This window comes from Triturus cristatus, chromosome 4_1 (assembly GCF_964204655.1).
Source record: "Triturus cristatus chromosome 4_1, aTriCri1.1, whole genome shotgun sequence".
NCBI lineage: Eukaryota > Metazoa > Chordata > Amphibia > Caudata > Salamandridae > Triturus > Triturus cristatus.
The window spans coordinates 66,522,662-67,676,094 of NC_140585.1; the positions used below are offsets into that span (position 1 = coordinate 66,522,662).

Consider the following 1,153,433-nt stretch of genomic DNA (forward strand, 5'->3'; position numbering starts at 1 on the left):
GTCCTGTTACAAAGCAGATCCTATTAAAATGGGTAGTTTAATGCATAACAAAATCTTACCTACTCATGAATAAGACTCTAACAAGATCAGTGAGAGCTCATTCTACAAGTGTGGAGGCAGGCACCATGACTCTTTGTGCAGGGCTCTCTGAAAGACATTTGCAGAGCTGCCACATAGAGGACTCTGCATGCTTTCAATAAGCATTATTGAATTGGCATAAATGTCAACAGAGATGAAACAGTGGGAAGGACTGTGCTTCAGAACCTTTTTAAATAAGGTGAGCCTCATGCCGCTCATTCACTCTTTAACTGTGAACTGCTTTGATAATCTTAATTCAAAAATATTAATCAAGTTCAAGTTCAAGTTTTAAGGTCTTTATTTCGATAATAAAATCATAAAAGGATCAAATGATGGAGAAGGAAAAAAATAATTACCTGTGACTCTGGTTCTCGAGCATATGCATTTTTCACAAATCCATGTGCGATCCACCCTCCTCCCTAGTCATGAGGCTTCTAATCACTGTTAACCTATTTTCTTGTTATGAGCTAGAAAAATCTGACAGTTGGAAGCTTCTGGCAGGAGAACACCTGAGGGTGCTGGTCTCTGATTAGCTGTAGTTTGGATCATTTATAATGATGAGAATAGGTCAAAAAAATCTATTGGAACATTCATTGTTATTGAGTGCAAGGCTAACACTGCTACATTAACATTACTACCAAGGGTTCCCAGTCAGGATATGGGAAAGAATTCAAACAGGAATCTATGAAAGATGCTAATTTCGGAGACCCAGAGTTATGGGTAACTAACTTTGGGCCCGATGTAGGTGGCTAAATACCAGTCAGTTCACCGTTACCGACCAGTATTTAGCCAATTGCAATTTACGTAATACCGAATGGATTCGGTAATAAGGAATTGGTAAAATAGGGAAAACCAGTTACCGATTCCTTATTACCGAATCGGAGATACCGAAAACCCCAAATACCGATTCGGTAAACAAGAATCGGTAAAAGAGATGTACCAAAAATCGGTAATACCGAATTCCATGAAATTCGGTATTTAAGAGTCGGTAATTACCACTGACTCAAAGCAGGTGGTAATCATGTGCACAGCATTTAAACAGCCCCAAAATGCAACAGTCTCAACACAATGGCGGCCCTCTACGTTATTGCAAGGCGGCTACGACTACGGGCAGCAGGAATGAGGATCTGGAGAAGGGAGGAGTGCATATATAGACAGCGCATCACACTATTTCAACTCACTGAGGCAGAAATTTAAGAAAGGTACAGGCTACACCCCCAAACTATCCTGGACCTGATACAGGACCTGCACCCACTCCTGGAGCACAGTGGCGGCTGGTGACTTTTGAAAGTGGTGAGGCGAAAAAGTTGGGAGTGAGTGCTTTGCCGCGAGCGTGTCCTACCGTCATAAGGTGAGTTCATGGGGGTTCTACCCACGGGAACATTTTGGAAATAGAGTGGGTAAATGGTACCTTAAGCTAATTTGAGGAAGCATTAAAGTTTATAAAGCAATGGTGAAAGTGCAGACTTGAAATATTTAAACAAAATAAACATTAAAAATGCTACATATCTTATTGAATTAAAAATGTTTAGCGTGACAAGCAAGGGTTTCAGTTATCTTACCTGCACAAGGGTTGTCTCTGCACTGCATTTGAGGTTTACACTACAGCAGAGCAGACTACAGCCTGAGGGCAAAGCATTTGTTACCAGGCCCCGTGTTTGTGTCCTGACAAATGGTTTGTATTGGCAGTTCAGAAGCCCAGAGGCTGCGAGAGCCAATTATAAATCAAACATTCTAAAGCAAAGCATAAGATCGCTTAAGAAACGGCCAACTAGGAATATGTAGTCTTGCAGGGTAATGAAAATTCAGTTATCAGGAATGAAATAAACAATACTAATCTATATAGCACAGAGGCATACGCAAGAAGCACATGTAGTGCAGAAAATGGGAGGTTAGGGTTTCCAAGCGCTTGGACTTCTGGACTCCAGCAACGGAGCAGAGAGCTGTGCGAGCCGGGCTGCCAGAGGGTACACATCACAGGCCAGGCGCAGCGCTGGGATTCAGATCCGTGTAGGAGGCAGCTGGACGGTGAGGTCATGTCAAAGATCAGGAAATTGCCACCACTTACGGAGCAAACAGGAAGCAATGAGGCAGAGGCCCCGGCAAGTCCCTGGGAGACCGAGAATAGCGACACATTCATCACACTGCTCTTCTCCTCTGGCAGTTTTATTTGCAGGTCTGCCCTCCTCACTCTTACTGCCAACCAGTGAAACTACATTTGTGCTCAGTGGAGCGACTCGCCGACTGTGTGAACCCATGCATACAAAATATAGAACATCAATGGTTAAACGTATTAGGATCTACAAAATGTTATAGAATTTCCAAATGCCAGCAGCGGGTCTGGTACTACTTAAGGTTGATGCATATGGGGCTTGGTTTGCTACGTGCGTCTCACAGGACACTCCGGTCCGAGAGACGGTCTTTGCCATACACCAGTAACGCCAATTTGGGGTTCATGCACACCGGACACAACTGTCTAGCTAACACGCCACCGGACTCCACTGGACGGACCACAGCTGCGTACACTTCAGCTTCAGAAGGACCACGCTCCACCACCACCAGCAACCGGTTCCCTGCAGAAGCTGGAACAAGATCACAGCCGACCAGCTCGCCGCATCCCTGAACCAGAACCCTCCCGCCAGCTCAGCGAACCCCAACCATGCCGCCAACAACCTCACGAGGTGGATCAGCAACTGCGCAGACGACCTCGCCCCACTGAAGACACCTCCCAGCAGACCCGGCAGCAAGAAAGCATCCTGGTTCACCGACTAACTCAAGAGCTCCAAGAAGAACTGCCGAGCCCTCGAGAAAACCTGGCGCAGAGACCCGACACCAGACAACAAGACCACCCTCAAGCTCGCCACTCGAATACACCACCAACTGATCCACGCCACCAAGAAAACCGCATTCAAGGAACGACTGGACAACAACGCCCACAACAGCAAGGAACTCTTCAACATCGTCAAAGAGCTCTCCAACCCCAGCGCCGGAAACAACGACATCACCCCTTCGCAAGACCTCTGCAACTCGCTCGCCTCGTTCTTCCACAGCAAGATCGCAGACATACACAACAGCTTCAGCACACAGCCGATGCACCCTACAACCACACCAACGCCCCCCACCACCACCCTCCACGCCTGGACCCCGATCAACTCCGAAGACACCATCCGCATGATGAACTCCATCCACTCCGGATCACCAACCGACCCCTGCCCTCACCACGTCTTCAACAAGGCCGACTCCGTCATCGCACCCCATCTACGGGACATCATCAACGCCTCCTTCGACACCGCAACCTTCCCAGAGAGCTGGAAGCACGCCGAACTCAGCGCCCTACTGAAGAAACCATCAGCAGACCCCACCGACCTCAAAAACTACCGCCCCATCTCGCTCCTCCCGTTTCCTGCCAAAGTCATCGAGAAGACCGTCAACAGACAGCTGGCCGCCTTCCTCGAGACAAATGGATCCCTCGACCACTCGCAGTCCGGCTTCCGGGCCAACCACAGTACCGAGACCGCCCTCATCGCAGCCACCGACGACATCCGAACCCTGCTCGACAACGGGGAAACAGCGGCCCTCATCCTCCTGGACCTCTCCGCGACGTTCGACACGGTCTGCCACCGCACCCTAGTGCAGCGCCTCAACAACCTCTGAATCCAGGAGAAGGCACTGGACTGGATCATCTCCTTCCTCGCCGGAAGAACACAGAGAGTCCGCCTCCTCCCGTTCAGATCCGAAGCCACCAAAGTCATCTGCGGCGTACCACAAGGATCATCACTCAGCCCCACGCTGTTCAACATCTACATGAGCCCCCTCACGGCCATCGCACGCCAACACAACCTCAACATCATCTCCTACGCCGACGACACCCAGCAGATCCTCTCCCTCACCAACGACCCCGCCACCGCCAGAACCAACCTACACGAAGGGATGAGTCGTAGCCGAGTGGATGATGAACAGCCGCCTGAAACTGAACTCAGATAAGACGGAAGTCCTCATCCTGGGATCTTCGCCCTCCGCCTGGGACGACTCCTGGTGGCCCCCTGCCCTGGGCAGCGCACCCAAACCGACAGACCACGCACGCATCCTGGGCTTCATCCTGGACTCCTCCCTCTCCATGACCAGACAAGTCAACGCCGTCTCCTCGTCATGCTTCAACGTCCTCCGCATGCTACGTAAGATCTTCCGGTGGATCCCCACCGAAACTAGGAAGACGGTCACCCAGGCCCTCGTCACCAGCCGACTGGACTACGGCAACTCCCTCTACGCCGGAACCACTGCAAAACTCCAGAAAAGACTCCAGCGCATTCAGAACGCCTCAGCACGACTCATCCTGGACCTCCCCCGAGACAGCCACATCTCCGCACACCTGAGAAACTTGCACTGGCTCCCCGTCAGCAAGAGAATCACTTCCGACTCCTCACCCACGCACACAAAGCGCTCCACAACCAAGGCCCAAGATACCTCAACGACCGCCTGAACTTCTACACTCCCACCCGCCAGCTTCGATCGACCAGCCACGCCCTCGCCGCCGTCCCCCGCATCCGAAGAGCCACAACGGGAGGAAGATCCTTCTCCTACCTGGCCGCCAAGACGTGGAACTCCCTCCCCACCCACCTCCGCCTGACCCAAGACCACCTCGCCTTCAGGAAGCAACTAAAGACCTGGCTGTTCGAGCAGTAGCGGACCCCCCCCCCACCCCAAGCGCCTTGAGACCCTCCGGGTGAGTAGCGCGCTATACAAATGCTTGATTGATTGACAGTTTTGGACAGTACGGGCATTTTGATTCCGCATGTGGGACCCGGTGGCAGTTGTGAGCTATCCTGGTTTCCACAGTAAATGCCCAGGAACGGACATGCGTGACAGCCTGGGTATGTTCGTGGTTGTCAGCAGGCGCTTATCACAGGCTAAATCACACGTACGTTGTATGGCATCAATAATTTATTTATAGAGCGCCGTCTGCGTCTCGCATTATTCTGTCAAATTTGTCAATCCTTATCGAAAATTGGAGATAAAGTGCGCGTGAGGCTGTCCAGGCACTGTATTCTTGTATTGATGAGGAGCTCTGGCCGCGAGGGTGTTAGATGTTGAAGTGTGGAAAATCTCTTTTCTTGAATAACAACTAAAAGGTTTACACCTCACCGAATACAATCAAGATGTAACATCTTGATTGTATTCGGTGAGGTGTGAACCTTTTAGTTGTTATTTAAGAAAAGAGATTTTTAGATGTACATGATGAGCCCGGAAAGAGCGCATCGGAGAGAATACCGAGCCAGGGCCAGACCCAATCAGGCTTCCACACGCGTGACCAGCAGAGAAGTCCGGTGCGGCCGGCATGACTCGGTGGTACGCGTGGTTTGTGGGGGGGGGAGAGGGGAGGTTAATTTAATGAATAAAAGAACTTACCAGGCATCTCCTCCGGTCCCGCGTCGCATCACGTCTCATCTGCAACGTGTGGAAGTAACTTCTCCCCACTCTTTTCTTTTTCCTCAACAGTCAGGAAATACTAACTGCCAATTAGGAGACTGGACGCGACGGGGGGACCGGGCGGCTGACACTTCTTTACTCTGTCCTGGCATTTGATAGGGCATGGGGCGACTTTGTGCAAAACACGTCACCGCCCGAGCAGGAGCCTATCTACACTGGGCATGCGCAGCATACCTAATGGTTTGTGAATGTGAGTGAGGAGCAACGCTCCTCTCTCACATGCGAAGACCATCTTCTGGACTCCTGCTCACCTCTCGCCTGCGTGCGCTGTGCATGCGCACTTTCAGTCTTTCACCCGTGAAGCACATCCCGGCCCGGAAATGTAAACAGACGAATTGAAACCTGTCAATTTGTCTGCTTACATTCCTCTTCAACTGTTGACCGATTCTTTTGTGGAGCCCTGCCCCGGCGCCCCCTATGGACCAGCCGCCACTGCTGGAGCATCCTACACCAAGGGTGCACGCTATACCACCACATGTCCAGGTGCTCTGTAGCCTCCACCTATTAGCATCAGGAAGTTACCAGGGGGTGATAGCTGCGGCAGGTGGCGTGTCGTAGAGCTGCCTGTCTCAGTTCCTCAACAATTTCCTGGATGCAATGATGCAAAGGATGCATCACTGCATACGCTTCCCCACCACACAGGCCGAACTGCAGAAAACAAAAACACACTTCTACCAAAAGGCACAGTTCCCGCATGGTATAGGGTGCATTGGTGGGACACACATACCTATCTGCCCACCTGCAGCAAACGAGTACATCTACCGTAACAGAAAATCCACCCACTCCATCAAAGTGCAGGTCATTTGCGATGAGGCCAACATCGTCACCGACATCGTGGGAAAGTTTCCTGGGAGCACCCATGACTCCTACATATTCCGCAACAGTGGGATATACACACGTCTGGCTGGGGGAAAATTTGGAGAAGGATACCTGCTAGGTAAATCACTGTGACACACCCTGATGTATACTGCTGATGAATGTGTTGGTGTTTGTTATTAATGGCATTTTCTTTCTCACCTAGGTGATAGCGCATATGTCGTGCGGGCATTCATCCTCACTCCTCACCTGAACCCATCAACCCCAAGTGAGAGACGATATAATGCTGCGCACAAATCAACACGCAACGTGGTGGAGTGGACGTTTGGACTGTTGAAGAGCAGGTTCCGCTGCCTCCACAAAAGCGGAGGTGCCCGTTAGTACCGACCCATCATCTGCTGCAAGATCATCGCTACATGTGCTATGCTGCATAACCTGGCAACTAAGAAAGGGACAGCAGTCGATTTGACCGACTCTGAGGACGATGGCTGTCCACAGCCAGAGCCCAGCGCAGCAGGAGTGGCACCAGATGGGAGACAAAGACGGGCTGAGATTACACAGAACTATTTCTAGGTAAGTAAGGAGACACAGCCAGTAATTGTGTGCGAGTGATGTAGTTTAATAGCATGACACTACGCCACATCATGAAGGGCTTAACATAGCAGTCCCAATTCCAAACAGCCTACAAAGCCGTCATGGATTACTTCACCCATGTATCAAGAACAAGTGTGCCTGGCATTACCTCCTGCGCCCACGCACAACGTTGCTGCTTCCATTGTGTCCACTGTCCTCACTGGCAATGTGTCCTGTGCCACCACTTTGCCGTCCGCTGCGCCTCCTAGACTCTGTAACAGGGGGCGTTTCACTACTGCGGCTATTTGTCTCCTTACTGTCCGCCACATCACCTGCACCGGTATTGGCAGTCAGATTAGTCTGTAGCACTTCAAGTGCAGTGGTCACTGTCACCAGCCCCCTTGCCACATCCCGGCTGCCGTGTGTCATCTCCCCCTCCATGGCCACCGAGCGCCTGCAGAGCAGTGAAGTGGCAGTTAAGAGGCGGTTCACCGCCTTGGTGTAGTTCTCCATTTTCTTCCTCTCCCTGCGCCTTGCCATTCTGTCCTCGTCCATCTTGCTGCACAGCAGCCTCACTGAGTCGGACATGTCCCTCATGCCCTTAGCCATGTCCCTCATTCCCTCAGCCAGTGTTGTGTTCATTGTGCAGATGCCCTTCTCTATGCACTGCAAGTGTGCTGTCATGTGTCCCATCTGCCGCTGAACTGATCGGATCGCCTTTCCTTGCAGGCGCTCCACCTTCAACATGCTCACCTCCAGACCTGCATAGACACCCTGATCCTCGCCCTGCGAAGCTGGACTGTGTGCCCTAGCCCTGCAGCGTCTGGCACCTGTTTGTGGTCGCCATCGTCTGGTACCGTTGGCTGTTCTTTCCCCCTGCAGTCCTCGTCGGACGACTCATCTGTTGGAGGCTGGCAACTGCATGCCTCCTGGGTCTTGTAGATGGTGGCATTGGTGACGCTGCTGGTGATGCCGGTGTTGATGCAGGTGGTGGTGGTGTTGATGGTGGTGGTGTTGACGGTGGTGGTGTTGACGGTGGTGGTGTTGTGGTGTGGTCCGCAGGCGAAATTACATCCCCCTCCTCCGCTCTATCTCTCTGGGGTGCCTTTCCTGCCTTGCCTGGCGCAGCACTGCGCGATGTCTCGCCTGTGGAAACAGATTGTATATTAGTTCACTTGTCTGACAGCAATTGCATACAAATAAATTACATGTCTGCCAATGAATCTGACTGTCCTCTGCTTGCTTATCGCTGATGTGCTTCACATGCCTTTGGTTCAGTGGGCTGACTGTTATGATAGGTGTGACACTGACTACATTTCCCATAATGCATTGCTGGTGTTTAGTAAAACCTGCACTGGAGTGGGATTTACACTGCCTCATTGGGGAATGGGGTTAGGGAGTGGGCGGCGCAGCTTGGTGTGCCTGCATCTTATCTTGTTTGGTTGCAGCTCTGGCTGAGCTGTCTGCATCCCCGATGCCGCTGACACTCTCAGGCTAAAATGGTGGACTCCACAAGCAGTTCCAGGGCAGTCGGTGCAGGTGCTCTATTTTTTCCTCCACCTATCAGGTTAGCTTGCTTTTTCCTTGCAGACATCCTCTTCTTCGCCATACTCCTGAGGTCATACCACCTCTTTTTTAGGTCGTCCACGTCATGGTGGGTCACACCCTGAGGTCCTGGATTCCGATCCATATTTTTCTTTTTTGTGACTCAGGCACTTGTAATGATTGTTTACCAAATAGCTTGGTGTGTTCCTTTGCCACATCCTCAATTAAGATCTCCAGCTCCCTCTCACTGAATTTAATTTTTCTTTTCCTTTCTGCACCATCAGTTTCCCTGTCCTGGCTGTCCATTCTGTTGCTTGATGTCAGGTAGTAAAGTTGCTCCTGTTTGTCTTTCTCTGCTGCCTGCCTCTCCAACAGCTTCTGGTTCAGTGCAGCTGCTTGGGTGTGGCCACTTCCTTTTTGGGAGTAAATAGGATGCACAGGATTGGCTGATTCCTCAATTGCAGGAATTTTGAATTACCGATTCGGTATTTACCGATTCGATAATTAAGAATGGGTAATACCGATCGGTATTAAGGATTCAGTATTTATTTTCCAAATTTTACCGATTCGGTAATGATTACCGAATTTTTACCTACATCGGAAATACCGATTTCCTAATACCGAATCGGTAAAATTCGGTATTAAGAAATCGGCATTTCACATTCACCTACATTTGGCACTTTTTTCTTATATGTGTAAATGCTGAACATCTCAAATGCAAAAATACTTTTGGTGGCTGCCCAGCAGCCTAATCAACCTATTGAACACTTTTAGACTGTCTTTCAGAAAGCAGCTACATGGCAAAACATTAATCCGATGATTAAAGGGTTTCCTCATTGCTGCTCAAGTTGATCCTGGGTTCACAGTACAGGGTGACTTCACCGGCGGGCAGTTTAGGCCAGTGTAAACCATGCAAAACGCCCTGGTCTTAATTACCGCTATGACCCCACATGTCCAAACAACTTGGCACCTTTTCTGGATCTACTTTTACAGTTAAGTTTGTTAAAACATACAACAGCACCAGATTTACGGGTTAAGCACAACAAGGCACAAGCAATGGAGCACACAAAAAGGCTAACATGAAATAACACAAAAGAGGAACGAAGGGGTATGTGTGTGGCTGTAAACTGTATTGGTGGAAAGTTGACCTTTTCTTGTCCTAACTAGATGGTGCATGCATCCTGTGTCCTAGGTCACATGACTGGATGTAGTTGTCAGTTGTCCTTTGTGTATTCTTGCCAGAAAGTGAGAGAAAGGGGGACTAGATGTTGACGGGTTGGTCCATCCTGCCAGGATGGGAGGGGCACAGCTGTTCCCTGCCCCACTTGTATTTCAAAGGAGCTGCCTCTGCACACTCACAAAGAACTTGATACCAGTCTTTTGTCACCCTAGCCCTCTTGGATCCTGTACAGGGGAAGGGGGGACATTTCTAGAACCAGATGACGCTTAGCAGTTTCTCCCACTTCAAAGGCTAGTAACAGGTCTAAGTATTGGACCTTCAGACCAACTCATCAGTTCACTCCTGCACCTGCAAAGGGCTGCCCTGCTTGAAGCTTGCTTTGTACTTCAGATGACTGCTCTGCAGCTACAAGAGGACTGCTCTGCTGCTTGAAGACTGCCTTGTACCCTCAGAGGACTTTCCTGCTGCTTGAGGATTGCTTTGCTGCTTGAACCCAAGACTACTAGATGGACTGTAAGGGCTGTCTGTCTGTTCTGAGCTACAAGAACACACCAAGCTCCAACAACCTTAGACCCTGTACCTGGACCCTGCCTGAAGTGAGCCATGCACTCCAAGTGGTGCCTCACCAGTCCTAGACTCTTGTAGGTGGTGCTAAAGGTGCTTGAAAAGCCAAAAACTGAAACTTGGAAATCTTTTTCACCAAAAAGTTGCCTGAGGTGCATCACCAGTTGGCCTGCCTTTGCGGTTTAACCAGCTACATTCTACTTCGCACCAGCAAATCTTGTTCACAAGTTCCTCTCGGAAGGGTATTCTTGCCTAGTAGAGCCCTTGTCGGCTACGTCCTGCAGCATGGTCCCGCAGGAAATGTTTGACTTTCCAAAAAGTGACAAAGTCCGAACACAGAAATCTTCACCACAACCTCGTCTAGCGGCCCCTGACGATGAAGCCTCCTCCTCGGACACCGGCGGCTGCCTTGCCTATCTCTGAAATTCATTCTAAGACCAAAGGTAAGCTGAGACCAGGCCCAATTCACCTAATGTATCCCAACCGCTCTCCATAGCGGTTGCTCATAACTTTGCCCTAATCTCACACGACTAGATGCCTGTAGGTGGCGCTTTGATCTTTTAGGCGCTATTTTCACCTAAAATTTCAAAAATGCATAACTCTGGATCTACTGATTGTTTTGGTGTCATTTTATTTAATAAAATGTTCCCAATTTTCTAAATTGGTGTGGCATTTTCCTTGTGTTGTGTTTTCATTTTATTACTCTTTGTGTGCTGCAAAAATATTTAACGCAGTGCCTCTAAATTAAGCCTGACCGTGTTTGTGCCACCTACCAGAGGGTTAAGCACAGGTTAATTAAGTGACTTTTGAGGTTCACCCTCACTAGGATCGAGGTTGATGCTTGAGAACGGTATTTGCCCCACCTCAATCAAAAACCCAATTTCTTATAAAACAGTTTTTACAAAGGAAGACACGGACATGAACTAAAATACAAGGAGCAGCAAGGTCTAAATGCTTTGAAGGTAAACTTTACAAAGCTATGTTGACGAATAATGTTGAGCCAGATTGTTTCCCAGATGCAAAGTTGATTTCTAGGCACAGAATTCTTTGTGCAACAGTAGATGATGGTGGACAGGGCCCACTTATGTTTAGGTCCTCAAGATGCTAGGAGAATGAATAAGCCAGAAAATGACAAAGCACTTGATTGAATAAAAACAATTTTATTGTATGTGCCTAGTTGTTTCTGGCAATGATTCCACCAGCTTTTGCCCAGCAGGTTAGTGCAAAGTAAAACCATAATGAGTCACCACTCAATCTACTAAGCAGACCGCAAATGTTTGACAATATGAAGGAAAACATTTAAAAACTAGATTTAAAACTCATCTGCTATCCCAGTGTCATCTGTGAGGACGTTTGAGGATTTATTAATTTTTTTAAAAGGTGGGAAATACCTTCACAGCTGAGGCTTTCAAGAGCAGTCTGAGTGACTCCAATAGGTCAGAGGTTTGCAGGAGGCACGTCTAAGGTTTCAGTTGTCCCTTATGAGCATTACAGGTTAGAAAAATCATAGACCACAACTGAGATGCAAGCCGGGCGGACCACAAAGAATGATAAGCCTGTCTATCAACCAAAAGCTAATTTTTCAAGACCACTGGAACGACTAGATGAGGACCTACAATACCAGAATTGCAATCTATTTTACAATAATAGACCAGGGTGGACTACTAGACCCAGACTACTTGCCTCATTCTTCATCCAGTCTGGGAACAACCCTCAGGCCTACGCGCCAGAGGAGGCGAAAGACATGTTGGCTGTCTGGAGCTTTCAAAAGATTATGCATCTAAATAAATGAATGAGTGATTGGAAAACATGTGTTTACTCTGTCTGACATACATGATGAGCAAAGTGAACATATATTACTATAAATAAATAAAGGGTGTAAAGCATTCATAGTGTAACCGATGTGTAAATGTGGAGTAGTAGGCCCACACTCCTACTGAATGCACAATCAAAACCACCCTGCCACTAAAATCACATCTGTAACAGGCAGGCACAGTGGACAGGCACTGGAGGGCCTTCTTAGATTGCCATTAGTGATTTGGTAGCAGAAGCGACATGAGACTCAGAGAGAGAAACTGGCTGGGCAAGGATTACACAAATGTGCCAAAGCAGAGCAGGCAGGAGTTGAAGCCATGTTCTGTAGTCAGCAATCCAACCACTGGACAACATCATCCAATCAGGATTGATAAAGGGACGGGAATAATGACGGTGTGCTGAGGATAGCGGAGACAATTTAAAAGTCGGCAATTGTGAGATTGTTGAATTCGCATCAGAATGAAGGTATGAGATCTGTTATGCGGGAGGACAGCCCTAGGGGTGACAGTGTTGCACCTTACAAATGCTTAATAATTGATTGAGGAAGAGACTTAAGAGAAAAGTTAAGGAAGATACTGAATACAGGGCTACTGTGCAGAAATATATACTGCTAGCAAAGGAACTTAATACAACAAGTGGAGAGTTATGAGGCACATAGTAAGTGTATCAGCATATTTAGCACTTAGGATGGGTGGCTGCAGTGGCAATGAGGATTCAGCAGAGGTCGAGAAGTCAACATCTGTAATATGGAAGGGGCCCATGCCGATGAAAAGCTGGCTTGACTGGGGACACGTCCATCACTGACAAGCAGAAACACATGCCACTGACTCCACCTCAGCCCTCTGACCCTTTAAAGCCAGCGGGTCTCTGACAGTCTCTAGACTTCTTCCTTGGCCAGTCTGCTTGTATTCTACAAAGAGAGAGGCTTTGGCCTTCATTCCATAAAGTGGCTTCTGGAAGCAGCAGAGGAAGTGAAAATGTGCCCCTTCCTGTTTTTCAAGCCAACCCCAGCTGAGTTTTACTCGGTCTTGACTACAGGCTCAGGAGATGTTGCAGATTCCTTTGCGCTTGCCTTCCATGGCAGATTTCAGGAGACCCAGGTTGTGCTCAGTGTACGGTGGGTATCGGATGGAGTTGAGCATTTCCATGCCGGTTTCTCGAATGAGCACGGCACGATGGTGTGAGAAGGTGTCGTAGGAGAAATTTCCATGGTACTTCCCCATGCCGCTGTTCCCTGCAGTGCAACAGAGAAACAAAGCATGTAGGTGCAGGCTGGAATTTGCAATTCAGCTATGCAACTTTTAAAAGAGAAGAGCTCATTGAATCAGTGCAGAGGCAGTGTGTACCGAATTCTAAACCTCGCCCCCAAAGCAAGTGCCCAAAAGGGCAGTTTTGATGAGTGTTGCGATTCAAGCAAAAGAAACAATTGATGGATGGAATGCTGGATAATGCAAACATTCGCCCCCAGTCACAAGAATCTGGGTTTAATCCATCATTGTTTTGCTCACCACACCACGCCAGTTTGGACCCAGCCATATGCAAATCAGTCTTGACCCGTTCCTTGTGGCAACAGGCCAACCCGAACTGCCAAGCCAGGTCCTCCCTGGACCGGACACAAGCATCCTGGGACCTGTTTCAGGGCATCACCCTTCATCAGCCAGGCTAGCTTGAATCCAGTGGTGTAGTGAGCACGGGACCCACGTCTGGGCCTACCCTTCCCACTTAGGGCGTCCTATGCAAAAGGAACAATTGATGGATGGATGGAATGCTGGACATGTCCTTGGGCTCTGGGTCAAGACTGATTTGCATATGACTGGGTTTCAAACCAAAATGGCATGGTGAGAACAAAAACAATGGATTTAGGCCCAGATCTCTGTACAGGGGTGAACGCATGACATTGTTCTGCATTCTGTCCATCAATTGTTGTTTTTGTATTTGTCACCCCGAGTGGGCCCAGGTATGCCCAGACGTGGGTCCCGTGTTCTCCATGCCACTAGAGCCAAGCTTTCCTGGCTGATGAGGGGTGAAACCCCGAAACCGGTCCTAGGATGCTTGTTTCCAGTTCAGGGAGGTCCTGGCCTGGCAGTTCGGGCTGGACTGTTCCCATTGGGCTCAGGGTCAAGACTGATTTGCAGATGGCTGGGTTCAAACTGGAATGGCACGGTGAGCAAAAAAACAATGGATTTGGGCCCAGTCTCTGTACTGGGGTGAATGTATGACATTGTTCTGCATTCTGTCCATCGATTGTTGTTTTTGCGATTCAAGCAGCAGCCATTTTGTACTTTGCAGTGCATTCAGAAAAGCAGGACACATCTTATGCTATCCGCTGCTGAACTCGAAGAGTCTGGGCTGATCTCATAAACCATCCACACCTTTCATTCTAACAACATAGACATGACCTGCCCAGCACACCACAACCATTCACCTCTGCTGTTATAAGTGGATGTAACCCTTCAAAACTGCCCAGCTACACTTTGTTTTTCTTTGCTTTCTTTATGTTGTGAGGTTTTGTAAAATGTGTGTTTGTTTTGCTATGCCTGGGCTAGTGATGTTCAATCTGGGTTGCTAACAGGTGTTTTTGAGCAGATCCGAATTATTAGAGGTATGCTGCAGCTCTTGATTCTCTGACATAATTGTCAATATATTAATCCAGGATGGACTTGATTGGGGTCAGTGAATCATGCTATGTCTCAAGCCCTCTCCTAAAAGAGACTATGTGATCCTGCTTAGAACTAAGGGTGAGCACAATTTGCATAATCTGTTTTTGTGTACTTATGCGACCTGTTGGGAAAATGACACAAAATTAAGCGTAAATACACAAAGCCCAAATACATCATTTAGCACTATATTTTCTCACATTTTTAGCACAAAATGCGACCTCACATTGAAATGTAGTGTGAAGACACGCCACTCTAACATATAGTGCGAAAAATGCAACTGCTGTGAACAACCACCACTCTTGTTCTGGTTGTTTTTGTTGTATACAAACTCTGTTATACTTTTGCCACGGACAGCTGCATACTTATGCAACGTGGCATATTGGTAGAATTCTTTTAGCTACCAAAATGCAGTCAATTATACTGTTGTAATTAAAATATTTCACCTGATTGTAAGTAGAACCAATCTAGAAGGGAGCAGGTCGTGTGCACACACATGTAATTCAGTACCTAGTGCTCTTAACTGTTAGCATACATCATCAAAATCAAGCAATATAACAATCAGCTGCCATACCAATTCCTCCGAAGGGCAGCGAAGGCAGTGTCATTTGCATCATTGCATCGTTACCGCAAAATCCTCCGCTGCTTGTCCGCTCCAATATTGCATCCATCACCTGCCACCCAGGTGAAACAAAGAGTTAAATAGGTTGGACTAGAGTTAGACATTCAGGCAATGCACAAATCTGACACTCAAAAGAAATGGATTGACCTACTGGGAATTCAAGAAAATTTAAGATGGGCGAGTGCCTCAAAGGTTTTTATGGCTGTCCCATTTCTCTAGGTCTTGAGATTCTATTTTGGTATGTTAAAACTCATTTATGTAAGAACATTGTTGCATGAATATAATAAGCAGAAATCAATTGTGTCCTGAGGAAGGCTTAAGCCAATTGATCTGAAGCTGAAACATGCAAAGAATTTCTATATTGGGTTTAGGAAGTTAGGAAGATGGGTGAAAAACAAATGTTATCTAAATTTCATAATACTGGGGAGGTGTTCTCCCTGTAAATTGAATGTAATGCATGACCGCTATTTTGTAAAATGAATACATTACCATTACTGAAGAACTTTAAGTAACTTAAACAGTATCTGTCAGGATAACAAAATATGATGGAAAGATTTCCTTCTGATCCTCTATCTTTCACCTGAGCTTCATACAGGGGTCCATAGGCGTAGTACGCTCGCTTGGTATATGGTGCACACTTACTTAAGTGAAGCACCTTGCACTAATCCAGACAACCCTTTTGGTGATTTTAGTGGTCTTAGACAACCATAGAAAGCTCTCTAAGTGGTAGCTGTGGAGAGCAGCCTTCAGGCTTAGTCCAGAAGGAGTGCTAAGTAGCTTGTTTTACTGGAACAAATCATTTAGTGTAGGGTAAACAAAAAATAACCACACAGTGTAGTTATAAAATAGTTATATTTATTATACACACTCATTAACACATTGGTATATCTCCTACCAGGAGATATCAACACAATACACAACATATTTCAAAAGGAAACACTCACTCAATTTAATTTTATTGATATAGATCTCTTACAAGATCAACATTTGTACATAATTCAATTTATAAACATACATTTTTTAATAAAATATTTTAAAACTTAATATTCATAGCACACAAATTCATTTGGTGAATTTTCAAAAAAAGTGATTAAATCAATGGAGGAGGAAAGGTTATGTCTAAACTATAGGTTTTATAAAACGGTTTCGAGCCCCTACTACCTTCTTGTTGGAACATAACCATGAGATATGTGCTAGGTCCTGGTTTCCGTGATTGCATTTATCACATGCACACTATCATTATCAAGGCTATTCGAGTGTCTTGTAAAAACCTTTAAAGGAAGTAGTTCTAATCGCAACATGGTAAAACCTCTCCTAATTTTATGTTCCAAGGTAAAATTTGTGCGTTGTTGACGGGACTTAAACTCAATTGTAGAAGTGATAGCGTTGCAATGAGATAATTTCAGGCACTATGCCTTGTCCAGGTCGAAACCTAAACGGGGAGTCACATTTTTCAAAAAGTGCTTTAGGTGTGCTGGAGTCCAGGACTGAAGAATGGATTCAGTACACTGGAAGTATTGTAGAGCAGTCTTAAGATTTGTTTGAAATGTGTCTTGTTTTTTCACTGTATTAAAGCTTTCTTATCTCAGTAGGGCCCTTAAAGAGCCTTCTTCTGCATGCAGAAGTTTGAAAGCCCATATAATTATATTTGCTAAGGCTATTGAAAATACACTTACGATGGCAAATTCTAACCGAAGGATCTGTACTGGGACAGCTTGACTTAATAACATTAATTTGCGTAAAAATTTGCCTTCGCTGCAATGCAAAATGTTCCATCTGGCTAAAGGAATGTATTTTGTTGCGTAGGTTATTGTTGGTGCAATTTTGGCCCTGTATATCTCAAAAAGTGCTTGAAAATGCCTCTTGCCTGAATGGTTATAAAATTTCCTTATGGCGTAAATGTGTGTTTCTGCTTTTTGGTTCATGTGGTGAAGATGAGAATGAACTTCTAAGGTCTGAGAAAAAACTCGCCCGAGATAGGTGTAGGATTTTACCACCTCAATTTTTGTGCCATCTAGTTGCCATTTATAGTGGAGGTGTCATTTACGACCCCTGAAGGGAACTACATTTGTTTTGGAAACATTCACCTTTAGGAAATTTGTTTCTGTATAACTAGTGAGTGCGTCTATATTTCTTTGTAAGCCCAGCGGGGTAAGATCGAGAATTACTACATCATCGGCATACATTAACGCATATATGTTTTCATAGGCTACTTTTGGAGCACAATTGCTTACATTTAAAAATCTCTGGAAGATTGCTTATATAAAGTGAAAACAGGAGGGGGGCTAGAAGACAGTCCTGCTTTATGCCATTATGCGTTCGTATCTTGTGAGCCAGGCCTTTATCTCCTCCCATCTGAACTTTGCACCAAGTTGAGGTGTGCAGAGCTACTATCAACCCCAAAAGTGGATCCGGGATCCCTATTTTGTTTAGGTTTCTCCAAAGAGTTGGTCTATAAACTCTATCGAAAGCTCTCGAGAAATCAACAAAAAGACTATAAACTATTTGCGATTTGGATACTGGATCGTTTTTGGGGATTCAGGCCAGCAATATTCCAAGAGAGAAAGTTGATAGTAGAAATGGAGCCTTCGCTAAAAAGGTAGTTTCGTGTCTTGTCCCTGTCTGTTTGCATTTAGGTTATCCGCAGGCCAGGACCAAGATTTTTCCTGTTTTGAATTTATAGTTTCGTAGAGGTAATGATTCCTTTTTAATCGTTCACCTTCTGTTATACATATTGTTAGCATGTCTATTTGCTGATCCAGTGGACTTTGTACAGGTTTATTTAGATCGGAAGACAGGAGAAGATTCGAAGGTTCCCTTAGGAGTAGTAATGGAGCCTTCGATAAAGCCTGTGGAGACCTTTGCCTAATTCCGATCACGTTGAATCCATACTTGTGAAGAATTTCTCTCTCTTTTAGGATAATTGCTGGGATAACACCAGACCAAAAGTCCACTCGGACTGTAAATACATCAGCCTGGAAGAAGATCAGTTTTAAATCGGAGGAAGAGAGCATTTTCAAAGGGGAAAGGGTATGAATAAGGTTAAGTACCCTTTTCTGATTTTAAGGGGTCATTTCCTACTGTGAAGAGATCGGATAATTCTAAAGTTAGATAGACGTTTTGAATTTGGCTGTGCCCTTTTCTCATTGCATTTGAATTGAAAGAAGTGGCATCCTGGTCAGGATAGCTTATATTCTGTCGAACCTTTAGCTATGAAGTTGGTTGCCAGGGGATTCAGTTCACTTAAGGCACCTGACTGAGGGGATTTGGGAGATAATCCCTTGTCATTGTTATTGTCAGTGTTACTTAAGATATCTACGGATAAGGAGTACTTGGGAAAAGTTTAGTTTCCTGGGCTTTGCTTTCGTAAGTCTGCGATTTATATCTTTTCCTTCTTTTTGTGCTTTTGTCTTTTGTTTTTGCAGTTTCTGATTCTTGTTTCCAGCAGTTGGATTTTTTTGGATTATTTTGGGAAACTTCCCTTATTTCTCGAGTTTCTCCGGTTTTCAGCTAAGGATGAGAGGGAGTTAGTTCCGCGGGTTGTTGCTGAATATTTTGGTTTGTCGCCTGTGTTTCTTTGTGAGTAAAGCTAGAATAGAATTTAGGGACTGCAATTTGTGAGCTGCTTCCCTTCGGTGTCTCAAAAAGCTTTATATATAGAATAAATCTTATCGACTTGATCTCATTTTAGATTTTGAGATTTATTATTTCCACTATTTGTTTGAGTACCTCTTGTTTTTGTGCTTAGTAAGTTGACACCATTTTCTTTTGTCTGAGTATAAATGTCACTTAGTTGAGCTAATTTCTTGGTATGATTTTCAATTGTGGATACAAGGCTTAGGGAACTTTTCTCGTCCGTCATAAATTGAAGAACTACTGATTGGGTTTCAAAACATGATTTGAAGTTACTACCAATTTGTCTAGTAATGCCAGGATTGCTTCCAGAACAGTTTGCAAGGAACACAGTGATTCCGCGACTGATGCTCTATTTTTTTGGAGATCCAGTGAAAGTAACAGCGGAAAATCCGGGGATAAGGATAGGTTGTCATCAGCGACCAGATGGTTAGTAGGTGTATTGTTAAACAGTTGTTGCGTCTCCCTTGGCGTATTTAAGGGAGGGACTGTAATTACTTGACTCATATTTATGCCCGGAAGAGTGAAGTCCAACTCAGTTGTCGCGATTGTAAGTGTTGGTTTGTTTTGATATCGAGAAGCCAATTCCTCTGAAAAAGAGTAAGGCGGTGGTTCAGCCCCCTCGGATTGAGGAACTAGAGGCTGATCTAAGGACTCCTTCGTAATTACCTTAAGGCCCCTTTGATCCTCTTGTTTTGGTATTTCATGAGCCTTGGTTGCTGATGAAGGGCAAGAGGGAAAACATTCTGGTATAGTAAGTGTTCCTGAGAGAGCTCCAATATGTGCTGAACGAGGTTTGCTTCTTCTCTGTGATTGGGCTGTGCCCAGTCTTTTCATAAAGACTGTTCTACTTCTTAATTTTCTGAATGCCATTTCTACACCATAGGCTCTTCAGGCTCCAACTTAGGAAAATGAATACTGGGCCTGGTTTCTGGTCCCTTAGTGTCTGATAAAGGGAGCTCGAGACTCCTGGCGGCAGAACACTGTGACAACGATCTGTTCTGCTCCGGCCTTACTCCCACCGTACTCCCATCGCGTTCACCAACACGATGCTCTCGGCCAATCTCCAGAGCTGCAGAGACTCCCTCCTCACTGGGCCTAGGGGAAGAAAGGCAGCGAGAGGAGCAGGCCGAGGCTCAATCGATGAGCGTGTCACCACCACCAGTGTCATATACCTAGAAAGTGGAGGGGGCGGAGTAGAGCGAGTGAGGGTCGAGCAATGCGGAGAGGAGACGAACTAGGTGGTCAGCCAACTTGCAGGCCACACCAGCCTGGCGCCGGCCACCTACGCGAAAGCTGGCGGACCACAGCTTTGGGCTTTAACCAAGCGTGCTCACCTCTCCTCTCAGGCTCCGTCTCCCGAGTCCCGCTCCGCACTCCGTGCCCGCGTCCCGCAGAAAAGAGGAAGCTGTGGCGGGGTGGAAGCAGGTAGGTGCGGTGCCTTGCTTGCCCGCGGTCCAGGTCCTGCGTCTCCGGTAACGCTCCAATACCAGCTTCAGGCTCGGTTCCAGGTTCTCGCTGCTGGGTCCGGGCTGCCTGTGTTAGGAAACAGGTAAATAATCACAAATACACTGTGGTCTCTGGGGGAGACCAAGCCATATACTAAAGCAGTGGAATGCGAACTGCGACCAAAGTCGAGACTTGACCCAGAAGACTCAGAAGAGCTGGGAAACCAAGGAACCCCACGGAGACTGTGTGCAGAGTGGAGACACGGCTGAATACTCAATTCAAGTCAATTGGAAGTCACGGTTGCAGTTTTGAAGAAGGACCTTTCCCAGTGGACCGTGAAGAAACCCTGTAGAAGATGGAAGGCTGGAGACTCATCCCACCCGTGGATACTCGAGGAACCAGGATACCTACACCAGGTGCATAGGTGCGAAGTGACGTAGGAAACCGCAGTAGACCACAATGGATTCTTCAGTGAAGATGTTGTTGACGAAGAAGGTGAAAGAGTCCAGTGGAACTCAAAGGAGGATTCTTAAAGAAAAGTACCTGCAAGCAGAGGGGACAGAGTCTATGCCACTCTGGAGAGACCAGGAAGCACGGAAGACTAATGACCACCGATGATGGAAGATGCAGGAGAGTTAACAGTGACCATGTCGCTTCAGCTGTGAGGACCAGGCGATGCTGTGGAAGATTAGGAGCCGTTCACGAGCTGTCCCATGTCGGAAGTCGAGAACCAGGGTTCGGTGTCTGGCAGAGAACCAACAAGCCTTGGCAGCAGCAACTTACATGGTAAACAAAGAAGGTGCAGTGTCGGGGTCAGAAAGGTCCAAGGGACTCAGCAAATGCAGGAGAGTCAGAGCAGGCCCCGAGCAAACAGGGAGTCCACTGAAGCCAAAGAAGATCCTCAAAAGGACCCACAAGACGAAGGCACAGGAGTCACAAGAGGACCTAGAGCAGGTCACCAAAGATACAGGCCCACAGTGTAGAGGATGCAGTGAGGGCGAATATTTTGGCAGGAAGAGATGCTGGAGGCTGGACCTTCTTGTAGCCCATAGATCTCTGGAGGGCAGAGTCAACAAGCCTTGGCAACGGCAAGTCGACGCAGTGCACAGGGTTTCTGTTTTAGCGGTTCCGATGAAAGATACTGGCCTCAAACTTGCTGAGAAGACAGTGCAGGCCTTGAGGGAGTTGCAGAACCACCAACTGTATTGCTGAGCCTTTCAGTGTCCGTGGGACCTTAGGAAAAGCAGACCGGTCAGATTTGTTGCAGTGCCTGCAGATGCAAAGGAGTGACTCCATCACTCCAAGGGAGATTGCTTCAGGTGTCTTTGATGTCCGCAGGCCTGGAAAAGAACCTGGATGAAGCACAGGCACAGACAATGCATAAGACCGGCAGGCTGACGAGACCAGGAGCAGCAGGACTATTTCTTGATGCAGTCTCAGTTCCAGACGAAGTCCAAGGGGCCCAGATGGTTGATGTGGAAGTGGTTTCAGATCTGAATCTTGTCCCACAACGAATCTAAAGAGCCACCCACAGGTAAGCCCTTAAGTAACCTAAGGAAAGGGTTGGGACGATTCAGGGATCCCTCCCAGAGGAGGGGGAAGGACAGAGGGGAGGATACTCCCATGTCCTTTGCCCAGTTTCATGCCAGATCGGGGGCCAATGGTTCCATTAACTGGTTCCAGCTGGTGGGCACCAAATGTGACCTTCAAAGCACTCTGGTGGCACTGGCAAGCGCCCCCATCCCAGCCCAATACAGTAAGTCCTGTCTGAGAGGTGATAACCGCTCCCTGCGACAGGAAACCTATTGTTCTACCTGCCTCTGCTCGAGCTCAGTTCAGCAGCAGGAGGGCAGAATTGTGTCTGTGGGCAGCAGCAGCACTAGCATGCTGTTAAGACCATGGATGGCTAGTACCGGGAATACATGGGGCCTCCCTAGGGAGGCTCCCCAGTACATGGGATCCTACACCAAACACTGGAATTGGTGTTGGGATAAGATTCCAACATATTTGATACCAAACATGACCGGTTACGGAGCAGTCATTATATAGTTAGACATTTCGTATTTGACTTGATGTCCACTATATTTATTAAATGGCTGACCGCACTTAAAAAGCCTGTAGAATTGACTCTGCAGTTGGTAAGGGGTGCCCTACGCATGCAGGGCACCCTCACACTTACAACCTAGCACCCTGCCTTCAGGATTGAAAGGTTTGCCTAAGGGGCGACTTCAGATATAAGGAAAAGTATATCTGTTGTGAGTGGTGCTAGCACCAGCTCTAACAGGCTGCAATGGCAGGCCTAGTAGTGACAGTTTGAGTGGTCTCTCATGGGTGGCATAATATATGCTGCAGCACATGGGAGACCCAGGATGTACCTATGCCATGGGAATCTTAATACCATACACTAGGATTGACAGTGGGGTGATTAATTTCCAGCTTTTATTTCTAACATTTTATTTTAAAAAATCTTGATTTTTGGTTCAGGAGTTCCATGGTGAATCTCAGAATGACTCATTTGCGGTGAGAACCCCGTGTGTCTTGTCACATAAAACGTTTTTACGTTTAACCCTTAAACAATTACCTGTATCAATATTTTTTGCTTAACTTTTTTATCAATTGTAAAATCAAAGTTTAACAAGAAGCAGAATAACAATTATGCACAATAATAGGCACATACTGCCTGTTACATTTACAGACAATGCATATTAGAGAAACTTAATTCCAAAGAGAGCACTTAAAAAAGGAGGAAATTTGTCTTTCATGTGCAACTAAAAGCAAGTCTATTTGTTACTCTGATCATGTGTATCTAGTGGACATGACCAAGCTAGCAAGAGAGGCAGACTTAGCAGAATTCAGGAACTCATCTTACTGAATATGTTACTTTGTGGAGTGTTGGAAAACCCTCCCACGGAATTCCTTTTGGAATGGTAGGACCTGAACTGGGGGGTTGGGAGGGAGCTCCAAGTGTCAGTGGCTGGAGCTGTGGATGAGGCGCCTTCAAATAAACACACCTCTGATCCTCTTCTCACATCTGGTGTGCTTCTTGGATTCAGAATGATGGAGGTTCACTGTTTCATACTAGTGACATTCGGGTGAATCAGGAGAGGCACCTCAACACTAGAGAAGGAGACGAACACCGGTCAATGACTGCGACTCAGGAAGTACGGTCGTAATGGAGTAAAGTCTTCGACAGCAACTGAAAATTGTGAGAAAATCTGAAGAGTCCGGTTCTCTAGAGGTAGAAGAGCCATCCCTGAAGGGATAGAGAAGCAGAGAGAAGTAACAGGCAAAGTGGAATGCACGTCAACAATGCTTCATTCCAAATGGAAGGAGGTGTGACACACAGACATGTCTATGCTGTGTTCCAGCAAAGCTGACAAAACCACGCAACCAGAGGACAATACTGTATTCCAAAAGAGTACCGCAGAGAGGAATGCACCTGTGTGCACCGCTGAGCGTGCACAACGAGGAGCATACTAGTTTGGCCTTTTACGGCATCCAGGCTTCGGGATTTTCGGGAGACAGAGTGAAAAACACTGGTTTGCACATGATGTGCAGATACGAATGAGGCACTGAACTGGAGGTAAGACTGGAGCATTTTGCCCAGGTGTGGCTGAACGTTCTGATGAGGAGTCAAAAGCCAGATGCACCATTACTAAACTGATGGAGATACAAGAAGATGGATCCTGTTTTTCTGTTGACCCTTAAACATTCTTGACTGTTTACCCGTAGGACAACTCAGAAGACTGCAGTACTTGCAGAATCAGGCCGCTAGGCTGATCTGCAAAGTACCCAAATGGGAATCGATTAAACCAGGCCTAGAGAGCCTGCACTGGCTACCCGTGGCTCAAAGAGCCGAATTCAAAGCCGGTGCATCATCTTTAAGGCTCTGCAAGGCAAGGGACCTCTATTCATCAGACAGCTGATCGGAAGATATGTTCCCTCACGGAACCTAAGATCTGCCCACAAAGACCTTCTTGAAGTACCTCGCTTTAAGAAAAAACGACAAGGCGGCAGCAGCTTCCATTTCCTAGCAGCTACCCTATGGAATTCTCTGCCACTAGCCCTCAGACAGAGTAAAGACCTCCTTGCCTTCAGAAAGGCATTCAAGACTCTCCTCTTCACAAAAGCTTACTTGAAATAACGCTTCCGGTAGACTCACCCTTTGTTATGTTTTTTTTTTTATCTTTCCAGCGCCAAGAAGCCCTCGGGCGTACGTGCGCTTTATAAATTTTTAATAACATAACATAACATAACATACTTGGACACTGAGTGGAAGCCTTGCACATTAGGTGTGTGCAACCGGCAATAAGGAGGCTAGAATTAAAGTTGCTGTGGAAACGTATGTGGTGGTGGCACATCTTGAAAATGCCCGTCAGTGACAGGCGCACCTTACATTCATTGAAACTACACTCATGCTATTTGGAGAACAGTGCGTGTGGTGGCAGGCACATGGGGAATACTCAGGTCTGAAAACCAGTGAGTGGACACAAACATTTTGTTGTCTCTGTACTTACAGAGAGGGAAAGCATTTGTAGTGATAATTTAGGGAGAGCTTAGTGTGTGTGTGCTTCTTCCCAGAAGTCCAAGTTTGGAGTCTTTAAAGGTGTGCAGACCTGGAAGATTTGTTTTTTGGACCCAATAGTGGAAGTCTGATCCAGGTTTAAGGGTTTTTCCACCCCAATTCAGTCCTGGCCAGCAAACTGCAGAACATTGCACTACCACCATCCTTCCAAAGTAGCACAGATGAAGAAGGTTTTTGAGAACAATGCTAAGGTGTGTGAGCTCAACATGGGGGTAGACAGAAAACCTACTTTCCTGTTGCACAATCTGGCGGCGTACGGAGAGAAGGTGCTAGACCACCTTCCAGAAGTGAACAGGGACGCTGTAAGACTGAATTATTATGAGATCTGTGTGAAAAAAGAACAGATCAACATTCTCTATCTTGGGTTTCGCCCTACGAGAAGCATGTCATATTTGGCAAAAGTAAACAGGATGAATAGAAGTCATTGGAGGAATACATAAGTTAGCCTACAGTTTGGAGAAGGTGCGGGAGCAGCTGTGGCTTAAAGACAAATCTCCGCTGAGGAGGTCATCTCTGTCGCTAAAAAGTGGAGTAGATGGTAAAGTGTGAGCATGAATTTAAGAAGGAAGAGAGTAAGGATGATGTGTGAAATGCCATGAAACTGGGAAAGTTGACAAGACTGAAAAAACAGATAAGGTTCAAGATGTACTGTTTTCAGCTCACATTTGGCAAGTAGATTAATCATGTGACGACATTGAAAGCATGTTTCCAGGTGGGTTTGGTGAAAAGTTGGGCTGTCTGGAGAGCTAGATGCATCCTGTCAAATTGTGGCGAGATGCCTTGCTGATGCTGGAGAAGGTCAGATGTCGGCTGATGGTGTTCACAACACAGTTAAACTGGAGCTCAAGAAGCAGTGCAGGTCCTATATGAGCACTTCAGTGAAGGCCATGGAATGGTTGGCAGCCCGTTGCTGTGGCAAAAAAGGCAAGTGGGAGATAAGCTGATGTATAGATCTATGTGCCCTGGACAAGGAGTTCATGTTGGATACATTTGCCCTTCCCAATATCACAGAAATGCTCAAGTGCTAACATTTCCATACATAACACTTGATATATCATTTGTTTATCATCAAATCAAAGTAAATAAGTATTTGCTGGATTATAACACACTTTATTATGCCTAGGAGAGCATACAAGGCCTTTTGGCTTAGTGACAACAAATTCCAGCATCCAGAGGGTCATGTCTTCATTGTTGGGTGAGCTTTGTGGAGTGATGCTTTATTAAGATGACTTATTGCTGTATGGAGGAATGTAGAAAGAAAATTTTCAAAGGGTCATAGATGTTTTAGGGGGTTTGAAAATCATGGCCTGACTCTCAAGGCAAAGAAGGGCTGTTTTGGACAGGGTCTTACCGTAGAGATATTATTGACAATGAGAATGTCCAAAGAAGGAATTGCTAGTTATAATAACCCTAGAGTCGCCACGTAACCAGGGGGAATGTAATTTTTAGGCATGATCTAGTACTATGCACAATTTGCTGAGAAGTTTCTGAAACAATAAGAACTCTCAGAAAAAGGAATTTTACTGATGTGAAAAATGTTTGACACGTTTCAGTTGATAAATAATGAGTTGGAAAATGCAACAAGCTTGAAGGCATCTGTGCCTGGGAATGTTTGTGTAGTGGTGACATGCGATCAACAAAGTTTTAGGTGTATTGTTAGTACAAGTTGGAGGCAGTGAGGAAAGATGCTTACCTTCCACATCAGTGTACAGAGTTTAACTGTTCTGAGATAATAACAGAGGCTTTGGCGGGTAAGTGGGCCATTAAGAGATTTAGGGTTCTGTTGCTGTGAGAAAGTGCCATCTTTCTAGCATGGTATGCCCCCACTTTTTGCTGAATTTCTGAATGTACTTTGACTGAATGTGCCCTGGACTCCTGCCAATCAGGTGCCCAGGGCCTATGTCCCTTCCCTAAAACACAAAACACAAATTGGCAAAACCTGGCCACATGTTAGCCCCTGGTAAATGGTACCCTAGGTACCCAGGACCTTGTGACCAGAGAAGGCCTCTAAGGGCTGCAGCACTCATTGTGCCACCCTTAGAGGCCCTATACCCTTACACACACTGCCCTTGCAGGCTGGGTGTCTGGGTACAAGACAAAACAAAGAGTCGACATGGCACACATCCCTGTGTGCCATGCCCACCACCTACACTGCCATGGCATACATCAGCCACCCCTCTAGCTGGGTGCCCTATGCCAGTGGTGTGGGCACAGGAGCCCTGTGCCCCTACAGTACCCAGGTTCATTCCTGGGCACTGTAAGTGCATGCTGCCATTTAAGAGTACATGGTGCCGAGAGCTTGACAAACACAAACTCCACAGCACCATAATGGCAACACTGAAGACTGAGAAGTTTCGAATCAAACTTCTCAGCACATTAAACCCACACTGATGCTAGTGTGGGATTTAATGTACCAAGCACCCCAGAGAGCATCTTAGAGATGCCCCCTAAAACCTAACCTACAATCCACGTCTGTTCTGAGGCTGCCTAGGCTGCCACACAGAAGACATGTTGCTGGACCCCTGGGTAGGAGAGCGCCTGCTCTCCTGGGTCTGCAACAATGCACATCCTGGGCGAGCTGCTAAATCTCCTCCCCCAGGATGGGCAGGGGAAGCTTCAAAGGCATGCCACCTCTGTGAGCTTCCCCAGGCCACTGCAACCCCCCACTCTGGCGGGAAGCTTGGCCAGAAACCCCAAATAAGGACAGGGGATGTGCCAGCCTGCCAATCCCACCCATCAGGTGGGGGAGGCGAGGTGAAGCAAATCTCCGGGCTCTCGCCATCTTGAAGATGGGAAACCCAGCCCAATCAGGACTAGGCTACTGCCCCCCTCCCACAGGAGAGAGGCAGGATAGGGGGTGTACCCACCCCAGGACAGGGACCCATTGGTCCCTGCCCTTCACCTACCTGTAACGCCCCTAAATCTAGTATTTAGGGGCACCCTGAACCTTCCTTCTCCAGGTTCCAGATTCTGAAATCCGAAGAAGAGCTAGAAGAAAGAAGACCTGCCCTGCAGCTGCTAAGAAGAGGAAGACACCAACTGCTTTGGCCCCAGCCCTACCGGCCTGTCGGCCCTCGAACCTGCTCCTGCTCCAACCCGGCATCTCTTGTGGCCAGCAACCTCACAAACCCCGGAGGACCTGGCTACCTTTTGACTCTAAACCCCTGGGACTCCCATGAGTCGAGGCTCTACTCAAAATCTACTTCTAATCCCTGGCAGCAGCCCGAAGCCGCGAACCCTTCACACTCTGCACCCGCCAAGCCTGGCCTGTGCCGGAGTGAACAAAGACCACGAGCACGACCCCACGGCGACTGTGACCCCGAGTCCGGCACCCAAGGACCTCCCTCGACACTCCTGAAGAAGCCTGCAGCCTCAGAACCAGATGCCCCCCCAACCGCGACCAACAGAGGGTAAGATTTCCCGACACCAAAAGGCACCCTGCACCCGGCGCCCCGCGGCCCCCTGTGCCCAATCCCGGGTTACCTACCTATCCTCCAACTACCCAACTTACTTCTCGAAGTGGTGGTGGCACCTGAAGAATCTTCGTCCCGAGCTTGCAGTCTTTTTCTAAACCGGAGATTGAAATTAATTGAGCGCCCGAAGGCTCAAAAGCATCCTGCACCCAGCTGCCCGAGTGGCCCTGGCAGTGCAACCTCTACACCTATCTACTTCCCCACTTGCCCTGAGTAAGTGACCAGGAGCCCAGCTCCCACAGCCGCGTGGCCTGCTAGTCCGCAGCCACCAACCAAGGCCCCCCTACCTCTCATAGGATAACATTGGGCCTAACTCTCTCTGCACCCGGCTGCCCTTCTGCCACTGAGGGTGAACCAACTGTACCTACCTGACCCTGGGAGACCCCGGAATCTATGCCCAGAACCTTAACTCTGCCAGTCAAGTACTTACCTTTAAACCGATAACTCAATTTTCTCCATAGGGTAACATTGACTGGTTTTTCCTGAAATTTCTTCTAAGTGTGGACTTTTCAAAACTTAAAATATTCACCAAAAATCAGCCGAGTAACGAAAACGAAAATACTCGCCTGCTATTAGGTGAGCTCCCAGTGCTGGATCTTGGTGCCTAGCACTGACTCTGAAAAATACTTACAACTGTACTTACCAGTAACACAATTTTCTCCCATAGGAAATCATTGACTGTTTTTCTGTGAAATTTCTTTTAAGTGTCAATTTCTGCAAACTTTAAATATTCTTTAAAAATCGTATAATTTCTGAAAACGTAATTACTTACCTGTTTTGGATAAAGGTCCCAGTACTGAGTCTAGGCACCCAGTACTGGATTACAAAAGTAACGAGAACATACTATACCTGCAACTTGAATTTTCTGCCATAGGTAATCATTGACTGACTGTTTTCTATGAAATATTTTCTGTCAACTTCTAAAATAGCAAAATATTGTCTGAAAATTATCACAGTAATTAAGTCGACTTTTATCACTTGATTCCAAGTACTGACCCAGGACTGAATCTAGGATCCAGTCCTGGAAATCCCAAAGTAATCCTAAAAGTAAGCTGTTGCAAATAACTTGAAACTTCCATTGAACTCAATGCATTATTGTGTTTAAAATTGTGTTGCCTATTGCAACCACTTGTAACTTTCTACAAAAGTCAATTGCATATTGCAAAAGTATTTATATAAAGCATCTCATTCTGAGAAAGTATATTTTAATACCTCTTGTTAGTTCTAAAATAAAACAAGCATATATTTTTATATATAAATCATTGGCTTAGAGTTCAGTTATTGAGTGTGTGAGACCATTTGCTGACTGAGTGTGTGCAACAAATGCTTTACACTGTCCTCTGATACTGCCTTACTGCTCGACCAAGCTACCACTTTAGAGAGTAAGGTTATATCTAACTTTAGCCTCTGCCAAATCTCTGGGGACTGTGGACTCTGTACACCCAGTACCTATTTGGGAACAGTATATACAGAGCCACTTTCTCACAGTTGCGGGGTGTGAGATTCTTGGTCAAGACAGACACTAAAACCATATGCAAGATTCCCACCGCTAAAGGATTGGATAAAGTTTCCTCCCTTAATATGAAGTGGGTCATTACTCTTCCAGACTTCTCTTTTGACATCTCACACTTATCAGACACAACTACAATAGGACAGTAGATGTGTTTGGTGGCTGATAATGTTGAGGGTGATCTAGGGGAGGTGGATGACAAACTATGGGTTGGGGTGTGCACAGTGCCTGATGGTGTGGTACAGGAAAGTGAGTAAAACAATTAAGTGTGCAAAGACCCCATCCCCATAGAAGTCATGATATGACTGAGAGACAGGCATTGTAAAAAAAAGGCATTTAACAGGCTTATGGAAGCTTTACAGGTTGGTAAAGAAGGAACAGTCAGCGAAGAATGGCCTGTTTCAAGGGTCTAAATCCGTCTTCTCCAACGAGTAGCTCATGAGCTACTGGTAGCTCTCCTGCAATCAATAAGTAGCTCTCCTGTGTGCAGCCTACCCTACTAAATTAGAAGCTTTTGCTAGGCTTAATTATTATACCTACACCAAAATTGAAAAGTGCATACTTGAGATGAAAATGTGTGTATTTTCACACGTCACAAACTGATGTTTAGAGAAAAATGGCTGAATATCATATGTCATATGTCATTGGGGGTCTTAGTACTAACATTATTACTATGGTACTAGAGGCATTGCAGCTATTGTTATGTATTACCCATGCAGAGGCATTTCCATATTGACAAAACCTTTTTCACATTACTGCTGACAACCCTACCTGATGAACTGAGGTGATCACTGCTTGTAATCTTATATATGGTGGCCACTGGTGCAATCATGTCTGTTGTGGTCACTATTAAAACTCTAATAATATTAGAAGCTCCGGGTGATTTTCAATGAACATAAGGAGCTCTTTTCACAGAAATAATTGGAGACATCTGGTCTAGACTAGTAACACCAATCTCTTTACACACGCGCATCATCATTTTTGCCCATTTGGGGCACTTTGGGTTTTAGACCAAGGAGATCATTTGTTTGGATTTTTAATGGCCTGGGTTGGATTTAGAAGTGGTAAAGGCAGTGAGAGGGGTTTGGGAGTGTGCTCACAGTGACAAATTGCTAAAGAATCGCATACCTCCTACGTGTGTGAGACAATTTGATTATCCGTGACAAGAGGTGGACTTTGACATTGAAGGTCTTTTGAAAGGGGTGGTTGCCACTCCTTATTTATTTGCCCTATTGGACTTGAACTGAAGGAGGCCCACAATTGAAAGAGTGGGAGACATCAGCAAGAGGAGTGTTGTAAGATTTTTAGAGGTGGTCTTCGACACTAAGGGGTTTCCCAAAAAATTGCTAACTGATAATGGGATGTAGTTGTGTTGCACGGAAATGGAGGACTTCTTGAAGGAGTGTGGTGAAACTCATAAAAAAGTGTGCTCTGTATCACAAGGAAACAAACATGGCTGTTGAAAGGTTCAACAGAACTCTCAAGGAAGGAAAACATTTGCCCATGGTTTCAGGGTTAGACTGAACTCTTCATGAAAAAGGTGCCCAACAGCAAACTTGGGCCCAGGTGGATGGGTTGTAGGAAACAGTGGTCCATGCAGGAAAATGAGGTGTGGCTGAGAATAACAAAAGATGTCCTGGGTGCCCAGAAAAACGAATATGACAGGAGAAAGTGTTTTTCTGGAACGTATGCAAGACGTCTGATGGAACAATCTGGAAAAAGAACAGGGTTGCTGTATAAAATTGGTGAGAAGAAAAGTAGCAATGTGCAGAACATTTCTTAATTTGAAACCTTTCAATCAATCAATCAGGTTTCTTATAAAGCACGATTACTCAACAGTAAGGGTCTCAAGGCGCTAAGGGGGCGAGGTGGGGTTTGTGGTTCAGTCGAAGAGCCAGGTCTTCAGGTCCTTCCTGTATTGCGGCAGCTATGGTGATTGCCTGAGGTGCAGAGGCAAGGGGTTCCAGGTCTACGAAGCGAGGTAGAAGAAGGATCTTTCTCCAGCTTTGGTCTTGCGGATCCATGGGATGGTGGCCAGGGCCAGTTGGGAGGAGCGGAGCGGTCTGGTGGGAGTGTGAAAAGAGAGGCGGTGGTTGAGGTATGCTGGTCCAGCATATTAGAGGGCTTTGTAGGCTTGCATGAGGAGCTTGACGGTAATTCTTTTGTTGATAGGTAGCCAGTGAAGGTCTCTCAGGTGGCTAGTGATGTGGCTGCAGCGTGGGATGTTCGCAATGAGTCTAGCGGAGGCGTTTTGGATGTTCTGCAGTTTCTTTAGGAGTTTCTGGGTGGTGCCAGCGTAGTGTGTTGCCGTAGTCAAGTCTGCTGCTGACGAGCGCATGGGTGACCATTTTCCTGGACTCAGAGGAAATCCACTTGAAGATCTTACAAAGCAGGTGGAGCATGTGGAAGCAGGAGGACGAAACCGCATTGATTTGGCGGTTCATTGAGAGAGAGGAGTCCAGTATGAAGCTGTGGTTTTGTGCGTGGTCCGTGGGTGTGGGGAGGGTTCCGAGCACTGCGTGCCACCAGGAGTCATCCCAGGCAGAGTGAATGGAGCCCAAGATGAGGACTTCGGTCTTGTATGACTTCAGCTTGAGGTAGTTGTCCTTTATTCAGGTGTCGACTGCCTTCATCCTGTTGTGCAAGCTGCTCCTGGCGGCTGTGGGTTTGTCTATGAGGGAGAGAATCAGCTGTGTGTCATCAGCATAGGAGACAATGTTGAGTCCGTGGCTTCTGACGATGGCCTTCAAGCGGGCCATGTAGATGTTGAAGAGGGTGGGGCTCAGTGAGGAGCCCTGAGGGAACTCTGCAGATGATCTCTGTCGGTTCTGGGTTGAACAGTGAATATTATCGGATGAGCATCCAACTGGGGAGGGTGGATGATCATGTATATGAAGAAAAAAAACTGTTGGAGAACTAGCTTTACAGGTAAGTAACTAATTTCTTCTCCAACTTTGGAACTTCTATATATGTACATACTTGAATCAGAATAGAAAGCAGTGCACACTGTAATACATAACAAAAGCAGGAAGCAGGTTCACCTTTACTGAAAAAGACTTTTCAGGACTGCCAGTCCCACTGTTGTGTCAGCATCTACGTCCACGTATAGGAAGTAGTGCTATGTGAACATGTGCCAGCTCTTCCAGGTGGCTGCACAGCAGATTCAAGGACACTTCAGCATAGAATGCCGCAGTTGATGCCATGTGCCCGATGGAATGCGCCCTCACTCTTCCCTGCAGGGGACGCTTGGCCTTGGTATGACAGAAGGAAATACAGGCTGAGATGCAACGAGCTATCCCTTGCTTGGAAAAGCAATTGACCTGCCCTTGGCGGCTCAAAAGACACAAACCGCTGGTCCATTGTCCTTCATTTTATCTATGTGGAACCTGAGGCATCTACATAGCTCTAATGAATGTAATGATCTTTCTGATGACATAGATGAATTTGAGAAGAAAGATTAAAGAATGACAGGTTAATTTAAGGTAGGTTAGTTTAAGTGAAAGTCAGAAGGAACCTTTGGTATAAAGCAGTGGTTGGTTTCTTGATAGTGAATGCTTGAATCACTCCGACTCTCCTTGCAGATGTCAAAGCCAGAAGAAGCACCGTTTTCCATAAGACAGTTTAAATTAAATGTACCTTAAGTATTGGTTCGAAAGGAGGCCGCATCATTTGTAACAGAAATAGGTTTCCAAGGAACTGGAGGATGTCGAAATGTTCCAAAGGGTCCTTTCATAATTGTTTTATGATTCTTTGATAAAACAGAGAAGAGGTTGACTGCTAAGATCTCCTAAATCTTGAAATTGCAGCCAGATGGACACTTACTGAAAAGTATTTAGGCCAACTGTTTACTAAATTAAACAAATATGGAAGAATTTGATGAGGTTTTATTCACATTGGATGATGACCATTATTCCTGCACCATATTCAGAAACACCTCCACTTGGCGCTTTGTGGTTGCTGTAGCTCGTACCTGTGCCAGAGTATTTGTATATTCTTGCAACAGAGCCAAATGGCCAAACTCTAGGTGGTCAGGTACCAGGCTGATAAGTTCAGTGACTTAGGTTTGTGATGGAGAATCTCTCCCCTGATGTCTGGAAAGAATCCTGGGATGCACTTTCAGAGGAATGGCTGGATGTGTTGATAACCGCAGCAGTTTGCTGTCCCAATATTGATGTGGCCACACCGGAGCAATAAAGATCAGACTGCAATGGTCTATCTTCACCTACCCCAGCACCCTGGGGATCAGGGGAAAAGGAGGAAAGGCGTAGGTATATATCTTGGACCAAATGACCGAAAGAACATTGACCATCGTCCCTGGATACCAAAACCTGCTTGCATAGCACTAGCATTTCCTGTTGCTTGGGGCAGCAAACAGATCGATTGTGGGGTGACCGTATTGATCAAGAATGTAATCCACCTGCTTTTGTTCTAGGTTCACTCTTAAAAATCTGACATTTGTTGACTGAGTGCATCCACCTGATAGCTCTGGCAATCTGAAAAATTCTCCATAGAGATGTCGATCTTGTGAGAAGTGGCCCAATTCCACAGCTGTTGAGCATCTACAGAGAGGGAGTGGGATCATGTTCCCCCTTGCTTGATTATATAGAACATAGACGTTGTGTTGTCTGTTCTGACTAGGACTGGCTGACCTATTAGTCTGGGAAGAAATACTTTCAGGCTTTGAAGTACGGCAAGGAGTTCCAAACATTAATATGAAGTGTCCTTTCTGTTTCTGACCATAGCCTCTGGTTGAGGCTTGCAGCAGGTGAGCTCCCTATCAATGCATGGATGCATCTGTTGTATCCATTCCATTTCAAAAGCTTCATTCAACAATTTAAATAACCCTGGGTGGACAACTACGTTACGCTCGCGTAGTTTGCGTAGTTTGTGCTACTTCGCGCTACGCGAATTGCACATAGCACAGTGCAGAAACGTTTAGCGTAGCTGGCATTTTTTGCTCGCACGCGGTACTCAACGTCAAGTTAGCGACCGCGAGCGAGCAAAATGACATACCGGCGCAACTCTTTCCTCGTTCGCGATCAGCAACATCAAGTTGCCGATCGCGAGCGTGGAAAATAAGCCTCCCGGCGAGATTCTCATAGCGGGGAGGTCAGGTTTCTCATTGCGAGTGGCCGCGTATGCTCGTGACCGCTCGCGATGAGAAACTACCAGTCCGCGTTGAGAAAGCTGCCGCTCGAGTAAAAATCTACTAGAGCGGCAGAAAACGCAAGATGCCGTTTTCAATGATTGCACAGTGCGGACAAGCATTCGGCACTGTGCAATCATCGCGAACAGTGCACTACGCAGTTCGCGTAGTGCTACGAGTATCTCGCTTAGCGCTACTACGTGAACTACGCCCAGGGTTAGTCATAAAAGCAGGTCACAGATAAAACAACAATGGATTTTCAATATTAAAATACAATGGATTCATAGAATAAAATGTTAAAATTTCATACAACAAACATGAGCCAAGTTAAAAACATTATCAGTTTTAAAAAGAATGCATATCATATTAGTATTAAGATCCATAATAGGTAAATAGCTAGGGGAACTTTATTTCGGACATCACCACAGAAATAGAACTGAAACACAGTCATTTAAGATTGGTAGATTTTCATGTGACATCTGTAGTGCGGGGATCTGATTATCCACATCCAGCTTAGGAACTTTGCTACTTCTAATGTAATACAAGGCAACTTGTCAGTACACAATATACTTAGAGCGATGCTTCTCGTTCCAGTGCCCAAGTTTCTACAAATTGGTGTCAGCCATTTTTTGTGAGAGCCAGAATAGGCAGGGCAGACAAACAGTACGTGGGCATAGGACTCATTCAGTGCATTGCAAAAGGGACATTTACTATTGCTTTATTTGGCCCATTTTGCTGTATATGTTCTTAAAGGCAAAGTTCCCACTTTGAATCGAAGGGTTTGGATAGGACGTCCTAGTACCATTCCAAACTTGGCCAAGGTTTGTTAAAAAAGCCCAAGTTAACAATGAACTATCACTATCTCTGAGGCTATTGTGGTAGACCAGTTCCCAATATCTTTCTTTTATAATCTCTTTAGAGGGGAATTGGCAACACAATGGATTTTCCCACAACTCAGACATACCAATACTCGCCAGGGAAGCTCTAACCGCTCTGAGCCAACTGATCTTATGAAACCGATATGACACGATTACATCTTTAAGGCCTGCGGTGTATGGTGAAAGTTCTAAAGTACACCATATTCTCTGCCAGTACAAGATGGGACGCAGCCTTGCTAGATCAGCCAATGCTTTCCTGCCCAGATCTTGTAACAGTGGAAGGACCGGAGTACTTTGGGGGAGGTTGGTGATGTTTTTCAGGAACCTGTATTCAGCGAGTGATAACTTAGACAGGTTTTTGAACCCCCAAAGTTCCGCCCGTATCATATTATAAATATGTAAGACCAGGCTAACTGGCTTGGTCAGGGAGGCACTAAACTCACTGTGTATGGCCCCTGATAATTGTTGATGTTTTAGCAAAGCAGTGTCAATCTGGCGCCCCCATCTCATATCTTTTTGCAAGATAACCCCTGGATAGGTGAATGTATTAACTTGTTCTAGTGGCCTCTTGTCTAAAAATATGCTTCCTTTAAAAGATCTATGTTGGTTAAAAGTAATTAATTTAGTTTTCGCCACATTGATTTCTAGGCCCTGTAGGGAGCTAAATTTTTAAAAAAGAGTTAGAGCTCACTGTAATCCACTAGGGTTTTTAGAAATGATCAATGTATCATCGTGGAACAATAAAAATGGAATTGAGAACCTGCAAGGACTGGAGCATCTGTAGGAACCGATAATAAAACTCAGCAATCCCATTCATAAAAAGGGAAAATAGAGTAGGGGCCATTACGCTTCCTTGGCGTACCCCCTTCACTACAGGAAAAGGACTGGTGACATTACCCTGCCTACCCCTAATTTGGGAAAAGTTGTCTTCATGAAGGCGCGCTATTAGGGAGAGCAGTTTGGGAGGGTATTCCTAAGTCCTGCAAAACAACCCAAGGCTTACTACGCGAAACCAGGTCAAAAGCTGACTTAAGGTCGACAAAGGTAGCATACAAGCTACCCTTGCCTAAGACCACGGTTCGCCAATGTAATAGCCTGAACCGAAATACTTGGTCGATCGTGCTGATGTGGTTTCAAAAGCCCGCTTGTAGCGCGGTGAGAATTTCCTATTCCTCTATCCAGTCTTGGACCTTATCTAGCATCAATCGAGCTACCATTTTTTGGGATAGAATCGAATAGGCTGGTAGGTCTATAGTTCCATGGGAGGGACTTGTCACCCTTTTTGTATAATGGAATAATCTCTGCTCCTCTCCAGGAATCAGGGACAGGATCCCCAAGGGCAATCGCATAAGCCAATGTCAAGATATACCTATTCCACCAAGGCTTATTGTGGAGGAAAATATCAGCAGGAATGCCGTCAATCCCTGGCACCCTGCCCCCTGTGATTGAACTTAGGGCCACATCGGCTTCTGCTGCGGTAAAAACCTTGTCAAGATAGCAATTGTAAGAGAGTGCTATGGCATTAGCTTCTTCAGACCCGTTTGCATACTGGGATTCAAAATGAATTACCTATTGGTCCTGAGCTACATGATTCTGTGGCTGGGGACGGTAGCCCCCCCTGCCCTATTTAACCAGATTCCAGAACTGTTGGGAATTGTTTTTTGTCAAAGTCCGATCTAAGATCCTGCCATCTGTTTTCATCCCATTCCTTTTTTGCCTTCAGCTGAGCCTTCCTATATTCTAACCTTGCTGTCCGAACACTCAATGGATCATTCAGCCTGATCGCTTCACTGAGATGTCGGCTGGCAGTTTTACAAGCATCATTGAACCAGTGGCACGTGTTCTCCTGAGAAGTACTCCTCGGCCTGCATTCTTTAGTGAAATAAGAACGCAGCTTGGTAAAAAAATGCTATGTAGTGCAGTTATGTGGTGCAATGATAGAGGGTCAGGGCTGGTGGAAAGGGCCTCTAGTTCAGTAAGAGTATGCTCAGTTTCCACTGCAATTAAAGCTAAATGTCTTGTTTCTTCAGGACCATTTCCCACTTAAGGTGCCTCAGGTCATTAGCAGGAACCAGGTCATGGGTGATTAACGATTCTCAGGAAGCAAAAGTTCTTGTTGAGTCAATAGTTTAAAGGTAGAACATGGTGGCTTGTGATCACTTTCCATGCGATCCCTCACTACCATGTCCTGAAGGGCATGCCATCATTTTAGGTCCATTAGCAAATAGTCTATGCGACTAGCATAACGGCCATTATTAAAGGTATTAGCCCCATACCTATCAGATGGGAGTTCTTCCATTGGCCGCCCGCAAACCTTTCTTTGAAGGAATAGCTTTGATTTGGATTGCGACATCTGACCATCGTTTGATAGGTGCTAATTCGAGGCTAGGAATTCCCCACTTGGCATCTTCCTCTATCACAAGTTCCTGATCCTCGCTGCCAATGGGCTCAAATGTCGAATTAAAGTCCCCTGCAACTATCACTAAAGAATCTCAAGACCATTAATCTAAGATGACATCAAGAGTCGCTAATACTTCTGATCTCTTACCACCACTAAGCCCCCTAACATAAACATTGTAAATATCGAAATTCCCAAGGGATCCCCCCATTAGCCGAATGGCAAGAATGTCGTTATTCTCGGTTGGAAGCTCCCGGATTTTATAACAGATAGCCTGTCTAACCCAGGTTGTGAGCCCCCCAGATGGACAACCCTTGCCCCCCCCCTTATGGCCGGAATATGATAGTTTAAATACCCTAGTTGGAAAAGGGGATCTACTAGCCATGTTTCTTGGAAGAGGCAAATATCTTGCTGCTTGATAAAGGTTTGCCACTCTAATGATACGCCCCTGGACCCTAGTCCAGCTATATTCCAAGACATTACTTCTAATGTGAAAATTGTATGATGATGCTCAACATGCTCCTTACCCCTGGGCACCATATTTCCCAAGATGTTTCCGCCCTCCCATTACACTAAGCGGCGTTATGGATTTTATAGTTGGAACTGGAGAAGGCAAAGGTGGGTCGGCTATAATGGCACCCTCACAGACTGGTGTCCTGTGTTGTTCACCAGAGACTCCCGCGAGTGGGACAACCTTCAGTCTATCACCTTAAGAGGTGATGAGCTTGTACTTGTGATTTGTTCAGGGGTTTAAATTTAAGGCGAATGTTGGAACAGGAGAGTTCTTGGGTGCGAATATCAAAGTCTACAAGGCTCTCGGCTAGGCGAAAATGAGGAAGTGTTAGGGCAATATAACCCAAAGGGGCTTCGGGGATGTGTACTGTTTAGCCCTGATAATATCATCCCTGATTAGCGACCGACAGCCCTTTACGTGACAAATGCATTGAGTGCATTTATTCCAAAGGGAATTGTTGTCCTCAATGTATCTGTCGCCTGGGCATTTTGGCACATTTATCATGTCCACAGTATTACGAGTGCTTGGTGTAATGGAAGCCCCATGTGTCCCTCGCGATGTTATGGTTCTACTATGACCAGGGGTGATGGGGGTAGCAGGAAATGGGAGAGCCTTGGATAAATGTAAAGGTTTCCAATTAATGAGCACATTTTTTATCTCCCTACCATACTAGTGCCAGTTGTATGAGGAATCAATGCTGGACTCATCTGGCAGTATACGGCCTGATCAGAGATGTGCACTGGGGGCTGCCTAACTTGTCCCAAACCTTGCAATACATGGGGTCGACTTATGGGAGGATCTCTTAGTGATGATTTAACCTGTTGGACAGCTTTATGAACTTTGGATAAGGAATAAGTAAGATTAAGAACGGAGCCTTCAAGGGGCTTGAATTTCACTCATTAGATTGCATAGCTGCGTATATATAGTCCTTTGGGAAGAGTGTGCAGGGGATCTTATGTTCTGCTGATTTTTTAGACCTTTTTCATTCCGGATATGCTGGGCCTCAACAGTTGCAACTAATTCCTGGGCAATACAGCCAGGATTAGTCGCTGCAAACTCCCTGTGTTCTTGAATCCCTGTTCTTGGGGAGCTAGATGCTGAGGCTATGGGCTCTGAAAGAGTAGCGTATCTATTACTGCAAGAAAAAGCAGTCAGAACATTTTGAGAGGAGGGTGAAGGAACTTCTACAACATTTTAACTTACGGAGGCGGCCCCTTGGGATTCTAGAGGTGGAACCCACCCAGCAGATTTTTTAAACATATTAGAGATACGCTTTTTTTTTAGGAGTATTACTTCCCATAGCTTGCCTGGGGTTGTTACTATTATGTAATACAATGTCGGTAAGAGTGCTATCAAGAATGCCCAGGTTATTTCTACTGAAGGAGCCAGACCTTAGGGGCAGTTACATACTATGACAACCACACAAGTACAAGAAAAGTCACCTGAAATGGGATGCAAATGTCCAGGGAGGCAGGATATCAGAGGGTGGCCCAGCCCAGCCTCTTCCAGGCTCTGACGGGTGCAGACGGGCCCGGACTTGGCCCGCGCGCGTCACGTGCTGCGGGAGGGCTGCGCTGCTTTTAAGCACCTCCAGGTGCAGCGGAGCGTTGTTGGTGGCAGGCAGAGAAGCCGCGAAGGGTGCTGGGACCCGAAGTCCTAGTCCCGCGGTGATGCAACTGGCAGAGTGCCGAAAATTATTGTCCAATTCTGCGGAAGGGCTGCGCTGCTTTTAAGCACCTCCAGGTGCAGAGTGTGGAAACTAGCAGAAATCGCTGTTAGCATGAGCTGAAGCCATTTTTATTATGGCAGCCACTTTAGTTAGCCATGTGCTTCTCCTGTCTTCACTGTTGCCTGCCCTTGTATTTCGCTTGAATCAACTATAGTGAACCCCTTCAGCACTGAGCCAGAGCCTTGCGCATGCTCAGAAAGGCCTGTAGTTGCCAGAATGCATCTGTCTTAGTGTGTAACTGTCAGGCTGTTCGAACTGATGTAAGGGTTTTTGTTACTTCTCCCACTCTGTTGACTAAGTAGTTTTCAGTTGTCCATATGTGTGAATAGCTATTCTTGTGTATACTTGTACCGCCTCTTTTTGAGTCTTCATGCTTACTCAGCTATAAACTGGCCATAAAAGGCCCATGGATTCTGTACTCCTTGGACTACCTCCTACAGTGGCCTGAGGGTACTGTATTGACGTAGTCTCCCTCATGAGAGGTTAATAAATCTATTTTCTTTGATATTACAGCTTCTGTGCCAATCTCTATTTTGTTAGTCTAAGGACTTAAGGACAAAGAAGGACGAACCCCTGCACCAGTGTGCCCCTGAAAAGGGTCACTCCCACAAATTGGCGCCTGTCACTTGGGGCTCATCGGAGACATGGCTGCCCGACGGAGTGATCTCGACGGAGGTTTGGAATCTCGCTGAGGATGTACACTGCACGAGGAGACCCTTGTCTTTGCAGACCAAAGTGCTTTTCCGATTTTCCCGATTTGATCCTCCAGGTGGTGACCGGTTCCCGACTGAGATCCCTTTGGCGTTCGTCTCACAGTGACCATTAGGTCGATTCAGAGCTTGGCAGTTGGAAGCTGGAGACTTTTGTTTGGTAAGGTCGCGATGCGACAATCTTGTTTTGGATTAGCTTGGCCAAGATTCTAGTTTGTTTGTTTGTTTGCTGCAGCAAATAAAGGCAGGTAATGAAGAGATTTTACTCTACTTTTGGATAATTCTCAGGATAAATACGCTTTGACTATAATATTATATCGCATTGTAATATTTTTAGCATGCCTGCTCCTAGCGGACTTCGTAGAATGTGTTGCTGTCTTGGTGGTACCAATATGGATTTAGAAAGTACTCAGCTGGCTCCCCTAGAGGGGATACCTAATAGGTTTATGTACATTAAATATGGTATTTCTTCCATAATGTATAGTACTCTGTGGAACAAATACACCAAAAAGGATCCTGATCTACGCACTTAGTAAAATTCGTAAATGGTGATAAGGAGCACTTTTTGAGTGTTCCACCAGCTCCATTAGTAATTCGGTGTATTTTGGAAAAGGTCTGCCGCTAGAGCCTGTCTTTTTGAATATGACAGTCTTTGGGCTGTTTATTTGTCTTAGCGCAGTCTCTGTACTATTTTTGAGAGCTCTTTCGTTTGTAAATATGATTTACAATTGGTATTTACAGTTGGTTTGGTTTGAGTATAGTCTGTGGGCTGCCTCTTGTTTTTGTCCTAAATGTTGATTTGTGGGTTGATTGTTTGTTTGAATGTCTATGTGGTTTGTGGACTGACACCAGTGGTGATGCTTGTGAAGTACTTGTTTGAGTGAGTAGCAACTATGCTTTTTGTGTAAGAATGGCGTTTTTAATTCCCACTGTGGGAGACGCGAAAGGCTTTCCGCGTCTCCCCCCCGCCCATCTGTGACGTCAGCACGCCGCAAGGTGCTCTGACGTCACTGATTTCCTCACCGGAGCTGAGGACAGCAGCAGGTAAGGCCGCGCTCGACTCTGATGGGGAAATCCGGCCGAAACGGCCTCCCCAGCTTTCAGGGAGGCCTCGTTTGAAAGGGGAGAGTCTCCCTTTTCAAACGAGGGTTTCCTGGCCATGGATCGCGGCAGCGCTGCGATCCACGGCCAGGAAACCCCACTAGACACCAGGGATGTCTTTGGGGAGTCGGCCCTCGTGGTAATGGGTCGGCCCCCCCCCCCCCCCCCCCCGGGGCATATTTTTAAAATTTCGAATGTTGGCTTTGCTTGGGGGGTGCGATCGCCCCCTAAAAATGAAATAAATAAATAAAAAATGGCGGCAATATTGGCAGGGGGTCGGTCCTCCTGCTCAATGGCCGACCCCCTATGGGGGCATTTTTTTTTATAACATGTTGGCTTTCCTTGGGGGGCACGATCGCCCCCCCCCCCAAAATGCTAAAAAAAAAATAAAAAAATTTACAATGGTGGCAATATTGGCAGGGGGTCGGCTCTCCTGCTCAGTGGCCAACCCTCGGTGGGGGCAATTTTTTTTTTTATAGCTATGTGCTTTCCGTGGGGACCACAATAGGCAGCTACAAAGCGTGACAGATTTCAGCACGGCACTGGGAATCGACCCACTGAGGTTTTCATTGTGCTACAACAATGATTTTACTGAGCAGACCCACTTGGGTAAGAAATCTGCGAACTACACGCATCAGAGTGCCATGGTGATGGCCATGCCCACTGGGGCAGGTACGCTTTTGAATAAAAGAACGCGAGAAACATTGCCTCGTTTATCGTTGCAACACTGCCACTGATGAAAGGAAGACGTTTCCTGAAACGCGTCTGGCGTAGTGTTTTATTTGCTGGTTGCCAGTTCTGTCCTGAGCCTGTTTGTAAGCTGCCGAATAAATTCAAGAACCAACTATCTGTCTGTGGCTTCTCTCGTTGGGGCTACATGTTTCGTTGGATGTAATGCGGCCTTGCCTGTCGCGGAGAGAAGCCCACTGCGGGTGTGCGGGTCCCGCCAAATCCTGTTGGGGATTTGGCATGAAGGAGACAGGATAACAGCGCCAGTGCAGGTGTGAAGCTGTCATGAAGTTCCAATTTGGCAGCTACAAGCATGACAGATTTCAGCGCAGCACTGGGAATCGACCCACTGAGGTTTTCATTGCGCTTCGACAACGATTTTACTGAGCAGACCCACTTGGGTAAGAAATCTGCGAAATACACGTACCAGAGGGCCATGGTGATGGCCATGCCCACTGGGGCAGGCACGCTTTTGAATAAAAGAACGCGAGAAACATTGCCTCGTTTATCATTGCAACACTGCCACTGATGAAAGGAAGACTTTTCCTGAAACGCGTCTGGCGTAGTGTTTTATTTGCTGGTTGCCAGTTCTGTCCTGAGCCTGTTTGTAAGCTGCCGAATAAACTCGAGAACCAACTATTTGTCTGTGGCTTCTCTCCTTGGGGCTACCTGTTTCGTTGTATATATATATATATATATATATATATATATAAAGAAAACCGCAACATTCTATTTGGAATAACTTTGGCGCCGGTCGACGAATCCTCGTGAAATTTTCAAAACTAATGGGGCGCTACGCTCCGCTCCTACCCTGAAAGTCTCGGGGGGATTCGTCAAGCGGGGGCTGAGAAAAAAGGGGGGTCCCAAAACGCATTTTTCCCATGCATTTTTCCATAGGACCTTTAGACACAGCTACAGCCCGAACGGCTGAACAGAGTTACTTGAAATTTGGCAGAGAGGTAGTCTACAGGTCAAGGAAGTGCCTTTTGTAGGTCTGGTGTAAATCTGTTCAGTAGTTCCTGAGAAAATAGCATTTAAATAAATATATATATCTGTGGCAGCTTACGGTGCGCTTACCGTGCGCTTACGGTAAGCTTACCGTACGCGTACGGTGCCGTGCGCGAGCGCGATTCTGATTGGCTATTAGATCTCAGTAGACATTCGAATCGGTCGAAACCAGGAAGCGGCGGCCGCCATTTTCTCTCTCGCACTCTGAGGGGGGGAGGAAAAACAAAGGCAAAAAACATGTAAAGGGGCTGTTTAGACAGCTCCTAACAACATATACTTGATTAAGGTGTCCCCAAAGTACCCCCAAGGCAAAAAATTCAATTTAATATTTTTTCGAAAAAATGCCGATTACGCTTACCGTACGTGTACGGTAAAAATTATTTAAAAAAAAAAAAATATCCACATTTTCCCCACCCCGTGTGCAAATCGTGCCCGCATGGCACCATTTGTGCATGGCATATCCAGAAATAGAACATGTAAAAGATTACCTTTCACAACGAAGCGCATAATATGTCCTCCATGTGCGGACGGTGCGCGAAGCGCATCGTGCGTACATGGCCCATCCAGCGTAACGTGCGTGCACGGCACTAACTGCGTAAAGTAAGCGCGAGGTGCGCGAAGCGCACCGTGCGCGCACGGAACGAACTGCGTTAAGTGGGCACGCACGCCACGAATGGCGTAAAGTAACTTAGCATTTAAAAAACCGTACAAATTCACTGAAAAAACCATAGGTTTCACACACGTTATAGTTAGGAATTAGCATTTAAAAAACCTTGCAAATTCAGTGAAAAAACCATAGGTTTCACACATGCTATAGGTAGCTGGAGATTTTACTCATAAAAAACCAATGAAATCCCCCCGTTATAGTTAGTGCAGGCAACTATAACTCACGCGACCGCAATCCTCTGCTGATGACATATGTGTCTTTATGAAAAAAAAATATTTGTAATATATGTATAGCTAAAATTTAATGGAAGAAGACATGGGCAAATAAGTGTCTAAATACAGTATTAGCATCAGCAGAGGATTGCGGTCGCGTGAGTTATAGTTGCCTGCACTAACTATATATATATATATATATATATATATGTATATGTATGTATGTATGTATATGTATGTATGTATATGTATGTATGTATATGTATGTATGTATATGTATATATATGTGTATATATATATGTGTATATATATATTCATTCAGAAACACAAAGGATGTTGCACTCCAGGGATTGGTTTCAGAGTTCCTTTATTTTCACTACGACTGGTGGTAGTGGTGGTGAAAATAAAACAACTTTGAAACCGGTCTCTGGAGTGCGGCATCCTTTGTGTTTCTGAATTTAAATATCGGGTAAGGATTCTACCCGTTGCTGCCTGCATCAGGTATTGAGTGCGCTGACATTGGCAATTAATTGTTTGATATAAATATATATTTACAGAGCGATTTTCCAGTGCTGAAAATATGAGACTGTGAAAGAACTATATTGAGTCTCTTTGAAGTTGCATGAAAGGCAGTAGAGTGGGGTACTGCTGCAGAGTACAAAAATAAATCAAGCTAGATAGAGATATCTGACTTTTGTCTAGTGGCAGTTTTGACGCCATAAAGGGCATTCTGGAAAGAACAGTTCTCTATTATGTGGATAGCTAAGTGGATTATTGAAGCCACAAAGTAAAAACACTTTGAAACAGATTAAATGTATTTTTGAGAGAGGGGCTATGGAGAGATGAGGGGCACGTTTGCAAGGATGGTAGTGAGGGAGTCAAAGGAAGTTATAGTGTGCAATTGTTAAAGCACACATTCACCCGTAGGCATCTTGGCGGCAAAATGATGCGATGATGAGTATGTGGCAAGGTAAAGTTATACTGTGTCTTTTTTCTCTCTTTCTTAGTATTTTGGAGAGCGTACGGATTTCGCAAAGGTAAGGTGACTTCGTCATTATTGACTGTTAAACACTTTACTCACGCACACACCCACCTACACTTTAAAACCAACAACCTATCTGCCTTCTACGTAGGATAGTGTTTTAAAAGGATAGTTTTAGGCACTAGCAGAGATGGCATATCGTTGGATGAATGCTGCCCAGGCCCTAAGTCTGGTTCTGGAGTCCAGCTCTGAGGCAGGATCAGAGACTGAGACAGCAGATACTGAGACAGCATCTGAGGGAGAGGACAATGGAGCCGAATCTGGGAGTGATTTTTCAGTGAGCGCAGTTCCATCCGATGACTCATCGCCCAGCGATTCTGAAGGAGACGATGTCAGTCGTGCTGTCCCTTTGCCAGCACAGTCTGTGCAGCAGGACACCAGTAACAGGTTAGAGCAACCCAGAGTGCAGGCACGTGCGGCCACAAGCACAGAGGGAGTGCTGTCTTGGCAGCCTCCCAATTTAGTTCAGCTCCAAATTCTGCCTTTCACTGGTCACGCTGGATGTAAAGTAGATACGGCAAATCTTTTGCCAATTGACTGCTTCCATCTCTTTTTGGATGTTGACTTCCTAGACAAAATTGTGCAGCAAACAAATTTGCGTGTCGAAACAATTTCTGAGGGAGCAAGGAGGCACTCTTGGGCCTCATTCTAGGGCGCGCAAGTGGACTCCCACTTTTCTAGGGGAGTTGAAGATATTTTTGGGACTCACGCTTAAAATGGGGGTAGTTCATAAACCAACCTTGCTATCCTACTGGTCTACTCGCACGGTTTGGTTAACCCCCATCTTCGCACCATACATGAGCAGAGATCGTTTTGTGCTATTGCAGCGCATGCTGCATTTCAATGACAATTCTGCTGCATTGCCCCAGGACCATCCAGACCATGACAGGTTGTTCGAAATTCGGCCTGTCATGGACCATTTATCTGCCAGGTTTCCAGAGGTTTTTACTCCTGGAAAGAATATAGCCATTGATGAGTCCTTGATCTTGTATAAAGGGCGGCTGCTGTTTGGGCAGTACATTCCGAGCAAACGCGCTTGCTATGGCATCAAGCTGTACATGCTGTGTGAGAGCTTGACTGGCTATGTGTACAGCTTGAGAGTGTATACAGGGAAGGACACAACTCTTAACCCTGTAGGTTGCCCTCCCATGCTAGGGGTCACAGGAAAGATCGTATGGGAGCTTGTCCAGCCACTTCTTCACAAAGGTTATAACTAGGGGTGGGCGGAATTTGCGAAATTAACTTTCGCAAATTATCGCGAAAATGTTTAAAATTATCGCAAACAAGCGGAAATATCGCGAAGATGCGGAAGTTTTTTTCCGACATGTTCGCGAGATTTTCTGCATGGTTGCGGGTCGCCAACTTACCCATGTGGTTGCTTGCGGGCGCGGCCATCTTGTTTTGAGTTTTCTCGCGTTGCATGATCGCGAGAAGAAAGACGTGATCGCGCGACGCATGACGTCACTGCGGGCGCGAACTGTCGCGAGACAGCGCAAATGGCTAAAAACAATACAACATCTCATGGAGAACGCGACTGGATCAAGAAAACTTGTCGGCGAACGCAGGGATTCAGGTAAGGCGATCGCGCGCGCGCGCGAGAATGTATTATTTTATAGCGCGAGCAAGAAACAAATTATCGCCAAGCTGCGGAAACCGGAATTTTTGACATTTTCGCGCTCTCCGCGGAACGCGAAAATGTCAAATTATCGCAATTTCCGCGAACGGAACGAAATTTTAGCCCAGGCCTAGTTATAACCTTTATGTGGACAATTTCTATACAGGAGTAGAGCTGTTCAGTGAGCTCTACAAAGTTGGCACCGTGGCTTGCGGTACAATTAGTTGTCGCCGCAAATGATTCCCGCAGGAGCTTGTTTACAAGAAGCTCCAGAAATCCCAGATCACTGCGTTGCGTTCCAACTAACTGCTCACAGTCAAGTTCTCAGATAGGCGTGACGTGTACGTGCTCACTACAATTCATGCTGAGAGCACTTCCCCTGTCACGGTGTTGTGTCCAATTAATTATTCCAAGGGCCACACTTACCACTGGCCCGCAATATTAAGTAGAATAAGGAGCAGTTGGCAACGTGGAAGGTTCAAACGTTTATTAGCCACCACAGAACTCTATATAGAGGAGCCTCGTCGATCCTCACCCATCAGGTGCGCCGAGGAAGACTGCTGGCTCCTTGACAGTAACACACTTTTATACATTATCAGTACAGCATACAAAACCTTATATGTGGAAAAGTACCAGTTAGTCCTGGCGCCCCTAATGAGCTCATGCCTATTTCTAGTTTCGGTTACACATACAAAGGGTTACTATCTTTAAAGAGAAGGTCGAAAGGGTGACTCCCTTCTCGTCCCAGGTCTAGAGGAATTTGCTTGATACTCCCTTTTAGCAGATGTGACCTTGCTTCTCAGCAACTCAGCCTGTCTCCTAATAAATGCAAGAAAAGGGGGAAGCAGAGGGTGTGCAGAAGAGACCACGTGATTCCCAAGCGAAAGAGCCGCAATCCAAGATGGAGGCGGTTCGGTTCTCGGCCCTTTTTGTCGTGCTAAACATAATTGGGGATTTCGAACCGTTTAATACACCATAACTAATCAGACTATCATTAGATATACTGCGCTAATCATATCATAGTGACTTGAATACCTCAGAACGGCCCTTTTAGCGCAGCATAGCTAATAACGGGGTCAGTCTTCAAAAATACCCTCATCGATCTGCATTAAGTCATGCATCTCCTTCTGAGCCCGCTGGGTATCTATTCTGGTTTGGATGGGCTTGGGCCTAGGGATGGATCGGCGAACCTGAGTAGCGCAATATGCACAGCAAGCAGGCCCGCACTGTAGACAAAGACAGCAGGTGAAAATGAACCCTACTACTCCCAACAGAATCATAAATAACTTCCATCCCCAGGTGGTCACCAAATCCCAAAACCACCCGGACAAAGACCAAGTACCAGTCTCGGTGTGAATTTCAGAGGCTAGCCGATGCAGTTTCTGGATGGCTAAATGGACAGAAGGGGCGGAGTCAGGTATATATACACAACAGGAACTGCCGATGACTCTACAAGCTCCTCCGCGATCAGCTAGGATAACATCTAAAACAAGACAATTTTGAAGGGTCACAAGCCGGGTCGCCTGGAGCTCCACTGTGATATTAGTTAATATTCCTGCAGTAGTATTAACCACCCCTTCCACCACTCTAGATAGCCTCCTAACTTCTTTACTATTGAGGATGGGTCCCCATATGGGCAACGCCCCTTTTATGATATCAACGAAGTGTTGGGCTGGAGTGTCAGTCTGGTCAGTGGCATCATTACTGGCGGCTTCAGCTTTCAGGCTCCGCCGATTTAAGGAATGAGACTTATGATAATCAGAAGGAGCTATGTAGACCGGTGGGTAAAGGAAAGATAAGTAACATCTACCTGCCCATCCTCTGGGTAGCCAAGTGTATGCGTTTTCACCGCACACAAAATAAACATTGGGAGGGGTGAGTGTTGGGGGACTACTGAAAGTCTGCAGTCTATAAGTGTAATTACATCTACTATAACCTACGAATAAATGTCCAGTACCCTGCACGCAGAAGGAGGAGGATGTATTCAGTACCGGGACCGGAATGATTTTCTCATCTGAGACATTTCGCTCCTGGAAATACTTGAAATACTCAGTAAAGTTAAAAGTCATGAAATCCAATACTTCATCCCTCAACCAGGTATCATTTTCATGATCAGTGTATACGTTCATGCAGGCGGTAGGATCAAGGGTACCATCCGTTCCCTCAGCATTAGGAGTAAAACCTTGGTGTTTCTCTATATAGGCTAGAATCAAGGCATAATCCTTCTCTGAGAATCGACGTTCATCTATAGTGTAGTGTTCATATAGCATGGATAACATTTTGAACCAGGCTTCGCAACTACCTAAATAAGATAAGGGCATTGATATAAACATCTTGCTTATGCATCACTGACGGGAGAAGACCACAGACCCAACAATCAGTAACATTTGTGGAACTATGAGTCTGGTGCAGCATCTCAATGAAGGCATTATGTACATATGTCTGTCGGTGTCTTTCCTTATGAGGGGCAAAGGTCTGGAAATGATGTTCATTAGGAGCAGGGGTAGACACCATCAAGGTGTGTACAGGATGGCGGAACTCTAGATATATAAACAAACCTAAACATAGTACAAATGATACAATCAGTATAGAAATTAAAACAATTTTAACACGCAAACTCCATGAGGAGAACATTGGCAAATGCGGGGGAATGGTACGGGGTACTATGGGGCGCCCTTCTTCAGGGACAAAACGAGCAAAAGGGTACATTTTCTCACTAAAAGTCCAATATAATCTCGGGAAAAGGGGGCTACAAGCAGTCCGACCTGCCGGAGGGTGCTTCTTTCCTGTGTCCGTAAGAGCCTCACAGGCAGACTCCTATTGTTCAGAGAAATCAACAAGGTAAAAAGATAAAAACTTCTCGCGTTGGGGTCGCACTTGACGCAACCCTTGTTGAAAAGAAACTCCACCTGGGCCCCCACCAACCGATCAATGCCTCTATCTTCGTTCTGAACAGAGCTTTACTGAAAGTTCCATGCTCTCAACAAGTTCAGTCCAGTGTTCTACCAACCCTCAGGTCTTTGCCGAGGCCTCCAACTTCACTTGCCAAGGCTAGACCTGGGATTCTCTATTTCCGGGGCCGTAGGTGATATCGATCCCGACCAGGGGTTTCAGGATTCACAAACAAAACGGGCACAGTGGGGTCAGACGAGGAGCTGGGCTCCCGACCAGATGCCTCGCTTTGAGCAATTGGGTGGCCACAAAAAGGGGTTTCCAAGCCCACAGCACTCTCCCCTCGCCCGTCAACCTCTCTGCGGGTGTCCAGGGAAAGTGGTTCTCCAGTGCTGGGTTCGCCCGGAGTTGGCAGGCCTTCCTCCTGGTCAAGCTGCTCCCTGGGCAACGGGAGGGGAACTCGCTTAAGATGGGAGATATGGATCCAGTGCTGCTTCCCCTCGACTTTCACTGCCGTTCGCGTGGCCAGGAGCACCTGGTACGGCCGGGACCAGCGTGGATCCAAACTCGACTTTCGTTGGTAGTTTCGAACCAAGACCCACTGCCCAGGTTCTACGCTGTGTCCAGGACCCTCCGGCAGGGGCTGCAGTACGGCAGATATCTGTTGATGAATGGAATGGAGATCTTTAGTCAAAGCATACAAATAGTCAATCAGCATAGGATGGTCAATGTCCCTGAAGGATTTGGGCCGGGGTACTCCCCACACGTTGGCAGGTCTGCCAAAAATTACTTCATAAGGGGAGATACCGCTCCGGGAATGGGGAGTAGTCCTTACGGACAACAGGGCCAGGGGCAGGAGATCAGGCCATTTTAATCCTGTCGTGTCCTGAAGTTTAGCCAGTTTCAACTTCAAAATCCCATTATATTTCTCAACCAGGCCCGCTGACTGAGGATGTCGGGCTGCGTGAAACTTCTGCTGGATGGACAGACCCTTGCATACATACTTAACTAAGTTAGCATTAAAATGTGTCCCGTTGTCACTCCAAATCACCCGTGGCAACCCATATCGAGGAAAAAACTCTTTTACCAGAGCTTTCGCAGTTGCCAGGGCAGTATTTTCCTTTGTGGGATACGCCTCCACCCATTTACTAAAAGTACAAATCACCACCAGCACGTATTTCAGATTGTTAACCTGCTCTAGCTGTATGTAATCCATTTGGAGTACTTCAAAGGGCAGAGTGGGTGGCGCAAAATTACCCGCCAGAACGGGAATACTAACCCCAGGATTATGCTGGAGGCAAATCATGCAATGCTGGACCAAGTTCCTAGCTGTCTTATGGATATTAACATTATACCAGACAGGATCCAATGTGGCACAGATGCCCTGAACTCCTACATGCGAAGGTCCGTGTGCCATGGTTACTACCGCATTTACAAATGCGTTTGGCAGTAACCATCTACACCTCTCTGACAAGTCAGTCCAACATCCATTCTCATCAAGCCTCCCCACCTGTTCTTGCCAGTATGTCAGCTCTTCCGGGGTCACCTCCTTTTGTAGCTCTTTCACACTATCTATGGTGTTGTTAAAAACCCCTGCTTCTATCATTCTTGTTACTACAAACATAGAAGTGGTGTCAGACTGGGCCGTTTCCTTGGCGATTCGATCCGCAAAGAAATTTCCCCTCCCCACATCATCAATTATAAATTTGTGTGCACTGCATTTGACTATGGCCAGGGTCTTGGGCAATGTTAATGCGGCTAGTAATCGTTCAACTAATGGTCCATTCTTTATTTTCTCGCCATGGGATGTCAAGAATCCTCTTTCTGCCCATAACCTTCCGAAGCTATGTGCTACACCGAACGCATACTGGCTGTCGGTGTAGACATTTAGCCTTAAGCCTTTCCCCAACTCGCAGGCCCTGAATAATGCAACCAATTCGGCCGCCTGGGCCGACCGGTATGGTATCTTTGCTGCCTCAACTACCGTTTGCAGGGTAGTGATCGCATAAGCCGCAGCTGTCGTACCATCCGGTAATCTGAAGCATGACCCATCAACATACAATTCTCCTTGGGCATCAGATAGTGGGGTGTCAGTTAGATCTATCCGGCCCTTGGTTTCTTCTTCAGTTCTAAAGATACAATCATGTATGTCTTGTCCACCGTCTCCCAAAGGGAGGGGTAACAACGTGGCAGGGTTCAAATTAACACATCTTTTGATCGTTATATGAGGTGCAAACAGGGTCAATTCGTACCCTGTAAGACGCGCACTAGTTAAGTGCTGCATCTGTGTCCTGTTTAATAATACGTCCACAGCATGAGGCACCATCACTGTCAGATCCGTATTCAGGACTAGCCCTTCCGATTGTCTGATTGCTATGGCCACTGCCGCTGCAGCCCTCAGACAACTGGGAAGTGCTCTGGCGACATTGTCCAAAACCGCCGAGAAATATGCACAAGGCCTTTGCTTACCACCAAAGTCCTGTGTCAACACTGAAAGAGAACAACCGTCCACCTCATGCACGTAGAGCACAAAAGGTTTCCGGTAGTCAGGGGTGCCAAGCACAGGAGCAGAGCAAAGAGCAGTTTTCAGAGTGGAAAAGGCAGTCTGGCATTCATCAGTCCAAGGTAAAGGTTCATGCACATCCTTCGTAGTTAGATACAGGAAAGGTTTAGTCAAGAGAGAATAGTTAGCAATCCATTGGCGACAGTAGGAGGTTATGCCAAGCAAAGCGCGGACATCACGTTGCGTGCGAGGAACAGGCATGTTAGTTATGGTTGCGATGCGCTCAGAAGTCAACCGTCTTCCCTCCTTCGACAGGAGATGACCGAGATAGGTCACCTCCGGTCGACAATATTGAAATTTAGAGAGCGACACCTTGTTACCATGAGTGGCCAAATGCCGTAGCAGGGTAACCGTGGCATCGCGGCAACCATGTTCTGTATCAGAGGCCACAAGGAGGTCGTCGACATACTGCAATAGGACATTACCTGGCGGCAATTGTAAAGAATCCTATACTCTCTTTAGGGCTTGGCTGTAGATACTAGGGCTTTCGGTATACCCCTGGGGGGCACGACAGAACCTAAAGCTGCGGCCTCCCAATGAGAAACCGAACAAATGTCTACTATCTGGATGAATGGGAATACTAAAGAAAGCATTCTTCAAATCAACCACCGAGAAAAAGGTTGCAGTGGGAGGAATCATGGTCAAAATGGAATTAATATCTGGTACCACAGGATATTGGGGTACCACAATCTTGTTAATCTCTCGCAAATCAATCACAAATCGGTAGGTATCAGCATAATCAGGGGACTGGGGTACGGGGGCTCGTTTAAGAATCGGAAGAATATGACTGTTGCAGATATTGGAAGTCGTTTCCTCCACCACCCCTGTTCTAATCAAATCAGAAATAATGGCCAGTAAAGCGCGTTCTCCCTCGGGGGCTATTTTGTACTGTGGGATCCTCGGCAATTTGGCATTCTGTTTCAGGGTGATGGACACCGGGGGAATTTGTAGGAACCCTACGTCAGTGTCCCCCAGGGCCCAAAGATCCCTCGGGAGTTTTGCAAGCTCAGGGGGTAAGGAGTCCGTTTTTGAAAAACATTGAATGGAGGGGATAGAGGTATTCCGAATGGTCAGGTAAACTCCATCAGGGGAGCAATAGATGCGGGCATGCAATCTTTTTAATATATCCATACCCAGGAGATTTTCCCCACACTGGGAGGTGAGGAGGAAAGGCGATTCTATCGTAACCGGTCCCAGAGTAAGGGAAAGTGGCTTAGAAATGGGGCTCACCACCGGAGTTCCAGAGAACCCCACGGACACATTAGTCTGGCCAGACAGAGCGGCCCCCGGGACCAGGGCACGTGAAACAGAACTGTTCATAGCCCCTGTGTCAACCAAAAACTTACCTGATGCATCCAGCAATTGTGCATGGACATAAGGTCCAGCTTGATCTATCGGGATTGACACATGCCCCTTACTCTGCCCTTGGCTGTCCTATGCTTGAGTATACCCGGTGCCTTCGTCCGTTACACGTCCGTCATGGTAGTACTGTTTACCTTGGCTTTGGTCGAAATAATTCTGACTGTTCTCACCTCGGGCTGCCTGTTCTTGTCTCGTGTATCCACCTCGATGCCCACTCATCCTTCCCCGTCCACGACCCCTTGAAGCAGTATTCTGCTCATACAACAACGGGCACTGCGCTCTCCAATGCCCCTCCTCCTTACAGAAAGCACATTGATTTATGCCTAGATCCGTTCGCCCAGCCGTTTGCGCGGGTCCCGCCCCTCTTGGAACGAAATTCTGCAACCCTCTTCCTCTTCCTCTACCCCTCTCCACTTGCTGCAGTAACACTCGTGTTTTTAAATCTTTCGACTTTCTTTCTGTCTTATCCTTGCTCTCATTTTCCCGATGCTCATAATACTGAGCCATGCTTAGTATCGTGGAAGGCGTGGTGGTTGTCCAGGTACTCTCAGCTGCCTGTAACCGGGCCGATACCTCAGGTAGCAAATTGGTTACGAATCTATTAACAAATAAACGCACACCCCCCTCCGTGGCCAAGTCCTGTCCGCTGAAATCAATGAATACTCCCTCAAACCTCGTGAAAAAATCGGATACACTCTCATCCTTCTTTTGCGTACAGGCCGTCAGCTTGTCCCAATCTACTTTCCTGGGTGGGATCAATGAATGCATATAGGTTATTATTTTTTCAGGCAAGGTCAGTATCTCAGGTCGGGGCTTGTTCCCCGGTTTACGATCTCTATCCCAGTTTCTCAGTTGGTCCCATGTCCCACCAAATTCCGTAACATGGTCCTGGTCATGTACCTGGCGCCAAATGTCCACCGGTACTAATAAGGCAAAGAATAATTCAATGTCCGCCAACGTCATTACTGCTGACGAGGCGGCCTCGGTCAGTTCCTTGTAATATGCAGTGGGTTTTTTTCTAGGATCTAGCAACTGGCTTTTTAGGGATAATACCTCACTCCGCTTCCAGGGGGTATAGACCCATTGTTCCTGGAACCGGGTGTCTATTCCCGGGCGGGTAACGACACCGTGGGCATCCACCACCTCAGCAACTTCCGGATGGAAGATAGGGTGCACTTCTCGCATAGGGAACTGGGAGAATCCGGCGGGAATGGCAGACTGCAAACGAGTTCTATAAGAAACCAAAGTCTGCACCTTCCCATACACCTCTTCCGGCGTCAACTGAGATTTGTGAACCTGATCAAGAATATCATATAATATAGCCGGAGCTCTCCCTCCCTGGTGTACCTGTTCCCATACAGAAATAAGACGGTTGGCCATATGCTCCAGGGCATGCTGTTGCATCACCGGTTCGTAGTCTCTCATGGTATTCCAAATATCAGAAAGAGTATAAATAGGATGTCGCATCCACTGGGACGCTTGTGTGGCAATAGTTTCCCTTTCTTCCGTTCCCAAGGCAGAACGAGTGAACAACCTCCTACCCTCCGTTAGACTGGCCGGATGTATTGGAGTAGTCACAGCTGTTACCAGCGTTGTACTGGCGGAGGAGGAGGGCAGAACAGAAGAGGCCCCTGACACCTCCGGATATATCCTCTGCGGCACATAAGGGGGCGGTGGCCTGGTGTCCAATAAATCCTCTATTTCATCTTCCGCATTCGGGCGGGTCACATAGCTCTTATCAACCTTCAATCTAAATTCGCGATTCATGCAATCCAATCCCTTTTCTACTCTTTCTCGGTCATAGGCCATAGCTTTCTGAGTAACGTTCTGTCCTGCCTTGGCTCTAGCTACTTTCTCTTCCCTTATTCGCCGTTGTTTGGCCTCCTTCTGCCATGCAATTAGAGCATCGAACATGGCCTGCCTACTTCGCCTAGAAAACAGTTGTTCCTGTAGGAACGCAATTTTCTTCTCATCAAACGAACCCGTCTTGGGCCATCGTAACTCCTCATTTCCCTTGGTATACTTATGCCACAGAGTGCAGAACAACAAAGGAGAGATCCCATGTTTGACATACATAAAATGGCTAGGACTGCCCTCCGGCGGGGCGGGTTGGCTCTCAGCTAATCTGGAGTCACTTGTTCGGCAGCAGCAGCCAAAACAATTCAGTTTACTAAAACAGGACATTTTGGTTAGTTTTCAGACATGTATACACAGAACAACAATCAACACGAATCATACACAACAATCGGTATCAGAGAACCAAGCCCGTCGACTCTGGTTCACAGTCCAGACACCACACTGCACGCGGGGTTCCGGCCACCCTCCTGGCTCACCACTAAGACCAGCCCCCAACGAGGACTTGCCCCGTCAGGAGTATGCCTTGTGGCTACCCAGTCTAGGTCGCAGGTCCTTCCACGTGCAATCCGTCTATATTCCTCCGGCGCGCTGTTTTTACTCAAATCAAATACAATCTGTACGTACTTCGAGTCAAACCACGGTAATGCTAACCCGATCAAGCAAGACACCACTCTCCGGTGCGTGCCTTCAAATTAATGCACCGCTGTCCAGCGCGAGCTTCAAACAAATGCAATCCGTGTTCAAAATCAAAAATGCATCGTTCTCAACGAATGCTCTTAAATCACTCAAATAGCACACCGTCTTCAACGCGTGCTTTAACCAATAATGCACCGTTTACAACGCGTGAGTCAAATCAAATCAATACTCACCGGGTGCACCCAGATACGAATGTTCATTCTCCGCTGCCAACTCCTCCCGACCAAATCAGTCCATTGTCTGGGTTAAGCCCGTAGGACCCCGGTGAAGGGTGACTAGCAGCAGGGGACGTACCGAAAAGTCGCGCCGGGTGGGAGAAATCCTCAGGCTCCTCTCCCGCCAACCGGTCAGGACGCCCCCAATCCCACCACCCGAGTACGGGGGGGGGAAAGACCCTTTCACGGGGTCCCTTCGTGGTCGCCAACTGTTGTGTCCAATTAATTATTCCAGAAGGCAGATAGTAAAGGTAGTATAGATACACGTCCTGACTTCATCTTCACCCATAGATTCAAATCCATTGCTGACACACTCACACTGAATTTACTGTAGTACTTATGGATCAATGATGCTTGTCATGTTCATTCTCCGTTAGAACTTAGCAGATGGTCAGTTTGCTGTATGAAAAGTGCATTACAGTCCCTGCACATAACGGTGGATTGGACATATGCTACGTTGTCACGGACTACCCGTGTTTCACATTCATCCGTTCTTCATAGTTTATGATGTTATCTTTTGAAAAGTTCCAGCATGTTTGCCTTAGTTTCAAAGGTAGATATGCTCGCTCAGTTTGAGATATGGCCTATAAAGATTCTCGGACACCCCCCAACTTGCATCCACAAACTGGAAGGAGTTGGATTTAGCATAGTGAGTGCGCCAAAGGTGCATGAAAGACATGTCTTCCTGAGCCTCATGTGGCTGTCTTGGAAGCCAGTAGTAAAGGCTCACTCGGCATGCCTTCGGTAACGTTCAGGAAGGAGGGGAAGACTTGACAAGTGGTAAAATGTATTCAAACTCATTATGTCTTGTGGCATATGAATGTGATGGGCCCTTGCATGGTGGCGGTATGTTTGTGTGAGTGGAAGTGATTTGGTTGTTTGGGCCCGTGGCTGGCGGTAAAGAAGTCTTGTGTGTGGCGTGTGAAAGGACCATAAAGCGGTTGGTGCCGTGACGTGGCTTTATTGCTCACCTTCAGAAGGCTTGGCTTCAATATTTTTATACTTTGATAAGTATTTGTGCTTTGAAGCCAGCGTTTCTGGAGGTGCTAAAAGCAACCGGTGTAAGTGGTGGATTAGCTTTATCAAATTAGTGTTAGATAGATAATTGTGGTGGTTTCATGGCATTTTGTAATATTTTTTTTTTGTCAAAATGAGTAGAAGGGGACTTTCTGCCCTAGCTCAGTCGTCACCTAGGCAAACCATCACATTTTTGAGTAGTAGACAAAGGGGGAAGTACAAGGGTGAATGACTTGCGTGGCTCTCACTGCTTTTTTTTTTTACCCAACATGCCCTGCTAGCCTCACATTCAGTTGTAAAAACCTCTTTTTCCACACATTTTCGTGTGGGAAAGTTGTGGGATCACTGGGCTGACACGAATTTCCTACCACCTAGCGTTCCCCCAGGTCTCCCGATAAAAATGGTGCCTCACTCGTGTGGGAGGCCCAAGTTCCCGCGACAGGCTAGGGTCCAAAACGTATTGAGGCGACATCAAAATTGCCTATCACAAAACAACCTGGTTTTGTAAGGGGGGTCACCTCGGTTTTTGGCCCCGTGCTCGGCGGCCAGCTAGGGAAACCTATCATACCCACATATTTCTGAAAACTAGACACCCCGGGGGTTCCAAGGAGGTATAGTTTGCGTGGACCCCCCAATGTTTTCTTACCCAGAATTCCCTGCAAATCTCAAATTTAGCTGAAAAAATCACCTTTTCCTTACTTTTTTGTGTGGAAAAGTTGTGGCATCACCGGGCTGACACGAATTTCCTACCACCTAGCGTTCCCCCAGGTCTCCCGGTAAAAATGGTGCCTCACATGTGTGGGAGACCCAAGTACCCACGACAGGCTAGGGCCCAAAATGTATTGAGGCGACATCAAAATTGCCTATCACAATGTCCCACCGGGCCTACAAGCCAATACGTTCAGGGACCTAAGTGCTATCCTACTGGCTTTACCAGAGGGGCTGCTGGTACTAGGAGGCGACTTCAATTCTGTACTGTCAGGAACGTTGGATCGTCATCCCCCCGCGTGCTTGGGCAGTCATACCGCTGATTGCCTGACTTCCTCGAAGCAATGGGACTGGTGGATGGTTGTAGGGCTTACAACCCGGACAACATGCAATACATGTTTCATTCCGGTGCGCACGCCAGCCTCTCAAGACTTGACTACATCATAGTTCCTGGGTCACACATAACTTATATCCGCAAAATCAGACACTTAGCTAGGGGTATTCCCGATCACTCTCCACATGGGTACACTTAGTGTATAGTCAAGCGCGGGTGGGTAGGGTTGCCCCTATCATCCCATGGTATTTCCGTAACCCCAACATACGTAAAGAACTGCTTAAGGCCATGGACGATTATTTCGGGGAGAATGAGGGAACTGTGGATTTGCCTTGGACACTGTGGGAGGCCTTTAAGGCAGTGATCCGCGGGCAGTCCCTGTTTCTGATCTCCGGTGCTGAAAAGGACAAGCGCAAAGACATCTCAGATGTGGAAACAGAGCTCTACCAGTTAGAGCAAGACCTGGCGGACCATATCACACCTGAGGCGCTACATACGCTTCGCCTCAAACAAGACAGCTATAGAGACCTAGGGCCCGATTCACAGAACTAACTTAAGACAAAATCCTAAACTTACTACCATTTTGGTATTCACAGAAGGCATTTAGGAGCCCTAAAGTTATGACTCCTAACTTCTGTGAATACCGAAATGAGTAAGTGCCTTCTGTGAATACCAAAATGAGTAAGTGCCTTCTGTGAATACCCAAATGGTATTAAGTTTCGGATTTTGGCTTAAGTTAGCTCTGTGAATCGGGCCCTTAGTCACCGACAAAGCTAAGGCACTTGGGAGAGACCAGCTGGGCAGACGTTACGACTTAGGTGACAAGGCAGGAAAACTTATTGCATGGCTCGACAAAAAAGAATGGGCCAGCAGACTGGTCCCTGAATTCCATAGAACTGATATGCCCCCTATCACTGAACCACAAGAAATAGTTAACCAATTTGCTGACCACTTCCATTCCGTTTACACCTCAATAGCACCCTACTCTGAAGATGATGCAGCTGAGCTCCTCCGAGACATATCTCTCCCCACTCTCCCAGTGGAGGACCGCAAGTTCCTTGATAGCGCCTTAACCGTAGAAGAGATAGCACTTGCAATACGCACGGCACTGGGTCCCAACGGCATCCTGATTAAACTGTACAAATTACGGCCGGTCAAACTGGCCCGGTACTTAAAAACTATGTTCGTGGACAGCTTGCGTATCTACTCAGATTCCAGAACTTTCCACCACAGAAGTGTGAGGAATTTTTTTTTTTTTTTTTTTTTTACAATTCTTTAGGTTTGCAAGGGATTCTGGGTAACAGAACCTGGTGGGAGCCAGTCAAGTCACCCCATCCTGGATTTCCCTGGGTGTCTAGTTTTAAAAAATGTATAGGTTTGCTAGGTTTCCTGAGGGGCTGGCAGAGCTAGGGTTCAAAAACTACAGCTAGGCACTATCCAAAACAGGGTCATTTTTCACTGTGAAATTGGGGTGTGTCCACGTTGCGTTTTGCGCCATTTCCTGTCGCAGTCACTAGCCCACCCACACAAGGGAGGTACCATTTGTCTCGGAAGACTTTGGGAAATGCGGGGTAGGTGGAAATTTGTGGATCCACGCAGATTCCAGAACTTTCCACCATAGAAATGTGAGGAAAATGTGTTTTTTTGGACAATTTATTTGGTTTGCAAGGGCTTCTGGGTAACAGAACCTGGAGGGAGGCAGTCCAGTCACCCAATCCTGGATTTCCCTGGGTGTCTATTTTTAAAAAATGTATAGGTTTGCTAGGTTTCTCTAGGTGCCGGCAGAGCTAGGGTTCAAAAACTACAGCTAGGCACTTTGCAAAAAAAGGGTCATTTTTCACTGTTAAATTGGGGTGTGTCACGTTGCATTTTGTAACTAATAGCACATAACAACGTGGGGGAGGTCTCAGGGAAAGTTTCAACAAAACAGTAGACCAACAGGTTGTGTTTCCCCTAACAACAAATATCAACACACTAATACAACCTGGGTCAGAAATAGAGCCAAAGAGTTACACAAAGACGTCTAAGTAGACCCCATACTCAAAAAAGACAACTCTATTAGAGAGCACTCCCTTCAACAGGACCCATCAATCACTTAAGGTGGTTAATTGTTTTTATCATCTGGGTCTGTATACTCCATCCAGCCGGACCAGTTCATAAAGCAGTGATCCGGTCACTAGCATAGAAGGAGCATCAAAGGAGGATTGTCACGTGATCTCTCACAAATATTGTCTTGGATGAGGTACTACCCATAGAACAAGGTGAGAAATCCTAACAGTCAGCAGTAAAATCATATGTGTGAGTTAAAAATGGCTAAGGGTGCCCAAAAGTTCTTTAATAGTAGAGAACCCCTGTCATATTTAAAAAGCAAGATGGCAATATTGCATAAATTAAATTGACATTATGCTATTGTCCAAAGCAAGTACGGTCAACATGTTTCTGCCCTTGGACGATCGATAGTATCTGGGCTTTCATCAGGACCTAGATTACTGCTGTGGTTTTCAGTGAGAAAAACGTGTGTGTAAATTATACAAAAGTGGGGTGCAGATAAAAATTCCTACCGCACCGGTCAAGTTGTTACAGCAATCAAAACCGGATACCTGTGGAGAAATTTAGAAAAAAGACAAAGACCCAATGTGTAAAACAGGCTCAACTACAGGTCAAAACCAATTTCTATGACCAAAAATAAGCATTCACTAATGCTGTATGGCATTCAGTACTGTTCGTTTCGAATTGCACTTACCCATAAATAGTGGGTACAGCCCTCACCTCAACCTGGTCTCAACTCAGGGAAAGGGGCCCCGCTCTAAAAAGAAAGAAATAGTAGGAGAAAAAACAGGTAATACCTGAAAAAGCCCTCCTCTTCAAAAGCATAGTTAGAAACCTGAGAGAAAATTCATCCAATCCCAGAATGCACAGACATATATGGTACATAAAACATTGTAACAGGAATCATTCAAAATGTGCCTCAACTGCAGACACATTGAAACGTTTACTGTCACCTAGGGTGGAAATTATGCCATCCCAGTAGATGAGAAAAATATAGAAAACAAACACTCCTAACATTTGTTCCGTGACTCTAGTAGAAATTGTCACAGTAAATTGAAAAGTCACGTGTACCAAATATATTAATATAAACAAGTACAAAAGACAAAGTAACCATTGCAAGATTGCCTCAGGTCCCATGAGCCCAAGCATTCAAATTCAGATCGAAAAATAAAGAGAAGACCTTGTCATAGTATAAGGTTAAATGTACTGAATATCCTGATATATAAAGCATGGAAAATAGAGTAATCACTTAGAACTCCTGAGAGTACCATAGACTCATTTCCTCAGAATAGCAGTAGTGTCTATGGAACAGACAAAATGAAGTCAAGTCATCACTTAGTAAACTGAAAAAACCAAACAGAGCACTCACCTATCCGTCGGTACCCCAGGGCGGTCATCTGTCAGATCTTATAGCAATCTTATTTTTGAAAAAATATTTGGTAAAGCTCTTTCTATATCAGAACCGTAGTGTGACTCACGAGTGTGAAACTAAATAAATGGGGCACTTCATGTGTATCATGCTTGTACTCGTGACTGACGCAGGAGGACCAATGGGTGTCCCTTCCTTCACGCACGCTCCGTGCCAGTTCGCGTACATTGTAATCTCCGCGCATGCGTGGAATAACTCACACCCATGCGCTTTAGCTAACTAGTGCTCTTTCACCGCGCATGCTCGTTATGCCTTGACAGGCAGTGCCCTGGGCAGCTCAATCGGCCCGCCGCACCTGCAGGCAATCGTATTGAGACAGGCTATTTAAACCTCATGAGTGCGTCCGTCGGCACCTCCGGTCTTACCTCAATGACCGCCCTGGGGTACCGACGGATAGGTGAGTGCTCTGTTTGGTTTTTTCAGTTTACTAAGTGATGACTTGACTTCATTTTGTCTGTTCCATAGACACTACTGCTATTCTGAGGAAATGAGTCTATGGTACTCTCAGGAGTTCTAAGTGATTACTCTATTTTCCATGCTTTATATATCAGGATATTCAGTACATTTAACCTTATACTATGACAAGGTCTTCTCTTTATTTTTCGATCTGAATTTGAATGCTTGGGCTCATGGGACCTGAGGCAATCTTGCAATGGTTACTTTGTCTTTTGTACTTGTTTATATTAATATATTTGGTACACGTGACTTTTCAATTTACTGTGACAATTTCTACTAGAGTCACGGAACAAATGTTAGGAGTGTTTGTTTTCTATATTTTTCTCATCTACTGGGATGGCATAATTTCCACCCTAGGTGACAGTAAACGTTTCAATGTGTCTGCAGTTGAGGCACATTTTGAATGATTCCTGTTACAATGTTTTATGTACCATATATGTCTGTGCATTCTGGGATTGGATGAATTTTCTCTCAGGTTTCTAACTATGCTTTTGAAGAGGAGGGCTTTTTCAGGTATTACCTGTTTTTTCTCCTACTATTTCTTTCTTTTTAGAGCGGGGCCCCTTTCCCTGAGTTGAGACCAGGTTGAGGTGAGGGCTGTACCCACTATTTATGGGTAAGTGCAATTCGAAACGAACAGTACTGAATGCCATACAGCATTAGTGAATGCTTATTTTTGGTCATAGAAATTGGTTTTGACCTGTAGTTGAGCCTGTTTTACACATTGGGTCTTTGTCTTTTTTCTAAATTTCTCCACAGGTATCCGGTTTTGATTGCTGTAACAACTTGACCGGTGCGGTAGGAATTTTTATCTGCACCCCACTTTTGTATAATTTACACACACGTTTTTCTCACTGAAAACCACAGCAGTAATCTAGGTCCTGATGAAAGCCCAGATACTATCGATCGTCCAAGGGCAGAAACATGTTGACCGTACTTGCTTTGGACAATAGCATAATGTCAATTTAATTTATGCAATATTGCCATCTTGCTTTTTAAATATGACAGGGGTTCTCTACTATTAAAGAACTTTTGGGCACCCTTAGCCATTTTTAACTCACACATATGATTTTACTGCTGACTGTTAGGATTTCTCACCTTGTTCTATGGGTAGTACCTCATCCAAGACAATATTTGTGAGAGATCACGTGACAATCCTCCTTTGATGCTCCTTCTATGCTAGTGACCGGATCACTGCTTTATGAACTGGTCCGGCTGGATGGAGTATACAGACCCAGATGATAAAAACAATTAACCACCTTAAGTGATTGATGGGTCCTGTTGAAGGGAGTGCTCTCTAATAGAGTTGTCTTTTTTGAGTATGGGGTCTACTTAGACGTCTTTGTGTAACTCTTTGGCTCTATTTCTGACCCAGGTTGTATTAGTGTGTTGATATACGTTGCATTTTGTGCCATTTCCTGTCGCAGGCACTATGCCTACCCACACACGTGAGGTACCATTTTTCTCAGAAGACTTTGGGGAACGCGGGGTGGGTGGAAATTTGTGGATCCACGCAGATTCCAGAACTTTCCACCACAGAAATGTGAGGAAAATGTATTTTTTTTTACAATTCTTTAGGTTTGCAAGGGATTCTGGGTAACAGAACCTGGTGGGAGCCAGTCAAGTCACCCCATCCTGGATTCCCCTGGGTGTGTAGTTTTAAAAAATGTATAGGTTTGCTAGGTTTCTCTAGGTGCCGGCAGAGCTAGGGTTAAAAAACTACAGCTAGGTCCTTTACAAAAAAAGGGTAATTTTTCACTGTTAAATTGGGGTGTGTTCACGTTGCGTTTGCGCCATTTCCTGTTGCGGGCAGTAGGCCTACCCACACAAGTGAGATACCATTTTTCTTGGAAGACTTTGGGGAACGCGGGGTAGGTGGAAATTTGCGTATCTACTTAGATTCCAGAACTTTCCACCACAGAAATGTAAGGAAAATGTATTTTTTTTTGACAATTCTTTAGGTTTGCAAGGGATTCTGGGTAACAGAACCTGGTGGGAGCCGGTCAAGTCACCCCATCCTGGATTTCCCAGGGTGTCTAGTTTTCAAAAATGTATAGGTTTGCTAGGTTTCCCTAGGTGCTGGCAGAGCTAGGGTTCAAAAACTACAGCTAGGCACTATCCAAAAAAGGATCATTTTTCACTGTGAAATTGGGGTGTGTCCACGTTGCGTTTTGCGCCATTTCCTGTCGTAGTCACTAGGCCTACCCACACAAGGGAGGTAGCATTTGTCTCGGAAGACTTTGGGAAACGCGGGGTGGGTGAGAATTTGTGGATCTATGCAGATTCCAGAACTTTCCACCACAGAAATGTGAGGAAAATGTATTTTTTTTTACAATTCTTTAGGTTTGCAAGGGCTTCTGGGTAACAGAACCTGGAGGGAGGCAGTCCAGTCACCCAATCCAAGATTTCCCTGGGTGTCTAGTTTTAAAAAATGTATAGGTTTGCTAGGTTTCTCTAGGTGCCGGCAGAGCTAGGGTTCAAAAACTACAGCTAGGCACTTTGCAAAAAAAGGGTCATTTTTCACTGTTAAATTGGGGTGTGTCACGTTGCATTTTGTGCCATTTCCTGTCGCAGGCACTATGCCTACCCACACATGTGAGGTACCATTTTTCTCGGAAGACTTTGGGGAACGCGGGGTGGGTGGAAATTTGTGAATACACGCAGATTCCAGAACTTTTACCACAGAAATGTGAGGAAAATGTGTTTTTTTGGACAATTTCTTTGGTGTGCAAAGGATTCTGGGTAACAGAACATGGTGGGAGGAAGTCAAGTCACCCCATCCTAGATTCCCCTGGGTGTCTAGTTTTAAAAAATTTATAGGTTTGCTAGGTTTCTCTAGGTGCCGGCAGAGCTAGGGTTAAAAAACTACAGCTAGGCACTTTGCAAAAAAAGGGTCATTTTTCACTGTTAAATTGGGGTGTGTCTACGTTGCATTTTGTGCCATTTCCTGTCGCAGGCACTATGCCTACCCACACAAGTGAGGTCCCATTTTTCTCTGAAGACTTTGGGGAACGCGGGCTGGGTGGAAATTTGTGAATACACGCAGATTCCAGAACTTTCACCACAGAAATGTGAGGAAAATGTATTTTTTGGGACAATTTCTTTGGTTTGCAAGGGATTCTGGGTAACAGAACCTGGTGGGAGGAAGTCAAGTCACCCCATCCTAGATTCCCCTGGGTGTCTATCTTTCAAAATTGCTGCACGCTACTATTAAAAGTAAAGCAGTAACAAAGTATAGATGTCTGAACCTTCAATTATGATATCGCCCTAGTGGTAAAACACAAAATTAGAATTAACACTCAATAGAAAAAAAATAGGCCTCACAGAAAGAGAAAAAATAAACAAATTTGTGTGCTTTACACAACTAGGACACAATACAAAATGTTACAGCATTATCCTTAGATAAATTATAATAAATAATAAAAGGCATTCACATTATCTGAGTAATTGGTTGCTGCTAAAATAAAAGCGTCCTTTTTGTACCACATTGCAAAACAATAGATTTTGACTGGCTTGGAATGCCTGGGTTTTAAAAAGAATGAATCGTGCTCATTCCCGGCGCTAAAAAGAGAGCTTTTAACAGCTGTTCAAAGCTGTCTGTCCGAAAGAAGCTGTCTGTCATATCAGACGGAGGTGATGAAAGCTTTATCAACTTTTTGGGGTTTCTGTGAGGACATTAGAATACAGCAAGGGTTTATTTTTCTCCTGAAAAAGCGCAAAAGCTAACGCCTGCTGGTTGTGAAACACAGCTGAGTAAATAACATGTGGCTCATAAGCTACAGATAAACGCTGTGGCAACTAGGTTTTAAGTTAGTACAACATGGTATGAAGGCACGTGCATTAAAGACTACTGATTTTGAAAGTTAGAAATACAGCTTCATTATTTTTGATAAAAGGGAACGGATTAAAAGTAAGGACTTCCTTTCCTGTTGCTTTCCTAATAAAGCACATCTGTGGATCTGATGGTAAATAATTACTGCCCTCTAAAAAGTGACACAAACTATTTATGTTTCAGTAAAGCTTCTGTGCTTTGTGTTATAAATAAATGTGTTTAAAGGTAAAAGGAAAGGAATAAGGCTTGCTTTTCATATGTGGAAACAACAAAAGGGTTACTGATCATTATTAAAAAAAAAATGACTACATGAAGAAAAAATTAAAAGTCATTGCACTAAAATCGCTTTTGTTTTATCAAGATCTCGATAATGTTTAATAACATTATTGTGACCATAGCACTGTAGGAAAATTACCCTGTGCAAAGTATGTATTCAGATTTCAATGTGCACATTAAGATTTCTATCTCCAACTGGTTAAAATATGTTGTTGCACCAAATTAAAAAGGTGAATATTAGTTTCTCTAGCAATGACAATATTACTGAATCTTAGGGACAAACTTAAAATATGATTCCTAGTAAGCCCTGACAAGTTATGCAAAGAGTAGCTATACAGACGTGAATTACATTGCAAACCTTTATGCAATCTTTTATGCACAAGAATTCTGGGCGCTTATGGCATTATGAAAAATCTAGTTCTTTAGGTGCTAGAATGCACAGTACACAAGAAATAAATAAATAATGAAGAAATACAAGTTGCATCCTACCTTTAAATTATCAGCACACAGGCACGGAGCAGGAATGCCTTTCAGCCGTGCTTTTCGAGAGTTTCTTTGAATTGTAAAGGCAACATGGGGATAGCCTTGCATAGACAAGGGACAGCAGGTTTAAGGGTCAGAGGTAGAGTTCTGTATTTAGCAAACTAGCAGGACTAAGGGTAAGGCTTGCTCTGGCACTTCGACATTGGAAAAGATTTTGAAGGAGGGGATGACAGCGCAGAGAGAGAGGGAAGCTTTGCTTATTATTTTTGGCAAAAGACCAGGCAGGTTCTACGAAGTCACAAGAGAGAAGGAGAGGCAGTAGCGTATGTGGGCCCTGTGTAGAGAACAGCTCTGCCATGCATATAGAAATAATGGTTTTAGTTTAAAGATTAATGTGCAAGGGCTAACATAAGGAGGAAATGAAATTCAGTTTGCATTCATGCGTCCTCATGTTAATCTAGTACAATTGCTAAAAGAATTGGTAGTTGGTTATTAATGTTTTCTAGTAAGCTCAATGTGCTATTTACATCCTACAAGTCTGTATATGCCCAGCTGCCAAAAAAGGGGGATAAATATGGTTGACAGGAGGTCACCTGTTTAGGTTACCTACTGTTGAAGAGGGGAAAGGAGACTAGCTCCTGGGCAAATTAAGGGTAAGCAAAATTAAGTAACACATTGTCCTTTTTCTTGATTTATGTTCTCTCTCTCTCTCTCTTTTTCTCACTCTCTCTCGAGCCTGTTTAAGCTGTCTAGGAACGGCCATGAGACAATTGGTTGGGCTTGCTTTACTCATTCATTCCACAGGATGCTGTGAATATGTTCTTGAATCAATAGAGACAAAGCACCTCACCAGTGCACGTCTAATTGGCTATTCAGTTATACTGTGTTAAAATTGTTAGAATTAATAACACTAATAAATAAATACACCATGTTACTGCCTATCCTGTCTGTAAATTGATGAAATTATGAAAGGATGGGTAGAATAGGTTGATGTTCCCTTATTTGACCTTTAAGGGGAACTATATATTGGGGGTTTTTGTTTACAAAACTCAGGTGATAACACCCTTATTGTTTGTTATTCTCATGCTATATACAGTTTTGCAAAGGCATCACTAGTCTCTTATTAGTTAGTCTGCGGAATTTAACTGACAGCCCTTATTAGAGCTGGTGAATAGGTTTTTTTTCTCTGAAAATGATGTTACATAGTCCAGAACATGAAAATTAGAATGCACATGGTTCACAATGTTAGGAAAGACGCCCGTGTGATCCTCAGCAAACATTTTGAAGGAAAATCTTTCTTTATAGGAGTTTGTTTGTCACAACAGGTTCTGCTGGAGAAATTCATGTACCCACTATGTTGAGGTTTTGTTATTTATGTACTAAGGATCCCTGTTAAATTAGCAGTTTTTAGATTTTCCCGCCACGCCTATAACATGAGAGCATGGTCCTAAGCGTAAAATGTAGGTGTTTTTACATAAGAAAAAGCATTTTAGAAGTGTCTGCAGTCCTGAACAAGTAGTGTAAGGTTCATAAGTAGAAGTGTAGTGAACTATATGACTTATGAAACACAAGCTTGTTAAGACAAGAAGCACAAAAGAATGCTTGTTCTACAAATTCCCTTTTTTGAGGGTTTTCAGATGAATAATATAGGAATACACAAATATAAGGATTCAGAGTATGTTTGTTTTGTTTTTCTTTTTCCCTTAGAACTTAGTAAATAAACACAGACTTCCTTGGCTGCTTGGGATTGGGAGAAACAAATCATATTGTGTAACGTTTTACTCTTGTCAGTTCACCAAAAGTTCCTTTTATACTCTCTAATCGGTCCAGGGTGTTTTTTTTTTTAACTTTCAGATAGATGAAGTGGTTCTTGGGTGCCCTGCTAATGTATGGGGAGCCCAAGACTAAAGAAGTTTTCTGAAATAGAGTATCCTCTCTGTTGATAGAATATTTGTATGCCTTGTCTAAACATCTTTTGTTCTGTCCACCAATAGATATCTGCTGCCCTACAACCATTGCCAGAGGGCCCCAAACATCAGATCCAGCCTGGGGAGTCAGTGCCGATCCAGCTTGGAGCTGAGGTAAAGGGAACATGCACAGGCGTTGCTGGTAACTAGGACCGCAGTGAAGGTAGAAGGCCGGAAGCACTGGGCCCATGAAAACGACGTGAAGTGTGTACCCCTGCCACTGTATTGGAGGAAAGACGGGGTCACAAATCAGGATGAAAAATTATTTGCGTTGATCCAGTTTTTGATGCCCAGCTGAGAGTCACAGACCGACAAGGACGGCAAGGAGGCTTTGCTTGAGGTGACCCCCTCTGAAACAAGGGTTGCTTCAGATACTCCAGCATCAGGCCTCTGAGTCCTGGTCCCTAAGTGAATGCAAGTCTGCACCTCTGTTTGTTGATCAAGAGGTGCCTGGGCATACTAGGTACAATCTGTGGCCCCGATGAAAGAGCAGTGCGCCAGCGGAGCAACACAGGAGTTAGGGAAGGACTTGAGTTCTGGGTACAGGTGCTGTGCCTTTGGTGACTGTTAGATTTAAGTGAAGAATACTGGTGCACTGCCTGAGACACTGGACAGGATCGTTGAGGGTGTTTACCCTGAAAGGTGATTGCCCTATCCTGAAAGAAGAAACCTTTCCCTTAAAACTGGGCCGTGATTGTTTTCTTGAGTTGCAAGTTGTGCAGCTCCACCGTGGGAGAAGTGAACACTTGATGAACAATAAGAGCCTGCCTGTGAGGCTCAGACAGACACAAGGAGAAGACTCCCCTCTGGCTGGTTGTACAGCGGCTTCTATTCTTCAAGTGCTGTTTAGCAATGAACCCCTTTGGTCAATCCATTTTTGAGGAGCAGCCGCCCTTTGCGGCTCCTCGTCCTAATTCCCATGGCCCCATTTGGTCCTCCTGGTCCCCTGAAGCAAAAATTGTTTAAGTGATAATCTGTGTATTCTCTTTAACACTAGTATTTGGAGTGTTGTTTTTTCTGTAAGAGAAACGTTCGGAACACACTTTGATAAATACTACTCTGCCCTCCTCCTGAACAAATCATTGGTACCCTAGCACTCATAAAGTAGTAACACTGAAAGGTTTATTAAAAATGTTTTTATGTAGACATTGCATCCAACATGTGCTGTTGGCTATTTCCAATTGGCCTAAAGCAACCACTGAAATGTATCCCGATATAGGAACTTGGACTTTAATTGACTGGTTAGGGACATTGTTTGTTACTTGGGGCTGGACACTGTTGACAATTCTTTGTATATTCTTTGCGATCCTACTGTCATGCTGTCTATGCAACAATGTGGCATGATGCTTTGTTCCCCATGTGCCTCTACTTGTATACCTACCAAGCGCAACATTAGGAATGTGAACGGCCAATATGTATTAGACCAAGAAGTAAGCAATATGATAAGAATAGATGCGAAAGATATTTTCTATATTCCTTCGCTTTCATAGATGTGTCTTCAGCTAATGCTAAAAGGGTCATCTGTGCAAACTAGCAGAAATCGCTGTTAGAATGAGCTAAAGCCATTTTGGTTATGGCAGCCATTTTAGTTATCCATAAGCTTCTCCCGTCTTCACTGTTGCCTGCCCTTGTATTTCGCTTGAGTCATCAACTATAGTTAACCCCTTCAGCACTGAGCCAGAGCCTTGCGCAGGCTCAGAAAGGCCTGCAGTTGCCAGAATGCATTTGTCTTGGTGTGTAACTGTCAGGCTGTACCAACTGATGTAAGGGTTTTTGTTACTCCTCCCACTCTGTTGACTAAGTAGTTTCCAGTTGTCCATATGTGTGAATAGCTATTCTTGTGTATACTTGTACCGCCTCTTTTTGAGTCTTCATGCTTACTCAGCTATAAACTGGCCATAAAATGCCCATCGTTTCTGTACTCCTTGGACTACCTCCTACAGTTGCCTGAGGGTACTGTATTTACGTAGTCTCCCTCATGAGAGGTTAAAAAATCTATTTTCTTTGATATTACAGCTTCTGTGCCAATCTCTATTTTGTTAGTCTAAGGACTAAGAAGGGCGAACCCCTGCACCAGTGGGTCCCTGAAAAGGCTCACTCCCACAAGAGGAGCGTTGTTGGTGGCAGGCAGAGGAGCCGTGAAGGGTTCTGGGACCCGTAGTCCTAGTTCCCGGGTGATGCAACTGGCGGAATGCGGAAAATGAATGTCCCGAGCTGCGGGAGGGCTGCGCTGCTTTTAAGCACCTCCAGGTGCAGCTGAGCATTGTTGGCAGCAGGCAGAGGAGGCACGAAGGGAGCTGGGATCCGTAGCCCTAGTCCTGCGGTGATGCAACTGGCGGAATGCGGAAAATGTATGTCCCGCGTTGCGGGAGTGCTGCGCTGCTTTTAATCACCTCCAGGTGCAGCGGAGTGTCGTTGGAGGCAGGCAAATGAGCCCCGAAGGGTGCTGGGACCCGCAGTCCTAGTCCCGCGGTGATGCAACTGGCGGAATGCGGAAAATGAATATGTTGTATCATCCTGTTAGGTAGGAAAGACAGTCCTGCATTCAAGTTTGTCGGGAGCATCCACCACAGCAATGCCTGTTTCAACCTTCTTGTGACTTGTACGGTATCTTCACAAGAACCTTCGACTTGCTTCTATTGCGAGTGGAGTTCCTGCTAAACAGGCCTCATGCAGAGTCTGCAAAAGGGTACAAGGGCTATGCATGACGCCATTGAGCCCAGTAGGTATTTTTATTGCCTCAATGCTATTAACTGTTTTCTAGAGATATTCCTTGCCAGAATTTGCAACTTCTTTGCCCTTTCCTGTCATGAAAAAGCTTTTCCCAGTTGTGTTTTGAGTACTACACCCAGGAACTGAACCTTTCTCTTGGGTTCCAATGAAGATTTTTCTCTGTTCAACATGAGACCCTGTTGTTGTAACAGATTGATGCAGGCCATTATAGACCTTCTTTGATGGTGCCTTGATGGGCCAATCGCCAACGTATGGAAACAACTGATATCCTTCTTGCCTAAGTAAGGCAGCTGCAGGTGTGAGGCATTTGGCAAAAATTTGAGGGGCTGATCTGAGCCCATAAGGAAGCCTCTTGAATTGATAATGATGCCCGCCTACCAAAAATCATAGATATTATCTAAGACTTTGATTAACATGTATGTGGAAATATGCATCCTGAAGATCCAGGGAGGTCATGAAATCTCCTCCCTGTATCACCAAAAGGACTTCTTGTAGGTCAACCATTTGGAAAGATTGCTTCTTCATATGCTTGTTTGGCTGTCTGTGAGCCAGGATGTGTCTGCATTGCTCAGTCTTCTTCTTGATCAGGAAAAACCTATAATAAAACCCCTGATTCACATCTGATTTGGGTACAATATCTATAGCTACTCTGAGGAGTCAGAGAATTTTCTGCTGAAGCTCCTTCAGGTGCAGAGGATACTCTTTCTTGTGTATGGCCCCTGATAATTGCCAATGTTTCATTGAGTGTCTCTAAATGAACTCCTTGTATGGCCTGAAATACCAATTTACTTGGCCCATTTGTCGGATATTATAGCCTAAACAACAACTGATGGACAGAATGCAGAACAATTTCATACATTCACCCCAGTACAGAGATCTGGGCCTAAATCCATTGTTTTTTTTCTTCCCATGCCATTCCAGTTTGAACCCAGCCATATGCAAATCAGGCTTGGCCCTGCACCTAATGGGAACAGTCCAGCCCAAACTGGGTTGGTATTGGTGGTGGTACTGGTGGTGGTGGTATTGGTATTGGTGGTGGTGGTGGTATTGGTGATGGTGGTATAGGTAGTGGCGGTGGTATTGGTGGTGGTGTTGGTGGTAGTGGTGGTGGTGATATTGGTGGTGGTATTGGTGGTACTCGTGGTGGTATTGGTGGTGGTATTGGTGGTGGTGGTGGAAATGGTGGTGTTGGTGGAGGTATTGATGGTGGTGGTAGTATTGGTGGTGGTATTGGTGGTGGTGGTATTGATGGTGGTGGAGGTGGTGGTATTGGTGGTGGTGGTATTGGTGGTGGTGGTGATATTGGTGGTGATAGTGGTATTGGTGGTAGTGATATTGGTGGTGGTATTGGTAGGGTTGATGGTGGTGGTGTAGGTTGTATTGGGGTGGTGGTAGTATTGTCAGTGGAGGGGGTATTGGTGGTGGTATTGGCGGTGGTGGTATTGGTGGCGGTATTGGTGGAGGTGGTGCTACTGATGGTGGTGCTACTGATGGTGGTGGTATTGGTGGTGGTGGTATTGGTGGTGGCTGTGGTATTGGTTGTGGTATTGGTGGTGTTGATGGTGGTGGTAGTGTTGGTTGAATTGGTGGTGGTGGTAGTATTGGCGGTGGTGGTGGTACTGATGGTGGTGGTGGTGGTATTGGTGGTGGTATTGATGGTGGTGGTATTGGTGGTGGTGGTGTTGTTGTTAATAAATAAGGCTTTTGAAAACAACCCGCCAGGTGGCTTTCATACACATGACATGTAACACAGATGTGCTCGTCAGCTTCAGCCCATTAGCACAGGATTATGTGCTATCTGGAATTCACATTACTTAATTCCCTAATTATTTCTAAATCCATTTTACTTGGGAGGGGGTTGAAACATACACCAGATAATGCTGAGTTAAAGTGATTGAAAGCAGACGCCCATGTTACGTCGGCGGCAATGATGTTTAAAAAAACACAAGCGGTTTCAGCTGAAGCAGCCCATGTCTGGCCTGCAGTAAGAGAAACTCAATAAATTAAATAGTGCTTACAGACTAAATAACACGTCCCGTGTAACAACTGAAGTAAAAGGGCCAGTCACCATGGGAGGGTACAAATGAAGACAAGGTCATACTAAGGAGGGACCGAAGGCAGCATTTATGAAAGAAAATGACACAAGCCACTTAAAAATATGGGAGGAGAGTGAGCGCTGCTTCTCTCCCATATTCTACTACAGCAGTCTCGCAGAGCGAGCAGCGCATGCCCGCTGCCTCTAGGCTCAACCTAAAAAGTGAGTAAAGGATTTCACAATAATTTCTTACAAAGAGTTGATTCTGTGGTGAAATCACTTCACATCAACCATGTCCAGATACTTGGAATTTGTCCTTTGAAAAATTGTCCCCCTCCTTCTAAATAAGGAGAGCTGCCATGAGTGAAAGTCAGAAGGAAGAGCAATAAAAAGAGAAAGGCAGCACAATCCATCTCTTCACTAAGGTGACTTCTGGAGCCAAGCCAGTGAGAAGGATAAGTTACTTACCTGGAATCTTAGTTCTCTTCCAGGGGTATCCTCATCAAAGTCATAGGCCCTTGAATATTCCTGCCCATGCACGGAGACCCTGGAAAATATCTAACATTTATATATGAAAACATATATATACAGCTCTATATATATATACATATATATAATTTTAAAAACAATCAATGCAGCCTTCCAGATAAAATCTTATCTTTGCACATATACTAACAAACCAGAAAGACCAGAAGATACTTGAACTGCTTTTAATGAACAGCAGAAAAGTAATCCTGCAAAGAGAAAAGCAGGAATTGTTAGCCCATAGACTGCCAATAGCACAGAAACTGAAAGCAAATGTAGAGAATCATAAAAACTGGCACTGTGCCTTTAAGGCAGCCAGGAACCCTAGCTTCTCATCATCCCTCAGGGGTGACAGTTAGGTCAGTTGTTCTTTGCAGAGACCCAGAGGTCAGGGCACAAAGAGATGAAAATCTTAAATCAGTTGCCCGGGGAGGTGGGTTGATTATGACTTTGATGAGGATACCCCTGGAAGAGAACTAGCATTACAGGTAAGTAACTTATCCGTCTCTTCCAGGGGATCCTCATCAATAGTCATAAGCACTTCAATCGAGTAGCAAGCCCATCCCCTCTTCCTGCGGACAAATGAGCAGCATAAATACAGAGCAGCATTGAAAAAAGCACATAGAAAGAATTTAACATTTAAATAAATCCCTCTAGGAGGCTTGGCCCACCTGAGTATCTGCTCTAGAATCAGAATTGAGACAATAGTGTCTCATGAAAGTATGTACTGATTTCCAAGTGGCTGCTTTGCAGATCTTGGCCATTGGTACATTGTGTAGAAAAGCCACTGTAGTTGCCTTTCCCCTAGTGGAATGTGCTTTGGGAGAAGTCAGAAGGGGTTTATTTGCCAATTGATAAACCAGCTTGATGTAAGACACTATCCATCTGGAAATAAAATGCTGGGAAATCTGTTCTGATGGTACTAGAGTTTAAAAATGACTGGTCTGACTTTCTAATGGTCTTGGACTTATCAAAATAGAATATTAGAACTCTCTTAAGGTCAAGGGAGTGAAGAGATTTTTCTGCTGGTGTAGATGGATTGGGAAAATCCGACACCACCTTTGGAAGAAAGGAGGGGTGGGTCCTTAAAACCACTCTGTAGTTATGAAAAAAACACATATGGTTCTTTGGAACAGAGCGCCTGAATTTCGCTTACTCTACGAGCTGAAGTGATTGCCACCAAAAAGGCAGTTTTCCATGTGAGATGCTGAAGGGTCGCCTTATGAATAGGTTTGAAAGGGGGGCCCATCAGTTTGGAAAAGAACCTGGTTCAACTCCCATGGGGGAAAGAAGACCTGACAGGGGGGAACACTTTCTTTAAATCCTGAAGGAAATCCTTAACCACCTGGAGATGGAAGAAAGAAGGATGATTTGGAGCCTTTCTGCGGGCTGTAATGGCAGCCAAATGTACCTTAATGGAATTAAACTTTAGACCTGATTTAGCCAAATGTATGAGATAAGGTAAAATTACCTCCTCTTGACCCTTAGTGGGTTGAAAACCATTACGTATACACCACAAATAAAATCTTTTCCACTTAAATGAATATGAATGTCTGGTGGAAGTCCTTTTGGATTCCCTCAAAATGTTCATACAGTCCTGAGGGAGATTTAAGTGTCTGTACTGTAGGACCTCCGGAGCCATGCTGCTAAGTTCAGAGAGGGAAGGTTGGGATGATGAATCCTCCCGTTCATCTTGGACAGAAGGTCTGGTCTGCACGGAAGCCTCCTGTGTTGACACTCCGAGAGGTGTAGTAGGTCCGGGTACCACCGTTGCAGTGGCCAGTCTCGTGCCATCAGAATCATTCTCATCTTGGAGTGAGTGAGTTTGGCTATTACTTTCGGGATGAGAGGAAGATGCGGGAAAGCGTAAACAAAGGTTCCTGACCAGTTGATCAAAAGGGCATTCCCTATCGATCCTGGTTGGTAAAACCTTGACGCGAAGGCCTGACATTTTTTGCTTGACTCGTCTGCAAAGAGGTCGGCGGTTGGATGACCCTATTGTAGAAAAATGTCCTCCATCACTTTGTCGTTTAATACCCAGTTTTGCTGATCTTCAAAGTGGGTACTGAGCGAATCCGCCTGTGAATTTTGTTCCCCTGGGTGATGGACCACCGTGACAGAGAGCTATCTGGCCAGGAGCCAATGCCAGATCGCCTGAGCCTCCAGTGAAAGAGGGCGAGAGTGAGTCCCGCCTTGCTTGTTTAGATAGTACATGGTGGTTGTGTTGTCTGTTTGTACCAATATGGATTTGGATTGTATCAATGGGAAGAACACCTTCAGGGCTAGATGTACTGCCCGTAGCTCTAGCATGTTTATATGATACAACTGAAGAAGACCCATGTGTGCTCCCCAGCCATGAAGTGAGGCATCTTTGATCAGGGATTGTGTCAGGGGAGGTTGATGGAAGGGGACTCCCACCAAGATATTCCTTCGATGAGTCCACCAGGGGATGGAAGCTTTTGCAGACTGGGGGAGAAGAATCCTGTCTTCTCATCGTGCCGGCTTCTGGTCCCATTTGTCTTTCAAGTCCTGTTGAAGAGGCCCCATTCTTAGCCTGGAGTTGGGAACCAGAAAAATGCAAGATGCCATCGACCCCAGAAATGAAGCAACTAGCCGAACTGAGGGCTGATGAACTTGAAGGAGATTGCACTTCTGCTGGACTAATAAAAGTCTCTCCTCCGAAGGAAACACTTTTCCTACGCTGGAGTCCAGAGTATCCTCTAGATAGTGTATTCTTTGAGTGGGCTGATGGATTGATTTTTCCATACTTACATGAAGGCCCAAGCGTTGCAGTAAGTTCGGCATATTCAATAGTGGTCTTTTAACATTTAAGGAGATGAGCCCTTCAGAAGCCAGTCGTCCAGATACGGGTAGACGGACAGGCCTCGGTGACGTAAAGCCGCGGCTACCAATGCCATGCATTTTGTAAATACTCAAAGTGCAGATTTTAAGGCCGAACGGTAGGACTCTGTACTGATAATGTTTTGCACCAACTATGAAGCATAGACACTTTCTGTGCCGTGGTGCAATCAGGACATGGAAGTAAGCGTCCTGGAGGTCTATTGAGCACATCCAATCCCCTTTTTGAAGATGTGGATATAGTTGATGGAGTGCCAGCATTTGAAACTTCTCTTTTTTTATGTTTTTGTTTAGAAGACGTAGATCCAAAATAGGCCTGAAACTCTCTTTTAGACTCTTCTTCTGTACCAGGAAGTAGCTTGAGTACACCCCTTTTACTTGCTATGATGAAGGAACCTTTTCCATGGCTAATTTGTGTAGGAGAGTGGATACCTCTCGATGCAACAGTAGCAGCTAGTAAACTCTTGACTTCACTGGGGAGATGTACTTTGAAGGGGCACAAAAACGTAGTGCATGACCATTTAGTAGTATATTTAGCACCCACTGATCATTTGTTCTTTTGCACCAATCTTTTACATGTCCGGAGATACTTCCTCCCACTGGAGTGGGTGACGGTGACGGAGGAAGTGAACCCTCATTGTTTGCCGGTGTTCTTGGCAGTTGAAGAGGACTGTCTGGGTGTTCTTCTACCTCTGGTAGGGCAACGTCCCTGATAGTGAGGTTTGGCCAAATGGTACTGCCTTTGGGACCAATGAGGGGCTTGAACCCTATGATGGACCACCCTACGATCGTAAAGCCTGTACCGACGTCTGAACTCTTTATTTTTCCTCTAAACCGACCGCTTTGAGAGTGTCTAGTTCAGACTTCATCTGGGCCATCTCCTGGTCAGTGTGAGAGCTGAACAATGAATTTCCGGTAAAAGGAAGATTCAGCATGCATTGTTGGGCCTCCGGTTTTAACGCTGTAAGCCGCAGCGAGGAGGCTCTTCTTGTGAAAAACCCCATGCGAATATGAGTGAGCAGCTAAGGAGGTCCCATCCGCCACCGCACTGATCGTTTGGTTGGTCATGAGGGCTCTTTCCTGGAGAATCTCCCCAAAGTCTTGACGGTCTTCTTTAGGTAGCTTTTCTTTGTAGCGTTCCAGAGAGTCCCACAACACTCTATCATAACGGCCCAACAGAGCTGCCGCACTTGAAACTTTTAATGCTGCTGCTGAGCCACAAACTTTTCTCCCCCAAGAATTCTGGGCTCTGCTCTCCTTGTCCGGAGGGACCATAGAAGAAGAAGTCACTGCAATAACCACTGAATCTGGTGGAGGATCTGACCTGAGGAACAGGGGATCTTGTTCTACTGGTCTATATTTCTTTGAGATCCTCGCTGGGGCAGTTTTTTACTGTTGCTGGACTAAGGAAAACGTCCATGACTGGTTGTAGAAGACCAGAAACTAATGGCAGCAAATGTCTTGACGCGGACTTCTGATGCAGAGTCTCAAAAGTAATAGAAGAAGAGGTCTGGGGTGTAGAGATCTCTATATTTAGCTTTCTGTGCGACTCTAGATAGGACATCATGAAAGGTGTTAATGTCTTCAACAGGTTACACTCTGGACGGTGGACTGTTTGTAAGAGTTGGAGAATAATCCTTCTTGGAGCAATGGGTAGGAAGACGACCAGGAGGGTGATCTTCGTCTCCTATGACGTCCATGAGAATCGGATTTACGTGGAGGAGATTTGTCTCTCTGGCGGCCCCTGGATGATGTGTTGGGTGATCGGTCAAGTGCCTGCACCAGCTGAGCCAGAGGGGATCTATGCAGAGGGCTTGAATAGTCCAAAGGCTGTTGAACCTGCGAAGGTTCTTTCTGCCAATGATGAACCGGGAGAAGCCACCTAGGAGAGAGAATAACTGAGGGAGATCTGTGTTCTTCCTCCTGTTGCATAGATGGAGCCGTGGTCTGCGGGGGAGATTTCTGTACCCGCCGCTGTGGGGACAGAGAAAATGAGCTTCTCGACGTCCAGATGACTTGTGGGGATCCTGCAGCCGACAGTGAAGGTTCCGAGAGGTCTTTTGAAGTGAAATGGTGTCTCCTTGAGGTCGAAAGGTGTGACGACGTCGATAATTGTGAATGTCTCTACGTTGAGCGACTATGTGCCACCAAGACCTGTGAGTCCAATGAAGGAGATCTCTGCCTTGATGTCGTCATGTGTGTTTCGACGTCGACCGATGTTCCGTCGTCGGAGACTTATGTTTTGACATTGGAAAAGGAGTACCCAACGGAGTACCATGTCTCGATGTCGAACGTGGGGAAGGTGTTGGAGAAAACCTTCTCAACGTTGACCTTCTCAACGCCGTCGATCTAGGCCTCGGCATTGAGCACTGTCTGGGCTGCAATGGAGGAGTCCTCCTTGACGTCGAATCCTTTTTCGCCGTTGCTGATGATCTTGACCTTGACTTTAAGCGTCTTGATGGCTGAGATGGAGGGATTTTCTTCGACGTCGCTGTTGTTCTAGGCCTCGATGTTGACTGCCGCCTGGTTGGCAGCAATGGAGGGCTATGCCTCGACATCAAACGCCGTACCGACGGCAACAACGGAGAGCGGTGTCTCGACACTGGGCGATTCCGCACCAACGGAGAGCGACTTCTCGACACTGACCGTCACCCAGTTGATGGTGGCGGAGGATGCGTCGAGGAAGACGTGCCTCTATGCTCAGAAGACTTTGACAACGACCGATGTTCTCTCGACGGCGAGCCCACCTTCGATGGGATTGTTGACGTTTTCTTCGCCGGTGGAGGCATTCACGAGCCCGACGCCGATGAAGAACAGACTGTGATCTTGCTTGTAGAAGATGATCTGGGTCTTTTGTTCTTCGAACTCACAGAAGACCTGCCTCTAGAGGTAGTAGCTTTACCCTTTTCTGAGAGTCCATAAAGGCGAATCCTTTCCCTTTCTTTGAGAGTCCGTCTTGATAAAGACTGGCAGTGTTGACAAGTCTCAGGAACATGAGAATCTGGAAGGCAAAGGATACAAATAGAGTGGGAGTCTATTTTGGCCTCCTTTTTGCCACAGGAAGGGCAAGGATTAAAAAGGGAAGGAATTTCTGAAAGATAAAAATGCCAAACTCCTGAAAAAAGGGTAAAGGAATACTCCAACAGGTGTAAAATGTCAAAGTAAAAGGGTTTTAGATGAAAAAGAAATATAATTTCTGACTGAAAAGTAAAAAATACATGGAGCTGTTTACCAGGGTCCTGACTGAAGGACCCAGAAAGAACAACTGACCTAACTGTCACCCCTGAGGCATGATGGGAAGCTAGGGGTCATGGCTGCCTTAAAGGCACGGCGCCAGTTTTTAGGATTCTCTACATTTGCTTTAAGTTTCTGTGCTATTGAAGTTACAATGCAGCCTGTGCGCTAACAATGGCTGCTTTTCTCTTTGCAGGCCTACTTTTCTGCTGTTCATTAAAAGCAGGTGAAGTACCTTCTGGTCTTTCTGGTTTGTTGGTATATGTGCAAAGAAAGGATATTACAGCATTGTTTAGCCTGTTGAGTCTGGAAGGCTACATTGATTGTTTTTAAAATTATATATATATATGTATATATACAGACCTGTGTATATATGTTTTCATATATAAATTTTATATATTTTCCGCGGTCCCCACACATGGGCGGGAATATTCAAGTGCTTATGACTATTGATGAGGATTCCTTGGAAGAGAACATGCCCTTAACTTCACTTGCAAATAATGCCACAAAGATCAAAGAAAGTCAATGGTTGCAGCAGAATGAGACCTAGCGCAATTTGAGGCTGACCATGATTGGGCACGGATAGGATACACCAACCAGGTTTATCCTCGTCAAAGATTATACCTTCAGACTTAGTCCTTCAAGTACCAATATACTACAGACTTCTAAAGCCCCCAGGACAGCAGAAAAGCCACTTACAGACTCACATGGTGTCAGGAAGAGACCAACAGCAGGGTGGGTACAGTCCAGATCCAGTTACCACTGGCTACTTTGGCACCAATTGACAAATCTTCAGAAAATGTCCCCCTAAACATCTCTTCAACCTCTGCTCCTACCCAAAAGATTTTGGAGAAATCCATCAAGCAGGGACCAAGAAAAAAGGGGGCCTCAAAATGCATTTTACCCGTGCAGTTTTACACAAGAAAATTCAGACATACACAAACAAAGCAACCCCAACGACGGACCACGGTTAAGCACTTAAATTCCAAACATTTTTGTAAAGAATATATAGTAGATTTATAAATGTGGTGCAACGACTACCAACATCTGTCGTTGTTGGTGGTTCAAAAGATCCAAGAATTTTACATAACGGAAGGTGCACTCAGAGTTAAGTCCCAATTAGTACATATATTACAAAAAAAAAAATTCTTCCTTTATTTAAGAACCAGCAGACAGCCAACGCGTTTCGTTCCCTTTACCACAGGAACTTCTTCAGGGCTGTAATTAATTACAAAACATGAATAAAAATAACATACATAAAAACAACATATAAAAGCGACATTAAAACAAGTAAGCAACAAGACTAATCTCACAATAAATATATGTATATACATACACAGCAAAGCAGAAGCGCTTATATATTGAGTCAAAGATATCACATGACTAACGTATATAAACAAGTTACAAAAACAAATGATTTTTATCACATATTAACATATGAGTGGGAAAATTCAACACATAAGGGTTAAGTCATTAGATATGTATTAAAAAAAATAAAAAAGAGAGAAGAAAAAGAAGGGAAGAAAGAAGCAATACAAGAAAATTCGGACACTGCTACAGCCAAAACAGCTGAACTGAAGTACACTAAATTTGGCAAATAATTCGATCTTGGACCAGAAACATGCTTTGTGTGATCTAGTTTGTCTGTTCAGTAGTTTTGTAGAAATTAAGGTTCAAAATGTATGTATATTTCATGCAGCGGAGGAACTGTGAAGCAGATCGATCTAGAGGTCAGACCTGCTTGGCTGTTACCACATCAAAAAAGATGTGATGGCAACCATTTTAGGACACAAGGAGTTTGGCCCCTGTCCTGAAAATAAATATAAAATAAATAAGGTGTCAGGCTAGGGATATCCAGTACCCTAGATCTGATGGGGGCCCAGAGGGATTTCCCTGGGACCAAAAACTTTAACAAAACAAATCTTAATGTGAACTTGTGGAGGATTTGCTGTAATATCTTTTTAAAATATAGGTCTTTAAAAAAAAAAAAAGAGCTGTATGCCAGGGCATGGGTGGGGGGTAGGGGAGGAAGCACAACATAATTCTAGTGGAGAGGGGGCCATTTGGCTCCCCCTGAGCATTTTCTAGGCCCCATGGACATCCCCCACGGCCAATTCATTTGTACAGGGGAGGGAGTAATGTAGCTCCCCTCCACAGCCTTTCTTAGGCCCCGGGGACCCCTCCCTGGGGCTAATTCATTTCTAATGGGGAGGGACTTATGCAGCCCACCCTTTAAGCCTTAGAAAGGCCCCGGAGACCCCATCCCTGGACCAATATTTCCAACTGGAAGGGGGCATGTACCTCATCCCTAAGCCATGGTATGGCCCCCATCCCTCGATTCCTCAGGTTACCGTTGTTTCCCTTGAAGAATTCTGAGCTCACACCCGATGGGAGCAGAAAGGCTCCTGCCAGATGAGGGTACAAATATTTTCCCATCCCACGCTGTTGTGGGCAGGGAAACAGACCTGCTCCAGCCTGGTTTGAGCAGAAAGAAAAGCTGCTCCAGCTGAGTGGGAGCAATGCTGGCTCTGGGATGGGTGCTGACAGGGAAGCCAACGGGGCTGTGGGGGCCATGGACCCCTACCTGCAGCCCTCAATGTACAAATTGTTCTATGATGCCCTGGGAGGGCACTGGGGCACCCCAGGGATAAGAAGACAAATAATTAATGAAAAAAAGTGTATCCGGTTCCTGCGCGGTCCCATGAAATGCGGCCACTTGCAGGGAGCTGGCAGGGCTGCACGGGCTCCCAACAAAAATTAAAGCTGTGGGTATGCCATGTGGGCCCAGGACATACAAAGGAAAGAATACTAAAAGAACATCCAGATCCACCCTTTTATTATTCACTGCTGTTGGCAAGGAGAACCAAATTATGCCCTTCATACCCTAATTTACATACACTTGGCTGCATGGATATGCCCCAGTCTGAGCAGGGCCAAAATCTGTATGTTTTTAAGTGCTGTGGAGGGCTGCAGGGAGTGCAGCAGCCCCCAACACATACTTACAAAAATAAACGTACATTTATGTATGCACTGTGCTTCCCTTTAATTTTCATATAGCAGTAGTGTGCTGGTTTGAGCACAGCTGCCATAGTTCATAACTATCCAGGTCAACGGATGTTTGAGTGCTGTCTTTGAGTGGTTTGGACGCCATGGGCTGAAGTGCAACGCCGACAAGTCGGAGCTGCTCTTCTTTGGCTGTACATCTGAACCCGATTGGAAAACCTGGTGGCCGAAAGATATGTCTCCTCCCACTAGCTCGTCTGTGAAAGCCAAAAATTTGGGAGTGGTGATTGACAACAAGCTATCTTTCGGACCACATATTTCATCTCTTACTGGGAAATGTTTCGGCATCCTGCGGATGCTTCGCAAATTTCTCCCTCTAGTCTCTATCCAGCACAGAAAAATTATTGTCCAGGCACTGATCTGCTCCAGGCTGGATTATGCAAACATTCTGTTTCTGGGACTTCCCAAATATTTGGTCAGGCGTCTGCAAATCGCCCAGAATTCTGCAGCCCGAGCCATTTTTGGTCTTCCAAGGAAAGTCAGAGCCACGGATCTTCTTGCCACATTGCATTGGCTCCCAGTTGCAAAAAGGATTCTATTTAAAACTCTGACCACGACTTTCAAGGCCTTGCATGGCATAGGCCCCAAATATATCTCCAAACGACTGTCTTGGTATACCCCTCCCAGATCTCTTAGATCCTCGTCCTTATCAAAGATGAGTGTTCCCACTATCAAACGAGCAAGAGCAGGAGGACGGTCTTTTCGTCACTTAGCCCCTCATGCCTGGAATGATCTTCCAATCTCTCTAAGACAGACTTCTAGTCTTCTGTCTTTCCGCAAGGCTCTTAAGACTTTGCTCTTCCCGTAATCTTGATGCTGTTTCTGTGTTTGTATGCCCTTTTGGTGTTATGTTTTTCCCCATCTTCGGTTGGGAGTCTTCGTTAAAGCGCCGGGATACTCCAGTGGAGTGGCCGTGCGCTATAGAAGTGTACGAATAACATAACATAACATAACATAACTATGCCGGGCCCCATGTTCAGGGGTCTGCCTTGACAGCTTTATGTCACCACCTTTAAGATGCATAAATGGGTGGTTGTTGGCGATTTGATGAGCGTGCAGTAGTTTATTGATTCTGTAGAGCCAGGAACAATGGAATACTTGTTGCAAGGACTAACTAACTGGCCCTCCGTTTTTCAGACGCTCAAGAACAGCCCTGATAAATGGTGTCAACCTAAGAGGGAAATTTAACACAAACTACACATCCATGCCTGGGAATAATTGAGGATGTTAAAAGGTACCTAGGCAAGTACCATTAGAAAATGCAGGGTCAGATTCACAGATAGATTCCTTGCAGCAAAATTCTTTACGACGTGCACATCCTTAGGTATTACATAATAGTTGATTAACTAATGCTTTGCTGTGCAAAGGGATGACGTGCAGTGAAGTGTAACCACATGCCTCATTACAGCAATGTGAATAACCAACTCGGGTTTTGGCTAGTTATCAGCAAGGCCAAGCCACCTATAATCAACAAAACAAAACCAGTGCCAATGCTGCACCTAATTCAAGTGAACAATTGAAACATGAACTGAATTAAACAGTTTCACGAGAAACCGCTTTTTCCGTTTGATTAAATCGACATTTATTTATAATCAATCCATTTATTTGTCAATTAATGTCTTTTTAAATATCACATTTAACACATATTCAAGAAGAGAAAAGAACCACATAAATATATACATTCACATAAACTAATTTTTTGCGACACCCCTATTTGCATACCACAATCAATCATACATACTAAACATACACTTTCACACAAACAACCTAAATCACTAATTATGGTAAAAAAACATTTTCCAAAAAAGAGTCAAATATTCAAAAAGGCCATCAGCAAATATAAATTGTCACACTTATAATGCACTATATATAATCAATTGAATTTGATTGGCCTCTAATGAAGAAAGGTCTACGCGTTTCGAACCCCTTTGTTTGTCGAGATTCTCGTCAGGACCAACGTTTTCTGAAACAAAACAGAAACACATCCAAATTTTACAAAAAAGACCCAAAGAACATTAAATTATAGTCCGCACACCTCGTTTTACCATCTTACCTGCAGTTCACCAAATGCAGAAAAGATTCTCAGATCTGAAGTCAAGTACTGACCTAAAAACACAAGACAAAGAACTAAACATAGAATCTAGATGTAACCTGGGTTCAACCAACTTAACACTGAATGGAACAACCAAAAGGTTGACAATCTTACTTGTCGAGCTTGTTGAGGTGTCTGAATAGTCATTCTCTTCACTGACGTATCAATCTAGATCTTTGGAGGTTCCCGTCTTCCTAATGTGGCGCCTTGCAATTATGTCAAACCTAATGAAAAAATGGCACCGCAACTTAGTAGTCACCTTGGCATATACAGCGTCTCTACTTAGCCACTTGCGTGCTGCAAAGGTTTTACCTGAGAGATTATGCATCGTTCGTCTGTGCTCCTCCAGTAGCGTATGAATCTGGAGCCTTTGATTTTATCGTATCTCCGGCACGAAGGTGTCGACTCAATTGTCACTCTTTCTCTTCGTCTATGCCCGTTCTGATTGGGAAGTAGATATAAAAGGTGCAATTAAATGCTCTCCTTATGTGTATAGGACGTTCCAGTTTAGACACAACAGTCCACGGCTCGAGAAATTACCTGGACTTGCGAGGAGGTTCTTCAGCGCTCTTTGCTCCGGGCTTGTTGGCGCCGTACTCTCACGACCAAGACTTCGTTATTTGAATACAGGTCCTTCCGCCAAGGAAGGATCATGGGAATTGTAGTTGCGGAAGTTGTCAATGACCTAAATCAATACGCCGAAAATAAATTCAATTAAATTACATTGCCTTGACGCTAACATGCCTAAGTTGCCCCTTGATGGTCATTCCGAGCAAAATGTGAAATAAATCAGTGTCCGTCGGGATGGTGATTTTTTCTTCGTATTTTTTCAACTTTATTTAAAAAGGGGCGGAGCACCGTAATGTACTGCCGTGTGTTTGACCATGGATAATAAAACGATCAATCTGCTCATTCAAGATACTTCATACAAGGTAAAGTGCATCCACGGTGGGGCTCCTGTCCCGACTATTACGCACAAACAACGTTTATAACTTGGGTGTATTCCAGTTGGCTGGCGTAAGTGTTTATGGGAACTGACAGTAGGCTGGATCTACTGTTGTCCAGACTAACATGGTAACTGGAATGCACTTCATATGTATATTCATACTGCTTAGGAATTGGAACATGGTGATAATGGCTTGACTTGACACAATCGTGAAACCTATTGGATTCCTCATCCCTGTTCTTGTTTCAGATATTTGCACGGGCGTCCTCCAATGATGTCAACACTATGGTTTGAAGGCAATTAAAGATTGTAGATCTCAGAAATATCATTTAAGCCGTCGACTGACGTATTACATTTTAGAATAAGCATTGCTTCCCTTTTCATTAGTTTGGCATCAAGGTCGCCACCACGACTGTCTTTTTCAACTTTGGAGATTATGGTCCATTTTAGGTCAGTCTCCGTATGGTTGTTAAGATTCCAGTGATTGACCCGCGGGGCATTTTGCACTTTTTTACGAATTCTAGATTTGTGTTGCTGGATCCTTATTCTGATCTCCTGATTGGTTTTCCCAATGTACAATTTGTTACATGGGCATAGGATTCCATACACCACGAATTTAGTTTTGCAATTGGAAAAGATGTCATGTTTCCAATTAATTCCCCTGTAGGAAAAATGGTTACCCTCCATCGATGATTCGCAACAAACACATGTTCCGCATTTGTGATGACCGAGGATAGGTGGAAGGCTCAAAAAGCTTCTCATGTTTGAACTTTTGGTTTTAGGTAGTGCAGCTCGCACTATCTGGTTGGCAATGCTTTTATCTTTCTTAAAAGCAAATAGCGGTGGTTGTTTTAATGTGATGTCAAGATTCTTGACCAAATGCCAATTTTGGCTGATGGTCTTTTTAAACCAGTTGGACATGGGGCCAAACGTAGATACACATACAATCCTGTCCATTGTAGATTTAGCCTTCCTTTCCAACAATACTTCTCTCGGGGTCCACCCTTTTTTCAATAGTTTTTTCGGGTATCCTCTGGCTAGGAGATTAGTTTTTAGATTTTCAGCATGAAGAAAAAATTCATCTTTGAACGTACAATTACGACGAATCCGTAAAAATTGGCCGTAAGGTAGATTATCCCTTAAACTCCGTGGATGGTTACTTGAGTAGTGTAGGGCTTTGTTTCTGTCTGTTTTCTTCTTGTAGAGTGTAGTGACAAGGCGCCCATCACTAGGGTAAACCTCAACGTCCAAAAATGGCATTCTCAGTTTTGAAAAATTAAGGCTGAACTTAATGTCTGGAGTTCTATTATTTAGCCAATTGAAAAAAGCTTGTAGTTGATTCTCTTCTCCAGTCCAAGTCAAAAAAACATCAAATTTCGAGATGGGTTCATTTAATGATTCACAGCCCGAGACTATCGGACGTCCCGGGGGACAATTTTGATCTTTATGCACTTTAGGAAGTACATAAAAAATGGGCGTACGAGGATGTTTATTTTTCAAGAACTCAAATTCTTTCTTGCCTAAAAAACCTTTATCAAATCCTTCCTGAAGAATGTTGAACAGTTTGCCTTGTAGTTCATATGTTGGATCTTTTGCTATCTTTCTGTAGCAATGTCCATTAGAGAGTTGTCTAGAAACTTCTGCCGAGAGAAGTATTGTTGGAAAGGAAGGCTAAATCTACAATGGACAGGATTCTATGTGTATCTACGTTTGGCCCCATGTCCAACTGGTTTAAAAAGACCATCAGCCAAAATTGGCATTTGGTTAAGAATCTTGACATCACATTAAAACAACCACCGCTATTTGCTTTTAAGAAAGATAAAAGCATTGCCAACCAGATAGTGCGAGCTGCACTACCTAAAACCAAAAGTTCAAACATGAGAAGCTTTTTGAGCCTTCCACCTATCCTCGGTCATCACAAATGCGGAACATGTGTTTGTTGCGAATCAACCATGGAGGGTAACCATTTTTCCTACAGGGGAATTCATTGGAAACATGACATCTTTTCCAATTGCAAAACTAGATTTGTGGTGTATGGAATCCTATGCCCATGTAACAAATTGTACATTGGGAAAACAAATCAGGAGATCAGAATAAGGATCCAGCAACACAAATCTAGAATTCGTAAAAAAGTGCAAAATGGCCCGCGGGTCAATCACTGGAATCTTAACAACCATACGGAGACTGACCTAAAATGGACCATAATCTCCAAAGTTGAAAAGGACAGTCGTGGTGGCGACCTTGATGCCAAACTAATGAAAAGGGAAGCAATGCTTATTCTAAAATGTAATACGTCAGTCGACGGCTTAAATCAAATTTCTGAGATCTACAATCTTTAATTGCCTTCAAACCATAGTGTTGACATCATTGGAGGACGCCCGTGCAAATATCTGAAACAAGAAAAGGGATGAGGAATCCAATAGGTTTCACGATTGTGTCAAGTCAAGCCATTATCACCATGTTCCAATTCCTAAGCAGTATGAATATACATATGAAGTGCATTCCAGTTACCATGTTAGTCTGGACAACAGTAGATCCAGCCTACTGTCAGTTCCCATAAACACTTACACCAGCCAACTGGAATACACCCAAGTTATAAACGTTGTTTGCGCGTAATAGTCGGGACAGGAGCCCCACCGTGGATGCACTTTACCTTGTATGAAGTATCTTGAATGAGCAGATTGATCGTTTTATTATCCATGGTCAAACACACGGCAGTACATTACGGTGCTCCGCCCCTTTTTAAATAAAGTTGAAAAAATACGAAGAAAAAATCACCATCCCGACGGACACTGATTTATTTCACATTTTGCTCGGAATGACCATCAAGGGGCAACTTAGGCATGTTAGCGTCAAGGCAATGTAATTTAATTGAATTTATTTTCGGCGTATTGATTTAGGTCATTGACAACTTCCGCAACTACAATTCCCATGATCCTTCCTTGGCGGAAGGACCTGTATTCAAATAACGAAGTCTTGGTCGTGAGAGTACGGCGCCAACAAGCCCGGAGCAAAGAGCGCTGAAGAACCTCCTCGCAAGTCCAGGTAATTTCTCGAGCCGTGGACTGTTGTGTCTAAACTGGAACGTCCTATACACATAAGGAGAGCATTTAATTGCACCTTTTATCTCTACTTCCCAATCAGAACGGGCATAGACGAAGAGAAAGAGTGACAATTGAGTCGACACCTTCGTGCCGGAGATACGATAAAATCAAAGGCTCCAGATTCATACGCTACTGGAGGAGCACAGACGAACGATGCATAATCTCTCAGGTAAAACCTTTGCAGCACGCAAGTGGCTAAGTAGAGACGCCGTATATGCCAAGGTGACTACTAAGTTGCGGTGCCATTTTTTCATTAGGTTTGACATAATTGCAAGGCGCCACATTAGGAAGACGGGAACCTCCAAAGATCTAGATTGATACGTCAGTGAAGAGAATGACTATTCAGACACCTCAACAAGCTCGACAAGTAAGATTGTCAACCTTTTGGTTGTTCCATTCAGTGTTAAGTTGGTTGAACCCAGGTTACATCTAGATTCTATGTTTAGTTCTTTGTCTTGTGTTTTTAGGTCAGTACTTGACTTCAGATCTGAGAATCTTTTCTGCATTTGGTGAACTGCAGGTAAGATGGTAAAACGAGGTGTGCGGACTATAATTTAATGTTCTTTGGGTCTTTTTTGTAAAATTTGGATGTGTTTCTGTTTTGTTTCAGAAAACGTTGGTCCTGACGAGAATCTCGACAAACAAAGGGGTTCGAAACGCGTAGACCTTTCTTCATTAGAGGCCAATCAAATTCAATTGATTATATATAGTGCATTATAAGTGTGACAATTTATATTTGCTGATGGCCTTTTTGAATATTTGACTCTTTTTTGGAAAATGTTTTTTTACCATAATTAGTGATTTAGGTTGTTTGTGTGAAAGTGTATGTTTAGTATGTATGATTGATTGTGGTATGCAAATAGGGGTGTCGCAAAAAATTAGTTTATGTGAATGTATATATTTATGTGGTTCTTTTCTCTTCTTGAATATGTGTTAAATGTGATATTTAAAAAGACATTAATTGACAAATAAATGGATTGATTATAAATAAATGTCGATTTAATCAAACGGAAAAAGCGGTTTCTCGTGAAACTGTTAGATTCAGTTCATGTTTCAATTGTTCACTTGAATTAGGTGCAGCATTGGCACTGGTTTTGTTTTGTTCATTATAGCAATGGGCACGCATCAGATGTGCACCTCACTGGGCATAAAAGCAAATGGCTACTGCCTGCCCTAGGAAGTCTGTAACTGAGAACTGAAAGTCCCAAAGAATTGTGTGCATTGCAAGGCAAGCTGCAAAGGGTGGGTGGGCTTTTACAGACCATTTCAAGGGCTCTCAATGTGTACATTGAGATTTACAATGAGAATTGTGAAATACTTTGCAAATTGGTACTTTGCATTCACCATGTCATACCAGGGCTTCATGAAAGCTTTTGGATAGGACCTTTATCACAAGCCTATAAAGCAGTAGAAAACACACATCACCACAGTCTGCGCTGGTGAGACAAAAAAACCAGCATAAGCGTAATGGAGTACAACATAGGCATAAATCTCCAAGTAAAGAAAGACAATCATATATAGAAAGGTATGCTACTGGAAAGTTGCGCAGGAAGAGGTGATTTTTGTTGTATTCCTCCTGAGCCTATCCATGACAGCTTATGATTTTCTCTGTCTATATGAAAAACTCTCTGCATGTTGGTACATATTTGGCCTCATCTATAATGCCTTCTGGATCGTATGCCTAGTGTACCTTGTTGTCAGGTGAGAAGGCGTAGAGTGCCAGTGGTCTCTCGTGCCGGTTGATAAAGGCGATGGCCTCGTCCAAATCCTCAACAGTCACGATCGGCAGGATGGGGCCAAAGATCTCCTCCTGCATCACTGGGTCAGACTCCTTTACATCAATCATTATGGTAGGGGCTGAGCGGGTAAGGAAGTAAGGAAAGGAGAAATACATACATGGTAAGGATCGTGGAAGAAAGACATGGGGTTAAATCAAATGCAACATTAATACAATTGCTATACACTTCAGAGGACTGTAGTTGGGTGCAGAGGACATACATAATGGCATTGCAGTCTTTCCTAACATTCCTCCCAAAATCAAAGAAAACACATTTATTGGTACACTGTGTGACTGCCTGGGGTGTAGGATAACTGCTGACTGTAACTGGTTGGTGAGTCAGACCAGGATGAGCAGAAGCTCATGGCACAAGCCCATGCTTCAGCAGTTACCACCCACGCTGTCAAAAACAAGGGATTCCCTTTAGTCAATGTTTACGTCTTTGAAGACATTGCACTACCACTGTAGAATTTGAGACATTATTATTATTAAAAAATTTTATAGAGCGCGTAGTCACCCTGAGGTATCCCAGCGCTAAAAGATCCCTACCTCTGTGGGTTGGGCGGCTGTGAGGGGGGGACGGCAAGTTTCAGAAGGAGGAAAGTTAAAATTAAGGGAACAGGTGAGCTTTGAGCCGTTTCCTGAAACGTAGGTAGTTGGGTTCTTTTCTCAGGTCTCGGGGAGAGCGTTCCAGAGGCGAGCAGAGTGGACCGAGAAGCGTCTTCCACCCGAGCTGGCTTTCTTGAATCTGGGCATGATGATAAGGGACTCCTTGTCCGATCGAAGGAATCTTGGGGCTTTGTAAGATTTTATGAATTTTCTAAGAATCGTAGGGCCTTGATTCTGCAGTAACTTATGCGCCATGCATAAGACTTTAAAAATCACTCGTTCCCTCACTGGGAGCCAGTGAAGGAGCTTCAGAGCAGGTTTGGCTGAAGCTCTGGCCGGGGTGTTAGTGAGGATCCGGGCCGCCGCATTTTGGATTTTCTGAAGTTTATTTAGGGTTGCATGCCAAAGTTTTAAAAACTAAACTCCTGGATAGAGGCTATCTCAAAAACATAGTTCGGGACTCATTCGAAAGTACTAGATATTACAATAGAGACAGCATCTTTGAGCCTAAAAAAAGACAGAGCGAAGACAAACGTGTGTGTGTCACATAACACTCTAACTTTGATCATAAAATCCGACAAACCAACTCACAATGGCATTTCTTGAACATTAACAATGAAGAACCTAGCCTGACAAAACCAACATATGCATTTAAACATAATAAGAATCTACGTAACATTTTGATGAACGCTAAGGTTAAAGATCAAGAGCTGCTTCTCCAAAAATCCATTATAGGGACCCAACCAGTGACATGAAATCACAAATGTGGAACATTCCATGCTTGCGAAAATGCCATTGTGCCTGACACAATCTCTATTAGTATCAAAACTATTAAACTGAGAGACATGACGAATTGTAGAACCTCTGACATCGTCTACCTTATCTTATGTCCATGTGGACTAGGGTATATAGGCAAAACTGGACGAGAATGTAGAGGGAGAATAGGGGAACATAAATCTAACATCCAAAAAGATAGAGTCTCAGCGCCCCTAGTCCAACATTGGTCAACCAATAATCATTCAGTAAAAGATCTGAAGTGGACCATTCTAGAAAACATGTATCCATGCGAATACAGGGATAACACCGCATACTGTAAGAAGAGGGAAGTTTTTTTTTTTTTTTATTGGAATCACAGAAGAGAGTCATAAATGAAACTACACCCTGGGAAAATGCCATCTGAGACTACCATCCTTGCCCGTCTGGCACGTATGTTTGTTGCTCTCCCGTAAGCTACTATGCCTTTATGGCTGTACCTCTCTGGGCCTTTCTGTGTGAAGTGTTCTACGACCGTTGCAGTACCCCTAGAGGCTATCTGGATTCTGAAGTCATGGTTATTTAGCTATTATCCTTCTGTTGCTTCCTGGATCCAGAGCAAGTTTCCTATCTCAGTTGCAGTTTCTCCTTTTCTACATAAGTTTAGTTGTGTTATGTTATGTTATATGCCTTTCTAAAGCGCAGCGGTTACGCAAGGGTGTCCTGCCGCTAGCTACTATCCTCTGAGCACTGAACAATGTGGACATGTTTACACGTTAAAAAGACAGGCTTTTAGTCCTTTTCTGTATGCCAGGAAATCAGAGGCATTTCTCAGATGGAAGGGAAGGTCATTCCAGGCGCAAACGATAAAGCTTCCCCTTCCCCATGTGGCTTTTTTAGTGGGTGGGACTGTCGCCAATTAAGCTCCTAAGGAGTGAAGGGTTCTCTTGGACATATACCACTGAAACTGCTGCTACAGATAGTCTGGTCCTGTTCCTTGTAGGGCCTTGTGTTGTGTAGTTCCTATATATACTATACAGGATCTGCGCGTTCGGATAACATAAACTGTGGGTTTGGTGGCAGACTGGTTCCGAGCACCACCCCCACCCCCCCTGGATATGTTAGCCTGTTTGCATTAGCTAGCTCACGGTGCCACTAGAATCTCCTCTTATCGGGGAGAGAATAGTTTCTGGCAACCTCAGAACATGACAACCCTGATCCCTCAGACGTCAGATTTATTAAACAGTTGTTATTCTCGTGTAAAATAGATGTGCTGTAACAACCATCAGACAGTAGCATAGATATATGGTTAGCAGTACTACGGAAGTAAAGGGATGGTACAGTTCTACCATTTTACAGTAATCATGAATATATACGAGTACATAAAACACATGATAAGAAAGTGTGTACTCCTACGATGTCTCCCTTACCAGATGTATATAAATGTACCCAGCATCAGTGTAGGTGTTATGCCAAGAATCCCTCTAGGATCTAATCGACCTCATTATCTGAGAAAGGAGAAAATATGGGACCCGGTCCTGGTCTTGAGTTGGACACCCCACGAGGGATGTTAGACCACTGGTAGCTGGAGCATCTGCTTGCAGGAAGCTCAGTGTCTCTGGTTAGTGTGTCAGCCGTGAAGTCACGGTCTCCTCTCCCTGTCTAAGCAAGACATGATGTATATATACCCACATGCCTCCCCAAGGGTCCTACCTTGCTGTGTTATTGTGTCGGCCTAAAGGATTACGTCAGGCTTGAACTTTAACATACATATTATACAAGAGATGTTCAACCTGCTGTGCTTCCAAGAAGCCTCATGCATAATGTCTGAACATCGAACCAGGGAAATCCGCGCGTTCTGAATGCAGTGTCGTATCTAGGTAAAAAGTCAGTCCCTATGAACCATTATGTATCTAATGTAGGGAAGGATATAGGTGAAAGGTTGCAGTGTTACCTGTGCCTATATAGGGTACCTATATGGAATATAATACCCACCACTCTTCCAACTGGACGACATATGTAACCTATGAGCGTACTATCATTCTAGCTAGACATAGGTACGCACTAAAGTAAAAAATTCTTCAGTTAAAAATGTTAAAAATGCCTATAATGTCTAAATATAGCTCTAAAAAGTGTTCGTTGATATAGTATTTACACCAAATAAACGAGAAGGAATATCAATTTAATTACTGAGTTCCGAATTGAGCTTGATATTAAAAAAGGGCAAATTTCTTCCAGCACACAACAAGCCAAAAATTTGTCAACTGTTTGTGTCCTGGCTGGTAGAAGCAACATTTTCGTTGCTTGATTCCGAAGTAGACGACCCCTGTAACACCTCACATAGTACTTTGATTGAGCACAGATAATATTCCACGCTGTCCGCAGCTGGTGAAGGGGCAGCCTGTGTGTCGTCCAAAGCCTGGGTGCCAGTGGAGGAGCCAGTGTTCATACCAACAGGTGTAGTCACAACCTGTGGTGGCTCAAGGAATGCCGCATTCAACATTGGAATCCGCTAAGGACACTGCAGAACATGGGCCGTTATCGGGTCCAGTAGAGCATTCCCGTCCAGTTGCGCACACGATGGGAGTGTCAAACAAAGGTCTAACACGCATTCTTCTCCGCAAAACAAGCATCGGAGGACAGGTAAGATGCAGTCCATCCAGACTGGTCGAAATGACAGGAACCAAGATGCAATTAGATCTCTCAGGCGAGGCGTGCCTAGGTATTGTACCATTCGGTCATGGTATTTCCATTCCAGCAGCGCTCTTTACATCTCCTTGGTGACCGGGACGTCCATTGCGTAGCAGATAGAAGACAATCAGGATACCTGCTATTAGAAACCGGATCAGCGGAACGCCTCCAAAGATGCTTCTGAATATATGGAGTGTATGAAGTTTGGTATAACTCTAAGTACCGTCTGAAAGGTGCTTAGAAGTCCAGAACCTATGGTCTTAAATAGGTGAACAACGTCAGTCGTATCAGACATGTTAAAGATACGATTTACCATTTCTACAAAATGGAAAGGGCAGTTTGTATTAATAAGCGCCTGTATCCCAGCTGAAGATCTTGTGATCTTGAGTTCAAAAGTCTCTCGAGCTGAGGTTGAGGGCACAGACTTCTGTAAAAGCATGGCTTTCATTCTGCCTAGAGTATCAAACCGTATTAAAGAACCATTCAGTGAAGGCCATAATGGCGCCTCCCTGACTGTATGTGTCGGTGGAAACAATACTTGCATATAACAAGTAACCCTGGAGCTCACGGTTACCAGATATGCGATGCCCGGGAGCATTCCATAGCAGCCTTGACTGTCCAGCATCAAGCAAATCCCATTTGAAAGTATCCCAAACGCTGGAGTAATCACGGCAGCTGGGGCACCTCTAAGATGACAGGACAAGTTTGCCACAGAACCATTACAAGCCCCGTGCAGTAGAATGTCCTGACATATGAGCGATCCACTTAAAGCGCTCTCAGTTTGTACCACTGAGAAACACTTCTCAATCCCCACTCAGGCATCGAAATCTGTACGGTAATTCCCAAGATTCCTTAGTGTATTCCTTACCCATTTTTTCATATTTGCCTGCCTGCTTTTGTTCAAGGCAATATTGAAACTGAAAAGTAGTGACCGGAAGAGTTAAGTGGCCATGGATTAGCCACTCTGTGTGCGGTGATTCTGCCACTGTGAATGGTAATCTATCCAGTTTTTCGATACGAAGCATTGTATATTTTGCTCCCCTTTGTGCCATTTCTATCTGTTTATCTGTTACACTGTATTCAGAAAACAGAGATGTACTGTTGATGAAACGCCAAGGCAAAGATTGTAGCGTCCAGCTCAATAACATTATGGAACGTAACTGAGATTGCCCGTGTTGTAATATGGCCAAATCTTGTGCCAGAAAGTCTATCGCGGAAGATACAATGTTGCCTTAGGAATATATCCTGGAGGTCAATGTTGTTAATCCATTATCTACCACTGCTAGAGATTTCTCTAAGTTAATACGGTCTATTTCCCATATTCTTTCTGCGGCCTCTTATTGGGATATTTTCAAAATTTCATTGTAGGCAGCGTAAATGCCAGCATATATGAAACATTTCTGACGCGGCTTTCTGGCACCTAGTAAGAAATCTCTAAGATCCATGTCCTGTGTGAGTAAGGATAAGTGTTGTTCCACTTCTGTGAGTGTTGAGGTTTTTAGCCAATTAAGGCACAACTTCCCAACACTGTAGGATGTCACTACCCCTGGATGTTGCCTCTGTACATAACGTGGATCTGGCCTATGGATACCAAACCCTTCGGTTTTACCCATGAATCGGGCCTGACAACTATTAGTGTCTGTTGGCCAAATCAACCATTTCTTCCACTCTGGGTCTGATCTATTGTATTGTTTAATATCATCTAATGTAATCCCTTCCTCCTATGTTCCGTTGCCCTAGGTGTGTGATGGACTTGGCAGCCAAGGTGTCTTTGTTCTTGGCTAGTCCAAGGCAAGACCTCTGTTGCACTGTCTCGGTCAAAAACATGATCTGTTGAGGGATGAGACATGCTCTAAATAAAGCTTCTGTTCCTCGAACTTGCCATTCTCTAGTACCCCAGACCGATTTTAAGTCTATGGTGTCGTCCCATAAATTGTAACCTTGTTCAGACAACTGGGCAATAAAGGATGCAGAGTAGATCTGTTTGGTGTTTGTCAACATATTTTTCTGTGCTGATGTTGGTGCAACCGTATTATAAAATGAGGATGGGTCAGACATATTAAACCCTGAAAAATATGGAAACTTTTGTGCATAGGTTTTTGAACTGCCTTTTGGCGGTGTTGGACAATGATCCCACTGATGGTGTATGAACACATTTCTAGGATTAGCAGATTTATGCAAAAAATGATGACCATAATGCAGATAACAATACATTGATTCATAATCTGCTGAGCTCTCCAATGTTTCACGATTAGAAAATGCAGCAGATTTTTCTAAATCAGACAACATGTTATTTACAGTTTCAAAGTCCCAATCATCGGAAAATGTACTTGAGGTAATGATATCACTGAACAATATTTTAAATAAATGTGGATTTTTTTTTATTTCTGTCAGGCCAAATATATCGAAATCAACATTGTCCCAAACTATACCATCCGGTACAGGAACCGCTGTAATGTTCACTGATGACAAGTGTTAGACCCGGGATACCCGGTTGGCTGAGGTAGGTACCTTAGGCCAAATAGGGACCCGCGGTTCCACATCAGGGAAAGGAAGGTCACCTCTTGAGATAGCCCCGCTCACCCCCTTGGAAGCTTGGCACGAGCAGCCAGGCTTATTTTCAAGGCAAATGTGTAAAGTATTTGCAACCACGCTCACAGCAACCCAATGATGACACCATAAATAGACTCCACACAAGTTTTAACAAACCGAGTATAAACTTTATATGAAAAGATATATGATTAGACCACACAATATAAATCCAACATGTGCGTATTTGTAATATTCCTTCTGGCCGGTTGTTAGGACAGCCAGTACGTGTAAGTTCTGGCGCTATCAATGAGCACTTCTGAACAGTTTACTGTAATCCTAACACCATGTTATGCAGATCGTATTGCTAGAATCAGGCACATTTGCAATGTAAAAATAATACAATGGGTACGCAACAATCAGGTACTTTACAATGTAAAAGTAATGCAATGCGTAATACAACCACCAGGTACATTGTTATGCAGAAATAAGGCAATACGTAATACACTAATCAGATAGTTTGTTATGCAGAAACAATGCAATGCGTCATACGACAATCAGGTAGTTCTCTATGCAGACAAGTGCCATGCGTCATACACTAATCAGGTAGTTTGTTATGCAGAAATAATGCAATGCGTAATACTCTAACCAGGTACTTTGTTATACAGAAATGATGCAATGTGTACTACGACAATCAGGTACTCCGTTCTGCAGAAATAGAGTAATCCGTAATACACTCCGGCACCGATCACGGTGCCTCAGGCGGTCCCTCCGCCACTCGTGCTGACTTGCAGTCAGCCTTTGACAACAGTTGCCCCCCCCCCCACGGGTATGGTATAACACAAAAAGTGCAGCTCTGCACTCCGGCCCCGGTACTGCCACTCCCTTGGCAATACAAGCCACCATTCGAGTCAAAGCAGAGGCTTGCGCTGCTGAAATGAGAAAGAGGCCGATAGCGTCTCTCTCTGAGCCCGCGCCCCACCCAAGGAGTCGACACACGTTACCTGGGGGCGCAAACTCACTCTCCTCTCCTCATCCAGCAACTTGGGCTTCCGATGCAATCTTTGGGACTTGGCAACGGCGGGCTCGGGCCGGCGGCTCAGCTCCCCCGGGGATTCCGGTCTGGGCCGCTACTGCTACGAAGATATCAGGCTGCCGCAGGGCACACGCACACAGCGTCGCCGAGACTTCCTTGAGCTTCGGGTGCATGATCTCCGGGCACTCCACACGACGGTTTCAGGCTGCACGATAAACACGCATGCAGCGTCACTGAGACTCACTGTAACTCCGGTGCACGTTAACAAGGCAATCCTCACGAAGGTCTCCGGCTGCACAAACCACACGCACAGAGCATCGTGGAGACTCACTTGGATTCCGGTGCACGCAATAACTGGACAATCCTCACAAAAGGTTCAGGCTGCAAAAAGCACACGCACACAGCATCGCTGATCCTTTCTTGGACTCCAGGTGCCCACGATCACAGGGCACAGCTTACAAGGGTCCCAGGCTGCAACAAGCACGTGCACACAGCGCCGCTGAGACTCTCCTAGAAACTTTTATGTTCCTGAGTTTCGCCAAACAGGGAGCCAGCTCACCTCGGGCCCTTGGGGGTAAGTTACTTCAGGACACAGCACAGCAAAAGTCCTTTCAAGCAGGGGGACACAGCACAGAGCAAAGTTCCTTTAGCCTATCCTTGGTTAAAACAGCAAACTACAGGCCAGCCCCAGAACACACAGCAAGGGTCAGTCCTTTCCTTCAGTCTATTCAGTTGTTTCTTCCTTGGCAAATGTTCCTCTTGACCACGAAGTAGCTCCAGTCTTGTTCAATCTTGATCAAGCCTTCTCCAAAGTTCAGGGGCTTCAGCTCTCATAGTTATACCCCTCAATGGCTTTGAAGTCTTTGTGTTTCAGGGGGCACTGACCCCTGTTCAAACCAGTTCTGGGTGTCTCCCTACCAGTGACTCCTTCTTCCTTTGATAAGTGGGGGTCTGGATTCTCAATCACACAGCAGGAGATGGGACAATTGTTTTATAGCAGCAACTCAAGCCTCTTCACCTCTAGGGGCTGCTCCTTCCCCTACACTCCAGATGCAGGTCAGCCTGTTGCTGTCTCACCTCCTCCCCTGGGTCAAGACAGTTCCCAGATCCCATCACTTTCAAATCCAGACAGTCAATCCACAACCAGTCAGAGACACACAGAAATGTGAGAGCACAAAAACCCAGCCACTTCTAAAAGAGTGGCTTAGAAACACACAATGCAAAAACCATCTTCATAAAAAGATGTGTTATTACATTGTGAGTTCAGGCATACTAAACTTCACCTCTCCATCTGAAGCCTATGGGAAGATAGGCTGGAAAACATATTACACAGCCTTCCCATTCTATTCTATGGGCAAGATGGCCTTTCAACAGTGAAAAAAAAATGGATATTATTTCACTGTCAGGACATGGTACACACCTTATTACATGTCCTACCCTTCACATGCACTGCACCCTGCCCAGGGGGTACCCTAGACCTACCATAGGGGTGTCTGATGTGCATAGAAAGAGAAGGGTAAGGTCTGGCAAGTGGGTGCACTTATCAGAACAACATGGCAGTTTAATAAACTCCGCGCAGGCACTGCAATGGCAGGCCTGTGTTCCCTTTTTAAGGCTACTTGAGTGGGTGGCACAATTAGTGCTGCAGGCCCACTAGTAGCATTTGCAATACCAGCCCTGGCACACATAGTGCACTTTACTAGGGACTTTTCTAGTAAGGCAAACATACCAATCATGGACAACCAATTACCATTACACTTTATACAGGGAGCACTTGCACTTTGACACTGTTTAGCAGTGGCAAAGTGTCCAAAGCATCTAAGTTGGCAACACCAAGTCAGAAAAAATGTCTAGGGGGAAAAGCAAAAAGTTTAGGGAACTTTAGCCTAAATGGGCCAAGTCCTACAACAAGTCTCTTTGTTCTCGATGAGATGATTGATGTGGTTTTAAAATTAAATTCACATTTTGGGCTGCAGCAGAGCTTTGCCGAATGTATTGTCCACTAATGAGCATGTTAAAAACTATTAGTAAGCCTAGACAGAAAAGAAAGAAAAGCACCCCAGTAATTATCCATAGTTCTACCCACGGTGATACCAGGTAAGTCTTTTTAAGAAAGTTCACAAAGTCTTTAACTTGCTGCTTGCATGATTTTTGGGATGGCGTCGTTTCAGGTTCACTTGGATCCAGAGAAAACGTATCAAAGTTAATGAAGTAGCCAGAAGTAGTTCGATCAATTGTTGGAATTGCTTCAGGATTCGTTGAAATTGTTCTTTGCTCTTGTCGAGGCTTGTTGACGTATACATCAGTATTTGGTCTTATAGCAACTTGAGTGTTATTTTGAGTTTCATTTTGAAGTCGAACTTCAGGTTCAGGAGGAACGAGTTCCATAGCATTGTTGCATAGTCCATCATTCCGTATAGGTGACTCTTTAAACGTAATGAGTCTTTCAGTATGAACTTCTTGAATTGTAGCGAGAGGAAGTGTTCTGCTACTTTGGAGTCCACGTGGCCTACTGCTTAGTATCGGCCACATAGTGTGGTTTGATTAGGTTAATTGAGACAAATCATTTTCCTTTTTTCCAGCAAGGGGCGGTAGAAGTACAGTTCTTGTTCCTTCAATTGCTAGGACCGGTACAGGTTGTCTGTAGGATGGCCCAAATTCGTTCTTGTCCGCTATCTTCTCTCTGACCAGATCCGTGACTTTTGGGATTCAGACAGGTCTTGCCATGACTGTTTCGACTTCCCCAGTGGCGGTCTGCTTCAGGTGGACATTGCTTTGTTGTGTCCTGGATTCATTTAGATCCTGTAAAATCGTCAAACGTTCATGGATGTCAAAAGGCTTTTCATCCGCCACTGCGCCTTCACAATCAATATCAGATACCCACAGTATTGTCCCAAATAGAACCTCATATGGAGTAAACCCTTTTGAGAACTTCTTGCCATATTGTTAAGGGCCCTCTGGACTCCATATAGATGATTTACCCAACTTTCACCCATGCCTAATACTCTAGCAGTTAAAGATTGCTTTAAGTCTTGGTTTTTTCTTTCCACTAACGAATTTCCCTCGGTATGGTACGGAGATGAGTACCGCAATGCTACAACCAAACTTCCCATGGCTTCCTTGTAAGCCCTAGAGCTAAACGCGAGGCCCTGGTCAAAATGTAATGTGCCAATTGCGTATGTCCCTATGAAGACTCGCAAAGTTTGAGCGTCAGCCGGGCGAAGGGGCCACACCCATAGGAACCTCGAGCAGGAACCCACTGCTACCCTTAAATTGTAAGGGGCCACAGTGGTTCATATAAACACACGTGAATGGTCTGATGCTGTCTAACAATGGGATCTGCGCTGGAGGTGTTACAGTGGACCCTCTTTTCTGTTGACAGATATCACACTTTAAGACAAAGTCTTTAGTCTGCTTTGTTAACCTTGGCCACCAATAGTGTTGTTTCATTAAAGAAACTATCGCCATAACTCCTGCATGTGCAGAACCTATCCCTTCGTGTGCTGCTAGAATTAAACCTAACCTACGATCCATATTTGGAATTACTCTATCCCCCTGTTAGACCCCGGAACCCTGGTTGGCTGAGGTAGGTACCTTAGGCCAATTAGGGACCCGCGTTCCAACGTCAGGGAAAGGAAAGTCACCTTCTTAGATAGCCCCGCTCACCCCCTCGGTAGCTTGGCACAAGCAGCCAGGCTTATCTTCAAGGCAAATGTGTAAGGTATTTGCAACCACGCTCACATCAACCCAATGATGACACCACAAATAGACTCCACAAGAGCTTTATAAAAACGAGTATAAACTTTATATAAAAAGATATACGATAAGACCACACAATATAAATACAACATATGCGTAATAGTAAAATTCCTCCTGGCCGGTTATTAGGCCAGCCAGCCCTTGGAAGTTCTGGTGGTATTAATAAGCACTTCTAAACATTCTCCTGTAACCCTAATATCATGCTATACAGTTCGTAATGCTAGAATCAGGCACGTTTGCAATGTAAAAATACTGTAAGGCGTAACGCAGCAATCAGACACTGCAAGGTAAAATAATGCAATGCGTAATACAACCACCAGGTATGTCGTTATGCAGAAATAAGGCAATACGCTAATCAGGTAGTTCGTTATACAGAAATAATGCAAGGCGTCATACGACAATCAGGTAGTTCGTTATGCAGATAAAATGCCATGCGTCATACACTAATCAGGTACTCCGGTATGCAGAAATGATGCAATGTGTAATACGACAGTCAGGTACTCCGTTATGCAAAAATTGAATAATGCTCCAACACCAGTGTTAGTGAGTGTAGCATTGGGGGAGGAATTGAGTCCTTGGAATAGGGAGGAGCAAGCAGTTATGACCCTGGTCTCATTAGGGGATCGAGAGATGGTCCAGGAAATCTCTCTGCCTGAGAACACTAAGAAATACAGGCAGTGGATGACCTTCAACGGATCGAGGGTGGAGGCTCTGAGGGACACTGGAGCCCTGTAGTTGCAGCAGACAACTCAGTGCGCTTCTGCAAGGTGGCACTGCTTCCCTTTGAGTGGGGGGGGGGGTCTCAGGTTCCTTGAAGGTCATTGTAAGTCCGTCCATGCCTGTAGACTGTCTGCTGGGGAATGACCTGGAGAGTTCCCCCTCGAAGGGGATAGAGTGCCAGACGCATTTGGAGATGCGGAGTCTGCCGGAGTGGACTTGTGTGACCACTCGTTCTATGGCAGCCAGTAAAGGTATTCAAGAGGACCTGGAGCCTGAAACAGTGGACCAGGTGCCTGCCATAAAGAGAAGAGGCAGGGGGAGCGGGAAGCCGGTCCCCACAGTTCCCACAGTCCAGGAGGAGGCACCCTTTGAGGAGGAGGCCCTGGAACCTATGGGGGAACAAGTGGCTGAACTAGGGGACCTACCTGAGCTGACTGAATGGCAGCAGGGGGAGGGCCTCCAGGGAGGAATTCTGTGAGGAGCAGAAGTGCCCTTCTCTTGTAGGTTTGCGGCAACAGGCAGCAAACCAGGCAGCAGGTGATCAGTCTGGATCACACTTGATTTACTGGGAGAATGGTCTCCAGTACAGTGATCCTAAGGTTGCTGAGCCTTGGTCAGCCCGTGCGCTGGTGGTACCCCAGCGCTTCAGAGCCTTCTCTGGGGTAGGCTCATGATGTACCATTAGCAGGACATTTGGGGCAGGACAAGACCTCTGAGAGGCTTGTTACTCAATTTTACTTGCCTCAAATGCGCAAGAGTTCTGATACTCATTGCAGGACCTGTCAGACTTGCCAGGCAAGTGGGAAGAATGGAAGGAAGCGCAAGGCTCCCCTCCAACCTTTCCCGGTGGTCAGCACCCCTTTTGAGAGTGTGGGCATTGACATCGTGTGGCCTCTGTAACCCAAGACGGCCATGGGCAACAGGTTCATTCTGGTCTTGGTGGACCATGCCACCCGGTACCCGGAAGCCATCCCTCTCTGGATGGTGACAGACCCGTGGTAGGCTGTGCACTGATGGGGATTTTCTCCGTCGTGGGGTTCCCCAGAGAGGTGGTGTCCGACAGGGGTACTAATTTCATATCTAGGTATATGAAATATCTGTGGAAGGAGTGCGGTGTAACCTATAAGTTCCCCACGCCTTACCACCCCCAGGGTAATGGTCTGGTTGAGACATTTAACCGGACCCTGGAGGGCATGATTATGGGTCTTGATGTACCCCTGTGGCATAAGTGGGACGTCCTCTTACCATGCCTGCTGTTTGCTTAGGGACAGAAGTCCTTAGGGTTCAGTCCCTTTGAGCTCCTCTATGGGCACCCTGTAAGAGGACCCTTGAGTTTGGTGAAGGAGGGCTGCTAATGTTATGTTAAAAAGAATTTATATAGCGCGCGTACACCGGGCTGGTTTCATGGAGCTACCCTGATAGATACCTGTGCCGTAAGGAATTACTCATAAGCCTGTCGAAACAGCCAGGTTTTAAGGAGTTTTCTAACACCTAGGAGGTCAGTGCAAAAACGAATTTCAGAAGGAAGAGAATTCCAAAGTTTAGGGGCCAGGATAGCAAACCTCACACAGCCTACATACTTCAATTTAAATGAGGGAGTGGATAGGAATTGCTTATGGGCCGAGTGCATATTGCGTGCGGGTTCATGTCTTATAATCAGGCTGTTCAGAAACTTAGGACTTCTTCCATTTAGAGATTTGAAAATGAGGCAGCAGACCTTGAAGGCGCAGCGTTGAGTAATTGGGAGCCAATGTAGCTTCCTCAGGAGTGGAGTGACATGGTGGTTCCTGGGTTGATGGAAAATCAAGCGAGCGGCTTGGTTCTGTACCAGCTGCAGGCGTTTTGATTGGTATAAGGGGATGCCAAAATACAACAAATTGGCATATGCGGTATGAGACATAACCATGGCAAGTGTCACCTGAATCAGAGCTTCCTGGGTGAGTAATCTTCGGATCTTTTTTATTTTCCTCAGATGGAAGAAACAAGTGGAAATTACTGACCCAATCTGGGACTTCATAGTGAGGTCCTGGTTGATTGTTACCCCAAGGCTCTTGGTCGAACTGGAAGGGGAGGGAGGTTGACTCAATTCCTTGGGCCAAAAATGAGGGCCCAGGGATTTTTATGAATAACTCCTGTTATAACCAGCTCCGTCTTATCCGGGTTCAGTTTAGATGGTTGCTGTTCATCCATTCACTATTGAACAGCATGGTGGACTGAAAAGGGTGGACCGAGTCGGGGGAGTTGCTGATGGGAAATATAAGTTGGAAATCATCAGCGTAGTTGAACGTGCAAATTTGTCATTCCTTCAGAGCCCGGATGAGGGGGAGGAGGTGAAGATTAAACAGCAGGGGAGAAAGTGAGGAGACTTGTGGGACTCAACATGAGATCCTAATTCTGGGAGCTGTAAACTGAGCGGTGCTAACTGCTTGGGAACGGTTTTCCAGGAAGGAACTAATCCAACCCAGTGCAGGTCCCTGAATCCCAGCATCTCTCACAGGGTCGACCAATAAACCATGGTCGACCGTGTCAAAGGCCGCAGAAAGATCGAGCAGGACAAGAGCCTGCGAGGAGCCCTTGTCTGCAACACTACGAAGAGGGTCCAACACTGTCAATATCACTGCCTCAGTAGAATGTGCTGGGCGGAAGCCAGCTTGGTGAGGATTGAGATATTCAGACTGCTCTAGAAACCCGGAAAGGCATCTAGTTACATAGGCCTCAAAGACCATAGCTAGGTATGGGAGGAGGGAAATATGGCGATAATTTGTCAGCATCTGGGGGTCTGAACCTAGTTTCTTCAGGAGGAGGACAACAGTTGCCTCCTTGAAGGTTTCGGGGACAATGCCCTGGGACAATGACTCATTCAGAAGATTTACAGCTGGGCTACGAAAGGCGGTAAATATTTCTTTTAAAATGCTAAGGGGGCAACAGTCCCTAGGGGAGCCAGATTTGACTTTGGATAGGAGATCAACAAAAGTCTGATTACTGATAGTAGGAAACTGCGTGAAGATACAAGGATTTTTAATTGTACTGGAGCTTGCTTCCGAGGTGAGACAGGCCGGGATGCTGGCCTTAATTTTAGTAATCTTGTCTATAAAAAAAGAGTTCAAAGAGTTGCAGAATGTTTGAGAAGGGGTGGCTTTAATTGCAAATCTTTCGGGATTAGACAGTTCGCTCACGATTGAGAAGATCTCCTTTGATCTGTTGGTTGCAGTCAGGATTTTGGAGGAGAAGTAAGCCGCTTTGGCAATCAGAATACACTTTTTATATGCTTTCATAGTGTGTAGGTAGATCCTTTTATCTTCAGCAAGATAGTTGCGTCTCTTTCAAGTTGCCCCAGAGCCAATTTATGATTTTGTAAGTCAGTAGAAAACCATTTCTGAGCATCATGGAGACGGGCAGAATGTATCTTCCTGAGGGGTGCGAACTTGTCACTGGCTGTTGTTAGCCAAGTAGTTAAGTGTCCATCAGCCATATTTATAGAGGGGTTAGGCGGTGGAATGGAATTGGCAAGTGTGTTAAGGAATAGAGGTTTATCAATGTTGTTCCAATTTCTTCTTAATCCCCCTTTAGGAATGGAGATTTTGGTCGTGGGGGTATCATTGATAGTGAATTTAATCAAATAATGAACTGACCGAGTACAAGGTAGGATTGACATAGTAGATATGGTAAGGTTGGCTGGCCAAACATGGTCTAGTGTGTGCCCTTTGATATGTGTGGCAGAGTGTACTTGTTGTGTAAGGTTAAGCCTTGTGAGTAACTCAGAGTTCAACCGATTGGGGGCCACCCGATGTCTCGTTGGCCCAGTAATTAAAATCACCGATCAGCAGAATTTTTCCATAGTTGGTTACTAAATGAGCAACCTGCTCGCCCAAAGAGTGAGGGAATAGGGGCATACTGTGTGGAGGCCTGTAGAGCAGAGTGCAGATTAGAGGGGCGACATTGGATTCTAATTTCACAACCAGGTTATCTACTAGTCGTAGGTCAAGCGGCGTTAAAGCAGTGAATTTCCAGTCATGGCATATGATTGCAGCTACGCCTCCCCCAACTTTCCCCAACGGACGGTTGGCTTGGAGGATGTAGCAGTCCGAGGGTAAAGATGCAAGGATATCTGGTGAAGAATACTGGGTCAACCAGGTTTCTGTGAGCAGAAGGATATCCGGCTGCTCAGACTTAAGTAACAGAAAGATATCTAACTGATGCTTAACCATAGAGCGGGTATTCAAATAAATGATAGAAAGTCTCAGAGCTCCAATTCCTTCATGTAGTTGGAGGGGGCCTGCACTATGAGTGGGGCCGACCAGTTCAGGATAGGATGTTCTTGTTGCCATGATCCCATATTTAGTTATTTCTTCCTTGGCAAAGGTCCTCTTGACCACGACGTAGCTCCAGTCTTGTTCACACTTGATTAAGCCATTCTCCAAAGTTCAGGGGCTTCAGCTCTCATAGTTATACCCCTCAATGGCTTTGAAGTCTTTGTGTTTCAGGGGGCACTGACCACTGTTCAAACCAGTTCTGGGTGCCTCCCTGCCATTGACACCTTTCTTCCTTTGATTAGTGGGGGTCTGGATTCTTAATCACTTAGCAGGAGATGGGCCAATTGTTTTATAGCAGCAACCCAGGCCTCTTCACTTCTAGGGGCTTCGCCTTCCCCTACACTCCAGATGCAGGTCAGCCTGTTGCTGTCTCACCTCCTCCCCTGGGTCAAGAAATTCCCCGGATCCTATCGCTTTCAAATCCAGACAGTCAATCTACAGCCAGGCAGAGCACACAGAAATGTTAGAGCACAAATACTCAGCCACTTCTAAAAGAGTGGCTTCTAAACACACAATGCAAAACCCACCTTCATAAAAAGATGTGTTATTACACTGTGAGTTCTGGCATACTTAACGTCACCTTTCCATATAAAGCCTTTGGGAAGATAGGCTGGGAAACATATTACACAGCCGCCCCATTCTGTTCTATGGGTAAGATGGCCTTTCAATAGTGAAAAATAAAATGGAGATTATTTCACTGTCAGGACATGATACACACCTTAGTACATGTCCTACCTTTCACATGCACTGCACCCTGTGCCGGGGGTACCCTAGACCTACCATAGGGGTGTCTGAGGTACATAGAAAGGGAAGGGTAAGGTCTGGCAAGTGGGTGCACTTGTCAGAACACATGGCAGTTTAATACTGCGCGCAGGCACTGCAACGGCAGGCCTGAGTTCCCTTTTTAAGGCTACTTGAGTGGGTGGCACAAATAGTGCTGCAGGCCCACTAGTAGCATTTGCATTACCAGCCCTGGCACACATAGTGCACTTTACTATGGACTTCGCTAGTAAGGCAAACATACCAATCATGGACAACCAATTACCATTACACTTTATACAGGGAGCACTTGTACTTTGACACTGTTTAGCAGTGGCAAAGTGTCCAAAGCATCTAAGTTGGCAAAACAAAATCTATCACAGCACCAAAAATAGAGGAGGTAGAGGCAAAATGTCAGGGGTAATCACGCCAAGAGATGCCAAGTCTAACACCCCACTCCAGGAATCTGAGCAAATTGAATGTTATTGGCATCTAACTTGCAGGAGTACTTGAGTGGAAATCTTTTTGGTACTGCACCGCTGTTTTTGCTTGAAGCAATAACAGCCAACATAATCTCACCATCTATTCTCGTTTTAGAACGAGTGATTGCAGCTACGGAAGCCGTAAGTACAGCCCCCTCCGCGGCTTCATCAGCCAATGATTTCCCTTCAACGTGAACGTCATCACGCTGATGACTCAGTGTGTGTATCACGTGAGTCCTTGGTAGTTCCTATTTAAACTTCACTTACCTGTTCCCATAGCGTTTTATGCTGAATTGTGCCAGCTTTTATATCTTTGAACCCATTTTGAACCCAGTATTGCAAGTATTCATTGTAAGACTGCACACAGTAAAAGAAATCACACACAATTAGTGTAGGGAATTCTCTATCCGTATTTACAAGTGCCAGGATCAGTGCTTTTAATTCTGTCAACTGTGCCGTTCAGTCTCCTAGAGATTGCATTTTCGTGATACGTGGATGGAACTTTTCATCCCGCATGCAACCTTTAACGATAGTACATGCTGCGCTGTATTGTTGCTTACTTCCTAGGGCCGGTTGAGCAGATGCGTTAGTGTAAATAATATATTCGTACTGATATAGAGGCATTATTTCATTAGGTAGAGGATATTCTTGTTCGTATTGCAGGAATGCTTGTGTCTTTAAATTTGGGTCATACCTGTATTCTACATCTGTTGCTGTGAGAGAATTAGCCCATTGTATTCATCTCGGATGTAAAGCATTAGCGTTGGGGATGCTTGCCTTTGTCGCAGCCTCTAAGGCTGGAAACGGAGTCACTACTATTATTTGTTTCCCCTGAGCCAGTGCTCTTTCTCTTACTACGGCACTGTGTACCGCTGTTAGAATTGTTTCGGTAGATGCAAACCGCATCTCAGCATTTGTATACAAATGTGACTTGAATGCAATTGGTACTGTTTCACCTTCGTTATGTGTTAGATTGGTGTAACCAGATTGACCCGCAATTATACAGATCACCAGGTTGAGTAAGTTTACGCGTGTCTGTAAGTGTTTTGAAGCTATCATGTCAGCTTATTAGGAACCTAGTGTATCTGTGTGTTCCTGTGTCCAATTTCTGGTTGAGAAATCAGGTTTAATTAAGTCGTAGAAAGGTTTTACCCTTTCTGCGTAATGTAAAATGTATGTTCGACCAAAATTTAGCAATCCCAGTATTGATTGTAGATTTTTTAATGATTTTGGAGGTTGGAGCAGCACGCATTTTTCTAAAAAATTGGCTGCCAGGCTTTTTCCTTAACTTGAAAGCCCGTATCCTACAAACAGGACACTGAGGTGGGCAATTTTTGATTTTTTAAAGTTATATTTGTAGCCCTCAGATGCAAATCCCAAAATTATGGTATTCACTCTGTTCAAGTGTTCATCGAGGTCATCGTCCGTAAGATAAATATCATCCACATAGGACAATGCCTCTTCATCCAATTTTTGAAGTAACACAGTTAATCTGACCGAAAACAACCCTGGGCAAAGAAAGCTCTAGCTGCTCAGAGCTGTGAGTATGCAGCCCCTTATTGGGACTTATGGGCGGGTTATGATGTCAGGCAGAGTTTCCACCTGCCCGATCACGATGCGACCGAACACTCTTCGGTCGCATTCCCATTGTTTCCTATGGGAGCTTGTGTTCCACCCAACAACACACGCTCCTATAGGGAACCAGGGTGTTTGTGTAAAACCCTTCACCCTGTCGTGGACACCCCACGGTGCTTGCCACACAATGCATGGTTTTACTGGGGGGTCCCTTAGGTACCGCCTTAGCACCCAATCGGAGGCCGCAGAACGAAGGGAGCCCCCCAAAGTCACTTTCAGACAGCCTTTTCGTGTCGGACAGGTCGAGTTTGAAAGGCTGTTGAAGACCGACATCTTAATCGCGAGGTCGTAAACGCTGTCCATAGAGGTGTTCGATGCGGTTCAGACCAACCCGAATTCTCCGAAAGCCAGCTAGAACCAATTCGGAATGACCACACGGTTTACCTTCTGACCGAGAACATCGGGACCGTTTGGGCAGATTGTAAATCAACCGAGTTGGTCGGAAGGGTTCCGACATGGTCAAGGAGATTCTGACTGTTGGGAGGAGGCTTTGCGGCCGACATAGTAATCGGCCACTTAGTGTCTTCTTGTAGCTATCACTTGAAGATCATTCCAGTTTATGACACAAGTGGATCTTACTAGTTGTGGGAGGGAAACAACCTTTACAACGCAGTCATTACAACGCAACATCTTTTACATCACATGCCATTACAATGCAGCCATTACATCGCATGTCACTACAAAGCATGTCATTACAACGCATGTTACTACAATGCATGCCAATGCAAAGCAATATAAGTTAAGTAATGGGAAATAGTAATGTTTACCCCAACACTTACCCTACTGTTGCACTCACTGGAGTGGGAATAGTAATGTTTACCCCTACACTAGCCAACACTTACCCTACTGTTGCACTCACTAGAGTGGGAATAGTAATTTTTACCCCTACACTATCTAACATTTACCCTACTGTAGCCCTAAAAGTAATATATGTTGTAATGGTATGCGTTGTAATGGTAGCGTTGTAATGGAATGCGTTGTAAATGTAGTTTCTAAAAATGCATTGTGATGGCATGCGATGTAAAATCATGTGTTGTAATGGATGTTGCAATGTAAAAACTGTGTTGTAAAGGCATGCGTTGAAAATGTTTGCTTTGTAACGTCATACATTTGTTGTGGGATGACTATCTTGGAATAGAGATTCCTCTCTTAGATAGAACTCACGGGGTGTCTGTTCCTCTTTAGGATACTCTCCCTGGAACCTGCTCTATTGATATGATTCTCTTTGCATGAGTTTATTGCCTAAGGCTTAACCATTCACCGGTTGATACACTATTTCACATTTAGTTCTTTATTTTCACTTTACCTAATTATATCTTTCTTTCTACACCTCCCTGCCTAAGCTCATTTGAGCTTTATTTTAAATTTATTTTATTTATCTGTTGGAGCACAGATCACAGTCCTGTACATTATTATCTCCTTATTGTTACAGCGCATTTTGTGAACTGTTGTTTGGCTTTTTGACCACCGGATCATCACAAGTTTTTAGCGCCCTGAGGAAGGTGTGACCAAGATTGTGTGGTCATCACCAAACCGTGGATCGGCGCAGTCTCAGAAGATAAGACGCGAGGACCAATATCCCTAACCATTGCTTATATTGTTTAATAACTGTACTAAATAAAATGCTAAGCTCAATGGCCTTTTGAATATAATTTGGGTACTACCAAAAACACTTATTGTTACTGAGCTAAGACACGTCTTTTATTTCTGAGCTTTCTGTTTTTGTTTTTAACAGGTATTGAATGAAGTATGAATGAGAGAATGTGAGTTGGTACGGTCAGGGATTTATTCTATGGGTCTCATTGCATAAATTATGATTTTGTAACATATGAAAATGTGACCCTTGAATACTTACTTTAAATAATCTTTCTCTAAATATGCAATACAATTAAAAATTATATAAACAAAAATTCTGAAAATGTATGTTTTGCACATATGTCCAGATATTGTTGTATTCAAGGAAGTTGCTATTTTCTGCAGCTCTGTTTGGACTCTAATTGAGCCTCTCTTAGATTATGAGAATTTTCACCAATCAACAATCAGCATAGGTAGGAGCACTAGTTTTGTTTCATTATTCTTCCAGTAAGAACTGAGATCCAGCTTGTCCCTGTCACTGAAGTCCACAAATAAGACCTCTCTTCGGCAGGATCCTTGACATGAAATTCTAGAGATCTGTTTCATTCAAGGCTTGGTTTCATCATCTTAGAGTGCTCAGAGGATTAAAACCGCCACAGTAAACCTGTGACCTGGAATTGTTATATGGCCCTTAGGGACATTGTCAACATTGCTAAGTTAGAATGAGCGTTGCTGCCATGATGCTGCTTTTGCGCACTTTACTACATGACTTTATTTTTGCAAGTCTCTGTTTATACCTTTCACATGAGAAATGTCTGCTTTTCACGTTTTCGGCTGAGTTCCTGGAGTTTTGTCTGAATACGATGTGCAAGGTCGATAAACAATGCCCCTTGTTATTCTGTTCTGGTCAATCCCTGGCACCTAGACACAACATGCTAAACACAGCTGCAAGGATGGAGGCTCGTGCTTTGATATGACGGGGATACATGTTGTTTTAACACACACTTGGAGAGAGCCTTTCTATGCAGACGAGCTACGCTGTCCCTATGATGTAAAACTTACATCCAGGCTTTAAGGTATGGGGTCTGCTGTCAAAGCCCAGAGATCTTCCTTTATATAAAATAAACTCCTTCCAGCCAAAGGGAGGATGGTTAGGCCTTCTAGTCCTTATTCCACTGTCTTTATATAAAATGACTTCCCCCTTTGTATTCTATGGAATTGTAACAAAGGGACAGTCCAAATCTGTGGCACAGAGTTGTCTTCCGAATACAGGTTTCTCAGTTCCTAAAAGATTTCTTAATTCAATTGCAATGTATGACAATTTGCTGTTTTTTCCAGAAGTTTTCATGTTTTGGAAATTTTAGGAAGCTTTTTTTTGGAAGTCTCCATGAATTTTAAGCTGGACAAAGCTGTGTTGAAACATTATAAAAAGGGGAGGAATTCAATGGACAACAAAGGTGAGTTGCAGTGGTAACTATTAACCCCTTCGCTGCCAGGCCTTTCCTCCCCTGTGCTAAGCCTTTTTGTGGCTATTTGGGGTAATTTGCGCTTAGGTCCCTGTAACCTTTTGACCACATAAGGTAGCCACGCCAAATTTGCGACCTTTTCTTCCAACATCACAGAGATTCTAAAGGTACCCAGGGTTTGTGTATTCTCCTGGAGGGGACACAGAAATTAGCCAAATACAGCTAAATGTTGTTTTAGAAAAAATAAAAAAATAGGAAAAAGTGCTGCAAATGAAAGTGTCTGGTCATTGCATACTGTCATGTGCAGGCCCTAGGTGTGGCAGCCAGTGATATTACACAGGTCATCTCATCTAGTTGCACAATTGATGTGTGATGACCTGTGGACACATGTGGACACATGTCATGTGTGATGGGGCACTGTGTGGCACACATCACCTTGACACTTGCCACATGTGTGTCTGTAGTCCAACTGTGTCATGCACAGCAGCAGTGGGATGGCACAGTCATCAACACCGCACCTGTCTCCTGATGCCAGGGACAGGGACACTCTATCAACTGACATGTCACGATCAGTGTGCCCCTTTGTGACTATGTCAGGTGTGTGTCATGTGTTCCCATGAGCTTGATGTCAGTGTTCCGTCAACTGCATCTGCTGTTGGTGCATCCAACATGGGTCTGTGTGGAGATGGGCATGTTGACCGTTTTTAATGACACCGAGGTACAATGTGTCTTTGGCGACCATACTCTAAATTAGAGTTTTTTATTTTTGGCAGGAGGGTTACTACATCAATATAACCCCCAGCCATTTTTAATCCACTTTATACACATTCTAGCGACCCTCATTTAAAATCCACACCCCACACACCCTCATACACCATCCGGCATGCCTCAAAAGATCTCCGAGAAAGTGACCCTTCGGGGGGCCCGTTGGGAATTGCAGCGCCGGCCTGACGAGGAGCATAGCCCGATGATGAAGCATGACACCCTTCGGGGTGTGTGAGGGCATCAAGAGGCAAGACATGTGCTTTCCCCCTTGTGGTGGGTCTGTTTAACCTGGGATTCCCATCTTTTCTTTTTTGTCTTCTATATAAGACATATGGGTCAATTTCTGGACCCTATCTTTGGAACAGTGCCCAACCTTTTTTGTGGTAATATAATCTTTGGGAGCATGGACACTGGACCATTAACTGCCTCCTTGGTTCCCCCCCCCCCCCTTTTTTTTGATGGAATATTTGCACGGCAGTTTTGCCGAGGGACCGTTTATCTTTCCTTTCCCTTCTATTTTCCATTTCCCTTCATACATGAGACCTATATATCCTCGAAATGTAAGGCTCCTAGGCTTGTATATGAGTGATACTTTCTCCTTGTAATGTGGTTTCAGTGGTGGAGGCCCCCCGTTCTTTTCATTCCTCTTATCCCTTTTTTACTACTCACCTATTTCTGTTGCAACAATACACAAGATGTAGTAATTTGATTATCCCAGATAAACACGTGGCATGGGCTATACTCCACTAACCATTATGGGTATGCCTACTGTGATCTACGTTTAGAGTTTAGTAGACGCAGTCATTAGGAGGATTTTACCTACCTTTTACGACTAGATCGCTTCACCCTGGCATTGACCGGTACACGTTTTATGGGCTGTGTTTTGACCGCATAGAGTGCCATTAATATTAAACCTCCACTCGGGACGCCCATGCTCAGGGGATCACTTGCCCCGGTTTGCGCATGCACACTAAGGGCGCATCTGCACGCATGCGCTTTTGCAACTCTAAGCATGGCACGCCCCGGAAGTAGGATTTATCGAGGAACCTACGAGTTTAAAAGCTCCGTCCCGCTGCCTCCAATGCATTACTGGCTTGGCGGTTGGACGCGTAGGTGTAAGATGTACAGGCACCTGCTATTGACAGTGAGTACCCGATGACGATTGGGGATAAGGTCACGTGACGTATGTCTTTGGATGTAATGACAGCACCCCCTGTTCACTTGTGCTTACTTTTTGTCATGCCTTTATCTCAGCAACCTGACACGGTGCGGGCGTCTAATCGCCAACAGCCATTGAGGTGTTTTGTGCTCATTTAGAGGTAAGCATACCTCAAGGGAATTTGTTTGTTGGATGTCTAGTAAAACTTGTCTGGGATCTCAACAAGTGGGACAACCCCCTTTTATAATGGAGAGTATATCACTACGAATAGGGAGACTCTCCGCTCGACATACAAGAGAGTTTCCTTGTAATATTGACACGCCACGATACACCTGCCTTGGTATCCTCCATATTTTAAGTAAACAACAGACAAGGGAGCTATGTATCCCGATTTGGTCTTGTCCTTTTTCCTTTTTTCTTTGTATGACATTGGTATGTGGTGCACACGATTGTGGCACACTACGTTGCATTAAGCCAGTCTAATGCACGTCCTTTGTAACCGTATCCTCTTTTGTTTCTGTGTCCTAGGTTATGCTCAGGAGCAGTACAATTGGCCCGCCCTGACATATATTGTGGGTATTTATGTTTCAATTTTATATTCACGCACACACTCATGTGCATTTCACTACCTTTTGCACTTCTTTGGTCCTGATGAAGCGCCAACGACTTGAATAGCGACAGAGGCGCGAAACATGTTGACCGTTTTTAATGACACCGAGGTACAATGTGTCTTTGGCGACCATACTCTAAATTAGAGTTTTTTATTTTTGGCAGGAGGGTTACTACATCAATATAACCCCCAGCCATTTTTAATCCACTTTATACACATTCTAGCGACCCTCATTTAAAATTAGGGGTGGGCGGAATTTGCGTAATGGCGGTACGCAAATCTCCGCGAAACGGTAAAAAATCTCCGCGAACATGCAGAAATTCCGCGAACACGCGGAATTGCTTGTTCGCGATACTTTTTTCCTGTTCGCGATTGCTGTTTGCGTGCTCGGGGTGAAATATCTCGCGAACACGCATATTGAGAACGCGAACAAGCAAAAAATTTCGCGAAGTTGCGGAACGTAGATTTTTTGCAATTTCGCGTTCTCCGCGGAACGCGAAATTACCCAAATTTCGCAAATTTCGCGAACGGAACGGAATTTACCGCCCAGGCCTATTTAAAATCCACACCCCACACACCCTCATACACCATCCGGCATGCCTCAAAAGATCTCCGAGAAAGTGACCCTTCGGGGGGCCCATTGGGAATTGCAGCGCCGGCCTGACGAGGAGCATAGCCCGATGATGAAGCATGACACCCTTCGGGGTGTGTGAGGGCATCAAGAGGCAAGACATGTGCTTTCCCCCTTGTGGTGGGTCTGTTTAACCTGGGACTCCCATCTTTTCTTTTTTGTCTTCTATATAAGACATATGGGTCAATTTCTGGACCCTATCTTTGGAACAGTGCCCAACCTTTTTTGTGGTAATATAATCTTTGGGAGCATGAACACTGGACCATTAACTGGCTCCTTGGTTCCCTCCCCCCCTTTTTTTGATGGAATATTTGCACGCAGTTTTGCCGAGGGACCGTTTATCTTTCCTTTCCCTTCTATTTTCCATTTCCCTTCATACATGAGACCTGTATATCCTCGAAATGTAAGGCTCCTAGGCTTGTATATGAGTGATACTTTCTCCTTGTAATGTGGTTTCAGTGGTGGAGGCCCCCCGTTCTTTTCATTCCTCTTATCCCTTTTTACTACTCACCTATTTCTGTTGCAACAATACACAAGATGTAGTAATTTGATTATCCCAGATAAACACGTGGCATGGGCTATACTCCACTAACCATTATGGGTATGCCTACTGTGATCTACGTTTAGAGTTTAGTAGATGCAGTCATTAGGAGGATTCTACCTACCTTTTACGACTAGATCGCTTCACCCTGGCATTGACCGGTACACGTTTTATGGGCTGTGTTTTGACCGCATAGAGTGCCATTAATATTAAACCTCCACTCGGGACGCCCATGCTCAGGGGATCACTTGCCCCGGTTTGCGCATGCACAGTAAGGGCGCATCTGCACGCATGCGCTTTTGCAACTCCAAGCATGGCACGCCCCGGAAGTAGGATTTATCGAAGAACCTACGAGTTTAAAAGCTCCGTCCCGCTGCCTCCAATGCATTACTGGCTTGGCGGTTGAACGCGTAGGTGTAAGATGTACAGGCACCTGCTATTGACAGTGAGTACCCGATGACGATTGGGGATAAGGTCACGTGACGTATGTCTTTGGATGTAATGACAGCACCCCCTGTTCACTTGTGCTTACTTTTTGTCATGCCTTTATCTCAGCAACCTGACACGGTGCGGGCGTCTAATCGCCAACAGCCATTGAGGTGATTTGTGCTCATTTAGAGGTAAGCATACCTCAAGGGAATTTGTTTGTTGGATGTCTAGTAAAACTTGTCTGGGATCTCAACAAGTGGGACAACCCCCTTTTATAATGGAGAGTATATCACTACGAATAGGGAGACTCTCCGCTCGTCATACAAGAGAGTTTCCTTGTAATATTGACACGCCACGATACACCTGCCTTGGTATCCTCCATATTTTAAGTAAACAACAGACAAGGAAGCTATGTATCCCCATTTGGTCTCGTCCTTTTTCCTTTTTTCTTTGTATGACATTGGTATGTGGTGCACACGATTGTGGTGCACTACGTTGCATTAAGCCAGTCTAATGCACGTCCTTTGTAACCGTATCCTCTTTTGTTTCTGTGTCCTAGGTTATGCTCAGGAGCAGTACAATTGGCCCGCCCTGACATATATTGTGGGTATTTATGTTTCAATTTTATATTCACGCACACACTCATGTGCATTTCACTACCTTTTGCACTTCTTTGGTCCTGATGAAGCGCCAACGACTTGAATAGCGACAGAGGCGCGAAACATGTTGACCGTTTTTAATGACACCGAGGTACAATGTGTCTTTGGCGACCATACTCTAAATTAGAGTTTTTTATTTTTGGCAGGAGGGTTACTACATCAATATAACCCCCAGCCATTTTTAATCCACTTTATACACATTCTAGCGACCCTCATTTAAAATCCACACCCCACACACCCTCATACACCATCCGGCATGCCTCAAAAGATCTCCGAGAAAGTGACCCTTCGGGGGGCCCGTTGGGAATTGCAGCGCCGGCCTGACGAGGAGCATAGCCCGATGATGAAGCATGACACCCTTCGGGGTGTGTGAGGGCATCAAGAGGCAAGACATGTGCTTTCCCCCTTGTGGTGGGTCTGTTTAACCTGGGACTCCCATCTTTTCTTTTTTGTCTTCTATATAAGACATATGGGTCAATTTCTGGACCCTATCTTTGGAACAGTGCCCAGCCTTTTTTGTGGTAATATAATCTTTGGAAGCATGGACACTGGACCATTAACTGGCTCCTTGGTCCCCCCCCCTCCCCCTTTTTTTGATGGAATATTTGCACGGCAGTTTTGCCGAGGGACCGTTTATCTTTCCTTTCCCTTCTATTTTCCATTTCCCTTCATACATGAGACCTATATATCCTCGAAATGTAAGGCTCCTAGGCTTGTATATGAGTGATACTTTCTCCTTGTAATGTGGTTTCAGTGGTGGAGGCCCCCCGTTCTTTTCATTCCTCTTATCCCTTTTTACTACTCACCTATTTCTGTTGCAACAATACACAAGATGTAGTAATTTGATTATCCCAGATAAACACGTGGCATGGGCTATACTCCACTAACCATTATGGGTATGCCTACTGTGATCTACGTTTAGAGTTTAGTAGACGCAGTCATTAGGAGGATTTTACCTACCTTTTACGACTAGATCGCTTCACCCTGGCATTGACCGGTACACGTTTTATGGGCTGTGTTTTGACCGCATAGAGTGCCATTAATATTAAACCTCCACTCGGGACGCCCATGCTCAGGGGATCACTTGCCCCGGTTTGCGCATGCACAGTAAGGGCGCATCTGCACGCATGCGCTTTTGCAACTCTAAGCATGGCACGCCCCGGAAGTAGGATTTATCGAGGAACCTACGAGTTTAAAAGCTCCGTCCCGCTGCCTCCAATGCATTACTGGCTTGGCGGTTGGACGCGTAGGTGTAAGATGTACAGGCACCTGCTATTGACAGTGAGTACCCGATGACGATTGGGGATAAGGTCACGTGACGTATGTCTTTGGATGTAATGACAGCACCCCCTGTTCACTTGTGCTTACTTTTTGTCATGCCTTTATCTCAGCAACCTGACACGGTGCGGGCGTCTAATCGCCAACAGCCATTGAGGTGATTTGTGCTCATTTAGAGGTAAGCATACCTCAAGGGAATTTGTTTGTTGGATGTCTAGTAAAACTTGTCTGGGATCTCAACAAGTGGGACAACCCCCTTTTATAATGGAGAGTATATCACTACGAATAGGGAGACTCTCCGCTCGCCATACAAGAGAGTTTCCTTGTAATATTGACACGCCACGATACACCTGCCTTGGTATCCTCCATATTTTAAGTAAACAACAGACAAGGAAGCTATGTATCCCCATTTGGTCTCGTCCTTTTTCCTTTTTTCTTTGTATGACATTGGTATGTGGTGCACACGATTGTGGCGCACTACGTTGCATTAAGCCAGTCTAATGCACGTCCTTTGTAACCGTATCCTCTTTTGTTTCTGTGTCCTAGGTTATGCTCAGGAGCAGTACAATTGGCCCGCCCTGACATATATTGTGGGTATTTATGTTTCAATTTTATATTCACGCACACACTCATGTGCATTTCACTACCTTTTGCACTTCTTTGGTCCTGATGAAGCGCCAACGACTTGAATAGCGACAGAGGCGCGAAACATGTTGACCGTTTTTAATGACACCGAGGTACAATGTGTCTTTGGCTACCATACTCTAAATTAGAGTTTTTTATTTTTGGCAGGAGGGTTACTACATCAATATAACCCCCAGCCATTTTTAATCCACTTTATACACATTCTAGCGACCCTCATTTAAAATCCACACCCCACACACCCTCATACACCATCCGGCATGCCTCAAAAGATCTCCGAGAAAGTGACCCTTCGGGGGGCCCGTTGGGAATTGCAGCGCCGGCCTGACGAGGAGCATAGCCCGATGATGAAGCATGACACCCTTCGGGGTTTGTGAGGGCATCAAGAGGCAAGACATGTGCTTTCCCCCTTGTGGTGGGTCTGTTTAACCTGGGACTCCCATCTTTTCTTTTTTGTCTTCTATATAAGACATATGGGTCAATTTCTGGACCCTATCTTTGGAACAGTGCCCAGCCTTTTTTGTGGTAATATAATCTTTGGGAGCATGGACACTGGACCATTAACTGGCTCCTTGGTTCCCCCCCCCCCTTTTTTTGATGGAATATTTGCACGGCAGTTTTGCCGAGGGACCGTTTATCTTTCCTTTCCCTTCTATTTTCCATTTCCCTTCATACATGAGACCTATATATCCTCGAAATGTAAGGCTCCTAGGCTTGTATATGAGTGATACTTTCTCCTTGTAATGTGGTTTCAGTGGTGGAGGCCCCCCGTTCTTTTCATTCCTCTTATCCCTTTTTACTACTCACCTATTTCTGTTGCAACAATACACAAGATGTAGTAATTTGATTATCCCAGATAAACACGTGGCATGGGCTATACTCCACTAACCATTATGGGTATGCCTACTGTGATCTACGTTTAGAGTTTAGTAGACGCAGTCATTAGGAGGATTTTACCTACCTTTTACGACTAGATCGCTTCACCCTGGCATTGACCGGTACACGTTTTATGGGCTGTGTTTTGACCGCATAGAGTGCCATTAATATTAAACCTCCACTCGGGACGCCCATGCTCAGGGGATCACTTGCCCCGGTTTGCGCATGCACAGTAAGGGCGCATCTGCACGCATGCGCTTCTGCAGCTCTAAGCATGGCACGCCCCGGAAGTAAGATTTATCGAGGAACCTACGAGTTTAAAAGCTCCGTCCCGCTGCCTCCAATGCATTACTGGCTTGGCGGTTGGACGCGTAGGTGTAAGATGTACAGGCACCTGCTATTGACAGTGAGTACCCGATGACGATTGGGGATAAGGTCACGTGACGTATGTCTTTGGATGTAATGACAGCACCCCCTGTTCACTTGTGCTTACTTTTTGTCATGCCTTTATCTCACAACCTGACACGGTGCGGGCGTCTAATCGCCAACAGCTATTGAGGTGATTTGTGCTCATTTAGAGGTAAGCATACCTCAAGGGAATTTGTTTGTTGGATGTCTAGTAAAACTTGTCTGGGATCTCAACAAGTGGGACAACCCCCTTTTATAATGGAGAGTATATCACTACGAATAGGGAGACTCTCCGCTCGTCATACAAGAGAGTTTCCTTGTAATATTGACACGCCACGATACACCTGCCTTGGTATCCTCCATATTTTAAGTAAACAACAGACAAGGGAGCTATGTATCCCCATTTGGTCTTGTCCTTTTTCCTTTTTTCTTTGTATGACATTGGTATGTGGTGCACACGATTGTGGCACACTACGTTGCATTAAGCCAGTCTAATGCACGTCCTTTGTAACCGTATCCTGTTTTGTTTCTGTGTCCTAGGTTATGCTCAGGAGCAGTACAATTGGCCCACCCTGACATATATTGTGGGTATTTATGTTTCAATTTTATATTCACGCACACACTCATGTGCATTTCACTACCTTTTGCACTTCTTTGGTCCTGATGAAGCGCCAACGACTTGAATAGCGACAGAGGCGCGAAACATTTGACCGTTTTTAATGACAACGAGGTACAATGTGTCTTTGGCGACCATACTCTAAATTAGAGTTTTTTATTTTTGGCAGGAGGGTTACTACATCAATATAACCCCCAGCCATTTTAATCCACTTTATACACATTCTAGCGACCCTCATTTAAAATCCACACCCCACACACCCTCATACACCATCCGGCATGCCTCAAAAGATCTCCGAGAAAGTGACCCTTCGGGGGGCCCGTTGGGAATTGCAGTGCCGGCCTGACGAGGAGCATAGCCCGATTATGAAGCATGACACCCTTCGGGGTGTGTGAGGGCATCAAGAGGCAAGACATGTGCTTTCCCCCTTGTGGTGGGTCTGTTTAACCTGGGACTCCCATCTTTTCTTTTTTGTCTTCTATATAAGACATATGGGTCAATTTCTGGACCCTATCTTTGGAACAGTGCCCAACCTTTTTTGTGGTAACACATCTACGCACACCATGCCACATGTGGATTCCCACGGCTGTAGGGTCTGTGTGTATTGGACATCCTATTTTCCCAGGCATACATGTCTGCGTCGTCTGAATGGCTGTGTTTAATTGGTGTCACGTGTACCCCTTCATCGCAATGTGTGTCATATGTACATTTGACAGTACATGTGACCTGTGCGTGTGCCTTGCAGTCAACTGTCTGGATGAGATGACATCCTTCCAATGCAGCTATGTGGATGTATGTCACTCCGGCGATATCTCTGGCTTTTCACTCAGACTTGCCCCCAGCTCATTTCAGGGCATGTCATGTAGACTTGACAATCAACAGGTGTATCTGGCTTTTCGTAGGAGTGCCAGCAAGCTGGCATATGTGTCCTGGGTGTATTGCACACACCAGACTCCATAGTTACCTGATGTGTAGTAGCAGTTTAGCATGTGCTATGTTGATTGACATTGATGTTGGCAGACTCTCAATCTTCATTCTTCCAAACAATGTCTTGCAGAGCACCGCCTGTCCCAAGACCAATGCCAGACTTGGCTGCCATGAGGGAACGTGCCTGCATCCGACGTTACAGGTTCACTCAACAGTTGATTGAGGACTTGACCGACAAGCTGGCACCACACCTCCAACCGCGACACAGGTATCCTACTGCGCTGACCCCCAAGATGAATGTGATGGCAGCCCTACATTTTTTTGCCACAGGTACGTTTCAATTGACCATAGCTGATGTAGGTGGGATGTCACAGACAATGTTCAGCCGTGTCCTGCGTGATGTTTTGGCAACCATGTTGGAGCACCTTGATGAATTCATCAAATTTCCGACTCCTGAGGAGTTGACAGAGGTCAAGGGTGATTTCTATGCCCTGGGAGGGATTCCCCATGTAATTGGGTCCATTAATGGGACACATTTGGCTTTGGTACCACCACAGGCACAGGAGCAAGCCTATCGCAATAGAAAACATTACCACTCAATAAATGCCCTTGTGGTGTGTCTTGCTAACATGCTGATTTCCCATGTCACGTTTTCCAAGATCAGCACACGATGCCTAATCATGAGGCATAGCAGGGTGCCACAAATGATGCTGCGGCTGCACAACGAACGTGCATGTCTTGTTGGTGGGTATACTCTGTTTGTCCTGTGTGTTGCGGTATCTTTGGCTCTTACGGCATCTCCTGACCCACTTATTTACATGATGTTTCCATGTAGGGGACTCTGGATATCCCAACATGCCATGGCTAATGACACCTCTCCGCAACCCAAGAACAGCTGCAGATCACCGGCACAACAATGCACACGGGCAGACCAGGCGAGTGATTGAGAGGACGTTTGGACTCCTGAAGAGCCGATTCCAGTGCCTTGACAAGACAGGCGGGTCCCTCCCATATGCACCGGAGAAGGTCTGCCAAATCTTCATTGTGTGCTGCATGCTGCACAACATGGCCGTTGAGAAGGCAGTGCCACTCATCCTTGATCCTGATGAGCAGGAACATCCACCCGTGGAGGATCCAGGGCTTGGTCACGAGGCAAGTGATGAGGAGGAGGAGGATGATATCCGGAGTCAGCTCATACGCAACTTCTTCTCATAATGGTGAGTCACTGGGTATGAGTGTGCAAGCTTGTAGCATTGAGTGGCATGTATTGCAATGTGTGTGTCCAGCTGACTGAATGCAAAGTGACTTTGATGTGTGTTCTGATGTGTAACTCTAGTGATGACGTCATGCCACACAGTTTTGCAGAGAGACTTTCTTTGAAATGTACATGTGTCCAACATTGTTCATGTTTTGTAAATGTCCATGTGTGCGGCGAGAATTTTTTTAGGTGACTTCTCGTGTGTCTGTCATTCCCAGGTTTTGGCGCCTGTTGTCTGCTCGTGTCATTGTTGTTCTCCTGCTATTCCTCATGAGGATTACAACGTGTGCTGAATCAGCATTACATGCATGGACATGTGGAAATGTCAGATTGGGTAAGGATTGCAGCAAGGCTTTTTGGTGGTGGTACGGGTTGGGAATGTGTGGGCCTGCTTCTGTGCATGTTGTGGTAACATGCATACATGTCTTCTCACCATGGAGCATATAACATGTAGCATCACTCCCATGACATGATAGTCACCCTTCTTGACAGTCATCTGTAGTGGAGTGTGGCGTCTAATGAAGGCATCAATGTGTGTAAACCTTGCCTCTGAAACATTGCGGATGCTACGGGTGGACATGGTGTGGGACATCACAACAACAGGCTCTATGGGGAATTGCAGCCTCTCCGTGTGCAGCAGGATGTGTTTGGCTGATCCCCTTAACTTGTGTGCCAGTTCATTGGGATTGACATCATCCGTGTCGTAAAGGGGGGGTCCAGCGTATGTCCCACATGTTTTGTCAACTGACCTGTGAGTCTGTTCACATGGATGCATTTCCCTTTGTGTGTGTATGTAGAATATAGGTGTTCAGCACAATCCAAAGTGCCTCATCTCTGTCACTGCAGCTCTCTTGCCAGTTTGCATGCGTCATCTATGGCATACTTGTCAAATATTGAGCATATGTGTATGTGTACTTCGGCAACATGCATGCAGTTCTTCATGGCTAATAATATCTATTGTGCATGAAGTCCCTGGTTGTGTATGTATTTGTGCAGGTTGCTCCCCACAATGGGACGTGAACGCATGCTGATTGTGTGTCTCCTGTGCGCAGCTCTGCATTTTGTTGCCTGACCCTGTGGCTGTCATTTTTGGTGATTGTTCATACATTTTCTCGTAGGGACCCATGAGTAACCTGACACTCCTTCCTTTACATACACCTGTTGCACTGTGCCTTTCTGACCTCCTTGTCTTTCTGTGCCACTTTTGCCTAATTTCTCACCCCTTCCACCTGCTGCTGCCTCACCTGCGGCACCGCCCCACCGAGTGCCCAGATTCTTCAACCCACACGCCTCCAAAATGCTCAGCCCTTCCCCCTCCACCCATTCTAAATGCAGCCAGCAGCTTTTTGTTGCCACTGTTGCGCCAACGCCGTGCCAAAGGCAGGACCATCTCCGCCTGCAACGTGCACAGTGCACGAGCCTCTGGTCTTTGCATGACCCACGTCACACAACAGGCTCATGCTGCAGCCAACCTCCAAGCAATGTCCTCCAGACAATCATCCACCTGCTATTAGGCAACCCCTAAGCGCACACACAACACCTTCGCATGCTGAGTGTGCAACTCCAACTGCCTACACAGTGCTGCCCAGCCTAACAGACCCTGTCCGAACAACCAGGTCATGTGCCTCCTACTCCACACCCGCTCCGTCCACCAGCACGCCATTGGACTCTGTTACCTCCTCAACACAACAGCCCCACACATCACCTTCATGACAGTAACCTGGACATAAGCATCCTCAGCACACGACTTCTTCATTGCCATCTCAGACGGATACAAGATCACCCGCAGGGACGGCACCAACAATCCCGGAGGATGAATTGCAATTTATTCACAAGTACACCCTCAGAGTCTTAAATCCGGGTTTGCAGCAACTCCCTGGCAACCCTCAGAGTAACACTCATCTACAGAGTACAGATCTCCAGGCCTACATCCACCATTCCGCTAAGCCATCAACACGTACATCTGCATGCACGCCCTCACCTCCACAGGCTACATGTGGCTGGGGGCCAGTAACTTCTGGCTGGAGGAGAACCACACCACCATCCATCACGTCTCCGACAAGCAACACACTGCCCCACACCCCGCTAACGATCCCCCAAAGATGCTTGATATAAGTCACCACAGACAAGCTGTGTGGGACACTCAAAACAACACCACCACCGCCACACCCTGAAACCTCACGCACTGGATCAGCAACTGATCCAACAATCTTGCCACATTGACGGACTTTCCTGTGAAGCACAACAATAGTTAAGGCACCTGGGACAAGGCAGACCTACTGGATTCCTACAGACCTAGCCGGACTCTTGTGCAAACCTTGCAACACAAAGAGCCATCATTTACCTTACAGGCCTGGAAAAGACCACACACAGACATCACCATATCATCAGCAAAGACAAGTGGAGATCCTTCAGATAGTGCAGAGACACCAAAAAACACAACAGCAAGGAGATCATCAGCATTGTGAGTGAACTGACAGCAGATCTCCATCAAAGACACCCCACCCTTGCAAGGCAGATCACATCCCTTGCAACTTTGTACCACTGCTAGCTCATGGCCATACACAACAGCCTTGGCACACAGAGGCAGACAGCACTATTATCCGCAGGACACACCCCCCTCAGGTACTGGACTCCCGTCAGCAGCAAGTACACCACCTGGCTCATGTGCACCATCCACTCTGGCTCTCCATCAGGCCTCTTCCCACACAACATCTCAACCACATCATTCCCCATCCTTGCAGCCCACGTCCAGCGCGTCATGAATGTCTCCTTTGAGTTTGCCACATGCCATGGTTGCTGGAGGCATGCAGAGACCCAGGCCCTTCTTAAACAACGGACGGCAGTACTGCAGGATCTCCTGGTACATCACCCTGCTTCCCTACCCAGCAAATGTCATCAGGAAGACACTCAACAAGCAACTGAAAAATTTCCTCCACACAACCAGCTCCAGGCAACCGGCAAAAGACCATCTTCCACAGTAATCACACCACTGCAACCGTCATCATTGCCACCACCAACAACAACTTTACCCTGCTCAACAATGGTGAGCCCACCCCCCTTGACCTCTCAACGGCATTGTACACCATGTGCTAACACACCGTCAGCTCACACATCTCCAACACTGGTATCCAGAGGAGGCCCCAGGATTAAATCAGAAAGTAGCTCACCAGCAAGGCCCAGGGAGTCTGCCTCCACCCTGCAGCATGTAGTACACTGGGGTCATGTGGCACATGCCCCAGGGCTCTTCTCTCAGCGTGACGATCTTCAATGTCTCCATGACCCCCCTCTCCACCATCACATGCGCACACGACCTCATCATCATCTCGTATGCCATTGACACCCAGCTGCTCCTCAAACTCACCAAAGAGCCAGCCATTGCCAGATCCAAACTTGAAGAAGGCATGAGATCCGTTGACGAATGGCTGAACATCAGCCACCTGAGGCTGGACTTGGACAGGACTGAGGTCATCATCTGAGTATTGTCCCCTTACGGCTGGGTCAACTCCTTGTGTCCCACTGGTCTGGGCACCGCACCAGCAGCCAGTGGCCACGCACGCAAGCTGGTGTTCATCATGGACCCATCGCTCACAATTATCATGCAACTCACCACCATCTGTACCTCATGCTGCAACACCCTCCGCATGCTGCAAATGATCCACAGATAGACCCACTCCAAGGCAAGACGGACCGTCCCCCAGGTCCACGACACCGGCCGGCTCAACTACAGCACTGGTCTCTACGTAGAACAACAGCAAAACTGCAGGAGAACTTGTCCACATCCAGGCTGCATCCACACACCTCTTCTTCAACATCCCCCGCCCCAGCCACATCACCGTCCACCTGAGATAGCTACAATGGCTCACTGTCTGCTGCAGGATCACCTTCAGACTCCTCAACCACACTCAGGAGGCAGTCCACAACCCCAGACCCAAAACAAACCTTGGACGTCTGTCATCCAACACCCCGTTGGCCCAACTCCATGCAGCCCACCTTGCCCTGGCCAGCATTCATCACAGCCACATAAAAACTGCATGCAGGAGATAGTTCTCACACCTCGCCAAACAGACCTGGGACTCCCTCCCCGGGCACATCAACATGACCCATGACCTCTACACCTTCATGATACTCTTCCAAATTGGTCTGTCTGAGCATTATTGCAAGCCCCCCTCAGTAGCTTTAGGCCATCACGGGTGAGTATTGGGCTCCATGTCTGTATTTGGAGATACATTGTGACCCATGTGTGTCCTCGACCGGACTTAGATCCAAGTGTATGGATGGCTGGAGTTAGTTCCACACTCAGGCATACTTTGACATATCCCCACACGTATGTTGTGGACTCATGCTAAATGACTGCAACATAAAATTTCACGTAATTATTTTTTAATTATAGCTCTGTGGCGTGATTTGTGCACTGAAAAAGGTGCAATGCAGGGAACATAGAATCCAAAGTTCACAGGGGGAGATGGGATCCTTGCCATTTGAAGTCATCAGAGTCCAGACCACAGTGTTTGGCATCATTGGTCAGACTGTGACCAGCAGGTCCATGTGGCAGATGATGTCAGTCAATGAGGTGGTGCTGTCGCACATGAAGGCCTGGTGCCAGGCCAGGTGACCTAGGAGATGTGGATGTGCCGCTGCCTCTCAAGGTCTTTTCCGTGGACGACCCACCTTCCTCGGGGGACCCTCAGATGCAGGCCTTGACGATGCTTGGGACGCTCCGTCGGACGAACTCTCCTCCTCCTCCCTCCCTGTGGCTGGTGGTGGTCTTCGCCTGGTGGCACAGGGAAGGTTACCCATGTTGTCGCCGATCCGACGGAGTGAATGGCTTATGTCCCTTTGCACTGCCTGGAGCTCAACCAGTCTTGCCTCCATCCGTCCTTGGTGTTCGGGTTGACTAGCGTGTTGCTCGGCCTGCTGGTTCTTGATCTCTGTGAGGGTCACCACCACCTGGCTGAACTCCCTGGTGTCACACCGGTATGCATCCATGATGTTGTGTATGTGTGACATACCGGTCCCTTCAGCTGGCTGGTCAGGTTCTCGCCTCCGCCTGCCTCCACTCCCACCACCCCTGCCCACACAAGCCAGGCTTGCCGCTGTGGGCACATCGGGTCTACGGGACCCCTGAGGGATGGCAGTGGCGGTGTTGTCTGCCTCCTCCTGGGTGCCCGGCGCTCCTTGTCCCTCCTGGTCAGACTGGCTCAGTTGTTCACTGCGGGCAGGGCTCCTCGGTGTCTCCTGGGATGTGGCAGGAATGGGGGTAGTGGTTGGCACCGATGGTCCTGGACCAGGTTCTGCAGGGGCTTGGACACCTGAGGGTCCAGGTCGGTCGGGGTCATCCGCGGAGTGTTGAGAGGCGTCGCTGCCGGTGGGATAAGGTTCCTCCCGGGCCAGGGACTGTGAATCTTCACCCCCCATTGTTGGGGGTAGATTCATCACGTTGCCCTGTGTGTGAGAGACAGACAATGTTAATGCTGTTTCATGCAACATGCATGTTTCATACATATTCAAGTTGGCACTGTTCCTCCAGGTATATGTATGTGCCTATCATTCTCCTTGTTGGACTTGGCCCTTTTTGCAGGGTCATCCCTAAACTTTTTGCCTTCCTCCAGTATTTTTTCTCACCTGTTGGCTGTTTTATGACTCTGGGCACCTTACCACTGCTGATCAGTGCTAAGGTGCATATGCTCTCCCTATGGTAAAATGTATACATTGATTGGTGTCCATGTTTGGCTTATTCGGTTTACTATCAGCCCCTAGTAAAGTGCACCAGGAGTGCCAGGGCTTGTAAATGCGAATGCTGCTGGTGGGCCTGCAGCGCTGGTTGCGCCACCCACAGGAAGCGGCCTTGTAAAATGTATCTAGGGTCTGCCACCGCAGACCCTGTGCGCGGTCTGGGACTGTCGCGCTGACTGCGCAAGTGCCCCCACTTGCCAGTCCCTAAACCTTCCCTTAACTACATATTAGCCACCCCTCTGGTAGGCCCAAGGGCAGGGTGCATTGTAGGCATACGGTAGGACATGCCCTGATGTGTGTGGCATGTCTTAGTAGTGAATTACCGCCATTTTCGTTTTTCACTATTGAAGGCTACCTGCTCTCCATAGGCCAGAATGGGCTGCTGGGATCACGCCAACGCTGTGACCCCAGTGGACTCAGAGAGCATGGTAGAATGTCAAGTTTAGTATGCCTGAACTCAGAATAATAAAATACTTCTTGTAGTCAAGTTTATTTTAATATCCTGGGTTTGTAAATACTACTTTTAGAAAGTTAGTATTTACTGACCTGACCATCTCAGTCCGCCTCTGCTGTGTGTGTGTTCTGCCTAGCAACAGTAAGGAGCAGGGTGGGGGGATCCCCAGAGACAGGTTGGCTGCCAGGTGGTGGGCCGGGGGATGACACCAGGATGGGTGGGAGGAGTACACCTTGACTCTTGAATAGACCTGTGCTCTGCCACCACAAAGCCGGCGCCGCCCCCTGTGGGGCGGCTGATGTCTCTGCCCTGCTGCTGAAAGGAAAGAGCAGAGTCACCATAACAAAGTGCTCCAGAACTGGACTGAGCCAGGCCTAGGCCCCCTGGCGCTAAAGAACAAAAGAATCATGGTATAAAAGTAGGAGCCTGGCTCCTAAGAAATCAGAATCCTGTTTTACCACAAAGAACCTCTGCCCGACTAGAAGGAGAAGAAGACGCTGGAGGAGCTGGCCTGCTGCTTGCCTTGCTGAGAAAGGAGAGGAAGAGACTTGCTGAAAAGACTTTGCTGCTTTGTGCTTAAACATTCTCCAAGGGCTTGATCTGAGCTTGCCCCCTGAACTGAACCCCAGGACCAGTGGGTTCTCTGTGCTTTTGCTCGTCCTCCAATTCGAGCCGTGTGTGCATCCCGCTGGAAAGAGACTGCGCCCCTCATCGCCCCTCCTAGGGCCGTGACACTCAGAAGCTTGCCTGCCTCAAACCCATGAGAGCCCCGCTCCGTCCAGAGCCGCTCTCTGTCCCCGGGCCAGGCCGCCTGCATCCCTGTCACCGCCTGCTACTGGAGCGCGCTGACCGCGCTATCACCCCTCCCGCCGGAAGCCGTCCGACGACTGTGATCTACGCCGGGTCATCCAGCTGCACTGACCGTGCCCTGCGACCCCGCTTCGCTATCCCCGGACATCTCAGGCCGCGCCGCCCCCGCTGTGGAGACCCTCCGGCACCGCCGTGCTAAAGGGTCACTGGCCGCGCCTGCCTACGTGCCCACACCTGCTGATTGAGGACCCAAGAACACTTCCCAAGCTGAGAGTCGCACCGACCTGTGCCGACTCTCCACATCACGAAAGAAGTTCCAGTATCGGGCTCGGGGCCCGCAACGCCTTATTTCCCCGTTCGCAGGAGCCGATCTCTGTGAGTACTGGAACCACAAGTAACATTTGCAAGAGACTACAAGGTCTCCATTTGAAGCTACGAACAAAGAACATTTGCCTGCTTTACAACCTGGTGGCATAGCGAAAACGTTATTGGTCTTGTGATAAGTCTGCTGGGATATATATACCTATTTTTACATAAAGAAGCGTATTTTTCTACATATCCAAGTCTGGTGTCCGTTTCTGGGGGGATTGATGTATTTACTGTGTGTATGATTGTAAGTGCTTAACCAACAACGCCTGAGGAATCGCCTTGGCTGCTCACGCCACGCACCTAGAGGGTGAGCAAGGGTCATTCGCGAGGGGTTATCCTGCACCCTGACGTGGAGGAGAGGGTTCCTGCTTGACACCAGGGCAACCTTGCGCCAACCAGAGACCCCCAAGTCTAACATTGTTGGCAGCGGCTGGGATTTCGAATTTGCATTTGTAATCTGCATACAGTGAATTATTAATCACCAGATAGTGAGAGCAGACCAAGTAACGCAGCCACAGGTTTTCATTTGTTGAACTTTGTTGAGACATCTGCCATTATTGCAACCATGCCTGGCTCACTCCCTGCTGGAAGAGCACTCTCTGTGATTTCTGGAATGGATGAGGTGGATTGGGAGAGACTGGAAGGCTACACACAAGAGCAATTGAAAGGCTACAGTGTAAAATTCAGAGTTCCCCATACTGGATTCAGGAAGAAGAACCAGTACCTCAAGGCGTTGAGAGCCTGGAAAAAGTCAAGAGACCCACAGAATGCGGGGGACATCGTCCCACCCGACAACCCTGTGGAGCCCAGCAGAGTCCTGTCCCCAGAGGAGCTGGCAGACAGGGCAGCAGACAGGGCGCATGCAATGGAGATGGCAAAGTTGGCAGGACAAATGGAAATGGAGAAGAAGAAGTTGGCCTTGGAGGCACAACAACGCCAAATGGATCATGATCTAAAAATGAGGGAGTTGGATCGCAAGATCAAGAGTTTAGACCGCTCTCCCTCTGGTGGCAGCAATATTGAGTTTTACAGTGCTGAGAGAGTAGTACGCACACCCAGAGATGTGGCGCCTGACTTGAAGGAGGGGGTTAACATACACCAGGAGGTTCAAGGGCATGAGGTAGCTCCAGTAGTGCGCAGTATCCCTGAAGGGAATAGGGTAACTGGTGCAGGGGTTCATAGTCCTAGTGGAGGGAGAGACACTCTACTGACTCTAGCTGAGAGGTACAGGGAGAGGGGTTCCCCCAACATTGAAGTCCTGGTGGGTGAGTGTGAAGACCGCCCAGAAGAGTGTGGGTTGTGGGACAGAGACAGTCAGATACTGTCTTGCCAGTCTCAGGAGAGTGGTGTGGAGTACGTGTGTGAGGCACTGGATGGTAAGGTGAAGGATAGTTTGGTTAACCCTGCTAGGGGGCTGTGTGATCCAATTGTGGGAGAGCATATTGTAAGTCCCTGTTTTCCAGAGCTATGCCAACACCTGTTGGAGAGTGAGTTCTCTGACCGCAGAGAACTCACATTGGAGGCAGACCTTTTGGTGGATTCCAGAGGGTCTGGAGAGGCATTGGGGAGTGACCCTGTGGGGAGTGGCTCAGGTATCTTCCAACCCAGAGTGGTGGAGGTGGTGCAGAGTAGCCCAGCTTGGTCCCATAGTAGTGGGAGGGGTGTAGGGGCTCACGTCCTGTCTCAGTGGAGAAGGAGTGAGTGTGGGGCTGCACGCCCCCAGGTGCCCGAAACCCAGTCTCAGAGCCTGGATGGTTCTGTAAGGGAACACCAGGCGGGGAGCCTAGGCTGTCCTGATGGGCCGCCCGTTGAGGGGGATCCCCTAGTGTCTGGTGAGCTGGGAGTGTCTGTCAGCAGGCCTCCATCAGTTCTGGTGTCTGGCAGTACCGCTCCAGTTGGGAGGGTGCAGAGGTCCAGATTGAGGGGTGAGAGGGGGAAAGAGTCCCCAGTGGAAGAACCAGTGGGTCAGGGGCCAGCCAGAAGGGCTGCGTCCCCCGTGAGTGACCATGGTGACACCACTTCTGTCCTGGGGGATCTTCACGCACTGTCAGATGGACAGGGGTCGGGAGATCAGCACCAGGCAGACTGTCACACGACACATGAGTTATGTGTCACCCTCAGGGGGGGCAGGCGTGCTCCCCGGGAAGTCCTGGTGCGCCAGGCGAGCGTTCAACCGCATGGGTTGGTCCCAGGGTTGGGAAGCCAGGTTCAGGTGTTGTCTGACCTGGAGGGTGGGACTACTGTAATCAGTGTCCTGACCCATGTTGCTTCTGGGGGTACCACGCCAGTTGGGAGTGGGCAGTGCTCTGGAAGGGGGTGCAGAGGGAGGGAGTCCTCACCTCTGACCCCGGCCCAACTGACGGGTTTAGACCCTAGGTTGGAGGGCCAGGTTCAGGGTGTCCCCCCGGACCTGGACGCCCAGTTGCAGGATAGAACACCTGAACTGGTGGGCGAATTGCGCAGGACACCTGCCCCAGGTGCCCTGGAAATTCTGGAAGGGGGTACCACTCCAGGTGGGAGGGTACAGAGCCCCAAGGAGAAGGACCGGGTGTGGGAGAGGCCACCCCAGTCTTGGGTCCAGCCGCCGGGTACAGTCCTGGGGCTGGTGGGTCAGTGCCAGGATGTCATACCTGACCTGACAAGGGGGAGAATGGACAAAGGGTGCCAAGCACCTGGGGCTACTGCCTCCCGCTCCCTGGCGCCACAGAGGATTGAGAGCCCTGAGAGGCATACGGCCTGGGTCTCATCCCTGACTACTGTCAGTGGCCACTGTAGCATTTTGCTGTCTGTCTGTTGGGACACACCTGTGGGCCAGTTAAGGTTAGGTGCTGCACAGGTGGTGTCCACAGGTGAGGAGAAGGGTTCCCCATGGATTGGCTTGGTGGGCCCTGAGAGTATGGACAGAGGGAGTCCGATAGGTTCAGATTGGCGTAGAAATGGAGTCTGCCCCTGCAGTTGCGGGCCAGGTCCTTGTTCTATCGCCCCAAGCAGGGAAGACCATCACGGTGGTGATTGGTCTACCCTGCGTTTTGGCTGGAAGGGGGTTGTGTTGGACTTGGCCCTTTTTGCAGGGTCATCCCTAAACTTTTTGCCTTCCTCCAGTATTTTTTCTCACCTGTTGGCTGTTTTATGACTCTGGGCACCTTACCACTGCTGATCAGTGCTAAGGTGCATATGCTCTCCCTATGGTAAAATGTATACATTGATTGGTGTCCATGTTTGGCTTATTCGGTTTACTATCAGCCCCTAGTAAAGTGCACCAGGAGTGCCAGGGCTTGTAAATGCGAATGCTGCTGGTGGGCCTGCAGCGCTGGTTGCGCCACCCACAGGAAGCGGCCTTGTAAAATGTATCTAGGGTCTGCCACCGCAGACCCTGTGCGCGGTCTGGGACTGTCGCGCTGACTGCGCAAGTGCCCCCACTTGCCAGTCCCTAAACCTTCCCTTAACTACATATTAGCCACCCCTCTGGTAGGCCCAAGGGCAGGGTGCATTGTAGGCATAAGGTAGGACATGCCCTGATGTGTGTGGCATGTCTTAGTAGTGAATTACCGCCATTTTCGTTTTTCACTATTGAAGGCTACCTGCTCTCCATAGGCCAGAATGGGCTGCTGGGATCACGCCAACGCTGTGACCCCAGTGGACTCAGAGAGCATGGTAGAATGTCAAGTTTAGTATGCCTGAACTCAGAATAATAAAATACTTCTTGTAGTCAAGTTTATTTTAATATCCTGGGTTTGTAAATACTACTTTTAGAAAGTTAGTATTTACCGACCTGACCATCTCAGTCCGCCTCTGCTGTGTGTGTGTGTGTTCTGCCTAGCAACAGTAAGGAGCAGGGTGGGGGGATCCCCAGAGACAGGTTGGCTGCCAGGTGGTGGGCCGGGGGATGACACCAGGATGGGTGGGAGGAGTACACCTTGACTCTTGAATAGACCTGTGCTCTGCCACCACAAAGCCGGCGCCGCCCCCTGTGGGGCGGCTGATGTCTCTGCCCTGCTGCTGAAAGGAAAGAGCGGAGTCACCATAACAAAGTGCTCCAGAACTGGACTGAGCCAGGCCTAGGCCCCCTGGCGCTAAAGAACAAAAGAATCATGGTATAAAAGTAGGAGCCTGGCTCCTAAGAAATCAGAATCCTGTTTTACCACAAAGAACCTCTGCCCGACTAGAAGGAGAAGAAGACGCTGGAGGAGCTGGCCTGCTGCTTGCCTTGCTGAGAAAGGAGAGGAAGAGACTTGCTGAAAAGACTTTGCTGCTTTGTGCTTAAACATTCTCCAAGGGCTTGATCTGAGCTTGCCCCCTGAACTGAACCCCAGGACCAGTGGGTTCTCTGTGCTTTTGCTCGTCCTCCAATTCGAGCCGTGTGTGCATCCCGCTGGAAAGAGACTGCGCCCCTCATCACCCCTCCTAGGGCCGTGACACTCAGAAGCTTGCCTGCCTCAAACCCGTGAGAGCCCCGCTCCGTCCAGAGCCGCTCTCTGTCCCCGGGCCAGGCCGCCTGCATCCCTGTCACCGCCTGCTACTGGAGCGCGCTGACCGCGCTATCACCCCTCCCGCCGGAAGCCGTCCGACGACTGTGATCTACGCCGGGTCATCCAGCTGCACTGACCGTGCCCTGCGACCCCGCTTCGCTATCCCCGGACATCTCAGGCCGCGCCGCCCCCGCTGTGGAGACCCTCCGGCACCGCCGTGCTAAAGGGTCACTGGCCGCGCCTGCCTACGTGCCCACACCTGCTGATTGAGGACCCAAGAACACTTCCCAAGCTGAGAGTCGCACCGACCTGTGCCGGCTCTCCACATCACGAAAGAAGTTCCAGTATCGGGCTCGGGGCCCGCAACGCCTTATTTCCCCGTTCGCAGGAGCCGATCTCTGTGAGTACTGGAACCACAAGTAATATTTGCAAGAGACTACAAGGTCTCCATTTGAAGCTACGAACAAAGAACATTTGCCTGCTTTACAACCTGGTGGCATAGCGAAAACGTTATTGGTCTTGTGATAAGTCTGCTGGGATATATATACCTATTTTTACATAAAGAAGCGTATTTTTCTACATATCCAAGTCTGGTGTCCGTTTCTGGGGGGATTGATGTATTTACTGTGTGTATGATTGTAAGTGCTTAACCAACAACGCCTGAGGAATCGCCTTGGCTGCTCACGCCACGCACCTAGAGGGTGAGCAAGGGTCATTCGCGAGGGGTTATCCTGTGCCCTGACGTGGAGGAGAGGGTTCCTGCTTGACACAAGGGCAACCTTGCGCCAACCAGAGACCCCCAAGTCTAACACTCCTCAATGTTCACTTGTGGATGGGTATGTTGCGGGGGACAGATTGATATGTTCTCCTGAGTCTTTGACATGTAGATTTTTGGCTTGGATACTTCTTCGGCTCTGTATTGGTCTTGTTGTGTTACATGTCCATTGTGACAGTGGGTAAATCCATTGCCTGTCCCGGGGGTGTCTGCTTGTGTAAGGGGTGTGTGTGACAGGGCCTGCTGGTGTGTGTAGTGTGATTTGTCCATGGGGCTCCTAGGTGATGTAGCTGTCCCCCCGTGGAGCATGCTGTCATGACAGTGAGTTCCTGTCCTAGATATCTGACCTTGTTGTCTTGGTGTTTGTGTTTGCACTGGTCACAGGAGGGCCTTGTGCTGCCTACACCCGGGCCGAGTGTGAGCTATCTTGTCTGTACTTTCCCAATCCATGTGCATTGTGCATGGTGCATGGGTATGTACCTGGGTGTTAGACCCGGCCTCGTGGCATGGCCATCCCTGTCCCCGCACCACATATCCTGACCCATGCACCTCATGCAGCCCCCGAGCACATGGCCTAGTCGATCCTTCCCCTCAGAACACACACACACCCGACCCGGACTTCCCCGTCCCTGGCCTTCCTCCTTTCGGCCACACCGGGCCCGCGTGCCCACTTCATGCACCAAGATGGCCGCCCGGCCCCAGCGCGACCCTGGCCTAGAGGCGCCACTCCGGCTGGAGGACATCGCGCTCCCATTGGGATGAGAGAGGGAGGAGCAGTTTCCATCGCACCTCTGAGCTCCCCTGGGAAGGTGGGTTTCGATCGGCCCTCCGGCCTCCCCGAGGGCTGGCTCCACGCCTGCTGGGTGTCTGGGACTCCTCCCAACCCAGCCCTGAAAGGATCAAAAGACAATGGCAGGAAACCCCGACAAGCGACCCCCAGGTGACAAGACCCCTGCCTGCACAGACTCCGGACATCAAAGAGGAGTCGACCTATAACAAGGGGTGCTCTGGGACTATCCGGCAGATTCGCCTTTGGAAACACCTGAGCCCTGCTGAGTGACTCGCGGCTCCCTGAAGATCGTAAGACCTCCGAACCTGTGCTTGAGCCCTGCTGAGTGACTCGCGGCTCCCTGAAGCTCGTAAGACCTCCGAACCTGTGCTTGAGCCCTGCTGAGTGACTCGCGGCTCCCCGAAAGATCGTAAGACCTCCGAACTTGTGCTTGGGCCCTGCTGAGTGACTCGCGGCTCCCACAGACTCTCCTGGTCCCGCCGGACCCCGCCGACGACAAGCGTACCCCCTAGCTCGAGGATTGTGAGCTGTGCGCCGGGTACGCCCCTGCATTTGATCCATATCCCCAAAGACTGTCCCGCTACCTCCTACCCCCCCCCCCCGAGACTCTATGAGCCCGTGCTCTACTTGTATATATTTGCCTTGCTGATCATAAAGATCCTACGACTCCGATTTGATAAAGATTTGTTCGTAAGAACTCACGGTGTGGCGTCTCTTTGTCGTGTGGTGCCAAGTGTGCGATCCTAGATACGAGATTCCTCCCCTGAGGAGTCTCCCGCCAGTGCCCGGCTACGATACCTCGAGGGTTGGTCTCAGGATAGTCAGGGTCCCCTCCGGGCTCCAATTCTAACATTGGTGGCAAGCGACGGGATTCGGGCCCATAATCTAGAGATCGTACCGTGAACGGCTGACGCACTACCGACAAAGATGGCAGAAGAAAACGCCCTGAGTCTCACAGAAAACGACACCAGTACCGTGTTCCAGGCGGAACAACTGGAAGAGTACACGCACAGAGAACTGAAGCAATTCTGCAAAGAACTAAAAATCGCTACCACTGGTCTCAACACCAAAGAAGATATGCAGAAGGGACTGAAAGCTTGGGTGGATTCTGGAGCACCCCGCCCAGAAGGAGCGGTGGAGCTTCACGAAGAAGCTGGAGCCGCCCAAGGACAACGCAGCTGCAACCAGGTGCAAAGCTTCGTACCAGACGGGGGCCTATCCCTGGAGGAACTCGCAGACAGAGAGAGAAGTCGCCATCACGAACTCGAATTGGCCAAACTTAAAATCGAGGGCGAGTTGAAATTAGCCGAGAAAAAGCTAGCAGTGGAACAGATGCGAGTACAAGGAGAACTAGAAGAGAAGAAACTCCAACGGGAACACGAAGGAAGGAGACTTCAACTGGAGCACGAACGCAGCTTGAAGGAAATCGAGCTAAAAGCAAAAAGCGAAGAAGCGCGGCCCCCGGGAAACCGAGGGGCGGCCTCCCCGGCGGAGCAGAAGGTCCACATTCCCAAGGATGTGGTCAAAGAATATTACAAAAACGATGACATCCAACAGTGGTTCAGGGCATACGAGGTCACCATGACCTCCCATCGGGTCCCGCAGAAGGATTGGGGGCCGGGTTGTGGGGACGGTTTCTGAGCGAAGGGAGAGACACCCTGCTCGACCTACCAACCTCCATGCAGACCTCCTACAACCACATGAAAGAGGCCCTCCTCACAAGGTACGGCCTCACCCCGGAAATTTACCGCCAGCGGTTCCGGGACTGCAGGAAGATCCCGGGCACCTCCTGGGTGGAGTATGTAAACTTCTTCAGCCGTGCATTCGATGGGTGGATCAAGGGCAGCAAGGTAACCACCCTAGAAGAACTAACCGACCTCATGTTGTGGGAATATCTGGCTGCGAACTGCTTTGTGGAACTCCGCCAGCATCTGCTCGACAGCAAGCTCACGGATCCGAGAAAGCTGGCTGTCGAGGCGGATCGCTGGACCAACACCCGGGTCTCCCGGGGCCCCGTAGGAGAGTACCCCCGAGCCAGTCAGGGACCACCCCGTCAGAGAGGGGGGGGAACCAGGGAGGGCAGAGAGAGTCCCAGTCCAGTCCCCCAACTACTCCAAGGAGTTTGTGGTACAAACAGACGCCTCCGAGCATGGGATTGGGGCCGTCCTGTCCCAGGTGAATGACCAAGGCCTAGACCAGCCCGTAGCCTTCCTCAGCCGAAGGCTGTTGCACAGAGAACAGAGATGGAGCACCATCGAGCGCGAGGCGTTCGACGTGGTCTGGGCCCTCAAGAAGTTACGCCCTTATCTGTTCGGCACCCATTTCAAAGTCCAAACCGACCATCAACCCTTGCGATGGCTCATGCAGATGTGAGGAGAAAACCCCAAACTACTGCGGTGGTCAATCTCCCTCCAGGGGATGGATTTCACCGTGGAACATCGCCCTGGTACTGACCACGCCAACGCCGATGGCCTCTCCTGGTTCTTCCGCCTCACCGAAGAGAACCCCCAAGGAGATGGGTAGTTCTCTCCGGCTTTCAGCTGGGGGGGACGCGTGTTAGACCCGGCCTCGTGGCATGGCCATCCCTGTCCCCGCACCACATATCCGGACCCATGCACCTCATGCAGCCCCCGAGCACATGGCCTAGTCGATCCTTCCCCCCAGAACACACACACACACCCGACCCGGACTTCCCCGTCCGTGGCCTTCCTCCTTTCGGCCACACCGGGCCCGCGTGCCCACTTCATGCACCAAGATGGCCGCCCGGCCCCAGCGCGACCCTGGCCTAGAGGCGCCACTCCGGCTGGAGGACATCGCGCTCCCATTGGGATGAGAGAGGGAGGAGCAGTTTCCATCGCACCTCTGAGCTCCCCTGGGAAGGTGGGTTTCGATCGGCCCTCCGGCCTCCCCGAGGGCTGGCTCCACGCCTGCTGGGTGTCTGGGCCTCCTCCCAACCCAGCCCTGAAAGGATCAAAAGTCAATGGCAGGAAACCCAGACAAGCGATCCCCAGGTGACAAGACCCCTGCCTGCACAGACTCCGGACATCAAAGAGGAGTCGACCTATAACAAGGGGTGCTCTGGGACTATCCGGCAGATTCGCCTTTGGAAACACCTGAGCCCTGCTGAGTGACTCGCGGCTCCCTGAAGATCGTAAGACCTCCGAACTGGTGCATGAGCCCTGCTGAGTGACTCGCGGCTCCCTGAAGATCGTAAGACCTCCGAACCTGTGCTTGAGCCCTGCTGAGTGACTCGCGGCTCCCTGAAGCTGGTAAGACCTCCAAACCTGTGCTTGAGCCCTGCTGAGTGACTCGCGGCTCCCCGAAAGATCGTAAGACCTCCGAACTTGTGCTTTGAGCCCTGCTGAGTGACTCGCGGCTCCCACAGACTCTCCTGGTCCCGCCGGACCCCGACGACGACAAGCGTACCCCCCAGCTTGAGGATTGTGAGCTGTGCGCCGGGTACGCCCCTGCATTTGATCCATATCCCCAAAGACTGTCCCGCTACCTCCTACCCCCCCCCGAGACTCTATGAGCCCGTGCTCTACTTGTATATATTTGCCTTGCTGATCATAAAGATCCTACGACTCCGATTTGATAAAGATTTGTTCGTAAGAACTCACGGTGTGGCGTCTCTTTGTCGTGTGGTGCCAAGTGTGTGATCCTAGATACGAGATTCCTCCCCTGAGGAGTCTCCCGCCAGTGCCCGGCTACGATACCTCGAGGGTTGGTCTCAGGATAGTCAGGGTCCCCTCCGGGCTCCTCTGAGGTCGCCTTCTAACACTGGGCCATATGGGATGAGGGCTTGGAGTTCAACAATGTGTTTTGTGACACCCACCCTCCCAGCATACCGGACATCCATTCTTGGGTTGGTGCTTCGTGTAGCATGGGACATAGCATGGCCTTGCTTTCTCAATGGGGCATACATTGTTGGTATTAGCGTTATTTTTGACTGTGGTTCTGGCCGGTGAGGGCTTGGGGGTAGTTGTGTGCATTTGGTGTAGTTGGGGTGTGGATGCCATTACCCCCATGTTACCTAAGTTGTTTGTGTACTCACCAGTCTCTGGAAGTCCTTGCAGTCCATGTACTCCCACCGGCGGAAGCAGGGCCATCACCTTCTCCTCCCAGGGATGGAAATGTACTGGTCTGCGGGGCCCTCCACCTCCAGTGATGTTGCTCTGGGCGTAGTCATCATTCATTTTGCGCTTTACCGCCCTCCGCAGATTGTACCACCTGGCTTGGCATTAATTCCTGGTCCTTCTGATGGGTGCAACAGCATTCACCCTATCGACGATCCTCTGCCACAGGCGTGATTTTTCAGCTGTGCTGGTCTGTCTGACCAATGTTCCAAACAGCTGTGGTTCGACTCTGCTGACTTCATTGACAAGGATCTCCAGCTCCTCCCTTGTGAACTTTGGATTCTTGTCTGTGGGCATGGTGTGGGGTGAGGGTGTGGATGGTTGTGGGTGTGTGGGTCTGTGGGTCTGAATGTGACGGTGTGGGTCTGAATGTGAAGAGGGGGTATGTGTGAAGGAGGTTGTGTGAAGGTGTATATGTTAAGGTGGATGGGTGCAGTTGTTGGTGTGTGCTTTGTAGCTGCAGTGAGTCTGTTGCAAAGGCTCGGTTTGTGTGTGTGGGCCCTTTTTATTGGTCCATTTATGGTTGGGCCTCAGTTTGAATTTTTGGTGGGTGTGTTATAAGGGGTGGTTGTGAGTTTGGCCCTCTGATTGCCTGTTTGGATGAGTCCAGGTCAGTCATTTCCATTTTTTGTGCACTGTAGACATGTTTTGTGGTGTTGTGTGAGTCGAATAGACCCTCCTTGTGCTGTTTTACAGTGTCCGTGGTTGAGTACGGTACAGGGGTACGAGTCGTACAGGCACGCACCCCCATGCATTGTGTATGTACGGTGCGTACACGGACATTGCTATGTATGGTGCGTACACCGCCATTGCGTATGTACGGTGCGTACACCGCCATTGCGTATGTACGATGCATACACCGACATTGCTATGTATGGTGCGTACACCGCCATTGCGTATGTACGGTGCGTACACCGACATTGCTATGTACGGTGCGTACACAGACATTGCTATGTACGGTGCGTACACCGCCATTGCGTATGTACGGTGCGTACACCGACATTGCTATGTACGGTGCGTACACCGCCATTGCATATGTACGGTGCGTACACCGCCATTGCGTATGTACGGTGCGTACACCGACATTGCTATGTGCGGTGCGTACACAGACATTGCTATGTACGGTGCGTACACCGCCATTGCGTATGTTCGGTGCGTACACAGACATTGCTATGTACGGTGCGTACACCGCCATTGCGTATGTACGGTGCGTACTACAGCATTGGTGCATACAACAACATTGGTGCGTACAACAACATTGCGTATGTACGGTGCGTACACCGCCATTGCGTATGTACGGTGCGTAATGCAACATTGGTGCGTACAACAACATTGGTGCGTACAACAACATTGTGTATGTACGGTGCGTACACCGACATTGCATATGTACAAGTCATTCCCCGTGTACGGGACATTTTTCATACAATTCGTAAACCGGAAAGCCGGTCGGGATCGTACTTGTACGGTCCGACTGTATTTTTAGGCTTCGTACGGAAAAGTGTCCGGGTCCGTCCCGTACAACTTTTCCAGATACGATTCGTACGGATCGGGCCGATCCGCATGTATTTTTCCCGTACGAATCGTACTTCACGGGTGGGACGTGACTTGTACGATTCGTACGGAAAAAATTACGGATACGAGTCTTACGGGACAAAAAAATACAGGATCGGAATCGACCCCATAGTTGTTAAAAATATCGATTTTTAAATTAGTGTTATGTATTTTAGTGTGTATTTTAAAAGTATGTGATCTCTTTTATTGTATTAGCATCGCTTTTGTTTTTTAGTATATGTGTTAACATTTTTAGTAGTCATTACTGTGTTTTTTATTTCTGTAGCGGGTTGTGGGTTTATAGGGGAATAGGGTGGGAAGTAATTTAATTATAATAAATTAATTATTATTTGTTATTTATTAGTATTTATTTAATTTAGATTTATAGTGTTAATTGTGAAAATTAATTTATTATTAATTAATTATTAATTGGTTGTTAATTTTTATTACTTAATGAATTGGTAGTTATGTTAATTGTGTTATTTTTTTAGGAGTGGGTTGTGGGTTTATAGGGGACTAGGGTGGGAAGTAATTTAATTATAATCAAATTATTAATTTTAATTTATTAATATTAATTTAATGTATATTTGTTATGTTAATTGTGGGCATTAATTATTAGTTATTAATTAATTGGTAATTATGTTCATTGTGTCATTTTTGTAGGAGCGGGTTGTGGGTTTATAGGGGAATAGGGTGGGAAGTAATTTAATTTTAATACATGTATTAATAATTTTTATATAATATTTATTTAATGTATAATTTATAGTGTTAATTGTGGGAGTTAATTTATTAATAATTATTTTTCAATTGCTTGTTAATTATTATTAGTTAAGTATTTAATTGGTAATTAATTATGTTAATTGTGTCATTTTTCAGGAATCGGTGTCGGGGTTTATAGGGAAAAAGGGTGGGAAGTTATTTATAAACAATGAATAATTAATTATTAATTAATTGTAATTAATTAATTAAAAACTAAATATGGCAACTGTGTGATTAATTTGAGATGTGAGTTTTGGGGTTTATAGTGGTAAAGAGTGGGAAGTAAATTCTTTTAAATTAATTAATAAGTTGTTGTTAATTGATATTAATTTAATAATGTAAAATTAGTTATGGAAATTGTGTAATGATTTTTAGGTGTGTGTTGTGTTTATCAGGGTGGGGGTGGAAAGTATTTTAGGTTTCATTAATTAATAATTAGTTGCTCATTATTATTCATTCATTAATTGTTAAATATTTATTGTAATTGTTTATTTGGTGTGTGGATTTTGGTTTTATAGGGGTAACGTTTGGTGAGTAAATTAATATTTATCTGTTTTAATTTGTTTTTTAATTAATAATATTTGTTTATTTGGTAATTAATTATGTTAATTATGGAGGTACACATTTTTAAAAACCTAGATGCGTGTTGTGAAATGTGTGGTGTTATAGGGTAGGAAATAAAAAATATTACATTTCTGTAACAAATAATGTTTTTGATTATAATTAATTTCTATTAAATATAGTCATTTGATTGTAAATTATTTTTTAGATTTTCATAAAATACTCTTTGTAGGTAATTTTTAGATTTTTTTAACATTATAATATGTTTCTATCTTTTGTAATTTTTAATATTTTAAATATGATTTCTATAGACCATCGCCTGGAAACAGCGTTAATGGTGTGGTCACCCCAGTTGCACTCTCAAATAGATTTGAGGGACTATCATCACTAGATATCCCAGATTGACAACAAAAATCCTTGTATCAAAAAACGAACAATGATTTTGTCATTTCACAGCCACATGATCACATGGTCCATTTATTTCCTTTAAAAATGCAGAATGCAGAAGTGCCACAGTGTGCTCTAAAGATAAATGGGATTCAAGAACCACCAAAGCAGGTGAGGGCAAGAGTCATAGGTAGCTCACAAGCCTCCCCTATAGGGCCACACCTGGATCAGCCAATGGAAAATAATATGTTAACCTTAACTAATGGCATTGTGGAAAGTGGGGTACCTTCGTCCGTAGAACTGTGTATGCAGATGGAAGTACGTCTTACCTCATGGAATGTAGCAGGGCTTAACAGACATTTAACGGACATGGTATGGCAGGAATACATTGAACAAAGCGACATCTGCCTTCTACAGGAGACTTGGTCACTGGAAACTCCACATAGGTGCCAATTCCGATCCGGTAAAAACCGGGTACGAACCGTCGGACGGAGCCTTTTCTCCGTCCGACTCGTACCCGGTGCGAAATCCATCCGAAAATGCAAGTACGATTCATACGGAAACACCATTTCCGTACGATTCGAACAAAACACCGACCGAACAGAAACTAAACACAATTCCGATCCTGAAAGGAGCCGACGTGACGTCGGTACGCATCCAGCCTACGTTTCACGAACCAGGAAGTACGATTCGAACCGACGTCATCCCGCACGGAAAATATTTACCGGCTGCCAAAAACTGCCGGGAAATCAGGACGACACACGCAAGGAGCAGCTGGACGCGACGAACAGACATGGACCCGAACCTACGTGCCATCCCTGCCCTCCTAGCAGTCCACCTGGCGTACAGGAACCGACGCAGACGCCGCAGAAGGTCAGCACAACAACCAGGGGCAAAGGGGGGGGCAGGGGCAGGACACACAACACCAACACATGGTACCAAATCACACATGGCCTGGACATACCTGACCATCAGGGCCTGGTCACTTCCAGGGGGTGGGGGCGAGTCCAGCAACGCAAGCGTCCGCCACAACGGAAGTGGATGGTCACGCGAACCGGTACGTACCCTACCCAGGCCGCAAGAGCGTGGGTACGGAACGTACCACGCGTCCCCCTACGTCACTCCAACAATAGCGGTACGGCCCGTACCCACGTCAGAAAGGCCTTGGTACAACTCGTACCAGCATTGCTGGGGTCATGTAGGGGTACGCGTGGTACGACCCGTAGCCACGCCCCCAAGGCCTGTGTACGGTGCGGACCCCACGGCCCCGCAACAATGGTGGGACGCACCGTACCCACACACCAAAGGCATGGGTACGGCCCGTACCCAGGCACGCAGAGCGTGGGCAGGGGTATGTACGGACCGTACCCCCACCCGTGGAAGTACGGCCCGTACCCCCACCCGTGCATGTACGCCCCGAACCCCCACTCGTGTATGTACGCCCCGAACCCCCACCCGTGTATGTACGCCCCGAACCGCCACCCGTGTATGTACGCACCCAAGCGCCACCCGTGTATGTACGCCCCGAACCCCCACCCCACCCTGGTATGTACGCCCCGAACCCCCACCCGTGTATGTACGCACCCAAGCGCCACCCGTGCATGTACGCCCCGAACCCCCACCCCACCCTGGTATGTACGCCCCGAACCCCCAGCCGTGTATGTACGCACCAAACCCCCACCCGTGTATGTACGCACCAAACCACCACACCAGCCGTGTATGTACGCACCAAACCCCCACCCCAGCCGTGTATGTACGCACCGAACCACCACCCGTGTATGTACGCACCGAACCACCACCCGTGTATGTACGCCCCCGAACCCCCCCCAGCCGTGTATGTACGCACCTAACACCCACCCCAGCCGTGTATGTACGCACCGAACCACCACCCGTGTATGTACGGACCGAACCCCCACCCCAGCAGAGTATGTACGCCCCGAACCCCCACCCGTGTATGTACGGACCGAACCCCCACCCCAGCCGTGTATGTACGCACCAAACCACCACCCGTGTATGTACGCCCCCGAACCCCCCCCAGCCGTGTATGTACGCACCGAACCACCACCCGTGTATGTACGCCCCCGAACCCCCCCCAGCCGTGTATGTACGCACCTAACACCCACCCCAGCCGTGTATGTACGCACCGAACCACCACCCGTGTATGTACGGACCGAACCCCCACCCCAGCAGAGTATGTACGCCCCGAACCCCCACCCGTGTATGTACGGACCGAACCCCCACCCCAGCCGTGTATGTACGCACCAAACCACCACCCGTGTATGTACGCCCCCGAACCCCCCCCCAGCCGTGTATGTACGCACCGAACCACCAGCCGTGTATGTACGCACCAAACCCCCACCCGTGTATGTACGCACCTAACACCCACCCCAGCAGAGTATGTACGCCCCGAACCCCCACCCGTGTATGTACGGACCGAACCCCCACCCCAGCAGAGTATGTACGCCCCGAACCCCCACCCGTGTATGTACGGACCGAACCCCCACCCCAGCCGTGTATGTACGCACCAAACCACCACCCGTGTATGTACGCCCCCGAACCCCCCCCAGCCGTGTATGTACGCACCGAACCACCAGCCGTGTATGTACGCACCAAACCCCCACCCGTGTATGTACGCACCTAACACCCACCCCAGCCGTGTATGTACGCACCGAACCACCACCCGTGTATGTACGGACCGAACCCCCACCCCAGCCGTGTATGTACGCACCAAACCACCACCCGTGTATGTACGCACCAAACCCCCACCCGTGTATGTACGCACCAAACCACCACCCCAGCAGAGTATGTACGCCCCGAACCCCCACCCGTGTATGTACGGACCGAACCCCCACCCCAGCAGAGTATGTACGCCCCGAACCCCCACCCGTGTATGTACGGACCGAACCCCCACCCCAGCCGTGTATGTACGCACCAAACCACCACCCGTGTATGTACGCCCCCGAACCCCCCCAGCCGTGTATGTACGCACCGAACCACCAGCCGTGTATGTACGCACCAAACCCCCACCCGTGTATGTACGCACCTAACACCCACCCCAGCCGTGTATGTACGCACCGAACCACCACCCGTGTATGTACGGACCGAACCCCCACCCCAGCAGAGTATGTACGCCCCGAACCCCCACCCGTGTATGTACGGACCGAACCCCCACCCCAGCCGTGTATGTACGCACCAAACCACCACCCGTGTATGTACGCACCAAACCCCCACCCGTGTATGTACGCACCAAACCACCACCCCAGCCGTGTATGTACGCACCAAACCACCACCCGTGTATGTACGCACCAAACCCCCACCCGTGTATGTACGCACCAAACCACCACACCAGCCGTGTATGTACGCACCAAACCCCCACCCCAGCCGTGTATGTACGCACCGAACCACCACCCGTGTATGTACGCACCGAACCCCCACCCCAGCAGAGTATGTACGCCCCGAACCCCCACCCGTGTATGTACGGACCGAACCCCCACCCGTGTATGTACGCACCCAACCCCCACCCGTGCATGTATGCACCGAACCTGCTATAAGAATGGGGTGTGCAAAACACCCCCAGCAGTGCCCAGACACAGGAGGGGTGGGTGCAGGGTCCTCCCAGCAGTGCCCAGACACAGGAGGGGTGTGTGCCTATCACTCCCAGCAGTGCCCAGACACAGGAGGGGTGTGTACCTATCACTCCCAGCAGTGCCCAGACATCGGACAATATACCCCATCAACAAGTTCAGTGACCTACAAGGGTGATACCCCAGATGCAGGCGGAGCCATCGCTGAGCCAGCATGGCTATATTGAAAGGCAACCCTCACACATCCAGGAAATGTAGACACAGCACAGCACAGCATTTGGGAGACACCCTGCAGGAAAAATGGCCTGGGCCACAGAGGACGGAACACACCTTGGGACAATGTCACCATACAGTGAGAGCAAACATGACCAAATACCATTTGCAGAGACCTTTGTGATGGCACGCAGATGGCAGGGTACACCCCATGAGCAGCACACTCCAACATTTCACAGACCCCTAACACATTATCACCACCCCAACGCAGGGAGCACCAGCACCAACAGCAAGTCCAGGAAAGCATCAGTGTGCAAAACAAAAAGAAAAGGCTTTATTCAGCAGGAAAATATATCAGAGAAAATGTCCACTATGTACAAGGGCCATGGGCCAGCCCAGCAGCAATGTCCGGGGGGGGGGTACACATCGGGACGTGTGTCCCCTAGCTTGCCTGCACAGTTCACAAGTCCATTTCATCCACAGAAGAGGGGGCATCAGGGGGGAGGGTGGAAACAGGCACCGCAGGGACAGGAGGGGAAAGGGTAGGTGTTGTGGGTGCAGGGAGGGATGAATCTGCCACAGGGGGGGTGCCAGCGCCAAAGGTGGAGGACAGAATGGCGCTGCACACGTCGGCAAGTTCCCCCAGCGACTCCCCCGTACCCAATCCAACCACAGGCCCCAAGGAGGGGGGGGGGCAAAGGGATGGGTCGCAGCGCCACTGGGGGAGGGTGTGGACAGGGTGGGGGACTCAACTCCCCTGGCCGGGTCCCGCCTCCACCGCTTGCGGGGTGGTGTCATCCTGGGGCTGGGGGGCACACTCGCAGTGGATGATGCTGTCACTGACTGTTGGCCAGGAGAGCTAAGGGGAGTGGATTTGGAGGGAGTGGGTTGTGTGGAATGCGGACTCCCACTGTGGCTGCGTGTTCTACGTTTCCCCCCCGACCCAGTGGGTGTGCCTTCCTCACCCTGTGTGTGCGTGACAGGAGGTGTGCGCTTCGACTTCCCTGGTGGTGTGGTGCCTGTGTCTGTTGGGGTGCGTGCACGCTGACGTCTGGATGTGCGTGGGACAGGCACGGGAGTGGGAATTGTGGATGGGGCAGGGGTAGGGGGTGTTACGCAGCGCTGCAGGAGATCCAGTGCTGCAGTCAGTGTGGAGTCTATGGACCTCAGCAACTGCCGTTGGTCAGACTGCGCAGCCGACATGCCCTCCATGTATGCCTCCATCTGGGTCAGCACCTGGGTGTGGGCATGGAGGACATTTAGCATCGCAGTCTGACCAACCTGCAACTGCCTCAGGATGTCCACAGACTCCGCACTCACCGCAGCAGTGGTGACAGGGGCAGGGGGTGCGGTGCCTGGCAGGAAGGAGACATGTGGGGACCGAGCACGGAGGGAAGGGCCACGAGCATGTGGGAGGCCGGTGATGGAAACTGAGGTGGCGGGGGGATGTGGAGGGCTGCCATCAGCTGGGGGGGCAGACTCCGCCACCTCTGGGAGCTCAGCCTCGGACCCGTCTGCGTCATAGTCTGTGTTGGCAGTCAACAGGTCCTCCGCCTCACTCCCTTCGGCCTCCGTGCCACTCCATGTGCCAGACAGGACAGCACTGCTGGTACTGGTGCTCAATCTCTCCTCCCGGTCCGTGCTAGTGTCTCCTTCCGTGTCCCCCGGCGATGCTGTGGGCAAGGTGAAGAGACAGGAGAAAATCAGACACCTGTACACTTATGTCACATGAGTCAAATATACATAGGTCACATTGCATAGCCTGAAAAGCAACAGGAGTAACACCTACAAAACAATGTACACATGTAGGCCATGGAACACACAGTTTTTCTACCCACCATGCCACTGAGACACAATGGAGATCATGACACAACAGCAAATCACTGCACCTGAAATTTTAGAGAGGAGTCAGCCTCTGGGGACAAATGTGCACAGCACCTGCACCACACTGCGTCGTCAAAAAGGGATGAGCATGAATCAGATCCATTTACTCTTGCCGCATGCTGCAAAGGCAATACATGAAACCAGGCCACACATGACAGGGTCACTGCACCTTGAGCGTATGTCCAGTCAAACATCACACACAGGCTAAACCCAGCAAGGAGGATGAAGCTTCTGACATGTAGGCCTTGTACGCACAAACCACCCACACCTGAGACAATCTCATTGAGACGGAGAAAGTATGTACACCTCTTACTCTGGGATGGAAACACATGGCCTCCACTAATTCATGACTGTACACACACAGCCCCTGGTGGCCATGTCCACACATCATTGACAGGCAAACATCATCAGATTGTCTCAACAACACACACAGGTAATGCCCACTGTGAGTATGCACAAGCAAAATGGGTCCCCCTGTACAGTGGACACATGTAGCAACCTGTAGGTCCTAACAGTTGAGCCCAGGGTACAATGCCACCCTACGCAACCCATGGCAAAGACACAGTGAATGGCCATATTGTTGGATGACGCACATGATACCTAGGAAGAGGTGCCCCAGGGCACAGTAGTGCCCACACTCCTCCATGGTCCAGGATGGACATGACTGCAAATTAAGCAACCGTCCCTGCACTTAGCAGGCCTCCCACTCAGGCACATCATGTCAGAGGGCACACAATTGGACATGCATGCTGGAAGGCTGTACATTTTGGAGACACACCCCTATGTCGTGATTCACAATCAGTGCCAAGTGACATGGACACCACAATGACTGAAATTGGCCATGGCACACGCAAGGTCCCCATACCTGTGGCACATCACCCCCACACATGATGCTGATAGCATAGGGCACCTGCATGAACTGCCTGCCTAAATAACCTTGTGCAAGAGTGGCGACAGACCAGGGAACACATTGCAAGGAGGGGAAGGGAGGGAGTGAGAACAGCACTGTGCTACTTTGTGGAGAAGTTGACGCACTGCACAATCAAACCCTGGCAGTGTATCCATGCAACTGCACACTTACATTGGCTGGGGACACACAACTGACACACATGTACCTACCCCCTTCCTGCTGCTGCCTCTCCTGTAGGCGCCTGTCCATATCGGGGAAGACCACCGCCAGCACACGCTTCTGGATGTGGGTCAGACGACGGCGGCCACGGTTCTTACGGCTCTCAGGTGAGTCCCCCAGCAGGAGCCGTGCAATCCTCCTCGTCCAGCACCGGATGTCCTGCCAGCGTTTCCTCACCTGAGACAGGCTCCGCCTCCGACCCTCTGTACCCCTCACGGCACTGACGGCTTCCCTCCAGATCTCCCCCTTGGCAATGGCGCCTACCTGTGAGGATGCAAAAGAGAGAATACATTAATCCACATGAGCAAAGACACAGAGACACACATATAGAACAATCCTCATTATGAACAGGCCATGGTATGCATGCAACTAATTGCACCTTTGTCATAGGGACATTATCCACTGTGGAAGGCCAAATGCACTACGTGCCAGTGGAAGCACACGGGTGGCATGAGGGGTACCACACACTCACTGACCAGGGATCACACTGTGCCTCACAGGCTACACCAGGATTATGTACAGCACCTCACAGCAGTCACCTGCCCCAGCACACTGATGCTACCTCAGCAGAGTACACAGACACACACAGGTACAGGACAATCACATGGCATTGCCAACTGCGGGTACACACCTCACTCTGCCCATGTGCCAGTAGACGGGGGTGTCACAGGTGTGGGGCTGGCTCAGCACGGCATGCACACAGCACTGCTCCCTGCTCACATCCGATGGCCAGGCCATATCCATCCCTCATGCTGCTTGTGTGCAACACTCCCCATATGCACTCACCCACATGACAGGGGACTAACACACACACCAATGTGCAGGGGACGAACACGGCCTTTGGACACTCACAGCACAGGTACACTGAACAAACACACATCCATGGGTACTGACACCTGTCACACTGGGGGGAACACAGGATCACATCAGGACTGTGGAAACAACATCCCCAGGAGGAGTATGCAGGCAGAATGTGGCATGCACCTTGCATTCATTGTCACAGTAGGCACTATGCAAGTGAGGAGTGCACACAGGAAACACAGCATGCTCTGCATGGGTGACATGAGGCCTTCCACACCCTGGGACCCACTCCAAACAACAGTGCATGTCTGTCACACATGGACACAATGCCAGAAGTCACTGTCACACAAAAGGGGCACAGTCTAAGCTAGTGGAGTCTGCACTCACCTGAACCCCTGGTCGACCATACAGGCTCTGGAACTGTGGGAGGATCACATCTATCAGGGCAAGGTTCTCCTCCTGGGTGAATGGCTGTGACCTCTCCACAGTCCTGGACATGGTGCCAGAGGAATCACTATCAGCAGCAGTGGTCATGGATGAATGGATGTGCAGGCAAGTGCTCTCTCATGGGACCTGGCTGCCTTATATATGCCTGGCTGGCCTGTTCATGTATAGGAGTACAGATTGATTGGTCAGTCACATTAGCATCCTACGTTTCATCCAATCCCTTCAAACCTACCCCAGTGTGTGGCTTTGCATGGTTTCAGTTTTGATAATGATGTCAAGTCAACATCCACATTGCAACAATGTAGATTCTTTCAAACTGACTTCTGCTGTGCACCTGGTGCTCAAATTCAAAAATTTAACTCAGTCTCCATGGCAACCATCAGGCATTTAGGCCCTTATACTTGTCCCTCATGTGTCCCCTATGTGTTTTCATACATTTACACACAGGTACGGTGCGTTCCACGCCCTAGGGCACCCCACAAGCAGTGATACCGACCGTACATGCGCTTGTACGGTCCGGATCACAATATTGGCGCTGGCGTATGCGTACGCCACAGTAGTACGGACTGTACACGCGCTTGTGCGGTCCGGATCACAATAAGGGCGCTGGCGTATGCGTACGCCACAGTAGTACGGACTGTACACGCGCTTGTGCGGTCCTGATCACAATATGGGCGCTGGCGTATGCGTACGCCACAGTAGTACGGACCGTACAAGCGCGTGTACAGTCCGTACTACTGTGGCGTACGCATACGCCAGCGCCCTTATTGTGATCCGGACCGCACAAGCGCGTGTACAGTCCGTACTACTGTGGCGTACGCATACGCCAGCGCCCATATTGTGATCCGGACCGTACAAGCGCGTGTACAGTCCGTACTACTGTGGCGTACGCATACGCCAGCGCCCATATTGTGATCCGGACCGCACAAGCGCGTGTACAGTCCGTACTACTGTGGCGTACGCATACGCCAGCGGCAATATTGGCCCAGGGACCCTATACACGCGCTCCGAGCATATGTACGGTGCGTATAACAACTGTCAGTGGTGACAGGCGGCACACAGACAGGAATGGAGCAGACAGGTATTGCCAAGGGTGGACACCAATGCATTGTCTGTGCAATACCACCTGTGTGTGACACAGGTGTGTCAGGATGTGATGTGGCACTTTACCCCTGAGGTGTGGGCAAAGCACATGTACGATGAGCTGTGTACACATGTCGTGTGTGATGGTGCGCATTGTACCACACATCCCCTGCACTCCTTTGACATGTGTGCATGTCGTACACACTAGTGGAGCCATGAGTCACTTGCATGTCCCAGTCACGGACACCCGCACCTGTCCCCTGATGCCAGGTACACGGAATATTACATATGACACGTGTATGGCTGCGTTGCATGCTGCAACCATGTCATGTGTGTGGCATGTCTTTCCATGATTTTGCTGTAGGTGTGTGGTTCAATGCGTCAGCAGTTGCTGCTGCCAACATGTGTCTGTGTGTCGATGGGCATGGCACACTGTTCCGCACACCAGCCCACATATGTGATTTGCCATGAGGTGTGTATGTATCCAACTACACGGAGTATCAACACAAGTACATATCCACATGCTCCCTATGTATGTTCTGTCTCGACATGTACTCCTCAAAGGCAATGTGTGTGGCCTGTCCTATTCCTATGACATGTGACCAGTGCATATCGCATCCAACTACCTGTCTGTACCATACGCATACTACTTCTGCACATGTGTGGATGTCTGTGAATCCTGTGATGCGTGTGCATGTTCACTTACACTGGCCCACAGCTAGTCTCATGCCATGTCATCGTGATCTTGCCCCCCTCCGTTAGTGGCTGTCCCTTGGTAGGAGTGTAACCTGACTGGCGTACGTGTCCAGGAACTGTGGCACAGACCTGACTCACAACGTGGCATATGTGTATTGGCTGTGTAACATGTGCTCAGTGCATTGACGATGTTGTTGTACAGTGCTCACTCTTAGGTGTTCCTTCCATTTCACTGCAGGGCTCCGCCTCTCCCTCGACGTATGCCAGACATTGCTGCCCTGCATGAACGGGACTGTATACGCCGCTACAGATTCAGCCAACGGTTGATTGATGAGTTGACTGGCCGGCTGGAAGCACAACTCCTCCCGCGCCACAGGTATCCAAGTGCACTGACACCCAAGTTGAAGGTGATGGCAGCCCTACATTTCCTTGCCACGGGTACGTTCCAACATACCATTGCTGATGTCGGGGGCATGTCCCAGACGATGTTCAGCCGTGTTCTGCATGATTTCTTAGAGGCCATGTTGGTTCACCTGGATGAGTACATTAAATTCCCAAATCGTGAGCAGTTGACAGATGTCAAGCGTGAGTTCTATGCCCTGGGAGGGATGCCCCATGTCATTGGGTCCATAGATGGGACACATGTTGCGTTGGTACCACCACAGGCACAGGAGGTGGTGTATAGGAATCGCAAACATTATCACTCCATTAATGCCCTTGTGGTGTGTCTGTCCAACATGGTGATTTCACATGTCTGTGTTCGCTTTCCAGGATCAGCACACGATGCCTTCATCATGAGGCGTAGCAGGGTGCCAGAAATGATGCTGCAGCTGCGGAACGAGCGAGCATGTATTGTTGGTGGGTAGACTCTGGCAGTTCAGTGTTTGGCGTCATCTTCCAATCTCACTGCCTGTGCTGACACACTTCTGTCCATGATGTTTCCTTGTAGGGGACGCTGGCTATCCCAACATGCCATGGCTGATGACGCCTGTCCGCAACCCCAGCACGGCTGCCGAGCACCGCTACAACAACGCACATGGGCGGACCAGGAGAGTCATTGAGAGGACGTTTGGACTTCTGAAGAGCCGATTCCGGTGCCTCCACAAGACCGGCGGAGCACTCCCATATGCCCCGGTGAAGGTGTGCAAGATCATCATCGTCTGCTGCATGCTGCACAACATGGCAGTGGAGGAAGCTGTTCCACTCATACTGGATCAAGATGACCAGGACCATCCACCCGTGGAGGATGAAGGGCTTGGTGACGGGGCAAGTGATGTGGAGGAGGAGGAGGCTGTGGAGGACATGCGGAGTCGGCTCATACGCAACTTCTTTGCTTAGTGGTGAGTTCCAGTGTCTGAGTGTGCACGCATTGGGCCGTGTGTGGCATGTGTTGCAATGTGTGTGTCCATCTGCATGTCTGCCAAGTGAGTCAGTGGTGTGTATTGAAGTGTCACTCAAGTGATGGCGCAATGGAAGGATGTTGTCTGAGGGTCATCATTGTCACCTGTCATGTTAACAACATGATACGTGTTAAGTACATGCTTGCGGATGTGCTCCTTTGTGCTGAATCCTTGTGTGTCTCTCTTCCACAGGTCCATGTGCATGCTGTCTGCTGGTGGCATTGTTGTGCTCCTGCTACTCCTCATGAACACAGCGACATGTGCTGATTCAGCGTCACATGCACGGGCAAGTGTTGAAATCTCCTCAGGGTAAGGGATGCCTCACGTCGTTTTGGGTGTGTGAATTGTTTGTAGTCTGTGTGCACTTCTCCGGTTCATGTGTGTTCCATTTGCATACATGGTGATCCTACATGGGGAACATGACATGGGGCAGGCTTCACCTGGAGCCATGCTCAGACTTGGTGACTGTCATGTGGCAGGGGATTGGGGATTGTGATGAGGCCATCATTGTGTGTAACACTGGCCTCGGAAACATACAGGTTGCACCGGGTTGACATGGTGTGTGATTGCCCCATCAGGGCCTCAATGGTGTATAGCGGCCTCTCCGTGGCAGCAGGGGGTGTTTAGCTGTTATCCGTCACTTGTGTGCCAGGTCAATGGGATGCCAGCATCTGTGTTGCAATGGGGGGTGCCAGTGTTGCTCCCACATGTACATCCACATGACCGGTGTATGTGTTGACAGAGTATCATTGTCATTCCAACACACATGACTAATAAATTTGTCCCTCTGTCTCCAAGGTGCCTCTTCCCTGTCAATGGTGCCCTGTTGCCACTGTGCGTGCCGCAGGTCTGGCATAGTTTTCATAGGTGGTGCATATGTGTCTATGTGTAGAGTGACAAGATGCTAGGGGTTTGTCAGGGAGTGGGAACTGTATTATGCACAAGATGCACAGTTCCATCCACCTCAAGGCAAGAGAGACCATCCCCCAGGGCAACTACAACATCCGTGTCGAATCCTACCCTGCAGTCTACGGACATGTGCCTCACGACTCCCATGGTACTTGTCCATATCCGGAGTGCATCTGCACAGCTCTGCTACTGCGTCGGGCAACCAGGCCACATCAACGTCCTAACGGGATGGGGGGAATGTTTCACAGCCAGCTGCAGGATGACCTTCTAGATCCACGCCCACACTCATGATGCAGCCCACAACCCCAACACAACCATGTGGCACAGTGATCCTAAACTGCATTCTGGCATCTCCATGCATCCAACCTTGGCCTAGCCACCATTCTCAACATCCGCCTGACGCAAGCATGCTGCACATTGTAGGGACACATGTCTAGACATACCTGGGAGCGGCAAGCCAGGTCACTCCACATGATCCCTGACCTCTGCGCATGACTGTTGCTCCCCTGAATGTGTCTGTAGCCACAGTTGTGCGGGAACCACTCAGCTGGTTGGGCCCAGCACAGGTGAGTTTGGTACTCCATGTCTGTATCAGATGAGACATTGGGACCCATGTGTGTCCTGGGCAAGACTGCGACCCCACGGTTTGGATGGTTGGAGTTAATTCTGAGATCAGGCATGCTTTGACTGTACGACACACACATGTATTGTAATAATGTAGAATCACGGCATCATCTTGTAAGTGTGATTAATTTATTTGTGGTGGGGTACGGGTTTGTGGGGATGACAAGAGGTGCACAGCGGGAGTGTAGAATCCAAAGTTCACTGGGGGAGTTGGTATCCTTGTCGTAGCAAAATGTCAGAGTCCATGCCACAGTCTTCGTCAACATAGGTCAGACAGTGACCAGCAAGTCCATGTGGCAGAGAATGTCATGTGCTGCTATTGGGCCAGAGGGCCAGGTGCCAGGCCAGGTGACCTGGGAGATGGTGATGTTCTGCTGACTCTCACAGTCTTTTTCGTGGACGACCCACCTTCCTGCGGGGACCCTCGGAAGCAGTCCGTGACGATGTCTGTGACGCTCCGTCGGATGAATCCTCCTCCTCCTGATCCCTCCCTGTGTCTGGTAATGGCCTTCGCCTGGTGCCACAGGGAGGGTTGCCCATGTTGTCGGCAATCCGACGGAGTACACCGGTCATTTGGGTTTGCACCGCCACGAGCTCAGCCTGTCTATCCTCCATCCTTCCTTGGTGTTGCAGTTGACAGGCATGTTGCTGGGACTGCAGGGTCTTCATCTCCTGGAGGGTCCCCTTGATGTCATTGAGGGTGGACGCAATCTGGTCCATGCCCCTGGTGTCACGCCGGTATGTATCCAGGATGTTGCTGACCTGGGACACTACCGGGTCCTGAGCTGCCTGGTCAGGTTCGCGCCTCCGCCGTCCTCCACTCCCGCCACCCCTGCCCACGTGCACCTGGCCTGCCGTTGTGGGTGCATCGGGTCTCCGGGACCCCTGAGGGATGGCATCTGCGTTGCCGCCTGCCTCCTCCTGGGTGCCCGGAGGACCGTGTCCCTCCTGGGCAGACTGGCTGGGTGGTCGTGTGCGGGCAGGGCTCCTGGACGTCTCCTGGGATGTGGCAGGAATGGGGGTGGTGGTTGGCACAGTTGTACCTGACGCAGGTGCTGCAGGTGGTTGGACACCAGAGGGGCCAGGTTGGTCTGGGTCATCCACGGAGTGGTGAGAGTCATCGCTGGCGGTGGGGTCATCATCCCGCGGAGCCTGGTCCTGTGTGACTTCCCCCCCAGTGTTGGGGGGTGTTCGTCGACGTTGACCTGTGTGTGAGAGAGACAATGTTAACAGTGTCACATGTGGCATCCATGTTGCATGCATTTCTGATTTGGCACTCTTCCTCTGGGTAGTTGGATCTGTCCTGCATTCCTCTCACAGTGCACTTGTGCATGGCTATGTCCCTTGGCCACAGCTGTCAGGGCTTTACGCATGTGTGAGACACAATCTTAGTTGATGCATCTATTTGGGTACACAGTCAGCAGTGTGGTGTGCGGGCGTAGCGAGCCATGCAGAGGCGCCTTACGTGTTGCACTGTACGTGGCCAAATGGTGTTTTGGCAAGGCAATTTGATGTTGCAGGTAGGGGACTGAAGCATTTGTGACAGGGTTCTTACCGACACGGTGGGTGGGTATACTGGGTGTGTGGTTAGGTCTGTGCCTGCAGCACGGATGGACTCGTGCACAGATTGACACATGGACCGGTCTTCATCTACGGAAGGGGGGGTTGAGGCACTGCCAGACCTGGTCTGCATGCACACAGTCCACCGGCTGACGAGTGGACATGGCCACACCACCCAAGGGTGATTTAGTCTCCCTGTGTCTCCCTTCCTCCCTCCCTCTGTCACCCTCCTCCCTCCCTCTGTCGGTCTCCCTCTGTCACCCTACTCCCTCCCTCTGTCTGTCTCCCTGTGTCCCCCCTCTGTCTCCTTCCCTCTCATTCCCCCTCTCCCTCCCTCTCTTTGTCACTCTCTGTCACCTCAGGCCAGCTTCCTGGGCACACACAGTTAGCCGGTCTTTGAATGGCCATTGGCTTGTTCATGTGAGTTAGTCCCTGTTCTCCGGGCACCCATTGGGCAGTGTGTCTGAGTGTAGGCTGCTGCTGTGGCGGTGTGTGCTGAGACTCTATCAGAGCGATGCATCTTCATTGTCTGCTGTTATGTGCAAATTGTGCCTTCAGACCCATGGCATCCTGCATGGCAGCCATCATTTGCAGGCAAGACAGTACTGTGTGGGTACACACAGTTTGTATGGCTGTGCCCTGGGCCATATGGGCTGAGGGCATTGTTGTGTGCTTGTGAGTTGCTCAATGTTAGTTTTGCTGCCCCCACTCCCAGCATCGACCACATCCTGTGTTGTGTTGGTGTTTTGTGTGGCCTGTGACTTGGCATGGCCCTGATTGATGCATGGGGCATGGAGGCGCCAGTGGCATGTGTGTGTTTGTGGAGTGTTGTTGTGTCCGGTGGTGGCTTGGGGGGGGTGGCATGCATGATTGATTGTGTATGGCATCCCCCCCATGTGAGGTGAGTTGTTTGTGTACTCACCAGGGTCTGGGAGTCCTGGCAGTCCGTGTAGTCCCTCCACCGCCAGCGTGGACATCACCTTCTCCTCCCAGGGATGGTATTGTACCGGTCTGGGGGGCGGCCCTCCTCCAGTGATGTTCCCCTGGTTGTGATTGTCAGTCATCTTCCTCTTGACCGTCCTCCGCAGATCGTACCACCTGGATTGGCACTCGTGCCTGGTCCTTCTGGTTGTCCCAACAGCATTCACAGAATCGACGATCCTCTGCCACATGGCGGTTTTTTCGGATATGCTGGTCTGTCTGACCAATGTCCCAAAGAGCTGTGGCTCGACTCTGAGGATTTCGTCGACAAGGATCTCCAGCTCCTCCTTTGTGAACTTTGGATTCTTGGTGGTGGACATGGCGTGGGGTGTGGTTGTGGGGGTGTGGGTGTGGATGGCTGTGGGTGTGTGGGTGTGGTAGTGGAGGTGTGTGTGTGAATGTGATGAGGGGGTGTTTGTGTAGGTGGTTGTGTGAAGGTATGCAAGTGTGAGGTTCAAGTATGGTGGTGTGGGTCGTCTGTGGGCTCTGGCAGCAGTGGGTCTGTTGCAAAGGCTCATGGTTTGTGTGTGTGGTCCATTTTTATTGGTCCATTTGTGGGTGTGGCTGTGTTTGAAATTTGTGTGGGTGTGTTATGAGGAGTGATTGAGTTTTGGGCCTCTGTTTGGCAGTTTGGCAGTTGCAGGTGAGTGTATGTGATGTTTGTGGGGTTGTTGGGCCTGTTTGGTGGTGTGGGGAAACTCTACTTGACTCTCCTTGTGTAAATATGGTTTGTCCGGGTTCAGTACGTGTTTTTTTGGCGTCAGTACGGTCCGTACATGCACTGGTGGGGGTGCGGTCCGTACATTCCCTGGTGGGGTGGTGGTTCGGTGCGTACATACACGGCTGGGGTGGGTGTTTGGTGCGTACATACACGGGTGGTGGTTCGGTGCGTACATACACGGCTGGGGGGGGTTCGGGGGCGTACATACACGGGTGGTGGTTCGGTGCGTACATACACGGCTGGGGGGGGGTTCGGGGGCGTACATACACGGGTGGGTGTTTGGTGCGTACATACACGGCTGGTGGTTCGGTGCGTACATACACGGCTGGGGGGGGGTTCGGGGGCGTACATACACGGGTGGCGGTTCGGTGCGTACATACACGGCTGGGGTGGGGGTTTGGTGCGTACATACACGGCTGGTGGTTCGGTGCGTACATACACGGCTGGGGGGGGTTCGGGGGCGTACATACACGGCTGGTGGTTCGGTGCGTACATACACGGGTGGGTGTTTGGTGCGTACATACACGGCTGGTGGTTCGGTGCGTACATACACGGCTGGGGGGGTTCGGGGGCGTACATACACGGCTGGTGGTTCGGTGCGTACATACACGGGTGGGTGTTTGGTGCGTACATACACGGCTGGTGGTTCGGTGCGTACATACACGGCTGGGGGGGGTTCGGGGGCGTACATACACGGGTGGTGGTTCGGTGCGTACATACACGGCTGGGGGGGGGGTTCGGGGGCGTACATACACGGGTGGGTGTTTGGTGCGTACATACACGGGTGGGGGTTCGGGGCGTACATACACGGGTGGGGGTTTGGTGCGTACATACACGGGTGGGTGTTTGGTGCGTACATACACGGCTGGGGGGGGGGTTTGGTGCGTACATACACGGGTGGGTGTTTGGTGCGTACATACACGGCTGGTGGTTCGGTGCGTACATACACGGCTGGGGGGGGTTCGGGGGCGTACATACACGGCTGGTGGTTCGGTGCGTACATACACGGCTGGGGGGGGTTCGGGGGCGTACATACACGGGTGGGTGTTTGGTGCGTACATACACGGCTGGTGGTTCGGTGCGTACATACACGGCTGGGGGGGGTTCGGGGGCGTACATACACGGGTGGGTGTTTGGTGCGTACATACACGGCTGGTGGTTCGGTGCGTACATACACGGCTGGGGGGGGTTCGGGGGCGTACATACACGGCTGGTGGTTCGGTGCGTACATACACGGCTGGGGGGGGGTTCGGGGGCGTACATACACGGCTGGTGGTTAGGTGCGTACATACACGGCTGGGGTGGGGGTTTGGTGCGTACATACACGGGTGGGGGTTTGGTGCGTACATACACGGGTGGGTGTTTGGTGCGTACATACACGGCTGGTGGTTCGGTGCGTACATACACGGCTGGGGGGGGTTCGGGGGCGTACATACACGGGTGGTGGTTCGGTGCGTACATACACGGCTGGGGGGGGGTTTGGTGCGTACATACACGGGTGGGGGTTCGGGGGCGTACATACACGGGTGGTGGTTCGGTGCGTACATACACGGCTGGGGGGGGGGGTTCGGGGGCGTACATACACGGCTGGTGGTTCGGTGCGTACATACACGGCTGGGGGGGGGGTTTGGTGCGTACATACACGGCTGGTGGTTCGGTGCGTACATACACGGCTGGGGGGGGGTTCGGGGGCGTACATAGACGGCTGGTGGTTCGGTGCGTACATACACGGCTGGGGGGGGTTCGGGGGCGTACATACACGGGTGGGTGTTTGGTGCGTACATACACGGGTGGGGGTTCGGGGCGTACATACTCTGCTGGGGTGGGGGTTCGGTCCGTACATACACGGGTGGGGGTTCGGGGCGTACATACGCGGGCGGGGGGTGGTGGGGTGTTCGGCGCGTATGCGGGCACATGTCTCCATGGTTGCTATGGGAGTTCGGTTCGGACGGTGTTTTTTGCGTACGGTTGTGAAATGGGGAGGACGGGAGGGATCGTACTTGCGCAGTCGGACTTTATTTTTCCGCACGGTGGGTTTCTCGCCCGGGGACGTGTCGGTGACTTTTCCCGACCCGAGGACGTGTGGGGAAATCTTCCCAATGCGATTCGTATGGACTTTTTTCCGTTCGAATCGTACTTGGCAGTTTGTACGCTACTTTGACGATTCGGACGGAAAAAAATCCGGATACGAGTCGGACGGGGAATTTTTTTACCGGATCGGAATTGGCACCATAGAGTGGAGTTCAAGACATTTAGGTGTTGATTCCGATCCGGTAAAACCCGGGTACGAACCGTCGGACGGAGCGTTTTCTCTGTCCGACTCGCACCCTGGAAAAACACCATACAAACATGCAAGTACGATTCGTACGGAAACACCATTTCCGTACGATTCGTAAAAACCACCGACCGCCAAAAAAAAAAAAACAATTCTGATCTGGGACACCGCGGACGTGACGTCCGGACGGAGTCAGGCAGCATTTCACGAACCAGCAAGTACGATTCGTGCCCACGTCACTCCGCACGGACAATATTTTACGGCAGCCAAAAACTGCCGGGAAATCAGGACGACGCGCAGAAGGAGCACCTGTACGCGACGGACAGCCATGGATCCCAACCTACGTGTCATCCCGGCCCTCATAGCGGTCCACCTGGTGTACAGGAACCGACGCAGACGCCGCAGAAGGTCAGAACAACACCCAGGGGCAAAGGGGGGGGGGGCAGGGGCAGGAAACATAACCCCCACCCAAGTTCAAAATCATACATGACCTGTACATACCTGACCCCCAGGGCCTGGTCACTTCGGGGGTGGGGGCGTGTCCACCAAGGCCTGCGTCCGCCACAACGGAAGTGGGCATGGACGCGAACCGTCAACACAACAATAGTGGTACGCTCCGTACCCATGCCTTAAGAGCGTGGGTACGGGTCGTACCACGCCCACCCCTACGTCACCCCAACAATGGCATTACGGCCCGTACCCAGCCTTTGGGACGTGGGTACGGGCCGTACCCCCATTGTTGTGGTTACATAGGGGTACGTACCGTACCCACGCCATTAGGACGTGGGTACGGGTCGTACCACGCCTACCCCAACGGCACCCCAACAATGGCGGTGCGACCCGTACCCACATCCCAAAGGCATTGTTACGGTACATACCCCTACGGCACCCCAACAATGGGGGTACGACCCGTACCCACGTCCCAAAGGCATGGGTACGGGCCGTACCCCTACGGCACCCCAACAATGTGGGTACGGCCCGTACCCATGCCTATAGGACGTGGGTACGAGTCGTACCACGCCTACCCCTACGTCACCCCAACAATGGCGGATACGATCCGTACCCATGCCTATAGGACGTGTGTACGGGTCGTACCACGCCTACACCTACGTCACCCCAAAATGGCGGTACGGCCCGTACCCATGCCTTTGGGACATGGGGATGGGCCGTACCCCAATTGTTGGGGTGCCGTAGGGGTACGTACCGTAACAATGCCTTTGAGACGTGGGTACAGGCCGTACCCCCATTGTTGGGGTGCCGTAGGGGTATGGCCCATACCCAGGCCTTAGGACGTGGGTACGGGTCGTACCACGCCAGTGGACAGACACATAGGGGTGGGTGCAGAGTCCTCCCAGCAGTTCCCAGACATAGGAGGGGTGGGTGCCTAACACTCCCAGCAGTGCCCAGACATAGGAGGGGTGGGTGAATCACTCCCAGCAGTGCCCAGACATAGGAGGGGTGGGTGCAGAGTCCTCCCAGCAGTGCCCAGACATAGGAGGGGTGGGTGCAGAGTCCTCCCAGCAGTGCCCAGACATAGGAGGGGTGGGTGAATCACTCCCAGCAGTGCCCAGACATAGGAGGGTGGGTGCAGAGTCCTCCCAGCAGTGCCCAGACATAGGAGGGGTGGGTGCAGAGTCCTCCCAGCAGTGCCCAGACTTAGGAGGGGTGGGTGCCTTTCACTCCGAGCAGTGCCCAGACATTGGAGGGGTGGGTGCAGAGTCCTCCCAGCAGTGCCCAGACATAGGAGGGGTGGGTGCAGAGTCCTCCCAGCAGTGCCCAGACATAGGAGGGGTGGGTGCCTAACACTCCCAGCAGTGCCCAGACATAGGAGGGGTGGGTGCAGAGTCCTCCCAGCAGTGCCCAGACATAGGAGGGGTGGGTGCAGAGTCCTCCCAGCAGTGCCCAGACATAGGAAGGGTGGGTGCCTAACACTCCCAGTAGTGCCCAGACATAGGAGGGGTGGGTGCAGAGTCCTCCCAGCAGTGGACAGAGACATGGTGGTGTGTACACCATCCTACAATTAGCAAAACTCCATGGGTGCATGAAGGCATACACAAAGTGCGACTATATTGAGAGTGGCATGCCAACACATCACTGACAGCAGTGTCCTACTCCTATGAGGGTGGATGTCCATCCCCCACTGCATGACACACCACATGTGGGTGTGATGACAAATGACACATGCATACCCACCCCTGGCGCTGGCAGCACAATACACACACTGAGAGCATGCAACAAGACTGTATATTCATGTGCCACCCTACTAAACTAAGAGAACCAAAGGGAACACACACAGTCACGCACATTCCAGGACTGATAGGAATGTACAGGTGCTGGGGCAGCCAACAAGTTGTTGCCTCCCATGGAAGGAAAAGGGTGGAGTACCCACAGATACAATGCCCACAATTGTCAGTCAGGTGACCAAATACCCTGCAGAACACGCAACACATGTGTGCGAGGCTGGGAGTACACACATGCATAGTGCGGAAAAGGGAACATGTCCACATGAAGTCAGGTCAATATACTCCATACACAAGTACAGTGACCACCAAGGATGCCACAAATGATGCAGGTGGAGACATTGCTGAGCATGCATGGCCAAAGTTGAAGGGATCCGTCACACACCCAGGAAATGTAGACACAGCTCAGCACAACAATTGGGAAACACCCTGCAGGGAAGATGTCAGGGTCCACAGAGGAAGGGACACACCTTGGGACAATGTCACCATACAGTAAGAGCTTACATGACAAAAGATTATTTGCAGAGACCTTGTGATGGCACGCAGATACCAGGGTCCACCCCATGAGCAGCACACTACAACATTTCCCAGACACCTAACACATTATCACCACCCCAAATCATGGAGCAGCACCACCAACAGCAAGACTAGAAAAGCATTAGTGTGCAAATGGAAAATAAAATGCTTTATTCAGCATAAAACATTATTGCAAAATAAATGTCCACTATATACAGGGCCCATAGGCCAGGACATGTGCGAAGTCCTGGTGGGGGACACTTTGGGACGCGTATCCCCTAGCTTGCCTGCACAGTTCACTGTTCCATATCTTCCACAGAAGGGGGGGCATCATGTGGGGGGGAAGGACCAGGCACTGCAGGGACAGTAGGGGCAAGGGTAGGTGTTGTGGGTGCAGGGACGGACGACTCCACCACAGAGGGTGGGGCAGCGCCAAAGGTGGTGGTTAGGATGGCGCTGCACACGGTCGCAAGCTCTCCCAGCGTCTCCCCTGCACCCGAAGGAACCACAGGCCCCAAGGAGGGAGGGGGTCGGAGGGATGGGTTGCAGTGCTACTGGGGGAGGGTGTGGACAGGGGGGGGACTCAACTCCCCTGCCTGGGGACTTCCTTTACCGCTTGCGGGGTGGTGTCACACTGGGGCTGAGGGACAGACTGGCCATGAAGGACTCTTTGTCCGACTGTTGGGCAGGGGAGTCAAGGGGAGTGGTTTTGGAGGAAGTGGGTCATGAGGACTGCGGACTCCCACTGTGGCTGCGTGGCTGCCGTTTGCCCCCCGACCAAGTGGGTGTGCCTACTTCCCCCTGTATGTGCGTGACTGGAGGAGTGCGCTTGGCCTTCCCTGTTGGTGTGCTGCCTGTGTCTGGTGGGGTGCGTGCATGGGGATGTCTGGGTGTGCTTGGGATAGACATGGGAGTGGGAAGTGTGGATGGGGCAGGGGTAGGGGGGGACGGAGCGCTGCAGGAGACCCACTGCTGCAGTCAGTGACAAGTCTATGGACCACAGCAACCTCCGTTGGTCAGCCATCGCTGCTGACATGCCCTCCATGTACGACACCATCTGTGTCAGCAGTCTGGTGTGGCCATGGAGGACATTAGGCTGCGATGTCTGACCAACCTGCAACTGCCGCAGAATGTCCACAGACTCCGCATTGACGGCAGCAGGGGAGACAGGGGCAGGGGGTGCGGTGCCTGGCACGAAGGAGACATGTTGGCGCCTAGCACGAATGGAAGGGACCCGAGCAAGTGGGAGGCCGGTGATGGGAATGGAGGGGGCGGCGAGAGATGGAGTGCTGCTTTCAGCTCTGAGAGCAGCCTCCGCCCCCTCGGCCTCCGTGCCACTCGCTGTGCCAGACTCCCCAGCACTGGTGGCACCGGTGCTGGATCCCTCCTCAAGGTCCGTGCCAGTGTCTCCCTCGGTTTCCCCCGACTATGCTGTGGGCAAGGTGAAGAGACAGGAAAAATCAGACACCTGTATACATATGACACATGATTCAAAACTACATAGGTCACAGTGCATAGCATGAAAAACAACATGAGTAACATCTACAATACTACGCACATATGTAGGCCCTGCACCACACAGTTGGTTGACCCACCATGCCACTGGGAAACAATGGAGAGCATGACACAACAGCAAATAACTTGATATCAAATTAGACAGAGGAGCCAGTCTCTGGGGACAGTCGAGCACAGCATCTGGACCACACACCGTTGCCAAAAAAGGGATGAGCAGGAACCATGTCTCCTAACTTTTGGCACATGCTGCTTAGCAAATACATTAAAGCATGCCCAACATGACTGGGTTACTGCATGTTGAGTGTATGTTCAGACAATCATCACACACAGGCCAGACCTGGCAAGGAGACATAAGGTTTGGACATGTACGCCTTTCCCGCACAAACCCCCCCTACCTGAGACAATGTGATTGAGACAGAGGAAGTACTTACACCTCCTACTCGGGGATTACAAACATGCCCTTCAATAAATCCTGAGTGTACACAAAGTACCCCTCGTGAGCCTGTCCACACATATAATTGACAAACAACCATCATCAGATAGTTGTACCAAGACACACAGGCACTGGCCACTGTGAGTATGCACAAGCCAAATTGGGTCATCCTGTACAGTGGACACATGTAGCACACTTTACGTAAATAGAAATTAGGCCAGGGTACAATGCCACAGAGCCCAACCTATGCTGAAGACACAGAGAATGTCCACATTGTTGGATGACACACATGATACCTAGGAAAAGGTGCCCCAGGGGACTGTAGTGGCCACACTCCTCCATGGTCCTGTATGGATATGACAGCAACAGAAGCGACCGTCCCTGTACTATGCACATCTCCCACTCATGCACATCATGTCTGAGGGCACAACATTGGTCATGCATGCTGTAAGGCAGTACACTTGTAAGACACACTCCTATGTCGGGACTCAGCATCAGTGGCAACTAACATGGACCCCACAATGACTGAACTGGCCAGGGCACAGGCAAGGTCCCAACACATGTCACACACCACCCCCACACATGATGCTGCAAGCATTGGGCACTTGGATTAACTGGCAGCCTAGATAACCTTGTGCAAGAGTGACTACACACAGACCAGGGTACACATGTCAAGAAGGGGAAGGGAGGAAGAACAGCACGGGTTGACTTGGGGGAACAGGATATGCACTGCACATATAAACCCTGGCTGTGTATCCATGCGACTGGGCACTTCCAAAAGCTGGTGACACACAACAAACACACATGTACCTACCCCCTTCCTGCTGCTGCTTCTCCCGTAAGCGCCTATCCATCTCTGGGAAGACCACCGCCAGGACACGCTTCATTATGTGGGTGAGGCGGCGGCGCCCACGGTTCTTATGACCTTCTGGTGAGTCCCCCAGCAGGACTCTGGCGATCCTCCTGGTCCAGCACCGGATATCCTGCCAGCGTTTCCTCACCTGGGCCAGGCGCCGCTTTTGTCCCTCCACCGACCTCACGGCCCTGACGGCCTCCTTCCAGATCTCCCCCTTGGCATAGGCGGCCTACCTGTGAGGATGACAAAGTGAGACAACATCAATACACCTGCTACATGTCACAGAGACACACATTTGAACAATTTGGCTGGTGTGAACAGGGCACAGTATGCAGCCAACTCATTGCACCTTTGTCATAGGGACATTATCCTCTGGGGAAGGCCAAATGCACTACGTGGCATTGAAAGTACACAGGTGGAATGAGGGGTGCCACACAATCAATGATCCTGGCTCACACTGTGCATCACAAGCTACACCAGGATTATGTGCAGCACCTCAAAGCAGTCACATGCCCCAGGCCACTGATGCAACCTCAGCAGAGTACACAGACACACACAGGCACAGATCAATCATCTGCCATTGGCAACTGCGGGTACAAACCTCACTCTGCACATGTGCCACTTGACTGGGGGGTGTCACAGGTGTTGGGCTAGCCCAGCACGTCAGACACACAGCACTGCTCCCTGCTCACATCAGATGGGTAGGGTATATGTTATGTTATGTTATGGTAGCTTATATAGCGCATGGCTACCCCAGCAACGGGGCGTCCCAGCGCTTGCAGACAACCAAGTACGCAGCAGCCACACCAGGTATAGGAAGAGCTCCAGAGAGTCCGGCCTAAAGAGTTGAAAATAGCCAGGTCTTAATTTTCTTTCTGAAAGCCAAATGATTTGTGACAACACGGGCTTCAAGTGGGATTGTGTTCCACAATTTCGGGGCCAAATATCTAAAAGATCGGCCTCCGGCTCTGCACCTCCTGATCATAGGAATGTGGGCCAGAGTCAAGTCAGCAGAACGAAGAGCCCGGGTGGGGACATATAGAGAACCCAAATTCTGCAGAATTTTAGGGCCCGAGGAATACAAAATTTTATGGATAAGGCAAAGAGCCTTGAATTGAATACGCTGCTTTACAGGCAGCCAATGCAAATGATGAAGGATAGGAGAGATATGACAATTATTGGGCAGTCCAAACAGACTACGTGCGGCCGCATTCTGAGCTCTTTGAAGTCTATGAATTGTGGATTGATTGGAGCCCAGCATGAGGACATTGCAGTAGTCGATGTTTGACAGCACCATAGCCTGAATGATCGTCTGACGGACTTGGGGATTGAAGAATCCCAGAATGGGTCTCAGAGACCGTAAACGGCCGTAACACAGACCAGCTACTTTTTTGGCGTGGGAGTCAAGGTTTAGTTGATTATCGATCATGATACCCAAGTTTTTAACTTCCTTCTTAGGGGTGGGTGCAGGCCCCAATGCAGATGGCCACCACTTGTCGTCCCATTTTAGGGTCTCCTTACCAACCAGTAGCACCTCGGTCTTAGATGAATTAAGCTGGAGACGATTTTCAGTCATCCAGTATGCAATGGCCGATAGATCTTCTTGGAATTTAATTTTGTCGGCATTGGTGTCACTGGAGAAGGAGAAGATGAACTGTGTGTCGTCCGCATAGGATGTTAGTTTGATGTTATGGGCCCTAGCCAGAACGGCTAGGGGGCGGACGTACACATTAAATAACGTGGGGCTAAGTGCGGACCCCTGGGGGACGCCATGACCCAGTGGGAACCTTCCTGATTTATACGGTGGAGCGTGCACCTGGAAGGAGCGGTCCTTCAAAAATGAGGCGAACCACTCTAGGGCTCCATCTCGGACCCCGATCTCCCACAGTCTTCTTAAGAGGATCTCATGGGAGACCGTGTCGAATGCTGCACTCAGGTCTAACAGAACCAACGCTGCAGTGCCACCTCAGTCTTGCACCTCCCTCAGTTGTTCCGTAACGGCTAGCAGGGCCGATTCGGTACTATGATTCGCTCGGAAGCCATTTTGAGAGTCATCTAAAATACCATTGGTTTCTAGATAGTTGATCATAGTGGAGTTTACATGGGATTCCGCTATCTTGGATAGGTAAGGTAGCAAAGATATTGGCCGGAAATTTTCCGGCTTGGAAGGATCTAGAGTAGGTTTTTTTAATAGAGGAACGACTTTAGCGTGCTTCCAGGATCTAGGTATTGTGGTAGATTCCAGGGTTTTATTGATCAAATTCCGACCTTCTGACAAAATCGGATCCTTATGAAGTCGCGCCATTTCGGGTTTTACAGGATCCTCAGGGGAACCGGATTTGATTTTAACAGATAATCTATCCATTTGGTCTGCAGAAATCGGTGGAAGGGTGTCGAGAGAGTTTGGGAGATCTTGTAGTGACTCAGCTGTGGAAGAGTTGGAGCTTGCAGCGTTTGAGGGGAAGGATTGATAAATGCCCTCCACTTTATTTATAAAGAAGGTGGCAATCTCGTTACAGTGCGCATTGGACGTAATCATATTACTAGGTCCTTCAGGAAGTTTAGTCATTTCTTTAATCATGGAGAATATTGTTTTTGATCGATTTGTGCTTGACAGAATCATGTTGGTGTAGTATCTGGCTTTAGCTATTTTTATTAGTTTGTGATATATTTTTGTAGCAGTCCTGAATGTAATTTTGGCTTGGGAATCATAAGATTTCCTCCAAGCACGTTCGAGCAGCTTACATTGCTTTTTTTGTTCAGCAAGTGTCTCTGAGTACCAAAGGTGAGATTGTCCGCGTTTAGATTTAGATAGTATTATGGGAATCTGCTGGTCTAATGATTTGTTAATCCATTCTCTGTATGTGGCATCAGCTTCCTCCAAATTCTCTGACCAGATAGGGCATGTAGTTTTCAGGTTGTCTATAAATCGGCTGCTATCTAGTTTATGCCATGGGCGCCTTGGAATGCATCCCTCATGCATCTGGGCTGCGACACTCCACATAGACACTCACCCACATGACAGGGGACTTACACACACACCAATGTCCAGGGGACGAACACATCATTTGGACACTCTCACCACAGGTACACTCAACTCACACACATCTGTGGGTACAGTCACCTGTCACACTGGGGGGAACACAGAATCACATCAGGACTGTAGAAACAACCTTCCCAAGAGGATTAGCCAGGCTGAATGTGGCATGCACCATGCAGTGTTTGTCACAGTAAGCACTATGCAAGTGAGGAGTGCAGACATGCACTACAGCATGCTCTGCATGGGAGACATGAGCCATTCCCCCCCCCTGGGACCCACTCTAAAGAACATTGCATGTCTGTCACACCTGGACACAATGCCAGAAGTGACAGTCACAAAAAAGGGGCACAGTCTAAGCTAGTGGAGTCAGCACTCACCTGCTCTCCTGGTCTCCCATACAGGCTGGGGTACTGTGGGAGGATGACATCCAGCAATGCCACATTCTCCTCCAGGGTGAATGGCTGGGCCCTCTTCACAGACCTGGACATGGTGCCAGAGGAATCACAAGCAGCAGCAGTGGTGTGGAATGAAAGATTGTGCAGGCAAGTGCTCTCTCATGGGACCTGGCTGCCTTATATTGGCCTTGCTGGCCTGTTTCATTTACAGGAGTACAGAGTGATTGGTCAGTCTCATTTGCATCCTACGTTTCCTCCAATCCCTTTAAACCTTTCCCAGTGAGGGCCTTTGCCTGATTCAAAAATTGAGCATGATGTCAAGTCAACAACCACTTGGCAACATTGTATATTGTCTCCAACCGACTTTTGCTGGCCACCTGATGAATAATTTGAACTGGAAACTCGGTCTCCATGACAACCAGCATGCATTTAGGCCCTTATAATTGTCCCTCATGTGTCCCCTATGTAATTTCACTATACACACACACAGGTACGGTGCGTTCCACGCCCCTAGGGCACCACTACTCCAGTGATACGGTCCGTACACACGTGTGTAGGGTCCGTATCACTATGGTAGTGTTGCCGTAGGCGTATGACGTAGGGATACGGTCCGTACACGCGTGTGTAGGGTCCGTATCACTATGGTAGTGTTGCCGTAGGCGTACGACATAGGGATATGGTCCGTACACGCGTGGGTACGGTCCGTATCACTATGGTAGTGTTGCCGTACGCGTACGCCATAGGGATCCGGTCCATACACGCGTGTGTAGAGGCCGTATCACTATGGCATACGCGTACGGCTACACTACCATAGTGATACAGACCCTACACACGCGTGTACGGACCGTATCATTATGGCGTACGCGTACGGCTACACTACCATAGTGATCCGGACCCTACACACGCGTGTACGGACCGTATCACCATGGCGTACGCGTAAGGCTACACTACCATAGTGATACGGACCCTACACACGCGTGTACGGACCGTATCACTATGGCGTACGCGTACGGCTACACTACCATAGAGATACGGACCCTACACACACGTGTACGGACCGTATCACAATGGCGTACGCGTTCGGCTACACTACCGTAGTGATACGGACCCTACACACGCGTGTACGGACCGTATCACCTTGGCGTACGCGTACGGCTACACTACCATAGTGATACGGACCCTACACACACGTGTATGGACCATATCTCCACGGCGTACGCGTACGGCTACACTACCATAGTGATACGGACCCTATACACGCGTGTACGGACCGTATCCCTATGGCGTACGCCTACGGCAACACTACCATAGTGATACGGACCCTACACACGCGTGTACGGACCGTATCCCTATGGCGTACGCCTACGGCAACACTACCATAGTGATACGGACCCTACACACGCCCTCAGAGCGTGTGTACGGTGCGTTTCACAGCTTACACTGGTGACAGACGGCACACATAAAGGAATTGAGCTGTCATACTTGGCCAAGGCTGGACATCAAGTCATTGTCAGTGCAGTCCTACATGTCTCGGGACTAGGTGTGTCAGGCTGTGATGTGGCACATATCGCCTCATGTCTGAACCCAATAGATGTGTGATGAGCTGTGTACACATGTCATGTGTGATGGTGCACTATGTGCCACACATCCCCTACACACCTTTGACATGTGTGCATGTAGTACAGACTTGTTGAGCGGTGAGCAGTCTCTATATCGACTTTTTAATATCGAGGGACATAAATATCGAGTCAAAAATATCGAATGTACAAAATATCGAAATAGATGATATCGATGTGAAAAATATCGTTTTTTTTTTTTACTTATATGTCGATGTAAGTAATATCGTTAGTAATAATATCGACATGTGAAAATATCGTTATTGTGTGTTTAGTAAATATTTTGAAGTTGTTTTTATAAATAGTTAAAATGTATATAATATGAGATATATTTATATTGTTTTAGGGGCGGGATGTTGGGTTATAGGGGATAAGGGTGGGGAGTGTTTTAAAAAAGTTAATTTATTTTTTTAATATATTGTAAAATTTAATTAGTAAATTTTACTAAAAATTTGAAATGTATATTTAATTTTAGGAGCGGGATGTTGGTTTATAGGGGATAAGGGTGGGAAGTGTTTTAAAAATGTTTATATATTGTTTAATTTAAAAAAAAAAAAAATTTAGAAATTGTAAATTAAATTTAGAATTTTACAAATAATTTTAGGAGCGGGATGTTGGTTTATAGGGGATAAGGGTGGGAAGTGTTTTAAAAATGTTTATATATTTGTTAATTTAAAAAAAAAATTATTTAGAAATTGTAAATTAAATTTAGAACTTTACAAATAATTTTAGGAGCGGGATGTTGGTTTATAGGGGATAAGGGTGGGAAGTGTTTTAAAAATGTTTATATATTTGTTCATTTAAAAAAAAAAAATTATTTAGAAATTGTAAATTAAATTTAGAATTTTACAAATATTTTTAGGAGCAGGATGTTGGTTTATAGGGGATAAGGGTGGGAAGTGTTTTAAAAATGTTTATATATTGTTTATTTTTTTTTAAATTTATTTAGAAATTGTAAATTATATTTAGAATTTTACAAATAATTTTAGGAGCGGGATGTTGGTTTATAGGGGATAAGGGTGGGAAGTGTTTTAAAAATGTTTATATATTTGTTAATTTTTTATTAAAATTATTTAGAAATTGTAAATTAAATTTCGAATTTTACAAATATTTTTAGGAGCGGGATGTTGGTTTATAGGGGATAAGGGTGGGAAGTGTTTTAAAAACGTTGATATATTTGTTAATTTTTTATTAAAATTATTTAGAAATTGTAAATTAAATTTCGAATTTTACAAATATTTTTAGGAGCGGGATGTTGGTTTATAGGGGATAAGGGTGGGAAGTGTTTTAAAAATGTTTATATATTGTTTAATTTTTTTTAAATTTATTTAGAAATTGTAAATTAAATTTAGAATTTTACAAATAATTTTAGGAGCGGGATGTTGGTTTATAGGGGATAAAGGTGGGAAGTGTTTTAAAAATATTTTAGATAGTTGTTAATTTTTAAAAAAAATTATTTAGAAATTGAAAATTAAATTTAGAATTTTACAAATAATTTTAGGAGCGGGATGTTGGGTTATAGGGGATAAGGGTGGGCAGTTATTTAAAAATGTTTATATATTTTTTAATTTTTAAAAATAATTATTTAGAAAAATTAAATATAATTTAGAATTTTACAAATGCCATAATTAAATATAGATTTGAGTCAGAATAGTAAATTAATTAAGTTGAGTGTCCAGCACTTATATTAATTAAATATAGACTGGAGTGGGAATAGTAAATTAATTAAGTTCATTGTCCAGCACCTACTGTAATTTAATATAGTTTGGAGTGAGAATAGTAAATTTATTAAGTTCAGTGTCCAGCACTTATCTTAATTAAATATAGATTGGAGTGGGAATAGTAAATTAATTAAGTTCTGTGTCCAGCAACTACCCTAATTAAATATAAATTGGAGTGAGAATAGTAAATTAATTAAGTTCAGTGTCCAGCACTTATCTTAATTAAATATAGATTGGAGTGGGAATAGTACATTAATTAAGTTCAGTGTCCAGCACATACTCTAATTAAATATAGGTTGGAGTGAGAATAGTAAAGTAATTAAGTTCAGTGTCCAGCACTTATTTTAATTAAATATAGACTGGAGTGGGAATAGTTAATTAATTAAGTTCAGTGTCCAGCACCTACTCTAATGTAATATAGGTTGGAGTGAGAATAGTAAATTAATTAAGTTCTGTGTCCAGCAACTACCCTAATTAAATATAAATTGGAGTGAGAATAGTAAATTAATTAAGTTCAGTGTCCAGCACTTATCTTAATTAAATATAGATTGGAGTGGGAATAGTAAATTAATTAAGTTCAGTGTCCAGCACCTACTCTAATGTAATATAGGTTGGAGTGAGAATAGTAAATTAATTAAGTTCAGTGTCCAGCACTTATCTTAATTAAATATAGACTGGAGTGGGAATAGTAAATTAATTCAGTTCAGTGTCCAGCACATACTCTAATTAAATATAGGTTGGAGTGAGAATAGTAAATTTATTAAGTTCAGTGTCCAGCACTTATCTTAATTAAATATAGACTGGGGTGGGAATAGTTAATTAATTAAGTTCAGTGTCCAGCACCTACTCTAATGTAATATAGGTTGGAGTGAGAATAGTAAATGTATTAAGTTCAGTGTCCAGCACTTATCTTAATTAAATATAGACTGGAGTGGGAATAGTAAATTAATTAAGTTCAGTGTCCAGCACTTATCTTAATTAAATATAGATTGGAGTGGGAATAGTTAATTAATTAAGTTCAGTGTCCAGCACCTACTCTAATGTAATATAGGTTGGAGTGAGAATAGTAAATTAATTAAGTTCAGTGTCCAGCACTTATCTTAATTAAATATAGACTGGAGTGGGAATAGTAAATTAATTTAGTTCAGTGTCCAGCACCTACTCTAATTTAATATAGGTTGGAGTGAGAATGGTAAATTAATTAAGTTCAGTCTGTAGTGGGAGTAGTATGTTAATTAAGTTTGGTAAATAGCAAATATTAGAATTAAATATAGAGTTGAATAGGAACAGTTAAATTAATTTGTTTTAATTTACAAAAAATCTGTAGATTTTAGTTTTGGTTGGATAAAAGATAGAAGTTATATCAGAATGCAAATTCCAATGTTTTTTATAAAATTGTAGAAAGGAAAATAATATTTGTTTTATAGTTGTTGGAATGTATATTCATTAGAGAGAAAATATTGTTTATTATTACGCATATTCTAATAATTAAATCATTGAAATAAACATGTAATAAAAAAATTAATATTTAACATTTGTATTATTGTCATAATTTTTTTATAATGGATATATATTTGTTTAATGTATACTTTGGACATGAATATATGAACACACAAAATAATTAAAAATAAAAAAATATTATTTTTATAGCTGTTTAATATTTTTAAATTTATATTGTGTACTCTCAATATTTTTAGACTTTATTTGAATTTATAAGAAATTGTATGTTTTGAAATATATGAGAAATATATTTTAATTATTAATATTTATATTAGAAAATTAATATTGAAATTGTTTACATTTTAGAATATGTATTTTAATTTTTATTCTTGGTATGTTGTAGATACAATATATTAATTATATCATGTTCATCAATTTATTTTGGTAATATATACAGTTTTATTATTATATTAATAAATATATTTTATTTATTATATTTATTTTTATACGTTAAATAATTTTCACATAGATAAAAAAAATAGGTATTCTTTTTGAGTATTTTATTCAAATGTTTTACTAATTTTTAAAGTAATGTGTAATGTTAAATAAATAGTTAGGGCATTTATTGGTATTTTTTTAGTTGTTATGTTTGTTTGGGTCTTTTATTTTGTAACCGCTCGCTGTTGTTTTGGGTTATTTTGGTCGAATCCAGGTCGCGGTCGGGAGCTGTTTCGGGTTTGAGAAGGTAAGAGGTATTTTCTTTATTATTAAATAGTTTTAAGTGTTTTGTGGAAGTAGTAATGTTGTAATAAGTGTGTATGGATTGATGTTTTAGAAGTTAGGGTGTTAGTAATAGTTTGTATACGGTTTTATAATTTACGTTGTGTTCCGTGTTTGTGGCTTTGTTAGTGTTTTGTTATTTCGGTGTGTTAAAGTTTTATAGTGTTTGAATAATGTTTGTAGTGATGTTTTTAGGTGACTTATGTGTGTTTGTGGGTGGGTGGGAATGTTTGTTTCTCTTTTGTAGGTTTTACGGAGAAGATATTTTCATCGGTTTCAAACACCTTATTTTTTTTTAAAGGAAGTGTGTATTAGTTGTGTTTACTAATCTTTATTTTACACTTCCTTTATTGTTCGGGTTTTTAGGAGCGGTTATTTACCTTTTTAATATTTTTCGGGATTTTTATGGTTAATGGATAGTCGTTTTTTTGCGTAGACGTTGTTTTCGATAAACAGTTGTATTTTTACATTTTATTTGGATTTTCTTTTGATACCTATGGATTTTGAACTACCTGGATTTATTTGGAAGGAATGTTACTATCCCATTGGAGCAACTACACAGGTAAGTTCATTTAAATATTTTAATTGTTGGTGGCCAAACCTTATATATTTAATATTGTTGTTGTGTACTTGGTTTGTTTAATTATGTTGTCTAAATATATGTCGATATAATTGATTTATATATTTTAGACCACATAATTAAATATGTGATATAATAAAGTGGTTTATTTATGTTGTGATAGTTGTTTTAGTAGAATTGTGGGTTAATATTTAGGAAAGGGTTTAGAAGAGAGTTTGAGCTATTATATTTAAGTACTCAAGTCCTCTTGTGGATGGGTATAGCTGTACCTGTTGTTGTAGGTAATTATACATTTGAGTAGTTTGTCTAGATTGTTTTGGTTTTAATTGTAGGACAGATTGTTGCATTCTTAATTCTTGGAAACTTTGTTCCTTTTGTATGGCAATTAGTAGTTTTTGTAGTAATAATAATAATAATAATTCTTTATTCGGTTTATCACAGAGAAAACCATAAAAGAGAACAATCAAGTACAATAAAGAAGAAAAAACAGCTGTCATTTTGTTTAAGAAAAAAAGAAACTTTTTTTGTTTCTAGCAGTCAATGTTTGTTCCTAATGCAGTTTGTTAGAGGTTTTTTCTATGGTTCATAATACATTTTAAAAAGTTTAGGACCAGGTAACAGACTTCTTCAGACTCTAAGGTTTGCAGTCTAAGGAAGGCCGGTCGACATTGTCTTAGGCCCCATCGCCTGCATAGCGGGAGTATCCATAGTTTTCTGTGGGATTGATAAAATTTACAGAAGAAAATGACGTGAATATTTGATTGAGTTGATATGGCATCACAGGGGCATGGAGGCAGGTTTGAGTCCCAGGCCTTATTTAAAGGAAAAACAACCAGTCTGAAAAAGAGATTCAGTCTGAGCCTAGTAAGCAGCATCCTCTCGTAAGATTTAGTGTGTAGAGTGAGGTATGGTTGAATGCCAAAAGTTAGCTGCACTATGTTCGCCTGAACCACTGAGGGTTTTGCGGCCTCGGTTGACAGCCTTAGTGTTTCCAGGTGCCGTAGTGTAAGTTCCTTGAGCTCCTTTTTTGGGAGGGCAGAAAGCGATTCTGGGTGGAGATAATATTTTTCAAGGCCCATGTCTGTAAAAAAGTTTCTGATGTAGCGGAGCCAGTTTAATCTAAAGGCGTGATCGAGTGACATTGTGTCCGCCACTATCGACTGTGATAGTGTGTTAGCATCCGAAGTCCATATACGCCTCCATAGAAGCAATGGCTGGATTTTAATGAGATCCTGGATGTACGGAATACCCAGTTCCATATGGGAGGTGTAGGTTGATGAGCCTTTTGGGGTAGCAAGAAGGAATCTTGTGAATTGATTTTCGATTTTTTGTAAGGCTCCAACATCTCTATGGCCCCAGACCCCTGCTCCATAGAGAGCAATCGCTTGGCACTTTGCGTTGTAGATTTTTAGGAGTTCTGCTGGCCGCCTCCTTCCCAATTTCCTCGAGAAGGACTGCAGGGCTGCTATTGAGCGCTTAAAAAGGTGGCATCTCGCTTCCACTGCTGGTTTCCAGGTTAGCTTATCGTCAATCATGATCCCGAGGTAAGGGTATTGTGTGGCGACCTCCAATGGTTGGCTATCGAGAAAGATACTACTTTTTTTTCCTTTCTTCACCCCCCCCGTGATCATGACGAACGTTTTTTTAACGTTAACCTTTAGATCCAAGGCGTTCATAAAGGTAGTATATCTGTCTAGTGAGAGCTGGAGTTCGCGTGGCGTTCGGGCCAGGATGACAGCGTCATCCGCGTAGAGGAGCGCTGGGATCGATCTCTGTTTCATTTTTGGGAGGTCCTGAGCCCCCCTCAGCATCTCCTCCTCCAGGCCATTTGTGTAGAGCGAGAAAAGGAAGGGGGCCAGGACGCAACCCTGCCTAACTCCTCGCTCCACGCCAAATGATGCCGTCAGCTCACCGTTCATTCCAAACCGAACTCTAGCCGAGGCCCCGGAGTAGAGCTCTCTAAGAAGGTCCAGCAGTGAGGGGTCCACGTTCATTTCTCTTAGGACTGACCATAGTTTGGAGTGTGCAACGCAGTCAAAAGCGGCAGACAGGTCCACATAGACCATGTATACCGTCGATTTCTTTGCATGCATATATTTGGCCATTATAAGGCTAAGGTTGAGTGCCTGCTCTACTGTCCCAAGGCCTTCTCTAAAGCCGAATTGTAGGTCCGAGATGATACCCTTTTCCTCGCTCCACTGATGTAGTCTCTCCAAAATGACCCGCCCCACCACTTTGCCAAGGGAGTCCAGAAGGGATATGGGACGATAACATTTTGGATCCTGTCGGTCCCCTTTCTTAAAGATGGGGACCATGATTGATCTGGTCCAGGAATCCAAAATACCCTCGCTGGCTGCTGCTGTGCATACTCTCGTCAGGATAGGTGCCCAGAGCTCTTGGTTAAATTTGAAAAGGTCCACAGGGACGCCATCAGGCCCCGGGGCTTTCCCTGTTTTACTTTTTTCCAGAGCCGCAAGGACTTCGGAGATGTCAAAGGATATTGGGATTGGATATTGTACTTCATTTTGTAAATGAAGTGGGTGGTCTGTGGTTCCTTGGTCTTTGAATATGTTTCCGAAGTGGGCAATCCAAGTTCCCTCGTCTATAGCGACCTCTATTTTGGGAGAGTTGTTGTCTGAGAGGCAGTAGTGTTGGAGTTGTTCTCCCAGTAGAAGTTAGGAATGCATTATGCCAGCCCTCGACGGCGTTGTTAGTTTTGGCTTGTTGGTTGAGTGTACTTACATATACATTCCACCAAGGTATTTGGAACTTGGGCTGACGTCTATGGCCTGATCTGTGTAGTCTCCCCACCCAGGTATCTTCAAAATAATCTAATAGGGGAGATAACTTTACTTCATTTTGTTTGTAGAATGGACTTTCTAATAAAAGATTGTAATGTTCTGCAACATCTGTGGTTGGTACATAAGCTAGGGCTGTTAGAAGTTTTATTTCATGTGCAAAACTTATGTTAGTGGCATATTCTACACTTAGGTGCCGATCACGATCCGGCAAAAACCGGGTACGAACCGTCGGACGGAGCACAATATCCGCCCGACGCGTACCCGGTCGTCAATTTTTACAAACAAGGAATTACGATTCGCACGGGTACACCATTACCGTACGAATCGTAAAAAAGCCCGACCGAACAAAAAAACACCTACCAATGAGATCCGGGAAAGCGCCGACCTGACGTCGGGACGCTCGCAGCCAGCCATTCACGACCCAGGAATCACGATTCGCACCGACGTCACCCCGCACGGTGAATATTTTGCGGCAGCCAAAAACTGCCGGGAAATCAGGACGACGCGAACAAGGACCACCAGTACGCGACGGACAGACGACGACGCGAACAAGGAGGACCAGTACGTGACGGACACACAGGACGACGCCACCAAGGAGGACCCGTACGCGACAGGACGACGCGATCAAGGAGGACCCGTACGCGACAGGACGATGCGAGCAAGGAGTACCAGTACGCGACGGACAGACATGGACCCGAACCTACGAGTCATCCCTGCCCTCATAGCAGTCCACCTCCTCTACAGGTTACGACGCAGACGCCGCAGAAGGTCAGAATAACTAAGGGAGGGGGGAAAGTGGGGTGGGGGTGGCAGGACCAGGGCAGGCCACAAAACAACCACATAAGTCACACACCACACATGGCCTGGACATACCTGACTCCCATGCCCTGGTCACCACGAGGGGGTGGGGGCGTGTCCTGATAAGCCAGCGACCGCCACAACGGAAGTCCGTCACCACGCGAACCGGCAACACAACCAGACAGGTACGTCCCGTACCCACGCCTGAAGAGCGTGGGTACGAGTCGGACCACGCCCACACACGTCACCCCAACAATGGCGGGACGGATCGCACCCACGTGGCAAAGGCCTGGGTACGGGCCGCACAAGCATCACATAGCGTGGGGACGGATATGTACGGACCCTACCCCCACCCCGTATGCAAGGAGCGTACCCCCCCCCAACAGTGAAAGTACGACCCGTACCCCCACCCGCGTATGCATGGAGCGTACCCCCACCCCAACAGTGTAAGTACAACCCGTACCCTCACCCGCGTATGCAAGGAGCGTACCCCCCACCCCAACAGTGTAAGTACGACCCGTACCCCCACCCGCGTATGCATGGAGCGTACCCCCCACCCCAACAGTGTAAGTACGACCCGCACCCCCACCCGCGTATGCATGGAGCGTACCCCCCATGCCAACAGTGTAAGTACGACTCGAACCCTCACCCGCGTATGCAAGGAGCGTACCCCCCAGCCCAACAGTGTAAGTACGACCCGTACCCCCACCCGCGTATGCATGGAGCGTACCCCCCAGCCCAACAGTGTAAGTACGACCCGTACCCCCACCCGCGTATGCATGGAGCGTACCCCCCATGCCAACAGTGTAAGTACGACCCGTACCCCCACCCGCGTATGCATGGAGCGTACCCCCCAGCCCAACAGTGTAAGTACGACCCGTACCCCCACCCGCGGACGTACGGAGCGTACCCCCACCCCCACCAGTGTAAGTACGACTCCTACCCCCACCCGCGGACTCACGGACCGTACCCCCACCCCAACAGTGTAAGTACGACCCGTACCCCCACCCGCGTATGCAAGGAGCGTACCCCCCAGCCCAACAGTGTAAGTACGACCCGTACCCCCACCCGCGGACGTACGGAGCGTACCCCCACCCCCACCAGTGTAAGTACGACTCCTACCCCCACCCGCGGACTCACGGACCGTACCCCCACCCCAACAGTGTAAGTACGACCCGTACCCCCACCCGCGTATGCAAGGAGCGTACCCCCCAGCCCAACAGTGTAAGTACGACCCGTACCCTCACCCGCGTATGCATGGAGCGTACCCCCACCACACCAGTGTAAGTAGACTCGTACCCTCACCTCGAATGCATTGAGCGTACCCCCACCGTGTATGTTCCAAGCGTACATATCCTGAAATCGGAGGTGTGTGTGCAGAGTCCACCCAGCAGTGCCCTGAGACAGGAGGGGTGGGTGCCTATCACTCCCAGCAGTGCCCTGAGACAGGAGGGGTGTGTGCAGAGTCCTCCCAGCAGTGCCCTGAGACAGGAGGGGTGGGTGTGGAGTCCTCCCAGCAGTGCCCTGAGACAGGAGGGGTGTGTGCAGAGTCCTCCCAGCAGTGCCCTGAGACAGGAGGGGTGGGTGCCTATCACTCCCAGCAGTGCCCTGAGACAGGAGGGGTGTGTGCAGAGTCCTCCCAGCAGTGCCCTGAGACAGGAGGGGTGGGTGTGGAGTCCTCCCAGCAGTGTCCTGAGACAGGAGGGGTGTGTGCAGAGTCCTCCCAGCAGTGCCCTGAGACAGGAGGGGTGGGTGCCTATCACTCCCAGCAGTGCCCTGAGACGGGAGGGGTGTGTGCAGAGTCCTCCCAGCAGTGCCCTGAGACAGGAGGGGTGGGTGTGGAGTCCTCCCAGCAGTGCCCTGAGACAGGAGGGGTGGGTGCCTATCACTCCCAGCAGTGCCCTGAGACAGGAGGGGTGTGTGCAGAGTCCTCCCAGCAGTGCCCTGAGACAGGAGGGGTGGGTGTGGAGTCCTCCCAGCAGTGCCCTGAGACAGGAGGGGTGGGTGTGGAGTCCTCCCAGCAGTGCCCTGAGACAGGAGGGGTGTGTGCAGAGTCCTCCCAGCAGTGCCCTGAGACAGGAGGGGTGGGTGCCTATCACTCCCAGCAGTGCCCTGAGACAGGAGGAGTGTGTGCAGAGTCCTCCCAGCAGTGCCCTGAGACAGGAGGGGTGGGTGTGGAGTCCTCCCAGCTGTGCCCTGAGACAGGAGGGGTGGGTGTGGAGTCCTCCCAGCAGTGCCCTGAGACAGGAGGGGTGGGTGCAGAGTCCTCCCAGCAGTGCCCTGAGACAGGAGGGGTGGGTGTGGAGTCCTCCCAGCAGTGCCCTGAGACAGGAGGGGTGGGTGTGGAGTCCTCCCAGCAGTGCCCTGAGACAGGAGGGGTGGGTGTGGAGTCCTCCCAGCAGTGCCCTGAGACAGGAGGGGTGTGTGCAGAGTCCTCCCAGCAGTGCCCTGAGACAGGAGGGGTGGGTGCCTATCACTCCCAGCAGTGCCCTGAGACAGGAGGGGTGGGTGTGGAGTCCTCCCAGCAGTGCCCTGAGACAGGAGGGGTGTGTGCAGAGTCCTCCCAGCAGTGCCCTGAGACAGGAGGGGTGGGTGCCTATCACTAACAGCAGTGCCCTGAGACAGGAGGGGTGTAACACATGTGTGTGAGGCCAGAATTATCCACATGCATACTGGCTACAAGGGAACATGTCCCCATGAACTCATGTCAACAGACTCCACACACAAGTACAGTGATCACCAAGGATGCCACGATTGTTGCAGGTGGAGACATGGCCCTGCATGCATGGCCAAAGTAGAAGGGCTCCGTCACACACACAGCTCATGTAGACACAGCTCTGCGCTAAACATTGGGAACACCCTGCAGGGAAGAAAGCTGGGTACACAGAGGAAGGAATACACCCTGGGACAAGTGCACCATGCAGTAACTGCTTACATGAACAAAGAAAGTTAGCCAACACCTTGTGATGGCACACAGATCCCAGGGTCCCACCAATGAGCAGTACACTACTACATATCCCACACACCCAAACCCTTACACACCACCCAAAACCATGTAGCAGCCCCACCAACACCAATACCAGCATAGCAGTAGTGTGATAATGAAAACAAAATTAAGCTTTATTCAGCATGAGCACAATGTCCGTGGATCGCAGGCAGTTCAATCTTCACAAAGCCCATAGGGCAGTCAATGATTCTCAGCTGGATGGGGGACACAGTGGGATGCGTGTCCCCTACCTTGCCTGCACAGTCAAATGGCATCGTCTTCCACACTGGTGAGGGCATCAGGGGGGGGGGAAGCAACAGGCACCGCAGGGACATCAGGGCAAAGGGGCGGCGTTGTGGGTGCAGGGATGGAGGACTTGTGGTAAATAATTTAATTACCGGAACTTAATTTGATGCGGAAAATTAATAATAATAGCTCAGTAAAATAAGAGGCAGAATCCGTGGTATTAGAGGTTCGGAACGGGCTTTATTCCAAAATCAATTCGAATTGAGGACTCCATATTCCATCACCACGAAGGTTCAGGAAGTGAAGGACAATACTTTATTGACAGGTAATCATTTTTATAGAATAGGCATTACAGTGAAACAGATGCAGGAGGCGTAACAGTTGATAACAGAGATAAAAACATACATGCGTAACTGAAATGGGTGTAACTAGGCGTAACTAAAGAACGTCATTAGGTATGATGTCACAAATGGGTGGTTTCATGAAAGAATTTCGCAATGTCAGCAGAAATACTTGGCAGAGATGCGCGCGCAGCAGCATGACGTGTGATTGACGTGCAACTAGGGGGTGAAGGGGACTTGACATTTAGCTCTACATGTGGAGACAGAAGTCTGGGGGGTCAAGTCAACCTTATCCCAAATCATATCTAACATCCTATGTTTAAAGAACTATGTTATCCAAAAGGAAAGGTCTCTCGAACAAAATCTATTCTATACTGACTGTGAGTGCGTGTACAAGCGTCTAAGTGTCTACATGAGATGCAAGGGCAGAAATCTTCCATAGTAACAGGGCTATGAATTACTTGCATAAAGACAGAGAAGCCGGGCCCTTTGCTCGGTAGCTGGAAGAATGTTTACTTAAACTACTAGACAGGAATGCATTGGATGGGGAGCGGGGCAGATAATCTCGAAGGTGAAATACAGTTTTTGGCAAGCAGACAGGTCGAGTCAGGCACCGTTAGCCGCGCAGGGAGTAGGACAAAGTTCATGGATACAGATGCGAGCTCAGACTGGAGCTTTCAGAGGCAGAAGGCAGGAAAAGGCTTAATGGCAGAATCAGGGCCTACTCGCCTGGACTGTAAGATGGGATAAATGAACCATATAAAGCCGGTGGCCTTTCATACTTAGGAATAGAATATCCGGCCCATTCATGGCGGATCTGAAAGAGGACATGTTGACGGTGGACGCACATGTGTTTGCGTCTTCATAACTGGAACTGGAGGAAACATACATGTACTTGTGGTTTATACATGAAACCGTTGGGGTCCAAGATAGGGGACATAACTGATCATAAAAATCCATATTTCCACAGACTCCACCACAGGGGGTGGGTCAGTGCCAAAGGCGGAGGCCAGGATGGCACTACACACCTTTGCAAGGTCCTCCAGGGAGTCCCCTGCACCCGAAGGGACCTCAGGCCCCAAGGAGGTGGGGGGGTCAGAGGGATGGGTCGCAGCGCCACCGGGGGAGGGTGGAGACAGGGGGGGAGACTCAACCACCCTGACCGGGGACCTCCTTGACCGCTTGCGTGGTGGTGTAACTGTGGGGCTCAGGGACAGAGCGGCCATGAAGGAGTCCTTGGGGGAGATGTGGCCAGGAGAGCTGAGGGGAGGGGATTTGGAGGGAGTGGACTGGGTGGAATGCGGACTCCCACTATGGCTGCGTGTCACACGTTTGCCCCCCGACCCAGTGGGTGTGCCTACCTCACCCTGTGTGTGCGTGTCAGGAGGAGTGCGGTGGACCTTCCCTGCTGGTGTGGTGCCCGTGTCCGTTGATGTGGGTGCATGCCGACGTCTGGGTGTACGTGGGACAGGCATGGGAGTGGGAAGTGTGGATGGGGCAGGGGTAGGTGGGGGGAGGTCGCGCTGCAGGAGACCCACTGCTGCAGTCAGTGTGGAGTCTATGGACCTCAGCAAGTTGCGTTGGTCAGCCTGCGATGAATGAATGCCCTCCAAGAAAGCCTCGATGTTGGTGAGGGTTTTGCCGTGGGCATGGAGGACATTAAGGATCGCAGCCTGACCAACCTGCAGTTGCCGCTGGATGTCCACAGACTCTGCATTGGCGGCAGCAGTGGAGACAGGGGCAGGGGGTGCGGTGCCTGGCAGGAAGGAGACATGCTGTGACCGGGCACGCTGGGAAGGGACACGAGCAAGTGGGAGGCGGCTGATGGAAACTGAGGGGGCGGTGCGAGGTGTTGTTCCGCTGTCAGCTGCTGGTGCAGCCTCCGCCCACTCAGAGACATCCTCCTCGGACCTGTCAGCTTCGTAGTCTGATGTGCCAGTCGACAGGTCCTCGGCCACACTCTCCTCCGTCTCTGTCCCACTCGATGTGCCAGACCCGATGTCACGGCTGGCACTGGTGCTCGGTCCCTCCGCCTGGTCTGTGTCCATGTCTCCCTCTGTGTCCCCCGACGATGCTGTGGGCAGGGTGGAGAGACAGAAATTAATCAGACACCTGTACACATCTGTCACATGAGTCCAATCTACATAAGTAACATTGCATAGCTTGAAAAGGAAGATCCCTAACATCTACTGAACAGGGTACCGATGTAGGGCATGAAACACACAGTTGGTTGAGCCACCATGCCACTGAAATACCATGGAGAGCATGAGACAATAGCTAAACACAGGAAACGGAGTCTGACATAGCACCCAGGCCCTGGGGACAATCCAGCACTACATCTGCACCACACAGCGTTGGCGAAAATACCGATGACCAGGGACTATATCCATGAACTTGAGACACATGCTGCATAGGTAATGCTGAAAACATGCCCAACATGACTCGGTCACTGCACATTGCGTGTGTGTCCAGACACATCACACACTGCCCAGACCCAGCAAGTAGAAATCAGGATTTGACACATAGGCATTGCCCGCCCCAACAAGACCCTACACGAGGCAAATTGTTGAGACACAGGTGGCACCAACATCTCATAGTCTGGGTGATACACACAGGGGCAGGCAAAAAGCAAGATTGGACGCCAAACAGCCAAGGTGCGCCTGTACAAATAATGAGGTACCAGTGCCCATCCTCAGATGAGTATAACAAGACACACAGGCACTGGCAACTGTGAGTATGAAGAAGGACAATCAGGTCAGGCTGCACAGTGGACACCTGTACAAAATAGCACGTCTATATACATGGTGACAGGGGACAATGGCACAGAGCACAACCTACGCTGTAGACACTGAGATTGGCCACGTTTATGATGACACATACACCACTGAGGAAAAGGTGCCCCAGGGGACAGTAGTGGGCACGCAACTACATGCTACTGAATGGTAATGACTGCAACACACGTCACCATCCCTGCACTATGTGTATCGCACACTCATGCACATCATGTCACAGGCCACTACATAGGACATGCGCGCTGTAAGGCATGACACATGAGAGACCAACTCCCATGTCTGGAGTCAGCATCAGTGCCAACTGACATGGAACCCACATGCAGTGAACTTGACAGTGCACAGGCAAGGTCCCACAACCTGTTACACACCACCCCCACACATGATGCTACAGTCATTGTTCTCGTGGACAAAGCGCCAGCCTACATTACCTTGTGAAGGAGTGACTACACACAGACCAGGGAACACATTGCAAGGAGGGGAAGGGTGGCAGGGGCACAGCGCTATACTGGGGCAAACAGGATCTGCACAGCACCTTTAAACCCTGCCAGTGAATTCATGCTACTGTGCCCTTACAAATGCCGGTGACACACAACAAACACACATGTACCTACCCCCTTCCGGCTGCTGCATCGCCTGTAAGCGCCTCTCCAGGTCTGGAAAGACCACCGGCAGCTAGGGGTGGGCGGAATTTGCGGAATTAACCTTCGCAAATTATCGCGAGAATGTTTAAAATTATCGCAAACAAGCAGAAATATCGCGAAGATGCGGAAGTTTTTTTCCGGCATGTTCGCGAGATTTTCTGCATGGTTGCGGGTCGCCAACTTACCCATGTGGTTGCTTGCGGGCGCGGCCATCTTGTTTTGAGTTGTTCTCGCGGTGCATGATAGCGAGAAGAAAGACGTGATCGCGCGACGCATGACGTCACTGCGGGCGCGAACTGTTGCGAGACAGCGCAAATGGCTAAAAACAATACAACATCTCATGGAGAACGCGACCGGATCAAGAAAACTTGTCGGCGAACGCAGGGATTCAGGTAAGGCGATCGCGCGCGCGCGAGAATGTATCATTTTACAGCGCGAGCAAGAAACAAATTATCGCCAAGCTGCGGAAACCGGAATTTTTGACATTTTCGCGCTCTCCGCGGAACGCAAAAATGTCAAATTATCGCAATTTCCGCGAACGGAACGAAATTTTTGCCCAGGCCTACCGGCAGCACACGCCTGTGGAGGTGGCTCAGACGGCGGCGGCCGCGGTTCTTGTGGCTCTCAGGTGAGTCCCCCAGCAGGAGCCGTGCAATCCTCCGCGTCCAGCACCGAATATCCTGCCAGCGTTTCCTCACCTGGGGCAGGCTCCGCCTCCGACCATCCACACCCCTCACGGCACTGACGGCGGTCAGCCAGATCTGCTCCTTGGCAGTGGCGCCTACCTGTGAGGAGGAACAAGTGACACCACATCAATACACCAGCCACATGTCACAGAGAGACATATGGGTACAAATTAGCTGGTTACAACAAGGCATGTCATACAGCCAACGCATTGCACCTTTGTCATAGGGACATCATCCCCTGGTGAGGGAAAAAGCAGTACGTGCCACAGTGGGTACACAGGTGGAATGATGGCAATGTCACAATCAATGATCAAGGCTCACACTGTGCATCACACCCACCCCTCCTGTCTCAGGGCACTGCTGTGAGTGATAGGCCCCCACCCCTCCTGTCTCAGGGCACTGCTGTGAGTGATAGGCCCCCACCCCTCCTGTCTCAGGGCACTGCTGGGAGGACTCTGCACACACCCCTCCTGGCTCAGGGCACTGCTGTGAGTGATAGGCCCCCACCCCTCCTGTCTCAGGGCACTGCTGGGAGACATCAGGCACCCCCCTCCCTGGGACCCCCCCGACAGTACATGGCATGTGTGTTACACCTGGACACAATGGCAGAAGTCACAGTCACAACATAGGGACAGTCTGTGGCAGTGGCCTATGCACTCACCTGATACCCTGGTCGCCCATACAGCATGGAGTACTGTGGGAGGATCACATCCAGCAGAGCCATGTTCTCCTCCAGGGTGAATGGCTGTGTCCTCTCCACAGCCCTTGACATGGTTCCAGGGAATCAGTAGCAGCAGCTGGGTCGACGAATGCAAAGATGTGCAGGCAAGTGCTCCCTCATGGGACCTGGCTGCCTTATATGTGCCCTTCTGCCCAGTCTCATGCACAGGAGTACAGAGTGATTGGTCACTCACATTTGCATCCTATGTTTCCACCAATCCCTTCAAACCTAGCAGTCTGTGGGTTCTCTATCGGTTTCATTCTCCTGCATGATGTCAGCCCCACAAACACATTGCAACAAAGTAGAAGAATTCCAACTGACTTCTGCTGTGCACCTTCCAGAACAATTTCGAAATTTGAACTTGGTCTCCATGACAACCAGCATGCATGTAGGCCTTAATACTTGTCCCCTATGTAATTTGGAGCATCACACACAGGTACGGTGCGTTTCGGGGCCCTAGGGCACCCCAAATGCATGGCAACGGCCCGTACATGCATGCCTACGTTCACTATCACTATGGGTCTGCACGCGTATGCGTACCCGTAGTGGTACGGACCGTACACACGCATGTACGCTCACTATCACTATGGGTCTGCACGCGTATGCGTACCCGTAGTGGTACGGACCGTACACACGCATCTACGTTCACTATCACTATGGGTCTGCACGCGTATGCGTACTCGTAGTGGTACGGGCCGTACACTCGCATGTACGCTCACTATCACTACGAGTACGCATACGCGTGCAGACCCATAGTGATAGTGAGCGTAGATGCGTGTGTACGGTCCGTACCACTACGGGTACGCATACGCGTGCAGACCCATAGTGATAGTGAGCGTAGATGCGTGTGTACGGTCCGTACCACTACGGGTACGCATACGCGTGCAGACCCATAGTGATAGTGAGCGTACATGCGTGTGTACGGCCCTATCACTATGGGTCTGCACGCGTATGCGTACCCGTAGTGGTACGGACCGTACACACGCATCTACGCTCACTATCACTATGGGTCTGCACGCGTATGCGTACCCGTAGTGGTACGGACCGTACACACGCATCTACGCTCACTATCACTATGGGTCTGCACGCGTATGCGTACTCGTAGTGGTACGGACCGTACACACGCATGTACGCTCACTATCACTATGGGTCTGCACGCGTATGCGTACTCGTAGTGATAGTGAGCGTACATGCGAGTGTACGGTCCGTACCACTACGGGTACGCATACGCGTGCAGACCCATAGTGATAGTGAGCGTACATGCGTGTGTACGGCCCTATCACTATGGGTCTGCACGCGTATGCGTACTCGTAGTGATAGTGAGCGTACATGCGTGTGTACGGTCCGTACCACTACGGGTACGCATACGCGTGCAGACCCATAGTGATAGTGAGCGTACATGCGTGTGCACGGCCCTATCACTATGGGTCTGCACGCGTATGCGTACTCGTAGTGCTACGGACCGTACAAATGCCTGTACGCTCGCCATCACGATGGGTACACATACGGCAGCACTCCCACAGTGATTTGGGAACATACACAGGCCCTCTCAGCAGCAGTACGGCGGTTTTTACACATCACTGTGGTGATAGGCGACACACAGGTAGGAATAGGGCGGACATACTTGTCCATGGATGGACATACTTGTCCAGGAATGGACATCAAGGCATCGTCTGTGCATTACTACATGTGTGGGGCACAGGTGTCACAGGCTGTGATGTGGAACATGCCTCCTGAGTGGAGAAGGCACCAGATGTATGATGAGATGTGTACAGGTGTACTGTGTGAGGGTGCAATGTGTGCCAGGCATGCCCTTGACTCCTTTGACATGTGTGCATGTGGGACTGCGCACTTGGGGTGAGCGTCACTGGCATGGCACGGACACCAACACACGGAAGTGTCCCATGATGCCCGGTACAGGGGTCATGACACATGACTTGTCACTACCCACAGTGCACAATGTGACTATGTCATATATGTGTCCGGGATTTACATCAGGTTGATGTTGTAGCACCCTCAAAAGCTGCAGCCGTTGCAGCAACCAACATGTGGCTGTGTGTAGATTGTCAATGCACACTGTTCCGCACACCATGCCACATGTGTTATCGGATGTGAGGTGCACATGTATGCATGGGACACGGAGTAGCGTGACAAGGCCATGTCAGCATCCTCACAAGGAATGTGTGGTGAGTCATGACATGTGCACCTTCATGGCAAGGTGTGTGGGCTGGACTAGTGTAATGTCATGTGACCTGTGGCTCCAGTGTTCCGCTACCAGTCTCTGCAATCGGCATCCCACTTCTGCTGATGTGTGGGTGTATGTCACTCCTGTCTTGCGTCGGGCTGTTCACTTGCACTGGGACACAGCTATTTCCATGGCGTGGCATGGGGAGGTTCTCAATCACCGTGTGTAGCTGGGTCTTGGAAGGAGTGTCACCTTGCATCCATACGTGTCCTGGGCATGTAGCACATACCTGACTCCCTATGTAGCATGTGTGTATTGCCAGATTTACATGTGCTCAGTAGACATGAGTTGTTCTCGTAGTGCACTCACTCTTCCTTGTCACTTCCAAATTACTGCAGAGCGCCGCCTCTTGCCCGAAGAATTCCAGACTTGGCTACCATGCAGGAGAATGACAGGATCCGGCTCTACCGCTTCACCCAACCGTTGATTCTGGAGCTGACGGCGAGACTGGCACCACACCTGCAACCGCAGCACAGGTATCCTACGGCACTGACACCCCAGCTGAAGGTAATGGCTGCCCTACATTTTCTTGCCACGGGTAACTTCCAAAATACCATAGCTCATGTTGGTGGCATGTCCCAGAGCATGTTCAGCGGTGTGCTGCATGATTTCTTGGAGGCCATGTTGATTCACCTGGATGACTTCATCAAGTTCCCAACCCCTGAACAGATGACTGAGGTCAAGCGTGGATTCTATGCCCTGGGAGGGATGCCCCATGTCATTGGGTCCATAGATGGGACACATGTAGGTTTGGTACCACCACACGCACGGGAGGTGGCGTACCGCAATCGGAAGCACTACCACTCCATCAATGCCCTTGTGGTGTGTCTGTCCAATATGGTGATTTCACATGTCTGTGCTCGTTTCCCAGGATCAGCACACGATGCCTACATCATGAGGCGTAGCGGGATGCCTGATATGATGATGCAGCTGCGCAACGAACGGGCATGTGTTGTTGGTGGGTACAGTCTGTCTGTCCTGTATTCTGTATAGCCGACCAGCACGACCGCTTCACCAGTTCTAACGATGTCCATGTGCTTCCCATGTAGGGGACGCTGGCTATCCCAACATGCCTTGGCTGCTGACACCTCTCCGCAACCCCATCACGCCGGCCCAGCTCCGCTATAACACCGCCCATGGCCGGACAAGGCGAGTGATAGAGAGGACGTTTGGCATGCTGAAGAGCCGATTCCGGTGCCTCCACAAGACCGGCGGTGCACTCCCTTATGCCCCGGCGAAGGTCTGCAAGATCTTCATGGTCTGCTGCATGCTGCACAACATGGCAGTTGAAAGAGCTGTGCCACTCATCCTGAATCAACATGACGAGGACCATCCACCCGTGGAGGACGAAGGGCTTGGCAATGGGGCTAGTGATGTGGAGGATGTGGAGCCGCAAGAGGACATCCGGACTCGGCTCATACGCGACTTCTTTGCTTAGTGGTGAGTACCAGTGTCTGAGTGTGCACGCATTGGTCCCCGTGTGGCATGCGTTGTGATGTGTGTCTCCACCTGCATGTATGGCACGTGGGTCAGAGGTGTGTGTGGGTGTGTCACTGGAGTGATGGTGGCAGTGATGGTAGTATTTCCCCAGTCATAATTGTGACCTAGCATGTTGTCATCCATACATGTGTCGAGTAAATGCACATGCAAGTGGCTGTGCTTTTTGTGGCTGACTTCTTGTGTGTCTCTCTTCCCCAGGTACCTGCGCATGCCGTTTGCTGGTTGCATTGTTGTGGCACTGCTATTCCTCATGGACATGACATCGTGGGCTGACTCAGCGTTACAGGCACGGACACGTTTGGAAGTCTCCATGGGGTAAGGGATGCATCTGGGGTGTATTGGGTGTGGCAGTTGTTCACGATGTGTGCACACTGCCCCGGTCGGGGTTTGGTTCCTCTGCAGACATGTGGCATCCCCATGGGACACGACATGCAGCTGGGTACACCTGAATAGATGGGCTGCCTGGTTGTCAGTCATCAGTGATGGGATAGTGGATTGTGATGATGGCATCAATGTGTGTGACACTGCCCTCGGACACATACGGTTAACATTGTCTTGACATGGCGTGGGACTTCCACATCAGCGGATCTATGGTGTATGTCAGGCTCTCCGTGTGCAGCTGTGGGTATTTAGCTGTTAGCCGACACTTGTGTGCCAGTTCCATGGCTATCACGCATTTGTGCTGCAGAAGGGGGGTGCCAGTGTTGGACCCACATGTTACTCCACATGATGTGTTCATGTGTACTTCAAGTTGCCTCTGCAATCCCAAAAACATGACTAATAAAGGTGTCCCTATGCCTCCAAGGTGCCTCTTCTCAGTCAATGCTGGTGTGTTGGCACGGTGCATCCTGCATGTCTGGCATGGTATTCCCTGATTGTGGCTATGTGTCAATGTGTCGAGTGGCAAGATGCAAGCTGTGTGTGTGTGCTGAGACTGTGTATTGGGCATGATGTCCATGACTGTGTGGGTATTGTGACATGTGCCATCCCCATGCATCCAACGTTGTCCATGACCCCATTCTCTGCATCCACCGGACTCAAGCTTGCAGGACATGGTTCTGCCACCTGTCTACACATACCTGGGTGCCCCCCAGGACACTGGCCAGGATCCCTGACCTCTGCGCATGACTGTTGCTGTACTCAATGTGTCTGTCAGCACGGTTGTTCGGCCACCCCCTCAGCTGGTTCTGCCCATCACGGGTGTGTATGGTGCTCCATGTCTGTCTTGCCTAATAAACTGTGACCCATGTGTCCTGTGCCAGACTCAGGCCCCAGGGTGTGGATGGTTGAAGTGAACAGATGACTCAGGCATGTTTAGACTGTACAAGACACATGTTAGGTAATAATGCTACCAGCAGGCATCTACTCTTAATAGTGTGATTTATTATTGGGGGGGGGGGGGGGACAAAGTGAGGGGCTTTCCGGGATTAAGGAATCCAAAGTTCAGTAGGGGAGTTGGTGTCCTTGCCATTGGAAATCCTCAGAGTCCATGCCACAGTCTTTGTCAACATTGGTCAGCCAGTGACCAGCAGGGCCATGTGGCAGAGAATGTCTCTTGATGCTGTGATGCTGTTGCTCCAGTGGGCCAGGTGCCAGGCCAGGTGTCCTGGGAGATGGTGATGTAGCAGCCACCCTCACGGTCCTTTCCGTGGACGACCCAGCTTCCTGCGGGGAACCTCAGCAGCAGGCCGTGACGACGTCTGGGATGCTCCGTCGGATGTTTCCTCCTCCTGATCCCTCCCTGTGGGTGGTGATGTTCTCCGCCTTCTGGCACAGGGAGGGTCGGCCATGGTGTCGGCCATCCGACGGAGTGTAGCGTGAATCCCCTGGAACGCCGTCACTTGCTCAGCCTGTCTGTCCTCCATCCTCCGTTGGTGTACCAGTAGACAGGCTATTAGCTCCGCATGTTGCTGGGCCTGCTGGATCTTGATCCCCTCGAGGACGGACACAACCTGGGCCATGCCCGTGGTGTCCTGCCGGTATGAGTCCAGGATGTTACGGACATGGGAAAATACCGGATCCCCAGCCAACTGGTCAGGCTCGCGCCTCCGCCGTCCTCCACTCCCACCACCCCTGCCCACTTGCGTCTGGCCTGCACTTGTGGGCACATCGGGTCTCCGGGACCCCTGAGGGGTGGCATTGGCGTTGTCGCCTGCCTCCTCCTGGGTGCCCGGGACACCGTGTCCCTCCTGGCGAGCCTGGCTGCATTGTGGTGTTGGGGCAGGGATCCTGGGTGTCTCCTGGGATGTGGCAGGAGTGGGGGTGGTGGTTGGCACGGTTGTACCTGACGCAGGTGCTGCAGGTGGTTGGACACCAGAGGGGCCAGGTCGGTCGGGGTCGTCCGCAGAGTGGTGAGAGTGGTCGCTGCCGGTGGGATCGGTCTCCTGCAGATCCGGGTCCTGTGAGTGTTCCCCCCCAGTGTTGGGGGGTGCAGCACGACGTTGACCTGTGTGTGAGAGAGACAATGTTAATTTTGGTCCATGCAACATCCATGTTTCATCCGTTTCAAAGTTGGCACATTTCCTCTTGGAATTAGGATCTGTCTTGCATTCCACTCACAGTGCACTTGTGCATGGGTGTGTCCCTTGGGCACCAATTTGGCCCCTTTAACTATGTGTGGCACAGTCTTACTTGCTGCGTCAAGTGTGACTGCAGTCAGCAGTGGAGTGTGCAGGTGTGGCGAGCCATGCATTTGCGCCTTCCTTGTAGCACTGTACATGTGCACATGGAGTGGATCCACACACTTATATGATGCAGGTAGCTGTCCTTGTGCTCGTGTACAGGTTGTGACATGGCCCTGCGTTTTGCCATGATGAAGAGGGGGGGTTCTGGCACTGGCCACCCTTGTCTACATGCACGCAGTCCACCTGCTGACGAGCAGACATTCCCACACACCAAAGGACTGATTTGCTCTCCCTGTGTCTCCCTCCTTCTCTGTCCCCCTCTCCCTCCCTCTCTGTCCCCCTCTCCCTCCCTCTCTGTCCCCCTCTCCCTCCCTCTCTGTCCCCCTCTCCCTCCCTCTGTGTGTCAGCCTCCTCCCTCTGTTCGTCTTCCTGTGTCTCCCTCCCTCTCTGTCCCCCTCTCCCTCCCTCTCTGTCCCCCTCTCCCTCCCTCTGTGTGTCAGCCTCCTCCCTCTGTCCGTCTTCCTGTGTCTCCCTCCCTCTCTGTCCCCCTCTCCCTCCCTCTCTGTCCCCCTCTCCCTCCCTCTGTGTGTCAGCCTCCTCCCTCTGTCCGTCTTCCTGTGTCTCCCTCCCTCTCTGTCCCCCTCTCCCTCCCTCTCTGTCCCCCTCTCCCTCCCTCTGTGTGTCAGCCTCCTCCCTCCCTCCGTGTGTCAGCCTCCTCCCTCTGTCCGTCTCCCTCCCTCTCAGTCCCCCTCTCCCTCCCTCTGTGTCCCCCTCTCCCTCCCTCCGTGTGTCACCCTCTGTCACCTTGGCCCAGCTTCCTGGGCACACACTGTTAGCAGATCTTTGAGTGGCCCTTGGCCTGTTGATGTGAGTTTGTTTCTGATCTCCAGGCACCCATTTTGTCTGCTGTGTGTCTGTGCGCTGCTGCTGTGGTGGTGTGTGCTGCCACTCTTTCACAATGTTGGCTGTTCATTAGCTGCTGTCATGTGCAAAACAGTGCCTTCACCCCCATGTGTTGATGCAAGGCGTCCGCCATTTGCTGGCAAGTCATTCCTGTGTTGGGACACACTGTTTGTCTGGCTGTGACCTAGGCCATATGGGCAGAGGGCATTGTTGTCTGCTTTGGAGTCGCACTATGTGATTTTTGGTGCCCAGCCTCCCGCCATCCGGGTTACCGTGTCATGTGTTGTTGTCTTCTGTGGCCTGTGACTTGACATTGTCCAGCTGGGTGCATGGGGCATGGTGGCAGCAGTGGCATGTGCCTGCTCATGGAGTGTGGTTGAGTCATGCGATGGCTTGTGGTGGTTGCGTGCCTGTTAGTAATTTTGGTTGTGGTTGCAGTTCCCCCCATGTGAGGTGCGTTGTTTGTGGACTCACCCGGGTCTCGGAGTCCTTCTACTCCTTCAACTGCCTCCACCGGCAGTATGGCCATCACCCTCTCCTCCCAGGGATGGTACTGTACGGCTCTGAGGGAGGGCCCTCCTCCGGTGGCGTTGGCCTGGTCGTGTTCCTCCTGCCTCTTGGCTCTGACCCTCCTCCGCAGATCGTACCACCTGTTCTGGCAATCCTGCTTGGTCCTCCTGGTGTCCGCAACGGCATTCACAGCATCGACGATGGTCTGCCACATGGCTGTTTTGGCTGCCTGGCTGGTGCTTCTGACCAATGTTCCAAAGATCTGTGGCTCGACTCTGAGGATTTGATCAACAAGGACCTCCAACTCTCGGTGACTGAACTTTGGATTCTTGGTAGTGGGCATGGTGAGGGGTGTGGGTGGGGATGGTGTGGGTGTGGGGGGTGTGTGGATGTTGGGGGGGGTGTGGATGGTTGTGTGTGTGTGTGAATGTGATGAGAGGGTGTTTGTGAGGGTGGTCGTGTGAAGGTGTGCAAGTGTAAGGTGTGGTGTAGCTTGTAGTCTGGTTCTGTGGTGTCTGGCAGCAGTGAGTCTGTTGCAAAGGCTCATGGTTTGTGTGTGTGGGCCCTTTTTATTGGTCCATGGGTGGGTGTGGCAGTGTTTGAAGTTTGGGTGGGTGTGTTATAAGGAGTGGTGGTGTATTGGGCCTCTGTTTGTTTTTGGCAGTTGCAGGTCAGTGATTGTGTTATTTTAGTGGTTGTTGGCCATGTTTAGTGGCTTTGTGCCTTTCGAATGGTGTATTCTTGTGTTGTTTTGTTTTGTCCTGGTTGTGTACGTGCGTTTTGAGCGTGTGTACGGTGTGTACATGGGCCATTTGGTTGTACGATTATGTCCTTGTGTGTGGCTTTGTACGACTCGTACATGCGGTTGTGATGTTGGGGCATGGGGTACGCTCCGTACTTAGGAGGTTGTGTTGGGGGTGCGCCAGGAACTACTGGGGTGTACATGGACGGTGGTACGACACGTACAGGGGTGGGGGGGTGTACATTGACGTTGGTACGACACGTACTGGGGTGGGGGTACGACTGGAACGTACTGGGGTGTAGGTACACGGGGGGTATGACACGTACTGGGGTGGGGGTGGGGCTCGAACGTACTGGGGTGTAGGTTCACGGTGGTACGACACGTACTGGGGTGGGGGTACGACTGGAACGTACTGGGGTGTACATAGACGGTGGTACGACACGTACAGGGGTGGGGGGTGTACATTGACGGTGATACGACACGTACAGGGGTGGGGGGGTGTACATTGACGGTGGTACGACACGTACTGGGGTGGGGGTAGGACTCGAACGTACTGGGGTGTAGGTACACGGGGGGTATGACACGTACTGGGGTGGGGGTACGACTGGAATGTACCGGGGTGTAGGTACACGGGGGGTATGACACGTACTGGGGTGGGGGTACGACTGGAACGTACTGGGGTGTAGGTACACGGGGGGTATGACACGTACTGGGGTGGGGGTGGGGCTCGAACGTACTGGGGTGTAGGTTCACGGTGGTACGACACGTACTGGGTGGGGGTACGACTGGAACGTACTGGGGTGTACATAGACGGTGGTACGACACGTACAGGGGTGGCGGGGTGTACATTGACGGTGGTACGACACGTACAGGGGTGGGGGGGTGTACATTGACGGTGGTACGACACGTACTGGGGTGGGGGTACGACTGGAACGTACTGGGGTGTAGGTACACGGGGGTATGACACGTACTGGGGTGGGGGTGGGGCTCGAACGTACTGGGGTGTAGGTTCACGGTGGTACGACACGTACTGGGGTGGGGGTACGACTGGAACGTACTGGGGTGTACATAGACGGTGGTACGACACGTACAGGGGTGGGGGGTGTACATTGACGGTGGTACGACACGTACAGGGGTGGGGGGGTGTACATTGACGGTGGTACGACACGTACTGGGGTGGGGGTATGACTGGAACGTACTGGGGTGTAGGTACACGGGGGTATGACACGTACTGGGGTGGGGGTGGGGCTCGAACGTACTGGGGTGTAGGTTCACGGTGGTACGACACGTACTGGGGTGGGGGTACGACTGGAACGTACTGGGGTGTACATAGACGGTGGTACGACACGTACAGGGGTGGGGGGGTGTACATTGACGGTGGTACGACACGTACAGGGGTGGGGGGGTGTACATTGACGTTGGTACGACACGTACTGGGGTGGGGGTACGACTGGAACGTATTGGGGTGTAGGTACACGGGGGGTATGACACGTACTGGGGTGGGGGTGGGGCTCGAACGTACTGGGGTGTAGGTTCACGGTGGTACGACACGTACTGGGGTGGGGGTACGACTGGAACGTACTGGGGTGTACATAGACGGTGGTACGACACGTACAGGGGTGGGGGGGTGTACATTGACGGTGGTACGACACGTACAGGGGTGGGGGGGTGTACATTGATGGTGGTACGACACGTACTGGGGTGGGGGTACGACTGGAACGTACTGGGGTGTAGGTACACGGGGGGTATGACACGTACTGGGGTGGGGATGGGGCTCGAACGTACTGGGGTGTAGGTTCACGGTGGTACGACACGTACTGGGGTGGGGGTACGACTGGAACGTACTGGGGTGTACATAGACGGTGGTACGACACGTACAGGGGTGGGGGGGTGTACATTGACGGTGGTACGACACGTACAGGGGTGGGGGTAGGACTCGAACGTACTGGGGTGTAGGTACACGGGGGGTATGACACGTACTGGGGTGGGGGTACGACTGGAACGTACTGGGGTGTAGGTACACGGGGGGTATGACACGTACTGGGGTGGGGGTACGACTGGAACTTACTGGGGTGTAGGTAGACGGGGCTATGACACGTACTGGGGTGGGGGTGTGGCTCGAACGTACTGGGGTGTAGGTACACGGGGGGTACAACACGTACTGGGGTGGGGGTACAACTGGAACGTACTGGGGTGTAGGTGGACGGGGCTATGACACGTACTGGGGTGGGGGTGGGGCTCGAACGTACTGGGGTGTAGGTACACGGGGGGTACGAAACGTACTGGGGTGGGGGTGCGACTGGAACGTACTGGGGTGTACATAGACGGTGGTACGACACGTACAGGGGTGGGGGGGTGTACATTGACGTTGGTACGACACGTACTGGGGTGGGGGTACGACTGGAACGTACTGGGGTGTACCTAGACGGGTGGGGGTATACATATACGGGGGGTACGTGTCGGACGTACGGGGGCTGGGGGGAGTGTTGGGCGCGTATGCGGGCACATGTCTCCATGGTTGCTATAGGTGTTCGGTGCGGACGGTGTTTTTTCCATACGGTTGTACGCTCGGACGCACGGGATGGATCGTGATTCCTCGGTCGGACTTGGATTTTCACATTTGTAAGGTAAATCGTCCGAGGACGTGTCGGACACATTTTCCGACCCGAGGACGTGTGGGGAATGATTCCCAGTGCGGTTCGTATGGACTTTTTACCATGCGAATCGTGATTGCCAGTTCGTACGGCACTTGTACGATTCGTACGGTAAAAAGACCCGATACGAGTCGCACGGGGGAATTTTTTGCCGGATCGTGATCGGCACCTAAGTGAAGATTTTTGTAAATGTCTCCATATACATTGGTTTAGATGGAAGTAACATCCTTGGATAGCTGTATGGGGGTACAGTTTTAGAATGCAATTTATCATGGCTTGCTCAAAGTCTATGATAATTCTTTGAGGGTAAAAATCATTTGATTCTTGTTTTAGTTTTCCTAGCATTTCATTATATGTTGTGTTTTGTTTGTTAGGTAATAGTGCATAAATTAAAGGTATGGAAGTGTTGTGATATTGACCGTGTATTGTGTAAAGCTGGTAGAATGGTTTTGGGCATATTGTAAAGGTGCCATCCATCATCCATGTTTGGCATTGTTGGAGTTTAGTTATATTGTTTGCAGTAGCAAACATTATGATTCTTTTTTCTGTGCTTTTGTTATAAAAAAAAATAAAAGGTTCATTATTGTGGGTGATAGTTAATTCTGGTGGAATGATGATATCTTGAAAAGTTTTAGGGGATGGTATAGTTGTCGTGGTTGCTTTTTTGGTCCTAGCAATAGTTATTTTTATAGAAGCAATTGATGGTAATTGGTCTCTTGCTTCTTTGGGCACTCTAGGTAATAGTTCTTTTGGGATTACACTTGTAGCAGTTTGTGAACCAGTGCTTAATTCTTTGATATTTTCGAGGGTTGATCTGACTTCTATTTCAGAGAGATTGGGTGGATGGTTATGCTCTCTTGTATATAGTACAGTTGTTTCTCTTGTTGTTGCTCGTCCGTAGCATTTGTTCGAATAATATTTAGAACACTTCCAGTTCACTTTTCGGTCCGTCTGCTTTTCTTGGGTGTATGTGTAACCCATGTAACACAATAGGAATTTTCCTTTCTGCGAAGTTATAAATTGGGCTTCTTCTGTCATCGTGATGTGTTAGAAATCTGGAAAAAATGTATATGAAAATATATGCAATAGTACTTTATATATTTCTATAAAAATAGGAAACAAACTACTTTTTTATATATACTTACCAAGTGTTTTTGGTTGTATTTGAATGAAGATGTTGTTTGTAGACAAAATGCTGTTTAGTTGATGTAGTCTCTGAAAGTTAAAGAACATATATTGTTTTGGTTGGTTTATTTTTTTAAGTGGGGTGGTATTGCTGTTTGGTATAGACTATATTTTTTTTGTTGAAACGTATTTTATTGTTTTACAAATCAACAACGTAACAAACATTCCCCCGCCTTCACCTGTCCCGGAAGTACCACACATTTATCATCAAGACAATTATTCAGGAGAAGGAACAACAGTTCTCTACCCCCCCCCCCACCACATGTCAATGTACCCCCGTCCCCTACCCCTCTTACTATGTGCCCCTCCTCCCTAATAAATAAGATGCAGTAGCCCAATCTCTCCCTAAGCAAACAGAGCCTTCCCTCATGCCCAGTGGTATAGACTATAGGTGTTAATTTATACAGGTTTTTTTAAACTTAAAAAAGAGAACCTGGATTTGTTTAGGGGTTTAGGATGTTTTGGGGTTTGAGTAGGATTTAATTAATATTTTATAAAGTATTTTGATAGTATACTTACTTTTTAGTGAGTCTTTTCTGGCAATCTTCAATATTTTCTTTAGCTGTTTGGAGTAATATCTGTAGTGGAAACATAAAGAGATGGAATATATAAGTTAGTTATTTATTTGAGTAAAGATAAATTAGTGTTTTAGTTTAATTTGGCAGTTTAGTTAGAAAAGAATATTTACTTACGTTTTTAGAATAGTAGTAGGATGTAGGTTTCTTCTGTTTAGCAGAGTTTCTTCTTCGTTCAATGCTTTGGTTTAAGGCACAGTAGAAGACTTGTTTTAATTGGTTTATATAGTGGTTTTAAATTGTTTCTTGAATGTTATTGGTTGTTTTCTGTATGTGGCCTTTCTATTGGATGGTTTGAATTTTTTTTAGTTAATTGGTTTCCTTTTATGGAAAATGCTAAGTAAGAGTATATTTAGTTTTAAAGGAGGAGAGTTTTAAATAATTATATATAAACAGATTGTTTATAATGTGTTGTAATTTTTTTTAAATGTGTTCGAAATGCCAATGTGATAATTATTTCAGTGTTTTTTTATTATGTTGTTAAATATTGAGATCGTTATAAATGTTAGGTTTATGTTTAAGTAGAATCTCATTTGAAAATGTATGTTTTCGGAAAATATTGTCTTTATGTTGTTTAAAGTATAAGTTTTATTAGTATTAGAATTGTCGATATATTTAAAAAAACGATATTATTGATGTCTATATTTTGGTTATCGATATTTGTGACATGTGTCATATTTATTTACTTATTTCGATATTTAGTATTGCGATATTTATGTGTGCGATTTTTGTGTGATCGATATAATTGTATTATGATATTGTAGTGTCGATATTAGTGTAGTTTTTTAAATAAGTATACAATGTAGATTGTAACCTGTCTGTATGATAAACATCCTTCTTCTGCACATATGTGGATGTCTGTCACTCCTGTAATGCGTCTGCCTGTTCACTTACACTGGCCCACAGCTAGTTTCATGCCATGTCATGTTGAGCTTGAGAATCCACATTTGTAGCTGGCTCTTGGTAGGAGTGTCACCTGCCTGGCAAACGTGTCCAGGATATATTGCACAGACCTGACTCTGTATGTAGCATATGTGTATTGGCTGTTTAACATGTGCTCAGTACATTGACATTGTTGTTGTACTGTACTCACTCTTCATTGTCCCTTCCAAATTACTGCAGGGCTCCGCCTCTCCCCCGACCAATGCCAGACTTGGCTGCCCTGAGGGAACGTGACTGTATACGCCGCTACCGCTTCACCAAACAGTTGATTGTGAACTTGACAGCAAGGCTGGCACCACACCTCCAACCGCTACACAGGTATCCTACAGCACTGACACCCATGATGAAGGTGATGGCAGCCCTACATTTCTTTGCCACGGGTACGTTTCAATATACCATAGCTCATGTTGGTGGCATGTCCCAGACCATGTTCAGCCGTGTCCTGCATGATTTTTTAGAGGCCATGTTGGTTCACCTGGATGAGTGTATTCATTTCCCAACTCCTGAGCAGTTGACAGGTGTCAAGGGTGACTTCTATGCCCTGGGAGGGATGCTCCATGTCATTGGGTCTATTGATGGGACACATGTGGCTTTGGTACCACCACAGGCACAGGAGGTAGCCTATAGAAACAGAAAACATTACCACTCCATTAATGCCCTTGTGGTGTGTCTTGCTAACATGGTGATTTCCCATGTCTGTGCTCGTTTTCCAGGATCAGCACACGATGCCTACATCATGAGGCGTAGCAGGGTGCCTGAAATGATGCTGCAGCTGCGCAACGAACGAGCATGTCTTCTTGGTGGGTATATTCTGTTACTCCTGTATTTAGCGTCATCTTTCTGTCTTACTGCTTCTCCTGACCCACTTCTTTACATGATGTTTCCATGTAGGGGACTCTGGCTATCCAAACATGCCATGGCTGATCACGCCTCTCCGCAACCCCAGAACGGCTGGCGATCACCGGTACAACAACACCCATGGGCAGACCAGGCGAGTGATAGAGAGGACCTTTGGCCTCCTGAAGAGCCAATTCCGGTGCCTCCACAAGACCGGCGGCGCACTCCCATATGCACCGGTGAAGGTCTGCAAAATCTTCCTTGTGTGCTGCATGCTGCACAACATGGCAGTGGAGAAAGCTGTGCCACTCATCCTGGATCCGGATGAGCAGGAACATCCACCCGTGGAGGATGAGGGGCTTGGTGACGAGGCAAGTGATGTTGAGGAGGAAGAGGAAGAGGAAGAGGACATCCGGAGTCGGCTCATACGCAACTTCTTTACTTAGTGGTGAGTTGCAGTGTCTGAGTGTGCACGCATTGAGCCTTGTGTGGCATGTGTTGCAATGTGTGGGTCCATCTGCATGTATGGCAAGTGAGTCAGAGGTGTGTTTGGATGTGTCACTCGAGTGATGGTGTAATAAAAGAATGTCTTTCCTGAGACACTATTTTCACCTAGAATGTTGACAACCTTATACGTGTCGAGTACATGCCCATGCATGCGGATGTGCTTCTTTTGGCTCACTTCTTGTGTGTCTCTCATCCCCAGGTATTTGCGCATGCTGTCTGCTGGTGGCATTGTTGTGCTCCTGCTATTCCTCATGAATACAGCAACGTGTGTTGAATCAGCGTAACATGCACGGACATGTCGAAAATTCTCCTTAGGGTAAGGGATGCAGCACGGCTTTTTGGGTGGGCTATTTGTTTGGAATGTGTGTGCACTGCTCCTGTTCATGTTTGGTTACTTTGCATACATGTAGAATCACCATGGGGCACATGACATGGAGCTGGATTCACCTGAATTGATAGTCACACTTGGTGACAGTCATCTGTAATGTGATTGTGGATTGTGATGAAGGCATCAATGTTTGTAACACTGCCCTCGGAAACATACGGGATGCACCGGGTTTACATAGTGTGGGACATCCCCATTAGAGGCTCAATGGTGAATAGAAGCCTCTCCGTGAGCAGCACGGGGTGTATGCCTCAAACCCGTCACTTGTGTGCCAGTTCTATGGATTTCCTGCATCTGTGGTGCAAAGGGGGGTGCCAGTGTAGGTCCCACATGTTCATCCACATGACCTGTGCATCTGTTAATATAGATGCATTTGCCTTTCGGCAAACATGACTAACAAAGGTGTCCCTCAGCCTCCAAGGTGCCTCATCTCTGTCAATGTAGGTCTCTTGCCACTGTGCATGCGGCATGTCTGGCATAGTTATCACAGATTGTGCATATGAGTCTTTGTGTAGAGTAGCAAGATGCAAGCTGTTTGTCAGGGATTATGATATGTATTGTGCATGATGTACATGGCTGTGTAGGTATTTTGGCATCTCAGTCCCCACAACGGCCACTTTGCTGCATGTGTATCCATTGTCTGTATGTGTGCCATGTTGAACCAGACACTCCTTCCTTATCATACACCTTTTGCAGTAGTCCTTTCTGACATGCTTGTGTTTGTGTGCAACTTGTGGCATGGTTTTCAGGACATGGCGCCTGCTGCTGCAGGCCCTGCAGCAAGGGCACACAGAGTTTCTATATTTGCCCTCACACACACGCCTCTAAGATGCACCCCCCTTCCTCCCTCCACCCATTCATTTTGGTGTAATCTGCTAGTGTGTGACACAGTTGCGGTGGCAAAGGCTGGACCGTCTGCACATGCTACGTGCACATTGCACGTGCCTCATGTCCTTGCATGTGCCACATCACGCTACACCATGATGTTGAGGCCACCCACCAAGCAATGTCCATCCAATACATCTGTTGCATGCACTCAGGCATGCACTCATCGCCCACACAACACCTTTGCATAATGAGTGTGCAACTCCAACTGCCTACACAGCGCTGGCACGCCTTCCAGGCCCTGTCACACCAACCAGGTCATGTCCCTCCTACTCCCCACCGGCTCTGTACCCCAACAAGGCCATGGGAGTGGTACTCCAGGCCTCTGCATGTAGTATGGTGTTGTTGTGGGACACATGGCACAGGTATCATGTCTCAGCGTGTCATTCTACAATGTGTCCAGGATCCCCCTCTACACCATGACATGCGCACTGCATCTCATCATCATCTGGTGTCCCATTGCCAGCCAGGTGCTCCTCACCCTCCCCAAAGATGCAGTCCTTGCCAGTTCTCATATTGAATAATGCATGGTATCCATTGGCAGATGGCTGAACATCGGCCACCTGATGCTGGACTTGTACACGACTGAGGTGTTCATCTGCGGATTGTCCCCTTACAGCTGGGTCAACTGCTTGTGTCCCACCCGCAAGGGCTCTGCACAGGCACACAGTGTCCACGCACACGAGCTGGTGTGCATCATGGATTGCTTGCTCACATGTGCTATGCTGATCACCAGCATCTGTACCTCAGGCTTCAGCACACTCTGCATTATGCACAAGATCCACAGTTCGATCCACCTCAAGGCAAGACAGACCATCCCCCAGGTCATCTACAACATCCGTGTCTAATCCTACCCTGCACTCTACGGAGAAGTACGTTACAACTCCCATGATACTTATCCACATCCAGGGTGCATCTGCACAGCTCTGCTTCAACATCCGGCAACCCAGCCACATCACCGTCCAACAGAGATAGCTGCAATGGTTCACTGTCAGCTGCAGGATGACCTTCACAATCCACACCCACACTCAGGATGCAGCCCACGACCACGACCCCAATACAACCTTGTGGCACTGTCATCCAAGACCCCATTGTGCCATCTCCATGCATCCAACCTTGGCCTGGCAACCATTCTCCACATCCACCTGACTCCAGCATGCAGGACATAGTTCTCCCACCTGGCTACACATACCTGGGACTCCCACCCCAGGACACTCCACATGATCCCTGACCTCTGCGCATGACTGTTGCTCTTCGACATAGGTCTGTCCGCACAGTTGTGCAGGCACCCCCTCAGCTGGTTGGGCCCATCACGGGTGAGTATGGTGCTCCATGTCTGTATTGGATGATACATTGTGACCCATGTGTGTCCTGTGCCAGACTCAGACCCCAGGGTATGCATGGTTGGAGTTACTTCAAAACTCAGGCATGGTTTGACTTCCCAACACACACATGTTATGGAATAATGCAAAATGACGGCATCATCTCGTGATTTTTATGATTTTTATTAGTGGTGGGGTATGTGTTTGGGGGGATGTAAAGAGGTGCTCGCCGGGTGTCTGTAATCCAAAGTTCACAGGGGGAGTTGGGATCCTTGCCATTGGACGTCATCAGAGTCCATGCCACAGTCTTTGTCAACATTGGTCAGACAGTGACCAGCAAGTCCATGTGGCAGAGAATGTCATTGGATGAGATGCTGCTGTTGCGCCAGAGGGCCAGGTGCCAGGCCAGGTGACCTGGGAGATGGTGATGGTCCGCTGACTCTCACGGTCTTTTGCGTGGATGACCCACCTTCCTCCGGGGACCCTCAGAAGCAGGCCGTGACGATGTCTGTGATGCTCCGTCGGTCGAATCCTCCTCCTCCTGATCCCTCCCTGTAGCTGGTGTTGATCTTCGCCTGGTGGCACAGGGAGGGTTGCCCATGTTTTCGGCAATCCGACGGAGTGAACGGCTCATGTCCATTTGCACCGCCACGAGCTCAGCCTGTCTTGCCTCTATCCGTCCTTGGTGTTGCTGTTGACTGGCATATTGCTCGGACTGCAGGTTCTTAATCTCATTGAGGGTCTCCACTACCTGGCTGATGCCCCTGGTGTCACGCCGGCATGTGTCCAGGATGCTGCGGATGGGTGACATAACGGGTTCCTCAGCTGTCTGGTCAGGTTCGCGCCTCCGCCGTCCTCCACTCCCACCACCCCTGCCCACTTGAGCCTGGCCTGCCGTTGTGGGCACATCGGGTCTCCGGGACCCCTGAGGGATGGCATTTGCGGGGTCGCCTGCCTCCTCCTGGGTGCCCGGAGTACCTTGTCCCTCCTGGTCAGACTGGCTGCGTTGTTGTGTGCGAGCAGGGCTCCTGTGTGTATCCTGGGATGTGGCAGGAATGGGGGTGGTGGTTGGCACAGTTGTACCTGACGCAGGTGCTTGGCCACCAGAGTGGCCAGGTTGGTCGGGGTCATCCACGGAGTGGTGAGAGTAGTCGCTGCCGGTGGGATCATCGTCACGCCGAGCCTGGTCCTGTGATTCTTCCCCCCCAGTGTTGGGGGGAGATCAACGACGTTGCCCTGTGTGTGAGAGAGAGACAATGTTAATGGTGTTTCATGCGTCATCCATGTTTCATACATATTCAAGTTGGCGCAGTTCCTCTGGGTAGTTGGATATGTCTAGCATTCCTCTCACAGTGCACTTGGTGATGGGTATGTTGCGGGGGACAGATTGATATGTACTCCTGGTTATTTGGCCTGTCTAATGAGTGTTGGGATGCTTCTTTGGCTATGGATTGGTCTTGTTGTGTCACATATCCACTGTGGGAGTGCAATTTGCGTTGGCTGCCCCGGGGGTGTGTGCTTGTGTAAGGGGGGGGTGTGACCGGACATGCGGTTGGGTGTGGTGTGATTTGTCATTGGGTCTACCAGGTGATGTGTCTATCCCCTCATGGTGCATGCTGGCATGACAGTGAATGTGAGTTCCTGTGGTAGGTAGGTGGCATGTGGAGTTGGTGTTTGAGTGTACAGTGGTCACAGGATTGCCTTGTGCTCTCTACAGCAGGGCCAAGTGTCATCTACCTTGTCTGTACTTGGCAAGTCCCTGTGCATTGTGCATGGTGCATGGGTATGTCCCTTGGCCACAGCTTTCAACACTTTTCCTATGTGTGACACACTCTTTGTTGTTGCATCATTTTTTAACACAGTGAGCAGTGTAGCGAGCGTGCGTAGCGAGCGATGCAGAACCGGCTTACGTGTTGCACTGTACGTGGGCAAATGGTGCTTTTTCATATCTATTGGAGAATGCAGGTAGGTAACTTATGCATTTGTGACTGGGTTCTAACAAACACAGTGAGTGGGTATACTGGGTGTAAGGTTAGGTTTATGCCTGCAGCAAGGATCTACTCGTGCACAGTTTGACACATGGCCCAGTGATTTCCAAACGAAAAAGGTGTGTTTCACGCACTGCCAGACCTTGTCAACATGCACACAGTCCACCTGCTGACGAGCGGACATGCCCACACCACCCAAGGGTGATTTTGTCTCCCTCTGTCTCCCTCTCTCCCTCCCTCTGTCATCCTCCACCCTCTGTCTGTCTCCCTCTATCGCCCTCTGTCACCCTCTGTCTCCCTCCCTCTCTCTCCCTCTCCCTCCGTCTGTCTGTTACCCTTTGTCACCTCAGCCCAGCTTCCTGGGCACACACACTTTGCAGGTCTTTCAAAGGCCATTGGCTTGTTCATGTGGCTTTGTTTAGAATCTCCCGGCCCCCATTGGGAAGAGTGTCTCTGAGTCTGCGCTGCTGCGGCGGTGTGTGCTGACACTCTTTCACAGTGATGCCTCTTCATTAGCTGCTGTTATGTGCAAATTGGGCCTTCATACCCATGTCATCCTGCGACGCGGCCACCATTTGCAGGCGACACAGTACAGTGTCGGGACACACTGTTTGTATAGCTCTGCCCTAGGCCATATGGGCTGAGGGCATTGGTGTCTGCTTCTGAGTTGCACAATGATTTTTTGGAGGCCCACCCTCCCGGCATCACGGACATCCTGTCTTGTGTTGGTGTGTTGTGTGGCCTGTGACTTGGCATGGCCTTGCTTGGTGCATGGGGCATGGAGCCGCTAGTGGCATGTGGTGTTTTTGGAGTGTGGTTGTGTCCGGTGATGGCTTTGGGGTAGTTGCGTGAATTATTGTGAGTTGGGTTGTTGATGCGGTTCCCCCCATGTGAGGTGAGCTGTTTGTGTACTCACCAGGCTCGGCGACTCCTTCTACTCCGTGAACTCCCACCGGCGACAGCGTGCGCATCACCTTCTCCTCCCAGGGATGGCAGTGTACCGGTCTGCGGGGCGGGCCACCTCCAGTGATGTTCCCCTGGTTATATTCGTCAGTCATTTTGCGGCGGACCGTCCTCCGCAGATCGTACCACCTGGCTTGGCATTCATGCCTGGTCCTTCTGATGGGCGCAACAGCATTCACCCTCTCGACGATCCTCTGCCACATGGCTGATTTTGCTGCTATGCTGGTCTGTCTGACCAATGTTCCAAAGAGCTGTGGCTTGACTCTGATGATTTCGTTGACAAGGATCTCCAGCTCCGCTGTTGTGAACTTTGGATTCTTGTCTGTGGGCATGGTGTGGGGTGTGGGTGTGGATGGTTGTGGGTGTGTGTGTGTGGTTGTGAAGGTGTGTGTGTGAATGTGATGAGGGGGTGTTTGTGAAGGTGGTTGTGTGAAGGTGTGCAAGTATAAGGTGTAGTCAAGGTTCAAGTATGGTGCTGTGGGTTGTCTGTGGGGTCTGGCAGCAGTGGGTCTGTTGCAAAGGCTCATGGTTTGTGTGTGTGGGCTCTTTTTATTGGTCCATTTGTGGGTGTGGCTGTGTTTGAACTTTGGGTGGGTGTGTTATAAGGAGTGGTTGTGTTGTGGGCCTCTGTTTACCTGTTTGGCTGTTGCAGGTCAGTGTATTGGATGTATTTGGGCTTGTTGGACGTGTTTTGTGGTGTTGTGCGATTCGAATTGACTCTCCTTGTGGTGTTTTGCAGTGTCCTGGTTCAGTACGTGTGTTTTTCGAGTCTGTGAGGTGCGTACTTCGGCCATGTTGGTGTACAGTGCTCACATTTGCTATGGCTTGGTACGACTCGTACATGCGCAATGCTGGGTGAGGGTGCTGGTGTAGGGGCCTGGGGTAGGGTGTGTACAGGCACGGGCAGGGTGTAGGGGCCTGGGGGTACATGCCGTACATACGGGAACCGAGGGTACGGCGAGGGGCCTGGGGGTCCGCACCGTACATACGGGGGTGGGGGTACGCTCCGTACCTACGGGGTGGGGTGGGGGTACGCTCCGTACCTACGGGGGTGGGGGTACGCTCCGTACCTACACGGGGGGTACGTTCCGTACCTACAGGGTGGGGGTATGCTCCGTGCCTACGGGGGTGGGGTGGGGGTACGGCGCGTACATGGGGGGGGCTGGGGGTATGGCGCGTACTTGGGGGGGTGGGCTGGGGGGGTGTTCGGTGCGTTTGCGGGCACATGTTTGGACGTCTCCATGGTTGCTATGGAAGTTCGCTCCATACGGTGTTTTTTCCATACGGTTGTGCATTCGGGACGGATCGTACTTGCGCGCTCGGACTTCAGTTTCCCGATTCGTACGTAAAACTGTCCGGGGACGTGTCGGACACTTTTTCCGACCCGAGGACGTGTCGGGGAATTTTCCCATTGCGATTCGTATGGATTTTTTAACATACGAATCGTACTTGCCAGTTTGTACGGGACTTGTACGATTCGTACGTAAAAAAATCCGGATACGATTCGTACGGGGAATATTTTTAACGGATCGGAATCGGCACCTTAGTGCGAATGCTACTCCATCAGCAAAAGGCAGGCCATCAGTTGGGCCTTGAAATATGGATAAGGATCACCCTTGAAATCCAAATTATTTCACTGTACATACCGTCACAGGACATGGTTGGTGTAAAATTGATTACACAGGATGGAAAAGAACTACACCTAATCAATATCTATAATAGACCAAGCCCTCCTACCAAAGAATCATTAACAATAGAACAGCTTGATTCCTTTTTAAGTACTTTGGGGTCAAAGATGAGGGTAATTGTTGGTGGAGACTTTAATTGTAACTATGAACCTGTGGCGGGTTTTGACAACCTCTTTGAGGGTGAAGATATGGCAAGTAATATTCCAGCCATAGAAAGTAACCAGGAAGTGCGGTGTACAGTAGCAGTTGCACAAAGTATGAAGCTCACTACAGGTAATGGATTAAGAGCGTGCAATGGTCGTCTGCCCTCCGATAGGCCAAATGCATATACATTCTGTAGAGGCAGCTCTCGGAGCCATATAGATTACATATTGGTGTCGATAGAATTCTGGTCACATGTCCTTGACCTAAAAATAGATCCAAGAACCGAGAGTGACCATCGTCCCCTACAATTGTCGCTAGCGCCTCAATATTTCCTTTCTACTTCTTGGGGTAGTAGAAATAATAGTACTACTGTGGATGATATTATATTAAGTAACAACCGACGTGCCCTAAAGTGGCCCCGTATTTTGGGGAACAGCCAGTCCATGGCATGCATTTACAACATCTTTGCAGACACTATTACATCTTTCCTCCACTTACTAGATGATAAAACTTCAACGCTAGATCTACATAACACCCTTGTAGACGCTTTAACTCCGGTTATAAGTAATATACCCAAGGAGAGTACTACTGGAAGAAAGGAAAGGGACAAAGTGGCAAATCCCTGGTACAACAAAAGTTGCCGGGTAGCAAAAGTAGAACTTATCCAGGCAATAAAAAATAACAACATAACTGTAACTAGGGAAAAAAGGATAAAATATAAGAGAACTCTTGCGATTGCGAAAAAAACTTGGGATGATGATATTTGGACAGACTTGATTAGTACAGCCAAGTCTAAAGATCAGTCCGGTTTTTGGAGAACAATAGCGAAGGGGAATCAGTCACAAAGTGTTAAGAAGGACTTGTTTTTGGACCCCAATACCTGGACTGACCACTTTTTCCGTCTCTATTCAGACTCCGAATGTGCGCAATCTGGCACTATTGAAGACTTGGTATTTGTTCCAAAGATTCCTAACTTAAATTTTAGTATGAAGGAAACAATAGTGGCAATTGAAGCAGTTAAACCGGGGAAAGCTCCCGGACCTGACAAAATTCCGGAAGACTCACTGAAAAATGATATTAGTGTTTGGGGACCATACATAAATCATTTGTGTAACGCAATAGCCTCAGGCACACCGATACCCGAAACATGGAAAGGGGCAGAAATGATCACGATTTTTAAAAAGGGTAACCGATATGACCCTGCAAACTATCGCCCTATCAGTCTAATTGATATTTTACAAAAAAATTTTGCTAGGCATATTTTAAATAGATTAAATGAGTAGATAGAAGAGAATAAGGTTCTCTCAAAATTTCAGGCAGGATTCAGAATCAAAACTAGTACGATCAACCAAGTATTTAGATTTACATGTTTATGCTGGAAATACATACACATAAGAGGGGGTCTACTGCACATTGCCTTCGTAGACCTAAATGCAGCATTCGACCTTGTACCCCGAAATCTACTTTGGGATTGGTTGAGATTGCAAGGGGTGCCAGGTGAACTACTCATACAAATAATCAGGCTCCACGATGATAATTTTGCTTAAGTAAGATGGGGCCTGAGGGGCGAACTTACCAAGGCAATCCCGGTGAGAAGGGGTGTGCGCCAGGGGTGCGTACTGGCGCCCACCCTGTTCTCTCTGTACGTAAATGACATCCCTAATTATTTGAATGGCTGCCAGAATGACGCACCTAAGTTGGGGGGTGACTCAGTACCAGCGCTTCTATTTGCTGACGATACCATCCTAATTTCACAACCCCCAAAAGGATTGCAATGTTTAATGGACTCCTTCCATAAATTTTGTACTATGAAAGGTCTCGAAATTAACTCCAGCAAAACTAAATACATGTCAATAAATCCTCATAGATCGTTTAAAAAGAATATAGTGCTTGATAATCAAAAATTAGAATATGTGCAAAGCTTTAATTATGTAGGCATCACATTGGACACCAAATTATCCTGGAAGCCGCAATTGGAAAAAACAAGTTAATTCTGCTTCAAAACTCACTTCCTATTTTTTTTTTTGATAACCAAGTTTTTATTATTTTTAGTGACACAACAAAAGAAACATTGAGCCTGTCGAGCCGCCACTTTACAAACGCACAGCACAATACCACGCCACCCCCCCGCCCCCACCCAAAGCCCCCCCTCCGCCTCCTTCCCCCCGGAACCACATCCTCATAAGACATTGCCCAACCATTTCCCCCAGATCCTACGGTATTTCTTAAGGCAGCCCCGCGCCTGATAGAGAGTCCGTTCCTGTGCCGCACACCAGTCCACTCCAGTACTCCATTTGGCCAAGCTAGGCGGTTGGGGATGTTTCCAGGCCGCTGCAATATCCCTTTTTGACACCATTAATGCTGTCATAAGGAACAGCTTCTCAGCACATGTGCCATCGAGACCGTCAGTGATGCCCAGAAGAGTGTGTCTAGGGTTATGTGGCACCACCCAGCCCAAGACCTCCGTGAGATCGGCTTCTATGCCCCTACAGTAGCCCCCCAAATCCGGACACGACCACTACATATGAATAAAGTCGGCCGGGCCAAAACCGCAGCGGGGGCAGGCCGCGTCAGCGGAGAGGCCCGCACGGTGCAGACGAGCCGGTGTGAGGTAGGCAGTATGAAGATAGTAAATTTGAATAAGCCCCAATTTGGCGGAGGCCGTCACCAGCCTGGGGGCCATAAGGGCATCCCGCCAGTCGACCTCGTCCAGGGGACCCACCCACCGTTCCTTCAGGCCTTCCCGGGCCATGGGGGTATTATTAATAAGAGAACGGTGTATTCGGGATATGCCCCCCCTCCCCAGGTTGCCCAGCATGACCTGCGCCTCTGGGGGACTGTGGTCCGGCAGCCGAATGTCCAGAGGAGTGTAGGTGCGTATGGCGTGTCGCAGTTGGAGGTACCTATAAAATTGAGAGGAGTGGAGGGAGAAGCGCGCCTGCAGTTCCGAGTACGAGCACATGCGTCCACACCGCCAGACGTCCCCCAGCTGGGAGATGCCGAGCAGGTCCCATGATTTAAAACCCTCCAGAGCCGCAACGTCTCACAGCCATGTCCCATGCCAGAGGGGAGTGGGATGAGTCAGCCTCCCAGTCCACTGGGTATGGCGAAGCGCCGCTCGCCAGGCCAGGAAGACCGCTTTGGTGATGTCTGGGCAGGAGGCGGGGATGGGGGCGCCATACAGGCGGTCTAAAATGCAGGGGAAACCCAGGTCTTCCAATTCCACCCTGTAGGCCGGATCGGACCATCCCCCTCCAAACCAATCATGAATGACCAGGAGGCGGGTGGCCAAATAGTAGAGGTAAAGGTTGGTCATGCCGAGCCCGCCATCAAAGGTGGGGAGGCGACACGTCGACAGGGCCAACCTCGGTCTCCCACCACCCCAGAGAAACCTAGTCGCCAACCCGTTCAGCTCGCGGAACCAAGGCCTCGGGAAGGACACGGGAGTGTTCTGTAATACATAAAGGAACCGGGGGAGAATCATCATTTTGTAGAGCGCCACCCTCCCCAGCGGATTGAGCGGGAGCGACTGCCATCGCGCCAGATCTACCTTGGCTTTCTTGACCAGGGGGGCCACATTGAGAGCCCAGCTCAGTTCCGGGAGAAGGGAGACCCAGATGCCCAGATACTTGAAGGACAACCGACGGAGGGGAATATTGTCCTGCCAGTCGAAACACTCCCGGGAGGGGTGCAGAGGCACAAGAACCGATTTTTGCGGGTTTAAATAAAGGCCGGAGGCGCGGCCAAAGCGGCCCAAGATATGGAGTGCCCAGGGACCCGAGCGCGCCGGCTCACTAAGATACAGCAGAACGTCGTCCGCGTAAAGGGCTATCCTGTCCAACACACGGCCCGGCCACTCCCAGCCCCGAAGGAGAGGATCCGCTCGATCAGGGCAGCAAGGGGCTCCATTGCAAGAGCAAAAAGGAGGGGCGACAGTGGGCACCCCTGCCGCGTTCCCCGGCCGATCCGAAATGGCCTCGACAGTGCCCCGTTAACCAGCACTCTGGCGCGAGGGCGCGCGTAAAGGACCCGCACCATTCCAACAAACTTGGGGCCGAAGCCCATGTGGGTCAGGACCTCAAAGAGATAGGGCCACCCAACCGAGTCGAAGGCCTTCTCGAAATCGGCAAGCAGAAGGGTGAGATACGGAGAAATGCGATGGCGGTGAGCCAGGGTCACGTGAAGATGACGAAGGCAATGGCGAGTGCCGCGGTCCGGCATGAAACTGCATTGGTCCGGGTGCACCAAGCATGACAGAAAGGGCCGGAGCCTCTGGGCCAGGACCGCCGCATAAAGTTTGATATCAGTATTGATAAGAGAGATCGTCCGGTATGCCGACCGATCGCAAGAAGGCGGCGTAGACTTGGGCAGGACCACAATCGTGGCTATGTCGGCTTCCGGAGGGAAGGAGCCGTTCTTGACCGCCTCAGCATAGAGGGCACCCAACCGTGGGACCAGGTGTTCCTTGTAGGTGGCATAAAACTCCTGGGGGAAGCCGTCCGGACCCAGAGTTTTCCCCGCGGACGTGCGCCCTATCGCATCCCCAATCTCCTCATGAGAAATGGGCACCTCCATACTCTCCCAGTCGCTGGACCGAAGACGGGGAAGCCGTAGGTTACTAGCGGCAAGCATTGAAGCCAAGGAGAGGTCCGACACCCGGGCCCGATATAGCTGCGAGTAATACTGAGTGAAGGCGTCCACGATTGCCGCGGAGGAAGATTGGAGCAGGCCGGCAGAGTCAACCACCGCCGGGATGATTCGCGAGGCCCTGGGGTAAGTGGCTAGCCGATGCAGCAGCGCACCATTCTTGTCGCCCCACCCATATACCCTCGCCACCGAGGATTGCCAGAGGAGCTTAGCCGCATCAAGCGACCGTTGACGGATCTCCTCCCGCAAAAGTCGCAGTTGCCGAGTCCCTGCCGGATCCCCGGTCTCAGAGAGGGATTGCTCCAGTCGTAGTGCCTGGGCCACACAGGCAGTGAGCTGCTGGATTTGCGCCTGGCGGTGCCACACCACCTGTGCTTTGGCCGCACCCCTGACGGTGGCCTTACAGGCCTCCCAAAGGGTACCTGCCGAGGAGACCGACCCGTCGTTGTCGGTAAAATACTGCGTCAGTGCGGACCCCACCTCCCTACGAAGCTTCCTATCCTGGAGGAACCAGGCGTTGAGGTGCCACATCTGGCGGGCCCCACGAGGCAGGGGGCCCAGACCCAGGAGGACTGGAGAGTGATCGGAAATCCCCCTAGGAAGGATGCGGACATCCTGGATGCCTACACAGTCGGCGGGGGGGACAAAGATCGCATCAATACGCGCGTGTGTGTGGTGGGCGGCCGAGGTGTGAGTATACTGCCGTGCGCGTGGGTGCCAAATCCGCCACGCATCGCATAAGCCCTGGGCCTCCGCCCAACTCGCCATCTGCTTCGCTCGCGCGGCGCGGGGCGCCGAAACCGGACCCGAGGAGTCGAGCTGTGGAGCCGAGACAGCATTGAAGTCCCCCCCAGAACAATAGCGCCCGGCGGGAGAGTTGTCAATAACGATGCGGCGTGAGCTAAAGCCTGAGATAGCCCGGTAGGCGGCGCATAGAGTGACAGGAGACTGAGCGGCCGACCCTCAAGCGTGCCGCAAACGGCAATCCCCATCCCGTGGGGGTCGTGAATCGCCCGGGTAAACACAAAAGGGAAGGAGCGGCGCAATAGGACGGCGACCCCCCGCGATCCGCGCGAGAACCCCGAGTGCCATACCCGGTCGTACCCGTAGCGCGCCAGAAAGGGACATTTCTCGCCAAGCAGGTGGGTTTCCTGAAGCAAGAGCACATCAGCCTACGCGTGCTGGGCGTACTTAAGGACGGCAGTGCGCTTGAGTCTATCTAGTAAGCCGTTCACGTTCCAGGACAGGACGCGCACCTGAGCCTTGGAGGCTAGGTCATAAATGGTAGTGGCGGGAACGAAGCGCGCTGGGAATGGAGTGACCAGGTGAAGCCAGAGCTACGGATCTCTCGCTAGGGGAAGCCAGCGGGCAGCGCAGGAGGGCAATCGACGGCGGTGCCTGTGTTGACTCACTTCCTATTTTAAAGAAGCATGGGGACAGCACATCAAAGGCAGTATACCCTGCCTTAGAAGTATTCAAATATAAAGCACAATCTGCCTCCCTTTATGGAGCTGAAATATGGGGACCTTACTGCAAAAAGAATTTTGAATTGGGAGAAAACAATTTTTTAAGGAAACTATTAAGCCTCCCCATTAGAACCCCCCTAATTCCGATCCTTATTGATTTAAATATCAAACGCACTGACCACCATGCTTTATTAAGACCACTTTTATTTTGGGTGAGGATATGGTCAACCCCAGAGTTGCTACATTATAAGGAAGGCCTAGAAGACATTATGAGAAACAATAAGAGTAGGGACATCCCATGGCTTAAACATGTTGCTCTGTGGATGTCGAAGTTGGGCTTATCTCACTACTGGGAAGTACCAGCCCAGCTGACACTAGCTTGCAAGAAACTATTAAAGTCCACCTTTTAGGCCTACATCAATAATAGTTTGCTACATAGCCCCTTTATTGGGTCACTAACATCTAATTTTCTCTTGTTTAAAGATGTAGCACAGTTTGAACCCTTTCTGGATGAGGTATGGCCACAATTAGCTAAATCTTTATTCATGAAGTTTAGATATGGGGTGCTTCAAACAAATGTCAATAAATCAAGATGGAGCAACATTCATGATGGCAAAAGTAGTGAACTATGCGCATTATGTTCAAACAACAATAAAGAAAATGATTTACAAATATTATTCTTTTGTCCCAAATATGATAAACCTAGGAAAAGGTGGATAAAGCCAGTGTGCAAAAACCTGAATACTAGGGTGCCGATTCCGATCCGGGTAAAAAAATTTGCGTACGACTCGTATCCGTATATTTTCACGTACGAATAGTACAAGTACCGTACAAACTGCGAAGTACGATTCATATGTGAAAAACTACATACGAATTGCGTCGGAAAAATGGTCCGAGAGGGAGCCGTAAATTTTTACGTCCGAATAGCGTCGGGAAAAGTGTCCGATAGGGAGCCGGACATTTTTACGTGCAAATCGTAAAACAGAAGTCCGAGCGCGCAAGTACGATCCGTACCACCCGTCCAAATACACAACCGCATGTAAAAGGCCCTGTACGGAGCGAACGCTGTAGCACACATGTACACGGGTAAACTTGTGCCCGGATACGAGTCGTACAGCCCCCCCTCACCCTGCACATGTCAGCACCGTACCCCCGTATGTCAGCACCGCACCCCCCCTCCGCACCGTACCCCAACACCGTAGCACAGCTCCGTACCTGTACGCACCGTACCCCCACCCCGTATGTACGCGCCGTACCCCCACCCCCGTACCTGTACACACCGTACCCCCACCCCGTATGTACGCGCCGTACCCCCACCCCCGTATGTACGCGCCGTACCACCAGCGCTATGTGCTGGGGTACGGCGCGGACATACGGGGGTGGGGGTACGGCGCGTACATACGAAGGTGGGGGTATGGCGCGTACATATGGGGTGGGGGTACGGCGCGTACATACGGGGGGCTGGGGGTACGGCGCGTACATACGGGGCTGGGTGTACAGCGCGTACATACGGGGGTGGGGGTACGGTGAGTACATGCGGGGGGGGCTGGGGGTGCGGCGCGTACATACGGGTGTGGGGGTACGGCGCGTAGCGTGCCCCCTTTTCCTCGTACTTAGCTTTTCCGGCACTTTTTGTCTCCCGTAAAAATATAGCCGTGCGGAGTGCTGTGGGTACGAATCGTACTTGCTGGTCCGTAAAACGCTGCCTGACTCCGTGCGGACGTCGCGTACGCGCTGTCCAGGATCGGAATTGTATGTATTTTTTAGCCGCACGGTGTTTTTTACGATTCGTACTGAAATGGTATTTCTGTACGAATCGTACTTGCTGGTTTGTACGGTGGAATTCCCGGCTACGAGTCGTACGGAGAAAACATTCCGTACGACCATTTGTACCCGGGTTTTACAGGATCGGAATCGGCACCTAGATGTTGTAGTGAGGCTGAACGTATATTGAAGACTGACACCTCACAATTGATAGTCTTCAGTGTAAGTAGATATTTATTCAATGTGAGTCTTATAAGAGCCAGAGCTGGGCTGAAGTTATAACAGGTTAGGATTGTGTATATTTTTGTAAATGTTTTCAGTGAATATTGCACTTGCACTTTACGATCTATGGGTGTTTATGGGAAATTGTGATTCTGAAATGATTGAACCGATAAAGAAAATTTGTAATTAGAAACCTTCACCCAAATAGAAATTGATGTATATACAGAAGAAAAAGTTATGGTTTTTAAATTAATGTTGCCTTTGTCAATTTTGCCTAGCTTTTATTGTATTTATTGTAATATATACGTTTTAATGGCGCTAGATGAAATAGGTATTCTAACTGCTATTTTATTAAAATGCTCCTACTATGTTCAATTGTAACTTATATATTTATATCAATTGTATTTAAACGAAAGTGTTTATAACTGTATCTTTTATGGTCGAAATTGACCGAAATAAAGATTTTGAAGTGAAGTGAATATGATTTCTTTTTTTTGTTTTTTAACATCTTTTGTATTGAAGTTGATATTTTGTGGGAATATAAATTTTTACCCCTCTGCTATCCAACACTTTACCTACTGTTTCACTCACTGGAGTCGGAATAGTAATTTGTACCCCTCCGCCATCCAACACTTTCCCTACTGTTACACTCACTGGAGTGGGAATAGTAATTTGTACCCCTCCGCTATCCAACACTTCCCCTACTGTTGCACTCACTGGAGTGGGATTAGCAATTTTTACCCCACCGCTATCCAACACTTTCCCTACTGTTGCACTCATTGGAGTGGGAATCGTAATTTTTACCTATCCGCTATCCAACACTTTCCCTACTGTTGCATTCACTGGAGTGGAAATAGTAATTCTTTCCCCTCCGCTATCCAACACTTTCCCTACTGTTGCACTCGCTGGAGTGTGAATAGTAATTTTTACCCCTCCACTATCCAATACTTTCCCTACTGTTGAACTGAATGGAATGCAAAATGTAAGTTTAAAAATTATTAAATATGTTAATGTTTTAATGTATGATATAATTTTTTTATCAGATTTTATGCTATAGGTGTATGTATATATATATATATATATATATATATTTAGTTGTACATTTTTATATATTTATAACATTTTAAAATAAATAAAACTATTAGTTTATTAATTCTTTTAAAGTGAAAATACATATATATTATATTTTATATATGTATGTTTACATTTTTAAATTAAATGTATTTAGTATATTTGTTAAAATGTACATTACATCTAAATAATTTTTTTAAAGTTAATTTCATTATTTCATTTATTTAATATTATTTTTTATATATAAAAAACAATATTTTGTATATCGCTATTTTTTTACATCCATATTATGTTTTCAATATTTTTGTACTTTACATTATAAAGATTGGATGGCGATATTTTTGACATTGATATTTATGTTTCGATATTTGTGTATGGGGATATTTTGGTAATCGATATTATGTCAGTGATCTGGGACAGAACACCTTTTTTAACCCTTCAAGGACATCTTTAATTACTGGGATTTTGAAAAAGGAGGTTTGTGAATGCCATTTTATGTAGGCAGTAAGAACCATCAAGTGAACCTTTATGAAAGAAAATTGCAAGCCAGATTTTGCAAAATGGAGGAGGTAGGGAACAATGACTTCTTCCTGGCAAGATGTTGGGTCTAAGTTCTCGAAAAGACATACTAGATGCAAAATCTCTTCCACTTTAAGGAGGCATATGTTGTACGGGTCAACGGCTGCTTAGCGTCTTTGAGAATGTCCATGCAGTCTTGTGGTAGGTGTAGGAGAGTAGGGTCTGCTTTCTATGTTCACCCCCACTTTTTGCTTTTGCTGTACTGGTTTTCGACTTAGATGTGGCTGTGGGCCTGCTAATCAGACCCAAAGCCCTGCTGTTCTCTCTCTAAATTGATACTATGTACTTTAGGTGCATAACCCATTTGGATAGGGTCACCATATTAGCCCCTTTACAGTGTACCTTAGGTACCCAGGGCATAGGTGTACCCTAGGCCTACCAGGGGCTGCAGCATGTATTATGCCACCCCTGGCCTGGCCTTCCATTATGACACAACTGGCTGATCACTCAGCTGGGGCAAGGTCGTGTAATCACCCCTTGCTTAGGTGTAGTATTCCTATACCTAACTTACATATAGACACATGTGTACCTATCAGCCACTCCTATGGCAGGCCTTAACAATCCTGGAGGCAGAGTGCTTGGTAACATGTGAGATGGTGCTCTAGCATGAGCTGAGCCTGTCTGCAGCTTTCGGAACCATGTCCTTATAGCTGTTCTATGATATAGCCTACCATATACTCTTAAAGTGCCTTATAATCTTAAACGGTTATGGTAACTATGGTTTGGCTTTATCAAAACATGTCGTGTAAGGTGTCTAACACTTTGGAATAATACCCCCATCCCATTTCTGGGGATGAGGATATTACCCCTCCCTTCTAGAGGGAGAAGACATGTTGTAACCTACTTACCCGGTTAAAGTTAACCAGAGCCCCAGCATCACAAAATGGATGCTGCTGCCACAGACACGAGTCTGACCTCCTGCTGCTGGGAGTGATCCCGGCAAGGGAGGCTTGGACAATAGGTTTCCTGCCTTGGGAGGTGCGAGCACCACCCCGGACAGGCCTTAGTGTATTGGGGCAGGGAGGGATGAAAAGAATGAGACATGCCACAAGGTGTCCCGTGCATAGTCCAGTTCAAACCAGTGCTGGGGCACTCCAGCCCCAGTCCTGGCGCGAAACTGGACAAAGGGAAGGGGGTGTAACCACCCCCCTCCCAGGTCCCACCCATAAGGCGTGACCTAGCAGGTAACCCAGCCCCCCAGATTTGGATAAGAGTGGTAGCTGGGCCCCAGGAGATTAGATTATCCTGAACCTGCAACTTGAACAGAAACTCTGGACCTTCGACATTCGACGAAAGAAGAAGACTGAAGAATCTCCCTTGTGGCCAAGGAGTGGCTACCCTGTGCAAACAGGCACCATCAAGAGACTACCCTTTGCTTTGCTGAAGTTCTACGAGGGACCGACTGCAGAGCCCGACCAGAGCCTTGACTTCCAGACTTCTCCGACCCTGATCCACATCCACAGCCGAGCTGAGATCCGTGGAGGCGACGAGAGACGTGGGACCGGTTACCTGGGAAAAGTGGCTAGTATCTTCCAGCTCAACTTCTGAGGCACCCTCGAAGTTGTGCACCGGGGATTGAGAAGCCCCAACCCCAAGCACCATCTGCACCGAAGATCAGCCCCCCACACTCCACGAGTCCTGCGTGGGGCCTTCTGCATTTTCCTGCTTGCCGCGCCTGTCCGGTTGCTTGCCCGTTGGCTAGTGGCCTTTGTGACGACGCATCCAGAAATCTTCACTGCTGGTTTGGCTCCTCCAGACTGGCTCCCGCTTCCCTGCAAAAGAGAAGCACCCCAGACCTTCCTGGTCTGCACCAGAAGCAAGTCCTCCGTTCTTCGTGGGTTTCGCTTGCCAAGGCTTGGTGAGTCCTAGTTCGACTTCGACGTCGCCGACAGCAAGAGCCTTCGTGGGACAGCTCGCCTCCTGGTCCTGGTCGTCCTCGACGTCTCCTGGTCCCCGTGGCTGCAGCGACAAGCTTCACCTTCACCTGCAATCTTCACGACATCGCCTGGTTCCTTCCTGGTTCCACGTAGTCACTGGCTAGTGACCTTGACTCTGTCCCTTCTGCTTGCAGGTATCCTCTCTTCTTGATCCCAGCCTTGGGATCCACCGGACACTCTTCACTGACTGCCTGTCAGCAACTTTCCTTCAGGCATCCATAGAAGTCCACGACGAAACCCGACGCAAGTTCACACCTATGCACCCGCAGTCCGTGGGCTAGGTAACTTGGGTACTTCGGTGCTCACAAGGGTAGTGACTATCCTAGGGTCTAGTTTCCGAGTCTCGACTCTCTAGCTGCTTCAGAAGTGTCCTTAAACTGTTAATTTCTAACTGCTAGTAATTCTATCGACTTTTACGGATTACGCGTGAGTGTTTCCACTCTGCACCTGAATCCCGTGGGCCTCCCACTTCCTAACTGTTGCTAGTGTAGTGTAGCCCCAGCGATTCCCTAGGCCTAGGCCTATCCTATTTCCGTGACAGTGGTCCTTATACCACTTCTTTAGTATATGGCTTGCGTGGCCCCTAGGGCCTAACTGTACTACTTACCTGTGTGACTTAATGTATGCATAAATAAGACTGTGTTGTACTTACCTCTAATCTCATAAAGAGTGCTGAGGGTTTGACTAGAATAAATACACTTTATTTTATATATATATCTGTTGTGGTGTCCTTTCATTTGGTATTCAAGGGGTTATATATGGTATCACAGCTGGCTTCACATGCCATTCAGAGTTTAGCCTAAGACTGCTCTTGTCCATGCTACCACTAGGATAGCTGGTCTATAAGGTTGACTTTACAACCAATCACCATAAGGGTTGTTTGGACTGATATAAGGTGTACACTAGAACTAGTGACATCATACATCAGGCCAACTTCTCACAGTAGGTTAATGTGTCCATACTGCACTAGCTCAGGAGTCATGCTGCCAAATTCAAGGAGAGATTGGGGTGAACCATCCGGTTGACATGGCAGCTTGCATGTGGATGCTGTGATTGGTGAAGGAGGTCCGTGAGCGACCATTTTCCTTCTTTTTCTAAAAAAATTTTTTTTATTGGTTTTCATATATAACGAACAATAAGTGCATGAGCACCAGATTAATACATCAGCAGATCATAATCCAAACAGTACAGTATGTTCTACCCTCCCTGACCCCCCCGTTCATTCCCCCCATTCAATCCCCACCCGGAATTCCCCGGCTCCCGCCACCCAGCCTCTCCTCCCTCCCACCTCCCCTACTTAATGGCGGCTGCTGCATGGTCGCCAAAGGCGTGCCAAAGGAAAGCCCGTCTGCACCCGTCCACGACCCGATTGCGACCAGCGCCAGGAACCCTGGACCTCCCACTACCCATCGCTACGACACCACTACCCTCCTCGCACTGAACCCTGGAAGACTTAGAGAATGCCAACAGGCCTCGCCGAACACGACCCACGGGCAGTTCTCCTACCTCCACTGCCGCCATACCCTCACCGCCACCCCGGCCTCCAGCACCGGCGACACCCTAAAATGCATGCTCCTCAATGTACGCACCGTACACAAACACGCCATGGAAATCTGGGACCTACTCGACTCTCTCTCGTCCGACATCGCCTTCTTCACAGAGACCTGGCCCAACGCATCCTCCGCCCCGACATCAGCACCGCCATCCCAGATGGATACAAGATCCAGAGGAAAGACCGCCCCAACCACCCAAGAGGGGGCCTCGCCATACCCTACAGGAGCACACTCCGCCTCACCACCTCCAGCAAAACCTTCCCCTCCGCCGAACACCTGCACTTCCAGATCCAGACCATCCCAAAAGTCACACTCCGAGGAACCCTCGTCTACAGACCCCCCCGGCCCCGAACACCCTTCGCCACCACCATCACAGTCTTCTTCACACCCCACGCCATCGCCTCAACAAACTACATACTCATTGGAGACCAGAACTTCCACCTCTACAACCCCAACTCCACTATCCTTTGTGACAACCTTGCCAGCACAGCATTGGAATTAAACAACTCGTCAACACACCGACCCACAGAGCAGGACACACAGTTGACTCCATCTTCGCGGCAAGAAACAGCGTCCAATTCAGCCACACAACGCAGCCACAATGGACCGACCACCACTGCGTACACTTTGCCATCAACAGACCCAAGGCACCCAAACCAGCCCCACAGCCACCACAAAGGAACTGAAGCAAGGTTACCGATGAGCAACTTAACTCCACCCTCACCCGAGACAACCACACCTGGGCACCCGACGCAAACGACGCAGCCAGAGAACTCCACACCTGGATCTCCAACTGCGCGGACGAGCTCGCCCCGCTACGCAACCCCGACAGACAACACCCCAGGAGAGCCGCCTGGTTCACCACCGCTCTCCAAGAAGCCAGACGCACCTGCAGACGCCTGGAGAAGAACTGGAGCAACACCAAGACAACTGAAAACCACACCACCTACAAGGACGCCATGACAGACTACCACAACCAGATCAGAGCCACCAAGAGGAACTTCATCCACAACAAAATCCTGGCCAACTCCACCAACTCCAAGGAACTTTTCAGTGACATTCAAGAATTCACCAACCCACGCAGCAAAGCCACAGACATCACCCCATCCCAAGACCTCTGTGACGAGCTTGGAACCTATTTCCACCTCAAGATCAAAAACCTCTACGAAAACTTCATCGACCATCCACCAGGTGCCACAGACGGCCCTCCGCCCCCCAGAAACACCAGCCAGCCCACCATCTCCAACTGCCTCGACCATGAAAAGCATCCACTCGGGGGCCCCCACGGACCCCTGCCCCCCTCAAATCTACCACAGAGCTCTGGCCACCATCGCAGGCGAACTACAACACACCATCAACACCACCTTCAAAACAGGCACCTTCCCAGACAACTGGAAGCGCGCTGAAGTCAGACCCCTTCTCTAGAAGCCCTCAGCTGACCTCACCGACCTCAAGAACTATCGGCCCATCTCGCTCCTCCCCTTCGCAGCCAGAGTTGCAGAGAAAACAGTCAACAGGAAACTGACACGATTCATTGAAGAGAACGCCGTCCTCGACCTATCCCAAACCAGATTCCAAGGCAACCACAGCACAGAGACCACCCTACTCGCCGCCACAGACGACATCCGCACCCTCCTGGACCAAGGCCACTCCAGAGCCCTCGTCCTACTGGACCTATCAGCAGCCTTCGACACCATCTCCCACCGTACACTAGTCGCCAGACTACACGACGCAGGCATACAAAGAACAGCCCTGGACTGGATCCGATCATTGCTCACCGGAAGAAGACAACGGATCAGACTCCTACCCTTCCTCTCCAACCCCACGAAAATCACCTGCGGAGTCCCACAGGGTTAATCCCTGAGCCCCACCCTCTTCAGCATCTACATGGCCCCCCTCACAGCCATCGTCTGACAACACGGCCTCAACATCGTATTCTACACCGACAAAACCCAGCTTATCCTCTCACTCACCAAAGACCCCACCACTGCCAAACTCAACTTCCAGAAAGGAATGCAAGATGTCGCAGTCTGGATGAGCAACAGCTACCTGAAGCTCAATGCCAAGAAGACAGAAGTCCTCGGTACCACCCCTTCTGCATGGGACAGCACCTGGTGGCAGACCGCCCTCGGAAGCCCACCTACCCTCTAAGACCACGCCAAGAACCTCGGCATCATACTCGACTCATCACTCACCATGAACCAACAGGTCAAACATACAGCTGCTTCAACACCCTCCGCATTTTCCGCAAGACCTCCAAGTGGATCCCTCTGAGTCAAGGAAGACAGTCACCCATGCACTCATCACCAGCAGACTGGACTATGGAAACACACTCTACGTCGGCATCAACAAGTAACTACTCCGCAAACTCCAGAGAATACAGCATTCCCCGACACGAAAACATCAGCCAACACCTACGAAGTCTCCACTGGCTCCCCGTGGAGAAAAGAGTCACTTTCAAAATCCTCACTCACGCCTACAAATGCCTACACAACAACGGACCCAAATACCTCAACAACAGAATCAACTTCCACGTACCCAAAAGAAACCTCCGATCTTCCAACCTCGCACTGGCCGAAACCCTGCGCATCCACAGAGCCAGAGCAGGCGGAAGATCCTTCTATCACATTGCAGTCAAGACCTGGAACGAGCTACCGGCAGAAATCAGACGCGCCCCCTCCCTGAACATCTTCAGGAAGACCCTCAAGACTTGGCCCTTCGGCTAAACAGATCTGCGGACCCCCCCTCAGCGCCTTGAGACCCTCACGGGTGAGTAGCGCGCTTACAATTCCCTGATTGATTGATTGAATCATTCATTCTAGTCTCATTTGGCGCTAAATCCGATATGTGCCACCCCATCGATAGTTCCTCCTCCCTCATCTCTTGTGTTACTTCTAGCATACTATCTGATATTTACCGTCCTATTCCTTTATGTCTCCTGTGTACTAGACCCCCCAGATTTTCTCGTATTTTTTCTCACAGCCTCTGCCCTTCTAGACCTTCTAGACCTCTTCTTCAATAATTTCACAATGTGTCATACCTTCCTCCCATTTGCTGATCTTGGCAATGAGTCACATGCCCACTTCTCTGCTATGTCCCTTTTTGCCACCATAAACCCTATGTTCACCAAAATCTTCTAGTATCTCGTGAGGTCTGAGGGTTCCTATATACCCCAGAGTGCCTTCGGGATAACAATTCAATCGGCCCCTAGCGCCTTCTCCAAGGATTAGGTCACTTGTTCCCAGAATGGACGTATCCAAGAACAGTACCACCAAGAATGATTATAGGTCACTTCAGTGCCACAATTTCGGAGACACAAAGAATTCTCGGCACTCCCAAATTTGCGAATTCATGTTCTAGTATAATATGTCCTGTGTCAACTTCGAGCTTTCCTCAGAAATTTCCCCAAGATCGTACTTCCATCTATCTTTTAGATGTCCGAGCAGCCTTTGAGTATTCCACATTATTGTACCATACGAACACGTTACTTACCTACTGTAACGCTTTTTCTGGTGGATACTGCATCTGCCTATGGATTCCTCACCTTTTGAATGACCCCTTACGCAGCATTCCATGGAAAAAATTTTCATAGCTCTCCCACGTTGACGAGGACGTCACAATGGAACGGCTCCGCTGGCGACTCCGCATGACGTCATCGGAGCCATAAGAAGACCTCTTCGGCATGCTGACGTCAGTTCCACCCATTTTTTCCGTGCCTTCGAGGCGAAAGGGTGAACTGACAACATTTAACAAACATACACAGTATGCAAGATTTCCTTAACCCCTTTTATGCCCATGACGAGCAGGACTCGTCATGGAGCACAGTCGCGCTGTGCCCATGACGAGTCCAGCTCGTCATGAGGCATACCCTGGGGAATCCCTCTGGTGCGGGCACCAGAGGGATTCCCTTTCATGCAAAATAGCCTCGGGAGCTGGGGAAGAGCTTCCCCAGCTCCCGAGGCCCCCCCACCCCTTTCACTGTAATGACAATCGGCTCGCACGTCGCGCCGACGTCATTACAGTGAAAGTGAAACTGAAATGAGCCAAGAGGCTCATTTCAGTTTCACTTTCTACGTGCTCAGGGGGCTATCTCAGCCCCCTGAGCACGTAGAAAGACGGGAGAGGTATCGTTGGAAAGGGGAGAATCTCCCAGTGGATCCCTGCTTGGGGATCGCCACAGGAGGGTGATACCCAAGCAGGGATCCACCCACTAGACACCAGGGAGGGGGGAGCGGCCCCTTGGGCAAGGGCCTTTGCTCCCCCCAAATATTTTGGGCATTATTTGGTCTTTTTGCCCCCCTGGGGGGCAGATGGGGGCAGTAAAAAGCCCACTAGACACCAGGGAATTTTATAAAAAATACCAATAGGGGTGGGGGCTGCCCAAAACGGGCAGGCCCATGCCCCCACCCCAACCCCCAATAATCACAGTCTTTCAACCCCCCCGGGGGGGCAGATGGGGCATTGGCCCCTAATCTGCCCCTTCGGGGGGGCAGAAATCCCACTATACACTAGGGATTTTTTTTCAGTTTTTTTTAGGGTGGGGGCTGCCCGAAACGGGCACGCCAATGCCCCCACCCACCCACCACCATTACAGCCTTTCTGCCCCCCTGGGGGGCAGATGGGGCATTGGCCCCCAATCTGCCCCCCCGGGGGGCAAAAAGACCACTAGACAGCAGGGAATTTACCAAAAAAATAAAAATAGGGGTGGGGGCTGCCCAAAACGGGCAGGCCCATGCCCCCACGCCACCCCCAATTATTACAGTCTTTCTGCCCCCCCGGGGGGCAGATGGGGCATTGGCCCCTAATCTGCCCCTTCGGAGGGGGCAGAAAGCCCACTAAACACCAGGGATTTTTTTTAGCGCAATTGTTTTTAGGGTGTGGGCTGCCCGAAATGGGCACGCCAATGCCCCCACCCTCCCCCCACAAAAATGACAGTCTTTCTGCCCCCCAGGAGGCAGATGGGAGCTATAGCCCCCAATCTGGCCCCCCCTGGGGGCGCAGAATGCCCACTAGAAACCATGGATTTTTTTGTTTTATTAGTGATGGGGTAGGGGCTCCCCAAAATGGGCATGACAATACCCCACCCCACCCCCAGAGAAATTCCAGTCTTTCTGCCCCCCCGGGAGGGCAGATGGTGGCAGTGGCCCCTGATCTGCCCCCTGGGGGGGGCAGAAAGCCCACTAGGCGCCAGCGAGTACGCAGGCTTTTTTTATGCGTGGGGGTGGGGGCTGCCCAAAATGGTCATACCAATGCCCCCACCCCCACAAAAAATAGCCACAGTCTTTCTGCCCCTTTAGGGGCATATCAGGATGAAACGCCCTTCCCCGGTTCTCCCCCCCCCAGGGTGGCAGAAAACCCACTGGGCTCCAAATTTTTTTTAGCAATGTGCATACCTGTGGATTTTGGGCCCTAGCGCAGTTGGCACGTAGGCAAACCTAGCAAACCTGTACATTCTTTAACACTAGACACCGAGGGGAATCCTGGATGGGGTGACTTCGCTGGCTCTCACCAGGTTCTGTTACCCAGAATCCATTGCAAACCTAAAAATGTGTCCAAAATAACACATTTTCCTCACATTTCTGTGGTGGAAAGTTCTGAAATCTGCGTGGGTCCACAAAATCCCACCCACCCTGCGTTCCCCAAAGTCTTCAGAGAAAAATTGTACCTCACTTGCGTGGGTAGGCCTAGTGCCCGTGTCAGGCAAGGGCCCAAAACCTATTGAGGAGACATCAAAATTACCTATCACAAAACAACCTGGTTTTGCAAAGGGGGTCCTATGAGTTTTCGGCCCCGGGCTTGGCGGCCACCTAGGGAAACCTACCAAACCCACACATTTCTGAAAACTAGATACCCGGGGGATTCCAGGGAGGTATGGCTTGCGTGGATACCCCAACGTTTCGTTACCCAGAATGCCCTGCAAACCTCAAATTTAGTTAAAAAAATCACCTTTTCACACATTTTTGTGTGGGAAAATTGTGGCATCACCGGGCTGACACAAATTTCCTACCACCCAGCGTTCCCCCGGGTCTCCCGATAAAAACGGTGCCTCACTCGTGTGGGAGGCCCAAGTACCCGCGACAGGCAAGGGCCCAAAACGTATTGAGGCGACATGAAAATTGCCTACCTCAAAACGACCTGGTTTTGCAAGGAGGGTCACCTGGGTTTTTGGCCCGGTGCTCGGCGGCCACCTCGGGGACCCTATCAAACCCACACATTTCTGAAAACTAGACACCCAGGGGATTCCAGGGAGGTATGGCTTGCGTGGATCCCCCAATGTTTCCTTACCCAGAATGCCCTGCAAACCTCAAATTTAGTTGAAAAAATCACCTTTTCACACATTTTTGTGTGGGAAAATTGTGGCATCACCGGGCTGACACAAATTTCCTACCACCCAGCGTTCCCCCGGGTCTCCCGATAAAAACAGTGCCTCACTCGTGTGGGAGGCCCAAGTACCCGCGACAGGCAAGGGCCCAAAACGTATTGAGGCGACATGAAAATTGCCTACCTCAAAACGACCTGGTTTTGCAAGGGGGGTCACCTGGGTTTTTGGTCCGGTGCTCGGCGGCCACCTAGGGAAACCTACCAAACCCACACATTTCTGAAAACTAGACACCCGGGGGATTCCAGGGAGGTATGGTTTGCGTGGATCCCCCAACGTTTCCTTACACAGAATGCCCTGCAAACCTCAAATTTAGCTGAAAAAATCACCTTTTTACACATTTTTGTGTGGGAAAGTTGTGGCATCACCGGGCTGACACAAATTTCCTACCACCCAGCGTTCCCCCGGGTCTCCCGATAAAAACGGTGCCTCACTCGTGTGGGAGGCCCAAGTACCCACGATAGGCAAGGGCCCAAAACGTATTGAGGCGACATGAAAATTGCCTACCTCAAAACGACCTGGTTTTGCAAGGGGGTCACCTGGGTTTTTGGCCCGGTGCTCGGCGGCCACCTAGGGGAACCTACAAAACCCACACATTTCTGAAAACTAGACAACCGGGGGATTCCAGGGAGGTATGGCTTGCGTGGATCACCCAACGTTTCCTTACCCAGAATGCCCTGCAAACCTCAAATTTAGCTGAAAAAAATCACCTTTTTCACACATTTTTGTGTGGGAAAGTTGTGGCATCACCAGGCTGACACAAATTTCCTACCACCCAGCGTTCCCCCGGGTCTCCCGATAAAAACAGTGCCTCACTCGTGTGGGAGGCCCAAGTACCCGCGACAGGCAAGGGCCCAAAACGTATTGAGGCGACATGAAAATTGCCCACCTCAAAACGACCTGGTTTTGCAAGGGGGGTCACCTGGGTTTTTGGTCCGGTGCTCGGCGGCCACCTAGGGAAACCTACCAAACCCACACATTTCTGAAAACTAGACACCCGGGGGATTCCAGGGAGGTATGGTTTGCGTGGATCCCCCAATGTTTCCTTACACAGAATGCCCTGCAAACCTCAAATTTAGCTGAAAAAATCACCTTTTGACACATTTTTGTGTGGGAAAGTTGTGGCATCACCGGGCTGACACAAATTTCCTACCACCCAGCGTTCCCCCGGGTCTCCCGATAAAAACGGTGCCTCACTCGTGTGGGAGGCCCAAGTACCCACGATAGGCAAGGGCCCAAAACGTATTGAGGCGACATGAAAATTGCCTACCTCAAAACGACCTGGTTTTGCAAGGGGGTCACCTGGGTTTTTGGCCCGGTGCTCGGCGGCCACCTAGGGGAACCTACAAAACCCACACATTTCTGAAAACTAGACAACCGGGGGATTCCAGGGAGGTATGGCTTGCGTGGATCACCCAACGTTTCCTTACCCAGAATGCCCTGCAAACCTCAAATTTAGCTGAAAAAATCACCTTTTTCACACATTTTTGTGTGGGAAAGTTGTGGCATCACCAGGCTGACACAAATTTCCTACCACCCGGCGTTACCCCGGGTCTCCCGATAAAAACGGTGCCTCACTCGTGTGGGAGGCCCAAGAACCCGCGACAGGCAAGGGCCCAAAACGTATTGAGGCGACATGAAAATTGCCTACCTCAAAACGACCTGGTTTTGCAAGGGGGGTCACCTGGGTTTTTGGCCCGGTGCTCGGCGGCCACCTAGGGGAACCTACCAAACTCACACCTTTCTGAAAACTAGACACCCTGGGGATTCCAGGGAGGTATGGTTTGCGTGGATCCCCCAACGTTTCCTTACCCAGAATGCCCTGCAAACCTCAAATTTAGCTGAAAAAATCACCTTTTCACACATTTTTGTGTGGGAAAATTGTGGCATCACCGGGCTGACAATAATTTCCTACCACCCAGCGTTCCCCCGGGTCTCCCGATAAAAACAGTGCCTCACTCGTGTGGGAGGCCCAAGTACCCGGGACAGGCAAGGGCCCAAAACGTATTGAGGCGACATGAAAATTGCCCACCTCAAAACGACCTGGTTTTGCAAGGGGGGTCACCTGGGTTTTTGGTCCGGTGCTCGGCGGCCACCTAGGGAAACCTACCAAACCCACACATTTCTGAAAACTAGACACCCGGGGGATTCCAGGGAGGTATGGTTTGCGTGGATCCCCCAACGTTTCCTTACCCAGAATGCCCTGCAAACCTCAAATTTAGCTGAAAAAATCACCTTTTTCACACATTTTTGTGTGGGAAAGTTGTGGCATCACCGGGCTGACACAAATTTCCTACCACCCAGCGTTCCCCCGGGTCTCCTGATAAAAACGGTGCCTCACTCGTGTGGGAGGCCCAAGTACCCGCGACAGGCAAGGGCCCAAAACGTATTGAGGCGACATGAAAATTGCCTACCTCAAAAGACCTGGTTTTGCAAGGGGGGTCACCTGGGTTTTTGGCCCGGTGCTCGGCTGCCACCTAGGGGAACCTACCAAACCCACACCTTTCTGAAAACTAGACACCCTGGGAATTCCAGGGAGGTATGGTTTGCGTGGATCCCCCAACGTTTCCTTACCCAGAATGCCCTGCAAACCTCAAAATTAGCTGAAAAAATCACCTTTTTCACACATTTTTGTGTGGGAAAGTTGTGGCATCACCGGGCTGACACAAATTTCCTACCACCCAGTGTTCCCCCGGGTCTCCTGATAAAAACGGTGCCTCACTCTTGTGGGAGGCCCAAGTACCCGCGACAGGCAAGGGCAATTATTTAGGTTTACAAGGGATTCTGGGTAACAGAACCTGGTGGGAGGCAGTCAAGTCACCCCATCCAGGATTCCCCTGGGTGTCTAGTTTTCAAAAATGTATAAGTTTGCTAGGTTTCCCTAGGTGCCGGCAGAGCTATGGTTCAAAAACTACAGCTAGGCACTTTGCCTAAAAAGGGTCATTGTTCGCTACAAAATTGAGGTGTGTCAACGTTACGTTTTGCGCCGTTTCCTGTCGCGGGCACTAGGCCGACCCACACAAGTGAGGTACCATTTTTATCGGAAGACTTTGGGGAACACGGGGTGGGTGGAAATTTGTGGATCCACGCATATTCCAGAACTTTCCACCTGAGAAATGTGGGGAAAATGCGTTTTTTTGGCAATTTTTTAGGTTTGCAAGGGATTCTGGGTAACAGAACCTGGTGGTAGGCAGTCAAGTCACCCCATCCTGGATTCCACTGGGTGTCAAGTTTTCAAAAATGTATAGGTTTGCTAGGTTTCGCTAGGTGCCGGCAGAGCTATGGTTCAAAAACTACAGCTAGGCACTTTGCCTAAAAAGGGTCATTGTTCGCTACAAAATTGAGGTGTGTCAACGTTACGTTTTGCGCCGTTTCCTGTCGCGGGCACTAGGCCGACCCACACAAGTGAGGTACCATTTTTATCGGAAGAGGGGAACACGGGGTGGGTGGAAATTTGTGGATCCACGCAGATTCCAGAATTTTCCACCACAGAAATGTGGGGAAAATGTGGGTTTTTTGGCAATTTTTTAGGTTTGCAAGGGATTCTGGGTAGCAGAACCTGGTGGGAGGCAGTCAAGTCACCCCATCCTGGATTCCCCTGGGTGTCTAGTTTTCAAAAATGTATAGGTTTGCTAGGTTTCCCTAGGTGCCGGCAGAGCTATGGTTCAAAAACTACAGCTAGGCACTTTGCTAAAAAAGGGTAATTTTGCATTGTGAAAATGTGGTGTGTTCACGTTGGGTTTTGAGCCATTTCCTGTTGTGGGCACTATGCCTACCCCTACAAGTGAGGTACCATTTTTATCGGAAGACTTAGGGTAATTCAGATTTGTAAAGGAACTGTTATTACCTATTGACTTTCGATTCATTTTTGCCTTCCAAATGAAAGACATTGTGTAAAAAAGAAGTCATTCTAAAAAATGACTGGTAATTCTCATGAGTATTCCCAATTTCGGAAATGTGCAAATTTCTACTGTTTCTAAACTCTATATTTTGTTCCCATTTCAGAAATACATAGGTGTCTTTCATACCGTTTTCCATGTACACATTTTTACAGAATAATTACTATATACCCGGTACATAATAAAAAACCATTGCAAGTTGCTGCTCAGTTTTTGGCTCTGGGTTCGTCGGGTTCTTGGTGAACCTACAAGTCCTATATATCCCCACAACCAGAAATGTCCAGCGGATGTAACGGTATATTGCTTTCAAAGAGCTGTCAAAATTAGAAGAAGTTACAGGTGAAAACGTTGACACAAAAGGCACTTTTTTTCAACAAATTTTCAATTTATCCTATATTTAACTGTTAGTTTCTATAAAGAAACCTTAATGGATCTACACAAATGACCCCTTGCTGAATTCAGAATTTTGTCTACTTCTCTAAAATGTATAGCTTTCCAGGATCCATTATTGCTTTTGTACCCATTTCTACCATTAACTGGAAGGAGGTCGAAAGCACCAAAAATAGCAAAAATAGGCTATGTCCCAGAAAATGCCAAAACTGTGTAAAAAGTGTTGGGATTCTGACAAAAGTCTGGTATCCCCTAAAATCTGGGAAAATGGTGATTTCATCCCCACAAACCGTTTTTTGATAACACTTGCAGGGAAAAACCCAGATGCTTTCATTTGCAGCCCGTTTTTCCCATTTTCCCAAAACAAAACCTAAATTTTGCTGTATTTTGGCTAATTTCTGTGACCCCTCCAGGGGAATCCACAAACCGTGAGTACCCTCAGAATCCCCATGATGTTGGAAGAAAAGGCCGCAATTTGGCGTGGATACCTTATGTGGTCAAAAAGTTACAGGGGCCTCAGCGCGCACTACCCCAAATAGCCAAAAAAGGGTGTGGCACAGGAGGGGGAAAAGGCCTGGCAGCGAAGGGGTTAAGTATACACAGTATACAACCAAAAGATAACAGAACACGGAAATCCTAAATCAAAGGCATTACGTAATAGCAAACATCACATCATTATGAATAATAAAATACAGGAGCTACAAGCTAGAAATATCTTCTGTATAAGTAGGTAGACAACGGTGAGGCAGGCAGATACCGTATCCACCAGAAAAAGCGTTAACAAAGGTAAATGACTTGTTCTTCTGATGGATATTGCTGCCTGTGGATTCCTTACCTTTTTAATTGAATCCCCAAGCAGTCCTGCTCCTGGAGGAGGGTGTCCACCTACCTATACCAAAAAATCCTACAGCACAGAACCTGCAAATAGGCCGACCCTCGTCACCTCTGAATCCAAGCAGCAATGCTTTGCGAAAGAGAGGAGGGAGGCCCAAGTTGCCGCCTTACAGATGTCTACAACAGGGACACCTCCAGCCAAAGCCGAAGAAGAAGTCTTAGATCTAGTAGAATAAGCTCTAATACCTTCAGGCAGCTCCTTCTTGGCTAAGGCATAGCAGAACTTGATGCACAAGATGATCCACTTGGAAAGCATTCGCTTGTGTACAGCTTTGACCTTCTTTCTTTCCACGTAGCCAATGAAGAGGTGGTCGTCCAGCCTTTAATCCTTGGGTCTGTCCATGTTGAAGCTGGCCACCCTCCTAGGGTCAATGTGGTGAAGTCTCTCCTCCTCCTTGGAAGGGTGAGGAGGAGGATAGAAAGCAGGTAAGGTGACAGACTGCCCTAGATGAAAAGGAGTAACCACCTTCGGCAGGAAAGCAGCTCTGGTCCTGAGAACCATCTTATCAGCATGGATGGTGGTAAAAGGAGGCTTAGAACTAAGGGGCTCATTATTGATGATAGAAGGACCGCCACCGCCGGGTGGACCGCTATTCTCCCACCGCCATATTACGATGGCGGTGGGATTCAGACCACGACCGCGGCGGAGGCAAAGCCCGTCCGCTGCGGAACCACCCAAGGCAATCGTTACGATTGCCTGGTGGAGCGGTCTGCATCCACAAAATGGTGGCGGTGCCTAGCAAGCACCATCCGACAAATTATGATGAGGTCTCCAGCCAGCCTTCTGCAGCGGTGCAACCGCCGTTGAAAGGCAGGCGGAGTTTGTTTTTGGGGGCCCATGTGGGCCCCCTGTGTGTTGAGAGGATGTGAGGGTGCACTGGTGGGTTACCCATGGTACCCCCCACCATTTCACTGCATCAAGTGGCAGGCACAGTGTAGTGCCTGCCACGTAGTGCAGTGAAATGCACAACATGCTCTATTAGACATCGCGGCGGTGCTGCTGTCAGCAGCCACCGCCGCAATGTTAAGGGTGTGGAACAAGACTGCCGTGGTGGCGGTCCCATCATAATAGGGTATGCGGGACCGCCGCATGAATGGCGGATGGTCCCGGTTTACACCACCATGGCGGACGGAGCCAGTCCGTCCCCCATCGTAATGAGCCCCTAAGAGCCTGAAGCTCACTTGCCCTCCTGGTACACAGAAAAACTGTTCTGAATGTAAGAAGCCTCAATGGACAACTATGAAGAGGTATGAAGGGAGACCCCATCAGGAAAGTAAGAACCAAATTTAAGTCCCACTGAGACATAATAAAAGGAGTGAAAGGAAATCTATTAGTGAGACCCTTAATGAAACTCATAACTATGGGTGACCTAAACAACGATGGTTGGTCTGGCAAACAAAGGAAGGATGATAAAGCTGATAAATAGTCCTTAACAGTCACCATAGCACAACCTTGCTGGGCCAAGGAAAGAGAAAAACTAAAAACATCAGACAAATGGGCCTTCAAAGGGTCAATTGAACACTCTCCACACCACTTCACAAATCTGGCCCATCTACAGGAATATACAGATTTGGTGGAGTGTCTTCTGGCCGATAATATAACATCCACCACATCTGGTGGGAAAGAGAAAAAACTCAGGTTGCCCCGTTCAATCTCCAGGCATGAAGGTGCAGGCTCTGGAGATGGGGGTGTAGAACCTGCCCCTGCGATTGCGTGAGGAGGGCTGCCCTGAGACACAGATGGAACGGAGAGTGCGATGAGAGGTAAAGAAGGTCTGTGTCCACACCCTTCTTGGCCAATCGGGGGTGATCAATATGACATTGAGCGTGGCGTGGCCAGCCATCATGGCCACTCGGACGTGAATCCGACCGGCTCCGTCCCAGACCCCATATGATAAGATACTTACAGAGTACTACTCACCTCGCTGAGGCCAGCCAAGACACTGCGAGAGTGCAGAGAGGATCTGGCAGGGTCGCTCAGATGCCTGAAACCTGCCTTAAACCGGGAGATAAGAGCAGCGGTCCCGTCCGGCCGTGGTGCCTCACAAAATGGCGGAGGGTCGCTGACGGAGGCATCAGCTAATGAGGAGCCGCCGAAGAGCCGGAGGCATGCCGATCCATGCCCCGGGGGTCCGCACTGAAGATACACGGTGGAGGATTCCCCCAGACGAAGCACATCTTCCCAGCGCTGCAAGTCGACTCCGTGCATGGAGCGCCTCGCCAGCACTGAGCGGGTGAGAGGGAGCGCGGGTCAAGGCTGTGGTGGACTGATGATAGACCCTCCCCGATTTGAGAGGGGACACCCACCGGGAATGCGACTAGTGGCGCGAGACCCCAGGCTGGTCACCTGACCCCCTGAGTGGGGATGCCTGATCTTAACATGGCAACGTCCTCCTGCATCGAGCCACCCTTTTGAAGAGCGATGCCTCCTCTTCACGTCCCGGACCCCATGTGAGAGCCAGTAACAGTACGCCTAGCCGCTTCATCGAGGACCCCACCTCGAGCGCTACACCTAGCAAGAGGTGAGACTGTGCAAGGCCCCGCAGGGGAGCAGAAACTCCCGGGAACAGGGGAGATCTCAGGTCCAGGTGAGCACTTGGTCCCAGGAGAGTTGATCTGGGGGGCTGCGTGGTCAGAATATAGCAGGGGACAACCCCCCCCACCAGCGAAGCAGCTCTCCTTGGCACCACAAGACAGGCAGTTTGAGGCTCAAGGTCGGACGCCCGTCCACCGGTGGGGGGTGACCTGACTTCAGTGAGGCAGCGTTTCTCTGCAGAGCGCGACCATAAAGGCGCGGGAGGCCCTCTGTTCACAGCCCGTGGATTATAGGAACATCAGAAATAGCACGCCTGCACGCCTCTCTAAGAGCCCCACCTTGAGTGATACTGCTAGCAAGTAGCGAGACGGCACCGGGCCCGATGGTCCAGCAGAGTCTCCCGAGGGCCGGTGTGATCGCGGGTCCAGGAAAGCAAGTGGTCACGGAGGAGCTGACCCACTGGAGGACTGTCCTGCTTCCTCAGAGAGCCTACTGTCGGGGAGGGCCAGGGGTGGCCGATCCCTCAGCCCCCATATGCCACCCAAAAAGGTTGCGGCCAATAAAGTGTCTAACTATTTTGCCCAGCCGGACACAGGTCCAGCCAAGGAAGGTGACGCGCAGCCGGAGGACAATATGACGCTCACCCGTGAAGATTTGTTAGCTTCCCTCAAACGGGAGTTAAGAGAGGACATCAAGGCAGACATGAATGCCTCCTTTGAATCCTTTAGAGCAGAGATGAGGGAGAAGATGGTGTCCCTGCAGTCGGACGTGGACTCGGTAGGGTCGCGCACACTGGGAGTGGAAGCGAAATGTCAAGAGCTGGAAGAACGACTGGGTACATTGGAGGAAGGCACGGCGGAACACAGCGAGCAGCTGAGGGCCTCCGCCCTTAAAAGGGAAGACCTGGAGAATTGCTCTCAACGCAACAACCTAAGAATTAGGGGCCTGGAAGAGGGCTGCGAGGGCCCTGACCTGGAGGCGTTCCTGGTGAGCCTCTTCTCCACAGTCATCGAAGAAGGGGGACCGGAGGTGAGGCTTGAGCGGGCCCACAGAGTAGGGCCAAAGCTGGCCGGTTCTAATAAGAGGCCGCGAGATATCCTCGCAAAATTCAGCTCCTTCAAGACAAAGGAACTAGTGCTTCAAAAAGCGAGAGGCTCAGAGAAAATCTCCTTCCAGAACGCCACTTGTTCGTTGTTCCAAGATGTGGCTCAGGCCACCCTGGTGAGACGGCAACAGTTCCGCCCGGTTACGGAAGCACTAAGAGAGAGACATATTAAGTATAGATGGACCTACCCCTTCGGAATTGCCTTTCACATGGATAACAAGCAGGTTCACTGCACAGAGCTAGACGAAGCGGCGGAGCTCTTGGGAGTCAGTCCTCCCCCTCATCAAGTGAGTCCACATCAAGGAGCACTGAAGGGGCCCAGAGCAAGAACCAGAGAGGCGCAGGTTCGTGGAGGGTGGTGGGACGAGGAAGCAAGAAAACTCTACCCTGAGGCAGGGGGATGCAGGTACTCCGGGCACACTCTTGGGCGGGCAGATCAGCCAGAGGTTGCATGGCATTGAACAAAAGACAAACGCTCCGAAAGGTCACCACCTGAAAGGTAAATTAAAAGCCATATATACTAACAGAGCAGAGCACATACTGTTGAGGCTACAAGCGAGAGGGCACAAAAGTGGCACAAAAGTGGCAATAGGATAGGCACACTCTTAGCGCGACAACTAAGGGCAAAGCAAGGTAAGAATATATTAAGCAGATAGTGGATGGCGTGGGTGTCTCCCATTGCAAGAAAGAGGATAAAGCGAATGCCTTTGGTCAGCTCTACAGAGCCCTATACTCCGCAGACCCAGTCGATGGCCAAGTGCAAGATCACTACCTGCAGTCCTATCTATACCCCAGGTTTCCAACCAAACCAGTGAGGAATTGAGCAGACCCTTCTCTAGGGAGGAAGTTCAAAAGGCGATAGATGCTCTGAAACTACAGAAGGCACCGGACCTGGATGGGCTTAATGCCCACTTCTATCGTACGTTCACTCCCGAATTGTCCCCTCACCTGGTGATCCTGTTTAATGAAATAGCGAAGGCCTGCAGGGTGACAGAAACTATGGGGGAGGCTGTGGTTACAGTCATTCCCAAACCAGGTAAAGACCCAAAAGCATGCGCCTCTTATACGCCTATCGCTCTCCTGAATTTGGATGCCAAATTGCACTCTAAAATCCTAGTCACTCGCCTAGAAAACCTACTCCCGGCTCTGATCGACCCCGATCAATCAGGATTTATCAAGGGTCGCCAGACCCATGACAATCTCCGCAGAATAGTGCACATAGTGGAAATAGTACTGAAGAAAGGCATCCCCGCGGCCCTCCGTTCGCTGGACGCGGAAAAGGCCTTTGATCAGGTGGATTGGGCATTCCTAGCTCGAACTCTGAAAAGATTTATTTTTAGCGACACGTTCATTGGTATGGTGCAGGCCAATTATCACTCCCCCACCTCCGATGCCTTCACACTCACGAGGAGGACACGGCGGGGATGCCCTCTGTCCCCCATGCTGTTTGCTCTCAGCATTGAGCCCCTAGCAGAGAGGATAAGGGTTAACCAGGATATTAAGGGGGTTATCTTTGGCACTGATGCCCATAAGATTTCCCTCTTTTCAGACGACGTGCTCCTACTGATCACTGACCCACAGAACTCGTTACCAGCAATTCTGGAGGAGCGCGAACATTTTGAACGAGTGTCAGGTTTCAAGGTGAACAACTCCAAGTCCTTCCTGCTCAACCTCACCCTACCGAGATATGGAATCGAATAAATGAGACCTTGCCTTTCTGTAGCACTAGAAAAGACACTCCTTATCTAGGGGTCAATCTCACTCCAAAGATCTCAGAGCTCTATAAAGCCAACTTCCCACCATTACTGAGAAAAATTAAGGCGGACCTGAGTAGGTGAAAATCGGCCTACACCTCCAGGATAGGGAGAATAAAAGCAGTGAAAATTAATATCCTCCCTAGACTCCTCTACCTATTTCAAGGCCTCCCGATTTCAGTAGACAGGGAATTTTTCACAGATCTAAAAAAGGCGGTCACCAAATTTATCTGGCAGGATCAGAGAGCCCGACTCTCTCACAGGTCCTGGTTAGGCCACGATCAGAGGGAGGCCTAGCCCTCCCAGACTTCAGAAGCTATTACCGAGCGGCCCTGCTACAGGTCATAACGCAGTGGTCACTTAGGGAGTCCGAAAAGCACTGGCTCCACATGAATTGCCAGATAAAGGGCAGGACCATATGGAACCTCTTATGGTTAAAAAAGCAACACAGGTCACCAAACGCGTACATCAGCACCCCCACGTCCACTACCCTGCGAGTTTGGGACCTGCTTACTAAAATGCTCTCCCTGATGACCCTCCCCTCGCCCTACACCCCCATTCATTTCAATCTTGATTTACCCCCGGCAATGAGGGAGGGGCCATTTACACAGTGGAAACAGGGGGGCTGCCTAATGATCTCCCATCTATATAAGAAAGGGAAGCTCATGACTTTTGCGGAGTGTGTCAAAGAGTTTCATTTAGCGCCTTCTGAGTGCTTCCACTACACACAACTCAAACACTGGGTGCAGCAACCACAGGAGCAGCTGGCCGCTACCAGGGAACTACTCCCAATAGAGAAATTTGCACAGTCGGGGGCCTCCACTAAGGGGAGTATTTCCTTTCTGTACTCCCTCATCCGGTCGCTGAGCCCTTGGGAGCGACCGAGACACAGGTCTTTCTGGGACTCCACTCTGCTTAATCCGATGAAGGAGAAGCAGTGGAATCGTTTATACAAGGACATAACCAAACATAACAGATCTATGTGTCTTCGGGAGACGCACTACAAAATAATGTACGATTGGTATCTGCACCCTCAGAAACTACATAAAATATTCCCTAACACCTCCGATAGATGCTGGCGAGGCTGTGGTTTGTTGGGAGACTCTAGACACATCTGGCGGGACTGTCCCTCCATCAAGTCGTTCTGGAAAGAAATCCTGTCACAGAAAAAACTTATTTTAGACTATCCCATACCAGAGACCATTGAACACACCCTCCTTGGGCTTAGAGACCCGCTACTGAAATGGCAAACACAAATAGTGACCGTGCCATCATGTGTTTATGTCTCGGAGTGTCCAAGATGTCGATCGCAGCGGCATGGAAAAAGGAAGGGGCCCGGTCCATAACACAGTGGCACACGAGACTTTGGCGAGCATTAGCACTTGAGCGACTGATGGACATTATGGAGGACATTAGGAAAGGTTTTGATTACATCTGGTCCCCGTTGGTGACATACCTATTAGAGGGTCTACCCTTATTTGCATGCAGCCCCAGATTGAGGGCCCTCCACCTCTTCCACATATAATCAAGAAGGGAGCCCCTCAGGGCTTTTTAATGTGAGAGATACGTGGCTCCTGCTCGATAGGGCCACCCCACAGTGCTCACCAATCTAGGATACACTCACCATAATACACCGGTTCACCTGTTTTAATGTTTATGTTTTCACTCTTTCTCTCTTTAGTTTTGCAACACTTTATCTTATTTGTTTTTTTTGTGTGTTTTTTTTTTTTCCCCTTTTTCTTTCGGTCTTCATGCTGGGCCTCTGTTGGGGCACACAGTTCCAACAGGACACATCTGCACTCTATGCATTACTCCAAATGACGTGTAGCAGGCCCTCCATCCATTTGTTTAGCAAGTATTTATTAGTGTGGAAATCGCTGCCATAACGTGTTTCAACCTAACTCGGGTCTTAATCATACAGCAATATGGAACAGAGAAATTACTTCTCTTTAAAAAGGGGACCTGTATAAACAGTGAAAAGAGACTACGGGTGAGATATCTTTAACACCAGTTCATATTTGTGCACTAAAATTACATTGAAATGTGCAGATGCAGTGAAGATACATGAATGTACACATTGTCCTTAATAGTGCTGGTTTAGTCCATCTACTTTCTTTTACAGTTCTCAACAGAAAACTAATTTTCACAGATAATATATTTGTTCCTTCTATTACACTATTTCGGACTACAATGTCCATCATGCAATGGCATAGTGCATATTCGTCCCATTGTGCTGTTCACTCAAACTCTCCAGCCTCATGAATATCAAACCATATATAGATCCACACAACGCCTCAAAGGAGTAGAGTGTCATAGATTAAAGTGTTGCGGATTGGAGCAGAGTAGAGAAGATTAGAGTAATGCATGTTTTACACATATAAATATATACAAATATATATATGTGTGTGTGTGCACACACTATAAACATGAAAATGTTCAAAATATAGAACAGAATGACAGAATCTTAGTGCTGCTAGGTGGCGGAAGTGAGACATTGAGTGAATGGTGTGGGAGCCAGACCGGTATCTTGGCTGAGGCATTTGTACCCTTCATCTTATTAATAGAGACCTGTGTAGCTATCAATCTACAAGACTCCTTCCGCTGTGTACACTTTACATACTGGTGATGACATAAAAACGTAGTGTCACTACTGACCTATGTCAATACTCAAGGTGGATGTAAAAATATATATGGCTATTATAGCTGCACAGCTAAGTCTACTTCAACAGGGATTGACAGGTCACAAGAAGTCAATATTAATAGCAGGAAGAAATGTTAAAGATAACACAAAAAATTGTATTGATATCAAACACAGAACCCAAATAATGCAATTCTAATCTCTCTCGACGTAGCAAACACATTGGACCAAGAAGACGCGCTCCTTCACTCATGTGCTGAAATCTTATAGCATTAGTGTAAAACTAGCGGTTAGGTACCAAGAAGGGCTGTCCACTCTAACTCCTGTTCTCAGCTATGTCTATGGATCTAATTGGAGAGCGGATATGTAAGAATGAGATCATAAATAGGGTTAAAATTGTCCAGAGACATACAAGGTCATGAAGTTCTGCTCTTGATAAAGCTGTCAGTTATATACCAGCATTCTGCCATGAAGACTGTGGCAGGAGCCTTTTTAACCTCTTCTGTTTTTATTGTATGCTTGCCTGCAAACTCTTTTATCTCTTTCTATTCGAGAGAGTCATGTTTTAGACTTATGCAGAAGTGCATAATGTCTGCCTCCTATTTAGGCTGACAATTTTTTGTTTATCCTATGGTCGCCACCATATTAGTATGGACATTTAAAGTGGAGACAAAAATGTCTACATGAGAATTGAAATGCCGCATTCAACTCCATACTTATTTTGTCTTATGGGGGCTTTAGTGTTGCCAAACTTATAACAGGAGATACAAATTGGTGCTCAGGTGCTATAAAAACACCTGTATTTGGCCATAGTTTGGTGAGGCTTCGCAAGAGAACTATCAGGCCTGACATCACGCTGATTTGCTGCAAACAAGCCCTAGTCCGGAGTTGCTCCAATGCTCCAAAAGTGGCCTTCAGCATGGCATTGCTTATCATTCCCTGGCAAGAGTTGTGATAGAGAACAGCTAAACAGGACTTAAATTACAACAAGCAGCCTAGAGTTTAAAGGCAGCACTGCCTAATTAGTCACACAATTGAGAAATCAGATAATAAGGAATAATGTTGCCCACCTCAATGGTCCGCTGCTTAAAGACCATATAATATTAAAAACAATTCCAAACCAGAGAGGCAACAGTAACAACCAGACAAAAATAGAAATGAGAATCTTGAGTCTTCAGTGTTGTAGGTGTATCTTTCTTTCATAAACTTTATATCTAACAATCAAGCCCCGGAATGATGACCAGTCTGTTCCTATTCAGCCGTATTGAAATCCCTCAAGTCACTATTTGTTACGTGGGCCGTGTACGGCCAGACTGCAATCTAAAGACTGCAACAGATCCAAGCTAAACAGCTATTTCTCACAGAGAAAGTATACTATGCAATCAATCACAAGAAGCTCGAATTATAGACTTGCTATTTTCTGCTTCTGCCATTTTAATGCATAACGCTTATAGGAAGCAATAGGGTGCTAGAATATTAGGAACATACTAACAATGGTAGAACTGTTCACATTGTATTCATTTGTTATTTCATGCATTGCTGCTTTTATTTTTTTCATTCTGTATGGTTACCATTCATATTTTATGCAGTAGACTTGGGTCTCAGAAATTAAACATTTTAAATCTTTAGCCCATGTTTCTTAGTGCTACTATGACTGTGTTATTCATTTATGAAAGATGGTCTGGATTGTAGGAGAGTAGCATCTGCTTCACATGGGTACCCCCACGTTTTGCTGGTGTTTCACTGTTTTCCATCTTAGTCTGGCTGCGGCCCGGCTAATCAGGATCCCAGCCTAGCTACTTCCTCTCTAAAATGGTTTCCATGTACATTAGGTACATATCTAATTGGATTCCGGAGTGCCTTATAAGCCCCTAGTATATGGTATACTATGTACCTAGGGCATAGGTACCTCAGAGGCCTACCAGGGGCTGAAGCATGTATTATGCCACCCCTGGGAAGCACTCCAAAATGACACCACAGGTCTGCTACTGCAGCCTGGGTAAGGTGGTGCTTGCACCCCTTACAGTGGTATAGGCTACCTATATCACTGCCGTAGCACACACATATACAACATATAAGTCACTCCTATGGCAGGCCTTAACAATCCTGAAGGCAGAGTGCTTGGTTTTTATGTGAGAGGGTGCCCCTGCATGAGCAGAGCCCCTCTGCAGCGTTCGGAGTATCTCCTCTGATGCTGTTTGTGGTGCAGCCTGACCATATACTCTTAAGTGCATTATAACCTCGTGGTAAATGCTAACTTTGAGATGGCTGCATGGAAACATGTTGTGTTTGGTGTCAAACGCTTTGGAATACTACCCCTCACCGCCAGTTCTGGCGGCGGGGGTAGCCTTCCACCTTTCTAGAGGGAGAGACATGTTCACACTGGTCTAACCCGTTAGGACTTTCTACAGCCCTGGCATTACAAAATGGATGCCTCTGCCACAGACACGGGTTTGGCCTCCTGCTGCTGACAGAAACTCTGGCAGGGGAGGTCTGGACAATAGGTTTCCTGTCCCAGGGAGGTGTAACCACCTCCCCAGACAGGCAGATGTGTATTGGGGCTGGGCGGGAGCACTCTCTGGTGATTTGAAGTCCTGCACTGGGGGCACACTTGGTTTCCCTGTGCATAGTCCAGTTCAAACCGGTTGCAGGGGCTACCTGCCCCTGCTCTGGCGCGAAACTGGACTAAGGAAATGGGTGTAACCACCTCTCTTTCCAAACCCTCCCATAGGTGGGTCCCTAGAGTATGTCCAACCCCCAAACTTTGTATAAGTATGGGAATCCAGTCCTTGCGACTTTAGATTACCCTGGACGAAACTCTGCAATATATATCCTGGACCTTCGACGTTCTACTTTGACTAGAAGACTGAAGAAATCTCACTTGGAGTCAAGGAGTGACTCCCCTGCTTGGCAGGCACCAAAGAAGCAACTGACCGGTCTGCATCGCTGAAGCTCCCGCCGGACGCCGAAGTCTTTGCATCACCAGAGGTGGATTTCCAGACTTCCCTGAGGGTACCCTGAGTCCACAGCAAAGCTGAGGCCCGTGGCTATCGTGGGTGATGTGGAACCGTGACCCCTGGACACCGTGAACTTTTGCAGCAACATCATCTTCCTGATCTTCCTCGAAGTTGTGCTTTGGGCTCCGAGTAGCCTCAGCCTTGAGCATCTCCTGCACCGAAGATTTCTGGCCTCCACTCCACGAGTGACCCTTGGGACAGTTTCCAGTGCGACCGCTCGAGGCTCCTTCGCGATCGCTAGCCTGTTGGCTAGTAGGTTCCCACGAAGGCAACTCCTCTTCTGATTGGGCTTTCCTGGTTGTTCCAGATGTGCCCCGACTTACCCTCGCTGGGTGAGTCCCACAGACCTTGCTGGTCTGCACCGCAGTCCTTTCTCTGATTTCCAGTGACTTGCCGTTGCCAAGGCTTGTTGGGTCCAATCTGGTCGCCGACACCGCAGCACTCGACAGACTTCGTGGGACAGCTCGAATACAGCTCCTGGTCATCATCGGCGCCTCCTGGACCTCGTGGCTGAAGAGTCAAGACACCCGTCAACTTACCTGAAGCACCCAACATCTGTGGGCATTGGACCATCCTGCCCTTGGTCACTGGTAAGTGATCCAGACTCTGTCCCCTCTGCTTTCAGGTTCCTTCCATCCTAGATCCAGGCTTGGATTGCTCCGGACACTTCTCCTCTTCACGGCAGCAGCACTTCCTCGCCAGCTTCCATTGAAATCGACAATGCAACCCGACACCAAAAGACACCAATGCACCCGGCTTACCTGGGTGAGGTACCACGAGTACTCCGGTGCTCCCGTGTGTGCTAGCCATAGAACTTCCTAAGTCCAAAAGGGTTTGGTCCTGACTCGATTCTAAGTGTCCCTAATCTTTACATTTCCAACCGCGACATTGCCCATAGAAGCTAACGGGAACCCGCGGTTGTGTTTACACACTGCACACTGCCCCCGTGGGTCCCCTGCGTCACTACCTTGGGTGGTTTCTTGGGGTCCCAGCGATTCTACAATCTCAATTGAATTGATCAACTGAAAACCACTAAAGGTACCTTAGGTACATATAATATCAAATTTAGTATACAGTAAGTTCTACTGAACTTAGAGTTGTGTGTTAAGGGATAGCACACCCTTTCTACAACTCAAGAGAGTTTAGTAGGCCACACTAGTCTAGGTAGTGCAATACACCACACCACATTAGTAATGTCTAATCAGCCAGGAACCAGTGAGTCCCTGCCAGAAGCCAGTGAGCTTCTCCGCTATAGATATGAGGATCTCTCCATTGCACAGCTTGGGGCCTTAAATTCCATTAGGAAGCTGAAGACAGGCAAAAGCCCAACCACCCAGAATCTCATAAAGATACTCAAGTTGGATGATCTCCCAGGACCTAGTGGGTCTCAAGGGGTAGGCAGAGTGGGTGGGGCAGCAGCTGAGGGTGGGTCTAGGGATAGAAATTCCCCTGACCCTACCTCTAATGCTGACCAGACTGATGACAATGATCAGGATCTGGTGACCCCAGCTCCCCTGGATGAGGATGACAATAATGCTCCCCTCTTTGTTCCTCCAGGAAGAGTTGAAAGTAGGGCTAGGAGGGATAGGTCTCTCTCAAGGGGATCTGTCCAGTCTAACTCATCTGCAGGGACCTTTGTTTCTTCTCATAGAGGGATGGAAACCTCCCAGGAGAGGAGAGAGAGACTGCTAAAGTATGAGCAAGACAAGTTCAACCTCAGAAAGCAGCAGATGGCCCTAGATAGGGAAGCCCTAGAGCTCTACAGAGCCAGTAAAAAGGAGGGACTAGAGTCCCTTGGTGGCAGCAATTTTCCTAGAGATAGGGAGAGGTCTTATGGCCATAGAAACCTAAGTAAGATTGTCCATCCCTACCAGAGTGGGGATGACATCCACAAATGGATAACTGCCTTGGAGAGGGCCTGTAAAGTACAGAAGGTCCCTCAAGGTCAGTGGGCAGCAATCGTATGGCTCTCCTTTGCAGACAAAGGTAGAGATAAGCTCCTCACTGTAAGAGAAGAGGATGCTGATGATTACAAAGTCTTGAAAAGTGCACTGATAGATGGGTTTGGCCTAACCACTGAAAAATACAGGTTAAAGTTCAGAAATACCCAAAAAGCACAAAATCAAGACTGGGTTGACTTTGTTGACTGTGCTGCTAAGGCTCTGGAAGGTTGGCTATTGGGCAATAAAGTGTGTGACTTCATAGGATTGTACAATCTGATAATGAGGGAGCAGATTCTTAATAACTGTCAAAATCAGCTGTTGCACAAGTACCTGGTAGACTGAGATCTGACCTCTCCCCAAGAATTAGGAAAGAAGGCAGACAAATGGGTCAGAACCAGGGTGAGGCAGAAGGTACAGAACCAAGGTGGTGACCCAAAGAAGCAGGATTCTAAGAACTCTGACACAGGTGGGGACAAGGGTAAAGACCAGAAGTCTTCTCAAGGGCCCCAAAAATCTTCTTCTGATGGGGAGTCGCAGTCAAACAAGGGAAAAGGCCAAAAGAAACCTTGGTGCAAAATCTGTAAACAGAAAACTCACTGGACCAGTGACTGCACCAAGTCCAAATAATCTACACCAGCCACCATTGCCTCTAAGGCAACTGTTCCCCCTAGTACAGCTACAACAGGTGGTGGCAATTGTGAGAAGTTGGCCTGATATATGATGTCACTAGTTCTAGTGTACACCTTGTATCAGTCCAAACAACCCTTATGGTGATTGGTTGTAAAGTCAACCTTATAGACCAGCTATCCTAGTGGTAGCATGGACAAGAGCAGTCTTAGGCTAAACTCTGTATGGCATGTGAAGCCAGCTGTTATACCATTTGCAACCCCTTGAATACCAAATGAAAGGACACCACAACAGATATATTATAAAAATAGACTGTATTTATTCTAGTCAAAATACCCTCAGCACTCTTTATGAGATTCGAGGTAAGTACAACACAGTCTTATTTAAGCATACACAAGTCACACAGGTAAGTAATACAGTTAGGCCCTAGGGGCCACGCAAACTGTTGGAAACGGACCTTTTTGCAGGGTTATCCCCAAACTTTTTGCTTCTTCCTCCTTTTTTTTTCTGACCCGTGGTTGTTGGCAATAGGACCCTGGGCACTTTACCACTGCTGATCAGTGCTAAAGTGCATATGCTCTCTGTATAAATTGTTATATTGATTGGTTATCCATGATTGGTATATTTGTTTCACCTGTTAGCCCCTAGTAAAGTGCACTGCGTGTGCAAGGGCTGGTGATTCAAATGCTACTAGTGGGCTGCAGCACTGATTGTGCCACCCACAGGAGTAGCGCTAAAATGATGTCTTAGGCCTGCTTGCAGTGCCTATGTGCAGTCCAGGACTGCCATGTCGACCTGGCCAGTGCACCCACTGACCAGGCCTTATCCTTCCCTTTCTGTACATGTCAGGCATCCCTATGGTGGCCCTAGGTACCCCCCTGGGCTGGGTGCAGTGTATCTGAAAGGTAGGGCATGTACTGAGGTGTGTAACATGCCCTGGTAGTGAAATACAGCCATTTTCGTTTTTCACTGCTGAGAGGCTATCTTGCCCATAGGATAGAATGGGGAAGGCTGTTTACATGCCTATCTTCCCATAAGGGCAAGATAGAAAATCCAAGTTTGGTATCTCTGTGTTCAGAATATAATTATACATCTTTTTAGCAAGATGGTTTTTAAATTCACTGTGTGAGAATAGCACTTTTAGAAAGTAGCTATTCTCCTGTTTAACCTTCCTGTGTGCCTGTGTGCTGGTTGGCTGACTGGTGTCATGTGATGGGCTGGGTGGCTCCAGGAGCCTGGATGAGTCAGCAGCAGGGTGAATAGGGAGATCTGCTTTAGATGGGTGGGAGGAGTAGTCCCTGGGTTTGAATAGGGCTGCCTCTGCCAGCACAAAGCTGGCTCCACCCCCTGCTGGCCAGGCTGAGGACTCTGCCTCTACTGGCACAAAGAAGGCTCCACCTCCTGCTGAGCGTCTAACGACCCTGCCCCTCACTCTGAAAGGAACCAGGTGCTCCAGAGCAGAGCACACCCAGGAACCGGTTTGAGCAGGGGAATCCCCCCACTGGAACACAGAGAGACAAAGACTTGGAGGGGTATAAGAAGAGGACCCCAGACACCTAAAACTTTAGATCACTTTGGAACTAAGAAGAAACCTCTGCCAAGGAGAAAGCTGAAAAGGACTGAAGAGGAGAAGACTGCCTGCTTGCTGTTTTGCTTTGCTGCCAAGGAGAGGGGAAGGACTTTGCTGTGTCCCCTTCTTTTGATTCTGATCTCCAAGGGCCTGAGAAGAGCTGGCTCCCTGTTAAGAAGTCCCAGGAACAAAAGGACTTCACCACCAGCTCCCCTGGAACTCTGCTGAGAGAGTTCTGACCTGCCTTGGAGTGCTTGCCCAGTCTTGGGGCCTCAGGAGGTGGTTTTGCTGTGTTTTGGGAGCTGGGAAGCAGAAGCGTGAAAAAGAGCAACTGGTACCCAACGCATCATCCGATTGCGTGTCGCAAGAACGAGAGTGCGTGGAAAATTTCATCGCGGCACCATCGCAACACGCAGGGTCCCCGCATCGCCGAGTGCGTCGAGCATCGTCCCGAAGCGTGAAGATTCCTGACATTGCGAGGGTCGTCGCAGAACCAGTTTGCGAGCCGCACCACTGCCGGTGCGTGAAAGTCTCCAGTCATCGGGTGCGTCGACGCAGAGTCCCGTTCAGTGGCGCATCGAGAGTTGCGGCGCCGGAAGACAACGCTGCGCCGCGCATCGTGCCACATCGAAGCGTGTCGCATCGAACCTGTGCGTGAAGCTTCCCCCTAAGAAACCTACGCAACGAAGGCCAAAGTCATCGCATCCTCCCCTTACAGATCGGAGCCGGCGCATCCACCTCTGCTGCGTGAAGCAGGGCTGCTGCAAAGCCTCCCCAGGATCTCAGGAGTATCGCATCGCCTTTGCAAACTTGCTTGTTATAGCTTTTGGGAACCTTATCTCAACTACAGGTACTGTTGGGCACGAAAGTGTCGCATTTTGTGCATTGAGAGTCGCATTGTGCAAGACACTGACTTTTACATCCTGGAGTACTTTCTGCAAGCTCTTGAACTATCTTTAAAGTAACCTTTTGAATTATATGTTGGTTTGTCTGTAGTATTTAGTCTTGTGAAGTTTTTAGTAAAGATACCTTATTTTTCTAAAACTGGTGTGGAGTAAATCTGTGGTGTTTTCACTGTGTTACTGTGAGTGTTGGTACAAATACTTTACACATTGCCTTTGATAGCCTAGACTGCTCAGGCCAAGCTACCTAGAGGGTGAGCAGGGGTTGTCTTAACAGTGTATCCCCCTTTCCCTGACTAGAAGCAAGGGTCCCTACTTGGACAGTGGTACCTACCCTGCCAACTAGAGACCCCCAGATCTAACATTGGTGGTCAGCGGTGAGGATTGAACTTGTATTTGTACTAGACCCACAGTAATTGGTGTACATCACTAGTTTAAGTGCAGACCAATAGACAACCACATACTGTGTTATTTTTGATTCTATTTTTGGGTAACTCGTCAAGAGCATCATGTCTCAGGTGGCAACAAGTGAGAAGGCAGAATTGGAGTTTTCCATTGCGGATTTGTATTCGTACGGAGTTGTAGAGCTCAAGCGATTCTGTAAAGACCGTGGTTGCCCTTTTAAAAGTGGAGCTAGAAAGGATGAGCTCCAAAAAGTCTTGAAGGCCTGGTGGGAGGCCCAAGAGGAGGATGATGCAGATGAAGAGGATGGTTGTGTTCCCCAAGATCTGCCCGTGGGCAGAACAGTCTCAAGGGCTGGCAGCTCCCATTCCAGTAGGGGGCTCACTCCAGAGGAGCTGGAGGAGAATCAAAGGGTGAGAAACCATGAATTAGAAATAATGAAAATGAAAGTGAAGCAATTGGAAGTAGAAAAGGCGTTGGAGGAGAAGAAATTGCTTCTGGCTCATGAGTTGAGGATGAGGGAGCTTGATTTGGAGCTCGAGAGGCTTGAGGCCATGAGTGTCTCAGCTGAAGAAGAAAAATGGGTAGCTCAAGAAGTGAGCTTTGCTGAGTTGGAGGTGGAGTCCAGCTCAGATGGTGGCAGCAAGATTGTAATATCCAGTGCTGAGGGAGAGGTACAAATACCCAGAGATGTGGCGCCTAACTTGAGGGAGGGTGTTGACATACCCCAGGGGGTTCAGGTTTATGATATAGTTCCAGTGGGTTGCAATGTCCCTGAAGTAGATTGGGGAACTGGCACAGGGGACCATATTCCTAGTGGTGGGAGGGACACTCTACTGACCCTAGATGAGAGGTACAGGGAGAGGGGTTCCCCCATGGTAGAAACCTTGGGGTGTGAGTGTGAAGACCACCCAGAAGAGTGTGAGTTGTGTGACAGAGACAGTCAGGTACTGTCTTGCCAATCTCAGGAGAGTGGTGTGAGGTACTTGTGTGAGGCACTGGAGGGTGAGGCAAACGGTAGCTTGGTTAACAACTGTGGGGGGCTGTGTGATTCATTTGTTGGAGAGCATATTTTAAGTCCCTGTTTTCCAGAGCTATGCCAACACCCGGTGGAGTGTGAGTTCTCTGGTCCCAGAGAGCTTGCGTTGGAGGCAGACCTTTGGTTGGATGCCAGAAGGTCTGGAGGGGCATTGGGGAGTGATCCCAAAAGGAGTGGCCCGGATATCTTCCAGACCTGTGAGGTGGAAGAGGTTCAGTGTAGCTCAGTTAGGTCCCAGTGTAGTGGGAGGGGTGTAGGGGCTCACATCCTGTCTCAGTGGAGAAGGGGTGAGTGTGGGACTGTGGGTCCCAAGGTGCCCGAAACCCAGTCTCAGGGCCTGGAGGGTTCTGTAAGGGAACACCAGGTTGGGGGCCTAGACAGTGCTAGTAGGCCATTTGAGGAGGATCTCCTAGTGTCAGGAGAACCTGGAGCCTCTGTAAACAGAGCTCCAGTGGTTCTGGTGTCTGGCGGTACCGCTCCAGTTGGGAGTGTGCAGAAGTCCAGACTGAGGGGTGAGAGGGGGATGTGTTCCCCAGTGGGAGAACTAGTGGGTCAGGGACCAGCCAGAAGGGCTGAGTCCCCTAGGAGTGACCATGGTGACACCACTTCTATCCTGGGGAACCTTCGCGCACTGTCAGGTGGACAGGGGCCGGGAGATCTGCGCCAGGCAGACTGTCACGAGACACATGAGTCATGTGTCACCCTCGGGGAGATACTGTGTGAGTCCCCAGAAGTCCTGGCATGCCAGGCAGGTGTGCAACCGCAGGGTTTAGTCCCTGGGTTGGGAGACCAGGTTCAGGAACTGCCTGACCTGGGGGGAAGGACATCTGTAAGCTGTGTCCTGACCGGTTTGGCTTCCAGGGGTACCACTCCAGTGGGGAGGGTGCAGCTCTCTGGAAGGGGGTGCAGAGGGAGAGAGTCCTCGCCTCTGACCCCGGTGCAACCTGAGGGTTTAGACCCTAGGTTGGGAGACCAGTTGCTGGAGAGAGGTCCTGAACTGGAGGGAGGGACATCTGTAAGCAGTGTCTCTACCAGTTTGTCTTTGAGGTGTACCGCTCCGAGTAGGAGGGTGCAGAATTCTGGAAGGGGGTGCAGAGGGAGGGAGTCCTCGCCTCTGACCCCGGTTCACCTGGAGGGTGTAGACCCTAGGTTGGAGGGCCAGGTCCGGGGTGTCCCCCCTGACCTGGGATCCCAGTTGCAGGATAGAACCCCTGAACTGGTGGGCGAATGGTGCAGGACACCTGCCACAGGTGCCCTGACTATTCTAGAAGGGGGTACCGCTCCAGGTGGGAGGGTACAGAGCCCCAAGGAAGAGGAGGACTGGGTATGGAAAAGCCTACCCCAGCCTACTGTCCAGCCACCGGATACAGGCCCGGGGCTGGTCGGTCAGTGCCAGGTTGTCAGACCTGACCTGACAGGGAAGGGAGTGGACAAAGGGTGCCAAGCCCCTGGGGCTACCACCCCCCAACCTCTGACGCCACAAGGGTTTGAGAGCCCTGAGAGGCATAAGGCCTGGGTCTCATCCCTGACCACTGTCACTGGTCACTGCGGCTTGCTGTCTGTCTGTTGGGACACATCTCAGAGCAAGTTAAGGCTAGGTGCTGCACAGGTGGTGTCCACAGGTGAAGAGAAGGGTTCCACATGGGTTGGCGTGGTGGACCCTGAGAGTATGGACGGAGAGATCCAACCGGGTTCAGGAAGGCGTAGAACAGGAATAGTGCTCTGCTGTTTGGGCCAGTTTCCGTGTTCTATCGCCCTAAGCAGGGAATCCCATCGAGGTATCGCTTGGTCTACCCTGGCTTTAGGCTGGAAGGGGGTTGTGTTGGAAACGGCCCTTTTTGCAGGGTTATCCCCAAACATTTTGCTTCTTCCTCCTTTATTTTTTCTGACCCGTGGTTGTTGGCAATAGGACCCTGGGCACTTTACCACTGCTGATCAGTGCTAAAGTGCATATGCTCTTTGTATAAATTGTTATATTGATTGGTTATCCATGATTGGTATATTTGTTTCACCTGTTAGCCCCTAGTAAAGTGCACTGCGTGTGCAAGGGCTGGTGATTCAAATGCTACTAGTGGGCTGCAGCACTGATTGTGCCACCCACAGGAGTAGCGCTAAAATGATGTCTTAGGCCTGCTTGCAGTGCCTATGTGCAGTCCAGGACTGCCATGTCGACCTGGCCAGTGCACCCACTGACCAGGCCTTATCCTTCCCTTTCTGTACATGTCAGGCATCCCTATGGTGGCCCTAGGTACCCCCCTGGGCTGGGTGCAGTGTATCTGAAAGGTAGGGCATGTACTGAGGTGTGTAACATGCCCTGGTAGTGAAATACAGCCATTTTCGTGTTTCACTGCTGAGAGGCTATCTTGCCCATAGGATAGAATGGGGAAGGCTGTTTACATGCCTATCTTCCCATAAGGGCAAGATAGAAAATCCAAGTTTGGTATCTCTGTGTTCAGAATTTAATTATACATCTTTTTAGCAAGATGGTTTTTAAATTCACTGTGTGAGAATAGCACTTTTAGAAAGTAGCTATTCTCCTGTTTAACCTTCCTGTGTGCCTGTGTGCTGGTTGGCTGACTGGTGTCATGTGATGGGCTGGGTGGCTCCAGGAGCCTGGATGAGTCAGCAGCAGGGTGAATAGGGAGATCTGCTTTAGATGGGTGGGAGGAGTAGTCCCTGGGTTTGAATAGGGCTGCCTCTGCCAGCACAAAGCTGGCTCCACCCCCTGCTGGCCAGGCTGAGGACTCTGCCTCTGCTGGCACAAAGAAGGCTCCACCTCCTGCTGAGCGTCTAACGACCCTGCCCCTCACTCTGAAAGGAACCAGGTGCTCCAGAGCAGAGCACACCCAGGAACCGGTTTGAGCAGGGGAATCCCCCCACTGGAACACAGAGAGACAAAGACTTGGAGGGGTATAAGAAGAGGACCCCAGACACCTAAAACTTTAGATCACTTTGGAACTAAGAAGAAACCTCTGCCAAGGAGAAAGCTGAAAAGGACTGAAGAGGAGAAGACTGCCTGCTTGCTGTTTTGCTTTGCTGCCAAGGAGAGGGGAAGGACTTTGCTGTGTCCCCTTCTTTTGATTCTGATCTCCAAGGGCCTGAGAAGAGCTGGCTCCCTGTTAAGAAGTCCCAGGAACAAAAGGACTTCACCACCAGCTCCCCTGGAACTCTGCTGAGAGAGTTCTGACCTGCCTTGGAGTGCTTTCCCAGTCTTGGGGCCTCAGGAGGTCGTTTTGCTGTTTTTTGGGAGCTGGGAAGCAGAAGCGTGAAAAAGAGCAACTGGTACCCAACGCATCATCCGATTGCGTGTCGCAAGAACGAGAGTGCGTGGAAAATTTCATCGCGGCACCATCGCAACACGCAGGGTCCCCGCATCGCCGAGTGCGTCGAGCATCGTCCCGAAGCGTGAAGATTCCAAGACATTGCGAGGGTCATCGCAGAACCAGTTTGCGAGCCGCACCACTGCCGGTGCGTGAAAGTCTCCAGTCATCGGGTGCGCCGACGCAGAGTCCCGTTCCGTGGCGCATCGAGAGTTGCGGCGCCGGAAGACAACGCTGCGCCGCGCATCGTGCCACATCGAAGCGTGTCGCATCGAACCTGTGCGTGAAGCTTCCCCCTAAGAAACCTACGCAACGAAGGCCAAAGTCATCGCATCCTCCCCTTACAGATCGGAGCCGGCGCATCCATCTCTGCTGCGTGAAGCAGGGCTGCTGCAAAGCCTCCCCAGGATCTCAGGAGTATCGCATCGCCTTTGCAAATGTTATAGCTTTTGGGAACCTTATCGCAACTACAGGTACTGTTGGGCACGAAAGTGTCGCATTTTGTGCATTGAGAGTCGCATTGTGCAAGACACTGACTTTTACATCCTGGAGTACTTTCTGCAAGCTCTTGAACTATCTTTAAAGTAACCTTTTGAATTATATGTTGGTTTGTCTGTAGTATTTGGTCTTGTGAAGTTTTTAGTAAATATACCTTATTTTTCTAAAACTGGTGTGGAGTAAATCTGTGGTGTTTTCACTGTGTTACTGTGAGTGTTGGTACAAATACTTTACACATTGCCTTTGATAGCCTAGACTGCTCAGGCCAAGCTACCTAGAGGGTGAGCAGGGGTTGTCTTAACAGTGTATCCCCCTTTCCCTGACTAGAAGCAAGGGTCCCTACTTGGACAGTGGTACCTACCCTGCCAACTAGAGACCCCCAGATCTAACACAAACCATATACTAAGTAAGTGGTATAAGAACCACTGTCACGAACACAGGTTAAGCCTTGGCCTAGGGAATCGCTGGGGCTACACTATCCTATCGGTTGCTAGGCAGTGGGAGGCCCACGGGATTCAGGTGCAGAGTGGAAACACTCACGCGTAATGCGTTAAAGTCGATAGAAATAGTAGTATTTAGAAATTAAGAGTTTTAGGACACTTCGGAAGGAACTAGGAGTTAGAGACTTGGAAACTAGACACTTGGATAGTCAATACTCTTGTGAGCACCGGAGTACTCAAGTTACCTAGCCCACGGGCTGCGGGTGCATAGGTGTGAACTTGCGTCGGGTTTCGTCGTCGACTCCTATGGATGCCTGAAGAAAGTTGCTGACAGGCAGTCAGTGAAGAGTGTCCGGTGGATTCCAAGGATGGAATCAGGAAGGAGGATACCTGCAAGCAGAGGGGACAGAGTCTAGGTCACCAGCCAGGAGCCGGGAAGGAACCAGGAAGGAACCGGGCGATGTCGTGAAGATGCAGGTGAAGAGGTGAAGCTTGTCGCAGCAGCCACGGGTACCAGGAGGCGTCGAGGACGACCAGAACCAGGAGTCGAGCTGTCCCACGAGGGCTCTTGCTGTCGGCGGCGTCGATGTCGAGCTGGTACACAACAAGCCTTGGCAAGCGCAACCCACGCAGAATGAAGGGTTCGCTTCTGTTGCAGACCAGGAAGGTCTGAGGTGCTTCTCTTTTGCAGGGAAGCAAGGGCCGGTCTGGAGGAGCCAAACCAGTGGTGGAAAGTTCAAGGTTCGTCGTCACAAAGGCTACTAGCCAATGGGCAAGCAACCGGACAGACGCGTCAAGCAGGAAAATGCAGAAGGGCCCCACGCAGAACTCGTGGAGTGTGGAGGGCTGATCTTCGGTGCAGATGGTGCTCGGGGTTGGGGCTTCTCAATCCCCAGAGCACAACTTCGAGGATGCCTCAGAAGCTGCACTAGAAGCAAGTCGCCAATTTTCCCAGGTAGCCGGTCCCACGTCTCTCGGCGCCTCCACGGATCTCAGCTTTGCTGTAGATGTGGATCAGGGTCGGAGAAGTCTGGAAGTCAAGGCGCTGGTCGGGCTCTGCAGTCGGTTCCTCGAAGAACGTTGAGCAAAGCAAACGGCAGGTCGCTTGATGGTGCCTGTTTGCACAGGGTGGTCACTCCTTGGCCACAAGGGAGATTCTTCAGTCTTCTTCCGTAGTCGAATGTCGATGGTCCAGAGTTTCTGTTCAAGTTCAGTTTATCAGGATAATCCAAAGTCCAAGGGACTCAGCTCCCACACTTATACTAATCTGGGGGGCTGGGTTACCTGCTAGGTCCCTCCTATGGGTGAGACCAGGGAGGGGGGTGGTTACACCCCCTTCCCTTTGTCCAGTTTCACGCCAGGACTGGGGCTGGAGTGCCCCAGCACCGGTTTGAACTGGACTATGCATGGGACACCTTGTGTGCCCCAGGCAGTGTCTCGTTTCATTCATCCCTCCCTGCCCCAATACACTAAAGTCTGTCTGGGGAGGTGCTAGCACCTCCCCAAGCAGGAAACCTATTGTCCAGGCCTCCCTGGCTGGGAGGGCTCCCAGCTGCAGGAGGTCAGACTCGTGTCTGTGACAGCAGCATCCATTTTGTGATGCTGAGGCTTTGGTCAGAGTTAAACAGCAAAGTAGGATTTTAACATGTCTCTCCCTCTAGAAGGGAGGAATAATATCCTCATCACCAGAAATGGTATGGGGGTATTATTCGAAAGTGTTAAACACCTTACACGACATGTTTCAATAAAGCCAAACCATAGTTACCATAACCGTGTAAGATTATAAGGTACTTAAGAGTATATGGTAGGCGATATCATAGAACAGCTATAAGGACATGGTTCCCAAAGCTGCAGACAAGCTCAGCTCATGCTAGAGCACCATCTCACATGTTACCAAGCACTCTGCCTCCAGGATTGTTAAGGCCTGCCATAGGAGCGGCTGATAGGTACACATCTGTCTGTTGTGAGTGTAGATATAGGTATACTATATCTAAGCAAGGGGTGATTACACAATCCTGCCCCAGCTGAGTGATCAGCCAGTTGTGTCTGATTGTAAGGCCAGGCCAGGGGTGGCATAATACATGCTGCAGCCCCTGGTAGGCCTAGGGTACACCTATGCCCTGGGTACCTAGGGTACACTGTACAGGGTCCAATAAGGTGATCCTTACCAATTGGGTATGTACCTAGGGTACATGGAGTCCATTTTAAAGAGAGAGCAGACAGCCTGAGACCCTGAATGGCAGGATCTCAGGCCAACTAAGTCGAAAAAACCAGCTAGACACTAGGCAAAAAGTTGGGGGTAACCATAATCAGATATCCACCTTCCTACAGCAATGTTCAGAATGAGGGTGTAGTAGGGTTGATCCTGGGTTCTGAGATGGACTCTGGCCTAGTCAGAGTTCCAACTCAGGCTGTGCTTGTCTGTGATGGGGGCATGGATATGTCCCCCTTTGTGAGTCTCAGTAACCTGGGCAAATACAGACAACAGCCTTTGATAAATGGAGTAGACGCTTGGGCATTCAGAGACACAGGAGCAAGTGTCGCAATGGTGACAAAAGATCTTGTGGAACCTGGGCTGATTATACTTGGTGAAATGTACCAAGTGACCAATGCTAGCAATGTCAGAACAGACCATTCTCTGGCAATTGTTAACTTCTCCTGGGGAAGGGTAACTGGCCTTAAGAAGGTTGTGGTAACAGCAGACCTGCCAGTACAGTGCATGCCTGGCAATGATCTAGAGACTTCAGCGTGGGCTGAAGTGGAGCTCAGGACACATGCAGAAATGTTAGGGATCCCTGCTCATGTCTTTGCTGTGACTAGGTCACAGACCAAAATGTCTAAAGCTGGACAGGCCCTGGATTCTGGAAAAATGGACCAGGTGCCTCACAAGAGGAGGAGCAGTAGGGTTAAGGCAGAGCCTTCCCCCCTGACTCAGAATGCTGATCAGTCTCCTCAGGGAGATGATCTTGAGCCTGAAGAAGGAACTGTCCCAGCGGAGCTTGAACATAACCAGGTTGAGTTCTTGGGGTTCCAGGTCTGATCTGAGCCAGGAGCAGAAAAGCTGCCCCTCTCTTGAACCCCTCAGAAAGCAAGCTGCTGATGAGGCTGCTGGGAATGCTAGTGGCACCCATAAAGTTTATTGGGATGATGGACTCCTTTACTCAGAGAATAGAGACACCAAGCCTGGTGCATCCAGGAGGTTAGTTATCCCTCTGAAGTTTAGGGGCTTCCTATTAGGCCTGGGCCAAAATTCCGTTCCGTTCGCGGAAGTTGCGATATTTTGGCATTCTCGCGTTCCGCGGAAAGCGCGAAAATGTCAAAATTTCCGCATTCCGCAGCTTAGCGATAATTTTTTTCTTGCTCGCGCTGTAAAACAATACATTCTCGCGCGCGCGCGATCGCCTTACCTGAATCCCTGCGTTCTCCGACAAGTTTTCTTGACCCGGTCGCGTTCTCCACGAGATGTTGGATTTTGGTAGCCATTTTGCGCTGTCTCGCGAGAGTTCGCGGCCGCATTCAAGTCATTTTTCACGCGATCACGTCATTTGTCGCGCGATCAGGTATTTCTTCTCGCGATCATGCACCGCGCGAGTATGAGAAGATTGAGATCTCGAACATGTCATTCTACATCGCGAGCCAGAGAATGAGGACGCGGGCACATGAAATCGAACGCGAACAGGAGAAAGAGACCGCGAACACGTCATATCCAACGCGACAGGGACAAAGAAGAGAACGCGATCATATCGTTTTCGACACGCCGGCGGAAGTAATGTGAAGCTGGAGAACTCAACAATGTAAAATTTACAATTTGGAGAGGAATATCGGCTCTAGCAGCATGAAACCATCTGCAAATACTGATTTTGGATGAAAAGAACTCCTTACATTCACATTTGGCTTTCCTTTTTTGTGCAAGGACTCCAGGAGTCATTTTTTTTTTACAAAGTGGAGAGAGGGAGGAAGTGACACAGATTCTCCAACTTCCTGTTCCTGTCCAGCAGGCTCCTCCCAGTGCTTTGTCCATCTCCTGCTCATTCTGCCTTTGGATTTGGAGCTGGAAAGATCTCTCTTTTTGTCTGCTGCATCATTGCAATTGGATTTCAGGATTTTTGGAATAGGATATTTTACAAGTAAGTGGTTGTTGTGTTTGATTGTGGGCATTGCAGTTGTTGTGTAACTACAATTTATTTTTGATAATTAATTATCATCATTCCTTTTTTTTTTTTTTTAATTTATTTTAATTTTGTGGGTTGTAGTAGTAGGCCCGAGCTAGCCATGGGCATGGCCTCATGGGTGTGTGTGTGCATGATGAAGCAACTGTTCCTTTTGTTTTTTGAATATATTTCATTTTCAATCACATTTAGGGCATGGATGGCATTGGATTGAGTTGGGGAAGTGTGTATTTTGGGGTGGCCTTGCTGATGTTGTTGGGGCTCTCCATGTGGCTGGTGGCCATTTTGAGGCCTAGGCCTGCAAGCTTGCCTGGCCTTGTCTGCCAGCAGGCCTGCTTTCATCCACTGCTACCAGAGCAGGTAGCCACAGCTTTAGTAATCTACTGTTTTCTGTGTGTTCTGTTGATTTTAGACATCATTTTGGGCATGGATGGCATTGGATTGAGTTGGGGAAGTGTGTATTTTGGGGTGGCCTTGCTGATGTTGTTGGGGCTCGCCATGTGGCTGGTGGCCATTTTGAGGCCTAGGCCTGCAAGCTTGCCTGGCCTTGTCTGCCAGCAGGCCTGCTTTCATCCACTGCTACCAGAGCAGGTAGCCACAGCTTTAGTAATCTACTGTTTTCTGTGTGTTCTGTTGATTTTAGACATCATTTTGGGCATGGATGCCATTGGATTGAGTTGGGGAAGTGTGTATTTTGGGGTGGCCTTGCTGATGTTGTTGGGGCTCTCCATGTGGCTGGTGGCCATTTTGAGGCCTAGGCCTGCAAGCTTGCCTGGCCTTGTCTGCCAGCAGGCCTGCTTTCATCCACTGCTACCAGAGCAGGTAGCCACAGCTTTAGTAATCTACTGTTTTCTGTGTGTTCTGTTGATTTTAGACATCATTTTGGGCATGGATGGCATTGGATTGAGTTGGGGAAGTGTGTATTTTGGGGTGGCCTTGCTGATGTTGTTGGGGCTCGCCATGTGGCTGGTGGCCATTTTGAGGCCTAGGCCTGCAAGCTTGCCTGGCCTTGTCTGCCAGCAGGCCTGCTTTCATCCACTGCTACCAGAGCAGGTAGCCACAGCTTTAGTAATCTACTGTTTTCTGTGTGTTCTGTTGATTTTAGACATCATTTTGGGCATGGATGCCATTGGATTGAGTTGGGGAAGTGTGTATTTTGGGGTGGCCTTGCTGATGTTGTTGGGGCTCTCCATGTGGCTGGTGGCCATTTTGAGGCCTAGGCCTGCAAGCTTGCCTGCCCTTGTCTGCCAGCAGGCCTGCTTTCATCCACTGCTACCAGAGCAGGTAGCCACAGCTTTAGTAATCTACTGTTTTCTGTGTGTTCTGTTGATTTTAGACATCATTTTGGGCATGGATGGCATTGGATTGAGTTGGGGAAGTGTGTATTTTGGGGTGGCCTTGCTGATGTTGTTGGGGCTCGCCATGTGGCTGGTGGCCATTTTGAGGCCTAGGCCTGCAAGCTTGCCTGGCCTTGTCTGCCAGCAGGCCTGCTTTCATCCACTGCTACCAGAGCAGGTAGCCACAGCTTTAGTAATCTACTGTTTTCTGTGTGTTCTGTTGATTTTAGACATCATTTTGGGCATGGATGGCATTGGATTGAGTTGGGGAAGTGTGTATTTTGGGGTGGCCTTGCTGATGTTGTTGGGGCGCGCCATGTGGCTGGTGGCCATTTTGAGGCCTAGGCCTGCAAGCTTGCCTGGCCTTGTCTGCCAGCAGGCCTGCTTTCATCCACTGCTACCAGAGCAGGTAGCCACAGCTTTAGTAATCTACTGTTTTCTGTGTGTTCTGTTGATTTTAGACATCATTTTGGGCATGGATGGCATTGGATTGAGTTGGGGAAGTGTGTATTTTGGGGTGGCCTTGCTGTTGTTGTTGGGGCTCTCCATGTGGCTGGTGGCCATTTTGAGGCCTAGGCCTGCAAGCTTGCCTGGCCTTGTCTGCCAGCAGGCCTGCTTTCATCCACTGCTACCAGAGCAGGTAGCCACAGCTTTATTGATCAAGTGTTTTCTATGTGATCTGTTGAATTTTTAGACATCACCTTCCTGAGAGTGTAGTGTGGCTGTACACAGTACTAGTAGTATAACATAGCTCTAGTTAAAAAAAATTCATAAATGGCTAGACTATCTTTTGTTTGCACTAGTACAGTACTAAGTAACTGAACCACAAAAACAAATGCAACATTTCACTGATGTTCTTCTCCTGTCTTCTTTGCTTTTAGGTGCACAAAAGACAGAGTAGGAGGTGTCATCGGCATCACCTGGCTACCCGTTGTACTGCCAGCCAGACAGAAGTCCTGCTGCGCATCACGCCCACGTGTGACCAGAACTTGTTGTGCATCTGCCTCCTGCCTGACGTCGGAATAAGATGGCCCCAAAGAAAGGTACCAGGTCCAGTACCAAGAAAGTTGCTGGTGAGAAGAAGGAACAGAAAAAGGAAGTGCCATTAACCACGACTGGTGGTGTGCCGGCCAAGGTTTTTTTTGGCACCAAAGCGTTGTCCGGGAACCAAGCTGGGAGCAGCACAGCGGTCCAGCAACCCCACCAACCTAGGCCCAAGGGCTTTACTGTCGCAGAGGTAGCCAGTCTACTAACGGGCAGCGATGTTGAAGAAATGTCATTACCGCAAAGTAGTACACAATCAAGTTCAACGCAGGCGCAAACTCAGCAGATCAGTGTGCAGCCGCCGCAACAAGAACAGCAGCAGCAGCCGGCGCAACCAGAACAGCAGCAGCAGCCGGCGCAACCAGAACAGCAGCAGCAGCCGGCGCAACCAGAACAGCAGCAGCAGCCGGCGCAACCAGAACAGCAGCAGCAGCCGGCGCAACCAGAACAGCAGCATCAGCCGGCGCAACCAGAACAGCAGCAGCAGCCGGCGCAACCAGAACAGCAGCAGCCGCCGCAACCAGACCAGCAGCAGCAGCCGCCGCAACCAGACCAGCAGCAGCAGCCGCCGCAACCAGAACAGCAGCAGCAGCCGCCGCAACCAGAACAGCAGCAGCCGCCACAACAGCCCACCATAGTAGTTGTTGCTCCTGACGTAGGGGCATTTCAGGAAATCGAGCTTCCTGCAGACAAAGCGGAGCGAAGTCAAACCACTGTTTCAGAACATCTATTGTCTTCCAGACCACCAGCAAGGAAAAGGAGGCTTAGTCCATCATCTTCTTCTTCAAGCCCCGCTTCTGATGATCGTGATGACACTTGGGTCCCACCAGCTCGGTCTGAGAGTGAAGTACGCCACAAGACATTGCTTCTGAAAAGGAAGGTCCCAGAAAAACTTAGAGTTATGGAGGTAGATGTAGAAGAGGGGGGTGATGATGTTGATGAAGACGAGCCAGTCATCACGCACATTACTCCCGCCCCAAAGGGATTGGAGACCGACATTCTAACCCTATCCAGAAAGGCTGCTACTGAGTGGGATGCAGCACGGATCTCACCAACACAGGTTACACCACCACTACCTCCAGCTGCCATATTTTCCAAGGCCCGGCAGGGACCTACATCCAGCTCAACCACCTCAGTAGGAAGTGGTAGTAAAAGTCACAGTGTAGGTGGACAGGGTCACATATTTTCAAGGACCCCCTCAAGTTCATCTGGTGTTGAAAGTGGCACATCCAGCAGTGCCAGAAAGTTCTCCTCCCCAGTTTGGGACTTCTTTTCTGTTAGCGCCAAGGAGGAGAACATTGCTATATGCGCAATTTGTCGGCAAGGTGTTCGGCGTGGTAAGCTTGGTACAAACTATGGTACCGGAGGACAAGCAAGTCATCTCAGAATACACCACACTATTGTGTGGGAGGATCACCTACTTAAGTTAAAAGAAAGTAGGAAAACTAAACCCTTTGAAGTTGGTCAGGAATCAGGGAGCGATATTATTGTGGTGGCAGGTGAAGAACAGGGAGGCATTTCTAGCCCTGTCTCCAGTAGTGCAGTCACTGCAGTGGTAACGCCCACATCCTCCTCAGTAACATCAGAGTGGCACCGCAGTAAGAGCCATACTCAGAGTGTGGGTGAGACACCAAGGCGACCGGCGGCGAGTACCTCAATGAGACAATCTGTGTCGTTGAGCCTTAGTGGGTTAATGGCACCACTAAGGAAAGTAGGCCAGCCTACCATTGACAGCATGTTTAGGTTGGAGGGGCAGTTCCAACGCAACCACCCAACGGCACGATTGTACAATGCGAAGCTGGCTAAAATGTTAGCGCTGGACCTTCTTCCTTTTTCATTTGTGGAAGGGGTGGGTTTCCTTGAATTTGTGTCTGCCATCTGCCCGAAATGGAAAGTTCCAAGCCGGTCCTATTTCGCAAGAATTGCTGTTCCGGCACTACATCATGATGTGCTGGAATTGGTTGGACAAGCTTTGCAGAAGAGTGCTGTGCACAATATCCACCTGACAACAGACATGTGGACCAGTTGCCAAGCCACAGATTACATGTGTATCACTGCACACTGGATCTCTTTTGTGGGGGTTAAAGATCAACTATCTGCACGAGGTGTTGTTGACACAGCTGCGATTTTTGAAGGTACTCGGAAACATGCAACTGTAGCCATGTTCGCCATGGAGAAATCTCATACGGCTGAAAACATTTTAGAAGAGTTTCGCACCAAGGTTTTGGAATGGCTGCAGCCCAGAGGGCTTGGTATTGGTTTTGTTGCCACAGACAATGGCAGTAATGTACTTAAGGCCATGGAACTTGGTTCCTATTTCAGGGTTCCGTGTTTGGCACACTGCATAAACATTATAGTGCAAGACTTTCTGAAAAAAGAACCCATAGTAAGCAATTTACTGTCCATCTGCCGAAGAATATGCACTCATTTCAGCCATTCTTTTAAAGCTCGGAAGCAGCTGAGGATCCTCCAACGTGAGCGTAGGGTGCCAGTCAAGGCACTCATCCAGGAGGTGGCAACACGTTGGAACTCAACGTATTACATGCTTGATCGTCTGTACGAACAGCACAGGTCACTCAATGATTATGTCTGGTACAGAAGCAGTGATGCTAGTGTTAAAGGCATGACCCTTCAGAGGGAGCAATGGACCCTAATTCAATGCCTGACTGAGATGCTGTCTCCTTTTGAGGTCTTCACACGTGAAGTCAGCAAGGAGGACTGTACAATGGGCCAAGCGATCCCATTGTTGCAAATGCTAGAGCATGAGCTGAATAATGTGTCTGAATCCTACAAAGGTGTAGAGGACAGAAGGCAAGCCCATGACTTGGTGGAGAGCTTATCCAGGCGCTTATCAGAAAATGTAAGGATACAAAATAAAATTTTGTCACAAGACCATTACATTTGTGCCACAATTCTGGATCCACGTGCAAAATTAGGACTATTCCTTTCTTTTTCCGACACTGATGTTGCCCGCTACAAAAGTTGTATAGCTGAAGCAGCCATCAAGTTTGAAAACGAAGGGCTGCTAATTAAAAGCCCGCCACATCAACCCACAACAAGTACTGATACTGAAGCAGGCCATGCAGAATCAAGTGCAACTTCGTCGGCTGAGGGCAGTGCGGTTGGCTCACAATCGCAACACTCACCATCACCATCGACTACAAAAACAATAACTGGATCATTCAGCCGAGTACAATCATTATCAGATTGGTATGTAAAGATGGGCCGTAAGCACAGTGCTGATGCACAGAAAAAACAGCACAAAAGCTTACCAGCAGCAACCCTGAACATTGAGCGGATGGTCCAGGCCTATCTGGACGACCCAACAGAGGTGTACGTTGATCAAAACCCAGTGCAGTATTGGTATAGGAAAAGGTCTGAATGGCCACAGCTCAGCAGGCTGGCAATAAGCTATCTGGCTTGCCCTGTCGCAAGTGTCTCTTCCGAACGTGTTTTCAGTGCTGCTGGTTCCATTGTAACCTTGAGAAGGACCAGTCTATCTCCCAAAAACGTGGAGAGGTTAACAATGATCAAAATGAATCAGCACTTCATACCACCGAATTACACAATGCATGAATCAACAGAGGAAGATGAGGACAGCGGCTCAGGTGACGGAAGTATTGTGTCAGATGATTACCTACTACTGGACGATCCCCCAGAGTTTGAGGACGAGCTATACTTCCCTGACAATTAGGCTCGCACTTACTGTCTTCCTCCCTTTTTTCCCCCTTTGTTTGTGTCTGTTGTTCCGGTTATAAACTTGTGAATCGCAACCAATGCATTATCACCGTCTTCTAATCTTCTAATTTAAGATACAAGTTTCAGGTGTCTGCCATTTGACACTACAGTCCTCAGAATCCAGCTCCTCCGCTCGATCATACTGCATCTCCTGGTCAATTCCATTTCCCTCATGAATGATGATTGGATGATGGTAACAACAAATTCAAACTTTCCTCGTCCTTCCAAAACAAGTGGACCATGAATCTGATGACTTCTATAGCTATCCTCCTTCAGAGCCGAGAGAGACTGGCCATTAACTGAAAATAAGATGCAACAGGTAATGATTGATGCCATGCATTGTCCGCAGAAAAGCAGACTGAGTGATGTAGATTTTGTTGTGTGTGTTGCGCATGAATGAATTGATGTAATTGTGCACTGCCACTAATCAACTTTCTACAGAACACACTAGTAATTACTAATTTTCCTCTTCTGGCAAACAAGAAATGTGTACTTCTCTCCTGCATCTTGGTGATACATTGCTTTTAATTCAATACAGGAAGGGCACTCACTCAATCTGCGCAATGCAAATGACTGTGACTTAACAGCACCGTCCATCATGATGATGGCGAAAGAGACGGCCTGCAGCGTTAACGAGATGAGATGCAACAGGTAATGATTGATGCCATGCATTGGCCGCAGAATAGCAGACTGAATGATGTAGATTTTGTGGTGTGTTTCGCATGAATTGATGTAATTGTGCACTGCCACTAATCAACTTTCTACAGAACACACTAGTAATTACTAATTTTCCTCTTCTGGCAAACAAGAAATGTGTACTTCTCCTGCATCTTGGTGATACATTGCTTTTAATTCAATACAGGAAGGGGACTCACTCAATCTGCTGCGCAATGCAAATGACTGTGACTTAAACAGCACCGTCCGTCATGATGATGGCGAAAGAGACGGCCCGTTAACTTAAGATGAGAAGTAACAGGTAATAAATGATGATAATTGATGGCATGCATTGGACACCTGACTCTGAGCTATTGATCTTTGTGTTTGCGTTGTTTGTTGTGCACAAAGTGAATGATGTCAAAGTGTATTAGTGTTAATCTATCTTTCTGTACACAATAAAGAATGACTCAAGTCAGTAATATTTATATTTCTACTCTTGTTGTGTTCTAAAAATTACACTTGTACTGCAGGCCGATCTTCAGTCAGTAGAAGTATCAGAGCTGATGATGAAGTCAGGAGGATGTTTCATGAGTGGCATAAAACGGAAAAGCCTAAAGGTAAACACGTGAACCACAACCACAGCACACCCAAATGTCTGTGTAGAAGTTGAATAGAGTGTAGCGGTGGGATGACTGCAGTGCATTGATTTTACTAACTTTAACTGTAAAATGCTATGTCTGGAATGGATAATGTGCTTTGCGTTTGTCCAACTCTTTGAGAGAAAAAAAAAAAGGACTCTAAAGTGTTAACGTAGGATGTGCTAATGGTAAGCACTGTGGGCCTGATCTCTCCTGTTACTGTTGAAGGTCTATGCTGGAAACAGACTACAGTAGAGATGATGCATATGCATACATGCCACCTCGGAAAGTGTTCTTGTTGCACTACACCATCACTTGTGCATTTGTTTTCACTTTCTTTCTGAATATCCCCTTTGGTTTTCAATCTAAAATTACAGGCCGGGCCTTGTCCAAAACTTTGTAAAACATTACAATGCATATTAATTACCTTACCAATCAATCACCTTTTTATTCCAGCCGGGCAGTGGCGAGTGGTGAGGCGACACACCCAAGATTGATGGACGAGAGGAGCAAGAGGAATGCCGAGATGCAAAAAACCAGTCCACATTTTTGACCAGGATAACACAGTAACAGTATCCACTTTTCACTTCTTTTAAATAATTTGATTATTATCTTGTATACATTCTTTACAACAGTGTGTTCTTGGAGTTGTTATTATCAATCATCATTACGTTTGCTCTGTGTTTACGATTCTTCACTACCAATATTTAAAATTTCTATTTGCTATCTGTTAAAGTTTTAAGGCCGGAACAGAACAAGAAATAGAAGTGTATGTAATCCGGGTCTCATCATGCATGCATTTCCTTTTTTATACCTTAACATATGGAATGGATATGGTATGGTAGTCTTCAATGATTGTCGTTTGTTTGTCTATGTATGCATACTGTTTTTCTATGTCAAACCTTTCCCAAAATCCCCCTTCCCATCCAATCAACGGACCCTAACCCTCTTCCCCCGGGCTGTGTGACTTATTGTCGAGGTGTAACTAAATTAAATGTACACCAATACTTAATCACACACTTGCTGGGGCGGATGTGGTGAAAGCAACACTACTTCAATTTCAATGCAGAGCGATGATCTTCTTCTGCTTGCCCACCCATGAGTAGGATATTTCACAGGTTATTTTATTTAACAAAGGAACATATACCTCAGCATGAATTGCCGGCATTGATTTGATTTGTTTGTTGTCATTCCTCATATACAGCACTAACTGTTAGACTGTAGGCATAGCCAAGTCGACAAAACTATAGTTTGTAACTCTGTCTAGTAGGCTATCCTCATAATATCCAGCATTCATTTTTTTTGTCAAATATTTGAGCATATAATTGTTGCTCGGTAAAGTCTGTGATGTACTTCATTCAACTACTCCTCTAACAGTCTCTCAAAGGCGATTGACTATCTCCTTTTCTTTTTTTGGAAATGCTGCTACCCTGCCAGTGTATACTACTACTATACTACCACCACCACCCCAATCATGGCATGTATGAAAAAGGAAACCATCTTCACCATGCAGCCAGTGCTGTGCCACAGTTGGACATAAACATCAAGCACCGGTAAGAGAGAAGTTTGGGGGAGGCAGAATCAATAATGGACATGTTGTCAATGATGTCAGTTTCAAACACCACTCCAAAGAATGCATAGTAGGACCAGTCAATGAGTGAGGTGTGTCGCATCTATCTGTTTGTGTCTTATACAGTCAGCAAATTATTGAAATCAAACACACGCTATGGGCGGCCATGCACCAGCAAAGAAACAGTGTGATGTAAAACAGTTACCCCACCTACAAAACATTAACAACATTGCATGTAACATAGAAAAATATATTTAATTGACCCTAACAAATAAACTAAACCCACAAAAGCTGACCCACCCCCCTCCCTAACCCCAACGACTGTCCATAGAAATAGAGAACGCCCAAACGAGTGAGGAAACAAACAGGAATTAAAAAAGGGGCAGTGACAGGGACTAACTGGTGGGGCGGGACTGGAGGAGGACACGAATCTGGTCCTCTAAATGGGCGACGCGGCGTCTAAGGCCGCGGCAGTTGCAACCACAGTGGGGGGGGGCACCGGAGATGGCACGGTGGCGGCGGGCAGCCGCCAGACGGTGGCGCCGTACCGCTGGAGGGCGGTGGCTGGGGCCCGGGGCACTGGAGGAGGCTTCAATTGCTGCTGCACTCTCCTCCTCCTCCTCGGCTAGGACCACCAGCCGCCGGTATTCCTGCTGGATTGCCTCCAGCTTCCGGCGCCGTGCCTTGGCGGCCAACTCCTTCCGGTTGATTTTCGGAGTAGCTGTGTATCAAAAAGAAAAAAACAAGACAATTGTAAAATATAGTCTTAATAAAACAGTAGGACAAGGTAATTATTTATACACATAGTGGCATGGTAGAGTAGCACTATAAAATAAAGCACAGTAGTACATAACATTTTAAATGTCGCCCGTCCTTCTTCCTTCCACCTGTCTTACACTTTTTAGTTGAACAGTGCACCAGGTGCTCTTCTCCATAAAACTTTCAAAGCGGAGTTGAAATCAGATAGATGAGGCCATTGGTTACTCAATACTCTGGCTCCTAGTCCTATACCAATTAAAGGGAATTCTAGTCTTCTAGTTCACTCTTCAAACGTCCCCAAGAACTCATACTTACTTACGACATCGGATAGCGGGCGGACTTTGTCCGCCCGCCATCCGACTGCTAAAAAGGGTGGGGGTCCCGTGGGGACAATTAATTAGGATGATGCGCCCGGCACAGTGACGCTGAAAGCAATGCTAAAATGTTGTGCTGCTTTTCCAAGCACAACATGACGGGCCTCGCACGGAGCCTGTCACGTTTTGCTTTGAAAGTCGGGGGGTACCATAGCATCGGTAGGTACCCTCCATGGGGGCCCCCAAGCATACTCTGCAATGTGTGCATGCCTTTCCGTGGCGGACGGTAATGCCGCCACGCAAAGGCATTCCAAAATGCAGATTATATGGCTGCCGGTGTGGTGAGAGAGACACCACCGCCATATTGAACCCTTTTCCGCCTAGACATGTCTGAATATTTTCTACAGGGATGGCGGGAGGTTTGCCCCTGCTGTGACGGCAGTGAATTCCAGCCAGCCCGGCGGGGGCAATACGCCCACCATCCTAATGGGGCCCTAATTCACAACTTTACAGTATACATATACATACAGTACACCTTTGCAGTGAGTGTGCTGTCAAGTTCAACAATAGTTAAAGATTATGAATCTAACTTACCACCGCCTGCCACTGGTGCTGCCACTCCCCCTCCGTTGCTATCTGCAACTGCCGCATCCTCGCCCTCTGCGTCGCCTTCGCTGGCCCCAGCAATGGTGGTCGGTAGTGCGCCTAGAAAACATTACACATTTATTAGGCAACATATACACCTCCCCCCTATTGATCAGTAGCAAGGTTGAAAAATGAGTTAATACTAACATAAATCACTAGTACAAATCAGGTAGTAGTAGAGTAGACACTAAGTTATATGATCATTGTAGCATTTGCTTGATTAGCCCTAGCCATGCACATGTGACGTTACCTTTACCTTGCAGCTTCTTAAGACACCTTTGAGCCCACATGACCTGCCTCACACTGCTACTGTCTAGTCTACGCGCTGCGTACAGGCGGTCAACAAACATTAACAAGCCACTTTTTTAGGAAGAACTGGTGTACTACTGTTACTGTTAGTCCATATTGCTTATCCATAGATGCTACACTTTTTGGCACGGCTGAGAAATGCTTGCAAGTTGCAATATACTAACGCACACCATTTCCTTTTTTCGCATTACAGACGCAAGATTCGCTTCTACGAACCAGAGCTTCTGAACGATGCACCAACTACCAGTACTAGGTTCTTCTGAGGTGAGGGGTCCCTTCACTCACATCTTCATTTATAAATGTATATAAACTAAATTGCTATGGGATGGTGGTGCTGCCTTCCACCACTTCAGTTATCATGATTTAATTCCCAACTGTATTAGTGTAACAATGTATTTTGTTTTAATGTTATTGATTTGCCGGTTGGTGCTGCTAAGATAACAGTGTACAGACCTTCTCAAATTGAAATAAAAATTTTAAACTTACATAGACTTTGTGGTATTTGGTGTGGAGTGGACTAACTTACACGATTGAGCAAATTAAAGTAAGGGTGTGCATGTGAATTGCTTCCACGACAGAGGTTGGGTGTGTTAATGTTCTGGGTTGTCTACTTGTTGGTTGTCTTGGGGGGAGGGTTCCGAGACCTAATAGGTATGACAAGACAGTACTATAGTCAAGCAGTGGAATTGTGGTGGGTGCGGAATTTCTGATTGAGGTGTGCAAGGAAGGTCCAACCTACCATCACCAACATCCTATTTTCTGGTGCAAATGTATGTGCAAGATCCCTACAACAGTTGTATGTCCTATAGGGTATCATATCAAAATATTAAGAAATCTGGTAGGGCTGTTGCTGTGAATTTTCAAAGCCTAAACATCAACAAGAGTAAAAAGTAGTACAAGACAACGACCCAACGGATTGTACGAGCTACTGGTGAATATGAGTTTTATATTACAACCTTTCACAAAGAGTGGCACTGGGCAAGACTAGCTACTACAGTACAGACAGACAGACTGATAGTATGTAGTAGTACTCAGTCATCATAGCGGAGGCAGGGATAAGCTTTTTGAAACCGTACAGATCGAAGGATAATTGGTGGTAAAAAATAGCATTTGGAAACACACTATAGTTCGGGAGAAATGGGGCAGTAAAAGTTATGGAATAAGAAATATTATTAAAAACAAGAAGACTTACTGGGGCCAGCAGAGGAGCCCTCAGCGGTGTCCTCCTCGTGGTGTTCCTGTCCCGCCGACTGCCCAGTCCCTGCCCGTCTGCCCCTGGGTGCTGATGAACAGGAAAGATATAAGAAAGACAAACATTGATGGATGGTGTCAACTTAAGCAAATACAATTTTTTTCAACAACGGTCAAAAAACACTAATGTAAACAATTGCAATAACTACATTGACCGATCTCATCTGGTCAACATGTAATATCGGGGGATTCGCAGTTCGACTACTTAAGTTACTATTTATCAACAGTAATCCATTCTTCCATTCTGATTCCAGAAAACTAAGTTACAAGTAAGCCTAAGTATTAGTACAACCTACCACCCAACCTAGCCCACCTATTCCAGGCATGCCAATTGTACATTAAGTATGCATTTCGACTGTATTCCTCAACAATGTGTATGATCCAATCATGGAGGACACATTAACATGACTACATTTTTTGTATATACACAATTTTGGTTTGATTGATGCTCATCTGCTACTGCTAAGTAACTGCAAAGCCTACCTCCACTCATTGAACAAACTAGAAAGGTTCTAAAGACTGGCGTACTAGCAGCACGTCACGTAACTGAGTGAGGGGGCATCACGCATACCACTAACCAATTAGAAGCTCATACAAAGTACCTAAACCTATGTATCAATCCGCCCCTATCTATTAGTGACAGGACAAAGTAAGGAGTGGACATGAGTCACTGTAGCATTACGTAACTTAATTTCTCTAAAATAAACTCGTAAAGAATCACGCTAAGCAAGCGCAAACGCAAAGCTGCAAACAAGTAAGATTAGTAGTAGCGCAGAAGAGCACCTGTGTCATAATCACAGAAGACTTTTAAACATTATTAACCTGGAATGTATTGCAAGCAGCAACATTCTATCTGGTTGGAAGGAAAAAAAGATATTCGCAATATATAACATAGAGCAGAAGAACAGACACAAAGTTGTAATAATTAAATAGGTACTCACCAAGCCCCGGGACCTCCACTCCTAGCAGGTCCAGCAGGTCCTGCTCACGGTCCAGGATGTCGGACCACCGGTGCGTCAGCTGTGCCTGGGTGCGCCGGACCCCAGAGATGCGAGACACTGCCCGGCGCACCTTCCCCCACCGCTGCCGACGCTCCCGGAGGCCGTACCCGGACCCAGGCCTGCCACCTGCTGCCAGGGTTGAGGGGAGGTGGCGCTGCACAAAGAAAATTAGTGCAGCCAACTCCGCCTCCCCAAATAAGGCCCGTGCATGCACCCCTTGTGGGCGCCGCCTTCCGCAAGGAAGGCGGTCGCGGCTCTGGCTGCGCCGGCGAACAGCCCTGCCCTTGGACATGGTTCTGGGGACGGGGCGGGAAAGAAAAGGTAAAATAAATAAAGGAGTAAAGGAAATAAATAGCAGGCAATACAAAGAGAAAAAGTAGCTAAAAAACAAAAAAAAAGGTACACAAAAACCAAAAATATAGAGGCAGGAAAATAGTTAGAGAAATAATAAGTAATAAAGATCCGAAAAAAGTGGCTATAAACAAAGGATTGAAAAGATTTAGGGAGGATTGAAAATCAGGCCCCAGAACCATGCAATAGAGTGGAAAACAAGATGGCCGCGCCCGTTGCGACCACGTGGGCAAGTTCGCGCGATATTTTCTCCCTGAGCAAGCAAAAAGCAACGCGATCAAGTAAAAGCGATCGCGAACAGGAAATATCGACCGCGAACATGCATTGCGCGACCCGGAACAGGAAGTAAACAACGCCAGAGGGCGGGACAAGTGAAAACAAGATGGCCGCGCCCATGAGCGACCGCATGGGTAAGTTGGCGACCCGCGAACACGCAAAAAATACCGCGAACAGGCGGCAAAAAACTTCCGCATCTTCGCGATATTTCCGGCGTGTTTGCGGAGATTTTCTGCAATCTCGCGATAATTTGCGGAGGTTAATTCCGCAAATTCCGCCCACCCCTACTTCCTATTGACACTAGCCCATGATATTCCCCTAGCAGGACACCTGGGCCAGAACAAGACTTGGGACAGAATTGTCCCTCACTTTGACTGGCCCCACATGTCTGAAGACACTAAGGAGTTTTGTCGCTCCTGTGTAAACTGCTATGCCAGTGGCAAAGCAGGTGGCACTACAAAGGCCCCCCCTGATACCACTAGCTGTGGTTGGGGTTCACTTTGAGAGGGTTGGGATTGACATTGTTGGTCCCATGGATCCTCAAACAGCATCTGAGCACAGATTTATACTGGTGGTGGTGGATCATGCCACCAGGTACCCAGAGGCAATTCCCCTAAGGACCACTACAGCACCTGTGGCGGCAAGATCTCTATTGAGTGTGTTCTCAAGAGTAGGCTTTCCTAAGGAGGTAGTATCTGACAGGGGTGCAAACGTCATGTCTAGTTACTTGACTGCTATGTGGAAGGAGTGTGGAGTAAACTACAAGTTCACCACACCCTATCACCCACAATGCAATGGTTTAGTTGAAAGGTTCAACAAAAACTTAAAGGGCATGATTAAAGGACTCCCAGAAAAGCTTAGGCAAAGATGGGACACACTCTTGCCCTGCCTTTTATTTGCATACAGGGAGGTGCCTCAAAAGGGGGTTGGCTACAGCCATTTTGAACTTTTGTTTGGTCACCTTGTCAGGGGTCCATTGTGTCTGGTTAAGGAAGGATGGGAGTTACCTCTCAAGCCCCCCAAACAGAGCATAGTGGACTATGTACTTGGTCTCCACTCCAGGATGGCTGAGTATATGAAAAAGGCAACCAAAAACCTTGAGGCTAGCCAGGAACTGCAAAAAGCCTGGCATGACCAAAAGGCTGTACTGACTGTTTACCAGTCAGGACAGACGGTGTGGGCGTTGGAGCCTGTGGCCCCAGCAGCCTTCCAGGACAAATGGAGTGGCCCCCATACAACAGAAAGGGGAGGTTACCTACTTGGTAGACCTTGGAACCCCTAGGAGTCCCCATAGGGTACTTCATATCAACAGACTTAAACCATATGTTGATAGGGCAGACATGGGCTTGCTCATGGCTACTGATGAAGGACAGGAGGAAAAGAGTGACCCACTCCCTGGCCTGCTTTCTCAGAATCCTGATGATTGGTCAGTTGATGGTGTAGCCTTGGCAGGCAGCCTCACTGCCCAGCAGCAAACTGACTGCAGAAAACTTCTCAGCCAGTTCAGACATATGTTTTCTCTGACTACAAGTCAGACCACCTGGTGCACTCATGAAGTGGTCACTGGGGACAGTCTACCTGTGAAGAATAAGATCTACAGGAAACCTGACCATGTCAGCGACTGTATAAGGACAGAAGTCCAAAAGATATTGGATTTGGGTGTGATTGAACCCTCAGTTAGCCCTTGGGCTAGTCCAATAGTCCTGGCACCTAAACCTCACACCACAGATGGCAAAAGAGAAATTAGGTTTTGTGTAGACTACAGGGGTCTCAATGCAGTCACTAGGATTGATGCCCATCCCATCCCCAGGGCAGGTGAGCTAATAGATACTTTGGCCTCAGCCAAGTTTCTAAGCACATTTGACCTGACAGCTGGCTACTGGCAGATCAGACTAGCTGATGATGCAAAGCCAAATACAGCATTTTCTACCCTTAGTGAGCACTATCAGTTTGTGGTAATGCCCTTTGGTTTGAAGAATGCACCTGCCACTTTCCAAAGGTTGGTGAATCAAGTCCTTACAGGCCTGGAAGACTATAGTGCAGCATATCTAGATGATATTGCTGTCTTTAGCTCCACCTGGGAGGATCACCTGGTCCACCTGAGGAATGTTTTGGAGGCCCTGCAAAAAGCAGGCCTAATGAACAAGTTACTTACCTTCGGTAACAATGTATCTGTAAGAAACATTAGTTAGTTAGATTCCTCACCTTAGAATATCCCCAGGCGTCAGGCTGGATCCGGAAAGATTTTTGTAGCAATACCCCTTGCGCGTCGCTAGGCGTCGTCTGCGGCTCCGCGTCCGTCGTTGGCGTCGTGCGCCGGAATGAAGTCATCGGAGTACATAGACGCCGCCCTCGCGCGCTGACGTCAGTTCTTGTACATAGCTTTACGCGCCAGGAACGCAGAGCCATGCAAGAGACCGACACTGGTGCCAAAAAGTCTAGGGCCCTGAACAGGATGACCTTGACCCTAGATGTCGGTTCGCAGAGCGGGGACGATGGGTGGGTCGGGGAGGAATCTAACTAACTAATGTTTCTTACAGATACATTGTTACCGAAGGTAAGTAACTTGTTCATCTGAAAGAAACACGTTAGTTAGATTCCTCACCTTAGAATAGATACCCCAGCAATACCAACCCCGGTGGAGGGTCTGCGAACCAAGATCACACCAGAAAGTCCTGGAGAACAGAACGGCCAAAGAAGCCATCTCTCCGGACTTGGCTGTCCAGGCAATAGTGCTTGGCAAACGTGTGCAGTGAGGCCCACGTCGCCGCCTGACAGATGTCCTGCAAGGGAACTCCCCGTCCCAGGGCAGTAGTCGCCGCCGTGGCCCGGGTGGAATGGGCTCTCAGCCCAACAGGAGGGTCCTTTTTCGCCAAGGAGTAACAAACTTTTATACACAAGACGACCCACCGTGAGATGGTCCGTTTGTGTACGGCTCACCCCTTCTTAGCACCTATGTATCCAACAAAAAGTTGGTCGTCCACCCGGAACTGTCTGGTGCGGTCCAAATAAAAGGACAGCGCACGTTTGGGGTCCAGACGGTGGAGCCTCTCTTCCTCTTTCGAAGAATGCGGAGGCGGAAAGAAGGTGGGCAAAGTGACCGATTGCCCGATGTGAAAGGGGGTCACCACTTTCGGAAGAAAAGAAGGACGAGTCCGGAGGACAACCTTGTCCGGATGAACAGAAAGAAAGGGAGGCTTAGATGACAGAGCCTGGAGCTCACTCACCCGTCTAGCCGAGGTGATAGCTACCAGGAAAGCAGTCTTAAGAGTCAGAAGACGAAGTGGACAATTGTGAAGGGGCTCAAAGGGAGCGCACATCAGAAAGGTCAAGACAAGATTCAAATCCCACTGAGGCATTACGAAGGGGACAGGAGGAAACATGTGAGTAATGCCTTTAAGAAAACGCGAAACAACAGGGGACTTGAAAAGAGAAGGCTGATCAGGAAGCCGTAAGAAAGCAGAGATTGCAGAAAGATAACCGTTCTAGGTGCCCAGAGCAGAGCCCTGCTGGGCCAAAGAAAGAAGAAAGAGTAGAACCTCAGAGAGAGGGGCGGAAAGGGGATCCACAGCCTTTGCTGTGCACCATGCCACAAATTTGTTCCACCTGCAGGGACGCCTGGCTGCCAGAATCACATCACAGACTTCAGGAGGCAAGTCAAATGGCATCAACTGTCGCCGCTCAATCTCCACGCATGGAGGTGGAGACTGGACAGGTTCGGGTGGAGGACCGTCCCCTGCTGCTGCGACAGAAGGTCCTCCTGAAGAGGCAGTCGCATTGGAGGATCGATTGACATACTGAGTAGCTCGGGATACCAGTACCTTCGTGCCCAGTCCAGAGCCACTAAGATGACTTGGGCCCGGTCGCGCCTGATCTTCTTCAGCACTCTGGGCAGAAGTTGTATAGGCGGAAAGGCGTACAACAGACCGCAACTCCACTCGTGACGAAAAGCGTCTCAGAGCGAGTGCCGCCTTGGAAATTCCAACGCGCAGAACTGCTGACATTGCGCGTTCTCTTCTGTGGCGAATAGATCTAACCAAGGCTCTCCCCACTGCAGAAAGAGACCTTGCGCCACGTCCGAGTTCAGACGCCATTCGTGATCCATCATGCACCGGCGGCTGAGTTCGTCTGCTCTGGCGTTCAGAGAGCCCGCCAGATGTTGAACCACAAGGATGATGCCCTGGTGTTGCAGCCATGTCCAGAGGTGCAAAGCCTCCTGACAAAGGGTCCACGACCCCACCCCGCCCTGTTTGTTGCAACACCACATGGCGGTGGTGTTGTCCGTGAACACCTGCACGACACTTCCCCGGACAGAGGGAAGGAAGGCTTTCAGTGCAAGCCGGATCGCTCTCAGCTCCAACAAGTTGATATGGAGTTGAGACTCCGCCGGAGACCAGAGGCCTCTGATCTCCGCCTCTCCCATATGGCCCCCCCATCCCAGGAGGGATGCATCCGTCACTACTACGTGCTCCGGTTGGGGTAGGGAGAGGCATCTGCCCCTGACCCAATCGCGGTCCGTGAGCCACCACTGCAACTGTTTCGCAGTGCCCTCCGAGATCAAGACATGGTCGGACAGGTTGCATCGATGCTGGGCCCACTGAAACTTCAGGTCCCACTGCAGAGCCCGCATTCGCCACCTGGCGTAATGCACCAACAGGATGCAGGAGGCCATCAGCCCAAGAAGCCGCAGCACCAACCTGACCGAAACCCAGGATAGAGGCCGAAAGATTGGAATCAGAGCCTGAATATCCTGGACCCGCTGTTCCGGAGGATAAGCCCGGAACTGCGCCGAATCGAGAACCGCTCCGATGAAGAGGAGCTTCTGGGAGGGACTCAGATGCGACTTCGGAACGTTGATGGAGAACCCCAGCAAATGCAGGAGGTCGGCCGTAGTCTGGAGGTGGGAGACGACTTGCTGGGGCAGGCCCGCCTTCAACAGCCAGTCGTCGAGATAGGGGAAGACTGGAACCCCCGATCTGCGCAGATGAGCTGCAACCACCGCCATCACTTTCGTGAACACACGAGGGGCACTGCTGAGGCCGAAAGGGAGCACGGTGAACTGAAAGTGCTCCTGACCCACCGTGAACCGCAGGTAACGCCGGTGGGCCGGCAGGACGGGGATGTGAAAATAGGCGTCCTGCAAGTCCAACGCTACCATCCAGTCTCCAGGGTCGAGGGCAGCCAGAACCTGAGCTAAAGTTAGCATCTTGAACCGTTCCTTCCGGAGGAAGGCGTTGACGCTCCTGAGGTCCAAGATAGGGCGTAGGCCCCCTTTGCCCTTCTTGGGAACCAGAAAGTAGTGGGAATAGCAACCACGGCCTACTTCTGGACCAGTAACGCGCTCGACCGCCTCTTTGGCCAAGAGGGCTGTAACTTCCTCCCGCAGAAGATTCAAGTGATCCTCTGATATACGGTGACACTGCGGTGGCATGGCTGGAGGGGTTGTCTCGAAGGGGAGGGAGTAGCCCATTCGGACGATTTGCAGCACCCACCTGTCTGAAGTGATGGATCGCCAGTGGAGCAGGTGATGGCGAACTCTGCCGCCCACTGGTGTGGAATGGGCCTGATAGCTCGGACTAGGAGGGCTTTGAGGCAGATGCTGCCGGGGTGGATGTGGACTGACCGGCACGTTGTCCTCCAGTACCGCCACGGCGGAATCCACGTCCGCGACCGCGTGCAGGTTGGTTCTGCGGCCGGTGGCTAGGCGGACGTGAGGAGGCGCCCCTTCCTTGGCCACGAAAGTGGCGAAAGGCGGAAGTTTGCGGCCATGGGGCCGAGAGACCCAAGGACCTGGCCGTAGCCCAGTAGTCCTTAAAACAAGCCCGCGCACTATCCGCCTTCTCACCAAAAAGGCGAGTGCCATCAAAGGCAATATCCATGAGGGAACTCTGGACATCCCCCGAAAAAGACGTGGACCGCAGCCAGGCATGGCGCCGGAGCGCCACTGTGGTGGAAATCGCCCTACCCAGCGAGTCCGTGGTGTCTAGTCCACACCGTATGGCATGTTGTGCTGCATCTCGCCCGTCAGCAAGCGCCTGGGAGAGACGAGTCCGGGCCTCCTCCGGACACAGGGGCAGCACGTCCTCCACCGTATCCCACAGAGAGCGGGCGAAACGGTCCAAGAGGCAAGCGGTGTTCAAAGACCGCAGGCCCAAACTCAGGGAAGAGAACGGCTTCTTTCCGAACTGTTCCAGCCTCTTGGATTCCCGATCCGGAGGGGCGGACGGGAAGAAGGATTGGGAAGTGGAGGCCTGTATAACCAGACTCTCGGGGGTGGGGTGTTGGGACAGGAAACTGGGGTCGCCCGGAGCAGGGCGGTGGCACCGGGCCACGTTCCGATCCACAGGAGGAACTGTGGAGGGCTTGGACCAAGTGCCCTGCAGAACGTCTATGAGGGCCTCATTGAACTGCAGCAGAGGCTCTGTGGAGCTTGCTGACGGTTGAAGCACCTCTGTGAGGACGTTAGTCCTCACGGCCACAGCAGGCAACTCGAGCCCCAGGGCTTCGGCCGCCTTGCGCAGCACCACTGAAAAAGCTGCACCTTCCTCCGAGGCCACAGTCGGAAGAGAGATGAAACCAGCGTCAGGGGAAGTGTCCAGACCACTGGCATCCCCCAGTTCTTCTGCCCAGTCCTGTGAAAGTTGGCCCTGTATGGCCATAGGGTCCTCAGACCCCTCCGAGTCGCCCCTGTCATCCGATTCCTGATAAACAGGAGGAATGATCGGAGCCGGGCGGTAGATGAAACGCTCATCCATCGGCGTCGGGTGCGGCGTCAAGCGGCGCCGCGTCAGCGCCGGGCCCGGACAGGGGCTAAACTGGGGAACGGCGCCGTCCGAGCGACGACGCCGGAGGCGGAACCGGTGTCGGCACTGGCGGAGGAGGCGTTGTGAGGTCGACCGGCGCCGGCAGAGATACCGGGCCTGGATCCCTCGGGGACCTGCGGCGTCGAGACCGAAGTCGTCGACGGCCACGGGGGCCGGAGCCGCCGGCACGCGAGGTTGCCCAGTCGAGCCCGTGGGGCCCGAAGGCGTGCCGGCAGGCGTCGACGGCGGAGCCAGGCCCCTCATGGCCGAGAGGAAGGCACTGACCTCCGCCGGAGTCGCGTCAGTCCCAGGGACCGGCGGGTATGGGGACAGACGTGGCTCCTGCGACTCTGATGGAGCCGCGGGGGTGGGACCACCCAGACCCTCGGCCGAGACGCGCGACCGTCGAGGGGAGTCCGAAGAGCGGTGTCGCCTCTTGGACTTCTTAGATCGCTTCGACTTACCCGAAGACTTCGAGCCCGACGAGCGTTGATGGTGACTGCGGCTCCGCGACCGGTCCTTGGACCTCCTCCTGGACCGGGACCGTGAGCGGCGCGGAGCCAAGTGCCGAAGCTCGAGAAGCTTACGGGACCGCTCCCGTCTAGCCTTCGAGGTTAAGGCCTGACAATCAGGACACGACTCCACGTCGTGCTCGGCCCCCAGGCAGTAAAGGCACCGGCGATGGTGGTCCGTCACCGACATCAGTCGATGACAAGAGTCACAGGCTTTAAACCCAGGCATCCTACCGGTACCAGAGTCGAGTCGACAGAAGACCAAAAGGAGTCAAAAAAGTTTAGTCAAAAATTGACTAAGGGGTAAGCTCTTCACGGATCGGCGCTGTCTGGCGCGGAAAAAAGAAGAACTGACGTCAGCACGCGAGGGCGGCGTCTAAGTACTCCGACGACGTCATTCCGGCGCACGACGCCAACGATGGACGCGGAGCCGCAGACGACGCCTAGCGACGCGCAAGGGGTATTGCTACAAAAATCTTTCCGGATCCAGCCTGACGCCTGGGGATATTCTAAGGTGAGGAATCTAACTAACGTGTTTCTTTCAGATTATAAAGGCTACTAAGTGCCAGATAGGGCAGAGTCAGGTTGTGTACCTGGGCCACCTTGTAGGTGGAGGCCAGAGTCAACCATTTCAGAGCAAAATTCAGACCATAATGGACTGGGTTGCTCAACTACCCAGACTCAGGTGAGAGCCTTCTTAGGCCTGACTGGGTACTATAGGAGCTTTGTCAAGGGGTATGGATCAATAGTGACACCCCTGAATGACTTAACTTCTAAAAAGATGCCCAAAAAGGTTCTGTTGACAGCTAGCTGTCAAAAGGCATTTGATGACCTGAAGCAGGCCATGTGCACTGCTCCCATTCTGACGACCCCTGACTACTCCAAGAAGTTCATTGTCCAAACAGATGCATCTGAATTGGGGGTAGGGGCTGTACTGTCACAATTGAATGATAAAGGTCAGGATCAACCAGTAGCTTTCATAAGCAGAAGGCTGACCCCTAGAGAGAAACATTGGTCAGCCATTGAGAGGGAGGCCTTTGCGTGGTTTGGGCTATGAAGAAGTTGAGACCATACTTGTTTGGTACTCACTTCCTTGTTCAGACAGACCATAAGCCCCTCTTATGGCTAAAACAAATGAAGGGTGAAAACCCCAAACTGCTTAGGTGGTCCATTTCCCTACAGGGGATGGACTTTACAGTGGAACATAGACCTGGGAGTAACCAGGCCAATGCAGATGGACTCTCTAGGTATTTCCACTTAGAACATGAAGACTCAACTGGTCAAAGTTAGTTTAATGTCCCTGGGTTTGGGGGGGGGGGGGTTGTGTAGGAGAGTAGGATCTGCTTCACATGGGTACCCCCACTTTTTGCTGGTGTTTCACTGTTTTTCAACCTTAGTCTGGCTGTGGCCCTGCTAATCAGGACCCCAGCTTAGCTGCTTCCTCTCTTAAATGGTTTCCATTTACATTAGGTACATATCTAATTGGATTCTGGAGTGCCTTATAAGCCCCTAGTATATGGTATACTATGTAGCTAGGGCATAGGTACCTCAGATGCCTACCAGGGGCTGAAGCATGTATTATGCCACCAAAAAAACTCACTTTATAAAGGGGTCAAAACAGGGATACTTAGTTTAAGGACTAAAACACCTCCAATCCCATCAGAATACTACAAATAACCAACAGAAGGTGTGAAGTCCGTGGAGAACAGAATAGTCAACCAATAAATGCTATGAGAAAGTGCATGAGATCCTACAGGTAGTCGGGACACCGCCTAACAGGAGGTGAGAGTCCATCAGCCCACCCTTACTGGCGGAGCATCGTCATTTGGAACTCTAAGGAGTCATGGTCTGAGCCCACAATCGCGGGTCACCAGGGGCTCTGCTAGGTGCACAGGCCAGTGATTCCTAAAAGAGAACACTCCTGCCAGGGTTTATACCTCAGACCTGAGGACTCAAGGAATGTGCAGTGCTCATGTGTAATGTGAGGTTAAAAATGAATACTTGGGCAAAAAATATGTTTATTAGGAATTAACCAAGTTTCATATCTAAAAGAGCCTATAGTCTTTTAAAAAAAAAATATATAGACTAATCTCTGGCTCAGTTATGGTGTGGTCGACATGTTTCAGCCGAAGTGGTCGAATCGACCCGGCTTTCTTCAGGACCAAAAAATATATTTCAAGATGCTACTGCTCAAAAAACACGTGATTTGTGAAAAGCAAAAAACATGCAATCAAAATGTGAACATTGGATAAGATAGTGGCAATAGCCACCCTACCAGACATACAGTCTCGTGTTTGAGCGCAAGGACATTGTCTCCTTTCCTGAAAAGAGTCCAAAAAGGTCAAACATCAGGGATGGACACCATGCACAAGAAAACAGCATTACTGGTTACCATTCGGCAAAGCTAATTCTGCACTGCCATTACTTTATAAAAACTCGAATGATGTTAGCATCACAACAATATATAAATTGTAATGAAAAACTCACCCAGCCTTATGTGGGAGAACTGCCTCACCTCACCCGGCTGACTGCTCGGAGAAGGAGGCACTGCTCTGTTTAAATGTGGAGAGAAAACAGACAAGTTGCATATGGATACCTGTCCGCTTCATACTCAACACATATACCTTTAAACAAAAAACCCCAAAATTAAAAAGTCAAAAGACCTCAAGAGCACCCATGAGAAGCGTCCATGCAGGTAGGAAAAACGTGTTTGCAAATCCTGCCCTGGTCTGGAAACACAAGACTCAGGATAGAATTGTAATTCAATATGTTTGATGGAGTTTGAGATGGCAGTGTATTTCTCCATAGTTCCCAAATAGGTAGGCAGTCTGGTTAGTTTGGAAAAACCAAGGCATGGTTGATTTAAGAAACCAAGGCATATGGGGTGTAAGCCCTCAACTTTAGAAAGCTACAAAGCCCTCCCTCGGTTGCAGTTAAAGGACCAATATATCGTAAACAGACATCGTGAACAAACGGAACCTTAACAGGACTGACTCTCCCCTCACCTGTCCGTCGATACCTCAGACTTGCCAACGAGCCGTCTGGGAGGTATCGGCAGGAAGGGGAGGGTTCCTTTTATGTCCACTCCAATCGGGATAATCATTGTCGATTATGATCACGTGCAGGTCCGCCAAAGCTCGTCAGGCAGCCGCCGAACGAGAAAGCATGCGCGTGACTAGAACGCATGCCATAGAGCATGCGCATTAGTGCAAGCCCCAAGGCGCAGATGCAAGCAAACAGTGTCGCTGAAAAGCGCATGCGTGTTAAAGAAACTCACGGTTCGCAGCTGACACTTTATTGAAGTTTTATAAATGTATATACGAAAGCTGCAATCCTACACCAGACGTCAGTGCGAGTGCACATATAGGAAAAAAGGGGGGGGGGCGGGTGCATGCTTTCTCGTTCGGCGGCTGCCTGACGAACTTTGGCGGACCTGCACCTGAACATAATCGACTTTGTAGCTTTCTAAAGTTGAGGGCTTACACCCCATATGCCTTGGTTTCTTAAATCAACCATGCCTTGGTTTTTCCAAACTAACCAGACTGCCTACCTATTTGGGAACTATGGAGAAATACACTGCCATCTCAAACTCCATCAAACATATTGAATTACAATTCTATCCTGAGTCTTGTGTTTCCAGACCAGGGCAGGATTTGCAAACACGTTTTTCCTACCTGCATGGATGCTTCTCATGGGTGCTCTTGAGGTCTTTTGACTTTTTAATTTTTGGGTTTTTTGTTTAAAGGTATATGTGTTGAGTATGAAGCGGACAGGTATCCATATGCAACTTGTCTGTTTTCTCTCCACATTTAAACAGAGCGGTGCCTCCTTCTCCGAGCAGTCAGCCGGGTGAGGTGAGGCAGTTCTCCCACATAAGGCTGGGTGAGTTTTTCATTATAATTTATATATTGTTGTGATGCTAACATCATTCGAGTTTTTATAAAGTAATGGCAGTGCAGAATTAGCTTTGCCGAATGGTAACCAGTAATGCTGTTTTCTTGTGCATGGTGTCCATCCCTGATGTTTGACCTTTTTGGACTCTTTTCAGGAAAGGAGACATTGTCCTTGCGCTCAAACACGAGACTGTATGTCTGGTAGGGTGGCTATTGCCACTATCTTATCCAATGTTCACATTTTGATTGCATGTTTTTTGCTTTTCACAAATCACGTGTTTTTTGAGCAGTAGCATCTTAGAATATATTTTTTGGTCCTGAAGAAAGCCGGGTCGATTCGACCACTTTGGCTGAAACATGTCGACCACACCATAACTGAGCCAGAGATTAGTCTATATATATTTTTTTTAAAAGACTATAGGCTCTTTTAGATATGAAACTTGGTTAATTCCTAATAAACATATTTTTTGACCAAGTATTCATTTTTAACCTCACATTACACATGAGCACTGCACATTCCTTGAGTCCTTAGGTCTGAGGTATAAACCCTGGCAGGAGTGTTCTTTTTTTAGGAATCACTGGCCTGTGCACCTAGCAGAGCCCCTGGTGACCCGCGATTGTGGGCTCAGACCATGACTCCTTAGAGTTCCAAATGACGATGCTCCGCCAGTAAGGGTGGGCTGATGGACTCTCACCTCCTGTTAGGCGGTGTCCCGACTACCTGTAGGATCTCATGCACTTTCTCATAGCATTTATTGGTTGACTATTCTGTTCTCCATGGACTTCACACCTTCTGTTGGTTATTTGCATGTATTATGCCACCTCTGGGAAGCACTCCAAAATGACACCATAGGTCTGCTGCTGCAGCCTGGGTAAGGTGGTGCTTGCACCCCTTACAGTGGTATAGGCTACCTATATCACTACCGTTGCACACACATATAAAACCTATAAGTCACTCCTATGGCAGGCCTTAACAATTCTGAAGGCAGAGTGCTTGGTTTTTATGTGAAAGGGTGCCCCTGCATGAGCAGAGTCCCTCTGCAGCGTTCGGAGTATCTCCTCTGATGCTGTTTGTGGTGCAGCCTGACCATATACTCAAGTGCATTATAACCTCGTGGTAAATGCTAACTTTGGGATGGCTGCACGGAAACATGTTGTGTTTGGTGTCAAACGCTTTGGAATACTACTCCCGCCGCCAGTTCTGGCGGTGGGGGTAGCCTTCCACCCTTCCAGAGGGAGAGACATGTTCACACTGGTCTAACCCGGTAGGACTTTCTACAGCCCTGGCATCACAAAATGGATGCCTCTGCCATAGACACGGGTCTGGCCTCCTGCTGCTGACCGAAACTCCGGCAGGGGAGGCATGGAAAATAGGTTTCCTGTCCCAGGGAAGTGTAACCACCACCCCAGACAGGCAGATGTGTATTGAGGCTGGGCAGGAGCATTCTCTAGTGCTTTGAAGTCCTGCACTGGGGGCGCACTTGGTTTCCCTGTGCAAAGTCCAGTTCAAACCGGTTGCAGGGGGTACCTGCCCCTGCTCTGGCACGAAACTGGACAAAGGAAATGGGTGTAACCACCCCTCTTTCCAAACCCCCCCCTTAGGTGGGTCCCTAGAGTATGTCCAACCCCCAAACTTTGTATAAGTATGGGAACCCAGTCCTTGCGACTTTAGATTACCCTGGACGAAACTCTGCAATATATATCCTGGACCTTCGACGTTCTACTTTGACTAGAAGACTGAAGAAATCTCCCTTCGGTCAAGGAGTGACTCCCCTGCTTGGCAGGCACCAAAGAAGCAACTGACCGGTCTGCATCGCTGAAGCTCCTGCCGGACGCCAAAGTCTTTGCATCACCAGAGGTGGATTTCCAGACTTCCCCGAGTCTACCCTGGGTCTACAGCAAAGCTGAGGCCCGTGGCTATCGTGGGTGACGTGGAACCATGACCCCTGGACATCGTGAACTTTTGCAGCAACATCATCTTCCTGGTCTACCTCGAAGTTGTGCTTTGGGCTCCGAGTAGCCCCAGCCTTGAGCATCTCCTGCACCGAAGATTTCTGGCCTCCACTCCACGAGTGACCCGTGGGCCAGTTTCCACTGCGACCGCTCGAGGATCCTTTGCGATTGCTAGCGCGTTGGCTGGTAGGTCCCCACAAAGGCAACTCCTCTTCTGATTGGGCTTTCCTGGTTGCTCCAGACGTGCCCGACTTACCCTCGCTGGGTGAGTCCCACAGACCTTGCTGGTCTGCACCGCAGTCCTTTCTCTGATTTCCAGTGACTTGTTGTTGCCAAGGCTTGTTGGGTCCAATCTGGTCGCTGACACCACAGCACTCATTATACTTCGTGGGACAGCTCGAATCCAGCTCCTGGTCATCATCGGCGCCTCCTGGACCTCGTGGCTGAAGAGTCAAGACACCTGTCAACTCACCTGAAGCACCCGACATCTGTGGGCATTGGTCCATCCTGCCCTTGGTCACTGGTAAGTGACCCAGACTCTGTCCCCTCTGCTTTCAGGTTCCTTCCCTCCTAGATCCAGGCTTAGATCGCTTCGGACACTTCTCCTCTTCAAGGCAGCAGCACTTCTTCGCCAGCTTCCATTGAAATCAACGACGCGACCCGACACCAAAAGACACCTATGCACCCGGCTTCCCTGGGTGAGATAACACGAGTACTCCGGTGCTCCCGTGGGTGCTATCCCTAGAACTTCCTAAGTCCAAAAGGGTTTGGTCCTGACTCAATTCTAAGTGTCCCTAATCTTTAAATTTCCAACCGCGACATTGCCCATAGTAGCTAATGGGGACCCGCGGTTGTGTTTACACACTGCACACGGCCCCTGTGGGTCCCCGGCATCACTACCTTGGGTGGTTCCTTGGGGTCCCAGCGATTCTACAGGCTCTAGGCCTTGTGTATAGTTCAGTTGTGGTTCTTATACCACTTTATTGGTATATGGTTTGGTACGTCCCTAGGGCCCAAACGTGTATTTGTGCTATTACTGTTGATTGCTAACTTGTAAATTAAGTACTTCGAACTCCAGTCTCATAAAGAGACAAGAGGGGTTTGTTTTATCTTAAATACATATATTTTAAATATATACCTGGTGTGGTTGTCCTTTCATTTGATCATTCAAGAGATTATAGACTGGTAAAATAAGCTGCTTTACATTCCTTCAAGACTTAGCCAGAAGGCTGCTCTCCATAGCTACCACTAGGATAGCTTTCAATAAAGGTTGTCTTTGACCTATTCACCATAAGGGGTTGTTTGGACTGATACAGGGTGCCCACTATAAATAGTGGACAGCATATATCAGGCCGACTTCTCACAATTTCCGCTGATTCTCTGAACTCACCTAGAGGGACTAATCACAGCTAGAAAACACGACTTGTACAGTGTTGCTTAGTGGGCTGTGCATGGGTCGTAGTTCAACTGGATTTCTAATACGTGTTGGTGACTTGAACTATGTCCTTGCATAGAGGGGTTAGAAATCTGACCCCTACGGCTCTCGAAGACCTAGATGGTGACAATTCATAAATCAACAGTGAATTTAAAGCACAATGTCAAGAAATAAGACCAATTTATAAACGTCACATATTTTACCTATCTCACTCCACTGAGAGCAAGTAGCGGACTTAAAAAGCTGATACTCTTTCAAGGACTAAGTTGCCCCCACACTAAGATAACACCCACTATTAAGCAATTAATCCAGACAACCTACACCGCTCTCCTACAGGAAACATCAAAAGACCTGTAAGCTTAGCATATGGTGGGTTGTTGTGGCTTGGCAGGCATGCATCAGTGAAGATGGCAACCCTGCCTAGAATTCTGCACTTACTAGAAACATGACTGCTTCCAGTTCCAGAACGGCTGTTCAAAAAAAGCTCTGAACGTCAATTGATGACTTTGATTGAGCAGACAAAAAAACAAGAATATATAGACAACACATTAATCTGTCAACAAAAGACAGTGGTTTTGGTTTTCCCAATGTGATTACATATTATCAATGTTATCAAGCAGCCCAACTGCACTATTTGGTTGAATGGGAAAGACACCTATCAGAAAAACAGTGGAACATAGTGGACCAGATCGTCGCAGGTACAAATATGTAGAAAATACAATGGCTTGAGATGAAGCATCACAGCTTGAGGTTGTATTCGTCCAGTATCACTAGAGCCACATTAGCATTATGGGACAAAGCACCACATATACTTTGACTGTAAACATGTGCCTAGCTTCATTCCCTATATCCTTCTCACCAACAGGAGGCAACTCAATGTATACCAGCAAGGGACGAAGACACCTCTAGTGAAAAGAGAGACGGGGGATGCCCCAGAGTAAGAAACACTTTTAATGAATTACTAGATACTCTTGTAAAGGAATATAAACCTTCCGCCATGGAACAAGATAGATATAACACTGAGCTTCACATAGTTTGATCAGACTTGCCCAAACGCTACAGATCACAAAATCCAAGAAGGATAAGTTACTTACCTGTAATCCTAGGGCCCGATTCACAGAACTAACTTAAGACAAAATCCTAAACTTACTACCATTTTAGTATTCACAGAAGGCACTTACTCATTTTGGTATTCACAGAAGACACTTACTCATTTCGGTATTCACAGAAGTTAGGACTCCTAACTTTACTACTACTAAACTGAGAAAAATCCTAATTTTGAGACTTTCGGTATTCACAGAAGGCCTTTAGGAGTCCTAAAGTTAGGAGTCCTAACTTTACTACTACTAAATTGAGAAAAATCCTAATTTTTTTAAGACTTTCGGTATTCACAGAAGGCATTTAGAGTCCTAAAGTTAGGAGTCCTAACTATACTACTACTAAACTGAGAAAAATCCTAACTTTAAGACTTTCGATATTCACAGAAGGCATTTAGGAGTCCTAAAGTTAGGAGTCCTAACTATACTACTACTAAACGGAGGAAAATCCTAACTTTAAGACTTTCGGTATTCACAGAAGGCATTTAGGAGTCCTAAAGTTAGGACTCCTAACTTCTGTGAATACCGAAATGAGTAAGTGCCTTCTGTGAATACCAAAATGAGTAAGTGCCTTCTGTGAATACCAAAATGAGTAAGTGCCTTCTGTGAATACCAAAATGGTAGTAAGTTTAGGATTTTGTATTAAGTTAGTTTTGTGAATTGGGCCCCTAGTTCTCTTCAAGGGGTATCCTCATCAAAGTCATAAGCACTGAATATTCCCACCCACGTGCTGGGACTCCAGAGATACTAAAAAATATATATGAAAAACATATATATATACAGCTCCAAATTTATATATATATATATTCACAGAAAAAACCATAGGTTTCAGGCACGTTATAGTTAGGAATTAGCATTTAAAAAACCTCAGAAATTCACTGAAAAAACCATAGGTTTCAGGGGTGTTATAGTTAGCTGGACTTTTCACTTGTACAAAACCATTGAAATTCCCCCGTTATAGTTAGTTCAGCTACCTATAACTCACGCGCCCGCAATGCACTGCTGATGACGTCACATATTACATCACTCATGACATGGTCAGTGACATCACTCATGACATCACTGATGACATCTCAAATGACATCACGGATGACATCACTGATGACATCATCCAGTGAATGTCTGTTTTTCAGAAAATTAAATATGTTTTATATATGTATAAGTAAACAATGATGGAAGAATAAATGGGTATATAAGTGTCTAAATGGATGATTTGTTTTTGAAAAATTGATTGTGTAACTGACTGATTAAGTGTATCATAGTGAATACATGGCTTAGTGAGTAATGTTTAAACATGTAAATATCTGTATCAGTCTCTCACTTTGTGTATAAGTGGCTGCATGGGTTGGTGAGTAGCTACATGGGTGTCTATATAGGTTATTAGTTGGTTTTTTGAGTATCAGTCTGAGTGTCTGCATGGTTCGGTGGGGGGTATTACGTAGTGCATAGGTGCATGAATGAGTGACTCACTGTTTGTATGTGTTGAAGACAGCATGTGTGCAGGACTGTATGGGTGGATGAGTGTGTGTATGGGTGTGTTAGTGAGTGAATGACTGTCTCAATAGTGTCTTTATGAGTAACTACATATGTTTTAAACTAGTATATGTGACTATTGGTGTATATAAGTGAGTATATGTGAGAGTGAGAGATTGAAAGAGTTCCTGTATGAATAAGTATGTGTTTCTATAAGTGATTGTTTAAAAGACTAAGTATGTGTAAGTTTACGTAGAAGTAAGTGTGGTGGTGTGTGTATAACTGTATATGCAAGTAAATGTATGTTTGATTCTTTATTAGCATGAGTGACTATGTGTGTGAGTAACTCTATGGATGAGTGGCATTGTGTAACAGGATGTATAGGTGTATGAGTACATATGATGAGTGAGTACATGTATGAGTGACTGTATAGGACTGTTGGTGAATGAGTGGATGTGTATGTGGATCTTAGAATTACTGAAGAGGTTGTTGTAACTGGTATTGGTATGTCCATTGTTTTGAACATTTTAGTCTCTATTTTTGAATGTGTGTATCAAAGGTTATATTAGGGTGAGAGGAGGTCTGCCACTTTATCACAAGGATGATGCCATCAGTGATGTCATCAGTGATGTCATTTGAGATGTCATCAGTGATGTCATGTGTGATGTCACTGACCATGTCATGAGTGATGTAATATGTGACGTCATCAGCAGTGCATTGCGGGCGCGTGAGTTATAGGTAGCTGAACTAACTATAACGGGGGAATTTCAATGGTTTTGTACAAGTGAAAAGTCCAGCTAACTATAACACCCCTGAAACCTATGGTTTTTTCAGTGAATTTCTGAGGTTTTTTAAATGCTAATTCCTAACTATAACGTGCCTGAAACCTATGTTTTTTTCTGTGAATTTCAAAGGTTTTTTAAATGCTAATTTCTAACTATGCCTACAGAGATAGGACATGTGAAGAAAGAAGACAAAATGCACAGAAAGAAAAAAAAGAAGTGCAGAAAGAAGCAACAGAAGTCCTCAAAGACGAAGAAAAGTGCAGGAAGAAGGATAACGTGCAGAAAGAACAAAAAGAAGAGCAGAAAGAATCCTTGTTGCAAAATCATCCTGTACCCTCAACTTTTTCAGACGGATACTGGTGGTAACTGAGTCTGACTAACCAGTCCTAGAGCCAGTGCTATGTTAAAAGACACTTAGAATACAGTGAAAACACCTACATACACTAGGGAACATTATGCGTTGGGGTCCCCCTGTGATTAGCATGACCTCCTCTGTAAGCCCCTAGTATATAATAGGGCAAGGGGGTTAAAACTACCTCTTAAAACAGGCCACAGGGCGTTTTTGCACACGTTAACTCAAGCCCCGTCCCCTCCCTTCACCACTGTGTAAACACGCCCTGTGTCCGTTTTTAGTTGGGAGATTAAGTTCATTTGAATCCTGAGGGTCCCTAGGGTCCAACTAGCCCACTAGGTACCTCCAGTAAGTGCCACAGAGCTGCGTTGCAGAGAGGTGTAAAAAGTGGCACGGCCTGGACCACCTCTCTGCAATGCAGCTCAGTGGCGCTTACTGGAAGCACTTGGTGGGCTAGTTAGCCCCCAGGGGCCCTCAGTATTGAAGGGAAATTATATCCCCAATTTAAAACGTGCCATAGTGCATGTTTGCACACGTCACCTCAGGCCCCGTCCCCTCCCTTCACCACTGTGTAAACGCGCCCTGTGGCTGTTCTAAGTTGAGAGATTAAGTCCCCTTGAATCCTAAGGGTCCCTAGGGTCAAACTAGACCACTAGGTACCTCCAGTAAGCGCCACAGAGCTGCGTTGCAGAGAGGTGTAAAAAGGGGCTTGCCCTCAGAACACCTCTCTGCAGCGCAGCTCCCTGGCGCATACTGGAGATGCCTGATGGGCTAGTTGGCCCTCAGGGACCCTCAGTATTGAAGAGGAATTAATTCCCCAACTTACAACTCGCCAGGGGGCGCGTTTGCAGAGTGCTGCAAGGAGGGGGCGTGGCCTCCGGCACGATGCCAGTCTTTTATTTATTTTAATTTTTTAAGAAGGGGGGCTGTGTGGTTCCCCTTCTTATTCTAATTTATTGGCCCTGATGACCCCATCCCCCAGGGCCTGTCTCCTAATTATATTTTTTTGACCCCAATCCCCAGGGCCGGCCACTATTTTTTATTATTTTTAAAAAATATATATTTATAGACACACCTAGGACATGCTGGACAAACCGTACGTACCTATCACCATGACGATTTGCGTGATATTCATTAAAAGGCGACTATGGATACAATGAATCCACGTGGAATGTATTTACACCACTAGTGAAGCTCTGACATGTCTGATGCCCTACCGTGCCTAATTCCGGTAGACACCCTTGTCGTTTATTTATACAATCATGGGTAGCTATTGACGGGCACATTTAATACACATGCACACCAAGCCATTCAAAGGGGATTCGACAAGAATTCGACCAAAACTATGCAAGAAACACCCCTCACGGTTATTAAAACACACATCCACTGCCAGATGTGTAATACTTTTTATTTTACTCTCTGGAAAGGGGACGAACATCACTTGAGAGTCACAGCGTGTTCCTGGCAGAGCCCAATGCTGTGTTACACCCACCATTGCCTGCAGAGTGCCACACACCTCTGTGTTGTATTCCACCAGCTAGTGCATATGCTATGACACTCTCTAGCCCATGTGCACTGTAACACCACCCCGTGAATATGTCATGCCACACTTGTCTTCGCACGGGTTATATTGCCCCATCTAACGTGCCTTCCTCGATGCCTATGTTATAACGCACAGTGCTATGCCATACATATTACAATCTGGGATCCATATCTTTGTCACAGTGCATATGCAACGTTACACTCCCCAGCACATATTTTATATTACAACTTTAGAGACTAGTTAGGTTACACAACACTGCCCTGTGCATATAACACTCCAAGGCGCATATCGCATAGCACGCGCTAGTGCCTGTGCTATCTCGCGCTCTCCAATGAATCTGTCATTGCGCACAATGTATTGCATATTATATTTCACGCCTGGTTCATCTTATATCACACTTTTTGGTGCATAGTTTATACCATACACTATATCTAGTTTTAATTTTCAATCGTGCTCTCAGGACTATGTTCTATATAACACTGTGTTCACCTACCCTTTTCACGGGCATTACATTTTGCGATAGGGGGTGGACGGTCAGGGGGTGTTTCTGCCAAGTGAGCCCGGAGTCACAGTCACAAACGCCCTCTTCTTCCTGAATAAAAGTGAGATTATGCTGTATACTTGTTCATATTTTAAGTAGTTCGCACAGACACACGTTTTAAAAACAATATAGTTCCTAATACCCACCTTCTCTGAACAGTCAGCTTGCTGCCCCATCCCCCTCCTCCCTATCCTCTGTTGTGTGAATCCATGGACTAGCCTCCTCCCTCCTGCCATGCATGGTCTGATGTGCTACTTGCGAACATTTTGAGCTTGGTAAGAGGGAGATTTTGAAAAAAAACTGGGGTATTGATTTTCCCCTTTGAGTTACATTGAAAAAGAGGAGATTGTAGACAGGAGACAGATCAAATAAAGCCCATTTGAGCTTAAAAACATTGGATGTTTCCTGGCTGAATTGGGTCTGTTGGCATGTATGGTTGTACTACCATTGCCTCTTCCTTCTGCCCACAATGGTCTATTACATTGCCACAGCCTCTCTTGCAAGTCCTGTATTGTTGGTTTGTTGCCCCTGCCCCCCTTTCCACTGCCCTCCATAGTCTGTTGTGCTGCCACGGCCCTTCCTGCCTGCTCAGTGTGGTTAAATTGTTGCCTTTGCACCCTCCTACCTGCCTTCAATTTTCAGAGTCCGTGCCCCTGGCCTCTGCCTCTCAACAGTATCCTAATGAACAACTAGATTGCTAACATTCTATATGTATTACAAAAGTGTGGAACGCCTGACATCATCTTGATGTAATCAAAACTGTAATACCTAGAGCATTTCCTTTAGAAATTACATATATGAGAGGGTCTTATTGGCATCACAATTATGGTTAGTGCTCTAAAAGACTTAAATAAGGACATATTTTCTGAGTTTTCAAATAGCGACAAAGCACTTTTAAATTATTTGTTATCTTTATGTTTTTTTATCCAGTTGACCACTTGATTAAATGTTGCACTTAGTGGAGAGGATGTGGTGTTACTTCCAGGACTGCAGACTTTGCAACTGGGGAACCAGGTTGGAGTTTCTGCTTCAGCTCGACATTCTGTGATTCTGGTCAAATCACTTAGTCTCCCCATGTCTACAACCAAAATGAATTTGTTCTTGTGTGATGTAACCAATGCTCATGTAAAGCACTCCAATACCTGACAAGTCTGCACTATATAACACTGCAAAAACACAAAATAATAAGTGTTTTGCACACTTCTGTCATTGGGCTATATTTGGGCTACATCTGGGTGATTTTGGGCTACATTTGGGCTCTTTTGTCTCCGGTGGCCATCTTGGGAGATTTATTTGTTATGAAGTTTCCTAATTTCCTCATGTACTGCAGTCTCCTCAGTAGGAAATGCTTTCAGTTTTTTACTTTGATTCCATCATGAAGGTATTCAGATATGTCACACATTTGCCTTAAATTCTGAAAGTTAGCACTCTGGTTGCTCATTAGATCACTGTAGTAAAACTACTGTTCACCATGGAAGTCTGCTCCTGGTATTAAAAGTGCATGTTTCAGTCTGCATGTCAGAATTGTTTAATGAAATAGAAGAGGATTTTAGAAGTCACTCAAAATTTGCCCTCATTTTCTTTCTTCAGCATTAATCATAATTTCTATGGCAAAATGAACCCCCTCATTGTGTTCCTTTTTAAATTAAATGTTTTAAGTGTTACCAGTTTATTCCAATCAAGATGGCTTCAGGTGTGCCATACTTTTGTCATAATGAAGACAGTAAGCGCTCTAGTTGTTTTTAAGAACACTCTGGGACATTCTGTCATTGGGCTATACTAGGGCTACATCTGGGTGATATTTGGGCTACATTTGGTCTCTTTTGCCTCTGGTGGCCATCTTGGGAGACTTATTTGTTATGAAGTTTCCTAATTTCCTCACTTACTGCAGTCTCCTCAGTAGGAAATACTTTCAGTTTTTTACTTTGATTCCATCAAGAAGGCATTCAGATGTGTCACACATTTGCCATAAATTCAGAATGTTAGCACTCTTTCTGCTCATTAGATCACTGTAGTAAAGCTACTGCTCACCAGGGAAAACTGCTGCTGGTATTGAAAGTGCATGTTTCAGTCTGCATGTCAGAATTTTTTAATGAAATAGAAGAGGATTTGAGAAGTCACTCAAAATGTGCCCTAATTTTTCTTTCTGCAGCACTAATCATACTTTTTATGGAAAAATGAACCCCCTCATTTTGTTCCTTTTTAAATTAAATGTTTTAAGAGTTACCACTTTAATCCAAGCAAGATGGCTTCAGGTGTGCCATACGTTTATCATAAGTAGGACTGTTAGCGCTCTAGTTGGTCTTTGGAACACTCTGGGAAGCTGCAGTAGAACACAAAGGAATCAACTGACAGTCTCTGCCCTTGTCGGATGTACATGTTTTACTGAGAATGTCAGACTTCATTCTCACATGACTGAGAAAGATAATGTGAATTTACAGAAAATAGGCTCTCAGTTTAGCTTATAGATCACCTTCCAAACCTCTGTGGGAAAAGCATGAGAAAATATTTTTCTCTCAATCATGATATCCCAACAGAAGGCTTTTTCACATGGTGAAATCACCTTAGAACATACCACAATTCCTAAAATGAGTATGGTACCATCAACAAATGATTTATAATGTAACTAAAGTCTTAAAACCTTCTATTAACTGCAATGCTTTTTAATGAGGTGCTATCATGTATATTGATCCCAAGATGGCTGCCAACACTTCTTGGATGAAGTGCTGACAGCCAATCAGATCTCAGGATGAGATGTGTGGTTAGGCTCCGCCCACATATATATATGATTTTACTTTTGATTTTCTCAGGAACTACTGAACAGATTGACACCAGACCTGCAAAAGGTACATCCCTGACCTGAGGACTACCTCTTTGCCAAATTTAAAGTTATTCTGTTCTGCCGTTCGGGCTGTACCTTGGACTAAAGGTCCCTATGGAAAATTGCATGGGGAAAACGTGTTTTGGGACCCCCCTTTTTTCTCAGCCCCCGCTTGACGAATCCCCCCCGAGGCTTTCAGGGTAGGAGCGGAGCGGAGCGCCCCACCTATTTCGAAAATTTCGCGAGGATTCGTCAACCGGCGCCAAAGTTATTCCAAATAGAATGTTGCGGATTTCCTATGGAAACACGGTCCTAACTATAACTATCTACTGGCGACCGCCAGTAGATAATATATATATATATATATATATATATATATATATATATTTATATTGAGTACGTTAGAACTCCCACAACCTCCAAGCGGCGAAGAAGGAGAGACGGACCACGGAAATCTTCAGGCAAGATGTTTTATTCGACCATTTCTCTCAGCACAAAAATGACGCGTTTCGGGCTCGAGAGCCCTTGTTCACATGCGGAATAAGGTCACACTGAATGTTTTTAAAGTGCTGCAAGGTGTACACCCACTTCCTGATCACATGATGATAGACCAAGAAAACAGACTTCGTGAGTATTATGAAAAACGTCTATATCGTATTGTGTTAAGGTTTATAAAAACCGGAAAAATATAATAATAGGTTTTTCATTATATTGCATAGTACGGAAATATATTATTTTCTGTATAGGAGAAGCTAAAAAGCCAAACTCATTGTGTGAATACATTGGTATAACAGGATAAATCCTCAATAATGAACCAAACAACAAGAAAGGTAAAACAATGCCTTACAGATAAGTTTCCTATGTACTCTCAATAAATATTGAAACGAAAGACCTGTTAAGGTGCAAAAATGTGCATAGCAGCATTTTCAATAATTGTGCAAAACCGTGCAAATGTGCAAATTCTTAGGGAATATATACAAATATAACGCAGCAGTAAGATTAAAAGAAAATGAATAAATATTGATAACAATAAAAATACAATCCTGATAATCATTGTTAAAATCATATAAAATTCATTTCTATAATTTCATCATCTTACTAAAAAGTGCTGATATGCCATAAATGTGTGTTTATCAATATTCTGGCAATGGAGATATGTGGATCAATTCCTATTAAATACACGGGTTACACATAATAACCAACCTACTAAAGTGCTCAGTGAAGAAAAACCCCTATATGGATATACAATAATAAATAAATAAATGAAGCCTCTGCGAATATGGTAGAATAATTCATTAATATTATGCCATCAGATCAGACGTGTAGCAAATATAATTATGAGGAGAAAAACTAAGGTCAGAAGGCAAAAAACAGAATGAGACTTACTAAAGAAAGTTATGCATATCTTCAGTGTTATTCAGTCCGTTTGGCCATTTACTGTCAAACTCAAGGATCTTTCGAGTCTCTAACTGCCTCAATTGGAGTTCTTTATTGCCGCCCCGTCGGGGTTTGGGAATAGATGCTATCACGAAATATTTAAGGCAGGTAACATCATTGTTATGAGTTTGTTTAAAATGGCGTGCCACTGGGTAAGCAGGATCATTATGTAAGATAGCCCGAAGATGCTGCAAAATCCTGACATGCACCTGCAGCTTCGTGCTACCAATGTAGTTAAAGCCGCAGGTGCACGTCAGGACATACACAGCATAATCAGTCCTGCAAGTGAAACTCCCTGTAATAGCTACTTCCTTTGTGCTAAAAGGGGTGAGGTAATGAGTTTTGTTTACGCCAAATTTGCAGGCCCTGCAAGAGGAGCATTTACGAAAACCAGGAGCAGGTTTTAGCCACATCTCGTTCTGTCTAGTTTCAGGGCTGCTTTTATCCAGACAAGTTCCCATGCATTTAGCTCTCCTAAAGGTGACCATGGGAGTAGCCGGTAATCTAGTACGGAGTACAGCATCAGTGAGAACGATAGGCCAATTCTTTTTGACTATGGATCTTATTTTCCTTTCTTCTCTGCTAAAAGTAGTAATCAATCTGGGTCCTTGTTCCATTACTGATTGATTACAGACAGCTAGCTCGGCCAGAGGGGCTGGATATTGGATGGCCTTAAACAAACTCATTCTAGGTCGTGCATTGGCCTTGGCCATCGCTTCATCAAGAATAGTATTAGAATAACCCCTCGCCTTCAATCTAATCATGGTGTCCCTCACGCATATATCGAAATCTGATTCCAGGCTGCAAATTCTTTTAAGTCTTAAAATCTCACCGTAAGGAATGCTAGCGATGAGATGTTTAGGATGTGCGCTATTAGCATGGAGTGTGACATTGCCTGCGGTCGGTTTCCTGAATAGGGTAGTTTCAAACTGGTTGTTTTGAATATAGATTTTGACATCTAAAAATTCAATGCTAGCTTTATTAATGTGGGATGTGAAGTGAAGATTCATAGAATTGTTGTTAATAGCATTTATAAATTTTAACGCTTCTTTTTCTTCTCCCTGCCACAAGATAAAGATGTCATCTATGTATCTGAGATAACAAGACACATAGTTATTAAAATATGCCCTATGTGTTTGTTTAAGAACCTGTTCCTCCCACCAGCCAACGTGTAAACGTGCGTAGCTGGGGGAGAAACAGGCTCCCATAGCTACTCCGCTGAGCTGTTTGAACAATTCCTTTGCGAAAAGAAAACAATTATTGTTTAGGCACCAATCAATGAGATTGAGAATAACCTAATTGTGTTCATGGAATTCACATGATCTTTTTTCCAGAAAGTATTTGACTGCAGACAAGCCTGTTATGTGGTCTATGCTCGTATAAAGAGACTCAATATCAAGAGTGATTAGCAACATATCTTCAGTCCATATTAAATCTTTAGTTTTTAACAGAAAATCTCCAGTGTCTTTTACATAACTTGGTAATGCTTTAACCATATCCTGTAAGAAATAATCAATGTATTGTCCCACTTGTTCAGAAATACTCTTAATAGCTGATATGATCGGTCTTCCTGGCACTGGAAAAATGCCTTTGTGGATTTTCGGAATCAGATATAATACTGGAAGGACAGGAAACTCATTGTTCATAAATTTGTACTCCTCAAAAGAGATTAGTCCTTCCCTTCTCCACTGTGCTAAAAGTTTGTGTAGAGTCTCATTGGCCTTGGTATATTCTTTATGTGTGGATCTTTCGTAGCAACTTGAGTTATTTAATTGTTTGTTTGCTTCATTCACATAGTCTGTTTTTGGCCATATAACCAGGTTGCCTCCTTTGCCCGATTTTTTTATTATAATCTCATTGTTCTCTCCTAATTTAGACATAAGGTTTGCGTATTCCTGTTTTTTGTACTGGACTTTTTTCTTTTTCTTACCTTGTACTTGAAGATATAGTTTCTTAATATCCTCTACAACACAGTTGTGAAAGACATCCACAGCGTCTTTAGGCATGAGTGGGATGAAGCTAGATTTGGCTTTGAATGGACTGATACCTGCGCCCTTCTGTGTCAAATTGATTTTGCGCAATCTAGTTTGTGTATTCATGTCGATGTCAGGGCCAGAGGGTTGCGATCCAGTGGCCTCATTGAGATCGTGCAAAGTTAGTAAAGTTGGAATGTCAGAAACAGTTAATGTGGTATCATCATTGACATTATTGATGCTTTCAAGATCATTTTTATTTTTATTCTTTATCGCAAAAAACTTGTTGAGCTTTAATTTCCTGATAAAGCAAAATACGTCAATGCGGGTGGAGGCATAGTTGAAACTTTGGCCTGGGCAAAAATTCAATCCAAGCATCAATAATTGTTCCTCAGCTTTTGTTAGTGTCACGGAAGATAAATTCACGCTGGAGTTGTCAACATAGGTTATTTCCTGTGCCATTGTGTTTTTTTCTTTTTTTGATCTTTGTTTGTGGCTTTTCTGCCTGTCCCGTCTTCTTTTGTTTTTTCTTTTTCTGTTGGCCTCCTTTGTTGCCTCGGTCTCAGGGTTTGGAGTCTTTCCTCTACTAAAAAATCAAGCTCTTCCTCCAGATTTAATCTTGGTTGTGCATGCCTATTTTCTAGTTCCAAGCTAGAATCACTCGTTAGTGAAGCTGTGTCAATACTTGAGATTTCCTAATTTGTTTCATTGTTTAATTCGGGAGCCATGTTGGATGTCAAATTGCCGGAATTCGCTTTACTTTTTTTGCTGTATTCTTGTCGTTTTGCGCCATTATACTTCCGTGCAAAAGTAAAAATTTTCCCACTGTTATAATCTATCTGGTCACGCGTGAATTTATGAGCTTTTCTGTTTTTAATTTTTTCTTCATGTTTTCGTAACCTTTCCTTAATGGCTTCCTTGTTTTTTTTAATGAAATCCGTTTCTTCTATTTTGTCAAGTTCAGCATTTATTTTGTCGATTTCTTCTAGCACTGCTGTGCGATCTATGGCAGCATACTTGATCAAAATATGGACTAGGTTCATAGAGGCGGCAAGGTTGCTTTCACCCCATTCTTTTAACATGCAGGGATTGGGTTTATCAAAGCTGGGGGCGAGTAAAATTCGAAGTCCTCTAGGCACTCGACCAACCTCAGCATATTTTGTTAATGATTTGTGCTCCCACCATTTAGTAATTTCCAGTTTCATGTTCTTTTCCAAATTCTTTAACAAGGTCTTCACATTAGATTCTTCATTGATTACTCCACTCGAGGGACAGAGTGCACTTGTAGACGTGGAGTGTGTGTTCCCAAATACCTCGTCAGCAGCTGCTTCCCGTTCACGGACGGTATCCGCAAACATACTGAGCAATGAAGTTAAGATATCGGTCGCGTAGCCTGCAGATTGGAGGACTACTTGGTGTAAAGAAAGCCTGATAATGATATCTCCCCTCCTATGTTAATGCCATATCACTCACCGCATGGAGTCGATCATCAACGGGTCCTCCGACTCAGTTGTCTGACGTTCTCTTCGTCGGTGAAAGTAATTCCGGCTTCAATAGGGGGCAGCCGCCAAAGTTCCACTACGGATGCCAGCAAAGATCGGTTTGAAAAGCGGCAGCCAACTTCCGGGGAGAGGGTCCGTCAACGGAAGCAAACCAACTTCCGTAACAATATTGAGTACGTTAGAACTCCCACAACCTCCAAGCGGCGAAGAAGGAGAGACGGACCACGGAAATCTTCAGGCAAGATGTTTTATTCGACCATTTCTCTCAGCACAAAAATGACGCGTTTCGGGCTCGAGAGCCCTTGTTCACATGCGGAATAAGGTCACACTGAATATTTTTAAAGTGCTGCAAGGTGTACACCCACTTCCTGATCACATGATCATATATCATTTTTTCTCATACCAATGCAGCCCCCATAGAGGAGGCTAAACAATGCAAAAATAAATAAATGCTTTTGCAAACACATAATGTATACATAGACCACAGTAGGGCAACTCGCTTGAACTCTTTTTAATGAGTAAAACTCATGAAAAACTGCAAAAAAAGGCAAGCATTGTTAGCCTACAGGTGTGTCAGTTGTTCTTTGCGGAGACCCGAAAGTCAAGGCACAAAAATATACCTTATTCATAACAAACATTCTCATTTGCCTGGGGAGGCGGGTGGGTTGCTTATGACTTTGATGAGGATGCCCCTGGCAGAGAACTAGGATTACAGATAAGTAACTTATCTTTCTCTTCCAAGCGATCCTCATCAATAGTCATAAGCATTGAATAGAATAGCAAGCCAATCCTCCACCTGCAGGGAAATGAGAAAGAATGACCCAACCAACAAGTGGAATACATCAGTTGTGGAACAGATTCCTCAAGGAGGCCTGGTCTACTTAGGTGTCTGCTCTGGTATCAGAATCAAGACAATAATGCCTTGCAAATGTATGTATAGATCTCCAAGTGGCTGCTTAACAGATCTCGGAAATCAGTACATTGTTAAGGAATGCAGCAGTTGCTGCTTTTCCCCTAGTGGAGTGCACTTTTGGTCTAGACCAAAGAGGCTTCTGTGCAAGCTGATAAGCCAGTTTGGTGCATGAAACTATCCACCTTGAGATGGAACATTTAGAGGATGGGAAACCGGTCCGGATCGAACTGTAATTGATGAACAGTTGATCAGCTTTCCTAATTGATTTAGGCCTGTCTAAGTAAACTTTTAAAACTCTCTTCAGGTCTAATGAATGAAGAGCCCTCTCAGCTGGGGTAGAGGGATTTGGAAAGAAGGTTGGTAGCGAAATGGTTTGGTTCACATGAAAATCCAACACCACCTTCGGGAGAAAGGCGGGGTGGGTTCTCATAACAACCCTATTGAGGTGAAAAACAGTGTAAGGTTCTTTTGAGCAGAGGGCCTGGATCTCGCTCACCCTGCGAGCTGAGGTAATAGCCACAAGGAACGCCACCTTCCATGTCAGGTGTTGTAGCGTCGCCTTGTGGATCAGCTCAAAAGGGGGACCCATCAATTTAAAAAGAACCAGGTTCCGTTCCCAGGGGGATGAAGGAGTCCGAACAGGAGGATAGAACTTCTTCAGACCCTGTAAGAAATCCTTTACGACCTGCAGTTGGAAAAAGGAAGGCTGAGAAGGGGAATGCCTATACGCTGTAATGGCAGCTAGGTTTACCTTAATGGAAGAGAATCTCAGACATGCCCTAGCTAAATGAAGCAGGTAAAGTAAAATTACTTCTTCCTGTCCCTTGGTAGGACTACAATTATTCAGAATACACCAAACATAAAAACGTTTCCACTTACAAGCATAGGAGTGCCTTGTGGAAGGTTTCCTAGCCTCTTTCAGGATGGTCATACATTCCTGAGGAAGTCCTAAATGACCATACTGGAGGACCTCAGGAGCCATGGTGCCAAGTTCAGTGATGGAAGGTTGGGGTGACAAATGCTCCGGTTCATCTTGGACAGCAGGTCCGGTCTGCACGGAAGTCTCCTGTGTGGACGTTCTGAGGTCCGGATACCACCACTGTCTTGGCCAGTCTGGAGTAATCAGCATCATTCTCGCCTCTGAATGGGAGAGCTTGGTCAAGACCTTCGGGATGAGTGGAAGGAAAGGAAAGGCGTACACAAATGCCCTTGACCAACTGATCAAAAGGGCATTTCTTTTCGACCCTGGCCGGTAGTACCTTGAGACGAAGTCTCTGCATTTTTTGTTTGAGTCGTCTGTGAATAGGTCGATGGTTGGATGATCCCATTCTTGGAAGATGCTTTCGACGACCTCGTCGTTTAGAACCCAGTCCTGTTGGTCTTTGAAATGCCGGCTGAGAGCGTCTGCTTGCAAATTCTGTTCTCCTGGTAGATGAATTGCCGTTATGTATAGATTCCTTGCCAGGAGCCAATGTCAGATAGCTTGAGCTTCCAGAGACAGGGACCTCGTTCGAGTTCCTGCTTGTTCAGATAGTACATGGAAGTTGTGTTGTCCGTCTGAACCAGGATGGAGTTGGTTTGAATTGAAGAAAGGAAGGCTTTGAGAGCAAGATGCACTGCTCTCAGCTGCAGCATGTTTTTTATTTTTTTATTTTATTTGTGCATTTTCAAAAGTAATGAACAACGTACAGTTATACAAATCAAAGCATTGGTACGGCATAGACATGTTATACAACTCATTTAGCATGACAGAGTGTCACATAACTCGGCAGTACAGGCATACATAGACATGACAGAAATTAAAAGTGCATTATATGACAGTACAGGGCGACATATTCGTACAAAAATAACGGATATCAGATAGCAGTTAACGTTAATAGATAGGCAGTAAGTGGACCCCAGATATCACATGGTTTGGATGTTGTAGGCAATTCCTCCGCATAACATGTGAGCTGATCCTGACAATATGCCAGGTCCTGTACCATAGTTTTGTGGTAGGCGCAGGTCAGCCTCCCCAGCACATGGAAACTCTGCGTTTAGCCAGCAGCAGTGCTATAGCCACAAACCTCCTATGAGATGCCTTAATATTAGCAACTGTGCTCAGTAGACATAATTGTGGAGTACATTCTATGGGCATCTCTACCATCAGGTGAAGAATCCGTGTGACTGACCTTCAGTATGCATACACCTTGAGGCATTCCCAAGCCAAATGAATAAAATTAGCACCAGGTGCACCACAGCGTTTACAATTGTCAGCATCCCGCAACACACCTATGGAGCTGAGCTGGAGTGTAATACAGTTGATGTAAGTATTTAAAATGAACCAATCGTAAGTTACCATTCGCTGTAAACTGACCAGTCAGACGGCAACATCCAAACCACTCATCGTCAGAAATTGGAGCAGGTAGTATGGCATTCCATTTAGCTAGTGTAGTCATGCCCTCAGCAACCACATCCCTCTGTGACACCTGATATAGCCTCGTGACCAGCTTAGCTCTAGATGTGGTAGTATATATAAGTTGCAGCGCCTCAAGTGCCTGCGGTTCTGCAGGAAACTGTGGATAAAGCGCACGCATAGCGGAGCGCAGCCTAGTGCAGACAAACAGTTGCATGGTGGTGGCATGGCCCCTGGCATCTATATTTTCTGAAGCTATAAATTGACCCCCAGGAAACACATCCCCCATTGTCGACATAGCCATGTCTTTTAGGGTTTTTAGTGTGCCAGTTTCTTCAGTGACAGAAAGTTCGGAATGATGCAGTAATGGCATGCCTGGCGCATACAATGGCAATTTCTGCGCTTGTTTTCCTGACTCTTGCCAGGCCCTGGACGTGGTTTGTACAGTGTCGAATTCTCCTTTCTCAAATACTGTGTGTCTATTGACTATCATGGCTTTAAGCGGTATTGGGTGCACTGCGCCTGCCTCCACAACCACATGAGGAATATAAGCTGGGTCCTGTTACCAGTAGTAGGCGTAATGCGCCTGCGCGCAGAGATAGTAGAGATGGAAGTCTGGCGCTGCGAACCCCCCTTGATCATAAGGAAGTGTAAGTGTTTTCCATTTAAGTCAAGGCTTTTTGCCTCCCCATGACAACGTGATTAAGAGGGAGCGGAGCATATTGAAAAAGTGTTGTGTTAAATTTACAGGGATATTTAAAAAGAGATACAGAAAGAACGGGAGGATTACCATCTTCATTAACGCTATGCGACTTGCAAAGGACAAGGGCAACTTAACCCAGAGGCTTACTTGTCCCTCAAGACGCGTGATGGGTGTGCCATAGTTGGATTGTATGACAGCCTGCGGATCCCTGTGTAGCCATATTCCTAAGTATTTCACAGTGTCAATGCACCATGTTAATGGCTATTCTATGTCGAAGTGGCGTGTACTATCCGTGAGCGGCAGTATGACCGATTTAGACAAATTGATTCCCAGTCCTGAGAACCATTCATACCGGATATTTTCCCGAATGAGTTGTACAAGGTGCGTTGTGGGGTCACGAACATACAACACCACGTCGTCAGTGTAGGAGAGTAGGGTCTGCTTTCTATGTTCACCCCCACTTTTTGCTTTTGCTTCACTGGTTTTCGACTTAGATGTGGCTGTGGGCCTGCTAATCAGACCCACAGCCCAGCTATTCTCTCTCTAAATTCACTATGCACTTTAGGTGCATAACCCAATTGGTAAGGATCACCTTTTTGGACCATGTACAGTGTACCTTAGGTACCCAGGGCATAGGTGTACCCTAGGCCTACCAGGGGCTGCAGCATGTATTAAGCCACCCCTGGCTGGCCTTCCATTATGACACAACTGGCTGATCACTCAGCTTGGGCAAGGTCGTGTACTCACCCTTGCTTAGGTGTATTATTCCTATACCTACCTTATATATAGACACATGGGTAACCTATCAGTCACTCCTATGGCAGGCCTTAACAATCCTGAAGGCAGACTGCTTGGTAACATGTGAGATGGTGCTCTAGCATGAGCTGAGCCTGTCTGCAGCTTTCGGAACCATTTCCTTATAGCTGTTCTATGATATCGCCTACCATATACTCTTAAAGTGCCTTATAATCCTCGTGGTTATGGTAACTATGGTTTGGCTTTATCAAAACATGTCGTGTAAGGTGTCTAACGAACCTTCAATCTTGCCTTGCTGGTCCGGCTCCTCCAGACTGGCACCCGCTCCCCTGTGAAAGGGAAGCACCCCAGACCTTCCTGGTCTGCGACAGAAGCAAGTCCTCCATCCTGCGTGGGTTACGCTTGCCAAGGCTTGTTGGGTCCTAACGCGACATCGACGCCGCCAACAGCAAGAGCCTTCGTGGGGCAGCTCACCTCCTAGTTCTGGTCGTCCTCGACGCCTCCTGGTACCCGTGGCTGCTGCGACAAGCTTCACCTCTTCACCTGCATCTTCACGACATCGCCTGGTTCCTTCCCGGCTCCTGGCTGGTGACCTAGACTCTGTCCCCTCTGCTTGCAGGTATCCTCCTTCTTGATTCCATCCTTGGAAACCACCGGACACTTTTCACTGACTGCCTGTCCGCAACTTTCTTCAGGCATCCATAGGAGTCGACGACGAAACCCGACGCAAGTTCACATCTATGCACCTGCAGCCCGTGGGCTAGGTAACTTGAGTACTCCGGTGCTCACAAGGGTATTGACTATCCAAGTGTCTAGTTTCCAAGTCTCTAACTCCTAGTTCCTTCCGAAGTGTCCTAAAACTCTTAATTTCTAACTACTACTATTTCTATCGACTTTAACGCATTACGCGTGAGTGTTTCCACTCTGCACCTGAATCCCGTGGGCCTCCCACTGCCTAGCAACTGATAGGATAGTGTAGCCCCAGCAATTCCCTAGGCCTAGGCCTATCCTGTGTTCATGACAGTGGTTCTTATACCACTTACTTAGTATATGGTTTGCTTGGCCCCTAGGGACTAACTATATTACTTACCTGTGTGACTTATGTATGCTTAAATAAGACTGTGTTGTACTTACCTCGAATCTCATAAAGAGTGCTGAGGGTGTTTTGACTAGAATAAATACATTCTATTTTTATAATATATCTGTTGTGGTGTCCTTTCATTTGGTATTCAAGGGGTTGCAAATGGAATAACAGCTGGCTTCACATGCCATACAGAGTTTAGCCTAAGACTGCTCTTGTCCATGCTACCACTAGGATAGCTGGTCTATAACGTTGACTTTACAACCAATCACCATAAGGGCTGTTTGGACTGATACAAGGTGTACACTAGAACTAGTGACATCATATATCAGGCCAACTTCTCACATTGGTGAGCAGCAGTTGGGATCTGAGCTTGCTGTTGTAATACCATTGCAATCTTGAGATATCAAATTGAAAGATGACAAAGATATTTGTAAGGTACATATAACATAGTTTATAAATACTTAAGTTCTACTGAACTTAGTTGTTGTAGGTTGAAGGGCCTAGCACACCCTGACTACAACTACTAGAGAGGTTTAGTAGGTACAACTAGTGTAGGTAGGTGCACACACCCTCACTAGATCATGTCTCTGAGAGTAGATCAAGATGATTCTCTCTCAGGAGGGGTAGATCCTAAAAAGATACCCTCTAGATATGATACCCTAACTTTTCAGGAGATGAGACAATTGTGTACCTCCAGAAAGTTAAAACAGGGTTCAAACCCTACCCTCATTCAACTAGTGGAGATCTTAGAAGAGTATGATGATGAGAGAGCCTCCCAGGTTAGCACCCTAGGTACAGGTGAGGGTCTACCCTCTACAGATGAGTCAGAAGGGACTTCAGAAGATGAGGTAGACAGCCAGGTCAAAGTTGGGAGACTTAGCCACGCTAACTTAAGCCTACATGGGAGTCTGACTGGGGTCCCCCCATTCAGACCCTCAAGTGGACTTAACCAGAGAAGCAGGAGAGGAAGATCCCCTTCAAGGGAATCTATCCACTCCCATGTCTCTAATAGCTCCAATGCCTCTTCTCACCGGGGAATGACTTCTCCACAGAGAAAAGAGCATCAGGCCAGAATGAGGGAAGTAAATCTGAGGATTGAAAGGGAAGAACTTGCCCTTGCCAAAGAGAGACTTGCTCTGGCCAGAGAGCAAAAGTTAAGTGGGCTAGGACCCACTGGTGGCAGCAATATCCCTAAGGATAGAGACAGGGCCTATGATAATAGAAACCTGAGCAAGATTGTCCCTCCCTACAAGTGTGGGGATGACATCCACAAATGGATAACTGCTTTGGAGAGAGCTTGCAAGGTACAGCAGGTACCCCAAAGCCAGTGGGCAGCTATCTTGTGGCTCTCCTTCTCTGAGAAAGGTAGAGACAAGCTCCTCACAGTTAGTGATGAGGATGCTGACAATTACACTGTCCTGAAGAGTGCTCTGATTGATGGGTTTGGCCTAACCACTGAACAATACAGGTTGTTGTTCAGGGATACCCAGAAGACACAGACTCAGGACTGGACTGACTTTGTAGATTGTGCCACTAAGGCTTTGGAAGGCTGGTTATTGGGTAGTAAGGTTAAGGACTATACAGGATTCTATAATTTGATCATGAGAGAACAAATACTTAACAACTGTCAAAACCAGCTGCTGCATCAACACTTGATTGACTCTGACCTAACTTCTCCCCAGGAATTGGGAAAGAAGGCAGATAGGTGGGTCAGGACTAGAGTTAAGCAGAAAAACCAGAACCAGGGCGGTGATCAGAAAAAGGCAGACCAGAAGGGTAATGAGCAGAAATCAAAAGACCAGAAGTCTTCACCAGGCCCCCAAAAGGCTCAGGGGGAGGGTGGTCCCAAAAAGGATAAAAAGAAAGATGGCCAAAAGAAACCTTGGTGTAACTATTGTAAGTCTAATTCACATTGACCCTGCATTGGACATGGGCGGTCAGGTTAGTAGAACCATCTCTACCTGTTGGGGCTTAATCCATACCCTGCGAAGGATCAGGAAATACCTTTCCATGCAGTCCAGAAAGCAGGTAGTTATCGCTCTTATCGGCTCGCGACTGGACTACTGTAATGCGCTGTATGCGGGGCTAAATAGGAGCCTACTACAGCGCCTGCAAGTAGTCCAGAATGCCGCAGCCAGATTTGTTCTGGATGCTCCGAGAGGCTCCTCGGCCACGTTGGCCAGGAAAACGCTGCATTGGCTACCGGTAGAGCACCGAGTACAGTTTAAAGTCTTAGGTATGACTTACACTGTCATTGCAAGGAATAGCGACATGGGAGTTGGTTCTATTATTTCCCACTATATACCTGGAAGGGATCTGCGTTCCTCCAGTAAATTGCTCCTGACAGTCCCCCGTGTACGAAGAGCCAAGTGGGGGGGAAGGGCTTTTTCCACTTTGGCGCCTAAGTGGTGGAATGATCTTCCTTTGGATCTTAGGTCCCTACCCTCCCTACAGTTATTCCGAAGGGCCCTTAAAACTCGCCTCTTCCTGCAAGCCTATGTGTAAGGTTTTCCTTTCTTTTTATCTCTGTTTTGTTAGGCGCCTTGATACCTTCGGGTTATTGTCTTGCGCAATATAAATCCTCTATCATCATCATCATCATTGGTTTAGTGAGTGCACCAAAAAGGACAAGCCCCCAACCACCATTGCCCCTAAGGCAACTGTACCCCCTAGTCCAGCTGTAAGTGGTGGTTCCCAGCAAAAGGGTGTAATAGGGTTAACCCTGGGAACTGAAGTGGATTCTGGCCTAGTCAGAATACCCACTCAGGCTGTTCTGATCTGTGATGGGGACATAGCTTTGTCCTCTACTGTGGGTCCCAGTAACCTGGGCAAGTACAGACAGACTCCTTTGATCAACCAAAGAATGGCTCAGGCCTACAGGGACACAGGTGCCAGTGTCACAATGGTGACACCTGCCTTTGTGTACCCTGGACAGATCATGCTAGGTGGGAACTACCTAGTACCAACGCTAGCAATGCCACTACCTCCCATAGTGTGGCAATTGTTAACTTCTCCTGGGGAGGGGTAACTGGCCTCAAGAAAGTTGTGGTGAGTTCAGATCTCCCTGTAGAATGTCTGTTGGGAAATGACCTTGAAACTTCAGTGTGGGCTGAAGTGGAGTATAGGACCCATGCAGAAATGCTGGGAATAGATGCACATGTAATTGCTGTGACCAGGTCACAGGCCAAAAAGTGCAACACTGAACAAGTGCTGGATCCTGGGACAATGGACCAGACACAACCCAAGAGAAAGAGCAGTAGGGTTAAGGCTGTGCCTTCCCCCCTGCCTCAGGTAGAGAGTCAGCCCTCACAGGAGGATGATTCTGAGAGCCCTGAAGGAACTGTCCTAGAAGAACTGGAACCTGACCAGGTTGAGTTTCTTGGGACAGGAGGACCTTCAAGGGCAGATCTGAGGCAGGCACAATTAGACTGTCCTTCTCTCGAACCCCTCAGACAGCAGGCTGCTGCTGAGGCTGCAGGGAATGCTCAAGGTACCCATAGAGTGTATTGGGATGAAGGGCTACTGTACTCAGAGGCTAGAGACCCCAAGCCTGGTGCATCCAGGAGGTTGGCCATACCATTGAGTTTCAGAGGCATCCTTCTTACCTTGGCCCATGATATTCCCCTTGCAGGACACTTAGGCCAGAATACGACCTGGGACAGACTTGTCCCTCACTTTCACTGGCCTCACATGTCAGAAGATACCAAGGAGTTTTGTCGCTCCTGTGTCACCTGCCAAGCCAGTGGCAAATCAGGTGGCACCACAAAGGCCCCCCTCATACCACTACCTGTGGTGGGGGTCCCCTTTTAGAGAGTGGGGATAGACATTGTAGGACCAATGGACCCCCAAACAGCATCTGGGCACAGATTCATACTGGTGATAGTGGACCATGCCACCAGGTATCCAGAAGCTATACCCCTAAGGACCACAACAGCTCCTGTTGTGGCAAGGGCCCTACTTGGAGTATTCTCCAGAGTGGGCTTTCCAAAAGAGGTTATTTCTGACAGAGATGCCAACTTCATGTCAGGATATTTGACTGCAATGTGGAAGGAGTGTGGTGTGAACTACAAATTCACTACACCCTATCACCCACAGTGCAATGGGCTTGTGGAGAGATTCAACAAGACCCTAAAAGGGATGATAAAAGGTTTACCAGACAAGCTTAGGCGAAGATGGGACATCCTTTTACCCTGCCTTCTGTTTGCTTACAGAGAGGTCCCACAAAAGGGGGTTGGCTACAGCCCTTTTGAGCTTTTGTTTGGGCATCATGTAAGGGGACCCCTGTGTTTAGTAAGGAAAGGATTGGAGAGACCTCTCAGACAACCCAAACTGTACATAGTGGATTATGTACTTGGCCTCCACTCCAGGATGGCAGAGTATATGAAGAAGGCTTCTAAAAACCTTGAGGCAAGCCAAGAACTCCAAAAAGATTGGCATGACCAAAAGGCTGTGCTGACTGTGTACCAGCCAGGACAGAAAGTGTGGGTATTGGAGCCAGTGGCCCCAGCAGCACTCCAGGACAAATGGTCTGGACCCCACACTATTGTTGAACAGAAGGGAGAAGTCACCTACTTGGTAGACCTTGGGACTCCCAGAAGCCCCCACAGGGTGCTTCATGTCAACAGATTGAAGGCATATGTTGACAGGGCAGACATGGGCTTACTCATGGCTACAGATGAGGGGCAGGAGGAAGAGAGTGACCCTCTCCCAGACCTGCTGACTCAGAACCCTGATGATGGTTCAGTTGATGGTGTGGTCTTTTCTGACAGCCTCAATGACCATCAGCAACAGGACTGCAGACAAGTTCTGCAGACCTACAGACATATGTTCTCTCTGACCCCAAGTCAGACAAACTGGTGCATCCATGAGGTGGGCACTGGTGACAGTCTGCCTGTGAAGAGTAAAATCTACAGGCAACCTGACCATGTCAGGGACTGCATAAAGATTGAGGTACAAAAGATGTTGGAGCTGGGAGTCATTGAACCTTCAGAGAGCCCTTGGGCTAGTCCTGTAGTTCTTGTGCCAAAACCTCACACCCAAGATGGTAAGAGAGAGATGAGGTTTTGTGTGGATTACAGAGGTCTCAATGCTGTCACTAGGACAGATGCCCACCCAATACCTAGGGCAGATGAGCTCATTGACAGATTGACAGCTGCCAAGTTTTTGAGTACATTTGACCTGACAGCAGGCTACTGGCAAATCAGACTAGCTGAGAATGCAAAGGCCAAAACTGCTTTCTCAACCCCAGGAGGACATTATCAATTTATGGTAATGCCCTTTGGCTTGAAGAATGCACCTGCCACTTTCCAAAGGTTGGTGAATCAAGTCCTTACAGGTCTGGATGACTACTGTGCAGCTTATCTTGATGATATTGCTGTCTTTAGCTCCACCTGGGAGGAACACCTGGTCCACCTGAGGAATGTTTTAGAGGCCCTGCAAAAGGCAGGCCTCACTATCAAGGCCACTAAGTGCCAGATAGGGCAGAGCAAGGTTGTGTACCGGGGCCACCTAGTAGGTGGGGGTCAGGTTCAACCACTGGAGAGCAAGATCCAGACCACAAAGAACTGGACTCCTCCAATTACCCAGACATAGGTCAGAGCTTTCTTGGGCCTGACTGGGTGCTACAGAAAGTTTGTTAAGAACTATGGGTCCATTGTGACACCACTTAATGACTTGACCTCTAAGAAGATGCCAAAGAAAGTTCAGTGGACAGTAAGCTGTCAGAAAGCATTTGAGGACCTGAAGCAGGCCATGTGCACTGCACCTATTCTGAAAAGTACAGACTACTCCAAAGAGTTCATTGTCCAGACAGATGCTTCTGAGTTGGGTTTGGGAGCTGTTCTTTCACAACTGAATGTAGATGGTCAAGACCAGCCCATTGCTTTTATTAGTAGAAGGCTGACCCCTAGAGAGAAACGTTGGTCAGCTATTGAGAGGGAGGCCTTTGCTGTGGTTTGGGCCCTGAAGAAGCTGAGGCCATACCTGTTTGGCACTCACTTCAAGATTCAGACAGACCATAAGCCCCTCTTGTGGCTAAATCAGATGAAGGGTGAAAATCCCAAACTTCTTAGGTGGTCCATTTCCCTACAGGGGATGGACTTCACAGTGGAACATAGACCTGGGACTGACCATGCCAATGCAGATGGACTCTCCAGATATTTCCACTTAGACCATGAAGCCTCAACGGGTCAAGGTTAGTTTAATGTCCCTAAGTTTGGGGGGGGGAGATTGTGTAGGAGAGTAGCGTCTGCTTTCTATGTTCACCCCCACTTTTTGCTTTTGCTTCACTGGTTTTCGACTTAGATGTGGCTGTGGGCCTGCTAATCAGACCCACAGCCCAGCTGTTCTCTCTCTAAATTCACTATGCACTTTAGGTGCATAACCCAATCGGTAAGGATCACCTTTTTGGACCCTGTACAGTGTACCTTAGGTACCCAGGGCATAGGTGTACCCTAGGCCTACCAGGGGCTGTAGCATGTATTATGCCACCCCTGGCTGGCCCTCCATTATGACACAACCGGCTGATCACTCAGCTGGGGCAAGGTCGTGTACTCACCCCTTGCTTAGGTGTAGTATTCCTATACCTACCTTATATATAGACACATGGGTAACCTATCAGTCACTCCTATGGCAGGCCTTAACAATCCTGAAGGCAGAGTGCTTGGTAACATGTGAGATGGTGCTCTAGCATGAGCTGAGCCCCGATCCCGAGCACCATCTGCAAAGAAGATCAGCTCCCCACACTTCACGTGTTCTGCGTGGGGCCCTTCTGCACCTGAGTTGCTCGACGTGTTGTCCGGTTGCTGGCCCGTTGGCTAGTGACCTCTGCGACGACGAACCTTCAATTTTGCCTTGCTGGTCCGGCTCCTCCAGACTGGCACCCGCTCCCCTGTGAAAGGGAAGCACCCCAGACCTTCCTGGTCTGCGACAGAAGCAAGTCCTCCATCCTGCGTGGGTTACGCTTGCCAAGACTTGTTGGGTCCTAACACGACATCGACGCCGCCGACAGCAAGAGCCTTCGTGGGACAGCTCGCCTCCTGGTTCTGGTCGTCCTCGACGCCTCCTGGTACCCGTGGCTGCTGCGACAAGCTTCACCTGCATCTTAACTACATCGTCTGGTTCCTTCCTGGTTCCTTCCCAGCTCCTGGCTGGTGACCTAGACTCTGTCCCCTCTGCTTGCAGGTATCCTCCTTCTTGATTCCATCCTTGGAATCCACCGGACACTCTTCACTGACTGCCTGTCAGCAACTTTCTTCAGGCATCCATAGGAGTCGACGACGAAACCTGACGCAAGTTCACACCTATGCACCCGCAGCCCGTGGGCTAGGTAACTTGAGCACTCCGGTGCTCACAAGGGTATTGACTATCCAAGTGTCTAGTTTCCAAGTCTCTAACTCCTAGTTCCTTCCGAAGTGTCCTAAAACTCTTAATTTCTAACTACTACTATTTCTATCGACTTTAACGCATTACGCGTGAGTGTTTCCACTCTGCGCCTGAATCCCGTGGGCCTCCCACTGCCTAGCAACTGTTAGGATAGTGTAGCCCCAGCGATTCCCTAGGCCTATTCTGTGTTCGTGACAGTGGTTCTTATACCACTTACTTAGTATATGGTTTGCGTGGCCCCTAGGGCCTAACTATATTACTTACCTGTGTGACTTATGTATGCTTAAATAAGACTGTGTTGTACTTACCTCGAATCTCATAAAGAGTGCTGAGTGTGTTTTGACTAGAATAAATACATTCTATTTCTATAAAATATCTGTTGTGGTGTCCTTTCATTTGGTATTCAAGGGGTTGCAAATGGTATAACAGCTGGCTTCACATGCTATACAGAGTTTAGCCTAAGACTGCTCTTGTCCATGCTACCACTAGGATAGCTGGTCTATAAGGTTGACTTTACAACCAATCACCATAAGAGTTGTTTGGACTGATACAAGGTGTACACTATAACTAGTGAAATCATATATCAGGCCAACTTCTCACAGTCAGCATACATAGAGACAGCCAAAGGACGTTGTAACAACCGTAATGCAGCCTGTGCATTGCGTTGCCTCAGAATACAAGCTAGCAGTTCAAGTATGAGGGCAAAGAGCAAGGGCAATAACGGGCAGCCTTGCCGTGTGCAGAACTGTATACGAAATTCCTCCGACATCTGCCCATTAACTCTTACCTGCGCTACAGGATTGGAATAAAGCAGTTTTATCCAATTAGTAAAAGCAAAAGGCACTCCCATACGGTGTAGAATTGCAAACATATATGACCAGGATATAGAATCAAAAGCTTTTGCAGCGTCTAAAAGCACTGCAACCGCCGGTAGAGTAGGATCTAGCACATGCATTACAGCAAAGAGCGTACGCAAATTATGAGACGTAAATCGAGTTGTAACAAACCCAGATTGATCAGGGAGAACGATAACAAGAAGTAGTAATTTCAATCTAGTTGCTAATACTTTCGCTAGAAAGGTCGATAAGAATCACACCTATCTGGCGGTATCTCAGGTTTCAATAGCGCGACCATGAGTTCCTCGCGCAAGGTCGGCGGCAAACATCGGGTTTCGTACGCTTCCTCATATAACTGAAGGAGGCGGGGGCCAACAGAGCTATATATTCTTTATAAAATTCTGCTGGTAGCCCATCAGTACCAGCTGACTTCCCATTAGGTAGTGCAGTGATGGCTTCCCGTACTTCGTCTAGAGTAATAGGATGCATCAAGAATCCTTCCTGTCTACGTGAGAGCCACACTAGCGCGATATCATCAAGATATTGCGCGAGTTCAGCCTCATCTGCGACTTGATGATGAGCATACATCCCGGCATAATAGCCTACAAATGTTGTTAATATATTGGGAGTGTCATAATGCGTAGTGTCGCCTGCAATGACTGCCTTAACCAAACAGGCTTTATTATGGGGATCCATTATGCGGCTAGCCAGTGGTCTGCCCGGCCTACCACCTTCTCCATAGTAACAAGCTTTTCTCCGGCACGACATATGTCTGATTTCTTGATCAGCCACTTCATTATATTCTATGATTTTAGCTTTGATAAGCGCCAGAGTAGCTGGATCAGTCGTTTCACCATACCTGCGCTCTAGATCACACAAGTCTCGTTCAAGCGCTGCCATAGTGCCGCGTAATGATTTTAGCACCCCAGATTGAAGACCTATACATGCCCCCTGAATAGTCAGTTTAAATTCCTCCCAGAGTATCTCCACAGTTTGAACAGTCCCAGGGCCCGATTCACAGAAATAACTTAAGACAAAATCCTAAACTTACTACTTTTGGTATTCACAGAATGCACTTACTACTTTTGGTATTCACAGAATGCACTTAGTACTTTTGGTATTCACAGAATGGATTTACGACTACTAACTTTACGTCCGCACTCGGGCCGGAAATTCCGGCCCGGAGGCGGAGCTTCCGGCCCGGAGGCGGGGCTTCCGAGCCGGAGGCGGGGCTTCCGGACCAGAGGTTGGGATTCCGGCCAGTGGCAGAGATTTAGCCATGGCCAAAATCTCCACCTCTGGGCCAGAAGCTCCGCCTCTGGCCAGGAAGCCCCGCCTCCGGGCCGGAAGCTCCACCTCTGGGCCGGAAGCTTCACCTCCGGGCCGGAAGCTCCGCCTCCGGGCCGGAATTTCCGGCCCGAGTGCGAACGTAAAGTTAGTAGCCGTAAATCCATTCTGTGAATAGCAAAAGTAGTAAGTTTATTCTGTGAATCGCAAAAGTAGTAAGTTCATTCTGTGAATACCAGAAGTAGTAAGTGCATTCTGTGAATACCAAAGTGTTACTAAGTTTAGGATTTTGTCTTAAGTTTGTTCTGTGAATCGGGCCCCCAGTGTTTAGTGAAAAGTAGTCCGAGATGGCTTCACGAATTCCTTCACAAAAGACCTGGTCTAATAGGGAGGACGACTGCAGTCGCCATTGAAATTGGGAGGGGGTATAAGACGGTAATGCCATGCTAAGGAAAACCGGGGAATGGTCCGATAATGTTCGAGGTAAATGTTTAATCTGTGTAGTCCATGTGCTTTCTGCGTGACCAGCCAGTAGTCTATGCGGGACCATGCTTGACGTGCATATGAATGACATGTACCCTCTCTGGTGCTTGGATGTCTCAGTCGCCATATATCTGTAAGCCCCAGTGTCAACAGACCGCCGCGTACCGACACAGCGGCTTTCTTAGGGAGAGGATCAGCCGTAGTCACCCTATCCAGTACAGGATCTAAAACCACATTAAAATCACCCCCACAGATAAGAGCTGAGGGAGGTAGTTTGTAGAGCTTACCCCATAGTGTATCATAGAATGCAGGATCATCAACATTGGGTCCATATCAATTCACAATAACCAACTTCGTATCATATAGTGTTCCCTGTACTATGATATATTGTCCCTCCTCATCCTCCTCTACGTGTATTGGTACAAAAGGGATGCCCTTCTTTATAAGAATCATTACTCCCCGCGCATAGGAAGAGTAAGAAGCAGCCAACCGCACCCCCACCCACATAGTGGCTATGGTTGAGACCGCCCGCTTGGTGAGATGAGTTTCCTGCAATAGGGCGATCTGGATATGGTGACGATCCAGATATGAGAGCACTTGCCGCACTTTTTTAGAATTATTAAGTCCTCTAACATTCCAACTGATCCACGAGATTGTAGAAATTTTGGATTCAGCCATGTCTATTGATGTTGTTGATTAAGCCTATGTTACTGCCTGAAAATGAGCGTCATGTAATACAGTTTCTGCCAGCATGATATGACCAATGCTATTACAGTGAAGTAGAGCTCCCCAACAAACCCTCCACCCACTTCAGCACCAGAACCGTGCTGTGAGTACCCCCCCCCACAAAACAAAACAACAAGGAAGCAGTAGCATCCTTGAGTCATAAAATATAAAAGGAAAAAAAAAAATACAACACTTCAAGGGCTCTAAAGGGCGCCCAACTAGAAGATAGAACCTTGTGGGGAATTCCCATACTGTGGGTCGCTAGTAGCCAACAGCCCCCCGATGAACCGGGTGGGTCGAGACAAATATAAATAGGCTAACCAGCCAACAGCACAATGACATTTAACAAGCCCCATGCATAGGGCCACATGCAAACCAGCATCAAAAGATGAGCGTCGTACATTATCAAGAGCATGAGCAAACACACAGCTCGCATATAATAATCGTAACATATTTGGAGGTGTAACGAAGATCTGACATAGACCAAAAACTGCATAATGAACCAAAATGAGCTAGACAAAGTACATGAGACCACACTGCGAATCATGAGCGACACTTCAACTGAGTTCAGTAACCAGTGTGATTCTCACGTGTTCAGCCCTCGGAGTCAGAGTCCGCACCCATCTCTCACCGCGAAACCTGCCGCTCAATCCGAAGTGCTTCTTTGGGCGTAGTGAAAATGCGCGCTTTCTCAGCATGCTGAATCCGTAGGCAGGCGGGGTAGAGCACTGCATATTGGATATGTAGAGCTTGCAACTTCTTTTTGAATGCTTGAAATTCTCAGCGTGCATCTTGCACAGTACTTTCATTCCTTGATATTTGAGACTGCCCTTTTCTCTAGCCAGACGGAGCGCCGTGTCCCGATCACGATAATTCAAAAGTCTGGCTATAATGGCACAGGACTGGCAGCTAAGGTGCGATGAGCTCTTTCAACTATGAACACCTTAGAGAAATGCTCTACACCCAAGAGGGTTGTAAGCAGTGTTTCAACGTAGGTTTCCATGGGCCCAGTGTTTGTGGATTCTGAAATGCCAGTTTTGCGAAGATTGTTCCTGTGGGAGCGGGCTTCAATGTCCTCATTCTTCGCCGTGTCACCTCCAAGAGCTTCTCCATGCTGGCACAGGATGTGCTGACGACCTCCATGCGATCCTCCGTAGTCAAGATACGCTGCTCAGCCGCCGCAATCTGTGAGCCATGCTTGTCCATCCTCGCCACCATGGTGTCCATGCGTAAAGTGAGATGATCAATCTTAGCGTCGATAGATTGTAAGCTTTGCTGCATATTCAACATCAGGCGCTCCAGCTTTGTATTAGATCACGCTTCAGGATCAGGGTCAGTATCCGAAGCATTCGGGTTTGGGATTTTGTGTGTTTTTTTACCTCGAAGTGCAATTTGCTCTGCTGCTTGTCTGTCCTCCCCATGCTTGGACGCGTTCAGAAGCAGATATTTGCAGCAGAAACGGAAGACTGGAACGCCCAGCAGATGTCACTGCACGAAATTCTGGTCCACCGCCTGAAGAGCACCAAAGGGAAAGTCAGTGTAGATGAATAGGTTGCTAAAACTGGCAGTTCCTCAGTCGTGATTATATCAATAACAGATATGCAGCAGTTGTGCACAGAGGTGCTCGCAGTACAGCCGGGAAGGTGGAGGCGAGTATTAAACTTTCAGCAAACCCAGGGAAGGCACCACTGATCTATGCACTCCAGTGAGTCGGGCAGGATATAGCGCTGCTGTCACTTAGAGTTCACTGAGGACCACAGAAGGCACGGCAATCAAGCTCTGCACCTTAGCGCACCCAGGGCCAGTGCCGAACACTATATACGGCAGTGCCACGTGGCATGAGGGCACAGTTAAAATCTCAGCAGGTGCAGATTGCAAGGATGATCAAGCAGTTATTACACGAGAAATACACCCACCAATCATGTCAACAGTGTGAGGGCCTCTCTCCGCTGCTCATCCGGAGGCACAGCGATGCCGCAGTATGCAGTGATCTGTCCTAAACTGGGCGGCGGATCCGTCTTAAGCTGGGCGGGCGGCGCCGATAATGCGAGACGCGCCAGGCTGCCAGAGCAGAGGCCGCAATGCGGGATATTCCCAGCGCCAGTGCAGGCCACTAAATCAGAGATCGCGGAGGTAAGTGAGCCCCAGGCTGTATAGGGAACAGTGGCGGATGCAAAAATAACAGTTGATGGACAGAATGCAGAACAATGTGATACACTCACCCCAGTACAGAGATCTGGGCCTAAATCCATCGTTTTTCTGCTCACCATGCCATTCCAGTTTGAACCCAGCCATATGCAAATCAGTCTTGACCCTGTGCCTCATGGGAACAGTCCAGCCCGAACTGCCAAGCCAGGTCCTCCCTGGACTGGAACAAGCATCCTAGGACCGGTTTCGGGGTTTCACCCCTCTTCAGCCAGGATAGCTTGATTCCAGTGGCATGGAGAGCACGGGACTCACGTCTGAGCATACCCGTCCCATTCGGGGTGACAAATGCAAAAATAACAGTTGATGGACAGAATGCAGCACAATGTCATACACTCACCCCAGTACAGTGATCTGGGCCTAAATCCATTGTTTTTCTGCTCACCATGCCATTCCAGTTTGAACTCAGCCATATGCAAATCAGTCTTGACCCTGTGCCTCATGGGAACAGTCCAGCCCGAACTGCCAAGCCAGGTCCTTCCTGGACTGGAACCAAGCATCCTAGGACCGGTTTCGGGGTTTCACCCCTCTTCAGCCAGGATAGCTTGATTCCAGTGGCATGGAGAGCACAGGACTCACGTCTGAGCATACCCGTCCCACTCGGGGTGACAAATGCATAAACAAGCATTTGGAATGCAATCGGTCTCGCCTTTGGGACCTTATATATATTTAGCTATTTAGCCTGGGTGCTGAAACATCTACTGTTCTTTAACATGAAGGGAAAGTAAGCACCAAACTGCGTGACACGCCAGGTATGGGAACACATGGAGAGAAATATTGCCTTTCAGCGGGAAATGGTATAGTCCAAAGCTCTGTTTTTAATATAAAATCAGAGCCTTCGGTGGTCATATCACTGAAAATACAAGATTTGAAAAAAATATTATTGTCTATGGGTGCTCATGGAAGACAATTTCTATGGACTGGAATCTAGAGAATGCTAAAGTGATTCTGGTATTTTACTGACCTCCGCTGGTCGTTTTCTATCAAGAAAGTTAAATAGAGGCAGTTGCCAGAAAAATAAAAAAAATAAAGTCTCTCAGTAGAAAACAATTCTGGTATTTTACAGACTTCTGCTGGTCTTTTTCTATCAAGACAGTAAAATAGAGGCAGTTGAACAGAAAAAAAAGTTCCTAAGTGGAAGCAGACAAGTCGTAAGGCTGATTTCCAGAACCCAAAAAGTACATACACATATAACTATATACTAAAGTATATACAAGAGGTCGCGAATGCTCGACCTAAAAAGGAGGGAAAGTAAAATAAATCAATTGCCTAGTATCACACAATTTGATAAAGTGAGGAAGCCGAGATTAATCCGAGGTTTTCTGGTTTCACATTCTGCAATTCAGCCACTAGAAGTATATGCTTCGCTTTCCCTACACCCATCTACCGCCAGCTCCCCCGTCCGATCGCCACTCATGGTCATCAGTGTGGCCCTCGGTCACATGATTAGACCAAACGTATTGGCCCCTGGGAAAATGTTTGCGAGGACCCATGGTTTAGTCATTGCCCGTGCTTATAAACGGCTCGGTTCTGCTGATCCCACGAACACCAATTGGCTGCAACCAGCCATACCACGAGTCCAGCCTGCAACAGCATTTGTACATTAAAATGTGTCAAACAAAACATGGCAACGTGTACTCTTTATAAACACAGTGTAAACACTGATGATTCATTCTTTGTGGGTTCATGCAGAGTTGAACCCATCTGTAGAACGAAATAACTAATGAGTTATAAATTACCAACAAATGAAGATATTTGGCAATAAAAACTCTTTAGGCAATTTGTATACCTTTACCATGCAAGAAATTCAAGATGCACTAATCTTACAATACTGTGTACCTGCCAGTTGAATCCACCTTATGTACGAAGAGTTCAATCCATACTGGCTTTCAGCCAGCAAACGTCAAGGCTGACAATGGGCCACCGCACAGCATCGAACTGTAATCAAAAAGGAAGGACAACACTAGCCCCAAGTCATTCTGGGTCGAATTAGTTACCACGTCGCTTCTTGTGGGGTTCTCGAGAACACCGATGGTTTGGTCCATGGGATACCTGAGAACTAGATGCATTCTGGGAATTGTCATATTGATTCAGCTCAATTGAACCAAGCACTTAAAAATGATTTCTAAAAGGAGTGTGCATGGCTGGCTCCCTGTCGAGACAGAGCCAGCTGACATCAATAGAATTCATGTGTCCATTCTCTGAATTAACAAGCATTTGCAATGCAATCGGTCTCGCCTTTGGGACCTTATAAGTGTGTAGCTATGCAGCACAATATCCTGGATGTTTTGCCACCAGGGATTGAATAGCTAGACAATTATTACACATTGGGTGATGGAGTGTGATTTACAACTGCAATTAATATTTAAGAAAAAAAAGTTGTATCCTTTTTTATTTTTGTGAAAAAGTAAAACGGAGATCACCTCCGGATGAGAGAAAACATTCCCATTTTCATCTTTGGCCCTGCATTAAGATAAATGTGCACCTAGCAAACTGCAAAAGGACCAGTGCTGCTTATGCAGTGGTCACAGAGCAAGCTAATAAGGGTAAACAGAGCTGTTTTTACCTGCGCACCCTATAAGCAAGATGAATACAAAATAACATTTTTAATGTTGGATCAATGCAGACAAATAGACATTTCTGAAGTTGTAAGCGATCATACAGATTCAAGCTCGTGTTGTTTTCTGTGGAGTGGCTTTAAATGTTGAAGAGTGCGTCAGACATTCTTTAAAGAAACAGAAGGAAATGCAATTAATATCACTGGAGTCGCAAGATTGTCTTTAGCGAAACTGTCAGCACTCTTTAGCTTCAGAAGCAGTGGAGAGTGCAGAGCAGACAGTTTAACTTTGGTAATAAGACCCTGGCTCAGTGGCTCTCCTATAAACCCTTAATGCAGTGATTAAACCAGCGTGGATGTGAAATATGTCCTGGACCTTGCTGCTTTTGTCAGTTGGGAGATGAATAAAGCAATTTCTGGTGACCCCCTTTGAGGCACCGGAGCCAATTAAGCTCCAGTGTTCCTTTTGCAATTAAAGGTTGTGTTGAGTCCCACATTCTGCAGATTTACAAGTTAGGTACAGCCTAGAATGGAATGACCCGACTCCGTCAGGGTCCAGGCGATGCGATACCACCACACCTGTCTGCAGACCTACACTGCGGTCCTGGCTCACAGGTTTGAGAAACGTGCACTCTTCTGCCGTCACAAGACCTCCAACAGTTGTGGAAGAAGTTATAGTGTTCGGCTACAATAATAAACTGAAGAAAGCATAAAACACTCACTTCCGAGAGCCTTTATCACCGATATCTGTTGTCTACTGTTTATAATGTGTCTGATTCTCAGCCCTCACTCCAACACCTCTAGTCTTCTTCCATCCAGAGTATTCACTCTCTCTAAAGTACATCACTGCAAGCATTCAGCACCCAGTATGCCCACTGTGCAGTGTACCTCAGACATGGCATTCCCTCCAGGCCCTGCATACTCTCCACTGATGGACGTTTTTCCCACCCTCAGCCCAGACTCAGGTGTTCTGCATCTCCCTGCCCCATGCATTTTATTTATTTTATTTATTTATTTATGGAGCTTGTAGAGCGCACAGCTACCTCCGGCGGAGGTGTCCCGGCGCTAGGATTACAGAATTGTCCCCAGGAAGAGTAACCAGAGTCATATCCCACAAAGGGACTAGGAAAAAGCGAGAGTCTGACAATACCAGGACCTAACGCTTAGAGAACAACCAGGTCTTAAGTTTGCGTCGAAAAGCTTGCTCAGATTCGCAAAACCTGAGATCAAGGGGAAGGTTGTTCCAGAGCTTTGCGGCAGTGACGGTGAAAGATCTACCGCCGCTCCGAGAAAGCTTGAATCTTGGTACCATCAGAAGACGAAGGTTATTGGATCTTAGATGCCTAACTGAAACAGAGATTTTGAGACGCTTTCTCAAATAAAGCGGGCCAATTCCATGAATAGCCCGAAATGTCAGGGTCAGGATTTTGAAATCGATGCGACGTAGAATGGGAAGCCAGTGAAGGTCTTCTCGGTAGGCTCTGACTGAAGTGCGGGCAGGGATATTACCAATGAGCCGGGCTGCCGCGTTTTGGACTATTTGCAGGCGGTCGATAAGGTATAGAGGGGCACCTGCATAAAGACTGTTAGCATAGTCCAAATGGGTGGTGATAAGAGCCTGGACCACAGTTCTGCGGGAAGATTGAGGAAGGAAGGGGAAGATTTTCCTGATCATACGTAATTTAGAGAAACAGGCCCCTACCACTTTGTTGACTTGTGCACTTCCAGACAAAGAGTTGTCAAAAGTGTACCCAAGGTTACGAGCTGCCTGAACGGGGGTGGGAGGAGGATTCAAGATGGTAGGCCACCAAAGGGAAGCAGGGGGGGGGGATTTCTTGCTGAAAAAAAGAACCTCAGTTTTGTCGGTGTTACGGGCAAGATGATTAGCGGACATCCAGGTGCAGATGTTGCCAAGGCAGTTTCTAAAGTTGGAAAAGAGGGAGTCAGAATGGTCTCGAAAGGAGAAAATAAGCTGAGTATCGTCAGCATAGGAGACCATGCATCATATGCCAAGTCCCTAATACTGCATACCCTCAGCCATGTCCTAAATGCATATTAAGCATGCACACCTTCCCCCTACCCTGCATTCCCACGGTCTGCCACACATACCCCCAAGCGCTGACATCACAAACTCTTGCAGCCCTGCATGACTTGAATCCCTGTGCACAGTGGTAAAGTAGCCTTCACATGAATGATACAGCTGTTTCCCACACTGTATCCATCCTGTCCAATGGAATGTGCACGTAGAACCAGCATTTCAACGTCGCTGGCGCTGTGGAGACCAAGACCACTCCATAGAGCCGCGCTATAAAAGTGCTTCAGTATTTGCATACAAGTTAAGAGCTGTGTCCAGGCATACATACATACCCACCCCGCCCCGCGTAATCTCACTCACTCACCCCATCCCCACTCCCTCTTACTCGAACTGTCGGTCCCGCAGGCGCCTTTTTTCCAGCAGCACCATAAGCAGAACCAGCAGCGGCAGTACTGCCAGGGGACGGGTGGGGGGGGTTTGTAAGGGGGTTGCTTCGGCTGCACTTTGGGGATTGTTGCTCTGGACAGAAGTTGATTGTAAGCGGTTCACAATCAATCTCTGGCCTGGGTGGCGAGGGGGAGCTTCAGTGCCATACGAGCATCCTCTACAGGAAGAGCCTATGAATCTCTCAAAACATAACCATTTTAGTTTGTGCATATTAAATCAGAATAGGCAAAATCACGGGTTAAAATGACAGAGACATGCACCAATGCCAACGTAATCATGGGAGATAAATTGATTATTTATTTCAAACACATAGAACATCTGCAGTCTATAAGACAAAGAAGCAAAAGAAAAAAAAAGAACTGCAAAAAAAAAAAAAAAAGTGATAATAAAAAACGTCCGGGCTTAAAACAAACTCTTTTGTTTGAGGGAAAATCTGGGGCAAAGAGAATAGTCTCTGAAGTCAGGTTACGTTTGTTGAAAATAGCGGACGGTGATGAAACATGAAATGGCGTTAAACTAGCCCAGTGACCGATGGCGGGCACTGTAGATACAGCGGCTGAAAGAAAGTGGTGTCACTTGCACTAGGATGCACACAAGGCGCAAAACAAAAAAGTCCATGTTCGGATTAATTAGATTAAATACCTGTTTAATGCACATCTTCTCAGAGGATGAGATTTTAAAAGACACGTGATTCTAGACCCCGATGCCACTTTTTTATCAATATATTTTTAAAAATGCAAGAAGAGAAGGATGTAAACACTATTCTTGAAATAGAAAATGCAGCTAGTTACATGCGGAATTGTGGACTGGATATTTGTGTTCTTAGATTTTTTACTAAAAGATACATGGTCACTGCCGTTCGACATACCTTTCTCTGTAAAATCAATATACGAAGACACACGTATTTTGATATCCAAGCAAAAATGTATACAACGGCTTGGCCACTATTATACGCGAGCGATAATCTTGCGAGACCGCTTTACAAAAAATCTGTTTCTAAATCTGTGTTTAGTTAGATTCTATTATTTTAATATCACTGTTGCAACTTTTTTCGGTTTTACAGGGCTGTAAAAATGGCAATCATTGTATCATCTCCATGCGGGTGAAATACTGAGAAACCTGCAAGAGTAAGAGCATTCTCACATCTCTCCGGCGAGGGCAGTGACCCACTAAGCTATCTAGCCTGCCTGCCTATTTGTTGCTGCTTCACTGGCCTCACTCCTCAGAACATGATGAGTAATACAACCGAGTGCTGGATTACTTTCTTATTTTGCTTCCAAAACACCCAGCAGCTATTAGTTAGCCGTCCATAAATACATGGTAATAATTATGCACCCCACAGCAACATTTGACAAAAAAAACAGAAGGCACCACGGCAAGTTAAGGGACGGCTGGGGAAGGGGGCGGGGCAAAGAAGGCACAGACAACAGGAGGGGATGGGTAAAAAAGGCACGGACAGGGGTGGGGGGGGTTTAAGATCATGGATTTTCGGCCACATCCTCAGAGAACAAAGAGTTGCAAAAGAGCAGACAAGTTCCTGTCTCAGGGGTTCTAGTTATTTTGGGAACTGCCACCTTGTGTAAAGAAAGGGCTCAGGATAAAACCCGTCCTGGGAACATTACCTCTCAGACCACAAAAGATGTGTGCAGTGGTACAAGGAACCACTGCACTCTGAAGCATAGAATACTCACACACAAATATGGCTATATTTAGAAAAGTACTCTCACGCATGGTATGCATCAAACCACTTTCGTGCAGCCAAAGTGAGCGTAGCCGCGGCTTCGTCCCTCGGCTGCACCGCTCCCGCGTTGAAGCTCTTGGTAGGAATAGAAACTTTTTTTTTTTTTTTGCATCTTTTATATAGCACGAACTCGACCCGAATGTATTGGAGCGCTGTACAGGAGCACCGTATTTACATGACATATTCAGGCACGGGGAGATTAAGTGATTTGGCCAGAATCACAGGATGTGGACGCGACCCCAAAGCTCGAACCCTGGTTTCCAGCACCATAGTCGGAAGTCTAGCCGACGGATGAAGGGGGGGAGGGGCAGTTTTATTAAGAGTGAACAAACAGTGGGTTTGTGGATGTCACAGGCTGTGAGGGACTCGGGAGCTCAGAGACAGGCTGGGTCCCGCGAGTGGTGTATGCGGCGGCCGCCATTGTGAAACAACAATGGAAGTGAAAGCACGCACGGTGCACAGACAATAACAAGCATTGGCAAAGGTGCAACTTAGCGCAAACATGAAAGAGGCATCTATGGCTCTGGGCACCTCTGCGTATTTCCGAAAGCCAACCAGTCTCCCGATGCGAGCTGCCCTGACTGATTTTTCTTGGCCACAGGCGGGCTGATCCAGGTGCATCCGGGAGGCCCGCCCAGTTTTGCTTTCCTCCTTGCACTTCGAGTGGCAGCTGCAAGTTTTTTCTGCCGCTGCTCCTGGGCACCTCTCTCCCTAGAGTACCGGTGGCGAGTGGGCAGGAAGGGGGGCGGGGGTCCGAGAAGATAACTTCGGGGTGGGGAGGGGGGAAGGGAGATAGGGAAGAAAATAGTGCAGGAGTAAAGGGGCTGATAGCTGTGGAAGGCTACAAATGACGACATGCTCGTCAGGAGGAGGGACTAACAATGCCAAAACTCAATAGAAAGGCAGCATTTAGGACCTAAGCCACTGAAAAAGATGGGCTGGAGAGTGGGCGGAGCTTCCAGGAAGCTTCCACACTATAGTGTATACTGCATGCCTCGCAAAGCGATGGCAGCGCTTTCGCGCTGCAACGCTACGCGAGACCTAATAACAGTTGATGGACAGAATGCAGAACAATGTCATACACTCACCCCAGTACAGAGATCTGGGCCTAAATCCGTCGTTTTTCTGCTCACCGTGCCATTCCAGTTTGAACCCAGCCATATGCAAATCAGTCTTGACCCTGTGCCTCATGGGAACAGTCCAGCCCGAACTGCCAAGCCAGGTCCTCCCTGGACTGGAACCAAGCATCCTAGGACCGGTTTCGGGGTTTCACCCCTCTTCAGCCAGGATAGCTTGATTCCAGTGGCATGGAGAGCACGGGACTCACGTCTGAACATACCCGTCCCACTCGGGGTGACAAATGCAAAAATAACAGTTGATGGACAGAATGCAGAACAATGTGATACACTCACCCCAGTACAGAGATCTGGGCCTAAATCCATCGTTTTTCTGCTCACCATGCCATTCCAGTTTCAACCCAGCCATATGCAAATCAGTCTTGACCCTGTGCCTCATGGGAACAGTCCAGCCCGAACTGCCAAGCCAGGTCCTCCCTGGACTGGAACCAAGCATCCTAGGACCGGTTTGGGGGTTTCACCCCTCTTCAGCCAGGATAGCTTGATTCCAGTGGCATGGAGAGCACGGGACTCACGTCTGAGCATACCCGTCCCACTCGGGGTGACAAATGCAAAAATAACAGTTGATGGACAGAATGCAGAACAATGTCATACACTCACCCCAGTACAGAGATCTGGGGCCTAAATCCATCGTTTTTCTGCTCACCCTGCCATTCCAGTTTGAACCCAGCCATATGCAAATCTGTCTTGACCCTGTGCCTCATGGGAACAGTCCAGCCCGAACTGCCAAGCCAGGTCCTCCCTGGACTGGAACCAAGCATCCTAGGACCGGTTTCAGGGTGGCAGTTCGGGCTGGACTGTTCCCATGAGGCACAGGGTCAAGACTGATTTGCATATGGCCATGTCTGAACTGGGGTGGCGTAGTGGGCAAAAGAACGATGGATCTAACCCAGATCTCTTGACTGGGGGAGAATGTCTGCATTGTCAGCATTCCATCCATCATTTGTTTGTTGTAACGCCTTTCGCCCTAAGTGGGATGGGTATGCCCAGACGTGGGTCCCGTGCTCACTACGCCACTGGAGTTAAGCTATCCTGGCTGATGAAGGCTGATAGCCAGAAACCGGTCCTAGGATGCTTGATTCCGGTCCAGGGAAGACATGGCTTGGCAGTTCGGGCTGGACTGTTCCCATGAGGCACAGGGTCAAGACTGATTTGCATATGGCCATGTCTGAACTGGGGTGGCGTAGTGGGCAAAAGAACGATGGATTTAACCCAGATCTCTTGACTGGGGGAGAATGTCTGCATTGTCAGCATTCAGTCCATCATTTGTTTGTTGTAACGCTTTTCGCCCTAAGTGGGATGGGTATGCCCAGACGTGGGTCCCATGCTCACTACGCCACTGGAGTCAAGCTATCCTGGCTGATGACGGCTGATAGCCAGAAACCGGTCCTAGGATGCTTGATTCCGGTCCAGGGAAGACATGGCTTGGCAGTTCGGGCTGGACTGTTCCCATGAGGCACAGGGTCAAGACTGATTTGCATATGGCCATGTCTGAACTGGGGTGGCGTAGTGGGCAAAAGAACAATGGATTTAACCCAGATCTCTTGACTGGGGGAGAATGTCTGCATTGTCAGCATTCTGTCCATCATTTGTTTGTTGTAGGGAACAGTGGCGGGCCAGTAGGGAGCGAGTGTCTATCTCTATGTGTACGTGCGTTGTGTGCAAGGCCGCCACACTCGGTCTCCCAGCGCGTCTCCCGGTCCAGCGGCAGCCGAAGTAGGCAGGGGCAGCGGAGCGAACACGTCACCTCAGTGTCCCGGATCGTGAGATGGCGGCTGTCCGTCCCGATGAGGGGATGATCGAGCACAGCACCCAGCCTCTCCACTATGCGCCGATGATAGATTGGCAGGCAGGCAGGTCAGAAATGCTGGTAGACGTCTGGAGTGCAAATCGCAGCGCCAGGGCAGGAGGGAATCACTGCAGGAGATTTCAACGCCGGTTCCCTTCGGGGCTGCCATCTTGTGCCAAGCTAGGTTTCGCTGCATAATTACAGTTAGTGACACAGACAGCAAAGTTAGTGGTCCCAAATTGTTCCACTTCAACTCTGGAAACAAGACGTGCCAATTACAGCCGTGGATGGCGCCAGGAATGCTGGATATTAGGCAGATAGTGGTCTTGACCAGCAGAGCAGCACTAAGGTGCGGCCATCTTGCTCCGGGCTCTCTAGTGCCCCCCTCAGCTGTTACATGTTGATGTGGTACAACTGTTATTTTGCTGACCAATGACCCTGAGTCTGCAGCGACCCCATGTGGGCTCCCCAACCCTGGAGGGAGGCGTCCGTGATCAATGACTGAGAGGGAGGTGTCTGATGGAACGGAATCCCCACTAGACCTTCGCCTTCCGCATTGACCATGGAACTGATGCTCTGGCTGCCTTCAACAGCTGTACTGTCGTCCCACTGAGAAGAGCGTTGATCCCACTTGTTCTCTAGGTCTTGCTGTAGAGGACGCATTCTGAGCCTGGCATTGGGGACCAGAAAAATACAGGATGCCATCTACCCCAGTAGAGAGGCAACCTGACAAACCGAAGGCAAGCTGTTGTGTAAAATCTGTTTGCCCTTCAGAGTGATAGATAACAGTCTCTCCTCCGAAGGAAACACTTTTCCTATTGCGGAGTCTATTGTTGCCCCCAGATACTGGATTTTTTGTGTGGGCTGCTGCGTCGATTTCTCGAAGTTGACTTGGAGACCTAGCTGTCGGCATAGATTCAGACATTGCCGAAAATGGTCCCCCAACGCTCTGGGGGGAGTGACCCTTCAGAAGCCAGTCATCTAGATAGGGGTACACAAAGATGCCTCTGCGACATAGAGCGGCTGCCACCACTGCCATGCACTTCGTGAACACCCGAGGAGCTGAGTTCAATCCGAAGGGCAGGACTTTGAACTGGTAATAGGTCGATCCCACTAGAAAACGTAGGAACTTCCTGTGTAGTGGACTGACCGGGACATGGAAGTATGCATCTTGCAGGTCCAGCGAACACATTCAATCTCCCTTTCACAGATGCGGATACATTTGATGAGAGCCAGCATGCAAAACTTTTCCTCTTTTGATAGATTTGTTGAGGGCCCGAAGATCTAGAATGGGCCTGTATTATGCCTTACGACCTTTCTTCCTCACCAGGAAGTATCTTGAGTATACTCCTCAACCTTGTTGCAACATAGGAACCTCCTCGATGGCTGATTTTTGCAGGAGGAGGGCAACTTCCTGTCACAGTATCGTCATCTGATGACACGTTGTTTTTACTGGAAGGATCGCAGGAGGTCGATGCCGGAAATGAAGCGAGTACCCATACTGTAGTGTAGTCAACACCTACTGATCTTTTGTGATCGCACGCCACTCTTCTAGATGCTTTGCAACACTTCTCCCACTGGAGTGGATAACAGCTACGGGGGAAGCAGAGACTCATTGTTTGGCAGGTGTTCTTGCTGAGGCAGTAGACTGCCGAGGGGTTCCTCTTCCTCTGGGGGTGCAACGACCGTGGTAGTGTGACTTGGACTGGGTCTGCTGATGTTGCTGTCTCTGCCAATGAGGGGTTTGAACCCTCTGCTGGAAGGGCCACCTATCGTACGGCTTGTAACGGCGCTCGAATTCCTTTCTTTTCTCAAGGCCAACTGCCTTCAAGGTATCCAGGTCCGTTTTCATCCTCAACATCTCCTCATCAGTGTGTTCCAAATAAGGATGAGAATGGCAAATTGAGGATGTCAGATTGCACTTCTGGCTTTAGAGCAGTTAACCGGAGCCAGGATGATCTTCTGGCACATATACCATGTGCCGACAGCGTAGCTCCATCAGCTGCGGCGCGGATCACCTGATTTGCCACCAGGCTTCCCTCATGTAATACCTCCTCAAAGTCCTTGCGGTCCTCCTTTGGGAGTTTATCAGTGAACCTCTGAAGCAAGTCCCACAGAGATCTATCGTAGTACCCTAAAAGTGCTGAGGCGCTGGAGACTTTCAGCATGGAGGCTGACGTGCCACAGACCCTCCTGGCCCATGAATCCTGTGTTCTGCTCTCCTTATCCGGAGGGACGGATGATGAAGAGGCCACCGCAGGGGTCTTTCTCACAGCCGCTATAATCACAGAATCAGGTGGCGGATCAGATCTGAGCAACAAAGGATCCTCCTGCGGGGGTCTATATTTCTTTAAGATCTTTGCTGGCGCAGTTTTGAGTGTTGCAGGCTTCAGGAAGACATCCATAACTGGTTAAAGGAGACCCGTCACCAAGGGCAACAGTGGTCTGGATGCTGATCTCTGCTGCAGCGTTTTGAATATCACAGAGGATGAAGTCTGTTGAGTGGGCATAACAATGTTCAACCTATTTGCCCCTCTGGACAGAACGTCCTGAGAACTATCAGGGAGAGATCCTCGACGGGGGGCTGTCAGTCAAAGTCGGTGAATAATCCCTCTTCGAAGAATGAGTGGATGAGGGCGAAGTTGGCAGAGATCTGTGCCTTATCCTGCGCTCTCGAGATCTGGATCTTCTTCAGGAGGAAAATGCAGGAGTATGAGTTCGCTCTCAACCCCTTGGTGAAGCAGTAGGGGAGAAATCCGCTGCTTGCACCAGCCAGGCCAACGGAGACCTTGGGAAAGGGCTGGAAAAGTCCGGATTGCCTCTTGCTGGCCCCGTACCAGATTTCTGCAAGTGATGCAGAAGTAACATCTATCTAGGATATAGATGATGGAGTCTTCTGCCTTTCCTCCCGTGCAGGAGATACAGCTGCGTGGGAGCACACTGGAGAAGGAGCTGGACTGCTCGATGTTGAGATCGCCACCTTCGGTGAGCCTGAGGGTGAAGACGACGAGTGCCTTGAGACAGTAGGATGGGTCGACCCCGACTGGCGAGAGTGTCTCGACGTTGAGTGTCTCGGCGTTGAACAAGGAGTCTCTGTATGACCCAGCGCTGAAGATTCTGCCCTCGGTGCCGGTGATGGTGAGGACGAAATGGTCACTGACTGAGATCTGTGTCTCGATGTCGAACGATCCCTGTGTGTCGACGTCGATCGTCTCTTGCCTGGAGGCGGAGATAGCCTCAATGTCGAACGCCTGTGTGGTGATGCCGACGTAGTCCTGTGCCTTGATGCCGGGTGCTCACAAGAAGACGCCGGCGGGGACCTCTTCCTCGACGCTGAGCGCCTCTTCGTCAGTGACCCATGCCTCGACGTCGACTTATGAGAGAAAGCCGATGGAGTTTTTTGCTTCGACGTCAATCTCCTGGGTGACGACGGTAGTGTCTTTTGTCTCGACGTCGATCGTCTCTGGGTATGCGACAACGGAGACTTTTGCTTCGACGTCAACGATTGAACATGGTGCTTTGACGTTGATCTCGACGGAGTCTTTTGCCTTGACGATGACCACTTGCGCGAGGGGGCCGACGAAGACCTGTGCTTCGACGTCGATCGCCTGCGAGAGGCCACCGACGGAGCATCATGTCTCAACGCCGAACGTTCCTCCAACGCTGGCGGAGACCTGTTCATCAACGTTGATCGTCACCGGGTTGACGTCAACGGAGGCTCCAATACTTGACTCGACGTTGGGACGGTCTTCGGTCTTGAAGTCGATCGGTGCGCCTGCACCTTCGAAGACTTCGACGTCGCCTTCTTCTTCGCCGCTGGTAGATTCGACGCCAATGGCGAACAGAGTGGAATCTTGCTTCTCGATGTGGATCTTGCTCTCTTTTTCTTCTGTCTCACTGGAGACCTACCTCTTTCAGAGAGCCCTTAAATACGGATTCTCTCCCTTTCCGTGATAGTTCTCCTGGACAGCTTTTCACAATGCTGACAGGTCTCTGGATAATGAGAGTCAGGGAGGCAGACAATACACACTGAATGTGTGTCAGTCATAGCCTTCTTTTTGCCACAGGAAGGGCATGGGTCAAAAAGGGAAGGCATTCTGACAGAAAACAAAGCCTTTTCTGTCTCAAAAAGAACAGTACTTCACTCTAAAGCCATAAAGACGTCAAATGAAGAGTAGAAAAATAGATTTTGAAAATAATTTTTTGACAAAAAAGTCAAAAAGTCAGAGCTGTGAATTCCAGGGTCCTGACTTAAGGAGCCAGAAAGAACAACTGACCTAACTGTCACCCCTGAGGCATGATGGGAAGCTAGGGGTCATGGCTGCCTTAAAGGCATGGTGCCAGTTTTTGTGTGCAATTGCTTTCATTTTCTATGCTATTGGTTTGCAATGCAGCCTGTAGGCTAACAATGCTTGCCTATTTTTGCAGTTTTTCATGAGTTTTACTCATTAAAAAGAGTTCAAGCGAGATTTGCTCTCCAGTGGTCTATGTATACAATATGTGTTTGCAAAAGCAATTATTTATTATTGCATTGTTTAGCCTCCAATATGGGGGCTGCATTGGTATGAGAAAAAATTATATATGTATATATATAGAGCTGTATATTTATATGTTTTTCATATATATTTTTTATTATTTCTGGGGTCCCCGCACATGGGGGGGAATATTCAGTGCTTATGACTATTGATGAGGATCCCCTGGAAGAGAAGTAGATGATCACAAACAACAGGGAAAAGTAAGTAATCTCTCAGCTCAACAAGCATAAATAGCTTCAAACAAGAAAACCTTTCTGAGCAATGTTGGTGGGAAGCTGGTTGCACGCTCACAGAAAGGTAAGGGGAAGACAGCAATTGTAGGATTGACACAACTGCTAAACGTACAGCTAGAAGAGAATCACTCTAAAAAATGAATGATTTACTGCAACTGTACCACTAGCATATTATACAAATGGAACAAGAATCGATCCGAAGAGTGTTGGAGAAAATATTTTAGATCAATGGTAAGAACAAATGAGATGCTGGAGGTTTGACAAGCCTTGAAAGATCATTCTGTAGAAAACAGACTAATAAACAACAGACGTTTACCAGTTTATAAAATAATGATTCAAAACCACGCACCGATATATCTCTCTTTCTCATCAGAATCCCCACCAATGGCTACAGTGCCAGATTTCAGCAGTGCCTTTAGCCTCTGGAAGTGTCGGTCGTTGATAATACGTGCAAAGTCAGGGGACTGCTTCGGGTCCTTTCCATAAAACTTCTCCACAGTCTCCTTCATGGCTGCCACCAGCTTTTCGCACATTTGCTTTGTGCACAGCACATAGTCTGGGGACGTACAGGTCTGCCCAGCATTGAAAAAGTGATGGAAGATCACTTGGTCGGCTATTGTCTTGGGGTCGCATCCATTATCAATGAAGCAGGGGTTCTTCCCACCCAGTTCCAGCGTGACGGGTGTCAGCTGCTTCGCAGCAGCAGTCATTATGATTTTCCCAACATTGGGGCTACCTAAAGTGAGAAACAAAGAGAGTTATTTAATCATTCATGTTAGGAGACAAAGCAGCATCTTGGCTAGAATAATGATGCATAATGTAGAGCACAAATGTCATCTCACACATATCATAAGTTAACTAGGCTGAGAGTGATGTTTGTGATGGTGCACAGGGTGTCATTTCAGGCTTATTTGTTTGTAGGAACTGTCTACCATGTTTGAGCCCTAGGTAGCTCAAAATAGCTCAAGTCACACCAGATATTGTCACTGTAATTTATTTTCATTGCCATTTTACAATGTTGTAATTAATGTGTGAATGTTCACTTAGTTAGACAGGTGTTCTAAATAACGTTTATGGGACACATTTGTTTCCACTGCCATGGCATACATATATAGCACTGTAGGAAAGTAGAATCTGCTTTCATGGTTACCCTCACTTTTTGCAGGTGTCAGTATGTTTATTTGACTAGGCTAACCAGGACCCCAGTCACTGTGCTTCCTCTCAACATTTCACTTGGTAAGTACCTTTGTACCACCACACTTTGCTACTGGTTTACCCCTATAGGTCCCTGGTATATGGTACTTTGGTACCCAGAGCATTGGTACCCATGATGGATGGTCACAATATGTATCAAAATGTCGGCCCACACTTAAAAGGCCTGAAAAATCGGCCCATCACCCTGCCTTCAGGATTGAGAGGCCTGACTTAGGGGTTTTAAGTGCAGAGACCTCAGATATAAGAAAACCTATATCTGTCGTAAGTGGTGCTAGCACCAGATTACACAGGCTGCCAATGCAGGCCTGTAGTAACAATTTGAGTGGTCTCTCATGGGTGGCACAATACATGCTGCCGTGCATGGGGGACCCCTAGTGTACCTATGCCCTTGGTACCTTAGTGCCATATACTAGGGACTTAGAAGGGTACTCCGGTAGCCAATTAGTAAGGTACCAAGTAGTTACCACTGTCAACTTTAGGGAGAAAGCAGTGACTGTGGTCCTGATCAGCAGGATCCCAGTCAGACTAGTCATACAATAGAGTAACACCAGCACAAAGTGGGGGTAACCACGAAAGCAGATCCTACTTTCCTACAGAAAGTAACAAAAGGCTTCCTCCAGAGAGTTCTTTGAGAGCAACATGTGATACAAAATAAACAGTGCACACACATCTTGTTGCGTGTGGTGTAAAAAAAACATGATGATTATTAGAAAGTTAGTAGCAATGTTTGCAAAGATGGAGTTGAGGCCTAACTGAAGACTAAGCCACAAAAACACATTTAAACACATCAAAATGATTTTGCTTCAATTTTAATAGCTCCATCTCAATAAACAATAATTAACTTCCACACTGGCGACTTAGAATCACTGAGTGGTATCAGGAGGTCAGAGAGGTATTGTGCCATCTCGACATTATTTGTTATTTTGTTGGTGTGGTTACTGTAAGTGCCTATAGTCATATTTAAAAAACAGGAAGTATGCAGCTTGAATCTCCTGCAAAATGTTTGCAATCTAAAGGTGACGCTCCTATTACATGGTCTAGATGGAAAGAGGAATTTTTAACATATATGAAGGCTATTGATAGGGACAGAATGGGAAATGAAAGGCAGAAAAATATTTTTCTACATTGTTTAGGGTCCGAAGGGCAGGCGGTTTTTAGAACTTTACCTGTAGTTCAGGAAGATCTAAGCAGTTTTGAAGAAGCTCTGGCACGTATGGAAAATAGGTTTAAGCCTACCACTAGCATTGCTCTTATTAGATACAAGTTCTATACTCATGTCCAATTGGAAGCAGAATCTTTTAATGACTTTATGACCGCTCTTAGAGCACTATCAATTAACTGCAACTTTGGTGTAATTTTTGATGAGATGATCGGGGATCAGATAATAAAAGATGATGGGGCAAAGAATGAAGAAAGTATAGATGAAGGATGTGTTGTTTACTCTTCCCTTAGTAATTCCCAACCATGCAAGAGGACTGACAAAATCACGTTTTACAGGTGCTGGAGTTTCAGTCATCTTGCTTCATTTGTGCACTGTCTTGCGATTGGAAAATAATGCATCAGGTGTGGGAGGATAGGGCATTTTGCCCATGTGTGCAAAGATGATAAGAAAAAAATGGTTCTTAAAGGGAAAACTGTGTTTACGGGCGCAGGTGTGAGGTGTGTATGTGGTCAAGACAATGTGTATGGAAAAGAGACAGGCATCACGTTTTCTGTTGGTGATCCCTGTGCTAAGGAGGGGGAGGTCAAGAAGTCTCCTAAATGTACTGTTTGTATTTTAGAGAAGGAATTGGAACTCATGGCTGACTCGTGGTCACCATGGTCTATCATCACGGAGAATTACGTACAGGAAAGATTCAAAAGGACATTAACAGAAGTTGATTTGTGTGTTTCGGATGTGGTAGTCCAGAGTTTCGATGGGTCTTTAATTGATCTTATGGGTTACATTCCTTCAGACATTTCCTTCAAAGGAAGGACAGCTGTTGGAAATACTCCACTCCCACACCGGAAAGGATGGTGGTAACGGGGTCTCTCCAGACATACACAGTGGTAGCTTGGCTCGAGTGGTCAGGAATCAGGCACCGTGCTAAGCATACGTCATACCCGTACAATAACCATGCGTGCATCCGTTCCAAAAACGACTCTACACCGTAAAAATTATGAAAATATCTCTGTTTATCTTCTTTTTCTCTTAGTTGCTGATTAAATAAATAATAACACCATCACCATATACAAGGCTTTTTCTGTGGAAGGGTACGTCAAATAAATACTGTCTTAATGATTCAATAAATAGGGGAGATCATAAATAATTAAGGCATAAATATAAGTGCATTACATACAGGCAATTAAATATTATGAGGCAATAAATACTGCAAGCCAATAAATATTGTGCGACAATAAATACTGTGGAACAATAAATACAGTGAAGCAATAAATAGGTTAAATACAATAAATACAGTGCTCTCAATAAATAATTAAAAGCTGACAGTGACACTCATAGAATCAGATCACATTTAGATTTCCATGGGCTGATTTGGCCCAGTCACAGCTTGTGGTTAGATGGATGGCTTGAGGGTGTCTACTCCCTGGCTTGGACAAGGCTGAGGCCTAAACTGAGGTAGATCAAGGGGGGGAATTCTAGAGACCTGGCTCTCTCACTCTACACAACCCCTCTGAATTAGTCTCAGCTCACCCCTGGCACAATCAAGCTGGTTCCAGCACCTCTCTAGCCCCTAGGGTAGTCTCTCAGGATTCCACAGGGCCTTAGGCGCCCTCTATTCCACTTACTGCCCTTTTTCTGAAGCTCCGACGCCGCTGGAGTCGTGTCGACGCCGTGAGGCGGTTCCGGTTCGATGTCGGCGGCCTCGGCGCAATGTCAGTTCTTGACGACGCAGGTAGGCGGTTCCGGTTCGATGTCGGCGGCCTCGGCTCGATCTCGTCCTCCGGTTCGATGACGTCGGGCAGTCTTGGCTCGATGTCGACTTCAGGCGGCTCCGGTCCGATGGCGACCTCAGGTTCGATGACGTCGGCCGGCCTTGACTCGATGTCGACTTCCGGCGGCTCCGGAGTGCGATCCCCACTCCCGACCTCCGGTGCTCCTCTCCTCAGGTTCCGGCGACTCCGGAGTGCGACCTCCACTCCCGACCTCCGGTGCTCCTCTCCTCAGGTTCCGGCGACTCCGGAGTGCGATCTCCACTCCCGACCTCCGGCACGCTTCACCTCGGTCTCCGGCGACTCCGGAGGGCGGACTTCACTCCCCCGTCGACGCCGCTCACTCGACCTCGGGTGACTTCCTCCTCGACCTCTGGTACTCTCTACGACCTCCGTCGGCGCCCTCTCTCGACCTCTGGCGGCTCCGGGTACGACGTCTGCTTTTCCAGTCAGCGCCGCTTCTCCACCTCGGGCTCCGGGTCTCTAGGCTTCTCGACGTCGGACTCCAGGAAAACCAATAATCAGGTCAGGACTTTGCTGTTCTTTGCTTCTAAGGCCTGTTCCTGCTGTCCAGGTCCTTAAGATGGTTTTTCTTGCTTCTTCCCACACAGGGCTCCAGGCTGGGCTCAGTCAGTAGGGACTAGTATCAAGGGTGGGTTTATGGACCCCACTCCAGGCACAAGTTTCCACCCCTGCTGCCTCACTCCTTCCTCCTTCAGGTTTCTGCTGCTCTCTCTTCACCAGTCAGGTGCCAACTGCCAGCTCCAACTGCCAACTCTCTGTCTTAGCTTCCCAACATTCTAAACCGCCTCCAACTGTCACAGGGCTCCAGAATGTTGCAGAAGGTTCTAGTAGGTTCCAGTGGGTTCTGATGATGTCACAGGTGGCCACCATTTTGTGCTCCAGGCCCTCAGACAGAAGTTCCAGGGGTAGATAAAATGGCTCCCTGAATCTGCATCAATACTAAAAAGTCTGGTGGTTCCCAAAAAGGAAAAATACTAACAGGGCTTGAGGCAAAAGTGGGACAAAATAAATAATGGAGAGGAGGGACCACCCAAAGGGCTGACAGGTCTAACACGCGTCCCCCCCAGCTGAAAGTGGGGAGAGCTACCCAACCCCTTGGGAGTTCTCATCACTAAGGCGGAAATACCTTGAGAGACCGTCTGCATTGGCGTGGTCCACTCCAGGCCGATGTTCCACCTGAAAGTCCATTCCCTGTAGGGAAATAGACCACCTCAACAACTTGGGATTCTCCCCCTTCATCTGCATCAGCCAACGAAGGGGTCTGTGGTCGGTCTGAACCAGGAAGTGCGAGCCAAACAGGTATGGCCGCGACTTCTTCAGAGCCCATACCACTGCAAAGGCTTCACGCTCTATTGCACTCCACTTCTGTTCCCTGGGAAGTAGTCTCCGGGATAGGAAGACCACGGGTTGATCCAGACCCTCTTCATTGAGTTGCGATAACACTGCCCCAATGCCATGTTCTGATGCATCCGTCTGGACAATGAACTCCTTGGAAAAGTCTGGTGCCCTTAAGACCGGGGCCTCGCACATGGCTTTCTTCAGTCTCACAAAGGCCTGCTGACAAGCCTCCGTCCAGACTACCCGTCGAGGTTGTTTCTTGGACGTGAGCTCCGTGAGGGGGGCTACAATGGTACCGTACCCCTTCACGAAGCGGCAGTAATATCCCGTGAGGCCCAGAAAAGCTCGGACCTCAGTCTGTGTCTTGGGGGGTTCCCAGGCCATGATGGCCTCGATCTTCGCCTGGAGGGGTTGCACCGCTCCCCTACCCACCAAGTGTCCAAGGTACACTACCGACCCCTGCCCGATCTGGCAATTGCTGGCCTTGATCCAGCTTGTCTCAGGGCCTGGAGAACAGCTTGCAGGTGACGCAAGTGATCCTCCCAGCTGTTACTGAAGACGGCTATGTCATCCAGATAAGCAGCAGAGAAACTCTCCATTCCGGTGAGGATCTGGTTTACCAGGCGCTGAAACGTGGCAGGTGCGTTCTTGAGCCCAATGGGCATCACACAGAACTGGTAGTGGCCATTGGGCGTGGAGAAGGCTGACCTTTCCCTTGCTCCATCAGTCAAAGAGATCTGCCAGTACCCAGAAGTAAGGTCAAAGGTACTTAGATATTGGGCAGCTCCCAGCCGGTCAATCAATTCATCCGCCCTAGGGATCGGATGAGCATCAGTTTTGGTTACTGAATTCAGTCCCCGGTAGTCCACACAGAACCTCAGTTCCGGTTGGGCACCCGGTGGTGCAGCTTTTGGTACTAACACCACCGGACTGGACCAGGGGCTGCTAGAAGGTTCGATCACTCCTAGCTCCAGCATCTTAGTGACTTCACTGTGAATGCTGGCCTTCACCTTGTCTGACATCCGGTAGATCTTGGACTTCACAGGTGGGCTGTCTCCTGTGTCCACGTCATGGGCGCACAGGTGAGTCCTACCCGGGACAAGGGAGAACAACGAAGAGTACTGTCCCAGGAACTGGCGGCAGTCCTCCTGCTGTTCAGGAGTTAGAGATGGGGAGAGAATCACTCCCTCCACCGACCCATCCTTCTCTTGAGACGCAAACAAATCGGGGAGAGGCTCGCTTTCCACGTCCTCTGCTCCGTCAGTCACCATCATCAAGATGACTTCGGGCCTCTCGTGGTGGGGTTTGAGGCGGTTGGCGTGCAGCACCCGTAGGGGCTGACGAGGGGTTTTAAGATCCACCAAATAGGTAGCCTTACCCTTCTTCTCCAACACCTCAAAGGGTCCTGACCAGCGATCCTGGAGGGCGCTAAGCTCTCCTGGTTCGATCACCCACACCTTCTGGCCAGGCTCCAACTCCACCGGGTGAGCATTGTGGTCATACCACGCCTTCATCACTGCTTGGCTGGCTTCCAAGTTGTCAGAAGCTTGCTTCCACAACTTAGCCATTTGGCTCCGGAAGGCCAGCATGTAGCTCACCACGTCCTGGGGAAGCTTTCTGGGAGTTCTTTCCCATCCCTCTCTCACCAGGTTGAGAGGTCCACGTACAGGGTGCCCATACAGAAGCTCGAAGGGGCTGAAGCCCACTCCCTTCTGTGGCCCTTCCCTGTAGGAAAACAATAGACAGGGTAGGAGGACGTCCCATTTCCTCCGCAGGCTTTCAGGCAGACTTCTGATCATGCCTTTCAAGGTTTTGTTAAACCTCTCCACCAGACCATTGGTCTGGGGGTGGTAAGGAGTGGTGAACCGGTATGTCACTCCACACTCCTTCCACATCGCCCGCATGTACGCTGACATGAAGTTGGTCCCCCTGTCGGACACAACTTCCTTGGGAAAACCCACTCGGGTAAAGATTCCCATCAGGGCCCTAGCCACAACAGGTGCCGTAATGGTCCTCAGAGGTATTGCCTCTGGGTACCGTGTGGCATGATCCACCAGTACCAGGATAAACCTGTGACCAGCTGTAGTAGGCGGATCTAACGGACCCACAATGTCAATGCCCACCCTTTCAAAGGGGGTGCTAACGACAGGAAGTGGTTCCAGGGGAGCTTTCAGCTTCACCCCTGTTTTCCCACTGGCTTGGCAAGACACACATGTCCGGCAGTAGGTGTCGGACGACACTTTCATTTGAGGCCAATAAAAGTGTGGGACAAGACGGGCGAAGGTCTTGTCTTGCCCCAGGTGTCCTGCCAATGGGATCTCGTGAGCCAACTCCAGAAGGAAGGCTCGATAACGTTGAGGGACTACCAAGGCTCGTGACGATCCGTGTAGGGGTGCCTTGGGTTCACTGTAGAGGAGGCCATCCTCCCAGTAAACACTGTAGTTCCCTTCAACGTTCCCTGCTGCCTGGGCTTGGGCCTGACGCCTTAGCCCCTCAAGGGTAGGGCACTCCCTCTGGCCCTGGCAGAATTCCTCCCTGGACGGCCCTCCCTCCACGTGCCACTCGGCCGGGATGGGTAGGTCCTCCAGTTTGGTAACGTCCCCCACCGCAGACTCCTGGTCCACCACCTCCGGTGGCCTATCCGTCCTACGGGGTGTGGACGCCGAGGCAGGCTCCTCCTGTCCTTGGTTCTTCCCTTGACTGGCAGCTGGCTGGGCCTTTGTTCCAGGCTCCAGCCGAAACGAACTCCCTCTCCGGGTAGTCGCGGACCCTGTGCTCACACAGGCCCAGTCAGGTGTACCCAGCATCTCAGTATGAGTCCGGTATTCCACCTCCTTCCAAGCATTGTGCTCCATGTCATTCCCCAGTAGACAATTGACTGGCACGGCAGGGCTTACGGCAACTCGAAGTGAACCTGCAACCCCCCCCCATTCAAAGGGAACCTCGGCCACCGGATAGTGGCCTGTTCTGCCGTCAGCCATCGCGGCTGGGTGGAGTACATCGGGAATTACCTGCTCTGGAGACACCAGTTGGCTACGTACCATAGTCATACTGGCTCCTGTGTCTCTCAGAGCCTCCCCTCTTTGGCCGTTGATGGTGACCCACTGCCCATACTTTACGGTATTTGCGGGCACCTGGATCTTAGGAACCATCTCCCGTTCTCCCAGGGACACTAAAGTGACACCCGCCCACTCCCTTCCCTTAGTTAAGGGCATCTCCTCCCCGAGCACTACACTAGCTACTCCGGGGGCCTTTCCTCCAATGGGAGGGGGTGGTCATTTCGGGCACTTCGCGTCTCCCTTGTAGTGTCCAACGCCACCGCACTCGTAGCAATGGACAACCCTTGGCTGCTGACTCTGGCCAGGATTAGGGTTTCTGGGTGGGTTAGCCCTAGGGGTGAATCCTGTTCCCTTCCCTTGGAAGTTATTTTGGGGGCCTTTGGAGAACTCCTTTTTCTTTTCCCCTCCCTCTTTCTTCTGGGGGCGCCCTGTCCGGCCTTTTGAGTATCCCCTCCAGTCCCCCTTGTGGACACCCGGGTACTAGCCCAAATGTCCGCCTCCTCAGCAAGCTTCCGGGGACTGGTCAGCTTGCTATCCACCAGGTGTTGACGCAGTTCAGGGAAACATTTCTCGAGCAGGTGTTCCTTCAGTACTAGATCAAACAACCCCTCGTAGTTCCTCACTTCACTGCCCTGAGTCCAACCCTCTAGTGCCTTCTTTGCATAGTCCAGGAAGTCCACCCAATTCTGTGTGCCCAGTTTGTGACTACCCCTGAACTTCTGTCTGTACTTTTCGGGTGTTAGTCCAAACTTTCTTATGAGCGCCAGTTTCATGGTGGGGTAGTGGGTCTGCTCATCCTCCTCGAGGGCCAATAATGCATCCCTACCAGCTGGAGGCATGTACTTGTACAATCCCCCTCCCCAGTACTTCTCTGGAACCCCATGGGCCCTTAACGAGACCTCATAGGCCGCTAGCCACTTGGCGATATCGTCACCCGCCCCATAGCTAGCTACTATGTCCTTTGGCAGGTAGGGTTTGGGTTCCCTGGTGTACTCTCGTTCTTCGCTGCCACCGTTAGGTACAGGGTGTGCCCCGATTCTCAGGATCTGAAGATCTATCTCTTTCAGCCTTATCTCATGAGCCATCCTCTGTTCCTCCTTCTCTTTCTCCAGCCTTGCTAAGTCCCATGTGAGCTGTCTTTTCTCCCTCCGGTCTGTTAACTCCACTTCAGACAAGCCACCGCTAGAGGCACTGCTGCCCTTCCTGGAAAGTGTCCTGGGCCCCGCTAACAGGTTCCCCACCTCAGGTTGGTACAAACCAGCTCCCTCACTGTCGGGCTCTCTATCCCTGTCCTCCTCCTCAGCCTTGCTTTCCCGTCGTGCCTCCCCCCAAGCCCTTAAGCTGGTTTGGAGTGCACCCTTCTTTGCTCCAGGGGGACAATACACCCCCTCCCGCTGGCAAAACTCCCTGAGTTGGGCCACAGTGTACGTTTCTAAATTCTCCAGTACAAACTCCATCTTGCCCACTCAGGTCAGAGGACAGTTATTTGCAGTAACTATGCAGGGGGGTACCTTATATAATACCTCCTCCCACTCCAGAGTAAATTTGGAAAAACAAAAACTCACAATTAGGAAGACGCTTTGAGAAAACTCCCGGTGTAGGCCTATGGACTACCCACAGTTATTGTTGAGTATACGTAGGCACAGCTCAATCCCACCACTGAACACCAATTATGTTGGAAATACTCCACTCCCACACCGGAAAGGATAGTGGTAACGGGGTCTCTCCAGACATACACAGTGGTAGCTTGGCTCGAGTGGTCAGGAATCAGGCACCGTGCTAAGCATACGTCATACCCATACAATAACCATGCGTGCATCCGTTCCAAAAACGACTCTACACCGTAAAAATTATGAAAATATCTCTGTTTATCTTCTTTTTCTCTTAGTTGCTGATTAAATAAATAATAACACCATCACCATATACAAGGCTTTTTCTGTGGAAGGGTACGTCAAATAAATACTGTCTTAATGATTCAATAAATAGGGGAGATCATAAATAATTAAGGCATAAATATAAGTGCATTACATACAGGCAATTAAATATTATGAGGCAATAAATACTGCAAGCCAATAAATATTGTGCGACAATAAATACTGTGGAACAATAAATACAGTGAAGCAATAAATAGGTTAAATACAATAAATACAGTGCTCTCAATAAATAATTAAAAGCTGACAGTGACACTCATAGAATCAGATCACATTTAGATTTCCATGGGCTGATTTGGCCCAGTCACAGCTTGTGGTTAGATGGATGGCTTGAGGGTGTCTACTCCCTGGCTTGGACAAGGCTGAGGCCTAAACTGAGGTAGATCAAGGGGGGGAATTCTAGAGACCTGGCTCCCTCACTCTACACAACCCCTCTGAATTAGTCTCAGCTCACCCCTGGCACAATCAAGCTGGTTCCAGCACCTCTCTAGCCCCTAGGGTAGTCTCTCAGGATTCCACAGGGCCTTAGGCGCCCTCTATTCCACTTACTGCCCTTTTTCTGAAGCTCCGACGCCGCTGGAGTCGTGTCGACGCCGTGAGGCGGTTCCGGTTCGATGTCGGCGGCCTCGGCGCAATGTCAGTTCTTGACGACGCCGGTAGGCGGTTCCGGTTCGATGTCGGCGGCCTCGGCTCGATCTCGTCCTCCGGTTCGATGACGTCGGGCAGTCTTGGCACGATGTCGACTTCAGGCGGCTCCGGTCCGATGGCGACCTCAGGTTCGATGACGTCGGCCGGCCTTGACTCGATGTCGACTTCCGGCGGCTCCGGAGTGCGATCCCCACTCCCGACCTCCGGTGCTCCTCTCCTCAGGTTCCGGCGACTCCGGAGTGCGACCTCCACTCCCGACCTCCGGTGCTCCTCTCCTCAGGTTCCGGCGACTCCGGAGTGCGATCTCCACTCCCGACCTCCGGCACGCTTCACCTCGGTCTCCGGCGACTCCGGAGGGCGGACTTCACTCCCCCGTCGACGCCGCTCACTCGACCTCGGGTGACTTCCTCCTCGACCTCTGGTACTCTCTACGACCTCCGTCGGCGCCCTCTCTCGACCTCTGGCGGCTCCGGGTACGACGTCTGCTTTTCCAGTCAGCGCCGCTTCTCCACCTCGGGCTCCGGGTCTCTAGGCTTCTCGACGTCGGACTCCAGGAAAACCAATAATCAGGTCAGGACTTTGCTGTTCTTTGCTTCTAAGGCCTGTTCCTGCTGTCCAGGTCCTTAAGATGGTTTTTCTTGCTTCTTCCCACACAGGGCTCCAGGCTGGGCTCAGTCAGTAGGGACTAGTATCAAGGGTGGGTTTATGGACCCCACTCCAGGCACAAGTTTCCACCCCTGCTGCCTCACTCCTTCCTCCTTCAGGTTTCTGCTGCTCTCTCTTCACCAGTCAGGTGCCAACTGCCAGCTCCAACTGCCAACTCTCTGTCTTAGCTTCCCAACATTCTATACCGCCTCCAACTGTCACAGGGCTCCAGAATGTTGCAGAAGGTTCTAGTAGGTTCCAGTGGGTTCTGATGATGTCACAGGTGGCCACCATTGTGTGCTCCAGGCCCTCAGACAGAAGTTCCAGGGGTAGATAAAATGGCTCCCTGAATCTGCATCAATACTAAAAAGTCTGGTGGTTCCCAAAAAGGAAAAATACTAACAGGGCTTGAGGCAAAAGTGGGACAAAATAAATAATGGAGAGGAGGGACCACCCAAAGGGCTGACAGGTCTAACAACAGCGTTTGTTAAATGATATGTGGCCAAAAAGGAGTTAATGTGTTAGGTTGGAGGGACCAATGGAAGCAGGGAATTATACTCAATCCTTGCATCAAAGAGCCTGTCTTGGTAGTCAATGAAAGTGGTGGTGCTGCAGAAACTGAAAATGAGTTTCCTGAAAAGAAATTCTGAGAATTTATGGAAGTCTCCAGGGATATACCTATTTTTTATCAAGCTTAAACAAGGAGCACAGCCAGACAAACAAAAACTGAGGAATGATCCCATTAATGTGAGCGATGAACTACTAAGTGTGTTGGATGAGATGTTGAAAGGGGAAATCATTGAGGAGGTTTTAGCGCGTAAGGCTCACAAATCTTTGAGATTATGCATTGATCTTAGAGTTCTCAATGCCAATATAGTGGTGGATTGTCATCCTCTATCTAACATAAAGGAAGTTGTGAGTATGTTGGGTGGCACTACCATATTTTCTACATTGCACTTCGGTCTGCTTATCAGAAATTTGAGCTGGCTGGAGAATCCAGTCACTTGACTGCATTTATCATTCCACAAGGTCTGTTCCAGCGCTACCATATTTTCTACATTGGATCTTTGGTCTGCTTATCACAAATTTTAGCTGGCTGAAGAATCCAGTCACTTGACTGCATTTATCATTCCACAAGGTCTGTTCCAGCTTAAGAGGATACGGTTTGGTCTTGCGTCAATGGCATTCATCTTTCAAAGATCAATGTGCCATATCTTCAAGGGTATTTAAGCTTTTGTAAAGTTCTCCCAAGACAAAATCATTATATTTTCCCATGATGTGTCTCAACATTTCTTTCATTTTTGGAAAATTTGTGGAGTGTTGAGAGAACATGGTTTGACCCTCAAGAAAAATAAATGTAAACTGTACTGCGAATCTGTTGAGTATTTGGGGCACACACTATCAAAGCAGGGAATTGTACCCAAAAAGTCTGTTGTTGATGCAATTTTGAGAGCCACTGCTCCAGACCCAAGGGATAAACTGCTTTCACTTTCAGGACTTTTTTGAGATCATAGCAAGTTCATAAGGAATTTTGCTGCTAAGATGGAGCCCCTGAGGGAATTGGCAAGGAAGAATGTTGAATTTGTGTGGGGAGAGAGACAGCAATGTGACATTGACAGTATCAAGGCTGAGATGTGAAACTTCCACACTGAAACCATTTTGTGTTAATAAGAATTGCATTGTAAACGTAGATGCTAGCCTTTACATTTTGGGGGAGGTGTTCTCACAACTTGCTGGAAAAGAGGAGTGGAATGTGGCGTTAGCTTCTCGCACACTAAATGAAACGGAAAGACAGTATGCTGTCATTGAAAGGGAGTTACTTGCTTGTGTGTGGGCAGTAGAACATTTTTGCAAATATGTATGGGGAGCTCGTTTTGATTTGAGGATGGACCACAAGACTCTTGTTGCTATTTTGTCTCCTGGTAGAGGTCATAGTGCGACTGCACGCATAGCACGTTTAACGTCTAGATTGTAAAAATACAATTTTCTGGTGGAGTATGTACTATGGAAAATACATGTGACAGCAGATTGTTTATCCACATTGCCCTGTGAAGTTGGAGAGAAGAAGAGTGATGACAAAGTGGTAGCTGGCATAGAGCAGGTTGTGTCAGATAGATTCAGAACTATTACTGAGGCGGTCTGGAGAAGTGCCATGAAGGATGATCCTTTGTTGGTAAAGGTAGTGGAGTACGTTGAAAAAGGGAGGCCACTCAAGGGAGAAGTATCTGCAGAGTTGTTTCCCTATTGGAAGTTTCTGAGGTATTGGAAATGGAAGGTGTATTAATCTTTAGACAGGGGAAGTACATACCTCCTGTGACTCTTAGAGATCGCATTTTATCTGTTGCTCATGACATCGAGGTCTGTCGTCCTGAAGAGACTTCTGAGGACTGTTTTCTGGTGGCCAGGAGTGGATAGGTTTGTGAACAGGGTAGTCAGGGAGTGTTCTGAATGTGCTATTAGTGAAAAGATGTTGAGGGTTAACCTTGCACCGTTAGTTACTTTGGAATGGCTTGAATGTCCATGGCGGAAGGCTGTTTTTGATTGCTCAGGTCCTTTTAACTCCTTGCTACGGGATTGCAGGTTTGCCATGGTAATTACTGATTATCACTCAAAGTGGTCTGAAGTGAAGTTTGTGCCACAAGTTACCACTGCTAGTGTTATTGAAGTCTTTAAGGAACTTTTTGCTAGAGTAGGGCATCCTGAGGGGCTTTGTTGTATTCCGCTTTAGGTGTCCGTATATAGGTTTTCATGATACATGTCCTTATATAGGCACAATTCGCATTGCCCTTATATAGGCATAAGATCCCAGTCCTTATTTAGGCATTAGCCATACTACCGAAATACAGGCATGGTCACCTACATCCGTCCACTCCGTCACAACGAGTTCTTAGAAACAAGACCCTTAAGCTCTTGGGAGTTCCCCTAGCACAGGATTATTGATTTCTCCAAGAACTCATTTATTATGCATGAACTGCTATTCCTTAAGGGTTCATTCCTGACGTCTTCCTCTACCCCACTTTACGTCAATGCTAACATTCCAAGGCACCTACCGGGCATAAATATACCTTCCCTTGCCCAAGCAAGTAGGAGGCAACCTCGACTTTACATAGAGGAGCCCGTGTCCCAGCCTGACGCACTGACAAGAGACGCTGTCATCCCTGCTTGCAGAGACACCAGCTTCCAGTGTTCTGACTCCCTTTGCGGGGTGTTAGAGTTCGAGACCCGGAAAGAGATTCCCACCTCTCTCTTTCTCAAGGTATGGAGTTGACTAGAACCTAGAGGGACTCTTGGCAGACCAGACTTGGCATACCATACTATAGAATACATCACCTACTTCTTACCTTGTACTACACTGAGGTTAGGTACACTGGGGTAGAACTAGTTAGAAAAGCATCTTATGAGTACTCACATTTTTAGCTTATGTTATTTATGTAGATGAATATGTGTCATAGCTAAAAGATAATGCTAGCGCAGTATTATTTCTTTCTACTGCTTACGCTGTACATAATATATCTCGAATACAGTCTTACCATTGTAACAGTTCATATCTCTTACATGAGAAATAAGACTGTTCAATAAATCCTTTTATTGAACGCCCGTCTATTCTTTCTGTGTAACTCTGAAGAAAGTAAGCATGCACGATTAGCTGAGTGAAACTGTTATCTGTTGTTTCCACGATTCTGAGAGTGTTGCGATTCTAAAGGGATACAAAGTTGTTATGTTTATGCGGTTGCCAGAAACTACTCCCTTCTGGTACAAAGTAATTAAGTTTAATATACTCGATAGGGGCATACTGACCTCAGTCCTATGCCAAATCTATAGGGTATATTATTCCAATGCGCAGAGCCTATTAGGTAAATAGGAACTACACTACATGGCACCCAACGTTTGGTAAGGCACTAACTCCCTTCTTGTTTAAAAGGAGTTTCTAGTGGCCTGTGAGTTAGCTGGTACAAAGTAATTAAGTTTAATATACTCGATAGGGGCATACTGACCTCAGTCCTATGCCAAATCTATAGGGTATATTATTCCAATGCGCAGAGCCTATTAGGGAAATAGGAACTACACTACATGGCGCCCAACATTTGGCAAGGCACTAATTTAATGCTAGATACTGAGTAATTCAGTCGTGCTTTTCTCGGAGATCCATACTCACAAACTCCATAAGACGCCTGGAGTGGATAGGGTTAAGTATCCACCAAACCTGAATAGGACAAAAATCCTATAAATTAGCTGTTTGGTTTGTTCAAGGTTGAAGGATACAGTGTTCCAAAATATTGTGCACCTTATCTTTGTTTCCTTGAAAGTTGTTCTACATTTTTCAACAACAATGTCCCTGAACGGGGATACTAACACCGAGAATGGTGTAGCTGCGGCTGACCCAGTCGTAACAGCTTTTAATTTTGCAGGTTTAAATGAAACCGATGAGGGTGTTATAAACATCTCTCCAAACTTAAGGAGAGCCATAACTCTAAAACGTAAAAAACACGGCCTAACACCAAGCGGTGGTAGAGCAGTTTTCGTGATTGGAGCACACTAATCTTTTCAGACAGAGGTATTCTATTCATGGATTGTATTCCCAGAATCAAATCCAGTAACAAAACTATTTCACTCTTTAAAGAAGATGAACCACCTGATGAATATATTCCTTTCGAGTATATTGAAATTCCACTCACATACCAAGAGCATAAACTCTGGTTTAAAGGCACCCTAAAACATCACAAAAACATTACCAGGCTCGATCCACTAGGTAGACCAGGAGCAACATGGCCGATTCTAGCCGGCTACACACCTCATGCTGACATCGAAGAGATGTCAGACGAGGAATTACTTACCCAACTACAAGAGTTAATAAAAATTTACAGACAATTAGTCCAATATGTCATGTGAACTTTCATAGTCCAACCACCAATAACCATTCCAAATCAAACCCCTCAACAAGGGTATACACAAAAAATTACTCCAAAGACTTTACTCGCAGTCATGGGTAAAATGCCCACAAAACGTGAACAAATTCCATTCTGGTTAGCTCAAACAATTACTCAAATCGAAGCAGTATTTACAAATACTAGCCCTTATGAGAAACAAACAATCCTAACAATCTGTTACCAATGGGGATCACACCACAACTGGAAGACTTCACCACTTGAGGCAGTCTTTGCTGCCATCTATACTAAAACACATGGTGTTCCGTCAATTGCAGTAATACCAGATGTCCTGAAACAAATTCAAAATGAATACGGGGAAGAGCATGCTCTGAATTAAGGTATGAAATTACTGAAAAACTTCGACCAGGTCTCAACAATAATATTGTCTAATATTAAAGGGGAGGCAGCATCAGTGGCGATCAAGCCACCAACGCTTAAGGGAATTTGATGTAACAGAACATCAACATGAACTACCCAGAATAATAGAAAAATCTTATGCAGAATTAGGCAGAGAAAGTTTGGGTGGAAAACCTTTGAAGCCAAAACTGTCTGAAGGTCCTGAGAACGACTCTAATATTCAAAATCCTACATCTTCTAAAAAGAAGTGGGAAACTAAAAAACAAAATCCAAAAAAGACACGTTCTCAATCCAGAGGTAGGTCTCCTCAAAAGGAGCCCTCTGAAAGTAGGTATAACCTCAGGAATAGGTATAATTTAAGAAAACCTGACAGGTATCAAGAGACTGATACACGTTCCTTTCGTACCTTGAAGATATCGTCACAGACATCAGAAAGAAGAGGACGGTCAGATCACAAAGAAGAACGTGTGAAGTCCAAAGATGATCAGCACGTTCAGAAAAATAAATCAAAACCTCAATTAACAAAAAAGAAGTTAGCAGGTCTGAAGATCAGACATGCCGAGAATACTGAGAACACAGCTCATGAACGGAGAATGGGCTCAGACAATGTTGGACAGTGCAGTGGAAGTAACAATAGCTCGCCAGAACCTGAAGGAACTTCTGGAGATAGTGGACCTGAATGGGTAGATCACAGTAGAGACTGTAGACACCAGGGTTAGTACTCCACAAACGTTATATGAAATAGCACTCCGGATAGAGGGAGACATACCAAGAAAAGTGAAAGCACTCTTTTGGGAGAAACCTTCAAGGGGTTATGATATACTTCTAGCAGAACAGGACTGGCCACCAAATTTTGTCAGGGAGTGCCCAAATGGCGAGGACATCATTATGCCAGCCTTCTCCAACCATATTTTAATTCACCTAAAATATACTTATGCCAGGAAATGGGCGGTAGCCCAGGCCCCAGAATTATACATAAATAATGTAGGATGGGATGAGGACTCACCTCACCACAAAACACAGATACAAAATCAACCTATTGTACAAAGGCAGTTCCCAATAAAGCAAGAAGCTAATAAACAGGTCAGGGAGATCTTAGATCAACTTGAATACCAAGGGGTGATTGAAACATGCACCTCCTCAATGAACAATCCTTTGTTTCCTGTATCCAAACCAGACAATACATATCATCTAGTTTTGGATCACAGACACTTTAACACTTGTTCCAAAACATTTTCAGTGCAAAATGCACATAGTATAGCATTAATGAATAACATTGTGCGTAAAAAATATAAAACCACATTGGACATTTCAAATGGTTTCTTTTGTCAAAACATAGCACCTGAAAGCAGGTACTTAACAGCTTTTTCAATAATGGGGAACCATCGTCAATTCTGTAGACTTCCACAAGGGTTTAAAAATAGCCTGGGGTTATTCTCAGCAAGGTAACAGAGTTACTACAAATTCATAACGAGGAATTGTCATATGTCGACGACATCTATCTGACAGACGATGACCTATATAGACACTTGAACAGGTTGAATACCATTATACTGGGCTTCGCCTCTGAGGGCTATAAATTATTTTTAAAAAATCCAGGATTGCCCATCTCAATGTCCTTTTCCTAGGATATGAGATTTCAAGTGAAGGCAAGAGCCTGGCATCTAACTTTTTAGAAAAGTGTGCGCTGCTCCAACCTCCAAAAACTCTGAAAAATGTACAATCCATCATGGGTTTCTTAAATTTTGGAAGAATTTACATTCTAAATTACGCAGAAAGAGTTAAACCTCTCTACGAATAAATCAAACCTGATTTTTCAACAAAACATTGGACACAGGAACACACAGACATTTTGCGTTCACTCCAAGCTAACGTGTTAGCAACAAATCATTTACAAACACGCGTAAATAAACGCAATTTAGTGATCCGAATAATTTCGGGTCTATGCGGATTCACCTACTTAACATTTGATGAGGGTGAAAAAGTACCAATAGCATACACTCACATTTGTATACACAAGCAGGAATGTGCTTCACTTCAACAGAAAAGATACTGACAGCAGTTCAAACCATTGTAGCAAAAGAGAGAATTCTAGCTCAGGGGAAACGCATTATTGTCGTGCCTCCAGTACCCGCCTTAGAGGCGGTTACAAAAGCGAGCATTCCAAATGCAAAAGTTTTACATCCTAGATGGATACAATGGGTTAATTATCTTGCTGCAACAGATGTTGAATATGCTTGATCAGCACAGCCCGCTACAGGGAGTAAGCAAGCTTACAGTGCAGCGTGCGCAATCGTTAAAGGTCGCATGCGCGATGGTAATTTCCGACCAATGGTCACTAAAACTCTAGGAGATTGTACAGCTCAGCGAGCTGAACTACAAGCATTCAAACTGGCACTTGAAAGTACAGATTGCGAATTCCCCACACTTATAGTGTGCAATTCCTTTTACTGTGTTCAGTCATATAATGAATATTTACAGAATTTGCTTCAAAACGGATTCAAAGATGCAAAAGGTGGCACAATAAAGCATAAAACACTTTGGGAATAAGTAGTTCAGTTGAGAAATGAACTACCAAAAGCTCACGTGATACACACGCTGAGTCATCAACGTGATGGTGTTCACATTACAGGGAATTAATTGGCTGATGAAGCCGCAAAGGGGGCTGCTCAGATGGCTTCCGTAGCTGCGATCACTCGTTCAAAAACGAGAATAGACAGTGAGATATTGTTGGCTGTCAATGCTTCAAGCAAAGGCAGTGGTGCAGCGTTACCAAAGAAATTTCCACTCAAGTACTCTTATGTAATTGATGCGAACAACGTTCCTTTTGCCTGAATCCCTGAAGTGGGGGATAGGGTAATTCCAAACATGGAACGTAGATTAGGACTGATCCTAGCAGCACATGAAGGGATAGCCTCTGCCCATGCAGGTGTTTCTGCAACAGTATCTTTACTAAAACAAAGATATTGGTGGCCTGGCATTAGGAAACAGACCAAAAACTATGTTTTGGAATGTGAAATATGCCAACAGATGAAACTCTCCACAGTGAAACGTCCTGCGCAGACACCCCTGTTAATTTCAGACAAACCATTAGCTTGTGTTTACCTGGACCACTGCGGTCCCTTACAAAGGGACGGTAACTATAAATATATAATGGTCGCAGTGGATTCGTGCTCAAGGTTCCTATGGATGTGGCCTCAGCGCTTGGCTGACGCTCAAACTGATAAAAAAGATTTGCGAGTCTTTATCGGCACATATGCAATTGGCACACTAAATTCTGACCAGGGCCCTGCGTTTAGCTCTCGGGCTTACAAAGAAGCCATGGCCACTTTGGGCGTAGCATTGCGGTACGCCTCTCCGTTTCATCCTGAGGTATATTCTGTTGTGGAAAGGAAAAACCGGGACATAAAGCAGTCTATAACAGCTAGAGTATTAGGTTCGGGTGATGGGTGGGTCAAACATCTTTATGGGGTCCAATGCTCATTAAATAATTTGCCAAGAAGTTCTCTGGGGGGAGGGGGGGGGGTCACTTCATATGAGGTCCTATTTGGGACAAGAATGTGGGTTGCTGATCTCGAATGTAAAGTCACACTGGTGGAAAATAAACCCTTTGATATCAAAGATCGTTTGGGTGTTTTACAGGATCTAAATGAACTAAGATCGAAACAAAGCAACTTGTTCCTGAAGCCAACCACCACTGGGGTAAAACCGGCAGTCCCAGCAAGGCCTGTCTGGATCCAAAAAGTTGGGGATCTAGTCAGAGAGAAGATTGCGAACAAGAAGAAATTTGGACCTTCTTACAGACAACCAGTACCTGTCCTAGCCGTCCACGAAACAAGAACAGCGCTTCTGCCGCCCCTTGCAGGAAAAAAGGAGAAAAGATTTGTTTCAATCGACCTCATCAAACCACACTATGTGGCCGATACTAAATAGTAGGCCTCGTGGACTCAGGCCTAGTAGCAGACGCCCTTCTCTTGCTACTATCCAAGAGATTCAGACTGAAAGACTCATAACCATTGAGAATTCAGCAGTAAGAGATGAAGGACTAAGCAACAATGCTATGTAACTCATCCCTCTTGAAACTCAAGTAACCGTTCGTCCAGATACACCTGTCTACACCAACGTAACACGTGATCAACTGGTTCCAGCGATTTCGACGAATCCTGATGCAATTCCAACAATTGACCGAACTGCTTCTGGCTACTTCATTAACTTTGATACGTTTTCTGAGGATCCAAGTGAGCCTGTAACGACACCAGCCCTAAAAACTTTCAAACAACAAGTACAAGACTTTTTTCAATTTCTGAAAGAGACTTATCTGGTTTCACCATCGATTGAACCATGGATTATTTCTGGAATATTTGTCTTTCTGGTTTGGCTAGCTTTGATAATGACTCTTAGTGTGGTTATGAATGGCAGATAAATTCGTATGGACACTGAAAGTAAAAATGTGAATTTCCTTTAAAAACCACACAAATCTTTGCATCGTGAAGCAAGAGACTTGTCAGCAGTGAACATCACAGTCGTTCCTATACAGGATGGTATAGTATGGGACAAAACCGATTTCGACATATTCGGCCCGACTGAACTTCTGAAGATTCCACATTTATTTAAAATTTCATTAAGTGACTTTATTACCTCCAGTACCTATTCTGATGAGTGGGACTTTGAGACTGTTAATAACATGATGTCTGATCTAGAAAGGTCTGCAGTTTTATCTAACAATGAAAACTTTGAGGGTTCATCAGACTACGAACAGCTTTTTTGTTACAACCTCTATGGTCATCATTTCTTTTTTTTTTTTGAAACCGTGTATTACAATCTCAAGAATATACAAGTATGGGCCTACAACCTTCCGGCCGGCCGCTAGAATGATAGGAGCATATGACATACGTGCGAAAACACTTGGCGTTGCAGAGAAGCAAAATCAGGAGATATCAACGTCGTGGGCCCCATCACTCTGACCCCACAATACGGTTTCATTTTATACAAACAACACGCAAACCACACCCGCAAGGCAACCCGCAATCGAAAGTAACAGCACGTGCTCCCCGAATGGGGGACCCCAGCCATCCACAGGAGTCTAAAGAGGGGAAGGGGAACAGATCGAGGACTGGGGGAACTCCGTGCTCGGGGCTAGGAAAAGGAGTCAACTAAGGGGACGGGGCTGGTGAGGCCGCGGGCAGCAGTGGTGGCGCGCAGATACCCCCGCGGTAGGCGTTCCAGGGGCCCCATACCTTCACCCATGCCCCAGGCTTACCCCTCGCCACGTACACCACCTTTTCTCGGAACATGCACCAATCCATGTGTTCTTTCCAGGCCGACACCGCCGGGGGCCTCTGGGATCCCCACAGTTGAGCAATGTCACGCTTAGCTATCATATATCCCAGAGTCACCCATCGCGTCTGCGGAACCGAGTAGTCAGTTGGTTCCCACACATTCAGCAGGCATCTCCTCGCTTCAGGCAGCAGCGCGACATGCGTAACCACTCGCAGGACCTCATGCACACCACGCCAGAATCGCTCCACCTTCGGGCATTCCCACAAAATATGCAAAAAAGACGCCAAAGCACCACACCCACGCTTACACAACCCATCCTCAGCATAGCCCATACGCAGAAGCCTTGGCCCCGTCATGTAAACCCGGTGGAGTATCTTAAGCTGGACGAAGCGAAGGCGAGCCGGTATGGCCACCTCCTTCGGAGAGGCCACCGCGGAAATCCAGTCTTCGTCGTCCAACTCCAGCCCGTCGGCAACCCAAGCCTCGCGGAGGCCAGTCAGCAAGCCCGAGCGGTCATTAATCAATTTTTTGTAAATAAGGGAGATCGTGCTGTCCGGAACGTGGCCATCCAGCACTCTATCCTCCAGGGGGGAAGACTCCGGGATGGAGGCGACGTCTGGGAAGACGGAGCCCAGTGCGTGACGGACCTGCAAGTACCGAAAGTATTCACTGCCCTGCAGCTGAAACTCCGTCTGCAGCGTCTCGAATGTTTTAAATCCCCCCCTCGTCCAGAGGTCCCCCACTTTACTGATGCCGATCGTGTCCCACTTCTCGAAGCCCTTCGAGGTCCACAGGGAGCCCAATCTCTCAGACGCGTACAACGGTGATGCCCGGGTCAAACGGTCCTTCCACCCCATAGCTGCGTTAGCCGCGTGCCATACTCGCACCATGACACGCGTAGGTCCCGTCAGGCGGGGGCCGGGCGCGCCAGAGTAGAGCGCTCGATTATAGTCGCCACCAGGGAGGAGCATCTTGTCCATTTCAAATGCCGGGTTTAAGGCGGGCCCGTAAAGGCCATGATTAATTGCAGCTAGCTGGGAGGCCCAGTAATACCGTTTAATATCCGGGAGGGCAATCCCCCCGTCGTACCATGGGAGCGTCAACTTCGCCAGGGCAATACGCGGCCTCCCGTCCCAGAACAGGCGGCGCTGTAGACTCTCCACCTCACGAAAGTAGCGCGCCGGGACTAAATCCATAGTATTCTGGAGAGCGTACAGGAAGCGTGGCAACGACATCATCTTAAACAATGCCGCCCGGCCGAGCGGCGAAAGCGGCAGGCGCCGCCAGCGCGCAACGTCCTCCTTCAAGCGCTGGAGGGGGGGAAGCAAATTCCGCTCGTAGCGGGCCTCCGGGTCCAGAGTAATGTAAACCCCCAGGTACCGAAACCCCTGGGAGGCAATCTGGATCGGACAGCCCCGGGGGAGGACGGGAGCCTCCCCAGAAAGCACATACACACATGATTTAGCCCAGTTGATGACAAGGCCTGAGTTGCGGCCGAATGAGCGCAAAACATCAACCAGGACAATCAGTGATTTACGCGGGGAGGCTAGGTACAAAAGGATATCGTCAGCGTCTAGGGACACGCGGTCCTCATACTCGGGGGTCCAACGGAGACCACGGATGGAAGGGTGCCACCGCAGCCACTCCGCCAGGGGTTCCAAGGCCAGCGCGAACAGGAGCGGCAACAAGGGGCAGCCCTGTCGCGTGCCCCGTCCCAGCGCGAATGGGACCGATACTCTTCCATTCACCACCACCTGCGCCAATGGGCCCGAATACAACAATTTGACCCAGCTGATGAACCCCGGGCCAAATCCAAACTTCGCCAAAATAGCCCAGATGTATGGCCACTCGAGCGTGTCAAACGCCATGGTGGCGTCTAAGGACGCCAATACGGCCGGCTCCCGCACAAACGGGACACGCGCGAGCACCCCGTGCAAGCGCCGCAAATTAAGGGCCGTGTTGCGATGGGGAATAAAGCCGGACTGGTCTTGGTGGACCAGATCGCCCACCACACCGACCAGCCGGTTGGCTAGCACCTTGGCGAGGATTTTGGGCTCCGCATTCAAGAGCGAGATAGGCCGATAGGATGTAACCCGGTCTCGAGGTCTCCCTTCCTTGTGGATCACCACGATTGTAGCCAGACGTTGGTCCGGCGGGAGCGAGCCCAGCGAGTGGGCCGCCAGGAACATCGCACGGAGGTGGGGTGCCAATACATCCGGTCGCAACTTATACAACTCGATAGGGATGCCGTTCGGGCCTATGGCCTTGCCGGATGCGACCGAGCGTATGGCGAGGGCAATTTCGTCGGAGGTAGGAGCGGCATCTAACGACACCCTGTCCTCCACCGAAAGGGAAGGCAGCGCGATATCCCTAAGCAGGGCATGGGAATCCTCCTCCGAGCAGGGAGAAACCGGGGAATACACCTCGTGGAAATAATCCGCGAAACAAGAGACAATGTCTTCTGGCTCGGTGACACGCACACCATCCATCCTCTCAATCAGCGGGACCACACGACTCGCTCTCTCCTTTTTATCCAACCATGCAAGCAGTTTACCAGCCTTATCACCCACATCATACAGTCGCCCCTGTTGCTCTCTATAAAGGCCCCTGGCCGCCTCCGTGACGAGGGCCCTGTAGGCCGCCTGCTTAAGTTGTAGGACATGTAGTGCAGCATCCGTCACCCCACCCTCTAGATCACCCTCCAATTCAGCGATTTCGGCCTCCACCCGGGTCACCTCCTCCTGCTCGCGCCTCCGGGCATGGGAGATAAAGGAGAGGGCCTCCCCTCTAAGAACTGTCTTGAAGGCTTCCCACAGGGAGATAGCCGAAGGGACGGACCCCACATTCTCATCGAAATATCGCTGCAAGGATTTAATCAAATCAGCGCGAATGGTGGGGTCGCGCAGGTACCAGGCATTGATTGGAGCTACCCTGCCCTCCCCCTCGGGAAGACATCAACGTGCAACAGGAGCGGGGAGTGATCTGAAATACCCCGCGCCAAATGGCGCACCTCTCCTACCCTCCCAACATAGGCCGCAGGGACAAGGACATAATCAAGCCGTGAGAGGCTACCATGGGCACCCGAGTGGAAGGTGTACTGCAGCTGCGTGGGATGCTTTAAGCGCCAGCAGTCCATCAATCCCAGTGTATCTAAGAAGCCGGACAGCCACGCCTGCGCCCGGGGGAGGTCCCTAGGGGGGTGACGATCCACAGTCCCAGAAACCACCGCATTGAAGTCCCCCCCAACCACCAGAAGCCCCCCCGGAAGGCCAAGGAGGAGGCGCCCTAGGTCTGCAAAAGTCGTAGACTGTAACCGCGGTGGGACGTACACTGATACAAAGACAACTACTTTACCCTCCATTCTCCCCACTAAGACAGTGTAGCGTCCCCTCTCATCGTGGCGCACATCGTCTATTTCCAGCGGGAGCGAGTTCTTCACCATGATGCCCACCGCCCGTGAGCCCGACGTGAAGCCCGAGTGGGCCACCAAGCGATAGCCACGCTGATTCATGGCACAAAAGGAATTACCAATAAGGTGTGTCTCCTGCAGAAAGACCACATCTGGCGAAAGTCGTTTCAAATACTGCAGGACCACACCTCGCTTAATCCTATCCCCCAGTCCGTTAACGTTCCAGGACAATAAAGTCAGGTCCCTACCCCCCATCACATACAGAAGCCATCATTCGTCCCCCCGAGAGCACCTTAAATACACCAATACAATAAAGGGTTTGCCTTGCGGTAAAAACGAACAACACCCCACCCCAACCCACCCATCCCAACAGAACTCCCCCCTCCCTGCACCCCTGCATGAGCCCAAACAGCCCCCCCAAAGTGCAGTGTGCCTGTCGCCCCATGAATGATTAAACTAACTAGTCCCCCAGAGGAGGAGGGAGAGCCCCCAAGAGACCCCGTACCACCTCCACAGGAGGGGGACTTAACGAACAGTCAAAAGTGACGACAATGTTGTCCAGAGCGAGGCCTACTATTAGTCCCTCAGTCCTGATCCGGCGAGCCCTCCCCTCCAACCGCGCCCCCCCCACCCCCCCGGCCCCGATCCCCGGGCAAGGAGTCCAACCAGTCCCCGGCCGCTTCGGGACGATCAAAAAAGTGTGTGCGGCCATCCACCTCCACCCGCAACTTAGCTGGAAAAAGCATCGCATACTTGAGGTTCAGGTCCCGTAGACGACGTTTGACTCCGAGAAAGCTCAGTCTCTGCTTCTGGACCGCTGGGGTGAAATCAGGATAGAAGTTTACGTCCATATTGTCAAGTCTGACCGGTCCTTGTTGCCTAGAAGTCTGCAGGATAGCGTCTCTGTCCCGAAAGTTGAAAATCCGGGCAATGAGAGGCCTCGGAGGGGCTCCGGCCTTAGGTCTTCCTCCGGGAACCCTGTGGGCACGTTCCACCGCAAAGAATTTACTCAGCCCCCGGGGCTGGAGATGGGTGAGAATCAGGTCCTCCACAAACAGGTCCGCCGCCGCCTCCTCACGTCCCTCCGGCACCCCGACAATGCGGACATTGTTCCTCCGGGCCCGACCCTCGGAATCCTCCAGTCGACGATCCATTAGGGCGCTCGCCTGGCCAAGCCGGCGCACCTCCTTTTGGAGGGCCGGCACGTCCGCTGTGAGGCCCGAGGTGGTGTGGGCCAAAGAATCGACCCGGTCATTGGTCTTGGATAAATCGGCCCTCACCAGGCCAACATCCACGTGGACCGAGTCAATCTTTTGCGCCAGTGTGTCAAAGCGCTGGTCCACCGAGGCCTTCATCTCGGCGATAGCGCCCATGACATCTCGCAGGGTCAGATCCGCGGGCAGAGCAGGAGCATCAGTCGGGCCCTCAGGGGACCTACGCGGCACCTCGGGAGATCCCTTCTGGAGGGTGTAGCGGTCCATGCTGTTGGACTGATGGGCCGCGCCACGGCGGGTCGATTTCACCTTTGCCCGGTCGCCATCTTGCTTTGTGGACATGGTTACAGTCCCCAAATCGTGCCAATCACCTCGGAAAAGGCCGACAAACCAGTTCACGGGCTCCGGGGGGGGGCAACCACAGGTCCGCAGGACGGATCACAGCCGGCGGGCCAGCAGGGCACTCCAACGAGGCCACGCCACCGCACACCGCCCCGCAACCCAAACTCGCCTACGCAGCAAGGCGGGTGCAAAAGCGAAAGTGAAAGTGCGGGGTACGCGAGTCGCCCAGCCCTGCCCGCCGCCGTTGATCACTTTGTCTCCGGATCGCCCCGCAACTCCAATCCGGGGGGCCGGCGTGGAGAAGGCCGCTAACCTCAGTCGGTGCTCCCGCCGGTGTCCGAGGTCCAATTTGGAAGCGGAAAACGGGTAACACCTCAGCTCGGGCTCACCAACCCAGTCCCCTCATCTAGGACAGGATATTTTCAGGATTTATGTAGGAGGTCACGGAGGTCCTCGGGAGCCTCGCACCTACGCGGCCATCTTGGTTGCGCGCTAGGCTCCTCCTCCATGGTCATCATTTCTTGCATAGATCTGCAACACCTAGAAATGTATTCATGTTTAACCAATGGGAACATTGTCCTACACCACCAAAGGGTAGTTCAAAAACATTTACAAATAAGTTTCCATATTTTTCAGGGTACAATACATCTGATCCAGAAACATTTTTCTATAGAAATGTGAACACAAGAGGACAGAAAAATATGTTAACTAATAAAAACAGATTTATTCTGCAGCCTTTATTGTCCAACTGTCTAGACAAGGATTTTGACTTTTGGAAAGACACAATCGACACAAAATCTGTCTGGGGTTCTAAAGATTGGCAAGTGCAGGGGATAGAATCTTTGTTTAGAGCCTGTATCATCCCACAGAAAATATTGTTTTTGAATGACACTGTGCAACAAACGTCTTGCCTTGGATTAGCCAAGATCAAAGACATGAACACACCTTCTGTACCAACACCTGCAAGTAATAGCAGGGAGTGGTCACAGTAGACACAATACTACAAAACAACAGATCAGATCCTGATTGGGAAAAATGGTTGCTCTGGCCCACAGACACAAACATCTGTCAAGAAAGATTCCTGAATAGAATACAGGGCTTTACTATCCACAGGCCAGACCCACGTTATGTTCAACGATAGCATTCGGGGGTAGTAACAACATACAGTGTGGGAAAATTGTGCCTCGGCTGGTTACAAAAATCTACACTCGAGGATGTGAAACAACACTTATCTTTACTTAAAGAAGACGCAGACCTTAGGAATTTCTTGCTAGGACAGAGAAAACCGCGTCAAAAGCATTTCATATATGCCACCATTTATGCCGCTTATAATGAAATATGGAAGGTTTCACAGGCAGAGGCCGCAGAAAGAATACGTGAGCTTGATCGTATTAACTTAGAGAAATCTCTCACTGTGGTCGACAATGGGTTAACAACTTTGTCATCAAGAATATATTCACTGGACAATATTGTATCCTCTGCTATTGACATACTTGAACAAGAATTAGCCATGTTACAACAAGGCCAATTTCAGTTACGTTCTATTATGTTATTAGGCTGGACGCTGCAATCCTTGCGTACAGGCTATGTGCCTTGGCGTTTTATCAACACGTCGTCTCTGTTTTCAGAATACAATCTCATGGATAAACAGATCAAACTGGCACAAAGGAGAGCAAAGTATACAGTGCTGAGCATTGAAAAACTGGAGAAATTACCATTTACTGTAGCAGAAAAACAAGCAACAGAATGGCTTATCCATGGCAAAATAACTCTGCCTGTCACTACTTTTCATTTTCAGTATTGCCTCAAACAAATGCAAACAGACAAATATGAATGGTTGGGTAAAGAATATATTAAGACATACTGGGTTTTACAGATGTTGGAGTGGGTGTCGTGAAGTGTTTCTAAGCGGTACACACTGTGAAAATGCACTGAGCGGATCTCTCATATGTCAGGACATTTCTTTACAAGGGGCTTGTAATGGTTCTGTGGCAAACTTGTCCTGCCACCTGCAGGGTACACCAGCTGCTGTGATTAATCCAGCGTTTGGCCAACTTTCTAACGGGAGTTACCTCATGTTAAATGATCGAAGTTGCTGTGGCATGTTGCCAGGAGTCCCATATCTAGTAATGGTTAATTCCAGGGTTACTTATTGTATGCAAGTATTGTTCCCCCAAATAGACACAGTCAGGAAGTCGCCTCTATAGCCTTCATTGAATGTTTTTTTTTAAACGTTTTGATACCTTAAGCAGAATGAGAGCCATGCTTTTGCAACAGACCGTGCCTTTGACCTCAGCCAAAGAAACCTATGATCTACAAATTGCAAGGACTTCGGCTGAGATACAGGCTCTAATTCGTACAAACTGCCCTATACATTTTGTAGAAATGATAAGACGTATATTAAACATGTCTGATACGAGCAGGGTTGTACATGTATTTAAGACCATATGTTCAGGACTGTTAACACCTTTTCAGGCAGTCCTCGGTATCATTCCAAACTTCGTGCTCTCGGTGTTTGGTGGTCTGCCATTAATTCTAGCACTCGTTGCAAGAATACTGTTTCTATTCCTACTGCTACGCTATGGCAAGCCTATCCACCTGCGTCACTCCCAGCAACTTGAAGAAAGCTCTACTAGAACGGAAGTGCCTTGAGTGCATAGTGCAACTTTTGGGCATACCTCGTCTACGGGAACTTAATACAACATGGTTTCTGTCATTTAGACCAATCTGGCAAGATTGCATCTTACCTGTTCTACGCTGCCTGCTTTGCGGTGAAGAATGCGTGCTAGACATATGTCTAACACTCCCATCACTCATGCCAATGGATATCGATACTCTGCTGGACCCGATGAGGACTCATGCTCTGTGTTGTCCCCAGAGGCTACCAATCTAGATGACGGCATTCGTTGAGATCACACAGACGCTTCCTGCTGCTGTTGAGGTACAAGATGGATCAACAGGCACACAGGTAACAACGGACGCAAACACTGCTGCGGCATCCCATGTTGAAGGCGATGCTTCACATCTCTGTGCAGTTAACCTTTTAAACGATGTGTTCCAACTGTCATCGGTAGATGATCTTTTATCTACAAGAGTAGATGATTTCATGTTTTCTCCAGACCCATACACTGACTTTGATTCGGCTCACAGTGTACCAGGAAAGCAATGAATTTGGCCTCCATATTTTCATAACAGAACAGAACTTGGAACTCTTCCTAAAATTGACTTTTTTCAAAATTTGAAAATACATGGCAAATCAATCTGCTTACAGTGGAACTATTCATATAGAACGGACTTCTTTGAATACTTCCAGGGACACATTGTCACCTTATTTACCACAATTTCATTTAGTACCATGTTATGAAATGGCTTTGATTTTTTGAATACTTGTCGACCATCTCGTCATATGTATATATTTCTACTCATTCCTATTGCATTTATTTCCGATATATGCTTAGAATGAAAAACTGCTTTAAAATGTACAGTACCTTTACATTACATGTTTTAGCAAAAGTTTTTTTTTAAACTTCTTTTAGTATGCCTTTAAAAATGTTTTTTGCAACATGTGGTACTCAGTTTAATGTTTAGCATTTTATGTTTAGCATTTAGTATTATCGTTCATTCGAAAGTGGAGCGGGTGTTGTATTCCGCTTTAGGTGTCTGTATAAAGGTTTTCATGATACATGTCCTTATATAGGCACAATTCGCATTGCCCTTATATAGGCATAAGATCCCAGTCCTTACTTAGGCATTAGCCATGCTACCCAAATACAGGCATGGTCACCTACATCCGTCACAACGAGCTCTTAGAAACCAGACCCATAAGCTCTTGGGAGTTCCCCTAGCACAGGATTATTGATTGCTCCAAGAACTCATTTATTATGCATGAACCCCTGTTCCTGTTCCTTAAGGGTTCATTCCTGATGTCTTCCTCTGCCTGAGTTTACGTCAATGCTAACATTCCAAGAAACCTACCGGGTATAAATACACCTTCTCTTGTCCAAGCAAGTAGGAGGAGACCTCGACTTTAGAGGAGCCTGTGTCCCGGCCTGACGCACTGACAAGAGACACTGTCATCCCTGCTCGCAGAGAATCCAGCTTCCAGTATTCTGACTCCCTTCGCGGGGTGTTACAGTTCGAGACCCGGAAAGAGATTCCCACCTCTCTCCTTCTCAAGGTATGGAGTTGACTAGAACCTACAGGGAATCTTGGCATACCAGACTTGGCATACCATACTATAGAATACATCACCTACTTCTTACCTTGTACTACACTTAGGTTAGGTACACTGGGGTAGAACTAGTTAGAAAAGCATCTTATGAGTACTCGCATTTTTAGCTTATGTTATTTATGTATATGAATATATGTTGTTGCAGGGATTCTGCTTATGCGCAGAACTATGTGCAGGAACCCAGGCCCTCAGTGAATTGCGGTGTACCAAAAACTCACCTCAGAACCCAGAACCCCTGTCCGGCCAGCATCAGTGTCCCATTCGTTATCCGAGATTTAGCTCGGCGGTCCCAATGTATAGACAACCCAGAACAAGCGACTTAGTATATTTCTCAGGAATGGTGGGAATCAGAAACCTCGTGTCCTAAGATGCAGCAGTTTGGCTAACATTAGCAGACAAACGATTAAAATCAAAACCATCAGCATAGTTACAATACCATAGAAAATGAAAGGAGCAATCATACTAAAATGACAGTGGCTCTAGGCCACCTTCCTTTCTCTCACACACTAATAGTATTATTAGACTAATAAAAGGTCTCTAGGCTTGAATGGGGAACCCCATACCGTATAGATCAGCTCAGAGAGTTCACATCACAGGATCAGCTATGCTCTACTCCTAGGAACGCTCTTCTTCAGAATGTGTTGAAAACATGTAGCACTGCAATATTAAAAGCATTCGACTTTCAGGTATTTGCAGCTGCGTGCTTGTTATGGCTAAACTAGTGGGCCGATCAACCTGAACTCAACAACATGCACCGTCTAGCGATCCAGACTGTTTCTGTTACACTGTGTACAGACCAAGGTCGCTATTCACTGTTCAAGATGTTAACAACAGACAGTTCTCATGTGAAGCAAAGTCGAGTAAGCATTTCTCAATTCTAATAACATGTGACTACAGTGTCGTGTGCAAAAGCAGCAAAAGCGGCAACATGGCTTTCTAACATTTAAACGTGGTTATGCTAACTTAGCATTGTACATAGGTAGATAACGATCATCACTACATCCCCCCATGATCGGACCAGTAACCACTAGGGGCGCACTAGCAAGAACGCAGAGTTCAAGTTCGATAGAACGGAACCAAGGGCATGAACTAGAAGTCCACATAAGGGAAGTGAAAAAGTAAGAGAAAATCAATTTCAATGGAAAGAGTTAAAACGTAGAAGGGAGGTGAAAAAATCACACAAAAAAAACCAAAAAAACAATCAAGGACTGAGGACCGAACGAAAGTACAAAAGTCAATCCATCAAAGTGTATGCACAATACGTTGCTACTGCTTCCAAGAGGAAATCATTGGAACGTTCCGCAAAAGTATCGGCCATCCAGTTCAGGACGGGGAAAGAACAGACGTGTTCTTCAACCACCGGAGCCTCCAGCACCTGACGAAGACAACCGGTGGGTATCTCAAGATAACTGTTCGTCAAGAAGTCAATCGCTCATTTCCGATGTCCCAATTACCAAGAACTCCATGCGCTGCAGCACAGGCCATAATCCCGACGCCAGAACAGTCCAACTCGTGGGCCACTAGGGGGCTCATAAGCCGATCATAATCCGGATCAGGAGACACTGGGTTTGACAGACACAAATCCAGAGCCCATTGGAACGGACAATCTAGGCAATGAAAGACAGGCTGCACACAAGTAAAGTAGGCAAACCGGAAGGACAATCCATAGGCTACGCTCAGACTCGCCAGTGGTAAGGTGCCATAGAATTCAATCATCTGGTTACGAAGATGGTGCAGCCGGGACATGTTGTTGTGCCACGCAAGTTGTGCATCCATAGCGCAAGGCACAGATCAACAATAGTATTCCAGCTACGAGGGCAAGAAGTAAATGGAGACCTCAGAAGACACTGGAAAAAATAGAATTAAAAAAGGCCGGGATCACTCCAAAAATAGTTTGAAAAGAGGTCACGAGGCCGAAGCCCACGATTTAAAAAAAATGAGCTATGCCACTTGTGGAAGAGGCATTAAAGATAGTCTGTATCAAGGTCCCAAAATGAAGGGGAAGATCAGTATTCAAAAGCGCTTGCACCTCAGTGCGCGTGTTCGCCACGTGAAGGACAAATGTTTCCCGGGATGAAGTCAAAGCGACCTCTTTCTGAGACAATAGAGCCCTTATTCTGCTAATCTTATTGAACTCTGCTTTCAAGGTTGGAATCGAAGGCCATATGCGGGGGTGGGAAAAGGACGTTATTACAGCAAACCACCCTCTGGGATACAGTCACGATGTAGGGAATTCCCACTAGCATCCCACAGCAAGCTTCATTATTTAACAGCAAATAACTACCGTTAGCAAGCAGCGTAAAAGACGGGGTTATAACAGGGACAGGGATCCTTTCAGGACGCAAGCTAAATTAGGGGCCTGTACATTACATGCACCATGCAATTGAATGTGCCTACACACAACAGAGTGATCCGGTGCAGAAGTGCACTCTTCACCTTTCAAGTAAACCTCCTTACCGTCCCTCACACATCTGTATGTGAAAGGGAGCGACCAGACTTCATGTAAGAAGGCAGTACCCAACAGTTCGTACCTGCCCAAGGCATAATGTTTCATGCACGAACTAAACTTGAACAAGGGAAACGGTAGAGTGTTCAACCCATGTACAAGCCACACGGCCGAATTCAGTTCGGCAACAGAGAAAGGCAAAGGTTCCAACTTTTAAATGTGCAGCAATGAATATGTAGCATCCTTCATGGACATGAATTGCTGTTTCGCAGTCAAATTAAAGGGAAGGAATAAAGATGAAGTATTCATGTAATCCCAAGGGACTTTCCCTGCCTTCAATGATTGCAATGTCCATGCAAACTGCATAATGGAGCGCAATTGGTTCTGACCATGATACAATACAGATAAATCATCCTGCACAATGTCTACTACTGATGAAACAATGTTATCTAAAGTATAGATTCTGGAAGACAGGGTGTTAATGCTATTATCTATGACAGTCAGCACTTTTTCCATATTGGCCTGATCAATAGCACGCAATCTGGAAGCAGCCTCAATTTGTGACAACTTCCAAACTTCGTTATAAACAGCATACACCCATCGCTTGAGTCTGCCAACAGCAGGACCCTTAACAAAATCATTCAAATCTATTTTGTCATTTAATCGCGCTAAATGGAGCTTAACAGACGATAAAGTGGAATGTTGCAGCCAAGACTGGCATAACTTCCCTACCGAGTATGTAGTTACAGTGTGAGAGGATTCAAAACGGGGGTCCACACGAACCTGTGTATACCCCTGCTTCAAATCCAGAAACCTATGTTGACAGGAGTCCGCACTCGTTTGCCACACCAACCACCCCTTCGGGTTCAATGTAGAAACATTGAAGGAAGTGTTGGAAACCTGTGTCCGCAACATATCAAGGGATAGACCCGTATGATTACCCCAATTTGGATAAGCACCCAGATCCGGCATGGATGGAGAATTTAATTTTTTAGTGGTAGCCAATCCAAAACAGGTCGTCTGAAAAATTGAGGAATTTAAAAATAACATATGATTCGGGATGAGACAGGCACGATGCAAAGCCTCTGTTCCCTGTACCTGCCATCGTTTGGAACCCCAAACCGATTTAAGATCGACTGTAGCTTTCCACAGATCATATCCGCCAATTGCCAACTCGTCCATAAAGGACTTGGAATACAATAATTTGGTGTGTGTCAGTCTAATTTTAGAAGCAGCCTTATAAAAAATAAGGGACGCTGGATGGGCTACACTAAAATCAGAAAAATAAGTGAACTTCTCCACTAACGTGGTAGAACTGCCCATCCTAGGGGCGGGGCAGTGTTCCCATTGTGTAAAATGTACAAAATTTCTAAACGAATTTGCCTTGTGCAGGAAATGTGTGCCATAATGTTGATAACAAAATTGTTCATCATAATTAGCAGTATCTAAATGAAATCCTCAGCATCAAAAGCAGCATAATATTTCAAATCAGAAAACAGTGCTTCTATGGCTTGAACATCCCAATCATCTGAGTGAATGTTCTGTTTAACGACATCACCCATAGAAACACGAAATACATTTGGCACATTAATCACTTCAGTGGGGCCATGGATTTGAAATTTAACAGCATCCCAAGTGATCCCATCACGTACAGGCCAGGCAGTAATGTTCACAAAAGCCTGGTCCCTCTTCATTATGTGTGATGACGAATGGGGGGCCAAAGTTCCATTAATTAGTCGAATCGTAGAACGTTCATTCAGGTAGTGTCCATTGATAAGTCTAAAAAACACTACCACAAAGCCAATGGACATAAACAAAAAAAAACATATGAGCACCAGCCAAATGTAAGTCCAAGGGGGTATCAAAAAATGTCTCTTGAACCAAGCCACAAAAATCGAAACCTTGGACGGGGCAATGGAAGTCACTGAACGAGAATCAAAAGAGTCTTGTGAGAGGGCAACTGTAGTGGATTGTAAAACAGGCAAGGTAACGTCCGCAGGATAAGCATACTCAATTTCTTCAAGCACGCCACCAGGTGTTTGTGGCAACAAGGGACCAGTAACGGCATGCATCTCGATGGCGACATCAGGCACTATGTCAGAAGCTCGGGCCACAACAGAATTTCTCAGCATTGAAGGGCATGATACTGAGTCATACTAAGAAGAATCGGCCACTCGTTGTAGTTTGACATTGTCAATCGAAATGTACCTGTTATCCTTTCGACCAGGAAGAGGGGGTTAAAATTGACAGTTCTTGTACCCTGCACTCCAAGCACTGGAACCGGTGCACGATAAGAGGGGCCGAACTCCTTCTTGTTCTCCACCTTCTCACGGACCAGATCACCAACTCGGGGTAGCCAGCCGGCTACCGGAATCTGAACCTCAGCTTCAGATGAGGAGGGTACGTGTTCCTTCGCTAGACTGTTTCTGGCTTCTTGTAGAGTCTGCAATACAGCACAGTGTTCATCTACGTCAAAGGGTGCGGCTGACGCCGACATGTCTAGACCATCAAGGTCTGGAACAAACATTCGAACACCAAAGAGCATCCTGTATGGGGTCCGCCCACCCAGAGACCTTCTAGGGAGATTATTAAGTGCACGTTGCACGTCATACAAGTGGGCAAGCCAGTTCCGGCCAGTACCCAAAACTCGGGCTGTCAAAGATTGCTTTAAGTCACGGTTCATTCGCTCCACTACACTATTGCCCTCAGGCCGGTAGGGAGATGAAAATTTGACTTGGACCCCCAAATTTCTCATGGCCTCTTTGTACGCTTTAGAGGCGAACGCCGGGCCCTGATCAGAATGAAAGGTACCACACGCAAAACTCCCAACAAAGACACGCAAATCATTAATGACAGTGCGAGAATCAGCACTCCTTTGTGGCCACACCCACAGAAAATGTGTGCACGAATCCACTGCAACCAAGATGTATTTGAAAGCAGTATCAGAGGTAAAAGGACCGCAGTGATCTAAATAAACACAACCCAATGGTTTACTAGATATGTACAACTGAGTTTGTGGCGGGCGTGCCGCAGAAGAAGGTTTAATTTGCTGGCAAATATTACAATTAAGAACATAAGCCCTGGCTTGTTTGTACAAACAGCACCACCAGTAACGTTGTTGTAACAAAGATATAGTAGCCGCAACGCCGGCATGCGCGGACGTGATGCCCTCGTGGGCCGCTAATATCAAAGAAGGTCTGCAGTCCGCGTTGGGAATCAATCTGTCACCAACGTCATTAATCCTCACTAATGGGACTTTATCAGGACTTAAGCGATAATGGTAACGAGCAGGGAAACCCTTTGGTGGCTTTGTGCTCTGCTCTGTAGCAGCAATAGCTGCCAAGATGTCATCATCGATCTTACTTTTGGATCTTGTAACTGCTGCTACTAAGTATGTCGCCACTGCTGTTTTTGCTGCCTCATTAGCTAAGCTGTTGCCGACAGCATGGACACCAACGCGTTGGTGACCAAGAGTGTGAATTACATTCACGAGAGGCAGACGGTCTTTAAGATCTGCCACTCGAACCCAAAGCAGTTTATGCTTTATAGTGCTACCTTTGGAATCATGGTAGTCATTTGGAGACCAAAAATGTAGATTGTCGTTGTAAGATTGAACACAATAAAAGGAGTCACTCACTATAAGTGTAGTGACTCGGGGATCAGCAAACTCCGGTGCGAGCACCAGGGCACGTAGCTCCGCCAACTGAGCGGTACAATCACCCAATGACTGCGTGTGCACTACATCGGACATGAATTCACCATTCACGAAAGTACCAACTACAATTGCGCAAGCCGCGGAATAGGCGTGCTTTGATCCAGTTGCGGGTTGCGCAGACCCGTCAGTGTATATGACACAATGGTAATCCTCGAGCGGGCGCAAGGACAGAGGAGCTGGATGAACGAATTCACACTGCAAAAACTCATGAGTCTGAAGTGCCGCGTCAAATATAAAGGTGACGTCCGGCGAGGTCAAGGAAGTGGCCCATTGTATCCACCTTGGATGCAAAGCTTTAGAATTTGGTACACTTGCTTTCGTCACCGCCTCTAGTGCGGGATAAGGTGTAACCACCAACATGCGTTTTCCTTGTGACAGCGCTCGTTCTTTCAGAATCGCCATCTGCACTGCTGTCAGAACCTTCTCGACAGCGGAAAAACGTAGTTCAGCTGAAGTGTACAAGTGAGCTTTGTAAGCAATGGGGACGGTGTCGCCCTCATTGAACGTTAAGTATGTGAAACCAACTGCGCCGGGCACTATTCTTATGACCAGGTTAGTGTGATTATCACGTGTCAGTAAGTACTTAGAAGCAAGAAGATCAGCTTGCAATAATTGCAATATAGCTGAATGCTCAGGCAGCCAACAGGATTTGGAAAAAGTAGGTTGTACCAAGGCGTAAAGCGGCTTGATACGCTGGGCATAATCCGGGATATAAATTCGACCGAAATTCAGAAAACCCAGCAGCGATTGTAATTTCTTCAGTGAAGTAGGAGCACGGAGGCATGCGCACTTTTCTAGAAAGTGCGGAGCCAATCCTCGACCTTCATTGTTGAGTTCGTACCCCAAGAACAACACTGTATACTCTGCAATGTGCGACTTCGCAAAATTGAATTTGTAACCGAAGTCTGCAAACAAAACAATAATGCGATCAACGCGTCGAAGATGCGGGTCTATCTCGTCATCCGTTAGATAAATGTCATCCACGTACGAGTACGCATCTGGGTCTACACCCTCTAAGAGGGAGACCACGCGAGCGGCAAAGACTCCCGGGCTGTTTTTATAGCCCATTGGCAATCTTTTGAATTGTTTTTGTTTGCCACCAGAGGTGAACGCCGTCCACTCACTACTCAGAGAGGACAGGTTATGGCTGTAAAAGCCATTGGAAATGTCCAGTGTGGTTTTAAACCTTTTTCTCACGAGACTATCGACGAGAGCCGAACTATGGGTGTTCTGTACCGCACAGGTCCAGCAATGAGAGTTAAGGTGCCGGTAATCCAAAACTAGGCGATACGACCCGTCAGGCTTCATCACAGTAAATAAGGGATTATTCATAGGTGACACACATGTTTCGATTACTCCCTGATATTCCAATTGTTCAAGGATAGATGCTACGTGAGATCTAGCTTCGCGACACATGGGGTATTGGGCTTGTGGCTGGGGCGTAGTCCGTAACGGAATCTCATGGCCGGGGGAAAATTTATCCCAGCCCACCTGAGTCCGATATAACGCAGGCGCTTGCACCTGAGCCCATTCCTCGGCATACTTATCAGCTAGGACCTTAGGCACAGTGTGCGCAAAGGACGGGAGGATTACCTCCTCCCCTCTAGGAGCAGCCAAAACGAAAGCCGGGGGCCAATCTGCCTCCGCCAACAAAATATCATAGGTAGTGGTAAAAAAAAACCTTGAATTGTACGTTGTATGTCATCTTCAATGTGAAGAACTATATTATATAGTCTATCAGGGGGAGACACACGAGTGTCAGCAGTTTCAATATTTACGAATATATCAGTTGCTGTCGCCACCAGATATGGACGCAGTGCTTGTCGCACTACTGTAACTTCCGCCGCGCTGTCCAGCAGCGTTAGCGCCCATGTTAGGTTCTGAAGCTGCGTCCGTACCATCTGAGGCATACCTCGCTGTCAGAGCAGCAACTTTCTTCTTCTGAAACGGGGGTCGTTGACGTGCAGAGTCTTCTTGCTTGCCTTTGCCGTCAGTCTGTCGGGATTGCTCACGTGCTTGCGGTGCACCCCGACTTTTCCCAGCGCCTCCGTCACCGGATTGTGAAGCCGATGTTTCATGTGAAGAACGAGGAGAGCGTTGTTCAGAAACCTGAAATGTATCAGGTGACTTAAAGTAGCACGATCGCGCAAATCATAAATGCGTTCACTACCTGACTGAACAGGAGAGGCAGGACGGGACCCCTGTTTCTGATGCTGTTTTTCCTGTTTTTTCGCCCTCCAACTTTGTTTAGGAAAGTTAGGGCGCTCGTCCTTACCAGACGAATTTGCCTTTGTCTGCTGAGAATCAGGATTTTTCACAGTTGGCTTAACCCCTAAAGCGCTACGACCAACCTGTTTAAAGGCCATCGCAATAATCTTTGCGAATTCCCTCGGCTTGTCGTCTTCGTCCACTGTGTCTAATTTATTAAGCACCTGGAACTGCATAGCATCTCCTTTGAGGTTGCCCAATATCATGGTAGCAACCACATCAAAGACACCGACAAGCCGCATACCTAATTCAATAGCAGCCTCCGCACCATGATTCCCCTGAACATGTTTTATAACGGAGGGCAGTACCGACAGAGACGGAGTACCATAGCACTTCGAGTATGTCGCTGCAAAGACCTTACCCCAGTTTTCACAATCTGCCATATCTGGGACTAAGTCTTTAGGCAAAGCAATGGTAAGGATCCTGTGCTTCTCCGCAGGAGATGTACGCAGATAAACCGCTTCTATTTGATCAAATTTCTCAGCAAGCCAATAAGGGAAATCATCCCTATTCTGGGGTCGCTTGCCTACCACCGAATTGACCATAACAGGATTAATAACCACCGCGTGGTGGTCCGTCGGTTGTCCCGCAACAGCAGTAGCGACCACCTGCACGTTGCGTGACACGTACTGCACTAGAGCCCTATGTACTGTAATCAGGGCAGTGTGCAGAACGCGCAACTCAGCCACCGCTACCTGCAGGTAACGGGGATGAGGCGTAAATCCGGCTAACACCGGCCATGTGGCCTCTGGGATGGACAAAGGGCCCATTCTCGCCGGTGTCACCGCATGGGGAAGGGCGCCATTAAACCAAATGTTATGCTGCAAGCGGAAATAGGAATTTCTTGAGTCCTATATGGCGTATAGTTGGCTGGTAACGCCGTGTGAGTATAATTGTGGAACGTATCATCGTCATCACTTATCGCCGGGAAAGTAACCCAAGAGTAGAACAACGCAAACGGAAACAACGCATCGGCACTCACTACAAAAATCACAGCCATACCATCGTCTGGCACACCATAATTCGCCAAATGACGTTTCAGGGGTGCTCGGCTATGAGCCGGAATATCGACCGCCATTAGGACACAAACAATAAATCTACACTATATCAGTAGCACCAGGGTTCAGATTAAATAACCTTTTTAATGATCAAGCTTGAATGAACCTATTTAGTCGAAACACAGGTAGGTTAAACCGTCACTCCCGTTGTCCGGAAACCAGAGTGAGGGCATTGTGGACTACTACAAGCACTACTAAGGCGTCTCAAATCAATAGACCAAACGTTAGGTGCGCCATGTTGCAGGGATTCTGCTTATGCGCAGAACTATGAGCAGGAACCCAGGCCCTCAGTGAATTGCGGTGTACCAAAAACTCACCTCAGAACCCAGAACCCCTATCCGGCCAGCATCAGTGTCCCATTCGTTATCCGAGATTTAGCTCGGCGGTCCCAATCTATAGACAACCCAGAACAAGCGACTTAGTATATTTCTCAGGAATGGTGGGAATCAGAAACACCTTTTCGTAATTATTCTCGTACCAGTCCACAACAGAAACACGGGAAAAGTTTAAAGAGTTTATTTTATAAACCTCGTGTCCTAAGATGCAGCAGTTTGGCTAACATTAGCAGACAAACGATTAAAATCAAAACCATCAGCATAGTTACAATACCATAGAAAATGAAAGGAGCAATCATACTAAAATGACAGTGGCTCTAGGCCACCTTCCTTTCTCTAACACACTAAAAGTATTATTAGACTAATAAAAGGTCTCTAGGCTTGAATGGGGAACCCCATACCGAATAGATCAGTTCAGAGAGTTCACATCACAGGATCAGCTATGCTCTACTCCTAGGAACGCTCTTCTTCAGAATGTGTTGAAAACATGTAGCACTGCAATATTAAAAGCATTCGACTTTCAGGTATTTGCAGCTGCGTGCGTGTTATGGCTAAACTAGTGGGCCAATCAACCTGAACTCAACAACATGCACCGTCTAGCGATCCAGACTGTTTCTGTTACACTGCGTACAGACCAAGGTCGCTATTCACTGTTCAAGATGTTAACAACAGACAGTTCTCATGTGAAGCAAAGTCGAGTAAGCATTTCTCAATTCTAATAACATGTGACTACAGTGTCGTGTGCAAAAGCAGCAAAAGCGGCAAGATGGCTTTCTAACATTTAAACGCGGTTATGCTAACTTAGCGTTGTACATAGGTAGATAACGATCATCACTACAATGTGTCATAGCTAAAAGATAATGCTAGTGCAGTATTATTTCTTTCTACTGCTTACGCTGTACATATCAGGCATACTGTCTTACGATTGTAACAGCTCATATCTCTTACACGAGAAACAAGACTGTTCAATAAATCATTTTATTGAAACGCCCATCCATTCTTTCTGTGTAACTCTGAAGAAACTAAGCAAGCATGATTAGCTGAGTGAAACTGTTATCTGTTATTTCCACGATTCTGAGAGTGTTCCGATTCTAAAGGGAAACAAAGTTGTCATGTTTATGCGGTTGCCAGAAACTACACCCTTCTTGTTTACAAGGAGTTTCTAGTGGCCTCTGAGTTAGCTGGTACAAAGTAATTAATTTTAATATACTCGATAGGGGTATACTGACCTCAGTCCTATGCCAAATCTATAGGGTACATTATTCCAATGCGCAGAGCCTATTAGGGAAATAGTAACTACACTACAGCTTATTACAAACAATGGAGTGCAATTAAAATCTCAAGAGATGGAACATTTTCTCACTTACTCCAACATTCATCATGTCACCACTGCCTTGTATGCCTTGTATGAACCACAAGGTAATGGTCAAGTAGAAAGGTATAATAGAGTTTTGAAAAAGGACATCCTATGGAAAGACAAATTGAGAGAGAAATTGTGGCTTTACCGTATTACTCCACATACTACCACTAGGTCTGAACTTTCAAACTACTAAAAGCGAGAGAACCAACATCTAAATTGTGCCCATGGTGGTTTAAATAGAGACAAAGTGAGATAGATTGTGGAAGAGTTAGAAAAGTGGTGGCTGTGAGAGTAGAAGAAAAACATGGGAAGTTAAATGTACATACGATGTCAGAATGAATATAAAGCAACCTCATTTTGTTGTGGGGGACTGGGTCAGGATACGTAAACCAGTTATATTGGTCAAAGGAGAGTCCAAGTATGGCAAACCAGTTAAAGTGGTTAAGGTAATCTTAACAGTGTTGTCATGCAGGATGGTAAAGTATTGAATGTCAGGAGGGTGGCAGAGAGTGAGGGTGGCATCTCACAATATCACTGTGCTCGACGTGATAAAAAACAAATGTTTGCGGCTAACAGGGTAAAATAATTAAGCTCACACTAGAAGGGTCCCTCGTAAATTCAAGTATTATGAATAGCTGTTAATCTTCTTTCCTTCCTACAGGGACTTGGGGGAGTGTTGCTAAAGTTGTCCTTTATATTGTTGTTTATTGTTAGGAAGCGAGATGTGTTACATTCTGTAAAATTTTGTATTTCTTTTCCCTTTAACAATGTTTGTGTACTTTTGATTCTGGGACATGCAAGCTCGTGGTGGTGTTCTATTCTGTTAGGAACCCTGCCACAGTAGTTGAGGTGCCTGCCTTCCGGTAAGGTAATGTGTTGTTCCAGATATTAATCTGCTACGTCAACTTTATTGGACTACACCCTTCTTTTTGGATTCTACAGCTTCTATGCTTCTGACGACCACACCAAGCAGTGTCGCTGAAGTCCCTTTCTGCTTTAAATTTCCAAAATACAAAGGGACATATGAGATGAACTCCATCACCCGAAGGAGACATGGCAGCACTTGCCATCTTGGGTCAAATAATGCAAAATCCACCTCTAGTGTAAACAGTCATCTTTAGCTTTTCTGCAGAAAAGGCCACATTATAGTGTTAATTTGTGATTTTATTTTTTGTGGTTCTTCATGGATGAGTTTTTTGCCACAATTTCCTCTTTAAAATTACACAATCACAACAATGATATCCTGCTCTCTGCAATGGTTCACTAACACTGTAATTATTGTGTCATATAGAACAAGAATGCCATATTTTCCAATATAGAGAAAACATCAGAAACACCACATACATTCCAGAGGAGCGAGACATGCTAAAAGGGAGATTTGAGCTCACCTGTGAAGAAAATGTAATCAAACTTGTTCTCCAGCAGCTGAGTGGTTTCCTCGGGTCCTCCGCACACCACAGCAAAACAATCCTACGGAGAAGTCATGAGAGAGTGAGTACTCGCTTCTCTCTGCAATGAATATAAACCTGTCCGGGGACATCAGCTCAGACTGAAAGGTGAATCTTCAGGTCAGCTATGGTAAAGATTTGTACAGGTCCCTTATCCTGTCAGGCAAAAGAAGTGACCCATCATATGCTCCACTAGCACCCCTAGACCAAAGTCGCTGAAAATCTCACACAACCCAGATGATTTCATTCGGCCTGCAGGATCCTCATGACCTCAGTGAAAACCATTTTCTGCCAGAACACCATCAATAAGGCCTTTACTAGAATCAGAACATTCTTCAAAGCAAACATTGTGCTTGGCAGACCCTCCTGTCCTACATGTAATCAACAACCATAATGCCGTCAATCACTTATTCACTGAGAAAATAGACAAAATAGGAACTTGCACCAGCAAGAGCACCCTGTTTTTTTTTTGCAGATTTTTATAGTGCAAACTCGACCCAAAGGTATTGGAGCGCTTTACATAAGCCCCAGTTACGTTACACAAGGATTCCTTCCTTTTTCGTTAGGCACAGTGAGATTAAGTGATTTGCCCAGAATCACAAGAGTCTGAGCCGACACCAAGACTTCAACCTGATTCCCCAGCTCCAAAGTCGGCAAATCTGGCCGCAAAGCCACGCCCTCTCCCCTACCCAACTCGAACCACTTCCAAAGGGCCTCTTCCATGAGATAACTCCATGAAGGTCACCACCTCAAAAGACTATATTTCACCCTTTCTTATCATGAAATCTCCCACCTCACCTCTAAATCTCGCCTTCCTCAGACAAGGAAGCTTTTCAGATGACCTCAGAGCAGGACTAATTCTCTCCTGCTGGAAAATCCCACCCTGAATCTCAATGATCTTATCAACTACTACCCTATAACCCACCTCAAAAATCATTGAGAGCACAGTCTTCAATCAATTAAAAGATCAACAAGAATAAACATCAACAGAGCTACCAATCTAGCTTCTGGTCTCACTGTAGCACAAAGACTGGTTGCTTTTTATTTTATTTTTATTAAGCAATCTTTATTCATTTTACAATTACAATCCCCACCACCCCCGCCCACATCCTTCCCCATTTTAGACAGGTATGATTATAATACATAGCTATATTACAAGAAAAAGTTCATTACATTCTTTCATAAAGTACAATAACTTTTTTCCTATCAACTACTGATTAAAGTGACGTGCAGTATCTTTCGCCTATAATAAAAAGCAAACAATGTACGTTCTTTCTCACTTTCTTTAAAACGCACAATGTACGTTCTTATTTACTTTCTTTAAAACCCACAGCCTTACACACAAAGTGGGGGTAGGTGTTCTTCTTACATTATTCCCTGCTTTGGGATTGGATCCAGATAAGTAAGGGGTTCCAAATTGTCAAACGTCTTCTATGCAGGTTACTTCCTTTTCATTTATAAATGGCAATTTCTAAACTAAACATTGCTAACAACCTGGCAATCCATTGGTGGAACATTGGTGCATTGGGGTCCAAACAGGTGGGTGCAATACACATTCTTAAAACTGCCATAGCAATAAAAATCAATTCATGTCCCTTTCTTACGAGATTAGTTTCGGAAGCCCCTAGCAAGATTACCTCATCGGTCAATATTATTTCGGTTGTTAACACTGCAGTTAAAAATTTCACAATATCTTTCTTCAACTTTTTTTAACCCATTACATGTTGCAAAGATATGAACACTATCTGCATTAAACAGTGTGCATCGAGGGAAAAATGTTCCCTTTTCTTTGGCAATTTTATCCGGGGTGTAATACAAAAAGAAGCAGGTATTATACAATTGTGCTTGTACTCTGGTAGACATTAAAATAGACTGTTTCATCTCATATGCATACATAAAGGTCTCATTTGATATCCCTACTTTCACCTGCCACTTCTGTGAATATTAATCCAGGTCATCTGGCAGGGATGCATTTATAAGTGTATATACCTCACCAATAGAGCTTACCTTATCCTGAAGTACTCTTTCAATAATTCCGATTTTCTCAAATTTGACCCGTCCCCCATCCTTCCGTAAAAACTCCCGCCAGTCTAGAGTAAAATCAAGACTGGTTGCTTTTGAGTAGTCGACAATGCCTTATGACCCCTACTTCTTGATCCTACTTAACCCCTCTGCAATCATCGACTCAGTCAAGCCCAAAGCCCTAATCCATAAACTGCAATTATACATGTATTTCCCTGACACAGGCATGTAATGGTTCACCTCTTACTTCTCCAACCATCACAAATTCCTTCAAAGGTGAACTTCAATCTCCTAGAAACATTCTGTTTCTTGAGGAGTAACACAAGGGGCTATCCTTTCCCCATTTTCTCCAACTTCTACTTGTAACTCATTGGCATCCTATTCATAGACAGCAGCATCAAAAAACATTAATTCACTAACACAAAACAACTGGGAGATTTCCACTTACCACAACATTTAAGGCCGCATGTATGTACAACTGCTCACAAAACACAATTTGCAACAAGTGTTTTTGTGACCAGTGTTTAATTTTACAAATCCGACCTATGTATAAATAGGTTGATTTGCAAAAAAGAGTTTGTATTGGGTCGCAATTGAAACTAGCTCATGGACATTAATGAAGTAGGTTGCAAATTGCGATCCACTAGGAATCGCCACTATCACAGGGATGGTAGACAGCTGAGGTCAGAAGACCCCCATATCTGTGACTGTTTTTCAATATAGCAACTATTTTTAAAAATGCAACCGTGGATCAATTAATCAATCGATCAAGAAATTTGTATAGCGCGCTACTCACCCGGAGGGTCTCAAGGCGCTTGGGGGGGGGGGGACGCTACTGCTCGAACAGCCAGGTCTTGAGTTGCTTCCTGAAGGAGAGGTGGTCTTGGGTAAGACGGAGGTGGATGGGGGGAAATTCCAGGTCTTGGCTGCCAGGTAGGAGAAGGATCTTCCTCCCATGGTGGCTCTTCGAATGCGCGGAACGGCGGCGAGGGCGCGGCTGGTCGATCGTAGTTGGCGAGTGGGTGTGTAGAAGGTCAGGCAGTTGTTGAGGTATCTGGGGCCTAGGTCGTGGAGGGCTTTGTGTGCGTAGGTGAGGAGGCGGAACGTGATTCTTTTGCTGACGGGGAGTCAGTGCAGGTCTTTCAGGTGTGCGGAGATGTGGCTGTGACGGGGGAGGTCCAGGATGAGTCGTGCGGAGGCGTTCTGGATGCGTTGGAGTCTTTTCTGCAGTTTGGCTGTGGTTCCGGTGTAGAGGGTGTTTCCGTAATCCAGTCGGCTGGTGACAAGTGCTTGGGTGACCGTCTTCCTGGTTTCGGTGGGGATCCATCGGAAGATCTTTCGGAGCATGCGTAGGATGTTGAAACACGATGACGAGACGGCGTTGACTTGTCTGCTCATCGATAGGGAGGAGTCCAGGACGAAACCCAGGTTGCGTGCGTGGTCCGTTGGTTTGGGTGCGCTGCCTAGGGCCGGGGGCCACCAGGAGTCATCCCAGGCAGATGGTGATGATCCAAGGATGAGGACTTCCGTCTTGTCTGAGTTCAGTTTCAAGCGGCTGTTCTTCATCCACTCGGCTACTTCTTTCATCCCTTCGTGTAGGTTGGTTCTGGCGGTGGCTGGGTCATTGGTGAGGGAGAGGATCAGCTGGTTGTCGTTGGCGTAGGAGATGATGTTGAGGCTGTGTTGGCGTGCGATGGCTGCGAGGGGGCTCATGTATACGTTGAAGAGGGTGGGGCTGAGTGATGATCCTTGTGGTACGCCGCAGATGACTTTGGTGGCCTCGGATCTGAACGGGGGGAGGCGGACTCTCTGGGTTCTTCCGGCGAGGAACGAGATGATCCACTCCAGTGCCTTCTCTTGGATTCCGACGTTGCTGAGGCGTTGTACTAGAGTGCGGTGGCAGACAGTATCGAACGCTGCGGAGAGGTCCATGAGGATGAGGGCCGCTGTTTCCCTGTTGTCGAGCAGGGTTCGGATGTCGTCAGTGGCTGCGATGAGGGCGGTCTCGGTGCTGTGGTTGGCTCGGAAGCCGGACTGTGAGTGGTCGAGGGATCCGTTCGTCTCGAGGAAGGCGGCAAGCTGTCTGTTGACGGTCTTCTCGATGACTTTGGCAGGAAACGGGAGGAGCGAGATGGGGCGGTAGTTCTTGAGGTCGTGGGGTCTGCTGATGGTTTCTTCAGGAGGGCGCTGAGTTCGGCATGCTTCCAGCTCTCCGGGAAGGTGGCTGTGTTGCAGGAGCAGTTGATGATGTCCCGGAGTTGGGGTGCGATGACGGAGTCGGCCTTGTTGAAGACGTGGTGGGGGCATGGGTCGGTTGGCGATCCGGAGTGGATGGTGTTCAAAGTGTGGGTGGTGTCTTCGGTGTTGACTGGGGTCCAAGCGCGGAGGGTGGTGGTGGTGGGCGTTGGTTCTGTGGTTGGGTGCGTGGACTGTTCGCCGAAGCTGTTGTGTATGTCTGCGATCTTGTTGTGGAAGAAAGCGGCGAGTGAGTCGCAGAGGTCTGGGTTCTTCTGGCGAGGAACGAGATGATCCACTGTGTGAGAAGATCCAGCCTGTTGGGTAGTTTCTCATGAGGGGCAATGAAGATTTCGAGGAAGGGTGAAACCCGTTGTTGTCTGGCCCATGTTGAAGCCATCAGGATGAGGGTACGGGGCGTCTGCCTCAGCTTCCTGACCATGTACGTTGTCAGTGGGAGAGGTGGAAAAGCATACGCAAAGATCCCTGAACAGTTAATCCACAGAGCAATGCCCATGGACTGTGAGTGTGGAAATCTGGCAGCGGAATTTGGGCATTTTGTGTTTTTGTAAGGTAAGGGAGCAGGATTTGTGGGAGGAGTTCCCATTCGCAGACTTATTGACGCGTCCATTCCTGCCAGATACTCTGATAGGAGTTTGTGCCTCCTTGTTTTTGCAGATAGAACATGACAGTTGTGTTGTATGGCCTTGAATCTGTTTGAGAAGCGCTTGGATGGCTAGGTAAATGGCTCCAGGTGGGCTAGGTGAATCACTCCAGGAGGATGACGTGGGGGCCACTCTGGAGAGGTGGCCAAAGACCCTGTCCTGTCATGTCGTTGAGGTGTGCCCCCCCAGTTGACTAAGTATGCATCACTGGTGGTCACTTGCAGAAGCAGCTCTGCAAAGGGCTGCCTGCAACAGATTGTTGCAGAGCCCGATGAGAGATCCTCTACTTGACCCTGCTCTTGTGGCCATTGGCTTGACTGACATGCCTGAAGTGGGCACATATGCAGTCTGGCATGGGGCACTATGGCAATCTATGAAGGCATTATATCTAGAAGGCGCATTATTGCGGGCACTGGAAGTGGGCAGAGAGGCTGAAAAAGAGGTAGAAGCTGTTGGCATGCCTGCCTCCTTTGGGGGCTGGGGAAAGCTTTGCCCACAACTGTGTTTAGTACTGACATTAGACAGGAGTGGGCTTGGAGTGGCTCCAAGTGAGATTTTGTAGCATTTACTGTGAAGCCTAGGCTGTGCAGGATTGCGATTCAGGCCTTGGTGTGGGTAGGCATTCCTGTTTGCTTGTGATTTTGATCAGGTAGTTGTTTAAGTAGGAGAACATGTAGGATTCTCCTCTCCTGTGGCGAGCAGTTACTACTGCTAAACATTTAATGAAGACCATTGGGGGGCAGTGGTGACACTAAAGGGTGGGACCTTAAACTGGGAGTGTTGACCACGTACCATGAAGCGTAGGTAGACCTGATGCACTGGATGGATTGGAATGTGAAAGTAGGCATCCTTCAGGTCCAGTGTGGTCATGAAGTCACCTTCCTGCATCAGGTGGATGGTATTCTGTAGGGTGACTTTGTGAAAGTGTTCTGACAGGATCTATAAGTTGAAAGGGTGGAGGATGAGGATTGTTCTGGGAAGTCCGTTCTCCTTGGGGATTAGAAAGCATAGGGAGTAGAAGCCTTAGCCTTGGTGTTGAGGAACTGGTTCTATGGCCCATTTGAGTAAGATCACCTGAACTTCCTCTTGCAGTAACAAACAAAGTTACTTACGTTTGGTAATGCTTTATCTGGTAAAGACTATCTAGCTGCAGATTCCTTATATTAGAATAATCCCAAGGCATCAGACTGTATCCGGAATGTTTTGTAAGCAGTACCCCTATATAGGTGCCACCCCAGCACAATGACATGAGTTGCTTTTTGTGACTTTTCATGCTAGGAGTGCAGAGCCATGAAGCACACTTGTGTGTGAAACTACAGCCCTCTGCCTAAAAATCTGTTCGCAGAGCAGGGAGGATGGGTGGGTCGGTAATGAATCTGGGGCTAGATAGAGTCTCTACCAGATAAGGCGTTACTAAAGGTAAGTAACTTGCTCATCTCATGGAGACTTCTGGCCGCATATTCTTTACTTTAGAATACATACCCAAGCAATACCTCCCGGAGGAGGGTCTGCAAACATGTTTTAGACTAGAAAGTCATGTAGGACCGAACCGGCAAAGTCCCCATCCCGATGGACTTTACTGTCCAGGCAGTAGTGTTTGGTGAACATGTGCAGTGAAGCCCACGTTGCAGCCTGACAGATGTCCAGGACCAGAACTCTGCATGCTAACACAGTAGTCGCAGCATTTGCTTTGGTTGAATAAGCACACAAGCCCACCAAGGTTTTCGTCTTTGCCAATGCATAGCAGATCTTAATGCAAAGCACAATCCATCGGGAGATGGTTCATTTCTGCAAGCCCTTCCCATTTATGGCTCTGACATACCCCACAAGGAGTTAATCGTCCACCCGAAACGTTTGTGTGAGGTCAAGGTAGAATATCAATGCTCTTTTTGGGTCCAGCCAGTGGAGACTCTCCTCTTTCTGAGAAGAATGAGGCAGAGTTTAAAAGGTAGTGTAAGGTGACGGACTGGCCGAAGTGTAAGAGGGTGACTACCTTCGGCAAGAAGGATACTTGAGTCCGAAGGACCAGTTTGTTTGGGGGAAAATAAATTAATTGAAGTTGAGATGACAGTGCCAGCAGTTCACTGACCCTCCAGGCAGATGCAATTGCCACCAGAAAGGCTGTCTTAATGGTGAGGAGCCTAAGTGCGCAGTTATGAAGTGGTTCAAAGGGAGCGCACATTAGAAAAGAAAGAACTAAATTGAGATCCCATTGAAGCATAAAGAAAGGAGCTGGAGGAAATATGCTGTAGACCATTAAGGAACCTATTTACAATAGGGGACTTAGAAAGGGGAGGGCTCATCGGGCAGCGGCAGAATGAAAGCTGAATAATAGATAAATAATCCTTCAATGTGCCTGTAGGAGGCTGGATTAGTATATGGTGCACGCTTGTTTAAGTGAAGCACCTTGCACTAATCCAGGCAACCCTTATGGTGATTTTAGTGGTCTTTGACAACCATAGAAACCTCTCTAAGTGGTAGCTTTGGACAGCAATCTTCGGGCTTATCCAGAAAGAGTGTTAAGCAGCTTGTTTTAATAGATCTAATCATGTAGTATAGGTTAAACGAAAAAGAACCACAATATGTCTATTTATCACTAACACATTGGTATATCTCCTACTCAGAGATATAAACACAAATTAACAAGTTACTTACCTTCGGTAACGCTTTTTATGGTGGATACATCATCTGCCTGTGGATTCCTGACCTTATAAATTACCCCCATGCGCAGCATTCCACAGAAACTTTTCTCCTCAGCTCTCCCACGTCGACGAGGACGTCACAATGGTACATCTCTGCACGCAACTCTGTGCGACGTCATCGGATACATAAGAAGACCTCGTCAGTGTGCTGACGTCAGTTCCACCCACTTTTTCTGTGCCTTTGAGGCAAACTGGTGAACCGAAAACGTTTTCACAAATATAAAAAGTATACAAACACAGTCAAAACCTAATGCCAAACATCACGATTCCAACAATAAATCAGATAAAAAATACACTGATTACGCTTTGGTATAAGCAGACAGGCAACGGGGAGGCGGGTTGGTCAGTGAGGAATCCACAGGCAGATAATGTATCCACCAGAAAAAGTGTAGCCGAAGTTAAGTAACTTGTTCTTCTGATGGATACATCTGCCTTTGGATTCGTCACCTTATGAATTGAATCCCCAAGCAGTCCCAATCACAGTGGAGGGTACCTGCCTGCCTATACCAAAAAATCCTGTAGCACAGAACATGCAAAATGGCCGTCCCTCCTCACCTCTGAATCCAAGTAATAGTGCTTCACAAACATGTGGAGGGAGGCCCAAGTTATCGCCTTGCAGATGTCTACCAAAGGGACACCTCTAGCTAAGGCTGAAGATGAAGACTTAGCTCTGGTACAATGAGCCTGAATACCTTCAGGAGGTTCCTTCTTGGCCAAGGCGAAGCAGACCTTGATACACAGGAGGATCCTCCTGGACAGCGTTCTTTTGTGGACAGCCTTGTCCTTCATCTTGCCCACATATCCGATGAAGAGTTGGTCGTCCAACCGGAAGACCTTGGTCCTGTCCAAGTAGAAGCTGGCCACCCTTTTAGGGTCCAGGCGATGAAGTCTCTCCTCCTCCTTAGAAGGGTGAGGGGGAGGGCAGAAAGTGGGTAAGGTGAGGGACTGCCCAAGGTGGAAAGGAGTAACCACTTTAGGCAGGAAAGCAGCTCTGGTCCTAAGAACCATCTTATCTGCATGGAATGATGTAAAAGGAGGCTTGGAGCTAAGGGCCATATGTATGAAGCCAAATTGCGATCGCAAACGCAGAAATTTGCAGAATTTCCACGTTTGCGATCGCAATTTAGGCAGTGTGCAATGTAGCACACAAAAACCCACTCGCAAAATAAGGAATCGCAAAATTTGCGATTCCCTATTTTGCTAATGCATTTAAGGAATCCCAAATTGCGATTCCTTAAATGCAATGTAGGAATCACCCAAGTTGTGCGATTTTGGCTTACGGAATCGCAAATTACCACCAACTTCAGGTTGGTGGTAATTTGCGATTTCTTTGAAAAATTCACTTTTTTGCATTTTCTCAAAGTGCCATGTGGCGCACATACATGCCCTTAGGGCATGTATGTGCGCCACATGTACACACATGCTTATTTAAGGGGTGCAACAGGGTGTCCTATTGACACCCTTGCAACCTTGAAATTGCATTCTCAATTTGCGATTCTCTAATTGGAATCGCAAATTGAGAATGTCTTTCCATTCATTCCTATGGGCCTTCTAGCCCATAGGAATGAATGGGAAGGTATTCCTTATTTGCGAATCTCAATTAGCGATTCGCAAATAAGGAATATGTAGGATTCGCAAAATATTTAGCAAATCCTACATACATTGCATTTTGCGATTCTTTAATTGCGATTCCCTAAAAATCGCAATTTGAGAATCGCAAAACGCGTTTTTCATACATATGGCCCTAAGAGCCTGCAACTAAATCACCCTCCTAGCTAGGAACCTTAAGCGACAATTATGCGATGGTTCAAAGAGTGAACCCATCAAGAAAGTGAGAACCAAATGCAAATCCCACTGAGGAATGATAAAAGGAGTGGGAGGAAACCTATTTGTTGAACCTTTAACCTTTTCTTTGCTCATGACGGAATAGTTTCATCATGAGCACCAGTGCTCCTGTCCTCATGACAGAACCATTCTGTCATGTGCACATGCGCACTAAATCCCTCTACTGTAAACAACAGAGGGATTTCCTTTTCTTTCTGGGGACTCGGGAGGTGGGGAAGAGCTTCCCCAACCTCCCGAGGCCTGTTTCGGAATTTCAATGTAAGGACGATCGCGTGCATGGCGCGCTGTTGTCATTACATAGAAAACAAAACTGAAACTTAGTTTCAGTTTCAATGTTTCGGTGCTCGAGGGGCAAACTCAGCCCCCGGAGAGGTATTGTTAATGCTACCCTTCCTTAGTGGATCCCTGCTTGGGGATCGCGCCTGGAGGGCGATCCCAAAGCAGGGATCCACCCACTAGCCACCAGGAAGGGGGGAGCGGCCCCTTAGGCAAGGGCCTGTGACTCCCCTTGTAAAAGAAAATCGCTTTGCGATAGGTCATTTTTTATGTCTCCACAATAGGTTTTGGGCTCTTGCCTGTCGCGGGTACTTGACCCACGCACACGAATGAGGTACCATTTTTTATCAGGAGACCTGGGGGAATGCTGGGTGGTAGGAAATTTGTGTCAGCCCGGTGATCCTACAACTTTCCCACACCGAAATCTGAGAAAAATTCGATTTTTTTCAGCAATATCTGAGATTTTCCGGGGATTCTTGGTAGGGAAATGTTGGGGGATCCACGCAAGGCATACCTCCCTTGACTCCCCCGGGTGTCTAGTTTTCAGAAATGTGTGGGTATTGTAGGTTTCCCTAGATGGCTGCCGGCCCCGGGACCAAAAACTCAGATGCCCCCAAATGTACCTGAAAACGACCTGGTTTTGCACGGAGGTAACATGAGTTTTTGGTCCCGAGCTTGGCAGCCATCTAGGGAAACTTACCATGCCCACACATTTCTGAAAACTAGAGACCCGGGGGAGTCCAGGGAGGAATGGCTTGCATGGATCCTCCGACGTTTCCCTCAGAGAATCCGCTGCAAACATCAAATTTTTTCCAGAAAAAATCAAATGTTTGTGTGGGAAAGTTGTAGGATCACAGGAAATCGTACTGTGGGTACTTTAAAATTACCTATCACAAAACTACCTGGTTTTGCAGGGGAGAGGGGCACCTGGTTATTTGGCCCCAGGCTCGCGGCCATCGAGGGAAACCAATCAAACCCACACATTTCTGAAAACTAGATACCCTGGGGAGTCAAATGAGGTATGGCTTGCATGGACCCCCCAAAATTCCCCTCCCAGAATCCCCTGCAAACCTCAAATTTAGCTGAAACTTTTTCCATACATTTTGGCGTGGGATCACCGTGCCAGCACAAATGCCCTACCACCCAGCGTTCCCCTTGTTCTACCGAGTATAATGATACAGTTTTTTTCAACTCATATTAAATTTTGTTCTATTTTCAACTGTTAGTTTCTATAAGAAAACCTTGAAGGATCTACACAAATGACCCCTTGCTGAATTCAGAATTTATAAATGTATATCTTTCCAGGATCCATTATTGCTTTCATACCCATTTTTACCATTAACTGGAAGGAAGCACAAAAAATAGCAAAAATAGGCTATGTCCCAGTAAAATGCCAAAACTGTGTAAAAAGTTTGGTTTTCTGCCAAAAGTCTGTCGGTCCTTGAAAGCCGAGAAGATGGTGATTTCAGCACCTCGAATCCCTTCTTGATACCATTTGCAGGGAAAAAAACAGACGCTTTCATCTACAGCACTTTTTTCCCATAAAAAAAAAAATAGCTGTATTTTGTCTAATTTCTGGGCCCCCTCCAGGGGAATCAACAAACCCTGGGTACCTTTAAAATGCCCATGATGTTGGCAGAAAAGGACGCAAATTTGGCGTGGATACCTTATGTGGTCAAAAAGTTACAGGGGCCTAAGCACAAACTACCCCAAATAGCCAAAAAAAAGCTAAGCAGAGCGGAGGGAGGCATAGCAGCAAAGGGGTTAATGAATCTCCTAACCATGGGGCATATTATGAAGACAGGCGATAAAATTATCGCCGCTTTAGCGGCAGGAAACTGCCGCTAAAACGGCGATAATGGCCTTGATAATATGCTCTATGGAATTCCAATTGAAGCCCATGTTAAATGTGAAGGACGTCTAACATGGGCTTCAATTGGAATTTCATAGAGCATATTATCAAGCCCATTATCGCCGTTTTAGCAGCAGTTTTCTGCTGCTAAAGCGGCGATAATTTTATCACCTGGCTTGATAATATGCCCCCATGGGAGATATGAACAACCAGGGTTGATCTGGAAAACTGAGAAAAGCCGAAAAGGCCAACAAGTAGCCCTTGACAGTAGCTACTGTACAACACTGATGTGCTAGGGAAAGAGAAACTCAGAATATCAGACAAATGGGCCTGCAAATGCTCAATTGATCTCTCTCTACACCATTTAACAAACTTGGCCCACCTACCAGAACAGACAGATTTAGTGGAGTGTCTTCTAGCTGAAAAATAACATACACCACATCCGGTGGGAGAGAGAAAGAGCTCAGGTTACCTCGTTCAATTTCCAGGCATGAAGGTGCAGGCTCTGGAGGTGGGGGTGTAGAACCTGCCCCTGCGACTGCAAGAGGAGGTCTGCCCTGAGAAGGGAGACGGAGCGGAGGGTGCGATGAGACGTAAAGGAGGTCTGTGTACCTTACCCTTGTCGGACAATCTGGAGCAATCAATTTGACTTGGGCCTGTTCTTGGCGAATCTTCCTCAGAACTCGAGGAATCAAGGCTATGGGAGGAAACACGTAAAGAAGCTGTAAGCCCCAATCTAACTGAAACGTGACCCCAACGCTCCCCCATGTCAGATACTACAGATTGCAGAACAACGGGCAGTGCGGGTTCTCGTGAGTGGCAAACAGGTCCAACTGAGGAAACCCGCCCATCCTGAAAATGTGAAGGACAACCTCAGGATGGAGACGCCACTCATGTCCGCACGCACATTCAGTTATCCGGCCAGATGATTCACAATCACACAAATCTGAAGGTCCTGAGCCCAGGACCAGAGTCACAGAGCCTCTCTGCAAAGAACATACAACCCTACTCCTCTTTGTTTGTTGATGTATCACATCGCGGTAGTGTTTCTATCAGGACCTGAACAGACTGACCACGTGGGGAGGGAAGAAAGGCCTTGAGAGCCAAACATATCACCTGCAATTCCAGAAGATTTATGTGAAACAGTCTTTCCTCTGGAGACCAAAGGCCTTTGACCTCCAGATCTCCCAGATGAGCTCCCCACCCTAGAGTGGAGGTATCTGTTATCTCTGTGGCCACTGGAGAAGGAGGTTGAAACAGCTTCCCTTGAGACAGGTTGCCTGGTACCCTCCACCATAACACCACCACTGCAGTGTCTGTGGTGATTCTGACCACTCTTAGAGATCTCCCTTGTGTTGAAACCACTGCCTGCGGAGGCACCACTGGAGGGCCCTCATATGCCAGTGTGCATGTTTGACCAACAGTATGCAGGAAGCGAACAGACCGAGCAGGCGTAAGACCTTCAGGACTGGAACAGCTGCTCTCTTCTGAAAAAGTGGAATCATAGCCTGGATGTCTTCATTCCTCTGTAGAGGTGGGAAGGCACGACTCACAGTAGTGTCCAGAACTGCCCCTATGAACAGATTGCGCTGAGAGGGCACCAGGTGAGATTTGGGTACATTTATCGAAAACCCCAAGTTGAACAACAGTTGTGTTGTTACTTGCAAATGATGCAGAGCCATCTCTGGCGACCCTCGCTTTGAGCAGCCAGTTGTCCAGACAGGGGAAAACAGGAACCTCAACCTTCTGAGATGTGCTGCTACAACCGCCATCACCTTTGTGAAGACCAGAGGTGCGGCAGTAAGGCTGAACAGAAAAGCCGCAAACTGGTAGTGTTGAGAGCCCACCGTAACACGAAGATACTTCCGATGTGACTTCAGGATGGGCATGTGAAAATATGCATCCTGTAAATCGGTCAACACCATCCAGTCTTCCTTGTGCAGCGCAAGAAGAACCTGAGCCAGAGTCAACATCTTGAATTTCTCCTATCTGGGGTAAAAATTCAAAACCCTGAAGTCTACGATCGGCCTCAAGTGACTGTTCTTTTTGGGAATCAGGAAGTACCAGGAGTAGCATCCTTGACCCCTTTCCTGCTCGGAACTACCTCTATTGCACCTTTTTGCAGTAGTGCCAGAACCTCCAGGTGCTTCTCTGAGCACGAGCCCTAGCGGGGAGGGAAAGAAGGGTGAACTCCCGGAAGGGTAGCGCGTAACCATTCTCTATGATGTTTTGTGTAACAGACCTCCAATGTTGTTGAACATGGGATACCAGTCCTCCCACGGGACAAGCATGCTCTAGGATGGAGAAGCTAGAGCTGCTTCCCTGTCATACCAGTTGGAGGGACAGAAGAGATAGAGTAGGAGGAGACTTGCTGGCGTGCTGCACCCCACTAACGACTTCTGCCCTTTCCCCTGTAAGATCTGTACAGGGGATTTGCATGCTGTTGCTGAAGCTGCTGCCTGGCAAAAAAAGGACAAGTTCCTCCCAAAACCACAAAACTTGCAATATCCAAAGCCCCTGGACTGAGACAGGAGTCCCAAAGACTTTGCCGTGGCTCTACTGCCTTTAAAGGGCTGCAGCGCTGAGTCGCTTTGGCACCAAACAGGTGAGAACCAACGAAAAGAAGATCTAACAAGGTGGCTTGGACATCAGGGGAGAACACTGAACCCCGTTACCAAGTGTGGCACCTTGTGGCTATAGATGATCCCATCGCCCTGGCAACCGAATCAGCAGTGTGCAGACCAGACTGCATGACCTGGCGGGCCGCAGCTTGGGCATTTATTAGCACCTCCGGAAAGAATCTATGAACTTCCTCCGGCCAATCTATAAGGGTGTGGATGGAGCATCCCAAAAGGCACGTAGCATTTGTTGATTTGAGAACCATACTGCCTAATGAGAATACTTTTTTTTGCAGATTGCTCCATGCGTTTCGATTCCCTATCTGCAGGTGTAGATGGGAATGACCCTGCAGACTGCTTTAAAGAGCATGAAGCCTGGACGGCCAAACTTTCTGGAGATGGATGAGTGGACAGGAAATCAGGATCCTCTGGAGCCACCTTATACCTCCTCGTCACATACCTGGACACCGCTGGAGCAGTCATCGGCTCCTGCCATACATCAAGGAGGACTCATTCAAAGCCTTGTTGAAAGGGAGTGAAGGCTCAGAGATAGAGGAAGGGGAATGGAGCACCTCTGTCAAAAGATTAGATTTCATTCTGCTGTGGGAAGAGGCAATTCCAGCAGATCAGCTGCCTTCCTAATCACAGCGTGAAAAGATGTCACCTCCTGCCTTGGAGACTTTTCGCAGATGAGAGCTTCCATTCAGGATAGGTATCCAGCCCACTAGCCTCCCGCAGACCTTCGAAATCCTAATCAGGATCCACAATCTCCCCTTCCTCATCCTCATCATGGTGTTCTTGGTAGTCCTCCTCTTCCATTAATCTATGTGCCTCTCTTCTAGACCTCATCCTTAGTACTGGTGTCGAAGGTGCCAGACGCAGCGCTGGTGACTTTGGGATCAACGTTGAAGGGAGGTCTACCGGAACAGAAGCCGACGCCAGTCAAATTTGAGTTGGCACCGATTCAGAACCAGATAGTGCTGGGGAAGATCCATCAAGTGGCACTCGCCCCTTCAGAGATTGTACCAGCGTCGAAAATCTTGGCGTCGGGAGAGGAGCCATCGGCATAAAAGGTGCCTGAGGGAAATGTGATGGCAAACCTCTCAGGGAGTATGCCAGCGGACCCATGGGGCCAACAGGCACACCAGTAGGGTTTACCGCTCTGGCGAACAAACCGAACATTGCATTAAAAAAATGGAACGGATCCGTACCCGGAGTTGGGAAGGCAGAATACACTGGATCGGGCAAGGCAGGCTCTGAAGCCACTCTGGGAGGCAGCACGTTCGGCTGCGGCGCCGGAACCCTGGAGCCAGAGGTGGAGTGGTCGGCTTCGGCAACAGAGAAGGCGTGGCGTCTCTTGGAGCAGGTGGGGTTACCGCTCTCGGAGTCAGAGAAGGGGCCAGAGTCACCTCAGGAGATGGAGAGACTTCATCCTTCCAATGACACCTGGGAACCGGAGACACCATCTTCGGCATTGCATCCTCGGACAAACGTTGTCGAGATCCATGGCGTCACTTTTTCTTGTGCCTCTTCAACGACCTCGAAGTATGCAGAGTCGACGACTTGGAACGGGACCTCAACCTTCTATGACCCATTTTGTGTTTCTTGGCTTTGGCCATGAACAATTTGGCCTCCTTTCTCCTTCAATGCTTTGGGGTTCATGCACCTGCATGACGAACACTCTTCGACGTCGTGGTCCAACGAGAGACACCACAACCTGTCTTCAAGGGGGTCACTGATAGACATCTGGTCCCCACATTCCCTGCATGGCTTGAAACCAGATTTCCTCTGTGTAGCCATATTCGCTTCTAAAAAGACACGAAGACTTGCAACAAAAAGACTCCCAGAAATGGAGAGCCCCAGGAAATACAATTAAGAGTCGATGGCACTGAAAAAAGGGAACTGACATAAGCACGCCAACGAGGTCTTCTTATGGCTCCAAGGAGGTCACGTGGAGTCGCGTGTGGAGCAGTACCATTTTGACGTCCTCATCAACGTGGGAATGCTGAGGAGAAAGGTTTCTGTGGAATGCTGCACATGGGGATAATACATAAGGTGAGTAATCCTCAGGCAGCTGTATCCATCAGAAACACAATAATAATTTTACAATTGCAAATAAGGTAAGTAGCACAAAATACAGTAGTCTCCAGCGGGAGAACAAACCATATACTTAAAATGTGGAATACGAACTGCGACCAAAGTTGGGACTTGGACCAGGAGACTCAGAGGAGCTGGGGACACAAGGAACCACTCAAGGTAAGTACCCAGGAACCTCACCGAGGCTGTGTGCAGAGTGGAAACACAGCCATGTACTCAATAGAAACAAACTGGAAAGTTGTGTATGCCGTTTTGAAGATGAAGGACCCTTCCCAGTGGACCCTGAAGAAACCCCATGGAAGACAGAGGGTTGGAGGGTCACCCCACCCGTGGATACCCCAGGAACCAGGATGCCTACACTAGGGTGCATAGGTGCAAAGTGACGTTGGAAACCGCAGTAGACAACAGTGGAGACCTTCAGAAAAGATGCCGCTGGAGAAGACTGCAAGAGTCCGGTGGAATCCAAGAGTGGATTCTTGAAAAGGAGAACCTGCAAGGGGACAGAGTCTATGCCACTCGGAGGTGACCAGGAGGCACGGAAGAGCAATGCCCACCGATTTCAGACGGTTCAGGAGTAATGACAGTGACCTTGTCAGTGCAGCTGTGAGGACCAGGTGGTGCTGAGGAAGACCAGGAGCCGTGCAAGAGCTGTCCTACATCGGAAGTCGAGAACCAGAGGGTCTGTGTCCTGCGGGTGCCCCAACAAACCTTGGCAGCTGCAACAGGCATGGAAAGCAAAGAAGGAGCAACATTGGGACCAGCAAGGTTCAAGGGACTCACCGCAAGCAGAAGAGTCAGAGCAGGCATCAGCAAGCAGGGGAGATCACTGAAGCAAAAGAAGACCCTCAAGAGGACACACAGGTTGAAGGCACCGGACTCACAACAGGACCTTGAGCAGCTCACTAAAGGTGAAGGCAAACGGTGCAGAGGATGCAGTGAGGTTGCTGATCTTGGCAGGAAGAGATGCCGTAGTCTGGAGCTTCTTGTAGCTTGAAGATCTCTGGAGTGCCGAGCCAACAAGCCTTGGCATTGGATAGTCAACGCGGTGCTCAGGGGTTTGGTCCCTGTGGTTCTGACAAGGGATATTGGCTTCAACATAGCAGAGAGGACAGGTCAGGAATCAAGAGAGTTGCAGAACCACCACCTGTGTTGCTGAGCCTTTCAAAATGCGTGGGACGTCAGAAGCAGCAGACTGGTCAGCTTCATTACGGTGCCCGCAGATGCAGGGGAGTGACTCCTTCACTCTAGGGGTGAGTACTTCAGGTGCCCACAGGTCTGTTGAAGATCCTGGAAGAAGCATAGACACAGACAATGAAGAAGACTCTCAGAACAGCGAGACCAGGAGCAGCAGGAGTCTTCCATGAAGCAGTCTCGGTTCCAGGCGAAGTCTGGCGAAAAGGATCTGATCTCAAGAGGAAGAGAGTTCCAAAGTATTGGAGCAAGACCAGAGAATACACGGTTGCATGTTCCAACAGCGAAATGCCCTGACATTCTGACAATGTCCAGAGACGCAGGGCTTCTTTGACAGAGGATCCACAACCCCACCCCGCCTTGTTTGTTGCAGTACCACATTGCAGTGGTGTTGTCCTGGAATACCTGCACTAGCCTTCCCTTGATGTAGAGTAGAAAGACTTTCAATTGCAACCAGATTCGTTGGAGCTCCAACAGGTTGATGTGGATTCAGGATTCCGCTAGAGATCAGAGTCCTCTGATCGCCACCTCTCCCAGATGGCCCCCAGCTCAGGAGTGACATGTATGCTGCTACAGTGAGATCTGGGAGGGGAAGAGAGAGGGGTCTGACGCTTACCCAACCGCGGTTCATTAGCCACCACTGCAGATCTTTTACAATGCCCTCCGAGATCTGGATCATGTTGGAGAGATTTCCTTGATGCTGCGTCCACTGAAACTTCACGTCCCACTGCAGACCCTGCATATGCCAAAGAACATGCATCAATAGCAGGATGCAGGAGGCTATCAGGCCAAGCAGCGTCTGAGTCAGTCACACAAAATCTAAGCTAGAGGCGGAAACATTGGTATCATAGCCTGAATATTGTGGAATCACAGCTTAGGAGCATAAGCCTGAAATTGTACTGTGTCCAGAAGAGATCCGATGAAAGGAAGCATCTGAGAAAGGATCAAGTGTAACTTCGGCATGTTGATAGTGAACCTCAGCGAGTAAAGGAGGTCCTCTGTAGTCTGGAAGTGGGAAATGACCAGCTTGGGCAAGTCCGTCTTCAACAGCCAGACATCAAGATAGGGGAAGACTGGCACCCTTGATCTCCTCAGATGAGAAGCAACCACCGCCATAACCTTGGTGAACACCCAACTGGTGCTGGTAAGGCCAAAAGGGAGCACGGCAAATTGAAAGTGCTCATGGTCCACCATGAACCGCAGGTAACATATGTTGGCAGGCAAGCAGGCAATATTGAAGTATGCATCCTGCAACTCCAACACTACCATCCAGTTTCCCGGGTCCAGGGCAGACAGGAGTTGAGTAAGCGTGAGCAATTGAATGTATCCTTTTTCAGGAAGAAATTAAAAGAGCGGAGGTCTAGGATAGGACGAAGGCCTCCGTCATTTTTGGGTCCCAGAAAATAGCAGGCATAACAACCACACACTACTACGGCAAGATGGCCGCCAAGGAGTAGGAGCATCTACTAGGAGCTCCTGGTTTGGTGACCACCCAAAGATTACTATCCCCGTTTAAACCTCCGCTCCACCCCGTCCCTCGATGGAACTAAGCTCGCAACAACAGACACAACTAAACGACCTACCTGGGGAGATACAATCGTCGAGTCTTCCCTCGCCGACTCTTGCGTGCTCGCATCTGGGTTCCCGTCGGACTGCGGACCGGCTCCTTCGCTGCCGCTGATTTGCGCCGGTCGCCGCTGTGGGCTGCCTGCACCGGGGGTATCTGTACCACCGAGACCATCGACTGCGACCTCCACCAGTGGTGCCGACTTTGGTCATGGTGCACCGCTCAGCCGCCGAGAGCCCTGCACGGCTCCCACTGACTCCGCGACCCCAGCTGCCGATCCTGGTGAGAGATCGCCGCCCTTCGAGATGTCCCGCGATTTCACCGGCCCCAGCGCTCCAGGTATGACGATCTGAGTAACGGCTTAGGTGCCCTCGCCTCGCCTGCTCCTGCCATTGGAATCCTTCGCTGCGATCTGTGAAGCGGCTTGGGTGCCCTCACCTCGCCTACCGTTGGAGTCCTTCGCTGCCTGTGCCCCGGAACGCGCTTTCCACGTCCCGCCTTCATTTCTCCAGTGCTGTGGTTCTGCAGCTGACCAGCGCTCCTGCTCCGCCCTGGCCTCCACTGTCTGGATGGCCTGGGGGCCCCCTGCACAGCTCGAACAGGGCCCTGAACCTTCCTGCCTGATTCCAAAATGGCGCCCGTCCAGGACATCCTCATTAGTCCCTTACTGCCTGACCCTAAGATGGCGCTACCCTTGAAATATGCTGTTCTACCTCTATGATCCCTACCCTATAGTACTTCACTGCTACCTAGGACATACCGCTGCAGCCAACACTTACGCAGTTCCTAATCCTGGTCTGAACATTCCAACCCTCTCCCGGCTAGATGCCCCCGACCCGATCCTAATGCTGCCTCTAACGTCCGCTATCCCTAAACCCTGCTCCAGTGCTATACCCGCAGACTCGGCTCCCTATAAACCTGCGCGCAACAGTCTCATATCGCTGCCAACCACACCTGCGCCAGCCCTTCACTACTGTCTCATACTCTAGTGTCCTTCCCCACGCACGCTTGTGACACGAGAATCCCTCCTGCGAGCCCTGCTGCTCCCACACCAGCCCACCTAGAGATCCAGCCCTACCGCTACCCCACTAGTCTCCTCCCACTTCAGGGCCCCTCCTCAGCCAACATGTCCCGCCCGGCCATTGCGAAGGCGGGTGACAATGCCTTCACTCTGGTCTACCCCCCCAACCTTTCCAAAACCGCTGCTAAATCTTTCAAACACACCACCCTAAAAAACCACCCTGAGACACTGATATCAGACCTCCGCGTCAACTCGGGCAGTGGCACCTGCATAAATGACCTTATCTTCTATTCGAAAAAAACCGCCGCCTGGCGAAAAACCCTAACACACCTTCTGAATGTTCACTCATCTAAAAACATTCCCTATGGCACCAAACTTACTATTATTCCCTCTCCTACCCTCAGAGCAGACCTCACTATCACCCTCTACAAAAGCGGCATAGTCCTGGTCCAAGCCACAACTAATAACCTTAACAAATTCGCTGACCGGTTCACCCTCCTCAGAAACCACGTTCACGATACGGACAGGAGAACTGACTCCATCACCAGCAGCCCTCCGTCCTACCCGCCCACTGTGCCTAGCAACCTGCATACCCCCACTACAGCCCCCACCATAGTTCCTCCTTCCCCTCCCAGCATACTCTGTGATCCTTACCATGGACCCCCCCCTACCCTAACATCGGCTCCTGAACCCTCGCCCCCCTCCCTGCCAACACCCCCAGCCCTCATCGACCTAGAAGCTTTGTACTCCAGAGCATCCACCCTAACTCAGAGCATCCACTGCTCCATTCTGGACCTTATGAACCTCTTGCACCTCGCTGAACTCTCCCTTGCGAACCTCAAACCTCATCCACCCCCCCCACAGTCAAATGCGCCCCCCATGCTCCCTCTCCCGCTTCCCTTAAGACACCTACGCCCGCGCAAGCAACCCTGCCGCATCTCTGAAGCGGAATCCCGAGCTCTGGCACTCTCCTACAATTCCCCACCCACCTCCCCTACCCCAGCTGACCGCACTGAAGACGAAATCCTTGCTATCCTCCAAGATTACAATACTGCCCTAGCCAACCCCTGCCCTCCTGTCACAGGTCATGCACACCCCATCAGCACGGTCACCATCAACCCCAACAGGCCAACCACACGACGTAATAGAAATGTGGTTAAAAGCAATCTTGCGCCAATTCTTCCATCCTCCCAGACACTTGACACTCCCCCAGACCCCCCACTATCAGGTCTCCCAATCAACTGTCGTTCAGCAGTTAAACATGCAGCCGATATCGCTGACCTCATCCTGCACAAAAACCTGGACTTAGCTATTCTTACTGAATCCTGGCTAAATGAATACTCCTCCCCTTGTCTGGACTTATTAGTCCCTCCTAATTACAACATTGCTAGGCTAGACAGGCAGTCGAACAGAAAGGGCGGAGGCCTCGCCTGCATCTACAGATCCTCCCTCCTGGTCAAGGAACTCGGAACGCTCACTACCGACTCCTGCGAGTATCTCTCACTCTCCCTCACCAACAACGCCCTTCACCTTTGTAACTTGCACATTTTTTACCACCCCCCTGGCTCTAATGACTCTTTCACCGATCACCTACTGGAAGTCATCACCTCAAAAATTTCCTCTAATTCCAAAGAGATCTTCCTCGGTGATTCCAATCTCCACTGGAATGACCCCATTGACCCTCACGTCAATACCATCAAAGACCTCCTAAATGACCAAGCCCTGACTCAATCCTGCTCCCTACCAACTCACTCAAAAGGAGCCACCCTGGACTGGATCATATCCAAGGACTCCGTAGTCAAACTCATCTCTATCGACCCTTGTGACTGGTCCGACCACCACACCATCTCCTTCATCCTACCCGGATCAATCAAGACTAAGCCCCTACAACCGATGATTCCCAAACGCTGGATCAGGGACACCAAAAATCTGGACCTTACGAAGCTGGAGGCTCGCTGCAAACTTGAGCTCTACCCGACCTCGAACACTACCACAATCAATGACCTCTATGACCATTATTCGGCGTCTATGTCGAACATTCTAGACGACCTTGCCCCCCTGAAACTAAAGAGAACACAAATCAAAGACAGAAACCCCTGGTTCTCCGCCTCCCTCAACTCAGAGAGGAGATCCCTACGTCAAGCCGAAAGAATATGGAGGCAGTACCCATCTACCGAGCTCCTCAAACTTCTCCGGCAGGCAAGAAACTCCTACAACAGACACATCCTCAACTCAAAAAAAGATTACTTCAGATCCGAACTGGGGAATGCCACGAATAGGCCCCGCAAGCTCTTTGAACTGGTTAAACTTCAATCAAACAAGCTGGCCAAAACCCCTAAAGAATCCCCGAAATCTCTTATATCTTCGGATGAATTTTCCTCCTTCTTCGCCGAAAAAATTGCCTCCCTAGGAATCGAACTTAGTACCGCCTCTTGCGCTCAACCCCCTCATGACCAACTGCCTCCCCATGCACCCTCATCTTTGACCTTACCCAAAAACGAAGCTTGCTGGACTGACTTCAAAGTCTACGACGAAGACTCCATTGCTAAAATCCTCTCTACATTAAACCCAAACAACCACTTCAATGACCCGCTACCATCCAACTGCCTCTCTGCGGCCTCCCGTGCCATTGTTCCTTGCTGGACCGCGATGATCAACGCCTCTCTCCAGCAGGGATCGATTCCGGACCCCTTGAAAGCCGGCCAAGTCCTTCCTATTCTAAAAAAAACAACGCTTGATCCCGCCGCACCAGACAATTTCAGACCCATCTCTAATATACCCCTACTAGCCAAAGTGTTAGAGAAATGCGTACAATACCAGCTTAGTCAACACATCGACAACTTCCACCTGCTGGACGACTTCCAATCGGGATTCAGACCAGGGCACAGCACTGAAACAACCATGCTCCACATTGTGGACGACGCCCTCCAAGCCCTGGACCAAGGCAAAACATGCCTCCTAATCCTTTTAGATCTATCTTCCGCCTTCGACACGGTCAATCATGAAAAACTACTTGAACGCCTTAAACACAGGATGAGTCTGGATGGCGTTGTCCTTGAATGGTTCAGGTCCTTCCTCCATAACCGATCTCAAAGATTCCTCATTGACGGCAAACTTTCCGCTCCCACCTCGGTCACGGTTTGAGTCCCTCAAGGTTCAACCCTGTCTCCTACCCTCTTTAATCTTTACTTAGAGCCTCTCACTGAAGTTCTACGCTCCGCCAATATCTCCTACCACATGTACGCGGATGACACCCAAATTTACATCAATATCTCCTCACTCAAGGAGGTCCTCGCCCTGAACGAAACCCTGAAACTAACCGTTCAGTGGCTTGCCACTAATCAACTAAAACTCAACGCCAAGAAAACTGAATTTCTCCTGATCTCCCCATCCAAAGCCAACCCGGAGCTACAGGTGTGGTTCAAGGCCATCACAGCCCTAAATTGTCCCCCGACCATCGTGGACTCCGCCAAATCACTGGGCATATTTCTTGACTGCAACCTGAACATGCGTGACCACATTAATTCAATGGCCAAGGCAGCCAGATTCCACCTGAGCTAACTCTGGAAATTAAAACCCTTCATCGATGCTCCAGATTTGAAAATGGCAGTCCAAGCTCTAGTCATATCCAGACTGGAATTTGGATGCTCCACCCTCACAGGCCTACTCAAGCGCTCCTTGGCACCGCTAAAAGCCTGTCTCAACGCGGCAGCCAGACTACTCACCGGCACCAGGAAATTCGACCACATCTCTCCACATCTGAAAGCCCTAAACTGGCTCTCTCTAGAGGCCAGAATACAGTTGAAACTGGCGTGCATTACACACAAGGCCTTATACGCAAACTCCCCTGCATACATTTCACAGAAGCTTGTGCTATCGGGAGGAAACAGGAAATCTCGATCCACTAACAGTCTCCTGCTCCGACCCGCCCACTTTCGTAAAAAAAGAACCTACAATAGGGCATTCACCGGGGCAGCACCAAGAATTTGGAACTCCTTCCCGCCCGTTATCAGAAGAATCCCCACTCTTGCTCGCTTCAAGAAGGAAGCCAAAACCTTCCTCATGGGTAAATTCCTGTACTAAGTCCTCTTCTCAGCAGATATGACTTGCTGCTTAATTCCATGACTATTGCGTCTTCCGCAACTCTATAACCGGACTCCATCGAGACCCAAGGGGGCCACGGTCTCCGCCAACCCTAGCTTGAATTTTAAGCTCTCATGTGTGCACCCTTTGCCCCCATGCTCCCTCATCCCCCCCCTATATGTTATATTTCTCTGCTTTGGATACTTTACTGTTTGCACTGTTTCTCTATGATGTTTTTTTCTCCTGTTAACCATGTAAAGCGCTCTGATACCCTCATGGGTCATGTTCGCGCTCTATAAAACACTAAAATAAAAACAAATAAATAAATAAATACTTCTGATGTTGCACCCTCTCTATGGCTCCCTTGGCCAAGAGAACCGCCACTTCCTGACGGGGTAAGGAAATGTAGTCCTCCATCAGCCTGTTGCAAGTAGTTGGCATGGGTGGAGGGGTAGTCACAAAGGGGAGAGAAGAGCCCCTTTGGACAATCTAGAGAACCTATTGGTCGGATGTTATCGACCTCCAGTAGTGCAAGTGATAGTATACTCTGCCTTCCACTGGGTGCCCATGATAGTCGTAGGGCAAACTAAAGGGGCTTGAAGGCTGCATCAGCCAGGGGTGAGGACTGGCCCGAACTCTGGCTACCTGACCCACAAGGCCAGTGGGGGCCATGTCCTTGGCCATGCAAAGACAGAGAAACCTGCTGGTGGTGGTGGCTGGGTGGGTAAATGGAGATGCTGCTGTCCCTTCCATGGCGTCAAAAGGAGCAGCAGGCAGATAGTGGCTGGAGAGGGCCATAGAATGGCCAAGGACCATAGCACTGCTGCACTTGAAGTGCTCCAGCGCAGAGACCCCATATCTTCGATAAGACAAGAGCCATCAAAGGACATGTCCATGAGCTAGACCTGGACATCCCTAGACCAGCCAGTTGTCAGTCCATCCATGATGAAAGTGTTCTGCCCAGCGAGTCTGTCATATCCAGCCCATAGTGTATGGCAAACTGAGATGTGCCATCAGCAATAGCTTTAGAGTATGTCTTGGGCCTCCTCCAAGACCATAAACAGCACCTGTGCAACCAAGTGCCAGAACGAGTGGGAGTATCGGCCCAAAAGGCACGCAGTGTTCACTGACCGCAGTGCCATGTAGGTGGAAGATAACGTTTTCCCAAGGATATCCAGCCTCATGGATTCCTTGTCCGGGGGAGTGGTAGGGAATTTTATTTATTTATTTGAAAAGTTTTATAAAGCCCGAACCTGACCCATAAGGGTATCAGAGCGCTGTACAAAGAAACGTAAGTGGCATCAGGTAAAAGCATGAGTACAGTACAAAGTGAAGCATCAGAAGCACCTGCAAAATAAAAAGGTCAGGGGGGAGCACAGGGAAGACAAAATAATAAAGGTGATCCAAGGTATCTGCCCAACTAGTGGGAGCTGTAAAGTTCCAGCAAAGCAGTACATCAAAAGGACACGTGATGAGAAACATAACACATTTTGATCTAAAGGTCGAAAAGACTGTCAAGCAGGAGATGGAATTAGATTAAAGAAGGCATCAGGGCTATTGCTGTTGATGGTCATTCAGTAGTAGACATTTTTTAAATGAGGCGGTCGATGGGTTGGATCTGATCTCGGGAAGAAGACCGTTCCAAATTCTTGAAGCAAGACCAGAGAATTCACAGTTGTATGTTCTTTTCTTTTTGAATTTAGGAGGTTTCAACAGTAGAGTATTAGAGCTTCTTAAATTCCAACTCGAGCCAGATAGCTCAACTTTTTTTGCCAGGAGACAGGGGTGTTGTAATGAATAGCTTTGTGCGTAAGGCAGGCTATCTTAAAACTGATCCTTTCTTCAATGGATAGCCAGTTAAGTTGAATTAAGTCAGGTGTGCTATTGGTCATGTTTTCTGGAGCCTGTGATAAGTCTGGCTGAAGCGTTCAGAGGGGATCTAAGCTGAGCAAATCTAGCTTTAGGTAGCCCAGCATATTCCAAGCGTGAGATAACTAGGAATTGGACTGCTGACTGGATGTCCCCAGGAGGTAAGAATGGCTTGATTTTCCTTTGAGTGCTTAGCTGATGATTGGCTTCCCTAATAGTGACACTGATGTGATCTTGTATATTTAGGTGTTTGTTCAGGGTAAAACCTAAAGATCTAGCCGAGGCAACAACATGAAGGGTGCAGTTGAGTGCAGAAAGTTGTTTGTTCCAGTCTTGAGTAGGTGCAGAGTGGTTACGGGGGCAATCAGAAGGAATTTTGTTTTAAGGGTACTTAAAAACAGATGATTATGAGTTAGCCATTGTTGAGTTTTCAGGAGCACACCATTTAGAGTTTTTATGTCATCTGGAGAGGAGATCTTCAAATACAGTTGAGTGTCACCAGCATACATATGGTATTGAATGTGAGAGCAGTTCAGAATATCGGAGAGAGGTTCCATGAAAGGGCTGAAGAGCGTGGATGAAAGTGCTGAATCTTGAGGTACTCCAATAGTGATCGGGATACTGGCAGCAAGTGATTGGTTAACTTTGATTCTTTGGGTACAGTTATGCAAGAAAAAGGCAAACCAATTTAAGACAGGGCCCGATAACCCCATTCTATATTGAAGAAGAGCAATCAAGGTTTCATGTTTGATGGTGTCAAATGCTGAGGACAAGTCAAGAAGGATCAGAAGACAAGGAACATTTTGGTGAAGAGATCTCAAGGCGTCATCAACAATGTGAGTTAGAGCTGTTTCTGTACTGTTCCCCACTCTGAAACCTGACTATTAGAGGTCAAGGAGCTGAAATTTCTTGACGTGGTTGCAGAGTTGTGTGTGAACGCATTTCTCGAGCAATTTAGCTAAAGTCTGGTGATAGGACGGAAATTGTTGGGATCCGCTAAGTCGGCATTAGGCTTCTTAGGGATGGGAGTGACTTGCCCCATCTTGAGGCAATCAGGAATCCTCCCCTGCAAGAGAGATTCTTGAATGATCCGGGCCCAAAGTGGAAGAATGGACGAATTGAGATCTTTGAGAGGCTTAGCAGGTAGAGAATCGCTGAAGTGATTGGAGGGTTTAAAGACGATTAATATTATCCTTTGACGGATTCTTTGTCTATTTTGTGTTACTTTGACGGGGATATATTTAGCTTCGGTCATTTACTGAATCTACTTGTGCTTTACCTTCTAGAACGAAACCCTGACCTTATGTTAGACACCCGACGTTCTCCCCCACCATCCACAAGGCACATCCTTTGAATTCCATCTTGCTTCTTCCCTGAATAAAGGTGGTGGCTTCATTTAAGACCTTCACTGAAACGCGCATTGGCACTGTATTTAGACAGGAACCACGCAGTGGTACAAGTAAAGAAGTAGAGGGAGTTGAATTGTCTAAATGTGTTTTTCCTATCACTTCCTTCCTTCATGGACATATGAATTCAATGCTACTGACCAAATGAATATGTATATGGCTATGCTTGAGTACTAGTTTACCGATTTAAAAATGATGGTATTCCAGCCAACACCTGGATGCACATTGGTCTAAAGCACTAAACTTTTTTACCCAGTTATTGGGATGTACATGATACCACTATTATTTTCATTTGAGGCCCCTGTCTATATATATGCATTTTTTATTGGTAGACTTTGACAGAATGATAGATGTATGAGTGTGATTGTGGTATGATTGACTTGATGAGAGATTGCTGGGGTGTAACTGATATGATGATGTTTTAAGTTATTATTTTCCCATGTTTCACTTCAACTGGGGGATATTTCACTAGTTATATCAATGTTTCTTTTAGGTGCATTTTGGAAACAAAACTTATTTGATCATGTTATTTGATTTGTTCTATTATATATGTAAAACATAACAAAAACTCCTCAATATATTTATTGATTGCTTTACTTTGAATAAAATATATTTTTGTACAAGTTATCTTTGCTATTTTCTCATATTGGTGTAATCTTCAGATGTTCATTGTATTTTCTCCCCACTTGAGATATCTGTTTGACCATTTAGAGACGCTTCTGCCCTCAGTCTCTATTGTAGGCAGGTGTCACCTCCTCCCTTCCTGTGTAGAGTTGTACTTATAGACGCCAAAGAATGTAACAACTCGTATCATCTAGGAGGCGGAAAGAATTCCAAGAAGCATTGTTTTTAGGAGTGCAAACTGTGGGGTAGGAAGGTGCACTCGCTGCCGTAGATACAGCATATGGTGGGGAGCTCAAGACCGAAAGTTAGGTGCGGCTCGTTGCAGATCAAGTTAAATTTTTCTTGACTTTTCTGAGGAGTGAACTGAGAGGTCCTCCTCACTGGGGCAGGAGGTCCTGAGTGCCGAGATAAGATTAGTAGAGTGGTTAGCTTGTTGTTGAATGATTTCAAAAAATTTCTTGGGTCTGTTTTTAGCGCTGTCAAGCTGAGCCGTGAAATTATCTATTTAGGCACTGCAAATATGTTTGTTGTAAGCGCTTCTCAACCTCCTTAACTGTTTGAGGCTTGTAATGGAGGGAGAATTTCTTTATAGTCTCTCTGAAAAAGTTTGCGACGTTCCTCATTTAGGGAAACATTAAACCAGGGTTTGGATTGTTTGATCGGAATCCTTTTGAGTTGCTTCAGAGCGATGGAGTCGGATATACTTGACAATGAGTTGATGTAATGATCCGTAAGGTCATCCAAGTTGGTCATGTTAGGGGGTGGCTGCAGAAGATTCTTGCTAATGGTAGTTAGATTATTGATGTTGATGTCTCTCAGACTGCGAACCAGCTGTTTGGTTTTAAGCGGTTGACCTTGTATAAGCATGACCTTTCCAAGATGTGAAAGAAGGTTTGGTGATGATCCAACCAATCACAGGGTGTAATAATATCAAGTTGTATGGTGTTGTCTCTAGCTATGAAAAGTTCAAGGGTATCGCCCTTGTTGTTAGTGGGTACATTGCAGGCCTGGATAAATTTGAGGTCAGAGAGGAAAGTCTTAAAGGGGCATACTAAGGGATCATTTGTGTCATTCCAGTGAACGTTAAAATCCCAAAGGAAGATGGCCAGCAAATACTACTGGGCTCCATTTATGCTCCGAACATCGACCAACCCTCGTTCTTGGCACAGCTGTCCCAGTCATTGGCCCCTTACGCTGGAATTCCGTGGTTACTGGGCGGGGATTTCAATTCGGTTCTAGATATACACCTGGACAGGTCCTTTCCACCCCTCCGCACCACACAGGCTGGTTCGAACGCCCGGGCCCTCGCCGGATGGCTTTCGCATTGGGCATTGCTAGATGTGTGGCGTTGCCTGCATCCTGACGCTCGTACATATTCTTACTACTCTGCGGTGCACGATCTTCACGTGCGATTGGACAGGGTAGTGGGCTCCCAGGCGCTGTACCCGCTGATTGAGGAAGCTGAGTATTTGGGGCGTACCCATTCGGACCACAATCCCCTAAAGCTGCGACTGAACTGGGACCCTGGTCGCCCCCCTGTACCCACATGGCGTCTTCAACCCGCCGCGCTGGAACATCCGGAATCTCGTGCCTCTCTGGGAACGGCTATCCTGGAGTATTTTGAATTGAATGAAGGGACGGCGAGCAATGCGCTGGTGGAGTGGGATGCCCATAAAACGGCTATCAGGGGCAACTGCCTAGGTGCAATGTGGAATATACGCAAACAATTAGCGTGGTCACTCACTCGCATCGAAACGCAATTACTTAAATATGAGCGAGACGGCGAGGGAGGGGATCGCCACTCCGCACATTTGGCACGCCTTCGGGTGCAACATGCTGACCTTCTGGAGCGCCTGCGCTGCCACAATTACACAGCCCATACGGCACGCACTCATGCCAAGGCCGACAGGGCAGGTCGCTTGCTAGCTTGGTTACTCAAGCAGGAAAACACCCACGCCCCGATCGGGGCCATACGTACGCCCGAGGGCCCCCTGGTATACACGCAGCGCGAAATACACCAGGTGATGACCGACCACTATGCGCAGCTGTATCGCTCCATGGGGCGCTGCTCCGGGCTTGAGCTGGACGGTTTTTGGAAGCCGCCCACCTACCCACGGTCCCCGGAGAACATCTGGAGTCGCTTGACGGGCCCCTTACCTTGGAGGAGATTGGCGAGGCGATCAGCTCCATGGCCACCGGGAAGGCGTCGGGTCCGGATGGCCTCCCGGCTGAATACTATAAGGCCTACAGGGAGTCCCTGGTGCCGAAGCTGCACGCCCTTTATTCCGCAGCTCTCGAAGAGTGCGTTCTGCCCCCTTCAATGCGCGAGGCCTACCTGGTGTCCCTGCTTAAACCAAATAGGGATCCCGTGAGTCTGGGACCATACCGACCCCTGGCTCTACTTAATGTGGACTATAAAATATTAGCCAAGGTGTTGGCGGAGCACATGGCGCCGGTGGTGCCCGTATTGGTGCACAGCGACCAGAACGGATTTGTGCCTAAACGTAGTACCTCACTGAACCTGAGGCGTTTTTTTCGGGTGGCCTCGGATAGTGTGCAGAGGTGGCCTGGGGCGGGTTGTCTAGCGCTAGATCTCGAAAAAGCCTTTGACTGCTTGGAGTGGGGCTACCTCGCGGCGGTGCTGATGCGATACAGACTGGGCCCGGGGTTTCTCCAGATAGTCGCACTCCTGTACAGGAATCCTTCAGTGAGGGTAAAAACTGGGCCCTACATCTCTGCTGCAATACCAATCTGTAGGGGCACCATGCAGGGGTGTCCGCTTTCGCCCCTCCTGTTTGCGCTGGCAATGGAGCCCCAAGCCACGGCATTGCGCACGTCACTAGGTGATGGAATCCCCCTAGGAGACGCGACACATCAGGTGTCACTGTACGCCGACGACCTTCTGGTGTTCGTCAGAGATGTCAGTAGTATTCCGGTCGCTCTAGAATGCATACTGCTTAACTTCGCCGCTCTCTCGGGACTTAAGGTGAACGCCACTAAGTCCTGTTTGCATGCGTTTGGAGGAGATATCCTGGACCCAGGCTATATCCTGGCTGGCGTGCGTGTGCAGTGGAAGCGGACACTTTCCGATATCTAGGAGTCCAGGTATACCGCCAGCCGGCGGACCTCATTGAGGGCAATTTGGGCAGGGCTGTGTCGGCCATTAGGTCCCAGATGCGTTTTTGGAACACGCTCCCACTCACGGTCACCGGCAGGGTAGCCCTGTCCAAGATGGTGATACACCCCCGCCTTCTGTATTATTTTGCCAATCTGCCAACATATATCCCAGCGGCCTTCTTTGCCGCGCTTACGAGGTCACTCCAGGATTTTATTTGGGGTAGCTCGTGGCATAGGATGGCTTTGCCCAAGCTCTACCTACCTACCGAGCAGGGAGGCCTGGCTGCGCCGTGCTTTGAACATTATTACTTGGTAGCATAGCTTCTATGGATAGCCCGCTGGTTAGCAGGTAGGGGCCTAAATGACACTGCAACAACAACGCCTCCCCTGTCTCTAGCAGACATTACCAAGCTCTTCCATCATGCCGCGAAAACCCCAACGCCGACACCACTCCTCATGGTAGTGGCCTACAAATGCTACCGCCGCAGCCTATACCTCACTAGAACCCTGGTTCCTTATGCTCCGGCCATTCAGCTGGAGGGCTCCCCTAGCGGGCTGGGGGTGCTCACCGCCCCTGAGCTGGCGGAGTGGCATGCGGCGGACATACAGACCTTGGGTGACCTCTATCAGGACAGCACTCTCATGGACTACGTATCCCTGGTCGATGAGGCGGGCCTGCCACCTGGGCAATTCCTCAGACACCGTTCCCTGGTCGCGACATTGACTGCTAGATGGGGGGACATGGCGGTGGAACCGAGCCAACACCTCACCATACAGTATCTACATGTGATGGGGCGGGGTAGGCACTTGATATGGTGGTTTGCGGCCTCCCTACGCACGGACGCGGCGATCAGCCTGGAACCGCTTCGCCGCAAATGGGAGATAGACCTGGGGAGGCCACTGGACGACAGGGAATGGGGCAAGATACTGCAGAGCCCAATCCGCGTACCTCGCAACATGCGGTTCCGCCAGATACAGCTGTTTATACTTCACAGGGCGTACCTCACACCCGAAATGATTAATAGATACTTCCACCTCATAGCTGCGGCTTGCCCCCGCTGTGTGGAGTTGGGAACTGGGCTGGTGCACATGCTGTGGAGTTGCCGCAAGCTTCGCTCATATTGGGAGTCAGTCCACGAGGCGCTGAATATATGCACAGGCCGCACCATATCATTTGAGTGGCCCGTCTACCTGCTACACCTATTCCGCAGAACACCAGCCATGAAAGTCACCTCCCGTTTCCTTGACTTGGGGTTGGTGGTGGCTAAACGGCTACTCACCAAACAGTGGAAGGCACCGGACCCGCCGCACACACGGGCATGGTGGTTCTCACTCCAGGCATGGGCCAAAGCGGAAGGCATAGCTCTCCTGAGGGAGGAAACACCGGGGCTTCGGAGGACACCTATCACAACACAGTGGGAAGGTCTCTTGCAGGCCTTGACGCGGATTGAGGGGGACACGGCGGAGAGACACACTGCCCAGGAGGGAGGGGTGTCCCCGGAGATGGTTGAGCGAGTGTATGCGGTCAGTTAGCCTGCCAAGTAGTCAGCAGAGTAATGACTGATGCCCAGGGTGGACAATATCAGGTTTCCTATGTGAGACTGCTCGTTTGGGGGGTGCTTGGGGTTGGGGGGGGGCGGAGGGGCTAGGGAAATAATGTGAAATATATGTTTGTAGGTCGGACTCTGCTGCTGTTCTTGGTTGCTGGGGGTTCTGAACGTTCTGCCTCCTGTTTATGTTACATTTTACTATCTGTACCCGCAAGTATTTATTTATTTATTTATTTTGAAATTTATAAAGCGCAGCGTATGCCCGAGGGCGTCTTAGCGCTATAACTCAGATAAAGTCTCCTTAATAAGAAACAAAAAAATGAGACTAATGAGGTACAGAGAAAAGCACTACTGGTCAAAGAGCCAGGTCTTCAGCAACTTCCTAAATTGGAACAATGTAGGTGTGGATCTAATCACCAATGGAAGAGTATTCCACAGTCTAGCTGCGGTATTGACGAAACGTCTGTCTCCCCAGGTGACAGTCTTGGTCCGTGGCACCACTAGTTGGTATACATTTTTAGATCTTAATTGACGAGTGGGGCAATAGAAAGAGAGATTCTGTTTAAGAAACTCTGGCCCTAGCTGATGGAGGGCTTTGAACGTATGACACAGTGTTTTAAATCTAATCCGATTTTTTACCATCAACCAATGGTAGTTCCTGATTACTTGCGTAATTGGTGTGAATTTGGGGGTCCCAGATAGCAGTCTTGCTGCCGCATTCTGGACCAGTTGTAACTTGGCTACCACCCGGCATTGAGCATTTGCAAATAAACCGTTACAGTAATCAAGAGATGATAATATCAGTGAGCTCACTACGGTTTTCCTGGCACTTTCTGGAAGAAATGGAATTATTTTTTTTAGAAGTTTGAGTTTATAAAATGCTGAGGAAGCTGTTTGGTTGGCGTGATTAACAAAATTTAGTTTCTCATCAAAGATGACGCCTAAATTCCTAGCCTTCTGGACTGGAGTTGGTGTAGCTCCGAGTAATGCGGGCCACCAAATAGATGACCACATGGGAGATAGTTTACCAAAGATGATCACCTCAGTCTTTTCGGAGTTCAGCCTTAAGCAATTACGAGCCATCCACTCCTTAATTGCCAGCATGCCTTCCTGAAACTGGGCCGCTACCCTTTCTCCATCATTGTTGATGGATAACACCAACTGGGTATCATCGGCGTATGTAGTAAGGCTCATCCGGTGGGTCTTAATGACCCTAGCTAAGTCCGACACATAGATGTTAAAAAGTGTCGGACTTAGGGATGAGCACTGAGGAACCCCACAAGGTAGAGCTATATCAGCTGATGTAAAAGGCCCTAGTGTTACGGCCTGGGTTCTACTAGACAAAAAGGAGGCAAGCAATGCTCCAGCCTTAGTATGAATGCCCAGTTCTCCGACACGGCCAATCAAGATGGAATGATTGACCGTGTCGAAGGCCGCAGACAAATCCAGCAGAACCAGTACCGCCGTGCCCCCCTGGTCTCTAATGGTTCTAATGTCATCCGCAGCTTTGATTAATGCAGTCTCAGTGCTGTGCATTTTCCGGAAACCGAACTGCGAATCATCCAGCAATACGTTTTGTTCAATGTATTCCGAGAGTTGATCGTTCATTAATTTCTCAGCTACCTTGGCAAGAAACGGCAGGCTAGCAATAGGCCTATAGTTTTTCAACAGATCTTTATCCAGACCGGGCTTCTTAAGAAGTGGTTTTAGTAGCGTGTTCTTTAGCCTGTCTGGAAAAATCCCGGATTTAAACATTGCATTACATATTTGCATGATGGTTTCGCTAATCAAATCAATTATTGGAGAAAGAAACTTTGGGGGACAGTGGTCGATGGCCGAGCCTGTTTTGATAGATTTAATAGTGTCAACTATTTGGTCTTCATTTATCTCTTTAAATTGGTCAAGTGAGCATTCAAGGTGTTTGCTTCGAGAACTGGGGACCGGGGACATTGATTGATCAATCACTGAAAACTCGGAGTAAATATCATTTACTTTGGAGAAAAAGAAGTTTGCCAGTGCGTCACAAAGCTCTTGAGAAGGCAGGGGAACCACATCAGGTAGTTTCCCGGCCAAAGATTTCACCACCTCATACAATTGCCTGCTTGAATTTTTAGCATTTTCGATTTGTTCCTCATTGAAATTTTTTTGGGCTTCATTGATCATTCTTTTATAAGTGAGCAAAGTGTCTTTGTATAGAATTTTACTTTCATTGTCATAAGACCTTCGCCAAATTCTTTCGTGGTTCCTACAAATTTGTTTTTGCTTTCTTAGCTATTCAGAAAACCAGGGTGCGGACGGCGTTTTCCTGTTTCTGGAAATCGATTTAAGAGGGACCAGTGTTTCCACAGCGTTACTTAGCCAATCTTAGTATTGTTGCACAGCTATTCTGGCATCTGCAGAAATAGTCGGACGGGAATTGATTAAGAATGCCCTTAGAGTCACATTATCAACATCCTTCCAGACTCTAAAAAATTCTTGGGTTAGAGGAGGCTGTTTTGGTATATGGGTCGGGGTGATTGAGATGACGGATTTGTGTAGACTCTGTGCACTATACCACTGGACCTATCATACCAAAGCATGACATTGTGTATCGTACTGGGGTTCGTATTATTACCACATGGTCATTGAAACCATTGACTGTTGAGTGAGATGTCCCCATGTTTCACGGTACGGCTCTTCTAGTCTAGCCTACTGCTTTATGATATGGTCAATGTTAATTGAGTCCTGGTACCTGTCTGTAAGCTGTAAAACTTGCAAAATAATAAACAGATTTAAAAAAAAAAAAACCCGAGGAAGATATGGCTAGGGTGATAGTTTGAGCAAGAGGAAATGGACTCCATAATTTGCTCTATGAAGAGCAGATTATCACCAGGTGGATGATAAATCATGTGGAGCACACAGACAACCTTGCCATTGTTCCAGATTTTGGTGACTAGGTGCTCACAAGAGGACATCAACACATTTTGAGCTTGTTTCGACATGAGGCTGGAGTGATGGATGCAAGCAATGCCCACCGTCCCCAGTTTTAACAAGTCCATTGCATCTGATAATGTGATAATCGTGTGCGCCACAGTGACGCTGGAGTCACGCCAGAGTCCAGCCCGTCTGCGCCCGTCCGCGCTGAGGACGGGCTGGCCGGCCGGCCGTCTGGTCATCGCAGGGGGAATCCTATGTCCTTTAGATATTCTAGGCATGACCTTCTCAGTCTGAAACCATTCAGACTCTCATATTCCCACAAGAACGCTCCGGATGATCTTCTACTTCCTCTAGGCTGTGGATGCTCATTGGTAGGTTCTGGGGATCCGATCCTTCCCCCATCCTCCCATTCGTCAAGACACAATATTGATATAGGAATCAGTCTGGTGAGTGAAGACTGTATTCTTATTAATGCCCGCTCGCTGATAAAGAATAATACTGCTTTTAAGGAGCTTGTACTGGACAGGAAACCCTCGTGGGTCTTTGTCACGGAGACATGGGCAAAGGACTCCTCTGGTCCAGATCTTGTTGAAGCGGTCCCTGTGGGCTACTGCCTGTCCCGGCAGGATAGAATGGGTCGTGTGGGAGGAGGCTTAGCGATTTTGTACAAAGACAGCTTCTATTGCCATACTCTACCTCTATCAGACCCCAAGGATAACTTTCAAGCCTTGTATTTCTCTTTAAAAGGTGTTCATGAGACCACTTTTAATGGGATTCTGATTTATCGTCCCCCTGGTCCTAGAGGGGACTTTGGACAACAGCTGCTCCATATTTTAGAACCCTATTTTGGCCGCGAAAATTTAACTGTTCTGGGAGACCTAAACTATCACCTAGAGTTGTTGGAGGCCACTGATACTCTTTCCCTGCTGGATGTTATGTTAGCCTGTGGACTGACTCAACTGGTCAGAGGTGCTACCCATCGAGCGGGTCATACGCTAGATGGGATTTTTTCGAATGATGGGAGGTTGGTGGTAAAGGACCCCTTTTTCCTCTCATGGTCCGATCATCTGGCCGTCCCGTTTGAGGTGTCTTGCTCGACCGTCGACAGGTACGAAAAAGTTCTGAGCAAAATGGAACTACGTAGGGATTTTAAGAAAATCACTAATAGTTCCTTTGCTCCTTGGGCTTCTAGCCTGTCCATTCCTCATGAGGAGAATGTCCAGGTGGCGGTCGCGCAATTTGAAAAGGCTGTCACTGAGGCGCTGGATGAGTTGGCTCCTATCCGGGCGCGTTACTCAGCGAGAAAAAAGCCTTCTGCCCCTTGGTTTTCGGAGCATTTAAGATCTCTCAGACAGGAAGTTAGGAGACGGGAGCGGCTATGGCATACTAGCTGGGATCGGGTGGACAAGGAGGCCCACAAAACCCTGATGAGGAAATATAAGATGGAAGTGACAAGGGCTAAACAGGAATATTTCACGGCCCTTACCTCCTCACTCTCCTCCCCTAAGGAGCTTTTCAGGATAGTGGACTCTCTTATGTCCCTTCAAACCCCGGACCCTGTTACTGCTTCGCAGCAGCTCTGTAACAGCATAGCTGTCTTTTTCCAGACGAAGATCTCTGACATTTATTCCGCATTAGAGCTGCAGAGGACTTTAACAACTGAGCCCCTTGTACTTGGGGATGTGGCTCCTGTTCTCATTGCTTTTACTGAGAATTCCTCTCTGGGACGCTTGGAGTCCTTCCCTCCCCTCTCCTTGCAGGATTTAGAGATCCTCCTGAATAATACCAAGTCAGGCTCACCACTGGATACCTGTCCTCTTAAGATCCTTAAGCAATGCAGGGAAACCCTCTTGCCCCCTCTCGTTGACATCATGAATAGGGCCATGAGGGATGGTATTTTCCCCCCTCAATGGAAAAGGGCGGTAGTGAAGCCTTTACTCAAGAAACCATCTCTTGATCCTGGGGTCTTAAAGAACTTTCGCCACATTTCACTGCTCCCTGCCCCTGCGAAGATGTTAGAAACTCATCTGAATAAACATCTCGCAGCTTTTGTAGAAAGGTCAGGCTGCCTTGATTATTCCCAGCATGGTTTCAGGAGGGAACATAGCACCGAGTCGGCCCTCACCATAGTGCTGGATAATATCCGCACACGTGTGGACGGGGGTCAGACCGCCCTCCTGATCCTGCTGGACCTCACGGCAGCCTTTGATACCCTCTCTCCCTCAGTTTTATCATCTCGTCTGAGGGAGATTGGGGTTGAGGGAGCAGCCCTGTGTCTATTGACCTCTTTCCTCGACCAAAGAGAGCAAAGAGTGAAGTTGGGGGAGTTCCTATCTCCATCCATGTCTGTGCAATGTGGGGTCCCTCAGGGGTCGGCATTAAGTCCGACCCTTTTTAACATATACGTGACCCCCCTTGCCAGACTAATTAGATCTTTTGGGATGGAGGTAGTTTCTTATGCAGATGACACACAGATCCTCGTCTCTCTCTCCCAGTCAGTTAGTTCGACTGCCTCCAATTTTAGATCTTGTATGGAGGCAGTCAGCCAATGGATGATTCACAATTCATTGAAACTGAATGAGGAGAAGACGGAGGTGATGGTGTTTGGAGGAAAGGAAGAGGTATGGTCAACCGATTGGTGGCCGGACTCATTTGGAGCGTGTCCTGTTCCCGCCTCGTCGGCCAAGAACCTAGGAGTTTTGATTGACTCCACCCTCAACATGTGTCAACAAGTTAATAGAACTGTCTCTACCTGTTGGGGCATTATACACATACTGAGGAAAATTAGGCACTATCTCTCGCAGCAGGCAAGGAAACAAGTTGCTGTTGCTCTCATTTGCTCCCGGCTGGACTATTGCAATGCGCTATATGCGGGACTGAATAGAAGTCTGCTGCAGCGCCTGCAAATGGCCCAGAACGCAGCAGCTAGGTTTGTCCTGGATTTGCCCAGGCGTGCCTCGGCTACCTCTGCCAGAAAACTGTTACACTGGCTTCCTATAGAGGACCGGATACTGTTTAAGACCATGTGCATGACCTATAGGGCTTTAGCTAATGGTAGCTCCTCCGGAGTTGGATCTATTTTATCTCTCTATAGCCCCTCCAGGAACTTGCGCTCTTCCAACAGACTTCTCTTATTAGTCCCCCGTATCCGGAAAACTAAATGGGGGGGCAAAGCCTTCTCCATTCTGGCACCTAAGTGGTGGAATGATCTCCCACTGGAACTTAGGTCCCTTCCCACTCTACAGCTATTTAGAAATGCTTTGAAAACCCGTCTTTTTGCGAGGTCATACTTGTAGTTGTGTTCTGCCTTCTGATTTTGATTTGTTTTGTAGGCGCCTTGATGCCTTCGGGTTTTAGTTGCGCAATATAAATTTTATTTCATTCATTCATTCATAATCAGGAGGGATTACGATGTTGAGCATTGGGGAGGTGGAGTCATTGAGCCAAGTTTAAGTAAGGATCAGGAGGTCCAATTGTTGAGTGATGATGAGTTTAGAGATATCCACTGCATGTTTCACTGCTGATCTGCAGTTGAGAAGCATCGATTTTTATATGATAGTTGGTAGTGACCGCTTCTAGCCGAGACGTGGTGATCTAAAGTAGGTTATCACTGTTCACAGATCTAAGGTTAACACTTGGTTCTCTACCAGGGTCAGAGGAGATAGTTGGGATGTTGATTGGTGAGTCAGAGGAGCCACACCAAGACGCATTGTACGAATAAAGAAGTGCGAGCGTGTCATCATCTGACAACTGAGGCAAGAACCAAAGGGGCCTGTAAGGATGGTTAGGAAGAGGCAGAGTAATCCAGAGTGGGCTGTGTGAGAGAGGCCCTTTCCTCCCCACAGTGTTTAGCACCGCAAAAGGGATAGAGTTTGCAAAACTTGTCCATCTTCAGGAAGGTCTGTAGGTTATCCTTGACAGTAAGGAGATCATGCTTGAGGTCAGCCATTTTCTCCTCAAAGAAAGGGAGGCTAACATAACCAGTGTCTGGCCTCAAATAAGTTAATGGATATGGCCCCTTAGGAAGAGGGGAGTTGGAAGGTATAAAATCACCCTCACAAAAATTGCAGGGGGAGACAGTAACCTGCTTGTGTTCAGTCATATTATCCGCTAAGAGTGGCGTCCAGACTCTGTGTAAGTGGTTGAAGAGAAAACCCTTGAGCTGGATTATTGGAGGGCAAGGTGAGTTTATCCTGTCCGATGGGGAAGAAATAGGAGAGGAGATATGCATGTGAGGGTTAACTGGGGTAAGAAATTGGGTGCAGAGTAGGAGAAGCACTTGGATTGGTGTTACGGGCACTTTGAGTTAGATAATCCATGATATCAGAGTTGGGTTTGTGTGTATTACACTCATCAACCATGTCGGGGGATGTACCAGACCGGTTCATAGACTGTGAAGGGGAGATGGAGGGGGAGGAAACAAAGTGGGAGGGAACAGAAGGTTCAGCAGTTGTGGGGAGACTAATATGATGTAGACTAGCATTAGAGTTATTAAGTGTATTTTGAAACCTCATAAAGATTCTGTCAAAGCGATTATGATTCAGGTCAGAGGCTTGAATAAGGATGTTACCATTATAGTAGAGAGATATGGCCAGATCAGCAGTGAGGACTGGAGAAGGTACTATGACTATTCGGAGACAGTGGGGGGTTTACACAGAGGTTTGGAACAAGGCGTAACAGTTAAGGCTCTTCACTATTGAGCTCTTCTGGTTGTGTAGAAAATAAGGTCTGTAACCACCAAACCCTTTGACGAGCAAAAACAGGTATCAGAGATAAACGTTTCAGAACGTTTGGGTACACTGTGTTTAACCACATCGATGCGATTGACGGAGCGGTTCCGTCAGGCGCGTCGGTTGCGCTGTGCGTATGACGGAACCGCTCCGTCATGGCCCCGCCCGCGCAATAGAACCTTCAGCACAGCGCGGTAATCCGCGCCGCGCTGAAGGGGTTAAAGGTCTTTGCTGCTTTCTTCGAGAGGTTGGGGGGGTAGCCAATCTTAAAAGCATTAAGGCCTACCAGTGCGAGGAAGTCAGAGGAGCGAGTAGTAGGTTGAGCCGCGGTGAGACTAGCTAGCAGAATAGTAGGGGCGAGGAAAGATCACAACCAGATATAGTTAAGGCCACCATAAGAGAATGCGCTATGATTTAGTTTGGAAGTGGAGGCTTGACCCACCATGCTCTCAGGGGTGGGGTGTGTTGTGACGAAACTGGGGTCTAGTAGGGGGCAGGGCGATGACAGCGGGCAATTGACCTATTCTCAGGAACTACTGTGTAGAGCTTGGACCGTTCCCCAAATAGAACATCCATGTGGGCTTTGTTAAACTGGAGAAGTGGTTCAGATGGGGTGACCCCGGGCTGAAGCACCTCCTTCAAGATATTTGTCTTTTACAGCCACAGTGGGCAGCTGAAAGTCTAGGACCTCAGCCACCCTTCTTACACCCATAGCAAATGCTGCTCCCTCCCCCGTAGCAACAGTAGGAGGACAGACCAAGCCAGTATCTTGGGAGGTACTGTAGAAATTTCCCTTCTGGGCCTACTAAGGTTCTCCCTTAGTTTTGCGTTTTAGATGTTTTAGGCTGCCTCTGCTTTGAACAGCAACACATAACACATTTGTTTTCATGCCATTATTTTAGGAATACACTGTACAGGTTGCATGTTATACAGTGATTGTTCTCGGGATTCAGTGTGCACATTTTATCCAAGGTTGCCGAGAATACATCATACCAACATGGTGCACTGTTTTCTTTGCTTGAGTCAGCAACTGCTCCTTACGTTTTAGACATAACACTGTAGCACAGAAGCTAGCAAAAATAAGCTCAAAACTTTCCTCAATGGAAGACAAGGCTAGTCTCGCAAGAAGAAGCAATGGTTGGATGACCCTCACTTCATACGATCAGTTGACACCTCAGAGCTACCTAACTTGTACTTTTAATGCACGCACTAAACTCAGTTTTTTAAAAGTAAGATTGGAGGTGATCAACCTGCCCTGCCATCTTCCCAAATGGAAAAGGGAACAAGCTCCGGAGCCATGTCAACTTTGTGGCAACCATAGGGAAGACATAATTCATGTACTGTGCCTGTGTCCATGCCTTCTGAAAGAAAGAAGGTCGCTCCTACGGAGAGCCTGGAACAACAAGGAAGTTAGATCGTGTAGAACTGCAGTATTGGCCTGCTTCGACCCATGGAATACACACTTAAACTGCGCACTGGTGAGGTTTATGGACTGCGCAGTAAAAAAACTAGGTGGGGGGGAGTTGTTGATTGCCACCTCAGCTAGAGGCGCAGATCCAAGGTCCTCCACAATAACGGTTAATTCTTCCTTGCGGGCACCCTGATATATGAAAATCGTCAGTATTGTCAAAGCATGATTGATATAAACAAAGAGATGTGCGCATAGGCTGGAGACCTTGCGTCTCAAAGCATTACTTTGGACACAACTGCCTTAAAGGGATCGTCTCATGCACACCAACAAGAGCGCACGCACATGTGGGGGGCCGGGTGCTTCTTATCACTGGATCCAGGGTTCCATTTTTATCAAGCCTAAAAAGTGTTATATTTTTATTAATTTTATTAAGTGTCATAATTTTATCTTTTGTACCTTGCAAAGGTTTCTTTTTAATTCATGCAATAAAGATTACGTAAATAAATTACTGTAGCAAAGATGCAGCTTTCCAACACAGTAGTTTTATCATATAAACTGTGGCTCATCCCCTTAGGGGCAGAGAGTAGATTTCTGGCAAAGAGACCTGTCCTGGAACCAATGCATACAGAGCCTGACATACAGCCCCTCGTAAACTGAGATTATACTCATGATGCTGACCACCTAACTACATACATCAGGTATGGGGTCTGTTGCAAGTCACAGAGATCACTTATATATCATCGTGCTCTCACAGTAAGTGTAGGCCTAGACAAATAGACAATTTGCCATGTTTGGGATGTGTTTGTTATACAGTCTGATAGTAATGCTAATTATTTAATTTAGTTTCATCTGCCTAGTGATCGCAGTACATATGCTTCATAATAGAGTGCGATAGTTTCAATAAATGCATTGTAAACTTTTTTCCTGTCTTTCTTTTGTTTACTAAGGGCATGCATGAGTGAGTGACGAAAGCATTTTCTAGGTTGCCAAAATCACCTGCTACTGTGGGAAAGCTAGGAATTCAGGTGAGGCACTGTGAGGTAGCCACGATTTGGGCTGTCAAATTCTGACATTGTAAAGAGACTCTGTCCCTACATTCTGACGTCCTGTTGTCCCAAGGCACAGTTCTGCTTACCACAGAATCCCTGTAACATATAGTTACTAATGATTGGTCTGGTACTTATTTAACAGGTCTCCTGAGTAGTACTTGTGTGTGCCAATAGTATCCTTACACCTCTTTTCCGAGACGTCTCTGGTGTTGGGGATTAATCTTCCACAGTATTTTAGGAAGCACCTAATTTTGTCTGTTGGTTGTTCAAGGTTGAACCTTTAAAAATATACTGATAATAGTGTTAGAACACCTCTTTTCGGAGACGTCTCTGGTGTTGGGGATTAATCTTCCACAGTATTTTAGGAAGCACCTAATTTTGTCTGTTGGTTGTTCAAGGTTGAACCTTTAAAAAGATACCGATATTAGTGTTTGAACTTTGTTTCCATTACTGTTTTATTAATGGCGGCGCCATAGCTTAGACCTATAGCTGACAATAGGAGACCTGCTGTCCATGTGCATTTCAATTTACATTGTCCTCGAAATGCAACAAAAAAAAATTACAATCCAACACCTTCCCTGCTGTTGCACAAACTGGAGTATGGATAGTAAATTATACTATTCCTAAATCCAGCGCGCCCCCTACAGCATGTCATTGTAACGACTTGCGATGTAATGGTTCGCGTTGTAATGGAATGTGTTGTAGCGCATTTGATGTAAAGAGACATATTCTAGATGCCTAGCTCAATATGTTTTGCGCACCTTGATGCATATCTCAACAAGGACAGATTTAGCAGGGCAACCACACTTGCCTACTGTACCTACAATAAGCCTTGTAATTATTAATACTATTATGGGTAAAGTTCCCCCAAACTATGAGGGAATTCTTTTTTGGAAAGCCCAAAAATAGATCAAATAGAAGCTGTGTTTCCCCTTGCCGGCAAGACAAGCACAGAATACTGACTATGTGCTTACCTCTAGAAATGGTTCCCCAACTAGGTGACTGCACCACTTGGGAAACAGTCTTTGCTGCTGTCTATACCATCATGCATGGTACTCCGCCTATGTCAGTCTTGCCGGACTCATTAAAACAAATACAGAATGAACATGGGGCAGCGGCTGCCCTATATTTGGGGGTGAAATTAATGGGAATTTTTCCAGTGGTCTCTTGATTGATTCTGTCAAACATTAAAGACAAAGTAACATCTTTGGCTATATGCCAGCGGGTCGCGCAGGTTGCACCATTCAACCAGGAACATGAACTACCTATAAATATTGTTAAAGTATATACTTATATAGGTCACAATAACTTTGGAGTCAGACTCAATAAACCGCAACTTGGCAAACCTAGTTCCAACAAGGACACTGCTAATCAGAACCCGGGGTTTGTTAAAAAAAAGATGGGACAAACCTAAAGAAAAAGCTAGGTCTCAAGGAGGTTCTCTACCATCAGAGCCCCCAGACAGATGCTATAGATTGCGTGATCGCCCACAGTTGTGAACACCTGATAGGTATCAACTTTCTGATACTCGTCCTTCTCGTTCCTTTCAGGACTCGTCGGAAAAACAATACGAGAGAGGAGGACGTTCTGAGCATAGACAGGAAGAGAGTGTGAAACCCAAAAAAGACTCAACGCTTGTCTGACATGAAGATCAAGAAGGAAGAGAAACTTTCACTATTAAAGTTTAAAGTTGCAGCTATTAGTGCGAAATATGCCACACACACTGACAACCCTCCTCCTGAACAAGAGTTGGGCTGTGACTCTCCTCGACAGCATTACAGAGCTCACTATCATGCCCTGGAATCTCCAGGAGTTTCTGGCATTGAAAACAACGGATCAATATGTTTTAGTTGAAACCCCATACAGCAATGTAGCCCCTTTAGATAGATTATATCATTTAGATATACAAATTGAGGGTGCCATACAGGTCACTTGCAGATAATATTCTGGAAAAATGTAACATATGTAATTCTCTTAGCTGAGCTTGATTGGCCCCGGAGCTTGTACCAACATCCCCACAAAGTGAAGATGTAACAATACTATAATTTCCTGTCCTTGTACCGAAGAGGTCAAACAAGCCTTTGCAGCAGAATGGGCTCTTGAACAAGCCTTTATATCACAATCATGTTGGCTGGGATAACGCCTCTCCTTATCTTGTTATACCCATAAGGTCCACCCCACAAGTGCAACCATAATATCAAATGAAACGGGATGCTAAGCACTTGTTAGAGAAATACTCTCACAACTAGAGTACCAGGGAGTAATTGAACTATGTGACTCCCAAATGAATAACCCCCTTTTTCATGTCTTCAAACCAGATCATTCATATTGGTCTTGAGCTGTAGACGTTTAAATAGTCATATACGCACATTTGAAATACAAAATACTTATAGTACTATAATTACTGCCTTCTCGGTGCTAGGCTTTGAGAGTCACTTTGCTCGACTCCCCATGAGGTATAAGAACAGTCCAGGGCTGTTAGCTACCAGCATTCTGTCCATTCTACACGATATTGACCCAGACGCATTGTCCTATGTAGATGATATCTACCTGATGGATGACGAGTTAAACATAAATTTAGCTAGAGTAGATCGCATAATATTGGGAAACTACAATCCTTATTAGGATTCTTTAATTGTGGCAGAACTTACATACCTGACTATGCACAGTGCATTTAGTCATTATATGAATTAATTAATCCTGACTTTTCCAGTTCACACTGGACATCAGAACATACAGACATACTCAGATCACTACAATCTGACTTGCTTGCTATACAACTGTGTGAGGGACGGGCTGAAAAAGAAGTGAGGAGGCTGTTAGTGTTTCTTAATATTGGTGTGAGTTTATTCACAGGTCAAGTAAAGGTGATATGTCGATCATAAATGCCTTCTATAACCTCTTCCTTCTTTTTTTCCTATTCCAGATCGTCTGCCTCGTCCCGGAGGTGGCCCCTTGAAGACTCAAAGGCAAAAGAAGAAGAAAGTGACTGTAAGTATATATAGCAAAACACACAGGATGATGGACGGAATGTTGCACATTGGCAAAACATTCACCCCCAGTCACAGATCTGGGTTTAATCCATCGTTATTTTGCTCACCACGCCACCCCAGTTCGGACATGGCCATATGCAAATCAGTCTTGACCCTGTGCCTCCTGGGAACAGTCCAGCCCGAACTGCCAAGCCATTTCTTCCCTGGACCTGAATCAAGCATCCTAGGACCGGTTTCGGGGTTTCACCCCTCTTCAGCCAGGATAGCTTGACTCCAGTGGCGTAGTGAGCACGGGACCCACGTCTGGGCATACCCTTCCCACATAGGGCGAACAGCAAAACACACAGGATGATGGACGGAATATTGCACATTGGCAAAACATTCCCCCCCAGTCACTGATCTGGGTTTAATCCATCATTATTTTGCTCACCACGCCACCCCAGTTCGGACATGGCCATATGCAAATCAGTCTTGACCCTGTGCCTCATGGGAACAGTCCAGCCCGAACTGCCAAGCCATGTCTTCCCTGGACCGGAATCAAGCATCCTAGGACCGGTTTCGGGGTTTCACCCCTCTTCAGCCAGGATAGCTGTAAGTATATATGCCTTTCCACGATGGGTAAGGACAGATACCTTCACCATTCCTGGGTGAAAGAAAAAAAAAGATCTTGAGTGAGTAAAAAATAATAACGGCCCAAAATAGAGAGAACAAAAATAAAGGACATGACTCTTCCTGATTAGAGGGTTCCTAGAGTTGTATCTTCTTCACCTTGGTTTGTCTTTTGTTTATTAAAACAAACCAGGAGGTAACCGTGTTTTTGTACAAGACAAGAGTAAAAATCCCTCTGTCCCTTTCTAGGGATGTCTGAAGCGTTTAGTGTCACGCTCTATTTGGTTACTCAGGGGGCAGGGCACCCTCATTTTATGGGTATACTATTCACCCGGAAAGAAATATACATGCTGAATTTATATGTGGGCCCTAGGCATCCAGTTTGAACTGAACCAGTGCCTATCTATATTTTATCGGCTTTTTCTTCTTTTAGACCAGATCTAGGTAAGTCAAGAAGACAAACATTAACCAAAAAGAAAAGTGTCCAACTTCCTTACCGACCTCCCCTTATTCACCAATTTCACCTCCGCTTCTGCGTTATGTACCATCTCTGCCTCTTGTGCACGTCCTCCGTGGTCGACAACCATTCCTCGCTCCACTCATCTGCATTCCCGTCGATTTCAGCATCTTCTGCTCTGGACTCACGCAGGTAGGCTACTCCGGTGTCTTTCGTGTTCTCCTTGTCTTTTTTTCCAGGTCATGCCGGGGCCTTCGGAATCCGGAAAACAAGGTAAGTCGCTGGGGGACGGAGGAGGGAGGGGGGTTCTATTCAATCAATCAATCAATCAGGGAATTATAAGCGCGCTACTCACCAGTGAAGGTCTCAAGGCGCTGAGGGGGTGGGGAGGGGGGGGGGGGGTAGGGGTCCCACAGATCTGTTTAGCCGAAGAGCCAGGTCTTGAGGGTCTTCCTGAAGGTGTTCAGGGAGGAGGCGCGACTGATGTCTGCAGGTAGATCGTTCCAGGTCTGGGCTGCAATGTGAGAGAAGGATCTTCCGCCTGCTCTGGCTCTGTGGATGCGCGGGGTTTCGGCCAGTGCGAGGTTGGAAGATCGGAGGTTTCTTTTGGGTATGTGGAAGTTGATTCTGTCGTTGAGGTTTTTGGGTCCGTTTTTGTGTTGGCATTTGTAGGCATGAGTGGGGATTTGGAAAGTGCCTCTTTTCTCCACGGGGAGCCAGTGGAGACTTTGTAGGTGTTGGCTGATGTGTTTGTGTCGGGGAATGCTGAGGACGAGTCTGGCGGCGGTGTTCTGTATTGTCTGGAGTTTGCGGAGTAGGGACTTGTTGATGCCAGCGTAGAGTGCGTTTCCATAGTTCAGTCTGTTGGTGATGAGTGCGTGGGTGACTGTCTTCCTTGACTCAGGGGGGATCCACTTGAAGGTCTTGCGGAGGATGCGGAGGGTGTTGAAGCAGCTGGAGGTGACGGCGTTGACCTGTCGGTTCATGGTGAGTGATGAGTCAAGTATGATGCCTAGGTTCTTGGCGTGGTCTGAGGGGGTAGGTGGGCTTCCGAGGGCGGTCGGCCACCAGGTGCTGTCCCATGCAGAAGGGGTAGTACCGAGGACAAGGACTTCTGTCTTTTTGGCGTTGAGCTTCAGGCAGCTGTTGGTCATCCAGACTGCGACGTCTTGCGTTCCTTCCTGGAAGTTGAGTTTGGCAGTGGTGGGGTCTTTGGGGAGGGAGAGGATGAGCTGGGTGTCGTCGGCGTAGGATACGATGTTGAGGCTGTGTTGTCGGACGATGGCTTTGAGGGGGGCCATGTAGATGTTGAAGAAGGTGGGACTCAGGGATGAACCCTGTGGGACTCTGCAGGTGATTTTTGTGGGGTCGGAGAAGAAGGGTGAGAGTCTGATCCTTTGGCTTCTTCCGGTAACGAATGATAGGATCCAGTCCAGGGCTGTTCCTTGTATGCCTGTGTCGTGTAGTCTGGTGACTAGTGTGCGGTCGGAGACGGTGTCTATGGCCGCTGATAGGTCGAGTAGGATGAGGGCTGCGCAGTGGCCTTGGTCCAGGAGGCTGCGGATGTCATCTGTGGCGGCGTGTAGGGGGGTCTCTGTGCTGTGGTTGCTTCGGAATCCAGATTGGGATGGGTTGAGGACGGCGTTCTCTTCAATGAATCGTGTCAGTTTCCTGTTGACTGTTTTCTCTGCAACTTTGGCTGCCAAGGGGAGGAGCGAGATGGGGGCGATAGTTCTTGAGGTCGGTGGGGTCAGCTGTGGGCTTCTTGAGCTGGGGTCTGACTTCTGCGCGATTCCAGTCGTCTTGGAAGGTGCCTGTTTTGAAGGTGGTGTTGATGGTGCATTGTAGTTCGGGTGTGATGGCGGCCACGGCTCTGTGGTAGATGTGAGGGGGGCAGGGGTCGGTGGGGGCCCCCGAGTGGATGCTTTTCATGGTCGAGGCGGTGTCTTCCGCCGTGATCGGTGTCCAGTTGGAGATGGTGGGCTGGCTGGTGTTTCTGGGGGGCCGTCTGTGGCGCCTGGTGGATGGTCAGTGAAGTTGTCGTAGAGGTTTTTGATCTTGAGGTGGAAATAGGTTCCAAGCTTGCCGCAGAGGTCTTGGGATGGGGTGATGTCTGTGGCTTCACTGCGTGGGTTGCTCACACTTTTATTAACATATACATGTGTAAATACTACAGACCTGATCATCCGTATAGTTGCAGGTGCCATTGGCTTTACATATGTCACTTTTAGTGAAGGTGAAACTGTGTTGATTGCGTATATATCGCACTTATATTCCAATGTGTTTTGCATCCACTGAAAAAAAAATACTGACTGTGGTCCAGATCGCTATACTCAACGAGCGGCCACTTGCACAAGGGAAACTCATTTTTGTCATTACTCCAATACCATCCTTAGAGGCTGTCAAAAAAACAATCATTCCAAAGGCTAAAGCCCTCTATCCACGATTGATCCAATGGGCAACATCCTTAACTAATATGGATGTAGACTACATCTTTAACCCGTCTTTACAGACACAAGAATATCTTCAATATGAGCATGTTTATCCCAAGCTCAGCAATGTTTTGCCACTTGAGCAGTATAAATATATTATATATACTGATGGTTCAGCTCATACTGCTATAGGTACCAAAAAACAGTATTCGGAGGTGTGCGCCACTGTTCTTGGTGTGATGTTGGATGGAAAACTCCAATGACAAAAAACTCGCACACAGGTCTTAGGGGACTGCACTGTGCAAATGGCTGAACTAAAAGCCTTACTTCTTGCACTAGAAAATATGAATCCTGAATTCCCCACATATATAGTGAAGGAGTCTATAAATGTAAATATGTAAAAACTATTTTAACAATACTAGTGATTTTAACAATAAAGGTAAATTGATTATTTTCATGATATTTTTCTGTTTCCTAATATTGTAAGATTTTAATTAATCAACAATAAACTAAACCTGTAAACAAAAAAACCAAAAAAGCCTGTAGTGAAGGATTTGTATTAATGTGCCAAGTCTTTTAATAACAATTTGCATTATTGATGTTACAATGGATTAAAAGATTCTAAAGGCACGACCATAAAGTACAAATCACTTTGGGTGAAGGTGGCAGACCTAAAGGATAGGTTGCCAAAGACTCATGTCATTCACACATTGAGTCATCGGCGTGTGGGACTAGAGGTTGTAGGGAATTCTTTAGCAGATGAAGTGGCCAAATCTGCAGTTGTGACTACGACAGTTGTTGTTTACTCATTCTCATATGAGGTAAGATAACGACATACTGTCAGCCTTTAATGCTAAACACGACGGCACCCCTTTGCCTAGGGGCTTTCTTGCTAAATATACATAATATGTAAGTGAACAAACTGTTCGATTCCAGTGGTTGGTGATCATTTGATTCCCACCCGAGACCGCAGGCTAGCCTTAGTGATAGCTGTACATGAAGGGGATGCTTCTGCACATGCAGGTGTGACAGCCACAATTTCGTTAATATATCAATGTTATCGGTAGCATGGCTTATATAAACAGGCCAAGGAATATGTCCTTTGTTGTGACATTTGTCAACAAAATAAAATTTCTACCGTGGCACGCCCACCACAGACACACCTGTTGATTTCTAACAAACGTTTATTTGGACCACTGTGGGCCTCTTAAATCGGGTAGAGCATTTGAATGTCTACCACTTGCAGTAGAATCTTGCTCAACGTTCCTCTGGGTGTGGCCACAAAATTCAGCTGATGCTCAGACTGTTATTAAAGATTTGCAAGTCTTTATAGGAACCCATGCATGCACTACATTCTACTCAGGCCAGGGCCCTGTTTTCACCTCTAAGGCTTACAGAGATACTATGGCTTCCCTGGGTGTAGAGGTGCAGTACTCTTCCCCCTATTGTCCTGAGGGAAATTCGGTAGTGGAGAGGATGAACTGTGACATAATGCAATCCTTAATGCCTAGAGTATTAGTTGGATCCATCATCTATATGGGGTACAAAGAGCACTTAATAATCTCCCTAAAGGATCTCTGGGTGGCTGGACCCGATACGAGGTCCCATTTAGTATCAAAATATAAATTCCAGACCTAGGAGGTCAAGAAATCATGGCAGCAGCCATGCCCTTTGTAAATGATCTTTGTGCTATCTTAAAGGATTTGCAAAACTTCTACGATGGCCAAGCCAATATACAGTTGAAGACGTCTGCCTCTACCAGAATCAAGGAGCAGCCAGCACCTTCCGGCTGGATTCCACAAATAGGGGATGTTGCTTGAGAAAAGGTTGCAATGAAGAAGGAATTTGGCACATCCTAATGTTTACTAGTCCATAGCATTCAAGGTACAAGAACTGTAAGATTGCCACCACTTGCTGAGTCTAAAGACAATAGTTTTGTCTCCATTGATCACAACAAGTTACATAATGTGACCGATTCTAAACAGTAGGCCACAAGGAGTCCTTGGTAGTTCCAGAACTCCTCTTGCTAACATACAGGAAATTTCCCTAAAGCTTATGAGCAACATCGTAGCTGTTTCGACCCAGCTGGGGATGAACTTTAGTTAATTCCTTAGAGATACAAATGCCAGCCATACAACGAAAGTGAGTACTGCACATGCTGCTGCGTCTCTTGCAGATGAAGTTGTTTCTACTAATCCACTTCTTGTATAGGATAACAGATCTTTTACCACACATGTGGCTCCTGTTTTTCAACAAACTGCTTCTCGTTATTATGTGGGAACAGATGATTTTTCAACCAATTCTTTGACAGGTCCACCGTTCTAGACACTCCGCCTACACAGACCCGTGTTTTCTTTTATTGGCTGAAATGCACTTATCTGGTCCCTCCTTGGACATATGTTTGAATAACACTTTCCCTGGTTTTTCTTTTTCTTTGGATTGGATTTATGACTGTTATCTTCTGGCTAATGAATGTCCATTACCTTCCAGAAAGCTCTGCCATATAATTGGTTCATGAGGTGTTAAGGCCTCACTCATCTTCACATAAACTAAAAAGAGGCCTCACTCATCTTCACATAAACTAAAAAGAGACCTGTCCCATGTGAACATATCTGCTGTCACAGAAACTGATGGTATTGTTTAAGATAAGGTCCAGTATCATATCTTCAGCCCTACAGAAATACTGCTGATTCCTTCTGTCTTCAAAGTCTCAATTGGTGATATTATTGTGCCTGGGTTACATTCTGACTGGGATGAACACACAGCAGGAAAGTATTATACTGTTTTTGAAACTGAAGACATGTATCAAAGTTCTGCCAATTATGGTGAAATTATCTGTTATCAGACATTATGTACATCATTATTTACATTGCGCTAGTGTTCAACGCACACTGTTTAATTCAAACAATGAGAACATTGTCCAACTCTCCTACAAGGGAGGTCAAACATATATAGGGATAAATTCACTTATCTTTCTTTCCATGACTCATTAGACATGAAATCTTTTTATTTTAAACTTTTCCCCACACCAACAAAAAAATATATGCTGTCGCACACCAACCTAATATATACAGATTTGTTTGCCAAACAATTAGCCTTGAAAGGTTATGAGTATTGAAAGGATACTATTGACATGAAATCAATTTGGGGTAGCAAACCTTGGCAGGTTCAGGGAACAGACACCTTAGTTAGAGCCTGCCTAATTGCAACACAAATCATTTTTCTAAATGACATACTTCAACCGACAACTTGTCTAGGACTTGCTAAAATTAAAGACTTGAATTCACCCAACATTCTTTCCATTGCCTGGTTTGATAATTAGCAACATTTAACAAATTATACTGAAGAACAGCTCAATAGTATGGTGCAGAATTGACACTTTCAGGTCCAAGCGTTTTTTGAATTCCACACCAAGGTTTAAGGCAAGCAGACCCAACCCTTGTTATACCTAGTCACCACCTATTCATTAGGGAAATTTAGCCAACAATGGTTGGAACATTCCAGTGTCTGTAGTATAACAACATTTCTCCCTACGGTTGGCAGACACGGCCATATCTGACTTCTTGTTGGGGTTTCAAGTCTCCACGCTCTAAAAGGTTTATTTATGGAACTTACAATTAAATTTGGAGTGTCACAAAAAGAAGCAGCTGCAAGTTTAAGGCAAATTCATCAAGATACTTTGGATAAAGTACTTGTTGTTGTTGACAATAGCATTAATGTGTTGTCTCTCCACATTTACAATTAGAATAACATTGTGACGTCTGTTATCAATATTTTGCAAAATGACATGTTGTAGGAAAGTAGGATCTGTCATCGTGGTTACCCACACTTTTTGCTTGAGGTCATTGTGTTTTTTACCTAGTCATTTGAGATCCTGCTAATCAGGAACCCAGTCACTGTGCTTTCGCCCCTAAATTGACATGGTAAGTTCTTTGGTGCCTCCACCATTGGCTACTACTGTACCCTTGTAAGTCCCTAGTATATGGTATATGGTACTAAGGTACCCCGGGCATAGGTACACCAGGGGTCTCCCATGGGCTGCAGCATGTACTGTGCCACCCACGGGAGTCCACTTAAACTGTGACAAGAGGTCTGCCACTGCAGCCTGTGTGAGTTGGTGCTTGCACCTCTCACAACAGATATAAGTTGGGCTGACCGGATACTGCAGGCTGCTGACTGACCGGATATTGCGGGCTGCTGAGAGGCGGGAGAGCTGTTCCGGTCCCGTCTTGGTTTTCGCCCTTGCTTTTGTTCTGCTCACTCGGCGGCGGGTCCGGCCGTTGGTGCAGGGAGCACTGGGGAGCTGTGCCATGTTTCTTGGGTTTGCTCTGTTCACAGAGCACGGCTCATGACGGCTCGTGACGGCTGTTTGGTCCCACCGGTCTATCCCATGAGGCTTTGGCGGAAGGGAAACAAAGTTTTGCAGAGGTCTGCAAAGGGCTAAAAAGGGTGAAGCGACTGCTTCATGGTGCTGGCTGTTGGGGAAGGTGTGCTCCTCTGTTGGCGACGGGCTGAACAAGGGTGGGAAAAAAAGCGGACCGCTTGAGGTGCTTGTTTTCTCTTTATCAGCAGACCATTCGAGGCGCTCTGGAGGTCTGACGGGGCGCGAGGACGCGCAACGCTGTACAGTTAGTCTCCCCCGCCGCCGCTGCCTGATCTAACCTTGTGCGCGGCCGCTGAGCGGAGAGACTACATCTCCCAGGGCCCCTTGCGGCTGGACGACGCCTCCACGCTGATTTCGCACCAGGTGGCGCACTAAAGGACGTCGGAATTCCCCCGTCCGGAAGAGGCCGGACAGGGATCCACTATTGACACTTTCATTTTCATTTAAGGACAGTAAGCGTTAAATTAATATCGGACTGCAGCGCTAGCTGTTGGGGGCTAATACATTAATTGTTTGCAATGAGTAAAAGGAATGTGGGGGACAGGGTGGTGGGGACCCTTGATGCTTTTTTAATAAGAGTCAAATCGGTCTTAATTCATGAAATAGAGGCAACCGAGCGTAGACGTTCACTTGAACCGATTTCTCTAAGGGGGGGGGGGCCCTTACCTAATGCCCAGTTGCCAAATATTCAGTCCAATTCTGTCATTGCTCCTACAAATGAGCGGTCCCCATTGAGGCCACTAAGTTTGTCGCCTAATAGCCCTAACCTGATCCCTCCACAGTCTCAGAGTAGTGTTGGGAGCCCAGCTATGGTAACTACTAGAGGGAAGAAGGCTCTTGCTCGCACTGGCATGGAACCTCCAAATAAAAAAAGGAAGGGGCGTGGTTTAAACAAGCAAAAGGTATTGCCAGGTACTAGCAAATCTAGCGGGGCTTTTGTATCCGGTAATCCAAGTAGTAATATTGTAGATACCATCACCACTGCTAACACTACCCCGTTGTTGAACCAATCCGACTTTAGTTCCCTATTAAGGGAACAATTAGTAGCCTTCATCGGCCCTTTAATGGAAAGACTAGACTCCATCGATATTAGGCTTAAAAAGATTGAAGAAGCTTTTTCACGTTCCCCCCAAGAGATTCCTGTACAGCTAAACCCCCGGGTAACAGGGGGGGTTGTCCCAATCAGAGTGGGGGAGATTCATAAGGAACAAGAGGGTACAATGATGAATGCACAGATAATAGTGGACAAGGTGCAACCAGCAGGGAGGGCTACAGGCACAACTCACTATGATGTTAGTAACGCTAAGCCTATGCCCCAGCAGCAGTCTGCTGGGGCTGAGGGAAATTGGACGCAGGTGGAACTTAGCAAGGATGGCGGGTCAGATAAGATCAGCTTCCTCCACCTCCCACCAGAAGCAACCCCATATTCGGTCATTTTAGCGAACGTACCCCCTCTCATCCCGGGGGCACGCGAGCATTGGTCCACCCTCAGAAATAAGGCACTACACTATTTGAGTAAGAAAACTGGTATTGGGGAAGACCTATTTTATGAGTTCAAAATGGCTAGACGCATAAAGTGGGTCGGACATTCAACTAAATCCATGCCAGGAGATTGTGTGGATCTAAGCTTCAGATCACCTGCTTTGGTTCGTCACATTTTCGAGTTAGCTGGGCACTCACCTTTTAATGCAGATGCGATTAGACTGCTCCCCCTTGGCTTCTTCTATAAACAGCACATAAGACATAGAAAAAGGGATTTTTGGGCACCACAGGATTCTGACATCTGGAATGACCATCCCATACAGATCAATAATCGTTATGAGGTTTTATCCTCACTCGAAGATATTGACTGACTGGGAATGGATGAACGGCCGGGATTAGTTAGAGGGGTTGAGAAGTGTTATAGACCCTCCGACAGTAGGGTGTCCTATGGGAACTAAGATGGAGAAGTATTTACCTACTGGACCCGCTATGTCACCAGACTCCCCAGTCCTGAATCCCTGTATAAACGCTGTTGAGGCAACTTCTAGGTGTGGTGGCCCGGTAATGTTGGAAACTTCAATGACTATTTCCTCTTGGAATATAGCAGGGCTGGAATCAAAAGTCTCATCTGCTGATTGGATAACTTATATAGGAGACTCAGATATATGGGCATACCAGGAAACATGGTCTATTGATGGGGTCTTTCACGTCGGCTATTTGAATTTCTTCAAACCAGCAATAAGGGGTCATAGGGGTAGAGCAGTTGGTGGACTGACCTGTTGGGTGAGACAATCTGAGGGGATAAGGGTGGAGGAGGTCAGTATTGATAGCCCAGATATTCTGGCCATAAGGGTCAGATCAGTGAGCGGCCTTGATTTAACTTTGTATAATGTTTACGCTAGGGGTCATCCTGGTGGGAGGTGCTCCCAGGTCATAATGGCTTTAGAGAATCATTTGTCAAAAGTGGCCCCTAATGATGATCTAATTATTGCAGGGGATTTCAATACCTGCTTTGAACCACTAGATTCAGAAGACGGCAGGCTTAGTGAAGAGATTGATGCACTTTGGGGGATCCCGCAACTGTATCTCGAGCCTATTAGAAAATGGACTGAGGCCGCACTTCAAATGAAAGGGTTATGCCTGGAACGAGGCCTAAGGGCGGTTAATGGTAGGACTAAGTCCGATGCTAAGGGTGCAGTGATATTTGATAATGGTAGATCCAATAGCCGCATCGACTATATCCTTGTGAATGTGGAGAAATGGATACTAGTTTTAGACATGGAAGTGTAATGTCGCCCTGAAAGTGACCACAACCCCTTGGTTCTTAAATTTGATGATAGGAGTTTTTGTGGTCCAGTATCGATGGAAGGCGACATTTGCCCCAATATAGAAACTATTGCGAATGATTTAAGAAGGGTACGGTGGGCCAAGGTAGCAATGGATGGAAAGAACGTGGCAGAAATTAGGGCTCTAGTGTCAGGTTCTTTAAGGGAACTTTCCGAATGCGGCTCTCAGGAGGCCCTAAATGCCAAGTTGGGGGGAATCCATAGTGACCTCTTTAGCGGCCTAAAAAGGTTTTTCAAAAACGCTGGACCTGCTAAAAAGATTAGTATGAATAAACCTAACTCGTGGTATAACAACACGTGTAGGCTAGCTCACAAAGCTCTAGTGGTAGCCATTAAATCTAGGATCCATGGTACTATCAAGCAGTGTAGAGTAACTTATAAAACGGCTATCAGACACGCCAAGAAAGAATGGGATGAGGATCTTTGGCGTTGTCTGTTGTTAGCATGTAGAGGCAGTTATATGACCCAATTCTGGGATCTTATTAAATGGGGGAATGGACATCGGTCAATAATCCCGAATAATAATGTCGAACCGCAGCAATGGGTTGTCTCCTTCGAAACACAATTCCAACTGGTTTCAGAGAGGTCAGGGGTTGTCCCACAAATTCAAATTGCCGACCCTCTGCTGTTTAACACAAAAGAGGTAGAGACAGTTCTTAAGTCTATCCCAAGTGGTAGGGCACCGGGGCCTGACTGCATTCCAGCCGATTTATTCAAACAGGATTTTGATTTATGGACACCCTATATTACAAATTGAATTAATTCGATAGCTGGTGGAGCCCCAATTCCTGCATCATGGTCCGGAGCGGAAATCATCCCTATCTATAAGAAGGGTGATCGTTCCGCTCCGGCCAATTATAGGCCCATCAGCTTAATAGATGCTATTCAAAAGAGAACAGCACGTATAATATTGGGTAGGATCCAGGGCTGGATGTCTAAAAATGACATTTTATCTCCTTTACAGGCGGGGTTCCGGTGTCATATGGGGACTTTGGATCAGGCTTTTAGATTTGTCCTTATATATTGGAAGGAGGTCTTTTTGGGTAGGGGAATGCTCTTTGCTGCCTTTGTGGATCTAAAATCCGCCTTCGACCTTGTGCCAAGAGCAAAATTATGGGAGGTCCTATTGGACTGGGGATGCCTAAAGAGTTAGTCTCCCTCGTGGTTAGACTCCATGAATCAACGTATGCTCAGGTTCGTTGGGGGAAACTGGGCGAGGTTACAAAGAAATTTGAGGTAGGAAAGGGCGTCCGGCAAGGGTGTGTGCTGGCACCAACCCTGTTTTCTCTATTTATTAACGGAGTAGTGCAGTATTTTGTTGACCAACCAACAGACGCGCCGATGCTCGCCGGCCAAAAGGTGCCCCTACTCATGTTCGCGGATGACACGCTGATACTATCCAAGACGAGACAGCGGTTGCAGTTAGCTCTGTCTCGTTTTGAGGAATTTTGCTGCGAACATGAGTTTGTGGTTAACGTAGGGAAGACTAAGTTTATGGTGCTCCATGGGTCCAAGCCCGTTAAAGCACGAGTCTTTATGGGTGGGAAACCTCTGGAGCAGACAAAAGTCTTCACCTATTTGGGTGTCACCTTTGGCGATAAGTTGAGCTGGGATCCCCAAGTTAAGATTCTCGCACTGAAACACACTCAATTAGCGGGAGCATTGACCAAGGAACACAGGCTATCATTAACTAAGCCAATAGCTCCAGTGGTCAAAATTTACACGACTAAAATTATTCCCGCTATTTTATATGGGGCTGATATCTGGGGGTTTTGTAACCTGATCCAATTGTTCACAGCCCAGAATAAATTTATGAGATCGGTTGTGGGCCTGCCCCAATCGTCCCCCCGTACTCCACTGCTGTTTGACTTAGGCTGTCATAGTATTGAGGATACTGTCCGTTATAGGCCGTTGGCCTTTTGGAGGTGTCTCTGGATTACCCCAGAGCTCCATCTCTTTGCTAGGGCTTTGTCCGAAGTAAGGGGATTGGATCGCCTGCATAGGACCCCAAGGCTGATTGGCATAAAATCTCTCCTTATTGACATGGGGATGAGGGAACTTTGGGAGAGCCCTGAATCGGTGGAATTTCCTTCCAAAGAATCCTATCGAGCAGCATATTGGGAGCTAATTAAAATAAGGAAGTTCTCCTCTAGCGCTACTCTGTCTAGAGATTTTTTAGATCTAAAAGATGAACCCTGACTGGAAAGCTATTGGGACCTTATATCAAAGCCATTAGACCGCGAGCTTTACCACCAATTCAGAGTTGGGTCATTGCCACTCCAGAAGTTTACATGTAAGTGGCAACCAGGAATTGGTGATAAGTGCCGATTTTGTCCGGATCATACTGAAGATATTGACCATCTCCTATTTGTATGTCCGGTCTATCACAAACCTCGTAGCTTGTGACTAAAACCAGCATGTCGGTCCTTAGGAACTAGCTCTGCGATGGCCGCCAAGAGGCTGCTGAAATCTGGTTACAATGTGATCGCAGTAATAGGAGTAACTAAGTTCCTGAGTTGGGCATGGGTGTTGCGGATGAAAAATGAGGGGCCCTAATAGCTAAGATATTTTCCCTTGGGGTATTGAACGAACTAGATGGAATTATGTATTTTTTTAATGTTTTTTTATGATGTGCTCAAAGTCTTGTGCGTGGGATATATTTAATCTTGTATCATTAACTGTTTTAATATGTAAACATAGTTTTTTTTTTTTTTTAAACCTTACTGAGAAACTTGTAAACCAGTCTTAGGTCTTGGTATGGTATATATGTGGTTGTATCTAATTTTAATATACTGACTGTTCTGTCTTTTAAGATGAATAATCGCAATAAAGACTTTTTTTAATTGAATTGAATTGATATAAGTTTCCTTACATCTGAAGTCACTACACTTAAAACCTATAAGTTACCCAATGGCAGGCTCTTCAGTCCTGAGGGCCGGGTGCTTGATTATAAGTGTGAGGCTGCCCCTGCATGAGCAGGACAAACCTAAAAACCCCGGAGTCAAATCTCCAGGCATTGTAAGTGTGTTTTGCCATTTTTAGACATATAGTGAACATCAGTCATTAAACGATGTCTAACTAAACAGTGGCTGCACCAAACCCAGTCATGTTTGGTATCAAATGTGTTGGAATCATACCCCAACACCGATTCCAGTGTTGAAAATACGATCCCATGTACTGGGGGAGCCCTTTGGGGACACCTCTGTATTCTCGGTAACAGCATTTCAAGGTCTGCAAGCAAGCTAGTGCTGCTGCTGACCAGAGACACGATTCTGCCCTCCTTCAGCTGAGCCAAGCTAGAGCAGGGGAAGGTAGAACAATATGTTTCCTGCCACAGAGAGTTATAACCACCTCCTAGACAGGACTTTGTGTATTGGGCTGTGGTTGGGGTGCTTGCCAGTGCCATCAGACTGCTTTGAAGGGCACATTTGGTGCCCTCCTTGCATACTCCAGTTTGAACCAGTTCAGGAACCCTTGTTTCCAGCTCTGGAGCGAAACTGGACAAAGGACATGGGAGTATCCTCCCTCCTCTCCAACCCCTCCTCTTGGAGGGACCACCGACTCAACTGAAACTGAGACTGCATCAAGGAAGACTCCTGCTACTCCTAGTCTTACTGCTCTTCAAAACTTCTTCATCCTGTGTGTCTGTGCTTCATCCAGGTTCTTCAACAGACCTGTGGGCATCAAGGAAACCCGAAGAAATCTCCCTTGGAATGAAGGAGTCACTCCTCTGCATCTGCAGGCACAGCAACAAAGCTGACCGGTCTGCTGCTCCTGTCGTCCTAGGGACTTTCCGAGGCCAAGCAACATAAGTGGTGGTTCTGCAGCACCCTGGAGGCCTGACCTGTCTTCTCAGCAATTTTGAGGACAGTATCCCTGTCGTGACGCTAGCAGCTTGCGACCCAGGATAGCCACTAACCTCGGTAGATCATCAGCAGGAACGATGACTGAAGAATAAACCCTTAAATTCCCCAGGGCGCAGCACCTCACAGGGAAATGGGAATACTCTCCGCTATGGGAACTGCCCTCTGGGGAAGGAACGGAAGAAGGGGAATAAATATGTGACACCACCGCGTTTCTCCTGTCTTCCAGGTATCCTAATAATCCAGCCAGGTCAACGAAGGAAACTGCACAGGGGAAGAGAGAGAAGAACAAATGAGAAGAAGGTAGGCAGACCCACCCCCGTTCCTCCCCTCCGCTGGGCCTCGGTTCCTGATGTTCTCTGTACCTGTGAGAAAGTATTGGTGCCCTTGGACTGGAGCCGGATAAGAATTACGGGGATGAATGGACCAGTTTCTCCCAACAGCAATCAGGGAGACGTAGGAGGAATTTGCTCCGGGGAAATGTAAGTGATTCAAAAGCAGAACAGGCAAGTCGAGGTAGGTAAGGCACCCAAAAATGAGCAAGTAGGCAAAGCGCAGGCGCAAGAAGTATCACACGTGGCTATGGCCCGTGAATGCTTCAAAAAAAAAAAAAAAAAAAAACAACAAGAAACAAAACCAAAATCAGCAAGGCCCTGGGGGTTCAGGACCTGTCTGTTACCTGACCGTAGCGTCCGTCGTGCTGAAAGGAATACCGAATTCCGTTTGGTTACATCACCGAAGAATCCAAGGTACTGGGCGAAGATGGAGGGAACGCGTCTGCAACCGCTACCCTGGTCCCGAGGTCCGTGGCAGGAGTGAGACTCGGTCGTCCTGCGGGGACAACACCTTCCGCCGACTGAGTCTCGTGGAAAGGGGGCAAATATCCCGAAGGCTTATCTCAAGGGGAACAAGCACCGAAGCCTAAGAAAGCGCCGCTCCTGACGACGCGCTGGTTGTGGCTTCACAACGTACAGCTCAAGGATCCGGAACTTCTGGATTGACAAGCCCCCTCCTGTGGGAGCGGCGCTTCTTTGTAGTTCCGGCTGGGCGGGTGCAATTTCCTGTTTCCGGAATGACGGGTTTCGGGGCTTCTGGGGATTGTAGTGTCATACCGCCGTTGGCCGATGATCGCGACAATCCCTCATCGGGCCGCTGGACCAAACCCCTGTGCTTTGTAGATTTGCTTTTGCCAAGGCTGGTTGGCTTGCACTCCAGAGATATTCAGGCTACAACCAGCTTCAGCCTCCAGCACCTCGTTTCCTGAAGAACAGAGTCCTCCCTACATCTCCTGCATCATGGTCTTTCGACTTTGGTGAGCTGGTTAAGGTCCTCTTGAGACTCCTTTGGGTCCTCCTGAGGGTCTTCTCTTGGTTCAGTGGGCTCCCCTGCTTGCTCTGTGCCTGCTCTGACTCTCCTGCAGTTGGTGAGTCCCTTGGACCTTGCTGGTTCCAACGTTTGCTCCATATCGTCTTCCACACCAGTTATCAAAGCTTGTTGATGCTCCGACCGAACACCGACCACCTAGACATCTGACATGGGACAGCTGGTGAGTTCCTGGTCTTCTCAGCGTCCCCTGGTCCTCACAGCTGCAGCAAAAAGGTCACTGTTGTCTCTTCAGAACCTCCTGACATCGATGGGCATTGTGTTTCTGTGTCTCCTGGTCCCCTCCGAGTGGCATAGACTCTGTCCCCTCTGCATGCAGATTCTTCACTTCAAGAATCTTCCTTATGGACTTCCCTGTCACAAAAGGAGACAAGGTCCCAAAAAGTTTGTCACCAAAAAGTTAAAAAGAGAGTCCGTCAAAAAAGACTGGGTGTAGCTCTTCTCAGGATCTGTGCTGCCTGGTGCGGAAAGAAAAGAACTGACGTCAGCGCACTAGGGTGGTGCTTACATAGACACCAGGGGAATGTGGAGAAGTCAGTTCTGAGAGGTAGAGGTTCCCTCACTGGGAGTGCTTCTGCCTCGACCTTTGGAGCTATTCCCCCTAAAGGAGCCGTGTGAGAAGCCTCTACCATCCTGTTAGTGATAACCCTTGCACTACTGCTGGTAGGATGGGATAGTTCTGGGAAAGTGGTCTTAGAATCACCTCTTGTCTTTTGCTTCCACAAAGAGCTCCTGCAGGAAGGAACCTGGTAGGCACCCATTGCCTTAGTGTTCTCCGTGTCCTTCTTAATGTTCTCAAGCATGGTGTTAGCCTGAGCTCCAAATAAGTGTTCCCCGTCAAACAGCAAGGTAACAAGGTGCTTGTGCACCTCCAGCTTGAACCTGGACGCATGGAGTCAGAAATGATGCCTAAGGATGATAGAGGTGTTCACTCCTCTGGCTACTCTATCTGCTGAATCCATGGCATTTTTGATAGGACTGGAGATGGCTTTCCCTTCTTTAACAAGTTCCTCCCCCTTTTACAGCCAAGTTGGTCCGGGAGTTACTGTAGAAGCCCCTCCTTCCCCTCCCATTGAGCTTTAACATAAGGGGAGAGGATGCCTATGGAATTGGCAATTCACCAACACATGGCTGCACCCACCGCTACTCTCTTCTCTGAAACATCAATTAGCTTGTCAAGAGGTGCAGCATCACACGTTACCTGGGCTGCTGCCGTTTTACTTGCAGTGGTGACAACCAGGGAGTCTAGTGGGACAGGACCACTGATGTAAAGTGGATTGGAGGGTGCATGCTTATACTTTTTCTCTATATGAGGTGTAACTACCCGACATCTGACCAGGTCCTTAAAAATCTCTGGGGATAATTCTATTATGCCTTTGAGCAAGGGAAGGTACTGAATGGAACAATCTGTCTTTGAAACAGCCTCCATCAAAAAATTGTCATAATAAGGGGTGGCGCAGAGTGCCACCTTATGGTAGGCAGCCGTGCGTTGAATAACGCTGAGGTATGCTGTGGCGTCATCCGGTGGGAAGGCCCTGACTGGGAGATGTTCTAGATTTGGGTATGTCTGAGGGTCCCCATCATAAAGCTCCTGAGGTGCCAGGGTGGACTGGGGTGAAATCCTGAGCCGAGGAAATGGGAATGGAACTGCCTGTATCAGAGTATTACTGGTAATCCCTGCCGAGAAGTCATAGGAGGTGAGGTAGGAGGTTGTGGAGGAGGTAGGGTGGAAGTGGTAGTTGAGATGGAGGTAGTGGAGGATGGGAAGGTAGGAAAGCAGGAGCAGTGCTAGGAGCGGAGCTCTGCCTTTAGGATTGTTTGAGGGTAAAAGAGACGCAGAAGTGCCAGTGGCGGAACTTTTTCAAATGTAAACCTGCGTTTCTTTGCTAGGGTCTTTTCTGAGGAAGAGCTTTTGCCAGTGCTCAAGTGGACAATGATCCTCCTTTATCTTTTGTCCAGCTCCTGCTGTAGCCTTTCAGGACTGGGTGTTCCTTGATCTCAGGAGCAGAGTGCGTCGGAGCCAATGGTGGTTTCAGCATCGACAGCAGCTGCTTCGGCGCTTATAGCGCTTTCGACCTTAAAGGTGGGGCCGGCCTCAAATGACAGCGCCACAGGGAATTTTCCGACACACAGCTTGCTGAGTGCTGAGGCTCCTGGAAGCATTTTTCCTCAGCTCCATGGACATGGTTCGGTATTGATAGAAGCTGACAAACTTGTCAAGTCATGGGGGAACACATCATAATCCTATGGAGAGGCCAGGGGGGGCTGGGGCTAAAATCCTCCACTGGTAAAAGGGACTAGAACTGACCGTATTAGAATATGACTCTGGTGATCCCTGCGGGAAAGTCAGGTGGTGAGGAAGGAGGTGGTGGTGGAGAAGGTGACGGTGAAAGTGGTGGTTTAAATGGAGGTAGTGAATTATGGGAAGGTAGAAGAGCAGGGGTAGGAGCAGAAGCTTTGTCCTTAGGCCTGATTGAGAGCAAAAGAGGTTTGGGAAAAAGGGGGTGGTGATGGACAGAGTTTCTGAATGATGCAGAATACTCTTACCAAGTCAAGAGATCATGGTTTTAATCCATCACCGTTTTTTAGCTCACTGCACCATCCCAGCTCAGAACCTGGCTACATGCAAATTAGTCTGTACCTGTCCCAGTGCATGATGGGAACAGGGCAAACCAAACTACCAAGCCAATTCTTATACTGGGAAGGAAACAAGCTTCCGGGGACCGGTTTCTGGCATCACAGCCTTCGTCGGCCCGGCTTGCCTGAATCCTGATGGTGCAATGAGCAAGGGACTCACGTCTGAGCATACCCTCCCACACTGAGTGTGGATAAAATCGATTTGGGAAAAAGGGGGTGGTGATGGACAGAGTTTCTGAATGATGCAGAATACTCTTACCAAGTCAAGAGATCATGGTTTTAATCCATCAATGTTTTTTTAGCTCACTGCACCATCCCAGCTCAGAACCTGGCTACATGCAAATTAGTCTGTACCTGTCCCAGTGCATGATGGGAACAGGGCAAACCAAACTACCAAGCCAATTCTTATACTGGGAAGGAAACAAGCTTCCGGGGACTGGTTTCTGGCATCACAGCCTTCGTCGGCCCGGCTTGCCTGAATCCTGATGGTGCAATGAGCAAGGGACTCACGTCTGAGCATACCCTCCCACACTGAGTGTGGATAAAATCGATTTGGGAAAAAGGGGGTGGTGATGGACAGAGTTTCTGAATGATGCAGAATACTCTTACCAAGTCAAGAGATCATGGTTTTAATCCATCACCGTTTTTTAGCTCACTGCACCATCCCAGCTCAGAACCTGGCTACATGCAAATTAGTCTGTACCTGTCCCAGTGCATGATGGGAACAGGGCAAACCAAACTACCAAGCCAATTCTTATACTGGGAAGGAAACAAGCTTCCGGGGACCGGTTACTGGCATCACAGCCTTCGTCGGCCCGGCTTGCCTGAATCCTGATGGTGCAATGAGCAAGGGACTCACGTCTGAGCATACCCTCCCACACTGAGTGTGGATAAAATCGATTTGGGAAAAAGGGGGTGGTGATGGACAGAGTTTCTGAATGATGCAGAATACTCTTACCAAGTCAAGAGATCATGGTTTTAATCCATCACCGTTTTTTAGCTCACTGCACCATCCCAGCTCAGAACCTGGCTACATGCAAATTAGTCTGTACCTGTCCCAGTGCATGATGGGAACAGGGCAAACCAAACTACCAAGCCAATTCATATACTGGGAAGGAAACAAGCTTCCGGGGACCGGTTTCTGGCATCACAGCCTTCGTTGGCCCGGCTTGCCTGAATCCTGATGGTGCAATGAGCAAGGGACTCACGTCTGAGCATACCCTCCCACACTGAGTGTGGATAAAATCGATTTGGGAAAAAGGGGGTGGTGATGGACAGAGTTTCTGAATGATGCAGAATACTCTTACCAAGTCAAGAGATCATGGTTTTAATCCATCACAGTTTTTTAGCTCACTGCACCATCCCAGCTCAGAACCTGGCTACATGCAAATTAGTCTGTACCTGTCCCAGTACATGATGGGAACAGGGCAAACCAAACTACCAAGCCAATTCTTATACTGGGAAGGAAACAAGCTTCCAGGGACCGGTTTCTGGCATCACAGCCTTCGTCGGCCCGGCTTGCCTGAATCCTGATGGTGCAATGAGCAAGGGACTCACGTCTGAGCATACCCTCCCACACTGAGTGTGGATAAAATCGATTTGGGAAAAAGGGGGTGGTAATGGACAGAGTTTCTGAATGATGCAGAATACTCTTACCAAGTCAAGATATCATGGTTTTAATCCATCACCGTTTTTTAGCTCACTGCACCATCCCAGCTCAGAACCTGGCTACATGCAAATTAGTCTGTACCTGTCCCAGTGCATGATGGGAACAGGGCAAACCAAACTACCAAGCCAATTCTTATACTGGGAAGGAAACAAGCTTCCGGGGACCGGTTTCTGGCATCACAGCCTTCGTCGGCCCGGCTTGCCTGAATCCTGATGGTGCAATGAGCAAGGGACTCACGTCTGAGCATACCCTCCCACACTGAGTGTGGATAAAATCGATTTGGGAAAAAGGGGGTGGTGATGGACAGAGTTTCTGAATGATGCAGAATACTCTTACCAAGTCAAGATATCATGGTTTTAATCCATCACCGTTTTTTAGCTCACTGCACCATCCCAGCTCAGAACCTGGCTACATGCAAATTAGTCTGTACTTGTCCCAGTGCATGATGGGAACAGGGCAAACCAAACTACCAAGCCAATTCTTATACTGGGAAGGAAACAAGCTTCCGGAGACCGGTTTCTGGCATCACAGCCTTCGTCGGCCCGGCTTGCCTGAATCCTGATGGTGCAATGAGCAAGGGACTCACGTCTGAGCATACCCTCCCACACTGAGTGTGGATAAAATCGATTTGGGAAAAAGGGGGTGGTGATGGACAGAGTTTCTGAATGATGCAGAATACTCTTACCAAGTCAAGAGATCATGGTTTTAATCCATCACCGTTTTTTAGCTCACTGCACCATCCCAGCTCAGATCCTGGCTACATGCAAATTAGTCTGTACCTGTCCCAGTGCATGATGGGAACAGGGCAAACCAAACTACCAAGCCAATTCTTATACTGGGAAGGAAACAAGCTTCCGGGGACCGGTTTCTGGCATCACAGCCTTCGTCGGCCCGGCTTGCCTGAATCCTGATGGTGCAATGAGCAAGGGACTCACGTCTGAGCATACCCTCCCACACTGAGTGTGGATAAAATCGATTTGGGAAAAAGGGGGTGGTGATGGACAGAGTTTCTGAATGATGCAGAATACTCTTACCAAGTCAAGAGATCATGGTTTTAATCCATCACCGTTTTTTAGCTCACTGCACCATCCCAGCTCAGAACCTGGCTACATGCAAATTAGTCTGTACCTGTCCCAGTGCATGATGGGAACAGGGCAAACCAAACTACCAAGCCAATTCTTATACTGGGAAGGAAACAAGCTTCCGGGGACCGGTTTCTGGCATCACAGCCTTCGTCGGCCCGGCTTGCCTGAATCCTGATGGTGCAATGAGCAAGGGACTCACGTCTGAGCATACCCTCCCACACTGAGTGTGGATAAAATCGATTTGGGAAAAAGGGGGTGGTGATGGACAGAGTTTCTGAATGATGCAGAATACTCTTACCAAGTCAAGAGATCATGGTTTTAATCCATCAATGTTTTTTTAGCTCACTGCACCATCCCAGCTCAGAACCTGGCTACATGCAAATTAGTCTGTACCTGTCCCAGTGCATGATGGGAACAGGGCAAACCAAACTACCAAGCCAATTCTTATACTGGGAAGGAAACAAGCTTCCGGGGACCGGTTTCTGGCATCACAGCCTTCATCGGCCCGGCTTGCCTGAATCCTGATGGTGCAATGAGCAAGGGACTCACGTCTGAGCATACCCTCCCACACTGAGTGTGGATAAAATCGATTTGGGAAAAAGGGGGTGGTGATGGACAGAGTTTCTGAATGATGCAGAATACTCTTACCAAGTCAAGAGATCATGGTTTTAATCCATCACCGTTTTTTAGCTCACTGCACCATCCCAGCTCAGAACCTGGCTACATGCAAATTAGTCTGTACCTGTCCCAGTGCATGATGGGAACAGGGCAAACCAAACTACCAAGCCAATTCTTATACTGGGAAGGAAACAAGCTTCCGGGGACCGGTTTCTGGCATCACAGCCTTCGTCGGCCTGGCTTGCCTGAATCCTGATGGTGCAATGAGCAAGGGACTCACGTGAGAGCAAAAGAGGCGCAGAAGTGTCCGGTGGCGAAACATTTTGAAATGTAAGCTTGCGCTTCTTTGGCAGGGTCCATTCTGAGGTACAGATCTTGTCTGTATGAGAGTGGATGATGATCCTCCTTTGTCTTTTGTCCAGCTCCTGCTGTAGCCTTTTGAGGACTGGACTTTCCTCAATCTCATAAGCAGAGTGCTTTGGAGATAATGGTAGTTTCAGCATTGACGGCAGATGCTTCGGCGCTTATAGCGTTTTCATCCTCAATGGTGGGGCCGGCTTTAAATTACTACGCCGACGGGCATAGTCCTACACGCGGCTTGCTAAGTATCAAGGCTCCAGCAAGAAGCTTTGCTTTGATGACAATAGGAACTAACAAACATGTCAAGACTGTGAGGAAAGCTGATTCACATCTGAATTCGATGGCAGAGAAAAGCAATCTGACAATGGAGTTGGTGCCCATGTGCATCTATGTCCAGAGGAGGAGTCAATGGGAACTCATGACTTGAAAGACTTCCTTGAAGAAAAACAAGTTACAATCATCCCAGCCCAACACTAAATTGCAGGAGTATGCAGGGCATGTGTAACTACAGCCCACATGAGACAAATGAGCTAGTTACTTACCTTTGGTGACGCCTTATATGGTAGCGATACAATCTAGCCGCAGATTCCTTACCTTTGAATTTACCAGGTGTCAAACTGGATCCGGAAACATTTTCTTCAAGCAATACCGCTGCAGTAGGTGGCATCGGTCAGCTCTGTGTGGCGCTGTCATCCGCACAAGAAGTGACACCCGCATCATCTATATATGCTACACATCGGCATGCTGACGTCAGTCACTTTTTCATGACTTTCCATGCTAGAATTGCAGAGTCATGAAGTGGACTGACACTGGTGCGTTTGAAAACTAGGGCCCTGACAGGGATCAGCCCTGACCCTAGAATCCTATCTGCAGTGGGGAGAGGATGGGTGAGTCAGTAAGGAATCTGCAGCTAACTCATGTCTCTACCAGATAAGGTGTTACAGAAGGTAAGTAACTTGTTCATCTGATAGAGACATCTTGCCGCAGATTCCTTACCTTTGAAAAGATACTCAAACAATACTGTAGGAAAGTGCCGCTTTTTGCATGGTTACCCCCCACTTTTTGCCTGACACTTGATGCACTTTGACTTAATGTGCCCTGAGTCCTTTCCCCAAAATTTACCTTTGTACCCACAATTGGCACATCTCTGGCAACAGGTAAACCCCTTGTTAAAGGTACAATGGGTACCAAGGGCACTGTGACCAGGGAAAACCTCTAAGGACTGCAGCAACTATTGTGCCACCCTTAGAGACCCTGCACCTTAACCCCTACATAGTGCCATAGCAGGTTGCCTGTTTGTTCCAGAGAAAAGTGAAGAGTCGACATGGAACCCATCCCTGTGTGCCATGCCTACAACCCACTGCCTATAGCCTAGGTAGGTCACCCCCCTAGCAGGGTGCACTAGACACAGGTGAGGGTACAGTTCCACGAGGGTACAGTTGCAGGAGCACTGTACCCCTACAGTGTCTAAGTCCATTCTTAGACATTGTAAGTGCAGTGAAGCCATAAAGATTATATGATCTGTGAGTTCGTCATTATGAACTCCACATCTCCATAATGGCTTTACTGAAACCTGGGAAGTTTGGTAGCAACACGTCTCAGCACATTAAACCCGCACTGATGCAAGTGTGGGATTTAATGTACAAAGCACTCAGAGGGCATTTAGAGATGCCCCCTGTAAAACGACTAGCCCTGGTGTGGTTACTGCATGGCTGCCAGCCATTTGCCAGCACCAGATAAGTTTCTGGACCCCTAGGTGTGGGTCCTCCGCTCTCGGGTCCAGAAACAAAGCCCATCCTGGGCAAAGGTGTCATGCTTCCTCCCCCAGGATGGGACGGGTCCACAAAGGGGAAGCTTCAAAGACCTGCCGCCTTTGTTAGCTGACTCTGCCATTTGCTACCAACAGCAACTGGCTCCCACCGGTTCTGACCTCCACTTGTGCGGGAGAATCGATTGGAAAACCACGTTAGGAAGAGAGGTGTGCCTACCTTTGCCAACCTCACCCATACGGTGGCAAGGGCGAAGTAAGGCACACATTTAATTCCCCTTCATCTTGAAGATGAGGGGACCCAGCCAATCAGGAAGAGGCTCATGCACCCCTCCCATTGGTGGGTGGCATAATAGGGGGTGTACTCACCCCAAGGAAGGTACCTATTGGTCCCAAGATGCACACCCCTGTAACACCCACAAATTTTGTATTTAGGGGCAACCCTGAACCTTGCCTCCTCAAATATGAGAAGAGGAAATAAGAAGGACTGATGAGCCGTGTTGAATAAGAAAGAAGAGGACATCAACTGCTTTGGCCCCAGTCCTACCAGTCTGTCCTGACGTCTACCTGCAACCAGCGAAACCCCGGCATGTAGAGCAGCCAGCAGCCATCCAGAGCCCGGAGGACCTGCCCTGCCTTCACCAAAACGACTGTCTCCCGTGAGCACCGGATCTGCTCAACCAAAGACTCCAACACAGAACTCGGATCCAGGTAGCTTCACGGTTCTGCATCCCTCTGCACCCGATGCCCACGGCCCGAGTTGGCCAACACCATGAAGAGGTCTCCCCAGCGATCCTGACTTGGGATACGTCAATCCCTAACCTGCCTCAACACTCTACCCAACGCCTGCAGCCTCAACCTGAGGGGTGCCCCCGACCGTGACCGGATCTGGTTAGAAAACCTGATGCCTAAAGTCACACCAGCACCCGACGCCCCACGGCATTAGGTGGCCCAACTGACTGTGTCCAGGCATCCCTGAGGAACCCAACTTACCTCTCCTGCTACTGGTCACCCTCAGGAAACCTCCTTGACCGAGCCTCCAGCATCTCTTTTGAACCAGAGATCTTCATTGGAATCCTCAGGACTCCCGACGTCTCCTTGGGCCTACATCAGGCAGCCCCTGTGCCACTGGTGGTGCAGCTCCTGTACTGATTGTTGGCCCCCTACAAGGCTGATCTTAACCCCAGAAGTTTTTCTCCCACAGCTGAGTGGCCTGATCGTAAGGAGACCCCTGACCGAAGGCCCCCCTAACCCCACTGGCAAACATTGGGCCCCTGCACTCTGCACTCTGCACCAGGTTCTATCCCCAAACCACTATTCCTGCAGGCTATTCATTTACCAGCAACTCAATATAAATCTTTTCTCCCATAGGAACCCATGTTGTGGTTTTTCCTCTGAAAATGTTCTCTGTCAACCTGTTTTGTATGAAACAAAAGTAACTGTGCTTAAAACGTAAAATTGTCTAACTTATTTTTGTATTGTCGGACCCACGGTGTGATATCCAGGCATATCACCCAGAGTAGTCGATGTAACTAAAAAGTAACACAAAAGTACTCTTAAGTAATTTCAAAATATTTTGAACTGTTTTGAAAGCAAATACAAACCTGTAACGATTTTAAAGGACAAAAACTAACAGTGGAACCTTCACTTGACCAGCACCTAACCTTCTATAACTCTCCCTATCAGAACCCTATATATTAGGGAAAAACGTGTGCACACTCTGTGGCACCCACTGTTACAATGCCTATTCCCTTGGGAATCAGAGTATATAACAAAAAACCAGAGGTGCACCACATAAACAATAAGGAAACAAGGGAATCCTTTATAATTAACGGATTTCTTCAAAAGTCACTTCTTAGAAACATATTTAATTTTCATTTGTATAGAAATTCCAAAAGACAAACAATCCATTTATGTGACTTTACAAGCAAACCAGACGACGCGTTTCGTCCTGAAACAGGACTTCTTCAGGGCATTAAGTCGTAGTGTGGATCATAGATGGCAGAGTCCTTGTGGATTATTTCAATCCTTGAGATGAATATCTAAGGATACGGTGTACGATTCAATCAGCTAAGTGGGCGTCAAGAAAAAGTGATCGACTCCTCGTGGATATTTTCAATCCTAAAGTAGATTATATTGGGAGGCGATGTGGTACTCAGTGAGCTCTCAATTCAGACACGTGTCAGCCAAACAGTATGATAACTGTTCTCTCGGTCGATATCAAGAAAGAAAAAAAAAATATATCTATATATATTTATTTTTTTGTTACAAACCTGTAACGATTCCAATTCCATCCACAATTGCATCTCGGTGTACAGTCTTGCATTTGAAAGTGTATTTACCTACCTGAGTTACGTTCTGCTGGGTTCTAGAAATAAAACATAAGTATATATTTTTTATACTTACCCAATTGGTCTGGATTATGTCTCTGAGTGTGTGCCATCAGTTCCTGATTGAGTGAATACAATAAATGCTTAAAACACCCTCTGATAAGCCTAACTGTTTGACCACACTACCACAAATAGAGCGGTTAGTGATTATCCAACTTAGCCTGTGCTATACCTCTGGGGATCCACTGGACACTGTGTATACTATACCTTACTTTGGTATAATAAATACAGAGCCAACTTCCTACATCGGTGGCTCAGCGGTGGGGTCTACGACTTTGCATTTATTGGGCTAACTTAGTCAACACCTGATCACACAACAAGAATCCAAAAATTGACTTTAGTAATAACTCATTTTTTTTAATTGACTATTTTCCAAATTTCTAAAAGTCCCTGTAGTGTTTTTTATAAACCTTAAAACTCACTGAAGTTAGGGGGAAAGTACTTGGAACATTGTGTATAGGTCTTCCACAAAAGAACCCACTTTAGTAAAATAATGAGCAACCCAGAGAAGATGGCTGAGGAACTTGACCTCACCCCTTACTTCATCCTAGTGGTTAGACAGTTATGGTGTATCTGTAAAGATAAAAAATAAGAACTGGGTCCAACCCTACCAAAGTACAACTCCTGGAGTTTCTGGCAGGGTTTGCAAGAGATCACCCGACTACTGAAGGGGAAGATCTCCAGGTAGATGGGGAAAATAGTGATGATGATGAGGTTTGAACCCACCACGTCAACTACTTAGGGATGATGGGAACTTTGTGCCGTACCCCTCCAGGCCAAGGAGTACAGGGGCTATAGACTGTAGAGGTGGGGCAGACTCTTTACAAGACAGTGAAGACAATTTCACAGAAGGGGACAACCTTTTAGCAAGATTGGCCAGGAGGCTAAAGACTAGGCTCCTAGCTCGAGAAAGAGCAGAGATGCGCCTAGGACCCAACAATGATGGCAGCAATTTATTCAACTAAGAGAACGAAGGGTCTTATGATCCTAAAATCCCCAAAGGTATTGTCCCTAAATTTGAGAATGGTGATGATATCACCAAATGGTGCATAGTGTTTGAGAGGGCTTGTGTAGCCAGGATAGTAAGAAAGACTCACTGCCGGATCTGGTGGCTTAGTGGATTAATGCATCCACTGTAGGGGCCTGTGTTCTACCTCATGGTCACAGGTTCAAATCCCAGCGGGTCCACTCAGCCTTTCACCACCTAAGGTCGATAAAATGAGTACCGTTGGGTAACAATAAACATCTGTTATTCAGTGCCTTGAGACCCTAGCTTGGGTGATACATGCACTTTACAAATACACATGTTATGTGGGGAGCACTCCTTTGGGAACTGTTAACTGGTAAGTGCAGGGACAGACTCCTGACCCTTACTGGGGCAGAAGCTGAGTCTTATGACCTTATGAAGGGCACCCTGATTGAGGGATTTGGACTCATAGAATTACATTCAGAGGGGCTCAGAAAAACCCAGAGTCAGTCCTGGATTGAATTTGTGGACTATTTAGTAAAAACACTAGGTAACTGGTTACCTGGAAGGAAAGGGCAGGATTATGATGGACGTTATAATTTGTTTATGAAGGAACACATCAAAGTAACTGCATTAATGAAAAGTTGCATCAGTATCTGGTAGATCTAGGTCCAATTTCTCCCAAAGAGTTGGGAAAGAAGGCGCACTACTGGGTCAAGACAAGGGTGACCAAGACAACCACTGGGGGTGACCAAAAAAAAGGGGCTACAAAGCCTCACTAGAGGAAAGAGGGTGAGAAACCCAAAGATAAAACACAAGAGTCTTCTAAAGGCCCTCAAAATCCTGGTCAGGGGGCTGGGTCCAAGACCTCTTCCCAGCACAATAGTGGGTACAAAGGGAAGACATTTGATCCTGCTAAGGCCTGGTGTTTCCACTGTAACAAGAGGGGAACAGAAATGGAGATCCTGCCTGTCTCAAGAAGTAAGCCCCTAGTCTCCCTCTAGCTAATCCTGGAATGGCAAATCTCCAGATGGGATCAATGGTGTGCAATAAGAAAATCATTGTGCACACAGAAACTATACTAGTCTCCATGTGGGGCGGGGGTAGATTTGGAAACCCTAGCTGTATGGCCCACCAAACTTAAATAAGTACCTGTAGCATCCCAGAATCAATGGATCAAGTGTAGAAGCCCTCAGGGAGCCAGTGTCACTATGGTGAGAGAATCACTGGTTTCCCCAGTACAATTCCCAGCTGGGAAATCTTTCCCTGTTACCAATACTGATACTGACAATGTAGTCCATTCCCTGGCTAAGATAACATTAGATTGGGGAGGGGTTAGTGGCCTGAAACAGGCAGTGGTCTCTCTAAAACTAACAGTCCCTTTATCTGCTTGGAAATGATCTGGAGACCTCAGCATGGACTGAGGTAGAAAGAAGAACACATTCAGCAATGCTAAACATCCCAGAGATAGTGTGTGTAAAAATAAGAGCACAATGCCTAACACAGGGTGAAAAAGGAGAGCTGGAACCTACAATGATGGACCAACCTCCCAATAGAAAAGGTAGTAGGACTGGTGAAACAGCTTCCACACAGCAAAAGGGTGAGGACCCCTGTCCTCAGGGACAGGGGGAACTGAGCCCATAGAACTTGAACTTTACGAGGTAGAGCTCTTGGGGCCAGGGGGACCCTCTTGGGAACAGCTGTGTCTTGGGCAGCAGGTCTACCCCACTCTTGAAAGCCTGAGGGAGCAGCAAGTGAGATATCAGTGGCTCTCACGGGGTCTATTGGAAGGAGGAACGCATGTATACTGAGGTCAGAGACCGCAAACCTGGTGCCACAAGGAGAGTGGTGGTGCCTTAGTTGTATAGAGAGTTCCTGCTCACGTTGGCCCATGACATCCCCCTTGCTGGACATCTGGGCCAGACAAAAACTTGGGAAAGACCTGTCAACCACTTTTATTTGCCACAGATATCCCAAAAAGTGAAGGAGTTTGTAAGCTCCTGTGTCACCAGTCAAGCCAGTGGCAAAACAGGTGGACACCCAAAGGCTCCCCAAATTCCACTGCCAGTGGTTGGGGTTCCCTTTGATAGGATAGGTGTCGATATAGTGGGTCCACATGAACATCCCACAGCCTCAGGAAACAAATACATACTGGTAGTAGTTGATCATTCTACCAGGTATCCTAAACCCATTCCCCTTAGGTCTACTACAGCCTCTGTAGTAGCTAAGACCCTCATTGGTGTCTTCACCAGGGCATGGTTTCCTAAGGAAGTAGTATCCGACCGAGGTTCCAACTTCATGTCTACCTACTTGACACACATGTGGGATGAGTGTAGAGTGGTCTATAAGTTCGCAACACCTTATCACCCACAAACCAATGACCTTGTTGAAAGGTTCAACTAGACATTGAAATGATGATGGGTCTCCCTGAAAGACTCATAAGGAGATGAGATGTTCTGTTACCCTGCCTGCTTTTCCCCTAAAAGAGGTGCCTCAGAAGGAAAATGTTACTTACCCAGTAAGCATCTGTTCTTGGCATGTACAGCTGTAGATTCACATGCTTTGCATACTCCTGCCATCTAGTGTTGGGTCCGGATGTTTACAGGTTGTTTTTCTTCAAGAAGTCTTTCCAGTCACAAGGTAAGGTGACTCCTCCTTTCGGTGATAATGCGAATGGGCATCGACTCCATTGTTGGATTTTTTTCCCGCAAGAGGGTGAGAATGGAGTACATAAGTGTAAAATAGAGATGTCCATGCGTATGTATATAAATAGGAAGAAGTGCAATAACTATAGGTGTCCGGGGAGGCGGGTGGGCACATGTGAATCTACAGCTCTACATGCCAAGAACAGATGCTTACTGGGTAAGTAACATTATCTGTTCGAGGCATTTGTGCTGTAGATACACATGCTTGGCATAGACTATAAAGCAGTATGCTCCCCAAGCGGTGGCTAACCTGTAGGTGTAGCAGTTGTCTGAAATAGTGTCTTAAGCACTGCTTGGCCTATATTACCCAGTTGTGGTGCTAACACATCCACCCAATAGTGTTTGGTAAATGTGTGTGGTGTAGACCATGTAGCTGCTTTACAGATGTCAGCTAGAGGAAGGTTGCCTAAAAAGGCCATAGTAGCCCCTATTGTGCATGTAGAATGTGTTCTAGGGGGTATGGATAAAGTTCTCTTTGCTTTTCCATATCATGTTTGAATACATTTAACAATCCATCTTGAAATGCCTGATTTAGAGATGGGATTGCCTTCATGAGGTGGAGCAAATGCAACAAACAATTGTTTTGGTTTGCGAAAATCCTTGGTCCTTTCTATGTAATACAATAAGGCTCTACTAACGTCCAGCATGTGGAGACCTCGTTCTGCTACTGAATCAGGCTGAGGAAAAAACAGAGGTAACTCAACTGATTGGTTAATATGAAAAGCAGAAGCCACTTTGAGAAGGAACTTTGGATTGGTGTGAAGAACAACTCTGTCTTTGTGGAGTTGAAAGAATGGCTCTTCTAAGCCTAATGCCCGTCACTCACCAACTCTCCTCAATGAAGTGATGGCAATGAGGAAAGCAACTTTCCATGAAAGAAACTGTAGAGGGAAATTATGTAGGGGTTCAAAAGGTGGACCCACACTTGTGCGGGCGGAACTCTTTTCAAGCCTTCCATGAAAGCTTTGATTACAGGAATTTTTAATAAAAATAAATGTTGTCTGTTTTGCAGATATGCAGCTACCGCTGCAAGGTGTAAACAAATAGATGTGTAAGCCAACTCAGTTTGCTCTAAGTGCAACAGATAACAGATAATGTCTTGAACAGAAGTGTCTAGAGGATTGATCTTGTTATTACAATAGACAACAAATATTTTCCACTTCGCTGCATAGCAAGCTCTGGTAGTAGGCTTTCTTGCTTCTTTCGAAATAGTCATACATTGTGGTGGTAGATTTAAATAACCAAACTCTATGACTTCAGGAGCCAAATCGCTAGGTTGAGCTCCTTGGGATTTGAATGTCTGAATTCTCCAAGGCTCTGAGTGAGGAGACTGGAAGTAAGATGTAGTTTTTGATCTGGAACCACTAATAGTTCTAACAGGGTGGTGTACCAAGGTAGACAAGCCCATGTGGAGGCTACTAGAATCAGTATGAGGGATGTTTTCCTGAGCTTCCAAACCAGTAACGAAAGTAGTGGGAGAGGTGGAAAAGCTTAGGCAAATATCCCTGACCAGTTCATCCATAGAGCATTGCCTTTGGATAGATGGTGTGGGTACCTGGATGCGAAATGTTGGCATTTTGCATTGTGTACTGTGGCAAACAGGTCTATTTGTGGAAATCCCCATTGTTAGAAGTATGGATGGAGAACTTGGGAATGAAGTTCCCACTCATGAATTTGCTGCCTCTTTTTGCTGAGGTTGGCAATGTGATTGTATACTCCTGGAAGATGTTCCGCCAGGAGTTGAATCCTGTGATGTATTGCCCAGTTCCAAATGTTTTGAGAGAGGCGTGACAGTTTGAGAGAGTGTGTCCCTCCCTGTTTTTGTACATAGTACATTGCTGTCATGTTGTCTGTGCGGACAAGGACAGCTTTACCTATGAAGTGAGTTTGAAAAGCTTTGAGTGCTAGAAACACCGCCAGAAGTTCTAGATAGTTGATGTGGAGACTTTTGTGATTTTCGCCCCACAGACCCTGGATTGTGTAATCTTGCTGTTAGCATGATCTGTGGAATAGAGTCTATGAAAGGCCGCATGTGCATCTTTGAAGGACGCATGTGAGATTTCTGTGCATTGACCATGAAGCCCAATTGATGAATTAGGTCTATTGTAGTCTGAGTGTGTTGCCAACAATTTTGGTAAATGCTGGCCTTGATGAGCCAGTCGTCTAGGTAGGGAAAGACGTGAATACGTTGTCTCCTGAGATAAGCTGCTACTACTGCCAGACATTTGGTAAATACTCTGGTTGCAGTGGTGACTCCCAATGGAAGTACTATGAACTGGTAATGTTTGCGTGCTATCACAAATCTGAGGTATTTGTGATGAGCTGGATGAATTGGAATGTGGAAATATGCATCTTTTAAGTCTAGAGTAGACATAAAGTCGTCCTGCTGTAAAAGTGGAAGTACCTGTTGAAGGGTCACCATGTGAAAGTGCTCTGACAGTATGTATTGGTTCAACTCTCTGAGATCCAGAATAGGTCTTAATAAGCCGTCCTTTTTGGGGACCAGAAAGTAGAGAGAGTAAACCCCTGAACCTTGGTAATGAAGTGGAACTGGTTCTATGGCTCCTTTTAGTAGGAGGGATTGCACTTCTTGTTCGAGCAATAGCAAGTGGTCTGGCGACAACTTATGAGAGCGAGGTGGAATATTTGGAGGATTGGTGGTAAGCTCCAGGCAATAACCATATTGGATAATTCCAAGCACCCATTTGTCGGTTGTTATCGATTGCCAAATAGGGAGAAATTGTTGATGTCTTCCCCCGACAGGTATGGAATACTCAGAGAGAAGCGTGGGGAAGTCACTGCTTATTAGGAGAAGGGGAGTTACATGGTGTGTTCCCCTTCCTCTGCCCTTAGAGTTGTTTCATCTATACCTTCCTCTAAAAAAGCCTCTTGAGGAAGAGGATTGGTTTTTACCCTTGTACGAGGAAGTGTTTTGGTCTGAGAGTGTTGACTTGGACCCTCCCTGGTAAAAGGAGTGCAAAAAGGAGCCCCTGTTTGAAGGAGACTGAAGTTCTCTCATGGATTTTGCTACCTCGGTGTCCTTTTTCATTTTTTCAAGTGCTTGATCTACCTCAGGGCCAAAGAGATGTTCTTTGTCAAAAGGTGTATCTAAAATAAATTGTTGGACTTCGGACTTAAAACCGGAGATCCTTAACCAAGCATGCCTTCTGATTAGGATGCTAGTGTTGACCTCTCTAGCTGCGGTGTCAGCAGCATCTAGAGAACACCTTATGGAAGAGTCGGAAATTAATTTTCCTTCTTTGATCAAGTCTTGGGCTTTACCTTTATGCTCATCTGGGTGATATTGTACCAATAGCTCCATTTCGTCCCAGTGCGCCCTGTCGTATCTGGCTAGAAGGCCCTGCATGGTGGCAATATGCCAGTGATTGGCACATTGAGCAGCTATGCATTTGCCGGCAGCGTCAATGAGTTGTGATTCCTTATCTGGGGAGGCGCGTCCCCCGAAGTTTGGGAATTAGCTCGCTTGCGAGCACTCAATACTACTAGGGAGTCAAGTGGTAACTGACCTTTAATAAATACCGGATCTGATGGAGAAGGTTTGTATTTTTTGACGACTCTAGGAGTCAGGATTCATGCACATACAGGGTCTTTAAAAATTTTGTCTGCGTGCCTCATCATACCTTTGAGAATAGGGAGTGTCTGGCTCAACCTGTTTACGGATCCTAGAGTCTCAAATAGAAAGTCCTCTTCTAAGGATTCTCCCTGTGGAGCACCACCACATGGTATTGTAGGGCCCTGGCAATAAGTTCTTGATTGTATACATTGTCATCAGGTGGAGATGGCGTGGCGGGGTAAAGGTCTGGATCATTATCCAATGGAGGGTCAATTGTATAATCCGTCCATGGATTGCCTGGTAAGTGTGAGTCTTCCTCATCAATATCCTCTCCCTCATGGTGAGATAGTGGAGAGTCGTGACGTGTGATGTGGAAAGGATCTAAAAGCGGAGAGGAGGGTGGAGGAGATGGCGCTGGTGGACAAAAAGGGCTGGTACTGTCACAATTCGCTCCCTGCATTCTTGCGCCCACCAGCAGGGGGCTGAATTGTGGGGCTCTCCAGTGATACTGTATTGCTCCAGTGTTTAATAAGCTTACACACCCTCCCCTTCATGCATATACTGACTTCCAATCATTTGGATTCTACTTGCAAATTGTCATCCATTCCCAATCCATGCCAGGTTTTGTGAAAGCCAGCCGGCTCATGCTTGACACTCCATTACCTAGAATTCCCTGCTCACTGCTTCGTCTCCACCTCTGCAGGCCAAGGATGGATGAAGGAATTCAGCTCACCTTTGGCTAGCTGCTGCTAGCCTGCTCACACCTGATGCATGAGATTACTGTGAGCTCTTTTAAACCCCAGCTCCCTTCAGGCCAAGGTTGGTTATTGTAGCAGTGATCCAGTGAGACTGACCCCTGTTTCCTGAGCTTTTGATATTCCTTGATTCCTGAGATATAGTTAATCCTTGTTCCTTGATTCCTGAGCTACGGCTGTTCCTTGTGCCTGTATTAGCACTGCCTACAGTGCTACCTGTTTCCTGAGTTCCTGAGCTATAGTTATTCTTTGTTCCCGTTTCTGGGCTTCAGCTATTTCTTGTTCCTGAATTGCACTGCTTGCAGTGCTCTCTTGACTCCTTGTTTCCTGAGCTGTGGCTGTTTCCTGTTTCCTTGAACTAGCACTGCCTGCGGTGCTACCTTGACTACTGAGCTATAGTAATTTCCTGTTCCTAAACTAGCACTGCCTGCAATGCTACCTTGGCTCTTGAGTTTTTGTTTCGACTCCAGCACAGCCTTCAGTGCTACTGTGTCTTCTTGACTTCTGATACAGCACTGTTCTGGTACACCCCTGTTGGCTCCCCTTCCGTGTATTCTTTTCCAGTCCCTGACTTTCTTTCCATTTCCTTGGTTCCAGTTCCTAGTTTGTTGTCTTTCTATTCCTGCTGTTTGCTTCTGATTACCTTGTATGTTTGTTAATTGCTTTCTGCCAAGTGTGTCCTGTGATTTCCTTCCTTTCCTATTAAGCACCCCTACTTGCTAGCTCCTTGTCTATCGTGCTTGTGTTTACCCCCTTGCTGTTACTGCCTTGCATGTTCCTGTTTGATCGCCAGGATCCGTGGGCACGGCTGACAACCTAGGTGGTGTTTCTTGTTCACTGTGAGTATTGTCTTTGAGTTACATCTATAACATCACCATAGGTATCAGCTCCACAGACCCTGCCTTTGCATGCATATCCTATATTTGGGTATTTGCAGTCAGTATCTGTAACAGAAATTGTGGGTGAGGAACTTACTGAGCTTCAGGCTTACCGTGTGGCGTTCCCGAGTGCTTTACCCCACATTCCCTTTATTGTTAATGTTGCTTTATAGATATGTCTTGCATATCTGTCTTGTGTGGAGTTTTCTGAACACTAAATCACCTCAAAGGGCCTGTCCTTTCTGAGCCTTACCTCTCTTATTCTCTTGTACAGAGCTTCCTCTTTGGATTCCCTTTCTCCTTTGACTCGCTGTGTGATATTGGGCAGCTCTGTACCCAGTATTCTGCCTACTTTGTCTTCCCTGGCACCAATTGTTGCCAGAGTCACCGACACATGTCAGTGTCCCGGACTGAGTCCTGACAGGAACCAACATTTTTCTTCTTCAAAGAGAATTTGTAATGACTGTCTTCGTCAGGAAGCTTGTGCTTGAAAGGCGGCTTGGCGTGAATATGTGCTGTATCAGGATTAATAAACAGTTACTTTTGTTTGGGATCTGATTTAGATGGTCCATGTCTATTTTCAGATCCGAAGGTGCTGAAGGGACATCTTTGGTTTTTGGCACCGACGGTTTCTGGGCCGAGATGGGATGGCCTTACGGCACTGAAGGTTTTGGCTCTGGAAGTCTGTTTCTTTTTCGACGTGGAGTGTGCTTGGAACCAAAAGGCTTCAGCTCCGAGGTGGATTTTGGCCGACTCGGTCCCGAGCCGGAAGGCTTGACGACATGCTTCGGTGCCGAGCCGGGATGCAGAGAGTCAGAAACATCTTCTCAGTGCCGACCTTGGCCAGAAGGCAGACATGGTGCCGAAGCCTATGATTTTTTGGGAGTAGGTGAACGGGGCAGGGGGCAAGGGGTCTTCGGTACTCATGTCACCCTATCCCTGCGACACATCGTCAACGTCTATTTCCAACTCTGAATCAGAGTCCGACATGGAGAAGTCACTGAGGGTTCGAGGTCATCTTGCTTGGAGTCTTCACTGCGTGTTATCGACGTGTTGGCGCTGCATCTCCTGACATAGAACCTGACAATCGCGGAAAGTTTTCTTCGACCGAAACCATTTGCTCGCATCGCAGTCTTCTTCTTTGTGCTCTGGAGACAAGCACAAGTACACACCTGGTGCGAGTCGGTGCGCAGGTACTTGGCGTGGCACAGAGGACAGAATTTGAACTGAGTCCGTTCCATCGACGATGAGCTGGACCGAGGTGGTTAGGCACGAAGGCCGTCCACAAAACTTTCCGATCGAAATTGGAGATTTCATTGATCGAATCGATATGCGGAGAAGTGGGAAACGTGTACGAAACAATAACATGCGCACCAAGGGGAAACCGAAGAACGGTTTCGAACCGGAGCGCAAGAATACACGTCCGAACCCGATGGCTGAAAAAAACAATCTAACAATGGAGCCGATGCCCATAAGCACTATTACCAAAAGGACTTGTGACTGGAAAGACTTCTTCGAAGAAAAACAACTTCGATACATCCGGACCTAACACTAGATGGCAGGAGTATGCAAAGCATGTGTATCTACTGCACACATGCCTCTAACCTTCTGTTTGGCCACCCGATAAGGGTCCATTCTCTCTTGTGGGGGAAGGATGGGAGAAATCCCATCATGTACCAAAACAAGATGCGGTGGACTATGTGCTAGGCCTTCGTTGCAGGATGGCAGAGTACATGCAGAAAGCAACCAAAAATCTTGAGGCCATCCAGGAGCTCCAGATGCTCTGGTATGACCAGAAGACTGCACTTGTGGAGTTTCAACCAAGGTTGAAGGTGTGGGTTTTGGAGCCTGTGACACCAAGGGCTCTCCAGGGCAAGTGGAGTGGGCCTTACCCTATCATAGAAAAGAAAAGTGAGGTAACTTACTTGATAGAACTGGGCACTAGCGGGTCCTCCAAAAGGGTGATACATGTGAACCGCCTGAAACCTTTCTGTGACAGGGCTGATGTGACTATGTTGATGGTTACTGATGAGGATCAGGAGACAGAGAGTGGATCTCTCCCTGACCTCCTATCTTACAGTCCCCAAGATGGGTCAGTGGATGGAGTTGTCTATTCAGACACTCTCTCTGCCCAACAGCAAGCTGATTGCAAGCAAGTCCTGCAGCAGTATGCACAGCTCTTCTCCTTAACCCCTGGTCAGAAACACTGGTGTACTCATGGTGTGGGCACTGGAGACAGCTTGCCTGTCAAGACCAAAATCTATCGCCAGTCTGACCAAGTTAAGGAAAGCATCAAGGCTGAGGGCAGCAAGATGCTGGAGTTGGGGGTCATTACGCCTTCTGAGAGTCCCTGAGTTAGCCCAGTGGTCCTAGTCCCCAAACCTCATCCACAGGGTTGAAAGAGAGAAATTAGGTTTTGTGTGGACTACAGAGTGCTCAATACTGTCACAAAGACAGATGCATACCCCATCCCCAGAGCTGATGAATTGATAGATACGTTAGAGGCTGCCAAATTTCTCAGTACCTTTGACTTAACTGCAGGGTACTAGCAGACTGGTATGGCCTATGGAGCAAAAGAAAAGACAGCATTCTCCACACCTGATGGGCACTTCCAGTTTACTGTGTTGCCCTTTGGAATAAAGAATGCCCCTTCCACAGGTTAGTACAGCTTATCTTTATGATATTGCTGTGTTTAGCTCTTCCTGGCAGGATCATCTGGCCCCTTTGGGGAATGTTTTGCGGGCCCTGCAAGCTGCAATCCTAACTATAAAGGCATTCAAATGACAGCTAAGGCAGGGAAGTGTTTTATACTTAGGCCACCTTGTAGGTGGAGGGCAAGTTCAACCACTACAGCTGACAATCCAGACCATTATGGATTGGGAAGCTCCAAGTTGTGTGGTCCTATCTCATGCCAATGATGATGGCCACGACCAACCTGTTGTTTTCATAAGCAGGAGGCTACTCCCCAGGGAGCAGCGTTGGAGTGCATTGAGAGGGGGGCCTTTGCTCTGGTCTGTTCCCTGATAAGCTGAGACTATACCTGTTTGGTACTCACTTCATAGTTCAAACTGACCACAGACCTCTCAGATGGCTGATGCAAATGAAAGGTGGAAAACCAAAACTTTTGAGGTGGTCCATATTCCTACAGGGAATGGACTTTACAGTGGAACATAGACCTGGGACTGCCCATGCCAATGCAGATGGCCTTTCCAGATTTTTCTACTTAGACAATAAAGACCCGCTTGGGAAAGGTTAGTCTCATCCTCTTTCATTTGGGGGGTGGGGGGTTTTGTAGGAAAGTGTCCCTTTTTGCATGGTTACCCCCCCACTTTCTGCCTGACACTTGATGCACTTTAACTTGATGTGCCCTGGGTCCCTACCAATCAGGTTCCCAGAGCCTGTGTTCTTTCACAAAACTGTACCTTTGTACTCACAATTGGCACATCTCAGGCCACAGGTAAGCCCCTTGTAAAAGGTACCATGGGTACCAAGGGCACTGTGACCAGGGAGGCCTCTAAGGGCTGCAGCACCTATTGTGCCACCCTTAGAGGCCCAGCACCTCAACCCCCACACACTGCCATTGCAGGCTGCGCGTTTTGGTGCAGAGAAAAGAGAAGAGTGGACATGGCACCCATCTCTGGATGCCTTGCCTGTAACCCACTACATGTGGCCTAGGTAAGTCACCCCTCTAACAGGGTGTACTATACGACAGGAGAGGGTGGAGTTTAATGGACACTGTACCCCTACAGTCTCTAAGTCCATTTTTAGACATTGTAAGTGCAGTGAAGCCATAAAAAGTATATCTCGCTCGGAAGGACTACGGACCGCATCCATCAAGAGCAAGCCCGCCTCACTGCTCCGTTTTCCGACCGACTCATACCGCTGTAGGAGCGAGCAAGTACGATACGTATATACCCTCGTGCCCTGAACGACTCGTACCTGTCAGCGATGTTTTCTGGAGGACTCATGGCGGACTCACACTGCGCAATGGGGCCGATTTCCGAGCGAGCAAGTACGATGAGTGCGTCTGCCAGTTGGATAACTCGCTCCTGACGATATGTCGGGGTTGCCGGAGACGTACTTTGGGGGCCAGTAGCGGGCCCCCCTTCACCCCTATCCCTATGAATCAGTCACTGGGGGGACCCAAGGGTCCACCCTACACATGCATGCACAGTGCGGGCGGCACCGAGGCATCCCCATGACAGGGGGCGACCTTGTCGGCGAACTACCTTTTTTCTCCATGGAAGCCTATGTACACGATGTACAACAGGCTCCCATAGACTTCAATGGGACTCCGAGCGACCCGAGTCCGTCAGTGCCCAATTGCATCGTACTCGGCCGCTTGGAGCCCGAGTTGTGCGGAAAGCTCTACGGGCCCGAGTCGACCGTAGGGCTTTCCCAGCGAGATCATAATCGGGCCCCTAGTGTTTGCCATCAATTCTTGATTGAGTGAATACAATAAATGCTTAACACATCCACTGATAAGCCTAACTGCTCACCACTCTACTACAACTAGAGTTGTTAATGATTATCTAATTTAGCCTCTGCTACACCTCTGGGGATCCACTTGACTCTGCACACTGTATCTTACGTTAATATAATATAAACAGATCCAGCTTCCTACAAAAACCATCCCCGGAGGAGGGACTGCAAACAAGTTTAGAATAGAAAATCCGGCAAGTCTGAGCAGCCCAAATGGCCATCCCTGCGGACTTGACTTTCCAGGCAGTAATGCTTGGTATACATGTGCAGGGATTCCTATGTTGCGGCCTGACAGTTGTCCAGGAATGGGGCTCCACGTTACAAATGAGTCATAGCAGCCTTGGCTCTGCTGGAATGAGCCCTTAAGCCTTTCAGAGTCTTCTTCTTTGCCAGAGCATAGCAAATCTTGAAAGAGGCCCTAGCGCGAAGGTTTGGACAATAAAGCCTGCAGCTCACTCCCCCTCCTGGCAGATGTAATTCCCACTAGGAATGCTGTTTTTATTGTGAGCACCAGGAAGAGGCAAATATGCAGGGGCTTGAAAGGACGCACATTAGGAAAGTGAGAACCAAATTAAGGTCCGACTGAGGCATAATGAAAGGGGCAGGGGAAAAATATGTACAAGGCCTTTCAGGAATCTATGTACAATGGGTGATTTAAATGAAGAGGGTTGGTCTGGCAGCCTCAGGAAGGCAGACAAAGCCAAAAGATACCCTTTCAGGGTGCCCAGAGCAGAGCCCTGCTGGACAAGAGTCAAAATATAAAGCAAAACATCAGAAAGGGAAGCAGAAAGAGGATCAATAGACTTTTCTGTACAATATATTACACATTTTTTCCATCAGCAGGCGTATACCGTTTTGATGGAGGGAAGCCTGTCTGCCAGAATAAAAGTTCAGACTTCGGGAGGAAGGTCGAAAGCTATCAACTGCCACCGCTCAATCTCTTTGCAAGAAGCTGTATAGTTGACAGGCTGGGAGGAGGATCCTCCTCAGCTGCTGCGAAAGAAGATCCTCCCGAAGGGGCAGCCTGAACAAAGGATTGATGCTCATTTGCAGAAGCTCATGATACCAGACTCTCTGTGCCCAATCTAGAGTCATAGGAATGACTTGGGCCCCGTCATTACAGTTCTTCTTGAGAAATTTGGGCAGGATTGGTATGGGTGGGAAGGCGTACAGGAGGACTGAGCTTCACTCGAGATGAAAAGTGTCTTTGAGGGAGAGCCGCCATGGAAACTCCAGCATGCAAAACTTCTTAAATTGCACATTCTCAGCAGAGGTGAACAGATCTAACCAAGGCTCTCCCCACTGCTGAAAGAGACATTGCGCAACCTCCGGATGGAGACACCATTCGTAATCCGCTAGGCATCGATGACTGAGTTTGTCCACCCTGGCGTTCTGAGAACGTGCCAGGTGTTGAACCACTAGGGATATGCCCTGCCGTTCCAGCCATGTCCAGAGACGATGGCCCTCTTGACAAGGGGTCCACGAACGCACCCCGACCTGTTTGTTGCAGAACCACATGGCGGTGGTGTTGGCTGTGAACACCTGCACTAGCCTTCCCTTGATGGAGAGTAGAAAGACTTTCAATGTCAAACAGATCAATCGGAGCTCCAGCATGTAGCTGTTGAGTCCGTTTTCTGCCTGAGATCGGAATCCTCTGATCTCCACCTCTCCCAGATAGCCGCCCCAACCCAGGAGTGAAGCATCTGTCACTACTGTGAGATCTGAGTAGGGAAGAGAACCGGTTTTGCCTCTGACCCATTCGTGGTTCAGCAGCCACCCCTGCAGGGCTCATGCAGTTCGCTCCAAGATCTGGACCATGTCGGAGAGATTCTCGTGATGCTGAGCCCATTAGAACTTCAGGTCTCACTGCAGAGCCTGCATATGCCATCTGGCATGTGTCACTAGCAGGATGCAGCAGCCCAGGAGGCCCAACAGCCTCAGAGTGATTTTCACTGAAATCCACGGTAGACATCAGTATCATAGTCAATATCCTGGACTCGCCACTCAGGAGTACTGGCCAGAAACTGCACTGTGTCCAGAACTGCTACGATGAAGCGGAGCATCTGAGAGGGAGTTAGGTGTGACTTCGGCTCATTAATAGTGAACCCCAGCGAATGCAGGAGCTTCTCCGTAGTCTGGCAGAGGGAGACGACTGCCTGGAGCGAGCCGACCTGCAGCAGCCAGTCATCAATATGGGGGAAGACTGACGCACCTTGAGGAAAGTAGAATCTTTCTGGCATAGATACCGCCACTTTTTGCCTGGTGTAAGTGTGTTTTGACTGTTGTTCACTGGGAATCAGGACCTCAGTGACTGCTCTCTCCTCTAAATTTGGCTGGTAGGTACTTTGTACACCCCACACTTGGCATACTGGGGTACCATTGTAGGTCCCTAGAATATGGTACCGAGGTACACAGGGCATTGTTTCACCAGGGTCCCCCATGGGCTAAAGCAGGTATTGAGCCATCCATGAAAGCCTATGCAAACTGTGCCTGCAGAGCTGCCATTGCACTCTGATTGACATGGTGCATGCACCCTCCACTTAGATATAAGGTTTTCCTTATATCCTAGTCACTGCACTTAAAACCGATAAGTCACCCCTAAGGTAAGCCCTACAGTCCAAGGTCAGGGAGCATGGTTCTAAGTGTGTGGGTACACCGGCACGTGCTGAGGCACCCCTACAAACCCCGAACTCCATTTTCTGGGCGCTGTAAGTGAGGAACAGCCACTATTGGGTATGTAGTGGACACTCCCAAGTCGAGATGTTTAATCACATAATGGCTGCCCCAAACCTGGTCATGTTTGGTATCAAACATGTTTGAATCATACCACTACACGGACTCTGGTATTAGTGGCATGATACTATGTACTGGGGAGCTCCTTAGAGGACCAACCCAATACCTACTTGTTTAACCTATCAGGGTCTCCCTGCCAGCCTGCGCTGCTACCAGATTCAGACACTATTCCGCCCCCCTGCTGATGAGCCTAACTCAGGCAGGGGAAGCTCAACAAGGGATTTCCTGCTATGGAGAGCTGTGACCACCTCTCCTTTAGAATTAGGAAGGCTGGGGTGTTTCCAAGGGCCATTGAAGGGCACATTTGCTGCCCTCCTTGCATAAACCAGTTTTACTCAGTCCAAGAGCGCTTGGCTTCTGCTCTGGCACAAAACTACAGAAAGGATTGGGGAGTGTCCACCCCCCCTGTCCAGCTCCTTCCCAGGGAGGTGCTCCAGAGCTCCTCCAGGTGGCCACTTGATTCTGCCATTTTGAATCTGGGCCCCTGGGAGCATTGACTGGCTAGGACATCTGAGTAGAGTAGCGTCCCTAACCCCCACTGATAGGTGGGTTGCCACAGAAGTGGTTCTTCCCCCTTTAAGGGTTACTTAAGGGTTCCCTTGAGGGTAGACCCTTAGATTCGACCCAACAAGAACTTCTGAAACTGACTACTGTCTTCTAAATCTTTTTCAAAGACTCTTTTGCTGGTGGACACTGGACCTCTACTGTTCATAAGCCCATGACAAAACTGCTCCCAGTATGAAGATTCCTGCTGAATCTTCGTCCCTGTGCAAATCCATGGCCATGCATCATCCGAGCCACCAAGGATTCAACCTTCATCCAAGCTAGAAGGAATCTCCCTTGAAGTGAAGGAATAACTTCCTTGCATCAGCAGGCACCTCGATGTTGACAACGGGTTTGCTGATACTTGTGTCCAACAGAAATCTTCTGGTTCTACAACACAGGAATTGATTTCTTGGTTCTCCAGAGACCTGACCATTCTTCCCTGCAAGTGGGGAGACTGTAATCCCTCTACAGCCAACGGTGACCGCCTACCTGTGCACTGCGTCTGTCTATTGTTGCCAAGGCTGGTTGGCTTTCTTCAAGGAAGATCTTTGAGCTCCAAGCAGCCCCTGCCTCCTGCAGGCCACAGCTCCAAGCTCGTCACTCTGCCTGCTTCCTTTGAATTATCTTTTGTGGGCTGCCGGGGTTTCCTGGCGACCTCCTGTGCCTGCTGCCAGACGGTCCTCAAGGGGGCTTTACCGATTCCTTCTGACTCTCCATTGTGCTGATGGCCGGCCTGACTTACCCTTGCTGGGTTTGTCCCCTAGACATTGCTGGTCTGAATCCGCGCATCTTCACCGCATGCTGCTGTTTGAGTTTGCCAAGGCTTGATGGTGGTCCTGCCAGCCACTGACCTTCCTGCACTTGTCTTCCGGCGTGGGACAGCTCGTGAAGGACTCCGGATCTCCTGCAAGGCCACCTGTCCTTCACAGTTGCTGTTTTCTTCACACCGCACTTCAGCAAGAACCTTCATCCAGGGCTGGTATTGTGCTACTGAGCCTCCTGATCACTTCCAGGTGGTTCGGACTCTGTCCCCTCTGCTTTCAGGTTTTTCTCATCTGGATTATTTGCCCTGGTTGCACTGGCCTGGTCCACAAGATGCTGTAGCTGCAGAACTTCCACGGCCCTCCACTGGCGTCTAAGAAGGTTTCTGACATAACTTCACCCCTATGCACCCGGGCCCACTGGTGCAGGTATCTGTTTCCTCTGGTATCCTCAGGTGAGGTGACTCTCTAACCTTCCTTCCTCTGAGTGGTTCCTTCAGGTTCCTTTGGAAAGGGTCCTAATTCTCTGAAATCCAAACCATGACTTACCTGTGTTGTTTTATGGACATTGGTCCATAAAACCACCACCCAGCACCCAGGCGCACTGGGGTCCCTAACCACTTACCTTGGGTGATTCCTTGCTACACCTGGGGTCCTCCAACCTTGGGTACAAGTCCTGTTTTGGTACCGTATTTGCATACCACTATTTTAGTATATTATTTTGCCCCCGGTGGGGCCCCATGTGATTTCTATGCTATTTTGCCTATTTTCTAAGTATTCCTTGTATATAATTGAAACCTCCAAGTAGGAGGTATACCAAGTTAGTGTCTGGTATGTAGCAATGAATCTAAAGTATTTTTCTACTCACCTTTTGTGATAATTTCTTGTGTGAAACGCTTACTGACTGACTAAAGTGGTACATGCAACTGCTTTACACCCTCCTGGATAAGCTTCACAGCTACCCCTTGAGAGCTTTGGCATTCAGGGACCTAAACACTATCACTAAGGGTTATGTAAAACTTCGAAGCGTGGCTGGGTTAACTTTGCGCACAATCAAATAATTGTATTAAAAGAACAAGGAAGTTGCTCAAGGGAACAGAATAGGAAACGGCCACCCTCGTCCCAAAATTCCTCCGGCGCCAAGGCACACAGAAGATAAACAGAAAACAGGATATTGTTCCCGAGCATTGACAAAAGGCATCAATCAGATAGTCTTAATAATCCAAACCACAATCAGTCCATATCAGTGCATATCGGCCTATGATGGATACATCCTATATCTAAACCCATATTTTTGGGACAACATTTAGGCTTCACCTAAAGTGTGGCGTGTTGCGCCTTTTCCTGAGGAAGTCGTTGGGCCACTTACCCAAGACGAAACACGTGTTGGCTGCAACATCTTTGTTTTCCTGCTATCACAAATTATTGTGCTATGACCATAAGGAGAGATCCCAAGGAATGGATTAAAGAAAAAAAGAAGAAATATGCTTTCTGAATACATGGACTGATTGTGGTTTGGATTATTAAGACTATCTGATTGATGCCTTTTGTCAATGCTCAGGAACAATATCCTGTTTTCTATCACTAAGGGTTGCCTGGACTCACTCACATTGCCTCACCATAGGTGTACACTATATACTAAGCCAGCCTCTTTCATTGGTGATGCAGTGGTTGGGATAAAGACTTGCATTGCTTTACCACGTCGTCATAAGTAAGGTTTCCATAAGAAACCACTACTATCTTCGGTAATTACACAAATACTAGAGAGGTAAGACTTTGCTAAACTTTTAGGTAGGTGTCAAGGGTCTAGCATAGCCCTTTCTCCAAACCTCTGGAAGTTTAGATTGCTAGAGTATTGTACACTACACTAGCACCATGCCCACTAGTGGTGAATCTAGCCAGACCCAGGAGTCTAGGTATAGTGGTCTTAGGTTCCAGGAACTTAGGACTCTGTGCAAGGCTAGATGACTTAAGACAGGTAGTAACCCAAAGAGGTTTTTCTGTTAAAAAGTACTGAGCATTGCTGGTTCTGACCATAGACATGGACAGGAGGAATCTGAAGAAATTCCCCTACCAGACCCTATATCTGGGAGGAGGGTACTGGAAGGGGCATGTCAGTAGGCCCACTTTCACTTGTTCACAGGGTTCCTAGGAGGAGGAGGTCTTCCTCTTCCTCATCCTCACTTTCATCAGCATCAGTTGCTGGGTCCACTCACTCAGATTGAGATGAGGCATCCTGGATAGGGGGTACCACGTGCTCAAACTAGAGAAGGCAAAACTCCAGTTTAAAAGAGAGCAGTTGGCCCTAGAAAGTGAAGTCCTAGAAGTGGCGAAAGAGAGGAGGAATTTGAGGTTAAACCCCAATGGGGGCAGCACTAAAGAGACCAGAGTTAAGAAAGAAAGAGAAATTCAAGTTTAGGAATCTTGGTACGATAGTCCCTATTTCCAAGACAGGAGATGATATCCATAAGTGGATGACTGCTATGGAGAGGACCTGTAAAGTCCAAACAGTTCCCCCTAGGCAGTGGGCATCTATTCTATGGCTCTCCTTTACAGACAAAGGTAGAAACAAGCTTTTGGCAGTAAATGAAGAGGATGCAGACAACTATAAGTTCTTAAAGGAAACACTTATTGATGGGCTAGAACTTACTTGTGAAGTATACATTATTAAGATTAGGGACACTCAGAAAGCTTCTTCACAAGACTGGGTTGATTTCATACGCTGTGCTGTTAAGACTCTGAAAGGCCGGTTACATGGAAGTAATGTACATGACTATACAGGACTGTGTAATTTGATCATGAGAGAGCACATAATAACTGTGTGTCTGAGAAACTGCACCAATACGTGGTGGACTCTGAGCTGACTTGTCTCTTGGTGGGGGTGACCAGAAAAAGAAAGATAAATCTAGGACCCAAAGGGAAGGAAGGTGAGAAATCTAAAGATAACAAAAGGGAGTCTACTTCAGGTCCACACAAATATTCCTCTGGAGATGTGTCACAATCCTTCGCTTCTTATAGTAACAAACTTCCTTGCTGCTTTGTTTGCAGGCAAAATGGCCATATGATAAATTATCTCTACAGAAGAGGGGCGATAAGAGATATGTTGCTAATTAAAAGAGGTGAGTAGACAAGACACACATGTTGTTAACACTGCCCTCACCCACAAACATTTGTGGCATGCTTCATCATAGGGCTGCTACAACACCTCTGCGCAAGCCAACGCAGAGTTGGAGCAATAGGGTGAGGGGGACAAAACAGGTCCTGGGACGTCTTCAGGTCTGTTGGCGGGGTGATGGGAACTAAGTCCCTGTCTCAGGTATGCTTAACATCGTATTCCTGGTTCCTCTCTTGCATTTGCACGCATGTTGATAGACTGCATGTGACCTGTATTGTAAAATGTACCACCAACTGCTGAGTGAGAATAGGGTTGGAACCGTCCTGGTTCCATTGCTAGGTGGAGGGGGCTGTGAAAGCACGGTGATGTGAGGACCACAGTGCGGTTAGTTCCCCCCCCCCCCATGGTGTGTGTCAGAACACATGGAAAGTAGTCACATCCCTAGGAGTGTATGTCCTATCCTAGATTGTGATGAGGTAAACAACCCTGAAGTATATCACAGTTTATTTAGGGCGTTCCAAGGAATGTCATCATTCAGGCCAGTTATATGGCTTTGCACTCTATAAATCCATTTTTGTTCCTTCACGAACATGGCATTCTCTGGATTATGGACAGTTGGTGGGATATCTGGTTTATCCAGTATCGTCTAGAACAAGTCGTTAACCGAGTGCTTTTTTTCCATGTAGTGCGTGGTTAGGCATGTTGTTGTCTTCTGACATCTGATTGTTGATCTGAGTTGCATAATTCTTATTTTGACTCTACGTGTCGTCATCCCTATTTACACAACGCCGCAAGGACATCTAATCATGTAAATGACATTGCTGGTATGACAATTTGTATGTCTACGTTGTTCCCAGGGGTAGGTAAGACCTATGTCAATACTTTTCGTGTTGTCGGTGAGGTGACACACATCACATGATCCACACCTTGTGTGCCCGGCCAACTGGGGGAAGTTCCCACAGGTTCTCTCGCCGTACCGGTGTGTTAGGTCTTGGTCTGGTGTGTACCAGCAGGTCCCTTATGTTCTGGCATCTTTTGAAAGAGAAAAGTGGTTTCTCCAGATGTAGTCCATTGGAATTCAGGATCCTCCAGTTTCGCATAATAATGCGTTTGACGCTGTTGGAGGCTGTGTTAAAGGTTGTAACGCAGATTGCCTTGTTCATTGGAGGTTTTTGCACGGTCTCCAGGAGGGCTTCCTGGTTGCAGTTAAGTGCCCTCTTCTGTGCCCGTCTGATGATTCTCCGTGGGTATTTCCTGTTCTGCAGTTTCTCCGCTAGAGTGCTTCCTCCCTGAAGTCCCCCGTGTCGGAACAGTTTCTCTGGAGGCGTAAAAACTGTCCGACCGGGAGGTTGTCCCTTAGTTACTTTGGGTGGAAACTATTAAACAGAAGGAGGCTATTCCTATCTATTGGTTTTTTAAATACCCGTGTTTGTAGTTTGCCCTCCCTGAGGGACAATTTCGAGGTCCAAGAAGGGCAGACATTCTGTTGTCACTGATGATGTGAATTGTAGGAGGGGATTGTGGTTGTTGAGCCAGAGTAGAAAATCAGTGATGGACTGGACATCCCCTTCCCAAATTAGGAGCACGTCATTGGTGAATCTTTTCCACAATTTGAAATTTCCTCTGCAGGCGCTGGTAGGGGCGAAGATGAACTGTTCTTCAAAAGCCGACACGTAGAGTCCCGCAAGGCTGGGGGTAAACGTACTACTTATTGAAGTCTCATGGGTCTGGAGCTAATAGGTGCCTTGAAATTCAAAAAAGTTCTTCATAAGTGGAATTTCTGAAAGGTGCAGAATGAACGGTCTCGGAGTACAAAAAGCCCACTCTTGGTAAAATAGGATCTCTTCTACCACCGTAGTGTTTCCCTCTGGGGTACCTTAGTGAAGAGAGAATCAATATCTAATCCCACCTTCTTGGTTGGGTCAAATGTGAGGTCCTTCAGTAGATTGAGAACATCGGTGGTGTCCTTAAGGTAGGCCGTCCTGTTCTGTACCAGAGGTTTTAGGAAAAAGTCGCAAAACTGGGATAAAGGTTTGAGGATCGAGCCAATCCCAGACACGATCGGTCTGCCTGGAGGTGGTCTGGTTGGTTTGTGTACCTTTGATAAGGTATAAAATTACGGTGTGACTGGGTCTCCTTGACATAGGAAATCCCCTTCTTTTTCAGTTATCCAGTCATTGTTCACTCCTTCCTCTACCAAAGAGACTATTTCCTTCTTAAGGCCTGGGTTTGGTTCTCTTGGGAGGACACTGTAATTCCTCGCATCTGAGAGCAGTCTCAAGTACTCTGCTTCATAGGTTCTTTTCGTCTGGATAACTATGGCTCCCCCTTTGTCTGCTGGTTTAATCACAATGTAAGGGTTGTTCCTCAGTTGGTCCAAAGCTTCCTTTTCACATTTAGTGAGGTTCTCGAAAGAGAGGGACTCTTTTCTTGTCAAAGTTTCTACCTCGTGGGTGACCGCCTGCTCAAATGCTGCCACCTCAATGGGGAGAACTGCAGTCGTAGGTGTAAAGTTGGATTTGGGGCGGAAGTTGGTATCCCCACCCCTATCACCTGCCTCTGGTCTGCCTTCGAAGTAGACTTCAAGCCTGATATTTTGAAAGAAACCTGCAAGTTCCTGGTGGATTTTAAAACCGTCCCAGGATGTTCGTTGGGACAAAACCCAAGCCCTTTGTTCAGGAGTAATTCTTGTGGACCAGTCAGGAGGGTGTCTGTAAGATTCATCACTAATGTCACTCCCTGCTCGTTCCGCGGGAGGGGTCCCTCGCCATGCTCCTCGTCACCCTCTGATTCAGATCCTCCCATTGCACCCCTAGTGTCTCTTTCTGCTTGAGAGTTGGAGTACATGGGATTGAATGCTGGGCGTGGTCCTGCAAATTGTCTCCTGCCTCTACCTCTTCTACGGGGGTCTTCTCTCGTAGTCACTTCTCTCACTGCTAGAACTCATTGTGTCTGTGTTCCTACGATTGCCTTGTGGGCCCTTTTTCATGTCCTGCATTTTCTTTTGGACATACTCCTCTGTTGTGCAAGGATAAACCCTTTCTCTTAAAAATTTCTTAAGGTCCTTTTGTAATTTGTCCACCTTAGATCATAGGAGATAGTCGTTATACTCCCCTAGTTCGCTGTTAGATTCCTCCAACTTTCTTTTGTAAGTGGGCAGTATAATGCTTGTTTTAAAGCCCTGTTTGCTTGTCTGGATTTTTATGTAGAGGGTATCTGCTATTCTTTTGGTTGAATTTATAATTAGAATAAGCCAGTTCCTCGTACATTTCCAGGCTATCAGAGACCAATCTTTTCTGAATGACACATCTTCTAAGAAGATCAGTGGTTCGTTGTTAATGATCAGGCCTTGCGGGGAAACATTGGCCCAGAGGTATTCAGTTAGTATAGCTCCATGTAAGATCGCCCTCACGTGTGACTGCTTCAATTCGACCAGTGTGTCCTACCCTTCACCCCGGGAAAGGACTTGGTTGATGGTGGTCTCACCGAGTAATGATGGCCCTGTGAGGATCTGTTCCACAGCATCCTCTCCGTAAGCTAGACCCTGTTGTTCTGACATCCTAAAGCACTGCTTAGTCCAAGAAATGTCTGCTCAATTAAGGTACACAGAGGTCCAAGTCCAAGTAAAACCCCTGCGGCTCAGCGGCCGCGCTAATCACTTCACACACAGTAATGAGGGATAGGAAGAGCACCCCACTCCGACCTCCTGTAACAAGACTCTACACACACAGAGAAGTGGGGCAATAAGAGGTATGTCGCTAATTATAAGAGGTGAGTAGACAAGACACACATGTTGGTAAAACTGCTCTCCCACACACACATTTGTGGCATGCTTCATCATAGGGCTGCCACAACACCTCCGCACAAGCCAACGACAGAGGTGGAGCAATAGGCTTGGCAATGTTAAAACTAACGCAGAGATCTCCTAACTTCCCTTTATTTTGTGGACTCCCTGGTTAGATTAAAAAGGTTTTAAGCAACCGGTGGATGGTGGCATACTTGTCTATAATGAGCCCACTACCCCTCCACTCTGCAAACTGTCGACATGTTTCAGCCGGTTACTGCGTCTTCCCCGGCTTTCATCAGGACTAAGGACTGGATCCCTGAGACACTCTCCCTGCCTCCTACCTTAAGAAGTAGAACGTTGTCACAGCCTGTGTAAATGCTCAGGTCGGGAAGGTTTCGTAACTCACTCAAAGAAAATATCCTACAACCAATGAAAAATTACACATATAAACGCACAACATACAGTGACATTCGTGATGCATAATAAAAAACATTTTTTAAGTGAAAGAGTGGTCTCATCCCTCTTAACTATTAACTTGCAACGCGGCTCATGCTAATGTAAATGTGAAAGCCACCAGTGAGTAGGACCAACCGTCCTCTATGAGCGTGGGAACTTATGTTCGAACTGGCTGGGGAGTGAGGAGGGCTCCCTGTAGTCACACACTGCATCGGTAGAGATAAAAAATGATCATGTAAAAGGTGGTTCAAATATGGTTCGGTCGGAATATACAGCCAAAATCTCGCCATACTCCGTGACCAAATCCAACACAGTAAACTCATGTGTGTCACTGATTCGCGTCATACCCTGGTGGTTATCGTGGTTAGATTGGCCAACATCCGGGTCTGGGGCTGATTCGGGCAATCAATCTACTCACTGGGCCCATGCTCAATGGCCTCCCAATTTCCCCACTTATTTTGTCAAGGTAAGCTTGTCACTGACCTTTCGTCCCTCCCGGCGCCGCGTTGGTGCTGGGAGCAGTGCCTCGTAACTAGGTTATCGCAGGCTGTGCATCCATCCACGTTACCACGGACGTAGTGCGCGTGACTACGGTGCATCGCAGATGCAGGAAAAACTATTCAGCTGACCTAATGCCTCCATGTTGCCGTACAGCGGTCGGCGGGCTTAGTGTGGACACACCGCACGGTGCCTCGAGGGGATTTCCACAGGGAACTTAAATGTTTTTTACACAAAAAAATTATTTTGAGAAATAGTTAGATATATCAACTGGGGGCATGGTAAGCTGTTCCTCTTAGATATACTCAATATACCTGCCCCTAATGTAAGGTGGTCGTCAGGGTAAAGGACGTCGTCAGGTCTGTTGGCGAGGTGGTGGGAACGAAGTCCCTGTCTCAGGTATGCTTAACGTCGTATTCCTGGTTCCTCTCTTGAGATTACCGACGGCTGAGTGAGAATAGGGTAGGAACTGTCCTTGTTCCATTGCTAGGGGAAGGGGGCTGTGAAGGCGCCGTGATGTGAGGACCACAGTGCGGTTAGTTTTCCACCCCCATGGTTTGTGTCAGAACACATAGAAAGTAGTCACATCCCTGGGAGTGTATGTCCTATCCTAGATTGTGATGAAGTAAATAACCCTGTAGTATACCACAGTTTATATACATGAAGGTATTACGTCGGCGGACTAGTTTTTCCTGCACCTCCAAAGCCCTGTAGTCACGCGCACCGCGCCTGTGGTCACGTGGATGGACGCACAGCCTGTAATAACCTGGCTACGAGGCACTACTCCCAGTACCTACGTGGCGCCAGGAGGGACTAAATGTCCGTGACAAGCTGACCATGACGAAGTAAGTGGGGGAATTGTGGGGCCACAGCGCAAGGGCCCAGTGAGTAGATCGATTGCCCAATTCAGCCCCAGACACAGATGTTGGCCAATCTAACCACGATAACCACCAGGGTATGACGCTAATCAGTGACACACGTGAGTTAACTGTGTTGGAGTTGGTCACGGAGTATGGCAAGATTTCGGCTGTATATTCCGACCGGACCATACTTGAACCACCTTTCACATGATCATTTTTTTATCTCTACAGATGCAGTGTGTGACTACAGGGAGCTGTCCTCACTCCCCTGCCAGTTCAAACCCGAGTATCAAGTAAACTTGGTAAGGTATACCGAGTGCACGTTATTGTTGGCTTACTGAGTAATGATAACCCAAGGTCTTTTTTACCTTAAGAGCGATGTTCCCACGCTCATAGAGGGCGATTGGTCCTACTCACCGGTGGCTTTAACATTTACATTAGCAAGAGCCGGGTCGCATATTAATTGTTAAGAGGGATGAGACCACTCTTTCACTTCAAAAATGTTTTTATTATGCACCACGAATGTCACTGTATGTTGTGTGTTTATATGTGTAATTTTTCATTGGTTGCAGGCTATTTTCTTTGAGTGAGTCATGAAACCTTCCCGACCTGAGTATTTACACAGGCTGTGACAACGTTCTACTCCTTAAGGTAGGAGTTAGGGAGTGTCCCAGGGATCCAGTCCGTAATCCTGATGAAAGCCGGGGAAGACGCAGTATCCGGATGAAACATGTCGACAGTTTGCAGAGTGGAGAGGTAGTGGGCTCATAATAGACCAGTACACCACCATCCACCGGTTCATTAAAACCTTTTTAATCTAACCAGGGAGAACACAAAATAAAGGGAAGTTAGGAGATCCCTGCATTAGTTTTAACATTGTTATCTCTGCACTTTTTCTTTGATCCTGCAATTTTCCTTGATGTTTGTTTTGTCGCTCCCACCCTATTGCTCCACCTCTGTCGTTGGCTTGCGCAGAGGTGTTGTAGCAGCCCTATGATGAAGCATGCCACACATGGCTGAGGACAGTTTTAACACATGTGTCTTGTCTACTCACCTCTTATAATTAGCGACATACCGCTTTTCGACCCTCTTCTCTGTGTGTGTAGTCTTGTTACAGGAGGTCAGAGTGGGGTGTTCCTCCTACCCCTCATTACTGTGTGTCATATGATGAATTATGCCTTTTGCCCTAAGAAAGGCACCAAGACTGCTACTACTCCCCCTAGTGCCCCTGGCAGTAGCACTAGTAGCAGTAAACCCCCACAAGGTATCGCTGGGTTCACCTTGGGTACTACAGTGGGCTCTGGCCTAGTCAGAGAAGTCACTGAGGCTGTTCTGATATCAGAGGGTGGCACTGATCTTGCCACTTTGGCTGCCTGGCCTCCTAATATGAGGAAATACATGCTGTATCCCCTCAGCAATGGTATAGAAGCATTAGCTTACAGTGACACAGGTGCCAGTGCCACTAGGGTGACTGAAATTATTGTGTCACCTGAGCAATACATACTTGGCCAAACTTACCAAGTGACCAATGCAGGCAATATCACTAACAGCCATCCCATGGCAGTGGTACCTCTAAGCTAGGAGGGGGTTGTTGTACCTAAAAAGGTTATGGTATCTTCTAATCTTCCTGTAGAGTGTCTTATGGACAATGATTTGGAAACATCAGCATGGACTGAGGTTAAGTTGAGGACTCATGTAGCCAAACTTGAGATCTCTGAGGAAGTATTTATGATGACTAGAGCACAGGCCAAGAAACAGGGAGCTCAAGGAGCAGTGGAGCCTGGAATAATGACACAGACGTCTACCAATAAGGGAGGTAAGAAGGGTAACAAGTTATCCTTCCCTCAGGTTTCAGGGAAGGATCAGTCTTCTAAGGAAGATTATCTTTCACCTTGTGAAGGAACTGTCACAGGGGAGCTTTAGCCTTACCTAACAGAGCTACTGTGAGCAAGGGGACCCACTATGGAGGAATAGAGCCTGGAGCGCAATCCTGACTCTCTCTTTAGAGCCTTAGGCAGCAAGCTGCGCAGAGCAGGGGATGTCAGTGGGACCCACAAGGTCTATTGGGAGGATGGACATCTGTATTCTGAGGCTAAGGACCCCAAGCCTGGTGCCACCAGGAGGTTGGTTGTGTCCAAGAAGTGTAGGGAGTTCTTCTTGACCCTTGCACATGACATACCCCTTGCAGGGCATTTTGGGCAAACCATGACTTGGGACAGGCCCCATATGTCTGAAGAAACAATGGAGTTTTGTGCTCCTGTGTCACCTGTCAAGCCAGTGGTAAGACAGGTAGCACTACAAAGGTTCCCTTAATCTCACCCCCAGTGGTTGGGGTTTCCTTTAAAAGGATGGGAATCAGCGTGGTTGGTCCCTTAGACCCTCCTACAGCATCTGAGAACAGTTATATCCTGGTGGTGGTGGACCATGCCACCCGACACCTAGAGGATATTCTCCTTAGATTCACTACAGCTCCTGCAGTGGCCAAGGCCCTCTTGGGAATATTTACCAGAGTAGGCAGAGGTGGTGTCAGATAGAAATGCAAACTTCATGTCTGGCTACCTGATTGCTATGTGGAAAGATTGTGGAGTAAATTACAAATTTACCACATCTTACAATCCACAGTGCAATGGATTAGTTGAGAGGTTCAACAAGTCCCTAAAAGGTATGATTATGGGACTATCTGACAAATTCAGAAGGAGATGGGATGTCCTATTACCTTGCCTTCCATTCGCATATAGGGAAGTTCATGAAAAAGGAGTTTGGTACAGTCCCTTTGAACTTTTGTGTAAATATCCAGTTAGGGATCCCCTTGCTCTAGTGAAGGAGGGTTGGGGGCATCCTCTTAAACCTCCTAAGCAAGACATGGTTGATTATGTCCTAGGCCTACATTCACGCATGGCTGAGTACATGAAGAAAGCCAGTAAAAACCTTGAGGCCAGCCAAGAACTTCAGAAAGCTTGGCATGACCAAAAGGCTATTCTCACTGTTTACCTTCCAGGGCAGAAAGTATGGGTATAGGAGAATGGGGCCCCAAGAGCCCTCCAAGAGAAGATGAGTGGCCCCCATAACATCCTGGAAAAGAATGGTGAGGTCAATTATCTGGTGGTTCTAAGTACTCCTTGTAGCCCCCACAGGGTACTTCATGTGAATTGCCTACAGCATTACTTTGGCAGGTCTGACATGAACTTGCTTATGGCTACAGATGACGGACAGGAGGAAGAGAGTGACCCTCTCCCTGATCTCCTCTCATAAAATCCTGTTGATGGTTCAATAGAAGGAGTAGTCTTGGTAGACAGCCCCTCTGAACAACAACAAATTGACTGCAGACAAGTTCTGTCAATTCCCTGAACTCTTTTCCTTGACACCCAGTCAGACTACCTGGTGTGAACATGAGGTGGACACAGGTGACATCCTGCCTATAAAGAGTAAAATCTATAGGCAGCTTGACCAAGTCAGGGATTACATCGGGATAGAGGTACAGAAGAAGCTCGAGTGGATGAGGGAGAGGATGTAGCCTTACGGTTCGATCGGTTGACCTCGAAGCTGGAGTACGGAGTTCGAGTCTCTGCAACAACGCTCAACATCCTGTGATTCTGGGCAAATCACTTAATCTCTCTGTGCGTAACAAAAATGAATGTATCAATCTGTAAAGAAACTGGTGCTCATGTAAAGCGCTCTGATACCCGATGTCTCATGACTAGTTCGCGCTATATAAAACTCAAAACAAAAAAATAGTGTTGGGTCATTGAGTCCCCAGATAGCCAATGGGCTAGTCCAGTAGTCTTCATTCCAAAACCAGGGAGGAAAGGGAGCGATTACGTTTTTTGTAGACTACAGACTCCTCAATACAGGCAGTAAGACTGATGCCCAGCCTCTTCCTGGGGAAGATGAATTGACAGATACTTTGGCTTCGGCTAAGTATCTCAGGACCTCTGACCTAACTGCAGGCTATTGGCATATCAGACTCAAAGATGCTGCAAAGCTTAAGACAGCATTCTTAACCACTAGAGGGTATTTTCAGTTTACTGTAATGCCCTTTGGTTTGAAGAAGGCTCCTTCCAAATTTCAAAGGCCGGTGAATACAGTTCTCTCAGGTCTGGAAGATTTTAGTCCAGCATATCCTGATAATATAGCTGTCTTTAGCTCCACCTGGGAGGATCACCAGGTCCACCTCAGAAATGTACTTGAGGCTCTGCAGAAAGTAGGCCTCTCTATTAAGGACAGTAAGTTTCAGATAGGGCAGAGCAAGGTTGTATACTTGGACCACCTGGAAGGTAGAGTCCAAGTTCAGGCATCGGAGAGTGTTAGACCTGGGACCATTGGCGTGAGTCTCCCTTCCATTTTTCACTGATTGCCCCCTCTGTTTTTTATATGTTTTGCTGGTTTATATGCTTTGGGCACTGTGCCACTGCTATTCAGTGCCACAGTGCAAGTGCTCCCCATGTTAAATTGATGTACTGAATTAGTGACTCCATGATTGGTTTATTTGATTTACTTGTCAGACCTTAGTATAGTGCACCATGTGTGCCTAGGGCCTGTAAATCAAATGCTGCTGGTGGGCTTGCAGCACTGGTTGTGCCACCCACAGAAGCAGCTTGCAAAGTCTGTCTCAGGCCTGCCATTGCAGAGCCTGTGTGCAGTCTAGTACTGCCATGCTGACTTGGTAAGTGCACCCACTTACCAGTCTCATAACCTTCCCTTTTCTACATATCAGACACCCCTTATGTAGGTCCAAGGGCAGGGTGCATTGTATGTAAGAGGTAGGACATGCCCTGTTGTGTGTGGCATGTCCTGATAGTGAATTACAGCCAATTTTGTTTTTCACCATTGCAAGGCTACCTGTACCCATAGGCCAGAATAGGCAGTTTGATTATAACATCTTATAATCCTAACTGACCCAGGGAACATGGTAGAAATTCGAATTTAGTATGCCTGAACTCAGAATGATAAAATACATCTTTTAGTGAAGTTTGTTTTAACATTCTGTTAGAAAGTAGGTATTTTCTTACCTAACCATCCAGCCTGCCTCTGCTAGCTTGTGTATTGCATGTATGGTTTGTGAGTGACAGGGGCTGGGGATGCTCCAGGAGACAGGGCGAGTCAGCATAGGGCTGAATAGACCTATCTGCACATAGAGTGGTGGGAGGAGTAGCACCTGGGTCTGAATAGGGCTGTGCCTACCTTCCACAATGCTGGCTCCACCTCCTGTGGTGTGTCTGAAGACCCTGGCCCACACTGACAAAGGAAGAAGGTGTGCACTGGCAGAATGCACCCAGAACGGGTTTGAACCAGGTACAGGACCCTCTGCCTTCATAGGAGAAAGGATTTTCTAGTATAAATATTGCGGCCCAGACCCCAGGACTTTAGATCACTTCTGGGAAAACAAGACAAACCTTTGCCAAGGAGAAGAACCAAGGAAGCTGCAGGAGTTTGGAGTGCCCCCCTGCCACTGTGTTGTGCTGCTGGGTTGGTCTGCAGTGGTTTCTTTATGGCCAAGGAAAGGAGAAGGAACTTTTAAGGAACTTTCATAATCTTGCAGACTATTTCTCCAAGGGCTTGAACTTGTGCTTGCCTCCTGCTGAAGTTTCAGAGACAAAATACTTCACCACCAGCTCCCCTATGAATTCCCTTGCTGGGGATTCTGTTTGCAGAAGCCTGTGTGTCGCTGGGAGCTAGAAGCGCGACTCAACGAGAAGAAGTGTGTCGCAGTCGCAGCTGTTGCCGTCGCATCGCCAGAGAAGCGTGTCGCCGCCGCAGAGGTCGCTGCCGCTCACCAGAAAAGCGTGCCTTCGTTGTAGCTGTTAACCCTCGCATCACCGGAGAAGCGTGTCGCCACCGCAAGGGTTGCCGTCGCACCACCGGAGAAGCGTGTCGCAGGGCCTGCTGTGGCTCCAAGCTTACAGAGTTCGCCGCACGGCCGTTGGGCGTTCACGCATTGTCTTCACGTCATCGCATCAAGGGCACCATCTTATCGCAACGCACCAGATTGTCGCATCGCATCGAGGCGCCATCTTGCCACATCGTAACCGGAACGCAGTACGAGAATCAACACATCACCTCAAGAACAGACGCATCCCCTACTCTGCACAAGCATTTTAGCGCGACGCATCACCTCCCCCGAAGCAAGGAACCGACGCATCACCCTCCCTGCGAACCTTTTGTTTGTTTTGCGTTACGTATCCAAGGTACTTTTGTGAGAAATGTGTAGCATTTATCATCAACTTGAACTAAGTTACTTCTACCATCTTTAAGTCTATTTTGAGTACAGTATTGTGGATTTTTGTCGTTTATGGTCTTGTGTTAAGTCTATATAAAGAATACTTATTTTTATAAACCCTGTATGGTCTCCATCTGTAGTGTTTTCACTGTATTACTGTATGTGTTCACAAATGCTTAACACACTGCCTCTGAGATAAGCCTGTCTGCTCGTGCCAAGCTACCAAGGGGGTGAGCAGCGGTTCCGCAGGAATGTAATCCCCTTTCCCTGACTTAGAAACAAGGGTCCCTATTTGGTCAAAGGTACCTACCTCTGCCAACTAGAGACCCCCAGTTCTAACAGAGAGCAAAATCCAAACCATTATGTATTGGGTTGCTCCCACTACCAAGACTCACGTTAGAGATTTACTGGGCCTGACTGGGTACTACAGAAGATCTGTTAAGGGATATGGATCCATTGCGACTCCCCTCAATGACCTAACCTTTAAGAAGATGCCTAAGAAGGTGAATAGGACAGTTAGCTGTCAAGAGGCCTGAAGAAGGTCATGTACTCAGCTCCCATTCTGCACACCACTGGCATTTGCATACGGGAGGCTGACCTTGGCAGTCCTCCACTTCACGGAGCACAAGTTACTTCATTCTGTGACGTGTAGCTGATTTCAGCATATTCCGGACACGTCTTAATTACAGAAGCACGCTTCACATGCACCCGACTAAACAATTCCATTCCGGTAAGTGCATAAGCATCTCTTTTGGTTGACTGGGCAAGTGTTTTTCCTATTTTTTTTTGGCAGCATCGCTTATATCAATTCTTCCTCTTTTTCAGCAGTGCATGGAGACGCATTTGGGCCATTATGCCACGTATCAGTAGCGTGATCTATCTTGACACGTTTTCACTTCTACAAGATTATTTCTACCACTTCTCCTCACTGGGCTAGGTGCTGACACATAACCTTTGTACAGATTACAATCAGAATGATAGTTTCTAGACTCTAATCTCACTTTTCTTATTCCCATAGTGCCTGTCTGGGCCCCATGTGAGTACCTTCACCTTTTCTCACTAGGTTTTATGTGCACCACACCTTTTTAAGTCTACGGATTGTTGCGATATTTCAGGTAGTATCCTCTCTCGATTTCCTGTTTACTTTTCTCAAGTCTCTCTTCTATTTCTGCTCAACTATTTTTTCATTATTATTTTTCAGAGGTCCTTCTTTTTCCAGGTCTTAAGGAGGCCCCCCATCAATAGTGGGGTCAAAACATCATCGACTCCCACATAAAGCGAACCATTTTCAGTCTTTATATATAGAACAGGGCTGCTGAATCATTGTTTAATTTATAATGGTACTTTCCATGTATTAGGAAAACAAGTTGTATGCCATATTTTTGTCACTCATAGGCGTGTTGGTTCTATTTTTACTTGGGACACAGCAGACTTTTTATATGTGTTTTCAAAATACAGATATGAATTTGTGCTAACAGTAATTGGTTTTCTGTCTGCATTTTTGTATGAGCGTTTTTCTTTGAACATCATTTTTCATTATTTGTCATTCTGCACGATTATTATCAAGTATTCTTGTATTTTCCACTGAACCATTGTTTTTTCAGTATATGTTATATGCCCTGGTTCCGAGTGAGTAGGGTTGCCTTTGTTTCCTAACTACCATCACAGCCATGAAAACAGAAGTGCATTTGTTTTAGGTTTAAATCTATTTTATTAGTAAAGACAGAATGCAATAAACAATACAAGGCCCTTTGCTGGGAGCCAAGTGAGTATGCACGGTGATATGGCATGACATGGAAGAAAAGAAAAACAACAACCCAACTCCTCCCCTCCCTCCCATCCTGTTTCGTGCCCCTCAAACTCCGCTGCCCCTCAAGCCACAAGAGGGAAGGATCAGGGATGTTGCGGGGTGCCTGTTGGGGATTGGGCTGGGTCCTGCGACAGCGCGGGGAGTGGCAGCGTGCGCAAGTATCTGGGGCAGGTGAGCTCTCGAAAGTCAGAGCTCAGCAAAGCTATAAAAAGGATGCCACAGATCTGCAGTGAAAGGGAGATGCGTTCCATACCCAGCACATACCACAACCTGTGCAACCACCCTTAAAACATGGGAGTACTGTCTGTACCCCAGTGAGACAATATATATTCTGCAGGGCCGCACCCAGGGCGATTCCCATCTGCCTACCCATGCGTAACTTAAGGGAAAATGTAAGCCTATCAGGCAAGCCTAGGAGCACATATGACTGGAAATGTAGTATTTTTGTGTTAAAGCACTTATCAATCTCATCAAGAATCTGTTCCCAATATGTCGTGAGTGTTGGGCATTCCCAAAGCAGGTGGGTCAATGTGCACTCCGACCCGCAGCCTCTTAAGCACCCTGGGGAGTGGCCAGTTCGCCCTTGTGAAGTCTGGGAGGAGTGAGATACCAATATATTGCTATCTTGGTGGCAGTTTCTATGCTGGAAATGCTGCGAGTGTCTAGACTGGTAAAATCGGCGATAATGTCCGCCCCAACTCTGCCTCCTACAGCGACTGGCCTGCGGATTTAGCCACCTGTTCCGGGGGCAGTAAGAGGTGGCAAAGCTCCGTTATGAGACGTTTGCTTGACTGTTTGGAGAGTAACCATTTCTCGAAAGGGGTGAGCAATCTTTCTGCTCCCTAGCGTGTACATTTGAAACTCAATAAATGACAAGGAAATAACCACCCGACACTGGAATTCAAACAGAAGTCATCTTTTATCTAAATTAGTTCAAAAGAAAGTCAATCAATAGTGAAATCATTATTCTCATAGTTACCTATTCTAGCTAAGTGTCATTTGGGTCAGGACAGGTCTCTCAGTAAAGTCTCCCGAGTCGCCGTCCTCTCAATCAGCGTCGATCCTCACGAGCATAGGTTCGGGAAGAAGTGGCATTACCCAGTGGCATATCTGCTGGTAATGATATCTCTCAGTTTCGGGCAGTCCAAAGTCGGAGCAGAAATCCTCAAAGGACATGGGACCCTCCACATCAAAGAAGTGGCCAATCGATCTGTGACCCTCTCCGTCCCAGTGCTTGAAAGCTACGAGGTCGAGACCCAGAGTAAAGTCTAGATTATTGGTAAAGGGCGTGAGTGGCGATGGGAAAGTGGTGAGGCCACTTCGCTTGGCTGCCGTGTCCCAGGCCCTTAGGGTTGCCCGCATGATTGGTGATCTGTAAAGCCCAGGGGCGATGGGTTTTACAAATAAAAGGGATCTTCCACAGGGACTGACCCGTCAAGGCACGTTCCATGAATAGCCAATGCTTTTCGGACTCACTCTGGGACCACTCCAGCAGAGCCCGGAGCTGAGAGGCCCTGAAGTAGAGATCCAAGTGGGGTATCCCCAGGTCGCCCTCCCCAGAGGGGTCTATAGGTCATGTCCTTGTTCATCCTGGGTTTTTCATCTGCCCAGAGGAACTCTTTTTGAAGTTGCTTCAACGTGCGGGGGGGGGCTCTACAGGCCATATTTGGAAAAGATATAGTATTTTTGGAAGCACACTCATTTTGAAAGCCGCCACCCTGCCCAACCAAGAGAGGTCAAATGGCCGCCAGCGATGCAGATCCCGCCCGGTCTGTGTCAGAAGATGGGAGTATTTTAGAGAGACTGTATCCTGTATGGAGGTCGCCAGCTTGATACCCAAGTACAGTAGGTATTTCTGGTCCCATTGTATGGGGCATATCTGCTTGAGAGCGTCCATAGTAGGCGGCAGTTAAGAGAACCCAAGGGCCTATGACTTTGACACATTAACCCAGAAGCCTGAGGCAGCGGCGAATGTCTCTAGTTCTGTGAAACAAGCCCATATGGACGTCATGGGGGCATTGAGTGCAGACAAACATCGTCCGCGTATAAACTAATGGTGTGGCGCTCTCCGCTAAACTGGACCCCAATGAAATGTTGGTTCTCCCGCACTCTCTGAGCCAACGGCTCCATGTACAGGGCAAATACCAACGGAGAAAGCGGGCAGCCCTGTCTAGTTCCTCGTGCTATTGGGAAGGGATCTGGGGTGAATCCATTGACCTGGACAATGACAGAGGGGTGGCTATAGCTCCTGAACACCCCTCTGCGGAAGCGATTATCTACTCCAAACTGCTCTAAAGTGGCCTCAAGGAATGGCCAGTGAACCCTGTTGAACTCCTTTTCTGCATCGTCAGACAGCATCACCCGCTCCTCTGTCTGTTGGTGTGCTTTGTCTAGATGGAGTAGGTGGAGTAGCCAGGGTCCCTGTAAATAACTTCAGCTCGATGTCCAGCAGGGATATGGGCCGATAGGAAGCGCAGTACCGGCTATCTATACCAGGTTTGAGAAGGATGACAACCGAGGCAAGGAGCATCGTGGGCGGGATCTCGGAGGTATCCCCGATTGAATTAAAGAGTCGAGTTAGTATCGGGGCTAGGATGGTGCAAAAGGTTTTGTATAAAATAGCGGTGAACCCATCTGGGCCTGGAGATTGAAGGACTTTGAGTCGAGCTATAGCTGAGATCACCTCCTCGATACAGATTGGGCTATCTAAGGTGGAGGTCTGATCCGGGGTCAGTCAGGAATGAGTTATGCCCTGGAGATAATTTAGGGTATCCCGCACTGGCAGTTGCTGAGCGGTGTACAGCTCAGTGTGAGAAGTTGGCCTGATGTATGATGTCACTAGTTCTAGTGTACACCTTATATCAGTCCAAACAACCCTTATGGTGATTGGTTGTAAAGTCAACCTTATAGACCAGCTATCCTAGTGGTAGCATGGACAAGAGCAGTCTTAGGCTAAACTCTGAATGGCATGTGAAGCCAGCTGTGATACCATATATAATCCCTTGAATACCAAATGAAAGGACACCACAACATATATATATATAAAATAAAGTGTATTTATTCTAGTCAAACCCTCAGCACTCTTTATGAGATTAGAGGTAAGTACAACACAGTCTTATTTAAGCATACATTAAGTCACACAGGTAAGTAATACAGTTAGGCCCTAGGGGCCACGCAAACCATATACTAAAGAAGTGGTATAAGGACCACTGTCACGGAAATAGGATAGGCCTAGGCCTGGGGAATCGCTGGGGCTACACTACACTAGCAACAGTTAGGAAGTGGGAGGCCCACGGGATTCAGGTGCAGAGTGGAAACACTCACGCGTAATGCGTAAAAGTCGATAGAATTACTAGCAGTTAGAAATTAACAGTTTAAGGACACTTCTGAAGCAGCTAGAGAGTCGAGACTCGGAAACTAGACCCTAGGATAGTCACTACCCTTGTGAGCACCGAAGTACCCAAGTTACCTAGCCCACGGACTGCGGGTGCATAGGTGTGAACTTGCGTCGGGTTTCGTCATGGACTTCTATGGATGCCTGAAGGAAAGTTGCTGACAGGCAGTCAGTGAAGAGTGTCCGGTGGATCCCAAGGCTGGGATCAAGAAGAGAGGATACCTGCAAGCAGAAGGGACAGAGTCAAGGTCACTAGCCAGTGACCACGTGGAACCAGGAAGGAACCAGGCGATGTCGTGAAGATTGCAGGTGAAGGTGAAGCTTGTCGCTGCAGCCACGGGGACCAGGAGATGTCGAGGACAACCAGGACCAGGAAGCGAGCTGTCCCACGAAGGCTCTTGCTGTCGGCGGCGTCGAAGTCGAACTAGGACTCACCAAGCCTTGGCAAGCGGAACCCACGAAGAACGGAGGACTTGCTTCTGGTGCAGACCAGGAAGGTCTGGGGTGCTTCTCTTTTGCAGGGAAGCGGGAGCCAGTCTGGAGGAGCCAAACCAGCAGTGAAGATTTCAGGGAGCGTTGTCACAAAGGCCACTAGCCAACGGGCAAGCAACCGGACAGACGCGGCAAGCAGGAAAATGCAGAAGGGCCCCACGCAGGACTCGTGGAGTGTGGGGGGCTGATCTTCGATGCAGATGGTGCTTGGGGTTGGGGCTTCTCAATCCCCGGTGCACAACTTCGAGGGTACCTCAGAAGCTGCGCTGGAAGATACTAGCCACTTTTCCCAGGTAGCCGGTCCCACGTCTCTCATCGCCTCCACGGATCTCAGCTCGGCTGTGGATGTGGATCAGGGTCGGAGAAGTCTGGAAGTCAAGGCTCTGGTCGGGCTCTGCAGTCGGTCCCTCGTAGAACTTCAGCAAAGCAAAGGGTAGTCTCTTGATGGTGCCTGTTTGCACAGGGTAGCCACTCCTTGGCCACAAGGGAGATTCTTCAGTCTTCTTCTTTCGTCGAATGTCGAGGGTCCAGAATTTCTGTTCAAGTTGCAGGTTCAGGATAATCTAATCCCCTGGGGCCCAGCTACCACTCTTATCCAAATCTGGGGGGCTGGGTTACCTGCTAGGTCACGCCTTATGGGTGGGACCTGGGAGGGGGGTGGTTACACCCCCTTCCCTTTGTCCAGTTTCGCGCCAGGACTGGGGCTGGAGTGCCCCAGCACCGGTTTGAACTGGACTATGCACGGGACACCTTGTGTGCCCCAGGCATGTCTCATTCTTTTCATCCCTCCCTGCCCCAATACACTAAGGCCTGTCTGGGGTGGTGCTCGCACCTCCCAAGGCAGGAAACCTATTGTCCAAGCCTCCCTTGCTGGGATCACTCCCAGCAGCAGGAGGTCAGACTCGTGTCTGTGGCAGCAGCATCCATTTTGTGATGCTGGGGCTCTGGTTAACTTTAACCGGGTAAGTAGGCTACAACATGTCTTCTCCCTTTAGAAGGGAGGGATAATATCCCCATCCTCAGAAATGGGATGGGGGTATTATTCCAAAGTGTTAGACACCTTACACGACATGTTTTGATAAAGCCAAACCATAGTTACCATAACCGTTTAAGATTATAAGGCACTTTAAGAGTATATGGTAGGCTATATCATAGAACAGCTATAAGGACATGGTTCCGAAAGCTGCAGACAGGCTCAGCTCATGCTAGAGCACCATCTCACATGTTACCAAGCACTCTGCCTCCAGGATTGTTAAGGCCTGCCATAGGAGTGGCTGATAGGTACACATGTGTCTATATGTAAGTTAGGTATAGGAATACTACGCCTAAGCAAGGGGTGGTTACACGACCTTGCCCCAGCTGAGTGATCAGCCAGTTGTGTCATAATGGAAGGCCAGGCCAGGGGTGGCATAATACATGCTGCAGCCCCTGGTAGGCCTAGGGTACACCTATGCCCTAGGTACCTAAGGTACACTGTACAGGGGCCAATAAGGTGATCCTATCCAAATGGGTTATGCACCTAAAGTACATAATATCAATTTAGAGAGAGAACAGCAGGGCTGTGGGTCTGATTAGCAGGCCCACAGCCACATCTAAGTCGAAAACCAGTAAAGCAAAAGCAAAAAGTGGGGGTGAACATAGAAAGCAGACCCTACTCTCCTACACAACCCCCCCCCCAAACTTAGGGACATTAAACTAACCTTGACCAGTTGAGTCTTCATGTTCTAAGTGGAAATATCTGGAGAGTCCATCTGCATTGGCATGGTCAGTCCCAGGTCTATGTTCCACTGTGAAGTCCATCCCTTGTAGGGAAATGGACCACCTAAGAAGTTTGGGATTTTCACCCTTCATCTGATTTAGCCACAAGAGGGGCTTATGGTCTGTCTGAATCTTGAAGTGAGTGCCAAACAAGTATGGCCTCAGCTTCTTCAGGGCCCAAACCACAGCAAAGGCCTCCCTCTCAATAGCTGACCAACGTTTCTCTCTAGGGGTCAGCCTTCTACTTATAAAAGCAATGGGCTGGTCTTGACCATCTATATTCAGTTGTGAAAGAACAGCTCCCACACCTAACTGAGAAGCATCTGTCTGGACAATGAATTCTTTGGAGTAGTCTGGACTTTTCAGAATAGGTGCACTGCACATGGCCTGCTTCAGGTCATCAAATGCTTTTTGACAGCTTACTGTCCACTGAACTTTCTTTGGCATTTTCTTGGAGGTCAAGTCATTAAGTGGTGTCACAATGGACCCATAGTTCTTAACAAACTTTCTGTAGTACCCAGTCAGGCCCAAGAACGCTCTGACCTGAGTCTGGGTAGTTGGAGGAGTCCAGTCCTTTATGGTCTGGATCTTGCTCTCCAGTGGTTGAACCTGACCCCCACCAACCAGGTGGCCCAGGTATACAACCTTGCACTGCCCTATCTGGCACTTAGTGGCCTTGATAGTGAGGCCTGCCTTTTGCAGGGCCTCTAAAACATTCCTCAGGTGGACCAGGTGATCCTCCCAGGTGGAGGTAAAGACAGCAATATCATCAAGATAAGCTGCACAATAATCATCCAACCCAGTAAGGACTTGATTCACCAACCTTTGGAAAGTGGCAGGTGCATTCTTCAAACCAAAGGGCATTACCACAAATTGATAATGTCCTCCTGGGGTCGAGAAAGCAGTTTTGGCCTTTGCACTCTCAGCTAGTCTGATTTGCCAGTAGCCTGCTGTCAGGTCAAATGTGCTCAAAAACTTAGCAGCTGCCAGTCTGTCAATGAGCTCATCTGCCCTAGGTATTGGGTGGGCATCTGTCCTAGTGACAGCATTGAGACCTCTGTAATCCACGCAAAACCTCATCTCTCTCTTACCATCTTGGGTGTGAGGTTTTGGCACAAGGACCACAGGACTAGCCCAAGGGCTCTCTGAAGGTTCAATGACTCCCAGCTCCAACATTTTTTGTACCTCAACTTTTATGCAGTCCCTGACATGGTCAGGTTGCCTGTAGATTTTACTCTTCACAGGCAGACTGTCACCAGAGTCCACCTCATGGGTGCACCAGTTTGTCTGACTTGGGGTCAGAGAGAACATATGTCTGTAGGATTGCAGAACCTGTCTGCAGTCCTGTTGCTGATGGACAGTGAGGCTGTCAGAAAAGACCACACCATCAACTGAGCCATCATCAGGGTTCTGAGTCAACAGGTCTGGGAGAGGGTCACTCTCCTCCTCCTGCCCCTCATCTGTAGCCATGAGTAAGCCCATGTCTGCCCGCTCAACATATGCCTTTAATCTGTTGACATGAAGCACCCTGTGGGGGCTTCTGGGAGTCCCAAGGTCCACCAAGTAGGTGACTTCTCCCTTTTTCTCAACAATAGTGTGGGGTCCAGACAATTTGTCTTGGAGTGCTGCTGGGGCCACTGGCTCCAACACCCACACCTTCTGCCCTGGCTGGTAAACAGTCAGCACAGCCTTTTGGTCATGCCAAGCTTTTTGGAGTTCTTGGCTTGCCTCAAGGTTTTTAGAAGCCTTCTTCATATACTCTGCCATCCTGGAGCGGAGACCAAGTACATAATCCACTATATCAAGTTTGGGTTGTCTGAGAGGTCTCTCCCATCCTTCCCTTACTAAACATAGGGGTCCTCTTACAGGATGCCCAAACAAAAGCTCAAAAGGGCTGTAGCCAACCCCCTTTTGTGGGACCTCTCTGGAAGCAAACAGAAGGCAGGGTAAAAGGATGTTCCATCTTCGCCTAAGCTTGTCTGGTAACCCTTTTAACATTCCCTTTAGGGTCTTGTTGAATCTCTCAACAAGCCCATTGCACTGTGGGTGATAGGGTGTGGTGAACTTGTAGTTCACACCACACTCCTTCCACATTGCAGTCAAGTATCCTGACATGAAGTTGGTACCTCTGTCAGAAATGACCTCCTTTGGAAAGCCCACTCTGGAGAATACTCCAAGCAGGGCCCTTGCCACAACAGGAGCTGTTGTGGTCCTCAGGGGAATAGCTTCTGGATACCTGGTGGCATGGTCCACTATCACCAGTATAAATCTGTGCCCAGATGCTGTTTGTGGGTCCATTGGTCCTACAATATCTATGCCCACTCTTTCAAAGGGAACCCCCACCACAGGTAGTGGTATGAGGGGGGCCTTTGTGGTGCCACCTGATTTGCCACTGACTTGGCAGGTGACACAGGAGCGACAAAACTCCTTAGTATCTTCTGACATATGGGGCCAGTGAAAGTGAGGGACAAGCCTGTCCCAAGTCTTGTTCTGGCCTAAGTGTCCTGCAAGGGGAATATCATGGGCCAAGGTAAGAAGGAAGCCTCTGAACTTCAGTGGTATGACCAACCTCCTGGATGCACCAGGCTTGGGGTCTCTAGCCTCTGAATACAGTAGCCCTTCATCCCAATACACTCTATGGGTACCTTGAGCATTCCCTGCAGCCTCAGCAGCAGCCTGCTGTCTGAGGGGTTCAAGAGAGGGGCAGTCTAATTGAGCCTGCCTCAGATCTGCCCTTGAAGGTCCCCCTGTCCCAAGAAACTCAACCTGATCAGGTTCAAGTTCTTCTAGGACAGTTCCTTCAGGGCTCTCAGAATCATCCTCCTGGAAGGGCTGATCCACCACCTGAGGCAGGGGGGAAGGCACAGCCTTAACCCTACTGCTCTTTCTCTTGGGTTGTGACTGGTCCATAGTTTCAGGATCCAGCACTTGTTCAGTGGTGCACTTTTTGGCCTGTGACCTGGTCACAGCAAGGACATGTGCATCTATCCCCAGCATTTCTGCATGGGTCCTATACTCCACTTCAGACCAAACTGAAGTTTCAAGATCATTGCCCAGTAAACACTCTACAGGAAGGTCTGAACTAACAACAACTTTCTTGAGGCCAGTTACCCCTCCCCAGGAGAAGTTAACAATAGCCACACTATGGGAGGTAGTGGCATTGCTAGCGTTGGTCACTAGGTAATTCTCACCTAGTATGATCTGTCCAGGGTCCACAAAGGCAGGTGTCACCATTGTGACACTAGCCCCAGTGTCCCTGTAGGCCTGAGCCATTCTTTGGTTGATAAAAGGAGTCTGTCTGTACTTGCCCAGGTTACTGGGGCCTACAGTAGAGGACAAAGCTAAGTCCCCATCACAGATCAGAACAGCCTGAGTAGGTATTCTGACTAGGCCAGAATCCTCCTCAGTTCCCAGGGTTAACCCTACTACACCCTTTTGCTGGGAACCACCACTTACAGCTGGACTAGGGGGTACAGTTGCCTTAGGGGCAATGGTGGCTGGGGGCTTATCCTTTTTGGTGCACTCACTAAACCAATGTGAGTTGGACTTACAATAGTTGCACCATGGTTTATTTTGGCCATCTTTCTTTTTATCCTTTTTGGGACCACCCTCCCCCTGAGCCTTTTGGGGGTCTGGTGAAGACTTCTGGTCTTTTTGTTTCTGATCATTACCCTTCTGGTCTGTCTTTTTCTGATCACCGCCCTGGTTCTGGTTTTTCTGCTTAACTCTAGTCCTGACCCATTTATCTGCCTTCTTTCCCAATTCTTGGGGAGAAGTCAGATCAGAATCAATCAGGTGTTGATGCAGTAGCTGGTTTTGATAGTTGTTAAGGATGTGTTCTCTCATGATCAAATTATACAATCCTGTATAGTCCTTAACCTTACTTCCCACTAGCCAGCCTTCCAGAGCCTTAGTGGCACAATCTACAAAGTCAGTCCAGTCCTGTGTCTGTGTCTTCTGGGTATCCCTGAACAACAACCTGTATTGTTCAGTGGTTAGGCCAAACCCATCAATCAGAGCACTCTTCAGGACAGTGTAATTGTCTGCATCCTCATCACTAACTGTGAGGAGCTTGTCTCTACCTTTCTCAGAGAAGGAGAGCCACAAGATAGCTGCCCACTGACTATGGGGTACCTGCTGTACTTTGCAAACTCTCTCCAAAGCAGTTATCCATTTGTGGATGTCATCCCCACACTTATTTATTTATTTATTTATTTATTTATTTATTTATTTTTCACATTTATAGAGCGCACTGTTACCCGGAGGTGTCCTGGCGCTAGTTGAGTGAGTGTGTATGGGCAGGGGTTACTGTGTGAAAAGCCAGGTCTTCAGAGCTTTCATAAAAGACAAGAGATCCGGTAGTTGTCTGAGATTTAGTGGTAACGCGTTCCATGCCTTTGCTGCTCCTAGAGAGAAACTCCTGCCTCCCCAACTGGTTTTCCTAACTCTGGGGATGACTACCAGACCCTGCTCGGCTGATCTCAGAAGTCTTGTTGGTCTATACCACTGAAAGAGTTGGGAGATACAGTGGGGGCCTAGGCCGTACAAGGCCTTGAAAGTCACGCAAAGGGATTTAAAAATAATTCTCTTGCGAACTGGTAGCCAATGTAGTTTAACCAGGTCCCGTGAAACAGAGGCAAATTTAGGTGTGCCTGTGATTAATCGGGCTGCAGCATTCTGCAGAATCTGGAGTTTGTTGAGGAGCCCCTGTTGGGCGTTCAGCAGAAGGCTGTTACAATAATCGAGCTGGGACATCACCAGCCCTGTAACCACGGTCTTCTTATGCTCTTCTGCAAGGAACGGCAGGACTTTTCGAATAGTTTTTAAAACAAAGTGAGTTGCTGATGAGAGTGCATTAATTTGGGGCTTGAAGGACAAAGAGTTGTCCATAAGTACACCGAGGTTTTTAACATTTGGGACCGGAGCTGGCGGAGTGCCCATTTCCTCAGGCCACCAGCGTGGGGACCAGAAATTATCGTTGGACCCGAACAGCAGAACTTCGGTTTTTGTAGAATTTAATTTGAGGCAGTTATCTGCCATCCAGTTACTGACTTCCCGCATACAGCCTCTGAATCTATCAGCTGTACTGTCAGTTTCCCCTGGTAGCAGAGATACCACTATCTGAGTATCATCAGCGTAAGAAGTTAAGTTGAAGCCGAAAGATCTGATAACTGGTGCTAGGGTGGAGACATATATATTAAAAAGGGTGGGACTCAAGGAGGACCCCTGAGGGACTCCGCAGGGAAGCGTAAAAGGGTCTGATTCATAGTCCCCTAGTGCCACCTTCTGAGTCCTATCAGACAAGAAGGCGAGCAGGAGTTTTAGCGCCTTGCCCTGAATCCCAGTGGCCCTGAGTCGGTCCCCAAGTATCTTATGGTGGACCGTATCAAAGGCTGCGGACAGGTCCAACAGGATCAGGGCAGCTCTACCTCCTGTGTCCATCACTGTTCTCACATCTTCTGTTGCTTTAATCAGGGCGGATTCGGTACTATGCCCTGCCCTGAATCCATGTTGGGAACGGTCCAGGCCCTGGCCAGCCCCTAGAAAGGTTCTTAGCTGAGTGTTTAGGAGACCCTCCAGGATTTTCGTCGGAAGGGGTAGCCTAGCTATAGGCCGAAAGTTGTTCAGGTCCGTCACCGCTAGGTTCGGCTTCTTCAACAGGGGTAAAATGAAAGCTTGTTTCCAGCGTAAGGGGAATTCTCCTTTTTCCAACATGACATTGAACAGTGGGGTGAGCATTGCGGCCACGGCCGAGGAGGCCAATTTGGCCACGCTGGCTGGGCATGGGTCATTGGGGGAGCCTGACTTTGTCCGTAGAAGTCTGCTCTCCACCTCTTCCTCCCTAATGGGGGAGAAGTTGAGAAGCTTCGGAAGATTAATGTCTGCCTCAGGGTTAATTACTGGAGCGACAGTCTTGACCCACATGTCTAGAGGACGGAAGATATTTTCTACCTTTTCTAGGAAGAAATTCGCCAGCTCTTGGCATAGTTTACGGCTAGGGGGAATCTCCACTGGTTTGATGACCGCCAGGGACGATACTGTGCGAAATAATTCCATAGCGGAATTACTGGCCTCCTTAATACGATTCGTATAGAACTCCTGTTTTGCCTCTTGAATTGCAGATTTATACCTTTTTATCTCTAAGTAGAGAAGCTTTCTATCCTCCTCTTTATAGATTTTCCGCCAGATTCTTTCCTGCTTTTTACAAAGCAGTTTATGGTCCCTGATATGTTCAGAGAACCACGGCGCGGAGGGGCTAGATCGAGTGGAGTGAAACGTTTTGGGCGGGGCGAGATTGAGGCATGCTGCCTCCAGCCAGTTGGTATATGAGGTGGCTGCATCCTCCACGTTAACCATCGGGGGCCGCAGGGAGGTTTTGAGCAGGCTCTCTAGGGCCTCTCCATCTATATTTTTCCACCTCCTGATCGTTCTAGGCGGATTTGTAACCTTACTAGGCCTGGAAGGCGGGGCAAGGCTGATTTCAAAATGCACTACCGCATGGTCGGACCAGGAGTCCGGAAGAATTGCCGTAGTTTCAAGGTTAGGAAGATTGGAAAAGATCCCATCTAGAGTGTGCCCCGCCCTGTGGGTTGGGCCGGTAACCCTTTGGTTAAGCTCAACCCCACGCATCTGATCTAAGAAATTCCGCGTATCGGGATCTGAATCACAGTCCAAATGAAAGTTAAAATCTCCCAGCGCAGTAAATGTTTTTGTGCAGAGTGCTTCTTCTAGCAAGCAACTGAGTGAAGGGAGGAACGAGCTTTTGGGACCGGGGGGCCTATAAATTAGGCCACCCTTAAAAGATTGATGGTTGGAAAGGGTCAGGTTATATATGAGGGCTTCAAAATGGTCGGTGGTACCCGACTGGAATGAACCTCTGATGGAATTATGGTAGATTATAGCTAGACCTCCCCCCCTTTTATTTCCTCTATTCTGAACAAAGCACTCGTACTCAGGTGGGGTAGCTTTGATGATATCCGGACCTGAGGCTGCATCTGTCCAGGTTTCTGTTACGAATGCTATCTGTGATTTGGATTCAACTATGAGGTCCGCTAGTTCTATGCTGTGTCTCACCAGGGATCTAGTATTAAGTAAAAGGCATTTAACGGCAGTGTGTTCTTTCCTTGTCCAAGGCACTGATGCGGCCGAACCGTAATTACTAGTATGCCAGTCAAACTTGGGGAGAGCTTGATTGCAATTGATGCAAAGCAGTGGGGAGGGCCGCTTATCCACACGCATTTCCAACTTAACGCATCCTGAGCTTGTACTTGTAGGGAGGGACAATCTTGCTCAGGTTTCTATTATCATAGTGCCTGTCTCTATCCTTAGGGATATTGCTGCCACCAGTGGGTTCTGACCCACTTAACTTTTGCTCTCTAGCCAGAGCAAGCTTCTCCTTGGCAAGGGCAAGTTCTTCCCTCTGAATCCTCAGATTAGCTTCCCTCATTCTGGCTTCATGCTCCTTTCTCTCAGGGGAAGTCATTCCCCTGTGAGAGGAAGCATTAAAGATGCTAGAGACATGGGAGTGGATGGATTCCCTTGAAGGGGATCTATCTCTCCTGCTTCTCTGGGTAAGCCCACTTGGGGGTCTGTATGGGGGGACCCCATGCAAACTCCCATGTAAGCTTAGGTTAGCCTGGCTAAGTCTTCCTACTTGGCCCTGGCTGTCTACCTCTTCATCTGAAGTCCCATCTGACTCATCTGTGGTGGGTAGACCCTCCTTTGTACCTAGGGTACTGGCCTGTGAGGCCCTAAGAGTATCATACTCCTCTAGGAGTTGTACTAGCTGAAGTAGGGTAGGGTTTGCACCCTGTTTTAACTTTCTGGAGGTACACAATTGTCTCATCTCCTGAAAAGTTAGGGTATCATATCTAGAGGGGGTCTTCTTCAGACCTGCCCCTCCTGAGAGAGCATCTTCTTGATCTCTTCCCAGAGACATGATCTAGTGAGGGTGTGGTGTGTGCACCTACCTACACTAGTTGTTTCTACTAAACCTCTCTGGTAGTTTGTAGTCAGGGTGTGTTACTCCCTTCAACCTACAACCACTAAGTCCAGTAGGACTTAAGTATTATAATCTATGTTATATGTACCTAAACAATATCTGTGTGATCTTTCAATTTAGTATCTCAAGATTACAATGGTATTACAACAGCAAGCTCAGATCCCAACCGCTGCTCACCAATGTGAGAAGTTGGCCTGATGTATGATGTCACTAGTTCTAGTGTACACCTTATATCAGTCCAAACAACCCTTATGGTGATTGGTTGTAAAGTCAACCTTATAGACCAGCTATCCTAGTAGTAGCATGGACAAGAGCAGTCTTAGGCTAAACTCTGAATGGCATGTGAAGCCAGCTGTGATGCCATATATAATCCCTTGAATACCAAATGAAAGGACACCACAACAGATATATATATAAAATAAAGTGTATTTATTCTAGTCAAACCCTCAGCACTCTTTATGAGATTAGAGGTAAGTACAACACAGTCTTATTTAAGCATACATTAAGTCACACAGGTAAGTAATACAGTTAGGCCCTAGGGGCCACGCAAACCATATACTAAAGAAGTGGTATAAGGACCACTGTCACGGAAATAGGATAGGCCTAGGCCTGGGGAATCGCTGGGGCTACACTACACTAGCAACAGTTAGGAAGTGGGAGGCCCACGGGATTCAGGTGCAGAGTGGAAACACTCACGCGTAATGCGTAAAAGTCGATAGAATTACTAGCAGTTAGAAATTAACAGTTTAAGGACACTTCTGAAGCAGCTAGAGAGTCGAGACTCGAAAACTAGACCCTAGGATAGTCACTACCCTTGTGAGCACCGAAGTACCCAAGTTACCTAGCCCACGGACTGCGGGTGCATAGGTGTGAACTTGCGTCGGGTTTCGTCGTGGACTTCTATGGATCCCCGAAGGAAAGTTGCTGACAGGCAGTCAGTGAAGAGTGTCCGGTGGATCCCAAGGCTGGGATCAAGAAGAGAGGATACCTGCAAGCAGAAGGGACAGAGTCAAGGTCACTAGCCAGTGACCACGTGGAACCAGGAAGGAACCAGGCGATGTCGTGAAGATTGCAGGTGAAGGTGAAGCTTGTCGCTGCAGCCACGGGGACCAGGAGACGTAGAGGACGACCAGGACCAGGAGGCGAGCTGTCCCACGAAGGCTCTTGCTGTCGGCGGCGTCAAAGTCGAACTAGGACTCACCAAGCCTTGGCAAGCGGAACCCACGAAGAACGGAGGACTTGCTTCTGGTGCAGACCAGGAAGGTCTGGGGTGCTTCTCTTTTGCAGGGAAGCGGGAGCCAGTCTGGAGGAGCCAAACCAGCAGTGAAGATTTCAGGGACCGTTGTCACAAAGGCCACTAGCCAACGGGCAAGCAACCGGACAGATGCGGCAAGCAGGAAAATGCAGAAGGGCCCCACGCAGGACTCGTGGAGTGTGGGGGGCTGATCTTCGGTGCAGATGGTGCTTGGGGTTGGGGCTTCTCAATCCCCGGTGCACAACTTCGAGGGTACCTCAGAAGCTGCGCTGGAAGATACTAGCCACTTTTCCCAGGTAGCCGGTCCCACGTCTCTCGTCGCCTCCACGGATCTCAGCTCGGCTGTGGATGTGGATCAGGGTCGGAGAAGTCTGAAAGTCAAGGCTCTGGTCGGGCTCTGCAGTCGGTCCCTCGTAGAACTTCAGCAAAGCAAAGGGTAGTCTCTTGATGGTGCCTGTTTGCACAGGGTAGCCACTCCTTGGCCACAAGGGAGATTCTTCAGTCTTCTTCTTTCGTCGAATGCCGAAGGTCCAGAGTTTCTGTTGTTATGTTATGTTAACGGGTCTTGTAAAGCGCCTGGTTACACTAGGAACAGTGTGTCCCCGCGCTGCGGTGGGGCAGCAAAAGCAGAACTCGGTCTATTTGTGGGGGAAGAGGAGAGTCTTTAGCTTCTTCCTAAAAATACCTTCCGCTGGTTCTAATCGGAGGCACACAGGTAGTTTATTCCAGGCTTGAGCCGCCAAGAGCCGGAAAGACCGGCCCCCCATTCTGGCTCTTTTTATCATAGGGACACATAGTAGGCCCAGTCCCTCAGATCTGAGGCGGCGGGTGGGATTGTAGGGAGTGAGAAGGTTACGCAGGTAGGTAGGAGCGGTCCCCTGCAAAATGCGGTGGCATACACATAATGCCTTAAAACGAGCTCGTTCCCGGATAGGGAGCCAATGAAGAGAGGCTAGAGTCGGTTTAGAGGGAGCTCTCCTGGGACGCTTCAGGACTAGACGGGCCGCTGCGTTCTGGACGCATTGAAGTCTCTGAGTGCACCTTTCTGTGGTCCCCAGAAGGAGGACGTTGCCATAGTCAAGGCGGGAAGTCACAAGTGCATGGACCATGGTCTTCCTGGCTGCAGTGGGCAATATATCAAGGGTTTTCCTGAGATTTTTTAGTATTCCGTAACAAGTGCCAGCCACCCGCCTAGTGTGGTAATCAAACGAGAGGTGGGTGTCAATCCAGACCCCAAGGTTTTTAGCTTGGGCACAAGGTATGGGAGTGGGTCCCAAATCTTGTGGCCACCACGCAGATGACCAGACAGAGGGGGCTTTCCCCACTATCAGCACCTCCGTCTTGTTGCCATTGAGCTTTAAGCAGTTAATATCCATCCAGGCCGCAAGTTCCTGGAGGCACGCCACCAAGTTGGGCGCTGCTGTTTGTTGGTCTTGAGTCAAGGACACCACCAACTGGGTGTCATCGGCATAAGACACCACTCCAATCCCAAAACCTTCAGCAAGCAGGTTCAGGATAATCTAATCTCCTGGGGCCCAGCTACCACTCTTATCCAAATCTGGGGGGCTGGGTTACCTGCTAGGTCACGCCTTATGGGTGGGACCTGGGAGGGGGGTGGTTACACCCCCTTCCCTTTGTCCAGTTTCGCGCCAGGACTGGGGCTGGAGTGCCCCAGCACCGGTTTGAACTGGACTATGCACGGGACACCTTGTGTGCCCCAGGCATGTCTCCTTCTTTTCATCCCTCCCTGCCCCAATACACTAAGGCCTGTCTGGGGTGGTGCTCGCACCTCCCAAGGCAGGAAACCTATTGTCCAAGCCTCCCTTGCCGGGATCACTCCCAGCAGCAGGAGGTCAGACTCGTGTCTGTGGCAGCAGCATCCATTTTGTGATGCTGGGGCTCTGGTTAACTTTAACCGGGTAAGTAGGCTACAACATGTCTTCTCCCTCTAGAAGGGAGGGATAATATCCCCATCCTCAGAAATGGGATGGGGGTAATATTCCAAAGTGTTAGACACCTTACACGACATGTTTTGATAAAGCCAAACCATAGTTACCATAACCGTTTAAGATTATAAGGCACTTTAAGAGTATATGGTAGGCTATATCATAGAACAGCTATAAGGACATGGTTCCGAAAGCTGCAGACAGGCTCAGCTCATGCTAGAGCACCATCTCACATGTTACCAAGCACTCTGCCTCCAGGATTGTTAAGGCCTGCCATAGGAGTGGCTGATAGGTACACATGTGTCTCTATGTAAGTTAGGTATAGGAATACTACGCCCAAGCAAGGGGTGATTACACGACCTTGCCCCAGCTGAGTGATCAGCCAGTTGTGTCATAATGGAAGGCTAGGCCAGGGGTAGCATAATACATGCTGCAGCCCCCGGTAGGCCTAGGGTACACCTATGCCCTGGGTACCTAAGGTACACTGTACAGGGGCCAATAAGGTGATCCTATCCAAATGGGTTATGCACCTAAAGTACATAGTATCTATTTAGAGAGAGAACAGCAGGGCTGTGGGTCTGATTAGCAGGCCCACAGCCACATCTAAGTCGAAAACCAGTAAAGCAAAATCAAAAAGTGGGGGTGAACATAGAAAGCAGACCCTACTCTCCTACACTCAGCATAAGAGTCTCGGAACATGAGAGAGATGTCAACGTCTGGGGTATAATTGAAGTCCTGTGCGTCACAGACCTTTTGGACTATAGCCGCCTCGCGCGGGGCGCGCAATTTTTGGGCCAGCAGGCGTCCGCATCTATCCCCTGTATGAAACAAGTGCTTCAAAGGTAGGGCAGCGTATTTTGCCCGGTCGAGATCAAGACTAGCTAGCTGGAAACGCACAGCCTCTAACTGCCTCCACACCCGAGGTGCCTTGGTCCGCTTATTTACGAGGAGAGTTAACTATACTTGTGATTGCCCAGTCTAACTGTACACTTTTCTGAGGTGCGACCCCTTAGACACTAGTACCGCATCTTATATTGCCCCGGTCCACTTATGTATTCCTTCTAATTCTAGCATTTGTTTGGAGAGCTTGTCCCTTTTTTCTCTGTGGATCTTATTGTCCGCCGCAGACGTGGCGATGAAATTGCCCCTTGCCACTAGTTTTAGCGTTTCCTATAGGGACACTATGGAAGTATCAGGAGTGTCATTAAAAGATAAGAAATCCTCCAGTGTCTTAGTCAAGCGGGATATAACCTCTGGGCGGTGGAGGAGTGAATCCCGCAGCCGCAAGGAATATGGTGGCCTGGATGCGGGGGGGATTGTGTCGTACTTTGGTATTCGGAACCGCGTAAGGGACAGGGCCCTACCTCTGTCTATTTTGGTATTAGCGAACCGCAAATGGTAAATGCGGCACGTACGAATGCTTTATGTGCCGTTCCAGCTACGAATGCACTGTGTACACGTATTCTGCTCAACTACGCGGGTTCCATTTTGGAAGCAGTGGCCATCTTGTCATTGCCCTCACATAGGCTATGATGGAGTTAATACGGGCCTCACAGTACACGGGCTTTCCCTCTGACTTCTCTGTGACCTGGGCAGCTGGCTCTGCTGCCCCGGGTCAAACCGGTCTCACGAGCTCCCCTTCCTCCTTCCACCTGTGATTCGTATCAGGGCTTGACCCGTCATAAAACCCTTTCATTCTACACAATCCCCCGGCTAATCTCTTCCACACCTGCTTGTTCTTGCTTTATGACTTGTTTCCCAAAACAGGAGATGCTCATATTTATTGGGGGGTCTATTTACTTCAAACATGGGATCTGAACCTTCCTGTGTAAATCATTGTGGGCTGGCCGAACTGGAATGTGGGATGGTCATCATGACTCTGCTTTTTCATTTGTAATGTATGCCTTTATATGACCATATCGTAAACCAAGGAATGTATGCCTGGAGCATGATATTTTGTACTTAAGGAGAAGTTCGTTCCTATGATTTTCAGCAGTCTCCTGAGAACATACACGCTGTTGTACTTCTAGGATACCTGTCATTGGTCTGCAGCCAATAAACGATTCTTTGACTTCACCCAGAAGACTCTGTGTTTCTGTAGGTCCGGAACAGGGTGAAACCCCGAAGTCATAGGGTGTGTGCCCCTGCACCGCTGGGACTAAAATACCCAGTACTTCAGTTTGGCGCCCAACTCGGGCCGATTTCAGCGGTACCAGTCCAAGCCAGAGGTTCGTGAGGAGCTTCGTGTGGAAATTCCGGAGGAAGGCCGCCACTTCATCGACCCCTGCATGTCGACGTGGTCCGAAAGTCTTTTCTGCGAGGTTCTCCGCGTCCCGACGGCTACGAAGGACTGCTGCCCTGATTAATCGACCTGTTTTGGACCCTTGACGAGTTTGAGAGAGCGAAACAATCGAGAGAGTCTTCTGGTGACGTCATCGATCAGCAATATTCAGTTAAGTATAAGTGGAGCGTCTCCCATTTGTTTTGGTATCCCTCGGGATCGTTTGATTTGATTGGTGATTTGGTGTTTGCAAACCCCAAAGCCAGAGGACTCGTGCATTCACGAGAATATCGTAATCGATAATCCTTTGACGTTTGGATCTAGACTAGTGAGCGAAGATGCCTGGTTCTGGACTATTTGGTAGATTATTCTGTTTGGGTTGTGGAAAAGATTTCCAGCTGGAAGAATCATGTCCGGTTCCTCCGGTTGGAACTCCAACTTATGAGCTCTATGTGAAACATGGCGTAGGCCCCATTGCATATAACGAAGTGTGGATCCACTACACCAGGAAAGACGGTGTTTTAAAATGGCCCCAAAATGGTAGTTTTGATACCGATATTTTAGATAACCTGGAAATTAAATTGTTTAAGAAGAAAGCCCGGCCGGCGATGTTTGACTCTTTCCGCTTATGGCGAAAGGAAGCCAAACAGAAGGAAATTAAGCTAGCGAAAAAGAATAAAAGAGAGAGAGGTATGTCAGTAATGCAAGCAGCTGTACAATTTAAAGATAATGAAGAGGAGCAAATGAATGAGCAATTGCACAGGCAGCGTAAGTTAGGGATTGACAAATGTTACCCAGTTTTGCCACATTCTAAGCAGGATGAGTCAGAAGAAAAGGAGAAAGATCCCTTAATGTCGCATTTGTTGAGTTCGCCACCCCCGTATGCTCAAACTGCCACGGCGCCTCCCCAGCTTGTAAATATGCCACCTCCAGTGCATATACTGCAAGCCTTGCCGCAACCGTCAGTTGCTTTGCAACCAGTTCCTATTCCTGTAGCGCAGTCTTCCCAAGCGCCTCCAGTAGTGCTTCCAACTACCCCCGCACTTCCTGCGACTTTGCTTAATCCAGTAACTGCCTCCCCTAAAACTCTTCCTTCTACCACTCCAGTACCTGTCTCTACATCCTCTTTTCTTCCCTCTGTTTTTCCCCCTGTTCTCGCCTCAGCTTCTCCTTCAGCGCGACAGCGTTTAGCTAATGTGGTTACTACATTAATGTCGCCTCTCTTTGGGTCATCTGGTGCAACTCCTGGTGTACAGCGTAAGCAGTTGCGCAGCCAATTGCCTAACCCCGATGAGAAAAAGGTAATAGATCACATGGCGCGTAGATGGATCGTTTTTCCTTCACTGTATGATGTGGAATCGGTTGTTAACACTTTCCATCAATGGGATGCCCCGAAACAGAGATATGTATTCGAGAAAATGTGCGAAATTCTCTGTGAAGAATTGGAGGATAGTGGTAGAAATCCGAACCCGCAGGAATTGTGTAGAGTGAGGTTCGATTTTGGAACTGGTATAATTGTGGACCGCGAAGTAGATAAAGCAGTTGCGGTTGTATTGTCCTTAAGGAATGACGATTGCCAACAGTCATTGTTTGAACACGAGGTCCTTGTGGGGAAAAAGGCAAAAGCGCGACAATACCCCATGAGAGAAGTTCCCCCGGTATGGAAGGAAGCGGTTGCAGCTGTCGGTGGTAACCCCGCTGTGGCAGCGCATTTCCAGCGTGTTTGGGTGCATGTTCCATGGAAGCGCTCTGAAGTATTAGCGCTTAAGCAGTCCTTACCTGATCCCCGTAAGAACCCAGCAGGTTATTATAAAGAGTTGTCACAGACGGCAGGGTCATGCATTATGAATCTGGCCGACATAGACATGTTGTTTGGCAATGTTGTTCCACAGCCTCTATGGGGGTCAATTCGTAATGCAGATCACGATGCAGAACTAGGGGATACATGGGCTAACATTGTTGCTGCTGATGCTAGACAAACGGGTGGTGCGAAACCAGAACCTTTAGTAGCTGAACTCCCTGGTAGAATCATCACGTATATGAAGACAATAATGCCTGCGATGCGCGTAAATTGGGACAAGTTATCTGCATGTAAGCAAAAGAAAGATGAGACAGTGTCAGACTTCTTTACTAGGTTTGAGGAAACGTTTATTGACCACAGTGGGCAAGATATGAGTACTGAGGGTGGCCAACGGTTGTTTGTGGATAAGTTTGTGCAGAATTTACTCCCTGACCTGTGTAAAAAGTTGAAAGATTCAGAGAGTTCTTGGGCCGTTTCTTCTTCAGCGCAAATACTGGCTACTGCACAGTATTATGAAAACAGAGATAAAGACGAGAAAGATAGAACGGAGAAGAAAACGAAGGAACTAAAGACAAAGGTCCTTTTACAGCAGGCCTATCCACCACGTGGCGGCGGTAATAATTATAGACAACCCCAAGGTGTCTATCACCAACCCCAACAATTTCAGACTAATCAGCAAATGAATGGGTATTATCAACCACGTGTCCCTGTAGGTCCCAACCAATGTTCATACTGCAAAGAGGAAGGTCATTTTAAATATAGTTGTCCTAAATTAATGCAACGGAACGGTAATACGTATGGCGCAAGAGGTAGAGGTGGTCAGCAAGCTCCTAGAGGCAGAGGGCGTGGAAGTGTTCCACAAAACGCGCGTCCTCTTCCGCCCCAAAGCGCCATTAATAGCTTTGATCAGCAAGCTAATGCGACTAGTAATACGGCTCAGTATTACAATAATGATTATTATGCAGAAGATGGTGATGCAGAGAATAATGATTACTAGGACAGCCATAGACAGAGAGAGGGAGTTGTTTCAGTGCCAGTGGATCAGAGTGGACCGTATGTTGAGGTGACTACAGCAAATGTAACGGAGCCCTTTCTGCTAGACACTGGTGCTGCAAAGAGTTCAATTATGCATTCCAAACTCCCTGGCGCACCTTTGTCTGGCGATATAAATGTTTCAGTAGGTTTTTCTGGCGCCCCAGTTAGGAACCCGATTTCCAGTCCCATGTCACTTTCCGTTGGACCTTGCGAGCTGAGAGCGCCCCTGATCCTGACAACAGGTTGTGGTGAGAATTTGCTGGGATTAGATTTGTTGAAAAGATTGCACGCTACACTGTATTGTTCTCCTTCAGGAGTACAACTTACATTAGGCAAGCAAGTGGTTTCTCCAATGTATTTGTCTAAAAACACGATGCCGCCTGAATTGTCATCCCTTCCGGATGCCCTTTGGGCTACTGGTCCCAATGATGTGGGCCTCTTGGAAATACCACCATATGTGGTGACTCTAAAGGCTAATGTCAGACTGCCACGTATTCCCCAGTACAAGATCTCTAATGAAGGCCAGAAAGCATTGTTAGACATTGTCAGCGACTTGATTAATAAGGGTGTGATTGAAGAGACAAGAGGCAACGTTTGCAATAGTCCGATTTTACCTGTCTTAAAACGAACGGACCCTTCACAGCCACCTGTTTACAGATTTGTGATTGATCTTAGAGAGGTTAATAAGATTGTTGTGCCTCAGTTTCCGGTTGTCCCCGATATAACTGCCTTGTTAACGATGATTCCAGCCTCTGCTGCATGGTTTTCAGTGATCGATTTAAAGAATGCTTTCTTTAGTATCCCAATTGCAGAAGAGAGCAGAGACATTTTTGGTTTTAGTCTGGGAGGCCGAAGCTTCCGCTTCAAACGCGCTCCCCAAGGCTACTGCGAGAGTCCATCCATATACAGTCAAGCTTTGAAAGCGCAGCTTGATGCACTTGTTTTACCTAGTGGCGCTATCCTGATCCAGTACGTGGACGATTTACTGATCGCTGCGGATACTGAGAAGATCTGTAAAGGAGCCACATTGTCACTGTTGCGCCATTTATCCGCTTACCATCACAAAGTGTCTCTCTCTAAGCTGCAATATTGTCGACAAGAAGTGACCTACTTAGGTCATCTCTTATCGAAGGAGGGAAGGAGACTGACCCCAGAAAGAATTCAAGCCATTGCACAGTTGAGTGTGCCAAAGACACAGAGAGAAGTGCGTGCTTTCTTGGGAATCACCTCATACTGTAGGCATTGGATCCCTAGTTTTTCTTTGTTGGCAAAACCTTTATTAGTATTAACATGCAAAGACACACCGAATCCTATCCCATGGTCTGAAGAGTGTCAGAAAAGTTTTGTGGAATTACGCAATGCGTTATGTTCAGCTCCTGTGTTGGGCACCCCTGACTATAACAAGCCTTTTACATTGTATGTTCACGAGAAAGATGGATGTGCGTTGTCAGTGTTAACACAGCCTTTTGGCGACAGACCGCGCCCATGCGCGTATTTTTCATCCACCTTGGACCCTGTAGCGAGGGCATTGCCAAGCTGTCTGAGAGCGACAGCTGCTGCAGCGATGTCTATCCGACAATCTGCTGGTCTGGTAATGGACAACACATTGATTGTCATGGTTCCACACGCTGTAGACACATTATTAAATAGAACCAAGACACAACACTTGACTAGTGCGCGATTATCAGGGTATGAACTCACACTGTTAGCGAATCACATACACATAAAAAGATGCAATACGCTGAATCCAGCCACATTATTGTCGATTCCAGCAGACTCAGATGAGATTGAGCAACATGACTGTCTGTTCAGGACAGAAGAAGAGACGAAAGGGAGAGTAGATCTCAAAGATACTCCCCTGACTGAATGTGATGGCACTTTATGGGTAGATGGGTCATGTTTCAAGCTCCCTAATGGTGACACGACTGCTGCATATGCTATCACGACTTTACATACGGTCGTGGAAACTGCACGAGTGCCACATAATTCGGCCCAAGCAGCAGAATTGATCGCCCTCACGAGAGCATGTGTGTTGTCTGAAGGAATGAGAGTGAACATATACACAGATAGCCAGTACGCCTTTGGCGTGGCTCATAATTTTGGGCGTTTGTGGAAAGAGCGTGGGTTCCTGACGTCGCATGGAGCTAAAATTCAGAATGGCAAGTTGGTGAATGATCTCCTTGAGTCACTGACCCTACCTTTGCAAGTTGCGATCATGAAATGCAGTGCGCATAGGAAAGTCACAGATGATGTTGGACGTGGGAATGCGTTTGCTGATGAGACCGCGAAAGAGACAGCACAGAATGTGAAGACTAGAATGTATGTTGCAGGCCCCGCAAGATGGGTTAATGATGTGGGAATGTGTGAGAACACAATAGAGAGTGTGAAGTCGCTTCAGGCTGAAGCTACAGAAGAAGAGTTAAGCAAGTGGAGAGAGAGTATGGGTAAGTTGGATGAGAATGGTTGTTGGATTGACCTGACAGAACATAGGCGATGGTTGTTGCCTGATGCATATGTGCTTCCAGTGGTTACTATGGCACATGGAATGGCGCATATCAGTACGAAAGGTATTTGTAAGTTGTTGGCTCCAGTATGGCAGAATGTTGGGATTCCCAAGTGTGCAGAGAATGTGGTCAAGAATTGCATAGTATGCTTGAAGTACAACCCTGGTAGGGGAACCCCAACTCCGGCCGGTCACTTTGCACCCCCATCATGTCCATTCGAAGTTTTGCAGCTGGACTTTATTCACATGGAAAGATGCAACAACCTGAAATATGTACTAGTGGTTGTTTGTGCTTTCTCAAAATGGGTAGAGGCTTATCCTCTGAAAGATAACACTGCCCTATCCACAGCCAAAGCCCTTGTGAAGGAGTTTTTCCCCAGGTTTGGGATGCCGAGAATGGTATGGTGTGATAATGGAAGTGAGTTTGTGGGTAAAGTGATGAAGAATGTATGTGAAGGTTTAGGCATAAGGCAGAAATTCCACGCTGCAAATCACCCCCAATCAGCTGGACTAGTTGAACGCTACAATGGAGCCTTAAAGCTCAAGTTGGCCAAAATCCAGGCGAGCACTGGTCTTAAATGGCCTGATGCTCTGCCTTTAGCACTCTTGTCCACCAGAATGACGATACACTCACGAGTGGGACTTAGTCCTTATGAAGTAGTCTTTGGCCGCCCGGCCAACGTATGGGGTGTGCCAAGGCCTACGAAGTTCAGTGAAATAGAGCATCCAGTACTGCTCGATTACCTGTATGATTTGACTGTTAAACTGCGTGTTTTGCACCAACAGGTACATGATACTCTTCCCCAAGCCTCTGAACCTCCTGGACACCCCATCAACCCTGGCTCGTGGGTCCTGGTCCGGAATTTCCAGCGTAAGGGCAACGACGAACCTCGCTGGATCGGCCCCCATCTTGTTCTTCTTTCGACAAGATCAGCAGTGCGAGTGAAAGGGAAGAAGCACTGGATTCATGGTACTCACTGCAAGGTAGTTCCCTTGCCTCTGCCATATGACCAGTGGGTCAACGAGGGTATCGCCGACTCAGAGACAGACATTGTACCTCGCTTTGTACCATTCAGTGACGCACGCCTAAAAGACACAGCTTCAGTCCAAGAGAGTGACAATATTCTGCAGGAAGCTGTGCCGCCATCGAATCGACTGGACACCACTGAGCCTGAACTTTTGTTTCAAGACCAAACAGCACCTGGCCGTCTCCGCTATAACTTGAGACCTAGGCCCATGGACAAATAAAGATTTCCTCATTATTTCCCTTTTGACATTTTTTGCTCTCCCATCTGAAGGACTTTCTTGATTTTTGTTTTTCGAACCACCATCCGGGTTCTGCCGCAGGGTCGCGGTGCCAAGACTTTGGGGTACAGGCCGAAGACGCTAGGTCAACGGTTCTGGTTGGTCTAGGGCGTTTCCCTGGACTGACAGGCGTACTCCTTAGCAGAAGAAACTCATCCACCGCGAGCGGCCCGAGTAGAGGATGGAGTTTTGTAGGATGGAGAGACCGATTGAGGAAATGAACTCTCAAACAAGGATGTGTAGAATTGTAAAAAGTAAATGTTTTGTCTTTTTGTGCTTTGTTACACTGTGTAGTATCATGATGTTTATTGTAGGATGTGTGTTTTTCTCTGCTCCAAACCCATTGCACCCACTCAACAGCCTATATCTCTTTCTACTGCCTCCTCTCACTCTTTTCACCCTTTGCCTGAGCACGAACAGACCCGACGATCAGAGTTCGTAAATAACTCGTTTATCCAACTCTTGCACCAGCACCAACTGGTAATGAATACGACCAATTGCTGGGTCTGTGGGTTAATGCCCCATACCACTAACAAGGGTATTCCCTACCTGGTGCTACCGTACAGTTACAATGGATCGTCATGGGCATTCCAAACCATGTTTCTCTACGCCCTAGATACATACTCCCCTCGCCCACCGCGTTCCATCAGACCCATCACCAATAATAAGGCTTTGATGAAAGGAGTTGCCGATATGAGTAGGGATATTAATGCATACTCGTCTATTCCCAAAGAAGAGCTGAGACCTTATGTAGGATGGAACGCGACGGGGTATAGTATTAGTCTGGGTGAAAGACAGCGAAAAATCTCATCTCCAATCTGGGTCGTACCCCACCTGGGTCGGTTCTGCTTACAGGGTAATGGTCAGAACCCTAGGGCTCAACTGGGAAGAAGTGACTGTACTGAAACGTACACTTTCCCGTCACAGTTTTCCCCTGCATTTTTGGCTGCTAAGGGCACATATTTCATCTGTCATGACCGAGCATATACGTGGTTGCCCCCTGATTTCTCGGGCACATGTTATATTGCGAACTTGCTACCGCCGACATTTACTGCCGCCTCTGACTATCACAAGACCAGAGTTGTGAGAGGTGTGATTAGTAAGGAGGACACTGCCGGTCAGGAAGCAGGAGACTTTTTCCTGGGTTTCCTGCCGTTTTGGGGACCTATGGTCAATAGTAGGAACCTGAGACAGCTGACTCGTGTGGTTGAATCCACCGTCAATGTAACGGCTGGTGCCCTTAGTAATTTGACAGCTGAGCTCCAAGCGGATCGCCTTATGACTTTGCAGAACCGCATGGTCCTAGACGTTATTCTTGCAGACCGCGGTGGGGTATGCAAGGTCATCCAATCCAGTTGCTGCATTTTCATACCAGATAATGCTCCAACAGTGTATCAAGCCATCTCCAAACTCCATAAAATATCTGAAACCATACACGTGCATAAGGGAGATTGGTCACTGATGGGATGGTTCTGGGAATTGATATCTGCCTGGGGTTGGAAAGTTCTAATGGTCATTGGAATGATCTTAGCCATTCTTTTCCTGTTCTGTCTATGCATACAGTGTGCTCCTGCGATATGTGGCCTCTGTGCTACCTTATGTGTAAGGAAACCTGTATCGAGGGACGAGCTAAGTAATAGGATGATGCTACAGCAACATCTCCATGACTTCGTGAACATTGACCTAGACTCGGATTAAGATGAGTATAGTGATTGCCTATGTAAGGGCAAAAGGAGGGTCTGTCGTACTTTGGTATTCGGAACCGCGTAAGGGACAGGGCCCTACCTCTGTCTATTTTGGTATTAGCGAACCGCAAATGGTAAATGCGGCACGTACGAATGCTTTATGTGCCGTTCCAGCTACGAATGCACTGTGTACACGTATTCTGCTCAACTACGCGGGTTCCATTTTGGAAGCAGTGGCCATCTTGTCATTGCCCTCACATAGGCTATGATGGAGTTAATACGGGCCTCACAGTACACGGGCTTTCCCTCTGACTTCTCTGTGACCTGGGCAGCTGGCTCTGCTGCCCCGGGTCAAACCGGTCTCACGAGCTCCCCTTCCTCCTTCCACCTGTGATTCGTATCAGGGCTTGACCCGTCATAAAACCCTTTCATTCTACACAATCCCCCGGCTAATCTCTTCCACACCTGCTTGTTCTTGCTTTATGACTTGTTTCCCAAAACAGGAGATGCTCATATTTATTGGGGGGTCTATTTACTTCAAACATGGGATCTGAACCTTCCTGTGTAAATCATTGTGGGCTGGCCGAACTGGAATGTGGGATGGTCATCATGACTCTGCTTTTTCATTTGTAATGTATGCCTTTATATGACCATATCGTAAACCAAGGAATGTATGCCTGGAGCATGATATTTTGTACTTAAGGAGAAGTTCGTTCCTATGATTTTCAGCAGTCTCCTGAGAACATACACGCTGTTGTACTTCTAGGATACCTGTCATTGGTCTGCAGCCAATAAACGATTCTTTGACTTCACCCAGAAGACTCTGTGTTTCTGTAGGTCCGGAACAGGGTGAAACCCCGAAGTCATAGGGTGTGTGCCCCTGCACCGCTGGGACTAAAATACCCAGTACTTCAATTGCCAGCGTTATGGTCATTGCTGCATGGTCAGAGAGCACGCAGGGTTCGATCTTTGAGTCGCACGCTAGTGAGAGCAGGGATTGGGAACGTATAAAATAATCTATCCTGGCGTATGTCTTATGGGTGTGGAAATAGAATGTGTAGTTGTGTAGTTAGTTGTGTGGGGATGAAAGAAGCGCCAGATGTCAACTAACCCCAGTTCTTGCAGCCATTCTTTCCCGCTTTCGGAAAAAGCCCCTGTCAGTCCGTGCCTCTGGGCTGAGCGGTCGAGTTAGCTGTTAAACACCGTATTTAAATCGCCCCAATAAGTATCTGCCGGTCGGGGGAGGCCACCAGTTCTGCAAATTCTCTGCGGAGGAACGTCTCCTGGCCCGCATTGGTTGCGTAGATAGCGGCTAGTGTGAAAGTGCACGTACCTATAGATATAGAGAAAGCCAGGAGCCACCCTTTGATCTTGGATACCCTTGCCCCTACCACCCCCTTTTTGGTGGGGAGTGAAGAGAAATATTGCTGTGGAAAGGCCTTGGAATGTAGTCTATGGGTGTCGTTAGGGAAGAGATGAGTCTCCTGAAGTAGGCATATATGCGCATTTGAGTTTTCCAGATATCACAGGATGGCCCTTCCCTTAATGGGGCTGTTAAGCTTCTTTACATTCAGGGCTAGGTTCTTAATGCTTGCAAGTGTGTTGGCCGGGAAATGGATACACTGCTAGGGTAAGGCATCGGTATGCGTCAAGAATCTCTTCATGTAGGCGAGCGCTTATGGTACAGGACCGGGGCCAGCAGGGGGAGAACGCATTCATGCAGGGCCGAGAGTGCAAAGGGATGGGGAGGAGATCCACCAAAGGATAAAGAAAAACCCCAACAATACAACTGTATGAATATAGAAAAACGTCATTTAACATTCAAGTGTCTGGAGCTTACAACTCCCGGAAAGGAAATTGCAAGGTACCAGTATCCGGCATCCCCCTGTCCGCTCCCGGTCACAGCCCCATGCTCAAGTTCAAAGCGGATCTGATGGCGAGCAGGGGGATAAGCAGATATTCCCTGGTTCTTTCCTCAGCCTCTCAAAGCCTGTTCCGAGGATGTTTAGGTCAGGGACACTAGGAACGCCTGCCGCTCCTTGGCCATGGTTTCTGAGTCAGGTTGTGACGATGGGCTAGGCGGCTTGATAGTGGTCCATCCATGGCCACTTCGACGCCTGAGATTTGAGCTGCTCAGCTGTGTCTTCTCGGCTATAGGTTCCTCAATGTTCAGGAGCTTGTAGGCTGCTGAGAGGGAACGTATTTGCCTGAGTTCCCCTTTGAAGGTGAAAATCACCCGAAAGGAGTGCCACCAGGAGTTTGCGATGCCTGCTTCCCGAAGGTGCGCAGTTATTGGGCAAAATAACTTGCGTTTGACCAGAGTAGAGGTTGCCAGGTCTTGGTACAGTGTGGGTTTTTGATCTTTATATTGGAAAACAGGGTTGTTCCTGGCTGCTCGGAGAATGCGTTCCTTGAGCTGGTAATCGTGCACACAGGTCAAAATGTCTGCAGGGGGGCTGGGCCCGCCCTCCTAGGGCTTACTCTGTAGGTGCATTCCAGTTTGACCCGAAAGTCCTGGGGTTTGCCCAGGAGTAAGCGGAAGAGGTCCACAACTAACACTTTGAGGTTACTGTCCTCTTCTCCTTATGCCATGCCTCTCATGTGGATTTTGTTCCGCCGGGACCTGCTCTCTAAGTCCTCCGTGTGGGCTTAGAGATCGAGATTCTGTTTCTGCAGCCAAAGGACTTCTTGTTGGAGGCTTGCTAGTTCCTCATCGCGCCCAGGTTCGTGTTCCTATAGGGTGGTGACGTATTCTCCCAGACAATCCATATCCCGACGCACCTCCGCAGGTCTGCCGAGAGGTCTCGTCTATTGTCGGAAAGTTCTGCACGATTCCAGGAAGGATCGGCTGACTGGAGCCTCCGCGCCCTTCATTCCCTCGTCCTTCTCCGCAGCCTTTGTTGCGATCTGGCCCTCCAGCTGCGAGTTGGATAGCTTAAGCAACATTTCCTTCACTGTTCTGTCCTTTTGATCCTTGGGGGCCGCCATGTGTTGCTGCCCTTAGACTTATGGGAGCGTTGCAAACTTTGTTCTGAAGTCCCAGAAGCAGGAGGGCGCCACTCAGGTGGCTCGCAAATCGTCCCCACGTCCTCCTTCATGGCGAGCTGTGATCTCCTCTTGGAGCATTCTCCTGGCCCCACTGCATTCTCCTATCTGGTCGAGCCTGTTGCTGGCAAAGTCACTTTGTGCCCTTTAGAGTGTACCTCTGAGTGAGCCGATGTTCTTGAACCTGCAGTCCCAGTCTTTAGGCCCAATCCATTGCTGTGGTGTGTCGAGCAGAACCCGATTTCTAAAAGTCCACTGGGGTGATAGCAGTGTTGGAGCCACTTCCACCTGTAGGGCCAGAGTCACCCCTCCTTTGGCCTCGACCGCACTGCTGATCCTATGGAAGAAAGGTCCCCCTATATGATATAAGGAAAAGAGGCCGGCTCCCCTAGTTTGTTGCAGACCTCAGCTCTGTGCAGAGTTGGCCACTGGGTTAAATCTCTACCTAGGTCTGTCGAGCACACAAGCAGGGGCTGCAGTCCACGCACCCTCAGCTCTCCTTCAATGGCCTGGCCTCGTGTAGGACGCCTGGGGTGCCCACGCAGCCTCGAGCTAGGTGTCCGGCCTCTCCGCAGCAGGTGATTCTTTAAGTGTTGTGTGCCACGCTGCCTTTAGTGTCGACTCTGGGCCTCTACATGGTCTCCGCCTCGCAGTTTGAAGGAAGCCAGCAGGGGGGTCGGGGGGGGATCGGGCTCTCCGGGCCTACGCAGTCTCCTAAAACTCGGACCATGTGAACGTCGCCCAGGCTTCTTCTCCTGTTCACGTTTGGGATGTGGGTGGGCAAGAGCGCAGCGTCAGCTCGCAGACAGCTGGTGGGGGAAGTCCTCACGCCCCTGATGGATCCCTTCTGGCCCGGGCATGGTGATGGGTCGCTGGGGCGCATCGTACTCACTGAAATATTGCCAGCAAGGACCACCGCGGCTGCAGACCTCTACTCTCCGCAAGCCAGTCTCTTTCCTCAAACACAGTTAGCTCGGCCCCCAGTCTTTGCTAGGCCATGGGTCTTCAGCCCGGTGTCAGGCCGAGGCTGCACGTCCGCGGGGCTCGTCTGGAGCCGGGGCCGCGCGTAGGAAAACTACAATAAGCTACAATGTAATGAACAGTCACTGCAATAGCCTGTCCAATTTCTTTTGTAAAAAGAACCAAACTTAAGTAGTAGCCAATCAGGCAACAGCTCCCTGTAGAACACTCCCAAGAGAGGTTAGGTTCCCCAGATTTTCAAGCACCAGTGTGAAACTTTCTATCTTGAGGAAATAAGGGAAGCCTCTCAGGGGAGGAGGGTGAGTTGCATGTGAATCTATGAAATATACCAATATGGGAGAACCATAGTTACGGGTAAGTAACTCATTTTCTTCTCCAGTATTGGATCTTTCATAGATTCACATGCTTGAATCAGAATAGCTAGCAGTTGCATAGATAAATGCGAATAGAAATAATCCATTATATACATAACTATCCTCAGAGGATGGTGGGTAATTATATACATGCATATACTGTTATATATATATATATATATATATTCACTGAAAAAACCATAGGTTTCACACATGTTATAGTTAGCGGAAATTTTACTGATAAAAAACCAATGAAATTCCCCCGTTATAGTTAGTGCAGGCAACTATAACTCACGCAACCGCAATCCTCTGCTGATGCTAATACTGTATTTAGACACTTATTTACCCATGTCTTCTTCCATACATTTTTAGCTATACATATATTACAAATATTTTCTTTTCATAAAGACACATATGTCATCAGCAGAAGATTGCGGTCGCGTGAGTTATAGTTGCCTGCACTAACTATAACGGGGGAATTTCATTGGTTTTTTATCAGTAAAATTTCCGCTAACTATAACATGTGTGAAACCTATGGTTTTTTCAGTGAATTTGCAAGGTTTTTTAAATGCTAATTCCTAACTATAACGTGTGTGAAACCTATGGTTTTTTCAGTGAATTTGTACGGTTTTTTAAATGCTAAGTTATTTACGCCATTCGTGGCGTGCGCGCCCACTTAACGCAGTTTGTTCCGTGCGCGCACGGTGCGCTTCGCGAAGTGCACCGCGCGCCCACTTTACGCAGTTAGTGCCGTGCACGCACGGTGGGCACGCGGTGCGCGTACGCACGATGCGCTTCGCGCACCGTGCGCACATGGAGGACATATGATGCACTTCGTTTTTAAAGGTAATATTTTAATTTTTCGCAGTAGTTATAAGCCATGCACAAATGGTGCCCTTCGGGCACCATTTGCACACGGGGTGGAGAGAGTGTGGATAATTTTTTTTTTTAATATTTTTTTTTTTAATCTTTTCGTTTTTTACTTATGTGATAAGCCATGCACAATTGGTGACCTTCGGTCACCAAATGCACACGGGGTGGGGTTAGTGTGGATATTTTTTATTTTTTTTTATTTTTTTACCGTACGCATACGGTAAGCGTAATCGGCGAAATTAGCGAAAAAATAAAAATTCCGTTTTTGGCCTTGGGGGATCTTTGGGGACTCCCTGTACATGGCTATGTGTGTGGGAGCTGTCAAAACAGCCCCTTTAAATGTTTTTGTGCTTTGTTTGTTAATCATCTCTCTCAGTGCGAGAGAGAAAATGGCGGCCGCCGCTTCCTGGTTTCGGCCGATTCGAATGTTTACTAAGATCTAAGAGCCAATCATAATCGCGCTCGCGCACGCCACCGTACGCGTACGGTAAGCGTACCGTAAGCGCACCGTAAGCTGGCTCAGATATATATATTGATTTAAAGGCTATTTTCTCAGAATCTACTGAACAGATTTACACCAAACCTACAAAAGGCACTTCCTTGACCTGAGGACTACCTCTCTGCCAAATTTCTAGTAATTCTGTTCAGCCGTTCGGGCTGTAGCCCTGTCTAAAGGTCCTATGGAAAAATGCATGGGAAAAACGCGTTTTGGGACCCCCCTTTTATCTCAGACCCCGCTTGACGAATCCCCCCGAGACTTTCAGGGTAGGAGCGGAGCGTAGCGCCCCACCTATTTTGAAAAATTCGCGAGGATGCGTCGACCGGCGCCAAAGTTATTCAAAATAGAATGTTGCGGATTTCCTATGGAAACGTGGTCCTAACTATAACTACCTACTGGCGACCGCCAGTAGGTAATACATACATTATATATATATATATATATATATACACACACATATATATTACTTCACTTCCAATCCGGTGACAATACTCCGCCGAACAAAACAGGACACAGACCCAAAGTAAGTGCTCAGATTAATTGTTTACTCCTTCTTCGCCATGACGCGTTTCAGCTCGTCAAAGCCTTGTTCACATGACATGTCGGAGCCAATCCATGAAAGTTATTTAAGGTGCAAATACAATGACGTAGCCACATCACATGATTTGAAAGCCATGGACATAGAAACAATACAGTTGCCCAAACAGAACCTCAAAACTATCTTACGGCTAATATGTAAATAAAAATACAATACACATTTGATGTCAAAACCTACTGTTGCTCATGAATACTTGTAAAATACGTATTATCTGCAACCAGACGGGTATAGCCGGCTTTTAGAAAATTGAATGCGGTAGATAACTCACATGGTCTAATATAATGTCTAATATATAATAGCATACAAATGCATATACAGAAAATACTGTGAGTTTCAATAGAATTCGAAGGCAGTATAAAGGTTAAATACCTGGTTGGAATTTGAAATTTGCAGAGATTACGACGTAGGTTTAAAGAATGGATGGGCTTGCGTGTGGAATGGATAGTGCCTAAAACAATAAAGGGGGACAACGATAATAATGATAATGAAAATGAAAAAAATTATAAAGAAAGATTGCTCATGATGTGCAATAATGTGCGAATCTAATAGGTCAGGTTATGTGATGCTAAACTCCAAGTTGAAATAACTGAGTTAGCCCATAGATAAAATGACAAAGTGAGTAAGGTGCGAAAAGTGCAAAGTGCCAGGAAGGGAGGATGCAAAGATGCATCAACGGACTAGTAAAGTGGAAATCATAGATAATCCGTTGGCATAAATGGCAAAATTTGGAATATACGGGAGGACAGGGCATAAAAACCTCCAATCGTATATATTAATCTGGGACACAGTTATAGCAGCAACAAGCACGAATTACCTCAAGAGACAATTAAAAGTGTGCAAATTTGCGGTATCTAAAGGTGTGAATACAGTGCCTGGTATAAACAAAAGACAATGTCTCTTGAAGAAACTGAGTTAGAAGGGTAAGGCGATGGGAGGTGCAAATAGTTAGCAAGGGATAAAATATGTATAAAATATGTATAAATATGTGCAAAACAGCAATTGTAAACAATCTTCTATTTGACAATAAATATATATATCTTGATAATAAATAGTCATAAATATGAATAAATAAATACATAAAATCTTTACATCCCTGATCTGCCTCTCCTAAAACAGTTCCCGGACCAGATATTTGACCATATGTGAATAATATACAAATATACAATGATTTACTGCATCTAAATCGTAGCACCATGGTAAAAGATTAGGTCAAGCACTGAGAGAGTATTTCATATACCAATTGAGTCATATAAAATATCCTTATCATGATTAGAGACATGTGTAAAGATCTTCCATGGCATTCAAACCCCCTGGTGACTTAGTATCGAGCTGAATAATGTATCTAGTCTCCAGTTGTCTCAGTTTCTGATCCCTGTCACCACCCCGTCTGCTGGGGGGTATACTATCTATCACATAGTAGCTCAAGTATTTGATATCTGATTGGTGGAATTCTTTAAAGTGCCGAGCTACCGGATATGTGTTGTCTTGATGAGTTATTGCTCGTAGATGTTGTAAGACTCTTTTGTTAACCTGAAGTTTGGTACTTCCTATGTATCTTAGGTCACAAGGGCACGTAAGAACATAAATAGCATATTCGGTTTTACATGTGAGTAATTTTTGTATTGTATACTCTCTATCACAAAATGGGGTGGTGCAGGTCTTGGTGTTTTTACCATGGGTACATGCTTTGCACGTTTTACATTTAAAAAAGCCCTTATGAGTCTGTAGCCATGTAGTGCTCTCAATAATTTCAGGGTTCGTGGTAACTAAGCTATCCCTCATGGATGGTGCTTTACTGTACGTAATGGACACACGTTGCGGCAGCAAGGGTCCTATTACTGGATCGTTAAGTACCAGTGGCCAGTTGTTTTGTACTATCTTTTGAATGGCTTTATGTTGACGACTGTAACCTAAAATCAAACGAAATTCTGGGGCTACAGGGCCGATGGCAGCCATGGAAAGGGAAGCTGGGGATGTCTGTTTGTCTTTTAGGAGGCTGTCCCGAGAGCTACTCATGGATTTGGAAATCGCCTGTGAGACAATATTGGGGGCATATCCTCCTTCGAGGAATCTCTTTTTGCTCTCCAATTGGGCTTTGTGTAAATCCACCTCATTACTACATATGCGTCTCAAACGGAGCATCTCACCGTAAGGTATGCTATTAATCAAGTGTTTAGGGTGAGAGCTCTGGGCATGCAAGGTGGAATTGCCAGCTGTCTTCTTTCTGTGAAGGCGTGTCTCTAACACATTGTCATGAATATAGATTTGAGTGTCTAGAAAGTCAACCTCAGTTTCACTGATTGTGGCAGTAAATTTTAAATTCAAAAGATTGAGATTAATAGCCGTAACAAAATTCGAGGCTTGTTCTTTGGTATCCCGCCAGATAACAAAGAGATCATCAATGTAACGAAGCCATTTGATGATATGGCTTTCAACAATGTACTTGTGTTCAGTTTTGAGTACCAGCTCCTCCCACCAACCCATGTGAAGGCATGCGTAGCTGGGGGAGAAGCTGGCACCCATCGCTACACCCTGAATTTGCTGGTACAGTAAGTTATTAAACATAAATATGTTATTGTACAGACAATATTCCATCATTGATATAATCATATCGCTATGTTGCAGATCATATGTGGGGTTTTTTGCCAAGTAGTATTGGACTGCATTGATGCCATCGGAATGTTGGATGCTGGTATAGAGCGAAGATACATCTAGAGTCATTAGCAAATAATCTTGTTGCCAGTGCACATCCTTTGTTTTCCGAATAAAATCACCGGTGTCCCGCACGTATGACTCTAAATTTTTGACATGATCTTGCAAAAAATAGTCTACATAAATAGATGTATTTTCCAGTAATCCATCCTTGGCTGTAATGATCGGACGACCAGGCGGTTTATCTTTGTTTTTATGAATTTTAGGAATAAAATAGATAGATGGGGTTGTGGGATTGTCTTTCTTGAGAAATCTATATTCATCTTCACTGATGAGGTCTTTACCTTTCCAAAATGCCAGTTTTTTGTAAAATTTCAAGTAAGTGTCTTTAAGAAGTGCTGTGTTGCTGCGACTATAACATTGTCGATCATTTAGTTGGCTAAATGCCTCTTTTTTGTATTCCTCCTGGGGCCAAAGGACAATATTGCCGCCCTTGTCGCTGTTGCGTATAACTATATTTTTATTTTTTTGAAGTTTTTGAATCAGGTTCGAATACTGCTGGTCTTGTTTGTTGTATTTCTTCTTAGTATTCAGCACCGATTTATTTAGTTTTTTGATGTTTGCCGTGACTGTTTCGTGGAACACATCTATCGCATCTCGTGGAGCAATCGGATTGAATTTAGAAGTTGGTTTGAAGGGAGTCCGGATTTTTTGATTTCCTTGTTGTGGGATTTCCTTAGTAGAAGGAAGGTTCCCAAGTTCTTGTGTGGTGTTACCTTCCCATAAGTCAGTTAGTTCATTGAATAATGGCACATCTGACTGAGCTAATCTAGGTTGGAAATTGTCGTCAACTTCAGAGATGTTATGTTTGTTCCGAGAGTTGTCATTCTGGAGTAGGAAATATTTTTTTAATTTTAATTTTCTGACCCCTTTGTAAATATCCATCCTGGTTGATACATAATTGAAGTCATTTTTTGGGCAGAAAGAAAGACCCAGACTTAAAATACGGATTTCTTCCGAAGTAAGCTCCAGTTGAGAGAGGTTGATTACTGTGTTATCATTGGGGATTATAGGGTTTATCGTTTCCTCCAATAACCCCGACCTCTTTTTTTGTTGTTGAAGGCGGCGTTTCCCTGCCTTCCGTCTCTGTTTTCTCCTGTAATTTGCGATTGTGCGGCGTGCTCTCTTTGTGGCCTCGGGCGAAGAGTCTGTCTTCTTTCTTCGCATAAAATATTTAGTTCTTCTCCAGGAGATGGTTTGACCTTTTGTTGTTGTCCCTGAGGCTGCCGCATTTCAGATTCTGATTCACTTCCACCCGTTGAGCTGAGGTCAGAAAAGGTGGTATCGTTGGTGGCTCCCACTTTTTTTGTTGGATTAGGTACAGCATTCTGTTTATTGTGGGATTTGTTGATCTTGGATGCCCGAAGTGAATCATACTTTCTTGCAAATGTAAAGATTTGTCCAAGTTCGTAATCAGTTTTGTCTCTAAGGAATTTAAATGCTTTACGTTCTTTTATCTTTTCCTCTTCTTTTCCTCTTCTTTCTTAAGTCTGGATATCATATCTTTGCGAAGTTTGATGACCTCCTCTGTTTCGCCAAGTTTATCAATTTCTTCGTTGAGTTCATCAATTTCTTTCAAAAGCCTTGCCCGGTCTATGTCAGCATATTTAATTAAGATAAGGACGAGTTTGCGTGAGGATTCCAGGTTGCATTCCGCCCACTCCCGCATGAGGTCAGGGTTGGGATCTTCATACTTGGGGGCAGTCAGTATACGAAGGCCACGGGGAATACGTTCCACATCAATGTATCTTTGCAAAGATCTAGATTCCCACCATTTACTTTGCTCCATACGCATCTTTTTTTCAAGTATTTTGAATTTTTGTTTTGCCGAATTAGATTCGTTGCTGTCTGTGTATTCAACTGTTGTGGCACTGCGAGAAGCCGCGGGGGCGTCCGAAAACATTTCCATGGCGGCTGCTTCTCTCTCTCTCGCATTGTGTCAACCGACATCGTGAAGGAGTTGAATTAAATAAATACAATGTCACTTAACGCATATATAAATATATATGTATTACTGACATTGACGAAGGCTGAAACGCATTTGTCAGTATGCTTTGAGTTGCACAAAATAAAATTATCTTTATGATTCATAGCCGAACTGCGCACCGTTGTTGTGTGTAGATTTAGATTCTGTTTATAGGCATCCCGATTTATGCCCTTATATAGGTACAATTCACATTGCCCTTATTTGGACATAGAAATACGGCCCTTATTTAGACATTGTCCGTACAAACCAAATACAGGCATGGCCACCTACATCTGTCCATCCACGTCACAACGATTTCTTGGAAAACCAGACACTTAAGCCTTAAGCAATTTCCCCCAGCTTGAATATTGATTTCTCCAAGAACTCATTAAGTATGCATGAACATCTATTCCTTAGGGGTTCATTCATGACGTTCCTCTGCCCGACTTTTACGTCAATACTGGCATTCTTAGAGACCTTCAAGGTATAAATATACCAGCACTTGCCTTGGCAAATTGCGGTTCCCGGACGATTCAATCCAACCCAGACTACGCGGTTTGCGGCGGCAAGTTCGGAAGGAGATCGAGTGCCAGCCTGTTGCACCGACCAGACGCTGTCATCCTCCTCGCAGGGAATCCAGCTCCAGTGCTCTCTGACTTCCCTTGCAGAGGGTTAGACTATAGAGTCCAGAAAAGAGATTCCAACCTCTCTCATTCTCAGGTATGGAGCTGACTAGAACTTCGAGAAACTTTTGGCAACTCTTGGCTTAACTAAAATATAGCTAGCTATACTTTAGAAACAGCACCTACTTTAAACCTTGTACTGCACTTAGGTTAGGTACACTGGGGTAGAACAATTTAGAAGCATCAGATGAGTATCACATTTTAGCATTATGTTATTTATGTATGTATTTTGATTAATATATGTCATAGCTACAAACCATGCTATTGCAGTATTATTTTATCTTACTGCTAACCTCGTATATATTGTACTTCGCAGTCTGTCTTACAATTGTAGCAATTCATATCTCTTGCACCAGAAATAAGACTGGTCAATAAACCCTTTTTATTGAAACGCCCGTCTCTCTATTTCTGTGCAACTCTGTAGAAACGAAGCATGTACGATTGACTGAGTGAAACTGTTATCTATTGTTTCCACGATTCTGAGACTGTTCCGATTCTAAAGCGAAACAAAGCTGTCATGTTTATGCGGTTGTCAGAGACTAATCCCTTCTTGTATATTCGAGGCGTTTCTAGTGACCTCTGAGTTAGCTGGCACACACAAGCAATTAAGTTTAATATACTCGATAGAGACATACTGACCGTAGTCCTATGTCAAATCTATAGTGTATGTTATTCCAATGCACAGAGCCTATCAGGGATATAGGAACTACACTACAGCTTCATTCGAACTGTTTTTGCTGATATTATACACGAGGCCGCCCTCGTGATCTGTAGCACCCGCTGTGTAGAGAGCGGCGATTTGGACGGAAAACGTTCTTGGAGATGTAGATATATATATATATATGCTGATGCTTTTTCACCTTTACCCAGTGCATTCGCGGACGGGTGTCCTTGTCACAGGGGTGTACCCGTGTTATCTAATACTGGCTCCACAATCCCAAAGGCAGTCAAACCCAATGCAGTAACCCAAGGCAGTAACTTCTCACTGTTTACAATGTAAGATAGCGCTATCTTAGCATGTTGTTTACTAATAATAGATATAACTGTTGCGGAAACACTCACAGCAGTTTTAATGCTCGTGTGTGTAGAGTTACACTTACATTCTTTTGTGCCTAATGTTTGGGAAAATGCTTATATTTCCCAAGCCACAGTCCAAATGCTGGACTAGCTATCACGCCCTGAATGGGCACTGTATCAAAACATTGCGACTGGATGTGTAACGATACTACATTACTCCAAAATGGGGATGCACTACATAACACCCTGGATGGGCTTGCTGGCCTGCAACAGATAAATTATTTCATCAAATGGTTTTCATTGTTACACTATAAAGTATGAAGATGATATCTATGTCCTAAACAATCATATGCCAGGACCGAAAGTGGGGACTCAATTGCAGAAATTCAAAATTCATTAATTGGTGGATAAAGAGTACGATCTAAATGGAAAAATACTTTAAAATCTGAGAACTGAGTACAGAGGAAGAGAAAAGAAGAGAAGAAGAAAAGTAAAGAAAGGGAAGGGAAAGAAAAGAAAAGAAAAGAGAAAAGGAGGTGAAAAGAAAAGGGTTTGTGGACATGTACATAGCGTCTTTGCTATTACGATTCATTTAGACACGTATCACGTGACTTATTACTCCCCCAGATGGACTGCCAGTTCTTCAGTGCTATTCATGCCCTGTGAGGCCTTTGTCTGTACATCAATTATATAAGGGAGTTCAAGACTTCTCAATCTGAGGATTTATCTCCTCCCCTTAGATTGACAGGGACATGATCCATGCAGAAAAAGGTTAGAAGGTCCCTATTGCTATTTTGTTCCTTACTAAAGTGTCTAGCCACCGGATATGAGGCGTCACCATTAGTAATGGCCCTCATATGTTCTAAAATGCGAACATTGTAAACAGTGAGAAGTTACAAATGTCCTTTTTTTATGTCAATTATTTTTGCATGTTAATTGATGGTCGTTTCCAGCGCGGCCGATAACACCGAAGAAGGCAAAAGCCAAATGCACGAGTTCGGAAGAATAAATTAAGAACTCACCCCCGCGAGTGCCTCTCATTGGGTTTGACTGCCTTTGGGATTGTGGAGCCAGTATATAATATAGTATCACTTTAAACTTGTTAAAGACAAGTAATACGAAGGAAAAAACACCTCTAAGCATAGAGGCTTATCTTATTGATTTCCCACCGCTGCTTCGCTGTAAGTTGCCATATCCAGGCAATAATGCTGGGTGAAAGTATGAGCACGCTTCCATTTAGCGGCACCACAAATTTTGTCCTACGGTACTCCAGCGAAAGGAGCAGCAGAAGAAGAAACTATTCTTGGCCTTATCGTAAGCGGTTTACACGCCTTAGTATGACAGAGCTGAATAGCAGCAGCGATCCATCTTGCAATGGTTCTTTTTGAGACAGCAGAACCCAAGAGGCCCCATAAGATACTAGCAGTTGACCCGTTTGCGGAGCTGCTTGGCTTGTTGCAAATAATACTTAAGGCACCATTTGACATCTAAAGAGTGGAGAGATTTCTCCGCCGGTGAAGAAGGATGTGGGAAAAAAGTGCGCAGGATAACAGGTTCATTAAGGTGAAACTAAGATGGGAACTTTGGTATGAACTTAGGGTTTGTTCTCAGCATAACATAGTCCTCTGTAAAGCGTAAGTAAGGCTGTTTTATGGTGAAGGCTTGAATTTCACTTACTCTCCTTGCAGAAGTAGGCACGAGAAATAATGCCACTTTCTAGGTGAAAAACATGACCTCAATTTTGTGAATTAGCTCAAACTGTGGTTTCATTAATTGAGACAGGATTGGCGCCATTTCCCTTAAAATCACCACGGCATGTCCAGAATTTTGCTTTGCATCTCAGTGCGGAATGTTGTTTCCTTCAGCTAACCTTGACGCCTGAGGACAGCCGCTCCAGCGAGCTGACGAAAGACCAAGGAAGCCACATCCACAGGAGCATCAATAATTTCTAATGCAGATCTTTATCCCTCAAGAAGGATCTTTCTTGCTTCTAGTCTTTTATCATCCGGAAGGAGGACCACATCTCGCGGTCGCATCTTGCTATTATCGCTAGAGAGTTTGCCATGAGTACAGTAGTACCTGAAGTGGTTGTAAATCTCTTGCCAATGTTATCGAGGCGCCTTCCTTCCTTGTCAGGTTGTGCAGTAATAGGCGCTAAAGAGTGTCTTGATCTCTGTTGGGCAGCCTGTGAGATAACGGAATCTGGCTTAGGATGCCCTACAAGACAAGCTGGAGCATCATCAGGAGCTCTATATTTTTTGTCAATCCTGGACAAGACCGGGATAACCATGAAGGGTGTCTTCATTACCTTCACACCTTCCTCCCAGATGTGATCTACAATGGATATCGCTCTCACAGCCTTTCTGGATAGATCCTTAAAATCATAAATAAAACAGTCAGACGGCTTAAATGTCATTGACAACTCAAAACGAGCAGCCGCTCTTTCTATCAGTGCGTGGAAGCCGCAAATGTCTTTCGGCGGAGAATCTGCAGTTTGAGGAGATGGAGAAGCAGGCGTTGAAATAACATACTCTTCCCATTAATCACCTATTTGCCCATCTTTCTGAGGTTGATCCTGCTCAATTTCTTCGTCATCATTAGTGTCATGTTGTTGTGGCAAGACAGTATCCCTCATGGGGTAAGCTGTAGGAGAAGGCTCAGACCTACGTGGAGAAGAAGCCAGCGGTAAAGGTGAAGGTGGTGGTGGTGGTGGAGGTGGAGGAGCAGTTGTTGAAGGAAAACGAGTGCGGTAGTCATGTAGCATGTCTTGCAGGTCTTGAACCAAAGCCACAGGAAGGTGGACCATGGGCTCACTAACAGGCTTCATGTATTTGTCCTGATACTTAACATGAAGCTGAGAGGGACTGTGAGCATGACCAAACATCCCATCATCATCAGATTCCTCCAAAAATGTTGAAGGTGGTAAAGGTGAGACTACTGCAGCATTCTGGAAAAAATGCCTCATCAACGGTGTCGTAGACGAGAATGTCATTGACAGATATACAGGCATTAATTGCAACATTGGCGATCGCTTACGATGATACAGCATTGTCAGCTCCGTCGACGGCAGCGGTGTCTGGGTCGTTGACGAAGACATGATAGGAGCAGATGAAAAAATCATTACTGTCTTTACTGTCGTCAACAATGCCGAGGCAGTCGTCCTCGACGTGGTTGTAGACGAGGAGGAGGAAGTCGTCGACGGAACCAACGTCGTCAACGAGGACGCCGAGGAGGAAGTCGTCGTCGTCCAAGTGTTGAAGCCTTCGTCATCGCTGGAAGTATCGTCGGCGGGCCATTGTCGACAGCGTAGTCGTATCCATCATCGACGATGTTGTTTTCGATGACGAGATCTTCGACGACGAAGTAGGTGAAATGCGTTCAGATGGTGATTTTTGTGTCGGCGGGGACCCAGTTGATAATGCTGTTGACGATATAAGCTTTCTAGAGACTATAATCTTCATGGATGTTTCTGAAGATTGTTTTCCTCAGTAGGAAATGAATGTTTTCCTTTTAGTGAGGTGGTCGCTCCCCAGTGTCTTCCTGCATCAGTCGGTATCGTTGCTTGGCTGCCTATCTGCTCATTTGCCTCATTATTGCTGCCTGCTGTGTGCCTGGTTGCCGCGCTGAACATTTTGCATTTCTGTACTTTAAAAGCGCCGCTTTTTCAGCATTTGCTTATTTCCGCTGGGCTCCCCCCTCCGCCTCCATTTTGCCTGTGTTGTTGTTGTTGTGCTGATCTCTAGCCCGCCCCGCCTCCCAGCTGAGACGCCCTCCCACTGACCAGAACAGCGCTCCAACACCGGAAAGCGCCGTGACTCGCTCCTGTCCCTTGGGCTGAGTGGTCGCTCCCCAGTGTCTTCCTGCATCAGTCGGTATCGTTGCTTGGCTGCCTATCTGCTCATTTGCCTCATTATTGCTGCCTGCTGTGTGCCTGGTTGCCGCGCTGAACATTTTGCATTTCTGTACTTTAAAAGCGCCGCTTTTTCAGCATTTGCGCATTTCCGCTGGGCTCCCCCCTCCGCCTCCATTTTGCCTGTGTTGTTGTTGTTGTGCTGATCTCTAGCCCGCCCCGCCTCCCAGCTGAGACGCCCTCCCACTGACCAGAACAGCGCTCCAACACCGGAAAGCGCCGTGACTCGCTCCTGTCCCTTGGGCTGAGTGGTCGCTCCCCAGTGTCTTCCTGCATCAGTCGGTATCGTTGCTTGGCTGCCTATCTGCTCATTTGCCTCATTATTGCTGCCTGCTGTGTGCCTGGTTGCCGCGCTGAACATTTTGCATTTCTGTACTTTAAAAGCGCCGCTTTTTCAGCATTTGCGCATTTCCGCTGGGCTCCCCCCTCCGCCTCCATTTTGCCTGTGTTGTTGTTGTTGTGCTGATCTCTAGCCCGCCCCGCCTCCCAGCTGAGACGCCCTCGCCCCTCCCCCTCCACTACCCATATATGACAACAGTTCCCGCGCGCAGCGTTCACGCGCAGCGATCGCGCCCAACCCGCGCCGAAGGTGCGCCAAAGGTAAGCCCGTCTACGCCCGTCCGCGCCTGGACCGCGCCCAGCGCCAGACCCCCTGCCCCTCGCGCTGCCCAGCCCTCCCGCATTACCTACGATGCCGCCACCCTCCTAGCCCTTAATCCCGGTCGCGCCCCCAACTGCGTCCAACCCGCTCCTGGACACACCCATGGACCTTTCTCTTGCTACTCCTGCAAATTCATCGGCACCGACAACATCTCCGCTACAACCACACCACAGATTCCCGACCCCAACCACCTACAATGCATCCTTCTCAACACCCGATCTGTCCACAGACACGCCATTGACCTATGGAATCTACTAGACACCACCTCCCCGGACGTCGCCTTCCTAACGGAAACATGGATGAACGCTTCCTCCGCCCCAGACATCACCATTGCCATCCCTGAAGACTATAAGATCACTCGCAAAGACCGTACCAGCCACACAGGAGGAGGAATCGCTTTCGTCCATAAGAAATCAATCCGCATCTCAACCAGCTCTGACACCAATCTCGCCAACTCCGAACACCTTCACTTCCAGATCCACATCGACCCCAAGACCACACTCAGAGGCACCCTCCTCTACAGACCACCAGGACCCCGCGCAAAATTCAGTGAAGACATCACGGACTTCATCACTCCACACGCGATCCCCTCCAAAGAATACATCCTTCTGGGAGACCTCAACTTTCACCTTGAAAAGATCAACGACCGCAACACCACCACCCTCCTGGACAACCTCGCCAACCTCGGACTTAAACAACTGGTCACTTCCCCCACCCACATCGCAGGTCACACACTCGACCCCATCTTCTCCTCCAGCAATCATGTCTCCTTCAGCCACACTACGGATCTCCTCTGGACTGACCACAGCTGCGTTCACTTCACCTACAACAAGACCAAACCCACCAACCACCTCCAACCGACTCTGCAAAGAAACTGGAACAAAATCACCACCGACCAGATCTCCTCATCGCTCCTTCTAAACACCCCAGCCCACTCCTCGGACCCAAACCTAGCCGCCGCCAACTTCACCCTATGGCTATCCAACACCGCCGACACCTTAGCACCACTGAAAAAACGTCAAAGCAAACCTGGCAACAAGAAGGCCTCATGGTTCAACGATGATCTTAAGAAGTCCAAGAAACTCTGCCGCACCCTTGAAAAAGCGTGGAAAAAAGACCCAACCACCAGCACCAAGGACGCCTTCAAAAACGCCACCCGCACTCACCACCAACTAATCCGAAAGGCCAAGAAAACAGCATTCAAGGATCGACTTGACAACAACGCCCACAACAGCAAGGAACTTTTCAACATCGTCAAGGAGTTTTCCAATCCCTCGGCCAACTCCAACGACATCACCCCCTCTCAAGCCCTCTGCGACTCCCTAGCCTCATTCTTCCATAACAAGATTGCAGACATCCACAACAGCTTCGACAAACAACCCGGAGCCCAACCCACCCAACCACATGCTGAACACTCTCCCCCCGCGAACACCCTTAACGACTGGAACCCAATCTCCACTGAGGACACCATCCGCCTAATGAACTCCATCCACTCAGGATCCCCCACAGACCCATGCCCTCACCACATCTTCAACAAAGCAGACTCCGTCATAGCACCGCACCTCCGAGACGTCATCAACTGCTCCTTCAACTCCGCCACCTTTCCGGAAACCTGGAAACACGCTGAACTCACCGCCCTTCTGAAAAAACCCCACCGAACTCAAAAATTACCGCCCCATCTCGCTCCTTCCATTCCCGGCCAAAGTAATCGAGAAAGCTGTCAACAACCAGCTCGCCGCTTTCCTCGAAGCCAACAAATCCCTCGACTCCTCACAATCTGGCTTCCGAGCAAAACACAGCACTGAGACCGCCCTCATCGCAGCAACAGACGACATTCGAACTCTACTGGACAATGGAGACACAGTCGCCCTCATCCTCCTCGACCTCTCTGCTGCATTCGACACAGTCTGCCACAGCACCCTTTTACAACGCCTCACCAACATCGGAATACATGGAAAAACACTTGAATGGATCACTTCGTTCCTCACCGGAAGAACCCAGAGAGTCCGCCTTCCACCATTCAAGTCCGAGGCCACCGAAGTCATCTGTGGCGTACCACAAGGATCCTCTCTCAGCCCCACCCTCTTCAACGTATACATGAGCCCCCTCGCGACCATCGCCCGCCAACACAACCTCAACATCATCTCTTACGCGGACGACACTCAACTGATCCTTTCTCTCACCAAGGACCCCAGCACCGCCAAAACTAACCTACACGAAGGAATGAAAGAAGTTGCTGAATGGATGAAACACAGCCGTCTGAAACTGAACTCAGATAAAACAGAAGTCCTCATCCTAGGTACATCCCCCTCTGCATGGGACGACTCTTGGTGGCCGGAAGCCCTTGGAAAAGCACCCATCCCGACAGACCACGCACGGAACCTAGGCGTTATCCTGGATTCTTCACTTTCAATGAACAGACAAGTCAGCGCCGTATCCTCATCTTGCTTCAACATTCTTCGCATGCTCAATAAAACATTTCGATGGATCCCCACCGAAACCAGGAAAACAGTCACCCATGCTCTAGTCACGAGCCGACTGGACTACGGAAACACCCTCTACGCAGGCACTACCGCTAAACTCCAAAAGAAACTCCAACGAATCCAAAACGCCTCAGCCAGAATCATATTAGACATCCCACGCAACGAACACATCTCTGGTCACCTGAAAGACCTCCACTGGCTACCCGTCAATAAGAGAATCACTTTCCGACTGCTAACCCACGCACACAAATCACTCTACGACATCGGACCAGAATGCCTCAACTCAAGACTGTCCTTCTACACCCCCTCCCGCCAACTACGTTCCTCCAGCCAAGCACTCGCCACCGTACCTCGCATCAACAAGACCACCATGGGAGGCAGATCCTTCTCTTACCTGGCTGCTAAAACATGGAACTCACTCCCCACTCACCTTCGCCTTACCCAGAACCACCTAGCTTTCAGAAAGCAACTTAAAACGTGGATATTTGACAAGTAATCCTCCCCCCCCTCCTTAGCGCCTTGAGACCCTCTGGGTATGTAGTGCGCTATATAAATTCTCTGACTTGACTTGACTTGACTTTACTTTTTAGAAGCCTTTTTCTTGAAAACTTCAGGAGATTCATTAGATCTTTCTCTCCTTTTAGATGTTTCCTGAAAAGCCTGTGAGGTAGAGAGCTCTCCTCATCCTCAGAGATGACATCAGATTTATTTTTCAGTCTCTAAAGCCAAATCAACAACCTACCCTCTCTGTCCTTAAGGGTTTTGGTTGAAACCGTCCTACAAATCTTGCACTCTTTTATCTTATGTTGAGGGTAGAGATAGTAGATACAGTTCTTATGGGGATTCTCAGCATGCAGCCTCTTTCTACCGAATGTCCCACATGACCTAAAGAGATCTTTCTTTGAAGAATCTGACATTTTGAGTCAAAATCTGGGAAATTAAAGAAGAAACTGAGCAGAGCTCGGGGAGACTCCCTTTCACACGACATGCGGTAGAAAATCTGAGGAACCTAGCCTCTCTTGGGAGTGTTCTACAGGGTGCTGTTGCCTGATTGGCTACTACTGAAGTTTTGTTTTTTTATACAGTGACTGTTCACTACATTGTAGCCTATGGTAGTTTTACTACTGCTGTTATAAGTATACAGTGGGACTCCCACTATGATGACAGGGATGATTCAAGCATGTGAATCTATGAAAGATCCAATACTGGAGAACTACCCAGTGTAAATAGTGTACCACTGGGACTGAAGCTCGAATCTGGGGAACTGGGTTCGAGTCTCGGCAATGACGCTGAACATCCTGTGATTCTGGGCAAATCACTTAATCTCCCCGTGCCTAACAAAAGAAATTAATGTGTTCTAATGTAACGCAACTGGTGCTATGTAAAGCGCTCTGATACCCGATTTGGGTCAAGTTTGCGCTATATAAATCTCGATAAAAAAAAAAGTTCTCATCCCTGCTGCAGCCATACAGGGTGAAAACACACCTGGGCACCTGGGGTCCTTGTGTTCCTCCTCAAAGGGCACATGGCCATGCTGTACGGCCTGCACTGTCCATTTTGGAACAGGACCAAGGTTGATTTGCATATAGCGGGACCCTCTCTATATAAGACCAGTGAAAACAGAATGAAAAGCGCCCAGAGTAACTTCCAGCTGTTCAAACTGATTCAAGCCTTTCCATCCTTCACTTTATGCTATCTACTCAGCTGGAGCACGTTTTAACATATTAGATGACAAAAGGAGCTCCTATGCCACCATATGGATGTTGTTCTCCTCTCTTCCTCGTCCATTTCATTTGGGACTATAACCCAATAATGAGGGAGACTTCCTACTTGAAGTTTGGCAGGTGATATGCAGAGTTCCTCAGGGAGGGCAGTGTAACCTTTAACAACTATCTCCACTCCAAATCAACACCAACACAGCCTCTTCCAAATATGGCCCCTTTCTATTCCCACACTTACTTCTTATATTTCATGCTCAATTATTTATGATGAAGTGGGGATAAAAGCAGGAGCCACATCCAAAGTGGCATGGGAGTGACAGCGAGAAGCAATAAGACTGAGCAAGTTAAGGGGACACTGTGGGCTATGCCACAACTGTGTCAATACAATAGTGCAAACAGGCCACCACATTAACTTTTTTTAAATCATATAATAGCAGTTGGAGCCAGCAAATAACTGGTCCCCACCATGACAGTTCAAGCCTGTAAGAGCAGTAGAACTGTATCAGATCTATTAACACTAGTGGAATCGTAGTGTTTAAAGGATATCTACATTAAACACTGCTGAGGTCTTCACATCAGTCTACAATGGTATCTGACTGATTCTGGGCTTCCAGTAAAGACACCCCTACCAAGAATTTCTCCCAAAGCAGGATCAAAGGGACATCCAGATTAGACTGGTAATATTTACATTATTCTACCTATTTATTTTGATTTATTATTAGGACTGGAATTAAATAATTACATTAAGAAGATAAGGGCCAGATAAGCCGCCCCGATTTCCCTGGATCCAAACTCTTGTAGTTAGGCTTTAAATAAAGTAGTCAAATGGCTTGTGCCACCTGCCTTTTGCACTTCTGCTGTTACTGCCTTCTGAAACCTTCTATTCAAATTACTTTCTGACTTCTAGGCAGCCAAGACAGAGAAGACTAAAGCTTCTTTCACTCACTCTTCAGCTCCCCCCTCTGCTTACACCAATTCTGCTCTATTAACTCAGTTCACTGTGCTCTCTTTAGAGGACTCTAAAACTGCCCTATTATCTATTGAACCAGGGACTCCTCTTGCTCTTGTCCTGTTCAATTCTGCCTCTGGCAACTGATTTGATGGTCCTAGCTTTCAGAGGTGTTTACAACCTGTAACTACCTACTGCCTACCCAATGAGGGGACAATCACAGCGTACAGGCAGTCCATCACGTACCCTCTCAGGTCAAGTTCTGTCACAACCCATCCCATGGATAGGCACAGTCAATATGATCCCCGAGCAGACATCCCACCAATGTTAATCTGCACCTTTATATATCACTAATCTGAACATAGTGGCCAATACAGAGACTTGTGTTACAACACTCATAACATACTATAGACTGAGAGCATGAGGAACATGAGGAGCAGGGGCTTCTCCACAACAGTGGACCAATTTTTGTTTGGCACTCATCTGGCACTCGACCTGCCATTAGAATGGGGTCTCAGTGTTCCCCCACAAGTGGGTCTCCTCAGGAGGAAGGCACACTGCACCCCAGTACCACAGCTCTCCAGACAGCAGCCAACATTCATTGGCACCCAAATACCATAGTGTACAGCAAAGAGAAACCCCGACTTAAAAAGGTCTTTGTTTTGTTAGATTTGTGTATGTGTAAAGTGCACTACCACCTGCGATGGTAGTCTGGCACTGAGAAGGTGTGTGTGCCTAGCCCTGCCTATGGTTGCTTGGTTAATTAAAAAGCCAGATAACACCACAGTTGAAGTGCACATCATGCAGCTGCTACAGCCACAAGCTCTCTGGCTGATGGCACCACCCCATGGTGCTAGCCACTCTGGTGCAGCCACTGTGTACCAGAGGGTCCAACTCAGGCAGACCCACCAAGGTCAGCATGGTTTCTCTATGGACTCCTTCCAGTCTTGCAGCTCCGCGGATATCCCAAAACTACAGGCATGACCTTGGTGTCTTATAAATATAGGGTTGTCATTTAAAGCAGCACAAACTTCACGATGCGTGAGATGCATGAAATGATTGAGGGCTTCCAACAGATCTTTGGAAGACATCTAAAAAGCTGGTACATTTGATCACTATTTCTGCAGCTAGTTTTACACAGTATTTCTTTATTCGTTTTCATAAAAGACACATTACTTTTCAGATAGAGAGTTATACAGTGTACCAACAAAAATCAAATGCAAACAATTGATACATAAACGTATAGTCTGGTATACATAAACGACATCATACAGCTCTAGTCACGACATAAAAATACTAACTATTCAAACAACAGATCAAAAAGGCAGGAGCATAGGTCTATGTATGAGCTATAGTTCTTTAGCCAAATAAGTCAACGCAATAGCAGTGTCACAAGTGTGGGGGGAGAAGATTATAAAGAATGCAGTAGCCATGCACAACATAAGTGCTTCCAGTCAATAAGAGGTACGTTTCTGCAGCTAGCTTAATGACAAATAGTGCCACACTAAACACAAGAAAGCGTTTTGCTAAGACTACACCCAAAAACAAACTCCAAAGGTGGAAACGTATCACACCTGATCAAGATAGCGAGGCAGCAAATCAGATATCAGCTTCTCCGTTCTCTTGCTGATCTCTGATGGCTTCAGGATGCTGCAGTTTCCTACAAGGGGAAAAAAGAAACACAAAAGTCAGACAAACCCTGAAGGTGAAAGACGTTCCTTTGGGTGGATAACAGTCAATTTTACCTAACAGTGGAGGAAACATGTAATGTTACAGCAGGAGACATGTTATGTTGGCTTATGTAACAACTACTTACTTGCCCAGCACACGCATGTCACAGGTATGGCCCTTTAGCAAATTTGGAAATGTTCAGATGAGCTTAGAAGAACTATTCTGGATTTTCTGGATGTGTGTGAACGTACATTTCTGTATTTTGCAGTTATGTGTGATTGTGTATGTATCTTTTTGTAAGTATTTGTGTTGGTGTGTGTGTGTGCGTGTGTGTGTGTGTGTGTGCGGCCACTAGTGCTTGAGAAAGAGAGTGTGTGTGTGTGTGCACTCAGTTACAAAGGAACACCCACCTGGACAGGGTTAGTTAAAACATTAATTGTGCCAGCCTGCAAACGTGTAATGGGAGGTAGAGGGACAGGTTTATCACTGAGGGTGGCATTCTGCCAGATCAGTGAACTGTGGCACTGTGACCACACTGTTCATGTCAGTGGGCAGGTAAGGGGATATAACAAGTGCATTGAAGATTAAATGGGAGAGCATGGTGTTAGTGTGGCAGAGTCAAGATGTTGACATCAGTGGGCAGTTGTCGCTGTGGTAGTTGAATTCATAAATGGCAGGTATGGTGAGGTGGGTGTCTCCAGGTTAGTCTCTACACTAGAGTGAAGGTAGTACAAGAGCACTTACAAGGACACCAAAGGGTGTAGTATGGTGATGATAACAACGTATTGCCAGTTACTGGCCCTCTGCTGTGGTGCACAACAAAATTGTGCACACCGGGAGCAGTTCATGGAGGGCGCATGAAATTAAGAGGTTGGCTGAAAAAAACACATATTGTCAGTGGTGCTCAGCTTCGGTGCTCTATCGGATGTTGTAGAAACACAGCAGTGTACAAGAAGATGGAATGATGCATGGCAGAAGTTGCAGAAACAGGCATTATGGGCACACTGTCTGGGGCGGGTTTGCATGAGAGATGTATTCTAGGTGAGGCAAAATGGATTAACAGGATAGTGACTGTATCCAGGTTCAGCATATTGTCGCACAATAGATACACATTCGACTCTAGGGCATTGCCAAAGATGAACAAAAGTTACCTACCTGTAAACTGTGGTTCTCCAGTATTGGTGTCTTTCATAGATTCACATGCTTGAATATACCACGGTACATAACATAGCAATGTAGTAATAACATAATCCAATATAGGCATAAAAGAAAGTAAAACCATATTGTTTTTATGGATAGACAACTTGTCACTTCTATAACATATTACTGTCATTATTTTTTAGTCCAAATTCCAGCCAATCAGGCGCCCGCACCCTCTTAGAATGTTCTCCTCAGATGCTCAGACCCTCAGATTTCCGTAGCACAAGAGTGATATAGAGTAAAGTAGAAAAAAGAGCCTCTGAGGGGAGGAGGGTGGGTCGCATGTGAATCTATGAAAGACACCAATACTGGAGAACAACAGTTTACAGGTAAGTAACTTTTGTTCTTCTCCAGTATTGGGGTGTCTTTCATAGATTCACATGCTTGAATAAGAGAAGTGAGCAGTGATATAAGAACAATACAAGGTACATAAGAATCAAAGCAACCAAAATACCCAGTTCGAAAAGACTATAGGTATATAAATATAAACACATATATAAATATATATAAATAAACAACAAAAGTACCTTGTATACAGGAGGAGGGAAGCATCAGAGGCTCACCTTATTTAAAAATATTACGAAGGACTGCCTGTCCCACAGCTGTGTCAGTGTTGTCCGCAGCATCCAGACAGTAGTGTCTTGTAAAGGTGTGTCTGCTGGACCATGTTGCAGCTCTGCAGATGTGTTGAAGAGGCACCCCAGCAAATAGCGCAGTGGAAGAAGAAACCTTCCTGGTAGAATGTGCTCAAAAAGTTGCCGTAAGTGGTTTTCCAGCTTGTTGATGGCAAAAGGCAATAGCAGTAGATATCCAGCGTGCTATTGTTTGTTTGGTGACCGGATGACCCTTTCGCATCCGTCCGTAGGCCACAAAAAGTTAGTCATTTTTACGAATAGTAGCTGTTTGTTGAAGGTAAAATTTGAGACATCTCTTGACGTCTAAAGAATGAAGCGTCTTCTCTGCAGGAGTTTGAGGATTAGGGAAAAATGTTTTTAAAATAACTGGTTCATTGAGGTGGAAATCCGATGGCACCTTGGGGATAAAGGCCGGATTGGTGCGGAGCAAGACAGAGTATTTGGTAAATTGAAGAAAAAGCGGTTTAGTAGTGAACACCCGTAAGTCACTAACCCGGCGAGAGGAAGTAAGAGCCAGGCGTAGAGAAGTCTTCCAAGTAACGTATTTGAGATCGACCTCATGGATTGGCTCAAACGGGGGTTTCATGAGCTGTGCTAATACAATGTTCAAGTGCCAAGGTGGAGGTGGTCGACGAATTGGAGGAAACATTCGAAGAAGACCCCTGAAAAATTGTTGAATTACTCTTGATGAGTAAAGTGAGTTGGAGCCATCTTGACGGACCAGTGAGATTACTGCTAGAAAAACTTTAAGGGTAGAGTACGAGAGGCCTGATTTTGCCAGGTGTAAAAAGAAAGGCAAGAGTTGTTCTGGCTTGGAATGGATAGGATGTACTTGAGCTTCATTGCACCATAGACAGAATCTTTTCCATTTGAGTTTATATGTTTTCACAGTTGAAGGTGCTCTAGCCTTAGCCAAGACCTCTCTACAGTCTACAGGAATGTCCAAATTTACAAATTCATAGTGCTCAGGTTCCAAGCCGCGAAACGTAGAGATGCTGGATCGGGATGACAAATTTGGCCGTGTTCCATGTTCAGAAGATTTGGAAGAGGGCGAAGAATGATCGGGTCGCACTGAGACAGGAGCAGGAGTTCCGTGAACCAGATTTGTCGAGGCCACCGGGGGGCTATTAGAATAATGTGACAGGGTTCTTTCCTCATTTTCCGCAGAACTTTGAGGACTAGAGGTATTGGAGGAAAAGCGTAGGCATATATTTTCGACCAGTTCATCAAAACGGCATTCCCGCATGATGTTGTGTTGCCCGTTCGTATCAACACAGAGGCTCCTCGTATGATGCAGAGCCAGAAAAATGGGCAGTAACTCCAGCAGGTTGATGTGCCATGTCTTTTGTTGAACGTTCCACTTGTCTTTTACAGTTAGTCCTTGCAAGTGCGCGCCCCAACCCTCGAAAGACGCGTCTGTCGTGAGAGTGAAGTTTGGAGTGTCCACCAGAAATGGACGTCCCGAGGAGAAATTTTCTTCGAGAGTCCACCACAAAAGAGCTCTTTTTAGTCGAGGTGTGACTCTGACTATATTGCTGAAAGATCCCAAGACTTGAGCCCATAGTCTGTCCAATTCCTCCTGGATAGGTCTCATTTTCAGGCGGCATTGAGGGACTAGAGGAATGCAAGATGACAACATTCCTAGGAAAGATTTCAACTGTCGGATAGAAACGGACTCTTTTAGACGGATGGAAGTCGCTAGATTGCGAACACGTAGACGTCTTTCGTGTGACACAAAAGCTTTTGCTTGCTTGGTGTCTAGAATGGCTCCCAAGAACAGTCTGTTTTGAGCTGGGAGAAATTGAGACTTGTCCATGTTGAATGTGAGGCCCAGAGATTGGAAGAGGGACCTGCAGAAAAGAGTTTATTTGGATGCCTGTTCGAACGACTTTGCCTTCAGCAGGCAGTCGTCTAACTATGGAAAGATTTGCACTCCTTGGAGGCGAAGGTAAGCTGCCACCGGTGCAAGGACTTTTGTAAACACTCTGGGAGCGGAACAAAGGCCGAATGGAAGAACTTTGAATTGAAAGTCTTTTCCGGCTACTCTGAATCTGAGAAATTTTCTGTGTCTCGGCAGTATGGGAAGATGAAAATAAGCATCTTGAAGATCCAAAGTTGTCATATACTCTCCTTGGGATAGAAAAGGAAGTACTTCTTGAAGGGACAACATGCGAAAAGTTAGTTTTTTGATGTATTTGTTCAGGGCACATAGGTCCAAGATGGGGCACAATTCTCCCGACTTTCTGAATGAGGAAGAACCTTGAATAAAATCCCCTGCCCTTCTGTAGTTTTGGCACCACTTTGATCGCGCCCTTTCATAACAACATTTTTTGTTGATTTAAAAGTTCCTTTAGATGAGCAGGAGGGGGACCTTTTGGTGGATAATTGGGAGGAATCTTTACAAATTCCAATGTGTGTCCCCTGCACACAATATCCAGAACCCATTGATCGGTAGTAATTAGTGACCATTTGGAGTAGAAGTGGGAGATTCGACCTCCAACTCTTGAAAAAGCGGGAGGACTCTGGGACGGTGAATGGTTAAAGTCATTGTTTTATGGAGGAATCCTTTACTCTGTAAGAGGATTTTCCTCTGTATTGTCTGTAGGTCAAAGAATGCTGTTGTCTATACGACTGCTGATTCTGGGAGGAATAGTGGTGTTGTCCTTGTCTGTATTGATTGGAGTTTCCTCGAAAGGAAGAAGAGGAGCCACGACCTCTTGCGCCTCGAAAAGGCTGCTTTTTAAACTGTAGAGTTCCGAGAGCACGGGCAGTGTCGGTGTACTTTTTAATTGTTTGAAGGGCATCGTCGATATGCTGGCCGAACAATGATTCACCGTCGTAAGGCATGTCCAGTATTTTTGTCTGTACCTCCTGACGGAAGGACGTGGCCTTTAACCAGCCCTGACGCCTGAGGACTGCTGCACCAGCCAAAAGACGGAAACCAGTGGAAGACACATCAATAGCACAATCAATAATTTCCGAGGAAATTCTTTTTCCTTCTTGAAGAATTTTTAATGCTTCTGCTTTAGACGCCTCTGGTATTAGGTCTATCAGTGATTGATATGTCAGACCACATTTGGCGGTCGTAACGGCCCAGGATAGCTAAAGAATTGGCCGCACGAACTGTAGTTGCAGCAATAGTGGAAATCTTCTTGCCAATACCATCAAGGCGTCTACCCTCTCGGTCTGGCGGTGCAGATAATGGAGACGATGGGTTTCTGGATCGACGCTGTGCTGCCTGAGTAATAATGGAATCAGGCTTTGGTTGCGAAATGAGACAAGCAGGTGAATTTGCAGGGGCTTTGTATTTCTTATCCAGCCTCGGTAGAACAGCTGGAATAGAATTAGGATTTTGCATGAGCTTGAGGCCTTCTTGCCAAATAAAATCGATAATGGGAATAGAACGGACTTGTTTTTGAGGCTGATCTTTAAAATCATACAGGAAACAATCTTCCTCTCTGGTGGTCATAGGAAGGTGGAATCTTTTTGCTGCTCTTTCCATGAGTAAATGAAAACCACCAATGTTGACTGATGGAGAATCCAGAGGAGCTGGAGCAGCGGGAGATGGTGTTTGAATTTGATAGTTGTCCTATTCAGAAAGAAGGGATCCGTCATCCAGCTCACCTTCTTCCTTGTCACCTTCATCATCATTCTCATCGTCATTGTCCTCCTCCATGATTTGAGGCACATCATGATGTTGAATTCTGGACGCCGACGTAGGTGTGGCAACTGATTCTCTAGCAGGAAGAGGTTGTGGAGGTACTTGCGGTGTTGGGGAAGTCTGTACAGAACGTGGATAACGGCAGTAGTAGTCATCCAACATGAACTGGAGGCTGGAAATAAGACTTAAAGGCATCTGTGCCATAGGAAGTGCCTGCGCAGGTTGTGTGTCACAAGTAGAAAAATCTTCCTCTTGAAGGTCATCATCATCAGAATCCTGACATTTTATAAGAAGCTCAGAGGGACTGCGAGCAGCCCGAAATCTGTCATCCTCAGATTCCTCATCGTCAGAAGAAAATAATTCAGCTGGAGGTTGAGAAGGAGCTTGAATTGGCATAAGGGTATGCAAAGAGGAATGTCGCCATTGAAGCAAAGAGCTTGAAGTCTTCAATGGTATTAGATCCATGGATGGAGTTGCAGCTGTTATCGTCGACAATAAACGTCGTTGTTGAGACACCGTCGACGACGAAGCCACCGTCGACGACAAAGCCACCGTCGACGATGAAGCCACCGTCGACGACAAAGCCACAGTCGACGACGAAGCCATCGCCGACAAATGCTTTTTCCTATGTTTGCTTGCCGTCGTCGACGAAGTCAAAGGCATCGTAGACGAAATAGGTCTCACCATAACAGATACCAACGTCGACGGTGAAGATGCCGACGACAGGATCATAGCTGGCTTCATAGACACAGAAGTTGAAGTCGTCGATGTAGACGCGATGACAGCAGGTCTCGTCGACGGAGGAAGCAATGATGAGCTCGTCGACGAGATAGGCAGATTTTGAGGTAAAAACTGCGCAGATGGAGTCTTTGACGCCTAAGAATCAGATCTCGGGGGCGTAAAAGGTGCAGAAAGACTCAGAGGGGAAGAAATCACCCCTTTTGAATTTGAAGGTTGAATAGTGGGCTTATCCACATGATGATTCTTCACCACTTTAGGTTTTGGACAAACTTTTTGATAGTCAATGGTCCTTTTCAAGGATAAAGATGTTTTGATTGATGACACACTCTCCACATGTGAGAGAGGTTTATCTGAAGTCTTCAACTTCTGTAGCCACAGAAGGAGATGCCCTTCTCTGTCCTTTGGAGTCTTCTGAGAGAAGGTCCTACATATCTTACAATCCTTTACCTGATGTTCAGGATATAGGCAATAGATGGATTTTTTATGAGGGTCTTCAGAATGAAGTCTCTGTTTACCACAGTTTCCACAAGGTCTGAAGAGAGATTTATTGGTAATAGACATCATAAAGCTAACTTTCTGAGAAGAAATGAGAAGAAAACTGAGCTTAGCTCAGGGAGACTCCCTTCACACGACGTGCGGTACAAAATCTGAGGGCCTGAGCCTCCGAGGAGAACATTCTAAGAGGGTGCGGACGCCTTATTGGCTGGAATTTGGACTAAAACGTAATGACAGTAATGTGTTATAGAAGTGACAGGTTGTCTATCCATAAAAACTCTATGGTTCTACTTTCTTTTATGCCTATATTGGCTTATGTTATTACTACATTGCTATGTTATGTACCGTGGGACTCCCACTTCGACGACGGGGAATATTCAAGCATGTGAATCTATGAAAGACACCCCAATACTGGAGAAACGACCATCCCCGGCCGGATGACTGACTTCCACCCAACTGCTTTAGTGGGATGGCTCGCCGTTCTCCCATGGAACGGCAATGGTCTCCTGGAAAAGATAATGAGAGGGCGGTAAGGAGGGAGGCACATAAGTATAACCCAAATATACTCCTATTGCAGGAAACATATCTCATGGGCAACAAGGTCCTTTTCTGGCATGCAAAGGTTTACAAGGGTGTTTCATGCAGGGTTTCATCGCAGCTCGAGAGGAGTGGCTAAACTGCTGCGGAGACACGTGCCCCTAGTGGTTTCAAGGGAATGGCATGACAGGCTGGGACATGATATGGTGGTGATTTTCATTATCCTACTTATTTACTTTGATTTTTATTAGGACAGATATTACAAAATTACATTAATAAGAAAAGGTCCAGATAAGCCACCAAAATTGACTTGGATCCAAACACTTGTAGGTAGGCTTCAAATAAAGTGGTCAAATGGCTTGAGCCACCTGACTGTTGCACTTCTGCTGCAACCGCCCTCTGAAGCCTCCTATACAAATCTCTTTCTGACTTCTAGGCAGCCAAACCTGCCAAAGCATGGAGCCCTGCTGAACCTGGTTTGTAATTATGCCCTTCCCCCTTGACATTGGAGTTCCTTGCAACATTGAGCCAGCTCCTGTTGGAGCCTCCGGTGGAGACCTCAACGGGGTCCATGACCCTGGACTCGATCCGATCATTCTTCAGAGGTGACCACAGTGGTGCCACCACCAACCAATCTAGCCATATTTCTGCGCAGTAAGTCTCTTCTGGACGTGTGGTGGGCGCACAAACCAGGAGAGCACCGATATACATTCTTCTCTAATGCACATAAGACCTTCTTCCACCTCAATTATTTCTTAATCTCTAAAACTGAGAGCCATCGGGTACTCAATGAATGCATCCTAGCCCGAAACCTATCGGATCACACACCTGAACAGATAGATCTTGCCTAGGGGCCTCCATGCTTTGTAGTTGGGTGGCGATGAGTCAATGGCGCCTACAAGATGGTGACTTTCGCGAGGTCTGCTAACAAATGGGAGAATGACACTTAAGAGAAAAAGGTGGCTTGGTTGACTCCCCGAGCATCCTCTGGATGTCTTTGAAGCCACCCTGTGAGGAAAGATCATTAACTATAATAAAAGCCAGAGGAGAAGGTTGCAAAATAGATCTTTGACTTGAAATCTTTCATTGACGAGCTGGAACAGCAATATTTTGCAAAGGCAGAGTACTCGATTATAAGGGACTCTTTCCACACACAGACGCTTCTGAGACAGGAACACATGCAGGAGGCTCAGGAAGCGGATATACCAAAGGTGAGGACAAAGCTAGGAAGACTCTTCATTGGCCTACATCAAAAACCAACAAGGTATACATGTCACGGGCAGTGAAGATATAGCACATGCTTTCGCCGCTTACCATCAACAACTATATAACCTCAGCCAGGAAGAGTGGCAGCCAGACATGCAACGTTTCGCTGCAGACCTTCCGGTGTTGAAACTGGGACTTACAGACAGGAAAATGCTGGAGGCCAATGTCACACCAGTGGAGTTAAGGAAGACCCTGTCACAGGTTCAATCAGGTAATGCACCGGGCCCCAAAGGATGCCCAGCGGGATTTTGGAAGCTCCTATGGCTTCAGGTTGGCCCACTCCTGCTTCAAATATTCCAGAAGGCTCTATAGAAGGGCCGTGACCCAAGACCCCTGGACAGCTGACATAGTGGTGATCCTGAACCCGGGCCTCATAGACACACGCTGTGAGGAATACCTCTCTATTATACATAGAAGTTAAGATCCAGGCTAAGGTGCTGGCTAATAGACTATTGGGGGTGATTGGAAAACTTGTACATCAAGATCAGTCAGGGTTTATGCCCCGGAGGACCACCAAGCACAATGTCTGAAGAGTCAACACTGCTATTGAGTGCTGGCCTGGCAGGCAATCATGCCTTACTCATGGTTCACTTTCAGAAAGTGTTTGACTCAGTGGACTAGGAATATCTTGACACACTGTTAGCACATCTAGGGTTTGGGCCGTGCTATATACCCACCTGCAGGCCAGGATGGGAATTGGCAAAACAATCTTACCATGGTTCCCAATAAGGAGAGGCACTCACCAGGGATGCCCACTCTCTCACCTACTTTTCGCCCTGGCGATTCAGCCCCTGGCAGCATGGGTGAGGGTTGATGCGGTGCTCCGCGGCTTCCAGTGGACTCTGACGATATGTGACAGAATCTCACTATACACTGACGATGTCCTGCTGATCCTCCCAGGCTGGGACCGAGAGCCCTGCAAATTGTATCCATATTTCGGGCTTACCCAGGTCTGCAAATTAATAAAGCAAAATCATCCATCCATCCCATAGTTTGTAGCCCAATGAACATGTCCTGGACCCCAGAATTGCTAGTACTAGCGCATGGGTTAAAATACCTTGGGGTTTATATCAAGGCAGACAAAGCCTCTATTCTCAGCTAGTCTGGCTGGAGACATTACATTTTGGAACTCCCTCCAACTATCTATGCTTTGCTGTTCAGCCATCTTCAAGATGATCTCACTGCCAAGACTATTGTAACAACTCCAGAACTTCCCATTTCTGTTTAAGAAAACATTCTTTGCTACAGCTAATGCTCTATTAAGGGAGATCCTGTGGACAGGGGCGTAACGGAGCCCCGCACACCCCCCGCATTGCGAGGCGGCCCAAGGCTTACCTATGGTGGAGGGAGGCACCTACTGATGTGAGTGTGGGGAGCCCCTTAAGTATATCTTGCAGGGGGCCCCCATCATGTTTGTTACGCCACTACCTGTGGAAGAAAATAAGTTAAGTACCTGTAACTACAGTTATCCAGATTTGGTATCTTTCATAGATTCACATGCTTGAATCATTCCCCGTTGTGGAAGGAGGAGTCCCACAATACCATAGTAAGCAGTAGGCCATAATGGTAATGAAAGTCACATTTATAGTCTATGTCCTTTCTAGAAAAGAACCAACCCTGAAACATAACCAATCAGGCAACAGCACCCTCTAGAACACTCCGAATCCCTCAGATTTTCTACAACAAGTGGGAATAAAAATGTCCCAAATTATGAGGGGAGCCTCTATGGGGAGGACTGTGAGTCGCATGTGAATCTATGAAAGATACCAATACTGGGTAAGTGTAGTTACAGGTTTAGGAAAGTAGAATCTTTCTGCAATAGATACTCCCACTTTGTGCCTGGTGTCAGTGTGTTTTGACTGTAGTTCACTGGGATCCCGCTAACAAGGACTCCAGTGGCAGTGCTCTCTCCTCTAAATTCCATGGTAAGTACGTTGTACACCCCACAATTGGCATATTGGGGTAGGCCCTTCAGTCCAAGGGCAGGGTGCTTGGTTCTAAGTGTGTGGGTCCCCCCTGCATGAGCAGAGGTACCCTTACTCCATTCTCTGGGCTTTCTAAGTGCCGGACAACCATTATAAGGTATGCTGTGGACACTGGCAAGTTGAGATAAGTTACTACATAATGGCTGCCTGAACCTGGTCATGTTAGGTATCAAACATGTTGGAATCAAGCAACTACACTGATTCCAGTGTGAATTGCATGATACCATGTACTGGGGTGCACCTTAGAGGACCCCCAAACACCTACCTGTGTAGCCTTACAGGGTCTGACTGCCATCCCACGCTGTTGCTGACCCTAGACAGTGTTCTGCTCCCAAGCTGATCAGCTTAACTTGGGCAGGGAAGCTGAACAAAGGATTTCCTACGAAGGAAAGGTGTGACTACCTCTCCTTTAGAATTAGGTAGGGTGAGGGTGCTTCAGAGAGCCAACAAATTGCACTGAAGGGCACATTTGGTGGCCTCCTTGCATAAACCAGTTTTGCCCGGTTCAGGGGCCCTTGGCTCTCACTCTGGCAGGAGACTACACAAAGGACAGAAAATGACCACTCCTCTGTCCAGCTCCTCGCTAGAGAGGTGGCCAGAGCTCCTCAAGGTGGCCACTTGATTCTGACATGTTGGCCCCTGGGAGCATCTGACTGGCTAGGACAGCTGAGTAGCATCCCTGACCCCATCTGATAGGTGGGTCAGAAAAGAAGAGGTCCTTCCCCTTTTTAGGGTTACTTAAGGGCTCCCCTGAGGGTGGGTCTTTTGATTTGTTCAGAAAACAACTTCTAGATCCAACTGCCTGTCGTTAGAAGACTGCCCAAAGACTCTTCTGTTGGTGGACACTGGAACTTTGCTGTTCTTCCAGCCAGAACCCAAGACAAGACTGCTCCAGTGGGAAGATTTCTGCTGTATCTTCATCTCTGTGCTCCATCAAGTCCTGCAACTCCGTGGCTGTGCATCCTCCAAGTCACCAAGGACGCAGCCTGCATCCCAGCTAAAGGGAATATCCCTTGAAGTGAAGGAGTCACTTCCCTACATCCACAGGCACCTCTATTACCACAACCAGTTAGCTGAGCCTGTGGTCCCACGGACTTCGCCCGGCTCTGCAACACAGCTTGTGGTTTGTTGGTTCTCCAGAGGCCTGTCCAGTCTTTCCTGCAAGTGGGGTGACTGGAATACCTTTCCGGTCAACGTGAACTGCCTCCCTGAGCACCACATCTTTTGGTTGTTACCAAGGCTTTTTGGCTCTCTACACAAAAGATTTTCAAGATCCAAGTCTCCAGCGTTGCACAGCTCCAAGAACGACGCCCTGTGCATGCTGCCAGAGGGTTCTCGAGGGGGCTCCATCGATACCTGCTGGCTCTCCTGCGTGCTCGTTGGCTCTCCTACGTGCTGAGGTTAGTCCCACAGACCTTGCTGGTCTTCAACACAGCATGTTCTATCGCAAACCACTGTTTGCACTTGCCAAGGCTTGTTGGGTGGTCCTGCCAGCCACTGATCTTCCTGCGCTTCTCGCCCAGGGTGGGACAGTTCGTGGGAGGCGCCTGTGATCCTGCATCATCATCTGGGCTCTACAGCTACTGCTCCATCTTCACTATGCTACAGCAAGAAGCAAAGACAATGGCTGGTATTGTGCTACTGGTTCCCTCAGGTGGTTTGGACTTTGTCCCCTCTGCTTTTAGGTTCTTCTAATCTGGATTCCACATCCTTGTGCCACCGACCTGGTCCACGAGACGCTGTCGGTGCTGATCTTCCACGAACCTCTATTGGCATCCATGGGTGGTTCTGACACCAATTCACCCCTAAGCACCTGGGCTCCCTGTTGTAGGTATCCTGGTTCCTGGAGTATCCATGGGTGTGGTGGCTCTCCAGCCTTCCTTGATACAAGTGGTTCCATTGGGGTCCTTTGGGAAGGGTCTTAGAATTGTAAAATTCCAACCACAACTTATCCTGTGTTATCTTATGGATGTCTGACCCGGTGTAACCACTCTGCACCCTGGTTGGTTCTGTGTTTTCCGTGGGGTCCTCCATCCTTGGGTACTAGTCCCGTTTTGGTACTTACCTCACATCCCACTGCTTTAGTTTATGGTTTGGCCCCCAGTTTGGGCCCTATGTGTTTTCCTCTTTCTAAAGTATTTCTTGTGTGTAATTGATATCGCCGGGTAGGAGATATACCAAGTTAGTGTCTAGTGTGTAGTATGAATATAAAGTATTTATCTGCTCACCTGGTTTGGTTCTTTCTTGCATGAAAAGTTTACTTACTGACTATAAGTGGTATCTGCAACTGCTTTACACCCTCCTAGATAAACCTTAGCTGCTTTCCACAGCTATCCCTTGAGAGCTCTGGGATTTAGGGTGCTAAAGACTATCACTAAGGGTTGTCAGGACTCAGTGCACAGTGCCTCACCATAGGTAGACACTATATGCTGAGCCAGCCTCCTACAACAGGGAAGTAACTTATTTTCATTTCCATTATTGGCTCTTTAATAGATTTGCATGCGTGAATCAGAATAGCAAGCAGTCTGTAACTGTATAGATATACATAATTATAAGCACAGACAGTGCCCTTGTGGATGGTGGGTAACAGTGAAATATATTATAAATAAACATGTGGAAATATGAATGAAATAATGCAAACCATTAAAATAGAGCAATAATAGTAGAAAGCACTTACAGTATCAGATGCTCACCTCAGAGTAATGAAATGAGGAAAACCGCTTGTCCCACAGCAGCATCAACTTTGTGGGCAGCCTCCAAGCAGTGGTATTGAGTGAATGTGTGAGTACTCTTCCATGTTGCTGCATGGCATATCTTGTTCAGCGGAACACCGGTAATCAAAGCAGCTGAGATAGTATCTGCCATCGTAGAGTGCGCTCTCGGTTTATCAGAGAGGGGTTTCCCAGCATTGCTGAGACAAAATTGAATCGTGGCAGCTATCCATTTACCAATGGTATCTTTGGTAACTGCAGAACCTTTTTGAGGAAGACCATAAGAGATGAAAAGCTGATTAGATTTTCTGAAGTGTTTAGTTCTTTGAAGATAGAATTCGAGACACCTTTTAATGTCCAAGGTTTGGAGAGACTGTTCAGCTGGCGATTCCAGATGTGGAAAAAAGGTACGCAAAATGATAGGTTCATTAAGATGAAACTGCGCTGGCACCTTGGGAATAAACTTAGGGTTTGTATGTAATAGCACATGGTCATCAGTAAAATGGAGAAAAGACTCCTGAATAGTTAAGGCCTGAAGCTCACTAACCCTTCTGGTGAACGTGAGGGCCAACAAGAGTGCAACTTTCCAAAGAGAAACTTGAGTTCCACTCTGTGGATGGGTTTGAAGGGTGACTTCATGAGCTATGAGAGATCCACATTGAAGTACATTTTGAGAGAGGAGCTTTAACTTAAGGGAAAGTTCTAAATAATCCCTTCATGAATTGTTTGACTATTCTGAATGAACAGAGAGAAAGCGAATTAGAGGTATGCCTGAATCTAGATACTGCAGCGAGGTGAACCTTTATTGATGAATGTACCAGTACTGAACAGGCTAGGGATAACAGGTACAGAAGAACCTGTTCTGGTGATGATTCCAAGGGATGGACATTAGAGGCTTCACACCATAAGCAGAACCTTGTCCATTTTAATTTGTATGTCTTGTTTGTAGAGTCAGCTCTGTCTTTGGCCAGAATGTCTATTCAGTCTTGAGAGAGATTTATATTGCGGAACTCATGGAATTCAGGAGCCATGCGTGCAATTGGAGAGATGCTAGCTCGAGACGGAGGATCTGGCCTCTGTTCTTACTGAATAGATTGTGTTTCCTGGGAAGACGGATGGGATTGGCTTTCGAAAGTACGAGGAGCTCAGAGAATAAATGTTATCTGGGCCACCTGGGAGTTATGAGAATGAGGTGACATCTCTCCATCTTCAATTTGGCGGAATGAGAGGGAAGGGGAAATAACTGTAGGCATAAAACCCTGCCCATTTCATTGAAAGGGCATTTCCGCACAACTCTAGGAGTGGGTATCGAGTGGCGTAAAATCGGCATTTGGCATTCTTGTTGGTGATAAAAAGATCGAGTGCTAGTGCGCCCCAAGGTGTGAAAGTCTCGTATAACACTTGTTGGCCCAGTTCCCACTCGTGGCAACTGACTGTGGTCCTGCTGAGAGTGTCTGCCAATGCTTTATTGTTCCCTGGAACATGTACTGCCTTTAGGCTGATTTGGTGCATTTCTAACCCCTTCCACAGGTCTTGAGCCTTGAGAGAGAAAGACACTGTACCGCCATGTTTGTTGATGCTGGTCATGTTGTCTGTTAGAACCTGCGCGGATGCTCCTGCAATACGTGGCAGGAAAGCTTGCAGAGTGAGAAAGATAGCCAGTAGCTCTAGGTGGTTGATGTGGAGTGATTTCTGGGATTGCGACTATAGGAAGGTAGGATCTTTTTAGCATGATTACCCCCTCTTTTCGCCTGGTGTCACTGTGTTTTTGACTTAGTCTGCTGGTATCTTGCCACTCAGGACTCCAGCAATTACGCTCTCTTCCCTAAATTGGCTCTGGCAATTACTTTTGTACCTCCACAATTGGCTACTGGTGTACCCTTATAAGACCCTAGTATATGGTACTAACGTAATCAGGGCCTAAATACACCAGGTGACTCTCTTGGGCCATAGTATGTATTGTGCCACCCATGGGAGTCCACTTAAACTGCAACTACTGGGCTTCTATTGCAGCCTGTGTGAGTTGGTGCTTGCACCTCTCACGACAGATATACGTTTCCTTATATCTGAGTTCACTGCACTTAAAACCTATAAGTCACCTCTATGGTAGGCCCTTCCACCATGAGGGCAGGGTGCTTGGTTACAAGTGTGAGGGTGAGCAGGACACACCTACAAACCCCAAAGTTGATTCTCCAGGCTTTGTAAGTGGGGTCAGCCACTTTAAGAAATATACGGCCAGAAGAACGACGCGCAAAATAGCGCCTCGCAAATTGCGAGTTTTTTGCGACTCACAATTTGCAAGGTGCTATTTTGGATGTACAACAGTGTGTATCACACTGTTAGCGATTCCCAATGGGGTCGCAAATTGAGCGGCTCATGAATATTAATGAGCCTCTCGCAATTAGCGACCCCATTGGGAATGGCAGGCCCTCCCAGGTATGGTGGCCTGCTGGGCTCAGTCTCGGACTGCTTTTACCTAAAGCAGATTTTTTTTTTAATGCAGCCCGTCTTCCTTAAAGGAAAACGGGATGCATTTAAAAAAGAGAAAAATGAAACGTTTTTGTTTCATTTTTTAAGGGCAGGTAGTCGTCCCTGGGACCACTGCCTGCCCTTAAAAAATATATTCCCCTGAATTTGCAAAGGGAAAGGGGTCCCTTTGGGACCCCTTCCCTATTGCGAGTGCATGACCACCCTCTTGAAGAGGGTGGTAATTTGCTAAAGTGTTTTGCGACCGCAATTGCGGTTGCAAAACATTCATACATGGGCTTGCGCTCGCTATTAGGAAGGGAATACCCCTTCCTAATAGCGAGTCGCAAAACCTATTTAGCGAGTCGCAAATAAATAGCAACTCACTAAATAGGCCTGGAGTTCATGTACTGGGGAGCCGCCGAACACAGTTCAAGCAGGGGAAGGTAGAACAATAGATTTCTCCTGTCACAGGGAGGTGTTATGACCTCCCAGACAGGACTTAGTGTATTAGGCTGGGGTGGGGGCACTTTGCAGCACCACCAGACTGCATTGAAGGGCATATTTGGTGCCCTCCTTGCATACTCCGGTTCGAGTCAGTTCAGGAACCCTTTGTTTCTGCTCTGAAGCAAAACTGGACAAAGGACAGGGGAGTATACTCCCGCTGTCTAGTCCCTTCTCTAGAAGGGACCCTGTGTCGTTCCAACCCTTCCCTTAGAGTACTTGATGGGGCCTCCTCAGATGTGTCGTGAAACAAGATTAATCTCTGAAACTAAGACACTCTTCGGCCGCTTGGACACTTGGGGTCCGATTCACAGAACTAACATAAGACAAAATCCTAAAATTACTACCATTTTCGTATTCACAGAAGGCACTTACTCACTTCGGTATTCACCGAAGTTAGGAGTCCTAATTTCAGGACTCCTAAATGCCTTCTGTGAATACCGATAGTCTTAAAGTTAGGATTTTTCTCAGTTTAGGAGCAGTAAAGTTAGGACTCCTAACTTTAGGACTCTTAAATGCCTTCTGTGAATACCGAAAGTCTTAAAGTTAGGATTTTTCTCAGTTTAGGAGTAGTAAAGTTAGGACTCCTAACTTTAGGACTCCTAAATGCCTTCTGTGAATACCAAAAGTCTTAAAATTAGGATTTTTCTCAGTTTAGGAGTCCTAAAGTTAGGAGTCCTAACTTTACTACTACTAAACAGAGAAAAATCCTAATTTTAAGACTTTCGGTATTCACAGAAGGCATTTAGGAGTCCTAAAGTTAGGACTCCTAACTTCTGTGAATACCGAAATGAATAAGTGCCTTCTGTGAATACCAAAATGGTAGTAAGTTTAGGATTAACCACGAAATGCATTGGGCAGAAACGAATGAACTATTGTACAAGTCAACAATACTATGATAAAAATAGTACTGAACTGAATTAAAATAAAATATAACCTCATGAAGAACATACGGAAATTTTTACTGAAAATGTATTTAAGGAGTGCCTGTTGGAGACGCTACTCTTGCGAGAGATAGCGCTTGTCCAATACTTCATCCAGGTTAACCAGAAGAGCTGTGGGCATCAAGGACATCCAAAGTAATCTCCCTTGGAGTGAGGGAGTCACTCCCTGCAACTGCAGGCATCAAAGCTGACTGGTCTGCTGCTCTTGTCGTTCTACAGACTTCCCGAGGCCCAGCAACACAGGTGGTGATTTTGCAGCTCCCTAGAGGCCTGACCTGTCTTCTCTGCAAATTTGAGGACAGTATCCCTTTTCTGCAATTTTGAGGACAGTATCCCTTGTCTGAGCCACTGGGACCAAACCCTTGTGCTCATGCATCGTCGTCTGGGCTCCACAGCTGTTGATCCATCTTCTTCGTGCTACAACAAGAACCCAAGAGAAGGGCTGGTATTATGCTCCTGCACCAATGGGTCACCTCCATGTGTTTGGGCTCTGTCCCCTCTGCTTTCAGGTTTTTCTCATCTGGATTCCATGTCCCTGTTCCACTGGCCTGGTCCACGAGACGCTGTAGCTACTGATCTTCCACGATCCTCCATTGGCATCTACGAGCGGGTCTGACGCCAATTCGCCCCTATGCACCTGAGTTCCTTGGTGTAGGTTTACTGGTTCCTGGGGTATCCATGGGTGGGGTCGAGCTCTAACCTTCCTTGATCTAAGTGGTTCCTACGGGTTCCTTTGGGAAGGGTTATAGAATTGTAAAATTCCAACTGGGACTTACCCTGTGTTATCCTATAGACATCTGACCTGGTGTAACCACTCTGCACCCGGGCGCCTTTGGGTCCCTGGCTACTCACCTTAGGTGGTTCCGTGTTTCCCCTGGGGTCCTTCATCATTGGGTACTAGTTCCTTTTTGGTACTTACCTCACATCCCACTATTTTAGTATATGACTTGGTCCCCTGGTTGGGCGCTATGTGTTTTTCTATGCTACTCACCTATTTCTAAAGTGTTTCTTGTGTGTAATTTATATCTCTGGGTAGGAGATATACCAAGTTAGTGTCTAGTGTGCAGCAATCACAATAGGTTTCCTGTCACAGGGAGGTGTGACCACCTCCCAGACAGGACTTAGTCTTTTGGGCTGGGGTGGGGGCGATGCCAGCGCCACCAGACTGCTTTGTAGGTCCCTCCTTGCATACTCCAGTTTGAACCAGTTCAGGAGCTCTTGATTCCAGCTCTGGCACGAAACTGGACAAAGGACATGGGAGTATCCTCCATCCTGTCCAGCCGTTCCCCTGGGAGGAACCCCCAAGTCGTTCCAAACATATCCTTAGGGTACTTAAGGGCTACCTTGTGGGTGGGTCTTCAAATTCGTCGTGGGACGAGACTCAACCCTTAAACTACGTCACTCTTCAATCGTCTGGACACTTCAACTTCGTTGGACTTCGACTGGAACCGAGACTGCACTAAGAAAGACTCCTGCTGCTTCTGGGCTCGCTGTTCTTCAAGTCTTCTTCGTCGTCTGTGTCTGTGTTTCATCCAGGTTCTTCAACAGACCTGTGAGCATCAAGGACACCTGAAGAAATCTCCCTTGGAGAGGAGGAGTCACTCCTCTGCACCTGCAGGCTCTGCAACGAAGCTGACCGGTATGCTACTCCTGTTGTCCTACGGACTTCCCAAGACCCAGCAACATAGGTGGTTCTGCAGCTCCCTACAGGCCTGACCTGTCTTCTCAGCAATTTTGGGGACAGTATCCCTCGTTGGGGCCGCTGGGACAAACCCCTGTGCACCTCGTTGATTTGCTGTTGCCAATGCTTGTTGGCTCTGCATGCCAGAGATCTTCGGGCTACAAGAAGATCCAACCTCCAGCACCTCACTATTGTGTTGATATCTCCGGGTAGGAGATATACCAATTTGGTAGTGATAGTGTGTGTAATAAATAAGACCTATTTTTTTTTTTTAGAAATAGTGTGGTTTCTTTTAATCTAGCCTACACTACATATTAAAGATGGTCAAACAAGCTGCTTTACACTTCTTCAAGATAAGCCGAAGGCTTCTCTCCACAGCTACCACTTTGAGAGCTTTTAAAGGTTATCATAGAACACTAAAATTACCCTAAGGGTTGTCTGCATTAGTGAAAGGTGCATCACTCAAACAAGCGTGCACCATATACTAAGCCAGCCGCCTACATTGGTGTGCAGCACGTTGGGATTGAAGCCTGCACTGTTTTACCACTTAATCTAGGTGAAGGTTACATGAAAAACCATCTCTAGCTAGGCACATATAAAATACTGTGATCAAGTAAGTTCTACTGAACTTTTTGGATTGGTAGTTGAGGGTGTAGCACAAACGTTTCTCCAATCTTTGGAAGTTTTGTTTTCACTGGGGTAGGTAAATGCAACACACACTACACCTAGTACCATGTCTTTAGTTGGCGAGCCCAGTGAGGCCCCCACCCTCTAAGTACAGTGTCTTAAATTCTAGGAACTTAGGACTCTGGAGGCATCCATAAAACTTAAGAAAGGCAGCAACCCTAACACAAAGCAGCTCTTAAAGTTGCTCCTGCAGGATGACCTCCAGAATCACAATAGGTCCGAATGGCAGGACAATGTGGGCATGGGTGGTGTGGCTCCAGAAGAAGAGTCAGGGGTGTCTCACCCTATTGGTCCCAATCCTGAACCTGACCGGCAGGAGTCTGAAGACCCCTCACTGGCAAACTCGAACCCCCCCCCCTCCCCTCGCCCACCACCCCCCCGGGGGGAATAGTTCTAGTGACAGAGGGAGGTCCTAGAGGTAGGAGCCCCTTTATTCCTTTTGGGAGGGAGCAAAGAGACTTAGGTCTTACTCTGTAAATTCAACCTCCTCTGTTGTTTCCATAGACACCTCCATCTCTAGCCTGAGGGATGCCTCCTTTGAAAGAGAATACCATCTGCTCAAGCTTGAGAGAGCCAATCTCAGAATCACAAGGGAACAGTTGGCTCTAGAAAAGGAGACCCTGGAAGTTCAGAAGGCTAAGGAGAATTTGGGATTAAGATTCCATGGTGGCAGCACTAGTGAACCGAACCTAGGGTTAGGGAACACTCCTTTGACACTAGGAGCCTGAGCAGGATAGCCCCTCCTTAATCAGAGGGGATGACGTTAAAAAATGGATACCTGCTTTAGAGAGGGCCTGCAAGGTACAGAAGGTCCCTCAGGGCCAGTGGGCAGCTATTGTGTGACTCTCCTTTGCTAACAAAGGTTGAGACAAACTTCACACTGTAAGGGACGAAGATGCAGATAACTACACAGTCTTGGAGAATGTTTAAGGTTTAACCACTGAACAATACAGGGTTAAGTTTAGGGACACACAGATGGCACATACTCAAGACCGGGTAGGTTTTGTAGATAGTGCTATAAAGGCTCTGGAAGGCTAGCTTCATGGAAGTAAAGTGCATGATTATGAAGGACCGGAAAATTTACTGATGAGGGAGCACATCCTTTGAGAAAATCAACAATGGCACCAGTACCTGGTGGACTCGGATCTGACCTCTCCTCAAGAATTGGGAAAGAAGGGAGACAAGTGGGTCCGCACCAGGGTGAAGCAAAAATCTAATTGTGGTGGTGACCGTAAGAAGCAAGATTCTACTAAGGCCCAGGAGAAGGGTGGGGCGAAAGGTAAAGACAAGAAAAAGTCTTCAGAAGGTCCCCAAAAATCTTCCTCTGGCGGTGGGTCCCAAACCTCTTCCTCTTCCAACAAGAAACCTTGGTGCTATCTCTGTAAGGAAAAAGGCCATAGGGCAAAATATGCCAATGGCTCTAATCCAGCACCAAGGACACTACTACTACTACTGCTCCTAAAGCACCTAGCGTCCTTAGCACTGGTAGTAATAATGCCCCCAGGGTTTAGTAGGGTTTACCTTGGGCATTGAAGTGGGTTCTGGCCTAGTCAGACACACACTCAGGCTATTTTGGTTTGTGATGGTGGCATGGAGCTTGCCATATTATTTGTAAGTCCCACTAACTTAGGCAAGTACAGTCAACAGCTTCTCATCAATGGTCACGAAGCTGTGGCTTACAGCGACACAGGGGCCAGTGTCGAGATGGTGACAGAGAAACGTGTGTCCCCTGAACAAATTCTACTTGGTCAGGTTTCACAAGTGACCAATGCTAGCAATGTCAGGACCGATCATTCCATGGCAGTTGCTAATCTCAGCTGGGGAGGGGAAACTGGCCCAAAGAGAGTTGTGATTTCCCTACACCTACCTGTGGACTGTCTGCTGGGCAATTATTTAGAAACTTCAGCCTGGGCTGAAGTGGAGTTCAGGAGACATTCAGAAATGATGGGCATGTCAGACAGTGCCTTTGCAGTCACTACGGCTCAGGCCCAGAGACTAGGCACAGAGGGAGCCCATGATCTAGAAATAATGGACCAGCCAACTCCCAAGAGAAGGAGCAGAAAGAGTAAGGAATTTACTACCTCACAGACTCCCAGTGCGAATCAGTTTCCTGAAGGAGATGATTTTAGTACATGTGAAGGAACTGTCCCAGGGGAGCTTGGGCTTGACAAGGCAGAGTTGCTGGGAGCAGAGGGACCTTTCAGGGAATAATTGAGTCTGGATCAAAAAATCTGCCCCTCTCTTGAACAGCTCAGACAGCAAGCTGTAGCTGAGGAGGCAGGGAGTGTCAGTGGGTCCTGTAGGACATGCTGGGAAGATGGGCTCCTTTTTCTGAGAGTAGAGACCCCAAGCCTTGTGCCACCGGGAGGTTGGTCAGACCTCAGAAATGTAGGGGGTTTCTATTGACCCTAGCACATGACATTTCCCTTGCAGGACATCTTGGGAAAAGAAAGACTTGGTACAAGCTTGTCCCTCACTTTCAGTTTTGTCGCTCCTGTGTCACTTGCCAATTCAGTGGTAAGTCAGGTGGTACTACAAAGGCCCCCTTAATTCCATTTCCAGTGGTTGGGATTCTCTTTGAGAGGGTGGGGATAGACATTATAGGTCCATTAAACCCTTCATCTGCATCTGGACACTAATACAGCCTAGTGGTGGTGGACTATGAATCTACGTATCCAGAAGCTAATCCCATTAGAACCATTACAGCCCCTGGCCAGGGCTCTCCTGGGAATATTTTCCAGAGTTGTGGTCTCTAAGGAGGTCTTGTCAGACAGAGGTACTAACTTCATGTCTAGCTACATCACTGCTATGTGGAAAGAGTGTGGTGTTAACTATAACTTTGCCACAGCCTACCTTCCACAGGGCAATGAGCTTGTTGAAAGGTTCAACAAAACCCTAAAAGGTCTGACCATGGGATTCACAGAAAAGTTGACACAAAAATGGGATGTCTTACTACCATGCCTTCTCTTTGCCTACAGAAAGGTTCTTAAGAAGGGGGTAGGATACAGCCCATTTTAATTTCTGTTTGGACATACAGTTAGGGGTCCACCATGTTTGGTTAAAGAAGGATAAAAACAACCTTTCATGCCTCCTAAATAGGACATAGTTGACTATGTACTTGGCCAGCATTCATGTCTGGCTGAGTACATGAAGAGGGCCAGCATAAACCTTACGGCCAACCAAGAGCCTCAGAAAGCTTGGCGTGACTAAAAGGCTGTACTGACTGTTTACCAGACACAACAGAAAGTGTGGGAGTTGGGGCCTGTGTCCCCAGTAGCTCTTCAGGACAAGTGGAGTGGCCCCCACACCATACCTAATGAGAAAGGTGAGGTCACCTTCTTGGTGGGCCTAGGTACTCCAAGAAGTCCCCAAAAAGTACATCATGTGAACCGCCTAAAAATGTTTATTGACCGGGCTGAGATGAGCTTTCTCATGGCCACTGATGAGTGACAGGAGGAAGAGAGTTACCCTCTCCCTGATATACTCTCACAAGACCCTGTTGATGGATCAGTAGAAGGAGTAGCCTTGGCAGGCAGCCTCACTGATCAACAGCAAGCTGATTACAGACAGTTTTTCAATCAGTTTCCCAGTCTCTTTTCTCTGACCACCTGGTGTATCCATGAAGTGAACATGTTACATGGCCCATGGGGAGTGTGTTCTAGGGTATCTAATCACTTCTTTCTCTGTGAGTGCGTAGGAGAGCAAGTGAGACACTATAGCTAGTCGAACCTGTGCTCATGAGTACTAGGGTAGTAGGATGACTCAGTCCCTATGCACTAAGGTCCAATAATCCTATGCATAGCTCTGTGTTTGTGCAGAATCCCTGCAAGAGACACAGGTGGCAGTCTGCCTGTGAAAAGCCAAATTTACAAACAGGCTGACCATGTCAGAGATTGCATCAGGACAGAGGTCTGAAAGATGCTGGAGTTGGGGGTCATTGTGTTTTCGGATAGCCCTGTAGTCCTTGTACCAAACCCTCACAACCAGGATGGTAAGAGAGTATTAAGGTGCCACTCATCTGAAATCCAGGCCGTTCCTCTGGGGAGACTCTTAGACGCAACACCCCCAAGACTCTACCCAAGCAACAGCGGCCAAACAACACACTGCCCGGGGAGAATCGTAGGGGAATGGGAAGAGAAAAGACAGAAAAAGAACACTGAACTCTTCGGACCGATGCACCTCTTATAGCTCAGGGAATTATTGTTGTGCAGTATATTCTATATCTTTTATGGGATAGGCAGTTGTTGCATGTTTTCATCTACTAAAAATAAAGCTGATATTAGAACATATACTTTTAACAAGTTGACCTTAAAATGAATAAGTATTAATGTATGCATTACTTAATACCTCTCACTGTAAGGGTATTCATTCATACATTTATGTTTTTTGGCTTCCGAGGGTAACTGGATTCAGTTTGGCCACTCTTTGTCTATCTTGAATAAAGATAAATGAAACAATAAACAATATTCTTTTATGAACTTTCACATATGACATTATGAACTGTTACAAACTTCGGAATAAGAAAATGGATTGCAGTGCTTACTATTTAAAATGATGTCCTTGTACAACATATATATATATATATAAATGTCCAAGTTCACAGTATCAGAACAGTTAGGAAATGCTGTCGTTGAATTCCACTTCAAATGTCCTTTTTCTTCAATCCGGCAAGAAATATTAAAAAAAGAAAGAACCTGCAATGTTCAAAGTCGGTGTCCGCAAGACCTGAGTGCCAAGAAATACCTTACGTTTTGTTTGACCCTTTTTTTCATTCTCTTAGGTCCTGACAGCAAGCGATCCAGAAACAAAGATGAACTCCAAGGACTTTGACAGGGGCAGTGTCAGAAGAACCAGAGGAAGCCGAGAGTATTGCCAAGGGAAGCCTTGCAAGGGCGTGACCGAAGATTGCTGATGGAAGAACCCGTAGAGAGGAATGTCTGTGGAGGACGCAAAGCTGAATTCCAGGTAAGCGGGAGAGTGACAATGAGGCCAAACGCTTCCAGTGTTTGTTTGCTATTTTTTATACTGTTTTGTCCAGGTGGAGCAACACATGATGGGTGTGCCTATACAAGGCTGGCAGTCAGTCAGCACGTGGTGAGGGGGAATGCCACATGTCATAGTACAGTTTAAACCTAACACGTGGATACATTAGTCATCATGACCCGAAACGTGTTACCAGATACAGCCTAATTTACATGATGTTTTTGCATAACTGAAGAGACAGTAAATAAACCCTCTGTTAGTCTGTTAGGCAGGCAAAGGGAAAGCACCTCATTGCCAGTCTTACATTAAACCTTCATGTGCACAATATTTCCAATGTTCAGTTTATGATTCCTAACAGAGAAAGATGAGGTTTTGTGTAGACTATAAAGGCCTCAATGCAGACACTCAGACTGATGCCCATTCAATTGCAAGTGCATATGAGCGGATTAATACTCTGGCCTCTGCCATGTATCTCAGTACATTTGAACTGACTGCGTGTTACTGGCAAATCAGACTCTGAGGATGCCAAACCACAAAAAGCATTTTCAACTCCCAGTGGGCATTATCAATATATTGTGATGCCTTTTGGTTTGAAGACTGCACCTGCCAAATTTCAGAGCTGGTGAACAAAGTCTTAAAAGGTCTGGAAGCCTATAGTGCAGCATATCTAGATAATATAGATGTCTTTAGTTCCACCTGGGAAGATCAACTAGTCCACCTCAGAAATGTACTTGAAGCCCTGCAAAAGGAAGGCCTCGCTATCAAGGACACTAAATGCCAGATAGGGCAGAGTAAGGTTGTGTAGTTGGGCCATCTTGTGGGTGGAGCGCAAGTTCAGCCACTGGAGAGCAAAATTCAAACCATCATGGACTGGAATGCTCCCACTACCCAGACTCGGGCCAGAGCTTTCTTGGGCCTGACTGGGAACTACAGGAAGTTTGTAAGGGCTATAGATCCATAGTGACACACCTTAATGATCTCACCTCCAAAAGAATGCCTAAGAAAGTTCAGTGGACAGTTAGCTGTCAAAAGGCATTTGAGGACCTAAAGCAGGCCATGCGCACTGCTCCCATTCTGTAAAGTCCTGATTACTCCAAAACCTTAATTGTCCAGACAGATGCTTATGAGATAGGGGTAGGAGCTGTTTTGTCACAACTAAATGCAGAGGGCCAGGACCAGCCAGTAGCTTTTATATGCAGAAGGTTGCCCCTCAGGTACAAACGCTGGTCAGCCATTGAGAGGGAGGTCTTTGCTGTGGTCTGGGCCCTGAAGAAGTTGAGGGCATACCTGTTTGACACTCACTTCATTGTTCAGACAGACCATAAGCCAGTCTTATGGCTGAAACAAATGAAGGGTGAAAACCCCAAACTTTTAAGGTGGTCCCTTTCCCTACAGGGGATGGACTTTTCAGTAGAACATAGGCCTGGGATTACCATGCCAACGCAGATGGACTCTTCAGATTTTACCACTTGGAAAATGAAGACTCAACTGGGCAGGGTTAGTCTCACCTCCTTACATTGGCGGTGGGGGGGGGGGGGGTCATATAAAAGTAGGATCTGCTTTCATGGTTACCTCCACTTTTTACTTGGTATCACTATGTTTTTGACCTAATATGCTGGGATCCTGCTAATCAGAACCCCATCAACTGTGCCTTCTCCCCTAAATTGATATTGTAAGTTCTTTGGTACCTCCATAATTGGCTACTGGTGTACCCTTATAAGTCCCTAGTATACGATACTAAGGTACCCAAGGCATAGGTACACCAGGGGTCTCACATGGGCTGAAGCATGTATTGTGCCACCCACAGGAGTCCAATTAGACTGTGACTATAGGCCTGCCATTGCAGCCTGTGTGTGTTGGTGCTTGCATCTCTCAAGACAGATGTAAGTTTCCTTATATCTGAGGTCATTACACTTAAAAACTATAAGTCACCCCTATGGCAGGCTCTTCAGTCCTGAGGGCAGGGTGCTTGGTTATACGTATAAGGGTGCCCCAGTATGAGCAGGACACCCCTAAAAACCCCGGAGTCAATTTTCCAGGCTTTTGTGAATGCGGTCATTTATTTTTAGACATATAGTGGACATCAGTCATTATGAAATGCCTAACTATATAGTGGCTGCACTGAATCCGGTCATGTTTGGTATTAAACATGTTGGAATCATACCCCAACACCAAATCCAGTGTTGGAAGTATGATCCCATGCACTGGGGGGGCCTTAGGGGACCCCCTGTACTCCCTTTAACAGCCTTTCAGGGCCTGCAAGCAAGCTAGTGCTGCTGCCGACCACAGACACAATTCTGCCCTCCTGCTGCTGAGCCAAGCTCAAGCAAGGGAAGGTAGAACAATAGATTACCTGTCACAGGGCGGTGTGACCACCTCCCAGACAGGATTTAACGAATTGGGCTAGGGTGGGGGCGCTTGCCAGTGCCATCAGACAGCTTTGAAGGGCACATTTGGTGTCCTCCTTGCATACTCCAGTTTGAACCAGTTCAGTAACACTTGGTTCCCGCTCTGGCGCAAAACTGGACAAAGGTCATTTCAACCCTTTCTTTAGGGTACTTAAGGTCTCTCCTGTGGGTGGGTCTTCAGATACATTGTGGGACAAGACTAAACCCTGAAAGTAAGTTGCTCTTCAATCATCTGGACACTTGGCCTTTCTAGACTTTGACTGGAACCAAGACTAAACCAAGGAAGACTCCTGCTGCTCCTGGTCTTGCTGCTTTTCAAGTCTTCTTTGTCGTCTGTGCTTCATCCAGGTTCTTCAACAGACCTCTGTGCATCAAGGACACCCTAATAAATCTCCTGTTGAGTCGGTCGCCTGCATCTGTAGGCATCGCAACAAGGCTGAACAGTCTCTGCTCCTGTTTCCCTACGGACTTCTCAAGGACCAGCAACACAGGTGGTGGTTCTAAAAGCTTCCTAGGGTCCTAACCTGACTTCTCAGCAATTTTGAGGACAGTATCTCTTGTTGGGCCACTGGGACCAAACCCCTGTGCACCATGTTGTCTTGCAGCTGCCAAAGCTTGTTGGCTCTGCACTCTAAAGATCTTTGGGCTACAAGGAGCTCCAGCCTCCAGCACCTCAATTCCTGAAGAACAGAGTCCTCCCTGCATTTCCTGTATCTTTGGTGAGCTGCTTGAGTTCCTCTTGCAACTCCAGTCTCTTCGGCCTGTGGATCCTCCTGAGGGTCTTCTCTTGCTTCAGTGAGCTCCCCTACTTGCTAGGGGTGTGCTCTGACTCTCTTGCAGTTGGTTAGTCCCTTGAACCTTGGTGGTCCCAACGTTTGCTCCGTTTAGTCTTCCACGCCAGTTGCGGCTATCAAGGCATGTTGGTGCTCCGACTGGACACCGACCACCTAGACCTAGACACCCACATCTGACGTGGGACAGCTCGTGAATGGCTCCTGGTCTTCCTCAGCATCGCCTGGTCCTCACAGCTGCAGCCCAAGGTCACCGTTGCCTCTTCAAAACCTCCCAACATCGGTGGGCCTTGTGTTACCGTGCCTCCTGGTCACTTCCAAGTGGCATAGACTCAGTCCCCTCTGCTTACAGGCTTTTCACTTCAAGAATCAACCCTTGGATTCCACCAGACTCCTTCACAATCTTCTCCAGAGGCATCTTCTTCGAAGTCTCCCATGACGTCACTTCAACCCTATGTAACCGGCTTCCCTGGTGCAGGTAACCTTGTTCCTGGGGCATCCATGGGTGGGGTGGATCTCCAACCTTCTGTCTTCCAAATGGTTTCCTTGGAGTTCTCCGGAAAGGGTCCTTCTGCTTTAAAACTGCAATTGCGACTTCTCCATTGACTTCCATTGGGCATGCGGCTGAGTTTCCTCTCTGCACACAGCCTCGGTTGTGTTGATATCTCTGGGTAGGTGATATACCAATGTGTTAGTGAAAGTGTTTGTAATAAATAAGACCTATTTTTTATAAACACTGTGTGCTTTCTTTTCATCGGGCTTCACTACAGATTAAATTTGGTAAAACAAACTGCATTACATTCCTTCAAGATAAGCCTGAAGTCTGCTCCCCACAGCTACTACTTTGAGAGCTTTCAAAGGTTATCAAAGACAACTAAAATCACAATAAGGGTTGTCTGGACTAGTGCAAGGTGCATCAATTAAATAAGTGTGCACCATATACTAAGCTAGTTTCCTACACTATTTCTACCACAATTCTGGGAAGGGGTGCTGAAGACTCTGAGGACAGTGCTGGTCTAGAGGTTCCCCAGCAAACAAAACTGGTCTAAATCTATATTGCAGATGATGTAGAGGGTAATAGATATCGGAAGGCACTGCTTTGGTTGGGACTGCTTGTGACCAAGAGAGACATTGCAAAGAAGGGGCATAGGGCTCCGACCTGGGATGGGTAGGCAAAGAACATGGAATTCTGCATGGGCCCGAACACCCAGTATGTCAGGCTAGATGGTGTCCTCATAAAAACTTAAAGATTTAGAAAGACTGGTCAGAACACTGAGGGATTTAAATAGAAACTTCCCATCTGAGCCCTGGACCATAGATAATGAGTTGCCCTCCTTTGAGGCTGCACTGCATTGAGACTCGGAGGTGGGATTCTCCTCTGTATTTCTGATGCATAGGCACAATGGTCAGAACAGAATCGTATGGTGATTATGACAATTGTTTGTTCATTTATTGTATATTAAGTGCCAGACCTGGCTTTTGTTTTAACAAAAGTTCTAATAAAAAGTTTTCACAAATAAAATAAAAAACAGGGTAGTGAATGGAGGATGAAATCTGAGAGTGAAACGCTGGTACAAGGGTCCTGTCTATGGGATAGGGTAGGAGCCCTGTCTGTGAGAAGGTGCAAGAGTGTTGGCTGTGGAAAGATGTAGGAGCACTGGCTGTGGGATGGCAAATGAATGCTGACTGTGAGACGGTGAAGGAGTGTCAGCGGTGGGATGTGGAGGAATGCTGAAGTACTCCACATGGGACCACAGCTGGTGGCCTGCAGAACTTGGGCCCACACCGACCTACCTAGCACGCAACCTCAGCATCATCCTCGACAGCCAACGGACCAAGAAATGACAAGTCAACGCAGTCGTCTCCTCCTTCTTCCACAAACTTTGCATGCTCCACAGAAACTTCAGATGGATCTCAACCAACACCAGAAAAAACATCACTCAGGGCCTCGTCACCAGCGGCCTTGACTACGGCAAAGCCCTCTATGTCGGCATCTCCCCCCCCCTCCTCAGAAGACTCCAGGCTATACAGAACGCGGCAGCCAGACTCATCCTGGACCTTCTAAAATGAACCCACATTGCCCCCCACCTGACAGACCTCCACTGGCTTCCAATCCAGAAGAGATGCTAGTTCAAGATCCTCATGAATGCCTACAAATCCCTCTATGACCTAGGACCTGCCTACATCAACCACCTACTGAACTTCCAACAACCCGCTAGACACCTATGCTCCTCTTCACTCGCCCTCGCACACACACCCATATCTGTCGCAGCTGCAGCCGGTGGCTGCTCCTTCTCCTACTTCACTGACAAGACCTGGAACAACCTTACCCTCTAGCTACGTACAGCCTCCTCATTGGCAGACTTCTGAAAGAAACTCAAAACCTGACGGAGAGACAGTGCCCAAATACCTCTAGAGGTGAGAGTGATGCGATTTACAAATGCTGTTTGATTGATTGATAAATTGAATGCTGGCCGTGGGCTATTGTAGGAGTCCAGGCTTTGTGATGGTAACAGAGCGGTGGCTGTGAGATGGTGAAAAAGCTATGGCTGTGGGATGATAAAGGAGCTTTGGCTGTGGGTTAGAGTGAAAGTGTGGGCTGTGGCACGGTGAAAGAACATTCAATATGGGATGATGTAGGTGCGTGGCTATGGAATGATAAATGGGCACTGGCTGTGGGAGGATGAAATGGAGCTGTATGTGGAATGATGAAAGAACTAGCTAGGGATGGTGGAGGAGCCTTGTCTGTAGGATAGTAAAGGAACATTATGCAGCAACGCAGGTTTTGTGATGTTGAATGAATGCTGACTGTGGACTGGTGAGGGAATGAGAGCTGTGGAATTGTGAATGAGAGCTGGCTGATGAATGCTGAAGGAAGGCCGGCAGACGGTTGATAAAAGAGCACTGAATGTTGGATGGTAAAAGAGATTTGGCTGCTGGATCGTGTGGGAGTGTTCACTATCTGTCAGTAAGAGAAAGTTCGCTGTGAGATGTTGAAAGTGTGCTGGCCGTGGGATGGTGTACAAGCGCTGGTTGTGTGGTGGTCAAAGAATGCTGCCTGCTGGCTGCGTGATGGTGAGAAGGGCTGGCACTGAGAAGGTGAAAAAGCACTGGCTGTAGGATGGTGAAGGAGAGTTGACTGTAGGATGGTAAAGGAATGCTGTCTGTTGGTTAGTGCAGGGGCGTAGGCTTTGTGATGCGAGCACTGGTTGTAGCGTGGTGGAGGAGAGTGGCTGTGGAATGTTAAAAGAGATTTCTCTGTAGGATGTTGAAGGAGGATTTACTGTGGGTTAGTGAAGGAAGGTTGGCTCTGACATGGTGTTGGATCGCTGGTTGTGGAATGACGATGGAGTTGTTGGGTTCTTTTGAGTGGCACAGATGGACAGAGGATATGCATTAGTGAAATCAAGTGTTAAAGTTTATCCTTTTTGATGTTAGAAAGCACAACAACAATCCCCACCAACAGCTCCAGGCGGCAGCCACCAACTGACCATCTGGAACCTGGCATCGGAATTCTAAATACCCAGATTCCACGTTCGCACATTCAGTTACATTCCACACCTAACTACGCTCTAGACAAAACTTAACACAACAGAAGTGCCGGCTGAAGGGTAAATGTAGGAGTGCTAGCTATAAGGTGAGTGAAGGTGTGCTGACTCTGGGGCTGATGAAGGGATCCTGGCTGTAGGTTTAGTTTAGGACTGCTTTCTGTAGGGTGAGTGTAGACGTGCTCGCAGTATAAGGAGGGGCAGTAGCTGAACAGTGGCTATGGACAGAGCAGGGTCAGTGTGTGTTCTGTGCTTCAATCTCCACCCACGCACGTTCACTCACCTGCAGCGATGGCACCCACGAGTGGAATCAGCAGAAAACGGACGGGATAGTTCCAGGGAGCGATGATGAGCACCACCCCGAACGGATCCTTCTGAATATACGCTGTGTTCATAGTTGTCGCCTGAGAGAAGAAATGTAAAGTTAACACCTCAAACTTTCTATTATCACTTCCTGTCACTCTTTGCTCGCTCCTCTAAATAAGGCCATCTAAAAGATATGATTTGGCCAGAAATTGAGATTATATAGTATGATTCACTGGCTTAAAGCAAAATGATGGGCCCTCATACAGAATGTGATGAAAGACCTCGGCGTCTCCCGCATGTCATGACATTCATTTGCCTTGGTCTGAATGTGTCCCACCTGAATGATTTCCGTCCACCACCTGCGCAGCACGGGCTGCAGAATCCTGTGTTAAGCCCCTGGGGTGATTACAAGCCATACTGTATTTGAGTTACAATCTCTCTACCACCCCTATTGTCACTTTTGAGAGAAAATTTATAGAATAGAATGAAATAGTCGATAGCTGTGAAGCACCAATGGTAAATATCGGTATCTACCACGCATACTGCCCCGTAACCGCCTACTGCCACTGGACCCAAAGAAAAGGTCTTGCAGTCTACTCAGGACGTTTTTATATTAAATGAAACTATTGGGGAAGCTTAGAAACAGACTCTATACAGGTAGTGAGTGCTATAGAAAACCTTGAAAGGACCTCTAACACAGTAGGCAAGTAACTGAGTTGGGAAGACAGAACAAGATATGGTTCAGTGTGTATATTTTAACTAGGGAACTAGGATACTTAACATCTATTGTCGGCCTTACCACTTCATCTAAATATGCTGGATGTAAATGCTGTATTTTAAAGCTGGACAGGGCCCACCCTACAGTGAGAATTGCCTTGGACAGGTAGTTCCTTAACCCTACTATTAGAATCACAGGTTTCCCGGGTCTAGTTGGAAACTGGAAGAAGGAGGCACGTCTTGAATATGAGCTCCCATTTGGCCACTAGAAGGTCTATTTACATTCTGCATTTTATAGTAGGTAAATTAGTATTACAGTAGTACTTCTCATGTACTACATATAGCTATTAACAAATCTGTTTAAGAAGACCTCTGCCTCCACCTCTACTTTCTTTTCTATGCAGAGAGATCACCCACATCTAAATACAGAACTTAGGTGAAAATGTGGGACTGACCACAGAGGGTTGTAGGGAATGATTACTCAACAATGGGAGGGCCTTATGGAGGGCCATGCTAATATAAGCTCACATCCACAAAATAGTAAGACCAATGCTAATCAAAAACGACACTTCTGAAGTTAATTTGTCCCTGAAAGAGGCAAAACAGGCTCAAATGTACTCCAGTGCAGCCTATGAGTAGGTCAAGCACAACACAAATGGGCAACAACTGTTACTGCAAGGCAGAGTAATCACATAAATCCAATAAGAACTAATGTTAAAGTAATTAAATTATGACTTATGTGATATATATATATATATATATATGTATGTGTATATATATATGTATGTATGTGTGTGTGTGTGTGTATATATATATATATATATATATATATATATATATATATATATATACATATATATATCATATTGTTTATTCACTGGAAAAAAAACAAAGGTGACCGCCTGTATGTGTGAGTGAGTGGATAAGTTAGTTAGTGGCTGTATGGCTTGGTGTGTGTGTGTATAAGGGGCTATATGGGTGTTTGCATGTCTGTGTGGGTGAGTGGATGTGGTAGTGGTATATGGGTGAGTAACTGGATATGTGAAAGATGAGTGAATCGGTGAGTGACGGGGTATATAAGCGACTGTATGGGTGAGCGTGTGAATGTGAGAGTGGCTGTAAGGGTGAGTGTGTGCTTGTATTAGTGACTGTATAGCTGAGTGAGTACGTGAGTAAGTAAGTGGGTGTGTGTGTAATTGTATGGGTGAGTAAGTGGCTGTGTGATGGACTGTATGGGTGAGTGAGTCAGTGTGTGAGTAGCTCTATTGGTGACTGACTCAGGGTGAGTGGCTGTATGGGTGTAAAAGAGGATATGCAAGTGGCTGTATTAGTGAGTGTTTGGGTGTATGAGTAGCTGTATGGGTGAGTGAGTGAATGTGTGTATAGATCTATGAATCAGTGAGTGGTTGTGTAAGTACTGGAAAGGGTATCTGAATTGGTTTGTAAATGATTGTGCGGGAGCCGGAGGGGGCGTGGGTCTATAAATGGTTCTATGGAGATGTGAGTGAGTGCGTTAATGATATTGTGGATGGTGTCATCAGTGATCTAATCAGTGTTGTCATTTGAGATGTCATAAGTGATGTCACTGACCATGTCATGAGTGATGTAATAGTGAGGTCATAAGCAGTGCATTGCAAGGCGCGAGTTATAGTTAGCTCAGCTAACTATAAATGCTAAATTTCACGGATTTGTACAAGTGAAACCTGAGCCTAACTATAACGTCCTTGTAACCTTTATTTTCTTCAGTGAATTTCTATGGTTAAGTATTAATTGCGTTTGCAGATTCATGGAGAAAGGGGTCAGGCCTCTGATCAGCTCTCAGGAATACAGCTGTGTAGGAGTTATAGAAAGTACCAGGAGCGCTTCTTGGCCCCACAGCCCGCTAGCATTCAAGAGGACTTCATTCCCCAACCAGTAGTGCACCAGGGGATGCTTTTGCAGAGTGGTAGAGAAAGGGAGTGTGGCCTCCGAAGACCTCTAAGTAACCCAGCTGTGTGGGAATTACTGGAGGGGAAGTTCGACCCCAAGGACCCTCAACAGCCAAGGGGACATCATCTCCCAACTACTAGTGCACCAGGAGGCGTGTTTGAAGAGAGTTACAGTAAGGGGGTGGGCAACGAAAACCGCTCAGCAATCCAGCAGTGTGGGACTTACTGAAGGTAACAGGAGGGGTAGTTGACCCACAAGGACATTCTTGGGGCCCAACACTCCTCCTGTTACCTCCAGTAAGTCCCACACAGTGCGATTGCCCCTTCCCTGGGCCAATCAACCAGGGGAGAAGCCTTTTTTTATTTCTTTAAACATGGGAGGAGGGCCGCACGACCCTTCTTCCGGGCTGATTATGGGCCCCGGGACCCCATCCCTTGGTACCTGGCCACAATACTGGGTGCCCTGGTCCTATCCAGGGTAACCAGGTTCCCAAGTTGGGGATTGTGGGGGGAGCCTGAAGGCACCTGCTTTATGTCTAATTAAGCCCCGGGGAGGTGGTGGCCACTGGCCCTGCAGGGGGTCAGCTCGGCCCGCATTATGTCTAATTAAAGACATAGTGAGGTGACAGCCCCCAGGGCTGCGGGGGGGGCTATGCGCCCCCCGCATTATTTTCAAATAAAGCCGCAGGGAGGTGGTGTCCCCGTGGTTGGGGTGGTCCAAGAGCCCCTGACCCCAATTTATAAAATTATAAGCCGCGGGATGTGGTGGTCCCTGGGACAGCAGAGGAGGCTGTCCAGGCCTCCCCCGCATTTCTTTTAGGAAGAAGCCCCAGGGAGGTGGTTGTCCCTGGAGCATTAGTAAGCTCCAGGAGGGGTGCTTGTGCTCCCCCTCCTGTATCTGCTGAAGGCCCCAGGGACCTGGCCCAGCAAGGAGGGCGATAATGAACAAAGTGCAGGAGCCCGCGATTCATTTAAAAAGAAATTTCTGGATCTGAGATCCCGCTAAAATGTTTTTAAAAAATGCTTTTTTGGGCCCTGCAGGATCCCAGTGAAACACCCTCAAGGGGCCTAGGGTATCAGGGTGTTTCTACCGTGCCCCGTTTTTTTAAATACAATTTTTGTGGAAATCCCAAAATGGCTGCCAACATTTCCCGGTTGAAGTGTTAGCAGGCAATCAAATTTCAGTAGGGCTTCAGTAGGATTTTGGGCTCTCAGATATCTTTATTTTGTTAACTTAAATATCTTGGAAGCTACTGAATGGATTCAAACCAAATCAAAAAAAGCATTCTTTCTGGACCAACATCTAGCTTTCTGCCAAATTTGGTGTAATTCCGTTCAGGGGTTCAGGCTGTGGTAATGTTCAAATAATGAAAAATCCCCATGGAAACAACATGGGGAAACAAGTTTTGGGACCCCCTTTTTTTCAGGCCCCCACTTGACGGATCACAGGGAAACATTAAACATAGCAGTTGATCCAAAAAGGCGAAGTTGCTTGTTTCGTGAAGATTCGTCAAGCGGCGCCAAAGTTATTGGCAAATCATAGGACAATTTTCCAATGGAAACTTTGGTCCTAACTATAACTACCTACTGGTATATATACAAACACACACATATATGGAGAGAGAGAGAGAGATACTATAGGAGGATGACTTAGTATATGGTGTACACTCTAAGGAGTAATGCACCTTGCACTAATCCTGGCAATCCTTATGGTGAATTTAGTGGTCATTGATAACCATAGAAAGCTCTCAAAGGGTTAGCTGTGAAAGGCATCGTTCAGGCTTATATTGAAGGAGTGTAAAGCAGTTTATTTTACCACATTGTCAGTGTTGATTAAATGAAAAAGAATCACAGTGTTTATACAATAAGTTTACTTATTGTGCAACACAATCACTAACACGTTAGTATAACTCCTACCCGGAGATATCAACAATACACCCAAGAATACTCAACAATAATTAGGTAAGTAGCACAAATATACACTGGTCAGGGGAGACCAAATCATGTACTTAGAAAGTGGAATGCGAACTCCAAAGGAAAACAGGACCTATTTCTCGGCTTCACATAAAACAATTGCCGGTTGGATTATTGTTTTGTTTCTCAAGGTATAATGAGGGATTGCCGTATCGAAAAATATCCCCGCATAATGTCAGAACTTAACCCCCTTGCACTAGGAATAATACAGATGGGGGAGATAGTATACAACAAAATTAGGCTTTGAAAGGGGGTTGCTGGCAGATGAGGGTTATATTACCTACATGAAGAAATGGATAGAAGACTTCTTGGGAAGGATTAGAGGCAGTACCCAAATTGGTATGGTCTGGGATGCCTTTAAGGAAGGCCTTTCCGGGGAAACATTGAGTTTTAGATTGTACCGTATTAAAACAGCAGCAGCTAAGTGATCTGCACCAAAAACTAAGGGCAATAGAAGAGGAATAAGTTGGGGCAATAGAGGGTGGGATGGCGATAGACAATATAACAGTGAGGCTTGCCCTAGCCAAAGCAGCAATTGGGGAGAAAACCATAACAAAGGTCACTGGGGAATATATGATCCGGCGTGCAGAATGATATGAGTATAGTGAATGGGTAGGGCACACTAGCAGTGCGTACTAGGCAGAAAAATGTGCACAGTGAGATAATAGCAATACATAATGAAAGAGGGAACTCGGTAACTACAACTTCATGAATCCAAGAGGAAATTAGTACGTTCTATATGAAATTATATGACTCTGAGAGGGACACTGAGGAGAATGCAATCTGGGAATATCTAGTCTCTGACTTTGAGGAGAAATTCTCTTTGGAGGACCGAGAAACCATAAAAGCTCCATTTACATCTGAGGAAATATTTAGGGCGCTTAGTGAACTCTCAGCAGGTAAGGCGGCAGGGCCGGACCGAATCCCGCTTAAGTTTTATAAGATTTTTTAGTCATCCTTTGGGGCAGATTTTATCAGTACCCTCTGACAGGTGCAGATGGAGGAGCCTCCCTCAGTGTCTTGGGCACGGGCCAGCATAGTCGCATTCTTGAAGAAAGGGAAGCCAGCCACAGACCAGGGTCATATCGGCCAATCACTTTCATGAATAAGGATGCAAAAATATATTCTAAGGTCTTAGCAAACCGATTGAGCCTGGTTATCGGGCGAGCAGTCTCGCCTAGGCAGTACAGATTCATACCAGGCAAGGGGACCACGAATCATGTCAGAAGGGTCATTACACTTTTTGATGCTGCTTCGGTTGCAAGAGACCCTATGGCACTTATACTATTAGATGCAGAAAAAGCATTTGATAGGGTCTCCTGGGACTTTCTGTGAGCCACACTCGAATGGCTAGGGGATGGAATGGGCTTTATTAAGGCCCTACGCGTGTTGTGTGCGTCACCCACAATAGACTTATAATGATGGGAGGACAAACTGATGAATTCAAGATCAGAAGAGGGACCAGACAGAACTGTCCACGCTCTCCATTACTGTTTGCCTGTTATATCGACCCTCTAATGTGCAGAATTGATGCTAATTCAGCTATAAAGCGCATTAGCTATCACAGGTTTGAAACTAAGATTTTAGGGTATGCAGATGAGGAACCCTCGTCTACAGACCCCCCGAACCCCGAGCACAGTTCAGCGACTCCATCACTGACCACATCAGCACACACGCCCTCACTTCCACGGAGTACATCCTCCTCGGAGACCTGAACTTCCACCTCGAGAACAACAACGACAACAACTCCACCACCCTGATCGCCAACCTCGGACTCAGACAACTTGTCACCACACCCACCCACCTTCCAGAAACCTACCACGCACCACCGCACCCTACAGATGCCGCACCGCTGCTGGAGCAAAGTCACCGAAGACCAGCTTCCCACCACCCTAGCCCGGAACCCACCCGCAGACCCGACCGACCCGACCCCCGCCGCTCGCAACCTTAGACAGTGGATCAACGACTGCGCCAACACCCTCGCCCCGCTCAAGAAGCCCTTCAACACCCACACCAGCAAGAAAGACAACTGGTTCACCGAAGACCTCCAGGCCTCCAAGCGTACCTGCCAAAAACTCGAAAAAAAATGGATCCGTGAACGAACTCCGGAAAGCTACACAGCCCACAAGAACGCCATCCGCAGACACCACCAACTCAACAGATCCGCCAAAAGGACCTCCTTCAAAGACCGCATAGACAACAACGCACACAACAGCAAAGAGCTCGTGAAGGAACTCGCCAACCCCAGCTCCAACACCAACGACATCCCACCTTCACAAGACCTGTGCGACTCGCTGGCCACCATCTTCCATCGCAAGATCGCAGACATCCACGACAGCTTCAACGCCATCACCACCCCGGTAACCACTGAGACCCCCGCTCCCATGACCACCACCCGCACCAACCACCTGCTCGCCTGGACCAACATTAACGATGACGACACCATCAAGATCATGAACACCGTCCATTCCGGATCCCCGGAAGACCCCTGCCCACACCACATCTTCAACAAGGCCAGCAGCACCATCGCACCCCATCTCCGAAAAACCGTCAACATCTCCTTCGAGACAGGGACCTTCCCGGAAAGCTGGAAGCACACAGAGATCAACGCCTTACTCAAGAAACCCAAGGCGGACCTCAAGAACGTCCGACCCATCTCCCTGCTCCCGTAACCGGCGAAGGTCATCGAAAAGGCCGTCAATAAACAACTGACCAGCTTCCTCGAGGAGAACAGCATCCTGGACCCGTCCCAGTCCCGGTTCCGCAGGAACCACAGCACCAAAACTGCCCTCATCGCCGCCACCGATGACATCAGGACCCTACTAGACAATGGAGAAACCGCGACCCTCATCCTTCTGGACCTGTCAGCCGCCTTCGACACAGTCTGCCACCACACACTACGAACACGCCTCTACAAGGCCGGGATCCAAGAGAAGGCCCTGGACTGGACCGCCTCCTTCCTCTCCGGCAGAACACAGAGCGTCCGCCTCCCCCCCTTCCGCTCCGAAGCCACTGGGATCATCTGCGGCGTACCCCAAGGCTCATCCCTCAGCCCAACGTTGTTCAACGTCTACATGGCACCACTCGCCTACGTCGCACGACAGCATGACCTCAACATCATCTCCTATGCTGACGACACCCAGCTGATCCTCTCCCTCACCAAGGACCCCCACATCGCCAAAACCAACCTCCACGAAGGAATGAAGGCCTCATCCTCGGATCCACCCCCTCGGCCTGGCACGACTCCTCGGATCCACCCCCAACTGCACTGGGAACACCCCCAACACCCACCGACCATGCACGCAACCTAGGGGTCATCCTCGACTCTACCCTCTCCATGACGAAGCAGGTCAACGCCGTCTCCTCCTCCTGCTTCAACACCCTCCGCTTGCTGCGCAGGATTTTCAAGTGGATCCCCACCGAAACACGAAGGATGGTCACCCAGGCCCTCGTCAGCAGTAGACTGAACTACGGGAACGCACTCTACACAGGAGCTCCGGCCAAACTCCTGAAACGGCTCCAACGCATCCAGAATGCCTCCGCACGCCTGATCCTCGACATCCCACAATGTCTGTTCGGACGAGGCAGCAGGCTGCCCTTGACAAAGCTGGAGCGGACCACTGCGTCCACCGGACAGGGCTGCAGACGACCTGCGGGGCAGCAAGAACAGGACGAGGCAGCAGACTGTCCTGCCCGTGGAGAGAGCGCGCCCCTGTGGCTCACAGAGGAGGTGGGGGGTTGTCCTCGCCTCGGCAGGTTCGCAGCGCGAGTCGGCGCGCTTCGGTCTCCTCGCGGTCCGTTGAGTCAGGGGCCCCTGGAAGTGGCTGCGGGCTGACCGAGGAGAGGTGTGAACTCCCTGAGGGATCGCGGCCATTGCATTCCGATCGGAGACAAACAGAGAGGCTGTGGAGGTGAAATCGGGGGCCAGACCGGGCGATACTCTTCCTGGATCAGCGGAGGAAGCCGCTGCTTAGCCCCGCCCCCTGGATCGGTGCATAACAACGCAGAGAGCGCACAGTTAGTTGACCTCCTTTCACTGTGTTTTCTGTGGTACGGTACAATGGAATTGTCACACAGCGAACTGGGATTCATTACTACAGAACCCTTGATTTTCAAAAGGATGGTCCTGATGTAGCATGTAGCTTGATTATATCGGTTAAACAACGATTGCAATGACAACATCAGGGATACCTTAATATCACTTTTACTTTCACTTTTTGTATTATTTTTCTAACTTTTTTCTCTAAACTTCACGCAAAAATGGCTGACAGTATTTTTTGGGGTACAGATTAGCAAAATGGCTGACCGCTCCAACAACAAGGGTGAGAGGCCCACGCCCTGCCATTGGGTCACTCTTATCAGAGATCAACAGAATCTCCTGTGGAACCAACACAAAACACACCAATTGAAAAAGGACTAAACAAAATGATGAATGGAAATGTGATTGGAAAGGGAAACAAGACTACACCAGGCCATCCACAGTCAATGGAAATGACATAGGACTGCACATAGGCTCTATCCAAAGGAGGCGGCCATATTGGAACGGCTCCATCACAAGGATGCAACACATAATTCTGGAGTTCTCTCCACCTTGGCACAGCTTCCTCCCTAAGGTATTTCTTTTATTGGCATCCTTTCCCCCTTTTGGGGCACCCTCCACCCCATATTGGCTTGCTCGTTTTTTGTCCCTGTTAATTTCCATAAGATGGTGGCAACCAGTACTAGGCTTACCTAAAATGGCCGAGACCATAAATAGCTTAACACTGAGCCACCAACACTGACATAGGACTATCTTCCTCTACCCTAGTCTCTATAGCTTATCTACATAGTTGGTCCCCCTCTGCCCAGAGCTCACAACTTCCCCTATAGTCAGTGACATAGGACTATAAGGCTGCTCACTTGAGCAACAGAAACTGACAATTGACTACATAATTGCACTATTTGCGCAGTCCCAATGAGGCAGTCATCTTAGACTGCCCCCACCCATCATCCCAGATAAGACTGACCATCGCTTTTCCTCTCCTCTCCACTTTTCTTTTTTTTTTTTTTGCCCCATAACCTTTACTCTTTTCTTTGTCCACCCCCCTTTTTGCTCTTCTCTTCCCTATCTGCAATCGGCACCTAGGGGCTTACATCTGCTTCCAGTCTGCCACCTTTCCTTTCAGTCCGCTGCTACTCTGCCCCCGGCTTCAGCCCTCACACTGCTCCCCCCCTATCGCTTCCCCCTAGCGCGATTCGCACTGCTTTGGGGGGTTCACACCATGGAGCTTGCAGGTACACACACCTACAGCATCATTTATCCCCCTAACCTCTCTAAACTACCATCCAAACGTTTCAAGCATAATTTCATAAAACTCCACCCCGAAATTCTCTTTGCTGACCCCTATTTCTCAATTCATAGTGGGTTTTCTACCACTGATTTCATTTTCCACACTAAACGAAGAGCCCAATGGAGAAAGGCTTTCCTAACTTCTCTCTCGATCTCCTCTACGAGGAAATCTGCGCATAGGACAGCCTTCAGTATCTGCCCCTCCCAACTTTATCAAGCGACAGCGACCATCACCATTTACAATAACGGCACTATTCTCATCCAAGCCACAGACCGTAATTTAAATCTCTTTGGCAACATCTTCCCCATCATTAAAAACCGGGTATCTAAATCCCAGCTGCCATCGCAACCCGCTACCTGCGGCTGCACAGAGCGGATTAGCCCCCCCACCATGACTAACATTACCTCCCCGCTTCCGCCCTGTCCTCGTCCCTCTCCCACTCAATTTACACCCCTCTCCCACACATCGCGTTTCACCCCTTCCTCACCATCCTGCTCACATCACGCCCTCGCCCTGCACACGCCCCAGCCGCCACTACTGTCACCGGTGCCTTACGGCACTCCCCCCCCTGTACACCCCTAACATCTACAGTCCTCCCGCCACTACACCTGACCCATGCTCCTTACGGCCCAGCACGACGGAGGCAGCCCACGTGCCTGTCTTCGGCGGGGATCATATTCCTTTGAAGCTCTCCGCTCCTCTCCCCACTGTCTCTTCCTCTCAGGCCACCTCCACTTTGCCAGACAAGGCCTCTCCTGACACATACTCCCCACAGCGCATTCACCCACCCCCACATAGTCAGCAGGCTTACACCGATGCACTTAACCCCCCCCCTTTGATACCACGCTTCCCTCGGAGCATTCCACCCTCCATCCTATCTCCATACCTTCTCAACAGCCAGCAACACCCACTCTACACCCCCCCACACAGCCATCCTCAGGCATAACACACTCCCTAACCGCTCTCCCATCCGCACCAGACCCTAGACTAGAGGATATTATGATCGTCCTGCACCAAATTCAAGCAGAGCTGCATGCGTTCAAGATGATTCTGTCTAAACACTCATTGCACTTCACCCCCTCAACGATTTATAAATTACACGAGCGCCCGGACCTCTTTTCACCCGCCACTAAAATGCACCCACCCAGCTGGAAAACAGTTCCGTCTCACAACACACTAATACGCCCAAGGCGCAGCACCAACCCGTTTTCGGAGAGCGATCTCCTCTCCCTTCTGCATTCCTATGAAACCTCCCTCCCCAACTCCCTCACGCCCTCTCAGATGACCATCCCGACTGTCCCCTTCAACCCCTGCAGACTCACTACACACAACAACAGAGGAGTCATTGATAACAACCTACGAAGAATCCCTATCATTCAGGACCATCCTCTTCCCTCATTTCACCCCATCTGAAATGCACTTTGCTAAACTGTAGATCGGCCTCCAGACACGCAGCCGACATAGCTGACCTCATCATCTCTCAGGAGCTGGATATCTTATTTCTAACTGAAACCTGGTTAACACAATCATCCACCCCTCTCCTCGACATCCTTGTTCCACCTCACTACGACATCATTAGATTAGACAGAACGGCCAAAATAGGGGGTGGCATAGCCTGTATACATCGCAGCAGCATCACCATAAACAGAGCCTTATCGCCTACTTTCACATCATGCGAATACTTGTGTCTGGACATTAGTTGCAATGGCAAACCAGTATGTTCATCCCACATCATCTATCATCCCCCAGGAGACAACCTCCTCTTCATCGAACACCTCATGGACTTGATCGCCTCTAACACGGGTCAGCAGAATACCCAAATATTCCTTGGCGACTTCAATCTCCATTGGAACGACAACAATGACTCAGTGGTCAAGAGCTTCAAAAACTTCTTGGATGATCTTACCCTCATCCAATCCTGCAACAGCCCGACACACAATAAAGGCTCAACCATTGATCTTATAATCGCTAAATCTGACATCATCCAGGAGTATTCGATCCAACCTTGTGACTGGTCGGACCATCATATTATTGCCTTTTATATCAAGGGAACCACCAAACCCATTTCAGCGCAGTCCACAAAACCAAAGATCTGGAAAAGAGACCTGAAAAAACTCAATCCTAACTCACTACCCTCTTCCAGCAACAATCTGCTCCAGCCCCCTTCAGTCACCTCTGATGTTCATGTTCTCACCAACCACTGTCTCAATGCAATGACTACGATAATTAATGAGGTAGCCCCTCGGCAACTTAAGAGAGCTCCCATTAAAGATTCCAAGCCTTGGTATAACACGCTGCTTAATGAGGACAGATGGGCCCTCAGATTCCTTGAACGCAACTGGAGATCAGTCCCATCAGCTATCCACCTTGAACTTCTAAGGAAAAAGATAAATGCTTACTACAAAAAGATTAAGCGCACTAAAGCTGATTTCTTCAGCCATCAACTAAACCAAGCAAAAAATCTCCCAAAAAAACTTTACGAATTAATCAAAAATCAATCCAAGTATGCTCCCCCCCTACGGCTACAAGACCTAGCTCGCCCTCAACCTAACTGTGAAGAATTCTCTACTTTCTTTAATCTGAAGACCGACAACATCTTGAAGGATCTCCTCAATAACCAACTACCACACTCTGCTCCTAATACAGAAATCTCCACCTCTTCTCCAACCACGTCTGACCAACCCCACCCTAAGCTTGGCCCTAAAAACGATGCAGCATGGTCCTCCTTTGATACATACACCGAACACGCCCTAGGCAAAATCCTCAATACCCTGAAACCGGCCAATCACCTCATTGACCCCCTCCCTGCCAATGCAGTCAAAGACCTTGCCCCTTGGCTTCTTCCACTTTGGACCAAAATCATTAACAGCTCACTTCAACAAGGCTGCATCCCGGACTCCCTCAAAGTAGGTCAAGTCTCACCTATTCTAAAGAAACCTACTGCTGACCCTACGGACCTTAACAACTATCGACCCATATCCAATATTCCCACCCTGGCCAAACTGCTAGAAAAATGTGTTCACCGACAACTAACCAATCACATAGATCACTTTGAACTCCTAAATATACACCAATCAGGTTTCAGAGCAGGTCACAGCACAGAATCAGCCATGACACACATTATTGATGATGCGTTACAAATCCTTGACCAGAACGATTCATGCCTACTCATCCTGCTAGACCTTTCCTCAGCCTTTGATACGGTCAAACACCAGAAACTAATTGATCTCCTGGAGCATAGAATTGGTCTGTCAGGCACAGTGTTAAACTGGTTTACCTCCTTCCTCCATAACCGTACACAAAAATTCAAGGTCAACAACACGCTCTCCAATTCCTCTCCTGTAACACTTGGGGTTCCGCAAGGGTCCACACTCTCGCCGATCTTATTTAACTTGTTCATGGAACCTCTCACTGAAATTCTGCACGCATCTAACGTACAATTCCATATGTGCGCGGACGACACACAACTATATCTCAAGATCAACTCCCTAGAAGACATTAATATGCTTAACTCCACTCTCAGGACCACCCAGTCTTGGCTTTCAGATAATCATCTCAAACAGAACGCGCTAAAAACAGAATTCCTCCTCATGGCACCACCGGTCAAAGTCCCTTTAATGCACGACTTGATCAAACAGCTTACCGCCTTCAACATTCAACCAACCATCGTGGACTCAGCAAAATCCTTGGGAATTACCCTCGACAGCAACCTTACGATGCAAAAACACATCAGTAACGCTACAAAGGGAGCTAATTTCCAGATAAATACATTGAGGAAGCTGAAACCCTTCCTGCCTTTCAAGGACTTCAAATTGGCAGTACAAGCTCTAGTTATCCCTCATGTGGAGTACGGAAGTGTCTCCTTATGTGGCCTCCCAAAAGCTGCAACAGCCCCACTATGAGCAACTATCAACGCGGCAGCTAGACTCATCACTGGCTCGAAAAGAAGTGCTCACATTTTCCCTGACCTTAAATCCCTGAACTGGCTACCATTTGAAGCTAGAATCCACCTAAAAATTGCATGCATGACTCATAAAGCCTTACATCACAACACTCCCAGCTACTTCGCGCAGAAACTGACTATCTCTGGTGGTCAAAGGTTCTCTAGAAATGCTGGAAAACTTCTACAGAAACCACAACGGTTCAACAAGAAGAAAACCTATAAACGATCCTTCTCAGGGATGGCGCCCAAAATATGGAACTCTCTTCCCCCTGAAACCAGACTGAATGACTCTTCCGCATCGTTCAAAAAAGAAGTTAAAGCTTTGCTCATGGCAAAATTTACATGAACACTTGCCATCCATGCCCGAGTTCTTTAGAACTTGTTTAAAATGCACTACCTGATTAATCCTCCTACAATTTCTTGCTCAAAATGTTGTTTTTATATGACTGTGACCTGCACACTATTGTTTGTTTCAACTTACAGTTGTTGTTATGTAAAGCGCTCTGATATCCGCAAGGATCTTGTTTGCGCTATATAAGACTTTCAAAATAAATCCCTCGCCGCAGCCACATCACACCCCACCTGAGAGACCTGCACTGGCTCGCTGTCAACAAGAGGATTACCTTCAAACTCCTCACCCACGCACACAAGGCACTCTACAACACCGGACCAGAGTACCTCAACAGCCGACTCAGCCTCTACACCCCCACCCGCCAGCTCCGCCCTGCAGACCGTGCCCTCGCCACCGTTCCCTGCATCCGAAGAGTGACCGCCGGCGGCAGATCATTCTCCCACCTCGCCGCCAAGACATGGAACACCCTCCCCACCCGCCTACGGCAGACTGAAGACCTTCTGACCTCCAGGAGACTTCTTAAGACCTGGCTCTTCGAACTGTAGCAGCCTATTATATTTGCCTTCTTTAAAACAACTAACCCTTCACTAGTGGTTGCGTCCTCATTGTCGTGTCTGTTAAACGATCCTGAGACGTTCAGGGCGTTACAAAATATCCGACCTTAATAACACTAACTGTCTCCCGGTCGATAACAGACATGGCAACACTGGATGATGTGCTGGCTGCTTTAGCGGCCATGCAAGTTGAAGTGGCTGCCTCTAGGCAAGAAACAGCCGATGTAAAAGCCAGACTGGATGCTATCCAATTGGACCCGCTCACGCCCAGCACCTCCCTCACGAATCAGACCCCTGCGGTAGTAGTGGAAATGCCGGTAGCCATCCCCTTGGCGACACCAGAGAGGTACAGTGGGGATCCTAACACAGTGCAGGTATTCCTCACACAAGTGGCGCTACATTTATCGTGCAAACCAAAGGCGTTCCCCACGAGTCAGGCTCGTGTGGCTTTCCTTATATCCTATTTGGCTGGAAACGCGGCACAATGGGCCGTACCTCTGGTGAGCAGGGACGACCCCCTCTTATGTGATTGGGGTGCTTTTCGCGAGGAATTCCTGAAGGTATTCGACAGAAGGGCTGACTCGTACACGGCGGACCGTGATATGCTTGAGTTGAGACAGGGATCCAACGACCTGGTGCAGTATCTCAACGCGTTCCGAAGGCTGGTTGCGGAAACCAAGTGGCCTGTTGCTAAACAGACGGCGCTCTTCCATCAAGGGCTGTGCGATGAGCTCAAGGACGCCGTGGCTCATATTGACCCTCAACCCAAGACATGTGAGGGCCTTATCAACCTGGTATTACGGCTGGAACATAGGCTAAGTGAAAGAAAGGGGGATCATGGGAGAAAAGGAAAATCCCTTCCATCCTATGTGACGGTGGGAAGTCCTGAAACTTCCACCGCATCCAAGGGAGAACCCATGGACATCGGGGCAATACGAGCGAGCCTCACAGCCACGGAGAAAGAGTCACGCCGTAAACAAGGATTGTGCCTATATTGTGGCAAAAAAGGCCACTACGTACGTGAATGCCCTGCCAAACCGAAGACGTCACGTTATCGGGCCAACCGGTCGGTAACAGCCGTGGTGGACATACCGGCGGAAAACTAGAGGACTCCAAGACCAGAGAAGGGACATCTCGGAGTCACTCATCCATCCCTTCACTTTCCAACTCGGTCACTAAGGGACAACGACACCTGTTTATCACGGTGCACGTGGGAGTGCATGACCAGTGGATACCCGTTGTGGCCATGGTGGATTCAGGGGCCACTGGCATGTTTATGGACCACAACGAGGCATGCAGGCTAGGGCTAGTGCTTCTTCCCAAAGCTGTACCCGAAGACGTCTATGCTGTAGACGGAAGGCGATTGGTGACGGGGCCCATCGGGCAGCACACGGGGGTCCTTCCGATGAGATATGGGTGGAACCATTTGGAACAAATCGATTTTAACATCATCCGAGCGCCCCAATATGGCGTCATATTGGGATTGCCGTGGCTACAGAAACACAACCCCTTTGTGGATTGGCCAACACATCGCATCGAAATGACGTCACCGTATTGCATCCTGCATTGTGGAATAAGAACGGAATCCCTTGACGCAGATGAGAGCGGGAGTCAGACGGTGGCTACAGCGGCAGAAAAAGATGTGGCTCTCCCCCAGGCTTATCACAGTTTTGAGGATGTATTTGATGAGGTGAAGGCGGAAGTGCTACCACCACATAGACAGTTTGACTGCCAGATCGACCTGGTGCCAGGGGCCAGCGTTCCCAGCGGCAGGCTGTATGCCCTGACGGAGCCTGAAAACGTGCATCTCCGGGGGTACCTGGATAAACTCCTCAAGCTAGGATTCATCCGCCCGTCCAAGTCTCCGGCCGCCTCGCCACTCTTCTTCATCCCGAAGGCTAATGGGGAGCTGAGAGCCTGTGTGGACTTTAGGGCATTGAATGCGATAACCGTAAAGAATCGGTACCCCTTGCCTCTCATCAGTGTACTTCTGGAACAGGTCAAGAAAGCTCGTATCTACACCAAGTTGGATTTGAAAGGGGCATACCATCTGGTGCGCATGAGGGACGGAGACGAGTGGAAGACCGCCTTTAAGACCAGGTTCGGCCTTTTTGAGTACCTCGTCATGCCGTTCGGTCTGTGCAACGCCCCGGCAGCCTTTCAGTACTTTTTGAATGAGGTATTCAGAGAGGAGTTGGATATCTACGTGGTCGTATATATCGACGACATCCTCATCTATTCGTCCAGTGTGGAGGAGCACGTACACCACGTCAAAGCTGTGCTCCAAAAGCTGAGGGAAAACATGCTGTTTTGTAAACTCAGCAAGTGTGACTTCCACGTCACATCCGTGGAATTCCTCGGAGTGATGCTGAGTCCAGAGGGACAGGAGATGGCAGAACGAAAGATCAAGGCGGTGAAAGAATGGCCGGTGCCCCAAAGCGTGAAGGACGTCCAAAGTTTCATTGGCTTCGCCAACTTTTACAGGCGGTTCATAGATGGATTTTCAGGAGTGGTGGCCCCAATCACACAGCTACTGAGGAAGTCCAAGGAGTTTGTCTGGTCCCCTGAAGCGAACAAAGCCTTTGAGGCCCTGAAAAGCGCCTTTGGTAAGGCGCCGGTGTTGGCTCACCCCGATCCGGATCTCCCCTACGTGGTGGAAGCGGACGCGTCGGATGTGGCGCTGGGGGCTATCTTGTCCCAACGCAACCACGACACAGGGGTGCTTCATCCCGTTGCGTACATGTCCCGCAAACTCAACGACGCCGAACGCAACTACCATATTGCGGAGAAGGAGCTTCTCGCAATCAAGGACGCCTTCACCGAATGGAGGCATTGGTTGATGGGGGCAAGACATGTGGTATCGGTGTACACGGACCATCGGAACCTACAGTTCATGACTGCCACTAGACACCTTTCTCCCAGGCAGCTGCGGTGGATGATCTTCTTTGCGGGGTTCAACTTCCGCATCACATATCGGCCGGGGACGGAAAACCGAAAGGCGGACGCCCTGTCCCGTCAATCTGCAGTTAAGGAACCATTGCCTGCGACCGAGCGTTCCATCATTTCCCCGAGGATGGTATTGGGGGTTATCCAACCGGATACTTTCCTGAGGGGAATAAAGAGAGGGATCAGGTCATTCGCATGGCGGAGGTGGCTCCTCAGTCACAGAGAATGGCAGCTGAAGGACGGGATACCCCTGAAGGGCAGGTGCCTATTGATACCCACGCCTAGGCTAAGGAAACAAGCATTCATCTGGTGCCATGACTCTCCATGCGCAGGTCATTTGGGCTTTGAAAAAACGGTGGCTAGCATGGGACGGCATTTCTGGTGGCCAACCATGAGAGTGGATGTCAGGAGGTGGGGACAGGAGTGTCCTACGTGTGCTACCATGAAGGCCGACCATGGCCGAACCCAAGGGCTCTTACATCCACTTCCAACCCCGGATAGACCATGGGATAGCATATCACTGGACTTCGTGGTGGGCCTACCGGTAGACCAGGGGATGACGGCAATACTGGTGGTGGTGGATTACTTGACGAAAATGGGGCACTTCATCCCCTGCAAGAGAGTCCCTACGGCCGGGGAATTGGCGTCACTACTCCTAAAGAATGTGGTACGACTGCATGGATTACCTGGGGTGATCGTGTCGGACCGGGGGTCGCAGTTTACTGCGCAATTCTGGAAGACTTGGTGCACTGCGCTGCATGTTAAGACCGCCCTGTCCACCAGCTACCACCCTCAAACGGACGGCCAAACCGAGCGCCTGAACCAAACGCTCAAACAGTATCTGCGATGTTTTGTGGACCAGGGCAGGGAAGAATGGGTCGACTTGCTATGGGTTGCAGAGATAGCCTATAACAACGCCACTCACAGCTCCACACAGTCATCTCCGTTCTATAGCAACTATGGCCAACATCCCAGGTTCTTGCCATTTCTACATCCGTTCAGAGAGGACAGGATTCCCGCCACAGCGGACAGGGTGGCACACATAAAAGACACATTGATGCGCTCAAGGGCTGTCCTAATAGAGGCCAAGAGAAGATACAAGGCTGCGGCAGATAGGAAGAGAAGGCCCGGGCCACTGTACCGCACTGGAGACTACGTCTGGATATCCACAAGAAACATGAGGTTTCGAAAGAACAGTGTGTTCCATCCCAAGTACATGGGCCCCTATCGAATTACCAAGTGTATGGGTCCCGTGAACGTGAAGGTGTGCTTGCCCCAGTCATTGCGGATACACCCTGTCTTTCATGTATCATTGCTCAAACCAGCACCCTCCAAGCCGTCTGGGACACCTCGGCCGGTATGCGTGGAGTCGGAGGTGGAGTATGAAGTGTCGGGCATACGGGCGTCCAAATGGCGCAGGGGGAAGCTGTGGTACCTGGTTGCGTGGAAAGGCTATGGCCCGGAGGAGCATTCATGGGAACCGGCTGAAGGGGTTCATGCTCCGCGCTTGGTCTCCTTGTTCCATCGGCGTTTTCCTGCCAGCGCTGGACCCGTGGGGAGCCGCTGAGAGGGAGGATGTACTGTCAAGAATTCCTGTCATACAAGGGAAACACGCCCTTATGTAAACAGGAGAGCTGTTACATAACTCAAGGAAAACACGCCCTTATGTAAACAGGAGAGCTGTTACATAACTCAAGGGAAACACGCCCTTATGTAAACAGGAGAGCTGTTACATAACTCAAGGGAAACACGCCCTTATGTAAACAGGAGAGCTGTTACATAACTCAAGGAAAACACGCCCTATAAAGGGAGGAACCGGGAGGTACAACGCTGTCGGATATTGTGTTCACACCGACGTACCTGCTTCGTGAAGAGCAGTGTTCCGGAGTGGTGCTCCAGTAAGGCAAGAACGGAGGTAGGTCGAGTCGTTACTCCCTGGGCCGTGTCTTGCCCCATCGTCACCTGTGAAGGACCCGGAAGCTCTACCGGTCAACCATTGAGCTTCGCTTTTTGACTCGGCTGAGTCCAAGCGCAGTGGCGCTTTTGCTGGTTGGAGTCGTAACTCCCAGCCCGACCAGAGACACAGGGACTGCCAGCTGTAACGCACACCAGGAGGTGTTTGCCGCGTTACAGACTCGGAAGTCCACAGGATCGATCGAGCGGCTGCTCTCGGTTCAGTCTTCTTGCTTGTGATTGGGGTATCGGTGACGCATCACCAGGAGGTGACTCCGCGTCCCGGTGCAGTCTGAGGAAGAGGTTGAGCGGCTGCTCCCTTCAGGTAGAGACCCCGGCTGGGTGTTTCCCTGACTCCTCGATTCTCCCCAACACTCTTCGTGCCCCTCACAGCCTACCGATTGGCATTGTCGGCCATTTCATTTCTGCCCTCTGTTGGCATACGCCGGGACCGGCGTATATGCAGAGGACGGTTAGGACCATCCGTGCTGTGGGCTGGTAACGTACTTAGCCTGGAGGATTCCAGTGACTATAACTTGTTTATTCTTTGTATTATATTTGCCTTCTTTAAAACAACTAACCCTTCACTAGTGGTTGCGTCCTCATTGTCGTGTCTGTTAAACGATCCTGAGACGTTCAGGGCGTTACACAGCCTCTCCCCCTCCCCCCCAGCACCTTGAGACCCTCACGGGTATGTAGTGCGCTCTACAAATGCTGAGATTGATTGATTGATTGATAGCGGTCGCCACACCGCTCCCGGCGCTGATAGAGATAGCTAAATAAATTCTGACTTTCGGGAAGGTCTCAGGGTATTCCCAATCAGCATAAACCCCAAATATTAATCAATTAACATTTTGGACTAGCTGACCCCCGGGTTGTGTAATCAGCAACCTATCTAGGGGTAAACATATCATCTAATGTAGGACATATTGTAGAACTAAGTTTAACCCCTCTCATGCAGAAAGGGTTGCAGGACTTTGACAGGCTGCATAACCTTCATTTGTCACTAGTTGGCCGCTGCAATGTGGTTAAAAATATTTTTCTTCCCAAAGTCCTATTCTTGTTTAGATCAATACCTCTGGTATTCGAGATATTATGGTTTAAGAAATTAGAGGGGATGGTCAATAGATTTATATGGGCATATGGGAAGACATGACTGAACCTGAAATGTATAACTCTCCCCAGGAAGAGAGCAGGATTGGCTGTTCATGATTTTAGATTATACCACCTAGCATCGGCCCTGCAATATATGTGTGGACTAGTTGGGGAAATCCCTTGGATCCCTGGAATCGAGGGAGGGTACTGGATATTTATGAGCTATTGGTAGGGAAAACCATTTTTTACAATTTACAGAGCCTAGCTATTACAAGAAGGTAAGGTTTAGGACTCTTTCAGCAGCATGTCAGGTATGGGGGATGTTGAAGAGAAAGATAAGAGTAGGAAGAATAAATAACTACACCCCTCTTTTTATGAAGCCATCTCTTCCGGTAGTTTTCACGATAGCATAATGAAATGGCGGATGGACTTAGTGGTGGAGAGGGTTGAGGATATATTCAGTACAACCGGAGTTAAGTCATTTATTGAGACTCAAGATAGTTATAGGGTCGACAGGAAAGACTTCTTTAAATATCTACAAATACGTAGTTTCCTCGTGAAGAAAACTGGGGGTCCAAAACTGGGGGTCATTATGGATAGGATGAGGGATGCAGAAGGTTGCACTATTAGCTGGATCCCCAGCGAGCTGATCACCTTGCAGCCAGATGATCTTGAGAGGCAGGTGGATAAATGGGATCAAAGGCTCGGGTTAAAGGGATCCCGCTTCCTTGATTCTCTAAATAAGGGGCATAATATTTTGTGCTCATTGAAGCTGCAGGCTCAGCATTTTAAGACAATTTTAGATCTTTATTATACGCCAGGGAAATAGGCAAAGTGGGGTGGCTCAATGGGTATCAGCTGCCCTCGCTGCCAAGCCCCTAGGGCAGACGTGGTTCACATGTTCTCAACTTGCCCACAACTTAATATCTTGAAGATAGAGAGATGTTTTGAGCTTTCTATAAAGGTGAAAGTAGTCTTAATGCCTGAATTAATGCTGCTGGGGGTTAGTAGCTCAGGATCAGATGGAGCACAACCATATTTTATGTTTTTGGCTACGGCAGTGACTAGAATCTACATTTCTACAGCTTGGTTGGATCCCATGGCCCTCTCCTTTTCTCAATGGCTTGCCCGACTCCTCTCCACTTTTAATTTGGAGAAAGGAATTTGTGAATGAAAAGGCCAAAAGGCCCAAAAACTGGGGAAAACTATCTGGGCACCAATTTATCAGTGGAAGTCTGAGGTTGGGGGATCCTGAGGTAGTATGAAATTGACATATTGTATATATAATCAATGGTGTTTTTATTGAAGTGCAAATGCATTTACCCCAATGGCTCTATTTCTATGCAATCTCCTTTTTAAATTGTTTATGTATGAATTTATTTATGTGCCCCTCCCCCAAAAAATGTCAATAATTTTTTTTTTTTTATAAAGGAAAACGGGACTTGGACCAGAGAACTCAAAGGAACTGGGATCACAAGAGGTAAGTACCCAGGACTCCCATGGAGGCTGTGTGTAGAGTGTAAAGACAGCAGCGTGCCCAATAGGAGTCAATGGAGAAGTCACGGTTGCAATTTTAAAGATGAAGGACCCTTACCAGAGGATGCCAAAGAAACCCTTTGCAGGACGGAAAGTTGGAGAGCCACCCAACCCATGGATTCCCCAGGAACCAGGGTACCTGCACCAGGGAAGCAAGGTGCATAAAGTTGAAGTGACGTTGGAACCTGCCGGAGACGACAATTGAAGACTTTGGAGAAAAGACCTCTAGAGGAGTTTGTGAAGATGTCCGGTGGAGGAGAACCTACAAGCAAAGGGGACCGAGTCTATGCCACTTGGAGGTGACCAGGAGGCACGGAGACACAATGCCCATCGATGTCGGGAGGTTCAGGAGTGAAGACCATGACCATGTCGCTGCAGCTGTGAGGACCAGGAGCCGTGCCTGAGATGTCCCAAGTTGGATGTCGGTGTCTTGGCGGTCTGTGTCCGGCGGGAGCCACAACTGGCAAGTGAAAAGATGCAAAAGTTGTAACCAGCAAGGGACAAGGGACTCACCAAGTGCTGGAGAGTCAGAGCAGTCCCTGAGCAAGCAGGGGAGCCCACTGAAGCAAAGGAAGACCCTCAAGAGGACCCACCGGCCGAAGGCACAGGAGTCGCAAGAGGACCTCAGGCAGCTCACACAAGATGGAGGCCACAGTGCAGGGGATGCTGTGAGGTCTACGCTCTTCGGTGGATAAGGAGCTGTAGGCTGAAGCTTGTTGTAGCCTGAAGATTTCTGGAGTGCAGAGCCAACAAGCCTTGGCAATGGCAGGTAGATGCAGTGCACAGGAGTTCGGTCCCAGCGGCTCCAACGAGGGATACTGTCCTCAAAATTGCAGAGGAGCCAGGTCAGGCCTCTAGGGAGCTGCAGAACCATCACCTGTGTTGCTGGGCCTCGGAAAGTCCACCCGACGACAGGGGCAGCAGACTGGTCAGCTTAATTGCGGTGCCTGCAAATGCAGGGGAGTGACTCCTTCACTCCAAGGGAGATTACTTTGGATGCCCTTGATGCCCACAGCCCTTCTGTAGAACCTGGATGAAGCACAGACATGGCAGAAGACCAGCGAGACCAGGAGCAGCAGGAGTCTTCCGTGATTCAGTCTAGGTTCCAGTCGAAGTCCAATGAAGTCCAAGTATTCATACAGTTGAAGAGTGTCTTGGTTTTGGAGGTGAGCCTTGTTCCATGATGAATCTAAGGACCCACCCACAGGGGAGCCCTTAAGAACCAAGGAAAAGGGTTGGAACAACCCAGGGTCCCTCCCTGAGGAAGGGCTGGACAGAGGGGAGGATACTCCCATGTCCTTTTTCCAATTTTGCACCAGAGGAGGAACCAAGGGCTCCTGAACTGGCTAAAACTGGAGTATGCAAGGAGGGCACCAAATGTGCCCTTCAATGCAGTCTGGTGGTGCTGCAAAGTTCCCCCAACCCAGGCCGTATAATAAGTCCTGTCTGGGAGGGGGTCACACCTCCCTGTGAGAGGAAACCTATTGTTCTACCATCCCTTGCTTGAGCTCAGCTCAGCAGCAGGAGGGCAGAATCATGACTGTGGTCTCCAGCAGCACTAGCTTGCTGGCAGAACCTGAAAGCTTGGTACTGGGCAGACGGAGGCGTTCCCTAAGGAGACCCCAGTACATGAGATCATACTGCTTGCACCGGAATCAGGGTTGGGGCATGATTCCAACATGTTTGATACAAACATAACCAGGTTTGGTGCAGATGTTATACAGTTGGACATCTTGTAATGACTGATGTCCACTATATACCTTAAAATGGTTGACTGCACTTACAAAGCTTGGAGAATTGACTATGGGGTTGTAGGGGTGCCCTGCTCATGCAGGGGCACCCTCACACTTATAATAAAGCACACTGCCCTCAGGACTGAAGGTCCTACTATAGGGGTGACTTATAGGTTTTAACTACGGTGACCTCAGATATAAACAAACATATCTGCCGTGAGAGGTGCAAGCACCAGCTAATACAGGCTATCATGGCAGGCCTGTAGTCACAGTTTAATTGGACTCCCATAGGTGTCATAATAGATACTGCAGCCCATGGGTGGCCCCTGGGGTACCTATGCCCTGGGTACCTTAGGACCGTATTCTAGGGACACCAGGGGCCAATTGTGGAGGTACACAAGTACTTACCAGAGCCAATAGAGGGGAAAGAGCACAGTTGCTGGAGTCCTGATTAGCAGGATCCCGGCAGACTAAGTCAAAAACATACTGACATCAGGCAAAAAGTGGGGGTAACCATGAAAGCAGTTCCTACTTTCCTACAGATACACAAACATTTAACATATTTAAATGGTAAATATATAATTATTAAAAAACTATTTTAAAATGGCACAATCAACCTATTTTAAAACACAACACAAACTTCTATCAGAAAATTAAAAGTAAGGAATGGTTTCTTACCTGTAATCCTAGTTCTCTTAAGGGAATCTCCCTTGAAATCATAAGCACTGAATAGTCCCGCTTACATTTGGGGTCCCCTTTCAAAGTGTCATTTTCTGAAGTATCTTTGCCTTATTTCGGAAAGGCAAGTAGGTACTTGTGACAAAAGAAAGTAGCTACTTACCTGTAACTCCAGATATCAAACATGGGTATCTTCTATATATATATTAGGGGTGGGCGGAATTTGCGTAGTCGTGCTATGCAAAGCTCTGCCAAATGGTAAAAAATCTCCCGTAGCACGCAGAGTTCCGCGATCACGCAGAATTGCTTGTTACACCCGTTCGCGGTGCTTTTTTCCTGTTCGCGAATGCTGATTGCGTGCTCGGGGGGAAATATCGCGCGAACACGCATTTTGAAAGCGCGAACAAGCAAAAAATTCTGCGAAGTCGCGGATCGGCGAATTTTTGGCAATTCCGCATACTCCGCAGAACGCAAAATTACTTAAATTCCGCGACCGGAACGGAATTTACCGCCTAGGCCTAATATATATTTTTTTTTAAACATTTTCTTTATTAGATTTTCACAGCATCGTACAAGCATTCCGCCTCGACAGGGAGCATTAACCAAAAACAAAATAAACAAACTTGTAAAGGTACCTGTTGAGATCAGACATTACATGACATACATTCCTTTTGGCCCCACTCCAAAGCAACAATTTCCCCAAGTCCAAAAAATCTGAGAACATGCCAGTATACATAGGCAATCAATTTACACAGTATCCTTAGGAGTCTGTAGTGATAAATAGTCTCTTAATGGCGACCAGATGTCTTTAGGTTTGGACGACACAGGCAATTCCTCTGCATACAACTCTAACTGTTCGCGACAGTACATGAGGTCTTTAAGGCTCTCATCAACTTTGGGTGACAATTTGCTTTCCCAAGTAAACATGATGCGTCATTTGGCAAGCAGGAGAGCCACCCTAACAAACCTTCCCAGAGCGGCCTTCAACTGGGGTACATGGCCAAGGAGACATTCTAAAGGCGTACACTGTAGAGCAATTCCTGTCATGGTGTGTATGCGAGCAATGACACCTTCCCAGTACTTATGCACACAATCACACTGCCATGCCAGGTGGATAAAATCAGCCTGCGACAGGCCACAGCGCTTGCAGTGATCTGACTCCCGCAGTCCAATTCTATATAACCGAACAGGAGTATGATACATTTGATGTATAAATTTAAAATGTATAATACGTAGATTGCCATTGGGGGTAAGGCGACCTGTGAGAGTGCAAATTTGTTCCCATTCCTGTGGGAGGATCGGGGAATCCAATATAGAATTCCAGCGCTCTAGACTGCTATCCGACCAACTCACCGCCTCCCCCTGCACCGCCTTATAAAGTTTGGTAATCAATTTCTTCTTAGTTGGGGTGACTAAGAGCAGTTGAAGTGACTGGAGTATAGGAGGCTCTGCCGGATAGTCAGGGTAGTGATCTTTAAGTGTGCGTTTCAGGCGATAGAGGGAGTATTGAAACAGTAATGTGGGATTCTGAATGTAGCCTGTATCAGCCTCTGACAAATAACTCCCTCCTGGAAATAGATCACTCATGTGTGCAATGCCAACTTCCTTCAGGGCTCTCATGGGCCCCTGTTCCTGAGTTACCGAGAGAGCAGCGTGGCCCGCTAGGGGTAAAGCAGGTGCATAGAGCTGAAGCTTCTTAGCGCGCTTGCCGATCGCCTGCCAGGCTGCAATAGTGGTATCAATAGTATTGATCTCGAGTTTGGGTGTGCGCCTATTGGTGTACGTGATGATATTCGCGAGCGGGACAGGGTAAGCATCCCCATCTTCCACCACAACGTGTGGGATAAAATCGTATGTCCGGAACCAGTAGTACGCGTATTGGGCTTGGGCGCAAAGATAATATATAAAAATCTGGAGCCGCAAACCCTCCTTTATCATAAATCAGGGTTAGTGTACGTCAGCTAATTCTGGGTTGCTTATTACCCCAAACTAGCCTCAAGACTTGGGATCGTACTGTTTTGAAAAAGTGTGTGGTGAGTTTAATCGGGATATTACAAAATAGGTATAGAAACCGAGGGAGAATTACCATCTTAATCACTGCTATGCGGTCAGCCAAGGACAACGGGAGATGTAACCACCTGTCCACTTGTTGCACTAAACTGTTATAGGCCATACCATAGTTCTCCTTAATGACAATATCGGGATCACGATGTATCCAGACACCTAGATACTTTCCCGGGTCTGTAGACCAAACCAAAGGGTATTCCAGCTGAGGCGGGGACATATTGAGTGTCAAGGGAATGATGACCGATTTTTCCCAGTTTATTTTTAGTCCTGAGAATAGGCCAAATCGAATATATTCCCGGATAACTGAAGATAAATACTGCTGAGGATCTCGTATGAATAGGACCATATCGTCCGCATACATTGAGATCCCAACCGGACGATGATTAAAATTTAAGGCAGTTTCTCTATGCCGCTGTCAAATTTTGCAGGCCAATGGCTCCAACATGAGGGCAAAAATGAGAGGGGACAGGGGGCATCCCTGTCTACTGCCCCTTTCAATATGGAAAGGCTCCGACGTGAAGCCACCCACCCGCACCCTTGCTGACGCGTCTGTATATAAAACCTGAATCCACCTCGTCAAAACCGTAGGGAATCCCATTCTATGCAATATATGGAACATGTATGGCTATTCTATAGAGTCGAACGCTTTGGCCGCGTCGAGAAGGACCGCAGCCGCCGACAACTCCGGGTTAAGGACATGAAACATAGAAAAGATAGTCCGCAAATTATGGAAGGTGGAACGCTCAGGGATGAATCCGGATTGATCTGGGAGCACAAGAAGAGGCATCAGCGGTTGGATTTTCGTAGCCAGTATCTTAGTTAAAATTTTGGATCTAGATTGATTAATGATAGGGGACGATACGATTCACAGGACGTGAGTGGTTATTCTTTTTTAAGCAGAGTGATAATCAGGGTCTGTCTGAGGGAGGGGGGGAGGACCCAGGAGTCATAAGCCTCTGCGTACATTTCCAAAAGGTGGGGAATAAGGATGTCAGCGTATGTCTTATAATATTCCGCCGTTAGGCCATCAGGCCCTGGGGCCTTATTATTTGGGAGAGAAAGAGTAGCATCCCTCACATCCGTCTCGTCTATGGGCAGACTCAGATACTCTCTATGGGTGTCCGAGAGCCAGGCGCAGGCTATATCTGATAAGTAGTCATCCATTGCCTCAGTTCCCATCCCACCCCGGGTTTTATACATGTCCGAGTAAAATCGTCGGAATTGACCCACTATATCTTGTGGAGTAAAGTATTCCAATCCAAGGGAGTCAATTATGCGATCAACCTGATGCTGATCGGCTCGGGACTTTAATTTAAAGGCCAAAGCCTTGCCCGGTCGACCCCCCTCACTATAAGTACGAGCCATATGCCTCCTTGCAATGTATTTTGCCTCTGTGTCAGCTAAAGTATTATATTCTGTCAGGAGTTCATGAATGTGTGCTAGCAATTCTGTTGATGGTGTACTAAGATATTGCTCTTCCAGTTCGCCAAGTGCCTTTTCGGCTTTGGACAGCTGGCCCCTGACGTCTCTGAGAATCCCCACTGTGGTACTTATGCATACTCCCCGGATTGTCACCTTAAATGCTTCCAAGAGTATAGACTGACTCTCCACCGAACCCACATTTATCTCAAAATATTGAACAATAGCGGTTCTGATGGCGTCGTTGTAGATTGGATCGAGCAATGCTTCAGCCCGGAAGCGCCAGGTGAAAGGGCGACGGGGATTTGTGGGGACGCTAAGAGTTAAGCTAACAGGATTATGATCTGATAAGGTACGCAGGAGAATGTGTACTGCTGTAACCCACCCATTAGCCTCTTCACTCAACAGCCAATAGTCTAATCTTGAACAGCTATTAAATGCTGGGGTGATGTGTGTGCCCCCGAGAGCCTCCGCATTACGCAGTCGCCAAACATCCACTAGACCAAATTCCGCCATTGCATCACGCACGCACTGGGCTACTTTGACTGTGCGTACCCCAGAAGGATTGGACTTATCTACTTGGGGGTTAAGGTGGGTATTCAAATCGCCTCCCCATATGACAGCAGAGTCTGGCCATGAACGTAAGATAGCAAGCATATTGAACAAGCATTGGCATAGCCAATAGGTCTCGCCTTTTGGACCTTATAAGTGTTTAGCCATGCAACAGTTGCATAACTAAACACTTATAAGGTCCCAAAAGCGAGACCTATTGGCTATGCCAATGCTTGTTTTAACTGCTGCAATCTATTGAAGCCTCACGGAGAACATCAAAGCGAAAGTGAAAGTAATTGCGGTAAAGCGCGACGCGCACGCCCGCGCACATGTACTGTAGGTCTAGGCTGGCCTGGTAGCACTTTTTGGAGCCCTCACAAAATGTCTCGCCAGACCAGCGCATGCGCTGGGTCAGGCGAGACCTAAAAAAGGACTGAAACCGAAGCTCTCTGCAGCTGGAGGGAACTAGCTAGTTAGTGATGTCAGCAAGCAACGGAAGTCGGGATTGGTTGAGGGCAGTGACTCAAAATGGCACTAAAAACTGCAAATAGAAAAATATTCCTGATTGGCTGGGTAGGGCACCCGTGTGTGTGTGCTTGCAAAGGGGTTATGTTTCAATCACCATTCACTTTAAATTTTAATCCGAGGCTTTTATGCTTTTCAGGAAGTGGGGTGTTAATTTTAAAACGGCCGTGTAAACAAGGAATACCTTGGCATGTTGTCTTGGACTGTCTCTAATGCTTGTATATCCAGTGACCATTTGGGAAAGCCGTTCTTTCTGTTTTGATAAAATAGTGTACACACATGCCCGTTTTTTAAACGGGTGATCCGCTGCTCAGTGGGTTAACACGCCTGCTGGTAGTGAGAACCTCGGGTGGCCAGCAGGTTACTTATTCGAAAACAACTCAACCTTTCGCCCTTATGTATTCTTGATTTATGTTTTTAGGTCGCTGGCGAAGAGTGGAGCGGGACCACTTAACTTGGTCTAGGTTTACAACGATGACAGTGACCTATTGGTTCCATTAATCCGAAGGGAGCGGATATTAATCTGTTTGGGTACGCGAGGGCTTGTCTGAGGCCCGGAGCATGATTCCCGTAAACTTTTAAGTGACCTGCATACTTGCCTCTGATGTTTGTTATTGTTTCATCAGCAAAACTTTGAAATTAACAAGCCCTGTAAAGAGTGAAGTGAATGCAGGCCTTGCGCGCTCGAGTCAGGCTGGCTCCACTACAAAACAGAGGTATGCACTTCAAAAATGTGAGTGCTTCAGGAGCGCGAGACCCTGATGGGGGCATCTGAGACTTTGCCTATCTGCGGTTGGGTTTCAGTTCACGCTCCTCGGCAAGAAGCCTTCAGCTCCTGCGAGGTTGTTTGTGCTAACATGTCTATTGATGGTGGTGATTACAAAGTGACGCAATTAATCCGTTTTGCAACAACAAAATGTTTTTGATTTAAAACCCTGGCACCAGCCCTAGAACAGCAAATAGCAAAACATGGACCCAATGATTGATATTTACATATATGCGCACTCTGATAACATCAGTCGAGGCACCGGCGCGCATGAAGCTGACGAGGAGGGAATGGGAGAAGGGAGGGGGTAGGGGAGGGGATTCACGGCCTGAAAAAGCCTGTGGGCGCGAGAAAGCCAGATGCCAGCTGTACACGTCGCGCGCGATTATGCACGTAACAGCAAGCTGGTGGCCTGAAAATGTCTGTGGGTAGCACTTTGAAAACCGCTTCCTAAATGTCTCGCCAGAGCAGCAACGCATGCGCTGACTCAGGCGAGGCCTAAAAATAATACTGAAACTTTATACTTTTTTTTAAGCACATCTTTTATAGAAACCAGGCTGCATTTAAAAAAAAAAAACAGTCTTCTTTATTTAAAAGCATCAAAGACATGGTGGCCTGTGATTCAAGCGAATCCTAGTGGGTCACAAATTGCGACCTACCTCATTAATATTCATGATGTGGGTCTATTTGCGCCCCACTGTGAATCGTTAATTAGGAAAAAGGGCCAGAAAGAACTTTAGTACATTCGTAATAGAGATTACCAAATAACGATTCACAAACAAATGCTTTTTGGTAATTGCTATTACTTGTCTCCTGTTAAATTCAAGGCTGAAATAATGTGAAGATACTTTTGCAACACAGGATTCAGAGAAGCTATACTCTGCAACACCCAACTAAATAGACTATCATATCATGCACGTTTGCTTACTCCCCGCCTGCTATTTCACTGGTGACTAAAACAATGTAGGGTATGGCTGTGAAAAACACAATACACTTTTGGTATAATAAGGGGAAAAATCGAACATAAAGGAGGAGAACTTAGTTTGAGGTCAGGGCAAGCACCTACCTGCACGAGAAGAAATACTTAACAATAATAACAGTCGCGCCCTTGGGCATGTTATGCGCGTTACTTGCATGCAAACAGTCTCAAGATAACAAGAGCAATCACTGTCCCAAGCAGGAATGTCACTAGGCAGTACTGTTGTATTCCAGAGGTTCCTGCCACTTCAGTTTCAAGATAAACATTATGCAAAGTATTTTGCATCCAAAAGAGTAAAATTTTAGGCAGAGCGCGTACCTTCTTAACAAACACCCACGCTAGCAATAGCTGGGGATTTTGTTTGTTTTTCATGGTGAGCTGGAAATGTCTTACCTTCAAAGTCGGCTCCGTACTCGTACAATCCATCGATAAAGTGCGGCAAGGCGAACAGTACCGATCCGAGACCAATCGGGAAGGCTGAGAAGGCGAGCCACCGGGGCTTGTGGCCCCTCTGTCCGTAGAAAGATACGAAAAGTGACAGGACGCATAACGCTATGTCGTAGCTGGCAGCCACCAGGCCCGTCAGGGAGCTGCTCAGCTGGAAGCGTCTCTCGATGGTAGAAATGCTGACATTTACCAAGCCGTTCACGATAGTACCTGGAAAGAAAGAAACACAGTCGGTGCCTTCTCTGCCATGCGTCCACTAAATGTGGAGGAGCTGGAACGGTGGATGGGGAACCAAGAATAAACAAGCGTTGGCCGCGCGCGAGCGGCCGGAGATGCCATATGTGGTGGGGGAGGGGGAGAAGCGGGAGTTGTGTGTGCGCGTGATCGCGATCGCTCTGAAAGCGAAAGTGATCGCGATCACGCACGAGTTTTCAAAGTGCTGCTGGCGGCCGGCTGCGCACGTGCACGATCGCGTGAACGCAAGCGTTAGGCCAGCCAGCAGCACTTTGAAAATCCCACATACAAAATGTCTCTCCGAGCCAGCGCATGTGCTGGGCTCAGCGAGACCTAAAAAGGGCGTGGGGTCGTCCACTACTGGACCGTACATGTTAATAATCATAACTATGGACATTCCCAACTTGCCTTGTACCAGAGCCCAGCAGCCCTCAGCATCAGTACTAGTATGCATAAGCAGGAATGGTACCCCTTTTCAGATGAGGATAAGCACTCCTTTGGCATAGTTAGAGTAAGATGACACCAACCGAAAGCTTGCCCACTTCTGTGCCACCCCAGTTTCAGAGCAATTGCTCAGGTGCGTCTCCTGCAACAGTGCAATGTGTGTGGCATGTCTGTCTAAATCCGTCAGTACCTGGCGAATCTTCCTGGGAGTGTTGAGCCCACGTATGTTCCATGTTACGCAGTTATACGTTTCACCTGTTGACATTTCCCAAAATAATCACCATCGCAAAGGCGGTAGTCGATAGGCAATATGTATACCATGCAATGTGGGCTCCAACGTGAAAACGCAATCTGATCATCATACCTTTGAATGTATTGAACACAAACCCAATCCCTCCCCCCTCCCACTTCAGCAGCCCCAATTTGCCAACGACAGAACCCAATATTAGAAACATCCCCAACAAAAACAGAGTTTCATAGCATAGCTTGTGGGGTGCACCCATTGGGGGGAACGTAGCGGCTGAGACTCACTCCCAGATGAAGACGGGAGCGGGCCGCCATAGTAGTTGGAAACAAACCCCCCTGCCCACCATCCACCCATTCAAGCCTCGAAGGAGAAGTCTGTAAGTCGACAGTACAAAGTCGGGTCAAACCCATAATAACAATCTGCGGGGCAGTTATAAATCCAGAACAGTAAAGAAGTCCCGCCCACTCTCGCAGGCCCACATTAGCGGCCAGCAGGTCTTGTCTTTATTAGATAGCAAGAGTACAATAACCCAAGATAAAAAACACTCTAGGGTATGAAAGCATGCAACAACAGCGCTGCACCACATGTAACCCCATCCCTATCTCAAGAAGGCACCGTTATGCCAACTGGCAAGTGTCACAATGTGGTACAGAGGTAAGGACAAGAACGCAATCCGAGGCAATATAAACGATCTTTAGGCACATAACAGTCCCACACCACTCAATCATCAACATCAGAAGTAGAGGCTGTGAATTGACGTTGTCGTCGTAGGGATTTAGCATAGTCCCAAGCCAGTTTCGAATTAGTGAAGATTCTTGCGTTGTCTTCCGGGCCTATGCGCAGACGAGCTGGATAGAACATAGCGTATTGAATTTGTTCCTTCATAAATAGTTTCTTGACCCCCTGAAACTCCTTACGTGCCGCCTGCACCGATGCCGTAAAATCTGGATAGAACGATAGGACATTACCTTGATGGTTCACTGTTCCCTTTTGGCAAGTGATACGCAGTATAGTATCTCTGTCTCTAAAGTTCAGCAATCTGGCTATTATCGGTCTGGGGCGGGGCACCAGGAGATGGACGCGCCGCTAAGGACCTGTGAGCTCGTTCTATGGCGAACATGCTGGAAAGGTTGTCAGTCCCACAGATATCCCTCAGCATTGTCTCAATGTAGTCTTTCAGGAGCCCAACAATTGTGGATTCCGGTAGACCCAAAATACGCACATTATTGCGCCGTGAGCGCGCTTCAATGACCTCGTTCTTTGCCTGTATAACAGCCAACAGCTTTTCCATACCCGCGGTTTTGGCGGTCACCTGCTATAAGCCGTCCTCCGCGTCCGAAATTCACTGCTCGGCCTCGCCGATCCTCGTCGATCCTCGTTGCGTCCTTATCCGGCTTGGAAGAGAAGTGATCCACGCAATCGTTAAGTGCCGCTATCTTCGTATCAATGGCCTGTAAACTGGTGTGAATGGCCGCCAACTATTTTTTCAGGGCAGTGGGGGCCGACGTCACAGCTTCCAGCTCTGAGTCAGAAGCAGCGGTTAGGGAGGATTTACCACCCTTATGAAGTTCAAAGGTAAGCCTGGGCTGGTTTTTCTCCAATAGTGGAATGCGCCCTCAAACAGCTGGTCCAGTGTGCATTTCCTTTTTTCTTGTCTATGTAGAACCATAGGCATCTACGCAGGTTTAAAGAATGTAACGGTCTTTCTACTGAATTAGATGGATTGGGAACCTTGGGTATAAACTTGGGGTTGGTTCTTAAGATTATTTTGTGCTTTGTGAACCTAAGGAAAGGATCCTTGATTGTGAATGCTTGAATCTCTCCAACTCTCCTTGCGGATGAAAAGCCCAGAAGAAGCGTTGTTTTCCACAAGACAAATTTTAAATATGGTTATGTATTGGTTCGAAATACAACAAGACCTACCCCGTACACAAATTTATTTAAAAATTCTTAAGTAGTGTACAGGTACTCAGTGTCTGTAGTGCCTGCCTCGCTCTCACTCAATGGTGTTCTTACCACATATGTATAAAAAAGAGTTGTTGACCGCTGTAACCGGGTGCAGTCACTTGGCGGTGGCAACAACAACGTGATACTTAGTGTTAAAAAGTTTCCCCATCCTATAGTGCTGTAAAAACCTGCTAGTGATCAGGTCAAAACCACGGAAGGTTAAAGAGGTAAAGAAGGTGTGATAGGACGACAGCGCCTCACGGAAGCAGCCCCACCGAGGTATATGTAGACAGGTACTCGCCTACTACCTCCTGTTGTCATCATCGGTCGCTGCCGCCCAAACAGAAGCAGTAAAGGTGGAAAGGAAATTTATAATGTGCGTCACTCAAACCCTCGTGATAGTCCTAATGACTAGTGTCTACAGGGCAACCTATGTATTGAAATGGTGTATACTAATCTACAAAAAGCAGGAAGTGTCGACCCAGATTTGGTGAGTTGAGCCTGATCAGGACTCAAGTCACTCGAAAGTAAAACCGAGCAGCACTACACTGGCTATACGATACTTTATTCTCAGCTGTGTCGCTGCTCATTTAAAAACCGACATGTTTCGTTGCCGTATTTACTTTACCGGCAACTTCATCAGGGCTGGGGTCGACTGGTCTCTCTGCAATGCTGGTGTAAACCAGCAATGAACTTTCGGTCAGCACCTGGGGGAAACATAATTAAAAACACATATACTCAGTATCTCACCCACCCGGTCACAACTGGTCTTACCGAGCAAATTCTCATCATTGATATCAATGGATTCACGCTTAGCAGGGATATTTACCCTCAAGATGCTGATTGGCAGCATACCTGCACCTTCATTGTGTAAGTGTCTGAGGTATTTTGCACCAACCCTTTGGCTGTTTCATTCAGAGCTGCGGAACTTCGTTTCTGAAAAGTGCACACGTAAAAAATACATATATCACACACAGTTGGCTTTTAAAAGTTGGTGTAAGAACTGTTGAGACACCTCTATTTAAGTGTCATGTCTCAGCTCTTTAGCTGTATCCAAGTGTTGGCCTAGCCCTACCGTAATGTCTCAATTAAAAATTCTGAATTCACTATTGAATGCCTTGGTGCTATAATTGGTTTCCTAAGCGGTTACACATAGATACCAACTAGCGCTATCTAGCATATTTAACATGGTTGCCTGCTATTTGAAAGTCCATGTTAACTTGCTACTACGCGGCTGAATCAGCGTGTGCTTGTTAAGCCTTACCGAACACCCTGCCGTACCCCCTCCTCGTAGAGAATGCGTCCTGCCCTCGTTATCTAACGTGAAAAAGAGAGCTCCCCCTGTTTGGCCCGGAGTCCCGGGTCTTACCTCATCAGTCTGAGCGTCGGTACTGGACTCACCCTCGATCACTGGGAGGTGGCCCGCTTCCTATTTGAATGTGTAATTCGCGCGGTGGCCGCGCATGCGCATTCAGTTGTTAAGGGTGCCGCGCATGCGCAAAGAGTTCCTGAAGGGGTGGGCTGCCATCTTAGATAAACCGCTACTGTCAAATGCACTGTGGTAGTTATCTTCCTGATTATTTAGAATGTTAGTGTCAGCTCCTGACTTGAAGGAAGGGAGAGGAAGAGTATGATGTGACAACCTCCTCCCTGCTTAAATAATGTGCAATACGAGCAGTAGATGTATTTATGCGTCTAGCCCGGTGTGTTCATATCTACTCTTCAAAGGGCTATTTATAAGGGCGGTAATGGTTGTGGTGGAATCCTACATCTCAACCTAGCCCCCGACAGAGGATATGGGAGTGTATGCCTGACTCCGCTTGGTTCTGTGGTGGTAATACTAGGTCGATGATCGCACATAGGAATGTGTAACCATGAAGTAATGTTGTTTTTATATTTATGGTGGTAGAGAGATGTTATAATACCACCTTACTCCATTCAATGAGGTCATTGAGTCCCTGTTGGTCTACCTTCTCCTGGTAAATCCAGCGGGCCTCTTTTGTCGAAAGCCTTACTTCCATATTGTAGGAATCGCCCATAACACGTTCAAGGACTACCCATTTGACATCTCTGGGGTTATGTCCAATTGTCAAGAAATGTTGTACCAACTTGGTGGTCAATTTGCCTGCCCTGATGGTGCTGAGGTGTTCCTGTATTCTAATGTTCACCTTGCGGGTGGTAAGTCCAATATAGTGCATGTCACAGGGGCACGTTAGCCTGTAGATGACGTTCTGGGTGTTGCAGTTGCTGAATGAATTCAGATGCCAGATCTTCCCATTACTCAAAGAGATGTTTTTAGTAACGGTGGTGAGCTCACACACTGAGCATCCCCCACACTGGTAATGCCCTGGTGGAATGCTGGTGTCCGTGGACTTAGTCTGGGGTCGTGAGTGCACTAAACGGTCACGCAGATTGGTAGACCGCTTAAAAGCAAATCGCGGGTGTGGCATCGTCATAGTTGGAGTATTAAGTAAAGGCCAATGTTTTCTGATGACTTGTCTGATTTTGGTAGACAAGGGGCCAAAGGTAGTGACAACCGGGATACAATCGCTCTTTGTTTTAGGTGTTCTTTCTAATAGAGCAGCTCTCGGGGTGTTCATGGCTCGTTTACGTGCTTGTTTGATGATCTTGGTGGGATATGATCTCTCCTCCAGCTTGTTGGATAGGACTTGGGCTTGTGTAATGAATTCCTCTGTAGAGGAACAGTTCCTGCGGTATCGCAAGAACTGTCCCACAGGTAAATTGTCTCTCAGAGCTCTGGGGTGATACGACCTGTAATGCAACAGGGAATTCTTGTCGGTTGGTTTTTGATGAACATTGGTGACAAGTTTGCAATTTTCTGCCCTGATGTCCAAGTCCAAGTATGTGGCTGTGACGTCACTGATGGACCAGGTGAATTTCAGACAATCATCCAAGTTGTTCAACCACACGAGGAACTCTTCCAAGTCAATCCTCGATCCCGTCCATATGCATAGAACGTCATCTATGTATCGCTTCCAGAGGGCAATATTCCTCTGGAAGGGGTTGTCATGGTGTAGGACGTATCCAGCTTCAAATTGCCCCACATAGATGCACGCTAGACTGGGAGCAAATGTGGCTCCCATGGAAGTCCCGGACACTTGCAGATATAGTTGGTTTTTATAGGCAAAGAAGTTCCTTGTGAGGGCCAGTTCGACACACTGGAGCACGAATGATTGTGGGACATCATAGAACCATTCACACGATTCCAGGGCCCGTGCTGCCGCCACCAGCGTGGCTGCCTGGGGAATACTCGTGTATAATGATTCGATGTCGATTGTCACCAGAAATTGATGCTGTGGATCATACTCGATGTCTTGGAGGATCCTCAATACGTCGATGGTGTCCTGGACGTAGGAGGGCTGCGTAATCACACACTCCCTGAGGAAAAAGTCGGCATATTGGGACAATGGTTCCAGTGTAGATTGAATGCCCGAGACTATCGGCCGCCCGGGAGGGGGCCTTTGTGCTTTGTGAATCTTCGGGACAATGTAGAAAGCCGGGACCCGTGGTTTATCGTTGATAAGGAAATCAGCCTCCTTGGCCGTCAGCCATTTCTTTTCTTTGGCCTCTGCGACCATGGTGTGAATAGTAGCCTGGAGGGTCTTGGTGGGGTCCCTCATCAACGGTTGATAATTTTGGCGAGCACCCAAAAGCCTGGACACCTCGGCTTCGTAATCAACTGTGTTGAGCACTACCACTGCCCCGCCCTTGTCTGCAGGTTTGATGGTAATGGTGTCGTTCTGCTGCAGAGATTGTACGGCTAGCCAGTCAGCATGTGTCATATTGCTGCGGTTGTAGCTGTGTTGCTGTTCCTCAAGGACGGTGATGTCCTGTATCACCTTTTGTTCAAAAACCAAAACCTCAGGGCCGATAGAGTGCATGGGGGGACAAAATCGGGAGGGGCGTCTGAGATTAGTAGAGAAGACCGATGGGGCTTCTGCTTCCTTTCCCTCAAAAAACTTTTGTGAGTTTTATCTTCCTCATTAAGCCATGCAGTTCACTCCTCAATTTGAAGCTGTCATGCTTTGGTGTCGGAACATATCCCAAGCCCTTGTTTAGAACCCTCTGTTCATCAATTGTTAATACATGTGATGATAGATTGACCACAATGTTGTTTTCCTTTTTTGTTATTAGAGCGGTGTTCTGCCCCTGCTGCGTGTGATCCTGGGTGAGGAATTCTGCCACTGTACGTTGTTGTTGTGGCGTCCTCTGCCTCTGCCCCTGTGGCTGGTCCCTCTCTGGTCCGGGGGGCGCTGTTCTAAAAAATTCCTCAGTAGGACCCCTAGATCTTCATTGGACCTATCCGTGGTGTTGAACCTTACTCTTTGATTGGTGCCTGGAATGGAGCCTGAGGTGGAGGGTTGCTCAGTGAGGTCGTCATCCTCACTGCTCGTGTTATCAAACGTCCAGTTATTGAACGTGCGTCTACCTTGGCGTCTGCCACCCCTAGTCCCTCGTGTGTAAGATGGTAATTCTTGAGGTTGCTGGTAATGGCTGTCCTCGACATACGGGAATGCCCATTCGTGGCTGAACCTTTCAAGGTTCCTTTTGAGTCCCTTGATCTTCTGGTTCACCATATAGATCTGATATTCCGCCACATCATTCTGGATGATTGTAAATTGCTCCTTAAGATCTTTTATGGTGGTATCAGCTTTGAGAGCTGTTTCCAGATCTAGAATTTCCTTGAGGAGCTCCTCGCTCAGCCTTTTGGCAGTATTTATAATTAATACCAGCCAATCGCGGGTACACTTGTTGGCTATATAGCTCCAATCTACTCGAAACCGCTTGTCCTCCAGGAAAATCCTGGGCTCTATGCGGACTAGTAGACTGGCTGGTGCTGCCCCTGCTCTGAGGTATTCAGTCATGAGGGCGCCATGTAGGGCTATCCTGATTTGTCGTTTTTTAATGTTGGACAGTTTTTCCCAACATTGGTTCGAGCCAGCATCAATTGACTGAAGACAGTAATAAGTTCCCATGGAACTACTGGATGAACCATGACTGAAGAATATTTAAGCCCACAGTTCACTAGATTCACAAACATGGAAGCATTTGATGAGAATTTATTCTCAGCGGATAATGACCATTATTCATACACAATATATAGAAAAGCTTCCACTTGGCGATGTAGGTTTTTTTCGCTGCTGGAGCTTGAGCCTGCGCCAGAAAATGGGCCACATTCTTGCAAATATCCAAATGGCCAAACTATAGGTGGTCAGGTACCATCCTGTAAAGTTCCGTGACTTGGAATCGTGCAGAAGAACCTATCCATAAAGTATGGAAAGAATCTGGGGATGCACTTTCAGAAGAATGGCTGAGCGTGTTAATAACTGCAGCAGTTTGCTGTACCAATTTTTGGTGTGGCCGTACCGGAGCAATGAGGATCAGAGTGCAATGGTCTATCTTTGCCTTCTTCAGCACCCTTGGGATCAAGGAAAAAAGGAAGAATATCGTGGGCAAATTTCTTGAACGAACTGATTAGAGGTGGGTGGAGCTCACAGAGATGCACTTCGCAAAATTCTGTGAATTTCGATAAAAACTCTGTGAGATTCCGCAGAGTTCTGTTCCGCTTGCCCTAGTACCACCCTGTGAACTTTTCAATTGGCCTGAGGTCTCTGTAGCCTATTCGGCATGGACCCAACTCAAGAAGATAATAAACAATGAGTTTTGCTCCGAGCTCTGTAGTAATGCGGATCTCTTGGTCACCTCACTCTGCCACTACTCTTGTTGGCCGGTTTGCCTCACCTTATGCCAGTATGAGGCGCCAAAACAGAAAGCACCAGTATGAGTGTCTAGAAAAGTGCCAAAAACGAGACAGGGATAGGCACGGTGAGGATACAGTGTGAGGCTGCAGGCTACAATTCCTTTCCCTTCAATCAGTAATAATAGCCCCCTCAGTCACAATTACACCAAGCACATTGTTTCTGAGGGCGATTTCTATCTAGTCTTCTCACTCATCTTTCTGGAGCGCATGTGTTGCGAAAGGTGTGGCAACGTGCTCATCTTAACAACTTCCAAACTGTAAGCACCTCATGCAATTTGTTGTCAAACATCTTATTAAGCTGCAGCACTTGCCAGTTCACACAATCTCTTGAAATTCAAAAGTGCATGTGAGTTCACAGCCTAGAAAGACGCCGTCCCAAAGTGTGAGTGCATGCAGCACACTCGATGTAACCTCCTCAGCCATGCATTTCACTTGTAAGGCTCCACGGTCATAAGCTGGCTGCTCAAGAGAATATGGTGCATAAAAGCTCTACCCCCCCCCCCCCCCCCTAGCACCCCTCACATACCCGCCACACAACATGGAGAGGAAACATGCCGGGATAATACTCGGATGCTGTATAATGTTATCAAATGATATTGCCACATTTTCCACGCGATATGGGGTTACAAGCACCAGTTTACATTACACAAGGAGGACACATTCATTTTTTGCAGACACTGAGGGTTTAATTGATTTTGCCCAGAATGACAGACGTCGAGACTGGAACCTGGTTCTCTCGACATGACATCCTTTCACAGTCTTTGGGAGTAAAGAAAAATAAAGCCAAATACTTGATGTGAGTCCGCATGTACAAGCTGATCGCATCACAATTTCCTATCTGCAGGCATGCAGCGGGGCTATACCTTCTCAGAGAGGCCAATAGGCAGGCCGCTGCCAAGCACACAGCGCCCGCCTCTCAATAGAGGGTAGCACAGGCGTTAGGAGGGGTGCAAATAAAACTATTTAGCAAAAGCCTTACCTTTCAGCAGGGGAGCCACCTAGCCAGTGCCTGCTGCAGCACGAGGAGGGGAAAGTGAGGTGCAGCTGCCACTGTGTCAGTAACCAAGGCGCAGGAGGAAACAAGCATTGGCATAGCCAATAGGTCTCGCCTTTGGGACCTTATACGTTTTTAACCATGCAACAGTTGATGTTATTGCACCAAGGATATTCTGCTGCATAACTAAATACTTATAAGGTCCTAAAAGCGAGACCTATTGGCTATGCCAATGCTTGTTTTTTTCTTACTTGTCGCCCGTGGTTTGTGCATCTGTTTCTATTGCAGCTGGCAAAGCCTTCTAAGTGACTATTGAGAGTTGCTACTCTGTTCGTCTGCCCTTCACTGTCCTTCAGTGATGCCTGTAGCTATCTTCTTTGACCCATGTAGGTTACAGCTCTTGTGGTGCATGAGTTAATGACGAGTCATATGGTTGCTCTGCACACCCGTCATACTTTCATTGTTTGCGGTTCTTCCTATGTGCTTCTATGGCCTTTAATAGCTTGTGCATCTTACTGTGTGTTTGTGGTTGTCCCTCCATAGATGGTTCTCACGATCACACTTTTGCCTGTGGTGTGTTGTTGGATGCAGCGCTAGCTGTGCATATGCCATTGATTTTTATAGTCGTTATTTTACTGTGCATATAACTTAGGTCGTTCAGAAATGGAGCCTTCAGCTATTCCTCTGTCCATTTTCTCCCCTAAACTATGCATTTAGAATGAGCTAAGTGGATTGAAAGCAAAACAATCAAAAGCTTATTTTTCCATAAACTAAGTGATACAGTACAAACATATATACTGGCTTTTCCACAGCCCTTGGCAAAAAGGAGCCCTGTGTGTGAAACCTGAAGCTCTGTCTGAACACCCTCCACTCCAGAGCAGGCATGGTTAACGGAGAGCCTCCTATTGCTGCATTTCATTGGTAGAGTTTAAACACTTTAGACCTGCAGACTTTTTAAATGATACTGCAGAAGGTATTACGTTTGTAAAGGAATTGCCTAATTGCTTTACACATTCTGATGGGAGCCTGAACGACGTGTCTCCTTATAAGTCCATAATGTATGTTTTTTAATAACTTTTTTTTAAAAACTATGGAATTCACTGTAAACAGTTAAAGTCCAGCTGTGATTACAAAACCTAGGAACTATTGAAATTCGATAGTTATGGTTTGGTAAGCTAACCATTACGTGTACCCCTATCATGAACCGTTAATGACCTCCCACTTTAAATCTCTCGACATGTTAACTGGCACGATTAATGACCTTTCAAATGACGACACTGGGTACCGCGCGGTAGACATCATCCAGTGGTACCAACACTCTACTCCACGCTCAATCCACCAACTTAAAACCGTCCCTGAAAGCGTTGATAGATGGCAGGCTGGATCGGGGTTGAATCAAGGGTCGCTGCTGACAGTAGGTGTGGCCTGCAGGTCACGAGCTAACATTCCAGCAGAGCCAACTCTGTCTGCAAACTTTTGTCTGAGAAATCTGGTGAGCCTAGTGGAAGGGTAACTTCTAACTCGTGCACATATGTGAGTGACCATGTAATGGTCTTTATGTAAGACTGGAGGGAAACACTCCCAGTGTTGTAAGTTCTTCTACAGGTGAAGAAGTGAAATTCCTTCCAGTAACCAATTACATTTGAACTTCACAATAGTATTCCAATAATACTCTGTAATAATCTGATAATTGCTAAACACTTTGGGGTTTGGATCCCTTTTACTTTACAAAGTTACCTTGAAATCTTAGCAGATGTTAGTTGCTGGCAAGATGACTTTACACTCCCCGCTGACATCTTCAGTGAGTAAAGGCTAGGAAAATCTCAGCAAGGCTAACTCGAACCTTCATCCTTCCAGTAGTCGCTAATGGATGCAACTAGCATCTGTAATTAGCATGCCTAAAAACGGCAGAAGTGTGGTATGAAACACTGCATAATGACAGTTATTAGTTCTGCAAGATCATCGTGCAGCCAGGGACAGTGAAGGCGTGGGCGCCTTCCCTCTGACCCCTGCCAATCAAGCGAGCAGACAGCGGAAGTGATGCTGCAGCCCAGTGCAGGAAATTGAAGCATGAAAGTGCAGGCGCTCGCCATCTCAGAGTTGCTGATTACTGCCGTGAAGTGCCTGTTCTCTTGCACTCAAGTTAAAGAACGCAGGTACTCAGCACTCGAGAATCTCGCCTTTTAAGCACTGCATAGCTATGCCAGGATCTGTGCCTCGAGGTCCGAGGCTCACCGAATTTTGAGGATTATTCAAGCCCTAGTAAATAAGGATTTGGACGAACTGGTTAGCGCTGTCTTCTCCACGCCAATCTGCAAACAAGCATTGCCCGCGCGGCCCGGAAAGTGAGGTGGCCGCGAAAGAAATGAGGAAGAGAGTTGTGTGTGTGTGCGTGTGTGCATTGTCACTAGTCTGTCGTTTATGTTGTTTGTTTTCCGAGTGTAACTGAAACAATCCCTCATCGCGATCGCGATCACTGTAAAAGCGAAAGTGATCGCGATGACGCACGCTAGGGATGCGCGCGCAGCAGCGGGGGGAGGGGTATGGTGCTGAAGGCTGGCGCAGGAGATGGCTGGGCGAGACGGGAGGGGGGAATGCGGGGAGCAGCTGTGCGCGTGCACGCCATTGTACACTGTAGCTTGTCGCCAGCCCAAAAATGTGGGTAGCACTTTCTAAACCCACCTACTAAATGTCTCGCCAGACCAGTGCATGCGCTGGGTCAGGCGAGACCTAAAAAAGGAGGCAGGCAGGAGGAAGGCTGGGCACTCCTGAAATAAATAATCCTGACCACCATATAAACAATGCCTAGTACAGTCAAGTAATAAAAGGAAGCAGATAGGCTATGTGAACGTTTTCAACGTAAACAGACAGCACGAAGTGTAATCACTACATGAGCAGGGGGCACCGGCAAACTCCGCTATGTGGCGGTTGTGGAGTTTTAACCGACCTCTCGCTAATGGCAAAAGTCCGCAAACTCCGTAGGCGGAGCGGAGTTTACTACCCAGGAATAGAACTGATTGAAAGAGCATTGTCTTTTGTACCTGGATGCCAAGACCTGCTTACGAAACACGCGCATTTCCTGGTGTTCGAAGGGGCAAATAGATTGATTGTAGGATGACCCCATTGATTGAAAATGTAATCCACCTGCTTCAGCCCTAGTTCCCATTTGTGGCAATCCCTCATATACTAACTGAGCGCAACTGCCTGATCGTTCTGGCAACCTGGTGTTTCACAGAGATTTTAATATTGTGAGAAACGGCCGGATTCCAGGGCTGATGAACAGATTCTGAGAGGGATCGGGATCGTGTTTCTCCTTGCTTGGTTATGTAGAACATTGACGTTGTGTTGGTCATTCTGACTAGGACTGGCTGACCTACTAGCCTGGGAAGAAACGCTTTCAGGCCTAGACAAGTTCACAAACATGGATGTGAAGTGTCTTTTCTGTATCCAACCATAGGACTCTGGTTGAGAGTTCCTGCAGGTGAGCTCTTCATCCATCCATGGATGCGTCTGCTGTAAGTATCATCCTGTTTGACGCAGGTAGGAAAGCCAGTTCTACTTTTGTCGGAAGCATCCAGCAAAGCCTGTTTTGGCATTCTTATGATTTGCACAGTGTATTCACAATATATTTTGACTTGTGAATCAACCTCCTGCTGAATAGGCCTCGTGTGGATTCTGGAAAAGGGAACAAGACCTATGCATGACGCCATTAAGCCAATTTGTATTGCCTCACTGTTATTGCCTGTTTTTTAGAGATGTTGCTTGCCACAATTTGCAACCTCTTCCCCTTTTTCCCTGATGAATGAATGACCGGTACTTATAAAGCACACAGCTACCCCAGCAGGAGAGTCCCAGCGCTAACAGTTCACATATGGCTGCCCTACTAGAAGGCTTATCTCTTAAAAGCCGTGTTTTCAGCTGTTTCTTGAAGTGGGTAAGATCTGTTGATGTTCAGAGCCACCAGGAGTTTATTCCATGCTTGGGCTCCTATGAAGCCAAAGAACCTACCACCTCTATGCACCAGGTGTGTCTTGGGGATGCAGGCCAAATCGGCAGAGGATGATCTAAGTGCTCTGGTAGGTGTGTAGCAGCTGGCTCACTTTCTAATGTAGCCGGCGGCCATGCCATGGAAGACTTTGAAGAAATTTACCATGGTCTTGAATTTTATCTGCTCCCTCCCTGGAAGCCAATGTAAAGTCTTGAGATGAGGAGTCATATGTGACCTGGGTATCAGTCTGAGAATCACCCTGGCTGCAGAATTTTGCACTACCTGAAGGCTCTGAAAAAGGTAGTACAATCTGGACGTGACCAGCGCCTGTACCACTGTCTTCAAAGAATCCGGAGAGAGAAGCGGAAGGAATTTCTTCAACATTGTAGTAAACCAAAACAGGTTCCTACTAGGGCCTGAATCTGGGAACGCATCGAGAGCTCGTTATCGATGTAGATACCCAGGTTCTAGACGGTAGATTGGGCAGCACAGGGAGGAGAGACTTCTGCGGGCCACCATTGGCTCCAATTGTTCACAACGTGCTGGCTGAAGAAGACAATCTCGGTTTTATCAGGATTGCACTTAAGCTGGTTCATCTAAAAACCTTTGTAAGGCAGGATCAAATTGCATCCCCGTTGAAGTCTGTGCTTTTATCACATGTGAAAATCAGCTTAGTATCAGCAGCATAAGAAATTATTTTGGCGCCCTGTGCCTCTGCCAAGGATGCTAGAGGCGATGTGTATAAATTAGAAATTGTTGGGCTTACTGAGGAGCCTTGCGGGACTCCAACCTGAATGCTGGGCATAGAGGCTGAGAATGGGGGAGTCCAGAAACCTGTTCTCTATCCTCCAAAAAGGATGTTATCCAGGCTAGTGCCCTCCCTTCGATGCCCATGTTCCTCAGTCTGTCGAGGAGCATCACGTGGGGCACCATGTCGAATGCCACCGACTGATCCAGTAAAATGAAAATCGCTCTGCCCCCATGGTCTAACTTGTCTCTGACCTGTTCCGTCACCTCCAACACGGCTGTCTAGGTGCTGTAGTTGGCCCTAAAGCCGGATTGCGTGGGGTACAGGACATTGTGATTCTCCGCAGACTACATGATTAATTTGTTAACATGTTTCTCCAATACTTTGGAGAAGGCCGGGAGGAGGGAAATGGTTCTACAGTTCGTAGGAACGTTAGGGTCTGCATTTGTTCTTTTGAGGCCCATAAGATATGTAAGTGAATCCTCAGGTTCGATGGCCCAGATCTGTAACAATGGTGATCATTGTGAAAGTGCCGCAGGGGGTTGAATGATGATTTCCCCATGGGTGCAGAGAGAAAAGATATCCTCCCCTGCCTCCGTGGAAAAGGACTGCTGGATCATCGTTATTTTTTCAGGCCACCTGGCTCGTCCAATCTGCAGATAACGGAACTTCCTTGCTCACTGCCTCACTGCCTTAGGAGCCGTAAATGACTTTACAATATTAAAACTTCCTTGCCCCTGTTGCTGGTTGTTGCAATTTTATTCTCCAGATAGCTTATTTTGGCCATTCTCACCATTTTGTGGTGTGATTTTAGAGCTGCCTTATAAATATTCATATCCTCCGAGAGATAATGCCTATGCCACTTTCTTTCAAGGCCTTTGCATTTGCTGACTCTCAAGGATTCATTGAACCATGGCGCCGAATGGCCGGTCCTCCTAGAGGTGCACGGGGTCAGAGGGGTGACAGCATCGATGTTAGTCCTCAGCCATGCTTCTAAAGGGCAAGCGTCCACAGAGGGATTGCCCACAAAAGAGGGGACTGAGGAGTCAAGCGCCCTCTGAAGAGAAGGCAAAGATATTTTATTGAGGGCTCTGTACTTGTGTTCAGCCTTTTTCTCCCCTGATGGGACATGCTTCCCTGTGAATGGTATCCAAAAGTTAACAAGGAAGTGGTCTGACATGTTAGCGGGATTGGAGGATCCACCTCCACTTTCATATCGCAAAAGATTTGGTCTAAAATGTGTCCCAGTGTCCCAAATTATGAGTAGGAGCCGTGACTAAAGTATTAAGATTACAGGCTGCCGTGATTTCTGACAGGGCCATCACATGGGGGTCCGAGGACTTGTCTAAATGCAGATTTAAGTCCCGCAATATAAGAAGATGCTTATATCTTAGGGCAAGCGATGTGATGCATTCCTATAGAGAGTTAATGAAGTTTCTAGGTGCACCCGGTGGTCTATAGATTAGCATTCCAGCAATGCATTGGTGCGGTGAAAGAGTGCAGCGGAACCCCAGGCACTCTGCACATTCCACCTGGTCCAATAAAATAGAGGAGCACTCTAGCTCCTGTTTGAAAACAATGGCGACTCCCCCTCCTATCCCCGCCTGTCGGTCTTTCCTCATGATTTTATAACCTGCGGGAATGGCAGATGCAATGGTATGGTTAGAGGAGTCTGATAGCTATGTTTCAGTAAGGAACATGAGATCAGAGTTCTCGTCTAATAAAAGATCATGGATTTGTGCCCCATGCTTTTGCGCCGAGCAAGTATTAAGCAATATAGCTTTAAAATACTTCCCCTGTCTTCCTGAGCTGGTTGGCTTTTTTCTCTGGACTGGCCCCGTCGGAGGATCCTCCCGGCCCCTGCCCGAAGACCAGTTACAGTGAGAGCAGTGACATATAACTCCATTGTCAGTGTTTACATCAGTATTCTGGCACTTATGGGGGTTGACGAAGTTAAGTAGTGCATCACGTCCATAACTAATAATGTGCGTCATCCCTGCGCTTCGACGGGCAACATGGCCCTCGCCGTCCGCCTCCGGGACGCTGACGGGCGCAGACGGGCTTGTGCGTCAGTGCCATCTCTGGGTTATATACCCAGTGGCAGAAGGAACAGGGAGGAGACTAGACTGTCTCCCTCCCAAGATGACGGTCTCAAAATGGCCTAACGGAAGTGGGAAACCCAAGGGGTAATCCTCCCTACACTCAAACAGCGTGAAGCTGCGGTGGACCAGGGAGGATTGGCGGGGAGAGGTGGCAACGCTGGAGGCTCGGTGAGTGTCCAGGAAAAGGATTCCCCAGTTGCATTTCAAGCAATGCACACAGGAACTGGATATGTGTCTGGGGTTCCAATTAACATTTTTCTCGGTTCAACGTGAGACCCAATTTTTTGAATGGATTGATGCAGGCCATTATAAGCCGTCTTGCCTCTTTCTTTGATGATGCCTTGATGAGCCAATCATCGAGGTATGGAAACACCTGATGAACTTCCCGTCTGAGGAAGGCAGCTACTGGAGCAAGGCATTTGTTAAAAATTCAACGGGATGACTTGAGCCCAAAAGGAAGCGTCATGAACTGATAACGCTGCCTCACTACCAGGAATACTAGATATTTTCTGTGTCTTTGATGAATTGGTATGAGGAAATATGCATGCCGAACATCTAGGGTGGTCATGAAATCTCCTCCCTGCATCATCAGGAGGCCTACCTGTAGGGCAACCATCTTCAAAGATTGCTCCTTCAAAAACTTGTTTAGCTGTCTGAGATCCAGGATTGATCTCCATTGACCCGTCTTCTACGTGATCAGTAAAACCTGGAATAAAACCCAATCCCTCTGTGATTTGGGGACAAGCTCTATAGCTTCTTTGCGAAGGAATAGGCGAATTTCCCCCAGAAGCTCCTTCAGTGCATATGATTTTCTTTCTTAGGAGGGTTCACAGGGGGTCTCTGAATGAACTCCAGTGTATGGCCTGAAGAACAAGTTACTTACCTTCGGTAATGCTTTTTCTTTTGGATACAGTATCTGCCTGTGGATTCCTCACCTTTTGAATTCACCCCTGCGCCAGCATTCCACGGAAAAGTTTTTTCTTAGCTCTCCCACGTCGATAAGAAAGTCACAATCGCACAGCTCCGTTCGCGACTCTGTATGACGTCACCGGAGCCATAAGAAGACCTAGTCGGCAAGGTGATGTCAGTTCCACCCACTTTTTCCCTGCCTTCGAGGCAAACGGGTGAACCGACAACATATCGCAGTTATACACATTATACAATATATACACAAATATACACAGTATATGAATGAAAGAAGAAAGAAAATTGGAAAAGCCAAAGCCAAGACATTTCCTAGTCACAACCATCATAACAATGCAAATGACAATGAAATTCGAGAATGTCATGCCCAAAAATCTTTTCGGTAAACGTAGGTAGACAATGGGAAGGAGGGTGGGTCAGTGAGGAATCCCCAGGCAGATACTGTATCCACCAGAAAAAGCGTTACTGAAGGTAGGTAACGTCTTTATCTGCCTGTGGATTCGTTACCTTTTGAATTGAATCCACAAGCTGTCCCTCTCCGGGAGGAGGGTGTCCACCTACTTATACCAAAAACTGCTGCAGCACAGAACGTGCAAAATAGTCGTCCCTCCTTACCTCTGAATCCAAGCAATAATGTTTCGCGAAAGTGTGGAGGGAGGCCCAAGTTGCCGCCTTACAGATGTCAACCACAGGGATACCTCTAACCAAAGCTGAAGAAGAAGACTTAGCTCTAGTAGAATAAGTTCAAATACCTTCAGGTGGCTCCTTCTTTGCCAAGGTATAGCAGATCTTCATGCACAATTTGATCCATCTGGAAAGCGTTCTCTTGTGTACAGCTTTGTCTTTCATTATTCCCACGTAACCAACGAAGAGCTGATTGCCCAGCCTCAAGTCCTTGGTTCTATGCAGGTAAAAACTAAGAACATCAGACAAATGGGCCTTCAAGGGATCAATTGAATCCTCTCCACACTACTTAACAAACCTGGCCCATCTACAGGAATACAAAAACAACAATTGACGGACAGAATGCAGAACAATGTCATACATTCACCCCAGTACAGAGATCTGGGCCTAAAACCATCGTTTTTTTGCTCACCATGCCATTCCAGTTTGAACCCAGCCATATGCAAATCAGTCTTGACCCTGTGCCTCATGGGAACAGTCCAGCCGGAACTGCCAAGCCAAGTCCTCCCTGGACTGGAAACAAGCATCCTAGGACCGGTTTCGGGGTTTCACCCCTCTTCAGCCAGGATAGCTTGATTCCAGTGGCATGGAGAGCACGGGACTCACGTCTGAGCATACCCGTCCCACTCGGGGTGACAAATGCGAAAACAACAATTGATGGACAGGATGCAGAACAATGTCATACATTCACCCCAGTACAGAGATCTGGGCCTAAATCCATCGTTTTTTTTGCTCACCATGCCATTCCAGTTTGAACCCAGCCATATGCAAATCAGTCTTGACCCTGTGCCTCATGGGAACAGTCCAGCCCGAACCGCCAAGCCAGGTCCTCCCTGGACTGGAAACAAGCATCCTAGGACCGCTTTCGGGGTTTCACCCCTCTTCAGCCAGGATAGCTTGATTCCAGTGGCATGGAGAGCACGGGACTCACGTTTGAGCATACCCGTCCCACTCGGGGTGACAAATGCAAAAACAACGATTGATGGACAGAATGCAGAACAATGTCATACATTCACCCCAGTACAGAGATCTGGGCCTAAATCCATCGTTTTTTTGCTCACCATGCCATTCCAGTTTGAACCCAGCCATATGCAAATCAGTCTTGACCCTGTGCCTCACGGGAACAGTCTAGCCCGAACTGCCAAGCCAGGTCCTCCCTGGACTGGAAACAAGCATCCTAGGACCGGTTTCGGGGTTTCACCCCTCTTCAGCCAGGATAGCTTGATTCCAGTGGCATGGAGAGCACGGGACCCACGTCTGGGCATACCCGTCCCACTCGGGGTGACAAATGCAAAAACAACAATTGATGGACAGAATGCAGAACAATGTCATACATTCACCCCAGCACAGAGACCTGGGCCTAAATCCATCGTTCTTTTCCCTGGGGGTGAATGTTTTGATTTGTTCTACATTCCGTCCAAGGAGGAGAAACCGGGAGCGGAAGGCGAGGAGGAGACGAGCGATGAGGAGGAGAGAGCTGAGGTGGACGGCGGAGCAGAGCGGGTGACGGTGGAAAGAGGAGGGACCAAAGGAGGACGAAGGAACAAAGACGGAGCAGAGGAGCACAGAGGACCCGTGGAAGAGGAGAGGAGCCTCGAGGGCAGTGGAGGCATGTCCCTGGAGGAAGGCGATAAAGATGAGGTGTCCGCAACCCTGTCAACGGGTCACAGCTTCAGGCAAGTGCTGATGGGGGCTGGACATTGGTTGGGAGGCTGGTGGTGGTCCCAGGGGATTCCCACAGGGCTCGAAGGCGGGAGAAGGGAGGGAGCGGGAGTCTTCACCCTTCCCCTTCACTTCCTGAACGCACGGATAAAAACCGACAGGGTGGATACCAGCACAAGGGCCCACCTTAGGAGAAGAAAGAGTGGCACCTCACGGCACTGTATAAATGAGCACAAACCCCACAAGAGCGGAAAACTCGTTTCTGAAGTGGTGTGAGTGAAACACCAAAGACCCTCACTGACAAAAAGGGAGGGGCAGGGGACCCTAAGAAGGGAGGGATAACGTACATGTAAGAAGGGTAGGGACTAGGTCACTGACTACCTCTCTATTCTTTTTCCCGAGGGGGACACGCAACACACAAAGAGCCCGAAGCAGACCCACCCGGGACCAGGAGAACCCGCAAAAGAGAAGGAGAACACGGGGACAACCACAACGGAGATTGTACTATACGGACCGGACCCGGCCCCACATATACAATAAAACCTTCTGACATACGTATCTAGTGGAGTGTGGTCTTTGGGCCGGTGACACCCGCGTAAACGTAGACATATAGTAATGCATCTAGACAGGCATGGTATACACATAGCTCTGTTGTATCAGACTCAACTGCCACCTTCTAACCACTCATCATTCGCTGGGAAATGAGCATCCTACAGCACATTCTCCTTCTACTCGTCTTATGCACGAGGTACTGTAATACTAGTTTGTAAGGGAGTACCGTATTTCATGCAGGAGTCCCTGAACGATGACCGGGATAGATACACGTTAACGTGGGGAAATTACTCTCCCATAACATAACTATAGTTAACTGCCATGGGCCAAATACCCAGGATTATGCTACAAGAAGAGGGGGGGACCGGGAGCGTAATTGGAGATAGGTCCAGTACCCGTGCTCCCTCAGAATCACGTATATATATTGAGAGGGTAACTGTTCCTAAAGAAGTCGTGTGTGCTCTCGAAGTGTAGACAGATCGGGTAGAGTGTGGGGAATTTCTCCTTTTGAATATAGTGCCCTCACACACCCTTTCGAGTGTCTTGCTTCATCATGGGGCGTTGCTCCTCGTGGGGGTGGCGCTGCAGTCCCCCACGGGCCCCGCGAGAGGGCTCTTTGTCGGAGATCTTTTGTTTGGAGACGCCGCAGTTGTGCATGGGGGTGTGTGGGCCTATCTAAAGGGTGGTGAGTGGTGTATTTAAAAATTACTGGATAAAGTATAAGACCTTTATTCGCAACTCTACCTAGTAAAAGTTTAAAATGGTGATCCTGGAGCTCCTCTTGGAAAAGAAATAAAGAGGGCAGATGTGAGGATTACTGCTGCTCTCAGGACGGTGCGTGTGAGTCCTAATAATAAATGGTCAACATGTTTCGCGCTTCAAGGTGGGTCCATAAGGGATCCCAATGCGCTTCGTCAGGACCAAACTATAAGTGGGTGAGACAATTGTGAAATGAAAGGGAACAGGTTTCAAAAAGGTTCTGTGTTGTAAACCTGTGATACCTTGTTAATAGGTTAATCTAGCGTCCACGCGCTGGTAGGTACTCCTTCTTGTATGGATAACCTTTACCCAACCTGGATCGGGTAGAAATACACAAAGAGAGAAACACACATGGATAGGGGAGAGAGAAAATACTGAAAATAAAGGAAATAAAACATAGCATCTGGTAATCATTAAACAAGATCTGTTATGATTGCAATGTTACCCAGCTAAGGGAGTAAAGTTTAAACCATGCTTCAAATGCTTACATGCAGGTACAAATGACTTGTTGGAACAGTATTCAACATCGTGCTCAAGACCGCTATGGTGGGGTGCGAGTAGTATTAGATCTATTAACAATACTCAAGTGCCATCTATGAGTATCTGACAACCTGTGTGAGAGTATACTAGTAGCGGTCATAACGTGATAATAGAGCGCTATTGTTTGTGAGAATCTTTTCCAAGCACGGAGCTACATGATAAAGCCTACCCTGAAAGTATAGGGAATGGGCTCCATCAGCAACGCGGAGTGGGCAGAAAGAGAAACTGGATAGAGGAAACAAAAATTATCATGGATGTTGGTAAACTGTTATCAGACAACGAGCGCATGAGCTCACCTCATTCGTTTAAGTGGATACTCACGGGTGCTCTTTCGCCAAGGGTGAAGTAACCTACCCCTCCTCCGGACAGCGCTGGAATGGACTAGGGAAGTTTAGAGAACACATCTATAAGTATGTTACTTCGTGATTGCTTAGTTCCGGGTAGGGGCGGTCCCCGGGACGCCGAAAAATGACATCATGACGTAGCGTCATGTGTAGTCAGGGTGATTCTGGGCGTCACGGGATCTTATTGGTCGTTAGGTTTCTTGTTGGCCCTGGAAACCGTGGGAATTGTTCAGTGCTTGGAGATGACGTAGTGGGACTGAACATTCAGTTGTTATGGTGACCTTGAAGCGCGAAACATGTTGACCATTTATTATTAGGACTCACACGCACCGTCCTGAGAGCAGCAGTAATCCTCACATCTGCCCTCTTTATTCCTTTTCCAAGAGGAGCTCCAGGATCACCATTTTAAACTTTTACTAGGTAGAGTTGCGAATAAAGGTCTTATACTTTATCCAGTAATTTTTAAATACACCACTCACCACCCTTTAGATAGGCCCACACACCCCCATGCACAACTGCGGCGTCTCCAAACAAAAGATCTCCGACAAAGAGCCCTCTCGCGGGGCCCGTGGGGGACTGCAGCGCCACCCCCACGAGGAGCGACGCCCCATGATGAAGCAAGACACTCGAAAGGGTGTGTGAGGGCACTATATTCAAAAGGAGAAATTCCCCACACTCTACCCGATCTGTCTACACTTCGAGAGCACACACGACTTCTTTAGGAACAGTTACCCTCTCAATATATATACCAAATACCCAGGACCCTACTTTTTTTTACTCGCTGTGGGGGTCAAATCACATCCACGCAACCGTCTTTGTTGATCTGGGGGGAAATTTCAATTGTGTTATCGCTGAGGGTGTGGACCGTTCGTATGTGCCGCCTAGCTATCATAGGAGTGCCTCACACCACCTTCAAGCTATCATGAGGAACTATGAACTGCTAGACATATGGAGAGTTTGCCACCCACACGCCAGAAAAGGTAACTTCTATTCCAGGGAACATCGGAGCTGGTCTCAGTTGGACTATTGGATAGTTTCTAGAGAGATGGGATCCTGGGTGTGGACGGATACACATCTGGCACATACTCTTTCTGTATCAACAAAGGTGGGGACAGAGGGGTAAGTTTAAAGAGGTCCAATGTACATACCCCATTAAGTAATTGTGCAAAAGGGTACAGAGTTCCTCTAAGGAAGACAAGAAAATGAAGAAAGATGTACTGTCATGTGTCAAGGGTATCACATGGGCCTGGCTGTAAGTGAAGCAGATCGAAAAGGAGGGGGAGAGTCCCTTGTTGGAACTAGGGCTCTCACACACCCAGCAAGCTAGGTGTCATGCTTCATCATATGAGCCTGCCCCTTGTCAGGTCGGCGCAGCAATACCTGACGGGCACCCAATATTGGGGCTCTTTGGCGGGGATCTTTTGTTCCTGCCGATGATTGCAGTGGGGGTAAGGGGCCCTAGCTTGTGTAGATGTGAGTAATAAGTGAAGTGAGTGTAAAATAGGTACTGTTTGTCCACAAAGATACTTTTATTATAGTGGTAAACAGCCTAAGTAAAAATTGGTTGAGTTGGGTATTAAAACTAGAAGTAATGAAACTAGTTGTGTATACCCTACTCTCAATGAGATCAACATGTTTCGTGCCATAGTAGCCATAAAGGTCAGGGCACTTCCTCAGGATCAGTGGTAAAACTATCTACAATACGTGGGTATGTGGAGAATCTACATACCTAACAGGCTTGGCAAGATAACCTGTAACGAGAAACGTGAAGTGGCAATGAACAATACATGCAAGTGCACTCACAATAAGATAAAGATCTTGTCTTCAATATAAAGAGGGGGGGGGGAATTATTATTGTCAGTAAGACAAATAGAGCTATGAGAACGGGGATATAAAAAGGTATACATAGACACCAAAGGATCAGTGAGTATGTTAATATTAAAAGTATCTCATAGTGAAAACATAAGAGGGATGCGGTTATTGAACAAGGATGAGAACAGATGGGACTCACCTAAACTGCTAACAAGGAGGTCTTGCAGCAGTTGCCGGCGGATGAAAACGGACTCCAATTGGGGTCCTGTAAGCATATACCAATGGTGTGGAAAGGCAAGTTAGAGGGATAATGAAGTGGTTAGCGCGATGTGTAAAAAACAATGTTTTGCTGCCAAAAGAACCACGGAGGGGAGAGAATGGGGGAAAGGAAACGTCACTGTAGGAGAGTAGGGTCTGCTTTCTATGTTCACCCCCACTTTTTGCTTTTGCTTTACTGGTTTTCGACTTAGATGTGGCTGTGGGCCTGCTAATCAGACCCACAGCCCTGCTGTTCTCTCTCTAAATTAATACTATGTACTTTAGGTGCATAACCCATTTGGATAGGATCACCTTATTGGCCCCTGTACAGTGTACCCTAGGTACCCAGGGCATAGGTGTACCCTAGGCCTACCAGGGGCTGCAGCATGTATTATGCCACCCCTGGCCTGGCCTTCCATTTTGACACAACTGGCTGATCACTCAGCTGGGGCAAGGTCGTGTAATCACCCCTTGCTTAGGTGTAGTATTCCTATACCTAACTTACATATAGACACATGTGTACCTATCAGTCACTCCTATGGCAGGCCTTAACAATCCTGGAGGCAGAGTGCTTGGTAACATGTGAGATGGTGCTCTAGCATGAGCTGAGCCTGTCTGCAGCTTTCGGAACCATGTCCTTATAGCTGTTCTATGATATAGCCTACCATATACTCTTAAAGTGCCTTATAATCTTAGACGGTTATGGTAACTATGGTTTGGCTTTATCGAAACATGTCGTGTAAGGTGTCTAACACTGTGGAATAATACCCCCATACCATTTCTGGACATGAGGATATTATTCCCCCCTTCTAGAGGGAAAGACATGTTAAAATCATACTTCACTGTTAGCCTCTGACCAAAGCCTCAGCATCACAAAATGGTGCTGCTGCCACGACACAAGTCTGACCTCCTGCAGCTGGGAGTGATCCCAGCCATGGAGGCCTGGACAATAGGTTTCCTGCTTGGGGAGGTGCTAGCACCTCCCCAGACAGCCTTTAGTGTATTGGGGCAGGGTGGGCTGAAAGGAATGAGACATGCCTGGGGCACACAAGGTGTTCCTTGCATAGTCCAGTTCAAACCGGCGCTGGGGCACTCCAGCCCCAGCTCTGGCGCGAAACTGGACAAAGGGAAGTGGGTGTAACCACGCCCCTCCCAGGTCCCACCCATAAGGCGTGACCTAGCAGGTATCCCAGCCCCCCAGATTAGTATAAGAGTGGGAGTTGGTCCTCAAGACTTTAGATTATCCTGAACCTACAAACTTGAACAGAAACTCTGGACCTTCGACATTCAACGAAAGAAGAAGACTGAAGAATCTCCCTTGTGGCCAAGGAGTGGCTACCCTGTGCAAACAGGCACCATCAAGAGACTACCCTTTGCTTTGCCCAAGTTCTACGAGGAACCGACTGCAGAGCCCGACCAGAGCCTTGACTTCCAGACTTCTCCGACCCTGATCCACATCCACAGCAGAGCTGAGATCCGTGGAGGCGACGAGCGACGTGGGACCGGCTACCTGGGAAAAGTGGCTAGTAACTTCAAGCGCAGCTTCTGAGGCACCCTCGAAGTTGTGCACCGGGGATTGAGAAGCCCCAACCCCAAGCATCATCTGCACCAAAGATCAGCCCCCCACACTCCACGAGTCCTGCGTGGGGCCCTTCTGCATTTTCCTGCTTGCCGCGTCTGTCCGGTTGCTTGCCCGCTGGCTAGTGGCCTTTGTGACGACGCATCCTGAAATCTTCTACGCTGGTTTGGCTCCTCCAGACTGGCTCCCGCTTCTCTGCAAAGAAGAAGCACCCCAGACCTTCCTGGTCTGCACCAGAAGCAAGTCCTCCGTTCTTCGTGGGTTCCGCTTGCCAAGGCTTGGTGAGTCCTAGTCCAACTTCGACACCGCCGACAGCAAGAGCCTTCGTGGGACAGCTCGCCTCCTGGTCCTGGTCGTCCTCGACGCTTCCTGGTCCTCCTGGCTGCAGCGACAAGCTTCACCTTCACCTGCAATCTTCACAACATCGCCTGGTTCCTTCCTGGTTCCACGTGGTCACTGGCTAGTGACCTTGACTCTGTCCCTTCTGCTTGCAGGTCTCCTCTCTTCTTGATCCCAGCCTTGGGATCCACCGGATACTCTTCACTGACTGCCTGTCAGCATCTTTCTTCAGGCATCCATAGGAGTCGACGACGAAAATCGACGCAACTTCACCCCTATGCACCCGCAGCCTGTGGGCTAGGTAACTTGGGTACTCCGGTGCTCATCAGGATAGTGACTATCCTAGTGTCTAGTTTTCCAGTCTCGCCTTCCTAGCTACTCCGGAAGTGTCCTAAATCTATCGTTTTCTAAACTGTACTATTGCTAGTGACTTTTACGCATTACGCGTGAGTGTTTCCACTCTGCACACGAATCCCGTGGGCCTCCCACTTCCTAACTAAAGCTAGTGTAGTGTAGCCCCAGCGATTCCCTAGGCCTAGGCCTATTCTATTTCCGTGACAGTGGTCCTTATACCACTTACTTATTATATGGTTTGCGTGGCCCCTAGGGCCTAACTGTATTACTTACCTGTGTGACTTAATGTATGCTTAAATAAGACTGTGTTGTACTTACCTCTAATCTCATAAAGAGTGCTGAGGGTTTGACTAGAATAAATACACTTTATTTTATATATATATATCTGTTGTGGTGTTCTTTCATTTGGTATTCAAGGGATTATATATGGTATCACAGCTGGCTTCACATGCCATTCAGAGTTTAGCCTAAGACTGCTCTTGTCCATGCTACCACTAGGATAGCTGGTCTATAAGGTTGACTTTACAACCAATCACCATAAGGGTATTTGGACTGATATAAGGTGTACACTAGAACTAGTGACATCATACATCAGGCCAACTTCTCACAGTCACTACCAAGGTTAAGTCACCAACATGAGATACAATGTGCAGCCATGATAACCACGCACGCAGCAGTGGGCGGTCAGTGGCCAAACACAGCGGAGGAGACAAGGTAAACTAACCAGATTCTCACCGTGGCGCCGGGCGCATGAACCGTCCCTCCTGGGAAACGAAGAGAATCATAGAAGGTAGCGCCATGTCTGTGCAAACCAGGAAGTACGATCGGTCCCTCACTTGCAATCTCACCTTGGGAGGATTCCAAATAGGAGCACGTATAGAGAACGCAAAACGCGATACTCACCAGCTTGTTGGAACGCTAATGCTCTTGAACCTACCCCTGCCGCCGAAACCGGGATGGTGGGAGGTTTACGGCAGCTGGTGCCTAAAGTGCTGCGAGGAGATGACGCAAGCACGGTCATGTGACCGGTACGGTGGTGCGGAGGGCGTCACAAGGCAGTGTAGCTAGACGTAAAAGAAGGCGGCCATCTTGGAACAGTGAGGCGATCCAAACCAAGGGTGACATCAAGAACCAATGCGGTAGTAACGGTATGCGTTATAAAATAAATAATTAAAATCAGACAAACACCGTATATAAACGGGCAGTACTGTAGGTGAAGGGGTCAAAAGGTATTTACCTCAAAAAATAATAACAACAAGTGTAGTATGGGGTATACTATCACGGATAGTGAAAACTAATGGAGTGTGTTATCAACAATGGTGATTAAAAGGTGAGGGATACCTGATGGCCAACCAGGCAAGCGATAATGGATCCCTAAAAGGTGCAATGAATGAATCATTCATACCAGTGGATTGCGGTAGGTGTACCAACATTCGTGAGAGTACAACACCGCCATAGCTAGACGTGGATGGGGCACTGTATGGGAAGGTCATGTTAGAGGGGCAAAGTTGGTTCTTGGAAAGAGAATAGACCAAGGTGGATAACGCTGCAGAAAGTCACTTAGACTAGGGTCAAAAGATCCAATCATGTGAGTGCACCTCACGGAATGTCATCATTCAAGCCCGTCAAATGTGTAGATAGTCTGAGGACCCATCTCTGTTCAAGCCTGAACAGTGCGTGTTTAGAAATCTGTGGATGTGCCTCCAGAACTATCCAGCGCAGAGAGTCTGCGGGATGTCGAGTTTCCTTGAAATGTGTGTAGAGTCTAGTAGTAACTCTCTGGCAGCGTATGTGTGGACGGTTCGGACAGACGACTCAGGACACGGCGTCTAGTTAGAGAGGGTTTTATTTGCGGAAGTATGATTTTGTGCTGTTTATCCAGGTTCTGGTGTCTCTTCCCCAAGGGGTCGGCTTTCCAGTTCGTCTAGGCGGGGCGTGGCCAAAGGACGGGTCCCGGTGGTGAACGTCAGAGGACTCCCGATGTCGACCTCACCGATAGAGGGGAGACAAAAACCAACAAAGACTCTGGTCAGTAGGGTGGTTAAGTTAAAGGACAAAACGGGGCCCAGGGCGTGAAGGGTACACTCCGGTGCTCTCGTGTCAAACTCCTACACTCAGTACGACCGGGGTGCTCAGGAAAGGTAGTGCAAGTGAGGGGGGGGGTAGAAAGGACCAAGTGCTTAAGTATTTACAGGTGCGGCGGCGAGAGGCATTTAGGTTCTTTTTCAGCCTTCTCCCTCCTCCCGACCCAGCCCGTAAAACGTTCACGCACCTGGGTCAGCCACGCTCCTCCGTGGGCGCGGCTCGGCGAAACGTGGGTGCGGAGTCCTCCCTTCTCCGACTTCTCCTTCGACGTAGGCTCTCGTATCTCCGACGTCCCAATCGCTGTAGCCTCTCTCGTCTCCGACCTCTCCGTCGTTGTAGTCTCTCTCGGCTCCGCTCTCCTTCGCTCTCCTGCTTCCGCTCCGGTGTAGCCACACACTACGGGTCCGTCTGGCTCCGATCTTATTGGAGGTTCGTCGACTACGTCACAGTTGTGGGCGTGCGCACCAGGGAGCTGATCCCAGTTAAAGGGGAAGACCTCTGAGGATGTGTCTTCCACGGCTGTCACTCTCCAGTCGTCTTCCTGTGAATTATAAACAACACTGTCCGTGACCTCCGGCACCTCCCACCAGTCCGCCCCATGCAATCCGGTGTCCCGGCTCGCCTCGTGACACTCCTCCCCCACCGGAATCTCCCGATCGGGGAGAGGGAAGGTCCGGGACAAGTAGTCCGCACTAGCGTTTTCCTTCCCTTTTCGATGTCTCAAAGTAAAGGTAAAGGGCTGGAGGGATAGAAACCAACGGAGAACCCTGGGATTGTTGGAGAGGTTCCGGCTCATCCACTGGAGGGGTGCATGGTCAGAATAGAGGAGGAAGGGACGGCCCTCCAAGTAATAACGCAACTTGTCGGTAGCCCACTTGATCGCCAGACATTCGCGTTCAATGGTGGGGTACCGAACCTCCCTAGGGAATAGTTTCCTGCTGATAAAAACCACTGGGTGCTCTACCCCCTCCTCTGTTTCCTGAGATAACACTGCTCCCACCCCGTGATCCGACGCATCGGTGTGTAAAATAAAGGGGCGAGAGAAGTCAGGGGATGCTAACACGGGACTCGAGGTGATGGTCTGTTTCAGTGAGTCGAAGGCCTGTACCATCTGGGTGGTGGGTCGGTGGAAGACCTGGGGGCGTACATGTTTCTGCAGGGTATCTGTGAGAGGGCTAGCGACTTCAGCAAAGTTGGGTATAAAGCGCCGATAATACCCTATCAACCCCAGAAAGGCTCTCATCTCCTTTTTTGTGGAAGGGAAGGGGGTGTTCGTGATTGCTTTAACCTTCTCGCTTTGTGGGGCTATAAGGCCATGACCTAAGACGTACCCTAAATACTTCACTTTGTGGAACGCCATCCGGGACTTTTTGGCATTGATATGTAGACCGGCGTTTCGTAGAGCCACAAAGATGGTGTGTAGATGTTTGAGATGTGTGTTCCAGTCCGGGCTGAATATCACAATGTCGTCTAGGTAGGCCGACGAAACGGACTGGTACTCTTGCAGGACGGTATTCATGAGCTTCTGAAAGGTGGCCGGGGCGCCATGCAACCCGAAGGGTAGTACCGTAAACTCAAACAAGCCATCGGGTGTCGAGAACGCCGTTTTTTTCCGATCCTCCTCTCTTAAGGGTACTTGCCAGTACCCTTTCGTTAGGTCGATGGTCGAGATGTACCTGGCATTTCCGAGTTTCTCGATCAGCTCATCGATGCGCGGAATGGGATAGGCGTCGAATGAGGAGATATTGTTCAGTGCCCGGAAGTCCATGCAGAATCTTATGCTGCCATCTGGTTTAGGTACCATCACTATGGGTGAGGACCATTCACTCCTGGGGGGTCTTACCACACCCAATCGTAGCATCTCCTGAATTTCCTGTTGTACTGCTTGTCTTCTTGCCGCAGGAATCCTGTAAGGACGTAGTTTGATGACCTTTCCCGGGGTGGTCTCTATTTTATGTTCAGCGAGATGGGTGCGACCCGGTAGGTCCGAAAAAATGGGAGCGTGGGTTTGTAGGACCTCCATGAGCTCCGTCTTCTCCTTTGGGTTTAATTCGTCGCTGATGGGGAGCTGTTGTAAAGTATCCCCTTCTTTTCCCTGGGTGGGAAGGGATAGAGAGGCTGTCTTCGGAGGAGGTCCTATCCACTTCTTCAACATGTTCATATGATACACCTGAGTCCGACTGGGTGACAGCTGCAACTTGTAGGTTGTTTTCCCAATGGCTTCAACGACGCGGAATGGACCTTTCCATTCATTCTTCAATTTGTTCATGCTGTTGGGAAGTAAGACCAGAGCCCAATCGTTCACTGTCAAGGTCCGCCACTTCTTCCCTCGGTTGTAACAGGCGGCTTGTTTTTCTTGACTTTTGGCCAGGTTTGAATACGCCAAATCTCTGAGTTTCCCGAGTTTCGTTTTTAAGGTTTGGGTATACTCTAACATCTCTCTTGTATCCAGCATCTCCTCCTTTTCCCAGGCCTCCTTGGTCATCTCTAGGAGACTGCGAGGTCTACGTCCGTACAACAGCTCGAAGGCAGAGCATCTGAGGCTACTCTGTACCTGGCTTCGGATGACGTATAAGGCCAAAGGTAATAGCCTGTCCCACTCTGGTCCTTCCACCACCAGCATTTTCTTGAGCGTGTTCTTCAGAGTGCCGTTATACCGCTCGACAAGTCCGTCCGTCTGGGGGTGGTAAACAGACGTACGGATGTGGCGTAGATCCAGTATGCGACATACCTCTTTCATGAGTCGAGAGATGAAAGGGGTTCCCTGATCCGTCAATATTTCTTTTGAGAACCCCACTCTGGAAAACAGCTCCAAGAAACAGTCGGCGATGTTTCGAGTGTTGGGGGTCCTTAAGGGAAAAGCCTCGGGGAAGCGAGTGGCGTAATCCACTATCACCAACACGTATAGGTGGCCTTTTTTCGTCCGTGGTAGAGGGCCGATGAGATCCATCCCAACCCTCTCAAATGGAGTCCCTATTATGGGTAGGGGCTGTAAGGGGACACCCGGCGGCCTGCGGGTGCTCCGTCTCTGGCAAATCTCACACGCCTGACAATGGTTTTTAACGTCCTGGTATATCCCTGGCCAGTAAAAATGACGAAGTATGGTTTGGGTTGTCTTTTCTGTCCCGGTGTGTCCTGCCAGAAGATGAGCATGGGAAAAGAACATTATCTGTTCCCTAAAGGGAATAGGCACCAGTAGCTGGTGGGTGTCTGATGGAGATGCCTGTCTATATAAGAGCCCTGACTTAATGATGAATCTGGGGTACCCCGGAGACTCTATATCTACTGAGCTGTGGGCCTGTTCCCATGCATTGTATAGAGTAGCGTCATTTGCTTGGGCGAATTTAAAACTACGGTCAGTAAGCCATGGTTCGGGGGTTAGTAAGGCTGATGATGGTGGGGACTGCCCTTCGCTTTTTAGTCTGCCCTGCCCTGGTGTATGGAGGACCCGTCGGAACATCTCCAGAAAATCGGGGTTGTCGGTGCCTATAATGAGGTCTTCGGGAAGGTTGTCCATAACCCCCACCCTTATGTGTGTTTTCCACCCCTTCCCTGGATGTACGAGGGGGATAACAGCAACTGGGTAAGGCTTTACATCACCATGCACACACCTAATGTGCACTGTTGCCTCGGGGACTAGTTGTTTAGGAGAAACCCATGTTCCTTGGATCACTGATTGCTTGCAGCCGGAGTCTAAGAGGGCCTTTAGGGGGTTACCGTTTACCTGCACACTCACGTGGAATGCCGTCCCCAACTCCGCTGTATAGAGAATGGACTTGGGTATGTACCCCACCTCCATCGGTTCTTCCGTTGGTCTCTTTTTTTGACACACCCGGGCTATGTGACCCCACTCCCCGCACTCGAAGCATTGTGGACCCTTCAACCCGGGCATTTCGAGCCGTAGCTGTCGGTTCTTCGGCGGCTCCAGGGGTTTCGGTCTCCGTTCCATTCGGTAGGGACTACTACGAGTCTTTTCCCCTTCTGTTCCGAATCCCTTAGGTTGCGCTCTGGAAAAGGTGGTAGCCATTTCTACTGCCTGTTGTATGGTCAGGTGGCTATGTTGCTTCAGCCACCTTTGGGTGTGATACGGTAGGGCCTCGAGATATTGTTCCAAGTAGATCTTTTCCATGATCTCCTCCTTGGAACTAACCCCGGGTGTCAACCATTTATCGGCCGCCATTTTGAGCCGGAGGAAGAGAGTTTTGGGATTTTCCCCGGGAGCCCCTTTTTCCTTCCGGAATCGCACCCTATAGGCCTCTGCATCCAGTCCCAGATGATCCAATATGATACCCTTAATGGTCCCATAAGGTGTATCCCCATTGGCGTTAGCCACCTGATAAGCCGCCTGGGCTTCACCTATCAGGAGCGGAGCTAGGAAGAAAGGCCATTTTTCCAGGGGCCAACTACATGCACGGGCCACCCTCTCGAAGTTAGTGAGGAAGGCATCAGGGTCCTCGCCGGGGATGTATTTCTGTAGGGACAGCCCGGAAGGGGTAGAGTGGCTAGGACCCCTGGGTTCCCGTACAACACCTGCCTGAGGTTCAGTTATCGCTTTTTGTAGTCCTTCAATCTGGGCTGATATCGTGTTTTTGAACACCTCACGATCCGCAGTAGCGGAGGTCATTTGTCGTTCCACCGCCCATTCTAACTTCTCTTGTCCTTTGATCATATGTTGAATCAAGGCGTCCATCTTCACCGTACAGATGGTCGGGTCACTGCCCGCATTCTCCACCACTGTGGACGGTTCGGACAGACGACTCAGGACACGGCGTCTAGTTAGAGAGGGTTTTATTTGCGGAAGTATGATTTTGTGCTGTTTATCCAGGTTCTGGTGTCTCTTCCCCAAGGGGTCGGCTTTCCAGTTCGTCTAGGCGGGGCGTGGCCAAAGGACGGGTCCCGGTGATGAACGTCAGAGGACTCCCGATGTCGACCTCACCGATAGAGGGGAGACAAAAACCAACAAAGACTCTGGTCAGTAGGGTGGTTAAGTTAAAGGACAAAACGGGGCCCAGGACGTGAAGGGTACACTCCGGTGCTCTCGTGTCAAACTCCTACACTCAGTACGACCGGGGTGCTCAGGAAAGGTAGTGCAAGTGAGGGGGGGGGTAGAAAGGACCAAGTGCTTAAGTATTTACAGGTGCGGCGGCGAGAGGCATTTAGGTTCTTTTTCAGCCTTCTCCCTCCTCCCGACCCAGCCCGTAAAACGTTCACTCACCTGGGTCAGCCACGCTCCTCCGTGGGCGCGGCTCGGCGAAACGTGGGTGCGGAGTCCTCCCTTCTCCGACTTCTCCTTCGACGTAGGCTCTCGTATCTCCGACGTCCCTGTCGCTGTAGCCTCTCTCGTCTCCGACCTCTCCGTCGTTGTAGTCTCTCTCGGCTCCGCTCTCCTTCGCTCTCCTGCTTCCGCTCCGGTGTAGCCACACACTACGGGTCCGTCTGGCTCCGATCTTATTGGAGGTTCGTCGACTACGTCACAGTTGTGGGCGTGCGCACCAGGGAGCTGATCCCAGTTAAAGGGGAAGACCTCTGAGGATGTGTCTTCCACGGCTGTCACTCTCCAGTCGTCTTCCTGTGAATTATAAACAACACTGTCCGTGACCTCCGGCACCTCCCACCAGTCCGCCCCATGCAATCCGGTGTCCCGGCTCGCCTCGTGACAGTATGTTACTTCTGTGTTCAGTTATCCTGGTCTTAACAGTGCGCATGGTCATTCCTACATACTGTAGGCCACAGGGGCATGTAATCATGTAGATACATTTTCTAGTGTTACAGTTTGCGTGTTTAGTCAAGACCCAGTTGAAATCATTCTTGAAGGTGATGTCCTTAGTAGTGGTGGTCAATGTACACGCCACGCACGAACCACAAGCAAAATTTGTAGTAACTATGGGGAGACCCCACAAAGTGTGTTGGTTGTTAGTTGTGTTTTGCCTTGGTCTCGTATGGACCAAGAGGTCCTTGAGGTTTTGTGTTCTTTTATAAGCAAACCTAGGTTTCGGTACATTCAGACTGCCCGTGTCTAAAATGTTCCAGTTTCTCAAAATGATTTTCTTAATTCTATCAGAGTCTGGTGTGAAGGAGGTGACACAGGTGAGTATGTCAGAGCTTGGTTTGGTTTGTGTCTCAAGTAGTGATTCTCGTGGGTTGTTCCTAGCTCTTTTCATGGAGTCTCGAACTTGTTTGTCGGGGTAACCCCTGGCCTTCAAATTAGATGCTAGAACTCTGGCCTCTGTTCTGTAATCAGATACCCTTGTGCAATTTCGTCTAATGCATAAAAATTGGCCAAAGGGTAGGTTGTCCCTCAACATTTTGGGGTGGTGGCTGTCGTAACGCAATAGACTATTGCGATCAGTGGGTTTTTTATACAGAGTTGTGCTCAGAGTGCCATCAAGTAATGTGATGTTCAAGTCTAGAAATGGTATGGAAAGTTCTGATATGGTATAAGAGAACCTGAGGTATTCATTCTGTTCATTGATCAATTTAATGAAGTCAACACAGTTAGTGTGTGTCCCATGCCAGAAGATCAGGATATCGTCAATGAATCGTTTCCATAACCTAAGGTTGTCACGGAAAGGATTGGAAGTGTTGAAAATCACGTCCTTTTCAAAAGCTGCCATATAGAGACACGCTACACTAGGAGCGAAGGTGCTCCCCATCGAAGTGCCCTGGCTTTGGTGATAGAGTTGTTGATTGAATTCAAAGAAATTTTCAGTCAAAGCCAGGGTTGCACAGTCAACTATGAATGTTATGGGTGTAGGTGACGACCAATCTAATGCCTGAAGGGCGGTCTCTATAACAGCCGAGGTAGCCCTCTGGGGGATATTAGTGTAGAGGGCCTCCACGTCAAGGGTGACAAGGAAGTTTATATCACCTGTGTTGGTGAAGTTATCAATGATCTTGAGGACGTCAGTTGTGTCTTTTATAAAAGAAGAAATGTCTCGTACCAGGGGTTGCATGAAATGATCGCAAAACTTAGAGAGAGGCTCAAGGAGAGGGCCAATTCCAGAGACAATTGGGTGACCTGGCACCGGGGTGATCCCCTTGTGAATTGTAGGTAAAGTATAAAAGAACGGGATCCTAGGTTCTTTGGTCATAAGGAAATCTGCTTCTTTGTGGGTTATCCAACAGTTAGATTCTGCCTCATGTACCAAAGTGGCAATGGAGGTGGTGAGGCGAGAGGTGGGGTCAGAGGCTATGGGGGTGTAGTATCTCTCGTTAGAGAGTTGGCGTTTACATTCTTTTTCGTAATCAGTGGTAGACTGGATCACTATGGCCCCACCCTTATCTGCCTGCTTAATGATAATGGAAGTGTCTTCTGAGAGGTTCTTCAGTGTAAGGGTTTCTTGTTTGGAAAGGTTATGAAAAGGTGTCTCTCTGTGAGGTAAGGTGAGCTCTTTGAGGACTGCTTTTTCAAACGTTAAAACCTCTACTGGGACCATGTTGTTGTGTGGGGTGAATGTTGAGGGATTTCTCAATCCTGAGTCGCCCTCCTCGGTAGGTGGTAGATCCTGAAAGTAGGATTTTAATTGTATCTTGCGAAACAATTTGTGGACCTCGCAATGGTCTCTAAAACGATCTACCCTGGGGGTGGGAACAAAACCCAAGCCCTTTCGCAGTAGTGATTTCTCAGGGATAGTGAGGGTGCGGTGTGAAAGATTAACTACTAGTTCCTCTTGTCCCTCGTTTTGCTCCTGGTGTCCATACCGCTGGTCGATCTGCTTCACTTACAGCCAGGCCCACGTGATACCCTTGACACATGACAGTACATCTTTCTTCTTTTTCTTGTCTTCCTTAGAGGAACTCTGTACCCTTTTTGCACAACATACTTTTTCTGATCACTCCTCTGTATTGCTTGCACTGTCTATTCCTACACATGTACCACTAGGAGTTAACTGGAGCCTTTCTCCACTCACAGAGTTAGAACATCAATTTAAGGAAGAGCTAGTGCAGAACATCTTCGAATTCTTTGAACGTAACTGATGGAACTGTGACGTTAATAGGCATAGTATGGGTAGCCTTTAAGGTCACCATATGATGGTTGTGTCTTGCTAAGAGTGGAAGGGAGTTAGGTTTACTAGGAGGTCATCTATACTATTTCGAGAAGGATCTTAAGTGTTTAGGAACTCAGCAGGCCACAGCCACGAGTCCCTGCTAGTCCAACAATTTAAGTCAGTGTTATCAGAGTTTTATGATGTGGCCACTAGGGAGTGCCTATTTTGAGGTAAATATGCCACTGCACAGGCCTACAGAGAGGGTGAGCGGCCGGGCAAAACTCTAGTTACTGTGATTCAGCGTCCCTAGGAGGTGAATGATATATTCAGTATTTCGAAGGGGCCGGATAAGCTGCATATTGACACCCCCAGTATCCTCCAGACTTATTCAGCCTTCGATAGCTCTCACCACACTTCTCCTATTGCGGTAGGATCCTACTTGAAGGATGTAGCATTGGGTTGGCTTAGCGACACACAGTGCACTTTCCTTGAACAGGATTTTACTACAAAGGTCAGGGAGGCCGGTAGGTCACCGGGGCCTGACGGACTACCAGCTGAATTTTATAAGGCTGATGTGGATATCTTGGCACTGGTCTTGCTTACTGATTTCAAAGAAACGAGGGAGGAGGGGCAGCTCCCCCCTTCTATGCGTGAGGCCTTGATTATCACGCTGCTTAAACCAGGTAAACCCTCGGATCACAGTGATCATTATAAACCGCTCTCCGTGCTCAACTGCAATGTTAACATTTTAGCTAAGCTACTTGTTAATAGGCTGACGCTTTTTATGACCTGTCTGGTCTGCCCCGACTAGTAGGGTTTCATTCCTGGACGCTCCACCTCCTACAACCTCCGAACACTGTTTGCATAGCTGCAGAATATTAATCCAGACTTGGATCTTCTTAGACACTACCAAGGCCTTTGACTCTCCCGACTGGGACTTCCTGCAGGTCATTCTCAGCAGGAAGAGATTCCCCAGTACCTTTCTGTCTTGGATTGCGCTCCTCTATTCTCACCCCGTCACCAGGGTGTGTATTAACTGCAAAATTTCTCCCCTCCTTTGTGATAACATTAAGTACACAGCAGGGATGTCCGTTATCGCCATTACTTTTTGCTTTCCCAGCTGAGCCCCTGGCCGTCAAGTTGAGGGAGCACTATCTAGTCAACACTTGTTAATTTCTCTTTACGCTGAAGATATTACCCTCTTCAATCGAGATTTTAAGCCTGAATGGCATCTTGAGGGAGTTTGTCCGGTTCTGCAGGTTGTCAGGCATTCAGATCAGCTGGGAGAAATCACAGCTCTTTCCCATCACACAGGCCACAATACTTTTTACTCCGGAATTTCCTCTACAGTGGTGCCCGGCAGAATTTAAGTACCTGGGGATAGGGGTCACCCGGCACAGGGAGGAAGTAAGAAGCTCTAATTTTGACACTGCTCTTTTTTGCACTCACTGATCAAATTACCTGCTGGGGTTCTCTTCCGCTGTCTTTAGCTAGCTGTATCGCCCTAATGAAAATGGTGCTTTTGCCTTAGCTAATATATCTCTTTTGAACATATCCATAATGCTGAATTGACGATTTTTCCAGGCACTAAAAACACAATTAACTCATTTAGCATGGGTGGGGAGACATCCGCGCATACAATGGGACACCCTCAGATTACCCTTTCAATAGTCTGGGTTTAAGGCCTGTGTGCTCAACTCATCATGCTTCTCACCGGTACCACCACATCCCGTTTCTCCCACATTTGGCTGTCGAGCAAGTGTATATGACCCGATTCCTTCTACTTCATTCCTAGGCACTTCGTCAGGTACTCCCTCCATTTACTCCGCCACTGTGGCGTGCACCTCAGGTGCTTGGCAGACACTGTCTTGTAAAGTGGGTAAGAAGGTTCTGTATTCTCCTTTGGTCCCACTAACCTATCATACCTTTCTACCCGTCACCCATGAGACGCTGTGTAGACTTCAGTGCAAGAGACAGGGCTTTAATTCTTGGATTCTTCATTTTGCAGGCCGACTATGAGAGCTGCTCCAGTCTCCCCCATGGAAGACTTCACATATATTAGTCTAAAATGTAACACAGAGACGCCTGTATCAGACTTTCCCTCTGAAACCCATCATATTCAATGCCCTTCATAATTTGCTCCAAACCACTAGTTCAAGGCACTTGGTTTCCTCATTGTATCGTACTGCACAGGCAGAATCTCCGGGTTATTGGGGACAGGCATGTTCCTAGTGGGATACAGAATTTGGGAGGTCACTCACGGATAAGCAGCGGCGGAATTGCTGTGCACAGAAGGGCAGATGGCGTCCAGTAGTAGACTCAGAATTATGCATTATATGTTCCTCCACTGGGCATACTACACTCCTGTCAAACTGCATAGGTTTGGGCTTAGGCTGGATGATTCTTGCATCAGATGAAGGATGGCCGCTGATGATGTCCTTCATTTGGCTTGGTACTGTGGGCCAGTACAATCATATGGACAGGCAATACGAGCTGCTCTCTCCACTCTGATAGAGTAAAAACGTTTGCTGACCCCCCCACTCATGGCTCTTCTCAGGCACGTCAAAAGCTTGGCTGCTTCGTATAGGAGGTATGTGGTGCAGGCTCTACTGCTTGCTAAGAGATGAGTTGCATGTTGGTGAGGGCGTGGCAGGGCACCTAAATTAAAAGATCGGATTACAGATCTAAGATACTGTAGTGAACAACTGACAGTAAAGAATTGACACTGTAAGCAGAACTCTTGCCGCCCACTTCATGACCCAGAGATATATGGTTACCTCTATGCACTTATATTTTGGCACACACATCATCCTCTGCTCAGCCTTCATAATCTCCTGATGCTCCACATACAGGCACTATTTAGAACTAAATGTGTAATACTGTGCTCCATGCTGTTCCGCTCGATGGTCCGTGCTGGCTGTAACCTTAGATTTTCCTTACCCCCTTGTGATGGTGCTCTGCCATTGTACCTGTAGTTCCTATTTATGTGGGTTATGTTTAATGGGAAAGTTACTTACCTTCGGTAATGCCATATATGGTCGAGACATGATTTAGCCTCAGATTCCTTACCTTTGAATTCCCCAGGTATCAGGCTGGCACCAGAAGATTTTCCTTCAAGCAATACCCTTGCGCGTTAGCAGGTGGTGTCAGTCGGCTTCGCATGACATCATCAGCTTTGTCTGCCCGGTTGTGACATCCATGTCACCTATATAGGCGCCAACTTGGCACGCTGCTGTCAGTTACATTTCACGACTTTCAAAACCAGGAGCGCGGAGCCATGAAGTGTATTGACACTGATGCGTTTCTGAAAAACTAGGGCCCTGAACGGGAAAAGCCCTGACCCTTAAAATCCTGTCCGCAGTGCGGGGAGGGTGGATGGGTCGGTAAGGAATCTGTGGTTAGATCATGTCTCTACCAGATAAATCGTTACCGAAGGGAAGTAACTTGTCCATCTGAGACATCTAGCTGCAGATGCCTTACCTTTGAATAGATAGTCAAGCAACACTATCCCCGGTAAAACTGAATGTGGACAAGTTAGACGAGGAAGTCCTGTAGGACAAAGCAGCAAAACGTGTCCCTGCAGACTTGACAGTCCAGGCAGTAATGCTTAGTCATCGTGTGCAGAGATGCCAATGTTGCTGCCTGACAAATGTGGAGGACTAGACACCACGTTGCAGGGCCGTGGTAGCAGCCTTAGCTCTGGTAGAATGAGCCCTTAAGCCTTCAGGGGGCTGTTTTTTTGCCAGAGCATAGCAGATTCTGATGCAAAGGACGACCCATTGAGAGATCATCTTTTGCTGCACCGCTCATACGTACCCCACAAAGAGTCGGCCATCCATCTGAAACTCTTTTGTGCAGTCAAGATAGAACAACAACATTCTTTTTGGGTCCAGATGGTGGAGCCGCTCCCCTTCATTAGAGGGATGAGGAGCGCAGAAAGTGGGCAGGCTGACAGATTGCCCAACATGGAAATGTGTTACCACTTTCGATAAGAAAGAGGCCCTAGTGTGAAGCACCAACTTATCAGGAAAGATGGTCAGGTAAGGAGGCTTGGATGACAGAGCCTGCAATTCGCTTACATTCCTGGCAGATTTTATTGCCACTAAAAAGGCTGTTTTGTTGGTGTAGGAAAGTAGGATCTGCTTTCCTGATTGCCCACATTTTTTGCTGGTGTCAGTATGTTTTTTTTTACTATTCCAACTGGGCTACTGCTAATCAGGACCCCTGTCGCTTTGCTTCCTCCCTTAATTGACTATGGTAAGTACTTCTGTAACTCCACAATTGGCTACTGGTATACCCTTGTCAGTTCCTAGTATATGGTACTAAGGTACCCAGGGCATAGGTATACCAGGGGTCTCTACTGGGCTGCAGCATGTATTGTGCCACCCATGAGAGACCACTCAAACTGTGACTACAGGCCTGCCATTGCTGCCTGTGTGAGTTGGTGCTTGCACCTCTCAAAACAGATATAATTTTTCTTATATCTGAGATCACTAGACTTAAAATCTATAAGTCACCGCTATGGCAGGCATTTCAGTCGTGAAGGCATGGTGCTTGGTTATAGGTGTGAAGGTGCCCCTGCATGTGCAGTACACCCCTAAAAACTTCAGTCAATTCTCAAGACTTTGTAAGTTCGGCCATCCATTTTGATACATATAGTGACCATCCGTCATTACGCGATGACTAACTATGTAGTTGCTGTGTCGAAGCTGGGAATGTTTGGTATCAAACATGTTGGAATCATACCCCAACACTGTTACCCGTGTTGGAGGTATGATTCCATGCACTGGGGGGCTCCTCCAGGAAACCCCCAGGACTCCGGTAACAGCTTTCAAGGTCTGACTGCAAGCTAGTGCTGCTGCCGACCCCAGACACGATTCAGCCCTCCTGCTGCTGAGCTGAGCTCAAGCAGGGGAAGGTAGAACCATAGGTTTCCTGTCACAGAGAGTTGTGAGCACCTCCCAGACAGGATTCAGTGTACTGGACTGGGGTGGGGTAGCTTTCCAGCTCCACCAGACTACTTTGAAGGGCATCCCTGAGTCATCCTAATCCCTTTCATAGGGTATTTAAGGGCTTACCTGTGGGTGGGTCCTCAGATTCGTCATGGGACATGACTCAAGCCAGAAACCACGTCACTCTCCGACCGTCTGGGCACTTGGACTTTGGCTTGAACTGAGACTGCATCACAGAAGACTCCTGCTGCTCCTGGTTTTTCTGTTCTGTAAGTCTTCTTTGTCGTTTGTGTCTGTGCTTGATCCAAGATCTTCAACAGATCTGTGGGCAGCAAAGACACCTGTAGTAATCTCCCCTGGAGTGAAGGAGTCACTCCCCTGCATCTGCAAGCACTGCAATGAAGATGACCAGTCTGCTGCTCCTCACTTCCCACATAGTTCGAAATACTCAGCAACACAGGTGGTGGTTATACAACTCCCTTGAGGCCTGACCTGTCCTCTCTGCAATTTTGAGGCCAGTATCCTTCTTCGGAACCGCTGGGACTAAACCCCTGCTGCCAAGACTTGTTGGCGCTGCACTCCAGAGAACTTCGAGCTACAAGAAGCTCCAGCCTTCAGCATCTCTTCCTGCCAAGTACAGCGTCCTCACCACATCCTCTGCACCGTGGGTCTTCCTTCATGGTGACCTGCCTAAGGTCCTCTTGCGACTCCTGTGCCTCCGGCCTGTGGGTCCTTCTGAGGGTCTTCTTCTGTTCCAGTGGGCTCCACTGCTTGCTCAGGGCCTGCTTGTGGTGAGTCCCTTGGACTTACTGGTCCAAATGTTGCCCCATGTTCACTTTCCACGCCTGCAGCAGTTGCCAAGTCTTGCTGGACACCGACCCTATGGTTCTTGACTTCCGACGTGGGACAGCTCATACACAGCTTCTGGTCTTCCTCAAGCATCACCTGGTCCTCACATTTGCAGCGACAAGGTCACAGCCAACTCTTTTTAACTGTCCATCATCAGTGGGCGTTGCTCTTCCGTGCTTCCTGGCCACCTCCAAGTGGCATAGACACTGTCCCCTCTGCTTACAGGTTCTTCACTTCAAGAATCCACCCTTGGATTCCACCGGACTCCTGCACAGTCTTCTCGAGCTGCATCTTTCCCGATGTCCCCTATTGTGGTCTATGGCGGTTTCCGATGTCACTTCGTACCTATGCACCTGGCTTCCCTGGTGTAGGTATCCTAGATCCTGGGATATCCACGGGTGAGGTGACTCTCCAACCTTCTGTGTTCCACTGGGTTTCTTCAGGGTCCACTGGGAAGGGTCCTTCTTCTGCAAAACTGCAACTGTTACTTCCCCGTTGAGTTCTATTAAACATGCGGCTGTGTTTCTACTCTGCACATAGCCACAGTGGGGTTCCTGGTTACTTACCTTGGGTGGTTCCTTGCGTCCCCAGCTCCTCTGAGTCTCCTGGTCCAAGTCCTGACTTCAGTCGCAGTTCAGTTCGCATTCCACTTTCTTAATATAGGGTTTGGTCTCCCCTGGAGACCACTGTATTTTGTGCTACTTACCTCAGTACAATTGAAGAATTTTTGTGTATTTGTGTTTATATCTCCAGGTAGGAGACATACCAATGTGTTAGTGAGTGTGATAAAGAGCCTTATTTTTATATGTACACTGTGTGGTTCTTTTTCGTTTACCCTACACTACATGATTAACCGGGTAAAATAAGCAGCTTAACTGTCCTTCAAGATAAGCCTGAAGGCTGCTATCCACAGCTATCACTTTGAGAGCTTCCAAAAGGTTATCAACGACCACTAAAATTGTCATAAGGGTGCCTGGATTAGTGCAAGGTGCTTAAAATAAATAAGTGTACCCATATACCAAGCCAGCCTCCTACAGTTGGGAAGCAGCCGTGGGGGCAGTTGTGCAAATGTTCGTACGCAGAACACCTCGGGATGGTGAGAACCAAATTAAGGTCCCACCTCTCCCCCTTTCTATAGAGCCTGCCGATTCACGGTGCTACTCTTGAGTCCTCGTGATGCTGTGCGAGATGAATGAATGGGAACCCGCTGCCCTAGACTCGAGAAACTGCCGGTAATTTGTTGGAAACCTTGCCTCAAGTTTCTGTGGGTTTCCTGTGCCGATGGCCACTGCTGCCCAGAGCGTGGAGCGAGGCTCAAGATGAGCTGGAGGAAGGAGTAAGGTCAGAGGAAGAACTAGGCCCTGATGATACAACATCAGAAAGTCAGGATCCAAATGTCGAGGCTCGGGAGGATGGGAAAAACAACGCAAAATCCATTGTTTTCAAAAGGCAAAGCATTCCTGGCCACTCAGACTGCTTCGGCGAGACTGCAAGGGCCTCTTGAGGGGACACAAACAAGTTTGACTCAAAATGTGCAACCCCTGGCAGGACAATCAGCTACCCTAGAAGAAAAGAGCGCACATAGTTCACTTCAAAAGGACAACAACTCTTCCATTGACTTACTACCGCAGGATCAGGCATCTCCGTCATTACCACAGCAACATCCACTCCTGCCTCTTCAGGACTCAACACTTCCGCAGCCACCACTAAAACATCAGTCCCAGCTGCTACGAAAAACAGGATTAGAAGCCTCAGGGCAGCAATGGCAGCAAGCCTGGATCCAGAAAGAGATTGGTGGGCTCCAATGCAGCCAGATTGCTCAACTTCAGGGGGAAAAAGAAACTTTCCTACAGTGCGATATAAAACCATGTTGAATCTCATTTTAGATGAGATAAGAGAACTCAAGACATCCCAAGCGAAAGAAATAGCCTCTCTTCACCAGCGCCTCTCAAAGATTGAGGCAGCAGTGGGCCGTTTTCCAGGAATATGTGACCTTACATCGCGGTCTTCACACCGCAATACCTTTAAAACGCAGGCATTACAACACAAGTCGTTACAACGACTTGCGCTGGAGGGAGCTGGACTTAGGAATAGTATGACTTACTATTCCAAATCCAGCCTATGTTACAGTAGGGAAGGTGTTGGAATAGTAAATCCTACTATTCCTTAGCTTAGAGCGCCATCCAGCGCAAGTCGTTGTAATGACTTGCGTTGTAATGCCGGCGTTGTAAAGGTATTGCAGTGTGAAGACCGCGATGTAACGGATGTCTCCCTTTTCCAGCAAGGATACAGGAGGCGGAATCAAGGATTGCACATCTCGAAGATCAAATGAATATCATGCAGCAGCAAGTGAAAGTTGTAACAAAGGAAAAGATTTCACTTGAGAATTAACTTGAGGAGCTTGAGAATCACTCACGGTGTGCAAACCTCCGCATAGTTCGGGTCCCGGAGGGGAGTGAAGGGTCTCAAACCCTCCATTGGGTCAAGACTTTTATCAAGAAAAGCGTCCTACCTGAATTCGATGCTGATCTCACCATAAAAAGAGCACACCGAGTGTCCTCACACCCTGTGCCGAACTCACAACTACCACGCACAATTTTAATCAACTTTGCAGATTACAGTATAAAAGAACAGATACTATCAAAAGCAATCTAGCAGAGACAATTTACGATTAACGATGTATCTAGTTGTCGGATCTTTGCTGACATGTCGGCAGCTGCCGTACGTTGGCGAAAAGAGTTTGTAAAACTGCTATATCTTTTTAAGGCACAAGGTGCTAAGGCTTCAATAGCTCAGCAGTCGAACCTATGGGTGAGTGAGAGGCAAGTTTCACATGTTTGCCAATATAGAGGAAGCCCAGGACCTGTTGAGAGAGAGATCTCGTCTACAAAATAGAATCAAAGTCACTATACTAATGTGAAGGGCTGCTTGGATTGGGGGTGTCACCCAGGGTGCATCCCCAAAGCACCCCATAAGTGCCATTCAGGGAGGGTGGAGATGAGGCTCGCAGGCCTTTGCCCATCTCCGGGGGGTGGGTGGGGTAAGGTGTGGGGTAGGGGTGGGAGAGGTTGGGTTTGTAGTGCAAAAAAGGAAGAAATTTGCAGAATCATAAAGCTGAGGTGGTGGGTAAATGGGTTATTGAATCAACTAATGATGCATTTAGGCATTAATTATAGAGATGGGTATTAAATGCCGGCTAATTACAGTCAATGTGAACGGAGTATTGAACAAACAAAAATATGGAGGAATAATAAGATGGCTAGCTTCTTTTTCACCACAATTTATTCTTCTTCAAGAACCTCACCTGAAAACAAATACTCAAAAACTGTTCATCCCTAAAAAAAATCGAAAGTTGTTTTTTTTTGCATCGGCAGAGTTGGCAGTGAGGGCGTTGCTATATATTTTAGTTGGGACGGGATTGAGAGGTTATCCAAATTCAGAGAGATCCCCATGGGAGATGGCTATGGGTCACAGTGAATTTGAACAGGAATATTCTAAACTTCATCAATTACTATGGACCAATTACTAATGATCCTACATCTATGGCGAGGATTAATGAGATGCTTAGAGGGGCTTCGGGGCAGATTATTTTTGGTGGTGACTTTAATTACATTCAAGATTTGACAAAGGACACTTCGAATAAAATTAAAAAAACAGCTGAAGCCAAAGATTTAAAAATCTAATAGATATCATTACACAAGATCATCAGTTAATTGACCCTTGGCGCAGAGCCCATCAGGAAGGATTGGAATTTACTTGTTACTCCCGACAATTCCAATAAGCCTCCTGCATTGATTTCTTTTTAATATCTCGCTCTTTGAAATATGTCGGATCAGAAAAGGGGGCCAATTCATTTTCAGACCACTCTTTGGTTAAATTAGATATAGAAATTAAGGAGGACAAGATCCAGATGGCAGATGGATCGACTCCTCCTTTCAAATCGAAAATAGGTAATGGACACAAGAGACTGGATACAAGAATCCTTTAAGATTAATAAGGGTACAGCGGAACTTTTTTCAGTCTGGGGGGCTTTTAAAGCTTCAGTTCGTGGGCAGATGGTGGCCTTTATGGCCGCACAGACCAAAAATCTGAGGACACTTATAGCTAAACTTCAGTTGGCAGTTGATACTGCTTTGCTGCAGGAGAATGCATCTCTACGGGGGAATGAGATAATTGGGGGCCAGCTTGAGAAAGCTAAAAAGGAGCTGAGAGAGTTTTTTCTCATAGAAGAGATTAATAGCTCCTGGACATTCCAGCAGCGAGCCTATGAAGAAAGCCAAATGATAGGCAAACTATTAGCCTGGGCAACTAAGGGAAAACAGGAAGCAGCTTTAATCACTGAAGTACTAGATCCCGATACAAGAGTCCCAGTGACGGATATGGACAAGATTGCCCAAGTGTTTTTGGAGCACTATGATCAGCTATATGCTACCAAATATACGGTTGGGCAAGAGGAAATTCAACAATATTTTGAGAATGTTAAACTCCCACATGTATCGAATATCCAGATTGAGAGGCGACATTTTAGAAACAGATATTTTGGCAGCCCTTGCCTCAATGGCGGGAGGAAAAGCATGTGGCAATGATGGGCTACCAATAGAATTCTACAAGGTTTTTTCTAAGGAATTAATACCCTTCCTAATTGAGGTTTTTAATTATGTCAAAGCAGGTGGTTCGGTCCCCACAGCATTTAAATAATCCAGTATTGTCAGTTTTGTAAAGAAGGGGGAAAAATCCTAGGGATATTAATTCTTATAGACCGATTAGCCTACTTAAATCGGACTACAACATTTTAATGCAAATCTGGGCACAGCATTTTACCCCTTAGGCACAAGAAGTGATTGATAGGGACCAGACAGGGTTTGTCGCAGGGAGGCTAATGTCTGCAAATACAAGATTTTTAGTACAGGAAGTGATTGATAGGGACCAGACAGGGTTTGTCGCAGGGAGACTAATGTCTGCAAATAAAGGATTTTTAGTACAGGCACTTGACTTTTTAATAGTAATCAAACCCCAGCTCTTGCTATGATGGTAGACGCAGAAAAAGCGTTTGATTTGTTTAATTGGGACGCTCTCTTCTATGGTGTGGGCAGGTATGGGGTTCCCCTCCAGGTTATAAAAATGCTATGGAATATCTATCAAGGGGCACAGGCACATGTTTTTAACAATTCTAACCTAGCTGGGATAGTCAACATCAACTGGGGAACTGGGCTAGGGTGTCCTCTTTCCCCCATGATTTTTACTTTTTTTATTGAACCCCTGGCCACCAAAATACGAAACAATATGGCAATTAAAGCACCAATTTTAGGAATGGCAAAATTAAAGCTGTTTGCGGACGACATCATCCTCTATCTTAGCCTAGAAAAACAAAATATAGAGCTACCATTAGCTGAATTCGTACAATTCGAACTCATTGGAGGGTATAAAATTAATCATAGCAAGCCTGAGATTTTAATTATTAATACTATAAGTGACTTTCTCCCCGAAAATCTAAAGCGACAAGCCCTTGACTCTAACCCTATCCAATACTTAGGGATATATGTCACTAATAAATACTGGGAACTTTATAAACTGAATTATGAAGCTATGCGGAACAAAATTAAACAATTGTTAGAAGAGTGGTCGTTGTTACCCCAAAGACTGATAGGCCGTGTGGCCCTTATAAAGATGTCCATTCTACGTTTACTTGTTTTTCTTTTAACAAACATCCCTATAAAAATCAAGGTGATCTATTTTAAGGAGTTAGAAACGATGTTTAGAAAGTTTGTCTGGAGTGAGAAGTCACCAAGGGTAAAACTCTCGGTGCTCCAACATGATATTATTCAGGGTGGGCTTGCATTTCCGCAAGTTCGTATGTATTATGAAGCTGCCATTTTAGATCTTACAGCCCGTTTACTTGAACCTAAGGGATCAGTTGATAATTTATTTTTGGATAAGATGGTGCAGGAGGCTGGATCGCCAATCCCAGCATTTTTAAAAACAGCTAAACTTCCCATAAAAACTAGATGATATAAGACCTTGCAGGAATACTCATGTAGACTTCAGACCTTTTATTCAAAGCAATCTTGCTGCACAGGGTTTTATTACTTAGAACTGTCTGAATGCAAAAGCTTGGGCCTCCAAATACAAACCAGCCATCTAAGGTCCTGGAACACTTGTGGTTTTAAAGAGCTGGGGCATTTTTCATTGAGAAATCAAGTGATTACTTGGCAAGAGGTCAAAGTTTGGAGTAGAGACTGGAGCAAGCTTTTCTTTTTTGAATATCTACAGATCTCACATCTACTGAGCAAGCACAGCATCCCATCCAGCTCTGGTCCAACTTTGATTGTAACCGCCCTATTAAGAGCAAAGTTAAGAGGGGTGGGAAACTGGTATCGTCTTTTACGTTCCCAAGGAGAACCAATAGTGGTCAAGTCACTCAGGAAACACAACATATGGCCTTTATTCACGATTGGCAGGCCATGACACAACTAGGCAGTAAGGCCTTAAGAGCGGCCAATTTTAAAAGAATGGCCTTTCTGTCTCACTGGATGGCATACTATACCCCCGAAGCTCTTCATAAGATATGCCCGGCACTTGAGAATAGATGTTTTCTTTGCCAGACAGTCGGAAAGGGAGGCTGGCTACACAATTGTTTTACTTGCCCAAGGATAGGGCACTTTTGGGAAAAGATTTTTCCGCTTTAAGCCGAGGAGTTCAGAAAAGACTGGATCCTGAGGCAGATGTAGAACGTTTTGGTATCATTAGCCAGAGACAAAACCTCACAATGTCAAGAGGGGAGGAGACATTTATAGCGATTGCCTACCTCGTAGCACGTTCTTAGATACTTAAGAATTGGAGGTCCTCAAAAATGCCTACCTATTCGGAATGGCTAAATATAATGATACGCACAAGGAAATTCAAAGAAGCATTCGCGAAGAGAGTAGGGGCTACTAAAAGATTTATTGCTGTTTGGAAATATATGGAGAGGTTAGAGATTCTTCCGGAAAAATAGGGTCATAATGCATGTTGAAGTTTTCTACAGAATAAAAGGGGGGTAAAACTCATTACACTACTGCTTTGTCGAATATAATTATGGCTAGAGAGTACTGAATTAAATTGACCTGACTCTGCTTTGGCGAGTCTGCATTATTGATTAGCCGATGGCATCATGCTCAGAGGCGAAAACAGTCACATTGCACTGTATGGGAAGTCAATGCAAAATTTTGCCTGTAATGATATATAGCTGTAAAACAATGCATGGTGAACTTTATATATGTTTGCTCTATTTAAATTTGATATACATACAAGGAAAGTTGGGCTGGAAGGCAATGAGAAGTTTTTATTAGAATAAATCGCACCTCAGCACTGCACTTTCATATTATTAGGGTTACTAAGCACTGCACTTTATAATACTGCTAGAGTTGCACTTTAGTAAAGAGAATTTCTCTTTAGAATTGAATGTTAGCTTTGTAAGCTAGCATTTGAGTTAGTAGCATTGCACTTTCTTTAAAGTGCAATTGGTTGTATTTTGGCCAGTTTGTGTGAAGGTTAATGCCTAGGACCATAATTGGAGGGAAAGTCGCCATACTGCACTTTATGGAAAAATGTGTTTATAGAGATCCATATCAAGTTGTATATTGTGATTAGGGCTTCCGGTTTTGCGTTTAAACGGATGTTTACACATAAATACAGACGGAAAACGTTTATTCCTTTGTCTGTATTTATAAATAGAAACGGAAAAATACTTCCCAACCGGCTTTATGGTGTCTATGTGCTCCTCTGGAAACTCAGTGTCTGAGGCCAAGGAAAGAGATTTGAAAGTGCTACTGCGATGTCCTGCAGATTATTCTCCCCTCTAAATCTCCCGCCTCTGAGCTAAGCACTCTGCTGGCAAGTGAGACTGATCTGTTAATGAGCGAGCCTCTCTACCTCCCAGACAGCAGCAGGCCGAGAGCGCTTATCGCTCTTTATCAATACATCACACACTATTGACCATGCCACAGGGTTAATTGCCCCCCCCAGACATCCTGTCAACACAATGACGTTCGTCATCTGTTGTCTCACCGTCAGCTCGTAGTAACTGCATAGTTTAAGCGCAAAGAAATGGGCAAACAGCAGGACAGTGATGTTCACCTTGTCTTTGAATTAGTGGTAAAACTGCACGATGTGGTGGTGGAGGAGTCGATGTAGCTCAATTTCTTTGTTGATCTACAAGAAAAATGAAAGGCCCATCAAGAGAGCTCGTTTACGGAGGGCCTGGCACCACAGCAAGGTTATGGCTTCATTTACCCCCACAAAGTCTAGGGAGCAAAATCTTTGAATATTTTAATTGGAAGGATCCTGGCTGTCGACAGCAGCAGAAGCAGCAGCCATCCTAAAATGAGTTCGAAACCAGCGTATTGGGGGTCGGTGTGAGGAGGAGGTGTCGTTTTCTTTAGTGCCCGCGGCACCTTCGCTACGCCATTCTTCGCCGCAAAGCAGTTTTAGTAAAGACAGATATATCGGGCGGTGTCCACCACTTGACCTCGGAGCACTGTGGATCTGAACCCCGAGGAAGGCAGCCATGCATCTTAAAGTGCGCATGAACATCTGGGCGTCTGAGATACAACAGCGCCTGGTTCACAGCTACAGCCCAGAGCCAAACAAAACACTGAGGTTAATTACAGGGTGGCAAAGGCAAGCATGCATTTCAGGCTGAATGGCATACCACCGGAGCGAGGTGCAGCGCTCTGCCCAAGCCGCCGGAGTTCCAACGATGCGATAATCACCTGGTAATGCGCGCCCCAGCACTCGGATGCAAGGCGGAGGAGACACTGCAATGCGGCGTCTCCCTGGAGAGCAATGCTCGCTCCCAGCTAAGCACAGAGACGTCAAATGGAAATTTAGGCATGCAAATGAGTGAGTAGATATCGCCAAAACCGAAACCTAACCCTAGGGACTGTCACCAAGTGCCGTCTCAAGCAATGCTTGAATACTAGCTGTCGTATCGCAGCGCCGCAAGGAATACACAGGACACGGTATGGCTCATGTGACCTTTATTATCTTTCCTCTTCGTGTGCCCACGTCTGCTCTGCTCCCCTGCTTCCTGCTTTCTGCCCTTCCCCACACCCTGACCGGATGTGGTGTCCGGTGACCTCCCTGCCCTTTGCCCAGTTCAGGGTCCTAGTGTCCATTCCCAGGACACTACATCTCCCCCCTTTATCACAAATCAAAATGCGCAAGTTGGTCAATGATACTTTGATAACATAGATAGAACATCGAATGGGTGCATCACATTTCTTCTATTAGTCTTTTCGGTCTATTTGTTGTTCTTCTTGGCCGTTGCCCTATGTCCTGGCCCCTTGCTGTCTCCCGGTCACCTTCTGTTTCTGTGTCATGGCGTTCCCGCTCTGCTGTTTCTTCTGTGCTTGGTGTTTGCTCCTCTTTCACTTCCTCTTTCAGTCCTTTGAAGTGTGAGCTGTTTCGCGTGATCCTTTGCCGTCCTGACTCTGCCGTTATCATCGTTCCCTTCACTTTAGTTATTGTCAGTGGATCATGTGAAAACGTGCTGTCAGACTTCCGGTGCTGTCGCTGTCGCACTATCACGGCGTCTCCCTCTTGTAGATGTGACGTGGTGGCATTTCGTCTGCTGTCCGCATACTCTTTCATTCTTTCTTTTGCCTCCTTGTCTCTGTCTGCTATGCTCTCATGCCCTGATGTTGTTGTTGTCTCTACTTGCGGGAGTCTTGTCCTGCTTGTCCTCCCCAATACTAACTCCGCGGGGCATTTCCCTGTGGAGCCATGTGGTGTGTTCCTGTAGTCGCGTAGCACTTGACAGAGTGCTTGGCCTAGTGAAATCTGTGACAGTTTCGCTCTCTGAACCGCCTTCTTAATGTTCCCCATGAACCTTTCGACCATGCCATTTGCCTGGGGCCACAGCGGCGTTATTTTCTTATGTTGAATTCCGAGGTATGTCATGAATCTTCTGAATTCATCCCCTGAGAATGGGGGACCGTTATCTGTTTTTAAACTTTCTGGGGAACCCCATACTGCAAAGATATCATCCAAGATCGGTAAAGTTGCGGTTGCTGACGTTGACGAGACTGGCCTCATGATGGGGAATCTGGAGTACTCGTCAATGACCACCAGTAGATAATTTCCTGTATCCAGCGGTCCAAAGAACTCAGCTGCTAATGTTGTCCATACCGCTCTTGGCAGTTCTGACATGTGCAGTGGTTCTCGCCTTGCTGGCTGTCCTGTCACTTGACAGAGGTGACAGGTCGCGATGGTGTCCTCCACTAGACGGTCTAGCCCAGGGAACCATACTTTCTCTCTCAGCAGTTTCTTTGTTGCAACGATGCCTCTGTGCGATTCATGTGCAATGTTGACTACTTTGCGCCGTAGTGAATACGGTATCACTATCCTGGTGCCTCGCATTATTATGCCTTGGCTTGCTTCCGACAGTTCTTCACTTATTTTCTGCAATGCAAGTATCTCTTCTTTGTTTACTCCCCTTTTCCACGTGGAGTTGTTGTTCACGTGTCTCCACGGTTGTTGTCTCATTGTCTCTTTGGCCATTTGTAGCGTGGCGTCCTCCTCAGTCTCCTTTCCTATCTCCGCTAGTGTTATGGGTGCTGGCGCGCTTTGTTTTAGCACGAAGTTGAGGTATTCCTCTGCTACTGACGCTTTCTCTTCTCCATTCGGTAATGGGTGTCTCAACATGTAGTCTGCTGGGTTGTGCTCTTTCCCCGGTTTGTGGACAATCGTGAAATCATAGTCCATTAACCTGATTCCCCAATGCTCTATTCGCGGCGGCATCTTTGCTGACGGGTTGCCATATATCGTTACCAGTGCTTGGTGACCCGTGATGATCGTGAATTTTTTTCCATATATGAACATGTGATAATGCTCACACGCCCATACCACCGCTAGGCTTTCTTTTTCTGGCTGCGAATAGGCCTTTTCAATGTCCGTAAGGCTTTTGCTGGCGTAGGCAACAATTCTCCTAGGTGAGTCCCTCCCTGGTTGGTGTTGCGCTAGTATCGCCCCTAGTCCTACTGGGCTTGCATCCACCGTCAGTTCAGTGCAGAGCAGAGGGTCGAAATATGCTAGATGTTCCACTGTCATCACTGCCTTCCTGATCTCCTCGAATGCCTCGTTGCATTGCTGAGACCAGATGAACTTTTGGCCCTGTTTTGTCAGTTCTCTCAGCACACATATCCGTATTTTGGAGGTGTTCTTCTTCGGAACTGCCACTATTGGTGATACCCATGGTGTTGGTCCTTCCGCCGGTTCAATGATGTCTTGTGCCAGTAAGTTTTTTAGTTCTTCTTCTACTTGTGGTTGTAGATGTATCGGGACCCTCCTGTGGTGCTGGGCCACCGGCCGGACTGCTTCATTGATGTGCAGCGTTATCTGCTTCCCTTTCAGTTTTCCCAAACCTTCTAGTATTTTCGGGTATTCTTGCAATATTGTCTCTTTTTCTGACATGTGATAAGTCATGGCAAGTAGCCCCATGACCTGTGCTGTTACATTGCTCAACAGGCAAGGTGCTGGGATGTCACCTTTCAGTACGTGTATGTCTTCTTTGTATGCCCTGTCCTTGTATGTTAAAGTCTCTGTAAATTTTCCCATGTTTTCCACCGGCTTCATTGAACCCCAGGTAAACACATCTACTGTCGATGGTCGTAGTGTTGGCTTGACTCTCATCTTCATGTACTCAGATATGCACATGATGTTGCATGTCGCTCCACTGTCAAGCACAAACTTCGCTATGTGGTTCCCGACCTCGATGTCCACAGCGGCAGTTTTCTTTATTGTCTGCTTCTCTACCAGCTGGATGTGTTCTTGCTGTCTTTCTTCTTTGGGCACATCAGACATTAGATAGAGCCGAGCTTCTCTCTCAGGTGCTGTAGTGCCGTCCGACTCGTCGGACGAGCTTCTCTCTGCTGTTTCTATGTGTCTGGCATATCTAGTGCTGGTCATCCTTGTTCCGGCTGTACGTCCCCTTTCACTTCTGAACTGTCTGCTCATGCACGTACTTGCGAAGTGATTGTCTCGGTTGCATTTTCTGCACTTCTGGCCCATGGCTGGGCAGGCGCCGACATGGGGAAACTCAAGACCGCACCTGTAGCATGTGTTGTTGGTCTTCCTGGGAGGTGGTCGCTCTTGGTGTTCCTTTTTTCTGACATTTCCGGTGACATGATGTGCCAGTGCCGTTCCTTTGTCTTGGCCCATTTGGATTTGCTTGGCGTGCTCCGTGGCCCGTGCTTCTGTGCGGGCCATCATCAAAAATTTTTCAAGTGTCGTAGGTTCTTTCAGAATGCGTGCTCGGAACTCCACCGACTGACATCCTTCAATGAGACGCAGACGTATCGCTTGGTCGTTGTCAAACTTTTCAAATTCGCAGTGTGTGACCAGTTTCCGCAGCCGTGTCGCAAAATCATCCATACTCTCTTCTGGCCTTTGGCACGCCGTGTTGAACGTGTATCTCTCGAAATCAATGTTGCGTTGGGGGTCAAATTTCTCCGTGAGGCATGCTAGTGCGCCTTTGTAATCTGTTGTTTTGTCGCTGGGAAACGTCAGGAGTAAATCCTCTATGTCGTCTCCCCCAAGATTCACGAGCAGATCCAGTTTCTTGCCCTCCACGACGTCCGTTGCCCGCATGTAGCGTTCAAATTTCCTTATCCATTTCTCCCATCTGATGCCCGCTTGAGGTTCCGATGTGTTGAATGGTATTGGCCTGCGGAAGACAGCTTGTGTGCTCTTTTTGTCGTCGTCACTCATCTTCTTTTTTTTTTTTTTTTTCTGCTTCCTTGTTTATTTCTTTATGTCACCTTTTTCCTTCTTTTATTTGTCCTTTGCTTCTCTATTTCCAGTATTTGTCGTTGTTTTGTTGTTATTTCCCTTTAATTCTGTCTTTTTGCCCTTTTTTTTTCTTGCCTGGCCTTTCAAAATGGCCGCCGTGTATTCCTGGCTCCTTATTGGTCCTCTCGCCTGACTTCAACATGGCCGCCGTGATCTCGCGAGAGTTCGTTAAACTCAGGCGCGCGAGATCCTTATCTCCCCAGTTCACCGCTAGCCGGCCTCGCGTGATGCTCCTTCCCCGCTTTCCCTCTTACTTCGTTGTCACTACCGGGGTGGGCTCCCGCACCGACGTTTGTTCGTCCTTTTCTCCTCTTCTTCTTGGCGCTCCGGACCTCCGGACCAGGGTGGGCTCCTGGCTCCGATCTTAGCGACACCGGGTGGGCTCCGACAGTCGCAGCGACGATCTTCTTCGAGATCCCTCCTTCGATCGCCAGATGTCGTATCGCAGCGCCGCAAGGAATACACAGGACACGGTATGGCTCATGTGACCTTTATTATCTTTCCTCTTCGTGTGCCCACGTCTGCTCTGCTCCCCTGCCTCCTGCTTTCTGCCCTTCCCCACACCCTGACCGGATGTGGTGTCCGGTGACCTCCCTGCCCTTTGCCCAGTTCAGGGTCCTAGTGTCCATTCCCAGGACACTACACTAGCCCTCGTAATTGTTCACTGAAGCCCAGGCTGTAGTTGTTTCTTTTCAAATAAATGGACAATCTTAAGTCACTGTACTTTACAGACCTTGCAGATAGTCCGGCTTGCTGCTAACTGTAGCGTTTTAGTACACAGGTGTAGCCACACGAATACTGAAGGGGTGAGGAGGGCACAAGCAGACGAGGGTGATTTGCAGAGTAGCTCTCAGCATGTAAAAGCTGCATAGATGTCTAAATGTTGCTGTTCCACATTTCTGTATCCTGATCTCTAATTGTATTGAGAAAGTTGGAGCCCATTACAAGTGCATTAATCTTGGTGGCCTAAAGTGTCAACCTGTAGAATCTGTCTTTACATTTATTTTATTAATTATATGGCAATGGGTGTATACATCAACCAAAAAGGTGGTGGGTGGAGGAAATGGTAGTAGTAGATTTGGAGGGACTTGAACGTTGTGGTCAATTAGTGTTAGTGAGGAGTACAGATTGTGAACTACCCGAATTGCCTGGTCATCACTGCCGTGGGAAAAACAGGAAGAAATCAGGAATCTAAGAACCCTGTTAACGTTTCTTGATTTTCACTGCAGGAATTAAGTGACTTTTGTGGGGCTAAGAGTGGATGTAACACTGTGATGGCAAAAGGATTGTGATGTCACCTTCACTACCCATAGCACTGGGGTGAATTAAAAACCATGGATGTGAACATATAGGCTCAAGTCCCGGGTTTGGCTCACCATTCCATGATTCTTGCAAAATCCCTTAATGTCCCAGTGTCTGTAAAAATGAAAATGACCTTGTGTAATCAAACTGTTGCTCATGTTAAGCACTTCAGTACCTTTGGGGCAAAGTCACACTATAAACAAAACGGCAAAAAGTGTGCATTGTCTATTTAAATAAATGTGAAAAAATACTAGCTGCAGCGTCTTCTTTCGATGGCCGCAAAAATAAATGCAGATAAATACAGATAAAATGCAAAAAAAAAAATATGGATAAATACAGATGTAAATGTGAAAAAAATAATTACCATAAAACCGGGAGCCCTAATTGTGATGTATATTTGTTAAACTTGGAATACTGTACTTTGTATATATGTGTTGTGTTTAATCTAATCACGTTTGCTACAATCTACATTCATCAAACTCAGTGTCTTAATTTCAATGTTTTATCCATGATCTATTTATTTATGCCTCTGCTCATAATAAAAACATTTTTTTTAAAAAGAGAAATGACGAAAAGGGAAGGAGGAAACATATGTACAAACCCCTTGAGAAATCTGTTTACAGTAGGGGATTAAAATAAAGAGGGTTGGTCTTACAGCCTCAAAAAAGCAGACAGGGCCAAAAGGTACCCTTTGAGAGTGCCCAGAGCGGAGCCCTGCTTGGCAAGTGTCAGATTAAAGAGTAAACCTGAGACAGGAAAGTAGAAAGAGGATCAATAGATCTTTCTGTACAATATTTCACAAATTTGTTCCACCGGCAGGCGTACACTGTCTTGGTGGAGGGCCGCCTGTCCCCCAAAATACCATTGCAAAATTCAGTAGGAAGGCCAAATACTATCAACTGCTGTCACTCAATATCCACGCACGTAGGCGTAGATTTGACAGGTTCGGGTGGAGGACCTTCCCCTGTTGCTGCGACAGAAGATCCTCCTAAAGGGACAGCCTGATCAGAGAATCAATGCTCAATTGGAGAAGCTTGAGATAGCAGGCTATCCTTGCCCAGTTCGGAGCCACACAAATTACTTATGTCTGGTCGCTCTTGATCTTCTTGAGCACTCTGGGCAGGAGTGGTATGGGCAAAAAGGCGTATATGAGGCATGAGCTCTACTTGAGACGAAAAGTGTCTCCAAGCAGGAGCCGCCTTAGAAACTTTTTTGCCTGGCATGTGATGCAACCGGACTTGATGTGCCCTGGGTCCCTGGCAATCAGGTTCCCAGGGCCTGTGTTCCTTCCCAAAACTGAACCTTTGTACCTACAATTGGCACATCCCTGGCCACAGGTAAGCTCCTTGTAAAAGGTACCATTGGTACCAAGGGCACTATGACCTGAGAGGGCCTCTAAGGGCTGCAGCACCTATTGTGCCACTCTTAAAGGCCCTGTATCTTAACACCCACACATTGCAATTGTAGGCTGTGTGTTTTGGTACAGAGAAAAGTGAAGAGTCAACATAGCACACATCCCTGTGCCATGCCTGCAACCCGCTACCTTAGACCTAGGTAAGTCACCCCTCTAGCAGTGTGCACTAGCCTTACGGTAAGGGTACAGTAGCATGAGCGGTGTACCCTTACAGTATCTAAGTCCATTCTTAGGCATCATAATTGTAGTAAAGCCATAAAAAGTATATGGTCTGTGAGTTGGTCATTACGAACTCCACAGCTCCATAATGGCTTTACTAAAAACTGGGAAGTTTGGTAGCAAACTTCTCAGCACATTAAACCCACACTGATGACAGTGTGGGATTTAATGTAAAATGTACTCAGAGGGCAACTTAGAGATGCCCCCTATATATCAACCAGCTTATGTATTGTTCCTGAATGGCTGCCCGCCATTTGCCATCACCAGATAGGTTTCTGGACCCCTGGGTAGAGAGCCTCTGCTCTCTGGGTCCAGAAAAAAGCCCATCTTGGGCAGAGGTGTCATGCTCCCTCCCCCAGGATGGGATGGGTCCACAAACGGGAAGCTTCAAAGGCCTGCCACCTTTGAAAGCAGTCCCTGCTTTTGCTGCCCCCAGCAACTGACTCCCACTGGTTCTGGCCCCCACTTTGGGTGGGAGAATCAGCAGGAAACCCAAGCTAGGAAGAGTGGTGTGCCCACCTTTGCCAACCTCAGGTGGGGGAGGCAAAGTAAAGCACACATCTCAGTCCCCTCCATCTTAAAGATGGGGGACTCAGCCAATTAAGGAGATGCTCATGCCTCCCCCACTGGAGGGTGGCATAATAGGGGGTGTACCCACCCCAAGGAAGGGAATCAGTGGTCCCGACCTGCACACCCTTTAAATGCCCTTAAATCTACTATTTAGGGGCAACCCTGAACCTTTCTTCCTCAGATTCGAGGAAGAAAGAAGAAGGACCGAAGAGCCGTGCTGACCCAGGAAGAAGAGGACAACTACTGATTTGGCCCCAGCCCTACTGGCCTGTCCTGACTTTGACCTGCCTACAACGAAGAAACCTATGTAGGCAGCAGCCCCCCCAGGGACGGGAGGACATGCCCTGCACTCACCTTACAGACTCTGTCTCCCGTAAGCACTGGATTTTCTCAAGAAAGACTCCAAGACCAGAATCCGCATTCAGGTGACTTCGTGATTCTGCACCACTCTGCACCCGAAGACCACGGCCCAAGTTCGAGTAGCCCAACACCACGAGGAGGTCTCTTCTGCGATCCTGAACTGGGATCTGGTGATCCCCGGCTTCCTCAAGCTTCACATGACATCTGCAGCCTCAACCTGAAGGGTCCCCCCCAACCGTAGCTGGTAAGAAAACCCGATGCCGGATGACACCCCTGCACCCGACGCCCCACAGCCTTGGGTGGTCCAACCAGCGGTGTCCATGTATCCCCCAAGATCCCAGCTTACTTTTCCAGCAACTGGTCCCCTTCAGAAACCCTCCCTGCCCGAGCCTGCAGTTTCTTCACCGAACCGAAGGTCCCCATTGAAAAGCACAGGGTCCCCGACATCTTATTTGCACCCTGCACCCGACCGCCCCAGTGCCGATGGTGGTGCAGCTCCTGTGCTGATTGTTGGCTGCTGCGGTGCTGACCTTAACCCAAAGAGCTTTGCTCCCACACCCGACTGGCCTACTTGTAAGCAATCCCTAACCCAAGGCCTCCTTGGCCCCATTGGCTAACATGGGCCGCTGCACTCTGCACCCAGCCGCCCCAGTGCCGCTGGTGGTGCAATTCGAGTGCCCATCTAGACCTTGGGGAACATTAGTCCTAACCCTAAAACTCCCACTTGTAAGTCGTGTGATCCTCTGTCAGCCGGTCATACATTGGATGCATGGAGGGAGGGTAATTTCGATGGGGAGGGTGTAGCCCCTTTGGACTATCTGAAGGACCCACCTGTCCAACATTATATTTTGCCAGTGGTGGAGGCGATGGCTGATCCTGCCACCAACTGGCTGCCTATGATCTTAAATGTTCGGACTAGGAAGGGTTTGGAGGCCCAGGGGGTATGGGGAGATGGTGGACTGACCCGACCTCTGGCCGCCCAACCCACAGGGTTAGATCAAGCTACGCACACGGGCGCGCAGAGGTTGTTGAACTTGCATGGCCTTGAAGCTGGGGTATGGCTGGCACGGCTGTAAGCCCGTTCCATGGCCACGAAAGGGGCGAAACGCAGAAGGGGGAAGTGTGGCCACTTAGAGGCCCAAGGACTTGGCCATAGCCAGTGAGTCCTTAAGGCGCTCTAGGGCCATGTCTGCTTTGTCTCTGACGAGATGGGGACCATCAAAAGGCATGTCCATGAGGGAAGCCTGGACATCCACAGAAAAGCCGAAGTTCTCAGTCAGGCGTGGCATCGAACAGTACTGTTGATGAAATTTCTGTCCAGGGAGTCGGTCATGTTAAGCCCACAACAAATGGGAAACTTTGCTGCATCTCTCCTGATGATACTGCTTGGGAGAGGATGGAATGGGCCTCATCCGGGACCTGGGGAAGCACTTGTACAACCGATTCCCAAAAGGAGTGGGAGTAACGGCCCAACAGGAATGCGGTGTTCCCAGACCGCAATGCAACGCTAGCAGAAGAAACATTTTTCTTGCCTCAACTATCCAGCCTCTTGGATTCCCTATCTGGGGGTGCGGAAGGGAACGCCCCTTGAGATGTAGAGGCTTGGACCACAAAGCTCTCTGGGGTAGGGTGGTTGGTGAGGAAATTTGGGTTGCCCGGTGCAGGGCCATGGCGGCGGGTGATTATCCTATTCACAAGAGCCCATGTGCTGGGCTTGGACTAGGTTCCCAGAAGACATCAGTCATGGCCTCATTGAAAGGCAGGAGGGGTTCCGAGGAGGGAATGTTCATCCTGACTGCCACAGAAGAGAGCTGAAGGTACAGGAACTCAGCTGCCTTTCTCACCACCATAGCATATAAAGCTTTCTCCTCAGAAAGCAGACCATAATCTGGAGAGGTGTCCAGACTACTGCCCTCACCCAATTCCTTGTATCTGTCCATTATTTGCTCTGGCTGGTCTTTTAAAGGGTCCAGCGACCCCTCCCAATCTTCTTACATTTCTAGCCCTTCAAAATAAGGCTGAGGAACTGACCAAGTAACAAAGGATTCTGTCAGCACCGGAATCAGTGGTAAGCGCTGATCCAGCTCCCGGTCGTCGTAGATGAGAATGGGGCTGGTGCTGCTGGTGGATGCCTGGGGCGTCGGGAGTCTAGGAGTGGGGTCCAGCACTGGAGAAGGTCGCAGTGGCACGACCGGCGTCATTTCGGATCCATTACCGTATCAATGGGGGGGTCATTTGCACCCGGCTGGAGTGCCTGTGTGGAACCTGATGGAGCCCCCTCTGAGCCTCCAGGGCCTGAAGGCGTGCCAGGAGGCTCAGGCTGCCCAAATATGAAGCACATTGTGCCATAAAATTCTTTGAGCTGGGTGGGAGTTGATCTGGCTCCCGGGAAGGCAATAAAGCCCGGAGCTGACCCAGGCGCAGGTTCAGCTGAACGAGGGCTAGAACTCTGATGCTCCTCCATCGCTCAGCAGACTGACGGGAAGAAGTCGAAGCATGCTACAGCTGCTTGCATATTTTATGCTTCTTACCTGACCGACTCGAAAACTTCAAGTGGGAAGACGAAGACTTAGGGGTCCTAGAGCGATGCCCGGACCTTCCTCTGGATCAGGACAGAGAATGAGACATCCAGGGTGAACGATGTGGTACTGCGCACCGCACCACAAGTAGCTTTAGGGACCGCTCCCTCAAAGCTTTCAGAGCCAAGGCCTGGCAGTAAGAGCATGACTTCGAGTCATGGTCACACTCCAGGCACCAGAGACAAACCAGGTGTGGATCCGTTACCGGCATGACGTGGGGACAAGTGCCGCAAGGCTTTAATCCAGAAGTCTTCTTGGACATCCTACACACCAAAAAAGGTTGACAAAATGGCAGTAAAAGACTGTTAAAAAGTGCTAGAGTGTCAAAAAGCGAAACATGATGGGGTAATATGAAGTCATTTCCATAAAGTAGGTTTACATCAGGACTGTTGCCTTGGCTATAGGAGAAAAAAACTACATTACCTAAGTGACCATTCGTCTAATGTCAGCTGGAAAGAGAGGGGAGGGCTGAATGACACCCAGGGCCCTTTCTAATGCAGATACTGCTGCTGCACCTTCCGCTGCCACTGCACACCAGTCCCACCCACCGCACGACTGACACATACCGGACCCGACTCTCTCAGCTGTATCCTGCTCAATACACGCTCCTTCCACTACACACTGTGGAAATCTGGGACCTACTCGACTCTGGCCACCTCGACATCGCCTTCCTCATTGAAACCTGGAGGATCTCCACCTGCGCCCTGGACATCGCCACGGCCATCCCGGACTGCTACAAGATCATTCACAAGGACAACATCAACATACCGGGTGGAGGCATCACCATTGTACACAAAAGCACCCTCCGCCTCCCCACCCACTCAGGCGACCAGCATGGAGCACCTCCACTTCCAAGTTCAGACCAACCTAAACACCACCTTTTGTTGCACCCCCATTTACAGACCTCCCAGACCCTGTCCACTCTTTAGCTCTCGCCTCCTTGACTACATTCTCCTCGGCGACCTCAACTTTCACTTGGACAACCGCAAATACAAGAACACATCGTCCTGGCTGGAAAACCTCCCCACCTTCAGACTGAGACAACGGGTCACCTCTGCAACTCACTCAGCTGGACACATGCTTGACCCCGTCTTCTCTGCTAGCGATAAGGTCTCCTTCAGCCACACCTCCCTGTTGCCTTGGACCGACCACCGCTACGTCCACTTCTCTTTCACCAAAGCTACTCTACACCACTATGCCCACCGCTACCCTTGCAGGAGCTGGAACAAAGTCACCGAAAAACAGTTCACCACCTCCCTCAGCAACATCCCACCTCCGACTTCCGCGGACACTAATACCTTAGCTCGCAACCTCCACCAATCGATCTCCAACTGCACTGACGCACTGAACATCCCACCTCCGACTTCCGCGGACACTAATACCTTAGCTCGCAACCTCCACCAATCGATCTCCAACTGCACTGACGCACTGGCTCCTATTAAGAAAATGCGCGGCAAACCACACTCCAGAACAAAAGCCAGCTGGTTCAGCCCCACCCTGCACGAGTCCAGACGCTCCTGTAGATGGCTCGAAAGGAGATGGAGAATCAGCAAGACCGTGGAAGACCACTCAGCCTTCAAAACCGTTATCACCGCACATCACAACCTCATCAGAACAACAAAGAAAGAGGCTCTACAAGAAAGGATCAACCCCAACGCACACAATAGCAAGAAACTTTTCGCTGTGGTCAAAGAATGAGCCAAATCCAGCACAGGACCAGCAGACATCCCACCCTCCTAAGATCTCTGCAACAACCTCAGCACCTTCTTCTACTGCAAGATTAACACGAGAACTTCAAAGACTTCTTTACCCAAGACCCTCTCACCCCACTCGCAACCACTGCCGCCAACAACACCAGACCCCAGCAGACCTGATCAATTGGACTCCCCTCAGTGGCGAGTCCAAAACTCTCAAGATCATGAAGAGCATCCACTCAGGAACACCCTCAGACCCCTGCCCGCACATCTTTAACACAGCCAGCACCACCATCGCCCCCGAATTCTGCAGCACCATCAACTGCTCCATCAACTCCGCCACATTCCCGAAAGACTGGAAACACGCAGAGATCTACCCCTTGCTGATGAAAGCCTCTGCTAACCCGAAGGACCTCAAGAACTTCAGATCCATCTCTCTGCTCCCCTTTCCAGCCAAGGTCATCGAGAAGGCATTCAACGCTCAACTTTCTGAGTTCATCGAGGCAAACAACTTCCTGGACTGCTCTTAATCCGTCTCACAAAGCATTCACAGCACGGAGACAGTCCTCTTGATCGCCACAGGGGACGTACACACCCTCCTCAACTGAGGTGAAACTGCAGCCCTCATCCTCCTGGACCTCTCGACCTCCTTCGACACCGTCTCCCAATGCAACTTATGCACAAGACTCCACGATGCAGGCATCTGTGAAAATGCCCTGGAATGGATCCGATCCTTCCTCACAGGCCGAACATAGAGTCAGGGTACCACTGTTCCACTCGGTACCCACAGAAATCGGCTGCAGATTGCCTCAGGGCTCCTCCCTGAACCCCACTCTCTTCAACATCTACATGGCCCCGCTCGCAGCCATCGCCAGGAAGCACAGACTCAACATCGTCTCCAATGCCGACGACACCCAGCTGATCCTCTCCCTCACCAATGAACCCACAGTTGCCAAGAGCAACTTGCACAACTGTATGAGGGCTGTTGCCACCTGGATGAAGGACAGCAGCCTCAAGCTAAACTTAGAGAAGACCGAAGTCCTCATCCAGGGCTCCAACCCCTCCGCTTTGGACGACTCCTGGTGGCCCGCAGATCTTGGACCTCCCCCACACCCACAGACCAGGCACAAAATCTTGGCATCATCTTAAACTCCTCGCTCACCATGAACAGCTAGATCAACGCTGTCTCATCATCCTGTCCCATATGCTATGCCTGCTCTGAAAGATCTTCAAGTGGATCCCCAGCAAGTCCAGAAAGTTGGTCACCCACGCACTCATCAGCAGCAGACTCGACTACAGCAATGCACTCTATGCCGGCAACACCCAGAAACTCCATAAGAAACTGCAAAGCATCCAGAACGTCTCCGCCAGACTCCTTCTTAACATCCCCGCCGCAGCCACATCACCAGCCACCTGAGAGACCTCCACTGGCTTCCAGTCAACAAAAGAATTACCTTCAAGCTCCTCACACACGCCTACAAAGTCCAACACGACACGGGACCTGCATACCTCAACCACTGCCTCTCCATCCACGCACCCACCAGAGACATCTGCTCCGTCCAACTGGCCCTGGCTGCGATCCCACATGCCCGCAAAACCACAGCCAGGGACAGATCCTTCTCCTACCTTGCTGCAAAGACCTGGAACACCCTGCCTCTCCCCCTAAGGGAATCACCGTCACTGCCCCAATTCAGGAAGGACCTCTAGACCTGGCTCTTCGACTGAACCACAATGCCTTGCAACAGATGTGCAGTTCCTCCACCCCCACCCCGGCCACGCCGCACCAGCACCTTGAGACCCTTACGGGTGAGTAGTCGTGCTTTACAAGCTATTTTATTGTTTGATTTAGGGCTATATTAAGGCTCACCGCATGGCGGCTTGCCATGCGTAATTAACGATATCCTGTTGGTTTTGTAAGCCGCCGCCAAAAGAACTTAATTACTAGCTTGGATTCCTTGCCCATTCCGAAGAAAAAGTCAGCATTTCTTCGTGGTGGAGGTTAACACGTTCTGAGAAAAATAGAATGGACTCAGTGTGGGATTTCATTTTAAAAGGAGCCTCGAGAGCTATCCTTCTGTCAAGGCTTTGACAGTTTTCACAAAATTCTTTTATTATCTGCATTCCAGAATGGTGTGCGTCCGTTGGAATTAAGGATGGAGAAACACCTGAGAGCCCTGCTGCGACAAGAGATCTGTGCCTGTATATGCACACTGTTGTTGGGACGGCAAGGAGCGGTTCAGAAAAGCATTAAAAAGAGAGAGAGACGCAGTTCCGCACCCAGAGTGCAGGGACGCAGGGAGGGGGGCGGTTGGGTTGGGGATTTACAGTTGTTGATTGTTGTTCTTCTTATGTCGACAGTTCGATTTGGCCTTAATGCAGGGGAGACAGGAACTTATGTTAGATCCAATGAGTACACAATGGGATAAAAGCACCAGAATCCTGAGTTGGAACGTCAACGGGTTTGGGGACAAAATCAAGCGTTCTGTAATCTTACAATATATCAAGCGACAGGCCCCGGATATTATACTTCTTCAAGAGAATCATTTGGTGGGCAATTCCTGCAAGGCCTTAAATAGATGGGGCTACACACTGGTGGCACATGCAGGCTTCACGACCAGCTCCCGGGGGGTGGGCATACTGATTAGAAAGTAATTCCCTCACTCCGTAGAGTCCACGTGGAAGGACGACAGGGGCCAGTATGTTGGTGTCTCGAGCACTGGGAAGGGAGGGTGTTGACGCTTATCTACGTCTATGTGCCTCCTGGCCTACAGACCGAAACCTTTAAAGACCTAGGCATGATTCTTCTTTCATTCCCAAAGGGTCTTCTGATGGGGGGTGACTTCCATGCAGTGGTATCAGGTAATCTAGACCGCCACCCACCGTGTGTGATTGGACCTTCTTACAGGTGGTTGCCTAACTTTATGGAAGCGATGGGGTTAGTGGATGGGTGGAGAACGCATAATCCTGATAGAATCCAGCACACCTTCCTTTCTGAGGCACACCATAGTCTTTCCCGCATAGACTACCTACTGATACCCGCGTCTCAGGTGGCCAATATCCACGAGATCAAACACCTGGGAAGGGGAATCTCTGACCACTCTCCGGTGTGGGCACGTATAGTACTAGATTGCACAAGGGTGGGGAGGATAGCGCCCATCAACCCCTGGTACTTCCGAGACCCAGGAGTCCGGAAAGCTTTGCTCCAGGCCATAGATCACTACTTCCAAGAAAATGTAGGTACGGTGGAATCGGCGCAAACCCTTTGGGAATCATTCAAATCCGTAATAAGAGAACAAGCACTATCCCTAATCACAGGCATGAAAAAAGACAGACAGAAAGAAATTATGAATGCTGAAGAGGAGGTATGCCGATTAGAGGAGGAGCTAGAAGTAGAGGTTACCAGCGATGCACTCCACACGCTGCAACTCAAACAGGAAGAGTATAAAACACTGGCCACAGATAGGGCTAAACTCCTGGGGAAAGAAAAGCTGGGCAGACTATATGATCTTGGGGATAAGGCCGGGAAATTAATTGCATGGCTTGATAAAAAATAGTGGGCTAGCAGAGTTGTTCCGGAGCTGAGGGGCGCTGACAACAGATCCATAGCTGATCCGCAGGACATAGCGAATCACTTTGCCGACCAATACCGAGAGGTCTACAGTTCTAATGGGGTGTACACGGAGGAGGACTCCCTGTCTATGATACAGGATATTAAACTTCCCACACTGACAGAAGAGGATCGCCATTTTATGGACAGTGAATTCTCCAATCACTAAGTGGCGCAAACCATCAGGTCATTGCATTCAGGCAAGGCCCTGGGACCAAACGGTATTCCCATTGAGTTGTATAAGCTTTGGCCTGATAAATTAGCCCTGTACCTCCTAGCTATGTTTGTGGAAAGCAGGGAGCTGGGAGTGCTACCAGATGATCAGAGGGTGGTCACCATCATGGCCATACATAATGAGGGTAAACCGAAGACCGACTGTACCTCCTATCGGCCTATCTCCCTGCTCAACGCTGAACCTAAAATCCTAGCCAAACTCCTGGCCAATCGCCTAGTGAAGGTGATCGGTGGCCTGGTTCATCCCGACCAATCCGGCTTCATGCTGCACCGGAACACAGCATTAAACTTGCGAAGAGTTCATGGAGTGTTAGGGAGAGTAGACACTATCCAAGAGGCTGCAATAATAGTGTCCCTAGATGCGAAGATGGCGTTCGACACTATCGAATGGCCATATCTCTTCACAGTCCTAACTAAACTGGGGTTTGGATTGGGTTTCATTCAATGGATTCGGCTGCTATACTCGGACCCCCTGGCTCAGGTTGTAATCAACAATAAGAAATCGTCGGTATTTAAATTGAGTCGGGGGACCCGTCAAGGATGTCCCCTTTCACCCCTGCTGCTCGCCCTGGCCTTGGAACCCCTAGCGGCCTGGATTCGCAGAGATCCTGTCATACGAGGACTGCGACGGTCCCCTGTCTGGGAGGACCGTATTTCACTCTACGCAGACGACATCCTGCTCTACTTGGCCTCCCCAAGGGCGTCGCTCATAGCAGTCTTGGACATTTTGGCCATATTTGGAAGGTATGCTGGGTTTTCTATTAATTGGGGTAAGTCTCTCCTCTACGTATTAAGAGGAGATCTGCTCACCCCCCCCCATTGGATTGCCCAATCCAAATCAGTAAAACGGGCTTCAAATATCTTGGCATTTTTATTTCTCTAGACCAGGCACTCCGTTTTAATCGGAACCTTCTCCTACCCCTTCAAAGGCTAAAACGAGATATAAAGAGCTGGAAAACACTTCCACTTTCACTTCTGGGCAAGGCGGCCCTTTTTAAAATTATGACACTGCCTCGTTTTCTATATGCGTTGCAGAACTCTTTAGACCCGGTTCCAGCTTCCTATTTTAAAGAAATCAAAGGCCTACAAAGGGACTTACTGTGGGACAGAAAGCCCTGTATACCCTTAGATAAACTGACCCTAAATTGGTATGATGGAGGGATTAGCCTCCCAGACATATACGAAAATACTATTGGGCAGCACACCTCGCCGCCATTAACCAGGGCACGTACGAACGCCAAGACGATCCGGGGTATGCCATGGATTGGTGGCTTCTATCAGGAGGGAACTACAATAGAGCTCTTTATTCACGACCCCGTAAACACACATTGACTGGGCCGACTAAACACTTAGGCTGGGATCAGAAACTTAACACTGGCAACCCCTTTGTGGGACTCCGAGAGGCTGGGGAGCCTGTGGAGGACGAAAGGCTTTGATAAATGGGATCTCATCGGGATCTCACATATTAGGGACGTGTGGGCTAAAGGCAAAATTATCCCGATTGCCTCCCTACAGCAACAGTACGATTTAGCTGCCTCAGAGTGCTTCAGATACACCCAGATCCGCCATGCCCTTGTATCCCAGCTTCCAAGGGGTTCTTCCCCCCCCCCGGATGCCTCGCCACTAGAGGATAAACTGCTGGATGGCCATCTGCCTGAAATGGCCATCTCATTAACCTACAAAAACTAATCAATAATATGGCGGACCCCCTTCAGTCACTCAAGGAAAAATGGGGAATTGAGATGGATGATGAGGAGTGGCAGGGGGCGGTGTTTTCCCCGTGGGAGGGGGCTATACAGGCTAGACTGCGACTGGTACAGCTTAAGATTCTCCACAGAGTCTATATCACAGGGCCTGGCTTGGTTCGCATGGGTAAAGCGGAAGTGGGAAACTGCAGGCGGCAATGTGGGAAAGAGAGCACATTCATGCATATATTATGGGAGTGCGACCTCATAGAAACATATTGGCAAAGCATACACGTTGTCATCAGTGAAGTTCTTGCACTTGATTTGCGAATGGAGTCCCGGAGACGTCTTCTGAATGTGTGGGAGCCCACCGACCTCTCTAGCTATAATAAACAGTGGGTTACGCTAGGGATCATGTTAGCGAAGAGGAATATAGCCCAGCTATCGGGAGCATTGCAGCCACCTAGAGTCGAAGAATGGAAAGAAGATCTAGACTGGTGCATGTTCAGGGAAAAGACGGTTTATGTGGCCCGGGGCTGTCCCAAGAAATGGTCTCGAATATGGAGTCCGTGGAACAGTTATCGATGAGACATCTGTACCCCCCCGCTGTGGGCTGACCAGGGGGAAGCCCTTACCCCATAACTTTGTTTCCGTTGTGTGCTACTGCTTAGATTTCCTAGAATTTGTACCTACTACAAAGTGTAACTGTCTCCTATGTTTTATTCACTGTATGTCGATGAATACGTTTAATAAAAAGAAATAAATAAAAATAAAAAAAATAGAGAGACTTCATTTAAAATACACTTTCTCTCAGATAAGTACATTACTTTTTTTTTCATTTCAAAGTATTTTATTGATTTTTATATTCAAGACGTTAACATTTCTGTTGCAAGGTTAGCCATTCGTAGCATATATAACAATGTTTACAGTTGCTTCAAAACATATGCTTGACTAACCCCTCCTGACGTGGCTTAGTGAGAGAAAGAAAGAAAGTGATAGTAAGAAAAAGAAGAAGAGAAGGGCACAAGAGAGGCTATGTATTTGTGAGACTTATAATCGCCTGACCAGGCTGCCACATCGCTGGCTTGCTTGTGGTGATATAGGCAGACAAGTCAGTCCAACCGATCCGTAGGGCCATAGTGATTGCGCTCAATAACATTCCTTTTACCACACTTACCAGGGGTCGGAGGGCGGGGGTGGGGTCAGAGGGTTTGTCTCCGGGAAGACTTGGTTTCACGGTGGGATTCATGGGGGTTCGTAAAAGTCTAGGTATGTGTCAAGTGAATTCCACATCCCCCTGGATGCTGGTCTCAAGGGTGAGTTCTGTAGTGCAATGTTGTCCGGACCTCTGAGGTGCGTGATCCAGTTGAACCAGCCTTTGTATGAAGTCTTACTTGTGTCTTTCCAGTTTGCTAGGGCCACTTTCACTGCTGCGGTCAACAGCAGGTCTAGTAGGTCCTTATCGTGCTCTGATCTTAATTCTGCGGTCATAAATGGGATGGCGAGGGAGGAGAACTCAGTTTTTAGTGTACAGCCCAGTACCTTATTTATGAAACCAAAGATTTTGTCCCGGTATGTTTTGAGAGTTGGGCATTGGTAGATAAGATGTGCTAGGTCCCCTTTTTCCTTGCTACAGTTCCAGCATAATGCATTTTCCCTGAGACCTCGTGCCGGGGTCCAGAAGGCCTTATGTAGTAGCCAGAACTTTGAATGAGAGAGTGCCAGGGAGATTTTATTGCGTGAGGCCGAGGTCCATAATGTTGCCAGTTCTAGTTCATTAAGTGTGTTTTTGGTTTGTGTTTCCCAATAGTTAATTGTCTTATTGTTAAGTTTGGATGATTTTGGGCGTAGTAGTTTGTAGAGGTGTGAGACCTGGTGTCCTAGTCTGTTTATGTTTGACATGTACTGGGTGATTGACGGCTGTGCAGGCGATAGTTTGATTTTGGACAGGGCCGTTTTTATTTTCAGAAAGTTGTAGAGTTTAATGTCTGTTAGGTTATGACTAGCCTTTAGAACAGCAAAAGTGACGGGGTATGCTCCGTCATCTAGTTGGTACGGGTGGTGGATGCCTTTCCCTGTCCATGTGTCGAAGGCTAGGCATTTCGCCTTGTATAGGATCTTACTGTTGGCTGAGAGAGACTCTAACTTAGATCCCCTGATACTGCGCTCCATTTTCTTAACTATCTTTAGTAAGGCAATTTTTGTATTTTTAAAGATGGATCTGGAGGCGTGAGTGTGTTTATTTGCTGTTAATAACGCCACGGGGTCCAGGTTGTTCAGGATGGCCCTCTCTACTTGAAGCCAGGCCGGTGTATATCCTTTCAGAGGTGATATCCAGTAAGATCCCTTCCTTGCCAGGAACGCAACTTAGAATAGTCTGAAGTCTGCTAGGTGAACTCCTCATAGGTTTTTCTCTAATCATAATATTTTGATACTTATACGCGCTTTCTTCCCTCGCCAAAGGAATTTGGAGATCAGGTTGTCTACCTTGCAGTGAAAGTCATCTGTGAGTAGGAGTGGGAGCATGCTGATCAGGTAATTAATCATTGGGGTGATCATCATCTTGATCGTCTCAATTCGTCCCCATCACATTATGAATTTTGGGGACCAGGAGTTTCTTTATCTTCTCCAGCAATATCTTCTCGTTGTGGTGTAGTATGCTCAATAAGTCACACCCAAAGTGTATACCTAGATATTTGATAAATCCTGATTGCCAGACTAGACCTGACCACCCTAGGATTTGCCTAGTGCAGAGTATGTTCAATGGTTTGCATTCTGATTTGTCCCTGTTGAGCTTGTAACCAGAGTGGCCGGAGTATTCTTCTATGGTGTCTATCAGGGCCTCTATTGATTTTTTCAGTTGCTCTGCTACTATTAGTATATCATCCGCGTACGCGGCAAGTTTTATTTCAACTCCATTAACATCCACCCCTTTTATTTTCGTATTTATCTTGATATCCTGGATCAGTGGCTCCAGTGCCAACAGAAATAGCGAGGGGGACAGTGGGCAGCCCTGTCTAGTGCCTCGATGTAGTGTGAGTGGTTCAGAGAGTGACCCGCTAATGACAATATGGGCTTTTGGATCCCCATCCGTATATACCCTTCCCCTAAGTTGAAAGATTGCAAGCATCGCTCCAGGAAAGACCAGGAGACCTTGTCAAAGGCCTTCTCGGCATCAAGGGTAATGGCTACTGCTGGCTCTGCTTTTGTGGCCGTGTGCTCCAGTATGTGACAGAGAAGTCTAGTATTGTCGTTAGACATCCGCGTACGTAGGAAACCCACCTGGGAGTTGCTTATCAGGTTGGGCAGGACAGAGTTGAGTCTGGTTGCTAAGATTTTTGCGTATATTTTGCAGTCCACATTAATAAGAGATATGGGTCTGTAGTTTTTGGGTGACAGATAGTCCTTACCCTCTTTTGGGATGACTATTATGTTGGCCTCCGTCATGGACTGAGACACAGTCCCTCTATCTGCACAATGGTTAAAGACCTGCTTCATGGTAGTTTTCAACTGCTCTAGGAAGGTTTTGTAAAAGGTGGCTGTGTACCCATCCGGCCCTGGTGCTTTGTTATCATTCATAGACTTGACCGCCATTTCAATCTCAGCGACGCTAATGTCCTGACCTAGTCTCCGTGCGTCTTCACTGGTTAGCTGTGGAAGACCGAGTCTATTGAGGTATTTTGTGCATGCCTCCAGATCCACGGTCTGGTCGTTTTTGTGGAGATCTTGATAGAACTCTTGAAATGTCTTGAGTATGTCTTTGCGTCTTGTGTGGGTTTTGTTGTTTGAATCTGTGATTGATGAGATGGTAAATTGGTTGCGTTTGTGCTTTAGGTAAGAGGTGAGTAGTTTCCCCGCTTTGTTTGCTTCGCATAGGTTAAGGGCCTTGTATTTGTTAAACCACAGCCCCGCCCTTTCACTCAGGATTTTGTTGTATTCATACTTTTCTTTTGGTTAGGTCTGCTAGAAGTTTAATATCCTGAGTGGCTCTGGCGTGGGCCGTTTCCAGGTTCTTGATGTCTTGCTCGAGCTGTGTCAGGTGCAGGTTTGCGTTTTTGTTTATTTTGGATTTTATTTCAATTATTGTGCCTCTAATGGTAGCCTTCCGGGCGTCCCATAGTGTGGTAGTTCTAGTCCCCGGTGAGTCATTGTGTCTGAGATAGTCCGTTATGGCCTCCTCCATTTTTTGCTTGTTCGTGGGGACTGTTAGGACGTCGCTGTTAAACCGCCACCTACGGGGTACGGCTTCATTGTGACAGCCGCTCAGCGTTAGGCTAATACATGAATGGTCTAAAACTAATCTAGGCGCTATCTCAGAGTGTTCTATTAGATGTGTGTGGGGGCCTGAGATTAGTATGTAGTCTATCCTGCTGTATGATTTTTGTGGGTTGAGTAGAATGTGTAGTCCCTAGTGTCTGGGTGCTTGAGGCGCCATGGGTCCTTAAGGTTGAATTTAAAGCACACATTTTAGAGTGTGGTGTGTGCGTTCGTCGGCTGATATTGGCAGGATGACTGTCTATCAATGATGTGGTGCAGTGGGATATTAAAATCCCCCGCCACCACCATGAAGTCATTCTGGGGGAGGTTATTCAGTTTGTGTGATACCCCCTCCCAGATGGGTCATCCGTGTTTGGGCCGTAGATGGTAGCTACGTGGATCAGCTCCTCACCTCTTCTCATATTTTTGATCAACAATCTACCCTCTTCATCGTGGCATTGTGATTCTAGTGTTAGGTTGGATCTTTTAGATAATAGTGTGATGACCCCTCGCTTCTTCCTTTCGGCCGGTGAGCAAGCCATTTGTGTGATCCAGTTGCCTTTCACAAGCTTGGCATCCCCCAATGGTAGTTTGGTCTCTTGCAATAGGATTATATCTCCCTTAGTTCTCGCCAAATAGTCTAGGATTTTCCTGCGTTTAATGGGGTGGTTGAGCCCTTTAACATTGAGGGATACTATCTTCAGGTCAGAAGCCAGGTTGAGAGTATTGCTGTGGGCCATTATCTATGGTAAAACATGCCTGGTGGGACTACTCTAGGAACCCAATACTTGGATATATAGTCTCCGGGGCCTGAGCTGCCAGGTGGTATTTGCCTCCCTCCCCTACCTACCCCGTGCTGTATATTTAGCGGTCACTTGTGAGGTGCATGTGGCCTGGATTTCGGGTTTGTGTGGATAGGTATGTTGGTTCTCATAGGTACGTAGGTTATCGTTACTTGCCTGAACCCTTGTGTAGATAGAAAAGAGGTGAAAGTGAAAAGGAAAGTAGAGAATAAAGAAATCAAATAGCTGAGTGTCCCGCCCCCTCCCCTCCCCCCATCACAAAAATATGGTATGTTGGGCGTGCGACGACAGAGTCGCCGTACCCCGTCTCTCGAGGATTAAACCATTTGTGTTCCATGTCTCTATGATCCCAAGAGGTTCTAGTGTTAATTAGCAGCTTATTATTATTCTAATACAAATATTCTTCAAATATTCTTCAATACTTGTGCTACGTCTATGCTTATGTTTAAGTTTATGACCCCATCTTATCGCCCCTCCCTTATCGCCTGCCCCTGCGTATATATAGGGTAAAGGATATGAAGATTGTCCCAGCTGCTGTACAGGACAAAGGATATATAGATTGTCTCTTTTGTAAAGAGCCGACATCCAGTGTCTGGCGTTGATCGTCCAGGAGCTGTCTGCCATCGGCGACGGTTGATCATGCTCTGTACGTCAGGAGTTATTGTGTTCATTGCTTCCTGTGGGCATTGAGGTAGCATTGTTGAGGTAGTTAGTGAGGTATCTGATGAGGTAGATAGTGGTCGTTGAGGTAGCTGTAGGTTGCAAAGTTCTTGAGTGGGCTTGTGCAGGTTCTTTCAGTCCCCAGCTCCACCGAGGCTCTCCTTTTTCTGGACCCAGGTTGTGCTGTCTCCATTTCTTGGGCTAACGGGCCATCTAAGTATTTGTCCAGCTCCTTAGGGTCATCGAAAATGTATGTTTTTCTTCCTCAACTTGTCTCTTAAGGCAAGGAACCCCTTTCTTGTGTCCACCGTGGGTTTTGAGTAGTCCTGTGTAAAGATGATCTTTTGCTCATTCCATGAGATCTGGTGGTTTTTGCGAGCAAAGTTGAAGATACCTTCTGTGTGCTGCGCTCTTAGGGGTTTGCATATTATTGGTCGGGCCGCACTTCTTGTTGTGGATTTGAAGGCAGGGACCCTGTATGCTCTGTCTAGTTCAACTGCCGGTCAAATTTTAGGTTTGTGAGTTTGGGGACCAGGTCCTCAATAAAGGTCAGGCATGAGCCTGCCGTGTCTTCGACCCCCTCTGGCACTCCTAGTATACGGATGTTCCCAAGCCGGTTGCTGTCTTCCAGTTCCACCATTTGCCTCTGGAGTGTAGCAGTAATTTTTGTCAGGGTCCTCAGCTCCTTGTTTGAGCTTACTTCTTCAATATCACTTATTCTTTGTTCAGCCGCAGCGATTCTGTTGTTAACCGTGTGCATGTCGGCCCTGACCACAGCTATCTCCAACTGTATTGCATCTGTGGTGTGCTTTGTGGTTTTGGCCAGATCATGGACATCTGCCAGTTTTTTTTGTATCATATCTGTTCTTTTTCAGCTGCTGCTGGAGTCTCGATTCCCTCTCTGCCATGTTGTGGGTCTCAGGTTTTCCTTGCTGATTCCAAATTTACCCTCTCTCTGGTCTGCCTTGGGTTGTTTAGTTCTGGCGCGGGTTTCTCTGTTGGCCGCATACTCGTCCTCCGCCATACGCCCCACTATGTTTTTAGCCTAGTGCTGAGTTTAGACACGCTGGGAGACCCCCTCTCACAACCTTCCTGTTTTGATGGTGTACGTTACACTGTTTGTAGACTCTTTCTGTGGCGGGTACGTCCTTGACGCCAAGCTACTTCCTGGGATAGAGCTGGTGCTCTTCAGCTGTGTGTCTGGTGCGGGACCTTGCAGGGAAAAGGGGAATCACGTGCTGATCCTAGTTTCCCCCCCCTCTTGCTTGTTGAGTGAACTCCCAGTGCTCTGGCCGTTTTATATAGACGACACTTACCCCTCTCTCAGTAGCCCGCTATTCTCCGAGTAGGGCGATGTGGGTGTTAGGCTGGTGCTCGTGGGGAACCCGTTCTGCTGGAGCCATCCCAGTTCTTCGTGCTTGGTATCTGCAATAGCACCTGCTTCTTTTTTAATTTTCCCACATTTGATCCCTAGGTTGGGGCTCTCTCTATATCCGGGACAACTATGGTATTGCTGTGAGCCTGTTGTGTGGCCCTATGTTCGCACGCACTCACTTCATATCCCGCGCTTTGTTTACTCTCAGGTCCGCTCCCAGGCCCGTCGCTTCTCGCACTCTCCACCTTCCTAGTTTGTTCTCTCGAGCGTTGCTCTATTGGCCAGCCTGTTTTGCCATTGGGGGTCTCCGGCGGTTCCGGCGTGTGTGCCCCTCCGTCCTGCCTCGTCTCTATGTCGCCAAAATTCACCGCTCTTGTTAATGGGCCTCAGTGCTTGGTGGGGCTGGGCTGTGAGTGTTCTGCAAGCGGGGGTCTTTATTCTTGCTACTTCCAGGTCCTCACCTGTATTCCTCCCACTAATGTTGCTGCAGTACCCCCTGCCTCATCCCCCTGCTCACGGCTTCCTTAGGAAGATTGCGGCGCTGTTTACTTCTTTCGACAATCTTCCTAGGTTTCGGTTTCTTGGTGAAGATGGCGGCGCTGTCTTTATCTCGATAATCTTAAATTTCGTTTTCACTTTTCAATCGTGTCTTTCTGGCCATCCTGCCGTTTGTGACTACTTTATGCACTTCACCCCAGGTGCCCCCAGGTGTCTCTGCACCGTAGGAGAGAAGTGGTGGCAGTGGTAGCGAGTGTATGGCATAAATAACTTTTCGATCAGCGGCGGGTTGTTTACCGGGTCTGTGGAGCTTTGCGGGCAGTGCCCTCTCTCCCTCCTTTGTCCTCCTTTGCCTGCCTCAGTGGTTTTGTTCGGGTGCCTTCTTCCTGCAACTCCGCTTGCCTTCCCCTTAGGCTCGCACCCTGCTTCGCTCATCAGTTACTCTCTCCTGTACCTGTTGCATTCTCTCCCCTTCTGCGATTGTCTCCTGCTCCTCTTGCATGTCCTGTTGGCGCGCAGGCTATTCACTTATATTCTTTTTCCCCCTCACCCGGGCACTTCACATCCTCTCCGCTCCTCTCTACGGTATCGATCCAGTGCTTCACCTCCGGTCACTGGATTTCTCAGCAGGCTTCTCGGTTGGAAACAGCTGGAGAGGGTGGAGAGGGTGATGGCGCTTAATGAGATCCAGATTTCGGTTACGATTTGTCCGCCATCTTCCCTGTCTCCGTGTTCATAGTGCTAGGTTCTCACGAAATTTCTACCTTTTCCGGGGTACGGATATTTTCTGAGTCGATGCCTGCAGCTGCTGCTAGCGTTCCGACGCGCTCAGTGCTTTTTTAGCGCTTTTTCGTTCGATGCATCTCTTGGGGTCGACGGCCTTTCCCCTCGGTCAGACTGAGCAGCAGACTCAGGCAAGCCACACCCACATTACTTTTTCTTTGAATCGTTTACTTATTTAGCTCTTTTTAACTCCATGGACTACTGTGTTATTTTGGGGCATTGGCATGCATAAATGTCTTTATCGTTTCATTCCTCTGTGAGCATAAATCAAAGGAATTTCATTTTTATTTGAATAGTACGGCAAGTAAAACATAGACATTTCTCAATTTTACATTTTTACAGTCCCCATTTGTACGATTATTCTAAGGAGGAGTAATTGGAACCTTTTATACTTTGGGGGGTACGTATGCTTGATCTCTCACATTCGCACATGATGTTAGCTTGAGATGAGTGGGGAATGGGCAGGATTGTATAATGATAATACCTGCGTTCACATGTTGTTTATATCTTTGGGTATAGCCTGTCTTAAAGTCTCTGCTGTCCCTTATGAAGAGTGATTAAGTTCCAGCACTGTGCAAGGAGGCTTCTATACCCAGGCAATTGTATTTAGGGTTTATTGGTGATTCAGAATAGGTATCAGGTAACAGGAATTGTGGAGACGATTTATTGTTTTTTCTTGGTTTTCTTGCAGGTCTCCTTCCTTGCCATTCCATACCTAACTCCCTTTTCCCCCACTCAATCTCTCCAAACTTCTGTGCATGCATGCAAGCAGAATTGGGGATATTGAGGGGTGGACCATTTAAGAGCATCGTACTGATCCTGAGGAGTTGTGCCTAAAAAGACAATTCATGCCACAGAGGGTATCTTTCTTTATGGACCTGCGTTAACTAGCACAGAAAGAAAAGAACTGAATGAAGTCAGCACGCCAAGGTGGCACCCATACAGGTGACACGGACATCACTACGGCGGAGACGACGCCAATGACGGCACGCGGAGCTGACTAACGCAAAGGTATTGTTCAAAGAAAAATCTTCCTGATCCAGTCTGACACCTGAAAAATTCAAGGGTCACAACTATCGTTGTTCATGATTTATATTCAATGAAATTCAATAAACAAATTAATTACAAAAAATAATAATTTTTAAAAAGCCCTAGTTTTAGGAATTCTTGCTCTACTGAATAAAAAAATAAATTGAGAGCTAATTTACAATGTACTTCTTATGGAACTTGACTGCAGACTGTTCCATAAAAGTGATGGTATCAAATGCCAAGGACCCTATGTCCTTTTTTTCGTTTTTTAAAGAAGAAATAAAAGGACCTAACTTTGCCTGTTGCTTATAAGAACCAGTATTTCATTTTACTTGACTTAATAAAAATGTTCCTAAAGGATTTTTTTTAGAATTAGGTTATCTTTATATTTGTACTAGGAACTTGCACCTATATGGAGGTATTTCAATTATATTAATATTAATCAATATCTCATGATTTAGAAATGATATACCTATGAGAAGTTATATGTTTCATTTTCACATTTTGTGTGCACCATCTCTGTACTGTCAGTAACGCCAGAGTTAATGTACTCCCGACAGTCAACTGGTGGCTTAGAGTTAAAGACACCTACAGGTAGAGGGCAGTCCTTTCACAATATCCTGTTTCCAAATCACATAAAAGACATACCCAGTTTTTCTCCACATATTCATTTTTCATACAGGTCTTCAGGTTTTTGACGGCCAAGTTGATTTCTGCGTTAATCATATTGGTCTCGGACATTTCCGCCTCAAATGTAGGCTAAGAGGACATAAGCCATGAAAGAGGGGGAAACAAATAAGACATAATTAGTGGGCACAAGAGTCAATGGATTGGGCAAAAGGGAGAAAACTAGGGAAGGAGGGATACACATGAAGTGATGATGTGAAATTGCAAAATGTAATGATGAGGAGAAAAGGAAGGAGGCGAGGGGGGAAATTATAAGTGAAGAAGTACAGAAGGAAAAAAATTATTTGTAAGTATAGGCTATGGGGTAAGGAAGACATGAATAAGAAGCAAGAATGATAAGGAGTACAGAAGATAAGTACATTTACAATACCAAAGCACAGGGAAGAAACAGGATGAGTGAGGGTGGAAGCAGCTGAGAGTAAGGACAGTGGGGAGAAGAACAGAGATAGAGCTAGCGAAAGTAGTGAAGTGAAATAGCTAGATAAAGTGTAAGTGAAGTATAAATAAGAGAAATATAAATGCAATAATCCTGTAAATTGTGTACGTCACAGACTTAGGGACTGGGAACCTAATATTTAGAATTGTGAATATAGCCAACAGAGTGTGCGGGATCCCCATATTATTTTACAAATCAGTAAATATTAGCCACGCTAACAAAAATAACAGAAATGCAGCAAAGAAAAGTCTTCCATTCTTCTGTTTAGGAAGCTACGTGTGTTATGCAATATTGCAAGTCTGTCTGCCGAGTACTGAGCCAATGTGGACAAAAGCATGTTTTGATCAATCAACACCACTCAGAATAGGTGTAATAGATATTGCCACACCCAAAGTCGTCCAAGGTTATGGGTGCACAACTCCCTGGGTTAACCATTCCAAAACTCTTCACATATAAAACACTTTATACGAAAATGAGAGAGGTCCATCGTAAAATGTAGTTATCCTTCAATTATTCAAAATTTTAGGAGTGTTTAAAAAGATCTTTCACAAATGTCAAGTGGTACACTACTACAGTCCAAATATACAAAGCCAGTTCATAACAGAGATGATAGTCTTTATTCAGTTCTTGTAATTTCAATATAAAAGAAAACACAGCCAACACATTTCATTCCAAAAACAGCAGGAATTCTTCCGGGTGTTACATATCATTCAAATTGTGTTTTTACTCAGCTGGTATACACCCATTAAATCTTTTGTAAAAAATATGTATTTTTTAAACTTCTAGATATGTTCTATTTTCTTTCAATCCATATGATAAATCATCCTTCATTGAATCAGTAGTCCCATGCATAAATTACAAGAGAGCATTATAGCATCATGATGGTGTGCTGTTTTTTATATTCAAATACAAGAACGAAATATAGACTATAACGTCATCTATAAATTGCCTTTGTATATTTGGACTGTAGTAGGGTACCACTTGACGTATGTGAAATAACTTTAAAAAAACTTCTCAAATTTTGAATAATTGAGGAATACCTACATTTAAAGGTACGTCTCTCTCATTTTCTTGGAAAATGTTTTGAAACAATTGCTTTCTGTTCTGACATGTCCCTAACTGAGGCAATGTTTATGCAGTAATGTGTATGTAAAGATCTATAAAAGCAACTCCACCACCTCTCTCCACACAGAATCTTTGAAAGAAATGTATAAAGAGACCTAATAATTTAAGTGAGGCAGACATGACGACTGGTTGTTTAAGGAGCATGCTAAAGAGCTGAGATATGACTCTACATCTTAGATCTTCTTGGAGGCATGCAAGGATAATACAATGCAAGGGGTCCCAGCTGATACCTTGCTCTGGCACTTGGTGTATAAGTCAAGGTGTGTCAGACCCATCAATGTTTACTTAAACAGGTCTATGATTCCAACTCGCAATCTGGGATATAACATATAACCAACAAAACTTACCATATTTCATTCCCATTACATCACCATACACTCTATTCCTTCCTTCAGATCCCTAGACCCGTAAGCATCAGCCTATTTGATGGGGGCACCATTAAACCACTCAGAAGATGTAAACAGGCTTTAAATCTGGGCAAAACAGAAAGATTCACTATGTCCTGGAAAGTCTTTTGGCAGGACCAGAGAAAGGGTTCAACTAGTATCTAAAGGAGAGAATCCTATTACCAGGTCATGCTTGATTAGTATGTGAAACCAGTGAAACTGCATAGGTACTTTCCATCTTCCAGCATACTTTGTTGGTGAGTATTTGGTGAGGTGAGGAACTTTCAACATATATGGTGAGATTCACCCTTCATTGTATCCTTTTGGGAGGAAATTTTACTGGCTATTACAAACATCCTAGCACATCCTAATCCAAATGACATATACTTTTACATTTTCAGCTTTTGCCTGCCTCTCATAGAACATCAATCTAAAGCAGATTTGAAATTGAGGAATTGTCTGGAAGTGACTAAACTAAGTTTAGCCTTTAACAGAATAAAAACAATCCACCCCACCATAGCACTGTGGCATTTATGTCTCTGGAATTTAGTCACCATGGATAATCATCCTGAACCCTTCACAACCAATGTAGTAAGTTTCAGACATTCTGCAGCCCGATACGGTCTTAAGTATCAACTGGCATCCTACAACCTCATGCCCTGCAAGACTGAAAGCTTGCGTATTAATCTTCAAGAGATGAGAACACTGTGCTTTAATTTCAAGCAGACAGACTACGCAAATAACCAGTGCAGATGACTGATGTGATTTCATTGTTTACTTTGCCTGGAGACGTTTGGGGGGTCTTTGGTGGTAGAGAGAGGAGGGGTTAGGAATTGTAGATGATTTGTGCTGAGATTCTCTGTAGCAATGCTGTACTGTTTTTTAGCACTCTTATCGGCAAAATATTGGTAACTGGTCTTTACTGTTTGACCCTAATAAAAAGAAAAGTTTAATAAAAAACAAAGCTGAGACCCATAAAGACAGAAGGGCTGACTCACAAAAGCATCTATGAGTATGGGAATTAGTAATCTTTGACATACTCTAACATGCTTATGGGAATCAGCCCCAAACATCCAACTTCCTTTTAGAAAAGGTGCAAAGACGGCACAGTCCTTTCTAACTGTACTAATTGTTTATGAATGTTGCCTGAATATCTCCATCTTATTCCAATTTTAGATGTTTTGGGAATAACTTCCAAAGGCATGTAAGAGTACTACAGGAGTACTACTTTACATACGTTTTTAAAAAGCCCCCATTGTTTGTACTAACTGCCAGTGACAACCAAGAGGAACGAGCTAGAATCAATCAATCAGGGGTTTATAAAGCGCACTACTCACCCGTGAGGGTCTAAAGGTGCGGGTGGGAGTGGAGGAGGTGCAGCTTCGGGGCAGTCGAAGAGACAGTTCTTGAGACTCTTTCTGAAGGTGTTCAGTGTGGGGGAGCATCTGCTGTTGACTGGGAGCTCGTTCCAGGTCTTTGCTGCAACGTAGGAGAAGGCTCTTCCCCCTGCTTTGGTTCTGCTTATGCAGGTGGTTTCTGCTAGGGCCAGTGGATCGAAGGTTCCTCTTGGGTACATAGAAGGAGACTCTTTTGTTGAGGTATTTGGGTCCTATGTTGTGGAGGGATTTGTAGGTGTGAGTGAGTAGCTTGAAAGTTACTCTCTTCTCGATGGGGAGCCAGTGGAGGTCTCATAGGTGCTGGATCATGAGCTTGTGGCGTGGGGTTCCGAGGACGAGTCTGGCCGCGGTGTTTTGGATGGTTTGGAGCTTGTGTAGCAGGGTTTTGTTGATTCCGGCTTAGAGGGTGTTGCCGTAGTCCAGTCTGCTTGTCACGAGGGCATGGGTGACGGTCTGTCTGCATTCGTGGGGGATCCACTTTAGGGTCTTTCGGAGGATGCGGAGGGAGTTGAAGCAGGTAGAGGCGACTGCGTTGATCAGGCCGGTCATGGAGAGGGAGGAGTCCAGGATGATGCCGAGATTCCAGGCGTGGTCCGTTGGTGTGGGAGGGTTTCCGAGAGCAGGGGGTCACCAGGATCTGTCCCACGCAGTGGGGAAGGGTCTTAGGACGATGACCTCAGTCTTGTCCGAGTTCAATTTCAGGCAGCTGTCTCTCATCCAGGTTGCGACGTCTTTCATTCCTTCTTGGAAGCTGAGTCTGGTGTCTTCTGGGATCTTCGTGAGGGAGAGGATGAGTTGGGTGTCGTCGGCGTAGGATACTATGCTGAGCCCATGCTGTCTGACGATAGCGGCGAGGGGGGATATGTAGATGTTGAAGAGCGTGGGGCTCAGCGAGGATCCTTGAGGTACTCCACAGTTGATCTCTGTTAGTTCAGAGAGGAAGGGGGGGACTCTGATCCTTTGGGTTCTGCCATAGAGGAAGGAGCGGATCCAGTCGAGGGCGGTTCCTCGTATTCCGGTGTCGTGGAGTCTGGCTGCGAAGGTACAGTGTGCAACGGTGTTGAAGGCTGCTGAGAGGTCCAGTAGGATAAGGGCCACAGTGTGGCCCTGGTAAAGGAGCATGCGGATGTCATTGATGGCGGCGAGGAGGGCTGTCTCGGTACTGTGGTTGCTGTGAAATCCGGACTGGGAGGGGTCGGGGATGACGTTCTCCTATATGAAGGTGGTCAGCTGGGTGTTGACGAATCTCTCAGTGACTTTGCCTGTGAAGGGAAGGAGAGAGATGGGCCGGTAGTTTTTCAGTTCTGTTGGGTCAGCCAAAGGTTTCTTCAGGATGGGCTTGACTTCTGCCTCTTTCCAGTCATCGGGGAAGATGCTGGATTCAAGGGAAATGTTGATGGTCCGTCCTAGTTCGGGAGCGATGGCGGCAGCGGCTTTGTGGTAGATGTGCGGTGGTCAGGAGTCCGTAGGAGCTGCTGCGTCTGTGTTCTTCATGGTCTTGGTGGTGTCCTCAGTGGTGGCAGGTTTCCAGGAGGTGATGATCGGCCTGTTGTCGGTGGTGATGAGGGTGGTGGTGTCACAAGTCTGTTAGCTGAAATTGTCGTAGAGGGCCTTTATTTTCATGTGGAAGTCGGAGCTGAGTTTGTTGCAGAGGTCCTGGGATGGAGGAACGTCCGTGGCTTCGCTGGAGTCGGAGGGCGCTCTTGTGTGCGATGGCGAGTCCTCCTCCTGGGCGGTGGGGGCCATCCTTTCTTTGGATCTTGTATCCATCGGGGATGGCGGTGGCGATGACGGGGTGGAGGTGGCGTTGGTCCAAGTTTCTGTGAAGAAGGCGCCGTCTGGCGAGATGGTGTCGAGCAGGTCCCAGATCTCCGTGGCGTGTCTGTGGAGGGAACGCACGTTGAAGAGTATGCATGTCAGGGCTTCGGTGGTGCGGCCATCCGTCGTGGGTGCAGCGGTTGTGGGGGGGCTGTTGATGTTGAAGGATTGTTGGCAGTGTCGGCAGGAGAACTGGCCGTGGGTGTTGGTCGGCGTCGATCTCTGGCAGTTATTGTTCCTTTCGGGGTTAAGTGGGAGGAGCTCGGCAGAGTTGTAGCGGAGAATAGCCGGAGAACCAGAGTCCCTGGCACTGGCCGCGGTCACCCCAACTGCGTGCAGCGGCCTGCATTAAGTAGGAGAGGGGAGGGAAAGTGCAGCTGGGAGGCGGGAAGCGATGAGCGGCAGGTGGGTGGGGTCTGCGCTCGACGGAGAGTCGCAAGGGAGGGCAGAAAAGAAGATGGCAACAGAAAAACTAGACAAAACGTGATTAAAACTACCCAAAGCAAACTAACCTTAAATTCTACAATGCTAAGAAAAAAACACAGGCAGGCACAGAGAGCAGGTCGAGAGCGGTCCCGAACCCTGCTCTTCTGGGTCAGAGGCGGCAGTGACTGTCAGGCGGAGCTGCGTGGAGGGAGAGCAGTTCCCAAGCCACTGGTCAGGGCACTTGGCACTTGAATCTTAGCCGTGACCAATGGCGCTACACTACACAAATGGTCAATTGCAAAGCAACCCTTAGCTTCAAAGCACACACCTCAAAAATGACACATGCAGTAATTTGAAAACTTTTCTTCCTGAATCAGATATTAAAACTGCTGCACGAGCCTGGTGCCATCCTTGCTTACAGTCATCCCTGAAAAATCTGTGACCCCCCCTCAGGCCTATTCTTCATGCAGCTGCCTAAATATCTCAGGATTTGAGAAGGGTTGCCCCAATATCATTCACTCAGTAGACATTTCAGTGGCTTCTCAACCAGCCTGTGTCACCTACAAAGAATGCTGTATCACCTACACAGTCTTAAACATAAGCCCTTCTGTGTTAGAAGCAACCTCATCACGCTTGGGTCACAAACAAAAGCAGGAAGGACTAAAAGTCAAGCCATCTCTTGCTACCTTCATAAGAACTGTTTTCCTTCCACACCCCTCAGTCCAGAAATCTCCCAACCACTGCTCTTAACGAAACACCTCATCCAAGTATAAACAGCAAGTTATTAAATGACAGCTGATAATCCCACTTGCTCTGCTGCATAACATCCCTTGACCCAAGCTTCTTCACTTCTTTCCTTTAAGCCCATATTTGGACAGTGTAGGAATATGGTTCTGTATATACTATACCAAAGGGAGGTATAGTGTTCACAGAGTCCAGTGGAACCCAAAAGGTAGGCAGAGGTAAAGTAGATATGTAGTGAATGAGCCACTTTTGTGGTCTGACACCCTATGATGACCCTCAACCACCACCATTTTAACTGATTTTAGTGTGTTATGTTAGCCTAGCTTTAATGTAGGATGGGTTTGCATATGCCTGCTTCTCTTCTGTCCTGTAATCTTGCTGTCTTTTAGTAGAATAGTCTTTCCAAGAATAGAAGGTATGAAATGTTGAGGTGCAGTGTTGTGGGTGGTGGTGCACACGTGCTCAATGTTGTATACTGAGGGATAAAGTCTATAGTGTTATTTGGGTTAGGTGAATTATGACTTTGACCTATTGGCTTTGACGTGGTCTAATGTCATTCTGATTTCTGACTTTACCTTGCTTTATGGCAGTGCTGACTATTACCTTTGACATGGTTTCATGTCATCCTTGCTTTTCTGATTCCATCTTGCTTTGGGCCTTTGTGTGCATGGCTTAACTAACTCCATTTTCATGACTGAAGCTATTTATGGGGAGGGCATGTTTTGCTCTTCTCCTGTTTTTCGCACTTTACTGACTAGAGAGAACTGGTTCTTATCAGAGGAATGTGCATGGTCTGTCTCGGAGCCATAGCAAAGGCCTGATCAACCGATGCAGTGGCCTTGGAGCAGGCTGGTACGGGCTCTCATGAGAACGAGGGGGCGAGGCTTGCTAGAAGCTTGGTTGTGTTTGAATTTGTATTAAAAAGGGGTGCCTAAACTGGCCTGGTGGAAGTTCACGCCGTGGAGCAGACGTGTTGTCACGGAAGAGTGGTGTCACCTCTGAGTTTTCACCCGGTTCAAGCAATGGACTCCCCTTCAGCGAAGTGGGGTGAAATGATGGAGCAGTAGGTGAGGTGTCTCTGCTACTAAATGTCTCTTGATTCTTTACTGATTCTTTCCTTTCCTTCTTATTTTCTGATTCTTATATCCATACATATATATTTCTCCTTGATTGTGTTTCAATCATACTATTGATATGTTAGAGTCTGCCATGATAGGTGCATTTGGCTTACCGTGTGGTGCTATTTACTAATAAATACATCCCAGATATACCAATTCGTCTTTTCCTTGTAGCAGGAGGTGTGGACTCTTCTTGGCCAAGTATTCTGTTGTAGAAGGATGGGGGAATTCCCTTCTAGCAGGTAATTGTGTTATAGGAAGTTGTTCTACTCCTGGCAAGTGATGTGCAAAGTATATTTCACTCTAGAGAAGTGCTGTGTATATATTGTTTTCTTGCCTTGCCTTTGGGGGAGTGTTGAAAGTTTGCCCACCTTAGGAAGTGCTGTGTATATGTTATATTCCATAAGTTTGGAACTGATATTCTCTCCCTGGGAAAGTGACGGTACATACCTTGGTCCAGGGGAGATCTGAGACCTTTCATTACAAGATAGCACCTCACTCTCTATTTGTGGTAGTGTGGTCGAGCAGTAAGGCTTTATCAGAGGACAGTTGTTAGAAATGGGGGTCTCTATTTGGCAGAGGTAGGTACCTTTGTCTTAATAGGGACCCTTGCTTTTAGTCAGCGTAAGGGGGATACATTCCTAAAATAACCCCTGCTCACCCCCTTGGTAACTTGGCACGAGCAGACAGGCTTATCTCAGAGACAGTGTGTTAAGCATTTGTGAACACATACAATAATACAGTGAAAACACTACAAATGGACACCACACCATTATCTCAGAGGCAGTGTGTTAAGCATTTGTGAACACATACAATAATACAGTGAAAACACTACATATGGACACCACACCAGGTTAGAAAAATAGTAAATCCAACATACAATACTCTTGAAAAATAGTACTTGTGCAAAATAACCTTTAACTTGCAGGAAAATCAATAAAACACAGTTCCACTGACTCTGTAGCTTCCCCTGGGGCTACCGAGATACTGAATACGACAGAGTCTAACAATTCCAGCCAACCGCGTAAATACGGGCCAGCTAAAGCGTCGACAGACTTGGACACAGTACCATTCTTGTTGCGACCAACACGTCGGTGCGAGTAGGTCGGGTCAAACGTCGCGGTCGCTTTGTGAAGCGGAACGTTGCGGCAGGCGGTGTCCTCACGATGCAGTGCAGGCAGCGGCTTGTTGTCGGAGTCAGTGAGACCAGGACTTGCGCTGATGGGTGGGACGGTGCTCGCTGCGATGCTGGCAGGTCATGGTGTGGCAACGGAGCCGGTCGATGTTCGGGTTGGGGAGCGACAGAGTCGGTGACGTCCATGCAGCGCGCAGCAAAGCGTTGCGGAGTGGGGTGCCCACAGGGCGCGGTGCAAGCAGCAGCTCAATGAAGGAGTCGGTGAGACCAGGATTGCATTGCGAAGCGAGGCGTTGCTTCCTGCGGTGTATTCAGGACACGGAATCCTGCGACGGACTTTATGACAGAATGACAGACTCGGTTACCCTTTCCTTCTGCGGAGACGATCAGAGACCGTACCCACAGACACGGTGAGGTCTTTGCTCTTCCTGAGACCTTTAGAACAGCCGGCAAGCTCAGTTCAAGTCCTTGGAGATCTTCTCTTCAAGCAGGGGGACAAAGCAAGCAGCAAAGTCCTTTCTCCTTTCCTTGGCAGCAAGTAGCCACTGCAGGCCAATACGAGACAGCAAACAGCACAGGGGCAGTATTCCTCCTCAGCTTCTTCAGCTCTTCTCCTTGGTAAAGGTTCCTCTTGATTTCCCAGAAGTGATCTAAAAGTGTGGGGTCTGGGCCCCTCTTTTTATACACACAAATCCTTTGTTCTCTGAAGGCAGAGAGTATCTGTATCCAGCTAAAACCAGTTCTGTCCTCACTGGTGCAGCTTCCTGGCAGGAGGTGGAGACAGCATTGTTGAAGGCAGACCAGGCCAATTTAGGTGAAAGGAAATATCCTCCTGCTACTCTAAATGCAGCCCAGGTCTATTCAGCCCAGACCTGACTCAAGAAAATATCTACTTTTTAAAAGTGGTATTTTCAAACACGGAATGTAATAAATCACCCTCACTAAAAGATGCATTTTAACATTCTGAGTTTAGGCATGCTAAAATGTGTTTTCCTACCTTGTTCCCAGGGCCAGTTATGTTTATAAGGTGTTATAAACAAACTCCCCATTCTGTCCTAGTGAAAAATGAAATTGGCAGTAATGCACTATAGGTACATGCTTTACACACCAGGGCATGCCCTACCTTTCACATACACTGCACCCTGCCCACAGGGGTACCTTGAGCCTACCTTAGGGGTGACTAACATGTAAAAAAAGGGAAAGGTAGGGCCTGGCAAGTGGGTGCACTTACCAAGTCGACATGGCAGTACCAGAATACACACAGGCTCTGCAATGGCAGGCCAGAGTTATATTTACAGGCTGTCTCTGTGGGTGGCACAATCAGTGCTGCAAGCCCACCAGCAGCATTTGATTTACGGGCCCACACGGTGCACTGTACTAGGGTGCACTAGGTAAATCAAATAGCCAATCATGGAAACATCAATCCATAACGAACAAGTTACTTTCCTTCGGTAACGCTTTTTCTGGTGGATACAGTATCTGCCTGTGGATTCCTCACCTTGTGAATATCCCCTACGCCAGCATTCCACAGAACTTTTTTTCCCCAGCTCTCTACGCCGACGTGGACGACGTCATAATGCATCGGCTTCGCTCACGACTCCGTATGACGTCACCGGAGCCATAAGAGAGCCACGTCGGCGTGATGACGTCAGTTCCACCCATTTTTTCCGTGCCTCCAAGGCGCACAGGTGGACCAACGACAGATACAATATATATACACAGTATACAATATACAATCATATACACAAAGTATACAAGGAAAAGGAAAGCTAAATAAAACAAGCATTTCCTACCAATATACAAGAAAGTGTCACAACATCTCAAGCAAGACAACTTTTAAGGTATACAAAGGTGGACAACGGGGAGGCGGGTGGGCCAGTGAGGAATCCACAGGCAGATACTGTATCCACCAGAAAAAGCGTTACCGAAGGTAAGTAACTTGTTCTTCTGATGGATACATCTGCCAGTGGATTCCTCACCTTGTGAATAGATTCCCACAGCAGTACCCACTCCCGGAGGAGGGTGTCCACCTTCCTTTACCAGAAAGTCTTGCAAGACAGAGCGCGCCAAGTGGCCCTCCCTCCTCATCTCAGAGTCCAAGCAATAATGCTTTGCGAAGGTATGGAGGGAGGCCCAAGTCGCGGCCTTACAAATATCTGCCACAGAAACACCCCTGGCCAAAGCAGATGTAGATGATTTCGCTCTAGTTGAATGAGCCCTAATACCCTCAGAAGGAACCTTACCAGCCAGGGCATAGCAGATCTTGATGGCAAGGATGATCCATCTCGATAAAGTGCGCTTGTGCACCGCTCTTCCTTTAGAATGACCAACATAGCCACGAAGAGCTGATCGTCCAGACGAAAGTCCTTCGTTCTGTCCAAGTAAAAGCTCACAGCTCTCTTTGGGTCCAGGCGATGAAGTCTTTCCTCCTCTTTGGAGGGATGAGGAGGTGGATAAAAAACAGGGAGAGTAATAGACTGCCCCAAATGAAACGGAGTAACTACTTTAGGTAGGAAAGCAGCCCTGGTCCTGAGTACCAGCCTTTCAGCATGTAATGTTAAAAAAGGGGGTTTAGAACTAAGAGCCTGAAGCTCACTCACCCTCCTTGCCGAGGTTATGGCTACAAGAAAGAACACCTTAAAGGACAACAGCCTCAAAGGACAGCTATGAAGAGGCTCAAACGGGGACTCCATCAGAAAAGTTAAGACAAGATTAAGGTCCCACTGTGGCATTACAAAGGGAGTGGGAGGAAACATATTTGTATGGCCCTTGATAAACCTCAGAACAACCGGAGATTTAAATAGAGACGGTTGATCAGGAAGGCATAGAAAAGCCAATAAGGCCGAAAGATGGCCCTTGACCGTGGCAACAGCACAGCCCTGCTGAGCCAAGGAAAGAGCAAACTGGAGCACATCAGAAAGATGAGCTTTTAAAGGGTCAATGGATCTATCTCCACACCATTTAACAAATTTAGACCACCTGTAGGAGTAAATGGACTTGGTGGAGTGTCGCCTGGCCGATAAAATAACATCCATCACATCAGGCGGGAGAGAGAATGAACTCAGGTTGCCCCGTTCAATCTCCAGGCATGAAGGTGTAAGCTCTGGAGGTGGGGTTGTAGAACCTGCCCCTCCGACTGCGAGAGGAGGTCTGCCCTCAGAGGGAGACGGAGCGGAGGGCACAAGGAGAGGATCTGTGTACCACACCCTTCTTGGCCAATCCGGGGCGATCAATATAACTTGGGCCCGGTCTTGGCGAATTTTCCTCAGAACCCGAGGAATCAAGGGTATGGGAGGAAACGCGTAAAGGAGTCGCGAGCCCCAACTCAACTGAAACGCGTCCCCCAACGCCCCCTGCATCAGAAACTGCAGACTGCAGAATGACGGGCAGTGCGCGTTCTCGCGGGTGGCAAACAGGTCCACCCGAGGTGTCCCCCACGTCCGAAAGACATGACGAACCACCTCCGGATGGAGCCTCCACTCGTGGTCGGCGGAGAACTGCCGGCTGAGACTGTCCGCACGTATGTTCAGCACCCCGGCCAGATGATTTGCCATCAGACAAATCCGATGGACCTGAGCCCAGGTCCACAGACGTAGGGCCTCCCTGCATAGACAAAGAGACCCCACTCCTCCCTGTTTGTTGACATACCACATCGCGGTAGTGTTGTCTGTCAGGACTTGAACAGACTGACCGCGAAGGGAAGGGAGGAAGGCCTTGAGCGCCAAACGAATCGCCCGCAATTCCAGAAGGTTGATATGAAGCAGCCTTTCCTCTGGAGACCAAAGACCCTTGATCTCCAGATCCCCCAGATGAGCGCCCCACCCCAGGGTGGAGGCATCCGTAATCACTGTGGCCACCGATGGAGGTAGATGAAAGGGTTTTCCTTGAGACAGGTTGCCCTCCATGCTCCACCAAGAAAGATCCGCTGCAGCTTCTCTGGAGATCCTGATCGACTCCCTGAGATCTCCGTTGTGCTGATACCACTGCTTGCGGAGACACCACTGGAGCGCCCTCATGTGCCAGCGTGCATGGTTGACCAACAGGATGCAGGAAGCGAACAGACCGAGCAGGCGAAGGACCTTCAGAACTGGAACAACCGCTCCATTGTGGAATAAAGGGACCATCTCCTGTATGTTGAGAATTCTTTGAGGAGGAGGAAATGCTCGACACACAGTAGTGTCCAGTACTGCCCCTATAAACAGGATGCGTTGAGAGGGCACCAGGTGAGATTTGGGCACATTTATCGAAAAACCCAAGTCGAATAACAGCTGAGATGTTACCTGCAGATGACGCTGCACCATCTCTGGGGACTCTGCCTTCAGAAGCCAGTCGTCCAGGTAGGGGAAAACTGAAATCCCCGACCTCCTGAGATGAGCAGCCACCACTGCCATCACCTTCGTGAAGACTTGAGGTGTGGTAGTAAGACCAAACGGGAGGACCGCAAACTGGTAATGTTGCGACCCAACCGTAAAACGGAGATACTTCCTGTGCGACTTCAGGATTGGGACATGGAAGTACGCGTCCTGCAAGTCGAGCGACACCATCCAGTCTCCTTGCTGCAACGCTTGAAGAACCTGCGCAAGGGTCAGCATCTTGAATTTCTCCTGTTTCAGGTAAAAGTTCAAGACTCTGAGGTCCAGTATCGGACGCAATCTGCCGTCCTTTTTGGGAATCAGGAAATACCGGGAGTAGCATCCCTGACCCCTTTCCTGCTCCGGAACCACCTCTATCGCACCCTTTTGAAACAAAGCTAGAACCTCCTTCTGCAGAAGAAGCAGATGGTCCTCTGAGCAGTAACCTTGGCAAGGAGGGTAAGGGGGAGGAAACTCCCGAAAGGGAAGGGCGTACCCAGTCTCCACGAGGTTCAAAACCCAAAGGTCTTTCGTAACAGATTTCCAACCCCGCAGAAAGTAGGACACCCGACCCCCCACAGGTCTTACATAATCCGGGATAGGGGATCTAGGGCTGCTCCTCTGAAGCCTCATTGGGAGCAGAGGAGGAGGAAGAAGAAGAGGGGTTGCATTCAGAACCTCTCCAACCCCTTTGTCTCCCCCTATAGGACCTATAGAGGGGATTCTGCTGCTGCTGCCACTGAGGCTGTCGGAAGGAGCGAAAGGAAGATCTTCCAAAACCCCTAAACTTTTTTAAACCAGATCCCTTAGCAGGAGCTTGCAGACCCAAAGACTTAGCCGTTACCCTGCTGTCTTTAAATCTTTGTAGGGCGGAGTCAGCTTTCTCTCCAAATAACTTCTGTCCATCAAACGGCAAATCCACTAATGTGGCCTGAACATCCGCGAAGAAGCCAGAAGAACGGAGCCATGCCTGCCTTCTTGTGGCTATGGAAGAGCCCATTATCCTCACCACCGAATCTGCTGTATCGAGCCCTGATTGGATCACCTGTCTAGCAGCAGCCTGAGTATCTGCAACCACCTCCATGAAGGACGCCTTATCACCCTCAGTCAGCTTAGGGGCTAAAGACTTCATTGAATCCATTAAGGCATGCACATAACGACCCAGCAAGCACGTGGCATTGGTAGACTTTAGAGCCATACTTCTCGAAGAGAAAGCCTTCTTAGCCGGCTGGTCAACCTTTTTGGACTCGCTATCTGCAGGAGACTGAGGGAACGCCCCCGAAGCATGCTTCGCGCAGGATGCCTGCACAACCAGGCTCTCTGGAGACGGGTGTGTAGAAAGAAAATCCAGATCCCCAGGTGCCACCCTGTATCTTCTCGCCACCTGCCTGGAAACCGCCGGAGAAGAAAGTGGTTTTCGCCATACCTCCAAAACAGGCTCCAAAATGGCCTCATTAAAAGGCAGTAAAGGTTCTGAAGTTGAAGTAGGTGAGTGCAGCACCTCCGTCAGCAGGTTAGACTTATATTCCGCAGAGGGTAACTGCAAATCTAACAGTTCTGCGGCCTTTTTAATAACCGTATGGTAAGGAGCCAATTCCTGTGGTGGAGAGGATCTAGCTGAATTATGCTCCCACTCAGGGGTCGTATCCAGGCCACTAGCCTCCTGTATCCCCTCAAACTCATCAGAGGACGTGTCCACTTCACCTTCCTCTACCTCCACTCTATACCTTTCTTCGTCCAAGACCCTTTGGGCCTCCCTTCTTGAATGAATCCGTGGAGCTGGCGTCGTCGACGTCGTACGCGGCGTCGGTGGAGCCAGAGGTGTTGGAGTCGGCGGCGCCAAAGACGGAGTCGGCGGCGCCGGACGCGGCACCGAGGGAGTCGGCAACGGCGTCTAGGAAGGCTCCAAAGCAGGACGATCCAGCCGAAGTCATGATGGATCCCCAGACGGCGCCGGAAACTGCCACGAAGGCGCCATCGGCAGCAAGGGCATAAACGGGCCTGAGCGTAATGCTGCGGCACCCCCAAAGTATACGCCATAGGACCCACAGGACCAGTCGGTGCACCGGATGGGAAGGCAGCCCGATTGAAGATTCCATACATGGCATTTACAAAATGCGAAGAATCAGTACCTGGAGCCGGGAACTGAGGATAAGGAACCGGACCTGTATCCCTCTGCGGAGTATCTGGCAAGGGCGCTGCAGTGTCCTCCGCCGGAGCCGAAGAATCCCCAAGCCTTGGAGAAGGCTCCTTACTTTGTTCCTGCTCACCATTAGAAACAGGCGACTCCACTGGAACAGGAGACGACGTCGGAGAAGGCGCCGGTGACTGCGCCGAGGATTGCGCCGGTGACCGCGCTGGAGCCCGCTTAGGCGAAGGAGAACCCTCCGGAAACTTCGAAGGAGAGGGAGACGGTGACAAATCCTTACTTCGGCGTCGTCGAGGCGAAGCCGATCTCGACCTCCTGTTCTTTGAAGACCGGCGCCGAGAAGAAAGTTTCCTTTTTTTATGATGTTTCTTCAACTTCGATGATCTCGAAGTTGACGACTCCGGCCTCGACTTCTCCTTCTTTCTACCTCTCTTCTCCTTTCCGACCTTGGCCATAAACAGCTTCGCCTTCCTTTCCTTCAATGCCTTCGGATTCATCCTCCTACAGCTTGAACAATCCTCAACATCGTGGTCAGACGAAAGGCACCACAAACAATCATCATGGGGGTCCGTTATAGACATATGGCCCCCACATTCCCTACAGGGCTTAAAACCCGACTTCCTCGTCGAAGACATTACAGATTTTCGACAACAGTAACACCTAACAACTACTAAGTAGCAGGAGAGTACTGGAAAAACCGTTGCGCGAAAAAAGGGAACTGACGTCATCATGCCGACGTGGCTCTCTTATGGCTCCGGTGACGCCATACGGAGTCACGAGCGGAGCCGATGCATTATGACGTCATCCACGTCGGCGTAGAGAGCTGGGGAAAAAAGGTTCTGTGGAATGCTGGCGCAGGGGATATTCACAAGGTGAGGAATCCACTGGCAGATGTATCCATCAGAAAGTAATTTACAAAGGGAGCACTTGCCCTTCTGTACTGAACAGCAGTGTTAAAATTGCCCAAAGCATCTAGACCAGCAAAACAAAGTCCAACACACAGCAAAAACACAGGAGGCAAAGGCAAAAAAATGCAGGGGAGACCCACGCCAATGGTGATAGATCTAACAACAGTGTTAAGCATTTGTTGTACACACTCAGTCAGAAAAATGAATTCACACACTCAAAGACTGAACTTCAGACCAATTGTTTTTGTATAAAAATATTCTTTTAGTTATTTTATTTTCTAGAACCAAGCATGCCTGGCACAGGTAAGCAAAAAATACTTTACAGTAGTAATGCCGTTTGTTCAATTGTAAATGTACTTTGATTTGATTACAGTAGTGTTACTGATAATGCAATGCTTTTCAGAATACAGTACATATACTTTGTATAGGATTTTTAGTAGAATATCATGTAAGTTACTTTTCAGATGACCTTTCGTACACAGTGCAGTATAGCTGGATACTGCACTGGGACATTTCCTGTAAACAGGTAAGTAAAAGCATTTTGGTTATTTAGTACAGATGGAAAAGGTTTTCATAGATTTTCCAACTCCACACTTAAAACCTTTCATAGAAAAACAGTCAATGTTTTCCTATGGAGGAAAATAGGGTTAATGGTTCAAAGGTAAATACTTTGTTGTGGGAGTTGGTATTCTGGGGTTAGACTCAGGGCTCCCCCTGGATCAAGGATGCACTCTTGTTACACCCTCAGCGGTGCTAGGGCGGCCGGGTGCAGAGTGCTGAGGCCCAAGGTTATCCAATGGGGGATAGGGGGCCTCCGGTTGGTGACTGCTGACGAAAAGGCCACTGGGTTGTGGGAGCAAAGCTTCTAGACTTAAGCTCGGTGCAAATGTGGGTTTAGGCCAGCACAAAAGATGCACCCTCAGCGGCACTGGGGCGGCCAGGTGCAGAGTGCTGTTTTGGCGTCGGGTGCCCTGTAGCTTTCAATTGGGAGTCTCCAGTTTGCAAACACACTGCAGGCTCGGGGACGAAGGTCTTCTGGATGCGAACACCAATTCGAGAGGTAAGTTGGGATGTTGGGGGTTGGTTAGGCACTGTCGGGTGGGCCACCCAAGACCGTGGGGCGTCGGGTGCAGGGGTGCTTTTTAGGGTTGCATCTTCTTCCCAGCACCTGATCGCGGTTGGGGGGGACCTTCCCGTTTGAGGCTGCAGGCGTCGGCTAGAGGCTTGAGGTAGGTCAGGGGTCCCCAGATCTCGGGTCAGGATCGCCAGGGAGACCTTCTCTTGGTGTTGGGCTGCTCGAACTCGGGCCGTGTGCATCGGGTGCAGAGTGGTGCAAACTCGCGGATCCTTTGCGGAGCTGGAGTCTGTTGTTGAACGGGAGACAGAGTCTTTGGGATGGAAGGATGGCAGGTCCTCCGGGTTTCTCGAGGTTGCTGGCTGCAGGACACACCGGTATTTTGCTGGAGCAGGTTCAAGGTGGGAACAGGCTGGTAGGGCTGGGGCCAAGTCAGTGGATGTCCTCTTGTTAGCTTCGGCACAGCTGTTCGGTCCATCTTCTTTTCTTCTTCTGCTTTCTTGTCTGAGGAAGCAAGGTTCAGGGGTGCCCCTAAATACTAGGGGCCCGATTCACAGAACTAACTTAAGACAAAATCCTAAACATACTACTTTTGGAATTCACAGAAGGCATTTAGTAGTAGTAAAGTTGGGACCCTGTCCATCCTGGGGGGAGGAGGCTTGGCACCTCGTCCCAGAATGTGCATTTTTTCAGGCCCCCGAGAGGAGCAGGTTCTTGATCCAAGGGTCCAGAAACATGTCTGGCGGTGGCAGCTGAAAGCAAACACTCAACCTGGACACTAGTGGTAGGTCGTTTTTCAGCGGGCATCTCTAATATGTCCTCTGTGTGCATTTTTCATTAAATCCCACACTGGCATCAGTGTGGGTTTAATGTGCTGAGAAGTTTGATACCAAACTTCTCAGTTTTCAGTGCAGCCATTATGGTGCTGATGAATTCGTAATGACAGACTCTCAGCACCATATACCCTTAATGGCAGCACTGCACTTACAATGTCTAAGTATAGACTTAGATACTGTAGGGGTACAGGGCTCATGCACCTGTACCCTCACCACTGGTATAGTGCACCCAGCTAGAGGGGTGACTGATCTATGCAAGGGCAGTGGGTTGTAGGCATGGCACACAGGGATGTGTGCCATGTCAACTCTTCACTTTGTTCTGCACCAAAACAAGCTGCCTACAAAGGCAGTGTGTGAGTGTAATGGTACAGGGCCTCTAAGGGTGGCACAATAAGTGCTGCAACCCTTAGAGGTCTTCCCTGGTCACAGTGCCTTGGGTACCTGTAGTACCATTTACCAGGGGCTGACCTATGGCCACAGATGCAAACTGGGTTTTGTTTTCAATACAGGTTTAGGGAAAGAACATAGGCCCTGGGTACTTGATTGGCAGGATCCCAGGGCATACTCAGTCAAAGCACATCAACAGTTCAGCAAAAAGTGGGGGCAACCATGCAGAAAGAGGGCACTTTCTCACACAACCCTCCACCCCCTAACGAAAGAAGATGAGACTAACCTTTCCCTAGAGAGTCTTCATTTTATAAGTGGAAGAACCTGGAAAGTCTATCTGCATTGGTATGGGCAGTCCCAGGTCTGTGTTCCACTACAAAGTCCATTCTCTGTAGGAAGATAGACCACCGCAACAGTTTAGGATTTTGACCTTTCATTTGCATTAGCCATCTGAGAGGTCTGTGATCAGTTTGAACTGGGAAGTGAGCACCAAACAATTATGGTGTAGCTTCTTCAGGGACCAAACCACAGCGCAGGCCTCCCTCTCAATGGCACTTCAACAATGCTCCCTGGGAGAAGCATTCTGCTTATAAAAGCAATAGGTTGGTCTTGGCCTTCATCATTCGTCTGGGATAGGACCGCTCCTTTCCCTAGCTCAGAGGCATCAGTCTGCACAATGAACTGCTTGGCATAGTCTGGAGCTTTGAGAATTGGTACTGAGCACATTGTTTCTTTCAGGGTGTCAAAAGCCTTTTGACAGCTAACTGTCCAGTTTACCTTTTTGGGCATCATTGTGGAGGTATATTCTGTGAGGGGACCCACAATGGACACATATCCCTTCACAAACCTCCTGTAGTACCCAGTCAAGCCAAGGAATGCCCTGACTTGGGTCTGGGTTGTTGGAGCTGCCCACACCAGGATAGCCTGGATCTTGGGCTGTAAGGGTTGTACTTGGCCTCAAACAACAAGGTAGCCCAAGTACACCACAGTTCCCTGCCCTATCTGGCATTTGGATGCCTTGCTAGTTAGGCCAGAAGTTTGCAGGGCAGTTAAAACCTTCCCAAGGTGGGTCAGGTGATCCTTCCAGGTGGAACTAAAGACAGCAATATCATCTAGATAAGCTGCACTAAATAATTCCAATCCAGCAAGGACTTGATTCACCAACCTCTGGAAGGTGGCAGGGGCATTCTTTAAACCAAAGGGCATAATAGTAAACTGATAATGCCCATCAGGTGTGGAGAATGCTGTCTTTTCATTTTCTCCTGGTGCTATGCCAATCTGCCAGTACCCTGCAGTTAAGTAAAAGGTACTTAGAAATTTGGCTGCACCTAGTTTGTCTATCAACTCATCTGCTCTTGGGATAGGTTGAGCATCTGTCCTGGTGACAGAGTTGAGCCCTCTATAGTCCACACAGAACCTAATTTCTCTCTTTCCACCCTGTGGATGAGGTTTGGGGACTAGAACCACTGTGCTAGCCCAGGGGCTCACAGAGGATTCAATAACCCCTAACTCCAGCATCTTCGTGACTTCAGCTCTGATGCTTTCCATGACTTGATCAGATTGGTGATAGATTTTGTTTTAGACAGGTGAACTGTCACCAGTGTCCACATCATGGGTACACCAGTTTGTCTGACCAGGGATCAAGGAAAAGAGCTTTGCATACTGCTGCAAGACTTGCTTGCAACCAGGCTGCTATTGGGCAGTGAGGGTGTCTGGAAAGACAACTCCATCCACTGACCCATCTTTGGGACTGTATGAGAGGAGGTCAGGGAGGAGTTCACTTTCTGTCTCTTGATCCTCATCAGTCACCATCAGCATGGTGATGTCAGCCCTATCATGGAAAAGCTTAAAGCAGTTCACATGGATCACCCTTTTGGGTGTCGTGCGTGTGCCCCGGTCAACCAAGTAGGTGACCTCACTTTTCTTTTCTAAGATGGGGTAAGGGCCACACCATCTGTCCTGGAGAGCCCTTGGTGCCACTGGCTCCAAACCCCACACCTTTTGCCCTGGTTGAAATTCTACCAATGCAGCATTTTGGCCATACCAGTGCTTCTGAAGCTCCTGGCTGGGCTCAAGATTCTTGGATGCTTTTCCCATATACTCAGCCATTCTGGACCTTAGGCCAAGCACATAGTCCACAATGTCTTGTTTGGGTTCTTGGAGAGGCTTCTCCCAACCCTCTTTTACAAGACAGAGTGGTCCCCTCACAGGATGACCACACAGAAGTTCAAAGGGGGAAAACCCTACTCCCTTCTGAGGCACCTCTCAGCAAGCGAAAAGCAAGCATGGTAAGACGACCTCCCATCTCCTTTTGAGTTTTTCAGGGAGGTCCCTAATAATGCCATTCAATGTCTTGTTGAATCCCTCAACAAGGCCATTGGTTTGTGGGTGATAGGGTGTAGTAAACTTGTGCTGCACTCCACACTCTTTCCACATGTGTTTGAGGTAAGCAGACATGAAGTTGGAACCTCTGTCTGAAATCACCTCCTTAGGAAACCCTACCCTGGTGAAGACACCAATGAGGGCCTTGGCTACTGCAGGAGCTGTAGTAGTCCTAAGGATAATTGCCTCAGGATACCTAGTGGCATGATCCACTACCACTAGAATTAATTTGTTTCCTGATGCTGTGGGAGGTTCAAGTGGACCCACTATGTCCAAACCTACCCTTTCAAAGGGAACCCCAACCACACGTAGTGGTATCAAGGGGGCCTTTGGGTGTCCACCTGTTTTGCCACTGGGTTGATAGATGACACAGGAGCTGACAAACTCCTTTACTTTCTCAGACATCTGGGGCCAGTAAAAGTGGCTAACTAGCCTTTCCGAGGTTTTGGTTTGGATCAGATGTCCAGCTAGGGGGATGTCATGAGCTAATGTTAGGAGGAATTCCCTGTACTTCTGAGGCACTACCACTCTCCTAGTGACTCTAGGGTTGGGGTCTCTGGCCTCAGTGTTCAGTAGTCCCTCTTCCTAATAAACTCTGTGGGTACCACTGACATCTCCCTTTTCCTGTGTAGCAGCTTGCTACCTCGGGCTTTCAAGAGTTGGACAGTCCTGCTGTCCAAGGCACAGCTCTTTCCTAGAGGGTCCTCCTGGGCCCAAGAGTTCAACCTGGTAAGGGTCAAGCTCTATGGGCTCAGTTCCCTCTGGGGTGTCCAAGTCGTCTCCCTGAGGAGAGGGGTCCAGATCCTTTTGCTGTACAGAAGCTGGTTTCCCAGTCTTCATGCCTTTTCTCTTGGAAGGTTGGGTCATAATTTCAGGCTCCAACACTTCTTTTTCACCTTGTTTTCTGCTCTGTGCTCTTGTTTTTACACACACCATCTCAGGGATATCCAGCATTGCTGCATGGGTTTTTAATTCTATCTTAGCCCATGCTGAGGTTTCCAGGTCATTGCCAAGCAGACAAGCAGCTGGAAGCTTTGGAGAGACCACTACCTGTTTCAGGCCAGTAACCCCCACAGTCTAATGTCACCATGGCCATTACATGGTTAGTAGTAACACTGTCAGCATTGGTGACTGGGTAAGTTCTCCCAATCAAGTATTGCTCAGAGGAAACCAGTGTATATCTCACCATAGTGACACTTGCACCTGTATCCCTCAGAGCTTCTATCCTAGTTCCATGAATCCAAGGGTATTGCAAATATTTCTTTAAGTTGGGTGGCCACACAGCTACAGTGGCAAACTCAACTTCCCCTTCTGAAACTAGAACTACTTCAGTGTGCAACCCGATTTGCTCTAGGCACACTGTTGATCCCATCTGGAGACTGGCGACACCAGGAGTAGCTTCACTAGGACAAGGGGACTTCTTGTTAGGACAAGTACCATCTCCAGCTAAGTGTCCTAACGTTCAACAGTTGTTACACCAGGCCTTTGTAGAATAAAAGTTATTTCCCCTGTACATGTTAGTAGATTGGGAAGAGTTTTGGGACCCACCCCACTGTGCAGGTTTTTGGGGCCCTTTTGTAGACTCAGGCTTTTTATCTTGGGGATTCTCACCACCTTTCCCATGGGGAGGTTTTTTAACCCCTTTCTTTTGGTCACCCCCAGTGGTTGTTTTTGTCACCCTTGTCTTGACCCAATGGCCTGTCTTCTTTCCCAATTCTAGGGTAGAAATTAGACCTAGGTCTACCAAATGCTGATGTAACTTTTCATTAGTGCAATTACTTAGAATATGTTCTTTCATAAACAAATTGTAAAGTCCATTGAAATCATGCACATTGTGTCCAGTTAACCAACCATCTTGTGTTTTAACTGAGTAGTCTACGAAGTCAATCCAGGATTGGTTTTGGTTTTAATTCTATATTCCTCAGTTGTGAGTCCTAATCCCTCAATCAGAGTTCTCTTCATGAGGTCATAAGACCCAGCATCTGCCCCGGAAAGGCTCAGGAGTCTGTTTCTGCAGTTACCAGAGAACAGTTCCCACAAAGGTGCCCCCTGTGTGACTTCTTCACTTTTCTCATTTCACAGGCCCTCTCAAAGGCTGTGAACCATTTTGTGATATCATCACCCTCTTCATATTTAGGGACAATTCCTTTGGGGATTTGATCATAAGATTGCTCTTCATCCTTATTAAGTAAATTGCTGCCACCACTGATGGGCGCTAGGCCCATCTCTGCTCTCTCTTTCTCTCTAGAGCCAGCAACCTGGTCTCTAGATCCAGTCTTTTGGTCAACCTTGCTATAAGGTTGTTCGGTCAACCTTACTAAAAGGTTGTCCTCCGCATTGAGGCTTTACTCAATGTCTTCAGGTACAAAGAGGTTTACTCTTGGAGTCAGGGGCACTTGGGCCCTTTTCTCCCTATGAAGTGGGGACGGGGGAATTTTGTCAACCTCCTCATCCCCTCCATCTTCTTCCTCATCTGATTAGTCGTCACAATTTTCAGATGGGTGGTCCATAGCATACCCAGTCAACAGCTCCTGGAGCTTTTGTTTGGTGGGATGGGACCCCATGTTATATTTCTAATTTTGCATAGGGTCCTTACCTCCTTGAAAGACAAGTGAAGGTAAGGGGTGAGGTTGAGCTCCTCAGCCTGGTCCTTTATGCCATTGTGGTTATCTTCACTAATAGCTGGGATCTTGTTTTGAGACTTTAAAAAAAAGATATGTAACCCCTCTAATTCTAGCTAAGGTGACTTTTTATTTTTCTAAAATTCTAAAGGGACTTAACCAAGGCCCTAACAAGACTTTCAGTAATTTTGCAAAAATGCCAATTCTAAAGACAATTTAAGAGTTCTGTCATGTGATCAGGTGGTAACCAAGTAGTCCACCAAATGCAAAGTTGTATATCCCACTGCTGATCCCCCAATGTAGGAAGCTGGCTCTGTATATACTATACAAAAGTGAGGTATAGTGTGCACAGAGTCCAGTGGAGCCCAAAAGGTAGTCAGAGGTAAAGTAGATAGCACCTCACTATCTATTTTTGGTAGTGTGGTTGAGCAGTAAGGCTTTATCAGAGGACAGTGTTAAGTATTTGTTGTACACACTCAGTCAGCAAATGAATTCCCACACTCAAAGACTGAACTTTAGACCAATTGTTTTTGTATAAAAATATTCTTTTAGTTATTTTATTTTCTAGAACCAAGCAAGCCTGGCACAGGTAAGCAATAAATACTTTAACGTAGTAATGCAGTTTGTAAATAGTTTGAATTTAATTTGTAAATGTACTTTGATTTGATTACAGTAGTGTTACTGTTAATGCAATGCTTTTCAGAATACAGTTCATATACTTTGTATAGGATGTTTAGTAGAATATCACGCAAGTTACTTTTCAGATGACTTTCCTTACACAGTGCAGTATACCTGGATACTGCACTGGGACATTTCCTGTAAACAGGTACGTAAAAGCGTTTTGGTTATTTAGTACCGTTGTAAAAGGTTTTAATAGATTTTCCAACTCCACACTTAGAAACTTTTCATAGAAAAACAGTCAATGTTATCCTATGGAGGAAAATAGTGTTATCGGTTCAAAGGTAAGGACTTTGTTGTTGGAGTTGGTATTCTGGGGTTAGACTCAGGGGTCCCCCAGGGTCAAGGATGCACTCTTATTACACCCTTAGTGGCACTAGGGCGGCCGGGTGCAGAGTGCTGGGGCCCAATGTTATCCAATAGAGGATACGGGGACTCCGGTTGGTGGCTGTGGAGAGTAGGCCACTGGGTTGTGGGAGCAAAGCTCCTGGACTTAAGCTCAGGGAAAATGGGGATTCAGGCCAGCACAAAAGATGCACCCTCAGCCGCACCGGGGCGGCCAGGTGCAGAGTGCTGTTTTGGCGTCGGTAGCTTTCAATGGGGAGTCTCCGGATTGCAAACACACTGCAGGCTTGGGGACGAAGGTCTTCTGGGTGCGACCACCAATTGGAGAGATAGGTTGGGATGTTGGGGGTTGGTTAGGCACCATCGGTTGGGCCACCCAAGGCCGTGTGCCTTTTAGGGTCGGATCTTCTTACCACCTCCTGGTCGCAGTTGGGGGGGGCATTACAGTTTGAGGCTGCAGGCGTCGGATGGAGGCTTGAGGCAGGTCAGGGGTCGCCGGGGAGACCTCCTCTTGGTGTTGGGCCACTCGAACTCTGGCCGTGGGCATTGGTTGCAGAGTGGTGCAAACTCGGGGATCCTTTGCAGAGTTGGATTCTGTTGTTGAACAAATCCGGTGTTCACGGGAGACAGAGTCTATGGGATGAAAGGCAGGCAGGTCTGCCGGGTTTGTTGAGGTTGCTGGCTGCAGGACACACCAGGATTTCGCTGGAGCAGGTTCGAGGTGGGGACAGGCCGGTAGGGCTGCGGCCAAGTCAGTGGGCGTCTTCCTCATGTTAGCTGCGGCACAGCTGTTCGGTCGTTCTACTTTTCTTCTTCTGGTTTCTTGTCTGAGGAAGCAAGGTTCAGGGGTGCCCCTAAATACTAGATTTAGGGGCGTACCAGTAAGGTAAAAGGTTGGGACCAATGGGTTCCTTGTCTGGGGTGGGTACACCCCCTATTATGCCACCCTCCAGTCGGAGGGGGCATAAGCCTTTCCCTGGTTGGCTGGGTCCCGCCATCTGCAAGATGGCGGGGACTGAGAGTTGTGCTTCACCTCGCCTCCCCCACCTGAGGGGTGGAGTTGGCAGAGCTGGGCACACCTCTCTTACTCACTTGTTTTTCCTGCCAGTTCTCCTGCCCAAAGTGGGGGTCAGAACCAGTGAGGACCAGTTGCTGAAAGCAGCAAGTGGCCTGGGGAAGCTCACAAAGGTGGCAAGCCTTTGAAGCTTCCCCTTCGTGGGGGAGGAGGCTTGGCAGCTCCTCCCAGGATGTGCATTGTTTCAGTCCCCCGAGAGCAGCAGGCTCTCGACCCAGGAGTTCAGAAACATGTCTGGTGGTGGCAGCTAAAAGCAGTCACTCAGCCTGGACACTAGTGGTAGGTCGTTTTTCAGAGGGTATCTCTAAGATACCCTCTATGTGCATTTTTCATTAAATCCCACACTGACATCAGTGTGGGTTTAATGTGCCGTGAAGTTTGACACCAAACGTCTCAATTTTCAGTGCAGCCATTATGGTGCTGTGGAGTTCGTAATGAAAGACTCCCAGCACCATATACTCTCAATGGCAGCACTGCACTTAAAATGTCTAGGAACGGGCTTAGACATTGTAGGGGTACAGGACTCATGCACCTTTACCCTCACCACTGGTATAGTGCACCCAGCTAGATGGCTGACTGATCTATACCCGGGCAGAGGGTTGTAGGCATGGCACACAGGGATGTGTGCCATGTCGACTCTTCACTTTGTTCTACACCAAAACACGCAGCCTGCAAAGGCAGTGTGTGAGTGTAATGGTATGGATCCTCTAAGGGTGGTACAATAAGTGCTGCAGCCCTTAGAGATCTTCCCTGGTCACAGTACCTTGGGTACCTGTGGTGCCATTTACCAGGGGCTGACCTGTGGCCAGAGATGCCACTTGGGTTTTGTTTTCAATGCAGGTGTAAGGAAAGAACATAGGCCCTGGGTACCTGATTGGCAGGAGCACAGGGCACACTCTGTCAAAGCACATCAGCAGTGCAGCAAAAAGTGGGGGCAACCATGCAGAGAGAGGGCACTTCCTCACAGATACAGCTACAATGGTTTGCTCAATTTAAACCCCCATGCACACATGCTCATACCCCTCACCTTGTGTCTTCCCTTTTCCAGCACCTCACTAATGAACGCCTTGTATACTTCTCTCCTCCCCCTTGTACTGAGACTTCTCCTCGCCATGTGTATAGACCTGTGCCTGGGTCTCATTAGAGCACTCCTTGTGCACCATCCCTTTTGTGCTTACAGTCCTCTCATCTTGTGTATGTCCTGTGCACTCTTCCACCTTGTACTACAACCCCTCTCTCATTATGCAAGTCTAGTACCATGGCCTTGTTAATGCCCACCTAGAGCACATCCATTGAACGTAGCTGTCTTACCTTATGTAAGTCCTGAGCCAGTGCATTATTGATGGCTGCCATGTTCTCTTTAAGGAGCTTCAAGAGGGCATTGAGCTGGAGCAGCCGGTACTCCACAGTTCGGGTCTTGCCCGAGTTGAAGCTAGCCCTGAGACGGCCCACAATGTCCTGGAAGCTGGGCATCCTGAGGAAAGAAGGAGAGCAGAGGGTCAAAACCCCCCACTTCTTGGACCACCTGTACCTACTGTCTAAGGAGACCACTGCCAGCTAGAACGGATGAGCAGTGCAAAGTTACGTGAATCCCAGTAGCGGAAGAGCTGAGGGTGCTGTGGGTCAAGTTTCCGTTTGCAATAACATAGATCTATGATCAACATTCTGAAACAGTGGGGGGGCTGTAGCCACAAATATGTTAGAGCTGTTTGTGGATCAGTGCTCAGACACTAGGCATTCAGCAGATGCATTGGTAGAGCTCTGTATGAAGCAGTGATTAAATACCAGTCATAGTGCAGGTGAGAATTGAGGGGCATTCATGGAGGTGTGAGAAGAATGTCTAAACATGCCTTTATCTGGAAGGATATAGGAATGAGGGAGGCAGCTTTAACCCACACACATCTCATTTGATTACAGGGAGCTGTAAAAATATGGACAAAGCCACTTGAGAAGATTTGAAAGCTCAGCCCATATTTGCCTACAGAAATATTACTGGTTTAAAATAAGGGTGCTGTTAAGTATCAGAGAAGATAGGAAGGCTTAGTAAACAGATGTGGAAAGGGGTCGCTGTTCTTATGTAGACGTCTCTTTCTTTAACTATTTTTAGCCCTATTAAAAATACATTATGCCTCAAATTACTAAAATCCACTCTTCCTCTCACATTTTTAACCCCTGATTTCTTGTCTGCATGTCTTAAGTATTGGCGTCAGAGCACTCCTGTTCATTTACATTTCTTAATGCTGTAAAAAAATGTAATGGTGTACTTGTGAGGTGTCACCTTCTGATCTTAGGCGCAAATGTGAAATATCCGTGAGGCACTAGTCCCGAACCAAGACAGTGTCTCCCCTCTAGCACCACTCATATGTGCCTTTGGGTTTCTTTGTTTGATCCTTAAGTACAAACCCATTTGGTCATAGTTGTAATCAAGCATTTTTTTTTTAATTCAGTTTCAAACAGAAGTACAACGTACAAACATCCTGTTTTTCACATTGCCATATACATTCATAATAGTAATTTCAGTGGCTAACACATTCCCTCCACCAACAATGTTTGCTACTTTGTCCCTCGTGTTGGGAGCTCCCAATATATCCCGTGGCCGCGAGGCCACTGGCAGCTCCTCCGCATATGTCTCTAGTGATGATGTGCAGAGGGCCATGTCCACTATCCATCCGTGGAGGCTTGGTGCCTTGCGCCCACCGCAGCACATTGTCACCAGCCGTTTTGCCAGTAACAGTAACTTTCGATTAACTGGTTGTGTTGCGTTTACTAGCCCCAGGAAGCACATTTGTAGGGTGCAAAGGACCTGATCTGTTGTCATATCTTTGAGGGTACGCACCAATTTTCCCCAGTACTCGCACACTTGCCCACAGTCCCAGGCCACATGCATAAAGTCTGCTTCCGTCTGTCTACAAAGGTTGCAGCATACATCCCTTCGTACCTCTAATTGATATCGTTTGATTGGTGTATAATATGTTTGCGGCAGGAATTTGAAATGAATGATGTGTAGATTACAATCGGAGGTCAGCATTCTCGGCAATAAGCAGCAGAAGCGCCCGTCTTCCAATGTTATACGCGTCTTCAGGGACGCGCTCCAACGAGCCAGCTCCCGCGGCTCTGAGAGCAGTGTGTCCCGTTGTGCTGTATTATATAATCGAGTGACTAGGGGGCAGATTTATGTGAGACTTGCGCCACTTTTACGCCGCCGTTGCGTCACTTTTGTGACGCAGCGGCGGCGTAAACCCTGCGCCACGTTGCGCCCTATTTACATCATGACGCATCTATGGAGATACGTCACGTTGTAAAGCCCTGCGCTACATTAAACCTGCGTCAGGTTTAATGTATGCAGGGTGGGCGTTCCATCGGAAAAAGCCTCGGAAAAGTGACGCAGTGAAATCTACAAGATTTCACTGAGTCACTTTTGCGACGCCATGTAGCGCCTTATTTACAACGTGACGCATCTAGGGAGATGCGTCACGTTGTAAGGCCCTGCGCTACATTAAACCTGCGTCAGGTTTAAAAAGCCTCGGAAAAGTGACGCAGTGAAATCTGCAAGATTTCACTGAGTCACTTTTCCGACGCTGCTGTGTCAAAACCTTGCGCCTGCTTGAAGCAGGTGTAAGGCATGACGCAGCATGTTAGGTATGGGCAGCCCCTAAACATTGCTGGAGTTGCGTCATGCTTGCGACACGACTCCAGCAATGCGCCGCCCTTACGCCATCAGATGCGTCACGCATCTGTTTATCCTTGCGCCACGATGCGCTGCATTGTAAATCTGTGGTGGCGCAAGGGTAAACTTGCGTGACGCATCTTTCCTGGCGCATCCCTGCTGATTTGCAGGGATGCGCCAGGAAACATAAATCTGCCCCTCAGTGTTTACAGGAATTAGAAGTTAGTAGTGTTCGTAATGCATTTAGTGCTGGTGGTTCTCCTGGAAAGACAGGATATAATGCCCTTATGGCCGATCGCAGTGTAGCGTTATTTATGAATGCAATATCTGTCCAGTCTAGAAAAGGCTCTTCAGGAAATATGTCCCCCATCTTTTCCAGGGCCACTTGTCTGAGAAGAGCCATCACTGTCGTGTCTTGTGTGACCGTGATATGTGGGTGGTGACCCCGGGGTAGAGCTGAGGCAAAAAGCGGGACTTTACCTGCTCTTTCTCTCAGTTTGGTCCATGCCGCAACAGCACAATTCACAGTGTCTATTTCCGTATTGTTTGTAATTTTGCGAGTGTGTGTCAGCATATACCGGGGTGTGCCGGCCCTTCTTCAATCGCCAGGTGTCGCAGGTGTGGTTGTGGATAGTACCAGTAATGTGCACATTGTGCCTGGGTGCATAGGTAATATAAGTATAAGTCTGGTGCCTCACACCCTCCCTGTTCATAAGGTAGCGTCATAATTTCCCATTTGACCCGTGGTTGCTTGCCCGCCTATGCAAGCGTAATCAGTTGCGTGCGTAGCAGTCTAAAGAAAGAGCAGGGCAGGGGAATAGGTATATCACTGAAGAGGTATAAAAAACGGGGCACTATAATCATTTTTATGAGTTCCACCCTATCTGCCATAGAGAGCGGCATTTTTATCTACCTGGTTACTTGGGTTCCCAAATGTTCCATAGCCTTCCCATCGTTTTCTCGCATCACTATGTCTGTTTCCCTGTGTATCAACACGCCCAGCTACTTTACTGGTTACGTGGTCCACTCTAGCAGGTGGACCAGCGTGTGTTGTGTTGCGCTTTTTGTTAGCGGTATTATGATTGACTTGGACCAGTTAATGCATAGGCCTGAGAAATCTTCAAATTTAATGTATTCCCTAAGCAGTGGTGTCAAATTACACACAGGATTTCTGCTATAGAGTACCATGTCATCTGCAAATAGTGAAATGCCAATTGGTCTCTGTCAGAAGCGCAGCGCTGCCTGTTATGTTTTTGACGAATTTTACAGGCTAGGGGTTCTAGCGCCAGTGAGAATAGAAGCGGGTACAGTGGACAACACTGTCACGTCCCCCAGCGTATATGTATCTTGTCAGATGTGCATCCATTGATCCGTAAACGTGTAACTGGGTTGGTGTATAACAGGCGCACCCATCGTAAGTATGCCTCTGGGATGTTGAAGAGTGGTAAACATGCAGGGCCATTGTAATGAATCAAAGGCCTTGGTGGCATCTAAGAGTACAGCCGCTGCCTCTAGGTCAGGGTTCAGTTGGTGTAGCAGCCCAAAGACCATCCGTAGGTTGTGTGCCGTTGATCTGTTAGACATAAAGCCAGACTGGTCTGGCAGAACCATAGTGGTTACCAATGGCTGCAATCTGTTGGCGAGAATTTGCGCCAATATTTTGGTGTCAGTATTGATAACTGATAGAGGACTGTATGAGCCGCATTTGTTGGGCTGTTTGTCCGACTTCAGTAGTGCTATGAGAAGGGCCTCTCTAAGTGTTAGTGGTAGGGTTTGTTTTTAATACGCCTCCCAGTATAATGCCAGGTGCAGTGCCAATAGGTCCGTAAATTCCTTATAGAATTTGCCACTTATTCCGTCCTGTCCTGGCGATTTTCTGTTAGGAAAAGAGCGAATAGCCTCAGTCACTTCATCTACGTCTATTGGTTGCAGCAGGTAGTCACGTTGTCCATACCAATGCTATTATGAACCAAGGTACTTTTTAATATCTCCTTCTGAGTGGACCACTTTGGGGTCATTCAGCTTCTCGTAATATGTTGAGAACGTTTCTATAATCCCCAGTATACCATACTGATCTGTACCGTCCTCCCCCGTCACCTTTGTTATGGGCTTGTGTCCTCTGGCTAGTCGTACCTTAGCCACCAGCGCAGGGCCTGGGCATCCTCTCCTCCCCATAAGTTCTAGCCACATACCGTTTATATATATAATGTATTTCCATCTGCGCCATATTGCTATACTGTGTGATGTTGTCTCTGATTTCCGCTAACGTATTTATATCCCGTTTTGTGTCTAGTACTCCCTCCAGGGACTTCAGCTTCGTTTCCAGTTTATTAGATCTTTTAATATACTTGCATGTGCACTTAGGCAGACTCCCCTTATCGTAACTTTAAATGCCTTCCACAACATAGAAGTCTCCTCTACAGAGACCACATTTATTGAAAAATATTCTGTTATGGCTTTTTTTACTCTGTTTTATACTGTCTTTGTATACTGGGTCAAGTAGTGCTGTGGAATTTACCTCCATAGGTAGCGTGACGGGCTCTGTGTTGGTATTTCTAATTCTAATTTGACTGGGTTGTGACCAGGTAACGTTCTAGTGAGGTGTGGCACCCTCTCTGTCCATGTGCTCACTTCAGCTAACACCAGCCAGTAGTTGATAATGTAGAGGGTACTGTGGATGTTTTATTGTATTATTTGTGGCGGTGGGAGGTGTCTAAGCTCATTCCACACATGGTTGAAGAAACTGGGGTCGTTCACATTCGGTCCATAAGTGTTAACGAGCATGATTATGGTACCTGAGAGCACTCCCTGTAAAATCGCATATTGGCCCTGATCATCCGTTATCGTTTGTGCGGTTGTGAATGGCACCCGCCTTTTCACCAGGGTGAGGATGCCCCTTAAGTATGATGAGTATGAGGAGGCCAGTCTCGTACCAGCCCATCTAGCTCCCACCACACCTTCGACTGCTTCATGAGGTGCATTTTCCGAAGCAGCGCAAGCTGCATGTTGTGTCTGTCCATGTCCGCCAATAGCTTTCTCGTTTTGTGGGGCTTATTAAGTCCATGCACATTCCACGTCAGGAATGTTTTCGTGTTTAGGCCTCGAGATCTCACCTCACCTGCACCATGTGACTCTATAGGTCATATAGGTCAGCGGTGTAGTGTCAGTCATGGTCTTGTTTGTGTGTTGTGAACAACAAAAGGCAACATCATACATAAACGGTGTCCCCTCTCCCACTCAGAATCCCAATCATGCTAAAGAGCTTCCCACGGGTAGTAAAACATTTTATCTTAAACATCCTCCTTTGGCGGCTGTCTAATGTTGCCTTCATCATGTCAGATGTATAGTTTCTAAAGGGGTGCACCCTTTTTGGGGTGCGCTAGAGTCCCATTAACCCCCCTTGTGCTGGAGGGCGGCTGTATATTCCATGTCCTAAGGTGCAGTTGGGTAGGGTCCGTCTATATTTAAAGGCATTAATGTTTCCATGGCCTTTAGGATCCCCCATTGGTTCCCCTGCCCACCCAAATCTCCCCCCCCCCCCCCCCGCAGCCATGCCTGGGTAGCATATTGTGAATTTCTTACTGGGGTAGAGGGGTAGGCACCGGACCCACCAGGAGGCACAGTCCCATCGCGCCACAGTTCACACACAAGGTTCAGCAAGCATTGCAAGGTGTGGCATGCTGTGTCATATTCAGTTTCCATCCTCTTCGTCATCGCAGGTATGGCGGGCTTTCTTCTGGCCAGCTTGTTTGGTGACATATTCCACTGCCGATTGCGGGGTTGTGAAAATGTTTACTTTGCAATTGTGTTCAATGCGTAGTCTGGCTGGGTATAGCATGGCGTATGGGATCCTTGCAGTCTGCAACTTTTTCTTTAGCATCATATATTCTTTCCTGGCTGCTTGAACATTGGCCGTGAAGTCAGGGTAAAATGACACCGCGTTGCCCTGTTAGGTGATATTTTGGCATTCTCGTGCCAGTCTTGAAATTGTATCTCTGTCTCTGTAATTCAGGAGTTTGGCTATAATCAGCCTCGGAGTGGCGCCCGGGACCGGTTTAGCCACCAGGGATCCGTGAGCTCGTTCTACCACACATTTTTGTGAGAGGTTTTCAGTTTCAAACACGTCTCTCAACAGCCGCTCTACATATTCTTCTGCTCTGCCTACATTTCTTGATTCCTGAATTCATGTGATGCGTAGGTTGCTACTCCTAGACCGCACCTCCAAATCTTCATTTTTGGCTTTTATTACTGCAAGAACTTTTTGCCATGTTGAGGCACTTATTTTTCACTGAGGTTACAGTGTCTCCAGTGTTTGATATTCGTTGTTCCGCCTCGGTCAGTCGCACTGCATGATTGTTCAGTTCGGTTGCTAAGTGGTCCAGTCGGAAATTGACCCGGTCTATTTTGCCATCTATTGATTGGAGGATTTGTTGCATCACCAGCAAAGAGCTCTCCAGCGCCGGCGTACCTAGATTCAATTATTCCCCAGTGCCCCCTTCTGCCATTTATGAGGTTGCTATCGTGCTTTTAAAGCTTTCAAAGGACAATTTGGATTGTGCTTTATTCGTTTTGCCCATGGGTGCACTTAAATGGGCGAGTTATGTACGATGGGGTATTTGAACTACCCGTTGATTCGTTCACGTTGGTCAAGCCTTTGTCATGCGCTTTCAGCCTGTGCGGCTGACCACAGTTTTTTCGCCTATTTAGCCTATTTTCTCTCTTTGGCTGCGCTCCAGTATAGTTTAGAGCATCGTATTGTGCGCAGTTGGCGTCAGCCAGTGAAGTGTGGAGGCTCTTTGTCACAGCTGTTATTAGCACAAGGTACGTGCACTGTGGGGGTGTTAATCCGAGCCTGTGCTCGTTCTCTGTGCTTTATTTTTGCGTGTTTTGGCCTCAGCTGCCCAGGTGCTGAGTCGCTGCTGAGATGGGGCTGCGCTGGTGCTGAGGTGGGGCTCTGCTGGTGGTGGTGCAGTGGGGTAAAGTCTAGTAGGCATGGTGTGGTAGTGCACTGCAACTACACACACCACATCTTCAATTGACATCACCATTACATTTACACAGGCATACACCTTTTACTGCTAAAAGTATACCGTGCAAAAACGATGATATATGTGGAAATGTCATCACCTACAGCTCAAGGCATCAGATTTGCACACAGGTGAGAACACTCTAACAATGCTAGTGGGTCTGGGCACAGCTGAAGACAAACCATCTGTACCAGGGAGAGACCACTACTCAGAAACCAGGAGATCGGAGGGTGGAGGCACAGCTTAAGACATCACATCTGTACCAGGGAGAGACCACTACTCAGAAACCAGGAGATCGGAGGGTGGAGGCACAGCTGAAGACAAACCATCTGTACCAGGGAGAGACCACTACTCAGAAACCAGGAGATCGGAGGGTGGAGGCACAGCTTGAGACATCACGTCTGTACCAGGGAGAGACCACTACTCAGAAACCAGGAGATCGGAGGGTGGAGGCACAGCTGAAGACAAACCATCTGTACCAGGGAGAGACCACTACTCAGAAACCAGGAGATCGGAGGGTGGAGGCACAGCTTGAGACATCACATCTGTACCAGGGAGAGACCACTACTCAGTAACCAGGAGATCGGAGGGTGGAGGCACAGCTTGAGACATCACATCTGTACCAGGGAGAGACCACTACTCAGTAACCAGGAGATCGGAGGGTGGAGGCACAGCTTGAGACATCACATCTGTACCAGGGTGAGACTACCATTTAGTACCAGAAAGACCGGAAGGGTGCACAGCTGAAGCCATCAGATCTGCACACAGGTGAGACCACTCAAACAATGCAGAGGGTCCGGGGATCCTAGTTAAGGAGACATAGTTAAAGGCAGACGCTTTGCACCAGGGTGAGACCATTACTTAATAACAGGAGAGTCCGGGCACAGACTCAACTAAAGACACCAGATTTGTGTACAGGTGAGTCCACTCAAAATGTAGGGGGAGCAGTTAGGGGAGCACAGATCTGGACCCATGTGAGACCATTGCGTGAAGCTTGGTAACCACAGTGGGCTTGACAACTGTCTGGCGAGACCACAAAGCTCAATAGAAGAGTTCTGTTTAGAACAGGGGGCAAGGAGCAGGACACTAGCACTCAGGAGTACATGGGTCTGAAGTGGCACAATCACGGCTGTGGGCCACTGTTATTGAGTACTAGCTCTGGACATATAGCTGAAGAGACCACAGGTAGAACTGGCACTGGGGGCGGCTCAGGGCTACAGTTCTGTACATTTGAGGAAACCCTGGCGGCACCTGTAGGCAGAACATGCCCCAAACCCACTCCCTGAGAGGCATGAAGCAGAATGGGGGGTGGGGCACAATTGTACCGAAAATATTTGAATAATGTAAAATATTTTTCACCAAGTGGGAGCTGGCCCTCACACAGTGATTTGTGAATCATGCTACTGTCACCCATCCTGTACTTTGCCAAAACTCTGGGGTCTGGACTCCCCTGTCCCACCTCGCCCCCAGCACTTCATTGCTCAGACTCAAAGCCATGGCTAAATTACCTTTGAAATGCCCTATGCAAATGCCAAATAACAATATTCTTCACTGAGTTGGTGTTTTTTGTGTAGCGCCTGCTGGACCCTCATAGTGTCATGTCCACACAGGCGTCACACAGTCTAGCTGCGCCTCCCCAGCACAGGTCAGGCACTGGATGGTGGCCAGGCACTCACCATCTACAGTTTCTGCACACGGTGAACAGCGCTTTAGTTTCTGGGGGTGTGCACAGGAAGTTTATATCACATTGGAATTGTGCTGTGCCTTTATTCTGTAAAAGGATTCCAATAAGTAGAGTGGGGGCGTGCAGGCTCATGTGAACTATATTGTGCAGAGTGGTGTTATGGTAGCGTTTTACAGTGCCTACTACCCTTAGACAAGGCGCTGAATGTTTTCTTCGTTTTTCTTCTTACAAGATGCACAATGGCTCTCCCGACATTTTCACGAGCCCATGGCATGAACTTAAATGTTATGCATCTTTTGAAATAGTCCCAGTCAGACTGCGAGGTCGTATCCCCGCTTTCTATCTAAGCAGCCCCCCCAAACTGGTGTTTCCGATGTTAGCTAGTGTGAGTACCCCAACACCTCATGCAAACGCCCCTCTGAATTTTTTTAAAAAAAGGCTTGAAGCACAGGAATCACTCTTGATTTCTGTGCTTTAATTTGCCTCCTATCAGTGGCGGCTGGTAAACCTTGAACGTGGTAATGCGTGAGAGCGTAGGATGGGAACTGTGTCTGAAGTCCCAGGTCTGTTTTTTAATCAATAATAGACCTGCAGTTGGCATCTGGGGTAGGTTCGTAAAGTTGGACCTCATCTACCATTGATGCAATGGACTTCACTTGCCTGTTTCAATGTGTAATGCGCTGCCCTGGCCTGTCCATTGACAGCAGTCTGAACTCCAAAATCAGGAGCAATGCATTCCCTTTTCATAGGTCAGGGTCACCTAAATTATGCAATTTTATAGCAGTTGTGCTTTCCAAATAATTACATAAGCCATGTAACTCAGCCCCTGTGGCTTAATCTGTAGATTTTCACAAAAACGAGTTTGCAAAGGTTAAATGGTCACCTTTCTGAAGCTTATTCTGGTGTTATACTGGTACTATTGGGTGAAACCAGGCAGTGTTAACAAGTGTAAAAATGCCAAAATAATAAAGTAATTAATACTATCACAAAATGTGTCGTATTTGTGGCAACCAATTTGCCTTTTTTTTGGCACATACTCGTCACCGCAAGATCTATGAGAGAAGCACACCATTGCAAAAATATTTAAACTGATGTCTGGCAGGGATTCAGAAACTAAAGCACAGAAAATGATTATAAATCCAATCACAACAAGCATTTGCAATGCAATAGGTCTCGCATTTACGTGTTTGAGCTATTGACATCGCAAATAACAATGCCTTTTATATTTGTTTTCGTTTTAAAAACATAAATAAAAGGCATTGCCATTTACAATGCCAATAGCTTTAACTTGTGTAGCTGCGAGACCTATTGCATTGCAAATGCTTGTTTTGGGTTTGAAAGGGACCCTCGAGGCCTCCTCTCTTCAGAGGTTGGTGGAGAGAGGGGGTTTGGTACAAATTGCCCACTTAGTAGAAAGTGACTCAGAGTTTAATGTTTCGGGGCAGATTTACAAGCCCCTTGCGCCACTTTTGCGCCACTTTTAACATGGGAAAAGTGACGCAAAAGTGGCGCAAGGAGCTTGTAAATCTGCCCCTTCCTTTAGTGGAAACGCCGGAAAATTGGTGTTTTGTGTGTGAAAAGGACCCTGGAATGGGTGCGTGTGTGTGGAAGGAGTGGGGGGGGGAGCTTGGGCCTCACACAGCCGAAAGCAGTCAGCTGGTACCACGAGTGAGGCCTGACTGAAGATGACGCATCTGGAGGCCATGCTGGTGGCCCTATGGCTTCTCTGGTCCAGGGTAAAGGGTCACGATGCCATCTTTCGGGGAGGATAGAGCCAATGAGATAGAAGTTTAACACCTCTGCCAATCGAGGCGCATCGAAGGTGGCGCGAGAAGTACAATCTCATGTGGGACGCTCGAGGCCTACCACCCTAACCTTTAGCCAGGCGCACAGTATAAATCCATCAAAGCGCCTACACGCAACTCAATTTCTAGTATGCGCTATGAAACACTCGTTTCACTTAGCAGCCGTTGGCTCGGGGTTACTGATTCGAGCCTTCTGCCTGGCATCATCTCGGTGATAGCAGACTGTAAGGTGGAGGCACGGGAAGGTGCATAAGGGGGCTGCACCCCCCGCCGCGGAGATCTGTGTGTCACGTGTCTGAGGCCTGGCGAGGCCCACTCCGCCTTTCATCCGTGCGGCGGCCACATAATGAGGAACCTTGCCTTGGGTGATAAACTCCGATGTTTAAAATTAAATATAGTGTTAATAATATTAATTCTGATTAAAAATTGTTCCAGTGGATAGAGATTTAAGTGCAACTTGGGTGTGGAGGAAGTAGTCAGTGCTGTAAGCCTCGGGTGAGCCCGCACCACCCACAGGTCTTTATCCGGTCCAGGTTTGTAGTGATCACGTCATAAGCGCACAGACCTTTACGTTTGTTATGTTGTAGTGATTGCTTCAATTATAAACAGTTCTTATCAAACACGTCTCCTTGGAAGGATGAAAGGCTTGCCAGTCTGGCAGACTTTGCACCTGCGTCCTTAAGACCGTTTTTAACCCACTGAGTTGTCTTGCTGCCTAACACACTATGGTCCGACCGGCTGCATGCAGACTGGCCGCTTTATCCTCGTTAAAAATAACGAGATGGGATGTAGGGTTATGCGCGCACATGTGGGATTTATGGGTCGGGCCTGCACGGTATCAACCAGGGAGGAAGGCTGGCCCCCAAAAACCGAGACAGGAAATGATTGTAGCTTTCCAGCCTGTGGCGACACGTGTGAATCGGGGTCCCCATAAAAACTTGGTAACAGGGCTCTTAAGACGAGGCGGGGCTTGCGTAGCCTGAGAGCGGCAGTTTGTAGTGAAGGGAGAGGGGGTGTAGTGTGCCTCTCTGGGGATGGCAAACCAAAAACTTATTTTGTTGTAGTCCACGTTACATAAAACAATTTGAATTAGAACCAGAGAATAGAGGAAACCAATTGTGACACTTACACACATTTAAAAAACTAGCATGTTTTAGAGAACAGCGACGTGCACAAAGGCATGTACAGTTCGTGGAAGTGAAACTAGTACGGCGAGCCTCTATCAGCACAGTACAGAAACTATTGACGAGAATTAAAGCTGGGTTGCGGGCCACATTTCTGTGCAAGGCTGAGACAAATTTGAAGTGCTTGAGCCCGAGTTAAAGTAAAAACATTAGTTTAAGCCGTGACTTTTTAACAATTACTACAGAAGACTGCGAAGCGCCAACCAAAATGTTTTTTTAAAAGAGATTCGAAAGATTAATTATTGTAACTCTGCTTGTCATCACGTGCAGGCGCAGAAAGAAATCAAAGGGAACAGATTAGTCTATATTTAAATCACTTAAATGCACGCTTGGAAAAGCCTGGGTCAGCTGCTGGCACCTCTGTCTCTTAGGGAAGGGGGAGGGGCTGCTATTGTTTCCTGCTCAGCCCCCTGCAAACACCTCAAAGAGTTACACAACGAAACAAGTGCTCGAAGTCCGCCTAATTAATCACACCCACAACGCTGCCTAAAAAGAGAAGGAGAGCACAGAGTGATGGAGATGTGAAAGGGGAAGCAGCACACAAAGGCGTATGGAGAGAAGAAATAAACACATGCGCTGCCGTGAGGTGCTGAAAGCAAAGAGCCTCGCGCTGAAAGCAAAAAAAAAAAAGAGAAGGAGAGCACAGAGTGATGGAGATGTGAAAGGGGAAGCAGCTTATGAGATGAGGGGGAAGGGGGGCCGTGGTAGTAAATGAATACAGGCTTATCCAGTGCCAAGTGAGAACAAACACCCCATTCGGGTGTGAGGTCTCGGCTGCAGTGTTAAATGATACTTTTTCCAGGTGGTGATGAGACTTCTTTCGGGTGTGGAGGTGCGTGCTGCATGAAAGGTGGGATCCTTTGTGGTGTAAGGAGTCATGTTATGGAAAACGGGCATGGGGCTATCAGGGAGCACAGCAGCATCCCGAGCTGTGCTCCGGTCCGCTTAGGAATGAAAAAAAAAGAGCCTGATCAAAGCTGAAGAAAAGGGAGGGGGAGAAGGGAGGAGGGAGTGCGAGCAGCAGCTGTGTTAAACAAGCCGAGGTGACAAGAAGGGCTGGTAGAGAAGGGAGGGGGGAATGCCAGCAACAGAGGAGCCTGATCAAAGCTGATGGGAAGGGGTGAAGGGAGGAGGGAGTGTGAGCAGCAGCTGTGCACGTGCACGCCAACGTACACTCAAGGTTTAGGCCAGCCAAAACTGTGGGTAGCACTTTGAAAATTCCACATATAAAATGTCTCTTCGAGCCTTTGGCTCGCGAGACCTAAAAACTGAACTTGTCTCTTGGGGCCAGTGATGAGTCTCAGAAGAACAGAAAGGAAAACTTTTTAATGTGCAGAAACGGTGTCAACAAGAAACCATGGTGAAAAAACACTATTAATCATGCTGTGATTTTAACCAGCCTTGTAGCAGGATTATTGCAGCAGGCACTCGACCTGCTGGATCAAAATATTGCTCGGTGACGTCCTCCCACTTTAATTCACTTGTCTGTGCACCTCCAGCCGCTCCTTGTAGTGCCATGCCTGTCTTTGAGAATGTAGAGTGCGCAATGTAGTATTGATTCTTGCCCTTTTTCGCGAAGAGAAACGCCTGCAGCCTGGGTTTCCAGTAGGAGGATGCACCTGGGGCCGGTTGCCCCTCGCCTCTTTCCCAGCTTATTACGGAGTGTAGTCAGCGAGGATTGCTCAACGCACACCACCCGTAACAAGTAGGGAAGGGTGCACCCTCACTGCCTGACTGACACACAGCTTTGGGGAAACAGATCAGACGCCTACAGTGCCCAGGCTGTGTTCAATCAGAGAGGGTGGTGGGAGCCACACATGGGGGTGTTCCTACAACGTTGTAAGCTGCAAGGGGCCAGGGCTGACAGTGGAGAAGCCTGGCGCAGGGGCACATGGGGCTCATGTTCACGAGCGCTTGTCCTATAAAAAGTGCCATGAAAATGCCTGACCCTCGGGTCATAGTGATGACGTGACACGTCTGTCAGTGATAAAACCTTATAGACCTATGAGGCAGTGGATAGGGGAGTTGGAGCACCGCTCCCACGCTCCTTATAAGGCGCTCTTCCTACTTTCCCGTGAATATTGTAGTTAATAAACATGGACTTTTTGTGAGCTATGAAAGCCGCTGCATGGGAGATAGTTTGTCCAGACTACACAAAAAAATAAAATAAGTAATAAAAAAAAACAGTACAACAATAAACCGACTGACATGCAGCCCCTCTGTTTTAGAAGTACTGGCTGAGGCGGCAGTTCAATGAGATGACCCGCCCCTTCATTTTATTGGACATGTAGGGGATTAGCCTCGGTTTAACATGGCTGAGTCAGCCTTTCAGAGAAGACTTGATGAAAAACAAGCATTTGCAATGCAATAGGGCTCGCATTTACACGAGATGTATTGCATTGCAAACGGTAGTCATCACGGACAAGGGAGGGAGGGCGGGGGAGGCGGGACAACCGGAGTGAGGGGGGAGAAGGCACGAACAACAGGAGTGCGGGTGGGGGGAGGGGATGAGAATGCATGGACAACAGGAGGGAGGGGTAGTAGAGAAGGCAGTAGGAGAACCTCATTAAAGAAAATAGTGCTCACAGTCTAAATAACACGTACCGTGTAACACTCGAAGTAAAGGGGCTAGTAGCCATGGGAGGATACAAAGACAACATGGCTGTAATAAAGAGGGACTAACAAGCCTATAAACAAATCCAAAGGCAGCATTTACCAAGGATAAAGACACAAGCCAATTAAAAATATGGGCGGGGAGTGGGTGGTGCTTTCCTCATGGACTGAACTACAGCAGATCTTCACCATGGCAGCGCCTGCGCGCTGACTCTAGGATCGACCTAAAAACGAAGTCAAAGGCAACATTAGCCCCTGTTGACAAAAAAGCAGTCCTTCTATGGAAATGAACTAGAGATGTATAATGACCGTCAGGATATAGAAAAAAGAACTAGAAATGTACAAGGACCTCTACAATATTCCATATACACAAAACTACACATACATATATGAAGACATTTGAGTAAAATGATCCATGCCCATGTATCCACTAAGATTATTTTTTTCAAGACAGGAAATAGAGAATAATCCACAGGTATCAGTGACATAACAGTATGTGAGTATAGCTAAATCATATCTCATAGACAAACAATGGCAACCAAACCATCAGGGTAATGCAAGTTGGCTAAAAGACCACCATTTAACAATGGTAGCATAACATCGAATAAGATATCAAGAATAAAAAGAAATCTTGATTGCCTAACAAAAACAAAGGTCTGAAAAAACCCATACATTTTTAATACAGACCATCTACCGACGATCTGGTAAAAGACCAAAATCCTTATCTAAGTACACCTACTAAAACACCCTCAGGGCATCCATAGGCTGTCTGCCCTGACCACTTTCCCTTCACCGTTCATTCCTATACACTATAACCCAGCATTTACCCCAGCGGGTGTTCTGGAACCTTTCGATGCATGGAAGGAAGGGGGCTGTCGTATGATCTCAGACCTGTTTCATAACTGGGACATCCTCACATTTGAGAATTGTCAGAGGGAGTTTAACCCACAGCCAACGAATGCCACCACACTCAGCTGCGACATTAGGTCCTTAACTGGGGAATCCGGGAAGCTGTGACTAGAGAGCTCACACTAATAGAGAAACTAGCAAAATTGGAGAAGGGTAAAAAAGGCACGATCTCGCACCTCTATAAGATACTGCAGTCCACACTGTATACTGAGCAGCCCAGACAAAGAATATTCTGGGAGACACTCTGGGGGGTCAGCATCACAGATAAACAATGGGACAAATTTTTTAGGGATATACTCAAATTCAATCACTCAATGGGAATGCTGGAGACCCATTATAAGGTACTTAAAGACCGGCATCTGTACCCTATGAAACTTAAAAGGATTTATCCAGAGACGTCTGACTTATGCTGGAGAGGCTGTGGTCTTCAAAGGGATTTTAGGCATATCTGGTGGGACTGTCTGACGATCCGGACATTCTGGGTAGAGATTCTGGCACAAATCAAGGATATACTGGGTTATCCTGTGGAAATGAGCCTATTTAGGGGCCCGCCGGTGCAGGGGTTCACCCTTATCTGTCTACTGGTTTTTTAAACCAACAAAGTAGAGATTGGCACGGAAGCTGGAATATCAAATAACAAGTTTATTAATCTCTTATGAGTGGGACTACATCAATACAGCACTCTCAGGCACTGTAGGAGGTAGCCCATGGAATACAGAAACCATGGGTCTTAAATACTCTGTTTACAGCTGAGTAAGCATGGAGACTCAAATGGGAGGTACAGGCATACACAGGAATAGCTATTGACTAACATGCACAAACAAAGATCATTTAGTCAGAAAAGTGGGAGGGGAGACAGAACTGCTTACAACAGTTGAAATAGCCTGACAGTTACACTCTAAGACAGGTGCTTTCTATCAGCTACAGGCCTTTCTGAGCTTATACAGTGCTTTGGCTCAGTACTCAAGGAGTTAACTACAGTTGATGACTCAAACAAAATAGAAAGGCAATCAACAGTGAAGGCGGAAGAATCACATAGCTTAACAAAATGGATGCCACAACCAAAATGGATTCAGCTTATGCAAACGGCAATTCCTGCGATTTCCACAATCCCATGCCATCTGATCTGGGGTCGACACTGTTGGGTCTTCGTTCTGACACGCTCAAAAGCCAAACGGTTAGTGATAGAACCATTCTCTGGCTGTGTCTTGGGGCTGCCAAAATGGCGGTAGCAGAGGCGTGGAAGCAGAAGGAGGCTCCTTCTTTGACCCAATGGCACGCTCGCTTATGGCAGGCCATCACAATGGAAATAATGGAAAGCGTGTTAGCAGCACCTTTAAGAACTTTGAGTACACATGGGGACCCTTGGTGGAGTATCTTTCGCTGGGTCTTTCCCTGTTTGTGTGTCCTACACAGTTTGTTTGTGAGCACTACGCCTCTTACAATTTTAGAATTCAGGGGGGAGAAAGGGGTGTTCGGGAAATCGACATGGGGAAGATGCCTCCTGCTGCCCTCTGAACACACCAAACAACCCATACATTCAAACAAGCTTCAATGGAACTCTATGCACCTTTTATGTTATGGGGGAGGGGAGGGAAGGAGGAGTTACGAAGGATTTCAATTTCAATTGACTAATGTATGAAAATGACCAATGGTGCCACCTCATTGTTTACCTTGAGGTCAATTAAACGCATCTTTTCTGAAAAGAAGCAAATGTACCTCCTTATAGCCTTATACTGTAAGACCAGAGAGATGTGATTTGAATAGCACTATGTAATTACATACTTTGGAAAAATTTCAATAAAAAGACTGTTTACAAAAAAAAGATCAAAATCCAAGACTTTCAAAAGAGATGCTAAGATAAAAGAATCAGTTGAGAAATTCGAACATTAATTTGTCTAACCCTCTAGGAACCACACTTTCCAATCGTAGGAAATGTGGAAAAACGTTGCCTATAAGCAACCACAGACAGATACATAATAAAAGGAATTGGACGATAAGAAAACAGAGATCCTGAAGTCAGGAATAAAAGTCTTCTACCAAGGGTTGAAACTTCAAGGCCCATGCCTCTTCCCCTCAAGGATCAACCTATAGTAATTCTTTGCAGAGAAAAATGGTACAGCATCAGAGGTAAATGTTCTTCAAGAACAAGAAACAATGTTTAGCAATAAGGCACAGCTTTATGACAATCGTGAAAAAGGAGCGACATATAAAATAACCTATTCCAATAGAAGGAATTGAATCACTTAAGATACTATATCTGCCTGAAGATTTATAATAGCATGATATAATACCAGGAAAGTCAGCAACCACGTCTGAGAGAAAACAAGAACATGCTCAATATCACTGGCCATAAGACAGAAGCTGAATAATAAAATGGTTCACAAGACAAGGATTTGGCTAATAATGTTCTGCATCCAGCAGACGTAGAGAACTTCATCTATCACATAAATGGAAGGCAAGTACTAAAGAAAAGCTGAAGCCACATCAATAATAATGTAGGCTATCAGATACCTTCTGTGAAAATGTCAGAAGAAATTTGGGATAGACACACTGCCATACCCTAAAAAACACAATAGACTCTTAAGAGGCCTATTAAGAGGTCTTTGCACCTAAGCCTCGCATTAAAAAGGCAAATCATATGTCCCAAAGCTCCAATGGAGTACAAATTCAAAAGTACCACAGGGAACTAATCCTACACATAGAGTAGAACTCAATCCACTTAAGCGTGAGACAAATAACGCATAAGTTGAGCAAACTCCTCCCGATCCATATATATATAAACTGACTGAATAAACAGGTTTATGTCCCTGACTTCGAGTGCCGCTTCCCTTTCTTTCAATGAAGTTTGGGGAGGTATACATACACTAGCGGTTGCCAGTAGGTAGTTATAGTTAAGATCTAATGTTCAATAGGAAAAGCATTTTTTGACTTGGCTATACCTTTAGCGTCGTTTGATCAATCTTTAGAACATTTTCCCCAAAAAGTGTCAAAATAGGTTCTGGTTGTGATGGAAAGTTTGGGGTTGATCCGAGCAGTCAGGACCGAGAAATAGGGGTGAGAAAGAAGGGTGTGTTTGTAATGTTAATTCTCATAGGAACGTGTTGTCAAATCTACAGCCCGAGCGGCTGGACTGAATGACACCAAATTTGGTAGAAAGGTAGATGTTGTTACTAAGATTGCGCTTTTTGTTATTTGGTGCAAGTCCGTCCAGTATTTTTTGAGAAATTGATGTAAGAAATTATAGATATGTCTCTGGCCACGGATATTTCGAGACGGTTTTGTGATGAATCGCGAATGCGCGCGCCAACAGGAATGCTCTGATTGGCTGGACGCAACCTGAACAGAAAGTTGCAGTCAAGGTGGAGATACTCTGCCGCCATTTTTGAGAAATTGGTGTGTTAGTGACACAAGTTATGTGTCCAAAATTGATTTTATTGATCACGCGCGATATTCACGATGACGACGCAACTGCCAGCGTACACTCCCCATTTTCCATCGCGGAGTCATCTTGAGTATATCGTGACGTCATCACAAATATTGGGGGATATATTTAAAAAAATATCACTGAATCAATTTGTATTGTTATAGAGATATTGAGATTCTGATAAATGCTTTTATAGAGTAATTTAGATAGTGAGTTATCTACTGTAATGGTTGAAATTAATTATATAGTTATAATTTTAGAATGTGCTGGTGGCTATTGAATTCCTGCTTTTGCTTTTTGCTTTCACAATGTAACCATGGGGATCATGATGATCTCCAGCCTCACCGCGAAAACTGAAAATAGGTTTTAGAGATGGTTGTTCTAGAAATATACTAGAAAAACATGAGCCTGAAGTGTACAGTAATAAACTCCTAGTGTGTAAAATACTGTAATATGTGTGCATATATGTTTCTTTCACTTTATGGAAAAAGGCGCGATCATCACGGTTAACGGTGACGTCCCGAATAACTGTGAAAACAGAAAATAGGTCTTAAAGATGGATTTTAAAGAAACTTAGTACCAAAAAATGAGTTTAAGCATGTGTTTAAAGAAGCATGTATATAGTAATATGTGTAGCCCAATGTTTAGAATGGATTTTTTTACTTATTATTTTTAGATGTGCTAGTGATCTCTGCTTTTGTTTTGCAATTTCGCGAAGTATTCGCAACCATCGTGACGTCGTCGCGAAGATTCCCCAAAACTAAAAAAAAGGATCTTTTTATAAAAAATTTGCAATATTTTAGGTACTGTGATGGCATGACAAGAGCCTTTATATTGACCGTGTGTATATGACAGCTAAACATAAGACCAGATGCAAAGTTTCAGGTTACTTAGAAACACCCTGTTGTCTTCGTCCATCCTTTCTATAAATTCCATGTATGTCAAAATGCAGATTGTTGTTATAGATACAGCCCATGTGATGGTCTCTGAGGAATGCAGAAGCAGTTTTATTAACATATTTCCTGGCTTTGTCAATCTGTGGACAGACTTGATTTGACCACTTCCATTTCTGTCTTTAGCATATATTAGAGTACACCAAGACAGTGTGAGGGAAAAGCGACATCAGTTCTGCAAAGGTTTCTTTCATTAGGATTTCCAGCCCTACACCAGACAATATGCCTAGGTCATTGCCACCACAGTGCACAATCATGAGGCGAGGAGCTTGGGAATCCACAATGGAATTAACCAAAGCCAATAACTGATGAAACTTTAACCCTCTCTGGCCAAACCAAGTAAAATTCACATTTGGCAAACCCAAGTTCCTGTCAATACCTCTCTTTTATGCAGTTTCTAGATATAGCTGTGGCCCACAACCCATACTCTAAGCATTTTGAAGTGAAGGCGCAATAGCAGTCAGGAAAAGGCTAGAGCTGAATGAGGTAGCTTTCCAAATAAAAAGCAATTAAAATGGAGGGTTTTTTTTAACAGATAAATTTCATTGGATGCTGTCAGCATGAAAGTGAATACAATTTGGTAGTGTGTGGATGCCATAGCAAGAAGTCCTATTATTGGCTGTTGTTTAGCAAAAAGAAATGTAATACACACATGGATATGCTTTTGAATCTGTGGAGTAAACCACACCTACTGTATCTCATTCGGAAGTAGCATGTTCCATGTTCCTTCTAGAATGTGCTGTGAACTTGTGACCTACTGGTTCTACTGGGTTAGGTACACTGAGCTAAGAGTGTATTGGGGGAAGAGTGTTGGAGAGACAGAATTTCTTTTTAAAAGTTGAGGAGTTATGATACAATTTAAGTAATGGCAAACTTTAATTTCCAACTCAGGACTATGTAATAAACTGTTGTTCAGTATTTAAATAAAAAAAAACTGAAGCAAAATATCAGTTTGGACTCCTGTTTTTTCCGCGATTACTCCATGATCATCACAAAACATCGCGAAAATGCACATACAGGGACCTAGGTACAATGAGCTAAGTGTTGAAGAGGTGTGTTGCAGCGACCAGGGTGCCTGACTCCGGACTACGAGGTTCACAGTTCGATCCCCGTGGCCGGCGGCAGGTTAGCCCAGCACCATGTGACTCTGGGCAATAGCTCGCTTAATCTTCCCGAGGGCCCCCAACGCCAGGACACCACTTCGGAGGTAGCTGTGCGCTTTACAAATACTGTTATTATTATTAATATATTATTATATTGGGGGGAAAGGTGTTGAAGAGACAGAACATATTTTAAAGAGTTGAAGAGGTATGATACATTTTAAGTAATGACAAACTTTAATTTCCAACGCAGGACTATGTAATCAACTGTTGTTCAGTAATTACATTTTGAAAAACTGGAGCAAAATATCAGTTTGGACTACCGTTTTTTTCCCAATTACTCCATGATCATCGCGAAAATACGCCGACAGGGACCTCGTGTTACAAGAGAGGGAAAGGGTTAACAGGTGCAAGCCATTCACAAGTAGAGCTAGAATAGTCCAAAATGAAAGACATGATTTAATTTGCTGCCTTTCTCATGATCATATAGTGGAAGGTTGAAGAGTTTGACATTATAAGTTGCTTTCTATGAGAGTGGTGTACCATTCTTATGCTTAGTTTTTACAAATTTTAACAGGCTAAACACTATCCAGAAAGAGCTAAAACAACAATACAATTTATGAACTCAGTTCACTGGTATATATATATAGATATATTCACTTAAAAAAACATAGGTTTCACACATGTTATAGTTAGCTGTACATTTCACTCGTAAAAAACCATTGAAATTCCCCCGTTATAGTTAGTGCAGGCAACTATAACTCACGCGACCGCAATCCTCCGCTGATGACGCCAGATATTACATCACTGTATTTAGACACTTATTTACCCATGTTTTCTTCCATTAATCTTTAGCTATACATATATTACAAATATTTATTTTTCAGAAAGACACATATGTCATCAGTGATGTAATATCTGAAGTCATCAGCGGAGGATTGCGGTCGCGTGAGTTATAGTTGCCTGCACTAACTATAACGGGGGAATTTCAATGGTTTTTTACGAGTGAAATGTACAGCTAACTATAACATGTGTGAAACCCATGGTTTTTTAAGTGAATTTGCATGGTTTTTTAAATGCTAATTCCTAACTATAACGTGTGTGAAACCTTTGGTTTTTTCAGTGAATTTCAAAGGTTTTTCAAATGCTAATTTATGTTTGTCTTTTTTTGGGGGTATTTTTTAGCTTGCGCGCACCGTACGCGCACGTTTCGCGAAGTTCGCGGAATTTTTTCCGCTTGTACCGTGCGCGCACGTTGCGCGCACTCCGCGATTTTTCGTAAAAAAAATAAAATCTTTTTTGGGCCCTTGGGGGTCCTTCTGTGACCCCCTGACCAAGGCTAGGGGGTCAGGAATTGTCCACCCTGCCCCCTTTTCACGTTCTCCAACCTCCTTTTCCACTCTCGCACTGACAACAAACAAAATGGCGGCCGACACTTCCTGGTTTCGGCCAATTCGAACGTTGACTGAAATGTAACAACCAATCAGAATTACGCTCGCGCACGTTAGGGTGCGCTTACCGTGCGCGCACGGTGCGCGCCTATAGATATATATATGGTTTTAAATGCTATTTTCTCAGCAAATACTGAACAGATTTACACGAGACCTTCAAAAGGCACATCCCTGACCTGAGGGCTACCTCTCTGCCAAATTTCAACTAATTCTGTTCAGCCTTTCGGGCTGTAGCTCGGACTAAATGTCCTATGGAAAAATGCATGGGGAAAACGCGTTTTGGGACCCCCCCTTTTTCTCAGCCCCCGCTTGACGAATCCCCCCGAGACATTCAGGGAAGGAGCGGAGCGGAGCGGAGCGCCCCACCTATTTTGAAAATTTCGCGAGGATTCGTCAATCGGCGCCAAAGTTATTCAAAATAGAATGTTGCGGCGGATTTCCTATGGAAACACGGTCCTAACTATAACTATCTACTGGCGACCGGCAGTAGATTATATATATATATATATATATATATATATATATATATATATATATATATATATATCCTTTCAATTATTTAAACAAAATTACATTAGAAATGAAGATGTATATGGGAGTTTGATTAAAAATCACTGTGATGTGAAAACAAAATATCAGATGAACTGTATCTGGCAGAGGGTATGTGTTTAAGAAGTTAGTACTGTTGGAAATTACCATGAGCAATGCATTTAACAATGCCAATGTTTTAAATGTCTAGTATTATGTGCAGAATAGATACATCTATATTATTTGCATTCTGGGAGTTGTGGTAGTTTTAGTCACATTAATAAACAGGAGTACTGTAGTCATGAATAAAACATAAGAAAATGTGTTGTGCCAATATATACATTATAAAGTAATAATACTTGTTCAACTCATGGCTGAGGACCCACGATTGGATAAAAGCACAATCCAATCAAATGGAGATAGACCTTCATGACTCACGACCAAAGAAAAAGGAGGTAGCACTATGGTATCAACATCTTCTCACAGCGGCTAACCTAAAGCTGAAAGCATCTTCCTCCGCCTGGGATGGATACTTGCCGGACGCCGAAACGGAAGAGTTGTGGCAAGTATCTTTATCTACACTATATACTGTAGTTAAATCTGCTGCACTAAAGAAGAACCATTTTTATACCGTGTATAGAGTCTACTGGACCCCGAAAAGATTGACAAAAATAACAGGAGGTGGCGACTCCAAATGTAAGCGGTGTGGGATCAATGATGCGCATGACGTAAACATGTTTGCTACCTGCCCGATGCTGGAGGGATTCTGGTTACCTGTGGGTAAGACCATATCTGATGTGCTGGGCTTCGAGGTGGGGGTAAGTACTGTCCTGATAATGTCTGGGATCAGGGAGCAAGACCTGAGGGACTCGAGTTTGCATATATAACAAAGAAATGTGATGTTCTACCTAATTTTGACTGCAAGAAGGGAGATAAGTAAGTTATGGTCCCAAAATTCACCCCTTATGCCATGCTTGGAAGAACTCAGTGGCCTTTTTTGAGAGGATGGAGTGGAGGGAAGAAAAGAAACGAGGGGAGACTGGCCGATGGGATTTACTGCATATATATATATATAGATATAGATATATATATATATATATATATATGTATAAAAAACTTCTCGTTCTTAGAATCGATAAGTCCAATGATTACATCTTCTCATAGCAGTGGGGCTGAGAGGTAAAGGAATCCGAAATAGCGCAAGCAATATTTGGTAGAAGAAGAATGTCTAATCCAACAGACATATGGTAGCCACAATACCCAAGGTGCCTGTTACTATATATTGGAGATAGTATGAGGACTTAAAGAAAAAAAAGTAGTTGTACTTGTTAGGTATGTATTGAGAAGTGTTTGTCAATGTGGTTTTTAACTTACATAACCTGTTTGCATATGTTTAGATGGTGAGATATGTTTTTTCTGGTTGCAGATAGTTATATGTACGATGAGACTGCTGCATTTAATTAAAGATGCAGGGAACTATATATCTTTGGAAAGATGGCCTGAGGGTGTATATCTTTTATGAAATCACGAAGATGTTTCACGGTGATCTATGTTCTTCAACGCTGTTAAAAATGTCATGTACATAGTGAGGTTGGTGCTGTTTAAAATTAGGGAGGGATAATAGTGCAGAATGTCTTTTGAGAGTTTGTGTGCTAGCTTTACTTGACATGTAACTTTTCTTTGAGAAATGCTGAATATATGTTTTAAAGAAACAAGAGATATTTGCGAAATGATGTAGGTATGACATAAGGAAAAGAATGCGTGCTTTCAAAAGGTGAGAATTGTTGTTTTCAGTTTTAGAAACTAACTGATGCATGTGGACGCTAAGTAACATGGCAATGTATACTCTTAGAGAGCCTGTATGCAATTATATATCAAGTGTGACATCTAGACTTATTCAATCACCCAGGTACTACGCATGCACTCTTCCAATCACACAGGCACTAATTATGTACTCACTGAACTACGCAGGCAACACCCTTGTGTTCATCCAATCACCCAGTTATGTGAATATACAGTCATTAACTATGCAGATATAGAACCACTGATGTAGTTCATTATACCCTCAGAATCATGCAGGCAATACCTATATTCTGAAGGAATCACGTAGGCACTATCTATGTACTCATCCAATCATCCAGGAAGTATTGTTGTACTTAACCAGAAAAACATATATTTACAAGTTTTAGTTAGTAATATGTACCCTGGTGAATTATATATGTAACCTGTCACAGACTGTTTGCGAGTACTCGGAAGTATTACTGAGCTATATGCTGTGATACTCATCAATGTGCAGATTTTTATATGGAGTGTTAATCAATATTTAAATCTGACATATCTAAGTAGAAAAGTACTGAAACACTAAGGTGCCGATTCCGATCCTGTAAAACCCAGTTACAAATGGTCGTACAGAGCGTTTTCTCCGTACGACTCACACCCGGGAATTCCACCGTACAAACCAGCAAGTACGATGCGTACAGAAATACTATTTCCGTACGAACCGTAAAAACACCGTACGGCTAAAAAATACATATAATTCCGATCCTGGACAGCGCGTATGCGACGTCCGCACGGAGTCAGGCAGCGTTTTACGGACCAGCAAGTACGATTCGTACCCACAGCACTCCGCACGGCTATATTTTTACGGGAGCCAAAAAGTGCCGGAAAAGCCAAGTACGCCGCGATGCACGAGGAAAAGGGGGCCCGGTACGTGCCGTACCCCCCGTGTGTACGTGCCGTACCCCCAGCGCCGTATGTACGCGCCGTACCCCCAGCCACCCGTATGTACGCGCCGTACCCCCAGCCCCGTTTGTACGCGCCGTACCCCCAACCCCCTGTATGTACGCGCCGTACCCCCAGCCCTGTATGTATGCGCCGTACCCCCAGCCCCCCCGTATGTACGCGCCGTACCCCCAGCCCCCCATATGTACGCGCCGTACCCCCAGCCACCCCGTATGTTCGCGCCGTACCACCAGCACCCCCGTATGTACGCGCCGTACCCCCAGACCCCCGTATGTACGCGCCGTACCCCCAGCCCCGTAAGTGACTTTTACATTTGGAAGGCAGAAATGCATTTTAAGTCAATAGGTAATAACAGTTGCTCTACAATTCTGTGTTCCCCTAAGTCTCCCGATAAAAATTGTACCTCACTTGTGTGGGTAGGTGTAGTGCCCGCAACAGGAAACCGCCCAGAACGCAACGTGGACACACCACATTTTAACAGTGAAAACTGATCCTTTTTTTGTAAAGTGCCTAGCTGTAGATTTTGAACCCTAGCTCTGCCGGCACCTAGGGAAACATAGCAAACCTATACATTTTTAAAAATTAGACACCCAGGGGAATGCAGGATGGGTGGCTTGTCTGGCTCTCTCCAGGTTCTGTTACCCAGAATCCCTTGCAAACCTCAAACTTTGTAAAAAAAAACCAACATATTTTCCTCACATTTCTGTGATAGGAAAGTTCTGGAATCTGCGTGGATCCACATATTTCCTACCACCCAGCGTTTCCCCAGGTCTTCCGATACAAATGGTACCTCAGACGTGTGGATGGGTCAATTACCCGCGACAGGCAAGGGCCCAAAACGTATTGAGGAGACATTAAAATTACCTATCACAAAACAACCTGGTGTTGCAAAGGAGGGTCACCTGTTTTTTTGGCCCCAGGCTCGGCGGCCATCTTGGGGAACTACCAGACCCACACATTTCTGAAAACTAGCCAACCGGGGGAGTCCAGCGAGGTAATGGCTTGGTGGATCCCCCAATGGGAGGAGCTGTTAGCTTATCTTCGGAGCTGGGGCAAGCGTGCAGACAGAGAGAGAAGCGCTCACCACCTCGTGGAGTGTTGCTCGTGGCGCTGCCTACTAATTGCTTTTAAAAACGCCGCTACTTTTAAAAATTGAAGGATTTCACTTTTAAAAATTTTATTTTTGCACTGTGTTCACCTGAATTGCGCTCAGTGCTCCCTCACTTCCGCCACCCCAGGGCACTTCCGCTTATTCGGATGGTCTAGTTGCTCGGGGATGGTCAGCTGCTGCACAGCAGGGCTGATTGGTGGGTGGGAGGAGCGGTCAGCTTATCTTCGGAGCTGGAGGAACTGCGCAGCACACGCGTGCAGCACCCACATGCAGCGGGCATGCCAAAGGCGCGCCTAAGGCAAGCCCGTCAGCGGCCGACTGGGACCAGGGGCCAGTCCCCCTGGTCCCTGTTACTCATATTCCATGGAGGAACTCCGGATCTTAGCTCAAGGAGCGATACTACTCAAGATTAAGGTAGCTGTCACACTCAGTGCGGAAGGCCTACTAAGGACACACATGGTAGCAGGCAGTACAGGCTCCATACCTCATCCACGTAGGACGTCCTGGGCCAACGACTCGCAGGGACTACGGGTGGCTACCCTTAACACCCGCTCATTGCAGAAACACAATCTCGAGGTCTTCTCGTTCCTCCAAGATGACCCTGTGGACATACTTGGAGTTACAGAAACCTGGCTTGAGGAGTCCTCAGCCCGGGGCCAAGTGGTAGCTATGCCCCCAAATTATGCCGCCCTTTGCTATAATAGACCAAGTAGCACTAGAGGGGGTGTAGTCGCAATTCTGTATAATCAACAGCTACAGTCAGAGTCCCTATGTGCAGAAAGCATTAAGGGGGCAGATTTGTTAGGGGCTAAGTTCTGCTCCCAGACCACCTGCTTAATCGTTCAGATAGTTTATCGCCCTCCGCGAACGTTACCCAAATTTGCCGAGCTCTTCACCGAATTAGTCAACGATATTCGCTCGCGGTACCAATGCATCTTGGTATTGGGAGACTTTAACTTCCATTAGGATCAGACACCCAAAGATAGCCAGGCCAAACAGCTGGAAGAGGCTTTAGGTGCCCTGGATCTGAGGCAATTGGTGAATTCACCTACTCACAAGAAGGGTCATATACTTGATTTGGTCTGGACCTCCCATCCACTAACCAGTCCAATAGAGATCAGCCCTTGCACCTAGTCCGAACACCATCTAAGTAAAGGCCTGTTTCCGTCCACAAGACAAGCAGCACTCCCCCACCCGTAGTGGAGAGTGCTGAGGGGATGGAAAAAAATCAGAGCTGACGACCTGATTAACACTCTACATAAATCAGCCCCCACACCCTCAACACAGGGAAACCCTGACCTTGACCAAGAAAGTGCTGCCCTTTCCATGAGGTTGAAGAACGCCATCGACATAGTAGCCCCCAGGTGCAGGGAAAACGTAAGGGACAAAGGCAAAGGGGTCCCCTGGTTCAAATAGGCCCTATGAAACAAGAAACAAGCCTTACGCCAGTGCGAGAGAGCCTGGCGTAAAGCCTATGACCGAGATGCCCGGCTAGAATATAAAGCAATGTTCGCAGTGTACAAGAAGGCGATTTTAACAAGGAAAGCGGAATCTTATGAAACTAGGATCCTAAACGCTGATAATCTACAAAAAGAAACCTTTCAGATTCTAAAAGAGCTGAGACAGGCTCAGGAACAGAAGCCCCCCTTCTGCCCTGAAGACTGTAACACATTTCAGTCCTTCTTCTTAACGAAAGTGAAAGACCTTCTGACGGAGATCCACCTTTCTCCTACTGTCCACTGTCCCTTAGCACCAGAACCCCTACCCCCCACATATGATAAACCACTTGCCATCTTCCCTACGCTTACGCATGACTCCCTGTCTCCCTTAATGGGTCGGGTTAAGTCGGGATCACCGGCAGACCCCTGCCCCCGAGGATCTTCAATTTGGCACTTCCAGGGATTGAAAGTGAGGTCCTCACATTACTAAATCAATCTCTTGAAAGTGACCACGTTCCTACAGATTATAAGGAAGCGCGAGTCATCCCACTCTTGAAAAAACCGGGGGCAGACGTGAAGAACCTAAAAGATTTTAGGCCAATATCCCAACTTCCATTCCTGGCGAAAGTGCTAGAACAGCACGTGATGAAATCCCTGACACACCACATAGAAGCAAACCATCTCCTGCAAACCAACCAGGCAGGTTTTAGGGCCCATCACAGCACGGAAATGATTATGCTGGCAGTGCTGGATGAACTCAGGCTTAGGACCGATAAGAAAAAACCATGTGCCCTGGTCCTGCTAGACCTATCCACGGCATTTGATACGGTCAACCATGACCAACTTCTGTCGCGGATCTTGGAGTTAGGCATCCAGGGTACAGCCCTTAGATGGCTCACGTCCTTCTTCACTGACCGATCACAGAGAGTACAACTGGGTGACCATATGTCTGATTCCGGCAAACTCTTGTGCGGGGTGCCAGAGGGCTCGGCATTGTCTCCACTCCTATTCAACGCCTACCTCCAGCCCGATAGACGCACTGAATATTATGTATGGAGTGTCATACTTAGGTGAAGATCACTGGTGACTGCTCTAGTGAGCAGAAGTGCCTGTTTGATAATACACATTGTATGTGCATAACAAGTGGTGTAAATCATATCAATCATGTGACTCAAGCTAAAAACGTGGCACAAGTTAAAAACATGGTGCTGGTTAAAAAAGGTGAAGAATTGGATGAGTGTGTGTCCTCAGTTGTAACAGTGAGTCCACAGTCATAGAACTCACCTAATCGCTATTTAGTAAGTGCCTCATCAATTCCTCTGGACACATTGGAGATATTTGTCCAGAAAATGTAAAAAGCAGTAAGCATTTCAGTGAGGCTCGTCATAAAACCTTCCTTCAAAGGCCTCTAAAAAGCCCCGTGATACAGAGGCCAGACAGTGGTGCTGAGCATGGAGGGGTGGTGCGGCTGGTAGAGCACCCATCCTGCTTTTGTAGAGAAATGGTCCCTATCAGGGTTTCCGGTTTCAAGAAAAAACGGCCTCAACTCCCACAGGTCGTCAGGGGACCCCCTTTTATACTCATATTCTCTTTGTTCTCTGAAGGCAGAGAGGCCTTTGCTTAGTCCAAACCAGTTCTGATCAGTCCTGGAGCACTTTGTTGACAAGACTCCTTCTTTACTTTCACAGTGCAGGCCAGGGACATCAGAGACACCACAGGAGGTGGAGCCAGCATTGTGGAGGGAAGGCCCGGCCCTATTCAGGTCCCAGGTGCAACTCCTCACACCCATCTACATGCAGATCTCTCTATTCAGCCCTGTGCTGACTCATCCTGTCTCCTGGAATCCCCCAGCCCCTGTCACTCAAACTCCAGACAAGGAATACACAACCTAGCAGAGGCATGCTTGGATAGTTAGGCAAGAAAATACCCACTTTCTAAAAGTGGTATTTTCAAACAAAGAATGTTAAAACCAACTTCACTAAAAGAGGTATTTTATCATTCTGAGTTCAGGCATACTAAACTCGAATTTCTACCTAGTTCCCTGAGTCAGTTAGGATTATAAGAAGTAATAATCAAACTGCCCATTCTGGCCTAAGGGGAACAGGTAGCCTTGCAATAGTGAACATCGAAAATGGCTGTAATTCACTATTAGGACATGCCACACACATCAGGGCATGTCCTCCCTTTTACCTACAATGCACCCTGCCCTTGGGCCTACCATAGGGGTAACTAATATGCAGAAAAGTGAAGGTTTAGGGACTGGCAAGTGGGTGCACTTGCCCAGTCAGCATGGCAGTACCAGACTGCACACAGGCTCTGCAATAGCAGACCTGAGACACATTTTACAGGCTGCTTCTGTGGGTGGAACAACCAGTGCTGCAAGCCCACCAGCAGCATTTGGTTTACAAGCCCTGGGCACACTCAGTGCACTGTACTAGGGTCGGACATGTAAACCAAACCAGCCAATCATGGAGTCACTAATCCATACATCAATTTACCATAGGGAGCACTTGCACTGCGGCACCGGACAGCAGTGGCACAGTGCCCAAAGCATCTATAACCAGCAAAAACACATGAGGAAACAGCAAAAAAAAAAAGGAAGGGAGACCCACACCAAGGTGCCAGGTCTAACACGTTAAAACTGCAACATAACATAAAAACTGTGTTTGTATTATGTGTTAGCCAGAAGTAAAGTAGCTGGTACATTGGCTAGAAAAAAAATTCAAATATAGATGTATTTATTTTTGACAGAAAAATATCTACATAATTACAGATTGCTACAAAAAGCTTGGAGGCAAAAGGAACGAAAGCAACTGCATTACCTATACAGAACAGATACTCAAGAGGGGGGAAATTAAGAAAAGGTGGTGAACGGTAAAAGAGCTATTGGTAAGAGGATAAACTTATTTCTTAAAAATATGTGTGGACATTTCCAAAGATTATGAAATAATGGAAATAAAATTCAAACAATGAGAAAGAATAACAATTGGTAAAATCTATATAACAAGAACAGGAAAGAACGTAACAAAGATGTATACACCTCAACCAGGAGACAGAAGCAGTTTAAGGAAATCAAATCTAGGATGTTTCGTAGTGGAGTAGTTATAAATGGGAAACATCCATTACAACGCAGGCATTGTATCGCAAAATTGTTACAACGACTTGCGTTGGATGGCGCTCTAACCGAAGGAATAGTATGATTTACTATTCCAACACCTTCCCTATTGTATGTAGACTGGACTTGGAATAGTAAATCATAATATTCCTTAATCCAGGCCCTTCCAGCGCAAGTTGTTGTAACGACTTGCGTTGTAACGAACGTGATGTAATATACTGCGTTGTAAATGTATGCGTAGTAATGTCATACATTTGTTATAAATCTACTGAGAAATATGAAGAAGTATAGAAGAAGGAGACATGCAGTGAAACAGACAGAATGAGTTGAGAGAGTAGTTGATAAGGACTTTGCTTTGAAGGTGAAGTTTTTATTTTGATTATAAATAGAATGAATGTTCTTGACAAAATGGTGTTGTGCTTAAGGAGACAAAACCAGAAAAAAAGATTTTTTTTTTGTTTGTTGAAACATTTTTTTATTATTTTTGTACCAACACCCCAATACAATTCCACAACAGCCCCAGCCCGCCACCGGAGAGTGTTACACATGACATTGCAACTAGTTGTGCATAAGAAAAGTCACCCTTCCCGCCTGGAACCAGAAAAAAAGATTAGAGAATAGAACTAACTTTTGTACAGTTTTTAGTGGAGAATGCATAATTTTTCTCATACAGAATCTTTTTTTAATGAAGAAAGCTATCGCCAGGATAATAGATTAGTTATGAAATGAAGAAAGGCACTCCTATAGCGAAAGGTGATGGTACGTACATATGTAGAACAAGCTATTAGAGAACAGGTACAAGGAAGGCGGAGTCAGGCATCTGTATACAAATGGAATTGTAGTAGTGTTTGTAGTGTTCAACAGCAATTTATTGATATATTAAGAACATTTCGACATATCTTTCCAAGGCAAAGTTTAAAACAGAAAATAAGTGCTTTACAAGGATTGGATCATTGCAAGATTAGAAAGCATACAAATTAGCAGGGACGGTCCCTAAGCTTGCTTATAAAACAAAGTGTGCGAAAGTACCTTTCATTATTTCATGATTCTAGTTTTACACCACTCAACAATGCATACTTTAGTTAGGAGGCTGTACTATGTGAAAACTACTGCTTTATGTTTATGAGAAATGTATAGAGCACTTTTGTATGGTTCTGTGGCAGATGTAGAAAAGGTTTGTGATGATGTGAAGTTTCGTTTCTTTGGTCCTTGGCAGGATTCTATGAAGACTTGTTTAGAGGAGGAGTTGTAGGACAGGACACAGATGTTACAGTTGATAGTTTTGAAGAAGAGATTACAAAATGTAACACAGTGTGGTTTAAAAACCAGAGTATGTTTGTATATGTTGTCCTCAAACTCCTCCATGCAGCCTGCCGCACCAGTTTTGCGCCTGGAGGTTCATAAATCATTGTAGAGGGTGGAGCCTGCCCTGCGCCTGTCAGCGCCAGGAAGAAGCAGGGCTGGGCCACATCTCATGGCATTGCTAGTGGGGCGACTGCCTTCCAGACTGGGACAAGGAATCAGTAAAGCACAGGTATTATCTTTGACGGTGAACATTTGAAGCATTTAGTGTTTTTTTAACCTCTCTAGATGGGCAAACGCAAGGCTACTGAACCCCTCTCTGGGAAGAAGGAAAAAAGTTCCTGGATTGTCGCCAATGTTATTATATCTAACTCCACGGCTAATACCATGCTGGAGAAAATAGATACTCTTATCGAAGAGGTGGAGTTCCTCCTAAGGGGGAAAAGCGTGGCCCATGGCAAAAAAATAAAAAAGGAGGAGACTTGGAAAATAGCTTCAATTTTTACAACCAAACAGAGGCCTAATACCCTGCCCCAAAGTGCTAATGTACCACATCACCCAGAGACTTCAGGGATGAAAGACATCAATCCCTTTTCAAATGGTCCTCTTAACCAGGGGGTTGTCTCGGCTGAACCTGTGATTGTGTGTTCTAATAGATTTTCCGTACTTGCAGATACCCAAATTGGTTTTGGTAATGATGAGGAGGGGTCAAGTGCGACTAGAACCCATACAACACCTGAGGAATTTGGGGCTAAAATAGCGCTGCAAACGTGTACTGCCAATGCTGAGGGAATGGGGCTGTCTAGAGTCATTGCCTTTGTAAACAGACTTCAGGAAGAGATTGTTGAATTGAGGGCACAGTTGGTGACTGTTTCAGAAGAGGTTGCCAAATTTAAGTCTCTTGGAACTGTGTATAATACTGAGTCTACTCTCCCTTCGCCCAATAATGTTTATTCAATGCTGATAATGGAGCAAAATAAAAAAGGGAAAGGGCAAACATTGCTAATCTAAACATCTTACAGAATGCAAGATATATGTTTCCACCTCAAGAAATCCATCCTGTATGACCCCCTCCCTAGCTTATGACCCCCTCTGATAAAATACTAAGCCCTAAAGCGCAAAGCACAATTGTAAATCCATACATGTCTGGCGATGGTAGGACCCCTAGTGGGGTCTCCCCCCCCCCCCCCCTTATCCAGGTTAGGAGGGTGTGATCCTTATGTCTCGGAAGCCGCAAGAAGTCCGTAGTAAGAGACTGAATTGTGTGTGGAAATTTGTTGATGATAGCATGGTAATTGCTAGATGTGATAGTGACCATAATGTTCTCACCTGCAAATTGTCAGGCAGCTTGATTGCCCCAAAACAGCATACAACAATATTCCGCTCAATAAATCTAAATCCATCAATCGATAAACATAGGCTTAAATGGGCTAGTGTGGTATCTAGGCCAGAATCAGTAGTGGTCATACGTGGGGAATTGCAGGAGGCCAAAGAGAGCTTAGATAAACTCATTCCATTGCAGCTTCCATCCCAAGAAGTTGAGGCAATTTATGCAAAGCTTTTCAAATTCTGGGGGATTGCTTTATACTGAGCCAACAGACAACCATTAAAACAAGCATTGGCATAGCCAATAGGTCTCGCCTTTGGGACCTTGTAAGTGTTTAGCCATGCAACAGTTGTTGTTGCACCAAAGAAATTGTGCTGCATAAATAAATACTTATAAGGTCCCAAAAGCGAGACCTATTGGCTATGCCAATGCTTGTTCTTTGTAAAGAAATAGATGCGTGTTTCTATTTCTTTACTTTTGCTATAATCGCGGCACCGGCGCTTTATTTTTAACATTAAAAGTAAAGCGCCGGTGCCCGATTATAGCAAAAGCGCCTTCATGAAGTACCCGTGACGGAGACATATGGCGGCTGCACGCGTTCACGCGCACATGCACGCAGGCTTTAGGGCAGCGGCTGCAGCACTTTGAAAATCCCCTTACAAAAATTCGAGCAGCGCTGTTCTAGGCTCGACCTAAACGACTGCTGATGCTCAGATGAGAAAAAGGGTTCGGAATTTTACTGGGTGACCTGACATTTCTGTCTGAGAAACATTATATAATTTTGGGTAATTCTGCAGCTACTAGGTGCATTTAGAAATATTATATAGCTTATTATTCTTTAGTTTGAGAAAACAAAAATACGTATGCATTCGGTCCTAAAAGAAAATTCTAACCAGCCTGAAGTCAATGTGTAGTTTTGGGAGCATGTTTTTTCTGTTTATTTGATGCAAGCAGACGGCACAGTGGGGGTCAGTCTAAGCCTGGTGTCTCAAAGAGGCGAGTCCCCTGTGTCTTCTAACTACCCTTCAAATACCCCTTTTAACGGGAGGTGCATTTTGTGTCACCTTCCTTTGAAGTGGAAGCTGCTGTCTCGCTCACAGTGCTGAAGACAGCGGCTGCTATTCACAACATACAGAGCTAACGCCAATCACACTGCCAAGTGTGAAGAAGCAGGCTGGAGCCCATCAAAGCCACGTCATCAATCCCTTCAGACCAAAGCAACATGGCGCCAAGAGTGTGGACAGAGTCAAGAACTTGTCACTTCCATTAGAGCTGAAGCAATTCAAAGATAAAGTCGCACTCTTCTCAACAAAGGCAGCAAGGCCTCGGGTTGCTATTTCATGGTGCGCCATGTTCAAACTGCGATATTCTCACCAGTCAAAGTATGCCACCCGTAGAATACCCAAGAAGTAGATTTGGCGGGAGAAAGTGAGATTGTGTTTTGTAATAAATTGGGAAATTCACCTGTCTAAATAGTGAAAGTGGAACGAGGACACTGCATAAACATTCAAAATGCCTCAAGCTATTTAAAAAAAAAAAATGAAAAGATAGATTGGATCTTTAGAGGAGGAACCTTTTGTTAATGAACAATTTATGCAGAAAGCTCTGTATGACTGCACGAGCCCCGTGCCAGGACCCACATTTACTAAACTTCACTTAAAAGAGCGCCGCCGGAAAAACAGCAGCGCTACATTGTCCGACTGCTGGAAAATGCTAGAGTTAGAGAAAGTTACCCTGCTGATGATGTCACCAGCCCCTGCTGATGATGTAATTAGCAGCGCTAGCACAGTAAAGGCTGTTTAGCGTGACGTACGGCAATGTGCCATAGCACAAAGGTGTGCTGGTGTTTTGCACAAGGGATTTGTACCCAAAGCACACATCCCGTCCAGTACAATTTCTTGTGTGAACAGAGGCAGAAAGAAGCGAAGCCAAGTTCGACATGTGCTTTTCTCTAAAGCACACACATAACAGTATCAAAGGCGTTTGACTTAAGCCAGATTTCACTTGGCACGAGGTTTCGAAGCAAAGCCAAGTGAGGATATTATATAATGTATCTGGCTTTGTGCCATACCCAGGGAAGTTCCCCGGAAATACGGCTTGCTTGAATTAGCATGGACGGTCTTATATTGCACAAAATAGTTTGGCACTCGGCAAACGTCAGCTTTTTAAACTACAAAAATTGCAGCACTGCTACTTGCACTAAAAGGTGCATTGAGCTAGGGGCTTGTTTATGAGGAGCTTGCGCCCACCTTCATGAAGTACCCGTGACGGAGACATATGGCGGCTGCGCGCGTTCACGCGCACATGCACGCAGGCTTTAGGCCAGCGGCTGCAGCACTTTGAAAAACCCTTACAAAAATTCGAGCAACAGCGCATGCGCTGTTCTAGGCTCGACCTAAAAAGGGGGAAGCCTCCATTGGATGGTATAACAAGGATTGTAAATTAGCCAAACAGTTGTACCTGGCTCTAAAGGGCAGGGACCCGGTACAAGTAAGGACAAAACGAAACCTGTACATATGGGTCCAGATTAAAGCCTGTGCGAGCTGGCAAAATGGGACGAGCTATATGAATCTGGGACCTCCAGGGATTGTAAGAAATTCTGGTCCTTGGTAGCCAACAGGGTGCAGAATCCCAAAGACCATTTCTATTCAACCAGAGGCATGGTACAATCATTTTTCCGAGCTCTTTGACTCCCTATCGGGTTTAACAACCGAGGGGTGTGTCCCTGAAGCAGATGGATCAGAAGAATGTCCACCATATCTACAATCATACCCATCATCTCTATTGACACTAACTTTTTCATATGATGAAAGGTTACCAGCAATCAAGTGCCTTCTTGTGGGAAAAGCAGCAGGTCTGCATGGAGTTCCTGGTGAGTTGTTTCGTGCGGACCCAAAGAATTAGGCTATGTATATTAACACTTTGTCAAATGCTATATTTAAAGGGGCCGATATGCCTGGCAGCTGCAAGGCTGCTGACATAGTTCCGATATATAACAAGCATTTGCAATGCAATAGGTCTCGCAATTGCGAGATTTTTAGCTATTGCCATTGTAAATGACAATACCTTTTATTTATGTGTTTAAAAACCTGCAATAATAAAAGGCATTGTCATTTACAATACCAATAGGTCAAAGTTTCTAAATTGCGAGACCTATTGCATTGCAAATGCTTGTTAGGAATTGTTAGTAGTTGTGTGTATGTTTAAAATTTGCTATCATTAGCTGGGCCTGGGATCGGATATTCGATATGTGGTATTTTCCTCCTTTTAATTCATTTTGGGAATCTTTATAAATGGAGTTTCTCACAATCAATTGCTTGCGTGTTGCACTCCTGTATTTTGTATTCTCTAAGCCTCTTTTTCTCTTAAACCATAAATTAAAAGTTTGCTATGCAGAATATGAAAAAACAGAGAGACTATTAATAGGGCTAGCCACATATGCAGCCTTGTATTAATCATATGCCAATTTTGACTGTGCATTGGCAACAAGTACAAGCTGGACTTTGTAATGTGTTAGATAGCCTAGTCTGCATGCCTGCGCGTAAGCGCTAAATAACACACAGGAGCCGATCTTTTGTTTACACCCGCGCGGCTACGACTGCCGCGCCGAGGCCACGCCCCTTTATTTAAATGCGCTAGCGCCTGACGTCACGCGTCAGCGCTAGCGCGACTCAACAGCGTGGAAGGCTAGAACGCCTCGCGCACGCCGAACACTACACTCCTTCCAACCTTTATAAAACTTTAAGCAAAACATAAAAACCAACGATGCATCTATTACCAGTCTGCCAGTCCTTACAGGTTACACCATATAGTCCGCCAGCTGGGATGAGGGTGCCGGGTTCTTCCTCAGGTTGTAGCGGGATGGGCCGCCTCGGGAAGGGGCCACCTCGGGGGTTCTGCGCCTCGGGGTGTTCGGCTCTACCCGGACTGGGGAGCTGCCAGGCGAGTTACCCCCCGGGGTGGCGGGGATGGACTGGGAGCCACTCTCCTCGCTCCGACCGTCCTCCACCTCCTGATCCTCGCTCGGTTGGTCGGGATCCGGCCCCTCGGGCTCGGTCCCGGGACGTGAGGGTGTTCCTGGATGGACTTTTTTGAAGAAGGACACATCTCGCGTGACCGTTTCAGCACCTCTTTGAGCGGTCACCATCGTGCCCGTCCGGCGGGTGACAATCCATGGTTGGGGTTCAAAAGGAAGTCTGAACTTGCTGCCTGGGTAGCGGTCCTTCACGTACACTCGATCTTGTTGTTGTATCGTGGACTCCTTGGCTCCCCTTCGCCGGCTGGCGTGGTCATTCGAGCGCATCCGATTGGCTAAGGTCTTTTCGCTGGTGGCTTGCGCCGGAACCCAAGTAGGGTGGTGTGGGATCGTGTCACTCACGATTCTCCCCATGGTGGCTGGTCCTGGCGCTGCCTCGGTCGTGACATGGGGGGTCAACCGGTATTCCCGCAGGAAGCTGTAGATCGCTCTCTCCAGTGGAGATCCGTCAGCCATGGCGATGCGAATGGTTTTGTTGAGAGTCCTCATACACCTCTCCACCTCTCCATTGGCTTGGGGCCACCGGGGTGTTATTTTGCGGTGATGGATCCCCCAGCCCTTGAGATACTCAGCAAATTCCTGCCCTTGGAAAGGCGGTCCATTGTCGGTCTTGACCACCCCGAATATGCCATGAGTGGCGATGGTTTTTTCGAACTTCGCGATCACTTCAGTGGCTGGCTGGCTCCCCACGATTTCGACCTCTGGGTATTTGGTGAAATCATCGATAATGACCAACGCGTACCGTCCATCGGGGAGATGTCCGAAGTCGGCACTCACGCACTCCCACGGTCTCTGAGGATTGTCTTCGGTCGCCACCGGGTGAGGGCGTTCCGGCTGTCCTGCGGCTTGGCACCACGTGCAGGTTCTCACCGTCTGTTCCACCATCGCATCCATACCTGGGAACCATACTTTGGCTCGGAGCCTGCCCTTTGTCTTTACCACTCCTTGATGTCCCCTGTGGGCGAGGTCCACCGCCTGTTGAGCGAGGCTGGCCGGCATGACCAGCCTCGGACCCCGCAGAAGACATCCTTGGGCGTCAACGGACAGCTCACTTTTCACTTTCAAGAACGATTCCAGTATCAGCTTGGCTTGGGGTGTCCGTCTGTTGAGCGAGGCTTGGATTGTCCTCCAATCCCCCGATCTGACAGCCTCGGCTGCGGCTCTCACGCACTCATCACCTTCCGAGGCCTCTATTATTGCGGCCAGGCTCATTGGGAGGGGTCGTGACCGCTCTGTCACGTACCGGACGTACTCCTCTGTATCCTCGGCCTCCTCCTTCTCCTCCGTCGTTGCTTTCCGTGGGTGTCGTGACAGATAGTCCGCCGGGTTAGTGGCCCCTGGTTTGTACTCCACCCGGTAGTCGTACCCTTGGAGTTGGAGTATCCATTTTTCAATCCGGGGCGGCGGTTTCGAGGATGACCCTTGGAATAGGGGAATGAGTGGCTTGTGGTCGGTTGTCACTGTGAAATGATGTCCATACACGTAGACGTGAAAATACCGGCATGCCCAGTGGATGGCGATTGCTTCTCGCTCGATTTGCGAGTACCGCTGCTCTGTCTCGGTCAGGGACCGGCTGGCGTAGGCGATGGGGGCCCACTCCTCGTTGTCCTGGAGTTGCGTCAGGACCGCTCCCAGCCCAAACGGGCTCGCATCGACCACCACGTTGGTGGGCTTTGCCGGGTCGAAGTATGAGAGGGTAGTGTCCGCAGACAGGGCCGCCTTCGTCGCTTGGAATGCCTGCTCCTGTTCCAGGCCCCACTGCCACGTGGTGGACGACTTGGTCAGCTCTCTGAGGGGTTTGGTGAGGTTGGAGAGGTCCGGAATGAAGCGGCCGCAGAAATTGACCATGCCCAGGAAACTCCGGGCCTCCGAGATGTTCGTCGGAGCTGGGGCATCTTGGACATCCTTCACCTTGTCCGGGTCTGGGGCCACCCCTTGGTCCGAGAAAGTATACCCAAAGAAACTGATCTTGTTTTGCAGGAACTGACACTTCTCCCGATGCAGGGTCAAACCTGACTCCTGAATCCTCTTGAGAACCCCTCTCAACCTCTGGTGGTGTTCCTCTATGGTTGACGCGTATATGAGCAGGTCGTCGCTCACGTTGAGCACACCAGGGAGCCCGCTGAGCACCTCTCTGATGGTATTTTGGAATACCTCGGCGGCACTTGAGATGCCGAAGTTTAGGCGCCGATACCGTCTGAGGCCCACATGGGTGGAAAATGTGGTGATGTACCTCGAGTCCGGATGAAGTGGTAGCTGGTGGTAGCCTGACCGTAGATCCACCTTTGAAAACCACCGGGCCCCGTTCAGCTCTCCCAAGATGTCATCAATGGTGGGCGTCAGGTGTCGCTCTCTTTTGACCGCGGCGTTAGGGAGGCGCATGTCCACACAGATGCGGACTTGTCCTGGCTGCTTCGGCTTCCTGGCGATGACGATCGGGGATACCCACGGGGTTGGCCCACTGACCTTTTCGATGATGCCTTGTTTCTCCAGGGCCTCCAGCTCCTCCTCGACCTTCTGCCGCAGGTGGAAAGCAATCCGCCGGTGCCTCAACGCCACTGGCTGGACCGACGGGTCGATGTGTAAGGATACTTCCTTTCCTTTCAGGCACCCAATGCCTTTAAAGACTTCTCCAAATTCTTCCAGAATGGTGTCCAGTTCTTCCTCCAGGACTGCCATGGCAAACGAGATCAGTCTTAATTCTTCGGCCGATTGCCCGCTCAGCAGCCTCCCGCTGCCCTCTTCCGTGACATAGACGGTGGTGTTGATGCTCCTCTCGCCATGTCGTAGCTCTGTTTTGAAGCATCCGATGAGGGGAATGGGCGTCTTCTGGCCGTATGCGAACACCCGAATCTTGGCCTCTCTCAGCGGGGGTTTTGCCCGCAGTTGGTGGTAGACATTGGCGGCCATCAGCTCGATGGAGGCCCCGGTGTCAATTGTCGCCTTTACCTCTTGTTGTTGGATTAGGATGCGACATTTCGGAAGTCTGCGCTTCTTTTTCTGTGGTTGATGGATTGCAAACACATAATGGACTGGGTACTCTTCGGTGTCGTCGTCCATATCTTCACTGTCTGCCTCTTCGCGTACCGCATGGGTCGCCTCCTTCTTGGCTCTAGTGGACCGGCACACCGCCGCAAAGTGGTTCATCCACCCGCAGGCGCCGCACTTCTTCCCTCGGGCCGGGCAGTCTTGCATGCGGTGGGGTTGTCCGCCACAGTACCCGCAGTCTTTCTTCTTTGCCTCCGGCTGCCGTTTCCCTCCGGCTTGCCTCCCCTTCGGCCGCACTACGTTCACCGCTTCAGCCACTTGCACTTGCTCCGTCTTCACCGGGCGATGTAGGGCTGCCTCCATATGCGAGGCTCTCGCTTGCGATAGCTCCTTCGACCGTCCGAGGGTGAGGATGTCCGCCAGGGGCTTTCCTTCTTCCTGGAGGACCGTGACGCGAAGCTTAGACGAGTAACACCCCTGTATGATCTGCCCTCGGATCTCTTCCTGTTCGTCGCGGAATCCACACGTGCTGGCCAACTCCTTCAGCCTGCCATGGAACGCATCCAGGGACTCGTCCGCCTCTTGTTTGGCCTGGCGGAAGATGAACATTTCATAGTCTCTGTTCGCCATGGGCTCAAAGTGGGCATTAAGCGCGTTCAGCAGCGTGTGGTACGTCTTCGGCGTGGCTTCCACGAGAGTTTTGTAGATGCGGTGGATGTCCTTGCCTCCTAGGTGGAGCAGCAGTGCTCTGCGCCTTTCCCTCGCGATGCCAGCCCCTTCGAAGTAAAATTGCAGGCGATCTGTCCAATCCTTCCAGCGCGGGGCAAGGGACGACGGGGCACCGTCGACGACAAACGGCTCAATGGCGGGGATCGACGCCATCTTGGCCATCTGTGAAGCCTTTTAGGTGTGTGCTGTAAAATACTCCATACGATTGCATTTATGTGAAGCATAAATAATACCTTGATTAATCAGTGTAAAGCGAACAGGGTAAATTAGCGTTAAACTGAGGCTACCATGGCTTGAGGGTGCTTTGATTACATGAACTCTGGATCTCTGGAAAAAAAGATGTTCAGTGAACATTCCAGAATTCTCGGCTCTACTGCTGCAGTCTAGTGGCAGCTTTTAAATGTTTCAAAATGAATTTAACACTTGTCTTAAAGCTATGCTGAAACCCTGAATCGTTCAAGGCAAATCACGTGGAGAGCCAGGCAAAAATGGGACCCCAGAGTGAACTGTTGGGGTTTGGCTTCAGATACTACATCCGACAAAGCTGCCCGGTAGATCGTTTTTGTAGCTCATTATAAGCCACTGACTCCAGAGGGGAGGGAGGAGTCAGTGACCCTAGCGGAAGAAAAAGGCTCGGAGGACGAGGTGAAGGCGCGCGTCGGCAGTGTAGGAGAGGTGGGAGACGGCAGAGACAGAGTGGCGGAGGACGACAGAAGCGGAGTAGCAAAGGACGACAGTAGCGGAGAATACCGGAGTCACAGGAGAGCAGCAGACACCGAACCAGCAGCGTGCATTATACACTGCCAACAACCCTCTTGGCCACAAAGTGGTGTCAGAAGTGGGATAGGGATTCCCCAGTGTGTCGACTCAAGACACAGCCCGTGGCTGTACCCATGGAAAACATCGTAAACCTATTGGCAGAGAGACAACGACACCTGCAACTGGTGTTCGACCAGCAGTTGCAAGCCGCCAAGAAAGATAGGGAAGCACTACAGGATGCCCTAAGGGACCAAGAAACTGTTGTAGACAAATCCTTGATACCCCACTCACAAATAAAAGAAAACGAACACGTACACGTCACCTGTGTACACGGAGACACTAAGACCTACCCCGTCGCAGAGGTCCTACTAGACGTCTCAAATGACCCACAGATACGGAAGGTGGGGGTCATACCTACACTAGCTGAGGCAGTCATCATAGGCACTGATCACCCCAGATTTAACCACTATCTGGAGGAGACAAAAAGAGCAGATACGACCTGGTTGCAAGAGGCCCCTTTTCATGACAGCAATGTAGAGGGTATGGTAGGAAAGGACTGAAAGAGCAGAAATGAAAGACGGAGAGAAAAAAAACAATACCTACTAACCTCCCTTCATGCTTTTCCTCTCTCCATAACAGACCCAGTCGAAACAGCCCCGGTTAGCTTCCGTTCAGCCCAAAGGAAAGACAAGTCCCTACTCCATGCCTGGGAACGAGTACAGGACTCAGAACCAGACCAGGTTGGACCATATTTTTTTGTTAAAAAAGGTTTGTTGTATAGGTCTGCGAAAGGGGGAAAACACTCTAACGCCCAACTGCTGGTGCCCCTCCCTTTTCGGGAACACGTATTACACCTAGCACACAATCAAACAGGGGGAGGGCACTACGGGAAAGAAAACACGCTGCTATATCTCCTGAATAAATTCTACTGGCCAGTGGTATATAGGGATGTAGCAAGACACTGTGCCGCTTGCATAAGATGTCAGTATATAAACCCAGAAGGGGTAAAGAAGGCCCCTTATGTCCCTTACCTATCATTGATACCCCGTTCAAACGGGTTGGCATGGATCTAGTGCGTCCACTACCACCCTCAGCCAGAGGTCATAAATATATTTTGGTCATTGTGGACTATGCAAGTAGGTATCCTGAGGCTTTTCCCTTATCCACAATGACCACCCCTGCTATAGCTAGGGCCATGGTAACCTTATTCTCCAGGGTGGGGTTTCCATCAGAAGTACTGACGGACCAAGGAACCCCTTTAATGTCCCGAGTAATGGCCCAGGTGTGTGAAATATTGGGTATTCGTCAACTCCGTACATCAGTCTACCATCCCCAAACTGATGGCCTTGTAGAACGCTATAATAAAACCATCAAAAATATGTTACTCAAGGTCATCTCAGACAACGGGAGAGATTGGGACCAAAAATTACCACTGATCCTATTTGCAATAAGAACCCATGAGCCACGGTCAACTGGCTATTCCCCATTCGAACTGTTATTCGGGAGAAAACCGAGAACACTACTAGACATGGCGGCAGAACAGTGGAAAGGGGAAGATGAAGAGGGACAACCCCTAACGAAATATGTGGCTGACTTGAAGTCGACAATCACTGAGATCTGGGGGTTAGTGCACAGGAATATGGAAGAAGTTCAGAGTTCCCAAAAACACTATTACGACCGAAATAGTCAATTGAGGGAATTCGCTCCAGGAGAGAAGGTTCTTCTCCTCCTCCACTCTTCGGAGAATAAGTTATTAATGAAATGGCAGGGTCCCTTCATTATAGAAAAGAAAGTCACGCCTGTCACTTACAGCGTTCTACAACCTCAACGGGCTGGGGGCAAACAGATTTATCATGTAAATCTCCTGAAGAAATGGGAAGAACCAGCCTTACTCTTCCCCAGAGCAAAGGAACCGGCGTTTTTTGTCAGTACCAAAAAAACGTTAGAAATCTCCACAGTGGATACCCAAGAAAACCCAAACGAAAAAGCCACAACCGGAGACATGTTGACTCCGAAACAACAGTCTCAGTTACATGCTATGTTGAAACACTTCCCTGGCCTGTTTTCCTCTACACCCGGGTTGACCTCTATGATCCAGCACGACATTATATCCTTCAACCCGACCATCATAAAGCACAAACCATACCATATCCCAGCCGCAAGAAGGGAAGCCATAGAGAAAGATGTAACAGCCATGCTACAGGCCCATATCATAGAGCCCTCCACAAGTAATTGGTTTTCTCCAATAGTGATTGTGCCAAAACCTGACGGAAGTCTACGATTCAGTATCGATTTCCACCAGGTAAACAGCATTACCAAATTCGATTCCTACCCAATGCCAAGGATAGATGAGCTAATCGAGCGATTAGGAAACGCTAGATATATGTCCACCCTCGACCTTACTAAAGGTTATTGTCAGATACCCCTAACTCCCCAAGCCAAAGAAAAAACAGCCTTTGCAACCCCCTCAGGCCTTTATCAGTTCAGGGTACTCCCTTTCGGCCTCCATGGGGCACCAGCAACGTTTCAGCGATTAATGGATCAGTTGCTGCGACCTCATGCAGGCTATGCTGCTGCCTATTTGGATGACATAGTCGTCTACAGCCCAACCAGGGCCGAACATTTAAGACATTTAGCCTCTGTGTTCTCAGTCATCCAGGAGGCAGGCCTCAGAATAAACCAAAAGAAATCCTTATTGGGTACGGATTCCATCCAGTATCTCGGGTACACGATACAAAGAGGGCTCATTAAACCCTAAATGAATAAACCGGAAGCCATAAAAACACTCCCACTCCCAAAACAAAACGCGACATACGCTCTTTTCTCGGGTTTATTGGCTACTACAGACGATTTATCCCGAATTTCTCGTCCCTAGCTAGTCCCCTGACGGATCTCCTGACCAAGACTTATTCATCCCGGATAACTAATTGGAGTGCAGCTCACGAAAACAGTTTCCAATCCCTCAAGAATGCTATTTTCATGGCACCCGTTTTACATTGTCCTGATTTCCAAAAACAATTCATCCTACAAACTGATGCTTCTGGTTTGGGTCTGGGGGCCGTGCTATATCAGCCTGACGTACAAGGTGACCTGAAACCTATTCTCTACATCAGTCGGAAGCTGTTTCCTAGGGAGACACACTACTGTACCATAGAAAGGGAGTGTCTAGCCATTAAATGGGCAGTCGAGGCTCTTCAGTATTACCTGTTGGGGCGTCCATTCATGATACTCACTGCCATGCACCTCTCACCTGGCTTGTAAAACATAAGGACTCCAATCAGCGTATCCTCAGATGGTTCTTGACATTACAACCCTTTTCTTTCCAGATGGTGCATGTCCCTGGGTCCCGTCAAGTCTGTGCGGACTACCTGTCCAGATACCCCTCCACTGAATGGCCCCACCGTCCATTCCTAAGGGGGGAGATATGTGAGGAAGACGAAGCGGCGATAAACCGGAAGTGGGGGACAAACGGCCCATGTACGCGTGCGCCGGAAATAGGCAGCAGTCTAGTGTTGACTCCAGAGGGGAGGGAGGAGTCAATGACCCAAGCGGAAGAAAAAGGCTCGGAGGACAAAGAGAAGGCGCGCGTCGGCGGAGTAGGAGAGGTGGAAGACGGCAGAGACAGAGTGGCAGAGGTCGACAGAAGCGGAGTAGCGGAGGACGACAGAAGCGGAGTAGTGGAGGACAACAGAAGAGGAGTAGCGGAGAATACCGGAGTCACAGGAGAGCAGCAGACACCGAACCAGCAGCGTGCATTATACACTGCCAACATACCCGGCGGGCTGAGAGAGAGAAGACGCCCCGGGTCCCAACGCCACGGTTCTGGAAACAGGCCGTGGCACAAGGCGAGTATCCCTCAGGGGATCGTTCTGGTTGGGGTGGTGAGATGGTACTGGGAAATAGAGCACTTGGGTGAGAAGCATAGACACCCGCGTCCCACACAAAAACCCCTGCTCCACAGATAGAAGAGTGACGGTAGCACTAAGTAAAACTGAAGCAAAAGAATGTTTATTCACCCGTCCTATTCTCTCTCTTTCCCCACCCCCTATTGTTTTGGCTACCACAAGCAAGAGAAAAACGCAGGAGATCCCTGACCCGGAGCACCAGGACCAGGAATTGCTTGGGAGAAAAATCAACTCCTATATCCTCTGTTGTTTTTTTGTTTTTTTTAACAATATCAAAGATAAGCACTCCATACCCTTTTTGTGAAGCAAGCAATAAATGCCTTCTTAACCACCCAGGTATCCTGTAGTCCCTTAAGCTCACCCCTAAAACCCTCTCTGCCACATAATAAATCGATTGTTTCGTCACAAAAAGCTGTTTTTGTGCTGAATTAAAAGAGAGCGTGGTGTCCGACTTCAGGGACACCGCGCTCTGTTCCACTTTTTTGTTTTACTTTAAACATTAATGCTGAGCGCGGCATTAAAGTTTAAAGTTTAAAATAAGCTGAAATAGAGCATGGTGTCTCTGAAGTGGGTGCCGCGCTCTGCATTAAAGTAAAAAAAAAAAAAAAGCAGAGCGTGGTGTCCCTGAAGTGGGCACTTCGCTCAGCATTAAAGTAAACGGGTAAAGTAAACAAGTAGTTCTCAAAGAACACAGTACACTTATGAGTGTAGGGAAACTGTAATTTACCGGTGCTCCTGGCGTAAAACCGGAAATGATGTATGGGAGCGCTAGCAAATAAAGAGCCAGAAAATCAAAGTGACGCGGGAGTGAACCAATTGCTACATCAGACGGGATTAGTACGAGTGATTACAGCAGGTCTTGCATACAGCGCTTGCGCGCTGATGCTCGACCTAAAAAGGGCGATAGGGACTCGCCCCTAAACTATAGGTCCATAAGTTTGATTGATGTTACACAAAAAGTTTTAAGTAGAAAATTTTTATTGAGACTTCAAGAGTGAATCAATAAGACCGAGGCCCTGTCACACCTACAAGCAAGATTTTGTAGCGGTATTAGTACTATAGACCAGGCCTTCAGAAGTAGAGTGATTTATTAAAAAATGGTTGTCCTCCAAAAGGTCCACCTCTACATGGTCTTCGTGAACCTAAAATCTGCATTTGATTAGGTTCCCAGGGAAAAGCTATGGTGCTACAACAGAACAGGGTCCCTGCTGAGTTACTAAATGTTATAGTGAGATTCCACCGGGACACCTATGCACAGGTCAGATTGGGCTCCCAGGGAGAGCTGACAAATCGAATAGCACCTCCCAAAGTGGTCCGTCAAGGTTGTGTCCTTGCCTCGACTTTATTCTCCTTATATCTCAAGGACGTTGTGCCCCATCTGGAACTTGACAGCGATGCACCAAGGATTGCAGGGAAGAAGATCCCCCTGCGACTGTTCGCAGGCGACACTCTGCTGGTGTCTAAGACCCCAATGGGTCTACAGATGCTGGTAGATTGCTTTGCGGACTTTTGTGCAGAAAGAGGGTTGACAATAAATCACACAAAAACCAAATTTCTGACCATTAATCCACATAAGATATTTAGAGGTACCAACACGCTAGAGGGTATAGATCTCGAAAGAGTCCCAGAATTTGATTATTTAGGCATATGTTTAACCCAAAACATGCTCTGGTCCTCCCAGGTTAAGAAAAGTAGTATGAATTTATGCCATCACATATCTGGGATACAGAGACTGTATTGGGCGTCTAAAACCAGACCAATCCTACCCGCTCTGAAAGTTTATAATGTGAAGGCGGAAGAAAGTGCCCTTTATGGAACAGAGCTGTGGGGTTTTTCAGGAATACCCAGTCTGGGGAAAGTCAAGAACAACTTCCTGTGAAGAGCACACCCCTGTTACCCCTACGTTGGGATCTGGGTGTAAAACAGATTATCCACAAAGCACAGCTAAGAGCAATCTCATTTTGGAGAAGGCTCAAGTCATCACCTGCTCTAGTAGAATACTATAATGTTTTTGAAGAGATAGTCAAACTAGACAAGGCCCATGGGCTCCACTGGATCTGGTTGATTAGAGAAAACTCTCAAATTGCCTTTGAGGAATTCTGGACTGACCTTGATTGTACCCGATCCCTTCTAAGGTCGCACTCAAAGAAACTTTTTGGGCTCATAAATGGGCAATCGAGTTGAACAATAGCAGACAAGGAGCTTCAACTGTTACCTTCTTAGATCTAAAATCCCATAGTATGTGTGAACCCTTTTTAAATTACATTTCGGCCCACTTAGCTAGCCAACTATATATCAGATTTCGACATGGCACACCTCCTTTGCAGTCTTTCCGTGCAAAATGGAAATCCAAGATAGATAAGAGCTTGGCTTGTCCATCATGCCAGCATCCAGACGAGAATCTACAGCACTTTTTTTTCTTTTGCCCTGCGTATACAATACCCAGAATGTCAAAGATTCGCCCTATCTGCAAGCAATTAGGAGCTAGGAAATGTCTAGTGGCGCTAAAGCTCTTGCGAGCAGAAACAAAAGAATCAATTGTTTGTGCAGTAGTGAAATATCTTCAATGGAGCTGGAGTATCAGGGCAATGGTGCTAAAGCATTCTGAGTCAGCTGTTGGAGATGCACCCTAGAACTATACCTAGATTAAATTAAAGATGAACTGGGGGAAGACTAGGATGTCTGAAGCTGTACAAATGCTAAATCATATTTCATGCATAATAAACTGGATAATATAAGATACAATTTTAGCCTGGACAGGAAAGATATGTTTGTTATGTATTGTTATATATTGTTGATTTCTGTATTTTAAAATGGTTTTATATATCTGAAGTTTTATGTTTACTGTTTATTGGTTTTAACTTATCATTTGTTCTACTTTTATGGTTTATATACCGAATAAAGTTGATTGATGATGTATATGTTGTTGACGCACTATCTAGAAAATTTAAACACAGACTGTTGACTTGTGAATTTAAAAAGTGAAAAAATAAATAATGATAACTGGCAAAAGTTAGCTGTGTATTTATTTGCAGAGGAGCACTTTGACTTGTCCGTATGGCAAGTTATATGTAAGTAGTGTTACAGTAAATTAGAAGATATTTAAATGAACAACACATAGAACATAGATACCCATTTTGTAAGATAATAAAATGCCTAAAATGCTTGAAAACTATGAAAACTACGAGGGGCCCAAAATTTAAAAAAAAATCTACATTTATGATTCTTTGCAGCATTTCGAAGGGCTCTTATGGACTGCTCTCCAGCACTCACTACAACTCCACAATCCATGCAATATGATGCCATCCAGGAAAACTGTGGAGCCAAATCTGTTAGTGGATCTCCGAAGGTACTCTCTGCCCCAGTGTTGTTGTGGCTAGTATTGAAGTTCATGGTCCTTCAACCTTGCGTTGCCTTCTTGCTGCTTTTACACTATTTCTTTGGTATGTTTTTTAGATGGTAAAGCATGGACATAGACCAGGAAAAATATTTTTTATTGGTACCCCTTGACAATGTCTTGTGACAAATTATGCATTGTGCAAATCTGCTCACTATTAACGCCTCTTAAAGAATGTTCAAGATAGATAAATGGGCGTGTTTTTCTTATTTATTAAGTTGAACAGTGTATTTTTAAATGATATTCCTTTATTCCTCAGTGACATAATTTTCTGTTTTGTTTTAGAATTCATTTTTTTCTTTGGTGGTTTTGTACGTGGCCATTCGTGAAAACTCTGGAGCCCTATCCATTGTGGTAGTCTGCACATCGATGGTCCTCCAGCTTCCCACTGAAACACCACCAGTCATTTCTGCCACATTGTTTTTTTTCTGGATCTTTTGAATTATTATTGTATAAATTGCCACGTTCTTTCCATTGTTTAGTTTAAATGAGAGTGAGATTCCTTACTTCTAAATGGCGGTGCTATAAAGTGCTATTAACAATGCAATAATAGCATTGTTACAGTGGACTCACGATTACTGCATGACCAGCCTCTCCAGTTATACTAAATGTGGCACTCCAGGCTTGGCTCTTGCGCATTTAAGACCTGACTGCTAATACTAGGTGCAATGTGCTAATACTAGGTGCAATGGAGTCACCTGTATTGCTCGTGTAGTTCAAACACTGATGCATGACCGAGATGCTACTCCACCTGGATGATTGAGGAGGTACACTCAGGAGGGATACCACTGTGCCTCTGCATCGCAGAATGACCTTTCCGACCACCGCAAATAAACCTGGGCCTCTGCCCCCATGCTCCGACAGCCTGCTCTTTCAAGACAACCTGCCACGGGATACACTACTTTCCCCAATGTTGCAGTGATGCTGTTACCCTGCCTCCACCCTTAAGAAACCAGCTCAGTCATTATAGCTCTTTGGTACCTGGAGACTCATCCCCTGCGCTGCTTAACCAATCCTCTCCGCTCCTATAGTGGCCCTGACCGCGACTGGGGAAAACTCATTTACTCTGGCCTACCCCCCCCAACCTTTCTAAAACCGTGGCAAAATCAATCAAGCACTTGACCCAAAAAAGTCACCCTGAGACACTGATCTCTGACCTGTGCTACACTGTGGACAATGGCATAGTCATTAATGACCTCATTTTCTACTCCAGAAGAACCGCCTCTTGGCGCAAAACCTTTGCGCACCTCCTTAATGTATGCGCAACCAGGAACATTCCATACGGCACTAAGCTTACAATAGCGTCTGCCTCATCCCTGCAAGCTGACCTCTCCATCACACTCTACAAAAACGGCATCATCATGATCCAAGCCTCAACCAAAAACCTTAATAAATTTGGAGACCTTTTCACCCTCCTCAGAAACCATGTGAATGGCACCGGTAGAGCCACTAACACCCGTCCTGACGACCGTCCTATCAGCCTGTCCTGCGTGCCTAGCCACCCACAAACCACCCCTCCATGGGTTTCCAACACAGATCATCATCACCCCTCTTACACGCCTCCCGGCCTTGCCCACAGAAACGTCCCTGGACTCATGGTCTCCTCCCCCTAGCTCCTCACTCTGACTGTGAGATTGGTACACCTCCAAAGACCCACGATACAGGTGGAGATAGCCCTACTAGCCCACAAACTAACCCCCCCAAATTTCCAACACAGACCATCCTAACCCCTACAGCATGTCTCCCGGCCTTGCCAACAGAATCGTCCCCAGTCCTATGGTCCCTTCCCCGCTAGCTCCCCACGTTGACTGCAAGATTTGTACGCCTCCCAAGACCTATGATTCTGGTCGAGCCAGCCCCCCCCCCCACCAACTAGACATACTGACAGAATGGCTCCTGCACCGTTGCCCCCTTGTCCTCTAGTGCCTCCCTCTTATATCGATTTCGCAACTCTGCACTCCAGAGCTGCCAAATTAACTCAGAGCATCCATATCTCCATTCTAGATCCTACCCACCTCCTTCACCTCGCCAAACTCTCCCTCGCTAACCTCAAGCCCCTGCTGAACCCACACCTCCTCATCTCTCAGAGGTGCCCAAGCACCCATTACCGTTATCCCTGAGACACCTTCGCCCTCGCAAGCAAACCTTCTACCTCTCGGAGGAGGAAACCCTAGCCCTCGTCCTCTCCTACAACTCCACCATTGTAACCCCAAATCCTTGCCATCCTCTAGGACTACAGCCCTGCCCCAGATACCCCTGGCCTACAAGAGGTGAGTGCAGAACAGGCCATTCGCACGGTCACTATCAACCCAAACAGATCAGCTACTCTCCGTAGCAGAAGTGTGGCTAAAAGCAATCTAGCGCCTGTACACCTGTCTGCCCCGACTCCCGACACTCCCTCCGACCCCTCTTTGTGTGGTCTCTTAATCAACTGCCGATCTGCAGTTAAGCACGCTGCAGATATTGCTGATCTCATCCTAAACAATCATTTCGACTTAGCGATTCTTACAGAATCATGGCTTAACAAATACTCATCTCTATGCCTGGACCTCTTAGTCCCTCCAAACTATAACAGTAAGTCAGTCAGTCAATAAAGCTTTATTATCGGCTACAAACCATAAAAGCAGTGTACACAAAAAAAGAAAAATACAACATTTCCAACATCCCACAGCACAATGAATTCATAAGAAGATAAAAATACTCCTAAGGAATTAAAAATGGATAGGACCAAATAATAATCCTGTACGATAAAAACATAAGATATACAGAATAAAATCAATCCTTAGTTATGCTGTGTCTATGGTGACACAAATAAAGCGGATAATTGCTGTTTAATTTTAGCACCTCGAATACACCACATAGCCCAAAGGTATCTAGAAGTCGCCTAAGCAATTAGGGGTGTAGTGTCACATTTTAGTATTCTGAAGGATTCCCCATAATCTCTAAGACCCAATAGTTTACAGAGCGGGATAATCCATTTAGCTCTAGCCCTAGCGTAGAAGGGGCAAAAAGCAGAACATGCAGATCCGTCTCTTCACAACCTACGCATGAGCTAGAAACCGTAGGGGCGACTGACCATTTGTTTATCGCAGCCCGCAGAGGAAGTGTCCCGTGTCTCAGTTGAACATACAGCTTCTTTGCCAGTGCGGGTTGAATATCGTCCAAACATTTCTCGAAACAATAGTGGTCCTTCGCGTCCAGAAACCTGTTAGTCAGCCTGCCCAATGACGGATTAGTAAGAGCAAGATCCAATCGATACTTGTTAAGTAAAATGACCAACTCTCTCCTAGGTAATAAGGGACACATCTGCTCTGGAACGAGCCAGATGTCTCCCCTACCCAGTGTCTGGCACGCATGCTTAACATATTTTAACCAGGGAATTTTCCCAGCCCCCCTTAAGGACAGTAGATCCCTTAGATCATCCCTATAACTTAGCAACTCCGGGGTTGACCAGAGCCGCCTCCAGTACAACACGGGACGATTCGAGATAACCCCCTGTATGGGGGCTAAACCCAAGTCTAATCGTAAGGGAAGTAATGGTGTACTCTGTGGAAGACTCATTAGGCGCCTAATAAAGATGTTCTCAGTAATCGTCAAGGAAGTGGCGCTCAAATGGCCCCATAGCTCCACCCCATAGAGCGCCCCACCGCTCGCCTGGGACTTATATATTTCTAAGGGAGGTCCCAGGGGTTTGAGTGGAGACTCACTGTGAACTTTTAGAATGCCACCAGAAGATTGGGCCAGCTTCATATTTGCCTTGGCTACCTGAGGCCCCCACCCCATCTTATCGTTAAGTGTTACACCTAGATAATCAAAGGTGGAGACTCTTTCCAACGCCACTCCATCCAAGTGGGGGTGCGAACAACTAGATAATTTTGCGTTGTAAGCCATAAATTTGGTTTTGGCCAAATTGATCTCCAAGTTCCTTGACTTACAAAATAGGCAGAACGCTTCCAGTGTTCGCTGTATACCCATAGAAGTTTTTGATAGCAAAAGGGTATCATCAGCGAACATCAGGGCAGGGATCTTCCGAGCTGCCAAACTGGGGGAATCCAGATCCCTCGCCCCCAGAAGATGGTCAATTAGTCCATTAAGGAACAGAGAGAAAAGAGTGGGGGCCAACACACACCCCTGCCTCACTCCCCTTTCCACCGGGAATGGGACCGAGAGCTCCCCGTTTCTCCCATACCTCACCCTCGCGAAGGTGCCTTGGTGTAACCGTTTAAATAATTGACACAAGTAAGTTGGAGCTCCCATCTCCCTCAAAATGGCCCAGAGCTTATCCCTCTGGACCAGATCGAATGCAGATTGGAAATCAACAAAGATCAAATACAGGCTACCGGCTCCCAAAGTCACCATTTTCCAGAAGACCAATTGGAGTATAAACAGTTGGTCGATGGTAGAGACCTTACAACGAAAGCCCGCTTGAAGGGAGGTCAGGATGTGTTGGTCATCAATCCAATTCTGCGACCTTGTTAGTAAAATGCGAGCAAACAGTTTCTGCAGGACATCAATAAGGCTAATGGGACGGTAATTAGCCGGTTCAAGAGGGGAGGCCTTTTTGTAAATAGGAATAATCTCGGCCCCCAACCAGGTTCCGGGAATTTCCATACCATGTAGAATAGCACTGAAGAGTAACCAAATATAGGGAACCCAGACCTGCTGCTCACTCGAGAATAAATCTCCTGGGATTCTATCCAATCCCGGGGCTTTCCACGAAGCCAAACTTTTAAGGGCCACTTTAATTTCTTGGATGGAAAAGGATGGGCACTCATCCTCCTCCAACAATGCTAGAGACAATAGGCTCCTATCAGGGAGGCCTGGGTCTGCCACCGAAGCAACATTCGAGAAGGAGTACAATGGCTTAAAATGGGCTAACCAAACCTCTTCACTCAGGTTCGGTGTAAAAGCGGGAATCCCTTCTGGCGATCCTGATCTCACTAGATTCCATAACTCGGTATAATCATGCCTGTCCAAGGCTTCTTTTATGTTAGCCCATCTTAGTCCCTCCCACTCTAACTTAGCCGCCACTGTTTTGGCTTTATATGCAGTTCTTGCCACTCTAATGCTCTGTACAAGTCCAGTTTTAACCTCGCTGACCAGTACTCTTTTCGCCTGTCTACAGGCTTTATTATACCATTGGGCCTGCTTTTTTGCTCGTGACCTGATATTCCCTGGGATGTAGAAATAATCTGCCAATTTACTAGTTAGACTAGAGTGGATGCGGTCCAATTCTTGAAAGTAGGAAGGATCAAAATTCCCAATAGGGAGATCGAAAGCCTCCGCTAATTTGCACGCTACACATGAATAGAGCTCGGCCACTTTTCCAGAAGCTAACACGAACCTAGCCCATCTAATGCGTCTGCCACCCGCTACTGAGATCAGGTTCGTGTCAGCGAAGGTCTCCATCTCCCCCCTTTCATGTGAGTGGCCCAATTTATGTTTTAGTTCTAGAGAGAGAAGGTTGTGATCACTGTCAACCCTCTGGAAAACACGAAAAGCCCTTATTTGGGACCAAAGTTCTACATTGACTATGATGTAGTCAATAGTAGAACTCTTCCCTACTCTGTTAAATGTAAAATTCCCTGGAACGTCAGGAGAGATTCTACCATTACAGGCCCTAATAGAGTGGGCTACCAAAAGCTTATTAATCTGCAAACCCACTGGCGATAAACCCCTGGCTGGATACACCAAGCACTCCTGGATGTGCCAGATGGAATCCTCATCCAAGGTTACCGAAGGGATCCCTACCAGGGGTTCAAAGTGGCAATTGAAATCACTCCCAATGATTCTATGGGAAGATGGTAAAGTAGATGATAGAAGCTCATCGAGAGCCTCTAACTCATTGGGGGAGCAACGCAGATATAAGTTAATAACCAACACTGATGAACCATCCAGAAATTTAAGAACGACAAAAAGAAGATCTGGGGAGTGAGAATCAACTACTTTCACCGAACACCCCAGGGACAAAGATACCCAAATACACAGTCCCCCTGAGGGTCTTCCTCGAGGACCCTGAACCGCCGGTAGATAAAATGATGCGAATCCCACCCTGTTGGGCGGATGCAACATCCAAGTTTCTTGGAACAAGCACAAGTCGTATTGTTCCACCAACTCCCCCCAATCTGGTACACATAACTTAGAATTCAGCCCTGCTACATTCCAGGAACCCACTAATGGGCCTGGAGAGGCCACTACTTGGGGGCTGGGCAGGACAGAAAGGGGCATATAGATGGGTAAAGACTCTGCGGGGTTAACCAATTCGAGACACTCCAACAACAAGCTTGTGATTGAGTTTGCACCAGTATTCAGGGAAGGGACTAATCCCGTACCTTCTTCCAGGGCCACTGTAGCCTCCACAAGCTCCCCCGAAGCATGAAAGGCAGATATGTTAAGCCCTGGTAATTGTGGAAGTCAATCTACACAACTCAGGGCACTATATCGGTTGGCTATAGGTACATGGTATTCGCCCTCCAGAGTGTTCTTATAGTGGCGATCTGGTCTAAGTCTCCCAGATGTGGTATCCCTAGTATAAAAATACCCCAAAGGAAGTGGAATAATCTCGCCCGTTTCACCACAGCCACCCGAATCAAGAATGTACTTAACCACTCCAGGGTCCCTAAAGTTAACAATCACGCACTCCCCTCCTATATCTTTCAATTTGGTCCCCAACCAAGTAACTCTTCTAACAAGGAGAATTTCCCACTGTCCCGATCTCATTAATGGTCTATGACGATTTAGCCAAAAGATTATTTTATTCTTTAGCTCACTATGTGATTCACCTCGATCGCCCATCAGCGGGGGGACACCTGTTAATACCACCACATATGGAGAAGCCTCGGGGGTAACTGAGGATATAATGTTGATCGGCAATCTCCCTCTTTTGGGGAGTTAATGTTTGTTTTTTGAAGCGCCCGGCCCCCCCACCCTCTGCGGGTTACTATTAGGTTTGTGAAATGGAAGTGGAGCCAGAATAGATAGAGTGGCGTTATCCGGGAGTGCCCTGGAACTGGTATCAGGACCGGGAATTAAAGTATTAGGGGAACATCCAGACATGTTCGTTAATAACGAACCTGATGCCTGGTTAACAATTCGTGACCCTTGACTAAGACTCGGATCGAGTGCCAGATGATCAGTATTTCCTACAGCCACTATTTGTGGATTGTTCCTACATAATGATGGCAAATGTTCACCCCCATGGCTCTTATTATTAATCAAAGAAATAATTTTATCAATTCTACTTGATAGAGTTTTAAACTGCGAATTGATAAGCTGTTCCATTTGTACTTGCAAATCGATAAATAGATGAGTAACCCAGATCGGGGGAGCTAAAGATGAAAAGGCGGTGCCTAACTCATCCTGGGCGATATCTGATGCTGGATTAGTAACCTTTGTTGAATTTTTTTTCAATTAAAATTTCTTATTTCTAGGGCAGGACTTATAGCCCTTTTTAGTCACTTTGGGACCTGATTCAGTAGCCAGTTTGGGACAATTTGGCACAATTTGGCCAGAGACTTGTCCTGTCTGAGCGCAAGGAAGCTCAGCAAAGGAGGGAGCTAGCAGTGAATCAGATAAAATACAAGTGCCTAAAGATACATTTCCAGGTAGCAATACCGGGGGTATAACTGGAGGGATAGAGAGACGTCTTTCAGTATTCTCAATAGCTGAGGCTACTACCCCTATGGTTTTTTGCAACATTTTGTCAATGGCAGTTAAGCTTGGAATTTGCGCTACTGAGGCTGTATTTTGTCTGGTACTCGGGCGAGAAGTAGAAGGATTTGTTTTACCCATATTGTGACAACTGCAAACTTAATAATTAGAAGCCTAATAAACCCGTAGTTCACAACTTACGGTAATACCTTTACAAACTTAAATACCAAATAACAATAAGCTAAAAACGTATCTATAACGCCTAGCTCAGACTGAACAAACATATAGCAGTTTAGTTAGATAGTATCAATGTAAAATCCCACTTCTGAATCGTTGGGGACCATCAAGGGAGTCAGCCCGGCCCGACCTCCTTTGGCCCCTGACGGCCACAGACGGCCCGCCCTTTGCCCGGGCTTCGCCCGGCGCACGCCCGCGCGCGTCACGCACCGCGGGAGCGATGAGTCGCTTTTGAAGCCCTTGATGGAACACAGGTGCGGCAGCTTAGCAGTCCCGCTAAGGATTCTGGGCACAGTAGTCCTCTAACACGCTGAATACAGGTACTGCCTGGACAAAATTATCACGATGCGGCTCCCTATAACATTACAAGGCTGGACAGGCAATCTAGCAAGAAAGCAGGAGGCATTGCCTGCATCTACCGCTCTAACCTCCTTGCCACGGAACGTGGCGGATACCACCGACTCCTGCGAATACCTCACCCTCTCCATTTGCAGCAACTCCATCCATCTGTGTAACCTACACATCTTTTACCCCCCCCCCCGGGAAGAACGATTCCTTCACTGACCACCTCATGGAAATCACCACAGCTAAGACTTCCTCCAACGCTAAAGATATTTTCCTTGGTGATTTTAACCTGCACTGGAACGACCCCAAGGATCCTTATGTCAACGCCATCAAAACCTCCTGGCCGATCAAGCCCTGACCCAAGCCTGTTCTCTCCCAACTCACTCAAAAGGGGCCACTCTTGACTGGATCATCTCTAAGGAATCAACAGTCAAGCTCATCTCTATAGACCCTTGTGACTGGTCCGACCGCCATCGCCTTCCTATTATCTGGCACCCTCAAGACAAAGGCACCGCAACCGGTGATTCCCAAACGCTGGATCAGAGACACCAGGAACCTAGACCACAGGGAACTGGAGGCTCGTTGCAAATCGGACCTCCCCCCCCCCTTGTTTACTACTACGGTTAGTCACCTCAATGATCACTATTCTACGACTATATCGAACATTTTGGATGATCTAGCCCCACTAAAACTAAAAAGAACCCAAATTAAAGGCAGAAACCCATGGTTCAGTGGGTCCCTCAACAATGAAAGGAGATCCTTCCGGCAAATCGAAAGAATCTGAAGACAACACCCCTCTGCCGCTCATCTAAAACTACTCTGCCAGAAATGCCTATAACAAGAACATGCTCAACTCTAAATTCTTCAGATCTGAACTGGGGAACGCCAAGAACAGGCCTCACAAACTCTTCGAACTGGTCAAACACCAATCCAATAAACTGGACAAAACATCGAAAGAAACCCCTAAGTCTCTAATCTCATCCGAGGAAGTCTCCTCTTTCTTCGCTGACAAAATCACACCCTTAGGAAAAGAACTCTGCCACATACCCCCAACCCCTTACTGACCTACCTCCTCCTTCCACCCCTCCCCCCCCCCCCCCCCCGGCTTCACCTAAAAATCAAGCACACTGGACCGACTTCAAATTCTATGAAGAAGACTCCGTCTCAAAAATCCTATCCACCTTAAACCCTAATAACCATTTTAATGACCCACTCCCCTCCAACTGCCTAGCTGCCGTCACCCAATCAATTATTCCTAGCTGGACTGCAATAACTAATGCCTCTCTCCAGCAGGGATCGATTCCCGATTCTTTGAAAGCTGGCCAAGTCCTTCCCATTTTGAAAAAACCTTCGCTGGATCCAGCCTCCCCGACAACTTGAGACCTATCTCTAATATCCCTTTCTTAGCTAAAGTGTTGGGGAAGTGTGTGCAACAACAGCTAAATCAATACATCAACAACTTCCACCTACTAGATGACTTCCAATCCGGGATCAGACCTGGGCATAGCACCGAAACCACCATGCTCCACATCGTTGATGATGCCCTCCAAGCCCTGGACCAAGGCAAAACCTGTCTCCAAATCCTGCTAGATCTATCCTCAACCATGAAAAGCTACTTGAACGCCTCAAACTAAGGATGGGATTGGATGGCTCTGTTCTAGAATGGTTTAGATCCTTCCTACAAAACCGATCACAGAGATTCCTAATTAAAGGTAACCTGTCTGCTCCCTCTCCGGTCACAGTCGGAGTCCCTCAAGGATCAACCCTGTCCCCCGGCTTCTTCAACCTTTACCTAGATCCGCTTACCGATGTTCATCGCACCGTGAATGTCTCCTACCATATGTATGCTGACGATACCCAGATCTACATCAAAGCCTCTTCTCTCGAGGAGATTCTCTCCTTGAATGAGGCCCTGAAACTGACTGTCCAATGCCTTGCCTCCAATCAACTTAAACGTAACGCAAAGAAAACAGAATTTCTCCTAATTTCCCCCACAAAAACCAATCCTGAGCTTCAGTTATGGATAAATTCCATCACACCCTTAAACTACCCACCAACCATCGTAGAATCAGCCAAATCTCTGGGAGTAACCATGGACTGCAATCTAAACATGCGAGATCACATCACCTCGATGGCCAAATCAGCCAGGTTCCACCTGAGCTATCTACGGAAACTGAAACCCTTCCTCGACACTCCTGACCTAAAAGATGGCAGTCCAAGCACTTGTCATCTCTAGACTGGAATATGGCTGTTCCACTCTCTCTAGGTTACCCAGGACCTCCCTGGCACCTTTGAAAGCCTGCCTCAACGCGGCCGCCAGACTACTTACCAGGCACAAGGAAGTTTGACCACATTTCTCCACACCTGAAATCTCCGAACTGGCTTCCTCTCGAGGCCAGTATAGAGCTGAAACTGGCATGCATCACGCGCAAGGCGCTATACGCAAACTCCCCGGCATATCTTGCACAGAAACTTGTGATATCTGGAGGAAGCTGAATCTCCCGGTCCACTAGCAACCTCCGCCTCCAACAAGCACGTTTTCGGAAAAAAAAAAAGTACAATCGAGCCTTCTCCGGGGCCGCACCAAGAATAGGGAACTCTCTCCCACCCGCCGTTAAAAAAATCCCTTCTCTGGCACGCTTCAAGAAGGAAGTCAAAACCTTCCTTATGGGTAAATTCCTTGTTTTACTTCTGCCATCAACCACCACTGAGACCCTGTTTGGCCTTCCCCCTGACTACCTAGTTTTTCCCCCCAAGATACCTGGGGCCCTGTTTTGTGTAATTGTAAATATAAATTGTACATACGTGTCCTCTATCCATCATATTTCCAGCACTGTGTGAATACTATGTGATGCTTAGCCTTTTGTATAACTCTATGACTCCTGTAAAGCGCTCTGATACCCTAACGGATCAAGTTCGCGCTCTATAAAACACTATATAAAAAAAGAAGGTATGAAAAATGAATGTGAGAGCATGAATTCTTAAGTCATTGTTTGTTAAATACATTCAAAGAAATTATTTTTGTGTATTTTTGATAAATAATTTGGTTGCCTATGTTCTTTCTATCTACCATTGCCTTATTATCATCTACATATTCATAGTTGGTTGCCTTAAATTTGTACATTGGCCTCCAGCTTCCCTCTACATGATTGCTAGTTGGAGATTTTTTCTATGTTAGGTTTTAAGATAATGGTCCCTGGCCGTTATCCCACATGAATACTTTTTGTTTGTCCCTTTAGAGTGGGTCTTTTCACAGAGTGTGCATTGCACTAGTTTTGGAGCAGTTTTTGATTCCTGTTGAGTTTGGGTAAGAATGGGTAGTTTGATGGGTGTTTTGTAGTTATGTTCCATTTGTGAGTTCAGATATTGAAAGTTATTTTTTGAAATTGTTGCTTTTGTTACATGTGTTGTTAAAGTTAAACAATTATGTTACTAAACAGCTAGACTCAAACTTTGTGTAAAATATGTTTATATATCTGTTTTATATCATTTTGTCATTTGTATTTGTGACCTCAGGTGATGCTGTGAAGAGGAAAATGCATTTTTTAAGAATTTATTTCGAGAAATGAATAAAAAGGGGAAATTTAAATTAGTATCTTACTAAATAGCTACACTGAAACTTTATGTAAAATATGTCTATATATGTGTTTTACACTTTGTCAAAAACACCCAGTATTCGCAGTGTGTCCTTGCCAATTACACTCATAGCATCACACAGGCACTACCTGTGAAATCATCAAGGACTTCCTTTCACCAATGCTCTGCAAATGTGCCTCCTGGCACATTACTAGTTGGGGGATGAAGTGCCCTTGGCTATTGAGGGTCGTTGAGGGACAACTACCCCTCCTGTTACCTCCAGCAGGTCACACACAGTGAGTTTGCGAAGAGGTCTTCAGAGGCCACGCCCCCTTTCTACACCACTCTGCAAACGATTCTCCTAGCACACTACTGGTTAGAGAATGAAGTTCTCTTCGATGCTAAAGGACCTTGGGGACCAAGAAGCCGTCCTGGTACTTTCTGTAAGTCCTTCACAGCGGGATTCTTGAGAGCTGGTCAGAGGTCTCGCCCCCTTTTCCCACCACTCTGCAAACACCATTGCTACTTAAAAAACCATAGAAATTCAATGAAAAATACAAAGGTTATGGGGACGTTATAGTTAGGAATTAGCATTTAAAAAACCTTAAATTCACTGAAAACACCAAAGGTTACAGGGATGTTATAGTTAGGAAATATTAGAAATTCACTGAAAAAAACAAATGTTACAGGGACGATATAGTTAGTCTAACATTTCACTCATACGAAACCAGAGAAATTCACTCGCGCACCTGCAATGCACTGCTTATGACCTCAGATATTACATCAGTCCTAACATGGTCAGCGACATCACTGATGACATGTTAAATGACATCACTGATGACATCATCCAGTGACTATGTGTGTTTAAAAAAAGGTTTTGAGTGTTCAATATAAACACCAAGGTGTATTGGTGAATCAGTGGGTGCATGAGTGCCTGATTGGATGATTCAGTGGGTGGGTGAGCAACTGTATAAGTGAATAATTAGTGGCTCAGTGAAAGTATGGGTGAGTGACTTGTATGAATGTCTGTATGTGTCTGTCAGTATGTGTCTAAGTGGTTGTATACTACGTGAGTTTCTATATGGGTGAGTGATTGGTCGTCTGAGTAAGTCTATGGGTGCCTCAATGTCTTTGTGAGTGGGTGAGTCAGTGGGTCTATGGGTTAGTGAGTGTGTGTGTGTGAAAGGGCTGTATGGGTGAGTGAGTGTGTTTATATCTGTGTCGGTGAGTGAATGCATGTGTCAGTGGTATATGGGTGAGCTCTGTATATGTGAAAGGCAGTCTAGGTGAGTGTTGGAGTGTATGAGTGATTGTATGTGTGGCCAGGTGATTGCGAGAGTGGCTGTATGGTTGTGTGCTTGAGTCAGTGGCTGTATAGGTGAGTGAGTTTGTGTTAGTATCTGTATGAATAAATGAGTGGATGTGTATATACCTGTATAGTTGAGTAAATGGCTGTGTGATTGACTATAGGTGAGTGAGTAGGTATATGAGTAGCTCTACAATTGACTGACTGTGTGTAAGTGGCTATATGGGTGTATAAGTGGATATATCAGTGTCTGTATTAGTGAGTGAGGTGGTATATGAGTGGCGGTCTGGGTAACTAAGACCCATGAATCAGTGAGTGGGTATGTAAGTACTGGTAAAAACCTGCATCTGGGGGTGAGACCCAAAACTCCAAGAAGGGTAAAAAGAAACCTTGGTGTTATTTATGTAAAGTAAAGACCCATGGGACAAGAGATGCTGATTGTCCAAATGCCAAGGAACCTACTACCACTGCCCCCCCTAGCACCGGTACAAATGGTAGTACAGCAACCAAGGGATTGGTAGGATTAACCTTGGGTTCTGAGGTGGGTTCTGGCCTAGTCAGAACTCTAACTCAGGCGGTTTTAGTCTGTGATGGTGGCATTGATCTTGCCACCTTACCAGTAAGGTGGCAAGTACAGGCAACATCCTTTAATCAATGGAAAGGAAGCAATAGCTTTTATGGACATAGGGGGCAGTGTCACAGTGGTGACAGAGAAACTTGTGTCTCCTTAACAAATCATACTTGGACAGATGTACCAAGTAACCAATGCTAGCAATATCAGGACTTATAATTCCTTGGCAGTTGTGAATCTCAGCTGGGGAGGGGTAACTGGACCTAAGAGAGTTGTGGTATCTCCAGACCTGCCTGTAGATTGAATGTTGGGCAATGATTTAGAAACTTCAGCCTGGTCTGAAGTAGAGTTCAGGACTCATGCAGAGATGATGGGTATCTCTGCCAGTGCCTTTGCTGTAACTAGGGCTCAGGCCAAACAGCTCAGCACTGGATCTTAAAATAATGGACGAGATTGCCCCTTAGAGAAGGAGCAGGAAGGGTAAGGAATTATTCTCCTTCAAAACTCCCAGTGAGGATCAGTCTCCTGAGGCAGATGATCTCAGTCCCTGTGAAGGAAGTGTCCCACAGGAACATGGGCCTGACCCGGCAGAGTTCTTGAGAGCAGGAAGCCCTTTCAGGGCTGACATTAGTTTGGAGCAGCAATCTTGCTCCTCTCTTGAACAGCTCAGACAAGAATCTACTACTGAGAAAGCAGGGAATGTCGGTGGGTCCCATAGGATCTATTGGAAAGATGGGCTCCTGTATTCTGAAGGTAAAAAACCCAAGCTTGGTGCTACCAGAAGTTTGGTAATACTCCAGAAAATCAGAGGTTTTCTTCTCTTCCTGGAACACAAAAATTCCCCCTGCATGACACCTTGGGTAAAGTAAGAATTGGGACAGGATTGTCCTTCATTTTCACTGACTTCATATGTCTGAGTACACCAAGGAGTTTTGTCACTCCTGTGTCACTTGCCAAGCCAGTTATAAGTCAGGTGGCACTACAAAGACCTCCTTAGTTCCACTCCCAGGGATTGGGGTTCCCTTTGAGAGGGTAGAGATTTACATTGTTTGTCCCTTGAATACTCCAACTCTATCTGGACACGGTTACATCCTAGTGGTGGTGGACCATGTCATTAGGTATCCAGAGGCACTTCCCCTTAAAACCACTACAGCTCCTGTAGAAGCCAGGGCCCGCCTGGGAATTTTTTACAGAGTGGGCTTCCCTAAGGAGGTCTTAAAAGACAGAGGTACCAACTTCATGTCTAGTTATATCACTGCAATGTAGGCAGAGTGTGAAGTAAACTATAAGTTCAGCACACCTCATCATCCACAGTGCAATGGGCTTGTTGAAAGGTTCAACAAGACCCTAAAGTGTATGATCATGGGACTCCAAGAAAGGCTCAGGCAAAAATGGGAAGTCTTACTACCCTGCCTTCTCATTGGCTACAGAGAGGTTCTTCACAAGGGGGTTGGCTACAGTCCATTTAAACTTCTGTTTGGACATCCAGTTAGGGGTCCATTGTGTCTACTTAAGGAGGGCCGGGAGCAACCTCTCAAACCTCCTATTGTGGACTATATACTCGGCCTGTGTTCACGTATGGCTGAGTATATGAAGAAGGCAAGTAAAAACCCTGAGCTTCAGAAAGCTTGGCATGACCAAAAGGCTGTGCTGACTGTTTTTCAGCCAGGACAGAAAGTGTGGGCGTTGGAGCCTGTGGCCCCAGCAGCTCTCCAAAACAAATGGAGTGGCCCCCCACTCCATCCTTGAAAAAAAAAGGGGGGGGGGTCACCAACCTGGTGGACCTAGGCACTCCAATAAGTCCCCACAGGCTACTTCATGTGAGCTGCCTAAAACGTTTTGTAGACAGGGTGACATGAGCTTGCTCATGGCCACTGATGAGGGACAGGAGGAAGAGAGTGACCCTCCCCCTGATCTCCTCTCTCAGTACCCTGTTGATGGATCAATTGATGGAGTAGCCTTGGCAGGCGCCTTACTGACCAGCAGCAACCAGATTGCAGGAAGGTCCTCAATCAGTACAAACACATGTTCTCTCTGACACACAGTCAAACCACCTGGTGTACCCATGACGCGGAAATAGGTGACAGTCTGCCAGTAAAGAACAACATTTACAGACAGCCTGACCATGTTAGAAAATGCATTAGGACAGAGGTCCAAAAGATGCAGGAATTGGGGTTCATTGAGCCTTCAGATAGCCCCTGGGCTATTCCAGTAGTCCGTGAGCCAAAACCTCACACCAAGGGTGGACAAAGAGAGACAAGGTTTTGTGTTGACTAAAGAGGCCTCAATGCAGACACTACCACTGATACTCCTAGGGCAGATGAGCTCATAGATACTTTGTCTTAAGCCAAATATTTGAGTACATTCGACCTAACTGCTGGCTACTGGCAAATCAGACTAGATGAGGATGCCAAGCCAAAAATAGCATTTTCAACCCCTAATAGGCATTATCAACTTATTGTTATGTTACTAGGAATGTATAGAGCGCCCGGCTACTCAACTGAGTGTCCCGGCGCTTGAGCAACCTGAGCGTGACTGACTGTGGGCTCTTAACTAGCTAAGTAGTGAGCTATTGCTGGAATAACCAGGTTTTCAGTGACTTCCTAAAGGTGAGGAGGTCCTGTGTCAGTCTGAGTGCCAGAGGGAGAATGTTCCAGAGTTGCGCTGCTTGCACCTGAAAGGAGCGACCGCCCATTCGTGCGCGGAGAAATTTAGGGTTACACGCTAGCTGGAGCGCAGCGGATCTCAGAGCACGACGCGGGTGGTAGAATTGTACCATTTTCCTGATTTACGGGCCCGTCAGTGGAGTGATATAAATGCCAAAACCATAGCTTTAAAAAAAATCCTCTTGCGGATTGGGAGCCAGTGCATGGCTTTAAGATGGGGGGACATCCGTGTTCTAGGACCAAGCATAAGTATTGCCCTGGCAGCTGCGTTTTGGACAACCTGTAGGCGTCAGCAGGTATTCTGAGATTACCAAATAAAGAACGTTAACGTAGTCCAGCCTAGATGTAATTAACGCCTTGTCCACAGTTTTTCTGTGTGCTACCGACAGAAGGGGTAAGAACTGCTTGAGCATCTTGAGCACTCCAAAACAGGAATCCACTACAGCTTGTATTTGGGAGTTCATGGATAAATTATCTTCCAACCTGACTCCTAGGTTTTTAACTGTCTTGACCGAGGAGGTAGGGGGAGACATGGCCTGGAGCCACCATTGTCTGTGGGAAGGCCAAAAAGAATAATTTCCGATTTGTCGGAATTACACTTAAGTTGGTGCAATTGGAGCCAGGAGGACACCTCTGAAAGGCAGGCGTTGATCACTTATCCCCTAAAATCTGCCTCATCACAGGGGAAGAGCAGTTGTGCATCGTCAGCGTAGGATAAAAATTTGGCTCCATGGGCTTCGGCAAAATACGCCAAGGGGGTCATAGAAAGTTTAGGGCTGAGAATTGAGCGCTGCGGAACTCCCACATTTAAGGAGGGAATGGGAGCTGCAAAGGGAGGAGAGCAAACCGTTTGTGGGCGGTCTTTCAAAACAGAAAGAGAACCACCGGAGTACCGCGCCCCCACAGCCACACTCCTGAAATCTCAGAAGGAGCTGATCATGGGGCACGGTATCGAAAGCCACTGATAGGGCCAATAATATCAGCACGGCCTTCCAGCCTTTATCTAAGGTCTCCTTGATGGCCTTCGAGATTTCTAGAAGCGCGGTTTCCGTATTAAAATTTGACCTGAAACCTGACTGGCTCAGATGGAACACTTGCTTAGTTTCAGCATATGTAGTGATGACACAGTTTTTTTTTTATAAATCTTTTTATTAAACATACGTTGGTTCAAATAAACAATGCAGAGGATTCAGCCTGTTTGTACATCGTAATAAGCGCGGCAGGATAAGTGTTATATGGTTACATAAGAGGTTAATGTCACGGGATAAGGGGGTCATCCTGTTCAATACAACGAGGTGCGACTACTCACCCGTAAGGGTCTCAAGGTGCTGGGGGGGTAGCAGGCTCCAGTCCATCAAGGGGGGGGTTGTCAAAGAGCCAGGTTTTGAGGTTTCATGCGAGGATGGGGAGCGATGTTGTCTTTCTGAGGTGGAGCGGCAGGGCGTTCTCTCTAGGTCCCCGGAGCTGCCGTCGCTGCCGCTTCTGGAACTGGCACGGCTCTGGGGGCCCAGTCGGATATCTGCTCCGCATGCGACTGTCAGGAGAGGTGTGTCGTGCTCCGCATGTGCTGACTGTGTAGGCCGTGCTAGGTCCTCTCTTTGGCGGCAAGTCTCCAAAATCGAGCTCCTGGCTCCAAGACCCGCGTAGGCCCGCCACCAACGGGACCCAGAACTACGGGCTCAGGCAGTTTGTGGCGGCTGGAGTCGACAGAAGATCTCCCGCTTGCTTTCGGGTGTGTTCCCCAGCCCCGTGGAGATGGATATTAGTACAGGATAGACGGAAGGGGGATAGGGTTTACGGAGCTAGAAGATCACGCCCCCCAGTGATGACACTGTTAAAATATTTTTCCAGAACTTTCGAGAAAGCAGGGAGCAGAGATATTTGCCTATAAATGGTGGCTATCTCCGGATCTAACCGGGGTTTTTTCAACAGGGGGAGTGTTTTGGCCTTCTTCCACCTGTCAGGGACAAGCCCAGACTCTAAGGAAGCATTGAGGATCCGATTTACAGCAGGATTAATTACCTCAGCTATTGACGCCAACACTTTGGCTGGACATGGGTCGGATAGTGAGCCTGATTTAAGGGCCTTCATGATTTCCAGAGATTTTTCCAAGGAGATGGGGGGAACCTGCGTGAGCAGCGAATCCCTTGGCCAGGTAGACGGGGTGGAAAACAATAGATTTACACCTTCGGCCTGGGGCAACAGAGAGAAAGTATCTTGAAGTGTTTACATTTTCTCGTGGAAAAAGGAGGCTAAGTGGCTTGTGCAAGCCTCTGTACGCGTGACAGGCATTGCAATCGCGCTTGGGGATTAAAACTCCTTGACAGTTTTAAAAATCTCTTTACTTTGGTTAGCTGGCTGTGTTTTTTTTTAAGAGAGAAAGCGTTTTTTCTCTTCCAAAGTTTTTTTATAGTGCACCTTCAACGCCTGTTTTTAGGTTTTTTTATCATTAGGGTCGCAGTTTTTACACCATGTCCTCTCTAGGTGTTTGCAAGCACTCTTGCTTTCCCTAAGAGCCACCATAAACCACGGTGCTGAGGCACGTGAGACCTTAGCTGGTCGCAGGGAGGAGGGGGCGAGCTCATCAGAGCGGAGCTGGAGCCAATTATCCAAACCATCTGCGTCATCCTCCACATTGCCATTAGAAGGGATCGGGTGGTTGCTAATGGCAGCCGTTAGAGCCTCAGCTGTGAATTGGCTGAAAGGTCTAAAGCTGGAGGAGTGTGGTCTTCCCTGAGATTTACGATGGTGCTGCACATTCTCAATAGTAAAATCAATGATAAAGTGATTGAACCATACTAAAGGGACTGGGACGGAAGTCACTAATTTATTGGTTGAGAAAATCTGGTCCAAAATATGGCCCTTATCGTGGGTCGCGTGAAGGACAAAAGGTGTCAATTTAAGGATAGCCAGTGACTCTCGTAGTCTTTTGGGCTCCTGTTCGGTGGAATTATCCATGTGAATGTTAAAATCGCCTAAAACTAGGCAATGTTTATATTTGATGGTGAGGCCCTTTGGTCTGACAAATGTACTTGCCACAATTCAGAAGCTGCTGAACGAAGTCTTAATAGGTCTGGAAGCCTATAGTGCAGCATATCTAGATGATATTGCTGTCTTTAGCTTCACCTAGGAGGATCATCTGGTCCACCTCAGACATTTTCTGGGGGCCCTGCAAAAGGCAAGCCTCACTATCAAGGCCCCCAAGTGTCAGATAGGGAAGAGCAAGGTTGTATACTTGGGTCACCAGGTAAGTGGAGGCAAAGTTCAGCCATTGGAGAGCAAAATCCAGACCATCATGGACTGGGTTGCTCCCACAACTCAGACTCAGGTCAGACCTTTCTCGCTTCTGACTGGATAATACAGGATGTTTGTTAAGGGATATGGGTCCATTGTGACTCACCTTAATGATCTCACCTCCAAGAGAATGCCTAAGAAACATCAGTGGACAGTTAGCTGTCAAAAGGCATTTGATGACCTAAAGCAGGCAATGTAACTGCTCCCATTCTGTAAAGTCCTGACTATTCCAAAACCTTCATTGTCCAGGCGGATGCATCTGAAATAGGGGTAGGAGCTGTTTTGTCACAACTAAATGCAGAGGGCCACGACCAACCAGTAGCTTTTATAAGCAGAAGGTTGACCCAGAGGAAGAAGCATTGGTCAGCTATAGAGAGGGAGGCCTTTGCTGTGGTCTGGGCCTTGAAGAAGTTGAGGCCATACCTGTTTGGTGCTCACTTCCTTGTTCAGACAGACCATAAGCCCCTCTTATAGCCTAAACAAATGAAGGGTGAAAATCTCAAACTTTTGAGGTGGTCCATTTCCCTACAGCGGAAGGACTTTTTAGTGGAACGTAGGCCTGGCAGTAACCATGCCAACACAGATGGACTTCGAGATATTTCCACTTAGAAAATAAAGACTCAAATGGGCAAGTTTAGTCTCATCTCTCTACGTTTGGAGGAGGGGTTTGTATAGTAAAGTAGGATCTCTTTTCATGGTCACCCCCACTTTTTGCTGGTGTCATTATGTTTTACTGACTAGTCTGACTGGGATCCTGCTAATCAGGACCCCAGGCTTAGTGCTTCTTCCCTATATTAGACATGGTGAGTACTTAGGTACACTCCAGATTGGCCACTGGTGTCCCCCTGTAAGTCCCTAATATAGGGTACTAAGGTACCCAGGGCAAAAGGTACAACAGGGTTCCCCCATGGGCTGAAGCATGTATTATGCCACCCATGGGAGACCACTCAAATTGTGACTACAGGCCCGCCATTACAGCCTGTGTAAGCTGGTGCTAGCACCACTTACAACAGATATAAGTTTTCTTATATCTGAGGTCACTGCACTTAAAACCTTTAAGTCACCCCTAAGGCAGACCTTTCAATCCTGAAGGCAGGGTGTTCGGTTATAAGTGTGAGAGTGCCCGTGCAGGCGCAGGACACCCCTACAACCCTCGGAGTCCATTCTCTTGTGCTGTTAGTGCATCAGCCCCAACCCTTTCCTAAGGGTACTTAAGGGCTTACCTGTAAGTGGCTCTTCAGATTCGTCGTGGGACAAGATTCAGATCAGAAACCACTTCAACTTCAACTGTCTGGGCATTCTGGACTATGCTGTGGGAACCGAGACTGCAACTGGGAAGACTCCTGCTGCTCCTGCTCTCGTCGTCCTGCCAGTCTTCTGCAATGTCTGTGCCTGTCCTCCATACAGGTTATTCACAAGGCCTGTTGGCATCCAAAGACCCGAAAGGAATCTACATCTGCAGACACCATAACGAAGGTGACCGGTCTGCTGTTCTTGAGCTTCTACGGACTCTGAAAGGGTCAGCAACACAGGTGGTGGATCTGAAATGCTCTCGAGGCCTGCCCTGTCTTCACAGCAAGTTTAAAGTCAGGATCCCTCGTCTGAACCGCTGGAGCAGTACCCCTGTGCACCGTGTCGACTTGCCGTTGCCAAGGCTTGTTGACTCTCTCCTCTAGAGAGCTTCAGGCTACGAGAAGCTCCAGCCTCAAACATCTCCAGCAGCCAAGATCTTCGCCTGTACCGCATCCTCTGCACAGTAAGCCTTTATTCTTTGGTGAGCTGTTCGGTGTCCTCTTGCGACTCCTGTGCCTCCGGCATGTGGGTCCTTTTGAAGGTCTTCTTTGGCTCCAGTGGGCTCTCTTGCTTGCTTGGGGCTTGCTCTGATTTACCTGCTCGTGATGAGTCACTTGGACCTTGCTGGTCCCGACACTGCACCTTTTTCAACGACTATGTTTGTTGCCGCTGCCAAGGCTTGTTGGTGCCCCTGCTGGACACCGACCCTTTTGCTCTTGACATCCAACGTGGGCCAGCTCGTCAACGGCTCCTGGTCTTCCTCAGCATCACAGCACCAACTTCCAGGGCACCTGCAGCCCTGACATCGATGGGCAATCGTCTTCCGTGCCTCCATGTTAATCCTGAGTGGCAAAGACTCTGTCCCCTCTGCTTGCAGGTACTTCTCATCTTTATCCACCTTTAGATTCCACTGGACATTTTAATCTTCTTGGCCAGCGGCATTTTTTCTGAAGTCCTCCATTGTGGTCTACGGCGGTTTTTGAGTTCACACCTATGCACCCGGCTTCCCTGGTGTAGGTATCCTGGTTCCTGGGGTATCCACGGGTGGGGTGACTCTTCAACCTTCCATCTTCCATGGGGTTTCTTCAGGGTCCGCTGGGAAGGGTCCTTCTTCTTTAAAATTGCAACCGCAACTTACCTGTTGACTTGAATTGAGTACTCTGTCATGTTCCCACTCTGCACACGACCTACGTGGGGTTCCTAGATACTCACCTTGGGCAGTTCCTTGGGGCCCCAGCTCTTCTATGTATTCTGGGTCTATTCTCGACTTAGGTTGTGGTTCACATTCCGCTATTTTAGTATATGGTTTAGTCTCTACCTGCAGACCGCTGTGTAGTTTTGCTACTTACGTGTTCTATTTCCAAAGTATTGTGTGTATTGTGGTTATATCTCTGGGTAGGAGATATTGCATTGTGTTAGTGAGTGTTTAGAATAAATACATATTTAATTACATTGTGTGGTTCTTTATAACTCAACCTGCACCAGAAGATTTGTGGAAATGTGCCTTTTTAAGGACACACAGGTGCAGGGTCACCCTCTCGTCCACGGATCTGCAGACCAACAAAATAGAGATCGGCACTGGAGTTGAAGTAAAACAAATCAAGTTTATTAGTCACTCATGAGTGGGACTGCATCAAAACAAAACAACACCCTCGAGTGCTGCAGGAGGAAGTACACATACTGTAAAAACCATTGTCTTTATATATTGTTGGTACAATGCAATTCCATGGGAAAGAAAACCAGAGGGAACATGTTTAAGCATGGAAATAGCTATAGGCAAACAAGAACAAAGGCTGACCAGACGGTCAGGAGATGAGGAGTGGGAGTAAGGAATGTTTATGGCGACAATAAGCTATTAATAGATAGCATCTGAGATCAGGTGCACCGGCAGTTGCAACTGCCAGCACGTACAACAAATTGACCATGTCAGCGAGGTCTTATGCAATCACGAATGGTATAAAGGAATAGATACAGAAACGTTTTCGAGTAGAGCACATTTAATTACCCTCTCGTCACTTATTATTTTTGAAGAAATGTATCAAGACATATATACACTCTACATAGATAATAGCACCTAATCAAGAAGAAAAAAAAATATATATATACACAAAAAATATATATATACACACGAAAACATGACATAAATCACAACATTCTGTACATAAAAAAGACATCAATGTATAGCACAATAACCCTAAAGAAATTATTTACACTAGTGTTCTCCTTACACATCTGGAAGGACCACTAAGAGGTAGTCAAGGTGGTACACAAGGTCCATCAACTAGTATAGGTCATTCCAGTATACCATCATACAATTTCGATTAATCACTATATTTCAACGACTCCTCCTACAGAAGTGTCTACGCGACCACGTTTCAGCCTTAATACTTCTGAGTCCTCCTCAGGACAGGGTTAATACATTACTGTACCAAAAATCTCTCCGACGGTATATATGTCAAATCTCTCGGACCAGATACACTCCGATTCCCACCAGCCCATGACCATGCAGGCATAACTGGGCGCGAAGCAACTGCACATGGCAGTCCCGGTGAGCTGCCATGGGCACTGAAAAACCCAAAGGTTACAGGGACGTTTTAGTTAGGCTGCTATTTTACTCGTACAAAATGAGAGGAATTCATCAGTTATAATTAGCTGAGCTAACTACTTTAACTCGCGCCCACGCAATGCACTGCTTATGACCTCACATATTACATCAATCATAACATGGTCAGTGTTATCACTGATGACATCATCCACAGAATCTGTGACGCACCCACTCAATCCCAAATATAACCTTTCATACACCCACTCCAACTTCTACACTAGCCATCTCAAAACCATTGACACACTGCAGGAGGCTGGCTTAGTATAAGGTGCTCACTTTTGTAAGTGTAAGACACACAATTGATAGACGGAATACAGAACAAATCAAAACATTCACCCCCAGTCAAGAGATCTGGGTTAAATCCATCATTCTTTTGCTCACCATGCCACCCCAGTTTAGACCTGGCCATATGCAAATCAGTCTTGACCCTGTGCCTCATGGGAACAGTCCAGCCCGAACTGCCAAGCCAAGTCCTCCCTGGACCGGAAACAAGCATCCTAGGACCGGTTTCAGGGTTTCACCCTTCTTCAGCCAGGATAGCTTAATTCCAGTGGCACAGTGAGTGTAGCACCCTGCACCGATCCAGACAACCCCTATGGTGACTTTAGTGGTCTTAGAAAACCTTAGCAAACTCTCTAAGGGGTAGCTGTGGACAGCAGCCTTCAGTCTTTGTCCAGAAGAAGTGTAAAGCAGCTTGTTTTACCAGAACATAATCGTATAGGTATAGATTAAGTGAAAAAGAACCACACAGTGTATTTATAACAACATGTATTTATTATAAGACATTCACTAACACATACAAATATCTCCTAGCCGGAGATATACACAATGCACACAATACTTTTAAATAGAAACAGGTAAGTAGGGCGTAATACACACTGGTCCCAGGGGGAGACCAAACCATATACTAAAATAGTGGTATGCGAACCACGCCTCAAGTCAAGACTATACCCAGAAGACGTAGAAGTGCAGGGGACCCAAGGAACCACCCAAGGTGAGTAACAAGGAGCCCAACTGAGATTAGGGCTATTTGGAGCCCAAAGATCTTGGGGGAAGGAAGCCAATAAGCCATTGCAACTGCAAGTCGACGCGGTGCACAGGGGTTCGGTTCCTGCGGCTCCGACGAGGGATACTGGCCTCAAACTTTGTGAGAGGACAGGGAAGGCCTTGAGGTATGTGAAGAACCACCACCTGTGTTGCTGAGCCTTTCGGAGTCCGTAGAGCCCAGGATCAGCAGACCGGTCAGCTTAGTATTGGTGCTTGCAGATGCAGGGAAGTGAGTCCTTCACTTCAAGGGAGATTCCTTCAGGTGTCTTGGATGCCCACAGTCCTTGGAAGGTTCCTGTATGGTGCACTGGCAAAGACATTGCAGCAGGCAAGCAGGGTGACGAGATCAGGAGCAGCAGGAGTCTTCCCAGTTGCAGCCTTAATGCCCAGAGTGAAGTCCTGAGTGCCCAGACTGTTGAAGAAGAAGTGGTGTCTGAAATAAATCTTCTCCCACAACGAATCTAGGAACCCACCCTCAGGTAAGTCCTTAAGTAACCAAAGAAAAGGGTTGGGATGATTCAGGGTTCCCTCCCAGGGGAGGGATCGGACACTGGGGAGGATACTCGCATGTCCTTTGTCCAGTTCTGAGACAGAGAGGGAGCCGACGGCTCCCTGAGCTGGTTTGAACTGGACTATGCACGGAGGGCACCAAGTGTGCCCTTCAAGCAGACTGAGTGCCGCTAGCAAATGCTCCCACCTGGCCTCAATACACTAAAACCTGTCTGGGAGGTGGTCACACCTCCCTGTGACAGGATACCTTTTGTTCTGCCTTTCCCTGATCGAGCTTGGCTCAGCAGCAGGATGGCAGAATTGTGTATCCGGTCGGCAGCAACCATGTTGTGCTGACCAGGTCTAAAAGACTGGTACCGGGAGTACTAAGGGCCTCACTGAGGAGCTTTACAGTGCATAGAATCATACCTCCCACACCGTTTACGGTGTATGATTCCAACATGTTTGATACCAAACATGATACGATTAATTACAGCCAGATTTGAGATGGTAATCGCGTAATGACGCATGCCCCTCTATATGTTATATGGCTGTCTCACTTACAACCTGTGAGAATGGACTATGTAGGTTGTAGGTGTGTCCTGTCAATGCAGGGGCACCTTCACACTTAGAACTGAGCACCCTGCCTTTAGGATTGAAAGGCCTGCCTAAGGTGTGACTTATAGGTTTTGAGTGCAGTGACCTTAGATATAGGGATACCTATATCTTTCATAAGTGGTGCTAGCACCAGCTTACACAAGCTGCAATGGCAGGCCTGTAGTTACAAATTGAGTGGTCTCCCCTGGGTGGTATATTACATGCTTCAGCCCATGGGGGACCCTTGGTGTACCTATGCCCTGGGTACCTTAGTACCATATACTAGGTACTGATAAGTAAACACCAGTGTCCAATCTGGGATGTACCTAAGTACTTACCATTCCAACTTAGGGGCGAAAGCACAGAGACTGGGGTCCTGATTAGCAGAATCCCAGTCAGACTAGTCAAACAGCATTACAGCAAGCAAAAAGTGGCGGTAACCATAAAAGCAGATTGTTGGACTTGGCCCTTTTTCCCTCATTTTTTTCGTTTTTGTAGTGTTAAGGTGCAGGTGTTCCCCTCTCCCAAGATGGCTGCCACAGACCCCTGCTACTGCAGGGTGGTCGTTTTTCATAGTAGCACCCTAGCTGCCAGGAGCTGGCTGGGACCCACAACAATGTTGCGATACCAGCCCGCCTTTTTGTCCCATAGTTAGAGTGGGGAAGCTCCTGGAAGAAGCTGGAACCTTCTAGAAGGGAGGTGGGGTTTTACTTTTGCCGCCTTGGCTAGAGGTCACCTGACCTAGGGCTACTTAAGAGTGGGAGGGAAACTTTTGTGGTGAGTTGGCCATTGGGGTGAAGCGGAGCTGGAAGAATCCACCAGGAGTGTAGGCGGTAGGGCCTAGCCAGGGACTTATGCCTCTGAGAGTGACAGGATTTAGGTACTGCCTCTTAAGTGAGTGAGGTGCCCTGTGAATCCCACTGATCTTGCCCAGTAGTAGGAGGACCCAGAGACTCTCTGCCAACCTGACTAGGAAGGATCTAGTCGCCCTCTCCATCCCTACCCCTGTAACAGAACCCCTTAAGGGCGCCAGATACATCTGCGCCAAAAGACTTCATCTGTCAACTGAGAACTGAAATCTAACTTTAAGAACTGAGACTGCATGACAAGAGCGAGCTGTAAGCCTTGAATGCCAGAGCTGAGACTGCGTGTCCAAGCTACCCTAGTGAACAAAATACTAAGCCGATTGCCAAGACACCGGGGATCGACCAGGTACCAGCGCTGTGACCCCCGCGCTTCCTACCCTGGTCTGGGACCCCCGGCAGCGTGCTCCGCTGAGCACTTTACCCCATCCTTAATTTGAGCCCCCCCCTGCGACGACGAAGCCAGCGCGCTCACCGCTGCGGCCTGGAGGCCTGGAGGAGTGCCCTGCTGTGTCGCGAGGCCCAGGAGAAGCCCGGGGCCCCGTCGCTGCCGTCGCAGCCGAGTGAGGAGGTGCGCAAGGTCAGGGCCGAGTTCCCCCAACGTCGTGAGGACGGACGCCTGCTGACGCCGAGACGGAGGTAAGCCCGGAGGCCGAGATCCCCCCTGGTGCGCCCCCTGCTGGTCCGGAAACCGCACCGCACTTGGCCCGGGTTGTCCCCTCCGTGGGAAACCCCTCCCCTGCCTGCGCGACGGAGAGACCCCGCCGAGGGATCCTGTCCGTGTCCCCCCTTCTGTGCTACTGAGCGCGGTGCTCTGTGAACTGCACCGGAGCATAGAAACTCGCTCCTCAAGTCCAGTAATCCTCCCCGCTGGAAGCCGTTCAAAGTACTGACTGACATTGCTCTCGCGTGGCGCTTCACGCCACCGTCTCTGCTTCCTCAGCCGGAGAGACCGGGACGGCGAGTAACCCCATGTGTTGTATGCTCTGCTCGAAAGTAATTATATGCCCAGGGATGCGAGTAGCGCACTGTGTTACATGCTCTGCTCGAAGTAGATTATATGCCCAGGGATGCGAGTAGCGCACTGTGTTACATGCTCTGCTCGAAGTAGATTATATGCCCAGGAGTGCGAGTAACCCCATGTGTTATATGTTCTGCTCGAAGTAGATTATATGCCCAGGGATGCGAGTAGCGCACTGTGTTACATGCTCTGCTCGAAGTAAATTATATGCCCAGGGATGCGAGTAGTGCACTGTGTTACATGCTCTGCTCGAAGTAGATTATATGCCCAGGGATGCGAGTAGCGCACTGTGTTATATGTTCTGCTCGAAGTAGATTATATGCCATGGGATGCGAGTAGCGCACTGTGTTACATGCTCTGCTCGAAGTAAATTATATGCCCAGGGATGCGAGTAGCGCACTGTGTTACATGCTCTGCTCGAAGTAGATTATATGCCCAGGGATGCGAGTAGCGCACTGTGTTACATGCTCTGCTCGAAGTAGATTATATGCCCAGGGATGCGAGTAGCGCACTGTGTTACATGCTCTGCTCGAAGTAGATTATATGCCAAGGAGTGCGAGTAGCGCATTGTGTTACATGCTCTGCTCGAAAGTAATTACATGCCAAGGAATGCGAGTAGCGCACTGTGTTATATGCTCTGCTCGAAAGTAATTACATGCCAAGGAATGCGAGTAGCGCATTGTGTTATATGCTCTGCTCGAAAGTAATTATATGCCCAGGAATGCGAGTAGCGCACTGTGTTATATGCTCTGCTCAAAGGTAATGACATGCGACTGATTACGAGTCACGCGATGTATTAAATGTTCTACGCAAACGTATCCACATGCAACTGATTGCGCGTAGCGCTATGTTTATATGCCTTGCTTCACAGTACTAGGGGCCATTTATCACGGGGAGCGCTCAGTTCTACAGGCGCCATGTTAGTGAACCCAAGGTTTCCCCCTTCAAGTATTACGCTTAGTTAGACGGCCGGTTCAGGGAAAGACTTTACGTAAGCGCGCACAGCGCTAGAACAAGGTTAGGCACTGCATAGATATCACCCAGAGTGTCGAATGTAATGTTACGATGGTATTATGTTTCATGTATTACCTTGTTATTTCCTGAACTGCAACTGACCAGCTATACTTGGATAAACTTGAAGTATTTGCATAATTTAAACGGTGTGGCGTCCCTTATTGTGTGTGACCCTAGTCCATGAGAAGCGTGTGGTGTATGGTTGCTTAACACATAGCCCTCTGGTTGCCCGACCGGCTCGCGCCACGCTACCGCCTATAGGGCCTGGTGACCCCGGGTTCCTACACAGATCCTACTTTCCTACAACATATATATATATATATGTATAAACTCCACTCGTGCCTCGGTAAACCCACCACCTCCAGACCGAAGGGCGCGTCGGCGTTCCGGACCTTCGAGACTCGGTCCCAATATGCCACGAAATCCCACGAAAGGAGAGTCGACGCCGTGTCGTCCAGTTAATCCACTTTATTGTCAGCTGATAATGTCAGACGCGTTTCGCCTGTCCTGCAGGCTTGCTCACTAACATTGCAGTAAAGTTTTTCTTTCAATTTAACTGAAAATTATGCCGTGTCACGTGAAAACTACAAAAACAATGAGGGTGAAGACAGACTCGTAGTTTAAAATGTAACATGGGGCATTTTACCCACAGAACATCGAACCTTGTACAATTACCTTTCTAAATCAAACAATACACTTACAAGTGTAGACAATGCAATTGGTTGCAGGTTAAACCCTTTAGTAGCATTCAATTCATACGTTTGCATAATATCAAACTTAATATTCTTTCAGACTAATTCCTCTGACCATGAGCAAGCAACTCGGGTTCTACTGATCATGTTTTTTGTATTTTCTTCACAGCCCTAGTGGGCCGAGATGTCTATGCTAACAATTTATTCATAGTATACCACACAAATATACAGAAATAAAATATAATAAGAAGCGGTCAAGTGACCGACACACCGATATTGCAGAATTTTTCAATCCACAATCCTTCATTGTCATATGGTCTTAATGCAAACGAATATGGCTTAAGCCCCAGTGGGCTATTACCCAATTGCCTCATGAATAAAATTAGAATTGTTGACAAGGAACGGTTCATTATACTGCCTCTTTGTTATTGGTTTTTACCCTCCTGTTAATGGTATAAGTGAAGTAAAACAGTTGAAAAAGAAAATAACAGGATCGTAAGGATAATTACAGGTATGTGTAGAGATCTTCTTCCATATTCAGCCCCATTGAGGTTTTCGTATTCAATTTGATAATGTAGCTAGATTCTAGCTTGTGCAATATTTTTTGGCGATCACCTCCCCTGATGTTCACTGGTACAGCATCGATTACAAAGTATGACAACCCTTTTATATCACTTTTGTGACAACTTGCAAAGTGTCGAGCAACGGGATACGCTTTATCCACATTTTTAATTGCTCGTATAAGCTGCAACACTCGTTTGTGGACCTGAAGAATAGTGCTGCCTACGTACTTCAGGCCACAAGGGCACTGAAGCACATAAACAGCAAATTCGGTTTTACAAGAAAATTGACCTTTTATTTTCTGTTCTTTCTTGGAGAAACACGACATATAACCAGCTGTGTTCTTGCCGAAGGTACATGCCTTGCATTTAGTGCATTTTAGGAACCCGTTTTTCCTCCCTAGCCATGACTTATTAGAACTTGCCTGAGTTTTAGTAGTTAGCATATTGCTTACTAAAGCCTGTTTGAGAGACCAAGCCCTTCTGAAGGTAATAAGGGGCCTTTTTGGCACAAATTTTTTCAAAATAGGATCATTACGAATAATGTGCCAATGTTTCTGCAGGATATGTCTCAAATCATTTTGCTGATTATTAAATGTCGTGATCATCCTGCATTGAAAATTTTCATTCTTTTTATTTTTGTTTTTGTTTTTACTAGGGTTGAAGAGTACTTCTTCCCTGGATTTTTGAGTAGCCTTCCTCATCGCTTCTTGAATGCATTCCTGAGAGTATCCTCTTGTAGAGAATCTTCTTTTGAGGCATTCCAATTCTATGTCCAAATCTTGCTTCGTGCTACAGTTTCTCATTGCTCTGAGGCATTCCCCATAGGGGATACTCCTGACTAGGTTGGCTGGATGGAAACTAGATGCATGAAGCAACGTGTTACCATCTGTAGGTTTTCGAAACAACTTCGTGTGTAGCTGGCCTTGATGGGTGTAAACTGTTAAATCTAAGAAGTTGACCTCTGATCTGCTGATGGAACTGGTAAACTTCAAATTCAATTGATTAATCTGTATCCTGTTGACAAAATCTTGGGCACTGTTTTCATCGCCTTTCCATATAATAAAAAGGTCATCGATAAACCGACTCCACATAATTACATTTTCCTGTTCTTCTTGATGGAAAAGGGATTAGACTACCTGCTCCTCCCACCAGCCCATATGCAAATTAGCATAGCTGGGGGCGAAGCAGGTACCCATGGCTGTCCCACAGAGTTGATGGTAAAGCTCACCATTGAAAAGAAAAAAATTACTTTCTAAACACATGGTGACCATAGTTAATAACATCTGTGTGTGGTTCCAAAACTTAGCTGGTCTGCCCCCCAGGAAGTGTTTAACAGCATTCAACCCATCCTTGTGCCGTATGCTAGTTTACAAGGTTGTAACATCAATAGTCATTAAAAGGAAATCTGATTCCCATTGCACGTCATATATTCTTCGTAAAAAATCACCTGTGTCCTGGATAAAAGAAGGAAGCTTGCTAACTAGGGGACAAAGAAATGAATCAACAAACTTTGATGTATGTTCAAATGCACTATTAATTGCCGAAATAATAGGGCGACCTGGAGGGTTTGTAATGTCCTTGTGGACTTTGGGGATTAGGTAGAATACTGGGGTGGTCGGATTGAGAATTGTTAAATAGGAATATTCATCTTGGCCAATTAGGCCCTGTCTACGCCACTCCAGTAGTTGTAAATTGTACATATCAAAGCTTTTTACCATCACCTCTTTCTGTACTTTAGCATAATTATCTTTGTTCCCTAGTTGTTTGTAGGCTTCATTTAGATATTGCTGTCTGCCCCATAGGACTACATTGCCCCCTTTGTCAGCATTTCGTACAATACAGTCATCATTGTTGGATAATTTCTCAATCAGCCTGTAATAATCTCTTGCTTGTTTCGTGCATGGTTTTTTCTTTGCATTTATTGATACACACAATTCTTTAACCTCATTTACCACCAAGTCATTGAAGACATCAACAGAGTCCCTTGCTGTTATTGGTGTGAATTTGGAAGGCATCTTGAATTCCGTCAACTCCCTACTATCAATTTGAATAGCTTCAGTGGCAGCCAATTGTGCAATTTTACTAGATGTGTTAGGTAGAGCATGAATAGTTGGAAAATCATCACTCGTATCATTTTCCGATTGCAGTTCCTGTAAGTCAATCATTAAGTTGAAATCACTCACTGTGAAAGTCTCTTCTCCATCCCCCGCAGTACTAGTTGTAGACTTGTCTGTAGTCTTAGGAGTAACTGCAAAAAACTTTTTCAGTTTCAGAGATCTTACAAATTTAAACACATCAACTCTCGTGGTAGTATAGTCCATGTCGATTGGCGGACAATAGGACAAGCCTAAGCGTAAAATCCTTTCTTCCTCATTAGAGAGACTGATGTTAGTTAAATTCACAATTGTCACGTTTTCCTCTTCATTTACTTGTTGCCTTTGGACTTGGGTTTCTCTCCTGATTCTGCATAACTTGGCGCCTTTGCGCCTCTTCCTCCTCTGCCTCTTGCTCTTTGAGGTCTGGAGTTTAATGGGGGTCTTGGACGTAGGTTGAATCGTCTCTCTTCCCTTAAAAAATCAAATTAATCAATTACTGATGGAATTAATATTGGTCTTGTGCTGGACACCCCTTCTTCGAGATCGGTATCGATTTCAGAACTCTGTATACTGCTCAGGTCTGATTGTTGTGCCTGTGTTTCTTGACTGCTGATATTCATCCTTTGTCTCCTCATGTTTTCAAATTTTTTGGCAAAAGTATAAATCTGTCCCCGGTCATAGTCAATTTTGTCTCGCAGAAATTTTTGCGCCTTTCTCTCTTTGATGGTAGTTTCTAGTTTGCTCAGGCGGTCTTTCATTTCATTCATAAATTTTATGATTGGTTCTTGTTCAATCTCCTTGCTGAGCATGTCTAAGATTTGTTGAATTTCTTCCATGATACTGGCGCGATCTATTTCCGCATATTTAATTAAGATCAATAGCATTCTGCTAGAAGACTCCTGGTTGTTGTCGGCCCATTCCCTAAGCATGTTCGGGTTAGGGTCTTCATATGTAGGGGCCACCATTATTCTCAGACCCCGTGGGATTCTCTTTACTTCCAGGTACCGGTTCAGTGACTTAGCCTCCCACCATTTAGATAATTCTACCCGCTTCAACTTCTCCAATCTTTTCAAGCGGGATGTTACATCGCTCACTTTAGTGTTAGCAGTTGTCGCCTCCGTTCTCTTGCTGTAACTGGGAACATTATCACTGAAAATTGACAACACTGCTTCCTCTCGATCCTTAAGTTCGGCAGCTGACATAGTTCTGAATAATAAAAGCGTATAGATTTATTAACGCTCTGAACGAACCACCAGTTACCGCAACCGGCCAATACCTGAGGTACATGCAATTCCACTGGCTTTCCCTTCTCCCCAGTTCCGTATAGGCAAGCGCTTACCTCAGCACTGTCCACGTACTCCTCGGGTCCTCCGACTCGGCGGTGTGCGTCGATAGGCTATCAGGCAATTTCTCGCTCGACTTTCAGGTTACGTTGCCGCTTTCCTGCATTCACGGCTGGGGGGGTTGGTGGTATCAAACAAACTCCACTCGTGCCTCGGTAAACCCACCACCTCCAGACTGAAGGGCGCGTCGGCGTTCCGGACCTCCGAGACTCGGTCCCAATATGCCACGAAATCCCACGAAAGGAAAGTCGACGCTGTGTCGTCCAGTTAATCCACTTTATTGTCAGCTGATAATGTCAGACGCGTTTCGCCTGTCCTGCAGGCTTGCTCACTAACATTGCAGTAAAGTTTTTCTTTCAATTTAACTGAAAATTATGCCGTGTCACGTGAAAACTACAAAAACAATGAGGGTGAAGACAGACTCGTAGTTTAAAATGTAACATGGGGCATTTTACCCACAGAACATCGAACCTTGTACAATTACCTTTCTAAATCAAACAATACACTTACAAGTGTAGACAATGCAATTGGTTGCAGGTTAAACCCTTTAGTAGCATTCAATTCATACGTTTGCATAATATCAAACTTAATATTCTTTCAGACTAATTCCCCTGACCATGAGCAAGCAACTCGGGTTCTACTGATCATGTTTTTTTTATTTTCTTCACAGCCCTAGTGGGCCGAGATGTCTATGCTAACAATTTATTCATAGTATACCACACAAATATACAGAAATAAAATATAATAAGAAGCGGTCAAGTGACCGACACACCGATATTGCAGAATTTTTCAATCCACAATCCTTCATTGTCATATGGTCTTAATGCAAACCCATATATGTATATATATATATTCACTGAAAAAACCAAAGGTTTCACACGTTATAGTTAGCTGGACATTTTATTGATAAAAAACCAATGAAATTCCCCCGTTATAGTTAGTGCAGGCAACTATAACTCACGCGACCGCAATCCTCTGCTGATGCTAATACTGTATTTAGACAATTATTTGCCCATGTCTTCTTCCATTAAATTTTAGCTATACATATATTACAAATATTTTTTTTTCATAAAGACACATATGTCATCAGCAGAGGATTGCGGTCGAGTGAGTTATAGTTGCCTGCACTAACTATAACGGGGGAATTTCATTGGTTTTTTATCAATAAAATGTCCAGCTAACTATAACATGTGTGAAACCTATGGTTTTTTCAGTGAATTTGTACGTTTTTTTAAATGCTAAGTTACTTTACGCCATTCGTGGCATGCGCGCCCACTTAACGCAGTTCGTTCCGTGCGCGCACCGCGCGCCCACTTTACGCACTTAGTGCCGTGCACGCTGAGTGGGCACGCGGTGCGCGCATGGCTTCGCGCACCGTGCGCGCATGGAGGACATATTATGCGCTTCGTTGTGAAAGGTATTGTTTGATTTTTTGTTGTGCTATGGGAAGATCATATGCCATCCACAAATGGTGCCCTGGGGGCACCATTTGCACACGGGGTGTGGAGAATATGGATATTTTTTTGGGGGGCATTTTTGTTTAAGTGAAAGGTATTGTTTGATTTTTTGTTGTGCTATGGGTCAGTGATATGCTATGCACAACTGGTGCCCTGCGGGCACCGTTTGCCCAACGGGGTGTGGATAATATGGATATTTTTTTTTTTTCATTTTTTTAACCGTACGTGTACGGTAAGCGTAATCGGCGATTTTTCGAAAAAAAATAAAATTCCACTTCCTGGTTTCGACCGATTCGAATGTTTACTAAGATCTAACAGCCAATCAGAATTGCGCTCGCGCACGTCACCGTACGCGTACGGTAAGCGCACGGTAAGCGCACCGTAAGCTGGCTCAGATATATATATTGATTTAAAGGCTATTTTCTCAGAATCTACTGAACAGATTTACACCAAACCTACAAAAGGCACTTCCTTGACCTATAGACTACCTCTCTGCCAAATTTCAAGGAACTCTGTTCAGCCGTTCGGGCTGTAGCTGTGTCTAAAGGTCCTATGGAAAAATGCATGGGAAAAACGCGTTTTGGGACCCCCCTTTTATCTCAGCCCCCGCTTGACAAATCCCCCTGAGACTTTCAGGGTAGGAGCGGAGCGTATCACCCCATTAGTTTTGAAAATTTTGCGAGGATTCGTCGACCGGCGCCAAAGTTATTCAAAATAGAATGTTGCGGTTTTCCTATGGAAACAGGGTCCTAACTAGAACTACCTACTGGCGACCGCCAGTAGGTAATATGTATATATATATTCACAGAAAAAACCATAGGTTTCAGGCATGTTATAGTTAGGAATTAGCATTTAAAAAACCTCAGAAATTCACTGAAAAATCCATAGGTTTCAGGTGTGTTATAGTTAGCTGGACTTTCCACTTGTACAAAACCATTGAAATTCTTCCGTTATAGTTAGTTCAGCTAACTATAACTCGCGCGCCCGCAATGCACTGCTGATGACGTCACATATTACATCACTGATGACATGGTCAGTGACATCACTCATGACATCACTGATGACATCTCAAATGACATCACTGATGACATCACTGATGACATCATCCAGTGAATGTGTGTTTTTCTGAAAATTAAATATGTTTTATATATGTATATCTCAAGGTCGATGGAAGAATAAATGGGTATATAAGTGTCTAAATGGATGATTTGTTTTTGAAAATTTGATTGTGTAACTGACTTATTAAGTGTATCATAGTGAATACATGGCTTAGTGAGTAATGTTTAAATATGTAAATATCTGTATCAGTCTCTCACTTTGTGTATAAGTGGCTGCATGGGTTGGTGAGTAGCTACATGGGTGTCTATATAGGTTATTAGTTGGTTTTTTGAGTATCAGTCTGAGTGTCTGCATGGTTCGGTGGGGGGTATTACGTAGTGCATAGGTGCATGAATGAGTGACTCACTGTTTGTATGTGTTGAAGACAGCATGTGTGCAGGACTGTATGGGTGGATGAGTGTGTGTATGGGTGTGTTAGTGAGTGAATGACTGTCTCAATAGTGTCTTTATGAGTAACTACATATGTTTTAAACTAGTATATGTGACTATTGGTGTATATAAGTGAGTATATGTGAGAGTGAGAGATTGAAAGAGTTCCTGTATGAATAAGTATGTGTTTCTATAAGTGATTGTTTAAAAGACTAATATGTGTAAGTTTCCGTAGAAGTAAGTGTGGTGGTGTGTGTATAACTGTATATGCAAGTAAATGTATGTTTGATTCTTTATTAGCATGAGTGATTATGTGTGTGAGTAACTCTATGGATGAGTGGCATTCTGTAACAGGATGTATAGGTGTATGAGTACATATGATGAGTGAGTACATGTATGAGTGACTGTATAGGACTGTTGGTGAATGAGTGGATGTGTATGTGGATCTTAGAATTACTGAAGAGGTTGTTGTAACTGGTATTGGTATGTCCATTGTTTTGAACATTTTAGTCTCTATTTTTGAATGTGTGTATCAAAGGTTATATTAGGGTGAGAGGAGGTCTGCCACTCTATCACAAGGATGATGTCATCAGTGATGTCATCAGTGATGTCATTTGAGATGTCATCAGTGATGTCATGAATGATGTCACTGACTATGTCATGAGTGATGTAATATGTGACGTCATCAGCAGTGCATTGCGGGCGCGCGAGTTATAGTTAGCTGAACTAACTATAACGGGGGAATTTCAATGGTTTTGTACAAGTGAAAAGTCCAGCTAACTATAACACCCCTGAAACCTATGGTTTTTTCAGTGAATTTCTGAGGTTTTTTAAATGCTAATTCCTAACTATAACGTGCCTGAAACCTATGTTTTTTTCTGTGAATTTCAAAGGTTTTTTAAATGCTAATTTCTAACTATGTCTACAGAGATAGGACATGTGAAGAAAGAAGAAAAAATGCACAGAAAGAAAAAAAAGAAGTGCAGAAAGAAGCAACAGAAATCCTCAAAGACGAAGAAAAGTGCAGGAAGAAGGATAACGTGCAGAAAGAACAAAAAGAAGAGCAGAAAGAAGCCTTGTTGCAAAATCATCCTGTACCCTCAACTTTTTCAGACGGATACTGGTGGTAACTGAGTCTGACTAACCAGTCCTAGAGCCAGTGCAATGTTAAAAGACACTTAGAATACAGTGAAAACACCTACATACACTAGGGAACATTTTGCGTTGGGGTCCCCCTGTGATTAGCATGACCTCCTCTGTAAGCCCCTAGTATATAATAGGGCAGAGGGATTAAAACTACCTCTTAAAACAGGCCACAGGGCGTTTTTGCACACGTTAACTCAGGCCCCGTCCCCTCCCTTCACCACTGTGTAAACACGCTCTGTGTCCGTTTTTAGTTGGGAGATTAAGTTAATTTGAATCCTGTGGGTCCCTAGGGTCCAACTAGCCCACTAGGTACCTCCAGTAAGTGCCACAGAGCTGCGTTGCAGAGAGGTGTAAAAAGTGGCACGGCCTGGACCACCTCTCTGCAATGCAGCTCAGTGGCGCTTACTGGAAGCACTTGGTGGGCTAGTTAGCCCCCAGGGGCCCTCAGTATTGAAGGGAAATTATATCCCCAATTTAAAACGTGCCATAGTGCGTGTTTGCACACGTCACCTCAGGCCCCGTCCCCTCCTTTCACCACTGTTTAAACGTGCACTGAGGCTGTTCTAAGTTGAGAGATTAAGTCCCCGTGAATCCTGAGGGTCCCTAGGGTCAAACTAGACCACTAGGTACCTCCAGTAAGCGCCACAGAGCTGCGTTACAGAGAGGTGTAAAAAGGGGCTTGGCCTCAGAACACCTGTCTGCAGCGCAGCTCCCTGGCGCATACTGGAGATGCCTGTTGGGCTAGTTGGCCCTCAGGGACCCTCAGTATTGAAGAGGAATTAATTTCCCAACTTACAACTCGCCAGGGGACGCGTTTGCAGAGTGGTGCAAGGAGGGGGCGTGGCCTCCGGCACGATGCCAGTCTTTTATTTATTTTAATTTTTTAAGAAGGGGGGGCTGTGTGGTTCCCCTTCTTATTCTAATTTATTGGCCCTGATGACCCCATCCCCCAGGGCCTGTCTCCTAATTATATTTTTTTGACCCCAATCCCCAGGGCCGGCCACTGTTTTTTATTATTTTTAAAAAATATATATTTATAGACACACCTAGGACATGCTGGACAAACCGTACGTACCTATCACCATGACGATTTGCATGATATTCATTAAAAGGAGACTATGCATACAATGAATCCACGTGGAATGTATTTACACCACAAGTGAAGCTCTGACATGTCTGATGCCCTACCGTGCCTAATCCCGGTAGACACCCTTGTCGTTTATTTATACAAACATGGGTAGCTATTGACGGGCACATTTAATACACATGCACACCAAGCCATTCAAAGGGGATTCGACAAAAATTCGACCAAAACTATGCAAGAAACCTCCCTCACGGTTACTAAAACACACATCCACTGCCGGATGTGTAATACTTTTTATTTTACTCTCTGGAAAGGGGACGAACATCACTTGAGAGTCACAGCGCGCTCCTGGCAGAGCCCAATGCTGTGTTACACCCACCATTGCCTGCCGAGTGCCACACACCTCTGTGTTGTATTCCACCAGCTCGTGCATATGCTATGACACTCTCTAGCCCATGTGCACTGTAACACCACCCCGTGAATATGTCATGCCACACTTGTCTTCGCACGGGTTATATTGCCCCATCTAACGTGCCTTCCTCGATGCCTATGTTATAATGCACAGTGCTATGCCATACATATTACAATCTGGGATCCATATCTTTGTCACAGTGCATATGCAACGTTACACTCCCCAGCACATATTTTATATTACAACTTTAGAGACTAGTTAGGTTACACAACACTGCCATGAGCATATTACACTCCAAGGCGCATATCGCATAGCACGCGCTAGTGCCTGTGCTATTTCGCGCTCTCCAATTAATCTGTCATTGCGCACAATGTATTGCATATTATATTTCACGCCCGGTTCATCTTATATCACACTTTTTGGTGCATAGTTTATACCATACACTATATCTAGTTTTCATTTTCAATCGTGCTCTCAGGACTATGTTCTATATAACACTGTGTTCACCTACCCTTTTCACGGGCATTACATTTTGCGATAGGGGGTGGAGGGTCAGGGGGTGTTTCTGCCAAGTGAGCCCGGAGTCACAGTCACAAACGTCCTCTTCTTCCTAAATAAAAGTGAGATTATGCTGCACACTTGTTCATATTTTAAGTAGTTCGCACAGACACACGTTTTAAAAACAATAAAGTTCCTAATACCCGCCTTCTCTGAACAGTTAGCTTGCTGCCCCATCCACCTCCTCCCTATCCTCTGTTGTGTGAATCCATGGACTAGCCTCCTCCCTCCTGCCATGCATGGTCTGATGTGCCTCCACTGCCCTCAATTTAGTATGATGTACCAGTCCACTCCTCCTGCCCTCCATTGCCCAATTCTATGCCCCATCATTGACCTCCTGCTTAAACTCTGTGCTTAGCTTGCTGCCCCTATTCTCCTTCCCCCTGCCCTCCGATGTCTTTGTGCATGCCCCTGCTCCATCCTTTTTGCCCACCATGTTCCATGGACCTGCCACTCCTATCTACTCTGAGTGTTCTGTTGAGCTGCCACTCCCCTCCCACCTGCCTAGCATTGTCAGATGACTGTAACCTGTCCCTGCCACCTCCACCCTGCCTGTCCACATGCCATGCCCCTATCCTCTTCCTCCTGTCCTACATGGTCCATTGTACTGCCACACCCTTCTGCCCTCCCTGGTCTGTTGTGCTGCAACTGCTCCTCCTGCCTGCCCCGTGCGGTCTGTTGTGAGGCCCCTTCCCCTGAACTTTCTTGTCTGTGCACAGGTCCTGACCCTCCCTTCTATCCTCCATCGTCCTTTGTGCATGCCCCTGCACCCTCCTTCTTGCCCATCATAGCCACGGTGCTGCCACTAACCCTCCCACTTGCCATGCATGGTCTTCTGTGCTGCCATGGCCCCTCCCACCTTCCCTGTGTGGTCAGTTAGCTGCCCCTGACCCCCTCCCACCTTCCCTCCATGGTCTGTGTGTATTTCATCACAGTCACACTGTTGCTCTTCATGGTGTGTCTTGCTTCTAGTGCCCATCCTGCCTGACCTCCATGGCTATCTTGCTGCTCCTGCCCTGCCCCCTTGCCCCCAGCCCTCTGTTTACATGTGCAGACCCCTACTCCCTCCCTCCTGGCTTGTCTGTTCCATTGTAATGCCCCTGATCCGTCCCTCCTGCCCTTTATGGTCTGTTATGCTGCAGCTTTCTCTCCTGTCTGTCCATTATGGTCAGCTAGCTACCATTGCCTCTTGCACCTCTGTTCTCTGTTGTCCATGTGAATGGTCCTGTCCCCTCCCTCTTGCTTTCTATGGATTGTTGTGCTGCACTCCCGTCCCGCATGCCCTGTGTGGTGTATTGTGCTGCTGCAAACCCTGATGCCTGCCCTGCAGGGTCAGTTTGGTGCACCTCTCCATGACCCTCCTGTCCTCTGTTATCCAAGTCCATGTTCCTACCCCATTTCCTTCCATGATCCAATGTACCATACTTGCGAACATTTTGAACTTGGTAAGAGGGAGATTTTGAAAAAAAACTGGGGTATTGATTTTCCCCTTTGAGTTACATTGAAAAAGAGGAGATTGTAGACAGGAGACAGATCAAATAAAGCCCATTTGAGCTTAAAAACATTGGACGTTTCCTGGCTGAATCGGGTCTGTTGGCATGTATGGTTGTACTACCATTGCCTCTTCCTTCTGCCCACAATGGTCTATTACATTGCCACAGCCTCTCTTGCAAGTCCTGTATTGTTGGTTTGTTGCCCCTGCCCCCCTTTCCACTGCCCTCCATAGTCTGTTGTGGTGCCACGGCCCTTCCTGCCTGCTCAGTGTGGTTAAACTGTTGCCTTTGCACCCTCCTACCTGCCTTCAATTTTCAGATTCCGTGCCCCTGGCCTCTGCCTCTCAACAGTATCCTAATGAACAACTAGATTGCTAACATTCTATATTTATTACAAAAGTGTGAAACGCCTGACGTCATCTTGATGTAATCAAAACTGTAATACCAAGAGCATTTCCTTTAGAAATTACATATATGAGAGGGTCTTATTGGCATCAAAATTATGGTTAGTGCTCTAAAAGACTAAAATAAGGACATATTTTCTGAGTTTTCAAATAGCGACAAAGCACTTTTAAATTATTTGTTATCTTTATGTTTTTTTATCCAGTTGACCACTTGATTAAATGTTGCACTTAGGGGAGAGGATGTGGTGTTACTTCCAGAACTGCAGACTTTGCAACTGGGGAACCAGGTTGGAGTTTCTGCTTCAGCTCGACATTCTGTGATTCTGGTCAAATCACTTAGTCTCCCCATGTCTACAACCAAAATGAATTTGTTCTTGTGTGATGTAACCAATGCTCATGTAAACCACTCCAATACCTGAAAAGTCTGCACTATATAATACTGCAAAAACACAAAATAATAAGTGTTTTGCACACTTCTGTCATTGGGCTATATTTGGGCTACATCTGGGTGATTTTGGGCTACATTTGGGCTCTTTTGTCTCCGGTGGCCATCTTGGGAGATTTATTTGTTATGAAGTTTCCTAATTTCCTCATGTACTGCAGTCTCCTCAGTAGGAAATGCTTTCAGTTTTTTACTTTGATTCCATCATGAAGGTATTCAGATATGTCACACATTTGCCATAAATTCTGAAAGTTAGCACTCTAGTTGCTCATTAGGTCACTGTAGTAAAACTACTGTTCACCATGGAAGTCTGCTCCTGGTATTAAAAGTGCATGTTTCAGTCTGCATGTCAGAATTTTTTAATGAAATACAAGAGGATTTGAGAAGTCACTCAAAATGTGCCCTCATTTTCTTTCTTCAGCATTAATCATAATTTCTATGGCAAAATGAACCCCCTCATTGCGTTCCTTTTTAAATTAAATGTTTTAAGTGTTACCAGTTTATTCCAATCAAGATGGCTTCAGGTGTGCCATACTTTTGTCATAATGAAGACAGTAAGCGCTCTAGTTGTTTTTAAGAACACTCTGGGACATTCTGTCATTGGGCTATACTTGGGCTACATCTGGGTGATATTTGGGCTACATTTGGGCTCTTTTGTCTCTGGTGGCCATCTTGGGAGACTTATTTGTTATGAAGTTTCCTAATTTCCTCATTTACTGTAGTCTCCTCAGTAGGAAATACTTTCAGTTTTTTACTTTGATTCCATCAAGAAGGCATTCAGATGTGTCACACATTTGCCATAAATTCAGAATGTTAGCACTCTTTTTGCTCATTAAATCACTGTAGTAAAGCTACTGCTCACCAGGGAAAACTGCTGCTGGTATTGAAAGTGCATGTTTCAGTCTGCATGTCAGAATTTTTTAATGAAATAGAAGAGGATTTGAGAAGTCACTCAAAATGTGCCCTAATTTTTCTTTCTGCAGCACTAATCATACTTTTTATGGGAAAATGAACCCCCTCATTTTGTTCCTTTTTAAATTAAATGTTTTAAGAGTTACCACTTTAATCCAAGCAAGATGGCTTCAGCTGTGCCATACGTTTATCATAAGTAGGACTGTTAGCACTCTAGTTGTTCTTTGGAACACTCTGGGAAGCTGCAGTAGAACACAAAGGAATCAACTGACAGTCTCTGCCCTTGTTGGATGTACATGTTTTACTGAGAATTTCAGACTTCATTCTCACATGACTGAGAAAGATAATGTGAATTTACAGAAAATAAGCTCTCAGTTTAGCTTATAGATCACCTTCCAAACCTCTGTGGGAAAAGCATGAGAAAATATTTTTCTCTCAATCATGATATCCCAGCAGAAGGCTTTTTCACATGGTGAAATCACCTTAGAACATACCACAATTCCTAAAATGAGTATGGTACCATTAACAAATGATTTATAATGTAACTAAAGTCTTAAAACCTTCTATTAACTGCAATGCTTTTTAATGAGGTGCTATCATGTATATTGGTCCCAAGATGGCTGCCAACACTTCCTGGATGAAGTGCTGACAGCCAATCAGATCTCAGGATGAGATGTGTGGTTAGGCTCCGCCCACATATATATATGATTTTACTTTTGATTTTCTCAGGAACTACTGAACAGATTGACACCAGGCCTGCAAAAGGCACTTCCCTAACCTGAGGACTACCTCTCTGCCAAATTTCAAGTAATTCTGTTACGCCGTTCGGGCTGTACCGTGGACTAAAGGTCCCTATGGAAAATTGCATGGGGAAAACGCATTTTGGGACCCCCCTTTTTTCTCAGCCCCCGCTTGACGAATCCCCCCGAGACTTTCAGGGTAGGAGCGGAGCGGAGCGCCCCACCTATTTTGAAAATTTCGCGAGGATTCGTCAACCGGCGCCAAAGTTATTACAAATAGAATGTTGCGGATTTCCTATGGAAACACGGTCCTAACTATAACTATCTACTGGCGACCGCCAGTAGATAATATATATACATATATACATATGAAGAAATCTCGCTCTTCAACGCTCTCATCCACAGGAGACAAAACGAGGGTGTACCCAAAGTGTAAGTACTATTTTGTATTTATTGCTTGAAAAATAGCCCCGCCATGACGCGTTTCGACAGCTCTCTGCCTTGATCACATGACAGTGTTACCTATTGTGTTTCACCATTTTAAAGTGCCAGTGTCCAATCACATGATTATTAGACATAGAAAAAATTACAGTTCAAACTATAAATAGTTAAAACTTGTACAATGATCGCATAAATGCATGAAAAAATAGAGTTTAAAAATAGTGTTTAAAAATATTATTGTTCATATGAATAAAATTTCATTATGACCAAGTGAAACTCCATATACTCTTTCCTCACATAAAACGCATAAATGCATAATATAAATCAAGTTTTTTATACAATTATAAATAACTTTGTTTCATCTTGTGCATATAAACACCTAGGGTGCCGATTCCGATCCGTTAAAAAAAATTACCGTACGACTCGTATACGTATTTTTTTACGTACGAATCGTACAAGTCCCGTACAAATAGATTCGTACGTGAAAAATACATACAAATCGCTTCAGGAAAAGTCTACGAGACGTCCCCGGACATTTTTACATACAAATCGTAAAACTGAAGTCCGAGCGCGCAAGTACGATCCGTACCGCCCATCCGAAAACACAAGCGCATGGAAAAGGCCCCGTACGGAGCAAACTTTGTACGACCCCTACCCCGAGTACACTTGTGCCCGGGGTACGAGTCGTATGGCCCCCCCAGCCTCCCCCCCTCCCGCGTACGTCCACACCGTACCCCCCACCCCCGTAAGTACGGACCGTACCCCCCACCCCCTCGTATGTACGGACCGTACATACGTGAGGATTGGGGTACGCCTGGGGTACGGTGCGGACATACGCGGGTGGGAGGTTACGGTCCGTACATGCGGGGGGTGGGGGTATGGTCCGGACATACGGGGGGTGGGGGGTACGGTGCGGACATACACACCGTTCATACGCACTGTTGGCCTATGTACGGTGCGTACTCCAACAGCGCGTATGTACGCACCGTACATATGCAATGTTGGGGTACGCACCGTACATGATGACATGTATGATGTGGGTGATGGCGTGTACGTCACGTACCGGGCCCCCTTTTCGCCGTGCATCGCAGCGTACTTAGCTTTTCCGGCACTTTTTGGCTCCCGTAAAAATGTACGAATCGTACTTGCTGGTCCGTAAAACGCTGCCTGACTCCGTGCGGACATCGTGTACGCACTGTCCAGGATCAGAATTGTATGTATTTTTTAGCCATACGGTGTTTTTTACGATTCGTACGGAAATCGTATTTCTGTACGAATCGTACTTGCTGGTTTGTAAGGTGGAATTCCCGGGTACAAGTCGTACGGAGAAAACGCTCCGTACGACCATTCGTACCTGGGTTTTACAGGATCGGAATCGGCACCCTAATGTCGGTTCCTCACATATTCAGATAATCCTGAAAATGCCTTGCTTAAATGCAAAAGAAAACGGCACTGGTCCAATGTCTCTTCCGTCGATTGGACACTGTCTAAAAGTGCCCTAAACTTAAACATAAAAAATATTAATTGAATTAAATAAAACCCCTAAAGGTCTAATATAAAGTGTTTGTGCCAAAAATTATATATGGAATAATGTCATGCTTTACTTGTCCAAGATCCCATATTCCTGACTAATGTCATATTCAATAAGGTCTTGGAAGCAAGAAGGGTTGTTATACAAGTACAGTGGTAAAGGTCAAGGAAAATCAAAAAACAAGATTGTTTTCATATTAAATAGGTTACATTTGATAGGTAATTGATTCCCACTATTGTACTAAAAATCAATATAAATATGTATATAAATATTAAACACACAAAATATCAATAAATACAATTCAATTCCTAAAATTCACCATAAAAAAATCTAAAAAATATATATTTTGATTTCCATGAGACAATACACAATACATATTGAGTTTAACGAGAAACTCTAATATTATCAAAAAGGAAGTGATATTGTTTAAAGTTTCAGTTTCATCGAAAAAATCATGCAGGATGTAGTGAGACTGACTGGTCTAACACACAACTAATCCAGATAAGTATATAAATCTTCACTGGTGTTGAGACCCACAGGATGTTTTGTGTCAAGCTCAAGAATGTATCTTGTCTCAAGGCGCCTCAATTTTAATTCATGATCCCCACCCCTTCTTTGGGGTGGGATGGCATCAATGACAAAAGTATTTCAAATGTTGCAAGCTACTGTCATGATGTGTCTTGAAGTGCCTTGCTACGGGATAACTAGGGTCATTGTTGCTAATAGCCCTTATATGTTGTGGTATGCGCTCTTGGACAGATAATTTAGTGCTACCTATGTATAACAAGTTACAGCTACAGCTAAACATAAATAGCATAATCTGTCCGGCATGTCAAGTGTTATTTTATATCTAGAGCCTTGTCACTGCAAGCAGTATGATATGTAGTTCTGTTAGAGCCGTAATGACATGCTTTGCAGCTGGAGCATTTAAAGAAGCCCTGCCTAGCTACCAGCCATCCTGCCTGTTCTTGCTCTTCCGGGTTTTTCTTGACTAATGCATTGCCCATTGATGCCGCTTTCCTATAGGTTATAGCCGGATGTTTGGGGAGCAAAGCCCCAATTACTGGATCATCACAAACTATTGGCCAATTGCGTCTTATAATGGCTCTCAACTGTTGTTCTTGTCTTGAATATGTTAAAATGAGTCTGGTGGGCTCCTTGGATTCCTCCCCTCTAACAGTACATGCTTTGTGACTTTTTGTTATCCTGCAAAAGATCTTCCCTAGTACGTCTCCTGGATTTAGTTATGGCAGTATCAATAGTTGAGCTGTTATATCCTCTGTCTAGAAACCGCCCTTTACTTTCCAGCTGTTTCCTTTTCAAATCCCGTTCCTCACTACATATCCTACGAATACGAAGCATCTCCCCATACGGGATGCTTTGTATCAAGTGTGGAGGATGTGCGCTCGACGCATGTAACATAGTGTTACCTGCCGTGTCGTTGCGATATAATGATGTAGTCAGATTGTCATTGACTATGTTGATCTGTACATATAAAAAAGTTATATTTATATCACTGACGTTAGAAGTGAAATGCAGATTAACGTCATTATTATTCAAAAGTGCAACAAATTCATGGGCTTCATTTTCGGTTCCGTGCCATATAATGAACAAATCATCAATAAATCTAAGCCAACATACAACGTTACTCCTATATATCTGTTCAAATTGTCTCCTGAGGATCAGCTCCTCCCACCAGCCAATAAACAAACAGGCATAGCTGGGGGAGAAGCTGGCCCCCATAGCAACGGCCTGTATTTGTTGAAACATTTGATTTTTGAACATGAACAAATTGTTTTCTAGACAGAATACCAGCATGTCAATCAGCATTTTGTTGTGTCGTGCATATTTAAGTGGCCTATTTGCAAAAAACATTCCACAGCTTTAAGCCCATCTTGATTTCTTATGCACGTATATAATGAGGATAAATCGAGCGCCATTAAATACCACCCTTTTTGCCATTGTATATCCGCAATTTTTCTGATAAAATCACCAGAATCCTGTATATACGACTTGAGGTTTTGGATATGTTCTTGTAAAAAGAAGTCAATGCAGCATGACATATTCTCTAATAGTCCATTACATGCCGCTATTATGGGTCTTCCTGGGGAGGGGGGCTAGCAGCCAGGCATGGCGGCTGACTTTTAGAGGAGCTCCGGACCTGGGCCGACATAATCCTGATGTACACGGCCTAATCTGTACTGGAAAGCCTCAAAAGTGTGAGGGTACACAGCGGGGACGGCGGAGAAGACTCGGTGCCGCTGGGAGGACAGGGGAACACCTGTAGCCGACGTTATGTCCCTGGAAGCCTAATGGCGCAGCAGACCACGGAGTGCGAAGAGACGGGACGGATCTGAGGCCAACAATCCCTGCGCTCGCATGGTGGTGTAACCGCGGCTGTGCCAGGAACACGCGGCCGAGGGTCCAGCCTTGCCGCAGGACGGAGTCGAGAGGAGCTGCGGAGACGGGTGCTGCGAGGGCGGCGCACCGTGAGAGTCGCGTCACAGCGCATACGCGAGGCCGGGGATGCAGAGCAGCCTGCTCCCTGGCAGTGCGGAAAGACGTGTATCAAGAGCACTGCAGGCGGCACCTTTCAATGCGGTCTCGGCGGTGAGGAGGAATATACACACTGCAGGTACGAGCAGCAGGCAGAAATAGTGCAAGTACATGAATTGAGACCCCTGCATGAGGTGTGCAGGATACTGGAAACCCCTGATAGCAACGTGCTGGGCACTGCGGGATGAACGGAGGCAGTATGCGCCTGAAGGTAGATGCAAACAAGCCTGGAGTGCCTGCAAGAATGAGGAGAGCAGAATACCCCTGTGGCAACAATAAAGGGCGCGCATACCTATAAATGACAAGGCTTCATTGAGGACAATTCCAGCAGGGCCGGAGGCAGAGACGTGAGTCCTGCGTGCACTACTGTGGTCGGGCAGACGGTGAGAGGCCTGCGGAGGACCCTGGTGAGACCGAGAAGCACACAGTCCCCGGGCTACTTGATGACCGCTAAGATTGGCGCAGATAGTGCATGAAGTTGCGGAAAGAAATACTGAGTCACCAATGCAGGGATCGCAGTTACTGTGTGGAAAAGGTGGGGAAATTAAGGCCTCCCGCCCCGGTGTGTGATAAAGTGACTACATTGCAAGAAATACCACACAGTGAGTGGCAGAGGACAAGACGGTAGACCGAGGGGCACTGTGTGGTGTGAGACAAGCGAGAGGGCCGCGACGCTGTTGTGCAAGAGCTGGGAGGAGTGCTGAAGGGGTGCACTGGTGAGGTGACCTCCAAGAGTGCCACGCTGTAAACCGGCACCTGCTCCACTTGTGCTGCCTGCTGTTGGAGTGCTTTGCATGAAGGGACGCAAGGGAGTGAAACACCAGGACCAGGGAGAACATGACTCTGTTCCGGAGACGGTGGCTCCAGCGACTCACAATCCCGGGATTGAAGGTACCTTCACAGACAGTAGCACCAACACCTATAGACAAGCTGGATCTCATACTGCAGGAGGTACGTGAATCTCGGAAAGCGATAGAACTACAAATTGTAACTCTAACTACTGGCCTTAACTTACTCAGAGCAGACCACGCTAAACATGCGGACAAAGTGAAAGATAACGCTGCAACGTTGGAGGAGGTGGCTCCGCGACAATCGCAGGCTGACACCAAGATTACACAGCTACAGGATCAAGTGTCTACCCTGCTAGATAGAGTGGAAGACGCAGAAGGAAGAGCCCGACATAATAACATCTGCGTCATCGGACTACCGGAGAAAAGTAAAGGGAGCGACGCAACTAGGTATATGGAGAAGTGGTTCCGGGACCACGTCACCAGTGAAGGACTCTCCACGCAATATTACATAGAGAGAGCGCACAGGATACCTACCGGCCATCCGAAACCAGTAGCCCCGCCTCGACCTCTAATTGTGAAACTACTGAACTTTCGCGATAGAGACATCCTCCTGCAAAATGCTTGTGAGTCATCTCCTATAAATTTCGAGAATACAAAGATTTCCCTATACCCAGACTATTCCATGCTGGTCCAAAGATAGCGCTCTTCCTTTATAACAGTTAAGAAGAAACTTTGAGACTTAAGCCTGAAATATGCACTGCTTTTCCCAGCGCTTTTAAAAATTTTACACAACCAAAAATCCTATTTCTTTGAAAGCCCCGGAGACGTGGAAGATTGGCTAGAGGTGATGGAACTAACAAACGCCTCGCTGACTAACTCTCAACTTACTGCAAAGAGCAAGACGAGTTCGGGGAGGTCCACTGTGCGGGGTAACCGAAGAACGCACCGGACTCCTGCACGGCAATACCTCACCACACAACAGATGCAGCAGAACAAATCGAAGGCACTTATAGCTGCAGCCACGGTCACACATACTTCGGGAGTGGAAGCTAAGACCTCCTTGGAAGAAGAAGCAACGCACGAATCGGACTCTGAAGGCAGTGCGGCTCTGTTTCCATCTGCGAGCCCGCAAGTCATTAAAGACTTATACGGATGACTGTACCCGCAAGTATATGTTATGTACCGACGCAAGGGGCTTTTGTAAAATCTATACAGTACTGACGGTTCATGTACAATGCTTATTAATGATTAGGCCTAGGTTTCGTAGAAGCTCAACTGAATTATTGTTTAGAAGAACGCACCACATGAAGGGCGCTAGCCATGTCCCCCACATGGCAAAGGCGCTATGCATGACCATTGAGTTTTTATTGTTTCAGTTAAGTTGTATGGTCTGGTATAGTTTGAAGACCAGACCGAGTATTGGGATGTTCAGGGAGAGGGAAAGTCTAACGGTATGGCGATGGAAAACTAGGCTATTTTACTTGTACATCACATGCATCTCCCACAGGCTACAAACTAGTCGCAATGACAACACAGGGTAAATACACTATAATAAAATGGAATATACGGGGTATGGGAACAGTGCAGAAATGGCATAGGATACATGCACAGCTACAGCGTCGTAAGGCACAAATAGTATATTTACAAGAGTCTCATATGATAGACAGCGAGGTGGAGAAACTGCGCAAGAAATGGAGGGGGCACATTTTTTCCACCTCCTACTCCAGTTATGCAAAGGGAACCACTATTTGGGTACGACATGGTGTACCATTTATAGCTCTGGAACAGAGGGTGGACAAACTAGGAACATACATATTCGTAAAGGGTACGTTTGATGGGCAACCTGTAATCCTTGGCACGGTGTATGTTCCGAACTTCGAACAAGATAAGTACTGGGACATAGTGAGCGGGGCACTGGCGGGATGGGAGACGCAGCCATGGATACTGGGAGGAGACTGCAATGCGGTAATGGACGTGGCTCTACATAGATCACATCCGCCACTACATGGAGCAGGTGTGTTCAAGCAAGCTGAGGCATTGGATAGGTGGGCACAAGGATGGGAGTTATGTGACATCTGGAGGATGAGACACCCCACACACAGGGAATATTCCTATTATTCTGTAGTGCACGACCTACATACCAGAATAGACAGGATATACTGCTCCACCAGGATAGCAATGCAAACGCTTCAGGCCACGTATTTACCAAAAACCTTTTCTGATCATAACCCAATGGAGATGACCATGGCATGGGGGAAGAGTACCCACACCGGTTCCCACATGGCAGTTATGGCCACAGCTGCTGGAGGACTCCGTATTCCGTAGCGACCTTTCAGTGACCAATGATCAATACTTTGAAGAGAATAGCAATACGGCGACGAGCAGACTCGTAGAATGGGACGCTTTCAAAGCCGTGATCCGGGGGAAAGCGATAAGTACGACAGTGGGCGCCGGACAGGAACTCCATAAGGCTTTGATAGATGTGGAAGACAGAATGGGTAAATTGGAGCAGGAGGCTGTAACAAATGATGACCGAAAGGGCTCGCTGCAAGAAGCGAGAATAAAACATGCAGAACTTCTAGAGTCTCTGCGGGTCATAGACTATCAAACATATACGAAGAAAACACACGCTAATGCAGTTAGGTCTGGGGCAAATTAATCCGAGATGCCCCCCGCGGTGGTTATACATGAAACTGCAACAGCTGATGGGACAAAAATTACTTCACAGGCTGATATCAACACGGACTTTCAGCATTATTACACTGCATTATACAGTACAACAGACCATAACTCGGAAACCCAAGCAGAAGCCTTCCTTTCTAACTTGACATACCCAAGACTCACAGCCGTAGCTCAGAAAGATCTCGCAGGACCCATTACCCAATCCGAGATTAGGGTAGCCCTGAAGGGACTACCGCGGAATAAAACCCCTGGAATAGACGGTCTCCCCGTAGATTTCTATAGTACGTACGCAGAATCCCTAGTACCTCAATTAGAAGTGTTATATAAAACAGCATAGGAAAAGGGATCTTTACCAAGTACAATGGTGCAAGCGTTAGTAATATCCCTTCCAAAGCCTAGGAGAGATCCCACAGATATGGCCAACTACTGACCGTGGTCCCTGCTAAGCACGGAATATAAAATATTAAGCAAGGTGCTGGCTAATAGGTTATTGCCTTCTTTGTCCAGGCTAATTCACATTGACCAAACCGGGTTCCTTCCGTCACGTAGCACATCGTTAAATATCAGGAAGTTACACCACATAATGACGGAAGCCCGAGCCGCTACCCACACGCGGGCTGTCTTCCTTTAGATTTTAGACAAGCCTTTGATATCATTAACTGGGAGTATATGTTCCAGGTCCTGGCGAAATTTGGGATCCCAGAGGGGTATATCGCCTGGTTACGTCTGCTCTATAAGGCCCCTACGACGCGAGCCCGAACCGGTAGCCATATTTTGGAGGAATACTCCATACATAAAGGGACTAGGCAGGGTTGTCCCCTATCGCCTCTTATTTTCATACTGGCACACTGGAACCATTAGCCATAACACTGCGGAAAGAATTTGCAGATCGGGGCATAATGCTGGGAAATATAATACACCTGTTCTCGGCATATGCAGATGACATCATTTTGTATCTACAGGACCTCACCATGCCATTAGCCTCAATATACGACACGTTCCATCGATTTGAATTTATGTCTGGATTGGCTATCAATGTGGGGAAATCACACGCTTTCTTCTTCACAGACCATGCAGGAATTGACAGTATGGCCTTTGGAGATGCTCAACTAGTGGTGGCCCGGCTACTTTTAAATACCTAGGCATACAAATTTACAGGGCACACGAAGATATGTTAGATGGTAACTTGCACAAAGCAATCCGGGCTCTGCGGTCCAGTATAGTGTTCTGGACGGCATTGCCACTCTCTGTTATGGGGAGGGTGGCCCTAGCAAAAATGGTGGTGCTGCCGAGGCTCTTGTACTATTTCACAAATTTACCATTAATTGTGACGCAGGCTACATTCAGACTGCTAAACACGATGCTCACTGATCTTATTTGGGGGAACGGTAGAAAACGTATAAGCTTAAAGAAGCTACAAGTAGGCACACGAATGGGAGGCCTAGGTGTCCCGGATTTGCGAGCATACTACTATTCAAGCCAATTACAGTGGCTATCATATTGGACGGCGGGGCGCAATTTGCAGGAAATAGGACTTGCAGAGGCAGACATCGCCAACGGTGCATTACATAAGCTATTATTACCTGGTAGCAGACCCCCGAGAGACCTTCCCCCACTGTTGGCCACGGCGCTCCGTTGCTCGAAGGTGGCGCTACACTACACACAAGCACCCCCAGCATATGCAGGTAACATTCCTTTGTTGGGGATCCCACTAACGGGAGGCACAATCACGAAACGCAAGCTGAAGCCCTGGTTGGAGGCAGGGGTTAGCACGGTGTCAGATCTGTTCGGGGACGGAATACTACTAGACCATGATACCTTTGTAAACGAAACTGGGGTCCCGGCATACTTATACATGCTACGTGCTGCATTGCTGAGATACATAAAAATGCACTGGGCCCCGCAAAGGCAAGAACCCCTTACCAATGACCTGGTCAAGATGATGTATTATATGGGGAGAGGTAGCCATCTTATAAGATGGCTCTATACAGGCATCATCTCGCATACGAAAGCCGCTCTTGACACACTGAGGACTGCATGGGCGGGAGACATAGATAGAGACATAACAGATAAAGAATGGGCAAAGATACTGGAACATCCAAGGACGACTTCGAGGAACACGAAGTTCAAATTCATACAGACAAGGGTATTGCACCGAGCTTATCTTACTCCACATAAATTAGATAGAATGTTCCCCCATACCCAACATTATTGCCCGAGATGCTTTCTCGAAGGAGCGCACCTGCTTCACATGCTATGGTCCTGTACAAAAGTGCGGGGATACTGGGACACTGTCAGGCAAAGAACAGGGGAAGCGGCAAACCGGGAAATACAGAACACAATAGAGGAATGCATATTAGGACTCCACAAACAAGTATCAAAGCATAAAGTGCAATACCGCTTTATAGATCTAGTGCTCATCTTTGCTATACGTAATATAACTATGAGATGGAAATCGCAGAGACCCCCAGATGTAATGACCTGGCACACGGAATTACTGCGGTGGGGCACTGCGGAGAGTGCTGCACTGCGTAGAGAAGAACTCAAGGGCCTGCAAAAAACAACAATAGCGCTGGAATGGGATGTAATGCTGGAAGCCATAAAATCAGTAGATGAAGTCTAAGACCCTGAGTAGAGTATACAATTGTCTGCGCAGAAGGGTACCTAAGTCTTGTTAACAGTGCATAGGCAGGGAGATGCATTATACGCACACATGGATTCGACATGTGCATATACCGGAAGATGCAAAATGTGCAAGATTCAGACATACGCGTGAGACTGGGAAGGAGTGGGAGGGGGGAGTTGGGGACTGTTTATAGTATTAATGTGACAATGCATTACCATCAATGGGGATTGCTATCCCAAAAGAGATGTGACTTGCTGCAATTATTATGTAGACAAATCAGTGCAGATATATTACAGCAGGACTGTATTGTGTATATGTATATTTGATATATTAAAGCACTACTGCTGCTGCAAATATGTAACGCGATGGTATATGATATAAAGGATGGCGAAAACCAATAAAATATGTTTTAAAAAATGGGTCTTCCTGATGGCCTATCAATGTTTTTATGTACCTTGGGAATAATATACATTGATGGTGTAGTTGGATGCTCCTTCCTTAAGTATTTATATTCCTCAAGGCTCAATAGGCCCATACTCTTCCATGCCAGTAGTTTAGAAAAAAAGAGATTCTGAACGGTTTTGTATTTTAAAGGGGAACTTCTGCGATAACATTCAACATCATTAAGCTGGGAATAGGCCTCCTCCAAGTATTCTTTTAATGGCCACAGCACAATGTTCCCACCTTTATCAGAATTTCTGATTACTACATTCTTCTCCTTTTTCAGTTTCATGATTAGTTGGTTATATTTTCTTTTATGATTCGTCATTTTCCTTTTATTTGTGTTAATATTTAGATTTAGCTTTTTCACCTGCGCCACAGCTTGCTCATTAAAAACATCTAAAGAGTCGCTTGGCATAATGGGGGTGAATTTCGATTTTACCTTAAATGGCTTATCCGGTTTTGAGCAGATATCTGATCCTGACAGCTGCCAGTTTTCACTACACATTGCAACTGGACTCAGATCAGATATGCCTGTATTCCCATCCACTTCATGTACCAATTCATGCAAGTCTCTTAATGTCTCCAAATCAGCCACCACCAGGTCCGGGGCATCCGAATCATTGCTAGTAGCTACACCCATTCCTGCCTTAGACGATTGGGACCGTAATTCATGAAACTTTTTTAATTTTAATTTGCGGTACATATCTGCCTGAGCCTGTACATATATATATATTCACTGAAAAAACCATAGGTTTCAGGGGTGTTATAGTTAGCTGGACTTTTCACTTGTACAAAACCATTGAAATTCCCCCGTTATAGTTAGTTCATCTAACTATAACTCGGTGCCCGCAATGCACTGCTGATGACGTCACATATTACATCACTCATGACATGGTCAGTGACATCACTCATGACATCACTGATGACATCTCAAATGACATCACTGATGACATCATCCAGTGAATGTGTGTTTTTCTGAAAATTAAATATGTTTTATATATGTATATCTCAAGGTCGATGGAAGAATAAATGGGTATATAAGTGTCTAAATGGATGATTTGGTTTTGAAAAGTTGATTGTGTAACTGACTGATTAAGTGTATCATAGTGAATACATGGCTTAGTGAGTAATGTTTAAATATGTAAATATCTGTATCAGTCTCTCACTTTGTGTATAAGTGGCTGCATGGGTTGGTGAGTAGCTACATGGGTGTCTATATAGGTTATTAGTTGGTTTTTTGAGTATCAGTCTGAGTGTCTGCATGGTTCGGAGGGGGGTATTACGTAGTGCATAGGTGCATGAATGAGTGACTCACTGTTTGTATGTGTTATGTTATGTTACCTTCGGTTTATATAGCGCCAACTCACCTACAGGTCTCTAGGCGCTTAGAACCTCTAGCCAACAACTATAATTCAAGCATAAAAAGCGAGGGAGATACCCTGCAAGAAACTATTTAAGTAGGCCAAAAGCCTCTTTAAAAAGGAGCGTTTTTAGCTGCTTCCTAAAACATAAGAGGTTTCCTTCTCTCCGGAGTGATTCCGGTAGTCTGTTCCATAATTGTGGGACCAGTACCGAGAAGGATCTGCCTCCTTTAGTTGACAGCTTGTATCGAGGACAAACCAGCAACTGAGCATTCCCAGATCTGAGAGCTCGTTTGGGCCTGTAGAGCTCCAAACGTTCCTTGATATATACAGGAGCCTGTCCATAAATCGCCTTGTGAGCCGTGCAAAGGCTCTTAAACTCCACTCTCTGCACGATGGGAAGCCAATGTAATTTATGCAATAAGGATGAGGCTTGAGTTCTTCTAGGGAGTCTAAAGATCAGTCGTGCAGCATCGTTCAACACAACCTGCAGTCTGTTGGTCAAAGACTTTGGTAGGCCTAAATAGAGGGCGTTCCCATAATCCAGCCTTGATATTATTGTAGCAGAGACAACTGTACAAAGCATAGAAAAAGAAAAAAAAGGGACAAGTTTGCGCAGCTGTCTAATCATGCCAGTACAGGTCCCTACAACAGCGGAGATCTGACTGGCCATTGACAGCTCATTGTCAATCTTGATCCCAAGGCTTTTTACTTTGTTGCTTGGTGTCGGCATAGGACCCAAATCCTGGGGCCAATATGGATCACACCAAGGTGAGGCAGGGGCGTAGCTAGAGCTTGTGGCGCCCGGGGCTATCCCTCAGATTGCCGCCCATGGCATCCGCAGCCCTGTGATTGTGTGAGCTTAAGTCTCAGACTCGAATTTTGAATCTCACCTCACTGTCAAATTTCGGGCACAACTGCTTCTCACATGTATTATTGGAATGCTAGTTTTACACTTCTCTATTAACTAGTGCAAGTAAGTGTTAACTATCTGAACTTGCAGTTGTAGAGGGCTGCGCACAGCACCCTGGGTCCACTCGCTTAATTATACTGATGTGATTTTTTTAAATACTTTCAAACATATTTGTCATCCTGCCTGACTGTGACCACTATGGGTGTCTCACAGGCTCTACCGAGGCTTGCACAGCAATCATGCTATCACACACATGCTCACTGTGGTGGACGGAGTCCGTGAGTGAGCTGACTAATTAATTTATGGTATAGGCCTGAGGCAATTGAGATTTGTGTTAGGGCCTCTCACACCCTGGTATAGTCTGGGCCCAGGTCTCCTGTGGGACAGAGAGAGCAGCATGGAGTTTAGTGATTCTTCTCTCCTGGTTTATTATTTGAGCTCTCTCCAAACAGCCGCAATGCCACATGTTCACAGACAGGTACTCATTAGCGCGCGTCGTGACTGTCACTCGAGACAGACTACTTTTGCACTTACCTGCGTGTATCTGGATCTGAAGCTGGGGTGTTGGATTTAGGGGTCTTTCGACACCTGCTGTGCTGCAGGCTTTAAACAGCAATGCAGGGAGGCCTGAACACCCGACTGAAGACCAAGCTGCTTCTCTGCCATGGGCAGAAAAAAAAATTCAATCTTTGCCTGAAGTGTCGTCTGGTGTGTTTACACTTGGTGTGTAACTTGTCACTCGCTGTGTGACACTAGAGATATTTATGCCAGGACATCAGGGCAGGCTCTGGTGATGCTCATGCCACTACAACTCTGAATGCCTCATGTGCACCCAGCAATACCCCTTCTACATTGGTGGGGTCCAGTAAAGATCTGTGTTCTCTACTAAACTGTTGTCTTGTATTGTCAGTGGCTCTTATTGCACAGCTTCGCTCCAGTGGTTCTACAGCCTAACCGCAGGCCCTTGCTCTTTTTGGTGTTAATTCTTAGAGGAGCCATGTGACTTGCTTTCTAGATGTCCATAGCTGTCATTTTAATTATAGTCAGCTGAAGCAGGCGTTTGCAGCAGTTTTAGATCTTCTAAGTGTTTCTCGTTGCTCAAATGGGTCTAATTTCTGATATTTATGTTTCCTCATCTTCATTACTTTATTTTTACTCGCAAGAAAGTGTCAAATGTCACTCATAACCACACTGAAATTATTAACATGTCACACATAGCAATCTGAAACCTTGGCAGCTATGGATGGCACGTGTCATGATGTCATTTGCTGACTGCCTAACTTGGTTAGTCCCCCCTCTTCTTTTTATAGGACTCACCAAAGATCCTTTCCTCCCCTCGTGACAACCGTTTATCTCTTACCGTCCTCAGGCTCCAGTATTCACAGTGGTGGCAGGGTCTCTCCCGTAGGGATTGGTTCTACTGCAGCCTGCAGCAAATCGCTCAGCAATGCCACTGCCCCAGACTTGACTCCTCAGGAGAGGCCAGCAGTGTTGCCAGATTTTGAGATCCGTCCCAAGCCCAAAGCTACCCAAGTACAAGCCCAAATTCAGCCCAACCAGAGCAGCATCAGCCCAAAAACCAGCCCAAAGATGAAACTCTAATTTTACAAAACTAGCCTTCAGAAAACATTTTTAAATTAATTCTAAAGTCTATTCAATATACATTTAGTAGGAGGAGGTACACTGGGCAACAATGGGCTTCAGCAATCATGCCTAAATTCTATTAATAACACTCATTTTGATGACCAGTTCCCACTGTGACCCTCTGTCACCACAAATACATAACGTAACTGATGGTTAATCAGTGCAAAAAAGCAGCTTAAAAGAGCCCAAAGTAATCCCTGCCATTGCAGCCCTCCTCCAGTCTATTTCTGTTCATGGTGAGGATTGCAGTTTTCTTTTAATTACAATCCAGAAGCTCGAGGCCAGAAATAGAAAACTAGGCTGGACAGGGGGTGGGTCTCAAGTTTTCCAGGATTTGCTGGGCCCTCTAAAAGTACTTGTAGATTAAGATAGTCTCCTCATCTGCATACCCAGGGCTTTAAGAGAGCCAGGTCCTGCCAGTGCCAAGCACCAGCAGTTGTGAAAAACAGATGCTGAGACGGGTCCCTATTGGGCTCTTCATTTTTGCCATCACTCTGGGAGTGAAAATAAATCTTCACTTGGTGGCACTACCAGCCATCATCAGCCTTTGATGTAAAACTAGACATATCTGCTAAAGTTTCAGATTGCTATGTGTGACATTTTCATAATTTCAGTCTAATTATGAGGGCCATTTTCTTGTGAGCAAAATCAAGCAATGAAGAGGGAAACTTATAAATATCAGAAATTATAACCATTTGAGCAATGAGAAACTATCTTAAAAGTGCTGCGAAGCACCAATATCTCAAAAAGACTTAGCTCAGTCACTATTCCATAAAAATAATCATCAATAGCTGAGTGAGCGGTGCCCGCTGCCTGAGAGTTCACACTTCACTTCAGTAACAATTGCAATGCACCACAGTGGCTCTAAGTCTGGAGTCCCCTCCGTCCCATGTACTAGCCATTGTTTTGTGGCACAAAAACAGTAAAAAGAAGTAAAAATATTAATTCCATTAAAATCTCTATTGACAGATGTTTATTTACATTTCGGTACACTGTAATAGGAAATTGAGATTTGACATGGTGCAGTGGATGTAACTTTGCTGCCATTGGATTGAAACAGACGTGAATATGTTTCTCTGTGCAATCTGTAGAGCGGCAATGCACAGATAAGCACCTCGTGTGGGCTGCTTAGCACCTCATAATCAACATATTGGTATTAAAATCAGAAATGCACAATGATTCACACAGACCTAAGTGAGTCGGGCTGCCACGAGATTCCGGAGGACGCACTACTAGAGGCAGTCAGATCCAGTTGTATACTTATTTTACATGACGATCCTGCCTCTGAGATAAGAATGTGTGACCACCTCTCACCGTTCAATGATTGTGAATGCTGGTGTTGCGCTCCGCATGCTGAGGCACCAATTACTGGGCCACAGAGGCACGACCTGCACTCAAAAGAGAGAGAATCAGTCTGCCATATGGACATACACTTTGCTGCAGTATGTGATGTCAAGTCACATGAAGGCCGCAGCAGCCGGTCAGGACTGAGTCTTGCAGCAGCTGCGATAATGTTGCAGCCAGGCAGCCTGTCTGAGCCCCCAGGACAGCACATGAAAAATGTTCTGCACAGTGTGCAGTACCAGTGCTGAGACGCACACTGTGCCAGAACAGCGCACAGTTGCTCATCATGAAGCGCTTGGGCGGTGCTCCATCCCGCTTGTGTCTGCATGTCAGCGCGGTGGTTTGAGAGGAGCTTTAGAGGCGTGAATTTGTGTTTTAGTGCGGTAATGCAGAACACCACACTAAAATGCGTTAGCCTCACCCCTGATGTGTGGAACTTAGCAGGGCTGCCTGGAGAGACTTTTTTGTTATGCAGGTGCCACGAAGGAGCTAATCAGAAGATACGATCACCTGCTAGTGATCTGAAAGTGCACGCCATGGGGATCCACAGCAGGGCAAGAGGTGTGAAGGACAGAGGGTAGGCTCTACATTTAAAAAGGTTTGCAGTGATTAATGCTGCTGCATGGGCAGCTGCTGCCAAGCATTACCAGCTTCTAGACATTTGTTCAAGCACATAACAAATAAAAGTAAGTATTTTACAAATAGTTTTATTTAACATTTCTAATGGCATGGTATAGTAATTTCACAGTATCATAATTATAGAACTGCGGTATTTTCACTATTATTTACCACAAAGTCATTGTTGTCACATATTCATCTACTGTAGCTAACAACCATTGATAAAGCCAATAGTCTGGGCTTGTTTTAAGTGCATGCCAGTTCTATTACATATTGGGATGCAATTACATAAAGAAGCACCAAAATGCCATTCAGGCGGAACAGATTTTTAACTGTTTAAGCACACCCTTTATTACATAGGTTAAGCCTCTTTGAGAGACCCCCACTCCCCCACCTCCCCAAGTTTTCTCAACCCACTTAGAGCCCTGGGCGTACCCTTTACCCATTAAATTCACAACAAACTCCATGTGTACTCTTTATTATTTAGGAGTCTTTACTAACACATCCTTATGTATAATAATTATCAAACTGCTCACTCGTGTTCTGATCAGTAGCAAAGCCTCTATAAACACCCCCTCCCTTTTGCGTTATGTGAGTAGCCCCTGACAAAACATATGAAATAAGTGCTACCATCCTTGCATATTTAGTCAGTTCTCAACACATTTTTTTGAGCGCATGCTATAATAACAATGTACAAAGAAATGTTCTATTAGAAATAAAAATAAGAGCTTGATCGTGAACAGTCAGTAAGAAGACTCAGGAGTATGCATGCACACTGTAAAAGTATCAGGAGTGAGCTTTTTTTTTTAACCGCTTCTTCCCTTAAAAGAACTGTACAGGTTCGAGAAGCACTGTGTCAAATCTTAAGTTACATTAACTACTAAGTTATACTGGATTCTCATTGCAGCAACTGAATCCAATAAAATAAAATACTAGGGCAGGTGACCTAACATCCAACACCGGGCATCTTGAACTCTGGGGCCACCTCTTACTAACCCTTAGGACAGGCTGATGGCTGCTGGCATACGTGCCACAGGCAAAACATGTGCGCCCTGAGGCAAAGCAAGAAAGAAAATCCTCCATCACACAGGCCTTACCTCCTGTCACCAACTGTCCGCTCTCATCACCTTTCAAGGATACATGGCATTACCCACTCCTCCTACAGCCAAGCCAGAGCACGCCGTAGCCCGCAGACCAAGGGCACTGTCACTGGGGAGGAGAGAGCCATATTTCTTTAAATATGGCGCGCTCCTGTTCTCTTCTTCTTTTGCTTTCTTGCCTGCTGTGCTGTGTTGCGCGAGATTTTAGTAAAACTGCCCCACAGTTTACCTACACGGCATCGCCCTAACATTACACTATCTGTAGCATCATAACTGCACAATGTATAAGTCACAGCATCATAACAGCACAGAATATCAGTGCATCCTCTTTGCCTAACAATAGCATAATATATCCGCGTCCTCTCATGGCATCATAATGCCACATAGCTCAACGTACTATATTAGCACAAAACCTCAATGCACATCATAGCCGAATCATGACTGTTATTTATGTCAAATTGTCTGTACGCTTTTCTATCATCATAATTGAACAATATATCGGAGTAACCTCGAGGCACACTATTTCGGTGTACTGTAACCACATAATATCACGATAGCATCTAAGTGCATCCTCCTTATACAATCAAAACACCGCCCTTTCTCAATGTGCTCTCACGGCGGCATCAAAGTACAGTACCTGGATTTCTGCTCGTAGGATTGTGCTTCTTTCCAGGTGTCCAGGTCCAACTATCTGCGCAAGGCCTGGTCAGTTTCCAGGTCTCCCTGTCACAGCTTCCAAGTGCAGAGGGTCATCAATTAGAAGGAGGCAGGTCAATGTGCCTCTGAAGATGTGTTATAATTAACTAGTAACCGAGAAGGATGGTTTCACCGTGCCCCTGCTGCTCCGTAACTTAGCCTCGAACCTACCCCAATGTGGAAGCGGCGGCGGCGGCCGAGACCGAGACCCAGTTATTTGGACTGCGCAGCCTCGCACGTCCCCCAGCGCAGCCTCGCACGTCCCCCACGCAGCAGGTGCTGGGACACCCAGCTACAGGCAGAGAAACACTCTTGGGGGCAGGACGGCACCATTTACAGGGCCGTCATTGGTAGCGCTTTCGCGCGCTACAAGATTGACGGCCCTGGAACAGGACCCACAAACGCGGTATATCGTGCACCGCACCACCACCACTATGCTAGGTGGTGGTGCGTCGTGCACTGCAGGCAGCTTACAAGCAGGTGTGGTTGCACTTCATAGGGCGGCCGCGCGTCACCGGTGGCCCGTGGTCGCGGCCTTTATAATTTATTTGGGAACACTGTAGTGACTGACAGTAGTGTCAGTGAGTGTCCCCAAATAAATTATAACGGTCGCAGCCGCGGGCAACCAGTGACGCGTGGCCGCCGCCCCCAAATTAGTGCCGCCTGGGGCGGACCGCCCCCACCGCCCCCCCCTAGCTACGCCACTGAGGTGAGGCTGTGGTCGAGACCACCAATATCTCTGTCTTATCTGGGTTTATTTTCAACAGATTTGCCGTCATCCAACTGACCGTGTGTCTGAGAATATTTTGAGCATTGGATTGTGCTGTCGCCGTATTATCAATACTTAATAGTAACTGGGTGTCATCGGTGTAATTAAACACATGACAACCCATGTTAGCTAAGGAGTTAATCAGAGGTTGCAAGTAAAGATTAAATAGTAATGGAGAAAGGGCTGAGCCCTGCGGAACACCGCACTCCAAGACTCCAACCTCCGAAACACAGTCACATGTTGAAGACAGCATGTGTGCAGGACTGTATGGGTGGATGAGTGTGTGTATGGGTGTGTTAGTGAGTGAATGACTGTCTCAATAGTGTCTTTATGAGTAACTACATATGTTTTAAACTAGTATATGTGACTATTGGTGTATATAAGTGAGTATATGTGAGAGTGAGAGATTGAAAGAGTTCCTGTATGAATAAGTATGTGTTTCTATAAGTGATTGTTTAAAAGACTAAGTATGTGTAAGTTTCCGTAGAAGTAAGTGCGGTGGTGTGTGTATAACTGTATATGCAAGTAAATGTATGTTTGATTCTTTATTAGCATGAGTGACTATGTGTGTGAGTAACTCTATGGATGAGTGGCATTGTGTAACAGGATGTATAGGTGTATGAGTACATATGATGAGTGAGTACATGTATGAGTGACTGTATAGGACTGTTGGTGGATGTGTATGTGGATCTTAGAATTACTGAAGAGGTTGTTGTAACTGGTATTGGTATGTCCATTGTTTTGAAAAGTTTAGTCTCTATTTTTGAATGTGTGTATCAAAGGTTATATTAGGGTGAGAGGAGGTCTGCCACTCTATCACAAGGATGATGTCATCAGTGATGTCATTTGAGATGTCATCAGTGATGTCATGAGTGATGTCACTGACCATGTCATGAGTGATGTAATATGTGACGTCATCAGCAGTGCATTGCAGGCGCGCGAGTTATAGTTAGCAGAACTAACTATAACGGGGGAATTTCAATGGTTTTGTACAAGTGAAAAGTCCAGCTAACTATAACACCCCTGAAACCTATGGTTTTTTCAGTGAATTTCTGAGGTTTTTTAAATGCTAATTCCTAATTATGCCTACAGAGATAGGACATGTGAAGAAAGAAGAAAAAATGCACAGAAAGAAAAAAAAGAAGTGCAGAAAGAAGCAACAGAAGTCCTCAAAGACGAAGAAAAGTGCAGGAAGAAGGATAACGTGCAGAAAGAACAAACAGAAGAGCAGAAAGAAGCCTTGTTGCAAAATCATCCTGTACCCTCAACTTTTTCAGACGGATACTGGTGGTAACTGAGTCTGACTAACCAGTCCTAGAGCCAGTGCTATGTTAAAAGACACTTAGAATACAGTGAAAACACCTACATACACTAGGGAACATTATGCGTTGGGGTCCCCCTGTGATTAGCATGACCTCCTCTGTAAGCCCCTAGTATATAATAGGGCAGGGGGATTAAAACTACCTCTTAAAACAGGCCACAGGGCGTTTTTGCACACGTTAACTCAGGCCCTGTCCCCTCCCTTCACCACTGTGTAAACACGCCCTGTGTCCGTTTTTAGTTGGGAGATTAAGTTCATTTGAATCCTGAGGGTCCCTAGGGTCCAACTAGCCCACTAGGTACCTCCAGTAAGTGCCACAGAGCTGCGTTGCAGAGAGGTGTAAAAAGTAGCACGGCCTGGACCACCTCTCTGCAATGCAGCTCAGTGGCGCTTACTGGAAGCACTTGGTGGGCTAGTTAGCCCCCAGGGGCCCTCAGTATTGAAGGAAAATTATATCCCCAATTTAAAACGTGCCATAGTGCGTGTTTGCACACGTCACCTCAGGCCCCGTCCCCTCCCTTCACCACTGTGTAAACGCGCCCTGTGGCTGTTCTAAGTTGAGAGATTAAGTCCCCTTGAATCCTAAGGGTCCCTAGGGTCAAACTAGACCACTAGGTACCTCCAGTAAGCGCCACAGAGCTGCGTTGCAGAGAGGTGTAAAAAGGGGCTTGGCCTCAGAACACCTGTCTGCAGCGCAGCTCCCTGGCGCATACTGGAGATGCCTGTTGGGCTAGTTGGCCCTCAGGGACCCTCAGTATTGAAGAGGAATTAATTCCCCAATTTACAACTCGCCAGGGGGCGCATTTGCAGAGTGCTGCAAGGAGGGGGCGTGTCCTCCGGCACGATGCCAGTCTTTTATTTATTTAAATTTTTAAAGAAGGGGGGCTGTGTGGTTCCCCTTCTTATTCTAATGTATTGGCCCTGATGACCCCATCCCCCAGGGCCTGTCTCCTAATTATATTTTTTTGACCCCAATCCCCAGGGCCGGCCACTGTTTTTTATTATTTAAAAAAAATATATATTTATAGACACACCTAGGACATGCTGGTCAAACCGTACGTACCTATCACCATGACGATTTGCGTGATATTCATTAAAAGGCGACTATGCATACAATGAATCCACGTGGAATGTATTTACACCACTAGTGAAGCTCTGACATGTCTGATGCTCTACCGTGCCTAATCCCGGTAGACACCCTTGTCGTTTAGTTATACAAACATGGGTAGCTATTGACGGGCACATTTAATACACATGCACACCAAGCCATTCAAAGGGGATTCGACAAAAATTCGACCAAAACTATGTAAGAAACCCCCCTCACGGTTAATAAAACACACATCCACTGCCGGATGTGTAATACTTTTTATTTTACTCTCTGGAAAGGGGACGAACATCACTTGAGAGTCACAGCGCGCTCCTGGCAGAGCCCAATGCTGTGTTACACCCACCATTGCCTGCCGAGTGCCACACACCTCTGTGTTGTATTCCACCAGCTAGTGCATATGCTATGACACTCTCTAGCCCATGTGCACTGTAACACCACCCCGTGAATATGTCATGCCACACTTGTCTTCGCACGGGTTATATTGCCCCATCTAACGTGCCTTCCTCGATGCCTATGTTATAACGCACAGTGCTATGCCATACATATTACAATCTGGGATCCATATCTTTGTCACAGTGCATATGCAACGTTACACTCCCCAGCGCATATTTTATATTACAACTTTAGAGACTAGTTAGGTTACACAACACTGCCCTGTGCATATTACACTCCAAGGCGCACATCGCATAGCACGCGCTAGTGCCTGTGCTATCTCGCGCTCCCCAATGAATCTGTCATTGCGCACAATGTATTGCATATTATATTTCACGCCCGGTTCATCTTATATCACACTTTTTGGTGCATAGTTTATACCATACACTATATCTAGTTTTCATTTTCAATCGTGCTCTCAGGACTATGTTCTATATAACACTGTGTTCACCTACCCTTTTCACGGGCATTACATTTTGCGATAGGGGGTGGAGGGTCAGGGGGTGTTTCTGCCAAGTGAGCCCGGAGTCACAGTCACAAACGTCCTCTTCTTCCTGAATAAAAGTGAGATTATGCTGCACACTTGTTCATATTTTAAGTAGTTCGCACAGACACACGTTTTAAAAACAATAAAGGTCCTAATACCCGCCTTCTCTGAACAGTTAGCTTGCTGCCCCATTCTCCCTCCTCCCTATCCTCTGTTGTGTGAATCCATGGACTAGCCTCCTCCCTCCTGCCATGCATGGTCTGATGTGCTGCCACTGCCCTCAATTTAGTATGATGTACCAGTTCCCTCCTCCTGCCCTCCATTGCCCAATTCTATGCCCCATCACTGACCTCCTGCTTAAACTCTGTGCTTAGCTTGCTGCCCCTATTCTCCTTACCCCTGCCCTCCGATGTCTTTGTGCATGCCCCTGCTCCATCCTTTTTGCCCACCATGTTCAATGGACCTGCCACTCCTATCTACTCTGAGTGTTCTGTTGAGCTGCCACTCCCCTCCCACCTGCCTAGCATTGTCAGATGACTGTAACCTGTCCCTGCCTGTCCACATGCCATGCCCCTATCCTCTTCCTCCTGTCCTACATGGTCCATTGTACTGCCACACCCTTCTGCCCTCCCTGGTCTGTTGTGCTGCAACAACTCCTCCTGCCTGCCCCGTGCGGTCTGTTGTGAGGCCCCTTCCCCTGAACTTTCTTGTCTGTGCACAGGTCCTGACCCTCCCTTCTATCCTTCATCGTCCTTTGTGCATGCCCCTGCACCCTCCTTCTTGCCCATCATAGCCATTGTGCTGCCACTAACCCTCCCACTTTTCATGCATGGTCTTCTGTGCTGCCATGGCCCCTCCCACCTTCCCTGTGTGGTCAGTTAGCTGCCCCTGACCCCCTCCCACCTTCCCTCCATGGTCTGTGTGTATGCCATCACAGTCTAACTGTTGCTCTTCATGGTGTGTCTTGCTTCTAGTGCCCATCCTGCCTGACCTCCATGGCTATCTTGCTGCTCCTGCCCTGCCCCCTTGCCCCCAGCCCTCTGTTTACATGTGCAGACCCCTACTCCCTCCCTCCTGGCTTGTCTGTTCCATTGTAATGCCCCTGATCCGTCCCTCCTGCCCTTTATGGTCTGTTATGCTGCAGCTTTCTCTCCTGTCTGTCCATTATGGTCAGCTAGCTACCATTAAGTCTTGCCCCTCTGTTCTCTGTTGTCCATGTGCATGGTCCTGTCCCCTCCCTCTTGCTTTCTATGGATTGTTGTGCTGCACTCCCGTCCCGCATGCCCTGTGTGGTGTATTGTGATGCTGCAAACCCTGATGCCTGCCCTGCAGGGTCAGTTTGGTGCACCTCTCCATGTCCCTCCTGTCCTCTGTTATCCAAGTCCATGTCCCTACCCCATTTCCTTCCATGATCCAATGTACCATACTTGCGAACATTTTGAACTTGGTAAGAGGGACATTTTGAAAAAAAACTGAGGTATTGATTTTCCCCTTTGAGTTACATTGAAAAAGAGGAGATTGTAGACAGGAGACAGATCAAATAAAGCCCATTTGAGCTTAAAAACATTGGACGTTTCCTGGCTGAATCGGGTCTGTTGGCATGTATGGTTGTACTACCATTGCCTCTTCCTTCTGCCCACAATGGTCTATTACATTGCCACAGCCTCTCTTGCAAGTCCTGTATTGTTGGTTTGTTGCCCCTGCCCCCCTTTCCACTGCCCTCCATAGTCTGTTGTGCTGCCACGGCCCTTCCTGCCTGCTCAGTGTGGTTAAATTGTTGCCTTTGCACCCTCCTACCTGCCTTCAATTTTCAGAGTCCGTGCCCCTGGCCTCTGCCTCTCAACAGTATTCTAATGAACAACTAGATTGCTAACATTCTATATTTATTACAAAAGTGTGGAACGCCTGACGTCATCTTGATGTAATCGAAACTGTAATACCTAGAGCATTTCCTTTAGAAATTACATATATGAGAGGGTCTTATTGGCATCAAAATTATGGTTAGTGCTCTAAAAGACTAAAATAAGGACATATTTTCGGCAGACTTTGCAACTGGGGAACCAGGTTGGAGTTTCTGCTTCAGCTCGACATTCTGTGATTTTGGTCAAATCACTTAGTCTCCCCATGTCTACAACCAAAATGAATTTGTTCTTGTGTGATGTAACCAATGCTCATGTAAAGCACTCCAATACCTGACAAGTCTGCACTATATAACACTGCAAAAACACAAAATAATAAGTGTTTTGCACACTTCTGTCATTGGGCTATATTTGGGCTACATCTGGGTGATTTTGGGCTACATTTGGGCTCTTTTGTCACCGGTGGCCATCTTGGGAGACTTATTTGTTATGAAGTTTCCTAATTTCCTCATTTACTGCAGTCTCCTCAGTAGGAAATACTTTCAGTTTTTTACTTTGATTCCATCAAGAAGGCATTCAGATGTGTCACACATTTGCCATAAATTCAGAATGTTAGCACTCTTTTTGCTCATTAGATCACTGTAGTAAAGCTACCGCTCACCAGGGAAAACTGCTGCTGGTATTGAAAGTGCATGTTTCAGTCTGCATGTCAGAATTTTTTAAGGAAATAAAAGAGGATTTCAGAAGTCAAAATGTGCCCTAGTTTTTCTTTCTGCAGCACTAATCATACTTGTTATGGAAAAAGGAACCCCCTCATGTTGTTCCTTTTTAAATTAAATGTTTTAAGAGTTACCACTTTAATCCAAGCAAGATGGCTTCAGGTGTGCCATACGTTTATCATAAGTAGGACTGTTAGCGCTCTAGTTGTTCTTTGGAACACTCTGGGAAGCTCCAGTAGAACACAAAGGAATCAACTGACAGTCTCTGCCCTTGTTGGATGTACATGTTTTACTGAGAATGAAAGACTTCATTCTCACATGACTGAGAAAGATAATGTGAATTTACAGAAAATAGTCTCTCAGTTTAGCTTATAGATCACCTTCCAAACCTCTGTGGGAAAAGCATGAGAAAATATTTTTCTCTCAATCATGATATCCCAGCAGAAGGCTTTTTCACATGGTGAAATCACCTTAGAACATACCACAATTCCTAAAATGAGTATGGTGCCATCAACAAATGATTTATAATGTAACTAAAGTCTTAAAACCTTCTATTAACTGCAATGCTTTTTAATGAGGTGCTATCATGTATATTGGTCCCAAGATGGCTGCCAACACTTCTTGGATGAAGTGCTGACAGCCAATCAGATCTCAGGATGAGATGTGTGGTTAGGCTCCGCCCACATATATATATGATTTTACTTTTGATTTTCTCTGGAACTACTGAACAGATTGACACCAGACCTGCAAAAGGCACTTCCCTGAGCTGAGGACTACCTCTCTGCCAAATTTCAAGTAATTCTGTTCAGCCGTTCGGGCTGTACCTTGGACTAAAGGTCCCTATGGAAAATTGCATGGGGAAAACGCGTTTTGGGACCCCCCTTTTTTCTCAGCCCCCGCTTGAGGAATCCCCCCGAGACTTTCAGGGTAGGAGCGGAGCAGAGCGCCCCACCTATTTTGAAAATTTCGCGAGGATTCGTCAACCGGCGCCAAAGTTATTCCAAATAGAATGTTGCGGATTTCCTATGGAAACACGGTCCTAACTATAACTATCTACTGGCGACCGCCAGTAGATATATATATATATATATATATATATTTCCAAATATGTCAAGTATAACGACCACCACCGAGCTTTTCAATCACCAGATCTTAGTTTATTAGGTAACGCGTTTCGCCTGACACAGCAGGCTTGATCACACACGGAGTCGTGGGATGAATACACGTTTATACTATCAGGGAATCAAAACAGAAAACGGACAGCATACAAACTAGTATCAGCCAAGTGTGTTAGTTTGGCAGCCATTTTAAGCTAGTCAAAAATATAGATGAAACATATGTTCAGTCTAGTGCTGTATATGGCCTAACACATGTTATTTCTAATTTTTTTGAACTATTGTATTCATAGTTTCAAACAATTGTTTCCTCATATTTTACATGTTGATATCCTTTATACATAGTAGCTGGAAAGAAATATCCTATATACAGTCTAGTGCTGTAACCTGTTTTGTGAGTCCTCAATATATACACATAAATTACACTATTCATTAAGCATAGTGCTCTGAGTTTAAACTATTGTATTCATAGTTTCAAACAATTGTTACCTCATGTTATACATGTTGATTTATATCCATTACGCATAGTAGCAAGAAAGAAATATCCTATATTCAGTCTAGTGCTGTGACCTGTTTTGTGAGTCCTCAATATATGCACATAAATTTTGCTATTCATAAAGCATAGTGCTCTAATATGCATACATATGAGGCAAAGTGCTTGTGTGCATAATGGTATGTATAGGCTATACGAGTTCATGACACAGTGTCAGTATTATTGTCCGTTTTAAAAAAACATTCTCCTCAAATAACGTGACATGATATATCCCTGCTCCACCCAAAAAGATCCACACCCAAATCAACAAAATTAAAATTCTGTGCTACCTTCCCCTTATATAATCTATACATTACAGAAAAGAACTAAAACATATCGTTAGGAATATGGAGGTTCTCTTATCTGTCATGTGATTCAATTTTCTTTTCTGGAAGAAAAGGGTAGGGGTATATTGCGATTCCCTTCCGGAGTCGGCCCCTTCCTTTCCTCCTAAAATAAAACAAATTACAAATATATTAGATACACTTTTTCAATTAAAATTCTACTCAATTACCTCTTAGTACACAAACATACAGATCAATTAGATATACAGAACACAGCATCCAATTAATGTTATTCTCGTAAATGCACACTCAATTCCTCATCTTGATTTAATCCTCCCGGATGTTTGCTTTGTAAGTTAATGATGTGCCAAGACTCCCTCTGTCTGAGTTGTAGTTCTCTATTACCACCCCTTCTGTTATACTCTATCTGTTCGATAACAAAGAAAGATAAGAGTGAGTTGTTGGATAGATGGTATTTAGCAAAATGTCTTGCCACAGGGTAATGTGGATCTTTGTTCTTAATAGCTCGCATATGTTCCAACACCCTCTTTTTTGCTGCCAGAGTGGTACTCCCCACATATCTTAAGTGGCAAGGACATTCGAGGATATAAATAACAAATGAAGTTCCACATGTAAGGAATTGTTCAATATTCCTTTCACCTATAGGTGTACTGTATTTTTTCCGCATGTGACTGCTGCGGCACGCTCTACAGTGACCACACGGAAAAAACCCTTTTAAATTAAGGCGTGTGTTTTTTTGGGGTTTGGAAATATCACCTTTCATCAGAATATCTTTCAGATTTCTGCTTTTCCTGTAAGTGATAAGTGGACGTGTAGGTAAATCTTTTACCAAGCTGGGTTCCGTCTTCAATGTGTTCCAGTTTTTATTCAAAATGTTGGCAATGTTTTTAGACTCTGCGTTAAATGTGAGGATGACTCTAGGTTGGTTTGTTCCTTCTTTTTCCTCCTCTGGTTTTTCTAGCAGAGTTGTTTCTCTCGAAATGTTTTTCACTTTCTCTACCGCTCTATCTAGCACCCATTTGGGATATCCCCTTTCTTTGAATCTTTCAAGCATTACATTTTGTTCAATGCAGAAATCTTCCATGCTACTGCAGTTTCTTCTTGCCCTGAGCAGTTCTCCAAATGGAATACTCCATTTTAAAGTTTCTGGATGACTGCTCAGGGCATGAAGAAGACTGTTCCCTGCTGTTTCTTTTCTGTGCAGTTTTGTGCAGATTTTGTTCTGGCGGATTTCCACCGTAACATCTAGAAATTCTATGGCTACCTTACTTATATTATATGTCAGTTTCAGGTTATAATCATTGACATTCAAGTTGTTTATGAATGCAATTGCTGATTGTTCACCCCCCTTCCATATAATAAAAAGGTCGTCGATGTACCTAAGCCATTTAATTATTTTCTCTCCTGACTCAGTTTGGGTAATTTTTCTCTGTACCTCTTCTTCCCACACCCCAAGAAAAAGATTGGCAAAACTTGGGGCAAAACAAGTCCCCATAGCAGTACCGAGGACTTGTTTAAACATTTGATCATTGAACAAAAAAATGTTGTGTGTTAGACAGAATTTTATCATTTCTAGTATTGTCATAGTGTGGTCCAAAAAGCACATTTTGCTTCTTTTCAAATAGTGAAAACAACATTTTAACCCCAATTCATGGTCAATTATGGAGTAGAGTGAATTTACATCCATTGTAATCAGTTGATAATCCTCCTCCCACACGATATCATTTATTTTGCCAAGAAAATCCTTGGTGTCTTTAGTGTATGACGGAAGAGTTACCACGTACTCTCGTAGAAAATAATCTACATATTTAGAGATATGTTCTGAAACACAACCAATCGATGATACTATTGGTCTCCCTGGCGGTGAAGTGGCATTTTTATGGATTTTAGGCAATAGGTAGAAACTAGGTAACTTTGGATAATCTTTTTTCAAGTAACAGAATTCCTCCCATTGTATGAGGCCTTGGTCTTTCCATGCCGTTAGCATTGCCCAGATTTTTATTATGTTGTCATTATATTCTTCCATATTGCTTGTCACATAATATTTATCATCATTTAACTGCTTGAGTGCTTCATTAATGTACAGACTGCGATCCCATAAGACGATGTTACCGCCTTTGTCTGCTGGACGGATTATTATATTGTCGTCTTCTGCTAATGATTTTACAAATTCCCATTGGTTTTTAGTAAAATTCATTTTGGGTTGCTTGTAAGAGGGTTTCTTAGTTTTCCTACGGAAAGTAACTAGATCTTTCATTACCGTTTCGTGGAAAGCATCTATGTTGTCGTGCGGTGTCGTGGGATAGAAAATTGATTTAGGTTTAAATCCTGTTTTAGCTGGACAATCCGTAACAATTTCTTCTTCTACATTAGTCGTACACTCAGGGTCATCATACAGGTCCACTAACGTTGTTAGTGTGTTGAGATCTCCTATGTTGGTGTAAGGTATATCATCTATTCCCATACAGCTATTATTGCTTTCATTTGGTGGTCTTACCCATCTGTTGTTGTGCCATTTTTTTAGCTTAAGCTTGCGTATAAATTTAAAAATGTCAATTCTAGTTTCTGGGTAATTGAAGTTACCTGTGGGACAAAATGAAAGACCCAAACATAGTGTTCTTTTTTCTTCCATGCTAAGTGGTCTGTATGATAAGTTTACAATAGTTTTGTTTACCATTGCGTCCTCCATTATTTCTGTTGTGTTTGACCACTCTTTTTGTTTCCCATGGGTCTGTATCCACGTCCTCGCCCTCTTCTTGATTCTCTGTCGGATTCGCTGTCTTCTTCGCCAGTTTCTTCCCTGTTTCTTCCTCTTCCTCTTGTTTGGAGTCCTCGACCTCTCCCTCTCCCTCTCGTTTTCGGTGGTTGTACTGTTCTCGGAATCTGCCTCCCTGTTCTCATGAGGCGATATTCCTCTAAAAAATTCGTTTGTTGTCTTATTACGGTTGTTGTTTCGTTAGTACCTACATACCATTATGCACACAAGCACTTTGCCTCATATGTATGCATATTAGAGCACTATGCTTTATGAATAGCAAAATTTATGTGCATATATTGAGGACTCACAAAACAGGTCACAGCACTAGACTGAATATAGGATATTTCTTTCTTGCTACTATGCGTAATGGATATAAATCAACATGTATAACATGAGGTAACAATTGTTTGAAACTATGAATACAATAGTTTAAACTCAGAGCACTATGCTTAATGAATAGTGTAATTTATGTGTATATATTGAGGACTCACAAAACAGGTTACAGCACTAGACTGTATATAGGATATTTCTTTCCAGCTACTATGTATAAAGGATATCAACATGTAAAATATGAGGAAACAATTGTTTGAAACTATGAATACAATAGTTCAAAAAAATTAGAAATAACATGTGTTAGGCCATATACAGCACTAGACTGAACATATGTTTCATCTATATTTTTGACTAGCTTAAAATGGCCGCCAAACTAACACACTGTCAGACTGTTAGCAGAGTGCCACTAACCTTCAAGCCGGATACAGCAGGAGCGATGAAAGATGATAGGGAACCCTGCCCCCACTGCGGAGCCGCCCGGGAGTATATAAATAGTACCCTCGCCGGACCACTCCCCATCAGGGGAAGGGAAAAAAGGGACAAAAGAAACAAGAAAGGTAAACCAGCAATTCACTGCAGTGGACAGGTAACAGACTTCAGTCAGGCTCTGGGACTTCCACTGTATACACCCCGTGGTCCCTGCAGTGAGAAATAATGAGAACACACTCTATGCATTACCAGTAGTCAGGAAGAATGGAGTCTAATGTTACTGATAACAACCCCCCCACTTACAAGTGCCGGATACAGGTTTCTCTTAGTCCAGGGCTAATCTAACCACCTCAAGAAGCGTGTCCCTCTTCACATCTCATGACATGCGAACTAGACTCCTTCTGAAATACATGTAAGGAAAGTTCTTAGCTCTGATGGACTGTGGTTCCCTAGAGCAGGAACATCAAGGAGAGAGATCCGCTTACGTGTCGAAGTAGACAGAAATCCAGAAGAGAGAGAGACAGCCGTCTCACCCAATAGCGAGTCCCAATGGAGAAGTTCCTGTTACTGTGGCGAGTGAAAGCAAAGTAAATAACAAAAAACGGGATCCGAGCCTTTCAAGCGGCTCGCCGGGGAACACCCTGTCGAACCAGGGTGCAACGATACAATGTTGCGCGTCTGCCTTTCAAGCGGCACGCCGAGGAACACCCTGTCGAACAAGGGTGCAACGATACAATGTTGCGCGCCTCAGCGCGTGCGGAAATTACTCTGGTACGGGGCTCAGCGGGGCTGCTCCGAGAATAGGACGGGTTAGCAGGATGTCAGCGGGACACGAGGAGCGTGACTCGAGGACGGCAGGTCAAACGCGGTAGCTCGAAGAAACGGGATTGACAAGCCCCGAGCTGTCCCAGGGCGGAGCTTAAGAAGGAAGTCCGAGGGACGGTAGGAGACGCCCCTCACTTGCCTTCTGGGAATTGTAGTCCATCCCTCCAATGTCCCGGCATTACTCGCTCCCGCTCACCTCCTGTGTGGTTCCCGCCCCAAATTGCGCCGGGACGTGACACACACTTGGCTGATACTAGTTTGTATGCTGTCCGTTTTCTGTTTTGATTCCCTGATAGTATAAACGTGTATTCATCCCACGACTCCGTGTGTGATCAAGCCTGCTGTGTCAGGCGAAACGCGTTACCTAATAAACTAAGATCTGGTGATTGAAAAGCTCGGTGGTGGTCGTTATACTTGACATATTTGGAAATCTTGAAGTCGGCGCGCTCCGCCGACACCGAACGACCTGCCTGCCTTGGGCGTGGGGAGACAGAAGGAGCAATGAAAATGAATGATATATATATATAAAAATATATATAAATATATATAAATATATATAATATATATATATATATATATATATATATATATATATATATATATATATATATATATATATATATGTAGCTCCTGCTTGTCCCAAACTTGCGAGATGCACTCGAGCTCGATCACGGGCTCAAGCTGCAGCCCTGTTCAGTAGTAGAAACGCTGGCTTGCTGACTCCTTTCACAGCCGCTACACCCCTGCCTGACGCGTTTCGAATTTCTTCATCAGAGGCTGGTGGTGAGAGGAAAATGACGCACAGTCCGGTGCTGACAGCTTCTGAAATACACGATCGCGCGCCCCCATTGGGCTGCTCTGAATGAGCCTGCGCGTTGCTTTCTGGAGGCTGTAGTCATGGAGGGATGTAGATATCCCCTTGTACTGTGTGCATAAATATACTGCTGGTAATTTAAAAGCCCACCGATGGGCTTCGGCGAGCAAGCATTTCTTAATATCAGCGGTCGTGCTCCACTCTCGTGGCCCCCATTTTCGCGGGTGGTGCACCTCGGCGGCCAGGGTGCCGCCTGAATATGTAGCTCCTGCTTGTCCCAAACTTGCGAGATGCACTCGAGCTCGATCACGGGCCTCAAGCTGCAGCCCTGTTCAGTAGTAGAAACGCTGGCTTGCTGACTCCTTTCACAGCCGCTACACCCCTACCTGACGCGTTTCGAATTTCTTCATCAGAGGCTGGTGGTAAGAGGAAAATGACGCACAGTCCGGTGCTGACAGCTTCTGAAATACACGATCGCGCGCCCCCATTGGGCTGCTCTGAATGAGCCTGCGCCAATAAACAACGCCTTTCAGCCGCAACAGGCCTTTGTCAAGTTACCAGAGTGTTGATAGGAAGACATTTAAATCATAATACGTTATTATACGTCATAATAGACATGTTTTCAACCTCATAATCACAATTAATAATAGCAAATGCTTTACCAGGAATGGCATAATCAATTTATTTTATTTTTTTTACAATTTCTGGCATTGCGCCTTGCCCCGAACTTAAGGAGATTATACGAATACATATCATATGTCATAACAATTCATAGATATAGAAGAGTTAATCCTGCATTGCAAAATTCATTTGCTCGCTAGTGCGGACAGTATTTCGACTTTGCGTCTACAAGGGTCAAGGATACAATCACGCCATTGTTACCATTCTAAATTTTGAAAATGAAAATAATAATAAAATAAAATAAAAGATAATAATGAAGTGAATTAAATACAAGTACTACATTGAGTTTTTGCATTTAACACCGGAATTATCATTCCTAAATTCATAATATTTTACATGAAACGTAACACTTCCCATGTATAGCATAAATACATTTCAGTCCTGATTAACACACTCTAGAAAAATAAAATGCCAAGTCGCATTAATGTGCAAATGTGAGTAAAATAGTGATAAGGATTAATTCAGGTACTTGCTTGATAAACACCCTGTTTGGATATCCTCCCGAACAAGCAGCTTGCTGATCATGTACATATTGAAGGAAAAATATCATGAATGGATACTAGATCCCCCTGTGGGACACAGCGGAGGAACCTTGATATTGACCTCCTATTCAAGAGCCTATGCCCAATTGTATGTGCACCACTACAGATACAAATCGTTGACAGCAAGTCAAGATGTTTGCGACTAAAACATTCGTAACATCTGGACTGTGTGCCGTCTCACTCCTTTGGATCTGAACTGTTCTTGAAATTTGTGGTTGACCGCTACCATAGCAGGCACCGACACACATGGGCAGGCGTGCGGCGTTTGGCGGACACTTTGTTGGAACTTTATTGTAGCTGCCCCAGCCGCTCCGGAGTGGATTTTTATGAATTTTATTCTGGACAACACCGGGATGTGGCGGTGACTTGCAACTGTGGTTTTCCTGGGAGGGGTAGGCATTTTCACACTGGTCGGAGGGCTCTGTGGATTTACGTTTCCCTTTCCGTTGGTTGCCACGTTACTCTCTAATGCCCACCCATGATATCCCCTTTAGGATTCTCTTGGTGTCAAGTACCAACACCTAAACGTAGATTTCCACAGGAGCAGATGATATTTCCTCAATCCCCTACTCCAATACTGCGAACAAGAGCTCACAAGCAGTAGAGAGGGGGAAAGGGGATTGGGAAGAAAAGAGAGACTGCCACTGCTTCACTTCTTCTGGACTGGTCTCAGGCTATGCTTCTTGTTCCCTCCTATAACGAGAACACCATGTAGCCACCATAAATGTACACTAACCCTCAGTCAATACCTTCCCTTTGTTACCTGTCCTTCTACAGTGGTTAGCTGCTCTCTTGTATGTCTATTTGGTCTATATGTCTTGACCTGTCACTTCTCAACACTGGTGTGGTGTATACTCTTGTAGATTCCTGTAACAGAGGAAACATGTAACATCTATGGCTTGACAACTGACTTAGCTGCCTCTCTATCTTTGTTACCTGTATTTCCACAATACCTCAGGCAAAGACTTCGGAAATACCATCAAACGAGGGCTCTACGGTCAAACCATCAGGAGTTATTGGTGACTCCATGCTTCAGGAAAGCTAGGATTGGTAGATGGGCTTTTTCGGTAAGAACAGCCTTGATATGGAATTCTATGGGGAACACCTACAGAAGGCCAAGTCGGAATGCATGTTCAGGAAAGCACTGAAAACATGGATGTTTGACTTGACCTAAGCCCTCTTAGTCTTCGGGCCATGCCGCTGCCTCTGCTGCTAGCGCCGGGACACCTCCGTTGGAGGTAGCCGAGCGCTCTATAAACTGCATTGATAATAATAATTATAATTTCCACCTGTGTTCTGCTTACTAAATATCAATTTAATATATTTCTTGTTATGATTCGCAGATGAATTAACAGTTCTTTTCCTAATTCTTCTTCTTGTCTTTCAGAGCAGAACTATGTTGAAGCTGTTGGTGAGTACAATTATATATATATAATTATATCTACTTTTATCTTGTTACTAGTGGTAGAACAATTCTCCTTAATTCTCAGTAGGGAAAACTCTATTAGGTGTCAAAGTCTATAGTCTTAACTCCGTAGTCTCTATAAGCGTTACTTCTTGCCAGCTCTTGCTAACACTTGTGAAATGTCTCTTGATGAAGTTGTTCTTTCTATAATTTGCTGAAAGAAGGAAGCGCTACTTGAAAATTTCTAATCTTGCTTCCTTTCCACAAACGTTGCCTTTCTACAATAGTCGCTTTAACCAAACTCAACTATATGTAACTTACTTGGAAATGAATTGTTTCAAAGGATATGAGTCTCAGTCTTTTCCTAATGTTGCTGAACTCACAAGCTTATGCGGAATTACTCTCTCCGGCAAAACTTGCTTTCTCTCAAAACTCGAAGAAATATCTATACTGTGACTTGCTCTTCCTCCTGGAACACCTCTCTCGAAAATTGCAGTGTTCTCTGAGAACTGAGGGCAGCGAGAACCAAAAACATTGCTACCTCAGAAAACCTTCAGTTGAAGTGCACAGCGCTCAACGAGAGAGAGCGAGAGAACAGCTGCATTTGAAAATCAGCTCCAACACTAGACTGGCAACCTGATGGACAATAACGGGCAGCCATCTTGGATATCTGCAACTGTGGAGAATATAGGAATCGGAGCCATAATGAAACTAACTTTAGTGAAATGGTTCTGCGAAGTTTGGAGTACAGGTACCTGCGTGTTTTACTGCCTGAACAAGGATTTCTTGGGATCTTGGGGTTTTCACCTGGCCAATCCTGACAGTACCCCCCACCAAGGCCGCCCCCCTCTCTCCTTAGGCTTATTAGGATGAGTCCTATGAAACTCTCTAACCAACCTAGGGGCATGCAGATTAGTCTTAGGTTCCTAAGTCCTCTCCTCTGGGCCATAACCTTTCCAGTCCACTAGATAGTATAAAACTCCTCTCTTAAACTTTGAATCTAGAATTCGTTTTACCTCAAACTCTTCTTCAGACTGAACCTGAACTGAAGTTGGTGCCCCCTTTAATCTTGAATCAGATGGGTTCTCTTTAACCAAAGAAACAAGAAAGACTGGATGTATTCTTAACCTTGAAGGGAGATGAATCTTAACACTCACTGGATTCACCATTCTCTCTACCTGAAAAGGACCCACAAATCTAGGTTGGAACTTTCTATTCCCTTTTAGGCGCATATTTCGAGTCGAAATCCACACCTTGTCTCCCCACTTATAAATTGGATTAGCTCGTCTCTTCTTGTCTGCCTGCTTTTTGTAAGAACTCTTGGCCTTAATTAAATTGCTAGTGCCACCTGATAAGCCCTTTGTAGATCATGTACCACTGCCTCAACTGCTGGGACATCACTCTCTTGCTTCCCCACAAATGTGTTAGGATGTCTTCCTGAGTTTAAGTTGAAAGGTGAAAACCCAGTGGAAGAATGCTCAGAATTGTTATAAGCAAATTCAGCAGCCCAAATAAGATTAGGCCATTCACCCTCATGATCCATCAAAAATATACGCAGGTACTGCTCCAATTCTTGGTTTACTCTTTCAATTTGCCCATCAGTCTCCGGGTGGAAACTAGTAGACAAACGAGAGTCCGCATCCAATGTCTTTAGGAAAGCCCTCCAAAAGTGTGAAACGAATTGAGGACCCTGATCAGAAATTACAATCTTTGGAATTCCATGAGCCTTAACCACATGCAAGGTGAAAAGAGTAGATTATTGAGAAGCATTAGGAATAGATTTGAAAGGAAAAAAATGACTCATTTTAGTGAAGTGATCCACCACCACCTAAATAGTAGAGAAACCTTGACTAGAAGGAAGATCCACAATAAAATCCATGGAAATAGTATGCCACGGATATGGTGCAGGGGGCAAAGGAAGCAACAACCCTCGGTGAGTCATTGTAATAGACTTTCCTTTGATACATTGCTCACAAGATGCCACATATTGTCTCACCTGAGCCTCCATAGCCAGCCACCAAAATTCTCTCAAGCTCCATAGTTTTCTTGACTCCCTTGTGGCCTGCTAGCAACTCGTCATGAAAATGTTGGATTACCAACTTTAGAAGTTCATCGTTTAGAACAAAGAGATTTCCCTTGCTTTCCATTCTTTACTTCTCTTTTGGCCCCTTCTTTGACCCACTCACTTAGTTCCTCATTAGAGAAAGAGTTCATTAGCTTGTTTTCAAATTCAGAGTAAAGGATGGCTCCAATTATTTTCTCCTTAGAAATTATCAATCCCTTCTTTATCTCCTTCTCATCTTCTCAAGTGTCTAGACGAGACATGGCATCAGCCTTACCATTGGCAGATCCAGGCTTGTAAGTCAGAACAAAATTATAGAACTGTTAGTAACGGTAGAACTGTTCTCCTTAATTCTGAAAGATGTATTTGTTAGACTTTCTCCAGTAGTGAAATCTCTACTAGGTGTCAAAGTCTATAGTCTTAACTCCACAGGGCCCGATTCACAGAACTAACTTAAGACAAAATCCTAAACTTACTACCATTTTGGTATTCACAGAAGGCACTCATTTTGGTATTCACAGAAGGCACTTACTCATTTCGGTATTCACGGAAGTTAGGAGTCCTAACTTTAGGACTCCTAAATGCCTTCTGTGAATACCGAAAGTCTTAAAATTAGGATTTTTCTCAGTTTAGTAGTAGTATAGTTAGGACTCCTAACTTTAGGACTCCTAAATGCCTTCTGTGAATTCCGAAAGTCTTAAAATTAGGATTTTTCTCAATTTAGTAGTCCTAAGTCTAAACTTAGGACTACTAAATTGAGAAAAATCCTAATTTTAAGACTTTCGGTATTCACAGAAGGCATTTAGGAGTCCTAAAGTTAGGAGTCCTAACTATACTACTACTAAACTGAGAAAAATCCTAATTTTAAGGCTTTCGGTATTCACAGAAGGCATTTAGGAGTCCTTAAGTTAGGAGTCCTAAACTTAGGACTACTAAATTGAGAAAAATCCTAATTTTAAGACTTTCGGTATTCACAGAAGGCATTTAGGAGTCCTAAAGTTAGGAGTCCTAACTATACTACTACTAAACTGAGAAAAATCCTAATTTTAAGGCTTTCGGTATTCACAGAAGGCATTTAGGAGTCCTAAAGTTAGGACTCCTAACTTCTGTGAATACCGAAATGAGTAAGTGCCTTCTGTGAATACCAAAATGAGTAAGTGCCTTCTGTGAATACCAAAATGGTAGTAAGTTTAGGATTTTGTCTTAAGTTAGTTCTGTGAATCGGGCCCTTAGTCTCTACAAGCGTTACTTCTTGCCAACTCTTGCTAACACTTGTGAAATGTCTCCTGATGAAGTTGTTCTTTCTATAATTTGCTGAGAGAAGGAAGCGCTACTTGAAAATTTCTAATCTTGCTTCCTTTCCACAAACGTTGCCTTTCTGCAAAAGTCGCTTTAACCAAACTGAAATATATGCAACTTACTTAGAAATTAATTGTTTTAAAGGATATGAGTTTCAGTTTTCCTAATGTTGCTGAACTATTCTCTCCGGCAAAACTTGCTCTCTCTCAAAACTCGAAAAAATGCAATCATAAATAAAGCTGCTGATCGAGTGCTACTCACCTGGTGGACAACCTTTGGAGCAGAATGTAATACGCGGCCGTCCTGCCGCGGAGTGTGCACCACCCCGTAATGGTATGGGGGCCACCCGACATGGTAACTATCATGTTGGCAATGTGGGCCAGCAGCGGCAAACGAGAATGAGGACGAGTCCACTTGCAGGGTCCATACAGGACAAGATTTGTGTGCTATCCGGACCACATTTCCCACAATGCACTGTCTCATTCGAGCTTCCCATTGGTGGGTGTGCAATATGAAAATGGTGAAGTGGGTTCAGCGTTTGCACACACCGTCTCCGTTCAAGCCTCTGAAGAGAAGCATATGGAGCTTCGAAGAGCGTCAGGCAATTCCAATACGGAGCGGCTTCTACAAGCGGATTCTCGTCCCTACCTATCATAAATAAAGCTGCTGATGGAGTGCTACTCACCAGGTGGGCAACCTTTGGAGCAGAATGTAATACGCGGCCATCCTGCCGCAGATTCTGCACCACCCCGTAATGTTATGGGGGCCACCCGACATGGTAACTATCATGTTAGCAATGTGGACCAGCAGCGGCAAACAGGATTGAAGACGAGTCCACTTGCAGGGTCCATACAGGACAAGATTTGTGTGCTATCCGGACCACATTTCCCACAATGCACAGTCTCATTCGAGCTTCTCATTGGTGGGTGTGCAACATGAAAATGGCAAAGTGGGCTCAGCGTTTGCACACACCGTCTCCGTTCAAGCCTCTGAAGAGAAGCCTATGGAGCTTCGAAACGCGTCAGGCAATTCCAATACGGAGCGGCTTTTACAAGCAGATTCTCGTCCCTGCCTATCATAAATAAAGCTGCTGATGGAGTGCTACTCACCAGGTGGACAACCTTTGGAGCAGAATGTAATACGCGGCCGTCCTGCCACGGAGTGTGCACCACCCCGTAGGACCAGTCCACTTGCAGGGTCCATACAAGACAAGATTTGTGTGCTATCTGGACCACATTTCCCACAATGCACAGTCTCATTCGAGCTTCTCATTGGTGGGTGTGCAACATGAAAATGGCGAAGTGGGTTCAGCGTTTGCACACACCGTCTCCGTTCAAGCCTCTGAAGAGAAGCATATGGAGCTTCGAAATGCGTCAGGCAATTCCAATACGGAGCGGCATCTACAAGCAGATTCTCGTCCCTGCCTATCATAAATAAAGCTGCTGATCGAGTGCTACTCACCAGGTGGACATCCTTTGGAGCAGAATGTAATAAGCGGCGGTCCTGCCGCGGAGTTTGCACCACCCGGTAATGTTATGGGGGCCACCCGACATGGTAACTATAATGTTGGCAATGTGGGCCAGCAGCGGCAAACAGGATTGAGGACGAGTCCATTTGCAGGGTCAATAGAGGACAAGATTTGTGTGCTATCCGGACCACATTTCCCACAATGCACAGTCTCATTCGAGCTTCCCATTGGTGGGTGTGCAATATGAAAATGGCGAAGTGGGGTCAGCGTTTGCACACACCGTCTCTGTTCAACCCTCTGAAGAGAAGCATATGGAGCTTCGAAACGCGTCAGGCAATTCCAATACAGAGCGGCTTCTACAAGTAGGTTCTCGTCCCTGCCTATCATAAATAAAGCTGCTGATCGAGTGCTACTCACCAGGTGGACAACCTTTGGAGCAGAACGTAATAAGCAGCCGTCCTGCCGCGGAGTTTGCACCACCCGGTAATGTTATGGGGGCCACCCGACATGGTAACTATAATGTTGGCAATGTGGGCCAGCAGCAGTAAACAGGGTTGAGGACGAGTCCACTTGCAGGGTCCATACAGGATAAGATTTGTGTGCTGTCTGACTGGGATCCTGCTAATCAGGACCTCATTCACTGTGCTTACTCCCTAAATTGACTATGGTAAGAAAATATGTACCTCCACAATTGGCAACTGGTGTACCCTTATAAGACCCTAGTATATGGTACTGAGGTACCCAGGGTAGGGGTCCACTGTGGGTATGTTAGTTGCACTGCCCCATCCGGGGTGGTGTCCCTCTATGCGCACAGCGCTATGGGGTAACGAAGTTACCAGTCTTCTCAAACAGAAATTGAATCAAAAGTTCATTTATTCATGATGAAAAATATGTTTGCCATATTATAGACTTCATATGTTGAATCACAACGGTACCAACGGATATCCTCTATGCATTTCGGGTGAAAACCCTTCATCAGGAGGAATCCTATAACAAAAATGGGAGATCATGTGGCTTGCCCCCTTAGAAAATTATGAGATTTAACAAACCATGCAAATGAGTGTAAGACATATCCCATCCAAGATATCGGAAATTGAAAAAGTAGTCGGAGTATGAAGACACGCAATTGTGAGGAGTCACCCAAAGGTGTATCATGAAAAGGTAACAGTGCTAAAGTTCGCTAGTGTAAATAATACGGCGAAGTGAAGCGTAGTAATGGAAACTTAAATAATAATACTCGAGTGAAATTTGATAGTAAAAAACACCGCGTGTGAAGTTATGCGTATGTAAGCATAAAAAGAGTGCTGTAATCGTAATGGTGAATGGAACGGGATCGAACAATAGTACACGAGTGAAATTTAATAGTAGAAAACACCGCGTGTGAAATTATACATATGCAATGTTAAAGTGGGTTCAACGCATAAAGAGAGTGCTCAGGCGCTGTAATCGTAATAGCAAATGGAACGAGATCAAACACCAAAGTTAGAAAGGAAAGTTACCTCGGTTCGTTGGTTAAACGTGCATAACGAAAATGTGCCGATCCGGAAGACCGTTAGTTACGAGGGTCGCCATATTATATAGGGAAGTAAGTAGTTAGCAGGAAAAGAGGACTCAAAGTCCAGCGGCCATCTTTGAGAAGCGAAGTGTGTTAGTTGTTGTGATAGTATCTAATGACGAGTGTGAACGAATATATAGCAGGTGAAAAACGAATCAAAGGAAAAACGAATCAAAGGAAAAACGAGTGTGTTACTGATAGCGGAAGATTAGTAAGGTGACTGTATTTAAATGCAGCTTGAAGGTGTCAGAAGTCAAATGTTGGATGGAAGGAATGTCAAGAACAATAAAGTTGGAAAAAAAAGTTGGGAAATAAAGGTTAGGAAAAAGGTTAAAAGCAATAATGATCCAAGAATCTTAAGTAGGAGATAGAATCACGAAAAAGAATAAGTTGAAAAAACAAGTAATATTGGAAAAAATAGGAAAGAGTCAAAGTATTATAGAATTAAATGAAAACATTAATGTATAAACTTTCACGTAGGCATCAATACAAAGTCAAATGAAGCAACTGAGTTCAAGGCGGTCATTCAGACCGTAGGGCACCGTCGAGTTCATTTTGTATATCCAAGATGTTTCTCTTTGGATCAAAAATTTCCGGTTATCACATCCTTCTCTTAATGGGACTGTCTCACACACTAGGAAGCGTAATTGACTGACATTGTGTTTGTGTTCATTGAAGTGTGTTGCTACTGTGGATTTGAGATTGTTATTGCGAATATTGCTTTTGTGTTCGTTTAATCGTATTTTCATCTTTCTTTCCGTCTTGCCAATGTACGGAAGGCCGCATGGACATTTCAACATGTAGACGTCGTTTTTAGAATCACAGGTTGCTGACACAAAAAGTTTGATGTTATGGCCCTTGGTTGGGTGCTGTATGTTGTTGCCTTTAATGATGTTGTTACAGTTACCACAGTTATGACAGGGTGTGGTGCCCTTATATTCAGAAATGCACTGTGGGGAGCGTATACTTTTTAGTAAATCCATAAGATTCTTGCTCCTTTCATAGGCGAACAGCGGTTGGTCTGAAAAAATCTGATTGAAGTCGTGCTCCATTCGTAACAAGGGCCAATGCCTGAGAATGGATTTTCGTATGTTGAAACTTTCAGTTGAAAATTTGGTGACCATAACCAATCTAGGATGTGGTTCTAAAGATGTTGGTTGGTTGTCCAACTGTGGGTATCCCATGGGCTGCAGCATGTATTTTGCTACCCATAAGAGAGCACTCAACCTGTGACTACAGGCCTGCCATTGCAGCCTGCGTAAGTTGGTGCTAGCACCACTTACAACAGAATTCTTATATCTGAGGGCACTACACTTAGAACCTATAAGTCACCCCTATGGCAGGCCTTTCAATCCTGATGGCAGGGTGCTGGGTTATAAGTGTAAGGGTGTCCCTGCATGAGCAGGACACACCTACAAACCCCATGGTCGATTCTCAAGGCCTTGTAAGTGCGGTCAGTGCATTTTACTACATTTAGTGGCCATCTGTCATTATGCAATGGCTAACTATATAGTGGCTGTGCTGAACCTGGGCATGTTTGTATCACACATGTTGGTATAATATCCCAACACCTTTACTGGTGCTGGAGGTATGATTCCATGCACTGTGGGGCTCTTTCAGGAAGCCCCCAGTACTCCCGGTAACAGCCTTTCAGGGTCTGCCAGCAGGATAGTGCTGCTGGCGACCCCAGACACGATCCTAATGATGAGCTGAGCTCAAGCAGGGGAAGATAGAACAATAGGTTTCCTGTCACGTGGAGGTGTGAACACCTCACAAACAGGACATAGTGTATTGGGCCGGGGTGGGACTCCTGCCAGTATCACCAGACTGCTTTGAAGGGCACATTTGGAGCCCTCCTTGCATACTCCAGTTTGAGCTAGTTCAGGGAGCGCTTGGCTCCCGCTCTGGCCTGAAACTGGACAAAGGATATGGAAGTATCCTTCCTTCTGTCCAGCCCCTCCTCTGGAAGGAACATCTGAGTTGTCCTAACCCCTTTCCTAGGGCATTTAAGGGCTTACCTAGAGGTGGGTCCTCAGATTCGTCGTAGGACAAGACTCAAGCCTGAAACCTCGTCACTTTTCGGCCGTCTGGACAATTGAACTTTGTCTGGAACCAAGACTGCGTCACGGAAGATTACTGCTGCTCCTGGTCTCGCTGTTTTGAAAGTCTTCTTCGTTGTCTGTGTCTGTGCTTCATCCACGATCTTCAACAGACATGTGGGTGTCAAGGACACCCAAAGTGATCTCCTTTGGAGTAAAGGAGTCACTCCCCTACATCTGCAGGCACCGCAATGAAGCTGACCGATCTGCGACTCCTGACGTCACTCGGACTTCGAACAATACTTCAATTGCAAATAATGTAAGTAGCACAAAATACAGTGGCCTCCAGGGGGAGACCAAACTATATACTAAAAAAGTGGAATGCGGACTGCGACCGAAGTCGGTACTTGGACCAGGAGACTCAGAGGAGATAGGGACACCAGGAACCACTGAAGGTAAGTACCCAGGAACCCCACGGACACTATGTGCAGAGTGGAAACACAGGTGCGCACTCAATACAAGTCAACAGAAAGTTGCGGTTTGAGTTTTGTGCGGGGACGCCGCTGGCACGCCAAAGGCAAGCCCGTCTGCGCCCGTACGCGCACTGGGCGCACACAGCGCCAGCCATGCTGCTGGTTTGGGAATAAACTCCGCAGGGAGCCCCTACCATCGATATACGAGGGAACAACTTCTGGCAATAAGTGAACAGGGAGGCGGTGTTCTTAATTACAGGTCACCGGTAACCGCGAGAACAGTCTCTGAGTAAGCAGGCGGGGGGGGGGGACAACCTTAAATGTGACTTAGTAACTGTCAGATCCCTCGTGAAACATCACCTGGAGCTTCACCTCCTGCTGAAATTACATGACCTGATGTGGTGTTTCTAACGGAAACATGGACACGCCCTGACTCAGTTGTTGAATTGGGGATGGCTTGTCCACCAGGCTACAAGGCTATTAACAAGCTGCGGCCCAACGGAAGGGGAGGTGGAGTAGGAGTAATTTTTAAGGGCAAATGGAATTTCACCCCGACTGACATTGATGAAGTTGAGGGTATCGAACTCCTGGGGTTCTCTTTAAAGGATTCTAAAGGGCACCTGCTTACTGGTATAATGTGCTATAGATCCCCTGGTCCAGTCAGCCATCAACAACAGGCATTAATCGACATGTTTTATAATATGTCACTTACTCATGCTAGACTGATCATCCTTGGGAATTTTAATCTGTGGTCAAATGGGAACCTAGGCCCAGCACTCAAAGACCTTCTTCAATCATGTGAGAATTTAAATCTGCAACAATTGGTGACGGAACCGACGCATCAGGGAGGACATATACTAGATTTAATCTTTTCAGCAAAAAATGTTGCAGAATTGGAAGGCATCTTACCCTTATGCTGGACTGACCGCTACCTTATTAAGTTTTTGTTTTTTAACCCTAGAATGAATAAATATAGTGCCTCCATGGATAACAGCCGTCGGGGCAGGGAATGGAATAAATTCTTGAAAAAAGCATAACAATCCCCTGTGTTCACTGATATAAGTTCTTTTGATGTAAATAAATCGGTGGATGCAAACTATTTGAAACTCTGTGACCAGATAAGAAATACTCTTGATCAGATTGTACCAATGAAAAAACTAAAAAATACACATAGGTCGTCAGCCCCTTGGTACAATGAGGAGCTAAAAAAACTAAAAAAGGGGTGCAAATAGGTAGAAAGAAAGTGGAGAAGGCTTTACACGAAGGAGGATAAAATAGCCCTGAAAGCGGCACTGGGTAACTACAAACAGGAAACCTCCAAAGTGAAAGCAGAGTATTACGCTGACACCATTTTAAGGGCATCAAGCAGTGCCAGAAGCATATTTGAAATAGTGAATGACCTCTCCAAACCTGATTGCATAAAAAATAAGATCACTGCTACAAAGGACCTACGTGATAGCTTAGCGACTTTGTTTGAAGAGAAAATTAATAAGATCATTGGTAGTCTGGAAATGGGCGAGGCAGATAACATAGAAGGCCACATCAGAGTGGCTGAGATGCCATCACTAGCTCAGATGGAGCAGTGTGTAGGCAAGGATAAGTCAGTTACTCTAGACTACTTTGAGATTCCTACAGAGGAGGATTTCAATAAACTAGCTCTGAGTGTTTCATCAGTATCCCCAATGGATCCTCTACCACACAGGGTGTGGAAGGAATTAAAGGAAGAACTCTTTCCGCAACTTCGACAGATCTGCTGCCAATCTCTGAGTGGTGGGGTAGTACCTGCATGTTGGAAACAGGCAATAGTGACACCGCTTTTGAAGAAAGATATCCTTGACCCCCTGTGCCCAAAAAACTACAGACCCATCTCTCTTCTACCCTATCCTGTGAAAATCTTAGAGGGGTTAGTTAGCAAAACTCTTTCACAATTTCTAGAAACTAACCACAGGTTAGAAGATGTGCAATTTAGCTTTCGTCCATGTCATGGAACAGAGACTGCCTTATTGACGGTCTTGGATAAACTCAGAATGCGAACAGACAGAGGGCAATCAGTTATACTGATCCTACTGGATATGTCTGCTGCATTCAATACGGTCAACCAGAAAATCCTTTTAAAGAGGCTCACAGAAATTGGGGTAGAGGGCATGGCATTGAAATGATGTCAGTCATCAGGCTGTGGCTTTACCTCCCTTTCAATCAAATATGGTAACATCCAGTATGGCATTCCCCAAGGATCATCAGCAATTAGTACGATGCTGTTCAATATTTATATGAGTCCATTAATTTCAATTATTGAATCATACAAAGTTGATCTGGAGAACTCTGCGGATGATACGCAACTCATCTTGTCATTGGAGGGGAGTCAATCAATATCACTCGACAATTTTCACGAGTGTATGCAAAAAACTGCAAAGTGGCTCCACTCCCTGCAGTTTAACGGAGATAAAACAGAGATTCTGTTCTGTGTGGCAAAGAAAGTTCCTCTCCCGCTCCCGGCCAACTTCTGGCCAATCCCTACAGATAAGCCACTGACACCCCCTGAGGTAGTGCACAATCTAGGGATAGTATTTGATGACAAACTGAGTCTAGAAATACAATTGAATAAAACCGTTGGGACCTGCTTTTCCCTTATCAGAGCACTACGGAAAATACTTCCAATGTTACAGATTTCAGCCAGAGCACTTGTAGTGAGAAGTGTCATTTTGAGCCGGTTGGATTACTGCAATGCTTTGCTACTAGGGGCCCCAAACTTCTTGATTAAGAAACTTCAGAGAATCCAGACAATAGTTGCGAAGCTAGATTTAAAGAGATCACGCAGATCATCAGCCTCTCTGTCCCTAAAAGAGCTTCACTGGCTCCCAATTGCACAAAGGATACAGTTCAAATCGCTCTGCATTGTATTTAAGGCTTTGCATGGACTTGGGTCCATGCCACTACAGAGCAAATTTGTATGGTATGTTCTGACCAGAAGCCTTCGTTCCTCATCAACCAACTTGGCAAGCATGCCCAGGTTCAGAACAACAAAGTGAGAAGAGCAATCAGCTCTGCAGCTATGCCGCTCTGGAATGAACTTCCATCTTATCGTAGACAGACAGAAGATCTCTTACAGTTTAGGAAAAGGCTTAAAACATGGATCTTTCCAAAGGTATAACTCAGACCAACCTTCATCCCTTAATAATTGATATCTTCATAATAACATGTGCGAACAGTCGAACTAACGTAATTCAGCGCAGGATACCCGTGGGGTGATACTGCGCTTTATAAGTCTGATTAACATAACATCGTCATCACTACTGAACTTTCCAACATCAGTTTGCATTTCTCTTCCGTGCCTCCTGGTCAGGTCCGACTATGAGAGACTCTGTCCCCTCTGCTCACAGGTTATTCTCTTCAATAATCCACCCTTGGATTCCACAGGACTCTTGCACAGTCTTTGCCAGCGGCATCTTTTTTGAAGTTATCTATTGTGGTCTAAGTCTGTTTCCGAAGTCACTTTGCACCTACATGTCCGGCTTCCCTGGTGTAGGTATCCTAGTTCCTGGGGTATCCACGGGTAGAGTGACTCTCCAAAATTCTGCCTTCCGCGGGGTTTCTTCTGGGTCCTTCTTCTTCAAAACTCAAACTGCGACTTTCCCGTTGACTTGTATTGAGTATGCGGCTGTGTTTCCACTCTGAACACAGCCTCTGCGGGTGTCAGGAATCACGGAAGGTTTCCTCCTCCTTCTGCTTCCGTGGCTTCTATGCTCTCATCGCAAACTCTGAAAGCAATCAATCCTTTGAGTTGGAGTGCTTGTTGGCATCGTAGAAATTCCAACATGGCTGCCAACTTGCTGCAATAGCATATTGTTGTTAGCGGTCTAGTCTTGCAGTGAATGACAGATGGTGAGGTGTGCTCCAACATTCCATGGTGCACTTCACCGAAGATTCCTCAGGAGAAGCACCTGTTTCTGCGTCGTGAAAGCTAGTCAGGGTAGTGGCGTCTAAACTCGGGGTTAGTTCGTCGGATTTAAAACCTCAGGTTAGTTGAACTGTCAAAGTGTAATTATCTATGAGAAAAGTCATTTAATTTTCAATTGATAAAAGAAAAACTGAATCCTAAAAAACCAATGCTCTCAGAAATATATGTGTGAAGGAATTAAAACTAAATTAATCCATCTACTGAAGCTTTCCAGAATTTAAATAGAGAAAAGAAAAAAGTAGTGGAAATTGTTCTGAAGAAACGCTGGCGTCTGTCACCTTCGCCACGTTCTAAATAATCCTTTCAGTGTTTAACAGCACAAAACACGAGAGTTTAGGCAAAGAGCTTCCATTTCATTTAATTAGAGGAAGCTTTTAACATGCACGAGTGAGTCATTTCATTTCTCACAAGCAAGTACTGAAGGCCCGGTAATTCTCAAGTTCAAGAGCCCATTATGAAATAGCTCTTCACGCTTGAATAAACACCAGCATTCTTCACAAGGCTTGCACGAAGGAAGTAATCATTTTAACCTTCATTTTAACCTTCGTGTGTAGCTTTTTAGAATGCAAACCTGAAATAAACGTGAAGGCTAAAATAAACTCTTGACTTGTAACTCAATAGCCCCCAGCAGGCAATAATTAGGACTCAAGCGAAAGTTCTAATAAATAGGAAGCAAGTCCTTTGGAAAGAATGATTTACTTGCTTGTTTAAAAGCTAATAAACAAAAATCAATTTAAGCCATCGGACGTTTGTCAGTCCCTTTTACATTAGGAAAACCTTCTCAACTGGGTTATTCCATAATAACGAAGGCAGTCTTATCACCAGAAAAAATAAGGACCAAATAAAATAAATAGTTCCTAAGAACTCCAAGGTCAACAACGGTGGCAGTAAATCCAATAGACTCCAATAAATAAAAACAACTCTTACCTATCCAAGTAGAGACTAAGTAACATTCTTGCGAAGATAGAACAACTAGAGTTAAGACTTCTCTTCAAATACACGCAGCGCAAAAAGAGAAGTAGAAGAGGGGCAAGACTCTAAACACTTCCTGGTAAGATAAGTTATCTTAAATTCTAAATGCAAGTAAGTTATAAATGTTTCGCCACTTGATTGCATGATTTTGTCTGCAGCTGTCGCTAACAGCGAGGGAGGAGGTTCGTGCTGAACAGCAGTGTTTGGAGTTGTCTCTTCTTGTCCCATCCCCTTTCCCCCCTCGGTACTCACTTACTAAGGTGTAACCCAAGAAACCTGGTGGGGAAGGTTCCGAGAAGGGCATTGGGAGCTAACGTCATTCTACTCCTGTGTGGTTCGTAAATCAAGGACGCATCTGACAGAGTGAAGTGCCCACGTTGGTACAAGCACCTGAGTAGAATGGCGGAAGGGTTAGATTTTAAGAAATTGGGCGAGATTTTGAATACTATACAAAGGGACTTAGAGGCAGTCAGGGAGGAAAATAAGATTTTAAGGCAAGAGATTATTACATTTAAAACTGGGACATCAGCTCAGGGAGCCAGTCAGACCCCTACATTATTCTCCACACAGAACCCAGGCTCTAGCACTCCATCCTTTGCTCCGACCCAAGTCATCCACTCCTTATCCCCAGTAATTCCTTTAGCCCCTCCAGAAAGATTCAATGGGGACCCACAAAAGGCACAACTTTTTTTGACCCAGTGTTCCCTGCACTTTATGTGCCGACCAACAATTTTTCCAGACGCTCAATCCCGTGTGGCGTTCATCTTGTCATACTTGAGTGGGGACGCTGCTGCCTGGTCAATGCCACTCGTGTCTACAGATGACCCAATTTTATACAGTCTAGATGATTTCAAAAAAGAATTTCTTCGCATTTTTGATCGACAAACTGCATCCCAGGCATCAGATAATGAACTGTTAGAGTTAAAACAAGGGAATCGAGAACTGGTGGCTTATTTAGCCCAATTTAATAAGTTAGTAGTTGCAACTAATTGGCCTGAAGTTAAAAGAGCAGCAGTTTTTTACAGGGGACTGCGAGAAGAACTGAAGGATGCTCTATCCCAAATCCCAAATAGACCTACTGATATTTCTGCCCTTGTGGATTTGACTCTTGAAATTGACTATCGGCTCAATGAGCGAAAGGGAGAACGTAAACGGGAGTTTCGATCTAGTGTTCCACGATTAGATCGAGTCAAGATTAAGTCAACCCGATCTGAGAGTTCTACAGGAGTGGAACCCATGCAGATTGGAGTTACTCGAGGCCCTCTTTCCAAAGAAGAAAAAGATAAGAGGAGGTTAAATAAATTGTGTTTGTATTGTGGAGGAAGTGGACATTTCGTCAAGAATTGTCTGAAACGACCTAAGCTACCAATCAAGGAGAAGGAAAACTAGCGGCACCACGGGTAGGTGGAGTTGAACCCGTGGTTGCGAAGGTAGCAATAACTCCAATAAGTCATCAAGTCGCCAACACCTTACAAGTCTCTTCACCTCATCTCGTACTCACTGTGACATTGAAATTTCGTGACACCATACTGACTGGAGTGAATGTCATGGTTGATTCTGGAGCAACGGGCAATTTCTGTGACCACAAATTTGCTGTTCAGAAAGGATTGTTAGCAATCAACAAGGAAAAAAGTGAGAAAGTCCGAGCAGTGGATGGTACAGAACTGACTTCTGGACCCATAACAAGCCACACGGAGATGGTACACATGACTACCATGGAGGGACATCGAGAGACCTTACAGTTTAACTTGATAGACGCCCCTCAATTTCAGTTAATTTTAGGCCTACCATGGCTGACGGAACACAACCCGCTGATAGATTGGGGTGCCCGAACTATCCTATTAAATTCCGACTATTGCACAAAACATTGTTTTGTAGATTCGACAAAATCTACGGAGGTTAGTGCTGTCACTCAGCTCTGTACCAACGGAGGTACAATATGTGTTATTCAAACACCTGAAATACCTGAACCGTACCAGGAGTTCTTGGATGTCTTTGATGAGGTCAAGGCCGAAACCTTACCTCCACATAGGTCTTACGACTGCAAGATTGACCTCGAACCTGGAGCTAATCTACCTTGTAGTAGGGTATACGCCTTGACTGAAAAAGAAAACCTCCATTTGAAGGAATATCTAACCAAGAATTTGGCAAATGGTTTTATTAGACCATCCCAGTCGCCTGTCTCTTCCCCCCTTTTCTTTGTACCGAAGAAGGGGGGGGATCTCAGGACTTGCATAGACTTTAGGGCAATCAACAGAATTACCATCAAAAATCAATATCCATTACCCCTTATCTCCGTCTTGATCGATCAAGTGAAGGAAGCAAAGATTTACACACGCCTAGATTTACGTGGAGCTTATCATCTAATCAGGCTTCGAGAGGGTGACGAGTGGAAAACTGCGTTCAGAACCAAATTTGGACTCTATGAGTACCTGGTTATGCCGTATGGTCTGTGCAATGCGCCTGCGGCGTTTCAATACTTCATCAACGATGTTCTAAGCGATTTCATTGATCGTTGTGCAATCGTCTATATTGATGATATTCTAATCTATTCAAACACAACGGAAGAACATCATGAACAGGTCAGAGCTGTTTTACAACGTTTGCGAGAAAACTCCCTATATGTCAAATTGGAGAAGTGTCTTTTTAATACTGATACAGTGGAGTTTCTTGGTTTTGTATTGTCGCCTAAGGGAGTTCAAATGGATGAACAGAAGGTGAAAGCCATAAAAGATTGGAAATCTCCTGCTAGCGTCAAAGAACTCCAGAGTTTTATTGGATTCTCCAATTTTTATAGACGATTCATTCACGGATTCTCTTCCAAGATACTTCCTTTGACCCGTCTTCTGAAGAAAGGTGTTTCTTTTCATTGGTCGGATGAGGCAGAAGAGGCATTTCGATTGATGAAAACCAGCTTCACTACTGCACCTGTTCTTCTTCATGCAGACCCCTCTGAACCCTTCTATTTGGAGACGGATGCTTCAGATCAAGCTATTGGAGGTATACTTTCTCAACGACACAAAGACACTGGGCAGTTGCATCCTGTTGCCTATCGTTCACGCAAACTCAATCCTGCAGAGTGTAATTATACCATTACAGAGAAAGAACTTCTGGCCATTAAGGATGCCTTTAAGGATTGGAGGCACTACTTAATGGGGGCAAAGCATACTGTAACGGTGTTTACAGATCATCGCAATTTGAAATTTTTGCGCTCCGCCCGTACACTCTCTCCACGTTAGTTGCGTTGGTCCTTGTACTTCGCGGATTTTGATTTTGTTATCACCTTCCGTCCTGGCTCTAAGAATGGAAAGGCCGATGTCCTCTCAAGATTGGATACAGAAAATCAAACCCCTGTCATTGCAAATCAATCAATCATACCGGATGACAAAATTATTGGAGTGATATCTTTGGAACCCTTTGAACAACATGTCCGCATCTTGATGTCAAATCCGGCTATGCAGACTTGGGCCTCAGAAGATCCTCTACGTTCCATTTCCAATGGTCTCCCCTATCATGGCTCTGCTCTATACCTACCCACCAAGGACCTTCAGTTAAAAGCAATGCAGGAATGTCATGACAATCCCTTGGCTGGTCATAAGGGCATTTTAAAAACTGAAGACTTACTTAAACGAAATGTTTGGTAGCCATGTATGTGCCGTGATATTCGTCAATATGTTCTGAGCTGTGACCTTTGTGCACGGGGAAAACCAGACAGACAGGCCCCTAAGGGACTCTTACAACCTTTGCCAATCCCCCCTTATCCTTGGCACACGGTCTCTTTAGACTTAATTGTGGATCTCCCTTCTTCCCATGGTTATGACACTATCCTTGTTGTTGTTGACACCTTTAGTAAAATGGCACACTTTGTACCCTTTAAGGGTGTTCCCACTGATAAACAATTGGCACAATTATTCAATCAACACATAATTCGCCTTCATGGGATACCTAAGGTACTCATTTCAGACAGGGGCTCCCAGTTCTTATCACGATTTTGGAAGGCCTACATTAAAGGGCTTAACATCGACCATCGTTACTCTACTAGTTTCCACCCTGAAACTGATGGTCAGACTGAACGCATTAATCAAGAATTAGAACAACACCTTAGGCTATACTTGTTAGACGAGGAAGGTGATTGGCCTGACCATTTATGGACTGCAGAGTATGCCCATAATAATGCCCTTAATGTCTCTACTGGTTGCTCGCCTTTCTTTATAAATTCAGGCAGACATCCCAATTCCCATGCTAATTTTGACCCTGTGCAGGTTCCTGCTATTCACGACATCGCACAACAGCTAACTAACATCCATCACTCAGTAACTCACAATTTGACTGCAGCAAAGGCGCGTTACAAACATTTCGCTGACCTGAAGCGTAAGAAAGCACCTGAACTTCATGTAGGAGATTTAGTCTGGTTGTGTACAAAAAATCTTAGACTCAAGGGTCCACGCAAATTCCAGCCCCGTTTTATGGGTCCTTATCCAATTGAGAAGGTGATAAATCCTGTAACCTATCGATTATCTCTTTCTGGTTCCACTAAGATTCACCCGGTCTTTCATGTCTCCCTTGTGGTAAATTTTAAATTACCTGTACTTAATTTATACGGTAAAATTCAATAAGGATAACTCAGAATAAATAAGAGGCAGAATCCGTGATATTAGAGGTTTTAAAAGGGGTTTTATTCCTTACAAAGGAATTGGTTCGAACCAGGCAATCGGATTCCGTCACCACGAAGGTTCGGGAAGGGATCGAGCATACTTTATTGACAGGTTATCATATATATAGTCAATGCATTACAGTAAAGGCAGATGCAGAAGGCGTAACAGCTGAGAGGAGAGATAAGAATACACATACGTAATGAAAAAGGCGTTACAATAGGCGTGCATAAGGGCGTGTACTAGAAACGTCATTTATGAGGATGTCACAGGTGGGTGGATCCATAAGAGAATCCTGCAATGTCAGCAGAAATACATGGCAGAGATGCGCGTGCAGCAGCATGACGTGTGATTGACGTATAACTGGAGGGTGAAGGGGACTTGACATTTAGCCCTACATGAGGAGACAGAAGTCTGGGATGTCAGAACAACCTAATCCCAAATCGTATCTAATATCTTGTGTTTAAGGAACTGTATTATCTGGAAGGAAAGGTCTCTCGGGCAGAGGCTATTCTATACTGACTGCTAGTGCGTGTATAAGCGTCTACGTGTCTACATGAGATGCGAGGGGGCATGGGCCTACCATGGTAACAGGAGCTATGAATTACTTGCACGGAGACAGTGAGGCCGGGCCCTTTGCTCTGCGGCTGGAAGGATGTTTACCTAAACTACTAGACAGGAATGTATTTTTCGAGGAGCGGAGCAGATAACTTGAAGGCAAAATACAGTCTTGGCAGGCAACAGGCCGGGCCAGGCACCGTTAGCCGCGCAGGGAGTAAGACAAGGGTCATGGATACAGATGCAGGTCCAAGCTGGAGCATTCAGAGGCAGAAGGCAGGAAAAGGCTCGATGGCAGAATTCAGGGCCTAACTCGCCAGAGCTGAAAAACGTGAAAGGTGCACCATATAAAGACGGTGGCAAGGCATACTTAGGAACGGAATATTCGACCCATTCATGGTGGATCTGAAAGAGGTCATGTTAACGTTGGACACAAATGTATTTGCGTCTTCATAGCTGGAAGTGGAGGGAACATACATGTACTTGTAGCACGTACATGGAGCCGTTGGGGTCTAAGATAGGGGACACAATTGATCATAAAAATTCATATTTCCTCATTCCCTCCTTGTCCCCTACGGACCCTTCATGATATATCGATCCTCATGAATCCATCAATCTGTTCATGTAACATCATTTGCTCTTCTTTCTTCTTACGGGATTTTGAATGAGAACTTGAATGTGGAATACATGATGTGGCACACAGGCCGCAAATCGCTGGCCCACATTGTAGACACAGGCAGCAACTGAATACTATGAGAAGGGCAATACCTAGGAAGGATAGAACCTTCCATCCCCAGGCTGACAACACACTCCAGAACCAACCGGACCAAGTCCAGGTGCCTGGATTCTGGTGTATCTGACTTGCAAACTTATGAAGACGAGTTATGGCTTTATATACTGATGGCGCGTTTTCTGGAATGAAAACACAGCAGCTCGATCCGATGACTCTACAGGCTCCGCCCCTATCGGCCAGGATGACGTCAAGGACAAGACGATTTTGGAGAACAACAATCCGCATCGCAGACTGCTCCTCCGTTAAGTTGCCTAGGGCAGAAGTAGTTTCATTCACTACTGCTTCAAGGGTTCTGGTTAATTTGCGTATCAGTTTACTATTAGAGACAACACCTATGTAGGGAAAGAGACCTTTATTGAAGTCTGTGTATTGCTCCCATGCCGTTTCAGTGTAGTCGACAATCGGGAGATCTCTCTGGGGTCTATTGTGTACTAGATGGGTATTTCTATGATAATCAGGAGGGGCTAGGAAAACAGGTGGCAGAAGGAATGCAATGTAACAGGTACCATCCCAATCTAGAGGTAAACGTATATATGCGGTATGACCACAAATGAAGTAGGAATGACGGGAAGCTCTAAATGTAGACTTGCCTTGATCACTGAATTCGATCACAGTAGTACATTTACTATGGCCCAGGTGTACTGAACCATTCTTTCTTGCACATAATTCACCTTTGACTGGTAATACTGACATAGCAGGCAAGAGTGGTGCAGCTTCGGATTCAACATTCAGAATCATGAGGTTAAGTGTAAAGTTACCTAATCCATATACTTCATTTTCTAGATCAGTTCCTGTCCTTTTGGGAAGTCCCTCTTTGTTAGGGTAGCAGGCTTTAAGCAAAACTAAGTTCAGGTTTCCCCATACCCAGTTGCCCTGGTAAACTACGGTATTTGAATCCAAAGAATTAATCAAACTAAACCATACACCACAGGAACCATTGTGTGTGAATGGATACGGAAAGAGGGGCAGAACTCCCTTGTATTTCTGGTAGGGAGGGAGTCGGCCACATATCCAACAATTTGTAGCGTTGTTGGTCTGATGGGTGTGATGTAACATACTAATGAATGTGTTGTTGCGCAGCGCAAGTCTGTAGGGCAACTCATGCGGAGGTAATTCGCTAAAAGAGTGTTCGGTAGTAACATTTTAAGCAGAATGTGCACGCTTGAAAATAGGGTAGTATATGTGCAACAGTATACTTGCAGCAATAATCAGAAGATTTAGAAAAAACATAATCAATAATGTCACTATACAGTGACTACGAAGTGATTTACAATATGCACGTTTCTTGAGCTGTTTCTGTCTATCTCTCTCTCTATTTCGGTCTAGGGGATACATGTCAGAAACTAATTTAACCGATTCACCTAGGAGAGGACTTAAACAATTAAATTGTCTGACTTGCTAGACCTTAGTTTCAGTTTATATTCCTGGGAAGCAGTTTTCTCGACCAGGGGGAGTTTTGAGTCAGTCTGTGGAGGAGGGCAGGGCTGAGAGTTCAAATCAGAAGGCAGTCCGTGAAATTTCTTGATATGGCTCGAGTGCAGCCAACCCTTGCGACCCTCAATCTTCACTGCTGTCCTCATGGTCAGAAGTACTAATTTCGGCGTTTGCCAGCGAGGCTCCAGCGGGCTCCTCCTGTCGAAATTTCTTATAAACACATAATCGCCGGGAACCACTTCATGGGGCTTCACCTCGGTGTTGTCGGGAAAGGCTGCAGCTACCTGTGAACGGCAAGATTGTAGTGCAGACATCAAGGAAGCAAGGTAATCTGTCAGCATATTACAATCAACATCAGTGATTTTACGAGGTATAGGCGTCCCCCACATATTTGGTGGCCTACCGAAGACCACCTCGTACGGGGATAGCCCTGTTCGAGAATGTGCTATCATTCTCATGTAAAAGAGCGCAACTGGTAAAGCTACTATCCAGTCGACGCCTTTCTCTCTGCAGATTTTAGAAAGTCGAATTTTCAGAGTCTGATTATGACGCTCCACGAGACCTGCTGCCTCGGGATGCCGGACACAGTGGAATTTCCACTGATAGCCTAACAGGAGTGTAATGTGTTTCACTAGCTCGGATGAGAACGGCTGACCGTTATCTGAGTACACGATACGGGGCAAACCATACCGTGGGAAGAATTCACGAACCAGCTGCTTGGCAGTGGTCGGAGCAGTGTAATCTGGGACTGGATATGCTTCTGTCCATCGGGAAAGTGCGCATACAACTACGAGGACATATTTTAATCCTCGACAACGTTCCATCTGGATATAATCCATCTGGAGGACTTCAAAAGGGTGATCGGGAGGTTGAAATCCACCTTGCTCTACAGGAATGCTTTTACCTGGGTTGAACTGACAACAAATCATGCAAGTACGCACTTTCTGTTTGGCTGCTGCTCGTAAGTGTTTATTGAACCAAATGTTTTGAATACTGTCTAGCATAGCTTTCTCTCCTAGATGCGCTGGACTATGTATTGTGTTAATGATAACTTGAACCATGGAGTCGGGGAGAAACCATGTAGATTTTCCCTTCGTCATCCATCCCTGATCTGTTTGGATCCCTCCTAGTTCAGTCCATTTCTTGATTTCCTCTGGTGTAGCATGTGTCTGTATGTCAATTACATCAAGAGCGGGATCCCTAACTGTCATGCAGTGTGTCGATGTCGGAACTATTGTCTTTGTCAAGTCAGTTGCATGAGTCCGATTCTGCGCTGTTTGCTTAGCTGTTCGGTCTGCCAGGTCGTTACCCTGGGAAATGATATCGGTGACTTTTGTATGGGCCTTGCACTTCATTATAGATATCGCAGTAGGCAGATGTATTGCATCTAACAGAGCTTGAATGAGGGGACCGTGTTGAATGTTGGCACCGTGAGAAGTTAAATAACCTCTCTCTCGCCAGAGGACTCCGAAGTCGTGTACAACTCCGAATGCATAACGTGAATCTGTGTATATGTTAACTCTCTTATTTTTGGCTTGAATACAGGCTTGTGTCAGAGCGATGAGCTCTGCTGCTTGAGCTGACAAGGTGTCAATACAATACGTTTCAATAACTTCGGTGTCTGTCGTGACTGCGTAAGCGGCCACTAACTCTCCTGTACTTGTTCTCATGCATGAACCATCCACATAAAGTGTCAGGTCTGGATCTGGTAATGGAATGTCTGTCAAGTCTTGTCTGGGTTTCGTCGTAATAGTAATGACTTCAATACAATCATGTGCCAATGGGTCTGTTCCACTTAATGGCAAAAGTGTGGCAGGATTTAATGTACTACAGCGTCTGATTTCTATGTGTGGCTGAAACAATGTCAATTCATAACCTGTCAGTCGTGCTATAGTCAAGTGCTGGGTCTGAGTTCAGTTTAAAAGAACTTCCACGGAATGTGGAACTTGCACTGTCAATTGATGTCCTAATACTATGGAATCGCTTTGTCTGATCGCTAAAGCTGTCGCTGCGACTGATTTCAAACACGTAGGCAGAGCCTGGGCTACTGGATCTAATGTGCTAGAAAAGTAAGCGCACGGTTTGTGTGAACCTGCTTGTTCCTGAGTGAGTACTGACAAGGCAGTACCTTCGCGTTCTGTGACAAAAAGTGTAAAAGGCTTACTGTAACATGGTGTCGCTAAAACAGGTGCTTGACATAAGGCTTTCTTTAAGTCTTCAAAAGCTTGTGTATGTTCCTGAGTCCAAGGGAGGACAGTCGATGTCGCTGCCTCCTGGGTTGTCAACTGAATGAGTGGCTTTGCTAGGAATGCATATTGGGGAATCCATTGTCTACAGTACGAAGTGAGGCCTATGAAGGCCCGCACCTCCTTTTGTGTCTTGGGTGGTGACATGTTTACAATTAACTGGATGCGGTCAGGTGTGAGCTGTCTCCCCCCTTTGGACAGCAAGTGCCCAAGGTACACAACTTGCTGAACACAGAATTGCAGCTTCGAAGGGGACACCTTGTGCCCCTTGTCGGCCAGAAAATGTAAAACCGCAGTGATGCTTTTTCACATTCGGGCTCGCTTCGGGCGGTGATCAGCAGATCATCGACATACTGAAGCAGGGCAGTGTTAACAGGCATGTGGATACTGTCAAGTTGTCTTTTCAGTGCTTGGCTATAGATGCTGGGGCTTTCTGTGAATCCTTGAGGTGCGCGTGCAAATTTGAAGCTTCGTCCATTTAAACAGAATCCGAACAAATATTGGCTTTCCGGATCGATTGGGACGCTAAAGAAGGCGTTCTTGAGGTCAATTACAGTAAAGAACGTTGCTTCTGAATCAATAGCTGTCAATAATGAAGAGATATCTGGAACCACGGGATACTGTGGTACAAGGCATTTATTCAATTCGCGCAGATCAATAATTAATCGATAAACTGGAGGTGCATTTGGATCAGTACGTTTAAGAATTGGAATGATAGGAGAATTACATACATTGGAGTCGGTTTCCACAACCACTCCTTGTGCAATGAGCTCGTCAATGATTTGCAGCAAAGCCACTACAGCATCTGGAGGTAACTTGTATTGTCGAATTCGTGGTAATACCACTCCTGCTTTGAGTGTGACTCGATATGGTGTAATGTGCATACAACCTACATCAGTGGGGCCTTGTGCCCATAAATGTGCAGGGACATTCTGTAACCGGTGATCCATGTCTCTAAATACGTAGTGACCTTTAAAGTCACGCAAAAATAGTCGTACCCCTTCCGGGGAACAACATATTACAGCTCCTAGAGCTTTCAGTGTCTTTATACCTAACAAGTTTTCTGGGCATGACTTTGTAAGCAATAAATCTGTAGTCCGTGTCAATGGACCAACTGCAAGAGGAAGAGGTTGCGATACTTCGTTAACAATAGGCTTTCCTGAAAATCCAAGGGAAACATTCTGTGAGCCTGAGAGGGGTGCCCCTGGAACCTCGTCGTGACTTATAGTTGTTCTGCTTGCCCCTGTATCAATTAAAAACTTTCTGTCTTTCCCTAATACTTGACTATGTACATAAGGACCCTCTTGATCTACAGGAACCTCAATAAGAGGCAAGCCAACCTCCCTCTCTAGGCTGTTTCATGTATATCGCTGATAATCGGGATAATCATTTTGTGCATACTGGTACATCTGTTGTGTCGTGTTTTGTGTTGTGGCAATAGGCTGTGGCTGTGGTACTGCTACGGTCTGTTGTGAAGCTTGCATAGGCTGTACATTCTGAGGTACTTGTGGTTGGATCTGATCCTGTCTAGGTGGACGCGGTCTCTCCTTGGTTTTACCCGTAGAGATATTGTGTTTCAGAACTGCACAATCGTTTATATAATGACCTGGCTGTTTACAATAGTTGCATGTCCCTTTAACAGGAGCCGCTGAATTACTGGACTGTGTCGCACCCTTTTTATGACCGTCAGCTGGAACTGACTGAGCAACGAGCATTTTCATTTTCGTGTCTTTCATACGTCTTTGTTCGTGTTCTTGTTCTTCTCTAATTCTATTCTGGTGGTACTGTAACATTTGTAACATTTGTGAAGGGGTATTAGCTTGCCAAGTGCTCTCGACTTTCAATACTCTGTTCTTAACCTGGGGCAGGGAATTCTCGACTAATTTTGTTACAAAAAGATGTGGATATGAATCGCTACTTGCTTTCAGGCCGCTATTAATACCAAAACATTTTTCAAATCGGGAATAAAAATCACTAGTGTCTTCATCGGGTTTCTGTTTGCAGGCTGAGATTGCACCCAAATCTTCCTTTTTCGTAGTTAATAAGCGTGGCAATACTTGTACTAACAATCCTGGTAACGCTTTAGTTTTGTCCCCAAGCCCTAGGCCTGGAGTTCGGGTATTTTCTTCGTTTTCTAATGCAGTCCAATCAATCTTTTGCTCTCCCACCTCCCATTCTTTTTCTTTGAGTTTCTCGTAAATACCGGCAGGCAATAATACTTTTAATATTTTCATAATGTCAGGATAGGTATAATCACCCATGAGTAACATGTCTTTTATTTCACGGTGAAAACCTGCTGGATCTCTGTCATGGCTGGGCACTAATTTTTTCATTTCCAATAGTTCTATTTTAGTTATAGGCGTGTACACAAACACGCGTCTAAAAGTATTATCGTCATTTTTAACTGGGTGCACTTCGCGTAAGGGATTCTGTCTGTGTCTATGTAATACATTTTTCTTTCCATGGAGGGAGCTGGATCAAGCTGTGGACACAGGAAGGCACTGTATCTGTGCCGATGTTCTAGAATTACTTTAATTAGATCGGTACCTAGACCTCTCCATTTCTTCATGAGTAGTTCTATCAGTATATCAGGTAGGGGACCAGGATCGGAGTGTTGACCTTTATACAATATAAGGAGGTGTTGTATCATGTACATACCAGCTAAACGCTGTTCGTCTGGTGAAAGATTCAAAAACGTGTGTGCTAGCGCGTCATCACTATATTTATCAGAACTGTCAGCCCATTGTACTGCTGACCTGGCTAATTCTTGTTCATCCATAGAATCGAGTACATGGTACCCCATTCGTTCTTGAAGTATTTTATCAGTAGCCTGAAATAAGTGTTCAGGGGTCTTTGGATTTGACATGGCTGCTTGAAAAATTCTCTTACTTTCTGGACGTATCGGACGCATTGAATTATTAAAAGATCTTCCCTTACCTACATAAGCTATCATTTCTCTAGCTGGTAATTGTAATTGTCCTGTTGTCGTTTCTGGTTGTTCCTCCTCCCCCGAGGATTCAGTCTTATCTGCATCTATTTCTCTTTCAGGCTGTTCTCTTTCACGTATTTGTTCTACTGTTTTTCGGATCCTTCGATACATATTTTCTACACTATTCTGTTTATTATGTTTTCCGTCTGCTATATTCTGACCCCATTTGTTAAGTGCTTTCATTTCTTCCGGGTCTACACCAGGCCTATCTCTGTTTCTTATCAAGCAGTTTATGAAGAAGCGTAACAACAGTTTTTGCGTGTCCACTTTCTGGTATGCCATGGCCTCGCCAATACTTTCAGGACCTTGCCCTGTTTGGACAAAGTGATATATTTTGTCTAGATGATCAATCATTCCTGGTAGTATCATTAAATAGTTCGCAACTCGTCGTAGACGTACTGATGATAGCATCATTCTGTCGTCTTTACCGGGTACTGGATCATATCTACAGTCTGTAAGAGGTTCTTTAAGTATGTCGTAATTCGCTGTTTGAGGTGTACGTTGGTGTGCTAAATCCCTATAAGTCAATCGATGTGCTGGTGGTGGCGTATGAAAACCTCCTGTCGCACCTCCTGAGGTGCCAGGTCCAAAAGGATTTGTTGGGTGTAAGGTAGGGAGAATAGGTGCAGGAAGGAGTGGAGGAACAGGCGGAAGGTTTGGAACGGAAGGAGGAGCATGTTGCTGCAGAGGTGGGGACAGATTATCTCGGGGTCGAGCGCCGTTAGCAGGTGGTGTGCGTGGCGGCGGAACATTAACATATTCGGGGGCTGCATCGTCTAAATAGGAAGAAAGGAAAATGTCCTTTGCGGTCTTGTGGTGCAATTTAGTCGGAAGCAATGGAGATGGCAGATCTTTTGGTACTTCCAGGGTGGCCTTAGGTAAACCCTCGGCCAGAAGAGGATACATACCATTCATAAGAGTGTTTCGTTGTCTGTCTATTTGTTCTGCTTTTACTCGGATACCTTCTTCAACTAATACGTTTTCTCGGGCTTTGTCTGAATCCTCCCTACTTTTCTCTTCTTTTCTGAGCGCTTTCTCTGTGCGTCTATGCGATTCTTTACGCCATAATTCAATGGCATCTTTCTGTGACTGTCTGGCTTTCTTTTTCCATAATGCTTCTTCTACTCTCATGATGCAATCTGCATCCCATGTCCCAGCAGCGGGCCATCTCTGATTCTCTGCTAAATCCTTGGTGTAGTCCACCCACAAAGCGAGATATAATACGGCATCTAGGCCATGTTTATGGTACATAAAGTACCCTGGAGTGTCCCTAGGTGGAATGGGAACGGCTTCCTCGAGTATCCCTTTTCTAGTTTTTATCTGTCTTAATTTTGAGAATAACGGCATCTTAAACCTTGCTACTTGATTCCTTACTCGGACTTGAACACAATTAATACAATAAACACAGTAATGAAGATCGAACAATCACTCATACCACGACATTTAAAACACATTGAAACATTTTAAATCGAAAAACGATAATTAGAATAAAACTAGCTAACTGCATAATACTGGATGTACTGCTAAACAGTACAGATACACCGCTAAAACAGTGCAGACCGGGTCTGTGTACCCAAACCCGTCTTGACCGGCACAAACTAATGCGCACGTCTAGATGCGTCCCCAGCAACGGTACTCACCGGGAAGCACGGAACGGAAGGCCTCGGAAACTCTGAACTGGACTGGACCGGACTGGACTCGACTCGTGACTTATGTACTTCGGAACTTCGGGACCTGGTGGGCCTCTGTATACCTCGGATCTTGCTCTCTCAGCTAGGCTCTGGTCGGGATCCTCCGCACTCCTCACCGCCTCGTCTGGGTGTTGATCGCAGCCTCAGTCACCTCCGTCGGCCTGAGGGAGGTACAGGAAATCCTGCGGGTACGCGTAGTTGTCCGTCCGGCTGTGGCAGGGGACCGGGTCTGCAATGCACCTCCGGCGCGTGGGGTGGGGGAGGAGTCCCTGTTCGGGCGCCAATTATGTGGTAAATTTTAAATTACCTGTACTTAATTTATACGGTAAAATTCAATAAGGATAACTCAGAATAAATAAGAGGCAGAATCCGTGATATTAGAGGTTTTAAAAGGGGTTTTATTCCTTACAAAGGAATTGGTTCGAACCAGGCAATCGGATTCCGTCACCACGAAGGTTCGGGAAGGGATCGAGCATACTTTATTGACAGGTTATCATATATATAGTCAATGCATTACAGTAAAGGCAGATGCAGAAGGCGTAACAGCTGAGAGGAGAGATAAGAATACACATACGTAATGAAAAAGGCGTTACAATAGGCGTGCATAAGGGCGTGTACTAGAAACGTCATTTATGAGGATGTCACAGGTGGGTGGATCCATAAGAGAATCCTGCAGTGTCAGCAGAAATACATGGCAGAGATGCGCGTGCAGCAGCATGACGTGTGATTGACGTATAACTGGAGGGTGAAGGGGACTTGACATTTAGCCCTACATGAGGAGACAGAAGTCTGGGATGTCAGAACAACCTAATCCCAAATCGTATCTAATATCTTGTGTTTAAGGAACTGTATTATCTGGAAGGAAAGGTCTCTCGGGCAGAGGCTATTCTATACTGACTGCTAGTGCGTGTATAAGCGTCTACGTGTCTACATGAGATGCGAGGGGGCATGGGCCTACCATGATAACAGGAGCTACGAATTACTTGCACGGAGACAGTGAGGCCGGGCCCTTTGCTCTGCGGCTGGAAGGATGTTTACCTAAACTACTAGACAGGAATGTATTTTTCGAGGAGCGGAGCAGATAACTTGAAGGCAAAATACAGTCTTGGCAGGCAACAGGCCGGGCCAGGCACCGTTAGCCGCGCAGGGAGTAAGACAAGGGTCATGGATACAGATGCAGGTCCAAGCTGGAGCATTCAGAGGCAGAAGGCAGGAAAAGGCTCGATGGCAGAATTCAGGGCCTAACTCGCCAGAGCTGAAAAACGTGAAAGGTGCACCATATAAAGACGGTGGCAAGGCATATGTAGGAACGGAATATTCTACCCATTCATGGTGGATCTGAAAGAGGTCATGTTAACGTTGGACACAAATGTATTTGCGTCTTCATAGCTGGAAGTGGAGGGAACATACATGTACTTGTAGCACGTACATGGAGCCGTTGGGGTCTAAGATAGGGGACACAATTGATAATAAAAATTCATATTTCCTCACCCTCCTGAAACCAGTTCATCCCAGGTTACGTAGGTCTTCTCCGCCTGATCCTTTAATTCTGCATGGAGAGACTGAATATGAGGTTAAACGGATTGTAGACTCAAAATTTATCCGTGGTGAACTCTTTTATCTCATTGATTGGAAGGGATTTGGCCCTGATGAGCGTTCCTGGGAAAAAAGTACTGATGTTCATGCTCTCAGATTAACTAGGGCCTTCCATGCTCAATTTCCCTCTAAACCTAGACAGGAGGAAACCCCGTTGAGAGGGGGTACTGTCAGGAATCACGGAAGGTTTCCTCCTCCTTCTGCTTCCGTGGCTTCTATGCTCTCATCGCAAACTCTGAAAGCAATCAATCCTTTGAATTGGAGTGCTTGTTGGCATCGTAGAAATTCCAACATGGCTGCCAACTTGCTGCAATAGCATATTGTTGTTAGCGGTCTAGTCTTGCAGTGAATGACAGATGGTGAGGTGTGCTCCAACATTCCATGGTGCACTTCACCGAAGATTCCTCAGGAGAAGCACCTGTTTCTGCGTCGTGAAAGCTAGTCAGGGTAGTGGCGTCTAAACTCGGGGTTAGTTCGTCGGATTTAAAACCTCAGGTTAGTTGAACTGTCAAAGTGTAATTATCTATGAGAAAAGTCATTTAATTTTCAATTGATAAAAGAAAAACTGAATCCTAAAAAACCAATGTTCTCAGAAATATATGTGTGAAGGAATTAAAACTAAGTTAATCCATCTACTGAAGCTTTCCAGAATTTAAATAGAGAAAAGAAAAAAGTAGTGGAAATTGTTCTGAAGAAACGCTGGCGTCTGTCACCTTCGCCACGTTCTAAATAATCCTTTCAGTGTTTAACAGCACAAAACAGAGAGTTTAGGCAAAGAGCTTCCATTTCATTTAATTAGAGGAAGCTTTTAACATGCACGAGTGAGTCATTTCATTTCTCACAAGCAAGTACTGAAGGCCCGGTAATTCTCAAGTTCAAGAGCCCATTATGAAATAGCTCTTCACGCTTGAATAAACACCAGCATTCTTCACAAGGCTTGCAAGAAGGAAGTAATCATTTTAACCTTCGTGTGTAGCTTTTTAGAATGCAAACCTGAAATAAACGTGCAGGCTAAAATAAACTCTTGACTTGTAACTCAATAGCCCCCAGCTGGCAATAATTAGGACTCAAGCGAAAGTTCTAATAAATAGGAAGCAAGTCCTTTGGAAAGAATGATTTACTTGCTTGTTTAAAAGCTAATAAACAAAAATCAATTTAAGCCATCGGACGTTTGTCAGTCCGTTTTACATTAGGAAAACCTTCTCAACTGGGTTATTCCATAATAACGAAGGCAGTCTTATCACCAGAAAAAATAAGGACCAAATAAAAGAAATAGTTCCTAAGAACTCCAAGGTCAACAACGGTGGCAGTAAATCCAATAGACTCCAATAAATAAAAACAACTCTTACCTATCCAAGTAGAGAATAAGTAACATTCTTGCGAAGATAGAACAACTAGAGTTAAGACTTCTCTTCAAATACACGCAGCGCAAAAAGAGAAGTAGAAGAGAGGCAAGACTCTAAACACTTCCTGGTAAGATAAGTTATCTTAAATTCTAAATGCAAGTAAGTTATAAATGTTTCGCCACTTGATTGCATGATTTTGTCTGCAGCTGTCGCTAACAACGAGGGAGGAGGTTCGTGCTGAACAGCAGTGTTTGGAGTTGTCTCTTCTTGTCCCATCCCCTTTCCCCCCTCGGTACTCACTTACTAAGGTGTAACCCAAGAAACCTGGTGGGGAAGGTTCCGAGAAGGGCATTGGGAGCTAACGTCATTCTACTCCTGTGTGGTTTGTAAATCAAGGACGCATCTGACAGCGGGGTTCCTGGGTACTTACCTTGGGTGGTTCCTGGTGTCCCTATCTCCTCTGAGTCTTCTAGTCCAAGTAACGACTTCGGTTGTAGTTGTTAGTTAGTGTTGTATAATAAATCGATCTATTTATATCTACGCACTGTGTGGTTCTTTTTTCTTTAACCTACACTACATGATTAGTGTGCTGCTTAACACTCCTTCTGGATAAGCCTGAAGACTGCTCTCCACAACTACCACTTAGAGAGCTTTCTATTGTTGACTAAAATCACCATAAGGGTTGCCTGGATTAGTGCAAGGTGATTCACTTAAATAAGTGTGCACCATATACTAAGCCAGAGTCCTACAATCAGACCTTAGCTCAGCTACAGTCTCTGACTGTTTTATTTATTTAGAAGGTTTTATATAGCGCCAACATGACCATCGAGGGTATCCTAGCGCTTTACAGTTTATGCAACAAGAGGGGTACAATTAAACATCACAGAATCAACAAAGTGAAAAATTCACAGCCTTATAATGTCCGACATTCTTGTGAGGACGGTAGAAGGGTTCACCCTGACTTCGGGGGGGGGGTAGGGGGGGTGGGGAGTGAAGGGGAGGGGGGAGGGAGTTCCAAATCCTTGGAGCCATATCTGAGATGGCTCGACTATAGGTCTTTTTTTTCTTGAATTTTTGTGGTTTGAGCAAAAGGGTGCTGGCGCTTCTGGAGGCTCTTGAACCACATGAGAGCACCAGTTTCTGAGCAAGGTACAGCGGGGTCTTGAAGTGGATGGCTTTGTGTGCCATGCATGCAATTTTTAACTGTATCCGAGCTTCATATGGAAGCCAATTCAGGGTCAGCAAGTCGAGGGAAACGTGGTTGTATTTTTTAGTGCCAGTAATGAGCCTAGCAGCAGAATTGAGGGCCACCCTAAGAGGAGCCATCTTCACTCTAGGCAAGCCGCAAAGTGATGCGCTTCCATAGTTCAGCTTTGAGATTACTAATGCTTGCACTGCAACCTTTAGGTCATGAGCAGGGAGAAAGGGTTTGAGCTTCCTTAACATGCTGAGTTGGACATTCCCTCCTTTGGTGAGGGAACTGATGTGCTTCTGCATGTTCAGACTTTTCTCTAATATAATACCCAGGGAGGATGTCGAATCAACGAGGTGAGGTCTACAGTTAAGAGCCGTAAGCTGATTCAGCCATTGTCCCAAGACCGGAGATGGTTTGTGGCGTGAGATAAGGAGGAATTCCGTTTTTAGAGCATTTAGCTTCAGGTGGTTATGTGTCAGACAACTTTGTGTATCCAGCAGGACTGAGTTGAGGGAATGAATGTCCTCGGGGGAGGCGATCTTCAAGTATAGTTGGGTGTTGTCTGCATACATGTGATAGTTAGCGTGGGAGAAAGTGCTGAGTCTTCGGGAACCCCCAGACCGGTGCAAGATGGGAAAGGGATTGGTTCACCTTGAAGCTTTGGGATCTGTTCTGAAAGAACAAAGAGAACCAGTTTAGTACAGGCCAGACAGCCCCATCCTGTGTTCCAGGAGGTCAATTCGGTTATCGTGTTTGACAGTATCAAAAGCTGACGAAAGGTCAAGAAGGATCAATAGGTACCACTCATTATGGTCCAACATTCTTAGCGCATCATCGACAATGTGCGTTAGCGCAGACTCTGTACTGTGGCCCGGGCAGAAACCAGATTGGCATTGGTCCAGGAGTTGGAAATGGTCGATGTGGTTACAGAGTTGGGCAAGCACACATTTCTCCAGGAGCTTTGCCAAGGTGGGGATGTTAGAGATTGGGAGAAAGTTATGAAGGTCTGTGGGATCAGCAGTTAGTTTCTTTAGAATCAGAGTAACATGACCCAATTTTAGGCACTCCGGAATAGCACCTTGCCGAAGTGATGCATTGATGATCGTAGTCCACACTGTTAGTAAGGAAGATCTAACTTCCGGGAAAAGGTTCACAGGCAGAGGGTCGTTGTAGTGATTGGAAGGTTTCAAAGTCAACAACATTTTCCGTATAGTGCATTCATCCAAGGTTTGGAACAGACTCCAGGATGCATAGTTTTTGAGGAGGTAGGGCTGCGCAGAGTCGGTGATAGCCAAGCCTGGATGACGGAGGGTGATCAGTGGACTGATCGATAGGAGATCACAGGCAGAATATAAATCAGTTTCAATCTTAGTAGATTTATCTGTGAAAAAATGGGCAAATTCTTTACAATTCGGCAGTGTCCCTTGACCCAGTGACGAGAGGTTAGGATGACTATTAGCTTGGGACTTGATGAGTTCGAACAATTTTTTTGGACGTTTTTTTGCTTGGTCTAGTTGTATTCTGAAAAAGGTGACCTTCGAGCATCTGATGCGTTTATTGTATATTCTTCTCAGGGATCTCAAGTGGTGGAGATACTCAAGGGAGGGATGGGCTCGCCACAGCCTTTCTGCAAGTCTTAAATTTCTTCTTTTCGGAATTAAGACTATCATTAAATCATGGTTTGGTGAGTTTAGAGGAATTTCTTTTAAGCTGTAGTGGTGCAACCAAGTCCAGTACATTAAGCATAGAGTGGTTATAGTGGGCCGTAAGGTCATAGACATCTGACATGTTCAATGGGGGGCAGGATGTTATCGCAGAGAGCCTGTCAGATCTTGCGAGTTGAGGTTCCGTAGACATCTTTTCAGCTGTGTTGGGTTCTTGGACTGGGCTCTACTTGGTCTTACAGATTCCAGGATAAGGAAGGTGATGCAATAGAGGTCTGTCCAATCACATGGGAAGATCGAATCCAGGAGGATGGAGTTGGGCTTACCAATGACAAGATCTAAGGTAGATCCTTTGATATGAGTAGGGCTGTCACATATTTGGATTAAATTGAGGTCAAGTAGGAAGGATTTAAGGCTATTGACCACCACATCATTTACATCTTTCCAGTAGAGGTTGAAATCTCCCAGGAAGATCTGAGTGCCATGGAAATCAGCATTGGCCGAGATAATGTCCTTGATCTGTTCTGTGATGGGAAGGTTGCCGCAAGGGGGTTGGTAAAATGTGTGCAGTTTGCATGAGTGATTGTTGCAACCAGTCACTTCAATGCATAGGTATTCACAGGACGGCAGGAGGTTGGTATGTAGTACTTTCACTGTTAGATTGCTACGGTGTAAACAAGCGATGCCTTCACCTTGACCACTAGTTCTGTCCAACCTAATGATATTATAATTGGGAGGGATTAAGAAGTCCAGGATGGGAGCAGCTGAGTCATTTAGCCAGGTTTCAGTCAACATTACAAGATTGAGATCCTGTGCAAGGAGGAGGTCGGCAATGTCAGCAGTGTGTTTAACAGCCGATCTACAGTTTAGGAGCACGCATTTGAGCCTTATGTTGGTGTCCGTTGGTGCAGGTAGAGTGGTGGTGACTCTCGTGAGGTTGTTCTCATTTAAAGTTCTGGTGTTTGGCCTAGGTTCCCTGAAGGGATCAGTGGGGATAGATTCAATTTGTTGTAAGTTTGATAAGGTGGAGGGGTGTGCCGGATCATATGAAAGTAGGAGAGAATGAATATCCCTATCCGAAAGGGAGGCTTTACATCTGAAGGGGCGAGAAGGGTCGTTAGGGTGCGGAGCAAAGGCCCACCTATGGGGTGTGTGGGTGATGTGGGATGGTGACCACCGGGTAAAGGGGGGGCAGGGAGCCAGGTACACCCACTATTGGAGAGCGATCGGAGATGATTGTTCCTAGTGGCGTAACTTAGTCTGGAGTTAGCTGACAGATCCTCAGTGATAAGCAAAAGGCTATGTACCTCTGCCTTAAGTTGTTGTAGGCAGAGTACTATCTCTTTAAGTCAGCCATCCACTGAGATGTATGAATGGCATTGGGAGGTTAGGTCCAGCTAATGTTGCAGCGGTAGAGAGCTAGTGGGGGCAGGGGAAAGTAGGGCAGGTGGCGAATGAATGTGCCCTAAGAGAAGGGATTCTGGGAAATGTGGCTGCATGGATGGGTAGGATAGGGGAGGCAGGGATAGACGGATAGAGACCCATGGAGGCCTGTGGGGGCATGTTGGGAATGCAGGATGGGCTGGGGAAGGGTTCCTGGGGAGAATCGGGGCAGTAATGTGAGCAGTGGGGGCAGGGGAGTTAAAGCTAGCTAACAGTGGGCCGGGGGCATGTCGATTAGTGTGATGATTGTGCTGTTGCGGCTCATTCACAACGGGCATTGAGTGGGAATTGTTATTATGTGTTAAGGTAGCTAGAAGAGGGCCCTTCGGAGCAGATGTGGGGTCAGAGAATGGTGGTGGAGAGGTAGGAGATAAATTATGTGAAGACTGGGGGACCACGAGGGGGCCAGCCCCTCCGAGGGGGGCGGAATTGCAGTTAGCCACTGTATTCATGATGGTGGGGAAAAATTGATCAAATACCACTATACTGCGATCTGAAGGCTGTATAAGGATGGTTCAGTTTTTGTAAAGGGAGATGGTGGCTTCAGCTTTGTAAGCCGATGAGGATGCAACCATCAGTCTAAGACCAAGTGGAGCATTCTGGGAAGAGGAGATCATGAGCAAAGAGTAAATGGCCTTCCGCCATTGAGCATGACGTTAAGTGTAGAAGATGAGGTCATTCATGGTATCACCCTTTCTGATGGAGAAGAAGGGATCTGAACTAAGGGTTTCGGATGAGTTTTCAGTAGTCTGTATTTGAAGTTTTTTGCAGCCTTTTTTGATAGGTTCGGGGGGTAAATGATTCGGAAAGCGTTATGGCCAGCCGGCTCCAGGTTGGGAGAGATGAGGTTCGAGTGTTTAGGATCCATACCAGCACACGTCTTGTCTCCGAACAAGGCGCAGGTAAGCAAAGAGTCTGGGCAGAGGTCTGCTCCGACCATAGGAGGCGTACTTAAGCCAAGAGTCTAGGCAGAGTTCGGGCTTGACAGTCGCTGTTTAGTGAGCCCGATTTCTGTTCTGATGACCCGGATGGCTCTGTGCAACATTCTGTTAATGGAAGTGGCCTTAGAAAGAGGCGTATGGAATGGGGGGCTATCCATAGCTTTCCTCTTTCCCATATTTGCTTTAGATTATTTATTCTGAGGAGTACAGTTCGACTAGTCGGTTCCCCCCTTGAAGATATATACACAAAACAAATATACAAATATAGGGAAGGGATAAGCAGGCTTACAAACTACAAAGCCACACAACTACTAAACAAAATTCAGACACTTCACCACAGTGTTACCATTACTGTTTCGCAGATAGCCAGGCCCGCAGTAGCCAACTAAGCCAGCTCCGCTTTAGAAGCTCTTAAATGTACTTTAGTGGCTATCCCTAATCCAAATGCCGAGTTTATAGGCCCAGAATAAGAGGCCGCCTTTTGGTGGGAATCATGCCATGAGTGTTCTGATAGTCCCTTCCAATGTCAGGATACAGAGAGGCCAATGGGGTCAGCCCGGTTATCACCTGCCGCATGAAGTATAACAGTATAACTGGCCCGGTGTTAAAACAGAAGGAGAAAGGATACAGGGGCTATGAAAAGAAAACTAAAACATTACCTTTGCACAATTGGAGCCCTATTACAGTCCAGATGCAGGGCCAAGGGGGGTGGCCCGGCCCTGACTCTTCCCGCCGCTGACGGGTACCAACAGGACTGCAGAGCGTTTCTTAGAGTGTTGAGAGGAAGCCCCGTCCCCTCTGTCACAAGTCTCTACCACTGCCTCCTGGCGCTCTGAACGCTGGAGGGAATGCATCACCTTAGGTCCTTGGGGGCTGAAAAGGTGCTGGAGTCCCTCAGAAGAGATGCCAATTCAAACTGCTGACCCAAGCACACCAAGGGCCCATCTACATTAACCACCACCTAAACTTCCACCAACTGTCGAGAAGACTATGCTCCATATCCCTCTCAGTTGTCCATCTACAGAAGTGGAGGACGCTCCTTCTCCCACATCGCAGCAAAGACTTGGAACAGCCACCCCATGCAACTCTGGGCTATCATTTTTGGAATTCTGAACGGCCCTCAAGACCTGGCTGTTCGAGTAAGCTCCTGGGACCTGCAAGCGCCTAGATCCTTATCTGGTGATTAGCCGTGCCTTATAAATACTGACTGATCCTCGCCAGACCTGCATACTGTCACACAAATGTGTGGCCCTCAGCAGGCCTGCAATCAATTGGGCACAAAAAAAGGTCTCCAGGGTATAGGTGATGGATGAACATTATGGCCTGATTACATTAGAGCTCCCTTTGCTAGTACTGTTGTCATGGTGATATGGCTAACACCCCTGTTCGTCCCTGAGCAGTAATGTTAATTCCCGAAATTTACACTGACTGTCAAAGCAGAGCTGCATTGATGCGTGGGCAAATTGTGAATGGGATTTTTTTAAACACTTGTACCAGCAGAGCATACAGCTCTTTACTTACCCAGCAGGCTAGACCATACGAATTTGCTAGCACAAGCATTTGCAATGCAAAAGGTCTCACATTCACGTGAGTTTGAGCTATTGGCATTGTAAATGACAATGCCTTTTATTTATTTTTGGGGGTTTTAGAACATAACTAAAAGGAATTGTCATTTACAATACTAATAGCTTAAGCTCTTGCAAATGCAAGATCTATAGAATTGCAAGAAAGGGCCTTCTCGACCGCTTGTTAAATTGTAAATATCAGAGGAAGAGACCAGCCTAAGACGTCAACACAGTAGTGATAAATAGTGCAGTAAAGATGTGTAAGTGTTGTAAGTTACACAGACACAAAGCGTGAAGTGAGAGTTACCTATGATCCGAGCTATAAACACTAATAAAGTGCTCCAACACCTTTTGCTCTGTGATTACACTGTTGTGGCTCAGGAGAAGGAGCGGGGAGTGGGGCTAGTTCCTGCCCTCCACGTGATTTGAGTGTGCAGTGTGGCATTGCGAAATATCATTTCTATCTTTGGCCTAATAAAAAACACTCCAGCTGTAGTAGGGCCCTGGTTTCACCTCCTGGTGCAGAGCGGGCTGTGCTTTATGGCAGGCATGGAAGGAGGGATGGTCTAGGATGCAGCTCCGGCCTCGTACAGTGCCCCTGCTATTACTAGTAAGCGAGAGGCGCTGAGGTGGTGGTACTGCTGGTGGTGGTGGTATAGGTGGTGGTGGTATTGGTGGTGGTGGCACTGGTGGTATTGGTGGAACTGGTGGTGGCGGTATTGGTATTGGTGGTGGTATTGGTATTGTTGGTGGTACTGGGGGTGGTGGACTGGTATTGGTGGTGGTGGTACTGGTAATGGTGGTGGTGGTATTGATATTGGTGGTGATGGTACTGGTATTGGTGGTGTGTGAGGGGGTGCCACACCTGGCGTGCTCGATGTCAGGCTCTTCCCGCACTTTTCTCCACACTGACTTACCGGTCAGGACGACCGCAACGAGGTGCAAAAACGGGAAGATGCTGTTTCCTTATGTAACTCCTCCCCCGTGTCCTCTGCCCGTACAGCGTCCTGACGCCCACACCGCCGGAGTGAACGGAGGCGCAGCCAACCCCGGAAGTGGTTCAGCGAGGGAGGTGAAAAGGGCCAGAGACCCAACGAGGGACGCGAACAAGCCGGAAGGAAGGAAGAGTGCCGAGGGATCCGAGACAAGGAAGGAGTAGTCGCAGGAGAACGGGAAGAAGAAGACGAGACGTGGTGCGAGAACTGGTGGTCCCCACCGGCCGCAACTCAGGAGAGTTGCGGCGGAGCTGGTGAGTGGCCTGAATCAGGGGGAAAAGGGAGCGGGAAGCGAGATTGGACTGTACCCCAGGAGGCTTGTATTTAGTTTCATCCTCTCTACCACAGTATATGCAAGAGCAAGACGTACCTTACGCTCATAAAATTAGTGGCACCTGTAATTCACCTCCTCTCCTAATCGACTGTTACCCCTGTGCACGGTATGCACCCAAGAATCCTCCTCCACTACCTTCCCTCACAAAGAAACCAACCCCTCTTCACACTCCCTTCAAACCCTGATACCCCTGAACACCAACCGGGTGTGGTGACAGTATTATCTAGATAGCGGGAAACCCAGAAATGACTGACGGCTCCCTTTTGTTTCTTTTCTCTTCTGAGCCTCCCAGGGAAGGACCATCCAGCACAAAGGCGGCCCAATTGGAAACTGAGACCCCGAACCATCACTGAAGAAAATCCCGAACAATAGCCGCGGAACCCCAAAGTCGATACCTGGAGAGACACCTTGCCTTCTTTGTCTTGAATAAAACAGTCCAACTGTCCCACTATGTACAGCCTCCTCATCTGTTTGTCTGGCCCGCCCTCCCACATGGTGGTATTTGTGGTGGTATTATTGGTGGTGGTGGTATTGGTGGTGTTGGCGGTGGTATTGGTGGTGGTGGTATTGGTGGTGGTAGTAGTGGTGGCAGTGGTGGTATTGGTAGTGGTGGTGCTATTGGTGGTGGCATTGGTGGTGGTGGTATTGGCGGTAGTGGTATTAGATTGGTGGTGGCATTGGTGCTAGTATTGGTGATGTTGGTATTGGTGGTGGTGGTGGTGGTATTGGTGGTGGTGGTATTGATGTTGGTGGTGGTATTGGTGGTATTGTTGGTGGTGGTGGTATTGGTTGTAGTGGTATTGTGGTGGTGGTGTTGGTGGTGGTATTGGTGATGATGCTATTGGTGGTGGTGGTATTGGCGGTGATATTGGTGGTGATATTGGTGGTGTTGGTATTCGTGATGGTGGTATTGTTCGTGGTGGTATTGGCAGTGGTGTTGGTGGTGGTATTGGTGTTGGTGGTGGTATTGGCGATGGTGGTGGTATTGGTGGTGGAGGTGGTGGTATTGGTGGTGGTATTGGTGGTGGTGGTATTAGTGGTGTTGATGGGGGTGGTATTCGTGGTAGTATTGGTGGTGGTAGAGGTGGTGGTATTGGAGGTGGCATTGGTGGTGGTGGTATTGGTGGTGGTATTGGTGGGGGGTGGTATTGGCGGTGGTGGTGGTATTGGTGGTGGTGGTATTGGTGGAGGTGGTAGTATTGATGGTGGAGGTATTGGTGGTGTTGTTGTTTGTAAAAACAGGCTTTTGAAAACAACTCATCAGGTGGCTTTAGTACAGATGACATGTAACACAGATGTGCTGTTGTCAGCTTCAGCCCATTAGCACAGGATTATGTGCTACCTGGAATTCACATGACTCTCGCTAATCATTTCTAAATCCATTTTACTTGGGGGGGGGGGGGGGGGAGTTAAACAGACACAAGATAATGTTGGATTAAAGTGATTGAAAATAGGCGTCCGTGTTACAGGGGCGGCCGTGCTGCTCAAAAAAACACAAGCGGCTTCAGCTGAAGCAGCGCATGTCCGGCCTGCCGTAAGAGAAACTCAATAAAGTCAATAGTGCCTACAGACTAAATAACAGGTCCCATTTAACAACCGAAGTAAAAGGGCCAATCGCCATGGGAGGGTACAAGGCCATACTAAGGAGGGACTAAAAAGCCTATTAACGAATCCGAAGGCAGCATTTACGAAAGACAATGACAGAAGCCAATGAAAATTATGGGAGGAGAGTGGGCGTGGCTTCTCTCCCATATTCTACTACAGTAGTCTTGCAAAGCGAGCAGCGCATGAGTGCTGACGCTAGGCTCGACCTAAAGAACCACAGCTCCCGTGGTCCCTGAACAGCTGTATTTTCTATGACTTCTGTCCCCGAGACCCCACTACATTTTTTCAAATGGTGTGCTGTTCAGCTGGTCCAGAAAAATAAAGGTTATCACTTTGATGAAGAAAGAAAAATATAAAATATTCTCAAATTTCTTTGCCCGATTCAGCAAACTTTCTATGGTCCACTTGGGTAGACGTTTTGAAACTGGAGCATAATTCAAACTGTGAAAGAATTGAAGCACTAGATAGCACATATATTTTTTTGTAGATAGGAATGCTTAACGTATAATGTTTTCATCAAAAGTAGTCGTTTTCACGTGGGATATCTGTCCTGCTGCACTAGATAGTATTCTAACCTGCAGCAGTTGTACCATACAAAAAAGAGACATAGCCCATCTTTTTCAAATATTGTGTATCAACATTGTTTTATTTCAGATACGGAGTAAAATGATCATGTGAAAAGGGGGGGCTGCGCCTTGCCTATTGATGTTTTCTGGTAACTAGTGCCACCCCACTGTGAGTGACCAAGTAAAGAATGTTGTGATTGGCCCGCCTCTTTTAACCTTAACACTGAGGCGGCAGCTTTGATTTTCCTTGCTGCGCTCGGCAGAATGGTGCCTCTGGTCCATGTGCGCCACTACATCATAGAGAGCTGAACTGCCAATGAGAGATTTGCGCCTGTTCAGATTCCTGAATGATGTAATGCACAGTGATGTTACCTCCTATGTCAGTGGTTCCCAAACTTTTTAGACCAGCGGCTCCCTTGACTCATCGGCCGTTGGCTGTGGCTCCCCATCATGTTACTTTTTTTGGGTGGGTGGGGGTATGTAAGCCCGGCCTCAGGAGACTTCAAATTTTCTCCCTGGAAATTATTGAGATGAAGCGGATGAAGGTATTATAATCGTGGACGTCATCCTATTAGTCGTAGTGTCTGAAAGGGAGGGTAGGTTAGATAGATTGATAGATGGATTTGTGCTCGGTATGGGAATTACAAAGATTTTGTTTGATCACTTACATGTGTTTTCTGTTGGATTCTGCGAGTCTGACATTTGTATTTGTACATTTAAAAAGTCCTTCAAGCAGCCTAAGATAGCTGATGTGGTGCTATCCAAGGGCCCGATTCACAGAACTAACTTAAGACAAAATCCTAAACTTACTACCATTTTGGTATTCACAGAAGGCACTTACTCATTTTTGTATTCACAGAAGACACTTACTCACTTCGGTATTCACAGAAGTTAGGAGTCCTAACTTTAGGACTCCTAAATGCCTTCTGTGAATACCGAAAGTCTTAAAATTAGGATTTTTCTCAGTTTAGGAGTCCTAAAGTTAGGACTCCTAACTTTACTACTACTAAACTGAGAAAAATCCTAATTTTAAGGCTTTCGGTATTCACAGAGGCATTTAGGAGTCCTAAAGTTAGGAGTCCTAACTTTACTACTACTAAACTGAGAAAAATCCTAATTTTAAGGCTTTCGGTATTCGCAGAAGGCATTTAGGAGTCCTAAAGTTAGGACTCCTAACTTCTGTGAATACCGAAATGAGTAAGTGCCTTCTGTGAATACCAAAATGAGTAAGTGCCTTCTGTGAATACCAAAATGGTAGTAAGTTTAAGATTTTGTCTAGACATGGAGATACCAGTAAGAGGCATGTACAGTGTTCATCATCTCATGCATCAGTGCACACCGTTGCTTCAAGGCAAACAGTGTTAGACAATGAGAACTATGTCAAGTACAGTTCCCTCGTGGAGCCACAGAGCACAAACAGCGCCACTTTCAAGGTGAAGATAACTAATCACTGGATGCTCCAAAAATCAAAACTTGCTAAGTCTGGAGGTTATGGTCACATTGCAGGGAGCAAAATGTTCCTAATCATGGCATGTATTACAAAGTGCTCTCGCACAGGCTACATAGAGAACTATGCGGGGCGTGCATAGCGATTACCCAACCAGCACCAGCTTTGTCCGTGTATTGGGTGAAGCGCGCATCGAGTGTCTGGGTAGATGTCTGAGTGCTGGGTGATGTATTGTAGCAAGTAGTAGTTGGAAGGTAAAAGGTGCTGACGGGAAGTGTAGTTAATGCATTACGTTTGAAGGAGGCACGGCAATATTCCATTCCTTACCTGGGCAAATCACTTAATATCCCCGTGCCTATCAAAAAATGAATGTATCCTTGTTTAGCTAAATTGGTGCTCATGTAAAGCTCTCCAATACCTTCGGGTCGAGTTTGCGCTATTTTAAAATAAAAAATAAAACTGCAAAAAAATAGGTTTCTTGTACTTACTGTGTGCCAGACAGGCTAGTAGCCTTTGAGTAAAATATGGCCACTCTCTGCTTGACCCCACTTCAAAGGCATTTATACTCTACCTTCCCCTGAACTCTACCGCATGTGCACACTTCAAAGAGCTCGCACTTCCTTATTTTTGTTATTGACGCATAGTATCGCCATTGGCACCCCTCAGTCCCCCCTCCAACAAAATACATTACCCAATAATAACACACACTCAGACTGTTTGATTGGGTACAAAATGCTGCAGGTTTATTACATACACCGTTATGTAAAAGGTGGGTTATCTTACGGGCGATCCAAGGGCAGGCAACCAACTGGGCCGCCTGCCCGCCTGATGAGCCGGGCAGCACTGGGGCGAACCCCGCCTTTGCTGCCGTCCAAGTGATTCTCTTCTAGGATCACGTGACCGTTGGTAACTTCTACTCACGCCCCTTCCCGGGGCGGAGCGTAGCATAGCAAACCCCCGGTTGTTCAAGCCCACAACCGCCCGAAGGACTATCGGGGCGCCAACACGGCTTCCGGGACCCTCCCATGAGGCTCCTCGGATTTGGCTCTGGCACCCCCTATGGTGCCGCGCAGAGGAACCTTTGGTACCGGCCTGCTTCCACATCGCCCTGTAACCCCGCCACAGCTCCGGAGGCGGCCACCGTCGCCGCCAGAGCCCCCCACCCAAACAGCTATAGTCTTACCTGCCACCTCTCCAGTCTGGAGCCTCCTGCAATCCAGATGAAAGAGAACCGTCCCTTCTGGTTATAGGTGGCCCCATCTACATCCCAAGCCCTTGATGCTATCCTGGGTCAGATAGTGTCTGCTGAAACAAGAGGCCTGTCGGGCCTGGGTAGTTGTGTCAAGGCCAATTACCCCCATGCATGAAAGTTCCACTGAGAATAATCCACATTTGTAAAGCCGAACAATCACCCGTATGGGTCTCTAGGCGCTGGGGCCCGCCGGAAAGATTAAGCAAGCTGTAGCCCAGGGTCACATGGTGCTGGGTGAATCTGCCGCAGGCGCAGGGACGCGAACCGTGATCCCCAGGTTCTGGAGCCAGTTGCCCTGGCCTCGGCGCCACACCTCTTCCCGCTTCACTTGCCTCAGCCCCGAGCCAGCTCTGGGCGGGGTGGCTGCCGACCCCTCGGCTCGCAAGGCCCCGTCTGTGTGCTGATCTCCCTAGCTGCCATTCTCCTAGCACCGGGTGCACCTGAAACCTGCGTGCCCATCTATGGGACAGCAGCCCGCTAGCTAGGTGACCACTCCCCCACCCGCCTGTCTGCTCTGGCTATTCTGGCGAGAGGGATTCTATTTAACCTGTGTCACACTTTGTTTGATACATCCTGCCGCGCAGGAGTGTTCATGACTGAAAGAGGTGGCCCTGGGAAAGGGACCTTCCTGTCCTACCATGTGTCCCTTATTCCTTATGGGAATTATGCCCGTTCAGCTCCTTCCGTGTTGACAACAACCCCCCGAGCATACTGGCTTATCTAATCTGTCTGATTTCAGCAGGCGCCTTGCCTGCGGCATGGCCCAAGCATTCCGGATTGGCTAAGTCCTACTTTACCCGTCCTAGAATGCCCCTAGATAAGAGGGTGTCCATGGGGGGGGGGGGGTACCCCCCGCCCGCCCAGGGCATCCCCAACGGTGACAAATTACCCGCTCCGTTGAAGTTTCGTTTTAGTTCTGCATTGGGCGTGCCAAATGTTCTATTGCCATAGTGTCCCAATGTGTTTGACACGCTGCTACCCCCCTTATTAGGACGGCAGCACACTATGTTGGCTAACCGCAGCCCCACCCAGCGAGGTACAAGTGTCAGTATCCTAGGTTCCCAGTTCCCTGCTAGCTCCAGTACCCTACCAGTGGTTCCTCTGGAAGATTCCACAAACCGCAGTGGCCCTCCAAACCTTGTAAGCGCCCCACTCTCAACTGGGCGCACCTCTACGGTAGTGTTCTCACCAGCTGTAATGCTAGGGACACACCTCTTACACCTATTTACTGGTTATGCTACTCGGCACCCTTATGGTTGGAGCTCTGTGTTTACGCAGCGCGCATGCCCCCCTGGCACGAAGTTGCTGAAGAGCCGGGGTCTGTTCCCTTTAAATATCTGAGGTGAGGGGTTGAGGAACACAATACAGGTAATAACCGGAGGATGTATGTACTTCTGCCAATGCCAGGCAGGGGCCCAGCTGTGCCCCAAGACCTCGCAGAACTCACACCCTTGGGCTGTTAGCCGGTGGCATGGCAGGCTGTAGGTTAGCCGCTCATGCGTTGCCTCCGTGTACCAACCCACACACCGTGCCTCACTACACGCCAGTACCTATTGCTTAACAATGCTTGTCAGTTGTATAAGAAAGATGAAGCAAAATCCTGGCTTTCCTGCGTAGCCTACTGCGGATGCTTCAATTCTGACATGGTGGGACTGCCCCTTAACGTGTTGAACCTTCCTTAACTGTCTCCCTTCGATGAACAGCGATTTCAACTACAAATGAACCCCCACACTAATCAACTTCACAACAGCCGGGCCGGTCACCTACGCGTGATCATGGTGCGTGAAGCGGGAGCCCATTGGAAACGGAATGGCGGCGCACAATCCCCGCCTTGGAGACAAAATGTTTTACCTCCTCTGCGAGATCGGTGCATGCAGGAACAACATAACTACCCTTTGCCCACCCTTAGCCAGACAGTAACTTTAGTCTAAATTGGGACAAAGGGACTTGTTATATGACAACTACACCACCCACAAGCCGCCCTGGCTAAAGCGCGGTGGATAGGTCTTAACTGAAGCAACCCGAAACCTGCCTTTGGTTGCAGGGGAATGCCCCCCCAGTGTACATCTGGACCTGTTTCTATATGGTGCCAGCAGATGTTCCTCATAAAGGTCTAACCCTTGGTTTGGTGCTAAGCTCAGTGGGCTGCCGGCAGGTGTTTTGCGGCTTCTTACATGGCCTCCAAACGTATATTACAAGACCACACTACACCTACCACACCCCAGTACCATTGGCTCAACAAGGCTTGTTAGTTGTAGAAGCTGACCGAAGCCACAATTCTGGCATCGCCGCGTAGCATTTCGAAAATGCTTCCGTTCTGAAATGGTGGGACTGTCACCTTTCTGTGTTGAATAAGCCTTAAGTGTCTCCCTTCAATGAAGAGCAAGCTCGCCCATGGCTTGTGCAGCGGGCACTGCGTCGCCATGCAACCAACGTTATACTAAATAACGTGGCATGGAGGTAGTACCATGTTACTGTTCTCTGCCTGACGCCCCACAGAGCGCTGTGCGAGCAGCCTACACTGTGCAATAGTGTGCCTTCTAAAATTCCAGGCCGCATCCTAGAGAGAAGTTAGTCACGCAGTGCCCACTGCTCCTCACCGCGAGACCCCTCTTCGCCTGCAGTGATACTTGGATTCCCGGTTAATCTGGTGTTTGGTCTATTCCGCTTACACTACCAAGTGTAGGAATGGGGGCCCTCTTATGAGGACGATGCTGTAGCCAAATCTTTTGCCCACGCATGAACCGTCTGCATGGCAAAACCCCGGAATCATGTTCCCCAGTGACGGAGCGTCGCAGAGTAATCGTGAGGCCACCGTGTCATCAAAGCACAGGAAGTGCAGTGACAACTGCCCCGGCGGCGCGGCCAATTCCACGGAAATAAACGTGGTAGGAGGGGGGGGGGCGGTGCGGCCCTCCCCGTCCCGCAGCATCAGGCCTGCGCGGGGCCAAGCACAGGCCCCGCCCTGCTTCACGCTGCATTGCTTGGACGACCACCCAGCCAAATACATTTGTGGGTTGCCGCCAGGCCGTGGTTGATTCCCCTTCCACGCACATCATGTGTGCGACGGCCGCCATTAATGCGAGCGAGCCCCTTGCGTTTAAATGCACACCTCGATCCATTGCAAACAACGGACAGCCGGACACAGCCGTGCGACATCCAAGGAGAACCCGCTATGGTTTAAGCCCCCTGATGGGAGATGTACAGTCCCTGCCTTCTTTGGAACCCACAAAACTAAAGAGGAGGTGTACCTCTCTGGAGGCCCCTCTTGTTCACACTGACCTGCTCGGATGCAGGGGCGGGGGTTCTGGGAAACAATGACCGACTGAGTGATCACTTGCGACCCAATCGGGTTGATTGCCCAGACAGAACTGGTATTGAAAAATCGAAACCTACGTGGTCTATGATTTAACTCGGGCGCCATGAAGCGGTCTTGAAAAAGGACCGGTGGACAGCAAGTCATCGGATTAACAATGAACTATTGGTGGGTTGGAGACAGAGGTACCCTCCAAAACACTGAATTAACATCGGTGAGAATAGTTCTATGAAGAAAAGCATTGAATGAATCGCTCATCAAAGTCAAAGGACACATACCCTGTCCTGTTGCCACCCAGGCAGACGTACCGCAATGCCAACTGTAGACAGAGTACACGCACTCTCCGACCTAGAGCTATTTACGGCAAATGTACATAGAGAACCCAATTGCGCAAAACTAGGAATTGGCATACGCGCGCGCTTCCTACCGCAAGGCAGTTCTACGGAACACCTGACAATTGTGCGACTACATGCCAGGACTCATGACAGGCTGCATGGGTCATCATGTTGGGTCATCTCTACAATAACAGACAGCACCAACTCGTGGAAGACTGTCCCCAGCGCCAGTTTGCAATTCGCTCACGTGCGGCGCACCAGCAACCACTTGGTCAAATTCCACCGGTAAACTTTGTGCTGTGATTTTAGCCTTAGTGGGCGCTATGTAGTGGCCACTTAGTCTTTTGCCACTATGTCAATGCATCCCTGTATTCAATACGATTGTGGCACTAAGCTACACCCATCTTTCGGCTTAATCAATGCTTCTATTTGCATTAGATAATTAACCACCATTCTAGCTCGGTTGCGTTGCCCTCCAAGAGCTAGCCACCCCTTGGGTGGCTAGGTTTCAGTTTGCTATGTGTGCTTTTCACCATATCTGTGCCACTGTGAGTGACAGTTAAAGGCCTATGACTGGCACTTTCTTGCGAGCAAAACCAAACCATGCAGATGCAGAAGACCTATCGATAGCAGTAATTACACAAACATACCTGTGTACGGTAGTCTATGGGCCATACAATTCGTAGCTATGACTAGTTGGACAATGGTGACCGTTACTGATAGGCCTGGCTAGCAGTAGCCCCACAGACGGCGCCACTTGCCATACCCCGGGTTCATGGACCCACCCCATGAGCCACACATGCACCCAAAAGGACAAAACAGCTGTAAATTGCTCCTTCACGTGTCAATCCCATCTTAACACCGTGCTCAGATAAAGGCCAACATACGCACATTGGAGGGGCAGAGTTGCGGACTTATAGCAAACCTCTTTTGGACTGTGGGCAGCGTTCCATGTTTAACCGTTTCCTAACATGGCCCAATGACCGTTCTACGTTAGAACTATCCCCACTACCCTGCCCAAGGACTAATGCAATTGGGAGCATGGGGCCTTAAGCAATGGGTGTTTGGATGTCAAGAAAACAATAACAATAACAGCCGACCCATGCACATTTCAGAAAAAAGGTTAGGGCAGCGGGACCTGTGATGCAATCTGCCGGTATAGTTCTAATTCTTTCGATGGCTCCAACAGTCAACTACATAATTGGAAAGAACTACCCCTCGGTCTGTACCTCTAACTGTATTTGCACTGAGTGGTCCTATAACGAATTTACCAAATTGTGTGCATGTGTGAAGGCGTCTGCTCAAACACGTGCAGTAAACTGTGCTGACATCGATACTGTGGGACTGTTGTTAAATAGACATGCTCATCTATGGCCTAATATTAGTCAAACAGTGCAGCACACGACAACGGAAATTAATTCCATCCTATCTCCTCCATATTTCCACTTCTTTCAGGCTTGGTGATGGTACAACATATATATAATAATCAAACAACAAAAGAGTGTCTCCATAAACAAAAGGTGAGAAGAGGTCACTCAAAGTGAAAGAATGGAACCCTCACTCACCGACCTAGTCGGTGACATGCTTCATCATGGGGTCCCCACCAGGAATACGACGTGTATTCCTGGTGTGCTACAACGCTATTAATATGGCGGAGCAGATTGTATTTTATAACCTCAGGTGAGGAACAGGGTGATTTAAAATGGAGCCTTTTCTCAATCCCAAAAGAAAAGTTTTTAATGGTAGGTAAGGAATGGCACCAATTAAAATAAAGTGAAATGGATGTCGCTAACTGGTAATTAGTTGACCAGATACATCCTGAAAATATACGGTCAACATGTTTCAGCTTCCATGAAGATATTACCGAAGCTTTCGTCAGGACCAGATAACACCATGGCGGTATAAGCACGCTAAGGCTTACCCTAACCTCTGGTGTAGTTCTTAAATATTGTAACTCACAGTTTACGTGCAATTCTTCAGGGATTTCCCAAAAGCAAAATGATTTCTGAAAGAAAAAGAAAGAAAAACTTTTTATCAAAGTGACTATCCCAAAATTAGAAGGATGCTTCCACTACAACCCCTCCCTGAATACACTTTGAATACAATTTAATTCAAACAAGTGTAACATTCACTCAACGGAAGGGGAGGAATCCTGGATTTGATATCTCTTGAATGATTGCATTCATCTTATCGTTTAAATGGTACTCCATGCGTTATTAGTCTGAGTGTACCACAATATCGGTTCATACATCTATCAGCAGAACCGATTATTAACTCAACAGTAGTTAAGATGATCAAAACTCAAAGTACATGGTTTTTTGTAAAAAGGAACTACAAACTGAGTAGTAGTTTACAATGGCAGTCTTAATATATCCCATATTCAGAAGGGGAAGTAAAGCATTGGAAAACACAAGGCTTACATCACAGCGAAAAAGGTTGCGCTCCTTAGAAACTGCAGGGTGGTGGGAACCGTAATGCAAATCTAGGAGTAAACAGAACGAGGTAATGGTATTTAATAACCCCCAAACAGTTTTAGTCACAGCAGCTACTCAGTAAAATGCCGATTTTTAATGACACTCTTCCATTATGAAGAGAAACAAATGGTACTCACTTAGCTTCAGTTCAACCGTCAGCCGAAGCACCTACTGGGTCCCTACAGCCCTGGAGGTGAAAGTTGATTCGTACAGCAGCAGCTAAATACTCGTGGTTTTTCCCTACACGCATACAATTCTGTACGTGCTTCCGGGGCAGGGAGTCACGTGAGTGACGTAGTTACGTGAAAACGTCTAAGGTTAGTTCCGGTTAGGAAACACTAGAACGCCAACCAAAGATCGTGTTTCAAGAAACTTTATTACAACCAAATGACTAGTTCAAAAAGTGCGCAACGATGTTTTCGTTGAATGTGGAAAAGATGGAAAACAAACTAAGGTTAACAAGAGAGATTGATCTCGTATGTTCGAACCCTTTAATGAACCCATACAATAGCACAGAGTACACTCGCAATGATCAGCTCATAATATTTATAGGTATCAAAAATGCAGAGGATTTATTAGTATTCTCATTAGTGTGTGTGAGCAAAAGGGGAAATTGATCTAATTTTGTACACCAAACCAAAAGGAACCTCGCCACCAGGTCACCTTAGAGGGGTTACGTAGATAACCCAGAATTAAATCACGACCTGGTAGAAGTGGAAAGATCACAGCGGTGCAAAAACACACGCTCCGAGTCTCTATCCCTACCCAAAAGAGGGCGTAAAAAAAGGAAGGGAGTCCCATAACCGTACCCAGAATATACAGAAGGGGATGTCCAAAGCGTGTAATGTTGTTAACGTTTCAACACTGATCCCCAAGGTATATTATCATTAAGTCCACAGGTATGCTTGGACAAACGATAAATCCATCGTTGTTCCTTCTCGAACAACAAATGTGAGGAACGTGTACTTGCTTGGATATGTTCAATGATGGTCCAATGCATATCATTGGGTGTGTGGTTTGACTTTAAGAAATGGTCGGTCAGCTTGGTCGCACTTTTCTTACAGCGAACATTGCTCCGGTGTTCGCAAATGCGCTGCTTGATTCTGCGAGAAGTCATCCCTACATATCTTAAATTGCAGGGGCAAGTGATCATGTAAACCACGTTCATTGTGTTACAATTAGTGTGTGGACATTGGATCCATGTTTTACCGGGCTCCAAGATCAATGTTTTGGAGGCAGTGTTCAAATGACACACACTGCATGCCCCACAAGGAAAGTGTCCCGTAACGCATGGTAAACCCCAAGCAGATAAGACAGAAGGATCATCTCTGATAGAAACTGTCTTAGGTCTCGTATGCACCACAGCATCCCTGATACTTCTTGCTTTTCTGAAAGAAAACAGGGGTTTCTCCCACTTGATGTTGTTGCTCTCAAGAATACGCTAATGTTTCTTGATTGAATTAGAGACTGCATTTGACGCTACACTGTAGGTAGTGACACAGGTAAGGGGAATATCATCAGCTTGTTTGATTGTATCTTCAAGGAGGACCTCTCTAGGTTGATTCCTGGCCCTCTTGCAGCTTTTCTTCAATATTTTCTCAGGGTAACCCCTAGACCGTAACTTCTGTGTCAAATCTTTAGATTGGCTATGGAAATCCTTCACCTTACTACAATTTCGCCGTATTCTCAAGAATATTCCGTAAGGGAGGTTCTCTCTAAGCGGCCTTGGATGGAAACTTGAAAATGTCAATAGATTGTTTTTAGCAGTAGGTTTGTAGTAAGTTTTTGTTGATAGACAACCCTCTGTCTTTGTTACTAAAACATCAAGAAAAACCATCTCATGTCTATGAAATGAATTGGTAAAGGTCAGATTCTGATCACAGGTGTTAAAATTGTACTTGTGTTTTACCTACGCTTCTGGTGCTTTTGGGCCGGTCATCTTCTCCAATTGCAGATCCAGTGCTGGGACGAGTAGGGCGAGTCCTTTGCCGCCATTGCCACTCACGAGTCGCCTGTCCACGCCCCTCGTAGTTAGCCACGCCCCCTTCCCGACGCATTTATCGCCGCTGCTGAACTACGAGCCGGTGTTTTACAGCTACCCTTGAGGCGGAAGCCGGGGGTGTTGCATCTTAACTTTTTAAACTTGTATCTCACGCTATTTTGCACATTGTTATTGATTGAAATTGTACTTGTGTTTTACCTACGCTTCTGGTGCTTTTGGGCCGATCATCTTCCCCAATTGCAGATCCAGTGCTGGGACGAGTAGGGCGAGTCCTTTGCCGCCATTGCCACCCACGAGTCGCCTGGCCACGCCCCTTGCAGTTAGCCACGCCCCCTCCCCTCCTTATAAGTATGCACACACCTTGGAAGCGCAGCGAACAAGCGCAGCGGGCACGCACTCAGCACGCCGAAGACACGCCAAAGACTAGCCCGTCTGTGCCCGTCCGGGCCAGTACGGGGCTCGGGCAGAGGACTATACACCCCCCGTCCACAGACAGCTGGTCAGATCCTCGCTAGAACTGCGTGCGTTACGCCCATCTTCCAACCCAAGTTGCTCCACACTTAATCTCCATAGCATTGGTGTGGTGTCGTGTAATAAGTGCAAGCTAACCACAACCATCCTCCAACCGTTCCCTGATGCTGTTAGAAGACACAGAAAACACAAACAACCTCGTCCTATCACTTCCCAAGCATAGACTGGACATTTTCAACCTCTTATTAGAGGCAAATCCCAGTGTCCTCTTTCTGACTGAAACATGGCTCCACGAGAGTGCGGGCCCTGATGTGGCTACTGCCCTCCCCGCTAACTACGCTATCACTAGGATTGATAGACAAAACCAGTCAGGAGGTGGAATTGCTATCATTTTCAACAGAAATGTGAAGTGTACTTTTGAACAAATTTCCATCCCTGACTGTGAAGCGGGCTTTTTTAAAATCTCTCTGAATCCCAATTGTACAATGTCCGGCATATTGATGTACTGGCCCCCGGAAATTTTTCCATATGGGCTTCAAACTTAGCAAACTATATTACTCCGTACTATTTGGCATCGAAAAATTTCTCACTTGTTGGTTACCTAAATTTGCATTTGGAGGACCCATCTATTCCCGCTTGTACTAATTTACTTGATGACCTGAAGGCCCTTAACTTGTCCTTAATTAACACTGGGCCGACTCATAATAAAGGTCACCTGCTCGACCCCATTTTTTCCAACCTGACCGAGCTCAAATGGCATAACACTTCTCCTATCTGTTGGTCGGACCACTACTTAATTGAACTGAGTATTAAACTTCTACCCACCGCTGTTACGACACCCGACATTCCTGCCATATCCAGGAAAAATTGGAAATCACTTGACATGGCCAAATTAAATGAGGCACTCCATGAAAACCCTCCTAAGAAGGGCCATAACATGAATAGCCTGGCTGAAGCCACTCATATATGGCTCAGCGATGCTGCTGACCATTGCCTATCTTCCACTTCCATTAAAAGTAACAGACACCGCCATCCTGCTCCATGGTTTAATGACCTACTAAAGATAGAAAAATCAAGATGTAAGGCATTGGAGCGAAAATGGCGTAAAGACTATGACCCTGAAGCTAAAAACATCTATCACGTGGCCAGGAATTTATACCACTCTGCCTGTGCTAAAACACGTGCAGCTTTTGTGTCACAGTCTATCACTGAAGCTTCAAACAAATCGAAAACTCTGTTTAACTTGGTCAAGGATCTAGCTGGTGCCCACACCACAGCTGTGGCTCCCCCATTAAACTCACAACAATGCCAAGACCTTGCTTGTTTCTTTTTTGATAAAATTGAAAAAATCATCAGGGACATTAAAACTAACAACACCATATTTCCCTCCTCTATTGATTTGGATTTTGCCCCATTCGGTGAAACTACCTTGGAATCGTGGCCACTCATAACGGTAGACACAATGAAATCCATCCTTAAAAACATCAAGTCCGGTTCCCCCAGGGACCCTGTCCCAATTAAATTCCTCAAACAACTTGATGACCAGTCCTTAGGAGTTATAGTTGATATGCTCAACGCTTCCTTTGAACTTTCTTCAGTCCAGACTCTCTGGAAACACGCTATGGTTACGCCACTGTTAAAAAAGCCTACAGCTAACCCAGAATGCCTGGCAAACTATAGACCTATTTCCCTGCTCCCTGCATTTTCCAAGTACTTGGAGAGACATGTTCACACGGCTTTGTCCACCTTTGTCGAAAAGAACTCTCTCCTACACCCCTCACAATCTGGCTTCCGAGCTGGTTTCTCGACGGAAACCACTCTTCCTGGAGTCACGGAACATATTCGCAATCTCTTTGACAAAAGTCAGACGGTCGCGCTCGTGCTCCTCGATCTGAGCGCGGCCTTTGACACTATATCACATGATATCCTCATTAAAGCACTATATAGAAATGGTGTCCGGGGTAAAGCGCTTGATTGGATTCGATCTTTTTTGGGAGACCGGACATTCCAAATAACATCCTCTACGGCCTGCTCTGAATCGTTCAACGCCCCTCACGGCGTGCCTCAGGGATCAATTCTGAGCCCCTTATTTTTTAACATTTATCTCAGGCCCCTGGCTGACCTTGCTGAAAAATCCGGACTCTCCCTTATGACCTACGCAGATGATTCCCAAATCATTTTTTCCCTATCCCAACCAGTCACATCTTCCTCATCTCCCCTCAAACTTGGTCTTCAAAACATCCTTAATTGGATGACGAGAAATCAATTAAAACTTAATGGAGACAAGACAGAGGTTCTTCTCTTGGGAAAACAGCAGGAACTCTGGAATCCCATTCACTGGCCTGACCAGTTGGCCGCTTTTCCAACACCAGTGACTCAAGTTCGTAACCTGGGTTTTATCTTGGACAGTGCCCTTTCTGAGAGCAAACAGGTCAATAAAGTTGTAGGGCTGTGCCTCACCATTATCAAATGGTTGAGGAAAATTATCTGGATGCTGCCCCCTTCCACCCAGAAGACTGTAGTCAATGCCCTCATCACTTCCCGGCTTGACTATGGTAACATTCTGTATCTCGGGTCAAATAAAGCTGTTGTCAGTCGACTGCAACTTGTTCAAAATGCCGCAGTCCGTTTGCTGTGTAAAATTCCTAAAAATTCCGAGGTCTCTAGCTACCGCCGTGAGCTTCACTGGCTCAGGGTTGATAGCAGAATTCGCTTCAAAGCCTTGACGTATATGTTCAAAATCAAGGCAGGTACAGCACCTAAATACCTTCTTGCTTTGGCCCATCCATACTTCCCCAAACGTAATCTCCGTTCACAATTTCATTCAAATTTTTGTGTTCCAAGATTTAAATTGGCAAGAATGGGAGGCAAATCATTTGCCTACCTTGGTCCGTCCCTCTGGAACACTCTTCCTCCCTTCATTCGAAAAGAGGATAACTATGGCAGGTTTCGAAGAAATGTTAAGACCTGGCTTTTCGAACAATAACTTGAATAGCCTGTTTTTTCGCCCCTGACTGTCTTGGCTGTATCTCGGCGCCGGGAAACCCTTTTTGGGTAGCTGTTGCGCCTTACAAGTTCAAAAAATAAATTAAATAAATAAATCCATTCAAAAAACTCCAAGAGAGTATGCTCTGTACTTTGCCAGATGATGAAAATATCATCAATGTACCTCTTCCAAAAAATTAAATTGGAAGAGTATGGATTTGTGGGCGCCAAAAAGTATTTGCATTCAAAATCATAAACGTATAGACCAGCAACACTAGGGGCAAAGGTACTCCCCATGGAAGTACCGGTAGATTGGAGATATAAAGTGCCTTTGTACTCAAAAAAATTCTCTTTCAGAACTAGTGTGGCACAATCGATGACAAACTGTTGTGGTGTTCGGAACAACCAAGGGGAAGTCCCCAGAGCTTCCCCCAGGACCCTGATTGTATCATCCTGGGGGATGCTGGTATATAAACTTTCAATATCCAGAGTCACCAAAAAGGTTGATTCATCATCCACCCTTATATCTTGCAAGAGGGATAGAAAACTTTTAGTATCTCTAAGATATGTAGAAGTCTTTTGGATCAAGGGTTTTAAAAAGAAATCACAATACTTAGCTATGGGCTCCACTGTGACCCTATACCTGAGACTATTGGGCGTCTTGGAGGAGGTATTTTGTTTTTATGAGTCTTAGGTAAGGTATAAAAGTATGGAATTATACCCTCACCTTTGGCCAAAAAATCCAATTCATGTTTGGTGATGTAACCCATGGATTCAGCATGGTCTGTCAAGCTGGTAATAGTAGATTTCAAACGGGGAGATGGATCCACTTTCAAAGGAGTGTAGTTTTTCCGATCATTCAACAGACGACTGCATTCCTTGTCATAATCTTGAGTATCTTGGATCACAATACCTCCCCCCTTGTCCGCTGGTTTGATAACAATGGAGGAATTAGACTGTAAAGTCTGCAAGGCCTGGAATTCAGCCGCACTCATATTTTTAAACACCTTATCTTCCTGAAAGGATTCGATGTCGTTAAAAACTGCCTGTTCGAAGGCAACAAATTCGGGTGGAGTCACATGGGGTGGAGGAGTAAAGGTAAATTTTACCCGGAGACCCGTGTCACTCCGATTTTCGTCCAGGTCGTTGGTCGTTTGTTTTTCAAAAAAAGATTTTAATTTCAATTTTCTGAAAAAGTCTGCAAGTTCACAATGTAAACGAACCCGGTCCAAGCGAGCAGTAGGAACAAAGCCCAAACCCTTTTCGAGAACTAAAGATTCAGTTTCTGTCAAAACCACAGATGAAAAATTTGTGATTAGACTCTCTGATTGCTGGTTCCTGCCTTGCTGCGTGTGTTGTTCCCCACTGTCTCTTCTTGTTGTTCCCAATGGACCTGCTGGTTCCCTCTTCTTTTTCCCCGTCCCCTCTTGCCTCTGTCTAAAAAAGGGGGGCAAAAGGAGTTTTGTTGAAAAGGGAGTGTAGGCATGGGCATGTAGTTAGGATTCCAGCCCATAATTGGGAACTGATGTTGATGGAAGGAATTCTGAAAGCCACCACCTCCCCCTTGATTGGGATAAGATGGCCAATTTGGTTGGTAATGATAAGGTCTGTTTCTACCATGGCCACGCTGTTTTGTTCTAAAACTGTCACCACTAGACCCACAAGTGGTCGACCCGTCCTCATCATATGTTTCTGTTTGTTCACTGTTTCTAAGTGGGGGAACATAGTCAGGGTGTGCATATGGATATACCTTGGTGTAGGCAAAGCGTTTTAAATCTTTTTAAAAATTTTGGGCCTTTGATTGTGTGAGGTTATCTTTATATTCATTCACTTCCTTATTTAGTTCCTCTAATCTTTTTTTGTAACCAGTCAAAGATGTTCTAAAGTGTGTCTCGGTGAGTTGGATCTCCACCAATAGGGCTTCTGAGAGTCTCAAAGCTGTTTTGATTATAAGAACTAACCAGTCGCGGGTACAATGCCACGCGATCTGGGCCCACTCCTTTCTAAAGATGGGGTCTTCAAGAAAAATTCAGGGTGCATTAGTAACCAGAAGTCCCCTAGGAGCAATGTTCATACGTAAATACTCCGTCAAGATTGTACCATGTAAAATGCTCCGTATACGATTACGTTTTTGTTCAGTGAGCTTTTCCCACTCTGTAGTCTGGGAAATCGTCTGTGCTATTGAGGGGTCCGAAAATAAGGAGGGATCGGCCAAGAGGGCGTCCACCTCTTCATCTGTATACGATAAGCCTGCGTTTTCCATGATGCTGCCAAAGACAAAAAACCAAGCGTTCAATAATTAGCTCTCACAGCTGTGCGCTGCCAAAATGTTACAAAACAAAAAGAGAGAGAGGGCAAGGGCATCAGCGAGGAATCACTCTTAGTCCCCCTAACTATCAATAATCAAACAACAAAAGAGTGTCTCCATAAGCAAAAGGTGGGAAGAGGTCACTCAAAGTGAAAGAATGGAACCCTCACTCACCGACCTAGTCGGTGACATGCTTCATCAAGGGGTCCCCACCAGGAATACGAAGTGTATTCCTGGTGTGCTACAACGCTATTAATATGGCGGAGCAGATTGTATTTTATAACCTCAGGTGAGGAACAGGGTGATTTAAAATGAAGCCTTTTCTCAATCCCAAAAGAAAAGTTTTTAATGGTAGGTAAGGAATGGCACCAATTAAAATAAAGTGAAATGGATGTCGCTAACTGGTAATTAGTTGACCAGAAACATCCTGAAAATATACGGTCAACATGTTTCAGCTTCCATGAAGATATTACCAAAGCTTTCGTCAGGATCAGATAACACCATGGCGGTATAAGCACGCTAAGGTTTACCCTAACCTCTGGTGTAGTTCTTAAATATTGTAACTCACAGTTTACATGCAAACCTTCAGGGATTTCCCAAAAGCAAAATGATTTCTGAAAAAAAAGAAAGAAAAACTTTTTATCAAAGTGACTATCCCAAAATGAGAAGGATGTTTCCACTACAACCCCTCCCTGAATACAATTTAATTCAAACAAGTGTAACATTCACTCAACGGAAGGGAAGGAATCCTGGATTTGTTATCTCTTGAATTATTGCATTCATCTTATCGTTTAAATGGTACTCCATGCGTTATTAGTCTGAGTGTACCATAATATCGGTTCATACATCTATCAGCAGAACCGATTATTAACTTGACAGTAGTTAAGATGATCAAAACTCAAAGTACATGGTTTTTAGTAAAAAGGAACTACAAACTGAGTAGTAGTTTACAATGGCAGTCTTAATATATCCCATATTCAGAAGGGGAAATAAAGCATTAGAAAACACAAGGCTTACATCACAGCGAAAAAGGATGCGCTCCTTAGAAACTGCAGGGTGGTGGGAACCGTAATGCAAATCTAGGAGTAAACAGAACGAGGTAATGGTATTTAATAACCTCCAAACGGTTTTAGTCACAGCAGCTACTCAGTAAAATGCTGATTTTTAATGACACTCTTCCATTATGAAGAGAAACAAATGGTACTCACTTAGCTTCAGTTCAACCGCCAGCCGAAGCACCTACTGGGTCCCTACAGCCCTGGAGGTGAAAGTTGATTCGTAAGGCAGCAGCTAAATACTCGTGGTTTTTCCCTACGCGCGTACAATTCTGTACGTGGTTCCGGGGCAGGGAGTCACGTGAGTGACGTAGTTACGTGAAAACGTCTAAGGTTAGTTCCGGTTAGGAAACACTAGAATGCCAACCAAAGATCGTGTTTCAAGAAACTTTATTACAACCAAATGACTAGTTCAAAAAGTGCGCAACGATGTTTTCGTTGAACGTGGAAAAGATGGAAAACAAACTAAGGTTAACAACCAAGGGGAAGTCCCCAGAGCTTCCCCCAGGACCCTGATTGTATCATCCCGGGGGATGCTGGTATATAAACTTTCAATATCCAGTGTCACCAAAAAGGTTGATTCATCATCCACCCTTATATATTGCAAGAGGGATAGAAAACTTTTAGTATCTCTAAGATATGTAGAAGTATTTTGGATCAAGGGTTTTAAAAAGAAATCACAATACTTAGATAGGGGCTCCAACTGTGACCCTATACCTGAGACTATTGGGCGTCCTGGAGGTGGTATTTTGTTTTTATGAGTCTTAGGTAAGGTATAAAAGTATGGAATTATACCCTCACCTTTGGCCAAAAAATCCAATTCATGTTTGGTGATGTAACCCATGGATTCAGCATGGTCTGTCAAGCTGGTAATAGTAGATTTCAAACAGGGAGATGGATCCACTTTCAAAGGAGTGTAGTTTTTCCGATCATTCAACAGACGACTGCATTCCTTGTCATAATCTTGAGTATCTTGGATCACAATACCTCCCCCCTTGTCCGCTGGTTTGATAACAATGGAGGAATTAGACTGTAAAGTCTGCAAGGCCTGGAATTCAGCCGCACTCATATTTTTAAACACCTTATCTTCCTGAAAGGATTCGATGTCGTTAAAAACTGCCTGTTCGAAGGCAACAATTTCGGGTGGAGTCACATGGGGTGGAGGAGTAAAGGTAAATTTTACCCGGAGACCCGTGTCACTCCGATTTTCGTCCAGGTCGTTGGTTGTTTGTTTTTCAAAAAAAGATTTTAATTTCAATTTTCTGAAAAAGTCTGCAAGTTCACAATGTAAACGAAACCGGTCCAAGCGAGCAGTAGGAACAAAGCCCAAACCCTTTTCGAGAACTAAAGATTCCGTTTCTGTCAAAACCACAGATGAAAAATTTGTGATTAGACTCTCTGGTTGCTGGTTCCTGCCTTGCTGCGTGTGTTGTTCCCCACTGTCTCTTCTTGTTGTTCCCAATGGACCTGCTGGTTCCCTCTTCTTTTTCCCCGTCCCCTCCTGCCTCTGTCTAAAAAAGGGGGGTGAAAGGAGTTTTGTTGACAAGGGAGTGTAGGCATGGGCATGTAGTTAGGATTCCAGCCCATAATTGGGAACTGATGTTGATGAAAAAAAAATAAAAAAAGAAAAAAAGATGGTACAACATAACCACAGTGCCAACCGGTGGCGTACCATTGCAACCTGGGCAAGCCTAGAACTAGTGACTGTCTTATGTACTAGCAGCAACACCTTCTAGATTAGACATTCAGTCAGCAAGGCATCCTTAAATGTGCATCACAAGCTCCCTCTTATAAAGTATTGAATCAAGCCGCAGGTGGCGCTCAAGATCATGCACCGTTGCAAATCACGTGGCAAAATGCCTCTCTTCTCCGGTCACTTGCCCAACTGCTGCCGGGAATGTTGCATCGTTTATATAGCGTGGACTCGCATTTACATTCCATATTCGGCACGGGGGGAGATTAAGTGATTTGCCCAGAATCACAGGACGCGACTTCGAGGCTCGAACCCTGGTTTCCTGCACCAAAGTGAGCAGCTGCACATTGAGCACCGTATTTACATTACCTATTCAGGCACGGGGGGAGATTAAGTGATTTGCCCATGATCACAGGACGCGACCTCGAGGCTCGAAAACTGGTTTCCTACACCAGAGTCGACGGCTGCACACGAGTACCGTATTTATATTGCATATGCTATCCTCTCTCCCTCGCTCTGACCCGTGCCCCCGGTCCGTAGGGTTCCTGGCCGGGGGCAGGATGAAATGAGGGGGGGGGGGCTCGCACTACCCCGCTGGTCTCGTGAACCCCTTGCAATAAGCAGCAGCGCTGTAGGACCAAATGGTGTGTAAACTTTCCCTTCAGAGGCACACTAGCAATGCGGGTAGCTGTGGGGGGGATGGCAAACCCATTGCCTCACGCCCAGGCCCAACTCGCTGCCAGGACGACCCGGCTAGATTAGCACCACCGACACCCTGCTTGCCCACGTAGCTCAATAAATCATTGAGCTGCGCAGGCCATGCCTCGCTTAATGAAAACAGGGTCCAGGAAGGGGGGGGGGGGGGGGGAGACAGGGGGCTTGCAGGATGTGCGCAGCATGGCAACCCGGCGTTCACCATTTGCAATTTGGAACGCTTGGTGATGTGCGGGCATGGCACGGCCTCGTTCTATGGAACGCACCAATGCAGGACCCGCCAACAAGATTGCCAGGGATAGACTGCCTCGCCTGGACCCCACCGCCAATCTTTGCTGCCCTGCAACCTGGAAACCTTGGGATGGGAGTGAGCCTTACCCTCCACGACAGTTATGGCGCAGAGCTGGGAATCCCCCATGCGGGCAAACTGAGGCTAAGTGCACCCACCCGAGGCTGAGTGCACCCACCACTCCCCGGGGACGTCATGCCATGCCGACCGGCACGGGGGGAGCATAGGTAGAAGGCACGCCCAGTCCGGCACAAGCCAGACTTGGCAAGGAAGTGAGGCTGGGGCGAGTTTGCCTCGCACTGGAGGTGCCTGACGGAGCCTACCCCTGGACCTGTCCTGGGCACGGTGGCATCACCCAACTGAGCCAGCCGCTCGGCAAGGGCAGGCCAGCCACGGCTGGTCCACCTCACTCATAGCCCTGAGCGATCCCACGCTGCACCCCGCCACCGAAAGCACAGGAACTGTGGAAATATGGATTTTTATGATCAGTTATGTCCCCTATCTTGGACCCCAACGGTTTCATGTATAAATCACAAGTACATGTATGATCCCTCCAGTTCCAGTTATGAAGACGCAAACACATGTGCGTCCACCGTCAACATGTCCCCTTTCAGATCCGCCATGAATGGGCCGGATATTCCATTCCTAAGTATGAAAGGCCACCGGCTTTATATGGTTCATTTATGCCATTTTACAGTCCAGGCGAGTAGGCCCGAATTCTGTCATCAAGCCTTTTCCTGCCTTCTGCCTCTGAAAGCTCCAGTCTGAGCTCGCATCTGTATCCATGAACTTTGTCCTACTCCCTGCGCGGCTAACGGTGCCTGACTCCAGCCTGTTGCCTGCCAAAAACTGTATTTCACCTTCGAAATTATCTGCTCCGCTCCCTATCCAATGCATTCCTGTCTAGTAGTTTAAGTAAACATTCTTCCAGCTACCGAGCAAAAGGCCCGGCTTCCCTGTCTTTATGCAAGTAATTCATAGCCCTGTTACTATGGAAGATTTCTGCCCTCGCATCTAGTGTAGACACTTAGACGCTTGTACACGCACTCACAGTCAGTATAGAATAGATTTTGTTCGAAAGACCTTTCTTTTTGGATAACATAGTTCTTTAAACATAGGATGTTAGATATGATTTGGGATTAGGTTGACTTGACCCCCCAGACTTCTGTCTCCACATGTAGAGCTAAATGTCAAGTCCCCTTCACCCCCGAGTTGCACGTCAATCACACGTCATGCTGCTGCGCGCGCATCTATGCCGAATATTTCTGCTGACATTACGAAATTCTTTCATAGAACCACCCTATTGTGACATCATACCTGATGACGTTCTTTAAGTTACGCCTAGTTACACCCACTTTAATTACGCATGTATGTTTTATCTTTTGTCACGCCTCCTGCATCGGTTTCACTGTAATGCATATTGTATAAAAATGATTACTTGTCAATAAAGTTGGTCCTTCACTTCCTGAACCTTCGTGGTGATGGAATATGAAGTCCTCAATTCGAATTGATTTTGGAATAAAGCCCGTTCCGAACCTCTAATACCACGGATTCTGCCTCTTATTTTACTGAGCTATTATTATAGATTTTCCATATCAAATTAAGTTCCGGTAATTAAATTATTTACCACATATATGGCGCCCGAACAGGGACACTTTCTCATCTCACGCGCCGGCGGTGCGTTGCAGGCCCGGTCTCCTGCCACAGCTGGACGGACAACAACGCGTACCCACAGGATTTCCTGTATCTCCCTCCTGCCGAGCGGGGGTAACTGAGGCTGCGATCAACACCCAGACGAGGCGGTGAGAAGTGCGAAGTATCCCGACCAGAGCCTAGCTGAGAGAGCAAGATCCGAGGTATACAGAGGCCCACCAGTTTCCGAAGTTTCCCAAGTTTCGAGTCGAGTCCAGTCCGGTTCAAGTTCAGTTCAGTTCCGAGGCCTTCCGTTCCGAGCTACCCGGTGAGTACCATTGTCGGGGAGGCGTTCTGACGTGCACATAGTTTGTGCCGGTCAAGACGGGTTTGGGTACACAAATCCGGTCTGCACTGTTTCAGCAGTGTATCTGTACTGTTTAGCAGTATATCAAGTATGTCTAGTATATAATTCAGAATTATCTAGTTAGTACCGAGTATTATGCTTAGTGACTAGTTCCCTAAATGGCCATCATTGTTTATTCATTAAATGTTAAATGTTAAAAATGTTTTAAACACGTTCTGTATATTGTGGTGTGAATGACTGTTCATTATTGTGTTTATTGTATTAAGCGTGTTCAAGTAATAAGGTCTAAAAATGCCGCTCTTTTCAAAATTAAGACAGATCAAAACTAGAAAAGGGGTACTCGAAGAAGCTGTTCCCATTCCTCCTAGGGACACTCCAGGGTACTTCATGTATCATAAACATGGCCTAGACGCCATATTATTTCTTGATCTATGGGTAGACTACACCAAGGAATTACCAGAAAGTCAGAGGTGGCCCGCAGCTGGGACTTGGGATGCAGATTGCATCATGAAAGTAGAAGAAGAATTATGGAAAAAGAAAGCTAGACAGTCACAGAAAGATGCCATTGAATTATGGCGTAAAGAATCATATAGACGTACAGAAAAAGCGCTCAGACAGGAAGAGAAAAGTAAGGAGAATTCAAATAAAGTTCGAGAAAGTCTATTAATTGAAGAAGGTACTCGAGTAAAGTCAGAACAAACAGACAGACAAAGAAATGCCCTTGTGAATGGTATGTATCCTCTTCTGGCCGAAGGATTACCTAAGGCTACTCCGGAGATACCAAAAGACTTGCCACCCCCATTGTTCCCGATAAAAGTACATCCCAAAGGGCATCCCAGAACCGCAGAAGATGTTTTTCTTTCCTCTTATTTAGACGACGCAGCTCCCGAGTATGCTAATGCTGCGCCACATAGACCGCCTGCCGAGGGGGTTCAACGCCAAGACCCTCCTCCGTCTGTACCTCTGCAACAGCAAACTCCGACACAAGTTCCGGCAAGCACATCTGTTTCTACATCTGCATCCACACCTATGGTTGCTATATCACGTTCAACGAATCCTTTCACATCCAGCACCCCAGGTGGTGCTACCGGAGGTACATCAAGCATTTTTTCCACGCCACCCAGAGCAAATAAACTTTCCTTTCAAGAATTAGCCCACCAACGTACGCCCAAACTAGTAACTCCCAACACGCTCAAGGAACTTCTAATAGATTGTAGATATGACCCGGTGCCCGGAAAAGGGGACGAAATGATGCTGGCATCATTACGTATCCGACGAGCTGCAATATATTTAGGGAAGCTACCAGGAATGACTGCACATTTAGAAAATATATATCACTTTGTCCAGTCAGGGCGAGATTCTGAGAGTATTAACAGAGCCATGGAGTACCAAAAAGTGGAAATACAGGGGGAACTGTTACGTTTCCTCATAAACTGTGTGATCAGAAACCAAGATCAACCAGGGGTAAATCCGGAAGAAATGCAAATTCTTACCACATGGGGTAAGAATATATCAGAGGGGAGACACGATAAACGATCATGTATAGTAGCTATGAGCCGAAAGATCCGCAAAGAAATAGAACGAATACACGAAGAAAGATTAGCAGTAGACGAACCTGAACAAACCGAGGACGAGGAAGAATTAGAACTGCCCACAGGACAGTTAGAAACCATGGCCTATGTAGGTAGAGGAAGATCTTGCAATAATACTAGATGCTTTACTGATCCGATACGTCCGATACGTCCAGATAATAGCAGAAAATTCCAAACTCCTATAATAAATATAAGGTCCCCGAACATTCGTTCCAAGCCGCTGACAAATTACTCCGAGAACGAAGGGGTTATCATATACTCGATTCTATGGACGAACAAGAATTAGCCAGGTCAGCCGTTCACTGGGTTGATAGTCCCGGAAAATATGGTGATGATACACTAGCACATACGTTTTTGAACCTCGCCCCAGATGAACAGCGTTTAGCTGGTATCTATATGATTCAACAACTCCTTATATTATATAAAAGCCAGCACTCCGATCCTGGCCCCTTACCTGATATATTGACTGAATTACTCACGAATAAATGGAGAGGTTCAGGTACTGAGTTAATTAGAGAAATACTAGAATCCAGAAAGCAGTACATTCTTTTTGTATGTCCTGAACATGTCTCACTGCCCATCAAGGAAAGAACGACGTATTACATGGATAGACAGAATCCCTTACGCGAAGTGCACCCGATAAAAGGTGATGACAATGAGTTTAAACGTGTGTTTGTATACACACCCATATCCAAAATAGAACTATTAGAAATGAAGAAAGTGGTACCCAGTCATGACAAAGACCCAGCGGGTTTCCACCGTGAAATTAAAGATATGTTACTTATGGGAGAATATACCTACCCCGACATTATGACAATATTGAAGGTATTATTGCCTGCGGGCATTTACGAAAAACTCAAGGAAAAGGATTGGGAGGTGGGAGACCAGAAGATAGATTGGACAGCATTAGAAAACGAAGAAAAAGCTCGAGGTCCAGGTTCAGGGCTTGGGGACAAGACCAAAACACTACCAGGTTTACTAGTACAGGTACTGCCACGTTTATTAACTACGAAAAAGGAAGACTGGGGTGCAATCTCAGCCTGTAAACAAAAATCAGATGAAGACACTAGTGATTTCTATTCCCGATTTGAAAAATGTTTTGGTATAAATAGTGGAATAAAAGCAAGTAGCGAGTCGTATCCACATCTGTTTGTGACAAAATTGGTTGAAAATGCCTTGCCCCAAGTTAAGAATAGAGTATTGAAATTCGAGAGTACCTGGCAAGGTAATACTCCGTCACAAATGTTACAAATGCTACAGTACCATCACAATAGAATTAGAGAGGAACAAAAACATGAACAAAGACGCATGAAAGACACGAAAATGAAAATGCTAGTTTCCCAGACAGTTCCAACTGACGGTCATAAAAAGGGTATGACACAGTCCAGTGTTTCAACAGGTCCTGTAAAAGGGACATGCAACTATTGTAAACAGCCAGGTCATTATGTACACGATTGTCCAGTTTTAAAACATAATATCGCCATAGGTAATACAAAAGAAAGACCACGGCCATTTAGACAGGATCAGAACCAACAAGGAGCCCCGCAGCATGCACAGTCCATGCCAGCTCCGCAACAGTCTATGCCAGCTCCACCACCGCAGCCTATTGCTGCCACACAAACAACGACCCGACAGATGTATCAGACCGCACAGTATGACTACCCTGATTATCAACGATACTCATGAAACAGCCTAGAGAGGGAAGTTGGCTTACCCCTTATTGAGGTCCCTGTAGATCAAGAAGGACCTTATGTACACAGTGAACTATTAGGCCAAGATAGAAAATTCTTACTTGATACAGGGGCAAGCCGAACAAGAATAAAACGTAGTGAAGTTCCAGGGGCACCCCTCTCAGGCTCACAAAATATTTCCCTTGGCTTTTCAGGAAAACCTATCATTAACGAAGTATCACAGCCTCTTCCACTTACGATTGGTCCCTTGACACGAACTACAGATTTATTACTTACTAAATCATGTCCAGAAAATCTGTTAGGCATAAAAACTTTGAAAGCTCTAGGAGCTATAATATGTTGTTCTCCGGAAGGAGTAAGATTGTTTTTACGTGATTTCAAAGGGCACTATGTGTCCCGAGACATGGATGACCGACTGCAGACTTTACCCACACATTTATGGGCACAAGGCCCTACAGATGTTGGTTGCATGAACATTACACCATATCGAGTCACACTAAAGGCAGGAGTGGTACTACCACGAATGCGACAATACAAGTTACCCCCAGATGCTGTAGTGGCTTTACTGCAAATCATTGACGAGCTTATTACCCAAGGAGTGGTTGTGGAAACTGACTCCAATGTATGTAATTCACCGATAATTCCGATTCTTAAACGAACCGATCCAACAGCCCCGCCAGTATATCGATTGGTTATTGATCTGCGCGAATTAAATAAATGTATTGTACCACAATACCCCGTAGTCCCAGACATTTCTTCATTACTGACAGCCATTGATTCCGAAGCAACATTCTTTACTGTAATTGATCTCAAGAATGCCTTTTTCAGCGTCCCAATAGATCCGGAAAGCCAATACTTGTTCGGATTTAGTTTAAATGGACGAAGCTTTAAATTCACACGCGCACCTCAAGGATTCACAGAAAGCCCCAGCATCTATAGCCAAGCACTGAAACGAGAACTCGACAGTATCCACATGCCAGTCAACACTGCCCTGCTTCAATATGTCGATGATCTGCTGATCACCGCTAGAAGCGAACCTGAATGTGAAAAAGCCTCACTGACGGTTTTACAATTTTTGGCCGAAAAGGGGCACAAGGTGTCCCCTTCTAAGCTGCAATTCTGTGTCCAGCGAGTTGTTTACCTTGGTCACTCGCTGTCCAAGGAGGGAAGGCAGCTTACATCAGATCGCATCCAGTTAATTGCTAATATGCCAATACCCAAGACACAAAAGGAGGTGCGGGCTTTCATAGGCCTCACTTCATATTGTAGGCAGTGGATCCCTCAGTATGCATTTCTAGCAAAACCACTCATTCAATTGACAACACAGGAGGCAGCCACATCGACTGTTCTCCCTTGGACTCAGGAACATACACAAGCTTTTGAAAGCCTAAAGAAAGCTTTATGCCAAGCACCTGTTTTAGCAACACCATGTTACAATAAACAGTTTACACTCTTTGTTACAGAACGCGAAGGTACTGCCTTGTCAGTACTCACACAGGAACAAGCAGGATCACACAAACCATGTGCTTATTTTTCTAGTACATTAGACCCCGTAGCTTAGGCTTTGCCTGCGTGCCTGAAATCAGTGGCAGCAACAGCTTTAGCAATCAGACAAAGCGATGCCATAGTACTAGGACATCCATTGACAGTACAAGTACCACATGCAGTAGAGGTTCTCTTGAACCGCACACAAACACAACACTTGACTATAGCACGACTCACTGGTTATGAATTAACATTGTTTCAGCCACATATAGAAATCAGACGTTGTAGTACATTGAATCCTGCCACACTGTTACCAATAAACGGAACAGACCCACTAGCACATGATTGTATTGAAGTTATTACTATCACGACGAAACCCAGACAAGACTTAACAGACGTCCCATTGTCAGATCCAGACCTGACATTGTATGTAGATGGTTCATGTATGAGAACAAGTACAGGAGAGCTAGTGGCCGCTTACGCAGTCACAACAGACACTGAAATCATTGAAACAAATTGCATAAATACCTTGTCAGCTCAAGCAGCAGAGCTCATCGCTCTGACACAAGCCTGTATTCAAGCCACAAATAAAAAAGTCAACATATACACTGATTCACGTTATGCATTCGGAGTTGTACATGACTTCGGCGTGCTGTGGCGAGAGAGAGGTTATTTAACTTCTCACGGTGCCCACATTCAGCACGGACCCCACATTCATGCCTTATTAGATGCAATACATCTACCCACTGCAATATCAATTATGAAATGTAAAGCTCATACGAAAGTTACTGATATCATTTCTCAAGGCAATGATCTAGCTGACAGAACAGCTAAACAGACTGCTCAAACTCAAACATCTGATATGATAAAGACCATAGTCCCGACACCAACACATTGCATGACGGTTAAGGATCCCGCTCTTGACGTAATTGACATACAGACACATGCTACACCAGATGAAATAAAGAAATGGACTGAATTAGGAGGGATCCAAACGGATCAAGGATGGATGACGAAGGAAAAATCTGTGTGGTTCCTTCCTGATTCAATGGTCCAAGTTATAATTAATACTGTACATAGTCCAGCACATCTAGGAGAAAAAGCTATGCTAGACAGCATTCAACACATTTGGTTCAACAAACATTTACGAGCAGCAGCTAAACAAAAAGTTCGTACCTGTATGATCTGTTGTCAGTTTAACCCAGGTAAAAGCATTCCCGTAGAACAGGGTGGATTTCAGCCTCCTGATCACCCTTTTGAAGTCCTCCAGATGGATTATATCCAGATGGAACGATGTCGAGGATTCAAATATGTTCTCGTAGTTGTCTGTGCTCTTTCCCGTTGGACAGAGGCATACCCGGTTTCAGATTACACTGCCCCGACTACTGCCAAACAGTTGGTTCGAGAATTCTTCCCACGGTACGGTTTACCACGTGTTGTCTACTCAGATAACGGCCAGCCGTTCTCATCCGAACTAATGAAACACGTTTCGCTTCTGTTAGGCTATCAGTGGAAATTTCACTGTGTCCGACACCCCGAGGCAGCAGGTCTCGTGGAACGACATAATCAAACTCTGAAAATTAGATTGGCCAAAATTTGTAGAGAGAAAGGTGTCGACTGGGTAGTAGCCTTACCAGTTGCACTCTTTTACATGAGAATGGTAGCGCACTCTCGAACAGGGCTATCCCCTTATGAGGTGGTCTTTGGCAGACCACCAAATATGTGGGGGACGCCTATACCACGCAAAATAACTGATATTGACTGTAATATGCTGACAGATTACTTGGCTTCCTTGATGTCTGCACTACAATCTTGTCGTTCACAGGTAGCTGCAGCCTTTCCCGACAACACCGAGGTGAAACCCCATGACGTAATTCCAGGGGACTTGGTGTTAGTGAGGAACTTTGACCGGAAGTCTCAGCTGGATCCTAGGTGGAAATCGCCTCAACTCGTACTGTTAACAACGAGGACAGCCGTGAAGATCGAAGGTCGAAAAGGCTGGATACATTCAAGTCATATCAAGAAATTTCATGGACTACCGTCCGATGTAAATGACACACCTCGCGTGTCTTCACCGATTGACTCAAAACTTCCTTTGGTTGAGCTGAATGACAATGAACAATATAAACTAAAACTCCGGTCTAACAAGTCAGGCAAATTGATTGTTTAAGTCCTCTCCAAGGTGAATCGGTCGAATTTGTCTCTGACATGTATTCCTTAGACCTGAATAGAGAAAGAAACCGAAAGAGGCGACTGAAACAACATGCGTACTGTAAATCACTGCGTAGTCATTGCACAGTGACGTTATTAATTTTGTTTTTTTTAAGTCTTTTAATAATCGCTGCAAGTATATTATTGCACATATATTATCCTATTTCTAAACATGTTTACAATGTTACTGCTGAACATTCTTTTAGTGAATTACCCCCGCATGAGTTGTCCTATAGATTTGCGCTGCGCAATAACACTTTTATTAGTATGTTACATCATTCCCATCAGGTTAGCAATGCTACAAATTGTTGGATATGTGGCCGACTCCCTCCCTATCAGAACTATAAAGGAATTTTACCTCTCTTTCCATACCCATTCACACACAATGGCTCCTGTGGAGCATGGTTTAGTTTAATTAATTCCCTAGATTCGAATTCTGCAGTTTATCAAGACAACTGGGTATGGGGAAATCTGAACTTAGTTTTGCTCAAAGTCTGTTACCCTAACAAGGAGGGACTTCCCAAAAGAACAGGAACTGATCTAGAAAATGAAGTATATGGATTAGGTAATTTTACGCTTAATCTCATGATCCTGAATGTCGAATCCGAAGCTACACCAATTTTGCCCGCCATGTCAGTATTTCCAGTAATAGGTGAATTATGTGTAAGAAAGAATGGTTCCATACATATGGGCCATAGTAGATGCACCACTGTAATAGAATTTAGTGATCAAGGCAAGTCTACATTTAGAGCTTCTCGCCATTCCTACTTCATATGTGGTCAGACGGCATATATACGTTTGCCTCTAGATTGGGATGGTACCTGCTACATCGGATTCCTCTTGCCACCTGTTTTCCTAGCTCCTCCTGATTATCACAGAAATACTCATTTAGTACACCATAGAGAACGGAGAGATCTCCCAATAGTTGATTATACTGAGACAGCATGGGAAAAATACACAGATTTCAATAAAGGTCTCTTTCCCTATATAGGTACAGTTACCAATAGTAAGCTGATACGTAGATTAACCAGAACCCTTGAAGCAGTAGTGAACGAAACTATTTCCGCCTTAGGCAATTTAACAGAAGAGCAGTCTGCTATGCGGATTGTTGTGCTTCAAAATCGTCTTGTCCTTGACGTCATCCTGGCTGATAGGGGCGGAGCTTGTAGGGTCATCGGATCAAGCTGTTGCATTTTCATACCAGAAAATTCGCCATCTGTATATAAAGCCATAACTCGCCTTCATAAGATTGTAAGCCAGATACACCAGAATCCAGGCACCTGGACTTGGTCCGGTTGGTTTTGGAGTGTATTATCTACCTTTGGATGGAGGGTCCTATCCTTCCTAGGTATTGGCTTTCTCATATTATTCAGTTGCTGCTTATGCCTACAATGTGGACCAGCGATTTGTGGTCTGTGTGCCACATCGTGTATTCCACCACCAAGATTTCGTTCATCCCAGAAGAAAAAAGAAGAACAAATGATGCTATATGAACAGATCAACGGATTGATGAAGATTGATATCTCTTAACGGGCAAGTAGGGGACAAGGAGGGAATGTGGAAATATGGATTTTTATGATCAGTTATGTCCCCTATCTTGGACCCCAACGGTTTCATGTATAAATCACAAGTACATGTATGATCCCTCCAGTTCCAGTTATGAAGACGCAAACACATGTGCGTCCACCGTCAACATGTCCCCTTTCAGATCCGCCATGAATGGGCCGGATATTCCATTCCTAAGTATGAAAGGCCACCGGCTTTATATGGTTCATTTATGCCATTTTACAGTCCAGGCGAGTAGGCCCGAATTCTGTCATCAAGCCTTTTCCTGCCTTCTGCCTCTGAAAGCTCCAGTCTGAGCTCGCATCTGTATCCATGAACTTTGTCCTACTCCCTGCGCGGCTAACGGTGCCTGACTCCAGCCTGTTGCCTGCCAAAAACTGTATTTCACCTTCGAAATTATCTGCTCCGCTCCCTATCCAATGCATTCCTGTCTAGTAGTTTAAGTAAACATTCTTCCAGCTACCGAGCAAAAGGCCCGGCTTCCCTGTCTTTATGCAAGTAATTCATAGCCCTGTTACTATGGAAGATTTCTGCCCTCGCATCTAGTGTAGACACTTAGACGCTTGTACACGCACTCACAGTCAGTATAGAATAGATTTTGTTCGAAAGACCTTTCTTTTTGGATAACATAGTTCTTTAAACATAGGATGTTAGATATGATTTGGGATTAGGTTGACTTGACCCCCCAGACTTCTGTCTCCACATGTAGAGCTAAATGTCAAGTCCCCTTCACCCCCGAGTTGCACGTCAATCACACGTCATGCTGCTGCGCGCGCATCTATGCCGAATATTTCTGCTGACATTACGAAATTCTTTCATAGAACCACCCTATTGTGACATCATACCTGATGACGTTCTTTAAGTTACGCCTAGTTACACCCACTTTAATTACGCATGTATGTTTTATCTTTTGTCACGCCTCCTGCATCGGTTTCACTGTAATGCATATTGTATAAAAATGATTACTTGTCAATAAAGTTGGTCCTTCACTTCCTGAACCTTCGCGGTGATGGAATATGAAGTCCTCAATTCGAATTGATTTTGGAATAAAGCCCGTTCCGAACCTCTAATACCACGGATTCTGCCTCTTATTTTACTGAGCTATTATTATAGATTTTCCGTATCAAATTAAGTTCCGGTAATTAAATTATTTACCACAGAACCACTAAGACAAATCACCACTGCGTGGCCTGTCAGTGGGATCGGAGGGGTGAGGAGGTGGGCGACTCACCTCACATAGCAGTGCATGTCCGGCCTGCCGTAAGAGAAACTCAATAAAGTAAATAGTGCTTACAGACTAAATAACAGGTCCCATTTAACAACCGAAGTAAAAAGGGCCAATCGCCATGGGAGGGTACAAATGAAGACAAGGCCATACTAAGGATGGACTAACAAGCCTATTAACGAATCCGAAGGCAGCATTTATGAAAGACAATGACAGAAGCCAATGAAAATTATGGGAGGAGAGTGGGCGTGGCTTCTCTCCCATATTCTACTACAGTAGTCTTGCAAAGCGAGCAGCGCATGAGTGCTGACGCTAGGCTCGACCTAAAGAACCACAGCTCCCGTGATCCCTGTTAGTGAACAGCTGTATTTTCTATGACCTCTGTCAAGTCAAGTCAAAGACTTTATTTCGATAAAAACTTATCATAAAAGCTTCAGAAAAATAGAAAAGCAAGGATTTGATTACATTTAATCTTAAAATCTTAATTTTCAAGTAAAAGAAGCACATCATAAATAAATATTTAAAAAAAGATTAAACATTTCCTTTAAGCCTTTTGCTTCTAATGCACCAGGCCCATGATAAAAATTTGGAAAGGGCACAAACGTACAGTGGGCGAGAGTCCAACATTAAAATACGTAGTGCCTCAATATGATGCCTGGTTCCCAACAAACGACACAATTGCTTAAGCCATCTTCTTCTTGGTTGTGCATACTCCTGGCATTCAAACAGAAAGTGTGCCACTAACTCTTGTCCGGGGTGAGCATACATTGGATTTCACAGTTATAGAGTTGAGTAGTCAAAACGGCCGTGTTGAGTTTTGTTCATGAGATTGTGCCGGTTTCTTGCCATTACTGAATTTCCTTTTAGTGTAATTGATACCTCAATTTGAAACAATGCCTCAAAAAGAAACCTGTATGTCGCCAAGTTATTTGAGACGAAAACGCAGTGTTTAACCATTTACTAGGCAACAATTATGGAGCAGAGGGAGTCACAAGTACAAACGTGGGGGGCTGCACATCAATTACATAAAGAAGCACTGCCGCTAAAGTGAAAGCGGACCGCGCTGCAAATTAATTAAATAAAAAAGCGAGGACGCTAAAGTGAAAGCGGACCACGCGGCATGCAAATTAATTAAGTTAAGAAGCGCGGCCGCTAAAGTGAAACAGGACCTCGCTGCAAATAAAAAAAAATAATTAAACAAAATAGTACTGAGAGCCAAGATAAAGCAGACCGTGTAACACCACCAGTAAAAGGGCCAGTCCTTATGGGAGGTAGCAAATGGAGACAAGGCGGTACAAAGGAGGGACTAACAAGCCTATTTACCAATCAGAAGAAAACATTTAAGAAGGACAATGACACAATGTCAATGACAAATTTGGGCGGAGAGTGGGCTTCTAGTGCATGCCCTAATACAGCATGCCACACAGTGCGAGCAGGGCATGCGCGCTGCCGCTAGGCTCGACCTAAAAAGTAGATACCTGAATGCGAGCAGTGGAAGGAACAAGTCATCCAGTCAAAAAAATGACAAACGAGCTACGCTCCACAGGAGGAATCAATACATGAGTGGGAAGGTAAGCCATCAAATAAGAAACAAGCAAATGAAACTGAAAATGAATATGCTACTTACCAGTATGCATCTGTTCTTGGCATGTAGGGCTGCTGACATTCATATCTGTGCATAGATCGCCGCCTAGTGTTGGGTCCGGATGTTTGCACGTTGTTGTCCTGGAAGAGTCTTCGAAGTATCCTTGGATAGGTGACTCCTCCCCTGGACTACAGTGCGCATGGGCATCCTCTCCATCCTCAGATTGTTTTTCGCCATTGTGGCAGTGATGGAGTAGATACAGAAAGTGATGACCATGCTTGCAATAATTCTGAGAGCTGCAGCTGCGACAGGCGCCGGGGAGGAGGGAGGGCGATATGAATGTCAGCAGCCCTACATGCCAAGAACAGATGCATACTGGTAAGTAGCATATTCAGTTCGAGGCATGTGGGCTGCTGAATTCATATCTGTGCATAGAATACATAGCAGTGCCCTCTATTGGCGGCGGCTACCCGTGCCAGCTGCAGCGGTCTGAAAAAGTGTTTTGAGAACAGCCTGTCCTACAGCTGCCTGCTGTTTTGACTGCACATCTACGCAATAGTGTTTTGTAAATGTGTGTGTAGTGGACCATGTGGCTGCTCTGCATATATCATGCAGGGGAATGTTTCCTAGGAAGGCCATGGAAGCCCCCAACTTGCGTGTTGAGTGGGCTCGTGGTGGAATAGTTAATGTGCGTTTTGCCTTTTGATAACAGATTTGAATACACTTAACTATCCATCTGGCTATCCCTGCTTTGGAGATGGCGTTACCTTTGTGGTGTGGGGCAAAGGCAACGAACAGTTGTTTTGTCTTCCTGAAGGGTTTAGTCCTGTCGATGTAGTACATGAGGGCCCTCCGTACATCTAGTGTATGTAATGCCCTCTCTGCAACAGTTTGTGGGTTTTGGAAGAAAACGGGCAGTTCAATAGTCTGGTTCATGTGGAACTGCGATATTACCTTGGGCATGAATTTGGGGTTGGTACGTAGTACGACCCTGTTGGCGTGAACCCGAATAAATGGCTCTTGAACGGTTAGTGCCTGGAGTTCACTAACTCTTCTTAGGGAAGTGATCGCTACCAGGAAGGCTACTTTCCAGGTAAGGAATTGAATCTCGCATGAGTGTAGAGGTTCAAAGGGTGGACCCATCAGGCGTGTGAGGACCAAGTTGAGGTTCCACATTGGAGCCGGTGGGTGACTAGGTGGAATGACTCGTTTGAGTCCTTCCAAGAATGCTTTGATGGCAGGCACTCTGAAGAGAGAGAGGTGCTGCCTGGTTTGCAGATAGGCTGATATTGCGGTCAAATGGACCCGTATAGAGGTGTACGCCAGATTGCATCGGTATAGGTGTAAGAGGTAACATATGATGTTGTGGATGGATGCGTCCAGCGGGTTAATGTCATTATTACCGCAATAAATGACGAACCGTTTCCATTTGGCTGCATAGCAAGCTCTTGTAGTGGGTCTCCTGGCCTCCTTGATGATGTCCATACAGTCAGGTGGCAGATTGAGATAGCCAAACTCTAGGACTTCAGGAGCCAGATCGCCAGGTTCAGCTGTTGCGGATCTGGGTGCTGAACCTCTCCATGGTTCTGCGTCAAATGCGCGGGTTTGATCCGCAGCCTTTGATGCGGTACCACGGAAAGTTCGAGGAAGGTGGTGTACCACGGCTGGCGTGCCCACGTGGGAGCAACTAGGACGAGTGTCAGGGAGTGTTGTCGGAGTTTGCGAGCCACCAGCGGTATCAACGGTGCTGGAGGAAAAGCGTACGCAAATTTGCCGGACCAGTTCATCCATATCGCATTGCCCTGCGACTGCGGGTGTGGGAATCTGGCGGCGAAGCTTTGGCATTTTGCGTTTTCGCTTGTCGCGAATAGGTCTATTTCTGGGTGACCCCACAGCTGGAAGTACGGTTGGAGTACCGATGGGTGTAACTCCCACTCGTGCATCTGGTGGCTGTGTCTGCTGAGCAGATCCGCCATCTGGTTGTCCTTGCCGGGGAGGTGTTCCGCCATGAGGAACATGTTCCTCTGAATGGCCCACTTCCACATGCTCTGAGCCAGATGAGACAACTGTGGAGAGTGTGTCCCTCCCTGCTTCTGTATGTAGTACATTGCGGTCATGTTGTCCGTCCGGATCAACACGACCTTGTTGCACAGATGTACTTTGAAAGCCTTCATGGCCAGGAAGATTGCCATCAGTTCCAGAAGGTTGATGTGCATCTTCTTCTGTTGTGTCGTCCATAGTCCCTGCACTGTGTAGTGGAGTACATGAGCTCCCCATCCCTGGAGAGACGCGTCCGCTGTCAGTACTATTTGTGGAACAGGCTCTTGGAACGGTCGGCCCTTGCAAAGGTTTTGTGGATTCCACCAATGCAGAGAGTTGTATGCCCGACCGCTCACCAACACTAGGTCTTTCAACTGTCCTTGAGCCTGATTCCACTGACGTGCTAGGCACTCCTGAAGTGGGCGCATATGTAATCTCGCGTGCGGGACTATGAAGATGCAGGAGGCCATCATGCCTATCAACTGCATAAACACTCGCGCTGGAAGCGAGTGGTTGGGTCTGAACTTGGAGATCAGCGCTTGTATGCCGTTGATCCTCACTAAATTTGGCTGAGCTGTGGCCGCCAGAGTGTCTATAGTCGCACCTAGGTACTGTTGTACGTGTGCGGGCTGGAGATGAGACTTTGGGTAATTTAGTGAGAATCCCAGACTGTGAAGAAGGTGAATGGTACGGGACACGTGGCTTGCACATTGCTGGGCCGATCTCGCTTGAACGAGCCAGTCGTCTAGGTAGGGGTAGACGTGTATGTGCTGTCTCCGTAAATGTGCCGCCACCGTAGCTAGGCACTTTGTGAAAACCCTGGGCGCTGTTGTCACGCCGAAGGGAAGGACTTTGAACTGATAGTGCTGCCCTTGAACAGTGAACCTGAGGTATTTTTTGTGTGAGGGGTGGATGGGTATGTGAAAATACGCATCCTTGAGGTCCAGTGATGCTAGGAAGTCTCCCTGCTGGAGAAGCGGAAGGACTTGCTGTAGAGTGAGCATGTGAAAGTGCTCCGAAAGAATGTACTGGTTCAGGGGTCTCAGGTCTAATATAGGCCTGAGCGACCCGTCCTTTTTTGGAATTAAGAAGTAGAGGGAGTAAACCCCCGTGCCCCGCTCGTGGACGGGTACGACCTCGATAGCGCCTTTTAGAAGCATACTTTCTACCTCTTGCTGTAAGAGCGTCAAGTGCTCTGAAGACATAGGACGGTTTCTTGGTGGTATTGTGGGTGGAGTGGAAGTTAACTCCAGACAGTAACCGTATTTTATAATATCTTTGACCCACCTGTCCGTGGTGATGGAGTTCCACGTGGACAGGAACCGTTGTAGCCTTCCCCCGACAGGTGTTATGTGGTCGGGAGGAAGGGAGAGGGCGTCACTGCTTGTTCTTGGGGGAGGACCTGGTGTTGCCGTAGCCACGTCCTCTGCCCTTGGTACTGGAGCCACGATAGCCACCTCGGGTGTTCTTATCGTAGGTGGTCTGCGTATTACCCTTGTTATATGTTTGTTGTGACCCCTGTCCTCTGCCTGCTCCCTTGTTTCCGGGGCGACGAAAGGAGCCGCTCCGAAAGGACTGAGTTTGTAGGGCGCCCATGGACTTTGCAGTGTCCGTGTCCTTTTTTATCTTCTCGAGGGTGGCGTCAACCTCAGGCCCGAACAAAAAGTCGGGGTTGACAGGCTGATTAAGGATATTGTTTTGTACCTCAGGCTTGAATCCTGAGATACGTAGCCAGGCGTGACGTCGTAGGATGACGCTAGTGTTGATGGCCCTGGCAGCCGTGTCAGCAGCGTCTAGTGCACATTTGATGGCAGCATTTGTGAGTAGCTGTCCCTCTCTGATAAGGATTTCTGCACCTTCTTTGTAGGGGTCAGGGAGGTGTTGAAGGAGTTGCTCCATTGTGTCATAGTGCGCCCTATCGTAGCGAGCGAGGAGCGCTTGAGTGTTAGCTATGCGCCATATGCTTGCAGCTTGTGCGGCAACTCGCTTGCCGGAGGTCTCCAGCACCTTGGACTCCTTGTCCGGGGGAGGAGCGTCACCCGTTGTCTGCGAGTGTGCCCTCTTGCGGGCATTCGCCACAACGATGGAGTCGAGTGGTAATTGTCCTCTGATGTAAGTAGGATCCCCAGGTGCTGATCTGTATTTCTTATCGATCCTGGGGTTTATCACTCGTGCCCTGGTGGGTTCCCTGAAAATGTCAGTGGCTGGCTTAAGGACCCCCTTCAACATTGGCAGAGTCTTTACATGTCTTTCTGAGGATGCAAAGGTGTCCATTAGAAAGTCATCTTCGATGATATCAGAGTGAAGCTGTACATCATGGTTGTTCGCCGCCCGTTCAATCAGAGCGTTGAACGCCGCAGTATCCTCTGTGGGTGACGTTTTTGCCCCATATAGTTGTGGGTCCTGTGCATCAAGAGGTGCACTGGGGTCTGCAGGGTCGCCCCAAGTTTGGTCAGGGTCCTGCTGGTCATCAGGGTCCGTGTCCACATGGTAGGGGACTTGTTCACCCATGTAGTCCTCCAATGCATCCGTGTCGGAGCGTGTGGGGGAGGCCCGGTGTGGATCCTGGTAGGGTGAATGAAAGGGTTCATACAGGAGAGGTTCTGTGTCCACAGGCAGCTTCCTCTTTAGCGGGATCCTGAAAGGTTCCAATGGCGGTTCCGAAGTTATCCTTCGGTCGTGGAGAATCATCCTGCCAGTGTCGGCGTCGATGACGCGTGACGGTGACGGCTCGACAGGCGTAACCGCAGTTTTGGTGGCCTGCGTCCTGAGTTGAAACGCCTTCGGGATTGTGGATGGAGGCAAGCCGAAGGTAATGCTGGTCGGCACCGACGAAACCGCTGGATCGATCGAACCCGACTGGTCCTGGAGGGCAGCCTTGGTTTTGCAGCCTGGCATTGCGCCAGGCCGTACTCGGGGCGCCTTAGAGGTCGTGGCCCCCGCCAGGGTCGTCGAGGCGGCTGCAGATATCTTCTGCGCCCGTGGTGCATCGAGCCGAGGTGCGGAGATCACCGTCGACGTCTTCGACACGTGAGGTTTCGGTGTCGTCGAGGGGGTGCTGCGAGGCGTAGCAGGCGGGACGGCCCTCGGTGTCGGTGGCGTCGACGCCGGTAACCGAGCAGGTTTTTCGGCGCCGATGGCCTTCTTCCGTTTGTCGACTCCCATGTCGCCCGTCTCGAGTTCGGCACCGAAGTCCCCCTTGGTGCGGTCGGTGCCGACATGGTGCGCCGGCGTCGAAGGTGTTGAAGGCCTCGATCCGACTAGCGCCACTTTCAGTTTCGGTTTCGTAGGAACCTGAGCAGCTTTCGGTTTCGGTTTCGTGGAAGGGAAACCAGCTGGCTTAAGCGGTAATGGCTGCCGCTGAACGTCCGAGGCCGGGCCCGAGGGCGGGGCCGAAGGACTGCGTGATAGGTCTCGGGTAAGGCCCGAAGGCGATCCCTCGACCGGAGCCATAGTCTGTGGCACTGGTGAATTCTCGGTTTGAACAGGTAGGCCTTGTTCATCATCGGAGCTACTCTCTTCGGCCCCTAAGGCCTCCTCGTCGTCTCCTACCTCGGTGTCGTCTTCACCTCTGTGGAAGAGTGACTCGTCGGCCTCGTCCGATCCGGGTTCTTGGTCGGAAACGGGACTGGAGGGTAAGACTTCTACTTCTTCGACGTCGTCCGCGTCGTCGAAGATGTCAGCTGGGGCCGGTGCCGCGTGCTGCGCTTCGAGCCTCGCCGCTCGACGATTCCGCAGAGTCTTCTTTGAACGGAACCGGGCACAGGCCATACATGTCGACTCGTCGTGGTCCGGCGAAAGGCATTTGTTGCACACCGGATGGACGTCGATGTGTGGGTACTTCGCATTACATACCGGACACCTTTTGAATGGCGTCCTCGATTCCATCGTCGAAGTAGTTGATGGACAGGTAAATGCGAACAAAGTCGGTGCTGGAAGTTAGTAAACTAACAGAGAGTATCGAAAACCGATCGATAAACAGTACCGACGCGAACTAAAGGCCTCGACAAAATTTTTTCCTAACTTGAGCTAAGATAGCACATCCGAACCCAATGGCGGAAAAAAACAATCTGAGGATGGAGAGGATGCCCATGCGCACTGTAGTCCAGGGGAGGAGTCACCTATCCAAGGATACTTCGAAGACTCTTCCAGGACAACAACGTGCAAACATCCGGACCCAACACTAGGCGGCGATCTATGCACAGATATGAATTCAGCAGCCCACATGCCTCGAACTAAAGCCAATAAATGATAAGCAAAGGGTTGACACAAATCCCACTCTTTGTATTGAAATTGAACATAATAGGTCCTCAACAAGAAACAGCTAAAAACCTGTCAATAGGCGAGAGCTAAAAAAACTCCACTGGCTCCAGAATATTTAAGATTATAGGTCATCAAGACAAAAATAAATTAAGAACGTAAACATGTAATAAGTTTGAATGCACTATACCTGTAAATTGAATTTTTAGTTATTTAACAAAACATGGGCGATCCCAAAAACAGCAGAGCATCAGTCATAGGGAACATATTCTGTGGACGGAGTATCACTCAGTTATTAGGTGCTGTGCATGAAAATATAGTGGGTGAGGTATATAATATTAGATTATATGTTTGGCTCTTGCATAGTTACATTGCAGATATTTGCAATTTGAGGTACAGTGATCAATGGGACCCAATTCAGAAGGAAAACAGCAATCAATGGGAAATCTGGGAATCTTAGGTACCTTCTTGTCAGAGGATTCCCGAAAATTATTCAGAAACTTGCCTGGACACCTATGCAAATTGTAGATTTTCACCCATACTCCTGCTCTGAATTTGCTCTTTAGGAATGGTCACATACAGATAATCTAAGAGGTTGTGCAGTGGAATTATCCTGTCTTACAAAGGAAAAATAAAATTGTCGGTTAAAAAAACTCTTCTCTTATACCCCTCTCTTCAGCTTTCCACTCTGGAAACCCACTTTCCCCTTTATTTAGGAGCCATATATAATGTTTGTGTGTGTTCCATACATTGTGGGTGGCCACCCTCTTATCACAAACAATGACAACTTCTCCCAAATTTTATTTTATGTACTCATGGTTTCTGTCTTGTATGCTATATTATATAATAGGCTTAGTATACAGCAAATGAAAAACAATATACTATGTCCTAAAGTGGTGTAAAAAACGGTATAATTTGACTAGTTGATGAGAGGTGGCTTCAAACACACTGGACACTTGCATTATATAATGAAGAGGTAAGAGATGGTGTTTAAGGAAAATATGTTTCCTCCCTCAAAACTGGTGAGAATTTCAAATTCGCCCCAAGAAGTAACAAGCATTTGCAATGCAATAGGTCTCGCATTTGCCAAAGTTTGAGCTATTGACATTATAAATGGCAATGCCTTGTATTTGTGTTTTGAAAACTTGCAAGCGGTGCATAAACACTCTATTTGTACTTATAGTCGTTGCAAGGTTGGCAGTAAAAGAATGTTACTGCCAGCCTTGCCTCTCATTGGCAAGGACTATAAGTAAAAAGTGTGTTTTTACTCACTGCTTGCAGGTTTTCAAAACACATAAATAAAAGGTGTTGTCATTTACAATGCCAATTGCTCTCTTGCAAATGCGAGACCTATTGCATTGCAAATGCTTGTTTCGTTGTAGGTATTGTAAATACACAAGGCACCTCTGGTGACACCAGGAATTTGAGTGGACCTGGTCTTGCCAGGGTTCAGACCCAGCAGCAATTAATAACTGACTTTGAATTGAAAAGAGTCCCTTTTGGGGTCCTATATTCCATCATTTCAAAGGAAAAAACATTCACTGATTTCCCAAAAATGACTGTAAAAACCCTTAAGGTAATCCAGGTCAGTCTTTGTTTACATATTGGTAGGGTTTACTACATCTTGCATTCCCTAAGAGTATTTGTTTTTCCCATATGTTGTGTTTCTGTGGGTTTCTTTCAATTACTCGTGCATAGTGCATACAGTGAACTCTGTCTCCTCCTGGCGAGTTCATGCCAAGGGAGGCTGTTTAAGAGGGCTTCATTAAAAGCTTAAAACCTGAGGCTTAAGGCATTCAGACTACATGCACATCCTACTTTTGGCCTCTCTACAGAGCAAGACAGCGATGGCCATTTCTAATTGTGTTTCTATGGGAAGGTGTGGAAGAGGTGCATAGCTGTCCAAATATTGACAGCATCAAAGGAAAAGAAAATGGAGTTCTTACAGCTGAGTGAGTGGGTTGTGTGTGGGGAGATGGTGAAGTGGAAGAGATGACTACTACCCCTTCCACAGACCTCAGTCAGTGCTTTAAATGGGCGGGTTCTCACCAGAACTGAGTACCAGCACTTGTCAGTGTTATCTCATTGAGCACCTGAACTTCTTCTGCTAGGAGAGTACCCTACTCCGAGTGGCCGCTGGGCTCAGACTCTGAGGTATGGATATGTGCAGAGCAAGTGCTGCTGAAAACCAGGTTCAAGGAATGAAGAGTGTCTATGAGCGGCTCTGACTGTCATTAGTCAGTGTATTCGGGTGCAGGGTTGCTGCTCCAGCCTTACATTCTAATTGGCAGTTCATCAGGAATGTGGAGATGTGGTCTAAAGGCAAGAGGTCCCGACACTGAAACGGTTGCGCTGCCGGAGTGTAAGGCTGCATTTGCAACCCAGCGCTGGAATACACTGCTTGGTATTTGTGCGTCGAGATACCCCTCTGAGGGTGAACGCGGGCGTTTAAATTAAAATAACATAACTGCCATTGACTATCAGAGGTCCTAACGCCCTTCGGCCAAGATTGAGTTATATATGGAGTACGTAATTGGTACTTTTTTGTAGTTTTTTTTTATAGAGTGAACTTAACCCGACAGCATTAAAGAACTTTACAAGAGAAGCAAATTTTCTACATGAAAGCATACTTTTTTTGTTTTTATGGCATGGGGAGGTCAAATCCCAGTGTCGGGTCAACATCCTGTGATTCTGGGCAAATCACAGCCACAAAAACAAAAACAAAGTATGCTTCTGTGTAAAAATTCTGCTTTGTGTGTAAAGCGCTTGAATGTCCTCAGGACAAGTTCCCGCTACATAAAGCTGCAAAAAGCATACATACCAAGTGCGTCCTGCACACGTGAGCCCAACTTGGCCGAAGGGCACTACAGCGCTTTGCATGGTAGAAAAACATGCTTATATTAAATATCTGCCTCCCAGCCACGTCCCCTATCGCCATCAGACTGTCCCCTATCAGAATCCTCAAGACCCACCCCAATCAGTTTGGCACTTCTCTTTTTCCATTTAAATCGCTGACCTCGGTAATATTTAGCTCACAGCAGACTCATATTTTCAGAAATGAAACAATTTCAGTCGTGATTATTCCCAACACTGTTTTTGATCATTTCATTGGTATTTCCAGCAAGCACTGACAGACCTAAAAGGTCAGGTTTATGATGTCCATTGCTCAGGGGCGGCAGGTAGTGACAAGTGTAGTGGGCGTTGATCCACCAACAATGTACAGTAAGAAAAAACCCACTGAGCTGCTTTAACAAAAGGCTCGGCGGGTAATCAGTCTCCAGCAGTAACTGAAACTCTCTTTTTTGGAGTTTGAAAAGGGGATGCAGCTGCGCATCAGGCCCAGCTCCAGGATTTTTATTTGGGTGGGCCAAGGATGCATATGGGTGGGCCACTAAGGGCCCAATTTGTCGCTTCTTGTGGAAGCCTATAAGCCCTAGATTACGTCATATCTACTTGCAAACTGTCACCATGATACAATGGATCGATTCTTTGTTTATACAGAGCATGTGGAGAGTTTTTTGAAAGTAAGAGCGATGTCTGGACCTAAGTGCAAACCCTCAAATTCCAGCAGGCCTAGATTCAACACAAGTACTTCCAGGCCTGATTATCTACTTTTCTACCATCCCTCTCCTGTGCACCTTATCACACAGCTGACCTTGGGCCTCAGCCCCATATCAGCCACCATCCGGCTCCGCTTGGCTTATTCCCCCAAAAGAAATTAGTAAAATCACCTTCAAACTTAAAACATTGACTATAGCAGTAAATATAATTAGCACACACTTTAATATGTTCCACAGTTGCCCTAATGACCTGACTGCTAATTAAATAAAACCAGAAAGGCCATGACAGGGACGGTTTTAGCGCTAATGCGAAAGTCATTTTTGGCGTCCCACCAATGACCTCTTTTTCCGCAGATACCATTACTACCACCCTCCAAAAGTGTCCTTCATCTCTTCGTAGCTCCCCCCATGACGTCCTCCTCAGATCCCTCACTGATAGCCTCCAACAGTGCCCTTCATCTCCCTGAAGCCCCTCTCTCATATGCATTTCATTTGTTGTATAGCGCTGCTCATATCAGTGTAGGGTGTCGCAGTACTTTACACCACGCACACATTATACAGAGACAATAGATCATACAAGTATGTAAATCAGTCTATAGGGAATGCCACATAAGCCAATGAGGATTACAAGGTGTAGGGATCAAATGTCATCCATACTGGTGGGCAGTAGTAGTAGTAGTAGAAAATCTTTATTCGGTTTTTCAGACAGAAATAACCATAAAAGCACAATGACATATAAAAGATAATACATAAAAGAAAAACTTGATGTACAGAGATAAAATATCCAAGTGTTAAAATATGTATTAAAAACAACAGACACAGTTAAGCATATATCATAATAGCAGCAATTCTAGACAATTAACTCGCCCTGCTGTTTCTGAGTTTTAAGGCAGTTTTTAGAAAACCAGTCAAAAATAATGTACTTTCGGGGTTTAACATTTGTAAATAACAAAGGGCTGGTCTAACCTGAGTAAAATTCTGTTTTTTTAAAAGGGGCTTTAGATAGAACCTCCGGGGTGAATCGTAAAAGGGACAAATAAATAAAAAGTGCACCAAATCCTGCGGAGACTCATTGTTGCAGCCGCAGTTTGGTAACACTTGACCATGATGACAACCCCTTGGAACAGATAAAAGAAGATGAAAATAGTCCAGCCGGAACCTAATTAACAGATATCGCTCAAAGCCCGACAAGGACCATGATAAATAAGGCTCCATTAAGAGTGTAGTTTTCAACATGGCATGTTTTCGAACACTCGGATTGTTTAATTCCATCTCTTCACGATTCGTTTGTCGTGATATGAAAAACGTTTTCCTCACGAACTCTACATCAGCAAGTTTAATCAGCTCAGGATTAAAAAAAAGTTCTGAACGCCCCATAACAGAAAAGCAATCTTTCAGATATCTTAGCCAAGGGATTTTAAGCATATTATCTATAGATATTGCTTCCCTTAGGAATAGGTGATTTAAAATCAGATCTTTATTTAGCCAACATTTTAACCAAAAAGTTAGTGGCCGTAGTGCTAGAATGTCACTAATAAAAGGTGTACCAGTTTCTTCATGCACTATTTGGTTGGGAGTCCCCTTTGGAAACCTCAACAGTTGTTTCAGGAAGATATTTTCTGCCACCACGATGTCGTTAACTGCCGCATACCCCCAAAGTTCACTACCGCAGACAACGGCCTTATAGATCATTGGCGCTTATCACACCCAAATGATGTTGAATATACATTCACATCTCCCTCCCATGGCACCTTATCAAGATTGGATTACTTTTTAATTTCTCAAAGAACGGTCCAATCAATCCAAGATTCTTGTATTTTGGAGGCATCCATCTCTGATCATTCTCCGGTCCTCTTGTGCCTACAGACTGGGACACCCAAACCAGGTCGTAAACCCTGGAGAATGAACATCCAACGTCATAAAACACCCCTTGGTAAAAAACAATTGCAAGAACATCTTCATGATTATCTCACATTTAATCAAAATTCAGTGGATTCTCACAGGGTCATATGGGCTGCGGCTAAAGCTGATATTCGTGGTAGACTTGTGCGAGATGCAGCCCAGTTCAACAAACAAAATATTGCTAAACAAAATCAATTGGAACAAGACATTACCAATTTCACACGTTTATATACTAAAAGCCCTACTTTACAAAATCGAAAATTACTGGAACAATCACGCATGGCATTAAATTCTCTTTTCACCTCCAAGGCGGAATATGCCTTACAAAAAATGAAAGGAAGACATTATGAACAGGGTGAAAAAGCGGGTAGACTTCTAGCAGCACAATTGAAGCAAAGAGAGGTTGCTATGGCTATCCCTGCTTTACAATCCTCTAAGGGTTCCATGTTAACATGTCCTCAGGATATTGCTAATGAATTTGCCACATACTATAAATCTTTATACACTCCAGACGCCCATATAGATCAGGGTAAAATGTTGTCTTTTTTAAATGGATTAGAACTACCATCTCTTTCTGATGAAGATAGATCCATACTGGATGAAGACATTAGTAAAGAAGAGATTTCTCACGCTATCCTTAAACTTCCCTATCACAAAGCACCAGGAGAGGATGGTTTTCCAGCAGAATTTTATCGCTGGTCCGGAGATAAAATTATAGACTGTTTGCATGCGGCATTTCAAGAAGCCGAACGTACTTCCACCTTAGGTTATATATCTAATAAAGCAGTAATAGCAGTTTTACCAAAACCAGGAAAAGATCCACTTCTTTGTAGCAGTTATCGTCCCATTTCACTTCTTAACTGTGACATTAAAATTCTAGCTAGTATTCTTGCTTCTCGTCTGTGCAGAGTTATTCCCTCTCTCATTCATAATACCCAGGTGGGCTTTGTACCTGGTCGATCTTCCAGAAATCATTTACGCTCCCTAGCTCACACTCTGCATACTGCTAAATCTTTACAGGATGATGCTTTGGCATTATCATTAGACGCTGAAAAGGCATTTGATAGAGTGGAGTGGGATTATTTATTCATAATCTTAGAAAAATTTGGTTTGGGAAAACAATTTATAAGAAAGATTAAATTGTTATATGAACAACCCACTGCACTGGTCAATTGTGGAGGATTTACTTCCGATACTTTTACTTTACAGCGAGGCACCCGCCAGGGATGCCCCCTCTCCCCGCTTTTATTTTTATTAGCCATTGAACCTTTAGCGGCCGCTATTCGGCAATCTTCCAATGTGGTTGGTATTTCCTTACCGGTGGGTGAATCTAAACTTTATCTATATGCGGATGATATACTGCTCACTATTACTGATTTAAACAGATCTTTACCATCGTTACTTCAAATTATAGAGGAATTTTCTTCTTTTTCTGGGTATAAAATAAATTGGGATAAGAGTGAAGCACTTCCCATTTCAGATGTCACCTCAAGGGATGTGATACAGGGATATCCATTTCATTGGCAACCTTCTCGGTTAAAATATTTAGGTATCTTGGTAAATAAGGGATTGGACGCCATGGTATCAGATAATTTAGGGCCTTTAATCATTCAGATGCAACGAGATTTTGATAAATGGAAAGCGCTGGGTCTGTCTTTATGGGGTAGAGTTCAAACGGTGAAGATGGTTATGTTACCGCGCTTTCTTTATATTCTTGGTATGCTTCCTCTTCATGTTCCCTTATCCACATTGCGCCTTATAGATTCCAAAATTAAATCTTTCATATGGGGTTCTATTAAACCTCGTCTGGCTATACATAAATTAAATGCTCATCATTCCTATGGTGGTCTCAGTCTTCCCTCCATTGAACATTATACCATTGCCTTGCATTTATCACAGCTCTCATACATGCTCCAAGATAATTTAAATACACCACATTGGGTCCATGTTGAGCGACATCTTCTCTCTGCAACAAATGGTCTTGCAGTTTTATATGGATCTGGTTCAAGCCGAATAGATCCACGTAACCCCCTATTGTCTGCAATGCGTAAGATATGGCAAAGAGCGCATCGTATCTTGGGCATTAATTCTCGTTTACATGTAAAGGCTCCTATATGGAACAACTCCAGAATACGCTTTAAAGGTAGAAGCTTTCTATGGCCTCAATGGAAATCGGCAGGCATTCTCACACTAGACCAAATTCTCCATGACGGGGATCTTAAACCTCTATCACAGTTAACGGATGAATTCAACTTACCCCCACTGCAGCATGCCAAATACGATCAATTTAGAAAATCTCTTCTCAAAGCTCTTGGTACCACACCTTGGTCATAATCTATATCACCAATAGTGTTTTATTTACAAATTTGGGGCAAACAGAAAGGTGTCATTTCAGGTCTCTACAAAACAATTACATCTCAATTATTTTCACACCCATTATCCTGCGATCTCCGTCATAAATGGCAAACACGTTTACAGACTTCTTTTTCAGATATGGAATGGATGAATATACTAGATGGTTTGGATAAGGGAGCTCGAGAAGCTCGTTTAAAGTTTTGCTTATTTAAAATTCTACATGACTGGCATTGGTCTCCGGTTAGATTATATAAGGCAGGCTTGTTACCGCATTCCAATTGTTGGAGATGTAATGCTTCTGGATGTGATATTGCTCATATTCTTTGCACGTGTCCGTTGGTTAAACATTATTGGTCTTACATAGGTCAGACCTTACATAAGTCTATCTCACTGCATTTACCCCTCTCCACAGCTAATATTATATTACATGATTTCAGAAATGTTCCCACTCTTTCTAAACCACAATCTCGTTTCCTACATACCGCGCTTGCAACTGCTAAAATCTGTATATTAAGACAATGGAAATCTTCCACTCCACCATCTCAAGAGTCCTGGTTATCTGCTATGATTCAAAATGCTTCGCACGAAAGGATTATATATAATATTCAAGATCAACTAGAGTTATTTTCACAGATATGGAATCCTTTTTTACTTTCTTAACATGTTTGTATTTGTTATCATTTCGTTTTTAAAACTTGATTGTGTATGCTTTTTCACTCTTTCCTTTATATATTGTTATATATATTTATTGTCCTAGATAGCATAATATTAAATATTGTTTTATATATGAATTTACTTTTTAATCTCTATCATATGATCCTTACCCTTATTACTTGTATTTGAGTTTTCTTGTTTTTGTTTAATGATTCTGAAATGCTAATAAAAAAAATTTCAACACAAAGTTCACTACCGTAACTCCCTATTGCCACACTCTTTGCCTGGTAGATCTTTAATAGTGCAGCAATAGGTCAATTACCCATTTTCCTGGCAAAATTAAATATTGCAGCGTTAACCCGAGTTATCTCCCCCCTTTTCCTTTGGAGTAATGGACCCCATTTCAACTGGTCATCGATCAACACTCCCAAATAAGAGAATGTTCTCGTTATGGGGACCTTCTCCTCATTAACCCTGAATAAATACGGTTTCTTAGGGCGCTGCCCCACCTGCATTATAAAAGATTTAGTATTGTTAATCGATAAGTCACGAGCTTCCATAAAACTATGAAAAGCGTTTAATAGGGTTTGGAGACCTCTTGCGGTCCTAGCCAAGAGAACGGCGTCGTCCGCATATAATAATACAGGCAAACCCTTGCGGCCGACATAGGGGTAATTGGTACCAGTATTTAATAAAAACTCCTCCAAATTATTAATATATAAATTTAAAAGAAAGGGGGCCAAAATGCAGCCCTGCCTAATGCCCCTATGAACGCTAAAATCCCTCGACACCCTTAGATCCTGTGAATACCTCACGTTGGCCTTGGTATCCTGATGCAGGTCCCTCAGAAGATTAACCAAATTAGGCTCCACCCCCATGGCGCCCATGGTCTGCCAAAGCTTCCCCCGGTTGACACAGTCAAACGCGGAGGAAAGGTCCATGAACGCCATGTGGATGGTGTCTTGCCGAGCCATGGTGTATTTCCCCAGGACCATGTACAGGTTAAGGCATTGCGCTATTGTTGAGTGGCCAGGCCGAAACCCGTATTGGATTCTGGAGATAATCCCGTGCTCATTGGCCCAGGCTGTTAACCTGTTCAAGATTACTCCACCCACTACCTTGACCACAGAGTCGATAAGCGAAATCGGCCTGTAACAGGTAGTTCTATTGCGGTCACCCATCTTAAATACTGGCACTATCATAGGTGTCCCCCAAGACCTGGGGCAGCCATGTTCTGCAGCTGCGTTAAACACAGCAGTAAGAACTAGTGCCCAAAGAGATACTTTGCATTTAAATAAATCCTGGGGCATGCCGTCTGGGCCAGGTGCTTTGTTACATGTTAACCCCATAATACCCTTCGCAACCTTGCTAATTGTAAAAAGTGGAGGAGTTACACTTTGATCACCACTGTCTGCCTCTATCTGAGGAATATTGCTGTTGAAGATGAAACTAAAGTGGGATACCCACTCATCTTCAGTAATATTGGTGCCAACTGAGTTGTCCCCTACCGTATCAAACACGGGTTTGTTAATAATACCCCAGAATCTTTCGCTGTTACAAAGGGTATTGGGGTCTAACAGATCTTGCCAAATTTTGTCCTTTATTTCTGCCTTGCGCTTTGCCACGGCCTTTTTATAGGACAGGCGTAACGGCCTTATCAATGTAGGATCCCTAGGACTAATCTTCAATGCCGCCTTTAGCTCTCGACCAACTTTAGAACAGGAATGGTCAAACCATTTGGGGTCCCTGCAAGGAGGGCCCAACGTTGGTACAGTTAACATTTCACCTACTTTTAAAACAATCCCGTCAAAGGCTAAGAGAATATCTGGGGGAAGGGATACAGAAGACACACATAATGATAACTCGGGGGCACAGGTTTTATGGATGTTTTCGTATAGTTGATCCGATTTCACTTTAGACCATTTTAGGCGACGCCTTCCATCCGTGCATTTCAGAACACCACAGGTTGGCGTCTTTTCCCGTAAATTTAAACGGTTGCCAACCATTGAGATACATACAGGATTATGATCGCTATGTACGTTTTCCTGAATTTTAAAGCCTGAAATAATTGATTGTAGGCCGTTGGAGAGAAGGATATGATCAATAAAGACCCCCCCGAATGTCCTTTAAATGTGGGAACAGGCTGGTAACTACAGACATCAACCAAAGACATAGCTGAAATTAAATCAAATTCATTTAATAATTGGTTCAGCTTGTCTCCCCGGCCAGAGTGTTCAAAGTGAAGACCCCCCATCCTATGGCAACCTAAAGTTCCCATTGCAGTATTCATGGGGTTCCCACAAGGGTGCACGTTGAAGTCCCCCATAATGAGGATCTGGTGAGACAGACTTTCACAGTGATTCCGAATTAAATCACCCAGTTCAACAATCCTACTTTAGCATTGTATAAAAGTTAATCAGGATCACCGTTTATTCCCTCTTTTTATTGTCACTGCTTGAATGTCAGTGTTGTTGGCAGTTATTGTTTTGACAACACAGAACAAGGCTAGGTCAATGTACAAGGCCAAACCCCCTTTTGCTCTGCCGCTACGTGACGGTTCAGCCGGCACAAAAAAACCTGTATAGCCTTCTAAGAATATATCACTCTCTACCAGCCATGTCTCTTGCAAGCAGATCACCGGGAATGATCTTATAAATCCTACCCATTCTTACCCGCCAGCCCAGCAATATTCCAGGAAATAACGTTATAGGCTAATTCCTTACTTGCAGCTGAGTTAGGCACTCGGGCTGTAGTCATATTCCCTAATGAATCGGCATTATTGCCTGCATTGGTTACCCTCATCAACAATAAGGGGGCACAAGATGTTTGGCTGCTACATGACTCAGTGGCTACCTTGTGGTCTATAGCGCTTCCACTTTCTAATGCCCCGTAAATTTCTTCCCTGGATTGGTGGAGTCAATCAACCATTTCTAGACTACTATACCTATTTAGTGTGTGTGTATGCGATTTCACATACCGACCCCCAACCACCCTCCCCGCACTGTGATGCTTTACTAAGGTCCAATCACTTTCCAAATCTGAGGGATGTGGTGCTGGGTAAAAAAAAGACAGTGGAAGGGGTTGAATCGAAGACCCGTGACTGTGACGACTCCAATTACAAATGTGTCCCACAGTACGAGGGTCACTAAAATTCACCAGCACACAATCACCTTGTATAGTTTTTGGCACATGCCCCACCCGGGACAACCTACGCACCATCAGGATTTCGCTGGAGGTTTTACGGGGGAGTGGTCTGTTTCTATTAAGCCAATCAATGGTTTTATTTTTTAAAGACAAAAATGATTCCTCCTTCTGGTTGCTTAATTTAGGGACCCCAGTTAAAACCACCAGGTATGGGCTCGATTCTGGGGGTAAATCAATTCTAAGATCCACAGAGGGGCCTGCAACGGGTAAATCCCGCGAGGTTTCTTTCGACATAATAGCATTGACCCCTATTGAGTTGTTAGCGGGTAATATCACAGGAGTAGGTGGTTCAGCTGTAAATACGTTTAGAGTGGGTGGTGCTAGAGGTGGGATAGATTTATATGTTACAGCCCCCCCTGTACAGAATTCATTTGAACATTACCCAAAGACGGCACATTTAACTTGATCTTGTCCATAATTTCCAGTATAGCTTTCTCAATGTTGAGCAACCGCTGCTCAATCTGTGTCAGTCTATCTTCAAATGATTTAAAAGATGACCTTAGCAATGTTCCCAGATTAGCAGAAACTAAATCCTCCGGTACCAATGGTGCATCAACAGATTTAATCGTATCTGTGATAGTTTCAGACGACGTTGGTGACCCTTTTTTCTCTGTTTGATGCTCATCCTCGGCACCTAAACCCTTTAGAGGTGTATTGCCGATGCTAACTCGTTTGGCAGGTTTAGGCTTCCTGCCTCCAACAGCAGCAGCAGCATTTGACCCCCGCTTCCTCTTCGATATAGCCCCTTCACGTCTCCCTCGCGTCTGCCTGGTATATGATTTATCAGGCAAACTGCTAGTGGGCACCAAAGTGGTCGCTGTATCCATAGAAGATTGAAGCTGATCAGTTGGTGCTATGGGGGAATGGACTTGGGGGGAAAGCAGACTATTTACGGGGGGGACAAATGTGTTTGATCGTAAAAGCGGATCTGGGGTGCGGGCGTTAGCAATATGTCCCATAGAAGATCTTTTTGCCAGGGCAAGGTCTTGAGAAACCCGGCGCTCCATTAAGATGATCCCCTGGTCAATAACTGAATTTGCCCTGATAATGAAATTGTCCAATGTCCCCGTTAAGCTCCCACTTGGGTTCGCTACCTTGCTTCTACTTTCGCGTGCTGACATTTTACAATTTTACAATGCAAGCAGCTACCTACGAATGAACCCAGCTATTCAATGTAACAAATGTCACGCAAGAGAGAAGTGGCCCCCGGTCTGGTCACCAGCACATAGTTAGTGCTCCTGTCTTTTCAAAGTTTGGTGCTCCGCGATTTTGGTGGTGAATGAGTTGTTATGGGAGTTTATTTGAACTGACTACCACTTGCCACTTCCGCATTCACCCCCAGCCGCCTACCGAACTTACCGCACCCAATGCAGCGCCACTCGGCAACCTGATGGTGTCAGTGATCCGGGCTGGGCTAGAGCTGGGAGGGTAACAACAACGGCAGTAAAGATGGCGGCCTCCGCTACCCCACGCTGCACCCGGCTACTCCTAGAAAACGGATCCTGGTGTGTGGGTACCTTCAGCGATGAATACGATGAGCAGCAGTGAGCGGCAATAATCTGTTGACGCCGCAACTCAATCCTCAAGTCCACTTCGAGAAACGCCAGAAGATTGACAGCAGCCGGAAAGGAGAGAGGAGACCCCGGAGCACCGAAGAAGCGGACCAAAACACGCACAATTAAAAAGAAAGAAACCAACGAGATACATATAAAGCAAGTCATTTCTCACCAGCTGGCAGTACACGGAACAAGGCATCACATAGAAGACAAGCCACCTCATCTCGGAGTGAGCGAACAGAAGTCCGATTCCATCATCACATCCGCCCTGAAGACGACCTTATAAACACCACATTGGTCCCCATCTACACAGGTCGAAACGCGTTGGCGTACAAGCAGAGATCGCGAACACCTCTGTAGAAGACAACGCGAGAATCAACTCCTCTACACAAGCAAATGCACAGAAAGACCACAACTTGCATTCTTGTTTAAACCATTTATAGCCACAAGTACCCGACTCTGCCCAGGACCGCAATAATAGCTATAACTATAAGAGCCAATCGCTCAAGTTCCACAAATCAAAAAGTTTCGGACAATTGACTATGGTCATGTAAAATAGATTTATTTGATAGCTTTTATGGTATTTTTGACACATTTTGAAGTCACTGTATCAATGTAAATATATATGTCACTGTCTTTTGTATACAATAAGTGTATGTCTAACGAGTAGTGTTCATCAAACCGAAAAGTTGATAAGTAAAAAATTGCTTTGCAGATCGCAGTCATTAAACAGACTAGCTGATAAAACAAATGTTGTGATCAATGGTGTCAGAGGCAAAATGTATGTTGTAAATAGCAACTCAATCCTCGGTAGCTTGCTCGATTCTTGCGCTACACCTGTGCCTGCATCAGTGTCTGGTTCAGCCGTCCAGATCCAGGTTGCACCCTGAACTCGGCGGCTGCAGCAGGGGACCCCCCTCCGGAGGGCTGCCCCGGCACTCACACGGCTCTCGGAGCTGCTGAATCCTGCTCGGAGCTGTTTCTGGAGCTTCTGCGCACGCAGCGGCAGCACACGCCCTTCCCAGGTCACGGGATCGCAGAGGGATCAAACCGGAAGATTGCAGGGGGAATCCCACTCGGTCAGTGGGCAGTATATTTTAAGAGGGTTTGGGCTGGGGAAGCACAAACTCAGGATTTAAAGCATACCACAGTGGTTGGGGGTTGGCTTTACTAATAAAAATGTATATCGGCCCAAACTCTTTTTACACAAGAATCTCTGTGATAAAGGCAGTAACCCACTGAGCTATCCACATAAAATACAGCTTATCTGCAATTCAAAACTACCAACAGACAAAGGATTGCGCTCCAGCAGGATCATTAATCGCCAGTTATCTGGACATTTTTACTGTTGTCTTGCATCCATGGCCATGATAATGATAAAAACAATGTAAATGAAGCATACACAAAGTATGTACCTTGAGGGGCCTGTGCAGATTTAAAAAATAAACACAGATAGTAACATTCTCTTACCTACTCTGTTAGTCAAACTGTGTCACAGCCTGATCTGATAAGCAGCGGTAGGGGTCAGGAATGGTGAATAGGAATAAACAAACTTATTTTATCCAGCGATGAACAGAAAAGGAAATATCCACAAAGCAGGACAGAAGGCGAAACTTACTCGGTGCCAAATAAAGAATTTCTCCCCATCGTCATACCCCTATTTTTCCTGCACGACACAGCCCACCTTTCTAAAAGGAGTTGGGTGATTGGGAATGGCTGTGAGAAAGAGCCCTGGCCCAATCACTTAACTTCCAGAACATGAAGGAAAACAACGTTAGAAGGAACGTTTCAAATTAACCCCTTCGCTGCAGCGCGAATTCCGCCGCAGCGCTGCAGGGGTTTGGGGGGGTTGACGGCGCCGCTGTGCTCATGACGGAACCACGCCGTCATGAGTCACGGGTGAGCTGTGCTCATGACGGCGTGGTTCCGTCATGACTCCACCCACTGCGCTAATCGCCCGCACAGGCGGGGAATTAGCGCCGCGTGGGAGGAGCAGCCGCCAACGGCCGCAGCATGACGGAACCACTCCGTCATGAGCACAGCGCACCCGTGGCTCATGACGGAGTGGTTCCGTCATGAGCGGGGAAGGGGTTAAAGATGCCATTCTGTATTGGCCTTTGTACCCTCACTGCGAGGGCCAAGGTTTACGTTTGGGTGGGCCCGGCTCATGTTTGGGTGGGCCTGGCCCACCCGGCCCCCCCCCTTGAACTGGGCATGCTGCGCATGCGCAAGGTTGGGTGAGAGATTACTTGCCCTAGAGGCACAAGGCGGTGTGATGACGTCAGGGTGGTGGGCACGGCATTTATTAATGCCAGTGTCTTTATTTGTTTCTGGGCGTTAAGTCCTTTGGCCTGGGGCAGGGTCCAGACAGCATGAGGGGCAGTGCTGACTCGTGTCACAGTGTCCGCCCCTCCCTCCCTGATGCTGCTGTGCTGTTGGTTGGAAGAGGATGGGTTGGGGACGGAGTTCACACGCAGGGTGAGATGCGATCAGAGAGCCCTGGCGCCCAGTGAATGTTAACTCAACAGTAGATGCTTTGCTCCGTGGGATTGCCCTTTCCAATTCTCGTTCCTCCTGGCTCTGTCTGTCCTGCACAGGAGCAGGAGGATTCCAGAGTTCCTGGTCCATGGCCCACTCTTCTGCAGCTGCGTTCCTGGAGTGGGCCCTGGCAGCACCCCTTACCGCCAGAAGTTGTGCAGACGTAGGTACAACAAAAATGAATCTGTCTCTTGCAAGTTTCAACTATGATAATCAAAGCAGGGCTTTAAGTGGGCTGGGTCTCACCGGGTGCTGAGCACCGGCAGTTTTTTTCTAAAGGGGGTCTCGAAACGGGTCTCCATCGGGCCATGTTTTGTGCCCAGAGTTATACAATAATGGTATTAACCCAGAACGTCACTGGGACCTGGGTGAAATGCGGTACAATAAGGGGGTAGACCCAGTGGACACCTTATTGTACTGTTTTGTGCCCTGGTACAGACGGTCCGTTTTTTCCGGACTGCAGTGAGAGAAGGCACATCGCAGTGCACGTGCTCACACTGCTCACTTCTCACTAGTGGAGAAGTTACGGCATGACGTCATACCAGGTGAGCCTTGTAGGGGAAGGGAAATCCAAAGAGTCATTTTCTCTCTGGATTTCCCTTCTCTTTCTGAGACGCAGGAGCAGCAACATTGTCGTGGTGTCACCAGGGCTTTAAGTGGAAGCTTTTTCATTATATACAAGCCATAGTTGCTGCTTATTTAACTTATGCAACTAACAACCATTGGCAAAGCCAATAGTCCGGACTTGTTGTAGGTATGATGTTACTTGTTGTATCATGTATCTGGATGCAATGACAGAAGCAGCAAAATACAAGTCGGGCGCCACACTATGCTAAGCAGTAAGGACAGATGTTTAGCTTACGTGGTTTAAGCCACGCCCTTAATTACATAGGCCACTCCCATTTGAGACCCTCTCCCCCCAGTTTTTTCATCCCACTTAAAGCCCTGAATCACGGTGATATAGTTCAGAGAAGAGAAGAGTAACTCCTTCTTTTACAGCACAGGGATTACTTTCTAGTAAATGTTGTGCCGAGGTTTGGAAATGAGTGCATTTTAAGGTGCTCATAGAAACGCGGAGACTCAACGCTCTTTTCTAGATATTTGGACCACAATTTTTTAATGGGAAAAAAAATCAGGGAAAACATTTCCTAAAACCCTCTCACTGGGGGTAACAAGGTAGAAATGAAAAGAAGCAGGGGAAATGGAGGCACCTGTATTTACGACCGGCAGACTAGGTTAATAAGGCCCACCACTTATGAAATACCTAACAGGGCACAAAACAAAGAAACAGAAATAAAAATATGCTTGTGAAATGTGTTGGGAGGAAGGAGCGTCACACCACGTTTCCCAAACCACCTCCCTGCCTCTGTATTTGAGCGTGTGATATTGGACTCTTTTGGTTACCCAAAATTGTAAATCAATCAATCGCATTTATAAAGCGCGCTACTCACCCATCAAGGGTCTCAAGGCGCTGGGAGGGGGGGGGTCAGTGCTCGAAGAGCCAGGTCTTGAGCTGCCTTCTGAAGGAGAGGTGGTCAGGTATGGCGCGAAGGTGGCTGGGCAGAGAGTTGCAGGTCTTCGCTGCTAGAAAAGAGAAGGATCTTCCTCCGGCGGTGGCTTTGCGGATGCGGGGTACGGCTGCCAGGGCCTGTCCGGTGGAGCGCAGAGTGCTCGGGGGAGTGTAGAAGGAGACGCGGTTGTTGATGAGTTTGGGTCCGAGGTTGTGAAGGGCTTTGTGTGCGTGGGTGAGTAGTCGGAAGGTGATCCGCTTGTTGACGGGTAGCCAATGGAGTTTTTTCAGGTGTCCGGAGATGTGGTGGTGGCGAGGGATGTCCAGGATGAGTCTTGCGGCAGCGTTCTGGATCCGTTGGAGTTTCCTCTGCAGCTTGGTAGTGATGCCGGCGTACAGGGTGTTCCCGTAGTCCAAGCGGCTGGTGACGAGGGCGTGGGTGACGGTCTTCCTGGTGTCGGTGGGGATCCAGCGGAAGATCTTGCGGAGCATGCGGAGGGTGTTGAAACATGCCGAGGTCACCGAGTTCACCTGTCTGGTCATGGTGAGGGAAGAGTCCAGGATGAAGCCGAGGTTGCGCGCGTGGTCGGTGGGTTGGGGAGTGCTGCCTAGGGCGGGGGGCCACCAGGAGTCATCCCATGCGGTGGGAGTGGGGCCGAGGATGAGGACCTCCGTTTTGTCTGTGTTCAGTTTCAGACGGCTGTCTGTCATCCAGTTCGCCACTTCCTTCATTCCTTCATGTAGTCTGGTCCTAGCTGATGTGGGGTTGTTAGTGAGGGATAAGATGAGCTGGGTGTCGTCGGCGTATGATATAAGGTCGAGTCCGTGTTTGCGTGCGATGTTCGCCAGGGGGGTCATGTAGACGTTGAAGAGAGTGGGGCTGAGGGAGGATCCTTGAGGTACGCCGCAGATGATCTCCGTGGCTGTGGATCTGAAGGGGGGAAGGCGGACTCTCTGAGTCCTTCCGGAGAGGAAGGAGACGATCCATTCCAGGGCCTTGCTTCTGATGCCGGCGTTGCTGAGGCGGCGTATCAGGGTGCGGTGGCAGACCGTGTCGAAGGCTGCAGAGAGGTCCAGGAGTATGAGGGCCACGGTCTCTCCCTTGTCGGTCAGGGCTCTGATGTCGTCCGATGCTGCGATTAGGGCGGTTTCGGTGCTGTGGTTGGCCCTGAAACCGAACTGTGTGGGGTCGAGGGAGTCGTTGGTTTCCAGGGCGTTGGTGAGTTGAGCGTTGATGATTTTCTCAATCACTTTGGCGGGGAACGGCAGGAGAGAGATGGGCCGGAAGTTTTTGAGTTTGGTGGGGTCTGCTGTAGGTTTCTTTAAGAGGGCGTTGAGCTCTGCGTGTTTCCAGCTCTCCGGGAAGGTGGCGTCGGTGAGGGAGGCGTTGATGACGTCTCGGAGGTGCGGTGCGATGATGTTGTCGGCCTTGTTGTAGATGTGGTGCGGGCGGTTTCGGTGCTGTGGTTGGCCCTGAAACCGAACTGTGTGGGGTCGAGGGAGTCGTTGGTTTCCAGGGCGTTGGTGAGTTGAGCGTTGATGATTTTCTCAATCACTTTGGCGGGGAACGGCAGGAGAGAGATGGGCCGGAAGTTTTTGAGTTCGGTGGGGTCTGCTGTAGGTTTCTTTAAGAGGGCGTTGAGGTCTGCGTGTTTCCAGCTCTCCGGGAAGGTGGCGGCGGTGAGGGAGGCGTTGATGACGTCTCGGAGGTGCGGTGCGATGATGTCGTCGGCCTTGTTGTAGATGTGGTGCGGGCAGGGGTCCGATGGGGATCCGGAGTGGATCGAGTTCATTATGCGGGTGGTCTCCTCGGTGGTGGTAGGGTTCCAGGTGAGGATGGTGGTGGTGTCGGTGGCGGGTTCCGGAGGGGGGCTCGTGTCGGCGGTCGGGAAGCTGTTGTATATGTTGGTGATCTTGTGGTGGAAGAAGGTTGCGAGGGAGTCGCAGAGGTCCTGTGAGAGAGGGATGGAGTTGTTTTCTGCTTCCGGGTTGGAGAGCTCTTTGACGATGCCAAATAGTTCCTTGCTGTTGTGGGCGTTGTTGTCAAGTCTGTTCCGGTAGGCTGTTTTTCGTGCGGCGCGGAGGTGTTGGTGGTGTTGGCGGGTGGCGTCCTTGAGAGCTGACATGTTCTCTTCGGTCTGGTTAAGGCGCTGTACTGCTTGATTTTCCCGGCCTTCTTGTGTTGTAGAGCGATCAATATGACTTCAGTCTCTTTCCATCCAAGTCTAAGGACTAGAGTAGTGAATAGGGCCTATTTATTAGACACTTTGACACGATCCCGTGCTCCTACCCATAGATCAGGGCCTACATACATAGCCTAGGGGATAGATTCGTTAGCATTAAGGATAACCTGCCCTATAGTGAGGGTATTTCATGGAGTCGTGCTGAATTCAGGCCTGGTAGGCCTCAGACAGGAGAGACTCCATCTTTCTTTCTGCTCCGGCAGCTTGGGACATTTCTAGGCGAAGGGTGATATTTTAGTTATGAGGTGTTATTCGCTCGGAGAGAACCGGTTCAGGCCGGCCCTTATCGAAGGAGTGTATTTTTTCCCCTGCCGAAGACACTACATCAGGCCGGCCGGCTGGGAACGTGTCCTTGGCGCGGGGAGGTACAGGAATTTGGTGGGCGGCAGGTTTCGAGCTGGAAATTTCCATGAGAGAATGCACCTCTATATTAGTGAAAGTCTGAGTTGGATATGGGCACTTGCTTCTAGACCATAGGCGGCATCTGGCCGTTAGCAGAAAAGCTACTACTTATTCCAGGGAAGACAGATGACGAACTTGAATTTAAGGAGGAGGAGAGAGTAGCCGATGAGGAAGAGGTTCCAGTGACTCGGAGAGGGAGAAGGGAGTAGATCCGCGACTGCGGAGGTGTGACTTCCAGGCGAAGCCGAGGCACAGACGAGAAGGGAACCTAGATGACCATTGAGCACAGGCTACATACGACTAAGGTGATGTCGACCCCTTTCTATTGAAGTGTGTAATTTAACCTTCTACTTTCCTTGCAGGTTGTATATATGATGTATTCTGTGAATGTGCATGTGGCATTTAAATAAAGTATTTAGCTTGTCGTGAGTTAGCATGTGTTGTGTATCCTTGTATAGGAGGATAGCCTATTCCTCTAGTCAGATATAACTTGACATGAACAGATGTTAATCCTGATCAGGTAAGTGGTAACTGAATGAGGGGGAAATGAGCCCCTCGAACTAAAGAACAGGTTGTGCTCAACTAATAGTCTTTGTGTGATCTGATATATAGTAATCCCGATTCCCCGGTCGTGTACTACGGTTATAATAGGATGAGCTCGTGCTAAGGCTGCCGTCTGGGTAGGAGATTCTGGGTCTGCCTGAGACCGCGAGACTGTGTGTGGCTGCCGTCTGGGTAGGAGATTCTGGGTCTGCCTGAGACCGCGAGACTGTGTGTGGCCGCCGTCTGGGTAGGAGATTCTGGGTCTGTCTGAGACCGCGAGACTGTGCGTGGCTGCCGTCTGGGTAGGAGATTCTGGGTCTGCCTGAGACCGCGAGACTGTGTGTGGCTGCCGTCTGGGTAGGAGATTCTGGGTCTGTCTGAGACCGCGAGACTGTGCGTGGCTGCCGTCTAGGTAGGAGATTCTGGGTCTGCCTGAGACCGCGAGACTGTGTGTGGCTGCCGTCTGGGTAGGAGATTCTGGGTCTGTCTGAGACCGCGAGACTGTGCGTGGCTGCCATCTAGGTAGGAGATTCTGGGTCTGCCTGAGACCGCGAGACTGTGCGTGGCTGAAGTCTGGGTAGGAGATTCTGGGTCTGTCTAAGACCGCGAGACTGTATGTGGCTGCCGTCTGGGTAGGAGATTCTGGGTCTGCCTGAGACCGCGAGACTGTGTGTGGCTGCCGTCTGGGTAGGAGTTCTGGGTCTGCCTGAGACCGCGAGGCTGTGAGGTCTTGATATATATATATATATATATAATAGGAATTCCCTGTCCTTAGGTGGTACATATATATGTGGTTATTTAGGTGTAAAAAGGCCCTAGGGAGGGGGTAACGTTCTGGGTTGGGTTAGAAGGGCTCTGTTGAGCGGGTTCCACCCGATCTGAAAACCCAAGCAGAACATTTGGCGTCACGAACTGTTTACGTAACCTGTGTGCATTTTGTTTGTCTTATGTTTGCTTTCGGTGTGTGCGTGGTTTTCTTTGCATCCTTTTTTATATATTTGCGTGTATAGTTTTTTTTCTCTCTCTCTCTTTCTCTTCCTTTCTTTTCTCTGCGTTTCTTTTTCTTTCTTTTTCGCGATGTTTTCTAAGAAATCTAAATCTACTCTTAAATTGTCCGTTGATATTCCCGGATGGGATTCGACGCCTTATGGAGCTTTAGCCCGTGAGTGGGCTGACTCTACTGGTCTGAGTGAAAATTGGAACTCTTCTTTGGAGTCGGCGGAACCGGCTGACGTGATTACTTGTTTGCAGACGGCACCCGTATTGAAGGGTGAGGAGGTTCCCGCTTTGGGGCGCAGGGGTTGGGTTATTCTGTCTGCGTATCGGATTCTGCATGAGAGATTGTTGAAATTACAGATCTCTCTTAAGGATGTGGAGGCACACTTTGTTGAGATTCAGAATTCTAATACTTTATTGCGGTGTCAAAATAAATTGCTTTCTGACAAACTTGACACTTACCAAACTGTTGCCGAAAGGGCGGCTGTGCGGATTGCTCGTTATAAGTACAAGAACAGGCGTGGTCGAGTTTCGACGCGTAAGGTGCGTATGGTTGTGGCGAAAGCTGGACTAGATTGGAACCCTGATGAATGGGATGGTAATATCTGGGACTCGAGTACATCTTGTTCCTCGGGTGAGGAGTCTGGTCCGCACGAGTTTTCTCGTTCCCGTCATGAATGTAAGTCTGCTTCTCGCACCTCTGATGGTGCACCCCGTGATTACGCTCGTTCCTCGGGCGGGATCGATGCTTCTTACACTGATTGTCCCTCTACTAGTACTGCTCGGGCTCCTTGTGATGCTCGTCCCGTGGTCTCTGCGCATCCGGTTTTTCGTCGGAAGTTGCAGCAATCTCCTAATGCTCCGCAGGGTGTTTCTTTGGACTGTTTAGAAGATTTTACTCAACAAGAAATTAGTGATATTTTGCAGCGCTTTCGGCAGCGGACTGGTGAGGCCTTGCTCACATGGATGGTGCGCCTTTATGAACTAGGCGCTGCTGGTATTATGCTGGATACTGGCGACTGTTTGAAATTTTGTTCTTTGAGTTTGGATTCTACTGTGCAAGATCATTTTCGTAACTATAATGGTGGTGGTCAAATTTCTTTGCTCCAATTGGCGACTGAGGGTTGTAATCTAAAATATCCTACTGAATCTGACTGGCCTGTCAATGACAAGCCGTGGTATACCTTGCGTGATGCTGCGCAACGTCTTAAGGAGGAAGTGATGAAAACGGCTATTTTTCTGGGCACTGCTGACAGATTGCTTGATGGGATGTTTACTTCTTCTGTGCGGAATCGTATCATTCGCTCTTCTCCTGTTGCCTACAAGCAGGTCATGATGACTTTGTTGATTAACCAGACTGGTAATGTGCTATCTACGGTGTTGGAATCGGTGCGCCAACTCAGTGAGTTGGGTGAGTGGTTTAAACCTGAACGTCAGTCCCGGTCTGACACTCGTACTCCTGGTGAATATAAATTTACTAGACGTGATATCTTTACTGGTCTTTTGGCTGATGGTGTACGTCGGGAGGACATTGTTGGTGAGACTACTGCTCGTTTGTGGGAGTTGTTTCGCAAACGGGGCTTGGATCGGAAGGAGGGTGCCCGACGTGTTCGAACGACTGAGTGTGATCGTGGTTGTTCTGATGGTAGCGGTGATGATGATCGCCGTGGGCGCTCTGATCGTCGTGATGATCGGCGTCCTGTACGTGATCTGTCCCCCCCGTCGAGAGCGGGACAGGGAGAGAGAGGGGGAAAAGGAAAGGGGGAGAAATGATCATGCTTACAGCAGGCGTAGAGATGATAGGGATCAATCTCCTGAGTTGAGGAGGAGAGAGAATCGTCACAGCTTGGTTGATCGTAACCCACGGTATAATACTGAAGACTTGAATCCGTTTCGTACGGGGAATGGATATGAACAGGAGGTACCGATACCTAAGAAACGTGAGAGTCTTTATCCTGATTTGTCCTGGTACACAGAATGCAGTAAGAATGACTAGGAAATAGGTCAAGCTCCGGTACACAGATGGGCTCATAGAGATAATAGACCCTATGTAGATATTGATATTTATTGGAGACATCGTAATATCCAAAGGGCCCGAGCATTAGTTGATACAGGAGCGGAGGCCACTCTTATTCATGGAAAATCAAAGAAGTTTACAGGGCAGCCTTTTACTATTACCGGATTAGGAGGAAAAGAAACCCCTGCAGTTCAAACTTTGCTTGAAATGAGAATAGGTAGAATCCCTAGAAAGGAATATTCTGTATTAGTGGTGCCACTCTTAGAATTCATAATTGGAATTGATATTTTGAAGGGAATGACGTTGCATCTTGATGATGGGTGTTACCAATTTGGACGCATTATATCTCGTCCAGACCTATACGGGTTGGTCGTTTAAGGATGCCCCCCATACAAGTTCCCCAGGCGACCAAAGTGGTTTGTCAGAAGCAGTATCGTATTCCGGGTGGTCATGAAGAGATTAGTACCACCATTCAGGAGTTGGTTGATGCAGGCGTTATAACTCCAGTTACTTCTGCTTGGAATAATCCTGTTTGGCCGGTGCGTAAGAGTGATAATTCTTGGCGCATGACTGTTGATTATCGAGAATTGAACAAACACACGCCCTCTTTGACTGTTGCAGTACCGGATGTTATCACCCTGATTGAAAGAATCCAAACACATCCAGGTACATGGTATGCGTCCATCGATATTGCTAATGCTTTCTTTTCTATTCCAATTGCCCCTGAGTGTCAGGAACAGTTCAGTTTTACGTGGAACGGGCGTCAGATGACGTTCAGAAGTCTTCCTCAGGGCTATGTGCATAGTCCTACGATTTGTCACCGGCTGGTGGCAGAACACTTGGCTGAGGTACCAGTTCCTCCCAAAATCCAGATATGTCATTATATTGATGACGTTTTGATCCAAGGCGAAACACAAGAGGATGTTCAGACACAATTAGATAGAGTCATTGAGTGTCTGCGTGAGAAAGGTTGGGAGATCAATCCGGATAAATTACAAGGTCCGTCCCAAGCTGTAAAATTTTTAGGTATTAATTGGCATGAGGGACACCGCGAGGTGATCCCTCAAGTTAAACAGAAGATTCTTGATTTTTCGGTTCCGAGGAATAGGAAGGAAGCCCAGAGCTTCATTGGTTTATTTGGTTTTTGGCGCCAGCATATTCCTCATTTGAGTCAAATATTGGCCCCTTTGTACCGAATTACACGTAAAAAGAATGCATTTGAATGGGATAAGCAACAGCAAGATGCATTTAGTCTGGCGAAAGAGGCAATTCAACATGCTATGGATCTATGGCCTGTACGTGATGGTGATGTGGATTTGAATGTGTCTGTGCAAGGCCCTTATGCAAATTGGAGTCTATGGCAGAAACAAGGCAGGAGTAAGGTACCGTTAGGGTTTTGGACCAAAAAGCTACCTGATGCTGGTGAGCGTTATACACCCTTTGAGAAACAGCTACTTGCTTGTTATTGGGCTTTGGTGGATACCGAGCAATTGACTTTGGGACATGATATATTCTTGCGTCCTGAAATTCCTATTATGCAGTGGGTTTTGAGTTCACCGAAAACTCATCGAATTGGGCATGCTCAGGAGGCAAGTGTGATTAAATGGAAATGGTATATACAAGACAGGGCACGTGTGGGACCGAAAGGAGTTGCGTTTTTACATGAGCAAGTGGCGCAAGCACCGTCGACTGGGACTGAGAGTGAGTGTTCCGTACCTTTAGAACAGGAGTCTCCTGTCAAGTGGGGTAGACCTTTTGATGATTTGTCCGCTGAGGACAGAAACCATGTTTGGTTCACAGATGGGTCAGCGAAGTTTATTGGGACGACACGGCACTGGAAGGCGGTGTCTTATAATCCGGTCACACAGAAACTGTTGAGCACAACTGGTGAAGGGAAGAGTAGCCAATTTGCCGAGCTTTACGCTGTTTACCAAGTTTTGAAACAAGAACTACCTGGTACATGTCATATTTTCACCGATTCTTGGTCAACTGCCAATGGACTGGCTGTTTGGTTGCCAACTTGGCATTCCCATAATTGGAGGTTACACTCCAAAGAATTGTGGGGAAAAGAGTTATGGCAAGAGATTTGGGAGATGCTCCCACAGAGTACTGTTACCATCTTCCATGTGGATGCTCACACCCCAATAGACTCCCTTGACAAATTTTTTCATAACATTGCAGATGAAAAATCTAAAATTGCTGAGGCAGTGGTGGACAGACAAGATCCTGATATTGCGGGATTGGCGAAATGGGCACACCAGAAGGCAGGACACTTTGGAGAGAAGGCCACTAGCAGGTGGGCTGCTGATAGAGGAATTTATATTCCCCTGGATCTAATCAAAAATGTTATTTTACATTGTCCCGTCTGTCAACATATCAGACAGCGTAAGGTACCCCAAATTGTTAGAGGCCATTTACATCGCGGGAAACTGCCCGCTCAAATTTGGCAGATTGATTACATCGGACCCCTTCCCATGAGTAAGAATTGTCAATATGTTTGCACAATTGTCGATACATATAGTGGCTTGCTGGTAGCTCTTCCATGTAAGCAAGCCACCCAATTGAATACCATAAAAACATTAGAATTGATTATGATGTATTATGGTGTGCCATTCCAAATTCAATATGATAATGCATCCCATTTTCGTGGAAGATTGGTACAGGAATTCTGTGTGGAAAACAATATTGAATGGATATTCCATATACCCTACTATCCACAGGCCTCGGGCCTTGTGGAGAGGTTGAATGGCCTGCTAAAGGATCAGCTGCGTAAGTTAACAGGTGACAAGTATAAAAATTGGCGAGACTTTTTACCCCAAGCACTATTGATTCTGAATAATCGTCCTTTTTTAAATGCTGAATCTCCACTTATGCGTTTGTTTCCCCCAAATGTTGAGACTATGCCTAATGTAATCAGTGAAACTGTGATGTATTGGGAAATTACCCCCGGAGCTCTGGCTCCATGCAGAGCGACCCCAGGGTCGGCAGGTTTAGACTTGCACGCCATGGATGACACCGTTCTAGAAAGTAAGAATCGGGTCATCATTGCTACTGGTGTTGGTATTCATATACCACCTGGGAATTTTGGATTAATCGCCCCTAGATCGGGGCTGGCTGTAAAAGGCATCCAGGTACTTGGAGGGGTTATTGACAGTGACTATCAGGGAGAGATTAAGGTACTCCTGCTAAATAGCAGCGAGGTTGACTTACTGATACACCGCACTGACCGAGTGGCTCAATTACTCATTCTGCCTGTTTTCAGTGGTGGAATAATGAAAGGCACTGCCCCAACTTTGCTAACTGTACGTGGCCAGAAAGGCTTTGGCTCTACGGATAACCCTGGGGCCAGGGTTTGGGTGCAATCGCCTAAGAATCCCCCTGAACAAGCAGAGGTTATTGCCACCGGTCAGGACAATACCATTTTGGTTATGAGGCCAGGGAAAGATAGCTGGGAAGCTGTCCCAGCTGATAAATGTTATTTACGAGAATGATTAATGCCTGTATTTGGTTCTTTTTCAGATCATTCTTTGGATTGTTGCTGCAGGATGTGTCGGAATTGGACTCCTTTCGGACTGGTTCGGCGAGAGAGGAGGGATCCCGTCAACCCGGGATGAACCGAGAACCCAAGTGTTGCACTCCTTCAATGCGTGGGATTCGTCATCGAACTTTTGGACATTACTGGCCAAGAGAGTGACTGATGCCCCTCACTTCTGCTTGACACCGATGAGATCTGTGCATGATATTCTTGCGACTTGCCTAGTTGCTGTCCCCGCCTCACTGGAGACTTTAATCAGTATCTTTAACATTTCGAAGGCTCGTCCGAATATTATCCTGGGTGATTTTGCTACCCATGTATATTGTCCTTTGTGTATTGAACTACCGAATGACCAACTCCCCATCCAGTCCCAAATAATTACGTATAATATCACACAAGGTGACCTATGCTTCTTTCTTACATGTAACCCTAATGCAATTTCTGAATGCCTACTTCTCAAGTTAAGAGGCGCCACTTCATTCACACCTCATGAACGGACTTTGTGTTTTCAGAGGACACCGACCACATGTGTCTCAGTCCAGAACAATATGACTTGCAATAGTTTGGTAGTTACTCCCAGTCACTATCGTGCGATGTTGCTACCTGCCGGATGGCTTTTCTCATGTGGTAATACTTCCTGGCCATATGTCCCTGCAAACATTTCCGGAGGCCCGTGTGCCATCACTAGACTGAGTTTACTCATGTTTTCATCCCATCCAAATGCCAACTCTCGTGTGCTTCGAGATACTATGATGTTACAAGAGGATTGTGACTCATCTTTGCATTTATATTCCAAGTCTGAATATCTTAGCCTAGCTGTTTCAATTATTGGTGTTCCTGCTTTGGCGGTTTATAATGCCAAATCCATTGGGAAAATGGCTTGCTGGATGGTGAAATCTATTAATCATACTTCTACAGTCTTGTCTGACTTGCTATTAGACGCCCAGGGTGAACGTAGGGCCATTTTGCAAAATAGAGCAGCCATTGATTATCTTTTGCTTAAACATGGACATGGTTGCTCGGATTTTGAAGGCCTCTGCTGTTTTAACTTATCTGATCATACACAATCCATTCGTGCACACATAGATAAGTTGCATGACTTAACTGATGAAGTTAGAAAACACATTGATCAGGGCTGGTTTGACTGGCTCTTTAATTGGTTACCGGACGTGCATATGTTACGCCACACATTAGGTGGCATTTTGATTGCTATCGCTGTTTTGATTTCTATTTGTTGCTTTCTTCAGTGTATCCCCTCACTGCTTCAATTCTGCACACCTGGCATTAGACATAGATCAGTTAATTTTGTTTCATATTATTCTTCCACCGATGTTAGTTCTGTTTAATGGATGTATAATAGACTGAAGTCAAGGGTGAAATGTACTGCTTGATTTTCCCGGCCTTCTTGTGTTGTAGAGCGATCAATATGACTTCAGTCTCTTTCCATCCAAGTCTAAGGACTAGAGTAGTGAATAGGGCCTATTTATTAGACACTTTGACACGATCCCGTGCTCCTACCCATAGATCAGGGCCTACATACATAGCCTAGGGGATAGATTCGTTAGCATTAAGGATAACCTGCCCTATAGTGAGGGTATTTCATGGAGTCGTGCTGAATTCAGGCCTGGTAGGCCTCAGACAGGAGAGACTCCATCTTTCTTTCTGCTCCGGCAGCTTGGGACATTTCTAGGCGAAGGGTGATATTTTAGTTATGAGGTGTTATTCGCTCGGAGAGAACCGGTTCAGGCCGGCCCTTATCGAAGGAGTGTATTTTTTCCCCTGCCGAAGACACTACATCAGGCCGGCCGGCTGGGAACGTGTCCTTGGCACGGGGAGGTACAGGAATTTGGTGGGCGGCAGGTTTCGAGCTGGAAATTTCCATGAGAGAATGCACCTCTATATTAGTGAAAGTCTGAGTTGGATATGGGCACTTGCTTCTAGACCATAGGCGGCATCTGGCCGTTAGCAGAAAAGCTACTACTTATTCCAGGGAAGACAGATGACGAACTTGAATTTAAGGAGGAGGAGAGAGTAGCCGATGAGGAAGAGGTTCCAGTGACTCGGAGAGGGAGAAGGGAGTAGATCCGCGACTGCGGAGGTGTGACTTCCAGGCGAAGCCGAGGCACAGACGAGAAGGGAACCTAGATGACCATTGAGCACAGGCTACATACGACTAAGGTGATGTCGACCCCTTTCTATTGAAGTGTGTAATTTAACCTTCTACTTTCCTTGCAGGTTGTATATATGATGTATTCTGTGAATGTGCATGTGGCATTTAAATAAAGTATTTAGCTTGTCGTGAGTTAGCATGTGTTGTGTATCCTTGTATAGGAGGATAGCCTATTCCTCTAGTCAGATATAACTTGACATGAACAGATGTTAATCCTGATCAGGTAAGTGGTAACTGAATGAGGGGGAAATGAGCCCCTCGAACTAAAGAACAGGTTGTGCTCAACTAATAGTCTTTGTGTGATCTGATATATAGTAATCCCGATTCCCCGGTCGTGTACTACGGTAATAATAGGATGAGCTCGTGCTAAGGCTGCCGTCTGGGTAGGAGATTCTGGGTCTGCCTGAGACCGCGAGACTGTGTGTGGCTGCCGTCTGGGTAGGAGATTCTGGGTCTGCCTGAGACCGCGAGACTGTGTGTGGCTGCCGTCTGGGTAGGAGATTCTGGGTCTGTCTGAGACCGCGAGACTGTGCGTGGCTGCCGTCTGGGTAGGAGATTCTGGGTCTGCCTGAGACCGCGAGACTGTGTGTGGCTGCCGTCTGGGTAGGAGATTCTGGGTCTGTCTGAGACCGCGAGACTGTGCGTGGCTGCCGTCTAGGTAGGAGATTCTGGGTCTGCCTGAGACCGCGAGACTGTGTGTGGCTGCCGTCTGGGTAGGAGATTCTGGGTCTGCCTGAGACCGCGAGACTGTGCGTGGCTGCCGTCTGGGTAGGAGATTCTGGGTCTGTCTAAGACCGCGAGACTGTATGTGGCTGCCGTCTGGGTAGGAGATTCTGGGTCTGCCTGAGACCGCGAGACTGTGTGTGGCTGCCGTCTGGGTAGGAGTTCTGGGTCTGCCTGAGACCGCGAGGCTGTGAGGTCTTGATATATATATATATATATATATAATAGGAATTCCCTGTCCTTAGGTGGTACATATATATGTGGTTATTTAGGTGTAAAAAGGCCCTAGGGAGGGGGTAACGTTCTGGGTTGGGTTAGAAGGGCTCTGTTGAGCGGGTTCCACCCGATCTGAAAACCCAAGCAGAACAGGCGCCACGTCTTCTCGCGGGCGCGGCATTCTTTCTTGGAGTTCTTGAGGTCGGGGGTGAACCAGGAGTTTTTCTTGTGGTTGTTGGTGCTGGCTTGAGTCTTCAGGGGGGCCAGGAGGTTGGCGCAGTCGGAGATCCAGTTTGTGAGGTTGTTGGCGGCTACGTTGGGGTCGGTGGTGCTGGTGGGTTGGTTCTGGGAGAGGGTTGATGCGAGCTGTTCCGTGGTGATACGATTCCAGTGTCTTCTTGGTGGTTGCTGGGTGTGGTGGGGCACGGTGGTCTTGTTGAAGATGAAGTGGACGCAGCTGTGGTCCGACCAGGTGAGTTCGGTGGTGTGGCTGAAGGTGATGTGTTTGCTGGAGGAGAAGATGGGGTCGAGTGTGTGTCCGGCGTCGTGGGTGGGGGTGTTGACTAGCTGATTCAGTCCCAGGTTGGCGAGGTTGTCCAGTAAGGCGGTGGTGTTGTTGTCGGTGAGGTTCTCCAGGTGAAAGTTGAGGTCTCCTAGGAGGATGTAATCGGTGGATGAGAGTGCGTGAGGGTTGACGAAGTCTGCGATGTCTTCGCTGAACTTGGTGCGAGGTCCTGGTGGTCTGTACATGAGGGTGCCTCTGAGGGTGGTTTTGGGGTCGCTGTGGATCATGAAGTGGAGGTGTTCGGCGTCGGGGAGTGAGTTGTTGGTGTCGGTCGAGATGCGGATGGAGTTTTTGTGTGCGATGGCGATGCCTCCTCCGATGCGGTTGGTGCGGTCTTTCCGGATGATTTTGTAGCCGTCGGGGATGGCTATGGCGATGTCGGGTGCCGAGGAGGGGTTCATCCAGGTCTCGGTGAGGAAGGCGATGTCCGGGTTCGTAGAGTTGATGAGGTTCCACAGTTCGATGGCGTGCCTGTGGATGGATCGGGTGTTGACCAGGATGCAGTTGAGGTTGTTTCCGGGGGAGTAGTTCTTGGCGGGAGCGGAGTGGGTTCGGAGGCAGGTGAAGCGGCAGTTGCTGCAGGTGAAGGGTCCGTGGGTACGTTTCGGGGTGGCGCAGTAGCAGCCCGGCGTGCGGCCGGGGTTGAGGTTGGCGAGGAAGGCGGAGTCGTAGGTCAGGCGGGGGGCGCGGGGGCCAGAGGTTCGGGTGCTGGGCGCGGTCCAGGCGCGGACGGGCGCAGACGGGCTTGCCTTAGGCGCGCCTTTGGTGCCCCAGCGGCGAGCCCGCTGCGCGCGGCCGCCATATAAGGGGTAGCCGGGGAGGCGGGGACAGCTGGGAGGCGGGAGGAGGGCGGGTAGGGGGGAAAAAGAGCGGGAAAAGCAGCGAAGGGCCTCGGGGAGGCGAGGAGGCCCGAAAAAGCGGAAAAGTACCTAAAAGGGGTACAAAAGCCGGAAAAGCGAGAAAAAAATGACAAAAAGCGGCGGAAGGACGGAGGGGGACGGCGGGGGCACGAGGGGCAGCAGGCACTCAGGGATACAAAAAGCAAGGGGAGCGCGATCACAACGGGGAAAGCAGGCACTCAGGGATACAGAAGGCAAGGGGAGCGCGATCACACGGGGAAAGCAGGCACTCTGGGATACAAAAAAGCAAAAGGGGACGCGATCATACACAGGGGGAAAAGGCAGACACTCTGGGGGACAGTCGGCACAGCAACAGAGCAGAAGGCGTCGGGAAAGGTGATAACCAAGACACAGTGTGTTATTTTATAAGTCTGGGAGGGATTGGCCCTTTCTCACTGGGAACGTGTTCAGCTTGTTGAATTCCAGTCCCACTTTTGTGAAAACATGGAAATCACCCATAAAAACTCGTTTTGCCTGAATGAGGACTGATGGGTTGGGGGCGGGGAGGAAGCTGCCCTCTTCGCAGCAAGAAAAGCTGAAAGGGCCGTGCAGCTCCTGCAGCACATAGCCTCTGGGGATGGTGTGACTCCTGGCCGGCCTTGTTTCCGAGACATTAGGACGAGGGGATGCACTCGCCCCTGTAGAGGCGTGTAGGAGAGTAGGGTCTGCTTCCTATGCTCACCCCCACTTTTTGCTTTTGCTTTACTGGTTTTCGACTTAGATGTGGCTGTGGGCCTGCTAATCAGACCCACAGCCCTGCTGTTCTCTCTCTAAATTGATACTATGTACTTTAGGTGCATAACCCATTTGGATAGGATCACCTTATTGGCCCCTGTACAGTGTACCCTAGGTACCCAGGGCATAGGTGTACCCTAGGCCTACCAGGGGCTGCAGCATGTATTATGCCACCCCTGGCCTCGCCTTCCATTTTGACACAACTGGCTGATCACTCATCTGGGGCAAGGTCGTGTAATCACCCCTTGCTTAGGTGTAGTATTCCTATACCTAACTTACATATAGACACATGTGTACCTATCAGCCACTCCTATGGCAGGCCTTAACAATCCTGGAGGCAGAGTGCTTGGTAACATGTGAGATGGTGCTCTAGCATGAGCTGAGCCTGTCTGCAGCTTTCGGAACCATGTCCTTATAGCTGTTCTATGATATAGCCTACCATATACTCTTAAAGTGCCTTATATTCTTAAACGGTTATGGTAACTATGGTTTGGCTTTATCGAAACATGTCGTGTAAGGTGTCTAACACTGTGGAATAATACCCCCATACCATTTCTGGACATGAGGATATTATTCCCCCCTTCTAGAGGGAAAGACATGGTAAAATCATACTTTACTGTTAGCCTCTGACCAAAAGCCTCAGCATCACAAAATGGATGCTGCTGCCACGACACAAGTCTGACCTCCTGCTGCTGGGAGTGATCCCAACCAGGGAGGCCTGGACAATAGGTTTCCTGCTTGGGGAGGTGCTAGCACCTCCCCAGACAGCCTTTAGTGTATTGGGGCAGGGTGGGCTGAAAGGAATGAGACATGCCTGGGGCACACCAGGTGTTCCTTGCATAGTCCAGGTTAAACCGGCGCTGGGGCACTCCAGCCCCAGCTCTGGCGCGAAACTGGACAAAGGGAAGTGGGTGTAACCACCCCCTCCCAGGTCCCACCCATAAGGCGTGACCTAGCAGGTATCCCAGCCCCCCAGATTAGTATATGAGTGGGAGTTGGGTTCCAGGACTTTAGATTATCCTGAACCTGCAACTTGAACAGAAACTCTGGACCTTCGACATTCGACGAAAGAAGAAGACTGAAGAATCTCCCTTGTGGCCAAGGAGTGGCTACCCTGTGCAAACAGGCACCATCAAGAGACTACCCTTTGCTTTGCTAAAGTTCTACGAGGGACCGACTGCAGAGCCCGACCAGAGCCTTGACTTCCAGACTTCTCCGACCGTGATTCACATCCACAGCAGAGCTGAGATCCGTGGAGGCGACGAGAGACGTGGGACCGGCTACCTGGGAAAAGTGGCTAGTATCTTCAAGCGCAGCTTCTGAGGCACCCTCGAAGTTGTGCACCGGGGATTGAGAAGCCCCAACCCCAAGCACCATCTGCACCGAAGATCAGCCCCCCCCACACTCCACGAGTCCTGCGTGGGGCCCTTCAGCATTTTCCTGCTTGCCGCGTCTGTCCGGTTGCTTGCCCGCTGGCTAGTGGCCTTTGTGACGACGCATCCCGAAATCTTCACCGCTGGTTTGGCTCCTCCAGACTGGCTCCTGCTTCTTTGAAAAAGAGAAGCACCCCAGACCTTCCTGGTCTGCACCAGAAGCAAGTCCTCCGTTCTTCGTGGGTTCCGCTTGCCAAGGCTTGGTGAGTCCTAGTCCAACTTCGACGCCGCCGACAGCAAGAGCCTTCGTGGGACAGCTCGCCTCCTGGTCCTGGTCGTCCTCGACGTTCCCTGGTCCTCGTGGCTGCAGCGACAAGCTTCACCTTCACCTGCAATCTTCACGACATCGCCTGGTTCCTTCCTGGTTCCACGTGGTCACTGGCTAGTGACCTTGACTCTGTCCCTTCTGCTTGCAGGTCTCCTCTCTTCTTGATCCCAGCCTTGGGATCCACCGGACACTCTTCACTGACTGCCTGTCAGCAACTTTCCTTCAGGCATCCATAGAAGTCCACGACGAAACCCGACGTAAGTTCACACCTATGCACCCGCAGCCCGTGGGCTAGGTAACTTGGGTACTTCGGTGCTCACAAGGGTAGTGACTATCCTAGGGTCTAGTTTCCGAGTCTCGACTCTCTAGCTGCTTCAGAAGTTTCCTTAAACTGTTTATATCTAACTGCTAGTAATTCTATCGACTTTTACGCATTACGCGTGAGTGTTTCCACTCTGCACCTGAATCCCGTGGGCCTCCCACTTCCTAACCTTTGGTAGTATAGTGTAGCCCCAGCGATTCCCTAGGCCTAGGCCTATCCTATTTCCGTGACAGTGGTCCTTATACCACTTACTTAGTATATGGTTTGCGTGGCCCCTAGGGCCTAACTGTATTACTTACCTGTGTGACTTAATGTATGCTTAAATAAGACTGTGTTGTACTTACCTCTAATCTCATAAAGAGTGCTGAGGGTTTGACTAGAATAAATACACTTTATTTTATATATATATCTGTTGTGGTGTCCTTTCATTTGGTATTCAAGGGATTATATATGGTATCACAGCTGGCTTCACATGCCATTCAGAGTTTAGCCTAAGACTGCTCTTGTCCATGCTACCACTAGGATAGCTGGTCTATAAGGTTGACTTTACAACCAATCACCATAAGGGTATTTGGACTGATATAAGGTGTACACTAGAACTAGTGACATCATACATCAGGCCAACTTCTCACATTGGTGAGCAGCGGTTGGGATCTGAGCTTGCTGTTGTAATACCATTGTAATCTTGAGATACTAAATTGAAAGATCACACAGATATTGTCTAGGTACATATAACATAGATTATAATACTTAAGTCCTACTGGACTTAGTGGTTGTAGGTTGAAGGGAGTAACACACCCTGACTACAACTACCAGAGAGGTTTAGTAGAAACAACTAGTGTAGGTAGGTGCACACACCACACCCTCACTAGATCATGTCTCTGGGAAGAGATCAAGAAGATGCTCTCTCAGGAGGGGCAGATCTGCAGAAGACCTCCTCTAGATATGATACCCTAACTTTTCAGGAGATGAGACAATTGTGTACCTCCAGAAAAATAAAACAGGGTGCAAACCCTACCCTCCTTCAGCTAAGACAACTCCTAGAGGAGTATGATGCTCTTAAAGCCTCACAGGCAGGTACCCTAGGTACAAAGGAGGGTCTACCCACCACAGATGAGTCAGATGGGACTTCAGATGAAGAGGTAGACAGCCAGGGCCAAGTAGGAAGACTTAGCCAGGCTAACCTAAGCTTACATGGGAGTTTGCATGGGGTCCCCCCCATACAGACCCCCAAGTGGGCTTACACAGAGAAGCAGGAGGGACAGATCCCCTTCAAGGGAATCCATCCACTCCCATGTCTCTAGCATCTCTAATGCTTCGGCCTTGTTGTAGATGTGGTGCGGGCAGGGGTCCGATGGGGATCCGGAGTGGATCGAGTTCATTATGCGGGTGGTCTCCTCGGTGGTGGTAGGGTTCCAGGTGAGGATGGTGGTGGTGTCGGTGGCGGGTTCCGGAGGGGGGCTCGTGTCGGCGGTCGGGAAGCTGTTGTATATGTCGGTGATCTTGTGGTGGAAGAAGGTTGCGAGGGAGTCGCAGAGGTCCTGTGAGAGAGGGATGGAGTTGTTTTCTGCTTCCGGGTTGGAGAGCTCTTTGACGATGCCAAATAGTTCCTTGCTGTTGTGGGCGTTGTTGTCAAGTCTGTTCCGGTAGGCTGTTTTTCGTGCGGCGCGGAGGTGTTGGTGGTGTTGGGGGGTGGCGTCCTTGAGAGCTGACATGTTCTCTTCGGTCTGGTTAAGGCGCCACGTCTTCTCGCGGGCGCGGCATTCTTTCTTGGAGTTCTTGAGGTCGGGGGTGAACCAGGAGTTTTTCTTGTGGTTGTTGGTGCTGGCTTGAGCCTTCAGGGGGGCCAGGAGGTTGGCGCAGTTGGAGATCCAGTTTGTGAGGTTGTTGGCGGCTACGTTGGGGTCGGTGGTGCTGGTGGGTTGGTTCTGGGAGAGGGTTGATGCGAGCTGTTCCGTGGTGATACGATTCCAGTGTCTTCTTGGTGGTTGCTGGGTGTGGTGGGGCACGGTGGTCTTCTTGAAGATGAAGTGGACGCAGCTGTGGTCCGACCAGGTGAGTTCGGTGGTGTGGCTGAAGGTGATGTGTTTGCTGGAGGAGAAGATGGGGTCGAGTGTGTGTCCGGCGTCGTGGGTGGGGGTGTTGACTAGCTGATTCAGTCCTAGGTTGGCGAGGTTGTCCAGTAAGGCGGTGGTGTTGTTGTCGGTGAGGTTCTCCAGGTGAAAGTTGAGGTCTCCTAGGAGGATGTAATCGGTGGATGAGAGTGCGTGAGGGTTGACGAAGTCTGCGATGTCTTCGCTGAACTTGGTGCGAGGTCCTGGTGGTCTGTACATGAGGGTGCCTCTGAGGGTGGTTTTGGGGTCGCTGTGGATCATGAAGTGGAGGTGTTCGGCGTCGGGGAGTGAGTTGTCGGTGTCGGTCGAGATGCGGATGGAGTTTTTGTGTGCGATGGCGATGCCTCCTCCGATGCGGTTGGTGCGGTCTTTCCGGATGATTTTGTAGCCGTCGGGGATGGCTATGGCGATGTCGGGTGCCGAGGAGGGGTTCATCCAGGTCTCGGTGCGGAAGGCGATGTCCGGGTTCGTAGAGTTGATGAGGTTCCACAGTTCGATGGCGTGCCTGTGGATGGATCGGGTGTTGACCAGGATGCAGTTGAGGTTGTTTCCGGGGGAGTAGTTCTTGGCGGGAGCGGAGTGGGTTCGGAGGCAGGTGAAGCGGCAGTTGCTGCAGGTGAAGGGTCCGTGGGTACGTTTCGGGGTGGCGCAGTAGCAGCCCGGCGTGCGGCCGGGGTTGAGGTTGGCGAGGAAGGCGGAGTCGTAGGTCAAGCGGGGGGCGCGGGGGCCAGAGGTTCGGGTGCTGGGCGCGGTCCAGGCGCGGACGGGCGCAGACGGGCTTGCCTTAGGAGCGCCTTTGGCGCGCCAGCGGCGAGCCCGCTGCGCCCGTCCGCTGCGCGGCCTCGCAGCGGCCGCCATATAAGGGGTAGCCGGGGAGGCGGGGACAGCTGGGAGGCGGGAGGAGGGCGGGTAGGGGGGAAAAAGAGCGGGAAAAGCGGCGAAGGGCCTCGGGGAGGTGAGGAGGCCCGAAAAAGCGGAAAAGTACCTAAAAGGGGTACAAAAGCCGGAAAAGCGAGAAAAAAATGACAAAAAGCGGCGGAAGGACGGAGGGGGACGGCGGGGGCACGAGGGGCAGCAGGCACTCAGGGATACAAAAAGCAAGGGGAGCGCGATCACAACGGGGAAAGCAGGCACTCAGGGATACAGAAGGCAAGGGGAGCGCGATCACACGGGGAAAGCAGGCACTCTGGGATACAAAAAAGCAAAAGGGGACGCGATCATACACAGGGGAAAAAGGCAGACACTCTGGGGGACAGTCGGCACAGCAACAGAGCAGAAGGCGTCGGGAAAGGTGATAACCAAGACACAGTGTGTTATTTTATAAGTCTGGGAGGGATTGGCCCTTTCTCACTGGGAACATGTTCAGCTTGTTGAATTCCAGTCCCACTTTTGTGAAAACATGGAAATCACCCATAAAAACTCGTTTTGCCTGAATGAGGACTGATGGGTTGGGGGCGGGGAGGAAGCTGCCCTCTTCGCAGCAAGAAAAGCTGAAAGGGCCGTGCAGCTCCTGCAGCACATAGCCTCTGGGGATGGTGTGACTCCTGGCCGGCCTTGTTTCCGAGACATTAGGACGAGGGGATGCACTCGCCCCTGTAGAGGCGTGTAGGAGAGTAGGGTCTGCTTCCTATGTTCACCCCCACTTTTTGCTTTTGCTTTACTGGTTTTCGACTTAGATGTGGCTGTGGGCCTGCTAATCAGACCCACAGCCCTGCTGTTCTCTCTCTAAATTGATACTATGTACTTTAGGTGCATAACCCATTTGGATAGGATCACCTTATTGGCCCCTGTACAGTGTACCCTAGGTACCCAGGGCATAGGTGTACCCTAGGCCTACCAGGGGCTGCAGCATGTATTATGCCACCCCTGGCCTCGCCTTCCATTTTGACACAACTGGCTGATCACTCATCTGGGGCAAGGTCGTGTAATCACCCCTTGCTTAGGTGTAGTATTCCTATACCTAACTTACATATAGACACATGTGTACCTATCAGCCACTCCTATGGCAGGCCTTAACAATCCTGGAGGCAGAGTGCTTGGTAACATGTGAGATGGTGCTCTAGCATGAGCTGAGCCTGTCTGCAGCTTTCGGAACCATGTCCTTATAGCTGTTCTATGATATAGCCTACCATATACTCTTAAAGTGCCTTATATTCTTAAACGGTTATGGTAACTATGGTTTGGCTTTATCGAAACATGTCGTGTAAGGTGTCTAACACTGTGGAATAATACCCCCATACCATTTCTGGACATGAGGATATTATTCCCCCCTTCTAGAGGGAAAGACATGGTAAAATCATACTTTACTGTTAGCCTCTGACCAAAAGCCTCAGCATCACAAAATGGATGCTGCTGCCACGACACAAGTCTGACCTCCTGCTGCTGGGAGTGATCCCAACCAGGGAGGCCTGGACAATAGGTTTCCTGCTTGGGGAGGTGCTAGCACCTCCCCAGACAGCCTTTAGTGTATTGGGGCAGGGTGGGCTGAAAGGAATGAGACATGCCTGGGGCACACCAGGTGTTCCTTGCATAGTCCAGTTCAAACCGGCGCTGGGGCACTCCAGCCCCAGCTCTGGCGCGAAACTGGACAAAGGGAAGTGGGTGTAACCACCCCCTCCCAGGTCCCACCCATAAGGCGTGACCTAGCAGGTATCCCAGCCCCCCAGATTAGTATATGAGTGGGAGTTGGGTTCCAGGACTTTAGATTATCCTGAACCTGCAACTTGAACAGAAACTCTGGACCTTCGACATTCGACGAAAGCAGAAGACTGAAGAATCTCCCTTGTGGCCAAGGAGTGGCTACCCTGTGCAAACAGGCACCATCAAGAGACTACCCTTTGCTTTGCTAAAGTTCTACGAGGGACCGACTGCAGAGCCCGACCAGAGCCTTGACTTCCAGACTTCTCCGACCCTGATCCACATCCACAGCAGAGCTGAGATCCATGGAGGCGACGAGAGACGTGGGACCGGCTACCTGGGAAAAGTGGCTAGTATCTTCAAGCGCAGCTTCTGAGGCACCCTCGAAGTTGTGCACCGGGGATTGAGAAGCCCCAACCCCAAGCACCATCTGCACCGAAGATCAGCCCCCCCACACTCCACGAGTCCTGCGTGGGGCCCTTCAGCATTTTCCTGCTTGCCGCGTCTGTCCGGTTGCTTGCCCGCTGGCTAGTGGCCTTTGTGACGACGCATCCCGAAATCTTCACCGCTGGTTTGGCTCCTCCAGACTGGCTCCTGCTTCTTTGAAAAAGAGAAGCACCCCAGACCTTCCTGGTCTGCACCAGAAGCAAGTCCTCCGTTCTTCGTGGGTTCCGCTTGCCAAGGCTTGGTGAGTCCTAGTCCAACTTCGACGCCGCCGACAGCAAGAGCCTTCGTGGGACAGCTCGCCTCCTGGTCCTGGTCGTCCTCGACGTTCCCTGGTCCTCGTGGCTGCAGCGACAAGCTTCACCTTCACCTGCAATCTTCACGACATCGCCTGGTTCCTTCCTGGTTCCACGTGGTCACTGGCTAGTGACCTTGACTCTGTCCCTTCTGCTTGCAGGTCTCCTCTCTTCTTGATCCCAGCCTTGGGATCCACCGGACACTCTTCACTGACTGCCTGTCAGCAACTTTCCTTCAGGCATCCATAGAAGTCCACGACGAAACCCGACGTAAGTTCACACCTATGCACCCGCAGCCCGTGGGCTAGGTAACTTGGGTACTTCGGTGCTCACAAGGGTAGTGACTATCCTAGGGTCTAGTTTCCGAGTCTCGACTCTCTAGCTGCTTCAGAAGTTTCCTTAAACTGTTTATATCTAACTGCTAGTAATTCTATCGACTTTTACGCATTACGCGTGAGTGTTTCCACTCTGCACCTGAATCCCGTGGGCCTCCCACTTCCTAACCTTTGGTAGTATAGTGTAGCCCCAGCGATTCCCTAGGCCTAGGCCTATCCTATTTCCGTGACAGTGGTCCTTATACCACTTACTTAGTATATGGTTTGCGTGGCCCCTAGGGTCTAACTGTATTACTTACCTGTGTGACTTAATGTATGCTTAAATAAGACTGTGTTGTACTTACCTCTAATCTCATAAAGAGTGCTGAGGGTTTGACTAGAATAAATACACTTTATTTTATATATATATCTGTTGTGGTGTCCTTTCATTTGGTATTCAAGGGATTATATATGGTATCACAGCTGGCTTCACATGCCATTCAGAGTTTAGCCTAAGACTGCTCTTGTCCATGCTACCACTAGGATAGCTGGTCTATAAGGTTGACTTTACAACCAATCACCATAAGGGTATTTGGACTGATATAAGGTGTACACTAGAACTAGTGACATCATACATCAGGCCAACTTCTCACATTGGTGAGCAGCGGTTGGGATCTGAGCTTGCTGTTGTAATACCATTGTAATCTTGAGATACTAAATTGAAAGATCACACAGATATTGTCTAGGTACATATAACATAGATTATAATACTTAAGTCCTACTGGACTTAGTGGTTGTAGGTTGAAGGGAGTAACACACCCTGACTACAACTACCAGAGAGGTTTAGTAGAAACAACTAGTGTAGGTAGGTGCACACACCACACCCTCACTAGATCATGTCTCTGGGAAGAGATCAAGAAGATGCTCTCTCAGGAGGGGCAGATCTGCAGAAGACCTCCTCTAGATATGATACCCTAACTTTTCAGGAGATGAGACAATTGTGTACCTCCAGAAAAATAAAACAGGGTGCAAACCCTACCCTCCTTCAGCTAAGACAACTCCTAGAGGAGTATGATGCTCTTAAAGCCTCACAGGCAGGTACCCTAGGTACAAAGGAGGGTCTACCCACCACAGATGAGTCAGATGGGACTTCAGATGAAGAGGTAGACAGCCAGGGCCAAGTAGGAAGACTTAGCCAGGCTAACCTAAGCTTACATGGGAGTTTGCATGGGGTCCCCCCCATACAGACCCCCAAGTGGGCTTACACAGAGAAGCAGGAGGGACAGATCCCCTTCAAGGGAATCCATCCACTCCCATGTCTCTAGCATCTCTAATGCTTCCTCTCATAGGGGAATGACTTCCCCTGAGAGAAAGGAGCATGAAGCCAGAATGAGGGAAGCTAATCTGAGGATTCAAAGGGAAGAACTTGCCCTTGCCAAGGAGAAGCTTGCTCTGGCTAGAGAGCAAAAGTTAAGTGGGTCAGTACCCACTGGTGGCAGCAATATCCCTAAGGATAGAGACAGGCACTATGATAATAGAAACCTGAGCAAGATTGTCCCTCCCTACAAGTGTGGGGATGACATCCACAAATGGATAACTGCTTTGGAGAGAGCTTGCAAAGTACAGCAGGTACCCCAAAGTCAGTGGGCAGCTATCTTGTGGCTCTCCTTCTCTGAGAAAGGTAGAGACAAGCTCCTCACAGTTAGTGATGAGGATGCAGATAATTACACTGTCCTGAAGAGTGCTCTAATTGATGAGTTTGGCCTAACCACTGAACAATACAGGTTGTTGTTCAGGGATACCCAAAAGACACAGACTCAGGACTGGACTGACTTTGTAGATTGTGCCACTAAGGCTCTGGAAGGCTGGCTAATGGGAAGTAAGGTTAAGGACTATACAGGATTGTATAATTTGATCATGAGAGAACAAATCCTTAATAACTGTCAAAACCAGCTATTGCATCAACACCTGATTGATTCTGATCTGACTTCTCCCCAAGAATTGGGAAAGAAGGCAGATAGATGGGTCAGGACTAAAGTTAAGCAGAAAAACCAGAACCAGGGCGGTGATCAGAAAAAGGCAGACCAGAAGGGTAATGATCAGAAACAAAAAGACCAGAAGTCTTCACCAGGCCCCCAAAAGGCTCAGGGGGAGGGTGGTCCCAAAAAGGATAAAAAGAAAGAAGGCCAAAAGAAACCATGGTGCAACTATTGTAAGTCCAACTCACATTGGTTTAGTGAGTGCACCAAAAAGGATAAGCCCCCAGCCACCATTGCCCCTAAGGCAACTGTACCCCCTAGTTCAGCTGTAAGTGGTGGTTCCCAGCAAAAGGGTGTAGTAGGGTTAACCCTGGGAACTGAGGAGGATTCTGGCCTAGTCAGAATACCTACTCAGGCTGTTCTGATCTGTGATGGGGACTTAGCTTTGTCCTCTACTGTAGGCCCCAGTAACCTGGGCAAGTACAGACAGACTCCTTTTATCAACCAAAGAATGGCTCAGGCCTACAGGGACACTGGGGCTAGTGTCACAATGGTGACGCCTGCTTTTGTGGACCCTGGACAGATCATACTAGGTGAGAATTACCTAGTGACCAACGCTAGCAATGCCACTACCTCCCATAGTGTGGCTATTGTTAACTTCTCCTGGGGAGGGGTAACTGGCCTCAAGAAAGTTGTTGTTAGTTCAGACCTTCCTGTAGAGTGTTTACTGGGCAATGATCTTGAAACTTCAGTTTGGTCTGAAGTGGAGTATAGGACCCATGCAGAAATGCTGGGGATAGATGCACATGTCCTTGCTGTGACCAGGTCACAGGCCAAAAAGTGCACCACTGAACAAGTGCTGGATCCTGAAACTATGGACCAGTCACAACCCAAGAGAAAGAGCAGTAGGGTTAAGGCTGTGCCTTCCCCCCTGCCTCAGGTGGTGGATCAGCCCTCCCAGGAGGATGATTCTGAGAGCCCTGAAGGAACTGTCCTAGAAGAACTTGAACCTGATCAGGTTGAGTTTCTTGGGACAGGGGGACCTTCAAGGGCGGATCTGAGGCAGGCTCAATTAGACTGCCCCTCTCTTGAATCCCTCAGACAGCTGGCTGCTGCTGAGGCTGCAGGGAATGCTCAAGGTACCCATAGAGTGTATTGGGATGAAGGGCTACTGTATTCAGAGGCTAGAGACCCCAAGCCTGGTGCATCCAGGAGGTTGGTCATACCACTGAAGTTCAGAGGCTTCCTTCTTACCTTGGCCCATGATATTCCCCTTGCAGGACATTTAGGCCAGAACAAGACTTGGGACAGGCTTGTCCCTCACTATCACTGGCCCCATATGTCAGAAGATACTAAGGAGTTTTGTCGCTCCTGTGTCACCTGCCAAGCCAGTGGCAAATCAGGTGGCACCACAAAGGCCCCCCTCATACCACTACCTGTGGTGGGGGTCCCCTTTGAAAGAGTGGGCATAGATATTGTAGGACCAATGGACCCACAAACAGCATCTGGGCACAGATTCATACTGGTGATAGTGGACCATGCCACCAGGTATCCAGAAGCTATTCCCCTGAGGACCACAACAGCTCCTGTTGTGGCAAGGGCCCTGCTTGGAGTATTCTCCAGAGTGGGCTTTCCAAAGGAGGTCATTTCTGACAGAGGTGCCAACTTCATGTCAGGATACTTGACTGCAATGTGGAAGGAGTGTGGTGTGAACTACAAGTTCACCACACCCTATCACCCACAGTGCAATGGGCTTGTTGAGAGATTCAACAAGACCCTAAAGGGAATGATAAAAGGGTTACCAGACAAGCTTAGGCGAAGATGGGACATCCTTTTACCCTGCCTTCTGTTTGCTTACAGAGAGGTCCCACAAAAGGGGGTTGGCTACAGCCCTTTTGAGCTTTTGTTTGGGCATCCTGTAAGAGGACCCCTGTGTTTGGTAAGGGAAGGATGGGAGAGACCTCTCAGACAACCCAAACTTGACATAGTGGATTATGTACTTGGTCTCCGCTCCAGGATGGCAGAGTATATGAAGAAGGCTTCTAAAAACCTTGAGGCAAGCCAAGAACTCCAAAAAGCTTGGCATGACCAAAAGGCTGTACTGACTGTTTACCAGCCAGGACAGAAAGTGTGGGTGTTGGAGCCAGTGGCCCCAGCAGCACTCCAAGACAAATGGTCTGGACCCCACACTATTGTTGAGAAAAAGGGAGAAGTCACCTACTTGGTGGACCTTGGGACTCCCAGAAGCCCCCACAGGGTGCTTCATGTCAACAGGTTGAAGGCATATGTTGACAGGGCAGACATGGGGCTACTCATGGCTACAGATGAGGGGCAGGAGGAAGAGAGAGACCCTCTCCCAGACCTGTTGACTCAGAACCCTGATGATGGCTCAGTTGATGGTGTGGTCTTTTCTGACAGCCTCACTGTCCATCAGCAACAGGACTGCAGGCAAGTTCTGCAGTCCTACAGACATATGTTCCCTCTGACCCCAAGTCAGACAAACTGGTGCACCCATGAGGTGGACACTGGTGACAGTCTGCCTGTTAAGAGTAAAATCTACAGGCAACCTGACCATGTCAGGGACTGCATAAAAGTTGAGGTACAAAAGATGTTGGAGCTGGGAGTCATTGAACCTTCAGAGAGCCCTTGGGCTAGTCCTGTAGTCCTTGTGCCAAAACCTCACACCCAAGATGGTAAGAGAGAGATGAGGTTTTGCGTGGATTACAGAGGTCTCAATGCTGTCACTAGGACAGATGCCCACCCAATACCTAGGGAAGATGAGCTCATTGACAGACTGGCAGCTGCTAAGTTTTTGAGCACATTTGACCTGACAGCAGGCTACTGGCAAATCAGACTAGCTGAGAGTGCAAAGGCCAAAACTGCTTTCTCGACCCCAGGAGGACATTATCAATTTGTGGTAATGCCCTTTGGTTTGAAGAATGCACCTGCCACTTTCCAAAGGTTGGTGAATCAAGTCCTTACTGGGTTGGATGATTATTGTGCAGCTTATCTTGATGATATTGCTGTCTTTAGCTCCACCTGGGAGGATCACCTGGTCCACCTGAGGAATGTTTTAGAGGCCCTGCAAAAGGCAGGCCTCACTATCAAGGCCACTAAGTGCCAGATAGGGCAGAGCAAGGTTGTATACCTGGGCCACCTAGTTGGTGGGGGTCAGGTTCAACCACTGGAGAGCAAGATCCAGACCATAAAGGACTGGACTCCTCCAACTACCCAGACTCAGGTCAGAGCTTTCTTGGGCCTGACTGGGTACTACAGAAAGTTTGTTAAGAACTATGGGTCCATTGTGACACCACTTAATGACTTGACCTCCAAGAAGATGCCAAAGAAAGTTCAGTGGACAGTAAGCTGTCAAAAAGCATTTGATGACCTGAAGCAGGCCATGTGCAGTGCACCTATTCTGAAAAGTCCAGACTACTCCAAAGAGTTCATTGTCCAGACAGATGCTTCTGAGTTAGGTGTGGGAGCTGTTCTTTCACAACTGAATGTAGATGGTCAAGACCAGCCCATTGCTTTTATAAGTAGAAGGCTGACCCCTAGAGAGAAACGTTGGTCAGCTATTGAGAGGGAGGCCTTTGCTGTGGTTTGGGCCCTGAAGAAGCTGAGGCCATACTTGTTTGGCACTCACTTCAAGATTCAGACAGACCATAAGCCACTCTTGTGGCTAAATCAGATGAAGGGTGAAAATCCCAAACTTCTTAGGTGGTCCATTTCCCTACAGGGGATGGACTTCACAGTGGAACATAGACCTGGGACTGACCATGCCAATGCAGATGGACTCTCCAGATATTTCCACTTAGAACATGAAGACTCAACTGGTCAAGGTTAGTTTAATGTCCCTAAGTTTGGGGGGGGGGGTTGTGTAGGAGAGTAGGGTCTGCTTTCTATGTTCACCCCCACTTTTTGCTTTTGCTTTACTGGTTTTCGACTTAGATGTGGCTGTGGGCCTGCTAATCAGACCCACAGCCCTGCTGTTCTCTCTCTAAATTGATACTATGTACTTTAGGTGCATAACCCATTTGGATAGGATCACCTTATTGGCCCCTGTACAGTGTACCCTAGGTACCCAGGGCAAAGGTGTACCCTAGGCCTACCAGGGGCTGCAGCATGTATTATGCCACCCCTGGCCTGGCCTTCCATTTTGACACAACTGGCTGATCACTCATCTGGGGCAAGGTCGTGTAATCACCCCTTGCTTAGGTGTAGTATTCCTATACCTAACTTACATATAGACACATGTGTACCTATCAGCCACTCCTATGGCAGGCCTTAACAATCCTGGAGGCAGAGTGCTTGGTAACATGTGAGATGGTGCTCTAGCATGAGCTGAGCCTGTCTGCAGCTTTCGGAACCATGTCCTTATAGCTGTTCTATGATATAGCCTACCATATACTCTTAAAGTGCCTTATAATCTTAAACGGTTATGGTAACTATGGTTTGGCTTTATCGAAACATGTCGTGTAAGGTGTCTAACACTGTGGAATGATACCCCCTTACCATTTCTGGACATGAGGATATTATTCCCCCCTTCTAGAGGGAAAGACATATTAAAATCATACTTTACTGTTAGCCTCTGACCAAAAGCCTCAGCATCACAAAATGGATGCTGCTGCCACGACACAAGTCTGACCTCCTGCTGCTGGGAGTGATCCCAACCAGGGAGGCCTGGACAATAGGTTTCCTGCTTGGGGAGGGGCTAGCACCTCCCCAGACAGCCTTTAGTGTATTGGGGCAGGGTGGGCTGAAAGGAATGAGACATGCCTGGGGCACACCAGGTGTTCCTTGCATAGTCCAGTTCAAACCGGCGCTGGGGCACTCCAGCCCCAGCTCTGGCGCGAAACTGGACAAAGGGAAGTGGGTGTAACCACCCCCTCCCAGGTCCCACCCATAAGGCGTGACCTAGCAGGTATCCCAGCCCCCCAGATTAGTATAAGAGTGGGAGTTGGGCCCCAGGACTTTAGATTATCCTGAACCTGCAACTTGAACAGAAACTCTGGACCTTCGACATTCGACGAAAGAAGAAGACTGAAGAATCTCCCTTGTGGCCAAGGAGTGGCTACCCTGTGCAAACAGGCACCATCAAGAGACTACCCTTTGCTTTGCTAAAGTTCTACGAGGGACCGACTGCAGAGCCCGACCAGAGCCTTGACTTTCAGACTTCTCCGACCCTGATCCACATCCACAGCAGAGCTGAGATCCGTGGAGGCGACGAGAGACGTGGGACCGGCTACCTGGGAAAAGTGGCTAGTATCTTCAAGCGCAGCTTCTGAGGCACCCTCGAAGTTGTGCACCGGGGATTGAGAAGCCCCAACCCCAAGCACCATCTGCACCGAAGATCAGCCCCCCACACTCCACGAGTCCTGCGTGGGGCCCTTCAGCATTTTCCTGCTTGCCGCGTTTGTCCGGTTGCTTGCCCGCTGGCTAGTGGCCTATGTGACGACGCATCCCGAAATCTTCACCGCTGGTTTGGCTCCTCCAGACTGGCTCCTGCTTCTTTGAAAAAGAGAAGCACCCCAGACCTTCCTGGTCTGCACCAGAAGCAAGTCCTCCGTTCTTCGTGGGTTCCGCTTGCCAAGGCTTGGTGAGTCCTAGTCCAACTTCGACGCCGCCGACAGCAAGAGCCTTCGTGGGACAGCTCGCCTCCTGGTCCTGGTCGTCCTCGACGTTCCCTGGTCCTCGTGGCTGCAGCGACAAGCTTCACCTTCACCTGCAATCTTCACGACATCGCCTGGTTCCTTCCTGGTTCCACGTGGTCACTGGCTAGTGACCTTGACTCTGTCCCTTCTGCTTGCAGGTCTCCTCTCTTCTTGATCCCAGCCTTGGGATCCACCGGACACTCTTCACTGACTGCCTGTCAGCAACTTTCCTTCAGGCATCCATAGAAGTCCACGACGAAACCCGACGCAAGTTCACACCTATGCACCCGCAGCCCGTGGGCTAGGTAACTTGGGTACTTCGGTGCTCACAAGGGTAGTGACTATCCTAGGGTCTAGTTTCCGAGTCTCGACTCACTAGCTGCTTCGGAAGTGTCCTTAAACTGTTTATATCTAACTGCTAGTAATTCTATCGACTTTTACGCATTACGCGTGCGTGTTTCCACTCTGCACCTGAATCCCGTGGGCCTCCCACTTCCTAACCTTTGGTAGTATAATGTAGCCCCAGCGATTCCCTAGGCCTAGGCCTATCCTATTTCCGTGACAGTGGTCCTTATACCACTTACTTAGTCTATGGTTTGCGTGGCCCCTAGGGCCTAACTGTATTACTTACCTGTGTGACTTAATGTATGCTTAAATAAGACTGTGTTGTACTTACCTCTAATCTCATAAAGAGTGCTGAGGGTTTGACTAGAATAAATACACTTTATTTTATATATATATCTGTTGTGGTGTCCTTTCATTTGGTATTCAAGGGATTATATATGGTATCACAGCTGGCTTCACATGCCATTCAGAGTTTAGCCTAAGACTGCTCTTGTCCATGCTACCACTAGGATAGCTGGTCTATAAGGTTGACTTTACAACCAATCACCATAAGGGTATTTGGACTGATATAAGGTGTACACTAGAACTAGTGACATCATACATCAGGCCAACTTCTCACAGCGTATACCAAGGAATAGCTGCGCATCGGCAAGGCGCACAATAGGAGAGAAGTGTGCACACCATCAGGAACTCAACTCATGGGGGAAATGTGCACATCTGTGAATCTTAATCCCGGGTAGGAAGGCGCACCTCTTAAATATTACATACTGGGAAATCTCGAATGCCATAGGATATCAATAATGTGCGAAAAATGCGCACCTCTGCAAGACGTTACTAATGCTCACATCTATAGAACAGTAATAATGAGCGAAAATGTGCACCACTGCTAGATGAATGCCAAGGAAAATATTGTCATCTGTGGGATATCCCGGGAGAGAAATGTGCTCACTGGAGCGACAGACACTGAAGGACATTTGTAAATCTGTGAAACATCGATACCGTGGGGGAAACGTGCACAGCTGGAGAGATTTGTGCACAACCGTCTCCCTCAAACCGGGCTCAGCCTGAGTGAGGTATCATGCCCCCGGTGGTTAAAGCCTCGCTTCTACAGTCTCCCATTATCTTACAAGGCAAAGCTGTGCATCTCTGAGCACAGGGTGAGAGGAGCCATGTGTCTGCATGAGTATAGGGAGGGTGGTGAGTCATTGTGAGTCCATTTGCTCCATCGCTACATTCGCTCGCACGTTAAATTAATCTCAAAGCTTCTGCCTTACCACTTTTAGAAAGCACCAGCCGCCACAGCCATTGTTGTGTTAATGTCTGGATGCAATATCAGAAAACTCAAAGAAAGGCACTCAAATACTTTTCACGTGGCACACTGTAAAACAAAGGATTTAGTTGACCCGTTTAGGCCATGCCCTCAACCTACCCGGGCTACGCCTCGTGGAGAGGATTCCTAGATACACTTCTTTGGTCGTGCTACTTTTAGAACTCCATTCCCCAACCTTTTACATCCAGCTCAAAGCATTGGGTGACTTTGTTTTAATCCTCCGTATTTCGTCTGCTATGTGCATCTCTATCACCTGTCTCGCCAGCTCAGCTAATAGCTGTTTAGTGCCACTTGTCTACTCTTAGCCCCCACCATAACCCACCCTCCCTCCTTACACATCTCTGCACATCTCAGCCCCACACCCTGTCTGAAGCATTCCTGGGAAGAGAGCATCACTGGCCCTCATGTTCCCACCGACCCTACACACTATGAGCGCCCCATTGATTTCCTGCCGCTCTTTATCGGGTTTTTACTTACTTAGTCACCGATCACCGCTTAAGTACTTTGAAATCCCACCCGGCCTCCGGCGGGATCAATGGCATTGAATGGCTGCCACAGCCTAATCATGTAACAAGACTGCGAGGGAACTCCGCGCGTTGCCAGGGCAGGGGTTCACCAGGGATTCCCCTCTCAGCCAATAGGGATCCAGCTTTCCGTCCAATGTGGGTACTGGACATCCAGCCTGTGGGAGTCTTACACGGGTTCTACAGGTGGAAATACCACATCCAGTCCGGCTTTCCACCCACCAGGGTTGCATTTTTGGCCTTATAATTGGATTCTCACGCGTGTTCTGTGCATGTATCCACATATTACTAGAGGGTTAAAATCGGACCACCTCTAGGCATTTCCATGTGACACACCAAAACCAATCTCTTCACTGACACTGTTAAATAGTTATTTGGCAATACTTTTTTTTACGTATCTGAAAATATAAAGACAAGCGGCACTGAAGAAAAAAAAAACATGCCCGCGAGTGGTCTCCTTTCCATACAATAAAAACATCGTCAATATAACGTAGCCAATGCATAATGTGTTGAGCATATATTTCCTGATGGTCTTTTTTGAGGTCCTGTTCCTCCCACCAGCCAATGTGCAAGCACGCATAGCTAGGGGAGAAACAGGCTCCCATTGCTACTCCTCTTAATTGTTTGTAGGTTTCCTTCCCAAACAAAAAATTATTATTATGCAGACACCAGCACATACGGGCAAGCAGCATCTTATTGTGTTGATGGTATTCACAAGGTCTTGTGTCTAAGAAATGCCTAACCACATTTAAGCCCGTCTGATGTTCAATGCTTGTGTACAGTGACTCTATGTCTAATGTAATTAGCATCAAGTCATCTGTCCATACAAGGCCACTGACTTTAGTTAAGAAGCCACCTGTATCTTTCACATATGTGGGTCAACTTTTTACCAAGTCCTGCAAAAAATGATCCACATATTCTCCAACATGTTCGCCCACACTATTAATTGCAAAGACTATTGGTCTGCCAGGTATTGGTGTAACGTTCTTATGGACTTTTGGTATAAAATATATGGCTAGGAGGACTGGGAATTCTTTATGCATGTATTGATATTCCCCAGATGAAATTAGTCCCTCCCGTTTCCATGGTTGCAGATCTTTTTTTAGGGTTTATTTTGCTTTGTTGTATTCCCTCATAGTGGTCTTTTCGTAGCATTATGCGTTGTTTAATTGTCTCATGCCTTCTTGGACGTAGTCTTTTTTAGGCCACAAAACTATGTTCTCTCCCTTGTCAGATTTCTTTATGACGATCTCCAGATTGTTCCCCAATTTGTTCATCAATTTGGCATACTGTATTTTGTTATATTGTTTGCTCCATTTTTTACGTTTCACTTGGTGGTATAACTTTTTTATGTCATCTGTAAATCTCTTGTGGAAGATGTCAACAGCATCTTTTGGCATAACCGGAAGAAACGTGGATTTGGGTTTAAAAGGGTTACTTCCTGCCCCCGTTGTCATAGATTGATTTTCTGCAGTCTAGCTTGAGTCGAATCCATACAATCATGCTCCTGGTTTGTAGCATTCGACTCATTACTCAATTCATGTAGTGTTAATAGTGTTGGAATGTCTGATACTTGGAGCCTGTGTGTTACTTCCCTCAATTGGTTGCGCCGTTTTAGACTTATCTAGACCAGTTTTCAACTTTAGTTTACGAATAAAGCAAAATACATCAATCCTGGTGCTGGTATAATTGAAGTTGCTTTCTGGACAGAAGTTTAATCCAAGTGAAAGTAATTGTTCTTCAGCTTAGGTTAATGTAGTGACGAAAGATTTATGATAGTTTGGTCGTCCATCGTTGCTTCCTGCGCCATTGATTCTTTTTCTTTGGTTTTGCATTGTCGCCTTCTGCGCCTTGCCCTTCTTGCATTCCGCCTTTTTCGGTTAGCCTCTTTTGATTTCTCGGCCTCAGGGTCTGTCGGCGTTCTAGGACTAAAAAATCAACCTCTTCTCCTGGGCTGAGTTTGATTTTTTCTGTCGTATTACCAAGGCTGTAACATTCTGAACCTGACTCACTTGTTTGCGACTCTGTGTTTGTACTTGGTAATTCCGCCATATTACTGGATTTTTGTGTCTCTTTAGCAACATTGCTTTTTGTTCTGTCATTAAATCTCAGCTTCTTGGCGCTCTCATATTTACACGCGAAGGTGTATATTTGGCCTTGCCCATAGTCTGCCTTGTCGCGCGCAAATTTATGTACCTTCCGAATTTTGATTTTGTCCTCATGCTTTTTTAATAGCTCTTTTATTTCATTTCTTATTGTTGCAATAAAATCTTTCCTTTCAGATTTGCTTAGTTCCTCATTGATTGAATCTATTTCTTCTAGTAGTGTTTGGCGATCTATTTTGGCGTATTTGATTAGAATGTTTACCAAGTTCATTGAAGCTGCTAGATTACTTTCGTCCCATTCTCTAAGCGTATTGGGGTTTGGGTTATCGAAACTGGGGGCAAGGAGAATTCTTAGTCCTCGTGGGACTCTTCCAACTTCCACATATTTCGTCAGAGACTTATGTTCCTACCATTTAGTTAACTTGTTTTTCATTTTCTTTTCCAATGTTCTTAAAAGCGTTTTCACATCGCTGTCTTGGTTTGCCTATTTGCCATGAGAGTTTTGCGAGCTTGCGCTTGATTTTGGCAGACTGCTAAATAATTCCCGGTAATGTCCGGCTTATGTTGTTGCGCTAACACTCCTGTCTCCCCACCTACTTATGCCGTCTCACTTACCTCCCTGATTAAAATCATTGACGGGTCCTCCGACCCTGCCGCTGTCGTCCTCTGGCTGGTATAAGTTGCTTCGGCTGTCGTAGGGGGCCGCCGCCAAAGTTTCTCCTGGATTCTCGACTTGGTTTGGTTACATGCGTCATTTAAAACAATTAATAAACTATTAATTTTAATTTATTTTATAATTTTATAAATATATAAAAAATTACAAATAAATATATATATATATTTACATACATTATATTATAAATTAAAACATTGAAATATGTAATAGTCTTTAAAATTAAATGTTGCACTCCACTGAGTGCAACAATAGGGAAAGTGTTGGATAGAGGAGGGATAAAAATTACTATTCTCACTCCAGTGAATGAAATGAAATGAAAAGGACATTTGTAAAGCGCGTGGCTACCCAGGGGCCTCTCAGCGCTAGGCATGACCAGTAATAAGAGAGGAGAGATTAGGTGAACCGAAAGGTTTTCAGTTGTTTACGGAAAACAGGATTGTTGGGTTCTCTACGAAGATGGAGCGGCACTGCGTTCCAGAGCTTTGCGGCGTTAAGCGAGAAAAGTCTGCAAAAGTAGGGAAAGTGTTGGATAGCGGAGGGGCAAAGTTAAATATTCCCACTCCAGTGAGCGCACCTGTAGGGAAAATGTGTGATAGCGGAGGGGTAAAATTTAGTATTTTCACTTCAGGGGGTGCAACAGTAGTGAAAATGTTGGATAGCGGAGAGGTAAAATTACTATTCCCACTCCAGTGGGTACAACAGTAGGAAAAGTGTTGTATAGCAAAGGGGTAACAATTTCTATTCCCACTCCAGTGAGTGCAACAGTAGGGAAAGTGTTGGATAGCAGAGGGGTAAAAAATACTATTCTCACGCCAGTGAGTGCAACAGTAGGGAAAGTGTTGGGTAGCGGAGGGGTAAAAATTACTATTCCCACTCCAGTTAGTCCAACAGTAGGGAAAGTGTTGGATAGCGGAGGGGTAAAAATTAATAAACAACACAAAATATTTTTTTTAAAACATTTATAAACGTTTTAAATATTACAAAAGATAGAAACAGATTAGAATGTTAAAAAGATCTAACAAATACCTAGAAAGATTATTTTTAAAAATTCAAAAATGATTTAAAAACAAAAAACGTTTTTTTAATAGAAACGTTTTAGAAACAAAAACATTATTACATAAATGTAATATTTTTTATTTCTTACCCTATGACACCACACAATTCACAACCCACATTTAATTTTTTTAAATGCGCTGCCATAATTAACATAATTATAAATCAAACACATATTAATTTAAAAACTTTTAAAACAAATACAAATTTACTCCGCAAACGTTACCCCTTTAAAACCAAAACACACACACAAAATAACAATAACCACTTACCATAAATATTTATCAATTGATAAATTAATATTAACTCCTTGAGTGCTCATGATGGCTCCCGGCCGTAATGAGTCACGGTGGGCGTGTGCTCCTGACGGCCGGGAGCCGTCCGAATGTTGTCGCTCCATCCACGCGGTATTAATTCCCCGCCTGTGCGATAGACTTAATCAGTGGGCGGAGTTCAGACGGCTCCCGGCCGTTATGAGCACACGCCCACCGTGATTTATGACGGCCGGGGGCCGTCCTGAGTACGGGAGCGCCATGCCCAACCCCGCCCCCTCTCGCACCGCGGCGGAATTTGCCCCACGGCGAAGGGGTTAATAATCAACAAATTACTAATTAATTAAACATAAATTACTTTCCACCCTCTACCCAATTAATAAATGAATATCAATTAAGAACAACTTATTAATTTAAAATAATTTACTTCCCATCCTTTACTACTATAAACTCCACGACTTACATCAAACATTAATTACACAATTGCCATATTTTTATTTTTATTAATTAATTAGCATTAATTAACAAACAATTAATTATAAATGAATTACTTCCCAACTTATTCTCCTATAAACCCCACCACCCACTCCTAAAACAATGACACAATTGACATAATTCATTACAAATTAATTAATAATAATTAACAACAAATTAATACATATTTAATAATAAAATAACTCCCACAATGAACACTATAAAATAAAATTTAAATAAATAATAAATACAAAATATGAATACATGTTTTATAATTACATATCTTCCCACCCTATTTCCCCTATAAACCCACAACCTGCCCTGAAAAAAATGACACCATTAACATAATTGCCAATTAATTAAAAGTAATCATCAGTCAATTAATTAATTAGTTATAAATTAATGCCCACAATTAACACTATAAAATCTAAATTAAATAAATACTAATACATAAAAATGTATAATTAATTCATTATAATTAAATTACTTCCCACCCTTTTTCCCTATAAACCCACAACCCGCTCCTAAAAATGCCTGTAATGCACTATTACATGCTAAAAGTGCACATCCTGCTACACAATTGAGAGGTATCCCATACGGTGAGATGACAAGACTGAGGAGAAACTGCAGTGATGACATGATATTTCAGGAAGAACTTATAAAGATGAGAAATCGTTTTCTCATTCGGGGATATGACAGTCAGATCCCTGACAGAATAGAGCACAGAATAGGATTAAGAACATCAAACGTACAGATCTTTTGAAGACTAACCATAAGAATAGAGAGAAAAATAGAGATAGGATTGCGTTGATAACATCATATAACACACAAAGTCACGATATTTATAAAATATTGTACAAACATTGGCACTTGCTCAAACTGGATTCCAGTCTAAACAAATACATCACTGTGAAACCACAAGTAGTTCACAACAGGGGTAGGACGCTTAAAAACATTCTTTGTCCTTCGATACCTAAAAACAGTAGAATTGGCTACCTAGAAAGCCGGCAGGCTTCTATAAATGTACTACGTGTAACATATGCCAATTCGCTATGGACAAAACGAAAAATGTCTGTTATAACACAGGACAGACTCACCGAATTGATCAATTCATGAATTGTAACACCAAATTCATTGTATATTGTATTATTTGCCAATGTGGTTTAATTAACATTGGAAGCACAATTCGTCCTTTTAAAGAGCGTGTTCAGGAACACATCAGGGCAATTAGAAATAACAATAGCAATTATCCTCTGGCCGCCCATTATAATAGTATTCCTCAAGCTTCAGAAATACTCACCATCAGGTTTCATGGAATAGTAGTAGCAGAGGCGGACCCGAGGGGAGGGAATCGTACACTGGTCTTACGGAAACTGGAATCCAGGTGGTTGATCAAACTGAGGGCTGTTGACCAGGGAATAAACGAACTGCATGTATTCCTACAAAATTGAATCTCTAAAAAATCTTTTTGAGCATAATGTCCCAGCGTACCTATTTCTAATCAATAATAGAGAACATAAGATGTTTAAAGGATAATGTGAGCAAGAACATCCTGTTTATGCTCCAGAAATTGATGTTAAAGATTAACACAGAGTTTAAACAAATAGAATGTATGGTTGTATGTGCCTGAAATGGAAAGGCAAAGTCATTCAATAGACATTCATAATAGGTGTGAGAAACATAGAATATACACTAATGGCTTTAATGTGGCATGTAAGATATATTTGTATCTGTATAACTTTAGAATTGACAAGAGATGTATATGCCAAGCACTATGAAGAAAATAATCTTTTTATATATTATTCTCTTTTTTCATTAATCATAATATGTTCAATTATTCTTTATCTTTTTCATCGTGATCTGTCCCCTTTTATTCGTTTCTTTCATGTTACAGGTTCATACACAAGGAAAAGAAAAATAAGGTTGTATAATTTTATTGTCGTTTCATTAGAAACTAGTTAGGAATATGATTTTATATAAATACGGGAGAAAATTGGAAATATTGTTGAATTGGTGCAAATAACTTTATTTCTCTATAAGAGATATACACATATCATTAAATCATGTGATTACATGATATATCATGAGATCTTATGGACAGCTTGCACGGCCTATGAAAACGATCCAGAAAATCGGGCTCATGATTTAGAAGGATATTTAGTAACAGTATTTGCCGTTCGAAGAATCAATTAGGTATGCAGCTTTACAGATGAAATAAAAGAACGCCAAAACATCAAAAGTACTTTCAAAATGGCGCGGGTTTTTCGCCTTCTGGTGAAGAGGCATAGATACCACTCTAGTGTGTGGTCACATGACATGTGACTGAATACGTACACCGCGTTTGGTCTTTTTTACGTAAATGCGGAAAGATTCAAGCCTCTGCTTGAATACTGAACAGCGAGGACGCAACAGGATACAGACATTGATGGCTACATTTTCGGTAAATCCTTGAGATGAGTGGAATACGCGCGTTGGCTGGGATTAACTCCCGTCATTTTTAAGGAAATCTCTTAATGTATTGATCTTTTGTTTTTAGATTGGAACTTATCAAGGTTCAGATAATTGTTGTGATGAAGGTTAACTTAAACCAACACATACAATTTTGAGGTGAGATTTGTCCATGAATAGCGGGATTTGATTGATGATAATGGTGGGAATAGGAATATATGGTTTGTTGGTTGTGATTACAGATGATCATCGAGATTGTGAACCAGTAACGGGTGTACGAGATGTCCAAGCTCTGTTTTTAACGGATATAACTTTATTTGCGTCGTGTTGAAAGCGCAAAACAAAGGCTTTTGGAAGATTTTGTCTCCTTCACATATATGTTTATAATTTTGCGAATATGTACGATGTTTGGAGTTTTGTGATATTGACACAGGCCGAAAATGAATATAAAATGCCCATAGGAGGTTATAGTGATTATAAATATGTGCTATATTTATGGCTATCATAATAATGGATATATGGACAGCCTAGCACGTTATGTGTTTCAACAATAACAGTGTTAATCTGACATGGAGGACATAATAGGTTCGAATGCGCCTTGACTTTTAATTTTCTTATTTTTACTATGTAGATTTATGGTGAATATTATGGCAATAGTGTGAGAAAAATTCACAACTGCCTAGGGGATGCACTGTATGGCCAAGAAACAGTTCGATTTTTGGTAGGTGGTCTACCGTTTACTCACTGCAAACTCTGGGTATTGTTGGTGTCGGGTTATTTTAGAAAAACGTAGGGCTATCATAGATGTCTCCTATGAGCTGGTTCTTTCTCCTAACTAACTTCTGGTGCTAAAGCCTTGTTTTAGTATCTTCTTGTGGTGACCCTTTCGGGCATTTGACTTTTTTACGCACTTGTATAACGTCTGATTCTTTGATCTCTTTCTTTAATCTCTATAATGTATAGGGACAAAAATGAATATGTCCTTGATGTTCATTTTGAGGATTTATATATCTTTAATATATATGAAATATTTGAGAATAATGTTTTTTTCTTCTGTATATTCAAATTTGATTTAATTAATAAAAAAATGAACACGAACGTTTAGGGTATTTTGCCCTAGACCAACTGATCAATACAACAGAATAAATTTGTACTATGTAGAGTACATTTATTTATGTTCAGGTGATATGTGTTAGATGGTCGATTATTCTCTTATCCTCTGAACATTTTGTTTCTCTTGGTAATTACAAATGAAGTATATATCTTGTATTACAGCCTTGACAAAGTCTAAGGGGAGACGAAACACGTATTGGCAGTTTTGTTTTGGGATGTATCATCAAAGAAAAAGAAATACGTCTGTGAAGATAACCCAGTGATGTGGACTCTGCTTTTCGAGTAGAATTTAAGAATTTGAAAACGTATCATTGTCAATCAATCAGTGCATGAATATTGGTTTGTTACTTATCAAGCCACTGAATTGTCCTATACCTAAACTTGGAGTGTTTTGATCAATTTAAGGGTGAGTTGAATATTTCTTTCAATTGCTATAATTTTGTTTACCTACCCTTTTGGTTGTGGTGTTGGACACCTTCTGGTAGTAGGTGCTAGAAAGAACAGAATAGCACCCCGATAAAAATACAGATATATATTGTAAAGATTGTCACACCAAAAACATTACCAAGAAATGATAAATGATTGTGCGGTTCCATTTCCCTGAAAGGAAATACTACTACCAAAAACTTTGTTCCTAAAAAAATGACACAATTAACATAATTGACAATTAATTATTAAAAATATTTAACAACCAATTTTTTAATAATTAATACTAAATTAATTCCCACAATTAAAACTATAAAATCTAAATTAAATTAATACTAATATATAAAAACAATTATTAATTTATTATAATTAAATTACTTCCCACCATATTCCACTACAGAACTTAAAAACGCAAAATGTAATTAAGATAAAATTAATAACTACTAAAAAAAAATTGATGAACAAATTTATTGATTTACTTAGAAAACAAGCACCAACAACACGGCTGTGTAAGCACCAGTATTGATACAATACAGTACAAGAAATACAGACGTCGCCAATCCGCGCCACCTGCCAGCAGGAAATACATAGTATAGACATACTGAGCAAGTTATTCCACGGCTTCCAGCCACTTGCCCCATACCCTCTGGTATTTCTTAGGACACCCTCGTGCCTCGTACATGGGTTTTTCTTGAGCTGCGCACCAGTCCATCCCTTTCCGCCATTTCTCCACACTAGGCGGCGTGGGAAGTTTCCAGGAGGCAGCAATGTCCCTCTTAGCTACAACCATGGCTGTATTATACAGTAACTTCTCGTTCCAGGACCCGTCTAGTCCGTCTGTAATTCCGAGAAGGGAGTGACGTGGATCATGGGGAACCTCCCACCCCAGGACCTCGGACAGCTCACATTCGATCTCTCCCCAAAACCGAACCAATCGAGGGCATGCCCATACCATATGGTAGAAGTCGGCTGGGTCTTCGCCGCATCTCGCACATGCGGCGGACGGGGAAAAGCCGTACCGCTATAGGTAAGCCGTGTGAATGTAATATAATTGGACCAGGCGGAGTTTAGCAGATGTGTTGACCATTTTGGGTGACATGAGCGTATCACGCCAGTCTTCCTCATCCAGCGGACCCACTCACTCTTCCCATTCCCATTGGCCCCTGAGACGGTCAAGAGAGGTCGGGGTGGTGTTGACCAGCGTCTTATAAATGCGGGAGATGCCCCCACTCCCCAGGTCACCCAGCATGATCTGTGCCTCTGGGGGGCTGTACTCGGGGACCCTGGTATCGTCTTGAATATGTACTTGGAGGGCATGACGCAATTGTAAATATTTATAAAATTGTGACGGGTGCAGGGAGTATCGGGACTGGAGGTCTTGAAAGGAGCGCATGCGGCCGCTCGCCTACACATCGCCGAGTTGGGAGATCCCAATAAGATCCCATTTGTGGAACCCCTGTAACCCACTAACCTCCCCGAGCCACGTACCATGCCATAGGGGCGTGTGCTGAGTGAGTCTGTGTGTCCATTGGGTGTGTCGAAAGGCCGCCCTCCAAGCTAGGAGCACAGAGCACGAGACATCGGGCAGGGAAGACGAAATGGATTCCCCATACATTAGGGATTGGATCTTGGGCAGTCCAAGCATGCTAAGCTCCAGCCGGTAGGCCGGGTCGGACCAGTCCCCGTTAAACCAGTCGTGTATACTTGATACGGGTCGCCAGGTAATAGAGATATAAGTGTGTCATCCCCATGCCCCCGTCGAAGGATGGGATCTGGCAGGTCTTTAGTGCCAACCGGGTCCCCCCTCCTCCCCAGAGGAACTTAGCGGCCATCGTGTCTAACTCCCAAAACTACGCCCGTGGAAAACAATAGTGGGAATTCTGGAGAACATAGAGGAATCTGGGGAGAATCATCATTTTAAAGAGGGTGACCCTTCCCAAGGGATTCAAGGGCAGTGTCTGCCACCTGTGGAGATCCGCCCTAGCTTTCTTCACCAGCGGGGCAACATTAAGGGACCACCCCAGTTCCGGGAGGAGAGCCACCCAAATCCCAAGATACTTAAAGGACTGACGCCGGAGCGGTATTGTGGACTGCCAGTCATAACACTCTCTGGATAGATGGAGCGGGACCAGGACCGATTTGCTAGGGTACATTCGGAGGCCAGATGCCTGTCCAAAGGAACTCAGGATCTTGAGGCAACGGGGGCCTTACTGGGTGGGATCAGTGAGGAAAAGCAGGACATCATCCGCGTAAAGTGCGATTTTGTCCACCACAGAATTGGGCCACTCCCAACCACGAACCAGACTCGCGGACCGGATCAAGGTCGCTAGGGGCTCCATCACCAAGGCGAAGAGAAGAGGGGAGAGGGGGCAGCCCTGTCTCGTTCCCCTCCGAATGGGGAAGGCATCCGAAAGAGCCCCATTAACCAGGACGCGGGCTTGAGGCCGGGTATAGAGAACCCCAATTAGCCGCCGGAAATGGGGGCCAAAGCCCATCGCCACCAGCACATCCTCTAAATACTTCCAATCCACGGTATCAAACGCCTTCTCAAAATCAATAGGAAGGAGGGCCAAGTAGGGGGAGAGCACCTGGCGATGCGCCAGGGCCATGTGCAGCCACCGGAGACAGTGTCTGGTACCTCGCTGGGGCATGAAACCGCACTGGGCCGGGTGGACCAACGTGGTAAGATGGGGCTTCAGCCGTTGAGCAAGAATCGCGGCAAATATTTTAACGTCCGTGTTAATAAGAGAGATGGGGCGATAGTCAGCACAATGGGGAGAGGGCGGCTGGGACTTTGGGAGGACCACGATAGTAGCCATGTCTGTCTCGGGCGGGAATGAGCCTTTATAAAAGGCCTCCGCGTACAAATGCGCCAAGCAAGGCACGAGGACCTCGCGGTACGCTGCATAGTATTCCTGGGGTAGGCCATCCGGACCGGGAGTCTTACCCGACGAAATGTGGGCAATCGCCTCATGAATCTCGTCCTGCGAGATTGGGCGGTCAAGGTCAGCTAGAGCAAGAGGGTCCAGCTGAGGGAGGCGAGCACCCGTCGCCTCAAACAGCTCCCAGAGCGACTGTGTCGGAGGCGCTTGGCGTAACGCTGACGATAGAAGGCGGCAAATGTGCTGGCCATGGCCAACGGGGAGCGATGTGCCGACCCCTCCTGGTCCAGTATTTCCGGAATTATGTGGTTCGCTCTGGGGTACGTGGCAACTCTATGTAAGAGAACGCCGTTTTTGTCCCCCATCCATAAACTCTAGCCACGGACAATCGCCACAGGAGTATGGCAGCCTCCAAGGAGAGATGCCTGATTTTGTTGCGAATGTTCGCAAGGCGCCGCTCGTGAGCAGCACCGTCCTCTGCGGAGGGGGAACTCTCGAGGCGTAAGGCCTGCGCTTCGAAGGAGGTAACCTGTAACAGCTGGGCCTGCCGCTGGACGTGACCTTTTGCGACTCCACGAATGGCCTTACCCGCCTCCCACCACGTACCCGAAGAGGGGACCGATCCCACGTTGGTGATGGAATATTGGAGCAGCGGGGAATGGTCCGAGATACCTCTCGGGAGAATGCGGACAGCCTGGATAGTAGAGCAGTCCGTAGACGGAAGAAAAATTGCGTCTATACGGGCCTGCGTATGGTGTGCGGCAGAGGTGTGTGTGAACTGCTTGGTGTGCGGGTGCCAGATTCGCCATGCATCGCAGAGGCCAAGAGATTCAGCCCAGTTTGTTAACTGCTTGGCTTGCGCCAGTCTGGAGGTGGAAGGAGGGCCGTTATGTCGAGGAGCGGGGTGGAGACCGCGTTAAAGTTGCCCCCAATAATGGTGGGCCCCAGGGGGAGAGTAGGCAGCAAAGCAGTGGACTGTTTTAAAGCTGTGGTGAGAATCAGAGGGTGACAGTACATGGACACAAAGTTAATGGAAGTGCCCCCGAGTGTACCACAAACCGTCACGGGATACCCTGTGGGTCATGGAAAACTTGTGTCAGCACAAATGGAAGGGTGCGTTTCAGTATTACGGCCACACCGTGGGATCCCTGAGCGAAGCCCGAGTGCCAAACCCTATCGTATCCATAACGAGCAAGAAAGGGACAGTGTTTACCCAGCAGATGCGTCTCTCGAAGCAGGAGCACTTCTATGTTGAGGCGCTGAGCATAGCGCAAAACGGCCGTCCGCTTATGGCGGTCTAGGAGGCCATTAACGTTCCAGGATAAAATATGTAAGGCTGCCTTCTGAGTCGATGCATCAGTCATGGAGGCAGGGAGTCGTTAACGAAAATCACCGGACCCTGGAGAGTCGTCGGCAAATGCAGGGCCTGGGGCGACTGTGGCGACGCGCTGGCGGGAAGGCTCGCATGTGTCAGACCCCTGTAGGGGCGGGCCCAAGTGCCGTATGGATGATGGTGCAGCAAAACAAACAAAAACCACAAGGAACCCTGTGAGCAAACAAACACATCCCCAAACAACAACAATGGGGAAACCTAGTCCCAAACCCTCCCCCCCCCACCCTATACTTTGAGAGCGGAAGCATCTGTCGACCCCCCACTTTAACTGAACCAAACTAGAACGCTTGGGTTGGTTGCGTGGAGGACCCCTCCAGAAGAACAGATAAGCAGTACATCGGCATTAAACAGTGTGAGTGACAATAAGAACATGCCAGCAGGGGATTGAAGAGGTGATCTACCTGTGGCGCGGATGGGGTTCGGAAGTAGGGGGCGACAAGACGGACGCTTACTGACGAATTCTGGCTACAATGGGAATCAAGGAGATGGGGTGGCCTCAGTGATCTGATCTTCTAGATAGGCAGCATATTAGAGTAAGAATTATGGGAGGATGAGTGATTGATACCTCTAATGGTTAGGGTGGGGGAGGGGGCAGGTACTAGGGGTGGTCTTTTTGTTTTTCCTTTTTTTTTTGTTTACAGTTACAAAAGAAAACTGCGCTCTCCAATGGGGAAATTTGACATAGAACTGATGTACAAAGCTGCAATAGCTGTCGCAATTAATGCAGGGTGTTCTAGGCATGCATTGAGGTTTGATCTCAGGGATGTGGGATATGAGGTGATGCAGAATGTCTTGCGAAGCTATGTAAGCCGGCCTCCGGGTTGTAGGCGAGAAGCAATGTATGTCACTGTATGCTATCAGTCAAAAATACAATAAAAAAAAAAAAAGAACATGCCAGCAGTCCGAGCCCTCCCCCGGCGAGGCGCTCCCCCTCGATGGTGGGCGTACTATAGAGTCAGACTCCATTGTCTCTTAAAGGGTGGGGGTGCTTCTCGCCTACAACCCGTGCCTGGGCCAATGGTAGTGACGAGCCCGCCAAAGTCTCAGTGGAGCGGTGTCTGTGGCGGGGTGGAGACCCCAACTGACTGGAGGAATGAAGAAGGTCTGGAGCAGCTACACTTAAGGATTGGGGGTAGGTGCCTGTACCCGGCGCCCCCTGCGCGACCGTTTACGGCGCCGGTGCCCCCGACCCCTCAGCCCGTGACTTTGTATGCTCCGGGGATGCATCATGCTTCTGGCGGAGGGGGCGCTCTTCTGTAAGCCATGTCCTCGCAGCTTCGGGTGAGTCAAAGAAGTATGTCTTATTTTGGAAAATGACCCGAAGGCGTCCTGGGAATTGGAGCTGGTACTGTAGGCCTAGCGCATGGAGCTTCTTCTTTACATCGATGTATGAGCGCCTGAGGTCCTGGACCTCCCGGGTGTAGTCCGGTTCTGGAACTTGAGGGGACCAGCTGCCCGGGCCGCCCGCAGGATAGCGTCCCGGTTTTTGAAATTGAGGATTTTCGGAAAAATGGGGCGGGGTGCGGCGCCAGGAGGAGGTCTGGGCGCCAGAGATCTATGGGCCCTCTCTACTACAAACCATGCTGACAGGACGGTGCCTGGCACCCAGGACCTGAACCAGTCTTCAACGAAGGTGGCGGCCTGGCCAGCCTCCACCCCCTCAGGGAACCCCACCAAGCGGAGGTTGTTGCGACGTGCCCGGTTTTCCGCATCCTCAGCCCGCCTATGAAGCTCCTTGGTGTGAGCGCGAAGGTGAGTCACTTGGTCTTTGAGTTGTTTAATATCGTCCTCGGCCGTGGAGATGCAGGATTCAGCCTCTGTTAGTCGTGTGGTAGCATTCCGGAGGCCCTGCCTAAGGAGAGAGACGTCTACCTTTATTTCACCTATCTTCCCCTCAACGTCTGGGAGGCCCTAATGGGCTGGAGGATAGTGTCTAGGTCCTTTTCTTGAGGTGGGAGGGGGCGGCGGCTGCGGTCCCCCAGCAGCACCCCCCAGGAGGCTCCTGCTCAGAGGTGGTAAACCGGTCAATTTTGGTTTGCGTGGAGGCCGATGAAGGCTTGGGGCGGTTAGTCTCAAGAGTCTCCTCGGCAGTAGGGAGCCTGGTGGAAAGCGTGTGAGGCCGGCAAGAGACCCACGAAGCCACAGAGGCCTGGGCCACCCGGCAGAAGCCACTCGGTCCAAACTGCCGGTCTCAACGTCCCAGTGGGGTCCACCCGGGACCAGCGTGCAGGAAATGTTCTCCGCCACCCGACAGGATGGCCGACCACGTACAATAGTATCCAGCATCGTCACTCGCCCTCAGGGACCCGGGCGCCGGCCCCCTAGCGCCAGAAGAGCCAAGCCCCGAGAAGAGAAGCAGGAGGGGAGGAGGGGGGAACCACCGCCCAGCGATGCCGCCACTCCCCTCCCCAGAGGCCAAAAGCTGGGAGATTCTCCTCCAACGTCCACCGCACGGGTGCCCAAGCAGCAGGGGAGGGCCCAACGTCCCCAACTCCCGGGATGGAGCCACGGACCCCGTCACCCAGGAAACCGCAGTCAGGCCCCCTGACCAGCCCCTCCGTAAAGCCAGGACACAGTAACAGGAGGCGGGAGGGGAGCCGATCGCCGACGCCCACGCCGCAGCCCGATCCAACAGTCGATCCCCCACTCGCCGCTCAAGACTCCACTCGACCACCAGGGCCACAAGAAACTGCTGGGCACGGATGCGGCCCCCAACGGGACCAAAGCAGGAAGAGCCGCGAGGCCCCGGCACCACCGCTTCGCACCTCAGGAAAGCAGAAAGAAGCAATGGGCAGAGCCAGGCGCAGAGAAGAGAAACGAGGTAGGGGGCACGCACCAACACCTGCGCCTCTGCCTGGACCGACAGCCGGTCCCCCCATTCACCGTGCAAGGCCGCCAACTCATACGCCTCCTCCCCTGTTGCGGCGCCGGCCGAGTGCCCTCCAAAGGCCCCGCCAGCCGCAGGATCCACTGCGCCCAAGGACCTCAGGGGTGACGGCGCCTCTCCACACAGGCGCCACAGTCAGCTATATCCCCGCACCAGCAGCAAGGCCCCGACCGGCCGGACCACGCAGGAGGCCTAGCGGGTGAACGCGAGGGGCGGGAGCCCGCACCTTCGCTACCTTCAACACCAACAGCGGGGCCCTGCCCGAAACAGAGTCCGGGGCTACCCACGTTGCTTCCGCCGCCCCAGCGCCGGCCGATCCCAGTCCAGGGCAGCGCGGCACAGCTGGGCGGAAATGTCTTGACGGGCCACCTCCCGCCCCTCTCGGCCTTGTCACTCCTCGGCCACACGCTGCAGGAGGCTCCAGGGACCGCAAACCGGCACCAGAGCACTGGAGAAGGAGCACCACCGGACAGGGACACCGCAGTCCAATGGTAGGTGACTCGGATGATTGCCGATGGGTGCCAGATTCGAGGCGGATGACGGAGGGGTCCGGAGCACTCTTAGAGTGCGACCGCCATCTTGACGCCTCAAGCCACGCCCCCAACTACTAAAAATGTAACACATATATTAAAAAATACATCAAATTCTTTATACAAAAAAAGACCACATACTTTTAAAATACATACTAAAATACATAACACTAACAAAATATTTTTATTTTAAACAACTATATTTTTGCAAATGATATTAACAACTTTGATATTTACAAAAACGATATTTCTTACTTGCAAGTCGATATTCTTGACCACGATATTCTACCTGTCGGTATTTATGTACCACAATATTTAAAACTCGATATTTGTGTTTGTGGAACTTTAAACTCGATATTCTGTCTGTGCACCCAGCACCACAAACCCTTTGTTGATACCATTTGCAGGGGAAAAAACACAGATGCTTTTATCTACAGCACTTTTTTCCCCATTTGAAAAAAAAAAAGAACATTTAGCTGTCTTTTGGCTAATTTCCGGGTCCCCTCCAGGGGAATCAACAAACCCTAATCCATGATGCTGGAAGAAAAGGACGCAAATTTGGTGTGGATACCTTGAGGCTCATTAGGCCCGGTAAATGGGACCACCCGCTATGTATGCGGCGGTACCGCATTAGGCATTAGGATGCCCCTGCCATACTGGCGGGTGCATCCCGCATTCCTGACATTGCGGCGGGTGGTGCTTTCAGCAGCACCCTCCGCGCGGTGCCTGCCACCTTGTGCATGAAAATGCAGGGGGGGTACCATAGGTACCCCCATATGCACCCCCCACCCTCCCAAACAGCCTGGGGGCCCCCAAAGGGGCCCCCAAAGACCAAACCGCATGCCTTTCCATGGCGGAGTCTCCACCATGGAAAGGCCAATCTCCGCCACGATTACAATATGCATGGCGGTGCCTGCAAGGCACCGCCACCATATTCCTGGGCTTTTTCACCCGATGGGCAATCGGGCGGATTGCCTACCGCCGGAAAACCGGCGGACGGTCCTCCCTGCCATCCTAATGTGGCGGGGGAAAAGTAATGCGGGCGGGAGATTTTGGCGGGCGGATCACCACCGCCATACTGGCGGTGGCGATCCACCTGCTATAATAATGACCCCCCTTATGTGGTCAAAAGGTTACAGGGGCCTAAGCGCAAACTACCCCAAATAGCCAAAAAAGGCTTAGAATGGGGGGCGGGGGGAGGCCTAGCAGCAAATGGGTTACATTTTTTTGTTGTATGTTTGGCCCAGTGCAAGTTGCACTGGATGGTCAAGGAGGGAAAAAGAGATAGGCTTAGGAGTGCAGACAGTCAGGAAGGATTCAGAGAAATGATACAGAGAGAAGGAAAGAAAGCAGAGAGAATTGGTAAAAGGAAAAGAGAGGAAGCAGTTGACCATTGAGCGAGAACGAAAGAGATGGCGAAAGCTGAAAAGGATTGAAAATAAATCAGGGACGAAGGAGAGAGGAAAAATGTGGGGATGAAATTACATAGACACAGGTGAGAAGGTGTGGAGGAGCAACAAGCAGTAAGTAAGCGAATGTGACTGTGACAGGCAGCTCCAGCTTTATTAACATAGCGCCTCAAAGCCATCTCTGGACATTTAGGCGGCACAGTACACAGTGTGGCCCTATAGACTTCCCGTGAAATAACAACTACAGTACATGGCACTATTCTTGGACCATTAAAGGTAAAAGGCTTACTAATACTTCAAATACAATGTGAACAGATTGAGCAGACGAGTAAAAGGCTTTAAATTTATTTTCTGAAGAGAGGTTTGCACTTGCCACATTTTAACTGAAAAATTTGCTTATTGTCTAACGTAACCATATTTTTGTGCAAAAGCTGACAGAGCGATAGCTTGCAGTTCATTGTGTTCCTCTAAGTATGCTTCCATGCCAGATAAAACATCTGGTCAAAATGTTGTTTCTACTAATGATTATGTATTTGTCATTTAATCTCTGAGAGCGGTGGACCTCGCTTGACTGTATGTGCTTTACTTAAGTTGATGTTCAGTCTTATTTTCTGGACTGTCACTTTGATTTGATTCGATTGTGCAGGGGTGTAAGAGAATCAGTCATTGATCCTCTGTCAGGACTGGTGGGCTACTAATATGTCTACTATCAGAAGCCATGGATAATTCAAGAGTCTGTGGATGCATTTAATGTGAAGAGGGCACTGGTGCATGTATTGTGAGGTACCAGTAATGCACGCACTGCTGGAGGCCACTGATATAGGTCCAGGTTGAGACTACTGATGCAGCAGGTCCAGTGTGAAGACAATACTGCAGCACGCCCAGGGTTGGGACGTTGTTGCAACAGGTCCTGCATGTTTGCAAAGTTACTCCCTGGGGACTTTAATGCATGTACTGCTTGTGACTACTGGGCCACAATGCAACGCCTTTTAGATCATTGTTGGTGATAAGAGTGATTTTTTTCTCGACAAGAGCACAGCCGCTTACACCCATGAAAGCTAGGAATCCGCTACATTCTCCTGATTCTCCTTCCAAACCCTCCCCAACCTAACCACCAAACCCAGACTCACCAAGCTTATTAGCTTGCTTTAAATTGAAGTTTTGGAAAACATTTAATATAGAATTGACAATAGGGTGCCGATTCTGATCCGGGTCGGAAAGCACTCCGACCGAGCCGGATCCGGAGTGTTTTCCAACCGAGTTGGAGTCCTGCAGTCCGACCGAGCGAGTACGATGCGGCCGTATGCTGCCGGACTCGGTTCGGTCGGACTCCCATTGAAGTCAATGGGAGCCAGTCGTACGACGCGTACATGGGCTCCCACTGACTGAGTGGGTACGTCTCACGCACGGACGCCCCCTACAGTGGGTACGTGTCGGTGCCATCCGCATCGTACATGCCTGTGTTGGGGGGACCCTTGGGTCTCCCCCTGTGTCCGAGTCGTAGGGCTGCGGGTGTCAGAGGGTCCGACGCGGACCCCCAAATGCAACCACCCGGACGTTTTGCGAGCCGGACACTCCGGCTCGCACAGGCTGTCTGACGCGTGCATCGTACTGGCTCGGTCGTAAATCGCATCCATTGCACGCCACAGTTAGCTTACGACCGAGACGTACAGAGCGGTTCGGACCCGGAAACGACTCGGTCGGTGAATTTCAAGTAGCTCGCATCGTACGAGTCGGGCGGAAAACACGCGTACAGCTCGTCGTTTTCCGGCCAGATCGCGTTCGGTGCACTTCCGACCCGGATCAGAAACGACCCCTGATGCAAATTCAGTGAGTAGAAGTTGTTTTGCCAATAGCCCATATGGACAGCAAAAATGCAAGTCCCAACATGCTTTTTCATGCTGTTGGCTTTAAAAGTCAGCTTTGCATGGACATATCACTCTGATATCCTTTTTAGGTCGAGCCAAGGCAGCGCGCATGCGCTGCTGCAAGACCTGGAGTAAACAGTATACGGAGATTAGTCCTGCCTGCTTCCCTCCTGCTGCTTGCCATTGGTTCATGCTTCTATTGCTTTTGTTTCCTAGCTCGTTATTTGTAGGTGTTCCCTATACATCATTTCTGTTTTCTAGAAAGCAGCACCGACCAACTACAGTTATCTTTCGCTACTAGATGTTTAGGGGTTTGGTTAGGGACTACTTCCTTTATTTGGTGTTAGGGATATTGTAACGGTGCTTAGCATAGCTCCCGCTTTCATGTTTCTGCTTGTTTTTAAATCTCACACAGCTAACGTGTGGTTACTGTTCACACGCATGCATGCATGCAAAACTCACAAATGTTTGCCACACTATGTGCATATCTCCGCTCCGGATTTAATTACGGGTTTTTAAAAAAAAAATTTACATAGCGCCAATTTAGCCCAAGGACATTTGAGCGCTTTACACGAGCATCATGTTACATCACGCAGTTCATTTCTTGTTAGCACGGGTGACGAGTCATTTTTTTCTATCTAAGAACAGGGGATGTTGAGCCGAGGCCACCACCCGAACCTCGTTCCACAGTGCAAAGTCGGCAGCTCTGGCTGTTAGGTCGCATCTCCCTCCTTATACTCTTCTCTTCATGCGTAGGATGCTCCTCGGTGCAGGCGTCACCCCGGGCTAGCTACCACCACAATGGTTCACTAGTCCTACCTGTGGTACTGCTATTTCCAATCCCGGCGCTGGCTGGAGTTGTGTGTTCTACTGCAGCGTGTGCTCCAGTGTGGTGCTCCACATAGGCTGCTCTCCAGAGGTTCTAGGCACTCGGTCCATCCCCGGATGAGCTGTATTACCCACTGTACGAGTAAAAACGCCGCAGCTAGATAAAATACGTTTAAATAATAAAGAATTTTACAGTTATTTCAAACAATTAAAACATGTACGTGTATTCTGCATGTGCTTTACCAAAAAGAGTATTGAGTGCGTTACCTCGTGCTTTTTTTTCTGTTTTATAGTTTCTAAAGATGAAAGGAAACAGTTGAGATTATAAGTGGTGACATTAGTAATTCACTGTACATCACAAAGACGTCACGACTGGCATGCAAAATATTTACGCTGTAGCAGCACATTCATAAATCAGTGTAATTTATCCCGGTGCCCAGGGGAATAATTGACCACAGTTAAAATTGTGCCTGAAGATAATGATTAGCAACTAGCTTTAAAAAACATATACTTGATCTGTCTTGTTGTGAAAAGATGAGAAGGTCAGTTGTGTTTACAGTTGCTTGGGAGCCAGGTTTTGTGCACATTGTTACACCAGGTTATTTTTTCTGCCCTGAAATTACACTTTTACACCCCTAAACATCTGACAATAATGTTGCACTCTGCGCGTCGGGCAGGTTTAGACAAAGTTTGCAAAGTGTTATGGTGCTAATAATGCAACAGCCTGCTGTGATGCTAATACAATTTTCTTGTTGTGATCTATGTGGAAAACAGTGTGGTGACTGTTGTAGTTAATCACAACAAGATGAAGTATGCTTCCGACACTTACACTACGTCCACATGCCCCTTCACTGTCACCCACTGAAGTACCGGGTTTTTAGAACCCAGCGTTGCAGGGGAACACACCCTAAGACTTCGGATTCTTCCTGTTTCAGACCCACAGAAACACAGAGTCTTCTAGGCGAAATCAAAGATCGTATTTTATTGGCTGCAGACCAATCACAGGTATCCGAGAAGTACACCATGATGTATGTTCTCAGGAGACTGCTCCCGAACCAAAAACCAGACTTTACTTATATACACAAAATTACACTTGGGGGCAACACCGCCCCTATTTTACAAGTGGTCATTCACATATTTTAGTTTCAAAGAAATAGCAGAGTCATAATGACAATCCCACATTTCAGTTCGTTAAGCATACAGTCATTGTACCCAGCAAGGCTCAGAACTCTCATCAGATAACAGCGGACCCCAATAAAACGGGCACCTCCTGCTCGTAAAACAAGCCATAAAGTAGGAAACATAGTCAGGTGTGAAATAGCTTAGTCAGAGATCGTGTGTGAACAAGGACTTTATGATGGGTCGAGCCCTGATGCTAATCACATTAGGCCGTGGGAAAGGAACCGGCCGGACAGGATTGACCTCGGGCAGCGGAGTCAGTTTGCACAGGTTAGAGAGAAGTCACAGAAGGTGTACGTGTCCTTTTAGGCCTAGGCAGGGCCTTAGTGCGCAGCCTATGTGAGGGCAACCACAAAATGGCTACTGTTCTAAAATGGAACCCAAAGGGTTCAATATGTGGTATCGTATGCACGGTGAATTCATTAGTAAAACATGACGAAAACACTCGTACATACCACATTTGACATTTGCGGTTCGCTGATACTAACATCGGCATGGTAGGACCATGCATCCAGCATGGTTCCGAAATTTACAGTACCACAGACCCTCCTTTTGCCCTTACATAGGCAAGAACTATACTAGTCTGAAAGCAGGTCTATATTCATAAAGTCATGGAGATGTTGCTGTAGCATCATCCTATTGCTTAGCTCGTCCCTTGATACAGGATTCCTTACAAATGATGTAACACAGAGGCTACACATTACAGGAGCACACTGTATACATAAACAGAACAGGAAAAGAATGGCTAAGATCATCACAATGACTATTAGAATCTTCCATCCCCAAGCTGATATCAGTCCCCGGAACCACCCAATTACCGACCAATCTCCTTTATCCACGTGGATAGATTCGGAAATTTTATGCAGTTTGGAGATGGCCTGATAGATTGTCGGAGCGTTATCTGGTATGAAAATACAACAGCTTGATTGGATAACAGTACATACCCCACCACGATCTGCAAGTATGACGTCTAGAACCATACGGTTCTGCAACGTCATGAGGCGATCCGCTTGAAGCTCAGCTGTCAAGTTACCAAGGGCACCAGCCATTACATTAACAGTGGATTCAACTACACGAGTCAGTTGTCTCAGGTTCTGACTATTGACCATTGGTCCCCAAAACGGCAGGAAACCCAGGAAAAAGTCTCCCGCTTCCTGACCGGCAGTATCCTCTTCACTGACAACGCCTCTCACAACTCTGGTCTTGTGATAATCAGAGGCGGCAGTAAATGTTGGCGGTAGCAAATTCGCAACATAACACGTGCCCGAGAAATCAGGGGGCAACCATGTATATGCTCGATCATTACAGACAAAGTATGTACACTTGTCAGCCAAAAACGCAGGGGAAAACTGTGATGGGAAAGTGTACGTTTCTGTACAGTTACTCTTCCCTAGTTGAGCTCTTGGATTCTGTCCATTGCCTTGTAGACAGAACCAACCTATGTGGGGTACGACCCAAATTGGAGATGAACTTTTGCGCTGTTTTTCGCCCAAACAAATGCTATACCCTGTCGCGTTCCAACCTACATAAGCTCGCAACTCATCCTTAGGAATAGATGTATATGCATCGCTATCTCTACTCATTTCTGCAACTCCTCTCATCAAGGCTTTATTGTTCGAGTTAGGTCTAGTGGAACGCGGTGGTCGCAAGGAGTAGGTTTCAAGCGCAAAAAGAAACATGGTCTGGAATGCCCATGATGAGCCATTATAGCTAAACGGCAGTACTAGATATGGGATACCCTTATTAATGGTGTGCGGCATCAAACCACACACCCAGCAGTTCGTTGTATTCATAACTAGTTGGTGCTGGTGCAGGAGTTGAATGAACGAATTGTTTACAAATTCAGCACGTCTAGCTTGTTCGTGTTCTGGCAGAGGGTGGAAAGAGTGTGGAAAAACAGCAGGAAGAGGTGTGGGCTGTACAGTGGGTGCAAATGACACTTGGAAAGACCATAATATACAACCTACAGAAAACATAATTATGCTTGATAGCACAAACAGACATAATACTACAAAACATTTGCTATTCATTATTTTACATATTCTGCTCTTGAAATTTATTTCCTCTGTGGGCCTCTCCATCCTGAGAAACTCCATCCTCTAGTCGTGCTGCTCGCGGTGGATGAGTATCTTCTGCTAAGGAGTACACCTGTCAGTCCAGGGAACGCCCTAGACCAACCAGAACCGTTGACCTAACGTCTTCGGCTTGCACCCCAAAGTCTTGGCACCGCGACCCTGCAGCTGAACCCGTATGGTGGTTTGAAAAACAAAAAGTCAAAAAGTTTCTCAGATGAGAGAGCTGCACTTTTGAAAATATCAAAGGAAAAGAATTTTTATTTGTCCATAGTCCTTGGCCTCAAATTATACCTGTTTCTGCCAGGTACTGTCTGGTCTTGAAACAAAAGTTCAGGCTCTGTGGTGTCCAATCGAATTGCTGGCGATATAGCTTCTTGCAGAATGTAGTCACTTTCTTGCTCTGTATTTGTCCCCTTTACACGTGCATCGCTAAAAGGCACAAAACGAGGCACAGTCTCAGCCTCAGAGTCAGCGATCCCCTCCTGGACCCACCGATCATACGGTAGGGGCAAAGGGATCCTCTTGCAATGTATGCCGTGTATCCAATTCTTTTTCCCTTTCACTCGAACCGCTGATCTTGTCGATAGCAGGACTAGGTGGGGGCCGATCCAACGGGGCTCATCATTTGTTTTACGTTGAAAATTCTTAATCAGCACCCACGTTCCAGGATTAATAGGGTGTCCTGGAGCTTCAGAGGCCTGGGGCAGAGTATCGTGAACCTGTTGGTGTAAGACACGCAATTTAGCCGTCAATTCATACAGATAATCAAGCAGTACTGGATGTTCGATTTCACTGAATTTGGTCGGCCTTGGCACTCCCCATACATTGGCCGGACGGCCAAACACTATTTCATACGGACTAAGTCCCACTCGTGAATGCACAGTCATTCTTGTTGATAGGAGTGCTAAGGGCAGAGCGTCAGGCCATTTAAGACCGGAGCTCACCTGAATTTTGGCCAACTTAAGCTTCAAGGTGCCATTGTAGCACTCTACTAATCCAGCTGATTGGGGGTGATTTGCAGCGTGGAACTTCTGCTTAATACCTAATCCTTCGCATACGTCCTTCATCACTCTTCCCACAAATTCACTCCCGTTATCACTCCATACCATCCTTGGCATTCCGAACCTAGGGAAAAATTCTTTGTCAAGGGCTTTAGCTGTGGATAAGGCAGTATTGTCTTTTAGGGGATATGCTTCTATCCATCTTGAAAAAGCACAAACAACAACCAGTACATATTTCAAATTGTTGCATCTTTCCATGTGGATGAAGTCTAGTTGCAGAACCTCAAAGGGATATGATGGGGGCGCAAAATGGGCAGGTGGAGATGGGGTTCCCCTACCAGGATTGTATTTCAGACATACCATGCAATTTTTGACCACATTATCCGCACACTTGGGAATTCCAGCATTCTGCCATACTGGAGCCAACAACTTACAAATCCCTTTCACACTGATATGTGCCATTCCATGTGCCATCGTAACCACTGGAAGCACATATGCATCAGGTAACAACCATCGCCGATGTTCTGACAAATCAATCCAACAACCGTTTTCATCTAATTTACCCTTACTCTCTTCCCACATACTCAATTCTTTCTCTGTGGCTTCAGCTTGAAGGGACTTCACACTCTCTATCGTGTCTTCACACATTTCAAAATCACCAACCCATCTTGCAGGGCCTGCAACATACATTCGAGTTGTCACATCTTTTGCTGTTTCTTTCGCGGTTTCGTCAGCAAATGCATTACCACGCCCAACATCATCGGTAACCTTCTTGTGTGCGCTGCATTTCACAATCGCGACTTGTGACGGCAAGGTCAGTGACTCAAGGAGATCATTCACTAACTGACCATTCTGAATCTTAGCTCCATGCGAGGTCAGGAAACCACGTTCTTTCCACAAACGCCCAAAACTATGGGCCACACCAAAAGCATACTGACTGTCAGTATATATGTTCACTTTCATTCCTTTCGACAACACGCATGCTCTTGTAAGTGCAATTAATTCTGCTGCTTGGGCTGAATTATGTGGTACGCGTGCAGTTTCAACAATCGTGTGCAGAGTCGTGACAGCATATGCAGCAGTCGTATCACCATTCGGAAGCTTGAAGCATGAACCATCCACCCATAAAGTACCGTCACATTCAACCAGGGGAGTATCTTTAAGATCCACTCTCCCTTTTGTTTCTTCTTCTGTCCTGAACAGACAATCATGCTGTTCAACCTCATTTGTGTCTGCCGAAATTGGCAATAATGTGGCTGGATTCAACGTATTGCACCTCTTTATGTGCACATGACTCGCTAGCAGCATCAACTCGTAACTTGACAATCGAACATTAGTTAAATGCTGTGTCTTGGTCCTGTTTAACAATGTGTCCACTGCATGAGGAACCATTACGATCAATGTGTTATTCATCACTAATCCAGCAGACTGTCGAATAGACACAGCTGCTGCCGCTGTGGCTCTTAAACAACTTGGCAATGCCCTCGCTACAGGGTCCAAAGTCGACGAAAAATACGCGCATGGGCGCGGTCTGTCTCCAAAAGGCTGTGTTAGCACTGACAATGCGCAACCGTCTTTTTCATAAACATACAAGGTAAAAGGCTTACTATAGTCGGGGGTACCCAACACAGGAGCTGAACATAATGCCTTACGTAATTCCTCAAAACTTTTCTGACACTCTTCAGACCATGGGACAGGATTCGGTATATCTTTATATGTTAATGCTAGCAATGGTTTTGCCAACAAAGAAAAACTCGGGATCCAGTGCCTACAGTATGAAGTAATGCCCAAGAAAGCACGCACTTCTCTCTTTGTCCTTGGCACACTTAATTGTGCAATGGCTTGGATTCTTTCTGGGGTCAGCTTCCTTCCCTCCTTCGAGAAGAGATGACCTAAATAGGTCACTTCTTGTTGACAATATTGCAGCTTAGAGAGAGACACTTTGTGATGAAAGGCAAATAAATGACGCAACAATGATGATGTAGCTCGTTTACAAATCTCCTCAGTATCTGCGGCGATTAGTAAATCATCAACATACTGGATAAGGGTAGCACCACTAGGTAGGACAAGGGCATCAAGCTGCGCTTTTAAAGCCTGACTGTATATTGATGGACTTTCACAGTAGCCCTGTGGAGCGCGTTTAAAACGGAAGCTTCGACCTCCTAAACAAAAGCCAAAAATATCCCTGCACTCCTCTGCAATCGGGATACTAAAGAAAGCATTCTTCAAATCAATTACTGAGAACCAAGCAGCGGAAGCTGGGATCATAGTTAACAAGGCAGTTATATCAGGGACGACTGGAAACTGTGGCACAACTACCTTATTGACCTCTCTAAGATCGATCACAAATCTGTAAACAGGTGGCTGAGAAGGGTCAGTACGTTTTAAAACAGGCAGAACCGGACTATTGCAAACGTTGCCTCTTGTCTCTTCAATTACATCCTTCTCAATTAAATCATAGATAATTGCTAACAACGCTTTTTCACCTTCCTTAGAGATCTTGTACTGGGGAATGCGGGGCAATTTAACATTGGCTTTTAAAGTGACAACATACGGCGGTATTTCCAAAAGGCCCACATCATTAGGGCCAGTGGCCCAAAGGGCATCAGAAAGAGACAACAATTCAGCTGGCAATTCATTCTTTGACAAATACATGGGAGAAATCACTTCCTTACCCAGCGTAAGTTGTACTCCCGAGGGGGAACAATATAATGTCGCATGTAATCTCTTTAACAGATCCAATCCTAACAGGTTTTCACCACATCCTGTCGTTAGGATAAGGGGTGCTTTCAGCTCGCAAGGTCCAACAGAAAGGGCCATAGGACTTGAGATCGGGTTCCTAACCGGGGCGCCAGAAAAACCTACTGAAACACTCATTTCGCCAGACAAAGGCGCGCCAGGGAGTTTTGAGCGCATAATAGAACTCTTTGCAGCACCAGTATCCAGCAGAAAGGGCTCTGTTACACCCGCTGTAGTCACCTTAACATACGGTCCGCTCTGATCCACTGGCACTAAAACAACTCCCTCTCTCTGTCTACGGCTGTCCTAGTAATCATTACCCTCGGTATTATCATCTTCTGCATAATAGTCATTATTATAGTACTGAGCTGTCTTGCCAGTTGCATTGGCTTGCTGATCAAAACTATTCATCGTATTTTGAGGCGGAAGAGGACGCGCGTTCTGGGGAACATTTCCACGCCCTCTACCTCTTGGGGCTTGCTGGCCACCTCTACCTCTTGCGCCATAAGCATTATTCGTGCGCTGCAACAATCTAAGACAATTATTTTTAAAGTGACCTTCCTCCTTGCAATATGAACACTGATTGGGACCGATAGGGACACGTGGTTGATAATACCCATACATTTGTTGATTATTCTGAAACTGTTGGGGTTGCTGATAGATACCCTGGGTTTGCCTATAATTATTCTGACCTTCACGTGGCGGATAGGACTGCTGTTAGAGAACCTTCGTTTTCAACTCTTTCGTTTTCTTCTCTGTTCTATCCTTCTCATCTTTATCCCTATTTTCGTAATACTGCGCAGTAGCCAGTATTTTGCGCTGAAGAGGAAACGGCCCAAGAACTCTCCGAATCTTTTAATTTTTTACACAACTCTGGAAGCAAATTATGCACGAATTTATCAACAAATAACCGTTGGCCACCTTCTGTACTCATGTCCTGACCACTGTGGTCGATAAATGTTTCTTCAAAGCTGGTGAAGAAATCGGACACTGTTTCATCTTTCTTCTGTTTGCATGCGGATAATTTATCCCAATTTACACGTATTGCGGGCATTAAAGTTTTCATATAGTTAATTATTCTACCAGGGAGTTCTGCTACCGCGGGCTCAGGCTTGGTACCACTAACCTGTCTATTGTCTGCATTAATGATATTAGCCCATGTGTCACCTAGTTCTGCAGCATGATCTGCATTACGAATCAATCCCCACAAAGGCTGTGGAACAACATTCCCGAACAACATATCTATGTCAGCCAGGTTCATGACACACGATTCTGCAGTCTGCGATAACTCCTTATAATATCCTGCAGGGTTCTTACGGGGGTCAGGCAGAGTCTGCTTAAGGGCTAAAACTTCAGATCGTTTCCAGGGAACATGTACCCAAACACGCTGAAAATGTGCCAAAACAGGTGGATTAGCAGCAACATCACCAGGTCTCCAAACTGGAGGAACCTCACGCATCGGGTATTGTCGCGCTTTTACCTGTTTCCCTTCAGGGAATTCCTGTTCAAACAACGACTGCTGACAATCCCCATTCCTGAAAGACAGCAGTGTCGCAACTGCTTTCTCAACATCAGAACCCACAATGGTACCTTTTCCAAATTCAAATCGCACTTGACACAACTCTTGCGGACTTGAGTCTAAATCATTATCTTCCAATTCCTCACATAGAATTTCACACATTTTCTCAAAAACGTATCTCTGTTGTGGTGCTTCCCACTGATGAAAAACATTCACAACAGACTTTACATCATATCTAGAAGGATAAACAATCCATCTACGTGCCATGCGGTCCAGTTCTTCTTTCTCCCTAGAACCAGGTATTTGACTACGTAACTGCTTTCGTTGTGGACCAGGGATCGTACTAGATGACCCAAAGAGGGGTGATATAAGACTAGTGACTGCACTAGCTATTCGTTGTCGTGCAGAAGGAGAAGTTGAGGCAAGAACCAGGGGAAAAACAGAGGGCAGAAAAACGGGTGTAGATACAGATACAGGGGTAGTAGCAGGTAGGGCACCAAGGGAGGCAGCTGATGTGCCAGGTAAAGTCGCAGGGGGCGCAGAATTGGTAGGTAACAAAATCGGCGGCCCTTGGGAAGGCTGTGCTACCAGAATAGGAGCCGGCTGAGGAGGAGCTGGCGGCTGCGGGAAAGCTTGCGGTGCATTAGCTGGAGGCTGTACATTTACGGGTTGCGGAGGCGCTGTTGCATTTTGCGCATACGGGGGTGGCGAACTTAGCAAATGTGACATTAGGGAATCTTTCTCTTTCTCTTTTGACTCATCTTGTTGAAGGGGTGGCAAAACTGGGTAACATTTATCAATGACTAATTTGCGTTGCCTTTGCAACTGTTCATTCATTTGGTCCTCTTCATTATCTTTAAACTGCACAGCTGCTTGCATTATCGACATACCTCTCTCTCTTTTATTTTTCTTTGCTAATTTATTTTCTTTTTGTTTGGCTTCCTTTCGCCATAGGCGGAAAGAATCAAACATCGCCGGCCGGGCTTTCTTCTTGAATAATTTAACTTCTAGGTTATCTAGGATCTCTGTGTCGAAACTACCATTTTGGGGCCATTTTAAAACACCATCCTTTCTGGTGTATCGGACCCATACTTCATTATACGTAATGGGGCCCACGCCATGTTTTACATAAAGCTCATAAGTTGGAGTTCCAATTGGAGGAACCGGACACGAATCCTCTAATCGGGAATCCCTTTTACAACCAAAACAAAACAAATTTCCAAATATACTAGAACCAGGCATCTTCGCTCACTAGTCTAGTTTCAAACTTCAAAGGATTATCGAATACGATAGTCTCGTGAATACACGAGTCCTCTGGCTTTGGCACTTGCAAGACCCAAATCAAAGCGATCCCGAAGGATACCAAAATCCCGAAGGATACCAAACAAACTGGGAGACGCTCCACTTATACTTAACTGAGGTATCGATGACTTCACCAGAAGACTCTCTCAATTGTTTCGCTCTACCAAATCGTCAAGGGTCCAAAACAGGGCGATTAATAAGGGCAGCAATTCTTCGTAGCCGTCGGGACGCGGAGAACCTCGCAGAAAAGACTTTCGGACCACGTCGACATGCAGGGGTCGATGAAGTGGCGGCCTTCCTCCAGAATTTCCACACGAAGCTCCTCACGAACCTCTGGCTTGGACCGGTACCGCTGAAATCGCCCCAGGTTGGGCGCCAACTGAAGTACCGGGTTTTTAGAACCCAGCGGTGCAGGGGAACACACCCTAAGACTTCGGATTCTTCCTGTTTCAGACCCACAGAAACACAGAGTCTTCTAGGTGAAATCAAAGATCGTATTTTATTGGCTGCAGACCAATCACAGGTATCCGAGAAGTACACCACGATGTATGTTCTCAGGAGACTGCTCCCGAACCAAAAACCAGTCTTTACTTATATACACAAAATTACACTTGGGGGCAACACCGCCCCTATTTTACAAGTGGTCATTCACATATTTTAGTTTCAACGAAATAGCAGAGTCATAATGACAATCCCACATTTCAGTTCGTTAAGCATACAGTCATTGTACCCAGCAAGGCTCAGAACTCTCATCAGATAACAGCGGACCCCAATAAAACGGGCACCTCCTGCTCGTAAAACAAGCCATAAAGTAGGAAACATAGTCAGGTGTGAAATAGCTTAGTCAGAGATCGTGTGTGAACAAGGACTTTATGATGGGTCGAGCCCTGATGCTAATCACATTAGGCCGCGGGAAAGGAACCGGCCGGACAGGATTGACCTCGGGCAGCGGAGTCAGTTTGCACAGGTCAGAGAGAAGTCACAGAAGGTGTACGTGTCCTTTTAGGCCTAGGCAGGGCCTTAGTGCGCAGCCCATGTGAGGGCAACCACAAAATGGCTACTGTTCTAAAATGGAACCTAAAGGGTTCAATATGTGGCATCGTATGCACGGTGAATTCATTAGTAAAACATGACGAAAACACTCGTACATACCACATTTGACATTTGCGGTTCGCTGATACTAACATCGGCATGGTAGGACCATGCATCCAGCATGGTTCCGAAATTTACAGTACCACACCGCTTGGCCTCTCCACTCTTCTTCTATTTCCGTCTCACTCTCTCCTGTCCCTTTCGTCTTGAGAACCTATAAATTCTGCAGTTTACTTTGTCTGGGTTATGCACTGCAATCAATGTATTTTCTTTCCTTACTATGATGATGTGTGCATGTGATATTGTCGTGGCGGTTAAGTGACAGTGTGACGTGTTAGTGATAACATTTGTGGCAATAGTTTGTATGTGTTATGCTGAGTTCTGCCGCGACTTGATTTTGTAATGTATATCTTGGTCTTGTACATTTTAAAGCATGCGTTTACTTATATGAAATAGAGAATGTGGCTCGTGACTTTGACTTATGTATTTGGTGATGTATGTGGAATAGTGTGCGCATATGATAACGTGCACGGAATGAGGTAAGAGTCAGCATAGCATTTCTGCTGAGTATTTATTATTCTAAGCACAAATGTTTTACGGCATACAGTACATTATTTGTTAACAAGGGTTTTCTATTTCAGGAGTCAATAGTAGTGAAATATTTGTGCCTTCAGTACCTTGAAATCTAGGCCTCTACTAACCACATACTTCCAATTACCCAATAAGTGCGGACAGGCTGCATCAAAATGCAGCACATTTTATAATAGTATTACCTCGTTATTGTGTCAGGACGAAAACTAAAATTAAGGACGCTTTATTAAAGTTGTTAACGCATAAACAGCACGTTTTAATACAGGTAAATACATCACCTTAATAATCTCTTATAACGTCCCAAAGGCGAGACCTATTGGCTATGCCAATGCTTGTTTAAGGCATGGTTGCCCACTGGAACGCTTCGCCAACCCAGTTTGCAATTTCGCTAGTGGGGGTTGAGGCATTGAATGTCAGTGTGGTGAGCTGTGTTTTGGTTATGCTCACCCCATGTAAGGTGACCCTGTTTGGCAGTGGCTGCTGGTGAAATTCCAAAGTGGTGGGGCATAAGCACATGCCTGAAACTAAACCGAACAAAGCCTAACTCTACCCAGGCCGGAAATGGGGGGAGGTTGGAGGGCGGGCATGAAAATTGGTATATTTTATGCTACAATTTACCAAACACACTGACTCGAAAGCTACATTTTTAAAAGGCAATTGTTATGGGGTATTTATTAAATAAATATTTATAAAGGTAGGTTTTTCTAGTTAAGCGATATCCACTTGGCCAACTTCTAGTGCATATATCACTTTAAGCAGATTTGTGTAATGCATTTGGAGCACTTCTTGGTTTCGGAAGCAGGATTATTGGCACCATCTAAACAGGAATGTGTCTGAAGTTGGTCCATTTGAATTAAAAATCATCTGTATGACAAAATGTGCATAAACATACATACATGGAAGTATAATAAGACAGAGAGGTCACATAGAAGGCAACATAAGCACATATCACACAGTGAAGGCTATGAAACCATATGCAACAAGTAAACAATTGTTGGAAAAAAAAAGGCTATGATGCATTCTAGGTCATGTAGTACCATGGTGTGCCAAAGAAAAAAAGTCACTATAATTACATGCAACAATAACCCTGTAGTTGGTAAACGCAACAGTTTCAGAAGTGAATGAATTTACCGAAAGGCTCCTTCATATTGTACCTGCAAATTCAGTGCCGTATAGAAATATCTCAACACACAGAGAGAGATCACTACAAATAATGCGTCACAGTTTAATTAGGAAGACAAGCTAGGCCTTCACCTACCACAGCATCATCTTGCCTTCTTCTTAACATAACATGCTAGTAGGCACTGCTTACCGAGTATCCACATACTATAGACTCCGTGGGAAACAAATCACGTCAATTCAGTGTCAACGTGGGAGGGTTTTGCTGTTTGTAAACACTGTATGTACACAATGCATTATCCTCAGAGACTGAATGGTGAGTTTACACTGCAGTGGTTTGTACCAATGACCTTTGCGACACCTGATGTCACCAGAGACCTTCCTCAAAGTACAAGCAAAATAGTCCTATGATGCTTCAAATAATTAATGCAACTATACAAATCTGTATTACTCACTTTATTGCCTTTGGAATGAGGAAAGGCAGTGACTGCCCTGTAGATGTCTAGAGACGTTAGCCATAGAAAACCTAATGCTAGTATTTGTAATTAATAAGAACGAGGCTATCTAGTCTATGCTGCCTATCCAGAGTAGAAGCATTATGCCGTTGGAAGGTGGAAAAGAGCAAAGACAGTCTTCCTTTTATCCTCTTTTTCAAAAGAAAAGTGGAGAGTGGGGGAGAGTAAAGAATATGGGTAAGAAAAACATAATTAACAACGGAGCGCTAGATCTTAAACTTCTCGGGTTAAGCTCCCTGTCATTAAGTTATTTAGCAAAGATCTTCCAGCGAGCTGTGTATACAGCCTTTAACAGTCTGCATATATTCACAAGGCAGAGAGAAAACTCCTGGAATACTCATTTGAAACCAATAATTACATGCTCCCGTTTTCATCAGTAATTCATTGTCCATGCTTTGAAAATGTACAAAATAAAGGACATTTCGAGAGGGTCTATGACAGGCAATTCAACCTACTTGCAGGAAATTAATTTAAGATTAGGAATATGTATGGCCCAATAAGAAAAGTAAACTGCCTTGGTTTGGTCTCTTTGCTGGAGACTGTTCAAATAAATACTTACATCGTAGGCTCTTCATTAAAAGAATCAGAGCTCCACAAATTGTCTTGCATATATTTTAACACAAGATCAGTACCAAAGCACTCCCCCGATATCTGGGACATTCTTAGTGAGAGGAACCCTGATCTTGTCTTCATCACTGAAACTTGGTTGGATAAAAACAACTCCCCTGACGTCGCTAATGCTCTTCCAACCAACTACAAAATTGTCAATCACGATAGGTATGGCTGAAAGGGAGGGAGGTAGCGATACTGTTCAAAGACCACCTGACATGCCAGCCTGTTCAAGTGGCTCAACAGGATGAGCACAAAATACTATCTTTCCAACTACTTCATGACGGGCTCACCATATTGGCTGGCGCTGTGATTTACAATCCTCCAGGTCACCAAGCTGAACTCAGTACCAGGCTACTTACCCAACTCCTCCCGATTTGCCTGAAGTATAAGAATTACTTAGTAATAGGTGACTTCAATGTTCACTACGAAAAAGCTGATAATCCGGTTGTCTTACAACTGGAGAGCGACATGCAGATTCTTCAACTTAAGCAATTGATCAAGGGGCCAACCATATAGCTGGGCACACCCTTGACCTACTATTTTCCAATATTGAATCTATACTCATTCAAGAGATAAAACCTTTATTATGGACAGACCACTCGCTTATATCATATTCACTGGGTCTACCGGCTAAACTAACTCAACCCTGTAGGCCCCAACAGACAACTAACAGAGCCTGGAGACTAGTTACTGAAACATCGTTCCAATCACACTTTCCCCCCCCTAACACTCAGACCCTGACTGATCTCCCAGTGAGCATGGGAGCAGCTAACCTGGAGTCTGAAATCAGAACGATATTGGACCAACTCGCCCCTAAGTTAAAACCTAAGCGATCGCAAAGACCCTCCACTGAGAAGTGGTATACACTCCAACTCAAGGTACTCAAAAGGAAGTGCCAAAATATCGAACATCAATGGAGACTGTCCAAACTGGAAACAGATAGATTACGGTATAAATCCGAACTTAAACCTTATAATCACGCTATAAGAAATGCAAAGAAAACTTACTATGCACAACGAATCAATGAAAACTGTAATTCAGCAAAGGAGTTATATAAATTAGTTAAAGAACTCAGTAAACCAGCCAGCATGTCCCAAATTCTACCCCCTTCAGCAGAAGCCTGCGAAAAAATGTGCAACTTCTTCTCGGATAAAATAAGCAAAATATACTCCACTTTCAGTCCTATTACGAAAATAGACATAATTAGTCGGAAATTCCAGACCCCACACCCAGAAGCTTCATCAGAGATGAGCAATTTCGCCCCCCTCACAGAGACCGAGGTCTTAAAGGCAATGGGCTAAGTGAAGTCAGGATCCCCCCTAGACCTCTGTCCCCATTTCATTTTTGCTCAGACTGCCTCAATCCTCTGCCCATATGTCACTCAGCTCTTCAAGAACTCTCTTAACACTGCCACCTTCCATGATATTTGGAAACAGGCAGTAGTAATCCCTCTGCTGAAAAAGGCAAGAACAGATGTCCTCAACCCTGAAAACTATCACCCAATCTCCCAACTCCCAACTTCCATACCTCTCTAAAGTTTTGGAGAGGTTGGTAAACAAACAATTATCAAACTACCTAGAAACTAACGATCTATTAGACCCCTCGCAGACTGGTTTCAGGGCCACCAACAGCACGGAGGCAACGCTACTGGGAGTACTGGATAACATCAGATCGTGTACTGACCAGGGAGGACCCGTAGCTCTGATACTTTTAGACCTGTCTGCAGCGTTCGACACGGTCTCACATAACAGAATGCTGGAAACCCTTCATGTAAAGGGAATCCACTCTAAAGCTCTGAAATGGCTCAGTTCGTTTTTTAGCAACCGAACACAAACGGTTCAACTAGGTCATTTCCAATCTAAATCTAGCACCATCAACTGTGGTGTTCCGCAGGGGGCATCGCTAAGCCCCACCTTATTCAACGCCTATGTTTCATCTCTGGCGAAAATCTGTAGAAAATGGGGAATTGGTATTTGCTCCTATGCAAACGACACACAGCAACACACAGCTGATGGTGGTCATCGAGGAAAGACCTAAGGCCACCAAAATAAAGTTACATAACTGCCTTTCAGAGATGGCACAATGGATGCAGGAGCATTGTTTGAAATTAAATGCAGGGAAATCAGAAATCCTGCTCTTTGGAGGGGCCAAGTTAATTTGGGACGCCACATGGTGGCCACAAACACTTGGTGTTGCTCCAATCCCTAAGCAGTGCGCAAGAAACCTGGGCATCCTTATTGACGACACTCTATCCATGAAGGACCATGTGCATGTGGTATAAGGGCTTTGCCACCCTGAAACTGTTAATTAGACTTTTCCCCTGGATCCTGTTGGGACTGCAGAAGAACAGTCAAGCAAGCCCTGCTTATAAGTCAACTCAACTATGGAAACGCCTTATTGGTGTGCATGACCAAGCTCCTCTTCACGCGGCTACAGGTGCTTCAAAACGCCGCAGCCAAACTAGTGTGCAATAAAAGCAGACTAAGCTCAGCATCGATGTGCATGAAAAACCTGCACTGGCTACCTATATGTAAAGAGCAGTATTTAAACTGCTCAGTCACGCTCATAAAGTACTGTATCAAAGCGGCCCCAAAATACTTCAGAGGAAAATTGAGTTCTATTTCCCCACAAGGAGCCTACGGTCACTACATCAAGCATTGGCTAGAACAAAGCGCATCAAGAAAGTGAGGACTGGAGGGCGCTCCTTCTCATATCTGGCAGCTAAGAAATGGAATGAACTCCCCCTAGACTTACGGCTCACATCTAATTACCTGGTGTTCCGAAAAAAACTGAAAACTCATCTGTTCCCCAAAAATTTATATCAACTTGTTTTCCCCTCACCAGCAGCTTAGCCCTCTTTTTTGCTACTAGCGTCTTGATATCCCTTGGGATGAATGCTGCGCTCTATAAATAAATTAAAAAACAACAAAAAACATGGGAGGTGTCTGCCGTGAAAGCTGTCAATTATTTAAAATAAATATTGACCTTTGTTCTAAAACGTACTGAATAAAAATTCACATAACAAAACTTTATTTTTTTGTCTCCTTCCTACATGTTTTTCCCTCCACTCTAAGGCTGTGGGCAGAAGTAGTCTCATAACTTCAGAGACAAAATCTCCTGCTTGTGTGCATTTTCAAAGCACATTCCTTATCCACATTTAGAGTGCCTCGATAAATCAATCAATCAATAAATCAATCAGGGGATTTTAAAGCGTGCTACTCACCCATGAGGGTCTCAAGACGCTGGGGGGGTTTGGGGGGGGAACAGCTTCAGTCAGTCGAAGAGCCAAGTCTTGAGGGTCTTCCGGAAGATGTGCAGCATGGCGGCGCATCTGATGTCGATCGGGAGTTCTTTCCAGGTCTTGGCCGCGATGTAGGAGAAGGTTCTTCAACCCGTTCTAGCTCAGCGGATGCGCAGGGGTTAGGCGAGGGCGAGGTCGGCGGATCTATTGGGTATGTGGAAGGAGATTCTGTCATTGAGATACTGGGGTCCGGAGTTGTGGAGGCATTTGTAGGCGTAGTGGGTATCTTGAAAGTTACTCTTTTCTCGACGGGGAGCCAGTGGAGGTTCCGCAGGTGTTGGGTGATATGTTTGTGTCAAGGGATTCCGAGGACAAGTCTGGCTGCGGTGTTGTGTATGGTCTGGAGTTTGCGGAGCAGAGACTTATTGATCCCAGCATAGAGGGCATTTCTGTAGTCCAGTCTGCTGGTTATGAGTGCGTGGGTAACAGTCTTCCTTGAAGGTCTTCCGGAGGATGCAGAGGGTGTTGAAGCAGGTGGAGGCAACGGCGTTAACTTGTCGGGTCATGGAGAGGGAGAAGTCGAGTACGATGTCGAGGTTCGGGTGTGATCCGTAGGGGTGGGGGGCTGCCGAGGGCGGTGGGCCACCAGGTGTTGTCCCATGCAGTGGAGTAGTGTGGCTCACTGGTTAGAGGCGGCAGACCCGGAAGCAGAGGACGGCCCGGGACCAGGGTTCAATTACCGACGTGGCAGGGTCGTGGACCAGGGCCAGCGGACCGATAATTCTCGCCTCGGTGCCTACTCTAACCAGGGATCACACTCGGCAACTCTGGGCATTAGCTTGCCTCATCTCCACAACGGCCCCCCACATTCGCCGGGGATGCCTGGTTTCACCTTGGAGATACCCAGGAGGGACCATCTCACAGGGATAGCCAGGACGGGTTCCCCAGCGGTCTACAGCGCCACGACGCCTCGGCAGCAGTGCGCTTTACAAAAAACACATACATACATGCAAAGGGGGAGGGACCGAGGACGAGGACCTCTGTCTTTTCCGAGTTGAGTTTCAAGCAGCTGCTGTTCATCCAGGATGCTACGTCCTTCATTCCTTTCTGGAAGTTGAGTCTGATGGTGATGGGGTCCTTGGTGAGGGAGAGGATGAGCTGGGTGTCGTCGGTGTAGGATACTATGCTGAGTCTGTGATGTCTGACGATGGCGGTGAGGGGGGCCATGTAGATGTTGAAGAGCGTGGGGCTGAGCGATGATCCTTGGGGTACTCGGCAGTTTATCTGCGTGGGTTCAGAGAGGAAGGGTGGAAGTCTGATTCTTTGGGTTCTGCCGGTGAGGAAGGAGCGGAGCCAGTTGAGGGCGGTTCCCTGTTTGCCGGCGTCGACGAGGTTAGCAGTGAGTGTGTGGTGGGAGACGGTTTCGAAGGCTGCAGAGAGGTCGAGTAGGATCAGGGTCACGGTGTGTACCTGGTCGAGGAGGGTGCGGATGTCGTCTGTAGCAGCGAGCAGAGCGGTCTCTGTGCTGTGGTTGCTGCAGAATCCAGATTGGGAGGAATCGAGGATGGAGTTCTCTTCGATGAATTTCATTAGTTGGGTGTTGACGGTCTTCTCTGTGACTTTGGCTGCGAAGGGGAGGAGGGAGATGGGTCGGTAGTTCTTGAGGTCCGTAGGATCTGCTGAGGTCTTCTTGAGTAGGGGTCTGACTTCTGTGCATTTCCAGTCGTCGGGGAAAGTGCCGGGTTCGAAGATGGCGTTGATGGTGAGTCGTAGTTCTGGTGCAAAGGCGACGGGGGCTCTGTGGAAGATGTGAGGCGGTAGGGGTCCAAGAGGGGCTCCTGAGTGAATGACTTTCCTGGTCAACGCAGTGTCTTCGGTAGTTACTGGTGTCCAGGAGGAGATGGTGAGCTGGCTGGCGTTGCTGGAGGAGGGAGTGGTTTTGGAGTCAGGTGTCTGGTTGTTGAAGTTGTCGTAGAGGCCCTTGATTTTCAGATGGAAGTAGGAGCTGAGCATGTTGCAGAGGTCCTGGGAGGGGGTGATATCCATGGTTTCGCTGGGGGGGTTTGGTGAAATCCTGGATGATGCTGAAGAGTTCCTTTGAGTTGCTGGAGTTGGTTAGGATATGTTCTGGATGAAGGTCCTTTTGGTGGATCTGATGTGTTGGTGGTATTCTGTCATGGCGTTATTGTAGTTGGTGCGGTCTTCCGAGGATTTGCTGTTTCCCCAATTCTTCTCGAGACGTCTGCAGGTGCGTCTGGATTCTTGGAGGTCGGTGGTGAACCAGGTGGCCTTACTGGGGCGCTGTCTGTCGGGGTTACGTAGGGGTGCAAGCTTGTTTGTGCAATTGGTGATCCATCTGCGAAGTTCTTTGGCTGCGAGGTTGGCGTTGGACGAGGTGGAGGGAGCACCGCGGTTGAGGGTGGAGTTGAGCTGCTCCTCGGTGACCTTGCTCCAGTTCCTTCACGGAGGACAGGGCGCCGGTTTGGGGGGCGGTGAGTTTGTCGACGTGGAAGTGTACGCAGTGGTGGTCCATCCAGGGGGGTTGCGTGATGTGGCTGAAGTGGATGTTGATACCTCCTGCGAAGATGGGGTCGAGGGTGTGTCCTGCCTTGTGGGTGGGGGTGGTGAAGAGTCGTTTCAGTCCAAGATTGGCAAGGTTGTCCAGGAGGGTGGAGGAGTTGGGGTCGCTGAGGTTGTCGAGGTGGAAGTTGAGGTCTTCGATGAGTATGTAGTCCATGGAGGCGATGGCGTGGGACGCAATGAGGTTGGCGATGGTCGTGGTGAACACGGTTCGGGGTCCGGGAGGCCTGTAGGTGAGGGTGCCTCGTAGGGTCGTTCTGGGGCTGGGCTGGATCTGGAAGTAGGGGTGTTCGGTGGTAGGTGGGCGGACCCTCTAGCTGGAGGTGGTGATTCGGAGGGAGCTCTTGTGTGCGATGGCAAGTTCTCCTCCTGGGCGGTTGGGGCCTTCCTTTGGATCTTGTATCCGTCAGGGATGGCGGTGGCGAGAGGATGTCAAGGAGGTCCCAGATCTCTACAGCATGTCTGTGTAGCGAGCGCACATTGAGGAGGATGCACTTCAGGGCTCCGGTGGTGCTGGCGTCTGGGGTGGGTGCGGCGGTCGTGGGGGTGTGGAGGATAGTCAGCAGTGTCGGCAGGAGAATTGGCTGTGGGTGGTTACTCTTTTCTAGATGGGGAGCCAGTGGAGGTTCCGCAGGTGTTGGGTGATGTGTTTGTGTCGAGGGATTCCGAGGACAAGTCTGGCTGTGGTGTTCTGTATGGTCTGGAGTTTGCTGAGCAGAGACTTGATGATCCTGGCGTAGAGGGCGTTTCCGTAGTCCAGTCTGCTGGTTATGAGTGCATGGGTGGCAGTCTTCCTTGATTCGGAGGGGATCCACTTGAAGGTCTTCCGTAGGATGCGGAAGGTGGCAGTTGTTGTTACTTCCGGGGTTGAGTGCGAGGAGTTCAGCTGAGTTCTAGCGGTGGGTGGCGGCAGGGCCAGGGTCCCTGGCGCTGGTCGCGGACGGGTGCAGAGGCCGCCATTAAATATGGAAGGGGGGAAGGAAGCACAGCTGAGAGGCAGGAACCGATAGAGGAGAGGGGCCGTGGGGACAGCAGCGGCGGGAAGGGAACGAGCAGGGAATCAGCGCAGCAAAATATATAAGACAGAAAACGCCATTAAATAGGGAAGGGGGAGGGAAGCGCAGCTGGGAGGCGGGAGGTGGAAGCGGGAACCGGCATGCAGGAGGAGCCACGGGGCAGCAGCGACAGGAAGGGAACGAGCAGGGAATCAGTGAACCAAAACAGATAGGACAGAAAACGCCATTAAAAAGGGGAGGCGGAGGGAAGCGCAGCTGGGAGGAGGGAGCGGGAACCAACAGGGGGAGGGGCCATAGCGAAGGGAACGAGCAGGGAATCAGCGCAGCTAAACAGATAAGACAGAAAACGGGCACAATAACAGACGAGACACAATAAGAGAAAGGACAAAACAACATAAAAGACAAAAAAAGGCACAATAACAGATAAAAAACACACAACAGACAGCAGCGGACCAGCAGAAGAGCAAGGTTCTCCCACTGGACCACCAGGGATGAGGCAGAGGCAGGACCCTCCGGGTGGAGGAGGGACTCGAACACCTACCTACACAGGGCAACGGCACAACAGTGGGCTGTAGGGGGAGAGAGCAGGTCTCTGACCAGAAGGTAAAAAATCCAACTTTGCAACTGCATACATATGGTACTAAAGTTCCCCTTCCGTCAGCTGAACCAATATCAAGTTACATGCATAAATGAAAAGTGAAGCTGAATGTGACCTGACACCAGAAAATTATGCTTCATTATCACTGACCTCTGGGTGCAAATTTCATGATCGCACCCTTTCCCTCCTCGTTATAAAGTGGGGTGGAGTCAGTGAAGCATTCTGATCTCACCCCTCGCTGTGATGTGACTGGAAAGGGTGTGGAAAACCCAGGAGCGGCTGGTGGAATTTGAAACTGGTGGGGCGTAAGCTACCATGTTCCGTCGAGCATGGAGGCGGGCTCACATGTTGCTAAACACGCATTTCTCAGATCTTATGATTGACATTTCGTTACCAGATACCAACTGGGCTGACTCAGAGACTCACTCTCTCTCCCTGTCTCGAAAGCACCATTCATGTTCTCTCCGGAAAAAAATGTCTATAAACTAAAATAACTTGCATGTTTGGCGCTCTATGGATTGTATGAAACAGAGACCGGGGATGTATGCCTTCCTGCAACACGCAACTGCTTCTCTGCCGGCACCAGCCAAAGCTTTACAAGTCATACTAGTACCAGCAAAAACTTTGGAGCTGCTTTGCACCAAACAATAATAAATCTGCCTCGGTATCTTGTCTGTACGAATGGAAATGCCGGATGAATTTAGCCTGTTTTAGGAAATAACCTACAAGCCCCATATGTTGACCGGAGTGACTGCACAAATTACTGAGTCCTGATGTGCATATTCCAATATCGGCTCCTCTGCTGTTCAAGGTGGCACCCACATATTGGAAATCAATAATAAAATACGCCACGCAGAACTCTCCTTATGATCCCAATATACCACTGCTATGCCTTCTCACTCCCATGGGCATTGGGCACACTGATGCAACGTATGCTGTCCACATGGGAGCAGGCAGGCGTGACCAACGTGGGTGCACTCACTGGGACTTACATAAACCATGCCGACTTCATAAACAAACAGGGACTCACAGACACACTCTTTCTGTCACATGCAAGCCTTGTAAGATATGTCATATGGCACTGGGCTCCAAACGGGTCTGACTGAACCCACAACATACGAGCTAGTCTACGCAATATATTTAATGGGCACTGGCAGATATTTGATACGTTGGTTATACCGAGGCATACGTATACCCATATTCTCGTCTCTGTTGCCATTACGGGAAAGGTGGGAAAGAGACATGGGCAGGGTTCTGCTAGATAAAGAATGGAGCTCGATCCATAAATACTCAAAACATGTTTCACATAACTCGCTATTTAAATTCATACAATGCATGATGGCACAACGGGCATGTCTTACACCACATAGGCTACGCAGAAGGAGAACTGCAAGCAAGCCCAGCACTACCGAGGCGCCAACCCGGCCAGATTATCCAGCCAAACCTGACCAAACCCAACCCAGCCAAACCACCCTAAAATTAAAAAACAGTTAAAACACTTACCTGACCGGTGACCGCCTCGTCTTCTCCTGGCCCGCGTTGGCGCCTCTCTGCCCTCAAACGGTCCGGAACACCACGTCCACGTGATGCATTGCAAGTGACTGGCAACCCGGCCCTCAGCCAATCCTGGCGCTGCAGCAGCGCCAGGATTGGCTGACGGCACCGCCTACTCCTCGCCCGCCGCCTGCCCATTAGGAGACCGAGGGGCTCCTAATGGGCATGCGCAAGGCAGCAAAAACACAAGTACGCATGACTGGGCACGGAGTAAAAATTAAGCTCCATGCCCACTCATGCGCACTTGTGCTGCCTTTCCCAAATGCGTCTGACAATGATGTCAGTCAACATGACGCCGGACCGGCCACGGTCCGACGTCATGCTGATTGACATTCACACAGAGGAGGGAGCTGCAGGCGCGAGGCGCGGGCGGTGACATTCACAATTTCACACAGAGGGAGCTGCGGGCGCGAGGCGCGGGCGGGGGGGCTACGCCCCCACGCCCCAATGGACGCACCGCGCCTGGGAAAACCGTTTGACATGCTATTTTGAAAAGCCTGGGCTTGACAGTAGAACGCCAGAGGCTGTTTTCCATCTGTGCCGCTTGAAGGAGGAGGAGATAGGGAAATGAGGACACCTACTCTAGGCTAAAATACAAGGGCTATGCGTAGGCAAGCCCCTCTGACGCTTAGGTACACGTTCTAGTATGCACAGTGTGTAAGAAGCTCCTGAAGGTGCCTGACCCTAAGTGAGCGAGCGTCAGGCAGATTTTAATGAAAAATTGTATGTTTTTAATGAAAAAACTGTATGTTTTTATTTTGCTTTCATTCATAGCAGAAAAAGGGCAGGGGGCGGAGCCCCTTTGCCCTTATGCAGGAAACGCCCTTGCAGTGTTGGGGGACCATCTGCTGTTTGTTAGTGTTAGAGTTTTATACAATTCTGATTTGTATTTCCTGGGCCTACCCACAGATACACACTTCATCGTTGATATTCTGAGTGAGAAACGGACGAGCAAATGTAGTTTGTAGGAGCTGTCGGAACGCAATGCATCGGTTTCCAAACCTGCTATATAGAGTAGAAAGGGACAATGTGCAGAAACATTTCATTACATGGACAAAACTACTATATTTTGCTTGCAATCAAATGCCACTCCAAATGTCACACATATGGCATTGAATGATCACACATTTATAACACACAAACACAAAAATGTCACACAACCTGAAACTTCGGCAGCTATGTATAATTACGCTGGTGCAGAAATGAATAGAATCCTACCAAGAGTCCTTGTGCTTTTTGTGCTGCTCGACCTGAATTGTCTGTATTAGGCACTTATTTAAAAGTACCGCTGGTGTCTTGTGCGAACGTTAGTCCACGTTATAGAATTATTTGGTTTACTTCCTCAAAATGGCGGGTGCGTGACGTAACGTCACACGCAGCCGCACGTGCTGGCCGGATGATGCCTGGAGTTCCAGGAACCGTTGAAACGCCGACATTCCTATAATTTTGGAGCCACGTGAACACACCACGCGCGCGATGCAGCACACGTGCTGCTTCCGGTTGCGGCTGTGCTGTCACGCGCTGGGCTCGTATCGGTGTAACTAATCCAGGTGAGAATTTACAAAATAAAATACCTCATAACCAGTAACCTTAACTCGTACAACAGTCCGAAAAGTTGAAGATCCCTTTTACTCCTTCAGATATGACACTACATTCACCTGCTTAGGGTTGCCACCTGTTAGATTGTTAAATATTCTGCAAAGGCCTACCCGTGATTCTGTTCTATTTTTAACATGGCCTGTCTTTGTTTATTTATTGATCAGGGGACATTAGGGCAGCTGTAGAATACATTTTGAACTTTTGTTTTTGCCTAACATTTTCTGTTTAGTTTATGTACTGATGAGGGGAAGTTGGCTTTAGGTAGAATTGCCTGTATTTTCAACCCTCATCTCTGCATACTTCAAACCGCAAAAATAATTAGAAAGCACTTTTAAAATAGTTCTAGAGCTGCTTTAACGATCCCTGACTAGTAATTAAAACGAATAAAGACAGAAAAGTCATCTTACAAATTGAATGCATGTCATTTTCTTTAAAGTCTGGGCCTATGCAGATTCTTTAAACAATAGCAAATGGGCAGTATTTTTGTCTTAATAAAGAGGCAACCCTAGCTTTGGATGTTTTTTTCTAATTTTTGTACCATTAGGAAATTTAAATACTAGTCATGCCAATATAAAACCAGCCTGGTGGCATCCCCGATCTGTAATCATGAAAAGGCGACTCATTTTGACACATAGTGCTTCTGGCATATGGGTGCTTATAACAGGGTTAGACCCAACTTGTCAAATGAAACACTGATAAGGTTCCAAAGGTGAGACCTATTGGCTACGCCAATGCTTGTTTTGTTATGGGGGGGCATAAATAACAGGAGGGTGAAGGTCAGTCAGTCAGTTAGTGAGAGTGAGTGAGAGAGTCAGTGAGAGAGAGTTAGTGAGAGAGTCAGTCAGTCATGAGAGAGTGAGAGTCAGTCAGTGAGAGTGAGAGAGTCAGTCAGTGAGAATGTGAGAGTCAGTCAGAGTGAAAGAGAGTGAGTCAGTGGGATAGTCAGTCAGTGAGAGTGAGTCAGTCTTTTAGCAAGAGTCAGTCATTCTTTTAGCGAGAGTCAGTCAATCTTTTAGCGAGAGTCAGTCAGTGAGAGAGAGTCAGTCAGTGAGAGTCAGTGAGAGAGTCAGTGAGAGTCAGTCAGTGAGAGAGAGTCAGTCAGTGAGAGTCAGTTAGTCAGTGAGAGAGAGTGGGAGAATCAGTGAGAGAGAGTCAGTCAGTGAGAGAGAGAGTCAAACTGTCAGTGAGAGTCAGTCAGTCAGTTATAGAGTCTGTCAGTGAGAGTCTGTCAGTGAGAGTGAGTCAGTCAGTCAGTCATTGAGAGTCAGTCAGTGAGAGAGAGTGGGTGAGTCTGTAAGTGAGAGTGTCAGTGAGAGTCAGTCAGTCAGTGAGAGTGAGTGAGTTAGTCAGTCAGTGAGAGAGAGTGGGTGAGTCAGAGAGAGTGGGAGAGTGAGTCAGTGTGAGTGAGTCAGTGAGCGTGAGTCAGTGAGAGTCTGTCAGTGAGAATCTGTCAGTGAGAGTCCCAGTGAGAGTCTGTCAGTGAGGGTGAGTCAGTCAGAGTGAGTCAGTCAGAGTGAGTCAGTCAGAGTGAGTCAGTCAGTGAGAGAGTCAGTCAGTGAGAGAGTGTGACAGTCTGTCAGTGAGAGTCTGTCCGTGAGAGTGAGCCGGTGAGAGTGAGTAAGTGAGAGTCTGTCAGTGAGAGTGAGTCAGTCAGTAAGAGAGAGTGGGAGAGTGAGTCAGTCAGTGAGAGTGTGTGAGTCGGTCAGTGAGAGCGAGTGGGAGAGTGAGTCAGTGAGAGAGTGGGAGAGTCTGTCAGTGAGAGTGAGTCAGTCAGTGAGAGTCTGTCAGTGAGAGTGAGTCAGTCAGTGAGAGTCTGTCAGTGAGAGTGAGTGTCAGTCAGTCAGTGAGAGAGTGGGAGAGTCAGTCAGTAGAGAGAGTGGGAGAGTCTGTCAGTAAAAGTCTGTCAGTGAGAGTGAGTCAGTCAGTGAGAGTCTGTCAGTGAGAGTGAGTGGGAGAGTCAGTGAGAGAGAGTCAGTCAGTGAGAGAGAGTAAAACTGTCAGTGAGAGTCAGTCAGTCAGTGAGAGAGTGGGAGAGTCAGTCAGTGAGAGAGTCTGTCAGTGAGAGTGAGTGAGTCAGTCAGTCATTGAGAGTCAGTCAGTGAGAGAGAGCGGGTGAGTCTGTCAGTGAGAGTCAGTCAGTGAGAGTGTCAGTGAGAGTCAGTCAGTCAGTGAGAGTGAGTGAGTTAGTCAGTCAGTGGGTGGGTGGGTCAGTGAGAGAGTGGGAGAGTGAGTCAGTCAGAGTGAGTCAGTCAGTGAGAGAGTCAGTCAGTGAGAGAGTGTGAGAGTGTCAGTGAGAGTCTGTCAGTGAGAGTCTGTCAGTGAGAGTGAGTCAGTGAGAGTGAGTCAGTGAGAGTCTGTCAGTGAGAGTGAGTCAGTCAGTCAGTGAGAGAGAGTGGGAGAGTGAGTCAGTGAGAGTGTGAGTCAGTCAGTGAGAGCGAGTGGGAGAGTCAGTGAGAGAGAGTCTGTCAGTGAGCGTGAGTCTGTCAGTGAGAGTGAGTGAGTCAGTGAGAGTCTGTCAGTGGGAGTGAGTGTCAGTCAGTCAGTGAGAGAGTGGGAGAGTCAGTCAGTGAGAGAGTCTGTCAGTGTGAGTGAGTCAGTCAGTGAGAGTCTGTTAGTGAGAGAGAGTCTCAGTGAGAGTGAGTCTGTTAGTGAGAGTGAGTCAGTCAGTCAGTGAGAGAGAGTGAGTCAGTGAGAGTGAATCAGTCAGTGAGAGTGAGTCGGTCAATCAGTGAGAGAGAGTGGGAGAGTCAGTCAGTGAGAAAGTCTGTCAGTGAGAGTGAGTGAGTGAGTCAGTCATTGAGAGTGAGTCAGTCAGTGAGAGAGAGAGAGTGGGTGAGTCTGTCAGTGCGAGTCTGTCAGTGAGAGTGAGTGAGTTAGTCAGTGAGAGTCTGTCAGTGAGTGAGTGAGTCAGTGAGAGTGAGTGAGAGTGAGTCAGTCAGTGAGAGTGAGTCTGTCAGTCAGTGAGAGAGAGTGGGAGAGTCTGTCAGTGAGAGTCTGTCAGTCAGTGAGTCAGTCAGTGAGAAAGATTCTGCCAGTCAGTGAGAGTGAGTCAGTCAGTCAGTCAGTGAAAGAGAGTAGGTGAATCTGTCAGTGAGAGTCTGTCAGTGAGAGTGAGTCAGTCAGTGAGAGAGTCAGTGAGAGTCTGTCATTGAGATTGAGTGTCAGTGAGCGTGAGTCAGTCAGTGAGTCTGTCAGTGAGATTGAGTCTGTCAGTGACTGAGAGTGAGTCAGTCAGTGAGAGAGAGTGGGAGAGTCTGTCAGTGAGAGTTTGTTAGTCAGTGAGAGTCTGTCAGTGAGAGAGAGTGGGAGAGTCTGTCAGTGAGAGTTTGTCAGTGAGGGTGAGTCAGTCAGTGAGAGTGAATGAGTCAGTCAGTGAGAGTGAGTCTGTCAGTCAGTGAGAGTGAGTCAGTCAGTGAGTGAGAGAGAGTGGGGGAGTCTGTCAGTCAGTGAGTGTGAGTCAGTCAGTGAGAGTGAGTCCGTCAGTCAGTGAGAGAGTGGGAAAGTCAGTCAGTGAAAGAGGCTGTCAGTGAGAGTCAGTCAGTGAGAGTGGGAGAGTCAGTGAGAGAGTCTGTCAGTGAGAGGCTGTCAGTGAGAGTGAGTCAGTCAGTGAGATTGAGTCAGTCAGTGAGTGAGAGTGATTGGGAGAGTCAGTGAGTGGGAGAGTCTGTCAGTCAGAGAGAGTGAGAGTCAGTGAAAGTCTGTCAGTGAGTGAGTCAGTGAGTGAGTCTGTCAGTCAGTGAGAATGAGTGAGTCAGTCAGTGAGAGAGAGTGGGAGAGTCTGTCAGTGAGAGTCTGTCAGTCAGTGAGAGAGATTCTGTCAACCAGTGAGAGAGAGTCTGTCAGTCAGTGAGAGTAAGTCAGTCAGTCAGTGAGAGAGTGGGGGAGTCTGTCAGCCAGTGAGAGTCTGTCAGTGAGAGTGAGTGAATCCGTCAGCCAGTGAGAGAGTGGGAGAGTCTGTCAGTGAGAGTGTGTGTCTGTTAGTGAGAGTGAGTCAGTCAGTGAGAGTCTGTCAGTGAGAGTGAGTGAGTCAGTCAGTGAGAGTGAGTGTCTGTTAGTGAGAGTGAGTCAGTCAGTGAGAGTCTGTCAGTGAGAGTGAGTCAGTGAGAGTCAGTGAGTCAGTCAGTGAGAGTCAGTGAGTGAGAGTGAGTGGGAGAGTCAGTGAGTGAGAGTGAGAGTAAGCGCAGCATAAGCGCACCCTGCTGTGCGCGAGCTGCATTCTAATTGGCTGTCAACAAGAAACCTAAAACAAAAACGTGAAAAACGTGAAAAACGCGAAAAAGGGTCAGAGTAGAAACCCCCTGACCCCCCAGGCCCCTGCTCAGGGGGTCCCACAAGGACCCCCAAGGCCAACACATTTTTTTTTTTTTAAACGGGACGATTCGTGCATCCTGCCTATAAAAAAAAACGCGGTCTCCCGCACTTTAAAGGGTATTAGCCCCCGGGGGGGCCAAATCCCGGGGGCATTTTCAGAAAATAGTGTGGGGGGGGGTCCCAATTCCCCCACACTGCCCTGGGGACCGCCACTCCCGGGGCTTATTAATATTGGGTGGGGGGCTCTCAGGCCCCCCCATCCCCGGGGACCGCCACCCCCGGGGCTTCTTCAAAATGTGGGAGGGGGGCCACGCGGACCCCCTCCTGGAGCCTTGTCTAGGCCCTGGGGACCGCCACCCCCCAGGGCCGGCTCCTGCAGTGTCCCGGGGTGCCCACCCCGGGACACTGTAGTTTGCAATGACAGGGCGGGAGCCTCGCGGCTCCCACCCTGTCATTGCAAACTGCTTTTCTATTTGAAAGAGAGAGCAGGAAACCTGCTCTCTCTTCCAAATAGGAAAGCAGATTGCTTTTCCACAGGGGGAGCAGCATGTTAGCTGCTCCCCATGTGGAAAAGCAATGACGGCTCGCGCAGGACGCGGGGAGCCGGCTGGGACCGTGGGGGGATTGGGGACCCCCCACAGCCCCCAACGAAGAGGACCAGCTCCAGGGGATGGGGTCCCCGGGGCTAGTAGTGGCCCGGGAGGGGGGCCACGCGGCTCCCCTCCTCCAAAAAAAAGAAGAAAAAGAAACGGCCCGTGGGATGGGGTCCCCAGGGCCATATGTGGTCACAGGAGGGGGGCAAGGCAGACCCCTCCAAAATAAAAATAAAAAAGGGTCATGTCCCGGGGGATGGGGTCCCGGGGCAAATAAATTAGAAAAAGAAGGGGGCTACACAGCCCCCCTTCTTAAAAATAAAAAAAACGGGGTCGGGCCGGAGGCCACGCCCCTTCCTTGCACCACTCAGCAAACGCGCCCCCTGGCGCGTTTGCACAGGGGGAGCTAATTCCCCTTGAATACTGGGGGTCCCTGGGGCCAACTAGCCCACCAGGAACCTCCAGTATGCACCAGGGGGCTGCGTTGCGGAGAGGTGTAATGAGGCCACGCCCCTTTTTACACCTCTCTGCAACGCAGCTCCGTGGCGCTTACTGGAGGTACCTGGTGGGCTAATTGGCTGCCAGGGGACCTCAGGATTCAAGGGGACTTAATCCCCCAACTTAAAACGCGCCATGGGGCGCGTTTGCACAGTGGTGAAGGTAGGGGGCGTGGCCTGAGGTGATATGTGTGCAAACATGCCCTGTGGCGCGTTTTAAGTTGGGGAATTCATTCCTCTTCAATCCAGAGGTACCCTAGGGGCCAACTAGCCCACCAGGTACATCCACTAAGCGCCACGGAGCTGCGTTGCAGAGTGTTGTAAAAAAGGGCGTTGCCTCTGAACACCTCTCTGCAACGCAGCTCCCTGGAGCATACTTGAGGTACCTGGTGGGCTAGTTGGCCCCCAGGGGACCGCAGAATTGAAGAGGAATTAATTCCCCAACTTAAAACGCGCCACAGGGCGTGTTTGCACACGTCACCTAGGCCCCGCCCCTTCCTTCACCATTGTACAAATATTCCTCTAAAATCAGCCGAACTACGAATTCCGATTTACTCACCTGTTATCAGGAGAGAACCCAGTGCTGCATCTTTTAGCCCAGCACTGACCCTGAAAAGTAATTCTAAGCGTACTTACCAGCAACTTGTATTTCCTTCCATAGGAATCCATTGTCTGGTTTTCAGCAGAAAAGTTTATATTTTCAAAAACTAAAAATATTCCTAAAAAAATGTCTGTATGCCTTAAACACATTCTTTCAGCTGTTTACAGGAGATGCACCAGTGCTGGATCCCGGATCCACCACTGAGTAAGAAAAACTAACGATAAAACTACTTACCTGCTAAGTGAATTTTCTGCCATAGGATAACATTGGTGATTCTATGTGAAAAAATGTGTGTCAACTTTTAAAATACAATAATATTCCTTAAAAATCACTACTGTAACCAAAACGCTTTTACTCAACTGTTTACAGGAGATGTCAAAGGACTGAATCTAGGATCCAGTCCTGTGGTTAGAAAAGTAATCCATAAAGTAACTAATTGCATTTGACTAGAAATTCACATTGAGCTCAATGTTGCATTGTGTTTGAAATTGTGTTGCCCATTGCAACAACTGTAACTACTGTACTTAAAATTCTAGTGCCTATTTGCAAAGTATTGAAACTAAAATAATTCATTCTGAGAAAGTATATTTTGTATTGTAATGTATGATGTAATTAAAAAAATAAAATATCTAAAAATAAAGTTTAAAAAATGGAGTAAATCAGTATCAAAAAGCATTTAAAAAACCTTTGAAGTTCACTGAAAAAACCATAGGTTTCAGGCCTGATATAGTTAGGAATTAGCATTTACAAAACCTGTCACTGACCATGTCATGAATGATGTAATATGTGACATCATCAGCAGTGGATTGCGGGCGCGCGAGATGGAGTTAGTACAACTAACTATAGCGGAGGAATCTCAATGGTTTTGTACGAGCGAAATGTCCAGCTAACTATAACACCCAGTGAATTTCTAAGGTATGTTAAATGCTAATTCCTAACTATATTAGGCCTGAAACCTATGTTTTTTTCAGTGAATATATATACATATATATATAAATATCTATATTACCTACTGGCGGTCGCGAGTAGGTAGTTATAGTTAGGACCTTGTTACTATAGGAAAATGGCAACATTCTATTTGCAATAACTTTGGCGCCGATTGACGAATCTAAGCAAAATTTTCAAAACGAATTCTTTGTTGAGATCAGCTCCTATGTTGAAAGTTTGGGGGTGATTCGTGAAGGGGGGGGGCGAGAAAAAAGGTGGGTCCCAAAACATGTTTTTTCAATGTTAATTTCCATAGGAAACTTTAGACAAGGCTACAGATCGAACGGGTGAACGGAATTAACCCAAATTTGGAACGGAGAAGGGTCTTGGTCTAGAAAGCACGCTTTTGTTTATTTGGTGTAAATCCGTTCAGTAGTTTTTGAGAAATAACTAAATTTACAGATATCGATATTTGGGAATTCTGCCATCTGATTGGCTGAGGCGTTACGAGCACGAGCTTGCTGGTGATTGGCTGCGAGCGGTTGCAACTAGGAAGTGTTGGCCATTTTGTGATTCCGTTGAAGCGAGTAAGGGGAAAAAAGGGAGAAAAAAGTGGGAAAGAGGAGGGTAGGAGCGCTGGGAGGTTTGAAGGGTGGGTAGGGTGTGCTATTGAGGGAGTGTGAAGCAAATTATTTATCCCTACTGGTGTGAAAGTGCTGTTTTTCCCACTGTGAGATGGTGCTGAGGTGAGGTGCCGGTACACTCTGGGCTGAAACCGTGCATCTAAACTGTGAGCTGAGTGCTGTAATGTGATGTGCTCTGGGCGCTGTAGCATAGTGGGCGCTGTAGCATATCTGTGCAGGTGGTGTTAGTATGCGTTTAGAGTATAGCGGGAGTGGGAAGCAAAGTACTTAGTGGTATCGGTATGAAGACTCGGGGATGAAACTGTTAGTGTAAGTCGTGAGTTTTTTGCTGTGAAGTGATGTGCTGTGGGCGCTATAGGATACTGGCCGCTGTAGCATACCTGTGTAAGTAGTGTTAGTGTGCGTTTATTCTATACAGGGAGTGTGAAACTAACTACTCATCCCCTTTGGTCTGAAGAGTCAAATGTAGTGTTTTAGGAAGCAGGAATAGAGGAATAATCGTGAAGAATATAATGCAGAAGGTTGCAATGCCAGAGAAGGAAAATGGTAAAATGAGTTGTGTCTAAGAAAGTGGTTGTGTGTAATAAAGGGATGGAGTTTGAAAATTATATAGAAAGTGTCTTTATTTAAGTGCCATAATTGGACCCACTGGTGCAAGAGCTAGGGTATCCAGCTGATGCAAAGTTGAACCACTTCTGCTGTATTCAAACATAAGCTCCGGAATCGGTGAATTGTATATTACATGTTACAGTTGCGTGTGAAATAAACAATAGCTATTACACTTGAATGACTCTACATTCTATAAAGAAAATAAAGGTAGGATACGATTACCACATGTATTGTTTAAGAAAAGAAAGAAATAAAAAAAAATTGCAAAATGTAGTCATCAAACTTTTTATGTACCTTGGCAGTGCTTTTTTGTAACAGAAAATAAACAACAGTAGAATAGTTAGCAATCTGTTGTACAGTAGATTCAATGTGGTGCGTGTCAGAATTGGTACTAGTTCTACCCCCATTGGAACTTTGAGGATGAATACAAACATTTCGCTTCTGAGAAGCACATTTGGTACCTTTGTAGTCAAACTGTACATTATTGTCTTCAGCTGTCTCAAAAAAACATTCTTGTGTAGAGAGCTAAGGCATCGAGCTTAGACAAACTCCAATTGCTTCTGCTGTAGTCAAATCGAAGCTCCTGCATCAGTGAATTGCACATTATATGTTATAGTTCTATGTGACCTACAGAATAGCTATTAGACATGAATAAATACATTGTATGATGAAAATAAAGGAAGTTTACGATTACCACACTGTGCCAACCAGTTCCTAAACAAAGTCGTCTTTTTACATTTTTATCGTGAGGTTCAGAGCAGAGGCTGACTTTGAGTAAAATTGGGTGAAAGGGCTTTGTGAATAACAGGCAGGCAGAGAGGTGTGTGCACAAAGAATAGACGTGGTTTCTAAATGGGTGTCGGGTTTAGGTTAATTTTGGAAGTCAATAGCGTATTCTCATAGGCCATACATCACCGATTCCTGTTTAGACTGGAGACGTAAGGGGGAATAATGAGGATAGAGTTCAAATGTCTGAGTATACTTAGAAAGGTATTATATCAAAGTAGTAGGATTGAAGTGTATTATAAAAAATGTAAAGGAAAAAGTAAAAAAAGATGGAAAAAAATCCATTCAAGAATAATGTGACTTTCTTACAAGTCTTGGAGATTCCAGTCCAGATGTTCTTCAGCTGCTTGAGATGCGTAATGTTCCAAGAGACTATTGTTGCCATTGTATGAGAAAAGTGAAGCGATCCAATTCATATCCTCGAAGGGACAGTAATGTTCCTCGTATGTTGGAGCGGTAATTTGAATGGGCAGGCAATTTGCGATGTGAAAGGTTGCACGTTGCTGGAGATCTTTCGCGGCTGCGCAGAAATCCCATTGCGCTGCGATTTCTTTTTGCATTGCATTTGATCCGCTGCCAGAACAATCACGTTCATGGTTTTCTAGATACTCCATTACCTGCTGGATATCTGGAGCGATTGTTGAGATGTTGGCAAGGCATACATCCATTCACCAGTCGAATGGGCAAGTTTTGCAATCAAATGATGGTTGTACGCATATTGCATAAGTGTAGATACATGTTATGTTGTAGCTAGCTCTGATAATAGATAGAGGGAGGCAGCCGAAAAGTTTTTCTGTTTTTTTACAGTATTGATGTAGCTTGGCGTAGAGGCGTATTCTGTTGGACATAGTTGTTACCATAGAGAGCATAGCCATTTCTAGAAGTAGAATTAGTAGTAGGATGGCCACAAAGAGGATGAGAATTATGGGCACCGTTCCTGTTATTCCAGATATGATCGAAAGAATGTCTGAATGTAGTCTGGTATTAAAAGAAGAACAGTTTGAAAAGCGTGTTGGCAGGCTGTAGGAGACCGTGTTAAAAAAGTGTGCCAGACCTTGAGTGTGAAATGTGTTGAAAATTGTGTAACAATTCACAAAGTGTAATTGGTGGTTCGTATTTAAAAGGGAATGTATTTTATTTGAAGTTCGTGGTATCTGCAGTCGATAAATTTCTTCTGCAGAAGTGAGGGAGACTTCTATTCTGAACAAAGGTGCTTTTAGTTTGGTTTGTTTCTTGAAATGTGTTTTCAAACTAGGAATCGAAGGCCAAGTTGAAGTTTGGGAGTTAGTTTGTGTGGGTGGGAATAGATATTGCCACAGGAAGTTACTGTGTTTGAACCAGTAAGGACATGCGGTATGCCAGCTCATATTCCGTAGGAGTGTATGTTATTGAGAAGCAGATAACTGTCGTTAGAAAGCTGTGTGAATGTTGGTGTGATTGTGGGAGTTGGCATCCTTTTAGGAAGGACGCAAGATTGGTGGCTGTAAGCTTAGAAGCGCCGTGTAGTTGGACATTCTTGGATAGTAATGAATGACTGCCACTGTGGTCGCACTATTCACCTGTGAGAAAAACGTTTGTATGCTCTTTAAGACAGCGATATGTAAATGGAATAAGCCACTGCTCGTGAATAAACGCGCTACCTTATATAATGACATTCAACATGACAAACAACATGTGCAGGTAGCAGCACACTCAATGACACTACATACTGTGGGAACCGTGGCTAGCCATGTATACTAACTAAACATGGCATGGCACCTCTTCCTCACTATGCAGAATGCGGGTAGAGATGAGAGCAAAGTATGTGCGAAGGTGGCAAGTAATTCTCGATTATAAAAGTATACAATGCAACGACTTGAGGGGATGTGCCGGACAGACTTGGGTATGCAGAGCACAGACATGTACATGTCAACATACACTGATGGTCGATTGAGTGAAGTGGACAGTGGACACAACCATGAAAGTACAGTCAGTAGGGAAGATTACGGAATGGTAGCGCGTACGTGCCTCCTCCCCCACCCTAAATGTTTAGGGAAGTGGGCTGGCTCGTCGTACGCAAGGCTAGCGTAGGGGTATGAATAAAAGGCATGTTTCTTTGGATGTATGACGTTACAACGCACACTTTTACAACGCATGCACTTACAACGCATTTTTTACAACGCATAATCCATTACAACGCATGACATTACAACGCATGACACTACAACGCATTTTTAAAAAATACCTTTATAACGCATTACCATTACAACGCATACTACCTTTACAACGCATACCAATACAACGCATAATATTAAATTACATTTAAGGTAAGTATTAGATAGTATAGGGGTAAAAATTACTTTTCTAACTCCAGGGGGTGCAACAGTAGGGTAAGTGTTGGATAGTATAGGGGTAAAAATTACTATTCTAACTCCAGGGATTGCAACAGTGGGGTAAGTGTTGGATAGTATAGGGGTAAAAATTACTATTCTAACTCCAGGGGGTGCAACAGTAGGGTAAGTGTTGGATAGTATAGGGGTAAAAATTACTATTCTAACTCCAGGGGGTACAACAGTAGGGTAAGTGTTGGATAGTATAGGGGTAAAAATTACTATTCTAACTCCAGGGGGTGCAACAGTAGGGTAAGTGTTGGATAGAATAGGGGTAAAAATTACTATTCTAACTCCAGGGGGTGCAACAGTAGGGTAAGTGTTGGATAGTATAGGGGTAAAAATTACTATTCTAACTCCAGGGGGTGCAACAGTAGGGTAAGTGTTGGATAGTATAGGGGTAAAAATTACTATTCTAACTCCAGGGGGTGCAACAGTAGGGTAAGTGTTGGATAGTATAGGGGTAAAAATTACTATTCTAACTCCAGGGGGTGCATCAGTAGGGTAAGTGTTGGATAGTATAGGGGTAAAAATTACTATTCTAACTCCAGGGGGTGCATCAGTAGGGTAAGTGTTGGATAGTATAGGGGTAAAAATTACTATTCTAACTCCAGGGGGTGCAACAGTAGGGTAAGTGTTGGATAGTGTAGTGTAATATTATGCGTTGTAATGGTATGCGTTGTAATGGTAGTATGCGTTGTATTGGAATGCGTTGTAAAGGTAGTTTTTAAAAATGCGTTGTAGTGTCATGCGTTGTAATGTCATGCGTTGTAATGGATTATGCGTTGTAAAAAATGCGTTGTAAAGGTAGTGCGTTGTAAAAGTTGCGTTGTAAAGGTTGTTCCCCTGTTTCTTTGGATGTGGTTCTCTTCCGGATTGGCGAACGTGTCTGCCAGGTCTGCGCAGCTTACACCGCCACGAGACTGACGCTGTGAGCGAAGGTGGGTGCGTGAATGATGCTCTCAACCTGCTGGTACTCAGAAACCGTCATGGCCGCTGTGACGCATATATGCCCCACAGTTCACCTTTCAACACCGCTGTATATGAAAGAGGGCCGACCACGTGCCAGCGGAAGGTCCTGGGCCGAGGTCAGCGAGCTCGGAAGGCTCCTGAGATTAACGCTGGCTACCGCGACACAGGCACACAGCGCACAGCCTGAGGCCCAGGAACGTGGAGTGCTCTGTATAATAGTAACACAGTAGTCCGACAGGTACCGACAGTGGAACGGTGTTTTGATACCATAGTGGACGATGTTAGAACTGTAACTGAGAGTGGAGATGAAGGTACTCCCTTCGACAAGTTGCAACCAACTCTGGGTCCCAACAGTGGAACAGTGTCTTGATCCCATAATGGATGATGTCCGATATTACCTGCTGCTGAGTTTTCAGAGAACTCCCTCCGTTAAGGTGCACCAGACTCTGTGCTTCTGTAGCTAATTGCTGCACATGATTATTGGGCTTGTTTGACTGCAGTCGGTGGAGTACACCGTGGTACAGCAGGTCGGAACTGAAACGAGGTCTTGATTCTATGATTGAGGATGTCAGAAGTTAAAGTCTGTGATGATTTCGGTGTACCCCCTCCGATCAGGTGCAACCATCTCTAGGTCCGAACAGTGGAACGGTGTCTTGATCCCACAATGGACGATGTTAGAACTGCATCTACGAGTGGAGATGGAGGTACTCCCTTTGACCAACTGCAACCAACTCTGGGTTCCAACAGTGGAACGGTGTCTTGATGCCATAATGGATGATGTTAGAACTGCATCTGAGAGTGGAGATGAAGGTACTCCCTTTGACCAGGTGGAACCAACTCTAGGTTGCAACAGTGGAACGTTGTCTTGATTCCACAATGGAAGATGTCCGATATTACATTCTGCTTAATTTTTACAGAACTCAATCCGTTGAGGTGAATTAGACTCTGTGCTTCTGTAGTTAACTGCTGCACATGATTATTAGGCATCTTTTATTGCAGTTGCTGGAGTACACAGCGGTACAGCATGTTCGAACAGTAAAACTAGGTCTTAATTCTATGATTGAGGATGTCAGAAGTTAAAGTGTGTGATGATTTTTGTGTATAGCTTCTGATGAGGCGGAACCAACTCTAGGTACCAACAGTGGAATGGTGTCTTGATCACACAATGAACGATGTCCGATATTACTTGTTGCTGGTTTTTCACAGAACTCCGTCTGTTGAGGTGCATCAGATTCAGTGCTTCTGTAGTTAAGTGCTGCCCATGGTTATTGGGCTTAGTTGACTGGTATTGCTGGAATACACTGATGTAGAGCAGGTCCAAACAGTGAAATTGGGTCTTAATTATATGATTGAGGATGTTAGAAGTTACAGTTTGTGATGATTTCTGTGTACCCCCTCTGATGAGGTGCAAGCAACTTTAGGTCCCAACAGTGGAATGGTGTGTTGAGCCCACAATGGATGATGTTAGAACTGTATCTGAGAGTGGAGATGGAGGTATTCCCTTATACCAGCTGCAACCAACTCTAGGTTCCAAAAGTAGAACGGTGTGTTGACTCCACAATGGACGATATTAGAACTGCATTTGAGAGTGGAGATGAAGGTACTCTCTTCGATCAGGTTCATCCAACTTTAGGTCCCAACTGTGGAACAGTGTCTTGATCCCACAATGGATGATGTCCGATATTACCTGCTGCTTGCTTTTTACAGAAGTTTGTGTGTTGAGGTGCATCACAGTCTGTGATTCCATAGTAACTGCTGCACATGATTATTGGGCTTGGTTGACAGTAGTCGGTGGATTATACTGTGGTACAGCAGGTGCAAACAGTGAAATGGGGTCTTGATTCTATGATTGAGGATGTCATAAGTTAAAGTCTGTGATGATTTTTGTGTACCCCCTCTGATCAGATGCAACCAACTCCGTGCTTCCGAATCCAACGGTATGTGGCTGTGAGTTGTGAATGACCACTGGATTTGGTGTAGAATGCAGTTCGCAGGGTTCACAATTTAGATTGCATGGTGATTGTTTAATTACAGAATCCAGTAGTTAAGTAATTAGAACGTCTATTGAAACATACACAATATTGTTTTTGTATACTTGCTTTAAGAAGTTTTTTTATATCAGTTATAGGTTTAGTGAAATGACCAAATTTATCTTGGAAGTCCAAAGGAACAGTGAATAGTGTAGACTGTGGAGAGATGAAATCTCAATTCGAATTGTTTTGATGTATTCATTGTATAGTTCTCTGTAATTTATGTTGTTTTATTTTGTAAAGAGGGAGTGAGAAAAAGTATTGATGGTTGTGTGTGTGAGTACTGCTTTTAATTAACAATGCAGACAGTAGTGTTCACAATTCAGATCGAGTTGCTATTGTAGATGATGCAGTCCTTTAAGAGAAGAGATTGCTGTAGTGTGCTCTGTCTGCACCACTCATACGCATCATCGCAGGCTCCGCACACGTTTTCTTTGCTTTGTGTATTGCAAACTGTAGAGCTCAAGTCAATGCTACGTGACTGTGGGCGCTTGCTGAACTCTCTCTCTGGCCTATACTGCAGACTTCAGTGTTCACATTTGACATTGAGTCGGTATTGTAGAAGATGCAGTCCTGTAGGAAAAGACATTGCTCCAGTGTGCTCTGTCTGCACTACTCATACGTATCATTGCGGGCTCTACACACTTTTTTTTGCTTCGTGTATTGCAAACCGTAGAGCTCAAGTCAATGCCACGTGGCTGTGGGCCCTTGCTGAACGCTCTCTCTGGCCTATACTGCAGACTTCAGTGTCCACATTTGACATTGATTCGGTATTATAGATGAAGCAGTCCTGTAGGAAAAGACATTGCTCCAGTGTGTACTGTCTGCACCATGCATATGTATCATTGCAGGCTTTGCACACTTTTTTGTTGCTTCGCTGACGACAAACTGGGTAGGTGAAGTCACTTTACGTATCTGTGGGTCCTTTGTGACCGCTCTCTATGGCCTACACTGCAGACAGCAGTGTTCATAATCTAGATTGAGTCGGTATTGCAGCTGATGCAGTGTTGATGGCATCAGATATTGCTCCTAGTACGGCCTGTCTACAGCACGCATTATCGGTGGCTGTGCACATGCTGAATGCTTTTGATGTGGTTATGTGAGTGCACTAGAACTGATGGGAGCGTTTATGATATAATCTTTTTGTGTATTATTTCAGATCTATTGATTGTGTGTCAGTATACCACAAGTTGTTGTTCTTTTACAATGGAATTATTTCTGTATTGTTTCACATCTACTGTCCCTACTTTACTGCAACATAAATTATTGATTCTTTTAATATTGAATCTCCATGTGTGATTCAATGATTACTGTTATAGTTGATGCTAGCAGCAACCGTTGTCTGAAGGCTGGTTTAGACTTACCGCACACACATCCAGCACAGACGTCACTGGATATGTCACCATGGTAATAAAAAGGAGTCGAGCGTATGTGCCCGTATCCAATACCACAATCTATCTGTGTCCGTGTGTTCATTATGCATGATACTGTCTCCGGGCCGTACTATATTACGCTGTGTTGTGGACAGTGTATGCAACCATGTTACCTGTGGTATTGGAGAAAATTTTGGTAATGTAACTTTTAGGTGCATGGGTATCATAGGTGGAAGGCTACTTTACAGAGCATGAATATTGATGAAAATGATGGTTGCATGTTGTGTGTAGTGTAAGATATGTGTATATTGCAAAAAGTTTTGAACAAAGCTCTCTAAGCAAAAGAGGTGTGTCTCATGAAATGCAGTACAGATATTGACTAAAATGGGTAGCGTTTTTGAACTGTTACAATGGGAGATGTTATGAACTAATGAAATGCTTTTTTTTATGGTTACATGGCAATCACGCAGCCAGTGCGCAATGAGACCGCACCCGATGTGATTTTGAGAAAATATATTTATTATAATATAAGTTTATTAGAGTTAGAAATATATAACTGTTTAAAATATTTTTAATTTCTCTTGCTCTCATATACACTTTAAAGATTTTTAGATATAGTTTTGAGACAAAAAAATGAGGGAATGGCGTATGCGGCGCGACATCGTACGTCTATGATGTAACACAGGTTGTGGCAGCGTGCACTCGTCGCATACGCAACACACACCGGGCCCGACCCTATACGTACATGACGTAACACGCAGCTTGGTAGTGCGTACCCGTCGCATACCAAAGTAGCAGCTGGCGCAACCTCATATGTACTTGTTGTTACGCGGGACGCGGTGCCACAAACCCGTCGGGTACAAAATGCGCATCATTTAAATGTGGTGGATAGGATTCGCATGTTGATCGAGCTTGGTAGACTACTGGTACGGGCCTGTAGTTTTCTAAAAAAAAAGATATGCATATTTTGTTGGGAAGATATAAAAGATTATATAATTTGTAAAGTTTATAAAAAGGATGATAGAGTTGCAAAATATTAAAAAACTATTTGAAAAAATATAGGTTTTATAAATATAAAAATATGAACTCATATGAATATGAGCTGGAGAACTGAGGGATCTGCTTACAGATCTAAACCTGGTCCAACACATTCACTCTCCCACTCATCAGAAGGGTCACAGCTTGGACCAAATCTGGACATACAACGTACCATCATTCTCTCCTATTATAAGCCCTTGCATCTGGTCAGATCATCATCTTATCCAGTTCCCGCTAGAAATTCATGGGCAGCACAAGGCCAAACCTCCCATGGATAAAGAGTTCCGCAAATGGAAATCCATGGACCGCTCTGGGTTCATGGACACGTTGAACAACACCCTTCCCCCATTAGACGAAGATCTGGAGGTTGACGAGAGGGCACTGTCCTCCTGGCTTCTCCATGCAGCAGATCTGTTCGCCCCCTCTGTATACCTACCTAACATTAGAGGTAATGATGCCCACAAATGGTTCACTCAAGAACTTAGAGCACTTAAATTAGGGGTACGACAGAAAGAAAGACAGTGGAGAGCCACCTACTCTTCACAGGATAGGGAAACCTTCTGCGTCACTAGGAAAAATTATCAAAAAATTTTAAAACAACACAAACTTAATTTCTTCTCCTCAAAAATTTTATCGTCATCCAACAAGTCCAAAGATATTTTTAATATAGTTAATGAACTCTGTGACAACGACAGGACAGCCCCTTCAATAGCTCCTACGCAGAAGCTATGTGATTCCCTGAATAACTTTTTCAGAGAAAAAATTGTCACTATCAAATCGAGCATTGCTAGTTCCCCAACGTCACTTCCTTTGGATGACGTCTTTTACAATCCCTCTGTATTAGATACCTTCCCGGTCATTGATGGTAAAACTTTTTCTTCACTTTTGACGAGGGTAAAGTCCGGATCCCCTAACGACATCTGCCCCCCCACATCTTCTCGGAAATCGGTCAGACTATCCCTCAGGGGATTCTACCCCTACTAAATAAATCACTGACCCAGGGCAGGGTACCTACTGGCTTTAAACACGCTCTGCTAATCCCTCTAATTAAAAAACCAGGCCTGGACCCTCAGGACTCATCAAATTATCGTCCTATATCCCTGCTGCCGTTCCTATCCAAGATATTGGAGGCTCACGTCTCCAATTGCCTTTCCAACTTTGTGGAAACCACTGGATTTCTGGAGCCAAATCAAGCTGGGTTCCGTCCAGGCCATTCGACCGAGACGGTAACCCTGGCAGTCCAGAATACACTTCGGTGTAACGCAGACAGGGATGTCCACCAGGCACTGGTGCTTCTTGACCTGTCTGCTGCATTCGACACGGTCGACCATACTATTTTGGTCGGCCGTGTCGAGCAGGCAGGCCTCAGAGGTGCTGCCCTGAGCTGGGTGGAATCATTCTTGTCCGACCGGACTCAAGCAGTGAGACTGGGCACTTTCACAGCCCCTAGAATTAAGAACGATTGCGGGGTCCCTCAAGGCTCATCCCTGTCCCCCCTTTTATTTAATTTATACTTGCGTCCCCTTTTGTACTCCTTGAGGAAATTCAAAGTGTGGATCTTTAATTACGCAGATGATCTGCAATTGGTTTTCCCCCTGGGGTCGCCGGATGCTGTCACTGAGTTTAGGGAGGTCATGGCTCATATCCAGAGATGGATGGGCCTTAACCACCTAAAACTTAACCCAGGCAAGACTGAATTGATCTTGCCTGGGAAGAGCGAACTCAGCTGGGGACCTCAATTTTGGCCTCTGGAGATGGGAAACCCCCCCTCCAATTCCCGCACAGTTAAGAGCCTTGGAGTCACCTTTAGTGAAGACCTCTCCCTGAAAAGTCAGGTAGGGTCAGTTGTTTCCGCTTGCTTCTTTCAGCTGCGCAAGATTAGAAAGATTGCCCATTTCCTAACCCATTCTGCCCTGATACAGGTGACCATCGCCCTTGTGCTGTCTAGGCTGGACTACTCAAATAGTTTATATTTGGGCCTTCCAGCCGGGCAGCTCAAGAGGCTGCAGCTGGTTCAAAATCAGGCGGCCAGGCTGATCTGTGGGCGTCCTAAATGGCAGTCCATCAGGCCAGGCCTGGCAGACCTGCACTGGCTGCCGGTAGCCCAGAGGGCGGCTTTTAAAACCGGCTGCATCATCTTTAGGGCATTACAAAGTAAAGGCCCCAAATTTATCATCAATCTGCTTGCCAGATACACCCCCTCCCGCAACCTCCGCTCTGGTCACAAAAACTTGCTCATGGTGCCAGTTGTTAGGAAACAACGTCAGGGCGGCAGCTCTTTTCATTTTCTTGCTGCCTCCCTCTGGAACTCCTTGCCAGCTTCTTTAAGGTCACACGAGGATATTCTAGCCTTTAGACTAGCCTTTAAGACCTGGCTTTTTAGAGAAGCTTATCCTTAGACGTTCTAAGTTGTCCTCCTGTTGTTGTGTTATGCTCTGAAAATCTCCTACAGCGCCATGAAGCCTACGGGCGTACGTGCGCTTTATAAGCTAAATTTAACATAACATAACTTAACATTTAAAAAACCTTCGAAATTCACTTAAAAAAACCTAGGTTTTACAGACATTATAGTTAGGAATTAGCATTTAAAAACCTTAGAAATTCACTGAAAAAACCATAGGTTTCAGGGATGTTATAGTTAGTTGGACATTTGACTCATATAAAACCAGAGAGATTCGCCTGTTATAGTTAGTTGAGCTAACTATAACTCGCGCGACTGCAATGCACTGCTGATGACGTCACATATTACATCACTCATGACATGGTTAGTGACATCTCTCATGACATCACTGATGACATCTCAAATGACATCACGGATGACATCACTGATGACATCATCCACGTGATAGTCTGACACACCTCTTCACACTGTAATATAACCTTTGATAGACGCACTCTAAAATACAGACTACCGTTTCGAAAAGCATAGACACACCAATATCAGATACTAGATATCCATCCACTGATTCCTATCTATATATTGTGAGCCAGATATACACTGATACAGTCACTCATACATGGTGTTACTCATCATTACATCAGTATAATATCCACTGATACACGTATATATACATTTACACAGTGCTACTGATCCATAGAGTTACTCACACATCTATTCAGTCATGCCAAAAATCAATCATACACCCATGTACTCACCTATGCAGATATATACACACCTGCCTTATTTATACACACATCACTTTCCTTATTTATATAGATACTATCACATACTTACTCTCTTATACAATCACTAATACATGTACACATTTGTGTATGTAGACACTCTTGCAATCACTGTCTTTCACGTAGTCAATTATACACCCTAACACTCACATATAGTGTGTAAAAACATATATAGTTACTCACATATATACAACTGAGACATCAATTCACTAATGAACACACCTGTTCACACAGTCAGCTATCTATATAGCCCTTCTGAGATGCACTTTTGGATCTATAGAACCAGTGAATCAGCCATTCAGACATGTATGCACAGAGTCAGACACCACCCACACACCTACATAGACAGTCAGACCCCATATAGATACTCATACAATCAATGAAAAACACATATACACACTGATGTAGCTACTCACCAAGCCATGCACCTGCTTACACACCAAGTGAGAGACTAAGAGAGGCATTCACACAGTCTAGTCACTAATCCATGCATTCAGGAACCTACATTCAATCAGTGACTTATAGAGTCAGTCATGCATCTACTAAATATTGTATTCAGGCACTTTTACATCATCTTATTCTTGAATAGACCTTGGCATAGATATATATGAAAAATATTTAAAGTTTACAGAAACACACATTCACTGGATGATGTCATCAGTAATGTCATCAGTGATGATATCTGTGATGTCACTGACCATGTCATGAGTGATGTAATATGTGACGTCATCAGCAGTGCATTGCAGGCACGCGAGTTATAGTTAGCTCAACGAACAATAACAGGCAAATTTCTCTGGTTTTATATGAGTCAAATGTCCAACTAACTATAACGTCCCTGAAACCTGTGTTTTTTTTGTGTGAATTTCTAAGGTTTTTTTAAATGCTACTCCCTAACTATAACATCTGTAAAACCTATGGTTTTTTCAGTGAATATATATATATATATTCACTGAAAAAACCATAGGTTTCAGGCACGTTATAGCTAGGAATTAGCATTTAAAAAAACCTTAGAAATTCACTGAAAAAACCATAGGTTTCAGGGGGGGTATAGTTAGCTGGACTTTTCACTCGTACAAAACCATAGAAATTCCCCCGTTATAGTTAGTTCAGCTAACTATAACTCGCGCGCCCGCAATGCACTGCTGATGACGTCACATATTACGTGACGTCATCAGCAGTGCATTGCGGGTGCGCGAGTTATAGTTAGCTGAACTAACTATAACGGGGGAATTTCTATGGTTTTGTACGAGTGAAAAGTCCAGCTAACTATATCGCCCCTGAAACCTATGGTTTTTTCAGTGAATTTCTAAGGTTTTTTAAATGCTAATTCCTAGCTATAACGTGCCTGAAACCTATGGTTTTTTCTAACTATGCCTACAGAGATAGAACATGTGAAGAAAGAAGGAAAAACGCACAGAAAGGAAAAACAGAAATGCAGAAAGAAGCAACAGAAGTCCTCAAAGACGAAGAAAAGTGCAGGAAGAAATATAACGTGCAGAAAGAACAAACAGAAGAGCAGAAAGAAGCCTTGTTGCAAAATCATCCTGTACCCTCAACTTTTTCAGACGGATACTGGTGGTAACTGAGTCTGCCTAAGCAGTCCTAGAGCCAGTGCTATGTTAAAAGACACTCAGAATACAGTGAAAACACCTGCACACACTAGGGCACACTATGCGTTGGGGTCCCCCTGTGATTAGCATGACCTACTCTGTAAGCCCCTAGTATATAATAGGGCAGGGGATTAAAACTACCTCTTAAAACGCACCACAGGGCGTGTTTGAACATGTCACCTCATGCCCCGTCCCCTCCCTTCCCCACTCTGTAAACACACTCTGTAGCCATTTTAAGTTGGGAGATTAAGTCCCCTTGAATCCTGAGGGTCCCTAGGGTCCAACTAGACCACTAGGTACCTCCAGTAAGCGCCACAGAGCCTCGTGGCAGAGAGGTGTAAAAAGTGGCACAGCCTGCACCACCTCTCTGCAACGCAGAGCAGTGGTGCTTACTGGAAGCACCTGGTGGGCTAGTTGGAACCCATGGTCCCTCAGGATTGAAAGGGAATTATTTCCCCAACTTAAAAACGCGCCACAGGGCGTGTTTGCACACGTCACCTCAGGCCCCGTCCCCTCCCTTCACCACTGTGTAAACGCGCCCTTTGGCCGTTGTGAGTTGAGATATTAAGTCCCCTTGAATCCTAAGGGTCCCTAGGGTCAAACTAGCCCACTAGGTACCTCCAGTAAGCGCCACAGAGCTGCGTTGCATGGAGGTATAAAAAGTGGCGTGGCCTCAGAACACCTGTCAATGCAGCTCCCTGGCGCATACTGGAGATACCTGTTGGGCTAGTTGGCCCTCAGGGACCCTCAGTATTGAAGGGGAATTAATTCCTCAACTTACAACTGGCCAGGGGGCGCGTTTGCAGAGTGCTGCAAGGAGGGGGCATGGCCTCCGGCGCGATGCCGGTCTTTTATTTATTTATTTTTAAGAAGGAGGGCTGTGTGGCCCCCTTTCTTTTTCTAATTTATTAGCCCTGGGGACCCCATCCCCCAAGGCCTGCACCCTAATTTTTTTTGTTGAAAAAAATTAATTTGGCACTCCCAAGGCCTTAATCGGCCCCGGGGACCCCAATATATATATTATCTACTGGCGGTCGCCAGTAGATAGTTATAGTTAGGACCGTGTTTCCATAGGAAATCCACAACATTCTATTTGGAATAACCTTGGCGCCGGTTGACGAATCCTCGCCAAATTTTCAAAATAGGTGGGGCGCTCCGCTCCGCTCCTACCCTGAAAGTCTCGGGGGGATTCGTCAAGCGGGGGCTGAGAAAAAAGGGGGGTCCCAAAACTCGTTTTTCCCATGCAATTTTCCATAGGGACCTTTAGTCCAAGGTACAGCCCAAACGGCTGAAAAGAATTACTTGAAATTTGGCAAAGAGGTAGTCCTCAGGTCAGGGATGTGCTGTCACGAAGGTTAGTGATGACGGACAGAATTAGACACCACTAACCGTTTTAACCGCAGCCAGCAGGAACGATGATGTGCTGAGAATCCTCCCAGCTCTCCGAAATGATAAGCCCCACAGTGCAATTAAAACACAGCTATGGAACCCAGCACCCCGGGGAAGAAGGGAAGGGGATAAAATAAAAAAGGTCACTGCCTCCAATTGTTGTAGATGGGCAGGAGGAATATGAAGTAAACAGGTTATTAGATTCCCGATTGATTCGGGGACGGGTACAATATCTAGTTGATTGGAAAGGATTTGGGGCTTGAGGCTGCTCTGTGCTCGGGTCCGGATAGCGGGAGCACCCTACAGAGGGGACGAGAAGAATGAACACAAGCATAAAAGCGCTATACTGCCTTTCATTCACCCGTTCATGCTCTTCCCCCTCCCTTGGTTGTCACCACGGCACTTACAAAATCCAGATAGTAACAGCTTGAAAATCTCTCTCCGGATTACAACAAAGGAAAGGAAAGCAGTCCACTCTCCACTGGGAACTCCTAATCCCTGGTAAATGTTTCTTAAAAGTCGGTGTCCTCGAAGCAAGCTGTTAGGAGCACAGCAGGGTCAATGAGGACGAAGGGGGAACCGCCCCAGATCTGGGCACGAAAGTCTGTACCACCTGGGCAGGGGATGCAGGAGTACGAGGGAAAGGAGAGAAGGATCAAGAAGCAGAGGAGGATGGTTGCTTCTGGAAGCCTCCGCCAAACGAGTCTCTTTCTGAGGAATTACGGGCTCTCCGTAACCTCAGAGCGGGAAATACAACTGTCGCTGGAATATCGCGAAGGAAACAGTTGTCTAGGATTATGATTTTGCACACCCTCAGAGAGCAAGTACTTGCGTGTGCGCGGTCAAGGATTCTCTGCAGTCCTCGGTGATCGGTGAGTCAGGAACGAAGTCTCAGGAACGTCGCGTCGGAGTTCCGAGAGGTACCTCGAGGAAATTGCAGCGGCGGTGTTTCTGGATTCCTCCGCGGGAAGGAAAGCGTCCGCCCCGTCTCAGGAAAGCAAAACGATTGTCAAGCACCTTCTTCCTGTATAGGAGGTGCTTATGAGGTTGTTTGAATCTGTGGCTGCCAATCAGCTGGGAGAAGTCCCGTCCCTTGGCATTCTGGGAGTTGTAGTGCCGCGGCCCCTTTTTCCATTCACTCTCGTGCATTCGTACCTGAAAGGGAGTGCAGGGGTGATTACTCACTATGCTGATGATAGGGATTTGTGGAATCGTGACAGAACCCCTCCTGAAGGAACGCCGACTCGGCGGTCGTCCAGGTTTTCCTGGATTGTTTTCGTGGAATTGTTCTATTAACTCGGGGCAATGGAGATTCTGCTCAGGTTCCAATGTTCTGTCCTCCACCCCAAATCCTTTCCAATCAACTAGATATTGTACCCGTCCCCGAATCAATCGGGAATCTAATAACCTGTTTACTTCATATTCCTCCTGCCCATCTACAACAATTGGAGGGGGTTGATCTATAACTCGGACGTTGGGTGCACAGGGTTGGAGAAGGGAGACATGGAAAACTGGGCGTATTCGCCAGGAAGGGGGCAATACCAATCTTACTGCTACAGGGTTGATGACTTCTTCAATGCTGTATGGGCCTATGTATTTGGGTTTCAGTTTGTCGATGCCCTTCAAATGTATGTGTTTTGTAGCTAGCCAGACCTTATCCCCGATTTTATATTCAGGTTCTTTGGTTCTTTTCCTGTCTGCGAATCGTTTGTGAGCTGCTTGGGCCTTCCTCAGGTTGTTCTTTGTCTCTATGAGGTTTGCCCGGAGATGAGCATGGTGTTCTTGGATGCTTGGAAGGGGTGATTCAATGGGCCACTCGAAGGGGAGCATGTTTGGATGGTGTCCCAATAAGCAAAAGAACGCGAAGAGCATCCCAATGTAGAGTGTTCGGTATTATTATATGAGAATTCCGCTGTCCATAAGAGCTCTACCCAATCAGTGGCATTCTGCATGGTAAAACAGCGAAGGTACTGCTCTAAAGTTTGATTTAAGCGCTCAGTCTTGCCGTCTGTTTGGGGGTGGTAACTGGTCGAAAGTTTGGCTTCTACATTCATCGACGCGCAGATCGCTTTCCAGAAGCGGGAGGTGAACTGTGTCCCTCGGTCTGTTATGATCGCACTGGGAATTCCATGGGCTTGTACTACATGTTGGAGCATCAATTTAGCCACTTCGGATGACGTAGGGAGCTTTTCCAGGGGAATAAAGTGTCCCATTTTGGTCAGGTGGTCCACAATCACCAGTATCGCCGTATATCCCTGACAAGGGGGCATTTCCACGATAAAATCCATAGATATGGTATGCCATGGGCGTGGAGGAATTGGGATGGGTCGTAACTGTCCTGTGGGTTTCGCATGCACTGCTTTACCCTGGGCACATACGGCACAGGTTTTTACGTAGTCTTGAGTATCCGCTTTTAACGTTGGCCACCAGAAGGAACGTTCTATCCCTTTTATTGTCTTCTGTATTCCCATATGACCTCCCAAGGCCGTATCATGAGCTCATGACATCACTTGCTCTTGTAATTCTGTCGTGGGGATGTACAGAGCGTGTTGAACAAACAGCAGACCGTCATTTTCCGACCTCGTCTCTGGGGCATCCTCTAACCAGGCTTGAGTGTCTATCTTGGTCAGGGATGCCTGGATTTCGTTCAGGAATCGGTCTGCTGTGATTACTGCAATGGTGGATGTCTCTACTACTCCATCTCCCAAAATAAACGGTGTTTCCGTGAATGCTTCCTCTAAGTCTACCTCCTCAATAGGAAGACGGGAGAGGACATCCGCTTTTCCGTTTTGGGGTCCAGGCCGGTATTTTATAATGAAATCATAGTCTGAGAAGAAAAGAGTCCATCTTAATTGGCGAGGGGTTAGTGCTTTCGCTGTCTTTAAAAAGAGCAGGTTTCGATGGTCTGTATAGATTTCAAACGTATGATGAGCCCCCAACAGATAGTGTCGCCCCTCTTCACAGGCCCTTTTTATTGCCAATAGTTCCTTATCCGATATGGAATAGTTGATTTCGCTAGGATTCAGTTTCTTCGAATAGTAGGCCACCGGGTGTAGTTGCCCTGTCTTGGGATGTCTTTGGGACAAAACACCTCCAATGGCGTATTGTGATGCATCTGTTTCCACTATAAAGGGAATTTGAGGGTCTGGATGGCGCAAGATGGGAGCTTGGGTGAATTTCTCTTTCAGACTTCGGAATGAGCGTTCTGCCGCCTCACCCCAGACAAAAGGAGCGTTCTTTTTCAGGAGATGTGAGATGGGTTGGATAATCTTTGAAAAGTCTTTAATAAAACGCCGATAATAATTTGCAAAGCCTAGGAAGCTTTGCACTGCCTTGAGGTTTTGTGGTGTTTTCCACTGTATGATAGCGTTGACCTTGCTCGTATCCATTTTGAATCCCTGAGCATTGATTACATAGCCCAAGAAGGCGACCTCTTGTACGTGGAAGAGACATTTTTCCAATTTTGCATACAAGGAATGCTGACGGAGCCGATCCAGAACTGCCGTAACGTGGGTAATATGTTCTTGGAGTGTGGTGGAATACACGAGAATATCGTCTATATAGACCATACAGAAACTGTCCAGATATCCTCTCAATACTTCGTCCATGAAGTATTAGAACGCTGCTGGGGCGTTACAGAGCCCAAAGGGCATCACCCTGTATTCAAACAGGCCGAACTTTGTTCGGAAAGCGGTCTTCCACTCGTCTCCGCTCTTTACCCTCACAAGGTGGTACGCTCCACGAAGGTCGAGTTTGGTAAAATAACGTGCCCCTTTTATTTGGTCTAGGAGTACCGGTATCAAGGGTAATAGATAACGGTTTTTCACCGTAACGCGGTTTAGCGCACGATAATCTATACACGTGCAAAGTTCGTCGCAATCCTTCTTAGGTATAAAGAAGAGGGGAGACGATGCAGGAGAGGATGAATGTGTAATGAATCCTGAGGCTAGATTCTCTTCCAGGTACTTCTGTAAATAGTGGGTTTCAGCCTCCGTCAATGCGTACACCCTACTGCATGGAATATCCGCTCCCGGAATCAGCTCAATGCGGCAGTCGTAGACTCGATGTGGAGGGAGTCGTGTCGCAGATTGTTTATCGAAGAGGGATTTGTAGTCTGCGTATTCTTCTGGTAGCAGGGTTGCGTTAACACAGGTTTCTGGGGTGCTTGCGCTGGCCACTAGCCTTGCCTTGGTGTTCTCGGCGGAGCCGACGGGGAATTTGTCATGCGTGCAATGTTCCTTGCAATATTGGGAGTTCATAGTAACTGTGCGGGCTGCCCACCGGACTTCAGGATCATGCAGAGTTAGCCAGGGCATGCCCAAAATGAGACAGAATTGCGGTGCATCAATGAGGTCGAACTGGATGCATTCTAGATGGTTCTCCCCGAATTGCATTAGTAAGGGTGGCGTATGTGAGGTAACTGGTCCTGAGGTTAACACGGAGCCATCAACAGCCTTTACACATTCAGGTTTTTCTTTTCTTACGCTGGTTATTCCTATTTTCTGCGCGTAGGCGATATCCATATAGTTCCCGGTGGCCCCGGAATCCAATAAGGCGTCGGTGTTAAGGGGTGAACCACTGATTATCCATATGGATACGGATACATTCATGTGAGCCACAGCGGTTTGTAGGGTATTGGCTATGATGGAGGAGATCTGGGTTCTTCTTCCGCCCGGTCCAGCGATCTCAATCTGGTTCGAGCTCTTCAGTTTTCCGCCGTCTCTTTTGTTCCCACCACGGCAGGGCTTCTTGGAGATAGGCTCTTTTCGGGAAGCTGTGCTCGAGCTCTACATTCTCGAATGAAGTGGCCTCCTTTCCCACAGTATAAACATAATTTCATCCTTCTCCATTTCTCTCGCTCTTCTACGGAGAGAGGTCCTCGTATCCCTCCGATCTGCATCGGTTCCACTCCTTCCGAAGTCTTGGGTCTAGTGTCGGTAGCCTCTTTTGGTTTGGGGTACCAGAGGCGTGATTCCCCCCGTGTCTTATCTCCTTTGCGTTCTTGTAACCGGTGGTCTAATTGCACGGCTAATTCTATCATCTCCTCACACGTCGGAGGTAATTGAACTACTTGGGACAGTACATCTTTCAATTCCCATCTCAGGCCCTGGTAGAACAAGGAGGTGCGTTTTTCAGGCGGCCAGTCGGTTTCTACCACCAGACGGTTGAATGAGGTGATGTAGGTAAGCAAATCTTGTGTTCCTTGCTTTAATGTGAGTAGCTCACGGTCCAAGGTTAACATGTGGGTCTTGCGATCAAAGAGTTTACGTAATTCAAGGCAGAATTCAGGGAACCGATGCAATACTGGATCGTTTCTCTCCATCAAAGGGATGGTCCAGCTAGCGGCGTTTCCTCCCATATATGACATCATGAATGCCGTTTTAGCAGTATCGTCCTGGAAGACAGCGGGTTTACACAAGAAGTGCAGCCTGCACTGATTTAAAAAAGTCTCAAACTTCTTTGGTTCGCCATAGAACCTTTCTGGGGGTGCCAACGGGATACTAGGATTCTGAATCACATGAACGGTGGGTCCTGAATCACTAGACTGTAAAGGTCTCGAAGACATGGTGAAAAACCCCCCATCTGCCTGTTCCTCTCTGGCTGGAGGATGTGCGGTAGCCCCTGGAGGGGGGAGGGTTGCCTCTCTAATGTAAGGACCTCTCCTCGTTAGACCTGCCACCTCTCTACGCAAGGTCCCCATTTCTTTTCTGATGTCTTGATTTTCTAAACGCGTAGTTTGCACCTCTACCTGTAGCGCATTTAGGCTCTCAAGTAAAGAGGACAACACTACGTTTGTGTCCATCGTTCAGGCTGGTCGTTTATTCGTGGGCTTGACAATCTGTCACGAAGGTTAGTGATGACGGACAGAATTAGACACCACTAACCGTTTTAACCGCAGCCAGCAGGAACGATGATGTGCTGAGAATCCTCCCAGCTCTCCGAAATGATAAGCCCCACAGTGCAATTAAAACACAGCTATGGAACCCAGCACCCCGGGGAAGAAGGGAAGGGGATAAAATAAAAAAGGTCACTGCCTGGGGAACGTCTGGCTTGAGGCTGCTCTGTGCTCGGGTCCGGATAGCGGGAGCACCCTACAGAGGGGACGAGAAGAATGAACACAAGCATAAAAGCGCTATACTGCCTTTCATTCACCCGTTCATGCTCTTCCCCCTCCCTTGGTTGTCACCACGGCACTTACAAAATCCAGACAGTAACAGCTTAAAAATCTCTCTCCGGATTACAACAAAGGAAAGGAAAGCAGTCCACTCTCCACTGGGAACTCCTAATCCCTGGTAAATGTTTCTTAAAAGTCGGTGTCCTCGAAGCAAGCTGTTAGGAGCACAGCAGGGTCAATGAGGACGAAGGGGGAACCGCCCCAGATCTGGGCACGAAAGTCTGTACCACCTGGGCAGGGGATGCAGGAGTACGAGGGAAAGGAGAGAAGGATCAAGAAGCAGAGGAGGATGGTTGCTTCTGGAAGCCTCCGCCAAACGAGTCTCTTTCTGAGGAATTACGGGCTCTCCGTAACCTCAGAGCGGGAAATACAACTGTCGCTGGAATATCGCGAAGGAAACAGTTGTCTAGGATTATGATTTTGCACACCCTCAGAGAGCAAGTACTTGCGTGTGCGCGGTCAAGGATTCTCTGCAGTCCTCGTTGATCGGTGAGTCAGGAACGAAGTCTCAGGAACGTCGCGTCGGAGTTCCGAGAGGTACCTCGAGGAAATTGCAGCGGCGGTGTTTCTGGATTCCTCCGCGGGAAGGAAAGCGTCCGCCCCGTCTCAGGAAAGCAATACGATTGTCAAGCACCTTCTTCCTGTATAGGAGGTGCTTATGAGGTTGTTTGAATCTGTGGCTGCCAATCAGCTGGGAGAAGTCCCGTCCCTTGGCATTCTGGGAGTTGTAGTGCCGCGGCCCCTTTTTCCATTCACTCTCGTGCATTCGTACCTGAAAGGGAGTGCGGGGGTGATTACTCACTATGCTGATGATAGGGATTTGTGGAATCGTGACATGTGCCTTTTGCAGGTCTGGTGTCAATCTGTTCAGTAGTTCCTGAGAAAATCAAAAGTAAAATCATATATATATGTGGGCGGAGCCTAACCACACATCTCATCCTGAGATCTGATTGGCTGTCAGCACGTCATCCAAGAAGTGTTGGCAGCCATCTTGGGACCAATATACATGATAGCACCTCATTAAAAAGCATTGCAGTTAATAGAAGGTTTTAAGACTTTAGTTACATTATAAATCATTTGTTGATGGTACCATACTCATTTTAGGAATTGTGGTATGTTCTAAGGTGATTTCACCATGTGAAAAAGCCTTCTGCTGGGATATCATGATTGAGAGAAAAATATTTTCTCATGCTTTCCCCACAGAGGTTTGGAAGGTGATCTATAAGCTAAACTGAGAGCTTATTTTCTGTAAATTCACATTATCTTTCTCAGTCATGTGAGAATGAAGTCTGACATTCTCAGTAAAACATGTACATCCAACAAGGGCAGAGACTGTCAGTTGATTCCTTTGTGTTCTACTGCAGCTTCCAAGAGTGTTCCAAAGAACAACTAGAGCGCTAACAGTCCTACTTATGATAAACGTATGGCACACCTGAAGCCATCTTGCTTGGATTAAAGTGGTAACTCTTAAAACATTTAATTTAAAAAGGAACAAAATGAGGGGGTTCATTTTTCCATAAAAAGTATGATTAGTGCTGCAGAAAGAAAAATTAGGGCACATTTTGAGTGACTTCTCAAATCCTCTTCTATTTCATTAAAAAATTCTGACATGCAGACTAAAACATGCACTTTCAATACCAGCAGCAGTTTTCCCTAGTGAGCAGTAGTTTTACTACAGTGATCTAATGAGCAAAAAGAGTGCTAACATTCTGAATTTATGGTAAATGTGTGACACATCTGAATGCCTTCTTGATGGAATCAAAGTAAAAAACTGAAAGTATTTCTTACTGAGGAGACTGCAGTAAATGAGGAAATTAGGAAACTTCATAACAAATAAGTCTCCCAAGATGGCCACCAGACACAAAAGAGCCTAAATGTAGCCCAAATATCACCCAGATGTAGCCCAAGTATAGCCCAATGACAGAATGTCCCAGAGTGTTCTTAAAAACAACTAAAGCGCTTACTGTCTTCATTATGACAAAAGTATGGCACACCTGAAGCCATCTTGATTGGAATAAACTGGTAACACTTAAAACATTTAATTTAAAAAGGAACACAATGAGGGGGTTCATTTTGCCATAGAGATTATGATTAATGCTGAAGAAAGAAAATGAGGGCACATTTTGACTTCTCAAATCCTCTTCTATTTCAGGCTGAAACATGCACTTTTAATACCAGCAGCAGTTTTCCCTGGTGAGCAGTAGTTTTACTACAGTGATCTAATGAGCAACTAGAGTGCTAACATTCAGAATTTATGGCAAATGTGTGACATATCTGAATACCTTCATGATGGAATCAAAGTAAAAAACTGAAAGCATTTCCTACTGAGGAGACTGCAGTACATGAGGAAATTAGGAAACTTCATAACAAATAAATCTCCCAAGATGGCCACCGGAGACAAAAGAGCCCAAATGTAGCCCAAAATCACCCAGATGTAGCCCAAATATAGCCCAATGACAGAAGTGTGCAAAACACTTATTATATTGTGTTTTTGCAGTGTTATATAGTGCAGACTTGTCAGGTATTGGAGTGCTTTACATGAGCATTGGTTACATCACAAAAGAACAAATTCATTTTGGTTGTAGACATGGGGAGACTAAGTGATTTGACCAGAATCACAGAATGTCGAGCTGAAGCAGAAACTCCAACCTGGTTCCCCAGTTGCAAAGTCTGCAGTTCTGGAAGTAACACCACATCCTCTCCCCTAAGTGCAACATTTAATCAAGTGGTCAACTGGATAAAAAAACATAAAGATAACAAATAATTTAAAAGTGCTTTGTCGCTATTTGAAAACTCAGAAAATATGTCCTTATTTTAGTCTTTTAGAGCACTAACCATAATTTTGATGCCAATAAGACCCTCTCATATATGTAATTTCTAAAGGAAATGCTCTAGGTATTACAGTTTTGATTACGTCAAGATGACTTCAGGCGTTCCACACTTTTGTAATAAATATAGAATGTTAGCAATCTAGTTGTTCATACTGTTGAGAGGCAGAGGCCAGGGGCACTGACTCTGAAAATTGAAGGCAGGTAGGAGGGTGCAAAGGCAACAATTTAACCACACTGAGCAGGCAGGAAGGGCCGTGGCAGCACAACCGACTATGGAGGGCAGTGGAAAGGGGGGCAGGGGCAACAAACCAACAATACAGGACTTGCAAAAGAGGCTGTGGCAATGTAATAGACCATTGTGGGCAGAAGGAAGAGGCAATGGTAGTACAACCATACATGCCAACAGACCCGATTCAGCCAGGAAACGTCCAATGTTTTTAAGCTCAAATGGGCTTTATTTGATCTATCTCCTGTCTACAATCTCCTCTTTTTCAATGTAACTCAAAGGGGAAAATCAATACCCCAGTTTTTTTTCAAAATCTCCCTCTTACCAAGTTCAAAATGTTCGCAAGTATGGTACACTGGATCATGGAAGGAAATGGGGTAGGGACATGGACTTGGATAACAGAGGACAGGAGGGACATGGAGAGGTGCACCAAACTGACCCTGCAGGGCAGGCATCAGGGTTTGCAGCAGCACAATACACCACACAGGGCATGCGGGACGGGAGTGCAGCACAACAATCCATAGAAAGCAAGAGGTAGGGGACAGGACCATGCACATGGACAAGAGAGAACAGAGGGACAAGAGGCAATGGTAGCTAGCTGACCATAATGGACAGACAGGAGAGAAAGCTGCAGCATAACAGACCATAAAGGGCAGGAGGGACGGATCAGGGGCATTACAATGGAACAGACAAGCCAGGAGGGAGGGAGTAGGGGTCTGCACATGTAAACAGAGGGCTGGGGGCAAGGGGGCAGGGCAGGAGCAGCAAGATAGCCATGGAGGTCAGGCAGGATGGGCACTAGAAGCAAGACACACCATGAAGAGCAACAGTGAGACTGTGACAGCATACCCACAGACCATGGAGGGAAGGTGGGAGGGGGTCAGGGGCAGCTAACTGACCACACAGGGAAGGTGGGAGGGGCCATGGCAGCACAGAAGACCATGCATGGCAAGTGGGAGGGTTAGTGGCAGCACAATGGCTATGATGGGCAAGAAGGAGGGTGCAGGGGCATGCACAAAGGACGATGGAGGATAGAAGGGAGGGTCAGGACCTGTGCACAGACAAGAAAGTTCAGGGGAAGGGGCCTCACAACAGACCGCACGGGGCAGGCAGTAGGAGCAGTTGCAGCACAACAGACCAGGGAGGGCAGAAGGGTGTGACCGTACAATGGACCATGTAGGACAGGAGGAAGAGGATAGGGGCATGGCATGTGGACAGGCAGGGTGGAGGTGGCAGGGACAGGTTACAGTCATCGGACAATGCTAGGCAGGTGGGAGGGAAGTGGCAGCTCAACAGAACACTCAGAGTAGATAGGAGTGGCAGGTCCATGGAACATTGGGGGCCAAAAGGATGGAGCAGGGGCATGCACAAAGACATCGGAGGGCAGGGGGAAGGAGAATAGGGGCAGCAAGCTAAGTCCAGAGTTTAAGCAGGAGGTCAATGATGGGGCATAGAATTGGGCAATGGAGGGCAGGAGGAGTGGACTGATACATCATACTAAATTGAGGGCAGTGGCAGCATATCAGACCATGCATGGCAGGAGGGAGGAGGCTAGTCCATGGATTCAGACAACAGAGGATAGGGAGGAGGTGGATGGGGCAGCAAGCTAACTGTTCAGAGAAGGCGGGTATTAGGAACTTTATTGTTTTTAAAACGTGTGTCTGTGCGAACTACTTAAAATATGAACAAGTATGCAGCATAATCTCACTTTTATTCAGGAAGAAGAGGACGTTAGTGACTGTGACTCCTGGCTCACTTGGCAGAAACACCCCCTGACCCTCCACCCCCTATCGCAAAATGTAATGCCCGTGAAAAGGGTAGGTGAACACAGTGTTATATAGAACATAGTCCTGAGAGCAGGAATGAAAATGAAAACTAGATATAGTGTATGGTATAAACTATGCACCAAAAAGTGTGATATAAGATGAACCGGGCGTGAAATATAATATGCAATACATTGTGCGCAATGACAGATTCATTGGAGAGCGCGAGATAGCACAGGCACTAGCGTGTGCTATGTGATATGTGCCTTGGAGTGTAATATGCACAGGGCAGTGTTGTGTAACCTAACTAGTCTCTAAAGTTGTAATATAAAATATGTGCTGGGGAGTGTAACGTTGCATATGCACTGTGACAAAGATATGGATCCCAGATTGTAATATGTATGGCATAGCACTGTGCGTTATAACATAGGCATCGAGGAAGGCACGTTAGATGGGGCAATATAACCCGTGCGAAGACAAGTGTGGCATGACATATTCACGGGGTGGTGTTACAGTGCACATGGGCTAGAGAGTGTCATAGCATATGCACTAGCTGGTGGAATACAACACAGAGGTGTGAGGCAATCGGCAGGCACTGGTGGGTGTAACACAGCATTGGGCTCTGCCAGGAGCACACTGTGACTTTCAAGTGATGTTCGTCCCCTTTCCAGAGAGTAAAATAAAAAGTATTACACATCCGGCAGTGGATGTGTGTTTTATTAACCGTGAGGGGGGTTTCTTGCATAGTTTTGGTCGAATTTTTGTCGAATCCCCTTTGAATGGCTTGGTGTGCATGTGTATTAAATGTGCCCGTCAATAGCTACCCATGTTTGTATAAATAAACAACAAGGTTGTCTACCGGGATTAGGCACGGTAGGGCATCAGACATGTCAGAGCTTCACTAGTGGTGTAAATACATTCCACGTGGATTCATTGTATGCATAGTCGTCTTTTAATGAATATCACGCAAATCGTCATGGTGATAGGTACGTACGGTTTGTCCAGCATGTCCTAGGTGTGTCTATAAATATATATTTTTTTAAAATAATAAAAAACAGTGGCCGGCCCTGGGGATTGGGGTCAAAAAAATATAATTAGGAGACAGGCCCTGGGGGATGGGGTCATCAGGGCCAATAAATTAGAATAAGAAGGGGAACCACACAGCCCCCCTTCTTAAAAAATTAAAATAAATAAAAGACTGGCATCGTGCCGGAGACCACGCCCCCTCCTTGCAGCACTCTGCAAACGCGCCCCCTGGCGAGTTGTAAGTTGGGGAATTAATTTCTCTTCAATACTGAGGGTCCCTGAGGGCCAACTAGCCCAACAGGCATCTCCAGTATGCGCCAGGGAGCTGCGCTGCAGACAGGTGTTCGGAGGCCAAGCCCCTTTTTACAACTCTCTGCAACGCAGCTCTGTGGCGCTTACTGGAGGTACCCAGTGGTCTAGTTTGACCCTAGGGACCCTTAGGATTCAAGGGGACTTAATCTCTCAACTTAGAACAGCCACAGGGCGCGTTTACACAGTGGTGAAGGGAGGGGACGGGGCCTGAGGTGACGTGTGCAAACACGCACTATGGCACGTTTTAAATTGGGGATATAATTTCCCTTCAATACTGAGGGCCCCTGGGGGCTAACTAGCCCACCAGGTGCTTCCAGTAAGCGCCACTGAGCTGCGTTGCAGAGATGTGGTCCAGGATGCGACACTTTTTACACCTCTCTGCAACGCAGTTCTGTGGCGCATACTGGAGGTACCTAGTGGGCTAGTTGGACCCTCAGGATTCAAATTAACGTAATCTCCCAACTAAAAACGGCCACAGGGCGTGTTTACACAATGGTGAAGGGAGGGGACAGGGCCTCAGTTAACGTGTGCAAACAAGCCCTGTGGCGCGTTTTAAGTTGGGGAAATAATTCCCCTTCAATCCTGAGGGCCCCTGGGGGCTAACTAGCCCACCAGGTGCTTCCAGTAAGCGCCACTGAGCTGCGTTGCAGAGAGGTGGTCTAGGCCGTGCCACTTTTTACACCTCTCTGCAACGCAGCTCTGTCGCGCATACTGGAGGTACCTAGTGGGCTAGTTGGACCCTAGGGACCCTCAGGATTCAAATGAACTTAATCTCCCAACTAAAAACGGACACAGGGCGTGTTTACACAGTGGTGAAGGGAGGGGACGGGGCCTGAGTTAACGTGTGCAAAAACGCCCTGTGGCCTGTTTTAAGAGGTAGTTTTAATCCCCCTGCCCTATTATATACTAGGGGCTTACAGAGGAGGTCATGCTAATCACAGGGGGACCTCAACGCATAATGTTCCCTAGTGTATGTAGGTGTTTTCACTGTATTCTAAGTGTCTTTTAACATAGCACTGGCTCTAGGACTGGTTAGTCAGACTCGGTTACCACCAGTATCCGTCTGAAAAAGTTGAGGGTACAGGATGATTTTGCAACAAGGCTTCTTTCTGCTCTTCTTTTTGTTCTTTCTGCACGTTATCCTTCTTCCTGCACTTTTCTTCGTCTTTGAGGACTTCTGTTGCTTCTTTCTGCACTTCTTTTTTTTCTTTCTGTGCATTTTTTCTTCTTTCTTCACATGTCCTATCTCTGTAGGCATAGTTAGAAATTAGCATTTAAAAAACCTTTGAAATTCACAGAAAAAACCATAGGTTTCAGGCACGTTATAGTTAGGAATTAGCATTTAAAAAACCTCAGAAATTCACTGAAAAAACCATAGGTTTCAGGGGTGTTATAGTTAGCTGGACTTTTCACTTGTACAAAACCATTGAAATTCCCCCGGTATAGTTAGTTCAGCTAACTATAACTCGCGCGCCCGCAATGCACTGCTGATGACGTCACATATTACATCACTCATGACATGGTCAGTGACATCACTCATGACATCACTGATGACATCTCAAATGACATCACTGATGACATCACTGATGACATCATCCAGTGAATGTGTGTTTTATATATGTATATCTCAAGGTCGATGGAAGAATAAATGGGTACATAATATATATATATATATATATATATATATCATAGACTGCTCGCTCTATGACTCCATACCACTCCGCTGGAACAAAGCGAGATAGGACCCAAATAGGTGCTTGATAGATTTTATTCACAAGCCACTCTCCACCATGACGCGTTTCGGCAGCTTCTCTGCCTTGATCACATGACAGCGCTAACACGGGAGACATTCATTTTTAAAGTGATAGTGCAAGGTCACATGATACAATCAATACCATCAACATAGAAAACATACTATGAAATTACAAATGTATAATTTAAAAGAAAGACATCAGGAATTGCTTATTTAATCGCTAAAAGCCACTCATTATAACAGGACCTGATTGTCATGACTGTTGGTGATGTAATGTTTAAATATTTATATACCCAACCTGTCACTTCAAAGGTTAAAATAATGGCCTAAATGCCAATAGCCTTTGTGTTTTCCGTTTGTTGACTGATTGTTTAGCATAGGACCTTTGTAATAAAAAATGATTAAACCCGTGTGTCCAATAAATATTAAAAAAGAAAATTTTAAGAAATTAGCAAGAGAACCGGTGTTGAAATTTTCGTAAAGTGCAAGTGCTTAAAAGGTAATAAAATAGTGTGCGCAGTGGATTGGTTAATAATATATAACCTCCCAGTATGTGCGAATGTAATAACTGCAAGGATGCTATCTAGTGTCACAGACAAAATGTCTGAGCTATAAGTTCTAAAGAAATATATATCGCCGACTGAAATCACCTATATGCCATATGCTCAATTAGAATATTAACTTTTGCCTCATGGACTGACAATTATATGTTGTAGGGGCTTAGATAATGACTAGACATTCCTAGCTCTAATAGACCTTTATAATTAATGGTATAAAATGTTTTAAATACATAAATACATAAATATAAATATAAATAAATTCTTAAAACATCCACATATAAGATCTATAAAAACCTCCCCTAAAAAAGTGGGTAAAATACCAACATTGTAACATATCATTATTGTCTGTGCAAAGATAAATTAATTAAAAGATCTCAAATCATAAGACAATTGAACAATTTATGATGAAAGAAGAGTTACGGTTCAAAAAGTGATAGTGAGGTGTGACAAGCATGTAATATAAAATATGTTAAAAGAAGAATTTTTGTACTTGGATGTTGGTATATACAATCTTAAAATATTCTTCCACATAAATATCCAATCCTAGCATATCACACCATCATCCCACTGAATTCTATTCATCCCTGGCAATAATTAGGAAATAAAGGAAAGGAACCTAATGCCATTTATACAGCTGATAAAAATATGTCTAGTCAAGGTATGTATACAGATCCTCGCTAGTATTAAGACCTCCTGGATTCTTGGTGTCTAGCTCTAAAATGTAGCGTGTTTCAAGGCGCCTAAGTTTTTGTTCCCGATCACCCCCTCTGTCTAGTGGAGGTATCGTATCAATGACATAATACTGAAGATGTTTTAAATTATTGTCATGTTGTGTCTTGAAATGCCTTGCTACAGGGTAGGTTGGGTCGCTGTTGGTAATGGCTCTAATGTGCTGTAATATGCGCTTGTGTACTTGTAGCTTGGTGCTACCTATATACAATAAGTTACACGAGCACTGTAACACATATATAGCAAAGTCAGTGCGACAGGTCAAGTGATGTTTGATATCTCGGGTCGTACCATTGAACGCTGTCTGGTAAGTGGTTCTATTTGAAGCATAGTTACAAGCTTTACAGACAGAGCATTTGAAAAAACCTTTCCTAGCCACCAGCCAACCCACTTTCTTACTTTCCTCAGGGTTTTTCCTTACTAGAGCTTTTGCCATTGTGGCTGCTCTTCTGTATGTAATGGCAGGTTGTTTAGGCAAAAATGTACCAATTATAGGGTCATCATGAACTATTGGCCAATTCCTTCTTATTATTGTTCTTATCTGTTGTTCCTGTTTGGAATATGTAAGGATAAGTCTAGTGGGCTCAACTAGAGTTTCTCCCTTATCCTTTCTCTTTGTTACATTATTTATAAGCTCATGTCTAGCGAGCCTTTTTGATTTGTCAATCGCACTCTGGATGGATGCATTTGTATAACCCCTGTCAAGGAATCGCTGTCTGCATTCTTGCTGTTTAATGTTACAGTCCCCATCCTCACTACATATTCTGCGAATTCGAAGCATTTCCCCATACGGAATGCTATATATCAAGTGTGGAGGATGTGCACTCGAAGCATGTAAAAGAGTGTTGCCTGCCGTTTCCTTACGATGCAGTGAAGTGTTCATGCAATTGTTCACTATGTTGACCTGAACATCTAGGAAGGTTATACTGGTGTTGCTTATGTTGGAAGTGAACTGTAAATTTACATCATTAATATTTAACGATTTGACAAATTCAATGGCTTTATCCTGGGTTCCCTGCCATATAATGAATAGGTCATCTATATAGCGTAACCAGCATACGATGTTGTCTTTGTATGTCTCTTCATACGTTTTCATGAGGACCAGCTCCTCCCACCAGCCCATGAAAAGACAAGCGTAGCTGGGGGAAAAACTGGCCCCCATAGCAACGCCTTGAATTTGCTGGAACATTTGATGTTTGAACATAAAGTAATTGTTCTCTAAACAGAAACCCAACATGTCCATTATCAACTTGTTATGCTGTGCATAGTATAATGGTCTATTTGCCAAAAAATAGTCAACTGCCCTTAGACCATCCTGGTTCTTGATGCACGTGTATAGTGAGGATACATCCAAGGCTAGGAGAAAATATCCTTCTTGCCATCTGATCTTGTCAATTTTCCTGATGAAATCCCCAGTGTCCTGCACAAATGATTTCAATTCTTTCACATGTTCCTGAAGGAAAAAATCAATATAGCGTGACATGTGCTCTAATGGTCCATTGATGGCAGCGATTATTGGTCTCCCGGGGGGCTTGTGAATATTTTTATGAACTTTAGGAATAAAGTACATAGATGGAGTTTCTGGGTGTTCTGTTTTTAAGTATTTAAACTCTTCCATACTCAAAAGCCCCACACTCTTCCAGGCCAATAACTTAGAATGGAATTGATTTATCATGGCTTTATACCTTAGTACAGTACTTCTACGGTAGCATTGCACATCATTCAGTTGCAAGTAGGCTTCTTCCATATAATCATTCATTGGCCATAGTACAATGTTCCCCCCCTTGTCGGAGTTTCTGATGACTGTTTTGTTTTCTTTGTTTAATTTTTTCATCAATTGGTTATATTGTCTTTCATGATTAGTTACTTTCCTTTTTTGTTTGTTGATTTTGATGTTAAGTTTCTTAATTTGTGCCACGACCTGTTCATTGAAGACATCGATGGAATCACGTGGCATGATGGGCATAAATTTAGACTTCACCTTGAAAGGAGTAATCGGTTTCGTGTTCACATTGATTTCCAACAATTGATCTTTGGTACCTGGTTCGAAAAGCAGGCTTTGACTTGATCTGTTTGTAGATGAGTCAGATTCATTCGCCAATTCTTGTAGGTTTCTCAGGGCCTCTAAGTCCGCCACTAGTAGTTCACAGGTGTCACTTGTGTTTGTCATCATATCCGTACTTTCAACTCTAGACCGTGATTTTAATTCATGGAACTTTTTAAGTTTTAGCTTACGGATAAATTTGTAGACATCTACACGAGTTGTTGGATAATCAAAGTCAGACTGAGGACAGTATGATAATCCCAATGACAGTAACTGTTTTTCGGCTTGGGTCAGATCGATATTAGCCAAATTGATTATTGTTTTGGCCGTCGATGTCGTTGAAGGAGGATTATTTACTGTCTGTTTCTCCATCCTCCCCGTCGTCCTCTCCCCCTGTTCGAATGCTTGTTGTAAATTGCGTTTCCTTGCTTTTCTCCTTTGTCTTCTAGACGTTGTTCGTCGTTTTTTGCCGGTTGATTACGCGGCCTCAATGTTTCCCGTCTACTTCTTCTCATGTAGTCTAGTTCTTCCCCCAAGGTGGGTTTGATGGCATTTGCATGTGTTCGGTTGGGTCTTCCTTCAGCTTCTGATTCGCTCTCCACAGCTGAGCTTAGATCTGAAGTTGTATCATCTTGGATATTAGGTGCTGGGGCGGTTTTATGCAGTTGTCCATGTTCGCCTGCCGCCTTTGATCTGTATACATCAAATTTACGTGAAAAAGTGAAGATCTGTCCACTCGCATAGTCATCCTTGTCCCTTTGGAACTTGAACGCTTTGCGTTGTTTAATTTTATCTTCCTCTTTGGCCAACCTAATGATCATTTCCTCGTGTAATTTTATTTGTTGAGGATCCCCTAATCCTTTTATTTCTGATTCCAGGGCGTCTATTTTGAGTTGTAATGCCTCACGGTCTATGATGGCATATTTTACCAGTACTTGGACCAATTTCCTTGATGATTCCAGATTTATTTCCGCCCACTCGGCCATCATTAAGGGGTTTGGTGTATCGTAGCTAGGGGCTATCATGATGCGCAACCCCCTCGGTATTCTGCCCACATCCAGATATCCCTGCAGGGATTTTGATTCCCACCATTTAGATTGTTCTTGTCGCATAAGCTTCTCCAGTATGCGATATTTTTCTTTTAATCCTTGTTCATGGATTGTTTCCTTATTTGTCCCTCTGATTATTTGGGACTGTGATGTAGAGGGTGTGTCTGAAAACATCCCTTCTGCAGCCGATTCTCTGCTGCGTAGCGCTGCGGTGGACATAGTGCGCTTGTAAAGAGTAATCCTATGATGTGACCCGTAATGGAACCTGCCCTCTTAGGATTTTTGTCAGGAGCCAGTTCCCCGGGTGCACGCCTCCCCACCTGTGCTCAATCACAACGCGGTTCCGTACCTGCTTCGTTTGCAGCTCAAAACGCCGTCGCCTCCTCGCTGGATTGCGATCCACTCGAGACCTCCGGTTCGGCGTTGTTCCGCTCGTATCAGGTAGAATTCAAACCGCTTGTTGTTCCACAGGGGGCTCCGTGTTTCCGCTACCGGACTCACTGCAGTTGCTTCCGGGTTACCGTCCTCCTCGAGGCCTCGGGGATGGTCAGCTGACCCGGAAGCTTCTAACTTTGCCGTCCACGGAGCCAACTCAAAGGGAGGGGGTCCCGAACACCGGGGAAAGTCAAAGCCGGCGAAAATATCATAGACTGCTCGCTCTATGACTCCATACCACTCCGCTGGAACAAAGCGAGATAGGACCCAAATAGGTGCTTGATAGATTTTATTCACAAGCCACTCTCCACCATGACGCGTTTCGGCAGCTTCTCTGCCTTGATCACATGACAGCGCTAACACGGGAGACATTCATTTTTAAAGTGATAGTGCAAGGTCACATGATACAATCAATACCATCAACATAGAAAACATACTATGAAATTACAAATGTATAATTTAAAAGAAAGACATCAGGAATTGCTTATTTAATCGCTAAAAGCCACTCATTATAACAGGACCTGATTGTCATGACTGTTGGTGATGTAATGTTTAAATATTTATATACCCAACCTGTCACTTCAAAGGTTAAAATAATGGCCTAAATGCCAATAGCCTTTGTGTTTTCCGTTTGTTGACTGATTGTTTAGCATAGGACCTTTGTAATAAAAAATGATTAAACCCGTGTGTCCAATAAATATTAAAAAAGAAAATTTTAAGAAATTAGCAAGAGAACCGGTGTTGAAATTTTCGTAATAATATATATATTACCTACTGGCGGTCGCCAGTAGGTAGTTATAGTTAGGACCCCTTTTCCATAGGAAAACCTCAACATTCTATTTTGAATAACTTTGGCGCCGGTCGATGAATCCTCGCGAATTTCTCAAAATAGGTGGGGCGCTACGCTCCGCTCCTACCCTGAAAGTCTCGGGGGGATCCGTCAAGCGGGGGCTGAGATAAAAGGGGGGTCCCAAAACGCGTTTTCCCCGAGCTACAGCCCGAACGGCTGAACAGAATTACTCGAAATTTGGCAGAGAGGTAGTCCCTAGGTCAAGGAAGTGCCTTTTGTAGGTTTGGTGTAAATCTGTTCAGTAGATTCTGAGAAAATAGCCTTTAAATCAATATATATATCTGAGCCCGCTTACGGTACGCTTACCGTACGCTTACCGTAAGCGTACGGTGGCGTGCGCGAGCGCGATTCTGATTGGCTCTTAGATCTTAGTAAACATTCGAATCGGCCGAAACCAGGAAGCGGCGGCCGCCATTTTGTGTATTTCACTCAGAAAAAAAAGAGTGAAAACAAGAAAAGGGGGCAATGAGGAGAGTTACAGACCCCCTTACATTTGTGAGGGGGTCAAAGAAGGACTGTAAAGTACAAAGAAAACATTTATTGATTTTAAAAAAAATCACGGGGTACGCGTACGGTAAGCTTACAGTAAGCGTACGGTAGAAAAAAAAAAAAAAATGAAAATCAGATTTAAGTGTTTAGATATTAGGGGGCTCTAAAAAGAGCCGTTGTGTTTATGAAATGATTTTTTAGTGGTACCTACAAGTAAGTACCGATGCAGAGTCTAAGGTTCAAGAGGAAGACTCTGTTCCCTTCATCATTGAAGTGCACACCATCTCCTCTATAAATGTCTTGCATGTCATAACGCAAGTTGTTGTGGTAAATGGCACCCATACCATAGTCACGGAGGAAAGCAGAAACAGATTTGTTGACGTGCTTTCTTGCTTTGTCATCGCACCGCGTGCCCACCGTGCGTGCACGGCACTAACTGCAATCTTCTGCTGATGACATATGTGTCTTTATGAAAAAAAAATATTTGTAATATATGTATAGCTAAAAATGTATGGAAGAAGACATGGGCAAATAAGTGTCTAAATACAGTATTAGCATCAGCAGAGGATTGCGGTCGCGTGAGTTATAGTTGCCTGCACTAACTATAACGGGGGAATTTCATTGGTTTTTTATCAGTAAAATTTCCGCTAACTATAACATGTGTGAAACCTATGGTTTTTTCAGTGAATTTGCAAGGTTTTTTAAATGCTAATTCCTAACTATAACGTGTGTGAAACCTATGGTTTTTTCAGTGAATATATATATATATATATATATATATATATATATATATATATATATATATATATATATATATATATATATTCATTTGTTTACAATATTGTTTTAAGATTTATTATATAAGTTTTTGACCAGTAGGTGGCAGACTCTGACTGGATTTTTCTGTAACTGTAAGCGTGGTAAAAGTGTGCATCGTGGTTGTTTGCGTTATAAAGGTATGTCAGAAGTGATTGAATTTAAAAGCATGGTAGTGGTATGTGTTTGAAAATCTGTATTGTAAAAACCAGTGTGGTAAAGTAATGCGTGGTAATAATAACAGCACACTGAGCCCACAGCAGCACTCTAGCAGCGCTGTAACTCGCTGGTTGTGTGATACTTTTTTGTGATGTTCCAGTGCTATGAGCCATACTTTGTCGTGTAGTGCGCAACCGAATTCCTCCTCTCACTGGAGTCAAAGCCGCGTTAGCAGTGCATTTGTAAGTTCCGTGACTGACTTGGATACCCACATGATCAGATGTCTCCCTGTTCCCATGTTTAAAATCGTGTGTAGTACCAGGTGTGTTTTGGGTTTCCCAGTCGGAAGGTCCCATGTCTTTCTACAGTCAGCGATGAGTTGCCTGTGTAATAAGAACTGTCCAGTGGGTAGCCCACTCTCTTACGTCAATCCCTCAAACGATGTCAGTTTGGCCATCAGTGAACAGGACCGCTGTCTCAGTGAGCACCTGACCTGTCCTCATTCGTAATTCGCCTGCCGCGTAGTACCCGCTTCCCCTAGGGAGACCCGCCACTGGTAACAGTGGGGAGTACATGGGTGCTGCTTTAGAGAGGTGATGGATGCACATCACACAGGATCTGGCCACTTTCACCAGCAGGGGGTGGGTCGGGTTGGGCTTGGTCCCCGGAAGGAGCTTCCGGGTTATATCCGGAATTGTCAAAGCCCCTGCCTGTGCTGTTGTTTCTTCCAGGTTTCGGCCAGCCGTCCACCGCGAGAGCCACTGTACCTGCACTGCTAGGAAGTAGGCTTCAAAGGACAGGCCCCCCCGGCCTCCCCCATCTCGCGGCAGCTGTAGTGTTGTTGAGGCCACTCTGCGTTGACCCTTCCCCCAGATCAGCGAGATCAGGAGGGAGTCAAGCTCACAAAAGAAGGGTTGCGGGGGGATCACCGGGACATTTGCAACATAAAAGAGGAGCCGGGGCACCATTATCATTTTAGATAGAGCTACCATTCCTATTGGGGCCAGGGGCAACGTTCTCCAGAAGTTGATTTGGGTTTTCAGCCCACGTAGGGCCCTGTAATAGTTCCCTTGTAGTAGGTCGCCGGCTGTCTAATTCCCAAGTATCTTAGGGTGTCCCCCGTCCAGGACAATGTGGCGTCTCCTACATTGATCGCCCAGTGGGGTGCATCAGGGTGAAGGGGGTAGATAGTGGATTTGGTCCAGTTCACCTTCAATCCTGATGCCTCCCCAAACTCATTAAGTGTGGCCCAAAGAGGAGTGAGGTCTGCTGTGATGCCCCTAACGTAAATGAGAAGGTCATCTGTGTACAGGGACACGCTATGTGTACATCCCTCGAGTGGTATACTCCCTCAGTCTCATCGCCTGCGGCTCCATTGCAAAAGCAAATAATAGCGGGGACAAAGGGCATCCCTGGCGCGTTCCACGCGTTATCGGGATGGGGGGTGAAATATGCCTGCCTATTCGAATTCGAGTGGAAAACCCGGTATACAGCAATTTGATGTATGCCCTAAGTTGGGGCCCCATTCCCACCCGCTTCAGAACCACGAATAAGTACTGCCACACTAGGGTATCGAAAGCCTTTTCGAGGTCCAACACGAGGCATGCAGCGTGTGGGAATCTCCCCCGAACACTGTCTTGGACCTGGAACAGCCGACGATGACTGCCATCTATTTCTTAATCATCTTCAAAGCATGGGATACTGCCAACAGGGTAATGAATAGCAAAATCCTGCCTTATTAATTAGTAAACGTTCTCAACAGCCACCACCAAGATGTGGAACGCCATAATTTATAATCGGGTGGAAACAACTCATCCATGCGTCAGTAAGCTACAAAAACTTGTCTCTATAATATGTAGTCCTGTCCATCTCTCACACATTAAAGATTTTTTTTAATCATCAGAGGAGTAACTCAAACATCGCCAGATTGCAGACTAAACACTGTAGGAAGTAGAAATTTAGAAACCAAGCCTTTTCAGCATGCATCTCCTGAATCTGGAACAATAGGTAATGTTTACAGCGTGGATTTTGCCACTAAGGATGTCACACACTATGACACAAACCTTTACAATTGAAACAAGTACAACGAGGTCCCGTTTTAAGCGTTTTGCAATGCAGGGCTTTACAACGCAGGTAAGTATGTTTTTATGAAAGACAATTTCTGTACTCTACTGCTTCTTTCACTAGAAAAATGTCTTCACCAGATGAAGTATACAAGCAAAATCCTAAGTAAGGTTTTCTTCACCACTTCTTTTGACATTTGCAAACCACTTCAAGAGCAAGTTTTGCAGAGATTTCCGGCACAAGCTCTTCCGGACAAATCTTCTGTGCATGTGAACTCCGCTAAAGTGTCCAGTGTGTGCCTGTCAACCAAGCAGTCAGACATAAAATGTACCTTTTGTGGTGTTCAGGAGCCTATTTTCAATGGACGATTTGGAAACGGGGAAGCCACAGCCCATGGACCAGCAATTGAATCCTAATCTACCCCACGAAAAATTGGAGCAGTGATCTCAGAATTAGGATTGAATTGCATAAAGGCCCAATTTATATTTGGCATTAATTGTATCCATCTGTTGTTCGTCTCCAATACTTTGTTGAGAAATTGCATTGAAACTTGTGTCTACGCCTTATTGTGTCGGCAGTGCCCTAACTGCAGCTCTCATTTAGGGCAATGTGTTTTTCCTGTAAGTGTCACACTGTGGCAATATTATTTATTTTATTTATTTCTTGTGACTTGTATAGCGCACTATAACCCAGGGGTCTCTAAGCGCTTTGTTAGGATCAGCTATACAATAAAAAGATGCATCAGATTAAAATTTAGCGGCCACCCCACGCTTGCTGGAAAAGCACAGTTTTTAATTGCTTGCGGAAGGGCATTAGTTTCTTTTCATTGCGGAGTTTCAGCGGTAGTTTATTCCACATAGCTGGCAAAGTATGTGAGAAAGCACGCCCACCCACAGTGGTCAGTCTACAGCGTGGCTGAACCAGACATATGGAATCAGCAGATCTAAGCACCCTCCCTGGTTTGTAAAGGGACAGGCGAGATTTCAGATAGGTGGGTGCTCTGCCATGAAGCGCTTTGTGTACAATGCAGAGCCCCTTGAACATTAGCCTCTGCCTAACTGGCAACCAATGGAGTTCCCACAGGAGGGGGGATGCCTGGGTACTCCTTGGTTTCTTGAAAATGAGCCTGGCAGCATCGTTCATGACCGTCTGCATTCTGTTTAAGAGGCCCTGTGGGAGTCCTATATACAATGAATTGCCATAGTCCAGCCTAGCCAAAATCATTGCAGAAACCGCGCTCCTTAGGGTGGAAAAAGAGAGCAGCGGGGAAACTTTCCTGAGTTGGCGAAGGAGGCCGACGCAGCAGCCCACCACAGCTGTGACTTGCTTTTTCATGGACAGCTTGCTGTCCACCTGGATGCCCAGGCTCTTAACCACCTCAGCCGGTTCTGGAGGCGTGCCCAACTCCCCAGGCCAGAAACGGTCACACCAAGGGTTGCCAGCGATGGTAATCGGCAACACCTCAGTTTTGTCCGGGTTGATTTTTAGGGAGTTGCCGGACATCCAGTTAGCTGTACTTCTCAAAATGTTTTGCAGTCTGGTAAAGGCATTCTGGCTATCCTCCAGCTGGATAATGATCTGGGTGTCGTCTGCGTAGTTATATACCTGACAGTCCATTTGATTAAGCATTCGAATCAAAGGCTGTAGGTATATGTTGAACAATAGGGGTGACAGAGCAGACCCTTGTGGGACTCCGCAAGTGATCGAGGTTGCGGTAGAAAGCATGTCACCTAATTGCACCTATTAGGAGGTATATGGCTCCTACTTTACTTTCACCGATCGGAAAGGCTTAATCACCTTGTTTTAATGATTTTATGTTTTCTCCTGTTTCTCACTTTTACTTTAATTACTTTTATGTTACCAGTATTCTCACCTTTCAGGGGAGACTATGGTGTGAAGGGGTTGGTGGACCCCAGTTGGTCCCGTTTCTTTTTCCCTTTTAAAACATCCGAAACATTTAACTGCACCCTGGAAGCATCGCCATGCCCTGGCCACACCCCTTGATGCTGGTCCTTTCAAAGGACCGTGTAGCGCGTCCGTGCTGATAGCGCTCCAAAGGCAAGCCTGTCATCGCCTGTCCGTGGCTAGACTGTGCTGGGGACCCCTGGCCGTTAGCGTACTCAAAGGAAGCACTCCTGGAACTCTCTAATGTAGGCAGGGATGCCTATTGTGACATTCACAATTTTTACTTCATTTTAGCCATTATTGTTGTTCTGTCTGCAATTATGTTTTTAAACTGGACCCAACCCCTATGCTTGGATGCAATTCTTCTCAGCCTCCTTCTGCTTTAAACCTGGAGATGAGGTGTTCACCTCACATATTCACATGTGCACTTCTAAACACACGATCCCTGATTAAGAGTAAATATGAATTTTCTGACTTTATCGCCCAGCGAGCCCTAAATATTATGTTTGTTACAGAGACCTGGGCTTACCCCCCGTCGGATTCTGACCACACATTCGACGGAGCATTTACCAACAACTGCGATTTGAGTCTTGATAAAGTTTTACCATTAACCTGGCCAGACCATTAAGCCATCTTTCTCACACTTAAAGTCCTTATCAATAATTCCCTTAGTCATAACACTTCTACCACGTTCAAGTTTTGCCCTTGGCAGAACATCAATTAAAGGGAACTCAATAATACTCTTTTGAGCTCTAGTCCTATACTAGGAAATAATATAGAATCAGCCACTACCAATTTTGCGAATTGGATTGACTTTGCAGTCACCCTAATGGCTCCTGAAAAATGGTAACAAACCATAGGAAGAAACCGTCTGTTCCCTGGTACTCACTGGATCTAAAGAACTTAAATAAAAATGCAGACATCCAGGGCATAGGAGGAGGAAATATTACTGCCCTGAAGAAAAAGTCAAATACAAATCTTTAACAATTATAAATCCTTAATCATTTCTGAAAAATCAAGATACTTCACAGATATAATCAATACTGCAAAATACTCCACCAAGGAGCTATGTAAAATCAGTAAAACTCTTATCAAGCTATAACAATATATATTCTCACCAGTACTGGTTAATCCTAACAAATTTGCAGATTTCTTTCTGTTTGAGGTAAATGTAATCTTTCGGGATTTCACAGCTAATTGTCAGGACACACCAAGTAAGATCCAGTTTTTCCACAGGAGCAGATGCTGAATCCCAACTCCCTCCTGCAGGTGAGTATGTAGACCTAGGTAACAATCTGCAAAACTCCACCACAAGGGGGAAAGGGGAATGGGAAGACAAGAGAGACCGCCTCCAGATCCAGTAGTCTTCTGCTACCTCTCTTTGACTCGAGTTTTAGAATTGTTACTCGGATCAGGAAGAGAAAAGGCAGTACCTGTACAACATTAGCGTATAGTAATTAGTTGACTGCTATATATTTGTAATAAGTATAAACATTCTTGAACAACTAACAATTCCTAAATATGACACTTACTCACACACCTGGATCACATACAAGGCTTGCTGCTCTCTGAAGACAAAGGCTCTGGTTAATAACTTCTATTCTCTAGAACCTTATGGAAGGAAGAGGTTGAGAGAGAAAGAGAGAGACGCCATGCATAAACTTTGACTCAGGCTCACAACAAAATTTTCCAAATTATTCTTAGTCCTGTATCAAGTCTCTAAAAACACTAGAGTCTTAAATTAGCGAGATGAGGAAAACGGAATAACCTTACCGTTCAGGCTGAAACTCAGGGAACAGAATACCTCCTTCACTATGGATCTGAATTCTGAGGTAAAACTCTGGAGCAAGACAAATGAGACGCTAGTCTTTTTGGGGGGAAAAAGGGTCCCCCAGTGTGCACACCACCCCACTGAGGGCGGGACGGAAGAAAAATGAAGTTTAAGGACTCTGAAATATCCTCAGAGCAGGTGCATAGAGAAGACGCTGCTCTTCCGTTGAGTTCAACAGTTGAAGTGCACAGCTTTAAAGGCAAGCGCGCGGGAAGAATATTCTTCAGCGCGAGGACATCAAAAAACACTAGAACTCTAAAGGTGATAGTTGCGGTGGCCGCCATCTTGGAAAGACAGAAATCCAGCGCTGGCGAGTATAAACAGCATTTTTTGCAGAAACAACTTAGAATGGTGAAGCTGCTTGTACCAGCGAGGATACAGAGCAAAATGGGTCCTTTGCCTTTTGGGTGAACAGTTAACCAAGCAAGCAATTGTGTTCCTGACCCTCAAAAGGTTTGTTGGGGTATGTAGTGTGAAATTGATCAACCAGTCTACGGGCATGCACATTGTGAGAAGGTTCCCGTGATCTTTCCTCGGGGCCGAATCCCTTCCATTCTATGAGGTAGAATAGTTTCCCATTCTTATACCTCGACTCTAGGATTCTGCTCACTTCATACTCCAGGTGTGAATTTATGATGACCGGATCTGGAGAGGTGGAAACCCTAACATTAGGAGGGCTCTGTTTTAGTAGTGAAACATGACAATCCGGATGGATTTTCATTTGTGGAGGCAGGGAGAGTTTAACAGTCACATGATGTTTGGGATTCGAAAAGGTCCCAAAAATCGCAGTTGGAACTTTCTGTTTCCTTTACGGTGTAGGTGTCGAGTCGACAACCAGACCAAATCTCCAATTGAATAGTCAGGATTACTGCTTCTTCTTTTATCGGTCTGTCTTTTGGAAGAGACCTTGGCTCTTTTTAAGTGTTCAGTCGCAGAGTGATAACTTTCTTGGATTCTTTTACTATATTCCTCCACCGCAGGGACAGAACCATCAGATTTTCCTAGAATGACGTTGGGGTGTCTACCTGAGTTCAGAGAGAAAGGGGAGTAACCAGTGGACGAGTGAACAGCATTATTGTAGGAAAATTGTGCTGTCCAAACAATTTCTGACCATTCACCTTCTTGTTCTAAGAGGTATAAACGCAAATACTGTAAATCTCCTGGTTTACCCTTTCCGTCTGGCCATCCGTTTCCGGGTGATAGCTAGTGGAATACCGTGAATCGATACCCAGCTGAAGCATGAAAGCTCTCCAGAATTTAGAAATAAATTGAGTACTGTGGTCAGAGATTACCACTACTGGAATTCCATGTGCTTTGACTATGTGTAGTGAAAATAGTAATGCAAGTTGTGATGCCCCAGGAATTCTCTTCAGGGGAATAAAGTGGCTCATCTTTGAGAAGGTATCAACAAACACTAAGATGGTGTTAAAGGCTTGACTCAGAGGCAAATCCATAATAAGATCCATGGTTATGGTATGCCAAGGGTGCGGAGCGGTGGGGAGAGGCAAAAGTTTTCCTTCTGGGGCCTGTCGATTGGTTTTCCCTCTAATGCACTTGCCACAAGTCAGAACATATTGTCTTATTTGTGGGATCATAGCAGGCCACCAAAACTGTCTCTTACAAATTTCTGTAGTTTTAGAAACACCTTTGTGACCAGCCAAATGGTCATCGTGCCAGGCTCGAAGGGCAGCTTCTTGTAGTTCTTGAGTAGGCAAATACAGAACGTCATTTACATAGGGAAGCTTTTCTTTAATTTTTCTATTCTCACCTTCCTTAGTCCACTTAATCATTTTGTCATCTGACATATGCTCTCAAATTTTCTTTTTGATTTCAGAAAACTGTAGGACACAGGCAAACTTGTCCGCAAGACTGATTGGAACTTTCACTGTTTCTCCACTCCCAGAAGCCGTTCCAATTCTGGAAAGAGCGTTGGCCTTACCATTTGCTGAACCTGGTCGATAGTTAATGGTGAAGTTGAAATCTGAAAAGTACAGGGACCATCTCAACTGCCTGGGTGTCAAGGTTTTGACAGATTTAAGAAACTGGAGGTTCTTATGGTCGGTGAAGACTGTGACAACATGGTGGCCTTCTAACAAATAGTGACGCCTTTCTTGGAAGGCGTCCTTCACCGCCAAGATTTCCTTGTCTGAAATGAATGCTTTATCTCATGAGGGGTCAACTTCCAAGAGCGAAAAGCAACTGGATGCAGTTGACCAGTTTCTCTGTGCCGCTGAGATAGGACCCCTCCAATGGCCAAGTCGGAGGCATCTGTCTCAACGTAGAAGGGCTCTCCAGGATCCGGATGAAGCAAGATCGGAGCAGAAGTAAAGGACTCCTTAAGGAAATTGAAGGCTTCCTCTGCATCACTTGACCAAAGAAACAGAACTCCTTTCTTTAATAACCTAGTGATTGGAACAATTCTTCTGGATAACTCCTTGATGAAGCGTCGGTAAAAGTCAGCAAAACCAAGGAAGCTCTGGACCTCCTTCACATTCTTAGGGGAGGGCCAGTTCAGGATGATTTCAATCTTAGCTGGATCCATCAAAATTTCATCTTCAGAAAGAATGAATCCCAAGAATTCCACCTTAGTCACATGGGAGGCATATTTTCTAATTTCACGTAGAGATTGTTTTCCAATAGTTTCTTCAAAACAGGTCTAACATGAGTTGTGTGTTCCTGTTGATTTCTGGAGAAGATAAGGATGTCTTCAATGTCGTCCACCACTGTATGATCCAAAAATTCTCGCAACACATCATTCACGAAGTATTGGAACGCTGTTGGGGCATTACATAGCCCATAAGGCATGACTTGATATTCGTACAATCCAAATCCGGTACGAAACGCCGTTTTCCACTCGTGGCCCTCTGCTACTCAAATCAAATGGTACGCACCAGGAAGATCTAATTTTGTGAAAACTCTAGCCTCTTTTACCTGATCTAACAAAACCGAGATCAAAGGTAAGGGGTATCGGTTCTTGATAGTTACTTGGTTGATCGCTCGATAGTCTATACAAGTTCTTAATCCATCATTCTTCTTTGGGACAAAAAACAGAGGAGACGAAATGGGAGATTGGGAGGGGTGAATAAAACCATTACAGGGCTCGACAAATCTTATAAATCTTACTTGACCTGCAGGTCTAGTGACTAGAATTTTCTACTCGACCGAACATCAATGCACTTGACCCACAAATTGGTTGCTTACAAATTTTCTTTAAAACATTTGCAGCGCCGTTTGATCTATGACCATTAAGACATGATCGAATTTTTTAGCCTCATTACTATTCTCACTGAAATGTTTTTAAAGTTACGAGCACTACTGTACATTAAACATACTAGAGCGTGGCCCCGGATGAATACTCTTAGCAGTACTCAGGTTCAACGCTGTACCTTAACATACTAGATTACGGCCCCGGCGACTCAACATCCTGTCATTCTGGGCAAATCACTTAATCTCCCCGTGCCTAACAAAAATGAGTGTGTCCTTGTGTACCATAACTGGTGCTCATGTTAAGCACTCCAATACCTTCGGGTCGAGTAAGCGCTATATAAATCTGCAAAAAAAGACACTCTTAGCAGTACTCGGGTACACCGCTGTACCTTAAACATATTAGAGTACGGCCCCAGATAAACACATGCTCAAGGGTCCTGTGACCTCAGTGACAGAGTCACTGTCACTCTATGGTGTGCTGCTTCATAGGCCTGCCTTCAAGACTGGAGGTGAACTTCAGAATTAATTGTGGTGTACAGGCCTTCAAGGTTAACCTACACTTGCCACTGCTAGGGTCCACCTGCTGGTGCTAAGACACCAGGGCTTTTAAGATCTTGTGGGGCCTTATAAGGTTTAGCATGGGAATGTGCTCCCTCAGGGAGAGTGGTCTGGTGGACTGGTCATGAAGACTGAACCTGGTTCCCCAGTTCCAAATTCAGCAGCTCTGACCATAATAATAATAATAATCCACATTTGTAAAGCGCGAACAATTACCCGTAAGGGTTTCTAGGCGCTGGGGGCCGTCGGGAAGATTAAGCAAGCTATTGCCCTGAGTCACATGGGGCTGGGTTAATCTGCCGCCGGGGATCGAACCTTGATCCCCAGATTCCGGAGGCAGTCACCCTGGCATAGTGCCACATCCTCTCCTCCACTGAACACCATACTGCCCCATTGAGAGAAACTTGCACTGCACTGACCCGCTATAAACACCTGAATGCGACTCAATTCCAATTACACACTAATTAGGAGCAACATGCTGCCTAAAAAAAAATTAACAACATCCTAGAAAAAGCAAACACTTAGAGAATGCAATATTAAGTAAAGCATGTGAAATGTAACTAGGAACAACATGGTTACCTTTTTCTTTTTACACTCATTATTCAGAAATTAGTGAGTGCTTTTGCCTGAAAAGTTAAGTCCATGACTACAGGGTCCAGAAGGGGCCCGTTTCAATGCCCATTGCTTATATCCTTACAAAACGTAAGCAGTGTGGTTTAAAAAGACCACGTTTGTGAATACAGAGCCACAGTATGCATTTTGTTTTCCAATTCACCCATCAAGCAGGTATTTCAGTACCTCCAGGAATAGTACACTTTCCCACCCAGAAAAAACAATGTTGTTCAAAGAGCTAGGAGAAAACGAAAGTAGCGCTTCACTGGCAAACACTGTAAAGTGGCGCTAATGTTTTTAGGGGTGAATAACTCAATTTGGATTATGTGGCCACCTTGCAACCACTCTGTCTTGCTTTAGTTAGTTAGTTTTTTTTCTTCATATTTTGAATGTTTTATTTCTCTCCACCCCGAGGCTGCTCTTGAAATTGAAAAATGTCGGAAAAAGCCAAACTATCCAGCAAGTGTTTTTCTTTTTTAAGTCCATTTCACAAGGGAGCAAATAAACGAAAGGAGGAAAGAGAAGGTAATACGCGTTTCTTGAAGTCTTGGTTTTACTAAATGAGCATGAGGCGACAGTAAGAGAGGGAAGAGAGGGAAGAGAGAGAGGGAACATAAAGGGGGTGGGGGGGCAGCTGCCAGCGGGAGGGGAACTAGACAATGTCTTTGTCTTCTTTGAGCACGAAGGAAAAGACAGAGTCCTTTTCCTTCTCTGCCCGTTTCGCCCGTACTGATATCACTTAGCAGGTTAATGTGTGTAGGTATTCGGCCGGCTGGCTGGGAATGAAGAGCTCACTCGCCAGGCCGGTCAAGTAGGCCTGAAAACTGTCTCGCCCTGAAAGAAATTGACTCGCATTTGCGAGCGGGTGAGTACATTTTTCGAGCCCTGCATTAGCCAAATATTGCTCAAGATATTCTTTCAAAAATGTGTTTTCTTTTGTGGTTAGGGCGTAGGTCCTACTGCACGGTAAATTGGCTCCAGGCTCCAAATCAATTTTGCAGTCATAAGACCTGTTGGGGGGGGAGGGGTCAGTTTTCCAGCTTTATCAAATACTGGTGCAAGATCCTCGTACTGCGGTGCTTTGGTCACTGTCTCAAATGCACAGATTTGATTTGATCTGGTGGCAAAAATTCACGCTGGGGATGGACTATGCTTTTCTTCTGTAGATTCATAACAGTGGTGAAGACAGTAACTAGAGTTCAGTTGAACTGTTCTCTTTTCCCAGTCTATCTCTGGATTGTAGTCCGTTAACCAGGGTAAGCCAAGGATTAACTTGAATTGAGGAGCATCAATCACATTAAATGATATTTTTTCTCGGTGTCCCTGAGAATTCCTTAACTCGATTGGTTCCGTTTCATCAGTGATGGGACCGGAAGACAAGTTGGTGCCATCCATAGCTCCTACCGGCTCAGCCATTTTCTTTTTAATGAAAGAAATTCCGATTCTTTTGGCATTCTGAATATCACAGAAGTTCCCATTGGCCCCGGAACCAACATGACTGAGACCTCCTGTAATTTCTTGGCTCCGAAGAGAATTTCAAAAGATGCCGTAAGATGAGGGGATGCGGACTGTAAAGTGTTCACCACTTGTTGAAGGTCTGGGGTTGGCTTAGGTTCAGCATCCATCAGGGCAACCCTTTTCACTGATGGGGCTTCTCTTTTACCAGATTATTTCCCTATGGTTTCTTTGGACATTCCTTTACAAAATGTCCGGAAAGACCACAGTACATACATACATTTCCTGATCTCCTTTTCGCCTTCTCTTCTTTAGAAAGCGGTCCTCTGACACTGCCAATTTGCATGGGTTCTTCTGTGGGATGAGTATCAGCAGCCTTAGAAACTTCCAGTCTACTTCTGTCAAAACGTGGGGCCAAAGGGTGAATATCTCTTTTGCGCTCAGTTCTTCTTTCGAATAAACGTTGATCTATCTGTAGAACTAGATCAATTAATTTGGAAACCTCAGTTGGGCCAAAGCATCTTTTAACTCTTCATGTAGCCCTCGGTAGAAAATTGCTGATCTCTTGCTTTCAGGGCATTCAGTCTCCACAATCAATTTATTAAATTGTGCAAGGTAAGCGACCAAGTCCCGATTTTCTTGCTTTAGGTCTAGTAATTTGTTGTCTGTAGCTTGGGAAATTCCCTTCGGTCAAAAATACGGAGAAATTCTGCTTTGAATCTTTCAAAATTATAAAGCATCAGATCGTTTCGCAAGATCAACGGCATGGACCAAGACTCTTCGTCCCCACTTAAATAAGACAATATGAAGCCCTGTTTAGGACCGATCATCCGCAAAAACGACCGATCTACAAAGAAAGTGCAAAGAACACTGAGTAATGAATATCTGTGCTTTGTGTGGATCTCCATGGAAGCGTTCGGGAGGAGCCTGGGGAATTACCGGGAAAATAGAATGAATGACTTGGGTGGTAATTTCTAGGGCTGAAGTGGAAGGAGCCTTAGATGTTGAACCAAAAGACTGAGAAGTCATGTCATTTAATATTTGCCTGAGTTGTTGGGTTTCCTCATGTGGGGCCATATGTAGGTAGCATCACATTTACCGATTCATAAATACCGAATTTTACCGATTCGGTATTTATGAATCGGTAAATGTGATGTAGGTAATGATTCGGTAAATTTTACCAAATCGGAAAAATTCGGTAATTATGAATCGGTATTTACCGATTCGGTAATGGGGCATACCTTCCCATTGATTCCTATGGGCCTGGAGGCCCATAGGAATCAATGGGAAGCCAGTCACCATTAGCGATTCGGTAAATACCGATTCAGTAATGGGGGAGCATATACAAGGGTGGCAGGGTGTCACATTGACACCCTGTTGCACCCCTGATTCTTGCATGTGTGCACATGTGGCGCACATACATGCCCTAAGGGCATGTATGTCTGCCACATGGCACTCTTACATCTGCAAAATATTGCGTTTTGCAAGGTATTCGTTATTTATCACCAACCTGTATTTGGTGGTAAATAACGAATCCTTAATACTAATTTGCACTCTTTAGAGTGCTCCCTACATTCAGGATTCGGTATTTACCGATTCGGTATTTTACCGACTCGGTAATTTACCGAATCCTGAATTATGCCTCCTACATCTCAAATAGCTAAATACCGGTCGGTAACGGGATATTTACCGAATTTCGGCCGTTACCGACCGGTATTTAGCTACCTACATGAGGCCCGTGATCTTTTTATTTCTTCCCTAAGATTCTTATTCTTCGCCCCCACTTAAATAAGACAATATGAAGCCCTGTTTTGGACCGATCATCCGCAAAAACGACCGATCTACAAAGAAAGTGCAAAGAACACTGAGTAATGAATATCTGTGCTTTGTGTGGATCTCCATGGAAGCGTTCGGGAGGAGCCTGGGGAATTACCGGGAAAATGGAATGAATGACTTGGGTGGTAATTTCTAGGGCTGAAGTGGAAGGAGCTTTAGATGTTGAACCAAAAGACTGAGAAGTCATGTCATTTAATATTTGCCTTAGTTGTTGGGTTTCCTCATGTGATCTTTTTATTTCTTCCCTAAGATTCTTATTCTCTTCTAAGGTTAGGGTCAATTGTTTTTGCATGCCGTCCATAAGGGCTGCTAGGTCATTTAGATCTATTTCCTCAGCCATTCGGCTCAGGTGGAAAATAGTAGGTGGCACTTCAATCTGTTAGGACACACCAACTAAGATCCGTTTTTTCCACAGGAGCAGACGCTGAATCCCAACTCCCTCCTGCGGGTGAGTATGCAGACCTAGGTAACAATCCGCAAAACTCTACCACAAGGGGAAAAGGGGAATGGGAAGACAAGAGAGACCGCCCCCAGATCCAGTAGTTTTCTGCTACCTCACTATGACTTGAGTTTTAGAATGGTTACTCGCATCAGGAAGAGAAAAGGCAATACCTGTACAATATTAGCGTATAGTAATTAGTTCACTGCTAAATATTTGTAATAAGTCTAAACATTCTTGAACAACTAACAATTTCTAAATATGACTCTTACTCACACACCTGGATCACATAGAAGGCTTGCTGCTCTCTGAAGACAAAGGCTCTGGTTAATAACTTCTATTCTCTAGAACCTTATGGAAGGAAGAGGTTGAGAGAGAAAGAGAGAGACACCATGTATAAACTTTGACTCAGGCTCACAACAGAATTTTCCAAATTATTCTTAGTCCTGTATCAAGTCTCTAAAAACACTAGAGTCTCAAATTAGCGAGATGAGGAAAACGGAATAATCTTACAGTTCAGGCTGAAATTCATGGAACGGAATACCTCCTTCACTCTGGGTCTGAATTCTGAGGTAAAACTCTGGAGCAAGACAAACGAGACGCTAGTCTTTTGGGGGGGAAAAGTTTCCCGGTGTGCACAACTTTTCGCTGAGGGTGGGTGTTAGAAATGGGGGTCTCTAGTTGGCAAAGGCTGGCCACTGTCCAAGTAGGGACCCTTCTTCCTAAGTCAGAGTAAGCAGCCTATACCCTTTGACAGACCCCCCAGGATATAGCGGCATGGATTAGCAAATTTAGCGGCACAAATATGGAAATTTAGCGGAACAAATATGGAAATTTAGCTGCATTTTTGCGGCACTTTATTTTACTCATAATCATTCATTTTCAGCCTGAAATCAATGGAAGCTGTTTTAGCAGAGTATTCCACTTTGAAATAGGCATGTTTAAAGTGTCTGCAGCTCTACGGAAGCACAGCTCCAGTCCTAACCTTGTGGGAGTGTGCTGTATTTCTCCCTGGGATGTTCTAGTGCCCATGTATGCACCTCTGTCGGGCATCGCTGCCTACGGATCCGAGAGGCAGGACACCTCTTCCTCAGGCACCCTCTTTTGCCAATTGTGGGTGCCACTGATGCCCGCAACATTGGTAGCAACATAATATATATTTTTTTTAATTTGCTGCAAAGATATTGGTAACAGATGACAAATGTGACAGTAAATCCCTTCTAGGTTACTCAATTGGTTACACAGAGGTTGCATTTTAAAATATCTTACAGGGTTAAGATACCTGTTGGAGAGACCATTGTGTGCCCTGCAATTTTGAGGGGATTTTAATAGAGGTAAGATAACTTTTGCTCCCAGCTGAATGTTGAAATAAGAAAGCCCTCCTACTGCCTGCACGCTGCTGCACCGAGCCGAATACAAACAGCTTGCAGGCGCTGCTGAATTATCAGACACCAGGATAAATTCAGCATTTTTCTCAGGGAAATTAGCTGCCGGAGTTGAGATCAGGTGGGTTTCCCCTACTTTCCAGCACTGGTTGCCATCTCCAAAGAAATTGATAGTTCATGTTGCCTGATAATTGTAGTTTTCTTGTTGGTTACGTTGAACAGTGCATTCTGCACAGACAGGAAACCTTTCGTCATGCAGCAAAAAGGTTCAATGGCCACCGCCCGTCTTCCCTTTCCTTGGAATTTTGTGAGCATGAGTATTGACACCCTGGTGCTTGCAAAGGCCTATCCAATAAGGCACACGTACCACATCGCAGACAGCTGTTCTGTCAACAGACCTAAAATAATTCTGTTATTTCCATTTCAATCGTTGACTCATTCCTTCTCTCTCTTCGTTTTCTCGCTGTTCTGTCATTTTTCTCAATCCTTGTCGCTCCTCTTCCTTTACTCTGTTTTCATTGCCCCTTCCCTTTCTCTTCTCTTTATTTCCTACCTACCCTTTCTCTTTTCTCGTTTTCAGTTTTGTTCTTGCTTCCATCACTTCTCATCCCTGTAATTCCCACTCCAGTGCTTCTTATCATTCTCTTTCAAATGCTCTTTCCTCCTTACTTGCTCTGTTCTCTTCTTCGTTGTTTTTTCTCTCTTTTTCACTCCAATTTTCTGCCTCGGTTCTTTTCAGTGCACGGCTCTTCCTTTCATGCCTTTCCCTCCTGCTTTCAGTTTGTCCTTCCTGCCTCTCTGACGCATTCACTTCCCGCACTTCTCCTTTGTCTTCCCATCTCTTCTATCTTTGTCTCTGGTTTATATTCCCCCTCCCCCACTTCAGCTCTCAAGCTCTCACCACCCCCCTCTATTTCATTCTCCTCGCATCTCTGTTCTCCAGTCCCACCGCTCTCTACATCTTGTACTCTTTCTCCCTTCTTCTCTGCTCCTCTTTTCCCCATCTCAACCTCGTTCTGCCCCCTTCAAGGACTCTCCCTTTCCTCCCCTCTTTAGCCTCCTTTCGCACACCTAATACTTCTATCCCATCTCTCTTTTGCCATCTCTATCTTCCTTCCCACCCTCTCCAACTCACACCTTCCATTTCTTTCCAACCTTCCCCTTTCTAGCTCCTTAACTCTAACTTCACATCTCACACTTCTCTCCCCTTCTTGTCTCTTCACCTTTCCTCCTCCTCCAATCTCTCTTCCCTTCGCCTCTACATCATCCAGCCCTCCCCCGTTCGCGCCCCCTCACTCTTTCTCCCTCTCCATCTCTTCCTCTTTCAATCCTCATCCTCACGTCTCATTGGCAGCTCCCCCCTCTCCACGCTGTACATCTTTCCGTCCCTCGCAGTTTGTTCTTCATTCAAATGCCCGCAGTTGCTGCTGGTCACATCAGCCCCCCTCCCCCCACACCTCCTTCGCCTGCTCCCCCCACAGGATGCGCAGGCTGTCCGAAATCCTTTATCGGCATCTACCAGAGATTCACCATGGGTGGGAGGGGGGCGGGGGTTACTTTTAGGAGTGAAGCCGCGCCCTGTTCCCCACGTGGGCGGTGTGCTGGAATACACACGTGGGGCCAACATTCCAGCAGGTCGGGCGAGATCTGCGAAAAAGAGACCTCCCCCCAGCTCCTTGAAACATTAGGCAGACATTGTTGTAACGTGTATCTGCTGATGCCTGCAAAGGCCTAACAAATATGCCACACATATTGACATTGCAGACAGCTGTCCTGTCAGCACAAACACCTAAAAGGGGCCTCCTTCCAAGAGCTGCCCAACCGTCCAAATTTCACGGGCAGTTTTGTAAAAATCGCGGCATTTTTACAAAACTGCTGATTTCGCGATTGTTTTGCAAATCGCGAAATCCTGGAGGGTCTGCTTTGATAACCCCTGCTCAACCCTGTGGTAACGTAGCACGAGCAGCTAGGCTTATCTCAGAGGCAGTGTGTGAAGCATTTATGACCATACACAGTAATATAATGGACACCACTCAAGTAGTTATAAAAAATAGGTATATTTATATAGACTTAATCACAAGACCAATAACAGTAAAAATCCACAATACTAGAAAAATATAGTTACTTCAAAAATGCAGCAAAGATAGTTCAAGATGCACAAAAGGATGTTCAGTTCAATGCAGTGGTCTCTGCGACCCCTTTACTCACAAAGTATCTGGATTCTGTGGCAAAGCAACAAAAATGTCGCTAAGGAGTTGTAGCGATAAATTTCCTCACGCTAACCAGCGATGCGTTGAATCCTTACCGCAAGGGAAGATGATGCGCTGGGTTGCGGGCAGGACAAAGCGACAGACTTCTTCACGCTAAGCCGGTGATGCGATAAAATCCTTGCCGCTAAGGGAGGATGATGCACCGAGCCTGTTGCGTGTGCGATCTTGCTGCGATGAAAGAAAATGGCGCTCCACTAGGGAGCGACGATCCTGATGTGATGCGGGGAAAATGGCGAACGCTCGCCGTCCGCGCTGCGATGAGCTTGATGCGATGATTTGGGGTTAGCGAGCACTTTGGGGCACGCTAACAAGCAATGCGACAATCCTTGGGTTAGCGAGCGTTTTCAGACCCGCTGACAGACTCTGCGACGATCCTCGGGATAGCGAAGCTTTGTTTGCCATAAGTTGGCAGGGTATGCTCAGACGTGAGTCCCTTGCTCACTTTGCCACTGGATTCAAGCAAGCCTGGCTGAAGACGGCTGAAATGCCAGAAACCGGTCCTAGGAAGCTTGTTTCCGGTCCAGGGAAGGCATGGCTTGGCAGTTCGGGCTGGACTGTTCCCATGAGGCACAGGGTCAGACTGATTTGCATATGGCCATGTCTGAACTGGGGTGGCAGAGTGGGCTAAAGAACGGTGATGGATCAAACCCAGATCTGTTGACTGGGTGTGAGTGTTTGATTGGTTCTGATGCTCCGTCCATCACCACCCCTTTTTGTACCGCTTTGTTTGCCATAAGTTGGCAGGGTATGCTCAGACGTGAGTCCCTTGCTCACTTTGCCACTGGATTCAAGCATGCCTGGCTGAAGACGGCTGAAATGCCAGAAACCGGTCCTAGGAAGCTTGTTTCCGGTCCAGGGAAGGCATGGCTTGGCAGTTCGGGCTGGACTGTTCCCATGAGGCACAGGGTCAGACTGATTTGCATATGGCCATGTCTGAACTGGGGTGGCAGAGTGGGCTAAAGAACGGTGATGGATCAAACCCAGATCTATTGACTGGGTGTGAGTGTTTGATTGGTTCTGATGCTCCGTCCATCACCACCCCTTTTTGTAGCGGGCGTTTTCAGTCCCGCAGACAGGTGATGCGACGATCTTTGGGATAGCGGGCGTTTTCAGGCCCGCTGACGGGTGATGCGATAATCTTCGGGGTTAGCGAGCGCTCGGCGACAGCAGAGCGACGATTTTTCTCACGCTCACCAGCTGCAGTGGCTCGCTAATGGGGGTTAGCGACGATTTTCAGCACTCTTTTCTCAGCAGTAGAACTAGAGGCCCTGGAACTCACAGGAGCCTCACCTGCAGATAGAAATCCTCGCTGGGAGGAAACAGGAGGCTGGTGGTGGAGTCTGATGTGCCTGAGACTCCTGCAGGAGGCTAGCTCTCTTCTTCTTCTAGCCCTTGGGTGATTGCTGTAGTCACAAAATAAAAGTTCCTTCAAAGTCCTTTTCCTCTTCTTCCAAGTCCAGTAGTAACCACTGCAGGCCAGTCCAAGAAACAGCACACAAGCACAAGGACAGTCCTTCTCCTGCAGATTCCTGTAGTTACACGGACAGAGGTTCTTCTTGTTGTCCAGGAGCAATACAAATTGTAGGGGTTTGGGCACAAATATTTATACCCCCAAAGTCTTTGTTCTTAGGAGTCACAAGTCTCTGAACCCAGCCAGAACCAGTTCTGCCCAGCCCTGGAGCACTTTGTTTACCAGGCCGCATCCTTCCTTTCAGAAAGAGGGGGTCTGCCTTCAGACGCACAGTGGGAGGTGGAGCCAGCATTCACCTTGCCAGGCACAGCCCTATTCAAGTGCAGGAGCTACCCCTCCCCTCACTCCAAGGCAGATCTCTCTATTCAACCCAGGTCTGACTCAGCCTGCCCTGTCCCTCCAAAACCAGACAGCCAATACACATAATAGCAGAGCATACTGGAAGGCTTAGGCAAGAAAGTACCTATACTCTAAAAGTGGTAGTTTCAAACACAGAATATAAAAATAACCTTCACTAAAAGATGTATTTTGATATTCTGAGCTCAGGCATACTAAATTCGTTTTTCTACCATGTTCTGTGGGTCAGTTAGGACTATAGAATGTAACAGCCCAGACCTCCCATTCTGGCCTATGGAGAACAGGTAGCCTTACAGTAGTGAAAAACGAAATTGGGTATAATTCACTACTAGGACATGCTACACACATCAGAGCATGTGCTACCTTACTCATACAATGCACCCTATCATAAGGGTGGCTTACAGGATGCCAAGGGAAGGTTCAGGGGCTGGGAAGTGGGTGCACTTCACAGCCAAGATGGCAGTTCTGGACTGCACGCAGACACTGCAGTGGCAGGTCTGAGACACACTTTACAGGCTGCTTCTGTGGGTGGCACAAACCAGTGCTGCAGGCCCACCAGCAGCATTCGGTTTACCCGCCCTGGGCACAGACAGGCCACGCTACTAGGTACTAACAGGTAAACCAAATAAGTCAATCATGGATGTACCAATTCACATGTCATCTTTACAAAGGGAGCATTCGCGCTGAATGGCAGTGGCACAGCGCTCAGAGCATCTATAGCCAGAAAAAACAGAGGAGACACAGCGAAAAATGGAAGGGAGACTCACCCTAATGGTGCCAGGTCTAACAGTGGGGCTGAAGAAAAACGAGGTTCAAGGACTCTGAAATCTCCTCAGATCAGGCACGTAGAGAAGACGCTACTCTTCCGTCGAGTTCAACAGTTGAAGTTCGCAGCTTCAAAGGCAAGCGCGCAAGAAGAATATTCTTCAGTGCGAGGACATCAAAAAACACTAGCACGCTAAAGGTGGTAGTTGCGGCGGCCGCCATCTTGGAAAGACGGAAATCCAGCGCTGGCAAATCTAAACAGCATCTGTTGCAGAAACAACTTAAAATGGCGAAGCAGCTTGTACCATCGAGGATACAGAGCAAAATGGGTCCTTTTTGAACAGTTAGCCAAGCAAGCAATTGTGTTCCTGACACTAATCTTAATGTGCCCTCCATGGATGCCAATACCCAAATTGTTACATCCTTAGAAGTCTGGAAACCAATATAAGCATTGCTCCTAATGTTCTTGCTATGTTTACCCCCCTCACTGAGAAGAAAGTAGCCAAACTCATTGAATCCACCAAAATTGGTGCGCCATCCAACCCTCACCCTCCTCATGTTTTACATCGGGATTCAAATACAGCATCACTTCATCTCACTGAACAGTTGAACAAAATACTGACCTCAGGACATTTCCAAGCAGCATGGAAATAAAGCGCTGATACTTTTATTGCTAAAAACTCTCTCTTGACCCCTAGGATGTGAAAAGCTATTGACCCTTTCATGTCTTCCTCTGACGGCCAAGATACTGGAAAGGCAATGAATGAAGAGATTATGTCCTTTCTGGATAATAGCCATCTTCTAGACTCCTCACAAAATGGTTTCAGATCGAATCAGTGCACTGAGTCAGCCTTAGTGGCTGCCAATGAGAAAATAAGAACTATAGTTGACAAGCGAGGGAAAGCTGCACTGATTCTTAACGACTTGTCGGCTGCGTTTGATATGGTCAACCATTCATTACTTATCAAGCGGCTCGAGAGCATTGGCATTAAAGACTCAGCACTTGCCCTCCTCAGTTCCTTTCTTCATGACAGAGTGCAAGCCGTCACCCTTGGAGACTTCATCTCGGAACACTTCTCTCTCTCGTGTGGGGTACCCCAAGGATCCTCCCTAAGCCCTACACTTTTATAATACCTATGTCACCCCTCTAGCCAACCTGATCCACGCTTGCGTTTTTTCTGTGGTTTTTTTTATGCGGACGACACAAAAATTGTAGTGTCTATCTCGTCCAGTGTTGAGGAGGTGGCCAAAAACATTAACAACTGTTCGACGCAAATAGTGAGATGTATGCAGAAAAATTATCTTAAATTGAACTCAGACAAGACTGAGGTGCAACTATTAGGAAATAATCCCACCTTCTCGATCACCTCCTGGTGGCCTACTAACTTAGGCTCACTCACTCCACCAATGCAGAAAGCCAGGAAATTAGGGGTTGTGTCTGATCAAGTTAACCAAATTACCCCCTCCTGCTTCTTTCTGCTTGGAACCTTAACAAGCATTGGCATAGTCAATAGGTCTCGCTTTTGGGGCCTTATAACGTTTTAGCCATGCAACAGTTGATGTTATTGCACCAAGGATATTGTGCTGTATAACTAAATACTTAAAAGGTCCCAAAAGTGAGACCTATTGGCTATGCCAATGCTTGTTTGTGTTGTGATGGTTTTAAATAACTTGAAACAATAACAATGTATCTATCTTATCTATCTGTGGAGTGAGGAATAGGTAGGCCCATCAGGTGTTTAATACATTGATTGTCTTGTACAGCATTCTGCTTCAGTTGGTGCCTTCATTGATATTGTTGGTATAGAACTGCAGTGGCTGGTATGATGGGGGGTCTGCATGTTACACGGAGGGACTTAAAGTTCTGTTTTTCCTCCATTTTCTTTCCTGTTTGCAGATGGATTGTTTATTGTTAGCAAGGTCTTTCGAGTACTAGGGTGGTGATGGCTTTGGCTTGCACTTGCATATTCCAATTGGAGTATGGATGCTCATGGGGCATATCAACAAGGGCTTTATCTCTGCTTTTTTGGCTTTAAAAGCCAAAAAAGCAGAGATAAAACTAGCACCCTATCAACAACAGGGTGCTAACATGCAAATTGGCATGTTAGCACCCTTTTACTCTACGCTTCCCCTTGCATCTCTAATGAGATGCAAAGGAGGCGTTCCAGAGTAAAATAATAGGAGAAATGTCGCTAAGCGACATTTCTCCTATTATTAAGAATCTCGCTAACCCTGTTAGAGACAAAAAAAGCAGCGCTAACCTCGGTTAACGCTGCTTTTTTACGTCTGGTATTTTTCTGACTTAGCCATGATATCCTATGGAAGGAGGATATCATGGCTAAGTTTGTCTGTCCCTATCAACAATCTAACGTGAGATTATCGCTAGCCACTTAGCGTGAGGATTTTTATCGCTATTGAGATAAGCGTTGCTAATAGCACGCTATCTCAGCGATAAAACTCCACGCTAGCCGGCGATAATTATCCTAGCGCTAAGTGCGCTTAGCGATAATTATCGCCGGTTGTTGTTGATATGCCCCATAGATTCCCCAAAAATTGTTGCAGTTGTTTAGAAGGGTGTTGGAAGTGGAGTTCATGATTTCAAGCAATAGCATAGTTTATGGACAAGTTTCTTTTACAGGTGGATCTACAAAGACCAGCGGTATCAAAACCTCTTCCTCCGATTACGTCCGTAGATACAGCAACCTAAGACAAGATACGAGCACCATTCACATCAAAATGCTTCCCACACAGGCAATTTCAAGACTTTCCCAAGTGAGAACTCCCTCATGGGGTAGTGTGCTGTTTGCTTATGTGCTTCTTTGCCTTGTCAGGAGTGTGAATTGTTACCTAAATTCATCTATGATGCAACTGCAGCAGTATTTCTGTATCATAGGATGATCCATCACTTATATTACTATATGAATATTGCAATAATACGAGACTAGGTTGTGCTATGTCCAAAATGCTACTACAGGAATTCACAATAGTATCTAATCTTTGTGGTGTATGAGTGAGAGCGTTGGGAAGGACGATTGAAGTTTGTATTGGTCCCAAAAGTCGCACTAGCATAAGGAGATGGGTTTAGGTTTCATTAAGAGCAGAAGAAGGTGGTTTAGAAGAAATTTATATTGACTAATGAAAGAACCCTAACGGGGATGCTTGATTTAGACACCCCTGCTCAGTGACACACTGTGTTATCTTATGCGGTTTTGTACTGCGTAGCATTTGCCAATAACGTGGCCTTTCAGCGTTGTTAAGAAGTCGGTAAAGTCGTCTTTGTAGCTGGAAGACTGCCAGCGAAGCAGCAGGTCAGTACTGAGGTGGTACTAGCAGACATGAACAGGCATGGTACACGTCTCTAGCTTCAGTTCTACATCATTAAATTGCTTGTGAGCCTTTAAGCCTACATTTCATTTGAGAATTAATGTTGGAAAGTCAACAGACTTTTTTTTTCTTCCAGAAAACAAGAGAGAATATATTTGACAATGTGCAAACATTGCACGGCTTCCTTTCTACATCTGTACCTTTCAAGTTCTAACCCCGAGGCAAGGGAACAGGAGATTCTAAGTAAACTTAAGAAGCCAAAAAGAAGAAAGCAGGCAATTGCACCTCCCTCCTATTTTGAGAGCTCCCTGCAGCTTCCAACAAACTGTCCCTCTGTGGAAGTACAACAGCATATGTCTCCCGAGGAGACAGCAAATTGTACCAAAGGGCTCCCAGAAACAGTGCCAGCTGGAAGGGGGGAGCCCGCGAGGAAGTGAAATAGAGGGAGGAAGAGCCGGAAAAAGAAGCAGACAGGCGGAGGAAGAGGAGAGGTGCCATGTGTATGGAGGAATAATGGAAGCAGGGATATGAGCGCAGACAGGATGGAGCGAACAGGAGGAGCCGTCATCAGGGAGGGTAGAGCAGGCTGGAAGCCGAGATGGAAGAGAGGAGTGCAAGGAGAACAGACAGGCGGGGTGGGAGAAAAGACGGGTGTAGTAAGCCACCCGGCCACATGACGTCCAGATGACGTAGCACGCATCCCGACGTGATAAATAAAGAGCCTCGGCTCCCTCTGGGTCAGAGTACGGTAGAAAGCAGAAAGCACGCTTGGTGTTTGTCAGTGGGCCAGTCCTAATTCATGGGCCCCTCTGAGCAAGGGCCCTCGCCACAACGAAGAGTAGAGGCGGTAGTGATTGGGAGCAAGACGGGGGGAGAGGAAACAAAAACACATGAATTAAGAGCGAGGAGCAAAGACATTTGGGGAGGAAGCAATATGAGCAGGCAAACGGGAGTGTCAGAGGAGGGAAAGATGGGTGAACGGAGGTAAGGGGAACTCAAAGGGAGGGAACAGATACAGGGAGGCTGTGGAGACAATATAAAGTACGAGTTTAGGGAAACAGTGGGAGCAGAGAAAGATGGTACGACATTTATAAATGGCAGGCGTGTGTGAACATATACTAAGGGGACTCAAAGAGGTAGGAGAAATAAGAATGGTAGAAGACGAGGTGACTGGAAATTGTAAGGGAGGAGAGTAGATAAGACCGGTCACCAGGGAAGTAACGATAGGAGCAGAGACGGGAGGGGAGGGGAAAAGAGGACGGCAAGGGGCGAAGCATGAAAGAGCAGAAACTACAGGGAAGGGAATAGCGGTATAGGAGACAAGAGAACAAAACTGGGAGTGGAGGGAAATGAAAGTGCCCAGAGACACACGGGAAATGGGGAACAAGCCTTGGCCGCGCTGCCGTAAAAGTAACGCTGCGCAGCCGTGAAAGCAAAAGTCATCGCGATCGCGGTGAAAGCGAAAGTGATCGCGATGACGTACTCTGTGCAAAGCACGTGAGGGATGCGCGCGCAGCAATTATTGGAGAGGCGGAGCGTGGCGCGCGCGCTTGTGCACGTGACCGCAAGCTGCTGGCCGCTTTGGTAGCACTTCGAGAAGCCGCTTACTAAATGTCTCGGCAGCGCATGCGCTGGCTCAGGCAAGACCTAAAATGGAATTTTCCCTTGATTCTGGGTATGTACCCAGCTAAGCTAGTGGACATTCCCAGAATCAGTATACTGTAACCTATGGACCTCCCTACCCTTTCAACTAATATCCCAGTCATTTTGAACCCAATTCAGGAATATGTTAAAAACCTAGCTCTTCGCACTCTCTTTCAAATAGGTCTCCGTTTTGTTGGCTCTTTTTAGGATGCTAGCACCAAGACGCCTCCAGACATTCACACACTTTATAAGCTTTTACCTACTTGCGCTTAAGCTCATAAATTTAAGTAGCAAGCATTAAAAATGTGTGGTACACAATGGGGGCAGACACGGCAGGCAATCTTGAAGACTTTAATTGAGTATGAGACAGGATGAGAGCGGACTCTTCCAAGCAGGTCAGGGAAACAACTGACTTGGAAGAGAACAATCACGTTCAAACAAAGGCATGGAATGCATGAACATGTGCATTCCTAAATTACTAGACCGTACAGCATATACTAGACATCTTCTCCCTTTCCAATGGCCTAAACAAAAAAAAAAAAACAAGAAAAATGAGTAGTGGGAAAAGAAGGAGAGGAAAAAACCCAATAAAAATGGAATTAAGACTAGAGAGAAGACTTTAAACTGTACGACACCTCACAGAATGTGAAGAACATGGACCCTCAGGGCCTAGAAAATAACCATTAGTTTGAAAAGCACTCAAACAACCTGAAGACCCACCCACAGGAATCAGTGCGTCACCCCCGCCAAGGGCAGCACCAGACAACTTGGGACTGGGGGCACCCTCAAACTCCGGAGCCAGGACATATCCACTGCTGCGAGAACTCTCCTGTTTTCGAGACACCCAAGGACTTTTCTGTTTACGAACCACCCCACACTTTTGGTAGAGAGTGACACGTCAAAAATTCGAACGCTCACCATTATCCAGGACAACACAGTGATCAAGAACCTTACTGACAGTGTAGGGCCTCTTGAACTTTGAGAGACCTCTCCCAATTATACCACTCCTGACTTTCACTAAGTCACCCACGTTGAACCGACAGGGGATATCCAAATTCCTTTTAGACTCCACTGAAACTCCACGCAAAGTCACCAACTGCCTCATCCATGTGGGAACTAATTGAGAGCCAGGAGCTCTCCCCCTCATCAACTCAAAAGGAGATTTCTCACCATCAACAAGAGGAGTAGTCCGGTAGGCCCAAAGCATTTCATCCACCATCTTGCGCACAGCAGCACAATTCCCAGAAGCCATCTGGTTGATCCCTTTCACAACTTTGTTAGCCCGCTCATACAAACCATTCCCTAGAGGGTTATACAAAGAAGTGCGGTGATGAGCAATTCCACAATCCTTCATCGCCTTTGACACTAACTGAGTACCGTTATCCGTAATGAGAACAGAGGGAATGCTCTCATCCCTAAATAACTCTCCAAAAAACTTGATGGTACTCTCAGTAGTACATAATTCAGAAACCTAACAACCATTTTGAAAAAACATCCACAGCGCCAAACCTTTCCTTTTCATGTAACTCTCCCATTGGCCCAAAAAATCAAAAACAAATACTGTGCCAAGCCATACCAGGATTCTCAGTATGTGCAGCACCTGTCTTACTGCCTACTTTCAACCTCTTTTCACCCTCCTTGAACACGGGGCAGCATACCACCCATTCAACTACCTGTCCATCCAGATCAGGCCACCAAAAATGAGTTTTCAAACGACGTTGAGTTAATGTTTGACCAAGATGTCCCTCATGGGCCAAGGCAAAAAACTTTTCCCTAATGCCAAAAGGGGGAACAAACCTCTTACCCCTCATTAGCACACCATCACCACACAAAGACAACTCATCCAAGATTTTGATATAAGGACGAACAGAAACCAGAACACAACTCTCTCCTGGATCCAGACTTCAATAAATTGACAACCTCACATAAAGTGTGATCATTCACCATCTCACGTTTCCAATCAACTGCGTCAAACACACCTTCACCCACAAAAACTGCATTTACCACCGAGGCTACCACAATGTCCTCCTCCTCTTCCGTCATTGCAGGACCTTCAACCAACTTCCAATCAACAGACATCCTGGACAAGCAGTTAGCTTGGACATTCCTCCACCCCTGAATGTATTCTACCTGATACTGAAATTCTTGGAGTTTTGAGGCAGATTTCGCAAGCCTTGCAGACCCTTTGCCAGTACCACCAGGAGAAAGGAACTTAATCAAGGGTTTGTGGTAGGTTCTGAGCAACCACCTTGTATCCCATAGGTAGGTACGAAAGTATTCCACCCCCCAAGATGCTGCAAGAACCTCCCTCTCAATGACAGAGTAATTCTGTTCAGCTTGGGTCAATGTCCTGGAGGCAAAAGCTACTGTTCCTTCAGACCCTACTTTGCGCTGAGATAACATGGCCGCTAACCCAGTAGCGCTGACATCCACAGTAAGGATTGACTTACAGTTTATATCAAAAGGAGTTAAAACGATAGCTTCACAAATTTCTTTCTTAATGTTGCTGAAACATTCTTGATGTTGGACATTCCACACAAAGCTCACTCCTTTCTTGAGCAAACCACTCAAACACGCAGTTTTGTCTGAAAGATTCTTTACAAACTTAGAATAGTATTCAATTAAGCCCATAAATGATCTTAATTGATCCTTGTCCAAGGGAGGAGGGGTCAAGTCGATAGCACTGCAAAGACTTTTTTTTGCTTTGATACCAGAAGCACTAATTGTGAATCCAAGATATTCAATCTGCTCCACCAAGAATTTACATTTCTCTTTGCGAAGTGTGAGACCCACATTAGAAAATATTTCTAAAACCAGTTTAAGAATAACATTGTGTTCCTCTACAGATTTACCATATGTTAAAATGTCATCTTGGAAATAAATTGTGTTGTTTACTCCTTTAAAAATGTCTGTAACTATGCATTGGAAAACACTAGGGGCTGAAGTTAACCCAAAAGGCAACCGCGTGAATTGAAAGGTACCTTCAGGGGTAATGAACGCAGTGAGATGTTTTGAGTCATAGTGCAGTTTAATCTGATGATACGCACTCTTGAGATCGAGTTTAGAAAATACCTTAGTATCCTTAAGAGTAGACACCAATTCAGTGATGTTCGGAAGTGGAAATGTGTCAGCCACAACATACTGATTCAAAGATCTCAAATCCACGCAGAATCTCAATATGCAATCAGCCTTCTTGGTAATAACCACAGGAGAAATCCAGGGAGAAGCCTCCACTGGTTCAATCACTCCGTCATCAAGCATTTCCTTGATGAGATTCTTAACCTCCTCCTTAACCACTAAGGGGACACGTCTGACCTTATGCTGAACTGGTACTGTGTCTTTTTTAAATAAAATGCGATGTGCATAGCCTTTGAGCTGACCAAGCTCATCCCTAAAAACAGCATCTGCCACCTTAAGGATACACTCCACACTCATCATCATAAACCATAACTTGTGTAGGTGCTCTTGGATTTACAATAATCCGCAAATCATACTGGTCCACCCATCCAAGGATGGGTGGACCTTGCTCCGCCACATATACTTTACCTTGGATTTCCCTGCCTGAAAATGTGATGTGCCCATCAAAGTACCCCATAATATTGATGGACTCGCCTTGGTAACCACCTGGGGAAATGTCTTTTGGGAGAAGCTCTTTGTCAACCCACAGTCCTTCAAACAAACACTTGGGAATTATGGTAAACTTGGATCCAGTATCCATCATTAGACACACCTTCCATCTGTCAACAGTAAACATAGCTTTAGGTCTATTCTTTCTTCTCTCATTGTCAATAACCACATCCTCAGAACCAACCACCCAAATGTTTCCCCATCGGAATCATCCACCTCTTCAATTTCCTGCACATAAACCACAGTTGAACGAAATTTACTCTTACAAACCCTGGCATATTGACCCTCTCAACCACACTTCAAACATTCTTGCTCAGCAGCAAAACAAAATTTTGAGTCTAAGGAGTGCACACCACTCCCACACATATTGCATGTTTTAAGACCGGAGGTCTAAGATGTGAAAGGTATCTTGAACAATTTCCCCTTTGTTTTTAATTGCAGCTACTGCACTTAAGTCGTCATCACTGCGGTCGTTGTCTCGAATATCGCAATCCGAAACTTCAGAAACATCATGGCTGAGATTTCTCTTTTCCAGCTCCTTCATGAATCCTTCAGATTGTTCCACGACTTTAGCTAAATCAATGGCTGTTTTAAGGCAGGAATTCTTCGCTGCCCAAAGTCTCTCCTGATTTTTGTTATTAGTGCATTGAACAATAAGCTGATCTCTTTTTAGCTCGTCAGTCATAATACCTAACTTACATTTGATGGATAGTTCCCTAAGTCTTGATATAAATTTGTCTATGGACTTGCCTTGTTTCTGATGTTGGGTATAGAATTTATATCTACTCATTACAAGATTTGCCTCCTTTGCATACCTGGCTTCCAACCTGCAAATCACTTCTTCATACTCATCTGGCATGGGTTGATCGTTAGCTTGTAAAGCTTGAGGTAAATATCGAAAAACACGTTGACCTTCTTTCCCTAAAGTGCTGAGTAAAAGTGCCTTCTTTATTTTAGCAAAGAACTCTTGACCAACAAGAGTATCCAGGTAATTCTCAAACATGAGAATCCAATCCTCCCATGGAATGCTAGGAGAACCAGCTTGTGGTAAAAATTTAGGTGGCAAAACAATAGAGATTTGCGCAGAAGCCATAGTGCAATAAGTAATCAAAACTGCAAAACAATGCTGAAATAACGCCCAAATACTTAAAAATTGCTGAAAGTACCTTTAAACGGAAACAGGTATCACCGAGGAGAGTAATGTCACCATACGATATACAACAGGTGTGTATATCACCGAAACAATTGTAGAAATCCTTTTCCGTGATGAAAAACTGATGGGGACCGCTTCCGTAATCCTGTTGCGATGCTGCACTGTGTTCCTCAGCCAGCATAAAATGGCTGACAACTTTGGCACGTAAGCGCAGTGCGTGTTGACGCTTAACGTAGTTGCAACTTAACGTTGCTAAGTAATAGGTGAGGAAGGCGATGAAGAAGAACATCAGCGCGCCGCTCTCAACTCACTGATTATGTTGCCGGGTAATAGCTGGTAGGAAAGACAGAGTCTTGGCATGAATATAAAAGTGGCCTCCAATACTGACTTATTTATCTAAAAAGTGGACCATGCTTGCAACTTGGGTAAGTTTTGAACTTGTAAGGACACACTGTGTTGGGGTTTTGCAAGGTATGGACGACTGCATGGCTTTATGCTTGCTGCATCACATATTGTCTGATATTTTACCGTATTTTACCATCTGCGTTGGCAGCATAGTGTATTGTATCTATTAGACTGAGTAATGTGATTCATGCTGTATGATAACATTGTACATTTTTGACTTGGAATTTTGTTTTTAGGTCGAGCCTAGGCAGCGCGCATTCGCTGTCTGCAAGACCTGTTGCAAACCATGTATGGAGTATAATCCCACCTGCTGCTTTTCCTTCAGTCAGTCCGGCGTTGCTCTGCTTTCCTGGCTCATTATTGGCTGGCGCTCCAGATACCTCACTTCCGTTTTATGGAAAGGAGCACCAGCCAACTATGTGTTTAGTTACACTGTAGGTCTGTATCTGTTTCGTTGGGGACTTCTTTGTTTATTTTTTTTTTATTGGCATGGCGCCCACTTCACATGCCACTATGCGCATAAGTTTAATATTCAGAGGCGCCACGCTTCATGTTGTAGCACGGCACGCGCTTTATTCATCACTTTTTTATTACCATGGCTGCAGCTTCACGGGCTGCCATGCGCCTATTATTTATGTGCACAGGCGCTGCGCTTTCTTTAAGCGCAGCGCCCGCTTTCATATTTTTACTTTCGGTGTTTGACTCATTGTAGCTGAGCCGCCTGTTCCCCTCCACTCTCTGCCAGCCCCTAATGTGATGGCGAAGAACTCCCGTAAACAAGGCACTGCACATTAAATGTAAAATAAAATATGTATTTGTTTCAGCCTCTCTTGCTTATTGTGCTCCTGACTATTTCAGGCACGATGCATTTTCTGTTTTAAAATCTATTTTAGGTTTCAAGGCAGCAGAGGGCCGCGGAGGCACAGTATGCAGATTTCTTTTTTTTTTTTTAAATGTGTCCATTGATTTTATTAAAGTTTACATCTGTATCGCCATATAACATGACACCATGTTACAGCCTGTAGCAATAACATAGCATTCCGTGTGTTACAACTGGGCATATTCGCAGATAAATCAGATCGGAAGGCATTATGTTCAGGCAAGAGATGTTGATGCACCATGTTTAGTCAGTCTCAGCATACAGAGTCCATTAGTCTCGCCACGTCCAAGTCGTATAGCGGATAACCTGTCAAGGTGAGTGTGGCAGCAGCGTGTATGGCGTACCAAACATCTGAACGTAACTGGGGGGTAGGTAACAGAACTGGGGGGTTAAGTTGGAGGGAGGTCATGTGTCTGTAGCTATTGACATGTGTGAGTGTCACCTGGCGCGTCCCAGCTCGCGCAGCGGGCACGCTGGTTTAAATATCAATACCCAGGCAGGGAGATCTAGCGCAGCGCCTTTGGGTAGTGCGAAGGTAGGGAGTGCTTGCACAGGCCTATCCTGTCGGATCAGGGAGTTGCGCGTGCTGGTGTGGCCTGTCCATGTCCCGCTGAAACGCTTCCAGAATCGCGTCCCAGTAGGTAGAGATAGGTATTTTCCTGAGGCCTACAACTTCCTCACGGCGTATCGCAACGCTTTCAGCTCTAGCCCATGCTAGTCCAGAACGTCTCCAAGCGTGGGTGTGCGGGGAGTCTGGTGCTTTCCACTGCTTCGTAATCAGCCTTTTTGCTGCCACAAGACCCAGGTCAAGGAATCGAGAAGTGACTTTAGTGTTACGGGTTCTACAAAACAGATATAGCAAATAAGTGGGCCAGTCAAAGGGTATGTCTCTGTCCGTGCAGTCACTGAGCCAATCCGCCACCCTCTCCAATACTCACTGAGGCTGGGGCAGCCCCAAAGCATATGTATTAGGTCTGCGCCTATAGCGGCACACCTGGGGCAGGCTGCGTCTATGCGGTGAAAATATCTATTGATAATAGCTGGCATGAGGTACGCGCGCTGTGTAATGTAGTATTGTATCTGCCTAAATCGAGCATTTCCGGGTACCTGGAATGGGCCGGCAAGCACCTTCTCCCACTCCTTGTCCGAGAATTGACAGCCCAGATCTTGTTCCCACTTTTGTCGGAGAGAGTTCAAACTGAAAGCAGTGTGCAGGCGCAGTGAGGCCGCAAACCAGCGCGTCAGTTGTTTGCCCCACATAGTTAAGTGCATTTGTGGGTCTACCGCCATGTCTCCCCACCACAGCACGAGCGTGGCAATCAGATCTGTGTAGGAGGAACTGTCCTGCAGGGAGTCCGTCTCTTTCCACCAGTGTGGTATAAGGGATGAGAAACGCCATTCCCGTACAGGTCTCCTAGAGTTTGTATCCCGGCTTCATGCCAGCGCTGCAGTTCGGTACTCACAAGTGTAGTCTGTCCTCTAGGGGTACCGTCGAGTGGGAGCGCAGAAGCGTAGAATGTTGTGTCCCGAGTTAAGTAAAGGCTTCTACGGTGGCACCGATAGGCCACATTTAGTAACTGGGGCCTTGTCCGAGCGCCGGGGTGGAACAACGCAAGTAACTGGGGTAATGTGTAAGCTGGGCATGTGGTCGCCATGTCGTCCCGTTGGCAATCCACCAACCATCGGGCAACCCACTGCAACTGCTACGCTAGGTAGTAATGTGCAAAATTAGGCATCGCCAAACCTCCCGGGTTAGTAGGCAAGTAAAGCTTCTTAATCGACACTGTATGTCGATTAGGACCCCAGATGAGAGCTCTAACCATTTTTTCCCAACGTCACGAAGAAGGACATGGGTACATAGATAGGCAGATTGGCAATGTAGTACAGAAATCGCAGGAGGGCAACCACTTTTACCAGTGTTACTCTGCCCACCACTGCAAGGGGAAGTGTGCTCCAGAACTGCATCTGGGATTTCACTGCTGTCAGCTCCCTGCCCAAATTACCATCAAAAAGGTCCATCGGCTGGCGGTATACCCGTATACCCAGGTAACGAAATGTGTTCTTGCACCACTGCACTCGTGTGCCCGCTTAACACCAACGCTGGGTCATGACATCCCTCTCGAAAGGCGTATAACTTAGATTTGGCCGCGTTCACTTTTAATCCTGAGATGGACGCAAATTCTTCCAGGATGTGGGCCAGACGCCCTGGAACCCGACCGATATCTCTAAAGTAGACCAACAGGTCATCAGCATACAGTGACACATTGTGCGTGCCATTGCCCAGCAGTATACCATCTTGTAGCTGCGTTCTCAGTGCCTCGGCCAGTGGCTCCATCGCCAGCGCGAAAAGGAGGGGGGACAGGGGGCAGCCCTGTCTCGTTCCTCGCCGCATTGGGATCATGCCCAAGATATATGGACCCACCTTTACCCTTTACCCTCACCTCTGGGTTGGCATAGAGCAAACGGGTCAGCTGCAGGAATGCAGGGTCGAGCTTATACCTCTTGAGGGTCGCGAACATATATCCCCACTCGAGGGAATCGAAAACTTTCTCAAGATCTAGAATTAGGCAGCCTGCTCTCGGCCATTCATGAGTGGAGTAAGTTGCTATGCGGAAGAACCACCACAGGTTGAGAGAGGTGCTACGGGAGGGAACAAAGCCATTCTAGTCTGAGTGCACGAGGGTGGGGACCACTTGCGCCAGCCTATCGGCTAGGAGCTTTGCTAGAACTTTATAATCGGTGTTGAGCAGGGCAAGGGGCCTGTATGAGCTCATATCAGTTGGATCCCTGTCGGGCTTAGGCAAGGATATAAGGTGGGCCTCGCATAGTGAGCGGGGAAGTCGCTCTTACTCTACAGCAGTGGCGTAGAGGGCGTTGATCCGCAGCACCAGCGACACTTGGTACGCTTTGTAGAATTCCGCCGGAAGCCCATTTGGGGTATTCCTTGTGGCTAGAAATACAATGGCTGTCCTAATCTCCTCTGGCGAGATCTGCTCGCCCAGTAGTTCATTCTGCACTGGAGATTCCTCAGGTAGCTGGACCTGGCCCAAGAAGGACTGGAGGGCGTGCGGATCCTGCGGGCCTTGACTCTGATACAGTCGAGTGTAGTGGTGCATCAAAGCAGCACGAATGTTGCGTTGTGCATACACCAAATGTCCCGCCTCATCTCGTATTGCCGCAATTGGTTTCCGGACATTTTCTTGGCGAATCAGGCAAGCCAGAAGACGGCCCGCGCAGTCAGCTGTGGAGTGCGTGCGGGCGGTGTGCGCCGCATAGTTGTGACAGCGGAGGCGTTCCAATAGCTGTGCGCGCAGTGTCTCTAGCTGTTGCCGGTCCCTGCCGCCCCCCTCCCCTCCCACCTCATGTTGCAAGAGTCTTGTTTCAAGTGTTCTCAGGTCAGATGTTAATGTCTTTCTTTTGTTCCAGGATGCGCCCATGCAATGCCCCCGTGTTGTGACTTTAAAGGCGTTCCACCCCACTAGCGTGTCCCCTGCTGTACCCACATTGAGCTCAAAGAATTCAAGAATCGCCGTGCCCAGAGAGATCCGGAATGGGGAATCCTCCAGCGCCGCAGTTTGGAGTCTCCACGTGGGAGCAGCGGGGCATTCAGGCTCCCATGTAAGTTGAAGCAGCTCGGGATTATGATCCGAGTGTGTGCGGCCCAGGTATTCAATGCGGCGGACTAAGGCGAGTAGCATAGGGCACTCCACTATTCTGTCCAGGCGCACATGCAGTCCGTGAACCGCTGAGTAGTGTGAGTAGACCAGGGCGTTGGGATTATGACCCCGCCAGAAATATGATAGCGCCCAGTGGGTGAGCCAGTCCCTGAGAGCCTGCGCGTTGGACACGACTGTGGTCCTAGTAAGAGGCGGGATGGATCTGTCCAGGTCTACGCTGAGCACCAAATTAAAGTCGCCCCCCAGAAGCCAAGGGAGCCGCTCCAGCCAGCTAGGATCTGTGAGAGGGACTCTAGATAGGAAGACTGATTAACGTTTGGGCCATAAATGGAGCCAAGGAGGACTATTTGGCCATTCAGTCGCCAGCTTACTAAGGTGTATCGCCCCTCAGGGTCAACAAGAACCTCATCGCTTGCAAAGGAGACTCCTGCTCGGACCCAGATGAGCACGCCACACGCATGCGCTGAGTAGCCGGTGCCATGCACCTGGCCCCTCCATCTTTGCAGTAAGCGACCAAGTTCTACGTGTGTCATGTGCATCTCTTGAAGCAGAGCTATGTCAGTAGCTCGGCGCTGAAGGTATGTATAAATTGAGTATCTACGCGATGGGGTGTGTAGGCCGTGCACATTCCATGTGACTATGTTAACCTGCATCATGATTCCCATGTACACTGATCAGCCCTGCGCGAGGGGGATCGCAGACGTGACATGTTCGAAGCTGTGTAAATGCACTCCAACTCATTGTGCCTAACAACAGGGTGTTGGTAGAAACTAAACTGGGCATAACTTTAAGGGCGAAATCCAAAAAGGTATTCGTCCAAACTTTGATGCCCTATTGGGCTTAAACTGTGTCAAACAGACTTATAGTACGGCGTGGGGTAGGTGGCACGGACTAGTGTCGTGGTCAATAAGGGTGTGGCTGGTGTGCGTCTATCTGCATGTTTTGCTTGTCCCTCTGTGTCTAGGATATGCCACCCCATTCCCTAGCCCTCGGGTACACGCGTCTAAAATATTAAGTGTGCGGTGCGGTGTTTACGGCCACCGGAGAGTGCATGTATATGAGGCTGGCGCAGTCAGGGGGGACGCGCTGTGCAGCAATGACAGAAAGGGAAAAAAAGGAGCAACAACAAAATCAGCAGCAGCGGCACAGTCATTTGTACTTGCTTGTACAGTTTCTTCTCTGCGCCTTCCCCCGTCACTCTGGGCGGCGGAGGACACTTAAGATAATGTCATCGGCAGTCTGTTGGGTGACATCTGGCAGGACCACCTCCTCTAAGTCCTCCAGCGTGGGGGTAGACGAGCTGCTGACGGTTGCAGAGTCGGAAGAGCTGATTTTGTGGGTTTCACGGCGTGACTGAGAACCCAGAGTTGCAACTGCTTCCAGAGTGCTACGGTGCTCCATCTCACTCTGCTCCGGCCGCTGCGCCGCTGCCGTAAGGGACACGCCTCCAGATCTCCTTCGTTTCCCACAGCGTCGGTTCCTCTTATTGCCTGGTTGGGGCACCTCCTCGTTTGCGTGGCGGGATCCCTTCCACAGACCTACGTCCTGCAACCAGTCCCACGCTTCGTCTGGTGACTCGAAGAAGCAAGTAGTCCCTTCTCTGGCGCTGTAGGGCAAGACAAGACTGAAAGCAGTGCGAGGCCACAAATGATACCCCACCACAAAATCTGGCCTCCAGTCGACCGCCTGCGTGTCATCCTGGCCCTCTACCCCTAGCGCAGCATATATATTGGGAACCAAACTGCAAGACTGCGGAGCAGTGAACCGGAATTAAGTGCGAACCAGTGGGTACCGAGCGGTTCTGCTGGGGGGTCTGGACTCCTGCGGCCTGGATTGACGCGGACTGACATTAAGCAACACCTACTGACCGCAACTACTTCCAAGACAGCACTTGCCACGGTTTAAAATATTGGGACTCTCCCTGACGGTGCCATATTGCTTGGGTTGAGGCCACAGGGCACTATGACGAAACCTAAAGGCACTGCAGCAACCGTCCAACTCAACAAGATGGACAAATATGCGATCCCTCGCCAACCTTCGGCGGCGGATGGAACAAATGGAGAAACTGAACCCATTAAATGTGAGGTCACGTGGTGTTAGCGCCCAGTAGTCTCCTCCTCCCGGGCCCACGGCAATCCCAAGTTACATTGAGGGATAGAATAGTTCGGAAAGTTCTATTGTTCAGCGACGTATTGTCAGTGCTACTTTAGGCAGGCAGGGAGAGTCCTCATATGGTCTTTCAAACTGGAATTTCCAATCTCTATCTCCACCCGGCCCACATAATAGCAATAAGAAAGATGGTTACCGACCAGAGGATTATGGCAGCGATACAGACAGTCAGCGCTAACCTGGAGACAAAAATCGATAAGGTCACAATCGAGATGAATCTAATGAGAGCGGACATGAGGAAGACCTCTGACAGGGCTACGGATACGGAGGGGAATGTCGAAGAGCTCCAGACTGTGACACGTAAATTGGAAGAAAAGGTCCAACAATTAATTCACCACCATAAAGAAATGGCGCTTCACCTAGACGATCAGGTAGGAAGGGTCCGTCGCAACAACATACGGGTAGTGGGGTTGCGGAGGGGACGGAGGGACCCAGTGTGGACCTCTTCCTCGGAGATCTTATCCTAAATCATCTAAAGCCCAAGAGACTCTCCCATTTATTCTCCATTGAAAGAGCACACAGAACCCCGATCCCGAAGCCAAAACCTGGGGTGCCACCTCGTACCATCATAGCGCGCATCCTGAACTTTCGTGACCGAGATGCGATCCTGCAAGCTGCGAGAGTCGCTGGAGACATTCAGTATGACAATGCAACGATCTAATTTTTTCCGGACTTCACCTTGAAGGTGCAACGAGAACGACGCTCTTTCGAAGGCATCAAACGGGCTCTCTGAGACAAGGGCATTAAAGACATGATGTTCTTCCCCGCCAAGCTAAAGGTCATCGACGGTGAGAAATCATGTTTTTTTACGGCGCCTGAAGAAGCACAACAATGGCTGGAGAGGGTCCACTCAAATCACAGCGCGGCAGGGAAGAGTTGGAACGTCGGACCGCTGAATATCACCCTAAAGACTCCACACGCAGGCGCAGGGGCAGGCTTCGTTCGCCATCGCGATCCAGAGGCTCCCGTTCTGCCAGTTCTGGCAGCGACACTGCACATGCCGGAAAATGAAGGACTGCATGACTTCGCTGGTCGGTAACCATCTTTCTTATTGCTATTATGTGGGCCGGGTGGAGATAGAGATTGGAAATTCCAGTTTGAAAGACCATATGAGGACTCTCCCTGCCTGCCTAAAGTAGCACTGACAATACGTCGCTGAACAATAGAACTTTCCGAACTATTCTATCCCTCAATGTAACTTGGGATTGCCGTGGGCCCGGGAGGAGGAGACTACTGGGCGCTAACACCACGTGACCTCACATTTAATGGGTTTGATTCTGGGGTTTGTAAGCACTCTGCTATTGGGATGGTGGGTAATTTTAAACCTACTAGGCAGGGATGCAGGGACGGGGATGCATTGTGTGGGGTTAGGGGGGATGGGTGGGTAGGGATTTTACAGGATCTTACAGGGATTAGTCCTGCAACAACCCCCTATATAGACGTAAACTGTAATATTCTGTGTATAAAGATAGTCAGACCAAGTTGGGGTGATGTACTACTTGGGGAAGTTTTAATTGTTGATGTTTTATTAGTTCTTGATCTGCAAATAACAATGTACAGTCACTGTAGTAATGGGTTCCTCATGTCCTTTGCTGTTGGACATGTCACGTGACTTGATGTCCTCAATGTCTTCAACTGATCCAATGCCACACCACACCAGAATGCCAACATTATCGATCATCTCCTGGAATGTCAATGATCTAGGAGATAAGATAAAACGAGGGTTAGTGCTTCAATATCTAAAACGTAGCTCCCCGGCGGTTGTATTGCTCCAGGAGACACATCTGATGGGCCCCACATGCAGAGCCCTTGACCGGTGGGGGTTCCAATTAATGGCCCATTCGGAATTTACCACGGGCTCCCGGGGAGTAGGGATTTTAGTGCGAAAACGATTCCCCCTCATTGTTCACCGCACCCTTAAGGATGACCAAGGTCGATTCGCGGCCTTATCGATTCAATGGGAGGGTCGAATGTTTAACGTAGTATCTGTTTATATCCCCCCGGCTTTGCACTCCCCCGCCTTTCAAGATCTGGGCAAATTCCTCCTCACCCTACCAGACGGAGGGCCCGATTCACAGAACTAACTTAAGACAAAATCCTAAACTTACTACCATTTTCGTATTCACAGAAGGCACTTACTCATTTTGGTATTCACAGAAGACACTTACTCACTTCGGTATTCACAGAAGTTAGGAGTCCTAACCTTAGGACTCCTAAATGCCTTCTGTGAATACCGAAAGTCTTAAAATTAGGATTTTTCTCAGTTTAGGAGTCCTAAAGTTAGGACTCCTAACTTTACTACTACTAAACTGAGAAAAATCCTAATTTTAAGGCTTTCGGTATTCACAGAAGGCATTTAGGAGTCCTAAAGTTAGGAGTCCTAAGTTTACTACTACTAAATTGAGAAAAATCCTAATTTTATGACTTTCAGTATTCACAGAAGGCATTTAGGAGTCCTAAAGTTAGGAGTCCTAACTATACTACTACTAAACTGAGAAAAATCCTAATTTTAAGGCTTTCGGTAGTCACAGAAGGCATTTAGGAGTCCTAAAGTTAGGACAAATCCAATTGGCCGCACTCTGCTCGTCTTACCTGCGCGCCTTGAGTGGTACTTTACCTGAGAATATTTTTTGGCAGCCTACGCAGCAACCCTACACACATACCTACTCCCTGCGGACGAGAGGCAACTACCTCGAAACACGTGTCCAGGGATGGCTAACGCGACACTATATTTCATTTTAAACTTTTGGCATAGGCATACCCGCCGACGCTACTTCATGGACCACAATTCTTTGGGGTAACACGCTGGTAGGACTAGCAGAGTGCGGCCAATCGGATTTTTGATTTTCCTAAAGTTAGGAGTCCTAACTTTACTACTACTAAATTGAGAAAAATCCTAATTTTAAGACTTTCTGTATTCACAGAAGGCATTTAGGAGTCCTAAAGTTAGGAGTCCTAACTATACTACTACTAAACTGCGAAAAGTCCTAATTTTAAGACTTTCGGTATTCACAGAAGGCATTTAGGAGTCCTAAAGTTAGGACTCCTAACTTCTATGAATACCGAAATGAGTAAGTACCTTCTGTGAATATCAAAATGAGTAAGTGACTTCTGTAAATACCAAAATGGTAGTAAGTTTAGGATTTTGTCCTAAGTTAGTTCTGTGAATAGGGCCCGGAGACTTAGTAATTAGAGGGGACTTTAATATGACTGTGAATGACGCACTGGACTGCACACCTAGCCGACCGCAACATCGCACCAGTTCCCCACTGGCAGATTTTATGGAGGCACATGGTTTATTAGACACATGGAGGCTTCAAAACCCGAGGGGGAGACAGTATACATTTCATTCGGGAGTGCATAATAGCCTCTCCCACATAGATTACATAATTGCAGCCATGGACGATCTAGGAAAGATGGGAACGACCACACACTTACCCAGAGGGATCTCTGATCACTCCCCGGTAAAGACAGAGCTCTGTGCATACTGCACTACCCAGAGACGCATATACCCCATCCTCCTGAATTCAAAGATCAAGAAATCCTTAACTACGACAACCACACAGTACTTCCTAGAAAACGAAGCGTCAGTCTCCTCTTCTCTAACGCTGTGGTAAGCTTACAAACCAGTAATAAGAGGCCAAGCTATTTCCCTGACAGAGGGGCACAAACGGGAACAACGGAAAGAAATAGAGACCTTGGAGCAGGAAGTATAACACCAATAATCTCAACATACAGCCTCCCCCACTGACGAGACAATGCATGCCCTACGCGTTAAAACCCAAGACTATAAAGAACACCTCAAGGCTGCCACTCACTCTCGTTTGCAGGCGGTCCAACATCGGATCTATGAGTCAGGAGTCAGGTAAACTCTTGGCCTGGCTCGACAAGAAAGAACGGGCTCGTAGATGGATAGCGTAGATTAGAACCGAAGACGATGCACTCACGTCGGACCAACAAAACATAGTCGACACACTGACGCGACACTACGAGCAAGTATACACCTCTAAAAATAACACCACTGTACGAGAAGCGCTCCCATTCCTTCATGATATTAATATGCCGCGGCTCACGCCTCAAGATGCCGAAACTGTAGTAGAAGCAGACATCACAGTCGATGAACTCAAACTGGCTATTTCCAAAATACAATCTGGCAAGGCCGCGGGTCCCAGTGGAATCCTGTAAGAAAGTGGGTTTCTGTTGCAGTAACCCCCCCCCTTTTTAGGTCTCGCCTGACACAGCGCTTGCGCTGGTCTGGCGAGACTTATTGAGAGGGCTCCAAAAAGTGCTACCAGGCCAGCCTAGAGCTACAGTGCATGTGCGCGGGCGCGCGCGCCGTGCTTTAGCGCGATTACTTTCACTTTCGCCGCTTTGATGTTTGATCGCAATCGCCAATCAACCAATAGGTCTCGTTTAGCTTTTTGTCCCTTGTCTTGTTAGGATTGCCTCAGCTTCTGGTTTAGAATTGTTGTTTATTAATGGCCTCCGGCCCGGGGAACCTACGCGCGATTGTTAATGCGCTCCCTGTGTGGGGTTTTCTCCTCACCTCACTACTGACACTCGCCCCTTCGGGACTGCGGCTTTGGTGGCTGCGTGATATCTTATTTTTGTCCTCCTCTCTTCACTCAATCTACCAAAGGCCGCCTGCATTTGGTGCTTGTTATCTTTTCACACCCCGCCCCCTCGCTGCTTTCAGGACTGCATTTATAACCTTAACTTCCAGAACAGGTCTTGTGTCTTTTAAGGCCTTTAATTTTAAAATGAGAATGCACTATTTTTGTTTTACAAGCATGTTTTCAGGCCGTCTACCTTCCGTTTCCGTTTCTCCTCTCCCTCCCTCCCTCCATCCGCCCGTCCCGTTACTTCTCCCCCACCCAGCCCATGCCTGTTATGTTTGTGCACCTCCATGAAGTCATGGGTTTCGACAGGGAACAAAGATTTCTTCACTGTAGTCCCCCTTACTGTTTAGAAATCGAGCGGACGTGGGTGTGTGATCACGGGCTGGGATGGTGGCACTGGTGTCCTCCCAAGCCCCCCACCTACCCCCTTGCAGTAGCCCCTCGACCTAGGCCCTAACTCTGGCTTCTGTGCTCAGCCTGTGTGTTTCTGCTCACTTGACCCCGTCAGACCGAGTATGGGCACCGATCCTACTCCCCCTGCACGCAAGGGCCCTTCAGAAGAGTCTGGCTGGGGCTTGTATTGTGTTGTAATTCTTTATGTATAGCGCTTAAACACCCAACGAGGCGGTGATGTGCTTATTTTGTAAGTGAAGTAAACACTACGGTCCCTTTTACAATCGGTATTTCCTGATTCGGCCAGAGATATTGTAATCATTCCCGACCCCCCTACCCCTTCACAGTCCGACAGACATTTTACCACCGCTTGATACACATAACAAATCAATGATTGCACCACTGAAAATGTCACACCATCACCCACGGCACTGATGACATCATATATGACGCCAGCAAAGATATTGTAGGCTCTTGGCATGTGTGGATCGGTTTGCTGATCTAATCGATGTCCCCCTCCTGCCAACTGTGAAACTGGCTACTCCAATCCCTTCTGGTAATTGCAGTTTTGGTGACGGTGGCAAACGTAGAGTCATTACCTTCCATGTCCTTTTTACCTTCCATGTCCTTTTTACCTTCCATGTCATTTTTGGTAGTGACTAATCCGCACTCGGCGGCTCGGACTCATAATGACCAGGGTGCGGGGCTAACTCGTGCCAGAAAGTGCACGTTTCAATCGTCGTAAGGCAGCTCAGAGGGTAAATGTGCATGCTGTGGAGATCAGCATGCAGACTGTTGGTTACATGTTCCAATCATGTAAATTAGATATATTCTGTGGCTCATATGGACAGATTGGTCCGCTCCTACTGCAGGGTACAAGTGCTGACCCTGACAGGGCCGTTTCAGACCATTATCTATTTACATTCTATATAATGAAAACCATGAAGTCGACTAACTCCACCAAGTAAACAACCCATCGTGTGGGTTGTCAGGGCAATAACACAAATATGAGTTTTATATATGAAAACAAAAAATTTTAGTCACATATTTAGAAGGATATATAAGGTATATAGATTCGTTTTCCCCTCACCTATGACTGTAAAAGGAGGCTATATTAGGGATGTTTATGAGATAGCCCTTCATTTGACGACCTGTCATAATTATACATGCTAATTAATCCAATGCCCATTTTTGTAGGATTTGCTTCCTGATTTAAGGAAGGGTACATTTAGTTTGCAGCTCTGGTTTTGGTTGGCACCGTAGACAACCAATGCATGAGTGGCATTTCCATGTCATTGGAGTTTGAGATACATATGTTTCCGGGTCTTTACTTTTGGGCCATTGTGCACATGACATGAGGGAGGACATCCTACAGGACCACGGTCCTCATTCTGCTGCCGCAGTGACACTGCTCACATGACCTGAGCTGGGCCCCCCAGTTTAATCCTGGCTCACATGTTTCTCACTCCAGGTCATGGTATTTCACCCTGTATTTGGCCATTATTTGTTAGTCTTCAGTGTTTTCTTCTCTCCGTATACACCCTGCAACGTTTTCTAATCAGGATAATATTTCTTCTTTTCTTTGGGTAATCATTTGGCTTACTTAGTGGGTTAGATCAACTTGTTCAGTTTTTCTTTTTACGCCAGTGCTGCAGATATGGTTTTTGTGGATATTTGCGTTTTAACGTGTTTTTATTTAAATTGTGATTAGATGACCCATGAAATGTCATTGCTTTTTTGTTGAGCAATAAAGCAGTGTTCTTAATAATATTTTGCTCTGATTTCTTCTCCCCTCCCCAAAGAAACAAGCATTTGCAATGCAATTACGCAAGTTTGAGCTATTGGCATTGTAAATGCTAATGCCTTTTATTTATGTTTTGGTTTTTAAAACATAAAATAAAAGGCATTGTCATTTACAATGCCAATAGCTTAAACTCGCGTAAATGCGAGACCTATTGCATTGCAAATGCTTGTTTGCCTAATAGCTGATGCACTTTTCCTTGTTGTGCCCTGGGCTCCTGCCAATCAGGTGCCCAGGACCTGTGTTCCTTCCCTAAAAACTGCCTAACAGCCAAAACCCAAATTGGCAAACCCTGGCCACATGTCAGCCCCTGGTAAATGGTACCCTAGGTACCCAGGGCCTTGTGACCAGGGATGGCCTCTAAGGGCTGCAGCACTCATTGTGCCACCCTTAGAGGCCCCGTACCCTAACACACACACACTGCTCTTGCAGGCTGAGTGTCTGGATACAAGACAAAACAGAGAGTCGACATGGCACACATCCCTATGTGCCATGCCCACAACCTACACTGCCCTGGCATACATCAGCCACCCCTCTAGCTGGGTGCCCTATGCCAGTGGTGTGGGCACAGAGGCAGGAGCCCTGTGCCCCTACAGTACCCAGGTCCATTCCTGGGTCCTGTAAGTGCAGTGCTGCCAGCTAAGAGTATATGGTGCTGGGAGCTTGTCAAACACGAACTCCACAGCACCATAATGGCAGCACTGAAGACTGAGAAGTTTGGTATCAAACTGCTCAGCACATTAAATCCACACTGATGCCAGTGTGTGATTTAATGTACACAGCACCACAGAGGGCATCTTAGAGAGGCGCCCTGAAACCTAAACCTACAATCCACGTCTGTGCTGAGGCTGCCTAGGCTGCCACACAGCAGACATGTTGCTGGACCCCTGGGTAGGAGAGCCCCTGCACTCCTGGGTCTGCAACAATGCACACCCTGGGCGAGGTGCTAAATCTCCTCCCCCAGGATGGGCAGCGGGAAGCTTCAAAGGCATTCTGCCTCTGTGAGCTTCCCCAGGCCACTGCAACCCCCCACTCTGGCGGGAAGCTTGACCGGAAACCCCAAATAAGGACAGGGGATGTGCCAGCCTGCCAACCCCACCCCTCATGTGGGGGAGGCGCGGTGAAGCACATCTCCGGGCTCTCGCCATCTTGAAGATGGGAAGCCCTGCCCAATCAGGACTAGGCTCCTGCCCCCTCCCACAGGAGAGAGGCAGGATAGGGGGTGTACCCACCCCAGGACAGGGACCCATTGGCCCCTGCCCTTCACCTACCTGTAAAGCCCCTAAATCTAGTATTTAGGGGCACCCTGAACCTTCCTTCCCCAGATTCCATATTCAAAACTACAGAGAAGAGCAAGAAGAAAGAAGACCTACCCTGCAGCTGCTAAAAAGAGGAAGACACCAACTGCATTGGCCCCAGCCCTACCGGCCTGTCGACCCTCGAACCTGCTCCTGCTCGAACCCGGCATCTCTTGTGGCCAGAAACCTCACCAACCCCGGAGGACCTGGCTACCTTTTGGCTCTAAGCCCTTGGGACTCCCATGAGTAGAGGCTCTACTCAAAACCTACCTCTAATCCCTGGCAGCAGCCCGGAACCGCGAACCCAGCACACCCTGCACCAGCCAAGCCTGGCCAGTGCCGGAGTGAACAAAGACCCCGAGGACGACCCCACGGCGACTGTGACCACGAGTCCGGCACCCAAGGACCTCCCTCGACACTCCTGAAGAATCCTGCAGCCTCAGAACAAGGTGCCCCCCCTACCGCGATCAACAGAGGGTAAGATTTGCCGACACCAAAAGGCCCCCCTGCACGTGGCGCCCTGTGCCCCCTGTGCCCAATCCCGGGGTACCTACCTAACCTCCAACTACCCAACTTACCTCTCGAAGTGGTGGTGGCACCTGAAGAGTCCTCGTCCCCGAGCTTGCAGTCTTTTTCTAAACCGGAGATTTCCCATTCAAATCAATTGAGCGCCCGAAGGCTCAAAAGCACCCTGCAAACAGCCGCCCGAGTGGCCCTGGCAGTGAAAACTCTACTCCCCACTTGCCCTGAGTAAGTGACCAGGAGCCCAGCTCCCACAGCCGCGTGGCTTGCCAGTCAGCAGCCACCAACCAAGGCCCCCCTATCCCTCATAGGATAACATTGGGCCTAACTCTCTCTGCACCCGGCCGCCCTAGAGTCGCTGAGGGTGAACCAACTGTACCTACCTGACCCTGGGGGACCCCTGAGTCTATGCCCAGAACCTCAACTCTGCCAGTCGAGTACTTACCCTGAAACCGATAACTCTATTTTCCTCATAGGGTAACATTGACTGGCTTTTTCCTGAAATTTCTTTAGTGTGGACTTTTCAAATCTTGAAATATTCTCCAAAAATCAGCCGAGTAACGAAAACGAAATTACTCACCTGCTCTTAGGTGAGCTCCCAGTGCTGGATCTTGGTGCCCAGCACTGACTCTGAAAAATACTTACAACTGTACTTACCTGTAACCCAATTTTCTTCCATAGGAAACCATTGACTGTTTTTCTGTGAAATTTCTTCTAAGTGTCGATTTCTGCAATCTTTAAACATTCTTCAAAAATCGTATAATATCTGAAAACGTAATTACTTACCTGTTTTGGATAAAGGTCCCAGTACTGAGTCTAGGCACCCAGTGCTGGATTACAAAAGTAACTAGAACATACTGTACCTGCAACTTGAATTTTCTTCCATAGGGAATCATTGACTGTTTTCCTTGAAATATTTTCTAAGTGTCAACATTTAAAAATAGCTAAATATTGTTTAAAAATCATCACAGTAATTAAGTCGACTTTCATCACTTGATTCTAAGTACTGACCCAGGACTGAATCTAGGATCCAGTCCTGGAATTCCAAAAGTAATCCTAAAAGTAATCTGTGGCAAATAACATGAACCTTCCATTGAGCTCAATGCATTATTGTGTTTAAAATAGTGTTGCCTATTGCAACCACTTGTAACTGTTTACAAAAGTCAATTGCATATTGCAAAAGTATTTATATAAAGCATCTCATTCTGAGAAAGTATATTTTAATTCCAATTGTTGGTTCTAAAATAAAACAAGCATATATTTTTTTTATATATAAATCATTGGCCTAGAGTTCAGTTATTGAGTGTGTGAGACCATTTGCTGACTGAGTGTGTACAACAAATGCTTTACACTGTCCTCTGATACTGCCTTACTGCTCGACCAAGCTACCACTTTAGAGAGTAAGGTTATATCTAACTTTAGCCTCTGTCAAACCCTTGGGGACTGTGGACTCTGTACACCCTGTACCTATTAAGGAACAGTATATACAGAGCCACTTTCTCCCAAATCCCGATAGAATTATATAAACACACGGCGGAGAAGATAGCCCCATATTTGCTACAAATGTTTGAAGCTAGTCTCAAAATAGAGACACTCCCTAGAGACCAACGGCTGGCAACCATTGTAGCCATCCATAAGCCTGGGAAATCGGCGGAGGAATGTACGTCCTATCGCCCTATCTCCTTAATCAATGCCGATGGGAAAATCTTAGCTAAAACACTGGCGCTCAGACTTACTCCCCATCTCTGTACATTGGTACACCCGGACCAATCTGGCTTTATGCCTGGTAGGAACACAGCCCTGAATCTTAGACACCTCCAGAGCGTAATAGGTCGTAAACACACTATTCAGGAAGACGCTGCGGTCCTCTCCTTGGATGCACGGATAACATTTGATTCGGTGGAGTGGGCCTTCCTCTTCGCGGTCCTTCAACATTTGGGGTTCGGACCGAAGTTCTGCTCATGGATACGCTTACTCTATACCGATCCGGTGGCGCACATATTTGCTAATGGTCATATATCGAGAGCATTCACCCTGGGGAAAGGTACAAGGCAGGGCTGCCCATTGTCACCCTTATTGTTTGCGTTGGTTCTGGAGCCACTGGCGGCGTGGATACGATGGGACCCCATGGTTCGAGGGTTAAAATGGAGGCAGGAATGGGAAGATCGCATTTCTTTATATGCGGACGATGTGTTATTATATATTGCCTCACCTACGAGATCGCTGCATGCGCTACTTAATATATGCGCTGTATATGGCTCCGCATCCGGATATGCCATCAACTGGGATAAGTCTGTATTATACCTGTTACGCGGACCACCCCCACGTCTCCCAAAAGGCTGTGAGGTCCAGATAGTCACGGACAATTTCAATTACCTTGGAATATATATAACCTCAGACCGCGACACATTCTTAACACTGAATTTACAAGCCCCCCTGCAACAACTGAAACGCGATATTCGGCATTGGAAGATATTATCACTCTCCCTTCTGGGGAGGGCGGCTCTCTTTAAAATGATGACCTTACCCAGATTTCTATATGCCCTGCACAATACCCCTTATCCAGTCCCGGATTCATATTTTAGAGCAGTAAACGCTGAGGTAGCGGCTCTCCTCTGGGACGGCAAGCTGGCGAGAGTGGCAGCGATGTAAATGGTGAAGAGTTGGTATGACGGCGGGATGGCCCTTCTGGATATCAAGGCCTACTATTGGGCCTCGCAACTTACAGTCATTAATCAATGGCTTCATGTGCCAGATTCGGACCCAGCTTACCACCTCGACAGAATTACTCTAGGAAAAGGCGGTTTTAATAGAGCGCTGTATAATACCCAGAAAGCCTGTGACCTTGTCGGCCCGGCGTCACATACTGTCCACATCTGGCACACAGTAAACAGGCATTTGGGCTGGACCGACAAACTTACGAAACATACACCATTGTGGGACGCACGCAAACTTGGAACACTGGGCAAAAGTAAAGGATTCCACAGTTGGGATTTGATTGGCATTTCCCGACTGGGGGATCTCTGGCAAAAAGTAGTCAGCTTCACTCACCTGCAAGAACAGTACTCTATGGCTCAAGGCGAAAGGTTCCGATATACCCAAATCAAACATGCTATCGAAACAGCACTCCCTGCGGAAGCGACGCTTCCGGTAGCCTCCCCCTTAGAGGACCGATTACTCACCGACCACCTCCATAAAAAAGCGACTTCATTGACATATAAAAAAATTATCAACAATCGACCGGACCCACTCCTCCATCTACTCCTGACGCGGTGCTATTCGTGTCACACGCATCGTGCAACAGACCCAGAAGGCCTATGCTGCGTTGCTTCTGTCGCAAGGCAAAGGGAATGGGTTGGGAATGGGTTGCATCTCAAATGTCCTCAACTCCGGCTCTCTGCAGTTGGGGACAGTGTCAAGGTGGGCAGCATATGGGTAAGCGAAGGGCCCCTGGTGCACTCCCCAGACGGTGCAAACTCACAGTTAGTTGTGTCGCCGATCCAACGCTGTGGTACAGAACGAGGCTGCAAATCTTGCGTGTTTGCAGCTGCTGGACAGCTGCGTCGAGCCGTTATCAGGAGGTGCAGATGAGAGGTGAGCGCAGACCCCAAGCCGTCATGGTTGGCTGTGCATTCGAGTTGATCCAAACCTGTAACTGCGGTTCCCTACGCAGCAGTCCACATCGACTGCGTCCTCAGAACCACTACATGGGGCAGCGTCTGCTCTGCGCTAGCCTCCAAGCTGCGGGGTCCGGGCCTTCGTGATTCCCCGGTAGTCCATTATTCTTCTCTTGATTCATCGAATTTGAGTTCCTGGATACAGGGGTGCCACCTAAATACTCAATTTAGGGGTGTTACAGGGAGTGACAGGTAGTAGCCAATGGGCTTCCTACCTTTAGAGTGTCTACACCCTATATATGGTCACTTCCTATTGGAAGTGGGCATAATCCTGACCCCGCAAGACTAATTCCGTCCAAAACAAGATAGAGGAATTTGAAAAGATGGTCTGCACATCAACTAGTCCACCTTAGGGGTGGTGCAGGCTTGGTGTGGGCACACCTCCTAAACCTACTAATTTTTCTGCCTGTCTTGTTACCAAAAAGTGGGGTCAGGACAGGGGGGTTGAAATCTACGCTATCTGTAGATGCCTGGGTCGCATAACAAAGGTGACAGGGCCTTTGAAGCTTCCCGCCCTGGTTTGCAGTTCCTGTGAGGAGATGGTGTAGACACCTCTGCACAAAGCACGCTTTGTTCCCGACCTCTGAGAGCGATGGCCAATTCATCACACTAGTGATGGGTACGTTTTCAGGGGCACCTCTAAGGTGCCCGCTGGGTGCATTTTGTAATAAATCCACCCCTGCCATCAGTGTGGGTTTATTATGACAAGATATTTGGTACCAAACATCTGGGGGAATGGTGAAGCCATCATGTAGCTGGGGAACTTGTAATAACAAGTGTCCAGCTCATGTACTCGGCATGGCTTCCCTAATCACTTGTGGTATCTGTGGTATCAGAGACACATCCTCTCATTACGATTTGCCTACACATGGGTATAGTGTACCCTGCCTTAGGGCTGTAAAGCCTGCTGTGGGGGTGAGGTACCTATACCACATGAAGTGCTTTGCAGGCATGACACACAGTGATGTGTCATCAAAATCCGGAGCGAAATATTACTCCTGTGCCGGATGCACAGCTGAATCCCTGAATCATAAACGATTCCACAACTTTTTCCACGTTCAAATCAGTTTTATTCCTTATATTCCAAAATGTTCATGTTTACTCATTTAATTTTCTCATGTCACATGAGAGGCACAGTGTATATTTTACTTCTAGTGCAGCAGATATGCCAATCCAGGCCTTTTTCTGAAGTAAGAACTATACATGAATCCTCCTCAGTAGTAGATGTTATTCCCAATGCATTTCAGGCTTTCCACAGCCCTTCGTCAGGGGTTCACTACAAATTAAATTAAATAACATCAACATTAAGTTGTATGTGCCATTCTTAATACATACGAAGTAATCAACAATACGTCACAAATTCCATCCCTGGTTTTAAAACTACCCCTCTGATCAATGTTTTTCTCTCTAACTGCGTGACTCCACGCTTCCAACGCAGTGCCCGAACCAGTTTCTATCCCACTGCATAACTCTTCCATGTTTAATCCCCCTCAATTAATTTGGCAGCCCTTGTCACCACTCCCCAGCCACTGATGCTAAACACCTCACTAAACTAACCCGTCCCCACCAGTGAAACAACATCAGCATTCTCCCATACCTTAATCCTCTTAGGCGTAATCTCCTGTCCAACATGCTCTTATCTTGCGTACAGCGAAAAAACGCTTTCATTCACCTTTCTTCTCTTTTCAAGTCTGTGCAAAAACCACCCCTTTCAATCAACCAATTTCGTTAACCTCCACAGTCCTCATGACTGCAACTCCCATAACCCTTTACTTGAGACACCTCGTTAACCCCAGTTCACTGTGTATAACCCATCTTCCTCACTCCCCACCGATGAAATCTCCCCGGACAACTTGCTTAATTACCCCGCCCTCCCACAGATGTCATCAACAACATCAATCATACATTATGGCGTTTTAGTTATTCGTACGTGTAACTGTTGATAAACAATGCTGTTATTCAAAGCTGTGTTATGCATTGTTTATCAACAGTTGCACATACATAGGAACAAAGGTGTGCACTTGGATACCCCCTTTTTTTAAACACAGTGATATGTGCCATGTTGACTCTTCACCAAGACACACAGGCTGTAATGGCAGTTGCATGAGCTTGGTGAGGTTCCCATTGAGTGGCACAATTCGTGCTGCAGCACTTAGGGGGCCTCTTTAGACTCAATGCCCTAGGTACCAGGGGTACCATTTACTAGGGACTTACAGGGAGTCTTAAGGGGTGCCAATTGTGGAACAATGGTACAGTTTAGGAAAAGAACACTGGTACTGGGGACCTGGTTAGCAGGAACCCAGCACACTTTCACTCAAAGTTTCATCAGATACCAGGCAAAAAGTGGGGGTCACCATGTCTAAAGGGGCACTTTCCTACAGGGGCATATGCAGAAAGCATTACAAATATACACTAGGAAGACAATGGAGATTTACGAGAGGACAATAAATAGATGCACAATGAGGAATGCCAACAATAGACCCTGTAGCAAAATTCTGAACAATCAATAGGTTTGCATTGAGGTAGAGAGGAAGCTCAATTTAGAGTTGCCATATTCAGCTTAGGAGAGAATAAGGGCTTATACTAAACCTATCCAGCAGTCCACATGAAGCCTAGGAATGATTTTAAGCAGCATTTTACGGTGAAAACAATTAACCAAAATGTAATTCATTTCACAGTTAAGAGAAAGTGTGATCAAGGAAGAAACTAGGATTTGTTATGAAGTCAGAGGAAACAGTGGGAGAACCGTACTCGGAAAGCCACCAGGTGGAGGTCCTGATGAAAGAAGAATCACCAACAATCTTCACCTCCATCCGTTTCAAAATTTTATTTGGATGAGTTGGCCTTCAACCATGTGGTGATGTCAGAGTGACAGGGCCAAAATTACCGTCCAGCCTGATGACAATTTGCCTGTCATCAGCATATGTCAACAAGTAAGGTATGTCATAAGGGCAACATTTAGATAAACTGGAGATATGCAGTGTACTTGACCTTATGTTTTTCTTTTAGTCAATTTTCTACCCTAACAGACTGGTTAGAAATGTTTGGGTTTAAAATACAATGTATGTGTTTCAGGGTCAGTTGGAGGAATCCCTTGTTCAAAGTGGACCCATATGCGGGGCTGTTGACCTGAATAACTAAACTGGATCACATAAATATGTGTAGGTCACTACAGTTTGCTGACTAGTTGTCCACAACCTCGGCTGGAATCCACATTTGTAGGAGGGGAAGCTACACTGCATAGAGCAGTAATGTCCCAGCAGTAATTTAATCCAAATTTACCTCATGAAGATTTGGGGCAGCGATCTCAGAATTAAGGTTGTATTGCAAGTAGACTCGATATACATTTGACATTAATGGTATCCTTCTGTTCTCCTTCTTCAATACTTTGCTGAGAAATTGCAATGAATTGCCAGCCAGGCAAGAGTAATTAGGTTGAATTCCATATTCATACAGATGGTGGTGAAGGGTGGAATGGGACAGGGTGTCGAAGGCTGCAGTGAGATCAATGAGGGTTCCGGCCTTTGTTTTATACTAAGCTAATCAGATACTGCAAGAAGGGGAGGCTCAGTGCCTTAGAGTTGCCTAAATCTGGAGATTGCCTAACTTCGGAGGATGCAGAGTTAGTGCAGGTCTTGAGTCAGAGCGGGACTGAGAGGTGATCTTGATCTAAAAGTAGACATAATTAGCCAGATATTTAATGATATCAGGTGTGAGGGGCTACATTTTGAGAGAGAGTCAGAGGACATGAAATCCCGCCCGAATGAAAACAAACATGTCCTGAAAGGTAGATTGAAAGCGGAATCGATGGTCTTGATTTTGGAATGAAAGAGATTGTAAAGTGTGTCGCATAGTTCAGTTTATTCTGTGAATTTTGAGACCTTAGAATCTCATGTCCAGGTTACTGGCCACAGACAGCTGGTAAGATGTGAAACCACAATGTGCCTTCCCTATCTTGCAGCCGAGACACAGTACGCAACAAGAGGTATCTAGCCGGTGAGTTGCAGGAGAGAAACAATCTTGTAGGGGCTCTTAGGGCTCAAAGACAAGTTTGTAAAGAAAAGGCCTCCCTTGGCACTGCTCCCATGCAGTTCACTACACTCTCTTGCTGCTGTGGAAACTAGCCAATCAAGAAGCATGTTAAGAAAAGCGAAGAGGAGGAGGAACTTTGGTCGCAGTATAGAAAACATGGCATCTCAAGCACCCCTCGAAGAGGTCCCAGGAACAGGCAAGGCAGCGCTTGAAAGTGATAGGAAGAGTATGTTTTAACATTCCTAAAGCAAAGTTTGCATATTGAAGGTGTTAACATTTACTCCTAAATGTCTGTTTAGCAGGTCTGGGCCTGCTTCCACTTGGCAAGAGGGAGTGTTGCCTGTTCAGCACTCCTAGCTCCATGCTCCCAGGGCTGTTTGACAACCTAATGCCCAGATACACATAGGGAGCGAAGTCAATGCCAGGGATCGAGTCCCAAGATGCACCATGTACAGTGGTGTTCTAGAGTCTTGTGCCAGTTGGCAAGGGTAAGAAGCTCTCCGACTCGAGAATAAGTTATTAGCACAAGATTTAAAGTAAAAAAGAAACCTGTCAGGATGCAGCAGTGTCACCGGCTCCACGGTCAGTTCCAGTGCAGCAACATTTCAGAACAAGCTTTCACACAGAGCACATGACAACACATTACATAATCGATCATAAAAGCCATAACTAAATATATAACAAATCTAACCTAGAATACGAAACATAGAATACTGCACATATCCCCTCCTCAGACAACAACTAATCAAAAGGAAAATCAAGGGGGAAAAAAACTCTTTAAGACAAAGCACAATCATGCAATTTTTGTGGCTGTTGATCACTCTCTCACAACATTTTCCATGACGCACATGCAAACACATGAACATTAATTAGATCCTCACAACCTGTCAACTTACCACACTCATGTTTTCACTCAGAAGACAGCCCATCTTCCAGAAATTGTTCCTGATAACGACTACCACAGTTGTCTAACACACAATCTCCCACACCCAAAATATATTTCTCATCGCTTTTCCTACAAGGGCTAAACTATCTGCAATTGAACATCCATTAAACAAGACAAATTCCTTTTTGATCATCATCTACCATCTTCAAAATGCACTGAACCGTGTGCCGCCATCTTGACTATCAACACCAAAACTTTGTTTAGCATTATTTCTGTCATTGCGCTTCAAAAGAAGCCAATCCCGAACTATCACAAATACTTTTGAGGTACCCATTCTGCTCTCAAAGTACTCCTTCATTTTCTTTTGTTTGGACGCGCCTTTTTCCTTACTGTGGCTTCTGACAGACATTTACTAGAAACACCAGTCAGATCAATTAACCACTTTGATGACAATCTTGTAATATTAGCTCACGACCTAAGCAACCCAAAAAGATAGAGAATTGTGGTAGAAAGGTCTCCAGACTTCAGTCTGAGATACAAACCTTCGAGAATGAAATCAAGAGTTTGAACCTTCTTGAAGCTGCCAATAAAAATGATATAAATGGGATACTAGAGACATCAAAATGACGTTAAACAAAGGAAGACGAGAAAGTTCAAAAGAGATGAAGTTGACTATTGCAACGGCAGGGTGTTTAATTTTGCAAGGCGCTTTTATCATCTGATCAAAAGGGATGAGGCGAGCAATTTACGTACAGCATCCCTTGTTAGCAATAGTTTCACCTCTCTTAGTACTACCATGAGTAGCAATGTAGATGTTGTTGTGGGAGAGGGCACATTGAATCAAATTCCCTGTAACACTACGTTTTTATGGGAAGTACATAGGATATGAATGGGAAATAGGGACCAGGGCTTGAGATCAAACGAGTCAAGAAAACACAGAGGGGCAAGAGAGGAGGTGGGACAAGGAACCAAACAGAGGGGTTAGTGGACAAGATCGTGGGACAAGAACAATGAGATTCTACCTAGATTGGACCTAGGGGTCTCAATTGTGAACTTATCTGACACACTTTTGAGTCCAGACATGCTCTATTTACTACAAAATGTTTTGGGTTTCTGCTCACCTACAGGGGGTGACAAATGCAAAATCAACAATTGATGAACAGAATGCAGAATAACGTCATACATTCACCCCAGTACAGAGATCTGGCCCTAAATCCATCGTATTTTTGCTCACCATGCCATTCCAGTTTGAACCCAGCCATATGCAAATCAGTCTTGACCCTGTGCCCCTTGGGAACAGTCCAGCCCAAACTGCCAGGCCAGGTCCTCCCTGGACTGGAAACAAGCATCCTAGGACCGGTTTTGGGGTTTCACCCCTCATCAGCCAGGATAGCTTCACTCCAGTGGGATGGAGAGCACGGGACCCACGTCTGGGCATACTCGTCCCACTCGGGTTGACAAATGCAAAAACAACAATTGATGGACAGAATGCAGAATAATGTCATACATTCACCCCAGTACAGGGATCTGGGCCTAAATCCATCCTTTTTTTGCTCGCCATTCCAGTTTGAACCCAGCCATATGCAAATCAGTCTTGACCCTGTGCCCCTTGGAAACAGTCCAGCCCGAACTGCCAGGCCATATCCTCCCTGGACTGGAAACAAGCATCCTAGGACCGGTTTCGGGGTTTCACACCATATAAGCCAGGATCGCTTGATTCCAGTGGCATGGAGACCACGGGACCCACGTCTGGGCATACCCGTCCCACTCAGGGTGACAAATGCAAAAACAACAATTGATGATAAATGCAAAAGCAACAATTGATGGACAGAATGGCATACATTCACCCCAGTACAGAGATCTGGGCCCAAATCCATCATTTTTTTGCTCACCATGCCATTCCAGTTTGAACCCAGCCATATGCAAATCAGTCTTGACCCTGTGCCCCTTGGGAACAGTCCAGCCCGAACTGCCAGGCCATATCCTCCCTGGGCTGGAAACAAGCATCCTAGGACCGGTTTCGGGGTTTCACCCCATATCAGCCTGGATAGCTTCACTCCAGTGGCATGGAGAGCACGAGACCCACGTCTGGGCATACCCGTCCCATTCGGGGTGACAAATGCAAAAACAATAATTGATGGACAGAATACAGAATAATGTCATACATTCACCCCAGTACAGAGATCTGGGTCTAAATCGATCGTTTTTTTGCTCACCATGCCATTCCAGTTTGAACACAGCCATATGCAAATTATTCTTGACCCTGTGCCCCTTTGGAACAGTCCAGCCCGAACTACCAGGCCAGGACCTCCCTGGACAGGAAACAAGCATCCTAGGACCGGTTTCGGGGTTTCAGCCCTCATCAGCCAGGATAGCTTGACTCCAGTGGCATGGAAAGCACAGGACCCACGTCTGAGCATACTTGTCACAATTGGGGTGACAAATTCAAAAACAATCAATTGATGGACAGAATGCAGAATAATGTCATACATTCACCCCAGTAAAGAGATCTGGGCCGAAATCCATCGTTTGTTTTTGCTCACCATGCCATTCCAGTTTGAACCCAGCCATATGCAAATCAGTCTTGACCCTGTGCCCCTTGGGAACAGTCCAGCCCGAACTGCCAGGCCATATCCTCCCTGGGCTGGAAACAAGCATCCTAGGACCGGTTTCGGGGTTTCACCCCATATCAGCCTGGATAGCTTCACTCCAGTGGCATGGAGAGCATGAGACCCACGTCTGGGCATACCCGTCCCATTCGGGGTGACAAATGCAAAAACAATAATTGATGGACAGAATACAGAATAATGTCATACATTCACCCCAGTACAGAGATCTGGGTCTAAATCAATAGTTTTTTTGCTCACCATGCCATTCCAGTTTGAACACAGCCATATGCAAATTATTCTTGACCCTGTGCCCCTTTGGAACAGTCCAGCCCGAACTACCAGGCCAGGACCTCCCTGGACAGGAAACAAGCATCCTAGGACCGGTTTCGGGGTTTCAGCCCTCATCAGCCAGGATAGCTTGACTCCAGTGGCATGGAAAGCACAGGACCCACGTCTGAGCATACTCGTCACAATTGGGGTGACAAATTCAAAAACAATCAATTGATGGACAGAATGCAGAATAATGTCATACATTCACCCCAGTACAGAGATCTGGGCCGAAATCCATCGGTTTTTTTTGCTCACCATGCCATTCCAGTTTGAACCCAGCCATATGCAAATCAGTCTTGACCCTGTGCCACTTGGGAACAGTCCAGCCCGAACTGCCAGGCCAGGTCCTCCCTGGTCTGGAAACAATCATCCTAGGACCAGTTTCGGGGTTTCACCCCTCATCAGCCAGGATAGCTTGACTCCAGTGGCATGGAGAGCACGCGACCCACGTCTGGTTATACCCATCCCACTCGGGGTGACAAATGCAAAAAAAACAATTGATGGACAGAATGCAGAACAATGTCATACATTCACCCCAGTACAGAGATCTGAGCCTAAATCCCATCGTTTTTTTGCTCACCATGCCATTCCAGTTTGAACCCAGGCATATGCAAACCAGTCTTGACCCTGTGCCCCTTGGGAAGAGTCCAGCCCGAACTGCCAGGCCAGGTCCTCCCTGGACTGGAAACAAGCATCCTAGGACCGGTTTCGGGGTTTCACCCCATATAAGCCAGGATCGCTTGATTCCAGTGGCATGGAGACCACGGGACCCACGTTCGGGCATACCCGTCCCATTCAGGGTGACAAATGCAAAAATAACAATTGATGATAAATGCAAAAGCAACAATTGATGGACAGAATGCAGAATGTCATACATTCACCCCAGTACAGAGATCTGGGCCCATATCCATCATTTTTTTGCTCATCATGCCATTCCAGTTTGAACCCAGCCATATGCAAATCAGTCTTGACCCTGTGCCCCTTGGGAACAGTCCAGCCCGAACTGCCAGGCCATATCCTCCCTGGACTGGAAACAAGCATCCTAGGACCGGTTTTGGGGTTTCACCCCTCATCAGCCAGGATAGCTTGACTCCAGTGGCATGGAGAGCACGAGACCCACGTCTGGGCATACCCGTCCCATTCGGGGTGACAAATGCAAAAACAATAATTGATGGACAGAATGCAGAATAATGTCATACATTCACCCCAGTACAGAGATCTGGGTCTAAATCAATAGTTTTTTTGCTCACCATGCTATTCCAGTTGGAACCCAGCCATATGCAAATCATTCTTGACCCTGTGCCCCTTGGGAACAGTCCAGCTCGAACTACCAGGCCAGGACCTCCCTGGACAGGAAACAAGCATCCTAGGACCGGTTTTGGGGTTTCAGCCCTCATCAGCCAGGATAGGTTGACTCCAGTGGCATGGAAAGCACAGGACCCACGTCTGAGCATACTCGTCACAATTGGGGTGACAAATTCAAAAACAACAATTGATGGACAGAATGCAGAATAATGTCATACATTCACCCCAGTAAAGAGATCTGGGCCGAAATCCATCGTTTGTTTTTGCTCACCATGCCAGTCCAGTTTGAACCCAGCCATATGCAAATCAGTCTTGACCCTGTGCCCCTTGGGAACAGTCCAGCCCGAACTGCCTGGCCAGGTCCTCCCTGGTCTGGAAAAAAACATCCTAGGATCAGTTACGGGGTTTCACTCCTCATCAGCCAGGATAGCTTGACTCCAGTGGCATGGAGAGCACGCGACCCACGTCTGGTTATACCCATCCCACTCGGGGTGACAAATGCAAAAACAACAATTGATGGACAGAATGCAGAATAATGTCATACATTCACCCCAGTACAGACATCTGAGCCTAAGTCCCATCGTGTTTTTGCTCACCATGCCATTCCAGTTTGAACCCAGGCATATGCAAATCAGTCTTGACCCTGTGCCCCTTGAGAACAGTCCAGCCCGAACTGCCAGGCCAGGTCCTCCCTGGACAGCAAACAAGCATCCTAGGACCGGTTTCGGGGTTTCAGCCCTCATCAGCCAGTATAGCTTGACGCCAGTGGCATGGAAAGCACAGGACCCACGTCTGAGCATACTCGTCACAATTGGGGTGACAAATTCAAAAACAACAATTGATGGACAGAATGCAGAATAATGTCATACATTCACCCCAGTAAAGAGATCTGGGCCGAAATCCATCGTTTGTTTTTGCTCACCATGCCATTCCAGTTTGAACCCAGCCATATGCAAATCAGTCTTGACCCTGTGCCCCTTGGGAACAGTCCAGCCCGAACTGCCTGGCCAGGTCCTCCCTGGTCTGGAAAAAAACATCCTAGGATCAGTTACGGGGTTTCACTCCTCATCAGCCAGGATAGCTTGACTCCAGTGGCATGGAGAGCACGCGACCCACGTCTGGTTATACCCATCCCACTCGGGGTGACAAATGCAAAAACAACAATTGATGGACAGAATGCAGAATAATGTCATACATTCACCCCAGTACAGAGATCTGAGCCTAAGTCCCATCGTATTTTTGCTCACCATGCCATTCCAGTTTGAACCCAGGCATATGCAAATCAGTCTTGACCCTGTGCCCCTTGAGAACAGTCCAGCCCGAACTGCCAGGCCAGGTCCTCCCTGGACAGCAAACAAGCATCCTAGGACCGGTTTCGGGGTTTCAGCCCTCATCAGCCAGTATAGCTTGACGCCAGTGGCATGGAAAGCACAGGACCCACGTCTGAGCATACTCGTCACAATTGGGGTGACAAATTCAAAAACAACAATTGATGGACAGAATGCAGAATAATGTCATACATTCACCCCAGTAAAGAGATCTGGGCCGAAATCCATCGTTTGTTTTTGCTCACCATGCCATTCCAGTTTGAACCCAGCCATATGCAAATCAGTCTTGACCCTGTGCCCCTTGGGAACAGTCCAGCCCGAACTGCCAGGCCAGGTCCTCCCTGGTCTGGAAACAATCATCCTAGGACCGGTTTCGGGGTTTCACCCCTCATCAGCCAGGATAGCTTGACTCCAGTGACATGGAGAGCATGAGGCCCACGTCTGGGCATACCCGTCCCATTCAGGGTGACAAATGCAAAAATAACAATTGTTGATAAATGCAAAAGCAACAATTGATGGACAGAATGCAGAATGTCATACATTCACCCCAGTACAGAGATCTGGGCCCAAATCCATCATTTTTTTGCTCATCATGCCATTCCAGTTTGAACCCAGCCATATGCAAATCAGTCTTGACCCTGTGCCCCTTGGGAACAGTCCAGCCCGAACTGCCAGGCCATATCCTCCTTGGACTGGAAACAAGCATCCTAGGACCGGTTTCGGGGTTTCACCCCTCATCAGCCAGGATAGCTTGACTCCAGTGGCATGGAGTGCACGAGACCCACTTCTGGGCATACCCGTCCCATTCGGGGTGACAAATGCAAAAACAATAATTGATGGACAGAATGCAGAATAATCATCAGCCAGGATAGCTTGACTCCAGTGGCATGGAGAGCACGCGACCCACGTCTGGTTATACCCGTCCCACTCGGGGTGACAAATGCAAAAACAACAATTGATGGACAGAATGCAGAATAATGTCATACATTCACCCCAGTACAGAGATCTGAGCCTAAGTCCCATCGTTTTTTTGCTCACCATGCCATTCCAGTTTGATCCCAGGCATATGCAAATCAGTCTTGACCCTGTGCCCCTTGAGAACAGTCCAGCCCGAACTGCCAGGCCAGGTCCTCCCTAGACAGGAATCAAGCATCCTAGGACCGGTTTCGGGGTTTCAGCCCTCATCAGCCAGGATAGCTTGACTCCAGTGGCATGGAAAGCACAGGACCCACGTCTGAGCTTACTTGTCACAATTGGGGTGACAAATTCAAAAACAATCAATTGATAGACAGAATGCAGAATAATGTCATACATTCACCCCAGTAAAGAGATCTGGGCCGAAATCCATCGTTTGTTTTTGCTCACCATGCCATTCCAGTTTGAACCCAGCCATATGCAAATCAGTCTTGACCCTGTGCCCCTTGGGAACAGTCCAGCCCGAACTGCCAGGCCAGGTCCTCCCTGGTCTGGAAACAATCATCCTAGGACCAGTTTCGGGGTTTCACCCCTCATCAGCCAGGATAGCTTGACTCCAGTGGCATGGAGAGCACGCGACCCACGTCTGGTTATACCCGTCCCACTCGGGGTGACTGTTGGAGCCGGCCTCGTGGCGTGGTCCTGTTCCCCCTCGCTAAGCCGCACGAGGTCCCATGCACCTCGGGGCTCCTCCATTTTGGATTGTACGTGACTCTACGTAACCACCTACGTGACCCCGCTCCACCCGGCCTCGGTCCCAGCGAGGCCCGACATCGAGGCGCCAACCCCTGGCCCGGGGGATACCACGTGAGCCCTTCCCACTCCCGGCGGAGGGCAGTATCGATGGTGAGGAAATATGAATTTTATGATCAGTTATGTCCCCTATCGTAGACCCCAACGGCTCCATGTGCATGCTACAAGTACATGTATGTTCCCTCCAGTTCCAGTTATGAAGACGCAAATACATGTGCGTCCACCGTCAACATGTCCTCTTTCAGATCCGCCATGAATGGGTCAGATATTCCATTCCTAAGTATGAAAGGCCACCGACTTTATGTGGTTCACTTTCCACATTTTACAGATTCAGGCGAGTAGGCCCTGAATTCTGTCATCAAGCCTTTTTCTGCCTTCTGCCTCTGAAAGCTCCAGTCCGAGCCCGCATCTGTATCCATGAACTTTGTCCTACTCCCTGCGCGGCTAACGGTGCCTGATCCGGCCTATTGCCTGCCAAAAACTGTATTTCACCTTCAAGATTATCTGCTCCACTCCTCATCCGATGCATTCCTGTCTAGTAGTTTAGGTAAACATTCTTCCAGCTACCGAGCAAAGGGCCAGGCCTCACTGTCCTCATGCAAGTAATTCATAGCCCCTGTTACCATGGAAGATTCCTGCCCCCTCACATCTCATGTAGACACTTAGACGCTTGTACACTAGGGGTGGGCGGAATTCGCGTAAGTGCGTTACGCAAATCTCCGCGAAACGGTAAAAATTCTCCGCGAACACGCAGAAATTCCGCGAACACGCGGAATTGCTTGTTCGCGATACTTTTTTCCTGTTCGCGATCGCTGTTTGCGTGCTCGGGGTGAAATATCTCGCGAACACGCATATTGAGAACGCGAACAAGCAAAAAATTTCGCAAAATCGCGGAACGCAGATTTTTGAGCAATTTCGCGTTCTCCGCGGAACGCGAAATTACCCAAATTCCGCAAATTCCGCGAACGGAACGGAATTTACCGCCCAGGCCTATTGTACACGCACTAACAGTCAGTATAGAATAGATTCCGTCCTAGAGACCTTTCCTTTTGGATAATACAGTTCTTTAAACATAAGATATTAGATATGATTTGGGATTAGGTTGACATGACCCCCCAGACTTCTGTCTCCACATGCAGAGCTAAATGTCAAGTCCCCTTCACCCTCTAGTTGCACGTCAATCACACGTCATGCGGCTGCGCGCGCATCTCTGCCAAATATTTCTGCTGACATTGCAGGATTCTCTTATAATTTATGTGGATCCACCCACTTGTGACATCATGTTTAATGACGTATCTAGTTACGCCTATATGTACGCCTTTTTCATTACGTATGTGTATTATTATCTGTATTATCAGCTGTTACGCCTCCTGCATCTGTCTTAATGTAATGCTTTTCATATAAATATCTTTACTTGTCAATAATGTATTGCCTTCCCTTCCTGAACCCTCGTGGTGATGGAATTTGAAGCCTATGATTCCAATCATAATTCCTTTGTAGAGGAATAAAGCCTTTCAGAACCTCTAATACCACGGATTCTGCCTCTTATTTTTACTGAGTTATTCTTACTAGACTTTACCGCATAAAAAATAGTACCGGTAATGAAATATTTACCACATAAATTGGCGCCCGAACAGGGACACTTTCTCATCTCACGCGCCGGAGGTGCGTTGCAGGCCCGGTCTCCTGCCACAGCTGAACGGACAAAAACGCGTACCTGCAGGATTTCCTGTATCTCCCTCCGGCCAAGCGGGGGTGACTGAGGCTGCGATCAACACCCAGACGAGGCGGTGAGAAGTGCGAAGTATCCCGACCAGAGCCTAGCTGAGAGAGCAAGATCCGAGGTATACAGAGGCCCACCAGGTTCCGAAGTTCCGAGTCCAGTCGAGTCGAGTCCAGTCCGGTCCAGTCCAGTTCAGTTCCGAGGCCTTCCGTTCCGTGCTACCCGGTGAGTACCGTTGCCGGGGAGGCATTTAGACGTGCACATAGGTTGTGCCGGTCAAGACGGGTTTGGGTACACAAATCCGGTCTGCACTGTTTCAGCAGTGTATCTGTACTGTTTAGCAGTATATCTAGTATGTCTTGCATATAATTCAGTATTACCCAGTGTTAGTATTATGTCAGTAACTAGTTTTCTATTAGTTATCATCGTTCGTTAAACTGTTAAATGTTAAATGTTTTAATACGTTCTACATATTGTGGTGTGAATGATTGTTCATTATTGTGTTTATTGTATTAAGTGTGTTCAAGTAATAAGGTCTAAAAATGCCGCTCTTTTCAAAATTAAGACAGATCAAAACCAGAAAAGGGGTACTCGAAGAAGCTGTTCCCATTCCACCTAGGGACACTCCAGGGTACTTTATGTATCATAAGCATGGCCTAGATGCCGTATTATTTCTTGATTTATGGGTGGACTACACCAAAGATTTACCAGAAAGTCAGAGATGGCCCGCAGCTGGGACCTGGGATGCAGATTGCATCATGAGAGTAGAAGAAGAATTATGGAAAAAGAAAGCCAGACAGTCACAGAAAGATGCCATTGAATTATGGCGTAAAGAATCATATAGACGTACAGAAAAAGCGCTCAGACAGGAAGAGAAAGGTAGGGAGAATTCGAATAAAGCCCGAGAGAATATATTAATTGAGGAAGGTACCCGAGTAAAAGCAGAACAAGTAGACAGACAACGAAACACTCTTATGAATGGTATGTATCCTCTTCTGGCCGAAGGGTTACCTCAGGCCACCCCGGAAATACCGAAAAACTTGACACCTCCATTACTCCCGATAAAAGCACATCCCAAAACAGCAAAAGATATTTTCCTTTCTTCCTATTTAGATGATGTAGCTCCTGAATATGCTAATGTTCCGCCACACACACCGCCCACCGATGGTGCTCAACGCCTAGATCATCCGTCTGTATCCCCGCAACAACAAACTCCTACGCACATTCCCACAGGTCCATCTGTTTCTACCGCTTTTCCTACCTCTACAGTTTCTATCTTACATCCAACAAATCCTTTCGTGCCTAGCACCTCAGACGGTGCGACAGGAGGTACGACAGAAATTTTTGCCACGCCACCCCGAGGAAATAAATTATCCCTTAGAGATTTAGCATACGATCGTACACCCCAACTAGCAACTTCCGACATGTTTAAAGAGCATCTAGTGGATTGTAGATATGATCCTGTGCCCGGTAGACGGGACGGTATGCTGCTGTCATCACTACGTATACGACGAGCTTCAAGGTATTTAGCGACGCTACCAGGAATGGTGGCACATTTAGACAATATATATCACTTTGTCCAATCAGGGCGAGGCCCTGAAAGTATTGACGAAGCTATGGAATACCAGAAAGTGGATGTACAGAGACAACTGTTACGCTTCTTCATAAACTGTGTGATCAGAAACAGAGATAGGCCTGGGGTAGATCAGGAGGAAATGCAAGTACTTACCAGATGGGGCCAGAATATATCAGAAGGGAAACATGATAAACAGACATGTATAGTAGTTATGTACCGTAAGATTCGCAAAGAAGTAGAACGAATACATACAGAAAGATTAGAGTCAGATCAACATGAATCAGAGGGAGAGGAGGACGAAATGCCTACAGGACAATTAGAAACGATGGCTTATGTAGGTAAAGGAAGATCTTTTAATAATACCAGATGCTTTAATGATCCGATACGTCCGATACGTCCAGAATGTAATAGACATTTTCAAGCCCCTATGTTAAATACAAGGTCTCCTGAACACCTATTCCAAGCCGCTGATAAATTACTCCGAGACCGAAGGGGGTACCATATGCTCGATTCCATGGATGAACAAGAATTAGCCAGGTCAGCAGTACAATGGGCTGACAGTCCCAGCAAATACAGTGATGATGCACTAGCACACACGTTTCTGAACCTTGCCCCAGACGAACAGCGTTTAGCTGGTATATATATGATTCAACACCTCCTTATATTATATAAAAGCCAACACTCCGATCCTGGACCCCTACCTGACATATTGACAGAATTACTCACGAATAAATGGAGAGGGTCAGGTACTGATTTAATTAAAGAAATTCTAGAATTTCGAAACCAGTATATAGTTTTCGTATGCCCAGAACATGTTCCAGTTCCCACTATGGGAAGAAAAATGTATCACATAGATAGACAGAATCCGTTACGCGAAGTACACCCTATCAGAGGTGAAGATAATACCTTTAAACGCGTGTTTGTGTACACGCCTATAACTAAAATTGAATTATTAGAAATGAAGAAAGTAGTACCCAGCCATGACAAGGATCCAGCAGGTTTCCACCATGAGATAAAAGACATGTTACTCATGGGAGAGTATACCTACCCCGACATTATGAAAATATTAAAAGTATTAATGCCTGCCGGTATTTACGAGAAACTCAAAGAAAAGGAATGGGAGGTGGGAGACCAAAAGATAGAATGGACAGCATTAGAAAACGAAGAAAAGGCCTGAGCTGCAGGATCAGGGCTTGGGGAAAAGACTACAGCACTACCAGGATTACTAGTGCAGGTACTGCCACGTTTATTAACTACGAAAAAGGAGGACTGGGGTGCAATCTCAGCCTGTAAACAAAAGCAAGATGAAGACACTAGTGATTTCTATTCCCGATTTGAAAAATGTTTTGGTATTAATAGTGGCATAAAAGCAAGTAGCGAGTCATACCCACATCTGTTTGTGACAAAATTAGTTGAAAATTCCCTACCACAAGTTAAGAATAGAGTATTGAAATTTGAGAGTACCTGGCAAGGTAACACCCCGTCACAGATGTTACAGATGTTACAATATCACCACAACAGAATTAGAGAAGAACAAGAACATGAACAAAGACGTATGAAAGACACGAAAATGAAAATGCTTGTGGCTCAGTCAGTTCCAGCTGATGGTCATAAAAAGGGTGATTCCGCAGGTCCGACGAAAGGGACAAGCAACTATTGTAAACAACAAGGTCATTATATACACGATTGTCCAGTTCTGAAACATAATATCGCCACGGGTAGAACCCAGGAAAGACCACGTCCACCTAGACAGGATCAGAACCATTCACAAATCCCTCAGCACGCACAATCTAGGCCAGCTCCGCAACAGACAGCTCCGCAACAGACCGTAGCAACACCACAAGCGCAGCCTATTGCTGCAACACAAGCAACGACACAACAGATGTACCAGTATGCACAAAATGACTATCCCGATTATCAGCGATACACATGAAATAGCCTAGAGAGGGAAGTTGGCTTACCCCTTATCGAGGTTCCTGTAGATCAAGAGGGACCTTATGTACATAGTGAACTATTAGGGGAAGACAGAAAGTTTGTACTTGATACAGGGGCAAGCAGAACAACTATACGACGCAGTGAAGTTCCAGGGGCACCCCTCTCAGGCTCACAGAATATTTCCCTTGGATTCTCAGGAAAGCCTATCATTAATGAAGTATCGCAACCCCTTCCACTTACGGTTGGTCCATTGACACGAACTACAGATTTATTGCTTACTAAATCATGTCCAGAAAACTTGTTAGGTATAAAAACATTGAAAGCTCTAGGAGCTATAATATGTTGTTCTCCGGAAGGAGTACGATTATTTTTACGTGACTTCAAAGGTCACTACGTGTCCAGAGACATGGATCACCGGCTGCAGAATTTACCTACACATTTATGGGCGCAAGGCCCCACTGATGTTGGTTGCATGAACATTACACCATATCGAGTCACACTAAAAACAGGGGTAGTACTACCACGAATGCGACAATACAAGTTACCACCAGATGCTGTTATGGCTTTACTGCAAATCATTGACGAGCTCATTGCACAAGGAGTGGTTGTGGAAACCGACTCCAATGTATGTAATTCCCCGATAATTCCGATTCTTAAAAGAACGGATCCAAAAGCACCACCAGTATATCGATTAGTTATTGATCTGCGCGAATTAAATAAATGTATTGTACCACAATACCCTGTGGTCCCAGATATCTCTTCATTACTAACAGCTATTGACTCAGAAGCAACGTTCTTTACTGTAATTGATCTCAAGAATGCCTTCTTTAGCGTCCCAATAGATCCGGAAAGTCAATATTTGTTCGGATTCAGTTTAAATGGACGAAGTTTTAAATTCACACGCGCACCTCAAGGATTTACAGAAAGCCCCAGCATCTATAGCCAAGCACTGAAACGAGAACTTGACAGTATCCACATGCCAGTTAACACTGCCTTGCTTCAATATGTCGATGATCTGCTGATCACCGCCCGAAGCGAACCTGAATGTGAAAAAGCGTCACTAACGGTTTTACGATTTCTGTCCGACAAGGGGCACAAGGTGTCCCCTTCTAAGCTGCAATTCTGTGTCCAGCAAGTTGCTTACCTTGGGCACTTGCTGTCCAAGGAGGGAAGACAGCTTACACCCGACCGCATCCAGTTAATTGCTAACATGCCACCACCCAAGACACAAAAGGAGGTGCGGGCTTTTATAGGTCTCACTTCATACTGTAGGCAGTGGATCCCTCAATATGCATTTCTAGCAAAACCACTCATTCAGTTGACAACACAGGAGGCAGCCACATCGACTGTCCTCCCTTGGACTCAAGAACATACACATGCCTTTGAAAGCTTAAAGAAAGCTTTATGCCAAGCACCTGTTTTAGCAACACCATGTTACAGTAAGCCTTTTACACTCTTTGTTACAGAACGCGAAGGTACTGCTTTGTCGGTACTCACTCAGGAACAAGCAGGATCACACAAACCATGTGCTTATTTTTCTAGTACATTAGATCCCGTAGCTCAGGCTCTTCCTGCGTGCCTGAAATCAGTGGCAGGAACAGCTTTAGCAATCAGACAAAGCGATGCCATAGTGTTAGGACATCAATTGACAGTACAAGTACCACACGCAGTAGAGGTTCTCTTGAACCGCACACAAACACAACACTTGACTATAGCAAGACTCACCGGTTATGAATTAACCCCTTCGGTGCTCATGACGGAACGGTTCCGTCATGAGCCACGGTTGAGCTGTGCTCATGACGGAACCGTTCCGTCATGACCACGCCCGCGCAGGAAAAGATCAGCACAGCAGGGGAATCCGTCCAGCATGGAAGGGGTTAACATTGTTTCAGCCACACATAGAAATCAGACGCTGTAATACATTAAATCCTGCCACACTTTTGCCAGTAAACGGAACAGATCCATTAGCACATGATTGTATTGAAGTCATTACTATCACGACGAAACCCAGACAAGACTTGACAGATATCCCTTTATCAGATCCGGACCTGACATTGTATGTAGATGGTTCATGTATGAGAACAAGTACAGGAGAGTTAGTGGCCGCTTACGCAGTCACAACAGACACTGAAGTCATTGAAACAAATTGTATTAACACTTTGTCAGCTCAAGCAGCAGAGCTCATCGCTCTGACACAAGCCTGTATTCAAGCCAAAAATAAGAGAGTCAACATATACACAGATTCACGTTATGCATTCGGAGTCGTCCATGACTTCGGCGTACTGTGGCGAGAGAGAGGTTATTTAACTTCTCACGGTGCCCACATCCAACACGGACCCCTCATTCAAGCTCTATTAGACGCGATTCATCTACCTACTGCAATATCGATTATGAAATGCAAAGCCCATACAAAAGTTACCGATATCATTTCTCAGGGTAACGACCTAGCTGACAGAACAGCTAAACAGACTGCTCAGGCCCAGACTCATACAACTGACACGACAAAGACAATAGGTCCGACACCAACACATTGCATGACAGTTAAGGATCCCGCCCTTGATGTAATTGACATACAGACACATGCTACACCAGAAGAAATAAAGAAATGGACTGAATTAGGAGGGATCCAAACGGATCAAGGATGGATGACGAAGGGAAAATCTATATGGTTTCTTCCCGACTCCATGGTTCAAGTCATCATTAACACAATACATAGTCCAGCGCACCTAGGAGAAAAAGCTATGCTAGACAGCATTCAACACATTTGGTTCAACAAGCACTTGCGAGCAGCAGCCAAACAGAAAGTACGTACCTGTATGATATGTTGTCAGTTTAATCCAGGTAAAAGCATTCCCGTAGAGCAGGGTGGATTTCAACCTCCCGATCACCCTTTTGAAGTCCTCCAGATGGATTATATCCAGATGGAACGATGTCGAGGATTCAAATATGTTCTCGTAGTTGTCTGTGCTCTTTCCCGTTGGACAGAAGCCTACCCGGTTTCAGATTACACTGCCCCGACTACTGCCAAACAGCTAGTTCGAGAATTCTTCCCACGGTACGGTTTGCCACGTGTCGTGTACTCAGATAACGGCCAGCCATTCTCATCCGAACTAATGAAACACGTTTCACTTCTGTTAGGTTACCAATGGAAATTCCACTGTGTCCGACATCCCGAGGCAGCAGGTCTCGTGGAACGTCATAATCAAACTCTGAAAATTAGATTGTCCAAAATATGTAGAGAAAAAGGTGTCGATTGGATAGTAGCCTTACCAGTTGCGCTCTTTTACATGAGAATGGTAGCACATTCTCGAACAGGGCTATCCCCGTGTGAGGTGATCTTCGGTAGACCACCAAATATGTGGGGGACGCCTATACCTCGTAAAATCACTGATGTTGACTGTAATATGCTGACAGATTACCTGGCTTCCTTGATGTCTGCACTACAATCTTGTCGTTCACAGGTAGCTGCAGCTTTTCCCGATAACACTGAGGTAAAGCCCCATGACGTGGTTCCAGGTGACCTGGTTCTTGTAAGGAATTTCGACCGGAAGACCCAGTTGGAGCCCAGGTGGAAGTCGCCCAAACTCGTCTTGCTGACAACAAGGACAGCTGTGAAGATTGAGGGACGTAAAGGGTGGTTGCACTCGAGTCATATCAAGAAATTTTATGGACTACCGTCCGATGTGAACACTCAGCCCTGCATCCCCTCACAGACAGACTCAAAGCTCCCCTTGGTTGAACAGACAAAGAACGAACTCTATAAACTGAAACTAAGGTCTAGCAAGTCAGACAATTTGATTGTTTAAGTCCTCTCCAAGGTGAATCGGTTGAATTTGTCTCTGACATGTATCCTCTAGACCGAAATAGAGAGAGAAATAGACAGATACAGCTTAAAAAACATGCGTACTGTAAATCGCTTCGTAGTCATTGCATAGTGACATTATTAATTTTGTTTTTTCTAAGTCTTCTGATCATCTTTTCTAGTGTATTGCTACATATGTATTACCCTATTTCTAAGCGTGCTTACAATGCTACTGCTGAACATTCTTTTAGCGAATTACCTCCGCATGAGTTGTCTTATAGATTTGCGCTGCGCGACAACACTTTTATTAGTATGTTACATCATTCCCATCAGACCAGCAATGCTACAAATTGTTGGATCTGTGGCCGACTCCCTCCCTATCAGAACTATAAGGGAGTTTTGCCCCTCTTTCCGTATCCGTTCACACACAATGGCTCCTGTGGAGCATGGTTTAGTTTAATTAATTCCCTAGATTCAAATTCCGCAGTTTATCAAGACAACTGGGTATGGGGAAACCTGAACCTAGTTTTGCTTAAAGTCTGCTACCCTAACAAGGAGGGACTTCCCAAAAGAACAGGAACTGATCTAGAAAATGAAGTATATGGATTAGGTAACTTTACACTTAACCTCATGATTCTGAATGTTGAATCCGAAGCTACGCCAATCTTGCCCGCTATGTCAGTATTTCCAGTTAAAGGAGAATTATGTGTAAGAAAGAATGGTTCCATACACATGGGCCATAGTAAATGCACCACTGTAATAAAATTCAGTGATCAAGGCAAGTCTACATTTAGAGCTTCCCGTCATTCCTACTTCATATGTGGCCAGACCGCATATATACGTTTACCTCTAGATTGGGATGGTACCTGTTACATTGCATTCCTTCTGCCACCTGTTTTCCTAGCCCCTCCTGACTATCACAGAAATACCCATTTAGTACACAATAGACAGCAGAGAGATCTCCCGATTGTCGATTACACTGAAACGGCATGGGAGCAATACACAGATTTCAATAAAGGTTTCTTTCCATATATAGGTACGGTCACTAATAGTAAGCTGATACGTAGATTAACTAGAACCCTTGAAGCAGTAGTGAATGAGACTACTTCCGCCCTAGGCAACTTGACAGAGGAGCAGTCTGCGATGCGGATTGTTGTACTTCAAAATCGTCTTGTCCTTGACGTCATCCTGGCCGATAGGGGCGGAGCTTGTAGGGTCATCGGATCAAGTTGCTGTGTTTTCATACCAGAAAACTCGCCGTCAGTATATAAAGCCATAACTCGCCTTCATAAGATTATAAGCCAGATACACCAGAGTCCAGGCACCTGGACTTGGTCCGGTTGGTTCTGGAGCGTGTTGTCAGCCTGGGGATGGAGGATCCTATCCTTCCTAGGTATTGGCTTTCTCATACTATTCAGTTGCTGCTTATGTCTACAATGTGGGCCAGCGATTTGTGGTCTGTGTGCCACATCGTGTATCCCGCATCCAAGTTTTCGTTCAAGATCCCGGAAGAAGAAAGAAGAACAAATGATGCTATATGAACAGATTGATGGATTGATGAAGATCGATATCTCCTGAGGGTCCGTAGGGGACAAGGAGGGAATGAGGAAATATGAATTTTATGATCAGTTATGTCCCCTATCGTAGACCCCAACGGCTCCATGTGCATGCTACAAGTACATGTATGTTCCCTCCAGTTCCAGTTATGAAGACGCAAATACATGTGCGTCCACCGTCAACATGTCCTCTTTCAGATCCGCCATGAATGGGTCAGATATTCCATTCCTAAGTATGAAAGGCCACCGACTTTATGTGGTTCACTTTCCACATTTTACAGATTCAGGCGAGTAGGCCCTGAATTCTGTCATCAAGCCTTTTTCTGCCTTCTGCCTCTGAAAGCTCCAGTCCGAGCCCGCATCTGTATCCATGAACTTTGTCCTACTCCCTGCGCGGCTAACGGTGCCTGATCCGGCCTATTGCCTGCCAAAAACTGTATTTCACCTTCAAGATTATCTGCTCCGCTCCTCATCCGATGCATTCCTGTCTAGTAGTTTAGGTAAACATTCTTCCAGCTACCGAGCAAAGGGCCAGGCCTCACTGTCCTCATGCAAGTAATTCATAGCCCCTGTTACCATGGAAGATTCCTGCCCCCTCGCATCTCATGTAGACACTTAGACGCTTGTACACGCACTAACAGTCAGTATAGAATAGATTCCGTCCTAGAGACCTTTCCTTTTGGATAATACAGTTCTTTAAACATAAGATATTAGATATGATTTGGGATTAGGTTGACATGACCCCCCAGACTTCTGTCTCCACATGCAGAGCTAAATGTCAAGTCCCCTTCACCCTCTAGTTGCACGTCAATCACACGTCATGCGGCTGCGCGCGCATCTCTGCCAAATATTTCTGCTGACATTGCAGGATTCTCTTATGGATCCACCCACTTGTGACATCATGTTTAATGACGTATCTAGTTACGCCTATATGTACGCCTTTTTCATTACGTATGTGTATTATTATCTGTATTATCAGCTGTTACGCCTCCTGCATCTGTCTTAATGTAATGCTTTTCATATAAATATCTTTACTTGTCAATAATGTATTGCCTTCCCTTCCTGAACCCTCGTGGTGATGGAATTTGAAGCCTATGATTCGAATCATAATTCCTTTGTAGAGGAATAAAGCCTTTCAGAACCTCTAATACCACGGATTCTGCCTCTTATTTTTACTGAGTTATTCTTACTAGACTTTACCGCATAAAAAATAGTACCGGTAATGAAATATTTACCACAATGGGACCCCCAACCGTCCTTCGACACCTAGGTGCGATCGCCCCACAGCTCTCTGGGGCCTTGCGCCTCTCCTGCTGGGCGTCTGGCCGCGCCCTACCTGGCCTCTCCGCCCTCCTGGGCACAAGGGTCCGGACATCAAAGGGCTCCAGACCTATATCTGGGGCGACCCGGCAACAAGACGACAGTTGTATCCCGGAGTCAAGAGCCCTGCTGATCGGATCGCGGCTGACCCTACGGAGAAAGACTCATCCTGAAACTACACTCTGAGCCCTGCTGACGACGTCGCGGCTCCACCGTGCTTAAAGACCTTCACGAACCTTTGGGGCCCTGCTGACGCTGTCGCGGCCCGACCTTGTTGAAACGTACCATCAGAGCCCAGCTGACCTCGTCGCGGCTCGACCGAAGCGGACCTACCACCGGAGCCCTGCTGACTGTGTCGCGGCTCGACCCAAGCGGAACTACCACCCGAGCCCTGCTGACGCTGTCGCGGCTCTCCACGTCTGAGCCGCTCTGAGACCAGCACTCAAGGTCTGGCGCACAGCCTTCCCGTACCTGGCTGGTACTAAGACTGTCCCGCTACCCTATCCCTCCAAGGACATTGAGACTCTTACTGGATCACTCGATCCCACGGTGAATATTGAATGTGCTACTATTGATAAAGAACCAAGATAAGCAACTGATATGGAGTCCTGTGTGGTGGTGTTACTGGGCCTAGTACGATCATAGGAGAAGGACCTCCCCTAGGGGGCTTCTCAGCGGCGCTCGGCTATAACTTTGCGGTAGGAAGGTGCCCCGGAGTAGTCCCCCCGACTCCCCGGTGGTCCTCCCTCCAACAGTGACAAATGCAAAAACCCCAGTACAGAGATCTGAGCCTAAATCCCATCGTTTTTTTGCTCACCATGCCATTCCAGTTTGAACCCAGGCATATGCAAATCAGTCTTGACCCTGTGCCCCTTGAGAACAGTCCAGCCCGAACTGCCAGGCCAGGTCCTCCCTGGACTGGAAACAAGCATCCTAGGACCGGTTTCGGGGTTTCACTCCTCATCAGCCAGGATAGCTTGACTCCAGTGGCATGGAGTGCACGAGACCCACTTCTGGACATACCCGTCCCATTCGGGGTGACAAATGCAAAAACAATAATTGATGGACAGAATGCAGAATGTCATACATTCACCCCAGTACAGAGCTCTGGGCCCAAATCCATCATTTTTTTGATCATCATGCCATTCCAGTTTGAACCCAGCCATATGCAAATCAGTCTTGACCCTGTGCCCCTTGGGAACAGTCCAGCCCGAACTGCCAGGCCATATCCTCCTTGGACTGGAAACAAGCATCCTAGGACCGGTTTCGGGGTTTCACCCCTCATCAGCCAGGATAGCTTGACTCCAGTGGCATGGAGTGCACGAGACCCACTTCTGGGCATACCCGTCCCATTCGGGGTGACAAATGCAAAAACAATAATTGATGGACAGAATGCAGAATAATCATCAGCCAGGATAGCTTGACTCCAGTGGCATGGAGAGCACGCGACCCACGTCTGGTTATACCCGTCCCACTCAGGGTGACAAATGCAAAAACAACAATTGATGGACAGAATGCAGAATAATGTCATACATTCACCCCAGTACAGAGATCTGAGCCTAAGTCCCATCGTTTTTTTGCTCACCATGCCATTCCAGTTTGATCCCAGGAATATGCAAATCAGTCTTGACCCTGTGCCCCTTGAGAACAGTCCAGCCCGAACTGCCAGGCCAGGTCCTCCCTAGACAGGAAACAAGCATCCTAGGACCGGTTTCAGGGTTTCAGCCCTCATCAGCCAGGATAGCTTGACTCCAGTGGCATGGAAAGCACAGGACCCACGTCTGAGCATACTTGTCACAATTGGGGTGACAAATTCAAAAACAATCAATTGATGGACAGAATGCAGAATAATGTCATACATTCACCCCAGTAATGAGATCTGGGCCGAAATCCATCGTTTGTTTTTGCTCACCATGCCATTCCAGTTTGAACCCAGCCATATGCAAATCAGTCTTGACCCTGTGCCCCTTGGGAACAGTCCAGCCCGAACTGCCAGGCCAGGTCCTCCCTGGTCTGGAAACAATCATCCTAGGACCAGTTTCGGGGTTTCACCCCTCATCAGCCAGGATAGCTTGACTCCAGTGGCATGGAGAGCACGCGACCCACGTCTGGTTATACCCGTCCCACTCGGGGTGACAAATGCAAAAACCCCAGTACAGAGATCTGAGCCTAAATCCCATCGTTTTTTTGCTCACCATGCCATTCCAGTTTGAACGCAGGCATATGCAAATCAGTCTTGACCCTGTGCCCCTTGAGAACAGTCCAGCCCGAACTGCCAGGCCAGGTCCTCCCTGGACTGGAAACAAGCATCCTAGGACCGGTTTCGAGGTTTCACTCCTCATCAGCCAGGATAGCTTGACTCCAGTGACATGGAGAGCCCGTGAACCACGTCTGGGCATACCCGTTCCACTCAGGGAAGAATAATGTCATACATTCACCCCCAGTACAGAGATCTGGGCCTAAATCAATCGTTTTTTTGCTCACCATGCCATTCCAGTTTGAACCCAGCCATATGCAAATCAGTCTTGACCCTGTGCCCCTTGGGAACAGTCCAGCCCGAACTGCCAGGCCAGGTCCTCCCTGGACTGGAAACAAGCATCCTAGGACCAGTTTCGGGGTTTCACTCCTCATCAGCCAGGATAGCTTGACTCCAGTGACATGGAGAGCCCGTGAACCACGTCTGGGCATACCCGTTCCACTCAGGGAAGAATAATGTCATACATTCACCCCCAGTACAGAGATCTGGGCCTAAATCCATCGTTTTTTTGCTCACCATGCCATTCCAGTTTTAACCCAGCCATGACCAGACGTGGGTCCCGTGCTCAATGTGCCACTGGGCCACTGGATTCAAGCTATCATGGCTGATGTGGGGTGAAACCCCAAAACAGGTCCTAGGATGCTTGTTTCCCATGAGGCACAGGGTAAAGACTGATTTGCATATGAGCAGGTCTAAACTGGGGTGGCATGGTGAGCAAAAGAACGATAGATTTAACCCAGATCTCATGACCGGGGGTGAATGTTTGATTTGTTCTGCATTCCGTCCATCAATTGTGTGTCTTTTGCTTTCTCGCCCTAAGTGCGCCGGTGATGCCCAAACGTGGGTCCCTGGCTCACTGTTCCACTGGATTCAAGCTATCCTGGCTGTTGATGGGTGAAACCCCGAAACCGGTCCTTGGATGCTTGTTTCCGGTGCATGGAGGAACTGGCCTGGCAGTTTAGGCTGGACTGTTTCCTAGGGGCACAGGGTCAAACTGATTTGCATATGGCCAGTGTAGGAACCTCCCTTAGACGTAATAAGATGCTTAGACACAGAAGTTCCATGAAACAATTGCAGGTTTAATCCAAGTAAGAGGACCCATCCAATCTCACATCCAACTCAACAGCAATTCAGTTGCTTTCTCCCAACCGTCCCTGGTCCCAGAACCCACCTTTAAATCAACACATTCTAAAACCAAGGTAACAGTCTGAGCATACCTACATCATAACGACAAGCTAGAGAACCCAGATGACATAAGCTAGACATTGCTATGACAACCAGGATCCCACACACCTCCCTCCGATAAAACAAAACAAAAAAAAACAAAAGAAAACATAAATTCACAAGAGCTTCAAAACATTTCCCAACAAGAAACCCAACACCTTAGGAAACGTAGTCTTTTAAGTAATCAGGTTTTTTTAGAACCCTAGAAGATCTGCGTGAGGACTCAGAGAAATCAATGTCCTTTCTTAAAGTTTTCTCTGAATTCACATACAAATCAGAGCACACACAAACTCTACCCAAGTTCCAAATCCTATGGTCATTAGTTCGAACAGCATTATTGAAAACCTTAACAACATGCAAAGGTTTGGAGAAACTTACTTTAGAACCTGGAAGCCTAACAACAACAACATCCCCAACCTTAACCTTCGTATGCTTGGTGGATTTTCTCAAATCAAAGTTTTCCTTCCTGTAACGACACTTGTTCTCCTCTCTTACTCTCCACTCTTCCTTGTTCTTTACAACAGAAGAACCACACACCGAAACTCCCAACCGTCGAACCCAAGAAGGTTCAACCTGGGTGCAAGGATCCCTTCCCTTAAAAAGAACAAAAGGAGACTGACCCGTTGAACTGTGTGGGGTCATTCTATACTCCTCAATCTTCTTTAAAACCTGTTCCTTCCAGTTTTTCCCAGAGCTTTTAGCTAAAGAGATCGTCTCCTTAATCACCCTATTAAACCTCTCAACCATCCCATTGGTTTCCGGGTGATACAATGAACATTTCTTGTGTGCAATGCCTCTTTCCTTAAGAAACTTCTCCATTTCTCTAGAAACCAGTTGAACCCCATTATCAGTTAGAATTGACTCAGGGAATCCCTCTCTACCCATGAGATTTTCAAGAAACCGAATCACATGGACAGTCTCTATTCCTGACGTGAACTGTATTTCAGGCCACCTTGAAAATAAGTCCAATAACACAAAAATATAATTCTGTTGACCATTGTAATGAATGGGACCCACAATATCCAGAGCCACCTCCTTCCACGGACCACTAGGTAGCTCCCTTATAACCATGGGCTGAACTCTAACAACTTTTGACTTTCCACCCGCAGCACACACCGAACAATCTCTAACAACTCTCTCAATGAGCAAATCCATACCGGGCCACCAATAAGAAGAGCGAAGACGCTCCTTGATCCTAGACATGCCTGAATGCAACTCATGTGCCATATCAACCAACATTTTCCTTAATTCCAAAGGAGGTACTAACCGTGTGCCACGTAGCAAAATACCATTAGTCACACTCAATTCATCCTTCACACCCCAAAACTTCAAAGCTTCAACTGACCCAGTTTTTTTTTTACACCACCCTCTCTGAATCAAATCCATCACTTCAGCTAGAACAGGATCCCGAGTTAAACTCTCCCGCCATTGAGCTTCATCTATAATACCATCATTGACCAGACAGACATGTGAATCTCCCTCAGCCCAATCATCAGTTTCTTCCTCATCAGTACAACCACCAACCAGCCTAGAAAGAGCATCTGCCACTGTGTTATCAACACCAGGAATGTATCTAATCTGAAAGTCATACTCCTGAAGAGCTATGACCCACTTACTGATTCTCCCAGAAACTTGGTCAATACCCTTCTTATCAAAAATCTCACACAGTGGCTTATGATCCGATTTAACAATAAATTTGGTTCCCCATAAAAACTTCTTCAATTTCCTGATAGCCCAAAAAACCGCAAGCGCTTCACGCTCAATAACAGAATAACGTGATTCCGCATCCTTAAGGCCTCTCGAAATAAAAGTCACTGTTTCCAAACCATTCTCACCCTCCTGCTGCAACACCGCACCCAACCCTTTTACACTAGCATCAGTAGTTACCACAGATGCTCTGGATGAACAAAACCCTTTAAGATTAGGCGCATTATTCAGTTTTTCCTTTATCCCAAGAAATTCCTCATCACACTCCCGAGACCAATTGAATTCTACACCTCTCTTCAACAGTGCTCTCATGTTTGAGCAATGTTCAGCAAACCCCTCTACAAACTTGTTATAGTACTCTGCCATCCCAAAAAACTTCAACAATTCTTCTCTTGAAGCGGGAGGCGGCATGCGTGAAATCGTATCAACTAAATCAGGCTTCGGAGAGATACCCGCACCAGAAATCGTGTGCCCCAAATAATGAATGGATGAGGTCTCAAAATGACATTTCTCAAGCTTTATAGTTAAATTTGCATCCTCCAGTCTACTCAAAACATCAAAAAGCACCTTCCTATGCTCCTTATGATCCTTCGCAAACACCAGAATGTCATCCTGATAAACACACACACCATCACAACCTTCAAGTACTTTTTCCATTGCGCGCTGAAAGACAGATGCCGCCGATATTAAGCCAAAAGGCATCCTAACAAATCTGAACGTGCCAAAAGGTGTGACAAATGAAGTCAGATCCCTGGAAGGCCTGTCTAACTCAATCTGATGATATGCCGATGCCAAGTCAATGGTGCTAAAAACTTTAGCACCCCCTAACAACATGAGTAACTCAGAGATATTAGGTAGTGGATATTTATCAACAACCACACATTTGTTTAGTTGTCTCAAGTCCACACATAAACGAAGAGACCCATTGGCCTTGCGAGCAGCGACAACCGGAGCAAGCCACTCTGTGCTAGAGACTTCTTCAATTATACCCCCAATTTTAAGTTTTTCCAACTCCTTCTTCATCTCATCTCTCACCGCTAAAGGGACACTCCTAACTTTACACGTAGAAGGTTGAGAGTTAGGACGTAAAGGTATATTCAATTTAAAGTCTTTTAAACAACCCAACTCTTCCCTAAACACCTTGGGAAATTTATTTTTAATGGCACAGAGAACACCACCTTCAGAAACAACATGAACATTTTGGATGTTCTTTTTAAGAATGATAGGATTCGTGCTCCCTGGATCCAACATAACCCCTAAATCAGCCTGATGAAACCAGCTGATAATGCTATCGCCCTTCTTGGAGACATACACCTTCCCAGACAGATATCTACCACCATACTCAATCAAACCAACAAAATACCCACAAAGTGGTATTGGTTCACCTCCATAAGCTAACGGACGTATATCTGGTTTAAGTAACTTTACCTTCCCAGCAAGTTTCTCCTGATAAAATGTTTTTGAGACAATAGTAATTTTCGCCCCAGAATCAAACAACACTTTTGTCCTCTCCCCCTCAACCTGAATGATATCCAAAGGAGAAGATTTACATGCTCCAGAGTTATTTTCTTGTACATCAGCTTGAACTTGTACTACAATTTGACCACACACAAAGTCTTCCTCCTGTAATCCAGACTCAACAGTTCTGACACTGTTAGAAGGACTCTTTGTTTTGCAAACAACAGCAAGATGACCCTTGCGCTTGCATTTCGAACAAGTTGCCTTCAATGCCGGACATTTTTTATCATTTGCAAAATGACCAAGTTTATCACATCTAAAACATCTAGGGACAAAAGGTTTTGTTTTACTCTTAACAGCTTCTGCAGCTTTAGAAATGTCCTTAGTACCATTCCCTTCTTTTACAACCTGAACAGAGACTTTCATATCATTCTTCAAGGTGTCTACACACTTCAAAGAATGTTCGATTCTTTTCGCAACCTGTAATACCTCATCTAAAGAGGGTTCATCTCTTAACCATAGCTCGTCACGAACCTTCTCTAGGTTGCACCCTAGCATAAACTGATCCCTTATTCTTTCCTCCAAGAGCTGTTCAAACCTACAGGAAGAAGCAAGCTTCCTTAATTGAGTTACATATACCTCTACAGACTCCCCTTCATTTTGCAGTCTCTTGGTAAACTGAAAACGCTCTAAAATTGTACTGACTTTAGGGAGGTAATGATTATCTAATTTTTTAATACATACTTCAAATTCATTTAACCCCCTGCTTTCAGCTGCCGAGAGTTCGGCTAGATGATCAAAAACATCTTGCCCCTCCGAACCCAGACAATGTAAGAGAAGAGCAGTTTTTCTCTCCGCACCAAGGTTATTACCACAGACTTTGGCATACCGTTCGAATACCTTCTTCCACTTCTTCCACCTGATCATAGGTTTACCAGGATCTGATAAAAAGAAGGGAGGAGCAGTAACATTCTGCATGTTTTCAGCTTGCTAAAGAAAAACAGCACAAGCAAAACTTAACACCAATCACTTATTATTAACCTTTACAGGTGTATATCCGATGGTTATTCATCTACGCTGACTAATGTGAGACTTTTTGTGAGTATTTAAATTTATAATTGATTTGCACTGGGATGGCATTGTGACTATGGGCAGTTCAACCGCTGTACTTTGATTTAAAAATGATGCGCGTGTCTTTGTCTGTGCGCGATGAGACGTACCTCTGTGCCAGCCGTGACGTGCCGCTTCCATGAACCTCCCTTAGACGTAATAAGATGCTTAGACACAGAAGTTCCATGAAACAATTGCAGGTTTAATCCAAGTAAGAGGACCCATCCAATCTCACATCCAACTCAACAGCAATTCAGTTGCTTTCTCCCAACCGTCCCTGGTCCCAGAACCCACCTTTAAATCAACACATTCTAAAACCAAGGTAACAGTCTGAGCATACCTACATCATAAAGACAAGCTAGAGAACCCAGATGACATAAATACCACCCTCTGTGCTTTCCCAAACAGAAGCTTTGTTCTCCGTTGCTGTAGACAGACAGTGCCAAGGTCCCCGACCCAAACGATAAAAAATCAATGGAGCGATGTTCAGCTCATAAAGTCATCACGTCAGTAAAGGAAAATTAAATCAGAGCTCCTGTGACAAACTTGCTGCTTGAATCGATCACCACCAGTCACTTACTTTCCATGTTTCCCCGGGTCAAGAAGGTGTCCATGCCTTCGCTTGCTCACACGCGCGACGAAACTGCTTCTAGCAACTCACAGATACTTCTTGAGATTCCGTTGCCAAGGTTCTGAAGGAGAAGCTAATGATGACGTTGATGAATCACCGAATCCCCTTGCAGGATTCCATTACGTCACCATAAGCAAGAGACAGCCACCGAGTGAAGAGCTTCTCCGGAGGCAGATACTGAAAAAGCCGTTAGATCGCAACTCCACTCGCAGAGACTAGTAGAAGACAAAAACTCCCCCAAAACACCACGAAGCACCGCAGCAAACACGAGGTAAGCCACGCAGCGAAATACAGTGTAAGGGCTCTCGCAACACCTTTTTTCCTGTTATTTCTCTTCCTTTGTCAGCAAAACACCAAAGGAATTTAAATCAAAAGGGCGAGCCCGTGACGAGTAATTGGCACCAAATTAAACCTTCACGGCGACAGCTCCCAGCCCAATGATATATGAACAGAGGACCCTTTTAAAAACAGCATATGAACAGAATTTAGCAAAACAAAGGGCGAGCCCGTGACGATTAATTAGCTACAAGTCCTTCACGGCGACAGCTCCCAGCCCAATGATTAATGAACAGAGGACCTTACTTAAATTACAAGCAGAGCGTTGCAGATGTTGGGTCCTTTCTTGGTACTGCTGCCGACTACGCCAATGTAGGAACCTCCCTTAGACGTAATAAGATGCTTAGACACAGAAGTTCCATGAAACAATTGCAGGTTTAATCCAAGTAAGAGGACCCATCCAATCTCACATCCAACTCAACAGCAATTCAGTTGCTTTCTCCCAACCGTCCCTGGTCCCAGAACCCACCTTTAAATCAACACATTCTAAAACCAAGGTAACAGTCTGAGCATACCTACATCATAACGACAAGCTAGAGAACCCAGATGACATAAGCTAGACATTGCTATGACAACCAGGATCCCACAGCCAGGTCTAAAGTGGGGTGGCATGGTGAGCAAAAGAACGATGGATTTAACCCAGATCTCGTGACTGGGGGTGAATGTTTTGATTTGTTCTGATTCCGTCCATCAATTGTGTGTCTTTTGCTTTCCCGCCCTAACTACAAAGAGGTAACAAGTGTAATTTGAAGATTGACATATTTATTTGAAACTTAAAAAGTTCCTTGTTATGAATTCAAAAAAGCTGTAACTGTACAAGAAACTGATCTGTTATTTATTAAGGATATACATGATACAGTAGCCTTGTTTTCACTCACAGATGTTGAAGGTGACCCTGTCACGACAGCTAGGGATTAGAGGATCTGAATGTACAGACTTTTTTTGTTGTAAATTCTTTTTATTTGATTTTCATTGCATACATTCAGATGACAACTTTATTGAAAATTGGTATTCGCATAAGAGCTTATACATGCAGTAGGATGCATTACTATATGAATCGTTGACATTAGCATAGCCTAGGATTCTGTCTTAGTGTTCAGTTCTCTTTCCTGTCCCTGGTGAGGAGTAAACTTGCAATTAATTTGAGTATTGCTGCTATGCCTAGCCTCTGTTCTTAGCGGGTGCAAGAATCCATGTTAATGGGGAAGAGTACAACCCTAACTGAACTGGGGGAATTGAACCGGGTCGGAACTACACTGTGTATGTAAGAATGCAAAGTATTAGATGTGGGTGTGCATAACTGAGAGTTCTCGTTATGATGTGAGGGTATCGAGGTGGCATACATCTGGGGGGTGTTTGTTTTAGTGCTTATACATGCTCTGCGTTTGCAGCCTGTGCATTGTGCGTGCAGGGATGGCCGTTTTGGTCACATTCTGGATAATGTTCCTTTGGAAAGACCGGTAAGGGATTTGTCGGTGATTGAGGGGGCTCCTTGTTTGATTGTACAGACTGATGTGAGTATATATAGTGGGCTTAAAAACAAATTTTGCTGGACACCACAGTTAGCCAGCGTCAACAATTTAGATGTGTTTTTTAAATTGGTCTACGGCAACCTTGACAAATGGAATATAAATAAACTATGGAGACGGAGCATATGTAATGATAATTTGAGTTCTGGAGAATGCATAGCACTTAAAACATTACAAGAAAACAATGATCTTATAATCAGAGAGGTGGATAAAGGAGGCACTATTGTTATAATGAACCGCCTTGACTATAACCAGGAAATGTCCTCCCAGCTTAGCAATGTTTTTTGCTATGAAAAAGTGAATAGTAATCCATAGTTTTAATTAACCAAAAAAATCAATAGGTAGCTAAAATATTGGTATGATATTTATCTCTTGACCATATATGAATACCATTACTTACAAATAGATCGTCCTACACATCCATGCTTGTAGACTCTCCCAAAGATTCACAAAGAATCGTCCTTTCTCCCTGAGAGGCCAATTGTATGAGGTATCGGTGGGCCAACAGAGAGACTCTCTGAATATGTAGATTTGTTCCTACAACTGTTTGTCACAAACTTACAACCACATATTCGTAATACTAAGCATGTTTTAAATCTGTTGAATGATATACAATGGGAGCCAGAAATGTGGATGGTAACTCTAGATGTGGTATCCCTTTGCACCAGTGTTACACATGATAAGGGTATACTGGCATTAAAACGCATACTGAACACAAGACCAGTGGCACTTCCGGAGAACACACATTTTGATATCTATGACATAACTGATTCTGGCGAATAATGTGTTTTTGTTTGAAGACCCATGGTACAGGCAACTACAGGGCACCGTGATGGGTTCCAGATTGGCCCCATTTTATGCTAACCTCTTCAAGGGGGGGTGAGGAGGGGCACATCTGGGGCCAGAGCAGTGCTCAGTGGAATGAACATGTTTTATATTGGGGATTCTATATTTACGAATGCTTTATGATATCGAAGGGTAGCGAGATGCAATTGAAACAATTAGTAGCATACTTGAATCATAATGATGTCAATATAAGATTCACATCAAAGTACAGTAAGAAAAAGATTGAATTCCTAAATGGGGAGTTATATATCAAGGGGAACAAGAAACATAGCAAGCGCTACTGTAAACCATCATAATGCAGTGCAATCCTGCATGCCACCAGCTCACACTCTAGCTGCCAAATCAGTGCTATAACCATTGGGGAGATGATGAGAGCCAGACAGAATTGCAGTGAGGAGCACAAATTCCAAAAGTGCATACAAGATATGGAGACGATTTCTGAAAAGTGGTTGCTGTGTACAGGTGATAAAGTCAACAAGAAACAGGATGGTAGGAATAGACAGGAAATATAGATTGGATACAAGTGCCAATATGAGAAACAAATCAAAACAGGTTTATCATATTACAGATTATAGTGGGTTATCCTATAGATACAGTAAATGTCTGAGGAGACATTGGAATGTGTTACGGGCAGATAAAATGCTGGAAGACTTTGTGCCTGGGAGACCAAGTGTTACATTTCGTAGCGGTCGTACATTGAGGGCCTTAATGAGCCCCAGATTTCCAAGACAACAACGGCAGGATAACTGGCTAACAAAACAAACATTGGGATTTTACAAATGTGGTCATTGTGCAATGTGTAGGTGGGCTAAGGACAAAACCCAAATGTTTTAAAGACAGAGACATGAATGAATACAGTATACGTATGAACATTACATGTCATACGAAGTTTGTAGTATATATCATTGCATATAAGTGCGACCGCATGTACAAAGGAAGCACAATAAGAGCTCTCAAGAATAGAGTGAGTGAACATATAAGAGCAGTAAAAGTAGGTGATGTTAGGAGATATCAAGTGGCAGTTCATATGGCATTACAAGGACAACATAAGAATTTAAAAAATGTTGGATTTGATCATGTGCCCAGGGGCCCCAGAGGAGGACATCTTTGGACCATATTGTAATCGATGGGAACCAAGAGCTGGGAGCGGACCCGCTGAAGCCCCATAGTAAGAGCCTGACTCACACCCCGGGGACATCCCGAGAAGGATGCCCGGCAGCTACGGGTGCACTCAAACCAAACACCGATGTGAACCTTAACACGCAGCATTTTGCAGCGTGCACGGCTGAGCGCAACTTTGCAAAGTTTGTGAGAGGAATTTACTCAGACAACTTGACCTTTATTGAAAAGAAGCGATATTGGAGCCCTCCCCTTCTTCCCCCTCGTAGTGGAGACTGTAATGGCGGTGAACGCGAATGCGGCGAATGCTGTCTGCCGCGAATAATGAATACCTACTACCATCGGTGGCTGCAGTAAAACTTCGCGCAAATCTTCCGAATACGAATCTTCCGAATCCTCTTAATGTCGTTTGATGAAAGGCCAAGGAACGATGACGGGAAGCGGACTAGAGACCAGCACTAATCCACAATCAAGGCGGCACAGAGCTCCAGTAAGAGCGCGCTGGATTGCAGGGTGACTCTTACAACAGGCGGAGTAAGCTGCAAATGTTACTTGATTTCCTTTTTAATCAAAGTTTATTCCACCTATTCCCAGACTTTGATGTTCGGTTCCCAATTCCTAAAACAAATAACATACAAAAGGTTCTGGAGTCAGTGCAGCAAAACGGTCCACAGTCCTCAAGCCACCAGGACCAGCGCGGCAAGGGGACCAGGGGACTGAGTCTCAGCCTGCCCAGCGGCTGAGAGCCACCGCCACTGCTGTTTCCCGCGCCTGGAGACGCCGTCATAAGCGGACGGACGCCCACGCAGCGCTGGTGTCCTCAAGCCACCAGGATAAGCGCGACAAGGGGACCAGGGGACTAGGAGTCCCAGCCTGCCCAGTGGCTGAGAGCCGCCGCCACTGCTGTTCCCCGTGCTCGGAGGCGCCGTCATAAGCGGGCGGACGCCCACGTAGCTCGGGAGTCCTCAAGCGACCAGGGACCAGTGCGACAAGGGGACCAGGGGACTACGAGTCCCAGTCTGCCCAGCAGCAGACAGCCGCCGCCACTGCTGTTTCCTGCGGCCAGAGGCGCCGTCATAAGCGGGCGGATGCCCTCGCAGCCCGTCCTTGCCCGTCATCGCCAGGAAGAGGTAGGGCAGGGCGCGTCTCTTCGCCTTATGTTCCGGGACTTCTCGGGTAAGACTTTGCTCACCTGCCCCCCCTGAGTTTGACGACCACGCTGGATGTAGGTAACATCACTAGCTGGCTTTGCCTTGGTGCACCCCTTGGACTCATGCGAGGAATAGTGTAAGGACTAAGGACTTGGAGTGGTTTTTTTTGTGTACAGGGGAAGCCTAGATGATTATATTTATATTTCATCTGATCGGGTTAACCTCATTTGTTTGTTATGTTTTTTTCCCTACCTTGCTAAGTGCTACATTTGATTCCTGTATACTCTGCTCCCATTTGTCTAAATATTAGCCATATCTACCTCATGTAACGTAGGTGCTAGCTAGGAGGGTACATCCTACGATTCACCCTCAGCCCGCAATGGGGAGACCCGCTTGTACTGTAAAACAGCCTCGCCCGCAAAAAATTTCCTCCTCCCTGTTACCACCAACATCAATTGATAGAATGTTGCAGAGGGCTCTAGGGGTGGTATCAACAGAGATTGAACTCACTGAAAGGCATTTATCATTAACCCCAGATCTTTGTCTTCTGCCTTCAGAATTGTCCACTTCTAATGCTCTTACCCCTAACCACTCCCCACCTACCCAGGTGTCTGTGCCTCTATTATCTCTAAGCCAAGAAGGGAAGCGTAAGCAAGCAAACGGGGGGGCATCTAAGGGTAAAAAACTTAGAGGGGGCCCAACAGATAGTGTGGCATCCTCGGATATCCTTAATGCCTCCAAAAATTGCACTGCTAATGCTCAAATGGATTTGCCCTATCCAGCTTGGTTGCAAGATATTACTAGCCCAAATCAGAGAAATTGTGAAGGAGTAAGTTGCTCCTTTTTCAGAGAGGCTTGTAGACAGCAGACAAGAACTCTTGGGCCATAAGCAAGCTCAATTAGTGATAAAGAGGACCGACTTTAGTTGTCAGGTAGACACCCTAGGTCAAACTCCTGCTGTTAAACTGGGTGCCCACAAGAGTGCACATCTAAATAGCATAGGGGGTTTTAGACGGCCTAGTAATAATTCTTCCAATAGTGACCAACTAGCTAGGCTGTCCACACCAGGTCTAGGTGACCAGCAGGAGCAAATTCACACAACCAACACAACAGGTAGGAACTCTAACCATGAAGACAGGAATGACAATGCAGCCTCTATCAGCAAGAGACAAGGTAGAAGCACTACTAGTCAACTAGGGAACACCGAGCGCAGAGAGGGATATGGGGAGGGAGAGAGCTCAGCAGGCAGTATCGAAATAATAACTCAGCCTAGCATAAATTTGCCACCAGCCTCCTTCCCTTATGTGATTATCCTTACAGGGGTACCCTCTCTCAAGAAGGACCAGCTAGAGTCTCACTTAGATCTCAGGAACAAATGCTTGTTAAGGCTGTCAAGGAATAGGCAGTTCCCCTATGATAGGGCGGGAGAAATTATAATGGTTCGCAGAGTTGGTGGGGTGGGAAATGGCACAAAAACGAACCAAGGCGACTGTGTGGTCATAAACTTTAAAAACCCTCAGACCGTATGTTGGTTATTAAACCAGAATCATAGGCCTCTAGAGTACCACACAGCGATCCAAGTACTACCTCTGGACAATTTATACCCCGCTATCCTACACTACACAGGGCCTTGAGGAAGTGGATTGACATCCAAAGAAACTAGGAAAGGGACCTGCAAGGCCCCATGTAAAATCTAGGGAGAATAGGTTTACCCAACCTAGATGGTACATGAATCTCGGGGTACGAAAAAATATCCTGGAATTGGGTTTAATATTACCACAGGTGGATGGTGACATAACAAGGCTAGGGACAGAACCTCTCAGCCAGCAAGCCCCGCAACTATTGATCCCCTTGGCTTTGGGGATCTGGTGGAAAAACAGCACGATTGGCCACCTACCTGCCTTCCCTTGTATTCAGTAGGGGATGTCCATATATCTAATTCTCGTGCCACGGTGGCCCCTGCCTACAACCTGAGCCAAGAAAGGAACTTAAAGATCTTATCTTAGGGACGCGCCTGTAGCCGGAATTCTGCTAGCTCACTCACCTGTTTGCCACTGCCGTGAGGGGAACGGCCAACGAGAGTCCCTGCAGCTCCTTCCTGCACTTCTCACCCCGCCGTGAGGGCAACGGCCAACAAGAACTACCCTACCCAGCGGTCAGTGCTCACCCCAGGCGCGTGCCATTGACGTCAGCAGGCAGCGCCGGGGGAGCATATAGCCGTGTCTGGTCCTCCGCAGCGCGGGACGCGCCTGTAGCCGGAATTCTGCTAGCTCACTCACCTGTTTGCCACTGCCGTGAGGGGAACGGCCAACGAGAGTCCCTGCAGCTCCTTCCTGCACTTCTCACCCCGCCGTGAGGGCAACGGCCAACAAGAACTACCCTATCCAGCGGTCAGTGCTCACCCCAGGCGCGTGCCATTAACGTCAGCAGGCAGCGCCGGGGGAGCATATAGCCGTGTCTGGTCCTCCGCAGCGTGGGACGCGCGCGGGCTGCGCCCGGGCAAAGCCCGGGACAAGGGCGGGACCGTCTGTGGCCGTCCGGGGCCGCAGGAGGCCGGGCTGGGCCGCATCTCTTAGCCGTGGATATCGGGTCAGTCTGGACTAACCTTTATTGGTCATTGACATTTTTTATGTAGCATTCAGCCATAAGCGGTGTATAGAGTGTGTATTCTTTTAACTTATACTGTGTAGTTTTTAGCTATTTGTGCTTAGGGGTTCCCTACTGTAATTTATTAGCTGTTTGGTTTCATTTGAACTATGGGGAAACACTCTAAACCTACAGCGAGTCGCCCTATGACTAGACAGCTAGCCAATTCCAATCCGCCGATCCCTAGTCTTACAGCGATAGATAAAATGCTGCAGAAAACAATTGGGGTGGTGGCTACAGCCATTGAAAATACTGAAAGACGGTTGTCCATCACCCCGGCATTTACTATGGCCCCCCCTTCTGATGGATTGGCTGATTCGTCTTCATATCAGGTGGATATGGAAGCTATGTCATCTATGTTGCCCTCTTTTACCCATTTACCGTGTGCTCAGGCGCTATTAGACGAGTCTGAGCAAGAGGAAGTTGGCCCATTATCATCTTCTTTTGTTTCTATAGTGGCCCCCAAGAAGCAGGTAAAGCCAAGGAAAAAAAAACAGAAATCTAGAAAAAGGAGTTTACTTCCTGCCCCCCTGCAGCGGGCCCTGCCCCACCAGCCTTGGCCCGTCACCCTCCCATTTCTAGCCCACCGACTTGGGCTACAAATTTATTAATAGACCTACAGTCACATATAGATCATTCCCTAAACCTCCTTTTAAAAACCCTGTCATCCAAAATCGACAGGCTGGTATCTCTAATCAATACCAAAGGTATTGGGAAGAAGCAGTTAAATCATGATCTATTGCACAACTCTGGTAGTACGGAGGGTGCTGGTACCCAAGCCACGATTAACAACCCTACCCCACAAGGCCAGTTAAATTTACCCTTGCACCCTACTCCTTCTGTCCTAGCCCAGCCACCCCTGGTGCAGCTAACTGCCCCCTCTCTCCCTGCTGGTCCCCTTATGGCCACGACCTTTCCCCGAGCTCCTATTGTTTCATCACCACGGGATCAGCCCCATAGCAGTAGGGACTTAGCTCTACGGAGCCCGGGTGGGGGTAGGATCCTCTCTTCTGTGGGTGGGAACAAAGCCCCACGGAGCCCGGTCGGTTCCCTCCCTCTTGTACAGCTTCCCCCCCGAGGCAGCACCCTACGTGATTGTGCTCACTGGAGTTCCTCCACTAACTAACGGTAAGGGGGAATCTTACTTTGAATTAAAAAATAAAGTCATCCACTGGTTGTCTAAAAATAGACCATTGGATGGAGTAGGGAGAGGGGAGATCCTCTTTGTTCGTAGGGTTAGCTGGCTAGGGACCCGACCAAAGGATATTGGTGGGGATTGTGTCCTGATCAACTTTAGGGACCCTAGAGTAGTCGGACATATACTGGATCTGGGCGGGAAGTTTAAACCAGGATCTATTGACACATCCCATTTGGGGTATTTTTACTCCCTCCCCAATGTTCTGAACCCGGTGGAACTACCCTATTTTCATCAAGCCTCTCACAATGCCTACTTTAATATTCCGGTCGAAAACCGTTTCGATGTGCTCAACTCTGTGGATTGACCATCACCCCTGAGGCTTAACAAGGGAAGGCACATGCTTACGGGGGGGAGCTTGGGTAGGGATGATCATGGTGCGGAGATGGGTCTCCCCCTGGCCGTGCTTGGTACGGAGAGCGGACCCGGGCCCACCCCTTCTTCACCTCTGAACTCCAGCTCCATGGAAGGATGCCCCGAGTTGGGCCCCCTTGAGCATTTTGCTTCCCACTGCTCCCCCTCCTCTCTACCCCTGGCAGTTAGTCCTCCCCGCACACTCACACGAAGACCTCTAGTAGGGTCTTGGAATGTGGCTGGATTGGAGTCCAAACTCTCTGACCCTGAGTGGGGAGAGTTAATGGACAATTACGATATTTGCATATTCCAAGAAACATGGCTTCGGTATATACCACGGAGGGTGGGCTACGTATCGTTTTCGGTCCCTGCAGTCCAAGGGGCGAGGGGCAGACCATCGGGGGGGTTAGTAGTTTGGGTTGCAACTCATTTAGGTTGCTCTGTAAAGCCCATAGATTCAAAGTCCTCTGACATTTTGTGTCTGATACTTACTTTCCCTGCTAGTTATTCGCTGGTAGTAATAAATGTCTACCTGCGTCCTTACCCGGTACAGTTGGGCCTGTCGATTTTGGGCGCCCTAGATGATGTATTACATTCCCTTCCACCTGCGTCCCATAAATTAATAGGCGCAGATTTTAACTGTCATTTCGAACCCCTTCTTGGGATCCCCTCCCCTACCTGTGATGAGGATGAAAATTATAAAATCCCAGACCCTATTATTTATCCTGCCAAACGTCTCCTCCCATTAGCCCTCGAGATTAACAAGCTTGCCATTGCACATTCCTTGAGGGCTTGCAATGGCAGACTTTGTCCGGACGTGCCGGGGTCTTTTACTTTTAATAGACCCGGGAGTTGTTCGACTATCGACTACTTCCTGGTGAACGTGGAATTTTGGGGCTATTTAGCAGCCTTCTCTGTTATTCCGCGGGTTGATAGTGATCACAACCTACTGTCACTGGAATTGGTAAATAATATTGGTGGCAGTGGAATTCATAAGCGCCTAATACCATTAAGTAGCGAGAACTTGGTGCTAGCTGCAGGAGGTAGACGGATTAGGTGGGCAAGGGTTGTGACCGACGAACCAAAGCTTGCAGCTCTTTATAGCAGTGTTACCCGCTCCTTGGAGGCAGTTTCCTACCTTCTGAGCCCCAATGGGGACATCTCGCAGAATCGTCTCCTAGATTTCCAGAACATCCATAAGGAACTCCTCGGCAGCCTGGCTGGCTTTTTTTACAGTTCTACTGCCTCTAGACCAAGGCCTTTAAGGCCTGAGCACTGGTTTAATGGCTCTTGTAGGCGGGCCAAGACTGCCCTGATAAAAGAGGTAAAAAAGGGCACACAGTCTAGTATCCAGGCTGCGAGGGCCTCTTACAAAAATCTGATTAAGAAGGCAAAATCCGAGTGGGAGGATCAAAGGTGGCAAAATTTAATGCAAGCATTAGTAGACCGTGACTCGAGGGTGTTTTGGAACATTGTTCGAACTGGTACGGCAGCCTGCAGCCCCGCTATTATTCCTAATCTCAGCGAGGAGGTCTGGCTTGCCCACTTTAAACCCCTCTTCTCTGTCAGTAAATCCAAGGGAGGTCCCGTTCCGGGTACCCCGCCGAATGATACTGTAACGGACCAGTTGGGCCAGGAAGAATTAGAGAGCCGATTCTTCTCCCTCTCAGAAATAGAATTGGCCCTCAACACCTTATCAGTAGGGAAAGCCCCGGGGCTTGACAGGATCCCTGGTGATCTGTACAGAAGTGATCCAAAAATTTGGGCCCCTTATATTTGTGTATACTTTAACGCCATTCTGCAGGGCCTTAGAATCCCGGATACCTGGTTGGGTGCAGAAATTATACCCATTTATAAAAAATCTTCCCCTTTGGATCCAGCCAATTACCGCCCCATAAGTTTGATTGATGTCCTACAGAAGCTGTTTGCCCGAGTCCTTTTAACCAGACTGCAGACCTGGATGGAGGATCACCAAATTCTAACCTCCCTCCAGGCGGGGTTTCGTGCAAAGGTTTCTACCATTGATCAATTATTTAGATTACAGTTGATCTATTGGAAGTCAGTCAGCATGGGTGCAGGCAATCTTTATTTGATTTTTGTGGACCTTCGGTCCGCATTTGATATGGTTCAAAGGGAAAAATTATGGGTTCTTTTATTAGAGATGGGTGTTCCCCCCTACCTTTGCCACTTATTCAAACGTCTCCACACAGGCACTTATGCAAGGGTGAGATATGGGAGATGTGGGGAAATCTCTGGGCCATTTCCGGTTGAAAAGGGTGTGAGGCAGGGCTGTGTCCTGGCCCCCACTCTTTTCTCCCTTTTTATCAATGGGTTGATTGAGTATCTCTTGTGCACCGCTACCGCTAATTTGGACTCCCCTATCCTGGCGGGGCGTAAGGTACCGGCCCTAATGTTCGCGGATGACATGCTCCTGCTGTCTAAATCTTACATGGGCATCCAGCGTACATTAGAGGCCTTTTGCTCTTTCTGCAAAAACAGGGATTTGGAACTGAATTTATCCAAAACAAAATTTATGGTTTTCGGCTTCAATTCATTCAACTGTCCCCACCCTAAGATGGGAGATGTAGAGCTGGATAGGGTCTCCACTTTTGATTATTTGGGGGTGACCCTCAATGACAAAATGAAATG

At 47.1% G+C, this 1,153,433-nt stretch overlaps 1 protein-coding gene across 1 annotated transcript; it reads right to left on the bottom strand.

The window, feature by feature from the left end:
* Nucleotides 1-13,098: 13,098 nt before the first annotated feature.
* Nucleotides 13,099-889,995, bottom strand: LOC146839542 (aldehyde dehydrogenase family 3 member B1-like). Its single transcript, XM_085650813.1, has 12 exons — nt 889,886-889,995; nt 889,695-889,756; nt 889,234-889,279; nt 711,014-711,176; nt 684,271-684,381; nt 574,042-574,162; nt 542,419-542,504; nt 384,351-384,432; nt 340,578-340,964; nt 92,154-92,320; nt 15,290-15,389; nt 13,099-13,292 (listed from the first exon to the last, which is right to left on the bottom strand). Exons 4-12 carry the CDS (start codon nt 711,173-711,175, stop codon nt 13,099-13,101), a joined length of 1,410 nt encoding a protein of 469 aa, XP_085506939.1. The 5' UTR covers nt 711,176; nt 889,234-889,279; nt 889,695-889,756; nt 889,886-889,995.
* Nucleotides 889,996-1,153,433: the final 263,438 nt, after the last annotated feature.

Excerpts from the sequence above, each read along its gene's own strand:
- LOC146839542 (XM_085650813.1), bottom strand. The coding sequence starts at position 711,175 with ATGCCCAGCTTCCAGGACATTGTGGGCCGTCTCAGGGCTAGCTTCAAC. Across the intron at positions 684,382-711,013 it reads TGGCTCAGGACTTACATAAG|CCTACATTTGAGGCGGAAAT; the intron begins GTAAGACAGCTA and ends ATGTCCTCTTAG. Across the intron at positions 15,390-92,153 it reads CCTTCTCACCTGACAACAAG|GTGATGGATGCAATATTGGA; the intron begins GTACACTAGGCA and ends CCTGGGTGGCAG.